This window comes from Hypanus sabinus, chromosome 13 (genome assembly GCF_030144855.1).
Source record: "Hypanus sabinus isolate sHypSab1 chromosome 13, sHypSab1.hap1, whole genome shotgun sequence".
Lineage (NCBI taxonomy): Eukaryota > Metazoa > Chordata > Chondrichthyes > Myliobatiformes > Dasyatidae > Hypanus > Hypanus sabinus.
Genome location: NC_082718.1, coordinates 8,261,068 through 9,414,500, shown reverse-complemented (window position 1 = coordinate 9,414,500; position 1,153,433 = coordinate 8,261,068). Strand labels below are relative to the sequence as shown.

General features: G+C 43.3%; 2 protein-coding genes across 9 annotated transcripts; one reads left to right on the top strand and one right to left on the bottom strand.

Annotated features, from left to right (window-relative positions):
- Positions 1 to 293,613: 293,613 nt before the first annotated feature.
- plxna4 (plexin A4) lies at positions 293,614 to 1,015,438 on the bottom strand. Of its 8 annotated transcripts, XM_059987077.1 has the most exons (33): positions 1,014,787 to 1,015,044; positions 1,014,589 to 1,014,677; positions 1,005,816 to 1,007,104; positions 987,042 to 987,224; positions 690,025 to 690,156; positions 591,847 to 591,947; positions 530,356 to 530,479; positions 515,543 to 515,696; positions 483,570 to 483,669; positions 479,816 to 479,930; positions 447,498 to 447,698; positions 433,909 to 434,005; positions 432,023 to 432,213; positions 424,757 to 424,908; positions 423,345 to 423,462; positions 422,562 to 422,698; positions 420,123 to 420,290; positions 416,235 to 416,328; positions 406,711 to 406,950; positions 403,440 to 403,586; positions 398,735 to 398,969; positions 394,434 to 394,576; positions 388,180 to 388,448; positions 366,249 to 366,315; positions 364,380 to 364,526; positions 341,491 to 341,650; positions 334,874 to 334,977; positions 324,638 to 324,737; positions 322,970 to 323,160; positions 312,314 to 312,483; positions 306,288 to 306,500; positions 296,709 to 296,859; positions 293,614 to 294,252 (listed from the first exon to the last, which is right to left on the bottom strand). In XM_059987077.1, exons 3-33 carry the CDS (start codon positions 1,006,980 to 1,006,982, stop codon positions 294,157 to 294,159), a joined length of 5,667 nt encoding a protein of 1,888 aa, XP_059843060.1. In that variant the 5' UTR covers positions 1,006,983 to 1,007,104; positions 1,014,589 to 1,014,677; positions 1,014,787 to 1,015,044; the 3' UTR covers positions 293,614 to 294,156. The 8 variants fall into 8 exon arrangements, with proteins under 8 accessions (XP_059843060.1, XP_059843065.1, XP_059843062.1 ...); XM_059987082.1 differs by lacking the exons at positions 1,014,589 to 1,014,677; positions 1,014,787 to 1,015,044 and adding an exon at positions 1,015,320 to 1,015,438; XM_059987079.1 differs by lacking the exon at positions 1,014,589 to 1,014,677 and having other exon boundaries at positions 1,015,026 to 1,015,168.
- Positions 680,873 to 685,146, top strand: LOC132403623 (uncharacterized). Its single transcript, XM_059987086.1, has 2 exons — positions 680,873 to 683,231; positions 684,553 to 685,146. Exons 1-2 carry the CDS (start codon positions 680,995 to 680,997, stop codon positions 684,584 to 684,586), a joined length of 2,271 nt encoding a protein of 756 aa, XP_059843069.1. The 5' UTR covers positions 680,873 to 680,994; the 3' UTR covers positions 684,587 to 685,146.
- Positions 1,015,439 to 1,153,433: the final 137,995 nt, after the last annotated feature.

Here is a 1,153,433-nt window from a genome sequence, read left to right as displayed (position 1 = left end):
GATGAGCAAATTTGCAGATAACATCAAGATTCAGGGTATAGTGGACAGCAATGAAGACTATCAGAGCATACAGTGGGTTGTAGATCAGATGGAAAAATGGCAGGTGGAATTTAATGCAGATAAGATCAAGGTGTAACACAGCGAGCAAGAGAGCATTGAGGAGTGCAGTAGAACAAAGGGTTTGGGGAATACAGGTCCACAGTTCATTGAAAGAATTGCCACAGATAGATAGGGTCAAAAAGAAAGCTTTTGGCACATTGGCCTTCATTAATCAATGTGTTGAGTACAGGAGATGGAATGTTATGTTGAAGTCATATATGACATTGGTGAGACCTAATTTGGAGTATTGTGTGCAATTTTGGCCACCTACCTACAGGAAATATGTAAGTAAGGTTGAAAAAGTACAGAGAAAATTTACAAGAATGGGTTCCTTGAAATACAGAAGATTGTGAGGAGATTTGCTGTAGGTATACAAGATTATGAGGAGTATAGATAGGATAAATGCAAGCAGACTTTTTCCACAGAGGTTGGGTAGGACTACAATCAGAGGTCATGGGCTAAGGTCAAAAAGTGTAAAGTTTAAGGGGAATATGAGAAGAAACTTCTTCACTCAGAGGGTGATGTGAGTGTTGAACAAGCCACCGACACAAGTGGCGAATGTGAAGCTTGGATAGGTACATGGATAGTAGGGATATGGATGGCTATGGTCTCGGTGCACATCAATGGGAGTAGGCAATTTAAATGGATCGGCACAGCCTAGATGGGCTGCAGGGCCTATTTCTGTGCTGTCTCTTTCTAGGTCTCTACCACTGTGTGAAATATACATTGAAATATGTTGTTTGTATTAACAGGCAATGCCCCATATTTCCAGTGCTAACAGAGCAGGTCCACAATGCTCAACAGAACACAACAAGCATCGAACAACAACAGCAAAATAAGCTCCTTTCCTCACAACCCACCCACCCACACACACAGACAGTCCTCCAACCCCAGGACAGCCCTCCAGTCTCCAGCATCCAGACTTTGGCCTTCAGACTTCAACGTCTGGACTTCTGATCAACCTACAGGCTCCATTCCTCCGCGTCAAGCCTCGGCCTAGCAATGACAAAAGCAGCACAGGGACATTAGACTGGAGCGACCCATGTCCTTGTTCATTCAGGGAACTTCTACATTCATCTGTTTCACATCTCAGTTTATGGGTGGCTCCTCTGACTTCCTGAAATCCCAGTCTGGATTGTGCTAGGACAGGAATTAAGTCCACCACCACTAGACATAGCTACCATTGTTGGAGGAGAAACATCTCATATTCCATCCAGGTAGCCTCCAACCTGATGGCATGAGCATCAATTTCTCCAACTCCCAATTGTTTTTTCCCTCCCTCTTCCCTCTTCTTTTCCTACTCTTGTCTCTTACCTTGGCTTTACCCATCACCTTCCAGCTAGCCTCCTTCCCTCCACCTACCTTCTTATTCTGGCATCTTCCCCCTTCCTCTTCAGTCCTGATGAGGGGACTCAGCCCAAGATATTAACTGTTTCTTAATTGTTACAGCTTGCTGTTCTGGTTAACAACAGATGGTGCAATCCTGGTCATATTATGATCAAGGAACATGTTTGTAGCTCAGATATTAAACTTTTTGCTGTTGGACTCCGGCCATATTATTTGCCAAGGGAAATCTCACATGCAATCGTGGTTGTTGTGTACATCCCTCCCTCTGCCAACCCAATGTCGGTTTCATTCACACCATCTTAGCCGGACTACAAACCCAGCACCCGAATGCCCTCATTACCATCTCGGGTGACTTCAACCATGTTACCGTGGCTAGAACACTGCCCAACTTCACGCAGTATGTGAGCTGTACAACCAGAGGGGAGAGGATCCTGGTCTTGATGTATGCTAACGTTAAGGATGCATACAGCTCCTCTCCCCTCCCCCCACCGGGAAGGTCAGATCACAACCTGGTACATCTCAAACCCTGCTACGTGCCTCTGGTGAAGAGTAAACCTGCAGCCTCGAGGACAGTGAGGAAATGGTCGGGGGAGGCTTATGAGGCACTCCAGGGTTGTTTTGAGGCGACAGACTGGCAGGCCCTCTGTGAGCCACATGGAGAGGACATCGATGGGCTCACAGAGTGCATCACTGGTTACATCAACTTCTGTGTAGACTGCAGTGTTCCAGCAAGAACTGTCCTTTGTTATTCAAATAACAAGTCATGGGTAACAAAGGACATTAAGGCCATCCTGAACACTAAAAAGAGGGCGTTTAGAGATGGAATTAGGGAGGAGCTGAGGACAATACAGAGGGACCTGAAAGCCAAGATCAGGGAGGCCAAAGACAGGTGTAGGAGGAAACTTGAGTGGAAACTCCAGCAGAACAACATGAGAGAGGTCTGGAGTGGGATGAGGACCATCACTGGGTTCCAGCAAACTAGCTACAGAGGAGCTGAAGGCAGTGTGGACAGGGCCAACGAACTTAGCCTGTTCTTCAATAGATTTGACATTGTGGACCCTGCCCATCCCCTACATGATTCATCTGTTGTCGGCCCCCAACCAACACATACTCCACTCTCCCCTCCTACCTCTCCTCACAGCCCCCACCCTGCTCTCATGACTGCACCCCTCCTTCACCTGAAACCACCACGGTGGGCTTCACAGCTGAACAGGTGAGAAGACAGCTGAAACGTCTCCACCCAAGCAAGGCTGCAGGCCCGCATGGTGTCAGCCCCAGGGTGCTCAAAGCCTGTGCCCCCCCCCCCCCGCTATGTGGAGTACTTCACCATGTCTTCAACCTGAGCCTGAGTCTCCAGAGGGTTCCTGTGCTGTGGAAGACGTCCTGCCTCGTCCCTGTACCGAAGACGCCGCGCCCCAGTGGCTCCAATGACTACAGACCAGTGGCATTGACCTCCCACATCACGAAGACTCCGGAGACACTTGTTCTAGAGCAGCTCCGGCCTATGGTTAGACCCCCTCCAGTTCGCCTATCAGTCCCAAATAGGAGTTCAGGATGCTATCGTCTACCTGCTGAACCATGTCTACGCCTACCTGGACAAGCCGGCAATTACTGTGAGAGTCATGTTTTTTTGGCTTCTCCAGTGCGTTCAATACCATCCGCCCTGCTCTGCGGGGTGAGAAGCTGACAGTGATGTAGCTGGATGCTTCCCTGGTGTCATGGATTATTGATTACCTGACTGGCAGACCACAGTACGTGCGCTTGCAACACTGTGTGTCAGACAGAGTGGTCAGCAGCACTGGGGCTCCACAGGGGACTGTCCTGTCTCCCTTTCTCTTCACCATCTACACCTCGGACTTCAACTACAACACAGAGTCTTGCCATCTTCAGAAGTTTTCTGATGACTCTGCCATAGTTGGATGCAGCAAGGGAGATCAGGCTGAGTGCTATGGTGCTACACAGGGCTACGGTGGGAAACTTTGTCACATGGTGTGAGCAGAATCATCTGCAGCTTAATGTGAAAAAGACTAAGGAGCTGGTGGTGGACCTGCGGAGGGCTAAGGCACCGGTGACTCCTGTTTCCATCCAAGGGGTCAGTGTGGACATGGTGGAGGATTACAAATACCTGGGGATACGAATGGACAATAAACTGGTCTGGTCAAAGAACACTGAGGCTGTCTACAAGAAGGGGCAGAGCCATCTCTATTTCCTGAGGAGACTGAGGTCCTTTAACATCTGCTGGACGATGCTGAGGATGTTCTACGAGGCTGTGGTGGCCAGTGCTATCATGTTTGCTGTTGTGTGCTGGGCAGCAGGCTGAGGGTAGCAGAAACCAACAGAATCAACAAGCTCATTCGTAAGGTCAGTGATGTTGTGGGGGTGGAACTGGATTCTATGACGGTGGTGTCTGAAAAGAGGATGCTGTCCAAGTTGCATGCCATCTTGCACAATGTCTTCCATCCACTCCATAATGTACTGGTTAGGCACAGGAGTACATTCAGCCAGAGACTCATTCCACCGAGATGTAACACTGAGTGTCATAGGAAGTCACTCCTGCCTGTGGCCATCAAACTTTACAACTCCTCCCTCGGAGTGTCAGACACCCTGAGCCGATAGGCTGGTCCTGGACTTATTTCCATTTGGCATGATCAACATTATTATTTAATTATTTATGATTTTATATTGCTATATTTCTTCCCTATTCTTGGTGCAGCTATAATGAAACCCAATTTCCCTCGGGATCAATATAGTATGTCTGTCTGTCTGTCTGTCTGTCTGTCTGTTCTCCAGCATCTTTTATGTGTTGCTCCTGCTATTGCTCACCAGTCTCAGAAACATCAGAATGAGGTGAAAACCTCCGAGTGGATAATTGCTCCCGAGTACTGGCTGATGGGGAGAGTGCCCTTTAACCCAAGGGGGTGCAGATTTGTGGCTTTGCCTTTATAATCAATCAGACAATATACTTAATCAGTCTGGTGTAAGTGGGAAAGGGGATTATACATTTAAGGAGGACAAGCAATTTAGCCAGGGGGAGGAAATACGGTGTTCCCCTAAGATACTGCTTAATTGCTTTTTATTTTGAATAATCAATTCATAGTGAGGGCGTACAGGTAAATCTACTTCTGCCTAAGGCTCTGACAATACAGCTATTAAGTAGCAGGGAATGGCAAGAACCCAACAACTCCCATCCACATGTGTGTGATCTGAAGCCAGATACTTTATCTGAATTTTTTCAACCTGGGACTGGAGTCAAAAAGAAATCAGATAGAGTATAACCTTAGAAACGTTTTATGGATCTGTTGAAAGCCGTTTTCTTTTCAGAATCCGGATACATTTATTTATCACATCTACAGCAAAACATTCATTTAAATGCACCGTCTGTGTGCTTTTGGGGGGCAGCCCACAAATGTCACCTCATTTTGCAGTGCCAACACATCATGTCCACAACGTTTAGCAGTACAACACAAACAACAAGAACCACGGGAAAAAACAAACCATCAACAAAACAAGCCCTTTCCCGCCCTCACACCCACTCACACTGACAGACAGGCCGCCTCTCGGTGAGTCCACGTGTCCACTGGAAAGTGGAATCGCAGCGATGGCCTGACTGTGAGTGTGAGAGAGTGGGTGGATGGGAAGGAGGGAAGCGACTTGTTTCACTGTCACTATTTTGTTTTGTTCTGTGATTCTCGTTTTTGCTTGTGTTGTTCTGCTGAGCATTGTGGGACTGAGATGTTGGCACCAGAATGTGTGGTGACACTTGCGGGCTGCCCCTAGTACATCCTCAGGTTGTGTTGGTCATTAAAGCAAACGACACATTTCACTGTGTGTCTCGATGTACATGTGTTAAATAAATGAACCTGAATCTCAGTTTTTGAAAGGGTAGTGACAATTACAGATCCATAAGACTTTTCTCTGGTTATACTGTATGGCTTCCGGTGCTGTCTGAGCAGAGTCTGCATGTTCTCATGTTTAAAGTGTAAGAAACAATAAGACCATAAGAAATAGGTGCAGGAGTAGGCCATTTGGCCCATCAAGTCTGCTTTACCATTTCTCCCCATAACCCGCCATGCCCTGACTAATCAAGAATCTATTAACCTCTGCCTTAAATATAAACAATGACTTGGCCTCCATAACTATCTGTAGCAACATATTCCACAGATTCACCACTCTATGGCTAAAGAAATTCCTCCTCATCTCCATTCTAAATGGATGTCCCTATATTCTGAAGCAGAGTCTTCTGGTCTTAGATTCCTCCACCATAGGAAATATCCTCTCCACATCTGCCCTGTCAAGGCTTTCAACATTCAACAAATTTCAAAGAGATTCCCTCTTCATTATTCTGAATTTTAATGAGTAGAGGCCCAGAACCATTAAACACTCATCATATGATAATTTTTCAATCCCAGATTCATTTTTGTGAACTCTCCCAATGTCAGCACATCCTTTCTTAGATAAGGGGCCCAAAACTCAAGTCAAGTTAAGTCAAGTATATACAACATTTATAGAAACAAGACAATGTTTCTATGAACCAGAGTATAAAGTACAGTAGCACACATAGACACATTACACATGATAACTTTTGAAAGGAAGGATAAAATCTACAGATGAATCACATATAAATAATAAACTAAAATGCCTAAATTAAATATTGTAAGGTACGGAACAGATTAACCCGTGTGTGACACTTCAAAACCTGTGCGGCAGGGAGTTCAGAAGCCTAATGGCCTGAGGGAAGAAACTGTTTCCCATCCTGACTGCTCTTGTTTTTATGCATCGGAGTCTCCTGCCTGATGCTAGAAAGCCAAAGAGGATGCTGGATGTTTGGGTGGATCCTTAATAATTCTAAGGGCCCTGCGCACACAGCTCTCCTAATAAGTGTCCCCAATGGATGGTAGTGAAACCCCTATGATCCCCTCAGCTGTTCTCACTGTACTCCAAGAGAGGCCTCACCAGTGCTTTACAAAGCCTCAGCATTACATCCTTGCTTTTAAGCTGACCATCCTGGATTGTAAAAAGAATTGGCACTTAGGTGTGTATTTGGCAACGCTGCCTCACAGTTTGAGACCTGGGTTTGACGCTGATCTCAGGTGCTGCCATGTCTAACACCTATGTCCCTAATTTTCTGGAGGACACCCTTCCAATTAAGTATCCTCAGTACTTAGTCAAGCACCTCGGAGCTACACCCCTTGGATTTAAAAAGAAAGGTAGTGATGTTGAAATATGTAATGTCAGAGAGCATTTGATACTGAGGGGATAATGCTCCTGCTGGAGGAATTCAAGAAATAAACTGTCCATGGAGAGAGCGTAGTGATTATTCTCTGGACTTGTTGCAAGGTGCAAGGTTTGCTGTGTCAGGAGAGACAGAGGAGAATGGGCTTGTATCTTTATGAAACTGAGAGAGGATTTTAATTGAAGCTTGCAAACATCTTACAAGGTTTGACAGGCTGACTGCAAGGAGGATGTTTTCTGTCAGGGAGCTGTTTCAAACCTGGGCTAGCTGTCTCAGAATAAAGTTCAAAGTTCAAAGTAGATTTATTGTCAGAGTACATATATGGTACCACCCCGAGATCAACTTTCCTGTAGACATTAACAGCAAAACAAAGAAATACAATAGAATCAATGAAAAACTACACAGAAAACAAAGGCTGACAAACAACCCATGTGCAAAAGAAGATAAACTGTGCAAATACAAAAAAACTGAAAAAGTATCTGGTGCTTTCTCCCCTAATATGCCATATAATCTCTCCTTGGGCTTCCAGCTGGGTCCGGATGTCGACTTTAACCGACATTTCAATGACAAGGTCCGCCATCTTCATCGGGGATGATGCCTAGTCCACTTTACTCAACTCCTGTCATTCATTGGTTAGCCCTCAACCAATCAGGTATCTGCTGTCTCACCTTCTTTAAAATTGTTTTCCAATTCTTACTTAGAGCAAGAACTTCATCTTTGTTGAATTTCAATGGCTTCCTTCACCAGGCAGTCCCTAAAGCCATTGGTGCGGCACAGTTCTGTGTCGTCAAAATCAATCATGTGGTCATTTTGTATGCAATGTTCTGCTACCGCCGATTTCTCTGGGTAACCCAAACAAATACAGCTCCTCTGTTCCTTGATGCAGGTTTTCACCGTGCGTCCTGTCTGGTCAATATACCCTGCTCCACATTCACAGGGAATCCGCTAAACAGTAGCCATCCCGAGTCCCAGGTCATCTTTGACCCACATAAACTGGGATTTGAGCTTCCTTACGGGTTTATGGATGGTGTTAATCTGGAATTTCTTCAAGATGCTGGTGATCATTCCAGAAACTGTGGAAATATAAGGAAGGCAGGCGGTGGCAACAGGTTCCTCCTCATTGTACAGTTTCCTGGTTTTGCTGTCAGCCCTTAAAGTCCAATTGATTTCCTTCACATTGTATCCATTCTGTAGGAATGTTGTGTGTATTCATCTTATTTCCTTGTGGAGACTCTTAGTCTCACACGGAATAGCTGTCACACAGTTAAACTGCTCTACATTGGAAACTGGATGTTAACCGAATGGCGTGTATCGGAAGACCACTCACATGGACTTATACCTCAGCAGAAACAGCCACCATCACCCCTCCCAATGTAGAGCTTCACCTGGATGGATTGGGCTGTATAGCACCACTACTTGGCATCTTTTCTGTTCCTGGCCATCAGTGCTTCCATACCAAGCTGCGATGCAAACCAATCAAGATACTGTGCATCTATAGCAGTTTGTCAAAGTTTTAGATGACATGGCAGATCTGCACAAACTTCTATTTAAGTAGAGGCACTGCTGTGTCTTCTTTGAAATGGCACTTGCGTGTTGGTCCCAATACAAATCCTCTGATAGGATAACACCAAGAAATTTTAAGTTACTGATCCTCTCCACCTCTAACCCACTAATGAGGACAGGCTCATGAACACCTAGTTTCCATTGAGAACTGAGATGAAAAGAACTTTTTCATACAAAGAGTGACAAAACTTTGGAATTCTGTCCTGCAGAGATTCAGCCTATGAGTTCATTCACCAAAAGAATCAATATATTTCTGGTTATTAAGGGAATTATGGAACATGGAGATAATACAAGAAAAAGCATTGAGGTACAAGATTGGCCTTGATCTTAGTGCATAACAGAGCATATTAGATGGGATCAAATGGCCTCTTGTGCTCCTATTATTCCTAAATGGAAGGGAATTACTAATTATCAACTTAATTGGGAAAGTCATTAAAATAAATGATGAGAAAACAGACTGCAAATCGTAAAACATTAATATCAAAACCTTATTTCCACAACCTGAGAATTCTACCATTTTCTGGTAAAATTAAATCTGCTGAGTGACATTTGCAGTTACTGTTAGAGTAAAAATCATGTAAAAGTCATGATAAATATCAAAACAAAATTAATAGAGCAACATTTATTTGGCAAAATGAATTTCTTGATTTACTGTGGTAAGATGTCATTAAAATATATGAAGTAGAAGTAATAGTTTTATGGTTTTTAATCTTTTCTTTATTAATGTTGGTGAATCTCCCATGACAATGCTCCTACATGGTATATGGTGACTCAGCCTTTCTCAAGAAAACCATCACTCAAAGAGCTGAGTTTAATCAAGTATCCAGTGTAGAGCCTGGTGCCTGCCGCAGACTGGGAGACCGTTTCGCCGAACACTGGCGCTCAGTCCTCCAGCAGTGGCGGGATCTCCCTGTGGCCACACACTGCAATTCCACTGACCACTCCCACTCCGACATGTCTGTCCATGGCCTCCTCTACTGTCAAGATGAGGCCACACACAGGTCGATGGAGCAATACCTTATCTCCCGCCTAGGTAGCCTCCTTCCTGCCGGCATGAACATTCAACTCACAGACCTCCATTGATACCCCTGCCCCCCTTACCCCCATCCCTATCTATTATTTTTGTCTGGTTCTCTTTCTCTCTCTTTCCCCCCTCACTATAATCTCCCCTCAGCCCTACCTTTCTTTCTCTTTTATTTCCCATAATTCTCCACCTTCCCCCAGCCCATTTCCCTTCAGCCTATCACTTCCCAGCTCTCTACTTCATCCCTCCTCCCACTTCTTATCCCCCCTCGACCAACCCATGTTACTTCACTCCTGATGAAGGGTTTCGGCCCGAAACGTCGTTACTACCTCCTCCCATAGATGCTGTCTGGCCTGCTGAGTTCTGCCAGCATTTTGTGTTTTTATCCCTCCCTACAGGTATCTTTTTGATTTACTACAAATTGTCTTTGCTTTAAATCTTGAAAACTGGTTAAAACTGGTTTGTTGAAAGATCTTTGAAATGTGAACTCTCTCTCTCTCCCTCTCTCCCCCTCCCTTTCTCCTCTCTTCTTTTTTCTCTGTTCCTCTTTTTCTCCTCTCTTTCTCTCTCCTTCCCTATATTTCTTTCCTCTTTCACTCTCTCTCCTTCTCTCCTATCTCACTTTCTTACACACACACACACACACACAATTACTCTCCCCTCTCTATTTCTAGATCGTTGTTCTCTTTATTCTGACATATCTGCTGTACAGAGCCTGCTGTGCAGACTCACCACCAACAGTGCGTGTCCATCTCAATCGGATGCAGGGTTGGACAGGCCAACTGTGCTCTCCTGATATGTATCCATGGAGATGGACTGAGCTCTGAGCAATGAGTCGGCCTTAGACAACACGTCCTGACATCTACTTCTGAAATGTCCTGACAGCTTTTTATACCTTGCCACCGCCAAAGGCTTTTGAACTGTTTCTAAGTGTCTCTGATGGAAAAATTTCCAAAATATTCATGAATTTAAATATGAAAATAATTACTAAAACATTTAGAATTAATAACTACAATATTTACTAATATGCTTTTTGTGTTTTGCCATCCTTCTGAAATGAGGATGAATTGTGGTTTTGTGGATTCTGATTGGCTGATGAGAGCAGTATAGAAACCAAAGACTTTGCTAAAAGAGTTTTTTTAACAAATCAAGTAATTGGTTGGATTGGAAAAGGTGGGTTTCTTCTGCCAAATGCTTCTGTATACTTACAAATTAGACTAAAATAACCACTGACAATTAATTAACAGACATATAAGAGATCACAGAGAAATAACCAAAGCATTTTTAACCTGTGCTCACATTTATATATGCAGTTGTTTTTTTGTTTTGCTTACAGTATTTAGAAATACAGTGTGAAACAGCCTCAATGAGCCACACTGACCAGCGACCTACTTAGTTAACCCTAGCCTAATCACAGAGCAACTGACAATGACCGATAAGCCTACTAACTGGGTGTCTTTGGACTGTGAGAGGAAACCAAAGCACCTGGAGGAAGCCCACATGCTCACAGAAAGAACATACAAACTTTCTTCCCGGAGACACCAGAATTGAACTCTGAACTCCAGTACACCAAGCTGTAGTAGCATTGCACTAATTGCTATGCCCCTATTCCTTCACTATTCCCTCCCAGTTGTACTGTATGTGAGGCCTTTCTCCTCAGCACAGCAGCCTAGTTTGGTGTTGGACCTAGTGGCCAACAAGAGATCAGATATGACAGTACTTGCCCACCAGCTCATCTTGGACTTCTACATTTAACTCCTTCACTGTAATTGTCGTTAGTTTTATGTTGAACGAGGTTGGTTTTCTTTTTCCTGTGATCTGCTCTGGATCTTCAATAACGTTTGATGTCTGTGATGTCTTCCAATGGAAGAATACTAGCAGGCATTACAAATTTCCCTGGCAATGTTTCAGCTTAGTTGGTGGATGGTACCAACAGGGGCTATATTTTATTTGGACTTTGAGGAGATTTGGTATGTCACAAAGACACTTGCAAATTCCTACAGGTGGAGAGCATTCTAACTGGTTGCGTCATCATCTGGAATGGATGGGCCACTGCAGAGGTCCAAAAAAAGCTGCAGGAAATTGTTAACTCAGCCATCTCCATCAAGGGCACAAGCCTCCAGAGCATCCAGCACACCTTCAGAAGGGCTGCATTCACCATTAAGAACCCCCACCAGCCAGAACATGCCCTCTTCTCGTGCTTCCATCAAGGAGAAGGAATAGGAGCCTGAAGACAGAAGCTGAACATTTCTGGAAAGGCTTCTTCCCCTCTGCCATCAGATTTCTGAATGAACAATGAACCCATGAACACTACCTCAGAATTTTTCCTCTCACTTTGGACTAGTTATTTAATCTACTTTTCTTTATTTATACTGTATATACTGTTACGGATTCAGCAACAATAAATATATAAGTGAGGCAGGGTTTTTTATAACAAATAAAACATTTATTAAACACTGAAAAACAAACCCCCAAAAGTAAACAAACAACTAACGTAACCGAAAATCAGCTGCTGTGCGGCAGCTTAAACAGTTCTTAAAGGAATAAAGCGAAAACAGTTCTTGAAACGATGTTGCAAAAACAATTCTTCAAAGTAGTACTGCAAAAGTTCAAAATGTTTACAGTCCATTAAAGGAGAGACTTTTTAGATGATTTAAATTCTCTTTCACGTTGTGTTGCTGCGGGTCCCAGTCAAACTATACTTTTCCCGGAGAATTTACGAAGATGAAAATGAAACGGCTTAAAGGCACTGACCTTTCCTTTACAAAACTGTTCCCAATCCTTTCTGCTACTATTTGCAGGGGTTAACACGGGCACAACCAACGAATTCCTTCCAAATGAGGATCAAACAAGGTTGAACCAGTTTCACTGTCGAAATCGACTTTCCTCGATCTGTTAGCTCCTGAACTCCGATCTTCACTCTCCACAGATTTTTAACTGGCAGTATTATAAAGAAACTGCCGGCAATGACCTTTTAAACTTTAGGCATTAAATAAAACTCCACCTTTCAACCAAACTGCATCATAATATTGGACCACACAGTGGCATGGAGTCAAAATGGCAAATCCAGCCACGAACTGTCCCTCCTCACAGGGAGGGGTCCTCCTTTAATACCCTGTAAAAAAACCTGTCACATGACCTCTACTGGCAGGAAAATTACGTCACTCCACCATCACAAGACCACTACCTTAGGTCCAGCATCTCTTCAACACTACTGTCACATGACAAGCACAAGATACCCACGGGTACGTAACACCTCCCTCCAAAAAAAAATTTGGCCTGTCAAGAACAAAATTTTAACAATTATTTACAAGAACAAAAACCAAATGTATAAATTTTATAACATACACAGTATACATAGTATCATCATATAACATCTTACAACTTACAATACAGTAGGAATGTTACAATTGTTTAAAAAAATCACTCCATAAAAAAATTACATTGTACATTCAACATCGAGACAGACAATCAGCAACCACATTATCTTTACCTTTAATATGAGTTATCACGATATTGTACTTTTGTAACATCAAATTCCAATTTAATAACCTTCTGTTTTTGTTTTTCATCTTACTCAGAAACACTAACGGATTGTGATCAGTGTAAACGATAAGTGGTTTTTGAGTTTACTAACATATACAACAGGATGTTCTAAAGCTAAAACAAGAGATAACAATTCCTTCTCTATTGTTGAATAGTTTCTTTGATGCTTATTAAATTTCTTAGAAAAGCAAGCTACTGGATGATCAACCTCATCACCCTCATTCCTTTGCATTAATACTGCTCCTGCAGCCTCATCACTTGCATCTACAGCTAATGAAAAAGGTTTTTCAAAGTCAGGTGCCTTGAGCACAGGTTGTTGACATATCATAGTTTTCAATTTCTCAAATGCTTCTTGTCAAAGCACTGTCCACACAAACTTCTCATTCTTCTTCAAGGGGTTAGTTAATGGAAGGGCAACGTTAGCAAAATTCTTACAAAATTCTCAATAATATCCTACCATTCCCAATAATCTCCTGAGAGTTTTTTTCCCCGTTGGAGTGGGAATTTCTAAAATTGCCCGAACTTTTGCCTGAACAGGAGCTACCTTACCTTGACCCACAACATAACCAAGGTAAGTCACAGTGGCATGTCCGAATTCACTCTTAGCTAAATTAGTAGTTAAGTTAGCTTTTGAAAGCCTTTCAAACAATTTCTCCACTGCAATAATGTGTGCTTCCCAAGTATCATTTCCTGTCACTAAATCATCAATATAAGCAACTGTATCTTTCAATCCCTGAATCATAGAGTTAATCATCTTCTGGAAAGTACCTGGGGCATTCTTCATCCCAAATGGAAGAACATTATATTCATATAGCCCAGATGGAGTTACAAACGCAGAAATCTCTCTACCTCTGTCTGTTAGTGAAACACACCAATGCTCTTTCAATAAATCAATCTTTGTAAGGAACTTTGCTTTCCCAACTTTATCTACACAATCATCTACTCTAGGAATTGAATACACATCTGTTTTCATTACAGCATTCACCTTCTTATAGTCCATACAAAACCTAATACTACCATCTGGTTTTGGCAGCATAACACAGGGTGAACTCCAATTTGAGTTAGAAGGTCTAATAATATTGTTTTCTAACATATATTTAATTTCTTTCTCAGCAAGTTCACATTTTTCTATGTTTATCCTACATGGGTGTTGTTTAATGGGTTTGGCATCTCCAACATCTACATCATGTGAAGCTATTGTAGTCCTTCTCGGTATATCTGGAAACAAATCCTTATATTTAAAAATTAATTTCTTCATCTGCTGTTTCTGCTTTGGCTGTAAATGTGCTAATTTCTCATCAATATTTTCCAGAATGGTTGAGTTTGATAACCTGACAGAAACAATGTTGGATTTAGAATGAAATTCAGATGAATCATCTATTATGTTCCTAGTTAAATCAAATTTATTATCATTATCCACAACAGTCACAGTAGCAGACTGTTTCTCATAATATAGTTTTATCATATTTATATGGCAAAGTTGTGTTGGCCTTCTATGATCTGGAGTTTTTATCACGTGATCCACATCATTGATTTTAGACACAATTTCATAAGGACCATGAAATCTACCTCGTAAAGGATTCATTTGCAGTGGGAAAAGAACCAGTACCTTATCTCCAGGCTTAAATATCCTCATCCTAGCTTCTTTATCGTACCAAGTTTTCATTTTCTCCTGAGCCAATTTTAAATTTTCCTTGGCTAAGCTACAAGCTTTATGTAACCTGTCCTTAAATTTCAAAACATAGTCCAACAAATTAGTGTGTACTTCCTTACTAATCCACTGTTCTTTTAATAAAGCTAAAGGTCCTCTAACTCTATGCCCAAATACAAGTTCAAATGGACTAAAACCTAAAGATTCTTGTACCGATTCCTTTACTGCAAATAAAAGTAAGTTTATACCCTCATCCCAATCACTTTCATTTTCCACACAATATGTCCTAATCATATTCTTGAGGGTAGAATGAAACCTCTCCAAGGCACCTTGCGATTCTGGATGGTATGCAGACGAAGTGATTTGCATAGCTCCCAATTTATAAACTATCTGTTGAAACAATCCAGACATAAAATTACTGCCTTGATCAGATTGTATTTCCTTAGGTAATCCAAAGTAAATAAAGAATTTTATAAGAGCCTTTGTCACAGTTTTATCTGTTATATTCCCAAGTGGTACTGCCTCTGGAAACCTAGACAAAGTACACATAATAGTCAACAAGTACTGATAACCAGTTTTTGTTTTTGGTAATGGACCAACACAGTCTATAATAACTTTAGAAAACGGTTCACCAAATGCTGGAATAGGTTGTAATGGAGCCACTGGTGTAATTTGATTTGGTTTACCCACAATTTGACAAGTATGGCATGTTCTACAAAACATCGCCACATCTTTTCTTAGACCGGGCCAGTAAAAATGTTTTAAAATCTTGTCCACAGTTTTCCATTCCCCTTGATGTCCACCTAAGGGCAGACTATGAGCTAAAGTCAAAATCTCATTTCGATAAATTTTAGGGACAACTACCATTCATATTCCATTCATCACTTGCAGGAATTGTAGGTGATCTCCACTTCCTCATCAACACTCCTTTTTCAAAAAATATCCTACCGACACCTTCTCAATCTCAATATCTGGTAGAGCTTGTTCTCTTAATTTTATAATCTCAGGGTCTCTATTCTGCTCTGCTATCATCTCCTTCCGAGTCAGCGATAAATCTTCATAGTCACACTTACTCCAAGAATCTTGTTCAAAAAATGAAGGTAAGAAAGTCTCTGACACATTCTCAAAACTCAAATCCTGAGTTGAACAGTCATGGGTAACAACCTCATTCTGAACATCAATCTTTTTAGCCATAGCTCTAGTCACAACACAGGAAGAATCTGTGTTAGAATTCATCTCTGGTTCCTCTAACTCCATTGTCAAATGCACTTCAGGAAAAACTTGTCCACCTGCCAAGTCATTACCTAACAGTAAAGAAATATCCTTCACAGGTAAGCTAGGCTGTAATCCTACTTTAACAAGTCCTGTAACTAACCCTGACTTTAAATTTACTTTATGCAAATATACAGGCATAAAGGCACTCCCAACACCTCGTATATAATTTACTTCACCAGTATCAGACACTTCATTAAACTTCAATACACTGTCTAACATTGAGAAGCTCCAGTATCCCTAAGGATTTTTATTGGCACTGGATCCTTCTTTCAAGGATACAAACCTTTCAGTTATAAAATGATCATATCCCTTTTTAACTTGGTCAGACTCTAACAAAACCTGATTTGTGTTTATCGAACTCTGTAATTTTACAGGTGCGTCAGTATGTTGCACACAAGCATCTGGGACTGCTTCCTTCTCTTTCTTTTTCAGTCAAAAACAGTTAGCTATTACATGGCCAGGTTTCTTACAATAGTTACAAATAGGACCAAACTGTCTTTCCTTCACAAGTTTTCCTTCCTCCTTACCTTTCTCATTAACTTCTGATTTACCTTGAGTCGCTGTGTTATTTTTCCTCTTAAAAATTCTGCCCTGAGGAAGTTTATTCTTATTGATTATAGCGTACTCATCAGCTAATCTAGCAGAGTCCTGAAATGTATCAGTATCCCTCTCATTTAAGTAAGTCCTTACTTCAACAGGGATGCTTCTTTTAAATTCCTCCATTAAAATCAGCTCTTTCAATTTATTATAGTCCCTATTTACATTTTTAGAGGAAACCCATCTTTCAAAACACACAGCTTTATCATAGGCAAATTCCACATAAGTTTTTTCCACAGAATTCTTCAAACTTCTGAATCTTTCTCTATATGCTTCTGGGACCCATTCATTTGCTTTCAAAATCTGCTATTTCGCAATATCATAATCAACTGCTTGCGCAGCAGTTAAAGCTGTATAAACTTGTTATGCTTTGCCTTTAATTACACTCTGTAACAACACTGACCATTTATCTTTCAGCCACCCTGAAATCTGAGGAATCATTTCAAAATGTTGGAAATATCTTTCTACTTATGTTTCACTAAATGGAGGGACCGATTTAATTTCTTGACTAACAACAAACAGTTTTCTAGAACCAGAAGACTGATTCTCAGACCTTAATTCTGCCATCGCATATTCAAATTCCCTCTTTCTATCTTCAGCTTCTAACCTACAATGCTCCAATTCTGCTTTACTTTGTTCCAACTTCATTTGTTCGATTTGCAACTGCATCTCTAGATTACTTATGGGAAATGACTCTAAAATCGATTCATCAAAATCACCTGAATCCACATAGTGTGACGTGATTTTTCTCTGTATTAGAGCCTTTGATGTAGACCTTGAAATACCTTTAAGTTCCAATCTACTAGCTATCTCAGACACCTAATTTTTTTTTGCCTTCGCTAATAACTCCGCATCTGGCGAAGCCAGAAACTCATCAATATTCATTATTGCCGAATATCACTCACAAGCCAATCAAACAAAATAATCGAGTATTCCCCTTTTCCAAAACACCGATTTGAAATATAACAAACATGTAAACTCAAAAATGGTTCATCCTGGACGAGCCCCCATATTTATGTTACGGATTCAGCAACAATAAATATATAAATGAGGCAGAGTTTTTTTATAACAAATAAAACATTTATTAAACACTGAAAAACAAACCCCCAAAAGTAAACAAACAAGGAACGTAACCGGAAATCAGCTGCTGTGCGGCAGCTTAAACAATTCTTAAAGGAATAAAGCAAAAACAGTCCTTAAAATGATGTTGCAAAAACAGTTCTTCAAAGTAGTACTGCAAAAATTCAAAATGCTTACAGTCCATTAAAGGAGAGACTTTTTAGACGATTTAAATTCTCTTTCACGTCGTGTTGCTGTGGTTCCCAGTCGAATTATACTTTTCCCGGAGAATTTACGAAGATGAAAATGAAACGGCTTAAATGCACTGACCTTTCCTTTACAAAACTGTACCCAATCCTTTCTGCTATTAGTTGCAGGGGTTAACACGGGCACAGCCAGCGAATTCCTTCCGAATGAGGATCAAACAAGGTCGAACCTGTTTCACTGTCGAAATCGACTTTCCTCGATCTTTTAGCTTCGGAACTCTGATCTGCACTCTCCACTGATTTTTAACTGGCAGTATTATAAAGAAACTGCAGGCAATAACCTTTTAACCTTTAGGCATTAAATAAAACTCCACCTTTCAACCAAACTGCATCATAATATTGGACCACGCAGTGGCATGGAGTCGAAATGGCAAATCCAGCCACGAACTGCCCCTCCTCACAGGGAGGGGTCCTCCTTTTACACCCTGTCCAAAAAACCTGTCACATGACCTCTACTGATGGGAAAATGACATCACTCCACCATCACAAGACCACTACCTTAGGTCCAGCATCTCTTCAACACCACTATCACGTGACAAGTACAAGATACCCACAGATACGTAACAATACTTATTGTAATTTGTAGTGTTTATTGTTATATATTTCAATGTACTGCTGCACAAGACAATAAATTTCATGACGTATGCCAGCAATATTAAACCTGGAACTAATTCTGATTCTGGTTTGGTGTTAGCAATCATTGAAGCTCCTGGTGGACGTCAGTGGAATAAAGCCTGGGTGAAGTCTATACTGTAAAGTCATTCCACCCCATCACCTCCTGACTGCTAAAGTTGTAAACTTCCTCCTTTGTTTTACAAATGACTTGAATGAGGAAGTGAACGAGTGGGTTAGATAGTTTGCAGAAGACACAAAGATTGGTGGTTTTGAGTATGGTGTAGTAGGTTGTTGTAGGTTGCAGTGGGACATCGACAAGATGCAGAGCCTGGCTGAGAAGTGGTGGATTGAGTTCAATCCAGAATGAAGGATGCACTTTGGCATATTGGACTTGAAGTAGAATAGAGGGATAAGGACAAGATTTCTCGCAGTGTGGAAAAACAGAGGGATCTTGAAGTCCAAGTCCAAAGATCCTCCAAGGTTTCCACACAAGTTGATAGTGTGATTAAGAAGGCATATGGTATGTTAGCCTTTATTAGTCAGAGGATGGAGTATTGTGCTTGGTTCTGGTCCCATTATAGGAAGGATAGGTAAGCTTTAGAGAAAGTGCAGAGGAGATTTACCACAATGTACCTGGATTAGAGATTAAGGAAAGGCTGAATAAGCCTGGGCTTTTCTCTTTAGAGTGAAAGAGGACAAAAGGTCATTTGACAGAAATGTACAGGGTAGAGTGGGCTTGCAACACCTTTTTTCCAGGGTGGCAGTGGCTAATGTGCGAGGTCATACTTTTAAGGTGATTGAAGGAAAGTTCAGAGAGGAGTCAGAGGTAATTTTTTTACACAGAGAATGGTAAGTGAATATTTTTATTGACTGCAGATCATGGTCCCTCTTTTGGTGCTTTGCTATTGCTTGGTGGCTGGTGGACACTGACACTATATTGTTGAAATGGGTGGGGGTAGAGGAGGGGGCTTTGGGGTTATAACATTTTTCTGTCATTCATTTTTTGGGGTTCTTCTGTTTACTGCAGAAGACTATGCATTTGTATACTGTATACATTCTCTGATAATAAACAGAACTAGTTGAACCATTTGAACACATTGCCAAGGATGTTAGTAGAGGTAGATATGTTAGGGATATTTAACAGACTCTTAGATAGGCAAATGACCGGTTGAAAATGGTGGGCCATGTAGGAGGGAAGGATGAGATGGATCTTAGAGTAGCTTTATACTTGTCAGCACAACATTTGGGGTCTGAATGACCTGTACAATGCTGGACTGCTCTATGTTCTATTTAAAATCAGCCGATTGTATCATCACTGTGCAACCAGGCAAAGAGTGTCAATCCAGATAAAAGAGTACTTCCGTCAAATTTGCTCATAAGCATAATAACTCAAGAACTGAAAAAGGATCTAGTCCTTTCCCAGCATATATGACAAATTAACTCTTCTTGGGCTTCCAGCCAGGTACAGGCATCGATTATAACCGATGTTTCAATGACAAACTTGAAGAAGATGCCAGAGTTTGTCATCAAAACATCAGTTATAATCACTATGTGCACCCAGCTGGAAGCCTGAGAGAGTTTAACTCAAGAGTTGCTAATAACTGGAATATTTCTCAGTAATTGGATAACAGTTCAGAGAACCATGGCAGTGTAGCGGTTAGTGACACACTTCTACAGCTTGGGGCATCAAAGTTCAGAATGCATTTCCAACGCTGTTTCTATGTTCTTCCCATGAATATGTGGGTTTTCTTTGGGTATTCTGGTTTTCTGCCACATTCCAAAGGCTGGTTAGTAGGTTAATTGGCCATTGTAAATCACCCTGTTATTATAACTATACTCACTTGACCATTCATTGAGATGTTCCCACAACCAATGATATCACCTTAAGTACTCTTTTATCTTGTTATTTTATGTTCTTATTACTTATTGCTTTTTATTTATATTTGCATTTGCACATTTTGTTGTCTTCTGCACTTGAGTGATTCTGTTTATGGTTACTATTCTGTAGATTTGCTGTTCAAAGGAACCCTTCACCTTTAAAAAGGCATCATTTCTCTAAGGAACACTGTTACACAGTTCTATAAGAAAATCAACAGGTCGGTTGTTCCAAGCATCCTGGAGAACTTGCCAGAGTTCTTCTGCAGACTTTAGCTGTCTCGTTTGCTCCTCTAACTCCAGGAAGTCCCAGAAAGCCTCAACAATGTGGAAATCTGTGTCTGCCATACTGTCTGAAACTATATAAAATATCTAGGATGCCTAAGACAGGATGCATCACACAGTAGTGTATGTGTGTGAAAGAATGTGCAGGTAGGTGCAGTTGTGAGTGCAATTTGTCTTTGCCACATTAATTGTTTGTCAGTCCTTGTTTGTATGAATTAACTTTTGTTAATTCTGTTGTATTTTGTTGTTCTACTGTGAATGCCTGCAAGTAAATGAATCTCAGGGTTGTATATGCTGACATACACGTACTTTGATAATAAGTGCACTTTGAGCTTTGAATGAATGTGGTTATGCATGCGTATGTAAGAGAATTTGTGTATGGGTCTGTGCATGACTGGGTGTCTGCGTGAGTGTGTATCTGTGCATGAGTGTGTGCAGCTGAGAGTACGCATGTACGTGTGTGTGTGTGAGATGTACTGTGCTTCAGAGATCACCCTCTGTTCTAATGGTCATAATCAGGAGCTGCGCACAGCTTCTTAAAGAGCAACATACAATTCTGAAGCCATCAGCTGCAGATCCCCTGGACCAGAAGAGACTCACCAGTTATGTGACATTTGAGAAAGTTCACAATAACATCTGCTTTGTTTTTAATATGCTGTTCTTTATTAAAGCTGAAATTTTCCCTGAACAGGTAACCGAGCTGACCCCAAAAGTTAAAGTAAAACACTTTTGATTTCACAATTCATTCCAAATTCTGTATGCAATCAGGTGGGAGGAGCCCATTGCACAAAGCCTTTCAATTCATTTCCAATTGACACAAAGCCCAAAGACAGCAGAGCTTTCATCATTCAAAGTACTTTCTTGACAAGAATTTTAATCTACTTCTGATGTGTGTGACATTTACAGTGATTACCTGTACACAATAATTATGCTGATAGCTAACAGCACTTCTCATCCATTTGAGAGCTAACAGCAGTCCTTATACAACAGTATCTAACTGTAACCCTATGTTAGGTAATATAAATCCCTTAACGTAAGGAACACAGTAGCAGCCCCAAGAAATATGATAAATAACAGTGACATTTCATGATGCTAAAGATGTTACACGTTGCTATCAATGTGTATGCTTACACTCCAGGGTCTCCACCAATATAGCAATGAATGATTAGAATAACCCACTGCCCTACCCCACATGTCATCCTTAATCACTTCTTGCAAGACCAGGCATCTGTGTAAAATGGGAAATAATAGTATTTTGCACTCTGTGCTCACTTTATTAGCTGCACCAGTACAACTGCTCATTAATGCAAATATCTCATCTGCCAATTGTGTGGCAGCCACTGAATGCAGAAAAGCATGCAGACATGGTTAAGAGGTTCAGTTGTTGTTCAGACTGAACATCAGAATGGTGAAGAAATGTGATCTAAGTGACTTCTGTTGTGTATTTATTATTTCAACTCATATATATATTATTTGATTAAATATTCTTGTATGTTTAAGTAATTAATTATGAGTTATATGTAAAAAATATGTTAATTGCATATCTCATCACGCTACCATGTGATATGTGCATGTGTCGCTTAATGAAAAGAACAACATTAGCCCCGTTTTCCTGTACTTCTGTGGTGCCTTAAAATTAGTTTAATGATTTGAAGTTACAAATCATTGCAACTTTGACCATCAAAAATTGTCGGTGCCAGATGGGGTGGTTTGCGTATCTCAGAAACTGCAGACCTCCGAGGATTTTCTCGCACCACAGTCTCTAGAGTTCACAGAGAATGGGATGAAAACCAAAAATCATCTTGTGAGTGGCAGTTCTGTGGGCAAAAATGCCTTGTCAATGAGAGGGTTCAGAAGAGAGTGGCCAGACTAGTTCAAGCTGACATGAAGGTGACAAAAACTCAAATAACTATATGTTACAACAGTGGTGTGTGAAACAGCATCTCTGAACACACAACATGTCGAACGTTGAAGTGGGTGGGCTACAGCAGCAGAAAACTATGGCCACTTTGTTAGGTACAGGAGGGACTCCCAGTCCTGATAAAGGATTCTCACCCTGAAACATCGTCTGTCCATTCCCTCCACAGTGACAGGAGTGCAGTGTTGGTCCGAGTTCAGAGGGAGGGACACAGTCGTGGACTGAGTTTTGGCAGGAACTGTGCAGAATGAAGGAAAGTAATCTATGCTAGACCTACAGGCTGCTAATGAAAAACTCACAAACTAACAAACTAAAAAATCTAACACCATCACTACAACTCAAAAGCAGTTACCTAGAACTGCTGTTCCTTTAACAATGTTTATCCAAATCAGTAGTCCTATTTCCCAGAACGCGGACTGCGATTAAGCAGGGAGCATTGTTGTCCGCTGTACTTCAATTAAGACAAGACTGAAACAAAAGGAAGAGAGTTAAATGCAAATATAAAGAACCTCCAATTGTCTGAAATATGGTCATTTTCATGTGTCTAAGTGCCATTTTCTTTCAGCTGCCCACCTGTGAAGGTGCCCCAGGCACACATTGGTCTGCCCCAGAATTAGATATCACATTGGGCTATTAAGACAATAACTTCATGCTATCTTAAAATTTTCTTCCCAAGGTAGTTGATCTGATCAAGTATTCTGGGTAGCCACCCCATCCCCTCTATCTATTAGCTCAATCACTGCACTGTATTGTAAACACCTTAAACCACTTTTTCTAATTCTGTTTACATTGTAAATCCATTCTAGTACTTATGTACTTATGCACATTTCATTCTGTATTTTAACCTGTAACTTGATTTTTATGTAATTCTTTATTCTTTGTAATTGTTGAATGTTGTCTTTTGTTGCGTGCACCAACACAACAAAACAGCAGCGCAACGCTTTACAATGCAGATGACCTGGGTTCAATTCCCGCCAGGAGTAAGGAGTTTGTACGTTCTCCCCGTGACCACGTGCATTTCTTCCAGGTGCTCTGGTTTCCTTCCACAGTGCAAAAATGTACCAGTTGGTGGGTTAATTGGTCACTGTAAATTGTAATTGTAAACAGGATTAAATCAGGGGGGTTGCTGGGTGGCATGGCTCGAAAGGCATCTCAATAAGTAAATAGCAAATTCCTAACACTTGTAAATGTACATGGGATTGATCCTTGATCCTTGAGACATCTTCAAGGAGCGGTACCTCAAAAAGGCCGTGCCTATCATTAAGGACCCTCATCACCCAGGACATCTTCTCATTGCTACCATCAGGAGAAGGAGAGACGCCCACTCAGCAAGTCATGAACTACTTCTTCCCCTCTGCCATCTGATTTCTGAATGGACATTGAATCCATGAACACTACCTCACTACTTTTTTATCTCTAGTTTTAGCAATACTTATTTAATTTGACTGTTTTTATTTTATATATATAGTTACTGTAATTCACATTTTTTTTTCCATACTATAATGTATTGCATTGTAATGCTGCCGTAAAGTTAACAAATTTCATGACACATGCCGGTGATATTAAATCTGATTCTGATTCCTAATCTGCTGCTGTCCTAGAACTGTTGCTTGCCAGTCTCAGGTTCATGTGTGTCTCCCAGCACGGCTGTCTGACACTGACTCCTGAAGGGAGTCCAGATCCTGGCACTCCAGTGGGCCACCGTGGAAGAGAAGGACTCTCTCAGTGCAGAGACCCAGAGCTCTCTCAGGTACATTGGGAAAGCTCCAACTCACCACCTCCAACCTGAGGCATGTGGATCTCAAAGAGGAAGCAGAAATAAGATCATTTGAGTCGAGTATGATGTTCTCCTAAAAGGTTTCCAAGGCTGGTCAAGGATTACATCTGCAGCTTGTTACCACCCAAACTGGACCCCCTACAATTTGCCTACAGGCACAACCGATCAACAGATGACATGATAGCCACTGCTCTACGTACTGTCCTTTTATATCTGAAGAAGAAAGATGCTTATGCAAGACTGCTGTTCTTGGACTACAGTTCAACATTCAACACCATAATTCCATCCAGGCTCAACAAGAAGCTCAGAGACCTCAGCCTTGACCCTGCCTTGTGCAGTAGGATCCTGGACTACCTGACAAATCACCAGCTGGTTGTAAGAGTGGGCTCCCTCACCTCCAACCCTCTGACTCTCAATACAGGAGCCCCTTAGGGCTGCATACTGAGTCACATCCTTTACTCCCTATATACCCATGACTGTGTCGCCACCCACAGCTCCAATCTGCTAATTAAATTTGCTGACCACACTACATTGATTGGCCTAATGTCAAACAATAATGAGGTGGCCTACAGGGAAGAAGTCACCTCTCTGACGCAGTGGTGTCAAGAAAACAACCTCTCACTCAATGTCACTAAAACAAAGGAGCTGGTTGTGGATTACAGGAGGAATGGAGATGGGCTAACCCCTATTGACATCAATGGATCTGGGGTTGAGAGGGCAAACAGCTTCAGGTTTCTCAGCATCCACATCACCGAGGACCTCACGTGGTCTGTACACACCAGCTGTGTGGTGAAAAAGGCACAACAGCACCTCTTTCACCTCAGATGGCTGAGGAAGTTTGGTATGGGCCCCAAAATCTTAAGAACTTTCTACAGGGGCACAATTGAGAGCATCCTGTCTGGCTGCATCACTGCCTGGTATGGGAACTGTACTTTCCCCAATCACAGGACTCTGCAGAGTGTGGTGCGGACAGCCCAGTGCATCTGTAGTTGCCAACTTCCCATAATTCAGGGCATTTACAAGGACAGGTGTGTGAAAAGGGCTCGTAGGATCATTGGGGACCCAATTCACCCCAACTACAATCTATTCCAATGCTACCATCCAGGAAGCGGTACCGCAGCATAAAAGCCAGGACCAACAGGCTTCAGGACAGCTTCTTCCACCAGGCTATCAGACTGATTAACTCATGCTGACTTGAGTGTACTATTTATTATAAATTACTATGATTGCACATTGCACATTTAGATGGAGATGTAATGTGAAGATTTTTGCTCCTCATGTACGTGAAGGATGCAAGAAATAAAGTCAATTCAATTCAATTGTTTAGGGTGGATTACCTTAACGGAGAATGCCTTTGTGTGACATTGCTTAATGTCAGAAGGCTAATGCATTGGCACCCAACATAAGATTCTTGACAGATTATGGTCAGGGTCCAGTGGCATGGGATGCATGATGATGAGGGAGCCTTCCTCTGCCTTCACTTCTGTTGTGCTGTGTCATCGCTTTCCATGAGCTCCACCATTGATATCTGCATTGGATCACTCTTTGTCTGGAACCTCCCCTTTGGCTTCACTGTCGTGGGTGACCCTACCAGGAGCTCAGCACCAGATGGTGAAACTTCGGAAGCCATCGCTCTTGGGATCCCAGGACTCTCCAATACAACAAGGTGACAATCCTTGCAGAAGGATCAAAAGAAAGACTATGGTTGTCAGCAGCACAGGACCACGCAGAAGATGCCACTACTGAGTTAAGTTGACACCATTTCTTGAAAACAGAATCACCATCATTAAAACTGATGTAGGGGCGGAAGAAAGGCCCGACGTTGTTATTGCGCTGGAAGGACCAGGTCCTCAAGCTGTAGTGACACCTGTTACACCAGGGAGAAGGTACCATAGAACAGAGTCACGGCAATTTATGCTGGGTTGGGATCTGGACCCTGCAAGCTGGCTCTCCTATCTGTGCTGCTCTCTGGAAGAGAAGCTGGGTTGCTTATCAGGAGATGAGGAACTGCTGCATGTTTGCTGTTGCAGGAACATGGCTGCAGGACAAAATCCCATGCTCTATCAGTCTTCAGGCCATAATACTCAGGGACTTGTGCTAATATTATTTTGTGACTGTATGTGCTATCATAACTACATATATGTGCTACATGCGACTGCTTTTACTGTGTTTTGTACTTTGGCCCGGGGGAGTGATGTTTCATTTTGTTGTGTATATGTGTATGATTGAATGACAATTAAACTTGAACTTGAAGTTGAATGTGGGCATGAGATTAGAAGAGTTATCAAGTATTTTGCCTAGCCAGGTTACTTCAGATCATTCAATATATATCTTGATTCCATTTCCAAGTCTTGGTTCTGTAATTCTTAACAGCACCACCTACCAAAAATCTGTTAGCAAGTCGACTTTCCAGATAGCTGATTGACCTCCCAACCTCAGTAGCTTTTTGCCAGAGAGTGTTTCAGATTTCTACAATCAAATTCACATCTGATTGATTTGGAAGATTGGTCGACAATAAAACAGGCTGAAGAAGGGAATTGGATAAATATGTACTTGAAGGAAAAATGTTTGTAGGTTCAGAGGGAAAGGGTGAGCGAGTGGAATCAGATGTTTCAAGACATCGTGGGTGATTACACTTCTTTTCACCACATAACTGTCCCCGTTAACCAGTGTGACACAGCCTCATGCTTTTACACATATCTCTCCTTTGATCCTAGACATCTCTCCACCCAACATCTCTGCAACTTCGAAAAATAGAGAGCTATGGGTAACCCTAGGTAATTTCTAAAGTAAGTACATGTTTGGCACAGCATTGTGGGCTGAAGGGCCTGTATTTTGCTGTAGGTTTCCTATGTTTCTATGTTTCTAACTTAAACTGAAAGATAAGCTTTTTTTTCCGAGTCCTGATGAAGGGTCTTTGAACTTAAACATCTGGGGTCCAAGTCTATGGATCTCTCAAAGTTTCACACAAGTTGATAGGATGGTTAAGAAGGCATATGGTGTGTTGGCCTTCATTACTCATGGAATTGAGTTCAAGAGTCATGATATGATGTTGCAGCTCTATAAAACTCTGGTTAGACCACATTTAGAGTATTGTGTTCAATTCTGGTCAATTCTCTTTGGGAAGGATATGGAAGCTTTAGAGGGTGCAGAGGAGATTTACCAGGATACTGGCTTGCTAACAGGTCATGAGAACAGGTTGAGTGAGCTCGGGCTTTTCTCTTTGAAGTGAAGGAGGGTGAGAGGTGACTTCATAGAAGTGCACAGGATGATTAAAGGCATAGATTGAGTGGATAGTCAAAGACCTTTTCCCAGGGTGGAAATGGTTAATATGAGGGGGCATACAATAATTTTAAGGTGATAGGAGGAAAAGATAACAGAGCTAGGTTTTTTTACATAGAGATTGTTAGATACATGGAACTCACTACCAGAGGTGGTGGTAGAGGCAGATATATTAGGGGTATTTAAGAAACACTTAGGTAGGCACATGGATGAAAGAAAAATGGAGGACTATGTAGGAGGGAAGAGTTAGAATGATCTTGGAATGGGTTTACATTGGTTGGCATAACACTGTGTGTCATGGTCCGGATTGGTTCCCCTTTAAATTTAGTTAGGTTGCGTTATGATCTGGACCATTGACCCCTTGTTCCCTTCTAATTCCATTTCACGTGTCCCTTGAGCTTGGCCATTGAGGTAATCTACTCTCAACCTGAACCGGCAGCTTATAAGCCCCTGGCTTTAGCCGTTTGGGGTGAGAGTGTTAAAAAGCATCAGCAAGTCGCCGTTGCTACGAAAAGTCAGAGTTACCCAGCCCGCATCAGAGTGCCAGCAATTCGCCTTCCTGCGCCAGAGTGGGTCCGGGCAAGGGGTGAGTTGAAGTCAATCTGCCAGGGGTGAGTTGAAGGCGGAGTCCTGAGTCGATGTTTATGCCCAGTGTCCGTGTCTATCCCTCGAAGAAGAGTCCTGGCTCGGTGCCTGAGTTGAATGTTTGGCTCGACATTCCTGTCCTGTGTTTGGTGTCCACGTTCTGGCTGTGGCGATTCAAGGTCCCAGTCTCCAAGTCCAAGGTCCGCGGCGGTCCATGTTCCCAGTCTCCAGGTCCAAGGTCCGCGGTGATCCATGTTCCCAGTCTCCAGGTCCAAGGTCCGCGGTGATCCATGTTCCCAGTCTCCAGGTCCAAGGTCCGCGGTGATCCATGTTCCCAGTCTCCAGGTCCAAGGTCCGCGGTGATCCATGTTCCCAGTCTCCAAGTCCAAGGTCCACGGTGATCCATGTTCCCAGTCTCCAGGTCCAAGGTCCATGGTGGTCCATGTTCCCAGTCTCCAGGTCCAAGGTCCGCGGTGATCCATGTTCCCAGTCTCCAGGTCCAAGGTCCGCGGTGATCCATGTTCCCAGTCTCCAGGTCCAAGGTCCGCGGCGGTCCATGTTCCCAGTCTCCAAGTCCAAGGTCCGCGGTGATCCAAGTTCCAGTGTCCAAGTCCAAGGTCCATGGTGGTCCAAGTTCCCAGTCTCCAAGGTCCGCGGCGGTCCATGTTCCCAGTCTCCAAGTCCAAGATCCGCGGTGATCCAAGTTCCAGTGTCCAAGTCCAAGGTCCATGGTGGTCCAAGTTCCCAGTCTCCAGGTCCAAGGTCCGCGGTGATCCAAGTTCCCAGTCTCCAAGTCCAAGGTCCGCGGCGGTCCATGTTCCCAGTCTCCAAGTCCAAGGTCCGCGGTGATCCAAGTTCCCAGTCTCCAAGTCCAAGGTCCATGGTGGTCCATGTTCCCAGTCTCCAAGTCCAAGGTCCGCGGCGGTCCATGTTCCCAGTCTCCAAGTCCAAGGTCCACGGTGATCCATGTTCCCAGTCTCCAGGTCCAAGGTCCGCGGCGGTCCATGTTCCCAGTCTCCAGGTCCAAGGTCCGCGGCGGTCCATGTTCCCAGTCTCCAAGTCCAAGGTCCACGGTGATCCATGTTCCCAGTCTCCAGGTCCAAGGTCCGCGGCGGTCCATGTTCCCAGTCTCCAAGTCCAAGGTCCACGGTGATCCATGTTCCCAGTCTCCAGGTCCAAGGTCCACGGTGATCCATGTTCCCAGTCTCCAGGTCCAAGGTCCGCGGCGGTCCATGTTCCCAGTCTCCAAGTCCAAGGTCCGCGGTGATCCAAGTTCCAGTGTCCAAGTCCAAGGTCCATGGTGGTCCAAGTTCCCAGTCTCCAAGGTCCGCGGCGGTCCATGTTCCCAGTCTCCAAGTCCAAGATCCGCGGTGATCCAAGTTCCAGTGTCCAAGTCCAAGGTCCATGGTGGTCCAAGTTCCCAGTCTCCAGGTCCAAGGTCCGCGGTGATCCATGTTCCCAGTCTCCAAGTCCAAGGTCCGCGGCGGTCCATGTTCCCAGTCTCCAAGTCCAAGGTCCGCGGTGATCCAAGTTCCCAGTCTCCAAGTCCAAGGTCCATGGTGGTCCATGTTCCCAGTCTCCAAGTCCAAGGTCCGCGGTGATCCAAGTTCCAGTGTCCAAGTCCAAGGTCCATGGTGGTCCAAGTTCCCAGTCTCCAGGTCCAAGGTCCGCGGCGGTCCACGTTCCCAGTCTCCAAGGTCCGCGGTGATCCATGTTCCCAGTCTCCAAGTCCAAGGTCCATGGTGGTCCATGTTCCCAGTCTCCAAGTCCAAGGTCCGCGGTGATCCAAGTTCCAGTGTCCAAGTCCAAGGTCCATGGTGATCCAAGTTCCCAGTCTCCAGGTCCAAGGTCCGCGGCGGTCCACGTTCCCAGTCTCCAAGGTCCGCGGTGATCCATGTTCCCAGTCTCCAAGTCCAAGGTCCGCGGTGATCCAAGTTCCAGTGTCCAAGTCCAAGGTCCATGGTGGTCCAAGTTCCCAGTCTCCAGGTCCAAGGTCCGCGGCGGTCCACGTTCCCAGTCTCCAAGGTCCGCGGTGATCCATGTTCCCAGTCTCCAAGTCCAAGGTCCGCGGTGATCCAAGTTCCAGTGTCCAAGTCCAAGGTCCATGGTGGTCCAAGTTCCCAGTCTCCAGGTCCAAGGTCCGCGGCGGTCCAAGTTCCCAGTCTCCAGGTCCAAGGTCCGTGGCGGTCCCAGTCCCCAGGGTCCCAGTCATGGCCGCGATGATCCAAGTTCCCAATATCCAAGTCCAAGGTCCACGGCGATCCAAGCCCCTAGTCTCCTAGTCCGAGCTTCATGTTCCTCTTTGTCCTCCTTGATTTCCCGGTTCTCTGTGTAGCGAGTAATAAATGCTATTTTATTGAACCTAAGAAAGACGTGTTTGTGTCCTGCTTGTGGGTTCTCTCCCAGCATCCTTGCCCCCACCTTGTGACATTGTGGGCCAATGGGCCTGTACTTCCATACCATTCCAAGGTCTAACTCTGTTACTCTCTCTCCAGATGCCACCTGACTCATTTAGTTTCTCCAGCATTTTCTGTTTTGGCTTCAGATTTCTAGTGCCTGTAGTTTTGTTGATTATCATTAATAGTAGTCTGTTTGGACATTGTTTGTGCAGAATTTGTTCTGTGTGAAAATTGTCTTTTGTTCTGTCTGCTTCACCTCTAATGGCCTTGAGGGCTTTTGACTGATTATGGCAGTTTGTTAGAGTCATGACATACACTCAGTGGCCACTTTATTAGGTACCTGGTGTAACCCAGCTTGTTGTTCTGCTGCTATAGCCATCCACTTCAAGGTTTGAAATGTTGGAAATCCAGGGATGCCCTTCTGCATGCCACTGTTATAACGTGCTTATCTGAGCTACTGTTAGTTTGAACCAGTCTGGCCATTCTCCTCCAACCTCTCTCATCAACAATGCATTTTGGCCCACAGAAGTGCCGCTCCCTGGAGGCTGTCTTTTTTAGGTTTTTGCACCATGCTCTGTAAACTCCAGAGACAGTTACGCGTGAAAATCGCAGGAGACCTGCTGTTCCTGAGATGCTGAAACCACCAATCATTCTGCAGTCAAAGTCACTTCGATCACATTTCTCCCTAGTTCTGGTGTTTAATCTGAACAACAACTGAACCTCGACTGTGTCTGCAAGCTTTTCTACTTGAGTTGCTGCCACATGATTGGCTGATTAGGTATTTGTATAAACAACCAGGTGTACAGGTGTACCAAATAAAGCAGCCACTGAGCATATATTCTTCCCAGTAATTTGGTTTATAAGCACATATTCACAAGCCTTAGCCCTTCCCCTCTACCCCTGTGCTTCTAGTCACCTTGACTCTGTGCTCAACCTAGCCAGAGTAGCACCTCCCATTCTTTCTGCACGGTGACAAGCGATGCCTCCACCTCAGGGATATTTCAATCTGCACTGTTCACTGCGATGTTAATACACTGCAGGATGAATACAGGGTTTTCACCAGCCCTGTAGATTTATTAATTATTCATCAAATAATGAAGTTGGATTGGCTGGAATGTTTTAGGTACAGATATGAATCTCATTAATATTCAATGTTTGGCTTTGGAGTGTTGTCTCATTCTGATCATTTTATCATTTTGCAGCATATCTAAATCCATGGCAACGCAGAGTGAGAGGGCCGCAGACTGACTGTTGCTCAGTGAAGGCTGCCTCATCACACAGACTCATGGGAGTTTATTAGGCTCCTGATGGAAACTGCTGCAAATATGCTGATTGGTCACTAATGCGATAAAGTGCTGATTCCATTCCTATAGAGACCAGAAGACGATGGGATGTAGAGTAAAGGCATTCATTCAGAGCAGAAACCAGTCTAGGAATCAGTGGGTTGCACACTTGCTTCCGGGCTGGCTTCTAGCTGTGCCACAGATGTGTACGTACGTTGAGAAGATAAGACATGTCAGTGTGGTACTAAATGAATGCTGCATTATCCAAGGTGATTTCTTGCCTACTTTTCCCTGTCGAAAGAAAACACCAAACTTCAGGAGTCCATGGTTACATTCTGATGTTGCTGAGAAAATGCCTCATTACTATAAGACATTTACCATCTTAGAAAGTTCTACCTGCTTCCACAGGCATACTGTAAACTCCAATCAATGTCTGGTCTCAGGGCTATAACCTGTCCATAACTTCAAAAGGTATTATCTCTGAATCAGTGGTGCTATTCACACTGGTGTGGTGGGTTTTAAAGTTTCAAAGTACATACATGCCACCATATACAACCCTGAGATTAATTTTCTTGCAGACAGTCACAGTAGAACAAAGAAATACTCTAGGATCAATAAAAAATGCACACAGAAACTGACAAGCAACCAATGTGCAAAAAAAAAGACAAACTGTAAATGCAAAAAAGAAACACAAATAGTAATAATAAATAAATAATACTGAGGACATGAAGTTGCAGAGTCCTTGAAGGTGAGTCTATAGGCTGTGCTCAGTGATCAGTTCCTTGTTGTGGCGAGTGAAGTTATCCATGCTGGTTAGCTTAAGGGGCGGCACAGTGACATAGTGGTTAGCACAACGCTTTATAGTCCCAGCGACTGGGTTTCAATTCTCCCCACTGTCTGTAAGGAGTTTCTACATTCTCCAAGACCCCATGGGTTTCCTCTGGGTGCCCTGGTTTCCTCCCACATTCCAAAGACATACCAGCTGGTAGGTTAATTGGTCATTGCAAATTGTCCTGTGAATAGGCTAGAGGTTGCTTGTTGGCATGTCTGAAGGGCCACAAGGGCCTATTCCGTGCTGTATGTCAACTGAAATTAAAATGAATCAAAATAAAATTAAATTAACAATACTCAGGAGCCTGACCATTGAAGTGCAATAACTGCTCCTGAACTTGGTGGTGTGGGAGCTGAGGCTCCTGTACCTCCTTCCGGAGGGCAATAGTGAGAAGAGAGTGTGGATGACAGGGATCCTTGATGATGGACACTGCACTCTTTGCAGATGTGCTCAGTGGTGGGGAGGACTTTTGTATGGTTCAATTGAAGTTCATTGTAATACTGAGGGTAACATTAAACCAAGGCCCACTATACCCTACTGACTGGACAAATTATTCTGTGGTTTCTATTTGCAGCGGAGCTCTAGATTTCTGGCCAACCTCTCTCTTTCAGTTATTATCATTAGAACAGATTTTGTACTTACCACATTTCTGTCCATGCATAATTTCAGTGCAATAGTACAGCATTTACAGCAATGACTAAACTTCAAAAATAACTTCATTGGTTGTAAAATGGCCTGGGGATTTGAAAGTCTGGATGAATTTGGTATTCATCCAGAACAAAAAGCAAACTATTGGAGTGGAACATAATGGTTACCAACAACAAATAGTACTGATACTAACAGTGAACACTCAAAGTTGGAAAACTTGGTCTTAAGCCCATCACCCATATTGGAGGGTCATTTCTGGAGGGTCCAATGCTAAGGGGTGTTTATAAAGTTATGAGTAGCAAAGATAGGGTAGACGGCTAGAATCCTTTTCCCAGGGTAGAACTGAAAAGTACAGGAGGGCATAAATTTAAGGTGAGAGGGGAAAGTTTAGAAAGGCAAATTTGATGACACAGAGACTAGCAGATGCTTGGAGTAGAGTGCAGAGGTGGAAACAGATACTGTTGTCATGGTCCGGTCTGTGACTTCAGCATTCCAGTTCACGGTCTGGTCCATGGTCCTTATTCCAGGTTTTCTGGTTTTCCCCAGTTTCTGTTGAGGCAGCTGGCTTCATAAATAGATTGAAGATTCAGCCTCTGGGCTGGATTGTTCCTGTCCAAGCCCCCTGTCTGTATCCCTTCCCTTCACCCTCCTCCTGGAGCCTTGCCTCGCCTCGCCTTCACCGCTGTCAAGTTCAACCACCGGAGCAAGATAGGAACTGTCTTTTGTTGTTTTGAACTGTTTCTGTATCCATGCCTTCGCTAGGTAGGTCCAGCCGTCTGCCACTACCTTGTGTTGTGAACTGTCTTGTCATATTCTGCATTCTGTGTAATGAGTCTCAGCCCTATGTCCTGTACCCAAGGAGGGGTCCCGGCTCTGTGTTCCATGTTCCTGTCTCTCCCTTGACCAAGGCTCTGCGTTCCATCTCTCCCTCGACCAAGTCAAGGCTTCAGGGTCTCGTTCAGTCCTAGCCACATCCTAGGACCTTGTCCTGTCCAAGCCATGGCTTTGTGTTCGCGTCTTGTCCATGTGCCTCGCCCAGCCCAGGAGTACCTTGCCCAGCCCAGTGCTGGGATTCCCTTGTCTTGTGCTGGGGTTCCCTTGTCCTGTCCAGGAGTCTCACATCCAGTCCTGTTGCCTCTCCTCATCCTTTAGCCACGTCTTGTCTTCGCCTAGTTCTGGAGTCCGAGCCTTAGCCAAGACCCAGGTTCTGGGTCCTAGTCCAGTCTTTGGCTCGGAGTCCAAGCCCAGGGTCCTAGTTCCCAGTTCCATGTCCTGGTTCCACTATCCTAGTAAAGTCCTAGCCCAGGCCTGGAATCCTGTGTCATGTCCAGCGTCCTTTCTTTCCCACTTTCCTTGCTTCCTTCTCACGCCTAGTCCTGTTCCTGGTAGTTCAGTGTCTGTGTCTTGCATTTGGGTCCTCTCCCAACGCCCCCCTTATGACAACTGTAGAGATATTCAAAAGATAAGCCCATGAGTATGCAGGGAATAAAGGGATATGGAGCACGTGCAGGCAGGAGCGATTTGTTTAATTTTTCATAATGCTCAGCACAGACATCATGAGCTGAACATCTTGTGCGGTAATGTTCAATGTTTCATGGTTTACTATTTCTCTTTGACTAGTGTCAGCCACCCTTTTAGACTCTAGCAAACTTCTATGGAGGATGTACGGAGGAGATCAGGCTGACTGGTTCAGAGGCTCCAGTGCAAAGGGTCAAGAAAAGCTCCAGATGGTTGTAAAGTTAAGCAGCTCCATCATGGGCACAAACCTCCCCACCATCGAGAACATCTTCAAAAGGCATGACTCAAGGAGGTGACATCTATCATTAAGGACCCTCACCATTGCTACCATCAATCTTTTAGGAAATGCTTCTTCCCCTCTGCCGTCAGATTTCTGAACAGTCCATGAACCCATGAAATTGACTTGCTTTTTTGCCCGCATTATTCATTTATTTATTTTTATATTTTGGATTGTAACCTACAGTAGTGTTGTATGTATTGCACTATACTGTTGCTTCAAAACAAGGAATTTCACAACATATGTCAGTGATAACAAACCTGATTCTGATTTCCTCAGCACTAACCAGATGGGAAAGAGATCGTGTGTACTTATACAGCACCCTTCATGTCTAAACCACTTTGCACTGATGAAGTATGTTGGTGTGTGGAGCCACTGTTGTGATGTCTGAAAAACAAGGGACGTCAGGCTGTGTATAGCAATCTGTCATTAAAATATGTGCTAACTAAACAGATATTCAGTTTTAGAGATGGTGTTTGATGGATAAGCTTTCACAGAGAATTCTCCTGCTATCCTTCATGCAATAATAGAGGGTCGTCTTCTATCTGGGTATGCTAAATAGAGGAGAGTGTGAATTGAAAGTTGGGCTTGCATTAGTATTACTGAATGATCTCAACACAATTAGTAGGCATTCAATAATTGCCATAATGACTAGAAATTTAATCTGCAGGAATGGCCAACAAACACTATGGGACCAATTATATCAGTTAGCAACTTGGATTCTGCTCAGCCAAATTATTTGTTTTGCTTATGAGATTCAACAATTTCAAGTACTGCAGTAATTCTATGCATTTTCCAACTGCCCTTCAGGAACTAATTTACGAGATAGAAGCTTGAGGTCTTCTTCTAGGTTTTGAGATGCGTTCTATTGAGACTGTCTCCCACTGGCACTAAGGGTCAGGATGGAAACATCTGTAGCTTCTAACTTTCCAAAACACTTACATCATTTGAAGGTAGTTTATTGCATTAACTCTCCATGCTCTTCTTAAAACTTAGTTTAGATTCTGTTTATTATACATCGGAACACAGAGTGAAATGTATCATTTGCAGTAACAACCAAAACTTCATGCTGGGGACAATCCGCCAGGGTAGTCACGCTTCTGGTGCCAGAATAGCATGCCCATACTGTTCAGAAGACTGTTCACAACACTCAGCCAACATACAATAAAACAGACAGCACAACAACAGCTCCTTACAAACCCCACCCACTCCCATTACAGATCACTGGCCCTCATCTTCAAACCCACTGGCTGCAGTCCTTGACTGTGGGTAATGCTGGTCTTCATCCCCAGTGCCTTGGGGACCACTGGAGTCCGGCATCCAGACCTGCCAACAGATATCAGGGTTTTGGATCTGCCTGCAAGGACCTCCAACCCTCAGACTTGTCAACTTTGGTGGTCACCAACCCTTATCCTTGGACCTGATAGGTCCACATCCTCTGCACCTGCCAACCAGACCTCTGCCCTCAGGGATCTTTGGCCTTCAACCAATTTCTTGCACTTTCACGCAAACCAATGATTGATAGTACCTGCAATATGACACCCTGAAGTAAAGTCTCAATCCTTGCATGTAGACATTCTCAAAGCCAAGAATGAGAGAGTGCTCCACTTAATTAACATCACTAATCATTGAACCCAGCATTCAAGCCTCCCCTCCACGTGCACTGTGCCTTCATTATAATCAATCGATGGAGCCCATTGTTATAAGCAATCAAGGTTCCTTTGACAACATTTTTTCAGTCCCTTTGACTCCTACCTCCACAAACAATAGGGGCAATTAAACTATCTGAATTCTATCACTTCCAAGTTTTTTTCCCCAAAGAAATTAACGAATCAGATTAGAACATCATGGTGTTGAGTCAATCTTCTTCTTCTTCTTTGCTTGTCCATTGGAATCCAATGACGACGTCCACTCCTTTAATGGTGAGATCTTTGATGACTACACAGTCCTATCCTGGACCCACAAGCTCTGTTGCAGGCGGGACATATATATGTGGTAGTGGTGGTAGTGATGGCAACCATGGCTGCATTTCTCCTGGCTCTCTTCTGCTGTCTTCTGGTTGTTCTTTCCATCTCCAAAGTATGAACCCCATCCCTACACAGCTGTCGCCAAGTGTTACAGTCAGCAGCAACATCCTCCAGGTCCAATATTGTTGTGGTAACACTACCATGAGAAGTAATGTAAAGTGGGCATCTGCTGTGATCTTATCTGGGTTATCATCTGTGATCTTATGAGGGTTAGACTTTTGCTGTTCAGGTCCAGTGATCCAGAACCCTACAAGAAGCCCAGGTACAACCTAGTTCTGAACGCTATCGCTTGCTTTTATTGTTCACATGATTTGTGCTTTTTTTCTCTCTCACTCTCTCTTTATCTCTGTGAATTGTGTGTTTGTTAGTCTTTTATTAATGAATTCTTTCTGGTTTCTGGTTTTCTAGCTGCCTGTAAGGAGATAAGATGGATAATTTATACTTACTTTGATAATAAGTGTACTTTTTACTTTGAACTTTGAAAGGCCATTGTAAGAGCAAATAGGCAATTTGGTTATCCCTATCTATATTTTCTTTGTTACCTGCTACTGCATTCTTCAGGCAATGAACTTTGTTGAGTCTGGACAACCACATATCAAATAAATAAAGGTATGCAATCCGAGAAGTTAACTAGTGCATTCACTTTACATAGAAAGCAGCAAATCAATGCACATGTGTAAGTTATCAATAATTAGTGCTAAGAAGAATCATTGTATTAGAAGAAATAGATCCATACATTAAACTTCCTCCCCTTTTAGATTAATGTATATGTAAGAAAACATTCAATTTCCCTTTAACAACTGATATTCAAATAAACGTGCTCTCACAATAATAGTCCATAACTACCTTCACTATACAAAAGATTCAGTCTTTGTGTGGTGCTCTGTTTCTTTCAGAATAGAACCTTTGGACCTGTGGAGTGGCCAGTGTCTTGTCAAAGACAATTTTCTCAGTTTCCTGAGTCACTTTGCTGTCAGCGATATGATCATCACTGGGAGGCAAGTCCGGTGGCTGTAATGTGCCCACCTTGTTGGATGCAGTTAACTTAGGTGTGTTCTTTGCCTAAGAATCCAGTACCTTGTCCACATAATCTCTCTATGTATGATCTCCAGCATCTGCTAGGACTTCCTTCCAACTTCAAAGCTCCTTGCTGATTTAGTTGGCAAATGGCTGAACTGTTTATTCTGCACTTCGTTCTGTAATCTGGTCTACACAAGATCTCAGATTCCTGCTTATGAACAGCATTGTAGGTGTTTGATTTGCCATTGCACAAAGTTCTGATACACAAAAAGGAAATCGTCCACTTTGTCCAATCAGAAACATGGAGTTCATGAGTGGACCAGCAAAGTCAATATGCACCGTTTGCCATGGTGAAGATGGCCACTCCCACGGGTATACAGGTGAATTTTGTGACATCCCAAACAGCTCTCGATTCAGTCTTCAATCTGTCTCTTTATTTCCAGCCATCACACATTGCTCTGGACGAGACTCTTCATCTTGACTGTACCCAGGTGTCCTTCGTGCAAATTCTCTAACACCCTGGTGCGTAGTTTAGAGGGAACCACAACACAAGATCCACACATCAAGGTTCTTTGACATACAGAACAGTTGGTCTTGTCTCACTGAGGACTCTGGAAACAGGATTACCATGAGCTGGCCATCCCTGAAAGGTGATGCCATAGACTTTTAACGATGTCGGCTCATTCCTTGTTTCTCTTTGTATTTCAGAATTTGTTACCGGCAGCTGGACTAACAATGCTGTGTAGAATACCTCTGATCAGCCACAGGATGAAGACTTTCCTACTCAGTTGCCAACAGTGGAAGATGTGACCAGCTATCAGTGTTGCTGTGTTGATTGGTATGTTTGAACTCTACGTCATAAGAGTGGGCTCCTAGGAACAGAGCACAACATTGCAACCGGGCAGCAGTCATCACTGGGATTTCCTCAGTGGGACTGAAAATGGATACAAGGGTTTGAGGTCTGTCACTAGAATAAACTTTTGTCCAACAAGGTAGTGGTGGAACCACTTTACTCCCTATACTAGACTAAGGGCCTCTCAGTTGATCTGTGATCTGCATTCATCAGTGACCTTGAAACAAATGCAATAGGGCGTTCAGATCCATCTTTCATAGTCTGTGACAAAAGAGCACCAATGCCATAAGGGAACTGATGGGCAGAGATGGGTCGTAATGGGTGAGCAGCTCATCTGATGTTATTATTCTCTTTGTTTCCTTGAATGCTTTTTCACATCTTTCGGACTATTCCCATGTTCCTCCTGTCTGTAACAGTGTGTTCAATGGGTGTAGTAGCATTGTAGCAAGATTTGGGAGAAACCGATAGTAATAGTTTACAAGACCCAAGCTGTATGACCTCGGTTGGGACACATTTTCCGGTTTGGGTGCCTGCAGCACAGCTTCAATCTTCTCTTGTGAGTTACGTAAGCCATGCTTGTCAATGACTTGTCCACAATATGAGATTTCATTCTTGAAAAACTCACATTTCTCTCTCTATGCGCACAGACCATACTCACTCAGCCTATTAAGCTCTTTACCAAGGTTCTGGAGGTGCTCTTCATCATTCTTGCCAGTCACAATGATGTCATCAAGATAACCTTGTGTTCCTGCGATATCTTGGAGCACTTGGTCCATTGTTCTTTGCCAAACTGCTGGAGCTGATGCGATGCCAAAGATGAGATGATTATACTGGATCAGTTCCTTGTGAGTGTTGATTGTGAGGAACTTTTTGCTTGACTCCTCAAACTCCATTTGCAGATAGGCTTGAGATGAGTCAATCTTTGAGAACCTCTCTCCACCTGCCAAAGATGAAAAAATGTCTTCTCTTTGTGGCAGGGGATACTGCAGAGTACACAGCACAGGACTGATGCTCATTTTGAAGTCCTCACATAGGCAAACAGCTCCAGCCTTCCTTTTCTTAATCAGCAGGAGAATAGGAACGGGCCAATTGCTCCACTAAACCTTGGAGAGAATTCCAGATGCCTCCAAACTCTGAAGTTCCGCATTCACTTTAGTACATAGTGCGTAAGGCACTGGACATGCTTTATGGAATCTTGGTGTTGCTATTTCATTCAGTTCAATTCTGGTCTTCATGCCTTTGAGTCTACTGACACCCTTCTCAAACACCTTCTCATTAGCATTGAGCAGCTGTGCCAGCCTCTGGTTAGTGCTACCATTTGGGCTGCAGTTGCCTGTTGATGCCACTCTGAGAGCTTTGATTGAGTACCAGTCTAGCTGGATATTTCTCAACTATTCACATCTGAAAAGTGCTGGCCCTCCACTTTTCGACATATAAAGCTTTGATGCTGTGTTTGGCCTCCATATGTCAAAATCGCTTTCATTTTGCCTTTGGGAGAAGCTTTCTCATCTCTATAGGCCTATAGCATTACGAGGTCTTTTCTAATGGTAGCTTAGTCTGGTGTAGTCAGCCTGTGGAATTACAGGCAAAGCTAATCATGTATCCAATTCCATTTTCAGTTTTCCAAATCCATATGACTTTGCGATCATTTTCAGTAATGCTATACAGATCTAGGAATGACAGCTCACCTTTATCAGACCGTAATCTGATTCAATTTCAAATTTAGTCACTTTATGCATTTGTTTAGTTTTGGGTTTGAAACTTTTCACTGTGTGCATTTTCTCTTTGCTTGTGCTTTTTGTCCGACTTGCACACTCTCTCTATGTGGCCTTGTCAGTGACAATTTTTGCAAACTTTTTCTTTGAACCAACAGTTATTTGTACCATGGGAGGATTTGCCACATCAATAACACTGTTTGCTTTTTGACCCATTCAGGGACCTTTTGTGTGTTCACATTCTAATTAAATTTTTCTGTAGTTCTGCTGTATCATTGGCAATCTCTAATGATAGTGGAATGGCCAATGCCTGTTCTAATGTTAGGTCTCTTTCTGACAGTAGCCTCTCTTAAGTGCTTTGACTATATATACCAAAGACAAGCCATCAGAAAGTCCATCTCTAAAGTCACAGTATTGGGAAAGTTTGTGCAGTTCTGCAATGAATTCAGAAATCCTTTCATCCTTTGATTGGTTCCTTTTGTGAAATCTGAATCTCTCAGTTATTACTAACAGTTTTGGACTAGGTGATTTTGCAAAACAGCAACAATTTTATCAAATGGCTTGATTGCGGACTTTTTGGGAGTTACTAACTTGCATAAGAGCCTGTATGTTCTATTTGTGAAGACTTCCTTTACCTCATCCATGTCATTAGCATTACAATACCGCTCAGCTCTCTCGATACACGATTCCCGTTCCTCATTAGCACTGTCAAATTCATCAACTTTCCTGACTAAGGGCATCATCACATTATTTTCACCCTAGCTTTGCTTGTGTGTCTCTCACTGTGTACCGTGCACTATTACTCACGCGTCCTTTTCCAGCATCCGTGACCATCTTCTCCGTCACTGTACCGGTTCAGTTCGCTCTATCCTCTCGCTGTCTCTCTCCTTTCCTCTGAATTCTATTGCCTCATAACTGTTGGTGCATCTGGTGATATCTGCTGATGTTCAGGTTCGTAGTCATCACCAATTTGTTGTATCTGTACAACTACATATCAAATAAATAAAGGCACACACAGAGGTGTAGTTAACATGTATACTCACTTTGCAGAGAGAGCAACAAATCAATGCGCATGCATAAGTTATCAGTCAATAATTAGTGCTAAGGGGAGTCAATGCACTAAAAGAAATAGACCCATACATTACAAGCTTCATCTCTTGATAACAACTATTCAGAAAACATTATCTTCTGCAGATGTGCCGTTGCACAACCATGCACTGGCTCGTAAGTAAATCACGTGCAGGCCTGGTTTGGCCACGTTTGTCATGGCACTAGTACTGGTCTTTGAATGCTTGTGGTTGACCTGAGGAAGAGTCCAGGACACAATGAAATAAATACAGTGGAAGAGAAACGAGGCATGATAGAAGTGAGACAGAGCAGATTCAGTACCCAGTTGCTTGCAGCAGATGGCATCTGTGAGATATGGACAGGAAAGGGAATGACAATGCTTGGATGAGGTGTTGGAGGAGCACTGTGGGATAGTCTGGCAGGAGGTAAGAATATTACTGGTACAGAGTCTGCATTTCCTCCAGCATTACAAAGGCAAGTGTGTCAGTCAGATAATTTTTCACACCAGATTGTCCCTAGTGTGACTGGTAGATTGCCATAGATGGTTGTGGAGGTCAAGTCATTGGGTATATTTAATGTGGAGGCTAATAAGTTCTTGATTAGTAAAGACATCAAAAGTTATCGGGAGAAGGCAGGAGAATGGTGTTGGGAGGGGTCATAAACCAGCCATGATAGAATGACAGAGCAGACATGGTCCAATTCTGCTCCTATGTCTTATGATCTTATTCTTAAGGGGTTAATAGGAAAATAAACTAGTAGTAACGTTTATTTGTTTATTGGGATACAACGTAGAATAGGCCCTTCAGGCCCTTCAAGCCACTTTGCCCGGAAACTTCTGTTTTAATTCTAGCCTAATCATGAGACAATCTGCAATGACCAATTAACCTACCAACCGATACGTCTTTGGACTGTGGAAGGAAGTCAGAGCACCCAAAGAAAACTCACATGGTCATGGGGAGAATGTCCAAACTCCTTTCAGGTAGCAGCAGGAATTGAGCTGCTGGTACTGTAAAGCATTGTGCTCACCATTACGTCACCATGCCACCATAATGTGTCCATGATGGTCAGCATAACACTGCTTCATTGGGCAGAGAATTTCACAGATTCACCACTCTTTGAGAAAAGCACTTCCTCCTCATCACCATCCTAAATTTACTCCCCCGAATCTTGAGGCTATGTCCCTTAGTTCTAGTCTCACCTACCAGTGCCTCTATCTTATCTATCCCTGTCATAATTGTATATGTTTCTACAAGATCTCTGAAAGGCCTGATTTTGTCAGTGTTAATCTATGCGTTATACTGAACCTGTTCTACAGCAGAAATAGTTATATATTCAGAAAAGGACAAAAGCCAGTGCATTTGTTTGGTTTATACATCAACTATAATGAAAAAAGCAATCAAGACTGGAACAAGTTTATTTCATTCTTTCTAATGTAGGATTATCAACCTGGCTTCCTCCAGACAGCACACTTAATAAACTACTCACTGAAGTACTTTCTTAATTTCCAAATACAAGATTCCAGAGTCCTGTCTTTTTTTGTACATTGACCCCCAGGAGAACACAGTTCCCTTATTGTTTCTCAGTAATGAAAGCAGATGTATTTGAAAGCACTCTCTATAACAAGCCCCTAATACTTTCAAGTATTACATGGTCAATGCATCATTGCCATCCCATAGGGACAGAATGTATAACTAAATGCTCTCCAGGGCTGCTTTCTAATCGTGATTCCTGCAACTTGAGCTTACCTTCTGGTTTAGTTATTCGTGATGAACAGGGATGAATTCTGTTCTGGTGTACTCCACGATCATTGGATTCAATGTTTGCGATCTCACTTTGTGAATCAGAATCAAAATCAGGTTCATTATCACTGACGTGCTCAGTGGACACTTTATTATGAACCTCCTGTACCTTATGAAGTGGCCACTGACTGTATGTTCTTGATCTTCTGCTGCTGTCCACCTCAAGGTTTGACGTGATGTGCATTCAGAGATGCTCTTCTGCACACCACCATTGTAACCAATGGTTAATTATGTCACTGTGGTCTTTCTATCAGCTTGAACCTATCCGGCCATTCACTCTGGCCTCTCTCAATAACAAGGTGATTTTTTCCAACAGAACTGCCGCTCACCAGGTTTTTTTCCACCATTCTCTGTGATCTCTAGAGACTGGTGTGTGTGAAAATCCCAGTCTGACCGTCAGTTTCTGAGATACTCAAACCACCCCATCTGGCACCACCAATCATTCCACGGCCAAAGTCACTTAGGTTACGTTTCTTCCCCATTCTACTGTTTGGTCTGAACAACAGAACCCAGTACACATAAAGTTCTGGAGGAACTCAGCAGGCCAGGCAGCATCTACAGAAAAGAGTAAACAGTCGAAGTTTCAGGCCGATGTCTTATATCAGGATGAAGAGTCCTGATGAAGTCACTTGGGCCGAAACATTGTCTGTATACTCTTTTCCACAGATACCGCCTGAGCTACTGAGCTCCTCCAGCATTTTGTGTGTGTTGCTTTGGATTTCCAGCATCTGCAGATTTTCTTGTATTTGTGGAACTGAACCTCTTCTGCATGCTTTTATGCATTGAATTGCTGCCACATGAATGGCTGATTAAGTATTTGCATTAATGAGCAGGTGGCCTAATATAGTGGCCATTGAGTGTACATTGTGAAATTTGTAGATTGGTGGCAGCAGTGCAGTGCATTAAAATTACCATAAGTCACAATAAAAACAAATAAATTGTGCAAAAGAATAGGAAGGTAATGTTCATGAGTTCACGGACCATTCAGAGACTTGATGGCGAAGGGGAAGAAGCTGTTCCTAAAATCTTGCATGTGTGTCTTAAGGCTCCTGTACCTCCTCCTTTATGGCAGTTCTGGTCGGTGAGGGTCCTTAATATGGATGTCACTTTTTTGAGGCACTGTCGGCCTTGATAGTGTGGAAACTTGTCCCTGTGATCGAGCTGGCTGAATCTACAGCTCTCTGCAGACTCTTTTCATCCATTGCATTAGGGTTGGGGCTGCTGTTGTTGTTGTTTGTGTTGTCCTGCGGAACATTGTGGGGAGCAACGTTGGCACTGCAATGTGTGGTGACACTTGCGAGCTGTCCCCAACACATGCTTGGATGGTATTGGTTTTTCACGCAATGCAATCAGTCAGAAAGCTCTCCATCATACATCTATAGAAACTTGTTATCATCTTTGGTGACATACCAAGTTGAAGATCTCTATCTTCAGAGAAGAAAACTTAGTTGCTCATTTTTCAGGACGACGTGCCTCTAAACCGCTTTATGTAGCTTTGCCACACATTCAATTCTTTGAAATATTTTAATTCCCAAGAACAAGAAGAGAAAACACTTCTGTTTATATAAGCACAAGAGATCTGCAGATGCTGGAAATCCTAAGCAATACACACAAAATGCGAAGACTATGACCAGATTCCAATTCAGATTCATTTACTTATCGATATACTGTACATCGAAACATCACATGCAAACAGCTACTAAGAGCCACAGGTGACCACACACTGATGCAGCTCTTTGACAGGGGGGCTAAACCAGGAGAGGGTAGCTGGCAGGCCTCATACCCCAGTGAGATAGGGACATGCCTGTCCCAGTGTGTGCAGTCCACTCCAGCGGACTGGGAGGATGAGATCAATAGTGCAATCCAATAGCCAGGAAGACAGTTCTACAACACTTCTTGGAGAGTGAAGTTCATGACAAGGTCAAAGTCTTCCACTGCAAGCAAGAAAGTCCCCAGATGTGACAACAACTCATACATTGGATCTGGACTTCTGAGGTCAGAAAAGTGTAATTCCCCCTCACAAGAGAGTGTAACTCCCCCTCACAAGATTCTTTGTGCATTACAGATTATCTAATAATTGCTGCACAACTCTAACTGTCATCATTGGGTACGATGGACGACTAATCAATCAGTCACATTGAAACATACAATGAAGTGCATTGTTTGCATGAAAATCCAACACTATCCAGGCATGTGTTGGGGACAGCCCACAAGTGTCAACACACCAAACCAACCCATGGTTTGTTCATCCTGCAGCATGTGGGAAATCAGGGATACTTCCAGTGTCCCTGACGACTATGTGTGCAGGAAGTGTGTCCAGCTGCAGCTTCCGGCAGACCGCATTGAGCGTCTGGAGCTGCGATTGGATTCATACTAGAGCATCCGCGATGCTGAGAAAGTCGTGAATAGCACGTTCAGTGAGTTGGCCACACTGCAGGTAAAGGCTACACAGGCAGAAAGGGAAGGGGTGGCCACTAGACAGCGTAGCAGTAGGCAGGTAGTGCAGGAGTCCCCTGAGGTCATCTCCCTCCTAAACAGATATACTGTTTTGGATACTGTTGGGGGAGATGTCTCATGAGGGGAAGGCAGCAGCAGCCGAGTTCATGGCACCATGGCTGGCTCTGTGGCACAGGAGAGAAGGAAAAGGAGTGGGAGAGCTATAGTGATAGGGGATTCGATTGTAAAGGGAATAGATAGGCGTTTCTGCGGCCGCAAACGAGACTCCAGGATGGTATGTTGCCTCCCTGGTGCAAGGGTCAAGGATGTCTCTGAGCGGCTGTGGAGAACTACATATACCTGTCTGGACACGCCCCCCCTGCTGACTGCTCCTGTGGCTCTTCCCACAGACCCCGGTATAAAGGCGATTGAGGCCTGAGCCCTGCCCTCAGTCTCCAGGAAGTAGCATGGTGGTCAATTGCTGCTTGTTCTTTCTTCCAGTCAGCCTCTCCACCCTCAAGATCCCTCCCCCACCGCTGTTCGCCAACCTGACCCCCGTCTGTAAACCAGTGGCAACTAAAAGCAGGAGGTACAGCGCGGGGAACAGGGCCTTCATTCAGTCAGAGGTGCAGCGGCTGCTCGGGGAGGAGATCATTGAGCCAAGCACAAGTCCTTGGAGGGCCCAGGTGGTTGTTGTTCAGACCAGGCAGAAAAATAGGATGGTCATGGACTATAGTCAAACCATCAATAGGTTCACGAAGCTTGAGGTGTACCCCCTACCCCGCATCGCGGATATGGTCAACCAGGTAGCTCAGTACAAGGTGTACTCGACAATAGATCTGAAATCCGCTTATCACCAGCTCCCCATCTGCCCAGACGACTGCCCCTACACTGCCTTCGAGGCGGGCGGCAGGCTCTATCACTTCCTGCGCGTCCCCTTCGGTGTCACAAATGGTGTCTCGGTCTTCCAGAGGGAAATGGACCGGATGGTGGACCAGTACCAACTGAAGGCCACATTTCCCTATCTGGATAATATCACCATCTGTGGTCACGACTGGTCGGATCACAACGCCAACCTCCAACGATTTTTCCAAGTGGCCAAAGCCCTGAACCTTACTTATAACAGGGACAAGTGTGTGTTCGGAACCACCCGGCTCGCTATCCTTGGGTATGTCGTGGAGAACGGGGTCATTGGCCCTGATCCCGACCGTATGTGCCCCCTGTTAGAATTCCCTCTTCCTACCACCCTCAAAGCCCTCAGACTGTGCCTGGGCTTCTTTTCCTATTAAGCCTAATGGGTCCCCCATTATGCAGACAAGGCCCGCCCCCTGGTCAAGTCTACCACATTTCCCCTCTCTGCCAAGGCCCACGCGGCCTTCAGCCGCATTAAAGGGGACATTGCCAAAGCAACAATGCATGCGGTGGACGAGACCATTCCCTTCCAAGTAGAGGGTGACACCTCCGATTTCACTCTGGCTGCTACCCTCAATCAGGAAGGCAGGTCAGAAACATTCTTTTCTCATACCCTTCAAGGCCCTGAAATTCGGCACTCCACGGTGGAGAAAGAAGCCCAGGCTATAGTGGAAGCTATTAGGCACTGGAGGCACTATCTCGCTGGCAAAAGGTTCACCTTGCTGACCGACCAGCGCTCGGTTGTGTTCATGTTCAGCAAACAACAGCGGGGCAAAATCAAAAATGACAAAATTTTGAGGTGAAGAATAGAACTCTCCACCTACAACTATGACATCCTGTACCGGCCTGGAAGACTCAATGAGCCCCCTGATGCCCTATCCCAGGGAGCGTGTGCCAGCGCACAGCTCGACCAGCTATACGCCCTCCATGCACATCTTTGCCACCCGGGGTCACCCGATTTTACCATTTCGTGAAAGCCCGGAACCTGCTGTACGCCCTTGAGGACATTAGGACGATGACCAGGGACTGCCAAGTCTGCGCTGAGTGCAAACCGCACTTCTACCGTCCTGAAAAGGCGCAACTTATCAAGGCCACCCGCCCCTTTGAAAGACTGAGTGTTGACTTTAAGGGGCCCCTTCCCTCCACCGACCGCAATGTCTACTTTCTCAACATTATCGACGAGTACTCGCGGTTCCCCTTTGCCATTCCCTGCCCCAACACCACTGCCACGTCCATCATAAAAGCCCTGCACCAGCTCTTCACTCTGTTCGGATATCCCTGCTATATCCACAGTGATAGAGGATCCTCCTTTATGAGTGATGAGCTGCGCCAGTACCTGCTGGCTAGGGGCATTGCTACCAGCAGGACCACGAGCTATAATTCCCGGGGAAATGGACAGGTGGAGAGGGAGAATGCCACAGTGTGGAAGGCCACACTTTTAGCCCTTCAGTCAAAAGGGTTGCTGGTCTCTCGATGGCAGGAGGTCCTTCCCGAGGCACTCCACTCTATCCGCTCCCTGCCTGTTATGTACGTCCACCAATGCCTCCCCTCATGAACGCCTATTCTCTTTTCCCAGGAAGTCTGCCACTGGGACCACCCTACCAGCTTGGCTGACATCCCCAGGGCCAGTGCTGCTCTGGAAACATGTGAGGAGCAATAAATACTCCCCGCTGGTCGAGAGGGTTCACCTTCTACATGCGAACCCCCAGTATGCCTACCTGGTCTTACCTGACGGGCGGGAGGACACGGTCTCCGTCCGCGACCTGGCGCCTGCAGGAGCAGCAGACCACTACCCTGAACACTCCACGGTAACTATGAACCCTGTACCCGAGGTGACACCGTGCTCACCAGGCCCTACACAGACTCCTCACCACACTCATATACCGGGCGTTTCGTACACGTATATACCAGGAGCCTCGTACACGCATGAGGGATCACTGACGCCAAGTAGGCTGACAGCTCCAGTTAGGCCGGAACCAGCACAACCACCGTCTCCGGTGCAATCACCACTGGCACCTGTGCAATCACATCCGGTGCTACGTAGATCGCAGCAACAGATTTGACCACCTGATAGACTTAACCTGTAAATATACTTTTAAGAAACTTTGCCCCTTGGGGACTCTCTTTTAAAACAAAGGGGGGGGGGTGAATGTGATGAACTACATATACCTGTCTGGACACGCCCCCACCCCCGACTGCTCCTGTGGCTCCTCCCACTGCCCCCAGTATAAAGGCGATTGGGGCCTGAGCCCGGCCCTCAGTCTCCAGGATGTAGTATGGTGGTCAATTGCTGCTTGTTCTTTCTTCCAGTCAATAAAAGCCGATATCTCACCTCACGTCTCAGAGAGTTATTGATGGTGCATCAGCGGCTGCAGGACATTCTGGAATGGGAGGGTGAACAGCCAGTGGTCGTGGTGCACATAGGTACCAACGATATAGGTACAAAAATGGGATGAAGTCCTACAAGGTGAATTTAGGGAGTTAAGAGATAAACTAAAAATTAGGGCCACAGAGGTAATAATCTCTGGATTACTACCAGTGCCACATGCTGGTCAGAGTAGAAATAGGAGGATATTTCAGATGAATACATGGCTTGAAAAATGGTGCAAGGGGGAGGGATTCAAATTTCTGGGGCATTGGAATCAGTTGTGGGGGAGGTGGGTCTGGTATAAACAGGACAGTCTGCACCTGGGCTGGGCTGGAACCAATGACCTAGGGAGAGTGTTTGCTACTGCTGTTCAGGAGGATTTAAACTAATGTGGCAGGTGGATGGGAACAAGTGCAGAGAGACAGAGGGGTGTAAAATGAGGGTAGAAGCAAAAAGTAGTAAAGTGAAAAGTAAAAGTGGCAGGCAGGCAAATCCAGGGCAAAAAGCAAAAAGGGCCACTTTTCAACATAATTGTATAAGGGCTAAGAGTGTTGTAAAAACAAGACTAAAGGCTTTGTGTGTCAATGCGAGGAGCATTCGTAACAAGGTGGATGAATTGAATATGCAGATAGTTATTAATGAATATGATACAGTTGGGATCACAGAGACATGGCTCCAGGGTGACCAAGGATGGGACCTCAACATCCAGAGATATTCAATATTCAGGAGGGATAGACTGGAAAGAAAAGGAGGTGGGGTAGCATTGCTGGTTAGAGAGGAGATTAACGCAATAGAAAGGAAGGAAATTAACCTGGAGGATGTGGAATCGATATGGGTAGAGCTGCATAACACTAAGGGGCAGAAAACACTGGTGGGAGGTGTGTACAGGCCACCTAACAGTAGTAGTGAGGTTGGGGATGGCATTAAACAGGAAATTAGAAATGCGTGCAATAAAGGAACAGTAGTTATAATGGGTGACTTCAATCTACATATAGATTGGGTGAAGCAAATTGGTAAGGGTGCTGAGGAAGAGGATTTCTTGGAATGTATGCGGGATGGTTTTCTGAACCAACATGTCGAGCAACCAACTAGAGAGCAGGCCATTTTAGATTGGGTATTGAGCAATGAGGAAGGGTTAGTTAGCAATCTTGTTGTGCGAGGCCCCTTGGGTAAGAGTGACCATAATATGGTGGAATTCTTCATTAAGATGGAGAGTGACACACTTAATTCAGAAACAAAGGTTCTGAACTTAAAGAAGGGTAACTTTGAAGGTATGAGATGTGAATTAGCAAAGATAGACTGGCAAATGATACTTCAAGGGTTGACGGTGGATATGCAATGGCAAGCATTTAAAGATCGCATGGATGAACTACAACAATTGTTCATCCCAGTTTGGCAAAAGAATAAACCAGGGAAGGTAGTGCACCCATGGCTGACAAGGGAAATTAGGGATAGTATCAAGTCCAAAGAAGAAAAATATAAATTAGCAAAAAAAAGCGGCACACCTGAGGACTGGGAGAAATTCAGAGACCAGCAGAGGAGGACAAAGGGCTTAATTAGGAAAGGGAAAAAAGATTATGAGAGAAAGCTGGCAGGAAACATAAAAACTGATTGTTAAAGCTTTTATAGATACATGAAAAGAAAAAGATTGGTCAAGACAAATGTAGGCCCCTTACAGTCAGAAACAGGTGAATTGATCATAGGGAACAAGGACATGGCAGACCAATTAAATAACTATTTTGGTTCTATCTTCACTAAAGAGGACATAAATAATCTTCCCGAGATAGTAGGGGACCGAGGGTCTAGTGAGATGGAGGAACTGAGGGAAATACATGTTAGTAGGGAAGTGTTGTTAGGTAAGTTGAAGGGATTAAAGGCAGATAAATCCCCAGGGCCATTTGGTCTGCATCCCAGAGTGCTTAAGGAAGTAGCCCAAGAAATAGTGGATGCATTAATGATAATTTTTTAAAACTCCTTAGGTTCTGGATTAGTTCCTGAGGATTGGATGGTGGCTAATGTAACCCCACTTTTTAAAAAAGGAGGGAGAGACAAACCGGGGAATTATAGACTGGTTAGTCTGACATCGGTGGTGGGGAAAATGCTAGAGTTGGTTATCAAAGATGTGATAGCAGCACATTTGGAAAGAGGTGAAATCATCGGACAAAGTTAGCATGGATTTGTGAAAGGAAAATCATGTCTGACGAATCTTATAGAATTTTTTGAAGATGTAACTAGTAGCGTGGATAGGGGAGAGCCAGTGGATGTGGTATATTTAGATTTTCAAAAGGCTTTTGACAAGATCCTACACAAGAGATTAGTGTACAAACTTAAAGCAGACAGTATTGGGGGTATGGTATTGATGTGGATAGAGAATTGGTTGGCAGACAGGAAGCAAAGAGTGGGAGTAAACAGGACCTTTTCAGAATGGCAGGCAGTGCCTAGTGGGGTACTGCAAGGCTCAGTGCTGAGACCCCAGTTGTTTACTATATATATTAATGCTTTAGACGAGGGAATTACATGCAGCATCTCCAAGTTTGCGGATGACACGAAGCTGGGCGACAGTGTTAGCTGTGAGGAGGATGCTAAGAGGATGCAGGGTGACTTGGATAGGTTAGGTGAGTGGGCAAATTCATGGCAGATGCAATTTAATGTGGATAAATGTGAGGTTAAACTTTGGTTGCAAGAATGGGAAAACAGATTATTATCTGAACGGTGGCCGATTAGGAAAAGGGGAGGAGCAAAGAGACCTGGTTGTCATCGTACACCAGTCATTGAAGGTGGGCATGCAGGTACAGCAGGTGGTGAAAAAGGCAAATGGTATGTTGGCATTCATAGCAAAAGGAATACAGAAGCAGGGAGGTTATACTGCAGTTGTACAAGGCCTTGGTGAGACCGCACCTAGAGTATTGTGTGCAGTTTTGGTCCCCTAATCTGAGGAAAGACATTCTTGCCATAGAGGGAGTACAAAGAAGGTTCACCAGATTGATTCCTGGGATGGCAGGACTTACATATGAAGAAAGACTGGATCAACTAGGCTTATACTTACTGGAATTTAGAAGATTGAGGGGGGATCTTATTGAAATGTATAAAATTCTAAAGGGATTGGACAGGCTAGATGCAGGAAGATTGTTTCCCATGTTGGGGAAGTCCAGAATGAGGGGTCACAGTTTAAGGATTAAGGGGAAGCTCTTTAGGATCAAGATGAGGAAAAACTTCTTCACACAGAGAGTGGTGAATCTGTGGAATTCTCTGCCACAGGAAACAGTTGAGGCCAGTTCATTGGCTATGTTTAAGAGGAAGTTAGATATGGCCCTTGTGGTAAAGGGATCGGGGGGTATGGAGAGAAGGCAGGTACAGGGTTCTGAGTTGGATGATCAGTCATGATCATACTGAATGGCGGTGCAGGCTCAAAGGCCCGAATGGCCTACTCCTGCACCTATTCTCTATGCTTCTACATTCCGGTGCCAACATTGCTGCCCACAATGTTCCGCAGGACAACATAAACAACAACAACAGCAACTGCAACAAAAAAAAACAACAGTAAGATAAGTCCCTTTCCATTCTCTCTCTCTGTCTCTTTCTTTCACACACACACACACACACACACACACACACACACACTCACTCCTCCACTCCAACTTCAGGACAGGCCTCGAGTCTCCAGTGGACTTGTGGAGTCACAGACATCAGGCCTTCAATTTCCATAGTGCACTCACAGACTTAAAGACCCAGACTTGGTCATGGAAGTCACCAACTTCAAGCTTTCATCTCTTCAGGATCAACCCCAAAAGACTCACTAATACCCAGGACCCTGGACTTCAGGCTTTAAACTCAAACTGTGAGCTGTGCTCATATGTAAAATGGCCATATTCCCTGCACTGGCTATGAAGTGCATCTGAGATATCTAAAGATCAAAAAGGCTATTTTAAACAGATACCAGTCATTGCAGTAAATGTTATGAATTTAAATTAAATAGAAGCAAAGAAAACTTCAATTATCTGGGGTAAATCTCTTTGAATAAGGAACGTGACACTACCCTGCTATTCTACGGTCAAAGTGATCTCTTTATGCACCTTGCAGTAATTAAAAAGATAAATTAAATGAAATGGTTTCTCAATTATTTGCCTAACTATTACATTTATAAATAAGCAACATTCTATTCCACATACAATAAATTATAATTTATGAAGTTGTTTTTGTGAAGATAATGCTTTGACAATGGGACATTGTGCACATGTCTGAGGAGGAACTTAGCAATTTAATTACAATGAAACTGCTGAGGATCTGAAAATGTTCCTTGTAATTCGTTATACACTTTAATTTTAAAAAAATCCCAGTGCAGAGATTGGTGGGAATGCACAATAAGCCAGGTTCAGTTTTAGCCCTGTGCTGATATTCGGATACACTTATTTATCAGACTTTATAAATTTAAAAAATGGAATTTATCACTAGAATCGGGTTTACTATCACTCACTAGACACTTTATCTGGCGAATATATGTTTGTGGTCTTCTACTACTGTAGTCCATCCACTTCAAGGTTGGATGTGCTGTGTATAAAAATCCCAGCTGGTCATTTGTTTCTGAAATACTCAAACCACTCTGTCAGGCACCAACTCTACAGGCAAAGTCACTTGGATCACATTTCTTCCTCATTCTACTGTTTGATCTGAACAACAACTGAACCTCTTGACCATGTCAGCATGCTTTTATGCATTGAGTTGCTGATTGGATGTTTGCATTAATGAGCAAGTGTACAGGTGTACCGAATAAAGTGGCCATTCTGTGTATATCATGGAATTTGTTGTTTTGCAGTAGTGATACAGAGCAATGTATAAAAACTACTATAAGATACAATAACAAATATAACAATGAGTGCAAAATAGTGAGGGAATGTTTATGGGTTCACAGCCTACTCAGAAATTTGATGGTGGAGAAGAAGAACATATTGAGAGTGTGTCTTCAGGCTCCTGCACTCTCATGATAGTAGCAATGAAATCACTTGGATGGTGAAGCTCCTTCGTGATGGATGCTGCCTTCATGAGGCATCACCTTTTGAAGATGTCCTTGGTGACCATGATGGAGCTGGCTGAGTTTACAAGCTTCTGCAGTTTTCTTCAAATCCTGTTTATTGAGACTTCCATACTAGGCAGTGATGAAACCAGTTAGAAGGCTCTCCACCATTCATGACATACCAAATCTCTTCAAACTCCTAACAAAATATAGCCACTATCTTGCCTTCTTCATGATTACATCAATATGTTGGGACCAGGATAGCTCTTCAGAGATAGAGACCTAGGTGCTCACCCTTTCGTCTGCTGATTCCTAGATGAGAACTATTGTGTGATCCAGCAAGTTCCCTTCCTGAAATCCACAATCAATTCCTTGGTCCTACTGACATTGAGACATCAGACCGCTGTTGTGACACCAGTCAACCAAATGATTTATCTCACTCCTACACGCCTCCTCACCACCACCTGAGATTCTGCAAACAGCTGTGTAATAGGCAAATTTAAGGACAGCATTTAAGCTGTGCCTAGGCATCAATCCTCAAAATCTTGTTGAGGCATTTGATGCAGAAAGTTAAGATTTAACCACATTGGTGACTTGTTAATAAATTAATTAGTTAGCTTGTTTGTTTATCTCGAGATACAGCATGGAATAGGCTCCCCCAGCCCATCGAGACATGCCATCCAGCAATCCTCAATTTAACTCTAGCCTAATCACGGGACAATGTACAATGATCAATGAGCCTACTAATCTGTACAGTTTTGGACTGTGGGAGGAAACCAGAGCATCTGGAGGAAACCCAAGCATTCCGACATGGGTTAAGGGTGAAGAGGGAAAAGTTTAATGGGAACATTGGGGGGGGGGGTCTTCTTCACACAGAGAGTGATGGAGTGTGGAATGAGCTGCCAGATGAAGTGATAAATGTAGGCTCACTTTTAACATTTAAGAAAAATTTGGACAAGTACGTGGATGAGAGGTGCATGGAGGGATACGGGCCAGGTGCAGGTCAGTGGGACTAGGCAGAAAAATGGTTTGGCACAGCCAAGAAGGGCAAAAAAACCTGTTTCTGTGCTGTAATGTCCTATGGTTCTATCTTCTGTCCTGACCTCTTCCCTGATGCACACATTTCCCAATAAATTCTGCACTTGCTGGTCTGTGTATAAATCATCTTTTTTGTTTATTATTTGCACATTTTGTCCTTTTTAGCACATTGGATGTTTGTCAGACTCTGTTGAGTGTGGTTTAACATGGATTCTATTGTGTTTTTTGTTTTGTGGATGTTGGCAAGAAGATGAATCTCAAGGTTGTATATGGTCCACATACTTTGATAATAAATTACCTTGAACTTTCAGTGGGAACCCTTGCTGCAGAGAACTTTAGCACTCACCTCCCACACAGGCCACACACCTGCCCACGGCTACAGTCAAACTTAGGTAATCTAAGTCGGTACCAGGTGCAAGATGACTGATGTCAAATGCTATGACTCAACACTACAATAACATGATTCATTTACCTGCCAGTCTATGTTTATGCACAAACATTCGCCCCGAGCTTGGGTTATCATCATTTTGATCTTTGTTACTATGTTATTAGGCATGTAGATACATACAGGGCAAAGGAAAAACAAATGTAATGCTGATCCAGAGATTTTCAGATTGCTCAATTTTGAAATCAAAAGATCTGGATATGAACAAACACGAGGAAATCTGCAGATGCTGGAAATTCAAACAACACATACAAAATACTGGTAGAACGCAGCAGGCTAGGCAACATCTATAGGGAGAAGAGATATCGACATTTCTCCCTATAGATGCTGCCTAGCCTGCTGTGTTCTATCAGCATTTTGTGTGTGTTGTTGTCTGGATATGAAGATATCCACCTAACCCTACCTTTAGTACAACTTTCCCTGCACGTGATCATTGAGGGCTTTGCAATCAAAAATGTCAGCAGAATGCTTCTGTTGATTATTGCAGGAAAACCATTAACTACTAAAGAAAGTGCTTTGAAGGACAGACTTTCACCTTGGCATCACAGCATAATAGCAAAGCATTACTCTTTACTCTTTGGAGAGAAGGAGGATGAGAGGAGACATGATAGAGGTATACAAGATATTAAGAGGAATAGACAGAGTGGACAGCCAGCGCCTCTTCCCCAGAGCACCACTGCTCAGTACAAGAGGACATGGCTTTAAGGTAAGGGGAGGGAAATTCAAGGGGGATATTAGAGGAAGGTTTTTCACACAGAGAGTAGTTGGTGCGTGGAATGCACTGCCGGAGTCAGTGGTGGAGGCAGACACACTAGTGAAGTTTAAGAGACTACTAGACAAGTATATGGAGGAATTTAAGGTGGGGGGGGTTATATGGGAGGCAGGGTTTGAGGGTCAGCACAACATTGTGGGCCAAAGGGTCTGTAATGTGCTGTACTATTCTAAGTTCTATTTCATTATTTGGTAAATATCAATCTTCTGGAATATATTTTAATTGTTAATTTGTTGTAATATTATTTTAGGTGTTGTGTCTGTGTTACATGTAATGTATTGTGCACCTTGTCCAGAGGAGTGTTGTTTTGTTTGGTTGTATACATGTATATAGTTGAATGACAATGAACTTGAACTTGTTCTACGTGCACCTCCACCCATCTTTTAGCTTCTAACTTTGTCAACGTGCCCTTCCATTCCTTGCTATCTCCTTTGCTGTTAACTTGGAAAGTGAGCTTTAAACTCTAACTACTAAGACAGGAGGAGGGTTGGTTCCCTAGCAGCTCCATCCCATGAAGCCCTAGAACTACAGAAATGCCAACAGGAGCTCCGAAGGCCTCATCCCTGAGAGAGAAAGGATCTGACACCAAAAAGATGGGCTACACCTGGGGACAACATGAAAGACTGGCCCAGGACAGAAGACAAGCTGCTGATACCCCAGCAGGGGTGATGGGGTTTAGTTTAGAAGTCAGTACTGATGGCTGTTAGTTCAAGTCTCATCCAACAAATGGTAAAGTCTACTACATCTACTCTACTAAACTCTCAGATAATTCTAAGGCTGTCTGCTAAATTATATTGATCTAATCATTTCTAGAGGAAAAATAAACAGCTTATTTATCTTTTTTTGACAAGTAGAGCCTCTGCGTTCCTGTATCATTACATCAAGTGCTGCTTTTTAAAAAACTCTCCAGTGGCTTCACATCCTTTTTATAAAATTGAACCCAGAGTTGCTCGAGCATTCCAAATATGGTCAAACGTGTCTGTGTTCAATGGAGGGATTTTGACTAGAGTAGAGTATCTTGTTAGAGATGTGATTGGATGAGTTCCCTAGGAATCCCCAGTGTTATTTTCTTATTAATAATCCTATTATTAGGACCTGCTGGAGGAAATCACCCTCCTCCCCCTCCTTCACACTGGCAATCTTCCACCTTCACTTGGAGTTCAAACCACCCACCCTTTACCTTCTAACTTGTCAACGTGCCCTTCTATTCCTTTTTCTCACCTTTGCCATCGACTTCACATAGGATATACATGGTAAAGGGTATACACAAGCAGGTCTACAGATACTAGATATCTTGAGGAACATACCCAAAGTGCTGGAAGGACTCAGCAGGTCAGGCAGCGTCTATGAAGAGGAAGAAGCAGTCAACATTTCAGACTATGACTCTTCATCAGGACTGAAAAAGAATGTGTTGACTATTTGTTCCTCTCCATAGGCGCTGCCTGACCTACTGAGTTCCTCCAGCACTTAGTGTGTGTTCTTTTAGGTAATGAAGTTTCTTCTAAATTCTTTGTTGTATTCATTATTAATCTTTCTGCTCTGATGGTTGTTAGTTCAATCTCACCCAACAAATGGAAGTCTTCACTATATCTACTCTTTTAAACCCTCAGATAATTCCTTCCCTCACAAATGCTACTCAACCTGCAGAATTCCTTCAGCATTTAGTTTGTCACTCCAGTCTGAAGCACTGCTTCGTAAAGATGTCATTGATGGTGTCCAGGCTGAGGATTCTGCCCATAATGGAGCTGGCTGAGTTTACAATCTTCTGCAGCCTCTTTCAATCCTATCCATTGGAGCCTCCATACCAGGCAGTGATGCAGCCAATCACAGTGGGTAACATAATGGTTAGCACAATGCTTTGCCGTTCCAGCGAACCACGTTCAATTCTCACAGCTGTCTGTAAGGAGTTTGCATGTCCTCTCCATGGCCGAAGGGGTTTCCTCTGGGTACTCTAGTTTCCTCCCACAGTCCAAAGGCACACCAGTTATTAGGTTAACTGGTCATTGTAAATTGTCCCATAATTAGGCTGGGATTAAATACGAGGTTACTGGGCAGCATGGCTCGAAGGGCCAGATGGGTCTATTTTGTGCTGTATCTCAATAAATCAATAAAAAATGTTCTCTATGGTACATTGCTATAAATTGGCTACTTTCTTTGGTGATGCACCAGACATTCAAGAGGAATGAGCTGTAATTTGCTAGAGACTTACAGATTTTCATTGCCTGGTACCAGCTCGGTAGAGTTTCCCATTTATCTTTCTGCAGCATGATCATTCCCCTTATCCCTACTGCGCTACAGAGTCAAGAACTCAGTAGAGTTCACTGATCCCCAGTACAATCACTCTGCAGACTTGTGTATTTCACAAAGCATAAATGCTACGACTGTCAGTAGATGAGTCATTTACAGGCACATTCTGCCTCTGAACTACTCATGTAGTCAAAACATTTCTTTGATGACCCAGTTGGGTTCCCGGTCAATGGTGACCCCATGTTGTCGATAGCCGGAATTCAGAGTTCTGAATGGTATTCAGCATTACGACTCCTTGCTGGAGATGGCCAAAACCTGGCACAGGTTATATCAACATCACGTCAAGTTTATCAACATCTGCACCAGCACGTGGATGCACATGAGCAATGAAAAACTTGCAGCAGCAACACTGGTACAGAGCAACTTATAAGCAGCATTCACAAGAAAAATGTAAATTGTACACGATATTATTTTTACAGAAAAACACAATTAGAACAAAAAAAAATCCAAGTCCATTTTAATGTAAAGTGATTATAAATGTGCTAAACTAAGTTTTTAGGATTTTGCCAGTTGGTTCAAGAACCAAGTGGTTGAAGGGAAATAGCTGTTCTTGAACATACCATAGGTACCTCTTGCCCAGTGGTGTCTGTGAAAAGATGGCATAGACTAGATGATTGGGTTCTTTGATGATAGATTTATTTATTTAGAGATGCAGCACGGGGCAGCACTTACCAGCTCAATGAGTCACACCGCCCAGCAAACAACTTACTACTAGCCTAAGCACAGGACAAGCTACAAAGACCAATAACCTACTCATAGGTATGTCAATGGAATAATAATAGAATGTGGGAGGAAACCGGAGCACATGGAGGAAACACACATGCTCACAAGAAAAACAGACACATTTCTTACAGGTGGCGTCAGAATTGGATGTTGCCTTCCTAAGGTAGCACCTCTTCAACATACAACCAGTTGTGAGGAGGAATGTGCCCAGGATGAAATCCACTGCTCTCCGCAGTTTATTATGTTTCTGTGTATTTGAATTGCTGTAGCAGACCACAATGCAACAGGATGTTTTCAATGGTACACCTGTTAAAGTTTGTTAGAGAGTCTGATGACAAGCTGAACCTCCTTAACTTCCTAATCCTATCATTTATCATACACTGTATATCATCTGAATTTAATATGACAGATTTATCTGACTGACATTTAATTGGTTTTGACGAGAATATCATTGCAGACTCTGTGTGTGTGTGTGTGTGTGTGTGTGTGTGTGTGTGTGTGTGTGTGTGTGTGTGTATGCATGTACATACATAGTGCAACAGTGTAAAGCTTCATTTTGATAATATTTTATGGCAAAAAGGCCAGATTTTGTCACATAAAATAAATCACTGCTGAAGTAAGGGAATATTATTTTATATTGCTCAGGTCACTGAGGTCTGAACCTGAGTCAGTAACTTCTTAGAGCCAAGTTGAAAATACATTTTATGTAAAGCTCTGACTCACAGAACAGACAGTGGGTAGGTCAAATCACACTTATGGTTAATACTTGCCCTGAAACTTGGGAGAAATTAATTTCCTGCCTCTTTTCAATAGCATTTCCTTATGAGTGCTGCTATCTCGTTCACCCTGATTGTTCCCATCTCAATAACTCCTTCCCTTCTCTTGCTCTTTTTCCCTCTCTCTCACACACATACACGCACACATGCACACATACAAACACACACACTCTTACTCTTTCTCCCTCCTGCCCTCCCCTGTCTTTTACTCTCTCTTGCACTCGCTTCCTCCCTTCCTCTCTCCCCCCTCTCTCCCTCCTTCTCTCTCTCTCTCTCTCTCTCTCTCTCTCTCTCTCTCCCTCCCTGCCCCCCATCTCTGACTTAGCCTCTGTTATTCTGCTTTGCTCTGCCTTCCTCCGTCATTCCCCATTCCCCTCTTCCTTTACCCATTTTGTCTTTCATTCTCCTACATGGTCATCTCTGAGTGCTGAATTCTATCTGCTGATGAACAGAGAAATGGGTTGATGTTGGTGGCCACAGTGAAGTCAGACCCCAAAATTTCTTACAGCAGGGAATATATAATACAATATTCAGTGGTGATATTACAGGTATAGTAACTAGAAGCCTGGTCTGTTGATCCATTAATTAAGTAGAATAGAAATCCCTCCACAGTACAAAGGAAATGCTTTGGTTTTCTTGGAATCAGAACTAAGATGTGAATCTTTATCTTACCATACTTGCAGGGGAGAACTTGTAAGTTGGACTTAGTAGCTTTCCTTGGGGCCATCTGTTTGAATTCTACTTCCCATTCCTATTCCAACATGACCTCCTCCACCACCATGATGAGACCAATCTTGGGTTGGAGGAACAACATCTCATATTCCACTTGGGTATCCTCCAACCTAACAGCATGAACATCAACTTTTCTAACTTTGGGTAAATGCTCCCCCTCTCTCTTTTTCCATTCCCTTTTCTGGCTCCCTTCTTATCCCTTCTCTTCTCCTCACCTGTCCATGTTCTCCCTTTGGTGACCTTCCTCTTTTCCTTTCTCTCATGGCCCACTCTTCTCTCCAATCTGATTCTTCCTTCTTCAGACTTTTATCTCTTCCACTTTCTGCGCTGCTCCAAAAAGCACTATATGAGGTCATGCTTACCCTCAGCCATTAGACTCTATAACTGCAGTAGTGATGACCCCTTCTGTTAGACTGTTTGTGATAACTTATTTTTTTATTCATTCTATTTCTCTTCTAATATTTACAGTATATCTGTGCAATTGTAATGCTATTGTGACACTGTAATTTCCTTTGGGATCGATAAAGTATCTATCTATCTATCACTTACTAGCTTCTCACTTCATCCCTCCTCCTGATTCATCTTCCTTCCCCCTCACCTAGTTCCACCTATCACCTGCCATCGTGTACTCCTTCCCCTCCACTCACACCTTCTAATTCTGTCTCCCCTTCTCCACCCCCTGATGAAGGGTCTCAGCCCAAGACATTGACTGTTTATTCCTCCCCATAGGTGCTTCCTCACCTGCTGAGTTCCTCCAGCACTTTGTGTGTGTTATTCCGTAGTTAACACTTTGGAAAAAAAATAGCACCATTGCCACTCTTGGCCCATTGGTCCTTTCATTGTTTAAGGAGCTTCCCCACCCAATTCAGCCCAGAGGCAGAAGGGGACAAGCCTGTGGTCCTCCCTCACAGAGCCTTTGTATTGGCTGCACAAAGCCTCAGTGCATCCCTTTGCATGCTCTCCTGCAGCCTGGAAAGAGCCCTTCAGCAGTATTTCCTTATAGACATCTCACTGTGCTGGAAAACCAACATCACTCTATTTGCTGTATGTTCTTCAAAAGTGTCTAAGCCCGACTCACCACCTTCCACACCTTCTCCGGGTCTTGATCACCTGCTGAAAGTGTGGTGGCCCAAACAGTTTTCATAATCTGCTGCAATCTCTCCCCCAGATCTGGCTCAGTCCATGTTGGTTGCTAACAAACCTCAGTTTATATTGGTTTCCTAACTGGCAAATGCTCTAACAAAGCAGGTTGAGACATCTGCACACCTCCCGCAGCTTGCAGGTTTCACTTACGCAGAGGCCGAGATTGAAAATATCATCCTCTGGAGGTGGTGACACAAGGCATCAGTTGGAACCACCAATTCATTCCTGATGGACAGATTTTGACAAAACGTTAACAGCCTCTAAGTTTACTGTGGTGGAGAGGGTTTAGGGAGCTGGATGGCCTATTTCTGCTCTGCCTTCTTAGTTTTATACAAACAAAATCTCAGCGAGTTCTTGGATCATTTTGCCTCATGGTTCTTGGAAGAAGGAGAAAGGAGGAAAGAGAGAGTGAAAAAGCGAGAAGGGGAGGGATAGAGGTAGAGAGAGAGAAAGAAAAAGAGAAAGGCAGGGAACTAAGAATGAGACAGATTCACAAGCACAAATGGACTCATTAACAGCAAATGAAAATTAAATACTGCATATATAAAATAAAATCAAAACATACTGGAAAAACAGCTTGTCGGATATATATTTTATTTCTCTATTGAGATACAGCACGGAACAAGCCCTTCTGGCCCTTCGAGCTGTGCTGCCCAGCAACCCCCTATACTAACACTAGCCTAATAATGGGACAATTTGCAGTGACCGGCTAACCGGTATGTCCTTGGTCTGTGAGAGGAAGCTGGAGCACAAGGAGGAAACCCACACAGTCACAGGGAGAATGTATTTCTGGAGACATCTTCTGAGTGGCTACTGCAAATGCACTAGTGAATTGGACTGTGAATCCCTTTGAACAGATCACCACGAAGAAGTGAATTTTGTGATATTTTGGGAATCACATCCTGCTACACCTCGCCTTTCTGCAGCTGCTAGGGAGGGAGGAGAGTGGTAAATAGGTGTATCATGCCACACAGAATGCACAGAGGATAAGCTTCACAACGTGACTAGACACACCAAGGAACCTCACAGCAGTATGACTGGTGCTGACACGTACCTAAAGACAGAAGAACCTAATGACCTCACTCTGCAGTCAAAAACAACGCCAACATCAAACTCTTTGCTTCAGGGTTGTACCAGAGACTTTTTCAGGATCCCGCAGTCAGCTACACACAACCACATCGGCCTGATGTTTCAATTCCAAGGCAGTTCAACCCCATTTTATTCTCCCCACATTCTTACAATCTCCCCCAGGGTCTCTGTCACACAGACGTGTTCACAGAGATCCACCAAGTCCTGAACACAGGAGATTCTGCAGATACTGGAAACATGCATTAAAGGAGAAAGACCTTCACAGAAAGAAAATGAAAGAGAAGCCACCCCCTGCCTGTGTTGGTATACAGACTGTTTATCGCACAAGCAATCAGTCTACCCACAGACACAAGCATCCAGAGTCTACACACAGACACAGCAATCACAGTCTACCCACAGACACAGCAATCACAGTCTACCCACAGACACAAGCAATCACAGTCTACCCACAGACACGTAATCACAGTCTACACACAGACACAGCAATCACAGTCTACCCACAGACACAGCAATCACAGTCTACCCACAGACACAAGTAATTACAGTCTACACACAGACACAGCAATCACAGTCTACCCACAGACACAGCAACCACAGTCTCCCCGCAGACACAGCAATCACAGTCTACCCACAGACACAAGCAATCACAGTCTACCCACAGACACAAGTAATCACAGTCTACCCACAGACACAGCAACCACAGTCTCCCCGCAGACACAGCAATCACAGTCTACCCACAGACACAGCAACCACAGTCTACACATAGGCACAGCAATCACAGTCTACCCACAGACACAGCAACCACAGTCTCCCCGCAGACACAGCAATCACAGTCTACCCACAGACACAAGTAATCACAGTCTACACACAGACACAAGTAATCACAGTCTACACATAGACACAAGTAATCACAGTCTCCCCGCAGACACAGCAATCACAGTCTCCCCACAGACACAAGCAATCACAGTCTACCCACAGATACAAGTAATCACAGTCTATCCACAGACACAAGCAATCACAGTCTCCCCACAGACACAGCAATCACAGTCTCCCCACAGACACAGCAATCACAGTCTACACACAGACACAAGTAATCACAGTCTACACATAGACACAAGCAATCACAGTCTCCCCACAGACACAGCAATCACAGTCTACACACAGGCACAAGCAATCACAGTCTACACATAGACACAAGCAATCACAGTCTACACATAGACACAAGCAATCACAGTCTACACATAGACACAAGCAAATCACAGTCTCCCCGCAGACACAAGCAACCACAGTCTACACACAGACACAAGCAACCACAGTCTACACATAGACACAAGCAAATCACAGTCTACACACAGACACAAGCAACCACAGTCTACACACAGGCACAAGCAATCACAGTCTACACATAGACACAAGCAATCACAGTCTACACAGACACAAGCAAATCACAGTCTCCCCGCAGACACAAGCAATCACAGTCTACACATAGACATAAGTAATCACAGTCTACGCACAGACACAAGTAATCACAGTCTACGCACAGACACAAGCAACCACAGTCTACCCATAGGCACAAGCAACTACAGTCTACCCATAGGCACAAGCGATCACAGTCTACACACAGACACAGCAATCACAGTCTACACATAGACACAAGTAATCACAGTCTACACACAGACACAAGTAATCACAGTCTACACATAGACACAAGCAATCACAGTCTACACACAGACACAAGCAACCACAGTCTCCCCACAGACACAGCAATCACAGTCTACACATAGACACAAGTAATCACAGTCTACACATAGGCACAAGCAACTACAGTCTACACACAGACACAAGTAATCACAGTCTCCCCACAGACACAAGCAACCACAGTCTACCCATAGGCACAGCAATCACAGTCTACACATAGACATAAATAATCACAGTCTACCCATAGACACAAACACCCTCAGTCCACCCATAGACACAAACACCCTCAGTCCACCCATAGACACAAATAATCACAATCTACTTACAGAAACAAGCAAACACAGAAATCATAGATTTTGCCGATGATGCAATACATACAAACCTGATGAAGCGTCTCAGCGTTAAACGTCGATTGTTTATTCCCCTCCATAAGTGCTGCCTGACCTGCATTTTGTGTGAGATAACACAATCTATCCTTTGTCACAAAGAAGGTGTCACCTCCAATGCTTTTGGATGTATTGTCAGACTAAAGAAGCTGATTGCTGAGTAGTGTGAGATGTGAGAGAATGAACACAGGCATTGAAGACTCTGGACCAAGTACTGGAAGATGTCATTAATATGTACAAGTGCCCGCCAGTCTGTGTGGTCATAAAGGGCTGATTGGCTTGCATCTATCCTCTGTGACTCTATATTCAGTTACAACATCTTGTCATTTGTATTATGAATAGTTGTACACTCTCTGGTCACTTTATTAGGTACACTTGCTTGTTAATGGAAATATCTAACTAGCTAATCATGTGGCATCAACTCAATGCATAAAGACATGTAGACATGGTCAGTTGGTTCAGTAGTTCGAAGTGGGGACGAAATGTGATATAAGTGACTTTGACCATGAAATGATTGTTGGTGCCAGACAGGGTGATTTGAGAACCTCCTGGGATTTTCATGCACAAGAGTCTCTAAAATTTACAGATAATGGTGCAAAAAAGCAAAAAAATCATCCAGTGAGTGGTAGCTCAGTGGGTGAAAATGCCTTGTTCATGAGAGGTCAGAGGAGAATGGGCAGACTGGTTCAAACTGACGGGAAGGCAATAGTAACTCAAATAACCACACGTTACAACAGTGGTGTGCAGAGGGGCATCTCTGAACATACAACACGTCGAACCTTGATGTGGATTGGCTACAGCAGCAGACCACAAACATATGCTCAATGTCCACTTTATGGGGTACAGGAGGTATGTAATACAGTGGCCGCTAAGTGCAAACAAATAATTTTAATGGGTGCTATAATTCATCTTGAGGTCTAGGTTCAGGTTGGGCTGAAACAGCAGTGCAAAGGAATTCCATACAAACACATTAAGCTCATTTTCATGAAGAATAATTGCAAAGCGTCTCAGTGCCAGCGTGACAACTGAGTGGAGAACTGCATCAGTAAGTGGCCACGCTGATACTAATTCCATCCTGATCTAATTATCGTCCCACACTGTGGCATTGACTGTCATCTCAATTCGAAAATATTGGATTTACTTCCATGGAATTAACTCAATTTACAGAAGTAAAGTGAGATTTGGTTAAAAATGGACATACATACATTAACTGATTATCAGCAATTTCAGACCAGCAATTCCTTTGCCTTCTTTGTTTAAACCTCTGAAGTTATTGGAAATACAATGCAACACCTCCACCCACTAACTCCACTACTACTTTATTATTTCACATCAGTCGCCTTATGTACACCCCAACTTTATGGACATACAATCAAACTATGTATATAAGTTATCTTACGTATTTATATTTATTGTGTGTGTTTTTTATTATTATTGTGTTCTTTACCTTTTGTGTTTTTTTTGTGTTGCACCAGATCTGGAGTAACAATTACTTCACTCCCTTTACACTTGTGTAAAGGAAACTACAGGAGACAGTCTTGATTCTTGAATCATTGAAATGGTTGTTGGTACATCTAAATATTTTGCCCACAAAACTATGATCTATTGTACTGTAATAAATTGAAAATGTGGCTGTTGTGCATGTTTCTGATCATTGGGAACTGGGTTCTGATTTTCTTTTGTAAAGCAATTGACTTTCTATTTGCCGGTAATCTATCAGCATTTTAATGTTGCCTTCAGCCAATGGGAATTATGTGCTCTGGGCAATGATTGGAGGTCAGCTGCAGCTAATGCACATTCAGGCACATACCTGATAGCAGTGCTATTGTCATCTTTAATGCTGTTTATTGCCCATTACATTTGCAAACATGCTCCATTGAGAGTGCAGTGGACAAAGAGCTTCTTGTTAGTCACTACACACAATACAGTGAATGGACTTTTTAATATTTTATTTGAAGATACAGCTTGGAACAGTCCTTCTGGTCCAATGAACCATGCCGCCCAGCAAACCCCAATTTTACCACTAGTCTAATCACATGACCGAGGGGTGGTGTGGTGGAGGAGGTGTAAGGCGCTCCCTCCCTCCACTAGCCTGCAGGTGGCTCTTGGGCAAGGTGTAGCAGCTGCCTAGCCACCCAGCACCCCGATCGGCACAGGTGAAGCCATGTGAGGAGGTGGTGTATATCACAAATCCTGCTATGCGACAAGATCTGAAGAGGATTGATAATGGCTGTGGTCACCTGTCTTGTAAGGACACCGTGCAGCAAACCACTTCTGTAGTAAAGTTTACACAGAACAATCATCCTCATGGAAAGACCATGATCACCCACGTCATATGACACAGCTCATTCCGAACGAACGAATCGCAGGACAATTTAAAATGACCGATTAACCTACTAACCGGGATGTCTTTAGAACATGGGAGGAACCTGGAACACCCGTAGGAAATCCACATGGTGAAGGTACAAAAACAGTTGGGAAACGTGCAGCAAACACCAGGGGTATTATAGGATGATGCATATATGGTCCTCCTGTACAGTGGAGCAAGCTTGAAAGGCCGTATTACCAACACCCTCCTCATGTGTACATCAGAAAGTGCAGTGAAATGTGTCATTTCTGATCGAATGCAGTGGGGACAGCCTTCATGTGATGCCATGCTTTGAATGCCACCTTTCATGCCCACATCTTATTAACCCTTTCTAACCCATATGTTTTTGGCATATGGGAGGAAACCGGAGCACCCGGGGGAAACCCATGGGGTTACCGAGGAGAATGTACAAGCTCCTTACAGGCAGCAATGGGAATTGAACTCCAGCTGCTGATCACTGGCACTGTAAAGTGTTGCTCTCACTGCTATGCTGGCATGCCACTCACTGGTTTTATTAGTGAAGGGAAAGCTGTTAAAAGAAGGAAGAAAGGATCCTCTCGTTGATTCCCCTCAGGGATCAAATTGGTGAAATTGCACAAAGGGAACAAAGTCAGACTTCTTCACACTGATCTGCCAACAATTCTGCAGGCTTGAGGTTCACTCATTAAATTCTCTACCCATGCACTCTCAAAGTCCAACCCTATGCCCCATCATGGGAGGTGAACATGGGTAAGGCTGGCCCACAGGGCTTTGGTGAAACTGTATAGGTCAGTAGATACAGTGAATTGCAGAAACATTGATGAACTCCAACCATACCATCAACTTTGTGAGAAGAGGCTTATCATCAAGTGAGCACATGATAGCACGCAGGGAAAGTCACCAGGATCCTGAACAGCCATCAACACTTTTGTCACCAAAGTCCATATCTACTTTGGGCACTTGGAATGTGAGAACCATGTACCAAGCAGGAAAATGCACCATCACAGCAAATCAACAAAGAAGTCACTACAAAAACTGCAGGCCTTCATCAACCAGAGCCTGAGAAGGATCCTAAACATCAGATGGACTGACAAAGTAACCAACCAGACACTGTGGAAAAACACCAACCAGGAACCCATAGATGTACAAATGGAAATGGAGGTGGACTGGCCACACTTTGAGGAAGCCAACCAACAACATCACCAGGCAAGGATTAAAATGGAATCCTCAAGGAATAAAAGAAAAAGGGACAAACACATGGAGGAGATGTCAAGGCCAAAATTAGCAGATGGGAACACTCCTGGTCCACCCTCAGAAAACCAGCTCAGAACAAAGGACGATGGAGACAGGAGGTCATCAATGACCTATGCTTCACTGGGAGCTAAAGGCCCAAGAAGTAGCACTATGATGCATTAAGGGAGTGGACCATGTTTGCAGTTATTATTGTCACTTTCAGCAGTGGCTATAAAGATCAAGAGGGGCACAAATTCAACTGGGCATCAGTGAAATTCATGGCACAAGCAAACATGCAACAGGCAAGAGAATTCTGAGAAGCATTGTCTTCTGTGAACAATTCTGTAAACGGGCATATAGACCTTGATCCTATTTATAAGCCAATGCGTGCAAAATTCCAGACCATTGTGCAAGAAGTTTGCCACGCAATCAATCATTGACGAGATTTCTTCCCTACATCACAATTGAATTTCTATAATGACAACCAATCAGCTGATTGGTAGGTTTGTAAAGGCCAAGCATTCGGAGACCACACCACAAATAACAGTGCACTGGTGATGTCTTCTCACAGGGTGATGAAATGTTTGCAAGTACTGTAAGTTGCCAAGATCCGAAAACAGCACATCCCAAATACTACCTCACTACTTTTGCTCTCTTTTTATTTACTTTTCAACATATTCATATATTCCCTATTTTATTTATATTTTATGTATTGCACTGTATACCTGTTGCAAAGCAACAACTTCCATGGCATATGAAGGATGCCATGATTGTGTATCAGTAAGTGTGATGTTATTACACCTTGAGGTGTCAGAGTTCAGAGTTCAATTCAGGCACCTTTTGTCAGGAGTTTGTGCATTCTCCCAATGAAACTTCTCTTAATGTCTAATGGAGAGTATACTGACTGGCTGCATCACAGCCTGGTATGGATACACCAATGCCCTTGAATGGAAAATCTTACAGAAAGTAGTGGATATGGTTTGGCCCATCACAGGCAAAGACCTCTCAGGGTTGTATATGGTGACGTATATGTACTTCGATAATAAATTTACTTTGAACTTTGATCACGTGTGTTTCCTCCAGGTGCTCCAGTTTCCTCCCAAAGTCCAAAGATGTACTGGATAGTAGGTTAATTGGTCATTGTAAATTGTCCTGTGATTGGGGTAGGGTTAAATTAGTGGTTTGCTGGGCAGTGCAGCTCATTGGGCCAGAAGGGCCTATTCCGCGCTGTATCCCTAAATAGCCATATAACCATCTAACAATTACAGCATAGAAACAGGCCATCTTGGCTTTTCTATTCCATGCCGAACACTTACTCCCACCTAATCCCACCTACCTGCACTCAGCCCATAACCCTCCATTCCCTTCCTGTCTATATACTTATCCAATTTTTTTTTAAGTGACAATATCGAACCTGCCTCTACCACTTCTACTGGAAGTTCATTCCACACAGCTACCACTCTCCGAGTAAAGAAGTTCCCTCTCGTGTTACCTCTAAACTTTTGCCCCTTAACTCTCAATTCATGCCCTCTGGTTTGAATCTCCCCTACTCTCAATGGAAAAAGCCTATCCACGTCAACTCTATCTATCCCCCTTAAATTTTAAATACCTGTATCAAGTCCCCACTCAACCTTCCATGCTCCAAAGAATAAAGACCTAACTTGTTCAACCTTGCTCTGTAATTTAGGTGATGAAACCCAGGTAACACTCTAGTAAATCTCCTCTGCACTCTCTCTAATTTGTTGACATCTTTCCTATAATTCGGTGATCAGGACTGTACACAATACTCCAAATTTACCCTCACCCATCCCTTGTACAATTTTAACATTACATCCCAACTCCTATACTCAATGCTCTGATTTATAAAGGCCAGCGTACCAAAAGCTTTCTTCACCATCCTATCCACATGAGATTCCACCTTCAGGGAACTATGCACCATTATTCTTAGATCACTCTGTTCTACTGCATTCTTCAATGCCCTACCATTTATCATGTATGGTCTATTTGGATTATTCCTACCAAAATGTAGCATCTCACACTTATCAGCATTAAACTTCATCTGCCATCTTTCAGCCCACTCATCTAACTGGCCTAAATCTCTCTGCAAGCTTTGAAAACCTACTTCATTATCCACAATACCACCTATCTTAGTATCATCTGCATAAGAATCTGCATAAAAATAAGAAAATAAAAATAAAAATGCCAGTGATGATAAACCTGGTTCTGATTCTGATTCTGCCTTTAATTCTATTATACATCCTCATTATTTACACATCTATCTAAAAGGACCCTACAATGAAACGAGTTTTTCCTGAACGGATGTTGCTTTCCACTATTTCCCACAGAGTTACTCAGAGAGCAGGAACATCCTTCCCGTGAACTCCTGTGCACCCTCAAATCATCGGCTCCAGTTTCAATATCCCCTTTCCTTCATTTAGTTCAAGTTCACAATTGTTCCAGCTTCGACCAGGGGTTTCCAACCTGGGGTCCACAGACCCATTCGTTAATGGTAAGGCTCCCTAACATAAAAGTTAAGAACCGTTGTTCTAGGTTAACAAGTCTCCAACACTGTGACCTTTGTGGGAGCGTGATCTTCACTAATACAGTGTTACAATTTTGACAATGATAGGACAGAAAAAAATGCCTCTTCAGACTCTCTGCCTGTATCATTTTCCTATTTAATGTTTCATTCCCAGCTTCCCTCTCTTTTTTTAATATCTGCAAATATCTGCTTGGGATAGGGCCACACAAAGGCAGCTGTGTGGAGTCCCAGAGACGGGTCGAGAGTTTAGCAAGGTGATGTGTGCATTGTCACTCAGGCAGCATGTTGAAACTTGTATACAGTGAATGACAGCCAAGAAGCTGATTTCATAGAGGAATTGTTGTTCCCCTTCCCTCAGGCAACATCCGTTCTCTTGTTACTGACTGTCTCCCTTTCTCTGTGGTGAAGTTTCTTGAGTTCCTCTCCTTCAGTGGCACACAGCCAAGCAACCCTCCCGCGACCGTGGATGGGTGCGTCATGAAGCGACTGCTGGAGGACCTGTTGACTGGACTGGACTTGTTTCATCGGCCCACACAAGCAGTCACTGCATATCTGGAAAAGGGCCGATGCCCCAGACACTATAAATCAAGAGGCGTTGGCGTTGTAGAGGGCATTAGAATGCGAGTGGTGTTGCAGTTATTGTTGAGGAAGTCTCATTCCGTGGGGAGTTCACAGGAAATCTACAGCCACATTAGGGCTCAGGCTCTTCCAGGCATTAAAGGTTTGGCTCTCCTGTCACAAGCATTTTGCTTCCTAGTCTTAGTCTTGTTTTATGTCAAAAGATCATAAGACATTGGAGAAGAATTAGGCCATCATCTTGTCCACCTTTCCATCAGCCCTCTCAACACCACTCTTCCGACTTCTCCTCATAATCTTAGATGCCCTTACTAATCAAGAAACTATCAACCTGCACTTTAAATATATCCAATGAACTGGTTTCCACAGCTGGCTGTAGAAATGAATTCCACAGATTAAATACTCTCTGGCTAAAGAAATTCCTCCTCATCTCTGTTCTAAAGGGACATCCTCTCCACCTCCACTCTATCAAGCTTTCAATGAGATCCTTCCTCAAAAGTGGTGGCTTGGTAGTTTAATGCTTTACAGTGCAGATCTGGGTTGAATTCCTGCCATTGTAAGTTTGTTTTCACTTTCCCTGTGACTGCGTGGGTTTCCTCTGATGCTTCCGTTTCCTCCCACACTCCAAAGATTTACATAGAACATAGAATAGTACAGCACATTACAGGCCCTTTGGCCCACAACGTTGTGCCGACCCTCAAACCCTGCCTCCCATATAACCACTCCCCCACCTTAAATTCCTCCATATACCCGTCTAGTAGTCTCTTAAACTTCACTAGTGTATCTGCCTCCACTATTGACTCAGGCAGTGCATTCCACACACCAGCCACTCTCTGAGTGGAAAATCTTCCTCTCATATCCCCCTTGAACTTCCCTCCCCTTGCCTTAAAGCCATGTCCTCTTGTACTGAGCAGTGGTGCCCTGGGGAAGAGGTGTTGGTGTCCACTCTGTCTATTCCTCTTAATATCTTGTACACCTCTATCCTGTCTCCTCTCATCCTCCTTCTCTCCAAAGAGTAAAGCCCTAGCTCCCTTAATCTCTGATCATAATCCATACTCTCTAAACCAGGCAGCATCCTGGTAAATCTCCTCTGTACCCTTTCCAATGCTTCCACATCCTTCCTATAGTGAGGCGACCAGAACTGGACACAGTACTCCAAGTGTGGCCTAACTAGAGTTTTATAGAGCTGCATCATTACATCGCGTCCCTTAAACTCTATCCCTTGACTTATGAAAGCTAACACCCCATAAGCTTTCTTAATTACCCTATCTACCTGTGAGGCAACTTTCATGGATCTGTGGACATGTACCCCCAGATCCCTCTGCTCCTCCATACTACCAAGTATCCTGCCATTTACTTTGTACTCTGCCTTGGAGTTTGTCCTTCCAAAGTGTACCACCTCACACTTCTCTGGGTTGAACTCCATCTGCCACTTCTCAGCCCACTTCTGCATCCTATCAATGCCTCTCTGCAATCTTTGACAATCCTCCACACTATCTACAACACCACCAACAGTTAGGGTTACAAAGTTATGAGCATACAATGTTGGCACTGGGCACACGGTGACATTTCCTTGCTGCGTCCCAGCACATCCTTGTTGCAAATGACGTATTTCACTGTATGTATCAATGTTTTGATGTACATGTGACAAATAAAGATAATCTGTAAAGTTGCAAAGAACCTCAGTGTTAGAGATTCAATCAGCACCTGAAACACAAAACAAGTCGAAAGTCAGAATCAGGGTTAAATGTCATCGGTATATTTTGTGAAATTTGTTAACTTTCTGGTAGCAGTACAAAATAATAGAGAAAATGATGGAATACAGTATGAATATACATACATTTGTGTGTGTGTGTGTGTGTATATATATAAAACAGTTAAATTAAATAAGTAGTGCAAAAATAAATTTTTAAAAAAGTGAGGTAGTGTTCATGAGTTCAATGTCCATTCAGAAACCTAATGGCAGAGGGGAAGAAGCAGTTCCTGAATCTTTGAGATCATTGAGCATGTGTCTTCAGGCTCCTGTGCCTCCTTCCTGATGGTAACAATGAGAAGAGGGTGTGTCCTGGGTAATGAAGGTCCTTACTGATGGATGCTGCCTTTCTGAGGCATCGCTCCTTGAAATGTGCTGGATATTCTGGAGGCTAGTGCCCATGATGGAGCTGACTAATTTTACAACTCTCTGCAGCTTATTTCCCCCCTGTGCAGTAGTGCCCCCCCCCCATATCAGATGATGATGCAGACAGTCAGAATGCTTTCCATGGTACATTGTGTTTTGATGACGTATATGCTACATATACTACCTTGGGATTCATTTTCTTGCAGGAACACAGAAAATAAAGAAATACAATAGAATTTATTTTAAAAAACTATACAAAACAAATCGAAAAGAAAATCTAACTAAATCTAAATCTAACTAAAGAGTACTTTGAAAGAGATAACTCCCTGTTCTCACTGTGCACTGTAGTTTGCCGTACATCAGGAAGCAGAGTAACCGTTAGTCATTTATTATTGAACATCATCTCTAACTTTGCCCGTGTTGCACCATGGCTGGGTTTGATGAATAGATTGGCAATGCATTATTAATTTTCAATACGAGGCCCAGAGTGTTGTCAATTAGGGAGAGTGTCCATGTTCTGATGGAGACTAAATTAGGAGCACTCACCATTGCATAGATACTTTAGCAATCATTCATCAAAGAGCAGGAAGAAGTGACAGGCAGGAAAAGCCACAGCCCCTACCTTCCATTCCATTTGCCTTCATTTGGCCAGTTGACTATTACACTGGACTGAAGAGCATTAGTGAGTAAGGCCTTGATTAGCTCCTGTAGAACTCCAGGGACTATTGGGTGTATCTGTTATGACTTCCTCTTGGAAAGTGAACAGTAAACTCAATTTCATATCCCTTGAGAAATCTTAACAGTTTTGCAGATTCTCATAAAAATACAGAATATTATAATTCCTGGCCACATTGACATTTTGTGCAGAGCAAATAAAAATTTAAGAAAGGTGTCCCAGTTTTATTTGAACTGATCTAAGGTGTTTCTAAATGAATTAGACAGCCAGCGTCACCTCTTCACATTATCTTTCTAGTTCCATGTAGCAGTCAGTGCATTCCATGGTTAATGTCTGATACACCAATTTCTTCATTCAGGTTAAAATAAAGGCAGCTAATGTCACCAGCAGGTTTCCTTTTAAAAGTCAGAACACTTACAAGAGAATCATCCTGTAATTGTCTTTCTTTGACTCTTCTCAGGCTCTTTATTTCTTTCTAATTTAATTTGAGCCTTTGCAGTGTTTCTCGCAAGGGAGACCTGGTTTCAGTTTGAGTTCAGTTGTTGTGATGAGTAGTGAGAGGTAGGTGTCAATGGCATCAAGGTGGTGTGTCACTCACACCCTACGAAAACACTTTGCACTCCCTCTGCCAGATGTTCATCGGGTTTCCAGAGTTAACATGATGGGTTGAATGGCCATCTTCTGCACTGTAAGAGCTCCACGAATGGAGCCCTCTCCAGTCACAATGAGGCCAAACTCAGGATGAAGGAGCAGCATCTCATATTCCACCTGAGTAGCCTCCAACTTGATGGCATGGACATTGATTTCTCCAACCTCTGATAATTTCTCACTCACCCCCTCTTTTTTTTCCATTCCCCATTTTAATTGCCCTCTCACCGCTTCTCTTCTCACCTGCCCAACACCTCTCTGGTGCCCCTCTTCCTTCTCTTACTGCCGTTGTCCACTCTCCTCTCCAATCAAGTTCCTTCTTCTTCAGCTCTTTAGCTCTTCCACACACTACCTCCCAGCGTCTCACTTTGTCCCCTCTCTCCAATCACATACCTTTCCCCTCACCTAGCTTCACCTCTCACTTGCCAGCTCGTACTCCTTCACCTCCGCACCTTCTTATTCTGGCTCCCTTTCCAGTCTCAGCCCAAAACACCGACAGTTTAGTCACCTCCATTGACCCTTCCTGACTTGTTTGTGTTGCTCAAATAAAACTATCTTTTTGCAGCCTTAATCTGAGACCTATGGCAATCTCACTAAAATCAAACAATGCAACAGAAAGAAACTATCAATTTCACCCAGCTATTTTTGTTTTGCAATGCTGAGGGGATGCAGTCCTGTTGGCTCAGGTCTCAGCAGGAGATCGCAAGACAGCGGAGTTCTGGCAACATCCATTCCTCTAGCATTTGTTAAATAACTGGAGTTGTTGGCCGGAGATTACACTGTGTGTAAACTAGTTATCGATTGTGGACTTAGCAGCATCTATTGGATTCCACAAGCACTCCCTTGAATGCAACTGGCTTTGAAGTATGATTTGATAAAGCGACCTCTGTCATAGTACAGGCAAGTCTGCTGAAAGAGTGAGAGATGAAACTCGTACGGGTCCATCACAAGCAGATGTAGATAGGGTAAAGGCAGAATGGTGCTTATGCGGACCTGCATCCCTAAGGCATTGAGTTCATTATTGACTGGCAACTCCTGCAACACTGCTGGTGCCAGACTGTATCAGTCTCTGCCATTCCTTTCGGTTCATCAGCTGCATAGAGGGGGATCATGCTACATGGGTAAAACCTTGTTATTTATATACATAAAAATTGAGTAAGTTCAAAAGAGGGCAAAAAATAGTGAGGTAGTGTACATGGATTCATTGTCCATTCAGAAACATAATATAGCATAAGGGAAGAAGTTGTTCCTAAAGCATCGAATGTGTATCTTCCGGCTCCTGTACCTCCGCCTTGATTAGAAGAGGGTATATCCTGGGTGATGGGGATCCTTATGATATTTGCTGCCTTTCTCCCCCACTTCTGATGAAGAGTTGTCAACCAGAACTTTCAACTTCCTTTCTGTATCCACAGAGGCTGCTTGACCTCCCGAGCGTTCTTAATTTTTTCTATTTTTATTAATGATAGCATTTGTTTAGTTTGCAGTAACTGAGTACTAACCTTCTGCGTTGTGTGCTAGAATATCCAGAAACCTTTACTTTGCTGACTTCTTCAATCATTCGTTTTTAATTCTTCCTGCCAAAATGAAACTTTCTCGTTTCCCCATATTATATCCTGATTGCAGATCTTTACCCCTCAACTAAAGATAAAAAGGTAAGGATTATCTTCATATTTCACACATATGGTGCATTGAAAGTTTGAAACGTACAGCGAAATATGTGGTTTTGTGTCAAAGACTAACACTGTCCAAGGATTGTACCTGGTGCAGCCACACTTCCAGTACCAACATGACATGCACATAACTCACTAACTCTAACCCTAACCCTACTGGAATGTGGGAGGAAACCAGAGGAGACACATGGTCACAGGGAGAATGTACAAACTCATTCCGGACAGCGGCGGGAATTGAACACCGATTGGTGATCGCTAGTGCTGTAAAGTGGTGCACTAACTGCTGTGCTAGTATGCTATTGTTAACCTGTCTTTGCATTCTCCTATCTCTTCATAACTTATTTTGTGTCATCAGCAAATTTAGCAACCATATCATTGGTGTATTCGTCCAAGCAGGTATATACTTACTGCCTGTTGTGGGCAGCAATGGAAGTCCCCATCTCCGTCTGTCCGTACTGTCACACGGACATAGGAGGACTCTTCATTGCTGTTTCTGTAACTATTTTTTTTTGACCAGTTAGGGTTGTTAGTCCTGAGCTGAACCCACAAACTTGGAGGACCAGTTGACCACTCTTAGTCTAGTCTCTAACCTTTGACCTGTTTGGCATGGGTGACCCTACCAAGAGCCAAAGCACGAGGCCCTGACTCCAGCCAACGTAGCTCTCTGGGTCATTGGGGCACGTAAGCCTCCGAACCTGAAGACAACGGGTATGGTCCTCTTGGAGGAAACAAGTAATACAAACTGTGAAAAGTTGAGAGTCCGGTGCACCAGTCTGCAGGCTCTCTGCCTTATTACTGCTGACATCAGTTGTTCTGTGTCAAATCACCTCTTTTACTCTTTCTAAACTGTTTTCACTCCTGCCTGACTCTTTTAAAATCCTCCTCCCCTGGTCATTTCTCTTTGGGCCTGACAGTCTTACTTTTCACCTTTACCCTGGATTTTTAACCTCTCATTTTAGCCCTTCACGAAAGTAAAATTATCGCAGTCTGCTCTGCTAAATGGATTCTACATCTGCTTTTTAACCATGGATCCCAGGGCATAGGGGAACCTTTAGCAAGAAGGGATGGGACTTAATAGAAACACTGCTGTGACACGCAACACATTCCCCTCAGTTGATCAATCATTGCCAGGAAACAAATAGCACTCAAAGTATGTTCACTGATCCGCATGGGCAATAAAGACTCTATTAGTGTCAAGTACTAAACCTATTAACTTATGCATTAGATGTGCGTTCATCCCACTTTCACTGAGGTAATTGCTCCCACCCTCATCGGAGATAAAATCACCCCAGAACAGGAAGGGAATTCAAAGGCCCATGGGATTGACAGCACTAAAGGTGTATGGGGTTTCGCCGTGTCTTTGATACACCTAGATCATTAGCAGAGGCTGCTAACTCCAAGTCTATGCTTGCCCTATGCCATCAGATTTCTGAACAGTCTATGATCCCATGAACTCGACCTCACCATTCCACTTTTGCATGATTTATGTTTTTGTAACTCAGAATAATTTTTAAGCCTACCACTGCCGCAAAATGACAATTTTCACATCCTGTAAGGAGATTGTATATTCTCGCTGTGAGAGCTTGGGTTTCTTGAGTCTCTGGTTTGCTTCCACAGTCCAAAGACATACTGGTTAGTAGGTAAATGGGTCATTGTAAATTGTCGCAAGATTAGGCTCGTGTTAATCAGGGGTTATTGGGTGGTGTGGCTCAAAGGACTGGAAGGGCCTATTTCACACTGTGTCTCAATAAATAAATAAATTAATAAATAATAAACCTGATACTGATTCTGATGATTTTCCCAACTCCTTCAACCTCTTCTAACTTGCTCAGCCCTCAGCCTTTCCCTTGAGGCACCAGTTCATGGACATAAACCTTCACTATTTAGAAAGGTAGGACCACGAATGTTAGGGTTTCCCAGAACACCCCATAGCCAATGAAACACTTTTGCATTTGAGGCTGAGCCAATGCTTTCATATGGTTAAAGGCACAGAAGTTATTTTGGGTGACACACACAAAATACTGGCGGAACTCAGCAGGCCAGGCAGTATCTATGAGAAGGAATAAAGAGCAGACGTTTTGGGTCGAGACCCTTCATCTGGACTCAGCTATTTTATACGCTGCTCAGTTCCACAGCAATGAGCTCAAAGCCACATGGTCTAGTTTAGGCATTTTTTGGGGTAATTAATATTGATCAGGAGACTCAGAACCTCCCTCCACCCAATCTGCTTTGATTAGATCTTAGGAATAAACAGATGGAAGAGTCTTAATTGGTCATTGCAATAAGAAGTTGAAGCACAAGAGAGTTGCAGGTGTAGTAATTCTGACACTTAAAGCAGACCAGGCTCAGGAAGCCAGGCAGGATTGGAAAGGAGAAACAGAGTTTAAGTTTCGAATCTTTTCAAGCACAACACTCTTTACTGATTTCAGGCACATCATCAGAGCTCACAAGGGTCGTAGGCCCAAAGTGATAACTCTGTTACTCTCTCCAGTTCAGACTGACCCACAATAATGAATTTATTGACCTCTGAGTGCTGTAAAGCTCTATCCGGTCATTTACAATCAGTCTACGCATGTGTGAGATCGAGCTTGATGACGGGCTGGTTCAGGGAAATGTTTCCTCCTGCTGGAGGTGTTTATAAGCCAAGACTCCCCGCTGTACTCTCAGGTGGAACTAAAAGAGTCTATGGAGTGGCACTGTCAATATGGGACTTGGTAAGCATAGCTAACTGGCAGAGAAAATCCTCATCAGTAGTTTTCCCTCTGTTAAACAGATCAACACACACACAAAGCTGGAGGAATTCAGCAGATCAACTGAATAAACTGTTGCCATTTTAGAGCTGATAAAGCATCTTGACCCGAAACATTGACTCTTTATTCCTCTTCATTGATGCTGCCTGACCTGCTGAGTTCCTCCAGCATTTTGTGTGTGTTGGTCAAGATATCCAGCACCTACCAAATCTCGTGTCTGAGACTAAAACAGATAATTCACCTGACAACTATTAAAGTGAAGCACCAACTGCCATACTCATGATCCTAATTATCTAATTTATTATGTTCTGCAATACATTGCTATTTGTGAAAGCTTATTGTTCATAATCTATTGGATTGATTGCATTGGAATAGTGATAATACTTCAGGGTTAAATCCAAGTTAGTTCAAACTTTGAGACAACAAAATTATGATCATTCAGTTACAATTACTGCCAGGTTTCAAAACTTGCATTGGACATTCCCATTACTATTTTGTTTCTACAATTGCACCCTGAGTTTACAATCTCATCTGAGGGATGTTACTTCCAACAACTTAGCACTCACTCAGTGCTGCACTGAACTATCTGGATCACATTTATCATCCCTGGAAGTATCATGAATACATTGTTCTGTGGAAGCAGTGCTGAATAGATGTACCAAATTACTAGATGTTACATTAAAGATCTAAATATACAAATAGGGAAGAAGGGAAATAGTGAGCTGGTATTCATAGACTGTCAGGAATCTAATGCCAGAAGGGAAGAAACTCTTCTTAAAACGTTTGAGTGCATGCCTCTTGGCACCTGCTTCTCCTTCCTGATGGTAGTAATGAGAAGAGGGCATGTCCTGGATGGTGAGGGCCCTTTTTGGAGCACTGTCTTTTGAGATGCCCTTATCGGTGGGGAGATGCTTTGTCCATTATGGAGATGGCCAAGGCTACAGTCCTCTGCAGCCATTTGCAATCCTGTATATTGATGTCTCCATACCAGACAATAATGTGGACAGTCAACATGCACTCTATGGTGTCTCTACACAAATTTTCAAGAGTCTTCAAGAGTTTGTTAGTCTTGTAGTAGTGGCATCCCCTTTCAAAGATCAAAGTAAAAATTAAACTTATTAACAAATATGGATATGTCAGTATATCCTATCCCAAGATAGATTTTCTTGCAGGCATGTCTACAAAAATGCCTGCTGGAAAGTATTTGAATATGGATATCAGGTCAGGTCAAAGTGCTTGCTTTGCCCAATGGGTTGGGTACTGCTTTGATATCACAAAGGGAGATTCAGCACTATGCACTAGAATGGGTCAGCAGCCTCAAGAAATCACAGAACTAATGCTAAAGAGAGAGGATCCATGTCTTCTTCATAGCCCATCACCCCTACAGGGACTTGGGCCATTGGCAGTAGCTCAACTGAGTCCTCTGTCCTGGGCTAGTCTTTCAAGTTGTCTCCTGGTGTAGCTCACCTACTTGGTGTATCCTTCCTATCACAGGATGAGGTCTTTAGAGCTTCTGTAGTTTTAGAGAACATGGCTGTCACAAGGGGACATGGAGACTGGGCCCAAATGCAGGGCACAAGCACTGAAGTACTAGGGGCAGGACAGGAACAACTAAAGGATAGAACAAGATGGGGAGACCATGGCATGCAACAGTGATCCTGGGGTTCAGAGAGTTCATGGCAAAGGCAGGACCCTGGCTAGGCTAAAGGATGGGTCTATGGGACAAGGAATGCTGGGAGGATAGCCCCCTGGGCAGGCCACATAACTCCTGGGCAGGAACACAGGACCTGGGCAAGACACAGAGCACCTGGGCAGGTTGCAGGACACAACCCATCAGAAGAGAGGGGTAGGAAAGGGTCAGAGTCCCCCCCCTGGCAACAGCAGTCCAGTCTGCTTACCCAACAGAGACCAGGGAGTTCAGTCCAGGGTGACTACAAGAACAGACTTACAGAACTAGATAATTAACAGTGGGTACTCCTAAACAGGACAACCCCCAACTGGACTTAGTCCCAGAGCCCCTATGTATACACCTGCCAGCCGATAGGTCCCAGGTGCACCTCCTTAAGCCAAGATGATCCTATTTGGGCTTAAGGGTGAAAAGAGGGACGGCTACAAGACCCGGAGTCCGGAGTCTGCGGACCAGATCAAGACCCGGAATGTGGTTTCCGGACTGGACCATAACAGTGGCTGCTAGCCCCATACCCAATCCTTCTTTTGCAGCCAGCCTTGGGCCTTCTATGGTGGAATTGAGGATTGATGAGGTACTACTCAATAAGACCATAAGACTGTAGGATCACAAGAATTAGGACATTTGTCCATTATGTCTGCTCCTCCATTCCATCAAGCCTGATTTGTTATCCCTCTCACCCCATTCTCCTGTCTTCTCCCCCATAATCTTTGAACCCTGACTACTCAAGAACCTATCAACCTCCACTTTAAATACACTCAATGACTTGGCCTCCGCAGCTGTCCGTGGCAATGGATTCCACAGATTCACCACCATTTAGCTAAAGAAATTCCTCCTCATCTCTGTTCTAAGGGACATCCGTCTATTCTAAGGCTGTGCCCTCTGGGCCTAGGCTCCCCACCTTTCAGTAACGAGCTCTGTTAGTGGCTCAGAGCTTAACCTATATATCGGATGGCAAAGAGGTTGAGAAACTTTGCCACTCTGCTCCTGCTCCGTTGGAAGCAGTGGGAGATTGTTCAAAATAGCAGCTCAGTAGCAAGGGAAGGAAAAAAATCTGATAGATGACAGCTTCCAGTCTACACGGATCTCTTCAACTGAAGTTCTGTTCCATTAATGCTTACCAGTCAGGTATTCAGCATTTTCATTAGCCAAGTGGTCATTAGGTAGGGTTAGTTGACAGTCACACAATGGACAGGCCGATAACTACCTGGAGATTCACTCTGCCCTTTTCCATGGAGTAGTGACAGCCTTGTAATGAGTTCCTGTTGATGTGGGAGCTTCACGCAGACAGATCTGCTTCTTCCAACCCCATCGGCACAATGATCACTTCCGTTCAGCCTCTAGTGCATTTAGCTGAAGGCAGACAGTCCTTTTCCCAAATAAAAGGGGCCAAAATCTAGAGGGCACAGGTTTAAGGTGAGAGAGGGAAAGATTTAATAGGGATCTGAGTTGCAACTTCATCATACAGAGAGTGGTGTATTTCTGGAATGAGCAGGCAGTAAGTACAACAACATTTAAAAGATATTTGGACAGTGATCAAACAAATGTGAGAAAATGGGACTTGATTAGGTGTGTAGCTTGGCAGGAATGGACATGTAGGAATGGACACGTAGGGCTTTGTTCCGCACCGCATTACCCTATAACTTCATAACATCCTGTGTTATGCTGTTGGTGAGTACAGACTCTTCTTGCTCTCTGAGTACAGGAAACTTATATGAATATAGTACAGATACCAGGGAGACAGTTGACAGAAGTGTTGCCTAATTATTGAGCATTTCCAACATTTATTTGTTCATATCTCTGGATGACAGTATTTCATCAATTGCGTACCAAATAACCAGAGCAGAATTTCTGAAGATTAATCGTCAAGTCAAGTTTGTTGTCATTTGATTATATACATGTTTCTAACATATATAACCATATAATGTATATAGAAACAAGACAACATTTTGCCGAATGTGGGTGTAAAGCACAGTTGTACACATAACACATGATAACTCATGGAGGTAAGGATAAAATCTACAAAAGAGTCACACATAAATAACAAACTGAAGTTCATTAATATTAAATATTGTAGGACATGGAATAGATTAACCAGTAACACTTTCAATAGGTACATTTAATGTCTTCTCCTTGTTTTTCTCACACCAATCCACCAGCCACTCCATTTCCTCTCTACACTCCATCTTGTCATCACTCTTGATAAGGCCATCCGCCATTGAGTCATCTGCAAACTGACTTTTGACTTTACATTCAATATTCCATCCTAATCTAACCACTTAACTCCTTGGGGGAGCCATGGTAGGTGTGATGCGATTACTGCTCGTGTGTTCCAGAGTTCAGATTTCAGTTCCAGCACCATCTGTAATGAGCGTACGTTCTCCCCATAAACCCCGTAGGTTTCTTTCGGGTGCTCCGGTTTCCTCCCAAACACTGGTTAATAGGTTAATTGTCCATTGTAAATTGGCCTGTGATTAGGCTTGGGTGAAGTAGGGGGGTTGCCAGGTGGCGCAAGAAAGGCTTGTTCTGTGCTTATCTACCGGATCTAGAGACAATCTATAACTCTTGACACCTAAGGCGTACTCGTAATATTATGAACGACCCATCCCATCCTGGACACTGTCTGTTCAATCTCTTTCCACCTGGTAAGAGATACAAAAACATCTTAAACTAAAACAAAGCTTCTTCGCAAGGGATGTTGTGCAGCTAAATGATGCTCTACCCCACTTGTTACCTTGTGTTATGGACTATCGAAGTCACTTGTTGCATGTAAAGATGGGATTATTCTAATGAAGCCGTACTGCATGCGTTGTAAATATCTGTTCTGCACAGACTGAAGTAACATCACAATCTTGTTGTCTTGAGCAATGACAATAAAGTTCTATTCTATTCTATTGCTAAATAAATAAATAGACACCATTCCTTATCTATGCCATTCGTGGTTTTTATGATTTAGATTTTCCTCACTTTGTTTGAGAAATGATCAATATATTTTCTTGTGGACTCCTGTCCAACACCATTCTTGTAAAGGAAAATCAAAAAGATGCCGGAAATCTGAAACAAAATAGAAAACCGGTGGTTCTAGGGGAGGGTTTTTGACCTGAAATGTTACTTTAGTTTTCCTTTCCACAGATGCAGCCTGATCTGCAGAGCTTTTGTGTCATTTTCTGCTTTTTTATCATTGTAAACAAGTGCAAAAAGTACAGCAATTACTAGATTCCCTAGTGCAATGAGGGACTCCTGACCTCACAGTCTACCTCAGTACAATGTTCAACACTGAACTGTTTCCATGAACTATAGAATCACTTTCAAGGAATCTTTATTTCATGATTTTGATATTTATTTATTCATTATCTCTTTTCTTTGTATTTGCAGAGTCTGTTGTCTTTTGAACATTAGTTGTTTGTCTGCCTTATTGTGTGCATTTTTTTTCAATGATCCTGTTGTGTTTCTTTGAACTTACTGCGAAAGCCCATAAAAAAAAATTGAATCTCAGGGCAGTATATAGTGGTGTATAGAGTACTGTGTAAAAGCGCGGGGGCATACACACACACACACACACACACACACACACACACCTACCTAAGCCATTTGCATAGTTCTGTAGTAATTGCACCATACTGCAGCCGCAAAAAAAAAAATCATGACACATGTGAGTGATGATAAACCTGATTCTGATATGGGTCTCTCTTGTGGACTGAGAGTGGGAAGGGGGTAGGAAGTGGGGAATCATGGTTGAGAAAGGGGAAAGCAAGAAGGGAGCAGGACCCACCAGAGAAATATTCTGTAACGATCAATAAACCAATTGTTGCAATCAAGTGACCTTTCTTGGTGTCTCAGGGCTGAGGGTGGTCAGCACCCACACTACCCCCTGCCCCTGGCACTCCTCCTCTGCCACATGTTCCTCACCCTTCCCAAAGTGCTCCATCCTCACCATTCCCAACACCTTTTGGTCCTGCCAGATTTGCAAACTCTTTCTCTCTGCTCCACATTGACAAATACAGTACTTTGAAAAAGTCTGAGGCACCCCAGCTGTGACTAAGACTTTTGCAGAGAGCACTGTATGTACTTTGATAGTAAACTTACTTTGAGTTTCGAACTTTGAACTTTGCATCTTATTATCTACCTGCATGTTACACTTTATTCTACACTCTATTGTTGTTTTACCCTGTGCACTGTGCAATGAATCGATCTGTATGATCAGTATCCAAGTCAAGCTTTTCAGTGTATCTCAGTGCCTGTAACAATAATAAACCCATTCCAATTCCAACAATTTTTTTGCACTTTCAGTGCTACCTGTGCATTGTTTTAAAACAAGAGCAGTACCCGGTTTCAGGTGTGAAGTAAATGCCTTTCTTTCCTTGCTAATTATTGCAAGCAGCTTGGAGAAGCCTTCAGCATTTCAGAGCCCAAAGCTTTTAAATGAGAAATGTCCAATGTCTGAACCACTTCCTTCTAGTCTTAATAGTTTTGTGTGGTTTTAATCATCTCTGAAGCCCATGATGCGACTGACTAAACACCAACGAACAACAAGCCAGTGAATTCAAAATGAGCTGTCCTCCACACATTCAATGTAATATATAATATAGAATGACGATGCCAACAATTTGCATTTATATAGGATTTTTAAATGCAGCAAAACATCCCAAGGTGCTTAACAAGAGTGCTCTATTGAAAACCAGCACCAAGCCACATAAAACACATGACAGATGACAGATGACCAAAAGCTGGGTCAAAGACTGAGGGTTCCAAAAACCAGACATTTAGAGAGGGTTCAGGGTTTAGGCATTGAGCAGTTAATATCACAGATGAGGCAACAGAACTTGGGACCAACACCCCAGATGATGAAGGAACTCTATGGGTCAGGCAGCATCTATGGAAGGGAGTGGGCAGTCGATGTTCCAGGTCAAGACCCTTCACCCAGATTCAATCCCATTGGATGATCTCAACCCAAAACGTCAACTGGCCATTTCCTCCTTCTGATGCTGTCTGACCCATTGATTTCCTCCAGGATCTTGTGTCTCACTCTAGATTCCAGCATCTTCAATCCCTTGTGTCTCCATTGAACTTCAGGAACTTGTGAGAGCCCAGTATTGTAGGAGCATGGGCTGTTGTGGCCAAGAGGACATAGCTTCATCACCACAGCTGCAGGGGTAAGGACAGATGAGGTCACAGAGTGAGAAGAGGCCAAGGATGAGAATTTTAACATTAAGATAACATTTTAACATAATTGGAGTCAATGGGTATCACAGGAACTGGGAAAAAGAACATAGCGGCAGTTCAGGTATGGATGGCAGCCCTTTGGATGCTTTTATTTTAATTAATTTTATTTTTTACTTTTTAAATTTCTTAACTTATTGCTACAGAATGACAACAGGCCCTTCCAGCCTAACAAGCCTGCGCCATCCAATTACACCCATGTAACCAACTAACCTACTATTCTTCAGATCCTTGGAATGTTGAGGAAACTGAATCATCCAGAGGGAATCCACACTCTCATGGGGAGAATGGAAACATCGAAGACTGCCATTGCAAAACCGCCCATTCTGTCTTGCCACCGTCATCAGGCACATTATAAGACCATAAGACATAAGAGCAAAATTAAGCCATTCGGCCCATCATGCCTGCACCGTCATTCCATCATGGCTGATTAATTACCCTTCTCAACCCTTCTTCTGCCTTCTCATTGTAACCTTTGATGCCCTAACTAATCGGGAACCTATCAACCTCTGCTTTAAATATACCCAATGGCTTGGCCTCCACAGCCATCTATGGCAATGATTTCCCAGATTCACCACTCTCTGGCTAAAGAAATTCCTCCTCATCTCTGTTCTGAATGATTATCCCTCTATTCTGAGGTTGTGCCCTCTGGTCTTAGAATCCCTCACTATGGAAGCATCCACTCCACCTAGGCCTTTCAGTATCCGGTAAGTTTGGTTTGAATAGATTATGGTGATAAGTGGATATGTGTCCTCTAGTTCAACTCAAACAGAAAATGCAATGAGCTGCAGAGAGAGAAGAACACAGACCAAGTCAGCAGTGCGATCGAACGCTCTCCTTCTTGCCTGAGGGAATGCACTTCCAAACGCAAGCAAGATGCACAACAGTTTGATGCAGCCAGTCCTTCACACATGGAGCTCTCTTCTACAAAGCCCACTTAGGCAGCTAAAATCTCTGCAAGTTTACTTCCAACCTTTTTCCTTAGTTCCAGCCTTCTTCTGCTCTCTGGTGTCTCTTCACACCGGAGAGCTTGCAGCAACATTGAGTCTGCATTGTGGTGGCATCCAGGGCCCAGTCGACTGGAACTGTGGCTTTCACATTGCTCCAGCGCATGGAATCTTATGAGTGAGATCTCCAATTAAAGTTTGCACCTCAGTGCTGATCCATTTCCAAGTAGATGCGAGCATTCCTCACATTGCCTTGTGAACATAGAATGTTGAATGTTACAGCAAGTACAGACCTTCCAGATCACAATGCTGTGCTGACTTTTTAACCTACTCCAAGATGAATCTATCACTTCCTTTGCCACAAAGCTCTCTACTTTTCTACTATCCATGTGCCTAAGACTATCTTAATTGTCCCTCATGTATCTGCTTCCAGCAGTGTGTACAACACATCTACCACACTCTTAAAATGATGCCCCCTTACCGTAGCCATCTCCACCCTGGGAAATAGGTGCCAGTATCCATTATATTTATGCCTCTTATTGTCTCTCATCATCCTTTGCTCCAAAGGGACAACCCTCGCTCCCTCATCCTTTCCTCATAAGGCATGCTCTCTAATCTAGGCAGTATCCCGGTAAATCTCCTCTTCACTCTCTCTAATGCTTCTACATTCTTCCTATACTGAGGCAACCAGAAATATATATAATACTCCAAGTGTTGTGTAATCTGAGTTTTATAGAGCTGCAACATTACGTCATGGCTCCTGAACTCAATCCCCTGACTAGTGAAGGCCAATAAGTCACATGCCTTCTTAGCACCCTATTAACTTGCACGGAAACTTTGAAGGATCTACTGACATGGATCCCAAGATCCATCCGCTCCTCCATGCTGCTAAGAATCCTGCCATTAATCCTGTACTCTGTATTCATTTTCTACCTTCCAACGTGTATCACTTCACACACTTTCAGAGTGAACTGCAGCTGCCAATCCTCAGCCCAGCTCTGCATCCAATCAATGTACTATTGTAACCTGGAACACCACAACAATTCCACTTCCCATTCCCATTCCAACATAGCCAAGAAAAGCAGGATCTCCCAGTGGCCACCAAGTTAAATTCCTATTCCGACAGGTCAATTCATGGCCTCCTCGACAGTCATGATGAGGCCACACAGGTTGGAGGAGAAACTCTTTACATTCCATTGGGTAGCCTCTAACCTGGTGGCATGAACAGCGATTTCTCAAACTTCCGTTAATGCCCCCCCTTCACCATTCCCCACTCACTTCTCCTTCTCACTTTATCTCCTTACCTGCTACATTTCTTTACAAAATGCTGTGGGGATTGTTAACTGCACCCCCAATGCTTGAAAAAGCATCAACATGTTTATGGTCCTATCACAAAGCAGGAGAAAATCTTCAGATGCAAATCTGCAATCTGCACCTCCTTCTGGTGCTCCTCCCCCTTTCTTGATCCATGGCCTTCTGTGCTCTTCTATTTGACTTCCCCCTTCTTCAGACCTGTATCTCTTTCACCAATCAACTTCCCAGCTCTTTATTTCACTCCTCCCCTCCTCCTGGTTTCACCTATCACCTTGTATTTTCCTCCCCTCCCCCCACGTTACAACTCTGACTCCTCATCTCTTCTTTTTCTTCAGTCCTGATGAAGGGTCGCAGCACAAAACATGAACTATGCTCCTTTTCATATACGCTGCCTGACCTGCTGAGTTCCTCCAGCGTGTTGTGTGTGTTGCTCGGATTTCCAGCATCTGCGCCCCCAGTGTGTTGGCATTCATCAACCATGGGATTAAGTTCAAGAGCTGTGAGGTAATGTTAAAGTTATATAAGACCTTGGTCAGACCCCACTTGGAGTACTCTGTTCAGTTCTGGTCACCTCACTACAGGAAGAATATGGATACTGTCGAGAGAGTGCAGAGGAGATTTACAAGGATGTTGCCTGGATTGGAGAGTGTGCCTTGTGAGAATAGGTTGAGTGAACTCGGCCTTTTCTCCTTGGAACAATGGAGGATGAGAGGTGACTGAATAGAGGTGTATAAGATAATGAGAGGCATTGATCGTGTGGATAGTCAGAGGCTTTTTCTCAGGGCTGAAATGGCTAACATGAAGGCACATTGTTTTAAGGTGCCTGGAGGTAGGTACAGAAAGGCTATCAGGGGTAAGTTTTTCACACTGAGAGTGACTTGTGTGGAACGCACTGCCAGCGACGGTGGTAGAAGTGGATTACAAAAGGGTCGTTTAAGAGACTCTGAGGTTGGTACAAGGAGAAAAATAGAGGGCTATGCGGTAGGGTAATTCTAGGCAATGTCTAGGTAGATTTTATGGTCAGCACAAGGTTGTGGGCTGAAGGGTCTATAATGTGCTGTAGACTTCTATGTTCGATGTTCAGTGCTGTCATTGCATCTGGATGTGTCTATTCCAATGCTCCCCTGAGCATCTTCCCTTCTTCTGTCGTCTAAACTCAAAGCTCGTCCTAATCTTTGCTGCTTTCATTGGAAATTTAACCAAGTCATGTTTATTCATCAGTTCAAAGCTTGATGACAGATAGATTTATGTATATTCATATGCACAATATGTTACATGCATCTCTGAAAAAACTTCCACATTTACGCATTGTTTACTTGGGTTCATGAATATGCATCCACTGATGTGTCCACAAGCATACTTACAGATATAATATCAATTCCTATATGTATCTTGCATATTAAGCATGCTATTAAATATTTTAGGGCATGTCTATGCAAGTGTGTGAGAATATCCTTTCAGTATCCACTTTATTAGCTAAACCTACACATCTGCTCATTAATCTAATCAGCCAATCATGTGGCAGCAACTCAATGCATAAAAGCATGCAGACACAGTCAAGAGGTTCAGTTGTTGTTCAGACCAAGTAGCAGAATTGGGAAGAAATGTGACCTAAGTGACTTTGACCATGGAATGATTGTTGGTAATGATTGTTGGTGTCAGAGAAGGAGGTTTGAGTATCGCAGAAACTGTAGATCTCCTGAGATTTTCACACAACTGTCTCTGGAGTTTATAGAGAATGATACGAAAAAAAAACAAAAGTCCAATGAGCTGCAGTTCTCGGAGCAAAACTGCCTTGTGAATGAGAGAGGTCAGAGGAGAATGGTCAGACTGGTTCAAGCTGACAGGAAGATGACAGTAACTCAGATAACCACGTGTTACAACAGTGGTGTGCAGAAGAGCATCTATGAACACACAACATGTCAAATTCTGAAGCTGATGCTCTACATCAGCAGAAGACCACAAACATACACTCAGTGGCCACATTGTTTGGTACAGGGGGTAGCGAATAAAATGACTGCTGTGTGAATACATGTGAGTGTGTGTGTGAGTGTGTCTGTATGCTAATGTGCTTCTACTTGTATGTAAGTGTGAATGATTTTTTAAGTGTGCATGAGGGTGCTGCATATCCTAATGTGAGTGTGTGTGTTTGTATCTGTGTATACCTGTGTCTCTGTGTCTGCAACTGTGTGTGTATGTGAATCTGTGTGTGTGTGTGTGTGTGTGTGTGTGTGTGTGTGTGTGTGTGTGTGTGTATCTGTGTGTGTGTGTGTGTGCGTGTGTGTGTGTGTATCTGTGTGTGTGTATCTGTGTGTGTGTGTGTGCGTGTGTGTGTGTGTGTATCTGTGTGTGTGTATCTGTGTGTGTGTGTGTGCGTGTGCGTGTGTGTGTGTGTGTGTATGTGAATCTGTGTGTGTGTGTGTGTGATACACCTGCTTCTGCTTGACACTGCAAATTCCCTACACTTTCACATTAGTAACGAGATACTGCACAGCACAGAGTTGTAGCTCTGAATGGCAGGATTGGCGGTCAAGTACCATTCATCCACGAAGGACCACAAGGCCATTCCAATCCGTGTTGTTTACTGTATTTAATCTGCCTCCAAGTCTGCACTTCCCCAGTGCCTTCTGTCCTCACAAATGCTTCTGTCTAAGCTACGGTTTTCCTGCCAGTCAGATCCCATGGAGCTGTTTTGCATTGATAATGGCATAACTCATTGCATGTAGTATTTTCTTTTATAATGCATAAATATATTTAAATAATGTAGTTATGCTGTTGGATGTCTAAGGTCCCAATGGACCTTGGAACCAGCAGTCTAAACTAATTTTGTGCTGGATTAGTAAGATATCAAGTTATCAAGCTGGCTTCTCCCAGCTTTCGATCATTTTTCACTTTAATTCCCACTCAGGGGCATTTCCAATATGCTTGAAATGTGAGAAGCAAAATCTGTTTTCTTTTCTGAAAAGCTGAGAATAATATTACAAAAATAATTACTGTGACATTGTTTAACTCCCTCTTTTGGCAAACTGTGTGCATCTCGATCAGAGTTATCTGCTCGTCAGTGACTGCTCTGCTCAGCTTGTCAGGTCTATACTGCAGTGAATGGCACTCTCATATAGAGCAGAAACAGGCCCTTCAGCCCATCCTTTCTACCCTGACCAAGATGGTCATCTTTACTTGGACTATTTTCCCACATTTGTCCTACACCCCTCTGAACCTTTCTGATCTATGTACTTGTCCAAGTGTCTTTTACATGTTGTTATTGTATTTGCCTCAACCATTTCTCAACAAAGAAACTGCAGTGCAGGCAAACAACAAGGTGCAAGATCATAGCGATCTCCTGTTGTGAAGTCAAGAGTCCAAGACTCAACAGGTTATGTATATTCGGACTGTGAGTCCCATGGATACACAGGTTCACAAGATGACTAGTGGTGTACTACCTCCAGGAGTTTTGCACAATTGTTGTATCAGCATTTCTGTATAACTGGAGATGTGGCCAGTGGTTTGAGTACCTTAATCAATTAGATTTCTTCCATCCAGGCCATCTTCACATGGTGTCACTTCAATAGTATTGCCAAGGATATCTGCCATTTGACTTTTCCCTTTCCTCCCTGTCACCTTCTGGGAGATGATACAGGAGCTTGAATGCCCATGTTACCAGACTGAAGAAGACCAAACGGGCACCACAGTACCATAGCAGTTCCTCTGCTACTTGGGTCCTTAGCTCAACGACCTCCTGCCCCCATCGACAACAGAGTTGATGGTATAGTTGTGGTTCATCAATGTTTCTGTAATCTATTGTATCCACTGTACAGAGGATTGGTCTATACGGCTTCAGCTGAGACCGGTACGCTGGCCTTACCTGTTTCCACCTTTCACAGTGGGACGTAGCATTGCAGTTTGAGAGGCTGCGTAACAGTGAGATGACACTATGGAAGCTTGGAGTTCAGATTTCAGTTCCTGCGTCTTCTGTAAGACGTTTGCACATCCTTCCTGTGAGTGTATGGGTTTCCTCTGGGTTCTCTGGTTTGCTCGCACAGTCCAAGGACATACCGGTCAGTAGGTTAATTGGTCATTGTAAATTCTCCTGTGATTAGGCTGGGGTTAAGTCGGTGGGAGACTGGGGTTAAGTCGGTGGGTTGCTGGGCAGAGCAGCTCATTGAGCTGAAAGAGTCTGTTCCGTGCAGTATCTCTACATAAATAAAGAACAGTTACCAGACTGTCATCAGACTTCTGAACTAACCTTTCCAAGTGGCATTCAACTGTACTTTACACCACTCAGTTCTCTTTATGCCTGGTTTTATTTATTTATTTATTGAGATTCAATATTCAAGGAAATAACAGGCTGTATAGACAAAGGAGAGCCAGTGGATGTTGTTTATTTGGATTTTCAGAAGGCCTTTGACAAGGTGTCACACATGAGGCTGCTTAACAAGATAAGAGCCCCTGGTATTTCAGAAAAGATGCTAGCATGGATAGATGATGGCCGACTGGCAGGAGACAAAGAGTTGAAATAAAAGGGGCCTATTCTAATTGGCTGCCGGTGACAAGTCAAGTTCCGCAAGGGTCAATATTGCGACTTCTTTTCACGTTATAGAGTATGTCAATGATTTGGATGACAGAACTATTGTCTTTCTAGCTAAGTTGACAGCCAACACAAAGACAGGTGAAGGGACAAGTAATGTTGAGGAAGCAGAGAGTCTGCCAAAGGACTTATGCAGATTGGGAGAGTGGGCAAAGAATGGTCAGATGGAATACAATGTGGGGAAGTGTATGGTCATGCACCTTGATGCAAGAAATAAAGGCATAGAGTACTTGTAAACAGGAGAAAATCCAAAAATCCAAGGTGCAAAGGAACTTAGGAGTCGTAGTGCAGGATGCGCTAAAGGTTAACTTGCAGGTTGAGTCAGTGGTAAGGAAGGTAAATGCAATGTTAGCATTCATTGTGAGAGAACACGAGAGAAAGGTTGTGATGCGGATGTTTTGTATGGCGTTGATCAGACCATACTTGAAGTATTCTGAGATGATTTGGGCTCCTTTTCTAAGAAAAGATGTGCTGGCATTGGAGAGTCCAGAGGAGGTTTGCAAGAATGATTCTGGGAATGAAATGGCTAACATACGAGGTGGCTCTGGGCTGTACTCACTGGACTTTAGGAGATTGGGGGAGGGGGGTGATGTCTCATTGAAGTGGATCATATATTGAAAGGCCTGGAGAGAGTGTTTCCTATAATGGGTAAGTCGAGGACCAGAGGGAACATCCTCAGAGTAGAGGGATATCTTTTGAGTCATTCTACCCAGCAACCCCTATTTTAAGCATAGCCTAATCACAGGACAATTTACAATGACCAATTAACTGATAACAGATACGTCTTTGGACTGTGGGTGAAAACCGAAGGTCGTGGAGAAAACCCACGCGCAGATGGGAAGAGTGTACAAGCTTGTTTAGAGAGGACATTGGAACTGAACTCTGAAGTCTGACGCCCCGAGCTGCAATGGTGCCACACTAACTGCTGCACTGCCGTTATTTATTGTTGTGTTTATTATTACCATGTACACTGTTTATTCTGTGAGCTTCAAGCAAACAAGGAATTTTATTGCACTCTGATGTATCTGACAATAAACTAAACTAATCCAATCTGGAATGAGGACATAGAGGGATTCTGTTTTCAGCAAGCTATGTAGGTAAAATGAATAACACTACGAGGGGTGATTGATAAGTTTGTGGCCTAAGGTAGAATGCAATGAATTATTAACTTCAAACTTTCTGCATAAACACTCAAAGAGTTGACCTGCATGTGCCTGTAATGAGAGCTGTATAACTCATCTCCTTCTATCTTAGTCCACAAACTTATCAATCACTCATCTATGGACACTTTCTGGAGGTCCAAGATCCGTAAGCTCCATGACTGCTGGACTAAGTGTGTAAATGTAGGAGGGGACTATGTTGAAAAATAAATGTGCTAGGTTTTGTAAAATTGACTCCTTCTACCTTAGGCCACGAACATATCAATCACCCCTCGTAAGAAGCACTGTCAAATCAGTTCTCATAGTAACCTCCCACAGCAGAAAGCAGGGGTTCCCAACCTGGGGGTTCATGGACCCCTTGCTTAATGTTATTGGTCCATGGCATAAAAAAGGTTGGGAACCTGTCAGAAGGACATGAGCTCCACGTTAATTGCAGACCTTACTAAAATGATATATTTGCAGGTTCTGCTTCCAAATTTATTTATACATGTATTCATTTAGACATACAGCACACAACAAGCCTCCCTAGTTCAATAAGCCGCACCAGCCAGCAACCCACTTACTTAATGCTAGCCTAAACGCAGACAATTTAACGTGATCAATTAACCTACTAACCAGTATGTCTTTGGACATTGGAGGAAAGCAGAGCTCCAGAGGAAACCCACACCTTCACAAGAGGAACGTACAAACTCCTTCCAGATGATGTCGGAATTGAACCCCAAACTCTTGACGCCCCGAGCTGCAGCAGCATCACGCTAACCTGGTGCCGCACGGTAACGTTAATTACAGACATGACCAAAATCATAACTTTTCAACTGATTGTGCAGGTTCTGTTTCTGAATCATGGATACCTAGGTCTCAAGGTGGTTGGTGACACTAAGGATTCAAGGTTGAAAGGTGTGTTTTCATCCACTGCTTTCTGAAATTGGGAGTCCAAAGCCATGAGCCCCTGAGGCAAGTGAAGCCGGTGCAGGAGCCAATGGCCATGGCCACAGCCACCGAGTCAGTGCAGTCGCGATGGCCACAGGCCTCAACCACCAATCCACTTCTGGGCTGAAGCATTCTTGTCAAGTCGCGCAAATAGTAAAGCGTGTTTAGCGCTGAGAAGATAAACTGCAGCCAAAAGTGAATCTACATGCAACAAGTAGTTGGAAGGAAAGTATAGTGGGGCAAACACGAGGAAATCTGCAGATGCTGGAAATTCTAGCAACACTCACAAAATGTTGGTGGAACGCAGCATCTATAGGGAGACGTACAGTCGACGTTTCGGGCCGAGACCCTTCGTCAAGACTAACTGAAAGAAAAGATAGTAAGAGATTTGAAAGTAGGAGGGGGAGGGGGAGATCCAAAATGATAGGAGAAGACCGGAGGGGGTGGGGTGAAGCTAAGAGCTGGAAAGCTGATTAGCAAAAGGGATACACAGCTGGAGAGGGAGAGTATCATGGGACAGGAGGCCTAGGGAGAAAGAAGGAGGGAGGGGAGCACCAGAGGGAGGTGGAGAGCTGGCAAGGAGTGATTGTGAGAGGGACAGAGAGAGAAAAAAGAGGAAAAAAGGAATGAACAAATAAACAAACAAACAAATAAATAAATAGGTAGATAGATAGATAAATAAATAAGTGGATGAATGAATAGATAGATAAATAAATAAATAAATACATACATACATACATACATACATAAGGGATGGGGTAAGAAGGGGAGGAGGGGGATTAACGGAAATTAGAGAAGTCAATGTTCATGCCGTCAGGTTGGAGGCTACCCAGACGGAATATAAGGTGTTGTTCCTCCAACCTGAGTGTGGCTACATCTTGACAGTAGAGGATGTATATAGAAGTATAGTGGGGGATGTAAAAGAAAGGTTTATTTTCACAAGAGTAGTGAGTGCATTCAACGTGTTGCCAGGGGTGGTATAGAGGCAGATACATTAGGGACATTTAAGAGGCTCTTAGATAGGTACCAGATGAAAGGAAAATGGAGGGCTATGTGTGACGGAAGGGTTAGGTTACTCTTGGAGTAGGTTAAAGGATCAGCACGATATTATGGGCCAAAGGGCCTGTATAGTGCTGTAATATTCTCTGTTCTTTGCTTTATGGACCAAGATACAGTGAAAAACTTGTCTTGCATACTGTTCATACAGATCAGATGTGCATTGAGCTAGACCAAGGTGAAGTAACAACAATGCAGAATAAAGTGTAACAGCTACAGAGCAACAAGAGAAAATCTGCAGACGCTGGAAATCCAAGCCACACACACAAAATACTGGAGGAACTCAACAGGCCAGGTAGCATCCATGGAAAGAAAGCCCAGTCGATGTTTCGGGTCAAAACCCTTTACAGGTCTGGAGAAAAAAAGCTGAGGAGTAGATTTGAAAGCTGGGGGGAAGGAAGAGAGAAACACCAGGCAATAGATTAAACTTGGAGGGGGAGGGATGAAGTAAAGAACTAGGAAGTTGCAAACAGGTGGAAATCTGCAGGTGCTGGAAATTCAAGCCACATACTCAAAATGCTGGTGGAACACAGCAGGCCATGCAGCATCTATAGGAAGAAGGAATGTCAATGTTTCGGCCCAAGACCCTTCATCAGGACTAACTGAAAGAAGAGATAGTAAGAGATTTGAAAGTGGGAGGGAGAGGGAGAGTTCTGAAATGATAGGAGAAGTCAGAAGGGGGAGGGATGAAACTAAGAGCTGGAAAGTTGATTGGCAAAAGGGATACACAGCTGGAGAAGGGAGACGATCATGGGATGGGAGGCCTAGGGAGAAAGAAAAGTGAAGGGGAGCCCCAGAGGGAGATGGAGAGCAGGTTAGAGAGAGAAAAAAGAGAGAGTGAAAAAGGGGGGTGGAATAGATAGATAGACAGATAAGGGATGGGGTAAGAAGGAGAGGAGGGGCATTAATGGAAATTAGAGAAATCAATGTTCATGCCATCAGATTGGAGGTTACCCAGACGGAATACAAGGTGTTGTTCCTCCAACCTGAGTGTGGCTTCATCTTGACAGTAGAGGAGGCCATGGATAGACATATCAGAATGGGAATGGGACGTGGAATTAAAATGTGTGGCCACTGGGAGATCCTGCTTTCTCTGGCAGACAGAGCGTAGGTGTTCACCGAGACGGTCTCCCAGTCTGCGTCGGGTCTCACCAATACATAGAAGGCCACACCGGGAGCACCGGATGCAGTATACCACACCAGCCGACTCACAGGTGAAGTGTCGCCTCACCTGGAAGGACTGTCTGGGACCCTGAATGGTGGTGAGGGAGGAAGTGTGAGGGCAGGTGTTGCACTTGTTCCGCTTACAAGGATAAGTGCCAGGAGGGAGATCAGTAGGAAGGGGGGGGGCATGAATGGACAAGGGAGTCGCATAGGGAGCGATCCCTGTGGAAAGCAGAAAGGGGGAGGGAGGGAAAGATGTGCTTGATGGTGGGATCTCATTGGAGGTGGCGGAAGTTACAGAGAATTATATGTTGGACCCAGAGGCTGATGGGGTGGTAGGTGAGGACAAGGGGAACCCTTTCCCTAGTGAGGTGGCGGGAAGATGGGGTGAGAGCAGATGTACGTGAAATGGGAGAGATGCGTTTGAGAGCATAGTTGATGGTGGAGGAAGGGAAGCCCCTTTCTTTAAAAAAGGAAAACATCTCCTTCATCTTGGAATGAAAAGCCTCATCCTGAGAGCAGATGCAGAGGAGATGAAGGAATTGCGACAATTGCATTTTTGCAAGAGACAGGGTGGGAAGAGGAATAGTCCAGGTAGCTGTGAGAGTCTGTAGGCTTATAGCAGATATCAGTAAATAAGCTGTCTCCAGAGATAGACACAGAAAGATCAAGAAAGAGAAGGGAGGTGTTGGAAATGGACCAGGTAAATTTGAGGGCAGGGTGAAAGTTGGAGGCAAAGTTAATGAAGTCAACGAGCTCAGCATGCATGCAGGAGGCAGCACCAATGCAGTCATTGATGCAGTGAAGGAAAAGAGGGGGACAGATATCTGTATAGACTTGGAACGTGGACTGTTCCACAAAGCCAACAAAAAGGCAGGCATAACAGGGACCCATACAGGTGCCCATGGCTACACCTTTGGTTTGGAGGAAGTGGGAGGAGCCAAAGGAGAAATTATTAAGAGTAAAGACTAATTCCGCTAGACGAAGGAGAGTGGTGGTAGAGGGGAATTGGTTACGTCTTGAATCCAAAAAGAAGCGAAGAGCTTTGAGACCTTCCTGATGGGGATGGAGGTATATAGGGACTGGACATCCATGGTGAAAATAAGGTGGTAGGGGCCAGAGAACTTAAAATCATTGAAAAAACAAAGTGTGAGAAGTGTCATGAACATAGGTGGGAAAGGATTGAACAAGGAGGGATAAAACAATGTCTAGGTATGCAGAAATGAGTTCGGTGGGGCAGGAGCAAGCTGAGACAATGGGTCTACCTGGACAGACAGGTTTGTGGATCTTCGGTAGGAGGTAGAAATGGAAGTTGATTGGTGGAAGAGACAAGTGGCCATGGAAGAAAGAAAAAGAGAACCAGAGAGAGGCGATGGGCAGCAAGGAGATAACATGAGAGAGGGAAAAGAAGATGGGAAATTGCGAAGGGGTAGGGGAAGCATTACTGGTAGTTTCAGAAATTGATCAGGCTCCATGGCCGCCTCCAGTGTCATGATAAGGCTCCATCCATTGCCTCCTCCACTGTTGGTTGGAGGAACAACACCTTGTATTCCGTTTGGGTAGCCTCCAACCTGATCGCATGAACATCGATTTCTCAAACTTCCAGTACTGCCTCCACCTCCCCCCCCCCCACCGCCCTTTCTCGATGCAAGATGTCCACTCAAGATTCTAGTAACAGCTGTCCTTGAGCTTGGTGATATGTGCTTTCAGATTCCTACATCTTCTGCCCGTTGGGAGAGGCAGGAAGAGAAAATATCCCAAGTGATTGGGGTCCTGGATTATGCTGAGGAACTGAGAAGAATAGGTAGAGTCCATGGAGGGGAAGTGGGTTTCCGTGGTGCCCTGAGCTGTGTCCACAACTCCTTGTAGTTTCTTGTGGTCATGAGCACAGTAGTTGCCATACCAAGATACTATGCATCTAGACAGAATGCTTTCTATGGTGCATCGATGAAAACTGGTAAGTGTTGATGAGGCATGCCAGACGCCTTTACCCTCCTGAGGAAGTAGAAGCATTGGTAGGTTTCTTGTGAGGAATGCACGACAAATGCCATATCATAAGACCATAAGACATAGGATCAAAATTAAGGCATTCAACACTCCAAATCTGCTCAGCCATTCCATCATGGCTGATTTATTATCCCTCTCAACCCCAATCTCGTGCATTCTCCCTGGCTAATCAGGAACCAATCGATCTCCACTTTAAATTTACCCAATGATTTAGGCTCTACAACTGTCTGTGGCAATGAATTCCACAGAATCGCTATTCTCTGACTAAAGAAGCTCCTTGTCATCTCTGTTCTAAATGGACGTCCCTTTATTCAGAGGCTATGCCCTCTGGTCTAGACTCATCCACTGTAGGAAACATCCCCTCCATCTCCACTCTACCTAGGCCTTTCAGAATTCAACAGGTTTTAATGAGTATATTCTTCCTCATTCTAATAAACTCCAACTGGCTCAAGCCCAGAGCCTCGAATGCTTCTCATGTGTTAAACCTTTAATTCCCAAGATCATTCTCGTGAACCTCCTCCGGAGCCTCTCCAATGCCAGCACATCCTTTCTTCGATAAGGGGCCAGTACTTCTTACAATATTCCAAGTGTGATGTCAGAGGGCATTTCTGGGCACAATCAAATAGCTTCATCACTGGGAATTCAGAAAAAACAGAGCAGGAAAACAGATGTGGGGATATGCTGCATTCATCTTAAGGCACAAACATGCACTTGACAAAAATGGCAATAATGCACTGAACGAGTCAGATAGAACCAGTGGACTGGTAATCACTAAAACAGTCAGACTGGACAGGCGGACTGATAATCACTGAAACAGTCTGACAGGACAGGCGGACTGATAACCACTGAAATGGTCAGACAGAAGCAGAGAAGTGGTAATCACTGAAACAGTCAGACAGAAGCAGTGAAGTGGTAATCACTGAAACAGCCAGATAGAACCAACGGACTGGTAATCACTGAAACAGTCAGACAGAACAGGTGGACTGACAATTACTGAAACAGTCAGACAGGACAGACAGACTGGTAATCACCAAAACAGACAGACAGGACAGATGGACTGGTAATCACTGAAAAAAGCAGAACAGGCAGACAGGACAGATGGACTGGCAATCACTGCAATAGTCGGATAGAACCATCAGACTGGCAATCACTGAAACAGTCAGACAGGACAGACAGACTGGTAATCACTGAAACAGACAGACAGGGCAGATGGTCTGGTCATCACTGAAACAGCCAGACAGGATAGGCAGACTGACAATCACTGCAACAGCCAGATAAAACCAGCGGACTGGTAATCACTGAAATTGTCAGACTGGTAATCACGGAAACAGTCAGACAGTACAGGTGGACTGATAATCACTGAAATGGTCACACAGAAGCAGAGAAGTGGTAATCACTGAAACAGTCAGACAGAAGCAGTGAAGTGGTAATCACTGAAACAGCCAGATAGATCCAGCAGACTGGTAATCACTGAAACAGACAGACAGGACAGATGGACTGGTAATCACTGTAACAGACAGGACAGGCAGACTGGTAATCACTGAAACAATCAGGCAGGACAGGCGGACTGGCAATCACTGCAACAGTCAGATAGAACCATCAGACTGGTAATCACTGAAACAGTCAGAGGACAGGTGGATTGACAATCACTGCAACAGCCAGATAGAACCAGTGGACTGGTAATCACTGAAACAGTCAGACATAACAGGCAAACTGGTAATCACTGAAACAGACAGACAGGACAAATGGACTGGTAATCACTGAAACAGTCAGACAGGACAGGCAGACTGACACTCACTGCAACAGCCAGATAGAACCAGAAGACTGGTAATCACTGATACAGTCAGACAGTACAAGCGGACTGATAATCACTGAAATGGTCACACAGAAGCAGAGAAGTGGTAATCACTGAAACAGTCAGACAGAAGCAGTGAAGTGGTAATCACTGAAACAGTCAGACAGAAGCAGTGAAGTGGTAATCACTGAAACAGCCAGATAGAACCAGCGGACTGGTAATCACTGAAACAGACAGACAGGACAGATGGACTGGTAATCACTGTAACAGACAAGAACAGGCAGACTGGTAATCACTGAAACAGTGAAATGACAGGTGGACTGACAATCACTGAAACAGTCAGACAGGACAGGCAGACTGGTAATCACTGAAACAATCAGGCAGGACAGGTGGACTGGCAATCACTGCAATATTCAGATAGAACCATCAGACTGGTAATCACTGAAACAGTCAGAGGACAGGTGGACTGACAATCACTGCAACAGCTAGATAGAACCAGTAGACTGGTAATCACTGAAACAGTCAGACAGAACAGGCGAACTGGTAATCACTGAAACAGACAGGACAGATGGACTGGTAATCACTGAAACAGACAGAACAGTCAGACTGGTAATCACTGAAGCAATCAGACAGGACAGATGAACTGGCAATTATTGCAACAGTCAGATAGAACCATCAGACTGGTAATCACTGAAACAGTCAGAGAACAGGTGGACTGACAATCACTGAAACAGTCAGACAGGACAGATGGACTGGTAATCACTGAAACAGTCAGACAGGACACATGGACTGGTAATCACTGAAACAGTCAGACTGGACAGGCAGACTGGTAGTCACTGAAACAGACAGACAGGACAGGCGGACTGATAATCACAACAGACCTGCAGAAAATTTAATCGCGCTGAAATAACTGATTGGAGTTACTGCCTCTGTATTTAATCCATGGATTTAACAATAAAAAAATAAATTGGTTTATCAAATTCACTGACTGCTTTGTATATGCTAGACAATACTGAGGATCATAGTTCAGGCTCCGTATATAATTTGCAAAGCTGAAATGTCTCCCCCTCTATATCCTTTAATTAATTACATAAAATTTACGAGCATTTATTTAATTAATATTAATAGAGCAAGGGTGCTGGTTAAATGTGAAGTCTGACTCACTAAATGAATATATTACACTGTAATTGTCCTGTTATCCTTTCTCCCCAGTGTCCTTTCTGACTTTCCTGAAGGGATATGGACACCGCAAAGTTGGGTCACCGGGACAAGGTTACTGAGACGAGATCACTGAGACAGGGACCCCTGAATAGTCAGTGGCAAGGATTACTGAGACAAGATTCAGCAGAATGGCTTATTTGTCATGAAATCACTGCACTATATAAACAGGCCCTTTGGCCCATCTAACCTTGCTGTTATTCCACCTAGTCCTATGAACCATAGCTTTCCATAGACTTCCTATCCATGTACTTGTCCAAATTTCTCTTAAATGGTGAAGCATTTAAATGTTAAAGATCTAAATAAGTTAACTGTTGAACATTTAGTTCCCACAAGCTGTCAGGCCAATCAACATCTCTACCCATTAATCAACCCCACCGTGCCCTATACACATCATCTGGCACATATAATTAGTTTACTCCATGGCCACTTTACCGATACACTTGCTTGGTAACACAAGTATCTAATCAGCTACTCATGTGGTAGCAACTCAACACATTAGAGAATGCAGACATGGTCAAGAGGTTCAGTTGTTGTTCAGACCAAATATCCGAATGGGGAAGAAATGTAATCAAAGTGACATTGATTGTGCAATGATCTTGCAGGATCGATTAGAGTATTTCAGAAACTGCTGATCTCCTGAGATTCTCATGCATGACAGTCTCTAGAGTTTACAGAGAATGCTGTGAAGATCTAAAAAAAATCATACAGTGAGTGGCAGATCTGTGGGTGAAAACACCTTGTTAATGACAGAGGTCAGAGGAGAATGGCCAAACCGGTTCAAATTGACAGGAAGGCAACAGTAACTCAAATAACCACGTTACAGTAATGGAGTAAAAAAGACCAACTCTGGATGGACAACGCATCAAACCTTGAAGTGAATGGGCTACAGCAAAAATACACATATACACTCAGTCACCACTTTATTAGCTACTTCCTGCACCTAATAAAGTGGCCCGAGTGTGCATATAATAGTTTATTGTACATTAGGTTTTATAGAACTGCTTTTGTTTTAATATTTATTGCATTTTTTCATTTTTTAATTGTGTTCTTTGTGCTTATTCTGCTTTTTTATGCTGCATTGGATCTGGAGTAGCAATCATTTTGTTCTCCTTTACACTTGCGTACTGAAGAATGACAATAAATAATCTTGAATCTTGAAATCGAACTTACATCCACCACTTGCACTGGTAGCTCATTCCACACTCTCACCACCCTCAGTGTGAAGTTCCCCTCAGATTCCCCCTAAACATTTCAGCTCTCACACTAAACCTATGACCTTTCATTCTAGTCTTAGCTGACCTCAGTGGAAAAAGCTTGCTTGCCTTTACCAATCTATAACCTTCATGATTGTAGATACCTCTATCAACTCTCCCATCATCTTCTACATTCTATGGTATAGAGTTCTAACCGTAAGATCATAAGATATAGGAGCAGAAGTAGGCCATTCGGTCCATCGAGTGTGCTTCACCATTCGATCATGGGCTGATCTAAATCCTTCCAGTCATCCCCACTCTCCTGCCTTCTCCCTATACCCTTTGATACCTTGGCTAATCAAGAACCTATCTATCTCTGCCTTATATGCACCCAATGACTTGGCCTCCACAGCTGCTTTTGGCAACAAATTCCACAGATTTACCACCCTCTGACTAAAATGATTTCTCTGCTTCTCTATGCTAAATGAACATCTTTCAATCCTGAAGTTGTGCCACCTTGTCCTAGACTCCCCTACCATGGGAAATACCTATTCAATCATTCCTTATAACTCAGTTCCTCCAGTCCTGGCAACATCCTATGCAGGTGAAGAGTCACTGGCAGAGGATAGCCTTGGTACAGGGGATGGGACAATAACACAGCTGGTAGAGCTCAGCTGCTGTTTACACATTGTCACTGTGACCGCATGGTTTTTCTCCTGTAAATCCCATGTCCCAAAGGTATGCAAGTTGGTGGGACGACTGGCTGCTTTAAATATGAATTTCTAGTATAAACTGATTTTTTAGCAGTAGAGTTAGGATAAAGGCTCTCCTCCCATTAACATTCTTAATCATCAAGCTCTTGAATCAGAGAGAACTTCACTCAACTTCACTCACCCGAACACAACGTATGGACTCACCTTCAAGAACTCTTCAGCTCATGTTCGATTTTTGTTCCTTCTTTATTTATTTTCTCTTATTGCAGTTGCACAGTTTTTTGTCTTTTGCGTACTGGTCGTTCGTCCATTGTTGGTTTTTCATTGATCCTATTGTGTTTCTTTGAACTTGGGACTGTGAGTGGCTGCAAGAAACTGAATCTTGGGGTTGTAACTGGTGACATATATGTACTTTGACAATAAATTTACTTTGACCATTGAACTTTGAGACGTTCAAGAAGGATCTCGCCAATATTTTCTCTAAATTGAGACACTGAATTCCCACTCCCAGTAATGAATGCAAGGGAGTTCCAGAGCTCTGCATCGTTCATATGAAAACGAGCACAATAATTTCCATTAAGGAAATTGTTACACTGACTCCACCCAATTGAATTCTTATCAGACCTTATTTAACATATATATTTACAGATACAGCATGATAACAGACACTTCTGGTCCAAAGAGTCCGCACAGGGCAATTGTACCAGTGTGACCAATTAACCCACTGAATGGTACATCGTTAGGAAACAGGATCGCTCAGAGGAAACACTTGCGGTCACAGGGAGGACGTTAAAACTTATAGACTGCGGTGGGAAATAAGCCCAGGTCGCATGGCGTTGTGAAGTGATTTGCTAACTGCTATGCTACCATGCTGTCCTTTAATTAACTGAGTTAATTTTCATCAGTCCCCCAACAGTGTCCACTTCTCTGGCAGAGGCAAGCCAAGGGAATATGAACAGAGACCTGTCTGTAAAGGCGCAGGTTCTCATTGCCTGAAGTAAGTCTGCAGAAAGTCAGGAAAAAGGCCTTTGTTTAAAACTAGTGAATGACATCCTTTATCACGAGGAATTAGTTAGTCAAGTCACACAATCCATAATCCTTGAATTATGTTCCAAAGCAATTTCATTGAATCAGCTCAGAAAGAGATTTCCCCATCTGGAGTATTTAATCTTTTGACTCTGTGCAGGTTTTATTTTAAACTGGACCAGTGATAGGATTGCTAATTAGATCAGCGGAAGTGAAACACTGTCAGGTTTCAGAGCTAAACGCCTGAGAGCGAGGAGGGGAAAATTGGCCATCAGCTATCTTCTAACCACGTTGGAAGAGAGTTTGCAGAGACCCTGATGTAAGTATATAATGAACTCACTCAAAATGCTGGAGGAAGTCAGCAGGCCAGGCAGCATCTAGGGAAAAGGGAAAACAGTCGTCGTTTTAGGCCACAGCCTAGAACAGCCTAGACCTTTCTAGGTCAGGCCTAGAATGCAAGGAGGAAGAAGTCAGACTAAGGAGGTGTGGGGAGGACAGGAAGGTGGCAGGTGACAGATGAAACCAGGAGAGGGAAGCTGTGAAATAAAGAGCTGGGAAGTGGATTGGTGAAGAGATAAAGGGTTAGAGAAAGGGGGAATCTGACAGGAGAGGACAGAAGACCATGGAAGAAAGGGGTGGGGGAGGAGCACCAGAGGGAGGTGTTGGGCAGGTAAGGAGATAAGGTGAGAGAGGAAAGGTGAAGGAGAGGGTGGGGGTGGGGAAACTACCAGAAATTCGAGAATTCAATGTTCATGCCATTAGGCAGGAGGCTACCCGGATGGAATATAAGGTGTTGCTCCTCCAACCTGAGTGTGGCCACATCATGATAGTAGAAGAGGACAATGGCCGACAGGATAAAATGGGAATGGCAAGTAGAATTGAAATGGGTCTAATTTATGCCGAGTGGTTTATCCAAAAAAGAGTGAAGATAGGTAAAGGTTAAGAATTTCAGGATACATTTCTGTGACATTAAATGTACCTATTGAAGCCTATTGAATTAGGAGCTTGAGCAGACGTGTGTGTCACCAAAGCCTCTGAGGAGAGCATTCGAACTGGTTGCATTATCATCTGGGATGGAGCATCAATACATAGCTGTCAGAAAAAGCTGCAGACAGTTGTAGGCTCAGCCAGCTTCATCATGGGCACCATCAATAACATCTTCAAAAGATGATACCTCAAGGCATCCATCATTTAGTACCCCCACCACCCAGGACATGCCCTCTTCGCATTACTACCATCAGGAAAGAAGAACCAAAGCCACCCTTGATGTTTTAGGGACAGATTCTTCCCATCCACCATCAGATTTCTGAACAGACAATGAACCCATGAACACTACCTCATTATTTTGCTCTCCTTTTTCACTACATATTCATTTTTTGTATTTCTTTTTGTGATTTGTAGTATTTTTGTGTATTGCACCATACTGCTGATACAAATGCAACTGGTGTCTGTGTGAGCCGGAGTGAGAGAGAGAGAGAGAGAGAGAGAGAGAGAGAGAGAGAGAGTGTCTATATATGAAGGGTGGGGTTGGGTTGGTAGGTGTGTGTGGGCGGGGTAATGGTCTGTGTGTTTGTGAGGAGATGTCTGAATGTGCTTTTATGCATATGTGTGTGTGTGTGGGTGTGTGGGTGTGTGAGAGAGAGAGGAGAGGAGTGGAGGAACAGATGTTCTGTGATCGGACCCCTAAACTGCTGCAAAGTCACTTGCACATGGAGTCAAAAAATAACATAGAAAATAAAGTATACTTCAATTATTCAAGACATGGATTGATACCTGGAAATATGTAGCTATTAGTGAAACATGGTTGCAGGAGGGGTGTGATTGGCAACTAAATATTCCTGGATTTCGTTGCTTCAGGTGATATAGAATCAGAGGGGCAAGAGAGGGAGGTGTTGCATTGCTTGTCAGAGAAAATATTACAGCGGTGGTCTGGCAGGATAGATTAGAGGGCTTGTCTAAGGAGGCTATTTGGATGGAATTGAGGAATGGGAAAGATGTAGTAACACTTATAGGGGTGTATTATAGACCACCTAATGGGGAGCGAGAATTGGAGGAGCAAATTTGTAAGGAGATAGCAGATATTTGTAGTAAGCACAGGGTTGTGATTGTGGGAGATTTTAATTTTCCACACATAGATTGGGAAGCCCATACTGTAAAAGGGCTGGATAGTTTGGAGTTTGTAAAATGTTTGCAGGATAGTTTTTTGCAGCAATACATAGAGGTACCGACTAGAGCAGGGGCAGTGTTGGATCTCCTGTTAGGGAATGAGATAGGTCAGGTGACAGAGGTATGTGTTGGGGAGCACTTCGGGTCCAGTGATCACAATGCCATTAGTTTCAATATAATTATGAAGAAGGATAGGACTGGACCCAGGGTTGAGATTTTTGACTGGAGAAAGGTTACCTTTGAGGAGATGCAAAAGGATTTAGAAGGAGTGGATTGGGACAATTTGTTTTATGGGAAGGATGTAATAGAGAAATGGAGGTCATTTAAAGATGAAATTTTGAGGGTACAGAATCTTTATGTTCCTGTTAGGTTGAAAGGAAAGGTTAAAAGTTTGAGAGAGCCATGGTCTTCAAGGGATATTGGAAATTTGGTTCGGAAAAAGAGAGAGATCTACAATAAATATAGGCAGCATGGAGTAAATAAGGTGCTCGAGGAATATAAAGAATGTAAAAAGAATCTTAAGAAAGAAATTAGAAAAGCTAAAAGAAGATATGAAGTTGCCTTGGCAAGTAAGGTGAAAATATCCAAAGGGTTTCTACAGTTATATTAATAGCAAAAGGATAGTGAGAGATAAAATTGGTCCCTTAGATCTATGTATGGAGCAAAAAAGAGGTGGAGGAGATTTTGAATAATTTTTTTTCTTCAGTATTCACTAAGGAGAAGGATATTGAATTGTGTAAGGTAAGGGAAACAAGTAGGGAAGTTATGGAAACTATGACGATTAAAGAGGAGGAAGTACTGATCCTTTTAAGGAATATAAAAGTAGAAAAATCTCTGGGTCCTGACAGGATATTCCCTAGGACCTTGAGGGAAGTTGGTGTAGAAATAGCAGGGGCTCTGACAGAAATATTTCAAATGTCATTAGAAACGGGGATGGTGCCGGAGGAATGGCATATTGCTCATGTGGTTTCATTGTTTTAAAAAGATTCTAAGAGTAAACCTAGCAATTATAAGCCTGTAAGTTTGACGTCAGTGGTGGGTAAATTAATGGAAAGCATTCTTGGAGATGGTATATATAATTATCTGGATAGACAGGGTCTGATTAGGAACAGTCAACATGGATTTGTGCGTGGAAGGTCATGTCTGACAACTCTTATTGAATTTTTTGAAGAGGTTACTAGGAAAGTTGATGGGGGTAAAGCAGTGAATGTTGTCTATATGGATTTCAGTAAGGCCTTTGACAAAGTTCTGCACAGAAGGTTAGTTAGGAAGGTTCAATCTTTAGGTGTTAATATTGAAGTAGTAAAATGGATTCAACAGTGGCTGGAAGGGAGGTGCCAGAGAGTCGTGGTGGATAACTGATAACTGATTTCAAATGGACACCCTAACCCACACTACTTGAGACATCAGAAGATATGCAGATGCTGGAAGTCCAAGCAACACACACAAAATGCTGGAGCAACTCAGCAGGCCAGGCAGTATCTATGGAAAAAGTTACAGTCTACATTTCAGGTCATCACCCTTCATCAGGACATATATCCTGAAGAAGGGTCTTGGACCAAAACGTTGTCCGTTTATTCTTTTCCATAGATGCTGCCTGCCCTGCTGAGTTCCTCCAGAATTTTGTGTGTGTTACCCCACCATATTTGCTTGTTCTTCACTCTCAGCCCCTCAACTGACATGGAGTCTATAGCCAAGGCTCTTACTGGCTGCCCCCCTCGCTTGCTATGCCATGTTGAATAGTGCATATCCTATATCCATCAACTCATTCATTGCATTTGATTCTGCTGGTGTAGCCTTACCTGGATAGGCTGAAGGGCCTGTTTCTGTGTGTGGTGTTCCATGACTCTATGACTCTACATCGGTGAGATCCAACACAGATTGGAGGTTTCCTTCATCAATAATCACCAACCTAACAGCAAGCATCTCCCTGTGGACAGCCATTTTGATTCCAATTTCCATTCTCAAACTGACATCTCTGGCCATAACCTCCCCTACTGCCTAGCTGAGACTAGATGCAGATGAGAGCAACCCCTCATATTTCATCATGGTAGTTTCCAGCCTGACAGAATGAATTTGAATTCTTTAACTTCCAGTAACTATCTTTCTGTTCACCACCCCTCCCCATTATTGTTTTCCCTTATCTTTGTGGCCCTTCTACCCTTTCCCTCTCCACTCCCCCACCTTCAAGATCATCCCATTATTCACACCTTTCTCCCTCGTTTCCCACTTCCTTTCCTTTTTCCATGATCCACTGCTCTCTCCTATCAATTCCAATTTCTTCACCCTCTATCTCTTTCTCCTATCATCTCCCTGCTGTTTACGTCATTCCCACCTTCACCCGTCCAACCTACTATCCTGCCTGACCGTGACACACTGGTCACCCATCAGCTCATGTTCCTAACCCTTCCCTGCTTTTATTCTGGCTTCAGTTTTCTTCCTTCTGAGTCCTGATGAAGGGTCTCAGCCTGAAGAATTGACTGTCCACTTCCTTCCATAGATGCTGCCTGGTCCACCTAGTGCCTCCAGCAATCTTTTACATGCTGATCCAGATTTCCAGCGTCTGCAGTCTTTCTTATGTTCACTACATAGTTTATTTGGTTGGATAACCGCAATAGACTGAGTCCAAATAGTTTCTGTCAGAAACATTGAAAATTCCTCTCTGTAGATGCTGTCCTCCAGCATTCTGTGTGGCTCTGAAATTCCAGCATCTGCAGAATCTCATGTTTATGTTGCAGAATGTTGAACCCATCCTGCTGTCTTACTGACTGAATGTTGACAAAGGATTTGAGTACAGGAGCAGGGCGGTGAGACCGCACCTGGAATATTGTGTGCAGTTTTGGTCCCCTAATCTGAGGAAAGACATTCTTGCCTTGGAGGGAGTACAGAGAAGGTTCACCAGATTGATTCCTGGGATGGCAGGACTTTCATATGAAGAAAGACTGGATCGACTAGGCTTATACTCACTGGAATTTAGAAGATTGAGGGGGGATCTTATTGAAATGTATAAAATTCTAAAGGGATTGGACAGGCTAGATGCAGGAAGGTTGTTTCCGATTTTGGGGAAGTCCAGAATGAGGGGTCACAGTTTAAGGATAAAGGGGAAGCCTTTTAGGACCGAGATAAGGAAAAACTTCTTCACACGGAGAGTGGAGAATCTGTGGAATTCTCTGCCACAGGAAACAGATGAGGCCGGTTCATTGGCTATGTTTTAGAGGAAGTTAGATATGGCCCTTGTGGCTAAAGGGATCAGGGGGTATGGAGAGAAAGCAGGTACAGGGTTCTGAGTTGGATAATCAGCCATGATCATACTGAATGGTGGTGCAGGCTCAAAGGGCCGAATGGCCTACTCCTGCACCTATTTTCTATGTTTCCCTCTTGCACTGTGATAGTGTTTTCAGACTGTATTTTAAGCAGCACAGTGTTGTAGTGCATAGACCTGACCTCAGACACTGTCTGTGCGGAGACTGCATGTTCTCCTCACAAGCATGTTATTTAAAACAATACTCTGCGGTGCAGGGGGCAGAGCCACTGTATCGCAGCCCCTGGGACAGCTGGGGAGGAGAAGTCATTTGGGTATATTTAAAGTGGAGTTTGATAGGCTCTTGATTAGTAAAGGCATCCAAGGATAGGGGGAGAAGGCAGGGGAATGGGAATGAGAGGGATAATAAATCAGCCATGATGGAATGGCAGAACAGACTTGATGGGCCAAGTGGCCTAATTCTGCTCCTGAACCTTATAGACTAATGGCATGCTATCCGACGTATGGACTTCACAAACAATATTAGGGTGACCCATGTGCTTGTTAACTTCCATTTAAATATAGCTTCGTGCGCAATGAGGAGGGGGTCCCAGCCAAGAGTTCATCAAGAAAAGATGGTCCCAGGTGAGGAGTTCAACTGAAGAAGATGCTTCCACTCAAGAAGTTCATCTGGAGAAAAGGCTTCCAAGCCAAGGCTTTATCTGCTCTTCCCTGCAGAATTTGGTAATTTTTTAATTTAGTGAATCAGATCACTCATTTTATACAATGTTGTTTTGAGTGCAAAGGACTCCTGCTCCGATATTTTCTATTGCCATTTCCATTCCTGCTGTAGGAGTCACTGCAAGAGCTCACTTCTGGGCAGCATCGTGGGGAATAAAAACAGCATCCTTTCAAAATGGAAACAATGTCAGGAAAAATAGCAAGTGTCATTTCTAGCTGTAAAGCTGTAAGAATTGACCTTGGTTGGACTCTGTTTATTTCTGTAACTTTGTTCTGGACTGTAGCTGTGCCATTATGTACACAGACTTCAAATTTCAAAGTACATTTATTATCAATGTATGTATGTATACATTATACATCCTTGATATTAATCTCCTAGCAGGCAGCTACAAAACAAAGAAACCCAGAAGAACACATATAAAAGAAAGACGACCAAACACCCAACGTGCAGAGAAAATAAAACACTTCATGCCTATAAAAGAGCTCATAAAAATAAAGAAGAGTGTCAAACACCCAATGCACAGAGAAAAAGAACGCATCATGCAAACAATAACTGCAAGCAAATAGCATTCTGAAGTCCACAAAGGGAGTCCCATAGTTCAGCGCAGAGCCAAGTTGTGAAGCAGCAATCTGAATTGGCCGATCTCTCGCCTCAGGCCTCGACACCTTAACCTTTTCACTCTGGCCCAGTGCCTATATCAATGTCCAAACATCTTGTTCAATTGCCTCGACACCCCTTGGGTCCAGGACCCGCTGCCTCAACTCGGCCTGCAGCCGTCCTTTCAGGTTCAGCACAGTTCATCACATACTGTAAATAAGGCAAACCTCAATCACCCAACCAGCAATCAGTCCTGGGGAAAAACCCAGAGCAAAAGAAATTTTATACAAAAATTATTGGATTTTGAAAATCTACTGCTGCCTCTAGGTAAATCATTATCAGGAGATTTATTGTACTTTGTAAGCAGAGCATTAAGATGTTTAATTAGGGAACATTTTATGCTTGGTTTTTGGAATTTATTACAACTATTTTTAAATTATCAGGAAAAGAATGCACTAGGGGTACACAGATCATGTTTGTAACAGAATTCTTTAGTTTAATCAGAATTGTGTTTTCATAGGTTATGAAAGTAATCACTATACATGGCATCTTAGTTAATCACATCATATGACTAGACTGTAATCATACACTATTAGGTTTGTCAAAATTCAGAAAGGCCAATTGAAAATGAGTTAGAATGCACTTTCTTTTCTCCATTACATGAGAGAGGATGGTTCTCTCTGGAGACTACTACAACCACTCCAGAAGATATCCGAGACTAGATGATTAAATAAACTGGCTTCATAAACTTGCTTTGTATTCACTTGAGAGTAGAAGATTGATCTGATCGATGTGATCCCAATGTTAAAAGGATACAATTGGACAGAGACTGGGAAACTGTTTCCTCTAGTGGAGTAGTCAAGAAAGAAATGGAGGGGGGGAGCATGATCATAAAATTATCTATAGACAATAGTGTGGAAATCAGCAAGCTATAATGTTTCATGTAAAAGGTAATGGGAATCTGGAGGTTCATCTTCTTAAGCTTATGGATGCTGATGGACATTTGGAGCTGAAAACTGTTGGTGGCTGTTTTTGTAAGATCAGGGTATGTAAGAATACAGAATTAATATGCAGATTGAACCAGAGAGAGCAATCTTCCCCCATAAATCTGGAACAGGATTCAAGAAGACCCCAATGTACTAGGCACTTTTTTAAGAGATAGAAACATTTCAAGGTTATTTTTCCCATTGAGTCTCTCTGCCATAGACCATGGCTGATCTATTTTCCCTCTCAACCCCATTCTCCTTCCTTTGACACCCTTACCTATCAAAAGTGGCTTTAAATATATCCAGTGACCTGGACTCCACAGCCATCTGTGGCAATAAATTCCACACTCTGATGAAAGAGATTCCTCTTTATCTCTGCATTAAAGGGATGTTCTTCTATTCTGAGACTGTGCCCTCTAATCCTAAGCTCCCACACTCTAGGAATTATCCTCTCCAGATCCACTCTATCTGAGCCTTTCAACATTTGTCAGGTTTTAATGAGATTTCCCCTCATTTTATCAAAAACTCCAACAAGCGCAGGCGCAGAGCCAACAAATACTCCTCATACGTTACACCTTTCATTCCCAAGATCATTCTTGCGAACCTCCTTTGGACCTTTCCAAAGCAAAGCCTTTCCTTCTTAGATACAGAGCTCAAAGCTACTCACAATACTCCAAAAATAATCTAACCAATGCTTTTAAAGTTTCAGCCTTACATCATTTTGCACACCTTTCTCTTCAGTGTATCTTGTGACCCCAGCTCTGCCCCTTCTCTTCCCGCAGGTGATCCCACTAGAGTTCACGTCTGCCCTCAAACGTTGGAGAAGCTCAGAGATGACAAGACCAGCCTTCACTGCCCATTGCTGATTGCACTTGCAATGGATGGTGCTGAGCTGCTTTCACACACTGCCGTAGCCACCTGGCCATGGGGTTTCCATGAGGTAGGGTTAACACGGCAGGCGTAGTGTCATTGAACCAAACTCCAGAGATAGAAGTTTATCTCCCAGGACCATTCTTCAGTGCTAGGCTGAGGGAGAGCTGTATCATTGGAGATGTCTGCAAACGTAGAACAGTACGGCACAGGAACAGTCCCACATTGCATAACAAAATCTGCAAGTGCTGGAAATACAAGGACCAAACACACAAAATACGGGAGGAAGTCAGCAGGTCAGGCAGCGTCCATGGAAAAGAGAAAACAGTCAACATTCCTGGCTGAGACCTCTCATCAGGACTGGAAAGGAAAGGAGAAGAATTCAGAACAAGAAGGTGAGGGGAGGGTTGAAAGAAGTACAAGGTGGCAGCTGATGGGTGAAACCAGGAGAGGGGGAGGGGTGAAGTAAAGAACTGGGAATTTGATTGATGAAAGAGATAACGGGATGGAGATGGGAGAACCTGCTGGGATAGGACAGAGGACTATGGAAGAAAGGGAAGGGGGAGGAGCACCAGAGGGAGGTCGTGAACAGGTAAGAACAGGAGGTGTGAGAGGGAAACCAGAATGGGGGATAGTGAAGTAGAGGAGGTGGGGCCATTACTGGAAGTTTGAGAAATCAATGTTCATGCCATCAGGTTGGAGGCTACCCAGACAGAATATAAGGTGTTGCTCCTCCAACCTGAGTGTGGCCTCATCGCAGCAGTAGAGGAGGCCATGGACTGACATGTCTGAAAGGGAATGGGAAGTAGAATTTAAATGGATGGTCACTAGGAAATCCCACTTTTTGTGACGGGCAGGGCAAAGGTGCTCAGTGAAGTCGTCTCCCAATCCACGTCAGGTCTCACCAATATACAGGAGGCCACAGCAGAAGCACCATAATGTCTGTGCCAAACATAATGCCAAATTAAACTAATTCCCTTTTGCCTTTACTAAGAGCCTCTTAAACACCTTCATCATATCTGCTTCCATCACTGCTTCTGGCAGCCCCATTCCAGACTGCTGCGGTATTACTCTGTGTAAAGGAAATTAGCTCATTACTTCTCCTTTAAACTTTCCCTCCCCATTTTAAATGCATTATGGTGCAGAGGAAATTTATCACGATGCTGTCTGATTTCGAGAGCTTGTTTTATGAGGATAGGTTAAGCAAGCTTAGGGGTTTTCTTAGGGATGACTTGATAGAGATGTACAAGATGTTAGGAGGCATTGAATGGATAGCTAGAATCTTTTTTTTCTATGACGGATATGGCTAATATGAAAGGGCATAATGGAGGAAAGTACAGTGCAGGAGGATGTCAGAAGGGAGTGTTTCACACAGAGAGGGGTGACTGCATGGAATGCACTGCCAGAGGTGGTGCTAGAGGCAGATACAATTGGGACATTTAAGAGACACTTAGATAGAAAAATGAAGGGCGATATAGGAGGGAAGTCTTAGATCGATCTTAGGATAGGTTGAAATGTCAGCACAACATCATGGGCCAAAGGGCCTGCACTGTGCTGTGTTGTTTCATGGTCTACATCCTCTAGTACTTGACATTTCTACCTATGGAGTAAGATTCTGACTGACTACTTCATTTGTTTCCCATAATTTTATAAACTGCTCAGACTCTGACACACCAGATAAAACAAGTCAAGTTTGACCTACCCTTCCTTCTGCATCTTTTGTCATGACATCTTTTTTATGACTTGATAAACTGAGGCTCCCATGTGGTAGACATGAAATATCCCACAGTGTTGGTAATGTATGGATCTATTGCTTTCAGAGTAATAACCAGCAACCCCCTTAGCACTACATATTGATCTGTTATTTGTGCATGTGCTGTTGTCTATGCATACACATTGTCTCTCTCTCACTACAATGTGAATATACCAGTTAAAGACATCTCCTGTGTGCATGTTTTTATTTAATTGATTTGTAGTTTTGCACAGGTACAACAAATTGGTACAAACGGCACAACTGCTTAATGCTAACGAGAAGGTGTTTGAGAAAGGTACTCTAAACTCAAAGGCATGAAACCAAAAATGAACTAGATGAAACATCAACACCAAGAATCCCTAAAGCGAGTCCAGTCCCTTACGCACGACGTCCTAAAGTGGATGCTGAACTGCGAGCTGGGAGGCATCTGGAATTCTCTCCAAGGTTGAGCAGAGCGATTAGGCCAAGACCATTGTCCTGGTGATCAAGAAAGGGAAGGCCAGAACTGTTTGCATATGTGGGGACTTCAAAGTGAGCATCAACCCAGTGCTGCATACCGTGAAGTATCCCTTGCCATAAATAAGAGACATTTTTGCATCTTTGGCAGATGGAGAGAATGACTTATCTCAAGCCTATCTGCAAATGGAGACTGAGGAGTCAAGCAGGAAGTTCCTCACAATCAACACTCACAAGGGACTGTTCCAGTATAATCATCTCATCCTTGGCATTGCATCAGCTCCAGTAATTTGGCAAAGAGCAATGGACCAAGTGATCCTAGATATCCCAGGAACACAAGGTTAGCTTGATGACATCATCATGACTCACAAGAATGAAGAAGAACACCTCCAGAACCTTGGTAAAGAGCTTATCAGGCTGAGTGAGTATGGTCTGTGCACAAAGAGAGAGAAATGTGAGTTTTTTTAGAAATTAAATCTGACATTGTGGACATGTCATTGACGAGCATGGCATATATAAGTCACAAGAGAAGAATGAAGCCGTGCTACGGAACCCAAACCAGAAAATGTGTTACAACTCCGGTCATACTTGGGCCTTGTAAAATACCATGACAGGTTTCTCCCAAATCTTGCTACTGTGCAGCACTCATTGAACACACTGTTACAGATAGGAGTAGAGTGGGAATGAGCAGAAAGATGTGAAAGAACATTCAAGGAAACAAAGAGACTAATAACATCCGATAAACTGCTCACCCATTATGACCCATCTTTGCCCATCAGACTGGCGTGTGATGCATCCCCTTATGTCATTGAAGCCATTTTGTTGCACATTGTGCAAGATGGATCTGAATGCTCCATTGCCTTTGCTTCAGGATCACTAATGAGCAGAGACTGCAACTATGCACAGGACTGAGAGGCCCTTAGCCTAGTATAGAGAATAAAGAAGTTCCAGCACTAACATTGCAGACAAAAGTTTATGCTCATGACAGATCACCAGCCCCTTGCATCTATTGTCAATCCCAGGAAGGGATTTCCAGTAAAGACTGTTACAACATCGGGCACTATTCATAGTAACCCACTCTTATGACATAGAGTTCAAGGGTACCAAACAACACAGCAATGCTGATGGCTTGTCACGTCTTTCACTATTGGCAACTGAAGAAGAAAAGTCTTCATACGATGACCCAGCAGAAGTGTTCCACACAGCATTGGTGGACCAGTTGCCAGTAACAAATTCTGAACTACAAGGGGAAATAAGGAATGACCCGACATTTTCAAAGGTCTATGAAATCACCATGCAAGGATGGGCAGCTCATGGTAAACCTACACTTCCAGAGTTCTCAGTGAGATGAGACCAACTGTCAGGATGTCAAAGAATGCTGATGTGTGGATCTCGTGCTGTGGTTCCCTCTAAGCTGCACCAGAGTGTTAGAGAATCTGCATGAAAAACACCTGGGTACAGTCAAAATGAAGAGTCTTGCCCAGTGTACGTGTGGTGATTGGGAATAGATATACAGATTGAAGACTTGGCCAAAAGGTGTTCAGGATTCCAAAAAGTTCAAAATGTACCCCCAAATGCACCATTACACCATGAGAGTGGCTGTCTTCACCATGGGAAAGAGTATATATTGACTTTGCTGGCCATTCATGGACTCCATGTTTCTGACCACTGTGGATGCTCATTTGAAGTGGCCAGAGGTTATATCAATGAAGTCAACCACCTCAGCAAAGACTGTCTTCACTCTGAAGACTATCTTCACCAGGAATGGCTTAGCAGAGCAGATTGTGAATGACAGCAGACTACAATACATGTCAGAAGAATTCAAACTGTTCATGAAGAAAAATGGCATTAGACATTTCAAGTCAGCTCCTCACCACCCAACAACAAATGGGCTAGCTGAAAGGTTTATCCAAACCTTCAAGAAGTCCATTAAACTAATGAACAAGGAGAACATTCCTCTTCAATACAAGGCGGACAACTTTCTTTTTGTGTATCAGATCTCTGCTTATACCACGACAAATCAAACACCTGCATTGCTGTTCACCAGCAGGAATCTGAGATCTCACATAGACCTCCCGAAACCAGATCTACGGAAGGAAGTGCAGAATAAGCAGTTCAACCAGTTGCCAAGTGAAGCAGCAAGGAGCTTCAATGTTGGGCAGGAAGTACCAACAAGGGATTTCCGAGAAGTGGACAACCGGTAGGACAGCTACAAGAGCTGGACCACTGATGTACACAGTGGATGGTGGAGATCAGACATGGCGACATCATGTGGACCAGATACTGGATGATCAGCCAAAGAACACACCTGATTCGATTGCATCTAACAAGACAGACATATTACAGTTACTGGACTTACCTCTCAGTGATGACATCGCTGACAGCAGCACGATGCCTGAAACTGAGCGCGCTGTCTCAGACAAGACAGCTACCAGACCTGGTGCCACTCCACAGGTCCAGAAGCACTATCCTGGAAGGAGCAGAGCACCACCCAAAAGACTGAATCTTTAGAACTGTGAAGTTAGTTATGGACTGCTATTGTGAAAGCTTGTGTATTTGGAATATGATTTTATGAAAGGGAAATTGAATGTTTTTACATATACAGATTTATGTTGTATTAATCTAAAGGGGGTGAAAGTGCAATGTATGGATCTATTTTTTTTAGAGCAATCACCCACCCCAGCACTATCTATTGATCTGTTGTGTGTGCATTCACATTATCCTCTCTCTCTCTCTCTCTCTCTCTCTCTCTCACTGCAATGTGAATACACCAGTGAAAGCCATCTCCCACATCAGATCTTGTATTTGATTGATACATAGTTCTGCACAGACAATAGTGTTAGTGAAAGGAGAGCAGGAGCTTCACCATAGAATGAAGTGCAGTTTTTTATTCTGGACATTATCTCTTTAGACTCACCATTGTAGGCACCATTGGCTGCTATATCTCATAGTACAACACTGTGACTAAAACACATTCAGGTCACAAAGAAGTGACTTTGGGCAAGTCTTTCCTTTATCCTCCTTTGATGAAGACGCTTCTGCATATTTCATTTTTTAACTTTTTATTTTGAGATACAGTGCAGATTAGGCCCTTCCAGCCCTTCAGCAGCCCCAACACCCTGGGTTATCCCTAACCTAATCTCTGGACAATTTGCTATGACCAACGAACGTACCCAGCTCGTCTTTGGACTGTGGGAGGAATGCACAGGATTCCTGGGGAGGACGTACAGACTCCTTACAGAAGGTGCAGGGATTAAACTCTGAACCCTGACGCCCCAAGCTGTAATAGTATCACACTAGCTGTGATGCTACTGTGCCTCAAAACAACCAGAATGTTAAAAATATAGGAGAGCGAGTGTTTTAGAGAATTCCACATGTAACTCTGAAACAGCTCAGGCCCATTTCAGATACTTACTCGCCTGCCATCAGGTTATGCTCTCTCCTTGCTGCTGTCATCAGGGAGGAGGCACAAAAGTCTGAAGTCCCTCACCACCAGGTTCAGGAACAGCCACTTTCCTACAGCTACGAGATTATGGAAACGATCAATACAACCCTAACCCTATCTCAGCAATGGAAAACTACAGTGCACTTCTTGCTCTATAATATTGATCACGTTGACTGCTTATTGTTTTCCATATATCTGCTGAGCTACACACACATTTTTTCACTATATGGTATAAGTTTACGTACGTATAGATAATGTATAATTTATACTCTGTGTGTTGTCTGCACCTATGTGCGTGTGATGCTATGCTGCTATGAGTACCTGTACGTCATCACACTTGTGCATGTGAAAATGAACTTGATTGACAAAACACTGTAGAGACATAAATAGCTGCAGGGGTAAGCAATTCAGCCCTTCAAACCTGCAGATTGTGCCTGAGCTACCTCTGCATTTCCTTGCCCTATTCAAAGTTCAAAGTACATTTATTATCAAAGAATGTATAAAGTATACAACCTTGAGATTTCTCTGCTTATAGGCAGTCACAAAGCACAAAACCCAAAGTAACACAATTAAAAAAAAGATCAACACCCAACGTGCAGAACAAGAGGAAAAACACAAATCATGCAAACAAAAGAAGCAAGCAACAGCATTCTGAACTAAATCCTTAGATCTGAATCCCTGGAGCAGCCAGAGTAGGCCCAAAGCCTCAGTTTCAGTTTGTCATATTAGTGGGGAAAATTGCCTATCATTCCCCTATCATTAATGGGTATTGTGTCGCAAAATCTATTGACATGAGTTTTTAACACAATCAATGACAGAGGAATCAAGGGGATTTCATTACAAACCTTTATCATCCTCTGAATGCAGAAATTTCTCCTCAAGCCTACTTGACTGTGCCCTACTGTTCTAGGCTCTATGCTCTACTCATCACCACCACACCTACATGGAGCGTTGTCAAAGGAAAGCAGAATCCATCATCAAGGACCCCACCATCCAGGCCATGCTCTCTTCTCCCTGCTGACATCAGGAAGAAGGTACAGAAGCCTCAGGACTCACACCACCAGTTTCAGGAACAGTTGTTACCCCTCAGCTATCAGGCTGCTGAACCAGAGGGGATAACTTCACTCAGCCTCACTCAAGCCATCACTGAACTGTGCCCACAACCTATGGATGCACTTTCAAGGACTCTTCATCTCATATTCTCAATATTTATTGTTTACTTATTTATGGTTATTATTGAACAGTTTACTCTCCATACCACAGTGCCTGGCAGACTGGCTCGTTTATCATGTAGTTAGCTACCAGGCATTATTTATGGTCGATCCCAATCAATGAAGGGCCACATATTATCAATTTTTTTTGTATTTCCATAGTTTGTTGTCTTTTGCACATTGGTTATTTGTCCATCCTGTTGGGCACGGTCTTTTAATGATCTTATTGTGTTTCTTGTATATACTGTGACTGTCCAGAACAAAGTGAATATGATGACACAAATGTGCTTTGAACTTTGAAGTTTAGTCTGGGCCTGCGAAACATCACCCCTCATCAACCCTGTCTGGCTCACTAAGTATTTTGTATATTTCAATGATGTCCCCTCTCATTCTTCTAGAGGATGATGAGTTGGTTTGCAGCAGAAAGTGAACTGAAGTCAAGTTTATTGTCATTTGCACAAGTACACAGGTGCAATGAAAATCTTACTTCCAGCAGCATCACAGACACATAGCATATATAACCAGCATTTACGAGAAAAACATAAATTACTCACATTTTTACAAGAAAGTATATGATTAAAACAAATAAAGAAGTGAATTTTAATTTCTACAGATGTACCATGGAAAATATTCTGACTGGTTGCATCAGTGTCTAGTGTGGAGGCTCCACCACACAAGATCGTAAAAAGCTGCAGAGAGCTGTAAACTCAGCCAGTTCCATCATGGGCACTAACTCCCCACCATCGAGGACACCTTCAATAGGCAATGCAGGTGGCATCCATGATTAAGGACCTTCACCACCAGGACACGCCTTCTTCTCATTATTACTATCAATGAGGCAGGTAAAGGAGCTTGAAGATGCATGCTCAACATTTTAAGAACAGCTTCTTCCCCTCCGCTATCAGAATTTTGAACAGTCCATGAACCCATGAACACTAGTCCACTCTCTTTGTGCACCACTTATTCTCATAGACTGTCTATATTTCTAATTTTAACTGATACCAATAATACCAATATTGCAGGATCTCTGTCAGTGATAACAAACCTGATTCCAATTCTGATTCAGTGTGCACAGCGGTCAATAGGATGGCCTGTTGCAATGGACATGCTTTTAGAGCAGGGGATGAAGGAACTTGGAGGAACACAAGAGACACCAGATGCTAGAATCCAAACCAACAAACCTCTCCAGTTGCTGCTTGAGCTACTAAGTTCCTTGAAACTCATTGTGTGTCGGTATAAAAGACCATAAGACCATAAGATATAGGACCAGAATTAGGCCATTTGGCCCATCGAGTCTGCTCTGCCATTTCATCATGGCTAATCCATTTCCCTCTCAGCCTCAATTTTCTTCATTCTCCCCATATCGCTTCACGTCCTGACTAATCAAGAATCTATCAACCTCTGCCTTAAATATTCCAAATGACTGAGCTTCCACAGCAGCCTATGGCAACAAATTCCACAGAGTCACCACCCTCTAGTGAAAGAAATTCCGCCTCACCTCCATTCTAAATGGACATCCCTCTAATCTCAAGCTGAGTCCTCAGTCTTAGACTCCACATCCACCACAGGAAACATCCTCTCCACATTCACAATAGGAAACATCCTCTCCACATCCACCCTCGGAAAAATCCTCTCCACATCCACCCTCGGAAACATCCTCCCCACATCCACCCTCGGAAAAATCCTCCCCACATCCACCCTCGGAAAAATCCTCTCCACATTCACCCTCGGAAAAATCCTCCCCACATCCACCCTCGGAAAAATCCTCTCCACATCCACCCTCGGTAACTTCCTCTCCACATCCACCCTCGGTAACTTCCTCTCCACATTCACAGTAGGAAACATCCTCTCCACATCCACCATAGGAAACATCCTCTCCACATCCACCGTAGGAAACATCCTCTCCACATCCACCGCAGGAAACATCGTCTCCACATCCACCCTCGGAAACATCCTCTCCACATCCACCCTCAGAAACATCCTCTCCACATTCACCGTAGGAAACATCCTCTCCACATCCACCCTCAGAAACATCCTCTCCACATGCACCCTCAGAAACATCCTCTCCACATGCACCCTCAGAAACATCCTCTCCACATCCACCCTCGGAAACATCCTCTCCACATCCACTCTCAGAAACATCCTCTCCACATTCACCGTAGGAAACATCCTCTCCACATCCACCCTCAGAAACATCCTCTCCACATCCACCCTCAGAAACATCCTCTCCACATCCACCCTCGGAAACATCCTCTCCACATCCACCATAGGAAACATCCTCTCCACATCGACCCTCGGAAACATCCTCTCCACATCCACCGTAGGAAACATCCTCTCCACATCCACCCTCAGAAACATCCTCTCCACATCCACCGTAGGAAACATCCTCTCCACATCCACCGTAGGAAACATCCCCTCCACATCCACCCTCAGAAACATCCTCTCCACATCCACCCTCGGAAACATCCTCTCCACATCCACCCTCAGAAACATCCTCTCCACATTCACCGTAGGAAACATCCTCTCCACATCCACCCTCAGAAACATCCTCTCCACATCCACCCTCAGAAACATCCTCTCCACATTCACCGTAGGAAACAGCCTCTCCACATCCACCCTCAGAAACATCCTCCCCACATCCACCATAGGAAACATCCTGTCCACATCCACCGTAGGAAACATCCTCTCCACCTCCACCATAGGAAACATCCTCTCCACATCCACCGTAGGAAACATCCTCTCCACATCCACCGTAGGAAACATCCTCTCCACATCCACTGTAGGAAACATCCTATCCACATCCACCGTAGGAAACATCCTCTCCACATCCACCCTCGGAAAAATCCTCTCCACATCCACCCTCGGTAACTTCCTCTCCACATTCACAGTAGGAAACATCCTCTCCACATCCACCCTCAGAAACATCCTCTCCACATCCACTGTAGGAAACATCCTCCCCACATCCACCCTCAGAAACATCCTCTCCACATTCACCCTAGGTAACTTCCTCTCCACATTCACAGTAGGAAACATCCTCTCCACATCCACCCTCAGAAACATCCTCTCCACATCCACCCTCGGAAACATCCTCTCCACATCCACCCTCAGAAACATCCTCCACATCCACCCTCAGAAACATCCTCTCCACATCCACCCTCAGAAACATCCTCTCCACATCCACCCTCAGAAACATCCTCTCCACATCCACTGTAGGAAACATCCTCTCCACATCCACCCTCGGAAACATCCTCTCCACATCCACCCTCGGAAACATCCTCTCCACATCGACCCTCGGTAACTTCCTCTCCACATTCACAGTAGGAAACATCCTCTCCACATCCACCCTCAGAAACATCCTCTCCACATCCACCGTAGGAAACATCCTCTCCACATCCACCCTCGGAAACATCCTCTCCACATCCACTGTAGGAAACATCCTCTCCACATCCACCCTCGGAAACATCCTCTCCACATCCACCCTCGGAAACATCCTCTCCACATCCACCGTAGGAAACATCCTCTCCACATCCACCGTAGGAAATATCCTCTCCACATCCACCGTAGGAAACATCCTCTCCGCATCCACCCTCGGAAACATCCTCCAAACATCCACCCTCGGAAACATCCTCTCCACATCCACCATAGGAAACATCCTCTCCACATCCACCCTCGGAAACATCCTCTCCACATCCACCGTAGGAAACATCCTCTCCACATCCACCCTCGGAAACATCCTCTCCACATCCACCCTCGGAAACATCCTCTCCACATCCACCCTCGGAAACATCCTCTCCACATCCACCGTAGGAAACATCCTCTCCACATCCACCCTCGGAAACATCCTCTCCACATCCACCGTAGGAAACATCCTCTCCACATCCACCATAGGAAACATCCTATCCACATCCACCGTAGGAAACATCCTCTCCACATCCACCCTCAGAAACATCCTCTCCACATCCACCCTCGGAAACATCCTCTCCACATCCACCATAGGAAACATCCTCTCCACATTCACCCTCGGAAACATCCTCTCCACATCCACCGTAGGAAACATCCTCTCCACATCCACCCTCAGAAACATCCTCTCCACATCCACCCTCGGAAACATCCTCTCCACATCCACCCTCAGAAACATCCTCTCCACATTCACCGTAGGAAACATCCTCTCCACATCCACCCTCAGAAACATCCTCTCCACATGCACCCTCAGAAACATCCTCTCCACATGCACCCTCAGAAACATCCTCTCCACATCCACCCTCGGAAACATCCTCTCCACATCCACTCTCAGAAACATCCTCTCCACATTCACCGTAGGAAACATCCTCTCCACATCCACCCTCAGAAACATCCTCTCCACATCCACCCTCAGAAACATCCTCTCCACATCCACCCTCGGAAACATCCTCTCCACATCCACCATAGGAAACATCCTCTCCACATCCACCCTCGGAAACATCCTCTCCACATCCACCCTCAGAAACATCCTCTCCACATCCACCGTAGGAAACATCCTCTCCACATCCACTGTAGGAAACATCCCCTCCACATCCAACCTCAGAAACATCCTCTCCACATCCACCCTCGGAAACATCCTCTCCACATCCACCCTCAGAAACATCCTCTCCACATTCACCGTAGGAAACATCCTCTCCACATCCACCCTCAGAAACATCCTCTCCACATCCACCCTCAGAAACATCATCTCCACATTCACCGTAGGAAACAGCCTCTCCACATCCACCCTCAGAAACATCCTCCCCACATCCACCATAGGAAACATCCTCTCCACATCCACCCTCAGAAACATTCTCCCCACATCCACCGTAGGAAACATCCTCTCCACATCCACCGTAGGAAACATCCTCTCCACCTCCACCATAGGAAACATCCTCTCCACATCCACCGTAGGAAACATCCTCTCCACATCCACCGTAGGAAACATCCTCTCCACATCCACTGTAGGAAACATCCTCTCCACATCCACCGTAGGAAACATCCTCTCCACATCCACCCTCGGAAAAATCCTCTCCACATCCACCCTCGGTAACTTCCTCTCCACATTCACAGTAGGAAACATCCTCTCCACATCCACCCTCAGAAACATCCTCTCCACATCCACTGTAGGAAACATCCTCCCCACATCCACCCTCAGAAACATCCTCTCCACATTCACCCTAGGTAACTTCCTCTCCACATTCACACTAGGAAACATTCTCTCCACATTCACAGTAGGAAACATCCTCTCCACATCCACCCTCAGAAACATCCTCTCCACATCCACCCTCGGAAACATCCTCTCCACATCCACCCTCAGAAACTTCCTCCACATCCACCCTCAGAAACATCCTCTCCACATCCACCCTCAGAAACATCCTCTCCACATCCACCCTCAGAAACATCCTCTCCACATCCACCCTCGGAAACATCCTCTCCACATCCACCATAGGAAACATCCTCTCCACATCCACCCTCGGAAACATCCTCTCCACATCCACCGTAGGAAACATCCTCTCCACATCCACCCTCAGAAAATTCCTCTCCACATCCACCGTAGGAAACATCCTCTCCACATCCACTGTAGGAAACATCCCCTCCACATCCACTGTAGGAAACATCCCCTCCACATCCACCCTCAGAAACATCCTCTCCACATCCACCGTAGGAAACATCCTCTCCACATCCACACTCAGAAAAATCCTCTCCACATTCACCGTAGGAAACATCCTCTCCACATCCACCCTCAGAAACATCCTCTCCACATCCACCCTCAGAAACATCCTCTCCACATTCACCGTAGGAAACAGCCTCTCCACATCCACCCTCAGAAACATCCTCCCCACATCCACCATAGGAAACATCCTCTCCACATCCACCCTCAGAAACATTCTCCCCACATCCACCGTAGGAAACATCCTCTCCACATCCACCGTAGGAAACATCCTCTCCACCTCCACCATAGGAAACATCCTCTCCACATCCACCGTAGGAAACATCCTCTCCACATCCACCGTAGGAAACATCCTCTCCACATCCACTGTAGGAAACATCCTCTCCACATCCACCGTAGGAAACATCCTCTCCACATCCACCCTCGGAAAAATCCTCTCCACATCCACCCTCGGTAACTTCCTCTCCACATTCACAGTAGGAAACATCCTCTCCACATACACCCTCAGAAACATCCTCTCCACATCCACTGTAGGAAACATCCTCCCCACATCAACCCTCAGAAACATCCTCTCCACATTCACCCTAGGTAACTTCCTCTCCACATTCACAGTAGGAAACATTCTCTCCACATTCACAGGAGGAAACATCCTCTCCACATCCACCCTCAGAAACATCCTCTCCACATCCACCCTCGGAAACATCCTCTCCACATCCACCCTCAGAAACATCCTCCACATCCACCCTCAGAAACATCCTCTCCACATCCACCCTCAGAAACATCCTCTCCACATCCACCCTCAGAAACATCCTCTCCACATCCACCCTCGGAAACATCCTCTCCACATCCACCATAGGAAACATCCTCTCCACATCCACCCTCGGAAACATCCTCTCCACATCCACCGTAGGAAACATCCTCTCCACATCCACCCTCAGAAAATTCCTCTCCACATCCACCGTAGGAAACATCCTCTCCACATCCACTGTAGGAAACATCCCCTCCACATCCACCCTCAGAAACATCCTCTCCACATCCACCCTCGGAAACATCCTCTCCACATCCACCCTCAGAAAAATCCTCTCCACATTCACCGTAGGAAACATCCTCTCCACATCCACCCTCAGAAACATCCTCTCCACATCCACCCTCAGAAACATCCTCTCCACATTCACCGTAGCAAACATACTCTCCACATCCACCCTCAGAAACATCCTCCCCACATCCACCATAGGAAACATCCTCTCCACATCCACCCTCAGAAACATCCTCCCCACATCCACCGTAGGAAACATCCTCTCCACATCCACCGTAGGAAACATCCTCTCCACCTCCACCATAGGAAACATCCTCTCCACATCCACCGTAGGAAAAATCCTCTCCACATCCACCTTAGGAAACATCCTCTCCACATCCACCCTCGGAATCATCCTCTCCACATCCACCCTCGGTAACTTCCTCTCCACATTCACAGTAGGAAACATCCTCTCCACATCCACCCTCAGAAACATCCTCTCCACATCCACTGTAGGAAACATCCTCCCCACATCCACCCTCAGAAACATCCTCTCCACATTCACCCTAGGTAACTTCCTCTCCACATTCACAGTAGGAAACATCCTCTCCACATTCACAGTAGGAAACATCCTCTCCACATTCACAGTAGGAAACATCCTCTCCACATCCACCCTCAGAAACATCCTCTCCACATCCACCCTCGGAAACATCCTCTCCACATCCACCCTCAGAAACATCCTCCACATCCACCCTCAGAAACATCCTCTCCACATCCACCCTCGGAAACATCCTCTCCACATAAACCCTCGGTAACTTCCTCTCCACATTCACAGTAGGAAACATCCTCTCCACATCCACCCTCAGAAACATCCTCTCCACATCCACCCTCGGAAACATCCTCTCCACATCCACCCTCGGAAACATCCTCTCCACATCCACTGTAGGAAACATCCTCTCCACATCCACTGTAGGAAACATCCTCTCCACATCCACCGTAGGAAACATCCTCTAAACATCCACCCTCAGAAACATCCTCTCCACATCCACCCTCGGAAACATCCTCTCCACATCCACCCTCAGAAACATCCTCTCCACATCCACCGTAGGAAACATCCTCTCCACATTCACCATAGGAAACATCCTCTCCACATCCACCCTCGGAAACATCCTCTCCACATCCACCCTCAGAAACATCCTCTCCACATCCACCCTCAGAAACATCCTCTCCACATCCACACTCGGAAACATCCTCTCCACATCCACCCTCGGAAACATCCTCTCCACATCCACCCTCGGAAACATCCTCTCCACATCCACCCTCGGAAACATCCTCTCCACATCCACCCTCAGAAACATCCTCTCCACATCCACCGTAGGAAACATCCTCTCCACATCCACCATAGGAAACATCCTCTCCACATCCACCCTCGGAAACATCCTCTCCACATCCACCCTCAGAAACATCCTCTCCACATCCACCCTCGGAAACATCCTCTCCACATCCACCGTAGGAAACATCCTCTCCACATCCACCGTAGGAAACATCCTCTCCACATCCACCCTCGGAAACATCCTCTCCACATCCACACTCGGAAACATCCTCTCCACATTCACCCTAGGTAACTTCCTCTCCACATTCACAGTAGGAAACATCCTCTCCACATTCACAGTAGGAAACATCCTCTCCACATCCACCCTCAGAAACATCCTCTCCACATCCACCCTCGGAAACATCCTCTCCACATCCACCCTCAGAAACATCCTCCACATCCACCCTCAGAAACATCCTCTCCACATCCACCCTCAGAAACATCCTCTCCACATCCACCCTCAGAAACATCCTCTCCACATCCACCCTCGGAAACATCCTCTCCACATCCACCATAGGAAACATCCTCTCCACATCCACCCTCGGAAACATCCTCTCCACATCCACCGTAGGAAACATCCTCTCCACATCCACCCTCAGAAAATTCCTCTCCACATCCACCGTAGGAAACATCCTCTCCACATCCACCGTAGGAAACATCCCCTCCACATCCACCCTCAGAAACATCCTCTCCACATCCACCCTCGGAAACATCCTCTCCACATCCACCCTCAGAAACATCCTCTCCACATTCACCGTAGGAAACATCCTCTCCACATCCACCCTCAGAAACATCCTCTCCACATCCACCCTCAGAAACATCCTCTCCACATTCACCGTAGGAAACATCCACTCCACATCCACCCTCAGAAACATCCTCCCCACATCCACCATAGGAAACATCCTCTCCACATCCACCCTCAGAAACATCCTCCCCACATCCACCGTAGGAAACATCCTCTCCACATCCACCGTAGGAAACATCCACTCTACCTCCACCATAGGAAACATCCTCTCCACATCCACCGTAGGAAACATCCTCTCCACATCCACCGTAGGAAACATCCTCTCCACATCCACCCTCGGAAACATCCTCTCCACATCCACCCTCGGTAACTTCCTCTCCACATTCACAGTAGGAAACATCCTCTCCACATCCACTGTAGGAAACATCCTCTCCACATCCACCGTAGGAAACATCCTCTCCACATCCACCCTCAGAAACATCCTCTCCACATCCACCCTCGGAAACATCCTCTCCACATCCACCCTCGGAAACATCCTCTCCACATCCACCCTCAGAAACATCCTCTCCACATCCACCGTAGGAAACATCCTCTCCACATTCACCATAGGAAACATCCTCTCCACATCCACCCTCGGAAACATCCTCTCCACATCCACCCTCAGAAACATCCTCTCCACATCCACCCTCAGAAACATCCTCTCCACATCCACCCTCAGAAACATCCTCTCCACATCCACCCTCGGAAACATCCTCTCCACATCCACCCTCAGAAACATCCTCTCCACATCCACCCTCAGAAACATCCTCTCCACATCCACCGTAGGAAACATCCTCTCCACATCCACCATAGGAAACATCCTCTCCACATCCACCCTCGGAAACATCCTCTCCACATCCACCCTCGGAAACATCCTCTCCACATCCACCCTCAGAAACATCCTCTCCACATCCACCCTCGGAAACATCCTCTCCACATCCACCGTAGGAAACATCCTCTCCACATCCACGGTAGGAAACATCCTCTCCACATCCACTCTCAGAAACATCCTCTCCACATTCACCGTAGGAAACATCCTCTCCACATCCACCCTCAGAAACATCCTCTCCACATCCACCCTCAGAAACGTCCTATCCACATCCACCCTCGGAAACATCCTCTCAACATCCACCATAGGAAACATCCTCTCCACATCCACCCTCGGAAACATCCTCTCCACATCCACTGTAGGAAACATCCTCTCCACATCCACCCTCAGAAACATCCTCTCCACATCCACCGTAGGAAACATCCTCTCCACATCCACCGTAGGAAACATCCCCTCCACATCCACCCTCAGAAACATCCTCTCCACATCCACCCTCGGAAACATCCTCTCCACATCCACCCTCAGAAACATCCTCTCCACATTCACCGTAGGAAACATCCTCTCCACATCCACCCTCAGAAACATCCTCTCCACATCCACCCTCAGAAAATTCCTCTCCACATCCACCGTAGGAAACATCCTCTCCACATCCACCGTAGGAAACATCCCCTCCACATCCACCCTCAGAAACATCCTCTTCACATCCACCCTCGGAAACATCCACTCCACATCCACCCTCAGAAACATCCTCTCCACATTCACCGTAGGAAACATCCTCTCCACATCCACCCTCAGAAACATCCTCTCCACATCCACCCTCAGAAACATCCTCTCCACCTTCACCGTAGGAAACATCCTCTCCACATCCACCCTCAGAAACATCCTCCCCACATCCACCATAGGAAACATCCTCTCCACATCCACCCTCAGAAACATCCTCCCCACATCCACCGTAGGAAACATCCTCTCCACATCCACCGTAGGAAACATCCTCTCCACCTCCACCATAGGAAACATCCTCTCCACATCCACCGTAGGAAACATCCTCTCCACATCCACTGTAGGAAACATCCTCTCCACATCCACCGTAGGAAACATCCTCTCCACATCCGCCCTCGGAAACATCCTCTCCACATCCACACTCGGTAACTTCCTCTCCACATTCACAGTAGGAAACATCCTCTCCACATCCACCCTCAGAAACATCCTCTCCACATTCACCCTAGGTAACTTCCTCTCCACATTCACAGTAGGAAACATCCTCTCCACATTCACAGTAGGAAACATCCTCTCCACATCCACCCTCAGAAACATCCTCTCCACATCCACCCTCGGAAACATCCTCTCCACATCCACCCTCAGAAACATCCTCCACATCCACCCTCAGAAACATCCTCTCCACATCCACCCTCGGAAACATCCTCTCCACATCCACCCTCGGTAACTTCCTCTCCACATTCACAGTAGGAAACATCCTCTCCACATCCACCCTCAGAAACATCCTCTCCACATCCACCCTCGGAAACATCCTCTCCACATCCACCCTCGGAAACATCCTCTCCACATCCACTGTAGGAAACATCCTCTCCACATCTACCGTAGGAAACATCCTCTCCACATCCACCCTCAGAAACATCCTCTCCACATCCACCCTCGGAAACATCCTCTCCACATCCACCCTCGGAAACATCCTCTCCACATCCACCCTCAGAAACATCCTCTCCACATCCACCGTAGGAAACATCCTCTCCACATTCACCATAGGAAACATCCTCTCCACATCCACCCTCGGAAACATCCTCTCCACATCCACCCTCAGAAACATCCTCTCCACATCCACCCTCAGAAACATCCTCTCCACATCCACCCTCAGAAACATCCTCTCCACATCCACCCTCGGAAACATCCTCTCCACATCCACCCTCAGAAACATCCTCTCCACATCCACCCTCAGAAACATCCTCTCCACATCCACCGTAGGAAACATCCTCTCCACATCCACCATAGGAAACATCCTCTCCACATCCACCCTCGGAAACATCCTCTCCACATCCACCCTCGGAAACATCCTCTCCACATCCACCCTCAGAAACATCCTCTCCACATCCACCCACGGAAACATCCTCTCCACATCCACCGTAGGAAACATCCTCTCCACATCCACCGTAGGAAACATCCTCTCCACATCCACTCTCAGAAACATCCTCTCCACATTCACCGTAGGAAACATCCTCTCCACATCCACCCTCAGAAACATCCTCTCCACATCCACCCATAGAAACGTCCTCTCCACATCCACCCTCGGAAACATCCTCTCCACATCCACCATAGGAAACATCCTCTCCACATCCACCCTCGGAAACATCCTCTCCACATCCACCGTAGGAAACATCCTCTCCACATCCACCCTCAGAAACATCCTCTCCACATCCACCGTAGGAAACATCCTCTCCACATCCACCGTAGGAAACATCCCCTCCACATCCACCCTCAGAAACATCCTCTCCACATCCACCCTCGGAAACATCCTCTCCACATCCACCCTCAGAAACATCCTCTCCACATTCACCGTAGGAAACATCCTCTCCACATCCACCCTCAGAAACATCCTCTCCACATCCACCCTCAGAAACATCCTCTCCACATTCACCGTAGGAAACATCCTCTCCACATCCACCCTCAGAAACATCCTCCCCACATCCACCATAGGAAACATCCTCCCCACATCCACCCTCAGAAACATCCTTCCCACATCCACCGTAGGAAACATCCTCTCCACATCCACCGTAGGAAACAACCTCTCCACCTCCACCATAGGAAACATCCTCTCCACATCCACCCTCAGAAACATCCGCTCCACATCCACCGTAGGAAACATCCTCTCCACATCCACCTTAGGAAACATCCCCTCCACATCCACCCTCAGAAACATCCTCTCCACATCCACCCTCGGAAACATCCTCTCCACATCCACCCTCAGAAACATCCTCTCCACATTCACCGTAGGAAACATCCTCTCCACATCCACCCTCAGAAACATCCTCTCCACATCCACCCTCAGAAACATCCTCTCCACATTCACCGTAGGAAACATCCTCTCCACATCCACCCTCAGAAACATCCTCCCCACATCCAGCATAGGAAACATCCTCTCCACATCTACCCTCAGAAACATCCTCCCCACATCCACCGTAGGAAACATCCTCTCCACATCCACCGTAGGAAACATCCTCTCCACCTCCGCCATAGGAAACATCCTCTCCACATCCACCGTAGGAAACATCCTCTCCACATCCACCGTAGGAAGCATCCTCTCCACATCCACCGTAGGAAACATCCTCTCCACATCCACCCTCAGAAACATCCTCTCCACATCCACCCTCGGAAAAATATACTCCACATCCACCCTCGGTAACTTCCTCTCCACATTCACAGTAGGAAACATCCTCTCCACATCCACCCTCAGAAACATCCTCTCCACATCCACTGTAGGAAACATCCTCCCCACATCCACCCTCAGAAACATCCTCTCCACATTCACCCTAGGTAACTTCCTCTCCACATTCACAGTAGGAAACATCCTCTCCACATTCACAGTAGGAAACATCCTCTCCACATCCACCCTCAGAAACATCCTCTCCACATCCACCCTCGGAAACATCCTCTCCACATCCACCCTCAGAAACATCCTCTCCACATCCACCCTCGGAAACATCCTCTCCACATCCACCCTCGGAAACATCCTCTCCACATCCACCCTCGGAAACATCCTCTCCACATCCACTCTCAGAAACATCCTCTCCACATTCACCGTAGGAAACATCCTCTCCACATCCACCCTCAGAAACATCCTCTCCACATCCACCCTCGGAAACATCCTCTCCACATCCACCCTCGGAAACATCCTCTCCACATCCACCCTCAGAAACATCCTCTCCACATCCACCGTAGGAAACATCCTCTCCACATCCACCCTCGGAAACATCCTCTCCACATCCACCATAGGAAACATCTTCTCCACATCCACTGTAGGAAACATCCTCTCCACATCCACTGTAGGAAACATCCTCTCCACATCCACCCTCGGAAACATCCTCTCCACATCCACCATAGGAAACATCCTCTCCACATCCACTGTAGGAAACATCCTCTCCACATCCACTATAGGAAACATCCTCTCCACATCCACCGCAGGAAACATCCTCTCCACATCCACTGTAGGAAACATCCTCTCCACATCCACCGTAGGAAACATCCTCTCCACATCCACCGTAGGAAACATCCTCTCCACATTCACCATAGGAAACATCCTCTCCACATCCATCCTCGGAAACATCCTCTCCACATCCACCCTCAGAAACATCCTCTCCACATTCACCCTCGGAAACATCCTCTCCACATCCACCCTCGGAAACATCCTCTCTACATCCACCGTAGGAAACATCCTCTCCACATCCACCATAGGAAACATCCTCTCCACATCCACCGTAGGAAACATCCTCTCCACATCCACCCTCAGAAACATCCTCTCCACATCCACCCTCGGAAACATCCTCTCCACATCCACCCTCGGAAACGTCCTCTCCACATCCACCCTCAGAAACGTCCTCTCCACATCCACCCTCGGAAACATCCTCTCCACAGCCACCCTCAGAAACATCCTCTCCACATCCACCGTAGGAAACATCCTCTCCACATCCACCCTCGGAAACTTCCTCTCCACATCCACCGTAGTAAACATCCTCTCCACATCCACCGTAGGAAACATCCTCTCCACATCCACCCTCGGAAACATCCTCTCCACATCCACCCTCGGAAACATCCTCGCCACATCCACCCTCGGAAACATCCTCTCCACATCCACCCTCAGAAACATCCTCTCCACATTCACCGTAGGAAACATCCTCTCCACATCAACCCTCAGAAACATCCTCTCCACATGCACCCTCAGAAACATCCTCTCCACATGCACCCTCAGAAACATCCTCTCCACATCCACCCTCGGAAACATCCTCTCCACATCCACTCTCAGAAACATCCTCTCCACATTCACCGTAGGAAACATCCTCTCCACATTCACCGTAGGAAACATCCTCTCCACATCCACCCTCAGAAACATCCTCTCCACATCCACCCTCAGAAACATCCTCTCCACATCCACCCTCGGAAACATCCTCTCCACATCCACCATAGGAAACATCCTCTCCACATCCACCCTCGGAAACATCCTCTCCACATCCACCGTAGGAAACATCCTCTCCACATCCACCCTCAGAAACATCCGCTCCACATCCACCGTAGGAAACATCCTCTCCACATCCACCTTAGGAAACATCCCCTCCACATCCACCCTCAGAAACATCCTCTCCACATCCACCCTCGGAAACATCCTCTCCACATCCACCCTCAGAAACATCCTCTCCACATTCACCGTAGGAAACATCCTCTCCACATCCACCCTCAGAAATATCCTCTCCACATCCACCCTCAGAAACATCCTCTCCACATTCACCGTAGGAAACATCCTCTCCACATCCACCCTCAGAAACATCCTCCCCACATCCAGCATAGGAAACATCCTCTCCACATCCACCCTCAGAAACATCCTCCCCACATCCACCGTAGGAAACATCCTCTCCACATCCACCGTAGGAAACATCCTCTCCACCTCCACCATAGGAAACATCCTCTCCACATCCACCGTAGGAAACATCCTCTCCACATCCACCGTAGGAAACATCCTCTCCACATCCACAGTAGGAAACATCCTCTCCACATCCACCGTAGGAAACATCCTCTCCACATCCACCCTCAGAAACATCCTCTCCACATCCACCCTCGGAAACATCCTCTCCACATCCACCCTCTGAAACATCCTTCACATCCACCCTCAGAAACATCCTCTCCACATCCACCCTCGGAAACATCCTCTCCACATCCACACTCGGTAACTTCCTCTCCACATTCACAGTAGGAAACATCCTCTCCACATCCACCCTCAGAAACATCCTCTCCACATCCACCCTCGGAAACATCCTCTCCACATCCACCCTCGGAAACATCCTCTCCACATCCACTGTAGGAAACATCCTCTCCACATCCACCGTAGGAAACATCCCCTCCACATCCACCCTCAGAAACATCCTCTCCACATCCACCCTCGGAAACATCCTATCCACATCCACCCTCAGAAACATCCTCTCCACATTCACCGTAGGAAACATCCTCTCCACATCCACCCTCAGAAACATCCTCTCCACATCCACCCTCAGAAACATCCTCTCCACATTCACCGTAGGAAACATCCTCTCCACATCCACCCTCAGAAACATCCTCCCCACATCCACCATAGGAAACATCCTCTCCACATCCACACTCAGAAACATCCTCCCCACATCCACTGTAGGAAACATGCTCTCCACATCCACCGTAGGAAACATCCTCTCCACCTCCACCATAGGAAACATCCTCTCCACATCCACCGTAGGAAACATCCTCTCCACATCCACCGTAGGAAACATCCTCTCCACATCCACCCTCAGAAACATCCTCTCCACATCCACCCTCGGAAAAATCCTCTCCACATCCACCCTCGGTAACTTCCTCTCCACATTCACAGTAGGAAACATCCTCTCCACATCCACCCTCAGAAACATCCTCTCCACATCCACTGTAGGAAACATCCTCCCCACATCCACCCTCAGAAACATCCTCTCCACATTCACCCTAGGTAACTTCCTCTCCACATTCACAGTAGGAAACATCCTCTGCACATTCACAGTAGGAAACATCCTCTCCACATCCACCCTCAGAAACATCCTCTCCACATCCAACCTCGGAAACATCCTCTCCACATCCACCCTCGGAAACATCCTCTCCACATCCACCCTCAGAAACATCCTCCACATCCACCCTCAGAAACATCCTCTCCACATCCACCCTCGGAATCATCCTCTCCACATCCACCCTCGGTAACTTCCTCTCCACATTCACAGTAGGAAACATCCTCTCCACATTCACCATAGGAAACATCCTCTCCACATCCACCCTCGGAAACATCCTCTCCACATCCACCCTCGGAAACATCCTCTCCACATCCACTGTAGGAAACATCCTCTCCACATTCACTGTAGGAAACATCCTCTCCACATCCACCCTCGGAAACATCCTCTCCACATCCACCCTCAGAAACATCCTCCCCAGATCCACCGTAGGAAACATCCTCTCCACATTCACCATAGGAAACATCCTCTCCACATCCACCCTCGGAAACATCCTCTCCACATCCACCCTCAGAAACATCCTCTCCACATCCACCCTCAGAAACATCCTCTCCACATTCACCGTAGGAAACATCCTCTCCACATCCACCCTCGGAAACATCCTCTCCACATCCACCCTCGGAAACATCCTCTCCACATCCACCCTCAGAAACATCCTCTCCACATCCACCCTCCGAAACATCCTCTCCACATCCACCATAGGAAACATCCTCTCCACATTCACCATAGGAAACATCCTCTCCACATCCACCCTCGGAAACATCCTCTCCACATCCACCCTCAGAATCATCCTCTCCACATCCACCCTCGGTAACTTCCTCTCCACATTCACAGTAGGAAACATCCTCTCCACATTCACCATAGGAAACATCCTCTCCACATCCACCCTCGGAAACATCCTCTCCACATCCACCCTCGGAAACATCCTCTCCACATCCACTGTAGGAAACATCCTCTCCACATTCACTGTAGGAAACATCCTCTCCACATCCACCCTCGGAAACATCCTCTCCACATCCACCCTCAGAAACATCCTCCCCAGATCCACCGTAGGAAACATCCTCTCCACATTCACCATAGGAAACATCCTCTCCACATCCACCCTCGGAAACATCCTCTCCACATCCACCCTCAGAAACATCCTCTCCACATCCACCCTCAGAAACATCCTCTCCACATTCACCGTAGGAAACATCCTCTCCACATCCACCCTCGGAAACATCCTCTCCACATCCACCCTCAGAAACATCCTCTCCACATCCACCCTCAGAAACATCCTCTCCACATCCACCCTCCGAAACATCCTCTCCACATCCACCATAGGAAACATCCTCTCCACATTCACCATAGGAAACATCCTCTCCACATCCACCCTTGGAAACATCCTCTCCACATCCACCCTCAGAAACATCCTCTCCACATCCACACTCAGAAACATCCTCTCCACATTCACCGTAGGAAACAACCTCTCCACATCCACCCTCGGAAACATCCTCTCCACATCCACCCTCGGAAACATCCTCTCCACATCCACCCTCGGAAACATCCTCTCCAGATCCACCCTCGGAAACATCCTCTCCACATCCACCCTCAGAAACATCCTCTCCACATCCACCCTCAGAAACATCCTCTCCACATCCACCGTAGGAAACATCCTCTCCACATCCACCATAGGAAACATCCTCTCCACATCCACCCTCGGAAACATCCTCTCCACATCCACCCTCGGAAACATCCTCTCCACATCCACCCTCAGAAACATCCTCTCCACATCCACCCTCGGAAACATCCTCTCCACATCCACCCTCGGAAACATCCTCTCCACATCCACCGTAGGAAACATCCTCTCCACATCCACCGTAGGAAACATGCTCTCCACATCCACCATAGGAAACATCCTCTCCACATCCACCCTCGGAAACATCCTCTCCACATCCACCGTCGGAAACATCCTCTCCACATCCACCCTCGGAAACATCCTCTCCACATCCACCCTCAGAAACATCCTCTCCACATCCACCCTCGGAAACATCCTCTCCACATCCACCCTCGTAAACATCCTCTCCACATCCACCGTAGGAAACATCCTCTCCACATCCACCGTAGGAAACATGCTCTCCACATCCACCATAAGAAACATCCTCTCCACATCCACCCTCGGAAACATCCTCTCCACATCCACCCTCGGAAACATCCTCCCCACATCCACCCTCAGAAACATCCTCTCCACATTCACCCTCGGTAACTTCCTCTCCACATTCACAGTAGGAAACATCCTCTCCACATCCACCCTCAGAAACATCCTCTCCACATCCACCATCGGAAACATCCTGTCCACATCCACCCTCAGAAACATCCTCCACATCCACCCTCAGAAACATCCTCTCCACATCCACCCTCGGAAACATCCTCTCCACATCCACCCTCGGAGACATCCTCTCCACGTCCACCCTCGGAGACATCCTCTCCACATCCACCCTCGGAAACATCCTCTCCACATCCACTGTAGGAAACATCCTCTCCACATCCACCGTAGGAAACATCCTCTCCACATCCACCGTAGGAAACATCCTCTCCACATCCACCGTAGGAAACATCCTCTCCACATCCACCCTCGGAAACATCCTCTCCACATCCACCCTCGGAAACATCCTCTCCACATCCACCCTCAGAAACATCCTCTCCACATCCACCCTCGGAAACATCCTCTCCACATCCACCCTCAGAAACATCCTCTCCACATTCACCGTAGGAAACATCCTCTCCACATCCACCCTCGGAAACATCCTCTCCACATCCACCCTCAGATACATCCTCTCCACATCCACCCTCAGAAACATCCTCTCCACATCCACCCTCGGAAACATCCTCTCCACATCCACTGTAGGAAACATCCTCTCCACATCCACCGTAGGAAACATCCTCTTAACATCCACCGTAGGAAACATCCTCTCCACATCCACCCTCGGAAACATCCTCTCCACATCCACCGTAGGAAACATCCTCTCCACATCCACCGTAGGAAACATCCTCTCCACATCCACCCTCGGAAACATCCTCTCCACATCCACCCTCAGAAACATCCTCTCCACATCCACCCTCGGAAACATCCTCTCCACATCCACCCTCAGATACATCCTCTCCACATTTACCGTAGGAAACATCCTCTCCACATCCACCCTCAGATACATCCTCTCCATATCCACCCTCAGAAACATCCTCTCCACATCCACCCTCAGAAACATCTTCTCCACATCCACCTTCGGAAACATCCTCTCCACATCCACCATAGGAAACATCCCCTCCACATTCACCCTCAGAAACATGCTCTCCACATCCACCGTAGGAAACATCCTCTCCACATCCACCGCAGGAAACATCCTCTCCACATCCACCCTCGGAAACACCCTCTCCACATACACCGTAGGAAACATCCTCTCCATATCCACCGTAGGAAACATCCTCTCCACATCCACCCTCGGAAACATCCTCTCCACATCCACCCTCGGAAAAATCCTCTCCACATCCACCCTCAGAAACATCCTCTCCACATCCACGCTCGGAAACATTCTCTCCACATCCACCGTAGGAAACATCCTCTCCACATCCACCCTCGGAAACATCCTCTCCACATCCACCCTCTCCACATCCTCTCCACATCCACCCTCAGAAACATCCTCTCCACATTCACCCTCGGTAACTTCCTCTCCACATTCACAGTAGGAAACATCCTCTCCACATCCACCCTCAGAAACATCCTCCCCACATCCAATCTCGGTAACTTCCTCTCCACATTCACAGTAGGAAACATCCTCTCCACATCCACCCTCAGAAACATCCTCTCCACATCCACCCTCAGAAACATCCTCTCCACATTCACCGTAGGAAACATCCTCTCCACATCCACCCTCGGAAACATCCTCTCCACATCCACCCTCGGAAACATCCTCTCCACATCCACCGTAGGAAACATCCTCTCCACATCCACCCTCGGAAACATCCTCTCCACATCCACCGTAGGAAACATCCTCTCCACATCCACCGTAGGAAACATCCTCTCCACATCCACCCTCGGAAACATCCTCTCCACATCCACCCTCGGAAACATCCTCTCCACATCCACCCTCGGAAACATCCTCTCCACATCCACCCTCAGATACATCCTCTCCACATTTACCGTAGGAAACATCCTCTCCACATCCACCCTCAGATACATCCTCTCCACATCCACCCTCAGAAACATCCTCTCCACATCCACCCTCAGAAACATCCTCTCCACATCCACCCTCGGAAACATCCTCTCCACATCCACCATAGGAAACATCCTCTCAACATTCAACCTCAGAAACATCCTCTCCACATCCACCGTAGGAAACATCCTCTCCACATCCACCGCAGGAAACATCCTCTCCACATCCACCGCAGGAAACATCCTCTCCACATCCACTGTAGGAAACATCCTCTCCACATCCACCGTAGGAAACATCCTCTCCACATCCACCCTCGGAAACATCCTCTCCACATCCACCCTCGGAAAAATCCTCTCCACATCCACCCTCAGAAACATCCTCTCCACATCCACGCTCGGAAACATCCTCTCCACATCCACCGTAGGAAACATCCTCTCCACATCCACCCTCGGAAACATCCTCTCCACATCCACCCTCTCCACATCCTCTCCACATCCACCCTCAGAAACATCCTCTCCACATTCACCCTCGGTAACTTCCTCTCCACATTCACAGTAGGAAACATCCTCTCCACATCCACCCTCAGAAACATCCTCTCCAAATCCACCCTCGGAAACATCCTCTCCACATCCACACTCGGAAACATCCTCTCCACATCCACTGTAGGAAACATCCTCTCCACATCCACCGTAGGAAACATCCTCTCCACATCCACCCTCGGAAACATCCTCTCCACATCCACCCTCGGAAACATCCTCTCCACATCCACCCTCGGAAACATCCTCTCCACATCCACCGTAGGAAACATCCTCTCCACATCCACCGTAGGAAACATCCTCTCCACATCCACCCTCGGAAACATCCTCTCCACATCCACCCTCAGAAACATCCTCTCCACATCCACCCTCAGAAACATCCTCTCCACATCCACCCTCAGAAACATCCTCTCCACATTCACCCTCGGTAACTTCCTCTCCACATTCACAGTAGGAAACATCCTCTCCACATCCACCCTCAGAAACATCCTCTCCACATCCACCCTCGGAAACATCCTGTCCACATCCACCCTCAGAAACATCCTCTCCACATCCACCCTCGGAAACATCCTCTCCAGATCCACCCTCGGAAACATCCTCTCCACATCCACCCTCAGAAACATCCTCTCCACATCCACCCTCAGAAACATCCTCTCCACATCCACCGTAGGAAACATCCTCTCCACATCCACCATAGGAAACATCCTCTCCACATCCACCCTCGGAAACATCCTCTCCACATCCACCCTCGGAAACATCCTCTCCACATCCACCCTCGGAAACATCCTCTCCACATCCACCCTCAGAAATATCCTCTCCACATCCACCCTCGGAAACATCCTCTCCACATCCACCTTCGTAAACATCCTCTCCACATCCACCGTAGGAAACATCCTCTCCACATCCACCGTAGGAAACATGCTCTCCACATCCACCATAGGAAACATCCTCTCCACATCCACCCTCGGAAACATCCTCTCCACATCCACCCTCGGAAACATCCTCTCCACATCCACCCTCGGAAACATCCTCTCCACATCCACCCTCAGAAACATCCTCTCCACATCCACCCTCGGAAACATCCTCTCCACATCCACCCTCGTAAACATCCTCTCCACATCCACCGTAGGAAACATCCTCTCCACATCCACCGTAGGAAACATGCTCTCCACATCCACCATAAGAAACATCCTCTCCACATCCACCCTCGGAAACATCCTCCCCACATCCACCCTCAGAAACATCCTCTCCACATTCACCCTCGGTAACTTCCTCTCCACATTCACAGTAGGAAACATCCTCTCCACATCCACCCTCAGAAACATCCTCTCCACATCCACCATCGGAAACATCCTGTCCACATCCACCCTCAGAAACATCCTCCACATCCACCCTCAGAAACATCCTCTCCACATCCACCCTCGGAAACATCCTCTCCACATCCACCCTCGGAGACATCCTCTCCACGTCCACCCTCGGAGACATCCTCTCCACATCCACCCTCGGAAACATCCTCTCCACATCCACTGTAGGAAACATCCTCTCCACATCCACCGTAGGAAACATCCTCTCCACATCCACCGTAGGAAACATCCTCTCCACATCCACCGTAGGAAACATCCTCTCCACATCCACCCTCGGAAACATCCTCTCCACATCCACCCTCAGAAACATCCTCTCCACATCCACCCTCGGAAACATCCTCTCCACATCCACCCTCAGAAACATCCTCTCCACATTCACCGTAGGAAACATCCTCTCCACATCCACCCTCGGAAACATCCTCTCCACATCCACCCTCAGATACATCCTCTCCACATCCACCCTCAGAAACATCCTCTCCACATCCACCCTCGGAAACATCCTCTCCACATCCACTGTAGGAAACATCCTCTCCACATCCACCGTAGGAAACATCCTCTTAACATCCACCGTAGGAAACATCCTCTCCACATCCACCCTCGGAAACATCCTCTCCACATCCACCGTAGGAAACATCCTCTCCACATCCACCGTAGGAAACATCCTCTCCACATCCACCCTCGGAAACATCCTCTCCACATCCACCCTCAGAAACATCCTCTCCACATCCACCCTCGGAAACATCCTCTCCACATCCACCCTCAGATACATCCTCTCCACATTTACCGTAGGAAACATCCTCTCCACATCCACCCTCAGATACATCCTCTCCATATCCACCCTCAGAAACATCCTCTCCACATCCACCCTCAGAAACATCCTCTCCACATCCACCTTCGGAAACATCCTCTCCACATCCACCATAGGAAACATCCTCTCCACATTCACCCTCAGAAACATGCTCTCCACATCCACCGTAGGAAACATCCTCTCCACATCCACCGCAGGAAACATCCTCTCCACATCCACCCTCGGAAACACCCTCTCCACATACACCGTAGGAAACATCCTCTCCATATCCACCGTAGGAAACATCCTCTCCACATCCACCCTCGGAAACATCCTCTCCACATCCACCCTCGGAAAAATCCTCTCCACATCCACCCTCAGAAACATCCTCTCCACATCCACGCTCGGAAACATTCTCTCCACATCCACCGTAGGAAACATCCTCTCCACATCCACCCTCGGAAACATCCTCTCCACATCCACCCTCTCCACATCCTCTCCACATCCACCCTCAGAAACATCCTCTCCACATTCACCCTCGGTAACTTCCTCTCCACATTCACAGTAGGAAACATCCTCTCCACATCCACCCTCAGAAACATCCTCCCCACATCCAATCTCGGTAACTTCCTCTCCACATTCACAGTAGGAAACATCCTCTCCACATCCACCCTCAGAAACATCCTCTCCACATCCACCCTCAGAAACATCCTCTCCACATTCACCGTAGGAAACATCCTCTCCACATCCACCCTCGGAAACATCCTCTCCACATCCACCCTCGGAAACATCCTCTCCACATCCACCCTCAGAAACATCCTCTCCACATCCACCCTCAGAAACATCCTCTCCACATCCACCCTCGGAAACATCCTCTCCACATCCACTGTAGGAAACATCCTCTCCATATCCACCGTAGGAAACATCCTCTCCACATCCACCCTCGGAAACATCCTCTCCACATACACCGTAGGAAACATCCTCTCCACATCCACCGTAGGAAACATCCTCTCCACATCCACCCTCGGAAACATCCTCTCCACATCCACCCTCGGAAACATCCTCTCCACATCCACCCTCGGAAACATCCTCTCCACATCCACCCTCAGATACATCCTCTCCACATTTACCGTAGGAAACATCCTCTCCACATCCACCCTCAGATACATCCTCTCCACATCCACCCTCAGAAACATCCTCTCCACATCCACCCTCAGAAACATCCTCTCCACATCCACCCTCGGAAACATCCTCTCCACATCCACCATAGGAAACATCCTCTCAACATTCAACCTCAGAAACATCCTCTCCACATCCACCGTAGGAAACATCCTCTCCACATCCACCGCAGGAAACATCCTCTCCACATCCACCGCAGGAAACATCCTCTCCACATCCACTGTAGGAAACATCCTCTCCACATCCACCGTAGGAAACATCCTCTCCACATCCACCCTCGGAAACATCCTCTCCACATCCACCCTCGGAAAAATCCTCTCCACATCCACCCTCAGAAACATCCTCTCCACATCCACGCTCGGAAACATCCTCTCCACATCCACCGTAGGAAACATCCTCTCCACATCCACCCTCGGAAACATCCTCTCCACATCCACCCTCTCCACATCCTCTCCACATCCACCCTCAGAAACATTCTCTCCACATTCACCCTCGGTAACTTCCTCTCCACATTCACAGTAGGAAACATCCTCTCCACATCCACCCTCAGAAACATCCTCTCCAAATCCACCCTCGGAAACATCCTCTCCACATCCACCCTCGGAAACATCCTCTCCACATCCACTGTAGGAAACATCCTCTCCACATCCACCGTAGGAAACATCCTCTCCACATCCACCCTCGGAAACATCCTCTCCACATCCACCCTCGGAAACATCCTCTCCACATCCACCCTCGGAAACATCCTCTCCACATCCACCGTAGGAAACATCCTCTCCACATCCACCGTAGGAAACATCCTCTCCACATCCACCGTAGGAAACATCCTCTCCACATCCACCCTCGGAAACATCCTCTCCACATCCACCCTCAGAAACATCCTCTCCACATCCACCCTCAGAAACATCCTCTCCACATTCACCCTCGGTAACTTCCTCTCCACATTCACAGCAGGAAACATCCTCTCCACATCCACCCTCAGAAACATCCTCTCCACATCCACCCTCGGAAACATCCTGTCCACATCCACCCTCAGAAACATCCTCCACATCCACCCTCAGAAACATCCTCTCCACATCCACCCTCGGAAACATCCTCTCCACATCCACCCTCGGAAACATCCTCTCCACATCCACCCTCGGAAACATCCTCTCCACATCCACTGTAGGAAACATCCTCTCCACATCCACCGTAGGAAACATCCTCTCCACATCCACCGTAGGAAACATCCTCTCCACATCCACCGTAGGAAACATCCTCCCCACATCTACCATAGGAAACATCCTCTCCACATCCACCCTCGGAAACATCCTCTCCACATCCACCCTCAGAAACATCCTCTCCACATCCACCCTCGGAAACATCCTCTCCACATCCACCCTCAGAAACATCCTCTCCACATTCACCGTAGGAAACATCCTCTCCACATCCACCCTCGGAAACATCCTCTCCACATCCACCCTCAGATACATCCTCTCCACATCCACCCTCAGATACATCCTCTCCACATCCACCCTCAGAAACATCCTCTCCACATCCACCCTCGGAAACATCCTCTCCACATCCTCCGTAGGAAACATCCTCTCCACATCCACCATAGGAAACATCCTCTCCACATCCACCCTCGGAAACATCCTCTCCACATCCACCCTCGGAAACATCCTCTCCACATCCACTGTAGGAAACATCCTCTCCACATCCACCGTAGGAAACATCCTCTCCACATCCACCGTAGGAAACATCCTCTCCACATCCACCGTAGGAAACATCCGCTCCACATCCACCCTCGGAAACATCCTCTCCACATCCACCCTCAGAAACATCCTCTCCACATCCACCCTCGGAAACATCCTCTCCACATCCACCCTCAGATACATCCTCTCCACATTCACCGTAGGAAACATCCTCTCCACATCCACCCTCAGATACATCCTCTCCACATTCACCCTCAGAAACATCCTCTCCACATCCACCCTCAGAAACATCCTCTTCACATCCACCCTCGGAAACATCCTCTCCACATCCACCATAGGAAACATCCTCTCCACATTCACCCTCAGAAACATCCTCTCCACATCCACCGTAGGAAACATCCTCTCCACATCCACCGCAGGAAACATCCTCTCCACATCCACTGTAGGAAACATCCTCTCCACATCCACCGTAGGAAACATCCTCTCCACATCCACCCTCAGAAACATCCTCTCCACATCCACCCTCGGAAAAATCCTCTCCACATCCACCCTCGGAAACATCCTCTCCACATCCACCCTCAGAAACATCCTCTCCACATTCACCGTAGGAAACATCCTCTCCACATCCACCCTCGGAAACATCCTCTCCACCTCCACCCTCAGATACATCCTCTCCACATCCACCCTCAGATACATCCTCTCCACATCCACCCTCAGAAACATCCTCTCCACATCCACCCTCGGAAACATCCTCTCCACATCCACTGTAGGAAACATCCTCTCCACATCCACCGTAGGAAACATCCTCTCCACATCCACCGTAGGAAACATCCTCTCCACATCCACCCTCGGAAACATCCTCTCCACATCCACCCTCGGAAACATCCTCTCCACATCCACTGTAGGAAACATCCTCTCCACATCCACCGTAGGAAACATCCTCTCCACATCCACCGTAGGAAACATCCTCTCCACATCCACCCTCGGAAACATCCTCTCCACATCCACCCTCAGAAACATCCTCTCCACATCCACCCTCGGGAATCATCCTCTCCACATCCACCCTCAGATACATCCTCTCCACATTCACCGTAGGAAACATCCTCTCCACATCCACCCTCAGATACATCCTCTCCACATTCACCCTCAGAAACATCCTCTCCACATCCACCCTCAGAAACATCCTCTTCACATCCACCCTCGGAAACATCCTCTCCACATCCACCATAGGAAACATCCTCTCCACATTCACCCTCAGAAACATCCTCTCCACATCCACCGTAGGAAACATCCTCTCCACATCCACCGCAGGAAACATCCTCTCCACATCCACTGTAGGAAACATCCTCTCCACATCCACCGTAGGAAACATCCTCTCCACATCCACCCTCGGAAACATCCTCTCCACATCCACCCTCGGAAAAATCCTCTCCACATCCACCCTCGGAAAAATCCTCTCCACATCCACACTAGGAAACATCCTCTCCACATCCACCGTAGGAAACCTCTCCACATCCACCCTCGGAAACATCCTCTCCACATCCACCCTCTCCACATCCTCTCCACATCCACCCTCAGAAACATCCTCTCCACATTCACCCTCGGTAACTTCCTCTCCACATTCACAGTAGGAAACATCCTCTCCACATCCACCCTCAGAAACATCCTCCCCACATCCAATCTCGGTAACTTCCTCTCCACATTCACAGTAGGAAACATCCTCTCCACATCCACCCTCAGAAACATCCTCTCCACATCCACCCTCGGAAACATCCTCTCCACATCCACCCTCGGAAACATCCTCTCCACATCCACCCTCAGATACATCCTCTCCACATCCACCCTCAGAAACATCCTCTCCACATCCACCCTCGGAAACATCCTCTCCACATCCACTGTAGGAAACATCCTCTCCACATCCACCGTAGGAAACATCCTCTCCACATCCACCGTAGGAAACATCCTCTCCACATCCACCGTAGGAAACATCCTCTCCACATCCACCCTCGGAAACATCCTCTCCACATCCACCCTCGGAAACACCCTCTCCACATCCACTGTAGGAAACATCCTCTCCACATCCACCGTAGGAAACATCCTCTCCACATCCACCGTAGGAAACATCCTCTCCACATCCACCGTAGGAAACATCCTCTCCACATCCACCGTAGGAAACATCCTCTCCACATCCACCGTAGGAAACATCCTCTCCACATCCACCCTCGGAAACATCCTCTCCACATCCACCCTCGGAAACATCCTCTCCACATCCACCCTCGGAAACATCCTCTCCACATCCACCCTCGGAAACATCCTCTCCACATTCACCCTCGGAAACATCCTCTCCACATCCACCCTCGGAAACATCCTCTCCACATCCACCCTCGGAAAAATCCTCTCCACATCCACCCTCGGAAACATCCTCTCCACATCCACTGTAGGAAACATCCTCTCCACATCCACCGTAGGAAACATCCTCTCCACATCCACCGTAGGAAACATCCTCTCCACATCCACCGTAGGAAACATCCTCTCCACATCCACCCTCGGAAACATCCTCTCCACATCCACCCTCGGAAACACCCTCTCCACATCCACTGTAGGAAACATCCTCTCCACATCCACCGTAGGAAACATCCTCTCCACATCCACCGTAGGAAACATCCTCTCCACATCCACCGTAGGAAACATCCTCTCCACATCCACCGTAGGAAACATCCTCTCCACATCCACCGTAGGAAACATCCTCTCCACATCCACCCTCGGAAACATCCTCTCCACATCCACCCTCGGAAACATCCTCTCCACATCCACCCTCGGAAACATCCTCTCCACATCCACCCTCGGAAACATCCTCTCCACATTCACCCTCGGAAACATCCTCTCCACATCCACCCTCGGAAACATCCTCTCCACATCCACCCTCGGAAAAATCCTCTCCACATCCACCCTCGGAAAAATCCTCTCCACATCCACCCTCAGATACATCCTGTCCACATTCACCCTCGGAAACATCCTCTCCACATCCACCCTCGGAATCATCCTCTCCACATCCACCCTCAGATACATCCTCTCCACATCCACCCTCAGAAACATCCTCTCCACATCCACCCTCGGAAACATCCTCTCCACATCCACCCTCGGAAACATCCTCTCCACATACACCCTCGGAAACATCCTCTCCACATCCACCCTCGGAAACATCCTCTCCACATCCACCCTCAGATACATCCTCTCCACAACCACCCTCAGAAACATCCTCTCCACATCCACCCTCAGAAACATCCTCTCCACATCCACCCTCAGAAACATCCTCTCCACATCCACCCTCGGAAACATCCTCTCCACATCCACCATAGGAAACATCCTCTCCAAATCCACCGTAGGAAACATCCTCTCCACATCCACCGTAGGAAACATCCTCTCCACATCCACCGCAGGAAACATCCTCTCCACATCCACTGTAGGAAACATCCTCTCCACATCCACTGTAGGAAACATCCTCTCCACATCCACCGCAGGAAACATCCTCTCCACATCCACCGTAGGAAACATCCTCTCCACATCCACCGTAGGAAACATCCTCTCCACATCCACCGCAGGAAACATCCTCTCCACATCCACTGTAGGAAACATCCTCTCCACATCCACCGTAGGAAACATCCTCTCCACATCCACCCGCGGAAACATCCTCTCCACATCCACCCTCGGAAAAATCCTCTCCACATCCACCCTCAGAAACATCCTCTCCACATCCACGCTCGGAAACATCCTCACCACATCCACCGTAGGAAACATCCTCTCCACATCCAACCTCTCCACATCCTCTCCACATCCACCCTCAGAAACATCCTCTCCACATTCACCCTAGGTAACTTCCTCTCCACATTCACAGTAGGAAACATCCTCTCCACATCCACCCTCAGAAACATCCTCCCCACATCCAATCTCGGTAACTTCCTCTCCACATTCACAGTAGGAAACATCCTCTCCACATCCACCCTCAGAAACATCCTCTCCACATCCACCCTCAGAAACATCCTCTCCACATCCACCCTCGGAAACATCCTCTCCACATCCACCCTCGGAAACATCCTCTCCACATCCACCCTCAGATACATCCTCTCCACATCCACCCTCAGAAACATCCTCTCCACATCCACCCTCGGAAACATCCTCTCCACATCCACTGTAGGAAACATCCTCTCCACATCCACCGTAGGAAACATCCTCTCCACATCCACCGTAGGAAACATCCTCTCCACATCCACCGTAGGAAACATCCTCTCCACATCCACCGTAGGAAACATCCTCTCCACATCCACCCTCGGAAACATCCTCTCCACATCCACCCTCGGAAACACCCTCTCCACATCCACTGTAGGAAACATCCTCTCCACATCCACCGTAGGAAACATCCTCTCCACATCCACCGTAGGAAACATCCTCTCCACATCCACCCTCGGAAACATCCTCTCCACATCCACCCTCGGAAACATCCTCTCCACATCCACCCTCGGAAACATCCTCTCCACATCCACCCTCGGAAACATCCTCTCCACACTCACCGTAGGAAACATCCTCTCCACATCCACCCTCGGAAACATCCTCTCCACATCCACCCTCAGAAACATCCTCTCCACATCCACCCTCGGAAACATCCTCTCCACATCCACCCTCAGATACATCCTGTCCACATTCACCCTCGGTAACATCCTCTCCACATCCACCCTCGGAAACATCCTCTCCACATCCACCCTCAGATATATCCTCTCCACATCCACCCTCAGAAACATCCTCTCCACATCCACCCACAGAAACATCCTCTCCACATCCACCCTCGGAAACATCCTCTCCACATCCACCCTCGGAAACATCCTCTCCACATCCACCCTCAGATACATCCTCTCCACATCCACCCTCAGAAACATCCTCTCCACATCCACCCTCAGAAACATCCTCTCCACATCCACCCTCAGAAACATCCTCTCCACATTCACCCTCGGTAACTTCCTCTCCACATTCACCATAGGAAACATCCTCTCCAAATCCACCGTAGGAAACATCCTCTCCACATCCACCGTAGGAAACATCCTCTCCACATCCACCGCAGGAAACATCCTCTCCACATCCACTGTAGGAAACATCCTCTCCACATCCACTGTAGGAAACATCCTCTCCACATCCACCGCAGGAAACATCCTCTCCACATCCACTGTAGGAAACATCCTCTCCACATCCACCGTAGGAAACATCCTCTCCACATCCACCGCAGGAAACATCCTCTCCACATCCACTGTAGGAAACATCCTCTCCACATCCACCGTAGGAAACTTCCTCTCCACATCCACCCTCAGAAATATCCTCTCCACATCCACCCTCAGAAACATCCTCTCCACATCCACCCTCGGAAAAATCCTCTCCACATCCACCCTCAGAAACATCCTCTCCACATCCACGCTCGGAAACATCCTCTCCACATCCACCGTAGGAAACATCCTCTCCACATCCACCCTCGGAAACATCCTCTCCACATCCACCCTCTCCACATCCTCTCCACATCCACCCTCAGAAACATCCTCTCCACATTCACCCTCGGTAACTTCCTCTCCACATTCACAGTAGGAAACATCCTCTCCACATCCACCCTCAGAAACATCCTCCCCACATCCAATCTCGGTAACTTCCTCTCCATATTCACAGTAGGAAACATCCTCTCCACATCCACCCTCAGAAACATCCTCTCCACATCCACCCTCGGAAACATCCTCTCCACATCCACCCTCGGAAACATCCTCTCCACATCCACTGTAGGAAACATCCTCTCCACATCCACCCTCGGAAACATCCTCTCCACATCCACCCTCAAAAACATCCTCTCCACATCCACCCTCGGAAACATCCTCTCCACATCCACTGTAGGAAACATCCTCTCCACATCCACCCTCGGAAACATCCTCTCCACATCCACCCTCAAAAACATCCTCTCCACATCCACCCTCGCAAACATCCTCTCCACATCCACCCTCGGAAACATCCTCTCCACATTCACCGTAGGAAACATCCTCTCCACATCCACCCTCAGAAACATCCTCTCCACATCCACCCTCAGAAACATCCTCTCCACATCCACCGTAGGAAACATCCTCTCCACATCCACTGTAGGAAACATCCTCTCCACATCCACCCTCAGAAACATCCTCTCCACATCCACCGTAGGAAACATCCTCCCCACATCCACCCTCAGAAACATCCTCTCCACATTCACCCTAGGTAACTTCCTCTCCACATTCACAGTAGGAAACATCCTCTCCACATCCACCCTCAGAAACATCCTCTCCACATCCACCCTCAGAAACATCCTCTCCACATCCACCCTCAGAAACATCCTCCACATCCTCCCTCAGAAACATCCTCTCCACATCCCCCTCGGAAACATCCTCTCCACATCCACCCTCAGAAACATCCTCTCCACATCCACCCTCGGAAACATCCTCTCCACATCCACCCTCGGAAACATCCTCTCCACATCCACCCTCGGAAACATCCTCTCCACATCCACCCTCGGAAACATCCTCTCCACATCCACCCTCAGATACATCCTCTCCACATCCACCCTCAGAAACATCCTCTCCACATCCACCCTCAGAAACAGCCTCTCCACATCCACCCTCAGAAACATCCTCTCCACATCCACCCTCGGAAACATCCTCTCCACATCCACCATAGGAAACATCCTCTCCAAATCCACCGTAGGAAACATCCTCTCCACATCCACCGTAGGAAACATCCTCTCCACATCCACCGCAGGAAACATCCTCTCCACATCCACCGTAGGAAACATCCTCTCCACATCCACTGTAGGAAACATCCTCTCCACATCCACCGCAGGAAACATCCTCTCCACATCCACTGTAGGAAACATCCTCTCCACATCCACCGTAGGAAACATCCTCTCCACATCCACCGCAGGAAACATCCTCTCCACATCCACTGTAGGAAACATCCTCTCCACATCCACCGTAGGAAACATCCTCTCCACATCCACCCGCGGAAACATCCTCTCCACATCCACCCTCGGAAAAATCCTCTCCACATCCACCCTCAGAAACATCCTCTCCACATCCACGCTCGGAAACATCCTCACCACATCCACCGTAGGAAACATCCTCTCCACATCCACCCTCTCCACATCCTCTCCACATCCACCCTCAGAAACATCCTCTCCACATTCACCCTAGGTAACTTCCTCTCCACATTCACAGTAGGAAACATCCTCTCCACATCCACCCTCAGAAACATCCTCCCCACATCCAATCTCGGTAACTTCCTCTCCACATTCACAGTAGGAAACATCCTCTCCACATCCACCCTCAGAAACATCCTCTCCACATCCACCCTCGGAAACATCCTCCACATCCTCCCTCAGAAACATCCTCTCCACATCCCCCTCGGAAACATCCTCTCCACATCCACCCTCAGAAACATCCTCTCCACATCCACCCTCGGAAACATCCTCTCCACATCCACCCTCGGAAACATCCTCTCCACATCCACCCTCGGAAACATCCTCTCCACATCCACCCTCGGAAACATCCTCTCCACATCCACCCTCAGATACATCCTCTCCACATCCACCCTCAGAAACATCCTCTCCACATCCACCCTCAGAAACATCCTCTCCACATCCACCCTCAGAAACATCCTCTCCACATCCACCCTCGGAAACATCCTCTCCACATTCACCATAGGAAACATCCTCTCCAAATCCACCGTAGGAAACATCCTCTCCACATCCACCTTAGGAAACATCCTCTCCACATCCACCGCAGGAAACATCCTCTCCACATCCACTGTAGGAAACATCCTCTCCACATCCACTGTAGGAAACATCCTCTCCACATCCACCGCAGGAAACATCCTCTCCACATCCACTGTAGGAAACATCCTCTCCACATCCACCGTAGGAAACATCCTCTCCACATCCACCGCAGGAAACATCCTCTCCACATCCACTGTAGGAAACATCCTCTCCACATCCACCGTAGGAAACATCCTCTCCACATCCACCCGCGGAAACATCCTCTCCACATCCACCCTCGGAAAAATCCTCTCCACATCCACCCTCAGAAACATCCTCTCCACATCCACGCTCGGAAACATCCTCACCACATCCACCGTAGGAAACATCCTCTCCACATCCACCCTCTCCACATCCTCTCCACATCCACCCTCAGAAACATCCTCTCCACATTCACCCTAGGTAACTTCCTCTCCACATTCACAGTAGGAAACATCCTCTCCACATCCACCCTCAGAAACATCCTCCCCACATCCAATCTCGGTAACTTCCTCTCCACATTCACAGTAGGAAACATCCTCTCCACATCCACCCTCAGAAACATCCTCTCCACATCCACCCTCGGAAACATCCTCTCCACATCCACCCTCGGAAACATCCTCTCCACATCCACCCTCGGAAACATCCTCTCCACATCCACCCTCAGATACATCCTCTCCACATCCACCCTCAGAAACATCCTCTCCACATCCACCCTCGGAAACATCCTCTCCACATCCACTGTAGGAAACATCCTCTCCACATCCACCGTAGGAAACATCCTCTCCACATCCACCGTAGGAAACATCCTCTCCACATCCACCCTCGGAAACATCCTCTCCACATCCACCCTCTCCACATCCTCTCCACATCCACCCTCAGAAACATCCTCTCCACATTCACCCTCGGTAACTTCCTCTCCACATTCACAGTAGGAAACATCCTCTCCACATCCACCCTCAGAAACATCCTCCCCACATCCAATCTCGGTAACTTCCTCTCCATATTCACAGTAGGAAACATCCTCTCCACATCCACCCTCAGAAACATCCTCTCCACATCCACCCTCGGAAACATCCTCTCCACATCCACCCTCGGAAACATCCTCTCCACATCCACTGTAGGAAACATCCTCTCCACATCCACCCTCGGAAACATCCTCTCCACATCCACCCTCAAAAACATCCTCTCCACATCCACCCTCGGAAACATCCTCTCCACATCCACTGTAGGAAACATCCTCTCCACATCCACCCTCGGAAACATCCTCTCCACATCCACCCTCAAAAACATCCTCTCCACATCCACCCTCGCAAACATCCTCTCCACATCCACCCTCGGAAACATCCTCTCCACATTCACCGTAGGAAACATCCTCTCCACATCCACCCTCAGAAACATCCTCTCCACATCCACCCTCAGAAACATCCTCTCCACATCCACCGTAGGAAACATCCTCTCCACATCCACTGTAGGAAACATCCTCTCCACATCCACCCTCAGAAACATCCTCTCCACATCCACCGTAGGAAACATCCTCCCCACATCCACCCTCAGAAACATCCTCTCCACATTCACCCTAGGTAACTTCCTCTCCACATTCACAGTAGGAAACATCCTCTCCACATCCACCCTCAGAAACATCCTCTCCACATCCACCCTCAGAAACATCCTCTCCACATCCACCCTCAGAAACATCCTCCACATCCTCCCTCAGAAACATCCTCTCCACATCCCCCTCGGAAACATCCTCTCCACATCCACCCTCAGAAACATCCTCTCCACATCCACCCTCGGAAACATCCTCTCCACATCCACCCTCGGAAACATCCTCTCCACATCCACCCTCGGAAACATCCTCTCCACATCCACCCTCGGAAACATCCTCTCCACATCCACCCTCAGATACATCCTCTCCACATCCACCCTCAGAAACATCCTCTCCACATCCACCCTCAGAAACAGCCTCTCCACATCCACCCTCAGAAACATCCTCTCCACATCCACCCTCGGAAACATCCTCTCCACATCCACCATAGGAAACATCCTCTCCAAATCCACCGTAGGAAACATCCTCTCCACATCCACCGTAGGAAACATCCTCTCCACATCCACCGCAGGAAACATCCTCTCCACATCCACCGTAGGAAACATCCTCTCCACATCCACTGTAGGAAACATCCTCTCCACATCCACCGCAGGAAACATCCTCTCCACATCCACTGTAGGAAACATCCTCTCCACATCCACCGTAGGAAACATCCTCTCCACATCCACCGCAGGAAACATCCTCTCCACATCCACTGTAGGAAACATCCTCTCCACATCCACCGTAGGAAACATCCTCTCCACATCCACCCGCGGAAACATCCTCTCCACATCCACCCTCGGAAAAATCCTCTCCACATCCACCCTCAGAAACATCCTCTCCACATCCACGCTCGGAAACATCCTCACCACATCCACCGTAGGAAACATCCTCTCCACATCCACCCTCTCCACATCCTCTCCACATCCACCCTCAGAAACATCCTCTCCACATTCACCCTAGGTAACTTCCTCTCCACATTCACAGTAGGAAACATCCTCTCCACATCCACCCTCAGAAACATCCTCCCCACATCCAATCTCGGTAACTTCCTCTCCACATTCACAGTAGGAAACATCCTCTCCACATCCACCCTCAGAAACATCCTCTCCACATCCACCCTCGGAAACATCCTCCACATCCTCCCTCAGAAACATCCTCTCCACATCCCCCTCGGAAACATCCTCTCCACATCCACCCTCAGAAACATCCTCTCCACATCCACCCTCGGAAACATCCTCTCCACATCCACCCTCGGAAACATCCTCTCCACATCCACCCTCGGAAACATCCTCTCCACATCCACCCTCGGAAACATCCTCTCCACATCCACCCTCAGATACATCCTCTCCACATCCACCCTCAGAAACATCCTCTCCACATCCACCCTCAGAAACATCCTCTCCACATCCACCCTCAGAAACATCCTCTCCACATCCACCCTCGGAAACATCCTCTCCACATTCACCATAGGAAACATCCTCTCCAAATCCACCGTAGGAAACATCCTCTCCACATCCACCTTAGGAAACATCCTCTCCACATCCACCGCAGGAAACATCCTCTCCACATCCACTGTAGGAAACATCCTCTCCACATCCACTGTAGGAAACATCCTCTCCACATCCACCGCAGGAAACATCCTCTCCACATCCACTGTAGGAAACATCCTCTCCACATCCACCGTAGGAAACATCCTCTCCACATCCACCGCAGGAAACATCCTCTCCACATCCACTGTAGGAAACATCCTCTCCACATCCACCGTAGGAAACATCCTCTCCACATCCACCCGCGGAAACATCCTCTCCACATCCACCCTCGGAAAAATCCTCTCCACATCCACCCTCAGAAACATCCTCTCCACATCCACGCTCGGAAACATCCTCACCACATCCACCGTAGGAAACATCCTCTCCACATCCACCCTCTCCACATCCTCTCCACATCCACCCTCAGAAACATCCTCTCCACATTCACCCTAGGTAACTTCCTCTCCACATTCACAGTAGGAAACATCCTCTCCACATCCACCCTCAGAAACATCCTCCCCACATCCAATCTCGGTAACTTCCTCTCCACATTCACAGTAGGAAACATCCTCTCCACATCCACCCTCAGAAACATCCTCTCCACATCCACCCTCGGAAACATCCTCTCCACATCCACCCTCGGAAACATCCTCTCCACATCCACCCTCGGAAACATCCTCTCCACATCCACCCTCAGATACATCCTCTCCACATCCACCCTCAGAAACATCCTCTCCACATCCACCCTCGGAAACATCCTCTCCACATCCACTGTAGGAAACATCCTCTCCACATCCACCGTAGGAAACATCCTCTCCACATCCACCGTAGGAAACATCCTCTCCACATCCACCCTCGGAAACATCCTCTCCACATCCACCCTCGGAAACATCCTCTCCACATCCACCCTCGGAAACATCCTCTCCACACTCACCGTAGGAAACATCCTCTCCACATCCACCCTCGGAAACATCCTCTCCACATCCACCCTCGGAAACATCCTCTCCACATCCACCCTCAGAAACATCCTCTCCACATCCACCCTCGGAAACATCCTCTCCACATCCACCCTCAGATACATCCTGTCCACATTCACCCTCGGTAACATCCTCTCCACATCCACCCTCGGAAACATCCTCTCCACATCCACCCTCAGATACATCCTCTCCACATCCACCCTCAGAAACATCCTCTCCACATCCACCCACAGAAACATCCTCTCCACATCCACCCTCGGAAACATCCTCTCCACATCCACCCTCGGAAACATCCTCCACATCCTCCCTCAGAAACATCCTCTCCACATCCCCCTCGGAAACATCCTCTCCACATCCACCCTCAGAAACATCCTCTCCACATCCACCCTCGGAAACATCCTCTCCACATCCACCCTCGGAAACATCCTCTCCACATCCACCCTCGGAAACATCCTCTCCACATCCACCCTCGGAAACATCCTCTCCACATCCACCCTCAGATACATCCTCTCCACATCCACCCTCAGAAACATCCTCTCCACATCCACCCTCAGAAACATCCTCTCCACATCCACTCTCAGAAACATCCTCTCCACATCCACCCTCGGAAACATCCTCTCCACATCCACCATAGGAAACATCCTCTCCAAATCCACCGTAGGAAACATCCTCTCCACATCCACCGTAGGAAACATCCTCTCCACATCCACCGCAGGAAACATCCTCTCCACATCCACTGTAGGAAACATCCTCTCCACATCCACTGTAGGAAACATCCTCTCCACATCCACCGCGGGAAACATCCTCTCCACATCCACTGTAGGAAACATCCTCTCCACATCCACCGTAGGAAACATCCTCTCCACATCCACCGCAGGAAACATCCTTTCCACATCCACTGTAGGAAACATCCTCTCCACATCCACCGTAGGAAACATCCTCTCCACATCCACCCGCGGAAACATCCTCTCCACATCCACCCTCGGAAAAATCCTCTCCACATCCACCCTCAGAAACATCCTCTCCACATCCACGCTCGGAAACATCCTCACCACATCCACCGTAGGAAACATCCTCTCCACATCCACCCTCTCCACATCCTCTCCACATCCACCCTCAGAAACATCCTCTCCACATTCACCCTAGGTAACTTCCTCTCCACATTCACAGTAGGAAACATCCTCTCCACATCCACCCTCAGAAACATCCTCCCCACATCCAATCTCGGTAACTTCCTCTCCACATTCACAGTAGGAAACATCCTCTCCACATCCACCCTCAGAAACATCCTCTCCACATCCACCCTCAGAAACATCCTCTCCACATCCACCCTCGGAAACATCCTCTCCACATCCACCCTCGGAAACATCCTCTCCACATCCACCCTCAGATACATCCTCTCCACATCCACCCTCAGAAACATCCTCTCCACATCCACCCTCGGAAACATCCTCTCCACATCCACTGTAGGAAACATCCTCTCCACATCCACCGTAGGAAACATCCTCTCCACATCCACCGTAGGAAACATCCTCTCCACATCCACCCTCGGAAACATCCTCTCCACATCCACCCTCGGAAACATCCTCTCCACATCCACCCTCGGAAACATCCTCTCCACACTCACCGTAGGAAACATCCTCTCCACATCCACCCTCGGAAACATCCTCTCCACATCCACCCTCAGAAACATCCTCTCCACATCCACCCTCGGAAACATCCTCTCCACATCCACCCTCAGATACATCCTGTCCACATTCACCCTCGGTAACATCCTCTCCACATCCACCCTCGGAAACATCCTCTCCACATCCACCCTCAGATACATCCTCTCCACATCCACCCTCAGAAACATCCTCTCCACATCCACCCACAGAAACATCCTCTCCACATCCACCCTCGGAAACATCCTCTCCACATCCACCCTCGGAAACATCCTCTCCACATCCACCCTCGGAAACATCCTCTCCACATCCACCCTCAGATACATCCTCTCCACATCCACCCTCAGAAACATCCTCTCCACATCCACCCTCAGAAACATCCTCTCCACATCCACCCTCGGAAACATCCTCTCCACATCCACCCTCGGAAACATCCTCTCCACATCCACCATAGGAAACATCCTCTCCAAATCCACCGTAGGAAACATCCTCTCCACATCCACCGTAGGAAACATCCTCTCCACATCCACCGCAGGAAACATCCTCTCCACATCCACTGTAGGAAACATCCTCTCCACATCCACTGTAGGAAACATCCTCTCCACATCCACCGCAGGAAACATCCTCTCCACATCCACCATAGGAAACATCCTCCCCACATCCACCCTCGGAAACATCCTCTCCACATCCACCCTCGGAAACATCCTCTCCACATCCACCCTCGGAAACATCCTCTCCACATCCACCCTCGGAAACATCCTCTCCACATCCACCCTCGGAAACATCCTCTCCACATCCACCCTCAGATACATCCTCTCCACATCCACCCTCAGAAACATCCTCTCCACATCCACCCTCAGAAACAGCCTCTCCACATCCACCCTCAGAAACATCCTCTCCACATCCACCCTCGGAAACATCCTCTCCACATCCACCATAGGAAACATCCTCTCCAAATCCACCGTAGGAAACATCCTCTCCACATCCACCGTAGGAAACATCCTCTCCACATCCACCGCAGGAAACATCCTCTCCACATCCACCGTAGGAAACATCCTCTCCACATCCACTGTAGGAAACATCCTCTCCACATCCACCGCAGGAAACATCCTCTCCACATCCACTGTAGGAAACATCCTCTCCACATCCACCGTAGGAAACATCCTCTCCACATCCACCGCAGGAAACATCCTCTCCACATCCACTGTAGGAAACATCCTCTCCACATCCACCGTAGGAAACATCCTCTCCACATCCACCCGCGGAAACATCCTCTCCACATCCACCCTCGGAAAAATCCTCTCCACATCCACCCTCAGAAACATCCTCTCCACATCCACGCTCGGAAACATCCTCACCACATCCACCGTAGGAAACATCCTCTCCACATCCACCCTCTCCACATCCTCTCCACATCCACCCTCAGAAACATCCTCTCCACATTCACCCTAGGTAACTTCCTCTCCACATTCACAGTAGGAAACATCCTCTCCACATCCACCCTCAGAAACATCCTCCCCACATCCAATCTCGGTAACTTCCTCTCCACATTCACAGTAGGAAACATCCTCTCCACATCCACCCTCAGAAACATCCTCTCCACATCCACCCTCGGAAACATCCTCCACATCCTCCCTCAGAAACATCCTCTCCACATCCCCCTCGGAAACATCCTCTCCACATCCACCCTCAGAAACATCCTCTCCACATCCACCCTCGGAAACATCCTCTCCACATCCACCCTCGGAAACATCCTCTCCACATCCACCCTCGGAAACATCCTCTCCACATCCACCCTCGGAAACATCCTCTCCACATCCACCCTCAGATACATCCTCTCCACATCCACCCTCAGAAACATCCTCTCCACATCCACCCTCAGAAACATCCTCTCCACATCCACCCTCAGAAACATCCTCTCCACATCCACCCTCGGAAACATCCTCTCCACATTCACCATAGGAAACATCCTCTCCAAATCCACCGTAGGAAACATCCTCTCCACATCCACCTTAGGAAACATCCTCTCCACATCCACCGCAGGAAACATCCTCTCCACATCCACTGTAGGAAACATCCTCTCCACATCCACTGTAGGAAACATCCTCTCCACATCCACCGCAGGAAACATCCTCTCCACATCCACTGTAGGAAACATCCTCTCCACATCCACCGTAGGAAACATCCTCTCCACATCCACCGCAGGAAACATCCTCTCCACATCCACTGTAGGAAACATCCTCTCCACATCCACCGTAGGAAACATCCTCTCCACATCCACCCGCGGAAACATCCTCTCCACATCCACCCTCGGAAAAATCCTCTCCACATCCACCCTCAGAAACATCCTCTCCACATCCACGCTCGGAAACATCCTCACCACATCCACCGTAGGAAACATCCTCTCCACATCCACCCTCTCCACATCCTCTCCACATCCACCCTCAGAAACATCCTCTCCACATTCACCCTAGGTAACTTCCTCTCCACATTCACAGTAGGAAACATCCTCTCCACATCCACCCTCAGAAACATCCTCCCCACATCCAATCTCGGTAACTTCCTCTCCACATTCACAGTAGGAAACATCCTCTCCACATCCACCCTCAGAAACATCCTCTCCACATCCACCCTCGGAAACATCCTCTCCACATCCACCCTCGGAAACATCCTCTCCACATCCACCCTCGGAAACATCCTCTCCACATCCACCCTCAGATACATCCTCTCCACATCCACCCTCAGAAACATCCTCTCCACATCCACCCTCGGAAACATCCTCTCCACATCCACTGTAGGAAACATCCTCTCCACATCCACCGTAGGAAACATCCTCTCCACATCCACCGTAGGAAACATCCTCTCCACATCCACCCTCGGAAACATCCTCTCCACATCCACCCTCGGAAACATCCTCTCCACATCCACCCTCGGAAACATCCTCTCCACACTCACCGTAGGAAACATCCTCTCCACATCCACCCTCGGAAACATCCTCTCCACATCCACCCTCGGAAACATCCTCTCCACATCCACCCTCAGAAACATCCTCTCCACATCCACCCTCGGAAACATCCTCTCCACATCCACCCTCAGATACATCCTGTCCACATTCACCCTCGGTAACATCCTCTCCACATCCACCCTCGGAAACATCCTCTCCACATCCACCCTCAGATACATCCTCTCCACATCCACCCTCAGAAACATCCTCTCCACATCCACCCACAGAAACATCCTCTCCACATCCACCCTCGGAAACATCCTCTCCACATCCACCCTCGGAAACATCCTCCACATCCTCCCTCAGAAACATCCTCTCCACATCCCCCTCGGAAACATCCTCTCCACATCCACCCTCAGAAACATCCTCTCCACATCCACCCTCGGAAACATCCTCTCCACATCCACCCTCGGAAACATCCTCTCCACATCCACCCTCGGAAACATCCTCTCCACATCCACCCTCGGAAACATCCTCTCCACATCCACCCTCAGATACATCCTCTCCACATCCACCCTCAGAAACATCCTCTCCACATCCACCCTCAGAAACATCCTCTCCACATCCACCCTCAGAAACATCCTCTCCACATCCACCCTCGGAAACATCCTCTCCACATCCACCATAGGAAACATCCTCTCCAAATCCACCGTAGGAAACATCCTCTCCACATCCACCGTAGGAAACATCCTCTCCACATCCACCGCAGGAAACATCCTCTCCACATCCACTGTAGGAAACATCCTCTCCACATCCACTGTAGGAAACATCCTCTCCACATCCACCGCGGGAAACATCCTCTCCACATCCACTGTAGGAAACATCCTCTCCACATCCACCGTAGGAAACATCCTCTCCACATCCACCGCAGGAAACATCCTCTCCACATCCACTGTAGGAAACATCCTCTCCACATCCACCGTAGGAAACATCCTCTCCACATCCACCCGCGGAAACATCCTCTCCACATCCACCCTCGGAAAAATCCTCTCCACATCCACCCTCAGAAACATCCTCTCCACATCCACGCTCGGAAACATCCTCACCACATCCACCGTAGGAAACATCCTCTCCACATCCACCCTCTCCACATCCTCTCCACATCCACCCTCAGAAACATCCTCTCCACATTCACCCTAGGTAACTTCCTCTCCACATTCACAGTAGGAAACATCCTCTCCACATCCACCCTCAGAAACATCCTCCCCACATCCAATCTCGGTAACTTCCTCTCCACATTCACAGTAGGAAACATCCTCTCCACATCCACCCTCAGAAACATCCTCTCCACATCCACCCTCAGAAACATCCTCTCCACATCCACCCTCGGAAACATCCTCTCCACATCCACCCTCGGAAACATCCTCTCCACATCCACCCTCAGATACATCCTCTCCACATCCACCCTCAGAAACATCCTCTCCACATCCACCCTCGGAAACATCCTCTCCACATCCACTGTAGGAAACATCCTCTCCACATCCACCGTAGGAAACATCCTCTCCACATCCACCGTAGGAAACATCCTCTCCACATCCACCCTCGGAAACATCCTCTCCACATCCACCCTCGGAAACATCCTCTCCACATCCACCCTCGGAAACATCCTCTCCACACTCACCGTAGGAAACATCCTCTCCACATCCACCCTCGGAAACATCCTCTCCACATCCACCCTCAGAAACATCCTCTCCACATCCACCCTCGGAAACATCCTCTCCACATCCACCCTCAGATACATCCTGTCCACATTCACCCTCGGTAACATCCTCTCCACATCCACCCTCGGAAACATCCTCTCCACATCCACCCTCAGATACATCCTCTCCACATCCACCCTCAGAAACATCCTCTCCACATCCACCCACAGAAACATCCTCTCCACATCCACCCTCGGAAACATCCTCTCCACATCCACCCTCGGAAACATCCTCTCCACATCCACCCTCGGAAACATCCTCTCCACATCCACCCTCAGATACATCCTCTCCACATCCACCCTCAGAAACATCCTCTCCACATCCACCCTCAGAAACATCCTCTCCACATCCACCCTCGGAAACATCCTCTCCACATCCACCCTCGGAAACATCCTCTCCACATCCACCATAGGAAACATCCTCTCCAAATCCACCGTAGGAAACATCCTCTCCACATCCACCGTAGGAAACATCCTCTCCACATCCACCGCAGGAAACATCCTCTCCACATCCACTGTAGGAAACATCCTCTCCACATCCACTGTAGGAAACATCCTCTCCACATCCACCGCAGGAAACATCCTCTCCACATCCACCATAGGAAACATCCTCTCCACATCCACCCTCGGAAACATCCTCTCCACATCCACCCTCGGAAACATCCTCTCCACATCCACCCTCGGAAACATCCTCTCCACATCCACCCTCGGAAACATCCTCTCCACACTCACCGTAGGAAACATCCTCTCCACATCCACCCTCGGAAACATCCTCTCCACATCCACCCTCAGAAACATCCTCTCCACATCCACCCTCGGAAACATCCTCTCCACATCCACCCTCAGATACATCCTGTCAACATTCACCCTCGGTAACATCCTCTCCACATCCACCCTCGGAAACATCCTCTCCACATCCACCCTCAGATATATCCTCTCCACATCCACCCTCAGAAACATCCTCTCCACATCCACCCACAGAAACATCCTCTCCACATCCACCCTCGGAAACATCCTCTCCACATCCACCCTCGGAAACATCCTCTCCACATCCACCCTCAGATACATCCTCTCCACATCCACCCTCAGAAACATCCTCTCCACATCCACCCTCAGAAACATCCTCTCCACATCCACCCTCAGAAACATCCTCTCCACATTCACCCTCGGTAACTTCCTCTCCACATTCACCATAGGAAACATCCTCTCCAAATCCACCGTAGGAAACATCCTCCCCACATCCACCGTAGGAAACATCCTCTCCACATCCACCGCAGGAAACATCCTCTCCACATCCACTGTAGGAAACATCCTCTCCACATCCACTGTAGGAAACATCCTCTCCACATCCACCGCAGGAAACATCCTCTCCACATCCACTGTAGGAAACATCCTCTCCACATCCACCGTAGGAAACATCCTCTCCACATCCACCGCAGGAAACATCCTCTCCACATCCACTGTAGGAAACATCCTCTCCACATCCACCGTAGGAAACTTCCTCTCCACATCCACCCTCAGAAATATCCTCTCCACATCCACCCTCAGAAACATCCTCTCCACATCCACCCTCGGAAAAATCCTCTCCACATCCACCCTCAGAAACATCCTCTCCACATCCACGCTCGGAAACATCCTCTCCACATCCACCGTAGGAAACATCCTCTCCACATCCACCCTCGGAAACATCCTCTCCACATCCACCCTCTCCACATCCTCTCCACATCCACCCTCAGAAACATCCTCTCCACATTCACCCTCGGTAACTTCCTCTCCACATTCACAGTAGGAAACATCCTCTCCACATCCACCCTCAGAAACATCCTCCCCACATCCAATCTCGGTAACTTCCTCTCCATATTCACAGTAGGAAACATCCTCTCCACATCCACCCTCAGAAACATCCTCTCCACATCCACCCTCGGAAACATCCTCTCCACATCCACCCTCGGAAACATCCTCTCCACATCCACTGTAGGAAACATCCTCTCCACATCCACCCTCGGAAACATCCTCTCCACATCCACCCTCAAAAACATCCTCTCCACATCCACCCTCGGAAACATCCTCTCCACATCCACTGTAGGAAACATCCTCTCCACATCCACCCTCGGAAACATCCTCTCCACATCCACCCTCAAAAACATCCTCTCCACATCCACCCTCGCAAACATCCTCTCCACATCCACCCTCGGAAACATCCTCTCCACATTCACCGTAGGAAACATCCTCTCCACATCCACCCTCAGAAACATCCTCTCCACATCCACCCTCAGAAACATCCTCTCCACATCCACCGTAGGAAACATCCTCTCCACATCCACTGTAGGAAACATCCTCTCCACATCCACCCTCAGAAACATCCTCTCCACATCCACCGTAGGAAACATCCTCCCCACATCCACCCTCAGAAACATCCTCTCCACATTCACCCTAGGTAACTTCCTCTCCACATTCACAGTAGGAAACATCCTCTCCACATCCACCCTCAGAAACATCCTCTCCACATCCACCCTCAGAAACATCCTCTCCACATCCACCCTCAGAAACATCCTCCACATCCTCCCTCAGAAACATCCTCTCCACATCCCCCTCGGAAACATCCTCTCCACATCCACCCTCAGAAACATCCTCTCCACATCCACCCTCGGAAACATCCTCTCCACATCCACCCTCGGAAACATCCTCTCCACATCCACCCTCGGAAACATCCTCTCCACATCCACCCTCGGAAACATCCTCTCCACATCCACCCTCAGATACATCCTCTCCACATCCACCCTCAGAAACATCCTCTCCACATCCACCCTCAGAAACATCCTCTCCACATCCACCCTCAGAAACATCCTCTCCACATCCACCCTCGGAAACATCCTCTCCACATCCACCATAGGAAACATCCTCTCCAAATCCACCGTAGGAAACATCCTCTCCACATCCACTGTAGGAAACATCCTCTCCACATCCACCGCAGGAAACATCCTCTCCACATCCACTGTAGGAAACATCCTCTCCACATCCACCGTAGGAAACATCCTCTCCACATCCACCGCAGGAAACATCCTCTCCACATCCACTGTAGGAAACATCCTCTCCACATCCACCGTAGGAAACATCCTCTCCACATCCACCCGCGGAAACATCCTCTCCACATCCACCCTCGGAAAAATCCTCTCCACATCCACCCTCAGAAACATCCTCTCCACATCCATGCTCGGAAACATCCTCACCACATCCACCGTAGGAAACATCCTCTCCACATCCACCCTCTCCACATCCTCTCCACATCCACCCTCAGAAACATCCTCTCCACATTCACCCTAGGTAACTTCCTCTCCACATTCACAGTAGGAAACATCCTCTCCACATCCACCCTCAGAAACATCCTCCCCACATCCAATCTCGGTAACTTCCTCTCCACATTCACAGTAGGAAACATCCTCTCCACATCCACCCTCAGAAACATCCTCTCCACATCCACCCTCGGAAACATCCTCCACATCCTCCCTCAGAAACATCCTCTCCACATCCCCCTCGGAAACATCCTCTCCACATCCACCCTCAGAAACATCCTCTCCACATCCACCCTCGGAAACATCCTCTCCACATCCACCCTCGGAAACATCCTCTCCACATCCACCCTCGGAAACATCCTCTCCACATCCACCCTCGGAAACATCCTCTCCACATCCACCCTCAGATACATCCTCTCCACATCCACCCTCAGAAACATCCTCTCCACATCCACCCTCAGAAACATCCTCTCCACATCCACCCTCAGAAACATCCTCTCCACATCCACCCTCGGAAACATCCTCTCCACATCCACCATAGGAAACATCCTCTCCAAATCCACCGTAGGAAACATCCTCTCCACATCCACCGTAGGAAACATCCTCTCCACATCCACCGCAGGAAACATCCTCTCCACATCCACTGTAGGAAACATCCTCTCCACATCCACTGTAGGAAACATCCTCTCCACATCCACCGCAGGAAACATCCTCTCCACATCCACTGTAGGAAACATCCTCTCCACATCCACCGTAGGAAACATCCTCTCCACATCCACCGCAGGAAACATCCTCTCCACATCCACTGTAGGAAACATCCTCTCCACATCCACCGTAGGAAACATCCTCTCCACATCCACCCGCGGAAACATCCTCTCCACATCCACCCTCGGAAAAATCCTCTCCACATCCACCCTCAGAAACATCCTCTCCACATCCACGCACGGAAACATCCTCACCACATCCACCGTAGGAAACATCCTCTCCACATCCACCCTCTCCACATCCTCTCCACATCCACCCTCAGAAACATCCTCTCCACATTCACCCTAGGTAACTTCCTCTCCACATTCACAGTAGGAAACATCCTCTCCACATCCACCCTCAGAAACATCCTCCCCACATCCAATCTCGGTAACTTCCTCTCCACATTCACAGTAGGAAACATCCTCTCCACATCCACCCTCAGAAACATCCTCTCCACATCCACCCTCAGAAACATCCTCTCCACATCCACCCTCGGAAACATCCTCTCCACATCCACCCTCGGAAACATCCTCTCCACATCCACCCTCAGATACATCCTCTCCACATCCACCCTCAGAAACATCCTCTCCACATCCACCCTCGGAAACATCCTCTCCACATCCACTGTAGGAAACATCCTCTCCACATCCACCGTAGGAAACATCCTCTCCACATCCACCGTAGGAAACATCCTCTCCACATCCACCCTCGGAAACATCCTCTCCACATACACCCTCGGAAACATCCTCTCCACATCCACCCTCGGAAACATCCTCTCCACACTCACCGTAGGAAACATCCTCTCCACATCCACCCTCGGAAACATCCTCTCCACATCCACCCTCGGAAACATCCTCTCCACATCCACCCTCAGAAACATCCTCTCCACATCCACCCTCGGAAACATCCTCTCCACATCCACCCTCAGATACATCCTGTCCACATTCACCCTCGGTAACATCCTCTCCACATCCACCCTCGGAAACATCCTCTCCACATCCACCCTCAGATACATCCTCTCCACATCCACCCTCAGAAACATCCTCTCCACATCCACCCACAGAAACATCCTCTCCACATCCACCCTCGGAAACATCCTCTCCACATCCACCCTCGGAAACATCCTCCACATCCTCCCTCAGAAACATCCTCTCCACATCCCCCTCGGAAACATCCTCTCCACATCCACCCTCAGAAACATCCTCTCCACATCCACCCTCGGAAACATCCTCTCCACATCCACCCTCGGAAACATCCTCTCCACATCCACCCTCGGAAACATCCTCTCCACATCCACCCTCGGAAACATCCTCTCCACATCCACCCTCAGATACATCCTCTCCACATCCACCCTCAGAAACATCCTCTCCACATCCACCCTCAGAAACATCCTCTCCACATCCACCCTCGGAAACATCCTCTCCACATCCACCATAGGAAACATCCTCTCCAAATCCACCGTAGGAAACATCCTCTCCACATCCACCGTAGGAAACATCCTCTCCACATCCACCGCAGGAAACATCCTCTCCACATCCACTGTAGGAAACATCCTCTCCACATCCACTGTAGGAAACATCCTCTCCACATCCACCGCGGGAAACATCCTCTCCACATCCACTGTAGGAAACATCCTCTCCACATCCACCGTAGGAAACATCCTCTCCACATCCACCGCAGGAAACATCCTCTCCACATCCACTGTAGGAAACATCCTCTCCACATCCACCGTAGGAAACATCCTCTCCACATCCACCCGCGGAAACATCCTCTCCACATCCACCCTCGGAAAAATCCTCTCCACATCCACCCTCGGAAAAATCCTCTCCACATCCACCCTCAGAAACATCCTCTCCACATCCACGCTCGGAAACATCCTCACCACATCCACCGTAGGAAACATCCTCTCCACATCCACCCTCTCCACATCCTCTCCACATCCACCCTCAGAAACATCCTCTCCACATTCACCCTAGGTAACTTCCTCTCCACATTCACAGTAGGAAACATCCTCTCCACATCCACCCTCAGAAACATCCTCCCCACATCCAATCTCGGTAACTTCCTCTCCACATTCACAGTAGGAAACATCCTCTCCACATCCACCCTCAGAAACATCCTCTCCACATCCACCCTCAGAAACATCCTCTCCACATCCACCCTCGGAAACATCCTCTCCACATCCACCCTCGGAAACATCCTCTCCACATCCACCCTCGGAAACATCCTCTCCACATCCACCCTCAGATACATCCTCTCCACATCCACCCTCAGAAACATCCTCTCCACATCCACCCTCGGAAACATCCTCTCCACATCCACTGTAGGAAACATCCTCTCCACATCCACCGTAGGAAACATCCTCTCCACATCCACCGTAGGAAACATCCTCTCCACATCCACCCTCGGAAACATCCTCTCCACATCCACCCTCGGAAACATCCTCTCCACATCCACCCTCGGAAACATCCTCTCCACACTCACCGTAGGAAACATCCTCTCCACATCCACCCTCGGAAACATCCTCTCCACATCCACCCTCAGAAACATCCTCTCCACATCCACCCTCGGAAACATCCTCTCCACATCCACCCTCAGATACATCCTGTCCACATTCACCCTCGGTAACATCCTCTCCACATCCACCCTCGGAAACATCCTCTCCACATCCACCCTCAGATACATCCTCTCCACATCCACCCTCAGAAACATCCTCTCCACATCCACCCACAGAAACATCCTCTCCACATCCACCCTCGGAAACATCCTCTCCACATCCACCCTCGGAAACATCCTCTCCACATCCACCCTCAGATACATCCTCTCCACATCCACCCTCAGAAACATCCTCTCCACATCCACCCTCAGAAACATCCTCTCCACATCCACCCTCAGAAACATCCTCTCCACATCCACCCTCGGAAACATCCTCTCCACATCCACCATAGGAAACATCCTCTCCAAATCCACCGTAGGAAACATCCTCTCCACATCCACCGTAGGAAACATCCTCTCCACATCCACCGCAGGAAACATCCTCTCCACATCCACTGTAGGAAACATCCTCTCCACATCCACTGTAGGAAACATCCTCTCCACATCCACCGCAGGAAACATCCTCTCCACATCCACTGTAGGAAACATCCTCTCCACATCCACCGTAGGAAACATCCTCTCCACATCCACCGCAGGAAACATCCTCTCCACATCCACTGTAGGAAACATCCTCTCCACATCCACCGTAGGAAACTTCCTCTCCACATCCACCCTCAGAAACATCCTCTCCACATCCACCCTCGGAAAAATCCTCTCCACATCCACCCTCAGAAACATCCTCCCCACATCCAATCTCCGTAACTTCCTCTCCATATTCACAGTAGGAAACATCCTCTCCACATCCACCCTCAGAAACATCCTCTCCACATCCACCCTCGGAAACATCCTCTCCACATCCACCCTCGGAAACATCCTCTCCACATCCACTGTAGGAAACATCCTCTCCACATCCACCCTCGGAAACATCCTCTCCACATCCACCCTCAAAAACATCCTCTCCACATCCACCCTCGGAAACATCCTCTCCACATCCACCCTCAAAAACATCCTCTCCACATCCACCCTCGGTAACTTCCTCTCCACATTCACAGTAGGAAACATCCTCTCCACATCCACCCTCAGAAACATCCTCCCCACATCCAATCTCGGTAACTTCCTCTCCATATTCACAGTAGGAAACATCCTCTCCACATCCACCCTCAGAAACATCCTCTCCACATCCACCCTCGGAAACATCCTCTCCACATCCACCCTCGGAAACATCCTCTCCACATCCACTGTAGGAAACATCCTCTCCACATCCACCCTCGGAAACATCCTCTCCACATCCACCCTCAAAAACATCCTCTCCACATCCACCCTCGGAAACATCCTCTCCACATCCACTGTAGGAAACATCCTCTCCACATCCACCCTCGGAAACATCCTCTCCACATCCACCCTCAAAAACATCCTCTCCACATCCACCCTCGCAAACATCCTCTCCACATCCACCCTCGGAAACATCCTCTCCACATCCACCGTAGGAAACATCCTCTCCACATCCACCGTAGGAAACATCCTCTCCACATCCACCCTCAGAAACATCCTCTCCACATTCACCGTAGGAAACATCCTCTCCACATCCACCCTCAGAAACATCCTCTCCACATCCACCCTCAGAAACATCCTCTCCACATCCACCGTAGGAAACATCCTCTCCACATCCACTGTAGGAAACATCCTCTCCACATCCACCCTCAGAAACATCCTCTCCACATCCACCGTAGGAAACATCCTCTCCACATCCACCGTAGGAAACATCCTCTCCACATCCACCCTCGGAAACATCCTCTCCACATCCACCCTCGGAAAAATCCTCTCCACATCCACCCTCGGTAAATTCCTCTCCACATTCACAGTAGGAAACATCCTCCACATTCACTGTAGGAAACATCCTCTCCCCATCCACTGTAGGAAACATCCTCCCCACATCCACCCTCAGAAACATCCTCTCCACATTCACCCTAGGTAACTTCCTCTCCACATTCACAGTAGGAAACATCCTCTCCACATCCACCCTCAGAAACATCCTCTCCACATCCACCCTCAGAAACATCCTCTCCACATCCACCCTCAGAAACATCCTCCACATCCTCCCTCAGAAACATCCTCTCCACATCCCCCTCGGAAACATCCTCTCCACATCCACCCTCGGTAACTTCCTCTCCACATTCACAGTAGGAAACATCCTCTCCACATCCACCCTCAGAAACATCCTCTCCACATCCACCCTCGGAAACATCCTTTCCACATCCACCCTCGGAAACATCCTCTCCACATCCACCGTAGGAAACATCCTCTACACATCCACCCTCGGAAACATTCTCTCCACATCCACCGTAGGAAACATCCTCTCCACATCCACCGTAGGAAACATCCTCTCCACATCCACCGTATGAAACATCCTCTCCACATCCACCCTCGGAAACATCCTCTCCACATCCACCCTCGGAAACATCCTCTCCACATCCACCGTAGGAAACATCCTCTCCACATCCACCCTCGGAAACATCCTCTCCACATCCACCATAGGAAACATCCTCTCCATATCCACCGTAGGAAACATCCTCTCCACATCCACCCTCAGAAACATCCTCTCCACATCCACCCTCGGAAACATCCTCTCCACATCCACCGTAGGAAACATCCTCTCCACATCCACCGTAGGAAACATCCTCTCCACATCCACCATAGGAAACATCCTCTCCACATCCACCGTAGGAAACATCCTCTCCAAATCCACCGTAGGAAACATCCTCTCCACATCCACCGTAGGAAACATCCTCTCCACATCCACCGCAGGAAACATCCTCTCCACATCCACTGTAGGAAACATCCTCTCCACATCCACTGTAGGAAACATCCTCTCCACATCCACCGCAGGAAACATCCTCTCCACATCCACTGTAGGAAACATCCTCTCCACATCCACTGTAGGAAACATCCTCTCCACATCCACCGCAGGAAACATCCTCTCCACATCCACTGTAGGAAACATCCTCTCCACATCCACCGTAGGAAACATCCTCTCCACATCCACCGCAGGAAACATCCTCTCCACATCCACTGTAGGAAACATCCTCTCCACATCCACCGTAGGAAACTTCCTCTCCACATCCACCCTCAGAAACATCCTCTCCACATCCACCCTCGGAAAAATCCTCTCCACATCCACCCTCAGAAACATCCTCCCCACATCCAATCTCCGTAACTTCCTCTCCATATTCACAGTAGGAAACATCCTCTCCACATCCACCCTCAGAAACATCCTCTCCACATCCACCCTCGGAAACATCCTCTCCACATCCACCCTCGGAAACATCCTCTCCACATCCACTGTAGGAAACATCCTCTCCACATCCACCCTCGGAAACATCCTCTCCACATCCACCCTCAAAAACATCCTCTCCACATCCACCCTCGGAAACATCCTCTCCACATCCACCCTCAAAAACATCCTCTCCACATCCACCCTCGGTAACTTCCTCTCCACATTCACAGTAGGAAACATCCTCTCCACATCCACCCTCAGAAACATCCTCCCCACATCCAATCTCGGTAACTTCCTCTCCATATTCACAGTAGGAAACATCCTCTCCACATCCACCCTCAGAAACATCCTCTCCACATCCACCCTCGGAAACATCCTCTCCACATCCACCCTCGGAAACATCCTCTCCACATCCACTGTAGGAAACATCCTCTCCACATCCACCCTCGGAAACATCCTCTCCACATCCACCCTCAAAAACATCCTCTCCACATCCACCCTCGGAAACATCCTCTCCACATCCACTGTAGGAAACATCCTCTCCACATCCACCCTCGGAAACATCCTCTCCACATCCACCCTCAAAAACATCCTCTCCACATCCACCCTCGCAAACATCCTCTCCACATCCACCCTCGGAAACATCCTCTCCACATCCACCGTAGGAAACATCCTCTCCACATCCACCGTAGGAAACATCCTCTCCACATCCACCCTCAGAAACATCCTCTCCACATTCACCGTAGGAAACATCCTCTCCACATCCACCCTCAGAAACATCCTCTCCACATCCACCCTCAGAAACATCCTCTCCACATCCACCGTAGGAAACATCCTCTCCACATCCACTGTAGGAAACATCCTCTCCACATCCACCCTCAGAAACATCCTCTCCACATCCACCGTAGGAAACATCCTCTCCACATCCACCCTCGGAAACATCCTCTCCACATCCACCCTCGGAAAAATCCTCTCCACATCCACCCTCGGTAAATTCCTCTCCACATTCACAGTAGGAAACATCCTCCACATTCACTGTAGGAAACATCCTCTCCCCATCCACTGTAGGAAACATCCTCCCCACATCCACCCTCAGAAACATCCTCTCCACATTCACCCTAGGTAACTTCCTCTCCACATTCACAGTAGGAAACATCCTCTCCACATCCACCCTCAGAAACATCCTCTCCACATCCACCCTCAGAAACATCCTCTCCACATCCACCCTCAGAAACATCCTCCACATCCTCCCTCAGAAACATCCTCTCCACATCCCCCTCGGAAACATCCTCTCCACATCCACCCTCGGTAACTTCCTCTCCACATTCACAGTAGGAAACATCCTCTCCACATCCACCCTCAGAAACATCCTCTCCACATCCACCCTCGGAAACATCCTTTCCACATCCACCCTCGGAAACATCCTCTCCACATCCACCGTAGGAAACATCCTCTCCACATCCACCCTCGGAAACATTCTCTCCACATCCACCGTAGGAAACATCCTCTCCACATCCACCGTAGGAAACATCCTCTCCACATCCACCGTATGAAACATCCTCTCCACATCCACCCTCGGAAACATCCTCTCCACATCCACCCTCGGAAACATCCTCTCCACATCCACCGTAGGAAACATCCTCTCCACATCCACCCTCGGAAACATCCTCTCCACATCCACCATAGGAAACATCCTCTCCATATCCACCGTAGGAAACATCCTCTCCACATCCACCCTCAGAAACATCCTCTCCACATCCACCCTCGGAAACATCCTCTCCACATCCACCGTAGGAAACATCCTCTCCACATCCACCGTAGGAAACATCCTCTCCACATCCACCATAGGAAACATCCTCTCCACATCCACCGTAGGAAACATCCTCTCCAAATCCACCGTAGGAAACATCCTCTCCACATCCACCGTAGGAAACATCCTCTCCACATCCACCGCAGGAAACATCCTCTCCACATCCACTGTAGGAAACATCCTCTCCACATCCACTGTAGGAAACATCCTCTCCACATCCACCGCAGGAAACATCCTCTCCACATCCACTGTAGGAAACATCCTCTCCACATCCACCGTAGGAAACATCCTCTCCACATCCACCGCAGGAAACATCCTCTCCACATCCACTGTAGGAAACATCCTCTCCACATCCACCGTAGGAAACATCCTCTCCACATCCACCCTCAGATACATCCTCTCCACATCCACCCTCGGAAAAATCCTCTCCACATCCACCCTCAGAAACATCCTCTCCACATCCACGCTCGGAAACATCCTCTCCACATCCACCGTAGGAAACATCCTCTCCACATCCACCCTCGGAAACATCCTCTCCACATCCACCCTCTCCACATCCTCTCCACATCCACCCTCAGAAACATCCTCTCCACATTCACCCTCGGTAACTTCCTCTCCACATTCACAGTAGGAAACATCCTCTCCACATCCACCCTCAGAAACATCCTCCCCACATCCAATCTCGGTAACTTCCTCTCCATATTCACAGTAGGAAACATCCTCTCCACATCCACCCTCAGAAACATCCTCTCCACATCCACCCTCGGAAACATCCTCTCCACATCCACCCTCGGAAACATCCTCTCCACATCCACTGTAGGAAACATCCTCTCCACATCCACCCTCGGAAACATCCTCTCCACATCCACCCTCAAAAACATCCTCTCCACATCCACCCTCGGAAACATCCTCTCCACATCCACTGTAGGAAACATCCTCTCCACATCCACCCTCGGAAACATCCTCTCCACATCCACCCTCAAAAACATCCTCTCCACATCCACCCTCGCAAACTTCCTCTCCACATCCACCCTCGGAAACATCCTCTCCACATCCACCGTAGGAAACATCCTCTCCACATCCACCCTCAGAAACATCCTCTCCACATTCACCGTAGGAAACATCCTCTCCACATCCACCCTCAGAAACATCCTCTCCACATCCACCCTCAGAAACATCCTCTCCACATCCACCGTAGGAAACATCCTCTCCACATCCACTGTAGGAAACATCCTCTCCACATCCACCCTCAGAAACATCCTCTCCACATCCACCGTAGGAAACATCCTCTCCACATCCACCCTCGGAAACATCCTCTCCACATCCACCCTCGGAAAAATCCTCTCCACATCCACCCTCGGTAAATTCCTCTCCACATTCACAGTAGGAAACATCCTCCACATTCACTGTAGGAAACATCCTCTCCCCATCCACTGTAGGAAACATCCTCCCCACATCCACCCTCAGAAACATCCTCTCCACATTCACCCTAGGTAACTTCCTCTCCACATTCACAGTAGGAAACATCCTCTCCACATCCACCCTCAGAAACATCCTCTCCACATCCACCCTCAGAAACATCCTCTCCACATCCACCCTCAGAAACATCCTCCACATCCTCCCTCAGAAACATCCTCTCCACATCCCCCTCGGAAACATCCTCTCCACATCCACCCTCGGTAACTTCCTCTCCACATTCACAGTAGGAAACATCCTCTCCACATCCACCCTCAGAAACATCCTCTCCACATCCACCCTCGGAAACATCCTTTCCACATCCACCCTCGGAAACATCCTCTCCACATCCACCGTAGGAAACATCCTCTCCACATCCACCCTCGGAAACATCCTCTCCACATCCACCATAGGAAACATCCTCTCCACATCCACCGTAGGAAACATCCTCTCCACATCCACCGTAGGAAACATCCTCTCCACATCCACCCTCAGAAACATCCTCTCCACATCCACCCTCGGAAACATCCTCTCCACATCCACCCTCGGAAACATCCTCTCCACATCCACCGTAGGAAACATCCTCTCCACATCCACCCTCGGAAACATCCTCTCCACATCCACCATAGGAAACATCCTCTCCATATCCACCGTAGGAAACATCCTCTCCACATCCACCCTCAGAAACATCCTCTCCACATCCACCCTCGGAAACATCCTCTCCACATCCACCGTAGGAAACATCCTCTCCACATCCACCGTAGGAAACATCCTCTCCACATCCACCATAGGAAACATCCTCTCCACATCCACCCTCGGAAACATCCTCTCCACATCCACCATAGGAAACATCCTCTCCACATCCACTGTAGGAAACATCCTCTCCACATCCACCCTCGGAAACATCCTCTCCACATCCACCCTCGGAAACATCCTCTCCACATCCACCCTCGGAAACATCCTCTCCACATCCACCCTCAGAAACATCCTCTCCACATCCACCCTCAAAAACATCCTCTCCACATCCACCGTAGGAAACATCCTCTCCACATCCACCCTCAGAAACATCCTCTCCACATCCACCCTCTCCACATCCTCCACATCCACCCTCAGAAACATCCTCTCCACATCCACCCTCGGAAACATCCTCTCCACATCCACCCTCGGAAACATCCTCTCCACATCCACCCTCGGAAACATCCTCTCCACATCCACCCTCGGAAACATCCTCTCCACATCCACCGTAGGAAACATCCTCTCCACATCCACCCTCAGAAACATCCTCTCCACATCCACCCTCGGAAACATCCTCTCCACATCCACCGTAGGAAACATCCTCTCCACATCCACCGTAGGAAACATCCTCTCCACATCTACCATAGGAAACATCCTCTCCACATCCACCGTAGGAAACATCCTCTCCACATCCACCATAGGAAACATCCTCTCCACATCCACTGTAGGAAACATCCTCTCCACATCCACCCTCAGAAACATCCTCTCCGCATCCACCCTCGGAAACATCCTCTCCACATCCACCCTCAGAAACATCCTCTCCACATCCACCGCAGGAAACATCCTCTCCACATCCACCCTCGGAAACATCCTCTCCACATCCACCCTCGGAAACATCCTCTCCACATCCACCGTAGGAAACATCCTCTCCACATCCACCCTCAGAAACATCCTCTCCACATCCACCCTCTCCACATCCTCTGCACATCCACCCTCAGAAACATCCTCTCCACATCCACCCTCGGAAACATCCTCTCCACATCCACCCTCGTAAACATCCTCTGCACATCCACCCTCGTAAACATCCTCTCCACATCCACCCTCGGAAACATCCTCTCCACATCCACCCTCGTAAACATCCTCTGCACATCCACCCTCGTAAACATCCTCTCCACATCCACCCTCGGAAACATCCTCTCCACATCCACCCTCGTAAACATCCTCTCCACATCCACTGTAGGAAACATCCTCTCCACGTCCACCATAGGAAGCATACTGTCCTTGTCCATCTTTCAATCCTGGGATCACTTTCTGAACCTTCTTTGAACTAACACTCCCATACCTGACCTGAAAGTGCGCGGTGCTGACCCAAGTGAGAGACAAGCGTGCAGAGATGGAGAACCATTTTTTTCAGCTGCCACTTTTAACACACTGGTTTACTCATCAGTGCTCCTCTTTAGTCCCTTCTATTCTAATGTGGTCTATAACACCTCATTAACATAAATAGGTTAATGAGGCCATTAGATTAGCCAAGGCGGCAAGTTAATACAGATGTGATAATCAAATGCTAAACCTAACACTTTGGGGGAAATTAAAGATAAAAAGAAATGAGTTTCTCTGCTATTGCGGCAGTCTTATTTGTGGTCTGTGTTATTTATTTCCCAATTAATTTAGCAACGAACTGTTTGGTATTCAAAGGCGAAAATACACATCTTTGTGTTATGCTTCAGAATGACATAGACCATTCCCTAGCCATTTCTAAACACTGTGTTTGATATTATTGGCTGTGCTTCCATCCCAGTCCCTGGACGTGACATCAGGACATCCACAGGGCAGTGTCCAAGGTTCTAACCATCTTCAACTGCTTACCTTCCCTCTATCATAAGGCCAGAATTGTTGATGTGCAGGCGATTCCATTATACTCAGTTTCATTCGCCTACTCAGTTAAAAAGCTGGTCGATACCCACATGCAACAACATTTGCTGAAGACTGGCGATCTGACACAGAACACACAGTCCAGGCCCATGTCCAGTCCAGGCCTGTTGGGCACAGTACAGGCCCTTCAGCCCACTCACCTTTTAACCTACTCCAAGATCAATTTAACCCTTCCCTCCCACATAGCCCTTCATTTTCGATCCTCCATTGTGCCTACTTAAGAATCTCCTAAATGTCCCTAATTTATCCCCACCCTTGGCAGTGCTTTCCATGCCCTTACCATCCTCGGTGTAAAAAACTTACCTCTGATATCCCCCGTATACTTTCCTCCAATCATATTAAAAATTAAGCTCTCTCGTACAAGCCATTGCTATCCTGGGGAAAGGTGCTGGCTGTCCTCCTATCAGAAGGTTTTTGTTCTCATCAAAGGTACTGTAGTTGGGATCTGGAATGTTTGTGAGCATAAGACCATAAGACATAGGGGCAGAGTTAGGTCATTTGGCCCATGGAGCCTGCTCTGCTATTCCATCATGGCTGATTTATTAACCTTCTCAATTCCATTATCCTGCCTTCTCCCCATAACCTTTGACACCCTGACTAATCAAAAACTTATCAAACTCCACATTAAATGTACCCAATGACTTGAACTCCACAGATTTTTGTGCAATGAACTCCACAGATTTTTGTGCAATGAACTCCACAGATTCACCACCATCTGGCTAAAGAAATTTGTCCTCGTAGAGCAGTAGATGCAGGTATTTCACAGTGTTTAAGTATCTAGAAAAGCGTTGGAATCACCAAAGGATAGAAGGCCATGGACCAAGTGTTGGTAAGTTGGTTTAGTGTATAAATATCCCACCAATGATCCATCTTCAGGTTCAGGATCAGGAACAGTTATCACCCCTGACATCAGGCTCCTGAACTGATGAGGATAACTTCATGCACCTCAAAACAGAACTGATTCCACAACCTACGGATTCACTTTCAAGGACTCTGCAATTGAAGTTCTCAACATGATTAATTTACTCTTTTTATTATTTACATTATTTGTCTTCTTTTACATATTGTAGTTTTCATAAATTATATTGTATTTCATTATTTTCCTGAAAATGCTTGCAAGAAAATGAATCTCAAGGTAGTATGCGGTAACATACAGTATACATCCTTTGATACTTCTTTCCCCCTTCCTTTCCAGTCATGATGAAGGGGTTTGCTCTGAAACATTGACCGTTTATTCATTTTCATAGATGCTGCCTGACCTGCTGAGTTCCTCCAGGATTTTGTCCATTACTCTGGATTTCCAGCATCTGCAGAAATTTTTGTGTTTTTGACAATAAATTTTCTTTGACTTTGACTTTGAGGTTGGATTTATTATCCACATTCAAACCAAAGTGGAAAGAAATTGTCTTCAATTCCGGGGAAACCTCCTGAAGAAGGAGCCAGAGATGGAACCACATTGGCTCCTGGACCAGTTGAAGTGTTCAACTGGCTCCGTGGCTGTGACCTAAAGCCATCAGACTCCCAGACCGTCTGCAGTGCTGAATTGGCTCTGTAGTTGAGGATTCACTGTCAGGCACTCTGCAGTTCATTTTTGTGTTACTTGTTTACTTTTTTAAGGTTTGCAGAGTGTTCTTTTTTCATACATTGAGTGTTCAATGGTCTTTGTTGTGGGTTCTTTTCTGAGTCTTTGTTTTGTGGCTGCCTGCAAGAAGACAAATCTCAAGCTGTATATGGTATACATTCTTCGATAATAAATGTACTTTAAACTTTGAACTTTGAAGGATGGTAACCACCCAGCCACTGCTGAGAGATCATCGATACCATGGTTGTTTCTGATTTGTGCCGAGTTCCTGTACCTCACATCAACTAATGGACCACACAGTTTTCTCTCCACAGAAGCAATGTGATATTAACAGCTTCATCTGCGTGCTGAAGTGGATAAAAATGGCAGAGCAGTCTCAGGCCATTACTCCCAGCTACATGCCCATTAAATGCAGCTCACAGCACTCCCATAAATGATTGATTGCTGCCTAATCCTGAGCACGTCTGAGCCCAATTTCCAGCTAATATTTACAATCAGGGATGAGATGTATAAATTATTCAAGTGCATCGCATGACGTTCCTTTGATTTATACACTTTGTGTCGCGGAAACTTAATTATTTGGCCTAATACACCTCATTAAACATGTTGTTTTTGAACTGTGTTATTTATCTGTGGAAAAACTGCAGAACTTGGATGTATCTCAAGGGGAGAATGTTATCAGGCAGAATTTAAATCCTTCAAATATTTCAATTTGACAATAAATTCCATGCAAATTGTTTCCTTTGCAATGTGTATGTGGTGCCACAGACCAGTTGGAGGGCATGCAGGGTGGGAGATTGGGAGTTTAAATAGGCAATAATCTTATTGACTGTTTCCATTGGATTTACAATAGCCGGAGGGAGCATTATTTGCACTTAAATATGAGTGCTGTTTCACCCCTGGGAACAGGTTTGCCATCCAGTTCAAGTAGATGGGATGAAGGTGTTACTAAAAGACTCCACCAGTTCTCAGTAAGTGGTTTATCTTGTTGCCTGAGGTGTACATTTCTTTAAAATTGCCTCTTAGAATGCAGACAAGCCCAATGTATACTCCCTAACCCTGGCTCCCCTGTGAAGATGCTGCTAGGAAGGAAACTACCAACGCAAAAACAGATGAAATTACTAATCTGAAATATAAAGGGGAAGATGAACTCACTTCACTTTCAAGAAAACCAAACACTTTCTGCTAGTCCCTGATATCTCTGTCTCATCAACATCCCGGTCAGTTGGAGGTTGCCGCGCTACCTGTCCTTCGTGGAGAAGTTCTTCTGGACCAACACCCCTTGACCACAAATCCATCAGGCAGTGGACAGCACAGAGCATCCAGCAGACACTGCAGGAGAAGAACTTGATGGACACAATGGGGTGGTTTGCTGAACGGACTGACCAGACCATCTGGCAAATTCGCCAAGCCCCACCAACAGACATCAAGACTTTACCTGACTAGCGGTGGGAGGGGCCCTTCCAGTTCTGTCCTTCCTTCATGCCCAGAGCATCACTCCCACCTCAGGTTGTCCAGAGAACGACTGTAGCAGCTCACCTCATTGCAGAATGTGGGTTTGAGAAGTAGGTGTGGAGAAAGATGCAAGGGCCTGTTCATCCTCAGCAGCTGCAGGTGGGACTCTCGGATCTACAAGTTACTCCCAGGGACACCCACAGATGGACCTCAAGTGCTGCTGGCAGACCATCAGCTCGGTGAAAGATGCCATTTGATGTGCTCAGAACTGGTTACTCTGCCAGCATGAAAAGATGTCCATGGAGCAATACTGCCAACTGACGCATTCTAGGCTCCAGGAGCACGTGCTGAGGTGCAGTTACTGAAATGGCTTGGTGGGGAAGGACCACAGCGAAGGGCTCTTCTGCTACTGGAGAGGGACAAGCTGCATTTGGGTGTGGAAGCCCCTCAATTATTGTAATAGTCTTCCACCCCAGAGGACACATGAGTGGCAACAGTCCTGCTGGTGTGTGGGAATATAACAGAACAGTATGAAAAGCATTAACTATGAATGTAAAGCATAAAAAGACATTGCACAGTTTATTTTTGTAGTGATTTTTTATTATGAATCAATTAAAAGCCCCGCTCATATTACTCCAAACACATCACATCATGCTGAGACTTCATCGGGATTAATTTGGTCTCCCAACCAAAGGAAGAATATTTGGTGAGACCCCAATCACTTCAGGTGGAGATTTAGGGTCTTCAACATTATTTGTGGGCTGGAGCCACTTTTGTCTTTTAATAAAGCCGAGAATTCAATAAACAATTAATTCCTTACCTGCCATTCTGCATTTGTTTACCTCCCAGCCCTCGCTGTGAACTGGACGATGAGGGAACTCTGCATAAGGAGAGGATCTGTTTCATTGTAGTAATGATTGGAGATTATCTGGGAACTAATCTGAGGAATCTGAACCTCTTTGCACAGGTAAGATCTTTGGGATAAGGATGTGGATGGGAGGGGTGAAAGTAGATAGGAGTAGGCAGAAGACCAGTTCATCATGGACTAGATGGGCCAAAGTGCCTCTTTCTGTGCTCAATGACTATGACTCTATACCCTCTTCTCACTACTATATCAGAATGGAGGTACAGGGGCCTGAAGACCTACACTCAATGTTTTAGGATCAGCTTCTTTCTCTCTGCCATCAGGTTTCTGAATGGTCCATGAACATTGCCTCTTTGTTCCTCTTTGCACCATTGATTTATTTTGTTATTGTTACTTACATTAATTTTTTAAGTCTTGCCGCAAACTATTGCCACATAAAAACAAATTGCACAGTACAGGTCAATGATGAGGTCGTGAAGATTGACTTCATGGCTGGCTGTGAATTTACTTTCATGAATCTTAGTTCTGAACATAATTGTTTATTTTTATTGTTTGCACTATACAATTTTTTTTGGCACATTGGGTATTTGACAATCGTTTTGTAATGAGTTCTGGGGGGTTTCTTTGTTTTGTGGCTGCCTGTAAGGAGGCGAATCTCAAGGTTACATATAGCATATATACTTTGATAATAAATATACTTCAAACTTTTGAACTTTGAGCTTTGAAGACTAAAATATAAAAGCATGAATTAACACAGAGGCTTTATAAGACATTAGTCAGACCTGGGAATGAAAGGGTTAACATACGAGGAGCAGTTGATGACTCTGGAGTTTAGAAGAATGAGGGGAAGATCTCATTGAAACCTTTTGAATATTGAAAGGCCTAGATGGAGTGGATGTGGAAAGGATGTTTCCTATAGTGTGGGAGTCTAAGACCAAAGGGCACAGCCTCAGAATAGAAGGATATCCATTTAAAACAGAGATGAAAAAGGTGGTGAATCTGAGGAATTCTTTGCCACAGACAGAAGTGGAGACTAGGTTATTGCGTATATTTAAAGTGAAGGTTGAACAGTTCTTGATTAATCAGGGTAAAAATGTTATGGGGGGAAGTCAAAGGAATGGGGTTAAGAGGGAAAATAAATCAACCATGATGAAATGATGGAACAGACTTGATGGGCCAAATGGCCTCATTCTTCTCCTATGTCTGATGGTCTTATGATTCTGTTTCTGCTTTATTTTCCTCAAATTTCTATAAATTAAGCAAGTCAGAAAATTCAGAGATTAGAAATGGCCATTTAGTCCTTTGATGCAGTGGTCTATTAATTGTATTACTTTGGCAGTCTTTACATTTCAGGGCAAGATCGCAGTGCAGGCTGTGAGGAGGGTACGGAGAGCCTTCAGGGGATGTAGGGTAAATGAAAGGGTAGCCCTGAACTTTTTCTAACAGAAAGGTGAGCACACTGTTAACAGAACTACAGGTGACAATGGGCATTGAGTGGTGGAGGGAGTAAGCAACTAGGGTGCTGGATGGGTGTCAATCAAAGATTGTCTTCAATGCTGTTGGATTTGTATTCATCCATGGCTAATGAAAAGGATTCCATCATTCTGGTTTATGACTCGTAGATTTTGGAAAGGCTTGCTTTGTTGCAATATACCAAATTTTGTGCTAGTTCCTGGAATTTGTGTATTACTGTAATTATCATTGGCTAAGTTTCCAGTCAATGGAAACCTTTTGAACCAACTGTACACAATACTCCAAGTATGGTCTAACCAGAGTTTTATAGAGCTGCAACATTACCAACATTAGGTTGCAATATGGATGTTACCTACTAATAATTCAAAGTAAATTTATAATCAAAGTATGTAAATGACACCATTTACTACCTTGAGATTTGCTTTCTTGCACACATACTCAGTAGAATGATGAAAACCGACACATAAATAACTAACATCCAAAAGAGGGCAAAATGCAAATACAAAAAAAGACAGATGGATAAATAAATAAATATAAAATTAAGAGCATGAGTTGTAGAGTCCTTGAAAGTGGGTCCTAGGTTATGGAATCAGCTCCTGACACTTTGCCTCTCTGGCCACCACCACGTTGACATCTGTGCCATTCTGCTCTAAGCAAAGTGGCATTCACATTTCCTGGTTTACAAGGGTGAGTGCATTTTAAAAATGGCTGCAAAGTGCTTGGGCTGCCCTGGGGTGGTTTAAGACATGTTAATAGAAGGTCCAGAATTTTTTTTTTGCATTAGTAGCAGCCTGAGTATTACTGGATTTAGTGATGAAGTACTGTACTCAACACAGCAGGATGCACCCCTACGGCAACCAACTCCTGTTTCCACTTGAAGGCAATTTTCTCAGCAGGGGCCATGCTGACATTAAGAAACACGACACACAGCTTTCCAAACCCTCTTCCCTCAGCACTCCTCCACACACCCTCGTTATCCTACCCCACTCCCAGGCCCAGGCCCAGCAACTTTTCATCTGGATTTTTTTTAACTTCTATGTTAATAGTTATGTGGCTGCTGTTTATATCATCAGAGAAGTCTGCATAACTAGTACGTACACACACCATTTTCAAGGATCAAGGATCTACTTTAATACACATATACATTTTCATGTATTTTCAGAATTTGCTGTGGTGTGTTGGCATAACACGCAACAAAAACCAATGTTCAACAATTGGAAGAGTAAAGAATTACTTAAAAATTCTAACCCTAATCCTAAAAAATTAACTTAAAGTTTAAACTATAGATATGGAATAAAATGTGCATAAATACAGAAATGTGTATTTTAAATGTAAAGAGCATGTTTACAGTCCTGTGCAGAGACTGAGGTCTCTGATTGAGGGGGGTAGGGAGGCCCACTAGAGTGATTGATCAGCTTAACTGCCTGGGGGAAGAAAATTTAAGAAGGTGTGAAGTTTTTGTTTTAGTAACCTGAGCAAGTGCACACAGCAGATATGAACTACTCTTTGGTCATCCATATGGTTACCTCCTGCTCTATTGCCCTTAGTCGTGTAAGGTTGTTTAAGGCAAGTAATTGGCTCGGCTCAGGTGAAGGGGATGAAGTTCCATGCATTGAGCTCTGTTTCATGCAGAGGCAGATCTACTGGCAATCAACTTAATACAGTTGTGTTTCTGTTTTCATGGTTAATTCAAGCCTGTCGATCGCTGTGTGTTCAAAGTCTTTGGAGGAGAACAATTGCCCACTGGATCATAAGGAGAAGAATCAGGAGTTGACAGGAAGCCCAATAGGAGAGGAGTACAGATTCATCCTTAATGTTCTGATTACACTGATCTTAAAGAACAGGAGGGAGTGGGGTTGACATGAACAGCACAAGAAGTGAAGATCTCTGAATCTCTGCATGCAGCACAGCAATATACTTCCAGCGAGCAGGTCAACTAGGAATCTCCTTTGTGCTGCATATTTTCTTGTCCACAATATAAGATTTCCCTCTCTGATGGTCAAAACTTCCAGTCTACAATTGTGCATCCAACTATAAAAGTTTAAAGTTCAAAATACATTTATTATCAAAGTACATCTATATGATCATATATGACCTTGAGACTTAATGATGGCTCTTTATTTCTCTCCGTAGATGCTGCTGACTTCCTCCAGAATTTTGTGTGATTTACTAGCTTGAAAAGCATTTTCTTGCAGGCATTCAGAGTAGAGCAAAGAAATACAATAGAATCAATGAGAAGCTACTCACTAACAAAGACCAACATACAACCAATGCACAATAAGACAACCTGTGCAAATTAAAACATAGGAATGAACTAATTAAGTACGTACGTAAATAGATAGATCAATAGATAAATTGATAAATAAATAGATAGATAGATGGTTAGATGGATAGATAGATAGATAGATAGATAGATAGATAGATAGATAGATAGATAGATAGATAGATAGATAGATAGATAGATAGATAGATAGATAGATAGATAGATAGATAGATAAATATATTCCTTCAAATTGAGTCTATCAATTGTGGAATCAGTTCAGACTTGAAGTTATTTTTGCTGGTTCTGGGGCCTGATGGTTGACAGTCAACAATAACATTCAATATAATGATCTGATAAAAGGCCATCACCTCAAGCTTTAGCTACATTTCTCCCTCTGCAGATGCTGCCTGACCTAATTGACTATTTTCAGCAAACACTTACATATTTTGGTTTTGCAATCAAAGTGCCCTCTCTGCCCCAAACACAGGAGACTACACCCTGAATAAATAATAAATACTTAGAAAGAGATGACAAAGGATTGGAAGATGTGGAATACTTGTGGGTTGAATTAAAAACTGCAAAGGTAAAAAGATGCTGATGGGAGTTGTATACAAGCTTCCAAACAGTGGGTAGAATGTAGACTACAAATTACAGCAGGAGTTAGAAAACTTGTGCCAAAATGGCAATGTCATGATAATCATGGGGGACTTCAATATGCAGGTAGATTGGGAAAATCAGGTTGTTGTTGAATCCCAGGAGGGAGAATTTACAGAATGTCTGCAAGATAACTTTTTAGAACAGCTTGTGGCTCAGCCCACAAGGGGAAAGGCAATTCTGGATCGGGTGTAGTGTAATGAACTGGATTTGATTAAGGACCTTAAGACAAAGAAACCCTTAAGATAGAGTGATCATAATATGATAGAATTCACCCTACAATTTCAGAGGCAGAAGTTAAAGTCAGATGTATCAGTGTTACAGTGAAGCAAATGGAATTATAGAGGCATGAGAGAGGTGTTGGCAGAAGCTGGTCACGAACAGGGATGACAGCCAAACAGCAATGGCTGGAGCTCCTCGGAGAAATTCAGAAGGTGCAGATTAAATACATTCCAAAAATGAAGTATTATTAAGACAAGAAGGCAGAGCTATGGCTGACAGGGTAAGCTAAATAGAACATGAAAGCAAAGGAGATAGCATATAATAGAGTAAAAAATAGTGGGAAGTTAAAGGATTGGCAAAAAACTAATAGAAGGCAACCAAAAAAGCCATAAGGAGCGAAAAGATGAAACATAACAGTAAGCTAGTCAATAAGAGGATGCCAAGAGTTTTTTCAAATAGATAAAGAGGAAAAGACAGGCGAAGGTCACGGTGTGCTCTAACAGATGACTGAACCAAGGTGCAGAGGAACAATAGACTCCCATGTTGAGACAGAAACAAGAATTTATTCATAGGAATTCTAACAGAAAATCGGTGGCTAGGCTGAGTGGCACTGTGAGCTGAATCATTTTCAAACACACATAGACCCCACAATAAGCAAAAATAGGGAGTCCACTTTAACCAATCACAGTAACCTTTGCCAGTCAAAATAAACTTGACAAAATTAAACAGAAAGTGCAAGGGTTCAATGACTCTAGGTAAGACAACAATTATAAATGCAGGTGCACAGGCCCACAACACTCATGACAGGCGAGTGTAGATATCTGACTACTGGAAAATGATGCTGAAGAGGTAATAATGGAGGACAAGGAACTGGAGGACAAACTAAATAAATATTTCACTGTGGAAGATAGTAACAGTATGTTGGGAGATTAAGAGTGTTGGGGGCAGAAGTGAGCATAATTGCTATTACTAGGGAGAAGAAGGTGCCTGGGAAACTGAAAGGTTTGAAGTTGGATAAGTCATCTGGGTCAGATAGACTTCACCACAGGATTCTGAAAGGGGTGGCAGGGAGATTGTGGAGGCATTGGTAACTTGAAAGATCAGATCACAACCTGGTTCACCTCATGTGCTTGTATAAGACCAAATTACAACAACAGCTAGCTACCAGCAAGATAGTAAAGAAATAGTCTCTAGAGGCCATCGAGTCCTTGAAGGACTGCCTTGAGGTTACAGACTGGAATGTGCATTGTGGACATTAATGGACTTACTGATTGCATCGCTGGCTACATCAACTTCTGTGTCGACACTGTAATACCATCAGGGACTATTCACTGCTTCTCTAACAACATATCATGGGTCACCATTGATCTAAAGGCTCTTCTCAACCACAAAAAGAGAGCCCTTAGATCAGGAGACAGGGAAGAGTTGAAACATATGCAGAGGAAGCTAAAGCACAGGATCAAGGTGGCCAGAAAGGAATACAGGAGAGAGCTGGAGAACAAGTTTGGGCAGAGTAGCATGCAGGAGGTGTGGAGAGGCATGAAGAACATCACTCACTTCAATCAGCCTAGCTGTAGAGTCTCAGAAAGCAGCCATGAATGGGCTAATGAGTTAAGCCAATTCTTCAATAGGTTTGACAATTGCCCTCCTGCTCAGACAACCCTCAGGACACCAGTCCTTGTGCACACAAGGCTCCCTCAGCACCAATGCCTCCCCTCCTCCCTGTTCTCCCTTCCAGTTCAACACGTGGATGAACAACACAGGCTTCCAATGTCTACATCCCCACCTTGCCCTGTACCTACCATCCACATCTCCACATACCAACTGCTTCATCCCCTCCCACAGCCCCCACCTTCCACCAAATCCCCAGTTATCATGCACTCACCTTCTCTACCGAGCAAGTGAGAAGAGCTATGGGGAAGCTCAGACACGGCAAAACATTGGGACCAGATGGTGTGAACCCAAGATCATGAAGGAGTGAGCTGAACAGCTGTGTGGAGCTCTCCAATGCATTTTCAATCTTGGTCTCAGGCTGGATAAGAACCTGACTGTGTGGAAAACATCATGTGTGGTCCCAGTACCCAAGAATGGGCAACCAAAAGTCTTGAATGAGTACAGTCCAGTGGCCTTGACCTCACATATCATGAAGGCCCTAGAGAGCCTGGTCCTGGATGACCTCTGACCCCTGATCAGATCAGACCTCATTCCCCTGCAGTTTGCCTACCAGGAGCACATGCTGCCATATACCTGTTGAATAGAGCATACTCCTGTTTAGATGAGTAGGGCAACACTGTGAGGATCACGTTTTTTGATTTCTCAAGTGCCTTCAATACCATACAGCCTCATTGCTGGGAGAGAAGATCTGTCCAATGCAAGTTGGCATTTCCTTTGTATCCTGGATAATGGACTACCTGACTGGCAGACCACAGTTTGTGTGGCTTCAGAGCTGTGTGTCAGACATGGCTAAAAGCAGCACTGAGCCCCCACAAGGGACTATATTGGCTCCCTTCCTCTTTACCCTGTATACTTCGGACTCTAGGTACAATACTGTGTCATGTCATCTGCAGAAATTCTCTGATAACTCAGCAATAGTTGGGCGTATAAAGGGAGGAATGGAAGATGAATACAGAACTCTGGTGGAGGACTTTGTCAAATGGTGCAATCTGAGTCATCAGCAGCTCAACAACAATAAGACAAAGGAGGTGGTGATGAACTTTAGGAAGACTAAGCCTGCATTGCTCCCTTTTGCTATTGGTGGTGAGGACATGGATGTGGTGAGAACCTACAAGAACTCGGAGGTGCACCTGTTTAACAGACTTCAGTGGAGCACCAACACAGAGGCTGTGTACAAGAAGGTCCAGTGTCACCTCTACTACCTGACCTAAGAGGGCTGAGGTCTTCTGGAACGTGCAAACTGTTGTTGCCAGTACAATCTTCAATGTGGTGGGGTTCTGGGGCAATGGCATGAACACAGGTGATGCCAACAGGCTCAATGAACTGTTAGAAAGAGTGGGTCTGTTACAGAAGTCAAACTGGATGTTCTGGAGGTTGTGGTCGAACAAAGGACCCTACGGAAAATCCTGGCAGTTCTGGATAATGTTTCTCACCCTCTGCATGTCACCTTGGCTGAACAGAGGAGAACTTTTAGTAACATACTAAGACAGCTGTGCTGCTCCAAAGAACTCGATATAAGGTATGAGGTCATTCTTACCCTTGGCCATCAGGCTCTATAACGAGTCAACCTATAGCTGAGGAAGTGATGTGATTACCCTTTCCTTTTAGACTGTTTGAGCTAGCTTATTTTTTATTCTTTCTTACTTCCCTTCTAATATTTATATAACTGTGCACTTAAACTACTGTGACACTGCAATTTCATTTGGGATCCATTAAGTATCTATCTATCTATTTACCTGCCTTTCAAGAATCAGTAGTTTCTGTCATCGTTCTGGAGGACTGAAAAATTACAATGTCACTCCACTTTTCAAGATGGGAGAGAAGCAGAAGAAAGATAATTAGAGGCCAGCGAGCCTGATTCCAGTGGTTGGGAAGATGCTCAATTGTTAAGGATGAGGTCTCAAGATACTTGGAGGCCAAAGTCAGCATGGTTTCCTTAAGGGGAAAATTATGCCTGACAAATCTGTTGGAATCCTTTGAGGAAATAACAAGCAGGACAGACTGTGGATGTTGTGTACTTGGATTTTCAGAAAGCCTTTGACAAGGTATGACACACGAGGCTGCTTAAGAAGATAAGGGCACATGGTCTTACAGGAAATATTCTAGCATGGATAGAAGATTGGCTGATTGGCAGGAGGCAAATAGTAGGAATAAAGGGAATCTTTTCTGGTTGGTTGCTGGTGACTATGGTATTCCACAAGGGTTGCTGTTAGGACCTCTTCTTTTTACATTATTTGTCAATGATTTAGACGATAGAGTTGATGGTTCTGTGGCAAAGTTTGCAGACAATATGAAGATAGGTGGAGGGGCAGGTAGTGTTGAGGAAACAGGGAGGCTGCAGAAGGACTTAGACAGATTGGGAGGATGACCAAAGTAGTGGCAGATGGAATACAGTGTTGGGAAGTGTATGGTCATGGTAGGCAGTACAAAAGTGTAGACTATTTTCTAAACAGGCAGAAAATTCAAAATTCCAAGGTATGAAGGGGCTTGGGAGTCCTTGAGTAGGATTCCCCAAAAGTTAACTTGCAGGTTGAATCGGTGGTGATGAAGGCAATGCACTGTTCGAGAGGATTAGGATATAAAAGCAAGAATATATTGCTGAGGCTCTATAGGAGCCTGAGGCCTCACTTGGAGTATTGTCTGCCATTTTGGGCCTCTTATCTAAAAAAGGACAGCTGGTGTTGGAGACGGTTCAGAGGAGGTTCGTGAGAATGATTCCGGGAAAGAAAATGTTAATGTATGAGGAGAATTTGATAGCTCTGTCTGTTCTAGCTGGAATTTAGAAGAATGAAGGGGAATCTCAAAACCTATTAAATATTGAAAGGCCTACACAGAGTGGATGTGAAAAGAATTTTTCTTGTAGTGGGGTAGTCTAGTATCAGCAGGCACAGCCTCAGAATTGAGAGACGTTCATTTAAAATGGAGATGAGGAAGAATTTCTTTGGCTAGAGAGTGGTGAATCTGTAGAACTTGTTGCCACAGGCAGCTGTGGAGGCCAGGTCACTGGGTGTATTTAAGGCAGAAGTTGATAGTTCATTGATTAGTCAGGGCATGAAAGGTTATGGGGAGAAGACAGGAGAATGCAGCTGAGAGGGAAAATGGACCAGCCATGATGAAATGGCAGAACAAACTTGATGGGCCAAATGACCTCGTTGTTCTTCTATCTCATATCTTACGGCTTTTATTCACAGCGTGATTATAGTTTATAATTTATCAGTAACCTATGTGTCAGAATAAACAAAAATAGACATAACAACATTAGACCAAGGTTAGGAAAGATAGTGTCAGGGCTTTTGAAGTCAGCTTCAGAGAGAAATGCAGTGCAGTGACCAAAACCATTCAAATATATTTCATGGGTAATAGGAAAGTATTCAGCCTATCAATAGCCAGTGATAGCGACTCAGCAAGAGCAAACCACATGAATGCTATCTCACCTTCAACAACCTTTGAATTTCCAACTTTACGGGCAATAGACTGGGGTATTTCACATAGTATTGACAGGCTGGAATGAAGACCACAGAGGCAGTCTACCACTTCACCCTGTCTGACCAGTAAATCCAGAATTAAGGCATTTGAAGAGAAGCCCTTTTCTAACCCTTGTTAAGAGTAACTTTTCTGAATTGATTTAATTAAAACAGAAAAGTTAATCATCGTCATAGCAGGCATACTGTAAAATTTAATATTTATAAGTTACAACAATTAAGGGTCATTTATGCTTAATTTGGTTGCACTGTGAAAGGGAAATGTTTCCAGGCATTAATATTTAGTAGATTATTAGTGTGATAATTAATTTACGCCTAAATATGGTTTTATTGATCTAAATCCAGCGGACGGCACTCTTCCAGATTTTGTCGACAGAGGGCATCAGCAACTACTTTATTCCTGATGCTAGCATTAAACTTCTTTAGAAGAGAAACTGCACACCGATGTTTTCAATGACTATTAGAAAGTTTCTTGGGGTTTCCAAGGCTAAAGGTGATCTATATTAAATGAGAAACAAGAAACTGGTACCAGTTGGGTATAAAGCTAATAAAATATGTCCAACTGAGATTCTGGATTCAGCACACAGTATTTGAACTGATCGCTGATAAACATCATTTCAATTTACCTAGAGGCAATCTATTCAATATACGTATACTGTAATCTATTTATTTATTTATTATTATCATTATTATTTTATTTTGTTTTTTTCTTCTATATTATGTACTGCATTGAACTGCTGCTGCTAAATTAACAAATTTGATGATGTGCCGGTGATAATAAACCTGATTCTGATATCACTATCCCTGGTCACATGACCCTTCCAACATTTTTTGGATTGTTGAGATGCGCAGGCTCCCAGGCGCGGCCTTCCAGACACATCTCCCAGCTCCCAGATGAAATTCTCAGGGCTGTGTTCTGTCACCTGCCAGCGGTGGATCTGTATGGCTTCAGACTGGTCTGTCAGCAATGGAGACGTGTTCTCAGTGACCCAATGGTAAACCTTGGTTTCTTCTGATATCACTTAGTATGCATTGTGTTTTCCTATACAGCTCCCCCACCTCCTGCAGGCATTGACTTCCGGAACAGGAAGACAGAATTAGTTTCTTCCTAAGGCAGGCACTAATTCATCAGCCGAGGGACTGAAACCATTTGTCACACAGCTTTTGTAACCTGGATTCCATCCTGATCTCCTGTGGTGTCTGTGTGGATACTTCAGATTATCCCCATCACGATGTAGGTTTCTACCATCTCCTCCAGGTCCCGCCCCTATCCAAACAACATGTGGTGTAGTTTGTTACTATGAGTTGTCCCTGGTGTGCAGGTGAGTGATGGAATCTGGGAAGTATTGATGGGAACGTGGTGAGTTTAGATCAAAGGGTAAATGGGTGGGGAATGATTAGTGAAATTGGACAATGGGCCAAAATAGTTTCCCTTTATGTCTTTAGCACAAGGGACTCTATGGATACTGGAAATCCAGAGCAACACATTTTGTTTTCTTTGTTTGTTCATCTTTTTTTGGAAAGGAAGGGGAAAGCAGCCAGGATAATGTGGGGGAGGTGAAAGAGTACAGGCTGGAAGAGGGGGGCAGTGAGTGGGTGAGGGAGTGGAAAGGTAGAAAAGTTAAAGGGCTGAGGAAGAAGGATTCTGAAATGCTCTGGGCAGCTCTGAAGACCCAGACTCAATCCTGATCTTCGGTGCCACCTGTGTGAAGTTTGCACCTTCTCCCTGTGACCTCTGGTAGTCTGGTTTCCCCCCACATCACAAATATGTGTGGGTTCCCAGGTTAATCGTACAACATAAACTGCATCCAATGTGTAGGTGAGCAGTTGAATCTGGGGGATGTTGATGGGAACACAGGAAGAATAAAAATAATTTCAAGTGTGAATCTCTTTGCTGTCGTCAGGCAGCTGGTACAGGACCCAGAAAACCCAAACCTCAAGGTCCAAAAACAGCTACTTCACCTCTAGCATCAGGTCCTTGAATCAATTTTTAAAACTCTAGCCACTTTTTCCTTAACGTGCTCTAGTATTATTATGTCTATTGTTGTTTATTTGGATGAGTAAGTTATGTATAACTTATGTTCATTTAAATTCAGGTAATTTATGCTGATTACTCGGCCATGGACCACCCCAGGCCTTGCTGTGAAAGAAGGAAGGTTGTACATGAGGCTAGCAACCCCATCCCATAAAAACCCAGAGCTACAGTAATGCCAGCAGAAGCTCCAAGGACCTCACCCCTGGGAGAGGAGGGATCTTCCTAGACGACGTATGTACTTTGTGTGGTGAAAGCAGAAGATTCGGCCCAGGACAGAGGATTCTAGTGAGCTGCTATTGATGGCCTTGCCCCATTTAGGTGATGGGCCTAATACACAGTTTCCCAAGTTGGGGTTCATGGACCTCTTGGATAATGGTGGGTTCCATGGCATAAAAAACCCAAGTTTGATGAAGAATTTATATTCATCATTTTGTTAATGTACTGTGCTGTTGCTGTTGAAAGCTCATTTATGTGGCATTTATACCCTGGGTATGTATGCCCACAACAATAAACTTGAACTTGATTAATGTAAATGGGTACTGAATGGTCAACATGGATTGGATGGGCCGAAGAGCATATGCCCATGACGTATGACGCTTTGGCTCTTGGAAGTGAATTGGATGAGAAACCTCAAACAGGTTCCAGAAGTAGTGCTGAAAATGTTGGTGAAATCTTAAATTATGTGGTCCTGGTGTGTTTTGAAAGTCACCTTCAAACTAGAGAGTATGTCTTTTGAGGATTGGTTGGGCAAACTTGGGCTTTCTCATTGGACCAAGGGAGGATGAGAGGTGACTTGACAGAGGTGTATAACTTGACAAGAGGCATGGATCAAGTAGATATCTAGAGGCTTTTTCCCAGATTGGAAATATGAGGAAGCGTAATTTTAAGGTGTATATAGGGGGATGTCTGAAGTAAGTTCTTCACACAGAGATTGGTGGGTGGAAATGGCAAATACAAGGAGGCATAACATAGGAAGGATAATAAATCAGCCACGTGTCAAATCAAATCAGTGGGGATTGCGCTGGGCATTTGCTAACGTCACCAGCTTCCAGCACCAACGTAGCATATTCGTAACTCACTAACCTTAGCCATATGTCTTCTTGGACTGCGGGAGGAAACTAGGGCACTTGGAGGAAAGCCACATAGTCACAATGAGAATGTATAAACTCTTTGTAGGAGGCAGTGGGAATTGAACCCTGATTGGTGATTGGTGATCGCTGTAAAGCGATCATGTTATGCTATCATGCCGCCCATGATACTGAAGAACATTTATGCCTTGATTACACAAGCTCCATACACAAGCTTGATACTACAAGCTCCAGCAAGATGCAAGGCATTTACAGGCCACTCAGTCCAAGAGATTCTTGCTGGTGATTATGTTCCACATGAGTCTTGTCCTGTTCTTTCTTTATTCAGCCCTGTAAAATACCTTTTCCAGTTCCTTTTTCCAGCTTCCCATGAAATACTATGTTCCACTCTCTACCTTTCCTTATAGTTCACAAGTTCACAACAAGCTGAACATATTTTATTGCGCAGATGCCAGTTGTATTGTGGTTTAGAGTAAGAATGCTCAATGTGGTGTCCTGTGGTCGTCCAAACTCTCCCCCCAATAGGCTGAGGATGACAACTATCCAAAAGATGATACTCAAACTCCTCCCTTTATACACTTGGTCTGACTCATTCTACATCATTTAGTCACCCTCATGTGGCAGCCTCTTAGTCCGACATGTTCTGGTGCTGTCATTATTTTCCCCAGATCACCTGATCACTGCACTAACTGCAAACCCAAACAGCCAACTTGTCCAACTTAACTAATTCTACATGTTAGCACATCAGACAATCTTGATTTATGTACTTCTAGGATGAAGGGCTCTCCAGTGGAGGGAGCATGAGTAGAATGAGTCGATTCTTGCTGGAATTTAGAAGAATGCGAGGTGGTCTCACAAGAACGTGTATGGTTAGAGCATTTGGCAGCTGAGTGAAACGATGTTATATCACCTGAGTAGACAGTCTAGATATTCATCAATGTTCATTATCCATTCATTACAGAGAAATTCTTTCACCAGCAGGGATGAGGTACTGGAACCTGAAGATCTACACCCAATATTTTAGGAACAGGATTTTCTGAATGATCCATGAACACTAAACACTACCTCACTATGCCTCCTTTACACTAACAATTAATTAATTTGTTTGTTCATTTATTTATTTTGTGATTTTTAGTGTTTTGCTGCCACAGAACAAAGTCTTATAACATACGTGAGTGATAATTAACCTGATTCTGATTCTGTATCATTGAACTTCTCTAAGAGGGATGAGAGTGCTCATTCACAGAATGAGCTTTCAAGAATGAGATCATCAGTAGGAGATCAGGCACTAACTAACCCTCAATGTATGGTTGGAGGACTGTGTGCATATGTCTGTGGAAGGAAATAAGCAGTCAAAGTTGGAATGAGGCAGTAAGGTGTACAGGTTAAAGATTAGCTAGGGACTTTCTGAATCAGGTTTAAGGGGCCAAATAACCTAGGGAATGGCACATTGGTGCAGCTGGTAGAGTTTCTTACCACAGTTGCAGAGACCCAGGTACAGTTCTGACCTGGTGTGCAGTCAACATGGAGTTTGCTTGAGGTGTGTGCTCCAGTTTCCTGTAACATCCCAAAAACGTACAGATTGGTGGATTAATATGCCACTGTGAATTTCCCTTTGGTCAGTGATGGTCAGTGATAGTCAGTGATGGTCAGTGGTAGTCAGTGATGGTCAGTGGTAGTCAGTGATAGTCAGTGATGGTCAGTGATGGTCAGTGGTAGTCAGTGATAGTCAGTGATGGTCAGTGGTAGTCAGTGATGGTCAGTGGTAGTCAGCGATAGTCAGTGATGGTCAGTGGTAGTCAGTGATGGTCAGTGATGGTCAGTGGTAGTCAGTGATGGTCAGTGGTAGTCAGTGATAGTCAGTGATGGTCAGTGATGGTCAGTGGTAGTCAGTGATGGTCAGTAATGGTCAGTGGTAGACTCTGGGGTTCCTTTCCAGTCCTGATGAACAATCTTGGCCTGAAGCATTAACTGTTTATTCCCCTCCGTGGACAGTGCCAGTTGGTTATATGTCCACATTTGCCTCCAACCATTCATTGATGGCTAGTTAGTGTTTGATCTGAACTGATATCATCCTTACATTTCACATTATTTTGATATTTCTAGCAAGACCAACCAGACACATTGAAACCTCCAGGTTTCTTTTTTGAGAAGGATCTTTAATCTGTTTTTCAGATCCTATATGTCATGCTGAAAAGTTATCTACTTTTATTTAAGATTTGGGCATCTGAGTATTTTGGTTTTGTCTTCCAGATGCTGGAGATTAGAGAAGGGGAATGTCAAGATTCTCTGCTATGTTACCAACCCAAGTGATTGTACTCATTGGGAAAATAATCATCCTCTTTCTTTAAAAAGTGGAGGTAGAGGAGTTACTGAAGAGAGATCTTTAAAATGCGAAAATAATAAATAGGGTGGATGTAGAGAAGGTTGTAATGCATACGGAGATAAGATACATCTAGGAACTCAGCTTGGTACATAGCAAGGCCTTGTAACAAGCCCTCACTAGAAGAGGCCAGAATGGACAGTATCTCCACCATGATAAAACAACACCAACTCCAATGGATACATCATGACATCCAGATGCTTAACTCAAGTCTCCCAAACAGATGTTTAGGTCAGTGGGTCTCCGGTTGGCAAAGGAACCACTTCAAAGCTAACAATAGAATCAGCCTGACGAAAATCAACATTACGTCTAAAATCAGGGAAGACATTGCATTCAACAGACACACCTGGAGAAAATCAGTTCAAGAGCAACCTCCACTATGAGACAGAGAAGTAAGCAGTGGCTATGAAAGGAGAGACTGAACAGCCAAAAGACCCAACCAGTAACCACAGCCACCACTTACTCTTGCTCACATGGCACCAGAACATGTGGATCCCAGATCAGCCTCTACAGCCACCTGAGGACCCATCAATAGACAAACCCTGAGGAGAATATTGTACTCAAGCCAGGTGATCAGACTACTGCAAGACATCGCTGTTAACTTTGTGAGAGGCTGTCTTTCATGTAAGACTGTTCAATGTGTCTTAATAGCACAGAGTGATTACACATCACTGAAGTAGTCCACTCATCCCATTGAGGCAATACTAGTTCTACATAACAGCAATCAAGCTCAACTCATTTTCCTGTCCTCACCACAGAGCCCATGCAAATTCTTTCCTTTTGGATTCATATCCATCTCCTTTCTGAATGCTAGTATTGAATCTGCCTCCACACGCGCTGCTGGCTGATCAGTCCCTAACCACTCACTGCGTGAAATACTTTCCAAGATTCAACATTGTTTATTGCCGTACTTCTGTACGCAGGTGTAAAGGAGAGCAAAATAAAACGACTGTTACTCCGGATCCAATGAAGCAACACAACAAGCTTAAGGTACACATGTTCCTTCTCATTTTCCTTTTGCCAATCAGCTTCATTCTTTGACCCTGAGTTCTTCGTTCCTCTGCTAATGGGATCAGTGCTTTCTTACCTGTAACTAGCTCACATTTATCAGCCTACCCACCCCAGGGAAAACAACCTTAACTCCTCCAACATAACCAAAGACCCTCAAATGGCCTATTTCTCGGCTGTAAATTTGTACAAGGCAGCCCTTTCATCTTTCCCTTCAAATGTGCAACATTTCTGTCCCTGTAAAACATCTATTATCTATATGCTTCTAATATTTACCAGTCTTCTCCAGCAGATATTCCACCTGATACACTCCAGTGGCTATTTTATCAGGTACCTGTTGTACTTAATAAAGAGAACACTGAGTGTATGTTCGTGTTCTTCTGCTGCTGTAGCTCATCCACTTCAAGGTTCAACATGTTGTCCTTTCAAAGGTGCACATTTGCACACCACTGCTGTAATGGATAGTTATTTGAGTTATCGTCACCTTCCTCTCAGTTTGATGAAGTCTGGCCCCCCTCCTCTGTCCTTTCTCATTAACAAGGCGTTTTCACCCACATGACTGCTGCTCACTGGATTTTGTTTTGTTGTTCGCACCATTCTCTGTAAACTCTAGAGATTGCTGTGAGTGAAAATCCCAGGAGGTAAAAGGTTTCTGAAATACTCAGACTACCCCATTTGGCATCAACAATTGTTCAAAAGTCAAAGTTACTTCGATCACATTTCTTCACAATTCAGATGTTTAGTCTGAACAACAAATGAACCTCATGACTGTGTTTGCATGCGTTAATGCCTTGAGTTGGTGCCACATGATTGGCTGAATAGATATTTGCATTAATGAGCAGGAGTACAGGTGTACCTAATAAAGCGGCCACTGAGTGTATAAAGACTATACATAACCAAGTCAATATTTAACTACAGATAAGAAAAAAATCTGGAGATGCTGGCAATCAAAGCAATACACACAAAATGCTGGAGGAACTCAACAGGCTAGGCAGCATCTATGGAAAAGAGTAAACAGTCAACTTTTAGGGCCAAGATCAGCTGAAACAGCGACTTTTCCAGCATTCTGTGTATATTGCCTCAAAATTTAACTCTACATTTGAACCTGGTTCCATTACTACCTCTGTAAGTACATTCCAGACCTTAATCAGGAACTACATCAGAATATTTTCACCTCCTGTCTGGTTCTTTTGCAGAACTTCTCCCCTATATCCAGTATTAACCCTCAAACCTATTTTACACACACTTGTCAAGGAATCAATTTTTACAGCAATGACGCACAAATTGCTGTGGGAACTCAACGGCTCAGACGACATCTGTGGAGACAGAGAGATAGTTGTTGTTTCAGGTCGAGACCCTGCATCAAATCTCCATAGACACCACCTAACCGGTTGAGCTCCTCCAGTAATCTGACTTTTCCCTCCAGATCTATGAATGCCTGCATGAAATTGAATCCCAAGGCAGTAGCTATATGGTGACATATACAAAACTGTGCAAAAGTCTTAGGCACATGTAAGAAAAAGTCTGTAAAGTGAAGTTGCTTTCAAAGATAATGAAATGATAAATTTCTAAATATTACTACAAAGAGAAGTAAACAATAAAAAAACTAAATCAAATCAATATTTGGTGTGACCATCCTTTGCCTTTAAAAGTACATCAATTCTCTTAGGTGCACGGTCATGCAGTTTTATTAGAAAGTCGGCCGGTTGGTTGTTTCAAGCATCATGGAGAACTTGCCACAGTTCTTCTGCAGACTTTGGTTGACTTGCTTACTTCTGTCTTTCCAAATAATCCCAGACAGCCTCGATGATGTTGGGATCAGGACTCTGTGGAGACAATACCTTCTAAAACCATAAAATAAATCTATGGTGCCTAATACTTTTTGCACTGTACCATATGTGCTTTGATAATAAATTTACTTTGAACTTTGAACTTGGCAATTCCAGCACATGCAATCTCTTGCAACTCAGTTAATCTGTAGCGGGAAAAAAGGTGAGAGTGTTCTGTATTCTAAATATTTGCCTCTAGCAGAAGACAAAGGTTTGGCCATGACCCAGACAGAGCAGTTTAATTTTACAAAGCCTTTTCCAAAAGCTCCATTCTGGAAAGCTCTATAGGGCTATTAAAGCAAGAAAACTTCACACATCCATAAAGTTTCTTCCCTCCAGGCAGTTAATGTGATAGACTATTTTATTTAACTCTACTCACCCCCTCTATCTATTACCCCCATCACTGCACTGTAAACATTTTAATCCACTTTTTATAATGCTGTTTACATTGTAAATACATGCAGCTCATTATGTATTTATGCACAATTTATTCCAAATCAAGATTTTAACCTTTATTTTTAAAATGCTTAACTCTTTATTCTTTATAATTGTAAAATGTTGGTGTATTCCCTGACCAACATACCACAGCAAATTCCTAATACATGTGAACATATATGTAGAATAAAGTTGATAAAAGTTCTAAGGTTCCCTATCATCCATTGGAAACATCTGTCAGGAGCGCTGCGTACGCAGGGCCCTCAGTATTAGCAGGTATCCTACCCATCCATCCAGCATCCTCTTTGACTTTCTATCATCAGGCAGGAGACTACAATCCATAAAAACAAGAACTGTCAGGATGGGAAATAATCTTTTCCCCCAGGCTTCTGAATTCCCTGCCGCATTGCCCTCTAAGTGTCATTGACTGATTTGTAATGTACCCAATAATATTTAATTTTTGCACTTTACATAGTTCATATGCAAATTTAATTCATACTTTCCCAGGTTATTCTGTGTTATATGTGTGTAATGTGTACTAGAGGTGTACAAGATGATGAGAGGCATTGATCGTGTGGACAGTCTGAGGCTTTTCCCAGGGCTGAGATGGCTAGCACGAGAGGGCACAGTTTTAAGGTGCTTGGCAGTAGGTACAGAGAATATGTCAGGAGTAAGTATTTTACACTGAGAGTGGTGAGTGTGTGGAATGGGCTGCCGGCGATGGTGGTGGAGGCAGATACGATAGGGTCTTTTAAGAGATTCCTAGATAGGTACATGGAGCTTAGAAAAATAGAGGGCTATTTAACCTTAGGTAATTTCCAAGGTAAGGACATGTTCGGCACAGCTTTGTGGGCTGAAGGGCCTGTATTGTGCTGTAGGTTTCTATGTTTCTAAGTTTCTACTGTGTTTTACACCTGGTCTGGAGAAATGCTGTCTCATTTGGAGGTAAATATGTATATAGTTAAAGCTTAGTAAAGTTAAAGTTAGAAGTCCAGACACCGACTTCTCTTTGTTCATATGAGTTCTCCTGCAATCTCCCTTTTGGAGCAATGCCCAAAAGTAACAATGAGCCGAAGAAACCTGAACTCAGAATAGAGAACGAACCAGTGCTCTGTATCACATGCAGGTTACAGTAAGTACACAGCATATCCCATCAATAGTCATGCATTAATAATGAATTATGGATCTTCCTAGGAGAGCATACTATCTCCACGTAACTGAGAAATGCATTCTACCATTTATCACATTAATTACAAGAACACAATGAAAATGTGCATATCAAAATACAAAGAATGATTTCATTATTTACTTAACAAGCACTGAGCAGATCTGTAAGGAATATAGGCCAAGAAAATTGAATACAATTCCAAACTAGATGCCTGGCAAAGAACTGGGAAATTGTGGAAAAACACAATTTAAGTTTTAAACACAATTTAACACGTTAAGTTTATCACCCTGAATCTCATGCAAAAAGCTTCCCCTCAGCAACCCGGGAGAGCAGCTACACACAGATTTCATGATTTCTGTACCGACTTCTGGAGTACAATGCAGGTAGAATCAAAGAAAGGTTGAAGTGGAAGTAGCAGAGAAGGAGCACAGGATTGGGAAAAGTTGTAGAGGGTCTTAAAGTCAGCCATGTCCATCATGGGCACCAGCCTCCATCATTAAGGATCCTCACCATCCAGCACATGCCCACTTCTCATTGCTACCATTAGGGAGGATGTACAGGAGCCTGAAGACACACACTCAACATTCTAGTAACAACTTAATCCCATCTATCATCAGACTTCTGAATGACCTAGAAATCCATGATGACCACAACCTTGTCCTGGGGTTTGGAGGCCTCAATGACCCAGAGAGCTATGTTCAGTAGAGTCAGGGCCTTGTGCTTTGCCTCTTGGAAGGGTCACCCATGCCAAACAGTTCAAAGGGTAGAGGTCAGACTAAGAGTGGCCCACCAGTCCTCCAGGTTCCGGGATTCAGCTCAGTGCTAACAACCCTGACTGGGCAAAAAACAAAATTGCTACAGAGACAGCAATGAGGAATCATTCTACCCAGACAGAGATGGAGGACCTTCATTGCTCCCCTAAACACCCATGGCATAATGGGCAGTAAGTCAGTAATGAATCCATGAACACTACCTTACACGATTTTCCTCTCTTTTTGCACTATTTGTTTCTATATTTCTTATTGCAATTTATAGTAATCATTTTATGTATTGCACAGTACTGCTGCCACAAAACAAAAGCATTCATTACATATGTCAGTGATAGTAAACCTGATTCTGATTCCTCCGTGGCTCTAGGAGCTCACGTTCCGCATGTGGACCCAAGCTCAGATTACCAATGACCCAATGATCACAGCACGTTGCAGTGAGGTTCATCATAAAAGGTACACTGATATTTGTCAGTAAAAGTGCAGCATATTAAAATAATGAGGCAAAAGCCAGCGACAGCTACTGTAATGCATAGGCCCTATACTGTGGTGTGGGCACTATCTCATGTGATTGGTTGAGCCAGCATAGACAGCCCACTGAGATTTGTAGATCTAGTTTTGAGAAGTCAGCCGTCCCCTACTGAGTGATATTTAGTTCCTGCACCATAGTGAGCCAACAATCTAATCTGATACTTAGGCTCTGTACTCTGGTGTGTGGGTAATCTACCATGATACTGAGATCTTCCTACAGAGCTTATGTCATTGTATTGTACATTAACACAAGAGATTCTGCAGATGCTTGAAATACTGAGCAACACACACAAAATGCTGGAGGAACTCAGCAGGCCAGGCAACATCTCAGAAGAGGAATAAACAGTTAATATTTTGGGCTGAGACCTTTCATCAGCATTGGATAAGAAGGAAAATCGGAAAATCGTAGTAATCCTTTAGTCTTCCAAGCTGAATAAGCTTGGTCTATAATAGAAGGATAAAAAAACCAATTGGATACAATAGGAATATTTAAAACAAACTGAGTCAACCCAAAAAATTTCCGAAATTGAAAGCATATATGTAAAGTATGTTTAACTATCGGGTTGTCAATTCATTTCGGCAATTTAGAAAGAGCAAAGGGAAGAGAAGTCCCTAAAATAGAACCCAATGCAAATCCTTGTACAGGTTTAATTTCCAGGTTCACCCAATGAGGGCTAAAAGATAAATCCCAATCCTTTAACCAACATATCAAATATTGGACATTAACTGCCCAATAATAAAATCTAAAATTAGGCAATGCCAATCCACCTTCCTTCCTTGCCTTCTGTAAATATTTTTTTTACCTAATCTAGGATTTTTATTCTGCCATATATATGAGGAAATTTTTGAATCAACATTAGCAAAAAAGGATTTCGGAATAAAAATTGGTACCACTTGAAATATATATAAAAACTTGGGTAAAATAACCATCTTAATAGCATTAATCCGACCTATCAGAGATAAAGATACTGGTGACCACTTAGTAAACAAACATTTAATCTGATCGATTAAGGGTAAAAAATTAACCTTAAATAAGTCCTTATAGTTTTTGTGATTTTAATCCCTAAGTAAATAAAAGAGTCATTAACTAATTTAAAAGGTAAATTCCCATAAATTGGAACTTGTCTATTTAAAGGAAACAATTCACTCTTATTAAGATTTAATTTATACCCAGAAAAATCACTAAATTGAGCCAACAATGATATAACGGCAGGAATGGATTTCTCAGGATCAGAAATAAATAATAATAAATCATCTGCATATAATGATAGCTTATGTGTATCTGTCCCATGATTAATGCCAAAAATGTTCTGAGTTTCACTGATAGCAATTGCCAAAGGTTCTAAAGCAATATCAAATAATAATGGACCAAGAGGACAGCCTTGTCTAGTACCCCAAAATAAATGAAAAAAGGGAGATCTTTGATTGTTAGTAAGCACCGAGGCAACTGGAGTATGATATATCAGTTTAATCCAGAAACTGAATGTCAGACTAAAATTAAACTTCTCAAGCAAATTAAATAAGTATGGCCATTCAACTCTATCAAATGCTTTCTCCGCATCTAATGAAATTACACATTATGTGTAGGAGTATAAACAATATTCAATAATCTCCTAACATTGAAAAAAGAATAGCGATTTTTAATAAAACCAGTTTGATCTTCCAAAATAGTTTGGGGTAATACCTTCTCCAGCCTGGATGCCAGTAACTCAGAAAAGATCTTGGAATCTACCTTCAATAAAGATATTGATCTATAGGATGCACAGTCAGTAGGGCCTTTATCTTTCTTCAATATTAAAGAAATGGAAGCTCTATAAAAAGATTGTGGCAGATTACCCAATCTAATTGCTTCTTCAAAAACCCTGCATAACCAAGGAGAAAGAGTAGTGGAAAAACATTTTAAAAATTCTACTGTATACCCATCTGGACCTGGTGCTTTCCCAGAATTCATAGAGGAAATAACCACTTTAATTTCTGCATCCATAATAGGAGTTTCTAATATTGAAAGATCATTTGATGATAATTTTGGAAAATTCAATTTCCCAAGAAAATCACACATGGTATTATGATCATGAGGGAATTCGGAATGATACAGGGAGGTATAAAAATCTTGAAATGATTTGTTTATCTCATCATGGTTAACTGTCAGATCCCCATTCTGCTGATGAATCTTAGTAATTTGACGTTTAACCAAAGGATTCTTCAATTGACTAGCTAACAGTTTACCCGATTTATCACTATGTATATAAAAATCAGATCTGGTTTTCATTAATTGATTTTCAATCAAAGATGTAAGTAATAAACTATGTTCCATTTGAAGTTCAACCCTTTGTAAAACTCCTTACTAGGAGTAATTGAATATTTCTTGTCAATCTCTTTAATCTTATCAACCAATAAAAGAGTTTCCTTCTTAATGCGTTTTCTCAGACCAACAGAGTAGGAGATAATCTGTCCACGTATATATGCTTTAAAAGTGTCCCAAAGTGTTCTGCAAGAAATATCATCCATGAAATTAGTTGAAAAGAAGAAACCAATCTGTTCCTTCATAAATTTAATAAAATCCAGATCTTGCAGTAAGGTAGAATCAAATCGCCATTGTCTAGCACTAGAAGCTGTATCCATAAATTTAGAGAAGCAATATTTCATATTCCGTCTGGATCACCTCCAACCTGATGGCAGAAACATCGATTTGTCTAGCTTCTGGTAATTTCTCCCTTCTCTCTCCTTCTATTCCTAATTCTGGATACCCACTCACCCCTTCTCTTCTCCTCACTTGTCCATCACCTCCCTTAGGTTACTCTTCTTCCCTCTCTTCCATAGTCCACTGTCCTCTCCTATCAGATCCCTTCTTCAGCCCTTCACCACTTCCACCTCTCACCTCCCAGCTTCCCACTTGATCCCCTCTCCCCTACCCACTGACCTTCCCCTTCACCTGGAGGTCTCGGCCTGAAACATTGGCTCTTTATTCTTCTCCACGATGAAGAAACTCAGCCCAAAATGTTTATTCCCCTTCATAGACATTGTCCGATTGCTGGATTCCTCCAACATTTTGAGGGTGTTGCTCAAGATTTCCAGCAGGTTGTACGTGTTGACCCTGTAGCACGGTATGTGGACAACTTGATGAGACATCAAGTTTCACTACAATGGTCAGTGGATAAAGTAGTGTGTTTAAGACTCTGGGTCTATGCCATCTATGTTAGGGTTTTCAGAACTACATTTCAACTATGCATAACCACAGGGCCCCTCCTCTCCTCACACCCTGTTTCCTCAGTCATAACTGTCCTAAATGCAAATGGGGTGGGGAGAACAGGAAGCTGTGATTGGATATGATTGCTCTTGCTGCTTTCCTGGTTGCTCAGCCTCCTACCCCACAACCCTGACAGTTTAAGCATGTGAGGAGAAGCTTTCAAGCAGCTGGGATCAGCAGAACTGAACTAGGATCTTATGAGAGGTGGGAAAAAATGCAAGAGATTAAGCTTTAAAATGACATGTGCAATCCAGATCAATGCTATTGATTGAGACAGTCAAAGAGGAGCTATCAGGTGGGAGCTAAGAAAAATACCTCCAATAGTGAGAGTGATTGGATCATTTACAAGTGATGAAATGGTGATTGAGTTATCACTGTGCAAATATAAGGGGACATTTAGCCTGTCAGACAAACAGCTGCAACTCAGGCAATTGATAATGCTTTGTAGGACAGTTTCAACAGAGAGAAAAATATTATTCCCGTGATTTACTTTAATAGATTATTATTGATAACAAGTTGTGTGGCACAATGCAAAATCTATTCTTTCTTTTCCACTGCTTTAATCAACATAGCCAGTGTTTTACTTTAAACATCCCCTTCAATCCTCATCCTGGCTAACTTTGCAAACCAAATAATACTTTTCTTAAAAGATAATTCTAAAATTCTTTTTTTAATAATCTAGATTACAGCGAGATCTGAACCAGCTGGAAAAATGACAGATGGAATTTAATGCAGAGACTGTGAGGCTTTGCAGTTTGGGAGGACCAACCATGGTTGTGACCGGTTTTGGTCATCTACCTGCAGGAAAGATATAAATAAGATTGAAATAGATCAAAGGAAATTTACAGGGATTTTGCTAGGACTTGAGGACCTGACTTATAGGGAAAGGTTGAAAAGGTTAGGACTGTATTCCCTAGAATGTAGAAGACTGAGGGGAGATTTGGTAGAGGTACACAAAATTATGAGGGATATAGATAGAGTAACTGCAAGCAGGCTTTTTCCATTGGGGTTGGGTGGGACTACAATCGGAGGTCATGGGTTAAGGATGAAAGGTGAATGTACCTTCTTCACTCAGAGGTAGTGAGAGTACGGAACGAGCTGCCATTGGAAGCTGTGGATGCAGGATTAGTCTCAACGCTTAAGTGAAATTTGGATTAATTACATGGTTCGGAGTTATGTAGGACTATAGACCAGGTGCAGGTGATGGAACTAGGCAGAGTAATGATTCAACACAACTAGATGGGCTGATGGGCTGTTTCTGTGCTGTGGTGTTCACAACACTATGACTCAATAAGGAGAACCTGGGGAATTCTGAATCACTGAAGACTGTGGAGGCCAATCTTCAAAGAGATAGAATTCTAGTTGCAAAAAGGCATCAAGGGACAGCAATGTGGCAAAGAGATGTATGGTACAACAAGAGTGCCAAAGCAGTGTATTGGTTAGCGCATCGCAGCGTTCCAGAGTTCATTTCCAATGCCATCAGTAAGGAGCTTGTAAGCTTACTTGTCCAGTAAGCAAGTCTATTTCCTTTGGGTGCCCTGGTTTTCTCCCACAGTCCAAACACATACAGTTGAGAAGGTTAATAGGATGTTGTAATTGTCCTGTGATTAGGTTAGTGTAAAAACGTGGATCGTTGGGTGGTGCAGTTCATTACGCTATGTCGTTAAATAAATAAATAAATCAGGAACCTGCCCGCTCTGCAGAAGTAGTACGGTGCAATCGGGGTGTCCAATGAGGGCTAGAACATCTGGTGAACGAGCTTGTCGTGTCCATTCTGGGGCAGCTCACTCACCTTTGGTCCCCACCAGACACAGCTCTCACCTGTGACTCCAGGTAGCTGTTTGCATGCGACAGAGGCCACCTCTAGTGGCCACATCCCTTCGACAGGTAAGCTAAACCAGGTGACGGTAGCCGGCAGCCTCATACCCTGGTGAGATAGGGACATGCCCGTCCTAGCATGTGAAGTCAGCTCCAGCAGACAGGGTGGATGAGATCAACAATGAGATTCAGAAGGCAATGGAAAGCGAAGGGCATGACCAAGCAGAGAAGACATCACGGTCATCCATTGCAAAGGAAGACCCCAGTTTCCGACAACCCCAGTTTCTGAGGTTGAGAGGGTAGAACTGCCCCAGTACAATGGCTCTTCCACTTTAAAAACTCTCCCACACAGGTTTCCTGGATATGATGGACAACAAACACAGTGCATTATATAATATTTAGTGTATGCTACATTAAAAATGTATAATAAATAAATAAATAGTGCAAAAAGAAAGCAAAAGAATGAGGCAGTGTTCATAGGTTCAAGGATTGTTCATAAATCTGAGAGCAGAGGGCAAAAAGTTGTTTTTAAAATGCTGGATGTGCATTTTTAGTCTCCTGTACCTCCTCTCTGATGGCAGTGATGAGAAGGGGGCACGTGTTTGGGTGATAGATGCTACATTCCTGAGATTCCTCAGAATCTTCTCAGAATCAGAATCTTCTCTTGAAGATTTCTCAGCAGTGGGGAAGCCAGTGCCCATGATGGACCTGGCAGAGTTTACAGCCCGCAGAATGCTCTCCACCGATGATCAAGCATCTACTCTAGGGGGAAAGCTGGAGGACAGCTTCCTCCATTAGCTGCCTTCAAATCAGTTTTGAAGATTTGCTTTACTTTTTAGAAGGTTCAAGGACATCAATCATTCTGCTTTCACTGAATCTGTTTGCCCGGTTACTTTCGACAGTGATTAACTACCCGAAGCAGCACTTGCTAGAGAAAAATTAGACAGGCAAGGATTTAAAAGCATCATTCCACAATCCTGCACAAGTCTGGAAACTACACATATAAACACAACACACAAGACCTTTTGGATTAGGCCCAAAAAGTCGACTTTATTCATTTTCATAGATGCTCCCTGACTTGCTGGGTTTCTCCAGTGTCTTGTGTGTGTTGCTCTGGATTTCCAGTGTTTACAGATTTTCTTGTGTCTGTAAGATTGGGAAATTTTGGACATGAGTCCAGGCTTCCTCCAGCTTCTGCAGACTTGAACGAGTAAACCCCTTTGGGATTATCACACCACAAAACCACTCCATATTGTGATAAAACAATGGATTTGTGCTTGGCAGTTCGACCAGCATATGGCAGTTTGTTATGAGCAATACCCTGTACAGGTACTTAATACACTGAATAAAGGTTTACTCTTCTAAATCGATGACATATAAGGCAAGGGTTATTTAACCTAGATAATTACATGACATATAAAGTAAATATTCCTACACTTTGGGCATGTATTTTACATTGCACAGTATTTGCACACAGTGGCCACTTTATTAAGTACACCTGCACACCCACTTGCTAATGCAAATATCTAATCAGCCAATCATGTGGCAGCAACTCAATGCATAAAAGCATGCAGACATGGTCAAGAGGTTCTGTTGTTGTTCAGACCGAACATCGGGATGGGGATGAAATGTGATCTACATGACTTTGGCCGTGGAATGATGGTTGGCGGCAAATAGGCTGGTTTGAGTATCTAAGAAACTGCTGATCTTCTGGGATTTTCAAACAAAATAGGCTCTAGAGTTTACAGAGAAAAACAGAAAAAAAGCATCTGGTGAGTGGCAATTCTCTGGGAGAAACACCTTGTTAATGAGAGAGGAGATTGGCCAGACTGGTTTAAACTGACAGGAAGGTGACAGTAACTCAATTAATTACACATTACAATGGTGGTGAGCAGAGGAATACCTTTGACAGCGCAACATGTCGAATCTTGAAGTGGATAGACTACAGCATTCAAAGTCCATGAACATCAACTCACTGGTTACTTTATAAGGTACAGGAGATACTGAATAAAGTGACCACTTAGTGCATGCTATTAGCTTTGACATAATATACTACTGGTTGTACACAATGGGTGTTAAGACCATCATAAGTTTGAAGGTGGTGTCATGTGCCCAACAACGTGCTGAGTGACAACAGTGTGTTGTGGAAAGTTCCAGAGAGAGTGTCTTTGAAAAGGACCCTTGATTAGCTCAGTGTTGAAGCTCTCTATGTCTTGTGTGTAAAGCTACACAGTCTGCAATGGACTCAGCAAAATGTTCAACCCAGATGAAGGGTCTCAAATCAAAACATTGCCTACATTTCCCTCCACAGATGCTGCCTGACCCATTGAGTTCCTCCAGCATCTTGTTTGTTGCACAGAGGTTATATAGAACATAGGACATACCGTACAGTATGGGCCCTTCAGCCCACAATGTTGTCCTGATCTATATAAAACTACTCCAAGATCAACCTAATCCTTCCACTGTGAGGAAGTGCTTTGAGAGGATGATAATGAAGAATATTATCAACTCTTGCATGAGAAGTGACTTGGATCCATGCCAATTTGCCCAACGTCACAACAGATCAACAGCAGATGCCGTTTCATTGGCTCTTCACTCAATCCTGGAACATCTGGACAATGAAGATGCGTGCAGCAGGATGCTCTTCATCGACTACAGCTCGACACTCAATACTATCATCCCTTTAAAATTCATCAATAAGCTTCAGGTCCTGGGCCTCAATACCTCCTTGTGCAACTGGTTCCTCAATTTCCTCACTTGCAGATCCCAGTCAGTTCAGAATGGCTGCAACATCTCCTCCACAATCTTTGTCAGCACAGGCGCACCACAAGCTGCCCTACTCACTTTATGCTTATGACTATGAGGCTAAGCACAACTCCAATGTCATATTTAAGTTTGCCGATGACACCATTGTCATTGACCAAAGGTGGTGTTGAATCAGCATACAAGAGGCAGATTGAAAATCTAGCTGAGTGATGCCACAACAACAACCTCTCACTAAAGGTCAGCAAGATGAAGAAGATGATTATTGAAGCAACACGCACAAAATACTGGAGGAACTCAGCAGGTCAGGCAGTACTCTTTTCCATAGATGTTGCAGAGCCTGCTGAGTTTCCCCAACATTGGTGTGTGTTGCTTGGATTTCCAGCATCTGCAGATTTTCTCTTATTTGTGAGATGATTATTGACTTCAGGAATATGAAACCAGAGGTGCATGAGCCAGTCCTAACTTGAGTAGGAGGAGGGGGGAATTGAAGGTGGAGAGGGTCAGCAACTTAAAAGTTCTCGGTGTTATCATTTCGGAGGGTTTGCACTGGGTCCAGCATGTAAATGCCATTAAAAAGAACGCATGTCAGTGCCTCAAACAGCCTCTCTCTTTTTCCACTCAGAAACGCTCGGATCAGGGAACAGTTGAAGTGCTTTCTCCTAATGACGTGTGACAGTGAAGTGGTACGATGGATTGTGTTTCCAGAGGGCCACCTTTGTTCTCTCTGGCAGAGTAACCCCAGCATTCCAGAGGTGCAATGCTCCCTTGCTTTGCTCTTCCCAACAGAACTTCCGCAGTTACAGAACAGAATCTCCAAGGAAAACTGCAAGAGTGCAGCTTGGCTCCCACCTATGTGTAAGTGCATTGTGTTAGTGGCAGCAGAACGTTGCACAGAGAGCATCATGGGGGACCGAAGAAATGATAAAGAAAAAAAAAAGTGTCTTTTCTTTAGCAAACCTAAAGCAACCAGCATTAGATTCTAAAAATTATTGAACTAAATCCTCTCTTGCCTTTCATAATTTTCTTCGAAGTTTGTGAAGACTTGGCATGTCATCTAAAACTTTGACAATTTTTTTAATAGATATGTGATGGAGAGTATATTGACTAGTTACATCTTGGCCTGGTATGGCAACATCATAGAAAAGCCAACAAAAAGCCATGGATATGACCCAATCTATAATGTGTAAAGCCCTCCCACCATTGAGCAGGTCTAGGAAACAGGAAAGTAACATCCATCATCAACGCCGCTCACCATCTAGGCCATTCTCTCTTCTTGCTGCTGCCATTGGGAAGAAGGTGCAGGAGCCTCAGGTCCTGCACCACCAGGTTCAGGGACAGTTACTACCCCTTAACTATCTCTTGAGCTACTCACTTTTGCTTTTTACTTTTGCTCTTGAACAAAAGGCTCTTCACAACGTCACTTGCCCCTTTACTGAATAGTTCCCACAACCTATGGACTCATTTTCAAGAACTCATCATCTCATATTCTTAATATGTTTGTTTGTTTGTTTGTTTGTTTATTTATTTATTATTATTATCATCATCATCATCATCTCCTTCTTATTGAATTTGCAGTTTGCTGTTTTGTGTCACATTTGTTGTTGTGTTCCCTATTGGGTGTGGTCTTTCAGTGTGTTTCTTGTATTTATTGAGTTTACCCAGAAAAAAATGAATCTCATGTTTGTATATGGTGACATGTGTACTTTGATAATAAATTTACTTTGAACTTTTTCCTCCTGCACAGACCTTAATCCTTCATTTTTCTTGCATCCATGTACTATTTAAGAGGCTCTTAGATATCCCTATTGCATCAGCCTCCACCACCTCCCCAGCAATGCATTCCAGGCACATTCTACTCTCTGTGTCATAGTCAAGATTCAAGATTCAAGGCTGAGGATGTGATTTCAAGTATACATCTGTGAACCCATCATCAGTGATGTAACCTTGGGTCATCGGGTGTTTCAGACCTCTCAACGTGAGACTCCCTCACCCAGGTGACCCAGCCGTGGTTGATCGAGCCACAGCTTGTGTTCAGGTAGCAGGTGCTGACGATCCCCGCGGACTTGCTCTCTTCATCCAGAGCCATCTTGAGGTTTTCTCTGCTGTCTCAATGATGTTGCTGATGCCTCTCTGCCTCCGTGTACCAGCGATACCCAATGCACTGAGGGCTCTGTGAAGCCCTGGCAGCACATTTCAATCGACATGCTGTTTGCCTTCCATCCCTGACTCCTACAGTCGCTGACCAGTTCCTCATATCTGGCAAGCTTCCTCCCATGGGCCTCCTCCAGACTCTCCTCTCACAACACTGTCAGCTCCAGCAGGAAGATGTATTTTGCTCCCTCTGAGACCTGAAGGATGTCTGGTTTCAGGGTGATGTTGACAATGTGCGGTGGGAACTTCAGTTGTTTCTCTAGGTCAGTCAAGAGCTGGTAGTCATGAGCGGGTGCCAGAATCCCTGTGGGTAGCTTTACTTTTGCTTCCAGTTGCTCTTCTGCTCTCGCAAAGCTGATGGTTCAATGGCAGGGTTGGGCTTGTTTGCCGTCACTGATTCTTAGCCGCCTCCAAAGAAAGCTGCCGACCTTTCTCTCCAGGTTCCCGACAGTAGAAATTGGAACTTTATATAGCGCAGGGGCCAAAGAATCCTCGGTGGGATGCTGGGCTAGTATATCCTCACCTTGAACTTGCCAGGTAGTCCTAACTGGTCAAGTGCTTTTAACCCAGCCCTCCAGCTCCTGACAGGTTGCCTGGATTGATGATGTACCTTTCAAGCTGCTATCAAGCACCCTGCCAAGGCTTTTCCCTGGCTTTCCAGAGATGGTTGGAATGAGTGTTCTTGCCATGTTAAAGCAGAATCTAGCAGTGACTCTGCCCTTCCTCAACACCAATGTTCTTGATTTTGTGGGCTTGAAACTCATCTTTGTCCAGATGATGAGCTTCTCCCATCTTTGCAGAATTCACCTAGTTCTAGCCATGGACTTTGTGGTGACTGTCTGGTCATCTATGAAAGCTCTCATTGGTGGTTGCCATACGCCAGAATTAGAGTGGGGGCCACAGGACTGCATTGGCGGACTTTGCAGTCAGATTCACTGCAAGGACAAAAAGGATCACTAAGATAAACAATCTGTGATGATCCCAGTCTCCAGCTTCTACCACTCCAGTGTCATCTGGCCTGAGGAGACTCTCATTCTAAAGCGGTTGTACTATTGCAGAATGAGGTCCACCACTTTGCCTGCAGCATGATGCTTGTCCATGGTCGTCTGCATCAGCTTGTGGGGAATTGATCCATAGGCTTTGGCCAGGTCGAGCCAGAGCACTACCAGGGCTCCTCTGTTCTCCCGTGCTTCTCAAATGAGCTGGGTCACCAGTCCAGTGTGCTCCAAACTTGGAATACCTCCCTTCTGCACAGATGTATCAATGTAGCCATTGTTGGGGAGGGAAGCTGCCGGCCACTTTGCGACGATGCTAAAAAAAATCTTTCCTTCTAGACTGAGCAAGGAGATGATCCTGAAGGAATCGATGTTCCTGGAGTTTTCTTCCTTTGGGATCAGGACTCCATCAGCGAATCTCCACTGCTCAGCCATCTTTCCTCTCCTCCAAATGACTCTCAATATCCTGCACAGCTGTTTAAGCAGTTGGGCGCAGTGCTTATAGACTTCTTACAGGACCCCACCTTGTCTATGTGCAGAGCTAGACCTTGCCTTCCTCGCCACATCTTGCACTTCATTCAGGAGTGGTTCCCTGCTGTTACATTCAGTGTTGGGTGGAGGTGGGTCTACTAAGATGCTACAGTGAGTCAAATCTCTTTCCCTGTTGGGGTCACTGTAAGTGCTCTGGATACACAGGCCTAATTCCTCCTCAAAGCTCACCAAGGTTCTTAGATTCTGCCCTGTAGTTGTTTGGTGACCTCAAATGGGTTGACTATAAAGGCTGCTCAACTCCTGGTTCTGTCCTTGTGGCATCTTCTATGCCCCTCAGCTCACTGCAGGGTCACAAGCCTCTTCCTAAGGACGCGACAGCTCTACCAGAGGTGGTCGCTGCTCCTCACTGGCCTTCTTGTACTGCAGCTTCAAGGGCAGATTTCATGAATCTTGTCTGCTCTCTGGCTCATAGTGTATTGCATTCTGCTGGCTTCTGTTCCACTGCACCAAACCTTTCCTCAGCAAAGTGGACTATAATTGTCGCTGCTGCCTAGAGCTGTCTTTCAGCATCTCCCTTTGTTGTCACGTCTAGTACCCTGTCGACATCGTCATCAAACTGCCCCCAGACTTTCATCTCGCAGGTCTGAGGCCGTTACATTCGAACCTGCTCAGATGTTCTGCCTGTATGGATTGGCTGCAGTACATGGAGGCTCCGGGCACAATGGGGTAACTCCGGGCCTGGCTCCTTTGTGTCTCACCAGGGGCTTTCTCTATGCAAGAACTATCTAATGCCATTTCTAGTACACAAGTGTAAAGGTGGATGAAATAAGTATTACTCAGGATCTGATGCAGCATAAGAAAACATAACAAAATAAGGGACATAATAATAAAAAAACACTGTAAGTATAAAGGTACTTTATATACATAGACTGATTGTATGTCCATAAAGTGATGCAAGGCACAGGAGTGTCTGTATATAAGGTGTCTCTGATGGAAAATGATAAGTTGTGGTGGCTGGGGTGTGAAGGGGTGAAGTCATAGATGGAGGTGTTGCTCAACTTTACTGCTTGGGGAATGCAGCCGTTTTTGAGTCTGGTGGTCCTGGCATGAATGCTTCCACCCTGATGGGAGTGGGACAAACAGTCTATGGGCAGGGTTGGTGAGATCCATCATGTTGTTACTGGCTTTTTTCCAGCACCGTTCTATATTTATGTCATTAATGGTGGATAGAGTGTGCCGGTGATGCATTGGCCAGTCTTTACTAACTTATATGGTAAGTTGCAATATTCTTCAAGTTGGAAAAGATGCAACATCCTTCCAGAGAACATTACATCAAAGGGATTCAGATCTGAAACATCAACACTATTCCTCTCTCTACAGTGGCAACCTGACCTAGTGAGTGTTACCAGCATTTATTGTTTCTAATTTCAATTTCCAGTATCCGCTGTTTTTTTAAAACTTTTATATACTATTGATTCCCATCCACTTCTCTTGTAGGGATGGTGACCGTGAAGATCTCTCCCGAACTTCGCTGCTTTTCCATTCATCTCTTTTGCCTTGTTTATCCTCAGTGATTTTCATTTCAGGTCTCCATTAAGGTTTTAATTTAAAAATTTCCTTTTCATTGACACACCTATTTCCTTAGCACGTGTCTCAGAAACAGGAGAGGTTGGATGAGCTTGAGTTGTGTTTTCTGGAGTTCCACTGGCCATGGAGAGACCTGGTGGAAGTATGTAACAGTTATATGATGCATGGATAGACCCCAGCTATCATTTTCTCAGGGCTGAAATGCTTAACAGTAGAGAGCATACATTTAAAGTGAGAGAGGGGAACTCAAAGGAGATTTGTGGGGCAAGTTTTTTTCCACAGAGTAAAGTGGGTGTCTGGAATGCATTGACAGGGCTGTTAGTGGAGTCAAATACAACAGAAGCCTTTAAGGTATTCTTAAGTAGATGCATGAATATGCAAAGAGTGGAGTTAAGGGACTCATTTAGTAAGCTTTTAAAGACTAGTTTAATTAGTTTACCACAATATTGTGGGCTGAAGGGCCTGTTCCTGTGCTGCAATGCACAACGTTCTGTGTTCTACATCTCCAATTCCACCTCGTGCCACAGGAATTTCAACTCAATGCCTATTTCACAATTCTAATCCACACAAAATGCTGGAGGAACTCAGCAGGTCTGGCAGATAGGAATAAGACCCTTCATCGGGTCTGGAAAGGAGGGGGGGAGAAGGTGGGTGGAGGGGGGAGTACAAATGGGCTGGTAATAGCTGAGGCCAGGAGAGAGGGAAGGTGGGGTGTGGGAGAGGCTGAATGAAGTAAGAAAAAGGAGTACGAAGTTGGAAGGTGATGGGTAGAAAACTACAAAGAACAATGTACAAAGTAAAATTTATTATCACTATGTAGGTCACCATATTCAATCCTGAGATTCATTTTCTTGTGGGCATGCTCAACAAATCCACAGAATAGTAGTTATAACTGAATCAATGAATGACTGCCAAACTAGGGCTCTCAACTAGAGTGCAGAAGACAACAAACTGCAAAGGCAAAAAGAAGAAACAATAATATGAATAAAAAAGCAATAAATATTGGGAACATAAGATGAAGAGTCCTTGAAAGTGAGTCCATTGGTTATGGGAACATTTCAATGATGGGCTGAGTGTAGTTATCCCCTTTGGTTCAAAAGCTTGATGGTTGAGGGGATGTAATTGTTCCTGAACCTGGTGGTGTGAGTCCTGAGGCTCCTGTACCTTCTTCCTGATGACAGCAGCATAAAGAACTGGGGAAGAAGGAATCTGTTAGGAGAGGAGAGTGAATGATGGGGGAAAGGGCAGAATCAAGGGCACCAGTGGGAGGTGTTCAGGAGGTGAGGCGAGAGAAGGGGTAAGAGATGAGACAGAAAGGATAATGGAAAAAGAGAGAAGTGGGGGTGGGGTGGGGGAATTACCGGAATTTAGGGAAATCAATGTTCAGGTTGGAGGCTACCCAGATGGAATGAGAGGTGTTCTTCCTCCAACCTGAGAATAGCCTCGAAATAGCGGTAGAGGAGGTTAGACACCGATATGTTGGATTGAGTACAGGAAGCAGAATTTAAATGGGAGGCCATTTGGAAATCCAGCCTGTTGCAAACAGAGTGAATGAAGATGTACCATGTACCGCAAAATGCTGGATGTCCCAGTTACATGTCAAGGGTATTCTATTTAGAGGGCAAAATATTGATAAGATTTTGTGTGGTTTAATGGGGTTAATTTTGCTGGTCTTTCAGTAGTTGTATGTTCATTGTTACTGCCTGTTTTCTGTGACAAACAATTCTTGCTAATGCATAGCCCTGTTAGTACGCTTCTTGTGATAATTAGTTACACAGCCAAACAAGGACGAGTCATTACAGGCAGCTTTTAACAAACTGCAGAGAAGCACCGTTCCTCAGGAGAGTTCAGTGGTCAATGGACTGACAATGTCGAATGGCTGTGAGTCATTGGCTCCAATATTTCTGTATTTCTTGAGACATTTTTGCCAAAGGCCCTGTCCCTTGCTGGGCCTGTGTGATGATTTACATTGCGAGTGACATTCAACCCAAAAGTCAATTGTGCAGCAATCTTGCCTCAGGCACTCATGATTCATTAAGCCCAACATCAGTCAATTTATTTATTTATAAAACAGACTGTCAGTTGGGAAGCAGTAATATTTTTGTCGAGGTACAAGCCTGCTTACCAGCCTCTCTCTTTTTCCACTCAAAAACACTTGGATCAGGGAACAGTTGAAGTGCTTTCTCCTAATGACGTGTGACAGTGAAGTGGAACGATGGATTGTGTTTCCAGAGGGCCACCTTTGTTCTCTCAGGCAGAGTAACCCCAGCATTCCAGAGGTGCAATGCTCCCTTGCTTTGCTCTTCCCAACAGAACTTCCGCAGTTACAGAACAGAATCTCCAAGGAAAACTGCAAGAGTGCAGCTTGGCTCCCACTTACGTGTAAGTGCATTGTGTTAGTGGCAGCAGAATGTTGTACAGAGAGCATCACGGGGGACTGAAGAAATTATAAAGAACAAAATAACTGTCCTTTGTTTAGAAAACCAAAAGCAACCAGCCTTACATTCCAAAAATTATTGAACTAAATCCTCTCTTACTTTTCATAACTCTTCTTAAAAACATGAGTTTTACCAGGTTAGTGGTCAGACTGTTTTCACCAATGGCTCAAAGTTATTGTATAAAAATGTACTGTGGCAGAGGGGAAGGCTCTACAATGAGCAGTCAAACTGCCAAAGCAACACCAGCACCAGCCTACCCAACATCAAGGACATACAGTAAATGCAGAAAGGTGCTATAAAGAGCCAATTACATCTTTGAAACCTATTGAATTTTGAAGAGCCTAGATAGAGTTAATCCAGAGAGGATGCTTCCTATAGTGGGCGAGTCTGGAACCAGAGGGCACAGCCTCAGAATAGAGGAACATCCATTTAGAACAGAGGTGAGGAGAAATTTCTTTAACCGGAGGGTGGTGAATCCATGGAATTCACTGCCGGACAATAGTGGAGGCCATGTCATTGGGTGTATTGAAAGTGAAGAAGCTGTGGATAGAAAAGTCTTTATTCATGACAACAAACAGAGTTGCTCATCACAAACTCATCACATTTTATACCTTTAAGATCAAAGGTAGCAGTAAGTGATTCAATATAATTTCTTCTGAAGGTTCAAATGCCTTTGCTGGGAAAAAAATAATCAGCATAGATATTCTAAAAATGTCTGATGACCTCAAGCCAGGCACCCAACTATTGATAGACCTGCTATTTGAAGTGGGAGGTATTAATATCAGTCCGGTCTGAAAGCTTCCTTGGACTTGTTTACAATAGTGCAAATTACTTAGCTGCTGAATTGATGCAGGCCAATTAACACAACCCCTTTGTCTGAAGGCTTGGCTGATGCATATGCAAATGTATAATCTTCACCATTTTGCAAACCATAACTCTTATTCTGTGCTTCACTAGTCTTAGTCTTGTTTATTTGTGAAGGTGTATGCTTTTAACTTCAATTTATTTCTTATAATTTACAACCTACATAAGAACTGAAGACCGGTTCTTGCCTGAATTAATATCTGCTATATTCACGTGTGTGTGTGTGTGTGTGTGTGTGTGTGTGTGTGTGTGCATAAAAAATATATAGAACTATATATATATAGTTCATAAGAAAGCTAATGACATGCTGGCCTTCATAACAAGGGGAGTTGAGTATAGGAGCAAAGAGGTTCTTCTGCAGTTGTACAGGGCCCTGGTGAGACCCCACCTGGAGTATTGTGTTCAGTTTTGGTCTCCAAATTTGAGGAAGGACATTCTTGCTATTGATGGAGTGCAGCGTGGGTTCACGAGGTTGATTCCCGGGATAGCAGGGCTGTCATAGGTTGAAAGATTGAAGAAAATGGGCTTATATATTCTGGAATTTAGAAGGATGAGAGGGGATCTGATTGAAACGTATAAGATTATTAAGGGATTGGACACGCTAGAGGCAGGAAACAAGTTCCCGATGTTGGGGGAGTCCAGAACCAGAGGCCACAACTTAAGAATAAGGGTTAGGCCATTTAAAAGGGAGTTGAGGAAAAACTTTTTCACCCAGAGAGTTGTGGATCTATGGAATGCTCTGCCTCAGAAGCCAGTGGAGGCAAATTCTCTGGATGCTTTCAGAAAGAGTTAGATAGAGCTCTTAAAGATAGCGGAGTCAAGGGATATGGGGAGAAGGCAGAAACGGGGTACTGATTGTGGATGATCAGTCATGATCACATTGAATGGTCGTGGTGGCTCAAGGGGCCGAATGGCCTACTCCTGCATCTATTGTCTATTGGGTGAAGAGGTGGAGATATGACTCTACCAAAAGAAGTATACAGCACTCCTTCCCTCTGCTAGCCTGCAGGTCACCCTTTAGCAAGGTGTAGCACCTGCTTAGTACCCCACCCCTGGTTAGGGCTGCATGATGCCATAGGAGCAGGTAGAGGATGGTCACATGCAATTTTCCCTCTAATTTGCAATGAACAGTGAGCATAAAAATCTGTGCAGTTTTTTGCTCAGTGACAACACGTGTGCACTGAATTATTTAGATAGTAGTATTCATTTTAACAGCCAGCAAAACACTGTCAATTAGAACTTTGATCTCCTCTCTCTAGGTTTAGTTGTTTTCACTCTCATTGGTCTGCACTCTCACAAAACATACATAGCAGGTAATGAAGGATTTTCTCACCTGAGGCTTTGCACATCATCCATGTGTGATTTGCCTGCTAAATGACACTTTAAAAAGTCAAGTTTCCAAATATTACTCCACTTCTTCCCTCTTGCAAATTCTCCAGCAACTTTTGCATTGCGACATTACACGCAGTTAACACCAGTTTCTGTATCGTACATAAATATTTCTTTTAGCTGCAGGTTCCTGACCTCATGATCTTTTGATGTAGCAGTTTCTGTTGTTTCATTAAGCCATTCTGTTTAAATGAACTAGCAGTTCTTTTGCATTTCTCACCCTTTGATTCTTTGGAATTCAACATACCGAATCAATAATTTCTTCAATGAAAAGAGCTTAACTAAGCAAGTTCTAAAATCTGCAGACTCCATGTCATCAACACCATCCGCATCAGAGGGAAGATTGGTCGAATGAGCAATCACAAGTCCTGGTTATGCAACCACTACACTACACTACACAAAGGAAACAGCATTATGAAGGACCCCAATACACCCCTCATACAATCTCTTCTCCCTCCTGCCATCTGGGAAAAGGCTCTGAAGCATTTGGGCTCTCACAACCAGACTATGTAACGGTTTCTTCCCTCAAGCTATCAGACTCCTCAATACCCGAAGCCTGGACTGACACCTTGCCCTACTGTCCTGTTTATTATTTATTGTAATGCCTGCACTGTTTTGTGCACTTTACGCAGTCCTGTGTAGGTCTGTAGTCTAGTGTAGCTTTCTCTGTGTTGTGTTTTTTTTATTACGTAGTTCAGTCTAGTTTTTTGTCATGTAACACCATGGTCCTGAAAAACATTGTCTCATTTTTACTATACACTGTACCTGCAGTTATGGTAAAAATGACAATAAAAATTGACTTGACTGACGTCAGGCAGACAGTCTAAGGAGTATTGATAAAGCCAAGGGTGACCCATTTTGTAAAGGCATTGCCCAAAAGAAGGCAATGGCAAATATCTTCTGTAGAAAATTTGCAACATGGCAGAGCACATAATGATGATAATGATATTTACATAACTCAAGAATACTCCCTGACATAAGGTAAAATAGTAAAAGGATGCAGAGTAAAATGTTACGTCAACAGAGAAAGTGAACTGCAAGGTGCAAGATGACAACGAACATTACCCAGTGAACAAAGTCAAAGGTCCACCTCCACGACAACATCAGAATCTTGCTTACTTGATGTGATAATGAATGAATCACACACATCTTTACTGACAGGAAATGATACAATAACTTCGCCAAGTCAGGGAGAGCGAGGAGGTGATAGAGAGGAGTTACAGGCAGGTGGTCACAGTCAGGAGGAGGAAGGACAGAGTCAGGTACTAGAGAGTACCCCTGTGGCTCTGCCCCTTGACAATAAGTACTCTTGTTTGAGTACTGTTGGGGGTGGACGGCCTAACTGGGGAAAGCAACAGTGACCGTGCCTCTGGCACAGATTCTGGCCCTGTGGCTCAGAAGGGTAGGGAAGGGAAGAGGAAGGAAGTAGTGATGGGGGACTCTATAGTTAGGGAGTCAGACAGGTGATTCTGTGGACGCAGGAAAGAAACTCAGATGGTAGTTTGCCTCCCAGGTGCCAGGGTCTGGGATGTTTCAAATCGTGTCCAAGATATCCTGCGGTGGGAGGGAGAACAGCCAGAGGTCATAGTACGTATTGGTATCAATGACATCAAAAGGGAAGAGGTCCTGAAAACAGACTACAGGGAGTTAGGAAGGAAGTTGAGAAACAGGACCACAAAGGTAGTAATCTTGGGATTACTGCCTGTGCCGCGCGACAGTGAGAATAGGAATAGAATGAGATGGAGGATAAATGCAGGTACAGCAGAGGTTCCTGAGGATTGGAGGGTTGCGGATGTTATTCCTTTATTCAAGAAAGGGAGAAGAGATAGCCCAGGAAATTATAGACCAGTGAGTCTTACCTCAGTGGTTAGTAAGTTGATGGAGAAGATCCTGAGAGGCAGGATTTATGAACATTTGGAGAGGTATAATATGATTAGGAGTAGTCAGCATGGATTTGTAAAGGGCAGGTTGTGCCTTTCATGCATGATTGAATTTTTTGAAAATGTGACTAAACACATTGAAGAAGGAAGAGCAGTAGATGTAGTGTATAAGGATTTCAGCAAGGCATTTGATAAGGTACCCCATGCAAGGCTTATTGAGAAAGTAAGCAGGCATGGGATCCAAGGGGACATTCGTGATTTTTATAAATGACCTGGATGAGGAAGTGGAGGGATGGGTTAGTAAGTTTGCTGATAACACAAAGGTTGGAGGTGTTGTGGATAGTGTGGAGGGCTGTCAGAGGTTACAGTGGGACATCGATAGGATGCAAAACTGGGCTGAGAAGAAGCAGATAGAGTTCAACCCAGATAAATGTGAAGTAGTTCATTTTGGTAGGTTAACTATGATGGCAGAATATAGTATTAATGGTAAGGCTCTTGGTGATGTGGAAGATCAGAGGGATCTTTGGGTCCAAGTCCATAGGACGCTCAAAGCAGCTGCACAGGTTGATTCTGTGGTTAAGAAGACATACGGTGTATTGGCCTTCATCAATCGTGGAATTGAATTTAGGAGCTGAGAGGTAATGTTGCAGCTGTATATGACGCTGGTCAGACCCCACTTGGAGTACTGGACTCTGTTCTGGTTGCCTCACTACAGGAAGGATGTGGAAGCCATAGAAAGGGTGCAGAGGAGATTTACAAGGATGTTGCCTGGATTGGGGAGCATGTCTTATGAGAATAAGTTGAGTGAACTCGGCCTTTTCTCCTTGTAGCGACAGAGGATGAGAGGTGACCTGACAGAGGTGTACAAGATGTTGAGAGGTTTTAATCATGTGGATAGTCAGAGGCTTTTTCCCAGGGCTGAAATGGTTGCCACAAGAGGACACAGGTTTAAGGTGCTGGGGAGTAGGTACAGAGGAGATGTCAGGGTAAGTTTTTTACTCAGAGAGTGGTAAGTGCATGGAATGGGCTGCCAGCAACAGTGGTGGAGGCGGATACGATAGGGTCTTTTAAGAGACTTTTAGATAGGTACGTGGAGCTTAGTAATATAGAGGGCTATAGGTAAGCTTAGTAATTTCTAAGGTAGGGACGTGTTCGGCACATCTTTTTGGGCTGAAGGGCCTGTATTGTGCTATAGGTTTCCTATGTTTCTATGAGGTATACAAAATTATGAGGGGCATAGATACTGTAAAGGTAAGCAGGATTTTTACACTGAGATTGGGTGAGTCTAGAACTAGTGGTCATGCTGTTAGGGTGAAAGGTGAAATGCTTAAAAGGAACGTGGGGGGGTGGAATTCTTTACTTAGGGGTAGTGAGTGAGTGGAGCAAGCTGCCAGAGGAAGTGCTGATGCAGGTTTGAGAGATTGGATAGGAGGGGTTTGGAGGCCTATGGTCTGGGTGGAAGTTGATGGGACTTGGCAGCTTAATGGTTCGACATGGAATAGATGGACTGAAAGGCCTGTTTCTGTGCTGTACTGTTCTCTGACTCCATTAAACTTTATGACTCTATTACACTTGGAGGAAAGACATGACTAAACCATACTAAACATGTATGAACCTGATTTCTCCCTATTCCATGTCCCTCCAATTTGTCATTACAGTGATGAGAGAATCACAGTGAGTTCATCCCATGTCTGACACTCTCCAGTGATGTCTTTGTGTCTGTATAGTATATGCTAGTGCAAGGTTGAGCTTAGATCTACAGAGGCCCCAGCAGTTTAATACTGACAGGTGCTAGGTGCCTAGAAACCATCTCCAAGGGACCGTAACCCAGTCTGAGCAAAAACATTCAGGAAAAGGAGAGAGAAAATAAATTCCAACTTTCCATTAGCTGGAATGAAAGTGTTTTAAATAGATGGGGTTAGAGAGCAGATTTCCTTTGTGCAAAACCCATTAAATCACCTCTAATTGGGTCACCATCTGTCTCATTCAGCTTCTTAATGTCTTTTTTTTATAATCACTTATTCCCCAAGTAACTCTGGATTTCAAAAACTCACATCAAGTATCAGATGGCAAGCGAGAATGCATCACTTTTTTTGGTAAAACGAAACTTTTTTGCCATTACAATAGCTCACTTCAAAATAAATTTCCCAGTATGCAAATAACTGACACATCCACGAATTATTAACAGTTTTTAAAAGAACAAGACCTTAGACCAAGATTTACAACCAGATTCATCAAACCGTTGAGCACTAGGCAAAGACCAGACTACAAATGGAAGTTATACTTAGGATGGTGGTGAATACCTCAGGCTGAGGTATTCAATGTCCTGGTTTTCATCGAGCTTGGCAATTCGCTTGCAGACCCTACATCTCCATTCCAGTTGATATCCTTGGTGCACAGTTGTTGGAGTTTCTCTCTGGGAGTGCTCGTGTTTATATAGGCCCCATTTGTTTGCCTCTGTTCTGATTGGCTACCCCTTCAGATGACCTCTGAATTCTATTAGCTTGCATATCTTTGGCTCTTAGGGGTTCATAAATGGTGTCTATCTGATATGTTTGCTTATAGAGTCATCAGTAAAGAACCACGCTTCTAAAAATTCTCGTGCCTGCTTTGTACTTGCCTGCACCAGAACCTCCGTGGGCTCCCAGTTAAAATGATGTCCTTCTCAGTCCTCATGTTTGCTACGGAGTAACAGATATTTGTGCATCCAAGTCTGTTTTCAGCCTATACCATTTTATTAATATGGTATGAGTTGGGATTCAAAGCATGGATACGTATTAACCACTCATAATTGGTGCCCAAGATCCAGGCATGGACAGATAAGTGACAAGTAACATGCACATTGCACAAGGTCAAGGCAAAGATTGTGTCCACCAAAAGTGGCTCTCATCAACTATCTTGAACATTCAGAGGCATCCTAGCTGCAGGTGTACCTCATCAGCAATGTCACGGAAACCTTGCTGTTGGACCGATCTTGATAAGTAACCGGGGTGCACTTTGTAAATGGTGCCTTCCTCAGTGGTTTTCTACTCACTTGTACAACCGGTTGGAGGTGTACAAAATGATGGGCTTGGAGTTCAAAGTTCTAAGATGCACTTCTGTAATTGGTTAAATCTCTTCACAAAATGTGGCAAACTTCTCCAACAACGTCCCTGCATGTAAAGTGCTACAGATATACAGAAAATGCACTGCAGCCAAACAATAAGGTGTAAGGTTATGATGAGGTAGATTGTGAGGTAATTAGTCCATCTTTTACTTTAAATAAAAGTAATTTTAAAATGCTGTGTGGATTCATGCCCTTGACTTGAACTCCAAGCTCTCAAATCATTGCAGTGTCGTGGGGGTCCAACATTGCTGAAGCGGATGTCAATTGGTTGAGGTGTTAAACCAAGCCTCTGCCTGTCTCTAAGGTGATGGGGGTGGGGAGGATGATCCGATATCACTGTTACCATGGAAGATTTGTCATATACTAGTCCCAGTCCCCTCATTATAGGAAGTATCTGGAAGCTTTCAAAAGGGTACAGAGGAGATTTACCAGGGTGCTGCCTAGATTAGACAGCACATCATATGACGAAAGGTTGAGCAAGCTGTAGTTTTTCTCTTTGGAGTGAAGGAGGATGAGAGGTGAATTGATAGAGGAGGGTATGATGGTAAGAGGCACAGACAGAATGGGCCGCCAGAGACTTTTTCCCAGGGTGGAACTGGCAAGTAGGAGAGGGCATTATTTTAAGGTATTCGGAGGGAAGTATAGTAAAATAATATTATATATATTATAATATATAATATATACTGTATATTATATATATTATAGTAAAGTATGTTCATTAATCACTATAAATACACCCAATATGTAGGCAAATGGGAGAATCTAGGTGTATGGATGGGAATGCAGAGAGAATAGCTTATGGTGAACATTAGTGGGGAAATGGAATTGTTCAATGTGCAAGTATGAACTCAATAAGCAGAACAGGTATCTTCTATTTCGTGCAGAAGTAGTAATATGATTATCCTGGTGATCATTTTTCTTGAACTGTCTTGGACCTTGTACATGATGACCACACCCTTCAACATTATGTAATAGAGCAGGATCATAACCTAACCATTTTAGCTTCAGAATAGAGGACATCCATTTAGAACAGAGAGGAAGAGCAATTTCTTTAGCCAGAGGGTGGTGAATCTGTGCAATTGGTTGCCACAACAGTACATCTGCAACTGAATGGAGATGGCCAGAGACATGTTAAAGTTAGAGGGTCCCACCTACCATTGTACAGTTCGGCTCGCCTGGCACCCAACACCTAGGGCATATTTAAAGCCGAAGTTAATAACTTCTTGATTAGTAAGGGTGTCAAATGTTATGGGGAGAAGGCAGGAGAATGGAGTTGAGAAGGATAATAAATCAGCCAAGATGGAATGGCGGAGAAGACTTGATGGGCCAAATGGAATAATTCTGCTCCAATGTCTTATGGTCTTACGGTATAGGGGGATGTCAGAGATAGGTGTTTCATTCAGAGAGTTGTGGGTAAATGGATTGAGTTGCCAGGGATAGTGGAAGAGGTCAATAGATTAGGAATTCTCTTAGATAGGCACATAGATGTTAGAAAAATGGAGGGCTATGCAGGAGGAAGGGTTAGATTGATCTTGGAGTAGACTTAAATATCTTCCCCATGGTTCTGGACAGGTACAAAGTTCATCAACAAGCAATTTGTCTTCAGTTACATTTGTTCGTGGGACTGGGGTAACTCTGGTGATGCTCTTGTTTAATATACATCTCAACTTGTCCGTGAACTGAGAAGGTTAAAATTAAAAACATAGAAACATAGAAAATAGGTGCAGGAGTAGGCCATTCAGTCCTTCGAGCCTGCACTGCCATTCAGAATGATTGTGGCTGATCATACTGATCAAACAAGAAGAAAATCTGGATATACTCAGCAGTTGAGACAGCACCTTAAGAAGAGAAATGTGCACAAGATGCTTGAGGCTGAGCCACCATTTTAATATGGTTAAAAACACAGAAGTTATTTTGGGTGACACTCTCAAAATACCGGAGGAACTTAGCAGGTCAGGCAACATCTACGGAGAGGAGTAAAGATCCCCGATACACCGTTTGAGACTTAACCAGGACCTTGGAAAGAGAAGCAGTTAAATATTTCAGGTCCAAGGCCCTTTATCAGAACAGAGGAAGAGAGAAAGAAAGAGAGAAAGGGAAGGAGGGTTAGATAAATCAACAGAAAAGTCTCTGATACAGTGAGACCAAGTGGGTTCATGTGGCAGTTCAAATCAGGTTATGCTTCTCTGTATAATGTACAAACCTTTGTACTATTAACAGCAAGGCTGTAAGGTTGACCCAGCAAGACAGATTACATGAATAGAAAATATAAACTAAGCAAAATGATGATTGGCAGAAGTGACCATTTCTGCTATAGGCTGAAAGGAGGTCCCTCAAGTTGGAAAATTTGATATTCTGAAAAGCTGCTCCCAAAAGGTTCATCTTCACCTAGAACATACAATCCTATTACACCTTTCATTGCATCAGTGTCAGACAGATCAGATTCATGATTCTTAACAGCGACATGATCTGCCCATGCATCTCATGACTTGACTGCTGACTTTTGATCATTGATCTTGAGCTTGTTACCATGGGAACAATTTCCCAGAGAGGATTTTCCATTCCATTTGTATGGACAAAATAGAGAAGTTGAATTTTATTAGTTTTAATAAGACTTTTCTTATTCCATAGTAATGATTTTTCATTTATCCTTATCTCCCATCACCGCAAGGGCCTAGAATCCAATCTGCTTCTTGGAAGGTGACCTATTTGAATTCTAGCCATCCACATCACTCCCAAATGAAAACGTAGCTTCTGTCAATGAGGCCTATGCCACTTGCTGGAGAGTCATTTTATGGGAACAAGAGGAATGGGAATGGGGTCTACAGGGGAGTGGACATCCTTTTCTGGGACGTCTATATGACTGTAAGAGCTATGCTGAGAAAGGACAACAATCCGCTTACAAACAGAAGTGGTGAATACATCGTATGAAGATTGAGGAATGTAACAATGTCTGAGATCATCTTCAAGAGAGAGATGGATAGCTCATCAAATGAGAACATAGGATCATTATTCCCCTTTACCCAAGTCCATGAAAACATAACCAAATGTATTGCACTGTACTGCTGCAACTCAACAAATTTCACAACATAATCCTGATTCTGATTTCACCAATTTACACTGATTTTATACTTACTCTATATTTTAATGGTCACCATATTCCCATCAGCTCTCTCAGACTGAATCACTCATCAGCACATTGGGAATAGTCACTGGTTTAAGGTGAGAGAGAGGAGTTTTAAAGGGAGGTTGAGGGGAAAGATTTTTTTTTGAATGCAGAGAGTGATTGATACCTAGAATGCAATGCTAGAGGAAGTGGTGGAGTCGGAGTTTAGAGGGCATTTAGATTGTTGTTTGAAAAGGTGGGGCATGAAGGATGTAGTCCCAATATAACCAAGTGGGATTACTGTGGATGCGTAACAAGTTGGCATGGACATAGTAAGCTGAAGAGATCTTTTGATGCCATCCAATTCATGACTCCAAGAAGTAAGTAGATGTAGATAGACAGATAGATAGACCATAAGACATTGGAGCAGAATTAGACCACTTGGCTGATCAAGTCTGCTCTACCATTCCATCATGGCTGATCTATTATCTCTCTCAACCCCATTCTCCTGCTTTCTCACAGTAACATTTTACACCCTGACTAACCAAGAACCTATTGACCTCTGCTTAAATATACACAATGACTCGGACTCCACAGCCATCTGTGGCAATGACTTGACAGATTCACCACCCTCTGGCTAAAGGAATTCCTTTCCATCTCTGTTCTAAATGGACATCTACCAATTCTGAAGCTGTGCCCTCCTTTACTAAACTCACCCACTGTAGGGAACATCATCTCCACACCTACACTGTCTGGACCTTTTAATATTCAATAGGTTTTAATGAGATCCCCCCCCCCCCCCATCACCTCATGCTTCTAAACTCCAGCGAGTACAGACCCAGAGCCATTAAACGCTCCTCACCTGTTAACCTTTTCATTCCCAGAATCATTCTCATGGAACCTCCTCAGGAACCTCTTTAACACCAACACATTTTTTTTTAAATAAGGGGCTCCAAACTGCTCACAGTACTCCAAGTGCAGTCTGATCATTGCCATATAAAGCACCAGCATCACATCCTTGCTCCAGTCCTATATTTTGGTCTTCTTGAAATGAATGTTAACATTGCATTGGCCTTCCTTACTACTGACTCAACCTTCAAGTTAACCTTTAGGGAATCCTGCACAAGAACTCCCAAGCCCCTTTGCACCTCTAATTTTTGAATTTTCTCCACATTTAGAAAATGGCCAATGCCTTTACTTCTTCTACCAAAGCGCACGACACTATGCTACACATCGGCCACTTCTTTGTCTATTCTCCCAATCCGTCCATGTCCTTCTGCAGACTGCTTGCTTCCTCAACAGTACCTGAGCCTCTGCCTACCTTTGAATCATCTGCAAACTTGGCCACAAAGCCTTCAATTCTGGCATCCAAATTGTTGACATATAATGTGAAAAGAAGAGGTCCCAATACTGGATTCTGTGGAACACCACTTGAGTCCTACAGACAACAAGTTTTGGCCCTCTCTATTCCAATTCCTTACCTCCTGCCAATCAGCCATCTCTATCCATGCTAGTATCTTTCATGTAACACAGTGGGCTCTTATTTTGATAAACAGCCTCATGTGTGGCACCTTATCAAAGGCGTTCTGAAAATCCAAGTAAACAACATCCACTAACACTCCTTTGTCTATCCTGCTTATTATTTCTTCAATGAATTCAAACAGATTTGTCAGGCACAATTTCTCCTTAAGAAAACCATGCTGACTTTGACCTATTTTACCAAGTACCCCCAAAATCTCATCGTTTATAGTGGACTCCAACATCTTTCCAACCACTGAGGTTAGGATAACTGACCTATAATTTTCTTTCTTTTGCCTCCTTCCCTTCTTAAAGAGTGGAGTGACATTTGCAATTTTCCAGTCCTCTGGAACCATTCCAGAATCTAGTGATTCTCAAAAGATCATTACTAATGCCTCCACAGTCTTTCAGCTACCTTTTTCAGAACCCTTGGATGTAATCCACCTGGTCCAGGTGACTTATCTTTCTTCAGACCTTTCAGCTTCCCACATACCTTATCCTTAGTAATAGCTATAACTACAATCAACTCTGCTCTCTGACACTTATGAATTTCTGGCGTATTGCTAGTATCTTCCATAGTGAAGACTAACACATAATACTTATTAAGTTTGTCCAACATCTCTTTGTCCCACATTGTCACCTCTCCAGTATTATTTTGCGGGGTCCAATAACCATTCTCGCCTCTCTTTTATTCTTTATATATACATATGAAAAAAATTGAGGTATCCTCTTTGATATTTTTGATTTAGATTTTCTTCATATTTCATCTTTTCTCTCCTTATGGTTTTTTTAGTTGCCTTCTGTTGATTTTTAAAATCTTTCCAATTTTTCACTTTCCCACTGTATTTTGCTATATTATATGCCCTCTCTTTAACTTCCATGCAGTTCTTGATTCCCTTTGTCATCCATGGTTGCCTCAAGCTTCCTTTAGAATACTTCTACATTTTTGGGATGTATCTGTCCTGCACTTACTGAATTGCCCCCAGAAACTCTCGCCATTGCTTTTCTGCCATCATTCCTGCTAGTGACCCTTTCCAATCAACTTTGGCAAAATCCTCTCTATGTCCCTGTAATTCCTTTTAATCCACTGTAATACTGATGCATCTGACTTTATCTTTTCCCACTCAAACAGCAGGGTGAATTCTATCATATTATAATCACTGCCAACTAAGGGTTCCTTTACCTGAAGCTCCCTAATCAAATCTGATTTACTATGTAACACTCATGCCAGAAATGCCTTTCCCCTCATGGGCTCAACTACAAGCTTCTCTAAAAAGCCATCTCATAGACATTCTAAAAATTCATTCTCTTGGCATCCAGCACCAACCTGATCTTCCCAATTATTGAAACCCCCCAAGACTATCGTACCATTGACCTTATTACATCCTATTTATATTTCCCATTGAAACATCTCCTGCACAATCTCCATCAGCACAAGGACACCACAGGGATGTGTACTTAGCCCCCTGCTCTACTTGCTTTACACTTATGACTGCAAAGCTCAGTATAGCTCCAACGCCATATACAAGTTTGTTGATGACACTACTGTTGTGGGCTGTATCAAAGGTGGTGATGAATAAGCATACAGGAGGGAGATTGAAAAATCGGCTGAGATGTGTACTAACACCAGCCTCTCACTCAATGTCAATAAGACCAAGGAACCGATTGTAGACTTCAGGAGAGAGAAACCAAAGGTCCATGAGCCAGTAATCATTGGAGGATTGGGGTGGAGAGGGTCCATAACTGGTTGTCACTGTCACAGAGGACCTGTCCTGGACTCATCATATAAATATAATTGTGAAGCAAGCATGACAGTGCCTCTACTTCCTCAGGAGTCTGCAGAGATTCAGCATGCTATTTAAAACCTTGGCAAACCTCTATAGATGTGTGGTGGAAAGTGTGCTGACAAACAAATCTCAAGGTTACATAATTTATGCATTCTTTGATAATAAAAGCAAAAGAGAGGGCATACAAGGAAGCCAAAGGTAGTGGGAAGATAAAGGATTGGGAAGCTTTTAAAAACTTGCAGAAGGAAACTAAGAAAGTCATTGGGAAGGAAGAGATGAATTATGAAAGAAAGCTGGCGACTAATATCAAAGAAGATACTCAAAGATTTTTGTAAGTATATAAAGGGGAAAAGAGGGTTGAGGGTAGATATATGTCCAATAGAAAATGACACTGGAGATATTGTAATGAGAGACGCAGAAACAGCAGAGGAACTGAATGCATATCTGCAGTATACCGGACATTAGAGGGTGTCAGGGAAGTGAAGTATGTGCAGTGAAAATTACAACTGAGAAGGTACTCAGGAACCTTAATGGTCTGAGGGTGGATAAATCTCCTGGACTTCATGGAATGCACTGTCATGTTCTGAAGGAAGTAGTTGGAGAGATTGCAGAGGCATTAACAGTGATCTTTCAAGAATCAATAGATTCTAGCATTGTACTGGATGATTGGAAAATGTCAAATGTTACACCACTATTTAAGAAGGGTGGGAGACAGCAGAAAGGAAACTATAGACCTGTTAGCTTGACATCAGTGGTTGGCAAGTTGCTGGAATCGATTGTTAGGGATGAGATTGCAGAATACCTGGAGGCACATGACAAGATAGGCCAAAGGCAGCATGGTTTCCTGAAAGGAAAATCCTGCCAGACTAACTTAGGGCAATTCTTAGAAGAAATTACAAGTAGAGTAGACAAAGGAGATGTGGTAGATGTGGTCTACTTAGATTTTCAGAAGGCCTTTGACAAGGTGCCGCACATGAGGTTGCTAGCAAGATCAGAGCCAGTGGAATTACAAGGGAGTTATTATTATGGGTGGAGCATTGGCTGATCAGCAGAAAACAGAGTGGGAATAAAGGGATCCTATTCTGGTTGGCTGCTGGTTACCAGTGGAGTTCCACAGGGGTTAGTGTTGGGACCGTTGGTTTTTACGATATAGGTCAATGATTTGCACTATGGGATTAATGGATTTATGGCTAAATTTGCCAATGATACAAAGATATGTGGAGGAGCGTGTAGTGTTAGGAAACAGAGAGCCTGCAGAGACTACTTAGATAGTTTAGGGGAATGGGCAAAGAAGTGACAAATAAAATACAATGTTGTAAAGTGTATGGTCATGCACTTGGTGGAAGAAATAAACAAGCAGACTATTACTTAGATGGGGAGAGAATTCAAAATGCCGAGGTGCAAAGGGACTTGAGAGTCCTTCTGCAGGATACTCTAAAGGTTAACCTCCAGGCTGAGTTAGTGATGAAGAAGGTGAATGCAATGTTGGCATTCATTTCTAGAGGTACAGCATATAAGAGCAGGGGTGTAATGTTGAGGCTCTATAAGGCACTCACGAGGCTAGACTTGGAGTATGGGTGTGGTTTTGTCTCCTTGTTTTAGAAGGGATATATTGACATTGGAGAGGGTTCAGAGAAGATTCACGAGATTAATTCCAGGAATGAAAGGGTTTCCATATGAAGAACATCTGACAACTCTTGGGCTGTATTCCCTGGAGTTCAGGAGAATGAGGGGGGATCTCATACAAACATTCCAAATGCTAAAAGGCCTGAACAGATTAAATATGGCAAAGTTATTTCCTATGGTAGGTGAGTCTAGGACAGGAAAGCATGACCTCAGGATTGAAGGACGTCCATTTAGAACAGAGATGCAGAGAAATTACTTTAGTCAGAGGGTGGTAAATCTGTGGAACTTGTTGCCACGAGCAGCTGTGGAAGCCAAGTCTTTGGGTGTATTTAAAGCAGAGATAGATAGGTTCTTGATTAGCCAGGGCATCAAAGGGTATGGGGAGAAGGCAGGGGAGTGGGGATGACTGGAAGAATTAGATCAGCGGAGCAGACTCAATGGGCCAAGCGGCCTAATTCTGCTGCTATATCTTATGGTCTGAAATATACTTTGAACTTTGAAATTCGAACCAAGTGTATCCTTGGATATTAAGATCCACGCTCTGATCTTCTTTCAGCCACGTCTCAGTGATGCCCACAATGTCATACCTGCCAATCTCTAACTGAACTACAGATCACTTACCTGCATTCAAATTTAACACCTTCATCCCTGGATTCATCATCCGTTTTGATTTTGCCCCCATGTTACACTTCACCTTATCTCACTGACTGTAATTTTGCCCTATCGTTATTCTATCCATCCTCAGAGTCTCACTATACACTGCATCCACATATACCAACTGCCCATCCTCAGACCTATCACTCCAGTTCCCAACTCCCTCCTGATTTAGTTTAAACCCTCGCCAACAGCTTTAGCAAACCTTTCAGCAAGGATATTGGTCTCCCAAGTGCTCAGATGTAAACTGTCCTTTCTGTACAAGTTATACCATCCCCAGAAGAGATCACAATGATCCAGAAATCTGAAGCCCTGTCCCCTGCACCAATTTGTCAGCCACTCAATCATATGTACTATCATCCTATTCCAGACTTGACTAGGACGTGGCATTGGGAGAAGTCCAGAGATTGCTGTCTTGGAGTTCCTGTTCTGCAGCTTCTTCTCTAACTCCCTATACCCACTACAGAAAGACCTCATCCCCCTTTCTACCAATGTCATTGGTGCCCATTGGCACCATAATCTCAAGCTGCTCACCCTCCCTCTTGGAAATCTACTGCAGTCACTCCGAGACATCCTAGACCCTAACACTTGAAAGACAACGTATTATCCTAATATCTTTTTTCATAGCCACAGAATCAGCTGTCCATCCCCCTAACTATTGAATCTCCTATTACTACTGTTCTTCCTGACTTCACTCTTCCCTGCTGTGTGCTAGACCTGGGCATGGTGCCACTGGCCTGCCTTCCCCTGCTGTGGCCTGATAGCTCATCCTCCCCCCCCCCCTCCAAACTGAGCAGTATCCAAAGGAGTATACTGGCTGCTGCAGGGAATGGCCACAGTGGAACTCTACACAGACTCCTTACTGTCCTTTCTTCTCCTGGTGGTCACCCATCTACTACCTGAAGCCTGCACGCTGCATATGACTACTGAAGTTGGGTGCACTTCCTGCTGGTGTAGTCATCAGGGAGACAGTTAGGTACCATAAAGTCCCACATCTCACAGTATTTCACTGCATGAACCAACATCCTGCCTACACGTTGTACCTCAGATTTCTAGCCTTTGCCTGTTCTTGCCCATGCCTGTTGAGGCACAGCCTGCCACTCTAACACTGCTCCGCTTAAACCACACTTCTTTTTATTTGCCCTTGCCAATTAACCCTAGTTACTATTAACCTAGTCAATATCTGATCTGACAGACCCACTCATTTTTTGAAACAGGCACGTAAAGTCCACAAGGAACTGTCTCCAACTCACGCAGTGAATACCCAGCTTTCTGCAAGGGGACCTGCTCACTTTTTTAAAACTGGCATAGGATAGGCAACAGAAAGAGTCTTAAAGGTTGGCAATTAACTAGGTAGATGAACCACAACAAATGGCTATCAAGACAGATTGACAATCGGATGGGCAGACAATAAGTACAATAACAAGACAGCAAGATAGATAGTGAGATTAATAAGATGCCAAGACAAATCGGCAATGAGAAGATCAGTGAGATGGACAGCCAAGCAGATAGAAACATCATGGGTTATGATTCAACAGACATCACACTCCCAGGGGAAATATGATAATTTCTCCAGAAATAAACAGCAACAACATCTCTTCTGCTTTAATGGTACCACATTAACTTTGGTGCCAGTACTGACGTCTGTGCTGGGATGAATTCTCCAGCAGCAGCAATGAGATGCAGACATCAGAGAAAATACTATGAAGATGGAGTACACGCCTAACATGAGATCAAGTGTCAGACACCTGAATGTGAATATTTTATATCGTTGCACATACAGAGCCAGAAATAATTCAAGAAACTGTCTAACAGGTGAAATGAAAGAGAATATTAAAAAAAAAATTGCTCTCTCACCTCTTGAACTGCATGGAGGATATAGAAGGGGAAATACACCTAGTTTATGCCAGGAGCAGTGAATTGTGACAGGCAAGTGGGAAAATCACTGATGACTATGAAAAGACTCCCTAAGGAATGAAGTGAATGGCAGATCCCACTGTAATAAATCCAGAGGTGATGAAGTTGCAGTGGCTTTGTAAAGGGCACAAATGAGGTAGTGTACCTCATGTGCTTCCTTTCTCGAACCGAGGACTGGCATTAATATAGCTCCTTTTATAACCTTAGCACATCCCACTTTACAGCCAGTAAGCACATATGAAGTATAAAGTTCAAAGTTCAAAATAAATTTATTATCAAAGTACAGCACATATATGTCAACATATAATACCTAGTCTGCACATTTATTTTTACTACATGCATGACCATGCATTTTCCAACATTGTATTTCACTTGCCACTTTCTTACCCATTCTCCTAATCTATCCAAGTTCTTCTGCAGCCTACCTGTTTCCTCAACACTACCTGCCCTGCCACCAATCTTTGTATCTTCTGCAAACTTGGTGACAAAGTCACCTATTCCATCATCTAAATCATTTATATACAGCATAAAATATCGACCCATGCAGAACTCCACTAGTCACTGGCAAACAACCAGACAAGGATCCTTTTATTCCCACTCCCTGCCTCCTACAAATCAGTGAATGCTCTAGCCAAGTTAGGAACTTTCCTGTAATACCATGGGCTTTTAACTTGGTAAGCAAGTTAAGCAGCTTGGGTTTGGGGCCTCATCCATAGTAGTTGTGGGAGTTGGCTCTGAGTCTGCAGGAAGTGGTTCTGACAGCTCTGGACACACTTCTTCACCTTTTCTGTCTCTGGATCTACTTCAATTCCTTTCTTTTTCTTTCTCACGTTGCTTCTCTCCATCTGTTCTTTCCTTTTTCTTTTTCTGGTTTGTGTATCTTGATCTTGGGAAGGTGTATTTAGCTCACTGGAGGATTCTATTATTAATCCTTCTGTTGCTCCCTTTATGATCTGATCTCTCTCTTGGTTTCCTAATCCACAACATCATCTGACAAATCCCATGTTTTCGTATCCACATTGACTCCTTTCTGTTTGGTCGTCCATTCATCCAGCTGGGTTTTGTCTTTGCATTTTTTTTTACAAGCGACTTTTTGACTCCCACTTAAAGTTCATGCAATAACCTCAATGCACACAGAGTTGATTCTGGTTCTTTATACTGTTACATACCCATGGGTATCTTGTGACTATCACATGACCATGATGTAATTGAGGCTCTGCTGGGCATGATGTAATGGTCTTGTGATGGTGGAGTGACATAATTTTCCCGCCAGTGGAAGGTCATGTGATAGTTTTTTTCAACAGGGTATAAAAGGAGAACCCCTCTTTGTGACGCTGGGCAGTTCGTGGTTGAACTCGTTCAGTGACTCTGTTCTGCTGCGTATTCGATGTTATGACGCAGTTTTGTTTTAAAGTGGAGCTTTACTTTCTGCCTTAAGTCTCAAAGGTTATTGCTGGCAGTTTTGCTACAATGCTGCCAGTTCAGTCCAGTCAGAGAGTAAAGATTTATTGAAGTTCGGGAAGCTGGAAGATCAAGGAAAGTTGATGTCAGCAGTAATCAGGTTTAACCTTATTTAATCTTCATACAAGGAATTAGTAGCCTGCAATCCGAGATAGCTCCTGCTTTGCTAAAAGAGCAGAAAGAGTTGGATGCAGAGTTTCGCCAAGGAAAGCTCAGTGCCTTCAACCCATTTTATTTCCTCCAACCGTAAATCCCTCAGCAAAGCATACTTCGGCTGGGATCAGCAGTAACGTCACGAAAGAGGATTTAATTACTTCAAGGAAAGTCTCTCCTGACTGTGTAAATCATTTTGGACTTTCTGCAATATTACTTTAAAGAACTGAGTTCGCATTTCTCACCTTAAGATCTGTTTGAGCTGCCATATAGCAGTCAACTTCCAGTTAAGTTGCAAACACGAGGAAATCTGCAGATGCTGGAAATTCAAGCAACATACACAAAAGGCTGGTGGAATGCAGCGGGCCAGGCAGCATCTATAGGGAGAAGCGCTGTCGACGTTTCTGGCCGAGACCCTTCGGTTAAGTTAGTCCTTTGTTTACTTTTGGGGTCTTTTTCCAGCAGTGTTTAATAAATGTTTTATTTGTTATAAAAATCCTGTCTCAATTATATATTCATTGTTGCCACATTGTAACAATACTCACAGATACCAAAGCTCCCTGATGCTTGCTGAACTCTCTTCCAGCTTAAAACCAAGTCACTTTTCCCCTGATTAGCATATCAGAAGCTTTCTCAAATACATTGCCTACCTAAACCATTGAAATTGGACCACTGCTTTCATCACTTTTATGCTTCCTCTGAGCAACAGTCCTACCTTAGCCCAACCGGAAGCACAGAGGCTGTCACCGACATTTATTTGTCCTCTGTTGTACAACAATTCATAGGGCTCAGCACAGAGAGAGTTGTGGTATCAACCAGTAGCTTTCTTAATTCACTTTCAGCTGGCTTTATTGCAGGGAATGGGGCATGCAAATAGGGGATGAATCTCCAATCAAGTTGTAGTCTCAGCCAATCACATCCCCACAATCCTAGCTGTTCTGTTTTTACCACATACAATGTGTCTCGTTGGTTGTTGTATTTCACTGTTACTACAGGAGTTATCTTTTCTTCAGTATAAATTCTTAGTTGGATATCTTCAGGCACCCAACAGCAATCTAATTACAATAATATGAAACACAGAACTAAGAATATAGTAGAACACAGAACTGAACAGTACAGGCCCTTGATATTATGCCAACCAAGATCAATCTAACCCTTCCCTCACACTGAATAGAAACTTGGAGTGTTTAGGTTTAATTGGTTTAGTCTCTGTTCCTTTAGTTGGTCAAAAGCCCAATTTTCCACCCCCCCCCCCCCCCACATGTGGACACACACACACACACACACACACACACACACACACACAGTGAGATTTTTATTTCTTAAGGTGGTCATCCATATGTAATCCCTTAGTCAATTATGGAGTTAATGTCAGATTTCTGTCCATCTTGTTTCTTTGTGAACTCTATGAGGTATGAGTCATAGAAAAGTACAGCACAGGAACAGGCCCTTCAGCCCATCTAGTCTGTGCTGAACCATAATTCAACTTTTGCACTATTTATTTATTTTGGTGATATATGGTAATTTTATGCCTTGCATTGTAACTATACAACAAAACAACAATCTGCACACCATGTCAATAATAGTAAAGCTGATCTGAATTCTGAATCCAGTGGGAATTAGGTTGAGGATGTTCATTTAGGAAGCTTATGGCCTTCCTGCCCAACCAACACATCATTATTCCTTTCCATTTAGATTGTATAGAAGTGCAAATCCTAATGAATAGTGACCTTCGTCCTTAAATCTACATAAAATGTTAACACTTAACTTCTAATAATTGTAGAACATATGGCTCAGATGCACCATGGGTAATTCTTCCATCACAAAAAAAATTCAGTACCTCAGCACTGAGAATGACATAGGTTTCAATAAATTATTTCGTAAATGAGTTAAAGTTTGTGGAGTCTCAACAATCTAATCCCAATTGCGATATCTAAGCAGTTCTGAAATGTTCTTCAAGCTCATTTTGTGGAATGGCTGAAACAGCTGAACCAGTGTCTAATTCCATTTTAATTAATTTGCCGTTCACTTTTGGCATAAGCCATGTTGCTTGTCTATTGTTACTTTTCACATTGTAAATCTCAAGGCTACACAATTCAGTGTCACTGTTATTAATAGCAGATTTTTCATCAACAGCATGTAGATTAGTGCTCTTTTTGAAACTGCAACTTATGTTTTTCTCTTCCCTGTGCAGTTCATTTGCTTTTGTCTGCCTGATATGTCCTTTGTACAAGTCCTATTTTGTTGCTTTTCCTGCAAGTTTCACCTTTAAATCTGTGTTTGTTTGCCATATATGAACCCTGTACAACGTTAACACAATTAGTACGGCTAGGCTGGTTTCTGTTTAGACACCACAATTTTGTTCACGCTCACTTTCATTCCCAACTGCAACTCAATTGCATCTCTGTCTGCAGTTTCCATTGAAACAGTGATTTCTACTGCTCTTTTGCTTGTAAGCTGTACTTCAGTTAGGAGCCATTTTTGAATGCTTTCTTGTAAGATTCTACAAACTAAACAATTCCTTAGAATATCATTAAGCCCATTACCAAACTGACAACTGACAATCTCTTCAATTCAGCCACATACACTGAAATGGACTTCCCTTCCTTTTGATTCCACTTAAGCAACCTAAAGTGCTCTACAATCAACAAGGGCTTTGGTTCTAAATGTTTTTGCATCTCTTTGACAATATCAAGAAAACTCACTTCTGATGGTTTGGTTGGAGCAGTCAAACTTCAAAGCAAACTGGATGCCTTTAAACCCAATGTACTTAGGAAAACTGGCACTCATTTCTCATTGGTTATTATATTTGCTTTAAAATACTGTTCCAATAACTCAGTATACATGATCCAATTATTGGTTGTGTAATCAAATTTGTCAATATTTCCAATATTGCTATTTTTAAATGATTATTATCACCCAGTACTCTCTGAACACCAAATTCTTCTGTTTTCTGAGTTTTCTTTAAAAGATGCTGGACTGTGACTTCCCTTCTGAAGAACACTGCTTTTTAAAAAAAACTCAACCCATCTGTTGGCTGGCTGGCTCTTCTCACTATTCGTTGCACTCATTGCGTTTTTTCTTAGTTCAAACCTCTTGCTGTGCTTCACTGGGTCAAAAGCTGTTTCAGAATGTTCTAAAAAATACCTCATTGCCAGTGTTATGTTTTGTAACTGCAAAACATTAAACTGATTCAAAGAAAGACACGTGAGTCTGAAAATACAGGTGTAATGCTGTCTTTACTTTAAACGAGGCGCATATGTATCACATGGCAATGTGATATTGTAAGCAATTAACATATTTTGCATATAACCCATAATTATTTAAATGAACAAGAATACTTAATCAAACTACACACACACACACACACACACACACACACACACACACACACACACACACACACGATCGCTCAAATATTATTGAAATATTAAACCTTGGAAAATTACTCAAAGTTAATTGAAATTTTCACAGTGACTTTCCAGAGTTCAGGTGTGATAATGTATTTTAATTACCCTTGTAGCCTTCTTTGCAACTCATTTTTTAAAATAAAGGTACTGAATAAATATGTGTTAATACTTCTAATGTGGGTCCATCAATCATATTTCCTTCTCATAGGCAAACATTAGTTTGAATTTGAGGATAAATGGTATGGAGAACTGGAAACCCCTAGCTAGTTGCTGCCTCCATAACCTCTCTCATCTTCATTTTCCCTTTGGAGAATTGCACTGTGGAAGATGATGCTCAGCTAACTCCTCTCAGTTGAGGATCAAGTCTCACCCTATTCTATACCTGTTACTCATCAGTTACTCTTCATGAGTGCCTGTAATAATATTGATATCCAAAATCTAAGGGTTATTTTTGGCTACGCCTTTCAGGGCTTGGTTCTGTATTTTGCTTTGAAGAGAATTATACTCATTTTTACAAAGTGACTGTGCTCCAACTGGTCTGTACTGATGAACCAAGTACCTAGCACTCGGCACCTGGCACCCAGCACCCATCTTATTCAATCATCAAATCCTTTTGTTCTGTTCTGGCATACTTCCTCTGAAATGCTTTCTATCAGCTCCTGGGCCAGGTGACCAAGAACTAAGCACTGAGCACAAGAGTATCCTTGCTATGATGAAAATCCATCATTTTCAGAAAAAGAACATCTTTACTTTGTCTCAAGATCTCTGGGTCCAGGTCTTACAGCAAGAGAATTATGCACATTTTTGCAATATGGAAGTGTTCCAGCTGATCTGTGCTGATGACTGGGCTCTTCATGGTAACCAGCATTGAGCAACCCTGCACCCTGTGGTGTGCACCCAGCACCCAGCATCCAGCACCCACTATCCGGCACCCAGCACCTGGCATCCAGCATCCAGAATCCAGAATCCAGCATCCAGAATCCAGAATTCAGAATCCAGAATCCAGATTCCAGCATCCAGCACCCACCACCCAGCATCCAGCACCCACTATCCGGCACCCAGCATCCCACATCCAGCATCCAGAATCCAGAATCCAGAATCCAGAATCCAGAATCCATCATCCAGAATCCAGAATCCAGAATCCAGCATCCAGAATCCAGAATCCAGAATCCAGAATCCAGCATCCAGAATCCAGAATCCAGAATCCAGAATCCATCATCCAGAATTCAGAATCCATCATTTAGAATCCAGAATCCAGATTCCATGATCCCACATCCAGCATCCAGAATCCAGAATCCAGCATCCAGAATCCAGAATCCAGAATCCATCATCCAGAATTCAGAATCCATCATTTAGAATCCAGAATCCAGATTCCATGATCCCACATCCAGCATCCAGAATCCAGAATCCAGCATCCAGAATCCAGAATCCATCATCCAGAATTCAGAATCCATCATTTAGAATCCAGAATCCAGATTCCATGATCCCACATCCAGCATCCAGAATCCAGTATCCAGCATCCAGAATCCAGAATCCAGAATCCAGAATCCATCATCCAGAATTCAGAATCCATCATTTAGAATCCAGAATCCAGATTCCATGATCCCGCATCCAGCATCCAGAATCCAGAATCCATCATCCAGAATCCAGAATCCAGAATCCAGAATCTGGCATCCCGTATCCAGCATCCAGAATCCAGAATCCAGAATCTAGCTTCCAGCATCCAGAATCCAAAATCCAGAATCCAGAATCCAGCATCCATCATCCAGAATCCAGACTCCAGAATCCAGCATTCTGAATCCAGTATCTGGCATCCAGCATTCTGAATCTGGAATTCAGCATCCAGCATTCAGCATTCAGAATCCAGAATCCAGCATCCATCATCCAGAATCCAGAATCCAGCATCCAGCATTCTGAATCCAGTATCCAGCATCCAGCACCCAACATCCAGCATCCAGAATCCAGAATCCATCCAGAATCCAGAATCCTGCATTCTGAATCCAGTATCCAGCTTCCAGCATCCAGAATCCAAAATCCAGAATCCAGAATCCAGCATCCAGCATTCAGCATTCAGAATCCACAATCCAGCATCCAGCATCCAGAATCCAGAATCCAGAATCCAGCATCCATCATCCAGAATCCAGAATCCAGCATCCAGCATTCTGAATCCAGTATCCAGCATCCAGCACCCAACATCCAGAATCCAGAATCCAGAATCCATCATCCAGAATCCAGAATCCTGCATTCTGAATCCAGTATCCGGCATCCAGCACCCAGCATCCAGCATTCTGAGTCCAGAATCCAGCATCCAGCAACCAGAATCCAGAATCCAGAATCCAGAATCCAGCATTCTGAATCCAGTATCCGGCATCCAGCATTCTGAATCCAGTATCCAGCATCCAGCACCCAACATCCAGAATCCAGAATCCAGCATCCAGCATTCTGAATCCAGCATCCGGCATCCAGCATTCTGAGTCTGGAATCCAGCATCCAGCATCCAGCATCCAGAATCCAAAATCCAGAATCCATCATCCAGAATTCAGAATCCATCATTTAGAATCCAGAATCCAGATTCCATGATCCCGCATCCAGCATCCAGAATCCAGAATCCATCATCCAGAATCCAGAATCCAGAATCCAGAATCTGGCATCCCGTATCCAGCATCCAGAATCCAGAATCCAGAATCCATCATCCAGAATTCAGAATCCATCATTTAGAATCCAGAATCCAGATTCCATGATCCCGCATCCAGCATCCAGAATCCAGAATCCATCATCCAGAATCCAGAATCCAGAATCTGGCATCCCGTATCCAGCATCCAGAATCCAGAATCCAGAATCTAGCTTCCAGCATCCAGAATCCAAAATCCAGAATCCAGAATCCAGCATCCATCATCCAGAATCCAGACTCCAGAATCCAGCATTCTGAATCCAGTATCTGGCATCCAGCATTCTGAATCTGGAATTCAGCATCCAGCATTCAGCATTCAGAATCCAGAATCCAGCATCCATCATCCAGAATCCAGAATCCAGCATCCAGCATTCTGAATCCAGTATCCAGCATCCAGCACCCAACATCCAGCATCCAGAATCCAGAATCCATCATCCAGAATCCAGAATCCTGCATTCTGAATCCAGTATCCAGCTTCCAGCATCCAGAATCCAAAATCCAGAATCCAGAATCCAGCATCCAGCATTCAGCATTCAGAATCCAGAATCCAGCATCCAGCATCCAGAATCCAGAATCCAGAATCCAGCATCCATCATCCAGAATCCAGAATCCAGCATCCAGCATTCTGAATCCAGTATCCAGCATCCAGCACCCAACATCCAGCATCCAGAATCCAGAATCCATCATCCAGAATCCAGAATCCTGCATTCTGAATCCAGTATCCAGCTTCCAGCATCCAGAATCCAAAATCCAGAATCCAGAATCCAGCATCCAGCATTCAGCATTCAGAATCCAGAATCCAGCATCCAGCATCCAGAATCCAGAATCCAGAATCCAGCATCCATCATCCAGAATCCAGAATCCAGCATCCAGCATTCTGAATCCAGTATCCAGCATCCAGCACCCAACATCCAGAATCCAGAATCCAGAATCCATCATCCAGAATCCAGAATCCTGCATTCTGAATCCAGTATCCGGCATCCAGCACCCAGCATCCAGCATTCTGAGTCCAGAATCCAGCATCCAGCAACCAGAATCCAGAATCCAGAATCCAGAATCCTGCATTCTGAATCCAGCATTCTGAGTCTGGAATCCAGCATCCTGAATCCAGTATCCAGCATTCAGCATTCAGAATCCAGAATCCAGCATCCAGCATTCTGAAACCAGTATCCAGCATCCAGCACCAAACATCCAGCATCCAGAATGCAGAATCCATCATCCAGAATCCGGAATCCAGCATTCTGAATCCAGTATCCGGCATCCAGCATTCTGAGTCTGGAATCCAGCATCCAGCACTCAGCATTCAGAATCCAGAATCCAGCATCCAGAATCAATCATCCAGAATCCAGAATCCAGAATCCATCATTTAGAATCCAGAATCCATCATTTAGAATCCAGAATCCATCATTTAGAATCCAGAATCCAGATTCCATGATCCCGCATCCAGCATCCAGAATCCAGAATCCATCATCCAGAATCCAGAATCTGGCATCCCGTATCCAGCATCCAGAATCCAAAATCCAGAATCCAGAATCCAACTTCCAGCATCCAGAATCCAAAATCCAGAATCCAGAATCTAGCATCCATCATCCAGAATCCAGAATCCAGAATCCAGCATTCTGAATCCAGTATCCGGCATCCAGCATTCTGAGTCTGGAATCCAGCATCCAGCATTCAGCATTCAGAATCCAGAATCCAGCATCCAGCATCCAGAATCCAGAATCCAGATTCCATGATCCCACATCCAGCATCCAGAATCCAGAATCCAGCATCCAGAATCCAGAATCCAGAATCCATCATCCAGAATTCAGAATCCATCATTTAGAATCCGGAATCCAGATTCCATGATCCCACATCCAGCATCCAGAATCTAGAATCCAGCATCCAGAATCCAGCATCTGGCATCCAGAATCCATCATCCAGAATCCAGCATCCATCATCCAGAATCCAGAATCCAGCATTCTGAGTCCAGAATCCAGAATCCAGCATCCAGAATCCAGAATCCAGCATCCAGAATCCAGAATCCAGCATCCGGCATCCAGCATTCTGAGTCTGGAATCCAGCATCCAGAATCTAGAATCCAGCATCCAGAATCCAGCATCTGGCATCCAGAATCCATCATCCAGAATCCAGCATCCATCATCCAGAATCCAGAATCCAGCATCCATCATCCAGAATCCAGAATCCAGCATCCAGAATCCAGAATCCAGCATCCAGAATCCAGAATCCAGCATCCGGCATCCAGCATTCTGAGTCTGGAATCCAGCATCCAGCATTCTGAATCCAGTATCCGGCATCCAGCATTCTGAGTCTGGAATCCAGCATCCAGCATTCAGCATTCAGAATCCAGAATCCAGCATCCATCATCCAGAATCCAGAATCCAGCATCCATCATCCAGAATCCAGTATCCAGCATTCAGCATTCAGAATCCAGAATCCAGCATCCAGCATTCTGAATCCAGTATCCGGCATCCAGCATTCTGAGTCCAGTATCCAGCATCCAGCACCCAACATCCAGAATCCAGAATCCAGCATCCAGCATTCTGAATCCAGCATCCGGCATCCAGCATTCTGAGTCTGGAATCCAGCATCCAGCATTCTGAATCCAGTATCCAGCATTCAGCATTCAGAATCCAGAATCCAGCATCCAGCATTCTGAAACCAGTATCCAGCATCCAGCACCAAACATCCAGCATTCAGAATCCAGAATCCGGAATCCAGCATTCTGAATCCAGTATCCGGCATCCAGCATTCTGAGTCTGGAATCCAGCATCCAGCATTCAGCATTCAGAATCCAGAATCCAGAATCCATCATCCAGAATCCAGAATCCTGCATTCTGAATCCAGTATCCGGCATCCAGCATTCTGAGTCCAGTATCCAGCATCCAGCACCCAACATCCAGAATCCAGAATCCAGCATCCAGCATTCTGAATCCAGCATCCGGCATCCAGCATTCTGAGTCTGGAATCCAGCATCCAGCATTCTGAATCCAGTATCCAGCATTCAGCATTCAGAATCCAGAATCCAGCATCCAGCATTCTGAAACCAGTATCCAGCATCCAGCACCAAACATCCAGCATCCAGAATCCAGAATCCAGCATCCAGTATCCGGCATCCAGCATTCTGAGTCTGGAATCCAGCATCCAGCATTCAGCATTCAGAATCCAGAATCCAGCATCCAGAATCCAGAATTCAGAATCCAGAATCCAGATTCCAGCATCCAGCACCCACTATCCGGCACCCAACATCCCACATCCAGCATCCAGAATCCAGAATCCATCATCCAGAATCCAGAATCCATCATCCAGAATTCAGAATCCATCATTTAGAATCCAGAATCCAGATTCCATGATCCCGCATCCAGCATCCAGAATCCAGAATCCATCATCCAGAATCCAGAATCCAGCATCCATCATCCAGAATCCAGAATCCAGCATCCAGAATCCAGAATCCAGCATCCAGAATCCAGAATCCAGCATCCGGCATCCAGCATTCTGAGTCTGGAATCCAGCATCCAGCATTCTGAATCCAGTATCCGGCATCCAGCATTCTGAGTCTGGAATCCAGCATCCAGCATTCAGCATTCAGAATCCAGAATCCAGCATCCATCATCCAGAATCCAGAATCCAGCATCCATCATCCAGAATCCAGTATCCAGCATTCAGCATTCAGAATCCAGAATCCAGCATCCAGCATTCTGAATCCAGTATCCGGCATCCAGCATTCTGAGTCCAGTATCCAGCATCCAGCACCCAACATCCAGAATCCAGAATCCAGCATCCAGCATTCTGAATCCAGCATCCGGCATCCAGCATTCTGAGTCTGGAATCCAGCATCCAGCATTCTGAATCCAGTATCCAGCATTCAGCATTCAGAATCCAGAATCCAGCATCCAGCATTCTGAAACCAGTATCCAGCATCCAGCACCAAACATCCAGCATTCAGAATCCAGAATCCGGAATCCAGCATTCTGAATCCAGTATCCGGCATCCAGCATTCTGAGTCTGGAATCCAGCATCCAGCATTCAGCATTCAGAATCCAGAATCCAGAATCCATCATCCAGAATCCAGAATCCTGCATTCTGAATCCAGTATCCGGCATCCAGCATTCTGAGTCCAGTATCCAGCATCCAGCACCCAACATCCAGAATCCAGAATCCAGCATCCAGCATTCTGAATCCAGCATCCGGCATCCAGCATTCTGAGTCTGGAATCCAGCATCCAGCATTCTGAATCCAGTATCCAGCATTCAGCATTCAGAATCCAGAATCCAGCATCCAGCATTCTGAAACCAGTATCCAGCATCCAGCACCAAACATCCAGCATCCAGAATCCAGAATCCAGCATCCAGTATCCGGCATCCAGCATTCTGAGTCTGGAATCCAGCATCCAGCATTCAGCATTCAGAATCCAGAATCCAGCATCCAGAATCCAGAATTCAGAATCCAGAATCCAGATTCCAGCATCCAGCACCCACTATCCGGCACCCAACATCCCACATCCAGCATCCAGAATCCAGAATCCATCATCCAGAATCCAGAATCCATCATCCAGAATTCAGAATCCATCATTTAGAATCCAGAATCCAGATTCCATGATCCCGCATCCAGCATCCAGAATCCAGAATCCATCATCCAGAATCCAGAATCTGGCATCCCATATCAGGCATCCAGAATCCAAAATCCAGAATCCAGAATCCAGCATCCAGCATCCAGCATCCAGAATCCAGAATCCAGCTTCCAGCATCCAGAATCCAAAATCCAGAATCCAGAATCCAGAATCCAGCATTCAGAATCCAGAATCCAGCATCCAGCATTCAGAATCCAGAATCCAGCATCCAGCATCCATCATCCAGAATCCAGAATCCAGCATTCAGCATTCAGAATCCAGAATCCAGCATCCAGCATCCAGAATCCAGAATCCAGCATTCAGAATCCAGAATCCAGCATCCAGCATCCATCATCCAGAATCCAGAATCCAGCATTCAGCATTCAGAATCCAGAATCCAGCATCCAGCATCCAGAATCCAGAATCCAGAATCCAGAATCCAGCATCCGGCATCCAGAATCCAGCATTCTGAATACAGAATCCATCATCCAGAATCCAGAATCCTGCATTCTGAATCCAGTATCCAGCATTCAGCATTCAGAATCTAGAATCCAGCAGCCAGCATTCTGAATCCAGTATCCAGCATCCAGCACCAAACATCCAGCATCCAGAATGCAGAATCCATCATCCAGAATCCAGAATCCTGCATTCTGAATCCAGTATCCGGCATCCAGCACCCAGCATCCAGCATTCTGAGTCCAGAATCCAGCATCCAGCATCCAGAATCCAGAATCCAGAATCCAGAATCTAGCATTCTGAATCCAGTATCCAGCATTCAGCATTCTGAGTCTGGAATCCAGCATCCAGCATTCTGAATCCAGTATCCAGCATCCAGCACCAAACATCCAGCATCCAGAATGCAGAATCCATCATCCAGAATCCGGAATCCAGCATTCTGAATCCAGTATCCGGCATCCAGCATTCTGAGTCTGGAATCCAGCATCCAGCATTCAGCATTCAGAATCCAGAATCCAGAATCCATCATCCAGAATCCAGAATCCTGCATTATGAATCCAGTATCCGGCATTCAGCATCCAGCAACCAGCATTCTGAGTCCAGAATCCAGAATCCAGAATCCAGCATTCTGAATCCAGTATCCGGCATCCAGCATTCTGAGTCTGGAATCCAGCATCCAGCATCCAGAATCCAGAATCCAGCATCCATCATCCAGAATCCAGAATCCAGCATCCAGCATTCTGAGTCTGGAATCCAGCATCCAGCATCCAGAATCCAGAATCCAGAATCCAGAATCCAGCATCCAGCATCCAGAATCCAGAATCCAGAATCCAGAATCTAGCATTCTGAATCCAGTATCCAGCATTCAGCATTCTGAGTCTGGAATCCAGCATCCAGCATTCTGAATCCAGTATCCAGCATCCAGCACCAAACATCCAGCATCCAGAATGCAGAATCCATCATCCAGAATCCGGAATCCAGCATTCTGAATCCAGTATCCGGCATCCAGCATTCTGAGTCTGGAATCCAGCATCCAGCATTCAGCATTCAGAATCCAGAATCCAGAATCCATCATCCAGAATCCAGAATCCTGCATTCTGAATCCAGTATCCGGCATCCAGCACCCAGCATCCAGCATTCTGAGTCCAGAATCCAGAATCCAGAATCCAGCATTCTGAATCCAGTATCCGGCATCCAGCATTCTGAGTCTGGAATCCAGCATCCAGCATCCAGAATCCAGAATCCAGCATCCATCATCCAGAATCCAGAATCCAGCATCCAGCATTCTGAGTCTGGAATCCAGCATCCAGCATCCAGAATCCAGAATCCAGAATCCAGAATCCAGCATCCAGTATCCGGCATCCAGCATTCTGAGTCTGGAATCCAGCATCCAGCATCCAGAATCCAGAATCCAGAATCCAGCATCCATCATCCAGAATCCAGAATCCAGCATCCAGCATTCTGAATCCAGTATCCAGCATCCAGCACCCAACATCCAGCATCCAGAATCCAGAATCCATCATCCAGAATCCAGAATCCTGCATTCTGAATCCAGTATCCGGCATCCAGCATTCTGAGTCTGGAATCCAGCATCCAGCATTCAGCATTCAGAATCCAGAATCCAGAATCCAGAATCCTGCATTCTGAATCCAGTATCCGGCATCCAGCACCCAGCATCCAGCATTCTGAGTCCAGAATCCAGCATCCAGCATCCAGAATCCAGAATCCAGAATCCAGCATTCTGAATCCAGTATCCGGCATCCAGCATTCTGAGTCTGGAATCCAGAATCCAGCATCTGGCATCCAGAATCCAGAATCCAGCATCCAGAATCCAGCATCCGGCATCCAGAATCCAGAATCCAGAATCCAGCATTCTGAATCCAGTATCTGGCATCCAGCACCCAGCATCCAGCATTCTGAGTCCATAATCCAGCATCCAGCATCCAGAATCCAGCATCCATCAGCCAGCATTCTGAATCCAGCATTCTGAATCTGGAATCCAGCATCCAGCATTCTGAATCCAGTATCCAGCATTCAGCATTCAGAATCCAGTATCCAGCATCCAGCACCAAACATCCAGCATCCAGAATGCAGAATCCATCATCCAGAATCCGGAATCCAGCATTCTGAATCCAGTATCCGGCATCCAGCATTCTGTCTGGAATCCAGCAACCAGCATTCAGCATTCAGAATCCAGAATCCAGCATCTAGAATCCAGCATCCAGAATCCAGCATCCGGCATCCAGAATCCATCATCCAGAATCCGGCATCCAGAATCCAGAATCCAGCATACAGCAACCGACATCAAGTATTCAGCATGGTATTTGATGATATAATATCATGCTATTCTCTACATTTTCTGTAATATTTGCACTTATCAACTTCCTGAACAGATTAAGTTTGATTCATGATGTATTGGAAGGTTAGAGCCACTGACATTGCAGTGGTCCTGAGCACCGACACAAGCTTTCAACCAGATTTACTCCATCATCATAGACTACAGAACTCTTGTGCCAGAAGAAGGGATATCAGTAAATGAGGTAAGTATACATTGTGATGTGCATGTGCCAAGATTGTCTGAATATCCTGAAAGCTAAACAACACACACAAAATGCTGGAGGAACTCAGTAGATCAGGCAACATCTATGTAAAAAAGTACAGTTGACATTTCAGGCCAAACCCCTTCGGCATGACTAAAAGTCCTGAAAGTTGGTGGAGTTGTGGATAATGTAGAGGGTTGTTGTAGATTACAATGGGACATTGGCAGGGTGTGGAGCTGGCCTGGTAATTGTTAGATGAAGTCCGACCCGGTAAACCGTGAAATGATCACTTTGGAAAGTTGAATTTGAAAACATAATACAGGGTTAATTGCAGGATTCTTTGCAGTGTGGAGAACAAAGGGATCTTGTGACCACGTCAATAGATCCCTCAAAGTTTCTGCACGGGTTGGTAGGGTTGTTAAAAAGGCGTATGGTGAATTGGCCTTCAATAGTCAAGGAACTGAGTTCAAGAGCCACAAGGTATTGTTGCAACTCTATTAAAACCCTGGTTAGACCACACTTGGAATATTGTGAACAGTTCTGGATGCTTTATCATAGGAAGGATGTGGACAGAGTGCATGGATCTTCCAGGATGCTGCCTGATTTGGATGGCATGTCTTATGAAAATAGGTTAAGCCAGCAATGACTTTTTTTCTTTGGAGTGAATGGGGATGAGAGGTAACCTGATAGAGGAGTATAAGATGATAAGAGACAAAGAAAGAGCCAGAGACTTTTCCCCAGGGCAGAAATGGCCAATACAAGGGACTATAATTTTAAGATGATTGGAGGAAAGTACAGGGGCATGTTCTTTACACAGAGAGTGGTGGGTGCATGGAACACCCTGCCAGAGATGCTGTAATGTTTGATGTTCTTTCCTCGTTATTAATGAACCTAATTTTAAGTGCTCTATCATAGCTGGCGGTACAGGGATGATTAGTGGTGGGGTCACAGAGCATTCGCATAAACTGAAGTAGAATATTTCACAATAAATCATTAGATCATTCCAAAATTGTATTATTATATTCATTATTTACAAAATCCAATGGAGTCTGAGCTGTCAAAGCCAGTATTTGCTCACCTACTGCTTGACATTGAGAGAGACTACACCATCACATGCACTTTAGATTTGGAATTCCTTCAGGTACTCGATTTGCAGTGACTAAAGGGTCATGGACTGAAGGCTAGGAAGGGATATTAGAATTAATATTTCTTTTCAACTCAATGGGCCAAATATCCATGTCCTGTTCTGTAAATTTCTCTGAAGCACCACCGGGTCAAGTGCAGCTTTTGCTGTAAAGCCTCAGACACTCGAATTAAGCACAATTGATTTTGTCAGTCTAGTGAACAGTTTCGAAGCACCTCTTTATGTGTTGTGCCACTTCAAAAAATAACAAACATTCCAGTCTAGCCATAATGACTGTGCAAAGGGCTGTTGATCTCCCCGCGTCTTCTTCAATAGTGCCTCCCTCTGGCCAAACTTGCTTATTTACAGCTTTCCAACACAACAATTTAGTTCAACTTCTTCTAATCTAGTCAATGGCATCTAGAGCAGATAGGCATCAATCTGTTGACTATCAAGCAGAAGATACAAAAGCCTGAAGCATGGACCATCAGGCTCAATGATAGCTTCTATCCCACTGTATTCAGACTCTTTAATGAGGACCACAGTCTCAGAAGAGAAGGATATCCCTTTAGAACAGAGATGAGGAGAAATCTCTTTAGCCAGAGGGTAGTGGAATGCATTGCCACAGTGGCTGTACAGGCCAAGTCATTGAGTATATTTGAAGCAGAGATTGATAGATTCTTGATTAGAAAGGGCATAAAAAAGGTTACTGGGAGAAGGCAGAAGAATGAGATGAGAGGAATAATATATCAACCTTGATGGAACGGCAGAGCTGACTTGATGAGGCGAATGGCCCATTTCAGCTCCTATGTCTTATGATATGATGGACCCTTGACCTCACGATCTATCTCATTATGATCTTGTACTTTATCGTTTACCTGCAATCTACTCTTTCAGTAGATTTAAGACTTTATTCTGCATTGTTATTGTTTTGCTTCAGTCTAGCTCGGGGGTCGGCAACCCGCGGCTCCGGAGCCACATGTGGCTCTTTTACGTCTATGCTGCGGCTCCCTGTTGCTTTGGGAAATAATTGGTTGTGGCGACCCTTTTCCTGGCACATCCGAACCGGCTCACAATTAGATAGCCTACGGGGGTTTGCGAGCACAGAGCTTTGGAGCCTCTGCGCCACGGGGGGCAGGTTGAGGGAGGCTTAAAAGTGAGGCTGAAGATTTCGAATAAAGTTTTTTCCTTCGACGGCAGTTACCGACTCCGTGTCGTAATTTTAGCGCTGCGTGTAGCACACCACTACATGGTCAGTATTTAATTAAAATGTATTTTATGTTAGTTTGTTAGTTTTTGAAATGTAAATCTAAATTTGAAGATTATGGTGATCTTGTACAATCTAAATAAGACGTTGTGGCGACCCATTTCCTGACACATCCGAACCGGCTCACAATTAGCCAGCTTTCAGGCTAAGGGAGATAGCCTACGGGGGTTTGTGAGTACGTGTCTTTTGCAGCATCCGCGCCCATGGGGGGCGGGTTGAGGGAGGCTTAAAAGCAAGGCTGTTTAGTTCGAATAAAGCTATCTTTGACTGCAGTTTACTGACTGCGTGTAGCAACCGCTACGTGTTTTTATCGCTGGCTGTCCAGAGGGGAGGTGCTGAAACGCTTTGTCGCGTGTCTGGAAGAAGTGAAAACTTTCCTGGGCAGCAAAGGGCTCAACTTTCCTGAGCTGGAACAGCCAGAGTGGGTGGAAAAGCTACACTTCATGGTAGACATGACAGCGCACCTGAACACGCTGAACACAGCTCTTCAACGGGGTAAGGACGTACAGCCCTGCACATGTTGGAGGATGTTTTGGCATTCGAGCGCAAGTTGACGTTGCTTGCCAGAGATTTACAGAAAGGCACATTGTCTCACTTCCCCAATTTGAGAGAGTTCAAACAAGGTCACGACATGATAAATTCGGAGTATTTACATTCTGCAATCATCGCAATGCAAACATCGTTTGGGAAACGCTTCTGTGAGTTCAGAGAGGAAAAAAAGCACATTATCCTTCCCGGTCACTCCCCTAAGCATCGATCCATCCCTACTGAATACGACTGCATTGTCAGGTGTGAGTCAACCTGAACAAGTATGATAAATATTTTAATTGCCTATTATTTTACGTATATTCATATGTTTTCATTGTTCAGTGAAATAGTCCTTTTATTTTTCAGGTTGACAGCTGGCTGACGTTATTTTTGGCTGGCGGCAAATTTAAGTTTGGCGTTTTTCATAAATACAAGAAGAACTCAAATAGACATTGAGTATTTTACTTAAAAGTAACCTTCAACCCAACCTCTTTTTTTCGGAGTTCAAAATGTTTTTGTTGCATGCAGAAATGTAATTTCGTTTTCTCTGCAGGAGTTCATCAATTTCATAAATGCAACACATTGTAGTTTGTTTATACATAGCATAAAGGCAAAACAAAACGTTGTATGCAGTGTTATTTCATTTTAAATGTCAAACGGGTTTTGCGGCTCCCAGTGTTTTCTTTTCTGTGGGAAACGGGTCCAAGTGGCTCTTTCAGTGGTAAAGGTTGCTGACCCCTGGTCTAGCTCAATGCACTGTGTAATGATGTGATCTGTATAAATAATATACAAGGCAAGCTTTTCACTGTATCATGGTACATGGGGCAAAAACTAACCAATGCCACCTGTTAGAAGTGCAACTACCTACATCTTCTCCCTGTTAAAGAGTTGGAGTTGGAACTTGATGAAGTCTGGGTCATTAGGGAGGCTGGGCGACTGATAGATAGGACGTAACGTATAGAGAGGTAGTTGCATCCAAGGTCCAGGACACAGGTAATTGAGTGACCGTCAGGTGCGGGAAAAGGGGATAGGCAGCCAGTGCAGAGTACCCTGTGATTGTTCCATTCGATAACAGATATACTGCTTTGGATACTGTTGGGGGCAATGACCTAGCAGAGGAAAGGCATAGCAGTCAGGCACTGAATTTGGCTCTGAGGTCAGAAAGGGGAGAGAAGAGACAATCTGTATTGATAGGAGATCCATTAACTAGGGGAACAGAAAGTAGGCACTGTGGACGAGAACGAGATTCCTGGATGGTACAATATATTGACTCTGGGTTCCAGAGTCAGGGATATCGCGGGTCAAGTCCACAGCAATTTTTAGTGGGAGTGTGAGCAGCCAGAGGTCATGGTCCACGTTGGTACAAATTACATGTACTACGAGGGGAGATGAGCTCCAGAAAAGTGAATTCAGGGAAAGTTAAAGGATAGGACCTCCAGGGTTGTGATCTCAGGATTGCTTCCAGTGCCACATGCTAGTGAAGCCAGAGATAGCAAGATCACACAGTTAACACCTGGTTAAGGAGGGTGCAGGAGGGAGGGCTTCAGAGTTTTGAATCATTGAGCTCTCTTCCAGGGAATGTGGGACCAGCATAGAAGGGACAGTTTGCACCAACACTGGAGGGGGACCAATATCCTAGTGGTAAGATTTGTTGGTACTGCACAGGGTGAAGTTGCAGGGGGATGGGAACCAGAGAGCCAGAACAGGTAGTGGTGTGGTTGTGGAGAAAGATGTTTTTAAGCCTACGTACAAAGTCAAGAATCATAAGGTCGAGCATGGTGGGACTAATGTTCTGAGCTGCGTATTTTTCAATGCAAGGAGTATTGTAGGAAAGGTGGGTGAGCTTAGGGCTGGTTCAGCACGTGGAATTGTGACATTGTAGCCGTTAGTGAGACTCGGTTGCAGGAAGGGGAAGGACTGGCAGCTCAATGTTCTAGGGTTCTGTTGGGAGGGATTAAAGTTGGAGGCTGTATTACTAGTCAAGAAAAATGTCACAGCAGATGAGAGAGCTTTACAGGAGAAATGAGGAATAAGAGAGGTATGACCACATTAATGGGATTATATTATAGATCAACCAATAGTCCACAGGATTTAGAGGAACAAATTTGTAGAGAGATCACAGACTGTTGCAAAAATTACAAAGGGTTGTGATAGTAGGCGATTTCAAATTTTGACATATTGACTGGGACTCTCAAACTGTAAAAGGGCTGGATGGGAAAGAGTGTGTTAAAGGAGTACCAACCAGAGAGTGTGCAATAAAAGATCTCTTATCAGGAAATGAGAAAGGGCAGGTGACAAAAGTTTGTGCAGGGGAACGCATTGCACCTAGTGTTCAGAATGCCATAAGTTTCAAGATAATTATGGAAAAGATTAGGCCTGATCATTGTGCTGAGATTCTAAACTGGAGGAAGGCCAATTTAGGTGAGATCAGAAAGGATCTGGCAAGTGTGGATTGGGACAGACTGTTTTCTGGCTAAGGTGTACTTGGTAAGTGGAAACTCTTCAAAAGTGATATTTTGAGAGTACAGAGTTTGGATGTTCCTGTCAGAATAAAAAGCAAGGATAACAAGTTCAAGGAACTTTGTTTTTTGAGAGATATTTAGGCCCTGGCTAAGAACCAAGAGGAGCTGGCAGGAACAAATGAGGTACCTGAGGAGTATAAGAAATGCAAAGAGATCAGGAGAGCTAAAAGAAAGCATGAGGTTGCTCTAGCAGACAAGTCGGAAGAGAATCTTGAGAGCTTCTATCGACATATTAAGAGCAAAGTGATAGCAAGGGACAAAATTGGTCCTCTGGAAGATCAGAGTGGTGATCTATCCACAGTGCCGAAAGAGATGGGGATGATCATAAATGGATTTGTTGTGTCTGCTTTTACTCAGGAGATGGACACATTCTATAGAAAAGAGCCAATGCAGCAATGAGGTCATGGACCCTGTACAGATTACAGAGGGGGAGGTGTTTGCTGTCTTGAGGGCCTGACCCTGTGAGAGGCTAGTGCAGAAATTGTAAAGGCCCTGGCAGAGATATTTAAAACCAAGGGTGAGGTGTCAGATGATGGCTATTGTTGTTCCACTCTTTAAGAAAGGCTCTACAAATAAGCCAGGAAGTTATAAACCAGCGAGCCTGCCATCAGTAGTGGGAAAGTTATTCAAAGGTATTCTAAGAGAGTACCGATATATGTATTTGGATAGACAGAGACTGATTAGGGGTAGTCAACATGGCTTTGTGCATGATAAGTCATGTCTGACTATTTTTAAGGAAGTTAACAGGAAAGCTGGTGAAAGCAAGGTAGTGGATATTGTCTACATGGACTTGAGGAAGATCTCTGACTAGGTCCCACATGGGAGATTGGTCCAGACAGTTCAGTCTCTTGGCATTCAAGATGAAGCAGTAAGCATCTCTTAAATGTTGAAATTGAACCTGCATCCACCAAATCCACTGGCAGCTTATTCCACACTCACACCATCCTCTGATTGAAGAAGATCCCCCTCATGGCCCCCTCAAACATTTCACCTTTCACTCTTAAACCATGACCTCCAGTTCTAGTCTCAGCCAACCTTAGTGAAAAAAAATCTTTCTTCAGGCTGAAAATGAAGGTGGAAGAAACCTGAATAAGAAGGTGGGGAAGGGGGGAAGACACAAGCTCGAAGGTGATAGGTGAAATCAGGTGAGTGGGAGAGGGGGTGAAGTATAAAGCTTGGAGGTGATAGGTGGAAAAGGCAAAGAGCTGAAGAAGAAGGAATCTGACTGGAGTGGATGGTGGGAAAAGACTCTTGCATTTACCTTATCTGGACCCCTCATAATTGTGTATACCTAGGAAACTCTTGGGAGCCAATAATAAATGAGAATAGTAAAGACATAATCCAAATAAGAGCAGGTGTGGGGGGGGGGGAGAAACGATGCCACAGCTGGTAAAGACCCTGCCTAACATCTCTTGTGCCCTGTGTTCAATGTGGAGTTCGCACAATGACCCTGTGACTGTGTGGGGTTTCCTACATCCCAAAAATGGCCATGTTTCATCCATTAGCTGTGTACTCTAAATTATTGTGTGTGTGTGAGAGAGAGAGAGAGAATTCAGTAACTTCAGTTACACACAAAATGCTGCAGGAACTCAGCAGGTCAGGCAGCATCTATGGAAAAGAGATGAGGATTCAGTAATTTATTGATACTAGATGCTGCTTATTTTTGTTACTAGGCCTTAAATGCTTCCGTGCCATTTTATCTTCACTAAAGTAACGAGAGGAGTATTCACAATCAAAGATAAAGGCAATGTAAAAGGATTTACAACAAGTTAATTGCTGGTGCTGGTCGCTGCTGTAATGTAGACAGCTTGGTAATCGATGTGTGTATACAATGCTCCCACAAACCACAATACCACCATGGAGCACATCTACATGGAACGCTGTTGCAGAAAAGCAGCATCCATCATCAAGAATCCACACCACCTCTCGCTACTGCCATTAGGAAGAAGGTACAGGAGCACCAGGTTCCACACACGACAGGTTTAGGAACAGTTGCTATCCTTCAACCCAGTAACTTCACTCACCCCATCACCGAAATGATTCCACGACTTATGGACCAAAACATACAAAATCCCAGAGGAACTCAGCAGGTCAGTCAGCATCTATGGAAAAGAGTAAACAGTCGACGTTTCGGACCAAGACCTTTCATCAAATCTGGAAAGGAAGGGAGAAGTCTCCAGAATAAAAGGAGGGGGGCAGGGAGGTGGGGTCCACTACCTCCATAGGTCTCAGTTTCAAGTGCTTTACAACTCAGAAATATCCATTTATTTATCTAATTACTTACATACATAGTTTATCTTCTTTTGTACATTGGTTCTTTGTCAGTTTTTGTATTTTTGCATGAATCTATTGTGTTTCTTTATCCTACTGTGAATGCCTACAGGAAAATGAATCTCAGGGTAATATATGATGACATATACATACATTGATAACAAACTTACTTTGAATTTTGATGCAGATGATCTGTTGCAGTGACACTGATAGAGAGATATACTGTATGTTATTGATGTTCAGGGGAATTTTCCTGACAAATAACACTGTGAGGTCTTTTGCCATCCATTCAAGAAGGCAGAGAAGGATGGGTTTAATGCAAAATGGAATCATGGATTGTTGCAATGTATTTGGAGGATTTTGCACTGCCAGGTGACCACTATAAACCCACATGTCTGTAGCGTTTAGGAGAAACCCTTTATACTAAGTTTGAGGTCTTGCCTTCCATCTCTTCTTCAGACAGTTGCTGGAGATGTGTTGAGTTCTGTCATCAATGTCTATGTCTGCCTTTGCTGAAACATGTCTCCTGAGATAGGATCATGGTCACGTTGTAGATTTTCACTGTTGAAGGACAGGTAAAGCAGGCTAGTACAGGACCTTTGTCCTACAGATGTTTAATGTAAGCTGTACCTCTTGCTTGCTTCATTGAGAAGACAAGGCATAGGAGCAGAATTGGGCCATTTGGTCCATCGAGTCTGCTCTGCCCTTCCATCGTGGTGGATTTATTACCCCTCTCAACTCCATTCTCCCACCTTCTCACTGTAACCTTTCATATTCCAGCTAAACAGAAACCTATCATCCTCGCTTTAAATATACCAATGTCCTCCACAGTCATCTGTAGCAATGTAGCAGACTCAACATGCTCCAGCTAAAGAAATTCCTCCTCATCTCTGTTATTCAAAATTAAAGGATAACTTGCGGCTTGGTCACATAAATGTCTGCAATCTGCAACCAGATGACTAAGGTTGGCATGGCCTTGGTTTTGGGAGAGTAAACGGCAGAAGTTGAACAGTTTACCTTTTGTCCCTTTGAGTGGTTAGAGGTGAGGAGTAGTATTGAGGGAAGGAGGATATAGTGATGACCAGAACTTGCCTGACCCTAGTGATTCTGTGCTTTTGTTCATGGGGAAGCAGACAGCATTGTCAATGTCAACATTCATTCCCAACCCCTGGTTCCCTCTGAGTTGAAAATACAATTAACAGCCAGCTTGTAAAGGAATCAGAGTGGGTAGTCTGCATCAGCTGTAAGATTGGGATCATGTGCTGCTGCTGTCAGTAAGGAGTTTGTACATTGTCCTGGTTTCCCCTGGGTGCTCCGGCTTCCTCTCACGGTCTGAGAATGTTCCGGTTAGGGTTAGTAAGTTGTGAACATGCTACTTTGGCACCGTAAGTGTGATGACACTCCCAGCACATCTCAGACTGAGTTGCATGTTGACACAAACGATGCATTTCAGTGTATGTTTCGACGTACATGTGACAAATAAAGCTAATATTTAATATTTAATCTTCTACCAATGCCAAAATCTGTGATTTTGAGACCGTAACTCCCTATGTGTAAGTTCTAAACTATTTTTGCTTGCACCTTTTAGCAAAAATTGAAAATTTGCTCCATGAACCATTTGTCAATATAAGCCATTAGCCAAACACTTCAACAATGTAGCTTCATCCTTATCATCCTGGATTTTGTTTCTAAGCTCTCTGGTGTGTGTCTCAAACCCATAATCTTCTGACTCACAGACAAGTGTGTAATCCGCTGAGTCACAGAAACGTATAAATGAATTTACTGACTAAGAGAGTAGCCAAGCGATTATAACAGCATAAGATTCACCAAGAAAGCTTGAAGCCTTATTACCACACGAGTACAGAATGGACGACATTAAACAATAAAGGGTTGGTTAAAGAATGTAGAGGGAAATAACATTTATAACAATATCAGGAGGTGAAATAGAGGAACATCTATTAAAAAGCAAAGAATGATTGAATGGCAGAGCAGACTCGATGGGCCAAATGGCCTAATTCTGCTTCTCTGCCCTATTGTCTTCTCATTGAAGCAAGCAAGTGGAATTTGCTTTGGAGCTTCAAGTGCTCAAAGTTAGCGTGATTGATTTTGCCAGCGTTCGGACTGTGCACTGACTGTTTGTTCTCTCTGCCTTTGGTTACGAGATCCTAAAGTGCTCCAGTCATGCAATGACTTGGCCAAATGGCAGCTCTTCTCTTTCTGTATGCTGCCAATAAGGGCTTAACTGTTAACTGCTCTCAGTGGCCACTTTATAACGCACACCTGTACACCTGCTTGCTAATGTAGATGTTTAATCAGCCAATCATGTGGCAGCAACCCAACCCATAAAAGCATGTAGACATAGTCAAGAGGTTCAGTTGTTGCTCAGACTAAACATCAGAATGGAGAAGAAATGTAATCTAAGTAACTTTGACCGTGGAATGACTGTTGGTGCCAGATGGGGTGGTTTAAATATCTCAGAAACTACTGATCACCTGGGATTTTCACACACAACAGTCTCTGGAGTTTACAGAGAATGGTGCAAAAAACAAAAATACCCAAAGAACAGCAGATCTGTGCCTTGTTAATAAGGAAGGTCAGAGAAGAATGGACAACCGGTGGGGTTGTGTGGTACGGAGTGAGAAGATCACAACACACTTGGCTCCTGTATCAGGTGTGGCCCCAACCTTCCAGTTTCCTGTGTGTTTGCTGTGGGCGGAGTATCAATCCTTAATTTTAATGACTGACTTACAAGTTAAATTAAAGGTCAGCAAGATGGACAGTTTGCAACACCACTACTTTCCCTCAATACAAGCGTTTATCATGTGAGGTTGACTGTGATCTACTTTGATAATGAATTCATTGCTTCAAGCACAGTACCTTTAACCAGCTGGTGCTCAGGAAGAAGGCTGCAGTTTGAGGAAGATTAGCTTGGGTTCCCGTAGCCTGCTAATTGCTGACATGAACATTAGTGCTCTAGCAGGAAGAATGTTGTGTCGATTTTCCTGCATCACAGATCATGACAAATGAGTTCAATTGGCTGAATAACAACCTTTGAAGTCTTTAAAGTTTAAAGCAGACCTGGAAAGTGCCCTAGAGTTGTCCTTATTAAAATCATTTTGTTTCACTCTTTCTACCGAGGTGGTGAGAGAAAGAGAGCATTACATGGCAATAGGAAGAATTAACAGAAAGGCTTGCACTTACCTAGTTCCTCGATTAACTACTGTATGTTCAGAATGCTGTTCCAGTAACAGAAGTGGAGTTTCAGTCTGGGAAATATGTTGGGTCAAACCTCCTACCAATAGCATTGAAGACCAGGATTGATGAAAAGTCCTCGACCTGAGATTGTAACTCTTAGATCCTTTCTCTGCAGATGCAACCTGACCTATTGAGTATTTCCTGCATTTTCTCTTTGTTTGGATTTCAAGCATAGTTAACTTTAGATAATCTATCTTACTTTCTCTGGTGTTGATTTAAGGAATATATGATGATCACGACAAGAGAGAAAATTTCATGAGACCGGATGACAAAGGAGTAGAATTAGACCATTTGGACCATCAGGTCTGCCCCGTCATTCAATTATGACTAAATTTATTATCCCCCTCAACCCCATTCCCATCTTCTCCTCGTAACCTTTTACACCCTTACAAATCAAGAACCTATCAATCTCTGCTTTAAATATAACCACTGAAATGTCTACCACTGCTGTCAGTGACAATGAATTCCACAGATTCACCACTCTCTGGCTAAAGAAATTCCTTCTCATCTCTCTTCTAAACAGATGTCCTTCTCTTCTGAGGCTATGCCCTCTGGTCCTAGATTCCCTCTCTATAGGAAACATCCTTTCCACGGCCACTCTATCTAGGCCTTTCAAAATTCAATAGATTTCAACGAGATCACCCCTCATTCTTCTCATTTCCAGTGAGTAAAGTCCCAGAGTCATCACTTGCTCTTCATATGATAAGCCTTTCATTCCGGAATCATTTCTGTGACTGTCTTCTGAACCCTCTCCAATGTCAGTACATTCTTTCTTAAATAGAGGGCCCACAGCTACTCATAATATTCCAAGTGACGCCTCATCAGTGCCTCATAAAGACCCAGCATTACATCCTTGTTTTTATATTCTAGCCCTCTCGAAATGAATGCTGACAGTGTATTAGCCTTCCTCACCACCAACTCAACCTGCAATTTAACCTCTAGGAAATCTTGCATGAGTTCCTTTGCATCTCAGATCTTTGTAATTTTCTCCCTGTTTAGAAGATAGACCATGTTTTTATTCCATCGAAGTGCATGACCATACATTTCCTTGCACTGTATTCCATCTGCCACTTCTTTGCTCATTCTCCTAATTTGTCCAAGATCTTCTGCAGCCTCCCTGATTCCTCAATATTACCTGTCCCTCCACTTATCTTCATATTGTCCACAAGCCTAGCCATCAACTCCATCATCCAAATCATTGACATAGTTCTGTCAAAGGGATTTGAAACAGAATCATTAAATTTGCACAAATGCTGCCTGAACTGATGAGTGTTTTTTCAAAATTTCCTCTTTTTATTCAAGGTTTCCAATCATTTTACAATTATTTTATTTCAGTTAATTCGCAAGGTTCTGGTTCTGTGCTTGAACTTACAAACTTTTATTTCTGTGAAACAGGATTGGCAACTGAGTCACAAGTGGCACCTAGATTCTAGTGACTGTAAACACAAGAGTTTCTGCAGGTGCTGGAAATCTTGAGCAACAGACACAAAATGCTGGAGGAACTCAGCAGGTCAGGCAGTGACTATGGAAGGGAATAAGCAGTCAACATTTCATAGAAACATAGAAACATAGAAGATAGGTGCAGGAGTAGGCCATTCGGCCCTTCAAGCCTGCACCACCATTCAGTATGATCATGGCTGATCATCCAACTCAGAACCCTATACCTGATTTCTCTCCATACCCCCTGATCTCTTTAGCCACAAGGGCCATATCTAACTTCCTCTTAAATATAGCCAATGAACCGGCCTCAACTGTTTCCTGTGGCAGAGAATTCCACAGATTCACCACTCTCTGTGTGAAGAAGTTTTTCCTCATCTCAGTCCTAAAAGGCTTCCCCTTTATCCTTAAACTGTGACCCCTCGTTCTGGACTTCCCCAACATCGGAAACAATCTTCCTGCATCTAGCCTGTCCAATCCCTTTAGAATTTTATACATTTCAATAAGATCCCCCCTCAATCTTCTAAATTCCAGTGAGTATAAGCCTAGTCGATCCAGTCTTTCTTCATATGAAAGTCCTGCCATCTCAGGAATCAATCTGGTGAACCTTCTCTGTACTCCTTCTATGGCAAGAATGTCTTTCCTCAGATTAGGGGACCAAAACTGCACACAGTATTCTAGGTGCGGTCTCACCAAGGCCTTGTACAACTGCAGTAGAACCTCCCTGCTTCTGTACTCAAATCCTTTTGCTATGAATGCCAACATACCATTTGCCTTTTTCACCGCCTGCTGTACCTACATGCCCACCTTCAATGACTGGTGTACAATGACAACCAGGTCTCGTTGCATCTCCCCTTTTCCTAATCGGCCACCGTTCAGATAATAATCTGTTTTCCTGTTCTTACAACCAAGGTGGATAACCTCACATTTATCCACATTAAATTGCATCTGCCATGAATTTGCCCACTCACCTAACCTATCCAAGTCATCCTGCATCCTCTTAGCATCCTCCTCACAGCTAACACCGCCGCCCAGCTTCATGTCATCCGCAAACTTGGAGATGCTGCATTTAATTCCCTCGTCTAAATCATTAATATATATTGTAAACAACTGGGGTCCCAGCACTGAGCCTTGCGGTACCCCACTAGTCACTGCCTGCCATTCTGAAAAGGTCCCATTTACTCCCACTCTTTGCTTCCTGTCTGCCAACCAATTCTCTATCCACATCAATACTATACCCCCAATACCATGTGCTTTAAGTTTGCACACTAATCTCCTGTGTGGGACCTTGTCAAAAGCCTTTTGAAAATCTAAATATACCACATCCACTGGCTCTCCCCTATCCACTCTACTAGTTACATCTTCAAAAAATTCTATAAGATTCGTCAGACATGATTTTCCTTTCACAAATCCATGCTGGCTTAGTCCGATGATTTCACCTCTTTCTAAATGTGCTGTTATCACATCTTTGATAATGGACTCTAGCATTTTCCCCACCACCGATATCAGACTTCACTAACCGGTCTATAATTGCCCGGTTTCTCTCTCCCTCCTTTTTTAAAAACTGGGATCCTTCAAACTGGGATCCTTCGTCAGGACTGAGTAGAGAATCCTAATTTAGTAATCATTTGTTCATTGTGAGCTGGCAGGAGTTGTCTTAACTTTAATGCATATTCTTTTAAAACTTAGAGTAACTTGACTTGTGGTAAGGAATATAAATCATCTCTATTATATTGTCTACGTGGACACTATAGATCTCTAAGCACTGCTGGCATATTTTGAAAGTAGCAGAGAAAATAATATTATCAGTAATTATGCAATGTACTAAGTCATTAATTCAGCAAAACTGCAGTCTTCCAGAGTTAATTGGTGTTCACTTCGAGGAAAGTAGGGTATCAAAATGAGACTGATTGTGATACTAACTCAATTCTCAAGATTCTGCTTCTGGGCTTGAACATACAAACTTTAGTTTCTGTGACAACCGGAGTTGGCAGCTGAGTCACAAAGGACACCTTGGTTCTAGTGGGTGCCTGGAGGGACTGCCTAGGGTGGTGGGAGAGGAAGAAGTATTAGAGACTTCTAAGAGACATTTAGATAGACACATGAATTTGAGGAAAATGGAAGATGTGGCTGAAGAGATCTGTTTAGTTGACTATTTGATTACTAATTTAATTGGTTGAGCAGAACATTGTGGGATGAAAGGACTGTTTCTGTTCTGTATGGCTAAATGTTGTGTATACTAAAACTTGGCAAATGTGACAGAGGCAAGGACCAATGATGTTGGAAGGATGCATTGCCTAATTGGACATCAGAAGAAATGCGGAGTCTGAGAGAGAAGATACCTAATGTTAATTTGTACGGAGCACATTTAGCCCAAGGTAAAGCCCACTTGGAGGAAGGGTGCCTCAAATGATGAGGGGTGTGTAGGGGATCACTCTTACACAAAACCATCCTGATCTGACCACAGCCTAAGATTTGAGAACTTGCCTGATACATTAGGGACGTTCCGGAGATTCTGAGATTGGCACAAAGATGAAAGAAAAATGGAGGGCTATGAGGAATGAGAGGTTAGATTGAACTTCAAGTAAATTAAAAGGTCAGCACAACATTGTGGACCACTTTATTAAGTCCATCTGTACACCTGCTCATTAATGAAAATATTTAATCAGCCAGTTATGAGGCAGCAACTCAATATATAAAAGTACACAGACATGGTCGGGAAGCCCACTTGTTGTTCAGACAAACATCAGAGTGGGGAAGAAATGTGATCTATGTAAACGTGACTCTGGAACAACAGTTGGTGCCAATTGGAGTGGTTGAGCATCTCAGAAACTGCTGACCTTCAGGGATTTTCATGCTCCACAGTCTGGAGAGTTTCCAGAGAATGGTATGATAAGCAATAAACATCCAGTGAGCAACAGTTCTGTAGGTAACAACATTTTGTTAATGAAAGAGTTCGGAGAAGAAAGTCCAGACTGGTTCAAGCTGACAAGAAGGCAATAGTAACTCAAGTAACCATGCATTAGAACAGTGGCGTGCAGGAGAGCATCTCTGAATGCACAACATGTCGAGCATTGAAGCGGATGGGCCACAGCAGCAGAAGACTGCAAACATACTCTCAGTGGCCAATTCACCAGGCATAGGAGGTACCTGCTTTCATACAATACTGTTTGCTCCCTTTAATTTAAGTTGCTTCTATAGTTTATGTTTGTTCTGCATTAAGAATTTGTGATGTTTGACTTGTCCAAAATAGTAAATGCATGTACATTTTAGACAGGTATTCTGTCTCCAACCATTGAGAGTAGATCTTCCGATATTTTGGTGTTTTGTCCTTTGTGTGGGTTGTGTAGGAGTGATGTAGGGTTTTGTCCTTTGTGTGGGTTGTGTGGGAGAGATGTAGGGTTTTGTCCTTTGTGTGGGTTGTGTGGGAGTGATGTAGGGTTTTGTCCTTTGTGTGGGTTGTGTAGGAGTGATGTAGGGTTTTGTCCTTTGTGTGGGTTGTGTGGGAGTGATGTAGGGTTTTGTCCTTTGTGTGGGTTGTGTAGGAGTGATGTAGGGTTTTGTCCTTTGTGTGGGTTGTGTGGGAGTGATGTAGGGTTTTGTCCTTTGTGTGGGTTGTGTAGGAGTGATGTAGGGTTTTGTCCTTTGTGTGGGTTGTGTGGGAGTGATGTAGGGTTTTGTCCTTTGTGTGGGTTGTGTGGGAGTGATGTAGGGTTTTGTCCTTTGTGTGGGTTGTGTGGGAGTGATGTAGGGTTTTGTCCTTTGTGTGGGTTGTGTAGGAGTGATGTAGGGTTTTGTCCTTTGTGTGGGTTGTGTAGGAGTGATGTAGGGTTTTGTCCTTTGTGTGGGTTGTGTGGGAGTGATGTAGGGTTTTGTCCTTTGTGTGGGTTGTGTGGGAGTGATGTAGGGTTTTGTCCTTTGTGTGGGTTGTGTGGGAGTGATGTAGGGTTTTGTCCTTTGTGTGGGTTGTGTGGGAGTGATGTAGGGTTTTGTCCTTTGTGTGGGTTGTGTAGGAGTGATGTAGGGTTTTGTCCTTTGTGTGGGTTGTGTAGGAGTGATGTAGGGTTTTGTCCTTTGTGTGGGTTGTGTAGGAGTGATGTAGGGAGATAACCCTGCACTGTGCTACATGGCGGTTGCTAGGGTAATGACTGCTGACAACTCAGATAGCGGTCTCTGTCTCTGAGGTACATCAAATGAGATCAATACAATAACAATATTAAATGCTTGTGTGCATTTTATTCTCACAGAACTCCAAACAACTCAGGCCCTAAACGTCAACTCTTTATTCCTCTCCATGGATGCTGCCTGACCTGCTGAGTTCCTTCAGCATTTTGTGTGTGGTACCCTGGATGCCTGACGGTTAACTTCTGTAATGTGACTCTGGCTATAATGCGGATACTCGGGGCTTAGCTGAGACACAGCAAGCTCCCACGTAGTGCAATGTGAGTATGAATAAAACCCTGTTTCAGTTACTGTAGTTAAGGGATATATGGTAATAATCACAACTGTCACTATACTTTTTTTTATCAATTAATGGCAGGAAACATTATTTTGGAATATTAGATAAGTTCTCAACTTCGCCTGCAATTCACTGGCCAGCCAGTGCAGTAGTGGCATCTGCACGGGGCTTCAAGGTGAGTGGTCCTGGGTTCGAATCCATCTTCGTACTTGCTCACTTTCTAATCTACTTGAGCATCCAGCTAGCAACTCAGCCTCATAAAAAAACAAACAAATGCTAAAGAAACGGCAAAGTTGCCACAAGACACGGAGAAGAACAACAACATTGTGTCGGAAGCTACTCGAGATATTTTAAAAGGGAGACCCTTATCTACGAAAGGATATGTTGACATTAGAGAAGGTCCAGATGACATTCGCAAGAATGATCCCAGGAATTAAAAGGTTAATGTATCAGGAGCATTTCACGGCTCTTGGTCTGTACTCACTGGAGTTTAGAAAATGGAAGGGGAGGGATGGATCTCATTGAAACCTATTGAATATTGAAAGGCCTAGACAGTATTGACATGGAGAGAATGTTTCCTATAGCGGGGCAGTCTTGGACCAGAGGACAGTGCCTCCGAATACAAGGATGTTCCTTCAGAACAAAACTGAGGAGGAACTAACTTAGCCGAGGTGTGGTGGATCTCTGGAATTCATTGCCACAGACAGGTGTAGAGGCCAAGTCATAGATTTAAAATGGAGCTTCATAAGTTGTTGACTCGTAAGGGTGATAAAAGTTACAGCGAGAAGGCAGCAGAATGGGGTTGAGAGGGAAAGTGAATCAGCTGTGATCAAACAATGGTGCAAAGGACAATTATCACCATGCTATTACAGCTTGGGGCATTCCAAAGTTTGGAGTTCAGTTCTGGCACCACTCTATAAAGAGTCTCTGCACATCCTCCCTGTGAAGTGCATGGGTTTTCTCTGGAGCCTGCAGTTTCTCACAGTCCAAAGTCATACCGGGTAGATGAATTGGTAATTGTAAATCGTCTTGTGATTGGGCTCAGGTCAATCAGATTTGTCAGGGATTGCGAGGATGGCACAGTTCAAAGGGCCGGAAGGGCCTACTCCATACTGTATCTTCAAATAAAATTAATAGAATGCACCAAATTCCTTGATCAGTGTAATCTGACCCGGAAATGATCACCAGTTTGTAACTGGGGAGGGTTTTAGGAAATCACATTTTTGTATGTCATCAACACAACACAAAACAGAACATGGTTAACCGATCTATTTGCTAAACTACAAGACACAAGTCAGGAATGGAAAAAATAGCCAGTTCTCTACTCCCTTAGGATGCTGAAAGCCAATGACACCAGTGAGTCAGAGAAGGTAAGGGATCACGATGATCTTGTGCCTCAGGGATCAAGAGGAAAGAAGACCTGAAAGAGCAGAAAATTAAAGCCATATTTTTCCTCAACTATATACTCTCCATTTGGGTGTCCTATGCCTGCTGATCCCAGACAAACTAACATACGCAGAGGCCCCGGTATAGAAGGCATTCCTGTGTTCAGGTCAAGTTGACTTTATTGTAATGTGCACATTACAGTGAGTTACAGGTAGAATGGGTAACTTACAAAAGCAGCGACACAGGCACATGGGTATAGACCACATACTGAATATAAATTAGCCAAGACAATGAGGAGGGAAGAGAGCAAAACGACATTTTGTGCAAAAAAAAAGCACAGATGAGTCCATGGTAGTCAAATAGGTTCAAAGTTCCAAGCACCTTTCAAAGTTAGACCATAAGACATAGGAACAGAATTAGGTCATTCGGTCTATTGAGTCAGCTCCTCCATTTTATCATAGCTTATCCATTTCCCACTCAAACCCATTCTTCTGCCTTCTCCCCATATCCTTTCATGCCCTGATTAATCAAGAACCTGTCAACCTCCACCTGAAGTGCACCCAGTGACCTGGCCTCCACAGCTGCCTGTGGCAGTGAGTTCCACAGATTCACAGCCCACTGACTAAAGAAATTCCTCCTCATCTCTGTTCTAAATGGATGTCCTTCCATTTTGAGGCTATGCCTTCTGATTCTAGACTCACCCACCAAAGGAAACATTCACTCTATCAAGGTCTTTCAATATTCAATAGATTTTAATGAAATTCTCCTCTCATTCTTCTAAATTCTACTGAGAACAGGCCCAGAGCCTTCATTCATTGCTCCTATGACAACCCTTTAATTCCCAGAGTTGAAAAGTAAATTTATTATCAAAGTGCATTTATGTCACCATATATAGCCCTGAGATTCATTTTCTTGCAGGCATTCAAAGCAAATACAAGAAACACAATAGGATCAATAAAAGACTGTGCCCAACAGGATTGTCAAACAACCAATGTGCAGAAGACAATAAACTGTGCAAGTACAAAAGAAAAGGAATAATAGTAATAATAAATTACCTCTGGTAGGTTTCAAGAGCATGAGATGAAGACTCTTTGAAAGTGAGTCCATAAGGTATGAGAACAGATGGGCTGAGTGGCCTTTTATGTCAATGATACTGCATTACTGTCGAGTCATGTTGATTCTTGATTGGTCATGGCATGAAGGGATACAGGAGGTAGGCAGGAGATTGGGGCTGAGAGGAAAATTGAATCAGTCATGATGAAATGGCAGAGCAGACTTGATGGGCCAAATGGCCTAATTCTGCTTCTATATTTTATAGTCTCAGGTCAGTAATATCCACAGAATGCTAGAGATTATTGAGAAAAATGTTTACTGCCAGCCATGATGTGCTTGCATAGGTTCGATGGGATGAATGACCTCCGTTTTATTGTTGTACTCTTTCAAGATTCAAAAATTATATTTATTTATCACATATACATGGGAGCAAATAGTGAAATGTGTCATTTGCATTAACAACCTACACACTCAATGACGTGGTGAGGGCGGCCCACAAGTGTCACCACATACTCCGGCACCACATTCGCATGCCCACAATGCTTGGCTTCAATACAGAAGACTATACAACAACAACTCAATCCTCATTCTTCCCCAGCAACCAGCCACTCAAGCACGTATACACACTTCAGTTCCATGAGTCCACGAGCATGGAAGTGGAAACGAAATTGATGAATATAACACAGTCGTTAATATACTTAAGGGAACTTCTTGACCTACACACTCGTTACAAAATAGAACTTGCTTCCTCAAGGAAGAATGGAGATCACGAGGAAGGAGGAAAACCAGTCAAGGAACAGGAGGATACTTCCAGTGATGTGGGGAATGGGAGGTTCCTGTGAAGCATAAACATCAGGATGGGCCAGTTAGCCCAAAAGCTTCCGTTTCCTGCATACAGTCAGTGGCCATGTTATTAGGGAGCTCCTGTACCTAATAAAGTGGCCACTGGGTTTATGTTTGTGGTCTTCTGTTGCCAAAGCTCATCTATTTCAAAGCTCGATGTGTTGGTCGTCAGAGACGCCACTGTTGTAACGCATGGTTCCTTGAGTCACTGTCCCCTTCTTGTTGGCTTGAACCAGTCTGGCCATCCTCACAACGAGGTGGTTTCACCCACAGAATCGCAGCTCACTGGATTTTATTCTCACCATTCTCTGCAGACTCTAGGCCGGTGTGCTTGAAAAATCTCTGGAGGTCAGCAGTTTCTCAGATACTCAAACCACCCTGTCTGGCACCAGCAATCATTCCCCGGTCAATGATCACATGCATGCTTTTATGCATTCAGTTGACGCCACATGATTAGGTATTTGCGTTAATGAGCAAATGTACAGTATACCTAATAAAGTGGCCACTGAGTGTAATTTCATGGTAGTTAGAGCACAGTGAATGCAACTAATTCCTGTGGCCAGATGCTCTCTGATTAACATCATGCAAAAAGAGTGGAGCCTTCCCCTCCACCCCCCACCCCCCGTCTCCTCAGTCACTTGGGAGGGTTTATTACACTGGCATCAGTATTTACCCAAGGCCTGACCATCAGCTGAATTCATGAAACCAGTCCCCAGGAGCAGAAAAGCACTGGTAAACGTCATGCGGCAGTCATAATTAGCTCTCTGTGTAAATTGGTAACGAATTGTGATGTAGCTGAGTGTGAAATCCCTTCAGTAAATACCTGTTAAGAGAAGACTCCAGCTGCTGGGCAGGATGGAGTTGATGTCCGCAAAAACGAGAGCAAAAAATACAAGGTAGTGAATTCATTCAGAGGCGAGGAAGATAATTATCACTTTTATTTATTTAAGAGATACCAGGCTCTTCTGGTTCAACATGCTTGTGCCGCTCGATTGCGCCCATGTGACAGACGGATCTTTCAACCGATATACGCTTGGAATGTGATCGGGGGAGAACGTCCAAACTCCTTACAGACAGTGGCAGAATTGAACCCGGGTTCGAGGCTTCTGGAGAAGCATTACGCCCACAGAGCAAGAAGAACTCCAAGCCATTCAAGTATTGCTTGCAGTGGAATTGAGGATATTGAATTGGCAGTGGATTTCCAAGATGGCTGCACGACACAGCTTGCAGCGGCCACTCCGCAGCTGATTATCTGTTATTTCTGAAGCGGGGTGCCGTGCACAATCTTAATTGATTGAAAACGGACGTGGAAGCATGGAGGAACATCGGGAAATCTCCAGGAAGACCTTCTTTGTTGCTGCTGCAGCTGTGGGTTCCGGGACTCTGCTGGGAAGAACAGGCCCCCAGTCCTCGGGGTCGCGTTGCCGATAGCCGTTGGCAGGGCCGTCTTAATACGCTCGGCAGAGGATGGTGCTCGGAGAAGCTGTGCCGGAGGGGATGGTTGTCGGCTCGGAGTTTCGACTGACTCAGGTCGCTTTCGGTGTGTGCTGCGTCTGCGAGGCTGAGTCGGGCAGCATCGTGGAAGTTCATAGTGGGGGTATTCCCTTCAGCCGTCAGCGTGGGATGGCGAGGCTGTTGGGACCCTGGGGACTTGTGGAAACTGTGTGGTGATTTCTTTTGAACTTATAGTCCTTTAGCATCTTTGGACTATTTTTATTGTGCCCATAGTTTGTTTTTTATCAATTATGCTATTGTTTGCACTGTTGTAGCTATGTGGTTTTGTGCAGGTCTTGTAGCTTTAGTTTTTGGTCTTGTTTGTCTGGTGGATTTGGAGCTCCTTTCCGGGGAATGCGCCAAGACGGTAGCGTGATATTAATATGCAGCAGCCTCTCCGGACTCTGGATTGGGGATTGCCAAACATTATGTGGATTTTCTAGTGTAGTCTGTTTTGTCATATGCTTTTGTGATATCATTCTGGAGGAACGTTGTCTCATTTTTTAACTGCAATGCATTTGTGGTTTCTAAATGACAATAAACTGAATCTGAATCTGAATACTTCAAACGATGCAAAATGAATGGAGCTTCATAGTAATGCCCGAGGAATGGAGGCCTGGAGCCGGCCAGGACTGGGGCTGGAGTCCTGTATGCGAATGGGTGAGAGGGCAGGAAAGGAGCTTGTTTTAATGCTGTCTCGTGTTGTTGCTTATGTTGTTCTGCTGAGCATTGTGGGCATGCTATGGGTAGTGATACTTGCAGTCTGCCCCCAGCACACCCTTGGGAGTACTTCCCTTCCTCCACCATTGATGCTGCCCTCAGCTACATCTCCTCCATCTTCCTGCCACATTAATAGTGATAGAGTTCCTCTTGCCCTTTCCTATCACCCCATGATCCTCCGCATCCAGCACATCATTCTCCGCCATCTCCTAAGGGATCCCGCCACCAAACATATCTGGTGGATTCTTGTATCAAACATACCAGCCTTCAGCAGAGATCGCACACTCCATGATTTATCCCTCGCCACTGATCTCCCTCCCGGCACTTTTCCCTGCAAGCAGCTAAAGTGCTACAGCTGCCCATTCACCTCCTCTCTCACCTCCATTCAGGGCCCCAAACAGTCCTTCCAGGTGAGGCATCACTTCACCTGTGAACCTGCTGGGGTCGTCTATTGTATTTGCTGCTCCCAGTGCAGCCTCCTCTTCGCTGGTGAGACCCTTCATAAATTGCGGCTCCGCTTCGTCGAGCACCTCCACTCCATCCGCCAAAGCAAGACTTCTTGGTCGACAAACATTTTCAATCTGATTCCCATTCCCATTCCGACATGTCAGTGCATGGCCTCCTCTTGTGCCATGACGAGACCACCCTCAGGGTGAAGGAGCAACACCTTATATTCTGAAGGGGGTAGCCTCCAACATTATGGCACGAATATCGATTTCTCCCTAAGACCATAAGACATAGGTCATTTGGCCCATTGAGCCTGCTCCACCATTCAATCATAGCTAGTTCTCTTTTTCCCTCCTCAGCCCCACTCCCCAGCCTTCTCACGGTAACCTTTGATGCCGTGTCCAATCAATAAACTATCAAGCTCTGCCTTAAATACACCTGACGACCTGGCCTCCACAGCTGCCTGTGGTAACATATTCCACACATTCACCACCCTCTGGTTAGAGAAATTTATTGCATCTCTGTTTTAAATGGATGCTGTACCCTCCTGTCCTAGACTTCCTTACCATTGGAAATATCCCTTGCACATCTACTCTGTCTAGGTCTTTCAACATTTGAAAGGTTTTGAGACCCCCCTCATCCTTCTAATTCCCGCAAGTACAGACCAGAGCTATCAAACATTCCTTGTATGATAACTCTTTCATTCTTGCAATTGTCCTTGTGAACCTCCTCTGAACCCTCTCCAATGCCAACACATCATTTCCTAGATGAGGAGCCCAAAACTATTTATTATACTCAAGGTGAGGCCTCACCAGTGCATTATAAAGCCTCAGCATCACATCCCAGCTCTTGTTTTCTGGACCTCTTGAAATGAGTGCTAATCTTGCATTTGCCTTCCTCAGCACCAACTCAGCCTGCAAACTAACCTTTAGGCTGTTCTGCACAAGAACTTCCAAGTCCCTTTGCACTCAGATTTTTGCATTTTCTCCCTATTCAGAAAATAGTCTGCACATTTATTTCTTCAACCAAAGAGTGTGACCCTGCATTTTCCAACATTGTATTTCATTTGCCATATTCTTGCCCATTCTCCTAATCTAAGTCCTTCTGCAGCCTACCTGTTTCCTCAACACTCTATACCTCTCCATGAATTGTTGTATCATCTGCAAATTTGGCAACAAAGCCATCTATTCCATCATCTATATCACTGATATACAGCATAAAAAGAAGTTGTCCCAACACCGACTCTTGCAGAATGCACTAGTTACTGGCAACCAACCAGAAAAGGATCCTTTTATTTCCACTCACTCAGTCCTATCAATCAGCCAATGCTCTAACATGCCAGTAACTTTCCTATAATATCATGGGCTCTTAACTTGGTAAGCAGCCTCATGTGTGGCACCTTGTCAAAGGCCTTCTGAAAGTCCAAATATACAACATCCACTGCATCCCCTTTATCTATCCTACTTGTAATCTCCTCATGAATTCCAACAGGTTCATAAGGCAAGATTTTCCCTGAAGGAAACCATGCTGACTTTGTCCTATCACGTCCTATGTCACCCAGTACTCCATAGCCTCATCCTTAACAATTGACTCCAACATCTTCCCAACCACCGAGGTCAGGTTAATTGGTCTATAATTTCCTTTCTGCTGACTTCCTCCTTTCTTAAAGAGGGGAGTCACGTTTGCAATTTTTCAATCCTCTGGAACCATGCCAGAGTCCAATAATTCTTTAAAGATCATTATTAATGCTGCCACAATCTCTGCAGCTATCTCTTTCAGAACTCTAGGGTGCAGTTCCGCTGGTCTGGGTGACTTATGTACCTTTAGGACTTCCAGCCTTTGGAGCACCTTCTCCCTTGTAATAGTAACTGCACGCACATCTCTTCCCTCACACCCTTCAACACCTGGCACACTGATGCAAAATACTCATTTAGTTCATCTGTCATTTCCTTGTCCCCCATTATTATTCCTCTGGTCTCATTCTTTATCCACTCTCATCTCTTTTTTTTTACATACTTGAAAAAGCTTTTACTATCTGCTTTGATATTGTTTGCTTCCTTACTTTCATATTTCATCATCCCCCCCCCCCCATGATTCTTTCAGTTGCTCTTTGTCGATTTTGAAAAGCTTCCTAATCCTCTGTCTTCCCAATAAGTTTTGCTTTGTTGTAGGCCCTCTCTTTTGCTTTTACATTAGCTTTGACTTCCCTTGTCCACCATGGTTGTACTATTCTGCCTTTTGAGTATCTCTTTGTTTTTGGAATACATCTATCCTGCACCTTCCTCATTTTTCCCAGAAATGCACGACATTGCTGCTGTGCTGTCATCTCTGCCAGCATCTCCTTCCAATTCACTTCAGCCAGTTGCTCTCTCATTAATATCCATTAAAATACTGCTACATCAGACTTTACTTTCTCCCTATCAAATTTCAAGTTGAACTCAATCCTATTACAATCTCTGACTGCTAAGGGTTCTTTTACCTTAAGTTCCCTAATCACCTCTGATTCATTAAATAAAACCCAATCCAGTATAGCTGGTCCCTGGTAGGCTCAATGACAAACTGCTCTAAAAAGCCACCTCTTAGGCATTCAACAAACTCACTCTCTTGAGATCCATTACCAACCTGATTTTTCTAATTGACCTGCATGTTGAAATCTCCCATGACTATCATAACATTGCCCTTTTGGCACGCCTTCTTTATTTCCCATTGTAATCTGTGGTCTAGATCCTGTCTACTGCTGGGAGGCCTGTATATAACTGCCATCAGGGTCCTTTTACCACTGCAGTTTCTTAACTCAACTTGCAAGGATTCAAAATCTTCTGATCCTATGTCACACCTTTCAAATGATTTGAGGCCATTCTTTACCAGCAGAGCTATGCCATCCCCTTTGTCTACCAGTTGCAACGAACAAGGCAAACCCAAACGCAGGACACAGGCACAGAGATTGAGTTAGGATGCAGGCGTGGGCGTGAGCGTTGAACGGCAAACACAAGGGAGTGCAGGAAAGCAGGAGGCAGGCAGAACACGGAGCGCGGAAAGGGAATCAGCAGACAAAACTTTTCCTAGCATGGAGAGATGGAGTTATGCAGGTAAACCTCGGTACTGGAGTAAACTTGGAATCCTTACCTTGACACAGAGAGACAGAGTTTCACAGGTAAACCTCAGAACTGGAGTTGAACTTAGAAAACTTATCTTGACACGCAGAGATAGTTTCACAGGTAAATCTCGGTACTGAAGCAAAACTTAGAACACACAATCCTAAGTGGCCGGGAAACATTAATTACCACACTGGCAAAACCAACGATCTGGCAACTAGTGGGTGCAAAGCCAGGGTTCTTATGCTGCAGGTCTTGGTGAAAACCAGGTGTGCCTCCATCAAAGGAAATTAGGAGAAAATGGGGAATTAACAGTCAGAACTGTGGCACAATCAAAGGGAATTAGGAGAAAATGGGGAATTAATGGTTGGGACCATAACACTACCTTCCTATCACTCTGATATAACGTGTAACCTTGGACATTCTGCTCCCAACTACAACCATCCTTCAGCCATGATTCAGTGATGGCCACAACATTATAGCTGACTGTAATAGCGCTACAAAATCATCCACCTTATTTCTTACACTTCGTGCATTGAGATATAACACCTTGAGTACTCTATTTGCTACTGTTTTTGATTCTGTATCCCCAGTGCACTGAAACTCACCCTGCTGGCTTCAGTCATCTGTCTGCCCTTCTTGACAGTCTGACTGCACACTAGCTTTGCTTTTTTTACCATCTGTCCTACCATCCCCAACGACTGCCGGTGAGAATATTGAAACCCGTCACTTTTGTACAGGTCATACCTCCCCAGGAGATATCCTAGTGATGCAATAACCTGAAGCCAAGCCTCTTGCACCAGCTTCTCAGCCATGCTGTGAAGGAATTTCTCCTTCCAGTTAAAAAAATACCCTCCTCTTCCCCTCTTCTTCTGTTCTCCATTCTGACCACTTACCTCATCTCACCTGCCTATCACTTCCCCCTGGGTCCCTTTCTCATTCCCTTTCTCCTATAGTCTACTCTCCTCCCCTATCAGATTCCTTCTTCTCCAGCACCTTTCCTTTCCCACCCACCTGGCTTCACCTATCTCCTTCTCGCTATCCTCCTGCCCCTCACTCTACCTTTTCGTTCTGTCATCTTCCCACTTCCTTTTCAGTTCTGAAGAAGGGTCTCTGCCCGAAACATCGCTGTTTGCTCTTTTCCATAGATGCTGCCTGACCAGCTGAGTTCCTCCAGCATTTGGGTGTGTTGATTGTTAAGGGAAACAGCACGTTTCACTGTACGTTTTGTGTTAAATATGGATTTTTGAAAGGCAAGTGACATTTGATAGATCTGTAAGACTTTGAATCTGATAAACATCTAGTTGAATCCAAGATATCGCCAAGCCTCAGAGGTGTGAAGAACAAAACATGAGTCAAAATTTGCTTGAAATTGGTTTTAAAATTATTGAGTGGGCAGTTAACTTATTATTGATCAGTAGCTAGATATAAGTGATTGCAAGTCTGGATAGTTTCAAAAGTAATCCACATTAAAGAGAGGAAAGTATGTGCCAACATTAATGAAATTAGTGAAGCAGACAGGTTGAGGTTTTGGAACAGGAGGACAAGTATAGATTGTGGATTTTAAATCAGACTCTTTCTTTATTCGCTCACAGTCTAGATCAATAATTTTACAACTAGATTTGGCTGGATGTCTTCATCTTCTAGGAAGGAAGTTTGCATCAAAGAAGTTCCATTGGTCTGTGAATAATTGTTAAATCTCTTTCTTCTGTGTAGTTCAGTTCTGCCTAGCAAACCTTTCGGCCTATGTCCACGTTTCAGGAAAGTGCCCTAATGAAGGGCCTCAGCCCTTCACTCTTTATTACTTTCCATTGATGCTGCCTGCTCTGAGTTCCTCCAGCATTTTGTGTGTGCTACTTAGGCTTTCCAGCATCTGCAGAATCGCTTCGTTGAGCACTGCCTCTCCATCTGCAAAAGTGGAACTTCCCAGTGGCCCAAAATATTAATTCCAATTCATGCTCTGACATGTCAGAGCATATCCTCCTCTTAATCCATAATGAGGACAACCTCAGGATGGGGGAGCAAAACCTTATATTCTGTCCACGTTGCCTCAAACCTCATGGCATGAATATTGATTTCTCCTTCTGATATAAAAAAAATCCCTTTAACTGCTGCCTTCTGTTCTCCACTCTGGCCTCTTACTGCTTCTCACCTGACAATCACATCGCCCTGGTGCCCCTCTTCCTTCCCTTTCTCCTATGGTCCACTCTCCTCTCCTATCGGGTTCCTTCCTCTCCAGCACTTTAACTTTCCTACCCACCTGGCTTCACCTACATATCGCTTTAAAAGACCATAAGATATAGGAGCAGAATTAGGCCTATAGGCCCATCGAGTTTGCTCCGCCATTTCATCATGGCTGATCCAATTTTTGTGTCAGTCCCAATTTCCTGCCTTCTCCCTATATCCCTTCATGCCCTGACCAATCAAGAATCTATTAATTTCTGCCTTAAATATATATAAAGACTTAGCCTCCACAGCTGTGGCTTCAGAGCTGTGTGTCAGACATGGCTATAAGAAGCACTGGGATCCCACAGGGAGCTGTAATGGCTCCCTTCCTGTTTACCTGTATACCTCAGACTTTAGATACAACACTGTGTCATGTCATCTGCGGAAAGTCTGATGACTCAGCAATAGTTGGCTGTATAAAGGGAGGACAGAAAGATGAATACAGGACCCTGGTGGAGGACTTTGTCAAATGGTGCAAGCTGAAAGGAGATGGTGATGGAAGACTAAGCCTGCACTGTTCCCTGTTACTATTGCTGGTACGGACATGGATGTAGTGAGGACCCACAAGTACCGGAGAGTGCACCTGGATGACAGACCTGAGTGGAGCACCAACACAGAGACTGTGTACAAGAAAGACTAGATTGGCCTCTACTTCCAGAGGTCCTTTGGAGTATGCAGGCCTCTCCTTCACATGTTCTACCAGTCTGTTGTCACCAGTACAATCTCCTATGTGGTGGTGAGCTGGGGCAATGGCATCAACACAGATGATGCCAACAGGCTCAATAAACTGATTAGAAAGGCTGACTCTGTTATAGGAGTCAAACTGGACACACTGGAGGCTGTGGTAGAACAAAAGACTCTATGGAAAATCCTGACAATTCTGGACAATGTTTCTCACTCTTTGCATTCTGGTTTGGCTGAACAGAGGAACACTTTTAGTAATAGACTAAGACAACCGTGCTGCTCCAAAGAGCACTATACAAGGTCATTCTAACCCTCGGCTATTAGACTTTATAATGAGTCAACATACAGCTGGAGAAGTGATGGCCCCTTCCTGTTAGACTGAGGTAAATTATTTTTTATGCGTTCTTACTTCTCTTCTAATATTTGTATATCTGTGCACTTGTAATGCTACTGTAACACTGTAATTTCCTTTGGGATCAATGAAAGTATCTATCTATCTATCACCAGTGCTTTATAAGGTCTCAACATTTCATCTTCGCTGTTATGTTTTAGTCCTCTTGAAATTAATGCTAACTTCGCATCTGCTTTCCTCACCACAGATTCAACCTACAAATTAACACTTACGGAATCCACACTAGGACTCCCAAGTCCGTTTGCATCTCAGTTTTTGAATTTTCTCTCCACTTAAAAAAATAGTCTACCCTTTAATTTCTTCAACTGAAGTACATGAACATACACTTCCCAACACTGTACTCCATCTGCCTCTTCTTTCCCCATGATCCTAATCTGTCTAAGTCCTTCTGATGCCTTTCTACTTCCTCAAAACTACCTGCCCCTCCACCTATCTTTATATCATTTGCAATCTTTGGAACAAAGCCATCAATTCCATCATCTAAATCATTTATATATAGTGCAAAAAAGAATCGGTCCCAACACAGACCCCTGTGACACACAACTAGCCACTGGTGGCCATGCAGAAAAGGCTCTCTTTATTCCCACTCTTTGCCTCTTTGCCTTTTGCCAATCAGCGGCTGCTTTATCCCTGCTAGAATGCTTCCTGTAATACCTTGGGCTCATAGCTTGTTAAGCAGCCTCATATGGTGCCTTGTTAAAGGCCTTCTGAAAAATCAAGGTACACAACATCAGCCAATTCTTCTTTGTCTATCCTATTTTTTATTTCTTCAAAGAATTTCAACAGATTTGTCAGGCAAGATTTTCCCTTGAAACTATGCTGACTACAGCCTATTTAATCATGTGCCTCCAAGTACCATGAGACATCACCCTTAATAATCAACTCTGACATTTTCCTAACCATTGAGTTTAGACTTAACTAGCCTAGAGTTTCCTTTCTTCTGCCTCTCTCCCTCTTGAAGAGTGGAGTGACATTTTCAATTTTCTAGACTTCTGGAACCATTCTAGAATCTAGTGATTCTTGAAAGATCATTTCTAATGCCTCCACAATCTCTTCGGCCACCTCCCTCAGAACCCCAGGGTGTACACCATGTGGTCCAGGTGACTTATTTACCTTCAGGTCTTTCAGTTTCCCAAGAACATTCTCTTTAGAACACATGTCAATCCGTAACTGTACTACAAGTTCATGTACCTTATTCTATCTACTGCATGGATTCAGATGCAACACCTTCAGTCCTGTATTCACCCTTTTAGATCTTGTCCACCTTTATGTTGCAACTCATCCTGTTGACTGCAATTTTGCCTCCTCAATTTCCTACACATTGTTTGTAAACCAGCTACCTCACCTTCAGCACTATCATCCACCTTTCCTACGACACTTCTTGCACTGGAGTATATGCAGTTCAGGAAACTGGTCGCACCATGCTCAACCTGCTAGCTATCCTCCTTCCCCTCCCCCACCTTTTTATTCTGTTGTCTTCCCCATTCATTTCCAGTCCTGATGAAGGGTCTCAGCCCAAAAGGTCAACAGTTTCTCTTATAGAAATGTCCAGAATTATGAGAGACATTGATAAGGTGGATTGATAATGTCTTTCTCCTGTGCTCGGGGAGTCCAAACTATTGGGCATAGGTTTAGGGTGAGGGACACTCTGATTTAAAAGGGACCTGAGGGGGCAATATTTTCACACATGGGGAGGTGAGTGTATGGAACAAGCTGCCAGAGATGGAGGCAGGTAAAACAGTATTATTGAAGGAGCACTTGCATAGGTACACGGAGGGTAGGGGCTTGGAGGACTGTGGGCTGAATACCGGAAGTTCATGCAAACTGGGTAGACACTGTGGTCCATGTGGACTGGTTGGTCCAAAATTCCAGTATCCATGCTGTATGTTCATTGAATCAGTGTGGTAAAGAATATTCAACCCGCGCAAAATGCTTTGAAGTGTTTCAAAAATGTAACTTCAGGCAAGAAATTATTGTAGGTATTACGTAGTGTTCATGTCAGTACTACCAGATTCAAGAAGAGTTACTTTCCCCAAGCAGTGAGACCCATCAGCAACTCCACCCACTAACTCCACCACTATTTTATTATTTCTCATCAATCACCTTACGTACAGCCTAGTGTCACTCTATGGACATATCATCAATCTATGTAAATAAACTATCATATGTATTTATATTTCCTCCATCAGGACCACAACCTTGTCATTGGGTTTGGAGGCTTGTGTTCCTCAGTGACCTGGAGGGCTATGCTGGCTAGAGTCTGGGCTTTATGATTTGGCTTTTGGTAGGGTCATCCATGCCAAACAGGTCAAAGACTAAGCATGGCCCACCATTCCTTCAGGTTCGAGCGTTCAGCTCAGGACTGGCAAGGTTGACTGGTAAAACAAAACTGTTACAGAAGCAACAAGAAGAATCCTTCTACATCTGAGTGCAACTGTATTCCTGAATCTCTACCCGGGACTTGTATGACTGACAGTAGTGAAAACCAGGAGGAAGCTACTGACACGATGAAGGAAGCCCTGAACACAGCCAGAGATGGAGGACCTTCATTGCTGCCCTAAACGCCTGCCTATTACGACAGAGAAGGTAGGTATTGAGTTATTTATATTTATTATATGTTTTTATTATTATTATTTATTTGTTTGTTCTTTATCTTTTGTGTATTTTGTGCTGCATTGGTCCAGAGTAACAATTATTTTGTTCTCCTTACGCTTGGGTACAGGAATTGACATTAAACAATCTTGAATCTTAATTGGTTACTTGACATTTTGCTATTTGTTATTTTGATGGAGGAGTTTCCTGTTTGTGTTAAATTATACCAGCACATGGTACATTTGAGCATCTCCTCCACTAGTACTCCATGTCCCTTATCCAAGAAAAGATGTGCTGACAGGGGAGAAGGTCCAGAGGAGGTTTACAAAAGTGATCCCATGAATGAAAGGAGAGCTTGATGGCTCTGGGCCTGTACTCAATGGAGTTAAGGAGAATGAGGGGGGATCTCACTGAAACCTATTGAATATTGAAAGACCTACATAGAGTGGATGTGGAGGGGATGTTTCCTAGGGCCTGAGGGCACACCTTCAGAATAGAGATGAGGAGGAGTTTCTTTAGCCAGAGTGTGGTGAATCTGTGGAATTCATTGCCCCAGATGTCTGTGGAGTCAAGTCATTGGGTATATTTGAAGCGGTGGTTGATAAGTTCTTAATTAGTCAGGGCATCAAAATGATGGGAAGAAGGCAAAAAGGGGTTGAGAAGGATAATAAATTGCCATGATGAAATGCAGGAGCAGACTTGATGGGCCGAATTGCCTAATTCTGTTCCTGTAACTCATAGTGTGCAGTATCTATCACATGCACTGCAATTAATCACAGTTTCTTCAGTAGCACCACTACTAGCAGGAACTTTGGAACATGGGCACTAGTTAAATCACTCTCTCTGCCAATACTCACAAACATATCAGAGCTTCCTTCAACATTGGAGACATGAGGAATGACAGGTGGATGGGGGTAGAGGGATCATTGACATTTTGGGTCGAAGCCCAACATCAAGTCCTCTCCCCCACAGGGCAGCCCAACTGGCTTAGTTCCTCCAGCAGATCGTTGCTTCTTTCATGGTGTTGGCTAAACTCCCAATCTCCTTGCTTGTGAGAGCCTTTGCCACAAGAACTGCAGAAGTTAAGGTAGGAGACTCACTAGCAACTTGAATAATTAGAATGGTCAATAATTGCTGGGCTTATTAGCATCATCCATATCCCAGTACAACATTGGTAATGTTACAACTCTGTAAAACTCTGCTTAGATCACACTTGAAGAATTGTATTTAATTCTGCTCACCTCATTATGGAAAGGATATGGAAGCTTTAGAGAGCATGCAGAGGAGATTTACCAGGGTTAGAGAGCATGTCATATAAAGAAAGACTGAGTGATCTAGGGCTTTTCCCTTTGAAACAAAGGTGGTGTAAAGATAGAGGTGGAAAAGACAGTAAGAGGCATTGATGGAGTGGATAGCTCGCACCTTGCACTCAGGACGCCAGTTGCTAATATGAGAGGGCATACTTTTAAGGTGATTGGAGAAAAATATAGGGGCAGGATGTCAGGGGTAGGTTTTTTAAACAGAGTGGTGTGTGTGTGGAATAAACTGCCCAAGGTGGTGGCAGAGGCATTAGGGGCACCTAGAGACTCTCAGATGAGTGAAAAATGAAGGGCTTTGTGGGTGGGAAAAACTAAATTGATTTTGATGGAGGTGACAATGTTATGTGCTGATGGGACTGTACTGTGCTATACTGTTCTATGCTCAGAAATGATACCACCTCCCTGCTGCTGTGGACATGTTTGGTTAATTCCATGTTGACCTCTCATAGGAAACATATTTACATAGACTAAATTTGGGCTGAATTTTAGTAGTTCAATAAATTTACCCTTGATTGGGTCGAGTTGGTCTCCAATCTTGGCAATTTATTTGCAAAAGTTTCATCACCACATGAGAAAACATCATCAGTGCACTGTCAATTAACAGCACACTGATGATGTCTCTTCAAATGGTGTTGAAATGGTTGCAAGTAAGTTGCTAAGATTGGAGAATAACTCAACCCAACCATCGACCAACCGAGCTACATATTTTTTGAATTATTTCCAATTTAGCCTTGCTTGTTTTCGAGACAGATTTCTCCCTCATTCTCAAAAGGTGGATATGGAGGCTAAAGATTGTGATGGACCATTTTGGGTACATTAGATCGTAGGAAATGAGAACTTAATCCATCTGGGAATGTCAACTGAAACTGGACTGTTCTACTTGCTCATCCTTTCTCATCTCAGACAAAGGCAGGCAAAGTACAGAGGTCAGCAAGGGAAATAATCGGGTTTGGTGTGACACTTCCTGCAGTCTGGTACACAAATTGAGAATTGCTGCTTGGAAAAAAGCCGAGGAGAGGAGAAAGCCTGAGATTTTTACCTCAGCATGAAATAGCATGCTTGGGAAAGATGGGGTGAAAATGTGTAGGGAGAGACAAAATATTCAATCATCTGTCAGTTAGCAACAATTTGGAGCTTACCTGTCACTGTGCTGGAAAGTCAGGCCAATTTTAGGTAGATGACAGTGCTTCCTAACCTGTAATAAAATGATGCAGATAATAGGAGAAGTGCCCCTGGGATGCAAGCCCCATTGACATGGATGAAAGTGTTTCCAAACTGCTACAGTTGCAGCTCTAAGGTATAAAATCAAAGAGTGGCTCTAGGATGCAGCTGTGGCCTGCAGCTTTCCGCACGCACCTCAGATCAGAAACTGGCTCCATGTCTGTGGCCCACAGCCGTCAGACCCTTGGACCGGCTGCAGTGTAGTTATGGGCTTACTTTCAGGGACTCTATGGCTCATGTTGTGTGTGTTTTATTGTTTGCACCAACTGTTCTTCCATTTTCACACATTGAATGTATGACTATCATTGTGGGGTGGAGCTGTTGGTGAATTCCATCGCGTTTCTTTGTTTTGTGGCTGCCTGCAAAAAGGCGAATCTCAAGGTTGTATTGGTATACACACTTCGATAATAAATGTACTTTGAACTTTTGAACTTTGAATTCTGAGGAATACTTCTCATTGAAATGTAAATAATATACCACACAACAGAGCTTCAACAACTAAACCAGAAGGCGAGGTTAACATTTTGATCCTTGGTGTCGCTCCAGAATTAACCTGTTTCAATTTTAGTTTCAGATTCTGACCAGCTGGTTGCATCGAGGGATTAGAAATTCATTGTTCACAGCACAATGTGCTGAACTCCACATCTGAAATTCAGGTTCACTGACTTCAACGGAATTAAATTTCAGAAGCATAATTCAAAGTTTTAAGTTCAAAAAATAAATTTATTATCAAAGCACATATATGTCAAAATGCACAACCCTGAGATTCATTTTCTTGTGAACAATCACAGTGAATCCAAAAAACACAGGAGAAGCAATGAAAGACTGCACCCGATAGAATGGACAAACAAGCAATGTGCAAATACAGAATAGAATAAATAATTAAATAAGCAATAAATATTGAGAATGTGACATGAAGTGTCCTTGAAAATGAATCTGTAGATTGTGTGAGCAGTTCAGTGATGGGATGAGTGAAGTTATCCCCTCTGGTTCAAGAACCTGATGGCTGAGGGGTAATAACCTGTGTCCCTGAACCTGGTGGTGGTGGGACCTGAGGCTCCTGTACCTCCTTCCTGATGGCAATAGTGAAAAGAGAGCCTGATCTAGGTGGTGGGAGATCCTGGATGGTGGATACTGCTTTCCTGCAACAGTGCATCTTGTAGACGTGCTCAATGGTGGTGAGTGCTTTACCTGCGATAGACTGGGCCAAATACACTACTTTTTGTAGGGTTTTTTTTGTTCAAGGGCATTGGTGTTTCCATATCAGGCTATGATGCAACCAGTCAATAAACTCTTGACCACACATCTACATAAGTTTGTAAATAAGCTCTTCCCAACATATCTATCCAGAAATTTTATTAAATCAGACTTTTAGTTGGTAGAAGAGAAATTTACCATATTTTAACAAGATAGATTTGAAGCAAAATTTAGAGATATTGGATAGGAAATGATGACTGGTCCAGCATATCATGGAACATAAAAGTACCGCACAGGAATAGGTCCTTTGGCACATGGTTTCCATGCCAACCAATATGCCAATCAAAACTGAGCTTATCTGCCAGCACATGGTGTAAATCACTTCATTCCCAGCCTATTCATGGGACTGTGTAAATGCCTTTTAAATATTGTTTTTTGCGTCTATGTCCACCTCTCTCCTATCATACACTGGTGGATGCCTGTGTGATACAGGCGTTTACCAATGTGTGTTTAGGTACCCGGAATTGCTCCTTTCAACACTTCCCTCCACACACCTTACAGTAGGGGCTCCCAACTTGGGGTGAATGGACCTCTCAGAAAATGGCATCAAAAAGGTTGGGACCCCTGCCTTAAAGCTACACCCTCTAGCATGTGACAGTTGCAACCTGGGAAAATAACTGCTGAGAGGCTTGTAAACTCAGTTAACCCCATCATGGGCACTAATCTCCTCGCCATTAAGGACATCTTTAAGAGGTGGTGTGTCAAGAAGGGAGCATCTATCATGAAGGACCCTCACTGTGTCCTCTTCTCAATGCTAACATCAATGAGGAAGTACAGGAGCCTGAAGATGCACACTCGATGTTTTAGGATGTCTTCGTCTTCATTCTCTCTAATATCAGGTTTTTGAATGGTCTGTGAACACTACCTCACTATTTTGCTGGCAACTGAAGTTTCAGGCTGAAATGATGACTGTACTTTTTTCTGTAGATGATGCCAGGCCTACTGAGTTCCTCCAGCATTTTGTGTCTATTGCTTGGATTTCCAGCATCTGCAGATTTTTCTCCTGTTTGTGATTGGATCACTATTTTGCTCTCTTTTTCTGACATTTATTTATTTTATACAGTATGTTCTTTGTGTAATTAGTAGTAATTGTCACGTGTTGGATTTGTACTGCTGCTACAAAACAACCAATTTCACTACATATGTAGTGACAATAAACCTGGTTCCAAAAGGCACTTAACATTGAGGCAGAAAGTTTCTCCTTGTTGGCAATACTTGCAGCCTTGATGATTAAAGAGATACTTCCAGAACACTGTGGCCACTTTGCAAATCATTAGAGAGCCTCAAACTCAGTTTTTGTAATAAACTTTATTCTATATTACAAATAGTAAACTTTTTAGTTGTGAACTGCAAAATAGGAATGCATCATATTTACATACACAGGTATACAATTGATATAACAAAGTACTGAAGCTAGCCTTTGTTGGGTCCATTCATCTCTTTGTTTAAGTAGTATATTTAATTACATCGTTATTAGGATAAAAACCTATGTTGTTTTGTCTTGATGAATTCTAACATTGGCTTCTAAGGGTATGTTGTTACAAATTGTCTTTAAATAGAGATGTTCACATAACAATCCATTCAGGCCAGACACACTATTCTCAAGCAAAAAGGAACTGAAAGAAATCAAGAAGGACACATTCACAATCGTGGCATTGCAGTTTGGTATCAGTCTTTGCTTCCCAGGTTCATTATTACATGCACTTTTTATATTAAAAAAAAGGAACAAATAATATTAAAAAGAAAACAAGTACCCAGGTCACTGCCAGGAATTGACCTATCACATCCACAATACAAGTCTGGCACAGTTCAAGGCAAAAAAAGCTTGTGTTTTAAAAAGTCTCTTTTTATATATTTTTTTGAGCTGAACAAGTTGGTGGGTGAAAAGGAGGGAGCAGTTTTGAGATTCCACAATAATACAACATGTAAAAATGTCCTGGGGGGAGAGGGGAAGAAATAATATTCCAATCAGCCTCTCATTGCAGAGCTGTGATATGTCCTGAGGCTTGGGTCTCCTAGCAACCCCTTCCCCACCCCCCCATCCCAAGATCCTGGCTCCTACATATAACACGTGCAAATCATGTCTTCGCTTTAGCAGTTTTTATTTCTTTCTTTCTTTAGCCATCTTCTATAAATAAAATTCACAGTTTGTCATTCTGTGTGTTCTCCTGTGCAAATAAAAAGGAATGCTTGTCTGGAGCCAGCTAGTCGCTCATGTTTTTGTTTTGTGTGTCACGAGGAACCTTGCATGTTAGGTAGACGTCTGTAAATAAAATGATAATCCACAGTGGCACTTTTTTTCCATCAGCACTGGAATCCTTTGGTCTTCGCTGGCCGGGAGAATCCATGGTTTCCAAACCAAAATGTCATTTCATTTGCCAGTATCTCCAGAGTCACTGCCCCTTAAATAACTCTGTGAAAATCTAACCTGTCCGTCTGCTTGAAATGTGTTGACATCATCACATACACTTCAACATTTTCCTTAATAAATCTAGGCTTAGGATTTAGGGTACCTTTGTTTTTGCATGAGTCTCTGTGAGCATATCTAAGTGTTTACTTTTCTGTGTGTGTGTGTATGTATGTACCTTTATGTTAAATGTGTGCACATAACTCTGACCTTTCCTCTCCTGACATGATAGTCCATAAACATAGCTTTTGAATAAAAAAAAGCCCCAAGCCCGATTGGTCCATCTTCCGCCATTTTGTCATTTTCTCTTCTCTTCTCACAGACCAGATAGACTGTAATTCTCATGCACAATTTCTTTTTCTTTCTAATAGATCCACAATCTCTGGCCATAAAGTCAACTGAACATTAAACAACACTATTGTCTCACTGATCAGAGATAGTTTCATTAAAAAAGGCCTCAGGTTGAAGCCAAATTCGATACCAACCTATCCCGAAGGAAATCGCTTTCAGCTTCCCACAAAATATCAGGATCTTCCGTCTTTCCTGGTTCCCATCACTTACTTAACGAGAGGAAAGGTTACCAAGTTCCTCTGGAGATGATGGCTGAGAAAATTATCATGGTCTTTAGTCACTTGCCAATGTTTTCTTTGTGAATGTTCGCTGCTCTATTTTACAAACCATGATGTGAGTTGTTACTTTGAACCTTTCACATTTTGAAATATCCAGTGATGTTGTGGGTGAGAGAGAGTGAGACTGTGAAGGAGAATAAAAGATGAAAATGCAGGGATAATGGAGAGATAGATGATCAAGGTGACGTTGCTTGAACCAATCGTAACTTGCACTTGAAAGGCGACCATCTTTAGTCAGGCACAGCTTGGCTTCTTTTACCCAGCGTTCCTTGAGATTGCCACTCAACTCTCTATCGACATGAGAGCAATTACCTGTTCGAGTTTGTAAGCTAATCTCTGCCTCCTGGACTGCTCTTCACATTCTAGAGTACTTACTATCTGTGGATGAGAACACAAGTGAAAGATGGTTTTAATATAGCACTTCTGGCACTAATCAAAAAAAAATTCTTACATTGCCGGAAAATACTAGTTGAGGCTTCGGATACATTCCAAAGTCTGAGGAGAAATGTATATCTACTGCCCAATATTCAATAAATTTCAAATGATATTTGCTTTTCATCTACAGGCTTTTCAAGATTGTTTATTGTCATTCTTCAGTACACAAGTGCAAAGGAGAACAAAATGATTGCTACTCCAGATCCAATGCAGCATAAAAAAAACACAATAAATATAATGAACTAAAGGTGCAATCTGCCATCAATTAATTCTCTGATTAAGGACTTTACTGGCAAGCCTAATGTGTTTAGTCTATCCTGAACTGCTACCGTGGGGGCAGCAAGGTAGTGTAGTGGATAGCACAACGCTTTACGATACCAATGACCCAGTTTCAATTCCCACTGCTGTCTGTAAGGAGTTTCTACATTTTCCCCAGATGCTCCGCTCTCCTCCCACAGTCCAAAGACATACCAGTTGGTAGATTAATTGGTCATTGTAAATTGTCCTGTGATTAGGTTATGGTTAAATCAGGGGATTGCGCTATATATCAAAAAATAAATGAAAATAAAAATAAATTAGAACGTTTCAGAACTGATCACATTCCAGAACTTCACACGTTCTATCAGACTGTTGTCACCAGTACAATCTTCTATGTGGTGGTGTTCTGGGGCAATGACATCAACACGGGTGATGCCAACAGGCTCAATAAACTGATCAGAAAGACTGTCTGTTATAGGAATCAAACTGGACACATTGGAGGCAGTGTTAGAACAAAGGGTCCTACACAAAATCCCAGCAATTCTGGACAAGGTTTCTCTCACCATTGGCATGTCACATTGGCTGAACAGAGGATTACTTTCAGTAATAAACTGAGACATCTGCGCTGCTCCAGAAAGCACTATATTAGGTCATTCTTACCCTTGGCCATTAGGCTCTATAATGGGTCAATCTATAGCTGGGGAAATGATGACCCCCCCCCCCTCCTGTTAGGCTGTTTGAGGTAACATTTTTTATTCTTTCTTACTTCTCTTCTAATATTTGTATATCTGTAAATCTATGCACTTGTAATGCTACTGTGACACTGTAATTTCCTTTGGAATCAGTAAAGTGTCTATCTACCTATTGTGGTGGGGCTTGAGTCACACACAAACCAAACTGGACAAGAGCAGCAGAATTCCCACTCTAAAGTACATCCACGAACGAGAAGAATTCTTGCCACAATTCATGGTTATTGTCAATGAGCATAGTTTTTTTCAAAACAGATTTATTGAGTTAGGTGAACATCAGTTTCCTAACTGCATAGATGGGATTAACAGTTGCATCTCCTGCTCCAGGGTCCACTGAATTCTGATCCAGTATCTTAACCCATCACACCCCATTCAGCTGGGGTATTGGACATCAGCTGAATGTCAATACCTCGGGTATTAATAATAACTTTTATTGACATCATGTGACATAACTGGCAATACGGACCAAGGCATACCATAAGACTAATAGCAAAGAAAATTTGACACCAGGCCAAATGTGATGTTTGATCAGATGGCCTTTATTCATTCCTTGAGGATTATCTTAAAGAAGCAGAGAGGAGGAGAGGTTAATTTCTGAACTGGGGACCCAGGCAGCTAGTGCAACTACCACTAGTTTTAGGGAAATTAGATCTGAAGATGTTTGAGAGGCTGGAATTGGAGAAGCATGGGTGCTCTGTTAAGAACATTGTACAGTACAGGAAACAGCCCTTCACCCTACAGCCCATCACCTGTGCTGACCCTGTTGCAAATTTAAACTGCAGAACTGTCTGCATAACTTTCTCCCCCATTCATGGCTTGTTCATGTGTCCATTGAATGTCTTTAAACATTGCTAACATATCTGCCATCACTCTCTGTATAAAAAAACCTTGCCATCTAAATCTCCTTTAAATTTTCGCCATCGTGCCTTAAGCTGTGCCCTGTGCCCTCTAATATTTGACAATTCCATCATGGGAAAAGGTTCTGTCTATCTTATCTATGCCTTTTCATAATTTTCTATACTTCAATCATGTCATCCCTCAGCCTCTGACACTCCAGAGGAAACGATCTGCGTCGGCCCAACCTCTCCTTACATCCAATACTCTCTAATTCAGACAACATCTTAGTAAATCTCTTTGCAAAGCTGAGAGAAACTTCCCATACTGCACTGACCAGAACTGCACACAAAACTCCAAAATGTAGACCGTCCAAAGTTTTGTACAGCTGCAACACGACTTGACAACCTTTATACTCAGCAGCCTGACCAACAGAACCAAGTATGCTGCATCCCTTCTTTACCAGCCTATCTGCTGTGTTGCCGCTTTTAGGGAACTGTGAACCTGCACTCCCAAGATCTCACTGTATGTCTGATGTAGGTGATTATAAAGAATTACCTCCTCACTGTATTTGCTAACATAGGAATAGATTTCACTGAGGGCACTTATTGCATTGAACTCAGCCATGTGCATTCGGGACTGTTCCGCTAGGTAGGCATTCATGTCCTGGTCACTGATGGCTGGCATTTTTCCGATGTCTGCATAGTACCTGCAACAAAAAAAATGGACAATTTAGCTACGTGGTCCATCTCTGCCACTTCATGAAGCATTACTGACAATTAAAGATAGAAAGGAGATGCATCTCCTCAGAGCAGAAAGAAAAAACTGGGACCTCTCTGCATCACCAGGCTTGAGGACAACATTACCCCACTGTTATCGAACCTTTGGACGATACAATGGGCTATTGACCTCACAATCTACAGTACTCCGCACCCTAGCTATATATATGTGCCTAAGACATTACATACGCGAGCGATGAGAAACCTGATTTTGATACAAGTCTCTATTGTGGACTGAGAGTGGGAAGGGGGGCAGGGAGAGGGGGTATCATGGTTGGGAAAAGGGGAAGGGAGAGGGGAGGGAGCAAGAAGCACCGGAGAGACATTCTGTAATGATCAATAAACCAATCGTTTGCAATCAAATTACCTTGCCCAGTGTCTCAGGGCAGGGTGTGTCTGCACCTGTGCAGCCCCTGCCCCTGGCACTCCTTCTCTGCCACACCATTTCTGTGGCACTCCAACCTCATCATTCCCAACATTCTTTGCTCCTGCCAGATTTTACAAGCTTAGTCTTAAGTACCCTAACGACATATATATATATGTGTGTGTGTGTGTGTGTGTGTGTGCCTCAGACACAAGCACAGTACTGTACCCTGTTATGATTTTGCACCTTATTGTCTACCTGCACTACACTTTCTCTGCGGTTGTTGCACTGCATTTTGCATTATTAATGCTTTACTTTGTTCTACCTCAATGCACTGTGCAATGATCTGATCTGTATGAACAGCAGGCACTTCCATTGTATCTCAGCACGTGACAATAATCAACCAACAGCATCCAAAATTCCTCATTGTTTCTACAGTACATTTTGGATGGGATTGATATCCAGTTGTTGGGTGGCATTGGGCTGTTGGTTATTACCCAAACATGGGGTGACACACTGACGTTGTTGTGGGGTCTCAGCCCAATCCCAGGTGTCACATCCCCGTAGGGGTTATCTTCCTTGAGCTGGGTGACACATCACTGCAAGGTCTCATCCCAGTGTGGGGTCACACGTCAATGTAAAACAGTGACAGAGGTGAAGCCACATTATAGTGAAACACCAGACTGTAAAACTGACACTCCAGTGTGGGATGGCACCACACTACAGGTAGTTGCGGCTTTTCCGCATCGTTGAAGTTGGTGTGATCTTTCATTGATTCTGTTATGGTTATTATTCTATTATGGATTTATTGAGTATGCCCACAAGAAAGGGGTGTACATAGAGACACATATGTACTTTGATTGTACATTTACTTTGAACCACCTAGTGCAGGTGACTATTCCACTATAACCAGCCAGCCCAGAGTACCAGTGTTATGGTCCATCTTCAACATCTTCCATCTCTAAACAAAGATAAGTAATGTACATTTTACGTCACAAGTCTCTGGAAGATTTTACATTAACTTAGCGAACGACCCATTCTATCACTCCAACTAGATATTCAATAGCAACCAGGAAACTGGGTTTCCTGAGTATTTAGAGGTGCCGGGAATTTGTTAGCCATTGCCAATAATAAGAGTGCTGCTAATAAAAGATACCGCTGGGACAGAGTCTGTCTATTCCCCTTGAATAAATTTGTCAGGTTCAATAAAGTTTAAGGTTAATTTTAAGGAATCACTTTTTCTTCTCCAACTTGTTGGATTCATATTGTAGAAAGTTCTCAATCCATTCTTCATATTAATTGTTTTCACTTCAAGCAATTGATTTAAATCAAAGAACTTGAAGTGCAAAAGAAGCATCATTCATTGCCAGATAAATCCTTTCTGCTGGTCTAGAGAATAAGAAGGTACACTAGCCTTAGTTCTTGGGACAAACATGTGTCCATTTAGGTAACACTTGAAGGGTTTTATACAGTTAGCACTGGGGTGTACCCTCCTTATGTCTCAGACAGCATGCTGTATTTCTCACATAACATCGGGACATAACATCTGCCGGACGATGCTGAGGATGTTCTACGAGGCTGTGGTGGGCAGTGCTATCATGTTTGCTGTTGTGTGCTGGGGCAGCAGGCTGAGGGTAGCAGACACCAACAGAATCAACAAACTCATTCGTAAGGTCAGTAATGTTGTGGGGGTGGAACTGGACTCTGACGGTGGTGTCTGAAAAGAGGATGCTGTCCAAGTTGCATGCCATCTTGGACAATGAGTCCCATCCACTCCATAATATACTGGTTAGGCACAGGAGTATATTCAGCCAGAGACTCATTCCACCGAGATGTAACACTGAGCGTCATAAGAAGTCATTCCTGCCTGTGGCCATCAAACTTTACAACTCCTCCCTCGGAGTGTCAGATACCCTGAGCCAATAGGCTTGTCCTGGGCTTATTTCCACTTGGCATGATTAACATTATTATTTAATTATTTATGGTTTTATATTGCTATATTTCTACACTATTCTTGGTTGGTGCGGCTGTAACGAAACCCAATTTCCCTTGGGATCAATAAAGTATGTCTGTCTGTCTCAGAAGGCAGAGACAACATCTGTCACGTGTAATTACAATATTTGTTTTCCTTTCTCCATTCTCTTTTTCCAATCCCCATTCCGGCTCCCCTCTTACCGCTTCTCTTCTTTTTTCACACAGGGAGTGGTGGGTGAGTGGAATGCACTGCTGGAGCCAGTGGTGGAGGCGGATACAATAGGGTCTTTTAAGAGACTTTGATAGGCACATGGAGCTTTGGAAAATAGAGGGTTATGCAACAGGGAAATTCCAGGCACTTTCTAGAGTAGGTTACATGGTTGGCACAACATTGTGGGCCAAAGGGCCTGAAAGGTGCTGCAGATTTCTATGTTTCTGCTCACCTGTCACTCCCTACTTTCTCCCATGGTCCACTCTCCTCTCCTATCACAGTCCATCTTCTTCACACCTTTCCCTTTTCAATCTATCTCCTCCCTGCTTCTCACTTACCCCCCTCCTCCATCCACCTATCTTCTACCTCACCTAACATCTTCCAGCTTGTACAGCTCTCCCCTCCCCCACCTGTTTTCTTCTCCCTTCCTTCCCAATCGTGATGAAGAGTCTTGACCTGAAACATCGACTCTTTATTCCCCTCCATAAACGCTGCCTGACCTGCTGAGTTCCTCCAGCATTTTATATGTATGTATTACAAGGAGCAGCTTGCCTGTTGTCCCAGTCCTTTACATTCATGATGATTGTTCTCCCTGTACATACAGGTTACCTGAGGGTGTGAGACAGTAGGATTCAGGTTTAAATCAGGTCAGGTACCACAACAAAATTCCAAGTGTTCTGATGGAGGTCTACGGCCTGAAATGTTAACCGGTTTCTACTTCCACAGTGGCTGCTTGACTGGTAGCGTTCTTCTCGCATTTCCATTTTTGTCTCAGGCTCAAGATAGGATTGGACTAGTTGTTGTCATCTTGGTTTTTAACAAATATCTAGTGGATGAACTTGGTTGGACTGGGTGGGAAGGAGGAACAGGGTTTGTATTGCTTTGTCACCTGCTAAGCTCTGTTTGTATTCCATGTTGTTTGGCTGGGCATGATGGACATACTATGTTGACACCGGAATGTTCGGTGACACTTGAGGGCTGTCCCCAGCACATCCTTCGGCATGTTGGTTGCTAACGCTACGTGTGATGAATCCATTTGAATCTGAATCTGAGACTTGTATCAGAGCACATCATTCAAGCATTGAAGTCAAGAGTAGCTACCTCCTCCATAAATCATCTGTGGGTCATTCAGTCAAAAGGCCAGGAAATAAACTCAGGTATGAGGGGAAATCCTGGACCAACATTCCCATGCTGAAACCCATCACAGACAGCCCCTAGGGTCTTTTGATGTGCAGGTCCCTGCTACAATGTAAAGGAAAGAGCCAGTCCAGCTTTGATAATAAGTAATTGATAACGATCAAGGAATCTGACTTTAGTGGGATTGGATGAGGGGCAACAGGGAAAGCACCATCATCATTGATGGACAAAATCCTTGAGCTCCTTTCATGGCAGTACCTTCAGCAGTGGTTCAAGTATTCAGCTTGCCATCAGTGCTCGAGTTGCCAGTGATGCCTGCTTTCTGGAAATCTGGAAGAAAAGCTGCCTGTTCTTTTCCAAAAAAAACATGTTGTTGAATTTTTACTCCCACTCAAGAAGTTTAATCAGTTGGTGTGTCAGATTGTTAGAGATAACGTCAGCAACAGCAGATGGGGATGGAAATGTGGACTGGGTTGTGGGAATAAATTGCTTTCCATGAGGAACAGGGAGATCTTTGATTATCTGATAGTAACAACGTGCCAATTAGTGCAGGATTATTGGGTTAAAGCATCTCCTCCAACAGTGCAAACCCAATGACTCAATGGGACTCGGAATTGCAATTTACACCTGTCCACGACAGCAACTGTGGCTTTCTAATTAAAGAAGAACAAGATATGTCCCAACATGGGGTTTTGCACCTCTTGTGAGGCTTGAGTTCACTTCTGAAATCTTACACATTTTGTGAAAGATACTGAATGCTTCCATTAAAAGCACCACCCCTTCTAAAAGCCTTTTATTTCACAGGGTTATAAGAAGCCAAAATGTCTTGAAATTTTCTCTGCATGACTTGAACTTCAACACTGCAGATAGCTGCACACAGAAAAGTTGCTTGCACTTGTCAAGGAGATGAAAACATCTGGAAATAATTATAAAAGACCTTGGAGATAAAAGACACTGGGAGAGTGGTGAGAACATTGTACCATGCACACAGGGTGCAACAAAAGGGAAGCTGACTGGGTGAAAAGACCTAGATCAGGTGGACATGCTAACATGCCAGATAAGAGTTCAAGTCCCACCAGGGTAGAATTTCAAAGAAGAAAGTGTGAATAAAGGAATGTTACAAAATCCTATTCTTTTCTCTTATCCCCTTAGAAGCCTAGGTAGGGATAGCAAATTCTATAATGTATACATATATATTATTAATATTTTATCACAACTATCCAAATCTTTCGATGACAGGCAATGTGGTGGTGTGATAGGTGGGTGTGCACCATTCTGTTTCCTGCAAGCAGCTGTGATGTTAGGATAGCACTGCTACCATTAACCAGATGTAGAGAATATATATGTGGAGAATACAGTAATATATACAGAGCCTATAAAAAGTATTCATCCCCCCTTGGAAGTTTTCATGTTTTATTGTTTTACAACATTGAATCACAGTAGATTTAATTTGGCTTTTTTGACACATTCAACAGAAAAAGACTTTTGTGTCAATGTGAAAACAGATCTCTACCAAGTGATCTAAATTAGTTACAAATATAAAACACAAAATAATTGATTGGATAGGTATTCACCCCTTTAAGTCAGTATTTAGTAGATGCACCTTTGGCAGCTACTGCAGCCTTATGTCTGTGTGGATAGGTCTCTAACAGCTTTGCACATTTGGACTGTAATTTTTCCCCATTCTTCTTTAATAAAGTGCTCAAAGCTCTGTCAGATAGCTTGGAGATCATGAGAGAACAGCCCTTTTCAAGTCCAGCCACAAATTCTCAATCGAATTGAGGTCTAGACTTGGCCACTGCAGGACATTAACTGTTGTCTTTAAACCATTCCTGTGTAGCTTTGGCTTTAAGCTTGGGGTCATAGTCTCTTTGGAAAACAAATCTCCCAAGTTGCAGTGCATCAGGTTTTCCTCCAGGATTTTCCTGTATTCATTTTTCCCTCTACCTTCACAAGCCTTCCATGTCCTGCTGCAGTGACGCATCCCCACAGTGTGAAGCAGCCACCACCATGCTTCAAGGCAGCATTGGTGTGTTTTTGATGATGTGTGGCGCTTGGCTTTTGCCAACGTAGTGTTTAGTCTGATGGCCAAAAAGCTCAATTTTGGTTTCATCAGACCATAGAATTTTCTTCCAGCTGACTTCAGAATTTCCCACATGCCTTCTGGCAAACTCCAGCTGAGATTTCATGTGAGATTTTCTCAACAGTGGCTTTCTCTTTGCCACTCTCCCATAAAGCTGCGACTGGTGAAGCACCCGGGCAACAGTTGTTGTATGTGCAGTCTCTCCCATCTTAGACACTGAAGCTTGTAACTCCTCCAGAATTGTCATAGGTCTCTCAGTGGCCTCCCTCACTAGTCCCCTTCTTCCACGGTTGCTCAGTTTTTGAGGATGGCCTGCTCTAGACAGATTTACAGCTGTGCTGTACTCTTTCCATTTCATGATGATTGACTTAACTGCACTCCAAGGGATATTCAATGACTTGAGAATTTTCTTGAATCCATCTCCTGACTTGTGCTTCTCAATAACCTTTTTGTGGAGTTGCTTGGAGTGTTCTTTTGTCTTCATGGTGTAGTTTTTGCCAGGATACGGACTCACCAGTAGTTGGACCTTCTGGATAGCATCTTTACTACAGTCAATTGAAACACCTTGACAGCACACAGGTCTCCGAAAACAGATCTCCATTTAACTAATTATGTGACTTCCAAAACCAATTGATTGCACCAGTGATGATTTGGTGTGTCATAATCTGGTGGGGGTGGGGGTGGGGGGTGAATACTCATGCAATCAATTATTTTCTGTTCTATGTTTGTAATTAATTTAGATCACTTAGTAGGAATCTGTTTTCACTTTGACACGAAAGAGTCTTTTTCTGTTGATCAATGCCAAAAAAGCCACACACACACACACACACACACACACACACACACACAGAATTCTCTAATGGTCCAAAGACTCATTCTCCTTCTCCAGATAGCCACGAAACAAAGCAAACCATGTAAGTCAGATTCAAAGAGAAACCTACCCACCCCACAAAAAACAGAATAAGAACATAATTATCAACCCCCCAAACCCCTCTCCCCCTCACAAAATGCAACAAGAACTTTGGACCCCAAAACCCCCTTCCCCTGCATAAAATGCAACAAGAACATCAACCCCCAAATCCCCCTCCCTCACCCTGTGGCTAACTAGGGATGAAAAACAAGTGCCAGCAATGCCCACATAAATGAATTGATAAATAGCATATAGATTTAGAGGGAAAGAGACTTGAGCAGGGTATTAATATAACATGGACCCTAGAAGCCAAATGGTCCTTCATACAATTTATTTATTTATTTTATGAAATATGGTGCAGAGTAGATCCTTCCAGCCCTTTGAGCCACACTGCCCAGCCATCTTCTGATTTATTCCCAGCCCAATGACCAATTAACCTACCAACTAGTATGTCTCTGGACTGTGGGAGGAAACCAGAGCACCTGGAGGGAACCCAAGCAGTCATGGAGAGAACATCCTTACAGACAGCGGCAGGAGTTGGACCCAGGTCACCTGCACTGTGGAGTGTCGTGCTGTTGGGATGCCACAGCAGCAGAGTGGTAAGCACGATGCTGCTTCAGCTTGGGGTGTCAGAGTTCGGAATTCAATTCTGGCATCATCTGTAAGAAAGTTTGTACATCCTTCCCGCGAGCACACGGGTTTCCTCCAAGTGCTCCGGATTTCCACCCGCAGTCCAAAGGGTTAGTGGGTCATTGTAAGTTGTCTTGTGATCCGGCTGGGGATAAGTTGGTCGGTTGCTGGCAGAGCAACTCAGCGGCCAGAAGGACATGCTCCTCCCCATATCTCTGAATAAGATACACAACTCAATAAAATACGAAGAAACTTTGATGTCATATTGAACATTCCATATTGTGCATATTGAATATTTCCTATTATACAGTGAATAATTTCAGTTTATTTTTGTTTCTAGACAGAAAAATAGAAATATGCATAATAATATACTGCTTGTTGGGTGTCTGAAATACATTAAATATGAAATAATAAAGAAAATATTCCCAAGAGGCAGTTACTCCCCTGACAATCTCATTATTTCTTTATAACAACATTCCAGTACCAATATTGTCAGCAGGAGAGGCAGAAATGTCAGATCAGAGAAAAGCCATCTGCTCACCTCCATCTTCCTTCCGACACTCTGGGTGTCCTGACAAACTGGCAGGCTCTTGTTGAAGACCCAGACATCAGACACCTGGTACTGGCATGCCAGCACATATTATTTTGATTGAATGTTGCCTCCCGCCTGGTGCCATTTTCTGCCCTCCCCATTGTCCATCTATCGCTCTCTCCCTACATTTCACTCGCAGTCCAGTGAGGCTGCCAATCCACCAGGGTTAACTGGAGCCTTCTGACGTTAAAAACTACACACTGCTTCCTCGTAGTAGTTAGGACGCACTATTACAGCTTGGATCTTGGAGTTCCATTCCAACATTCCCTGTAAGAAGATTGTACGCTCCTCCCGATGCTCCAGTTTTCTCCCACATTCAAAGTTCAACATTTCAAAGTAAATTTTATCATTAGGATACATATATGTCACCACGTACAACCCTGAGATTCTTTTTCTGCGGGCTTATGCAGCAAATCTATAGAATAGTAACTGTAACATAATCGATGAAAGATCGCGTAGAGCATAGAAGACACAAAAATGTGCAAATGTAAATATAAGTAAACAGCAATAAATAACGTGAGCATGAAATAATAAGATAAGGAGTCCTTAAAGTGAGATTCTTAAACTTATTGCGGGAACATCTCAATAGATGAGAGTATACAGCCTGGTGGCTGAGGGGTATTAACTGTTCTTGAACCTGGTGGTACGAGTCTGAGGGTCTTGTACCACCACCTGATGGCAGCAGTGAGAAGAGAGCCAGAGACGTATGGGTTAGTGGGTTAATTGTTTATTGTAAATTGTCCTGTGATTAGGCAGGGGTTAAAGAAGTGGGATGCTCATTGAGCCAGAAGGGTCTGCTCCACACTGTATCTCTAAATGAATAAATAAGAAAATAATCCCAGGAAATATTGATATTGAGGCAGGATAAAGATAACTCTTTGCACTTTTCCTTGAAGAAATTAGAAAAAAAATTATTGGCTAAGGGCATACAGTGCCAGTTTGACTGAGTATTTCACCAGGGTGTAATTTTCATTATGAATGGGCATGGGTTACAGAAAGCTAAGAGAATGATATATAGCAGCATTGTTTGCGCAACATGCTTATAATCTGGTAGTCATCAGGAATGCACTGAGCCGCTGCAGAAGCTCATTGGACCATAAGACCTAGGAGCAGTATTAGGCCATTCAGCCCAATGAATCTGCTCCGCCATTCCATGGCGGTTGATGTATGATCCATCTCAACCCCATTCTCCTGCCTTCTCCCCATAACTTTTGACACCCTGACTAATTAAGAACCTGTCAACCTCCGCTTTAAACTAGGCCTCCACAGCTGTCTGTGTGAATGAACACAGATTCACTACACTTTAGCTAAAGAAATACCTCTTCATCTCTGTTCTATAGACAGACATCCCTCTATTCTGAGCTGTGCCCTCTGTTTCTAGATTCCCTACTATAGGAAAGGTCCTCTCCACATCCACTCAATCTAGACCTTTCAAAATATGGAAGTTCATTACTGACCTTTCCACCCAACTCTTGTAGTTGGGGATGTCCTTGGCGTAAAGCAGCTTGTTGGATGGGGAGTCCTTGCCCAGTCTGTGCTCCGAAGTCGAACACGAGTCCATAAATGTCTGAGCGACGACCGAGAGGCAGGCGTCCGTAATGCTGCTCTTGTGGATGTCAAAGACAAACTGGGGGTTCTTGATCACGTTCACCCAAAACCTCAAGGGTAGGCTAGTAAGGAATAAAGAAGAGACATGGTGAGGGACAGCAGATCCCAAAATCAACTTGGTATTCACTCCAGAGAAAGATTCATGCCCCTGACACCTCACAAACAGAATTCAGGATCAGAGTCAGGTGTAATATCACTGGTATATGTCACAGAATTTGTTGTTATATGGCAGCAGTACATTGCAATACATAATAATAAAACCTGTAATTATGGTAAATATATACACAGTGTGTGTATGTAAATATATATATATATGTATGTGTGTATGTGTATATATACACACATATTTAAAGTTAAATTAAATAAGTAGTGCAAAAAGAAAAAAAATATTGTGAGGTAGTGTTCATGGGTTCAATGTCCATTCAGATACCTAATAGCAGAGTAGAAGAATCCGTTCTTGAATTGTCGAATGTGTGCCTTCAGGCTCCTGAAACTTTGTCTAGTGCATTTGTTGTTTTTTTTTCGTTTGTTTGTTATGCCAGAAAAACTAGAGCAGATAAAGAATAAACTTTATCTGGTCGAGTCATGAACTTTACAAATGGCATTGGAAGGTGACCAGTGTGTGGGATGACTAATGGCAAGAGGAGATTGGCAACGGAGGATAACAAGTCATGCAAAGAGATCTCCAGGAAGATATCAAGCCAGGGATGCTAACTCTACAAGGTGCTGCCAAATCCTCTCAGCCTGCTCCAGAATCTCTTGGAGTTTAATAAAAATTTCTAGGATGCTGCAACAGGCAAAGTTGGGGAAGAAATGCGAATTAACAAGAAGTTAGTTTAAAAGAATCTTAAAACACTTTGATTCAATCATTATAGAGTGCAATATGATGCAGACAAGACAAATCCAACTGGAAGCCTTTCTGCTTGCTGCCTGATGTGGTCAGGCAGTTCTGTTAATTAACTAAAGGAGAGAATGTGGAGACAGAGTGGTGGAAGAAGGAAGTGGTTATGGAACTTCCTGGAATGTGCTCCATCAGAAATGGCAGCCCTTATTCTGATTTGCAGAAGTCACAATGTAGACCAGGATGAACAGATTCCTCAGCAGGTCAGGCAGAACCTATGGAAAGGAACAGACATTTTAGGCCAAGACCTTCATCAGGACAGATGAAGGATCTCGGCCCAAAACAGCAACTCTTTTGATTGAGGGATGACTGAGCAAACATGTGGACATCACCGAGTTAGACCAGCACGAAGAGTTTGAAAGGAGGCAGCTTTCGGGGTAAATTTTTTACGCAGAGTGGTGAGTGCATGGAATGGGCTGCCGCCAATGGTGGTGGAGGCAGGTACGATAGTGTCTTTTAAGAGACCCCTGGATAGGTACATGGAGCTTAGTAATTAGAGGGCTATGGGTAACCCTAGGTAATTTCTAAAGTAAGTACATGTTCGGCACTGTGGGCCGAAGGGCCTGTACTGTGCGTTTGGTTTTCTATGTTTCTTTATTCCTTTACATAGCTGCTGCCTGGCCTGCTGAGTTCCTCCAGCATTTTGTGTGTGTTCTTCTGGATTTCCAGCATCTGCAGGATCCCTTGTGCTTATCAAGTGGTTCCTTGACCATTTGGCCTCATCCTTCAGAATAGCAAGCCACTGCTTTCCCATCAGATTGTGAACCTCTTCTTCGTAACCAGCTCAAACTGACGAGGCTGACATCAGCTGTGTTCAATATTTTCACCTGGCTCTTTGTTTTCAGAAGTTAACATTTCCAGATTTGAAGCCAATTAGCATGATTTTTATACAGACTCTACAGCTAATCTGGACCTGATTGCACCATAGCTGTGTAATAACAGCAGGTACACTGGAACAAATGAAATGATTGCCGCATGGTCAGATCAAATTAGTTCAGAGATGAATCTCGGCTCCGATCCTGGCCCCCTCTCTTTTTCCTCTGCCCTTTACTTTCTCACGTCAATCCTTGCCAAGTGTCTACTGTTCTCCAGCCTGCTCTTTCCCCCTACCCTTTCCTGGATCCATTCTGTGTTACAGACATCATGGTAACAGTTTCAGCCCACTGGGTCTGCTCAGTATTAACCCTATTTACCACAACTTGGTATGAAGCTGTTAATGCCTTGATGACTCAACAAGCTGTAAGACCAGCAAGCTGATTGTGGACTTCAGAAAGATGAGGGAACACAAACCAATCCTCATAGAGGGATCAGAAGTGGAGAGAGTGAGCAATTTCAAGTTCCTGGGTGTCAAGATCTCTGAGGATTTAACCTGATCCCAGCATATCAATGCCGTTATAAAGAAGGCAAGACAGTGCCTATATTTCATCAGCGGTTTTTGGTTTGTCACCTAAAACACTCAAAAACCTCTACAGATGTACCATGGAGCATTCTGACTAGCTGCAAAACCACCTGGTATGTGGGGTATGGTGTTGTGGGGGGGGGGGGGCTACGACACAGGATTAAATAAGCTGCATAGAGTTGTAAAATTAGTAGCTCCATCATAGGTACCAGCTTCCATTGAATTCAAGACATCTTCAAGAAGTGATTCCATCATCAAGGATCCCACCACCCAGGACATGCCTTCTCCTGACGAAGGGTCTCGGCCCGAAACGTCGACAGTGCTTCTCCCTATAGATGCTGCCTGGCCTGCTGTGTTCCACCAGCATTTTGTGTGTGTTGTTGTTTGAATTTCCAGCATCTGCAGATTTCCTCGTGTTTGTTCACATGCCTTCTTCTTACTGTTACCATCAGGAAGGAGGTACAGAAGCCTGAAGGCACACACTCAGTGATTCAGGAACAGCTTCTTCCCCTCTGCCATCCGATTTCTGGATGGGCATTGAACTCTACCTTTTTCTAAAACTTCTGTTTTTGCACTTATTGTATTAATTTAACAAATTAAAATACACATATATACAATTATAATTCAGTTTCTATATATATATACACATATATACTACTGTAATTCAGTTTATATCTACTATGTATTGCATTTGTATAGCCGCTGCAAAGTTCACAAATTTCACGTCATGTGCCAGTCCTATTAAACCTGACTCTGATTCTGATTTATGTGCTTGTCTGGATACATCTTAAACATTGTGGGAGTACCGGCTCTCTGTTCCATATTCTCATCGCACTCTCGGTAAAAATGTTCCTTCTCATATCTCTTCTAAACCTCTTACTCCACATTTAAACCCAGGCCCTCTCATTTCAGATTCTCCTACTATGGGGACAAGTTTGTTCCTATCTTACTCCAAGCCCCTCTTGGATTAGAGTGCAGAATAAAAATGATAAGCAAGCATAGGAGAGTTAAATTATGTAGTTTAACTTTCCCATCATTGCTTATAACTTTTATATTATCACTTGCATGTGTGTAAGTGACTCTTCAGTAACTATAGTATATCTGATTCTATACTCCTCTAGAAGTTTCTCTGCAGCCTGTGTTAAACCATTAAACCTGTTACATAGGTTACTTCTTATCAATGGAATGCGCCTTTTCTCTCTGCTCTGACTTGTGTATGTGTATGGGTAGGTGGGTGGGAGGGAGGAATGGGGCTTTTTTGCTGTTTTGTTCCTTGGTGTGTGCTGTTTTGTTGTGTTCTGTGTCCTTTTGCCTGAGCATTCTGGACACGCTATGTTGGCGCTGGAATTATGGCGACTCTTGCAGGCTGCGCCCAGCCCATTCTTAGGTTGGGGTGGTTGTTAATGCATACGGCTCATTTCATTGTATGTTTACATGCACGTGTGATAACTATAATGAATCTGAATCTGTTGTTGTAACATCTAATAAAGAAGGTGTGTCCACCAAGTTGTATGCCTCATTCTTGACTTCTGAAGAACTTCTGGATCACAATCTACAGATCCAACACCTTTTTTAAAACTGTGTACCTCATTCAGGTTTGCTCCTTGACTTCAAGCAAAATAAACCCAGACAAGCCATAACTCTTCGATAATATCAGAATTAGGGCTAACAAGTCTGCGGCAGTCACTTGCAATGACTAAAGGGAATTTAGGACAATATTTATGATCTTCGTAGTGGTAGGAACATCACATAGTGGCAGCTGAGGTCAACAGCACTGATGTGCTGAAGAGAAAAGGGGAATCCACAAGGCAGAAAGAATAATTGGATTTGTTGTTGGTCAGATGAGGAAGAATGGGAAGGGGAATGAATAAATACCAGCATTCAAGAGCTGTTCTCTTTTACTTAACTTCCTCTTAAATGCTTTATATCGACATTGATGACCAAGCACTAAGCACCTTGCTGAGATGGAAATCGATCATTTTCGGAAGGAGGACATTCTTTACTTAGTATCAATATTAGTCTTGTATCTTGTATCACAATTCCGGCAGCATTCCAAGTACTAGAACACAGACCATACAACTTAGAACAGAGGACAGCACAGGCCCTTTGGCACACAACCAATATAAACCTACTCCATGGTTAATCTAACTCTTTCCTTCTACATGGTCTACAGCCCTCCCTTTTTCCAACATCTACATGCCGAACAGTCTCTTGAATGTCCTAAAGTATCAGTCTCTACTATCATCCCTGGTGGTAGGGGCTGATGCATTAAGACACGGGAGATTTAATAAAGATTATCAAACTCGCCCCATCCACCCGTTGCCATGGTAGCTGTGGATTGCTTTTTGTGACTGCTCAAGCCCTCTCAGTTCGGTGATGAATGAAGCAACATCCACACAATTAAGAACATTATGCCTTGTGGAAAGTAAGCATCTGCTTTATTTTTATTACTTTTAAATGAGTACTTAATCTTCCTGCAGCTTAGTCAATGAGGGGTGTGAAGCATTAAGGAAAACGCGACACCGAGGCATATTTTGGAATGAGCTCTGTCGTTGCCATTAAACAATGTGAGAGCGGTTTGAAAATTAAAAATGAACTGCATTCCCTGCATTAGAAGTGAGGGGAGATGTACAAATCTTGCAATCCTCACTCACATCATATAAACACAAGAAAGAGTTTCTGCAGATCTGGAAATCCAGAGAAACACACACAAAATGCTGGAAGAACTCAGCAGGTTGGGCAGCAACTATGGAAAGCAATAAAGAGTCGATGTTTCAGGCCAAGACCCTTCATTAGAACTGGAAAGGAAGTGGGAAGAAGTCAGAATAAGAAGGTGGAGGGAAGGGAAAGAGGACGAGCTAGAAGGTGAAACCAAGTGAGGGGGAAGGTAGGTTACTGGGACAGTGGGGGGGGGGGGGGATGAAGTGGGAAGCTGGGAAGTGATAGGTAGAAAAGGTAAAGGACTTTACATCCTCAATTGGCTTGTTCTGGGTAAACTACACAGAGTATGCAGCACAGGAATAAGCTTTACTGGGACTGTTAGTCAATGCTTCTCAATTCCAGACTCTCTAACAGAACGACCATATTTGTATCAGTGCATGCATCAGCCTTTGCTTCTGATATTCCATTGGGAAGCATTCTGGGGCACTTAGATGCAGTTTGACCTTCATTTGAACATTAAAATTATGAATATTATTATGCAACCAAGTCACAAGTGGCACCTAAGTCTTAGTGACTGCTGCAGTGGAGAATCCTAAACACAGGGGGTTCTGTAGATGCTGGATATCCTGAGCAAGACACACAAAATGCTGGAGGAACTCAGCAGGTCAGGAATAAACAGTCAATGTTTCTGGACAAGACCCTTCATCAGGGTCTCAGCCAGAAACTTTCAATGATGATTCCACTCCATAGCCTTTACTTCAGCAGGCTTTGCTCCTCTTAGAGTGAGAAGTTTAGAACAATAGCTAGTTTAGACAGAGGTGTTTCTGTGCTGTATCTCTCCTTGAGACTTTGGCCTGGCAACGCCTGCCATTGGTCACCCGGCACCTGGCTCCTGACTGCCCCCGATCACTCACCAGTTGCTTTTCCAGGTGTGGCGGACGTGTGGGTCATGGATCTGGTGCTTGTCCGCCTGCTCGTCCAGGAAGTCGAACATGTATTTGATGGCAAGTGGCAGTGCACTCCCTCGATGTGCCGTGCTGAAGATGGTCTCGAAGAGGTCATCCACAAACTTCTGCAGCGTACCCTAGGGAGGAGAGACAGAAACTCACTGAAATAATGCAGAACCAATGAGACCCTAAACTACTAGGCAGGACACAAACAAACACTGGATTAGTTTGCCTGTCACTAAGACTGGGCACTGAGGCACTGTGTCCAATTCTTTCGATACTTCTTTTAATTTCATTCTTTTTCTTTTAATTTCATTCAATTCTTATCTTCTTTCAGCTTTTCCTGCTGTTTCTCTGCTGAGAACATGTATTAAGTAAGCCCAGAATCAGAGTCATAAAGTAACAGAGCATGGAACAAGCCCTTCAGTCCAAATTCCATGCTAACCACAGCATCCTCCCAGCTAATCCCAAGTCTTCAATTCAACCTGCACCATAAAAATTCATGAAGAATGTTTCAACTCTGAAGATCAAGGCTTCTGCCGTAACCCATTCACTTTAAGGTTCGTTGTGCTGTACGTTCGGAGATCTCTTCTGCACACTACTGTTGTAACACATGGTAACTGAATTATTGTCAGCTTGAGCCAATCTGGCCACTCTCCTCGGACTTCTCTCATAAACAAGGCATTTACACCCACAGAACTGAAGCTCACTGGATGGCGCTTTTTCTTTTTTGCACCATTCTCTGTAAACGTTAGAGACTGTTGTGCGTGAAAAACCCCAGTGATCAGCAATTTTTGATATACTCAAACCACCTTGACTAGCAACAAAAATCATTCCTCGATCAAAGTCACTTAGAATCAGAATCAGAATCATCATGTTTAATATCACGGGCATATGCTGTGAAATTTGTTGTCTTTCCGGTAGCAGCACTATGCAATACTTGAGAAATAAAAGTGAATTACTGTAAGTATATATATATGTACATATTAAGAGGTTAAATCAAGTAAGTTCTGCAAAAACAGAAATAAAAAGAGTAGGCAGGTAGCGTTCATGGGTTCAGTGTCCATTCAGAAATCGGATGGCAGAGGGGAGAAGCTGTTCCTGAATTGTTGAGTATGTGTCTTCAGGCTTCTGTATCTCCTCCCTGATGGCAGCAATGAGATGGGCTCATGTCCTGGGCGTTGGGGGTCCTTAATGATGATGCCACCTTTCTGAGGCATCACTCCTTGAAGATGTCCTGGATGCTACGGAGGCTGGTACCCATGATGGAGCTGACTGAGTTCACAACTTTTTGCAGCTTACTATGATCCTGTGCAATGTCCACCCCACATGCCAGACAGTTAGAATGCTTCCTAAGTCTATCTGTAGAAAATCTGGTGACAATCCAAAACTCCTCAAACTCTTAAGATTACATTTCTTCTCCACTCTGATGTTTGATCTGAACAACTGACCCTCTTGACCGTGTCTGCATATTTTCATGCACTGAGTTACTGCCACATGATTGGCTAATTAGATATTTGCATTAATGAGTAGGTGTACAGGTGTACCTAATAAAGTGGCCGCTAAGTGTGTATTTTCCATTTTGCACATGCTAAAAATAAGAAGAGGAATTCTTGACACTGACACTGGAAGCATGAAAAGCCATGGTCTACCAAGTCTGTTAAGTGGAGGGCACAAGACTTTTGTACACAAAACTGACTTACTGAATTGATTCTATATGAGAAAGAATAACTGCCTATCTATGTAGGCCTCATGAAGCAATCTCAGTGGTTAACGATGTGTGAGTTCACTACAGGGTTAATGCTACATCTCAGAGCACTGATGAAGATGAATAGGCTGGTCGTTCAACAGCAGCACGTTTTCATTCTGCTCAGACACCGTGGAAGATTCATGTTAGCTGACAATCATAATATTGTCATATATGGTAGCATGTCTACCAGGCCAGTGACAGCTTATCCCAGTGTACAACGGGAGAGAAATTGGGGAGGGGTGTGGGAGGTGGTGCAGAGGAAGGACAGAAGTGGAAAAGACACTTTATGCACCTGGCAGCTGCTAAAGATGGCAACAACATTAATGCAATTCTGACAGGCTTCATTTGTCTGATAGGCCCCAAGCATTGCTCTGACTCAGAGGCATTTTGGAAGAAAAATGTTATGCCAGTTACGAAAATGAGGTGACGCTTGCTTACAAATTTCAGGACATTAAACATGTCAGGAGGAATCAATTTTGTGTAAAAAATTGCTACTTGTAACCGACACTGATGGCCCCGTTGGATAAGTTACCTACATAAACAACAAGTCATTCTTATTTATTGAAGCCAAATGCCAAACAAGGTAAATTATACACTTGTCAGGCAAAGATCTAGCATAAAGATTTCTGTACTTAAGTTGGAAATGTTAGGAAGGGTTCATTTTATTGCTGAATTCTCTCTCAGTTTTCCTTCAATAAACTACATCTGAGGAGAAGGTCTGAGTTTTCCCCTGAGATCCACCATACTGAGAGGCTTCGTCTCTAGCTTGCTCACTGATGCTATAAAGTGGCTCAGCTGATTTCCACAAGGACTGGCCTGGGAACCTTTCTCAGGATGACTGAATCTGGATTTAAAGAACAATTAGCACCATGCAGAGTAAGCTTTCCCAGCAGGTAGAAGGGTAACAAAGTTTGCAACAACTTAATCAGTAGCAAGAGGTGAAAGTCTAGTGGGCAGAAGGACGTATTTGGTGCTGCATTCTAACATGAGATTTGTAAGATAAGTTTTATTTGCACATGTACATCAAAATATACAGTGAAAAGATTTCTTGCGTCAAATCCAATCAGCGAGGATTGTGCAGGGGCAGCTTGCAAGTATCACCAAGTTTCAGGTGTCAACTAGGCATGCCCACAACTTACCAACCCTAATGCTACCCATATGTCTTCGTAATAGGCAATAGACAATAGGTGTAGAAGTAGACCATTCGGCCCCTTGAGTCTGCACCGCCATTCTGAGATCATGGCTGATCATTCACTGTCAATACCCAGTCCCTGCCTTGTCCCCATATCCCTTGATTCCCCTATCCATCAGATATCTATCTAGCTCCTCCTTGAAAGCATCCAGAGAATTGGCCTCCACCGTCTTCCGAGGCAGTGCATTCCACACCTCCACAACTCTCTGGGAGAAGAAGCTCTTCCTCAACTCTGTTTTAAATAACTGACCTCTTATTCTCAATCCATGCCCTCTGGTACTGGACTCTCCCAACATCTGGAACATATTTCCTGCCTCAATCCTATCAAATCCTTTAATTATCTTAAACGTTTCAATCAGATCCCCTCTCAATCTCCTCAATTCCAGCGTGTACAAGCCCAATCTCTCCAATCTCTCTGCGTAAGACAGCCCTGCCATCCCAGGAATCAACCTAGTGAATCTACGCTGCACTTCCTCAATTGCCAGAATGTCCTTCCTTAAACCTGGAGACCAAAACTGTACACAATATTCCAGCTGTGGTCTCACCAGGGCCCTGTACAAATGCAAAAGGACATCCTTGCTCTTGTACTCAATTACCCTTGTAACAAAGGCCAACATTCCATTTGCCCTCTGTTGCACTTGCTCATTCACCTTCATTGACTGGTAAACTAGGACTCCTAGGTCTCTTTGCATTTCTCCCTTACCTAACTCTACACCGTTCAGACAATACTCTGCCCTCTTGTTCCTGCTTCCAAAGTGGATAACTTCACATTTATTCACATTGAATGACATCTGCCAAGTATCTGCCCACTCACCCAGCCTATCCAAGTCTCCCTGTATTCTCCTAACGTCCTCTTCGCATGTCACACTGCCACCCAGTTTAGTATCGTCAGCAAACTTGCTGATATAGTTTTCAATGCCCTCATCTAAATCGTTGACATAAATCGTAATGTAGGAGGAAACTGAAGCACCTTGAGGAAATCCACGCATTCATAGGGAGAAAATACAAAGTCCTTAGCAGAGATGATCACTGACGCTATAAAGTGTTCCCACTAACTGCTATGCTGGCTGACTCATTTTTAATTAGCTGTCACACATTCCCTTGATGCACTGATCTCCCCCTTTGAGGTGCAATAATTTCCTCTTTTCAGTGTTACTGATATCTTTGTAATCCCCAGTCCCCAGCCCATTTATTGAACTTCAATGTGGGGACAGTAAAATTACTTAACAACTTATTCTGGTGCTTATAACATTGTGGACACTTTTGATTCCCCTGGGGGTGATATTATTTGTCCAGTAGGTGTGGAAAATACCAACTAGGTTGCACTGATCACTCATCTGTACCAACTGAAACAACTACAGTGGATTCTGCTTAATTTGGGCACATTGGGACCAGTACATTTTGGCCCAGTTAAGCAGCTGCCCCAATTAGCCAAAGTTGCATGGAAATAGTTAAAAAGGTATTAAAAAAAGAAAAACTGAGTAACAAATTATGTATCTAAATAAAATACAGAACGAATTATAGCACTAACGACAGTATCACAGTACTATAAAACAGTGTATTAGTTCCTAATAGTTATCGATGGAGGAATTCAGCCAGTGTACGCTGCCATGTTCATTTGATTGACTGTAATTGAACAAGATCAGCACAGACACCGAGTGCAGATAGTGGACTGCCTTCATACAATGCCATTGATGATTGCATCCTCCAAGTCTTCATTTTCATTGTAATATTTAAGATTATTGGTGATACCTTCAAATTCTTTGTAGTTCTTAACTTGTTGAAGTAGTGAAATTGTTTCATTTTCATCCTGGCCTGTTCTGGCATCTCCAAACCTAAATGCTTGAAACTACAGTGAGCAAAAGTGTTTGGACTTGTCTTACTGCATACTTCTCACCAACTACCAGTGACAAAAATCACTGCTTTTTGAACACAAACACACACAACTGCCACAATTTAAAAATTGTTTGCTCTAAGCACAGAGTAGCATCTAGTGGCCACATAAGTGTGGGTAACTGATACTAGTTAAGAGCCTGCTTGGCAATAACCTCCTGCCCGAATCCCTGTAATTTTCTGGACTAGTTTTTTTTCTTTAAGTGTAGTCCCAAATAAGCGGCTGCTCTGATCAACTGATGGTCCAATTAACTGGAATCCATTGTATTGGCAAAATGCAATAGTGTAGTTTGCACTCCACCTCTCCAATGAGAATTAGATACTAGAGACCTGGACCTCACTGGCTAGACCATGTAGATCTGGTTTCTTAACTGACTGACATGTTTTTGGATAGGATGTTTGGCTTTGGTGCCATCAGGTGCAAATTGGACTCATTTTGACAAATGTTCGATCACCGCTTCCCTCTCTGAACCCCTATGTCAACAAGTAAGCATCTACTCAAAATGATTTGCCCCATAATCTTGCACAGCTTAAAAATAACTCTGACAAATAAAGTGTGCTGTCTCACCAAATATTCTTTGTAATATTAAAAGGGAAACTTCCTGTCATTTGATTAGTCCAAGAAAGATGGGTTTAACTGTGGAAAAAAACATTTTTTAATAACAATGTGAATCCCCTCATAGTGAGAGTAATCTGATTTTAAGCAGTACCAGATTGTGGACTAAATTAAAAAAGACTGAAAATGGCTTGATTAAAAGGGAAGACCTTCCAGGTACGCTGGGCCTTTCTGGTCAGTTTTCAAGAAATAGAAATGTGATTCTAAAACTATTTTTGTTTTAGCACCCAATAGAAGTGACTATTTCTGGGACAAGCTGCAGCCCGGAAGCTTGTGGAGGTGAGGGGCAAGTTTATTTACACAGAGAATGGTGGGTACCCAGAATGTGCTGTCTGGGGTAGTGGTAGAAGCAGAAACATTAGAGATATTTAGATGGGCACATGGATATATGGAAAATGGAAAGATACGGACATTGTGGGGCCAGAAAAGATTAGTTTAGTTAGCCATTCAATTACTAATTTAATTGGTTCAACACACATTATGGGCCAAAACGCCTGTCCCTGTGTTGAACTGTCCTAGGATCCATGTTCCCACCCTCTCTACGGGCGTACCAATTATTGTAGGTGGGGTCTGAGTCTGGTGGGCTTTACTGCTGAAATCATTATGTAGAATGAGGAAATTATGCCAAACGTAATTAGTGGGAACTTTAATTTTGGACAAATTGCCAGAAGAAAACCAATGGAATTTGACCTAAAATTCTATGCCACTCTGTGTAAATATACTGAGCCCAAACCCCAAGCACGTATCTTTCAGAGGTGCAAGTGCTGTCAACTGAACAGACTAATATAAAGGTCAAGGAGAAGCAATCACCCAGGGACAGTGCCTAATCCCCGCTCTGTGTAATACAATCCTGAATGATAATAATGCCTTTCCAAGTTTCTGCCTCTGTGCTTGCAGAACTGCTTTGTACTGAGAGACAGATGAGACACAGTGGGCACAAGTACAGATCGAAAGGATTTACATGGCAGGTCAGACTGAATGGGTTTACATGGGCAATTAAACTAATGCCCCAATCAGATTCATAATTGCTGTAATCAGGGAGGGTACATCAACTCTATTAATAGGATCATTCGATTGGATGCCTGTTCATTGACCCTGGAGTGAAGCATGAAAACACCGAGGTGGGCCTCTGCTCAGGATTAGTAAGTTTTAAATAGGTGCAGTATAACAGTAGCTGCAGCTTTTGGTTTAAGTCCAGTAGCCTGGGCCATCTATTTGAAAGCTGGGAGTTGTAAACCACGTCCAGAATTGGAGTATTTAAGCATTTTTGAAATTAATCAGCAATAAAAAACTAATTAATGAAACCTATCGAATACTGAAAGGCCTAAATAGAGTGGACATGCAGAGAATGTTTTCTACAGTGGAGGAGTCTAGGGCCAGAGGGCACAGCCTCAGAGTACAAGAATGACCCTTTAGAACAGAGACAAGCAGGAATTTTTTTTTACCCAGAGGGTGGTGAATGTGTGAAATTCACTGCCACGGATGTCTGTGGATGGAAACATTGGGTATATTGAAAGCGACGGATGTTGAAACTGGCGAGGGAGGAGTTCTGCAGGAGGGGTGTGGGACAGATGGCAGTGAATGAGTGCCAGAGGCAGTGGGGTGGGTGGGGTGGGGGGGGGGGGGGGTTTGCTTTGACACATCCAGCCCTGGGACACCAGGCAAGCCATTTGATTCCAAACAATTGTTTTATTGATCATTACAGAATGTCTCCCTGGTGCTTCCCACTTCCTTCCTGCTTTCCCAACCAGAATTCCTCTCTCTGCTCCCTTCCCACTCTCAGTCCACAGTAAGGACCAACATCAGAATCAGGTTTGTCATCACTCACATATGCCATGAAACCTGTTTATTTTTCTGCAACAGCAGTGCAGAGTAATACATAAAATTACTGTGCAAAGTCTTAGGATCCCTAGCTACATGCTGCCTATGTGCCTAAGACTTCAGTGCAGTGCTGTATGTATTGAAATCCTGTGAGGTTTTCTTTGTCTGCCTCTGTATCCATCGCTATCTCACTCACTATATTCCTCCATCTATCTATCCTACTCCTACTCACTCTTTACCTTCCAATTTTATAACCAACTCTCACTGGGTTTCTGTGGGGTGGGGGAGGCACTTTGTGAATGTGAGTGTAAGTATTTTGCAGATTTGTGTGTGTGAAAATGAGCGCACACCTGAGTGTGAGAGTGGGTGAATGAGAGAGCAAGAGTGAGTGAGACATTTCGTGTGCAGCTTCGAGAGTGCAGGGGAACCGTGACACTCCCGTAAGGAACAGTCTGCTGCCATTCACTGGCCGGGCCCATGTCTGGTGAGTGACTGTGCAGAGAGCTGCGTTGGTTGGCCCATCTTGTGAGACAGTTCTGGGCAGCGCTGATGCCGTGTGAGGGACTGATTTCAGCAGAAAGTAGTACTCAGTGATATTTTCCGCCTCATCTTCGGAGACACTTCCCAAGCCAGCCCTGTCTCTGCCTCAGATACTCACCTCCCTGGGGTCCTCCCACAAGATCCCAATTATGACCAGACCTTAGTGTCCAGCCAAATGTGGGGGCATTACCATCTCCCAGGGTCAATTGGCACCTAGCCCACTGGGTTTGCTGGAAAAGTAAGGCTGCCTCTGCTTGCTCACTGTTTTTTGGCTGTGTGAATCAAACAGAGCTGGCAACACCAAGGACTTGGGTTCACTCACTCTGCTGACCAGCCATGCAGCCAGGCCTAAAAGACAGAGGGTGCTTCAAGAGGCCAGATGGCATCCTCCTGCTCTCGCCACTTGCAGACTTGGGTGACGCATTTCGGATAATTTCTCACAAATGATGAACAGAAGGAAGCTTCACTTCTTCATCAGTTTTTAAGTAAAATGGATTGAACACCACAATAATCATCTGGGCAGATCTCCAGGAAACAAATAGGAGACGATTCCTCCCGACTTCTAATTGTGATGCTTCATTTAACATGGGTCGTTTACTGCACCAGGCCTTCTCCCTGTGTGATTGAATATCTACCCCAGCTCTGCAGAATTAAATTCAGCATCTTTAATATTCAGATTAAAACTGCTTGTCAGAGATCCTCCACCCTGTTTATAATGGATCTGTCAAAAAGGAATATTTGAAGGTGGACCAACTTTCCGAATAAGTTCCTAGATTCCCACACAAATGTTGGTAGAATGCAGACAACAAATTATTATTTTTAGGATTATTTGTGCAAATGTTCATAAACAAGATTGAAATTTGTTTAATGTCACTTGCTGTGCACAGGGGTAAAGGAGAACAAAACAATTGTTACTCCAGAGCCGATGCAGCAAAAAAACCCACAAAAGATAAAGAACACAATAATTCTAAAAACCCACAAAAAATATAAATAGCTTTAAACTGAATTCCCTGACTAGAAACTTTGAAACACTGTCAAGAATGTAAAGCTAGCACCCATTACTGGGCAGTGGAGTAGCTGCTGCATCTAAAGAACATTTGATTTTGCTGTAGTTATGAGGCATTGGAATATATCCAGTCGATCCAGCCTTGTTCTGTCTCTTTGCTGCTCTGTCTCTGTTCACTTTCCACACTCCCCCTGCTTCAGATATTAGTGCAATTTTTTATTCACTATAACCCGTGGCAGATTTTATGGACGACTCCTTGTTACTGATTCCCCAACCGTAGGAAATAATCGTTCATGATGTAAAATACCAATACTGTTACCAATTCAAAAAATAACTTGATTTAGGTCCCTGTAGCTGTTTGATTCCCCATGTAATTTCCTCCGTCTTTCTGTCTGTTTTTCATTAATTCTGTCTTTCCCTTTCAGAGTGTAGTGCTTATGCAGCCAGAGTTCTAAACCACTGAGCCAGGAACACATTTAAATTATGGGGGAGAAATAAATATAACACCTCCTTATTCACAGACAGATAGGTTTCCAGGTACAAATAAAGCCAGAAATTTATTTTATTTAGAGGTACAGCACGGTAACAGATGTTTTTGGTCCAGTGAGCCTGTGCCCCCCCCACCCCATTGCACCCATGTGACCAATTAAACTACCCACCCACAACAACACACACAAACTGCTGGTGGAACACAGCAGGCCAGGCAGCATCTACAGGGAGAAGCGTTGTCGACGTTTCGGGCCGAGACCCTTCGTCAGGACTCAACCCACCCACACGTCCTTTCTCGATTGTACAAGGAAACCGGAGTAGCCAGAGGAAACCCACGCGATAATGGGGAGAACGTACAAACTCCTTACAGACGCGAGGTGCTGGTGCTGTAATAGTGTTATGATAACCACAACACCACCTTGCTGTCCCAGTGTGGTAAGGAGGGGGGCTAGTGCACACCTGCTCATTAATGCAAGTACCTGATCAGCCAATCATGTGGCAGCAACTCAAAGCATAAAAGCATGCAGACGTGAATAAGAGGTTCAGTTATTGTTCAGACCAAACATCAGAATGGGGAAACGACGTGATCTAAGTGACAAATTTCAACTCATTCAGAATGCCGCTGACAGACTTTTAACTAAAACCAGGATGAGGGAACATATCACTCCCAGCCTAGCTGTTCTGCATTGGCATTCTGCATCTTTTATTTCTCTTACTTGTTTTTAAAGCTCTCAATGGTCTGGCACCGGAGTACATCACAGATTTTTTTCATTTTATAATCCAAGGTTTCGGGTCTTCTTCTGCCAGTCTCTTAAATTTAATCAATCTCCCTCAAAAGATAATTGGCAGATCATTGGTTTTGAACTACGCTCCTGAACTGTGGAATTCAATACCTGAAACTATAAAGCATGCAGACTCAGCTGACATTTCTGAACACCGGCTCAAAACCTCTTTATTTAACCTTGCTTATAACTCACATCTTTTTTGTCTTTTATTTTCATGTTTGTATTTTATTGTATTCTAAAGCACTTTGAACTCCTTTATCTGTATGAAAACTGCTCTATAAATAAAATTACTATTATTATTATTACTACCAGTCTAACCCTTCACTCCCACAAATCCCTTCATTTTTTTCATCCATTTGCCTACCTAAGAGTTTCTTAAATGTCCCTCATGTATCGGCGACTACCACCGCCTCTCGTAGCACATTCCATGCAACCACCACTCTGTGTCAAAAACTTACTTCTATGCATTCCTCCAATCACATTAAAATTATACCCCCCCCCCCGCCCCCCGTGTTAGGCTTTCTATGTTACCTTTGTCGCCAGAAGTCGTGTCAGGTAGATCTCGGACACCATCTTACTGCCCCGATCGCCCTCCTTCTGGTCTCCATGCTCGTGGTTCTTGACCAGATGCCAGACCTTGACTCCGGTCTCCAGATCAGGAGTGATCATTGGGGTGCGGGAGCGCAGGCTGTCAGGGCTGCCTGTGTTTCGGATCATGGTTTCTGTAAGAGAGAAGGGAATGTGATCTGTATTGAACTAGTCCCTCTCACATGCTCAGGATTTCTGAGGTTGGTAAATCTAGCGATTCTAGCACGGTAAGGCACCACGCTTTGCAAGTGTTGTAGTTCAAAGTGCTTTAAAATGGGATAAAAGTGCAAACATGAAAATAAAAGGCAAAAAGATGTTGGTTAAAACCAAGGTTAAATAAATAGGTTTTGAGCTGGTATTTATAAGTGTCTACTCTGTCTGCATCCCATATAGTTTTAGGTATTCAGTTCCATGGTTTAGGAGAGTGGTTCAAAAAACTCCAAAATCAATCTGGACCTGTCTTCCACTTGGCCTTCCATTTTTCTTTCATCCATGTGCCTGTCCAAGGTTCCCTTCAATGTCCGTAACGTATCTGCCTCCACCACCACCCTCAGCAGTGTGTTCCAGGCCCCCACCATCTTCTGTGTAAAAAAACACCTAACTGACACCTATCCAAAACTTTCCTCCAATCACTGTAAAAAGAAGTCTTCTGATATTATCCTGGGTAAAGAGTGCTGGTGTTTACTCTGTCTAAGCCTGTCTTTGTTGAAGTACACAGTTACTATACATGGCCAAATTCATGCTCAGAAGGCTCAAAGTATTTATCTTCAGACCCCAATGCAACAGCTGAGGAATTCATGGAGTCATAGAAACAGGCCTTTTGACCCACCTAGTCCATGCCAAAACCATTTAAACTGCTGACTCCCATCGACCTGCACCGGGACCATAGCCCTCCATACCCCTACCTTCCATGTACCTATCCAAACTTCGCTTAAGAGTTGAAATTGGGCTTGCATGCCCCACTTGTGCTGGTAGCTCATTCCACACTCTCACGACCCTCCGAGTGAAGAAATTTCCCCTCGTGTTCCTCTTAAACGTTTCAAATTTCACCCTTAACCCGCGACCTCTGGTTGTAGTCCCGCCCAACCTCAGTGGGAAAAGCCTGCTTACATTTACCCTATCTACACCTTCATAATTTTGTATAAATTAAATATAGCTAATTAGACAAAGATCTAGAATTATGGAAAACAAGTACCATTGACTATAAAATGTAAATGAGAAAACATATCATCTTTGTCTGCCTGCCATGCTCACTGGATCTAAACTATACCTGATTCCAGATCCACAGGAATATGTTTAACTCTCTGAAATGGCGTTGCCAGCCGTTGAGCTGAAGGTCACTTAGAATGAGGCAACAAATCTTGGCCTTGTATTCAAAACAAAACAAAAATTGTAGAGCATAAATAGCAGCAGGAGCTAATTAGACTGGATGATGTATTTTTGTGTAAATCTTCCGTCATTTCTCTCATTAATCAGCTCTCTGTTTCTTGATCCAAAACAACAACAAGCCCACACTGGCCGGGGGAAGGACAACAACGGAAGATAAGCTTCATCTAGGATGTGCTGTGAAATGGGAGAAGGGTTGGTCAATATGGGGCAGATAGAACTCACCATATTTGCTGGCTGAGGTTCGAGAGACAGTGGAATTATTGACAGCATTGTACGCCGTTGTTTGCTTGGGAACCAGTGCAACTACAGAGCCATCTGTCACCTATGGAGGATTGGGGGTTTTGGAAAGGGAAAAAAAAGATGAAAAACTCATCAAGCAACTCAAAGATTTTGCTTTTTGTTCTAATTGCACTGAAAATAATGAATATCTGGAAGAGACTGCCAATCAGCAGCATAGTCAAGGGATTCATTTGTACATACAGCAACAGATAATCTATGGAAGGATTATTGTCAACAATTTAGTGTGGCACAATCTTTCTTAATTTTTCTGTGTAAAAGCAGGTGCCAGCCAATGCTAGCTTACTGGGAAGACTGTAAACTGCTCTGGAACAGAGAACAGATCTCTAACTCCTTTCTTCAATACCCATATATTTACTTCATTTAAGGGAGCGTTAACTCCAGATGTGGATTCCTGTCTGCATGACAGCAAATCCCAATTATTGATGAGACCAAGTTCCAGAGCTCAGAAGGATTCGGTTCCATGCACAAGCACCACCATCACCAGCAAGGAGTTGATGACCATGCATATTGATAATCTCAAGACAAAGTTAAATTAGAGGGAGTGCACCACGGCAAGTTGTGGGCACAGCCCAATCCATCACAGGCAAAGTCCTACCCACCATGGAGTGCATCCACAAGAAAGCAGTATCTATCATCAAGGATAGCCACCATCTAGACCATACGCTCTTCTCACTTCTACCACTGGACAGGAGGCAGAGAACCCTTTGGCCCCACACCACAGGTTCAGGAATAGTTATTACCCTTCTACCATCAGGCTCCTGAATGAGCATGGGGAACTTCACTCACCTCAATCCTGAACTGATTCCAAGACCTACAGACTAACATTTCAGTATTATTTTTATTTGCACTGTTTGTCTTCTCCCGTCAATTGGTTATATGTCAATCTTGCTCTGTTTATGTATAGCTTTTTTGTAAAATTCTGTTATAATTCTTTATTTACCGTAAATGCCCACAATAAAATTAAACTCAATGTAGTATGCGGTAATGTATACAGTATGTACTTTGATAACAAATTTATGCTAACTTCTCCCAGGTTCCACAATGGGCAATGAAGCCCTATAGACTTCCCAGAAGCCACATTTGTCAACAAGATGGCAGTTATTCTGTGAGAATGAAGAATCAATACAGTTGCCAGAAACCATACATCTAATAAAGTATTTCAGTCTACAACATATGGGTTGGTAACACTGAACTGTATTCAGAGACCAAGAAGGAGAGAGTACATGGAGAAAAAGTCCCTCCAGACTCAGCACCATCTTCTGGTCCAACTTACAATGAGAGTCTTTTGACCCCTTTCTATGTCCTGGATAACACCTAACCTACTCTTTAACGATCTTCACCACAACATTTTGCCGATATCCTGCATTGTGAACCCTTTACCACAACATTTTGAAAAAAGAAATCAATGTGAGAACTCTCCACAAATGTCCAGATCATGGTGATTTAGGACTGAAGAGCAGGCCATTTAGTCCATCTTGTCAATACTTTCCAATAAGACTGTTCAGATTAATTTCACTTCCCAATTTGTGGTTTATTATTGCCTACTCTACAATGAGACTTTGGACTCCACCATCCTTTCAGACCAGTTGTTTTTGATCTTTTTATTATGTTAGAGATACAACTCAATAACAGGCACTATCGGCCCAATGTGCCTGCACTGCCCACTTGCACCCACTAACCTGTACATATTTGGAATCTGGTAATTTGCCAGCAGTACTCACTACCCATGATGCCACTGGCATTTAAGGCAGCAATATAGGTCCTCCATCTCTGGCAGTGTTCAGGGCTTCCTTTATTGAGCTAGTAGCCTCCTTTTGGTTTTCACTACTATCAGTCACGTAAGTCTTAGGCGGAGTCTCAGGAACATCATTGCACTCAGATGCAGAAGGATTCTTCAGTGCTGTTTCTGTAACTTTTTTTTGACCAGTCAGGGTTGTTAGCCCTGAGCTGAACCCTCAAACCTGGGGGACCGGTGTCTGGCCTCTACCCTTGGATCTGTTTGGCCTGGGTGACCCTACCAACAGCCAAAGCATAAAGCTTTGGGATGGTCTGAGTACCTCAGAAACTGCTGAGCTCCTGGGATTTTCACCCACCACAATCTCTAGCGCTTATAGAGAATGGTGCGAAACACAAAAAAAAAATCCAGTGAGCAGTAGTTCTTTGGGCAAAAACATCTTGTTAATGAGAGCGGTCAGTGGAGAACGGCCAGAGTGGGTCAAGCTGAAAGGAAGGTGTTAGTAACTCAAGTAACCATGCATTACAACAGTGGTCTGTAGAAGAGCTTCTCTAAATGCACAACATGCTAAACCTTGAAGTGGATGGGCTACAGCAGCAGAAGACCATGAACATACACTCAGTGGCCACATTATTAAGTATAGGAGGTACCCAATAAAGTGGCCAGTGAGTGCACAGTAGCTGTGCAATGTCCCTCACTAGACCCCTTCACTCCCGGGAAATCAAACCAGCCCATCCAGACTCCCCTTCTGACTCAAGCCCTCCAAACCAAGCAACGTCCTTGTGAATCCGTTCTGTACCCTCTCCAGCTTAAACACTGCTTTCCAGCAGTATGGTGACACCATACTCCAAAGTGTTCCCCAACCAGTGTTTTGAACATAGAGTCACAGAAAACTACAACACAGAAGCTGGCCCTTTGGCCCATCTGTTACTGTCATCGACCTGCACCTGCCCTCCATACAATTCCCGTTCATCTACTTACTCAACCCTTGTACTCAGTGACTCAGTCATTGAAGACAACAATGCCTTATGCTTTCCTCACCAGCATGCCAATCTTTGTTGCCAGTTTCAGGAGCTATATACCTGTGTCCCAAGATCCTTCATATCAAAAACACCATTCACTGTAAATGAGAAAATTATTTAAGAATGTTTAACAGGAGTCCATTAATGTTGCAGGAGAGTTGTGCATAAAGAAAAAGACACACTCATGAATCTATTGAATTCTCTGCGGAGGGTAGCTCAATGACTGTAATTTGCTGAGAGCTTTACAGGCACAGATCCAATATTGGGATTCAATTGATGTATACACTGTTCAAACATTACTTGTACAGTTAATAGTTTTGGCTGCATTAGCACATTGTCTACTTGCACCACCCTGCGTAGAATCTCATCTATCTCTCTCTCTCTCAGCAAAGATCTAATTCTTCATGTCACACTTATTGACCTAATTTGGTTACAGCTTTTATTAGAGCCACAGCAACTAAATGCAAGTGGGAACGTGTGGAGGGAATGACGACAGTTATTACATTTCCTGGGAATTGCTGATCTTCCAGCCACTGGCAGAGCTACAGCTCAAGTTATTTCAAGTATCACCTTCCTATTTCAGAATCTTTCTTAAGGTAGAGGAGACCGTTCAGCCCACTGGATCTATGCAAGTAATCTATTTCTCCCTTTTTCCACTCTTACTTGCCTGTAATCTTTTCTCTCTCACCTACCCATTACTCCACACTTCCACCCACCTACACTAGGCATGCAGCCTAAGGTTTAATTAGTTATTGATTTATTACGAAGAAAGCATGACAGTGTCTCTATTTCCTTAGGAGTTTCTGGAGATTCGGCTGGACACCTAAAACTTTAACAAACTTCTATAGATGTCTAGTGGAGAGTATATTGACTGGCTGTATCACAGCCTGGTATGGAATTACCAATGCCCTTGAACAGAAAATCCTCCACCAAGTAGTGGACATGGCCCTGTCCATCACGGGTAAAGCCCTCCCAGCCACTGCATGGAGCGTTGATGAAGGAAAGCAGCATCCATCATCAGGGACCCCCACCACTTAGGACATGTTCTCTTCCCACTGCTGCAATCAGGAAGAAGGTACAAGAACCTTAGGACTCAGCATCTTCTGACAAATCCGATTAACCCTAATTTAATCATGGGATAATTTATGATGGCGAATTAATGTACCTGGTACGTCTTTGGACTGTGGAAGGAAAATGGAGCACCCGGGCAAACCCAAGCATTCCACAGAGTCCTTCCAGAACAGTGTGGGAATTGAACAGCTAACAGCAACGATACCTGGACTGGCCCTGGGTTACTGAAGCTAATAAGCAGCAATGTGACTGCTGTAACACTATGCTGCCTTCCATTGAAAGTGCTGCTCTCAGGCTGGAGGAACAATACCTCAAATTCCATCTGGGTAGCCTCAATCTGATGCTAATTCCTCTCCTTCCCCTTTCTCTTTTCATTCTGCATTCTGGCTCCCCGCTCACCCTCCTCCTCTCTCCACCTGCCCGTCACCTTCCTCCTTCCCTTTCTCCTATCAGGTTCCTTCTTCTTCAGCCTTTCACCTCTTACACCAATCATCTCCCAGATTCTTACTTCATCCCCTCCCCCACCTACCCACCTTCCTCCTCCACTGGTTTCACCTATCACACGTCAGTTTCTTCTCGATCCCCTCCTCCCACCCTCGTATTCTGGCTTCCTTTCCAGAGCTGATGAAGGGTCTCAGCTTGAAGCATTGGCTGTTTATTCCTCTCCCTAGATGCTGTCTGACCTGCTGAGCTTCTCCAGCATGTTGCAAGTATTGCCTCTTTTATACTTAATTTCACAATGCTTTTCAAAGCACATTTTACCAAAAATGTAGAGTTCATAGATCAAAAGCAGAGATTGTGGTCCAACTGTTCATTCTCCAATTACCTTCCTGTCACATATTTTATCACATTATATCTACATATCACATCTTTTCTCTCATCTCTAATTAAATCCTGGTGTTCCCCATTGTGGTGTTCCCTCTCAAACATCCACATCGTGTGGTCTAACCACTCTGTGGATAAAGAGGTTGCTCCTAAACTTATGACCACAGAACATAGGAGCAGAATTAGGCTACTTAGCCCCTCGATTCTGCTCCATCACTAAATTATGGCCAAATTTTTTCAACCTTATTTTCCCATTGTCTCTCTGTAACCTTAACACCCTTATAGATCAAGAATGTATCTATCTCTGCCTTAAATACACCTAATGACTTGGCCTTCTCAGCCCTCTGTGGCAATGATATCCACAGATTCAACACCCTCTGGCTGAAGAAATTCCTCCTCATCCCAGTTTTAAAGAGTTGCCCTTTATTCTGAGGCTGTGCCCTGAGATTATAGACTTGCCCACAAATGAAAACATCTCTCTGTCCACTTACCTGGGCCTTTCATTATCTGGCAGGCTTCAGTGAGATTCCCCTATCATCCTTCTGAAGTTAATTGAATACATGCCCAAAGATATCAGATGTTCCTCATACGCCTTTCAATCTTGTGATTATTCTTGTGAATCTCCTCTGAATCCTCTCCAGAGTCAGCACATCTTTCCTTAGACATGGGGCCCAAAAGTACTCCATAATTTGCAGATGGATTCGTTAATAACAATCTTAAAAATCTCTACCACCATAAGGCAGAATATCTGCCAAGTCAACATCCTTGGAGTTCCAGGTCTGTTTACACGTCCTCGTACCCAACCAACAAGCGCTGCTTATCACTTGATGAGCTGGTAAGAACTGGCACCGTATTCTGTGGACCTCATCATATTACAACTACAGGGTGTGTAAGCTGAACCAACAATGTTCATTTTGTCCCTTCTCTCACAAACAAATCCATTGCCTCAGAATAAACAGCTTCCAGTAGCACTGAATGAGTGGATTCACAAAAGCAGAGGACTTCATCAGTCTGTAGAACACAGAAGAATTATTTTTTTTTAATTCACCAGCTTCCTTCCTTTAGCATTTTGAAGGCTGCTTGCAATCGAGTCTGGTTGTTGCTCAGTATTATATGACTACAGCCTTTTTTATGTCATCGACCCCTACCATTAACTGAGGGGTCCCTGGACCCCGGGTTGGGAACCCTTGCTGGTCCTGTGGGGACATGCCTTATTTTGGTTGTCGAAAGTCGCTTCCATTGTAATTGGGTAGTCTAGAAGCTGCAGTTGCTTTTCCCGTTGGTGTCCAGTTTCAAATGTCCTGGGTATTAAAAATAACTCATGGAAGGGGCTTGCTCTCTTCTTCCTTTGTTTATGACAAGACCTTTGGGAAGGTATGCTCAGTGCACACTTTTAACAATGTATGCTGGCTGAATGTACACAGGTCTGCAGAGTATTCACCTTTGTAGTGTCTGTAACTTGGGGAACATTAATGTTTGGTCAAATTTTTACTCTTTGTAAATAAATGATTAATAAACCTGTTCACAGAGAATGCTTTCTGCATCACTTGCCAGACCAACGAACCTGATTGAGCATTACACTGCTCTAGAACAACTTCAGGGTCATGACAGGATGCCAGTGACCAGGGCTCAACTGTGTTGGTTATTCGCTGCAAAGAACTCCAGAGGAATCAAGGGAGATTCAAGACCGTGGTGCACTGTAGGAACCACCACCCAAGTCCAACCTAGGATCAAAGACTCCTTTTCCTCCCACGTTCCAAAAACACACAAGTTTGCGTTAGTAAATTATGGGCAAGCTATGTGTGGTGAACTACGTGTGCCTGTCTGGACACGCCCCCTGCTGACTGCTCCTGTGGCTCCTCCCACAGACCCCTGTATAAAGGCGATCTGAAGCCTATGCTCTCTCTCAGTCTCCATGACGTAGTATGATGGTCACTCACTCCTGGTTCCTTCTTCCAGTCAATAAAAGCCGATACCTCGCCTTACGTCTCAGAGTGAGTTATTGATGGTGCATCACTATGTTGGTGCTGGAATGTGTGGTGACACTTGCTGGCTGTCCCCAGCACATTCTGGACTGCGTCGGTCATTGACACAAATGACACATTTCACTATATGCTCCGATGTTGCAATGCACGTGTGACAAATAAAGCAATCTTTTATCTTTTCCTGTCCACAATCTGCCTCACACACTGGTCACAGTTTTAAACTCTCCTGCTCTGTGACAAAGACTATGAACGTTCACCTCAAGGTTCTATATAGCAATATATAGATAAATGGGACTAGCTTACTGGCAAATTAAACTAGCTTGGATGGGGATTTTTGGTCAGCATGAACTAGTTGGGCTGAAGGGCCTGTTTCTGTTCTGTATGATTCTATATAACTCAACTTCCTACATCCCAGGAAAACAAGTCCTATGCAGCATCGACTTGGATCCACTATTTTCCTCTGTAATCTTACCACAGGCTACTTATCATCATCATTGTCATCATCATGGTCTTTCTGTGACCATGATTGAGCTTGGCAAATTTTTCTCCAGAAATGGTTTGCCATTTTGCTCTTCTGGGCAGTGTCTTTACAAGGCTGTTGACCCCAGCCATTATCAATACTCTTCAGAGATTGTCTGCCTGACATTAGTAGTCGCATAACCAGCACTTGTGATGTGCACCAGCTGCTCATACGACCATCCGCCACCTGCTCCCATGGTTTCACTTGGCCCTGATTGGGTGCGCTAAGCAGGTGCACCTAGCTCAAGGGTGACTTGCAGGCTAGCTGAGGGAGAGAGCACCTTTAGTAGGGACGTATCTCCACCCCATCTATTTATAGTTTAACATTTGTAAGAAGACGATGCCTTGCAAGGGAGGGTGACTGATGGCAGGATGAAAGCCACCAGGGAGAATGTCTTCCCTCAAATTACATCTGTCTGCCTGGATCATTGCAGGAAGTCATGGACTAGCTGATAGGGAATGAGATTTTACATTTTCAGGATCGGAATGCTTCTGATCAGGCTTGGAGGATATTATTGAGGGGTTTTTTTTGAGCTATTACGTTCCTGCACTCACGTTGCTGGGTAGAGAATCCCCATGACTTTGACCCACTGATGAAGAAGGATGACATGTGACCTGGACAGGAGCCTGAAGGGGATGACACTGCCCTGATCTGTGTCCTTCTGCACAATGCTTCATACATCTTTATGCTTAATACTCTGGGAAATAAAGCTATCCTACATTACATGTCTCATTGCCCTTAGAAGAAGCAAAGGCCAGATCTAAAGTGGTACTTCCTCTGAAACAGGCAGCTTTAACCTCACATCTGAAGTTCAGCTTGTGATAGCGGAGTTGCAGGAAGTTGTAATGTTGCAGTGAAATGGCATCAGATGTGCTACATATGTTGGGGCAGAAGGCCTGACTCCCTTTGGATTTGTCTTCCAAGTCAAAATAAATGTATTAATCTAAGTACATTTAGGTAACCATTTACTACCTTGAGATTCATTTTCTTGCAGGTATTTACAGGAAAATAAAGAAATGCAATAGAATTTATTAACACCTATACATTACCAAAGATTGACAAACAACCAATGTGCAAAGAAAAATAAATAATACTGAGAAAGTGTGTTGAAAGTGAGTGTGTAGGTTGTGGAATCAGTTCAGACTTGAAGTGAGTGAAGTGATCCACCCCAGTTCAGGAACCTGATGGTTGAGGGTTATGCTTATTTTATCTTGTTTTAATCATTTTCATAAAACAAGATAATTGTAGTAATTGTCTTGGCTTAAAATCAGAGATGAAAAATGTGTTTACCATAAGATATAGGAAGAGAATTAGGCCATTCATTCCATTGAGACTCCTCTGCTATTCAGTCATGGAAGATTTAGTTTCCTTAATCCCAATCTCCTGCGTGCAGAGCCAACAACCTGTCTCTTAATGCGAACAAAAGAGATATTTGTTGACTTCAGGAGGGCGCAGAGCGACCACTCCCCGCTGAACATCAACGGCTCCTCAGTAGAGATCATTAAGAGCACCAAATTTCTTGGTGTTCACCTGACGGAGAATCTCACCTCATCCCTCAACACCAGCTCCATAGCAAAGAAAGCCCAGCAGCAAGATCATCGGGGTCTCGTTGCCCGCCATCACGGACATTTACACTATACGCTGCATCCGCAAAGGAAAGGGCATTATGAAGGACCCTCTGCACCCCTCATACAAACTCTTCTCCCTCCTGCTGTCTGGGAAAAGGCTCCAAAGCATTCGGGCTCTCACAACCAGACTGTGTAACAGTTTCTTCCCCCAAGCTATCAGACTCCTCAATACCCAGAGCCTGGACTGACACCTTGCCCTATTGTCCTGTTTATTATTTACTGTAATGCCTGCACTGTTTTTGTGCACTTTATGTAGTCCTGTCTAGGTCTGTAGTCTAGTGTAGTTTTCTCTGTGTTTTTTTTACGTAGTTCAGTCTAGTTTTTGTACTGTGTCATGTAACACCAAGGTGCTGAAAAATGTCTCATTTTTACAATGTACTGTACCAGTAGTTATGGTCAAAATGACAATAAAAGTGATTTGACTTGACTTGAGAACCCTGAACCCCTTACCAATCAAGAACCTATCAATCTCATCCTAAAATACATCCAACGACCTGGCCTTCATTGACGTCTATGGTAATGAATTCCACAGATTCAACAGCCTCTGGCTGAGGAAATTCCTCCTCATGTCTGTTCCAAAGGGATGTCCCTCGATTCTGAGGCTGTGCCTCTATGTTTGCCCCCTGCGTAAAGCAGTGCGAGGTACGAAATAAAGCAAACAAATTTCAACCGATTGTAATGATAGCGTCTGCCAGCTCCTGCTGTCCAATTATTCATTCGACACACTCACTCTGAGCAGAAATAGGTGAGCAATATTCATATCAATCCCTTGCACCTGGAGTCAAGTGGCGTATATTTATTTAAATTGATCACATCCTGTCAGAAAACCTCGTGGACATGGCCATCAACTTTGGCTTTATTATTTATTAGCAGAATTTAGGTGCTCACAATACAGAGAATTACATATGCAGGCAGGCATTAACATCACTGATGAAAAAGCTCAAAACTATCACTTTCAATATTGGACCCTCCTGCACTGCCAGCACACTAACAACCTGAGATTCTGACAAGATTTGTCAAGGATAACTTGCCCTCTCCAATGAAAGAATTAACTCCTGTCTTCATTATCACATCTCCGATCCAATCAATTTCTAATCTGTTTTCCCTTCCCACCTCCACGCTGGCAGTCAACACTGTGACATTTAATTTAACACCAATGTGGTCCAAAGTCAAATCCCTAATTTAGCGGTTGATGGCTTATCTTCCAAATTATTTGCACATTAATGAAGAAAGGACGTTTCCATCAGAGGGAGGAATCTGTAATTTGCACAAGGCGTACGGCCAGCCCTTCCGATCCAATTCAACCTTTTTCTTGCTCTCTCTGAGGTGCTGACTGACAGCTGCCCCAGAAGAGCTTCCATGCTTGCCTCACCTGATAATGTGCCAGTGTGTTCAGCCGCTTCCAGTCATTCTCGATCTTCGTGGTGACATCCTCGTCCTGCAGGATCACTCGGGTCATCCTTCCCTGTCGCCATTCTGTCAGAAGGGGAGGGTCCCATCAGTGGGTAGGGGTATGGGAGTGTGGAGGGCATAGAGATGAGTGGAAAGTTAATAATGAGATAAAATTATTATTGCGGTGTGGCCGGGTATGGAAGCACCAATGCTCTTGAACAGAGAAGTCTCCAAAAAGTAGTGGATACAGCCCAGTCCATCACAGGTAAAAGCCCTCCCCACCATTGAGCACATCTACAAGGAGCACTGTTGCAGGAAACCAGCATCCATTATCAGGAGCCCCCACCATCGAGGCCATGCTCTCCTCACTGCTGCCAACAGGACAGAGATACAGATGCCTTAGGTCCACACCACCAGATTCAGGAATAGTTATTACCCCTCAACTATCAAGATCCTGAACTAGAGGAGATAACTTCATTCACCTCAGTGCTGAACTGGTTCCACAAACTATGGACTTACTTTCAAGCACTCTTCAGCTTGTGTTCTGAATAATTTATTCTTCTTTATTATTATAATTTTGTCTTTGCGCTTTTGTATTTGCACAATTCATTGTTTTTTGCACATCTGTTGTTTGTCCATCTCTGTGTGCAGTTTTCCATTGATTCTATTGTGTTTCTTTGCATTTACTGTGAATGTCTTCAAGTAAATGAACCTCAGGGTTGCCTATGGTGACAAGTATGAACATTCAACAGGAGGGAGAGGCTCAGTAAAAGAGCAAATCCCATTCTACCCTGAAGTGCAGATCAATGGGACTTGATTATCAAAAGTAAACAAGCACTTTGTGCACTTCAGGAGGAAGAAACATCTACACAAATGGAAGGAAGAAATCTCTTACAGCTTGGACAATGTCTCTCACTGGTTTCATTGACTCGCAATTGACAGTTGACCTACTTGGTCTGTAGAGGTCATTTGTTATGCCCAGCTCATTTCCTCAAGTATGCAGGTTAGACAGAGCCAAGCGGCTACTACCGTCTTTTAAGATGAGCACTTGATTTTCTTTCTACCCTGTTCAATTTTCTGCAGAGTGAACAACAACTCAAGTTATGTCACTTCTCATGCTGCCCTAGTTCTTCTCTCAAATGCTCAGTCTTGCTGAGTTAACCCGGACGATGATTACACGCATACAACACTGCTGTGTGTTCAAATTCTTTCATAGCCCTTGGCTCCACAGCCCCATCCAGCCCCACATCGCTCGGAAGTTTTCTAAGTTCCTTTCACTTTGGCCTCTTGATCAAATAAGATTTTAATTGCTCCACCACTGATAATGTAACCTTGGCTATTTTGCCCAGAGCTCTAAATTTCTCACACTTAAGTTTCTTTGCCTTATGATTCTCTATTCTTCTAAGTTCCTCCTTAAAATGTAACCTAATGGTCTGAACATTGATTTATTTAACTTCAGGTAATTTTTCTCCCTCTCCTTATTCACTTCTTCCATTTCCCACTCTGGCCTCTTACCTTTTCTCTTTTATCACCTCCCCCGGTACCACTCCTCCTTTCCTTTCTCCCATGGTCCACTCTCCTTTCCTATCAGATTCCTTCTCTTCCAGCTCTTTACTTTCCCCAGATATCACCTCCCAGCTTCTTACTTCATCTCCCCTTCACCCCCCCCCCAAAGAATTCAGTAAATGTGATGGGATGTTACGTTGAAGTTGTATAAGACATTGGTGAGGCCTAATTTGGAGTACTGTGTCCAGTTTTGGTCACCTACCTAAAACAAAGTTGTAAATAAGGTTGCAAGAGTACAGAGAAAATATAAAAGGACGTTCCCAGGTTTGGAGGAGCTGAGTTATAAGGAAAGATTGAGGGGAGATTTGATAGAGGTATACAAAATTATGAGGGGGTAAACGCAAGCAGACTTTTTCCACTGAGGTTGGGTGAGACTACAACTAGATGTTATGGGTTAAGGATGAAAGTTGAAAGGCTTAAGGGGAATATGAGGGGAAACTTCTTCACTCAAAGGGTCAGGTCCATGTGTAAAGAGCTGCCAGTGCAACTGGTGCATGTAAGCGCAATTTCAGCATTTAAGGTAAGTGTGGATATGTACATGGAAGGAAGGGGTACGGAGGGCTATGGTTCTGGTGCAAATTGCCGGGCAAAGGCAGTTTTAAATGGATCGGTGTGAACTAGATGGGCTGAAGGGCCTGTTTCTGTGTTGTACTTTTCTCTGGCTCTATCACCCATCTACCTTCCCCCTCACTTGGCTTCACCTATCACCTGCCAACTTGTCCTCCTTCTCCTCCCTCCACCTAATTCTTCTGGCTTCTTCCCACTTCCTTTCTAGTCCTGATGAAGAGTCTTGGCACAAAATGTCAACTGTTTATCCCTTTCCAAAGATGTCAACTGTTTAAATATCAGCTGTTTATTCCTCTCCACAGACGCTGCCTAAGCCACTGAGTTCCTCCAGTCTTCTGTGCATGTTACTCCATCCTATGCCAAGTTTTTGTCTTCTTTCCTAACGTCTCTTTAAATAGCCAGCATCAGCTATTGTTTGGTTGTATTCCTTTGAGGCACTGGTATTTTTTTACCATGTTAAAGGCACTATTTAAATGCACACAGTATAGGACATGCATATGAACATGGACACACTAAGTTTCTGGGATTATTGAACTACTAGAGGTCAGGACCGCAGGCAGATATGAGGGTGGGACAAGGGCACTGTGACCAACTGGGATTGATAATTTTCTACAGACCAGAAACTGAAGGTGGGATCCTGCTGGGCTTCCCTGCTCAACTCCACACTGGGGAATACACTTATCAGCTGAGGTCATTGGTCAACTGCTGAGAATAGATTCTCTTAATCAGAACTCTAATTGGACATGTTCTCTTCTTCCCTTTGCCATCAGCCTGAAGGCAAAAAAGATCAACCATGCTCATGGACAGCTTCTACCCCACTGTTACCAGACCCTTGAATGGACATCTTGTACACTGAGATGGTCTCCTAACCATACAATCTACCTTGTTATGATTTTGCATTTTATTGCACCTTCTTTATTTTAGCTGTTATTTTCAATTCCCGATAAGGTGTGATAACAGGCCCACCTGGCCCCAGAGCTCACGCTGCCCAATTACAACCATATGATCAACTAACCTACTGATTTGTAGTATCTGGAGTGTGGGAGGAAACCGAAACACCCGAGGCAAACCCACACGGTCACAGGGAGAATGAACAAACACGTTAAATGGACTCCTTAACTGTACTTCTTACAGGATCGCAGGCACAATAAAGTGTTATGGTAACCACAACACTACCATGACCCATATTCTAGCTCAAAACACAACAGTATGTAACAATACGAACAGTATGTAAGACAAGCTTTTCACTGTATCTTGGTACCTGTGACAATAGTAAACCAATAATAATAAAAAAAAACAGGTGTCACAAGTCAAACAAAGTTTGTGAACACAAGAACATGGAATATTTTTCTGTTTTTCGTTCCCACAAGAAGGTGCAGTGATTTTAATTGGCTGGGTTGCTACTGCTGCCTGCTTTATCCTTTCCTGCTACACCGATTCCCAAATTCCCGATCACATTTGCATGATGTGTGAGGTGTAGTGGGGAGCGACCTCACCCAAATTGTGAGTCCCACTCCAGAGACACCTTCACAGAAACTCCGGAGCAGCTCTGAGGGTGATCCAGACCTTTCTATTTGAGGTAATTGGATCTTGCAGGAAGCACCTATGTTTTTGTTATTAATGCCAACCTGTTTATTTTAAAATGTGGTGTAATCTGTGGCTTGGAAAGGCCAAATACCTATGAAATCTTCTCTGGCAGGAGTTCAAGCCGATAATCCCAACATGGAAATCCAGAGATACAGCGTGAGCCAGGTCAGAAAACTGTGCCAAATTTAATGGCTGAGTCTACACTACCTTGGCACACTGCTCTGGTCAAACTCTTTGGGGAGATTAACAAATGACTGAGGGGTTGTGATTGTGATTGGATTTTCCATGTGACTGTGAATGGCAATACCAACATTTATTGCCTATCCCTAATTCCCCTTAAGTAAGGCTGCAGTTAAGATTTAACCACACTGGTGGGTCCGGAATCACCTCCAGAGCAAGCTGGGTGAGTTTGGTGAAGGACATTAATGAACCAGATGGGTTTCAATAGTGGCACAGCTGTTTCCCGGTTATGATTACTGAACATTTTCTTCGTAATTCCTGATTTATTTAATTACTTGAATGTAAATTCCCCAGCTGTCATGGTGGGATTCATGGGGGAGGAGCAGCAGAAAGTCTGATATCTATGCCAGTATTTTGTCAGCTCCTTGTAAATACATTTGAAGAGCGCCCTTCATAATTCCAGCCGTCCCAAAATCTCGTACAGTTGACAAAGTGCGTTTATACTGGTGGAGACAGTTCCTGAGCAACAAAATGTCGCAGAAAGAGCGGGAAATATCTCAGACTACGAGAAATCTTTCCCTGTGTCTAGAAGACAGAAACTTTTCCTTTGCTAAGAAGATGACATACACCATTAAGGACCCTCACCATCCAGGACAGATCCTCTACTCATTACTACCATAAGGGAGGAGGTACAGGAGCCTGAGGACGCACACACAACATCAGAATCAGGATTAATATCACTGACGTACATCGTGAAATTTGTAATTTTGTGGCAGCAGTACAGTGCAAGACATATAAAAACAAAAAAATTACAATAAGAAATAAATATTAAAAATACTAAATTAAGTAAGTAGTGCCCAAAAAGAGCAAAAGTACTGAGGTCATGTTCATGGGATAGTTCCTTGTCCGTTCAGAAATCAATGGGGGGGAAGAAGCTGTTCCTTAAACGTTCAGTGTGTCTCTTCAAACCCCTCTGTACCAGACTGTGATGCATCGGGTTAAAATGCTCCACACAAAGTTTTAGGAACAGCATCAGATTTCTGAACTGTTCATGAACCCAAGAAAACACTACCTCAGTATTTTGCTCTCTTTTCTTTCACTACTTATTTTTATATATTTCTGATCGCAACCTGTAGTAATTTTGTATGCACTGTGCTGCACTGCTGCCACAAAACATTTCAGGACACGTCAGTGATAATAAATCGGGTTCTGATTCTGAAAAGCACTCACAGCCTGGGTTTCATATTTCATCTGAAACACAGTATTTCTGACACAGCAGCACTCCCTCAGTACACGCCCTGCCCAGCTGGTGAATGTCTGACTTATGCACACCCCATACATGCAAACAAGCGTCTGGTAGATTGGCAGGATGGTTCTGCCAGCTGCAGACATCTTCCGCCATGTGGAAAATCAGTTTTTGGCCACAGTTCTGAATTGCCAAGTCACAAGCAGAACACAGGAAACTGAGAAGGACCTGCACTGCACTGGAAACACCCGCCTGGATTTCCAGAGTTCAAAGTTCAATGTAATTTCATTATCAAACTACATATATGTCACCATATACAACCCTGAGATACATTTCCTTGCAGGCATACACAGTGAATCCAAGAAATACAACAGAATCAATGAAAGACCGCAGCCAACAGGACAAACAATCAATCGGGGGGACCTGATAGAGGTATTTAAAATTATGAGGGGGATAGGTAGAGTTGACGTGGATAGGCTTTTTCCATTGAGAGTGGGGAGATTCAAACAAGAGGACATGAGTTGGGTGTTAAGGGGCAAAAGTTTAAGGGTAACACGAGGGGGAATTTCTTTACTCAGAGAGTGGTAGCTGTGTGGAATGAGCTTCCAGTAGAAGTGGTAGATGCAGGTTCGGTGTTGTCATTTAAAGTAAAATTGGATAGGTATATGGACAGGAAAGGAATGGAGGGTTATGGGCTGAGTGCAGGTCAGTGGGACTGGGTGAGAGTAAGCGTTCAGCAAGGACTAGAAGGGCCGAGATGGCCTGTTTCCGTGCTGTCGTTGTTATATAGTTAATGGGCATAAGACAACAAACTGTGCAAATACAAAAGAAAAAATAACAATAAATAAATAAGCAGTAAATATCAAGAATATGAGATAAAGAGTCATTGAAAGTGAGATCATAGGTATCAGGCTCTTGAGCTGAGCTGAAATTCCTCGTTCTATATTTCTCTCAACTTACACTGATATGATGTTTATATTTGTTGATTTAGTCATGCAAATTATGTATAATTGAAGTTGATATTAATTATATTTGTCATGTTTGTAATGTACTGCGCTACAGTAGCAAAAAGCTGATTTTCATGGCATTTATGCCCTGGGTAAGTCTACCCATGAGGAGAATAGTATTTGAACTCGAGCAAGAGTTGGTAACCCAGCTACGCAGTCCTCACCAATCATTCAATATGATTGTGGCTGATTTACCCCAGGCTCAACTCTTTTTCTGCACCAGATCCCCATGGTGCTCAATTCCCTGATCTTTCAAAAAATTATCAAGCTTCTCTCTAAATGCCCCCAGTTGTCTAAATCTCCATATGCCCTCCCCCCACTCTCTCCCTCATGATTCCAGGGATTCACCAGACTCAAAGCTGCCACAAACAACGTTGCCTGCAGCCAACTAGTAGCACAGTGGCTGGTGTTAAAAGTTCACTTTTTCTCAGTGACAATCCTCACCTAAGTCCATATCAGCGGCTTTTGGTCGATGAGAGCAGGGTAAATTCTTGAAGATGGCATCTAAGATCTTTTCCTTGACCTGGGTGATGGTGTCACAGTTGAGAGTCTTGGTGCAAATCTCAGGACTATTCTCATTGACTGGATTCACACAATTCAAAACCTAAAGAGACATAAAACAAATGATATTAGAAGAGGAATTGCAAATGGTAAGACACGGACTGGACAGTTTATTATTTCATCTCTGGGTATTGGTTCATTATAAGGCCAAAAGATTCACCCTATTGAATCTGTTCCACCATTTGATTATAGGTGGTTTATTAACCCTCTCAAATCCATTCTCTTGCCTTCTGCCCATAAACTTTGAAACTTCTACTAATCCAGTACCTATCAACTTCACTTTAAATATACCTAAAGACTTGGCCTTCACAACTGTCTATAGCAATAAATTCCACAGATACTTCACGTACTGGCTAAAGAAAAGCCTTTTCATCTCTGTTCTAAAGGACATCCTTCTATTCTAAGGCTGTGCCCTCTGGTCCTAGACTCTCTCACTACTGGAAACATCCACTCCACATCCACCCTGTTGAGGCCTTTTCAATATTCGATAGGTTTCAATGAGATCCCTCCATTATTCTTCTAAACTCCAGCCAGTACAAGGCCAGGGCCATCAAAGGCTTCCCATATGTTAACCCTTTTGTTCCCAGGATCATTATCACATGTACTGAAATACAGTGAAAAGCTTTATTGACTACATGGAATGCAGAGAGATTATTTCACACCTGAAGGCAGTGATTCGGAAAAGAGAATGCAGAATAAGATGTTACAGAGAAAGTGCAGTGAAGATAGACATTATTAACAGGACCAGAGTTATGATGCATTAAAGATAATAGGTCTTTAAAAATTATCTGTGTCTGTCACATATAAACTGAAACACTGAAACACAGCAAAATGCATCATTTACATCAACAACCAACACAGCCTGAGATATGCTGGGGGCAGCCTGCAAATGTTTCCGGCACCAACATAGCTTGCCCAGAACTCACGACCCCTAACCCATACGCCTTTGGAATATGGAAGGAAACTGGAGCACCTGGAAGAATTCCACATGGTAATGGGGAGAAGGAACAAATTCCTTACAGATAGTGGTGTGAATTGAACCCAGAAACAATCACTGGGTCTACAAAGTGTTACGCTAACCGCTTGGCCACCAGGTCGCTCTATTCCACTGGCTTTTAAGGTGACAATGTGCCAACTTTGAGAGCCACTGCACTCTTTCTGGAGAGTGTTGTTCCTTTAAGTGCCTTGTGACATATCGGTCATCAATCTTGCCGCTTCTTTAGCATTTCTGTCTGTGTTTTATGAGGTTGAGTTGTTAGCTCCATGCTCAACTCAGCACAGATAGAAAGCATGCAAGGAGCCGGCCTGATACGAACCCGGGACCGCTTGCCTTGAAGTCCAGTGCGGATGCCGCTGCACCAACAGTCGGCTCCACATCAAACTTAAGTGACTATATTTAGAACTTTGTCAAACACCAGGAAATCTGCAGATGCTGGAAATTCAAACTGTTAGAACTCTGTCATCTATTTTCAGGTCAGTATGGCCTTTGACCTGGAAGGTTATGGTTCAAGTCCCTGCTAGCCTTGTCCTTCTGGGTGATGGAGAAAGAGGACCTTAACATGTTGCTGAGAAAGCTTTGGTGAGTTTCTGCAGTCCACCTGGTGGATGATACACCCTGAGGTCACGGATCTTCAGAAGACATTAGGTGGGCGCTGAACTTCCTAAACTTGTGTTAAAAATTTACTTCATGCAGCAGACAATTCATCCACTTTATTTACAGGTGCTGGCTGCGGAAACAAGCTCACAGCTGGAGATGGATGAGAGGCAACAGGCAGATGGTCACAGAGACATCTTGCAAGGCAAACAGGAGGGTTGAGACAGACTGAGGCAGATGGGAGGAGAGTGGGGTGGACAATGGGACGAAAGAGCTGCAAGTTTACGCCAGAATTAAATGGGATAGATCAATAAAGGTCCCAGCTGCTTATAGGTAAGATAGCAATAGGATCAAAAGAGTACAGAGAAAATTTACAAGGATGTTGCCAGGACTTCAGGACCTGAGTGATAGGGGAATTTTGAATATGTTTTAACTTTATTCCTGAGCACATAGGAGAATGAAGGGAGATCTGATAGAGGTATATAAAATTACAAAGGGTATAGATAAGTTTAAAGCCAGCAAGTTTTTTCCACTGAGTTTTGGTGGGACTACAACTAGAGTTCATGGGTTAAGGGTGAAAGGTGAAATGTTTGAGGCCAACATGAGGGGGCACTTCTTCACTCAAGAGTGTGGTGAGAGTGTGGCAAAGTAATAGCTTGTCATGGACTAAATGGGTCGATGGGCCTTTTCCTGTGTTGTAGTATTCTATGACTCTGAAGTGTGTAAAGAGAAAATCCAAGGAAATGCGTAGTGAGAAAAAAAATTATGGGAAAGTGGAACTGTGAGTTACTAGGAGAGAAAATGTCAAAGGACACACACACACACACACACTAGTTAAATCTGTCATATACAAGATCCACACTCATTACTGTTGTGCTTTTGCAAAACATATTAACCCTCTGTTGTGATGGTCCAAAGCAAATTGATTGTGCTACCAGGAAGGCTATTAAATAAAAGCCATTTCATTATCAACGGCATATTTCCTCCTTTCTTTCCTTACTTATTTATCAAAGTACATCAAGATATAGGCCCTTTGGCCCTTCCAGCCATGCCACCCAGCAACCCCCGATCGCGGGACAATTTACAATGACTAATTAACTGTACGTCTTTGGACTGTGGGAGAAAACCGGAGCACTCGGAGGAAATCCACACTTTCCACAGGGAAATGTCTATACTCCTTACGGATGACATCAGGATTGAACTCAGAACTCTAATACCCCGGGCTGTAATAGTGTCGCGCTAACCACGAGGCTACAGCGGTTCCTCGGCAGATTTCTACTCTGCGCCTCCCCTCTCTCCTCCTCTCCCCAGCAGCACAACTAATGAGCTGGCAAGAGCTGCCAGACATGGTCGGGGTAACAACCAAGCTGCCAGATCTTATTTCACTTACCAGATCAGGCTTCCAGTTTTCAGTCAAGTGCCTCTCAGTGTCTGGACATGTGTTCGTGCCCATGCCAGCGTGAAGTGGCGATGCCTGCCAGAGCAACCAGTCACATCTGATGTGCTTCATGAACAGCAGGTCAGCCTTGCCCACTGCAAGAGCACTTGTTCCTTGCCAGGCTGCAATAAGCTAAGTCGTAAGCCAGGTCTCACCAACAGTGATGCTGCACCTTAACCAAAGAAGCAGACTAGAGCACAGCCTTCACAGTGTAAAGGATGTTGTGTGAGCAGGGAACGCAGCAGAAAGAAAAACGCGACCAGGGAGGGAACGGTGCACAGGTAATCCAAACAAACTCTGAACAAGAGCTTCAGTCAATCCAGAGTAACACACACACAGTGCTGGAGGAACTCAGCAGATCAGGCAGCATCAATGGCGAGGAATAAAAGGTCGGCATTTTGAGACGAGACCTTTCATCAGGACTCATGGAAACAATGACTCTTGATTCCTTTCCATAGATACTGCTTGACCTGCTGAATTCCTCCAGCATTTAAAATGTGACCCTACAGTCTTTTGTCTTTATCTGTCATGGCATAGATGGGGCCAGTCAGGTTGTCTTGCATGTGTTAGTTCTTTGAAAGTGTATCTATCTAGTCTTGTCCAACTGCTCCTTAGACCATAAGACCATACGACCATAAGCAGAGTTAGGCCATTCAGCCCATCAAGTCTGTTTCACCATGGCTAATTTATTATTCCTCTTTATTTTGTTTTGTTTGTTTAAAAATAAATCAGCCAGGGTGGAAAGGTGGGGCAGACTTCACGGGCTGAATAGCCTAATTCTGCTCCTATGTCTTGTGGTCTTATCCATGTGTATAGTCATTAAAACAAAAAGAGCACAAAATAAGTGAGGATTTCCCTTTGATTAACTGCTCTGCTCAAGACTATAGAGAGGTGTGGCCACAATATCAAGAAAACCAGTCTCCTCTCCATGGACTTTGTCTACAATCTATGGAGACGTCCTCTCGCAGATCAAATATTCTCCCTTCTCCCTCTCAGCAGGTGGAAGGTACAAAAGCTTAAAAAACTTGAAAAAATGCATCAGCGGGCTCAAGGGCAGGTTCAATCTCGTGGTTATAAACTCTTGAATAGATCTCTTTTACGTTAAAGTTCGAATACTGACCTCACAACTACATTTTCATGGTCCTTTAAACTTAATGTCTACCTGCACCGACCTCCTCTGTAACTGTAGCACTGGATTCTGCATTGTTACTGATTTTCCCTGTGTACACTTGTATATATGTTTTTTAACTATTTGCTTGCAAAACTAAACCTCACACTGTATCTCAGTACATGGGACAATAAAAAATGAACACCATTGCTAAATGTCTGTGCTGGTGGTGTAGTGGCATCCGCACCAGACTTTGGAGCGAGAGGTCCTGGTTCAAACCCAGTCGGATCCTTGCACGAGTTCCACCCGTGCTGGGTTGAGCATCAAGCAACTCGGCCTTGTAAAACAGACAAACAAGGATGCCACCCAATACGCCAAACTGGCACGGGGAGGAGTGATACCAAAGATGCGATTATAAGTTGTTCACAAGTGAATTAAAACGAGAGTTGAAGGAAAACATTTTCCTGCAGGTCAAGGGATATCAGTGACTAATGAGGTCACTTATGGTGTTGATAGAGAACTGAAAAGAAGAGGCCCTACAGGAGTTCATGAACAGTAGGCATTTCTTGAAAAAAGTAATTAGGAGAGTGAAAGAACATTGGCAGTTAAGATAGATAAGGTGGTTAAAAAGGCATATTGGATAATAGCATTCATTAGGCAAGGTACTGAATACAAGAACAGCGAAGTTACTGTACAGTTATATAAAGCATTAATTAGTTAACAGTGGGAATCCTGATGAATCTATTCTGCCCTCTCATCGCTGTGACACTGTGGGAACGATATTATTGCAAAGAAGATGCTTCCAGAGATGGTGCAGGAGAAGACAGGTTTTTTTTACCAGGCAACAGAAGAGGTTGAGGGAGAGCTAACTAAAGTATGGGAAATTATGATAGGGTGGACAGTGAGAAACGTTCCCCTGCACAGAGGAGTCTGTGATCGCAGGCCACAGGATTAAAGCAAAGGGTAGAACATTTTGAGGAGGAAATTGGCTGTGTCTTTGAATCTGGAACACACTGTCTGAGAGGGCAGTGGGGTCAGCTGCTCCCACAAGAGTTAAGGGGCTTTTAAATGACAGACCCTCACCATCCAAGAGCTCTCTTTGCACTACTTCTTGCTCTCTTTTTGCACTATGCATTTACTCTGATATTTTAATATATATATTGAATATTGTAATTTATATGCTTTTTATATACTGCACTGTACTGTTGCTGCAAAACATCAAGTTTCACGACATGTGTCAGTGATATAAAACCTGATTCTGATTCTGATTCTGAGATGCATGCGCTTCTCATTACTACCATCAAGGAGAAAGTAAAAGGGCCTGGACTCTACCTTGTTAGGAGGTTGAAGAGATTTGGTATGTCCACAAAGACTCTTGACTAGTTTCTATGGATGCCTGGTGGAGCACATTCTGAATGGATGAATCACCGGCTGGAATGGAGGCTGCAATGAGTACAATCACAAAGGTCTGCAGAGAATTGTATTCACAGCCAGGTCCATTATGGGTAAAACCTACTGCAGCATCAAGGACATTCTCAAGAAGTGGTGCCTGAAGAAGAGGGCATCCATTATGAAAGAGCCTCACCATCTGGGACATTCCCTCTTCTCATTACCACCAGGAGAAGAAGCCTTTCCTGAATCATTGTCTGAAGATCCACATTCATCGTTTCAGAAACAGCACGTTCCCCTCCACCATCAGATTTCTGAATGGGCTGGGAACACCACATCATTATTCCTGTTTTGCACTTTTTTTTTGTAACTTATAGTAACTTTTCTCAGTCTTGCACTGTACAACTGCTACAAAAAGAAACAAATTTCACAATAATAATGCACAAAATGCTGGAGGAAATCAGCAGGTCAGGCAGCATGTAAGGAGAGGAAAAAACAGTCAAAGTTTCAGGCTGAGAACATTCACCAAGATTGGACCAAAACGTCGACTACTTATTCCTTTCCATAGATGCTGTCAGACCTGCTGAGTTCCTCCAGCATTTTGTGTGTGTTACTCTGGATTTTCAGCATCTGCAGAATCTCTTTTGTGCTTAAAATGTCATGGCACATGTCAGTGATAATAATAATTCCTCCTTCTGGTGAAGAAATTTCCCCCCATCCCTATTCCTCACTCTGAACTTACACTTTTTCTCACCTGCATATCACCTCAACCTGAGTCCCCCCCTCCTTCCCTTTCACACATTGTCCACCCTCCTCTCCTATCAGATTCTTTCTTCTCCAGCCCTTGACCTTTCCCGTGACACCTGGCTTCACCTATCACCTTCCAGCTAGCCTGTTTCCCCTCCCGCCCAACTTTTTATTCTGGCGACATCCCCCTTCCTCCTCAGTCCTGATGAAGGGTCTTGGCCCAAAACATTGACTGTTTATTCATTTCTATAGGTGCTGCCCACCCTGCTGGGTTCCTCCAGTCATTTGTGTGTGTTGCTCTGGATTCCCGGCGTCTGTAGTCTTTGTTGATAATGAAACTCATTCTGATTCTGGTTCATTTGAAACACTATAGCATGAAAGACTACAGATGAAGGAAAGCAGATTAGTATCTGTTGGTAGTTAAGGATTAGCAGGTATATGATGGGCTGAAGGGCCTATTTCAGTGCAGTATAACTCTATTTGCAGTAATAACAGCAATCTGCAAATCACCAACCCTCAACCATAAACGGAGTCATTACATTTCAAAAGGATAAAATCTGAAGCAACATTTGTCAACAGGATGCATTATTCAGTCAGGTGTTAATTAAATTGTCAACTGCAAAGCATGGCACTTCATTATCTGAGATATTACAGATCCCCAAATCCCTTCCCTTCCCAACACCATCCCCCATCCTCACACCTCCAAACCCAACACTCCCTCCCATTCAATTTGCATGACAAAGCACGAAGGCAGCAGAAGATGTAGCTCAGATAGGCACCTCATCTGAGAGAGTGCAAACGTTCTAGTTCCTTTGTAAATTGAGGAACAGATGAACTTTGCAAGCCTGCTGCTTTGTGCACGTGTGCAAGCTGCCTTCCTCTGACAAATTTATGGAGTTGCCTTTGAAAAACACGAAGGGAACAAGCCCGTGGAGCATGTGAATTAAACAGCAACTCTGGAACTAATGAAGTTACACAAAGGGTCTGGGTAGTTGATTTAGTGCATGGATTCCAAGTTTTAATCCCTTCTAATTAGTCTTCTGTCCTTGACTCTGACTCTTAAATTGTTTGCAAACCATTATTACTCAAGCCTTTTTGTTCTACTAGTCTAAGCGAGCGCCACCTTAAACTGGAGTTGGAGTCCGCCGCGGGGCCAGACTGAAAAGGTCAGGATGTGGGGGCCACAGGCGAGTGTTCAGCTTGCTGCTCGCTGAGGTTTACTTGTGTCTGCAACTAATGGGCTCCTGGCTTTGTGGCTGTGGACTCACTTACATGAACTTAGTTCTGAATGTTGTTTGTTTACTGTTATTGTTTGCATGATTTTTTTTCCACACATTGAGTGTTTGATGGTCTTTTTATAATGGGCTCCATTGGGTTTCTTCGTTTTATGGCCTCCTGTAGGTAGATGAATCCCAAGGTTGTAGATGGTATACATATTTTGATAATAAATGTACTTTGAACTTTGGTAGAACAAAAGGTAGGCCCTAACTCACTGTCAGCATCATCTCACTAAACTTTTGCTCAAGAAGTTGTGGGGTTAATGTGCCAGACCTGAGAAGCAAGAATCTGGGCAGTGTCTCCTGGCCTGGACTACTGTCACTTTGACGATGCGTTAAAACCTGAGCCCTCGTCAGCCATTTCATGATAGGTCCTGGGGCACAAGGAGGAGCATTGGATTTCCCTGGTGCTTGGGCAATGCTGAGGATGCTGGCTATGTTGGTGCCGGAATACGTGGTGACATCTGTGGGATACTCCCAGTACATCCTTGGTTGTTAACACAAACAACACTTCTCACTGTATGCTTTGATGTACACAAAGACAAATAAGCTTGAACTTTGAATCTTTAAAGGTCACTAAATTAAGAAAGATATTTGAGAGAACATTTTTGTGGACCAAGTTCTCAGGTCATTGTAACTCATTCACAGTTCTGACACTTGATTATTTGCTCATCAGCCATCGCCCCAATGCACTCCTTAAAAAATTGTCACACTTGTGTACAAAGCTCTCCATGCTTTTGTTCCTAATTATCTCAGTACTCTCTTCTACATCTGAAAATATCCAAGTTACTTTAATCAGCCCCTTAATTAATCCTAAATTTAACTGCTCTAAACACAAGAGATGCTGGGAATCTAGAGCAACACACTCAAGATGCTGGAGGAACTCAGCAGGCCAGGCAGCACCTAGGGAGAGGAATAAATAGTCATGCATTGTGGGCCTGAATGAAGATGAAGGAGGAGGTGAATGGGCAAGTGTAGCTCTTCTGCCACCTGCGGGGGTAAGTGCCAGGAAGGAGATTAGTGAGAAGGGATGAGTAGAAAAGGGATCATGGAGGGAAGGATCGCCTTGGAAAGTGGAGGGAAGGGGGCAAGGTAAAGATATGTTTGGTGCTAGGGTCCCATCAAAGATGGCAGAAATTGAGGAGAATGATATGTTGGATGCAGAGGCTCCTGGGGTGATTGGGGAGGACGAGAGGAACTCTAATACGTTAAGGTAGTGGGAAGATGAGCTGAGCGTGGTGTCTGGGGAATGGAGGAGATGTGGGAGAGGGCAGCATCAATGGTGAAGGAATAATATATATATTATATACAATATAAGTTATCTTGTTTCTCTGCAGGTGAATACAAACTCAACATATGATTGAGTGAAAGACATCAGGGATATTACAGAGAAGTACCAAGGGCACAATAGAAGGGGGAAATCAAAGAAAAACTGCAGATGCAGGAAATCCAAAATAAAAACTGAAAATGCTGGTAACTGTCACAGGTTGGGTCGTATCTGTGGAGATCTTCCTTTCTGAAGGAGATAGTCTTGTGTAATGGAAAGTAAGAAATTCCCCATTCTGGCTCCCCTCTCACCTCTTTGTTTCTTCTCACATGCCTAACATCTCATTTGGTAGCCATCCTTCCCTTTTTTCCAAGATCTACCGTCCTCTCCTATCAGATTCCTTCTTCTTCAGCCCCTTAGCTTTTCCATTGATCACCTCCCAGCTATCCCCTTCCCACCCACTCTCCTTGCCCCTCATGTGGTCTATACCTACTAGATTGTTCTCCCTTCTCTTCCTCACCTTCATATTCTGGCTTCTGCCTGCTTCTTTCCAGTCCTGATGAAGGGTCTCGGACCAGAACAGTGACTGCTTACTCCTCCCCATAGATCAGGCATGGGCAAACCACGGCCCGCGGGCCATATGCGGCTCGTTAAGCTTTTTAATCCGGCCCGCAGAACTTGATGAAATTATATTAATAAACCTTGTTAACGTTTTTTCCCCGCAATTCTGGCGTTTTCCCAATAGATGACGCACTCTATATACATTGACCTTTGTTGAGGTGCAGCGTATTACTCCACATTTGCGCTTTACTTTGTGACCTTGTGGCGACCCATTTCCTGGCACATCCGAACCGGCTCACAATTAGTCAGCATTCCGGCTAAGGGAGATAGCCAGCGGGGATTTGCGAGCACAGAGCTCCGCATATTGGCGTGCTCTCACTGTTCTGTCATTGTGCGGGTCGTTGTTGAGTTTTGGCACAGGGGACAATTGAATAAGAAGGAGCAGGACAAGTAGATCTGCATCTCCTACCGTTTTTGAAATAAAGACAGTCAGGAGGAGAGTGATGATGATAATATCTTGAAGGATAACAGAATTTTCAGTGCTTTAAAATAATAACTGTTACTATTTAAAAAAGCTGTATTTCATTTAATTTTCAGTGTTTTAAAAGTCATTTCAATAAATAGCTAAATACCATGGGACTTCAAAGACAGATATTTTGTTGTAATGCATTTGTTCATTTTCAATTGCAATTAAAGCACATGTTTTCTACATATCCCATGATATTTTATTTTCTCTTATGATGTGTATTACCAAAACACTCCGTCCATCTGCTCCTGGTCCGGCACCCCTGTCAAATTTTAGAACCCTTTGTGGCCCTCAAGTCAAAAAGTTTGCCCACCCCTGCCATAGATGCTACCTGACCTGCTGAGTTCCTCCAGTGTTTGCTGCCTGTTGCACAGATATTGCTCCTTCGGCACCTGATTGTTGTTGTTGTTCCTTTCCGCGCCATGTGGTGCATCGAGCCGTTTTTTAAATCGGTTTTTCACAAAGCCTAGTTGAAAGCTCGATGCTCGACCCAGCATGGATGGAAAACGTGCAAGCAGCCCGCCGGGTCTGAACCGGGACCACTTGCTCAAAGTCTGGTGCTGGTGACACCACACCACTGATCGTACCTGACATGTGCCTAAAAAGCTCCAGGGAAAATGTTCCAAGTTCTTTTTTTAATTATGAAACACTTGATGTTTTATCTAAAGCTAGGCTTGGAAAAAGTACAGCACAACAGATTATTTCACAAAGGCTAGAACATCCATCATATTGGCAATAGCTGGACTAGACCATCAATGAGATGAGTATTTGTCATCCTCTTTTGTATGGTGTCAGCTATCAACTTTCAAATCTCAGCGCTATTGTCAATTATTATTGCTCAACGTGTGGATTCCATCGAGCCTGTCTCTTGAATTGTAAAGACTGCAGCTTTCAATTAAATGGCGGGCACCGTATTCACACAGGCTGTCTGAGATACTCATTTTGTAAAGTGCTACTGTGAAGAACAGTGTCCAGATCTCAGATTATTCAGTCTGACCACTGTTTCTCTGTCAAGGTCATATCCACTGTGAGCTGTGCTCAGTGCTGTAATTAAACACTGCAGGAATAAGACCAAGGCTTTCTCCAGATATTGACCCACACATTTGTTACCCTCTGGTTTGTTCAGAGTTACCAGACTCTTCCTTTTGCAGACCAACTAAAGGCTTAATACTTTCATATTTCTTTTGCCTCCTCTTGCTTAGAATTTTGGAGACCAGTTTTATTTGGTGCACTGTCGGGATTCATCATGGTTTGGCATGGGAGCTGCTCTGTGGACGCAGCAACCTGCCTCTCCCTCAGCGAAGCAGCCAGCAGAATCAATGCCCCCACTCACCTCAGCCATTTTCTCTTCTCTCTTCCAACAAGTAGACAATACAAAAGCCTGAAAGCATGTACAACCACCCGGCCCAAGGACAGTTCCTATCCCACTGTTATCAGACTCTTAAACAGACAGACTTGTTATGATCTTACACATTATCGCTTATCTACACTGCAGTTTTTACACCTTATTCTGCTTTGCTATTGTTTTATTTGTTTGACCTGATTTGCTCAGTATAAACAACATGCAGATTGAGCCTTTCATTGCAACTTGGTACATAGAACCTCGTTACAACTTTGCACCTAATTGTTTACCAGAACTATAATTTCTCTGTACCTATTACACTTCATTCTGCATCCTGTTATTGTTTTACCTTGTTCTACCTCAATGCACTGTGCAATGATTTGATCTGTATGAATGATATGCAAGGCACGCTTTGCACTGTATCTTGGCACATGTGACAATAATAAATCAATTCCAATTGCGATAAAGTAAGTGACTGCATCATCTCTCACCTTCGCTTCCAGCAACGGTGTTAGAATCTGACATCTGATGTCACTTGAGCTGATGCCCAAGCATAAAGAATGTGTTTAAGCTGTGTAACCCATTATGAATCTCAGTGCACTGTTATGTACAATCTTCTTTTGACTTCTGCAGCGAACTCTGCACCAGACAGGAGCACATTCTGGCAAGTGTGGTTCTTCTGTAAACTTGAACTCAAAGTCAAAGTTCAAAGATCAAAGTACTTTTATTATTAATGTATGTATACTATATACAACCTTGAGAATCATCTCCTTACACACATAAAAATAAAGACACCCAATAAACCGATTTAAAAAAAAACCAGAATCAGGTTTAATATCACCAGCATATGTTGTAAAATTTGTTAAATGTCAAACAAAAAAAGAACAAATTGTGCTAACAATAAATACATTCGGAATTAAAGATCTAACCTGGGCCCAACATTTTGATGCAGCTACAAAGAAGGCACAAGAGCTGCTCTATCTCATTAGGAGTTTGAGAACATTTGGTATGTCTCCAAAACACCAAAATTTCTACAGATATACAGTAGAGAGCATTCTAACTGGCTGCATTGCCATCTGGTATGGGGGGGGGGGGGGAGGAGGGGCTACTACACAGGATCAAAGCTGCAGAGAGTTGTAAACTCAATCAGTTCCATCATGGAGCTGCCTCCGTAGTATCCAGGACATCTTTAAAGAGCAATGCCTCAAAAAGGCAGCATCCATCATAAGGACCCCCACCACCCAGGTCATGCCCTCTCTCATTGTTACCATCAGGAAGGAGGTACAGAAGCCTGAAGGCACACACTCAGTGATTCAGGAACAGCTTCCCCTCTGCCATCCGATTTCTGAATGGAATTGAACCCTTGACACTATCTTACAACTTTGTATTTTTGCACGACTACTTTAATTTAACCACTTAATATCTATATATACTTAATGTAATTTAGCTTTTTCCTATATTATTATGTATTGCATTGTAGTGCTGCTGCAAAGACAATAGATTTCACAACACGTGCTGGTGATATTACACCTGTTTCTGATTCCAGAAGTGGCGTTCACAGCCACAAAGCCAGTCATGATTGTAGCTATTACCACTATTACTTACTCAATCCCCCTTTCCATGCCTGTATGATGAGCAAATACTCCAAAAAGTTTGAAGTTCAAAGTACATTTACTATAAAGTACAGATGATACTGAGATTCTGGTAGCATGGTGCGAAGACAATAACCTATCCCTCGATGTCAGCAAGATGAAGGAATTGGTTGTTGACTTCAGAAGGAGTAGTGGACCGCACAACCCCATCTACATCGGTGGTGCGCAGGTGGAACAGGTCAAAAGCTTTAAGTTCCTCGGGGTGAATATCACAAATGACCTGACTTGGTCTAACCAAGCAGAGTCCACTGCCAAGAAAGCCCACCAGCGCCTTTACTTCCTGAGAAAGCTGAAGAAATTTGGCCTGTCCCCTAAAACTCTCACTAATTTTTATAGATGCACTGTAGAAAGCATTCTTCTAGGGTGCATCACAACCTGGTATGGAAGTTGTCCTGTCCAAGATGGGAAGAAGCTGCAGAAGATCGTGAACACAGCCCAGCACATCACACAAACCAATCTTCCATCCTTGGACTCACTTTACACCGCAAGCTGTCGGAGCAGTGCTGCCAGAATAATCAAGGACACGATCCACCCAGCCAACACATTTTTTGTCCCTCTTCCCTCCAGGAGAAGGTTCAGGAGCATGAAGATTCATACGGCCAGATTTGGGAACAGCTTCTTTCCAACTGTGATAAGACTGCTGAACAGATCCTGACCCAGATCTGGGCCACACTTTCCAAATATCCGGACCTGACTTACGCTACCTTACTTTCCCTTTTCTATTATATATTAATGATTTAAACGAGGGAATTAAATGCAGCATCTCCAAGTTTGCGGATGACACGAAGCTGGGCGGTGGTGTTAGCTGTGAGGAGGATGCTAAGAGGATGCAGGGTGACTTGGATAGGTTAGGTGAGTGGGCAAACTCATGGTAGATGCAATTTAATGTGGATAAATGTGAGGATATCCACTTGTGTTGCAAGAACAGGAAAACAGATTATTATCTGAAAGGTGGCCAATTAGGAAAAGGGGAGGTGCAACGAGACCTGGGTGTCATTGTACACCAGTCATTGAAAGTGTGCATGCAGGTACAGCAGGCAGTGAAAAAGGCAAATGGTATGTTGGGATTCATAGCAAAAGGATTTGAGTACAGGAGCAGGGAGGTTATACTGCAGTTGTACAAGGCCTTGGTGAGACTGCACCTAGAGTATTGTGTGCAGTTTTGGTCCCCTAATCTGAGGAAAGACATTCTTGCCATAGAGGGAGTACAAAGAAGGTTCACCAGATTGATTCCTGGGATGGCAGGACTTTCATATGAAGAAAGACTGGATCGACTAGGCATACACTCACTGGAATTTAGAAGACTGAGGGGGGAATCTTATTGAAACGTATAAAATTCTAAAGGGATTGGACAAGTTAGATGCAGGAAGATTGTTTCCAATGTTGGGGAAGTCCAGAACGAGGGGTCACAGTTTAAGGAGATGAGGAGACCGAGATGAGGAAAAACTTCTTCACACAGAGAGTGGTGAATCTGTGAAATTCTCTGCCACAGGAAACAGTTGAGGCCGGTTCATTGGCTATATTTAAGAGGAAGTTAGATATGGCCCTTGTGGCTAATGGGATCAGGGGGTATGGAGAGAAGGTGGGTACAGGGTTCTGAGTTGGATGATCAGCCATGATCATACTAAATGGCGGTGCAAGCTCGAAGGGCTGAATGGCCTACTCCTGAACCTATTCTCTATGTTTCTAATTACGAATTATCATTTAATTTTTATTATATTTACTTCGATTTGTACTTTAGGGAGCGCGAACCACAGAATCAAATATTGCTGTGATGATCGCTGCGAGTATCAATTGTTTGGTGACAATAAAGTAAGTAAAGATTCATTCTCTTGCAGACATTCACAATAGAACAAAGAAACACGATAGAATCAATGAAAATCTACACACAAAGACTGACAAACAACCAATGTGCAAAAGAAGACAAACTGAGCAAACACAAAAATAAATAAATAAATCACACTGCGAACACGAGTAGGTTGTGGAATCAGTTCGGTGTTGAGGTGAGTGAAGTTATCCGTGCTGGTTCGGAAGCCTGATGGTTAAAGGGTAACAACTCTTTCTGAAACCGGTGGTGTCAGACTCAAGGCTCTTGTAAAATAATTGACCCCTTAGTCAATGGTAGGGGTCCAAGGCATAAAAAAGGTTGGAAGCCCCTGTTTTAGATGGTTCATAAATACACTTCTAAGGGAAATTACAGCTTGCCGATTGCGGCCACTGCCTTCTGCAGTATGTTGTGACATACTTAAAATTGAATCAATAACGTTCAACTAACTTGCAGCAAAATGATCAAAGGTGCTTCTCAGGAGTGTCACCTGTTAAAATCTGATGCAAACCACTTACAGAATTTTGAGGAAGGGGTAACAAGAATTGTTAAAAAGGAGGAGCCACAAGAGTTTCCTCGGATGCTGCAAATCTTGAGCAACACACACACACTGGAGGAACTCAGCGGGTCAGGCAGCATCTACGGAGGGAAATGAACAGTCAATGTTTCAGGCTGCGACTCTTTGTGAGGATTGGAACGGAAAGGCGTAGAAGCCAGTATAAGGAGGTGGGTAGGCAGGTGAGTCCAGCTGAGAGGGGGATGATGGGTGGGTGGGGAAGGGTCGATGAACAGGAATGATATAAGAAATTGCCAAAGTAGCAGGTCAGGTTGGTAGCTTGACATCACCTGAGCATGCTATGTATGAGACAGCACACCATTCCACTTGTAGTATTATATGGGCAGTCTGATTGTTGGGGCTTTGGGGTGCCACAGTAGCATAGTGGTTAGTTCAATGTTACTACAGCCCTGGGCATCAGAGTTCAAAGTTCAATCCCAACATCATCTGTAAGGTGTCTGTACGTTCTCCCCATGGAATGTGTGGGTTTTCTCCGGGTGTCCTGGTTTCTTCCCACAGTCCAAAAACATAGTGGGTAAGTTAACTGATTATAGTGAATTGTTCCATGATTGGGTTAGGGTTAATCGGGGTAGTCAGGGGTTGCTGGCCACTGGGGCTTGATGGGCCAGAAGGGCCTAGTCCACATTGTATCTCTAAATAAGTACAACTTCCACAAGACCCACACCCAGAATTTTTGTCTGCCCTTCCTCAATCAGATGCAGCTTTTCACTTCCAATATGTTCTCCTTTTCAAAAAAATCTTCAGACTCAAACAGGTTTGAGTTGGTTATTCCTGTGCAGTCTCTGTCATTATCTCTCCGCTGCTTCAACAGCGCTCACAAGCAAGACTATTTGAGATGTACAAATTGTAGGAGGTTATTTTTTCCATTAGGAGCCTTGCAGAGACATGTAAAACTACATGGTCTACTCATCTCTAGCGCCTCAGGGTAACCAAGCAGTAAATTCTGCAATCAGGTTATCACAATCTTCCAACTGTAATTCCAGATAATTCCTACAGTTGTCTTTCATAGTAATGCATGAAGAAGTCATTCAACATCTTAAAGGCACAGTGACCCAATTTGTTGCATAACCCACTGACAGAACAGAACTGTGGCTGGATCTTGCTGTAGGTCAAACACAAGGAAATCTGCAGATGCTGGAAATTCAAACACCACCATACACAAAATGCTGGAAGAACACAACAGTCTAGGCAGAATCGACAGCGCTTCTTGCTGTAGGTGTTCATTAGCCCTGACCTCTTACTCTAACCCACCCTTTACAGCATGAACAACCCTTCAGGATGGCCCTGGATTCTATCGGAGCCAGGATGAATCTATCGGAGCCAGGATGAGTCTATCAGAGCCAGGATGAACCTATCAGAACTGGGAAGAGTCTATCGGAACCTAGATGAGCCTATCAGAACTAGGAAGAGTCTATCGGAACCTGGATGAGTCTATCAGAACCAGGAAGAGTCTATCGGAACCTGGATGAGCCTATCAGAACGGGATGAGTCTATCGGAACCTGGATGAGCCTATCAGAACCAGGAAGAGTCTATCGGAACCAGGATGAGTCTATCGGAACCTGGATGAGCCTATCAGAACCGAGAAGAGTCTATCGGAACCTAGATGAGCCTATCAGAACTAGGAAGAGTCTATCGGAACCTGGATGAGTCTATCAGAACCGGGAAGAGTCTATCGGAACCTGGATGAGCCTATCAGAACGGGATGAGCCTATCGGAACCTGGATGAGCCTATCAGAACCAGGAAGACTCTATCGGAACCAGGATGAGTCTATCGGAACCTGGATGAGCCTATCAGAACCAGGATGAGCCTATCGGAACCTGGATGAGCCTATCGGAACCAGGATGAGCCTATCGGAACTGGGATGAGTCTATCAGAGCCAGGATGAGTCTATCGGAACAGCGATGACCCTATTGGAACCAGGATGAGCCTATCAGAACCAGGAAGAGTCTATCGGAACCTGGATGAGCCTATCAGAACCAGATGAGCCTATCGGAACCTGGATGAGCCTATCAGAACCAGGAAGAGTCTATCGGAACCTGGATGAGCCTATCAGAACCAGGATGAGCCTATCAGAACCAGATGAGCCTATCGGAACCTGGATGACCCTATCGGAACTGGGATGAGTCTATCAGAGCCAGGATGAGTCTATCGGAACAGCGATGACCCTATTGGAACCAGGATGAGCCTATCAGAACCAGGAAGAGTCTATCGGAACCTGGATGAGCCTATCAGAACCAGATGAGCCTATCGGAACAGCGATGAACCTATTGGAACCAGATGAACCTATCGGAACTGGGATGAGCCCAATGGAACCGGCATGAGTCTATCAGAACCAGAGATTAATCATCGAGTCAGTACTTACGGCTCACTGAGTTCCTGCCAATCCGTCTAACACCAACTCTACATCCAAAGATGTATGGATTAGTGTTAGTAAGTTGTGAGCACCAGAAACATGGCAACGCTTGCAGGCTGTCCCCGGCGTACCCTCAGACTGTGTTGGTTGTTGACATGGGGTGATACGTTTCACTGTGTGTTTTGATGTTCATGTGACAAATAAAATTAATAAAGGTTCTATTTTATTCTTCCAACATTCCCATCAACTTTTGCCCAGATTTGACCATTCACCTACACACTAGTGGCAATTGTTACTGTGTCCAATTTACTGTCAATCTCAGCATCTTTAGAAGGTCAGAGGTAACTTGGAACAGCCAGGGGAAGCTTTTGTTAGGGATCATCCTGGACCTTTGACATTGTGGATGAACTAAAATGAGAAGCAGCCTTCTGGAAATAAAACCCGTACACAACTAAAACTTCCAGCTCGCACTTTGTGACACAGAGGATGCAAGGTGACTTGATAAAGGTGTATAAGATGATAAGGGGCACAGATATAGTGGATAGCTACAAACTTTTCACCAGGATGGAATTATTTAATATGAGGGGCATAATTTTAAGGTGATTGGAGGAAAGCATAGGGGGATGTCAGGGTTAAGTTTTTTTACACAGAGTAGTGGGTGCATGGAACACACTGCCAGGGCAGTGGTGGAGGCAGGTACATTAGAGACGTTTAAGAGATAAACACATGGATGATACAAAACTGGAGGACTGTAGGAGGGAAGGGTTAGATTGAAAACAGGAGAAAATCTGCAGATGCTGGAAATAGAAAAGCAACACTAACAAAATGCTGGAGGAACTCAGCAGGCCAGGCAGCATCTATGGAAGAGTAAACTTCAACAGTTTTGCATAGACGCTTGCTGGCCTGCTGAGGTTCTCCAGTATTTTGTGAGGGTTTGATCTCAGATTAGGTTAAAAGGTTGCCACAATATTGTGGAGCGAAGGGCCTCTACTGCACTATAATACTCCATGTTCCAGGGAAACCAGCCGGACGTTCTGATTCCGTCCCGGGGAAGGCAATAGATGAATGCTCCTGATATCAACACATTGTTAAAGGTGTGGTAATATCCAGTCCCTGCCACTTAATGTTCAGTTCAGGACAGGACAGATCTTTTTGTCACTTTGAGCAGTACACTCATGAAGTCATCCCTCAACAGTCTGACCGAAGGGGTATATTTCTATTTATTTATTTATTTATTTTATTGAGATACAGCCTGAAAAGGGTCGTTCCAGACCTTCAAACTAGGCCGTCCAGCAGTCTCCCGATTTAATCCTAGCCTGATCATGAGGCAATTTACAATAAACAATTAACCCACTAATCGCTTCGTACTATGGGAGGAAACTGCAGCGCCCAGAGGAAACGCACATGGTCATGAGGAGAACGTACAAACTCCTTACAGGCAGCAGAAGGAATTGAACTCAGGTCGCTGGTACTGTAAAGCGTGCTAACCACTACACTAGCACACTGCTGCTTTTGGAGCAGACACCAGCATTTAATATTCATGTAGGTGCTGCTAGTCAGGATGCGTTACCAATGTAAATATGTAATTGTGTACATTTACCCGACTATATTCAAAATGTTGAAGTAGGAGATTATAGCAACTGAAACTGTAGTTAATCAGTTCATCCCTTTCTCTCAAGGCACACTGTCTTTTCCTATCAGATTCCTTCTTCTGCAGCCCTTTAATCTTTCACCTTTACTCCCCCTCACCTGGTCTCACCTCTCACCTGCCAACTTCTTCTCCTTCCCCTTCGTAGAAACAACAAATTTCATGACATATGCCAGCCGTATTTAGCCTAATACTTATTCCTCCCACCTTTTTATTCTGGCTTCTTCGCCCCTCATTTCCAAGTTAATGTACAGTGACATACAATATATGAGCTTTGGTAATAAATTTACTCATTGTGTCAAGAAATTGAGATTTACTTGCATTAGGATTCTCCTGAAGGTTTGCTGTATTAGGGACTAACATGCGAAGCAAGCTCTGGTGGACTGGGTGGATGGGATCTACAGTGAGATCCAACGACCAATACTCCGTGGAGAGTGAAGGGAATGATCAGGCACAGAAGAAGTAGTCATGGTCTTCCACTGCAATCAAGGAAGACCTCAGTTGTGATGACTACTCATACCACTGGACCCGGACCTCCGAGGTTGAGAGAGTGGAAATGCACCAATGCAACGCCTTCTGCACTTAAAAATCTCTCCTGCACAGTGGGTATGATTCATTTCCCAGTTACATCTTCCATGTGGCTCAGCTTTAGTCAGTCACAAGAACACTCACGGTGACGGGGAGAACATACAAACCCCCCCCCCCCCCCCCCAAGCACAGCACGCAAGCTCAGGATTGATCCTGGGCCACTGGAACTGTGAGGGAGCAGCTCTAGCAGCTGCGCCAATGTGCTGTCGTCCGGACTTCATGGACTCTGGATGAAAATTGGCTCGAGAATGAAACAGGGTGTTTGTTCTGATTATATTTTAACATGATATGTATGGTAGGTCTGATGGTCAGCCAAGAATTAATGAAGAACCTAACTGTTTTCTCACTGGCCCACATGATAAACATGTTAACTAACACCCCAGTACACCTTAGACATAACCTGTGGACAGAGGTGAGGTGAGGCTTGAGGGTGCTGGAGGACGGGTGAGTGGAGATCGTTGATCAAAACTCAGGAAGATTTCCAATTATTGTTTAGCCACCCCTGTCTCCTGGGATGATGATCAGTGGTGCTGGAGAGGGTAGATATTATGCCAAACTATGCACTGACGCTCCAATTAGCTGTTAGATTTGAAGTGTAATCAGCCAGAGAGCATGATCAGTCAGGGATTGCTGCATTTCTTAAACTGACTTGGCTCTTCAGCCTTCATTATTAAATCAAGCTACAAATAAATTAACAGATTGTTTACAGAGCCCTAAGTTTGCAACGGACCCTGCTGAAGCAATACATAATTTACCATACTGGGTGTTTTAGTCCATGCAACATAGGGTGTGATCTTGGCACTAAATCAGCTGTTGCCCTCTTCTCTCACACAACATCCTGGGTTATTACCCTCTCCTTCCCACACCATCCCTTCTCCCTCACTCGTTTGCCTTCTGGAGAGAGAAAATTTATTTGTTTTATTTATTGAGATACAACACAGACCTGGCCCTTCGATCCACTCTGCCCAGCAACCCCCGATTTAACCCTAATCATGGGACAATTTATAATAACCTATTAACATACTAAACGGTACATTATTGGACTGTGGGAGGAAACCAGAGCACTCAGAGAAAACCCACGCCTTCCACGAGAGGATGTAGAAATTTGTCAGATGATGTCAGAATTAAACTCCAAACTCCAACTCCCTGAGCTGTAATTTTGTCGCGATAACTGCTATGCTACTGCGGTGGCCAAGTTGAACAAAAGAGTAGCTTCCTGTTCAACACAGGAACTGTGTTTCACACAGTTAAAGCATCTAACATACTTGCTGGGAACCTTAAAGATACGGTGACACCCCACTTCACACAGTGAGCCAAGCATTAGGCCTGAGCTAGTTCATTGAAGAATAATTAATGATTCCCAGTGCCCTGTTTGTTTCAAATTAATTACACAAATGTTATAGGTCTATATTCTTATCAAATTCCATTCAGGAAGTTATCATTTACTCTGTCTGCAGGGAATGCATTCCACAAGACCCCAAGATATAGGAGATGAAATAGGCCAATTGATCCATTGCATTGGCTCTTGAAGTGGATGGGCTACAGCAGCAGAAGACCACGAACATACACTCAGTGTCCACTTCACTGGGTACAGGAGGTAGCTCATAAAGTGTCACTGAGTGTACTGCACTATGACCAACAACTTTAGACCATAAGACATAGGAGCAGAATTAGGCCATTCTGCCCAACAAGCCAGTTCCGCCATTCCATCATGGCTGATTTATTATTCCCCTCAACCCCATTCTTCTGCATTTTCCCCGTAACTTTTGATGCCCTGATTATGAACCTCAGCTTTAAATACACCCAATGACTTGGCCTCCACAGCTGCCTGTGGCAACAAATTCCACAGATGTGGCACCTGGCTGAAGAAATTCCTCCTCATCTCCATTCTAAATGGGCCTCTTCTACTCTGGGACTATGCTCTTGAATTCTAGACTCCTTTAATGTCGTCTTCATGTCGACTCTCTCAATATAAAGTAGGTTTCACTGAGTTCTGCTCCATCCTGCCCAGGCCCATCAACTACAGGACCAGAGCCATTCTAGAAACAATCTTTCTTGCATTTCCCTTTTCTATCCACTTGAAATCTGCATTTTCTGCCTTGTCTTCCACTGGAAAGTTTCTGTCTATTAACTCTGTCAAAACTCTGTCATTAACTCTTTCATTAAAACTGCCTGTGATCTTTCTTAGGAACTCTAGTCAGCTCTAATCTAGGTTGTTTGGCTCCTCCCAGTGGAAAATACAAGCCCATGGGCACTGGCCTCTTAAGTCCAAAGACTTGGCTACATTGCCTCCAACTCTTTTCATGCAAGAGATTCTACAGATGCTGAAAATCTTGAGCAATACACACAAAATGCTGGAAGAAATCAGTAGGTCAGGCAGCATCTATGAAGGGAAACAGACAGACACCATTTAATAAACAGGATCCGAAGAACAGTCTCGGCCCAAAACGCTAACTGTTTATTCCCCTCCTTCGATGCTGCCTGACCTGCTGTGTTCCTCCACCTCCTGAGCAGGCTTTGCCCATCAGCGACTTACTAGGGAAGAATGCAGAGACTATGTGAAGAAGTGTCTACCCCCAGGGCAACTCTCCAGAGGGAGAAAAACAAGACACCCTCATTTTTTCTGGTGTGGTTAGTGAAGGGAGGAAGTTTCTTGGGCAAATCACATGTGCCATTTGGCACAACGACAGCTCTTCATTGGAAACATTTTACATCAGCCTAGGAATAATTAGCACAGGTCTGTTTAACCACCCATCTGAGCTCGACAGGAATATCCTGCCCTCTGTGATCTGCACAAATTAGCACAGCCATCCTCGTTACCCATGCCCCATCCTCTCCCTCCCCGAGGTCCCCATCCTGGGCTGGGTTCTTTGCTTACCACTGTCTTGTAATCTATCTGCTGTCTGATGAGCTTGTCCTCGCTCAGAGAGTAGCGTGCCTCGCCTGTAATCGAGTCGATTGGCCCCTTCTCCATCTGCTGCTTGATGGCACAGAAAAGCATGTACAACGGCTCCCCCGCACATTCCTGATCAACACGAGAGAGGTCGGCATTAGCACAGATGCATGCATGGCTGCAACTACAACTGTTGATCCTAGTGTTAGCTACAAATTCTTGTCTATTCCTGGCTCCTTGGTCTCATTCCAGCCTAGAATGAATACGAAAACACTTCTGCACCTGCTAACCTTTAGGGCTATGCAAATGCTTCGCCTGCTCCAAGTACAGAGCTGTTCACTGTGCCCACACCGACAGGATCGTGCTGTACTGAAGGCACAGCACCCAGCCCATCAGCAGATGCCAGAAACCTAGAGCGACACATACAAAATTGACGACTTTCTGGTCAGGTTTGCGGACGACGCAGAGATAGGTGGAGGGGTCTGTGGCATTGAGGAAGCAGGGAGGCTGCAGAAGGACTTCGACAGATTAGGAGAAGGGGCAAAGAAGTGGCAGATGGAATGCAGTGTCGAGAAGTGTAAGGTCATGCACTTTGGTAGAAGGAATAAAACCACAGACTATTTTCTAAGTGGGGTGAAAATTTGGAAATGAGAGTTATGAAGGGGCTTGGGAATCCTTCTGCAGGATTCCCGAAAGGTTAACTTACAGATTGAGTCATGCTGAGCAAGGTAAAAGAAATGCAAGTAATTTTGAGAGGGCTTTAATATAAAAGCAAAGATGTAATAATGAGGATTTATAAAGCACTGGTTAGCCTGTACTTGTAGTATTGAGAGCAGTTTTATCTCAGAAAAAATGTGCTGGCATTGGAGAGGGTCCACAGGAGATTCACAAGAATGATCCTGAGAATGAAAGGGTTAACACCCGAGGAGTGTTTGATGGCTCTGAACCTATACTTGCTGGAGTTTAGAAGAGCGGTGGAGTGGGGTGGGGAGTGGGGGAGATCCCATTGAAACCTATTGAGTATTGAAAGACCCGGAAGGAGATGATGTGCAGAGTCTAGGACCGAAGGGCACAGCCTCTGAATAGAAGGAAGTCCCTTTCGAACAGAGATGAGGAGGAATTTCTTTAGCCAAAAGGTGGTGAATCTATGGAATTCCTTTTCACAGACGGCTGTGGAGGCCAAGTTATTGGGATATTTAAAGATGAGGTTGATTGGTTCTTGATTAGTAAGGGCATCAAAGGTTACAGGGCAGGAGAATAGGGTTGAGAGGGATATTAAGTCAACCATGATGGAATGACAGGGAAGACTTGATGGGGCAAGAGGCCTATTTCTGCTCATTTAGATCTTCAGATCTAAAATGCTGAAGGCACTCAGCAGGTCAGGCAGGATTTATGGAGGGGAATGAACAGTCTACATTACAGGCTGAGACCTCTCGTCAGGTGTCCTAATGAAGTCTCACGAATCACTGCAGTCCATGTGATAATGTTGGTCCAATGGAGTCCACCTAGACCCAGGACCAAGAAATGACAGAAGATTGCAGATGTATTTCCAAACATTTCCTGGAGGGAGAAGAAGTCATGAAAATCTGTTGCAGTGAATTTTGTGGAGAGTACACACTGCAGGCACAATGAACTAATGGAAGTTTACAGTATAAAATAGAAAAGTCAATATAGTACCCACAAGAAGGTATAGAAATAGAGCCACTTATAACAGAAACAGAGTCTTATTAATCAATTCATTAATGTACCACAAGCCCAATTATAAATAAGATTCTGTCCACCCACTGAGCAAACTCTTCGGACTTCCATTTCACAGTGCGGATGAAAGGAACGAAGAACATTTGTCTGTCTTACCTTAAGGAATTTGTACAAGAGGAATGTAAACCAGTTGGTCAACATCTTTTCTGCTACAGATTCAGTTCTAAAACAACAAAGAGAAAGAAAAATAGAGTGATGAATTAAATAGCCATACAGCACAGTAAGAGGCCCTTTGGCCCATCTGGTCCATGCCAACAAAGATGCCCACATAAGTTAAGCCCATTTGCCTGCATTGGACTCACATCCTTCTAAACCTTTCCTATCCAAGTACCTTTCCAAGTAGCCTTTAAATATCCAGACAGTACCTGCCTCTAACACTTCCCCTGGTAGCTCATCCCACATACGGATTGCCCCCCGAGTGAGAAAGTCGCCCCTCAGGTTCTTATTAATGCCCTTTTTAAACCTATGTTCTCTACCTATGATTGCCCCAATGCTGGAAAAAAGACTGGGTCCATTCACCCTATCTATGCTCCTCATGAAACAAACACCTTTTTAATATTGCCCCTCAGTCTACTTATTCAGTCACTGAGATACAGCACAGAATAGGCCCCTCGAGCCGTGTTGCCCAACAATCCCCTGATTTAGTCTTAGCCTAATCATGGGATAATTTACAATGACCAATTAACTTACCAACCGGTACGTGTTGGGATAGTGGGAGGAAACCAAAGCACCAGGAGGAAACCCATGTTGCCATGGGGAGAATGAACAAACTCCTTACAAGCAGTGGTGGGAATTGAACATCAGTCTCCTGCACTGTAAATTGTTATGCTAACCGCTACAAATCATGCCGTCCCTCTTAGTCTCTTATGATCTCATGAATGAAGTATGGGCCTGCTCAACTCTTTTCTGTAATAAAGGCAACATCCTCGTAATTTTCTTCAGCATTCTTTCCAGCTTATTGTCATCATTTTATAGTAGGATGAGCAAAACTGAACACGATATTCCAAATGCAGCTTCACCAACATCTTGTACAACTGCAACATAACATCCCAACTTTTCTATTCAATGAAGTCAAGATGGCAAAAGTCTTCTTCACCATCCTCCCCTGTGATATCACTTTCAGGGAACCATGCACAGGAAACGATGAACTCACCACCAGGTTCAGGAACAGTTATTACCCCTGTCATCAGGCTCTTGAACAAAGGGGATAACTTCACTTGCTCCGTCACTGAACTGTTCCCCCAACCTATAGAGTCACTTCCAAAGGACTCCTCATCTTACGTTCACGATATTTATTGCTTATCTATTATTATTATTTCTTTCTTTTTGTATTTTCACAGTTTGTTGTCTTTTACACACTGGTTGAACACCCAAGTTGGTGCAGTCTTTCTTTGATTCTACTATGGATATTATTCTATTATGGATTTACTGAGTCTGCTTGCAAGAAAATGAATCTCAGGGTTGTATATGGTGACATATATGTACTGTGATGTTAAATTCACTTTGAATTTTGTACCGTTAGCTTGTTTTTATCTGCAATAATCCCCAGGGCCCTACTGTTCAGTGTGATAATTATACTTAACAGTACCACACATTGAGGTGTTATTGCTGAAACTTCAGCAGCTAGAACAATTCCATGGGGATTAGGGAGCAATAGATACACAAAAGCTTGTACTCAGATTGTGCCTTTAGAGTTATGAAATCTCCCAGACACAGAGCAGCACAAGAAGCAAGAAAGTATGGTAAAAATGCAAGGAGACGTTTGGACAATAATCAACATGTAGTCACGGGTAGTTTTGAAGGAATTGCAATTCTGCAAAATGTCAGGATGTCCCAAAGTACTCTAGAACAAGTGGCATATTGCCTGAACTTTTGGTCACTGCTTTAATGTGGGAAACCCTGTGGCCAATGTCAAGTTTTCAGTAACAGCAATGAAACAATGACCAAATAATCCAATTTCACGATGTGAATCAGTTTCTCAGTCCTGCTGAGAGAAAAGCATTGGCCAGCACAATAGCATTGCTGGGATGTCTGTATCACACTCATTTCTTCCTGTCTGCCATCACAGTCTATGCTTGGAGCCTGCCTGAGCAAGGCTTCAGGTTGGGTTGGTTTGGGTACATGCCAAGATAAAAATAAAGGTTAGCTTTATTTGTCACATGTACATTGAAATTGTGAAGTGCTTTATTTGCATCAACGATCAACACAGTCTGAGTTGTGCTGGGGGCAGCCTGCCAGTGATGCCAAGCTTCTGGAACCAACATAGCATGCTCACAATTTACTAACCCTTAGCCTTACATTTTTGGACTATGGGAGTAAACTGGAGAAAACCAACACGGTCACAGGGAGAACGGCCAAACTCCTTACAGACAGCAGCAGAAATTGAACCCTGGTCACAATCACGGAAGCCGTAAAGCAATATGCTACCTTCTATGTTACCACCCATGTTCTGGGTCAGGTTGGGCTACCTTGTTCCAGTGCAGTTCAATACTGTATTCTAGTAAGGATGATCTATTCTGTTTCACCAGGAGTGAAGAGCATGTTTGAGGTGAGGGTCAAGTTAGAAGGGGAATGCTTTATGTTAATTTAAATCTATATTATTTATTTTAATCCTGTTTGTCACATGTACATCAAAACACACAGTGCAGAGAGTCATCTGCATCACAATGTGCTGTGAGCAGCCCACAAATGGACCAAGTGTCTGGCAGCAGCAAATTATGCCCACAACATACTAACCCCAATTCACAAGTCTTCTTGAAATTTCCTCTCCGGAGGAAACCCACGAGTTCATGAGGAGAACATGCAAAATCCTTACAGGCAGCAGCAGGAATTCATCCCTGATTGCTCATCATTGTGCTAACTCCCTTGCAAGGCTCTCCTACTGCTGCGGGTGATGATTTTGGTTGATAAGAATGAAGTGCCAAAGAAAGTGAGGGGATGCTCTTGTGTCTTCACCACCCCAACTCATCTCGTCCCTGAGCAGTGCGTGTGGAAAGTAGGCAATCACAGGTGCTCAACATTGCTGGTCTCCTCAAAACCTCCCTTCTGAAAAGCACTAAAGAGCTATTGAAACAAAAACATCACACCATCTTAACAGCTTCTTTCCATGGGCAGCTAATGCGATCAACCATTTGAGTTAGCCCCACCCCCCTATCTGTTAACCCCACTAATGCACTATGAACACTTTAAACCACTTTCTATTTGTAAATACATGCAGCTATTTATGTATTTATGCACATTTTATTCCATATCTGCACTTTGACTAAGTTTATTTTTTATATAATCCTTCATTCTTATAATTGTGCAATGCTATTTTTCTTGCATATTATGTTATCACACCACAGCAAATTTCTAACACATATAAATGTATACAAATAAAGTTGTTCCTTGATCCTTTATAATACTGTCTAACATTGAAGGTACCCTTTTTTTTACAAGCCTGCCTGCCTTCAATCCTGGTGCAATGTTTGGAGGCAAAAGCCTTCTAACTCATTAAGCCTATTCTTTCATTCAAGGACTACTAGAAAATCTAACATACAAATTGCTCTTTTTTTCAAGTATTAATCTTTGGGAAAGCACCCTTCTAGGGTTTAAAATATATTTAGTGTTTTTCCTAAAGTAAGGGATTCTACTAAAATAAGGCATTCTATAAGTATGTGAAGAGCAAGAGGATAAGACGTGAGAGAATAGGACCAATCAAGTGTGACAGTGGAAAAGTGTGTATGGAACTGAAGGATATGGCAGAGGCACTCAATGAATATTTTGCTTCAGTATTCACTACGAAAAAGGATCTTGGTGATTGTAGGGATGACATACAGAGGACCGAAAAGCTTGAGCATATAGACATTAAGAAAGAGGATGTGCTGGAGGTTTTGGAAAGCATCAAGTTGGGTATGTCTTCGGGACAGGATGAGATGTACCCCAGGCTACTGTGGGAGGCAAGGGAGGAGATTGCTGAGCCTTTGGCGATGGTCTTAGCATCACCAATGGGGATGGGAGAGATTCCGGAGGATTGGAGGGTTGCAGATGTTCCCTTATTCAAGAAAGGGAGTAGAGATAGCACAGGAAATTATAGACTAGTGAGTCTTACTTCAGTGGCTGGTAAGCTGATGGAGAAGATCCTGAGAGGCACAATTTATGAACATTTGGAGAGGCATAATATGATTAGGAATAATCAGCATGGCTTTGTCAAAGGCAGGTCGTGCCTTACGAGCCTGAGTGAATTTTTTGAGGATGTGGCTAAGCACATTGATGAAGGTAGAGCCGTAGATGTAGTGAATATGGATTTCTGCAAAGCATTTGACAAGGTACCCCAATTCAAGGCTTATTGATAAAGTGAGGAGGTATGGGACCCAAGGGGACATTGCTTTGTGGATCCAGAACTGGCTTACCCGCAGAAGGCAAAGGGTGGCTGTACACGGGTCATTTTCTGCAATGGAGGTTGGTCACCAATGGTGTGCCTCAGGTATCTGTTCTGGGACCCCTTCTCTTCGTGATATTTGTAAATGTCCCGAATGAGGAAGTGGAGGGATGGGTTAGTAAATTTGCTGATGACACAAAAGTTGGGAGTGTTGTGGATAGTGTGGAAGGCTGTCAGAGGTTACAGTGGGACATCAATAGGATGCAAAACTGGGCTGAGAAGTGGTAGATGGAATTCAACCCAGATAAGTGTGAGGTGGTTCATTTTGGTAGGTAAAATATGATGGCAGAATATAGTATTAATGGTAAGACTCTTGGCAGTGTGAAGGATCAGAGAGACCTTGGGGTCCAAGTCTATAGGACACTCAAAGCTGCTGCGCAGGTTGACTCTGTGGTTAAGAAGACATACGGTGCATTGGCCTTCATCAATCGTGGAATTGAGTTAAAGAACCAAGAGGTAACGTTACAACTACGTAGGATCCTGGTCAGACCCCACTTGGAGTACTGTGCTCAGTTCTGGTCACCACACTACAGGAATGATGTGGAAACTATAGAAAGGGTGCAGAGAAGATTTACAAGGATGTTGCTTGGATTGGGGAGCATGCCTACGAGAATAGGTTGAGTGAACTTGGCCTTTTCTGCTTGGAGCGAAGGAGGATGAGAGGTGACCTGATAGAGGTGTATAAGATGATGAGAGGCATTGATCATGTGGACAGTCAGAGGCTTTTCCCCAGGGGTGAAATGGCTGACATGAGAGGGCACAGTTTTAAGGTGCTTGGAAGTAGGTACAGAGGAGATGTCGAGGTAAATTTTTTACACAGAGAGTGGTGAGTGCATGGAATAGGCTGCCGACTATGGTGGTGGAGGCGGATACAATAGGGTCTTTTAAGAGATCCCTGGGCAGGTACACGGAGCTTAGAAAAATAGAGGGCTATGGGTGACCCTAGGTAATTTCTAAAGTAAGTACATGTTCAGCACAGCACTTTGGGCCGAAGGGCCTGTATTGTTCCCTAGGTTTTCTATCTTCCTATGTTTCTGAAGTGAGAAATTGATAATAGAAAATCAATTTGAAATTTCTATTTATTTCATTATATTTTATAATTTTGTTGTTTCAAGTTCAGTAAAATATGAACGAAGATTAAAATACTGGCATCAATATTTTAAAACGTTTTAAATTCTAGTAAACAAATTTTATCAGATTTATGCAGTGAACAAATCATCCCTGTCATTTAGATGTTTCCAAAAGTTCCTAGAAAATCAAACTTTACGCTCATTTTTACTTCCTGTTTCTGATATTTGGCTGATATAAATGCATCAGTCTCAAGCCAAAGTTAACAAGAGAGGCAGTGACAACTGCCATTTATGGAAAGAAATCTCTCTAACTGAGAAGAAATCTGCTGAAGCATTGCTCACAGCAGTCAGGCAACGGGTCGGTCCATTCTGACAGGTATTTTAAACATTGCTTCTCACTATGCATAACTCTGGTGCTACAGCAAAGCTCTGTTCACCTGCCATGTCTCTTTAAGGTGATGAATTCTCTTTGCAATAAACACCCTTGTGTTAATTACAGGTTAACTACTGTGGGCAAGCCAAGTTTGCAAGTAGTCAGACACTTGTCAATTTTCTACTTCATCTCTGTGAACTTCCTTCAGCAAAGATCTTTAAATTCAAGCTTAAATGGAATGAAGTTAATGTCTAGATTTTATATATTTTTAACAATTTAATGTCAGCTTTATAGAGAGAGGAAGCCGCAATAAGGAAGAAGCTCACTTGGAGGTGCACGGGTGGTTGTATGGGAAGAGACTCAGAGATGGATGGAGCAGGAGCAAGTGAGGTGGAGGTGGGGAAGAGATAGAGTGTGCAAGAAAGGGAGAGGGAGAGAGAGAGGGGGGGAGAGAAGGAAAGATAAAACGTGAGAGAGTGCAGCGAGAGAGATAAAGAAAGATGGTGACAGAATATTGGTAAGATTGAGTCCTAGAGTAAGAGAGGCAGAAAGAGAAAATTAAAATAAAACAAAAATGCAGTTGCAGGAAATCCAAAATAAAACCAGAAAATGCAGGAAATACTCAACAATCCAAGGCATTAAGTTCTGATGAAGGATTTCTCGGATGTAATACATTAATCTGGTTTTGTTTCTCTACAGATGCTGCCTGGCCTGCTAAGTGTTTCCGTTTCAGTTTAAACCTTTTAAACCCAGTGAGGGAGATTGGAACTGCAGATGGAGGGAGCTGGAGGACATGGAAGGTGTGTGTGTGTGTGTGTGTGTGTGTGTGTGTGTGTGTGTGTGTGTGTGTGTGCACGCGCACACAAGAGAAGGGGCAGCGAGAGAGAGAGGGAGGGGGAAGAGGGGAGAGATAGAGAGGGAGAGAAAGGGGAAAGACAGATAGATAGAGAGAGAAAGAGACAGATGGGCAGGTTGACAGAGAGCATGAAGTATAGAGAAAGAGTGAGGTGCTGAGGTAATGATATACAGCCACAGATGCTGAGAATAAGCAGGCAGCTTGGATATATCTGCTGCTGTTCTATGCGACTCATGACCAAGCACTTACACCATCTGAAACTGGACTGGACCCTCCTGAGTAGAAGACCGAAGACCCTCAAGGTGAGCAATACATTAGGCCCCACTGTTGAGAGCAAAACTCTGTCCCTAAACTGTAGGTTTGCTCACAGTATCACATGAATCACTCTGCGCTCTTCCACTGAAGGCAGCTCAACAGTGAAATCATCCCCATGACACACGACTGGCGCCACATCATTCGAACGTTCCTAATTACTTGAAGTACTAACAATATAATTTTAATCTTCTTGAAGCCTGACCTGTGCAATTATATCCTGTCACAATCCCCAGCAGTTGGTGCAAGTCATCCCATTGCAAGTGTGACTTCCAATTAAAATATGGAGAGAATTGCATTTTAATGCAGTCACACAGAAGAGCTTGCCTTACAGTATTAATTAAATCTTGCTTATTTGATTGCTGTTAACTGTTCAGTAACTCTTAGTTCTTGCTAGATTGAGGGAGGGGGAGGAGAAAGGGAGGAATAGAACATGATAATAGAAATGAATGTCATTTAAATCAATGCATAAACTTATAAATCTTAATTCAATATAAAGAATCTAATACAAAAGCTCTGTTTCCTTGAAGTATTTAATAGTTTTCCCTCCTCTTCCAGCTCTTTCTGAGTTTCTCAGGAAAAGTTAACCTCTTCGCAAGCCGATTCATCGGCCTGAAAGCTCAGAAAGTGAGTGAAGTCGGGCAACTTGACCAGAGAAGTTTGAACTCACTCACCTAACATGCACTGGAAGACTAATAGCCTTCTCTGCAGTCACTGCTGTCAATATAGGAAATGCAGAAAACTCCCTGAAACTTCAATATGATAATAAACAGACCATTAAACTTCAGCACACAGCCTATTCACTCGCAGGGTGGCGCGAGTGTGAGACAAGCTGCCAGTGCAAGTGGTAGATGCAAGTTCAATTGTAACATTTAAGAGGGTTTGGGTAGGTACATGGGTGAGAGGCTTGTTTGCAGGATGTTAAATTCAATCTGTAGTTTGAGATGAAGCTAAAGCTGGATGTATCGATATTGCAGTTGAATAAAGCTAACTACAGAGGCATGAGAGGGGAGATGGCCAAAGCTAATCAGAAGGGGACACCAGCAGGGATGATGGTAGACCAACAATAGTTGGAGTTTCTGGCAGTAATTCGGAAGTTCCTTCTAAAGAAGAAGCAGCATTCAAAAAGGAGGACGAGACAACTGTGGCTCACAAGTGAAGACAACATGGTCTTTCCCTTTAGATTGCAGGTACATAAATCACTGAAACGTCAAGGGATTGAGGATTATGAAGAACTAGCACAAAATAGTTGAAGTCGAATGCAAAATTGAATGGTAGAGCAGGTTGAGGAGCCAGTTGGCCTATTCCTGTGGCTGCTTTCATATCTGCTAGATACAGTAACTCCAATACTTTCAGTATTTCCTGAAGCATACAATTATTCACTTCTGTTATCATTAGTAAATCCTTTTTCTACTATTTCTTATACCTTGATATCATTTGCAGTTTGCAACACTCCAAACAAGGTCTGATCAGAAGCTTAATCTGACCTTAATTGCTTCTTAATAGCCACATTATAGTCTGACCCTATCAGAGCTATTTCTTTTCAACCACCCATCCCCACTCTTATCTTTACTATTACCCAAAACTTACACACTTTATTCACTATTTCCGAGCTCTGCTGACGGCTCTCAGACCTGAAATATTAACAGTTTAATTTCCACAGATGCTGCCTGACTCACTGTATATACAAACATTATTGTTTTAATTTCAGATTTTCAGCATCTGCAGTTTTTGTTTTTATTTTCTGTATAAATTATTACCCCAGAGAGGCAAATATTAAATGACATCTCCAGTGTGAGTAAGGAGCTTTCTGATGACGGGTCTGTAACCTAAAACGTTAAATCTGTTTCTCTATCTACTGATGCTACCTGACCTGCTGAGTGTTTTTGCTTCATTGCAGATTTTCAACAGCTGCAGTATTTTTTTATTTCAATAGAGAGTTTGCCTTTAACTTGCAATGGCATCAGATCAGGGCTGCTCATGAGGGAAATTAAGTTAATCAACAGTCAGGAATGAACAAATCTGCATCTTTATGGTCAGATCTATGAAACTTCTGCTTCTGATGCAACCAACAGCCTGTGGTAAACACCAGTGAAGCACACTGTGTACCATGTATAAGGACAAATCAGAAACAAGCTAAACAGCCTAACTGCTCCACGCCTGTGTCTGTAGAGTCTTTAATATTATCATTACGTGTCGTGAAGGGCCTGTCTTTGTGTTGTACTTTTCTGTGACTCTTTGACTTGTGTGCTGCTTCCAGAACATCCCTGGGTTTTGTTGATTGTTAATGCAAATGACGCATCCCACTGTATGTTTCCATGTATATGTATGAAACAAATTTGGATCTGAATTTGAATCTGGTGTGGCATCAGCTTTGCCCTAGACTGCAAGAAATTGCAAAGTGATGTGAATGTAGCCCAGGCCATCACACAAAACGACTCCCTTCCACTGACTCTGTCTACATTTCTCACTGCATCAGGAAAGTATCCTCAGAATCAATCACCCCTCCCACCCCAGTCGCCCGCTTCTAGCTTGTGTTGTTCTGGTGAACACTGTTGGCATGCTTTGTTGGCACCAGAATATGCGGCAAATCTTGTGGGCTGCCCCCAGCTCCTCCTTAGGCATGTAGGTTGTAATGAAAATGACACATATCACCGTATGTTTCAATGTACATGTGATAAGTACATTCAGTGGCCACTTCATTCAGTGCAGGAGTGGAACCCGGTGTGAGCTTCTCCGGCTGCATCCTATCCACTTGAATGCTCAATGTGTGTGCACTCGGAGATGCTCTTCTACTGCTGTAACACGTGTTCATTTGCATTACTGTTGCCTTCCTGTCAGCTTGAGCCATGAAGCAATCCCTCAAGTGCTTTTAAATCTTTCGTCTCTCATCCTAAATCAACGCCCTTTACTCTTAGCCACCCCTACCTTGAGAAAATACTCTGAACATCCAATTTATCCATGAATCCCAAGTTCTGTGGGTGAAAACACCTTGTTAATGAGGGAGGTCAGAGGAGAATGGCCAGACTGGTTCAAGCTGACAGGAAAGCAACAATAACTCAAATAATCAGACGTCACAACAGTGGTGTACAGAGGGGCATTTCTGAACACACGCATCAAACCTTGAAGTGGATGGGCTACAACGGTAGAAGAGTATGAACATATGAAAGCCCACTTAATGGCCAACTTGCTAGGTATTTTCTGTAATTAGTAAGGTGGCCACTGAGGGTCTGTTGGCGGAAGCCATTGCCTGCAAGCACTTAAGTGAAAAGCACTCAAAACAGGTTAGGACACTGCTGCAGATTTTTGAAAGCCTTGGCTCATTTAAGGTGGATTGATGGAGATTGGCAGGAACAGTTAACTCAGGAAGTAAAGGCATGGATGAAGGCTTCGGCAGGAAAGGAACCAATACAGAATGAACCTCACAACGGCAGAGTGGTGCATTTGCACGACTCCTTTCCAGGCGACAATGTGAACAGACCGGTTTATTTTCAGCAATGCAAGGGAGACGAGTGGATCCCATGATTATGAAAGAGGTTTCATGGCTTCAGCGCGTCAAGTACTTCGTCTGCTCATCCAGTACAAGTGATGGATAACAGGCTAGACAAGTTGATGACAGCTGCCACGAAATGCTAAAAAGTGGCTCTCAGCCAGTTATCAGGACAGCAGCAGGGGCGGGTGGTAAATGTCTGAACATCTTTGTGTTACACAGCAAAGATATAGGCCTCTCAAACACCATTTGTGTTGGCCATTGAGCGCCTGAACTTCACCCACCATGCAATCAATCCATGTACATAAAATATCTTACATTTTTATCCTTATTGTGTGACTTTTATTATGATTATTATTGTGTCCTTTATCTTTTGTGGGTTTTCTTGTGCTGCACTGGGTCTGGAGTAACAATTATTTCATTTTCCTTACACTCGCGTCGAGGAAATGACATTAAACAATCTTGAGCCTTGGATCTTGAATTGTGAACGAAAAGCAGGCAAAGCAGTCACACCAGGAGGCAATAATCAGCACTAAATCCATCAGGGAAACGTTCTATCAACGACATATGTAGCATTAGGAGAAAGATTAGAACTAGCCAGCCTTAATCATCAGGAAATTCAGCTCAAGTTGGATGAAAAATGACAGAAATCACAGAGGCATCACTCAGCCGTTGCCTGATATTAGAACTGAAGATGTGCAGGCCACTGAAATAAGTAACAGTTGTTTATTTTTAATTCATACTGATCCTTCCACCATAAGACTTTGGAACAGAATTAGCCATTCAGCCCATTGAATCTGCTCTGTTATTCCAGTATGACTGATTTGTTATTCGTCTTGACCCCATTCTCCTACTTTCTCTTCATAACATTTGACAACATTACTAATCAAATTCTTATTTGAGAGGGATAAGAAATTAGCCATGATGAAATGGCAGAGCAGATTCAATTAACCGAATGGCCTAATGCTGCTCCTATGTCTTATTATCTTATGGTTAGTCAAGAACCTATCAAACTCAGCTTTAAATAAACCCAATGACTTGGCTTCCACAGCCGACTTGGCTTCCACAGCCGCCTTAGCAATGAATTCCACAGATTCATCACCCTCTGGCTAAAGAAATTCGTCCTCATCTTAGTTCTAAAGGAATGCCCTTGTATTTTGACAGTGTTCCTTCTAGTCCTGGATTTCATCACTACAGAAAATATCTCCTCCACCCTCTCAATCTAGGCCTTTCAATATTCGATATGTTTATGTTGAGATCTGCCCTCTTTTTTTTAATTCCAGAGAGTACAGGCTCAGAATCATCAAGTGTTCCTTATAATTTAACCTTTTCAATCCTGGGATTATTCTCATGAACCTCTTCTGGACCCTTTCCAATGCCAGCATAACCTTTCTCAGATAAGAGGCCCAAAACCGTTCAGAATACTCCAAGTGTAGTCTGAACAATGCTTTATAAAGTCTTGCTTTACATCCTTGCTTTTATGTTCTGGTCCTCTTGAATATAGCCTTTCGGAGGGGTGCAGAGAAGGCTCATCAGGTTGATTCCAGAGATGAGGGGGTTAGACTTTAAGGAGAGAGTGAGTTGCCTGGGACTGTACTTACTGGAATTTAGAAGGATGACAGAAGAACTTATAGAAACATATAAAATTGTGAAAGGGATAGATAAGGTAGAGGAGGAAAGTAGTTTTCACTGGTAGGTGAGACTTGAAATAGGAGACATAGCCTCAAGATTTGGGGAAGTAAATTTAGGAAGGAGATGAGAAGGAACTGCTTTTCCCAAAGAGTTAAGAATCTGTGGAATTCTCTACCCGATGAAGCAGTGAAGGCTACCTCAGTAAATATATTGAAAACAAGGTTGGATAGATTTTTGCATAGTAGGGGAATTAAAGGTTATGGGGGAAAAGACAGGTGGGTGGAAGTGAGACCATAGTCAGATCAGCCATGGTTTATTGAATGGCGGGGCAGGCTCGATGGGCCAGATGGCCGACTCCTGCTCCTATTTCTTGTGTTCTTCTGCATCCTACTCATATGTATCAGGCCTACCTGCCTGATTCAGAAGATCCTCTCTTGTTGGGGTTTGTTGCATTCTCACCAACAATACCCACGGCACATTAATGATTAAAGAAGTGTGAGTGCAACAGCTTATAAACGAGAGATCTTGCAGATGGTAGAAATCCAGAGCAACATGCGCGCGCGCGCACACACACACACATGCACGCACGCACACACACAAACATACATACACGCAAACGCACACACGCGCAAACGCACACAAGCACGCAATGCAAACGCACACACACACAAACACACACACACGCACGCACACACACGCAAACGCACACACATGTGCAAACGCACACACACACGCACGCGTACACACACAAACACACACGCATGCACACGCACACAAACACACACGCACGCAAATGTGCACACACATGCACACCTGCACACACGCGTGCATGCGCACACACACACACACACACACACACATAATGCTGGCAGAACTCAGTAGGTCAGGCAGAATCTGTGGAAAAGACTGAGACCTTTTGTCAGCACTGGAAAGGAAGGGTGAAGATGCCGGAATAAGAAGGTTGGGAGAGGGGAAGAATTACAAGCTGGAAGATGATGGGTGGAAAAGGCAAAGGCCTGGAGAAGAGGTAATCTGGTAGAAGAGGAGAATGGATCATGGGAGAACAGAAAGGAGGAGGGGCATCAGGGGGAGGTGATAGGGAGGTGAGTCAAAGACGTAAAGAGGGGCCAGAGTGGTATGTGGTGCACAGAGGTTAAATCTAAGCTGTGCAGTATTGATGAGATTTGGATTTTACTTGTTTCATTGTACAAGCAGATAAATTGAGGCTAGGCACAAGCCAGTAGCAGGAACACAATCTGAGTGTGCACAACCCTAATCCTACTTCAGTAATGGAATACCATGGAGCAGCTCTTGTCTTTCATGGTGTTTTTTTCCGCAATAACGCTTTGTTTTGTACAGCTGTTTTCTTCACTGTATTGTATAAACTAAGATGTTCTCTAAGATGACGGAATCAAAGTGCCTGTCATGTTGCTGCAAGCAAGTTTTCCTTTGTCAAAGAGCCTCTCGAGTCCGTTCTGAACACCCACAGCGCCACAGTCTCGAGGAGACATAGGATTGCTTGGAGCAAGTGAGAGCTTAAACGAAACAAGCAGGGGCAGTCAGCACATTTTGCGTACCATAGTCACAAGGAGACACTGGATGGCAAAGAGCAAGAGAGAGATTAAATGACGTGAGCGGGTCAGTTGGCAATTTTTACACTGTGCAGACCCAAGGAGACATTGGATTGCACATAATTAAGAATTTGGTAAGGACCAATAAAAAAAAGTTAGGTTTAAGTGGAGTGGTCATTGTGAGAGTGGACTAGTGTTGGAGTGCAGAGTTGAGGCTTTGGTTTATCGAGGTTTTGGTAAGGAGAGGCTAGGCTGTAGGTAGATTATTTTTATTTCATCACGTATTGTTCTTTTATTTCTTCATACAAATTTCAAGCAGTGAGGATGCTTGATAGGATGCCAGAATGCTCCTCTTGTGGGATGTGGGTTGGTAGGTAGATCTCCAATGTCCCTGAAGACGACAACTGCAAGAAGCGCACCCAACTGCAGCTTCTAACAATCTGCATTAAGGAGTTGGAACTGAAACTGGATGAACTCCGGATCATTCGGGAGGCTGAGGAGCTGATAGACAGAACATACAGGGAGTTAGTTACACCCAAGGTACAGGGTGGAGGGGGAAAAGGGATAGGCAGCCAGTACAGAGCATCCCTGTGGCCATTCCTCTCAACAAAAGGTGTACTGCTTTGGCTGCTGTTGCGGGGAATGCCTCGCAGAGGAAAGGACCAGTGGTTGGTTCACTGGCTCCATGGCTCAGAAGCAAAAGGGGGAGAAGAGCCAAGCTGAAGGGGTTTTGATGTTTAGGGGAATAGAAAGAAGGTTCTGTGGACAAGAACAAGATTCCCAGATGGCTTGTTACCTCCTGGGTGTCAAGGTCAGGGACATCTTGGGACAAGTCCACAGCATTCTTAAATGGGAGGGTGGGCAGCCAGAGGTTGTTCTCCACTTCAGTACCAATGAAATGGGTAGTAGGGGTGACGAGGTCCTGCAAAGTGAGTTCAGGGGGTTAGGTGATAAGTTAAAGGACAGGACCTCCAGGGTTGTGATTTTAGGATTGATACCCATGCCACATGTTAGTGTGGCCAGAAATAGGAGCATTATAGAAACATAGAAAACCTACAGCACAATAAAGGCCCTTCGGCCCACAAAGCTGTGCCAATCATGTCCCTACCTTAGAACTACCTAGGCTTTACACATAGTCCCCTATTTTTCTAAGCTCCATGTAATCATCCAGGAGCCTCATAAAAGACCCTTTCGTTTCCGTCTCCACCACCACCGCAGGTGGCTAAGGAGTTGGTGCAGAAGAGAGGGCTTTAGATTTTTGAATCATTGGTCTCCCTTCAGGGAAGGTGGGCCTGTGCAGAAGATGCAGCTCAGAACATTTATTCCACCATGCCCAAACTTTCAATTCCTGACTTTGTACGTAGGGTGAGCATGGTGAGACTAATGCTCTGAGCTGTGTATATTTCAATGCAAGGAATATTGTAAGGGAGGCAGAAGAGTTTAGGCAATGGAATTATGACATTGGCAGATGACTGGTTGAGCATGGACGAAATGACCCATTGATTTGCAGTTGGACCATAGCCCTCCATATACCTCGGATCCATATCCTTACCCAAATTTCTTTTAGATGTTGCAATCTAACCCACGACCACACCTTCCACTGGCAGCCCATTCCACACCATCTGAGTGAAGAAGATCCCCCCCCCCCCCATGGTCCCCTTAAACATTTCACCTTTCACCCTTAATTCATGAACTCTAGCTCCAGTTTCATCCAACCTCAGTGGAAAAAGCCTTGTTGCATTTACCCTCTCTACATCACTTATAATTTTGTACACCTCTATCAAATCTCCCCTCATTCTCCTCCGCTCCACTGCCAATAAACTTGGACTTGATCCAGAGAAAATGCACCAAGCATCTGTTGCCAATTGGCACACAAAGGATACTGGTCCTTACCTTAGATGACAAGCCTTCCCTAAATCAACAGGGAGAGACGTGATTCTGTTTTGGAAATGGGGCCCCTGAATTGGGCCAGATGGCTCGATATGTAATAGCGATGTAAAGTCTATTCAGCCTTTTCACTGATGTGAAAAGTTTACTGTGAGACACTGCCACACTCCACAGACGGTGGTGAAACAATAGGAAGACAAAGAAGTGAGAGTTCATGGCTGAAAGGGAGCATAAATCCCTGCTATCAATGGTTTTACAAAAGTCAACACGAGTACAAATGTAAATACACACAGTGGCCACTTTATTAGGTACAGATGTAGATTGTGGTCTTCTGCTGCTGTACCACATCCATTCAAACTGCTGTGGGTTCAGAGATACTGGTGCACATACCACTGTTGTAATATGTGGTTACTTTAGCTATTGTCACCTTCGACCACTTTGGCCATTCTCCTCTCACCTCTCTCATTAACAGGGTGTTTTCACCCACAGAACTGCCACTTATTTTTTTGTTTTCTGCATCATTCTCTGTAAACCCTGCGGACTGTTGTGTGTGAAAATCCCCGGAGATCAGCAGTTTCTGAGATACTCAAATGACCGCATCTGACACCAACAACCATTCTGCAGTCAAAGTTACATTTCTTCTCCATTCTGATGTTTGGTCTGAACCACAACAGAACCTCATGACCATGTCTGAATGCGTTTATGTATTTGCATTGCTGCCACATAATTGGCCAATTAGACATTTGCATTAATAGTCAGGTGTTCAGGTGTACCTAATAAAGTGACCACTGAGTGTAGGTGTCACTATTTTTCCTATAAAAACATCAGTAGGAATCCTTTACTCTTTTCTTGCCTTTTCCTAACTTCCCACTTTTCGGAGAAAGATTTTCACCTCACTGGGTAATTATTTGTGCACTGGTGAATCTGGTTCTCAAGGGAGCCCAGGTCGAGCTCCATCAGTTCCACAGACCAAGCAGTCCAACCTCATTGGCATTCTGAGTGGGTGCAGTCAGAAGCTTATGTCTATAATTGTTGCTGTGATGTGCAGAGGATACTGCTTCACTGCAGCCTGACTGGGGGACCCTTCATTTCAATGGAACATGTAAATCTGACCTCTAGCACACCCTCACCTCCTGACATACAGTCATCAATTAAAGCATAGCTCATGTCTCCCAAAAAAATCATGAAGCATGAAATCTACCCAGCCCTCTGCCAGACTGTGATTGACGCACCGTGACTTCTAGTGAATTGCCATGGTGCAATATTTTCATCAGATGAGGAGCCTTTTGTCGACTAAGTGGGCCACAGATCCCAGGTACTGGCTGAACAGTAGCCCTGCGGATTATTTCCACTCCAGCATCAAGGTCAGGCCAGCTTCAGAGGGTGAGCAGCTGGCTGATAACAATGCCTGTGAATGCAGACAGAGTTTAGAAAAACGGGCGGGGGGGGGGGGAGCTCAATGAAACTCATCGAATATTGAAAGGCCTAGATAGAGTGGGCGTGGAGAGGATGCTTCCTACAGGCTTCCTACAGAAGGTGAGTCTAGGACCAGAGGACACAGACTCAGAATAGAAGGACATCCCTTTAGAACAGAAATGAGGAAGAATGTTTTTTGCCGGGGGGGGGGGGGGGAAACTGTGGATTTCTTTGCCACAGATGGCTGTGGAGGCCAAGTCATTGGGTAATATTTAAAATGGAGGGATAAGTTGGCGATTAGTAAAGGTATCAAAGGCTGCAGGGAGAAGGCAGGACAATGGGGTTTAGAGGGATAATAAATCAGCCATGATGGAATGGTGGGCCAAATGGTCTTTTGTCTTATAGTGTGATGATATGGTCAGAGGCTGAGCTCCATATCGGGGTTGATTTGTCTACTGAAATGGATGAGATGATGGGCCAAGCTCTCAACATCTGCAAAACTAAGGTTGTCTACCAGATTGCTGTATTATACAACATCACCTCTGACACTAGAGGTGCAGAATTAAAACTGGAAAACACAAGCTACTTCCTCTTTCTCAAAGCCACTGAACACATTTACATGGAGCACTGCACAAGAAAGCAGCATCCATCATCACCAACCCACACCATCCAGGCCATACTCTTTTATCACTATTACCATCAGGCAGGAAGTACGGAAGCCTCAGGTCCCACACTACCAGGTTCAGGAACAGTTATTACCCTATAACCATTGGAAAGAAGGTACAGGATCCTTAGGTCCCACACTACCAGGTTCAGGAACAGTTATTACCCTATAACCATTGGAAAGAAGGTACAGGATCCTCAGGTCCCACACTACCAGGTTCAGGAACAGTTATTACCCTATAACCATCAGAAAGGTGATACAGGAGCCTCAGGTCCCACACCACCAAGTTCAGAAACAATTATTACCCTATAACCATCAGAAAGGTGGTACAGGAGCCTCAGGTCCCACACCACCAAGTTCAGGAAGAGTTATTTCCCTATAACCAAAAGAAAGATGGTACAGGAGCCTCAGGTCCCACACCACCAGGTTCAGGAACAGTTATTACCCTATAACCATCAGAAAGGTGGTACAGGAGCCTCAGGTCCCACACCACCAAGTTCAGGAAGAGTTATTTCCCTATAACCATCAGAAAGATGGTACAGGAGCCTCAGGTCCCACACTACCAGGTTCAGGAACAGTTATTACCCTATAACCATTGGAAAGAAGGTACAGGATCCTCAGGTCCCACACTACCAGGTTCAGGAACAGTTATTACCCTATAACCATCAGAAAGGTGGTACAGGAGCCTCAGGTCCCACACCACCAAGTTCAGAAACAATTATTACCCTATAACCATCAGAAAGGTGGAACAGGAGCCTCAGGTCCCACACCACCAAGTTCAGGAAGAGTTATTTCCCTATAACCATCAGAAAGGTGGTACAGGAGCCTCAGGTCCCACACCACCAGGTTCAGGAACAGTTATTATCCCTCAACCATCAGGATCCTGAACTAGCATGGATAACTTCACTCACCACAAATCTGATCTGATTCTGTGACCTACAGACTCACTTTCAGGACTTTTTACAACTCATGTTCTCAGTATTATTTTTACTTGTCTTCCTTTGCACATTAGCACAGTTTGGAAAGGAGTCGTGTGGGCACAGATGTTAGTCCACTACATCCTTCATTGTGAATATGGGAAAGGCTTAGCCTTTTGAGTGACATTGGTAATAAGGCAGAAACCTCACTTTCATCTCTTTCCACCCACCTTTTCCATTTGTACCTCCAAAGCTCTGGAATTTTCTCCATTGTAAAGGGATGTGAAGTCAGCCAACTCCATGATGGACACTGGCTTGCCCACATTGAGGGCAATGCCTCACGAGGCGATGACTCAAAAAGGCTGCATAAATCATTAAGAACCCTCAACACCTAGGGCATGCCCTCTTCTCATTACTACCATCAGGGAAATAAGACACAGACTCAATATTTCAGGAGGAGCTTCTTCCTCTCTGCCTTCAGAATTCTAAATAGACCATGAACCCATGAACACTACCTCACTTTTTGCTCTCGTTTACTCTACTTATTAATTTTTTATACGACTGCCAGAAACTATAAATTTCATGGCATATATCAGTGATAATAAACCTGATTCTGATACAATGCCACAGCTCTCTCTCTTCTCCATAAAGACTGAATAAGCTCAAACCCCTAGAGCCAGCATTTAGTCTTCGTTTTATTAACTCCACCTTTGGCTCGGGGTTTGCTTTTGATCAGTACTGGCACTGCACTAAGTCTGCTGAAGATGGTGGTGGCTGGTGTCCAGTGACAGTGGTAGTGAGCAGTACATCAGGCAAATCACTACTTGGCATCATGGTCCACAGCAGATGGTTGTGAGTGTGCATTGATTTACTCCAAGAATTCAAAACCTCAGAGTTCCAACTGTGTTAAGTAATGTTCAATGTCTAATTCCAAGTCCCATTTGAAGTTTTCTCACTGGATTATTGACCTTCAGGTTGAGGCTCTCTGTTCTAGAGTTTCCTAAATGTCCTCCCTCCTTCAAAACAATGTGCTGGCTTCCTCTCTGCTATAGCTGATGGAACCTGCATGTGCATTTCCTTCATTTCCCACAAATCTGCTCGCACCAACTCCTCCTCCTCCCTGGTCAGAAAAGAGATACAGCAACATGCACAAATTGCTGGAGGAACTCAGCAAGACCTGGTCATTGCAAAGGAAGTATGACAGCACCTCTATTTCCTCAGGAGTCTGTAGAGTTTCATCAAGTCATCGAAAACTTTGGTGAACATCTACAGATGTGTGGTGGAAAGTGTGTAGAACGACGGCATTACAGCCTGGTGTGGGAACACCAAAGCCTTTGAGTAGAAAACCCTACAAAAGGTAGTGGATTCAGCCTAGGACATAACTTCCCCAACCATTGAGCACATCTACAAGAAACTTTGCCATAGAAAAGCAGAGTCCATCATCAAAGATCCTCACCACCCAGGCCATGCTCTTTTCTTGCTGTGACATTAGGTAGAAGGTACAATTGCTTCAGGACTTGTACCACTAGGTTCAAGAACAGTTACTACCCCTCAACCATCAGGCTCTCGATCAAAAGGGGATAGCTGCACTCACTTAAGAACTCTGTTATATTGTTATTTCATGCTCATTATTTATTGCTATTTATTTATATCTGCATTTGTGCAGTTTGTTTACAATCTATAGAACAGTTACCATTCTATAGATTTGCTAAGTATGCCTATAGAGAAAGAATTTCAGGGTTGTATGTGGTGACTTGTATGTACTCTGATAATAAATTTTACTTTGAACTTTGAACATCAGCTGTTTATTCCCTTTTCATTGATGCTGCAGGACTTGCTGAGTACCTCCAGCATACTGTGTGTGTTGCTCAAGTTTTACAGAATCTACAGGATCTCTTGTGTGTGGAACAGAGACAGAGATGACTTGGTCCTCACCTTTCACACCACTAACCACTATATACAGCATATAATCCTTTGCCATTTCAGTCAGATTTAAAGGATCCCACCACTGGGCACATCTTCCCCTCCACTGGCCAGCACCTCCCACTCTGCTTTCTTTCAATGGTCTCTCTTCCAGATTTGTACATCCCTCCTCACCCACTCTTGCCCGTTCCCTGGCACTTAGCCCTGCACCCTTTGGGGATACAACAGTTGTTGTTTCATCTCCTCCACCACCTCAATCAAAGGATTGAAGCCACCCTTTAAGGTAAGGCAGAGACTTACAGACATCTCCAACTGGTCTGTTACGTTCAGTGCTTCCTTTCTTACATTCACAATGAGGGATATAGAACATTACAGCACAGTACATGTCCTTCAGCCCATAATGTGCCAATTCGTTAACCTGCTCCAGGTCAATCTAACACTCTCCTTCCATGCACCTTTGTTTTCTTTTATCCATGTTCCAGCTTAAGAGTCTCTTAAATGTCCCTAAGGTATCTGCCTCTATCACCTCCCCTTGCAGTGCATTCCACACACTTACCTGTCTTTGTGTAAATAACTTACCTCTGACGTCCCCCCTGTACTTTCCTCCCAACACCTTAAATTACACCCCCTTTTATTAACCATTTCCACCCTGCGAAAAAGTCTGGCTGTCCATTTTGTCTACGCCTCTTATCATCTTGCACATCTCCATAAGGTTACTCTTCATTCTCCTCTTCTCCGAAGAGAAAAGCCCCAGCTTGCTCAATCTGTCCTCAGAGACCTGTAACTGTCGGCAGTGACTCCTTTCCAAACTCTGTCTCACTGGTGCATGGAGATGCAACGTGATCTCAGAAGCTGTCCAGTTTCGAGGAGGTCTACAGCTCTTCTTATTAGATCAGAGCTAACTGCTTGCCTGCTCTCTCACCAGGACTCGAATTGTCTACAGAAACCAGTTGTTCAAGTGATTTGGTGAAAGTACTCTGCCAAAAGCTCCTTTCTCTCCAAATATTCAAAGTTGAAAGTTGAGTTCAATGTCATATGTACAAGTATATGCATGCACAGGTGTAATTCAAAACTTACTTATAGTATTTGACGCATTATTCCGCAGTGCCGGAACATCAGTCATTGATGGGTTAATTTGAACAGCTCAATTGCCGCTTTTTCTCTTGTGGAAGTTTGTGGCAGAGAAGAAGATTGCTTGACCCTTTGACCAGTGGAGACAAGAAGGTACTTAGCTAATCTTGTTCCCCAGCTCTTGGTGTGTAACCCTGAGCTTCAAGTGCTTACGCAGCTTTTGGGTTGAGAAATGTGGATTCTTGCCTCCATCTCCCTTTCAAACAGTGGTTTCCAGACTCGCACCAAAAAGTGGTGGGGATAAGACATTCCTCAACTTTCCTCAGATCCTTCCACTAATTCCCTTTACTTACCTCTATATTGTGATTGGGTGCTTTTGTGAGATCCTTCCCAAAGTACAGCAAGCATATTCAGGAATGTCTTACCTCCTCAGCAGAAGTTTGGGATGGTTCTTACTCTCCAGGTTCTTATCAATGAGGTCGGAAAGCAACTGCTTTAAGACATCAGTGGCATATTCGAGCTTGGTCTGAAGGACGGTCATGATCAGTGAAGCAACGTTCCCTCGGTCCCTCATGGAGAAACTTCGCTGGGACTCCAGCGTCCGGATGAAGGTCAGCAGGAAGACTTTACTGTTGATCAGCTGCCCAAACAGCATCAAGCCTTTCTCCACTCTCTCTTGCCTGTATCCTGGAACCTTTAAACAAGCAGCAACACAAAAATCAACATCCTGCGTGCCAAATGCTTCTTGACTTGTTTCTCCTCAAGTGCCTCACCACCCCTACCCCATCAATATCAACCTATCATTCCAACTTTTCCCAAGCAGTAAGGCCGATCAACACCTCCACCCAGTAACTCCACCACTACTTTAATATTTCCTGTCAGTCACCAAATGTATGTCCTAGTGGCACTTTATTGACACGCAATCACTCTATGTATATAAGGTATCTTATGTATTTATATTTATTGTGTGTTTTTATTATTGTACTCTTTATCTTGCTGTGATTCTTTTTGGTGCTGCACTGAATCTGGAGTTACAATTATTTCATTTGCTGTTCATTGACTTTAGTTCGGCATTCAATACTGTGATCCCCTCTAAGCTGATTGCCAAACTTCGCCAGCTTAGTATCAACTCATCCCTCTGCAATTGGATCTTGGACTTTCTGACTAACAGACCCCAATCTGTTAAGTTAGACAACTTCTCCTCCTCCACTCTCACCCTGAACACTGGTGTGCCTCAAGGCTGTGTGCTGAGCCCTCTTCTGTACTCCCTTTGCATCTATGACTGTATTCCTGTACATGGTTCTAACTCCATAATCAAGTTCGCAGACAACACCATGGTGTTTGGCCTGATCAGAGGGGATGATGAGACGGCCTACAGGGATGAGGTCCAGCACCTGGCTGCGTGGTGTGCCGACAACAACCTGGCCCTTAACACCCAGGAGACCAAGGAGATCATTGTGGACTTCAGGCATGTTAGGAGCCGCACTCACTGCCCAGCAGATTATCGGCACCCAATTCCCCACCATTGAGAACATCTACCATAAACGTTGCCCGGGCAGGGCGAAAACCATGAACTTTTTGCTCTCCTCCCATCCGGTAGGCATTACAGGAGCTTCCACTCCCGCACCAGCAGGCACAGGAAGAGCTTCTTCCCTGAGGCTGTGACCCTGCTGAACCTCACATCACAGTGCTAAGCAGTATTGCACCCATATTGTATTGTCTCAGTACTTTTATATTTGTGTGTTGTAGCACTTAATTTTTATTCGCAGTTATTTTGTAAATAACACTATTCCTTGCATTTCTGGTTAGATGCTAACTGCATTTCATGGGCTTTGTATCGGTACTCAGCACAACAACAATAAAGTTGAAACTAATCTAATCTAATTTTTCTTTATACTTGTGTACTGGAAATGGCATTAAGCAATCTTAAATTTTGAATCTTAAAGATTAGCAAACCTTTTGAAACTCATCCCATACAATAATCGGGATTGATCTTGTGGCTCCACTCTGATTCATGCCTTGAGAAAAGGCCCTCAGAGTCAATTAAAAGTTCACAAGCCGTAAGCTTATTAACGCAGTTGCTAGTGGGTGGAGTTGATTGTCATCAAAACAGAAATGAAGAGGTTTAGGTTCTGCAGTGCTAATTAGCACAGAACATTCAGAGCAAGAAGATATTAATCATGCAATTTCCTAATACCTTCCTTTGCCAGATAAGAATGCAGGTTCAAAAAAGGAAAGATTAGTTCCTAACTCCTTGCATTTAAAAAAAACTCGTTTGGAATTACTGAAAGAGTGTTCTCAGATTCTTAAACAGAAGAAATTCTATGGGGGTATGTTCTTTCAATTTCATTCAATCCAACATTGAACTGTTCTCACAAGCTTTGTACTCAATTTTCAAGCACTCTTCCACTCATATTTATTGCTTATTATTTATCATTATTATTTTGTTTTGTATTTTTTTTCTTTTTGTATTTGTTTATTCTCTTCTGTTGTTTCTTCCCACACTTTGCGTCACACTGGACGACAACCCTGCCGTTTCTTTAGCGTTTGTTTTTTACGAGGCCGAGTTGCGAGCTGAATGGTCGATCCAGCACAGATGGAAAGCACGTAAGGAGCCAGCCGGATTCGAACCTGGGACTACACGCCTCAAAGTCTGGTGAAGATGCCACTACACCACTGGCCAGCAATGTAGTTGTCTTTGCACATTGGTATTTGTCCATTTTATATGCACTTTTTCAATGATTGTATTGTATTTCTTTGAATTCTCTGTGAATGCCTGCAAGAAAATTAATCTCAGGTAACATATATGTACTTTAATAATAAATTTACTTGAACATTGAACTTGGGAAATCCAGAGTAACACACACAAAATGCTGGAGGAACTCAGCAGGTCAGGCAGCGTCTTATGGAAAGGAATGAAGAGTTGACATTTCAAACTGAAACCCTTCTAAAGGATCTGTGGAATTCCTCCAGAATTTTGTGTGCATCACTCATAGACTACTAGGCTGGTTGCATCACCATCTGGTATGGGGGTTGGGGGTTACTGCACAGGATCGAAGTAAGTTGCAGGAAGTTGTAAAATTAGTCAGCTCCATCATGGGTATTAGCCTGCGTAGTATCCAAGACATTTTCAAGGAGCTGTGTCCCAGGAAGGTGGCATCTCTTGTTAAGGACCCCCACCATCCAGGACATGCCCTCTTCTCATTGCTGCTGTCAGGAGGAAGGTACCAAAACCTAAAGGCACAAACTCAGGGATCCAGGAACAGCTTCTTCCCCTCTGCCATCCAATTCCTAAATGGATATTGAACCCTTGAACACTACTTCACCCCTATTTTTTATTTCTATTTTTTGCAGTACTTAATTCAACTTAACTATTTAATATACTTATATACTCTTACTGTATTTTAGTTCTTTTCCTATATTTATCATGTATTGCATTTTACTCCTGCTGCAAAGTTGAGGAATTTCATGACATTCATGTTAATAAACCTGACTGTGATTTGTATGAGAGCCATTTTTATGAACTCGCTCAGGTGGGGAATAGTTAGAGAGGGCAACGTTCAGAATGACTAACATGAGTTCCTTGGTACCTTCCTGAAGAGCTTCTGATGAATACCCGAGAGGACAGTTCCAAGTTAAAGCTGCTCAGTCTAAATCGAACTCCAATCCCTTTTAAATCTCTTGGCAAACATCACATGCGTTCCCACCACCTTGAAGCCTCATTTACAAGCCGACGGCTCATGATTTTTAAGATCAGGTTCCATGGTAAATGCGACTAAGTATTATGTTTATAAAAGTGAAGTACTTTATAAATAATTACCAACTATTCCTTCCACTTCAGTGGAACAACGGTGCGTAAAAAGCCCAAGGCAAAATATATCACAGGAACTTTTATTGCCAATCATGGCTGACTGCGGTTAATTATTAAAGCAATTCCGAAACAGCCGGTTTTCTTTTTATTCTCCTGTGAGGTGTGGGTGTTGCTGACAAGGCCAGCACTTATTGTCTGTCCGCAATTCCTCCTGAGAAGGTGGTGACAAGCCACCGTTGTAGGCTGCTGCACTGCACGTGTTGAAAGTGAATTCCTCTGCGCAGTTGGGCAAGGAGATCCAGGATGTGATCCAGCAATAACAAACACCAGCCAAATGTATTTCCAAGTACGTCTGGCAGCAGTCGAGGAGGTGTCTTGCAATTTGACTCAAAGAATGGAAACCACTGATTCAGTGCAGAACTAAAATGACAGTTCACAACGTGCCAAATTGTCACTGATCCTGACCCAGATTCCCTGTTTGGAAAGCCGAGGGCCTCAGCCCAGAAAGTAAACTTTTTATTCCTCCCCATAGTTGTGCCTGACCTGCTGAGTTACTCCAGTATTTTGCGTGTGTTGTTCTGGCTTTTCAGAATCTCTAGTGCTTACTGATAGCTGATGCCGGGATTGTGCTGAGCAGGTAAAGGCAGCATTCTGCTTCAAATTTGAACATTTTCAGTGAAATCCCATTGCTTGCTATCAGCGAGTGTCTCTGACTTACCTCAGTTACTGCACCACATCCCATTTTGATGATCTTACTCAATCAGAAATAAGATTTGGTTTTTGCTTAGAGCCCTTCATGTCGCCTTTCAAATTCAGACTCTGTACTGAGAACAAGAGTTGTAACGAGTCTTTGAAGTCACAGAATCAGTTCAGAGTAGTGGTGATTGAAGTTATACTCACTGGTTGAGGAGCCTGATGGCGGGAGGGCAATAACTGTTCCTGAAGCTGGTGGAGTGGGACCTAAGGCTGCTGTACCACCCAGTGGTAGCAGTGAGAAGTGGACATGGCCTGGATGGTGTGGGTCCTTGATATTTCCCTCCACAGATGCTGCCTGACAGGTAGCAAGTTGTTTTTTTGTTGTTGCAAGTTCTAGCATCTACAGTCTTTTTTATCTCCAGCATACCACCTGTACCTAACAAAGTAGCCACTGAGTGTATACAGGTATGTTCATGGTCTTCTGCTGCTGTAACTTGTCCACTTCAAGGCTCGACATGTTGTGCATTCAGTGATGCTCTTCTGCACACCACTGTTGAAACATGTGTTTATTGGAATGACTGTCACCTTCCTGTCAGCTTGAACCAGTCTGGCCATTCTCCTCCGGCCTCTCTCATTAACAAGGCATTTTCATCCATGGAACTGAAGCTCACTGGATGTTTTTTGGATCTTGTACCATTCTCTATAAACTCTAGAGAATGCTGTGTGTGAAAATCCCAGGAGATCAGCAGTTTCTGAGATACTCAAACCACCCCATCTGGCACCAACAATCATTCCATGGTCAAAGCCATGGAATGATTTCTTCTCCTGGGCACTAATCACCATAGTATCCAGGCCATCTTCAAGGAGCAATGCCTCAAAAAGGCAGCATCCATTATTAAGGACCCCAATCACCTAAGACATATTGATTACACACTCAATAATTCAGGAACAGCTTCTTCCCCTCTACCATCCAATTTCTGAATGAACATTGAACCCATGAACACTAGCTCACTACTTTTTTACTTCTATTTTTGCACTAATTTAACTATTATATATATATTCACTGTAATTCATGTTTTTCGTATATTATTATGTATTGAGTTGTACCGCTGTTGCAAAGATAAATTTCATGGTATACATTGGTGTTTTGGATTCTGATGTGTGGTCTAAACAACAACCGAACCTCTCGACCACGTCTGCATACTTTTATATACTGAGTTTCTACAATATGATTTGCTGATTAGATATTTGCATTAACGAGCAGGTATACAGGTTTACCCAGTAAAATGGCCACTGTGTAGCTTGATATTGAAACACGCTAGGAATATTGTAAAGACTATCATAGGTATACCTCAACAAAATTTCTCTGGAAGGTTTCAGACAGATAGTTGATAGCTATATGTTAACATGTACATGTGATAAATGAATCTGCATCTTTGAGTCACACCACGGTATCTTATAGTGACTTTGAACTGCTGTCAATTTGTACATGTCACGCTCCTACAAACTGCAGTCTGGGAATAAACAGGTCAGCTGATTCTGTGACGTTCTCTGAAGCATAAATATCGGTCAGGACACTGGGGAAAACACCACCACTCTGCTTCAAGATAACACCATCAATCCGAGAGGGCTTGACAGCTCATTCAAGGCTTGGCATCTCAGACGTTGCAGCACCCCCTCAAGCTGCACTGGGTGTGACACCCTGCTACTCTATAAAGTGCTTTGAATGCGATTTAGACCCACCACTCAGAGGAGCCTGTGTACCAACTAATGTTGACTCTTTATTTCTCTCCATAGATGCTGCTTGACCTGCTGAGTTCCTGCAGCCTTGTTACGTGTGTTACAAATGTCCAAGAGTAGCATTTTTTGACCTCTGGATTCTACTGTTTCACAGTAGAGCAATGCAGTCAGCATCATTTTCCTGCTCAATTGCCACTGCCTTGCATATACTTTTACCTCAACAAGTCTCCATCCAACTCCCGTTCAGAGGCTGAATAGATTCCCTTTCCACCAGCGCCATTACAAGATGCAGAAAATCAACACTCAATCTGCAAGAACATTTGTTTTCACCACCTCTCATCTCTTTTCAACATCACTTTGAATCTGTCTCCCTGGTCATGCAACTCTCTTGCCAAAACGATTCACTCATTCCCACTTCCAGCAACCACTTACCTCCAGCTCGCGGAGAACAGGGTGGTCTTCTATCCCCGGGAAGAGAACCCGCATGGTGTAAGCCCGATAGTCCAGGAAGGGAATTCCTGTGCCGTCCAAGTCGCTGGTCAGCTCATTGATATCTGTCTGAAGTTCGGCAAAGGCTGTGCAAGAAGATTGACAAGAATTTAAGAAGGTTTGGCATTTTAGAAACAGCTTCTTGCCCTTTGCCATCAGATTTCTGGTGGTTCATGAACTCAAGAATGCTACCTCGATATTCCTCATTTGCATGGTTTGTTTCCTATTGTAACTTACAGTCTCTTTTAACCTTCAGGTTGCTGTTGAAACACAGCGATGACTTACTGGTAGCAAACAGAACAACCAAAACTATAAAAATGATCATAATGATATAAATATAAAAACAATAAAAATTGATCACTGCAATCAATAGCTAGCAACTTCCCGTTCAGAGTTGAGCTTTCAAATCACCTGCACGACCTGACATTTTTGCAGTGTGAACTGAAATCTCAAAGGTACAGGACCGTTGCAGTTTGGCGGGTATGGGTTGAATCAAGACAGCAGTGGCTGGGCCCTGTCAGGCTAGGTAAGGTGAGGGAGTAAGGCATTTCACTGTGTTTTAATGTACACATCACAAGTAATCTTGAATTTTGAAGAGGTAAAGGGCTGAAGAAGGAGAATCTGATTAAAGAAGACAGTGGGACAAAGGAAGAAGAACAGGCATCAGAAGGGATGATGGGCAGAAGAGAAATGGTAAGAGGGGAGCCCAAATGGGGAATGAAAAAAAAGAGAGAAGGGGAGGGGGAGAAATTATTGAAAATCGGAGAAATTAATGTTCATACATCAGGTTTTGTACTACTCAGGCTGTTATGCTGGGAATGCCTTGAAGATTTACTAATTTGGTTCCAGGTCTACTGCATAAGGAGAAATCAAGAAGACTGGAACTACATTCATGAGCATTTAGAAGGATGAGAGATGACACCGAAACACATCGTGTTCTTAAGAAGTTTGGTGCAGGGAAGAGGCTTCCCTTTAATACCCAGTGTCAAGAGGCAGAGCCTGAGAGTAAGGTGTAGGACTGAAATGAGGAGAAATTTCTGTCCTCAGAGGAAGGCGAGTCTTTGGAATTGTCTATCCCAGATGGCTGTGCAACCTCACTTACTGTGTTTGTTCAAAATGAGACATTAAATGGAATCAAAGAATGTAGGGATAGGCTGAAAATGGCTCTGGGATATCAGTCCTGATGTTGATGAATGGTAGAAGTGAAGAGCTAACTTCTGCACCTATTTCAGATGTTCAAGGAAATTGATGCAGTCATCTCCTATTTTCCCACATCCAATCAAAACATTGCCTTCTTCTTTATGTTATTTATAGTTTCCTCTTGAGGGTGATTACTAGTACTGCTTCAACTATACCATCAAGTAGTGTCTTCTAAATCCCTTCAACTGCCTCAGAAAATATGATTTCATCCTGCCGTCTCCAGTCTAACTGTCAATCATTTTAAATCTGCTTCCTTCCTCCAGGAGAAACAGTCCTCTGTCAAAATTGTTTGTGATATTGAACACTCAAATCAGCTTAGTAACCTGGCGTGCTCTGAAAAGAATGACCCCAACTCTCTAGCCTTTCCAAGCTCCTCATATTTCTGAAGTTCACCATCTCTGGAATCACTCCAGCAAACAGCTTTAGTGTCCTCTCTGTGCCAGGCTTCCCTCTTAACATGGATTACACAGAAATGAACAGCGAACTCTAGGCAAGGCCTAACCAGGTTTTTGCAGAGATTGAGCAGAACCTCTTTACCTTTCCACCCTCTGCCCTTATTGCAAAACCAAAAATAATACTGGAGACACAAGAAACTGCAGATGCTGTAATACAGCAACAAATATCTGCTGGAGAAACTCAGAAGGACCCTTAGCACTGTCAGTGATCCCTCCCATCCGTCCAACTGTCTCTTTGACACGCTACCATCAGGCAGAGGTACTGTGGCATTAAGGCAAGAACTGTTGAGATGGGAATCAGCTGCTTCCCCCAGGCCATAAGACTACTGAACTCCCTGCCACCACCCAGGCCTCATCACATATGAAGGGCCAGTAGCGTTATACTGTTCACTTTTTAACTTGTGTCGCAAATGCACCTTATTATTTGTTCATGTACTTGTGGTAATATTATTTCATGTGTAATGTGTGTGAGTTATATGTCCTGTGTTGTGCACCTTGGTCCAGAGGAATGTTGTTTTGTTTGGTTGAATGGCAATAAACTGAAATCGAGCAGCATCTGTGAGAGGAAAGGAACTATGTAGGGTCCAGATGCAGGGTTCCTTAAGGTGGGGGGCATGGGGGTTGTGGGGATAAGCTCCCACTACCTACTAACTGCTTCTGATGGGGAGAAGGGGCAAAGGCAGGTTACTGGCACCTTAAAACCAGTCGCTTGGGCAGATGGAGCTCGTCAGTCGTGATTGGCAGCCCATCTAAGAGAAGGAAAACTCTGATCTCAAACCTCGGCCACATTGTGGGTATACCCACTCATGGGGAACGTTTCGGGAGTAAACTCCGAGGGAAAAATCAGAGCTGGAGTCCCTAAGGCAGTCCTACATTGAGTCAATGCTGACTGGCAACTCCTGCGATGCTGATGGTACCAAACCCTATTGGTCTCTGCCTTTACTTAAGATCCATTCTTTGCATGGAGAGGGGGCGCCTACTACATTGACAACAGCTTGCTCTCCATATTGTACTGTCCTGGCTTGTGTATCATGTAAGCAGCTGGGGGGATCATGTAAGTATCCATGGTCAACCCTGACCAACAGAGAGCCTCTGGTACAGGGTTTCAACCAGAAACATTGACAAGTCCTTTCGTCACACTGATTCTTCTCAACCCATACAGTTCCTCCAACAGTTGCTTGTTACTACAAAAATAACGTTGGCTCTGTTTGTTCTCAATTTGTTCTGCCTCAATTTGTTGAGGCAGAACAAAACACTCCTCAATTTGTTCTGCCGTCTTTAATGATACGTGTACATTCAAAAACATGAGAGGTTCTACAAATCATTAAAAACAAGAGATTCTGCAGATTCTGGAAATCCAGAGCAACACACACAAAATACTGGAGGAACTCAGCAGATCAACCAGCATCTATGGAAATGGATAAAAAGGCCAATGTTTCATGCTGATTCCTGATGAAGCAAAACCACTTAAGAATCCCTTTTTTGGGACTGGAAAAATATACTGTGTAACACACAAAAGTTCTGGAGGAAGTCAACAGGTCAGGCAGCATCTTCAGAGTGGAATATGCAGTCGAAATTTCGGGCAAGAACCTTCATCAGAACTGATGAATGTTGACTTTTTATTCCTTTCTATGGATGCTACCTGACCTGCTGAGTTCCTCCAGAATTTTATGTGTGTTATCGTGTGCACTCAGATCTCTTCCAGTGATCACTTTAAAATGACATGTAATGCCTCTGAATCATTCTAGTAAAACAGATCACTTCATGGTGTTAAATTCCACAAGCTGTTCACTTCCCCATTAAATCCACTTAATCTGTTGTTATCTTTCTCTTTCTTTAATACACTTCCAAGTAGCATTTCAAACATTTAAAATTATGTTGAGTCCAGGTTGTTCATAGACATTAAAATGAGCAGTGGTCCCCAGTGGTCACTTCACCCATCCCTGGAGAGGACCACTCCATTCTTCCTTGGACTTAATGGGTTTTTCCTTACCCTGTGCTTAATCATTTATAAAGAAGCTGTGTTTATCATTAGTTTACAAGCAAATGAGTTATATCAGTGTGGACCTTCTAAGAAGAGTGGCAAAAAACAGATTGATCATTTTCTTAAGAGATAAAAGGATGCATGAGTTGGCTTTGACTGAAGGTAAGACAGACTTGAACTGTGCTGAAGTGACTCTGCAGCTGTGACCTGAAGTCATCAGCACTCACCTCAGTCCTGAACTGGCTCTGTGGCTGTGGCCTGCAGCCATCGGGCTCCTGGACTGGCTTCTCTCACCTTAGCAATGAACTGGCTCTGTGGCTGTGGCCTGCAGCCATCGGGCTCCTGGACCCAGTTCATTCGCCTCAGTCCTGAACTGGCTCCATGGCTGTGTGTTCACTATCGCGAACTTTGCAGTTCATGTTCTGTGTGTTATTTATTTTTTTATTGATTGCATGATTTTTCTTTTTGGATTGGATGTGGCAGGAAGTCTTTGTTGTTGTTTAATGAGACCTATTGTGTCTGCGTGCTGGAAGCCGATTTTGAAGGTTGTATGTTACTTTGACAATCAATCCCTTTTGAACTTTGAACGCTGACACACAATTTACCTTCCTTACACTCCAGAGCCACTCGTGACTCCAAGTTATCCATCTGCATCTGCAGCCTCTTCAGCGTCAAGTCGCTCTCCCGGGACTTCCTCTTGTAGGCGATGAGCACCACAATGATGAAGATGATGAGGAGCCCCCCAGCAGCTCCGATGCTGATGATGGCCGGGAAGCTCAGTGGGCTGTCCGGGAAAATGTGCACAGTGCCGGGGGAATGCTCCAGGCCTCCGACCCGCACCTGAAGAGGAAGAAGTCAGCACATTGTCACTAATGAATGGAGGCTAAGGACGCAGGAGTAACTGCACCGTGGGTCTGCCAGAATATACAAAGAGGCAAACTTAATTATAATTAGTTCTCTTAGCTGATCATTTACATTAAAAAAAACAGAATGTAAACATCACAGAAAAAAGGGAATTGGGAAGGTAGATGGGAATTATACTTCCTATATTCCTACTTACCCTATGTATATCTCTTCTCTTTAGAGTGAAGGAGGATGAGAGGTGACTTGATAGAAGTGTATAAGATGATAAGAGGCACAAATAGAGTGAACTGCCAGCACCTTTTTCCCAGGCTGGTTAATACACGAGGATATAATTTTAAACTGATTGGAGCAAAGTATCATGGGGGGGGGGGGGGGAAATGATAGTGATTTTTTTTTTACACATAGAACACACTGTCAGGGTGGTGGCAGAAGCAGGTACATATGGGACTATTTAAGAGGTTCTTAGAGAGACACATGGATGAAAGAAAAATGGAGACCTATGTGGGAGGGACGGTTAGACTGACCGTGGAATAGGTTAAAGGGTCAGCACAATGCCGTGGGCTGAAGGGCCTGTACTCTGCTATACTGTTCAAAGTTCTATCATTGGATAGGACATCCCAGGAACTTGATCTGTTGAGTATTTAATATTTCAATAATATCTGAATGATCTTATTGATTGATTCAGCAATCTTGTTCATTTCAATAATTAATTACGGAGTATATGTAAAAATATGCTAATTGCATACGTCATTACGCTGCCACATGATATGTGCGTGTCTCACATAAAATAAACTTGAACTACACCAGTACTTTTCGACCCCCGTGTTTTCTTTGAATTAATTTAATGTTTTAAGTTCCAAACAGAACATGATGCACAATGATGAAGGAGCAGCAAACCATTCTGAAGATGGTGTGTGAGCAGCAGTAGGATTTATGTGATCAAGAGATACAACACTGAACCATGGCCTTTGACCCAATAAGTCTATGCTGATCATCAACCACTGACTCACACCTATCCTCCATCACTCCTTTAATTTTACCCCACCTCTCCATTTCCATCACTTCCCCCCAGACTCCAACATTCACAGAGAAACAAAGGGCATTCTACAGCGGCTATTAACCTATCAGCCTGCACGTCTTTGGGATGTGGGAGAAAACTGAAGCATCTGGGTAAACCCAGCTGTCACAGAGGGAACGTGCAAACTCTGCACAGATGGCAGTCAAATTCAGGACAGAAGCCACATCTCGGGCAGCATGAGGCAATGGCTCTACCACTGTGCTGTCTACGTAGCAGGGGGTGGGGATTGAGGGGACCCTGGGTCTATCCCCTTTATCCTTCTGGCAGCAGGAGTTGGGGTGTTTGGGAATACAGTATTTGCAGTTAATGTCATAAGCCTGGTGCTATACTATACAACATCGAGCAAACCTTACTCCCTGACTGCGTGAAAACCTAATAAAACGCGGCTGCAGTTAATAGCATTTCCTGAATTGCTCCATTATATAAATAATTAGCTAAATGTATTTATCATATATTATCACAGTAACAACATTGCCTTTAATGTCCTGTAATTGACACCATTTAACCTCGGGGTCTGTTTGTGAAGTAGATTGAACCACTTTGTCTCTGGCTGCTTATCTGGTCATCAGATGGTGGATTTGTTCACCTCGAAGCAGTCTGGGTCATTCCATATGTCTGGATATTTGGCTGTTTTCCTATCAGTGTACTCTGCCCATTCATTCTGCTCTCACTACTCATATGTCATCTCATGGTAGCACTGAGGTCATTCGGACTAAAGCAGCTCACAAAGCATTCACATAGTCCCATTTTTCCATTTATTTCTCCATAATATATTGTCTCTCACATGACTCTCACGGGACACACGCCCTTTGGCTCACTGAGTCCCTGTTGACTATCAACCATCAATTACACTAATCCCATATTCTTTTCAAACTTTCGCAATATTCTTGTCAACTCTCCCAGATTCTAGCACTCAGCTACACACTGGGAGCACGTCACAGTGACCAATTAACTTAGCAACCCATGTGCCTGGACATCAGCATCTCGGAGGAGTTATCCTGGGCCCAACATATTAATGCAATCATGAAGAATGCTTGGCAGCAGCATTACTCCCTTTGGAGTTTGAGTAAATTTGGTATGTCACCAGAGACAGTTAAAATTTCCATCGACGTATGGCAGAGAGCATTTGACCTGGTGGCATCACAGCCTGGTATGGAAGATCCAACACACAGAGACTATAGAGGGCTGTTGACCCACAGCTCCATCACAGCCACAACCTTCCTCACCATCAAGGACACCTTTAAAAGACAGTACCTTAAGAAGGTGGCACCCTCACTACAGACCCTCTCCACCTAGGACATCTCCCCTTCTCATTACTACCACTGGGGAGGAGAAACAGGAACCTGAAGACCCGCACTCAACAGTTTAAGAATAGCTTCTTCTATCAGATTTATGAATGTCTGTGAACCCATGAACACTGCCTTGCAATGCCTTCTGCTTTGCTCCATTTGGTTTTCTAGTTTATAGCAATTTATGTCTTTGCACTGTACTGCGGCTAACAGATTTCACAAAGTACAAGTTGGTGATAATAAATCTCATTCTCATTTGTTTTGGACGTGGGAGGAAACTGGCACACTTAGAGGAAACCCTCCAAGGGGAACATGCAAGGAATTCTTCACAGAGAGAACGTGCAAACTCCACAGAGACAGCTAAAGACTTCATTTGCTACATCACCCAAAGATCCACTCTTCATCGTGAGTGAGCAGGCTATCCCGCTTTGGGGGAACAAGGTAACTCAGTAAAATCCTGTGTTTGTGCAAATCCATTTGTCCATTTTCCAAAAGAAACCACTAGGAGTCCCCAATAAAGTTCCACCAGGAGTCCCCAGTAATGCTCCCCTCTGCTGCCCTGAGACACTAGATGATTAGAATATGATTGAATGTTCCAACACTGCCCTGCTTGTGATCTTGCTTTAGTCCTATTGCTTTGTCTGAAGGTTTCACATCTTTGTATCAATGGTGCTGAGATGGAGATAGTTAGCACCTCAGATTGCTAGGTGTAAATATCACCAACAGCCTGTCCTGGTCCAACCACGTGGATGCTAAGGGCACGAGTTCACCAGTGCCTTTACTTACTCAGAAAGCTAAGTAAATTCGACATGTCCCCAGTGACCCTTACCAATTTTTATAAATGCACCGCAGAAAGGCAAACAGTATGGTGGCATAGTAATTAGCGTCACGCTTTACAACGCCAACAATCAGTGACTGGGGTTCAATTGCTGCCACTGACTATACATTCTCCCTGTCATTTTGCAGGTTTCCTACGAGTACTCTAGTTTCCTCCCACATTCCAAAGACATACGGTTAGGAAGGTGAATTGGTCACATGGGCTCATTGGGCCAAAAGGGCCTGTTACCGTGATGAACCTCAAAATAAATAAATGCATCCTATCCAGCAGCACCACAGCTCTGGTTGGCAGCTGTTTTCAGACCAAGGCTGCAAGGAATTGAAGAGAATTATGGATGCAGCCCGGTCTATCACAAAAACCAGCCTCCCTTACATTGACACGGTCTACATTTCATGTTGCCTCAGAAAAGCAGTCAACATGATCAATGGCCCCCCCCCCTCCCCTCCACCCACATCAATCATTCTCTCTCCTTTCATTGGGCACAAGATACAACTGTCTGAAAACACATACATACTGGCTGGCTCAAACAGAGCAGCCATCCTATTGTTATAAGACTCTTATACGATAGAGATGAACTCTTGATCTTTCAGTGTGGCCCCTGCTGTCTGCCTGCACTGTAACTGTACCATTATATTCCACATTCTGTTATTGCTTTTGCCTTGTATTGCCTTGATATACTTACACTTTGGAATGACCTGTCTCAAAGTCATGCAAAACAAAAGTTTTCACTGTATTTTGGTCCACACGACAACAATAAACCAGTTAATATTAAACACCCTGGGCGCCACGATCGCTTAACTGTTATTACAGTTCAGGATAATAGAGTTTAGAGTTCGATTCTGACATCAACTGTAACAAGTCTGTATGTCCTCCCCATGAAATACATGGGTTTCCTCCGGGTGCTCCAGTTTCCTCCCACAGTCACAGTACAAGTTAATTGGTCATTGCAAATTGTCCTGTGATTAGGCTAGGGTTAAATCGGGGGATTGGACTCTGAGAGCCCAACAGCAAACAAATAGTTAAATAAATAACTTCTCAGAAGTTAGAACCTAGCACAGGAATATATGAAATAGAAGTGGAAGATGGTTATTTCACCCCTAGCTCAAACATTCATGAGTTGTTTGTAGATCTTTAGTCTTTTATCCTGCACTGTCCCTTTATTCTTTCAGACACTTCATCCAAGAATTTGGCCTGCCCGATGCACAGTGGACCACCACCCAAGACAGTGAGACCATACTCACCAGTACTCTGTGCCGCCCAGTGAGATTTGGAGACTCGCAAAGGATCTGAGTGTCCGACACTGTCACAGTGCATGGTTTCTCTCCTATGAGGACAGTGTAGTTCAGCTTCATGTTACCAGCAGCCACCGAAGGGATGAGGTTTCGGCCCTGGGGTTTAAGGAAACAAGCAGAGTGAGTTGGACCTGAGCATCAAGAGGGGTCAGGGATGTGTCCCATTCTTTCTACCGCCCTTGTTGAAATGAACAGCCTGGGGGAAGGGGGGGCAGTTCATCCTTTGCCCTCAGGTTGTTAGCCACACTCGGGTCACGGTGTCCTTTCCAGTGTAAGTCTTGCTCCCAACACTTTGAAGCAATTACAGAGCCTGTCTCAATGGAGGAGACAGATCAGAATTAGAATCCAAATTGGGGCAGCACGGTGGTGTAATGGGTAGCACAACCACAGCGCTTTACAGTACCAGCTATCCGGGTTCACTTCCTGGCGCTAACTATAAGGAGTTTGAACAGACTCCCCGCGACCGTGTGGGTTTCGTCTGATTGCTACACTTTCCTCCCACAGTCCAAAGACTACCGGTTGGTACTTAATTGGTCATTGTAAACTGTCCTGACATAAGGCTAAGATTCAAATCAGGAGATTGCTGGATGGCCTGGCTAAAAGGGGCAGAAGGGCCTATTCCACACTGCATGTCAGTAAAAAAATAGATGAGAAAAATAGCAGAATTGATTGTGGTTTGGAGCCAAGCATAATTCCATAACAGGCAACACAATAGCAACCAACAGATTATAAGACAATAGTGCAAACAGCCATGAACAATCAGCAATTAGCAGAACGATCACTTATGCAAACATCAATAATCAAACTTAAATAAATGAGAACATGTGAACAGACTCAATAATTATCAACAAATCAAGGAGTGCAGGAAAGATCTTTTCATGCAGGGACGGTTAGGGACATTCTTCATACAAAACGTCCAACACCAGAGGGCATGCATTTAAGATGAAAGGGGGTCATTTCAAAGATGTGAGGGGCAAGTTTTTTTCCACAGAGAATGGTGGGTGCCTGGGGTCATGATGGAGGTAGATACATTAGGGACTTGTAAAAGACATTTAGATAGACACATGAATGTGAGAAAAATGGAAGGTTATGGGCATTATGTAGACAGAAGAGATTAGTTTAGTTGGCCAATGGATGACTAACTTAATTGGTTTGTTCCAACATTGTGGTCTGACGGGCCTGCTCCTGTACTGAACTGTTCTATGTGGACATAACTACATCATCAATACGTACAATGGTTGACTGTGAATGAGGCATGGTGGCGGGCTGAAGAGGGCTAGCCATAGATTGCAGGAAGATATGGCTGGAGAAATAAGTGATTTCAGATACTAAAATCGAGAGTGAAAAATTAAACTGCTGGAGGATCTCAATGGGTCAGGTAGTCTCTGTGGAGGAAAATGGACAGTATTTGGATGCGACCCTTTACCTGGCCTGAAAGTTAGAGATAGTCAGCATAAAAAGGAGGGGGGCAGAAGCTGACAGGAGATAGGTGGATCCAGGTGAGACAGGCAGGTGGCAGAGAGAACATCAGAGATGCTGGGAGGTGACAGGTGGAGGCAACAAAAGACATCAGGAGATGGAATCTGAGAGGACGTGTGAAACCAAATAAGGGAGGTGGGGTGGGTAGATGGAAACAGTGGGAGGAGTGTGTGGGTGATGGACAGATGAAATGGGTAGGGGAGGGGAACAAAACAGGGTGATGCGGATTTAGGACATGTTTTGGGAAAACTGGAGAGATTGAAGAGAGAGTGCAGAGGAACAGAGGTGGAGCGGGTTACCTGAAATTGAAGAACTCAATGTTCACAACTTTGGGTTGTGAACTATACACAACGATGAAAACCATTTAAATTAACTGAATTAGCTCAAATAAAATAAAACAGGTTTTCCATGCTGCTGGCTCTTCGGACACAATACGAGACTGTTGTGCTTGTTCCAGACTCTCACCGCAGACTTGCTACCGCTCTGGAGGGTCACCTGCCAGTGTAGAATTACAGGTCCTGGGCCAGCAGAGTCTGGGCTACATCCATTCCATGTGTCAACTTCAACTTTTTCTTTCCTGGTTACCTCCCTCAGTCATTCCCAGCTCCCTTCCTCAGTTCTTCCCTCCTCCTACAATGCGCCAGATAGGAAGAAGCTGCAGCACCTTGTAAACTCAGCCACCTCCATCGTGGGCAGTGACCTTCTCACCATCAAGCTGCCACTCATCATTAAAGACCCTCACCATCCAGGACATATCCTCTTCTCATAGCTACCATCAGATAGAAGGTACAGGAGCCTCAAGACACACACTCAACATTCCAGGAACATTTTGGAATGGACAATGAAGCCATGAACACTAATTCACTTTTTGCTCTTTTTTTGTACTGCTTCTAATTCTTGTTGTAACTTAGGGTAGATTGTTATGTATTGCACTGTACTGCTGCTGCAAACAACAAATTTCATGATGTACCATCCATCAGAGATAACAAACTTGATTCTGATTCTTATTCTGAAGCCTTTAAAACACAGTCTCACTATCATCTGGACAAGAGAGCCCTGTAGGAGGTAGAAAGCAAAGAATCCGGGCTGCATCACTGTGAGGAAGTAGACCTTGTATTGACCGACTGCGTCATGGCCTGCTATGGAAACACCAATGCCTTTGAACATAAAATCCTACAAAAGGCAGTGGATTCAGCCCAATGCATCACAGGAAAAGCCCTCCTGACCCCTGAGCACATCTACATGAAACACTGTCATAGGAAAGCAGCATCCATTATCAAAGATCCTCACCAACCAAGCCATGCTCTTTTCACTCTGTTGCCATCAGGTAGAAGGTACAAGAGCCTCAGGACTCGCACCACCAGGTCCAAGATTAGTTACCATCCCTTAAACATCAGGCTGTTGAACAAAAGAGGATAACTACAACTGTCTATTGAGATGTTCCAACAACCAATGATATCACTTTAAGAACTCTTTATCTTTTTATTTCTTGCGCTCATAATTTATTGCTATTTATTTATATTTGCAATTGCACAGGCTACCATCTTCTATCCTCTACTCGATCTTTCATTGATCCTGTTTACAGTTACTATTCTATAGATTTGCTGAGTATGCCTGCAGGAAAAGGAATCTCAGGGTTGCGTGTGGTGACGTGTATGTACTCTGATAATAAAATTGACTTTGAACTTTGAATTTTCCATCCATCTGGTGAAATCTCAGGCCAGTAACTTGGATTCCTTACCTTCAGTATGATGGGAGACCCAGGCTTTAATTCCAAAACACCTGTGGTGCTCAGGGGTTCAAACACAGGGTTCGGGTAGTAGATAAGGTTTGTGTTGTTGTAGATCAGTAATGTCTGCACATTGTCCAGGATAAATCCAAACTCATCAGGACGCTCGACGTTGTCTGTCTGCTGGCTCTGACTGATAGGCAGTGGTGGGGCCTGACACACCATAGTTGATGCATTATACACCTCACAGTCCTGGCAAAAAGAATTAAAAAAACATCTTATTTCTTTTCTCTTTGCCTTTCTTGAGTCACATTAAGATCACAGTGTCCAGGGTTTCAAAGGATCTCCTTTGATCCTATTCTGAAAACTTCTTCAAATGGCTGAACGTCTGTTGGGAGCGAGTCTGGTATTCTTATCTCTCATCCTTTGGTCTACGGATTAAAGATTAAATATTAGCTTTACTTATCACATGTACATCAAAACATTCAGTGAAATGCGTTGTTTGTATCAAGTCATGTCAGTGAGGATTGTGTTGGGTAGCCTGCAAGTATCACCCCACTTCAGCACCAACATGGTGTACAATGTCCTGTGTATGTTACTCAAAATGGCCTCTTTGGTTTGTTACAAGTAGGAATGCTTCTTTGTCGAATAAGTGTTTCTCTCGCCTTTGTTTCGCTTTAGAATGGCTGATATGGTAATTGTATTCATTTGTTAATCAATGGGGAATGTTATTGTGTCTTGTGATGCTGGGAACTTGGGGGAGGGGTTTCCCAGGTTTTTGGGTGGGAGGAGGAGGCCGAGGAAGGTGGACGTGTGCTGGACTGCTCGTAAGACCACCGGGGTGGTCCCAGGTGCGACGGCCAGATGGGTCGATTGGTTCGTTGATTGAGCTCCAACGAGTGCACTAAACAGACTGAACTTTGATAAGTTGGCGCCTTTTGTTTTTTTTCCTTATATATATATCTTGTATTGCCTACTACTCTTTTAATTTTAGTAAACTCTTTAAAGTGTATTTCATAACGGTATTTGTTGTGGATTTGATACTGTTGGCGGGCGCGAGGCATAAACTCGATTCTCACAGCACCTGCGTGTACAGGAGGTGGGTTTGTGAGTGGCTGGATCTCCTTTTCCCCCTAGACACATACCAGCCTGTTGGGTAAGTGTTACAATGGTATGCCCACAACTCACTAACCCTAACCTGTACATCTCTGAACTGTAGGAGGAAACTGCAGCACCGGGAGGAAACCCACGCGATCAGAGAGAATGTACAAATTCCTCACAGACAGTGGTGGGAATTGAACACCAATCTTACAGCTGGCACTCTGAAGCAGCATTCCAACTGCTATGCTCTGCCCCTTGATGCTGATCAATTCCAGCATCCATTCATTGAAGCTTCAGGTGACTTGCAAGATAAACACACAGAAGTTATCACCTGCTGTACATTCAGGTCAGGGAGTACCAGTGCCTGGTTACGTGGACCAATATTCATCTCCACCATTGAATTAAAATAATTATCACAACTTTATTATATATTTTAATAATCCTAAAAAAAGAGTTGCATGTATATCGTGTCTTTCTTGTCCCTTTAAGCTGCAGATATTTACAGGTATGATTAGTGCTGTGGTGTCGGAAACACAAGAGTCCACAGGATGGCAATGTAAACACAATAGACAATCTGCTTTTGTGATGTCAGTTGAGGGATTCATATTGGGCAGGATTCTGACAAGATGACTCCTGTGCACGTTCAGGGTCTCGGCCCAAAACATCGACTGTCTACTCCTTTTCCATAGATGCGGACTGGCCTGCTGAGTTCCTCCAGCATTTTGTGTGCATTGCTTTGGATTTCCAGCATCTGCAGATTTTCTCATGTTTGTGATAATACTATTACTACGAAGTCTCTTTGAGAGATGCCTACCCTGAAGAAGTTCCCATCGACGGGAGTTCAGTGAAACGCTCTCTCACTGCTCCCCCTCTGTAATCTCTGCTGCCTTCCGACTCTTTGACCATGTGCATAGCCAGACCCATTACCAGAGCCACGTATACCTTTCACTAATCAGCTTCCCAGCTCTTTACTTCACCGCCCCCTCCCATTTCACCTTTCACCGGCCACCTTGTACTTCTTCCTCCCCTCCCAAACCTTCTTACTCTGACTTCCCCCCTTTCTTTCCAGCCCTGATGACGGATCTTGGCCCAAACTGTCGACTGTTTACTCTTTTCCATAATGCTGCCTGGCCTGATGTGCCATTCTATCTTAGCTGATTTATGATCCCAATCTCTTGCCTTCTCCCAGGAACCTTATGTGCCCTGACTATTCAAGAACCTCTCAACCTCCACCTTAAATATACTGAGTGACTTGGCTTCTACAGCAGTCTGTGGCAATGTGGTGAGAGTGGGAATGTCAGGCTTTGGCTCAAAGGAAGCTTCGACTTGGAAGAGGCGTTGGCTCTCTAAATTGTCCAGTCAGAACTCTGTTAAGTTTCCCTTTTCTCTTATTGTGTCACATGGAGTTTGCATGTTCTTCTCTGCATGTTGTGGTGTCGTCCCAGGTCCCAAAACTATGCAGGTTAAGAACCTTTCCCCAGTGGTCAGGCAGCATCTATGGAAATAAATAAAGAGTTGACATTTTGGGCCGAGAACTTTTCATCGAGACTAGTGACTGTTGCACGTTGATGTGGACTATTGATTCATTTCCACAGATGATGCCTGACCTGCCAGTATTTTGTGTGTTTTTGCCTTGGATTTCCAGCATCTGCAGACTTCCTCCTGTTTGTGATAAATTGCCCCTGGTATGTTGGCGACAGGTCGCTTTTGGAAGTAACGAATGAGATCTGTGGGTGGGGGGAATAAAATGGGTTAAGGTATTTGTGGTGTAAAAATGGGAGCTTGATGTTCAGTGCAGCCTTGACAAGCTGAAGAGCCTATTTCCCTTTCGTAACTGTCTGCGACTGGTTTCCATTGAGCAGCCAGATGCTTTACTCCGACCTAAATGGACCGAGCAAAGGGGAATTAATACACCAATCTCCACCGTAAAGAGGTGGTAATTTCACAGTAACAGAAGATCACATCTACAATGAGTCAATTAGGAAACTGGCAGCTTTCCTGGCTGCAAATGGAAGCCTCGATTATAAATAGATTCCAGGAAATATTGATAATGATGGAATAGAAGTGAGTTACAACACTGGACAAATGAGCAAGAAATTGGTTTCATTGCAAATACAGGCAGGAGGTGCCGGTGCTATTTGCCTCAAGTTATGTTGCAGCTAGAGGACCAACAATGCAATTATACTTGAAATAAACACTGGGTGTCCAGCAGAGCTTAAAGGAAGGCAGGTGAAATGGGTTAACACGGCAGCAGATGTAACGCACGGAATATACAGCGACACGATCACGCCTAGGGCAGAGTAACTGTAAATGAACTCAGACCAATCCATAAATGTCTGGGAGAGATTCTGCAAAGATACTGAATGCCAGGCCTGATATCAAACCACATCCATCAGCTCAAACACAGAACTAATGAAATCTACTTAATAGAAGCAGCTAGCCGGGCCTTGGCAGCATGCTTATTCGAAAATTGATAGCAGTGATTCGAACCGAACAAAATCACTACCCCCTTACCCCCTCCCCCCACTAAAGGGTGAAAGCAAAATACTGCAGATGCTGGAAATCTAAAGTAAAAACAGAAAGAGTTGGAAAGACATAGCAGGTTGTTGGGCACAGTATTGTGACACTACTACAGCACCAGCGACATGGGTTAGTTCCCACCACTGTCCGTAAGGAGTTCATATGTTGGTAAACATCCATGATCAAGGACCCCCACCACCCAGGTCCTGCTCCCTTCTCTCTGCTGCCATCAGGGGAAAGGTACAGAAGCCTCAGGGCTCACAGCACCAGGTTGAGGAACAGTTGTTAACCCTCATCCATCAGGCTCTTGAAGCAGAGGGGATAGCTTCACTCAACTTCACTTGCCCCATCACTAAAATGTTTCCACAACCTGTAGACTCACTTTCAAGGGCTTTTCATCTCATGTTCTCAATATTTATTTATTTATCAATTATTATTATTATTATTATTATTATTATTATTATTTCTATTTGCATTTGCAGTTTGTTGTGTTTTGAACACTGATTGAATGCCCAAGTTGGTACAGTCTTTTATTGATCCTGTTATGGTTGTTATTCTATGGATTTATTGAGCATGTCCACAAGAAAATTAATCACGTGGTTGTATATGGTATCATATTCATACTTTGATAATAAATTTTCTTTAAACTTTGAAGGATTTCAATATGTGTTACCATATCCTATCTAGAGATCTTTTTTTGTGGGCATTTACAGGGAGAAAAATATATACAATAGAATTTTATGAAAAACTACACAAGAACAAAGACTGACAAATACCAGTATGCAAAAGAAGACGATCTGCAATTAAAAATAATACTGAGATGGCTGAATTGAAAAGAACCCTTGAAAGTGAATCTGTAGGTTGTGGAATCAGTTCAGAGTTGGGGTGAGTGAAGTTATCCATGGTAGTTCAGTAGTTGTAGGGTAATAACTGTTCCAGAACGTGGTGCTGTGCGACCCGAGGCTTCTGCGCTTTCTGCCCAATGGTAGTAGCAAGGTGAGGGCATGGCCTGGATGATTGCCGTGGGGGGTAGTGGGGAGGAGTGGTCTTTGCTGGTGGATACTGCTTTTTTTTGCCAATGCTCCCTGTAAGCATACTCAAAGGTGAGGAGAGCTTTTGGACGACTCTATACACTAATTTCTTTTTTCATTCCTGGGCACTGGTGTTCCCATACCAGGCTGTGACGCAAGCAGTTAGGATACCCTCCACTCTGCATTTGATGCTTTGTTCTCCATTCATGTGACCTCTCGCAGAGAACATCTCAGGTGTGGTAGCAGAGTCACTGGCTAAGCAAACCAGGCTCCTTTCCTTCAAAGTCAGGAGTGAGCCACGCGAGGTTAGGATAATGAACTGACACTTTCATTCTCCCATTTACTTTATAGATTGCAGATTTACTTTAGTTAACTGAATTTTAAAAACTTACATGCATTGATGGGATTTGAAGCCTATAGTCCTTTTATTTAATCACACTGTGACCTCCTCTCAACCGTCCTTTACAATAGATTTGCAATAAGAATGGACTTTATGGACTGGCCTTGATGCCTACACTGGTTAAAAGCCATAGCCACATGTTGCTGACAATCTGAAACTACCTCCCAATGGACCGAAAGTCATGCACGAATTTGGCATCACTGAGAATCCTTAACAGGAATTTTCCAGCATAAAGAATGGTTACACTTCAACAGTTGTAAAGCACTTTGTAAAAGACATCATGAGCAGAAGGACTGATATAAATGCAACTCTCTTTATTTAGTCCCTGCAATCCAAGGCCTTAAGCCAGCTGACATGAGCAGCCTGTGGCAATGGAGACACCCCCGAGTTTGTGGGATGATATTAAGGTGCTGTGGAGTGAAGGGGAGGTCAGCATGCTGGAGTGGGTCTCTCTCACTTTCCCTTTAAGAAATGTACTTTTGAACCAACTAAATGAACTAGAGATTGAAGGGTTCAGCAAGCTTGACTCGTGAGAATGGAGGTACAGCCATGGTGGCCATCGCTGGGGCCGGAGACTGCGCTGAGGCCCAAGAGCAGGACGTGAATCTCTACTCAGCTCCATTAATCCATGCCGATTATAGCATTGAACCAGATTAAAATGTTGGGGTCCAGCAGAAAACCAACTGGTGTTCAGCTGCCTGTGTTTGACCCACCTCCCTCTCTCTCACTATTACCATCAGGCAGGAGGTGCAGGAGTCTTGGGTCTCAGGCCACGATGAAATTCAGCAGCAGATGATGCCCTGCAGCCATCGGGCTCTTAGACCAGCTTCACTTGCCTTAACACTGAGCTGACCTGGCAGCCCGTGGACTCGCTTTCAGGAACTCTGCAGCTCATGCTCTGTGTATTACTCGTCTACTTTCTTTTCACTCCCTTCAGAATTCTTCCTCCTGCTTGTTGGTCTTTGATGTTGTATGTGTTTTTTTGTGGATTTTGTTGTGCTTCTTTGTTTCATGGCTGCCCGCAAGAAGACAAACCTGAAGGTTGTATATGGTGTACACACTTTGATAATAAACGTACTTTGAACTTTAATGTAGTAAATGATCACCTCTGACCTCAGGCTCATGAAAGAGCAGGAGCATCACTAGTGGTAACACTGCTCAACTACTTAGCCATCTACTCAGGGAAGGATGAGATGAACCAGCCTCGAGCAAGCGTTAGGGGCCTTATGGCCAACTAGCTTGTTCACTTATGTGGATCGGTGCAAAATGTTGCATTAGAACTCTCCAGAAATACAATATAATATAAAGATCATGCTAACCAATTTGGATTGTATCTCTTTTTAAGCTAGAATGCTTTACAAAAACAGTTTCTGTAAATAAAGATAGCAATCAATTACATTTTTTTTCTTTTTCTTTATAATATGTCTAATATGTTCTCAGATAAAATGTTCCATGCTTAACAATAATTGATCCATACATGGCTCGGATCCCAGGGCAATAACAGTGCTCACCCTCCGTCTCCCTGCAGCTGTGGAGTGCTTTGCTGAAGAGAGTCATCAGAGACAGGCGCTGTGCCTTTCAATTCTACCAAATTTAAAATTGCTCTGTAATCTTACAGGCTATTTACAACCAATTTGGGAAATTGCATGGATGGCCATCTTCAGCCACTCAATACCTTTAATGCATCAGCTGCAAACAATAATGTCCCTTGGCAGAGCATGCTCTTAAAAGTCTCCCAGGAATTCTGGGCCCAGCTGTTTTTATAGAATATCGCAGAATCAATAGCAGATCTTCGGCCCATTGCCCCAGTGCTAGCTATTTGAAAGAGCCATCCAGTTACCCCATAGACCCATCCTTTCTTCACCCTGCCAGCAAGCATGGAGTTGTCAGAGTACTTAAGCAGATTATTGACTACAGGAGGAAAAAGCCAGACGTCCATTAGCCACACCTCATAATGGGAGGGGGTTAGTAACTTTAAATTCCTTTCCATTACCAAATCAAAGGATCTCCTGGGGAAGTGCAAGTGTCATCACAAAGAAGGCTCGACTTGCTTAGAAGTCTGTGTCACCAAAAACTTTGACAGATTACTATGGATGCATAATGGAGAGTATCCTAACTGGCTGTGTCATGGCCTGGTATGGAAACACTAATGCCCTGTCCATCACAGGCAAAGCCCTCTCCATCACTGAATACATTTACATATACGCAGCACTGCCAGAAAAAGCAGCAGCCATTATCAAAGACCCTTACACCCAGACCGTGCCCTTTTCTCACAACTACCATTGAGCAAGAGGTACAGAAGCCGAGGTCCCACACTACCATCGGGTTCCTGAGCTAGCATGGATAACTTCACTCACTGCAACTCTAAATTGATTCTCCGACCCAGAGACTCATTGTTTACCACTCATATTCTTCCAGTATTATTTTTACGTGCATAGTTCGCCTTCGTTTGCACATTGTTTTTGTCGGTCTTTGACTGTTTATATACAGTTTTTCATTAAATTCTATTGTATTTCTTTTTCTCCTGTAAATGCCTGCAAAAAATGAATCTCAGGGTTCTATATGGTGACAGGTATATAGGTACTTTAATAATAAATTTACTTTGAACTTTGAAATTTATTTTGAACACTACCCAACAGGTAGGATCCCTACAGGAGGCTTGTTAACAAGGTAGTGGCTTTTGCTAATTGTTACCATCAGTAAGGAGGTACAGAAACAGGAAGATACACATTCAACAATTCAGGAAAAGCTTCTTCCCCTCTGCCATCACCAATCCATTCTCTCCCCTAATCAGTGCAGTGAGTGGCAAAATCCGCTGCTCCATTTTAACAGCCTTCCTCCCACCACCGACTGACCTCAGCTTAGGCTAGCGGGGAGATATTGGTTGGAGGGATGGTAAATTTCCTGTTTTACTTTGCCTGTTTGATGATGGCTAATCTTTTATTATAATCCCACTTCCCTGGTTTCCCTTAATTTCCAAAAATCGGTTTATTCCTTATCAGAGGTCATTTCTTATCTCCTTAATAGGTAATTATTGATCAGAATATTGGAGGGCAGTTGTGGGATGAGTATTTCCACATACTTTTTGTAATTCCATTATGGGACATTTTGTAGATCCATTTGAGGAGGTAAGTAAAGCCTCGGATTAATATCTCATACAGTCCAGTAGTTGTTCCTTTCCAAGCCTTGTGGCACATCAGGTGGCAACCTTGCCTAGCATTTTTGTCTGCTTTTTGTTATGTGGCCGAGTTGCTGGTCTGGAGCCGGCCAGGTTTGAAACAGGAACCACTCGCCTTGAAGTGAGGTGCGGATGCCGGCCGGCATGCAGTACAGAGTCTCAGTGAATCTTGTGCTTGTGTATCTGGACACTGCTTGCACACTCAGCAGTCTAACTGGGCCTCTGCAACGGCAATCTGTAAGTTAAAACTGAACAGCTATGGAGTGATTCAGTAAACTGTGATCTACTTTGTGTACTGGATAATTGCTACTAAAGAGGTTGGGTGGGACTACAATTAGAGGGCATGGGTTAAGGGTGAAAGGTTTAAGGGAAACTGAGAGGGTCATGAGTGTGTAGAATGAGCTTCCAGCACAAGTGGTGCATGCAAGCTCGATTTCAACATTTAAGAGAAGTTTGGATAGGTACAGGGATGGTGGGTGTATGGAGGGCTCTGGTCCCATTGCAGATCGATGGGAGTAGGTAGTTTAAATAGTGAGGCATCGACTAGATGGGCCAAAGGGCCTGTTTCTGAGCTGTACTTTTCTAAGACTCCATAAGGTATATATGAGCTTGATTTGTCACATATACATTAAAACATCGAAGCACAAACTGAAGTACATTGCTTGCATCAAATCTAATCAGTAAGGGTTTTGCTGGGAACAACTCGCAAATGTCAACACGCTTTTTGATGCTAACATAGCATGCCCACAATTTGCTAATCCTAACCCTGACTGTATGTCTTTGGAATGTGGGAGGAATTCGATTACCCAGAGGAGACCTATGCAGCTACAGGGAGAACGTACTCTTTACAAACTGTGGCGGGAATCGCACACTGATCAGCGGTTGCCGGCATTGTAAGGCACCACACTACCAGGTCACTCTTCAATTCGACTGGGCCTCAGTAACAACAACCTGTAAGTGATAACGATTTCGTACATGGTGTCCCACTCTGGCTACTCTGTAAGTGCTACCGTTACCTTACACTTCTACGTTGCCAGACTTCCCAGGAACTACATCCTTATAAAACATAGGGATAAGATATGCAGCCCTTTGGGTCAGTTTTGCCTGTAACAAAAACACAACTGGTCTTTTTGCCTCAATTCCACTTTTCAGCCTGATCCATAGACCCCAACCTTGTACGTCCATGGCCAAGAACTCTGACACCCCAGCTGCTGGGTGAGTTCATATCGGTGTTGCAGAGAGAGCCTGCTGAGAAGATGTACTAAAACTCACTCCACCCCAGCCCAATTTTTCCAACAATACCTACGTTGACCATCTCCACTCCATTCAGCTTGGCCCGGATTTTAGGATTCTGAATGATGTCCAGGTTAGTCCCCCATACTGTCATCGGCGTGCTCCCACTGAGAAAAGGGATAGAAAAAGAAGCAGCTCAAAATCTATCATTAACACAGAGGCAGCTACATTTTCACACTCTTTCAGGCGTCACTACAGACAGCTTAGAACAGCTTCTCCCCTCCGCCATCAGATTTCTGAACAGACAATGAACACTACCTCACTACTTTTCTCTCATTTTGCACTACTTATTTAATTATATATATATTTATTTTAATTTATAGTATATTTTATGTATTGCGTTGTACTGCTGCCACAAAACAACAAATTTCACAGCATATGTCAGTGATAATAAACCTGATTCCGATTCACCAGACACTGCACATCACTTGCTGGTTCTGATATGTTACTGAACCACCTTCTCAAACCTCTCCACTTTTATGTGGTCCAAGAGCTCCAGGACTTTAATCCCATTATGAAGGAGCCAATCCAAGCCCAGATATTGCATGAATTTAAATTTGGGATTCTGCTGTGGATCTATGTCTCATAGATTACTGGACATCTGTCAACCAATAGCAAACAGACTCACAACATGGTGTAAATTCACTCAGTCCATTATCTACTTCAAGTACGTGGCAAATAACAGCAACTTCCTTGCTTTGAAAAGTGCACAGTGAAGGATGGGTACATATAAATTGTGGACACAAAAGCAATCTTTAATCATTCACAGCAGAGTTTACACTGAGTTTGTTAATAGAAATCTTTAGTCATTCAGATTCAAATACATTTATTTATCACGTGTACATTGCAACATACAGTGAAATGGGTCGTTTGAGTTAACAACCAACACAACATCAGGATGTAATGAGAACAGCTGGCAAGAGTGCCATCACAGTATTACAGACAAAACGCTGGAGGAACACAGCAAGCCAGACATTTTAAGGATGTGGCCACAAGGTCAGTGGAGCAGGAGTAGGCAGAAGCAATGGACCTACCCAGACATTGTAGCATGCCCACAATGCTTGGCAGAACGTCACGAGTAACAAAACAACAACAAAGCAAGCCCCTTTCCTCTCTCTCACCCACCCACAAGGACAGCCCTCCAACTCCAGGACAGGCCTCTAGGCCTCACAGTCCCCCAACTCCAAGACAAGCCTCTGAGCCTCCAGTCTCCAGGCTTTAGCCATCAGGTCATTTCCAGCCTTGCTTCACTGTTATCAAGTGGTTTTCATTGTGTATCGGGGAAATAATATCACTTTCAACAGGAAGACCTGCATCTCTAAATCATCCATCGGCCTGAACAGTGGACGGTAGGTTCATGAAGGTGATGCTCTTGAAACAACAACAAAACAGTGATTTGTGTGTCATTGCATTTGTTATTAGTGACTTCCATCATTTAGCTCAATAGGAATGGGATGATGCGAGGGAAAGGGAAACAGACTTGACTCTTGGAAAGTGCCCCTACCCACCAAGTCCTCAACATTGCTGAGTCCTGATGAAGGGTCTCAGCCTGAAACATTGACTGCTTTTCCTCACCATCGGCACTGCTTGACGTGCTGAGTTCCCCCAGCATTTTGTGTGTGGTACTCAAAACTGGTGGGTTTTCTTGTTCAACCTTGATTATGGTTTGTTGTTCCTCTCTGCGTCTTGTGGCGCATCGCGTGGCAACCTGGCCGTTTCCTTAGCATTTATCTGTTATTTTAGGAAGCTGAGCTGCTAACTTGACGCTCAGTCTGGCACGGATGGAAAGTGTGCAAGGAGCCGGCCGGATTTGAACCTGGCGCCTCGAAGTCCGGTGCTGACGCCACTGCACCTCCAGCTGGCTTTTAACAAGTGGCATCCTCAAACTTCAGCTCTTCCACAATCCTCACCTTGTCTACTTCTACTGCTACGCTCACTGTCAACTGACAAAACCAAGGATGGTGCAGGATCATGGGACTCTGTTAACGAAGGACGCCACCAATATGATAATCCAGGTGATCCCCTAACAATGCAACAAATCTTAGGGTATCGGGGCACCACAGAAGCGTAGCAGTTAGTGTAATGCTATTACAGCTCAGGGCATTGGAGTTCAGAGTTCAATTCTGACGTCATCTGTAAGGAGTCTGTACAACCTCCTTGTGGAATGAGTGGGCTTTCTCTGGATGGTCCAGTTTCCCCTTACCATCCAAAAACATACCAGTTAGTAGGTTAATTGTTCATTGTAAATTGTCCTGTGATTAGGCTAGGGTTAAATCGGGGGTTGCTGGGCAGCACAGTTTGAAGGGCCGGAAGGGCCTGTTCCTTGCTGTATCTCAATAGATAAGTAAATGTAAGTGGAACACACAAACCCAGTGGTCTTTCTGTAAGAGTTCTACAAACACTAGAAAATTGGCAGACGCTGTAACTCCAAAGCAACACACACAAGATGCTGGAGGAACTCAGCAGGTCAGGCCGCATAAAAGAAAAGTGTAACCAGACGGTGTTTTGGGCCGAGACCCTTCATAGGACCCTTCTTAAGTCCTGCAGAAGGGTTTTGGCCCAAAACGTTTACTCTTTTCCATAGATGCTGCCTGGCCTGCTGAGTTCCTCCAGCATTTTGTGTGTGTTTCTGCAGGCGTTATAGGGCAAACTGAAGCGTGGTTCTCATGCATTTCTGGCGACATTGATGAGGCTGGAAGGCAGGCAAAAACTTACACCTTGTATGACAGGCCATCACCCTGGAGGAAGTAACTAACACAGAAGAGCTGTTGAAAGGCTGATGCTAGGAGTCCTGACAGGGACTTGGTGAGATTATACTGGCATTTCAACATAATTACCACAGGGCCTCGGCTTGAGAAGGCAATGGACAGATTGTCTGCAACTAATTTAAGGAATACAAGCAAACCTGTCAGAAAGCAAAAAAAATGGCAAGCTCCTCGTCAGAGCCAAATGGCAGCAGAGGAAGAGGGATAACAGGGAAAACGAGGGAATGGGAAAGAGAAATAGGGCATAGCAGAGGGAAACAGACAAAAAGATGAAAAGGAGTTTGGGAGAGACAGAAAGAGAAAAACAGAGACAGAGACAGAGAGATAGAACAGGAGAGAAAGACACAGAGAGAGTGAGAGAAAGAGAAAGAGGGAATGAGAACACAGGCGGACAGAAAGAGAGGGAGAAAGTGAGAGTGGGAGAGAGACAGAGAAAGAGAGGGAGGTCTAAAGAGAGGAAATAAACAATAGAAGAATATGGAAAAATGCAGGGAGAGGATAATTTACCAGGTTTTCCAGTCGGATATCAGCCAATCGAGAAGAATCAGGAGGTGTGAAAGAGCATGAAAGAGGGTGAGGGAGCAAGGAAATGAGAGAAGAGAAAAAGAGGCCATGGGAAGGGAAGGAGAGAATGGGAAGAAGTGGGATAGTGGGAACTGTAATGAGAGAGTGGAGAGGGGCACTGGCAGTGTGGGCAGAAACTGGGGAGAGAGGAGAGCAAGGAGATAGGATGATGGAGAGAATGAGAACAAGAGGCAGAAGGCAAGAGAGATGGAGGGAAGTGGGAGAGACAGAGAGAGAGAATGAGAGGGAGAGGGAGCAAATTAGAGGGAGAAAGACAGAGAGAGATTAGAGAGGGGAAAACAGAAAACAGAAATGCAGTAGGAGTGAGAAAGAGAGAGAGAAAGAGAGACAAAGGAATGGAGGGACAGGGAGAAAACAGACTCAGACTGAGTATTTATTAAAATGGTTAATTTTCAGATCACCATTCTGACAGAACAACATGCCCAAGGGGTTATCTTATCCTCTGTCTGTACAGCTGTGCAATTCTAGCATGTTCAATTTGATTTTCACATTTCTAACCTTCAAAGTGATCACCCAATGTGTGGTCACACTGACAAATACACACTCCTTACCTGACGATACTCCAGTCTGGTTCAATCTTAGTGATGGTGGGATCCTCCATGTATTCAAACTGCAGTTCCTTCTCAATCCTCGCCTTGTCAACTCCGACCATTACACTGATGTTGCCTGGGCCTTGGGGTGCAGAGGTGGAGTTACACACAATTGCCCAAGCAAACCGCCTGACAGGTAGGAAAAGAGAGGGAAAAATCAACAATAAATTACGATGATGCAACTTTACAATTTGCATTCTTTAAGATGGGGAAAAAAACATGAATGGGAGATAGGAGAAGATGGAACTATGAGCTTGGTCAGGGAGGTGGAGGTGTGAGAGGCACAGGGGCCTAGGCAAAGAATTACAGAGATTCCACCTCAGCAGTTGAAGGTATTGCCATCAATGTGAAAAATTAGAGGTTACAATGTACGACGGAGGGAGGTTACAGGTGTCAGGGTCACAAGTGAACTCAAGGGCAGTAATCGCAGAGAGAAACACAGAAAACCTCATTCAGAGTTTCACCAGACCACGTAAAGATGGGTTGGCATGCTTCCTCCCTCTCCCGAAATACTCCCTGGAGCACATCGTTAATCAGGACCAATCACACAGCCCTGATAGCCAGACAAAGCAATAACCCCCAAAGACAACAAATACGACACAAGACATTAAATATACTGTGCTAATTAAGTTATCCCAAATTGAATAAAAGTGATAAGTGCAAGGAGAGCTTAACAATGTTCATGATCCCAAATGAAATAGCTGCAAAACAAAGTGAAAAACCAGAGCGAGTGCAAAGACAAACAATTGGACACAAAAGGTAAACGATCCAAGGAACAATGCATACCCATGAGGTGACACTGAGAAAATACAGCCCACTGACAAACTGACAAAAAGTCCTTTCTGTTTTTTTAAAATAACGACCCCTGGTTATAACAATAGGGCTAGAGGACGGAATGGAAGAAGCTGCAGAATGACAGTGACCTTGGATGAGAATTCTACAACTGGGGTGTTGAAATTATACCTGAGCTAGAGAGAACTTACACCGGCACCAGGTGATGGGCTTTCTTTCCTGTTAGTCAGCTCTGAGACAGACCCAGATAGCATACAAAGAGCCATGTTCCTTTGCAGTGTAGTCAATCATACAACTCCTAATGCAAGCCTTCCACTTGGAACAGACATTCAGGATCACAGGCTTGCCCAAATTGGTGCGCGTGCACACACACACACACACATACACTTCCCGATGCATGCGGTCCCACCTATTAACACAGAATGATCATACAGCCAGCTCACACTGCAAACACAGTGGAACATAAAAGACTTCAGTAACAGCTGCTTGTATCAATATAACTAAAACCCATTTTATATTTTGTTCATCATAAGGAGCATCACTCTAACCTAATACTCACACAGAGCTGGTACCATCGATAGACTTGTTTGTTTTCTCAGACTCCCATGTAAATTAGTGACACATTCAAGTTCAAGTTGGATACATGAATACAGCCAAATGAAACAGTGTTCCTCTGGGGGCCAAGCACCGACGGGAGGGGCCAGCCCCCAATCCAGAGGCACACAGCCAGCTCTGGCGACTCCTTCCTTAGTGGACATCACAGGGGATGCCAAGGCATCAATAAGCTGGCCTGCTCTCGAACTGAGGGCATGCTGCTCCCCCCAGCGTCAGTCTCGCCAATGAACCGGTTAATTGGACTCACAGTATTCTACATGACCAATCTTCACAGGGTCTTGTAATCCCAACAATAATGTCCAAGACAATCACCCTCGTCCACTGGTTCATGCTCCACGGACTGCTGCTGTTTCATTCTTCCCTGGGTGACTGAAGCAGGTTGCAACACCATACACAACAAGACCAGCTCTATCACTGTCCAGCAACTCGGTCATGGGGTAACCCTCCAGTAATCCATGCCTTTTAAAACTAGCAGTGACTTGCGATCGTGTAAAAGATGTAAAGGACAAACAATCACACCTCTACTTAAACCCAGTGAGGCCACTATGAGCGAGTGTGCCACCATCTTACTGGACAGGGCAAGGGTTAACTTAATGTGTTTAAAGAAGGTGTGTAGTCAACCAACAGGTAAAGTCCCTGAGAGGACAGCTTCCCTTTGCCCAGCATGCAAGAAATAAACTTACTATTAGACCATTATTTTACTAACTCTGAGATATTATTGGCTATGAGCTTGTTGTTCCTATTGGTTGTTACTACCTGTACTACTCTTGTGTAATTTGTCAGTCATGTTGCAAATATGGAATTTGTCCAATCATAAGGTTACCAATTGGTCAATATCTGTGTCCAACTTGTCAATTTCTGTGTGCAAACTTCAGAATAATTTGGTGACAAGGGCCATGTTGTTCACTTTGTGCAGAAGTAAATAAAGTGTGATTGAGAAATGACTGCAAATTTTTATAGTCCAGTTAAACAGAGACAACACGCAGGCATTACCTATGAAACACACAAGGCCTTTGGCCAAACAGAACTGAGACATTGCTGCCGGCATCCAGGTTCCTGCCCCTGATGGTGACCGTTGTACCCCCTGACACTGGACCTTGGTTGGGTGTCAAGTCTGTTAGAGTTGGGAGCTGAAAGAAATAGAGTTTGAAATTACAGCGTCACAATCAACAAGCATGTACAGAATATTATTTGTGAGTTGAGATGTAGGGGCAGGTAACTGAGCAGATGGAATGGAGAAGAATTTGGGGATCTCCTTGCTCAGCCATGGTTGCACAGTATATTATATTTTGCAGTCTAAATCCCAATGTTTTATTCCCTCTTGGGCTCATTTGGCAATATATTTAGTGATTAAATCTGCACACGAATTAGGTGAAGAAAGTTGCTGGTTGATTTTAGCAACAGTACTAGATATACAAGACATGACATCTTTCATCCTGTTTATGGTCACCATAACTTATATACTGCTCTGTAATTACAGTCAACCTCTGCATTACAGAGGGCATTGCATTATTAGAAAACTGTCTGTATTGTGAAAGCCTCATCATTGGTGCATGTATCAAGTTAAAAAAATCATGGTGATTATCCTCGGACTGTGTTGACACAACATTACGCATTTCACTGTATACTTCCACCTACATGTGACGAATAAAGCTAGTCCTTATCTTTTTTCCACAAGAGGACACACGCGTTGAGTGAAAGTAACTACAACCTGTTAGACCAAGCTTTACACGATGGATCAAAACTGGGGCCATTTCAACCTCCCGCCTCACTCACCACAAAGCTGTACAGCTGTGTTGACTTTGCCGTGAACTGCTCCTTGCATTCATCCACACAGACCTCCACGAAGCCAGCATATTGACCATGACGGGCAACGTCCATCTCGCACACAATCCTTCAAAGAGATAGAACATGGTTTAAGATTGCACTGTCCTGGAAATGTGATCCACCATTTAATAAAACCATGACTGATCTGACTATTCCACATTCCCACTTAACCTCGGCCACACAGTTCAATAACAATTTACCTACTTCTGTCACTCTTGAAGACTCTGTCTTCACCACCTCTCACAAATTTCTATAGATGTACCATGAAGAACATTCAAATTGGTTGTGCCACTGTCTGGCATGGAGGGACCACTGCACAGGATTGGAAAGAGCTGCAGAAAGCTGTAAACTCAGCCAGCCCCATCCTAGGCACTAGCCTCCCTGGCATCTCTCACACCTTCAAGGAACCTTCAAAAGATGGCATTCATCATTAAGGACCCCCATCACCCAGGACATGCCCCCTTCTCATTGCTACTCATTACAGGTACAGGAACCTGAAAACACACAATAAATGTTTCAGCAACAGTTTCTTCCCCTCTGCCATCAGATTTCTGAACGGACAATGAACCCGTGAACACTAACCCGCTATTTTTTTCTCCTTTTGCACTCCTTTTATATGTGTAAAAGTTCTACAAACTCCAAAACCTGACAGGAAGAAATTCACCTATCTCCACCTTATATGGGCAAACTAACTTTCAATCACTTCTGGACTCTACCACATCTGTAAACCTCCTTGCCACATTTCAACAGAAACACCTTCCGCCAGAGAGATACAAAGCACGGTACTGCCCAGATTTTCGCCATAGATGCTAACTTTCGGAGTGGTTGAAGTGAACAGAATGGGAAGCGAACAGAGGGTAAGTTGACAGGTGAACATATCAGATTGATTACGAGAGTGTGGCAAGTACGGATATGGCCAATTGATCACGCAGTAAATCGATTGGGCCTCTATGTGTGGAGGGCTCTCTCTCTTTTTTTGCACAGGGTTTTGAGTGCATGTTTTCATCTCTGTGGGCTTGGTTTGACTCTCCCACACTGTTGGTTGCCTAGAGTATACCGTTACTAACATGACTCAATAATAACGTTTAATCATACTACTCTGTCATCATTCCTGTGCTGAGGATATGTAACAATATCCTTTATCTACTTCTCAGTCCCACAATAATAGAATTTTAATTCTGTAATACTCCATTACTGTTCTCGCCCTGTGGATACGTAATAATAGGGCGTCAGGAGAATATATTGCGCACAGTGGGAGGAGGAGAAGGCTGTGTCTGGTTACCACACAATGCTGTCTGATCATACAGACACAGTTTCCACTTGCCAGCCCTCTTGGAAAGGAATGTTTAAGTAAGTCTTACTGTTCAGCAGGGATGTATCCGTCCTCTAGTGGGATACAATCAACTTCAGCCACATGCACGGAGCGTTCAATCTCTTCGAATTTTAGGCCCAGATTTTCCCCATATATTGTCACTTTTGTTCCACCTTCCCTGGGCCCACGTATCGGCACAATCTGCAAAGATATAAAAATATCTTCTTATATTAATTAAACAATCAAAGACAAAGTTGCTACCTCAGTCTGACATTTCATAATCTTCACTGGCACATGCCTCGGATAAACCAACTTCACAGAGTACAGTGTGAACCTAATAAAAGAAAATCAAAATACCAGTCTGATTTGTCCACGTGTGCACCTGCAAAAGCCAAAACAAAATAGAAAATGTTTCAAATTGTTGGAAGGTCAGGCAGCATCTATGGAGTGAGACACATCATTAATGTGGCAAATAATCCATCAGCAAAAAGTGATAATGCTCCAGACATTCTGACTCCAGAGCCTTATAATCCCAATCTCTGGGAAAGTTCCCTTATATTTCTCCTGTGGTGCTGACTGTCCTGCCATTGATTTGCATCATTTTATACTCTATTTGAGTTTCCAGAATGTTTTGTTTTTTAAATCCTCCTCTTATGTGACTATCAAATATTGATGAATTGTTCACTACCTGCTGTGGTTTATGAACACACATCATTGTGGTCTTGTATATATGGGTAGGTTGTGTATGTAGGAGAACAGAAGAGAGAAGTAAGGGAGAGAGAGCAGGAGGAAAGGAAAGAGGGAGGGAGGGAGAAAGGAAAAGAGAGAGGGAGAGAGAAAGAGGGAGGGAAGGAGGGAGGGAGGAAGAGAGGGAAAGGGGAGAGAGAGGAGAAAAAGTGGGAGGTAGGTAGGGTGTGAGAAAGGGATGCAGAGAGATAGGAAACGGGGGTAAAGGAAAGAGATAAACAGGAAGAATGGCAATTGAGAAAGAGAGAGGGAAAAGGAAAGGGGGGTATGAGATGAAGGACTCCATGATATTTATTGTTATTATTATTTTTTCTTTGTATGTGCACAGTTTGTTGTCTTTTGCACATTGGTTGTTTGTCTTGTGTGTGGCCTTTCATTGAATCTATTTTGCTTCTTTATACTTACCGTGAATGCCTGCAAAAATGCATCTCAGGTCGTATTTGATGACCTATAGGTACTTTGATAATAAATTTACTTTGAACTTGGGAAAATGTAAAAGCTAAAGACTGAAAGAAGAGGAAAAGGAAGGAGGAGGTTTGTGGAGACTGAAGAGGACATTGAATTGACAAGAAGCAAGATTGAGGTGATATTGCTTTAACTGAAAAGTAAGGTACTAAATAACTATGTAAGTCCTGAACTAGGCAATTAAATTTAAAAAAGGAAAATGCACAAGAAAAAGTACCACGAATACTGAAGTTTAAAACATTTGCCTCTCCGCTTCCATCCCTTTCCACTTATTCAGCATTGTATTCCAACCAGCACAATGGTGCTTTGGTCACAGGTGTGTCTCTCCTTATGAAAGCTCCTCATTATTCACTAATCTCTGTGTATGCATGTTTTTTCTTAACTCACACAGAAGGAACTAGCTGGGTCCATGACTGTAATTTAAAACAGGGATTAAACTCGTCAAGTACAAAGAGCATCTCAACTATTGAGTTTAAAAGACCACTTCTGAACTGCGGACTATGTGTCAGCCAATCTCTCAGGGATTACAGTTACTGCACAGGTGCTGCAACGAAACATCTCTTTTGCTGACACCAACTCCGTCTCTTCAGAGGCCAAATGTGACATGCAAAATATTCTTCCTGCCTCTCACTGGAGGAAGGCTGCAGATGATTACTGAATAAGCTTCTATTGAGGGCAGGTGGAAGGACTGCTGAAAGAGGCCTCGAGACTGAGTTTGCCCTCTTTTTAGATCACCTCACTACTTCATGCAGGTGGAAGTTCAGTGGCACTGAGGTAGAGGCTTTCAAAGTGATGAGAAATAAGGAAGGGGTAGAATGAGTTCTGCAAAGAGGAAGGGTTCTCCATCTGGGACAAGATGAATTTCAAAATATTTCCAGGAAAATGACTTGAAATAGTAAATTGTCAACACTCTGCACTATTTATCTGGGTACAAGTAGATGAAAAGATTGTGGGAATGGTGTTAGGAATAGCAGAGGTTGGAAAACTTTTTAATCCCATCACACCCATCCCCATACAGAGCTGGATACCGTGTGCACAGATCAAAATCCCTCATCACACCACGTCCCAGCACAGGGAACTTTTCCCACAGATTTCTCAAGGAAATATTTTGGTGTCTCACAATCACAGCAAGGAGGAAGCAGGGTCAGTATTCAGCTCTTTCCTTCCATCTAGCCACACAGTGAGATTGTGGCTGCTCTATGACCTAGCTCTATTTGGTAAACTCATACATTTATCATCTCCCTTCCTTGCACCACTCACACCCCTCTTTACATTACTGACACAGCAGTGGAAACTTTCAGCAGTTTCAAACTCCTGGGAGTGCATCCTGCACAAACTCTCGTGGTCCTAGAACACATCTGACACAGTTAACAGAGCTCAACAACATCTCTACTTCCCGAGGAAGCTGGACGATGCAGATTGATACCCATGACCTTCTACACATGCACCGCTGAGAGTATCCTAACATGCTGCTTCGCCGTGTGGTCCAGGGACAGCACTGCAGTGGACAGGAAGGATTCACAGTAGGTAGTTAAAACTGCCCAGTGTATCACTGGCACCAAGGACATGTACACAGAAAGATGCCGGAAAAGGGCCAGTAACATCATGAAGGACCCCACCCACCCTGCTCATGGACTGTATGTCCAACTCCCATCAGGGAGGAGGCTCACGTAATATCAGCACCAGGACCACCGGACTCAGAAACAGTTACACCCCCAGGGTGATCCTCCACCAACTAATACACCAGCACTACACTATCATTTCCAGACAGTCACATTATGTGCAGTAACTCACATAATGTGCCTAGTATCACTTTATGGACAGACAGTCAGTGTATGTATATGAGCTAAGCTTATGTATTTATATCTGTTGTATTCTTTATGCTTATTATTTTTTTTGGGCTGCAATGGATTTGAAGTAATGGTAATTTCACTCTCCTTTACACTTGTGTATGAATGATTGACAATAAACAATCTGGAATCTGGACCTTGCTGATTTTTACAGGGCAGTTTGACACTTAGATGTGCTGAACCATAATTCAGGAATAATTGTGTGTAATTAGAATAAAGGTTACCTCATCCCACCATTTAATTCAATTTGAGTCATGGCTTCACTGGGCTGAATGAATTTGACAGAACCTTGGACATCCTAGCACTGGGCACATGCCATGCTTAGACATGACCAGAATCTTTTTCTGAAGAGTATATTTAAAGCAGAGTTTGACAGGTTCCTGATGAGTAAGGACATCAAGGGTTATAGGGAGAAGGTAGGAGAATGAGAGGGAAATCAAATCACCCAAGACTGAATAACAGATTTGATGGGTCGATAGTTATTACCCCACAACCATCAGGCTCTTGAACAAAGGGGATAACTACACTCACTTGCCCATCCATTGAAATATTCCCACAACCAGCGATCTCACTTTAAGGACTCTATCTTGTTATCTCATTTTCTCGTTATTTATTGCTAATTATTTATATTTACATTTACACAGCTTGTTGTCTTCTGCACTCAGGTTGATCTTTCATTGATCCTGTTATAGATAATATTCTATAGATTTGCTGAGAATGCCCGCAGGAAAATGAGTCTCTGGGTTGTATATGGTGACATACACAGTACGTACTTTGATGACAAAATTTACCTTGAACTTCTGAACCTTGAACGGCTTAATTCTGTTCCTATATCTTATGTTCTTAAGAGCACAACAAACCATCTTTCTCCCCTCATTTTAGGAGTCTCCTCCAGCACAATGACCAATTAACCCAATAACTGGTATTTCTTTGGACTGTGGGAGAAAAACAGAGCACCTGGAAAAATCTCATGGTGTTGACATAAAAACTCCTTACAGAGGACGCCGGGACTACGCTCTGAACTCCGATGCCGTGAGCTGTAATAGCGTCATGCTAACCGTGTCACAAATGTGGTACTCCCAAAATATCCAGCATCTGCAGAGTTTCTTTGTATTTACTGTGGTGTCAAACAAAGAAACACGAGAGGTTCTGCCAACCACTGACTCGAAGAGAATATATCCTTCTGAGCTGCTACTATACACCTCCACCAGCTATGATTAAGGTGGCATCACTCTCGTCTGAATCAGGTTTTAGTTCAATTCCAGAGAGCAGAACACATAGCCAAAACCCACTGTCACACTGAGGGAGCACTGCATTGTTGAAAACCTACTTTTTTTATGCTGATATTGCATTGGAGCTAGACTGAGGTAAGACAACAGCAATGCAGAATAAAGTTTAAAAGCCACCAAGAAAGTACAGCAGAGGTAAATGATAAAGTGTAAGATCATAATGAGGTAACTTTAAACGAGGTAATGGAAAAAATATTAATGGTAAGACTCTTGGCAGTGTGGAGGATCAGAGGGATCTTGGGGTCTGAGTCCACAGGACGCTCAAAACAGCTGCGCAGGTTGACTCTGTGGTTAAGAAGCAGTATGGTGTATTGGCCTTCATCAATCGTGGGATTGAGTTTAAGAGCCGAGAGGTAATGTTGCAGCTATATAGGACCCTGGTCAGACCCCACTTGGAGTCATGTGCTCAGTTCTGGTCGCCTCACTACAGGAAGGATGTGGAAGCCATAGAAAGGGTGAAGAGGAGAGTTACAAGGATGTTGCCTGGATTGGGGAGCATGCCTAATGAGAATAGGTTGAGTGAACTTGGCTTTTTCTCCTTGGAGTGAAGGAGGATGAGAGGTGACCTGAGAGAGGTGTATAACATGATGAGAGGCATTGATTGTGTGGATAGTCAGAGGCTTTTTCCCAAGAGTGAAATGGTTGCCATAAGAGGACACAGGTTTAAGGTGCTGGGGAGCAGGTACAAAGGAGATGTCAGGGGTAAGTTTTTTACTCAGAGAGTGGTGAGTGCGTGGAATGGGCTGCCAGCAATGGTGGTGGAGGTGGATACGATAGGGTCTTTTAAGAGACTTTTGGATAGGTACATGGAGCTTAGAAAAATAGAGGGCTATGTGGGTAAGCCTAGTAATTTCTAAGGTAGGGACATGTTCGGCAAAACTTTGTGGGCTGAAGGGCCTCTATTGTGTTGTAGGTTTTGTATGTTTCTAAACAGTGATTCTATCCGATTTTACAGACAATTCCACAGACATCATTTCAATGTTGATCTGGGCAGCTCAATTCCATGCTATGACCAATACTTATGCAGCAACCAACAATCAGGCTGAGTATCGAGTCTCTTTAATGCTACTCTCTAAGCACAGATTTTCAGTCCACATTATAATGAGAAGTATACTGTAAAGTGGGATGTATGGGATGTCCAGTAAAGGATAGACCATCTCAAACTTCCAAAGTTGAGAGAATAGAATTGCTCCAGTGCATCGGCTTTTCCATTTTAAAAACTCTCCTGCATGGGTCTCCTGCCATTGTTGGACACTACAGACACACCACGTACTCCAATACTACAGGCATTTTCAGGATCTTGGGAGGCTTTGTACTGCCTTGGCAGCTATTTAAATGCATGTCCTTTTTTGTTGGTAGGTGATTCTCCAGTATCTATTTTCAATCATAAGCAAACCTGCTTTTCCTACCACTGCAAGCTTCCTGAGACAGACAACAGTCAACAGTATCAGGTCATACCAAGTGGATTGGTTGTCAAATTTGGAAAATTGCCAACGTGGGATTTTGCTGGTGCATTATAGATAAACCATAGAGTGATTCCTCAATGTTAATGGTTGGTGAACGGGCTTTCAGAAACCAGCCATGAATAATACATGGGAATATCTCATTCTCCAAAACAGCACAGATTTGTTAGCTTCTGAAATTTTTATTTGGTTTAAAGATATATATTTTCTACATAAAGAGCCATTCTGTTATCCTAGGGCAGAAGTTTATCATACTTTTTGTGTGCTCTAAGATCTATAAAGTGATGTTGCTGTATTGAGCTCCTCTCCTGCAATTTAGTTCTACTTAAAATCAATGGGTCCAAATTTTGGAAATATTTGACACACATTTTTCACTATGCCACATGTATAGTAAATTTTCAGCTCACGGACTCCTGTGATACAACAAAGCCAGCTAGAGGACAAATGATTCAATTTTTTCCAGTTTAGCTAGGCAAGACGATTGGAATTAAGGAGTACATTCAGTGGCCACTTTATTAGGAACCTCCTGCATGAGTGTATTTTCCTGGTCTTCTGCTGGTGTAGTCTATTCACTTCAAATTTCAACATGTGTATTTAGAGATGCTCTTCTGCACATCACTGTTGTAACAAGTGGGAATTGAGTGATTGTCACCTTCCCGTCATCTTGAACCTCTTGCATCAACAATATTTTGGCTCACAGAACTGCCGCTCGCTGGACATCTCTTGTTTTGTGCACCATTCCCTGTGAACTCTGAAGACTGAAGTGATTGATCAGCTGTTTCTGAGACACTCAAACCACTCCATCTGGCAGCAACAATTATTCCACGGTCAAAGTCACTTAGATCACATTTCTTCCCCATTTTGATGTTTGGTCTGAGCAACAACTGAATCTCTTGACCATGTCTGCATGCTTCGATGCATTGAGTTGCTGCCACATGATTGGCTAATTAGATGCTTACATCAATGAGCAGGTGTACAGGTGTACCTCATAAAGTAGCCACTGAGTGTATGTAGAATGTCAAAAGAGCAACAGAAAGGTTTAGTGAAAGATTTCCAAAGATTATGTAGGCAACTCCAGAGCTTAAGGTCTTAACACAATTGTGATCGTGTAGAACGTCAGGTGTGGAGGAGTTTGGTAACCTGATATAGATAGAGAACATGAAGAAATTTGAAATCACAGAAAAAAATTGCCGAAAGTAAGGAATTATTAAATTCTTAGAGAACAGGCAAGATCTCTAATGCAAGACAGGACATATAGAACAGGTTTTGACTAGATGTATTGGATCTTTCACCATGATTGAAACATGACTTAATGCTTTATTTGAGAGAGGTAGGTAGTTAGTCTCATCACTTAATCATGCGTTGTCTAGTCTGAACTTCAGAGTTTAAAATCCAGCACTGATATCTCCATGAAGCAAAGAGTACTAAACAGTTGTTGAGAGAAGGCCCTAGACCTTCACACCTCACATGCCACATCTCCCACAATGCAACACAAGGTTACCTTGGTGATCCGAGGGTTGGTGCATTTCCTGTTCATGCCTGATGGCTGCAGCCATTTGTTCTCGGAGTCAGGACAGTCCTGTTGGAGGGTACATTGCCCACTGTCCTTGCACCAGCCACATTCGAAATTGGGATCAGCCTTCAGGCACAGTCCACAGCTCTCCCGCAGAACTCCACACTTGTACAGGTGAACTGGGAGAGTGGAAGGAATTTAGTTTTTATTTTTTTATTTGAAGATACAGAACAGTAACAGGCTCTTCCAGCCCAAAGAGCTTACTCTGCGAATTAGACCAATTAACCTACTAACCATTACATGTTTGGAATGTGTAAGGAAACCTGGAGGCACCTGGAGGGAGACCCATGCATTCACAGCCTGCAACGAATGGGGGGGGTGGGGGAATTAAATCTCACAGGCTGAAACGAACATGGGGGATTACATCGCACAGGCTGAAATGAACAGGGTGGATTACATCTCACAGGCTGAAACGAATGGTGGGGATGACATCTCACAGGCTGAAATGAACGGGGCGGGATTACAAACAAACTCTTTACAGACAGCAGTGTATCTGAGCCCCGGTCACTGGTGCTGTATACCATTATGCTAATTGCTACATTACCATACTGCTCCTAATAAGAGATGGGGAAAAGCAACTGACAGAAAAAATAATATCTTATTTAGTACAGGATTTGGCATGCTATATTAAAATTGTATAAGACATTGGTGAGGCCTAATTTGGAGTATTGTGTGCAGCATTGGTCACCTTCCTACAGGAAAATGTACGTAAGATTGAAAGAAAAGAAAATTTGCAAGGACATTGCTGGGACTTGAGGACCTTAGTTATAGGGAAAGGCTATAGCAGTTAGGACTTTATTCCCTGGAACGTAGAAGATTGATGGGAGATTTGACAGAGTGTACAAAACTATGAAGGATAAATACAGGGTTAATACAAGCAGGTTTTTTTTCCACTGAGGTGAGCTGGGACTAAAACTAGTGGTTAAAGTAAAAGGTGAAATATTTCAGGGAACCTAAGGGAGCCAGTGGAATTGGTAGATGCAAGCTCGATTGCAATGTTTAAGAGAAGTTTGGATAAATACTTGGATGGAAGGGGTATGGAGGACTCTAGTCCAGGTAGGGTTCAATGGCACTAGGCAGAATAACAGTTCAAAGGAGGTTCACAAAAATGATTCCAGAACTGAATGGTTTGTCACATGAAGAGCATTTGATGTCTCTGAGCTTGTATTCATTAGAATTCAGAAGAATGAGGGGTGACATCATTGAAACCTATTGAATGGTAAAAGGTCTTGATAGAGTTAATATGGAAAGGATAGGGTGGGAGAGTTTAAGACCAGAGGACACAGCCTCAGAATAGAGGGGTGTCCTTTTAGAATGGAGATGAAGAGGAATTTCTTTAGCTAGAGAGTCATGAATCGGTGGATTTCTTTGCCACAGGCAGCTGTGGAGGCCAAGTCTTTATTTAAGGCAGAGGTTAATAGATTCTTGATTGGTCAGGGCATGAAGAGATATGGGGAGAAAGCAAAAGACTGGATCAGCCATTATGAAATGGTGGAGTAGATTCACTGGGCCAAACAACCTAATTCTGTTCCTGTATCTTATTGTCTGCTAGTTGTATATGGGCCAAAGGACTGTTTCGGTGCTATATTGCCCTATGACCCTATGACTTTATGACCTTGAGAAACAGGGCATAAAATAAATTGCACCCATAGGGTGGTATAACAGTCTGGTATAGCTTGTATAATTGTACGCCACACCTTCCAGAGGAGATAGGCCCAGAATCTGTCAATGGTACCTGTACAGTTTTGTAGATCTCAGCAATGGACAGCAGGGACTGAATTAAAAAGAAAACAGTCACTTTGGCCCAGACTCACCTTGGTTCTGTGCTGGGTTGTCAATTCTGAAATCTCCATTCCAGGCAACAGAGAGGTCCACAGGAAGGTTGTTAATCGCTGTCCCCTCATATGAGTACTGAAACGAGACACCAAAGACTCCAGCAAATTTCTGCTAATGTACCATGGAGACCATTCTGACTGGTTGCACCACTTCCTTGTATGGAGGTACCAATCCATGGAAGGGGAGAAAACTGCAGAGGGTTGTAAACCCAGCCAACTCCATCATGGGCACTAGCCTCCCCACCATCGAGGACATCTTCAAAAAGTGGTGCCTCGAAAAGGTGGGACTCCTCATTAGGGAACCCCACCACTGAGGATATATCCTTTCACATTTCTACCATCAGAGAGGAGGTACAGGAGCCTGAAGATGCAGGCTCAGTATTTTAGGAACAGCTTCTTCCTCTCTGCCTTCAGATTTATGAACAGTTCATGAACCCATAAGCAATACCTCACTATTTTGTTCTCTTGTTGCACTACTTATTTAATTTATACCCCAAATTGATAGTATATTTTATGTATTGTGCTATATTGCTGTCACAAACTAGCAAATTTCATGGCATATGTCAGTGATAATAAACCTGATTCTGGTTCTGATTGTCATTAACGAGAGTATCATATAAACTCACATAAAATTTGTTACTGGAATAGGAATTGGTTTATTATTGTCACATGTACTGAGATACAGTGAAAAGCTTGTCTTGCAAACTGTATATACAAACCAGGTCGTTACACAGTGCGTTAAAGTAATACAAGGTTAAACCATAACAGAGTGCAGAATAAAGTGTAACAGCTACAGAGAAAGATAAGCAATAAGGTGCAAGGTCATAACGAGGTTGATTGGGAGGTCAAGGATCCATTTTATTTCTTTATGTGTTGCACTCTACTGCTGCCACAAAACAACAAATTTGACAACATGTGTCAGTGATTATAAACCTGATTCTGATACAAGCAGCATGGTCAGGTGTCAAATACACAACACAACAGTGGGAAGGTGTGGGACTTCTTTTCTTTTTCTCACTGGGGAAGAACAGCAATAAAAAATATTCTTCAGGGCCTTTTGATCTGAATGTCATTTTACCCTCCTGCTCCAGATTTGAAGATCAAACGTGAGGAGGAAATATTTTTGCTTCCTAAATCCCAATAGGCTGTTCAGTCACAGTGCCTGCTGTAGCTCTTCATATTTGCAATTGTTTAGGAGTTCACTGCTCATGCACTTTTTGAGAGACAGAATGACTTTCCGTCACAGGGGATCCAGGGTAAGAAAACAAATTAGATACAAAATTCTGAGGGGTATAGATAAGACAAATATAAGCAGGCTTTTTCCTCTGCGGTGAGGTGAGACTAGTGCTGGAGGTCAGGAGTTATGGGTACCGAGGAGTGCGGTCGAACAGAGGAACCTGGGAATACAGATCCATTATTCCTTGAAAGTAGCATCACAGGTAGCTGGGGTCATAAAGAAAGCTTTTGGCACATTGGCCTTCATAAATCAAAGTATTGAGTGCAGGAGTTGGGATGTTATGTTGAAATCATATAAGACATTATGTTGAAGATCGCCTTCATAAACCTATGTATTGAGTATAGGAATTGGGATGTTACGTTGAAATTGTATAAGGCATATGCTGCAGTTACTATCGACTGTGTGGATGAGCGTGTGCCTACAAAGATTTACTGCACATTCCCAAACCAAAAACTGTGGATGAACCAGGAGCTACATTGCCTGCTGAAGACTAGATCTGTGGCATTCAAGTCTGGCAACCCAGGTCCGTACCAGAAAACCAGGTAGGACTTGCAGAGGGCTATTTCGCGGGTGAAGAGACTATTTTGAACGAGATTGGAGGCAACATCAGATGCACGTCAGCTCTGGCAGGGTTTGCAAGACATTACTTCCTAGAAAGTGAAACCTAAAAGCATGAACGGCAGTGATGCTTCACTACCAGATGAACTCAACACCTTCTATGCCCACTTTGAAAAAGAGAATATAACTATAGCTGTGAAGATCCCTGCTGCACCTGATGACCCTGTGATCTCTGTCTCAGAGGCCGATGTTAAGCTGTCTTTAAAGAGAGTGAACCCTCGCAAGGAGGAAGGCCCTAATGGAGTGCTGGTAAGGCTTTAAAAACTTGTGCCAACCTACTGAAGGGAGTATTCAAGGGTATTTTCAACCTCTCACTTCTATGGGCGAAAGTTCCCACTTGCTTCAAAAAGGCAACAATTATACCAGTGCCTCAGAAGAATAACGTGAGCTGCCTTAGTGTTAATTGCCCAGTAGCACTCATATCGACAGTGATGAAATGCTTTGAGAGGTTGGTCATGACTAGACTGAACTCCTGCCTCAGCAAGGACTTGGACCCACTGCAATTTGCCTATTGCCACAGTGGGTCAACAGCAGATGCAATCTCAATGGCTCTTCTCATGACCTTAGACCACCGGGACAATACAAACACCTATGTCAGGATGCTGGTCATCGACTATAATTCAGCATTTAACACTATCATTCCCACAATCCTGATTTATAAGTTAAAGAACCTGGGCCTCTGCAATTAGATCCTTGACTTCCTAACAAGAATACCATGATCTGTGAGGATTGGCAATGATAGCTCCTCCTCACTGATGATCAACACTGGCACACCTCAGGGACGTGTGCTTAGCCCACTGCTCTACTCTCTCTATACCTATGATTGTGTGGCTAGGTATAGCTCAAATACCATCTATAAATTTGCTGATGATACAACCATTATTGGTAGAATCTCAGGTGGTGAAGAGAGGGTGTACAGCAGTGAGATATACCAACTAGTGGAGTGGTTTCACAGCAACAATCTGGCACTCAACGTCAGTAAGACAAAAGAGCTGATTGTGGACTTCAGGAAGGGTAAGACGAAGGAACACATACCAATCCTCAAAGAGAGATCAGAAGTAGAGAGAGTGAGTAGTTTCAAGTTCCTGGGTGTCAAGATCTCTGAGGACCTAACCTGGTCTCAATATATTGATACAGCTACAAAGAAGACAAGACAGCAACTATACTTCATTAGGAGTTTGAAGAGATTTGGTATGTCAAGAAAAACACTCAAAAACTTCTATAGGTGTACGGTGGAGATCATTCTGACAGGCTACATCACTGTCTGGTATTGGGGGGGGGGAGGGGGTTGGCTACTGCACAGGACTGAAAGAAGCTGCAGAGGGTTGTAAATCTAGTCAGCTCCATCTTGGGTACTAGCCTACAAAGTGCCCAGGACATCTTCAAGGAGCGGTGTCTCAGAAAGGTAGCATCCATTATTAAGGACTCCCAGACACAGGGCATTCTCTTTTCTCACTGTTACTATCAGGCAGGAGGTACAGAAGCCTGAAGGCACACACTCAGTGATTCAGGAACAGCTTCTTCCCCTGATTCCTAAATGCCATCTGATTCCTAAATGGACCTTAAACCCATGAACACTACCTCACTTTTTTAATACATATATAACCATATAACAATTACAGCACAGAAACAGGCTATCTTGGCCCTTCTAGTCCGTGCCGATGGTTACACTCACCTATGCCCACTGGCCTGCACTCAGCCCATAACCCTCCATTCCTTTCCTGTCCATATACCTATCCAATTTTACTTTAAATGACAATACCGAACCTGCCTCTACCACTTCTACTGGTGTTATGAGTGATGAACAGACCTGATGGAAATGGGGTGCAGAGTTAACCATTCCCCCCCCCCCCCGAGAACTATGAACTATTGCTGTTGCTATGCTGCCACTGAGAGAGAGAAATGACGCCCAGGCAAGAACATCTGCTGCAGATAAGAGGGAGAGAGAGACTGTTGATTTATTGTATTTTGACTCTTCCTGGATTATTTACCCTTCACTACAAGGACGTTACTTTGCTTGTTAACATTCCTCAGGAGACAGCAGGAGTGGCCTGATTTGATGGACACAGTCATTCAGAGTTGATGGAGAGCTGAGACCCCGTGAGTGGGGATAAAAGACAGGTCTGGAGAGACACCCTTCAGACACACCAGTGGACACTGACTGAGTGTTGTGAACCCACAAGAAAGGTGGGGGTTTCGGAGACCGAACTAGGAGATCGGTCAATAAAGCTCACAGTCTGACAGCAGGGCCGGTGGGGACTTGTGTGTGTCCACTCATGCCAAAGTGATGAGTGCACCACAGAAGAATGGTCTGGCTGAAGGACGGAAGGGTCCTAACTGAATGGCCACAACGACACAACGGGTTAAGAAGCCATAGAAGGTTTGCCTGCTGCAGCTGTCTAATCTCTCGCTCTCTCTCTCTCTCTCTCCAACGATTACAACACAACAACCATAACTACCTCAGCACGCATGAACTGTTATACTTTTCTATGACAATTCATTTACCCCTAGACATTGATAGAGCTTGTTTATTATTGCTTATTATTATTCTTACATTTTTAAGTTTATTACTGCTAACTGGTTTTATATGTATATTTGCATTTTTGATACTGCATTATGTAGTTTACTAATAAACATCTTTAGTTTTGGTATCACCAGACTCCAACAGATTCTTCTTTCTCTGCTGGTCAGACACCCAGTTACGGGGTATGTAACACTGGAAGCTCATTCCACACAGCTACTGCTCTCTGAGTAAAGAAATTCCCCCTCATGTTACCACTAAACTTCTGCCCCCTAACTCTCAAATCATGTCCTTCTGTTTGAATCTCCCCTACTCTCACTGGAAAAAGCCTATCCACATCAACTCGATCTATCTCCCTTATTATTTTAAATACTTCTATCAAGTCCCCCCTCAACCTTCTGCGCTCTAAAGAATAAAGACCTAACTTGCTCAACCTTTCCCTGTAACTTAGGTGTTGAAACACAGGTAACATTCTAGTAAATCTCCTCTGTACTCTCTCTATTTTGTTGATATCTTTCCTGCCAGTTAACTGTCGGCTAACTATTACTTGGATTGCACTACCTGTATGTATAATCTATATTTTCATTTATATTTATCATTATTATTGTTATCAGCAGAGAGACAACATCTGCCTGAAGTAAATTCCTTGTATGTACACAGGTACTTGGCAATTAAAGTCTGATTCTGATTCTGATAATTCAGTTCAGTGACCAGAACTGTACACAATACTCCAAATTCGGCCTTACCAATACCTTATACAATTTTAACATTACATCCCAACTCCTATACTCAATGCTTTGATTTATAAAGGCCAGCATACCAAAAGCTTTCTTCACCACCCTATCCACATGAGATTCCACCTTCAGGGAATTATGCACCATTATTCCTAGATCACTCTGTTCTACTGCTTTCTTCAATGCCCTACCATTTACCATGTATGTCCTATTTGGATTATTCCTACCAAAATGTAGCACCTCACACTTATCAGCATTAAACTCCATCTGCCATTGTTCAGCCCACTCTTCTAACTGGCCTAAATCTCTCTGCAAGCTTTGAAAACCTACTTCATTATCCACTATGCCATCTATCTTAGTATCATCTGCATACCTACTAATACAATTTACCACCCCATCATTCAGATCAATAATGTATATGACAAACAACATTGGACCCAATACAGATCCCTGAGGCACACCACTAGTCACCGGCCTTCAACCTGACAAACAGTTATCCACCACCACACTCTGGCATCTCCCATCCAGCCACTGTTGAATCCATTTTACTACTTCAATATTAGTACCTAATGATTGAACCTTCGTAACTAACCTTCCGTGTGGAATCTTGTCAAAGACCTTACTGAAGTTCATATAGACAACATCCACTGCTTTACCCTCGTCAACTTTCCTCGTAACCTCTTCAAAAAATTCAACAAGATTTGTCAAACATATAATTTCTGTTTTTGCACAATTTTTAATCTACTCAATATATATATATACTGTAATTGATTTACTTTATTTATTTTCACTTTTTTCTTCTATATTATGTATTGCATTGAACTGTTGCTGCTAAGTTATCAAATTTCATGACACATGCCAGTGATAATAAACTTGATTCTGATTCTGACATTGTGGAGGACTAATTTGGAATATTGTGTGCAGTTTTGGTCATCTACCTACAGGAAAGAGGTAAATAAGTTTGAAAGAGTGTAGAGAAAATTTACAAGGATGTTGCTGGGACTGGAGAACCGAAGATATAGGGCAAGGTTAAATAGGTTAGGACTTTATTCACTGGAATGTAGAAGATCTAGGAGAGATTTAATAGAGGTATACAAAATTATGAGGGGTACAGATAGGGTAAATACAAGCAGACTTTTTCCACTGAGGTTTAGTGGAACTACAACCAGAGGTCATGGGTTAAGGGTGAACCTTGAGATGTTTAAGGGGAACATGGGGGGGGGGGGCTTCTTCACTCAGAGTATAGTGAGAGTGTGCAATGAGCTGCCAACAGAAGTCTTCAACATTTAAGAGAAATTTGGATAGGTACATGGGAAGGGTGTTGAGGTCTATGGTCCAGATGCAGGTTGATGGGACTAGGCAGAATAATAGTTCAGCATGAACTAGATGGGCCAAAAGGCCTGTTTCTGTGCCGTAGTGTTCTATGACTCCATGATTCCAAGAAATTGATTTGTTTGTAGGAGGGAGAAGGTGTCAGTGTTGGTCTGTTTCTCAGATTGGAAGACTGACCAATGATGCAAGTTCCGTTATTTTTCATAAATGACAATGATTGAATGAGAATGTACACAGCATAATTAGGAATTTTGCATATGACATTTGATGATGCAGTGGGCAGTGAAGTGGCTTGGGTGGTAAAGATACCTTTAGCATGCTTGTCTTTATCGGTCAGGCCAATGGATAGAAAACTTGGGAAGTCATGCTGCAGCTGTATAAAAGCTAAGTAAAACTGGAATACTCTTCCCAGTTCTGGTTGCTGTATAACAGGACAGACATTAAGGCTTTGTGGAGGTTACAGAAGAATTTCACCAGCATATTGCTGGGATTAGTGAGTGTCAGCTACAAGGAGAGATTGGACAATCTTGAATTGTTTTTACTGGAGCACTGAAGGTTGAGGCAACACCTGATAAAGTATATAAAATTATAAGAGGCATTGATAGTCCAAAGAGTCAGCATCTTTTTACTGGGTGGAGATGTCAAAAACTGAGTGGGGCGGGGTACTTAACGCAAGAACCATACAATTTAAAGGAAATATATGGGTAAGTTTATTTTACAAAGAGTGGTGAGTGGCTGGAATTGGCATTCAGGGGAACAGTAAGAAGAAAAGAAAGCAATTTTAAGAAGCATTTATATAGGCACGTGACCAGGTAGGGAATAGAGGATACGTGCAGGCAGAGAAAAAGTCAAATTGCAAAAATTGCCAATATTAATATCGTTACAATTACTTTGCACCATTAGTAAACAGGATGTACACTCAGTGGCCACTTTATTTGTATCTCCTGCACCTAATTAACTGGCCACTAGGTGTATGTTCATGGTCTTCTGCTGAGGTAACTCATCCACTTCAAGGTTTGATGTGTTGTGTGTTCAGAGATGCTCTTCAGCACTCCACTCTTGTAACACATGGTTATTTGACTAACTGTCACCTTCCTGTCAGCCTGAACCAGTGTGGCCATTCTCCTCTGATCTCTCATTAACAATAGACAGAAGGTGCAGGAGTAGGCCATTCAGAGCTTCTAGCCAGCACTGCCATTCACTGTGATCATGGCTGATCATACACAATCAGTACCCCGTTCCTGCCCTCTCTCCATATCCCTTGACCCCGCTATCTATGAGCTCTATCTAACTCTCTCTAATGAGGCAATTTTGCTCACAGAACTCCCACCCACTGGATTTTTTTTTGGAGATTTTGCACCATTCTCTGTAAGCTCTAGAAACTGTGTGTGAGAAAATCCCAGGAGACCAGCAGTTTCTGAGATACTCAAACCACCTTGTCTGGCACCAACAATCACTGCAGAGTCAAAGTCACTTAAATCACATTTCTTTCCCATTCTGATAATTGGTCTGAACAACAACTAAAATGCTTGAACATGATTGTTCGCTTTTATGCATTGAGTCGCTGATTAGATATTTGCGTCAATGAGCAGGTGTACAGGTGTACCTAATAAAGTGGCCACAGAGTTTCCATCTTTACATGCTACACTCAAGTTGTGGTGAAGAATTCTGCGCAAAATGTCTAGATACTTGCAGATACCTCTAGCAACATCCTGATAAATCTGCCTGGCCACCACCCTTATATCCTTGTTGTCCAACCTATCTACTGTGTAATCACGATCCTTACACCCGTTGTCCAACCTATCTACTGTGTAATCACAATCCTTACACCCAGTTGTCCAACCGATCTACTGTGTAATCACAATCCTTACACCCGTTGTCCAACCTATCTACTGTGTAATCACAATCCTTACACCCTGTTGTCCAACCTATCTACTGTGTAATCACAATCCTTACACCCAGTTGTCCAACCGATCTACTGTGTAATCACAATCCTTACACCCGTTGTCCAACCTATCTACTGTGTAATCACAATCCTTACACCCTGTTGTCCAACCGATCTACTGTGTAATCACAATCCTTACACCCAGTTGTCCAACTGATCTACTGCACAATCACAATCCTTACACCCAGTTGTCCAACCGATCACTCCCGTTGTCCAACCGATCTATTGAGTAATCACAATCCTTACACCCCTGTTGTCCAACCGATCTACTGTGTAATCACAATCCTTACACCCCTGTTGTCCAACCGATCTACTGTGTAATCACAATCCTTACACCCCTGTTGTCCAACCGATCTACTGTGTAATCACGATCCTTACACCTGTTGTCCAACCGATCTACTGTGTAATCACAATCCTTAAACCCCCGTTGTCCAACCTATCTACTGTGTAATCACAATCCTTACACCCAGTTGTCCAACCGATCTACTGTGTAATCACAATCCTTACACCCCTGTTGTCCAACCGATCTACTGTGTAATCACGATCCTTACACCCGTTGTCCAACCGATCTACTGTGTAATCACAATCCTTACATCCTGTTGTCCAACCTATCAACTGTGTAATCACAATCCTTACACCCCGTTGTCCAACCAATCTGCTGTGTAATCACAATCCTTACACCCTGTTGTCCAAAATATCAACTGTGTAATCACAATCCTTATACCTTGTTGTCCAACCAATCTGCTGTGTAATCACAATCCTTACACCACGTCGTCCAACCGATCTACTGCACAATCACAATCCTTACACCCGTTGTCCAACCGATCTACTGTGTAATCATAATCCTTACACCACTGTTGTCCACCCGATCTACTGTGTAATCACAATCCTTACACCCTGTTGTCCAACCTATCAACTGTGTAATCACAATCCTTACACCCGTTGTCCAACCGATCTACTGTGTAATCACTATCCTTATACTCCCGTTGTCCAACCGATCTACTGCACAATCACAATCCCTACACACGTTGTCCAACCGATCTACTGTGTGATCACAATCCTTACACCCCTGTTGTCCAACCTATCTACTGTGTAATCACAATCCTTACACCCCTGTTGTCCAACCTATCTACTGTGTAATCACAATCCTTACACCCGTTGTCCAACCGATCTACTGTGTAATCACTATCCTTATACTCCCGTTGTCCAACCGATCTACTGTGTAATCAAATCCTTACACCCCTGTTGTCCAACCAATCTGCTGTGTAATCACAATCCTTACACCCCGTTGTCCAACCTATCAACTGTGTAATCACAATCCTTACACCCAGTTGTCCAACCGATCTACTGTGTAATCACAATCCTTACACCCTGTTGTCCAACCTATCAACTGTGTAATCATAATCCTTACACCCTGTTGTCCAACCGATCTACTGTGTAATCACGATCCTTACACCCCTGTTGTCCAACCGATCTACTGTGTAATCACAATCCTTACACACTGTTGTCCAACCAATCTGCTGTGTAATCACAATCCTTACACCCTGTTGTCCAACCTACCAACTGTGTAATCACAATCCTTACACCCCGTTGTCCAACCGATCTACTGTGTAATCACAATCCTAACACCCTGTTGTCCAACCTATCAACTGTGTAATCACAATCCTAATACCCTGTTGTCCAACCAATCTGCTGTGTAATCACAATCCTTACACCCCTGTTGTCCAACCGATCTACTGCACAATCACAATCCCTACACCCGTTGTCCAACCGATCTACTGTGTAATCACAATCCTTATACACTGTTTTCCAACCTATCAACTGTGTAATCACAATCCTTACACCCTGTTGTCCAACCTATCAACTGTGTAATCACAATCCTTATACACTGTTGTCCAACCAATCTGCTGTGTAATCACAATCCTTACACCCTGTTGTCCAAAATATCAACTGTGTAATCACAAGCCTTATACCTTGTTGTCCAACCAATCTGCTGTGTAATCACAATCCTTACACCCTGTTGTCCAACCTATCAACTGTGTAATCACAATCCTTACACCCCGTCGTCCAACCGATCTACTGTGTAATCACAATCCTTACACCCCTGTTGTCCAACCGATCTACTGCACAATCACAATCCTTACACACTGTGGTCCAACCAATCTGCTGTGTAATCACAATCCTTACACCCTGTTGTCCAACCTATCAACTGTGTAATCACAATCCTTACACCCCGTTGTCCAACCGATCTACTGTGTAATCACATTCCTTACACCCTGTTGTCCAACCGATCTACTGTGTAATCAAAATCCTTGCACACTGTTGTCCAACCAATCTGCTGTGTAATCACAATCCTTACACCCTGTTGTCCAACCTACCAACTGTGTAATCAATCCTTACACCCCGTTGTCCAACCGATCTACTGTGTAATCACAATCCTTACACCCTGTTGTCCAACCTATCAACTGTGTAATCACAATCCTAATACCCTGTTGTCCAACCAATCTGCTGTGTAATCACAATCCATACACCCCGTCGTCCAACCGATCAACTGTGTAATCACAATCCTTACACCCCTGTTGTCCAACCAATCTACTGCACAATCACAATCCCTACACCCGTTGTCCAACCGATCTACTGTGTAATCACAATCCTTACACCCAGTTGTCCAACCGCTCACTCCCGTTGTCCAACCGATCTACTGTGTAATCACAATCCTTACACCCTGTTGTCCAACCTATCTACTGTGTAATCACGATCCTTCCACCCCGTTGTCCAACCGATCTATTGAGTAATCACAATCCTTACACCCCTGTTGTCCAACCTATCTACTGTGTAATCATAATCCTTACACCCTGTTGTCCAACCGATCTACTGTGTAATCACAATCCCTACACCCTGATGTCCAACCGATCTACTGTGTAATCAAAATCCCTACACCCGTTGTCCAACCGATCTACTGTGTAATCACAATCCTTATACACTGTTTTCCAACCGATCTGCTGTGTAATCACAATCCTTACACCCAGTTGTCCAACCGCTCACTCCCATTGTCCAACCTATCAACTGTGTAATCACAATCCTTACACCCGTTGTCCAACTGATCTACTGTGTAATCACAATCCTTACACCCTGTTGTCCAACCTATCAACTGTGTAATCACAATCCTTACACCCCTGTTGTCCAACCGATCTACTGTGTAATCACAATCCTTACACCCCTGTTGTCCAACCGATCTACTGTGTAATCACAATCCTTACACCCTGATGTCCAACCGATCTACTGTGAAATCACAATCCCTACACCCGTTGTCCAACCGATCTACTGTGTAATCACAATCCTTATACACTGTTTTCCAACCGATCTGCTGTGTAATCACAATCCTTATACACTGTTGTCCAACCAATCTACTGTTTAATCACAATCCTTACACCCAGTTGTCCAACTGATCTACTGTGTAATCACAATCCTTACACCCTGTTGTCCAACCTATCAACTGCCAGACCACCACCCTTATATCATCAAAATGCTGGAGGAACTCAGCAGGTTAGGCAGCACAAATGGAAATGAATAACCAGTCAGCATTTTGGGCCAAAACCCTTCAGCAGTTCCTCCAGCAGTTTATTTTTTGCCTTACAACACCTACATCATCCTTTGTCTCTGTCCTAACTCTCCTGCTGTCGACACTATCTGTTGCCTGAGCTCCACCTATGCATTCTTCTGTTCAACCATTCCTGCTGCCAACCTATCCCCCCACCAGGTAAATCTGTTCCAAAATGACACAACCAGCGAGTGCATATTTCTCTTTCTTTCTCACAAAGCTCGGTCTTTGTCTCTCGTAGCCGGCACAGCTTTAAGAGTCACCTGCAAGAGAATCAGTAAAGTGAGACACTGCTACAGAACAATGGTGCATGTGTGTAGAATGTGAATAGCTCCGTTGTGCAGATAAATCAGCCCTGTGTTGTATAAGGTGTACTTTGTGTCACAAGCAGCTGGAACTGCAGTAATTAGCAAGCCATTCAGGTTCCTTAAAAATTAAAATCTGCTTTGTAACATTTGATATTTGAGCTTTCTCAAAACACTGTAGAAAACAAAGAAGAGGCTCGGAGACAATACCAACTGTTCTTTTGTTTACTGGATATTTCTGGTCTTGTTAAATGGTTAAAAAAATGTCAAAATGTTTCTAATCCCAAAGATTTACTTTTTCATTTGGCTTCAGAGAACTGAAAACTCCTAAAATGTATTAGCTTGAAGAGCCACAGCTCCCCCTCCCCCACCCCACCGTTGCTTCTGGTCTGACTGTATATTACATTGGTCAATAAGTAACAGAACCTCCTACACAATATTGTAGTAATGTAGCTGATTGTCGACTTCAGCAAAGGTAAGACGAGAGAACACATACCAATCCTCACAGGGGGATCAGAAGTGGAGAGAGCGAGCAATTTCAAGCTCCTGGGTGTCATTATCTCTGAGGAACTAATCTGGTCACAATCTATCAATGCAGCTATAGAAGGCAAGACAGTGACTAGATTTCATTAGGAGCTTGAGGAGATTTGGTTTGTCACTTAAAACACTCGAAAACTCCTACAGATGTTCCGTGGAGAGCTCTCTGACTGGCTGCGTCACCGTCTGGTATTGGGGGTGGGGGCTACTGCACAAGATCGAAGTAAGTTGCAGAATTGGTCAGCTCCATCATGGGCAGTAGCCTCCGTAGTATCTAAAGGCATCTTAAAGGAGCAGTGCCTCATGAGGGCAGTGTCCATCATTAAGGACCCCCACCACCCCCTTCTCATTGTTATTGTGAGGGAAAGGTACAGGAGCCTGAAGGCACACGCTCAGAGATTTAGGAACAGCTTCTTCCCCCGTCACCTGATTTCTAAATGGGCATTGAACCCATGACACTACCTCAATACTTTTTTAAAATTTCTGTTTTTGCACTACTTTTTTAACTGAATATACACATATATTACTGTAATGCAGCTTTTTTCTATTTTTATCACAGATTTCATTTTGCAGACCACCAGGGAGCCCAGACAGCATCTCAGAATCTGGCAACAGAATGACCGCAACCTCTCAATAATCCACTGGGGTTATTTGGCCAAGAGTTAGGGCTTCCATTTCTGGGACTGATCACTGACCCCAGGGGACAGTGCTGAGACCGCGTCTATTTGCACCACTTACTGAAGTGTTCTGACACTGGACACTGGAGCTGTTGAACCGTAAGGCTGGGACCCGCTGCTCCACTCCCTGGATATTCAGGATGCACTCGTAGCCTCGCTGGCCCGACTGAGGCTGAGGAAGGTTCTTGGATTTCAAGGTGATGGGTTTCACCACTCTAACGGGTACCAGGATCTTCTCGGCAGCAAGCAGCTGTGGGCAGTCCTGAGGAGAGATGACAGGTGGAATTTCATCACCAAGCTATGGAGAAGAAGGGCAGGAGCTGGCAGATACAGGGAATGAATGGGTAACAGGTTCAGTACAATCATTTCCAGCGGCTCTCAGTGACGTCCTCTCTGAGCAAAGGCGCAAGGCAATGGAGGGAAGGAGAAAAGATGGAGGATGCAGTTGGAAACGGGCACCACATTTAAAAAGAGAATGAATACAATGAGGACACAGTGTTGAAAGGAGAAAGATTGGAAAGGAGGGTAAAGGTAAAGGAAAAGGGAAGGGGAGGAGAGGGAGAGGTGGGAAAGGGGGGAAGGAAGAAGGGATAGGGAGGGGATGGGGAAGGAAAGGAAGGAAAGAGGAGGGGTGGGGAGAGAAGGGGCGAGGTGGGGAGAGGAGGGGAGGGGACGAGATGGAAGGGGAGGGGATGAGAGGGAAGGGGAGGGAAGAGGAGGATAACAGAACGAGGGAAAGGAAGGAATAGGTGGGGAGGGGAGAGAAGGGGCGAGGTGGGGAGAGGAGGGGAGGGGACGAGATGGAAGGGGAGGGGATGAGAGGGAAGGGGAGGGAAGAGGAGGGTAACTGATGGAGGGAAAGGAAGAGAAGTGATGGGGAAGGGAGAGGGAGGAATGAAGGAAGTATTGAAGAAAACCATGAGTCTAAGAATAAGGGAGGTCACTGAGGGTTCAGGATGAGACAAAGGCAACACTTTCTGTAAGAGTATAGACATAGAGGAGGAGAGGGAAAATTCAAAACTGGATAGGAGATGTGAGCAGCAGCCTTCTGTCTCCCCCCAAAGAGAGAGGAACTGGAGACACGCATGAGCAAGAAAGGCAAGCAGAAAAACATCAACATGTCAAAGATGATTGAAAGGTTATAACCTCTGACAGCATATAAGTTTCACTGCAACGGAGATATAAATTTCCTGCTTATTTCCTCACACATACTGACGCAAGGCCCATCAATTGTGAAGGAGCAATAAATGTCTGCTCTGCTTTTCTGTTTTAGTTATTACTTCCAGGAGAGCTCTGGGATCCAGTGATACTCTGGAACAAACACCTTCATAGCCAAACAATTGAAGAAAATGACCAGCAAAATTGACACATACTTGGTAGGACGGTACGAGTCTGCAAAGCATATTGTAGCTACAGACAGCAACATCTAATGAGAATGATCTGCAGTATAAAAGACCACTTATCAAAATGTGACCATCTGTAGGCATTTTGTCTGGTGGCTACTTTTGACTTGGCATGGGAAAATGTCACAGTAAGACATGACTTGAAGTTCATTAACTTGACTAAATCCTTCACTTTCCTGAAGCTGGTGCTACTTTGCATATGAAATGGATTAAAACGGAGAGAAAGGAACATAGGTCTGAAGAGCCTCATCGTAAAACTGACAACTTTACACAATGTTGGGCTTTATCAGCTTAACATGGCTGTCATTTTAAGTAATTGAAATTTAATGAGACTTTATTCCTTCTGATGGATTCTCGCACAGATCCCATAAGAAGGGGAAAGAAAAACTGCAGGTCTATTTTTTTATCTCTCTCTTCATATATTTTGTATACAGATCAATGTTCTCTGAAAGGTCAAGCTATTTAACACATTGCAACTGCTGAGCGTATCTGCAAATCCATCGGAACTGATCTCATTCTGTTCATCTGTTCTTTGCCTCTCTTTCATTAGAATGTGTTTCAGCATTTTCTCTCCTGATTGTAAGAAGACAAAGGCAGCAAGAGAAGTGCCGAAGCATTGAAACACTTTACAAGGGAGCACGGAGAAGCATATTATTCCATTATCATTCAGCGGGCACAACCACTGCATTCACAGGCCGCTGAAGGAGACGGTTCACACTGCTGAGCTGTAGGGAGAAGGCACTGGGTGATGAAGTCAATGGCCTGGATTAGGATTATTGTTGAGAGAAAGTTATCTCTGAGAAATCAATTAAGGTAGCGTGAAGTTCCATATCTAAGGAAATTTCTGCTACTCCTCTACATTTTCCCTTCTAATTCCATATTACATTCTCCTTTTCCTCCTCTCTGATGGCAGTAATAAGAACAGAGCACTCTAAGGCGATGGGAGCCCTTAATGATGGATGCCACCTGTTTGAGGCATCGCCTTTTAAAGCTGACCTCGATGCTGGCTACAGGATGTCATTTTTCTAAGGCGTTGCCTTTGTAAGACGTCCTCAATGCTGGGCACTGCTTCCCCAGCTTCAAGGACATCTTCAAAAGGTGATGCCTTAAAGGGGTACACCCAGTGCCCAGCATTGAGGGCATCTTTCAGAGACGATGTCTCAAAAAGGCAGTATCCATCATTAAGGACTCCAATCAGCCAGGAATGCTCTGTTCTTATTAGAATCACCAGGAAGAAGGTATAGCAGCTTGAAGACACAAACTGAACAGCTTCTTCACCTCTGCCATTCTGTACAATGAACCAACCCATGAACACTATCTCACAATAATTGCTTCTTTTTTGCATTACTTATTTAATTTTATATATACACATACAATAAGTAATATATTTTTCTTATTGTAATTTATAATATTTCTGATGTATTGCACTGTACTGCTGCCACAAGACAACAAATTTCATGACAAACATGAGGAAATCTGCAGATGCTGGAAATTCAAGCAACACACACAAAATGCTGGTGGAACGCAGCAGGCCAGGCAGCATCTATAGGAACTGTCGATGTTTCGGGCCGAGACCTTTTGTCAGGACCAACTGAAAGGAAAGATGGTAAGAGATTTGAAAGTAGGAGGGGGAGGGGGAAATGCGAAATGATTGGAGAAGACCGGAGGGGGTGGGGGGAAGCTGAGAGTCAGGAAGGTGATTGGCAAAAGGGATACAGAGCTGGAGAAGGAAAAGGATCATGGGACAGGAGGCCTAGGGAGAAAGAAAGGGGGAGGGGAGGACCAGAGGGAGATGGAGAACAGGCAGAGAAAGAAAAAAAAAGGAGGGGGGGGGGAAATTAAATATATCAGGGATGGGGTAAGAAAGGGAGGAGGGGCATTAATGGAAGTTAGAGAAATCAACGTTCATATCATCAGGTTGGATGCTACCCAGCCGGTATATAAGGTGTTTTTCCTCCAACCTGAGTTTGGATTCATTTTGACAATAGAGGAGGCCATGGATAGACATATCAGAATGGGAATGGGACGTGGAATTAAAATGTGTGGCCACTGGGAGATCCTGCTTTCTCTGGCGGACCGAGCGTAGGTGTTCAGCGAAATGGTCTCCCAGTCTGTGTCGGGTCTCACCAATACATAGAAGGCCACACCGGGAGCACTGGACGCAGTATATCACACCAGCCGACTCACAGGTGAAGTGTCGCCTCACCTGGAAGGACTGTCTGGGGCCCTGAATGGTGGTGAGGGAGGAAGTGTAAGGGCAGGTGTAGCACTTGTCCTGCTTACAAGGATAAGTGCCAGGAGGGAGATCAGTGGGAAGGGATGGGGGGGACGAATGGACAAGGGAGTCGCAAAGGGAGCAGAAAGTGGGGGGGGGGGGAGGGAAAGATGTGCTTGGTAGTGGAATCCTGTTGGAGGTGGTGGAAGTTACAGAGAATTATACATTGGACCCAGAGGCTGGTGGGGTGGTAGGTGACGACAAGGGGAATCCTATCCCGAGTGGGGTGGTGGGCGGATGGATTGAGGGCAGATGTGTGGGAAATGGGAGAGATGCGTTTGAGAGCAGAGTTGATGGTGGAAGAAGGGAAGCCCCTTTGTTTAAAAAGGGAAGACATCTCCTTCGTCCTGGAATGAAAAGCCTCATTCTGAGAGCAGATGAGGCGGAGACGGAGGAATTGTGAGAAGGGGATAGCATTTTTGCAAGAGACAGGGTGGGAAGAGGAATAGTCCAGGTAGCTGTGAGAGTCTGTAGGCTTATAGCAGATATCAGTAGATAAGTCGTCTCCAGAGATGGAGGCAGAAAGATCAAGAAAGGGGAGGGAGGTGTCGGAAATGGACCAGGTAAATTTGAGGGCAGGGTGAAAGTTGGAGGCAAAGTTAATGAAGTCAACGAGCTCGGCATGTGTGCAGGAGGCAGCGCCAATGCAGTCGTCGATGTAGCGAAGGAAAAGAGGGGGACGGGTACCCGTATAGGCTTGGAACATGAACTGCTCCACAAAGCTAACAAAAGGGCATACATAACTGGGACCCATGGGGATGCCCATGACACATGTCACTGATGTTAAAACTGAAGGTTTCTAAAGGTGTCAAGTCCATGGTGACACCACACTTTAATTCAGAGAGGTTTTTACAGACACCCACCCCCCCGTCCTTCTTCTCCACCATGCTGACTCCTCTTCAAGAACATGAACAATCAGAGCAGGAGATGGCCATTTGTCCCCTCAGATCTGTTCCACCATTCACTAAGATCATGGTTGACCTGCCCCGGGTCTCACCTCTCTGTTCTATACCAGCTCTCTGTGGTTTTCAATGCTCTGATTTTTCAATAACTGATGCACTTTCTCTTACCTATTGGATGATGAAATGAACTCTTAGCCCCACAATCTGTATTGTAACTGCAGTTCATTGTTCAGTGCACCGCACTTCCTCTATAGTTCTTACGCTTATCCTGCATTGTTATAGTTTTACCTTGTTTTACTTCAAAGCACTGTGTAATGATTTGATCAGTGTGAACAGAATACAAGACAAACCTTTCACTGAACATCGAACATAGAATATTACAGCACATTACAGGTCCTTCAGCCCAGGACATTGAGCCAACCTTTAACCCCAGTCTAAGATCAGTCTAACCTTTTTTTCCTCTCTTTTTGAACTACTTAATTAATTTTACATATTGCACTATACAGCTGTGCAGAAAAACACATTTCATGATATAGGTGAGTGATGATAAACTTGATTCTGATATGGGACTCTGGTTTGGACTGAGTGGGGGAAGGGGCAGGGAGAGGGAAAGTGGGAAGCACCAGAGAGACATTCTGAAAAAATAAATAAACCAATTGTTTGGGATCAAATGATCTTGCCTGGTGTCTCAGGGTAGGGTGTGTCTGCACCCACACCACCTCCACCCTTGGCACTCCTCCTTTGCAAACCTGCCCCACCCCTCTCCCACTGCACTCCACCCTCGCCATTCCCAACAACCTTAGCTCCCACAGATTTACATGTGACAATACGAATACTAATACTATTGATGTGTCCTCCACAACATTCTGGAACAGAGGAGGCCATACGCTGACCATTTGAGATGCTGATCAGGCCCAACACTCTGACCATTCACTTGCCAGCTCCAGGCAAACTTGAGTTTAAGCTTCTAACAGGGTGATATCAGCAACATCAAAGCATGGGCCAGTGCCATGGGGGAGGTGGGGGTAGGGTGAGGAGCAGTGGTGAAAGCAGCTTTCTCCACATACCTAACTCCTACTTCTACCAAACGTCCACTGTAGGCAGGTAATTCCACGGCACGATGTGTAAAAATGCAGGAAGGAGTGAGGATACCGAGGAGAATTCCACTGCTCCACTTAAGTTACCTCACAAGGCTGTTCTTTTCTCTCAAGTGCATGTTCCTGCCCAATCCCCCTGTCCTCTACTTCCACAGTACAAAAGCACATTGACTCCAGTGTTGTAAATGGTCATGTGGGGCATCCTGGAGTGGAGCAGCAGAATTTTCCAAAGAATTCACACTATTTCTCATGCCAAGCAACCTTTAATAACCGGACATTTGTGTTGGATTTGACCAACAGCTGTTCAGGGGCAGCACGATAGCACTGTGGTTAACACAATGGTTGACATTACTGACGACCCAAGTTCAATTCCCGCTGCTCTCTGTAAGAAGTGTGTACGTTCTCCGCGTGCCTGCGTGGGTTTTCTCCCACAGTCCAACAACCTACTGGTTAGTAGGTCAATTAGTCATTATAAATTGTCCTGTGATTAAATCAGTTCAGTGGGTTGCTGGGGCGGGCGGGCCTGTATCTCTAAATAAGTAAATAAAACACATTGTAAGATTGATATCACTTGGCATTCGCCCCAGTAACCAGCCCCTCAACATCTAACCTAAGACAAAGAACTACTGCATTCAATCCTATTTAGTCATTCGTTAAGGAGCTTGCTGAGATCTGTAATGAAGCCTACAGCCTCACCAATGTTCTGTGCTCTACTGCCCATTCGCAACATTATCATAACAGTTCTTCCACTCAGCTGAAGAAAAAGTAACTTCCAATGGGCCGGCTGAGTCAATTTTATGTAGCATCCAGATCACATCCTCAATCAACACACAATAGAGATCTTTTTTCAATCCATCTTAGCTTTCCTCTGAGCTCTAGCGTTGAAGTTCAGCCCATTGTCAGTATTTATAGAATACATAGACTTGTTCTGGAAATGATGTTGACACGGAATTTCTATTACCTTAAGAATGTAGTAGCAATGGGGCATCTCCTTGAATCTCAGGAGTATCTGTGATAAATATAATGCCGCAATGGGTCTGGATAGAGAATTCCAAAACGCTAATGGCAGCACCAATGAAGGTCACAGGATAGTAAAACACAGAAACAGGCTGTTCAGCCCATCCATTCTGTGCCAAACCATTTTGCCAAACCTAGTCCCATCAACCTGCACTGGGTCCATAGCTCTCAATACCCCGTCATCCATGTACCCATCCAAATTTTTCTTACATATTGAAATCGACCCTGTAGTCACCACTCATGCTGGCAACTCATTCCACACTCTACGTGAAGAAGCCTCCCCCTCATCCATGTTGCCCTTAAGCATTTCACATTTCACTCTTAACCCTTGACCTCTAGTGTAGTCTCATCTAACCTCAGCAGAAAAAGTCTGGATGCTTTACCCTATCTACATCCCTCATAATTTTGTATGCCTCTATCGTACCTCTCTCTACATTCTGCGGAATAAAGTCTTAACCTATTCAACCTTTCCCTATAACCCCATCCTCAAGTCCTGGCAACATCCTTGTTAACTTTCTCTGCAGATTTTTAACCCTATTTCAATCCTGTTGATAGATCACCAAAAACGGCACACAATACTCCAAATTAGGCCTCACCAACATCTCATATAAGTTAAACATATTATCCCAACACCTGTACTCAGTACTTTGATTTATGAAAACCAATGTGGCAAATGCTTTTTTATGACCCTATCTACCTATGATGCCAGTTTAAAGGAATTATGGATCGGTATCTCCAGATCCCTCTGTTCTACCACAATCCTCAGTGCCCTGCTGTTCACTGTGTAAGGCCGACCCTGGTTGGTCCTCCCAAAGTACAACACCTCACACTTGCCTGCATTAAATTCTATCTGCCATTTTTCCAGCTGATCCTGCTGCAAGCTTTGATAATCTTCCTTGCTGTCCACTACACCCCTAATCTTGGTGTCATCTGCACACTTGCTGATCCAGTTTACCACATTGTTATCCAGATCATTGATATTCATGACAAACAGTAATGGACTCAGCACTGATCCCTGCAGGACACAACTAGTCACAGGCCTCCAGTCACAGAGGTAACTATTTACATGCCCTCTCTGGCTTTTTCTGCAAAGCCAATGTCCAATCTAATTTACTCCCTGATCTTGAATGCCAAGCAACTGAACCTCCTTGACCAGCCTCCTAAGTGGGACTTTGTAAAAGGCCTTGCTAAAATCCATATAGACAACATCCTTCGCCTTGCCTTCATCAGCTTTCCTGGTAATTTCCTTGAAAGACTGTAAGATTGCTTAGACATGACTTACCAGACACAAAGCCATATTGACTATCCTTAATCAGTCCCTGTCTATCCAAATACTCATATGGTATATCTGGTTCCTTTGACTCCTTCCAATAATTTTCTCACTACTGTTGCCAGGCTCACCAGCCTATAATTTCCTGCCTTATTCTTAAACAATGGAACAACATTAGCCATCTTCTAATCCTCCAGCACCTCACCCGTGGCTAAGGATGTCTTAAATCCCTCTGTTAGAGCCCCTGCAACTTCTGCACTTGCCTCCCACAGGGTCCGAGGGAATGCCTTGTCAGGCCCTGGGGATTTATGCACCCTAATTTGCCTCAAGGCAGCAAACACTTCCTCCTCGGTAATAGATTAGAGTCCATGACCTTGTTGGTACATTGCCTCACTTCCACAGACTCTGTGTCACATCCTGAGCAAATAAAGATGCAAAAATTCCATTTAAGATATCCCCCATCTCTTTCGGCTTCAGGCATAGATTACCACTCTGATCTAGAAGGTCAAGGGGAGAGTGTAAGTTAAAAGCTGGTTCTAATACTAGCATAGAGGTTAGCATAATGCCATTATAACACCAGTGATCACCAGCCAGGGTTCAATTCCCACCGATCTCTGTAAGGAGGTTGTACATTCTTTCCATGACCATGTGGGTTTCCTCCGAATGTTCCAAATTCCTCCCATATTTCAAAGGCTTGGGAATCCTTGTGCAGTTAACACTAAAGGTTAACTCGTGGGTCGAGTCGGTGGTGAGGAAGGAATATGCCGTGTTAGCATTCATTTCAAGAGGTCTACAATACAAGAGGAAGGATGTGATGCTGAGGCTTTATAAGGCACTGGTGAGGCCTCACCTTGAGTATTGTGAACAGTTTTGGGCCCCTCATCTTAGAAAAGATGTGCTGGCATCGGACAAGGTCCAGAGGAGGTTCACAAGAATGATTCCAGGAATGAAAGGGTTATCATACAAGGAACGTTTGAAGGCCTGTACTTGCTGGAAATTAGAATGATGAGGGGGGAATCTCATTGAAACCTTTTGAATGTTGAAAGGCCTAGACAGAGTAGATGTGGAAAGGATGTTTCCCATGGTGGGGGAGTCTAGGACAAAAGGCCGCAGCCTCAGGATAGAGGAGCGCTGTTTCAAAACAGAGATGCGGAGAAATTTCTTTAGCTAGAAGGTGGTGAATTTGTGGAATTTGTTGACACATGCAGCTGTGGAGGTCAGGTCGTTGGGTGTATTTAAGGCAGAGGTTGATAGGTTCTTGATTGGACACAGCATCAAAGGTTACGGGGAGAAAGCCGGCAGTTGAGGAAGAGCAAAAACGAAGGAGCAACCATGATTGAATGGCGGAGCAGACTCAATGTGTCAGATGGCCTAATTCTGCTCCTATGTCTTATGGTTAGAGTTAGGGTTAGTGAGTTGTTATGCTCTGCTATGTTGGTGTGGAAGTGAGGCGGCACTTGCAGGCTGCCCAACACAACCCTTGCTGATTTGACTTGAATTGACACGAACAACACATCTCACTCTAAGTTTTGATGCTTCAATGCACATGTAACAAATAAAGCTAATCTTTATCTTTATCTGATCTTTAGATTTACACTCAGAGTCTCTTTCTTCCTGCAGTCCGATGCTGTGTAATGAAACCCTGTATTTATTTAGCTTTGCTGGAAATAATTTTGCATTCTCAGTGAATGATCAATAATCTCACACCCATCTCCTGGCTTCTCTTCCTCTGCTAATGAATGCCCTTTCATCATGCACACACACCTGCTGTTCACTGCTCCTGTATGACTCAGCACACATTATTCTATATTAAAATATCTGTTGATTCCACAGAGTGGAGACTCTGCTCAAGGGGATTAAACGGATGCAGAATGCCAAATGAAAAAAAAAATCAAAACCTGCAGATGCTGGAACACAGAAATGAAACAGAAAATGTTGATAATATTCATCAGCTCAGGCAGCATCAGTGAAGAGAGAGATACAAGCTGAAGCTGAAGACCCTTATCATACTTTGAAGTCCTATAACACTACAGTACAGAGTCAGGCCTCTCGGCCCATCTGGTCTGTACTGAACCATTACCCTGATTAGTCCCATCAACTAGTCCTCCACACCTCTCTTATCAAAACTTCTCTTCAATGTTAAAATCGAACCCACATTTGCCTCCTTCGCTGCAGCTCATTCCCCCTCTCACCACCATCTGAGTGAAGATTTTCTCCCATATGTTCTCCTTACACACCTTTAACCTCTGACCTCTAGTTCTAGTCTCACACAACCTCAGCAGAAAAAGCTGGATTGCATTTACCCTGTCTATGCCCCTCCCAATTTTTTTGCTTCCTCACCGTCCACTATGCCCCCAATCTTGTGTTATCCGCAAATTTTGCCCAAGCAATATTTATCAAATGTATTGAAATGGACCACAAAAAATACATCCAGAGGTTCCACATCCCCACAATCTCCTTTGGTGGTGCATCACCAATATCGCTTCCAAGCTCTTCTCCATTACTGATTTCAATTGCTCTACTGTCATTGGCTGTGCCAAGGCTGCCTGCAGCCGCAGACCCCAGACCTTTCAAGTTCAAGTAAAAGTTCATTTTAATGCCATTCAACTGTTCACGTGTATGCCACCAAATTAAACAACATTCCTCCAGGCCAAGGTGCACAGCACAGTGCATACAACTCATACACACAACACACATAAAGGAATACGTACAACACACTGGAGGAACTCAGCAGGTTGGGCAGCATCCGTTAAAATGAGCAGTCAATGTTTTGGGCAAAGACCCTTCATCAGGACTGAAGGGGCAGGCAGGGGCTCTATAAAGAAGGTGGGGGTGGGTGGGAGGGAGAAGGCTGGTGGGCGTCAGGTTAAAAACCAATCAGAGGAAAGATCAAGGTGTGGGGGAAGGGAAGTAGGGAGGGGATAGGCAGGAAAGGTGAAGAAGGAATGTAAGGGGAAAGCACTGTGTAGTTGAAGAAGGCAGAATCATGAGAGAGGTGATATGCAGCTAGAAGAGGAGGCAGAGTGAAAATGGACGGGGGAAAGGAGAGGGAGGGAATTACCGGAAGTTGGAGAATTCAATGTTTATGACAAGGGGCTGGAGACTACCCAGATGATATATGAGGTGTTGCTCCTCCAACACCTTTAGGGTCTCGGCCTGAAACGTTGACTGCTCGTTTCCACGGATGCTGCCCGACCTGCTGAGTTCCTCCAGCTTGTTGTACATGTTGTTTTGACCACAGCATCTGCAGTGTACTTCGTGTTTACACATAAAGGAATACTACCACAAATAAATTAACAAATAATAAGGTACATATATAAGTGGAATGCTACGTAATGATTCTGTTTGATGAGATTCATATAGCACATGGTGGCAGGGAGCTCAGTTGTCTCACGGCCTGGGGGAACAAGCTGTTTCCCATCCTAACAGTTATTGTCCTAATGCTATGCTACCTCCTGCCTGAAGATTGATGGATGGGAAGGATCATTGACAGTGTTAAGGGCCCCGTATACGCAGCACTCCTGATAAATATCTTTCATGGATGGAAGCGAGACCCTGTTGATCCTCTCAGCAGTGCTGATTTAAGACGCTTTTCAAAACGCCTTAGGCCAACTCAAGGAAGTATAAGGAGAAGCTCACACTATCACTGGTAAATTTGATGGAACAATTTTATTGATCGTACTTTCATCAGACAGTACAGCCCCAGAAAAGGTCTTAGGGTCCATGATGCCAGTGCTGAGCATGACACCAAATTAAACCAATCCATAAGAACACAGGGCCATCAAACAACGGAGTAGAATGAGGCCGCCCGGCCCATCAAATCCATCATGCCTGTACTTTTTTTCTCTCTCAACCCCATTCTCCTGCTTTCTCTCTGTAACTTTTGATGCCCTGGCTAACCAAGAACTGATCAACCTCCACTTTAACTATACTCAGTGTTATGTTTTGTTACATCAAGGCATTAAATTAATTCAAAGGAAGACATGAGAGCCTGGGAATATGGATCTAGTTTGTCTTTCCTTTAACCGAGGTACTTCTGTATCTCTTGGTAGCATGATGACGCATGTAATTCATATATTTATACATATAACACAAAACTAATAAATTAAATGAAAGGAAAGCTTAATCAAATAATTAACATATACAAGGTTACTCAAGTATTACCAAAATATTAAATACATAACGGTCAAGAGCTTGTTCTCCACAGCTGTCTTGGCAATGAATTCCACAGATTCACCATCCTCTCGTTAAAGAAATTCTATCAATTTAATGTGGATAAATGTGAAGTTATCCACTTTGGTTGCCAGAACAGGAAAACAGATTATTATCTGAATGGTGGCCGATTAGGAAAAGGGGAGATGCAACGAGACCTGGTTGTCATTGTACACCAGTCATTGAAGGTAGGCATGCAGGTACAGCAGGCGGTGAAAAAGGCAAATGGTATGTTGGCATTCATAGCAAAAGGATTTGAGTACCGGAGCAGGGAGGTTCTACTGCAGTTGTACAAGGCCTTGGTGAGACCACCCCTAGAGTATTGTGTGCAGTTTTGGTTCCCTAATCTGAGGAAAGACATTCTTGCCATAGAGGGAGTACAGAGAAGGTTCACCAGATTGATTCCTGGGATGGCAGGACTTTCATATGAAGAAAGACTGGATCAACTAGGCTTATACTCACTGGATTTTAGAAGATTGAGGGGGAATCTTATGGAAAGATATAAAATTCTAACGGGATTGGACAGGCTAGATGCAGGAAGATTGTTTCGGATGTTGGGAAAGTCCAGAATGAGGGGGTCACAGTTTAAGGATAAAGGGGAAGCCTTTTAAGACCAAGATGAGGAAAAACTTCTTCACACAGAGAGTGGTGAATCTGTGGATTTCTCTGCCACAGTAAACAGTTGAGGCCGGTTCATTGGCTATATTTAAGAGTAAGTTAGATATGGCCCTTGTGGCTAAAGGGATCGGGGGTATAGAGAGAAGGTGGGTACAGGGTTCTGAGATGGATGTTCAGCCATAATCATACTGAATGACGGTGCAGGCTTGAAGGCCCAAATGGCCTACTCCTGCACCTATTTTCTATGTTTCTATGTTTCTATCTTATCACTGTTCTAAATAGACATCCCTCTATTCTGAGGCCGTGCCCTTTGATCCTGGACTCATTCACTATAGGAAACATGCTCTTCACATCCGCTCTGTCAATATTCAATGGGGCTCAACCAGATATCCCCTCATTCTTCTAATCTCCAGTGAGTACAGGCTGAGAGCCATTAAACGCCCCTTTTACCGTTCATTCCTAGAATCATTCTTGTCAACCTCCTCCTCTGGACCCTCTCCAATGCCAGCACATCATTTCTCCCCATTTAGAAAATACCCAAGCCTGTATTCCTTCTACCAAAATGCATAACCATACACGATATTCCATCTGCCACTTCTTTGCCCACTCTCCCAATCTGTGTAAGTCCTTCTGTAAACTCCCCGTTTCGTCAACACTACCTTCCTTCTCCACCTATCTTTTGTATCATCCTCAAACTTGGCAACAAAGCCACCAATTCTGTCATCCAAATCATTGACATATAACGTGAAAAGGAGTGGTTCCAATACTGACCCATGTGGAACACAGCAAGTCACTGGCAGCCAACAAAAGTCGACCCCCTTTATTCTGAAGGATAAACCCTTCTGCCTGTACATGATCTGTATCCTTCCACTGCCTGCATATTCAGCTAAAAGCCCATTGAACGCCACAATCGGATTGGCATTTACCATTGTTCCTGACAGCATGCTCCAGGCATCTGCCACTTTCAGGTCTGGTTTTTTAGTGATGCTCTTTTAGATACCATGGGTTTTTTAAAGTTCAAAGGTTTGTTCACATATTAGCCAATCAAAAGCATGGAACGAAGTGTCAAATATATTGCTAAGAGTGAACTTAATGAACTATGAAGATTTGGAATGGCAAGGTTTGAGATCTGAGAGGACTGAAGGTTGTTGCTCTGGCAACGTCTCTGTTCCTGCAGCTGTTTCCAAGATAGCCACAGCAGGTGCATAAACACTGATAAATACCCAGTTTTCAAATATTATTTTCTACCTTTCCAGCGGAGGTTCCACTATCATGGGCTCAACTGATGTTATTTTGAAATAGATGTGTGTAAGCAGAATCGTATTTGAAGCGGGAGTGACAAATATGTGTAAAAAAAGGAAGGGCATTCAGTTAGAGAGGAAGATGAAGAAGAAACCTAGAGTGAGATTATTGGTCAGGTTATTTGAGATCAGGCCTGACCAGAGAAAATCAGAATTCAGAGATGTAAATACTCTATCAAATCAAACAGTTTTCTATTTATATGTTTTGATTTGCAGGTCTCTATTCTAAAAAAAAAATTGCATGTTCAGGATCAAAAGAGGCTGCAGGCAGTTGTAGACTCAGCCAGTCCCATCACAGACACATCAAGAGCTTCTTCCAAAGGTTATGCCTCAAGAATGCAGCATCCAACATTAAGGACCGTCCCCATCTGGAAAATGCCCTCTTCTCATTAACACTAAAGCAAAGAAGGTACAGGAGCTTGAAAACCCACACTTAATGTTTTAGAAACAACTTCTTCCCCTTTATCATCAGATTTCTAAACAGTCTATGAACCCATGAAAACTACCTCACCATTTCTGCTTTTTCACAATTTAGTTACTTTTACTAACTTAAAGGGATTTTTATGTCTTGCACTGCACTGCACTGCTGCCACAAACCAACAAATTTCAAGAAATGTCAGTGATTCTGATTCTGAAATTTCTCCTTATTTCCACTTCAAATGGATAACTTCTTATTCCAACGTGTGCCCGCTACTTCTAGACTTCACCCACAAGGTGAAACATCATCATAGCAACCATCCTACCAGGGATTCTTGGAATCCTAAGATGTGACAAAAGATTATCCCTCATTTTTGAACTCAGGAGAGTTCTTCAGTGAGTTTGCAGCTGCTTTCTGAGTGCAGGTGACTTCCTGAACAATCCAGCCCTGAACTGCATATGCCCCATTTACTGCACTTCCCCAATAGAGGGAAACGTTGCCCTCATGAATCTGATTTCCAAGCTTGTAGTTGTAGCAAAAGTGGTGGTGTTGAAATATCTGGTGTATGTTTCTTTTTGCATTTTAAGATAAATTGCTTTGATCAATCTCTAATCTCATTACTTTTTGGAGGGAAAGCGGCAACAGCTGGGGTTAGGTTGCCTTTCTGATCTGTTTCCAAATTGGTATCATTTACAATTATTAAACAATGACAACTTTCTCATTGAAGCAATAAGCACTAAATGCAACTGGAGCACTCCATTCGTTTTTTGACCTCTGTTTATTAGGTAAAACTGTAAATGCTCAGATTCAGATTCAGGCTTATATATCACATGTACATCAAAACATACGCTGAAGAAATATTTCAAAGGTACATCCATTTCTGTCACATATTGATGCAGAAAACTAATTCACACCTTTATGTAGAACAGACTACATTACTGCAATGGGCTCCTCACTGGCCTTCCAAAGCAATCTATTGACAATCTTCAACTCATTCAGAACGCTGCTGCCAGACTTTTAGCCAAAACCAGGATGATGGAGCAAAGCACTCTGATCCTAACTACTCTGCACTGGCTTCCTGCATCTTTTAGAATTGATCTTAAAGTTCTCTCACTTGTTTTTAAAGCTCTAACTAGTCAGGAACTGGGGCACATCACAGAATCGTTCTTTTTTTGTTTTATAATCCTGCTCGAGCTCTCAGGTCTTCTTGCACAGGTCTCTTAAATTTAAACAATCTTCCTCAAAAGACTATTGGCAGGTCAGATTTATCTGAGCTACGCTACTAAACTGTGGAACTCTATATCTAAAACTCTAAGCTTCTAGACTCAGTTGACACTTCTAAACACCAGCTCAAAACCCATTTATTTAACCTTGCTTTTAACTAACATCTTTCTCTTTTATTTTCATGCTTGCTGTTTATCAAACTGTAAAGCACTTTAAACTACATTGCCTGTATAAAAATGCTGTATAAATAAGTTATTATTACTATTATTATTACAGTGAAATGCGTTGCTTTTGTTAACAACCAACGTAGCCAAGAAGGTGCTGGGGGCAGCCCACAAGTGCCGCCACATATTTCAGCGCCAAATACCATGCCCACAATATTCAGCAACATCATAACACAACACCGAACAACAAAAGCACAAACAATAGCAACAGAAAAAACAAGACAACAAGGCATCATCTGTAGTGTTGGAAACATGTGAAACCTTAACAGCAGCGTGAAAATTTGACTCAAAGAGAGAATCCATCATGCTTTGCCTTTATTTCTAATGAGATAAAACCCTTTCTCTGTAAGGTGCTTGGGTAGTTTCAGCCCACTTCAGCTGAGCACACTTTATTCAGCAGTAAAGTGGCAAATGAAGGCCTAGTGATCACAAAATCACAAGGAAGTCCAAGAGATGGGAACCATCAAATAATCCCGTTCAGGACTACTACACCTGAACTCCATAGTCACGGCCATGGGTACATCAGTAAGCAGCATCGTTTTAAGATTTTTTAAAAATCTATCGATACGGAAAGCTGATGAAGCTCGGACGGCAGACTCAAGTCACGAGGGCAGTTCTCCTTTAAGAAAGTGGAAGCAGGGACACTGTGCTGGTTTACAAGTTCAATTGAAATACACAGGCTTTAGACTTCCACTCCCAGCTATCCTGCTGATGAAGGAACAGTCTCTGCAAAATAAAACTAAAGACCTCAGACCTAGATTGGTGTACCAGAGGGACATCAGGGTCTGCTATGTATATTGATTTATGGAAACATGGCTAAACCCTGCCATTTAGGATGCAGCACTGCAGCTCGATGGCTTCACCTTTCTCAGCAAGGACAGGACAGCTCAGTCTCTTAAAGGCAGAGGAGGTGGCTTATGCTTTATGATTAACTTATCTTGGTGCACAAACATGGCAGGTCTGTCTGAGTCCTGCTCACCTGACTTGGAACACTGAATGGTCAAATGTCATCCAAGTTTCTGCTAAGGGAATTCTCCACCATCATCGTATAATCCACCTTCTGCCAATTTCAGGCAGGGAGTGGCAGAGCTGAGGATCATAATCAGCATCATGAAACAGTGCACCCTATCGATGCAGGGGACTTCAACCAGGCCTTGTGGAACCAGAAGAGCCAACTCACATGACCACAGTTATACCACTATCAAGAACATTCACTCTGCCATCACACATCCACACTTTGGAAAGTCCGATCACCTGGTTGTACTTTTACTCCCAGAGCCGAAAGATTGCAGCACCAGTGCTGAGAACCAAGAAGGTCTGGTAAAGGGAGGCAGGGGAACACTTACAGGACTGCTTTGAGTTGGTTTACAGGACAGCATTCATCTTTCAATGTGAATGAATACGCTGCAGCTGTCAGCGACTTCATCAAAACCTGCGTGGACGAATGTGTGTGCTTTCAAGAACATACAGGACACACACAAACCAAAAGCCATGGATGAACCAGGAGATTCATACTCTGTTGAGGGCTAGATCTGTGGCATTCAAGACCAGTGATCCAGAACTACACAAGTTATCCAGGTACGACCTATGAAAGGCTACCTTATGTGAAGAAGCAATTCCAGAGACAAAATCAGATGCACGTCTGCTCTGGCGGCGTTGGCAGGCCATTACTTCCTGCAAATTGAAACCTAACATCATGAATGGTAGTAGCACAATGACAAGAAAATCTGCAGAAGCTGGAAATCCAAGCAGCACGCTCAGAACGCTGGAGGGACTCAGCGGGCCAGGTAGAGTGAACAGCTGACATTTCAGGCAGAGACCCATCATCAGAACCCACCATGAACAGTAATCTTGCTCCACTCCCAGATGAGCTCAATGCTTTTTATGCACACTTTTAAAGGGAGAATAAAATTACATCTACGCAAATCCCTGCATTCGGTGACCCTGTAATCTCTGTCTTGGAGGCCTCGTTACTTACGTTATTTTTTATATATCCTAATTGTATTTTATATTTTTTATTACAATGTATTGGAATGCACTGTGGCTGCAAAACAACACTTCTTCACAAACGCCAGTGATATTACACCTATGTGTGGCTCATTCTGACCAAAATGTATCCTTTATTTTTTGGGAATCAGAAAGGAGAGGTGGGCACAATAATCGTTGAAGATCCAAGTAATCATTTATTGGCAACATACAACTGCAGTGCTGGATTGTGACAGAAATGCACACTGAGTTTACCCATGCTCTCACTTCAGTTATCTGATTTGGATCATCAGTTTGAAAGGCAAATCTATGTTATGCCTTACCACTGATTTGGTGTCCCTTTACTGTCCAAATGTACTTCAATAGTTGTTCTGTTTTATGGGCGGTGGGTCAGTTAAATGTTGATGGAGCCTGGTGGGACTTGGATTTATAGATCCTGAGGGGAGAATCAGCTTCAGAATAATTGTGCACTGACTTGTTTCATTGCACTGTCCGTTCAAGCTGCTTTCAATGGAGTTGTTTTGTAACAGTCAGTGATTATTTGGTCTTGATTCAAGGTATGTGCATGTTTTTCACAATCCTTATATCACACAGGAAATTATCCTGCTTCCAGACTGACACCTCCCATATTCTGATTTCACAGAGAGCACATACCCCATGTGCTTAGGTACCACAGCAATGGGCTGGAGGAACTCAAATGGGTCGAGCAGCATCTGTAGGAGGAAAGGAGCTGTCAGTGCTTCGGGTCTGTTCTGTCACATCTGTTCTGAATCAGGTTTTCGGCGCACAAAATGCCAGCAATTCTTTCTCCTCACAGGTGCTGCTCGATTCATTGTGTTCGGCCAGCTGATTGTTCATTGTTAGCAAACACAAGGAAATCTGCAGATGCTGGAAATTCAAACAACAACACACACAAAATGCTGGTGGAACACAGCAGGCCAGGCAGCATCTGTAGGGAGAAGCACTGTCGACGTTTCGGGCCGAGACTCTCAAGGGTTGTTGATTGTTCGTTGATTCCAGCATCTTCAGTCTCTGGCAGAAAGGGAACTGCTGTAGATAAGGGGCCTGAGGTTGCCATTGAGAGCGTGGCGGTCACTGTAAACATGGCAGGGAGTTGAGGGGGGTGGGGGGAAAGCAGGAACTAAAGGTAAGGAATAAGGTTGCTCAGTAGGCCTGCAAAGACCTTCAACAAGGCTCCTCACCTTTCAGTTTGAGCCAGCTTTCCTGAGATCTGGTAATTTCTGACAGCATAGCAGTACTATGCTCAAGCGGGGTTTGAACTCATGGAGAATTTTATTGGTCATTTGAGTCAAGTTTTCATTGTTATGTCCTAACTGTTGCTAAAGTGTGGAGGCAGTTAGGAGTCAACCACACAAGTAGATGTGGAGTTACTGGGAAAATGATGGCAGATTTCCTTCCCTGAAGAACGACAGGGAACCAGACAGGTTCTGTACTGTAATGTTCCATGTTCTAAAATTTTCCACTTTCAAGGCTTTTTACATCCATGCAGTTCACTCCTTAAACACAAGGTTTCCTGAGGATTAACTTCTTTAGATAAGATAGTAACCAGCACACAGAGAGCATTGGTAATTACTGATACTAGCTCTTCTGAAATTGCCAGCTTTATATAATTCCTTGAATTTAAATTTCTCGGCTGCCCCGATGGGATTTGAGCTCCCTGCTAAAGAGGAGGTACAATCAATAAAGCAGGTGCTTGGCAAATTTCCAATATCTGGAAATGCCCAGTGCTTCTCTGGTCTTCGTACAAAATGCATAGAGTCAAGCTGGGCAGGAAAGGCATCTGTATTAGTTTTTTTTTCCTTGGGAAAGAGGCAATGGTGAGAAGTCAGACTGAACTAGGTGAAGTGGCACTGAATCTGTTAAAACTGACTGCTTTAGAGAGGGTGAAGAATCAGCCACATCACGTGGAACTGGAATCACCAATCTGTTAGGAAAGCTTTTCTGAACCATGCAGGTTTTTCTATCAACCTGAGGCTGGTCGAGAAACAGAACCGAACTGGCACGTACACACTGAGGCTCAAAGTTGGTTTGTGGATCTTCCAAAGCCTTTCCACAATTTTCAAGATTCAAGAATGATGGGATACTCTGTACCTATTGGATAGGTCTACATCCAAAAAGCACTAAAGGAATTCAATACATTCAGTGCAAAGCAGCCATTTGATTGGTACTTCATCCTTAAATATTCATTCGCCACACTAAACAGCACAGTGGTGCTGGAAATTTGCAAGCTTGCTATCTCCATATCTACTTTCATTATATTGTTATAATAATATATTACTTCTATTATAATTGTTCTTTTTTAATCTAAATTATAAGACTCTCAGAATTATTAATAATGATCTTTACTATGGTTATTCTGTTAATACTTTTGGCTTATATGACCTCGAGGCACTGATCTGATGAAATGATTTGTATGGATGACAAGCGAAGCCAAGTTTTCCACTGTACCTCGGTACACATGATAATACTAAACCAATTTCCCACTCATTTCTGCCAACATCATTGCACCATGGCTACAGTGTGGACCATTTACATAACGCACTGTAGTCACTTGCCAACACTATTTTGACAGCTTATCTCAAACAGTTAACTTCTGCTAGCAAGGAGGACAGGGGTAGCAGGCACAGTAAAACTCTGTCCCTGCAGGCTGAGCCTAGTGAGGAAGGCAAATACAATGTTAACATTTATTTCAAGAGGACTAGAATATAAAAGCAAGGATGTGATGTTGAGACTTTATAAAACACTGGAGAGGCCTCATTTGTAGCATTGTGAGCAGGTTATCTGAGAAAAGGTGTGCTGAAACTGGAGAGGGTTCAAAAGAAGTGCACAAAAATGATTCCAGGATTGAATGGCTTGTCATGTGAAGAGTGTTTGATGACTCTGGGCCTGTATTCACTAGAATTCAGAAGAATGACGGGTGACCTAATTAAAACTTATCAAATGTTGAAAGACCTTGAATATGGAGAGGATGTTTCCTATGGAGAGTCTAAAATCAGAAGACATAGCCTCAGAATAGAGGGGTGCCCTCTGAGAATGAAGATAAGGAGGAATTTCTTTAACCAGAGAGTTGAATCTGTGGAATTGTTTGCCACAGGCAGCTGTGGAAGTCAAGTTTTCATGTATATTTAAGGCAGTGGTTGATAGATTCTTGATTCTTCCAGACATTAACGGGTACATTGAGAAGGCAGGAGACTGGGGCTGAGAGGAAAACTTGGATCAGTAATGATGAAATGATGGAGCAGACTTGATAGGCCAAATGGCTTAACTCTGCTCCTGTATGTAATGGTCTTATCAACAAAGTCACAAACCATCCCGACTTGGAACTGGGCCTAGAATCATTACTGGGTCTCAGTGGTAGGGTAGCAACAATGCTGTGGGAAGAACATCACCAATTCAAGAGCAAGGGTCAAAAGCACTACAGAAAGGATGGATCATTACACATCCTCTTCACATCTACTCTATTAAGACTTTTCAACATGTTATAGATTTCAATGAGTTCTCCACCACCACCCCACCATCCTTCTAATTTCCAGCAAGTAAAAGCTCAGAGCCATCAAATACTCCTCAGATGACATACTTTTCAGATCCGGCAACATTCTTGTGAATCCTCTCCAATGTCAGCACATAAGGGGCCCAAAACTGCTCACCATACTACAAGTGAGGCCTTACTATTGCCCCATAAAGCCTCAGCATTACATCTTTGCTTTTATATTCTAGTCCTCTCGAAATGAATGCTAACATTCATTTGCATTTGCCTTCCTCACCACAGACTCACATGTGGTGCTGTGGTTAAATTACTGGATTACTAATCCAGACGCCAAGATTGCAAATCCAAAGATATGCTTTCAGTGAATAAACTAGAATTTAAAAGAAAATTCATGAATAATCATGATGACCAATCTACTGAATTGTTACACATACCCTTGTGGTTCACAAATGTACTGGCCTACAATGGTCTACAGTGCATCTCTAGACCCAACTATGTAATTTTTTTGTGATGCAGCACGGTAACAGGCTTCCGACCCAATGAGCCTGTGCCACACAATTACATCTATGTGATCAATTAGCCAATTAGTCTACTAACCTGCACTCTTTGGAATGCGAGAGAAAGCCGGGACACGTGGAGAAAACCCATGCGTCATGGGAAGAATGTACAAACTCCTTACAGACAGCAGTGGGAATTGAACCCAGTTTGCTGCTGCTGTAAGGTGTTCGCTAACAGCTACACTGCTATTCCACCAATGTGGTTGACTCTAAAAAGGCTTAGCATGCGACTCTCTGCAAGGGATGGTCTAAATATTCGTGGTATGCATTTTACAAAGAAAAATTAAAAGTGCAGCACAGTTTTCAGCCTGTGTGAAAAAATCTCCTGCAGCTGTAATACAAATGGGATGGGCAAGGCTTTGCCAGTGAGGCTATGGTTAAAAAAATGCTTTCTCCACTCTACACATACACTGAACTCTGTGATCCAATGACACTCTCTGGTCTACAGGGAAATGCAGTTTGTACTCAAATACCAAATATTTTTTTTAACAATTCTTGATCTGGTTATGACAGTAGATTGATTTTAATCAGGTATTTAGATGACTCATAGAGTTCACATGAATTGTGGATCCTTGTAATCCAACTCCCCATTGTAAACCCGAGTGTCTGCAGTGAATTTTACTTGGTTCAGTTTTCATCCCTCCTCCTTCTATGGGCAGGCTCCCAACCCAGCAGGCTAGGGATCTAAAACTCATGAACATCTCTGCATTAACAATAACCTCATTACAGTCTCGATTCAGACACAGGGCCCTTGTGTGTTAATTAGATTTGTCAATCACTGCAGCTCTCTGATGAAAGCCCTTGAAAAACAATCGTTCTCTAAGCAGTCAATTTCCTCAGTGACTGCAAAATGCTGCCCTGATCTTAGATGGCAACTGTCTGATGCTCAATATGTTCTGACTTGCCATCCTAAAGATCCCAGATAAACACCACCTGTTGCTGATACTACACCCAAGTGATATTTTTCCAGTTAAAAAATTCAGCAGAGCTCAGTCCAGTGTAACACGGTTGGTTAATGGGCAGTTGCGTCCCTGGCTGATTCTCTTCCAGTGGCCAGGTCCGGGGACAGTTATTACGGCTAAGAATGAAAACACCAATGCCTAGAAATAGATATGAAATAGATACAGAAGGTGGTGGACACAGTAGCTTTTCTACTGTGAATGCCTCAAGGAAATGAATCTCAAGGTAGTATGATAATAAATTTACTTTGAATTTTGAACCACTTTTTGAATGCCACCATTGTTCTTATTGTGCAGGTTCACCACCTCAAAGGACAACAGGTACAGTGGAAACACCATCCCAAAGATCTTCTCTATGTCCCACATTGTCCTACCTTAACATAAACCAGGTCATAGAAACATAGAAAACTTACAGCACTATACAGTCCCTTCGGCCCACAATGCTGTGCCGAACATGTACTTACTTTAGAATTACCTAGGGTTACACGTAGCCCTCTATTTTTCTAAGCTCCATGTACCTTTTCAGGTACCTCAACCTATTCTCATAAGGCACGCTCCCCAATCCAGGCAACATCCTTGTAGATCTCATCTGCACTCTTTCTATAGTTTCTACATCATTCCTGTAGTGAGGTGACCAGAACTGACCACAGTACTCCAAGTGGGGTCTGACCAGGGTCCGGTGTAGTTTTAACATTACCTCTCAGTTCTTAAACTCAATTGATGAAGGCCAATGCATTGTAAGTCTTCGTAACCACAGAGTCAAAATGTGCAGCTGCTTTGAGTGTCCGATAGACTCGGACCCCAAGATCTCTCTGATCCTCCACACTGCCAAGAGTCTTACCATTAATACCATATTAAGCCATCATATTTGGCCTACCAAAATGAACCACCTCACACTTATCTGGATTGAACCCCATCTGCCACTTCTCAGCCCAGTTTTGTCCCGCTGTAAACTATCCACAACACCCCCAACCTTTGTGTCATCAGCAAATTTGCTAACCCATTCAGGTCATTTATAAAAATCACAAAGAGAAAGGGTCCCAGAGCAGATCCCTGAGGCACTCCACTGGTGACCGACCTCCATGCAGAATATGACCCGTCTACAACCACTCTTTGCCTTCTATGGGCAGCCATTTCTGGATCCACAAAGCAAGGTCCCCTTGGATCCCATGTTTCCTTACTTTCTCAACAGGCCTTGCATGGGGTACCTTATCAAATGCCTGGCTGAAATCCATATACACTACATCTACTGCTCTTCCTTCATCAATGTGTTTAATCACATCCTCAAAAAATTCAATCAGGCTCATAAGGCACGACCTGCCTTTAACAAAGCCATGCTGACTATTCCTAATCATATTATGCCTCTCCAAATATTCATAAATCCTGCCTCTCAGGATCTTTTCCTTCATCTTACCAACCACTGAGGTAAGTCTCACTGGTCTATAATTTCCTTGGCCATCTCTATTCCCTTTGTTGAATAAGGGAACAACATCTGCAATGCTCCAATCCTCCAGAACTTCTCCTGTCCCCATTGATGATGCAAAGATCATTGACAGAGGCTCAGCAATCTCCTCTCTCACCTTCCACAGTAGTCTGGGGTACATCTCATCCAGTCCCCGAGATTTATCCAACTTGATGCTTTCTAAAAGCTCCAGCATATCCTCTTTCTTAATGTCTATATGCTCCAACTTTTCAATCTGCTGTAAGTCATCCCTACAATCACCAAGATCCTTTTCCTTAGTGAATACTGAAACAAAGTATTCATTAAGTACCTCAGCTATCTCCTCTGGTTCCACACCCACTTTTCTACTGTCACACTTGATAGGCCCTATTCTCTCATGTCTTATCCTCTTGCTCCTCACATACTTGTAGAAGCCTTGGGCTTTTCCATAATGCTGCTTGCCAAGGCCTACTCATAACCCTCATAATATAACATACTTATAGCTCTCCTAATTTCATTCTTCCTGCTAGCCTTATAATCTTCTAAATCTCTATCATCACCTCATTTTTGAACCTTTCATAAGCTTTTCTTTTATTCTTAACTAGATTTTCAACAGTTTTTGTATTCCACAGTTCTTGTAACCTACCATCCTTTCAGTTCCCACATCCAACAATTCTAGTCTAAACTCTCCCCAGTAGCCTTAGCAACCTCCTGCCAGGATATTGGTCCCCCTCGGATTCAAGTGTAACCTATCTTTTTGTACAGGTCACACCTGCCCCAAAAGAGGCTCCAATGATCCAGAAATCTGAATCCCTGCCCCCTGCTCCAATCCCTCAGCCACTCATTTATCCTCCACCTCATCCTATTCCTATTCCTATTCTCATTGTTGCCTGACACAGGCAGTAATCCCGAGATCACTACCTCTGAGGTCCTGTTTCTCAACTTCCTTCCTAACTCCCAGTAGTCTGTTTCCAGGACCTCCACCCTTTTCCTACATATAATGTTGGTACCAATATGTACCAAGACCTCTGGCTGTTCACCTTCCCACTTCATGGTATTGTGGACATAATCAGAAACATCCCGGACCCTGGCACCTGGGAGGTAAACTACCATCCGTGTTTCTTTCCTGCATCCACAGAATCGCCTGCCTGACCCCTTAGAGTCTTCTATTAATGCTGCCTTCTTCCTTTCCCTACCCTTTTAATACAGGTCTAGACTCTGTGCCAGAGGCACGGCCACTGTTGCTTTTCCCAGTTAGGCCGTCCACCCCCAACAGTACTTAAGTAAGAGTAGTTATTAGAGAGTAACAGGGGTAATCTCTAATATCTGACTTTTGCCCTTCCCTCTCCTGACTGTTACCCACTTACCTGTCTCTTGAGGCCCCAGTGTGACTACCTGACCAGATAAAAGGTCATCGAGCTTCAGCTCCAGTTCACTAACCCAGTTCCTAAGGAGCTGCAGCTCAACGCACCTGCCACAGATGTAGCCTTCCAAGAGGCTGGGAGTCTCCCGGACTTCCCACATCTGACAACCATCAAACCCTCTCAACATTTTAAACATTTTGACCAAGTCAAGCCAAAAGAGGCTGCAGATGCTAGAATCTGAAGCAACAGACAAACTACTGGATGAACACACTGGGTCATGCAGCACGCCATGTTTAACCCTACAATTCATTTCCTCACACAGTGCTACCTGATGAGTTCCACCAGTAGCTTACCTACTGATCTTGTCCAACTTCCCCCTCAGTGTTCCAGTGCAGATGACTATAAGTTCAATCTTTGGAATTTCTAATATTTTAATGCTATCGGTAAATTTTGTGTCTCCATCAAGGTCAAAGTTATGTTTATTGTTATACACATAAGTACACCAATGCACAAGTGGAATATGAAATCCCATCAAATATGCATCAAAGATTATGATGAGAAAGTAGAAGAATGGGTTAAATCTGCCATTATCAGACGATGGAGTAGGCTCAATGGACTGAATGGCCTAATTTTGCTCCTAATCTCCTGATGAAGGGCCTCGGCCTTATAGTCTAAATAAGACTATATACAAGCATATAGCTTCAGATACACAATGTTTACAATAAAATAAATATAAATTATAAAAATCGTACAAGTAAAATCACAACAAGAACAAAATAAACAGAAGAAATTCTGCAGGTTCTGGAAATTTTGGGCAATACACATAAAATACAAGAGGAACTCAGAAAGTCAGGCAACATCTATGGTGGGGAATAAACGGTCAGCATTCTGGGCCAAGACCCTTCATCAGGATCAAGTAAGATAAAAGTCCACTGTGGTTCAAGGTGTTCATGGGGCTGCTATGCCAAGGTAGTGATTAGGATTATGCAAGTTGGTTTAAAGGGAAGATGAGTTTACCACCTCTTAGACTAATACATCCTGTTTGAGATTCAGTGCTCAGAGCTGGAAGCAGTACTGCAGATGAGGTCTGACTTATGATTCTTTTAGTTGCAAGTGTGCAGTAAATTCTTCTTTTTTTCCCACTGTCCTTGAGATGAAGGCTTGGCCAAATGATCTCTGAACCTGTACCTGTAGTTTTAAATGAACATAATATTCCTACCATTCTATCAATTATCATTAGACATGTTTGTAGAAAACATAAATAGGATGCTCAAACATTCTAGCAAAAAATGATAAAAGTAGTTTCCTGTCTGAGGATATCCCAAGGGAGAAGCTTTGAATGTTACTTGACCTTGCATGCCTTTAACTAGCAGTTCCTCCCTCACTAATCCATCACTTGTACAAACAAGACAGGCTTTCTGTTTCACCACTAAAGCTTTCCATCCCAGGAAACACCCATGTAAGTCTTTTCTGTACCTTGCCCGGTGCTGTCATTTCATACCTGCAATGTAGCCAGCCAATCTAAAAACAGTAAACATGCTGTGGGCTGACAAATCTGGCACAACCTAATGTCCTCCACCTTGCCATTAAAAGTATCACAACTGCCTTCATAATCACCTTACCTACCTGGTAACATTGAAGTTCAAGACCATTTATTGCCTTCTCTGGCGGTGCTCCCTCACAATTCCATTTGTTACTTTTCTGCCTGCTTTACCACTTCCACCATCTGCATTTTTTTGCCTCCAAAACCTCACCTCACCACCTTTTAAAGCCCCATCCATATGATCATTCATGACCTATGTCTGCTCACTCAACAGTTTGGATCACATGCAGACACAAGAGATCACAGAGAGACACACAAAGTGCCGGAGGAACTCAACAGGCCAGGCAGCATCTATGGAAAAGAGTACAGTTGACGTTTCGGGGCGAGACCATTCGGCAAGGCTGTTGACTGTTTATTCCTTCCCATAGATGCTGCCTGACTGGCTGAGTTCCTTCAGCATTTTGAGTGCATTACTCTAAATTTTCAACATCTGAGAATCATTTGCGTTTACAAGAGATTGCATTTACTGTAATCTAGAGTAAAACAGAATTTTGGAGAAACACAGCGATTCAAGAAGCAACTATGGAGGCAAAGAGATGGTTGATGATACAGGACCACACCCTGAGCAAAACTGCAACAGGATAATATTCTCTTTTGCATCATCCCTGTTCACTGACACCACTGGCATTTAAGGAAGCAAAGAAGGTTTCTTCATTGTTGTTTCCAAAACAATTTTTTTTGACCAGTAGGGTTGTTAGCCCTGAACCTGGAGAACCAGTGGACAATTCTTAGTCTGGACCCTTTGACCTATTTGGCATGGGTGACCCTGCCAGGAGTCAAAGCACAAGGCCTGACTTCAGCCAACGTAGTTCTCTGGGTCATTGAGGCACAGAAGCCTCCAAACCCTATGTCAAGGTTGTGGCCCCCTTGAAGGTCAGTGATAGTTGAGCACAGGTCTACAATCCCTTATCCAAAATCCTTGGGGCCAGTTGCATTTCTAAATTCAGAACTTTTTGGGTTTCAGAATCCCTCCTTATTGGCTTCCGGACCCCCCAGCGGATACCAAAAAACATGTATGCTCAAGTCCCTTATTTAACCTGTCTGAGAAATTTTATTTCCAACAAAAACATTCAATAAAACATAAAGATATACAGCTTCAAACGAACCGAATCAAACACATGGTAAATGGCTTATTGGAATAAATGCAGAACATCACTGTCACTATAAAACTTCAGTAACTTGTATATGATTTAAAGAAACAGAAAGACAGTGGTAGTTCCGACACCATATTCTTCAGCAAGACGCCGCACAGACGCACCACAATCACGCTTCTGCAATATCTCCACTTTCTGCGTTATTGATAATGATAGATGCTTCCTTCTCTTTTTCTCATTGCTACCCATAGGGGTATCTGTAGCTCTTTATGACATTTTCACAGTGAAATTAAACACAAAGTCAACAGTGAACACAAAATATCAGTGAACAGCAAATGCACGTGTAACCAATACGAGCGCTGAGCCACAACTGTCGTCTGGCAACCTCTGCTAGTGCTGCCACGTCACACCTGAGTGACGTTAGCTGTTGGTGAAAAAAACTTTGGTTCTCGGAGCTTTTTGGATTTCAGAATTTCAGATAAGGGATTGTGGACCTGTATAAGCGAAAAAGTGAAAAGGGGCTCTCAGAAAGTTTCTCTCAGTTTCATTGGTTTTCAGTTAGAAAAACAGAAACTGTTACACCGGAAAAGATGCTGGAGGAACTCGGTGGGTCAGGCAGCACCTTTTGATCCCTGAAGGTAGGTAAGTTTCCTCCATAATCTTATTTGTTGTTCCAAATTCAAGACAGAGATAAAAAAATTGTCACGTGTATATCAAAACAGTGACCAACGCAGTGCAGGGGCTGTGTTGTAGGCTGCCATAAATGTCGCCATGCCTCTGGTGCCACCAGAGCATTCCCAAACTCACTAACTCTAACCAAATGCATTTAGAATAAGGGAGGAAACTGGAGCACTCAGAGGAAACCCACGTGGTCACGGAGAGAATGTACAAACTCCTTCCAACCAGCGGTGGGAACCGAACCCCAGTCAGCGATATCTGGCACTCTAAAGTGATTCTGCAAACCACTACTCGACCAGCTCGATCTGCTCCAGGATTTGCAGTGTCTTGTAGCTCTGAACAGCAATGACTGACTTGATGGTGCAGTTGAGTGAATGGGAAACAGTTAAATGAGGAGCTGCTTAGCAAAGCTTACTTTCCCCTTGCCCACTTCACACAATCTCCCCGTTTATTGAAGGTCATGTTGGCAATGTGAAACTCCTTCTGACACTAAACCTCAGAAGCTGCAGGACCTCGACAGAAAAGCTCAGTTGATTTTGTTAGTAAAGATTTAAAGATTAAGATAAGCTTGGACACATGCACATACGTACTGCAAAATGCATCAGTCATTTTATTGAGGATGTGCTGGGCGCAGCTGGCAAGTGTTGCACCAACATAACACACCCACAACTTACTAACCCTAACCCTGACTGTACATCTTTGTAATTCGGGAGGAACGCAGGGCACCCGGAGGAAATACACGCGGTTGGGGTGTGGGGGGAGGAGTACGTACAAGCTCTTTACAGACAATAGAGGGAAGCGAACCCTATCGGTGATCGCTGGTGCTGTAAAAAGATTGCTCTAACCACTGTATTATTGTGCCACCCCTACCACACTAAAACTGATAGCTGCAAGGCCAGTAAATTGGATTTAAGAAACCGACCAGACATGATCTAACCGAGTGGTAGTACAGGATTAAAGGGCTGAATGGCCTCCTCCACTGCTCCAGGAGTCAGTATAGTAAGTGGTTATTTTGGCACTCACAAGAACACAAAAGAACAGAAGGAGCTCTGCAGCCTGAATTAACTTGCACTTACATCAAGTCCTTATCCTGCGAGAGAGTCACTGGGTTGCCATTTTGGCAGTCTTCATCAGTAACTGAGGCTCAGACGGCAAATCTCTTTGAATGTTAAGGCTCAGTCGCTGCGATACTGTTTATTTATTGTTACATTTGCCAATTGAGACTGCTGGCAGCTCACAGCCTTGGTTGAACGTAGTGCTGTTGGCCAGTCTCCCTATGCGACACGACCAGCAGCTTTCTCTGCAGCTATCAATGTGCCGTGACAAAAGAAAACAAAGTGACTAAGAACCAAACTATACATAGAACACAGTGCAATGAGGACAGCGCTTTAAGCCCAAATCTCGGATTTTAGTCTAGCCCAATTTTATGGCATGAGCCTAAATACTGTTCAGCTTGGTTATAGTACAGGATAAGATCGTTCAACCCATTGAGTTCATGGTGGCTTTTATTGAAGGAAGGATTGTTTGTGGACTAAGTTTCTAAATGTTTAACTTCAATGCATCAGAACTCCATCCGGTATAGTAAATTTGGCAGAGGTGAACTTGGCTCACTCCTCGTCTCATACCCCAGAGTCAGGAGTGAATACGGCTGAGATGGGCATGAGACAGATGGCAAGCTCAAACATGCTCTAATGGGTGGGTTAATTATGCTCTCCTTAAGATTATTTTAAGAACAAGAGAATGAATTTCAACTCCCACTCCAGAATCTCGGTTCGAGTTGAGACTGGCCTTCCAGTGAAATACGAAGAGAGCTGCTTTGAGGTAATAACTTAACAAATTCCTGTAACAGCTTATACAAGACACCCCAACACCCCGGACATGCCCTGTCCAATGTTCAAAGTAAATTTATTATCAAAGTACATCTATGTCACTATATACAACCTTGAGATTCAGCTTTTGCAGGCATACCCAATAAATCCATAATAGGATAAAAACCCAAATAGAATAAATGAAAGACTGCACCTTATTATTTCTTTTTTTTGTATTTCACAGTTTGTTGTGTTTTACACACTGGTTGAACACCCAAGTTGATGCAGTCTTAATGGTAGCAGGAGCCTGAAAACACACACTCAACATTTTAGGAACAGATTCTATCTTTCCGTCATCAGATTTCCGAGCAAACGATGAAGTCACAAACATTACCTCTCTGCCTATCTGTGTTTTCTAACTAATTTTTTAAAATTGGGATGGAGCGAGGAGTGCTCCCTTCTGGCCCTTTGAGCCCTGCCACCCAGCAATCCCTCAACTTAATCCTAGCTCAATCACAGGACAATTTACAATGACCAATTAACCTACCAAGCGGTAGGTCTATGGACTATAGGAGGAAACCAGCTCGGTCATGGGGAGAACGAACAAACTGCTTACAGGCAGCAACGGGAATTGAACCCTGGTTGCCTGTACTGTAAAGCGTTTTGCTAACCATTACACTACTGTGCCATTGGGGGAGGGTGTGTGTGTGTGTGTGTGTGTGTGTGTGTGTGTGTGTGTGTGTGTGTGTGTGTGTGTGTGTGTGTGTGTGTGTGTGTGTGTGTGACTGCATGCGCACGCTCTGTTGGTGGGAGATGGGTTTCTTTCACCGTTGTTGCTTGTACGTTGGCTGCACGTCATTATGTATTGAACATTGTGGACATGCAATGTCAGTATTGGAATGTATAGTGTCCCTAGCACATCTTCAGATTGTGTTGGTTGTTAATGCAAATTATGTATTTAATTATAAGATTTGATGTACATGTGATTAATAAAAAAAATTTAATAAATCTAAAATCTAATCTTGTCCCTTGCCCTTTAGTCCTTAATTTTTTCTAAACTCTATTTTCAAACCTTGGTGTCATATCCCTGACCTAATAAAAACATGTATCATAAACACGTTGTTTGTCAGTCTTTGACTGTGTGTAGCTTTTAACTCTATTGTATTTATTTGTTCTACTAGGAATGCTTGCAAGAAAATGAATCTCAAGGTAGTGTATGGTGACATATATGCATTTTGAAGCTTGAACTTTGAGAATATCCCTTTATCTAGTGGCTCCTCAGGAGGAGAGCAGGTGCAGGGAAATGGAAAGGAAGAATAAAATGTTGTCTCAATCTTATTTCCTGTTCCCTTTTACGGTTTCTGGCAGCTGTGTAGGGTTCGGGGGTGGAGGAGGGAAGAAAGTTTGAAAATATCCTTACCTCCGACACATTGACACGGCCTTCCTGGAAAGAGCACGTCCTCGGGTCATGCGTGCACACGTGTCGATATTTACACCAGTGACACTTATAGGGACTATTCACACACGACAGGCACCTGCTTACACAGAACACAGAATCAGACTGTGCATCAGAAGCCATTGCAAAACCTTGGTGTATTTTAATTCAGACTGTCAAAATCTGTCTACTCCAACAAAATCCTTTGAATTGCCACAGTTCAAAAACGTTACAGCTATTCACAAGTAACTGGAATCCAATCACGCAATCAATGGATACAAGCTCGGATCAATTCTTCCTCCTTCGAGTGATCAGAAAGTAAGATAGATGCAGAATAACTATTGCTTCCACTGAGTGCCAGGTGTCAATAATGTCAAGTCCTTGACAAAAGGTCATGAGGGAAGGTCAGCAGATGAGGCTCCAATAGAAAACCAGCCACCATGATGGAAGAAAAACAGTAAAAGATAACAGCTTAGTGAATTGTGTGCACAAGCGTACAGCTTGCATTTATCGAGAATATTTTGTTATCATACATAGAAACACGAGGGATAATAAAATCAGACCCTGAGCCATAGAACAAAATATTAAGACGGATAAACAACAAAGGATTGGCCAAAGAGTCAAGATTTAAGCTGTATTTAAAGGAGAAGAAAACTGCAAGGAAGCCCAGAGAAGCAATTCCAGATCTCTGGAGTTTAACAATTAAAGGCACGGCCACCACATGAAAAAAAATGGAAACACAAGAAGTCAAATTTGGAAGAGCAGAGATCTGTTCAGGCTGGCGGCATGGAAGCAGGAGATGAATGCTAAACTTTTCACATTTATACCCTAACTCACCCTACATTTTGGAAGGATAAGCTAAAATTAGATGTATCAGTATAACAGGTGATTAAAGATAACTAGAGAGGCCTGGAGAAGAGTTGGCCAAAGTTGATTGGAAGGGTAATTAGCAGGGTTGTCTCAGTCAGTAACATTGACTCTTTATTCATTTTCATCTATGGTGCCTGACCTGAAGCAACACGCACAAATGCTGAGTTCCTCCAACATTTTGTGTGTGTTGCTTCACCTTTCTATCCCATCATTTCAAACATGGACTAGAGTGGGCACAAGAGGAATCTTCCATCAACATCACAAACACAAGAAAATCTGCAGATGCTGGAAATCCAGAACAACACACACAGAATGCTGGAGGGACTCAGCAGGCCAGGCAGCATCCATGGAAAAAGAGTAAACAGTTGACGTTTCGCATTGAGACCCTTCATCAGGACTGGGAAGGAAGTGAAGTAAGGGGGAGGGGAGGAAGAAGGTGAAGGTGGTAGGTGATAGGTGAAGCTGGGAGTGGAAGGGGTGAAGTAAAGAGCTGGGAAGTTGATTGGTGAAAGTGATAAAGTGCTGGAGGAGGGGGAATCTGACAAGAGTGGGTAAAAGACTGTGGAAGAAAGAGGAGGAGGAGGAGAACCAGCATGCTGATTCCATCGGCATGTTTCATCCATTTGTGAACAACCCAATTTAATTAAGGCTGGAAATTCCACAGGGACTCCTGTAACTTGCTGCTAACATCATCATTATGGAGGAGAGGGGTGATGGGACGAGTGAAATCAATTAGCAAATAATCTGAGGAACTTCAGCAAATGATCTGAGGAACCTTGGCATGCTTAGCAGAATTGATGGCACTAATTGCAGTTTATTTAGGCAATCTATTACTCAGAATCTTACAGACAAACACAACCATGTTGCACTAATAATTAATAATTTACTGCACCATTATTAATGATCAACATTAAAAATTATTTCTATGCTGTATTTTCTATAACATATTGTCTAGTCATTTGGAGTTACAGTGCAGAATAGCCCTTCCTGCCCTTTGAACCACTCTGCATAACAAACCCCAACAACCCCCGATTTACACAGGACAACTTACAATGACCATTAACCCAGTATGTCTTTGGACTGTGGACTGAGTGAGTTATACAGTATGTACTGTGTTGTGTATCTTGGTCGAGAGGAGCATTGTTCCATTTGGCGGTATACATGAACGACAATAAACTTTAACTTGAGAAAGCCTTGCAGACTGACCAACAGCAATGTCCATCCATGGACACTGGTATCTTTACAGCAATTGAAAGTTTGGTTAGGACTTGTGGAGAAGACAAAGTGTGAACAAGCAGTTTAAAATCAATAAGGTTATGAGAGGGTGAAAAAGGAGAAAACAGTTACTGAAGAGTCAACAACTATGGGAAAGGGAGCACACCATAAACAAAGATCTTTATTTACCCAAGTTATGATTTTTAAAGCCTGGACTGAAAAGCTGGAAACAGATTAGATCACGGCTTTCAGTAGGAAATTGGATAAATATTTGAAGAAGGAAAAAAATTGCAAAGATGAGGAGAAAGATTCTGGAAGGAGAATTAACTGAACAGCTCATTAAAAAGCTGCTAAAGATCCAAATGCCCACCAGACAGAGGGATTCAGGGTTGCTGCAGCCCACAATTATCTGGTGCAAGTGCCCCATCTGGAACTTAGAGCCACAGCGAAAGACTCAAGTGGGTGAGAGCGAATTTGAATATGACCACCAGACAGTTTGGCATGAAAGTCACCTCAAAGCCAATGACTCATTCCTGTTCTAGAATGTGAAAGAAAGGATAGACATTCAGCTGTAAGCCAGCCTTCATTTCAATTTTTGTTAAGGTATTAAACTGGGAAGTATTAGAGCAGTTATTTTATCCCAGGTTATATATTATCCCTAAGATAAGAAAGTTGGAGGCTAACTAGAAGGAATATGAGATGTAGTTGCTCCACACTGAGAGTGGCCTCATCCTGTCAAATGAAGAGGTCATGAACTGGCATGTCAGAACAGGAATGGGAATAGGAATTAAAATAGCTTGCCACTGGGAAATGCCACTTTTGGCAGATAGAGTGGAAGTGCTCGACAAAGTGGTCTCCCGTTTTACAACGGATCTTACCAATATAGAGGAGGCCACAAAGGGAGCACCAGATACAACAGACAACCCCAATAGATTTGCAGGTGAAGTGTTGCCTCACCTGGAAAGACTGCTTGGGGCACTGTAAGGTACGAAGTAAATGGGCAGCAGTAACATTTCTGTCACTTGCAGGGATACATGCCAGGAGGGAGATTAGTAGGGAGGGACAAGTGGACAAAGGAACCATGGAAGGAGAGGTCCCTACAGAAAGTGGATGGGGGGGTGGGGGATGTCTAAAGATGTGCTTCATGGTAGGACCTAGTTGAAGATGAAAGAAGTTGCAGAGATTGATTTGTTGGATGCAGAGGGTCTTGGGGTGCTAGGTGAGGACAACAGGAACTCCATCCCTGTTCAGGCGGCAGGAAGGGAAACCCCATTTTTTGAAGAAGGAGGACATCCTGATGACCTGGAAAGGAAAGCCTCATCCTGGGAACAGACGCAGTGGAGATAAAAAAACTGAGAAAAGGAGTCAGGGTGGAAGAGGTATAATCAATATAACCTTGTACCTAAATGCCATGGTTCAAGACCGTCCCACTAGTGAAAACATCTCAATATCTACCCCGTAAAGCCTCCTTAGAGTCTTACACATTTGAATAAGGTTGGACTTATTCTTCTAAACTCCATGGAATACAGACCCAAGCTACTGGGAGGACAACGGTCTCATCCCACTATCCTGGTAGGAATAACCTCTTACCCGAATCTCTTGGTAGAACAACCCATTCATTCCAGCAATCAGAGGTACAATCAGACTAACTTACGAGTGATGAACACTGCAATTGTAGAAGACAAAGCTGGTGCTGGCAAAAGTCATGCCTGTCTCCTTGGACTTCAGCCGGAGTTGGACCACTTGATGATCTCCTGCCACAAAGAAACACAAGATTTAGCAATCAGTCCAGCCAACGTTGAGCAAAGGCAGCCCTTTCCGTATATTGCTCCCTTCCTTGTAGAGAGAGATCTTTTTTTTTGAAAGGCCTTGCTTGGAATTTTATAACCTTTATTGGTTGCTCAGTTTGAGAATACTTGTGATATATTGGGCATTATTGATTAGTTAGAACAACAGATAATTTCAGTCTCAATAAATTGTAATTACATCAAAGGCAGCAACAGTACACATGCATATTCACATTAGCATTAAAAATTCCATCTATTGTCCAATTTCCCAAATGAGTGATCAAACATGAAAATATTCTGCAGATGTTGTGATTCAAAAACACTGCTCTACAGGCAGGCAGCACCGGTGGAGAAAGAAACTAAAGTCTGTTTTAGGTTGCACAGGAGAGACGGGGTGGGGCAGCGTCAGTGGTGAAAAGAACTAAGGCAATGCCAGGGACACGGTTACACCAAGATGGGGCAAAGTCAAAAGTGAGGAAGACTATCAAAGCTTGCAGCGGGATCTAGATCAGCTAAGAAAATGGGTTGAAAAATGACAGATGGAAATGAATTCAGACAAGTGTGAGGTGTTGCACTTTGGGAGGACCAAACAAGGTAGGTCTTACACAGTGAGCGGTAGGATACTGAGGCACGCTCTTGGCTGGCCAACCCCCTCATCTCACTTACTTAGCAGGATATTTATTTTCCAGAGGTTCTTTAATGGTGAAATGAAATATCAATGGTCATTATATAAATCTGAGGATTGGGAATCAGATTCTGTGCTTTTGGTAACAGTTTCTGGTATGATCTGGATGACTGGGGACATAACAAGTCCCAAATCTCTACAGCGAGGGCTCACTCTGTCACTCAGCAAGCCCTCAATCTCATGCGGACACTGCAAGAAAAAAACAGTTTCTGCAGAGAACTAGGGGCGGCAGCACGCCAGGCCGAGCAGACTGCTTTCAGCTCCTGGAAGGGCTCAGCGGCTGAATGTTGGTGGGAGACTTGGAGATAGTGCACCATCGACAGCAGCCTGGTGCTTCCTGGAGTCCAGCCACAGTTCCTCTGCTCTCCGATTGCCTCATCTATCAAAGTGTCTGTTTTGGGGAAATTACTGAAGAAGTGCCAACGTTGTGGTGCCAAGTGTTATCCAGGAGCCTCTGCTGATCTTCCTCTCATTTTTGCTTTAAATCAGCCACACTTTTTGCTGCCGTCTCTGAACAATTCCACTCCTCTCCAATTCATACCTTTGTGTCTGTCTTTGGATTTTATCTCCTAATTTTATACCATCCCTTTTATAAACACAATCCACCTTGTCCTTTTGTGTGACTCTAATCTCACAATTCTGAAATCACTGAACCTGATACAGCAAAACTAGGAAGCACAGTAATTGGCTCTGTCCTTATATTACACAGGCCACATAATTATCCTGATTGCTATAATGAGCCGCCTTGATTAGAGAGCATTAGTTATAAGGAGAGGGTGGACAAACTTGAGCTGTTTTCTCTGGAGCATCACATAATTCAAATATGAAAAATTATGAGAGCCACAGATAGAATAGAATTGGACTGGACTGTAAAATTGTTAGTTTTCTTATAATTCAACTTTCTTATGCTTGTTTGTATTTCCATACCATCACAAATAGATGTGTAATTGTTCAGTGAGTTTTTCAGTGGTTACAGTTGCCTCTGTATTTTTCTGGAAACTTCTTGGGTGGGTGTCACATGACTTGAATCAGGCTATCTGATTGGTTATCAATGGAATTTCTGTTTCTCTCTCATCTGGTTTGAGAAAACCACACTACTTTTTCGTCTTTTTCTTTCCTTTGTCTCTCTTGAAGATTCTTCTTTGCTCTTGTAACACTTAATAAAACAATCATAAGCAATACATTTTATGCCTCGTTTTTGTCTTCCAAAGAACCTTTGGATTACAAAAACACCAAGATCCGACAATACATTGTTAGAGGTTTTCTCCCACGACAGAACTGTCAAATACCAGAGGGCCTACATTTATGATGAGAGGTAGAAAGTTCAAAGGAGATGTGTGGATAAGATTTTTTTAACACAGAGTTCTATATGCTTGCAACACACCATCAGGGGTGGTGGTGGAGCAGACCTGATACTGATGTTTAAGAGGCATTTCGGTAGAACCACAAGCAGGCAGGCAATGGAAGAGTTGGGACCATGTACAGGCACACAGGTTTAGTTTAACTTGCTGTCGTAGTTGTCAAAGACAATAATGACAGAGGTCTGTGTTCCTGTGCAGTATTTTTCTATGTATTTGACAATGTATATTAGTCCCCATTATATTGTAAAGCTCCTCATTGTGGCATCATTCTTCAAAATTTGATGAGTGTTATACGTCAATAGTAGGACAGGTGGTCCAGAGACTGGTCAAAGGCTTGAGCGATCAGGAGCATCTGGAAGCATTGGAGAGACTCAAACATACAACAGTATAGTACAGTATGGGGCCTCTGGGCCACAATGTTGTGCCGAGCAACATAAATCTAATCTAAAACTTCCCTCTTACACAGTCCATAACCCCCCATATTCTTTACACCCATGTGCCTTCCCAAGAGCCTTCTAGATGTCCCGATTATATCAGCTAAGGACAGGGCTTGGATACATGGTAGAACAAAATCCACAAATGCAGTGATCATGATCAAATCAATATTTTCAGTATTTCCTTCTTTCTCCAGTTGGTATAAATTCTAAATGGGATGACAATCTATCATGCCAATTGACTAGGTTCGATTAGAGCAAGGTTCCTAGCCTGGAGTCTACGGACCCCTTGGATAATGGTAGGCATCCATAACATAAAAAAGGATGGCAAGCCCTGGATTAGAACAACAAACAAGAAACTGGAGGGACTCAGAAGGTCAGGCCGCATCAGTGGAGGGAAATGGACAGTCGACGTTTCAGGTCAAGATCCTTCATCAGGACTAATCCATTAGTTAAGTGAGAGCCTGGTTTTGATTCTCACCAGTCGTCATGGCTTAAGGACTCAGAGTTTACAACAAATAAGCAAGACCTTCAGCCCATCAGATCTGTGATGGTCATCAAGCACCCAGTTATACAAATGATATTTATTCTTCCCATATTCCTATCACCTCCCACCCCCAGATATTATTACAAGATATTAGTTATTTTCATTCCTGCCAGCAATTATTCATAACTCATGTATCCCATCATGTCCATCCATACACAACAGCTGGGATCAGAAACTTGTTAATCAATACTGATTCTTCCTCACTGCCGGGTTATTCAGCATGGCTTAAGCAAGGACCCCTGTGAAAAAATCGTTGGCCTGAGAAACAATGACAGTCAGACCATCAGCTGAGGCTTTAAAAGGCATTGGTCAGATGGTACTTGGAGTCTTATGAGCAGCTTTGGGCCCCTTATCGAAGAAAAGATGTCATGACATTGGAGAGCACTCACAGCAGGTTCACAAAAATGATCCAGGAACAAAAGGGTTAATGTCTGAGGAGTGTTTGATGGCTCTGGGCCTGTACTCGCTGGATTTTAGAAGAATGAGGGGGGCATCTCATTGAAACCCACTGAATATTGAAAGACCTAGATAGAGTGGACACGGACAGTATGTCTCCTATCGTGGAAAAATCTAGGACTAGGGGATACAGCATTAGAATAGGACATCTCTTTAGAACAAAGATGAGGAAAAGTTGTTTTAGCCAGAGGGTGGTGAATCTGTGGAATTAATTACCACAGTCAGGGTACACTTAAAGCCGAGCTTGATAGATTCTTCCTTAGTAAGGGCATCAAAGGTTGCAAGGGGAAGGCAGGAATGTAGAGTTGAGAGAGATAAAAAATCAGCCATGATGGAATGGCAGAATGTAAGTAAGACATATGATCTTACCAACAAGTATGGTCAAAAGAGGAAGGTATGGTGAAGGCTCACGGAGAGGAGCATCTCAGTATATGGGTTTAGGGACCACAGCTACTGGCAAGAGAGGTAATGGAGTCATACACTCAGAATTCCAGAAGCTGTTTAACACAGGAGTGGAAGAGCCAGCACAGTGAATCTGGGGATGGTGTTCAGATGTCACTGGGAAAAGGAAAATGCTACTTATCAATTTGAGGTTATCCAACTAGAACAAAATTTGTTCCATTTACCACAATTTCTGTAAAGGGAGAGTGAGGTTGGGGGTAGGGGGAGGGAGGGTGAGGAAAAATCTGTTGGAAGTGCACCACTGTGCAATGCCAACTATTGCCTCAAAGCTTCCAATTACACTCAGTGCCCGCTACATACCTCCTGTAAGGGGCCACTGAGTGTATGTCCATGGTCTCCTGCTGCTGTAGCCCATCCACGTCCAGTTTCAACATGCTTTGCATTCAGAGATGCTCTTCTGCACACCGCTGATGTAACACAAGGTTATTTTAGTTATTGTCACCTTCTAGTCAGCTTGAACCAATCTGGCCATTCTCCTCTGAACTCTCTTGTTAACAAGGCACTTTTGCCCACTTTCTCCCACAGAACAGTCACTTATTGCATGTTTTTTATTTCTCACACCATTCTCTGTAAACTCTAAAGACTATTGTGTGTGGAAATCCCAGAAGATTAGCAGTTTCTGAGACACTTAAACTACCCCATCTGGCACCAACAATTATTCCACAGTCAAGGTCACTTAAATCACATTTCCACCTCATTCTGATGTTCAGTTGGAACCTCTTGCAACTCACACAAAATGCCGGAGGAACTCAGCACACCAGGCAGCACCTGTGGAAAAGAGTACAGATGATGTTTTGGGCCAAGACACTTCATCAGGACAACTGACCTTTCATCAACTTAGCTAAACATCGATTGTACTCTTCTCCATAGATGCTGCCTGACTTGCTGAGTTCCTCCAGCACTTTGTATATGTTGCTTGGATTTACAGCATCTGCAGATTCTCTTGTGTTTGTAACTGAGCCTCTTTACCATGCCTACATGTTTTTATGCATTGAGTTGCTGCCACATGATTGGCAGATTAGATATTTGCACTAATGAGCAGGTGTAAAGATGTACCTATTAAAGTGGTCACTGGAGTGTATAATGTCAACAAGTTGATCTTGTGGTCTGTGGCTACAGCACTCAATCAGGTTGCTGGCTCCTCATTCACAATGTGGCACTTGGCACTTCCAAAAAAAACCCACTTCTTTTAAAACTAAAATACTTTGAGACATCCTGAGGTCACAAGGGATACTGGAGAAATACAAGTCACCCTTTATTCTTTAGCAGAGATGATAATTGACAGCAAACCGAGTATCAAAAAAAAAGCAGTCACTAAAAGAAATTATTCAACTGGTAATGGAAAAGCGATTGCAAGCAATTATCCAGCAATCTGAAAATGGGCCTCTTTTTTGAATGTCTCTCCCACCTACTTCGAAAGGAACGACAGTTATACAGCCCGACACTTGTACAATAGCTTATGATCATTACCAAACCTCAGTGTCTGATCTAAGTGTCTTTGCAAAAGACTGTGATTGACAGCCCCATTAACATGACACTTAATATTAAAGTGATGAAAGCCTTAAGTGCACTTAGCTACAAAGGACATGACAATTATTCTTATTTTATCGCAAATTTGATTCCAGATTATTAACTCAAGATTAAGTTTTTTTTCCTCTCTCTCCTGTAGAGCCAATTGGTGTACCTCACTAATTGAATGTTTCCTCTTCATCACACTCTGCTGTGGGTACCAAGTCATTGGGCATATTTAAAGCAGAGGTTGATGGGTTCTTGATTAGCAAGGGCATCAAATGGAGAAAGCTGGAAAATGGGGTTGAGAGAGATAATAAATCAGCCATGGTGGAACGGTGGAGCAGACCCAGTGGGTTCAAAGGCCTGTTCTGCTCCTGTGTCTTAAGGTCTTAAATACAAGAGATTCAGCAGATGCTGGAAATCCAGAGCAACACACACAAAATGCTGGAGGAACTCAGCAGGTGAGGCAGCATCTGTGGAAATTAATAAACAGTTGATGTTTATTCTTCAGGACTGTAATGGAAGGGGGAAGATGCCAGAATGGAAGGTGGTGGGAGGGGAAAGGGGACCAGCTAGAAGATGATAGGTGACCCAGGTGGGTTGGAAAGTTAAAGGGCTGGAGAAGAAGCAATCTGATAGAAGAGGAGGGAGGACCATAGGAGAAAGGGAATAAAGAGGGGCATCAGGGGGAGGTGATAGGCAGGAGAGGAGAAAAGATGTGGAATAGAAGAGGAGAGAAGCGGGAAGGGAAAAATATGGAAGGAGAAATCATGCCATCATGTCGGAGGCTGCTTAGATGCAATATGTTCCTCCACCCTGAGCATGACCTGATCATGGCATAAGAGGAGGCCATGGACCAACATGTCAGAATGGGAATGGAAATAGGAATTAAAATGTTTAGTCACTGGGAAATTCCACTTTTGGCAGATGGAGTGGAGATGCCCGACAAAGGAGTCCCCAATTTATGTAGGGTCTCACCAATGCAGAGTAGGCCACAATAGGAGACTGGACATAATGGATGAACCCAGTAATTTCACAGGTGAATTGCTGCCTCACTTGGAAGGACTGTTTGGGGCCTGGAATGGAAGTTGGGGAAGTGATAAATGGGCAAGTGTAACATAGCTGTTGCTTGCAAGGATGTGTCCCAGGAGAGAGATTAGTTGGACACGTAGGCTTATGACGTGATAGGTGAGGACGACAGAAACTCTATCCCTGTTGAGGTGGTGGGAAAATGGGGTGAGTGCAGATGTCTGGGAGATGGAGATCTGGGTTTTGGTGGCAGGATCCCGTTGAAGATAGCGGAAGTTGCGGAGGATGATGTTTTGGATGCAGAGGTTCATGGGGTGGAAGGTGAGAACAACAGGAACTCTATCTCTGTTGAGGTGGTGGGAAGATGGAGTGAGTGCAGATGTCTGGGAAATGTAGAAACTGCAGTTTGGTGGCAGGTTCCCTTTGAAGATGGTGGATATTATTATTCATACTGGGCTTCAGCATTCAGGATAGCAAAGAACATTAAAAAAAGATTGGTAAAGATCAGGCTAAATAGGTTTTGCTTGAACATCACCCCTTTGACACCCAGAACAAATTCAGCATCAATACCCTCTAATCACAAGCAAAACATTGCTTCAGTCTACAATCTTCGGTATTCAAATCTGGCCCACCTCCCTCCGTGGCCATCACTGTCCTGGATCCTGACTGTGTGAGGAAACTGTCATATACCGCGATGTGCTCATCTGTTTCTATTTGCACCATCTGAAAGCTCTGAGTACAAATCAGCTATTAGGCATTCAAACTGGTCTGTGCGTCACCAATGGCTCTATCAGTCAATGTCTTGTCACATTACATTGTACAACTTCAGTGCACGTCCATCAGAATCACCTCCTGCTCCCTTCGGTCCTGAACGCTATTTCCAATATCCATTCTGTAGCTGCAGAAGCCTCAATCTTCCTACTCAAAGTTCAGTCTACACTCTTTGGTCTCTACCCATAGAAGAATTCTTGCAAACCACCTTTCCCAGTGCAACTTTCAGAGGTCTCTCTGAAATCTCCCTCATTCACCCTCAATTTACTCCATAAGATTCCTCTCTGTAGATATTAATGAGTCTAATATAAATCAAGTATATGTGTTTGACTATAACCTACACTAATTGCTGTTAACCTTTAAAACTAAGCACTTGCATAACTCCTCCTTGAACGAAGGCAACACACACAAAATGCTGGAGCAACTCAGCAGGCCAGGCAGCATCTATGGAAAAGATTAAACAGTCAACATTTTGGTCTGAGACCCTTCATCAGGTCTGGAAAAAGGAGATGGAAAGTCAGAGTAAGGTGGTGAGGGAGGGGAGGAAGACGTACAATGTAGTAGGTGATAGGTAAAACCGGGGGGAGGGGGACGGGGGAGGGCTCAAGCAAAGAGCAGGGAAGTTGATTAGTGAAAGAGATAAAGGACTGGAGAAGGGAAATCTGACAGAAGAGGACAGAAGGCCGTGGAACAAAGGGAAGGGGGAGGAACACCAGAGGGAGATGAATGAATTTATTAACTCCAAGATAAATCTCAATGATTCCATATTGGCAGGTTCCATTCCCACTGCTGTCTGTAAGGAGTTTGCACATTCTCTCTGTGGGTTTCCTCCTGGTGCTCTGGTTTCCTCCCACAGTCTAAAGATATATGGGTTAGTAAGTTAGTTGGTCACACGGGTGTAATAGGGTGACAGAGGCTTGTTGGGCTAGAAGGGCCTGTTATCGAGCTGTATCACTAAATAAATAAATAAATAAGTCTTCTGGCAGTAATCTAATTCAACCACCAGAGAGACATTTGCACTCAACACTCAAGAGTAAAATTCATTCCAGTGTAAAAGAAATACAAACTTCCATTCAGCATTTTGATTCTACTAAATTTGTGGAAAACCCACATTATTTCTCATATATGTGTTTTTATTCTGGTTATATGCCTTAAATGCATGAAGCCCAATTATTAACTCACAGGTTGTGTAATGATTACAGTGTATACAAGAAGCCCGCAAGGAGTTTTATTAACCCAGTGTCCATTACACTAAGCTGCTTGCTCTTCTGAAACAGAAAAATAAATTGGGCAGGCTTCGAATACAATAGAAAAATCATTTCTTGTTCCAGAAGCTCTAAGGGTACCTGAGCAATCAGGCGGCAAACTAACCATTTCTTTTACATGAAGAATTTATCAATGTACTAAACAAATTGCTCCACTGGCAGGTTAATTTCACTCAGGGGAAAATCTCAGAATCATAATTGTTTGCAAATGATTGATTGTAAATAAATATATTTATAATTATATAATACCGGCAGATTAGACTTCACAATTGCAGCTGAATTCTTCAGTGGTACAGAAATCGAATGATAACGCTGGAGCTGATGAGGAACTAATGAATGTTTCTGCATTATTTAGGGTTGTCAAGCTCCAGGACTACAATGCCTCAAAATATTCAGCACCCAATTATTGCAGCGCCTGTTTGGAACGTGGATCACGAGACACGCATGGAATCTTCAGGTTGGGTTAACCACACCCGATAAAACATTCAGCGGACCAGGGACCGGAGGAGGGACAACCATAAACTATATTAGAAGGATTGGCTGTCAGAATCCTTCATCGGGTGAAGAGCACGATTGGGCGCCATGTCACTGTAGCGATTAGTGCGACTCTATTACTCCTCAGGGTGTCGGGGTTCGGAGGTCAATTCCAACATCATCAGTAAGGAGTCTGTACGTCCTCCCCATGGAATGCGTGGGTTTACTCTGGGTGCTCTGGTCTCCTTCCACCATCCAAAGATGTACCAGTTAGTAGGTTAATTAGACATTGTAAGTTGTCCTGTGATTGGGCGAAGGTTAATTGGAGGTTGCTGGATGGAGCAGTTTGAAGGGCTGGATAGGGCCTATTCTGCAATGTAGCTCAATAAATAGACAGATAAACAGAGAGACAGGCAAACAAACAGATAAATACATAAATAAAGAGTGAAGGATTTTGTGCTCTAGCCACTGTCATGTACAGTTGATTGAACTTAGAATTTTAGTATGGGACTGTAGTCAAGTTCAAAGTTCATATTTATTATCAAAGTATGTATACCATATACAACCTTGATTCATTTTCTTGCAGACAGGAAAACAAAGAAATACAATAGAATTCATCCATATATTCTTTTGTATATCTTTATTTCCCTGTTGGTTTGTTAAGGTTGTTATAGCCAGGGGTGGTAATGGAGACAAGCTCCCACTACCTATTAAATGCTCCCAATGTCATGCGCCTCAAATAGCCTCTGACAACCAAGTCCAGCTCCTGGCCTTCACGTGAGGCATAGGTACAAAGCTCGGATGAACCATTTCTACTGACAGGGAAAGGGGCAAAGATGGGCTACTGGCACCATAAAACCAGTCGCTTCCAGCAGATGGGGTTTGTCAGCCGTGGTTAGCAGCTCATCTGGGAGAAGGAAAACCTCCTCTGCCCTGTGGCTATACCCACTCCTGGGGGAAGGCTTCAGTGACTCAGAGGGAAAAGTCCAGAGCTGGAGTCCCTAAGGCAGTCCTAGGTTAAGTTCAATGCTGACTGGCAACTCCTGCGACGCTACTGGAGCCAAACTGTATCGGTCTCTGCCGTTCCTTTGGGTTCACAGACGCGTGGAGAGGGGGAGCTTGCCTCATGGGCAACAGCTTGCCCAGGCTTGCATTCCTAGGTAGCTAGGATGCAACATCCATGACCAACGGAGGTCTCATTCATTCTGCAGGAAAATGAATCCCAAGGTTGTATATGGTAATAGTAGTAATGGTGCAATCACTGGATTCGCCCCTGATGTTCTCCTAAGGGGTTGTCTATTGGTGGGTCCTCAAGTGGCTGTAGAGGCTGATCCAGGATCCACATGTCCTGGTGTAATCTGGACAAGAGTGAGTGGTGACATGGTTAATGGTTGGGTCTTTTGGTCTCTCCTTTCACAGCTGCCACTTGTTCTCTGCGGCACACTGAGGTCGCTCTTGTGTAGCGGAACTCCCTCTTGAACAGGTTTCCTCCAGATGTATCCATTGAGTATGATGTCTTCCCGGTTTTTAGGTGTAATGTTGAAATTCTTCAGGCTGATTTTGATGTTATCTTTGAAGCGTTACCTTTGCCAACCAGGGACTCAATGACCTTCCTTCAACTCTATATGTTATACATAGTTTGATAATAAGTTTACTTTGAACTTAGAAACTTCAGTATTGGACTATCATCACATCAACTCTTCCTCTCAATCGCAGGAGTTGACCTTTATACTACAGCCCAGTCCATCCATCCTGTCATTCTTAAAAAACTGACAGTGCCCCAGTATAGAGTGCTTGGTTTCACCTTCTTCACTCCAAAGGATATTCTTCGAGAGAATATTAGACGTTCACCTGTTGGCGTCCACCAACATCTGATCATGATCCCAGTGTATCACTAACTCTTTAACAGGGCAATAGTTGAATAAGACCAATTGTGCTTTACAACTGTGGTCATCTACAGAGGTCAGATGGATCAGTATTAGCGTGAAGGTGCACTGAATAAGCTGCCACTGGTGCTTTCATTTGGCTTGCACTATATTAATTTTGTGACACAAACTGAATTGATTTTGTTGCATTGACTGGGGTTGTAGTCCCTTGAAGATTAAACAGTGAAGCAGTTCAATTCAATACTATTCATCAATTTGATAAACTATTTCCTCTGACAGGGGAACCAGGAACAAAGGATCTAACTTTGAAATAACAGTACAATAGCAGAACACTCAAATCACTGGAAACAACGGTTCAAATTCTGAATTATGGTTTCAGTCAACAACATCAGTCCAAATCATGCCATGGCAGCTGGAGAAGTTAAATTCAGGTTTTCCAGGACAGTAAAGCTATCATCCTTATGTGGTAAGGTATGGTATGTATGGTATGGTATGGTCGGTAGGCATGCTGGTGTAGCGGTTAATGCAACGCTTTACAGCACCATATTGCACTGATCACAGTTCAATTCCTGCCACTGCCTCGGAGGAGTTTGTACAATCACCCCATGATCACTTGGATTTCCTCTGGATGCTCTGGTTTCCTCCCACATTCCAAAGCCGTACAGTTAGGGTTTGTGAGCTCTAGGCAAGCTATGCTAGTGCCAGAATTGTGGCAACACTTGCGGGCTGTCCCCAGCCCAATCCTCACCAATTTTATCCAAACAGAGCTTTTCATTAAATGTTTCGATGAACATGTGACAAATGGAGCACATCATATGTAATTCCAAACTCATAACATTAAGATTGTTAACTGCCTCTTGAGTTCATTCATAACTGGGCATGGACATTGTGATCAACATCCACACCCAATATATAAACAAAAGTAATGAGAGTTCCTGCCCAAACTTGATGTTAGAAGCACCAAATCACTTGCAACCCATAAATCTGCCCACTGGAAATTTTCAAAGCCAGGTTGGATTTTTGTTTAGTGAGTGTATTAAAGGATTTGATTCAGTTACCGTAAATGAAACTGAGGTCAATCATTCTCAACCACAGCAAGGGTTTGAGGAACTAAACATAGTACTTATGATCCTATGTTGCAAGGTTAGTATTCTAGCATTATCCATTAAAATATATTCAAATAAAAATGACACATCCTTAAAATAGGTTTGGTTTTAACCCTAGGCATTAAAATTCATAACATTAGTCTATATCCATCATTAAGCGATGACTGGATTTGAGGTAACATTGAACCACATTAAGATTATGAAGGGACTCTAATGAAAGGTACAACTTGATTGATTGATACTTACTGACACTCCCATGACTATAACTAGCACTACAAACAATTGACAATTTTCTCAAGGCATTTTGTAGAATAGGAAAGGACAAAAAGAGATGAAGAATGCTGTTTAACACAGTTGACGTCCTGGCTCAGCAGATCATTGTTCACTGATGAGGCAGTTAAAAAAATGTTACACACAAAATGGCTTCCTGCTGTACAGATGTAAATCTCATGATATACAGATATAATCAGATAATTTCAATTGAGCTGCTTCTGTGAAGTGGATAGATCTGGAATGTTGAAATTTAACAAGACTCCAGAATGAGAATAGTCCTTAACTCGGCAGTGGAGTTATCGGGGCACCATCTTTTGACGGTGTTTCTGTAGCAAGCTATTCTTGTTTTTATGAGGTCAAGTTGCCAGCTTGACGCTCAACCCGACTTGGACTCAAACTCGGGAACCTTCGCTCCAGAGTGCCACCAAGCAGGACAAGACTCCAGAGAGATTAGAAATTAGAACAAAGTAGTTTCTTCAAGAAGAAGCAAAGGAAAAGCAGTTAGAATGATAAGTGATTAAACCTTCCATGAAAAGAGATGACATTAATAACCACTAAACCCATTGCCAATCAAGTACCAAGATTCTCTGCAGATAGCACCATGAGTGAGGGATGTCTGTGAGTGGTTGTTAGGCCAATGATGGAGGTCTCAGCCTGGAATAAATTCTTCTCAAAAGTATGAGGGCATCACAGACATGTCATGGGGTCAGAGCTTACAGTGGGATAGAGTACCAGAGTGAACTAATGGCTGTTTATACATTTGAAGAGACTGTGGGAAAAAATGGTAACCAAGGTTTTATGTCGAGGAATACCCACAGGTTGCACTCCTTGATGTGTCTTGATGTGTCTAATCACAGTGGAAAGAGACCAAGAAGGGAATGCTGAATAATGTGGAAAATACACAACAATAATGTATAAGTCAATACAAGTTGGACTTAAACCAAGGGGCAAATCTTTGCAAGCTGATCACAGCAGATTCTCTCATTCCATCTGTTATAATCATTCTGCTCTTTTTAACTCCCAATTCCAAGCCCACCAGAATCACTAAGAATATTCTCAGAAATCTACTTCCTGGTCTGACAACAATCTGACCACTAATCTGCTACACTATATTCTGCTGGTTGGGTTGAGTTGTTCTCTAATCTTGGCAATTTATTTGCAACTGTTTCATTACCATATGAGGAGACGTTGTCAGTGCGCTGTTGATTGTGGCATGTTCTCTGTATGCTTGGCCTTTATATACTTAGAATCAGCTGATTGGTCATCATTTCTGAAACTGTACAGAGGAAATCTCGTCACTGATTGGCTGCATTGCAAACTCTGTGGGCTGTCGTCCAAAATTTTGCCTGCATTGGCTCAAAGGTGGGATTGAGGCCAACATGTTTGCCGAAAACCACACTTCAAGGAATTCTCTTGCATGCCACATGTTTGCTTGTGCCATGACTTTCGCTGATACCCAGTCGAATTTGTGCCCTTCTTGATCTTCTCGGGTAGAGACAAGGGAGAGTTGGCCACCTTACAGCCAGTTGAAATGATGACCAAGATCAGAGAACAATTCAATCCAACCATCAACCACCCGAGCTACACACTTTCCAAATTATTTCCAACTATATTCTCCAATCTTTTTACTACCTCAATGTACTTACGTATGGCATGACGTGCCTGGGTAACAGGCAAAGCAAAGATTCTCCACTATATCCTGCTACATGTGACAACAATACAGCAGTTCTAATTCCACTTCTGTATTGCATGCCATTCTAATCTCTTTTGTTTATTTACTAAGACAGCGCAGAATAGGTGCTTCCAACCCTTCGAGGGGCACTGCCCAGCAATCCTCGATTTAATCCTAGCCGAATCACAGGACAATTTACAATGACCAATTAACCCACCAATCTATACATCTATAGATTGTGGGAGGAAACTGGAGCACCCGGAGGAAACCCAATGGTCACAGATTCCTTACGGACAGCGGCAGAAATCAAACCCGGGTCGTCAGGATGGTAAAGTGTTGAGGTAATCAGTAGACTACCGTGCCATTCTGTGATAAAAGGGAGGTTCTTGACCTATAGAGATGGTTCACAACCGTAGAAATTCAAAAGGAAGTCAAATGAAAGAATTGATATTTGAACTGATCATAAAGATAAATTATATGTAAAGATTAAGGCCATGTGAAGGAGAAGGCAGAACATAGAACAGTTTAGCACAGATGATGTTGTGCCAGCCTTTTAAACTACTTTAAGATCAATCTAACCCTTCCCCTAACATGGCCTTCTGTTTTTTGCTTTGATCCAGGCACCTAAGTACCTTAAATGCCCCTCACGTACCTGCCTCTACCACAATCCTTGCACTACTCAATCCTTGCACACCTCCCCCTGACATTTCTCTTATACAGTACATTTCTCCGATAACCATAAAAGTACGTCCTCCCAATTTAGCCATTGGCATCCTGGGAAAAAGACGTTGGCTGTGCATCCTATCTATGCCTCGTCTCATCTTATACAACTCTAGCGTCTTCTCTCATCCTCCTTTGTTGTGAAGAGAAAAGCCTTAGCTAGCTCAGTCTTTCTTGATAAGACCTGCTGTCTAATCCAGGCAGCATCCTGCTAAATCTCCTCTGCTCTCTCTGTAAAGCTTCCACATCCTTCCCATAATGAGGCAACCAGAACTGAACACGATACAGATGCAATCAAAGAATTGACAAGCCAGGAGGTGCTAAAAGGGAAATCAAAAGATGGAATGAATATCAAAATAGAGATAAAAACCAAGGAAGCACCACCTGAAAGGCAGATTTTTTAAAATCTATCTCCCTCCAGCTCAGGAGATTGTGAGTTCAAACCCGACGTCAGACACCTGAGCGTAAAAATTGGAATACGCTATTGATGAGGACGCGCTTGGAGTTACTGTGTACGGTTTTGGTCACCTTGTTATATGAAAGGTGTGGTTAAACTGGAAAGAGTGCAAAAAGAGTTATGAGGATGTTGCCAACTAGAGGGTTTAAGTTATAGGGAGAGGCTGACCAGTCCAGGTCTTTGGAACGTACCGTAGGTGAATAAGAGGTGATCTTATAGCAATTTTTAAAATTTGGAGAGGCACTAATAAATGGATGGTAACAGGGTAGAGGGATACTAAAACTAGGGGGAGTAGATTTAGAGATGGAGGTAAAATATTTAAAGGGGACCTGACGGGAATTTTTTCCAACAGTAGATGGTAATTATACAGAACGAACTTTTTTTTAATTATTTTTTTGTTTCTATTTTTGTATTTGCACAGTTTGTCATCTTTTGCACTTTGATTGTTTGTCCATCTTTGTGTAGGTTTTCTTTGATTCTATTATGTTTCGTTCTATCTACTGTAAATGCTCACAAGAAAATGAATCATGGGATAGTATGTGGTGATATATATGTACTTTGATAATAAATTTGTTTTGAAATGCATAGTCTCTCCCTTCGTGGATTTTCCAATAAGTTGCTCTGAGGCAGAGAAACAGGAATATTTATTTAATTATTGTTTATTTATTGAGATAGAACATGGAGTAGGCCCTTCTGAGCCTTTGAGCTGCACTGCACAACAAACCACCAATTTAGCCGTAATCACAGGACAATTTGTAATGATCAATTAACCTTACGGAACGTTATATACGTTGGGAGGAAACTGCTGCCAGGAAGCTTTGAGAATTGAACCCGGATATCCTGCATTGTAAAGCATTGTGCTCATCACTATGCTACCGTGCCGCCCCATGTACATGTGAATGAACTGTGAAGGATTCTTTGGAAGCCTTTAATGGATTATCCCTTTATCACTGATGTTTAAAACTCCCACGACTGTATCACCTATTTAGATCCATAAAATAAACTACTTTTAATGAAAATTTCACAATCTAATTTTTTTTTCATAATCAACTTCTCATAATGAGGTGTATTTATTGCTGTCTTGGACGGATGCTTGCAAGAAGCATTTAAATAATGTAACGCTTGTAGAGGATAAAGCGATAGTCATTCATTCTTCAGATAGCAACCATAAATAATTAATTGCACAGTATTCCACTGAAATTTCTGTAATCGAATCGCTGTTCGGAACTATCAAAATTTGCTATTGGATATTAATTAATGAAATGATCTGTAAATATGAAATGGCAATTGAATAATCATTAATTGCTATCTCCTTTGTGACTCCATACATAGTCAATCTGTAGGCTGGCTTTTGTGACCTGTCATCTGATTTTTTTAAAAAGCGGCCACTTAAAACTAGATTGGAAACAGAAATGACTGTGCAGGTTCTGAAGGGATTGTATAGAAGGTCTGTTGTCTTGAATTTGAATCTTTAAGGAAATAATTGTGATTAAGAAATACTGGAAATGTTCAGCAAGTCAGGCAGCATCTACAGAGCGAGAAACAAGACACTACTTGGCATCCTTGCTAATCTCTAGCTCAGACAAAACTCTGCTGGAGCATAAACCATCATCCAGCACCACGAACATCACAAAGTCTTGGGCTGCAATTCCCACCAACTCTGTGGCCAATTTCAGAATAAGAACCTAAAGCAGGTTTAATATCACCAGCAATATGTCGTGAAATTTGTTGTTCTGCAGCAGTAGTACAGTGCAATACATAATAAGAAACTACAAATTATAGAAGGAATATATATAATAAATTCAGTGTGCAAAAAGAAAACAGCAGAAAATTGAAGTAGCATACATGGGTTCATTGCCCATTCAGAAATCTGACAGCGAAGGAAACTGTTGCTAAGACATTGAGTGCGTGTCTTCAGGCTCTTGGAGCTCCTCAATGGTAGCAATGAGAAGAGAGCATGTTCTGGGTGGTGGCGTCCTGAACAACGGATGTTGTCTTTTTGAGGCATCACCTTTTGAACGTGTTCTTGAAGCTAGGATGGCTGGTGACCATGATGGAGCTGGCTGAGTTTACAATTGTCTGCAGCTTTTACTAATTCTGTACAGTGGACGCTCCATACCAGATGGTGATGCAACGAGTTAAAATTCTCTTCACAGTTTGCAGCTGAATTTCACTGCATAGGCTTGCTACTTAATGCAGGGTTAAGTTTCCAATCATGTCTCTTCCTTCACCATAACTGTCTCATGTCATCTCTGCAACAACCCCAGTCTTCATTCTGGCTTATTTCTTTGGCTGTTTCAATAACTCTATTGATCCATAACCATTGCTAGACTTAACATGCTCTCCTGGTTGTTCAGCTAACTACACCATCCTAAAAGTCACCGCTGGTCTCACACCTCACAGCACATACACCCCTGTTACTCACCATCCTTGCACTCATTGACTGGTAAAGATCTATCCCAGCAAAGTCTTGATCTCACAGCACAGAGAAACATCACACACATCTTGACATTTGAGGATACATTCAGATCAAGTAGATAGGTGCTGTGCAACTTTCGTAGAGACAGGCTGAGAAGGATTTAAAGAAGAATACTTCAGACTTTGCCTAGGAATTCCAGGAATCAATAATGGAAAGAGAGAAGTTTGGGCAAGCCAGAAGGCCAGAATTGAAGGAGTACTAATACCAAAATCATAGAGGGTTGTGAGGTTGGAGGAAATCACAGAGATAGAGAGTGGCTCAGAATTTACCAGTTCACCAATCCAAGGGTCTCTAGACAGACAGGCATACTTTATTGATCCCGAGGGATATTGGGTTTTGTTACAGTCACATAACACAAAGCTTGTAGAAACCTGATGACAATCCTTCTTTCCTCCCCACAAAGACACCATGGATTGGAATTAGCCAAGTATTAGAACATTAGAGCATCAAAGAACTGCAAATACAGGAAAACTGAAATAAAACAGAAAATTCTGGGAACACACAGAAATCCAACAGCATCTGAGGAAAAGGAAATACTGTCAAAGTTTCAGAAATTGGGAGCTTTTAGTTGTGGAGAGGGTGGCCAGAGATAGAACAATGGGAATATCCAAATAATTCCAATGTTTATGGAGTCATAGAAAAGTACAGCACAGAAACAGACCATTCAGCCCATCTAGTATGTTCTGAACCATCTAAACTGCCTACTCCCATCAACCTGCATCAGGACCATAGCCCTCTAAAACCCTACCACCCATGTACCTATCTTAAACGTTGAAATTGAGCTTTCGGTCACCACTTTGTGCTGGCAGCTTGCTCCACATTCTCAAGACCCACTGAGTGAAGAAGTTTCACTTTATGTTCCCCTTAAACTTTTCACCTTTCACCCTTAACCCATGACCTCTGGTTGCAGTCCCATACTATCTCAGTGGAAAAAGCCTGCAGTCCAGTTAATGAAGAGAGACAAAGAGATAAGAGGGCACATCAAGGTGTAAATGTACAGTAGATCAGAGCTAAAAGTGAAGTATTGGAAATACTCAGCAGATCAGGTAGTAGATGGAGAAACTAAAAGCAGAGCTGGCTGGCTCTGATACAAAAAACAAGTTATTCAAAACTGCTGAATTTGGTAATGAGTCTCAAACACTATCATCTCCCCTATTAAGACTATAGTATGATGAATATATAGAATATCAAACAATGATTAGAGATGTTTAATGATAAGCAAATCACTTCAGAGGTACAGGGTCACTATAAGACCTCAGAGCAATAACCTGATCTATCGGGCATCCCATCCATTAGCCACCGAGGCACAGATTGACAGAAGAACTGAAGACCAAGTTTTTGCCATGGGCCTGGCTTCATATGCCAAAAGGCAGAGTGAGGGTTGAGCAGTAAAATAAAACTTGGGCAGCCCTCCAAGGACTGTACAGAAGGATTCACTGGTTTCCCCTGAATCGGGCAGCTATGGAATTAAGCCCCTCCATGTACTCAAGAAAGGTAATGGAGATTAACGCCTCAGGCCAGAAGGGAATACAGCACACTCAGAACTGCTGACCTTGGGAAATAATATTAAACTGAGCTCCCTCCTGGTACCTCAAGTGGCTGTAACAAATCTCAGAATATGATTCCAAAAAAAGAGCACAGTAGGTCTTCCAGGCATATTGGCCAATAAATTCTGTTTTTCACCCACATCAACTCCCAGTTCCGTAACCTTTAAAATACTCGATCTCATTTCCAAATTCTTCCATGGTTCTAAAGCACAAGAGATTCTGCAGATGCTGAAAACCTGGAGCAACACAAAATGCTGGAGGAACTTAGCAGTACAGGCAACATCTATGGAGATGGTTAAACAGTTGACGTTTATTCTGTTATGTTTCAGAGCTGGAGTACTTGGGCACTGGAACCCATGGAACAGATGACATGCAGCTCTGGGACCATTAGCTGCCAGTGTCTGAGTCCAGGCTTGAGCCTTCCACAGAATGGCTGGCTTCTGGTTTATCATTGTGAGCGAGGGCAGTGTAGAATCTCTCCTTGTGCTAACTGCTCACAGCCAGAATGGACGATCCAGAAAGACCAGCTGTCAAAGCTGACACTTTTACTGAATGCTTGTGAGTATTTTTCACAGTTAATAAAGATTAACTTCATTAAAGATTAGTTTTAGTGTCACCTGCACTTCGAAAAATCAAAACTTACAGTGAAACGCATCATTTGCATCAAATTAAATCAGCAAGGGTTCTGCTTGGCAGCCCACAAGGGTCACCAAGATTCCAACACTAACAGTATGCCCACAACTAGCCCCAACCCGAACGCTTTGGAATGTGGGAGGAAGCTCGAGCACCAGGAGGAAACCCACGTCGTTACAGGGGCAATGTACAAAATACTTTACATCCAGCTGCAGGAACTGAACCCTGATTGTAGATCACAGGCGATTGTGCTAACCCCCATGCTGCCCCCATGAATAATTAAAAATACAAATAAATTAAAAAAATTAAAATGTGAAAACGTTTAGAAGTTGAAAGGCTAGAAGTTCAGAGGTACACACTAAAAGACAATTATAAACATTTCAATAAATATATAATCAATTCAAAAACTTTACTTGACTTTCTCCCAGCAGTCAATTTCTACCACCGTATTTAGAGAACCATTTACAGCATGGGACAGGCCTCTCAGCCCATTGAATCCACACAAACTGTCAACCACTGGCTATCCTCTCCATATTCCCATCACTTCCCCCCCCCCCCCCCACCAGGTTCTCCTACTCACCTACACACCAGGGGCAACTTTGAACAGCCAGTTAATTTTCTAAGCCACATGTCCCATGTCCTTTGGAGGAAAGTAGAGTGCCCAGAAGCCTATGCAGTCATGGGGAACCTGCAAATGCTACCCAGGACTGAACCTTGAGCACTGGAGCTTTCAGTGGTGTGCGTTTCCCAACATAAGGAATCCGTGGATGCCACCATACAGTCCACCAGGAACCTACTAGCAGTTTGCTGATGCCTCAAGGTTGGAATTTTGCTGAGCAGAAACTATTCTACCAGCTCCACTCAGGAATTGGGCAATTACTGCCACATCCACCAGGAAATCAGTTGTGCCCCCAGAGGCGTGCTGCACCATGCCCTCATTTCACCCTTTGGGATGTTGAAGGTTCTGTATAATTTCTGTGGGCCATTAGAAATGCACCCAGTGACTACCTGCTTGCATCCACTGCAGTTGTCCTGATGTTCTATAAGATCCATTTAAACCTTGATTCATGCTATACCACTGTCCACTATACGAAAAGAAAATGCTTACACATAATCTATTGATAATGATTCCTGATTGATGACTTAAGTCACTAACTGACTTTGTCCTAGCCTGGTATTGTGTTTTCCCTCCTGACTCATTGATTATGTAATTACTTTCCCTTACCTCATTGACTATGTAATTATCGTCCCTTACTACTTCGATTGTGTCATTTGCCGGCTTTATGCAGGAGAGATGAACCATGCAATTGGATTTCCACAGTGAATTGTATTGAAAGTATTGGATGAAAAAAGAGTTAAATTCATTACTGCAGTTGAGGATGCAAGTGTTGTTTAAAGTGTCTATTTATCCTGTAGGGTGGCATGGCCAGCTGTCTCAGAGGGAATAGACAACCATCACCATCAGAAATAGAACCACAATGTGCTTATGGCATGTTATCAACAATGCCAGCACAGACAGCAACCAGCGTCAGTACCACCATCTTGACCATGCCCACCACTCCTGTTGCTATGTAGGTAACAGGTGCTCCCTCGTGGTTCAAAGTGGAAAAGCTTCTGAAACATGAGAAAATTTACAGCTGCTGGAAATCCAATGCAACACACACAAAATGCTGGAGGAACTCAGCAGGTCAGGCAGAGTCTGTGGTGAACAGTAAGCAGTCGACGTTTCAGGCTGAGACCTTTCATCAGGACGGGCCTCAGCTCAGAATGTCGTCTGTTGTGCGATACTCAAGGATTCTTATAGCAATGGTGACATTGGTGATCTCCAACCGTAACATCGATCAGTGACTGAATAATCTTTTTCTCAGGGCTTGGGAATCAAATACCAGAGGACACACGTTTAAGGTGAAAGCAGAAAGATTGATGAGAAACTTGAGAGGGTCACTTTTTGACCCAGAGGCCGGTGGTTTAAAAGACACTTGGACAGATCCATGGGCAAGAAAGGCTTAGAAGTATGTAATGTCCTGGTTAATATTTCTACTGTTATGCTGTGAGGTATTTTATTTTAGCAGTTTTTTGTAAAAGCAGTACATCCTGCTGGTAGAGTGTTTTACAAATAGTGTTTTACACATCACAAAATTCATTTGAATACTGCGTTATTAATAAGTTCCAAAGTCACGACGAAGTGACTATTTTTGGTGGGGGGGGGGGGAGTTGAGGAGAATGTAGTGCCCTGGTTAAGAGTTCTGCTGCTATTTTGTGAGGTATTTTATTTTAGCAGTTTTCTGTAAAAGCAGTGTGTCCCACTGGTAGAGTGCTTTGTTTTCAGCTGAAGATAAGGAGACATGTTGATCAACTTAGGGATATTGCGTCAGCCAGTCAGGATGGTGGGATGGAGAGAAGGTTCTAGAGAGAGCTGGGGGGAGAGATATTTCTGACAGTAGTTGGGTTGGTGTCTTTCGGCGGGAGATGCAGAGAGGAGTGGATCAGGGAAGACACCTGGATGATCCTGTCCAAAGGGAAGATGCTAAACGCAAGGAGTGCTTTGTGAGATGACGGAGTCCGAGAAGGGAAGTTCTACCTGTGACTGGTGATAAGAATTCAGCAACGTGTGTAAAGCAGTACAGCGACCACTCAGACACGACATGAGCTCTAATGTTTGTGTCCACATTTAGACTGATTTAATTGTAATGGGCCCTTTTCTCACTTTATTAATCGTTAAATTTGAAAATTTAGTAAATATATTTATAATTTTATGCCGGTATACGATCTATCATTTCTGGGCGACTGATATCTGTATATAGGCAGTATTTGCACACATTTTCTACAACCTTTGTTCCTTAATTAGTACATCCTAACTTTCCTATTTGGTTGAACCCCAAACCATATCGACTCTAGACGTTCATTGTTTATGAAAGCTGGCCTTTTCACCACTGAGTCACGTGGCTGTTAACAGAGTTAGATCTTGAACCAAGTTTGCCCATGAGCCCCAGTGAGACGGTTACAGGGATATGGGACAAACATGGGCAAATTGGACTAGCTTGGATGGCATGAACAGTTTGGGCCAAACGGCCTGTCTCAGTGATATCTGGGCCCCACTTGCTCCACCGCCTCAGCTTTCTGTTTTGACTGTAAATAATAGTGATGCTTCAGAGAGATTACATATAGTTTGGTTGTCCCTCCCCCCACCCCCCCATAAACTTGTGCCCAAAGTTTTCCTGTGATCTCTCACCCAATGTCTCCTTAGCGATCTCTAACTCAGTGTCCCTCAGTAATCTCCCAGCCTAAACTTCCAGCGCCCTCTGTGCCAGTGTCTCTTGGCCCAGTGGTCTCTCTCCTGTTTCTCCCACCCTGATGGCCTCTGGCCCATTTGAGGCAGGGACATTAACAACATTGAACATACACTTGGCCAGGAAAGGCTGAGAGATATGGGTCAAACACAGATTATGTTTTTCCATGTTGGTCCCACTTGTCCATGCTGGGCAGGATGAGCACCCACCTTGGCTGACATGGCCAAGGTGGGCCACAGGGCCTGTTTCTAATGCTGTATCTCTCTATGACTCATTGGGCGATAGATGTAGCATTAGAGAGATGACAGGAGCACGTGGACAAAGATCTACTCATGCAACACACCTGATATCCAGCCCAAAATGAAGTCCATCCAAACTTCACCTAATACACAGATCTTGTAGCACACCAACCTGCCTCCACAGCTTATCTAAAACATTAGCCACTACATAGCCCAGGTAATAAAAGGCTGAGCTAATACAGTGGCCAATATACAACCCACCTGATAGAAGGACTGCCTGATGCACACCACATTCACTGTGCAGTCCAATAAGGCCCAACCAATGCACAGCTCACTCTGGCTCATTGCTCAATTCAGAGCCAATTCCATTGCGTATCCTTTACAAGTTTCAAAAACTATCAAATGGTGTGTGGAACGAGTGTTCCCTGTCCCAGTGCACCTCACCAACCCCTTCACTTCCCTTCTCAACCCCCTATTTCTTCCTTGGACTCCACTCGTCTTGCCAATGAACTAAACTCCTCACTATCCCGGCTCCTACGTGGTGCATCTTGTTATACTAGGTGCACCTCGTTTTCCGGGGCAGCACGGCTGCATAGTGGTTAGCACAGTACAGGTGGCCTGGGTTCAATTCCCGACACTGCCTGTAAAGAGTTTGTACATTCTCCCTGTGACCGCACGAGTTTCCTCAGGTACTCTGGTTTCCTCTCACAGTCCAAAGAAGTAGAGGGTGGTAGGTTAATCGGTCATTGTAAATTGCTTCATGATCAGGCTGGTGTTAACTTGGCAGGTTGCCGGGTGGCGTGGGTCGAAGGGCCAACTCCACACTGTATCTCAAAAAATAAAGAAATAAATCTCTCACCTTTCCGACTGAGCTGAGAGAGAGACAGAGAAATCAATCCACACAAATCACAATTGACAATTAATCTATCTAAATTTTGCATAATAAATTCCTGTTAGTGTCGCTCATTGTTAACCATCTGCTCCTGATTCTTTTGACAGCTCTGCTAAACGTCTCATTTTAATGGTCTGTTGACCAACACCTCGAGCGAAGCTCCCTAATGGCAGTGCGGTGAGATTATTCTTCCAGGCATAAAGTCCCGTGGGCATTGATTGTTCTGCTCAGCTCACTTAGAATTCATAATTGGGAGGGGAGGTGTGGGATGGACGGACAGTCTTGCTTTAAGGATGGACTGGCAAACCTCAGGGCTGAACTTAGGTGAGTCATCACTTTGCTCAGTCACCTTCCCTTAACATGCCAAATTCAAAGTTCAAAGTTCAAATTAAAGAATTTCCTCCTCACTTTCACCTTGGCATCACAGTTATGAGTCCTAGCAGGCACCTAAGTACATTATTCAGGGTAACTTCCCCTATGTTCTCCGGAGAATATTGGTCAGACCAGTGGGGTGGGCTGGATGGAAGTGTTGTAAGTGATACATTCCTATTCAGAGTGCAGTACTGTGGGTTCCCCTGGCTAAATGGTGGTCAGCCTAAAACTTTGACTGTCCATTTCCCTGCCTGACCCACTGAGTTGCTCCAGCAGCCTCCCGGCTAACATTTACTCTTCAACCAGTGTCACCAAATAAAGATGAACCATGGACCTTCATAAAACTTAAAACAGTACATCCCAGGAACAGGCCTTCCGGCCCACCGTGTCTGTGCTGACCATGATGGCAACCTAACTCATCCCATTGGCCAGCACATGGTTCATATCCCTTTATCCTTGCCTGTGCACATATTGAGCTAAATGCTTCTTAAAGATTTTTATTTTATCTGTTTATACCACCTCTCTGACAGTACCTTCCAGCTCTCTGTTTAAAACACTCCCCTCATAAACCTCCTTTAAAATTTCCCTGTCACCCTAACCCTAAGTTCCCTAGTATTTGAGATTTCCTTTCCTTGAAAATTATTCCGACCATCTAATCCAACCGTTTTTTATGCCATAAACCCTATCATTAACTGAGGGCTCCAGGTTGGGAACCCCAGGTGCCCCTACAAATCTCATATAATTATATCACCCCTCAGCCTCTGACAATCCAGAGGAAACAATCTGAATTTGCCCAACTTCTCTTATAGCTACACTGAGGAAGACGCTGCATACCACATTGCTTTACAATTCAAAATATTACTTTCAATTAATTAGATTTAGATTCTTTAACAGCCAGTGGAAGTTTAAACTCTTCTCTCTGGATCACTAAGGCAATTGCTACACTGCTGTATCCTTGATTTATTATTTGGTAATTCACCATACTCTCTGCACCTTCCCATTTACATCTCTCACTGACAGCAGTGATGAATTAACTCATTCAGGAGGACGTGAGCTCCCACATCCCCTCATACAGACAGGTGCCCTGCTCTTTTGATTCCAGTGCACAGTACAACCTGACATCACCATGGGACTCTGTGACATAAAATCGGTACTAAACTGGTGCTAGACTAGATAAAGCTGCTCCTGATTACTTGACAGGAAAATGGAGAGTGCTCCCAGTGTCCGGTTAACATTCACTTGTTGCCCATAGCCAAGGCATTTCTGCTGGCCATCCTTCAGGCTGGGCCAGAAAGTTGCATTTGCAAGACACAATCCAAAGCCTAGAAACTGACAGAGACTTCAGTGCTGCCCTAAGGAAATGCTGCACTTTGTGGGAAGGTCACCATTAGACAAGAGATAAACGATGAGCTAGTCTGAGTCTAACTGTGGAGTTGTCCTCTGTGTGCCAGCCAATATCTACCTCTCAGTCAGCACCACAAGGAGAAAATATCCAGTTGTCAGCACAATGCGGGCTCTTGCTGTACGTAAATTTGATTGCCATGCTTTGGACATCACAATTGCTGGGCAGAGGGGCTCGAAGGGCATATTCCGCACCGCATCTCAATAAATGCACACATACACATGGATTACAAATCAATTATAAATATCCTGAGAATGTGAAAGTAAATCTCTCTTTTCATGCCATGGGATCTCGCAGTGTGAAAATAACTCCCATGTTAACCACACAGGTCACTTTTATATTCATAGTGATATGTTTTGGTGCTGATAAGGACCCATAAAGATGCTAGAATTTTGTTTGCCTTCTCTTAAAAAGTAAGAGCTTTGATCATCAAGAAACTCTGAATCCACGACTGTAGAGCTTTACATGAGAACATCGACAATTCCTTCTCTCCATAGATGCTGCTCAATTCACTGACTTCCTCCAGAAGCTTCTTTCTTGCTGTAAGATCACAACACTTGCATGAAAAAATGGAGGCCAAGTTGTCCTTTGCCACTCCAGTAACGAGTTGACCAGATATCTTATTTTGGTGACATATTACAGATTAAACATTGACCAAAACACTACATGTTGAACAAGGGTCTCGGCCCGAAACGTCGACAGCGCTTCTCCCTATAGATGCTGCCTAGCTTGCTGTGTTCCACCAGCATTTTGTGTGTGTTGTTTGAATTTCCAGCATCTGCAGATTTCCTCGTGGATGTTGAACAATTAAGAGTTTTAAGTGGCAATGTTGTGTCAGCCAGTGAACTGGAGGCCTGGAGTGCACATGACCTCCTACCATTGCAAACACTGTTAATTTACCCAGAGATTCAGCATGACATCTAAAACTTGGATAAACTTTTGTAGATGTGTAGTGGACAGGATATTGACTGGCTACATTACGGCCTCATATGGAAACACCAATGTCCTTGAACAGAAAATCCTACAAAAAGTAGTAGATACAGTTCGAGGTTCAGGAACAGTTTCTACTCCTCAACCATCAGGCTCTTGAACCAAATGAGATAACTTCACTTGCTCCATCATTGAAATATTCCCACAACCAATGGACTCAATTTCAAGGACTCTTCATCTTATGTTCTTGATATTTATTGCTTATTTATTTATTATCTTTTTTTCTTTCTTTTTGTATTTGCACAGTTTATTGTCTACTGCACGCTGGTTGAATGCTATAAGTTGGGGAGATTTTAATTGACACTATTATGATTACTATTTTACAGATTTATTGAGTATGCCAATAAGAAGATCAATCTGAGGGTTGTAGATTGTGATAATTATGTATTTTGATCATAAATTTACTTTCAACTTTAAAGAGCAGAGGAATCAGATACTGTCTCCCAGCAAAAGCAGGATAATTTCTCCTAAAAATGCAGCAGGAAGGATAAATACATACAAATTATGGGCATTATCTCAGTCTCAACCGTTTATGTTACTGACATCAAATTAGCTAAGCTTAAGGCTATCTAATGACCTTCACTCCACCTGACTATAATGTTTTCATTGTCTGTAATTTTGAACAATGCTTTGGTATCTTTTACAATATGAATTAGAATCAGGTTTAATATCACTGGCATGTGGCATGAAATTTGTTTATGAGGCGGTACCAGCATACCTCCTGTATCTCCTCCTTGACAGCAATGAAAAGAAGTTACGTTCTAGGTGATGGGGGTCCTTACTGATGGATGACGCCTTTTTAGGGCATTGCCTTGTGACAATATCCTCAATGCTGGGGAGGCTAGTACCCATGATGGAGCTGGCTGAGTTTGCAGCCTTTTCTGATCCTGTGCAGTGGCCCCTCCATACCAGACGGTGATGTAAACGGTTTGAATACTCTCCACGGTATATCTGAGAGGGACTCAGTTTTATATTTCATCTGAAAACTAACAACTTTAACCTCAAAATTCCACCTGAAGCTGCTGGAGTGGGGCTCAATCGTATAACATTTGACTCAGAGCAAAGAGCGTTGACTCTGAGCCACAGTGTGAATGAAAAACCCTAGAGCCTGTAAATTCCTGGTTTGAATTGAGCATATTCATCCAGCAATCATTCAACATTGATTTTCCAATGAAAAGCCAGACAGCTTTTTTAAATCTAATTTAATCATAAATTTGTTGAAAATGCAATTTTATTGACACTAAGACATTTCTCCATTTAGTATGTCTATCCACGGCTACACACATTTTCTATTTAATTACTTTAATATTTATTTGCATGCCTCTGTATTTTTAATGTAATCCTGGCTGGCATTCAGAACACATCACCAAGTCTGAAAATCTAACCAGTCAGATAATTTAAAATGTAATTAAATATTGACAGAGAGAAATGCCTGAAAATTAATATTATTTTTCCCATTAAAGGTGCTGACTCGGTAAATGGCTTTGAGAAACTGCAGCAGTTTGAACTAATCTGGTTCCGGCAGATGCAAAGCAAAGGGAAGAGGAGTTCCTTCTCTGATCCACTCACCCACCTAACCACAGGAGACCCCAATAGCACTCATGGAATTCACATGCAAATCAAATTGCTGACCTCGTATGCTAATCAAAAATCTGCAGATGCTACAAATCTGAATTAAAGACCGAAAGTGCAGGAAATACTCAGAAGGTCGTGCTACAGCTATGGAGCAAAGAAGAACGTTTCCAAAGATGCTGCCTGACATGCTGTGAGTATCCAACATTTTCTGTTTTTGCTTATTATTTACACTAGTTTTAAAGTGGTCACTCCTAACCTCCCAGAGCCCGCAGGATGAACTACTGATGGTCTAGTACGACAGTTCAAATATGCAGGGATGAAAGAAGTAAAAGATTTTGAATTTAATTTCTTAAAAGTTGAATGTGGAACAGGCAAAATTCAACTACAAAATAGCTAAGTATACTGTAGTAGATATTTTCAAGGGAGAGGTTGGTGAAATGGGGCTGAACAGCCTCAAGTTCGGGAGGTAGATCCCTCCTGCCACCACCAAAGTTCAAGCACCATTCGTCAGAGCTGCTAGACAGAGTCCAACAGAGATACACACAGCAAAATAATCCCATTGTAAAACGCACAACTTATTGATCAGTGCAGAAGTCAGCTGAACTGACAAACCTAAATTCCAGGAGCAATTGATTTTCCTGTTAGGTTAAACAGAAGCTATTCCTCTGAACGTCTAGCCATTCTAACAAGCAATGCACCTCCAGGTAGCAATTTCCTTTCCACTTACTTTAATGGGTGCAATTCATTTGAGTACTATTTGCTCGAAAGACATTTCAGTTTACAGCTATAGTTTCAACAAACCTTTCAAATCATGATGGCCTGCCGGTGAAAGTTATGAGCTGAAAGGGCATGATACCTGACAACAATGACTGAACTAGAGTCCAGGGCTTGCCTTTATCATGCATCTGAGGAATGAACAGACATCAGGGCTTGTATCAAATGAGCTGCTCGAGCAAGTGGTTGAGGCAGGTATAACAACATTTAAAAGACGATTGGATGAGCACGTGAATAGGATGGGTCTACAGACCAACTATGGGCAAATGGGACCAGCGTGGTGGGGATCAGTATGGATGAGTTGGGCCAAAGGGCCTGTTTCTGCACTGTATTATCTAGAATAAACAATGCAAGTGACAAGAGGTCAGCAGCATTTTTTTTGGAAAGGGTCACTAGAAAATTGAAGTGGGGTAAACCCCAGCTCTCTGGTTACAGGGATATTTGGACCAGGGTATGTAGACACATAGAGTTACACAGCATAGGAAAAACACCCTCTCAACCTAACTCATCCGTTACAACCAAGCTTCCTGAGCGAGTCCCCTTTGCCTACATTTGGCCCGTAGCCTTCAAAACCTTTTCCATTCATGGACTTGTCGAAATGTCTTATAAATGCTGTAATTGTACCTGCCTCAACCATTTCCTTTGGCACAACTTTCTGTATATCCACCCCTTTCTGTCTCACAGGCACCTGATTAAATCTTCACCTCTCACTTAAAACACTGTTACTGCCTGCCTTATCTTGGTCCCTCATGATTTTGTAAGTTCACCCCTCAAGCCTCCTTCACTCCAAGGAAAACAATTTTGCCTATTTTTAAATTCAGTGAAGAATTGTCCTTCCAATGCATTTCCATTATATATTCCTCTAGCTGAATTTAGAATGGTAATTTCCGATATAAACCTGTCATGTTGTGATTACAGTACATTTTCTCATTCCTATTCGTACTGCTCTGCTTCCAATAAAGTGGGCTATAGTTACAGCTTCAAGCATCAACATGGGCACAGGAATATAGCAGAGTAAGGTGCAGTATATAAGAGCATAAGATATAGGAACAGAATTCGGCCATTCATCTCATCCAGACTGTCCTGCCATTCAATTACAGGAGATTTTTTTTTCAAATCCATTCCCCTGCTTTCTCCTGGTAACCTTTAACCCTCATGGAACAACCTGATGGGCCAAATGGTCTAATTTTGCCCTTATGGTCTATGGCCTAACCTAACCGATCAGAAACCTATCAATTGCCTTAAATATACCCAGTGACTTGCCTTCCACAGATTTGGCACCCACTGGCTGAAGAAATTTCAAAAATGATGCCCCTTCTTCAGAGATAGTGCAAAATAGAAAATAAGCACATAGAACAATACAGCTCAACACAGGTCCTTCGATCTCAATGCGTCGAGCTTTTAACCTACTCTAAGTTCCTTATCTCCCACAAATCTCTGCATTTTTCTATCAGCCATGTACCTAAGAGTTTCTTAAATGTGCAAAAATCTTAGATATATATATATTGTTAGGATGCCAAAGACATTTGCACAGTACTGTAATTGTCAACATGGAGTGGAGAGCAGAGAGCAAGTTTGTAAATTTGGCAGGAGCAAAGGATGTTGGGAATGGCAAGGGTGGAGTGCCGTAGGAGGGGTGTGGAATAGGTGGCAGAGAAGGAGTGCTGGGGCAGAGGGTGACACAGATGCAGACACGCCCAACCCTGAGACACCAGGCAAGGTCTTTTGATTCTAAACAATTGGTTTATTGACATTCACAGAATGTCTCTCTAATCCTCTTTCCTCTCCTTTTCCCTTTTCCCAACCATGATTCCCCTCTCTCTGCCACCTTCCCACCATCAGTCCACAATGGAGATCCATATCAGAATCAGATCATCATTCACAAATGTCGTGAAATTAGTTTTTTTCAGCAGCAGCAGTACAGCGCAATACTTAAAATTAAATATGTGCCTAAAACTTTTGCACAGCCCAGTATCAGCCTCTACTATCACCCTAGCAGTGTTGTATTCACCCACCACTCTCAGTGTGAAAAAACCTTACCTCTGACACCCCCCTTATACTTTTGCCCAATGAACTTTAAGTCATGCCCCCTCAGATGAACCATTTCCGCCCTGGGGGGAAAATCTCTGGCTGTCCACTCAATCTAAAGGCATCATCTTGCACACATCAATCAAATCACCATAAGGTTAAGGAAAAAGGGGAAAATATCAGGACTCTGATGAATTGAGCATTTTTCCAAAAGGGGACACAGGCACAAGAGGTTGAAAGGCATATTTCTGTACTGTACTGTAGAGGCTCAAAGGTATGCTGTGTCTGACCCTTAACATTGAAAATCACATCTGAGGCTTGGAAAATATCATTCTGGCAGCAGTCCCATCACCCTGATTGCCTCCATTAACACTAATCAAGTGGGATGAGCCTCCGCAATTTTCAGTAATACAGGTATCAGAGTGAATTTCATTCCAGCAGAAAACTCAAGAACTGTCCCCATCATTGTCCAAGTGAGGATACTGTTTCCTCACCATTCTACCTCTTACCTTCGTCTGTCAGGATTTGGGGTACCTCCCTCTCTGCTGGAGAAATGCACTTGACAATATTCCCCATCACCAGGCCATCCATCTCTGCAAAGTCCTCGAATGTGCAGTTGACTCCTGCGGAGAGCTCAGGTACATTATGAGCCTCCAGCACCAGCTGATGAAGAGAATAGAACACCAGAGGTTGGGTATGGTCACAGCAGATGCCAACATGCAATGGCAATGGACATGAATAAATTCAACAGCATTACATTTCACTGAGCACCTCCTTTCCAACAATCCCTCCCTTACGCACATCATTAGACCATAAGACATGGGAATGGAATTAGGTTAATTGCTCCATCAAGTCTGCTCCGACAATCCATCACACCTGATTTCTTTCCCCCTCTCAACCCTGTTATTCAGCCTTCTCCCCATAACCTTTGATGCCCTCACTAATCAAGAACCTATCAATCTCCAATTTAAATATACCTAATGACCTGGCCTCCACAATCGTCTGTGGCAAGAAGTTCCATAGATTTACCACCCTCCGGCTAAAGAAATTCCTCCTCATCTCCATTCGAATGAAACATCTTTCTATTCTGAGGCTGTTTCGTCTGGTTCATGACTCTCCCACTATTGGAAACATCCTCTCCACATCCACTCTTTCCACACCTTCCAATATTCTATGTTTCAATGAGATCCACCCTCATTTTTCTAAATTACAGTTAGTACATGCCCAGTGCCATCAAATGCTCCTCACACGTTAACCTTTTCATTCCTAGGATCACACTTGTAGATATCTCCTGATCCCTCTCTGATGCCAGCATATTCTTTCTTCAATATGGGCACCAAAACTTTCCACAATAATCTAATGCAGTCTGAACAATGACTTATAAAATGCTACCACATGGAAAGTCAGATGTATTAGTATTACCAAATGAAGGGAATTACAAAAGGTTGAGAGAGGAGTTGGCCAGAACTGATTGGAATAGAACACTGGCAGGGATGACAGCAGAGCAGCAATGATGGAATGCTGGAAGCAATTCAGAAGGCACAGGATACGTACACTCCAAAGAGGAAGAAGTATTCAAAAGGCAAGAAGATACAACCGTGCCTAACAAGAGAAGTCAAAGCCAACATAAAAGCCAATGAGAGGGTATATACTAGACCAAAGATGTATGGGAAGTCAGATATTGTGAAGCTTTCAAATACCAACAGAAGGCAAAAAAAAAGTCTTTAAGATGGAATATGAAAGTAAACTAGCCAATAATATTAAAGATGATACCAAAAGTATCTTCAGATACATAAAGTTTAAAAGAGAGGTGGGAGTGGATATTGGACCATTGGAAAATGATGCTGGAGAGGTAGAAATGGGGGACAAGGAAATGGCAGATGAAATGGATAACTATTTTGCATTAGTCTTCCCTGTGGAAAACACTAGCAGTACGGTAGAAATTTCAAATGTCAGGTGTCATGAAGTGTGCGAAGTTAGCATTACTAGGGAGAAACTTTTTAGGAAACTGAAAGGTTAGAAGGTAGATAAATCACTTGGAAAATTACAAATTTCACTCCACACTTCAAGGAGGGAGAGAAGCAGAAAAAACAAAATTATAGGCCATTTAGTCTGACCTCAGTGGTTGGAAAGATGTTGGAGTCGATTGTTAAAGATGTGGTTTCAGGGTACTTGGAGGCACATGATAAAACAGGCTGTAGTCAGCATGGATTCCACAAGGGAAAATCTTGCCTAACAAATCTGTTGGAATTCTTTGAAGAACTGATGAGCAAAATGGACAAAGGAGAATCGGTTGATGTTGTGTATTTAGATTTTCAGTAGGCCTTTGACAAGCTGCCACACATGAAGCTGCTTAACAAGCTACAATCCCATGGTATTACAAGGAAGATTCTAGCATGGATAAAGCAGTGGCAGGAGGCTAAGTGTAGGAATAAAGGGAGCCTTTCCTGACCAGCTGCTGGTGACTAGGGGTGTTCCACAGGGGTCTGTGTTGAGACCGATTCATCATAGGTCAATGATTTGGATGGTGGAATTGATGGCTTTGTTGCAAGGTTTGCAGATGATATAAAGATAGGTGCAGGAACAGGTAGTTTTGAGGAAGTAGAAAGGCTACAAAATGTCATACAGCTTAGAAGAATGGGCATAGAAGTGGCAGATGGAATACAGTGTCAGGAAATGTATGGTCATGCAATTGATAGAAGAATTAAAAGGGAAGAATATTTTATAAATGGAGAGAAAATACAAAAAACTGAGGTGCAAATAGACGGGAGCGCTTGTGCAGGATTCCCTAAAGGTTATTTTGCAGGTTGAGTCTATGGTGAGGGAGGCAAATGCAATGTTATAATTCATTTCAAGAGGACTAGAATATAAAAGGGCGTAATATTGACATTTTATAAAGCACTGGTGAGGCCTCACTTTGAGTATTGTAAGCAATTTTGGCCCCTTATCTTAAAAGATTGTGCTGAAACTGGTGAGAATTCAAAGGAGGTTCACAAAAATGATTGAAAAAGGCTTGAAGATATTTTATTGCTCTGAGCCTGTATTCACTACAACTCAGATGAATGAGGGGTGGCCTCATTGAAACCTATTGAATGGTGAAAGGCCTTGATAGACTGGATGAGGAGAGGATGTTTCCTGTGGAGGGAGAGTCTAAGACCAGAGGACGCAACCTCAGAATTGTCCTTTCAGAATGGAGATGAGGAGGAATTTCTTTAGCTAGGAAGTGGTGAATTTGTGGAATTTGTTGCCACAGGCAGCTGTGGAGACTAAGCCTTTATGTATATTTAAGGCCGAGGTTGATAGATTCTTGATTATTCAGGGCATGAAGGGAAACAGAGAGAAGGCAGGAGATTGGGGCTGAGAGAAAAATTGGATCAGCCATGATGAAATGATGGAGCAGACTCGATGGGCCAAATGGCCTAATTCTGTTCCTATATTTTATGGTCCTATGGACTCTTATATGATTCTGAAAGACAGTGCCTTCAAATATGGATGATTTGGAAGCTTTTAAAATCCAACAAAAGGCAACTAAAAAAGCTATAAGGGACAAAGATAAAATGTCAGAGCACACTAGCCAATAATATAAAGCAGGGTACTAAAAACTTTCTCCGTTGTATAAAGAGTAAAAGGGAGGTGAGAGGTGATTTTGGACCACTGGAAAAAAATGCTGATGTGGTAGTAATGGGGGACAAAGAACTGGCAGATGAACTTCACTGTGGAAGACACTAGCAGTGTGCCAGAGGTCCATGAATGTCAGAATGCAGGAGTGAGTGCCATTGCTACAAAGGAAAAAGGGCTAGGCAAACTCAAAGGTCTGAAGTTGGATAAGTCACTTGAACCAGATGGACTGCATCCCAGAGTCCTGAGAGAGGTTGCTGAAGAGATAATGGATGCATTGGTAATGATCGTTCAAGAATCACTTGATTCTGGTGTGGCCCTGGAGGACTGGAAGATTGCAAATGTCACTCCACTCTTTCAGAAGGGAGGAAGTCAAAAGAAAGGAAATCATAAGCCAGTTAACCTAACCTCAGTGGTTGGGAAAGTGTTGGAGTCTATTATGAAGGATGAGATTTTGGGTACTTCGGGACTAATGATAAAATAAGTTAAAGTCAGCATGGTTTCTGTAAAGGGAAATCTTGCCTGACAAATCTGTTGGGAGTTCTTCGAGGAAATAACAAGCAGGATGGACAAAGGAGAGTCAGTGAATGTCATTAACGCAGATTTTTATAAAGTGTGATAAGGTGCCACACAAGAGGCTGCCAACAACATAAAATCCTACAGCATTACAGGAAAGATACTGGTATGGATAGAATGGCTGACCGGCAGGAGGCAGCAAGTGGGAGTAAAAGGGAAGCCTTTTCTGGTTGGCTGCCACTGACTAGTGGTGTTCCTCAGGGGTCAGTATTGGGACTGCTGCTTTTCACATTGTTTGTTCATTATTTGGATAATTGAATTGATAGCTTTGTGGAAAAGTTTGTGGATGATACAAAGATAGGTGGAGCGGTAGGTGGTGTTGAGGAAGCAATGCGATTACAGCAGGACATAGACAAATTGGAAGAATGGGCAAGAAAATGGCAGATGGAATACAGTTTACATAATGCATTTTGATAAAAGGAATGATAGTGCATACTGTTATCTAAATGGGGAGAAGATTTAAACATCAGAGGTACACAGGAACTTAGGAGTCATCGTGCGAGACTCTCAGAAGGTTAATTTACAGTTTGAGGCTGTGGTAAAGAAGGCAATTGCAAGGTTGGCATTTACTTCAAGTGGAATAGAATGTAAAAGCAAGGAGATAATGCTGAGGCTTTATAGGACACTAGTCAGACCACACAGAGTATTGTCAACAGTTTTGGGCCCCATATCTGAGAAAGGACGTTGTCATTGGAGAAAGTCAAGAAAAGGTTCACGAGGATGATTCCAGGAATGCAGGGGTTAATATATGAGGAGGGTTTGGCAGCTTTGGGCCTGCACTCACTAGAATGTAGATGAATGTTTGGAGATCTCATTGGAACCTACTGAATGTTGAAAGGACTCGATAGGGTGGATGTGGAGAGGATGTTTCATGATGATGGTATCCAGAACTAGAGGGCACAGACTCAAAATTGAGGGGCGACCTTTTAGATCAGAGGTAAGGAGGAGTTTTTTATCCAGAGAGCGGTGAAACTGTGGAATACTCTGCCACAGACTGTGATGGAGGTCAAATCTGTGCATATAGTTAAGGCGGAAGTTGACCATTTTCTGATCAGTCACAGCATCAAAGGATATTGTGAAAAGACAGGTGTATGGGACTGATTTGGATCAGGGATCAGCCATCCTGATGTTCTTGAGGCTTAATTTCTCAAAGTGAATGCTGGAACAGGTATTGAAATTGATATTGGTTTATTATTGTCACATGTACAAAGTTACAGTGAGAAGCTGCTCTTGTATACTGTTCATACAGATCAAATCATTACACAGTGTATCGAGGTAGAATAAGGCAAAATAACGCTGAATAAAGTGTAAAAGCTATCTCGAAAGTGCAGTGCAGGTAAATTATAAAATGCAAGATCAGAATTCCAACAGAGCTTCGCCAGTAGTGTCTAACAGCATTCTCTCATATGGGACATGTATGCACAACTCTCTGAGTTACTGCATCTCTCACAAAGCCAGGCTACCTGTAACTGGACTGTGAGTGAAAAGACGATGAATTCAACCTCAGTGCAAATGCACTGTGAACAGCAAGAATCTCAGCATCTCCTGTTGATTCAGAGACAAAAGCAAAAGGCTCCTTCTGTTCTGTGCGGCAGCAGGCTCCTGAGTAACCATGGCAACGCCTTAGCTTCTAGCCTCAGGTTTAAAGTGACAGCCTCACATCTTGGAGACAGTTCTGACACGATAGAAAAACTTGGCACAGATGCAATAATTCTGATTAATGTGGACAGAACAACTCTTTCTTTAGCATAGAAGGTGGCAATCTCACTTTTAACCATTTACCCTTCTCGGGTTAGAACAAAGAGCAGTGTATTACAGTACAAACCCCACGGTCCACCATGTTGTGCCAACATTTTAATCTATTCCAAGATCAAGAAAACACTTCCTTCCCACATATTCCTCTATATTTCTTTTATCCATGTGTCTATCTGAGATTCTCTTAAATCTCCCTAATGTATCTGTCTTTACCACTGCCCACTCTCTGTATGAAAAAAAGATCTACGTCTGACATCCCCCTGATACTTCCCTCCACTCATCTAAAAGCAATGCCTTTTCATATCAACCATTTCCACCCTGGGAAAAAGGTATTGTCTCTCCACTCAATCTGTTGTACACCTCCATCAATTCACTTCTCATCCTCCTTCGCTCCAAGGACAAAAGCCCTAGTTCACTCAACCTGTCCTCATGAAACATGCTCTCCAATCCAGGCAGCATCCTGGTAAATCTCTCAGCACGCTCTCTAAAGTTAGTTTCTGGCCCTGCCTAATTGGGCCAGCAATGGCGATGTGAACAGAATTCTGCCTGGAGCAGCCACAGCAAAGCCAAAAGCTCCCACTGCTGCTCCCACCATTACCACTCTTGCAGCACCAACCATGTGGCATTCCTGCCCACCCTTCATTTTAGGGGAAGATTAAGTTAGTTTTGAGCTGACTGAATAATAATTTTCTTCAGTGCATTAGAAATTTCTATTTCTTTAGCCGGGGGTTGTAAATCAGTGGAATTCATTGCCGCAGATAGTTGTGGAGACCGTCACTGGGAACTTCAACCAGGCTTGTTTGAAGAAAACCATGCCCGATTACCATCAGCACATTAGCCGAGACCCCAGCACACTAGGCCACTGTTACACTAAGATAAGAAATGCCTACTGTTCCATGTCCAAGCTGCGTTTCAGTAAATCAGATCACTTGGCTGTCCTTCTCCTACCTGCATACAGGCAGTAGCTAAAGAGCAAAGCTCTGGTGATTAGCACAACAAAGATGTGGTCTTGGGAGGCAGAGGAGCAACTACAGGAGTGCTTCTAGTCAGTGGACTGGGCATGCTCAAGAACTCATCTGTGGATGTGAATGGGTACAGCATGCTTTCATAGACTTTATTAAAACAGATGATGAAGTGTGTTTATTAGGAGCGTAAATAAAGTGTGTGTCCTCACAAGATCCAGACGCCCTGGATGAACCATGAGATCCACAGACTGCTGAGAGCCAGTTCAGAAGCATTCAAGTCTTGTGACCAAGAAAGTTACAAGAGGTCCAGGTTGATCCCTGGAAAGCCATCTCACGTGTGAAGTGGCAATTCCAGTCCAAACTTGAATCAACGAAAATGCTCAACAAAGGCGACAGCAGCACTTCACTTCCTGAGGAGCTCAATGCCTCCCATACTCGCTTTGACCATCAAAACATGGAGCAACTATCACAAACTCCCACAGCCCCTGATGATGCTGTGATTCCATTCTCTGAGGCCAATGTGCAAGCAGTCTTCAGGAGGGTGAACCCAGGAAGAGCATCTGGCCCAGACCTGTGACTGGCTGGAGTGTTTACTGAGATCCTTAACCTCTCCATTCAGCAAACTAACAGGCTTCAATTATACTGGTAGCCAAGAAGTAAAGTGGAGACCAGCTTCAATTATTATTGTCCAGTAGCACTTACACCCACGGTGATGAAGTGTTTTGAGAGTCTGGTGATGAAACATATCCACTCCTACCCAAGAGCGACATGTATCTGCTTCAATTTGCCTAACAGAGCAACATATCCATAGCAGATGCCATTTCACTGATTCTTCACTCAACCCTGGAACATCTGGACAGCAAAGATGCATAAATTGATATGCTCTTTATCAACTACAGCTCAGCATTCAATACCATCATTCCCTCAAAACTAATCAGTAAGTTTTCATACCTCGGCCTCAATACCTCCTTGTGCAATTGGAACCTCAATTTTCTCATTTTCAGACCCCAGTCAGTTAAGATTGGCAACAGCATCTTCTCCATGATCTCCATCAGCACAGGTGCACCACAAGGCTGTGTGCTTAATGCCCTGCTCTACCATCCAGGACACGCTTTCTTCTTGGTGCTGCCATTAGGAAGAAGGTACAGAAGACTCAAGACCCACACAGCCAGGGTGAGAAACAGATATTACCCCTCAGTCATCAGGCTCTTGAACCATTTCAATGTACTTTCAATATTGTGGTGAGTGAAGTCATCCACAATGGTTCAGGAGCCTGACAATTGAAAGTTCCTGAACCTGAAGTTGTAAAAGGCCTAATATGGTATTGTGTGCAATTCTGGTCACCTAACTACAGGAAAAAAAATCAATAAGATCAAAAGAATGTGAAGAAAATATGCAAGCATGTTACCAGGACCTGGGGACCTAAGCTACAGTGAAAAGATGAATAGATTATAATTTTTTCCCTGAAAATGTGGGAAATTTGCTCAATGCATACAAAATATTGAGGGTAAAGACAGGGTGAATGCAAGCTGGCTTTTTTCCACTGAGGTTGGGTAAGACTAGACCTAGAGGTCATGTGTTAAGGGTGAAAGGTGAAATATTTAAGGGGAACCTGAAGAGAACTCTTCTCTCATAGGGTGACGCAAGAGAGCCACTGGCAGAGGAGGTGGATAGGGGTTAATTGTAACATTTAAGTGAAGTTTGGATAAGTACATGGATGGAAGGTATATGGAGGGCTACGTCCAGACACAGGTCAATGGGACTAGGCAGAATAAATGTTTGGCACAGATTAGATGGGCTGAAGGACCTGTTTCTGTGCTGTAGTGCTCTTTGACTCCACGAATCCACTTCACTTCACATGAAGAGCTTAACACCATGGATATGGAGGCATTTTCACACCAATCTGAACTAATTTGAACCCTCTTCCCAGTCAAAATAACAGTGCTCCTTTTTCCCATTTCTTTCACTGGAGTCACAGAAGTCATAGAACATCATGTAACTCCTACCCTGGTTGGCCTTCCCAAAGTGCAACACCTTACACTTGCCTGCATTAAATTCCATCTGCCATTATCCGGCCCTTTTTCCCAGCTGATGTAGATCCCACTGTAAGCTTTGATAGCCAGTATGGGTACAGTATCAGAATCATAATCATAATTAATATCACTGGCATATGTTGTGAAATCTGTTGCTTTGCAACAGCGGAACATGGCAATACCATAATAATAAGATATACTAAAAATTACACTAAGAAATACAGATCAAAATTAAATTAAATAAGTACTGCAAAAAGAATGCCAGAAAAATTGTGAAGTAAAAAAAATAGTGAAGTAAAAAATTATTATGTAAAAATACAGGACATGGGTCTCATTTGCTGAGTCAAAGTAATTTTCAGATGATGTTGTCTATTTTACTCTATGATAAATATTGCCATTCTTTCACCAGATGTCAATGGCAGGGGAAGCCTTGGCCAGGGAAAACACAATGATCACTCTCCACAGAGATTGTGTATTGCATCTTGGCAGCAAAATCCATTTCACTAGTTCTTCTCAGAGCTTTCAACAGTTCTGAACCATCTCATTGTCACAGGGATACAGTTCTTTCAGATTTTCTTCAGATGGAGACTCACAAATGAGAATCCCTGCCTATTTCCAAAAGAATCTGGACCCAAAGGCTACCTAGTGAATTTTCTCAGGAAGTGTACTCGGGTTTAAGGCCTTCCTGAGTAGCACACACAAAACCCTGGAGGAACTCAGCAGGTCGGGCAATATCTATGGAAATGAATAAACCATCAACAGTTCAGGCCAAGACCATTCTTCAGGACTGAGAAGGAAGGGGGAGGGCACCAGATAAAAAAAAGTGGGGGAAGGGGAAGGAGGAATAGTTTGCAGGTGATAGGTGAAACCAAGGAAATGGAAGATGTATAGGACTGGAGAAGAAGGAGTCTGATAGGAGAGGAAAGTGGAACATGGGAGAAAGGAAATAAGGAGGGGCACCAGGGGAAGATGATAGGTGGGTGAGGAGAACAGATCAGTGGCCAGAGTGGGGATCAGAAGAAGAGGGAAAGGGGAGATAAAAATACCAGAAGGAGAAATCAATGTTCACGCCATCAGGTAGGAGGCTACCCAGATGCAACATAAGGTGTTGCTTTTTTGTCTGCCTTCTTGACCACTCCCCTTCACCTCTTTCTCTCTAGCACACACACACACACACACACACACACACACACACACACACACACACACACACACACACACACACACACACACACACACACACACACACACACCTTTTATCCATCCAGATTTTTTAAAAAAAGTAGGAAATGTGACTTGAATTTCAAGGCCTGAAAATTATAGCCTGTCACTTATAATTTCCACCACAGATTGGACAGCCTTCTTCTCTTAGGCCCCAAATTGCATTTCAGAGCAAGTGATGTTGGCAGGCTGTGCTGAGAAATAATTTGCTGTTGGAATACAAAACCTGTCACTTTTTATCAGTAAATGGAAGCTGGCAAGGTGTAATTTCATAACCTATGTTTTAAAATAATACACTGTCCCTTTTTCCATTTCCTGCTGAAATTACCTGTGGCTGGATATCAGCTTTGCGGAGTGACAGAGGCACAGAATGGAAACTCTCAATTTCCATTTCTCTCATCACCTACCCCAATCCCTCCAAACCTACATCACTGCAGTGAGAAAGTGCAGAGCCACCTGACCAACTAAAATAAATCTGTTCTAATTGAGTCAGAAGGGCACCATTGGAAAAGAAGACAAAGGAAAGGCTATCTTTCAAATGGCTGATCTAGGGCATCCAAACACTGAGTATTAAATTTTACCATATCCATAAGGTATACACTCAGTGGCCACTTTATTAGGTACCTACTGTTCCTAATAAACTGACCACTGAGTGTATGTTTCTGGTCTTCTGCTGCTGCAGCCCATCCATTTCAAGGTTTCAATGTGTTGTGCATTCAGAGCCGCTCTTCTGCACACCACTGTTTTATCGTGTGGTTACTGTCGCCTCCTTGTCAGCTTGAACCAGTCTGGTCACTCAGCTCTGATCTCTCTCACTAATAAGGTCCTTTCACCCACAGAACTGCCACTCGCAGGATATATTTTGTTTTCTTTATCACACCATTCTCTGTAAACTCCAGAGACTGTGAGTGAGTATCGCAGGAGATCAGCAGTTTTTGTGATACTCAAACCACCCTGTCTGTGTCCCCAACAATCATTTCATGGTCGACATCACATAGATCACACGTCTGGTCACGAGTACTCAGATGGAACTTCTTGACCGTGTCTGCATGCTTTTGTGCATTAGGTTGCTGTCATATGATTGGCTGATCAGATATTTGCCTTAACAAGCAGATATACCTAATAAGTTGGCCACTGTGTACAGAAAGCTGAATTAATTCTGCCTAACAAGTCTGCCCCACTATTCAATTATGGCTGATTTTCTATTTCTTTTATTTGCTCCATTCTCCCTGTAACTTTTAACCCCCTTGCCAACCAGGAACTTAACTTTGCCTTAAATACACCTAATGAGTTGACCTCCTCAGACCTTTGGGCCAAATATTCCACAGATTTACCACCTTCTGACTGAAAAAAATCTTCATCTCAGTTGGGCCGTACCGCCAGATCCCAAAGTCTTGTATAAAAGAAAACATCCTCTTCACGTCCACTCTATCCAGGCCTTCCAGTATTGGACACATTTCAGTGAGATCTCCCCCTCACCCTGCAGATCTTGATCAAGTACAGCTGTCAAACCCTTCTCATATATTAAACTATTGTTGCTACATCACTATTAAGACACTGAGCAGCTATTGAAAGAAATGCCAGAGGAACATTGGAAGAATTAGTTTGATTTCAGGGAGATTTGTTTGAATTATTGCTGTGAACAATCTGGCCCCTACTTACCAGACAACACTGACTTTCTTCCCATTAAACCACCTGTGTTGAGGGCAGCAATGAAGGTCCTCTATCTTTGTCTGTCCATACCATTGCACACAGATAAAGAATGATTCTTCATTGCTGTTTCTGTAACATTTTTTTGACCAGCCAGGTGTTACGACATGCACCCAATCGCACCAGCCTCTGCGGTTTAGATACTTCAGCTCTCTGGAATATGGATCATAGTTGTGGCCCCTTTAAAGAGCTGCCCCACTACTTGGTGGCCACGCTTTGGCACCATGATATTAATATTTAAAGGGTACCTGAACTGAGGCTCAATCGTCAGCTCAACTTTGGATTCTCGTCTGGCATCTAGTTTAGAACCCTGTCTTCACTTCAGGATTGTATTGTGTCTCACTGCTAGGCTCAGATACTCCAGCACTTGCGTCCTAACCATCCTCGCCTGTGTCTCTCGTCACAGTCAGGGTTGTCAGCCCTGAGCTGAAACCCTGAACCTGGATGACCGGTGGACCACTCTTAGTCTGGCCTCTACCCTTTGACCTGTTTGGCATGGGTGATCCTACCAAGAGTCAAAGCACAAGGCCCTGATTCTGGCCAACATAGCTCCCTGGGTCATCGAGGCAAGCTAGCCTCCAAACCCTACAACAACCTTGTGGTCCTCTTGAAGGTTGCGGACGTGAATGAAAGAATTATTTCCGACTGAGGGCAGAGTACCAGCACAACAGTCAACAGTGCCAGGATTGGGAAATCAGGATTCAATACTGGCTGCTGTCTCTAACGAGTCTGTTGTTATTGCTGTGACCATGAGAGTTTCCTCCGGGAGCTCCGGTTTCCTCCCACTTTCCAAAGACATACAGAACGCAGTTAGTAAGTTGAAGACATGCTATATTGGTGCCAGAAGCACGGCAACAGTTACAGGTTGCCCACAGCGCACCCCCAGATTGTGTTGTTTGCTGATACATACGACACATTTCACTGAACGTTTCGATGTACATGTGGCAAATAAAGGAAATCTTCATCTTTAATCTGGCAACATGGGTCAGCAGGTAGACATGCCAGATCTGAAGGCCCATTACCCTGAGAGAAGGAGATAGGAGCTGGTGGAGATGTGATGACAGAGGAGAGAATGTTAGAAGGGGAAAAGAAGAGGTCAAACGGAGTGGTGATAGAGGAAGAGTAGGAGAGTTGGTTTAAGAGGAGGAAGGGAAGGTGGATGTGATGAAGAGGAGGAAGATGTGACGCACTAAGAGGGAACATGATAGAGGAGGAGGGGAGATAACGAAGAGGAGAGGAAGGTGACAAAGTGGAGGGAGAAATGACTGATGAGGAAGGGTAACTTCTTCAAAACAAGGTAGGTATGTGGAATGAGCTGCCAAATGAAGTAGTTGAGACAGGAAAAATACCAAATGGTACATGAATGGGAAAGGACTTGGGCCAAATGCAGTCAAGTAGAACTGGCTTAGTCGGGCATCACGGTCAGCATAATTGAGTTGGGCAGAAGGGCCTATTTCTGTGTTGTATTGCTCTACAGTTCTCTAAGTGATTTAGAGGAGGAGTGGACAGAGGGATGGGAGGTGGTTGAAAGGTGGAGGCAATAGAGAGGATGGGGTATAGCAAAAAAGGGGAGGGAGAGGTGATGTAGGGGAAGGGGATGTGATGAGGTGGAAGTGACACAGGAATAGGGTGAATAGATAAAGGAGGATTTGGGAGATATGGTTGAGCAGGAGGAGGAAGGTGTTGAAGTCAACATGGTGGAAGAAGAGGAGGGAAAGTTGAAGAGGATGAGATAACAAGAGGAAGGGGGAGAGTGGAGAGTGATGGAGGAAGAGGGGGAAGGTACAAATTAGGAGAAGTGTAGAGATGATGGCAGAGGTGGGTGAAGGGAGGTGAAAAGAATTGGTGGTAACTGGTGGGAAGAAGATAGCAGTGATGGAAAGGGGAGAGAGCTCACAGAAGACAATGAAAGGTGATTGAAGGAAAGGTTGATGGAGAAGGAGGCAGAGAGAGAAGGGGGTACAAATGAAGGAGGAGAGTTCAGCCGACAACTTTGGAGGGGGTACTGATGAGGGAGATTATGCAGGAGGAAGAGGAAGTTACGGAGCAGGGGAAAGAAGGGGATGGTGGAGGAGCCGTGATTGGCAATACAAGACTGACAATGGCTGCGGAGTAAGAAGGCAATGAAGAGAGAGAAGCAGAGTAGGGAAGATGGAAAAGAGAATGAAGAAAATGAAGAGGAGTAAGATCCCCACTGTGCTCCCACAAGTCATTCTAAAAGGTCTCCTCCTTGGATTGGTCTCAGGAGAGATGACTCACGTATTCTGGTGAATTGTAATCCCTTAGCCAAACCCTACCTCTGATTACACTGGACATCAAATTTTTTCGAAAGTGTTATTTTCTCAGAATTCTTTTATGATAGACTACTAGACACTGAACACAAATATAATTTCAGTCTACTTGCATCATGTAGAAATTTGGAGATACAAGAAATTAACTTTTATTGAATATAATGCATTTAATTACAACAGTGCTGACATTTTACGGAAGTTCAGCTAAGCTAAAAATGTTTTGTTGATGATTATCGTTTATACTTAGTGTCTGAGGCTTCTCACTTCAGTGTCCAACAGTAATCAGCCAGCACTGAATGATTCCATTTGCCCTGATACTGTTTCTCCATGACTGCAAGCTCCTGGTGAAACCTTTCACCATGCCTGTCATTGAAAACACCAAGATTTGCAGGGAAGAAGTCTAAATGCGAATGTAGAAAATGGATCTTTCATGATACGTTGCACTTCATGGTTTTGTATGCTTGAAGCATGTTGTTAACCAATTGCATGCAGTTTGGTGCTCTGTAGTTGCCAAGAAAACGATCAATAACCTCCTTAAATGCCTTTGATGCAATTTTCACCAATTCTACTAGTTCTTCAAATTGCCTGCCATTGATGATCTATTTGATTTGTGAACCAACAAAAATGCCTTCCTTCATCTTGGCATCTGTTATTCTGACTTGAATTGTGAATTGAACTAACAAATATAGGTTAGTTAAAAATGGTGCTTGATAGGGAAATTTCATGGTGATTTTCAGGATCAGCAGCCCAAAATCCATAAGGTACACCCACTACTGAGGAAGCAGAATCTTTGTTATCCAGTGTTATCGGGTATATTGCTGGTTATGCCAGCTTCTGAGCTCTGTTTCCCACACATTGTGACAGTGAATGCACTTCAGCAGTACTTCATTGTGTGCTGAAGTTTTATAAAGTGTATCAACATAGGTTTTCCATTTGCTTTTTCATAAACCAGGCAGTACCCTGGTGAGCCTGCTCTGCAATCAAGCTAAAACATCCCTCCTATTGTGTGAAGCCCCACTTCTTTACTTAATGCACCAACAAAGTCCATCCCCCTTCTACAGTTTTGTTTTGTCAGGAAACAAAGGATATTAAAGTGTCGGCATGCTCTTCCTTGCTGAATGGCGGAGTTGAGCGTGGGACTGGAGGCACTCACCACAACGTTGTACTGAGAGACGGAGATGTTACTGGGGGTCACACTGAGGTGGACGCACTGACTGATGTCGGAGGTGAATCTACGCAGTTCAGTGGAGCGCTTGCACTTATCTTTCCTCGTACACCTGAGGGGAAAAAAATAGAGGCTCACTTGAGATGAAGGGAAGGGTAGGCATGGATACCATCAGAGCCCATAGCAACCCCAGGTCTGAGGAACCATCACCACTTTCAGAGGCTGGTTTACAGGCAGAGGGGCAATTAGGCCGGATCGACAGTTTTAGAGTATTTGCATTTCACCCACCCACATACGCATTTAAGGACACAGCCCGGTAACAAGCCCTTCCAATTTGATGAGGGCCACCCAAATACACCCAGGTGACCAATTACCTTTATGAGGGTTAACCCATTGAAAGCATCTGGCCCAGAAGGGCAACCTGGCCAAGTGCTAAAGACAGAGCTGATCAACTGAGTACAGTGCTCACTGTTATCTTTAACCTCTCACTTCATCAGTCTGAGGTACCCAACAGCTTCAACCAGGCTTCAATTATACTGGTGCATAAGAAGAATATGGTAACCTGCCTAAATGACTATCACCCATTGGGGTGAAATGCTTTGAGAGGTTGGTGCTGAAACGTATCAATTCCTGCCTGAGAAGCGACTTGGATCTGCTTCAATAGCTCCACAGTAGATGCCATTTCATTGACCCTTCACTGAACTCTGGAACATCTCTACGGCAAAGATGCATATATCAGGATGCTTTTCATTGACTATGGCTCAGCATTCAATACCATCATCCTCTCAAAACTAATCAATAAGCTCCAAATCCTCAGCCTTAATACTTCCTTCTTCAACTGATCCTTGATTTCCACACTTGCAGACACCACAAGGCTGTGTGCTTAGCCCCTTGCTCTACTCGCTTTATACTTATGACTGTGAGGCTAAGCAAGCTTCAATGCCATCTTTACATTTGCTAATGACACCACTGTCATTGGCCAAATCAAAGATGGTGACAAATCAGCATATAAGAGGGAGATTGAAAATCTGGCTGAGTGATGCCACAACAACCTCTCACTCAATGTCAGCAAGACCAAGGAGCTGATTATTGACTTCAGAAGGAGACCAGAGGTCCATGAGCCAGTTCTCATCAGGGGATCAGAGATGGAGAGGATCAGTAACTTTGAATTCCTCAGTGTAAACATTTCAGAGGATCTGTTTTGGGACTAGCACCTAAGTGTAATTTCAAAGAAGGCATGACAATAGCTCTAATTCTTTAGAAGTTTGTACAAATTCAGGTTTTAATCTAACACCTTGACCAACTTCTATAGATGCATTGTGCACAGTATTCTGATCGGTTGCATCTCAACCTGGTATGGAAACACCAATGCCCAAAAAACAGAAGAGGCTACAAAAAGTGATGGATACAGCCCAGTTCAACAGAGGAAAAGTCCTCCCCACTCTGAGCAAATGTACAAAGAGCACTGCCACAAGAAAGCAGCATCCACCATCAAGGACCCCAGCATGCAGGCCATGCTCTCTTCTTGGTACTGCCATGGGGAAGGACGTAAAGCAGCCTTAGGTCCCATACCACCAGGTTCAGGAACAGTTACTACCCTTCAGCCCTCAGGCTCATGAACCAGTGTGGATAACTTCACTCACCTCAACTCTGATCTGTTTCCACAATCTATGGACTCACTTTTGAGGACTCTACAACTCATGTTCTCAGTATTATTTATTTACTTAATTATTTATTATTAGTAGTAGTATTATTTGTTTTTGTATCAGCAGTTTGTCTTTTTTTGCACATTGGTTGTTTGTCAGTCTTTGTGTGTCATTTTTTCATTGATTCTATTGCATTTCTTTGTTCTACTGTGAATGGCCCCAAAAATGAATCTCAGCATAGCATATGGTGACATACACTATACGTACTTTGATAATAAATTTACTTTGAACTTTGAATCTTTTCTGCATTCTTCCTTATGCTACCACATCTTTCTTGTAGGGTGGCAACCAGAGTGTATACAATATTCCAAGTGCAGCCTAACTAATGCTTTGTACACAATTTCCCAACTTTTATATGCAGACGCTTCTACCCTTACAAGCATCTGAAATACAAATGTTTATATCCTGTTTATTCCCCTTCATAGGTGCTGGTTGACTTGCTGAGTTTCTCCAGCATTTTGTCTCTGTTGCTTTTACTCAAATACTGAATATAAGCAACACACATAAATCGCTGGAGGAACTCTACAAGTCAAGAAACACATATAGGGACAAATACTTGGTCTGTGAAGCCAAGCACACCAAAATGCCGTCTTTACTATCTTATTCACTTGTGTTGCCATTTTCAGGGAACCCTCTGAACGTTCATAGCACCTCTGTACTCCAAAGATCCTTTCACTGCATATATCCTGCCAGTATTTGACATATTTAATGTATTTATATACATTAATGATCTGGATGATGGGATGGTAAATTGGATTAGTAAGTATTCAGATGATACTAAGGTAGGTGGCGTTGTGGATAATGAAGTAGGTTTTCAAAGCTTGCAGAGAGATTTAGGTCAGTTGAGTGGGCTGAACGATGGCAGATGGAGTTTAATGCTGATAAGTGTGAGGTGCTACATGTTGGTAGGAATAATCCAAATAGGACATACATGGTAAATGGTAGGGCATTGAAGAATGCAGTAGAACAGAGTGATCTAGGAATAATGGTGCATAGTTCCCTGAAGGTGGAATCTCATGTGGAAAGGGTGGTGAAGAAAGCTTTTGGTATGTTAGCCTTTATAAATCAAAGCATTGAGTATAGGAATTGGGAAGTAATGTTAAAATTGTACAAGGCATTGGTAAGGCCAAATTTGGAATATTGTTACAGTTCTGGTCACCGAATTATAGGGAAGGTGTCAACAAAATAGAGAGAGTACAGAGAAGATTTACTAGAATGTTAGCTGGGTTTCAGCACCTAAGTTACAGGGAAAGGTTGAACAAGTTAGGTCTTTATTCTTTGGAGCGTAGAAGGTTGAGGGAGGACTTGATAGAGGTATTTAAAATTATGAGGGGGATAGATAGAGTTGACGTGGATAGGCTTTTTCCATTGAGAGTAGGGGAGATTCAAACAAGAGGAAATGAGTTGAAAGTTAGGGGGCAAAAGTTTAAGGGTAACATGAGGGGTAATTTCTTTACTCAGAGAGTGGTAGCTGTGTGGAATGAAGTAGAAGTGGTAGAAGCAGGTTCGGTATTGTCATTTAAAGTAAAATTGGATAGGTATACAGACAGGAAAGGAATGGAGGGTTATTGGCTGAGTGCGGGTCAGTGGGACTAGGTGAGAGTAAGTGTTTGGCACAGACTAGAAGGGCCGAGATGGCCTGTTTCAGTGCTCTAGTTGTTAGATGGTTATATGGTCCTAAAATGCAGTTCTTCACATTTCTCAATTAAATTCCAGATTTGTTAGGAAGGAGGATTTGTTTCTGTATGGTGTCTGTCAATTAGTTTGTTCATTCTCCTTGTGACCATATAGGTTTCCTCCAGGGACCTATGTTTCTTTCCACAGTCCAAAGATGTACCAGTTAGTATGTTAATCGGTCATTGTAAATTATCCTGCGATTAGGCGAGTATTAAGTAGGTGGTTCATTGAACAGTACAACACAATAGGTTGTGAAGGGCTGTTTCGCGCTGTATCTCTAAATAAATGAACAGATGACTCTGAGATTCCATGACAACAGCTTCCTTCCCCACTCTTTTCCTTTGAAGCTCATTGTAAGAGCCTATGTGGAGACGGACCCAGAAGAGGAGGCGGTGGAGGGTCAGTGGAACTAGCCAATTGACAGTGTGAATCAATGAACAAGCTCCCAGTGCCTGAGTTACAAAGCTGCCAATACCAATAATGGATCATTAAGGCTTCACTAAACTGCAGTACAACTTCGTAATAGGATAAGTGTGTGAAATAATACGTTTCAGCTCAGTTGGAAGCCTTCCACAGCTCTTGACTTCCACAGTGCCTGTTGGAGAGGAGGGTGAGCTATCAAAGGAGCACACTGCAGTTTCTCACTCCCTCTCCCAGCTGAATCATTCCCAACAGACAAAAGAACTATTAGACTGTTCCCTGATAAACTGGATCAGGCAGTTCCACTGTACAGGTTAGGAAGGAAATGAAGAGAGTGTAAACTTAGCCGGCTCCTCACCACAGAGGACATCTTCAAAAGGCTATGCCTCAAGAAGGCAGCATCCATTATTAAAGACTCCCACCAACCAGGATATGTCCTCTTCTCATTACTACCCTCTGGGAAGAGGTACAGGAGCATGAAGACACACACGCAACTTTATAGGAACCCTTTTATCCCTCTGCCACCAGATTTCTGAATGGTCCATGAACCCATAAACACCACCTCACAATTTTACTCTCTTTTTGCACAAATTTATTTTAAATATTTCTTAATGTAACTTATAATAATTTTTTTCATGTAGTACACTGTACTGCTGCCACAAAATACTAATCTATGTTAGTGATAATAAAGCTGGTTCTGGTTAGATGCATATCAGGCCAACTAAAATACATTTTCTTATTTCAAGATGATTGCTGCATCGTTTTGAAATGGGGGGATGAAGCGAGTCTGGGTGGGCGCCAACCAAGAAAATAGAGGCAGAAGGTCAAGGGGGTGTCACTGCAAGGTGGGAGGGATAAGGTGATACTGATATCACTGGAAAAGGCAATGAAACCAGGCCACTCTGGGGCAAGGGGTGACATAGGTCAGGAAGGGGAGCGGGTATGGGACTACTGGGCCAGAGGTCACCAGGGTGGCGGAATGGGGAAAGAATCCACTGGGGCAGGGAACACTGGTGCAGTGGATACTGGAAGCCCCAGCTGGGAGTTTACTGAGGGACACTGAGCTGGAGATTACCAAGAGGGCACTGGGTGAGAGATCACAGGGAGACATTGAACAAAATGTCGGGGAGGACAAGCAAAGTGCAATGTCATCTCTCTGAAGCAATATCTTATGATCCACAAGGTCAAAACAGAAAGGCAATTCAATGCAGCAAGTGGGGCCAGAATGTCATAAGAGTCATACAGCATGGGGGCAGGCCATTTGGCCCAAATGGTCTATGCCAACCAAGGTGCAACTCTAAACTAGTCCTATTTAAGTACATTTGTCCTATATCCCTCTAAGCCTTTCCTATATACGTATTTGGCCAAGTAAGTGTCTTTTACCATTTCCTCTGCCAACTCATTTCATATACACAACACCCTCTGCGTGAAATAGTTCCCTCCACCCCATGTTCTTATTAAACCTCTCCCCCTCTCACCATTAGCTTATGCCCTCTAGTTCTTGATTCTCTAACCCTGGGAAAAGGACTGAGTGCATTCTCCCTGTCTATGCTCCACATGTCCCTTTCACATCACAACAGCTATTCTCAACACTCTGCTTTACATCTGAAATCAGATTAATATGAGGTTGAAAGCAACATCTCCTTCTCAGCAGTGAGCAGTGAAGACAGGGCACCGAAGACATTTTATGGGGTGAGATCAGAAGAGGTAGGAAAGGAGACAACTGGCCTTTGATAAGGATCCAGAAAGGGAAAAGATTGGTGAAGATCAGGGAAGGTTGCAAGCATGAAGGATGTGTTTTACACATATGTTCACCATAGACCATTTGGTTCAACTAGCTCAAGCTTGTGTTAATGTTCCACTAGATCACCTTCACCCCCCTCAACCATGGACAGCACTTGAACTTGTTGCACCATCAGAAGCTGCAGAAGGTTGCAAATTCTACCAGTTCCGTCATTTGTCACCAGCATCGATGACACCTTCAAAAGGGAATTCCTGAAAAAGGTGGCACCCATCACCCAGGGCAACCTCTCTTCTGATTACTATCATTAGAGAGGAGGTACAGGAGTCTAAGGACATACACTCTATGTTTTAGGAACAGCTTTGTCCCCTCCACCATCAGATGTCTGAACAGACAGTGAACCAACTCATGAACACTACCTCATTACTTTTGCTTTCTTTTTCCACTAATTTAATTAAAACATTCATTATATATATTTCTTGAAGTAATTTTAAAGGTTTTTGTTTGTATTGCATTGTACTGCTGCCACAAAGCAACACATTTCACAATATATGTCAGTGAAAATGAACCTAATTCTGATTCTGATTCTGTCAAATTGCCAGTCCGTTCCTTCCTCTTTGCTTTACTCAGCTACCTACCTAGTCACCTCAACTGCTCCTTGTGTTTGTGAATTCCATACCCACTCCACTACTTCAGTAAAGAACGTGCCCTTGAAATCCTTGCAGAATTTATTAATCGCTGTTAGATAATTAGTTTCCCAAAAGTGGAAAAATCCAACATCAAAACCTGTCAGGAATTGAAGCCCTTCCCTTTCCTTGAGAAAAGAGCCTGTTGTACCATCTGATTATTCGCTGTCATGCAAGGTGCATCATTTCTGCATGCAAGTTAAATTTGCCATGGTTATCGGGAAGAGATTAGCATACGAATTGATTCACAGCTTTATTACGAGCATTATTCTTAATGTACTCAGTAATGGATTTTGCATCCGACTGTGCTGTAAACCATTAGAGGACCTTCTTTAATGGTGACTGTTCACAATGAGTGGAGTGACGTGCACTGGAATGTTATTGACTTAGAGAAAAACCGAGGGTTTCTCTTTCGTGGGCCAACACTGACAAACCAGCAGAAATCCAACAAAGGAACACAGACACCTTTGTCTGTTTCAGCTAGACTGCCTTTCAGTTGCCTCTTTCTATTGGCTTGTGTATGGGAACTCCAGCCAAACCATCCACTGACAGTTCCAAGGACGCAGAAGCTGTGAGGTTCAGTGACAAGGGGTGAACACAACCTCTAAAGTGACTTCTGTGGGAAGGCTGCAGAGTCCACACTGGTTCTCTGGATGAGGCCTTCCATTCTAGAACATCCTGGACCACTCGTCCCTCCCCCATCATTTCTCTCCTGGCACTTATTCCTGCAACAAATGGACTGTATCCAAGACAAGCTTTTCACTGTATCTTGGTACATGTGACAATAACAAACCAATACCAATACTCAACAGGTCAAGAAGCATCTGTGGAGGGAGGGGCAGAGATAATTTTCCAGGTCAATCATGTTTCATCAGAATGATGCTGCAAGCAAACGTTGCAACCTTTCTAAAATATTAACTATGTTTTTCCCTCTCCACAGTGGCAGCCTCAGGTGGGGAGTGCCTCAGCATTTTCTGTTTTCATCTTAACCAGCAGCATTGGAGTTCCTATTGTTGTGGGAGGGCCTGATCTTGTTGGTAGAATCTCAGGTGGTAACGAGCCGGCATACAGGAATGAGATATGCCAACTAGTGGAGTGGTGTTGCAGTAACAACCTGGAACGTCAGTAAGATGAAAGAGCTGACTGTGGACTTCCAGAAGGGTAAGATGAAGGGGCACATATCAATCCTCATGGGGGGGGGGGAGAGGAGAGAGAGAGAGAGAGAGAGAGAGAGATATTTCAGGTTCCTGGGTGTCAAGATCTCTGATGATCTAACCTGGTCCCAACATAATGATGCAGTTATAAAGCAGGCAAGACAGTGGCTATACTTCATTAGGAATTTGAAGAGATTTGACAAGTCAACAAATACACTCTAAAACTTCTATAGATGCACTGTGGAGAGCATTCTGACAGGCTGCATCACTGTCTGGTATGGAGGGGCTACTGCACAAGACTGAAAGAAGCTGCAGAAGGTTGTAAATTTAGTCAGCTCCATCTTGGGCACTAGCCTACAAAGTACCCATGACATCTTCAAGGGACGGTATCTCAGAAAGGCAGCGTCCATTATTAAGGACCTCCAGCACCCAGGACATGCCTTTTTCTCACTATTACCACCAGGTAGGAGGTACAGAAGCCTGAAGTCACACACTCAACCAATTGGGAACAGCCTCTTTCCCCTCTGCCATCCAATTCCTAAATGGACATTGAACCCTTGAACACTACTTCACTTTTAATAATATATAGTATTTCTGTTTTTGCACAGTTTTTACTCTATTCAATATTCATATACTGTAATTGATTTATTTATTAATTTATTATTATTTTATTTTGGTTATTTTTTTATATTATGTATTGCATTGAAATGCTGCTGCTAAGTTAACTAATTTTGATTCTAATCTCTTCTGCACTGTTCAACTCAGATGAAGGTGTAAGTCTCAGACAGAGTCCTTCTTTATACATACAGGGAATTTTTATTGGGAAGAAAGTCTACTTTTGAAATAGAAATCAGTCCTGGCCTTTGGGAAGACCAACAATCCAGATCCCTTCCAAAGTTCACTGAGAAGGTGCAGAGGAAGCTGGAGAGAACTCTTGCTACAGCTCTCCCTTCTACACTCTCGCACTGCGCTCCTCCCACGACGGAGGGGAGATCAGGAAGGTGAATCTGTACCAGAGATATTCACAAACTTCCCTGGTAAGTAGGGCCAGGCTTAACCCACTGCTGAAGAGCCACTGTGTGCAGATGGGTCTAGAACAGAGCTACATGCAGGGACTGAGTAATTGGAAATGGAACTGGAGCTAACTTATTATTGTCACATGTACTGAGATACGGTAAACAGTTTGTCTTAAATTCTGTTTATATGGATCAGATCATTACACAGTGCATTGAGGAAGGACAGGATGCAGAATAAAGTGAAACAGTGACTGAGAAAGTGCAACACGGGTAAACAACAAGGTACAAGATTGTAATGAGATGATGTAGGAGAAGGTATTGGTAAATAACAAAAAGATTTCTGCAGCTCTCTCACCTTCACCAGTAGGGGAGAGCAGCAAAATGAAACACTGTCCTTCATTGGGGGGCATGTGGCCTTTGCATTTTTGCTACGCACCTGAATTGTCAATATATAAAAACTCCACAACCCTAGTTAGTTAAACTCAGGAGGCAGCTGTCCTGAATGTGGGATTGGAGAGGAGGGGATCTGAAACATGAATCCCTTCTGGTTAGCCCAATGGCCCACAACTATTTAACCCCAGCATAATCACAGGACAACTTACAATAATCAATCAACCTACTGAAGACATGGTTAATCGGAGTGCGGGAGGAAACCGGAGTACCCGGAAGAAACCCACACAGTCATGAGGAGAATGTACAAGCTCCTTACAGACCATGCCGGAAATGAACTCTGAACTCTGGTAGCCCAGCTGTAACAGCATTGCTCTAACTGTGGTGCCCAGGAAGCTGGGAATTCTCCCGAGAACTGTAAAAAATGTACATTTGTGCTGCCATTAGCCCATCTCCACAATACAATCAGCGAGACAAAATAACCTTTTAAGTGAAACTACTTTCCCATTATCACTGCATGAGGGAATCTAATCTTGATTGAGCGCGGAGCCCATGTAATGTGTATGAGCCTTTTACTCTCTAGACTGCCTATCAGATCCACCTCATTGGTTCCTCTCGCTTCCGACTGCAATCTAAGGAGTTGGATCTTGGCTGAAGAAACTCTGCCTTCATGTCAGGGAAGGGTGCTTTGCCAACTTAACCCAAAACTGGGAACCTTTGCATTCCTATACGACCTTACGTCACCCCAGGTTGTCCCAATGCTGGCCAGGTTCTATAGATAAAATTCTGAGTCTGCACTTGGCCAAGTTACCTTGCCATCACTAATATGACTGCCTTTTTCTACGCAGGCTGCAGTGCCATGTTAATAAGTGAATATTAATAATACTCATTACAATAAATTTTCATAATTTTACGCTGGCACAGCAGAATTACATTTGAATGAATGCTGTAGAGAAAATTGCCTCCGTCAGCCTTAGATTTAAGTGACTATTTTTGAGTGACCTTCCTCTATTTTTGAGTGACCTTCCTTTGAAAATACCATCTGCTGATGACAGTTCAAAGGGCAACGATGGTCCTCTAGTATCTCAGTCAAGTGACCTTTTCATATGTGATGGACAGACCTTGCATTTGAAACATGAGCAAATCTGCAGATGCTGGAGATCCAAAGCACAAAATGCTGGAGGAACTCAGCAGGCCAGGCAGCATCTATGGAAAAGAGCAAACAGTTAATGTTTCAGGCTGAGACCCTTCCTCAGGACTGGAAAGGAAGGGCAGATGTCAGAGTAAGAAGGTGAGGGGAGGGAAGTACAAGGTGGAAGGTTAAGTGAAACCGAGATTCCTCGAACTTCTGATAATTGCCAACCCCTCCTTCCCATTCCTGTTTCCTTCTCTAACCTTATCTCCTTACCTGTTCTCTGGTGCTCTTCCACTTTCCCTTTCTCTACCCTCTCCTAACATATTACCCCTTCTCCAGCCCTTTATCTCTTTCAATCAACTTCCCAGCTCTTTGCTTCACTCCCTTCCCCCTCTCAGGTTCAACTCATCTGCCACCCTGAACTTCTTCCTCCCCTGTCCCCACCTTCTTACTCTGACCTCCCCTTCCTCTCCAGTTCTGAAGAAAGGTCTCAGCCCGTTACGTCGATTGTTTACTCTTCTTGTTTTATTTAAATTTGGCTTTTCACATCTTCAACTTGTTAAATCAGCACAATACTTCTGAGTGAATTACCATGGTTAGCCAATGAAACGCCCAGAAATTGAGAGATGTAGGGCGTTTTGCTCGATGGATCACTAAGGAATATGAAGCAAACTACGATAAGAGGAATTAGGGATCGGATCAACTATTACCTTGCATGACAGTACTAAATACTCTTGTTCCTATGTGTGAGTTTGCAAGACAATATTTAATGAAATTAGTGTACCTTTAAATACAAATGGTCTTCAACTTCCATGTACTCTTATGCCTACACAAATGCAAAACCTCTGATGGGTGGGGAGAATATCCATAACATTCAATAAACTACATTTATATAATTTTATACTGGCATGGCAAAAGTAGAATTGAGTTTTGTGGCGGAAATTGTCTTAGTCAGCACCAGAATACTAAAGTTGTGATTTTTCTCCTCCTGACTGTTGCTTGAGGGGAAAAAAGAGAAGGAAAAGGAGAGGTAATGCAGTGAAAGCAAATTGGATTGAAATTACAGGGAGACAGAAGCAACGGTAAATGTTAGAAATGTGAAGCAGAATATTACTACAAAAAATACCAAAACATTTTCCCATGACTGACTCTACAGGTGGAAAATTGCTGTTAGAATCAGTGTCTCTGTGTGAATGAAAAGATCTGCAAAGTGGGGAGGCAACATTCATTGGTGCAATTTGTACAATAAAGTGTTCGTCAAATAAGAAGACAGCGGGTGGAATCTGACATAATTTTTCAAAGTTCAAAGCAAATTTATTATCAAAGTACATATATGTTACCACATACAACCCTGAGATTTATTTTCTTGTGGGCATACTTAACAAATAGCAACTACAACAGGATCAATGAAAGACTGCCCAATTAGGGCGTTCAACCAGGGTGCAGAAGACAGCAAAGGTGTGCAAATGCAAATATAAATGCCTTTTCATGTTATTATACATAAGGTGATGAAACTATAATTGAGGACTCATTCAAATACATTAGTAGGACATCCAAGTCTTAAACCTGTTTCACCATTTAATGATATGATAGGGGCATGACTGTTAATGGAACTCCACCCACAGTAAGCTTTCACCCCCTTGAAGAATAAGAATCTAACTCCCCATGCTGTAAAATATATTTGTAGACACTGCCTTCACCACCTTTGGAATGGAGATCCAAGGACTCTCAATTATCCATGAGAAAAGGTTTCACCTCAACAGGTAACCCACTTATCTTAAACCAAGGCCCTTGGTTCTAGGTTCTTCTACATGAAGTAGAATCCACTCTACATTCTAAAGTAGTCAAGGACTTCAATAGTCTCTGGTTTAATTTGGCACTACTGTACTTACTAGTTTAAGTGACAACAAAGAAAGCAACTAAATACTTTGTTATTCATACTGTTTCTGGCCTGAGGTTTTCCTGTCGGAGTTGAGATGAGTTGCCTACATGGTCTGGCATTTTTGTGGTGTGACTGGAGTCTCACTGGGCAAGGCAGTTGCAGCAAGCCCGGGCTGGAGTTGCTGGAGTGGACTAGGAGGAAGTTTGACACAGCAGAGCCAAGACAGGTTGAGGAGAGATCTAAGGTTTGGACAATTTAAGCTCTGGGCCAGATTAAAATGGTTGGGGTGTTGGGGTCGGAGGCAAGAGACGGGGCACTTTGGCTCGCTACACCACCGGGGGAGGGAGGTTACTCGAATCTGTGCTGGATTGAGGCTGTAGCCTGCAACTAGTGGACATCAAGATTGACTGCAGCGATACCCGGCGTTGTGAACTTCAGTTCTGAATACTTTGTGCTTGCTTTTACTGTTTGTACAGTTTGTTTTTTTTCTCTTGGCATGCTGGGCGTTTGATGGTCTTCTCTCCATCAGCCCTTGCAGACTGAGCTCATCCATCAGAGGCAGCCTATCAGGCAAGCTTTCATTCATTGGGTTCGTTGGGTTCGTTGAGCATTCTGCACGTAGAGCCTCGGCCACTGGGGTAACTGTCCCAGCGCACCAACCCTGTGTTTGGGCTTATGATGATAACCCGTCTTGATGTATTACAGCCAGTTAACATTTTACAGAGTTTGGACCCTATTGTCATTGATGAAATTCAGCAACTTCTACCAACAGCAACGTTGTAAAGGTTAGATCATCTGCTTTGGTGACATTAAGTAAAAATATTCAGTCCCTTGCAGAGACTCTTCACTTATTGACTGGACCAACTATATTACCTCACCATGGTGACTCCAATGGCAGCTCAGTGGCAGTCCCACAATAACAGTGGATCTGAGCTGGAGACAGAACAGAACGGGTAGATTACAAAGCTTACTACAGGCAACCACTCTCTCCTGAGTGCTCTTTCATCTGCTTTCTCTCCCCAATCTTAGAACATGGAACCTACCCTTCGTCCCCAATGTCGTGCCAACTCTAACCTACCTCAAGCTCAATCTAACCCCTCCCTCCTACACAGTGCTCCTTTTCAATCATCCATGGGCCCAAGAGTTTCTTAAATGTCTTTGATGCATTTACATCTACCTCCAGCTCAGGCAGGGTGTTCCATGCACCACCGGTTCTCTGTGTAAAAATACTTGTTTCTGACATCCAACCGCATACTTTCCTTCAATCGCCTTAAAATTACGCCCTTGGTATTACCCAATTCCACCTTAGGAAAAAGTCTCTGGCTGTCCACTCAATCTACACTTCTTATCATCTTGGATTGAATTGAATTGACTTTATTACTTACATCCTTCATATATGAGGAATAAAAATCCTTACATTACGTCTCCATTCAAATGTGCAATGTGCAATTATAGTAATTTATAATAAATATTATGTCCAACAGGACAGTCAATATAACACATAAATACAGTTGTGTCAGTATGAATTAAGCAGTCTGTTGGCCTGGTGGAAGAGGCTGTCCCGGAGCCCGTTGCTCCTGGCTTTTATACTGTGGTACAGTTTCCCGGATGGTAGCAGCTGAACCAGTTTGTGGTTGGGGTGACTTGGGTCCCCAATGATCATTTGGGCCCTTTTAACACACCTGTCTTTGCAAATGTCCTGAAGAGTGGAAAGTTCACATCTACAGATGCATTGGGCTGTCCACACCACTCTCTGCAGAGTCCTATGATCGAGGGAAGTACAGTTCCATACCAGGCAGTGATGCAGCCTATATTGTTGCCTCTCATCCTCCTTCACTCTGAAGGGATGATCACACTGCACCTTTTACACATCCACCCGAGAGATGAGACAAGACCTCAGTTTATTGCCCCATCCTAAGGGCAGCCCCTGATAGAATACAGCACTCCCTCAGCACTGCCTGGGCGTGTCAACTTTATTTGGTGACTGAATATTGGAAGGTGAAGTGAACACACTGGGCATCCAATGTGATCAGCGTTCAGTCCAAGGAGCAGTGAAGCAAAGACACAACAAGTCCCTACTAGCTCTCAGCAGGATGCGCACATTAATCATGGTAGACTCAACATGCACTGAATGAGAGCAGCTATTTGTTGCAAAAGTAGATCATGGTGGAATCAATATTGACATAAACCATCTCTTGTAATAGCACCATCAAACCTGGCTTTCCAGACCAGAAACACAGAGATCTTACCTGAGATTTGAAGACCCCCGAACTGACATACATCTTCTATCCCCTCATGTACTCTATTTCAACTGTGAACAGGCTTAATAAACCACAGAGATTGGTGATGCAGTTCCTAAACTAACTCAACAGGGCCCACTATACTGACTCACTAAGGTGAACTCCATGGCAATCCCACAATGACAGTGGATATGAACTGGAGACAGAACAGGACAGGTAGATGACAATACACAGTACAGACACCCTCTCTCTCAGGCAGACTCAGTCACACCCCAGTGCTCCTTCACTCACTCCTTAGTACTCTTTCATCACTCCCTGGTGCTCCCTCATTCACTCTCCTCACACCTTACTACCCCCTCATCATTTCCCAGTGCTCCCTCATTCACTCCCCTGTGGCCCCTCACTCCTTCCATCCCCTCAGCATTTCCCAGTGCTCCCTCATTCATTCCCCTGTGGCCCCTCACTCCTTCCTACCCCCTCATCATTTCCCAGTGCTCCCTCATTCACTCCCTTGTGGCCCCTCACTCCTTCCATCCCCTCATCATTTCCCAGTGCTGCCTCATTCACTCCCCTGTGGCCCCTCACTCCTTCCTACCCCCTCATCATTTCCCAGTGCTCCCTCATTCACTCCCCTGTGGCCCCTCACTCCTTCCTACCCCCTCATCATTTCCCAGTGCTCCCTCATTCACTCCCCATTCACTCCTCGGAATTCCCTCACTCACTCTCCAGAACCTTCTCACTCCCTCCTTGACAGAACGAGGCTTCTTGAACCACTCGGTCTATGCCGCTCCCATCTTTCACATTCTCCTTCTCCTCATTTCCCTGTACCCCTGCAATGTCTTCTCTCCCAAACTCCCCCTCGACTGGTTTGTCACCCAAGTAGAGTAAGGGGCAATTTACAGGGATTAATGGAACTATGAGCACAGTTTTGGGATGTGGGCCAGAATTGGAGCAACCATGCTCACTGAACGATGTGAAAGAGCAAGGGAGAGCAGCAACAGCTGCTGCATCCTTGTGCCTCCACCCTCTCCCCACTGCTCCCACACTCACTCTTTCCCATCACAACCTCCCTCTTTCTCACTAATGGTCCTTCCCCTTTCCCTCCAATGTGGCCATCTCCCCCCCCACTCCAATGCCTTCCCCTCTCTCTGTCCCCCTCTCTCTCTCTCCCCCCCCCCCAAAGGTACCTCCACCTCTCACTGTCTTCCCCCAATGATCCCTCCCACTTCTTGGACATGGTCTATACCTTTCTCTCCAATGCTCCATCTTTTCTCCTGGTGGTCCCTCCCTTTTGCTGCTCAGTGTCTCTCTCCTGCCCAGTGACCACACCCGCCCAGCGCTCTCGCTGTCTCTACCCTCTTCCCTCCTTTTTTCTCTACACTTTTCTGGCTCCTTAAGGTCTCTTCTTCGTAACTAAGTACTTATTTCCATCTCTCTCATGTCCCAACCATGCTCTCCCACAATGTGCTTACCTTGGCTTACAGTTCCTCTGTTTCAATGTTGTTCATGGTCTCTGGGTCTCTGAGCCCAGACACCAACTGTGCCCTCACAAAATCCATACACACAAGAATATGGATGTGTTGTGTATATTTAAGACAGAGGTTGATAAATTCTTGATTAGTCAGGGCATGAAGGGATACGGGGAGCAGGCAGGAGGAGAGGGAAAATGGATCAGCCATGAAGAAATGGTGGAGCAGACTCATTGGACCAGATGGCCTAATTCTGCTCCTATATTTTATGGTCTTATGGTACACATAAGTAGACAAGTCCAAAATGATCTGAGTCTATATCTAATGATGCTTTTTGCCCATTGCTTCCAGGAGCTTGGGCAATGATCTATGAATTACAGTATAATCATGGCCCACTGTCAACATTAGGGTGGGGGAGGAGAAGCAAATAATCAACTATCACCAATAGACACACAGAACACGATCCCAAGCCTGAGGGGAAAAAATGCAACTGAGCCTTTACCTGACTGGCATTTACCACACACTATCCACGGTATCATGGCAGGGGAGTTACCAGATAGAAGAATGTTAGCCATAAAAATATTTACTCAAATATATTTCTTAAGAGATGAAGAGTCCCAAATCCCTTGATGAAGACTAGTCTTTCCTAAATCAGATTTTATTAGATTCAATTGAGCAAATCCTCCCTTTATTTACTGACCTATTTATAAATCCAGGGTATTAAAGCTCAAAATCTCACTGTTCAATCATCCCTTGCATAATCACAATTCACCAGATCAAATCTCTCCCACTGAGCACCTGTTTCCTTTGAAGTTGTGCCACAGTAAGTCTGCTAAACCTGCCTTGTCTTCAGAAACAATGGGCCTCGGCCACAAGCTTGCAGCTTCAAAGTTCAAAGTAAATTTATTATTGAATATGTCACCATATACTACCCTGAGATTTGTTTTCTTGCTGGCATTCACAGTAAATACAAAGGAACATAACAGAGTCAATGACAAGCTGCACATAAAGACGTACAAGTAACCACTGTGCTTAAGAAGGCAAACTGTACAATTACAAAAATTGCACATAATAGCATTAATAAGTAATAACTAAGTAGTAAATAATATTAAGAACATGAGTCCTTGAAGATGAGTTCATAGATGTGGAATCACTTCCGTGAAGTTATCCACACTGATTCAGAAGCCTTACGGTTGAGGGGAAATTCCTGTTACTGAACCTGCTGCTGTGGGACTGAAGGCTCCTGTTCCACCTTCTCAATGGCAGCAGCAAGAAGAGAGCATGGATGGCCAGTTTAGCGAGCTTCCACAGTAGATTCTCAGAAAGACAACATCCATCATTAAAGACCCTCACCATCTGGGGCCATACACTCTTCACATTGCTGCCATGAGGTACAGGGACCTGAAGACACTTGCACACCTGTTCCACAACAGCCTCTGCCCCACTGCCATCAGGTTCATGAACCAATTTGAAAACACTCTAATACTTTTTTTCCTTATTCTGAACTTGAACTATTATTTATTTATTCTGTAATTTATGTACAATTTATGTTAATCATATTTATGTTTATCATATTTATAATATACCATGCTGCCGCTAAAAGCTAATTTTCACAGCATTTATACCCTGGGTATTTATGCCTAAACCTCAGAATAAACTTGAAATCCCAGCTGACATCCAAAGAACCAGAAGAGAGAAAATGATAAAAAATCAACCGTAATCCAGACTAGTAACTGGAGGAATGGTCTGCTGTGCATTACTTCAACACAGATACTAAACAATTTGCTTCGAGCAGGTCAGTACCTGGAATGTCCCAAATATTTTATATATTAATAAAATTATATGCATTAAACATCAAAAAATATAACAAAAAAAAACAAAGATTAGTTTTATTTGTACATTGAAATATTGAAACGTACAGTGAAATGCATTGGTTTGCATCAATGACCAACACAGTCTGGGTATGCGCTGGGGGCAGCCGGCAAATATCGCCATGCTTCCAGTGCCAACATAGCATGCCACAACTCACTAACTCTAACTTGTACATCTTTGGAACGTGGGAGAAAACCGGAGCACCTGTGGGAAACCCACGTGGTCATGGAGACAACGTACAAACTCATTACAGGCAGTGCAGGAAGTTGTTCAAAGTTCAAAGTACATTATTAAAGTATGTATACATTATACATCCTTGAGATTTGTCTCCTTACAGGCAGCGACAAAAGAAGAAACCGAAAGAATGCACCACAGAAAGACCAACAAACACCTAATACACAAAGAGAGAGAAAAAAAACACAAAGCAGGCGAACAATAAAACAAGCAACAGCATTCGGAATGGAAGTACTCCATGACTCTAACTGCTACGCTACTGTGCTGTCTTCAGAAATAGAAAGAGAACGGAAGGGGGGGGGGGGGGGGAGAGAGAAGAGAGGAGAAGAGAGAAGAGAGAGAGCAAGGGAGAGAGAGAGAGGTAACACTACAAAACTGAGAGACACTATCAGTAGCACAAGGATGATAAAGAGAAACCTGCTGACTAAAAGCAGAGTATTGGTAAAGAGAACTTGGACAAGTAAAATGAACATTAGGAAGATACAGAAAAACAGGAGCGATAAAGGAAGCAGTAAGAGCGATGAAATCAGAGACAAATGAGGGAACAGCAGAAAGAAAAGATAGGGAAATTGAGAAAGAAAAAGCGTCCATGCCAAACAAATACTCTCTGCTGCTGCATCTGATTAAACATTCAAGGACACAATCAACTAGGCTTCAAAATTAAAAACCATTTTTCATAAATATCAGAATAAACATGACTTATTAATTTGGAATCCTAACAAAGACGAGATATAAATCAAGTATTACTGAATATAATCGACAGAGTTTGAGGAGAGTGAATATTGCAAACAGATCAGCCAAGCTCAATATTAATAAAATTTACAGTATTAATATTAATGTTAAATTGTTTCTTGTTCTCATATTATATGAGCACACATATATATTTTATAATTTTAAACAGATGGTGTTTTGTCTCTTCATACATATGCCTGGGAGAACTAGGAAGAACATACAAATGATTCTATTTCTATTGGAAAAATGAGGGGGGGGATTGCATTGAAACCTATTGAACATTGAAATGCCAAGATGGAGTGGATGTGGACAGAAAGATTCCGACAGTGGGGAATCTAGGAGCCGAGGACACACCCTCAAAACAGAGGAGCGTCCTTTCAGAACGGAGCTGAGGAGGGATTTCTTTCGTCAGAGAGTGGTGAATCTGTGGAATTCATTGCCACAGGCAGCTGTGGAAGCCAAGTCGTTGGGTATATTTAAGGCAGAGGTTAATGGATTCTTGATTAGTCAGGGCCTGAAGAAATAATGGGAGAAGGCAGAAGACTGGGGCTGAGAGGGAAATGGATCAGCCATGATGAAATGGCAGAGCAGACTCGATGGGTCAAATGGCCTAATTCTGCTCCAATATCTTACGGTCTTATGGCCTAAACCCCACACCCGAATGTAACTATTCAAATACTTGTCAAATAATACCATTGTACTTGCCGCAACCACATCCTCTAGTAGCTCATACTATATATTCCCCACCCTCTGTGTGATAAAGTTATTATTCAAGCCTCTTCTACTTCTCACCTTAAATCTATCCCCCTAGAATTGGACTCCTCCACCCTGAAAAAGCCTGCGACCATGCACCTCATGACCTCTGTAAAGTCAAACCTAATTCTCCAAGACACAAGGACCGAGCCTAACCAACCTCACCCTGTAACTCAGGCACTCTCCTCCTGGCAACATCCTTTCTGCATATTTTCCCAGTTTAACCACATATGTATGAGCCACGGATCCTGAGCTGTGCAGTTATTAGGTGAATTATGGTAAATAGTCACATTAGAGGGGGTATGCCAAAAGTGAAAGTGATAAATTACATATTCATGCTTATTTTTGTGACAGTTTATAACTCGGGACTGTGGAGGTCATAGGCTGAGATAACGCTCAACAATGCTGTATTGTAGGTTTGCTACTTGCAAATAAAGGATCAAAATGGGGAATTTGACTCTTTGGAGCAATCATTGGAGCTATGGGTGAGTCACACAAGTATAACAACTCCGCCTGGGGTCGCAGGCTGGTGCCAATAGTTTTGTTTTGATTTTGGATAAATTTAGTTCAGTTTTGCCATTATTTCGTATACAGGTTGACCAGATCTGTACACAGATCTCCAAGGGTGGCCTCACAACCTATACAACTGTACTCTAATGTTACAAGTCGGATATCCAACATGCCACATACCTTTATGACCATGCTGTCTACCTGTGACACTACTTTCCATTACAGTCTCTTGTGCCCCACTGCTCATCATATAACCACAACTCTGGTTTGACTTTCCAAACTTTCTACATTTACCTGTATTGCAACCCATTTAGAAACATAGAAACGTAGAAAACCTACAGCACAATACAGGTCCTTTGGCCCACAATGCTGTGCCAAACTTACTTTAGAAATTACCTAGGGTTACCCATAGCCCTCTATTTTTCTAAGCTCCATGTACCTATCCAGGAGCCTCTTAAAAGACCCTATTGTATCTACCTCCACCACAGTTGCCAGCAACCCATTCCACACACTCACCACTCGCTGCATAAAAAACTTACCCCTGACATCCCCTCTGTAGCTACTTCTAAAAACCTTAGAGCAGTGCCCTCTCATGTTAGCCATTTCAGCCCTTGGGAAAATTTGCCACTCCTTTGCCCACTTCCCTAGCTGATCAATATAATTTACGCTAATCTTCTTCACTATCAGCAACACCTCCCATTTCTGTGCAATCCAGCACATGCACTCAGTGGCCACTTTATTAGGTACACTTGCACGGCTGCTCGTTAATGCAAAAATATCTAACCAGCCAATCATGTGGCAGCAACTCAATGCATAAAAGCATGCAGACATGGTCAAGAGGTTCAGACCAAACATCAGAATGGGGAAGAAATGTGATCTATGTGGAATGATTGTTGGTGCCAAATGGAGTGGTATGAGGATCCCAGAAACTGCTGATTTCCCGGGATTTTTACACACAACAGTCTCCAGAGTTTACAGAGAATAAGCAAAAAAAAAAAAAAAAAATCCAATGAATGGGAGTTCTGTTGGTGAAAATACTTGGTTAATGAGAGAGGTCAGAGGAAAGTGGGCAGAGTGGTTCAAGCAGTGAGGAAGGGAACTCACTCATTCCAATAGCAGAGTGTAGAAGAGCTTCTCTGAATGCGCAACATGCTGAACCTTGAAGTGGATGGGCTACAGCAGCAGACCAGAAATGTACACGCAGTGGCCACTTTATCAGACACCGGAGGAACCTACTAAAGGGGCTACTGAGTGTAGTGATTGGAAATATCTGGGATGGTGATCCGAACCATGCAACTTTTGGTGAATTCTTTTGAAGCTTGGTTCCAATCTAGTTAGGAGCATCAGCAATTGTTGCTGCCTTTTGTTTCTCGGGAACAGCTCAAGCACATTATGTACTTAATTTAAATGGATTTTGCTAAATTACCTAGAGATGCAGCAAGTATGGTAACACAAGCAATCAGCAATGAGTTGAGTGCTGATTAAGTGAGGGAGGAAGGTTACTGAAGACATCAGAAACATTCTGTTTATCATGTGGTGCCCTAAGTCACTCTGTCCACCAACGCAGACAGATGTGCCTTCAGTTAAGCCGGCATCAGGGAGAGGGCATGAATGATAATTGGAGACTTAGGTAACGCAGAAGATGAGATGGAGGTTTTGAAGTTAAAAGGATCTGATATAACAAGTGTCATTTGTGAATAATGATTAAATGTCGCAAGGTTTAAAGCTCTAAGATTGGAAATGGTAATAATTTGTAAATAGGGGAGCAAAATAATTTGCAAATTCATGTATGACTAAATCTGATTTAGAAAAGATCTTGTGCTGGGATTTATTTAGTCTGTGCCACAGTATCTGTTGCTTTGCATTTAGTAATCCCTTCAGTGCTGGTAACCGTGTCTAAAGGATTGATTTAAGGAAAAGTGGCAAGGCAATATGGAACATACTCTCCTTCCTTTCTCTCCTGCGGTCTCACCTCATGTTGAAACCATGGTAACGCAGATACAGAATAAGCTTTGCTTCCACCCAGGGGCACGGATTGGAGTGTCAGCTGGTAGCTTGACCATGGGTTAGGGGAGAGGATCAAGTCACTGGATTGCAATGAGGTACTGGAACCATGGCAAGTCTCGTTATTGATCCCCTTTACCTGAGCCAAATCGCAACATTCTCCTGCATCAAATGTGAATGAGTGACAGCCACCTCCCCAGCCCATGCCTGGTGGTCTTGGATTCAAGACTATCATTATATCATTGAGACCAACACTTCAGTGCACCACTGGGGAATAATACATCACTTCCACATAAGACTTTAAACTGAAGCCATAGCTGCACATTTGGACATAATAAGTGTCAAAGGGAAGTATCAGAGTTCTCGAAGAGCTACCCATTACTCCTCCCTGGAAGACACTGGAAGCAGTTAGCATAATCACTTCACAGCATCAGCAATCACAGATTCCCACTGCTGTCTGCTCCTTCTCCCAGTGACCACGGCGGCTTCTTGCAGGCGCTCCTCTCTCCTCCCACGTTCCAAAGAGTTAGTGAGTTGTTGGTGCAGGAAGCGTAGTGACACTTGTGGTCCGCCCCCTTCGGACCGCGTGGCTCACTGGAGCAGAGCGATGCATTTCACCGTATGTTCTGATGTTTCAATGTACATGTGACAAATAAAGCTCATCCTTATCATCTTTTAATTCATTAATAGCTCCCACTGTTCCCCCCACTGTAGCAAAGACCACACTACAAAGATGTCTGATTGTCTGGAAAATGGTTTCAAATACATTGCTGTTGTAAAGGTGCTTTACTAATAAGTATAAAACTATTCATTCTTTCAACACACATGGCAGTAGGTGTAATCTTAAGCAACTCAGGCAGAAAATTAGCTGGGGAAATCTTGCCAATTTCAGCAAGGCTATCTAAAATGTAAGATAGGCTCATTTAACATGAAGACTGTTATTTTGCATCTTACTCATGTTAACCCAGGTGCAAGAGGTTTCTGCTGAGAGAAGAGGGCACTCTCCAGTCTGAGGAACCCTGTGATGCAGCAACAAGTATAATCACCTCAGCTTTAACCAAGAAACAATCCTTGCCAATTTAGTTGAGACCTTTCGCTCAGTCCTGTCACCAATAATAACACAACACATCAATCTCTGTGGATGTCAACAATGGTTGCCGCTAGACTGACTATCCCTGGCTTTTATAGAAGAGTGTGGGGTACCTCATAGAAACCTACCCAGTGTAGAAAGGACTAGATAAGGTGGATGTGGAAAGGATGTTTCCTATGGTGGGGGTATCCAGAACCAGAGAACACAGCCTCAAAACTGAGGGGCAACCTTTTAGAACGGAAGTAAGGAGAAAAAATTTTTAGCCAGGGAGTAGTAAATGCTCTGCCCCAGCCTGCAGTGGAGGCCAAGTCCATGGGTATATTTAAAGTGGAAGTTGATTGTTTGCTGATCGGTCAGGGCATCAAAGGATATGGCGAGAAGGCAGGTGTATGGGTTGAGAGGGATCTGCTAAGATGGAATCTAATAACTCCATCCATCATGAGTAACACATACAAAATGCTGGAGGAAATCAGCAGGTCAGGCAACATATAACTATATAGCCATATAACAACTACAGCATGGAAACAGGCCATCTCGGCCCTTCTAGTCCATGCCGAATGCTTACTCTCACCTAGTTCCACCGACCTGCACTCAGCCCATAAACCTCCATTCCTTTCCTGTCCATATACCTATCCAATTTTACTTTAAATGACAATACCGAACCTGCCTCTACCACTTCTACTGGAAGTTAGTTCCACACAGCTACCACTCTCTGAGTAAAGAAATTCCCCCTCGTGTTACCCTTAAACTTTTGCCCCTTAACTCTCAAATCATGTCCTCTTGTTTGAACCTCTCCTACTCTCAATGGAAAAACCCTATCCATATCAACACTATCTAACCCCCTCATAATTTTAAATACCTCTATCAAGTCCCTCCTCAACCTTTTACGCTCCGAAGAATAAAGACCTAACTTGTTCAACCTTTCCCTGCAACTTAAGTGCTGAAACCCAGGTAACATTCTAGCAAATAGTAAACATGTATAGAAATGAATAAATAGTTGATCTTTCTTCAGGACTGGAAAGGAAGGGGGAAGAAGCCAGAATAAGAAGGTGGGGGGATGGGGGGAAGGAGGACAAACCATAAGGGGAAGCACATGGTCAAAGAGTCGGAAAGCAGCGCAAGTCACGGGGGAAGCGGTGAGAGTTGGCCCGTCAAAGAGAAGGTTTTAAACTTCCTCAGGGTAGGCATACCTTGAAGAGACTTTGCAGCGAAGCAGCAAATCTTAAACACAAGAGACTCTACAGATGCTGGAAGTCCAGAGTAACACACCCAAAATGCTGAAGGAACTCAGCTATCATGAAGCACGTATCAGGTCTTTGTTCCATCCCGAGTGCACTGTAGTCTAAAAAAGAAACAGACAAACTTTGCCCTGTCTGAGATGTCCTTCTGCCCACCTGTTTTATTGTTTAACAAACCTCTTTTTTTCCCCTTTCCCATTCTGAGGAGACTCTTCAGCATGGAATGTTAACTCTGTTTCTCTTTCACAGCCCATACTGGCTTTCTGTGGAGCAATCTATTGAATCCTATTTCCAGCTCAGTTCAATACTCCAATGAAGTCAAGCGCAATATGAATTTTGATAAAGCTGTGCCAGCCGAGATACAGTGAGGAATCCCTTCAGTCAAAGAAGTTAGGCTCAAGTGACAGCCAACCTTAAAGGTGTAGATCATAAAGATTTAATTTGGATCTCCCTTGAAATAATTATAACCACATGATACAAAAGTTCTTTTGCCAGGATGGATGAGAAAAATCAAACAAATGATTCATGGATGATAGACACGCCACAGTAGCATCACACTGTTACAGCTCAATGGGTTCCAACGTTCGAAGCTCAATTTGGCGCTATCAGTTATGCTCTACCTGTGAACTGTATGGGTTTTTCCAGGCACTCCCACAGTCCAAAGACGTACCGGTTAGTAGGCTAATTGGACATTGTAAATTGTCCTCCGATTAGGCTAGGTTTAAATAAGTGGGTAGCTGGGTGGTATAGCTTGTTGGGCCATGACAGATCTCTAAATAAATAAATATCTGTTTTTCCTGCCTTGGAAGTTGAAGACAGCTGGAGCTGTTGTGGTGGCTGATAATTGGACTTAGCTGACGCTCAGAAAATGCCGTCCAATCCACTGGGAGATGTTCCAGACTCCCAGCTTTCAAGAACCGGTACTGACAGTCAGGTCTGATGTTGTTGTTGTAATTATTGAGAAGCTTCGGCGTAACGCCAGAGATCCATTGTGCAGGGCACCAGCATGAGATGAGCTAAAATGGCCTGAAGCCCAAAACGTTTCAAAAGATTGCCCAGGCCCTTGCATTGCATCTCTCGCTAGTGGCTGCTTCTGTGCCAATAAAAGAGCTGGCAGTCATTTATATCTGCATGTTTCTTGTATAGTCAATAAAATGAGGACGCAATATAATTTTAAATCACAATAGGCTCATAACAGAATCTGACACCTGTAGCCCTGTGTATAAAATACTCATGTCCGGTCACTTCACCCAAATGAAAAGTTACTCAATCTATAAAAAGTTAATCAACTGCATTCTGACACATACAAAATCCCGGAGGAACTCAGCAGGTCAAGCAGGATCTATGGGTGGGGGGCGGGGAAGAAGCAATCAACGTTTTGGGCCGAGAACATTCATCAGGACTGAAAACCTTCTAGACGTTTCATCAAGGGTCCTGGCCCGAAACGTGGACTATTTTCTCCCCTCCATAGAAGCTGCCACAATTGTTGAGTCCCTCCAGCACCCCTATTCTTTTTCAAGCCAATAACATAGGATCTTTCTATGTACAGACTAGTGGAAAGATGAGACCTTGGTTCCATATCTCACTTTGTTCCTCTGCAAGGTGGGTGTCAGCTGGCAATGGGTTTGGAACCCATACATTTCAGAGCAGCACCAAAACGGTACTTTAAAAAAACCCATTCTAAGCTCATCATCCTCCCAACTTTGCTCTTTCTTCTTTTCACTGAGTGCATGTTTGTTCTTAATAAAGACAAACCTAGCATGGGTTTACTGCTAGAACATGTTATTAACAGAACGCTGTTCAACCCTGAGCAAGTGCAACCAGTTCACCTGTATCGTTTCCGGTTCTGGGTGAACCGCCCACATTGCCCACTAGTAACCGAAGTTCTTTATTATGTACACACATAACAACACAGTGAGTTACTTGGACAATAGACAATAAATAGGTGCAGAAGTAGACCATTCAGCCCTTCAAGCCTGCACCGCCATTCTGAGATCATGGCTGATCATCTACTATCAATACCCGGTTCCTGCCTTGTCCCCATATCCCTTGATTCCCCTATCCATAAGATACCTATCTAGCTCCTTCTTGGAAGCATCCAGAGAATTGGTCTCCACTGCCTTCCGAGGCAGTGCATTCCACACCTCCACAACTCTCTGGGAGAAGTTTTTCCTTAACTCTGTCCTAAGTGACCTACCCCTTATTCTCAAACCATGCCCTCTGGTACTGGACTCTCCCAGCAACTGGAACACATTTCCTGCCTCTATCTTGTCCAATCCCTTAATAATCTTATATGTTGCAATCAGATCCCCTTTCACTCTCCTTAATTCCAGCATGTACAAGCCCAGTCTCTCTAACCTCTCTGCGTAAGACAGTCCGGACATCCCAGGGATTAACCTCGTGAATCTATGCTGCACTTCCTCTATAGCCAGGATGTCCTTCCTTAACCCTGGAGACCAAAACTGTACACAATACTCCAGGTGTGGTCTCACCAGGGCCCTGTACAAATGCAAAAGGATTTCCTTGCTCTTGAACTCAGTTCTCTTTGTAATAAAGGCCAACATTCCATTAGCCTTCTTCACTGCCTGCTGCACTTGCTCATTTACCTTCAGTGACTGATGAACAAGGACTCTTAGATCTCTTTGTATTTCTCCCTTGCCTAACTCTACACTGTTCAGATAATAATCTGCCTTCCAGTTCTTACTCCCAAAGTGGATAACCTCACACTTATTCACATTAAATGTCATCTGCCAGGTATCTGCCCACTCACTCAGCCTACCCAAGTCACCCTGAATTCTCCTAACATCCTCATCACGTCACACTGTCACCTAGCTTAGTATCATCAGCAAACTTGCTGATGTTATTCTCAATGCCTTCATCTAAATTGTTGATGTAAATCGTAAACAGCTGTGGTCCCAATACCAAGCCCTGTGGCACCCCACCTGCCATTCCGAGAAACACCCATTCACCGTTACCCTTTGCTTTCTATCTGCCAACCAGTTTTCTATCCATGTCAATATCTTCCCCCCAATGCCTCGAGCTCTGATTTTACCTACCAATCTCCTACGTGGGACCTTATCAAATGCCTTCTGAATATCGAGGTACACTACATCCACTGGATCTCCCCTGTCTAACTTCCTGGTTACATCCTTGAAAAACTCCAATAGATTAGACAAGCATGATTTGCCCTTGGTAAATCCATGCTGGCTCGGCCCAATCCTATCACTGCTATCTAGATATGCCACTATTTCATCTTTAATAATGGACTCTAGCATCTTCCCCACTACTGATGTTAGGCTGACAGGACAATAGTTCTCTGTTTTCTCCCTCCATCCTTTCTTAAAAAGTGGGATAACATTAGCCATTCTCCAATCCTCAGGAACTGATCCTGAATCTAAGGAACATTGGAAAATGATTACCAATGCATCCACAATTTCCAGAGCCACTTCCTTTAGTACCCTAGGATGCAGACCATCTGGACCTGGGGATTCGTCAGCCTTCAGTCCCATCAGTCTACTCATCACCGTTTCCTTCCTAATGTCAATCTGTTTCATTTCCTCTGTTACCCTACATCCTTGGCCCATCCATACATCTGGTAGATTGCTTGTGTCTTCCCTGGTGAAGACAGATCTAAAGTACTTATTAAATTCTTCTGCCATTTCTATGTTTCCCATAACAATTTCACCCAATTCATTCTTCAAAAGCCCAACATTGTTCTTAACTATCTTCTTTCTCTTCACATACCTAAAAAAGCTTTTGCTATCCTCCTTTATATTCCTGGCTAGCTTGCATTCGTACCTCATTTTTTCTCCCCGTATTGCTTTTTTAGTTAAGTAAAGTAAACTTTTTTAGTTTAGTTTGGAGGTAGTGGGGTGTGGGGTGAGGGTATTGCAGGCTTCAGCACCCTGACAATACCTCACCATTGAATCACTCTGCTTCTCTCTGCCGCATGCACACTATACTGTGTACAACTGCAATCAGACCTATGATTCCTGATGCCGGTCCCCAGGAATTGTACCCCATCAGCTTTCTTTTATTTGTTCATTGGAATCATTGCCCAGGGAAAAAGACATAAAGATTAGTTTTATTTAATGTACGTCAAAACATACAGTAAATACGTCATTTGTGTCAACAACCAACACAGCCCTAGGATGTGTTTATGATTTCCTACTTTCTATTAATGTTGTTATTAAATCCAGAATTTAAATTCCTAAGCTACCACACTCTCAACCAACGGCTCAAATCACGCTACGCTACTCTAACCTACTAAGAGTAAACAATGAAGAGCCTTGTGTACTTTATTTTGTTAAAGGAATTATTAAAGTGCAAGTTGTCTGTGGCATGCCTCTCACTCCCATGCAAAGGGTATTCATTGTCAGAAACTGAAACTTCGACCAAATGGATCAATATTAAAACACAATGTCTTTCTGAAACCTCCCTTCCACCTTGTCGGCACGTGATTCTTCATAATCCTGGGGAACTAATGTTGGTCAGTGCAGCATGAAATTTGGTTCAGTACCTTGGAAAATCCAAAGTGAGCTGATGACTTTAAAGCGTTCAGAGACATTGCACTGCAGTTTTTCGGTGTGGAGGTTTGACTATCCTGTCCTGTCGGGGAATGCTCCATCAACTTCGGGCACCATGGAAGGCCAGTGGTTAGCATTATACACTGGGGAGTTCTGGAGTTCAGAATTCAATTCTGACGCTATCCATAAGGAATTTCCACCTTCTTTCCATGAACTGCGTGCATTTCCTCCAGGAGCTCCGGTTTCCTCCCAGAGTCCAATTATTAGGTTAATTAGTCATTGCAAATTGTCCTGTAATTAGGCTAGGGTCAAACAGGTGGGTTTTCTGGGTGGTACAGTGGTAGGGCCTGTTCTGCTCTGCATCTTTAAATAAATAAAAACTTCAATCTGAATTGGGGTGGCATGGAGATAACTAGCATCATAACTAGCCTATAAAACCTTGAAGAGGGTGAATACTTACACAATAAATTATTTTGTGTTCTATATTTGTAATTAATTTAGATCATTTTGTCGAGATCTATTTTCACTTTGACATGAAAATGTCTTTTTTTTTCTTTAATTTTAATTCTGATTTTAATTCTGATTCTGAGTTGAAGTGGGGAAGTTATGGGTTAGGCCAGAAATGGAGTACTTTATTCCCAGGGTAGTAAAATCTAAAACTAAATCCGTGCTTTAAAAGGGAAAATGAATTGGAGAGAGTATCATTGGTAGGAACACAGGAACTCTATGAGGATCCAGCACTAGTCAATGGGCCAAATGGTCCTCTTGCTTCAGTGCAGATCATGGCTGATAGTTTACCTGACAGTGACATTCTTACCCTATTCCAAATTCTCCGAAATATCCAGCATTCTCAGCAATCTGCTCAATCACGCAGTGTCCAGGGTAGAAAATTGCAAAAATGTACACCTCCCTGAATAAGCACATTTCTCCTCCCTTAACAGTCCACTTACCTTGGGACAGCAAGCTGGCTCTTGTTCTATCCTGGCCAGCAACACATTTAACGGAAGCTCAGGGTAAGTGGGCTCGTCAGTCCTGCGAGCTTAATGTACAACCTTTGTTCCTTGTACACTGGGAATCACTACTGCGTAACAGAGGACATTACACTTCCCTGAGCTAAATGTATATCCTTATCTACTGTACGCTGTGAATACATACTGTGGAACAGTGGGCAATTCAGTTCTGCCAAGTACTACAGAATTTTAATGTTTCACTGGGCACTGTCTAATCCACGTGAACTCCACAGTTAGAAGACAAGTTCGTATCGTGGAGCAGTGAAAGACATTACTGAGTTGCCTAGCAACTCAGATGGACATAAATATGGAGGCATTGTGTCTTTCCCATATAATTAATGTTTGTACAAATGGCTCCACACATCCTGTATAAACAGTGTGACTTCCCTCCTCAAAACATTCCCATTCTGTACAGATAGTGCACATGTCCTGTGTAAACAGCGAAGCTCTCTTCCACAGTCATTGGCAATATCAACAGCCTTTTGTGTTAGTAGAGGTGCCTGGAAATTTCATCGAGAACAGTAGCACTAAATGTACTCGATACAAGTACAGCATGCAGTACTGTGAATGTGAAATTCATCAGCTGGTTTTCAATGAATTTTGGAGGGAGAGCACACTGTACTGATGAGATTCTATAATATCAATCATACAATCAGTCTATGTATAGAAACCAACCTAAGTATTTATATTTATTGCATCCTTTATCTTGTGTATTTATAGTTATAGCGTTCTTTATGGTTATTGTGTTTTTTTATGCTGTATGGCTTTCGGAGTAACAATCATTTAGTTCTCTCTTCCACTTCTGTACTGGTGAATGACAATTACCATCACGAATATGGTTGGGTTGGGTTCTTCCCGACGTTGACAATCCATTTGCAAACATTTCATCACCATACGAGCTGTTCCTTGTAGTGTGAAGCATTGACTGTTTATTCATTGACTGCGTTCAAATTTCCAGACCACAACACATGCAGTTTGCCACACAAGCAATCATCAACAAGATCCCAACATCACAATTAAATTTCCATTCTGATGGCCAATCAGTTGATTGATAAGTATATAATGGCTATGTATTCAGAGGACGTCACAACTAACAGCGCACTGACGATGTCTCCTCATATGGTGACAAAACACTTGCAAGTAAATTGCCAAGATCGGAGAACAACTCAAACCAATCATCAAACACCTGAGCTATACACTTCCTGAATTATTTCCAATTGTTTACTCCCCTCCATAGGTGCTGCCTGACCTGCTGACATCCCCCAGCATTTTGTGTGCGCCGTTCATGATCTCCGGCATCTGCAAAATCTCATGCTAATGATTTGCAGTTACCACTGCCAGTATTGTGTTCCTTTAATTCACACAGGCCCTTGCAATGCAGAGTTGCTTCTTTTCAATGTATCACTGTTGTATGCCTCCTTACAGTGACACTGCATAAAATAAAAAAACTGTCACCCAGATTTCAAATTGTTGGGCTGTGGGATGCTGTTGTCCACATTAAGAATAACTAGCAATGAAGAAAAGAGAACATTCAGGAAAGGGTAGGACAACTACTGGAGACCACAGATTAGGGTCAGTTACATGAGACCTGTTACATTTGACCACCTCACAGATACAGAACAAGAATAGGTCCTTCAGCCCACTAGGTCTGCACCAACCCTTCATTTAACTAATTTGACAATCGTCTCCTTTTTAATTCTCCCAAGCTACCCTCTTTGACAAAGTTCAGTGGAGAGTATCCTAACTGGTATGGATGTACCAATGCCCAGCAATGGAACAATCAACAGAAGGCAGTGGACGCAGCCCACAGGCAAATCCTCCCCATGCAGCACTGCTACAAGAAAGCAGCATCCATAATCAAAGACCTCCACCATTCAGGCCACGTTCTCTTCTCACTACTACCATCGGGCTTTAGGTCCCACACCACCAGGTTCAGGAACAGTTATTACCTTCAACCATCAAGCTCCAACCAGCATGGATAACTTCACTCACCAAAACTCTGAAATGATTCTACGACCTAAAGACTCACTTTCAAGGACTCTTTACAACTCACGTTATCAGTATTTTTACTTATTTTGCATAGTTTGTTTTCTTATGCATGTTGATTGATAGTTTTTGTTTATGTACAGTTTATCATAAATTCTATTGTATTCTTTATTTTTTCTTGTAAATGCCTGCAAGAAAATGCATCTCAATATAGTATTTGGTAACATATATATACAAAGATAATTAGTTCACTTTGAGCTTTCAATGCACTGTTCACCTACATATGAGAGGCAATATAGAGTGGCCAGTTAAATTACCATCTTTGGGATGTGGCAGGAAACCAGAGCACCGGAGGAAACCCATACGATCGGAGGAAGAATGTGCAAACTCCTTAAACACAGCACCCAAGGTGAGGATTGAACCTGGTTTCAACCAGCTGTGAAAATTATGAAAATTCTCTGACAGTAGGGTGTTGTGACTTTGGAAGGAAAGGCAAAGAGAAGGGAAAAAATTAGCTGGAAAACTGGGGGAAAAGAACAAATGCTAGGAAGGTATCGACATTCACATTAGGCAGAGCCAAACTACAACACAGAGCTTTCAATTATTGGAATGCTATTAAGTTATCGAACAGGATTGTTTTGAGATATCTTCTGTTACTTGGTTATTTTCCAACAAGTCTGCACTCTGCAGATTAGATTTTTCTTTTACTCTCTTGTTAAGTACAACCCGTTTTGAGTTACAGTGGAAGTGAGCAGTAAGATCCAGTTTCTGCTAATGGGAAGCATTAAGCTTGGCATGAACTTCACTGAGCTGCTGTCGGAAGATTGTTCAGCCGTAGTCCTGGGCCAAGCTTGGAAGTTGGGAAGCCATCCAACACCAAAATATCCTCCTTGTTATTGAATGAGAAATCATATCTCCTGAGTGGGAGGAGGGGAGTGTGTAAAATGTTAACTCTGCACCAGGGATGCCACAGGAGTAAAGCAGAGAAATTGTGTGTACTGGTGATGGGTAATAATCAAATGCATTCTATCAGGGTATCCTCCAACTTGATGACATGAACATCGATATCTCTAACTTCTGGAATATCTCTCTGGTGCCCTTCGCTCTTCCCTTTCTTCCACAGTCCACTCTCTTCTCCTATCAGATTCCTTCTTCTTCAGTCCTTTATCTCTTCCATCTATCACCTTCCAGCTTCTTACTTCATCCTTCCCCCCACCCATCCACTTTGCCCCTCACCTGGTCTCACCTATCACCTGCTAGCTTGTAGTCCTTTCCCTCCTCCACTTTATTTTGGCTTTTGCCCCCTTTCCTTTCCAGTCCTGAATAAGAGTCTCAAACTGAAATATCAGCTTCTTATTCTCTTGCTGCCTGACTTGCTGAGTTCCCCCAGCATGGTGTGTGCATTGCTCAAGATTCTTAGCATCTGCAGAATCTCTCGTGGTTACAGAGTATCTGTGTTCATGGTGGAGGGAGAGACAGAGAGATTGGAGAGAAGAGACAGAGAAGAAAGGGGAATTGAAGAGATAAGGTAGCACATTGGATGGAGAGAAAAGTAGGCAAGAGAGGAGGCAGGGAGGATTGTAAGGAGGGGCAGGGTGCTACAGGAAATGAGCAAGTGAACGTGAGGCTGGAAAGGGTCAGAGGCAGAGTGCTGGGATACAGCGCAAGACACGGGTAAATAGAACATAGATAGGAAGCAGGAAAGTTGCCAGTAACATTCCAAGTGACCCCTTATTAAATTTGCTTTAATTCTCAGGTGGTTCTTCGAGTGTGAAGTTGACTTGCTTCCATTCTGGTTCTGTGGGCTCTGGAGCGATTGTTGAGATGAGTGAGAGAACCGTGCTCCACACATGGGGCGAAAGCAAGTGGATACTTTACAAGGTGCTGCAGTGTTTCGGACCCCACCACACCCAACACACAGGCCTGAGGTTCTCAGTGCCAACTTGAAGCCTCCTCTGTCCTGAGCAGTCAGGCTTTGGGAGGACGCTGCAAGTCATGTGTCAGTACCAGCCACCTGAATGGAGCTGTCTCTCAGAGGCTCCATGTTCACCTGTCAATGTGAGCTGTCTGACTGCACTCCCAGCTTTTGTAATCAATCCCTCTCCAAGAAAGCAGCTGGACAACTGATGCCCTCTCATCCTCTGGGACCCACTGCAGAACCAGAACTCATTAAAACAATTCAGAGAGGCTTGAAATGTAGGCCTGCTGGTGCTGACTGGCAGAACGAAACGGAATAAAACCGACATCTTCCTCGGTATACAAACTCTTTAAAAGCACTCTGTGTCCGGCCAGGGCCAATCCCTGAGTGGCACAAGAAGACAGAAAATAAAAGATTTGCCTTATTTGGCCAATGTGTGAAAAAACATTGAAACATACAATAAATAAATTGTTTGCGTCAACTATCAGCACAGTCCAAGGACGTGCTGGTGCAGCCCACAAGTGCTGTCACACTTCCCGCACCAGTATAGCATGCCCACAACTCACTAATCCTAACCCGAATGCAGAACACCCAGAGGAAATCCACAGTCAAGTGGAGAATGTACAAACTCCTTACAAACAGAGGTGGGAATCAGTCCATCACAGGTAAAGCCCTCCTCATCTGCAAGGAGCACTGTTGTCGGAAAGCAGTACCCATCATGGAGCATCCCCACCATCCAGACCATGCTCCTTTCTCCTGTTGCCACCAGGAATAGTTAATACCCCTCAACAATCAGAGGGGATAAATTCACTGAACTGATTCCACTTTCAGGGCCTCTAAAGCTCATGTTCTCAATTTCTATGACTTATTTATTTATTATTATTTTGTTTTATTTTTCTTTTTTGTACTTGCACAATTTGATGTCTTTTGCACATTGGTTGTTTGTCTATCTTTGTTGAGTACAGTCCTTCATTGAATCTGCTGTGTTTCTTTTTATTTACTGTGAATGCCCACAAGAAAATGAATCTCAGGGCAGTATATAGTGACATATCTGCACTTTGATAATAAGTTTACTTTGAGCTTTGGACTTTGAACCCCGATGACCGAGTACTGGCACCGTAATAGCATTACTCTAACTGCGGTGCTACTGTGACGCTCTCCAACCAAACTAGTCTCATGGAGAGCAGAATAACCAGTAGAGCAGGTTTGAGATCACCACTGTAAAACATTGCATGAACTGTTATGCTACCGTGCCACCAGTGATCATTTCTCTGGACTGGGAGGAGATCATAACAGCAAAACCAACAGATACTAACACTGTTAGTTAGTTAGTTGCTGCTTATTATGCCACTGGTATTTAGGGCAGCAAGGAGGGTCCTCTCTCTCTCTCTCTCTCTCTCTCTCTCTCTCTCTCTCTGTCCTTGGCCATTTTCGCCATTGCGCCCCAGGCGTGGTTGGGTCCTCATTTCTGCCTCTACAGTACAGAACCAAGCTGTCTTTAGTCTCCTGCTTTTCCTCCACCTGTCAGGGGTTCAAAGAATCGCTGACTTGATGATGGAGTTAATGTCTCTTCTCATCACATGCCTACTTCCAACATTTCCTCAGGATGAGAGTGCCCATGTCCTCCTGGTGACACTGAAGGAGTAGGTTGTGGTTGGAGATCTTTGGCCAGAAAATATGGAGGATCTCCCAGAGGCTCATGGTGTGGAATAATGACAGCTTGGCAAAGTGGTTCCCTGTCATAACCCATACAGGAGTGTGGAGAGACGCAGCTCTGGTACAGGTGTGGATGCTGTACTTGCTTGATCCCCATATGATAAACCATGGGTTAAACCATGTCATCAAGAATGGAAAGACGTAAGCAAAATGTGCAAATTCCTGCTCTAATTGGTTTTCTTCTCTAGACTTATTGGTGGGTACGATTGAGGTTATTTATTTATTTAGAGATACCGCGTGGAATCGGCCCTTCCTGCCCTTCAAACTGTGCCGCCAACAATCTACAATTTAACTCTAGCCCTAACCCTTACACTGATCAATTAACCTACTAAACGGTACATCATTGGACTGGGGGTGGAATCCAGAGAACCCGGAGGAAAGCCACCCATTCCACGTAGCAGACGCACAAACTCCTTACAGGGAACGTTGAAATTGAACTCCAAACTTCGAGTCCTCAAGCTGTAATTGCTTCATTCTAACTGCGATGCTACCATTGCTTAATTTGCTCAGTGAGCAAGTGAAAGTCTGATGGTTGCCTCGTCTTCCTCTGAAGTTATATCCTTTCCCAGAGCAATGAAGGCAGGTAAGACAAATTGCCTCCAGTTCCTGTCATCGGCAGAACAAACTACAATGGAATGACCCCTCCCAACAAGAAGTTTCTTTCTTACTCAGTGTTTTGCTTAGCTGGTTTTAAAACTGCAATCACAAAGCAAAAAGTTTTCCTTGAGAAAGCCCATTAAATTCTGACAGTTCAGGGACAGCACAAGTCTCAGGGATGTGAAGCTCGTTCTGCAGCTTCAGTTGTGCACGTCTCCGCACGAGGAACAAGAATCACAGCCTCCTGGGAAATCTCTCAGCTCCCTGTTCCCTGAAATGTGTTGTATTCTTTTTTTTAAATATTAAAATGGGAAAATTTGATTGAGGTATACAAAATTCTGAGGGGTATAGATAGGATAAATGCTTTTTCCCATGAGGTTGTATGAGACTGGAACTAAAGCCCATGCTTAGCAGAAACTTGAAGGAAAATGTTTAAGGAGAATGTTAGGACATACTCTGGAATCAGGACTTCAGCAAGCAATCTTAAGACCTGAACATGGATTGTAAATTAAATTTAAAATGCAGCCCTGTTTCCTGGAGCTGTGGACAACAGTTAATTGAAAAACCAGACAAAGCTGATTAGCATTAATTTTGGGTGTCTGGAGTGTGGGTGCAAATAAGGAGGTTTGAAAACTAGATGCAATTCGAAGGAACTATTGTAAATATAGAATTGCCCTTTGATCTTCAGCATATAAAATGTATATGCCCCTTCCTCCAAAAGGGTCACAATATATTGTGTGCTGCTTGTTTTGTTGAATAATAAACTTCTTTATCACTAGTTCAGTCTCTCTCCAGTGACTTTATTCTCATTGCAACAAGGAATATGAGAGGAAACTTTTTCACAGAGAGAGGTGAGAGTGTGGAACGAGCAAGTGGTGGATGTGATTTTGATTTAAATGTTCAAAAGGAGTTTGGATGGGTACATGGATGGGAGGGGTATGTTGGGCTATGGTCTGGGTGCAGGTCGATAGGACGAGGAGTTTAAATGGTTCAGCACAGACTGGATAGACCGAAGGGCCTGCGTGTGACTCTATCACTCTGTTTCTTTGGTCTAACTTGCTCTAGCTTCCAAGCATCCAATTTTCATCTTGTCACCTTTGGAAGCTCAAATGGGAACCCCTGAGATCAGGGTCGATGTCAAGAAAGAGGTGCCGGAGGTTAGGGTCCTTACAGCGTTCAGAGGCAAGCCTCTGCTAACGGAGGGCTTCACCATGTGCAGCAGCTCACCCCCATCTCCTCCAGAGCCATCAAAGCTGGTCTGCCAGGGATGCCTGCCTTTCCCTAGTGAATGAAAATAAAGCACACTGCTCAGTACAGAAGAACTCAACTCAGCTCCAAACAATCGAGCTTTCAAATGAGTATCATCAATGGAGTAAATGAGGCACTCTCCAGCAGCCTTGCTATTCGTTACTGTCAGAATCAGGTCGATTTTCACTGACATACGTTGTGAAATTCACTGTTTTGTGGTAGCACTACAGTGCAAGACATAATAAATTACCAGAAGCTACAGTAGGAAATGTATAATAAATAAATTGTGCAAAAAGAGATCAAAATAGCGAGGCGGTGTTCAAGGACTGTTCAGAAATCAGATGGCAGAAAGGAAGAAGCTGTTCCTAAAATGTTGATTGAGAGTCCTCAGGCTCCTGTACCTCCTCCCTGATGGTAGTAATGAGTAGAGGGCATGTACTGGATGGTGAGGGTTCTTTAGTCAGATGGTGGGGACTCTGTGGAATTTATTGCTATGGATGGCTATGGATGCCGAATCCTTGGGATTATTTAAAGCTGAGGTAGACAGGTTCTTGATTAGCAAGGGGGAGAAGGCACGAGAATGGGTTTGAGAAGGATAAATTTAAATGAGCCATGCTCGAATACTGGAGCAGACTTAATATGCCAAGATTCCTAATTCTGCTCCTATGTCTCATGATGGATGCTGCCTTCTTGAGGTACAGCCTTCTCAAGATGTATCTTATGTCATGGTGATTAAGTCGATCCCATCACTGCCTCTCTTTACTGTCACAGAGCTAGATGTACGACATAGAAAACAGGCATGGTTTGTCCATGTCAGGCAGGTTGCTTAACTCAACTGAATCCCATTTGCCTGCAATAGTCCCACATTACTCTATATGTTTCCCATCCATATCCCCATATAGTCCACTTTTAAATTCTGTAATTGCACCAGCCTCTACCACTTCCCTTGGCAGTTTATTTGATTCATATGTGCATCATCCTCTCTGTGAAAATTTTGCCCTCGGGATCCTCTATCCTGGTGGAAAATCTGTGGTTAGTCAATCCTCTATGTCCCTCATGATTTTATAATCCTCTATAACCTCAGCTTTCTAGTTTCCAAGGAAGAAAGTACTAGCATGGTTAGAGCATTGGCTGATCAGTAGGAGGCAGCTAGAGGAAATAAAAGGATCCTTTTCTGATTGGCTGCCAATGAATAATGTTGTTCCACAGGGGTTGGTGTTGGGCCACTTCTTTTAATGCTGTATATAAATGATTTAGATGACGGAATAGATGGCTTTATTGCCAAGTTTGCGGATGACACAAAGATTGGTTGAGGAGCAGGAAGTGTTGAGGAAACAGGTAGGATACAGAAGGACTTGGACATATTAAGAGAATGGGCAAGAAAGTGGCAAATGAAATACAATGTTGAAAAATGCATGGTCATGAACTTTGGTAGTAGAAATAAATGTGAGGACTATTTTCTAAACGGGGAGAAAATGCAAGAAGCTGAGATGCAGAGGGTCTTGGGAATCCTTGTGCGGAACACCCTGAAGGTTAACTTCAAATCAAGTTGCTTTTTATTGTCATTTTGACCATTACTGCTGGTACAGTACATAGTAAAAACAAGACAACGTTTTGCAGGTCAAAACGTGAGGAACACAAGTGCCATGTTCGCATTCATTTCAAGAGATCTTGAATCCAAGAGCAAAGCTGTGATGCTGAGACTTTGCAAGGCACTGGTGAGGCCTCACCTTGAGTATTGTGAACAGTTTTGGGCCCCTCATCTTAGAAAAGATGTGCTGGCATTGGAGTGGGTCCAGAAGAGGTTCACAAGGACGATTCCAGGAATGAAAGGGTTATCATACAAGGAACATTTGATGGCTCTGGGTCTGTACTTGCTGGAATTGAGAAGGATGAGGGAGGATCTCATTGAAACCTTTTGAATGTTAAATGGTCTAGACAGAGTGGATGTGGAAAGGATGTTTTCCATGGTGGGTGAGTCTAAGACGAGAGGGCAGAGCCTCAGGATAGAGAGGCACCCTTTTAAAATAGAGATGTGGAGAAATTCCTTTAGCTAGAGGGTGGTGAATTTGTGGTATTTGTTGCCACACGCAGCTGTGGAAGCCAGGTCATTGGGTGTACTTAAGACAGAGGTTGATAGGTTCTTGACTGGATATGGCATCAAAGGTTATGGGGAGATGGCCGGGGAGTGGGGCTGAGAAGGAGTTAAAAAAAAGGATCAGCCATAATTGAATGGTGAAGCAGACTCAGCGGCCAGATGGCCTAATTCTGCTCCTATGTCTTATGGTCTAGCCCAGGCATGGGCAAACTACGGCCCGGGTTTTCAAAAAGTTTGCCCACCCCTGGTCTAGCCTAACCAGTACCCATCAACCCACAGGCCCTTGAGAAAATCTAGGAATGTTCAGTTCAGCACCTTGTCATTCGTTGACTGCAAGCCGCAGAGCCAGTCCGCACTGATCAAGATTGTGTAAAATAGCAATAAAAAAAATGGTAACCAGAAACTAGAAACACATATAACATTAACTACAGTCCTCTGAAAACAAGTCCAAACCATAACATGTGCCAATCAAACCTTGTCCAAGACCTTAGACTCATGTAACTTCCTCCAGCAGCATTGAGTGAGAGGAAGAGGGGGACCAGTCAAACATAGGCAGATGGAAATTCAAAGATTCAGATGGCACTGAACACCTGCTCGCCTTCTGCTCTCGTCCTTGTTGATTTCAATCTTGCTCAACACTTTATTTGGCGAGTTGGTCGAGCACTCCGCCATTAGGAACACCACGCCAAATTCCCTCAGAGACAGCAAAAGTACCAGTTTGTTCAGTTGGCCCAAAAACACATTATCAAAATGTAAATTACAGTCTGCCATCGTGCACAAAGTAGTAGTAGAAATATATTTTAAAAAAGAAGTAGTTTTGTAAACTATCTGCAGGACATCGCCTTAGGTTGCGTTGGTCACCAGTGTCTTCTTCACAAGAAAATAATGAGGTATCATTCCTGAAAAATGTTCAGCCACCATGAGGCAATCTTGGCATGGAGAACAAGCACACAGTTGTGCTCTCTCCCCCTGGTCAGTCTCCCCCCACCTGCATTTCACCATTCCTACGAACTCAGCGGGGCAATGAGACGTGACAAAAAGAAAGATGGGCAACTCTGAAATAGTTTCCACTACTCTCATTGCTATCAGATCTCAAACTATGAGCTGCCAATACACGGAAATTCAAAGTACTAGCAATTTATGGATTACACACAACATATTTGAATAAAAAAATCCATTAAGAAGTCGTGAGCATTGAAGGCAAAGCTGTCATTTGTAGATCATTCTTGAGAGCAAGGCACCATGTGATTCAATAAGCACTTTAGTACGATACAGATGGGTGTCATTAGTGTTGTATGGGCTTGAAGCACACATTTTCACATATAATTCCTTGCAATAATCACTCACTGAAATGTAACCATGAAGTAACTGATTAAATCTACCAGCAGTGAAAAAACATATTTTACTTTGAAATTTGCCTTTCAAAACCCAGCTTCTTCATAGGGTTACACACACAAAATGCTGGAGGAACTCAGCAGATCAGGCAGCATCTAAGGAAAAAAATAAAGAATCGATCTTTCCGGTTGATCCCTAGGTCGAGAATTCCTTTCCATAGACGCAGCCTGACCTGCAGAGCGTTTTGGGTGTGTCACTCTAGATTTCCAGCACCTGCAGAATTTCCTGCTTTTATCCTCAGTAGAGTTGTACATGTTCCCCTATTCGTAAGACACGTAACCTCTCAATATTTGGGTTGAAATTGGCTGCAGACCCAAACTGATTGGAGAATCCAGTTAAAAACCTATATGTCTAATTATGCAAGGACAGTCAACAAGAAATCCTATCAGATTCTTGCTTTTGCAGCCTTTTATCTTTTCCACCTATCGTCTCCCAGTTTCTTATTTTATTCCACTTCCCCCACCCACCCACCTTTCCCCTCACCTGGTCAGCTGTCACCCACCAGCGAGCACTCCTTCCCCACCCCTCACTACCTTCTTATCCTGGCTTCTTCACCGTTCCTTTCTCATTCTAATGAAGGGTCTCGAACCCAAGTGTCAACTATTTACTCCTCTCCATAGATGCTACCTGACCTGCCGAGTTCCTCATGCTTTATGTGTGTGTTGCTCAAGATTTCCAGCATCTGCAGAAAGTTTTGTGTTCACCAAAGAAATTCTCTTGGAAATTAAGAAGAATTTTTTTTTATTAAATGAGTGAATGGAGGATATGGCACATTGATACTCTGTCATTTTGTTGGTTGAAGTGAATAATGTCATGGAGTGCCACAGTGCAGAAACAAACCTTTCGACCCATCTAGTCCATGCCAAATTGTTTTTCTGCTTAGCCCCATCAATCCAACCCCCTCCCCATACCCCTCCCATTTATGTACCGTACTGTGCAAAGGTCCCAGACATAGCTCGGGAGCCTAAGACTTTTGCACAGTACTGTAGTAATTTTATATATTGCACTGTACTGCTGCTGCAAAAAAAAGAACAAATGTCATAGCACGTGAGTATTGATAAACCTGATTCTGATATTGGTATCTAATGTGGACTGAGAGTGGGAAGTGAACAGGGAGAAGGGAATCATGGTGAGGAAAATGGGAAGAGAGAGAGAGAGGGAGCAGCAAGCACCAAAGAGACATTCTGTAAAGATTAATAAACCGATTGTTTGAAATGAGGGCTGAATGTGCCTGCAACGGTATCCCCCCAACCAATGGCACTCCTGCTCTGCCACCCGTCCAGCACCCCTTCCACAGCTCACCACCATCGTCATTCCCAACATGCTTTGCTCCTATCAGATTTACCAACTTGCTCTCCGCTCCACATTGACAAATACAGTACTGTGCAAAAGTCTTAGACACCCTAGCTATAGCTATGTGCCTAAGACTTTTGTACAGTACTATTCTTATCCAAATTTCTCCTAAGTTCTTCAAACGAATCCCATCCACCACTTCGGCTGAGTTGCCAAAGTGTAGGTATGCAACACTGACATGTCCCTCTGAGTAATTCAGATTCAGGGTTATTGATCACATGTGCATTTTAACCTACCATGAAATGCATTGTTTGTGGTAACAACCTAAACAGGAAAAGCTCCCCCTCAGGTTTCCCTTAAATGTTTTACCTTCCACCGTCAACCTATGACCTCTAGTTCTAGTCTCAGTGGAAACAAGATTGCTTACATTTTACTCTATATATATACTCTCATAATTTTGTATACAATAAAATAATTAAGTAGAGGCTGGACGGTGAAAGGACAGGCATGCAAAGAAGAAGGGAAGAGAGATTCACACTGACAGGAAGTAGAATATAAATGTCAGCGAAGACATTTGTAGATCCCATGTAATCCTGCACAGGAAACGCACACCAATTCTCATAGAGGGATCAGAAGTGGCGTGAGTGTCAATATTTCTGAGGATCTAACCTGGTCCCAACATATCGATGCAGCTATAAAGAAGGCAAGACAGCAGCGATATTTCATCAGGAGTTTCAAGCGATTTGGTATGTCACCAAAAACACTCGCAAATTTCTACAGATATACCATGGGGAGCATTCTGACTGCAGTAACATCTAATAGTGGAAGGGAGGCAGCTACTGCACAGGATCAAAGTAAGCTGCAGAGAGTTATAAAATTGGTCAGCTCCATCATGGGTATTGGCCTCTGTACTATCCAAGACATATTCAAGGAGGGGTGTCTCAAAAAGGCGGTATCCATCGTTAGGGACCTTCATCATTCAGGACTTGCCCTGTTCTCATTATTACCATCAGGGAGGAAGTACAGAAGCTTGAAGGCACACACTCAACGATTCAGGAACAGCTTCTTCCCCTCTGCCATCTGATTTCTGAATAGACATTGAACCCAAGAACACTACCTCACTACTTTTTATTTTTTTTTTGCACTACTTATTTAATTTAACTAATTTATATATATACACACACACTTATTGTAATTCAGGGTTTTTTCTCTATTATCATGTATGGCATTGTACTGCTGCCGCTAAGTTTACAAATTTCATGTCATTTGCCGGTGTTGTCAGACCTGATTCTGATTCAGAAATCCAGTCTCAATGTAATTAGTAATCTTCCATTCACTCATCCAAATACAGTTCAGCATCAAATTTAGTCTGAAGCACCTGGGGAGATATTGCTCCATTAAGGATGCCAAATAAACACAAGCTGTTGTTGTTATATATGAGATGGTTAATTCATAATGGCTTTCTCTGGTGGAAAGGAAGAGAAGCTAGTTGCATCAGAAAATAATCAGAGTTCAGAGGAAGGGGGCACTGTCACTTGCTGTTTGTAACTGCGGACAGGAATACATGCAATCACATCCACACCCCGAGAAAGAGTGACGGAAACAGCACAACAACCTAATCAGAGGCTCTCACGAGGCTGTAGATGAAAGCAAATGAAATCATTCCAGCAATCGGGAATTAGACTTGTTCCCTGTCATTAAAAAGAAAACTTGGAAGTATTCCAGTAAAGAAACTGGAACAACTGCTGCGATTCAATAGGGCGTTCTGCAGCCACAGCCCATTTGGGCACCATACACAGAAAATGCTACAGGAACTCACCAGATCAGGCAGCATCTATGGAGAGGAAATAAACAATGGATGCTTCAGGCTGACTATCATGCAAAGAGGGTCACCAAGAAATCATACCAGATTCTTTCTTCTTCAGGCCTTCTCCTCTTCCACCTATCACCTCACAGCTTTTTACTACATTCCCCACCCTACTTATCCGTCTTCCCACCACTCCCCCCCCACCTGGTATCCATAAGACCATAAGACATAGAAGAAGAATTAGGCCATGTGGCCCATCTAGTCTGCTTCACAATTCAATCATGGCTGATCCTTTTTTCCTCTCCTCAGCCCCAGTTTTGGACTCTTTAGATAGATTGGTCAGAGCATGAAGGGATACAGGGAGAAGGCAGGAGATTGGGGCCGAGAGGAAAATTGGATCAGCCATGATGAAATGGAGGAGCAGACTCAATGGGCCAAATGGCCTAACTCTGCTCCTATGTTTTATGGTTGTATGGAAATGGCTCCCTTTTGAGTGAGTTGTCAAACCAATTGACAAAGTGAACTACTGGCTCGGGAGAGCATATCATTGGCAATAATCCTGAATTTTGGGATTAAGTTGTCAGCTCATTGTCTGTACAAGTGTTGTACCCATGTCCTGTACAGATGTTGCCTAACCTGCCAAGATCCTCCAGCATTTTGTGCATGTTGCCCTAAATCCTCTAAACTGGGGCATTGTAGAAGCTCCAGGAACAACATCTTCACGATCCCTGCCTCAAAGCACCAGATCTCCCCATCCAGTTCATCATTGCTTACAGAAACCTCCAATTCATAAAATACACTCAGTGACCTCTTCATTAAATACCCTCTGTACCTAACAAAAGTGGCCACTGTGTATATGTCTGTGGTCTTCTGTTGCTGTAGCCCATGCACTTCAAGGTTTGGTGTGTTGTGCATTCAGACAGGCTTAAGTGCACACCTCTGTGGTTGCTGTTGTTCCTCTGCATGCTTTATGGCACATCCTTGACATTTCTTTAGCACTTTGTCCGTTACTACGAGGTGGAGATGCGAGCTCGGCGTTCAACCCAGCACAAATAGAAAACCTGCAAGGGGCCGGCCAGATTTGAACCTAGGATCGCTTTGAAGTCCAGTGCAGATGCCACTACACCACCAGCTGACAACACCTCTATTGTAGCGTGTAGTTATTTGGTTTACTGTTATCTTCCTGTCAGCTTGAAACAATCCAGTCATTCTCCTCTGACTTCTCTCATTAGCACCCACAGAACTGCCACTTACTGGATATTTTTTGGTTTTTCATACCATTACACACACATTTCTTCCCCCATTCTAACATTTGTTCTGAACAACAACCGAACCTCTTGGCCATGTCTGCATGCTTTTATGCATTGAGTTGCTGTCACATGATTGGCTGATTAGACATTTGCATTAACGAAGTGCATGGGTGTACCTAATAAAGTGGCCACTGAGTGTTTTCCCCATTACTGGGAGAGGTAGGGATCAAAATCTTTTAGGACTTTGTAAAAGTGTCATGCAACTTTGCCTTTCTGTGTGAATGGGGAGATGAGAAAGGGAAGATGGTTTGAGAAGAAAGAACCTGAAGTTCTGGGAAGATTGCAAGGAGAGAGTTAATGGTATCACATGGCAGGTTGGGCCGACATGAGTCACTCCTGTCTGGGCAGGGAAACTAGCTGGCCTTATTGAAGTATTAATAAAAATAATGCTGCTTACGGTAGTCTCAATAATATGCCAAAAATCAATATGGTATTAATGTAACACTCAAATATTGAATAGCTGTATATGCATTCTGTGAGTCACTACATCATCCAAATTCTTTTATTATGACTGATCAGAGAAGCTTTGCAAGCTTTTATATTATATTCTAATCAATAATGAGCAAGAACTTAAAATGATTCACAATGGGGGAGGGTGTTACTGGGGCAGTGGGATCTACCCTGAGCCAGTCTATTCTATCAGTGCCTGGAGCAGCACTTGCTGTCAGTGAGGGAGAGAAGCGCAGGGGACTGGGCTGAAGCAGAAGGGGAGGAAGAGGAATGGGGGGAAGAGGAAGAGGGAAGAAGTAATGAAGGGGTAAATATCAGAGGACACCGGTTTAAGAAGAGTGAAGGAAATGTTAGGGGAAATTTCTGAAGATGTTAACAACAGGTTGAGTGAATTATGACTTTTTTTTTCTTTGGTGCAAAGCAGGATGAGAGATGACTTGATAGAGGTGTACTCCGTGATAAGAGACATTGATAGAACGGACAGCCAGAGACATTTTCCCAGGGTGGAAATGGCGAGTACCTGATGGCATCATTTTAAAGTGATTGGAGGAAAGTATAGCGGGGATGTCAGAGGGAAGTTTTTTTACACAGACAATGACAGGCATGTATAAAGCCCTGCCAGGGGTAGTGCTAGAGGCAGATATATCAGAGCACTGAAGAAACTCTCCAGCACACGGATGACAGAAAAATGGAGGGCTCTGTAGGAGGGAAGGGTTAGAATGATCTTAATGTAGGTTAAAAGGTCAACATACGGGTCCTGTACTGTGCTGTAATGTGCTATGTTCTATGTCACAGAGAGTGAGAAGTGCCTGGAATGCACTGGTGAGGGTGATGGCAGAGACTGGTGCTATAGGGACATTTAAGGAAAACTGAGGTGCATGGGTGGAGGAGAAACGGAGGGTTTTGGGCTGTGTAAGAAGCATGGAAGCATCGTGCAGTAGGTATGCATCAATCAGCACGATATTGTAGGCCAAAAGGCCCGCACTTTGCTGTGGTGTTCTGTGTTTGATGAAACGGATAAAGGAAAGTAAGACATAGAGGAAGAAGGAGAGGAGGGGTAAGAGAAAGGAGGAACGAGGAGGAAGGGAGGGAAAGGAGAGGAGGAGAGGTAGTGATGCAAGAGAAGGCAGCTGATGGTTGAGTTGAACACACAAGGTTCTGCAGATGCTGGAAATCCAGAGTACCTCACACAAAATGCTGAAGGAACTCAGCAGGTCAGGCAGCATCTGTGGAAAGGAATATGGAGTTGGTGTTGGGCCGAGACTGGAAATGAAGAGGGAAGAATGCAGAATAAGAAGGTGGTGGGGGGGGGAGGGGAAGGAGTACAAGCTTGAAGGTGATAGGCGAGGGGGAAGGGGGATGACATGAGAAGTTGCGAGGTTAGCATGCTTCTGCTCCTCAGTAAGACATCCCAATCCAAGGGAACTGCCAAACAAGAAGTCACTTCAAATCAGGTACCGAACTGGTTCTGGATTGGCAAGCCCTAAGGCCCAGTATGAACGAAAGTCACTCCTTTGAACAGCGTTACTATTGAACATGTGCAGTTTGGAGGGAGAAAGGGGACAAAGAATGGCTTAACACATCTGTCTTCAGGGGAGGCCCCTTCTCTCAAAGTCCCCAACACCCAGGCCATCCGGCCACCTGGATTTCGGTAGTTCTGAAAGAATTGAGGAGGAGGGAGGCAGTGGACGGGTTGCTGCTCCCTTGCATTCCCGGAACACGCCGGCGCTACGGGACCTCCGCAGCTTCTCCATCTTTTTTGGTTTAGAGATACAACAAGCTCTTCCGGCCCAACGAGCCCGCTCTGCCAATTGCGCCCACGTGACCAATTAATCCACGAAGCAGTATGGCTTTGGGCTCTGGGAGCACCCGGATGCAGCTCACGCAGTCAGGGGGGAGAAGGTACAAACTCCTAACAGACCGCGGTGGGAACTGAACCCAGGCCACTGGTGCTGTAAGTCATTATACTAACCGCACACAGCTAATTGGGAGTCCAACGAAAAGCTAATGGGTGGAGCCTTTACAAAATGCAGAGTGGAGGGAAAAATAATTAATTCAGGACAGCTTAAAGACAATTACACCAGGATGACCTGGTTAATTAGAGAATAATATACTCTTAAACTGTTCACACTGGATGAACAATGAATAGAATCGGGGCAATTAGCTGTACAAGAATGTGTATTGACTCTAGGACTGACACTTAAGTAAGAATGACCCTTGTTACACATTTAGCAGAATAGGTTTCACTGGGGTGGAAATGAGGGAAATAGCACACTTTACAAAAGCTGCCATCCAAACAGCTGTTTATTTGTTTGGCCTATACCTCATGTTCTCAGTACTGTTTATTTTTGTATTTGCACATTGGTTGTTTGTCAGTACTTATGTATAGTTTTTCATAAATTCTATTGTTTTTCTTTATTTTCCTGTTAAAGCCCACAAGAAATTGAATCTCAGGGCTGAATATGGTACCATTGTTACTGCACAGGATTGAAATAAGCTGCAGAGAATTGTAAACTCAGTCAGCTCCACCACGGACGTGAGCCTCCCCGGCATACTGGACATCGTCAAGAAGCGATGCCTCAAATAGGTGGCATCCATCATTAAAAACCCCCATCACCCAGGACATGCCCTCTTTGCTCATTGCTACCGTCAGGGAGGAGGTACAAGAGCTTGAAGGCACACACTCAACAACAGAACAGCTTCTTCCTCTCTGCCATCTGATTTCAAAATGGATATTGAACCCATAAACACTACCTCACTACATTTTTGCACCCTTATTTAATTTAACACATACTGTATGCTTATATGTATATTTCTTACTGTAATTCAGTTTTTTTAATTTATGTATTGATGCTGCAAAACAATAAATTTCATGATATATTTCAGTCATATTAAACCTGATTCTGATTCTTTGAGAATTAATTTAATTTGACTTTGATTTTTGTTCTATTTAGAGCAGGGGTTCCCAGCCTGGTGTCCCTTAATGGTTGGGAAACCCTGATTTAGGGATACAGAGCAGAACAGGCCCATCTGGCCCAACAAGCTGCACCACCCAGCAACCCAGCTATTTAACCCCAGCTTTATCCCAGGATAACTTACAAGGACCAATTAACCTACTACCACTCTGTCTTTGGACTGTGGGAGGAAACCAGAGCACCCAGAGGAATTCTGAGAGAACATACAAACTCCTTACAGATGGCACCAGAACTGAACTCCGAACTCCGAGCTGTAACAGCATCACACTAACCGTTATGCTACGGAGATACAAATTGCTGTTGAAACAGTTAATTGTGACAGTTTGCAGCGGGAACGAGCAAGCCATATCAGTGCTGAACCCAGGTCTTCTCACTACGCCAACCAAAAAAGGGAAACCTTTAGACAAATCAATTAGACCGAGACTTGCCTGTATCATGTTCTGTCCTGAAACTTGACAGCTATTCCCAGCCTTGGGCAGGCAGCCATGCAGCAGTCAGCGAAGGCATCTGCCTCTCACAAACACATTGTTCCACAAAATAAGATCTTTCTGTATCATTCTCTTTCTCTCTTCAACAATTAAAAGTTAAAGGCACATAACATTACAACTAAAGCACAAGGGAAACTCTGTAAAACACTTCACAGGACCATTATCAAGTGAAAAATTGACTGAGCAACACAAAAATTGCTGGAGGAACTCAGCAGGTTCAGACCATATCTATGTGAGGAAATGGACAATTAATGTTTTGGGTCCTTCCTCTTGACTGGAAAGGGATGGGGAATTAGCTGGTATAAAAAGATGGAATGGAAGAGGTGGAGGAAGAGCTAGCAGGTGAATTGGAGTGAGGTGTGAAGGTGATAGACAGATAAGGGTAGGAATGATAAGACAGATGTGACTGGAACTGGTCAAGATCAGAAATCACAGGGGGAGACGGCACTAGGGTTCAAAATGAGTAAAAATATGTTTATGCTGAAATAGTTATGTTTAGAAATATCAATAAAGACTTCAGCATAAGTGGATTGGATGGAGTTACAGAAGTGGGAATGGATGGCCACACTAATGGCATAGATGAATGTCATCTTGAAAGATTATCTTTATTTGTCACGTACACCGAAACATATAGTGATAAGCGTTCTTTAGTGTCAGTGACCAACACAGATCAAGGATGGTGCAGGGAGATGCCCACAAGTGTTGGTATGCTTCTGCCACCAATGTAACATGCCTACAACCCAATAATCCTAACTGTACGTCTTTGGAACGTGGGAGGAAACTGGAACAACCAGAGGAAACCCAGGCAGTCAAGACGTATACACTCCTTACAGGCAAATACCACAAAGGTCAGTCAATACACATATTTGTACAGCTAATTGCCCTGATTCTGTTTATTGTTCATCCAGTGTGAACAGTTTAAGAAGTGGTATTCAGTGACTGCACCGTAAAGCAACTGCACTAATTGCCATGCTTTGGGAGAACTATGACACAGTTTGTTCACCACCTCATTCAGTTTCAGAGAGGTCCTGGCAAAGGGACAGAGCCACAGAGTTCGTGATGGAATGGAGAGCCTCAGTTTAGAACTTCCCAGTGGAAATTTCTGGTCAGAGATGGATATCAGACAAACCGTTAAGCAGTTTTAAGGGTTCAGATTTATGTGCTGCAGGTGTGGAAGAGCACTGTCATCTTTCACTGACATAAAACACATGTATTTTTTGAAAAATAAAAAGGAACAGATGGCAATGTGGATGCTTGCAGGGTTTTTATAAGGTCATCAGAACAGGACTGATTTGCATACAATGATTCACGAGTCAGTGAAGGTTGTTGATCTCCTGAATGGATTGCTAGCAATTTGAGTGCCTTTTGTGACTCACATCTTCACATGAGTTCATCTCACAAAATCAAAGACTCTTTGCAGAGTCAGCCTGGCTAGAACTGAAAGGTTGTTGATGAGTTGGCTTCAAGTGGGGCCTGGTGATAGATCTATGCAAAGTCAGCCTTACTGTTGCACCAATAAGCAGTCACTGCAGATCTACAGTGGAGCTCTGACTACACCAGGATTGGTTTCAAATTCCAGTCAAATCTGGGCCTTTCTCCCCACACAATGTGCGTTTTATTGTCTTAGTTAATTATTTAATTGTTTTCTTTAGCTCATTAAGCAACTCACACCATCTGGGACATGGACTTCTTCTCATTACTACCATCAGGGAGGAGGTCCAGGAGCCTGAAGGGCCTCACTTTACGTCTTAGGAACAGCTTCTCCCCTTCATCTCAGACTTCTGAAAGGTCCACAGTACCTCACTATTCCTCTATTAATCAATTTATTTATTGTAAACTAACTGTAATAAGACTATAGGCATAGGAGTGGAATCGAGCCATTCGACTCATCAACCTTCTCCACCATTCCATCATGGCTGATTTATTATCCTTCTTAAGCCCATTCTCCTGCCTTCTCCCCATAACCTCCGACACCCTCATTAATCAAAACTGTACCAATATCCGCTTTAAATATACCCAATCATTTGGCCTCCCCAGCCATCTGTGGCAGTGAATTCCACAGATTCACCACCCTCCGGTTAAAGAAATTCCTCCTCAGCTCTGTTTTGAATGGACACCCGTCTATTCTGAGGTTGTGCCCTCTGGTCCTAGACTCCCCCCACTATAAGAATCATCCTCTCCATGTCCACTCTATCTAGGCCTTTCATGTCTGGAGTGACAATTGTTTTTTCAGGTAGGGATGATAAATTTCCTCTCTTCACAGATATAACAAATCAGCTGGATTTAAATGGTAAACCAGTAGATTATCGTCACTGCCACAAGTGGAGCACAGTACCATAGAGGTTAGCGTTATGCTATTGCACCGGCAACCCAGGTACAATCTCGCTGTTGTCTGCAAGGAGTTTGTCCTTTCTCCCCATGGCTGTGAAGGTATTCTCTGGGTGCTCCCACATTCCAGTGACATACAGGTGAGTAGGCTAATTGCTCACAAGGGTGTAATTGGGCAGTGTGGGCCCATTGGTCTGGAGGGGCCTGTTACTGTACAGTACCTCTGGAAAAATTTAAAAAAGAGACTATTGCTGAGACAATCGATTGGAAATGTTTTCATGGTGGGATATAATCGAATGATCTCTAGGTCACTAGTTCAAGCAGCTAGACTGTTAGCCAGTCACTGACATTCCAAGCCAATCCCCAAGTGCGTAAGTTCACTGGGTCCAGGAACGGAATTGGTGCCATTATAATTGCCTCATACAGCAATGCACAGGAAGGTACCTGCATTAGGATCTACCTTGGCTGAGTGTCGTGAACATCCAAAAGATGTTCCAAACAGGAGGGACCCAATATTTGCTGATTATTAATAACCAGAAACATTGACCTTCAGTATAAAGCACTGTGAAAGATCACCCCACCTTCACTCAAGCAGAGTTATGCTCACATTGCAAATTTGCCAGCTTACCTCTGTGCACCTGGCGGGTACTGAGGGAGCATGGCACTGCAGGAGGAGCACCTTCTTCCAGGCACGGAGAGAGGCTATGAAAAGGCTGGAACTGGAACTGGGGGTGGCGATGAGCTGACTATGGTGGTGCTGGCTAGAAAGGCCGAATGGCCTACTCCAGCACCTACTGTCTATTGAGTCTCACTGCCTGTAAGAGTGACAGAAACAACCCACCAGTCTTCCTTCCCCTCGCACCTGGCAAAACCTATCCTTCTGGTGCTATTCCTCCTCCCCTTTCCACCAGGGTCCACCTCCTCTCCTATTAGATTCCTTCTTCTATGGCCTTTTACCTCTTCCACCTAAAACCTCCCAGCTTCTTAATTCATCCCACACCCACCTACCCACCTTCCCACTCATCGGGTCTCACATATCACCTTCTAGGTTGCACCCTTTCCCCACACCCCATAGCTCTTATTATGGCTTTTTCCCTCGTCTTTTCCAGCCCTGATAAAGGGCCTCAGCCCAAAAGATTGACTGTATTCCCTCTCCTTTATCTGCTGTGTTCCTCCAGCATTTTGCGTATGTTGCTCTGATTTTCCAGCATCTGTAAATCTCTTGTGTTAAAAATAATTAAAAATCCTGCAAGGGTAGGGGTGAGGAAATGGGACTCAGTAAATAGTTCCACAGGGAAAAGACTGACCAAATAACTTCCTCCTATGATGTTACAATTCAACAATTCTGATTATTTTCAAATTCAAGATTTCATGATACAAAAAAAAAGATATTGCAAACTGATGCATGAAATTCTGATTACATAAAATTATTTTATTGAGCTTGGAGGACTGGGAGGTGGAAAATTATTGCACTGTCAACCTTACAGGGTTCCCAGCAACTATAAAACTAGGCAAAAAGCCAACTGGTTAACAGAGAAAATCGGTTAATGTAGCCTCCAAGAAACCCAAACTTTGACTTTCTTTCTTAAAGTTTCTTTTCCTTCAGAGCCTGGAAGTTGGTGACCTCCAGACTGACCTCCGTGCAAGCAGCCAGCCTACATCAAGCCACTGTACATCACTAATAGTCAGTCCTCTGCTTCCTTTCCAGGATTGTCCGACCCCTGGAGGCCAACTAGCAGAGATCTACATTTTCAATTTACACCAGCTAAATGATTTATCAGGTTAGAAGAGCCTTCTTCGCTGTGCAGACAGCAGCCAGAGCTGAGGGATGAGATGGCAACAGGAGCTCCTCCGCTGGCCCGAGCTCCCCGACAAGTAACCCAATCGATGCTCTCTGCAGCTCGACCGCTGGAGTCGAGTTTCCAGCAGCAAGGAGCTAGGACAGGGACCTCATGAAATCCAACCACAAACCTTGGCACGGTGCCCAGCACCAGGAACCTAATACCACAACCTGCCCAAGGCCTTGAATGCAGTCTGGTTCTTTACTGACACATTGCCAGCCAAGTCCCGTTCTTGCAAGGGGAAGATGTCTAACAACATTTTTGTTTAAATATCAAAGCAATATTTGCAAATTATTACAAATCTCGCTCCTTTGCTTGCCATGACATGTCCTGCACTGCACATTGTAGCCTCTCTTACAGGTCCTGCTCCATCTAATCCTACTAGAGATAAAAGTTCCGAACACTAATAGTGTCCAATTGAATAAATTTACTGGGTCCAGGAGAATTACTGCAATTCAACTGGATTAAAATCCCCTCAGAGAGCAACTACGTTTCTATTAGGTCTGACTTGGATGCGTGTTATGAATATTCAAAAGAAACACAAGCAAGAGAAACCCAATATTTACTGATTATTAATGACTAGTAATTTTGATATTCAGTATGAAGTTGTGTGAAAGATCAACCTGCCTTCATTCAAGGGGAGTTTAAAGTTCAGTGTAAATGTATTATTAAAGTTCATCTATGTCACCATATACTCCCCTGGGATTCATTTCCTTGTGGGCATTTACGATACAACCAAATCATTGAAAAACTATACAAAAACATGGACGAACAATCAATGTGCACATGAAGGCAAACTGTGTGACTGAAAAATTTTTAAAAGAAATAATAAATAATAAAATAACAAGTAAACAAATAATAGTGAGAACATGAGCTGTGAAGTCCTTGGAAGTGGGTCTGTAGATTGTGGAATCAGTTCAGTGTTGGGGTGGGTGAAGTTATTGTCGCTGGTTCGGGAGCCTGATTGTTGAAGAGCAAGCTTCATGTTAAAGAGTTCTCCAGCTTGGCAACAGTTTGCTCTCCATATCGTACTGCCCAGGCTTGAGTATCTATACAGCTAGAACGCAACATGCACGGTCAACTCTGACCAACAGAGGCCCTCACCTCACCCGGGCAATACTGCAAGAGTATTGAACTATGGCAGGAGCATCTCCCAGACACATACAGAGAGAAGTTACGAAAACTTTTCCTGACCTCAGTACTTCCACCATCACGTGCTCCCACGTGTGTTCAGCCTGGCTCTCGACACTGACCTGAAATTCAACTAAACTGGCCACTGCCGTGTAACCTCTACTACATTCATGAAGTCAACAAAACCGAGGAGAAAGCAGCCTGCTTGGTCAGCACTTCCTCCACCACCCTAACCGCGGCAGTGTAGTGGTTAGCATGACGCTACATGTTATAGCTCGAGTCGTCAGAGTTCAATTCCAACGTCACTTATAAGAGGTCGACACATCTTCCTCATAGAATGTGTGGACTTTCTCTGGGTCCTTTAGTGTCCTCCCACAGTCCAAAGATGTACCAGTTAGTAGGTTAACTGGTCATTATAAATTGTCCCGTGACTAGGCTGGGGTTAAATCAGGGGTCGCTGGGCGGTGGGGCTTGAAGGGCCAAGTGTTGTATCTCTCGATAAGTAAATCAATAAACTGACCACTCACTCCCTCCGTTACCGTCACACAGTCTACAAAATGCACAGTGTCTACTCACTTAAGCTCCTCCTTATGCAGGACCTCTGTCACCAGGAACAATTAAAGCAGCAGATGTATGGGGACATCATCACCTGCAGGTTCACCCACCTCCCCACTCAAGGCTGCACACCATCCTGATGAAATATTTCTCCATTGCTACTTGGGTCCAGATTGGGCTATGTGGGTGAGGGAAGAATTAGACTGATCTAGGAGTACAGCACAGCATCATGGGCCAAAGGGTCTGTACTGTTCCATGTTCTATGCTCTCTACCCAACAGAATTGTGAAAATATCTTCAGCAAAAGGATTATTGTGGTTCAAAACCCAGCTCTTCGCCATCTTCTAAATGAATGAGTACCAGATGCATGTCCTGGCAATAGTCAATGGTGGAATGATTAATTCTGGGTACATGATGGAGACCAAAAATGGACAACCAAGGCTATTTAGAAGGGAAACCAGCCTAAAGGAAATAATAGAAATGGTGAAGAGAGAGCTAATATATTTCTGGATGTTATAAAGCCTACAGTGTTTATAATTAGATGAGCAAAGAAAGTGAACACATCCTGTCCGATTCTGACAGATCACATATTTGACTACTTTGAGAAGAGGGATGGATTGCAAAAGCAATAGAGAACATTGGTTATTCCTGCAGTTCCACAAGTTTGGGTTTGACTTTTGATTTACAGACCCAAACAAAGGAGAATTAGAGCAAACTACTCCCCCCTGCAGACTTGTTGGTCATTGACCTCAGCATTCCCTATGAGCACAGATATCTAAAAGTGGATGCAGATGCAGGAAATCTGAAATAAAACAGAGAATGTTGGGAATGCTCTGTAAGTGAGATAGCTCCTGTGGAGAAAGAAAATGTGTTAATGCTTCAGATCAAAGCCTTTTGCTCAGAACAACTCTACTGCAAGTTCATCGACCTAAAACATTAACTTGCTTTCACGCAAGTCAAGTTCAGGTTCAAGTTTATTGTCATCTGGCTGTACATTTACACAACCAAACAAAACAACATTCCTTTGGAATAACAAGATAAAATAGCATGAAGTAACAAGAGCTCTTGAATTAGTGTATTTATCCCCTTTTGTTCAAGAGCCTGATGGTTGAGGGTAGTAACTGTTCTTGAACCTGGCGGTGAGAGTCCTGAGGCACCTGTCCCTTTCACCCGATGGCGACAGTCAGAAAAGAACATGGCTTGAATAGAACATGGCTCGTGTATAGGAAATTACATTAAGCAATTTTAAATCTTGAATCTTGAATCATTTGAATCAATTTTAAATCTTTCAGCCCAAAACATCCACCGTATTTTTTTCCATAGATGCTGCCTGGCCTGCTGAGTTTCTGCACCATTTTGTGTGTGAATGTCACACAACTCCCTAACTAAAAGCAGTACCTCACAAGAGGCACCATGGCAACCTAGTGGAGTTATTACCTCATTGCTTCAGTGACCTGGGTCCAGTCCTGACCGGATCCAGTCTGTACAATATTCTTGTGATCTCTCTGATTGCAGCAATACCCACTCATGGGAAAGGCTTCAGGAGTAAACCCTGAGGACAAATCCGGAGCTGGAGTCCCTAAGGCAGTCCGATGTTGCCTTCAACCTCGCTCTGGCAACTCCTGCAATATCACTGGTGCCAAGCTGTATCGGCCCTTGCCCTTCCCTTGGACAACATCGATATCGTGGAGAGGGGAGACTTGCTGCATGGGCAACTGCTGGTCTTCCATACAACCTTGCCCAGGCCTGCACTCTGGAGAGAACACCAGAGACTTTCCAGGCACAGATCCATAGTCTCGTGAGACTAACGGATGCCATCATCTTCTCTGATTCCCTCCAATGCTCTGGTTTCCTCCCACATTCCAAAGAAATGGGGATAAGTTTGTCAAGTGACCACTGTGAATTGCCACTCGTGTGCAGGTATCTGGTAGAATGTGGGGGCGGGGGGTGCTGAGGGGAATATAGGGAGATTCAAAAGAAGTTACTGCAGGCAGTGTAAGTGAGTGGCTGATGGCCAACCCTGACTAGATGGGCGAGATAAAGATAAAGATTGCTTTACTTGTTACATGTACATCAAAGCATACAGTGAGATGCGTTGTTCTGTGAAGATGAGTAACGTAGGCCAAGATGTACTGGGGCAGCCTGCAAGTGCCTCCATGCTTCCAGTGCCAACATCACAGACCCACAACTTGTTAACTTGCATGTCTTTAGACTGTGGGAGGAAACCAGAGCACCCGGAGGAAACCAGAGCACCCGGAGGAAACCCATGCAGTCATTGGGAGAACATAAAAGTCCTTATGGACAGCAGAGGGAATTGAACAGCTGTCTTACAGTTGATACTGTAAAATGTCACACGAACCACTATGCTACCATGCTTCCACCGCACATATAAAAAATTGGCCTATTTCCTGCATGACTCTAGTCGATATCATTTATTGCATAATGTTAATTCTTTCAGCCCACTTTTACCACCACCCCCAGCGTGATTGACAGGGCGGCCAAAGAGTGCGCCTAGTTCCCCATCCCTCGGAGGACACTTGCTTTCCCGTTCCTCCACGTTGGAGATAAGGGAGAGCGCTCATCCAGTCTGCCTATTCCTGCCTGTACCTTGGGCAAAAACCAGGAAGTGCATGCGGCAAATCGCTGCCAAACTTTGGACATGAGCTTCCTCTGGGTTCAGTCTGTGTGCCTGCAGTTCATCTGGGCGAGAGGGGAACGACTTACTGGAGACCCGAGGGGCAACCTTTCCACACAGAGGTTATTTTTGTGTTTTTGGTGAATTATTCTCCCCTGGACAACGATACACTGAAAAGCCTGCCTTGCATACTCTTTATGCAGATCAAATCATTACACAGTGCATTGAGGTAAAACAATAGCAATGCAGAATAAAGTGCAAAAGCTACTAAAAAGGTGCAGTGTAGGTAAGTATCATAACGAGGTAGATTGTGAGGCTAGGGGGCAGTCTGCAGTGGGATATCTGGTGCTTTCAGGCTTTTGTATCTTCTGCTTGATGCGAGAGGGGAGAAGACAGAATGACTGGGGTGAGTGGGGTCTTTGATTTTTGTACGGAGGATCTATGGGAATAGCTGCTAGTGGAGGTGCTGGGGTCAGGTACACTTACAGTGTGTAAAAGATAGTTGGAGAGGTGTGTGGATAGGAAAGGTTTAGAAGGAAATGGGACAAATGCAGGCAAAGGGACTAGTTCAGAAAGATACCTTGGTCAGCTTGAACAGTTGGGTCAAAGGCTTGTTTCTGCATTGTATAACTTCAACAAACATCCATAGATGTAAGGGGGAGAGTATATTGACTGGCTGCATCATGACTGGTATGGAAATCTTTGAATGGAAAAGCCCACAAAAAGTAGTGGATACGGTGGCTCAGTTCATCACAGGTAAAGCCCTCCTTACCACTGAGTACACCTACACAGGCGCCGTCACAGGGAAGCAGCATCCATCATCAAGGACCCCCACCATCCAGGTCATGCTTTCTTTTCACTACCGCCATTAGGTACAGGAGCCTCAGGACCCACACCATCACATTACCCCTCAGACATCAGGCTCCTGAATCACAGGGGATAACTTCACTCACCCCATCACTGACCTGTCCCCACCACCAATGAACTCACTTTCAAGGATTCCTCATCACATGTTCTCGATATTTATTGCTTTCTTGCTTGTTTGTTCACTTATTTGTTTGTTTATTTATTTACTTTTTGTACTTGCACAGTTTGTTGTTTTTTCCGCATTGGTTGTGCGTCTGTCCTTCGGGGTTCAGTCTTTCATTGATTCCATTGTGTTTCTTGTATTGACTATGAATGCCCACAAGAAAATGAACCTCAAGGCCATAATGGTGACATATATGTACTTTGAAAATAGATTTACCTTGAACATTGAATACTTTATGTAGGCTGGCTGAGGCCATATTAAAGGCTGCCAGTTTTAATGCCACTGAGACTGTCAGTTCACTGTGTGCTCTGTGCTCTCCTCGGTGTTGTTGATCACAGAAACGGCTCAGCTTTGCATAACCGAGATTGATTGAGGATTCACATTCTGACAAGGGCATTCAGACTGATCAGATTTCACTTTCAGACAGAAAGCTGACAACGATAAGGGAGCCTTCGAGGAGGCTTCCACAACACCAGGTTGGTACCACAAGACTGCTGTTGTTTTCAGGAGAGGAAAGCATTGCCCTCTTGCTGGACATGACCAGTAAATTTGACGTGAGGAAGGACAGCAGGATTGCTGCAAACACACACAACTAACACTATTTAAAAACTGTTCACTCTAAGCACAGTGTAGTGTCTAACAGCCACACAAGTGCACACAACTAACACTAGTAGAAACTGTTCGGCAGCAGTCTCTTATCCCAATTAAGCAGCACAGCATCCCAAATAACTTAAGGGAACACCAGCTATTGATTAGTTTTTGTTCTTTAAGATTTTTCCCAAATAAACAGCTGTCCTGATGAATGGCCTAATTAACCAGAATCCACTGTCTCACCATTTTTCGAAATCATTAAAACATGTCACAAATAAGAAAATACACAACTTGAGACAATTGAGACAAACAGGCCTGTAATGTTCTGTAATGTTCTATGTTCTATGCAAATAGAAATTAAATATTAAATCTAGAAAAGAATAATCATCCATTTCTTCCAGCAGGCTTCATGAACAAGTAGAATCACAGAGTTGTACAGCATTGTACAGCATGGCCTTTTGGCTCTGCACTCATATGCCAACCTTTTTCCCTTACCACACTAATCTCATTCACTCACATTAGGTCTCTATCGTCTAGCCCTTGCCTCTTTAAGCATCTGTCTAAATATCTCATAAACATAATAACTGCAATTGATATCACCACCGTATCTGGTAGAAGATTCTAGCTAGCAACTACTCCTAGCAGGCTTAACTACTGTAATGGTGTGTTCACAGGTCTCTGCAAAAATCCCTCAGACAGCTGCAATTCATTCAGAATGCTGCTGCTAGAGTCCTCAGTAAGACCCAGAAAGCAGAACACATCACTCCAGTTGTCAGATCACTACACTGCCTTCTTGTCCATCAGAGGACTGACTTTAGTACTGGTTTCTAAAGCACGGAATGGACTAGGGCCAAAACACATCTCCCATCTCTTGCTGCATTATGAACCTTCTCGAGCTCTCAGGTTGTCTGGGGTGGGTCTGCTTCCTGTCCCCAGGGTCAAAACTAAACATGGTGAGGCAGCTTTTAGTTACCATGCTCCACATTCTGGAATAACCTTCCAGAGGATCTGAAGTCTGCCCCAACTTTAAGCTCTTTTAAATCGAGGCTTAAAACTTTTCTTTTTGCTGTAGCTTTTGATTAGAATCTCCTGCACTGAACTTCTACTTATCACATTAATTTTTTGCATGACTTCATTCTCTTTATATTTTCTGAAATTTGATGTTTGATTTTTATATTTTGTTTGATGTAAAGCAGTTTGAACTGCCTTGTGTTTGAAAAGTGCTCCGTGCATAGGTAGATTGGGCGGGAACAAATGTGAACTTCTTTATGCATTGGGAAGCCTGTGGTCTTCATGAGGAGTCTGACGACAGAAAACATTTGCCCCAGAATTGACAACAGGTGAATGACAGTTTGAAATCTCTGGACTGGTTTTCCAGTTGTGTAGCTAACTACTTCTAATCCAGGCTTATAGTTCACACTTACTGGGGAATGGGTCAGTCCATGACCACTGCAATCTTTATATGAAGGAAGGAGAGCACAGCTCGGGATACCTGCAGGGTCAGTTCAGCCACCCAGCCAGTCTGCGGGTGAAGACCGGATCTCCCTAGTGCCACAAGCTGTATCCACCCAACTAGAAACATCCCAGACCATCTGCTCATTATTGAAATAGTGAGACCTTGTTGTGCACTAACTAGCATCAATGTTTTCAACACCATAGCCCAGACCACACTTCGCTGATCGCCTCAAAGGCATGTATCATTCTTGGAGAAAGGAGGAAACTTAGGATGAGAACGGTTGGGTTTATTTTTGACCACTGCCTCATCATTATCCTGAGCACATTCCTCAGCCTTTGCAGAACGTTATGAACGTAGGAAGAAGCAGGAGTGACCACTCACCTCCTTGTCCTTGCAACACCATCCAGTAGGTCAGGGCTGATTTTTACCTCAGCCTATCCTAATCTCAGATCCGTCAAGCCACTTAATATCGTAATTACTTTTCAAAGGTTCGTTTTATTATCTACATAGGTATGCAGAATATAACTCTGAGATTTGTCTTCTCCAAATAGCCATAAAATACAGAAAAACCATAGAAGTAGTTGAAAGAGAGAGATGTTTCATCTACTGAAGACAACTAGATGGAAATCAGATGGGTATTGCAGCCATCAGATGGCTCAGTCTTGCCTCTTTATTGCCCAGGCAGCCAAATTCCAAAGTCACCTTTAAAACTGAACCATGCAAACTGTAGGGCCTCCGCCCACAAACAGAAGGAGTTGTTTTGGCCTCACTGGCTGCTCCACCCGGTTTGTAGGAACATCAAACATTGAAAATGGAAGAGTACGGCACAGGAGCTGAACTTATTGCCCACAGTGCAGTGCTGAACCAATTAAATTTGCAACCAAATGGCTAACTAAACTACACATATACCCATATCCTCCCATTTTCCTACCTGAACGTCTCTTAAAAATCCCGACCGAATCTGCCCCCACCACCGCCCTAGCACATCAGGAAGGTGCTGGGTGAACTGCCTGGGGTGGTGCTAGATGGATCATGGAAGGAAGTCACTCACCAAACCCCAGCGACAAATTACCCCCCTCATTCCCTAATGAACAATGGGCAGTCCTGTACCAATGGACGCCGTGAAAGGAACTTCGTCTGTACTCACGTGTTGTGGAGCACACACCAGCCACAGTGAGGATCTCCTGAGCCCAGGCAATCAGAGCACGTCTTGTACTGTCCACACGCCTCCACGGGCACTCTGGTCAGCTAGAAACAAAAAAAAAACAGGCAGAGTTTTACTCAAATATCACCGTGGCAACAGGTTCATCAACTATGAGAAATTAGAAGCACGATATGTCGTCAAAGATTCAAACAAACTTTGACAAATGTACAGTAGAAAGCATTCTGACTGATTGCATCACTACCTTTGAACTTTGAACCTTGAACCTGGGATGGGGAACTCCAATTTACGGGAATGCAAGAGATCACAGAGAGTTATGGACTCAACCAGTTCCATCAGGCCACCAAGCACATCTACGAGAGCAATGTCTCAGAAAGCAACACCCATCAAGGACCATGGCCTCTTCGCGCTGCTGCCAATGGAAGCCCAAAGTGCCACAGCACAAGGTTCAAAAGCATCTCCTTCCCCACTGCCGTCAGTTTTTGAGCAACATGAAAAATCCCAATTTTTCCTCAAGACGATATTTTTCACAACTTGCACTGAAGCTCAAAGTACGTTTGAAATTTGAACTTTACATTTGGACAAATACAGTACAGTGCAAAAGTCTCAGGCACATATACATAGCTAGGGTGCCTAAGCTTTTTGCACAGTGATGCACCATCAATAACTCTCTCTGAGACGTGAAGGCGAGATATCGGCTTTTATTGACTGGAAGAAGGAACAAGCAGTGAATGACCACCATACTACATCCTGGAGACTGAGAGGCCGGGCTCAGGCCTCAATCGCCTTTATACCGGGGGCAGTGGGAGGGGCCACAGGAGCAGTCAGCAGGGGGTGTGTCCAGACAGGTATATGTAGTTCACCACACACAGTATTGTATTTGTCAACGTGGAGCAGAGAGCAAGCTTGTAAATCTGGCAGGAGCAAAGGATGTTGGGAAAGTGAGGGTGGAGCACTGTGGGAGGAGTGTGGGACAAGTGGCAAAGGAGGAGTGCGGGGGCAGGGGGTGGCCCGGGTGCAGTCACACCAGCCCTGAGACACCAGGCAAGGTCATTTGATTCCAAACAATTGGTTTATTGATCATTACAGAATGTCTCTCTGGTGCTTTTTACTCCCTCCACTCTGCCTTCCCCTTTTCCCCAACCATCCCTGCCTCTTTCCCACTGTCAGACCACAATATGGACCCATATAAGGATCAGCTTTATCTACACTCACATATGTCATGATTTCTTTTTGCAGCAGCAGTACAGTGCAATACATAAAATTACTACAGTACTGTGCAAAAGTCTTAGATACCCTAGCTCAAATATGCAAAATAAGACAAACTGTAAGTACAAAAAAACATATAAATAAGTAAATAAATAATATCTAGGACATGAATTGTAGAGCCCTTGAAAGTGAGTCCATAAAGTGATGTTGCTGTATTATCTTTTTATATTGTATCATGTAAATCATAATAATTTATGCAAATTTATGTTGACGTTTCCCATTATAATGTGCTGTGCAAAATGCGCAAAATGCTCATTTTTATGGAATTTACACCCAGTGTACAAATCTCTGCATCGTACAGAACGCTACACGCAATTGTAATGTTGATGTCAGTACCAGAGTATGCAAGGCACACACATGGCAGAGGAACTCAGCAAATCATGCAGCATCTACAGCGAGCAATAACCAGTTGATGTTTCAGACCAAGACACTTTATTAGGACTCTGAAGGGTCTCAGTCTTGATACGTTGACTCTATTCCTCTATTCCTGCAGCGTTTTGTATGTGTCACTTTAGATTTCAGCCTGTGCAGAGTCTCTTGTGCTTAAAGAATGCAAAACTCTGTACCAGAGGCAGTAATACCGATCTGGGCCAACGACAGAAGGTCGGGGCCTGAGCCACAGATCCTGACACACCAGGCTCGATTCAGTGGGCCAGAAGCAGTTCCTCTGAGTCTGAGAAACAAGAACCACAGTCGGTTATACATAATATTAGGTTAATCATGTGCGAGATATAATTTGTAAAACATGATTACTGAGATATAATGTGATATTTCATTTATAAGATTAGTGATATGACATTTGGTTTGCAATATTTTGATACATCTTGTGATGTGATCTATGAATTGTGGGAAGATAGGTGGTAATTGATTTATGATACGTGATACACCGTTGTGAAATGTTGAGTAAACATCATTTAACACAAATCTGCTTCATATAAAAACCATACGCTCCAAATCAGCAGCTGCAGAAAAGACAGGATAATGTTTTGCATGTTACCCAGCCTCAGAAAAATACAGTGCTGCAGTGAGGGTTCTCTGCCCCAAAACGCAACTTCTCTCTTCCCATTATAATTCCATAACCTTTCCAGCATAAATTATTTATCTCTAATCCTGCTGGACCATGAGCCCCTGATCCTCATGCCATCCCTCGCTCGGTCTTACAATGCCTGCACTATGTGTGGAGCTGTTATGTATCCTGTGTTTAAACCTTTTGAGACAAATTTACACTTTTCTTAACAAGGAAAAAAGTGAATGAGGCTACTCCAGTGTCAGCCATTCCCAAGGGAAGTTTCATAGTTAGGAAACCGCTCCAGTCATCCAGAAATGTGCAAAAGCAAAGGCAATTTCAGTAACAGTTTTCCCAAATAAATGCATCAATAACTTTGTTAATAACTAACAGAACAGTTATTACCCTTTAATTATCAGGTTGCTGAACCAGAATCAGAATCAGGTTTGGTATCACCGACATAGGTTGTGAAATTTGTTAATGTAGTGGCAGCAGTACAATGCAATACATAATAGAGAAAAAACTGTAAATTACAGCAGGTATATAGTAAGCATAGGAGGAGGACTCAGACAAATTGAAAGAATGGGCAAAAAAGTGGCAGACGGAATACAGTGCTGCGAAATGTACGATAATACATTTTGGTAGAAGGAACAATAGTGCGGACTATTATCTAAATGGGCAGAAGGTTCAAACATCAGAGGTGTGAAGGGACTTAGAAGTCCTCGTGCAAGACTCCCAGGAGGCTAATTTACAGGCTAAATCTGTGGTACCTACCGAATGTTGAAAGGACTGGATAAGGTGGATGTGGAGAGGATGGGGGTAGCCTCAAAATTGATGTGTGATTCTTTAGAAGAGATTTAAGGAGAAATTTTTTAGCCACAGACTGCAGGGGAGGCCATGCATGTCTGTGGGTATACTTAAAGCTGAAGTTGATAGTTTCCTGGTTGGTCAGGGCACCAAAGGGTATGGCAAGAAGGCAGGAGTATGGGCTTCAGTGGGATCTGGGACCAGCTGTGATGGAATGGTGGAGAAGACTCGATTGGCTGAATAGCCTAATTCTGCTCCTATGTCATATGGTTTTATATATATTAAATAAGTAGTGCAAAATAGAAATAAAGTAGTGAGGTAATGTTCATGGGTTCAATGTCCCATTCAGAAATTAGATGGCAGAGGGGAAGAAGCTGTTCCTGAATCGTTGAGTGTATGCCGTCAGGTTTCTGTACCTCCTTCCTGATGGTAGCAATGAGAACAAGGCATGACCTGGGTGACCGGGGAGCTGAATGAAGGATGCTGCCTTTTTCAGGCACTGCTCCCTGAGGATGTCCTGGATACAACATAGGCTAGTGCTCATGGTGAAGTGGATAACCAGAGTGGATAACTTCATTCACCTCCACACTGAACTGATTCCACAACCTACGGACTCACTCTCAAGGACTCCACAACTCATGTTCTCAAAATTTATTACTTATTTATGTATTAATATTTTGGTTTTTCTTTTATTATTTGCACAGTTTGTTGTCTTTTGCAAATTGATTGTTTGTCTTTGTTGTGTGTGGTTGGTACTTGCACTTAAGAAAGCAAACGATTCTGACTATTGATTCATGATTCAACCGTCAGGCTCCTGAGCCGGCAGGGATCACTTCACTCACCTCAACAGATCAACAAACTAGATCTCCAAGGACCCTACACAACTCATCTTCTCAATATTATTTATGTATGCATGTATTTATTATTATTATTATTTTATTTTATTTGTTTTTGTTTGTATTTGGCCAGTTTGAATTCTTTTCCACATTTGTTGTTTGTCAGTCCTTTTCCGTGTGTAGTTTTTCATTCATGTTCTCCGGTTGCTCCTGAATCATTTTTCCTTCTTCCTGAATTATGGGTTATGTATCTTTTTAACCTTCTATGATATATACAATTAATATTGGCATGATGGATAAGTCTATTAATTTTATCTCTTGGAATACTAATGGTTTAAATCATCCGATTAAACATAAAAAATATTTAAAGTATTCCATAGACTAAATGCTATTATTATTTTTGTACAGGAGACCCATATTAGGAGGGAGGATAATCAACGCTTTTTTAGGTTCTGGCAGGGTCAACAATTTCACTCGAATTGTACCGCCAAAATTAGGGGTGTGTCTATTTTTATAGACCCCTCAATTTCGTTTACACATCATGAAATTATTTCTGATCCACAGGGCAGATTTTTGTTGATAACTGGCTCACTTTTTAATCGAAAAGTGGCTCTAGTTAATATTTATGCTCCAAACTTTGACTGCCCTGAATTTTTTAAATGTTTATTTACTTCCCTCCCTAATCTAAATAAATATATGTTGATAATGGGTGGAGATTTCTACTGTTGTCTGAATCCTTCGATGGATAGATCTAAACCTATTTGAATTCTTCCGAATAGATCAGCCTTACTTATTAATTCCTTTATGGTTGATTCGGGAATTACTGAAATATGGCGGTTTTTGAACCCTAAAGATAAAGAATTTTCATTTTTTTCACATGTTTATCACAGTTATTCTAGAATTGATTATTTCCTTATTGATCATCGTTTATTAACAGATGTTACTGATTGTAAATATGACTCTATTGCCATTTCGGATCATGCACCTTTGAAGTTATCTATCAAGATTTCGGACTCTTTCAATAATACTAGATCTTGGAGACTTAACGCTACTTTGCTTCAAGATCCAGAATTTATCACCTTCATAAAACAGCAAATTGACTTGCTTTTTTTTAACAAACTATACTGAAGAGATTGACAGAGGAATACTTTGGGACTCTTTTAAGGCTTTTATCCGTGGACAAATTATCTCATATTCCGTCGGTAAAAGAAAACAAAGATATTTAGATATTGCTTTATTAGTGGATAAAATTAAAGAAATTGATAAGATTTATTCCGTGACTCCTACCAAAGAACTCTATAAGAAGAGAGTTGAACTTCAAATGGAGCATAGTTTATTATTATCTTCTTCAATTGAGAATCAATTAATTAAGACTAGGGCTCAATTTTATATTCATAGTGATCGAACTGGTAAATTGTTAGCTAACCAATTAAAAGCTATTTCGACTAAGTGACAAATTATTAAAATTCGTAAACAAGACGGTAATCTGACTACTGATCATAAAGAAATTAATACTACTTTCCAAGATTTTTATAAATCTTTATATCAATCAGAATTTGATGGCGATCTGTCCATGATGGATAATTTTTTTTAACAATTTGAATATTCCTAAACTGACAGATGAAGATCGTAGCTTGTTCGATGCTCCTATCTCTATGGCCGAAATAGGAGAGGCTATCTCATCAATGAATTCAGGGAAAGCTCCTGGTCCTGATGGTTATATTATAGAATTTTTAAAAACTTTTTCTTCTTTGCTTTCCCCTTGGTTATGTGAAACATTTAATGATGCGTTTACTAAGAGACTACCCCAGTCTTTTTATGAAGCTACTATCTCTCTAATTCTTAAAAAAGATAAGGATCCTACTCTATGTGCATCTTATCGCCCTATATCGCTATTAAATGTAGACTCTAAGATTCTTACAAAAATTTTAGCTATTAGATTAGAAAAGTTACTATCACAAATTATTTCAGAAGACCAAACTGGTTTTATTAGGAACCAGTATTCCTTTTTTAATGTTAGAAAATTGTTTAATATAATTTACACTTCTTCACCCACAACCTCAGAATGTGTTATTTCATTAGATGCTGAAAAAGCTTTTGATAGAGTTGAATGGACATACTTATTTAATGCCTTGAGAAATTTTAATTTTAGTCCTAATTTTATATCATGGATTAAATTAATATATTATAAACCTGTTGCTTCTGTTCTTACAAATAATTACAGATCCTCTTTTTTTCAATTATCTCGTGGTACGAGACAAGGTTGTCCCTTAAGTCCTTTATTATTTAATATTGCATTAGAACCTTTAGCCATTGCTATTCGTGAATCCCCTAATATTTTTGGTATTACCCATAATGAGAAGTTATACAAGTTATCACTTTATGCTGATGACTTTTTGTTATATATTTCTGATCCTGACAGGTCTATTCCCGCTATTTTATCCTTGTTGGTTCAATTTGGTAGTTTTTCTGGTTATAAACTAAACTTGGATAAGAGTGAATTATTCCCTTTAAATGAGCAAACTTTATTGAATGACAGGATACCATTTAAAGTTGTTACTGATAACTTTATTTACTTAGGTATAAAAATTACCAAGAAATATAAAGATTTATTTAGATTGAATTTTTTACCTATGCTTCATCAAATTCAACAACTTACTACAAGATGGTCTACTTTATCCTTATCATTAGTTGGCCGGATTAATGCTATTAAAATGATGATTTTACCAAAATTTTTATATTTATTTCAAGCCTTACCAATTTTTATTCCTAAATCTTTTTTTGATAACATTGATTCAAAAATTTCCTCATTTGTGTGGCAAAATAAAAACCCCAGGTTAAGTAAAAGGCAGTTACAAAAATCTAAAAAAGATGGTGGTTTAGCTTTACCTAACTTTAGATTTTACTATTGGGTGAATAATATTCGTAACTTAATATATTGGAAATTAGATTTGGATTCATCATTGTGCCCACAGTGGATAAATTTAGAATGCAATGATGTACAAGGATATTCTTTATTCTCTGTTCTTGGTTCTTCTCTTCCTGCTGATTTAGTTAAATTCCATAAACAGTTATCCAACCCTATTGTCAAACACACATTACAAATTCGGTTTCAATTTCATAAGTTTTTTACTCTGAAAAACTTTGTTCTTGATAGCCCTATCTTACTTAACTTCTTTTTTAAACCTTCTTTGACAGATCAGGCTTTTAGCATATGGAAAAGGAAAGGTATAATATGTTTTCGAGATCTTTTTTTTGAAGGTAGTTTGATGTCTTTCGATCAACTTTCCAACAAATTTAAGTTACCTAAATCTAATTTTTTTAGATATTTACAAATCAGAAATTTTTTACATAAAGTTCTACCATCCTTCCCCAATTCAACTTTGATAGATTTTTCAGATATGATTTTTACCTTGAATCCTTGTCAGAAGGGATTAGTGGCTCTTATTTATAACATGATTATGAAGATACAACCAGAAATATCAGGTAGAATTAAACAAGAATGGGAAAAAGAACTTCAATATAATATATCAACAGAAAAATGGGAAAAAATTCTACAAATGGTTAATTCTTCTTCTATATGTGCTAAACATGCTTTAATACAATTTAAGGTTGTACATAGAGCCCATATGTCTAAAGATAAGCTTGCTCGATTCTATTCTCATTTTAACCCTCAATGTGACAGATGTCATTTAGATGTGGCCTCATTGACCCATATGTTTTGGTCATGTCCCACTTTACATAACTATTGGAAGGATATATTTGCTATCATTTCCTCAATTTGGAATATCGATTTACAACGTCATTTTATTACTGCAATTTTTGGTATACCAAATGAGGATGGTAATCAGTTTTCTCCTTCAATTAGACGAATGATTGCCTTTGTAACATTAATGGCCAGAAGGTCTATATTACAAAATTGGAAAGAAGTAAATCCTCCTACCACATTTCAGTGGTTCTCTCGAACTATTTCTTATTTGAGCTTGGAAAAAATTAGAAGCACTATTTTTGACTCATCAATTAAATTTGAAGAAACTTGGGGACCGTTCATTCGACATTTTCATATGAATTAATTTGGTCTCTTCCAGACCTTTTCTCTTTTTATTCTTGTTATGGTATGGAGTTCCAGAGTTTTTGACACTATCATACTCATATAAACTGGTATTATTGCCCATGTTAGTTTAGTTTAGGTTTAATTTTTTTTCAATATATATTCTTTTTTCTTGTATTTTTTTAATTTTTTTTCTTTTGATGATTATTCTTATTCTTTTTCATGTATAATTAATATAGGTTAGATTGATTAATGTACTATTTTTTTGCTGATATTTTAATAAGATATTGTTATCTTATTACTAATACAACTTTAAGTCTAGTGCACTCATAACCTATTCAATATTACGATATGTTTTTTATATATGAAATTAATTAAAAAGATTGAAAAAAGAAAAAGTTTTTCATTGCTTCTATTGTATTTCTTTGCAGCACCTGCGTTGCGTTGCGGTTAGCACAATGGTATTACAGCTTGCGCCGTTTCAGAGTTCAGTTCCAGCAGCGTCTGTAAGGAGTCTCTGTACTTCCTCTCCACAGAATGCGTGGGTTTTACCCGGGAACTCTGATTTCCTCCCACAGCCCAAAGACAAAGCAGGTTGGTTAATTGTTCATTGTAAGTTGTCCTATGATTATGGTTAGGGTTAATCAGGGTTGTGGGGTTGCTGAGGCAGTGTGTCTCAAAGCGCTGGAAGGCCTAACTCACGTTGTATCTCAAAATAAACAAAAAAATAATGTATCTCAGGGTTGTAGATGGTGACATCTATGTAGTTTGATCATAAATTTACTTGGAACTTTGAATTCAGTTAACTAACCTGGAGTAAAACACTAGCATTAAGAGTGATGGCTCTTTGATGCAGAAACACATCATGTTCACTGAAGTCCTTCAAGGCAGAAAAACAATTGCCTTTATTCCGTCTGGCTTATATGTGTCTTCTGACCTATTTCTGCATCTGAAATCTGAACTACCCTCTAAAAACACACCTGCAAACTCTTCCACTCTGGAGAAGACAGCTTTGCCAAGACCCTCACATACAACGAAATCTAAAAGCCAAAGCTGGGTTAGAATCAAGCCGCCTGGTCCCCAATGATCCATTAGCAAACTTCTGTGGATGCAGAACAGCCGAGACAGAAACACCCTCTGCAAGTACTGGCTGAGCTGTTGAAGACTTCACGTGCTTTGATTTTTGATTTCAGCTTGCCACAGTTAGATGGGGACATGGGGATCTTGCATCATTCACCACACTGCACTGAGTCAAAACTGTTTCGGAACTACTGGGAATTCATATGCATTTCTCACAGCAACAGTGGCAGCACACACACACTGCATCATTATCTGCTGAAATCAAACCACAACATTCAGCTGGTGAGGGGCAGAATCATCAGCAAATCACAAACCATGCATCACATCACAAAGCAGATCTCACAAATCACAAACTCAATCTAGCTGTGATTCTTACAACTTGCATGTTTTTAAAGAGTGAATTTTATTGTCACTAGGCAAGAAATTATAAAAATGTATCCATGTCACACATGCATAAACATTCACACAAACACATACATACATACACACATTTACACAAACACACTCACACAACACATACACTCACACAAACACATACATACATACACACACACATTTACACAAACACACTCACACAACACATACACTCACACAAACACATACACACACACACACACACATACACTCACACAAACACAAACACATACACACACAAACACATACACACTCACACAAACACATACACACTCAAACACAAACACATACACTCACACAAACACACACATACTCAAACACAAACACATACACACACACAAACACATACACACTCAAACACATACATACTCACAAACACATACATACTCACACACACATACACACACAAACACATACACTCACACAAACATACACACTCACACAAACACATACATACACACTTATACAAACACATACATACTCACACATCTGTACTGACAGTCAATTACTGTCATTTCCCACTGCTTACGGCAAGCAACTCTATTGCTCCTTTGTTAGAGATGTTAACTTTTACTCCTGTTACTTCATATCTGATTTTCATTTATATAGCCCCTTCCACACACACAGTAACCACTTTCTGCACAGCAAACTCCAAGGAACAGTGATAGGCTAATCAGCAGGCAGGGTCTGTTTGAGTGATGTTATTGAGGGTGGAACACTGACCAAGGATTTGGAACAGCAACTGCCTGCTCTTCTTCATAATTGTGTGCTGGGACCATGCCTGCACTTAACACCAACAACATAAGGCAGGACTTCCTATAGTGTGGTATCAACCTGTCAGCATCCATTCTGTGTTCAACACCTTGCAGTGGGGATTTGAACTTCAAAGTATGTTTTCATGTGAATAAAGTGCAGGCAGGTACATCTTTGTACAACCAAACTGAACACATAAAATTCGATGTATATTCTTTTGAGGAGCGTATAATGGCTGTAGCCCTGAACTCGGTTGAGTTTAGAAAAATTGGGGGGTGGGGGGAGTGTTATTGAAACCTATGGAATATTGAAGGTTTAGAGAGAGATGTTTCCTATAGTAGGTGAGTCTAGGACCAGAGCGTACAGCAAAAGATTACAAGGACATCCACTTAGAGTCATAGTAATAGAAAAGTACAGCACAAAACAGGCCCTTCAGCCCATCTAGTCTGTGCAAATCCAAGAGGTAATGTTGCAGCTATATAGGACCCTTGTCAGACCTCACTTGGAGTACTGTGCTCAGTTCTGGTCACCTCACTACAGGAAGGATATGGAAACCACAGAAAGGGTGCAGAGAAGATTTACAAGGATGTTGCCTGGATTGGGGAGCATGCCTTATGAAAACAGGTTGAGTGAACTTGGCCTTTTCTCCTTGGAGTGACGGAGGATGAGAGGTGACTTGATAGAGGTGTATAGGATGATGAGAGGCATTTATCGTGTGGATAGTCAGGGGCTTTCTCCCAGGACTGAAATGGTTGCCACAAAAGGACACAGGTTTAAGGTGCTGGGGAATAGATACAGAGGAGATGTCAGGGGTAAGTTTTTTTACGAAGAGGGTGGTGAGTGTAATGGGCTGCTGGCAACGGTGGTGGAGGCGGATATGACAGGGTCTTTTAAGAGACTTTTGGATAGGTACATGGAGCTTAGAAAAATAGAGGGCTATAGGTAAGCCTAGTAATTTCTAAGGAAGGAACATGTTCGTCACAGCTTTGTGGGCCAAAGGGCCTGTATTGTGCTGTAGGTTTTCTATGTTTCTATGAGTCATCTAAACTGCCTGCTCCCATTGATCTGCACCGGGACCATAGCCCTCCATACCCCAATCATCCATGCTCTTATCCAAACTTCTCTTAAAACACTGAAATCGAGCTTGCATGCACCACACTTTCAAAACCCTCTGAGTGAAGAAATTTCCCCTTGTTCCACTTAAACTTCTCACCTTTCACCCCTAACCCATGACCTCCAGATGCAGTCCACTCAACCTCCGCGGAAAAAGCTTGCTTGCATTTACTCTTTCTATTCCTCTCATAATTTTGTATACTCTATCAAATCTCCTCTCAATCGTGTACGTTCCAAGGAATAAAGTCCTAACCTAGTCAATCTTTCCTTATAACTCAGGTCCTCCAAATCTGGCAACATCCTTGTAAATTTTTGCTGTATTCTTTCAACCTTATTTACCTGTTTCCTGCAGGTTGGTGACCAAAACTGCACAAAATACTCCAGATCAGACCTCACCAATGTCTTGCCATCTCCTGTACTCAATGCTTTGATTTATGAAGAACAGAGATGGGGAGGAACTTCTTTCGCCAGAGGGTGGTAAATCTGTGGAATTCACTGCCGCAGATCCCTGTGGAGGCCGAGTCATTGGGTGTATTTAAAGCAGAGGTTGATAGGTTCTTCACTAGTAAGGGTGCCCAAGGCTTTGGGGAGAAGGCAGGAGAATGGTGATGAAAGGGATAATGAATCAGCCATGATAGAATATCAGAGCAGACTCAATGAGCCAAATGGCCACATTCTGCTCCTCTATCTTATGGTGTTTTGGGGATAGTGCAGGCAAGTGAACACTTCTGCAAATACACTGAACGGATACAGTGCAGAGTCACGCACTGTAAGGGTGGGCGACTAAAGTTCCATGGCAAGAGTCAAAGGACAGCCACAGTCCCTCAACAAAGAGGCCATGTTCTCAAACAGATTAACTGGTGGAAAGATTAGAAGAAAGTTTGATAAATATTTCAGCCAGGGAGCTTGGAAGTCACGGCCTGAAGGAGTACTGAAGGCAGAAACATTTAAGATGTAAAACTCAGCAGGTTGAGCAGCAACTGTGAGAGGAAAGGAGCCGTCGACATTTCAAGTCATAGAACATAAACCTGTACAGCACAGGAGCAGCCCAATGGCTCACAATGTCAATCCAATTAAACTGGTAATCAAATGGGCAACCTAACTAATCCCCTCTGCCTACACAATAGCCATGTCCTTCCATTTTCTCACATTCATGTGCCTGTCTGAACATCTCGTAACAGCCTCTAATGTTTCTGCCTCAACTACCACCCCAGACTGTGCATTCCAGTTATCCAGCACCTCTCTGTGTAAAAATACTTACCCCTCACACCTCCTTTAAAATTACCCCCTCTCCCTTTAGATGCATGCCCTCTGGTATTTGATATTTCAACACTGGGGAAAAGATATTATCTGTCTATGCTATCTATGCCTCTCATAATCTCTATCCGATCTCCTCTCAGCCTCTGCAGCTCCAGTTTGTCCAACCTCTCATTATGAATTGTGCTCTCAAATCCAGGCAGCATCCTGGTAAATCGTAACCCTTGCAGGATTTTGAATCAAAACGTTGACATTTCCTGTTCCACACCCACAGATGCTACTCAACCGGCTGAGTCATTCCAGCAGGTAATTTTCTGCATCTCCAGTCTCTTATGTTAACATTTAAGAAGTAGCTGAGGAACATCTACATCTACACTATTGTGATCCGGAGGGCTTGGACCTGAAAAGTACAATTAGTCAAACGTCCATATCTTGATAAGCGAGACACAATGGTCTAAACTCCTCTCACTACATAATGAATTGCTGGGTTATCCAGTGTCTTGCCCAACACCCTTAATGTTAAGACCATAAGACATAGGAGCAGAATTAGGCCAGTTGGCCCATTGAGTCTGCTCCAACATTTCATCATTGCTGATTTGTTATCCCTCTCAGCCCCACATCCTTCAAGAGGACCACAACCTTGTCATAGGGTTTGCATGACTCAATGATCTGGACAGCTATGTTGGCTGGAGTCAGGGCTTTCGAACCTTGGCTCTTGGTAGGGTCATCCATGCCAAACAGGTCAAAGGGTAGAGGCCAGACTAAGAGTGGTCCACTGGTCCTGCAGGTTCAGGGGTTCAGCTCAGGTCTAACAACCCTGACTGGTCAAACAAGTTATTACAGAAGCAGCAATGAAGAATCCTCCTGCATCTGAGTGCAACTGAGGACCCTGAACCACACCTGGGACACAGTAGAGAAGATGGCCAAGGACAAACAGCGATAGAGGACCTTCATTGCTGCTCTAAACACCAGCGGTGAAATGGGCAAAATGAACTAACGACCCCACATAACATATAACACTACCACACAGAAACTGGCCCTTCAGCCAACTTAGTCTGTGCTGAACCACTAGACTGCCCAGTCCTATCAACCTGCACCCCTCCATACCCCTCCCATACCCCTCCCATCTATGTACTCTTAAATATCAAAATCCACCCCTCACCCACAACTTGCACTGGTAGCTCGTTCCACACTCTCAACCCTCAAGTTCCCCTTAAACATTTCATTTTTCACCCTTAACCCATAACCTCTAGTTGTAGTCTCATCCAACTTCAGTGGAAAAAAACTGCTTGCATGAACCTTATCTATACCGCTCATAATGCTGTATACTGATATCAAATCTGCCCTCAACCTTCTATGTTCTAGGGAATAAAGTCCTAACCTATTCAACCCTTCCCTATAACTCAGGTTCTGAAGGCCCAGCAACACCCTTGTAAGTGTTCTTTCAATCTTATTTCAGTCTCCTGCCTTCTTTCTGCAACCTTTGACACCCTTTACTGATCAGGAACCTATCAGCCTCTGCTTTAAGTACACCCAGTGACTTGGCCTCCTCAGCTGTCTGTGGCAATGAACAGCGAGTTCAGTGAACTTGCTACAGTTGGGATCTTGCTGTGCGGCTAGTCGCTGTTGTATCGACCCGAGCCAAGGGATTTGAAGCATACCCCTCCGACTGTGGCTTTGAGAAGTGGTGTAAAGGTGGGCAGTGGGGCCGGGGAGCAAAGCCTACAGTGCAGGCTGTTTCATGCATGCTCTGTGCACGAGCAGGCACGGACAACCAACATAAATCAGCACAAAAAACGCAGCCCTTTATAAATAAAATACTGATCAATAGCAGACGCTGTGAAAGCTAATTGTTTTATTCCGCCTCTCTGTGCTTATAACAGCAGATATAATCCATTATTGAAGATGTCAGCCGAACCACGGCAGTCAGCAGCAGCGTGGCCAGTGCACTGGAAAGGCAGGATGGGGCAGCTCGCCCCTCGTCATTCACAACGTTCAATAGCTTTTCATTTCACTAAAGTGCAAAAGGCAAGAAAGAAAACAAAAAAATCAATTTAGAGCAGGGCCACGTGAAAAATCACAGTTCCTGGATTTCCCACAGGGAGACAAGTTTGCTACTTCACAGCCATGATTACCACAGGGTGAAAAGAAACGAAAGCAAATAATGCTTTTGACTGAAAGCAGTCATTCATCCGATGGGATCATAGCTCCTATCCAATGAGGACTGAGCCTGCCTTTAATTCCCACTCCCCCTGACAATTAGAAGTGGATTCCAAGGAGACCTGAGAGCCAGCAGATACAGGGATCCACAGTGAGGGGCTAACTGCTGGAAGAACTCAGAGGGTCAGGCAGCATCTGTGGAGGGAAACGTTCAGGTGACATTTCAGGCCGTGGCCTTTCACCTGGTCTGAAAGATGGAGGTGGGTGGAAGGTGGGGGCCAAGAACTGGTGAGCAACAGGTGGATCCAGGTGAGCTGGGACACGCCGACAGAGGAGGGAAGAGTGGAAACAGTGAAGGAGACTGGAAGGTGACAGGTGGAGGCAACAAAGCGAAGCAGATGGGGGAATCTGAGTGGAAGGAAAGGCGGAGTGTGGAACCAATGAAGGGAGGAGGGGTGAGTGGATGGGAGCAGTGGGGAGAGGATACAATGGATTGGGTAGAGGAGGGGAAAGAAGCAGGGGGATGGGGGACTGGGGCCGGTGTAGGAGGATCAGGAGAGAGAAAAGGAATGAGGAGATGTAAAATGATAAACGTTAGCTTTATTTGTCACATTGTTTGTGTCAACGACTGACACACTATGAGGTTGTACTGGGGGCAGCCCGTAAATATTGCCATGCTTCTTGCGCCAACAAAGCACGTTTACAATTTATGGACGTCTTTGGAATGTGGGAGGAAACCAGAGCACCCGGAGGAAAGCTCCGCAATCACCGGGAGAAATTACAAAACTTACAGTGTCAGGAATCGAACCCTTATCTGCTGTGACATTGTTACACTAGCGACTATGCTAGAGTGCTGTAGGTAAACTGAAATTGAAGAATCCAATGTTCATGAGTTCACAGATTGAGCTTAGATGCATTGGGGGAGGCACCACTGCTCAACGTCCTGTCAACACCCACATTTTCACACATTACATTGCCAATTGGAAAGCAAGCAGACTTCCTGTCACCTACTTGGCTACTATCTACTATCACCTACAGTGATCAAACTGCTGTACTTCCTACCTCAGAGCTGATGTACTTAAATTGTGCTTTGAAAACTACAACGCATATTTTGGTTGCCTGTGGTCCAGTACTGAAAGATGGGTTCTAAATCAATCTGGGATTGACTCCCTTCCCTTCCTTCCCAGTCCTGATGAAGGGTCTTGGCCCGAGACCTCGACCACTAATTCCTTTCCATAAATGCTGCCTGACCTGCTGAGTTCCTTCTGCATCTTGTGTGTTTTAGTCTGACTGCCCAATCTCAATCTCGCTGCCTGTACTAGCTGAGGCTTTTCACAGAGATCTGAGGGGACTCCACAGCAGTGTAGTGGTTAGCCAAATGTAATTACAGCTCGGGAGCATCGGGGCTCACGGTTCCATTCCAACACCATCTACAAGGAGTCTGTATGGACTACATGGATTTCCTCTGGGTGCTCTGGTTTCCTCCTGCAGTCCAAACACATACCAGGTAAGTTGTCCTGTGATTAGGCTCGGGGTTAAGTCAGAGGTTGCTGGGGCAGCATTGCTCGAAGGGCCGGAAGGGCCTGTTCTGCGGTGTATTTCTAAATAAATGAACAAATGTCTTAAAGGACAGCGGGGGGTTAGAAATGACAGGATCACCTCATTAGAAGCTGGCAGAGGTTCGGTGGGCTGAATAGTCTCCTGTGCACTGTCATAACTCTATGAATCTCTAAATCCTGGATCGACTCCAAAGCAATCCTAAATGTTTAGTTATCCTAATTAAGCCAGGCAACAGATTTAATGAACTCTGACAAAAATAGTTTTGAAAACTAGAGCTGTTGGAGGACACCAATGCTAATTTCATGGAGTCACACCAACCCAGGCTCTGATAGCAGCCTCATTTGAATCACCCTAACGACTCTGTGCATTAGGAAGAGGAATGATACAATAACCCTGCCACAAAGTGGTGATTAGGCAAGGACAGGTCAGCTCAGCTGAATCTGCCTACATTTTTCCCAACTCAAAATACCAGCCGATTTGAAATTAAATTCAGATCTTATCCTGGATGGGTGATGACTGTAAATCACTGGATTGCTATAGAAACCTACTGGTGTTATAGAAACAAAGTGGTTGACTGGCCTCACAAACCAGTCAGTTCAAGGGCAAGGCTTGTTAATGCTGGCCTTGCTACTGATACCATGACCCTGAAGAATGTGTGTAGTGAGAAAAGCTTTTTGAAAGCCTGCAAAAAGCTTTGGGTTCCTTTGTGTTTGCAATCAATGCACAGCAGCACACACAAAATGCTGGAGGTGGTCAGGTGGCATTAATAGAAATGGATAAACAGTCGGTGTTTCGGGCCGAGACCCCTCATCAGGACTGGACAGGAAGGGGGAAGGGGGCGGAGGCCAAAATAAGAAGGTAGGGGAGCGAAGGAAGTACAAGCTGGGCAGGTGAAAGGCGACATTTGGCTGTGGTAGTGAGTCTGGGGGAGAGTTAGAGGGCAGCAGAGATTACAGAGGGAGAGACTTCCTCAACCCAAAACATCAACAGTTCATTCCCCTCCAAAGATGCTACCTGACCTGCTGAGTTCCTCTACCAGGTTGTGTGCGTTGCTCAAGGTTTCCGGCATCTGCAGAATCCCTGTGTTAATGAATGCACAGAAATGGGAAATCTGCCTTTCTTCGCTCTAACTACTTAGTGCTTCTGACTTTCGAGACATGATCAGTCTTGGCTATGGATATTACCTGAAGCCTCAGTCCACACACATATACACACATTCATGCACACTCACAAAACCCTGCACACAAACACATAGGTGCATATGTGACATTCAAAAGTTTGACAGGAAAAGTTGACAGCTTTAAGCTAGAAACACAAGAGATTATGCAGATGCTGGAAATCTTGAGCAACACATACAAAATGCTGGAGGAACTCAGCAATACAGGCAGTAATTATGGCAAAGAGAATACAGTCGATGCTTCTGGATGAGACCCTTCATCAGGACTGGAAGGGGAAGGGGGGATGTTTGTGAAGGAGTACAAGCTGGCCAGTGAAAGATGTAACCAGCTAAGAGGGAAAGGAAGAACAATGTCTTGGAAGTCTAAGGAGACGTTTTCCCTCCAAATCAACCATACTCCTCTTTGATGCTCACAACACCGCCCTTCTCCTCCTCTGCTCAGCACTGTAGTCCTCAGTCAAATTAGCAGCCCAATAAAAATCCCAGGTTAAGGAGGGCTTTCAGGAGGCACATAACGACAAGTCCCTACAAAGGAACGCAGAGAGGATCATCGGGGTCTCCCTTCCACCCACTAGAGTCATATATATCAGGAGCACTGTGCATGCAGCACTCTTAGTATTGTCAGTGCTTACAGCCTGGTATGGAAACATCAATGCTGTTGAACAGAAAATCCTTTGGAAAGTAGTATATATGGCCTTGTCCATCAGCGGTAAAGCTCCCTCCACCACTGAGCATGTCTGCATGAAGTATTGCTGTAGGAAAGCAGCGTCCATCATCAAAGACCACCACCACCCAGGCCATGCTCTCTTCTCGCCACTGCCATCAGGAAACAGGTACAGGAGCTTCTGGACCCACAGCACCTGGTTCAGGAACAGTTATTACTAATCATTCATCAGGCTCTTGAACCAAAGGGGATAACTTCACTCAACTTCTCTTGCCCCATCATTGAACTGTTCCCACAACCTACAGACTCACTTTAAAGGACTATTCATCACATATTCTTGATATTTATTGTTTGTTTGTTTGTTTATTTATTTATTTATTATTTTTCTTTTTGTACTTGCACCATTTGTTGACTTTTGCACACTGGTTGAACACCTAAGTTGATATGGTCTTTCATTGATTCTGTTATGGTCATCGTTCTATTATGGATTTATTGAGTATGCCCACAAGAAAATAGATCTCAGGGTTGTACATGCAGTCATATATGTACTTTGATAATAAGTTTCCTTTGAACTTTGAACTTTAATCCCTCCCATCTATCCAACAATCTCATTGACCCCCTAGCATCAGGCAGGAATTACCATTAGGACAGAGACTGACTGATAGGACGGGAAACAACTTCCTCCCCCAAGGCTATGAGACGACTGAACTCCCTGCCACCACCCAGGTCTTATCACATATGAAGCACCAGTAGTGTTATATTGTTTATTTTTTAACTTGTATCATATTTGTACCTTACTATGTGTGTGTGAGTGAGTTATATGTACTGTGTTGTGCACCTTGGTCTAGAGGAGCATTGTCTCAAAGCTTAAAGTGCATTTATTATCAAAGTATGTATACAGAATACAACTCTGAGATTCTCTCTGCTGCAGGTAGGCACGAAACAAAAAAACACCATGTAACCCGTTCCTAGAAAAACATCAAATAACCAGGGCACAAAAAAAGAACAAATTGTGGCAAAACGGCAAAAAGCGAGCAAACTGCACAAACATGAAGGTCAAGCATCTTGTTTGGTGGTATACATGCGTACAGTTGAAGGACAATAAACTTGAAGTACAACACCAGCACGAGGCAGGCTGAGTACGGAGCACACCCCTGCCTATTCTTGTTTACGTGCCTCTCCTTTCTAGTTCTGATTATACTCATTATTTTACTTCGTTCTATTCACTTTGGCAATAAACCTGGGCCAGCTACGACATCTGCACAGCCCAATGAATATCATTAGCAAAGTTTGAACCCATCAAAATATAATCATGGCTTTAATTTTATTTATTTAGAGATATACCGCAGAATATTTCAGACGTGTTAGAGGCTGAGGGATGAAGGGTGGTGGGGGCATTGCTAGTCAGTGAAAATGTTACAGCAGTGCTCAGGCAGGACAAATTTGAGGGCTTGTCTACCGAGGCCATATAGGTGCAGCTGAAAAACAGGGAAGGTATGACCACATTAATGGGGTTGTATTATAGACCACCCAATAGTCAGCGAGAACTGGAGGAGCAAATCTGCAGAGAGATAGCAGACAACTACAGGAAACATAAAGTTGTGATAGTAGGGGATTTTAATTTTCCACATATTGATTGGGACTCCCATACTGTTAAAGGTCTAGATGGGTTAGAGTTTGTAAAATGTGTTCAGGAAAATTTTCTACATCAATATAGAGGTACCAATAAGAGAGGATGCAATGTTAGATCTCCTATTAGGAAACGAGCTAGGATAGGTGACGGAAATGTGTGTAGGGGAACAGTTTGGTTCCAGTGATCATAACACCGTTAGTTTCAACTTGATCATGGATAAAGATAGATCTAGTCCTCGAGTTGAGGTTCTAAACTGGAAAAAAGACCAAATTTGAAGAAATGAGAAAGGATCTAAAAAGTGTGGATTGGGAATGGTTGTTCTCTGGCAAGGATGTGACTGGTAAGTGGGAGGCTTTCAAAGGAGAAATTTTCAGAGTGCAAATTTGTATGTTCCTGTCAGGATTAAAGGCAAAGTGAATAAGAATAAGGAACCTTGGTTCTCGAGAGATATTGGAACTCTGTTAAAGAAGAAAAGAGAGATGTGTGACATGTATAGGAAACAGGGAGCAAATAAGGTGCTTGAGGAGTATAAAAAGTGCAAAAAAATACTTAAGAAAGAAATCAGGAGGGCTAAAAGAAGACATGAGGTTGCTTTACAGTCAAGGTGAAGGATAATCCAAAGAGCTTCCACAGGTATATTAAGAGCAAAAGGATAGTAAGGGATAAAATTTGTCTTCTTGAAGATCACAGTGGTTGGCTATGTATGGAACCAAAAGAAATGGGGGAGATCTTAAATGGTTTTTTTGCAGCTGTATTTACTAAGGAAACTGGTATGGAGTAAATGGAAATAAGGCAAACAAGTAGTGAGGTCATGGAACCTGTACAGATTGAAGAGGAGGAGGTGCTTGCTATCTTGAGGCAAATCACAGTAGATAAATCCCCAGGACCTGACAGAGTATTCCCTCTGACCTTGAAGGAGACTAGTGTTGAAATTGCAGGAGCCCTGGCAGGTATATTTAAAATGTTGGTATTTATGGGTGAGGTGCCGGAGGATTGGAGGGTAGCTCATGTTGTTCCGTTGTTTAAAAAAGGCTCTAAAAGTAATCCGGGAAATTATAGGCTGGTAAGTTTGACATCGGTAGTAGGTAAATTATTGGAAGGAGTACTAAGAGATAGGATCTACAAGAATTTGGATAGACAGGGTCTTATTAGGGAGAGTCAACATGGCTTTGTGTGTGGTAGGTCATGTTTAACAAATCTATTAGAGTTTTTTGAGGAGGTTACAAGGAAAGTGGATGAAGGGAAGGCAGTGGATGTTGTCTACATGGACTTCAGTAAGGCCTTTGACAAGGTCCCACATGGGAGGTTAGTTAGGAAGATTCAGTCGCTAGGTATACGTGGTGAGATAGTAAATTGGATTAGACATTGACTCAATGGAAGAAGCCAGAGAGTGGTAGTGGAGGATTGCTACTCTGAGTGGAGGCCTGTGACTAGTGATGTGCCACAGGGATCAGTGCTGGATCCATTATTATTTGTCATCTGTATCAATGATCTGGATGATAATGTGGTAAATTGGATCAGCAAATATGCTGATGATACAAAGATTGGAGGTGTAGTGGACAGTGAGGGTTTTCAAAGTTTGCAGAGGGATTCGGACCAGCTAGAAAAATGGGCTGAAAAATGGCAGATAGAGTTTAATACAGACAAGTGTGAGGTATTGCACTTTGTTAGGACAAACCAAGGTAGAACATACAAGGTAAATGGTAGGGCACTGAGGAGTGCAATAGAACAGAAGGTCAGGGAATACAGATACAAAATTCCCTAGAAGTGGCATCACTGGTAGATAGGGTTGTAAAGAGAGCTTTTAGTACATTGGCTTTTATAAATCAAAGTATTGAGTATAAGAGTTGAAATGTTATGGTGAGGTTGGATAAGGAATTGGTGAGGTCAAATTTGGAGTATTATGTACAGTTTTGGTCACCTAATTACAGGAAGGATATTAATAAGGTTGAAAGAGGGCAGAGAAGGTTTACGGGGATGTTGTCGGGAATTGAGAAACTGAGTTACGGAGAAAGATTGAATATGTAGAAGAATGAGGGGAGATTTGATAGAGGTATATAAAATTATGATGGGTATAGATAGAGTGCTAACCTGCAAGCAGGCTTTTTCCACTGAGGCCAGGCGAGAAAAAAAAACAGAGGACATGGGTTAAGGGTGAAGGGGGAAAAGTTTAAAGAGAACATTGGGGGGGGGGGCTTCTTCACACAGAGAGTGGTGGGAGTGTGGAATAAGTTGCCAGATGAAGTAGTAAATGCAGGCTCACTTTTAACATTTAAGAAAAACTTGGACAGGTACATGGATGAGAGGGGTATGGAGGGATACGGGCCAGGTTCAGGTCAGTGGGACAAGGCAGAAAAATGGTTCAGCACAGCCAAGAAGGGCCAGAAGGCTTGTTTCTGTGCTGTAATGTTCTATGGTTCTCTGGTTCTAATAGGCCCTTCCTATCCACTGGTCAGCTCCACAGAATAGGCCCTTTCCATCCACTAAGCCACACCGCCCAGCAACACACCAGTTCAACCATAGACTAATCACAGAACAATTTACAATGGCCAATTAACCTACTAACCAGTTCGTCTTTTGGAATGTGTGAGGAATCTGGAGAACCTAGAAAGAAACCACACATTCCACGCGGAGGTGGTACAAACTCTTTACAGAGGATGCTGGGATTGAACTCTGCGGTCCGACACCCCGGCCAATAATAGCACTGCGCTAACCACGGATGTAGGTGAATGCATCAGCCAAATTCATACATAGCCTGTGATCCGTGACAGGTCACTTACGGATAAGGGTTGAGCATTGGCCAAACAATGAGGTAACTACCCTGACCTCACTCAGATGGTCCTCCGTGAAAGGTTAGCATCTACAGCAGAGGAATACTCCCATAGTACCACACCGATATTCTGCCTAGATCCACAGCCATCTAACTCAACAACCCACAGCCATGGCTGTCTACCACATGAAGGAGAATAAAAGTTACAAACAATAAAAAACAAAATAGAAAATATTTTAATTATACACAAGTATAATAAAACCAATGTTGATTCTCATTAATAATTTAACATTTGCACAGAGCTGCCACTGGTGATATGAACCATCTTAATCTGGTATAGTTTGATCAGAACCAATGATATCACCTCTGTGGAAGAGAAAGAAGTACAAATTTCCCTCGATAAATGTGACAGGAGATCTGGCAATCTAACACGGAACAGTTATTACCCTAAAGTGTTGTCAAGCTGCTTTGCCACATCTGTGTGACATATTTCAATAATTACAGCTATCAAAAATCCATTACAAACCAACAGAATGGTTTCTCAGCTTCAGACACCAGCCTTGAGAGCACTTCTCCTGAGGAGGCCCGGGATTGGATGTGCATTTGCTTTAGAAACTTGGCGTTGGTAAAGAGGGCAATAATATTACTCACGAGCCTTCAGCTGACACCTTCCATCATTAATATCAATGCCTGACACCGAGACTCTGTCACTTTCTCTTACTCAGACCATAACAGTCTTCAGGCCATCATCTACCCTGACATTTTTCCGTCTCAGCTTTTTCTCCCTTTCTCCTACTGCAGAAGAAGTAAGTAAACCTACTAATAGGAAATAGGAATAGGAATTGATTCTGTCAATCAATGAAGTCATGTCCTATATAAAAAAAATCTGAAAACTCCAGACGCTGGAAACCTGAACTAAAAACAGGAAATGCTGGAAGTTAGGCAGCACCTGCAGAAACTGAGGTAGTGGCTATGGCTGAGGGTTTGACTTGAAACATTACTTCTGAGGTGACAACAACCCTATACCTTTCAACATTCCTGCACAGACTTCCTAACCCCACATTCCCTGGATATTCTCGTCTCTGGGTAAACTCAGAATAAAGGAAAATGGACAGTTATGTGGTGGGGAAGTGTCAGATCAGTTTAAGGGTAGGTTAAAAGATTGGCACAATGTAGTAGGCAGAATTGCCTGTACTGTACTTTGTGGCACTATTCCGTGTTCTGAAAGGACACATCTGAGATCAGAATACATGGTAATGCAGTGCAGCCACAGTTGGTAACAAAAAAAATACTTTAACAGAGTTTTCACAAGCAAAGACATTGGAGGAATTTAAGGAGTAATCTGGGCTCATCGTTTTATCCAACGTTTCATTTGACAGAAACACACAAAGTGCCAGAGGAACTGAACAGGTCAGACAGCTTCTATCGAGAGAAATCAGTAGTCCACGTTTCAGGTCGAAGTTCAGCTCAGATGCCCATAGCAATTCAGGTCCTCCACCGTTTAGTGAGTGGCTTCAGAATCCAGTATCTGCAGCCTCATTTGTCTCCATTTGTTTTGGCAGGTCTCAAATAGAGACCATCTTCTTCTTTTCTTCCAGGCCTCTGCAGGGCTCTTCTGTTCACCTCAGTTCCTCAGCTACAAAGAAACACCTGGAAGTTTTATTGTCCTTGCACATCCCATTCCGTGAAGTGTGAGGTACACTCCACAGGGAAGGAATAGAACATGCAGTGAAGCATCATGAGAAGCCGATAAAATGAGTTCAACACAAGATGAATAATATTTGCAACGAGCATTTACCCAAACATTTACCCCCTGTGCCTGCTCTGCCATTCAGTAGGACTTTGATCATTTGTTTTATCTTGGCACCACTTGCATTCTCTAATATTTCAGCAGTGCGGTAGCATAGCAGCTAACGTAACACTATTACAGTGCCAGTGACCCATGTTTAATTCAGCCAGTGTCTGGACATTCTCCCCTTGACTGTACAGGTTTCCTACGAGTGCTTCGGTTTTCTCCCACGTCCCAAAGACAGATGGGTTAGTAGGTTAACTGGGCACATGAGTGTCACTGGGCAGTGGGCGCACTTTGGGGCAGAAAGGTCAATTACTGTGCTATATCCCTAAAACAATATACCTTTACATTAATCTTTATGAAGATGCTCACTCAATCCTCACACTGTTAGGCCAGTCAGCCCATTCAGTCTGCTCAATTATCATTGGCTGATTTATTAACCCTCTCAACCCCATTCTCCTACTTTCTTCCCGTAACTTCTGACACCTTTACTAATCAAAGATCTATCAACCTCTGCTTTAAGTGTATCCAATGACTTGACCTCCACAGACATCTGTGGCAAATAATTCCACAGATTCACCACTGGTTAAAGAAATTCCTCCTTAGCTCTCTTCTAAGGGAGCGCCCCTTTATTCTGTGGCTGTACCCCACCATAGGGGACATCTTCTCCATATCCACCCTATTTAGGCCTTTCAATATTCTATAGATTTCAATGAAATCTCCCCCCACACACCCAAGTTCTTCTGAACTCCAGTATGTACAGGCCCAGAACCATCAAGTTCTCCTCATGCGTTAACCTTTTCATTCCCAGGATCATTCTTGTGAGCCTCCCCAGCGTCAGATCAGATTCTACCCCCATGCAAAAGCATCATCCTCACCACAGTAAGGACGAACCTTTGCCTTAATGAATGATACAATCTTTTGGTAAGCAGAGCACATCTCTGTACCTGAAAAAGAAATCTTGAATTACTTTCATTCCCACAGAATCTTTCAGAAGGGGGAGCACCAGATAAATAAACGAAATCTTTAACTCAGCTGTTTAGCTCAGAAAAGCTTTGTAGGAGCATTATAAACATTGTTATCAGCTAAGGAGAGTTTGGGGGGCTTTGAAATTTAGGAACAATCTGTACTGGCAGCAAAGAGAGGTGTGTCCAAGGGAGACTGGAAGCAAGCTGACACTGCATCAGGTGGGCTGACACCCACCTCAGCGTGGGTCACGTGCCATTAAAGATGTGCTCCACTCATCTTTGGTCTTTACCATGGTGAGTTTGCTATACAGGGGGCCCCCTGTGGGCTGGACATCAGTGAGCCTCAATGTGTGCTGGGGCACAGTAATTCACTCAGAGGGAGCCTGTGATCTGTTGCTGTGGACTCTGAAAGATTCCAATTGAATCTCGGTCTTTGAAAATTTCTTTTACAAGTGCAGAGATCTGTCCTGCCTCATTAAAGTTTGATGTAATTCTGCAATTCGAGAATTCATTTTCACCACATAATGATGTTGCAGCACTGAGGTGCAAAGGGTTCACGCAGAAACCAGCCTCATTTTATATCTCAACTCTGAAGCCCCTTCCCAAGATGATGTTTTCTCACGAGATGATGGAGCAATATCTATCTCAGCGGGCAGTAGCTGATCCCATGGCTCTGGTGAGCAGTGGGAAGAAACCTGTCCTAATATTCTTGGCCTCCTACACTGATACAACAAAGCTTAATGTAAATTCGAGTGGCAACGCATCATCATTCGATTAGGGACAATATAGACCCAAATGCAACATTAACTTCAACAATTTCTGATGATGGCTCTGCTCTTCTGATTTATTCTTTCCTCAAGTTTCATTAACACTTTCAATACCATCGGCATTTCTACCACTTAATCTCCTCCTTGTTCTCCAGCCTTGGCTGTGAAGGTCAAGCCATTGGGTATGGCAGACAAAGGATTGTAAATGTGGCTGTTCCCCATGGAGATTAGCTCTAGAGAGTTCCTGGCAAGGCTGGCATAGAGATTGCTGTCTGCGCTGGGCCTTGAAAAGAGCAAGAACCAAGCAGCTAACGGGATGGGGGAGGATGCAGAAGGAGTCCCTTGCTGGATATGGAGTTGAGCTGGAAGTCAGGAGCAGATGGTCAGTGACTTGGCCACCGCTGCTGACCTGCCAGCTAGACAGTGTAGTGGTTAAGGGTTGAAACACTCTATGAAGGTTGGGCACCACTTGATGACATCTGCCCCAGCCAAGGACTACGGTTTTCTCATCAGAAAACTGAAGAGAGCACCCCGGTGTGTGATAGAAGCAAAGCGGAGCTTGATGGGTTCACAATTAGTGAGGGTTCAAACATTACCAGGAGAAGGCAGGAAACTGGGCTGGAGAGATTTTCATCAATTCTACTACATTTCTTTATTTCCTGTGAATGCCTGCAAGAAAATGAATCTCAGGGATATTATGTATTCTTGGGTAATAAATTTACTTTGAACTTTGGAAACTGACTTTAGCACCCTTTGAGCTGAGGGAGCAGTAGAAGTAGCCCACAGTACAGTGCCGAACCAATGAAATCAGTAATCAAATGGCCAACTAAACTAATCTCTTCTTCCTACACTATGTCCACCTCCTTCCTTTTCCCTCACATTCATGTACCTATCTAAACACCTCTTAAAAGTCCCTAATGTATCTGCCTGTACCATCACCCCAGGAGGCACATTCCAGGCACCGAGTAAAAAAAACTGAACACTCGCAATCCCTTTAAAATTACCCCTTCTCTCCTTAAACGCATGCTCTCTGGTAGTAGTTATTTCATCCCTGGGGAAAAGATACAGTCTGCCTACTCTGTCTATGCCCATCATAATCTTATAAATCTCTATCAGATCTCCTGTCAGCCTCCACAAACCCAAGTTTGCCCAACCTGCACTGTGATTCAATTCACTTTTGATAGTTAACCACCTTACTTCATTGACATGCTAGCCCGGGTTTGTTTTTTTTTAACCCCCTTCTCACCTTTGATGCATTCCCTCTGTTATTACTGCTTTCAGCCCTGGGGGTGAAATAGTGTCTGTCTAGCTTTCCGACATTGCTTTGCCTTTCACTCACTGACTGTTGTGAATTATTTGTCATATCTGCCCAAAGGACATGGAAACGTGGTCAGGTAGCATTTGTGGAGAGAATTTCAGAGAGTTGACCTACACCACAGCACCCTTGGCATTTTTTGTTCAAACTTCCAGCGTCTTAAGGACTTGAGTTATTGGGAAAGGTTGAATAGGTTAGGACTTTATTCCCTGGAGTGTAGGAGAATGAAACGAGATCTGATAGAGGTATACAAAATTATGATGGGTACAGACAGAGTAAATGCAAAAGGGTTTTTCTTCTGAGGTTGGGTGAGATTAAAACGAGAGGTCATAGGTTAATGGTGAAATAGTTAAGGTAACTTCTTCTCTCAGAGGACGGAGCAAGCCACCAGTGGACGTGGTTCAAATGCAAAATTTAAGAGAATTTTGGATAGGAACATGGATGGGAGAGGTGAGGCGGATTATGGCCCAGGTGCAGGTCGATGGAACTAGGCAGAATAATAGTTTGGCACAGACCAGATGGGCCAAAGGGCCTGTTTCTGTGCAGTAGTACTCTATGACTCTGTGATCTGTAGCTCTTTTACTTCTCACCAATGCTTATTTAAAAAATCTAATGATAGGAACAGATCATTCAGTCTAACAGCGAGTGATTGTCTCAGTCACTTTCCTTGTCATCACAAGACCCTGTTGGACATTACTAATATGGAATGCTACAAGTCCGATTCACCGGTTTATTGGTGGACGGTGGGAGTGAATGGCAGAGTAGCTGCGTGGCTTCAGTCATAGCGAGAAATAGGCCTCAAGCCATGGTTTCACCTATTTGCAGAAGCCCAGGGAGAAGCATTGCAGTGTGCCAGAGGTGATGCAGCTCTGCGTCCACGCTGCCCCCAGCGTTCGCTCGAACTGCATCGTATTTGACTGCAGACTGCTGCAACCTTCATGCACTCAGGGAATTAGACTGTATTTTTCTGTGTGACTGCATTTTACTGCTTTCTTATCTGAGCTTGCTCTTTGATATGCGCCATATGTGCTTTGTGGTGTGTGCGACTGGTGGTTTTGTGTTTCACACCTTGGCGCTGGAGTAACGATGTTTCGTTTCGCTACATTCGTGGTATATTCATGTATGGTTGAAGGAGAATTAAAGTTGAATGTGAGCTCAAACTTCACGCTAAACTTCCCTGCCAGATTTCTTAAACCATACACTAACTCCTGACCGTCCTTTTCATCTTCGCTAATCTGGATATCCTTCCATCCTTTCCTCCCTTGTTTATATCCAAATTCTCTTGAGTGTATCTGACCCAGCGCCTGCAAACTCTCCTGCTTACTTACTCAAGCTTTAAACTTAGGAACTTATTAACTTGACTCAATAGTTTTTTTTAATATATTATTCTAGTTTATGATTAGGAAGTTTCCATCACCGAGATAAACTGGCCTCTTACACACACTCAGGTGCCTTTGCACTTCCACCTCAGTGAGCTGCGGATCTGAGTTCCACTCAGAGCCCTGAGCACAACCACCCTCAGCCGGCTCAGCGAGGGGGGAAGGAAGAGAGTGAGAGTGAAAAAGAGGAAAAAGGAGAGAGAGGGGGGGATAGTGGAGAGAGGAGGAGAGGGTGGGGAAAGAGGGGAATGGGGAGAGAGAAAGGACGAGGGAGCAGGGGATAGAGTAAGGGTTGGAGAGAGAGAGTGAGGGTGAGAGCGGGTGGAGAGAGAGAGAAGAGGAAAGGAGAGAGAGACAGGAAGAAAGAGAGAGAGAGGGGAAGAGGGAGTGGGTGGAGATTGAGAGAGAGAGTGGAAGTGGAGAGGAGTGGAGAGGGGTATACAGAGAGAAAGAGAGAGAAGGGGGAGAGGGGGATAAATAGGGAGAGAGGGGTGGAAGATAAAATTAGCTCTTCCTCCATGCTTCAATATCTGAGGTGTGAGCAGTGCCAAAGCCTCAGTTGCTGTGACCCTTCATTTCTAGTGGGTTACTGACAGCAGGCGCCACCTGAATGGTGCTGATGCCTGACCTTTACATGGAGCTGTCAAGGAGGAAAAATCAGAGTCTGTAAATGACAGTAAAAGTGTGTGAGGATGTGCCTGACAGAATGGAATTGTCACTTTTCCTGCAGCTGGTGTCAATATTAAAGTCTAATTTTTTGACATAATAATCATCTCTTTTCCCCCACATTCTTTATATTCTATGCTAATTTCTTCCATTTCTACAGCTTGCATTCAAAAACATTTAACTGTTTAAGGACAAAGAAATGTCTTGGGTATTTCTGTTATCTCCCATCCACCCTCCTGACTGTTCGACCACTATCTGGTACCTCACCCGTGGCAGCTTAGAACCAGTCAGGCACGGGAACCACGCACAGCCCAATCTTCCCCTCTCTATCAATCAAAGCTGCTACTTTTTCTCCTAAAAAAGTTATTAGATTTTCTGTATTAATACGTTAAAGCAGGGGTGTATCACACTGGAACAGCATTACATGTCCATCCCTAAGTGCCCTCAGAGAGATGTTAAAGATTAACTTTAGTTGTCACATGTACATCAAAACAAAATATGAAATGTGTTAATTGGCCTCAGTTAAAGCAAGTGTGGGGTTTCAAACACGGGGTCATGAGTCCATGAGAATCACCAATTGATGAAATAAAATTCATAGACCATAAGCCATAGGAGCACACCAAGGCCATTCAGCCCATCAAAACTTGCTCTGTCATTCCACTGTAGCTGGTTTATTAACCCTCTCAACCTCATTCTCCTGCTTTTTCCTTGTAACCTTTGATGCCCATCAGAAACAAGTCAACAGAAACAACTTTGCCCATGGACTCTAAATTTCTCACTGCCTGAGAAAATCAGCGACCCCCTCACAGCCTGGACATTCCCTCCTCCCCTCTCCCCACCCCCCTCACCCAAATCAGGCAGAACAGAAGATAATCGAAGGCATCTTGAAAATGAACTGCTGTCCTCACTATCGACCTCAGGCCGTTATTATCTACCTGCTGTTTACTCTCTGTGTAATGCCAGCACTTTCTGGTGATTGCTATTCCACCCAGTACAACTCCGTACTAACCTTGATGACTAATGTTTTTAAATCATCTGCATAGACGACTTGCAAAATTACACTCTTCCACTTGCATCTTAGCACACATGACAAGAATACCAATACCAAGACTGGACAGACTGGAAGAGAAAACCGTGTCCACGCTGATATGGATGGTGGATGCCAAATCTCACTCTGATGACAATCAGCGTCTCCCACTTTAGATCCGATCACCGTCTAACACATGCTTTGTAGATTTATTTTGGACTAGTACATGATGCTTTCCACCTTAGTTACTGAAGTTGAGTTCGCACCATTGAACTGCAAAATTATTGCAGTAAATCCTTCCTCAAAGGCATTCTGGCTGCCAGACCCACGCTTGACAAACAACTTGCTGCAAATTTCTCACTACTAGGATGGGCACCCTTAAGAAAAGATGACGTGAAGCCCAAAAAAATGGGTCCTCGATTCAGAGTTAAGGAACAGCTCAGCTCTAATCCTACTGATTAAATACACAAGTACAGGTGTTCCTGTTTCTCTGACCTTTTACAGTGTTTCTTGCCTCTTTTATAGTACTACTCTATAAAGAAAAATATGATATACTCTATACTCATACAGTATCTCTCTATGGGATTTTGTACCGAGGGAGTAATTTGTTACCAGTGAAATGCCCATCATTACGGACCTTCACCACCCAGGATACGTGCTCTGCTCAACACTACCAACTGGGAGGAGCTACAGGAGCCTGAAGATACACACTCAATGTTTTAGGAACAGCTTCTTCCCTTCTGCCATCAGATTTCTACACAGACCATGAACTTGTGAACACAACTTCACTACTTTGCTCTCTTTTTGCAGTTTGTTTTTTTTTCATTTTCATTTTCATTTACTTATTTCTATTTAGACACACAGAAGAGTCCCTTCTGGACCAATGAACCTAATCATAGGACAACTTACAGTGCCTAATTAACCTACGAGTGCGTCTTTTGGAATGTGCAAGGAAACCAGAACAGCCGAAGGAACCCATGTGCTCATGGGAAGAACGTACAAACTACTTGCAGAGGACGCCGGAAATGAACTCTGAACTCGGCGCCCCCAACTGTGATAGCATTACGCTAACTGCTATGTTACCCTACTTGCTTTTATATTTCTTATTGTAACCAATAGTATTTTTTAACGTATCGCACTGTACTGCTGTCGCAACTTTCATGACATATGTCAGTGCTGCTAAAGCTGAATCTGATTGCCCGTCACTTACCTAGCAGTGGGCCAGTCTGTGGGAACAGATGAAGCTTACTGCATGTGGCATAACTATGAGCCCTGTCACACTGTCACCCACATTCCCCATTCATTGAAGATAAATCCTCTACATTCAGTGCACAGCTCTATAACAAAATTATGTTATTTTTGAAACTATTTCAGCTTTGTTGCAATGTTTGTACATGACACAGCAAGGGAGATTAGCGATCAGTCTACAGGGGGGAAATAGTTCTTTGAAAGAACATGGACGGAAATTGAGAAAGCATTAGACGGGTAATTACTTCATGTGGAAAGTGTCAAAAGTGATTGTGTGCTGCAAAAGAGTCTACTGTTTTAATCTGTGCTTCTTTACACATGGAGGCACAAAGGCGCACGCACGCACACAAACACACTCTCTCACACACACGCACGCGCGCACACACACACAAACACTCTCTCACACACACACGCACACATGCACACACAGCATTTAGGAACAAAGTTATATAGACATGGATACAATCATAAATGAACATGCAAAAACACACTCAACTCCATCGACACACAGGTTCTCTAATACATATTAACTCAAAGACATACAGATAAACATAAGCATATAGATGTATGTGTCTGTGAAGAATCTATACAGGGAAAGACCTTAAGACCATAGGGTTTAGGAGCAGAATTAGGCCATTCAGCCCATTGAGTCTGTCCAGCATTCCATCATGGCTGATTTATTATCCCTCTCAACCCCATTCTCCTGTCTTCTCCTCATAACCTTTGACATCCTTGCTAATCAAGAAATCAAACTCTGCTTTAAATACACTCAATGACTTGGCCTCCACAGCTGTCTACGGCCAGGAATTCCACAGATTCACCACCCTCTGGCTAAAGAAATCCCCCTCATCTCTGTTCTAAATGGACATCCCTTTATTCTGTGCCCTCTGGTCCTAAACTCCCCCACTATTGGAAACATTTGCTGCACATACACTCTATCTAGGCCTTTCAGTATTCAATGGGTTTCAATGAGATCCCCCGTCACTTTTGTAAACTCCAGTGAGTTCAGGCCCAGAGCCATCAAACACTCCCACAGCAACACACAGGAAATGCCAGAGGAGCCCTGAAAAAGCCCTGAAAAAGAGAACACAGTCGACGTTTTAGGCCGAGACCCTTCTTCAAGACGAGAAAAGAAGGGGGAAGAAGCCAGAATAAAAAGGGGGGAGGGGAAAGAGGCTGGCTGGAAGGTGATAAGTGAAGTCAGGTGCACGGGAAAGGTCAAGCACTGGAGGGGAAAGAATCTGACAGGAGAGTGGACAATGCTCCTATTATTGTAAGTCAGCAAAACACTTGGGCAAGGGTCCCAACTCCTTTTATGTCAAGTACCCATACCACTAACTAAAGGGTCCATAGATCCCACGTTGCAAATCCCTGGTCTAGGGTGAAAGGTGAAATATTCGAGAAGGAATCTGAAGGGGAACTTCTTCACTTAGATGATGGTGCAAGTATGGAATGAGGTGCCAGTGGAAATGGTAGATGCGAGTTCAATTTCAGCATTTAAGAGAAGTTTGGATAGGTACATGGATGGGACAAGCATGGAGGGCTACACCCATCGCCTTCTAGCTAGGATCCTTCCCCTCCTCTCACTTTTTTTATTCTAGCATCTTCCCACTTCCTTTCCAGTCCTGAAGAAGGTCTCAGCCTGAAATGTTGGCTGTTTATTCTATTCCATACATGCTGCCTGACCTGCTGAATTCCTCCGGTATTTTGTGTGTGTGTTGCTTTGGATTTCCAGCATTTGCAGGATCTCTTGTGTATATGGAGGTCCAAGGTCTGGGTGCAGATAGATGGGACCAGGCAGAATCCAGATCGGAGGGCTAGATGGGCCAAAGAACTCATCTCTGCACTGGCGTTCTCTATGTCTAAGTACGCTCACTTGCATAGGTGTCCAGGTGTGGGGATGTGCACCAACATGCATATATGTAGAAATACACCAAATATTTGTTGCTAACAACAGCTTACAGTAGAATGCGACACCTAGTCATCATGCTTGATTATATTTCAATCACTTGGGTTTGTCAGCCATGGTTGGGGGCTCACCTGGGAGAAGGAAAACTCTGATCTCAAATGTTTGCAGCCACTCATAAGGAAGGCTTCAGGAGTAAACCCCGAGGAAAAGTCCGGAGCTGGAATCCCTACGGCAGTCCTACGTTAAATTCAACACTGACTGGCAACTCTTGCCATGATGCTAGTGCCAAACTGTATTGGTCTCTGCCCTTCCTTTGGATTCATCAGCTGTGTGGAGAGGGGAGCCTGTATGGGCCAGATCGAACTGACTTGGCTTGCGTACTGACCTGTATGTTACGTAGACAGCATCCACGATCGACCCTGACCAATGGAGAGTCTTATCTCAGTAAACTTTACCTGAAGGAAAGAAGTTCTAACGCATAGCTTGGCGCGTAGACTTTGTGGAAATCTACAATCCATGCAGGTCACTGCTTGAATGACTTGTGATAAAAATCATTCTCTGAGAAAGCAGCAACTAGACTGTGGAGATCCTCAGCACCGGTGGGATGAAACGAACTCGTGATGGTTCGGGTCATAACTCGGCACAGTGAGTCAGGATTCAGGGTTCTGAACCGAAGAGCTGGCAGTCCTCAGAGACACTACTCAACCCACTGCGTTCCTCCGGCAGATGTTTGTTCTTCCTCATTCCAGCAGCTGCAGGTCCTCTGTCGTTCTGAGGAGGTCGTACGTGGAACAGGTGGTACAGCGCAGTCCGAGGCAGGGCGGTATGGTAGCATGCTTTACAGGCTCAATTCGTGCGGCTGTCTGCGACAAGTTTGTATGTTCTCCCTGCGACCACGTGAGTTTCCTGCAGGTGCTCTGGTTTTCTCTCACAGTCCAAAGACGCACCAGTTGGAAGGTTAATTGGTCATTGTAAATTATCCCATAGTTTGGCTTTGGTTAAATCGGGGGTTGCTGGGTGGCGTGGTTTGAGGGCCTGTTCTGCACTGTACCTCAATAAGTAGGTAGATAGGCATATAAAACAGCCAGGCTAATCCTTCACCACACTGAGACAGTAAGTTCAAGTTCTGGTTTGATTATCATTCAACCATACATGAATAGCCAAGCATACAGCCAAATAAATCAGCATTTTCTCCGGCATCAAGGTGCAAAACACAGTACCAGCACTCAGACACAGCACAAAGCATATATAGCACAAATAAAATAGCAGTAACCAGACAGTCACAGGCTAACAAAATGCAATATAAAAATGCTGGAGGAACCCAACAGGTCAGGCTACATCTATGGAAATAAGTAAAGAGTTGACATTTCGGGGTCTGCAGGACTGCAAAGATGCCAGTGAAGGTAAGGAGGACATTTAATTGAGGATAATATAGCCTAAGTCACTAAGTGACATGTCCCATAGATTAACAGAGCATGAACGTCATTGGCAAGACCGAGCCTTCGGCGGTCTGCAGACGAACGTACAGACGCTACCTAACTTGCCTTCCACTGAGCGAACGCTGGAGAGCAGCACCAACGGGAGCGGTCTGCCCTTAATCCAGCATGGACGGCACGCCACAGCGCCTCTGGTGGCTGCAAAAGGCAACACCATGGCATAAGTAACAACCTCAGTACGCAGGGGCACCTGGTGTCCCTGTACCCACACAGAGGAAGCTGTCCGGACAAGGACCATTTACTATGTTTGTCCTCTTCTGACACATCACATCCCTGCAGACGTGATCCATTCTGGATCTTGACATGCAATGGAAGACAATTCGGGTGACAGGACTGGGGTATAGGCATCTCCTGTGCTAGGTACAACAACACTAAGTGCATCTTACACCAGGTTCTTCACCGCAACTGACTGTCGACTATCCACAGGAATTCTGTGGCCTCACCTTTCAGTTCAAGCAACCCAAATCTCTTGATTATGTTACAGCTTTCCTCGGTCTTTTCTTAGTCTGGGAGATTAATCTTTCACTCTTGGAAATCCAGGAAAAAATCCCAGAGGACCGTCAGCCCTGCACCAGCAGAAAGCAGTGAACCTGCATTTACTGCAACATAACATTCAGAGCATCATAACAACTGCCCTCATCAGAATCAACTGTTTAATCCACGACATATGTGACCATGTTTCATACACAATGGGCTAAGGGAGCCAACAGCTCCTGCAATATTTTGCTTCGCTTAAATAGAAATGAATTGTATCATTATCCTGATGTATAAATTAGCATATTAATAACACTGACCTTGGTCCTAACTCTCTAATAGAATCTAAGATGATTTGTAACCTCTTGCTTTAATTTTCCGCGCTCTCTTTCACTTCCAATGCTTCACACGAGTGGCCATGACACATCCGCTACCCCAGCAAGCAGGGGAACATGACAGCAGTAAAGGCCCCAACAGACCACATCCAGCCTGCAGGTGCACTTCCACGAAGTGTCACTAGAGAGCACCCTTGAGCAGGAAGCAGCACAAGGGAAAAGAGAAAATGACAGAGGTAGGGTAAGATTCAGGAGTGATTCAAAACTGCACCTGCCAAGCCAGAAACAGACCGGATAGGGCAAAAGTTTTCCACCTGCCCTCACAACATACCACCTCCCTCTCCCTCCACCAGTACTGATCTTATTGGCCTCAACAGGGAACAAAATTTCTACTTGAGATATTGAGAATGGGGTTCAGAGGGCAAGGAAATCACACATGATCGATTGGCCTCATGGTCCTACACTGTTCGGTCCATACCCCTTCACACTCTGCTACACAGTAGCGTAGTGGTTAGCTTCACAGCTCCAGCAACCCGGGTTCAAATCCTGACGCTGTCTGTAAGGGGTTTACACCTTCTCCCCATGACCATGGTTTCCTCCAGGTGCTCCAGTTTCCTCCCACAGTCTAGAGACATACTGGCTAGTAATGAATTGGTCATTGCAAATTGTCCTGTTATTAGGCTAGGGTTAGATTGGGGGATTACTGGACAGCATGGCTCAAAGGGCTCGAAGGGCCTATTCTGTGCTGTATCTCAATAAATAAATAAGTAAATAAACAAAAGCCATGTCTCTACCATGTTTGCCTCCACTTTCACCTGCAGTACGTTAAAGTTGCCCTATCCTACACCCAACTCAGCCTTAACCTGTAGAGTGGAGTCCTATGTGGAAACAACACAATCAATCTGGTGGTTCTGTTTAACAAGAACAACTGGCTTTAGAAATAGCCAGGAGGGTATGAATGAATACTTATTCTTGGGAGGAGGGAGCCAACACAATCACTTCCTGTGCCAGCTAGGTGCAAGCAAAACCAGAACTGGATCCGTCCTGAGAGGAATGCTCAAAAACTGCAGTTGCACTGTCCACCATTTTGAAAGGGGTTCCACACTCCCCCTCTGCTCAGATATCAATACCTCAGTTCCTGGGTGTCAAAATTTCTGAAGATTAATTCTGGACCCAACATATCAATGAGGCTACAAAGATGGCATGGTAGCAGCTATATTTTATTAGTAGTTGGAGGAGATTTGGAATGTCACAAATTTCCACGGAGAGCATTCTAACTAGTTGCATCACCAGTTGGTATGGGGGGTGGGGGCTGGGCAATCACACAGGATCAAAGTAAGTTGCAGAGACTGCTAAAATTAGCCAGCTCCATCATGAGCACTAGCCTCCGTAGTATCCAGGACACCTGAAGGAGCGATGCCTCAGAAAGGCAGCATCCATCATTAAGGACACCCATCACCCAGGGCGTGCCCTCTTCTCATCGCAACTATCAGGCAGGAGGTACAGAAGCCTTAGGGCACACACTCAGAGATGCAGGGGCAGCTTCTTCCCTTCTGCCATCTGATTTGTGAATGAACATTGAAGTCATGAGCACCACCTCACTGCTCTTTTAGTTCTATTTTTGCACTTACTTATATAACTACTTTATATATAAAAAGCATTCTTCTAGGGGGCATCACAACCTGGTATGAAAGTTGTCCTGTCCAAGACCGGAAGAAGCTGCCGAAGATCGTGAACATAGCCCAGCGCATCACACAAAACCAATCTTCCATCCTCGGACTCACTTTACACCGCACGCTGTCGGAGCAGTGCTGCCAGGATAATCAAGGAGACAACCCACCCAGCCAACACACTTTCTGTCCCTCTTCCCTCTGGGAGAAGGTTCAGGAGCTTGAAGACTTGTACGGTCAGATTTGGGAACAGCTTCTTTCCAACTGTGATAAGACTGCTGAACAGATCCTGACCCGGATCTGGGCCGTACCTTCCAAATATCCGAACCTGACTTGCACTATCTCACTTTCCATTTTCTATTTTATATTTATGATTTATAATTTAAATTATTATTATACTTAATATTGATTTGTACTCCAGGGAGCGCAAAGCACAGAATCAAATATGGCTGTGATGATTGTACGCTCTAGTATCAATTGTTTGGTGACAATAAGGTAATCATAATAATCATCATATATTTACTGTAATTCACATTTTTTTCTATTTTCATGTATTACATTGTACTGCTGCTGCAAAGACAACAAATTTCACAACATATGCCGGTGATATTAAACCTGATTCTGATTCTGATCTCACATGCATGGGAAGAGTTGTGTGTAGAAGTGGGAGGAAGGAGGTGAATTGGACTGAACATTGTACAGTCAGGACGATGGTGCTGTGAACTGCTGATCGGTGGGGTGAGTTGAGAGGACAAGGAGGAACTGTGAACCTCCAAGGAAGTCACAATTTCCAAGTGATGACTCGACCATGGAAAAAGCCGTGCAGCTAGAGACTAGGGGGTAGGGAGGCAGGGGCTATTTGATGACCCCAGATGCTCCGATGTTCCCAAATCCTGCATTCCCCTCTTACACAATCACAAGATCAGTAACGAGCTGAATATGTGCTTATGAGTCACAAGAAAAGATGGCCCAAGACTTGTTGGGTAAGGAATGGTGAAGCCTTTTAACAACATTCAAATGGAAAATAGGCAGGAGCTCAACATTAGCATGTCATGTCACCTTTTGTACAGTCTAGTGTCACTTTATGGACATACAATCAATCAATCTATATATCCTATCTTATGTATTTATATTTATTCTGTTTTTTTATTGTTGCATTCTTTATCTTATTGGGATTTCTTTCTGCTGCAACAGATCCAGAGGAACAATTATTTTGTTTGCATTTGCACTTTGTACTGGAAATGATTTTAAACAATCTCGAAAGCTAAAATCAGTCAGTTCTATGCACACTGAAGTACCTCAAAGCAGATAATCAGGTAGCGGTTGATAAACAGCTGAAGTCTGTCACCAGATAAAAATCTAATTGTCTTAAAATTCATTATCAAATTGGGTAATGTGATCTCAACGTATATTAGAAAGGAATTAAGTTGTTTAGATTATCGTGAGCCCAATGAAAGTACTTAGTCATGAAGGAAATTTTTCAGATTTCATTTAATCTACTTAGGAAGCAAGTCTATATATTTTCTTATAACATTAATTTGGATTTTCTTTTCTACCTTGTTCACTTTTATGTGGCAGTGATAAAAGCTGAGAAAAACCAGAAGGCTATATTAACGATTTCTACAATCTTTTAAACTGAGGAATTTAATATGTTGTTCTTGGGACAGGTTTTGGAAGCAGTCATTGCCTTCACCTGCTGGGTGGATTGAATTGTCACCTGCAGTTCTCAAGTGGAGTAAAGCCAAACTGTGGTTATAAGAATTTGGATATGGTTGGATGCTAGGCATGGCTCAAAAACTAGCAGTTTCTCCTCAGAGTCTAGGGACATCAGTTTATGTCCCACTTCAATGACCGTAAGTGTACTTTCAGTGGCCATTTTATTAAATACACCTAATTGGCATGTTGATGCAAATATCTGATCGGCCAATCATGTGGCAGCAATTTGAAGCATACAAATATGCAGACATGGTCAAAAGGTTCTGTTATTGTTCAGGCCAAACGTTAGAATGGGGAAGGAATGTGACCTACGTAAATTTGACTGTGGACTGATTGTTGGTGCCAGACGGGGTGGCTTGAGTATCTCAGAAACCAATCGTCTTTAGAGTTTACAGAGAATGGTGTGAAAAATTGAAAAACATTCTTTAAGCGGCAGTTCTGTGGATGAAAACACATTGTTAATGAGAGTGTTCAGAAGGAAATGGCCAGATTGGTTCAATCTGGCAGGAAGGCGACAGTGACTCAAACAACTATGTGTTACAGCAGAAGGGCAGCTTTGAGGGCACAACACAACGAATCTTGAGGTGGATGGGCCTCAGCAGCAGATCAGCACCAACATGGACTCAGTAACCATTTCATTAGGTACAGGAGGTAGGCACTGAGTGTGGTGAACTATGTGCCTGTCGGGACACGCCCCTGCTGACTGCTCCTGTGGCTCCTCCCACAGGCCCCTGTATAAAGGAGATCTGAGGCCTGACGCTCGGCCTCAGTCTCCAGGACATTGTATGATAGACACTCACTCCTGGTTCCTTCTTCCAGTCAATAAAAGCCGATATCTCGCCTTACGTCTCAGTGTGAGTTATTGATGGTGCATCACTGAGTGTGTATCGCAGGAAGCGCCATGCCATCAGCATTGGGTTCAAACGTGGAGAGGCAGCAGCTTTGCTCAAGACACCAGGAAACTGAAGAGAGTTGTTGACACAGGTTGTTGACCTCCCCACCACGGACTCTGTCCATATTTCTCACTGCCTCACATTTTTGGAATGCGTGAAGAAAACGGCGCACCCGCACAGTCACGCAGAGAGCGTACAATCTCTCGACAAAAACAGGGCGAATTCAACTCCAGTCACAGGTAGTGCATTTATTGATTATCATTGCATGCTTGGATCTCCTGTTTTTGAGTCTGCAATATTGCTTTATAATACTGGCTGTAATTGTCCACCAAATCAGATTACCCTTCAGATAAATCAAAAATCTGTAATGTTTAGCCGGTCCAGGAGCCTGAAGACCCACATTCAGCATTTTAGGAACAGCCTCCTCCCTTCTACCATCAGAGTTCTGAATGGTCCATCACACTGCCTTACTATTCTTCCCTTTACAATTTATTTTTATTGTAATTTATAGTGATTTTTATGTCTTGCAATGTGCTGCAGCCACAAAACAATGAGTTTCATTGTATATGATAGTGATGATAGACTTGATTCTGTTTATACTGATTTAATACCAAGGAAACAATCGCCCTCTCTTCATTGCCAAACTCAAGATATTAGACAAGCTCAGAACCATACGCATCATCTTTTAATGGGAAATACACAAAGCGTTCTTAAAAGGGAGAGGCTCTACACTGCCACAACAATAAACTGGGCACATCTCATGTTTCCAGAATGGGGAGGGTGGACCCAGACCGAAACGGGAAAGGGTTTTCAGTTTGTGAAGAGCTAGAAGATTAAGGGATTAGCTTTGTTTGTACTGGAACACTGAAACTTACAGTGGAATGACCAACACAAACCATGATTTGCTGGGGGCAGTCTGCAAGTATCACCACAATTCTGGTGCCAACATAGCATACCCACGACTTCAAACACAGGACCAATGGCCTCAGAGTCCGGTGTAGATGCCACTGCACCATCAGCCAGCTACACGACCACGAACAGAACATACTATGGGATTGAATCTGTTGCTAACCGCTATGGAAGGATAGAGACCACAATACTTGATCTGCTCCGTCATTCCATGAGATTCAGTTCCTCATCCAGTGCCCACTGGGTCTCCATATCCCTTGAGTCCTTGCTGTCCACAAACCTTCAACAATGGTGGGACGGTCTTCACAGCAGATAGAGCATGGGCAGGAATGCAAAGTATTTTTTGGAATTGTTGATGACAGCCTGTCTGGAGTAGGGGTAATGAGGTGGAGGAAAATATTCAAAACGCCATAAGATACAGGAGCAGAAGGGGGCGATTCGGCCCATCGAGTCAGCCTTGCCATTCAATCACAGGCTGATCCAATTCTTCCAGTCATCCCCACTCCCCTACCTTCTCCCCATATCTCTTGATACCCTGGCTACTTAAGAACCTATCTCTGCCTTAAATACACTCAATGACTTGGCCTCCACAGCTGCTCGTGGCAACAAATTCTACAGATTTACCACCCTCTGACTAAAGTAATTTCTCCACATCTCTGTTCTAAATGGACGCCCTTCAATCCTGAAGTCGTGCCCTCTCGTCCTAGACTCCCCTACCATGGGAAATAACTTTGCCATATCTAATCTCTTCAGGCCTTTTAACATTCAGAATGTTTCTATAAAGGAATAATAGTGAGAGATTTTCATCTGTGAGGGTAGTGAATATCCAGAATGCACTGCCCAAGAGAGTGGGTGATTGCGGGTTGATGAAATCATTTATATATTCTCTACAGGAGCACTTCAATCACTTGAGCACAGGAGATTTGATTTGAAAGATTAGCTTTATTTGTTACATATACATCAAAACACACAGTGAAATGCATCGTCTGTGTCAAATCAGATCAGTAAGGTACACTCTACATGCTTCTGGCACCAAGTAGCATGAGTGCAACTCACTAACCGTAACTCATGTGTCCTTTGGGAGGAAACCAGAGCACCCAGAGGAAACCCGCATGTAATAAATTCCCTACAGACAGCGGCAGAGTTGAACCCGGGTTGCTGGTACTGTAATAACATTACACTGACCACTATGCCACAATGCTGCCCAACAAGAGGATAGAAGAAGAGGAACTCAGATACCTGACTGTCCCAGCACTGGAGGAAAGAAGAGGACATGAGATCGTGAAGACCGAACTCTAAGGAGACTATCTTACAATGGGGCAGGGGTTGTCAGATTGGCTTCAGGAGCCTGGGAACGCACAAAGTGCGCTGACTTGATCCAGATCATGGTGTCTTTGAGTTGAGAGAATTCAGCACACTGAGATATGCTTGTGTATTTTTATCCATCCCGCAAGGCTGCTGAAAGTACGTGTGAAGTCCCTGAAGTAAGCGACAATCTGGCATATCTGCCGTTTCAAGGCTTTGCTGCCTTTGTTCCGAATTTCTCATAAGGCTCTAAGTGAGAAGTGGTGTGAAATATCTCGAGGCCAAAACAAACAACATCTGTATTTATAATCACATGGGCAGCTCATCATTTGATACGGAAAGGCCCAGATAGATTTGATCTTCCTTTTGATAGATGATGTGTGATGGGTGTAGCAGTGCATTTTCTGTTAATGTTCTCTGAAGCAGAGAGAAACAGATTGTGCCTAAATTCTGGATTACTGATCAATGAAGTCGACACAAAAGGAAAGTGATAAAAAAAAAGAAAATACTCTCAGCTCCTGGGGCCAGCTCATCTCAGCAACAGCAGGTGGTATGGTTTGTCATAGAGACATCGAGCCTGAAAGCAGGCTGCTTGTCCCATCACATTCTTGCTAATCAATGGACACTTGCCTCCAGTAATCCCATTTCCAAGACTTCGATTATTCTCTCTTTATTCCTCCTACAACAGGCAGAAGATACAAAAGCCTGAGAGCACGTACCACCAGGCCCAAGGACACTTTCTATCCCATTGCTATCAAACTCTTGAATGGTCCTCTCCTACACTAAAGCTGAACTCAGGAACCCTTGACCCCCCCAATCCACCTCATCATGATCCTCACACCTTATTGTCCACCTGCTCTGCACTTTCTCCATAACTGCAACACAAGAGATCCTGCAGGTGTTGGAAATTTTGAGCAACGCAACCAAAATGCTGGAGGAATGCAGCAGGTCAGGCAGCATGTGTGGAGCAAAGTAAACACCTGATGTTCCAAAGTCTCTGAGGTTTGCCAACCCTGAAGAAGCTTTCCTCCTCCCTCCAATGGAAGTTCAGGTAAGATACTCTCTCACTGCTCCCTCTCTATCATCTCTGCTGCTCTCCAAAGAGTTCTGACGAAGGGTCTCAGCATGAAAGTTTGACTGTTCATTCCCCTCCATAGATGCTGCCTGACCTGCTGAGTTCCTCCAACATTTTGTGTGTGTTACTTCACTCTATATTCTGTTTTCACTTTTTTCACTACCTTGGTGTAATTAGTACAGCGCAAAAATCTTAAGTACATATATAGTTGGGGTGCCTCAGATTTGCAAGCGGTACTGCGTGCCTGGCTGGCATTCGAAAAACACAGATTTCACCGTATCTCAGTACATATAGCAATAATTGATTACATGGGTGGAATCGGACGGCATTTTTCTTCCCAGTGAGAAGCTGGGAAGGGAGAGCTGGAAGAGGTAAAGGCCTGAAAAAGGAGGGAGCTAAGAGGAGAGAACAGTAGACTGTGGAAGAACAGGAAGTGGGACGGAAGGACAGAAGGAGTTGAGTAGAAGGCATGAGAGGGTAACCAGAATGAGAAATGGAAAAAGAGAAAGGAGGGAGGGGAAAGAAATTATTGGAAGTTGGAGAAATCAATTAGCTTCTTACTTCATTCCCCCTCACCTGGTCTCACCCATCTCCTCCCAGCTGGTACACCTTCTCCCTTCATTGCAAGATGGTGCCAGCAACCAGCGGCAAAACCCTGCAGACAGCTCACGGAACTACTAGATACTCTTCTTCTTTTCAATATACTTCTCCTCCTGAACTACAATTGATTGCAGCCTGTAGTTTCCACTTTCAGGATGGGTTTTTGAGCTGTGACTGATCTGGTGCTTTTGCAATCTCCTGGGCGATTCAGTGAGGTTTAGAGCAGAGTGTGCAGGGGTGGCCATCGATTCCTAATGGCGGAACGCAATTCCGCGGTCGGCTCCAAAACTCCATGCTGATTAAAGATCGAGCAAGATTAAAGCTGACAAGGATGGGAGCAGCAAACAAACAGGTGTTGAGTGCCGTGTGTCTGTGTTTGACCGGTCACCCTCTCACAGCTGCTAGTGGAAGATGCAAGAGTCTCGGGTCCCATGCCACAAAGTTCGATCACCTCAATGGCTCGTGGCAATAGACTAATTTTTAGGGGACTATACAATTTGATATTTAATGTCCTCAGCACTAAACGTGGCTGTGAACTTGCTTTTGGGGGCCCTGCAGTTCATGTCCCATGTGTCTTTGTTTCCTCTTCTTTATTAATTGTGCAATTTGACCAAGGCAAGGCACCTCAGCATGGAACGGGCTCTGAGGCTGTGGCCTGCAGCCACTTTTGGGGACTGCAGGGTTTGACAATGTTTAATGTCCTGTGTGCTGTTGGCTCACTTTTTGTTCCTTGTGTAACTTATTCCTTTTTAGCGCATTTGAGTGTTTGATGGTCTTTGTTGTGTGGGAGGTTTTCTTCAGACAGGTTCCATGGTGTTTCCAGGAAGACAAATCTCAGGGTTGTACACTCTACATACACTTTGACAGTAAATAGACTTTGAAACCACCTTATTCTGGATTCTTCCCTCTTGCTTTCCAGTCCTAATGAAGGGTCTCGGCCTGAAACATTGACTGCTTATTCCCCTCCATTGATGCTGCCTGAGTTCCTCCACCATCTTGTGTGTTTTGCTTCAGATCTCCAGCATCTGCACAGTCTCTTGTGCTTGGGATTAGTGTTGGATCACTTTGTAGGTGCTTGATCATCAATGAGCTGGAGGGTCTATTTCAATAGTGTACGTCTCTGAATCAACATTGCCGACAGCAAACTGAAATCACTTTGTCTGTAGACATCCTAGAAGCTAAGATCCAAACAGAATAGATGAAAATCTAGCAGAGTTTCCAAGATGAACATGCACCCATTTGTTTGTGAACATGGCTCTGCCACTTCTGTCTATGAGTGATAAGGGGTGAAAACTGGATCATTATAGAACTGCACCAGTTACAGGATACCAAGGAGGCTGGAGACTTGAGAAGGAGCACTGTGTTTATGAGAATTAAAGCAAAGAAACCACACTTTGGGAAAATACTGTCCTCCCATTTTTAATTCAAACTTCAAAGTAAACTTAGTATCAAAGTACATAGATGTTACCACATACAACCCTGAGATTCGTTTTCTTGTGGCTTTCAAAAGTTCAAAACTTGGCATCTATGAAGAAATACCTGACTTTTTAAAAATTTACCACTCTCAGATTTGGGAACTTGGGGATTTTATTCACTAATTACAGTAGTTTTCATGGTCACTATTTCTAAAATCAGCTTCTTTTCTGCCAGGTTTACTGAATGAAAATGAACTTTCCCATCTGCTGTGGCAAGATAGAAACCTTGTCTGTAAGATTGTTGGTCCAGAAGCATAAAAACTACGCTACTGTACCTTTTCCCTTCTGGCTGTTCAGCTAATATCAATTAAAAAAAAACTTAAATAGAGAGAGCTGCGAAAGATATGGTAGGAATGATTTTCAGGCTGATTGCATTTCCTTGCACATAAAGAAATGCAATGCAGTGACAGACTGCATGCAATTAAATGGCGCAATTTTCTCCACTCCGAAGATCAAACTCCTTTACGGTGATTTGCAATGAGTTTCGACTCAAACTCCATGAAAACCCATTTTATTTATTGTGCTGTAGCTCGTTCTACTTTGCCTTGGAGAAACGAGAAAGCAGTTTCAAGGAGTTACCTTCGAAATGCTGAGCCTTAAACTTCAGACCCTTTCACCAGCCTGAGATCGCCCTGCTTTGTCAGATATTCGTCACAGGAATGAATGAACTGCAGGTCACTAAACATCACAAGATACTTAATTTTACCATAACAGACCACGAGAAATCATTCAATCCAGGGGAAAACCTGCAAGGTTCAGATAAGTCTGCTGTTTACCTGCGCGTGAACCGGGATCGTTCTGCTCTTGTTGAACCAGGGAGGTTGACAAGTGTTACAATCCCTCTAGTAGCTGCTGAAAGAGAACTGCTTCTTATCAAGTTTTTGTAGCTCTGTTTGCTGTCTAGTCTTCCTATTGCAAAGTCAACATCTAATCAGAAAACAAGGAGTTTAGATTAGAACCTTCGCCATGGCCTTTTAACAAAAAAAGTGTCATCCTTTCTTCTGAGAGATATGGACACTCTATGTTGAAATAAAACATACCAATCACTCTCATACCTCTTTGATAGTCTCATCATTGTGTGTCAGTAATGGAAAAAACCTCGGTGAGCGTTGTGTTTGAGCTGAAATTTCTTCACTCTCTCCTTGACAGAATGAAAAAAACTGCATTGTTTGAAGCTTTGATTTGCCTAGCAAGGAACACGTATGCCCACTGGCCACTTTATTAGGAACCTCCTGTCCACCTGCACATTATTGCAAGTATCTAATCAGCCAATCACGTGGCAGCATCTCAAAACCATGCAGATGTGGTCAAGAGGTTCAGTTGTTGTTCAGACCAAACATCAGAATGGGGAAGAAATGTGATCTAAGATACTTTGGCCGCAGAGTGTTTGTTGGTGTCAGACGGGATGGCTTGAGTATCTCAGAAACTGCTGATCTCCTGGGATTTTCATGCACAGTAGTATCTAGAGTTTATATAAGTAGTGTGAGAAACAGAAAAAAACACATCCAATAAGCAACAGTTCTGTGGGCAAAAATGCCTTGTCATTGAGGGAGGTCAGAGGAGAATGGCCAGACTGGTTCAAGCTGACAGGAAAACAACAGTGACTCAAATAACTAAGTTTGACAACAGTGGTGTGCAGAAGAGCATCTCTGAACGCACAACTTGTCAAGCCTTGAAGTGGATGGGCTATAGCAGCAGAAGACTACAAATATACATCTGGTGGCCAATGTATTAGACAACAGAGGTACCAAATAAAGTGGCCGCTCTGAGAATACAAACTAAAACATCCTAGAATTCAGCAAGGTGCCAAATTTCAGAGGAGTTCCAAGTTGGGATCTAAGGCTACGTCCACATTAGACCGGATAATTTTGAAAATACCGGTCTTGCGTAAAAACAATAGGTGTCCACACTAGGCATTTTTAAAAATATCTCTGTCCACATTAAAACGGATATTTGGGCGAATCTCCTCCTCCTGGACACGCGCAGGACACATCTACAGAAAACAAGTGAAGAGGAAGCGGTTTACTATTTCCGTTTCCGCTGCGGTGTTGTTCTATTGCATTCATGAAAACAATGAAATTCCGCGCTGCTGCCACCATCTGTTCCAGCACGTCATGACAGTGCTTTTAGATTTCTCCAGTTACCCTGTCCACACTGCTCTGCCCAAGCAGCGTTTTCAAAATTACACACTCTGGAGAGCGTTTCTGACAATCTCCGTTTTCAGGGAACGAAACCTCTGCTTTAGTGTGGACGGAGGGTAAAAACAAAGAGAAAAAGCTTCAGTTATGGAGTTATCCGGTGTAGTGTGGACATAGCCAAAAGTGAATGGTCAGGTTGGGAACTGGGCTCAGATACTGAATCCTCAAAGAGGAGTTCTGTTAGAAAGACAATTGATTTACTGACAGAGTAAGTTGGAGAGACTTCTTTCAAAGCAGTCCATACCCTGCTCTGCATGTGACTGCAGGAAACTGCACAGTTGTGGACACAGCTCAACACATCATTGAAACCAGCTCCCCTCTATAGACTCTATTAAAACTTCTCGCTGTCTTAGTAAAGCAGACAATATAAACAAACACCCTACCTATGCTGGGCATTTGATCTTTTTCCCTCTCCCATCAGGCAGAAGATACAAAAGCCTGAAAGTACGTACCACCGGGCTCAAGCACAGCTTCTATCCCACTGTTATCACACACTTGAATGGATCTCTTATGTGATAAGATGGCGTTTTGGCCTCACAATCTAACTTGTCATGATCTTGTACTTTATTTTTTATGTGCACTGCACTTATTCAGTAACTTTTACACTTTCTTGCATTGTTACAGCTTTCCCTCATTCTGTCTCAATGCATCATCTAATGATTTGATCTGTATAAATAGTATGTAAGGTGGGCTTTTCACTGTATCTTGCTACTTGTGACAATAATAAACCAATTCCAATACCATTGTGATTTTTCACATTATATATAAATGTTTCAAGAAGGCCCAAAGACCACTTTATTCTGCAGGGAGCAAGGCCTGAAATCAATGGACAAATTCCAGTGAATTTAAATTTGGATGAGATTCGACTTCCTGAAGTCAATGGCAATTGATGGATTCTCACTAGAAGCAAACTGCTTCCTGTGACGATGCTAGCTGGGCAGTGAGCAGAATTGGAATATCTACACAGAATATTGCTGAAATTAATGTCCTCTGAGCTATTCCCTGCTTGGCCAGGGTTTGATACTTGGATGAGTCAGAATCGGCTTTTTCTCGCCAACACCAGTAAATGCAGCACTCGTTTCTTGGATGGAACAAACTTTGGCCATGGAATCCAGAAATAAGCAGTGACAAGGAGTCAAAAGTGGTCTGATATGGGGGAAAAAAGAGTCAAATCATGAAGGGGGCATCTGACATTAGACAGGTGAGGGTATTAGACATTTGAACTTGGCAGTAACAAATCATGTTATGGCCATGATTATTTAGTCATGCATGATCTCCCAGCCTCAAGTGTGACTATTTATCTAGCTTTGCCACAGACAGCAAACAGATGGCAGACACGGTGGAGGCCAAATCATTCTGTATATTTAAAGTAGACATTGATGGGTACTTGATTACTAAAGATGTCAAAGTTGCGGAGGGAAGGTAGGGTAACAGGGTTGAGAAGGATAATAAATCAGCCATAATGGAATGGTAGAGGAGACCTGATGGGCTGAACGGCCTAATTCTGCTCCTCTGTCTTATGGTCTAAAATCAGTTTAATTGGGCTCAAATTAGATCACCAATTGCTGTAACCTACCTCTATGGTATGATGTCCAAATAATAATAATCATCATCATCACCATAATAAGCTTATATTGCAATACAGATAGCTTAACTGATGTGCTTCCAATCTTAATTACTGAGATAAATGTGAGGAATAAATTTCACTTGGAAGAATTTTCAGAAGCTAGATAATTAGCATCTCTTCAGTAAATGCAGTCCCTAGAACTTTAAATATCACCTGGATATTGATCCTATCCAAACTGGTTCATTAATTTCAGACTCCATTAGGTCATACCACTTGAACTGGATCAATCGATCGCGAGAATATGGCAAGTTCGCATGCATCCGATTGATCACAGTGTAAATCGGTTGGGCCTCCTACATGTGGGAGGTACTCTCTTTTGGCACAGGCTTTCCAATGCACGTGTTTTCGTCTCAGTAGGCCACCTTCCTGGCTTTTGCACTGTAAGTAGCTCAATGTGTACTAACACGAGTCAGGACAAACCCTTAATCATACTGCTCCCTTGTCATTATTGCTCGTTACTAGAGTAAAAATCCCTACTGGGTTCAATCTTTCTTCATACCTTCTAAAAGAGACAGCTCAAATGTGGTAGAGATTGACGAAAATAGTAAAAGCTAATTTGGATCCTGTAAGCTTCAACAAAGATGGCTCTCCTTCTTTCCCCTGACAGCCAAGCAAATCTCACATATCAGGCCATGATTCAATCCTTCCACTTTTAAGTAATAGCTAGAAAGAAATGGCCTAATTCTACATCAATGTCTTATGGTCTAAAACAGGACAACATTAAAACAGTCATTTCTGTTATAAATGGTTTAGTGGCATTGTGTATTCTAAAGTAGTTAATTCAAGAATATACATTTTTCCCAAATTATTGCCAGGACAATGGTGACATGAAGTTGAGTTTTACACATGCTGTCAATTCACAGTAAGGTCTGTAAAACTGTGAGTATACTTCGTTAACCGATGACAAATAGTGTGTAAAATTCAGCTGGGTCCCTGGCCCGCTCAGAGCACAGCAGAGACCATTAGTGGCCCAGCACACATAAAGTTGAGATTAATTGGCATTTACAGTATGTTCAAAAGTCTAGAGGGCAGGCTGAGCAATCCATAGAGGCAGGCTGTCTGTTTGCCTGGTATCAATCTCAGACTCTAGCTAGAAAACAGAAGTGATGACTTTGGGAGAGGTTAGCAGGGAATTAGTGCCAGAATTCCTCTCAAGCCCCGCCATGAGTATTAGAAATGAACAAACTAACAGTGGCAGAGCATGACAGTCTTTGCTGTTGTGTACTCAACAATGGCCACATTACTTATACTTTACCACAGGAGGCCATTGGGTCCATTACTTATTATACTGTATCACACAAGGCGTTTGGGTCCATTAGTCCATACTGGCTCTCAGAACAACAACTGTATTCTTCTTCTTTTTATTTTCTTCTTTCCCTCTCTATCTCTGTAACCTCCCTCACACACTCTTAATAATTCTCCTTTAATTCTTCTGTCACTTGCATTGGGGAGGATAATTTACATTGGCCAATTAATTTTATTTATAATTTATGTATAATTTATACTCTGTGTGTTACCTGCACCTATGTGTGTGTGATGTTGCTGTGCACATGACAATAAACTCCACTTGACTTGGCCTACCTTTGGGACGTGGGAGGAAACCAGAGCACTCAGTAGCAATCCGAACAGTTACAGAAAGAACATGCAAACTCCACACAGACAGCAGCTAAGGTGAGGAACCAACCCAAATCTATGGAGTTGTAAGGCCACAGTGCCAATTGCGAACCATCATGGCGCTTAAGGGAGAAAACCTTCTAAAGTTTTTGAAGGGGTAACCAAAATGTGTAGCTAAGGATAAAACAGTGGCTGTTGGGTATTTGGACTTTAGCAAAGCCTTTGACAAGTTCTACATTGAAGGCTGGTCTGAAGGTAAGGTCCCATGGAATCCTGGTAAAACTAATTCGAAGAATTCAGAAGTTGAGAGAAGATCACTGAAGGTTGTTTCTCAGCACGGAGGCCAAAGACTAGCAGTGAGCCACACAGATCAGTGTTGGGTCTCTTGTTATTCATCGTTAATATTAATGATTTGGGTGCAAATGCACAATTTATGATCAGCGTTTGTTGATGATATGAAATTAAGAAAAGTTATTGACAGTGAAGGTGGTTATCGTACATTACAAGGGGATCTTGATGAGTTAGGGAAGTTGACTGAGGAGTGGCAAGTGGACTTCAATACAGATAAATGTAAGGTGATGCATCTTGGAAAGTCAAACCAGCATAGGTCTTATGCTATGAATGGTAGGACGCTAGGGAGTCTCACGCAACAGAGGGACTTCGCAGTACAAGTGCATAGTTCATTGAAAGCAGGGTCACAGGTATCCAGAGTGGTGGAAAAGTTGTTTAACACACTGCCCTTCATCAGTCAGGGCATTGAGTACAGGAGTGGGGACAATATGTTGCAGTTGCTGGTAAGGCTCACCTGGAGTGCTGTGAACAGTGTTTGTCACCCTGCCATAAGAAAGACGTGGTTAAACTGCAAAGAGTTGCTGAAAAGATTTACAAGGAAGTTGCCAGGACTAGAGGGCCTGAGTCACAGTGAATGGTTGGCTAGGCTGTCTTCATTCCTCGGAATTAGGAGAACGAGGGATGAGCTTATAGAAATGTTTAAACTGATGAGAGGCAGAGATAATGTGAACGGTTCTCTCGCAAAGGGGGGCATTGATTCAGGGTGAAAGTGTTAATACATGAAAGGAAGCTGAGGGTGGTGAGAATATGGAACAAGCTGCCAGAGGAAGTGATTGAGGCAGGTAAAATAGAATAATTTCTGTATTGGGACTAGCAACAGGAGGAGCACTATGGTTGGCATGGACCAGATGGGCCGAAGGGCCTGTATCTGTGCTGGATGACTCCGTGACTCTATGTGAAGGACTCATTTCAAGAAAGAGACAAATCTGGGCCAACATGTCAATAAATTAAGGTGGTTAACAATCAAAAGTGAAGTGAAGGTTTAAGGGGAACCTGAGAGGAAAGAAACTTCTTCATTCAGAGGGTCATGAGAGTGTGGAACGAGCTGCCGGCACAAGTGGTGGATGCGAGCTCGATTTCAAATTTTAAGAGAGGTTTGGATAGGTACATGGATGATAGGGATGTGGTCCCAATGCAGGTTGATGGGAGTAGGCAGTTTAAATGGTTCAGCATGGACTAGATGGGCCAAAGAGTCTTTCTGTTCTGGACTTCTCTATCACTCTAAATTCGGACAAAGTTGGGTTGTTTTCTCTGGGGCGGTGAAGGCTGAGGTGAAATCTGATAGAGATTTATAAGATTATGGGAGGCATAGATAGGGTAGACAATATCCGGACAATATCTTTTCTCCAGGGTTGAAATATCTAAAACCAGAGGGCATGCATTTAAGGAGATAGAGGGGGTAATTTCAAAGGAGATGTGGGGGCGTTTTTTTTTACACAGGGAGTGGTGGGTGCCTGGAATGTGCTGCCTGGGGTGGCGGTAAAGGCAGATACATTAGGGACTTTTAAGAGACGTTTAGATAGACACATGGGTGCAAAGAACATGAAAGGGCATGGGCATTGTGGACACACAAGGGATGGTCATTTGATTATTATTTTATGTGGTTCAGCACAACATTGTGGGCGGTCTAAAGGGCTTGTTCCTATGCTGCACAGGTCTACGATTTAATTCTATGTAAATCACTGCTAGTTAGCCAGCTTCTCACACTGAATCCGGACAGCATGGACTTGATCCATTCTCTTTCACTGACACCTCATCTCAGAGCCTATCAGCACTGATAAAAACCAGGACACAATGGCAAAAGTTACATTACATTGCCTTGTCCCTGGTGCTCCACATGCTTCACAACTTTCCAAACACTGCAAGTGCCTCAGTCTAAAACTCCTGCTAACGCAAGTGCTGTGAACAGTAGTTTTAAGGTGCTTGGAAGTAGGTACAGAGGAGATGTCAGGGTTAAGTTTTTTAGGCAGAGAGTGGTGAGTGCGTGGAATGGGCTGCCAGCAACGGTGGTGGAGGCAGATATGACAGGGTCTATTAAGAGACTCCTGGATAGGTACATGGAGCTTAGAAAAATAGAGGGCAATGGGTAACCCTAGGTAATTTCTAAAGTAAGTACATGTTCAGCACAGGATTGTGGGCCGAAGGGTCTGAATTGTGCTGTCGGTTTTCTATGTTTCTATGTTTGTAATGGGGCATCAAAGTTTATGAGGAGGAGGCAGTAGAATGGGTTGAGAGAGAAAATAATCAAATGACAGAGCAGACTTGATGGGCCAAATGGCCTAATTCTGCTCCAATTTCTTATGCTTTTATAGTCTTAAAACCTGACTGGTCTTGAAGAGCTTCAGCTAACTTAGTACAGAATTCTTTCTTTATCTATGTACATCACTTAAAGGCTAGAGCTCACATGGAATGAAAGGCTCCTTCCCACTTTGTACGAAGGCTCTCACTCACCATTGGTACAAGCTGTAGTTGGAGTCCTTCAAGCCACCTTGGTGTGAATCTTCAGAGAAACTCAGTCTGCTGCCTTGCTTGACCTTTTCAGCTCACATACAGACCTCTCTTGGGAGCTGTCTCACTAAGAAGGCCAATTAGTGCCCACCACTTCTTTGAAAGTTACAGAATCTAGAGTTTATTATTCTTCTATTTCAGCAAAATGTTCCTCCAAAAGGATAAGAAGAACATGGTTTGATTTATGTTTAAAGATTCAAGACTAGCAAATAATGAGGGAATCAAACTAAAAAAGCAAAGTTGGCAAACTTGTGACAAGAAGCAGGAGATGTTATTTTTAACATTTTATTTCTTCATCGGACTTGGCCACCATTTCAGAAAAAAAGTTAAGAGTTAGTCACACTTACAGACCTGAAATATTGAGAAAATTATGGGCTATAACAGTTAACCACAGCAGATACTGGGGCCCCATCTATTTGAGGCCCCACCTCAAAAAGGCAACAACCACTATCAAAGATCCTGCCATCTTCTCATAGCTATCATCAGGAGGTAGAGAAGCACGATCTTCCACGCTACCAGATCAAGAACAGCTACTTCCCTTCAACCATTTGGACCAAGCAGCACAACCCTGGCCATGACCTCAGTACAGCACTACAATGGACATTCTTTTTGTTCTAGTTGTATGCTTTCTTGTTTAATTTTATATAATTTATACCCAATTTATGTTTTTCTTAAGAATGTTGTCTATGTTCCTGAGATGCTGCTGCAAGTAAATTTTACTTTGTAACTGTGTACACAGGTACTTGTACATTGACAATAAACTTGATTCAACTTGACCTTCCCTGGAGGAAATGAGACAACAGATGATTTTTTTCATTCATCTCCTGTTACCACTATCGATACCAGCTTGTTCATTCCACCTATCTAATAATTTGTGTATAAGTAACCAGCTGGGTTCAAACTTATTTCTTGAGGTCAATTCCCTGTCTGATGTTGCTTTCAGTTAACCACATTTCCATCATATCTTCATGGATCTCCCATGTAAGGCAGGCAGGTGGGAATTATACTTCTGGCACCTCATCACTCTCCAGCAAGGAAGCATAGGCAGGAAACACACAAACTTTGGATGGATTGGAGGCAACTAAAATCCTGATTTTGAGAAATAACAGTGCGAAAGAACTAAAGCAGAAAGGTTATGTAAAACTCAGCAAAGGTGTGTCTCTGGTTCATCAAGTCTGCGCCTGATCTTTCTATATAAGTGATGCACCATCAATAACTCACTCTGAGACGTAAAGACGAGATATCGGCTTTTATTGACTGGAAGAAGGAACCAGCAGTGAGTGACCACCATACTACATCCTGGAGACTGAGAGGCCGGGCTCAGGCCTCAATAGCCTTTATACAGGGGTCTGTGGGAGGAGCCACAGGAGCAGTCAGCAGGGGGTGTGTCCAGACAGGCACATGTAGTTCACCACATTAAGCAAGAACATAAGATATAGGAGCAGAGTTAGGCCATTTGGCCCATCAAGCCAGCTCTGCCATTTCATCATGGCTGATCCACTTTCATGCTCAGCCCCAATTTCCTGCCTTCTCCCAAGAGCATGAGTGGTGGAATAGACTTGGAAGTGCGTCCATAGGTTGTGGAATCAGTCTGGAGTTGAGGTGGGTGAAGTTATCCATGCTGTATGTGTACATGGAGTTGAGCTGGGTGTGGGGTGGGGGGAAAGAGCACAAAAATAAGATTGGTGTGGGATTAGTGTGAATGGCCATCGGCACTCACCTCTCAGCACTAAACCGGCTCCATGCTGTGGACTCACTCTGTGGTTCATGTTCTGTGTATTATTTGTAAACTTTTTTTTATTGTTTGCATGACTTGTAGTGCTTTTTACACATTGGGTGTTTGGCAGTGTTTGAACTTTGACGGGGTGCCTGATGGTCGATGTGATTGGTGGGTCCTAGCTCTGTGTTCTGCAAACTTCTGACCTGCTTGTTTATTTATTTTGGGATACAGTGCGGAGAGGGCCCTTCTGGCCACCCACCAACACAATTTAACCCTAACCTAATCATGGGACAATGTACAATGACTAATTAATCTGCTAACCGGTCTTTGGACTGTTGTTGGAAATCGGAGCACCCAGATAAATCACATGCATTCCCTGGGGAGGACACACAAAGATTCCTTAGAGAAGATGCTGGAACTCTGATGCAATGAGCTGCAATAGCATCGCGGTAACAACTACTCTACCATGGTGGCTCAGTCCTGCAATCCTCAAATTACCTTCCAAAAATCCACCAACAGTTATCTATCATATTAGCAAATAGCAGGAAAGGTGAGCGATAAGTGGGTAAAAGAGTTGGAGATTTAAGGAACAAATTGAAGGAAAGAGTAGGTATAAAACAAGAAAAGCTTAGGTAGCTGAAGGTATGGATTGTGGAATCTCAAGAGAGTTGAAGAATCCAACCAAGTTCCAATCAAAAGGAAAGAGTGCGGCCTTGAAGAGGGGTATGTCTAAAAAGATTCAATAAGCATTCAGTCACTTTACACTCAATACTTACACTACGTCAGAAAGGATATGGACACGAGCCTCATTCAGTCGTTTTACACTCAATACTTACACTACGTCAGAAAGGATATGGACACGAGCCTCATTCAGTCGTTTTACACTCAATGCTTACACTACGTCAGAGAGGATATGGGCACGAGCCTCATTCAGTCGTTTTACACTCAATGCTTACACTACGTCAGAGAGGATATGGGCACGAGCCTCATTCAGTCGTTTTACACTCAATGCTTACACTACGTCAGAGAGGATATGGGCACGAGCCTCATTCAGTCGTTTTACACTCAATGCTTAAACTACGTCAGAGAGGATATGGGCACGAGCCTCATTCAGTCGTTTTACACTCAATGCTTACACTACGTCAGAGAGGATATGGGCACGAGCCTCATTCAGTCGTTTTACACTCAATGCTTACACTACGTCAGAGAGGATATGGACACGAGCCTCATTCAGTCGTTTTACACTCAATGCTTACACTACGTCAGAGAGGATATGGGCACGAGCCTCATTCAGTCGTTTTACACTCAATGCTTACACTACGTCAGAGAGGATATGGACACGACCCTCATTCAGTCGTTTTACACTCAATGCTTACACTAAGTCAGAGAGGATATGGACACCAGCCTCATTCAGTCGTTTTACACTCAATGCTTACACTACGTCAGAGAGGATATGGGCACGAGCCTCATTCAGTCGTTTTACACTCAATGCTTACACTAAGTCAGAGAGGATATGGACATGAGCCCCATTCAGTCGGTTTACACTCAATGCTTACACTAAGTCAGAGAGGATATGGACACCAACCCCATTCAGTCGGTTTACACTCAATGCTTACACTAAGTCAGAGAGGATATAGACACGAGCCTCATTCAGTCGGTTTACACTCAATGCTTACACTAAGTCAGAGAGGATATGGACACGAGCCCCATTCAGTCGGTTTACACTCAATGCTTACACTAAGTCAGAGAGGATATAGACACGAGCCTCATTCAGTCGGTTTACACTCAATGCTTACACTACGTCAGAGAGGATATGGACACCAGCCTCATTCAGTCGGTTTACACTCAATGCTTACACTAAGTCAGTGAGGATATGGACACGACCCTCATTCAGTCGTTTTACACTCAATGCTTACACTAAGTCAGAGAGGATATGGACACCAGCCTCATTCAGTCGTTTTACACTCAATGCTTACACTAAGTCAGAGAGGATATGGACACCAGCCTCATTCAGTCGTTTTACACTCAATGCTTACACTAAGTCAGAGAGGATATGGACACGAGCCCCATTCAGTCGGTTTACACTCAATGCTTACACTAAGTCAGAGAGGATATGGACACGAGCCTCATTCAGTCGGTTTACACTCAATGCTTACACTAAGACAGAGAGGATATGGACACGAGCCCCATTCAGTCGGTTTACACTCAATGCTTACACTAAGTCAGAGAGGATGTGGACACCAGCCCCATTCAGTCACTTTACACTCAATGCTTACACTAAGACAGAGAGGATATGGACACCAGTCCCATTCAGTCGTTTTACAATCAATGCTTACACTAAGTCAGAGAGGATATGGACACGAGCCTCATTCAGTTCTTTTACACTCAATGCTTACACTAAGTTAGAGAGGATATGGACACCAGCCTCATTCAGTCATTTTACACTCAATGCTTACACTAAGTCAGAGAGGATATGGACACGAGCCCCATTCAGTTCTTTTACACTCAATGCTTACACTACGTCAGAGAGGATATGGACACCAGCCCCATTCAGTCGGTTTACACTCAATGCTTATACTAAGTCAGAGAGGATATGGACACCAGCCCCATTCAGTCGGTTTACACTCAATGCTTACACTAAGTCAGAGAGGATATGGACATGAGCCCCATTCAGTCGGTTTACACTCAATGCTTACACTAAGTCAGAGAGGATATGGACACCAACCCCATTCAGTCGGTTTACACTCAATGCTTACACTAAGTCAGAGAGGATATAGACACGAGCCTCATTCAGTCGGTTTACACTCAATGCTTACACTAAGTCAGAGAGGATATGGACACGAGCCGCATTCAGTCGTTTTACACTCAATGCTTACACTAAGTCAGAGAGGATATAGACACGAGCCTCATTCAGTCGGTTTACACTCAATGCTTACACTACGTCAGAGAGGATATGGACACCAGCCTCATTCAGTCTGTTTACACTCAATGCTTACACTAAGTCAGTGAGGATATGGACACGACCCTCATTCAGTCGTTTTACACTCAATGCTTACACTAAGTCAGAGAGGATATGGACACCAGCCTCATTCAGTCGTTTTACACTCAATGCTTACACTAAGTCAGAGAGGATATGGACACCAGCCTCATTCAGTCGTTTTACACTCAATGCTTACACTAAGTCAGAGAGGATATGGACACGAGCCTCATTCAGTCGGTTTACACTCAATGCTTACACTAAGACAGAGAGGATATGGACACGAGCCCCATTCAGTCGGTTTACACTCAATGCTTACACTAAGTCAGAGAGGATGTGGACACCAGCCCCATTCAGTCACTTTACACTCAATGCTTACACTAAGACAGAGAGGATATGGACACCAGTCCCATTCAGTCGTTTTACAATCAATGCTTACACTAAGTCAGAGAGGATATGGACACGAGCCTCATTCAGTTCTTTTACACTCAATGCTTACACTAAGTTAGAGAGGATATGGACACCAGCCTCATTCAGTCATTTTACACTCAATGCTTACACTAAGTCAGAGAGGATATGGACACGAGCCCCATTCAGTTCTTTTACACTCAATGCTTACACTACGTCAGAGAGGATATGGACACGAGCCCCATTCAGTCGTTTTGCACTCAATGCTTATACTAAAGCAGAGAGGATATGGACACGAGCCTCATTCAGTCATTTTACAATCAATGCTTACACTAAGTCAGAGAGGATATGGACACGAGCCCCATTCAGTCGTTTTACACTCAATGCTTACACTACGTCAGAGAGGATATGGACACCAGCCCCATTCAGTCGGTTTACACTCAATGCTTACACTAAGTCAGTGAGGATATGGACACGAGCCTCATTCAGTCGCTTTACACTCAATGCTTACACTAAGTCAGAAAGGATATGGACACCAGCCTCATTCAGTCGTTTTACACTCAATGCTTACACTAAGTCAGAGAGGATATGGACACTAGCCTCATTCAGTCATTTTACACTCAATGCTTACACTACGTCAGAGAGGATATGGACACCAGCCTCATTCAGTCGTTTTACACTCAATGCTTACACTAAGTTAGAGAGGATATGGACACAAGCCTCATTCAGTCGTTTTACACTCAATGCTTACACTACGTCAGAGAAGATATGGACACAAGCCTCATTCAGTCGGTTTACACTCAATGCTTACACTAAGTCAGAGAGGATATGGACACCAGCCCCATTCAGTCGGTTTACACTCAATGCTTATACTAAGTCAGAGAGGATATGGACACCAGCCCCATTCAGTCGGTTTACACTCAATGCTTATACTAAGTCAGAGAGGATATGGACACGAGCCCCATTCAGTCGTTTTACACTCAATGCTTACACTAAGTCAGAGAGGATATGGACACCAGCCTCATTCAGTCGTTTTACACTCAATGCTTACACTAAGTCAGAGAGGATATGGACACCAGCCCCATTCAGTCGGTTTACACTCAATGCTTATACTAAGTCAGAGAGGATATGGACACCAGCCCCATTCAGTCGGTTTACACTCAATGCTTATACTAAGTCAGAGAGGATATGGACACCAGCCTCATTCAATCGTTTTACAATCAATGCTTACACTAAGTCAGAGAGGATATGGACACGAGCCTCATTCAGTCGGTTTACACTCAATGCTTATACTAAGTCAGAGAGGATATGGACACCAGCGTCATTCAGTCGTTTTACACTCAATGCTTACACTACGTCAGAGAGGATATGGACACCAGCCTCATTCAGTCGGTTTACACTCAATGCTTACACTAAGTCAGTGAGGATATGGACACGACCCTCATTCAGTCGTTTTACACTCAATGCTTACACTAAGTCAGAGAGGATATGGACACCAGCCTCATTCAGTCGTTTTACACTCAATGCTTACACTAAGTCAGAGAGGATATGGACACGAGCCTCATTCAGTCGGTTTACACTCAATGCTTACACTAAGAGAGAGGATATGGACACGAGCCCCATTCAGTCGGTTTACACTCAATGCTTACACTAAGTCAGAGAGGATGTGGACACCAGCCCCATTCAGTCACTTTACACTCAATGCTTACACTAAGACAGAGAGGATATGGACACCAGTCCCATTCAGTCGTTTTACAATCAATGCTTACACTAAGTCAGAGAGGATATGGACACGAGCCGCATTCAGTCATTTTACACTCAATGCTTACACTAAGTCAGAGAGGATATAGACACGAGCCTCATTCAGTCGGTTTACACTCAATGCTTACACTACGTCAGAGAGGATATGGACACCAGCCTCATTCAGTCGTTTTACACTCAATGCTTACACTAAGTCAGAGAGGATATGGACACCAGCCTCATTCAGTCGTTTTACACTCAATGCTTACACTAAGTCAGAGAGGATATGGACACCAGCCTCATTCAGTCGTTTTACACTCAATGCTTACACTAAGTCAGAGAGGATATGGACACGAGCCTCATTCAGTCGGTTTACACTCAATGCTTACACTAAGACAGAGAGGATATGGACACGAGCCCCATTCAGTCGGTTTACACTCAATGCTTACACTAAGTCAGAGAGGATGTGGACACCAGCCCCATTCAGTCGTTTTACACTCAATGCTTACACTAAGTCAGAGAGGATATGGACACCAGCGTCATTCAGTCGGTTTACACTCAATGCTTACACTAAGTCAGAGAGGATATGGACACCAGCCTCATTCAGGCTAAAGTGATCATTGTCTAATGGACAAAAGAAAACAGCTCTCACATGAAATATGACTAACATTGTTCCCTTTGACCACAAAACCAATAACAGATTCCACAAGGGAAGCTCTGTACAATTTATGTCCCTGTTTCAGGCCTGGACAGATGCTTTAACTGAATTTTACACCAATTCCACAAGATGCACGGCAGAGAGTGCAGTCCACTTACTGCCTGAGGCTATCAAGCAAATGCAATTACATCCATTGCCTGAACTCATCCCCTCTCCTAACTGGATTTGGACTCTCTACTGCTGTTATGTTGGAAGACACACAAACAGATCAAAACTAATTCAAAAGCATGTTTTATCAAGCCTCCCGGCCTTTCTAGGATACAAGTGTTTTTTTTACATGAGCAGTAAGCCCAATTTTCTGCTACAGCATTATTGATGCAATGTAGATTGAAATTGTAATGCTTGAAAAATGGCAACACACCATTAACCCCTGAAGGAAATAAGGAGAAATTGAGAAGTGGTGACATTCTCACACTGCTAAGCTGACAAAATTCAGAAAGGTGGTTCTTGTGGTAAATAGGGGATGTTGTGAATTGGTAGAGAGTTTGGGAAGTGGTGGGAGTCAAGAGTAGGCGGGAGAACATTGAAAAGTTAGATATGTGGGCAAGCTTGAGAGAGTGGATATGGCAAGAAACATCTCCGAGACTGGGGGCAAAAAAAAAGTGAAATTATCTGGGAAGTGGAAGAGTTTTTGGAAAAGGCAGATGAGATGGCAAATAGGAAGATGAGAAGTGAGCGAGGTGGTTTGAAAGCAGACAGAGTGTGGTCAGGAGAGGCTGAGTGAATGTGAATGAGGATGAACATTGCTACGGACACAGGAAGTAAATTACTAAGTGGCAATACTTGGTGAAGTTCTATTCAATTCCTATTGTCAGAACCTATCAAATTAATAAAATATTAATATGGTCACAGAAGCTGGAATAGTGACAATGACAATAAGCACACGCAACAAGTAATAAACAAAGCACAGGCCTCTGTAGAGAGAGAATGGTTAACATACGAAGGAATGCAGGAATGAAAGGGTTAGCATACGAGAAGCATTTGAAGGCTCTGGCCTGTACTCGCTGGAGTTTAGAAGAATTAGCTCAGTGGGAAGGATCTCATTGAAACCTATGAAATGCCTAAATATAGTGAATGTGCGGAGAATGTTTCCAATGGTGGGTGAGTCTAGGACCAGAGGGCACGGTCTCAGAACAGAGGGACTGCTTTCAAAGAGAGTTGAGGATGACTTTCTTCAGCCTGAGGGTGGTGAATCTGTGGAAGTCATTGCCATGGATGACTGTGGAAGCCAAGTCATTGGGTATACATAAAGCAGAGGTTCTTGATTGTTCAGGGTGCCAGAGGTTTATAGGAAGAAGCCAGGAGAATGGGATTGAGAGGGATAATAAATCAGCTATGATGGAATGGCAGCACGGACTCAATGGGCCAAATGGCTTAATTCTGCTTCTGTATCCTATTACAAAGTTTATAACTGAATTTTCTTGTCTTGAAAAGGATATTTATTACACAGAAATAGTAAACACTTTGAACTAGGTACCTTGGTATTCACAGAACTGTGTTACATAGAATATTTGCACAAGCAATGCCAGATCAATAACGTCTAATCTATTACACTGAATTCAGTTTTGTTTTAATTTTAGAAACTTGATAAAGAGTTCATATCACTGCACTCCCCAGGGTTAAAAAGAGCTGACAATGAAGTGACAAAGGCAAGAAAAAATGAACTTTAATAAACTGTAGATTGTAGGAATCAGCTGGCCAGTGGTGTAGTGGTATCCAGGCTGAACTTTGAGGCCAGTGGGTCCCAGGTACAAATGTGGCCAGATCCTTGCTTGCTTTCCATCTCTGCTGGATCAAGCATCAAGCAGAGAAGAACGTTAAGGAAACATCAAGGTTGTCACCTGATATGCCACAAAGCGTGGAAAGGAACAAGATTGTACAAATAAGGAAAAACTTAAAGATCAGATGCTCTACAATCTGTAAACCTGGGAAAAAGGCACTTGAACAAGAAGCTTTGGAAGGAGCTTTGCTTTCGAGTGAAGTGAGGGAGAGGTGGGAAGATGGAAGTAGATGGAGAGACAGAAACTGATCAAAGAGCCACCAAAATAGAAAACAAAAGGGTGAAAGTACGAAACAGGAAATATAATCATTCTGGTTCTTTCAGCTTCTTGATTGTTTTGTGTTCCCCTCCGTGTCTTGTGGCACATCGGGTGGCAACCTTGCCATTTCTTTAGCTTTTGTCTGTTTTCTATGAGGCCGAGTTGCCAGCTCAATGCTCAACCCAGCACGGATGGAAAGCATGCAAGAAGCCAGTCGGATTTGAGTCCAGGACCACTCGCCTCGAGTGCCACTACACCACCAGCTGGCTTAACAAGTTCTTGATACTCAGAGATAAACGTTATTACAGAAGAGAAGATTTTCATTTCTTTAGAAACATTTGAGACTTAGAGTTGAGACTTTAAACTGTCTCAGAAGTGGTATCACTCAATAAGAGGAATTAAATACATGCTGTCATTGGCTAAAATGCCCAGAAAGCCTGAAAGAATGAATTTCAAAAGATCAACCCAATTCCTCATACTGAGGCTGCTGTTCCATTCAGCTCAACCTCAATCCAACTGAACCATGACATTTTCTGACTTCAAAGGATGAAGGAAATGCAACCACAATTTTCTATCATCCACAATTCAGATAATAATTTCCTTGATCTGCCCCAGCACTGCTGAATCATAAGCAGCCATGATTTGGCCACATATTTTATTGACCACTTCTCCATTTTTTGATGACACATTCCCAGATCCCAATGATCATTTCACAGTTAAACTACGCCCAGCTGTGCATCCAGAACAGCACAGTGAAATAGCAAAATGAGTTGGCAGAAATCTTAAACACAGAAATTCTGCAGATGCCGGAAATCCAAAGCAACACATATACACTCACACGCAGAGGTACTCAGCAGGTCAGGTAGCGCCTATGGAAACGTTGACTGTTTATTCATTTCCACGGATGCTGCCCGACCTGCTGAGCTCCTCCACCAATGTGTGTGTACATTGCTTTGATAGAAAACCTGTTGGCTCACAAAAGACTTGAAAATAGGATCTTCATCTGACATTGTTGTGATGCAAGGGACTGTGTATTCTAACCAAATCAACTAGTCATGCTCTTTGGAGGTACTAAAATATACTTCCCCAATGGCAAAAACTCTGTATGCACCAAACATCTCGAAGGCTTGCTCACTTCACAGAGGACACTGACTGGGGTCTTACATAAAGTTATAAAGATAAGAATTAGCTTTATTTGTCACAAGCACATCGAATGATCGAAACATGCCAAGAAATACGTTTCTTTTGCATCAACGACCAACATAGTCTGAGGATTGTTCTGAGGTCGCCACATTTCTGTAGCATGCCCACAACTAACCATATGCCTTTGGGAAATCCAAGTAATCACAGGGAGAATGTACAAACTCCTTACAGAAAGCAGCGGGAACTGAACCCCGATCGGTGATCACCGGTGCTCTAGAGTGATTGTGCTAGCCACTAAACTATGGTGCCGCTCGTCTTAGATTCAATTCCAATGCCCCGGGCTGCTGAACGTAGAAGTTCAAATGGAGCAGCACAGGAACAGGCATTTTGGCTCACAATACCTGTGCAGAGCATGATGCAAAATGAAACCAGATCCAGATCCCTCTATCTGCTTGTTTGTGTGCCCATCTAGATGCCTCCTGAACATCAAAATCATGTCTGCTTCACCACCCGGGAAGTCCATTCCTGGCACCCAGCATGGTCCATGTAAAAATCTTACCCTGCACATCAGTCAAATTTCCCAGTCCAACAAAGAAAGCAATTCCACCCTCATCACTGAAACTACCCAAGGGAAAATGAGCATGTGCAGATACATGCATGAGCATGGATGAGGCTGTGTGTGGTTTTGAAGTGATCTTGCTTAAAAAAAATGGGAGGTGGTCCTCTGTCTAATAACACCCCTAATTCAACCTCACTTCCCGCTCGAATCACATATTCCTCTGGTCCTGTATATAGTACTCTGATCACTTGAGTCAGGTGTGACGTTCTCCCAAGGGGACGTCCATTGGTGGAATCTGGGTTGTTAAGGTTCATTCCCTTAATGGAGAGCAACTGTACTTGGCTTTGTTTAACGTGGGGAGGCTGAAGCATGGGCAGCCACCATGTGATCCTTGAGAAAACATGGTCAGGGTCCAGTGACATGGAATGCAAAATGAATGGTAACCCCTCACTCTGCAGCCTTCTCATTGCCATTGTGAAGTGCCATCATCATCCACCAGCTCCACCGTTGAGATCTTAAGTCCTGATAGATCCCTAGTTGAGCCATGTCACATGTGAAGAGCCTTCCTTAGCTGTGTTAGCAGAAGGATGCCAATCACAGACTGTAACCAAGGCAAATTACATTCGCCTAGGCTCCAGTGGTGCTCCCAGAAGATCTCAGTGCAGCTTTGAAGTGTAGCTACTGCAGCTGCATGGATCAAGACAGCAGCCAACGCATAAACAGCAACCACATTGGATAACCGCTGGGCGAGTGAAAATGGTCCCCTCAATTTCAGCACCCCTGTTCATGGAATTCTCCAGTGTCCACCTATGAGGCTAAATGGACCAGAAGAAACAGGAGAAGGCCAGGCATTCAGACCCAAAATCACAATCAGGTTTAACATCACCGGCACATGTCATGACATTTACTAACTTAGCAGCAGGATGATGCAATACATAATTCACAGGAAAAAACCTGTGAATTACAGTGGGTATATATAAATAATTAAACTAAATAAGTGGTGCAAAATTAGAAATAAAAAAGTAGTGAGGTTGTGTTCATGGGTTCAATGTTCATTCAGAAATTGGGCGGCAGAGGGGAAGAAGCTATTTCTGAATCACTGAGTGTGTGCCTTCAGGCTTCTGTACACCCTTCCTGATGGTAACAATGAGAAAAAGGCACGACCTGGGTGATGGGGGTCCTTAACAATGGACACCGCCTTTTTGAGCCTCCTTTCCTTAAAGGTGTCCGGGATACTGCGGAGGCTAGTGCCCATGATGGAACTGACTGATTTTACAACTCTCTGAAGCTTACTTTGATCCTGTGCAGTAGCACACACCCCCCCCCCCTCCCAATACCAAACAGTGATGCAGCCAGTTAGAATGCTCTCCACGGTACATCGGTAGAAATTTGCGAGTGTTTTTGGTGACATACCAAATCTCCTCAGACTGCTAATGAAATCCAGCCACTGTCATGTACTTTGTAGCTGCATCCCCTGACCGCTTTACTACACTCCTCCAAAACCCTCTGACTCTCTTGGAGTTTAAATGTCCCTTTAACACCTGTCCCCAGATGGGTAGGAAGTTCAAAATATTCACTATGTTCATCACCATCAAGGGACAATCTATTAATCTATAACATTTCCCCAGTTCACGATTTGCCCAACAAGAGGAAACATCCTTTCAGCATCAGGTGGCATGGTGACAGAGAAGTTAGCACAATGCTTTTACAGTGCCGGTGATCCCGGTTCAATTCCCACTGCCGTCTCTGAGCAGTTCTTACATTCTCGCTGTGACTATGTGGGTTTCCTCCAGGTATTTGAGTTTCCTACCACGTTCCAAAGACCTATGGGTTAGGGTTAGGGTTGGTAAGTTGCGGGCACTGTAAATGTGTTAAAAGTTATAAGGAATTACTTTATTAGAGTTATATAAAAATAAAATATAGAAAGAAAATAAGTTAATAAAGCAGTAAAAGAAAGAAAATAATATCAATCAATCACTAACCCACTCCACATAATCTACTGGAGACCCCAAGCATTTGCTGGTTTTCTCCTTTTCTCTTTTTCTTTCTTTCTTTTGCTCTCCCTCTCTCACACCCTATTGCTCTCTCATTCTCTCTCACACACACTCTTTCTCTCAATCTCTCTCTCTTTCACACATTCTCTCTCAAATTCTCTCTCTCACCCATTTTCTTACATACACACATTCTCCCTCTCATCCCTCTCAGTCTTTCCTTCCCCCCTCTCTCTCATTCCTTGCATCTCTCTGTCTCTTTCCTTGCCTCTCTTTCTCATTTCTTGACTCCCCGCTTGCCTCTCTCTTTCCGTAACTCTATCCCCAAATCTTAGCACTAGCAGCAAAACAGCCTAAGAGAGAATTCTCCCTTGCACATAGAAGTTCCCCATTCAAACCCTTTACTGGAATATATTCCCATACAAATATGTTTTGTTCTATTATCTACTGTCAAGGCTGTAGAATGATATTCACACTAAGTTCCCAAAACATTGCTGTGAACTGGTTTATTTGTACTATCTCAAAATATTCATATATCCCAGACTAACACCATGTTTTCTTATATTTCCATTTGTGTTACACATTTTAGATTTTCTAGAGGAACCAAATTTAACTCTTTCCTTACAGGTGACATTGTGCATCCTCAGTAAAGCAGCAGCTGGATTATACTCAGAGTACAGAGGAAAAACTTAAATCCTCAACTCTGATCTGGGAGAGCAGGGGTTCCCAAAACCATTCAGCCAATGGTCCATGAACCCCAGGCTGGGAACCCCTGTGGGAGAGGGTGCTTGATGAAAAGGAGTTAGGAGATTGATGATGGTGGTGATTATGGAAAGAATGGGAACAGAAAGGTCATGTGTACGTGGTGCAGATGGGGAGGGAGGTAGTGTGACGGTGGTGGCAATTACAGAAATTAATGAGAATAAAAAGTATGAGTGTGTCTGTGGGGAGAGAGGTAGTGTCGCTATTCTTTAAGTTCACATGAGCTGAAGAGGGAGCCCATTCACACACTATTCATGATTCAGTGAAGAACATGAGGTCTCCACAATTCCTTAATGGCTGAAACCCGAGTCTGTGAATCTCTGTGAGTCTGCTGGGAAGGTCAAGCCCCAGGATCTGCGAATTCAAGAGTGACGAAGAGGTTGGAGGATTGTAAAAGTGGATGGCGAGGACTGTAGGAAGGAGGGACAGGGTTTGTTTCACTGCCGTGTGTACCTTGTCTTGGCGCTGGAAAGTGTGGTGGTACTTGCAGGACAGCCAGAACACCCTTATGTGTGTTGAGTGTTAAACACAAAATGACACACTTCAGAGTGTTTCAAAGTACATGGGATAAATAAATCCAAATCTGAAATCTATGTTGAGATTAAATAGATTTATCTAATTTCATCATCCTGTCTCTACAAACAGGACTTGTCAAATGCTGGCACAGAACTTGAGTGCCAGCATATGGAGACACACAAACATGCACACGGTCTCTTATTCACACACACAGCCACTCACTCTTAATAATATTACAAACAAATGTATGCACCTTGTCTATTGAACCTTCTCGTAATTATATTTTACACTCCAGTTATTCAATGAACTGACTAATCAACTGTAAAAATCAATGCACTAAATGGCACAATCCTACATTGTAATCTTTTAAGCTGTGACCATTTCCACACAGTCTCTACAGACGCATTATCATTTAAAACAGCTCAGAAGGCACAGAACCACAACCAGGCCTGGTCTCATAAAACTGTGACCTCCTCACTTCCTGCAGGTACATACAGAGCCCTTGGTAGCTGAATACAGAGGAACTGTGGAGAGACTCTGACTGGCATCACTGTCCGGTATGGTGATGGGAGGTGGGGGGGAGCTACTGCACAGGATTGAAATAAGTTGCAGAAAGTTGTAAAATTACTAACTTCCTTAGTATCCAAGATATCTTCAAGGAGCGGTGCCTCAGGAAAGCGGCATCCATCACAAAGGGCCCCCACCACCCAGGATGTGATCTCTTCATACAGTTACTGTCAGAAAGCAAGTAGAGAAGCCTGAAGGCACACACTCAGCAATTCAAGGTCAGCTCCTTCCCCTCTGCAGTACGGTTCCTAAATGGTCACTGAACCCATGAACACCACCTCACTACTTTTTAAAAATTATTTCCGTTATTGCACTACTCATCTTAAACTTAACTATTTAATATAGAATTATATATACAGTGATGCTAGAAAGTTCATGAACTCTGTCAAACTTCCTCGATTTCTGCATAAATATGACCTAAAATGTGATTAGATCTTCATGTAAGCCCTAGATAAAGAGAATCCAATTAAATCACACAAAAACATTTGTTCCTTTATTTATTGAGAAAAAATTATCCAATAGTACACACATTTGTTGAAAAAAGTATGTGAACCTCTGGGGTAATGCCTTCTACAAAGGCTATTTGGAGTCAGGTGTTCCAATCAATGAGATGACGTTGGAGACATGGGTTATAGAGGTGCCCTGCCCGATATATATAAAATAAAGAGACAGAAAGTCTGGTTACTGACAGAGCCTGCTCTTCTCAAGGAAGATCTGTTTACGTGCCCCATGCCTCAATCAAAACAACTTTCAGAAACCTTAGAAGAAGAACTGTAGCAATGCATGAAGCTGAAAAAGGCTACAAAAATATTTCTAAAGTCCTGAGTGTTCATCAGTCAGTGGACAGATGTGACAAAAGTTGGACCTTTTGTCATAAATGTACATGTCTATGTTTGGAGGGGAAAGGGCTCTGCATACCAATATCAAAACCTCATCCCAATAGTGGAAAGAACATCATGGTTTAGGGCTCCTTTGCTGCATCAGTGCCTGGACAGCTTGCAATCATTGAGGGAACAATGAACTCAAAATTATATCAAGACATTTTTCAGGAGAATGTCAGGGTAGCAGTCCGTCACCTGAAGGTTAATGGAAGTTGGATAATGCAACAAAGGGAATGATCTGACAAGAGTAAATCAACAACAGAATGGTTTAAAAAGAAGAAAATGTGTGTTTTGGAGTAGTCAAGTCAAAGTCCTGACCTTAATCCAGCAGAAATGTTGTGGGAGGACCTGAAGCAAGCAGTTTATGCAAGAAAGCCCAGCAATGTCTCAGAAATGAAGCAGTTTTGTAGTGAGGAATGGCCTAAAATTCTTCCAAGCCGATGTTCAGGACTGATCAACAGTTGCGGAAATGTTTGGTTGAAGTTATTGCTGTAGAAAGGGGTCACACCAGTTACTGAAAGCAAAGGTTCACATATTTTCACATATTACAACAACTACTTGTAATGTTGGATTATTTTTCTCAATAAATAAATGAACAAATATAATGTTAATTGGGTTCTCTTTATCTAGTTTTAGGACTTACTTGAAGACCTGATCACATTTTAGGTCATATTTATGCAAAAATAGAGAACATTTTACAAGGTTCACAAACTTACTTGCACAACTGTATTTACTGTAATTAATTAATTTGTTATTTTTTCTTCTGTATTATCATGTATTGCATTGTACCGCTGCCGCAAAGATAACAAATTACACAACATTTGCCAGTGATATTAATTTGATTCTGATTCTAATTCTGTTCAGACCACTGGACAGTCTAATGCCACCAGAATTCCTGACAAACCCAGATGACTAACGGGATTTATTTATAAACACATGCAAGGGTCATGCCAGTAGTTTGAGGTCAGCCTCCCACCACAGCCATCACCCCAATCTTCTCCCTGTCTGACTTACAGTAAAGCAGCTCATCCAGTCTGACCTTTCCTGAAAGTGCTTTGCTCCTGATGCCATGTTTGAACAACCCAGATACAAGATTCTGTTGGCATATTGAATTGAAAGGTTAGACCGCATGGTTGGACTTTGTAAGAAATCTGCCAGTCATACAGATCTCACTTTCCATTTCACAAAAAAAAACAGGTTTAAGACTAAAACTAAAGCACATAATCCCAGAAGATAAGGGCAGCAATACTACATAGGAAGCAGAGAAGAGAAATCTTATTAATTTAGCTGCAATGCAGTTCCTCACTGACCTGCTGTCTAACCTTGATGTTCTTAACATTTGCTTGAGCAAGATCCAATATTATAGTGCATGTAATGTTATGTGCTCTGTGCTGAGTTTGTTTGGCGATGTTATACATCTATAACTCCTGCCCATCACAGATGATTTAACCATCAGGTGATTGGAGAGATTTCAAGTAAAAGAATGACAAATCCATGAAGCTCTGCTTGAGACCCTTCAGCCCATTCTATCAATGATCGCTAAGAGACCATAAGACATAGGAGCAGAATTAGGCCTTTCGGCCCATCAAGTCTACTCGAATCATCAAGGCTGATTTATTTTCTCTCTGAACCTCATTCTCCTGCCTTCTCCCCAAAAAGATTGATGCCCCTCCTGATCAAAAACCTGTCAACCTCACATCAAATATACTCAGTGACTTGGCCTCCACAGCTGTCTGTGGTAATGAATTCCACAGAGCCACCACCCTCTGGCTAAAGAACACCACTCTTTGACAGAGTTATCCAATAACTCCATTGCTCTTTCTCCCTGGCCCAGCTGGTTGAATCTGCCCTTGGATCAACAAGTTACTAAGAAGGCAAACAGAATGTTGGCCTTCATTGCTAGAGGGATTGAATTCAAGAGCAGGGAGGTCATGCTGCAACTGTACAGGGTACTGGTGAGGCCGCACCTAGAGTACTGTGTGCAGTTCTGGTCTCTGTACTTGAGGAAGGATATACTGGCTTTGGAGACAGTGCAGAGAAAATTCACCAGGTTGATTCCAAAGATGAAGGGGTTAACCTATGAGGAGAGATTGAGTCGCCTGGGACTATACTCTCTGGAATTCATAAGAATGGGAGGGGATCTTATAGAAACATACAAAATTATGAAAGGGAAAGATAAGATAGAAGTAGAAAAGTTGTTTCCATTGGTGGGTGAAACTAGAACCAGGGGACATTGCCTCAAGATTCAGGGGAGAATATTTAGGACGGAGATGAGGAGAAACTGTTTTCCCCAGAGAGTGGTGAATCTATGGAATTCTCTGCGCAGGGAAGCAGTTGAGGCTTCTTCACTAAATATATTTAGGATACAGTTAGATAAATTTTTACATAGTAAGGGAATTAAAGGTTATGGGGAAAAGGCAGGTAGATAGAGCTGAATTTAAGGACAGATCAGAGATGATTTTATTGAATGGTGGGGCAGGCTCAATGGGCCGAATGGCCTACTCCTGCTCCTATTTCTTAAGTTCTTTTGTTCTTATGGAAGGATGAACCCACCTCTCTTTTGGAAGTTACTGCTTCCCGATACTCTTTCTTGGCTCCTAGATTCCTACACATCACTCTGTTTGTTACGTGGGAAACCTCACCTCACAATCAAATGAGGCATCGAGTTTCCTCTTAGTTACAGGAAATCACAAGCAACCCAATCAAAGCTATACTAACTGCCTAATTAGCAAGTGAGGGGACAAAAGTTCAAATGGTCCAAGTGTTTCTGTCTATTATCAGAGAATGTATACAGAAAACAACTTGAAATAATTGTGTTTGCAGAAATCCATGAAATACAAATAAGAATGTAAGAAATACCAGGGAATAGAAAACACCAAACTGTTAGTTGTCTATTTCCCGCAGATTTGCTTTTTCTTGCTGCGGATTCCAACATCTAAAGTCTCTGAATAAGGAGAAGGAGGGGTCTCTGCCCCTTCAAGACTGCAATATTACTGATCCAAAACTTCTTGTCTATCTTCTCTTTCAATCCCCACATGGTCCATCAAGAAAGCAGCCCCCACCGTCCACGCCATGCTCTCTTCTTGCTGCAGTCATTGGTAAGGAGGTACAGGAGCTTCAGGTTCCACACCACCACATTCAGAAACAGTTTCTACCCTTCAACCACCAGGCTCTTGAATTGGCGTGAATATCTTCATATCAACATAAACTGATTCCACAACCTATGGACTCACTTTCAAAGACTCTACAACTCATATTCTCAGAGTTAACTCATTAATTGTTTTTTTTTTGTGTATTTGCATGGTTTGTTTTCTTTTGCACATTGGTTGTTGGTCATACTTTGTGAGTCATTTTTCATTCATTCTATTGTCTTTATTTGTTCTACTGTGAATGCCTGCAAGAGAATGAATCTCAGGGTTACACATGGTGACACATAGTGTATGTACTTTGATAACTGGGCTGGTTGGCAGAGTAGTGGCATCAGCACCGGACTTCAAGGTAGATGGCCCTGAGTTCAAACCCACCCGGGTCCCAAGCTGGGCAGTGGGGGTATCTGAGAAAGGCCTGGCAATCTACTTCTGTATCATTGCCATGAAAACCCTATGGACCTATGGTCCATGAGGTCATGAAGAGTCGGGCTCGACTTAACAACTGAACAACAATTTTGATAATAAATTTGCTTTGAACTTCAAACAGTCTGTCAATCTTGAATACAGTTGATGGCTGATTTTCCACAGTGCTCTGGACAAACAGCTCCACAGATGACAATCCTGAGTGAAGAAATCATCCCTCTGCAAGAATCTTAATTCTGGTACAATACCCCCACCCCCACTTCTAAATCTTCCAAACAGAGCAAACACCATCTACCCCATCAATCCCCCCAACAAAATCTTACAATGAGATTCCTCTTACAACGCCTTCAGAACACATTGAGACTGAGTAAATACAGATTATACACGTTGAATCTCAAAGCTCTTCAAAATCAAGTTTATTGTTATCTGCACAGCACATGTGTGCACAGGCCAATCAACAACTTACCTGCAACAGCATTACAAGCACCTTGGAATAGATAAGTTGGTGTAAATTGAACACATGTGAAATTATTTGAGATGCAAGCACACATGACTCGCCTGTCCACTAGAATCACAATAGAAGTACATATGGAGATATAGAGAAAACAGTACACATCATGCTTAAAGATACATTACAGTAATTGTAAACTCCACTGAGTGCAGGTCAGTCCTACACAGAGCAGCCTATCGTCGCTGAAATCAATCATCAGAGCTTTGTCACTGCTGCTTTCATTACTTCATTTTAGCTGGGTTGCTTGTGAAAACCTAATAGTTCACCAACACTTCCAGACCATGACTATTGATTCAACAGGGTGACTCCAAATAATGTCATGTGAAGTGGGCAAACAGGCAATTTCATCCAAAATCCAAATCCAAAAAGACAATCCAGTATCGTGACCCGAGAGCACTTTGGGCATCTCACCAACACCTTTACAAAGGTCTTGCTGACATTAGTACTTATGTAAAACTGTTGGATTCCTCATCAGCGTCTGGTTGATGCATTTCTTAGATGGAAATTTAAAGGCTTTGTCTCACCTTCACGGACGCTGGAGATTAGTGTGGCCACTATTGAAACAGCCCAACTTCTATACTGATTCCATGATTATCAATTCTGAGCCATGCCAGACTGGAAGGCACTTTAGCAAAGAGATGGCACTGGTTATACACTCCTTCTTTATGAAGCACAGATGATAGTAACTCATGGTCCATGATCCTACATATACCGTGGTGTCTCTTTGTCCAGTTACGGAAGAGATAAGTACATTTGTGTGAATGCAGTCCATGGTACTCTGGTGTGCTAGAGATATATCAGAGGCAGGTAGTATAAAGTAGGATCTTGACTGGGACATTATCAGGTATCTAATGATCCAAATCCAACTCCACTGGAGCCTTAAGGCCAAAGAATACTGACTGCCTTAGGGTTAAAGGACTGGGTATGTGTGTGTGGGAGTGGGAGAGAGGAACGGGGCTTATTGTTGTGTTCTGTGTTGTTCTGCTGAGCACTGTGGGCATGCTGCATTGGTGCTGGAAAATGTGGCCGATGTGACCCTTGATGGGCTGGCCCCAGTGGTTGATGGTGCGAGCAATGCATTTCTTGGTATGTTTCCATGCACACGTGATAAATAATGTTGAATTTTAAATTTTTGAATCAGCACTATTCCACCCTGTTTACCACAAAGTTCATTTCCACAGAATATGGCCTGCAAGGTGAATCACCCAGCAGTTCTGCCCAGCTGTCAGACCAGCGGATACTGTTGTGCGTGACAATCCCTGACAACACTGAGGGAGGCGGATCAGATCTCACCACTGCAACGTGCCAGACCTGAGAGGAAGCTCCAGACCGGAACTCCAGTAACACTGGCATAAATACTCTGGCATGGGTGGCACTGCCTACACCAACTTGTCTCTCACCAGCTTTACTTCAGCTTGACAAGGCAACAATTCAGTGGCGGAGAAGTTCATTGAAAGCTCACAAATGGCTTCCACACTGCCTGCATAAAAATGTATTCATTCATCAAGGTGGGTGGTGCAAAGCATGAAGGAAGATGAGGGAGAGGGGAGAGAGGTGAAGAGAGGGGCAGAGTGAAAGGGGAAGGGGAGAGTGACGGGTGAGGGGAGACAGACGGACGGAGGGTTGAGAGAGGCAGAGGGGAGAGAGGGTGGAGGGAAGAGGGAGAGAGGGGAGTAGAGGAGGGGAGGGATGGGGAGAGGGGAGAAGGGGGAGAGTTAGAGAGAGAACAGAGAGGGAGAGAGTGACAGCTTGAAAGACGATGGAGAGACAGGGCAGAGAAGGGAGAGTGAGATGGGAGTGACAGAATTGGGAGAGAGGGAAGAGAGAGGAGAGCATGGAGACAGATGTTTAGGATCAAATCAGGAGTGTCGTAATACATAGATCTTGATATTCAGCTGCTGCTGATAGCAGAGGAGGGTTTCTTTCTTCTGTTCCGCAGTGCTGTACAAGCTCCAATACAATAGTAACCCCAAGCACACCAGAAGCTAACATGTCTCACAACATGCCCACACCTCTTTAACTGAATTCCCGAGATCAAGGTGGCTTTCACTTACCTTGCTGCCAACTGCGACTTGCAAACACAAGAACTGTCTGAAGATTACTTCAAGCAAGCAAGAAAAATCCCACCTATAAGACTACACCACACAGGGCAATGCAGCTTAACAAGGATATAAAATTGGATGGTTCCGCATTGGCTCAGGAGAGAGACCAGATGGTGTAACACTGAGCCACGCACACAGCAGGAAGGAGGCAACGCTTGGCCTGTGCCAAGGGAGCTGGTCTAGGGGAAGGGCAACCACAGGACACTGGGTCAGGAAGTATGAGAAATTATAGGTGATCATGCCTGCTCCCACCCGGCTGTTCCTTTCCAATGTGATGTAGCTCCTACCAAGGTTCTTCCCACTCCAACCCTGGTAACCACCCACTTTGCCATTCCTGCATCCGATTTCCCTGGCTTTTAATCTAAAACAGAAGTTCCTAGACTAACTTGTGAACACCCTGAGCAATAACAAGGACATCCAGGCTGAATCACTTCTTTAAAGCTCCCATGTCTTAGTCCAAAAGACCATAAGACATAGGAGCAGAATTAAGCCATTCGGCAGATCACGTCTGTTCCAGCATTCTACCATAGCTAGTTTAGTTATTTATTTATTTACTGGGATACAGTGTGGAATGAGCAGCACCATACAGCAAACCCTGACTTAAACCTAGCCTAATCACCAGATAATTTATAATGACCAATTAACCAATTGAACTGTGGGAGGAAACCAGAGCACCCAGAGGAAATCCATACGGTCACGGGAGAACGTACAAACAGCTGCAGGAATTGAACCTGGGTCTCTGGTACTATAAAACATTGTGCTAACCACTATGCTACTGCTACTATGCCATCTGTGGCAATGAATTCCACATATTCTCTGCCCTCTGGCTAAATAAATTCCTCCTCATCTCTATTCTCAACCTGATTCTCCAGCCTTCCTCTATAACCTTAGAATCCTTACTCATCCAGAACCTATCAACCTCCGTTTTAAATATACCCAAATACATGGCCCCACAGCCATCTGTGGCAATGAATTCCACACATTCACTGCCCTCTGGCTAAATAAATTTCTCCTCATCTCTATTCTAAAAGGATTTCCTTCTATTCGGAACCTGTGCCCTCTGGTCCTAGACTCTCCCAGTATAGGAAACGTAACCTATCAAGTTGCTGCTGCATCTTGTAGCCAACACGACAAAAGAGAGATCATTAATGTTATGGTTAGTGTCAGTTCCGTGGTGTAGTTCATCAGAAGGTTCAAGTTACACCTCAGAGTTTTAATCTCGAAAATGCAGGGTTACATTCCCAAGCTAACAGACTGTTGTACTGACAGAAGTCCTGTTCTTCAGGTGAGGCCCCACCTGCTCTTTCATAGAGACATAATACACTCAGTGACCAATTTATTTGTTATCTCCTGAATGTGTGTACACGGTCTTCTGCTGCTGTAGCTCAACCACGGCAAAGTTCAACATGCTGTGTATACAGAGATGCTCTTCTGCACACCACTGTTGTAACGCATGTTGCAATGGTTACTTGAATTACTGTCACCTTCCTGTCAGCATGAACCAGTCTGGCCATTGTCCTTTGACCACTCTCATTAACACAGTGCTTTTGTCCACTGAATTGCCTCTCACTGGAGGTTTTTTTGTTCTTTGCACCATTCTCTGTAAACTCTAGAGATTGTAGTGTGTGAAAATCCCAGCAGATCAGCAGTTTCTGAGATACTCAAACAACCCTGTCTGGCACCAACAATCATTTCTGGTCAATGTCACTTAGGTCACATATCTTAGTTCACCAAGCATCCCATTCTATTGTTTGGTCTAAACAGCAATTGATTAGATATTTGCATTAATGAGCAAGTGTATAGGTGCACCTAATAAAGTGACCCCTGAGTGTTCATCCCATACCACCATCTCAGATATGCAGGGAAGTTATCCTTAGTCTTCTTAGTCAACATCTCTCAAACAGAGATCAAACATCTCTCCCCATTATCTATCACTGTTGGTTGAACATGCTTTTCATATAAGCTGCTACAATTCCTACTTTAGCACAGTGTCCATACCTTGATAATCACAGTAAAGAGCTTTGGAACATACTAAAAAGAGCACAAAAGGCCCTGCCTAAATCCAACCCCTTCTATTCTCTAACTATAGTTGACAAAAACCGTTTCTGCCCCAGCCAAAGAGGTTACGCAGGATGTGCTAGCATTGGAGAGGGCCCAGTGGAGGTTTATGAGAATGATTCTGGGAATGAAAGGGTTAACATACAGTATGTGGGGTACCTGATGGCTCTGGGCCTGTACTTGCTGGAGTTTATAAAAATGAGAGGGAGGGATCTTATTGAAATCTACCAAATATTGGTAGGCCAAGATAAAGTGGACATGCAGAGGATGTTTACAATTGGGCAATAGTCGAAGAGCAGAGGCACAGCCTCAGAAGAGGACATCCCTATGGAACAGAGATGAAAAGGGATTTCTTTGGTCAAAGAGTGGTGAATTTTGGAATTCATTACCACAGTCAATTGTGGAAGTCAAGTCATTGAGTATAGTTAAAGCAGAGGTTGACAGGTTCTTGGTTATTAAGGTATCAAAGGTTATGGACAGAAGGCAGGAGAATGGGGTAGAGAAGGAAATTAAAACAGCCATGATTGAATGGCAAAGCAGACTCGATGGATCAAGTGGCCTAATTCTTCTCCTATGCCTAGTGGTCTTATGGTTTTATTTCAAGACATTTTATTGTTTCCAACCTACTGGTACTGCTTTGGTACAGAAAGACCAATTTGTGACCACTTCATGTACTCTACAAACTCATCACTGGATTTCCAAAGAATATTTGGCAGCTCAAGAAATGACAACTTATAGACCCTCAATATTTTTGACTGATCAAAATAAAATTAACATCATCCTAATTTATGTGCACATACTATTTAACACAAACTATCTTCTCTTTGCTTACCAGGTAATCTACCAGATTTCAAGAACATTTTAACTTTCCCCTAATTCCATTACTCAACATGTTTCTGTACCTTTCATACCGCTGGTAACCTGCTTTCAACAAATTCTCTCTTCAGTAATTAATTTCTGTCACTATGGCTACGGGGAACCTTAAAATAAAAGGTTGTGAATGTGAGAGCACTTACAATGGCCACCAATATTTCAGCACCTACTTCATTTCTGTAGTGACTACAGCCACAAAGATGTCACATTTCCCACAACCTTTTACGGCATTTGGAGATCCCTTTTGTTCTTCTCCAAGAAGCAGAATAATTTGTCAGCTTAAATATTCCTATACACACACACAGACATGCTCGCACATTCAATGGCCACTTTATTAGGTACACCTATACAACTGCTCATTAATGCAAATATCTAATCAGCAATCATGTGGCAGCAACTCAATGCATAAAAGCATGCAGACATGGTCAAGAGGTTCACTTGTTCTTCAGACCAAATAACAGAATGGGGACGAAGTATCACCTAACTTTAACCATGGAATGATTGTTGGTGCTAGACGGGGTGGCTTGAGTATCGCAGAAACTACTGATCTCCTGGGATTTTCATGCACAACAGTTTCTAGAATTTACAAACAATGGTGTGTGAAACACAAAAAAAAATCATCTAAATGAGTGGGAGTTCTCTGGGCGAAAACACCTTCTTTATGAGAAATGTCAGAAAAGAATGGCTACACTAGTTCAAGCTGGCAGGAAGGTAACAGGAACTCAAATAACCAGGCATTACAATAGTGGTGTGCAGAAGAGCCTCTCTCAATGCACAGCACATCAAACCTTAAAGTGGATGGGCTACAGCAGCAGAACACCATGAACACACACACACACACACACCTCCTTGTTACTATTGATGATGAGGACAAGCACCTGGGTGTGTACCTGGATGATATACATGTGTAGAACACCAACACAGAGGCTGTGTACAAGAAGGATCAGAGTCACCTCTACTTCCTGAGGAAACAGGTCTTTTGGCATATGCAGGCCTATCCTTCACTTGTTCTACCAGTCTTGTCACCAGTACAATCTTCTATGCACTGGGGCAATGGCATCAACACAGGTGATGCCAACAGGCTCAATACCTGATTAAAAAGGCTGGTTCTGTTATAAGCGTCAAACTGGTCACACTGGAAGCTGCGATAGAACAAAGGCCCTTTTCTGGACAATGTTTCTCACCCTCTGCATGCCACCTGAACAGAGGAGCACTTTTAGTAATAGACTAAGACAACAGCGCTGTTCCAAAGAGTGCTGTATGAGGTCATTCTTGCCTTTGGCCTTTAGGCTCTATTATGAGTCAACGTATACCCAGGGAAGTGATGACCCTCTCCTGTTAGATTGTTTGAGGTACCTTATTTTTTTATTCTTTCTTACTTCTCCTCTAATATTTGTATATCTGTGCACCTGTAATGTTACTGTGACACATTACTGTGGCACTAACGTGCTCTCTTCCTTTACTTCAGGTTGTTAGTCTATATCTAATGAGGAGTCACAAACTTCAGTGCTGGGGCCTCAACTCTTCTCAGTGGTTTGGGGTGGCTTGGTAGCATAGTGTTTAGCGTAACACTATTACAGTACCAACAATTCCTCACGCTGCCTGTGAGCAATTTGTACGTTCTCTCCATGACCGCTTGGGCTTCCTTCGAGTGCTCCGGTTTCCTCCCATTGTCCAAAGACATACTGATTGGTAGATTAATAGGTCATTATAAATTGTCTCACGATTAGGCTAATGTTAAATTGGTGGGTTGCTGAGTGGCATGACTTGAAGGTCACAAATTTTGCACCATCTCAGAACTCAAGACCCTGCAGCAGATAGTGAGGTCAGCTGAGAAGATCATCGGGGTCTCTCTTCCTGCCATCACGGACATTTACACTACACGCTGCATCCGCAAAGAAAACAACATTATGAAGGACCCCAATACACCCCTCATACAATCTCTTCTCCCTCCTGCCATCTGGGAAAAGGCTCCGAAGCATTCAGGCTCTCACGACCAGACTATATAACAGTTTCTTCCCCCAAGCTATCAGACTCCTCAATACCCGAAGCCTGGACTGACACCTTGCCCTATTGTCCTGTTTATTATTTATTGTAATGTCTGCACTGTTTTTGTGCACTTTATGCAGTCCAGTGTAGGTCTGTAGTCTAGTGTAGCTTTCTCTGTGTTTTTTTTTTATTACATAATTCAGTCTAGTTTTTTGTATTGTGTCATTTAACCATGGTCCTGAAAAACGTTGTCTCATTTTTACTATGCACTGTACCAGCAGTTACGGTCGAAATGACAATAAAAGTTGACTTCACTTGACATGACAAAGACTTACTCCACGCTGTATCTCAATAATGAAAATAATCATTGCTGGGGCCTCGGCTGTTTTCAGTCTATGTTAGCAACTTAGAACCATAGAACCATAGGACATTACAGCACAGTACAGGCCCTTCAGCCCTCCATGTTGTGCTGACCCATATAATCCTTTAAAAAAAGTACTAAACCCACACTAAACCATAACCCTCTATTTTTCTTTCATCCATGTGCCTGTCCAAGAGGCTCTTAAATACCCCTAATGTTTTAGCCTCTACCACCATCCCTGGCAAGTCTTTCCAGGCACTCACAACCCTCTGTGTAAAAAAAACTTGCCCCTGATATCTCCCCTAAACTTCCCTCTTAGATGAAGAGGCTGAGTTGAATGTACCTGAGCTTGCAGACAACTCATAGGTAGGTGGGTAAATATGTAGCAGGGAGGACACAAGAAGGGCTGGGAATGGGCTATGGACAAGTTAAGTTAGTTGGTATGCAAATAGCCATATGAGCCTGCAGGTAAAAGCGGGGTTCTTTATTTTGGAAAGACAAAATGGAAAGCAGAGTACGATCAAAACGTAACAACTGTGAAACAGTGGAGAGTTGGTGGTCCCTGTATGCGGATCACAGTAAATTAATGTGTAGGTGTTGGAAATGTCTTGTTCTTTTTTCTCTTAGAAGAATACAAAACTGAGGAAGTGTGGAGGTGTAAAGAGTTCAGATGAACGAGAGATTATTCTCATTCAAAGACAAGATTGTGAAGGAGTTTGACAAGCTGAGAGGATGTTTGCACTGGGCGGTGAGCCTAGAAGTAAAAGGGAAAGTCTATAGATGGTCAATTAGAGCTGAAGTCAGGGAGAATGTCTTCCTGTGATAGCTCAGGCACTGGGTCATGTGCAGTTCAGCAAGGGTTATAAGATGGCAATAAGCTGGAGACCTGACTGTTTCTAACTATCCTCAGAGCATTTTGGGGATCTTAAGACTTTTGCAGGTTTTCTGTTGAGTGGATTTGATACTGCATCAGTCAATCAGAAGCTAAAACTGAATGTTCCACAGAGTGATTCACTTTCTGGTTTCCCAAAGTTTTTCTACCGTCTCAAGGTACATGTCAGGGTGTTGTGAAATAATCTTCATTCTAGCAACCCCCAAGCAATTTAACACCAACAACACATTTAATTGGCATCCACTCTCTATTTCTGCAATATACCATCAAAATCCACTTCACAACTCTCTCTCTTAAACCTGCATTTGCTACCAACTAAGAAGGATTATTAGCGGCATAGTAACAAGATGGTTAGCACAACTCCTGACAGTACCAGTGACCCGGGTTCTCCCCGTGACTGCGTGGGTTTCCTCCAGGTGCTCCAGTTTCCTCCCACAGTCCAAAGTCATACCAGTAGGTTAATTAGTCTGTAAATTGTCCTGTGATAGGCTAGGGTTAAATCTGGTACTGTTGGGCAGCACAGCTCAAAGGGCTGTAGAGACCTACCCCACGCTGTGTCTAAATAAATAACTAAATAGATACAGCAGGTATATGGGTTCACACCCCCCACCACCACCACACATCACACTGATTTACCATTCCTTCATCACTGCCGTCAGAATCAGGGAACCTTCTACCTTCTAATACAATAAGTGAACTTTCACAAGAAGACTGTAAGATGCAGGAGCAGAATTAGGACATTTGGCCCAACGATTTTTCTTTGCCTTTCAATCAAATCTGTTTTCTTCCACCTCATTCTCCTCAAATACACCCAATGACTTGGTCTCCAGCCACCTCTATAGCAACAAATTCCACAGATTAACCACGCTCTGGCTGGAGAAATTCTTCCTCATCTCTGTTCTAATGGGACGTTCCTTTATTCTGAGATTGTGCCCCTGAATCCAAAGGTAAGATTTAAAGAAGATAGATAACCACCTTCTGAAGATTTGGGCAATAAGTGGCCTTGCCTAGAGCACCCTGATTCCATGCACGAAGAATTTAAACAAACAATGCCATCAATATCATAAGTCAGCAGTCCCCGACCCTTAGGGTTGTGACTCACTTTGTGACCAGGTAGAAACCTCTACCTTCTATTAGAGTACATGCACTTCCACAGGGGCTACAGTGGTTCAGGAGGACCATAAGGCACAGCAGCAGAACTGGAGTTGGCTCTGCTATTCAATTGTGTGTGAGGAACAAGAGGATTGTTTGATGGTTAGTGAAATGGTTGTTTAGGAAATGCTGCCAATATCGTGACTGCATCATTTTCAGAATGCAGGGTAAGGGTCCAATACTACAGTGGGTCATGTTGGGGAAAAGGTTAGAGAATACTGTTGTTTCTTTGCATTGTCCTCACACTTTCAGACAGAAGCGGCACTTTTCATGTCTACAGGTTAATCACTATACCACTATCCACTACTATATCGAGTGCCATTAACAAAAGCATCAGCGATCTATCAAGTGACTCTTCACTGTTATCGGCCTCGAGTGGGCAAGGATCTAGTTTGTCAGAATGAATGTTGACAGACTTCCAGTACTGTCCAAGAATTTACAGGAATTAAGTATTGTGCATGGATAGTTGGGAAGGTTACAGGGAGAAGGCAGGAGAATGGGGTTCAGAAGGAAAATAACTCAGCCATGGTGGAGCAGAGCTGATGCACTGAGTGGCCTAATTCTGCTACTGTGTCTTATGGATCTAGGAGATAAAGAACATAGGGGAAAAAGCCCCTGTTTTGTAAGTGCATTTGATTGGGCAGGGCAGTTGGAGATGAGTTTATAATGACGTCCCTCCAAGAAAACCATAAGTTTGTCATAGGGTTTGGAGGCTTGCGTGCCTCAATGACCTGGACAGCTATGTTGGCTGGAGTCAGGGCTTTATGCTTTGGCTCTTGGGAGGATCACCAATGACAAACAGGTCAAAGGGTAGATGCCAGACTGAGAGTGATCCACTGGCCCTCCAGGTTCGGGGGTTCAGCTCAAGGCTAATAACCCTGATTGGTCAAACAAAACTGTTAGTGGAACAGCAATGGAGAATCCTTCTACATCTGAGTGCGACGGGATTACTGAGTCTCCATCCAGAACTTGCATGACTGAGTAGTGAAAACTGAGCTACTGACACAATGAAGGAAGCCCTGAGCATCACCTTCATTGCTGCCCTAAACACCAGTGGTGTGATGGGCAATAACTAAGTTATATGATGTCACCGGCAGGAATATGCCCTGAGCTCAAAACGTTATTTGAAAGTGCGCAGGAACCTAAAATCTCCAACCCACCCTTGCCCTGCCCTTGGCATTACCTCTAGATTTACAGTTTTAAAGGTGAGCAATGGCATTGCCTTTCACACTGATCCATATCATAATGTATATTGCAATTTTAATACTTATTATAAGTCATATGGCAGAAAAGGAGGCCATACACCATCAGGTCCACACCAAGTGAGTAGCAGATGATTCTCAACAGAAGAGACAGATCAGATACATGTAATGGGCATTTTTCAGCAAAACAGGAATGAGAAGAATTAGGGAAAATGCCTAGCAGACAGGAGGACAAAATTCTTGACTTTCAGTCATGAAGCCAGTGCACATCTAATTCAAGATTCAAGATTGTTTATTGTTATTCTTCTTTACATAAATTTAAAGATCAAAATGATTGTTATTCCAGATCCCGTGCAGCATTAAAAACACAATAAATATAAATATAAACGCAATCCTATAAAACATAATGTACAAGTAAACTGGCAGCGCATAGGGGTGGGGGGCTGAAGGATGCAGAGGAACTGTGGAGAGAAGTGGCTGATATGAATGTAGTGCTGGTCGGGGGGTGGTGGAGTGGGTTAACAGTGGATATGTTGATCAGCCTGTCGGTTTGGAAAAAGTAATTTTTTTGAGTCTGGTGGTCTTGCGGATTCTGTGAAGCCTCTTCCCTGACGGGAGTGGGACAACCAGTCTATCAGGAGGGTAGGTGGGATCCTTCGTGATATTGTAAGCCTTTTTTCGAGCATCTTTTTATATATGTAATATATGTCTTTGATGGTGGGTAGAAGTGATAAGAAAGGATTGGAACATACTATATCAGTAAAACCAAGATGGCACTGGTGATACGTGACGACATTTTGCGGGCAATTCACAAGGAACTCCACCATCCTGGCCATGTTCTCTTCTTGCTGCTGCCATCAGAAAGGAGGTAGAGGAGCAACGCTCCCTCTAGTTTTTTTCGTATAGCTGTGTGGACCAACCATTACTCTAAGCAGGAAATTTTTACATGGCCTGAAAGCTGCGCAGTCTTTAAATGTTCTTTTTTTGTAATATCATACTGTGAATATTTAGAATGAAGACTGAAAAATCACATAGTTTTGAATTTATTTATTAATTGAAGGGCATAATGAAATACAGTACAACAGAAAAATCTTTAACTTTGTGTAAACTTTTTCTTGTCTGTCTTTATTACAAATACATTGTCAATAAGCACTGACCAGATCAGTTTTTCATCCAGACGGAAGATACATCTTAATAATCATTAGATCATCCAAATTTTCCACTTATAGTCTGTTTCTGAATTTACAGTGAAAGAGTCAGGTTTACCTCATTGATACAGAGCAACACACACAAAATGATACTCTAACTTATGAGATCTTATGCCAAACTTCCTTTCAGGTTAAAGTCTAAGGTACTGTCTTGTGGCAATTAGACTGAATGGGGTAAAAATATATTGTCCACTCAGATATCTTTTTTTTCTTTTTTTAAACCCACTACCGAGAAAAGTTGTTTGGTAAAGAAAGAAAATGAAAAAAAAATCCTTATCATATAGTAAAACATATTATTAGCCAACATCTGTACTTGGTAACAAATAAAAGATTTTGAAAGTAATTCACAAAAGGTCCCCACAATGTTAGAAAGTCTAGTCTTGATTCAGAAATTGAACAATGAATATTTTGCCTAAATTTTTATACCTTTTTCAGGCCTTACCTGTTATTATTCCTAAATCCTTTTTTGATTCTCTTGATTCTATCATATCTTCATATACATGGAAAAATAAACACTCTCGACGAAATAAAGTTCATCTTCAAAAAGCTAAAAAGAATGGATTTTTAGCTTTACCAAATTTTTGGTTTTATTACCAGGCAGTCAATATACAGAATCTTACTTTTTGGTTATACTGTATTATATTAACCGAGAGGACTGTCCAGTTTGAGTTTCTTTAGAGGCTAACTCTGTTAATAAATTTTCTATCATCTCTCCTCTCGGATCCTAAATTCCTTTATTTTTAAATAAACTAACTGATAGTTTTGTAGTTAAACATACTTTGAGGATTTGGGTACAATTTAGGAAATATTTTGGTTTATTGAGATTTTCTCTTCCAAGTCCCATTTTTTCTAACTAATTTTTTAAACCTTTTATGACTGATGTAATTTTTAAAGATTGGGATAGACTGGGTATTAAAAACTTCCAGGATTTATTTGTTGGAGGAAGCCTCTTTTCAGTTGAGCAGTTGTCAACTAAGTATAGCTTACCAAAAACCCACATTTTTCGATACTTACAAATTAGAGACTTTTTGTGGTCTCAAGTACATACATTTCCTAACAGTCCTGATAAGAATTTATTAGATGTAATTTTTAATTTGAAACCCTTTCATAATGAATCAATATCTAATATTTACGGTATGTTGTTGGGAATGAGAAATGTTCCTTTAGACAAAATTTAAAATCTTTGGGAACAAGATTTACAGACTTCAATTTCTGAGGAAACTTGGAATGAAATTTTTAAATTGGTTAATACCTCATCGTTGTGTGCCCGTCACTCCCTCTTACAATTTAAAGTGGTCCACAGGGCCCACATGACTAAAGATAAGCTGTCTCGTCATTATTCGGATATATCTCCCCATTGTGACAAATGTAACAATGGAGAGGCTTCATTAATTCATATGTTCTGGACATGCCCCAGCTTGAAAAATACTGGAAGGTAGTATTTCAAACTTTTTCTGTGCTTTTTAAAGTACATTTTAAGCCAAACCCTTTGACTCCTTATTCGGTATTGTTGGAGGAAAGGATATTATCTTGGTGACACCTGATTTGCACATTTTGGCTTTTATTTCTCTTATACCTAGGAGGGCATTTTTGCTTAAGTGGAAGGATGTTGTTCCACCTACTCATACTCAATAAGCAATGTTCTGTCATGCTTAAATTTAGAGAAGATTCGTTGTTCAATTTCTGAACCAAAACGTTTTTAATAATAATATGGAAATGTAAAATATAAACCTTTCGAAGTGCAGAGGATAGCGAACTGTCCGTGCTAAAGAGAGTTACAATCAGCATCAAGGTTCAGGATTGCTTAATGTCATTTCCAGCACACAGTGTAAAGGAGAATGAAATAATTGTTACTTCAGATTTGATGCAGCTCAAAAAAAAACAAGATAAAGAATGCAATATTTTTTAAATAACACAATAAGTACAGATACATTTGTATATATTGCATGCCCATAAGGTGATGCTCAGCGCAGGAGTGTCTGTACATAAGGTGACAGATGTCTCGTGACTCTGACAGAAAATGATAAAGTGGTGGTGGAATGGGATAGTGGGTGGAGGTGTTGATCAGCCTTACTCTTATTGAGCTTTGTGGGCCTGGCATGGATGCTGTGCGGCCTCCTCCCTGATGGGAGTGGGATAAACAGTCCTTGAGCCAACGTCAAGCCTTACAGGCTGGAAGTGGAACATTTGGATGAAATAATGAAGATTAAAATCTATCTTTCATCAGGGTGCAAAATTAACCTGGGCAGTGCTTATTGACATTTATAATAAAGATAGACAAGAAAAAGTTTAGCAAACGTGAAAGATTTCCTTTGTTGTACTGTACTTTATTTCACTGTACCCTTCAATTATCCGAATCAGAATCAGATTTAGTATCACCGACCGGCACACGTCATAAAATTTGTTGTCTTTGCAGCAGCAGTATAATGCAATACATAACAACGGGAAAAACTGTGAGATACAGTAAAGATATACACATTAAATAGTTAAATTTAAAAATCAGTGCAAAAATAAAAACAAAAAAGTAGTGAGGTACCATTCACAGATTCAATGTCCATTCAGAAATTGCATGGCAGAGGAAAAGAAGCTGTTCCTGAATCTAAAGAGCAAACACGAGGAAATCTGCAGATGCTGGAAATTCAAACAACAACACACACAAATTGCTGGTGGAACACAGCAGGCCAGGCAGTATCTATAGAAGAAGCACTGTCGACGTTTCGTCAGGACTGACAAAGGGTCTCGGCCCGAAACGTCGACAGTGCTTCTCCTATAGATGCTGCCTGGCCTGCTGTGTTCCACCAGCATTTTGTGTGTGTTGTTCCTGAATCACTGAGTGTGTGCCTTCTGGCTTCTGTACCTCAAAATTATGAGATTTTTCAATTTCCATTTTAAATATTCATAGTATGCATAATTACAAAAAATATTTAAAGTGTCGTGTAGTTTTCAGGCCGTGTAAAAATTCCCTGTTCTGAGCAATGGCTAGTCCACAAAATTAAATCCCAGTGCAGTTTCCGTACCACACAGTGACGCACGTTAGGATGCTCTTAACAGTGAATCTGTAGGAGGTGGTGAGTAATGAATGCCTTCTGTGGTGAACTATGTGCCTGTCGGGACACGCCCCTGCTGACTGCTCCTGTGGCTCCTCCCACAGGCCCCTGTATAAAGGAGACCTGCGGCCTGACGCTCGGCCTCAGTCTCCAGGACCTTGTATGATAGACACTCACTCCTGGTTCCTTCTTCCAGTCAATAAAAGCCGATATCTCGCCTACGTCTCAGTGTGAGTTATTGATGGTGCATCAATTTTATTGACTGGAAGTTTTAAAACATGGAACCCGTTTTGCGTCCGGACCGGTTGGATTTGGACCCTCAAGACCCTGACGCAGCTCTCGCTTTTGAACACTGGCTTGCATGCTTCCAATCGTACTTGGCGGAGCTTCGTGCGACTGAACCCGCCGTTATGCACAGAATCCTACTCTCGAGGGTCACCCCCAAAGTTTACTCCTTTATCCGGGACCTGCCGACCTACGAAGGGGCACTGGACGCCCTCAAACGACAGTACCTGCGGCCGGTGAACACCGTCTACGCAAGACATCGCTTAGCTACCCGGCAACAGCGGCCTGGCGAATCGTGCGCTGAGTTTCTCCGAGCACTACAGACGCTCGTCCGAGCTTGTGACTGCAAGACGCTCACGGCAGAACAGCATGCGGAGCTGCTGGTGCGAGACGCCTTTGTGACGGGACTGAGGTCAGTGTACATGCGCCAGCGGCTGCTGGAGAACTCGGATCTTACCTTAAGCTCGGCGATAGAGAAGGCCAACGCTCTAGAAGCTGCGCGGCATAACGCCGACGCTGTCCAGTCGCGCGATTCCCCGCCGGTTCCGTGGACGCCTCAGACCCCGCCACCGCCGGCTCCCGGGAGCGAATTCGCCAACGCCGCCGCCAGTCGCCATTCCACGAGCTCCCCGACCCAGACCACGGCTGTGGCCCGTAAGAAACTCGGGCCTTGTTATTTCTGTGGCCAAAAGAAACATCCTCGACAACGCTGTCCAGCGCGAGAAGCGACCTGCTCCAGCTGCGGAAAGCGGGGCCACTTCGCCAAGGTCTGTAAGTCTCAACCTCGAGCGGAGTGCAGCGCTGCGGGTGAAACGTGGGGGCCGCCATCTTGCATGCCGGGATGTGGGCGGCCATCTTTGTCGACGTCAGCACGCCCCGCCCCCGATCCTCGGATGCTGACCGGGTACCCCAGATGTGAGCGGCCATCTTTGTCGACGTCAGCACGCCCCGCCCCCGATCCTCGGATGCTGACCGGGTACCCCAGATGTGAGCGGCCATCTTTGTCGGCGTCAGCATGCCCCGCCCCCGACCCTCCGATGCTGACCGGGTACCCCGACGGCGATCCAACTCTGGCCACTGTGACTCTCGACCAAAGCGCCCCACACCAGCTTGCAAGATCCATGATGGACATCCAGGTGGAGGGGCATTGGACTGGATGTCTGTTTGACACGGGCAGCACTGGGAGTTTTATTCACCCGGACACAGTGCAACGCTGCGGACTTGCAACGCGGCCGGTCAGTCGGAGGTTCCATTTGGCCTCTGGGTCGCAGTCCGCAGACATCCGGGCGGGTTGTGTAGCGACTTTGGTGGTGCAAGGCACAGTATATCGGGACTTTGAACTGCTGGTCATGCCTAATCTGTGTGCACCTGTGCTATTGGGGCTGGACTTCCAGAGCCATCTCGAAAGTGTGACTATGGTATACGACGGGCCCCTCCCACCACTCACTGTCAAGAATCCTCAGTTTTGTGGGACTTCTTCACATACCCCGCTACTGACCACACACACACACGGACACACACATCCCATCCAGAACCAGGCCAACAGCTGCGCTACCGACACTTGCAGCCTCTCCACTCTCAAGATCCCTCCCCCACCGCTGTTCGCCAACCTGACCCCCGACTGTAAACCTGTGGCAACCAAAAGCAGGAGGTACAGCGCGGGGGACCGGGCCTTCATTCGGTCGGAGGTGCAGCGGCTGCTCAGGGAGGGGATCATTGAGCCGAGCACAAGCCCTTGGAGGGCCCAGGTGGTTGTTGTTCGGACTGGGCAGAAAAATAGGATGGTGGTGGACTATAGTCAAACCATCAATAGGTTTACGCAGCTTGACGCATACCCCCTACCCCGCATCGCGGATATGGTCAACCAGATTGCTCAGTATAAGGTGTACTCGACAATAGATCTGAAATCCGCTTATCACCAGCTCCCCATCTGCCCAGAGGACCGCCCCTACACCGCCTTCGAGGCGGGCGGCCGGCTCTATCACTTCCTGCGCGTCCCTTTCGGTGTCACGAATGGTGTCTCTGTCTTCCAGAGGGAAATGGACCGGATGGTGGACCAGTACCAACTGCAGGCCACATTTCCCTATCTGGATAACATCACCATCTGTGGTCATGACAGGCCAGATCACGACGCCAACCTCCGACAGTTTCTCCAAGTGGCCGCAGCTCTGAACCTTACTTATAACAGGGACAAGTGTGTTTTTGGTACCACCCGCCTTGCTATACTTGGGTATGTCGTGGAAAACGGGGTTATTGGGCCTGATCCCGAACGTATGCGCCCCCTGTTAGAGCTCCCTCTTCCCACCACTCTCAAGGCCCTCAGACGGTGCCTGGGGTTTTTTTCCTATTACGCCCAATGGGTCCCCCATTACGCAGACAAGGCTCGCCCCCTGGTCAAGTCTACCTCGTTTCCCCTCTCTGCTGAGGCCTGCGCGGCCTTCAACTGCATTAAAGCGGACATTGCCAAAGCTACGATGCATGCAGTGGACGAGACCGCTCCCTTCCAAGTGGAGTGTGATGCCTCCGATTTCGCTCTGGCTGCTACCCTTAATCAGGAAGGCAGACCAGTAGCATTCTTTTCTCGCACCCTCCAAGGCTCTGAAATTCGGCACTCCGCGGTGGAGAAAGAAGCCCAGGCCATAGTGGAGGCTGTTAGGCACTGGAGGCACTATCTTGCTGGCAAAAGATTCACTGTGCTGACCGACCAGCGCTCGGTTGCGTTCCTGTTCAGCAACCAACAGCGGGGCAAGATCAAAAATGATAAGATTTTGCGGTGGAGGATAGAACTTTCCACCTACACCTATGATATCCTGTACCGGCCTGGCAGACTCAATGAGCCCCCTGATGCCCTATCCCGGGGAACATGTGCTAGCACACAGCTCGACCAGCTGTACGCCCTTCATGCACAACTTTGCCATCCGGGGGTCACCCGATTTTACCATTTTGTGAAAGCTCGGAACCTGCCGTACTCCCTGGAGGACATCAGGACGATGACCAGGGACTGCCAAATTTGTGCCGAGTGCAAACCGCACTTCTACTGTCCTGACACGGCACAACTTGTCAAGGCCACCCGCCCTTTTGAACGCCTGAGTGTTGACTTTAAGGGCCCCCTTCCCTCCACTGACCGCAATGTCTATTTTCTCAGTGTTATTGACGAGTTCTCACGGTTCCCCTTTGCCATCCCCTGCCCCGACACCACTGCCACGTCCGTCATAAAAGCCCTGCGCCAGCTCTTCACTCTGTTCGGGTATCCCTGCTATATCCACAGTGATAGAGGGTCCTCCTTTATGAGTGAGGAGCTGCGCCAGTACTTGCTAGCTAGGGGCATTGCTACCAGTCGGACCACGAGTTATAATCCCCGGGGTAATGGCCAGGTAGAGCGGGAGAATGCCACAGTGTGGAAGGCCACACTTTTAGCCCTTAAGTCCAAAGGGTTGCCGGTCTCTCGATGGCAGGAGGTCCTCCCTGAGGCACTGCACTCTATCCGCTCTCTGTTATGTACGTCCACCAATGCCACCCCTCACGAACGCCTATTCTCTTTTCCCAGGAAGTCTGTCACTGGGACCACCCTACCAGTTTGGCTGACGTCCCCGGGGCCAGTGCTGCTCCGGAAACATGTGAGGAGCAATAAATACTCCCCGCTGGTGGAGAGGGTTCACCTTCTCCATGCGAACCCCCAGTATGCTTACGTGGTCTTACCTGATGGGCGGGAGGATACGGTCTCCATCCGCGACCTGGCACCCGCAGGTGCAGCAGACCACTACCCTGAAGGCTCTCCGGTAACTGTGAACCCTGCACCAGAGGTGACACCGTACGCACCAGGCCCTACACAGACTCCTCACGACACTTGTATACCGGGCGTTTCGTACGCGTTTATACCAGGCGCCTCGCACATGCATGAGGGATCACCGGCGCCTAGTGGGCAAGAACACGCGCAACCCCCGTCCCCTGTGCAATCGCCAATGTTGCCGGCACCTATGGGGTCACAGCCGGTGCTACGTAGATCGCAGCGACAGATTCGACCGCCTGATCGGCTTGACTTGTAAGAACCTTCGCTACATGAGGACTTTTTCAAACGAAGGGGGGGTGAATGTGGTGAACTATGTGCCTGTCGGGACACGCCCCTGCTGACTGCTCCTGTGGCTCCTCCCACAGGCCCCTGTATAAAGGAGACCTGCGGCCTGACGCTCGGCCTCAGTCTCCAGGACCTTGTATGATAGACACTCACTCCTGGTTCCTTCTTCCAGTCAATAAAAGCCGATATCTCGCCTACGTCTCAGTGTGAGTTATTGATGGTGCATCACCTTCTCAAGCCCTCTCCAGCCTGCCTAGAAAGTAGAGGTGTTGGTGAGCTCTCCACTGTGGAGATTGAGTCAATTATGCGGCCAGTTTAACTCAAACGCTCAGGGTGTGGTTAGTTTGACAGGTGGAATCGGCATACCAGCAGGCAGCTTGGAGATCCTGCTGAGTTAACACTTGATTTAAAATGGCAACAAAACAATTGTTCTTCCTTTAATAATCAATGGTAGAGTGGCTACTGGGAAACATGACAACATTGTACGATGAAAGCAACACATTTACACTGCCTGGCATGTTCTTTAACGTAACAAGCTCCCAGATGGATGACATTCAGTGCAGTTTGTGAAGACACAATAAAACCAAAATCAGGAAATGTCACGGCATTTTATTCCAGGAAAAGTCAAACCTCACGACGCGAGCATATCTCCGAGTTGTCAAAATAGAACCTTGTTTTCATCGTCCCTGGTGCAAAACAAAACTCAGCATTTTCATATACTCCATTACTGGAAAATGTCCTGTGCTGGCATGGCTTCAGACTAAAGGTCATCACCTTAGAACGCTAAGCGTTTCACTCTCCATAGATGCAGAACTCGCCCAGCATCCTCTGGGTTTATTGATACGTTCAGTCAAAGGCACCCAAAATAAGAGGCAAAGCTAGTCTCTTTTAATTCCTCATTCATCTGCAGAAATCTAGCCCAATCTATCATGGACAATTTTTAAATCAAATTAACTTGTTAAAAAGCTGAAGTTTGACCTGTCTTTAAAATCACTAAACTAGTGGCATTTGGATTTATTGAGATTTCCCAGATCAAACTCCAACTCCAATACAGAGTGCTATCTCTCCCACTGGATGGCAATATTTTTGTGATGTTATTTTTCTCCAGTACAGTCAGTCTGGTCAAAAACTAGGGCTCTTTCTACACAGCGTCAAAGCACTTTCTTTTCAGCTACACCAGGCATAACGTTGGGTGCCACGGTAGCTTAGCGATTGGCATGACGCTCTAACAGCTCGGGGTGTCAGAGTTCGGAGTTCAAACCCGGCATCCTCTGGAAGGAGTTTGTGCGTCCTCCCTGTGTAATGTGTGATTCTACTCTGGGTGCTCGGGTTTCCTCCCACAGTCCAAAGGTGTACCAGTTAGTAGGATAATTAGTCATTGTAATTGTCCTGGGATTAGGTGAGAGTTAAATCATGGGTTGCTTGCAGCGTGGCACAAATGGCTGGAAGGGCCTATTCCACGCTGTACCACTAAAGAAAAATTTTAAAAAACTAAATAAATGTCTTCTCCTTCTTCCTAGGCAGTTTCTTGGGTTGGAGATGACTTGCTTCCTTTCCAGTTCTGTGGATTCAGAGGTGCTGGTGAGGCCAGTGTGGAATCAGAGACTGGGCCACGGGTGGGCCTGGGTGTGCTCCACACAGCAGGGGCTGGGCACTTTGGGAGTCAGTGCACTGCTTCTGTTATTTGCACTGAGCTTCTGTGTGTTCCTGATGTACCATCAATAACTCCCGGAGATGGGAGGTGAACGATAGGCTTTTATTAGCAGCAAAATGGAGCACGGCATCTCGGAGACTGAGCGAGGAGCACTGCCTCCAATTGCCTTTATACAGGGGTCTGTGGGAGGAGCCACAGGAGCAGTCAGCAGGGTGGCATGTCCAGATAGGCATACATAGTTTACCACAGTTCTGAATTCTCCTTCTCCACTTGGGCAAGGGTTCCGAGAGTCCATGGCAATGGTACTCTTTTCCTCTCCCCAAAGGAGGCCAGAAAAACCATCTTTGAATCATTTCCTCTGACCACCTGGTAACGACCACGTAAACTGCAGAGGGGGCATATTGAATTTCACAGTTCAAAGCAAATGCATTATCAAGGTACATATATGCCACCATATAGTACCCTAAGACTCAATTTCTTGTGGGCATTCACAGTTGGTACAAAGAAATACAATGGAATCGATGAAAAACTGCACACAAAGATGGGCAAGCAGCCAATGTGCAAAAGAAAACTGTGCAAATACAAAAAGAAAAATAAATAGAGATATATAGAAAAGTACATTTTGAGAATATGAGTTGTAGAGTTCTTCAAAGTAAGTCATAGGTTGTGGAATCAGTTCAGTGTTGTGAGTGAAATTATCCATGCCGGTTCATGAACTACTCATGTCAATAATCACTCAAGTCCAGTAAGAAGCGAGTGAGGAGCTCCTCTCCCCCAAAACCACAATCCTAACCCAGCTATCAAGCACCTTCTGCAAAATCTACATCAGCCATCTCAGAAGTGGGAGCATGTCATCCCTGACTCTGAGAGACTGCCTCGGAGAATGGCACAGCGGAGATTCGCCAGGCTTCATTCACTACCCGTCCTCTTCCACACACACTGACCCTGACTCTGAGAGACTGCCTCGGAGAACGGCACAGCGGAGATTCGCCAGGCTTCATTCACTACCCGTCCTCTTCCACACACACTGACCCTGACTCTGAGAGACTGCCTCGGAGAACGGCACAGCGGAGAATCGCCAGGCTTCATTCACTACCCATCCTTTACCACACACACTGACCCTGACTCTGAGAGACTGCCTCGGAGAATGGCACAGCGGAGAATCGCCAGGCTTCATTCACTACCCGTCCTCTTCCACACACACTGAGCGTTATTGACTTGTTCTGTTTTATGTTTCCAAGATACATAACTGCCACAGGCACTGCCACTTCAGCTTTTCAGTGTGTCATCAAAGCTAAGAGCCGTAGCAAAGGTGACTTGGTTGAAGTGGCGTTAAAAGTGACCTGAAATTCTGGGCCTATTTGGAAGGGATTAATCACTGCCCTTGTCACCAGCTCTAAAGAGAGCCAGCTGGTAATTCCTACAGGCACGACAAGAGTGTTGGATGTCAGTGTTGACGCGTCAGAGAAAAGGCCATGCTGCACTTGACAATGCAACAGCATTCAGTGTGACAGCTCTGACTGCATCTAGCAGCTAGCAGATAGATACCTGGCTGCTTTCTTACTCTGTCCTGAGTTATATTATTTCTACTGATCAATGTGTTCAGCTCACACTGGACACAGGTGCACTCAGTACGGGGAAATCAGGGCATCCCATTTGTGAAGCCAAATAATGGATGTAAAGTGAGAATGCGAGTTGATCTAGTCTTTAACTTTGTGATGAGTTATTTCAACTCTTTAAGCGATAAGAAAATAATGGCTGCTTTATTAATTGTCATACTCAAATTCCAGTTTGAGATGGCACAACTGAAATTGGTCAATCGCTTACTGCAAATTCAAAAGGCAAGAAATACAACTAAAAATATGATTAGTAACACCTTTTCTGAGGTAAATTGTGCAGACTATCACCATAAACAATGAAGAGGCAAGCGAAGGTGAAGCTGACTCGAAGGATGAGCCGTGCTGGTACATTGCCAAGTCGGAATGGAACATATTCAAGACCGTTTCTCAGCCGGGGATTCAGTTGGAGTGAGCGAATCAGAGAGGAGTTTCAACTACGGTCCACCTAACCCAGGTGCAAGGCTGGACTGATTTAAGCGCAGAGTCAATTTGGAGAGGTCAAGAATGACTTCAGGCTAGGTGGCGAGGTTTAGGCCCGGAGCATGTCACTGCACCAGGGCTCAGGTCCTAATGCGAGGCACAATCCGATGTGTTTGTATGACTTAAACATGGGCCCAGCTAGACTGGAAAGGCAGCCTGTCGGGACTGGGCGGTGGGGGGGGGGTGGGGGGCAGATCTGGCCGATTTTGCCTCCCATGATGTTCACTTCGCTCTCCATGGCGCTGAGTCTACAGGACTGCTCCGGCTCCTACGCACTTCGTGTCTGTGAGCTTCATGGCGATTTGCTCGCTACATGATGAACTGAGACTGAGGCTTGGGCCTACTTGGGGATATGGGTTTATGCACTTAATTTGGTACAGAATGCTGTTGCTGACTTCTGTTGTGCTTATGATTAGTGTTTTTTCACACTTTCTCTGAGCATCGGGTTTTGGTCTTTCTATTTTTTTAATTGGGTTCTTTTGGGTTTCTTGGCTGCCTTTAAGTAGATGAATCTCAAGGTTGTACAATATATACATACTTTGATAATAAATGTACCGTGAACATTTCCCTGGGCTCACCCAAAACCATACTGAATGCTCTCAGAGTAACCATTATTCTGGATTTCCAACTTCTGCAGAATTTTTTGTGTTTACAGCACCTTTATGAACAGAAAATACAGTTGCAGTGTGTGTGGCACAACAGTAACACAGCGTAACTAGGAAACAAATGGTCACAGATCTGACCTCACATACAGCGGTAGGGAGAGGGTGGCTGCAAAAAGCTCAGCCAATGAGTTTTCCACATTTCAAACATCTGACATTTTTTGTCCTCTGCACCTCCAGTCTTTAACCTCTTACACAACATCCTTCTCCACTCTTTCGTTCTCTTCTCACCTCAAGGTTCAAGATTCAAATCTATTAAGCACATGTGGATTGAAACATACAGATGAAATACATCGTTTGTGTTAACAACCAACGCACCCAATGGTGTGCTGTGAGCAGTCCACAAGAGTCACCACACACTCGCCAATGTAGCCGCCCACAATTCTCGGCAGAGCAACACAGAATATAAATGATTATCTCCAACAACATCAGATGCCACTCTCCATTTTCCAATTCTTGCCAATTGAAATTTCCATCTTTATAACAGTACAACCGTGTAATGTAATCAGCCAGAAGACGTCGCCTGGTCTTACCTGTTTCTCTGACATAATGTAGAGGTATTGTTGATCCACAGACAGAGCCATGTCACGCAGAATAGCACCACTCTGCACAACTTGAATGGTCTCGTACTGCAAGGCACCATGGGAAGGCCCATCCACTCGAATCTGTGCAGACCAGAAAGAGATAGCAAGATTACTTTCTGAAATGTTGATCAATTGTTAGCTAAGTCTATCAGACTTCCTCAAGTTTGCATTCACTAATAATTCATGTAGTCGCTGGAGGAGTCTCTGCTGTGTGTTTTTTTTAATAATTCACAATCTGCGCCTTTCCTCTTAAAAAATAAAAGATTGAAATTAGTGTCAGTGTGTTGGATCCCTCCACTCTCTTTACTCGCATAAGTTTTTTGCTTAATGTCAGAATGGTTTGAACAAAGTAAACGGGAATATTGCAGCCTCATGTATTTATCTTTTAGATTAGTAAATAAAGGAGCAATTTTACAATTTCAATCCCCATAAAATAACTAATAAGATTGTGGATTCAAATGCCACTGTGGGTACTTCAACACAAAACTCAAGATTTACAGTCCAGTGAGGAATCAAGCTGGTGTACATAATCATTAGTATCAGATTTCACAACACATTAAATAAAGGGCCAAAATATTTTCTTAGGCAGACTTAAATGTCACTGGCACCACTTCACAGTAAACTGGAAGAGCTCTCTGTAACATCTTAACTTGTATGTACGCATCCATTACATTACTTAATGATAGACTCTCCAATTGTTATCAATTGCCATTTATGGGACATTGTTGTGCACAGATTGGCTGTTACATTTCTTACATAATGAACAGAGGATACTCTTCAAAAGATAGTGGAACATTGTTGTGCACAGATAGCGGAAGTGGAAGAAGCGGGTGTAATGACAACATTTTAAAACATTTGGACAGGTATATATGGATAGGAAAGATTTAGAGGGATATGAACCAAATGCAGGAATATGGGAATATCTCAGGTAAGCACTTTTGGACTAGTTGGGCCAAAGGATCTGTTTCTGTACCGTATAACTCTTATCACCTAAAAATATGGAAAAAATGACTCCCCTCCGTTGGGGAAACAGAATACACAATAGTCAGCCACATGGAGTTCTGCAGGGCCACGAGTTCTTGTTGTCTGCTCCCTTAATTCTCTATCCCAATCTGTCATTATCCAAGATTGAAATTTATTTATTATGTGTACATTGAATCATACAGTGAGATGCGCCATTGTGTTAACAAGCAACACACCCAAATGTGTGCTGGAGCAGCCCATGTGTGTTCCCGCACCAACATGGCATGCCGCCTCGGTCTTTAGCTTCCTGCAATGTTCTAATGGAGTTTGAGAAATGGCACCTCACCTTCTGCTTAGACGCCTTACAGCCTTCCAGACTCAACACTGAATTCAGGATTTCAGGTAATTCCTGTCTGGCATCACAGATTTTCTGCATTCAGTAACTCCTTTCCTCTCTAGAAATAATCTTTTGTTATTCCCTGATCTTTACCACAGTCTTTTAGCTGCAACCATCATGTCTTCATTCAATCTGTTCCTCGTCAACAATCTGCTATAAATCTTCCCTTTCATTTCCTCTATCACTCTCAACTTCCTCTACAACTGAAAATATTTCACACCTTTCTCTGCTCTAATGAAATTTCATCTACCTGAGACTTATTTGTTATTTCTCTCTTCACAACTGCTGCATGGCCTGCTAGGAACTTCTAGCACTTACTATTTTTTGTTTCAGATTTCTAGCATCTAAAATATTTTCATTTTGGAACGTGAGAACTACTCAGGTGATTTCTCCCACCCTAGGTAATGTTCTCATCACTCAATACAAGATACAAACCATTTATTTGAGTTATGTAAACTATGATGATTATACTTGCAGGGATATTGTTCCCATTAATGACAGCAGTTAGGTACCAACAGGGGCATATTTGTGCATTTAAAAAGAAAATGAAATGTCTCAAAATCTAACATGTTTAACTGAACACCAGGTAATTAACGACAAAGGAAATTACAGTGTTCCATGCCACTCTTCCCCAGGTCTGTGACTGTTCCCCTACTGAGAGGTGAGAATTAAAATGAATCAGTTACCAATAGCACTTGGCACGTATTTCATTTACTGGCGTACATCCTACTGTGATCACAATCTTCTAAATGTCACATGCTGCAGACTGCGAGGACAGGAGTTACAGTTGATTGACTGAGAACATAGTGGTTTGTAAACACACGCATGTGTGAAATACCCGTTTCTCTCCAAGAGGTGGTTTTCACTTTCTTCATTTTCTTCCTGGCTTGGCTGATGTTTGCCCTTAACCGAGACCGTAACCAGATTGGCACTGAGTTGTGGGATCTTGCTGTGCACATTGGCTAGCAGATTTGACTGATGGTTTGTATGCTTGCAAAGCATCGATGATACTCTGGGCATCTCAAGAGGTTAAAGACAAATAAGATCTTTAAACTCCTTGGAAAAATGTGTTTAATTATTCTCATGATGTTGTTCACAGTGAACACTAAATCAATCCAGATTATTATGAAATGAAAAACCCAGAAACAAAGGTCAGAAAATCTAATGCCAATCCATATCTTTAAAATCCCAGTTGACCAACTCTTTCTCATTTCATTTCCGTAACAGAATATAATCTTTTCAAACACACTTCCGACTTAAACCCAGTATAAAATTCTCAATGCTTCCCCACTTATTCCCAATGGATGGAATCCCAATGGACTACCTCCTTTTCCATTGACATTCCTTATGCAAAATCCCAGTAGAACAGAACCTTCCAATTCCAATACAACACATGAAATCTCAATAGGCCAAAATGTTGCCAAGGTCCTAATGAACTACTTCCATTTTGGTGACTTCAGATAAGTTCACCTCCAAGAGGACCACCACCTTGACGTAGTTTGGAGGCTTGTGTGCCTCAATGTCCCAGAGGGCTATGTTGGATGGAGCGAGGGCTTTAAGCTTTGGCTCTTGGTAAGGTCACCCATGCCAAACAGGTCATAGCATAAGAGGCTAGACTAAGAGCAGTCTACCAGTCCTCCAGGTTCAGGGGTTCAGCTCAGGGCTAACAACCCTGACTGGTCAGAAACCAATTGTTGCGGAACTATCAATGAAGAATCCTATACAGACAGAGGTGAAGGACCCTCATTGCTGCCCTAAATGGGCAGTGATTAAGATAAGTTCTAGCTTTACAACCAAACTTAGTGAATCATGATTGACGGGTCAGAGGAACAGGGGTTCACATTCCATGCCGGTGGCTTGGACCCACATTCTAAGTTGGAACTTCTGTACAGTGCTGAGGAGATAGTGCAAGTGCTATTTTAAATACAATCTTAGGCCAAGGCCTTAAATCTGTCTCACATGTGGGTACAGATGATTCCACTGAATTCTTCAGAGAAAACCAGGAAGGTTCCACAAGGTTTAACTTATTATTTACCCACCAAAAAATATTATTAAAATCTTACTTTTTATTGTCATATATTTTATCATAGGAGATTGCCATGTTAATTGACTGTGTGTGTTTGACTATAGAACACAGAACATTACAGCACAGTACAGGCTCTTCAGACCCTGAGCTTTTAATCTGCTCAAAGATCAATCTAACACTGACTACCTACATAACTCTCCATTTTTCTATGATCCGTGTGGTTATCTAAGTTTCTCGTTCACTTCTGATGTATCTCCCTCTACCATCACACCTGACAGCAGGGTGTTCTATGCACCCGCCACCACCTATGTAGCAAAACCTCTGTCTGACATGCCCCCATAATGTCCACCAATATCTTTTCTGCTGCTTGAGAGTCAGTGATAACTCACAGTAATCTGACCAAACTTTTTCAGTCCTTCACTCAAATAAGTATACCTAATGTCATCCTACATCGCCCCCAATGTCAACCCTACTCTTGCTTTACCCCAATTCTAAAGCAGGCCAGTTACACAGGTGTGAATTGGATTGCAAGTCAAGCACAGACAACAAGGCCATGTCATGAAGCACTCGGGTTTTCCTCGGGCCTCTTTGGTGATCATCTCACACTCTTTATATTTTCCTGTTTGATTCAGACCCTTTTGATGCACTGTTTGCCCTTTGCTTTTGCCCCTTCTATACTTGGATACTCTCTACCGACTCTTAGTTTCTTGCCAATACAGTGGGTTCCAGTTAAATGGGCTATCAGTTAATTGGAGCAGCCACTTATTTGGGACAACTCTTAAAGAACAAAACATAATCGAGAAAATAACCTGGAATACTCTGCCACGTAATAGGGGACTGTTGCTGAAGTTTCTAACTAGTGTTAGTTGCATGGAGTTGTGTGGGCATTAGACACTACGGAGCTAACAGTTTTTTTAAAAGCATCTTTTGCATGAGCTTGTTTTATGTTATCCATTTGGGCCAACAGATGCCAATTCAAAAAGCAGTGAATTTTGATAATTTCGTGGAGATGGATTCTGTAGTTTATGTTACGATGTGCTCCTGGTTTCTGGTATTTTTTTTTTGTTGCTATTTTGTGCATTTCTGATCAGGGCAACTGCAGATAACAAACAATGCAATGCTAGATTGAACTGAGCTGAGCTGATCTGAATAAGCCTAGACTTTTTCGATGACTTCGATGGCGTTTTATATTTTTTGTTTCTCGCTTTTTTTTTGCAATTTGCATAATTTGCTTTTTTGCATGCATTGTGCTGGTGGTGGTAGGGAGTGTGGTTTGATGTTTTTCTTTGAACAGCTTCCATGGTTTTCTTTGTCTCATGGCTGCCTGTGAGAAGATAAATCTCAGGGTTGTATACTGCATACATACTTTATAATAAATGTATCTTGACTTTATGCAGGAAGGCAACAAAGGCAGTCCGTTAGCTACACTAGCTGGCTGTACTGATTTGGTTTATTTACAGTCAATCAAAAGCACAGCATCGTATATTTGATTAATTCCTTCGTCGATAACTATTAGGTACTAACACATGGTTTTATAGTACTGTGGTAGTATTGGTAGTATTCTATTTTGATCTGTACTTCATTTAAGTGCACAATTTAAATGAAATACAGAACAAACTACCAATAAAACTCAGTTAATGATAGTTTGCCTTTTAACTATTTCCATGGAACTTTGGCGAACTGGAACAACCACTTATTTTACTGCTAAAATATACAGTACTGGTCCCAATGTATCTTGATTAACTGGAATCCACTGTACTCAGTGATACATTTTTTTTTAGCTGAAATCTCTTCTGCTCCTGCATGCTGCAGGAGGCCAGTAAACCTAATGAGCAAAGTACTGTCTGTGAAAGACACCTTCACATCATTATTCTGGAACAGCGATGATGCAGACTTGTCTTTAGGTGAGGGAAGGCTAGAAGCTGAACATTCTAGGCTACAAAATATCATGAAGAAAACAGAACAGTAAACAGTGATTGTGAGATTCTCCATTATTTTATTAATTACTGAAATCTGGGAACAACACAACACTGTTATTTGGTTCGAGTTACAGAATGAGAAGAAAATGGATACTCTGGCAACTTAATATCGACTATTAGATCTTGTAATAAATACAGCTGAAGAAAAGTGGAGGTGTTTAGAAATAATCTTCTTTTGGAGGACAAATGATTAAGTGCACAATATAATATACACAATGCATGAAAAGACCAGAGAATTTTTAGCTGCTTTCTCCATAGGTTGAGAGGACATTTGATATACAAGAGGTATACAAAATTATCAGGGGTATAGTTAGGGTAAATACAAGAAGGCTTTTTCCTCTGAGGTTGGGTAGGACTACAACCAGCAGTTAAGGGTGAAAGGTGAACAGTTTAAGGGAAACATGAGGGGAAAATTCTTCACTGAGAGGTTTGTGAGAGTGTGGGATGAGCTGACAGTGCATGTGTTGGGTGTAAGTTTAATTTCAATATTTAAGCAAAGTTTGGATATATACATGGATGGTAGTGGTCTGGAGGGCTAAGGTCCCAGTGCAGGTCCATGGAAGTAAGAGGATTAAAATGGTTTTGGTGTGGATTAGATGGGTTGAAGGGCCTGTTTCTGTGCTGTACTTTTCCATGACTCTATAAACATATCAGAATGCTCAAAATGCAGTGTCTTAGTGTCTTATTGTGGAAAAGCAATATTGCTTCATAACGTTCAATGTTTACATCCAGGTAGTTGACCTCAATGTATGTACATATTTTTAAAAAAGCACGGAAGCTCTTACAATGTAAGAGCAACACACACGAGATGCTGGAGGAACTCAGGCAGCGTCTTTGGGAATGAATAAAGAGACAGCGTCTTGCACCGAGAATCTCAGACCGAAACATCAATACTTTGTTCCTTTCCGTAGACGCTGCCAAGCCTGCTGAGTTGCTCCTTCATCCTGTGCAATTTACTCTGGAGTTCCTGCACCTGCGGAATCTCTTGTGCTTATGACACCAAGACACATATGAATCCATGCCGTGACACTGAACTCAACAGGCAGCAGCTGAATCAGTCGGGGAAGTTACTGATGGGCTCACACAAGCAACCCTATCTTGAAGAATCCAGCACCAATGGTACAATGTCCAGCTGTTCTCTTTACAAATATTCTCAAGTCGCTATGACAAGCAGTGGCCTCTGGCAAGTCTTATGGGAGGCAGGTCAACTGCTTGACTAGAGATTAATATAACCTGCCTTAAAGGTTTAATCATAATCTCAGAAAACCAGGCAGCTGAAAGGAGCCATTACATCTTCAGGGAAAAGCTAAGTACCTTTGCAGTGCTGGGCAGGTTGATTCCCCACTCTGCACTACAAATGACAAGGGTTAGGAAATGTTCTCGGCTACACAACCCCAGGCACCCAGTAGCAACTGCAAGCTCCCAGGCAAGAACACCAAAGTACTTTCTGCTCATCAATGCAGCCATCCAACCTTGGGGTAAACAAAAATCCCTGCAGTGGTGTTGCAGTTCACACCACTGGCATAACATCAGAGACTGATATGCGGAAGATGGAACTTGCTGCATTGTTACAGTGTCTGTTTGGAAGAACTAATCCCACAGCCACATGCTTTATTCATAGACCTGTTTCAGTCTTCCCTTATATTCAAACAGTCGAGACCCCCGCACTAAAACCCACTACATTAAGTGAGCTTGGCACATCCGATGTCCCCTTCTTTCCCTCACTGTCAGTTCATGCATGATGGTACTCCCATAAAACAATCAGAAGTGTTATACAAATGGAGGCCAGTATCCAAATAAATCTCCTTGAACTATTATGTTGGACTGTGTACATTTCTGCTTTAATTGGTTTCATTTTCACCCTTCTGCCTCTAACTACAGGTCTTTAAAGTAATTTTTACCATGACGTTGGTCTGTACCTGATGCACCATCAATAATTCTCTCTGAGACGTGAAGGCAGGATATCAGCTTTCATTGACTGGAAGAAAGAACAAGCAGTAGTTGACCACCACACTACATCCTGGAGACTGAGGGCCGGCCTCAGGCCTCAATCGCCTTTATACCGGGGTCTATGGGAGGAGCCACAGGAGCAGTCAGCAGGGGGCGAGTCCAGACAGGTATATGTAGTTCACCACAGTACCCTATCACCGGCATTTCCTCTATTATAGAAACATAGAAAACCCACAGCACAATACAGGCCTTTCGGCCCACAATGCTGTGCTGAACATGTACTTACTTTAGAAATTACCTAGGCTTACCCAGAGCCTTCTATTTTTCTAAGCTCCATGTACTTAGTCAGTAGTCTCTTAAAAGACCCTATCATATCCACCTCCACCACCATCGCCAACAGCCCATTCCAAGCACTCACCACTATCTGGATAAAAAACTTACCCCTGACAACTCCTCTGTACTTACTTCTAAGCACATTAAAACTGCGCCCTCTCGTGCTAGCCATTTCAGCCCTGGGAAAAAACCTCTGACTGTCCACACGATCAATGCCTCTCATCATCTTATACACCTCTATCAAGTCACTTCCCATCCTCCGCCACTACAAAGAGAAAAGGCCGAGTTCACTCAACCTATTCTCATAAGACATGTTCCTCAATCCAGGCAACATCCTTGTAAATCTCCTCTGCACCCCTTCTATGGCTTCCACATCCTTCCTGTAGTGAGGTGACCAGAACTGAGCACAGTACTCCAAGTGGGGTCTGACCAGGGTCCTATAGAGCTGCAACATTACCTCTTGGCTCTTAAACTCAATCTCACAATTGATGAAGGCCAATACACCGTATGCCTTCTTAACGGTCAACCGTTGCAGCTGCTTTGAGCGCCCTATGGACTCGGACCCCAAGATCCCTCTGATCCTCCACGCTGTCAAGAGTCTTACCATTAAGACTAAATTCTGCCATCATATTTGACCTACCAAAATAGCCCAGTTTTGCATCATATCGATGTCCTGCTGTAGCCTGTGACAGCCCTCAACGCTATCCACATAACCCCCATGTTTGTGCCATCAGCAAATTTACTAATTCATCCCTCCACTTCCTTATCCAGGTCATTTATAAAAATCACAAAGAGAAGGGATCCCAGAACAGATCCCTGAAGCACACCACTGGTCACCGGCCTCCATGCAGAATATGACCCATGTACAACCACTCTTTGCCTTCTATGGGCAAGCCAGTTCTGGATCCACAAAGTAAGGTCTCCTTGGACCCCATGCTTCCTTACTTTCTCAATAAGATTTGCATGGGGTACCTTATCAAATGCCTTGTTTAAATCCATATACACTATACCTACTGCTCTACCTTCATCAATGTGTTTAGTCACATTCTCAAAAAAATCAATCAGGCTCGTAAGGGATGAACTGCCTTTGACAAAATCATGCTGACTATTCCTAATCATATTATGCCTCCCCAAATGTTCATAAATCCTGCCTCTCAGGATCTTTTCTATCAACTTACCAACCACTGAAGTAAGACTCACTGGTCTATAATTTCCTGGGCTATCTCTACTCTCTTTCTTGAATAAGGGAACAACATCTGTAACTCTCCAATCCTCCAAAACCTCTCCCAATTCCATTGATGATGTAAAGCTCATTTTCAGAGGCTCAGCAATCTCCTCCCTCACCTCCCACGGTAGCCTGGGGTACATCTCGTATGGTCCTGGAGACTGATCCAACTTGTTGCTTTCCAAAATCTCCAGCACATCCTCTTTCTTAATGTCTATATGCTCAAGCTTTTCAGTCTGCTGTAAGTCATCCCTGCAATCACCAAGATCCTTCTCTGGAGTGACTACTGAAGCAACGTATTCATGAAGTACCTCTGCTATCTCCTCCTGTTGCATACATTCTTTTCCACTGTCACACTTGATTGATCCTTTTCTCTCACAACTTATCCTCTTGCTCTTCACATACGTAGAATACCTTGGGGTTTTCCTTAATCCTGCTCACCAAGGCATTTTCATGGCCCTTTCTGGCTCTCCTGAAGCTCCTTCCTGCTAGCCTTATAATTGTCTAGATCTTTATCATTACATAGTTTTTTGAACCTTTCGTAAGCTTTTCTTTTCTTCTTGACTAGATTTTCAACGGCCTTTGAACACCACGGTTCCTGTGCCCTACCATCCTTTCCCCTTCTCATTGGAACATAACAATGCAGAACACCACACAAATATCCCCTGAACATTTGTCACAGTTCTGCTGTACATTTCTGAGAACACCTATTCCCAATTTATGCTTCCAAGTTCCTACCTGATAGCCTCATAGTTCCCCTTATTCCAATTAAATGTTTCCCTAACTTGTCTGTTCCTATCCCTCTCCAATGCTATGGTAAAGGAGATAGAATTGTGACCACTATCTCCAAAATGCTCTCCCACTGAGAGACCTGACACCTGACCAGGTTCATTTCCCAATACCAGATCAAGTACAGGCTCTCCTCTTGTAGGCTTATCTACATATTGTGTCAGGAAACCTTCCTGAACACATCTAACAAACTCTACCCCATCTAAACCCCTTGCTCTACAGAGATGCCAATCAATATTTGAGAAATTAAAACTTCCCACCACGACAATTCTGTTATTACTAGACCTTTCCAAAATCTGTCTTCCTATCTGCTCCTCGATGTCCCTGTTACTATTAGTAGGTCTGTAAAGATCTCCAATAGAGTTATTGATCCTTTCCTGTTTCTAACTTCCACCCATAGAGACTCAGTAGACAATCCCTCCATGATTCCTCTTTTTCTGCAGCCGTGACACTATCTCTGATCAACAGTGCCATGTCCCCACCTCTTTTGCCTCCCTCCCTATCCTTTCTGAAGCATCTAAAGCCTGGCACTTGAAGTAACCATTCTTGCCCCTGAGCCATCCAAGTCTCTGTAATGGCCACCACATCATAGCTCCAAGTACTCATTAACTTTGTTGATGATGCTTCATGCGTTAAAACAGACATATCTCAAACCATCGGTCTGAGCGCATCTCTTCTCTAAATATATTCCTTCCATTCTCTAAAACTTAAAACACACTTGCTTTCTCAAGTTCAACATTCACAGTAAACACAGTAAATTTATTATCAAAGTACATACATGTCACCATATATATGTCAACCCTGACACTAATTTTCTTGTGGGCTTTCACAGTAATGTGGAGAAACACAATAAAATCAATGAAAGACTGCATCCTACTGGACGGTCAAACCACTAATGCGCAAAAGACAAAAAATGCATACACAGTAGGAAGAAAATAATAAATAAATAAGCAATAAATATTAAGAACATGAGATGAGGAATCCTTGAAAGTGAGTCTATAGGTTGTCGGAACAGTTCAGCGATGGGTGAGTGAATTTGAGTGAAGTTCCTCCCTTTGGTTCAAGAGCCTGATGGTTGCAGAGTAGTAACTGTTCCTGAACATGGTGGTGTGTGTCCTGAGGCTCCAGTACTTCCTTCCTGATGGCAGCAGTGAGAAGTGAGTATGACCTGGGTGGCAGAGATCCCAGATGATAAATGCTGCTTTCCTTTTTCAGTCATGATGAAAGGTCCTGGAGTTGAAATGTAACCATTCTCTCCTCCCTTGATGCTGCCTGACTTGCTGTGTATTTTCTATTCTGGATTGCTGATATCTGCATCTTTTTTTTTTCACCTACCAGAAAGAAGTATTACGGGCAAAGTGAAAGTGAATCGAGGTTGTTCCACAGTTCATTAACTCACGTTGGTCCCATGACCTGCCAGTCTGAGTTCGAAAACAATTCCCCATCTCACTGGCTTTACAATGGAGACCGTTTCAGATCTTCATTGCTTTCACTTTAACTGCTGTTGCTCTACCAGAATAAATAGTTCCTTTCCACTTATTAAACACATCAATTATTTTCAGTGTTAGTGTCCCACACTTGAGGGAACACAAGCCAAGTTCTGCTGGCATGCTCTGTAAAGTGCACACCTTGACCCTAGCCAATGCAAGTTATCCCTCTTCATCAGCCTGCGCTTTCCATGACTGTACATCACACATATTCAGCTGTCACTGTGCAGTCACATTCAATTAAATGGAAGAGATGGGACTTCAACTCTTTTGCCCATGCTCCCCAAAAACACCACCTTATCCTGCTGAAACTACAGATCAAAATGATGAAATGCTGCCCTTTAGAAACAGTTTATTAAGGAGAAAAGATCTTCATTTCAATTCATAACCGATAAAACATATGTCCATCTATACTGAGACTTTCATAACCCAAGGACAATATTATTTTATAGCCCATGAAGTCCTTTAGGACCAGCACAGCAGTTAGTGTAATGCTTTATAGCACCAGAGAGCCACATTCAATTCCCACTGCCGTCTGTAAGAAGTATGTATGTTCTCCCTGTGACCGTGCGGGTTTCCTCTGGGTGCTCCAGTTTCCTCCCATATTCCAAAGACATACATGTAGGCAGAAAGTTGGCACTGGGAGCATGGCCACATCTGAGGCCTGGTCCCAGGACTTCCTCAACCTGTGTAGGTTGTTATCACAAACAACATACTTCGCTGTATATTTCTATGTTGCAATGTTTGTGTGACAAATAAAGTTATTTTTAAAAAGCAGTCAGTGTTTAACATAGCAGCCAACATTCATAAATATGGTAACTACCAAGATCTACTTGGAAAAAGTGCATATCCCTCTGGTTCTTAGGAATAACTGGCCCATGGCTCTGTGAGATGATACACTGTTTTGTTGTTTGAGGCACTTCCCCACCCAACTCTGCCCTTGCATGTGCAGTGATGGAAGGAGATTAGAAAGTGGTCCCTCTCCACAGAACCTTAACATTGGTTGGATTAAGTTTCAATGTGTCCCACAGCCTGCTTCATTCCCCTACTGCTTGAAAGACCAAAGTTGGGATATTGAACATATTTTTTACATAGAAAGTAGTAAATGCATAGAACGCACTGTCTAGGGGTGGTACTAGAGGCAGATATATCGGGGCATTTAGAGACTCTTAGATAGGCACAGGGATGAAAAAATGGAGGGCTATGTTGGGGAAGAGATGAAGGGATGTTATATTTAGATGAAGGGATTAAAAGTAACATTAGCAAATTTGCTGATGACACAAAGCTGGGTGGCAGTGTGAAATGTCAGGAGGATGTTAAGAGAATGCAGGGTGACTTGGACAGGTTGGGTGAGTGGGCAAATGTATGGCAGATGCAGTTTAATGTGGATAAATGTGAGGTTATCCGCTTTGGTGGCAAGAACAGGAAGGCAGATTATTTTCTAAATGGAGTCAAGTTAGGAAAAGGGGAAGTACAATGAGATCTAGGTGTTCTTGTACATCAGTCAATGAGAGCAAGCATGCAGGTACAGTAGGCAGTGAAGAAAGCTAATGGCATTCTGGCCTTTATAACAAGAGGAATTGAGTATAGGAGTAAAGAGGTCCTTCTGCAGCTGTACAGGGCCCTGGTGAGACCCCACATCGAGTATTGTGTGCAGTTTTGGTCTCCAAATCTGAGGAAGGACATTCTTGCTATTGAGGGAGTGCAGCGTAGGTTCACAAGGTTAATTCCCGGAATGGTGGGACTGTCATATGTTGAAAGATTGGAGCGACTGGGCTTGTATACACTGGAATTTAGAAGGATGAGAGGGGATCTGATTGAAACATATAAGATTATTAAGGGATTGGACACGCTGGAGACAGGAAGCATGTTCCCGCTGATGGGTGAGTCCAGAACTAGAGGCTACAGTTTAAGAATAAGGGGTAGGCCATTTAGAACAGAGATGCGGAAAAACTTTTTCACTCAGAGAGTGGTGGATATGTGGAATGCTCTGCCCCAGAAGGCAGTGGAAGCCAAGTCTCTGGATGCATTCAAGAGAGAGTTAGATAGAGCTCTGATAGATAGCGGGGTCAAGGGATATGGGGAGAGGGCAGGAACAGGGTACTGATTGTGTATGATCAGCCATGATCGCAGTGAATGGTGGTGCTGGCTAGAAGGGCTGAATGACCTACTCCTGCACCTACTGACTATTGTCTATTGTCATAAGAGTTGGAGTAGGTTTGAAGGGCTTGTGCTGTATTGTACTGTTCCATATCACTGATCGTTAATTTGGGATCAGAAACGAATGGTGGCTTTGTAGTCCATAGAATGAAAAAGAAGAGAACCATGCTCAACTCCCTAAAAGGGTGGTGCAACAAGTTCTGAAAGGGGGTTGGATAAAGGGAGGTGCTGGTTTGGCTCTGACGTCAGAACAGGGCAGACGATGCATTGCACAGAAACAGAACAAGGGATATTGAGCTGAAAAGTCCTCTGACTGCGCTGCACCATTCTGGAACCCCACATCACTCAAGGTCTCAGATTCAGCAAGATTCAACTGTGACAAAACAATGTTTTTTCCAACCCAAAGTGTGCCAGCATAAGATTTCTGTTGCACCCAAAGTGCCTTGAATCTCTGAATTTCTTCCCTCACAGCTGGTTTAATGAGTTGTTTCCTTGCTTGAGCCAGAATCTGTTGGTTCAGATTCCAACACAGGGGCTTGAACATAAAAAACATATTGATGGTTGAGTGAGACCCTCTGTTGACCAGGGCTAACCATGAATGTTGTGTTCCAGCTGTCTACAAGATGATAAGCAAGCCAGCACGCAAGCCACGGTAGTATGATACAGAAAGCAAGCTGCTGCCCATGTTGCAGACTTCCCCCTTCCCCCTCTATGTAGCTGACGAGCCCAAAGGGACGGCAGAGACTGATACAGTTTTGCACCAGCGGCATCACAGGAGTTGACAGTCAGCATTGAGCCCAACGTAGAAGTGCCTTAGGGTCTCCAGCTCCAGTTTCTCTCAGGGTTTACTCCCAAAGCCTTGCCCATGAATGGTTTGAGATCAGAGATCTCCTTCTCCTAGATAAGCTCCCACCCATGCTGATGAGTCTCATCTGCCTGAACGGATGCACCAAAGCAATCCAAAAGGAATAACAAACTGCCAGAGGGATCGTTATCGAGATGAGCTGCTAAATCAAGACCCATTCAGACAAAACTCAATAGCATTACTCTGAGGATAAGTAGGGAAGTCGTCCCCAGTGACCTGGGACAATATTTATTCCTCAATCAACATCAGTCAAACATATTATCAACTCATTGTTGCTTTGCTGATTGTCAAGTACACACAGTGAACACATGCCATCAATTAACATAGTGCTTCCAAAAATACACCGCTGACTGGAAAATGCTTTGGGTCATCCAGTGGCCATGAAGGGTGCTAATGAAATGCAAGTTTATTAGCTGTTTCAACACTATAATAGGATTAGACTACCATAACACCATAAGACATAGGAGCAGAATTAGGCTATTCAGCCCTTCAAGTCTGCTCTGCTATTACATCATGGCTGATCCCAGATTCCACTCAACCCCATACACCTGTTTCTCGCCATATCCTTTGATGCTCTGACCAATCAGCAAACAATCAACTTCCGCCTTAAATATACCCACAGACTTGGCCTCCACCAAAGACTGTGGCAGAGCATTCCACAGATTCACTACTCTCTGGCTAATAAAAATTCCTCTTTACCTCTGTTCTAAAGGGTGGTCCCTTAATTTTGAGGTTGTGCCCTCTAGTCCTGAATACCCCCACCACAGGAAACATCCTCACCACAACCACCCAATCTAATCCTTTCAATGTTCGGTAGGGTTCAATGAGAACCCCATGCATTCTTCTAAATTCCAGTGAGTACAGGCACAAAGTTGCCAAATGTTCTTCATATGCTAACCCCCTCATTCCTGGAGTCACCTTTGTGAATCTCCTCTAGACCCTCTCCAATGAGAACATATCCTTTCTGAGATATGGGGCCCAAAACTGTTGACAATACTTCAAGTGTGGCCTGACTAGTGTCTTATAAAGCCTCAGAATTATCTCCTTGCTTTTATATTCTATTCCCCTTAAAATAAATGCCAACATTGCATTTGCTTTCCTTACCACAGAGTCGACCTGTAAATGAACCTTCTGGGAGTCTTGCACGAGGACTCCTAAGTCCCTCTGCATCTCTGATGATTGAACCTTTTCCCCATTTAGATAATAGTCAGCACTGTTGTTCATTTTACCAAAATGTGTTATCATACAATTCCCAACACTGTATTCCATCTGCCACTTTCTTGCCATTCTCCCAATTAGTCTAAGTCCTGCTGCAATCACATTGCTTCCTCAGCACAACCAACCCCTCCACCTATCTTTGTATCAAGGGCAAACTTTGCCACAAAGCCATCATGGAATATCCAAATCATGGACAAATAATGTGAAAAGCTGCAATCCCAATACTGACCCCTGAGCAACACCACTAGTCACTGGGAGCCAACCAGAAAAGACCCCTTGTATTCCCACTTGCTACCTCTTGCCTGTCAGCCATTCCTCTATCTATGTTAGTATCTTTCTTGGAATGGATTTCATCTTGTTAAGCAGCCTACAAGAGCAAGGATGTGATGCTGAGGCTTTAAAAGGCAATGGCCAGACTGCACTTGGAATCTTGTGAGCAGTTCTGGGCCCCTTATCTAAGATGTGCTGGCATTGGAGAGGGTGCAGAGGAAGTTCACGAGAATGATTCCAGGGATGAAAGGGTTAATGTATGATGAGTTTTTGATGGCTCTGGTTCTGCACTCGCTGGAGAAGAAAGAGAGGTGAACTCATTGAATCCTATCGAATATTGAAAGACCTAGACAGAGTGGATGTGGAGAGGATGTTTTCTGTAGTGGAGGAGTCTAGAATCAGAGAGCACAGCCTCAGAATAGAGGGACATCCATTTAGAATGGAGATGAGGGGAAATTTCTTTAGCCAGATGGTGGTGAATCTGTGGAATCCATTGCCACGGACAGCTGTGGAGGCCAAAACATTGAGTATATTTAAAGTGGAAGTTGATAGGTTCTTGTTTAGTCAGGGTGTTAAGGCTATGGGGAAAAGGCTGGAGAATGGAGTTGAGAGGGTTAGTAAATTAGCCATGGTGGGATGGATGGGCTGAATGGCCTAATTCTGCTGCTCCTATGTCTTGTGGCCTTATGGTCTAATTTTCCTGAATTATTGTATTGACTGCTCCCATGTCTTTCTGTGGTAATATCCAGAGCAATTGCCTCAGATATTGCTCAGACACATCTTTCTACATTCCGTTTCTCTACCAAGTCTGCAGATTTTGAAAACTTGACGTACGTCAACAACTGATCCAAGCTCTGGGCTGGACATAAGACTTTGTGACTCCGAGTTAGCTGGTGTGCCTTGGCAGAGGATCTTCCCGTGACTCTCTGTTCGAATCTTTCCAGAAATGCCACAGGCTCAGTTAAAAAGTCAGTGCTAAATGTTTGTGCCTTGCTTTGCCAGTATCATTGGGCAAGTGAACAGTATGAAACATGTTCAGAATCAAAAGAAGGCTTAAGCAGACAGAGGACACATGCACAAGGACAGAGACTGGGCAAAGATTCAGAAAACCATGGGCCAAAATAGTTCCTACCTACAAGAAATCCCCACGGAACTATTATATACAACAGGAGGAAAAACAGTGTTTATGAATCAGTATTCAAAGCAACCCGAGAGATAATTAGCAAACCAAGCACATCTGAGAATGTGTAAATGAGACCCTCTTTACTCTTTCATAATGCATACCCCCAGCTCCAAACCTTAACTGTGCTCTTTATTCACAGAACAAAGCTAAAATACGTGTAGGACAGATCTGTTTTGATTTACTGAGATCAAGTTATAAAATGAGAAGCCTCACAGTCGATTTCCATTTTAACTCCTGCTTTCTTATCTTCTCTTTTGACGTCTGTAAGATTTCACCGAAAGGATTTTGTCAAACCCTGTCAAGTAAATTAAACCGGAAGGATTTGGCCAATTTCCCTAACTCCCTGCCACACCACAAACCTCAAAGCATTGACTCCCTAGCATCTAGATTGGCATTTTGTTACTGGCAACCAACTAAATCCCTGTGGGGCTCCATGTGGTCAAATGATTACATTCTTGACTCTATTCTTCCTACTTCTTGCATTTATATAGCACCTATACAATGCTCCAAAAGGTAACTAATGAAGTTGTGAGTCATAGAGTATACAGCAGAGAAGCAGTCTCTTCTGCCCATCTAGTCTGTGCCAACTTGACCTCCTGCATAGTCCCAACTACTTTCAGCTGGATCACATCCCTCTCAAGATTAGTGTAACTTGTCACATGCACATCAAACATTGATACTTAACGGTGAAATGCTCCATTTCTGCCTCAATGACCAAAAAGGGAGGGGGAGGGGCAGCCCCACAAGTGTCCATGGTTCCAGCACTAATGTCGTATTCCCACAACTTACTACCCAATATGTCTTTGGAAATCGGGAGGAAACCAGCATATCCAGAAGAAACTGTTGTGGTCTTGGGGAGAACAAACAAATTCCTTACGGTTAACCATGAGAATTGAACCCAAGTTTCTGGCGCTGTAAAGCATGATACTAACTACTGTCCTATTGTGCCACTCCTAAAGGTCTTTGCTGCTATAGAACAACACAGTCCGAGGATGTGCTGGGGGCAGCCCACACGTGTTATCATGCTTCCTGCATGCCCGAAACAAACTAACCCTGACCTGTACATCTTTGGAATGTGGAAGGAAACCCACACGGTTATAGAGAATGTACAAAATCCTTACAGACAACAGTGGGAACTGAACCCTACTCACTGATGCTGTAAGGCATTGCACTAAACACTATGCTACCACTAAATACTTTCTAAACTTCCCTTAAAAATGGCATTGTACCTTCAGTTACCACTTCATTGTACCCTCATCTACCATTAAACACCATCCAAACTTTCCTTAAACGTGATATTGTACCTTCATCTGCTACTTCTGTTGGCAGTTCATTTCATACTTGCACTTTTCACACTCTGAGTGAAAAATGAAGGTTATTTTAAAACACAGAACATAGAAAACCTACGGCACAATACAGGCCCTTCGGCCCACAATGCTGTGCTGAACATGTCCTCACCTGAGAAATTACCTAGGGTTACCCATAGCCTTCTATTTTTCTGAGCTCCACATACCTATCCAGGAGTCTCTTAAATGACCCTATCATATCCACTTCCCCCACCGCCGCCGGCAGCCCATTCCACGCACTCACCACTCTCTGCGTAAAAAACTTACCCGACATCTCCAAACCTTTATTACTGTCACTGAAAAGAGTTGTAAACCAAGCACAGCAAAACCTTGCAAAGGCAAATGGTCAGATAATCTGTTTTAATGCTGTGGAAAAAAGAACACTTGGCAGAAAATTAATCCCTGGGTCACGGCAAATCCATCACAGAGCTCCATCATGGGCACTAGCTTCCCTTCCACCGAGGACTTCTTCAAAAGGCATTGCCTCAAGAAGGAGGCATCCATCTTGAAGGACTCTCACCATCTAGGTCATTGCTACCATCAGGGAGGAAGCACAGGATCCTGAAGACACACACACACACAACTTAGGAACATCGCCTTTCCCTTCACCATCACATTTCTCAATGGACAATAAACACTACCTCACTATTTTGCTCTTGTTTTGCACTATGTATATTTTAATATATACTTATTGCAATTTGTAGGAATTTTTATGTATCACACTGCACTGGTGCCACAAAACAACAAATCTCTCAACATGTCTTACACAGTGAGCAGCAGGGCATTGAGGAGTGCGGTAGAACAGAGGGATCTGGGAATACAGGTCCATAATTCATTGAAAGTGGCATCACAGGTAGATAGTGTTGTAAAGAAGGCTTTTGGCACATTGGCCATAAATAAACGCATTGAGTACAGAAGATGGGATGTTATGGTGAAGTTGTATAAGACAGTGGTGAGGTCTAATCTGGAGTACAGTATTGTATGCAGTTTGGGACACATACCTACATGAAGGATGTAAATAAGGTTGAAAGAGTACAGAGAAAATTTACAAGGATGTTACAGGAAGAACCTGAATTATAAGGAAAGGTTGAATAGGTTAGGACTGTATTACTAACAATGTAGAAGACTGAGAGATTTGATAGAGCTATACAAAATTATGAGGAGTATAGATAGGGTAAGTGCAAACCCACTTTTTCCACTGAGGTTGGGTGGGACTACAACCAGAGGTCATGGGTTAAGGGTGAAAGGTGAAAAGGTTCAGGGGAACATGAGGGGAAACTTCTTCACTCAGAGGCTGGTGAGTGTGGAATGAGCTGCCAGCACAAGTGGTGCATGCGAGCTTGATTTTAATGCTTAAGTAAGTTTGGATAGGTACATGGAAGGTTGGGGTTTGGAGAGCTGTGATGTAACCAGTTAGTTTAAGTGGTTTCGAGGTGGACTGGATGGGCTGAAGGACCTGCCTCTGTGTTGTCCTTCTCAATGACTCTACGTGTCATTGATAACAAGCCTGATTCTGATTCTGGTTTCTCTCTTCAAGCAATGGCATGGAATGGCTGTATGTCCACCCACGATAGTGGATAGAGCCTCGACCCTCAGTAATGTTACTCCCTGGGATTCCCCCACTCTGCAGCAAGATTTGAATCAGACTTGGAGGTAGGAATGAGCCACAGATGAGTAGTCCAGATATCACATCTGGAAAGGCCAGATTTTCCAGTAATTCCAAATAACCAGTAATTCACACATCAGAGGGCGCCTCCTTTCCAGGTCTTCAAAGGTATCTTATCAGCCACACAGGGAGCATCAGGGGCAAACAGGTTCAAACTCAAGTTCAACTTCAAGTTTATTATCATTCAACTGTACACATGTACACCGCCAAACAAAACAACACTCCTCCGGACCAAGGAGCACAACACAGTACACATCACTCATGCACAACACAGTCTCATAGTGATATTACCAAGTGCTTCAAAATATTTGACAACATGAGAAAGTCTGCAAGTCGGCAATAAAGCGAAGGGCAAAATAGGTGAAGAGTGTACTGACACATTGGCGTGACTGATTGAGTGGATGAGTGGCACTCTCTCTGTCTGTTTTTCCTCACTTCCCTCTCTCTCAGATGGTGAGCAGCATCTGCTGTAGCAAGCTGAACTGGGAGTGGATCCAAGATCCTTACACTCCTCTCATTGTGTTTCCTTTTCGGAAAATAAATTAAGAACGGTTTTGTTTTCTTTAAACAAGTTGCAGAAGCCCATTTGTCCAGCAAATAAGGGTGAGGTTCCCAATGCAGGGGACCATTCTGGACTGCCCTGCCATCCCCTGACTGAGCAGAGTTTCATTAAAGCAGTTGAGCAGAATACCCACCCAAGGATTATAACCAGTAATTCCCACCAGTGAAAGCAATATTCTTTTTTGATTAACAGGAGTTCTGCATTGAAACTTCACTGCAGTGGCCCACAAAAGGTTGGTTACCGGGGGAGATCTTGCCCAGCTGTTGATGCATCAGTATTCAGCCTCTTTATCTCCATTCATTTCTGTCTAACACAACTTCAACCCTCCCGGCAATAAACAGATGCTTTTGCTAAGTGCCTTGGCCAGCACCAGCCCTGCAATCTCCATCTAAACAACTCATTAGTATTTCCGTCTGCTACTCTTCCAGCACGATAACCCCAAAATGTTTGCATGAGGCCATTCAACCCCTTTGACTGCGTCAGAGTTCAGTGAAAACAGGGCTCGTTTCTACCCTCAATCCAATGATCGGTCTTAGTTCCACATTCAGGAAAAACAAAGAGCAGATTTGTAGAACAGTGAAACTCGGTTAATCTGCACACAGGGGATTTTGGTGGTTGCTGGCTAGCAGATTTTGCAAACTGTTGGATTTTATTCCGATTAATGCTTCAACACACTGTTAATTCACTTTACTTTACGGTATTACAGAGTATAGAAGTGAAAATAAATTTTCCATGGAAACCAGTAAGGTTGAAGGGAGCCTGGGTAACAGGACGTGAGTTTGAAGGGAGTGTGGGGAACAGGGTCCCGGAGAGCTGGTGGGAGAAGGTATCGTGTATTTCATATTCAGTACTATTTGAGTAATATTATAAATATATTGTTTGATTAAGCATTCTTATTTGCTTAAATAATTCATTACAGGTTATATGTTTTCTTTCTAAATCTTTTTATTAATATTAGTATTATGGACAGAATACAAATGATATATTGATAAAGAAATTACCAACATACACATTCCATTACATATGAAAAAAAAACATACATAATAGTTACAATATAAATGAGTTTACCAAGACATAAGCATATGTATGGACATAGTAAATCTAAATATTTCATAATGTATAATATAAAAAAAACAGAAAAAAGAAAGAAAACAAAAACAAAAAAAATTTATATAATGCAAAACTAACTAATCTAATCTAATAACTATAACTAATAAGTAATATAAAAGAAAGAAAAACAAACAAAAGAGAAGGAGAAAAAAAAGTGGGCTGTTTATAATATCTCACAAAAATAAGTATTCATCAATGCCGTCACTTCCGGTCCTCTCAAAATACATAAGCTAAAAGCTAGGAAATCAAATGTACTTGGCACAGGGTCATATTACATCATATGAAAATGTTGAATAAATGGTCTCCATAACTTTTCAAATTTAATAGAAGTCTCAAAAGTACCACTTCTAATTTTTTCTAAATTTAAACATAACATAGTTTGAGAGAACCAATTAAATACAGTGGGAGGATCAATTTCTTTCCAATTCAACAATATAGATCTTCTAACCATCAGAGTTAGAAATGCAATCATTCGACGGGCTGAAGAAGATAAATGCTGTGAATCTCACATTGGTAAACCAAAAATTGCGGTAATAGGATGAGGTTGTAAATCAATATTCAAAACCGCAGAAATAATATCAAAAATATCTTTCCAGTATTTCTCCAAAAATGAACACGACCAAAACATGTGAGTTAAAGACGCAATTTCAGAATGACATCTATCACAAATAGGACTTATATGAGAGTAAAAATTAGCTAATTTATCCTTGGACATATGGGCCCTATGTACAACCTTAAATTGTATTAGTGAATGTTTGGCACGTAACGATGATGTATTAACTAATTGAAGAATTCTATCCCAATTCTCACTAGAAATACTAAAACTAAGCTCTCTTTCCCAATCCTGTTTAGTCTTATAAAGGGGCTCTGAACGTATCTTCATAATTATATTATAAAGTTTTGAAATAAGCCCTTTTTGAAAAGGGTCTAATTCAAATAAACTCTCCAAAGTATCTGAAGGCACAAAATTTGGAAACGTAGAGAGTACAGAACTTAAAAAATGTCTAATCTGTAAATATCTAAAAAAATGAAATCTCGGCAAGTTATATCTGTTGGATAATAGGTTATATGTAAAAATGCATGAATTGCAAATGACATGACACAACCATATTATATGTGCGCAACTTGCTTAAAAGTGAAATCACACGTACAAGAGTTATATTCCAGCTCCTTTTTTGTTTCAATTAGTTTTTTTTATGTTCCGCGGTTACAAAATATGACAGAATACGGACTGGGTCCCAGAGTGCTGGTGTGGGAACGAAGCCAGTGTCCTGAGTGCAGAAAGGAGGCCAGGGTCCTCTACAGCAGAAGTGGGGAGGGTAGGGCACAGAAAAAATCTATTTGGTCCATGCTGAACTATTGTTCTACCTAGTAAAGGTTGAAGAACTCCTCAGAATGTCTGATAAAGCACCTTTGACCTGAAATGTTAATTCAGCTCCTCTTCCCACAGATGTGGTCTGACTTGCTGAAGTCTTCCAGCATTTATTCATTTTAGATTTTTTTTATCTTTAATTAAAATGGTGAACCTGCCTGACACCAGGAGAGCAGTATAATGATTCCAGGAATTTGCAGGGCTGAAGAAGCAACATCGACATCGAAAGTGTGCTCAATGCTCCCCATTACTCATTTCCCCAGGATAACATCAGACCAAAGCATTACATATCTCTCTCTCTCCGTCTCAAAACTTCCTCCACTTCCCTAATGCTACTAGACTTGAGAATCCTAAAGCTCATCTGTCCACCTCCCCATCCCAGGCCTTTTGTTTTAAATGTGAACTCAAAGATCGAACCTCATTTGTACTAAATCCTACTGCTATTATCCATACGTTGACCTGTACTCACACTAAACTTAATTTTATAAATCATAGAACCACACAACTTGGAAACAGGCTCTTTAGCCTATCTCCCACCAAGCACCCATTCACACCAATCCCATTTTTATTCTCCTAACATTCCCATTAGCTCCCCACAGACTCAATCACTCCTCTGCAAGACAGTCAGCCTACTAACTTGCACATCTTCAAACCTCAACGTTCTAACTAAACTTACTATCAAAGGTCACAATTTGCTACCCTGAGATTCATTTTCTTGCAGGCATTCACAGTAGAACAAAGAAGTACAATAGAATCAATGAAAAACTACACACAAAGTCCAACAGAGAACTTACATGTAAAAGAAGACAAACTGCAAATAAAGAACAAAGGCAAAATAATACTAATAATTAATAGGTCTTTGTGACACAAGAGGAAATCCACAAGCCTGGGTCAAACCCACGCAGTCACAGGGACAACATGCAAACTCCACACAGAGAGTCAGTTCTGAGTCCAGTCTGCAGGAGCTGTGAGGAACATAGAAGAGTACAGCACGGGAACAGTCCATTCAGCCCTCACTGTTGTGCTGAACCAGCCCTCATTACATCATGTCCATATCCCTCCATCTTCCTCACATCCATGTGTCTATCCAAATGTCTCTTAAAAGCTTCTAATGTATTTGCCTTTACCACCATACCAGGCATACACCACTGCATAATAAACTTAACCCTCACGTCCCCCTTGAATGTACAAACAATGCCTCTGTCTCATCTATATTTCAACTGTCTCCATTCCCCACTAACCTGTAGTTCCTTTCAGTTATTCACAATGTTCAGGATGGCCATCATCCGGTTCTGGCCTCAGTCACCCTCACGTTGGCAATTCCAGCTGCATTCAGTTGCCATACTTTCTCTGATGAAATTCTCTCCCTTGGCTTCTTCCACTTCTCCTGCTGTCAAAGCTATTTCTTTCTTCTCCTAATATCGCTGTTACTTTTTAATTTTTATTCATTTTGAGATACAGTGCATGACAGGCCCTCCGAGCTGCACCACCCAGAAACCCATCGATTAGCCCAATCATAGGACCGTTTACAATGACCAAGCGACCTTGGAACGTGGGAGGAAACTGAGGAAGCGCACGTGCACACAGGAAGAACGGTCTCGTGGAGGACACCAGGACTGAGCTGTTACAGCTTCATGCTAACCACGACATTACCATTGCACCTCCATTAGTGACTCAGTGTCAAATGCAGTCTGCTCAGGCTCCTGCGGGGCACCTTACTACATTAAAGCTGCTATATAAATACATGTTAAACGCAGAGAGTTGTGTGTCTAAGCTAGCTGCCTCATTGCCAGCAGTTCACAGTACCTAACATTTTTATCCTCAGAAGGCAACAAAAGGACTTAATGCGCATGTCACATTTTACACTTGCTTCTTTTTCAGCTCAGTATTTTTATGCGGCTTAGCAGAACACAGTGGATAGCCATGTGTGTTCAAAAGTGTAAGGAGATAGCAAATCCTGTCTGTAGGAACCATGACTTATTGGTGGAAGAAGGGGTCCATTTATACAATCTGGGGGAAGTTCAAGTCCATTTTGAGCATATGTATCCTGTTACTCAATGTCAGCAAGACCAAGGAGCTGATTATTGACTTCAGAAGGAAACCAGAGGTCTATGACTATGTCCTCATCGGAGGATCTGAGCTGTAGAGAGTCAACAGCTTTAGATTCCCATGTTATTATTTCAGAGGACCTGTCCTGAGCCGAACATGTAAACACAACTACAAAGAAAGCATGGCAGCGCCTCTACTTCCTTAGGAGTTTACAAAGATTCAGCATGACATCTAAAACCTTGACAAACTTCTATAGATGTGTAATGGAGAGAGCACTGACTGCTTGCATCACAGCCTGCCATGGAAACAGCAGCCCCTGAATGGAAACTCTAATGGATACAGTCCAGTCCATCACAAGTAAAGCCCTCCCCTTCATTAAGCACATCTACACAAAGTGCTATCGTAGGAAATTAGTATCCATCATCAGGGTCCCTCACCACCCAAGTCAGGCTCTCTTCTTGCTACTGCCATCAGGAAGAAGGAGCAGGAGCCTCAGGACTCACACCACCAGGTTCAGGAAGAGTTATTATCCCTCAACCATCAGGTTTTTAAACCAAAGGGGAATACTACACTTGCCCCATCGTTGAGATGTTTCCACAACTATAGATTCACTTTCAAGGACTCTATCTCATCTTCTCGATAGTTACTACTTAATTATTATTATTATTTTTGTATTTTCACAGCTTGTCTTTTGCACACTGGTTGAATGCCCACAATGGTGCTATCTTTCATTGATTCTGTCATGGTTGTAATTCTATAGATGCATTTAGCATGCCTGCAAGAAAATGATTCTTAAGGTTGTATATGGTGACACACATGTACTTTCATAATAAATATATTTTGAACTTCGAACTGTTGCTGTGAAGCTTTGCACAATCACAAAGTTGAAGTTATTTTTCTCATTCTGAATGTGGATGTCAATGGTGAGGCCATGTTTAGTGACCATTCCAAAGAGACAGCATCGTCCAGATCAGGTAAAGCTAGCCAAATTGTATCAAACAATCCGTCTGGTAAGTTCAGATTTACTTTGTTACTTGAACAGAAACTCCTGAATGGCCTTGGCCCGAAACATCCAACTCTTTATTCCTCTTCATAGAAGCTGCCTGACCTGCTGATTCCTCCAGCATTTTGTGTGGGTACGTTACTCTGGAGTTCCAGCATCCGCAGACTCTCTTATGACCAGAGTCGCTGTGGTGGGGTTTGAATGGTTTCAATGGCTCAGTAACGCTGGCCTTTGTATGATAGTCTGGCAATTTAACTACTAACCATTGTTATTGTTTACAACTAGAGTTCCTAAGTCCTAATTTATTTTATAATTTGCAGTAAGAATTGGTGTCCCCACCTTCAGCTGAGTAACGTAAGCCTCTGGAAATCCCACCCCACCTTACCCACACCGACTTGCTTCTCTGTACAGCTCACTCTTTAAGATGCTCTTCTCATATCTCCTTAAGTGGATTAATGTTGTTTCCATTAATTCTCCTGCAATGTTCTTTGGGCTGTTTTCAAGGTCTTATGCAAATAGCAACCTTGTGCTGAAAGCAGTTACTGCTGTTGCGGAGACTTACATGACTGCTCGCCCATGCTTATCAAGAACACATCCAATAATGCAATAAATGGCCTGTTAATCTGATTCTACTGGTAAACGTGCCTTTCAGCAAAGGGAGGTATTGATGATCAAATTTGACATCACCTCCAGTGCCTTAGCACAGCTTTGGTCAACTGAGGAACCAGGTATTTAAAGAGCAAGATCTCAAATTTGGTACACACAGTCTACCAGGCAATCAATAAATCTAGCCTCCTTATACCCCTGGGAGACTTCAGAAGACTTCTCAATGATTTGGACAGATGCCACCAGCAATGTCACTCAGAATACTCCAACGCCATCAGAAAAAACACACTATGGATCTATCTCTTCCGTGCTTCTCATGATTTTAGACTTATGAAGAGATGAGGACAACATGAGGTAGATGGTCAAGTATTTTTGTCCCAGGGCAGAGTCTAAAACTATAGGGCACAGATATAAATTGAGAGAGGACCAGAGGAAACCACAAATGAGGGAAAATCTGCAAATGCTGGAAATCCAGGCAACACACACAAATGTTGGAGGAACTCAGCAGGCCAGGCAGCATCTAGGGAAAAGAACACAGTCAATGTTTTAGGCCAAGACACTTCATCAGGACTCATGATGTTCCAGATGAAGGGTCTTGGCCCGAAATGCCGACTGCACTCTTTTCCATAGATGCTGTCTGGCCTGCTGAGTTCCTCCAGCATTTTGTATGTGTTGAGAGGACCAGAGGGATGGTATTTCACACAGACGATGAGCCTCTATCAGAGGAAAAGGCAGAGGCATGTACAGTTACAGCATTTAAGAGGTATTTGAACAGATGCATGGATAGGAAAGGCTTAGAGGGATTTAGGTCCAAAGCTCAGAGGGTATTTTGGTCACTATGGGCAAGTTGTAACATGAACGGAGTCACTGGACAGACTCTGAAGCTAATGGATACAGAAGTGTTTTATTCAGCAAAATGAGACTCTTGGGGGAAGAGGCCTGTTTGGCCCAATATTACATGACATTTTATGTGCTAAAGATCAAAGGCAGCAGCAGGGCAAATCTATGGTTACAATGAATGGACAATAATTCATTTGAATTGCATGTAATTTTCACACCTTCTTCTTTGCACCCAAACTCTGACACCCAAAATGAAAGTTAATCAGCATTGTCTGGTTTTCAATTAACTGGCGTCCATGGCTCCAAGAAAACTATTGTCCATGGCTGCATTTTAAATTTAATCTACAATCCACGTTCAGGTCTAAAATTGGTTACTGAAGATAATATTTTGTTATATAATCTGACTCGTAACAGGGCCAAAGGGCCTGTTTCTGTGCTGTATAACTGCATCAGTACAACCATTGAAAGGATGTACCAAAGCATTTTACAACCAACAAGTTATTTTATTTGTTTTATTTAGAGACACAGCATGGCAACAAGCTCTTCTGGCCCAGTGATCCCGCACAGCCAATTACACACATTAAATGTAGTCATTGCCATCGGAACTAGAGCAACCGATCCATAAGATAGATAGTGACCAGATCAGTTTTCATGAAATTGGAATTGTTCTAAGTTCAAAGTAAACTTATTATCAAAGGATATATGCGTCAACATAGTCTTTTATTCATCGTATTATTTTCTTGTGGGCATTCACAGTAAGTACAAAGAAACACAACGGAATCAATGAAAGACGACACCCAACAGGACAAACAACTGATGTGCAAAAGACAACAAACTCTGCAAATATAAAATTAAAAAATAATAACAATAATATTAAAATAAGCAACAAGTATCAGGAAAGTGAGATGAAGAGTCCTTGAAAGTAAGTCCACAGGTTGTGGGAACAGCTCAGTGATGGGGCAAATGAAGTTTTCCCCTTTGGATCAAGAGCCTGATGATTGAGGAATGCTAACTATTTCTGAACAGTACAGCACAGTACAGGCCCTTTGGCCCACAATGCTATGCAGAACATTTAACCAACTCTAGGATCAATCTAAACTATCCCTCCCCCATAGTGCTCCATTTTTTCTTTCACGTATGTACCTTTCTAAGAGTCTCTTAAATGTCACTTATGTACAACCACCAACCTTGGCAGTGTGTTCCGTGCATTTACCACTTTCTGTGGGAAATAAAAACAAGCCTCCCCCCCCACAAACTTTCCTCCAATCACCTTGAAATTATGCCATTGCCATACTGGCATTGGCTGTTCACTCCACCTATGCCTCTTATCATCTTGTACACCTCTACCAACAGACCTCTCATCCTCCTTCTCACCAAAGAGAAAAGGCCTAGCTTTCTCAACCTTTCCTCATAAGACATGCTCTTACCCAGGCAGCATTCTGGTGAATCTCCTCTGTGACCTCTCTAAAGCTTCCACATCCTTCCTATAATGAGGCGACCAGAACTGAACACAATACTCCAAGTGTGGTCTAACCCGTTTTATAGCGCTGTAACATTATCTCACGGCTCCTGAATGGAGTCCCCCAACTAATACACCATGCACCTTCTTAACCAACCCAAGAACTTGGGCGGTAACGTTGAGGGATCTATGGATGTGGAGTCCAAGATCCCTCTGCTCTTCCATACTGCTAAGAATCCTGCCATTATCCTTGCCCTCTGCCTTTCAGTTTGACCTTCCAAAGTATCTCACTTCACACTTTTCTGCATTGAACTCATCTGCCCGTTATTCCTGAGAAGGTGGTGGTGAGGGTCTCCAGCTGTCCACTTTATCTGATAATCTTGTATCAGGTCATAAACATCCTCCTTCTAAAACAAAGCAGCTTGCATAACCTACATACATTGTCCACAATATTCATCCTCTCTATTACTGGCTGCAGTACTTACTGTATATACCATCTACAAAAAGACCTGCAGCACAAATATCAGCTGCTGAACCGGTGACCTCCAGCGCCAACGAAGATGTGTGCAGATGTAGGTTCTCTCCAAGTCACGTGACATCCTCAAATGGAAACAACATTTCCCTCATTGCTGCTGGGTCTAAGCTCTGGAATGAACGTACATTTACCAGAAGGGCGACAGCAGTTCGAGGAGGAGGCTGACTCCGGAATCAATGTGGCTGGGAATGTGCACTGTGTGCTGGTCTTGCTACCCCTGCCCATATCCCATTAAATAAATAAAAAACAGATTCAACCACAAACAAGAGGAAATCTGCAGATGCTGGAGAGACTCAGCAGGCCAGGCAGCCAGTGACTTTCAAAATGGAGTTGGTAGAACATAGGACAGTACAGTGCAGGAACGGTCCCCCGGTCCACAAAGCTGTGTCTACCTAATTAAGCTAGTAAATAAACATCCAACTAAGCTATTCCCTGCTCATCACCTCCCTCCTCCTCCCTCTCTCCCTGGTCCACCCTCCTCCCCTATCAGATTCCTTCTTCTTCAGCCCTTTACCTCTTCTGCCCAATACCTCCCTGCTTCTCACTTCATCCACCCTCCTCTCCAACCGGTCCTGCCCCTCACCTGGTTTCACCTATCATCTGCCAGCTTGTACCCCTTCTCCTCACCCCACCCATCTTACTCTGGTCTGATCCCCCTCACTTTCCAGTTCTGATGCAGGGTCGCAACCTGAAGCATTGATTATTTATCCCCTCCATAGATGCTGCCTGACCTACTGAGTTCCTTCAGCATTTTCAACCAATCCCTTCCGCCTACACAAGGTCCACATCTTTTATCCTGTGAACAACAAACCTTGTGTGGCAATCAGAGTGCCATAAATGCCTCTGTCGTGCTTGCGCATTCTAGCAGATTCCAGGTAGCCACCTATCTGTGTATATAAAAAAAGCTTGCCCCAAAATATAACCTTTGCAGTAGATATACTTGAAGTGGAAAAATCTATAGGACAGTGAAAAAAAGAATAACAGAGTGGGATAAACTAGGAAGTTCCTGGATGGGAAGTCAGAATTGTACCTTGTAAAAGTGAGTGTGGGGTGGAAATTGGCAGAAGTGCTGTGATTTCCCAGTTGTTTATGAGTGCAGAAAGCAGCACCAGGATGATCAATCGTGTCCTTGACAAAACATTGTGGGGGGGGGGGGGGTGCCGGTGAAGATCGAAAGAAAACCTGTTCCATGTATCCCACAAAAAAGGCACATGTAGGTTTCCTGTGATCTGGGAAAAAAGTGAATCGGGTAGAGGAGTTGTTCCAGTTTGAAGAGGCACTCAGCTAGGTGAATGAACATATCGACAGCGGGGAGTTGAGTGATACAAATCGGTTATGCTACGGCTATCGCTTCAAACGGAGAAGGACCTCATTGGCTTTGCGGTGCTTTGATGTCATGAGAGTTGTAGTATAAAGGCTTCAAACATATTTGCATATCAAGACAAAGGGTATTATACTGCAGCATGAAATATGAGAAACTTTGCATTTGAGCCTCTGTACAGAGTTAAATGAACATAGAACACAGGACAGTACAGGCCCTTTGGCCCACAGTGTTGCGCTGGCCTTTTAACCTTCTCTGAGATCAAGTTATCCCTTCCTTCCCACATAACCCTCCATTTCTTTTCATCCATGTGCCTATCTAAGGGCTTTGTTAAATAGCACCGGCAAACATCATGGAATGTGTTAATCTAGCAGCAGCAGTGCAATGCAATACATAATAATAGAGAAAAAATTAATAAATGAGTTTCAGTATGTGTATGTATATTAAATTGTTAAATTAAGAATAGTAGTGCTAAAACATAAATAAAAAAGTAGTGAGGTAGTGTTCACAAGTTCAATGTCCTTTTAGAAATTGGATGACAGAGGGGAAAAAGCTGCTCCCAAACTGCTGTATGCGTGGCTTCACTCACTAATCTCCCGAATGTCCCTAATGTATCTGGCTCTACCACCTCTGGCAGGATGTTCAACACACCCATCACTCTCTGTGAAAATAACTGACCTCTGACATCCCCTCTACACTTCCCTTCCCTGCCAATCGCACCCTGAGAAATGTCTCTGGCTGCCCACTCGAACTATGCCTCTTATCGTCTTGTACACCTCGATCTAGTCACCTCTCGTCCTTCTTCGCTCCAAAGAAAAAAGCCAAACTATCCTCACAAGACATGCTTTCTAATGCAGGCAGCATCCTGGTAAATCTTTTCTGCACTCTCTCTAAAGCTTCTACATCCTCCCTATAATGAGGTGAACAGAACTAAACACAAGATTCCAAGTGTGGTCTAACAGTTTGGCTTAACTGATTTCAAAAGACTGCAGCTGCTGAAATCTGACGTAAATTAGAGAGTGAAGAAACCACTCAGCAGGCCAACATTCTGCATCAGAGCTGAGAGTTTCCAGCATTCACTATGTTGATTTCAGACCTTCAGAATAAGTCATTTCCATCATGTAGGGGGCTTGACCACACACATCTCAAAACGTAATGGATACAGCCCAGTTATTACAGCAAAAACCAACCAGCAGATTTGCATGGAGCGTTACCACAAGAAAGCAGATATCATCAAGCACCCCCACCATCGAGGCCAGGCTCTCTTCTCACTGCTGCCATTAGGAAGCAGGAACAGGAGCCTCAGGTCCCACACCACCAGATTCAGGAACAGTTATTACCCTTCAACCATCCGGCTCTTGCATCCCGAACTGATTCCACAAACTATGAACTCACTTTCATTGGCTCATGTTATTTATTATTATTATTATTATTTTTGTTTCTCCTTTTGTATTTGCACAATTTGTCATCGTTTGCACTTTGATTGGTTATCAGTTTTTGTGTGCAGTTCTTCATTGATTCTATTGTACTTCACTGTGTTACTATAAATGCCTGCAAGAAAATGAACTTTGTATATTTATAAGTACTTTGATAAGTTTACTTTGGACTTTGAACAAGAAAATGCATTGCAACACACGCAAAATGTTGGAGGAATGCACCAGGTCAGGCAGCATCTACGGAAATGAATAAACAGTCGACGAATCAGGTCAACACTCTTCTTCAGGACTGGGGCGGAAAGGGAAAGATGTCAGAACAAAAAGCTGGGGGAGCGGAAGGAGGATAGCTAGAAGGTGATAGACGAAGCCAGGTGGGTGGGAAAGATAAAATCCTGGAGAGGAAGAAATCTGAGAAGAGAGGAACATAGGAGTAAGTCTAATGCAGAAAGTTTAATGTATCATGACAACTATTAGCCAGGCTGAACATCAACACGTATTAAGGAAAGTAGAAGGAGATCTCCCCTGAAACTGCATGGCATAAACATTTTTCAAGATTGCAAGCTCATCCCTTGGTTTATGATGTTATCTGGACCTCTGAAACAGATTACAGGCTTTTTATCATCTCCTGATATCTCTAATGCTCAGTACAGCTGTGTGAGTGAAATGTCGGGATGGCACAAATTAAAGACACTGCATTTAAAATTATCTACCTGCATCAGCAAGTTTCAGATTTGCAGACATTTACAAGTTAGGCAGACAGCTTGCAAACTCAGTTCACCACAGCAGTCGGTGACCTTATTAAATGTCTGAAAGAAAATTCAGCAGAGAATCCAAGCAAAAGGTAGACAGTTATAACAAGCAAATATACTCAGTGGCCACTTTATTAGGTACACCTGTACATCTGCTTGTTCATGGAAGTATCTAATCAGCTAATCATGTGGCAGCAACTCAATGCATTAAAGCATCCATCTAGAGTTTTTCTCTTCTGCCCCCCACAAACCTTTTTATTTTGGCATCTTCCCCCTTTCTTCTTAATCCTGAAGAAGGGCTTCAGCTCAGTACACTGTTTATTCATTTCCTTGGATACTGCCCGATCTGCTGAGATCTCCCAGCATTTTGTGGGAGTTGCAAAGCATCAAAACATTCAGCTGTGGTTCTGACAGGAGCAGGAAATGTGAACAAAGTGACTCTGACCATGGAATGATTGTTGGTGCCAGGCGGGGTAGTTTGAGTATCTCAGAAATTGCTGATCTCCTGGGATTTTCGCGCACCACAGTCTCTCGAGTGGGTTCCCAACCAGGGGTCCATGGACCCCGCGGTCAATGGTGAGGCACCATGACATAAAAAAGGTTCTGAATACCTGCTGTAGAGTTTACACAGAATGGTGTGAAAAATTCAAAAAAAAATCCAGTGAGTGACAATTCTCCGGGCAAAGACAGCTTGTTAATGAGAGAGGTTGGTGGAGAACGACTAGACTGGTTCAAGTGGATGGAACTCAAATCATTACACCTTACAACTTGGTGTGCAGAGTGGCATCTCTGAATGTACAACATGTCGAATCTGGAGGTGGATGGGCTGCAGACAAACATACAATCGGTGCAAAAGTAGCTTGATATTTTTGGAAATGAATTTCTCTCACCATGTTGTAATTCCTTCACATTATCAAATGTTTCGAGAGGAGGATTGGGGAGGGGTTGATGATGTATGAATAAACCATGCCTTCTGCTTTCAAGTCACAATTAAGCTTGTTTTTGTAATTAAAACTTTTCATTGGCAGAGTTACACTTAAGAACATGCTGTGAGCACCATCATTAGGGAAGAATCTGGTTTTGACATAATCTCAACAGCAGGTGATTTTTGTCAGCTGTTTCTGATGTTCTGTGCTTCAGTCCATCTGCTACTCTGTGGCAATAAAGGAAACCATCTCCAACAGAGTTGGGAGAGTTAATTTTCAATCTTCATTGGTTTTTATCCTGATGAAACATGGCGTGAGGATGGGTGGAAGCATATTACTATTCAACAATTTCAACCCAGCACCTTTAAAATGCAAAAAATGCCCAAGGTGCTTCACAGGAGTACCATTTCACAGAGTTTTGATATATTTATCTATTGATTCATTCTATTATTCAAGCAGGAAAATAGGGATAATCTGGGAAACTACAGCCAGCAAGTCTCATGTCAGTGGTAATGAAGTTACTGAAGAGAATTCTTAGGAAAAGCACTTGGAAAGCCATGGCCTAATTAGGGGCAGTCGGCATGATTTTGTTCAAATCTCATTTTCCTATCTTGATCTGTGTTTGACCAGGAAGTGATGAAGGGAATTGATGAGGGCAGAGCTGCTGTGGAAGTCATCTACATGGATTTTAGTAAGATATTTGACAAGGTCCCTCACGGGAGGCTATTTCAGAAGATTAAGATACAGAGGATAATGGCTGTTTGGATTCAGAATTTAGCACGCCACTTTATAGTGCCAATAATTACCAACTGGGGGTTGATTCCCACCACTATCTGTAAGCAGTTTGTATGTCCTCCCTCTGACTCCTTGGGCTTCCTCTGGTGCTCTAGTTTCCTTCCACAAAGATGCACAGTTAGGGTTAGTAAGCTGTGGGCATGTTACATTGGTGCTAGAAGTGTGGCAGCACTTGCAGGCTGCCCAGAATAATCCTCACTGATCTGATTTGATGGAAAATGACGTATTTCACTGTATGGTTCAATGTGATGTGAGGGTCTCCGTCGGTCAGAGTTGACCACCAATATTGTGTCCTAGCTGTCTAGATACACAAGCCAGGGCAGTACGATATGGAGAGCAAACTGTTGCCCATGTAGCAAGCTCCCCCCTCCATGCAACCGATGAACCCAGAGGAATGGCAGAGACCGATACAGTTTGGCACCATTAGTGTCACAGGAGTTGCCAGGCAGCATTGAAGTCAACGTAGGACTTCAATGTTCATGTGACAAATAAAGCTAATCTTTGTCTTTAAGAATTGGCTTGCCCAAAGAAGACAGATTGTGAACTTGTAAAAGTATTACTTGAAATGTGACTTCCCATGAATATAGCATTTCCATAGAGTTTGGGTTAGAAATTCCACTTGAGAGTGGATAATACAAATGTACTTCTGGAAGTCAATGGTGCTGAATTTCAGGTGCAGAGTTCAAACTTCCTGAGATTTCACATATTTAACACACAACATTCAGCCACAGCAGATTCCATGTACCATCATTTTCAAGGACTCTACAACTTACAAGCTCAGTAATATTTATTTTTTACTTGCATGATTTGTCATTCCTTGCACATTGATTGTTTGTCAGTCTTTGTTTATGTATAGTTTTTCATAAAATTTATTATATTCCTTTATTTCCCTATAAATGTCTGCAAGAAGATGAACCTCAAGGTAATATATGGTAACGTATATGAACTTAAGTAATAAATTTACTTTGAACTTTGATATACGGTATCCTTAGCATAATCAGAATCAGGTTTGATATCACCGGCACATGTCGTTTAATTTGTTGTTTACCAGAAGCAGTACAATGCAATACATAATAATCAAAGACTATACATTACAATAAGATATATATATATATAAATTAAATAAGTAGTGCAGAACAGAGGAAAAATAGAGAGAAAAATGTAGGTAGTACAGTATACAGTACACAGGTTGATTATCCATTCGGAAAAACTGATGTCAGAAGGGAAGAAGGTGGTCCTGAAACATTGAGTGTGTGTTTTCAAGCTCCTGATTGTAGCAATGTGAAGAGGGCATGTCCTGGGAGATGAGGGTCCTTAATGATGGATGCCATGTTTTGAGGTACGGCCTTGTGAAGGTGCCTTGGATGTTGGGGGAGGCTTGTGCCCATGATGGGAGCTGGCAGAGTTTACAAATTTCTGCAGAATATTTCTAATCCTGTGCAGTGGTCCCTCCATACCAGATGGTGATGCAACCAATTATAATGCTCTCTGTGACCCATCAGTAAAAAATGGTGAGAGTCTTTGGTGACATATGTACCAAGTCTCAGACTCCAGATGAAATATAGCCACTGTCATACTTTCTTCGTAATTGCATCAATATGTTGAGTCCAGGATAGATCCTCAGAGATGTTCACACCCAGAAACTTGAAACTGCTCACCCTTGCCACTAGTGATCCCTTGATAAAGACCAGTGTGTATTCCCTCAACTTCCCCTTCCTGAAGTTCACAATCAATTCCTTGGTCTTACTGACACTGAGTGCAAGGTTGTTGTTGTGACACCACTCAACCAGCTGATCTATCTCACTCCTGTACGTTTCCTGGTCACCATCTGAAATTCTGCCAAAAAATAGCTGTGTACTTGGTGAATTTATCGACAAAGTTGGTGTTTGAGCTGTGCCTAGCCACACAGTCACAGGTGCAGACAGAGTGGAGCAGTGGGCTAAGTTCACATCCCTGAGGTGTTGATTGTCACTGGGGTGGAGATCTTATTTCCAATCCGCACAGATTGTGGTCTCCCGGTGAGGAAGCCAAGAATCTTGTTGCAGAGGGAGGTGCTGAGGCCCAACTTCTGCAGATTGTTGATTGGTACTGAGGGTATGACTGTGTTGAATACTGAGCTGTAAGCAATAAACAGCAGCCTGACGTAGGTATTGCTGTTGTCCCGGTGATCCAACACTGAGAGGAGAGCCAGTGAAATTGCATCCGATGTAGACCTATTGTGCTGATAGACAAATTGCAGCCGGTCCAGGTCGAGAAGAAGTTGCTTCACAGGAATATAGTCATACAAAATTTCCCACTATGCCTTGGGATATTTCAACAGATGGTTGGAGGCTTGATCAGAGCTATGTCCAAGGCATTGCCAAGGAAGTGAAGGAGGGCAGTAAGATGGTGCACCTTTACTAAGCCCTCGCCAAAAGAAATGATAAACTTTCCTGAATATTTTACACTGAGGTATTACCCCTTCTCTCAATCAGCACAAAAACCTCAGAAAATGTAAGTCCAAGCAGTATAATGCACTTTCTCATGGGTACCATTTTAAGAGCAATCTATCCATTTCTCTCAGGAGCCAAGCTCTGCATCTAGCATATTATAACAGTTCGAGAATTAACCAACCTTGCTAGCTATAGGGGGTTCCCCTAAATGAAGCAAGACTAAATTGTTCATTGTTCCCAAAGGGGACAAGTCCAGAAAACGAAGCCTGTGTGCACAGTTTGTTATAAGCTGGCACTAAAAACTGACAGTCTTACTTAAAAGGTGGATGGCATGGGAATTGCAAACAGTAGATGGTGTTTAATGAGGCTGGGGCTAAGCTGCATAATTCGAGGTAGATTTAAGGGAGCTTTAACTTGTCTCTAACCTCTGCTGTGCATGAATTGGATGTGATCGACTCTGAAATAGAAAGTAACTAAGATGGAGAACCAGCACCCCAAGGCATTGTCTTACCTAGGCCCCAAAAGCATCCTTTGATGGGACACCAATGATATATAAGCATCTACAATATTCCTATGCTCTTGAGATATTACAAATGTAGACCTGTCAACGTGAAGGGTTAATTCCAAAGGTCTTTTCCCAAAAGGACAAAGGCATCAGTGATGCCTCATTAGGCAGCAATCCATTCAGTTTCTCCTCTGGGAATTGTTGTGCAGGAGATTATTAATTGTCACAGAATAACATCATGCACAGAATCCAAGCCACAAGGAAAACGAACAAATTAGTCCACTATAATGCCAAAATCAGCCTTTACGACAAGATATTAAACTGAAACCCCATCTGCCCTTTTACTGTCAGACAAATAAGGAAGCCCACTGGTGCCCTGGCTAATATTTGCCCCTTGACCAACTCTGCTCAATGATCTTGTGGCTATTTCTGAGAATTTGCTGTGTGCAAACTGGCTGATAGAGAATACATTTCAAGACAATACGATTACTGGAGCTGCAGCTGGATGACCTTCGGCTCACATGGGAAACTGAAGCGGGAGTGGATAGGAGCTACAGGGAGGCAGTCACCCCTGAGTTGCAGGAGGCAGGTACCTGGGTGACTGTCAGGAAATGGAAAGGGAGATGGGCAGCCTGTGTCCGTTCCCCCCAATAACAAGTATATAGTTTTGGACACTATTAATGGTGTAAGGGCAGGGGGGAGATCTAATAGGCAGAGCTTCAGCAACCGGGCCTCTGGCATGAGGTCTGGCACTGTGGCTCAGAAGGGAAGGAGGGGAGAAGAGTGCTGCATTAGTGAGGGGATTCCATAGTTAGAAGAGTAGACATGAGATACAGTGGAAGCAATAGAGATACATAGATGGTATGTTTCCTCCCAGATGCCAGGGTCAGGGACATATCGGATCGGGTCCACGGTATTCTAAAGGGGAAGGACAAGCAGCCAGAAGTCTTGGGACATTTTGGCAACAATGACAGGAAGAATAAGGAGGGAAAGCATGAAAGGTAAGCTAGCCAATAAAATTAGAGGATACCAAAAGTTTTTTCAGACATCTTAAAGAATAAAAAAGAGGCGACAGTAGACGATGGACCCCTGGAAAATGACGCTGGAAAGGCAGTAATGGGGTCAAGGAAATGGCGGATGAACTGAATAAGTACTTTGCATTAGTCTTCAGTGTGGAAGACACTAGCAGTGTGCTGGAATTTCAAGACTGTCAGAGGCAGAAGTGAGTGCAGTTGCTATTACTAGGGAGAAGGTGCTTTGGAAGCTGAAAGCTCTGAAGCTAGTTTCATCACCTGGGCCAGATTAACTACACGCCAGGATTCTGAAAGAAGTAGCAGAAGAGATTGTGGAGGCGTTAGCAATAATCTTTCAACAATCAATAGAATCTGGCATGATTCCAGAGGACCAGAGTACTGTAAAAATCACTCCATTATTCAAGAAGGGAGAGAGGCAGAAGAAAGGAAACTATAGGCCAGTTAGTCTGACCTCAGTGGTTGGGAAGATGTTGGAGTCGATTGTTAAGGATGAGGTTTCGGGGTACTTGGCAGCACATGATAAAATAGACCAAAGTCAGCATGGTTTCCTTAAGAGAAAATCTTACCTGGCAAATCTGTTGGAATTCTTTGAGGAGATAACAAGCAAGGTAGACAAAGCAGAATCACTGGATGTTGTATACATGGATGGTCATGCACTTCAGTAGAATGAATAAAAGCACACTCCATTTTCTAAACAAGGAGAAAATTCAAAAATCATGGTGCAAAGGGAGTTGGGAATCCTAATGCAGGAATGCAATATTAGCATTCACCTTCAGAAGACTAAAATATAAGATCAAGTATGTAATCCTGAAGCCTTACTTGGAATATTAAGAGCAGTTTTGAGCCCCTTATCTAAGAAAGGATGTGCAGATAATGCAGAGGGTTCAAAGAAGGTTCATAAAAACTACTCTGGGAATGAAAGATTTATTATATAAGGAGCATTTGATGGCTCAGGGCCTATACTCACTGGAGTTTAAACGTGACGGGGGGGGGGGGGGATCTCATTGAAACCTATTGAATGTTAAAGGCCTAGATAAAGTGCATGTGGAAAGGATGTTTTCTATAGTGGAGAGTCTAGGACCAGAGGGCACAACATCAGAATAGAGGGACGTCCATTTAGAATTGAGAAGAGAAAGAATTTCTTTAGCCAGGGGTTGGTGAATCTGTGGAATTTGTTGCCTCAGGCAGCTGTGGAGGCCAGATCGTTGAGTGTATTTAAGGCAGAGGTTGATAGGTTCTGGATTAGTCAGGGTGTAAAAGATTACAAGGAGAAGGCAGAATGGAGTTGAGAAGAAAATGGATTCAGCCATGATGGAACGGTGGAGTGGACTCAGTGGGCCAAATGGCCTAATTCTGCTCCTGTGTCTTATGGTTTTATAGGCTGGAAAGTTATCAGATGTGTTATATGTTATGCCTTTCTTCTCCTCTTCAGCCACAGTCCACAGACGTGACAGATATAACATTGCCCAGTTATGAAAACCCTTACAAACGTGGTGAATGATCAACAGGGACACAGTGTCATTGCCCCAAATGACTTGTTTAATCATCAACACAGTCATCAGAATTTGTTGTACTGTGTGTTTTTAAACCCAAAATATGTGAAAGAGGTAACGGAGGGAGCAATAAAACAAAGCTGAGTTGATGGTTCGCAAGTGAATTTCTCTCTGTTCAAGTAATTCTTCATGTCAATGAAAGACAGCTAAAAGTACTTAAAAGATTAATTACTTGATAAAATGATAAAGTAATAAAATAGCTGGTTCTCCGGGGATTGGGATATCTTTTATTCTCAGACAATTCAGAGAACCTGCATGTCAGATTCCAGCGTGTGCACTCCCTGAAGGGATGGAATTTGAAGCATTCTGCAAAGTCCTTGCGAAGATGAGCCAGGGACTCCTGTTTGTTAACACTTTCAGAGACTCCCTGTTAACACTGAAACACCACAGTTTCAAAACGCCTCTCTTGCTAGACACTGACATGCAGACATTATCCCGTCCCCTGACACACACATTGCTGCCGCCACCATGTCCACCACCAGCCTTCCATCCCCACTGCTCCACCTCTGTGAACAAATCTTTCATTTGGTTTTTATTTTGCCTTATGTTTTCTTTTTCTTTTTTTCCTCTGCACGTTGGGTGTTTGGCAATCTTCTATTTTTAATGGGTTCTATTGGGTTTCCTTGCTTGTTGCTGCCTGTAAGGAGACGAAGCTCAAGGTTGTATAAAGTAGACATACTTTGAACTTTGAGTACAAACACATTTCCAGAGACATGCTAAGAAAAGACACACTCCAAGGAAGTATTGTAAACACAGGCTCTCTCGCAAAGATCAATGCCCACTGACAACCGCCTGGAAGCCAGCACCTTCCTTCCAGAGATCTCCATCCACACAGTCTTTAAGGACCCTTGCACCTCAAAAGATTCCCTCGAGGCACAGACACAGTTCCCTGTCACGTTCCGAGAAAGCCCCATCATTTCCGCATTTAAATGTTATCATCCTTACTCAGGATGTGCACTAGCCCCCATGGTGCCCACCAGTTCTGGAAAGTCTCCGGAGGGCCAGTGGACAACACATGCTCCCAGGAGGGCAGGCAGACCCTGCAACTGGCTTTCCTGGATCTGTGACCAGGCACCTTGGCCAGATCCAGGAGCAAAGCAACAAGGAGGTCCTGCAACTAACCCAACCCCTTTTGCACCAGCTGCCCAAAGATCAGGAGAATGGGTCTGAAGCAGCCCCCTCAAATACTCAGATGGGGACTATACCCTCTCACAATCTATGTTAGTGTGGAACATGGACCCCTCCAGGCAGGTGACTTGGGAGCTTGTGAAACAACTAAGCTGAAAGCTTACGTGCACACGGCCAGAGATTCCTTAACAACATTTTTTTAAAGCAACATAGTGTTAGATTACTGAAAAATGTCACATTGCCTTATGTAAACATTCCCACGATGAGCTTTTCACTAAAAAATATAAATATCCATCAAACATTTGAGCAGGGTCAGATGGAAGTCGTAACTTTCAGTGCATCAGAGTGTGACCACCCTTTGTGGTGGAACGTGCGACTGGAGAAGGATTTATTTTTCAGCTGCATGCTTCCCAGTTCAATGATTACAGTGCCAGCGACCTGGGTTCAATTCCCGATGCTGTCTGTAAGGAGCTTATCCGTTCTCCCTGTGATCGTGTGGGGTTTTTCCACATTGGAAAGATGTATGGGTTAGTCGGTTAACTCGTCACATGGCGGTAATTTGGCGGCATGGGCTCAATGGGTTAGCTGGGCCTGTAATGGGCAGTATTGCTAAGTAAAAAATAAATTAGAAGTTATAAATGAAATAGAGAAATAGAGAAGTATAGCGTAGAAGCAGGCCCTTTGGCCCATCTAGTTCATGCCAAAACCATGTAAGCTGCTTATTTCCATCGTCTAGCACCGGAACCATAGCCCTCCCATCCAGGTACCTATCCAAACTTCACTTAAGTGTTGAAATTGAGCTCATATGCACTATTTGTGCTGGAAACTCATTCCACACTCTCACGACCCTCTGAGTGAAGAAGTTTCCCCTCATGTTCCCTTTAAACTTTTCGTCTTTCACCCTTAACCCCTGATCTCTGGTTGTGGTCCCACCCAACGTCAATGGGAAAAGCCTCCTTCTATATTATCTATACCCATCATAATTCTGTATGTCTCTATCAAATCTCCTCTCAATCTTCCACGTTCTAAGGAATAAAGTCCTAATCTATTCAATCTTTCCTTATAACTCAGGTCCTCCAGAACCAGCAAACATCCTTGTAAATTTCCTCTACTCTTTCAACCTTATATCTTTCCTATAGGTAGGTGACCAACATCTTTCCTGTGGGTAGGTAAAAAAGTTAAGAAAGGGGCAACTATGGTGAAGCCAGATGAATAAAGGAGGGAGAAGGGAATGGAAAAAATTTGCTGATAGCTGTGATCCAGAGTGTAGGAGGAGACTTGGGTGAAAGATAAACACTGAGAATGCCTGGAAAAGCCTGCTTCCCAGTGACAAATTCTATGTAATCAAACAACGAGCTCTATCCGTGTACTTTGGGCCATTGCCAAGGACAAATCTAACACTTACAGACTGCTTGACAAGAGTCCAAATGAACATTCTTGTTTCAAGATGATCTTTGAAAAATGCCATCCTTCCTCATGTAAATATTCTTTCTTCATAAGCAGCTACCAAGTTACATTAACCTTGGTGTCTAATAAAAGGAAGTACTTACAAATTCTAACTATTCCAAAAGCCGATTGTCATAGCACAATACAGGAGGTCTGCCTCTGGTCTTGTCGTCAAGGAGAAAGGATTTCCATTTGTTGTTTTTTTATTTTTACTGGGAGCTGAAGGTGCTTTCTGGTCACCAAAGAACACTCAGTGGCCACTTTATTAGGTACACCTGCTCAGTAATGCAAATACCTAGTCAGCCATTCATGTGGCAGCAACTCAGTGCATAAAAGCATGCAGACATGGTCAAGAGGTTCGGTTGTTTTTCAGGCAAAAAAAACATCAGAATGGGGAAGAAATGTGATCTAAGTGACTTTGACCATGGAGTGATTGTTGGTGCCAGACAGGGTGGTTTGAGTATCTCAGAAACTGCTGATCTAAGACTTTGACACACAACAGTCTCTACAGTTTACAGAGAATGGTGTGAAAAATAAAGTATCCAGTGAGCAGCAGTTCTGAGGGCAAAAAGTCCAAAGTGCATTTATTATGAAAAGTATGTGGACATTATACAACTTTGAGATTCAAATCCTTACAGGCAGCCACAAAACAAGAAACCCAATAATAACCCATAAAAAAACCAACAAACACCCAATGTGCAGAGAGAAAAAAAACAAATCATGCAAACAGTAAAAGTAAGCAGACAGCATTTAGAATGAAAGTGAGTGCTCAGACACAAAGCCCGGAGCAGCTGGAGCAGGCCCAGAGCCCCAGCCTCAGCTCAACGAGGAGCAGAGTGAATGTCGGCATGAAGCACACCTCGTTAATGAGAGAGGGCAGAGGAGAATGGCCAGACTGGTTCAAATTGACTGGAAGGTGTCAGTAACTCAAATAACCACGTGTTACCACAGTGGTGTGCAGAAGAGCATCTCTGAATGCACGGCACATTGAAGTGGATGGCTACAGCAGCAAAAAACCATGAGCATACACTCAGTGGCCACTTTACCAGGTATAGGAGATAGCTAATAAAGTGGCTACCGAATATATATTAATTAAGGGCAAGTACAAAAATCTGTCAACAAGCTCTCAATTCCAAGCATACTAACTGCAACACACACAAGCTGCTGGAGGATCTCAGCACGTTAGACAGCATCCAGAAAAATGAATAAACAAACAGTCGACGTTTCAGGCCGAGACCCTTCATTAGGAAAAAATACTCAAGCAATAGAGAGGGTTGAAGAACCCAAGGCCACTAGTATCAGGGCAAGTCCTTTACCCATCACTCATGAACTAACCACCTAAACTGTATTTAACTCAGCTGAATACCAAGGGAAGAGCTCCATTGACCTGATGTCACCTTTACTGTAGAGAAAACCAATAATGACCTGATAGCGAAAAGAGAAAAAGAAAGTACTGATCATCTTGGGAACTGCAAACACTTCAACTCAATACATCAAAACATTAGATGCTGTGACACCCTATATGCTTCTAAGTAAAGAGGTATTTCTTTTGGCAACTCTACCAGGAAAGCATCAATATTTCAGAGGGATAATTCAGTGTCATATTACTGTGCTTACTGTACTATCAAAGCAGATTCAGCTTTAGGATGAAAAACACATATTGCAGCAAGGCATGCTGCCAGTCAGGGTTACAGTGATGAGTACACCGATGTCTGCTCTTCTGGCAATAATGCTCTCAGTGAATTTATTATCAATTACGTTTATTATCAATGTGCACACTCAGTGGCCACTTTATTAAGTACACCTGTACATCTGCTCGTTAATGCGAATATCAAATCTGCCAATCACATAGCTGCAGACATGGTCAAGAGGTTCAGTTTTTGTTCAGACCAACAAAAGAATGGGGAAGAAATGTGATCTAAGAGACTTTGACCATGGAAGGATTGTTGGTGCCAGACAGTTCAACTCAATACATCAAAACATTAGATGCTGTGACACTCAACAGTTTGAGTATCTCAGAGACTGGTGATCTGCTGGGAATTCCACACACAACTGTCTCTGGAGTTTTACAGAGAATGGTGCAAAAAACCAAAAAAAAACATCCAGAGAGCGGCATTTCTGTAAATTCCTTGCTAATGGGAGAAGTCAGGGGAGAACGGCCAGACTGGTTTAAGCTGACAGCAAGGCAACAGTAACTCAGCTAACCACGCATTACAACAGTGGTGTGCTAAAGAGTATCTCTGAACGCACAACACATCGAACCTTGAAGCATTTGAAGGCCTTCGGTGTACATTCAGTGGCCAATTTATTAGGTATAGGTGGTACCTAATAACCTAATAAAGTGGCCACTGAGTGTAAGTTACAGGAAGGCACGCTGCCAGCCTGGGCTACACAGACGAGCACAATAAAGTCTGTTCTTCTGGCAATCAGTAGTCAGTCAGCTCCATCCAACCATGAAATGAGGTTTGGAGGAGTGAAGCACAGAGTGGGTCAGTAGCACAAGACAATATAATTAGTACAGACAATATAATTAGTGTTTAGATGTGACAGTAATAAGTTGTATATCAGCAAGGGAAAATAATATAAGTATGCATCAGTGAGGTTTTCAAACAACGTCTCATCTAATAGCTCATAAACTTCTCAATCTCATCCCTTAAAGTCTCACTAGATCAGCAATTCAATATGGGTTTGCTGAACCCTCACAATCACTTTTACAATACCTCAGTAAAACTGCAGAACACAGAATAAAAGTTTGTACTGCAACCCAGCTGCAGGAGGGTGTGCACCTGCATGCACGCGCATCTCCGCTTGCACTTCTGTGCACCTGTGAACAAGAAGATCGATACAGAGTGTGTGCGGTGCTGTTGGTATGGGTTTATTATTGGCACAGGGGAAAATAACTTGTCTTACTGTTGACACAGATCAGATCATTACACAGCACATTGAGCTAGAATGAGATAAAACAATGCAGAATAAAGTGTAAAATCCACCAAAAAAGTGTAGTGCAGTTAAACAATGAAATGCAAGATCATTCCAAGGTAGATTGTGAGGTCAAGGTCCACATTATCACTCAAGAGACTGATAATAGCTGTCCTTGAGCGTTGAGGTATGCACTTTAAGGCTTTTGTACCTTCTGCCTGATGGGAAAGGAGAGCAGAGTGGAAGTGTGGGCTGGTTGCTGCTTTACCAGGACAGACAGAGTCCAGAAACGGGAGGCTGGTTCTTGTGAGATACTGAGCTCTGTCCACAGCTCTCCGCAGTCTCTCGTGCTCATGTGCAGAGCAGTTGCCATACCCAAGCCGTATAATGCATCCAGGCAGAATGCTTCCTATGCTACATTGATAAAGGTTGCTGAGGCACATGTGTGTTGGGTGCATGTCTGTCTGTGTGAGTTAGTAAGAGTTGCAATCCCTCAGGTACATGTCCATCCACATGTGATGGCCTGTTCTCACAAACCTGCTCCTAGGAATCTGTGCTGACCTGCCTGTCTCAGACTCATTCGAACTGCGTGTGCACACCTGACGGCAGGAAGAAAACAGTGGTAAGATGAATCATTCCTCAGTTAAAATGCCCTCAAGGCATATGTCAATCAAATCCTTTTCATTCATTCCCATGCCTGAACATGAATCACATCTCCTCCTTTACATCATCTGACAATACATACTCTACATACAGTCAGTTTTTCCTTTTGGCCTTTCTTTTTGATCAACGAAATATTCCCTGTGATGAGCAGATGTGTAATTTCTGTAGTCAATCAGACGCATAGACCAGCTCAAGCGTAGCATTCTCTTTCAAAGTATCAGGTACGACTGGGTATCCTGAGGTACGTCCTGCAAGGGCCTGTGGTTTTACGGGGTCTACCTCAGCTCAGGTTTGATACCTGTCTCTCACAATCAACTGTTTATTCATTTCCGTAGATGCAGCCTGACCAGCTGAGGTCCTCCAGCATTTCCTGCGTGTTGTTATTTTTTTCTTTTTGTATTTGCCTTTTGCACTTTGGTTGTTTGTCCGTCTGGGTGGGTGCAGTTTTTCATCAGTTCTATTGTGTTTCTTTGTACTTACCGAGAATGCCCGCAAGAAAATGAATCTCGGGGTAGAATATGGTGACATACATGTTGTTTAATAATAAATTTACTTTGAACTTCAATCATCTAAAAATCTCAGGCAGGCTGACAGGCCCGTTGGTCACTCTGTTACCACAATGTTACCCTGAATCTCAGGGTAGTTTATGGTGACATTTGTGGACTTTGATAGTAAATTTACTTTGAACCTTGAACTTTGAACTGCGCAGTCCCTTTATGCTCTTCTCGTTTCCTAATAATATAACCAATATAATATCCTCTGTATTTCTCAGTCCTTCTATTTCAATTTGTCACAGAGAAATTATCATCCAAGTTTTTAAATCATACATAAATTCTCCTCTTTCCTTGGGAAACTGAAAGAATATTATTTGTTTCATCCCTCACCCTCTGCCCTCTGACCTGCAATGCCTTCAAACCAAAATGAAAGTCTTCTATTTAAATACGCGAGCCTCTCCATTTCCACAGCTCCTCCAGCTCAACAGGCAGGACAGTTTGTATACCTCCAGATTAACCGCTTCCACACCCTGCACTTTACAAAAGTTCTGAAATTCCAGTCTTAAACCTCTGTCACCCTCAGTTTCTTTTGGATGTCTCTTAAAACCTACCTCTGAATAAGAACGACTTGTGAGATCTGGGTTAAACGTGATCAGATAACACCTTTTCATTTTTAAAGGGGCTATGTAAATGCAACCTGTTGTTTACTTTAACACAGTTGGCTTAGTCAGAGTGGAGAGGATGTTTCCGACAGTGGGAGAGTCTAGGACCAGAGGCCAAAGCCTCAGAATAGAAGAATGTTCATTTGGAACAGAAATGAGGAGGAATGTGTTAAGCCAGAGGGTGATGAATCCATGGAAGTCATTGGAAGTACATCTGTGGAAATATATTTAAAGCGGTGGTTGATAGGTTCTTGATTAGGAAGGGTGTCAAAGGTTATGGGGAGAAGGCAGAGAATAGGGTTGAGAGGGAAATTAAGTCAGCCATGGTGGAATGGTGGAATAGAGTTGATGAAGCAAATGGGCTAATTCCTCCCCTATGTCTTCTGGTCTTATGGCTTATAAAGCAAGATAATGATCCAGATGATCAAAGAAGGACAGAGGGAACAGCTCGGGTGAAGGAAGGGCGGGACAGACAAGCTACAAGGAGGAAGCATTGGTTCAAAATGTGAATTCAGTAAATGCCTGACACTTCTCTCTCCTCAGTGAGATGGCAAAGATCTAGATTAGCTTATTGTCATATACACCACAGTGCAACCAAATTTCTTGCTCATGTGAAGCTCCTAGTGAAGAGCATATGTGATAATAATGGAGTCAACAACAAATAAATTAGTGCAAGGCAGCAGAATGGTGCAAAGATTGCGATGCACGCTGAAGAAGTGCAAAAGGAAATGACGAAGTCACATTAACAGAAGAGAGAATTAAGAGTACCAGAACATCCTGGACCATCAGGAATGGGGTTTGAAAGAGGTGACTTAATGAAATTAAGTTTTTTTCTCTATATTTATTGACCATGCATTTCATTGTACTGCTGTTGTAAAGTTAACAAATTTCACAACGTATGATGGTGATATTAATCCTGATTTTGATTCTGGTCCCAGATCTCCATTTTCTATGCAGTCTAATTTTCATTGTACACTAATTACAAATTTGCCATTTGCCTTGTCCTTTGCATTGCAAACTCTGTATTACAGCTGATTGGGCAAAGCCCCCACATCTGGCAAAGGTCTCTAATATTTCTACTCTTTTCCCATTCCATAACCCTGGTTGATACACATTACTGGACATTATTCATTATCACTAATGAGTCGACAGTAATCTCCAGAGACAAGCAAGAGAGGTACTTTGGTTGTTTACAAGTATGCCGTCTTCAAAGCTCTGAGATTAATTTGTGGGGTAAAGCCACAGTTTTCCAGTCGTTAATCTCCTCCATATGATGACAGTTTTAAAGATTTAGTGCCCTCTGTATCCATTTGAGTTTCTAAACACCATCAGGTAAAACTCTGGGGTAAATTGAAAAGCTACTCTCATTTGCAACATAACATGTACTCATGTTGGAAAGCTATGAGCCACATTTTCAGACTCCATCGTGAGCAGGTTAGTGGCAGCAGCAACTGTTCTCTTCTTCCAAAACTGAGTCAAGGGAGCAACATTTCAAAAGCAGCACACGGCACACTATCTCTACATATTGTGCAGTAAATGTGTGCACCCATGGCAATTCTCTGCTTCTCTGCTCAAATGTGTTCTCATTCTTAGCCCATACGGTGGTTAAGGAGTTTAAGAAAACATCCTTTCTCCTGCTTTGACAAATCCAAACAGGTTACAATGCAATTTCACGTAATTATTCAGGCATGTTTAGAAACCCTGTTACATACATTGTCTTTGTTTGCCTCTCAGGAACCATGGACTAGAGAAATGTATGACGATTTCTCCCATGATGCTCTCAAACTTCCAATCTGACAGCTGAACAGTTCCTCTGCCTCGTGGGTCTAAGAGACCAAATTGATTCAGATTCAGATTTATTTATAACATGTATTTCATAACCTACAGTGAAATGTCTCATTTGTGTTAACAACCGGTCTGGTGTTGGGACCAGGGGCAAGGGTCGAGCCGGTTGTGTTACTCTGCTCTCCCTGGCACTAACGCTGAGGCTGTGTCACTATTCCAGGCTTAGCGTTTGCAAGCTTCATGGTGATTTGCCTCTGTGTGATGGACTGAGACTATGGGGCCTCAGTTCTCCAACTGCTCCCAGCTTCAGGTTTATGGGCCCAACCTCATTCTGAATGCTGATGCTTGCTTTATTGTTAGCATGATTTTCTCTCTCTCTCTCTGCACATTGGGTGTTGGTCTTTTTTCCAGGATCTTTTGCTTTGTGGCTGCCAGTAAGCAGACAAATCTCAAGGCTGTATGATTTATACATGCTTTGATAAATGCGCTTTGAACATTGAACTTCAAACAACCAACATATTCAAGGACGTGCTGGGGTCAGCCCGCAAGTGTTGCACGCCACACATCCCAGCGCCAGCCTAGCGTGCCCGCAATGCTCAACAGAACAACACAGAACACAAAAAAAGAGGAACTTACCAGCCACAAAGCAACAACAGCAAAACAAGCCCTGTTACTCCCTCCCACCCCACCCAAGCACATATACTATCCTCTAACCCCAGGAATAATTTTAAACAATTTATAATAGAATTGTCGCTTTCACATTCCTCTGTGGTCTCACCCCTTCCCAAACCTGCAACACCTCCCACAACTAAAGTCCCGATGAGAAAATGAATCTCAAGGCTGTACATGGTGACATGTACTCTATGCACTTCGATCAATCAATTTATTTCAACTATATTCCCTGCACTCTTCTATTTATGACCTCTTGCAGATCGTCAGTTTACAAGACCATCCTCTTTATGGCAGTGAACTGTACCTTGAACGCACAACCTCCCTTCGTGCACACATCACTCTTCACCACCTCCGTTGAGTTGCTCCCAGATTCTTCAAGCCCTGTGAGCAATTTGACAAGGCTTCTGCGAGGCATTTCCAGACTGTTTCTTAATACAAGCTGTTTGTGCCATCTCTTCGACACAGTAGTACCTGGTGAAACTCACCAAAAATCTCTGCTAATTCAACTGAATATTGCCAATTTCTTTAAAGAGACAAAGTGACTTGCTCTAATACAGCACCTCGAAACAAAATAGCATTAATCACGATTTTAATGCTGAGTTATAGGGAAAGTCAAAGTACTCTTGAAATAGTCAGAAAGTAGCAAAATATCATTTACTTCCTCACCTTGAATATCTTACTGCCCATCATGCTGCAGGCGTTTAGGGCAGCAATGAATGTCCTCCATCTCTGGCGATGTTCAGGGCTTCCTTCATCATGTCAATAGATTCCTTTTGATTGTCAGATTTGTCAGTTATGCAAATCCCAGGTGGAGACTCAGGAATACCATCACACTCAGATGCAGAAGGATTCTTCATTGCTGTTTCCATAACAGTTTTGTTTAACCAGTCAGGTTTGTTATCCCTGAACTGAGCCCACAAAGCTGGAGGATCGGTGGATAATCTTAGTCTGACATCTACCCTTTGACCTGTTTGGCATTGGTGACCCCACCAAGAACAAAAGTCCTGATTCCATCCAACAAAGTTCTCTAAGTCATCGACGCACGCAAGCCTCCAAACAACGACAAGGTTATGGTCCTCTTAAGAGGGCTCTGAACATCACACTTGCACAAAAAAGTAGCTCTAAGTGGAATAAATACAAATGGTATCATTCCGTCACACATTTCCCCTGGTGAAACTGGTAAGCATGTCTGGTGTGTGTCTGTCTCAGTTAACAGCATAAATGAACTGAAGTGACAGTCAGCCCAGGGCCATCTGCTGATGCCTGGGTTTCGTAAAGGATTCTTTTCACCATGAAATTCAGATCAATAAAACAGCAAAAAAATATATAATTTCCTCCCCTTGTTGTGAGAAGGGGAGGAGGCGAGATGGCAGCAATTAGATGGGGAATAACAACAAATTGATTTGCATTGTTTACAAGATTAAGTCAAAAGGTCCCCAAAGATTAGGAGTGATAGGGTCTGTGATGAATGAGCTTCCACCACTTGTTTCCTCCACCCCCACCACCTCTGACATCTCTCCTTATTCAACACAGATCCAATTGCTCATCAGAAGATGACTGTGAATTACGAAGTTAGAACCTGTAGAACCATTTAGTCCAGAAGCCTGAAGGCACACACTCAACACTTCAGAAACCGCTTCTTCCCCTCCACTATCAGATTTCTGAATCCATGTACACAACCTCACTATTTTTTGTTCTTTTTGCACTGCATAATTAATTTTAATTATATATTTTTTATTATCATTTATAGTTTTTACATTATGGTGTGTTGCTTTGTATTGCTGCCGCAAAACAATGCAGTTCATGACATTATGCTGATGATATTCAACCTGGTTCTGATTCTGATCAAAGGGTGCAGACTGCACACTTCATGATACTCTCTGGTGCCTTGACTACCAAGTCACAAGCTGTAGAGACACCAATCAAATCAGAATCCAAAGTCTTCATTGCAAGAGATCAAAGGAAAGTGAGACAGTGAAAGAGGGTCTTTAAGACCATAAGAACTTAAGATATAGGAGCAGAACTTAGCCATTTGGCCCATCGAGTTTGCTCCACCATTTCATCATGGCTGACCCATTTCCCTCTCAGCCCCATTCTCCTGCCTTCTCCATGCATCCTTTCATGCCCTGACTAATCATGAACCTACCAACCTCTGCCTTAAATTTACCCAATGAATCAGCCTCCACAGCCACCTGTGGCAACAATTTCCACAGATTCATCACCCTCTTGCTAAAGAAATTCCTCCTCATCTCCGTTCTAAGTGGATGTCCCTCTATTTAAAATCTGGATAATTAGACAAAGTGTGGGAGATGAACAATTTCACAATTCGACAATTTAACAATTGTTAAATGAACAATTACCTAACAATTAGGCAAAACTATACAGCATAAAGAAAAGCCAAGGGAGGCAAGAAGTTGGAGTGATGAGTTCATCTCTCCAGAAAGAGAAAAATGAAATACATTATCAACAGCATCCTGAACTTACATGGGTCTGATAACACCAGACAATTCAATGTATCTGACTGAGACAAGAAGTAGATGGCACAGCAGAGGAGGATGTTTTTAGAAGAAGAAGGTTAAAGGAGAGAGGTGTAGGGCAGAGATGCCAAAGACCCAACTGTTACCAACAACTGAAAGACCACATGAAATCGAGATGAGGAGGAAGGGTGATTTTTGGAATTCTCTACCTAGAGGGCTGTGGATGCCTAGTCATTAAGTCTATTTCTAGCTGCAGTCTTACCTGGCTCCATAATGGGCACAACCCTCCCCATCGTTAAGGGCATCTTCAAGAGCAGTGCCTCAAGAAGGTGGTATTCATTATTAAGGACAGGCTTTCTTCACCTGACTACCATCAGGGAGGAGGGTACAGGAGCCCAAAGACTGAAAAGTAGCTTCTTCCCCTCAGCCCAGGTTTCTGAAGTCCGTGAACCCCGAACACTGCCTTGTTATTCCGTTTGATGTTTCACTACTTATTCTTGTAACTTGTAGCAGTTTTACGTCTTTGCACCATACTGCTGTTCCAAAGCAACACATTTCACATCGTGTAACTCAGCGACAATAGATCTGATTCTGATTCTGGGACCAGTGTACTTTAGTGGAGTTGAGAGCAGGGAAGTCTGGGCAGGAAAGTTGAGTTCAGGCCAGTATTGAGACCAGACATAATCCGACTGAACAACAGGGATGCTCAAGGCGCTTTGTGACCTACACCTGCGCCAAAGTTCACATATTTTGTACAAACTACAAGCCACAATGTCTTCCCAATCTATAGATGAAGCAAGAAAGTCCAGAGTTCAAATCATGACACAGTATGTGCAAGGTTATTCAGGCCAGTGGAAGGAAGGCAAAAGCACTTGCTTAGTAATGGGAAGGAATCTCAAGGACGGCATTCTTAACAGTTACTGTGCTTGGTCTAAATTTCCAGCTTGACTATGATGTTGTCAGCACAGGTGAATAATTTGTCTCAAGAACACACAAGAAGCCTGGTAGAAGAAGGGACTCAGAGCAAATATGAGTCTGCATCTTTTCCAGGAACCATTACCTATAACAACAGACACAATGAAAGAGCATTGGAACAGTGTGAGAGAGAGGGGAAGAATGTCTACGAATCTGCTGGGGCTATCCATTGTGCCCAGTGTTCCTGACATGACCTTCTCTACATTGGTGAGACCCGTCGTAACCTCAAGGGCCGCTTTGTAGAGCACCTCTGTTCCATCTGCCACAAGCAGATCTTCCAGTGATCAAACATCTTAATTCCCATTCCCATAGCCGTTCTGACATGTTGGTCTATGGCCGCCTCTTGTGCCAAGATGAGGCCTCCCTCAGGGTGGAACAGCAACATTATATATTCCATCTGGGTAGTCTCCAACCTGATAGTATGAATATCGATTTCAACTTCCAGTAAAAAAAAGTTCCCACCCACCCCCTCCCCTCTTCCTCTATTCTCCACTTTAACCTTTCACCTCTTCCTACCTATCACTCCTCCCTGGATCCCCTCCTTGTTGCTTTTCTCCTATGATCCAGTCTCCTGTCCTATCAGTTTCCTTCTTCTCCAGCCCTTAACCTTTCCCTCCAACCTGGCTTCACCTATCACCTTCCAGCTAGCCTCCTTCACCTCCCCCACCTTTTTACTCTGGCATTTGTCCCCTTCCTTCTCAGTGCTGAAGGAGGGTCTCGGCCCGAAACATCGACTGTATTCCTTTCCATAAATGCTGCCTGACCTGCTGAGCTCCTCTAGCATTTTGTGTGTGTCGGGAAGAGTTTATTATCTGAATTTGTGTGCTTCTGTCTTAACAAGAGCAAATTTAATAAAATTTGATTTACTTTAAAACAAGCAAGTAGTTCATTAAAAGCGAATTTATCCATCAAAAGAGCAAAATTGCCCAGGTACCGACTGAAATTAGAAAAATAACACAACATATAACAAGGCTCTGATAGAAAGCTAATAATTAATTGAATTTCACCAACTTTAAACAAGAAATATCTTTCTAATAACCTCAAAAGCACATTGATATTTCAAAGTAAATGTGTTAAATCCCAATTTTAATTATGTATAATCAGTCTAACCCAGTCCATAAGATTCAAGATTCAAGATTGTTTAATGTCATTTCCAGTACACAAGAGTAAAGGGGAACAAAATAATTGTTACTCTGGATCCTATGCAGCACAAAAAAATAAGGTAAAGAACACAATAATAAAAAACACAATAAATATAATTACATAAGATAGCTTCTGTACACAGGTTGATTGTATGTCAATAAAGTGACACTAGGCACTGATAGCTCACACAGAGCTGAGTGCACAGGATTTTGAGAAAAGTATCACAAGCAATGGGTTAAATTGCAATTTTCTTCCTCCCTCTCCATACAGAAACTGACAGCATATAATGCGATGCAACAGATATCAACACCAGGAAAAGGTTTAATCAGCCTGGCTTCTTAGGATGCTCCCAGGATAATTTGAGTATGAAGGGCAGACATGTATCACATGGCCCAGAGGATATGGAACATTGTGGAGGGTTGCTGCTTTCAAAGGTTAGTGTGATTCAAACACCACAAATCCTGCCACTGAGCCCCTCTCAAAGCTGCTCTGCAGAGGTGACCTCTCGGGATGTGTGTATCAGATAAACTTTAGAGTGTGTCTTTTCATGGCAACTGTCATCCCACTTTATTCTTCAGAAAGATGACTCAAGTAAAGCAGAGTGGGAAGGAGAGGCACCACATCTAAAATTGCCTTTGCCCACCTCACCAGGGAAAATATATTATAATTAAATGATAAGTATCTAGTGAAAGACATGGGTAGTTTTGGGGAACTTATCAAATTAGTCAAGGGAACGCAAAGGGTATCGAAAGGCATCATATTTCTGTCCTGAGCGTATGCTGCATTTGGGAGAAATCGTAGAGCTTCTTAACTCAACCCATGTTCACAATGCATGCAGGAGATATCATTAATGGTGTCGTCTCAGCCCAGCATACAGAGAATAAGTTCCCTCATCTAGGTGTACACGCCTGGACGTAGCGGCATGCCGGCTCCAACCAACGGCGACATTTCTTGCCCTGTTTGTCTTTTGTAAGACTGAGAAACACTGCTGAACATTAGGAGCACAAAACTCTGCAAGTCTGTCTCACTAATGAAGGTGCCGGGAGAAGGATGTTGCTCTGCTCCACGCTCTACAACAGCTACTCACTTTAATACCTCTCTACGACAGTCCACTTTCTCTGCAGCTTCATGGCAGCCACCAAGATTCTGGTGCCCAGGACAGCAACATTAATAGTCTAAATTATTACCGACTTCAACAATCATGAAGTGCTTTGAATGACTTTACGGATCATATAGAATCCCACCTTCTAGATACATTGATCCCTTTCCATTTTGCCTAGAGTCAGTCCGGTCTAGTGATGATGCAATAGCCTCAGCCCTGTCCCACTGAGAAAACAATGCCTCATACACCAGGATATTGATCATCAATTACAGTTTGTTGTTTAACACGATCTCCCCTCAGAGGCTGGTGGGCAAGTGGTCTTCGTTGGGACTCATCAGCCCTCTCTGTAACTGGACCTTGAACTGCTTAATGGAGAGACGCCAGTCAGTCCGCATTGGCAGCTAAATCTCAAGCTCCATCACGCTGTGCACTGGTGTCTGTCTAGCCTGCTGCTCACACTGCTGACTCACAACTACACTGCCAGATTCCGCTCAAACCACATCCAGTTCGTAGATGATACTACAGCGGTGGGCCTCATTAGCAACAATGGTGAGTCGGCAAACACAGAAGAAATAGAGAGGCTTGTCAAATGGTGCAAGGACAACAACCCGACTCTCAACGTGGACAAGACACAAGAGATGACTGGTGGACTTCTGGTCGACCACTCTCCAGTGCACATCAATGGCCTTACTGTGGAGATAGTGAAGTGCACAAAATTCCCTGGTGTGCACATACAGATGATCTAACCTGGACCCACAACACCTCCCCACTAGTCAAGAAGGCACAGCAGCATCTACACTTTCTGAGGAGATTGAGGCGTGCAAGGCTCCCTGTCCCCTTTCTAACAATCTTCTACAGCAGTATCACTGAGAGTGTCATGTCTAGCTGCAACATTGTGTGGTACAGAAGATACACGGCATCAGACTGCAAGGAGGATTATTAGGGTCCCATTCCTCCCAATTTGTGACATTTACCAGGAGTGTTGTAGACAAGGAGCTGTAAGCATTGTTGAGTGTCCCTGCTACCCATCCCACAATCTCTTAGACCCACCACTATCAGGACAGAGGTACAGGGGCATCAGGACTAGACTGCCAGACTGGGGAACAGCTTCTTCCCTCAGGCGGCGAGACTAATGAATACCCGCCGCCACCGAGGTCTCGTCACTAGGCCAGTGAGCTGTTTATTTTTTACCTGTGCTGCACTTCATTACATGCATTTTGAATTATATTTTATTAATTTATTTATAGTGTAAGATTTTGATTTATGTTATGTTACGTTTTGTGAGGAATGTTGTTTCATTTGGTTGTATATATGTTCAGTCAGATGACAATAAATTTGAACCTGAAGTTGAATTTCAACACTTCAATTTAATATCAGGAAATGTACAGATTATACAAGTTGAAATTGTTACGCTTTGCAGACATTCACCAAACAGAGAGAAAAAATCCCCAGACAATGAAGGACAGAAAAAGTTAGAATCCCAAAGCCCCCCTCCTCCCCCTCCCACACACAAGCAGCATCAACCCTCTCCCTTCCCCACACTTATTTGAACTTAAACATGAGGATTAACAAAGAGCATGTTATCTCAGTCCAGTGTCCTGGACATGGGAGTTATCAGAGAGGATGCCCGTCAATATGTGTAATGGACATGGAGATATCAGACAATTGTGTCAGTCCAGGGTATCCTCTAAACATTGAAGTTATTACAGAATGTCTTAATCCATCGTGTCAGAATCAAATTCATTATTGTGGACATATGTCATGAAATCTGTGGCAGTGGTGCAGTAAACAAAAATTACTGTTACAAAAACAGACACATAGTGAAAAAACAGAATAGTGAGCTCATTGTCCACGGGCCATTCACAGTGCCACAGGGAAGTGTAGGTTTTCAGGCTCCGATACCACCTCGCTGGTGGTAGAAACGAAGGTAGGCACGTCCTTGGTGGAGATGATCTTTCATGATGATACCACCTTCTTGAGGATGCCCTCAATGGCAGGGGGGTTGTGTCTGTGATGGTTGTGCCCCTGCCTGTGATGCTCTGCAGCATCTTTCAAACCCGTGAATTGGAGCCTCCATACAGGCTGTCAGAATCTATAGGAATTTGTTAGTGTCTTTGGTGGCACAACAAATCTCCTCAAACTCCCAATGAAGTATAGCCACTGGCTGCTTGTATGTACAAAATATGGGGATTATCAGAATGTGCATTGGCCCTGCGTATACACTGAGCCTGGGAGTTATTGGAGAGTATGTCAGTCCTGTGTATGTACTAAACACGGGGATTATCAGAGTGTGTATCGGTCCTGTGTACACACTGAGCCAGGGTTATCAGAGAGTGTGTCAGTCCTGTCTATGCACAAAACACTGGAGTTATCAGAAAATGTGTTCATCCAGTGTACACGTTAAATTCAGGGATTATCAGAGTGTGTATCGGTCCTGTGTGTTCTCAACACAAGGGGTTATCAGAAAGTCCATCGCTGCTGTGTGCTCACAGAATGTCAGAGGTATCAGGGTCTAACACAAATTTTATATTTATTTCAAATAGAAAAGAGATAGGATAAGATCATCACCCAGGTGGGTTTCCTCCCCCACTAACTCTGGTACAAATAAATGTAAAGTCTAAGTGAAATTTGCTTCTGTGAATTGTGCAACCAGCATTTAAAACTGGTGCACAATCTTGATAAGAAATTGTATTCACATTTCCAATGTGTTCTGATGTTCACAGCAACTCAGTACTTGCCTGAATTATATTTTTTTAATTAAGGCTTTTGCAAATTTCTGCAGATGTATCGTGGAGAGCATTCTAACTGGTCGCATCTGGTGTGGAGGGACCACTGCACAGGATCGTAAAAAGCTGCAGAGGGTTGTAAACTCTATCAGCTCCATCGTAGGCACCAGCCTACCCACCGTCAAGGAGATTTTCAAAAGGCAATGCCTTAAAAAGTCTGCATCCATCATCAAGGAACCCCAGTACAAGGGTTATGCACTCTTCTCACTGCTACTGTCAAGGAACAGGTACAGGAGCCAAAAGATAAACACTCAATGTTTTAGGAACAGCTTCTTTCCCACTGCTATCAGATTTCTGAATGGACAACAAACCCATAAACACTACCTCACTAGCTTTTTGCTCTCTTTTTGCACTACCTGCTTAATTAAATTATAGCAACAGACACAAAATGCTGGTGGAACACAGCAGGCCCGGCAGCATCTATAGGGAGAAGCACTGTCGACGTTTTGGGCCGAGACCCTTCGCCAGGACCCTTTCAATCCCGTGAATTGGAGGCTGTCAGAATGTTGTACACCATAATCTATAAGAATTTGTTAGAGTCTTTGGTGGCACAACAAATCTCCTCAATCTCCTAATGAAGTATAGCCACTGGCTATTTGTATGTACAAAATATGGGGATTATCAGGGTGTGTATTTGTGTCCTGACGAAGGGTCTCGACCCGAAATGTCGACAGTGCTTCTCCCTATAGATGCTGCGTTCCACCAACATTTTGTGTGTGTTGCTTGAATTTCCAGCATCTGCAGATTTCCTCATGTATGCTAATTAAATTACATATACATTTTTCTTATTGTAATTTATAGCTTTTTTATTTTGCATTGTAATGTACTGTGGACGCAAAATAACAGATTTCACAACATATATCAGTGACATTAAAAGCTGATTCTTATTTTGATTTTTAATCGAGTGTTTCCATGGGTATGTTTAGTCATTTCACTTTTCCACGGTGGTGTTTCCCTGAATCTATTTTAAAAGCACAATATTGTCATTAATGCCGAAGGTATATCGACAAAATGACACAGTTATTCATTTTCCCCTTTCCCTTCCCCTGGGACCTTGAAGAACGCCAACCAGCATGGTTGGGGAGGGACTGGGGGGGTAACTTAAAGAAGCATAGTTATCCAGTTAAAAAATCATTAGCTGAATGAGCAGTGATTGAAAGGAGAATCAAGGGTTTCTTATCATCATGTCACTTGGTCAATGTGAATGTGATGAGGTAATCTTGCCTCCAGGTGCACAGTTAGATAATGGATAAAGCCCTTCAGTTGTAACCGAGTTGATAAAAATCCATAAATTTCATCATATAACACTTATTCCATCATAAAACAAGCAGAAATAATAGACTAGCTTATGTGCAAAGAACTTTGCAAAAGATAAGTCCCTCAATCTAAGTGTCAACATTTACACTTACATAAGAAATAGGAACAGGATTATGCGACACTGGCCGTTCGTCCAGCTCTGTCATTCAGTAAGGTAACACAGGCCTAATCTTTGATACTGTATCAACTGTTTTTTCCCTCTTCTTCTTAAACCCATTGCCCCCTACTGGGGCACAGCTGGTCAACAGTAGCTCGCCAGAGTCTTCTGTCTTAGGCCAGTCTTTGACACTTTCCCAGATGTAGCCTATCTGCAAAGGTCCTTTCTCTCCAAGGGATGAGGTCTTTGGTGTTTCTGTAGCTCAGGGTGTTGATGGGATGGGATTGCTAGCTCCGTGCTCAACCCTCCTCCTATTGGGATCCGTCCATGGTTGAGTTTCTTTTTTCCTGCCTGTCCAACAATGTTACAGTCCAACAATCTGTCTCCACCTCAAATACTCTATCGTATCTGCCTTAATGTAAAAGAGTCCTGCTGCAGAGTCTCAACCCAAAACGTCAACTGTTTATTCCTTTCCACTGATGCTGCCTGACCTGCTGACTCCCCTCTGGGTGGGGGGTGTGTGTGTGTGTGTGTGTGTGTGTTCCAGCCCTTCGTGCCGTGCACCCACCAATCCCCCAATTTAAACTTAGCCTAATATCAGGACAGTTTTCAATGACTGATTAACCTACCAACCAGTACGTCTTTGGCCTGTGGGAGGAAACCTGAGTACACGGAGGAAACACAGCGAGAACATACATGCCGGAGCAGAAATTGAACCTGGGTCACTGGTACTGTAAAGCGTTGTGCTAACCACTACAATACCTGATGACCAATTTTCTTATACAGTGGGTGCTACATGCATGGAATGAGCTGCTCCACAGAAGTGGTTATGGAAAGATTCTGAACCAAATTCAATCAAATGGGACTAGCTTAAATGGACTTCATAGTTGGGCCAAAAGGCCTGTTTCTGTGCTGTAAAACTCTATGACTCTAATCCATTCAAAGTCTCTGCTTCCAAAGCTTTCTGAAACAGAGAGTTCTAGAGATTCACAAGATAGGTAATCTGTGGAATTGATTGCCACAGATGGCTGTGGAGGCCAAGTCATTGGCTGTATTTAAATCAGAGGTTGATAGGTTCTTGGTCAGTCAGGGCATCAAAGGTAACGGGGAGAAGGCAGGAGAATGGGGATGAGGGGGATAATAAATCAGCCATGATCAATTGGTGGAGCAGACTTGATGGGCTGACTGGTCTAATTCTTATGGATATTAAAGGTTCGATCAATGAAAACATATGACAAGTATAAGCGATGGGGATCAAGGGGGTCTCTAGAGCAAGAGTTCCCAACCTTTCTTTAAGCCACAAAGGCACCCATGGACCCCACGCTGGGAACCCCTGCCCTAGAGGAATATATAGTGCATAGAAGAAAACAAAAGGAAGAAATCAGGAGGGAAGATAAAATAACTTTGGCAAGTCAGCTTAACGTGAATCCCAAGACATCCTCAAAATTTATCAGGAGCCATTGGGCAGCCAGGGAAAGAGAAAGGTTCCCTTAGGCAACCTGTTTGAAGCCAGGCATTATGTGAGGTCCTAATGGTGTCACAGTCTGGTCCGTGGATTCTTCATTCCAATTTTTTCCTTTTCCCCGGGTTCCGTTAGGCACCTTGATTAAGGCATCTGATCGTCATTTCGTACTGGCAACATAAAGGCTCCAAGTTACAGTGGTGATTTCTGGGCTGTCACCAGAAGCACGTCATCGGAAACCAGTCACTGGAAGCCAGTCACCTCACCATAACCACTGCGGTTATGCTCATCCCGAGACCGCCGAGATTCGTGGACTCTAGTTGCCTCAGTGCCTGTGGCCTCAGTCGTTTTCATGTCCAGCTGAGTTGCCGGCCGTTTTTGCTGCTGCTCCGAGTAAGGTATGAATTCTGTCGTTTTTGTGGCTGGCTGAAGACTTGCTGGCCATTTGCTGCCACTCCGAGCAAAGATACATATGGACTGTCATTGTGTGGTTTTGTCTCCCTGTTGTCCAAGTCCTTCCAGCTGAGTAGGTCTAGCCGTTTGCCGCTACTCCGAGTTAGGTATTTTGTCTTTTCCTGGTCCAAGTCCAATCCAAGTCCAAGCTCGTGGTCCGAGTTCTGAGTCCAAGCCGAGGTCCAAGTTCTGAGTCCAAACAGAGGTCTAGGGTCCAAGTTGAGTCCGAGTCCAGGTTCCTAGTACAAGTTGAGTCCTGCTCCAGGTTCCTAGTACAAGTTGAGTCCGAGTCCAGGTTCCAAATCCAAGTCCTAGTCCAGGTTTTAAGGTTTGTTATCCAACATTTATGTCCATGTTGACATTTTGTCCTCCCTCCCTGGCCTCCCTAGTAACTATCAATAAACACTGTTCCATTTATAACTACCTCTGTGTTTGTGTCCTGCATATTGGTCCATTCTCAACACCCCCTTGTAACAAACAGATATTTCTCATTTGTATTCAGCAAGGAGAACGTAGAGGATAGAGAGTGCAGAGAGCAGTCAGTGGATAAACCTGAGCAGGTTCATGTGATAAAAGAGTATTGGATGCTGTGGTATGAATAAAGATTTATCTTATCTCCGGGACTGGATCCGATCTATCCCAGACTGATAGAGATTGCTGCATCTGAGGTAAGGTGCCAGAAAACTGGAGTAGAGTTAAAGATTAGCCTAATTTATCATATTTACATCTGAGCATTGAAACACACAGTGAAGAGCGCGGTGATCATTGTGCTGGGCAGCCTGTAGGTGTTGCTGCACATCGGGTGTTGGTCTTTCTTTTTATAATTGGGTTCTTTTCAGGTTTCTTGCTTTGTGGCTGCCTGTAAGGAGACAAGTCTTAAGGTTGCATAATTTATACATATTTTGATAATAAATGTATTTTGAATCTTTGAATATAGGCCACACCAGGTAAGGACCGCAGGACAACAGACTCATTCCTTGAAGGGCAGCAGTGAATCAGTTGGGCATTTAGAGCAATCAGAGAACTTCATGGTTACTAAATTTCTTTAATTACTTGAATTTAAATTCCCCAGCTGCCATGATAGGATTTGAACTCGTCTCTCTGGATCAATGCTCCAGAACTCTGGCTGCAAGTCCAGCAATTTAATCACCACACTATTACATCATTCTTCCAAATGTCAATGAACATTGGGCTCACCAGCTCAATCATTCATCAGAATACAAACCCCCTCATCCTAAGAATCAATCTGCTGAATGTTCCCTGAACTGCCTCCAAGGCCAAATATATCCCTCTTTAAACAAGGGCTCTGTACTCCGCAAAGTACTCCAAACATGACCTTACCGACACCCTGTTCAGTTTTACCAGGACCTCCCTATTTGTGGCTGCTCTCCTTGCCCTGTGAAGAAGACATTGAACAAAAAGAAAACTGCATGAAGAGAAGTTTTCTTTTTGCAACAATTGTGTAACCACTTAACCATGGCATAAAAAAACTCTGTAAATTATTCAGAGTTTTGATTGGAGGTGAAATTCTGTCAATCTTCTTTGTCTCGAGGGTTAAGCAATAAATCAGGGAGAAGTTGATAATTTTTTTGTGCTTTGTGGCAGTTCCGGTTACCACAGCCTGGGCCAAATCCCAGGACTCCAGCACAGAGCTCCAATCAATTGAATTGGTTTACATTCCTTCCCATTGCTCTTCACCAAGAAACATCATACTGACGGGAGACGGTGTCAAAGCCCGCGGCTTATAGAGCAGGCAGAATATTGGGAATGGCACAAAATATGGATGTAATAGTGGGAAATATAATCTCGCCTGATATAAATGGGCCGATGAGTGAAGAGGTTGGAATAAATTAAATGGAGAGAAATACTTCTGGTGTGGAGCATGCAACAGAAAATCAAAAGGCTCAGCTTGACAAGGTAAAGAGTGCAGGCGGCTCCAGACTGGTCTTGCCAATTAGGGGACATTGGAAGCCCTGCATTTTTCTGGCCTTCTCCTCTAACAGGCGTAATGTCATCCGCTTCATCTTATTGATTTCTGTAACAACAACAGAGACTCTTCAGTGTAAGTCACCCTGCCTTCTCCACTCAGCAACCAGGTCAGGGAAACATTACACCCAAGCACTCTGCAGAAGGCATGACGGGGAGATGTGGGGTTAAAAGTTCAGCTCTGTAATGTAGGTAGATCTCAGCTATCACAACGCTAATGAAAAGGCAGTTGCATAATATTTGTTTTGATAGGCACATGAATATGCAGAGAATGGAGGGATATGTACCATCTGCAGGCAGAAGAGATTAGTTTAATGTGTCGTTAGCTTAATTAGTGTGGAACAACGTAGAGACCGAAGGGCCTCTCCTCCAGTTGTGTTCATAATCCTGCACAATTGTAAATAAAAGTTTATATCAAAATTACTCAAATCTATTTGTTATATATCCAGACACCTAATAAATTTATCTAGTGAAGTGGCCACTGAGCATATGTTCGTGGCCTTCTACTGCTGAAGCCCATCTACCTCAAGGTTTGACACATTGTGCATTCAGAGATGCTCTTCTGCACACTACTGTTGCAATACTTAGTTATTTAAGTTACTGTTGCCTTCCTGTCTGGTTGACTGAGTCTGGCCATTCTCCTCTGACCACTAACATCAATAAGGCATGTTCACCCAGAGAACTGCTGCTCACCAGATGTTTTTATTGTTTTTCATGCCATTCTCTGGAAACTCCAGACTAAAGTGTGTTGTGTGTGAAAATGCCGGGAGGTCAGCAGTTTCTGAGATACTCAAACCACCCCGTCTGGCACCGACAATCATTTCACAGTCAAAGTCACTTAGATCAGATTTCTTCCCCCATTCTGACGCGTGGTCTGAGCAACAAATGAGCCTCTTGACCATGTCTGCATGCTTTTAAGTATTGAGTTCCTGCCACATGATTGGCTGGTGAGATATTTGGATTAACAAGCCGGTGTACCTAATAAAATGGCCACCGAGTGAATACATGGTAGTGTTGAGGGAGTACTGCACTAAAAGAGGTGCACCATTCAGATGTCAAAGTGATCCAGGCTCTGCCCTCTCTGGACATGACAGATCCAACAAGGTGTTTCCAACCCAGGAGAAGGTTCTTCCCAGTGCCCTTAACACCATTTTACCTCAAAGTTCAAAGTAAATTTATTTTCAAAATAAATGTATTATCGAAATACATATATATCACCACATACAATCCTGAAATTCATTTTCTTACAGGCATTCCAGTAAATATAAAAACACAAAAGAATCGAAGTTTACTCTGCTCTTTGTTGAACTGAGGCCGGGGCAGAGGCTGTGGGCCTGCTCTGGGCTTCATCTCTGTGGGCTCCGCAACACTTACTCCTCTGCACGCTGATCTGAGGCAGAGGCTCTGGGCCTGCTCTGGGCTTCATCTCTGTGGGCTCCGCAACACTTACTCCTCTGCACGCTGATCTGAGGCAGAGGCTCTGGGCCTGCTCTGGCGGCTCAGGGCTTTGTGGCTGAGGACTCACTTTCTTTCTGAATGCTATTGGCTTACTTTTACTGTTGGCCCAATGTGCTTTTGATTTTCTCTCTCTCTCTCTCCGTACATTTCATGTTTGTCAGTCTTCTTTTTTAATGGGTTCTTTTGGGTTTCTTCGTTTTGTGGCTGCCTGGAAGGAGATGAATCTCGAGGCTGTATAATATATACATACTTTGATAATAAATGTACTTTGAACTCTGAAAATCTGCACACAACAAAGACCGATGAACAACTGATGTGCAAAGGAGATGTAGAGTACTTAAAAGGGAGTCAATAGGTTGTGGAATCATTTCAGTGTTGGGGGTAAGTGATGAGTGAAGTTATTCCCTCTGGTTCAAGAACCTGATGGTAAGGGGGTAATAACTGTTTCTGAACATGGTGGGGTGGGTATTGAAACTCCTGGACCTTCTTCCCAATGGAAAAACAACTTTTTGGGATTTATTGGCTGAAAGAAATGTACAGCATCCATTAATAATTTCAGTGAGGCATTGTATGGGTAACAAGGCCAGAATGGAGCCACGCTAAATTGGAAGCCCAGTCATACATCCCATACAGATGCATTTGAAGCCAACATTTCTAATTCACTTTTAATGTGTAATAACAGCACGATGCACTGAACAGGCTCCGTGGCTGTGACCTGCAGGCATCGTACTCCTGGACCAGACGCAGTTCTCCCTGTCTATGGAGGGACTCTGCAGTTCCTATTCTGTGTGTTATTTGTTTATTTTTTTAAATTGCATAATTTGTTCTTTTTGGATTGGATGCTTGATGATCTTAATTGTGCGTGGGTCTTCTGTGGATTGTATTGTGGTTCTTGTTTTGTGGCGGCCTGCATGCAGGAAGATGAATCTCAAGGGTGTTTATGGTATACTATATATTGACTCCATATTTCTCTTTTTTCTCCAAACAGTATAAAAGTTGTGTTTACATAACTTAGCTTTCCAAGCTAATGAGGGCATTATTGTAACTTGGGAAACACAGTAGCTACTTGTGCCCATCAAGAATCCAAAACAGAGGAGCCAGGAGTGATTAGATTATCTGATTCTTTTGCACAGACTATGCTCTCTTCTCACTGCTGCCATCAGCAAGGTATTTATCATCAATATTTATTGTTTATTTATTTTCTTTCTTTTTGTATTTGCACAGTATGTTGTCTTTTGCACTCTGGTTGTTTGTCCATCCTGTTGGATGTGGTCTATTGTGTTTCTTGAATTTATTGTGAATGCCCGTGTAACATCCTGCTTAAGATTTTTACTGATATGCTGGAGGTATTTCATTGTAGCAGTCTGTTCTGCTTTCCGTCTGTTTGGGTTATTGCTGAAGATCAGGGATGCTCAGGAATGTGTGTCATCCAACTAGGAAGGCTGACCTTGGGGGGTTTTTTTGGCAGGAGAGAAGATGCTGGAGAGAACTGGTCGCAGGATTTGACCTGGTGGGGAGATCGTGATTCGAAGGAGCCAGACAGTGAGATCAACTGACGATTGGTGAATTAAGCTCCAACTGTGCACATTTAACCATTTAATTATAATGGGCCCTCTTTGTTTTTTCTTTCTTTGCTAACCCTTTAGTCAAGTTATGATTCATAAACGTAATTCCCTTAATCAATGCAGTGTGGTGTCTGCTGTTTCTTGGCACTGAGTTGTAACAGGGTTGCAAATCACACAGCATCCACACAAACCGGGGTTTGGGATGGGAGAGCCACCTCAATCCCACGGGTTTGTCGGGACCGGAGTGTGTCTTCCACAGACATACGCAGCCAAGGAAACCAGCAGGGTTTCACCCGCAAGAAAATGAATCTCCGGGTTGTATATAGTGACATAAATGTATTTTGATAATAAATTTACTTTGAACTTCAATTGTTCAGATAGTCACATTCGCCGTCATTACCTGATGGAACTGACAACAACCTCCATTATCTGCAGGTCCATAGTTAAGTGCAGAAATTGCAATATATCTGTCAATGGTAGCCTGCTCCTCCAAAGAATGCAGCTCTACAAGGCTCAGAACACTTAATTCTTACCCCCAGAGTCACTGAGAATTATGCTTCTTGTGACGGTGATTCAAGGAGGTGGCATTCATCATTAAAGACCCTCACCATCCCTCCTCTCAATACTACCAGCCGGGAGGAGATACAAGAACCTAAGGATGCAAACTCTACATTTCAGAAACAGGTTCTTCCCCTCCATCATCAGATTACTGAATGGTCCACAAACCATGAACACTACCTCACTATTTTGATCTCTTTTTGCACTTTTTTTTTACATATTTCTTATTGTAACTTAACGTACTGCACTGTACTGCGGCTGCAAACAACAAACTGTACCACATATGTCAGTGATAATATACCTGGTCCTGATTCTGTTGCAGTTAAACGAAACTCCTAGCACACAATTCTTACACCCAGAAACCACTGAGAATCGCGACAACACTCACATCCTTCCAGACCTGTGCAGTAGAGAGCATCCTAATATCAAACAAGAGAAAGTCTGCAGAGGCTGGAAATCCAAGCAGCACACACAAAATGCTGGAGGAGCTCAGCAGGCCAAGCAGCATCCCAGGAAAAGAGTAAACGGTCGACCTTTCTAACTGAGACCCTTCATCCTACTGTGCCACATCACTGCTTGGTACCAAAACTGCCCTGTGATTGACAGAAAGGCTCTACAATGGGTAGTCGAAACTGCTTAATGCATCACCGGCACCAGCCTACCTGCCATCAAAAATATATATACAGAAAAGGGCCAGTAACATCATGAAGAATCCCACTCAGCCTGCTCATGGTCTGTTTGTCCCACTGTCATCAGGGAGGAGGCTATGTAGTATCCACACCAGGACTACCAGACTCAAAACTGTTACTGTTCCCAAGCAGATCAACACCTCCTCCCGCTAATCCACCTCTCCACACCCCCAATCACACCTACCTTATTATTTCCTGTCAGAGTCTGGACACTCCTGTGCTGAGCATCACTTCATGGACATACAATCAATGTACATAAGTTATCTTATGTATTTATATTTATTTTATGTTTTTATTATTGTGTTCTTTGTCTTACTGTGTTTTTTTTTACACTGTATCAGATCCTGAGTAACAATTATTTTGTTCTCCTTTACACTTGTTGAGTTGAATTCCTCCCCGTGCATTGTGGTACATCAGGTGGCAACTTCGTCGTTTCTTTAGCATTTTTATCTGTTTATTTACAAGGCCAAGTTGCCGGCTCGATGCTCGCCCCAGCACGTATAGAAAGTGTGCAAGGAGCCGGCCAGATTCGAACCTGGGACCACTCGCCTCCAAGTCTGATGTGGATGCCATTACCCCACCAGCCGGCTAAGCTCTCTCCTTCATACTTGTGTACTGGAAATGACATTAATCAATTTTCAATCTTGAATCTTGAAAGTCGTGCCCCTATGAATGCCAAAGGTACACTGAGTGACAACTACTGAATACCTTCAAGCCCTGAGAAACTAATGTTGCACAGGGTCTATAACTCCTTCAATGTTCAATGTACTTGAAAATAATTTTAATACATATCATGCATTGAAAAATGAGCATTTCCTGATCTTTATTGTCTCCTGCAGAATATTAGAAAACTTATGACAATTTATTTCCCTGCTGTTTTGTTGTATAGGAATTATATAATATGATCAGCTATTTTGCTAGCTTGATGACATCACTGTTGATGGACACCAAGGATTGGCTACCAGTGTTGCCAGGTAGTTACCAACCATGAGAAAGAGGAAGTGCTCACTATGGAGCCTTGGAGTGCAAGTTCCTTCAAGACCATGGCTAACACTGGCCTTTTACCACAGCCAAGGATGCCACATTAGTACTGGTGGTTGGATGTAGTTAGTTTAACAAAGTTTCCAACATTCCTATGTACAAGTTAACCAACTGTAAAATACTATAAAGGATAGAACATTGGTAAGTTGATAGAAAAGATCCTGAGAGGCAGGATTTATCAACATTTGGAGAGGAATAATATGATTAGGAATAGTCAGCAAGGCTTTGTCAAAGGCAGGTCGTGCCTTACGAGCCTGACTGAATTTTTTGAGGATGTGACTAAACACATTGATGATGGTAGAGCTGTAGATGTAGTGTATATGGATTTCAGCAATGCATTTGTTAAGGTACCCCATGCAAGGTTTATTGAGAAAGTAAGGAGGCATGAGATCCAAGGGGACGTTGCTTTGTGGATCCAGAACTGGCTTGCCCACAGAAGGCAAAGAGTGGTTCAGATGAGTCATATTCTGCATGCAGGTCGGTGACCAGTGGTGTGCCTCAGGGATCCATTCTGGGACCCCTATTCTTCCTGATTTTTATAAATGACCTGGATGAGGAAGTGGAGGGATGGGTTAGTAAATTTGCTGATGACACAAAGGTTGGGGGTGGTGTGGGTAGTGTGGAGGGCTGTCAGAGGTTACAGCTGGACATTGGTAGGATGTAAAACTGGGCTGAGAAGTGGCAGATGGAGTTCAACCCAGATAAATGTGAGGTGGTTCATTTTAGTAGGTCAAATATGATGGCAGTGTGGAGGATCAGAGGGATCTCGGGGTCCGAGTCCTTAAGACACTCAAAGCTGCTGCGCAGGTTGACTCAGTGGCTAAGAAGGCATATGGTGCATTGGCCTTCACCAATCATGGGATTGAGTTTAAGAACCAAGAGGAAATATTGCAGCTATGTAGGACCCTGGTCAGGCCTCATTTGGAGTGCTGTGCTCAGTTCTGGTTGCCTCACTGAAGGAAGGATGTGGAAACCATAGAAAAGGTGCAGAGGAGATTTACAAGGATGTTGCCTGGATTGGGGAGCATGCCTTATGAGAATAGGTTGAGTGAACTTGGCCTTTTTTCCTTGGAGTGATGGAGGATGAGAAGTGACCTGATAGAGATGTACAAGATGATGAGAGGAACTGATCATGCAGATAGGCAGATAGTCTAGCATGAGAGGGCACAGTTTTAAGGTGCTTGGAAGCAGGTACAGAGGAGATGTCTGGGGTAAGTTTTTTTATGCAGAGGGTGGCGAGTACATGGAATGGGCTGCCGTCAACTGTGTTGGAGGCAGATACAATAGGGTCTTTTAAGAGACTCCTGGATAGTACATGGAGCTTAGAAAAATAGAGGGCTATAGGTAATCCTAGGTAACTACTAAGGTAAGGACATGTCCAGCACAGCACTGTGGGCCAAAGGGCCTGTATTGTGCTGTAGGGTTTCTATGTTCCTATGTTTCTATGTTTCTAACAGTACAGCACAGAACAGCTCTTCAGCCCATGATGTTATGCTGACCTTTTAACCTACTCCAAGATCAATCTAACATTTCCCATCCACATAGCCCTCCATTTTTCTTTCATCCATGTGTACATTTAAGTGTTCCATAACTGTCCCTGCCCCTGGCAGTGTGTTCCACGCACCCACCACTCTTTGAGTAAAATAAGAAACTGCCTCTCAAATACCCAATATACTTTCTCCCAGTCACCTTTAAATGATGTCCTCTCCTATAAGTCATTTCCGCTCTGGGAAAAAGGCAATCGCTTTCTACACTATCCATGCCATTTAAGCCAACCATGAGAAAGAGAAACACTATGTTCCCAAACTGGTGTACAAGGACCCTTCTGCTAATGGTACAGGTCCATGGCATTAAAAAGGTTGGGAACCCCTGCTACAGAGCCTTGGAGGGCAACTTCTTTCAAGGTCATGGCTAACACGGACCTCTGTCAAGTCACCTCTCATCTTTCTCATGGACTTGAAAGTGGAGGAGGAGAAGCTGAAAGGCTAATGCAATCAAAGGGCTACAAGTGTGAAGCAACGAGATGCTAGGATTTACTGGCACTGTTCTAGGACAGGAGAAAGCAGTTGTCACTTTCTGATCTGCAACAGGCTCCTGGGTCAGATGACAGCTACATTGATCTGCGACAACCACAGTGATATCAGTGCCTGTGATGTCAAGGTGTATATTTAGAAGAATAAAGTTGGTGCAGCTTGGAAGCGTTTCAGATTTCCCAGCCTGAATGTGCTGCCAAATGCTCTCAGTTGTTGCTCTTTGATGTCCTGTACACCACCTCAAGTATCACTTTCACTGGCTTCTCCTCTGCTAGTCCCCACCCTAGAACAATCTTCTGCAAGCACAGTTTCACAGCACCCGAGTAAAGCAAACACAGGTGAATAAATGAAAGGCTGACTCACCCCCTAATCGAAGCACTGAGGTTGCGTTTTTGGAGGGACAGCCGCGCACACTGTTAAGCTCTGATCTAGGAGAAAGATACCCGTGTCTGGTCACTTATCCCATTTTATCAGCCAGTGACTGAAGCTCACCATGTCTTTCAGATGGAAATTCCTTCCAGTGCTCTAACCCCAGCCCCCAACTACTAACTTGCAGCCTCCTCTACATCAGAAGACCCGACTGGGGGATTCGCTTTGTCGAGCACCTTCGCTCCATCTTCTAAAGGAGTATTTCCCAGTGACCAACCATTTTAATTCCAATCCCTATTCCTTCACATTGGTCCATGGCCTCCTCTCCTGCCACAATGAGGACGGTCTCACCTTCCTCTGGTGTCCCTCCTCCTTCCCTTACACCATAGTCCACTTTCCTACCAGATTCTTCCTTCTTCACCCCTTTACTTTCCCCACCATCACCTCTCAGCTCCTCACTTCATTTCCCCCCTCACCTGGCTTCACCTATCATCTCCTAGCTTGTACTCCTTCTCCCACCCCTACCCAACACCTTCCAGTTCTGGCTTCTTCCCCCTACCTTTCCAGTCCTGATGAAGGGTCTCGGCCCAAAGGGTATCCTTTCCATAGACACTGCCCGACCTGCCGAGTTCCTCCAGCGTTTTAATGTGTGTTTCCTCGGTGGTACTTCACCTGCCCCCAATGGGTCTCATGCCTAATGGTCCAGTGGACAAGGCAAGCATCTCCAAACTATCCCCTGCTCCCCTCAAGTAAGGCCTTGGACCTTTGTTTTTACCTATAACCAAGATATAGTAACAGACAGTACAGTAAACAAGTAAACAACCTTTACACCACTCAGTATGGCAGAGGAAGAGTCACTTCATCTCTCCCTCTTGAAGCTGACAAGTCTCAAGAAGTTTAATTATCATCTATACATTGAAACATACAGGGAAATGTGTCGTTTACATAAATGACCTACACACCCAAGGGTGTGCTGGGGTAGCCAACAAGCGCTGCCACTCACTTGGACACCAACATAGCAATCCCACAATGCTCGGCAGGGTACATGACAGGGACTGGCTCCTACTTCAGTACCGAGACTATGATGTACAGGAAATTGAGGGCGTTTTGGAACAAAGAGATAGCTTAAGGCTACCAATTTCTTTTCATGTACATGTGATAGAATCTTACAGCACAGGAGGCCACAGCAGCCAGAGAATTAAAATCTTTAATTAATTTGAATTAATTTGCAAATTTTAATTCAGAAAATTAAATTAAAAATCTGGAATTTAAAAAGCGAGTGCAATAATGGTGAAGCTACTGGATTGTTGCAAAAGTACATCTGGGTCTGCAGTGTTCAGTTCATCGTTACCCAGTCTAATTCATGTGTAAAGTCAGACCACCAATGTAATTAACTCTTAACTCTACTTTGAAATGACCAAACAAAGTACCTACTATAGTGACAATTTAAATGGTAATAAATGCTCTCCTTACCTCACATCCCTTGAATGAATAAAAAAATCACAAAGAAACCCTGATAACTGACACCTTGGGCATTCTCTCTTCTCTCCTCTCCATTGGACAGAAGACACAAAAGCCTGAAGGCATGTACCACCGGGCCGAAGGACAGCTTCTACCCCACATAGAGGGATCAGAGATGGAAAGGGTGAGCAATTTCAAGTTCCAGTAAGTCAACATCTCTGAGGATCTATCTGTGGGGATCATTCTAACAGGCTGCTGAGTTGTGAACTCAGTCAGCTCCATCATGGGCACCAGCCTCCGTGGTATCCAGGACATCTTCAAAATGTGATGCATCAAAAAAGGCGACATCCTTCATTAAGGACTCTCTTCATGCAGGGCATACCCCCTTCTCATTGCCTGATTCTGATTCTGTTATAAGACTATTATTACGTGATAAGTTGCATTCTTGGCTTCACAATCTCCCTCATTCTGATCTTGTACCTTATTGTTTACCTACACTGCACTTTCTCTAAATAACTGATATGCTTTATTCTGCATTTTTACCTTGTTCTACCTCCAACTAGAGGTCTTGGGTTAAGGGTGAAAGTTGAGATGTTTAAGGTAAACTTATTCATGTAGAGGGCAGTGAAGCTGCGGAACGAGCTGCCTGTAGAAGCAGTAGATTTGCGTGCAATTTCAATATATAAGAGAAATTTGGATAAGTACATAGATGGGAGGAGTGTGAAGGGCTATGGTTCAGGGGCAGGTCGATGGGACTAGGCTAATTAATAGCTTAGAACAAAGTAGATGGACTAAAGGGCTTGTTTCTTTCTGTAGTGGTCTGTGACGACCTCGATGCACTGTGCAATGATCTGATCTGTACGAACAGAATCTCAGTACTTGCGACAATAATGAACCAATTCCAATCATTCTTCATCTCAATTACAGACATTACACCTGGCTGTTTCTTTCTCAAAGGAATCAACTGTTACTTTCTGGTATTACCTGCATCTGCCTGTCTGAAGGGATGTTCAGCCCCTTTCTGCAATGATGGATCCTGTCCAAATTTCTCCTCTAAGGAGACGTCATTCAAAGTGGGGCAGTGGGTCAGGATGCAATGAGGAGCCCTCTGCTCAGCATGGTCTTGCAGCTGGTGCAGTCATGGCTTTAGAGCTCCAGTGTGTGCATTTGATCCTGATTTCAATTGCTCACTTTGTGGAGCTTGCATGTTCCCCCTAAATTCATGTACATACCCTCATTTCCTCCAACATGGCACAGGGTCTAAATAAGCTGCATAAAGTTGTAAACAGCCAGCTCCATCATGGGCACAGGCCTCCCCAGCAACCAGCCCACCTTCAAAAGACAATGCCCTCAAAAAGGCAGTATCCATCATTAAGGACCCTCATCATCCAGCACATGCCCTGTTCTCAATGCTACCTTCAGGGAGGAGGTACAGGAGCCTAAAGACACATACGAAATGTTTCAGGAAGAGCTACTCCCCTCCACCATCAGATTTCTGAATGGACAATGAATCCACGAACACTACCTCACTGCATATTTTACATAATTTTTATATACACTTCTTGTGATTTATAGTTTTGTAAAAATTATTATGTATTGCAATGTACTGCTGCCGCAAAACAACAACTTTCATGACGTATGCCAGTGATATTAAACCTGATTCTGAAACGTGTGGGTCAATAAGTTAATGGGTTGATAAGTTAATTGGCCACAGGTGTGTAGCTGGCTGACAGAATCTGAGGGGCAGTTGATTGAAATTGGGAAGAATAAAATGCAACTAGTGTAAGATGGATTCCTTATTGTCCACATAGGCTCAGTGGGTCAAAAGACGCTGTTTCACTGCAGTCTAACTCTGTGACACTACGTTTACCCTGTATACGAGTTCTGTTATACAAATGTATTCTACAAGCTAGAGTCTACTACAACATGAAGCAGGTGGAAAGCACACAGAGTTTATGTATGTCTTATGAGTAACTGTTTTAATTCTTATCTTCAGTCACTTTAGAGAAACAACAGATCAGACACAGGCCACCCAGCCTAAATGATCTCTGCTGACATTTATACTCTCACCATCATCACTTTCTAACTCATCAATTCACCTAGCTTCATGGCTACTTGCCTTAAGTGTTAAAGACCTTCCCTCCCACGTGTCAGAAGTGATAGCTATCCCTAGGAACTGACTAAGCTGATTTACAGTATCTGTATGACTCCTGGGTGGCATGGCAGTGCAGTGGTTTACAATGCTTTACAGTGCAGGCAACCTGGATTCAATTCCTGCCTCTGCCTATAAGGGGTTTGTACATTCTCCTCATGACTGCATGGCTTTCCTCCAAGTGCACCAGTTTCCTCCCACAGTCCAAAGACATAACTGTTGTAAACTGTCCTGTGACTAGGCTAAGACTAAATCAGAGGTTACTGAGTATCGTAGCTCAAAGGGCCGGAGGGGCCTATTGCGCAATGTATCTCAATCAATCAATCCATCAATAAATAAATACATACATACATACATACAAGAGACCTGACTGCATCTGCTGTCTTGGCTTCCATTCCACTGCCAATGTTGTAAACAGCCATTTCCAGAAACGAGCCCTGTTACTCGTCATCAGTAAGGGTCTAATCACAAAATCATGTTGGATGTCTGCTCATTATTTTCCCAACCTATTCGCATCAAGCCATACCATACATGACCTCATACATTCTCCGAAGGCCTCCACAAGAACGGGAAACATATTTCACTCTATGGTAATCCTCAAGATATATTGGAGAGATTTAAGTTCACATTAGATCATCTTCAATTATTCATTCTGTAGAGATTCATTTGGCAAATGTTTCCATGAATCTCTGCAATGTATCTCACTTTCTTTAGCTGTCTCTCTCCAGAGGATGATGATTGTTGCTGAGTTAAAGTTCATGGATAACCTCAATATTCTCGTGCTGAGGCCAACACAGCATGGCATGGTCAAATCTCGATCTTATTAGGCATCACGGAAGCTTTAATGTTCAGGTTAACTGTGCTACACACCAGGTTGAAAGAGAAAATGCGAGCTGACCTTTTCCTTCAATCTGGGCTGGGCATGCAAGCCCACAAGGAAAGAAGAGAAGTTGGTGTGGAAAGAACAAGAGGTACTTGCCCAAACCCCTGGAGAAGATGCTACTTTCTTGAGTGCTACCACAAGGAAGTAGCAAGCATGATCAAGGACCCTTGCCATCTAGGCCTCGCTCTCTTCACACGACTACCAACGGGCAGGAAGAACCACCAGAAGTTCCACACCACAAGTTTCAGGAACAGTTATTACCCTACAGCCATCAGGCTCTTGAACCAGAGTAGGTAACTTCACTCACATCAAGAATGAACTGATTCTACAACCAATGGACACATGTTCAAGGACTCTACAACTCATGCTATCAGTTTTATTTATTTATTTAATCTTTTTTTTTGTATTTGCACAATTTGTCTTCTTTTGCATATTGGTTGTCAGTGTTTGTGTGTAGTCTTCCATTGATTCTATTATACTTCTTTGTTCTACAGTGAATTCTTGCAAGACAATGAATCTCGGTGCTATATATAATTTAATACATTGATATTGAACTTTAAACTTGAGAGTGAGAGGAAGATTGCCCAGGGTGCTGAGGAGGGCAAAGAGGGATCTCTACAGCTCAGGGAAGATGAGAGGGCTTATTCAGGGTCCAGAAAAAGAGGTCCACTCTCTAAAGGTTTGATAAGCAAGTTATAATCATAAGGACAGTGTTTGGTCAATTTTCAAGGATTGTTTATTTAAAATAAATAAGTTTTACTCTTACCACTTAATTGATCAAATGGTGACAAAAATTCCAGAAGGTGAAATTATGATCTTTAAATGGAGGAGACTAAATTTCTGAAAACCTCAGTAATGAGACAGAGTAGACAACAGACCATCAACAAGCAAAGCAGAATGCTGGTCTCAACCCAAGTGGTCAACTCTGTTCCTGTCACCGGAGCCCCTGTCCTTGGAAGTTTATGGAGATTTGCCATGACATCTAAAACTTTGACGAACTTCTGTAGATGTGTGGTGGAGAGTACATTGACTGGCTGCATCATAGCCTGGTATTGAAACAGCAATGCCCTTGAATGGAAATTCCTACAAAAAGTAGTGATATGGCCCAGACAATCATCAGTAAAACCCTCCCCACTACTGTGCACATCTACACTGTAGCAGGAAAGCAGCATCCATCATCAGGGACTCCTACCACCCAGGCCATGCTCCCTTCTTGTTGCCTCCAATAGGAAGAAGGCAAGGAGCCTCGGGACTCTCAGCACCAGGTTCAGGAACAGTTATTACCCCTCAACCATTAGGCTCTTGAACCAGAAGGGATAATTTCACTCATCTCATCACTGAACTGTTCCCACAACCTATGGACTCACTTTCTTCATCTCATTTTCTCAATATTTATTGCTTACTTATTTACTATTATTATTCTTTTATATTTGCAGTTTGTTGTCTTTTGCACACTGGATACTTGTCCATCCTGTTGTGTGTGGTCTTTTATTGATTCTATTCTGGTTGTGGGATTGACAGGAAGAACAGAAATGAATGTTGAGCCCCTGCATGGTGAGAAGAGATGAAAGGCCAGGGTTTGCAAAGAAAGGTTAGTATGGAAGATGAGCAATGATCTTAGTAAACAACAAGACACACTGAGTTGCTGGGTGGCTTTATTGAAGATTCAAGATTGTTTATTGTTATTCTTCAGTACACAAGTGTAAAGTACAACAAAGTTACTGTTACTCCGGATCCAATGCAACAGAAAAAAAGACAATAAGCATAAAGAACACAATCAAAATCAAAACAAAAAAGCATAAAAAACATAAACACAATCGTATAAAGATGATCATAAAAGCAGAATGTAGAAGTAACTGTTATATATATGGACGGATTTATGTATATGAAGTGATGTTTATGTTGTGGTGGGGTGGTTTAGGGGGTGGGAGTGCGGATCAGCCTGACGGCTTAGGGAAAGTAACTGTTCACAGTGGTCCTGGCATGGATGGTGTGTAGGGAGTGGAATAACCAGCCCATGAGCAGAGTGTGTGGGATCTGTCACTATACTGTTGCCCTTTTCCCCGCACCTTTCTGCAAATGTGCCCTTGATGCTGGGTAGGCCAGTGCCAGTGATATATTGGGCAGTTTTAACCACTCATTGTACAGCCCTCCCAAATTCACAGTTTGGGCACTTCTAAAAGCTGCTGTCCACTCTATCAATAATTGTCCCCATGAGACAGCAAGGAACCCAAAAGATTTGTTGATTGAAGGAAAAATGAGTTACCAGGAAAGAAGAAAAAGTCTCCAGATGGATTTTACAGTCTGGCATACACTCTAATAATAGAAAACAGAAGGCAGTCGAACTATGAGCTCAGATCTGACAGCTGGGTTTATATAGACAGTGGATCTGGTTCCACACTGTGTCCCTCTGACTTCGAGTCTATTCACAATTCCTGGCATGATATAGAACCACTGAATAAAACAAAGCACATCACTGTGTTGCATCATGCAGCAGTGCAGGGCAGGGACAGAGAGCAGAGGCCAGCAAGGACATCTGAGACTGGCATTTCTGGCATATTATCCAGCAGATAATGACTTTGAGTAGCTCAGACACCGGAATTAAACTGATTGCAAGCTTTAGATTTCCTTCATTTAGTAACAGTCAATAACATAAGGTTGCCAACCAGCAGTGCATCAGTACATTTCCCTTTGCAAACTTCTCCCCAAAGAGTGATGCCTCCAGCCAGCCTAGTGTCACACAGTGGTGACATGAAGAGCTGCCTTTCTCAGTCCGTGTTCACTGCCCTGCCAGTCAAACGCTAAGCAGCTTTCAGCAGTTTTAAGTTCACCTTTCAGTGTGACGCACAGCAAATACACTTCTGAGTAGGAAAGAGTCAAATTTATCAGTCCCACTGTCTGTACATTCTCCCCATGACCCGGTTTCCTCCCGCATCCCAAAGACATACATGTTGGTAGGTTAACTGGTCCATGGGTGTAACTAGGCAACACAAGCTCACTGGGCTAGAAAGGCCGTACTAGATCTCCAAATAAAATTAACAAATAAATGAGCCAGTTGGGTGCCTGATGGTTCCATGAAGCCAATTTCCAGCATGTTCAGTTAGTACAGAATAAAAATCAGGTGAGTTACTTGAGAGAGGGCAACCATCATCACTGAATATTTGAAGATGGTCCCTATGTATCCAATGGAACTGGAACCTGATATCTACTCTCATTCAACAGGACAAATCAGATCAGGTTAGCTGGTAACCAACTCTCCCTCCCCCCCCCCCCTTCCACATATGTCAACCTACAACAAGAATTGGTGCCCTTGAAGCTGGAGGAACACTTACTGGTCATTATAACATGGTTGGACTAACAAGACAGCACCATCTGCCCATTGTCTCATTTCCCTCTGGAGAAAGTGTAACAATCACCAAGATTCTGCTGTTGACTTTCTCCTGACCCATCCTGACTTACTTCATGCTGGATAATGGTTCTAGGTCCTGCTGAGTTCCCCTGACCAACAAGCTAAAGCACAAGCCTTGCTAAAAAGTGGGTGACACACAGCTCTAATGAAGAAGCCCACATTATTGGGCCAAGTCCCACCAAGCCAAAGGCAATGCAGAAATCCAGACAGTCCAAAATAGGGATCCAGGATCACTCTCAAGATCAAAGATCTGGCTGACTTTCCCCAATGAACGAGGGTGTTGTTGTAAGCTTATTAATTTACTGACAATGCCACCATCCTTAACTGAGGAAGCGGCTATGAATGGCTTTATGACCAAATATTTCCCTTCCTGAAGGACATTACTGAATCAACTGAAGTTAAATGATAATCCAACAGTTTCAAGGTCAGTGCTGTTGAGGTTAGCTTCTTAAATTTTTAATTCTGAAGTATTATTTAATTACTCGAAAAATATTCCGCAGCTCTTTCACCATCATTAGTTCAACAACAGTGGTATCATAACCCCGATGGCTGTGGTTTCTCAGTTGCTAGCCCAGCCTGTCAGAAACAGATCAGATTTGAGCCAGGAACCCAGCTTTCTCAGACCCAGCACTCTGACCTACCAAGCCCTGTCATTCTATTTCCAGTGAATAGAATTAAATCGTGCATTGTCAACATCCTGTGGTAGTTACATTAGCATTCCTAGTCCCATGCTGTGGGGAGCAGGACACTATCTCACACCATGAAGACACTTAAATATGTACTTCACGTAGGACCATGAGGCTTTGTTTTATATCTTAGTCAATGTATCAACATGGGGTTAACTAGACAATATCAAAACCCCAAGAACCAGATCAAGGAAAGTTCTGAAATCTCTTATGAACTCAAAGAGCCACCTCTCACATTACCCCTGTTTAAATAAAAAGGAATGCATTGGGTGCAATGCACACAAAATGCTGGTGGAACTCAGTAGGTCAGGTAGCATCTATGGAAAAATGTAAATAGTCGACGTTTCGGTCCAAGACCCTTCATCAGGACTGAAGAAGTTTGCCCACCTTGAAGAAGTTTAAATTTCACGAAGTCCCTTTCAGGAATGCCTACCATGAAGAAGTTTAAATCTCACATCAACTGTTTACTCTTTTCTACAGATGCTGCCTGGTCTGCTGAGTTCCTCCAGTATTTTGTGTGTGTTGCTTTGGTTTTCCAACATCTGCAGGTTTCTTTTGCATTGTGGATCTATTTGGTGACTGGGTTATTTTGGAATAGAGAGATGGTCAATGTTTTGGGTCAAGGGTCTGCATGATGAGGGTGTTGACAGAAAAGTCACCCATCCCTCGGCTTCCATAGATGCTGTCCAACCTGCTGAGTTTCTCCAGCAGTTTTTTTTTTGTTCTGGATTTGCAATATCTTGCTAAATGCAAGAGATTCTGCAGATGATGGAAATCCAGAGCAACGCACACAATACGCTGGAGGAGCTCAGCAGGTCAGGCACAGAGTGAGGAGATGAAGGAGCAGGTGTAGTACTTGTCTTGCTCAGGAGGAGATCATGATCAGATATGGGAGTTGCATAGAGAGCGATCTCTGCCAAAAGTGGAGAGTGGGGGTGGGGGGGGAGAGGATCTGCTTGGTAGTGACCCTCTTCCTTCTCTTTCTCCCATGGTCCATCCTCCTCTCCGATCAGATTCCTTCTTGTTCTGCTCTTTACCTCTTCCATCTATCACTTTCCAGCTTCTTAATTCACCCCCTCCTGCCACACACATTTTCTCCCTCAGCTGGTTTCACCCATCACCTGCCAACTCGTACTCATTCCTGCCCCCGACCTTCTCAGTCCAGCTTCTTTCCCCTGCCTTTCCCGTCCTAGTGAAGGGTCTCGGCCTGAAACGTCGACTGTTTATTCCTCCCCATAGATGCCGCCTCATGTGCTGAGTTTCTTCAGCATTTTATTTGTGCTACTCTTGTGATACCATCTTGATATTTGTGGATCGGGGAACTCTTTGAAAGGTTACCAGTCCTTCCTGTAAATCAGTTTAATCAGTGTCTGACAGGCTCTGAGTGACGACAGGACCTGGCTCCGAACACACAACAAATGAAAGGAGTGTGAGGAAGAGACTGGAGACCCAGACATTACAAATGCAATTGTGCTTGGAGAAAATCAGAACTCTCTGATAAACATCATTTGTCTGAATAATAGATAAACCACTCTTTACAGATTGCATATGTCTGCACTGGCAGGGTAAATGTCAAATGGAAAGTAAAGGACACAGGAATCGTTTAGCTCTTTGAAAAATTTAATATTCTATGTATATTTTATCAATTTGAGCAACACTGTTTGCTTTCACTCTCCCCACCCTCGCAATCCAATCAATAGGTCAGGTTTCCATACAGGCAAATAAGCATCTCCTTTCCCATCGCATATTCCCTTCAATCTTTCCTATTTTCACTCCCCTTCAGGTAATCTTCCTTACTCCTTGTTCGACACAATTATTTTTATATAAAAATATACAAAACATACTTGGAAATGCCAGATATCGATCTGCTCATTTCCCTGCTTGTCCCTCTGGCACCCTTTAACCTCCATGGTGAGACTGACTCTTCACCCAGATTTGCCAAGTTGTCACACACTTTATCAAGAACAAGAGGACCACAAACTTGTCACGGTTTGGAGGCTTGCTTGCCTTAATGACCTAGAGAGCTATGTTGACTGGAGTCAGGGCTTGACGATTTGGCTCTTGGTAGATCAAAGGGTAGAGGTCAGACTAAGAGTGTTCCACCGGTCCTGCAGGTTTGGGGCTCCAGCTCAGGGCTAACAACCCTGACTGGTAAAACAAAATTGTTACAGAAAACTTTCTGCATTTGAGTGTGATGGTAATCTTGAGTCTCCACTTGGGACTTAAATGACAGACAGTACTGAAAACTGAAAGGAAGATACTGACATGATGAAGGAAAGCATGAACACCGCCAGAGATGGAGGACCTTCGTTGCTGATTTAAATACCAGTGGTGTAATGGTTCGTAACTAAATAAGTAACAGAAATAACAGTAGTAAAATTCTCTCCCCCGCACTGAAGGAAGAGAAAAGAAGAAGCCTTGAGTTTACCACAATCACTGCAAGATCTTCAGGCCAATCAAATTCCCCTTTGGAGGTAGTGTTGACAAGGTGATGGGGACTTTAATTTGATCACAAGCAATTTTCCCTCAATTTCCCACACACTCTATCTCCTCCCAATAACAGAAAAAACCTTGCAGGCAAAGTATTTGAGCGCAATAAATGAAATCAGTAATATTCAGTTCATCATTTGCAAGCATAAAATAATTTGACTAATCTATCACACATAAAGCACCACCCCCTCACCCCACCATCATTTGCTCCCACATCGCTTTCTATTCACCTCAAATTTTCAAAAGCTCATAGCTGGAAAAATAAAAGTTTTGGATCCAACAATGAAAATTAATTCAACAGGATTCTGAATACCATTGCATAGATGAAAGGGTTTATAGTTGGTTCAGATTGTCTACTTTCAGCTATCTACTTGTTTATTGTACACTGCCTTTGGAAATTCAGAATTAGACACTCACAAGTCTCCTAGATATTTGCTGTTTGCAGTTGCCTCTGAACTTTTGATAGAACTGATTATAATTTAAGGATCAGACAATCTGTAGAGAGAAACTATTTCCTCTGATAAGGGTTAACCAGAAGTAAATGTGAGATGTTTATAGGCGACAATTGAGAACACTTCATGAAAATGTTGATGGAAATCTGGAACTCGTTTTTACAAAAATATTGCAGTGACAAGAGTACCATGGCATTTTTAAGAGCAAGGTGATAGCTTTCTAGATGGCAACAGCATTAAGGATTAGAGAACCAAGCTGTGACATAGAGCAGTCATAGTCCAACTGAATACTGGGATAGGCTCAAGCAAGTTAGTACTTTTTCTCTAAACAGAGAAACATAGAAAATAGGTGCAGGAGTAGGCCATTCGGCCCTTCGAGCCTGCACCGCCATTCAGTATGATCATGGCTGATCATCCAACTCAGAACCCTATACCTGCTTTCTCCCCATACCCCCGATCCCTTTAGCCACAAGGGCCATATCTAACTTCCTCTTAAAAATAGCCAATGAACCGGCCTCAACTGTTTCCTGTGGTGGAGAAGCATAATAAAGTGCAGACTTTGTCCTTTATTCCCAAGCCCCAAGAAACATGAGGAAACTTAATCCACAAGCTGAAAGAAAAATAAAAATAATCATGATAAATCGAAGATAAAGTGAAGCATCTCTAAATTCATTGGAATAACAGCTGAATCTTAATTGTTATCGCACCTCGCTCCATTACTCAAAGTATTCCAATCAATCAAGAATGCCTGAAAGTGTAGTAGATGAACAATCAACACTTCCTGACCTTACACCACTAACCTTAAAATGATATTTGACAATTCTTTGACCTACTTTCACTTCAGAAACAAGTAGATCAGTGAATATCTTCCATGTCCTCATCTGTTTAAGTTGGGGTGTAGATACTGCTGTCCTCCCCACCTCTGCTTCCAAGCTGGATGGTGGAAGAGGATCAGAGGCCGGGAGTTGACACCCAGGAGGCAGGCGAGATTAAGGAGCTGCTAACCAGCAGTTTGGCCTCGACCAGCCTGACTCATTCAGTGGTTTCCCCGCAGGATGGGGACGACCCAGCAGGGGTGAGTGTCCTCTAGTTGAGAGCACAGAATCCTAACAGGAACTCCCAACGAAACTGAGCAAGACCCCACACAAGAACTTGGACTGAGACCTGAGTGAACCTGGCGACATTTTCTTATCAACTGGAAGACCCCTGCAATCACCCACAGCAAAAATGGGCCCTGCCTGAGCATTTTATCCCTGAGATATAGGGCAGAGTTGGCCTGTTACCCCCAGAGTCTGGGATGTTAGAAAGAAGGGACTAGCTGTTGTACGTAGAGTTGTACAGCACAGTACAGGTCCTGCAGCCCATCACGTCCATGCTGGTCATTGTCCTTACCTATACATTTTGGGTAGGTGAGAGGGGATAGACTGGGGGAGGGAGCAATCTGGACAGCAACTTCTTAAAGCAGAGTGAAGTGGTTGAGCCAGGTACATTAACAACATTTAAAAGACATTTGTAAAAGTATTTGGATAGGAAAGGATTAGCAGGATACAGGCCAAACATGGGCAAATGGACTACCTTAGGCGGACACCTTGGTCCGTGCTAATTCTAGAAAGAAGCATAATTATTATAAACAGTTAGTAACTTGGGATTATGGCAAAGGCCCAAATCAGCCTCCTTAAAGCTGCACTCTACCTTTCTCTTGCCTGAGTAAACTGTGCTAAGTTTCCTCTCTATAGTTCTATGTGAAAAACCTCCTGAGCCATTTTACAAGAGTATCACCTGATGAAACCTGACACCAAGTCACACCATGACATCTGGGCAAGTCAAAAGCGCAACGTAAAGGCTGAGAGAGAGCTCCAGACGATTGTGAGCTGAGGGCCACGCTGCTGCCAACCTTTGCTATTCTTTGGAAGGCCACTAGGAGGTGGACAACAGCAGCACAATGACCACTACCCTTAGTGTGAGAGTTAAGTATGGAAATTAGTCACATTTGCTAATTTCATCACACCCTTTTGGCTCTGCGCGGACTGGATAAGATCTGCTCCTGTAAGGAAATCTAAAGAATAAAAAGCACTCGCCTGTACTTCCAGCAAAAGCCACAGAAGATAAAGTTTACAATTTCTTCCAAACACCTTTAGATGAAGGAATAAGAATCAGTTTATAATCACTGTCTTAGGTACCGTGAAATTTGCTTTGCAGCAGCAGTACAAGCAAAGACACAAGATTGTTATCAATTACAAAATAAATAAATACTGTGAAGAAAAAAAGAAATAAATAAGCAGTATTCATGGACCATTCAGAAATCAGATGATGGAGGGGAAGAAGCTGTTCTAGAATCGTGGAGTTGTGTCTTCAGGTTCCTCTACCTTGTCCCTGATGGTAGTAAATAAGAGGGAGCATGTCCTGGATGGTGAGGCTCCTTAGTGATAGATGCTACCTTCTTGAGGCACCACCTCTTGCAGATGTTCTCAAAGGTAGGAGGCTCATGTCTGTGGTGGGGCTGGCTGAGTCTACAACCTTCTGCAGCCTTTTGTGATCCTGTGCAGTGGCAGCTCTACAACAGCCTGTGATGCAACTAGTCAGGACCCTCTCCATTGTAGACCTATAGAAATTTGTCAGAGTCATTTGTGATATACCAAATCTCCTCAAACTCCTTACAAGGCAGCGCTGCTGGTCTGCTTTCTTCATGATTGCAACAATGTGCTGGGCACGGGACAGATCCTCAGAGATGTTGACACCCAGGAATTTAAAGCTGCTCACCCTTTCCCCCACTCATCCCTCCATGAGGACCTGCTGAGTATTCTCCCAACATCCCCTTCCTGAAGTCCACAATCAATGTGCTCCAGGTAAATATAGCCAGCAGACTCACATCTGCAAACACTATGCTCTCCTGACTGACTTCCAATCCAATCCCGCTGATTTCCGATTAGCTCACCATGTTTTGGGGTAACATTGACGCCATGTTTTGGGGTAACATTTGTCATCAAGATGACTTGATTGAGCTGTAAAAGATATCAGAGACATTGATCCTGTGACTTTTTTTTACAAGGCAGAAATGACTAAGACAAGGGGATGCAATTTTGAGGAAATTGGTGGAAATTATAGGGGGATATCAGAGGTAGGTTTTTTACACACAGAGAGGTGGTAGAGGCAGATACATTAGGGACATTTAAGAAACTCTTAGATAGAAATATGGATAATAGAAAAATATAGGGTTATGTAGAAGGGAAAGTTTAGATTGATATTAGAGTAGGTTAAAATACTGAGGGCCAAAGAGCCTGTACTGTTTGATAATATTCTATGTTCTTTCTGTAATTCTGATGGGACAACCGGGAGACGAGCTGAACACTAACTGTGTTCTACCTGCTGTATTGTTATATTGACAATTCTCCGAGCTTCCTGGACAACAGTTGTTTGACCTCTTGCCCACTGACAGCTTCACTCCACCACTGATCTTTCAGTTCTGTTAACCCCCCTCCAATCCTCTCCTTTAAACCGTCTTCATTGGCCAAGCTTTGGGTCACCTGTACCAATTTCTCTTTGTGGAGACTTACGTCAAACTTTTAACTTGGTATGGCTCTGAGAGACATCATGGGACATTTACATCATTAAGTGGAAATCAGTACTATAAATATTCCTACAAAGAACAATAAGACATTTCTCCAAGTGCCATTGTGAGGACTTTGGCAGATAACTGACTTGAGTTACACGAGCTGACAACACGGAAGCATGCTTTTGTGGATTTGCAGACAAATTACTATCTCCATATTGAAACCCTGGAGGAAATGCAGGAATTCAGCAGCTTGCCTGACCCGAACTGGAAGACGAAAGAAGTTCTAAACTCCCAAATACAATGTCATGATGATGCTTTGCTGCTGCTGCTGCTGTCTTTGTGATGTAACCAGATGCAATCTTGCCCTCAGACACTCAACTGAGGCAAAGATGTCCCCTAATATTTAAATTCAAATACTAACCTTCATCAAAACAAGTGTGAATGTGACTGATGAGAAGACAAGGATCAGAAGCTCAACAATTTAATAAGACATTTTCGACTCACAGAATACAATATTTTTAAAGAAAGAAAGGGAGATTAGTGCACACTGTCCATCAGGACCATGTTTATAAAAGAGATTTTCACCTTAGAAGGAAATGAAGGAGAGAAATATATGCACTCACACATTGTTCACTAATGCTATTTATGGAACCAGAATTGCTCCCTCGTAATTGCTAATAAAATTTAAAGGACCATTGATCCTGACTTACTCCTTGCTCACATTTGTGCTTGTCTACTTGAAGCTCTCTCCATAAGCCTGCAGAGAGATAAGTGTCATTCCCATTCTGAATGCCAAGGACGAAAAGTCTTTGACCTCTCTACTCTATATCACCTCTACGGGTACAAAGTTCAAAATAAATTTATCAGCGAAGTATATACAGTACTTTGTAAAAGTCTTAGGCACATATATTGTATAGCTAGGGTGCGTATTTGTCATTGTGGAGTGAAGAGCAAGTTTGTAAATCTGGCAGGAGCAAAGGATGTTGGGAATGGCGAGGGTGGATCGCGACATGAGAGGTGTGGGATTGGTGGCAGAGAAAGAGTGCCAGGGTAGAGGAGCGCCATGGTTGCAGGCAACAGGAAGGTCAGTTGATTTCGAGCAAGTGGTTTATTGATCACTACAGAATGTCTCTCTGCTGCTTCCCACTCCCTCCCCTCTCCCTACCATCATCCTACTTTCAGAATCAATAGAGACCCATATCAGAATCAGGCTCATCATCACTCACATATGTCATGAAAGATGACAAACTGTGCAAATAAAAAAAGAGAAAACAAATAATAATCATAATAAATAAATAATATTGAGAGCATGAGTTCAGAGTCCTTGAATGTGAGTCCATAGGATTTAGAACCAGTTCAGAGTTGAGGCGACTGAAGTTATCCCCACTGGTTCAGGAGCCTGATGGTTAAGGGGTAATAACTGTTCCTGACCCTGGTGGTGTGGGTCCCAAGACTCCACTACCTCCTTCCTGATGGCAGCAGTGACACAAGAGCCTAGCCTGGAAGGTGGGGCTCCTTGATCATCAGGAGGACTGACAGAGCAGAAAGTATCAGCGCTACGTGGTTACACACTAAGCTATCCTTCTGGCAACTTTGTGTTCTGCTGCTGAAAAATCAAGACAATTGCTTAATCTCCCAAACGACACACACAAAATGCTGGAAGAACTCAGCAGGTCTGGCAGCATCCATAGAAAAAAAGTAAACAGTCAACATTTCAGGCCCAGATCTTTGTCAGGTCTGAAAAAGGATCTTGACCTGAAACATTGACTGTTTACTCATTTCCACAGTTGCCACCTGGCCTGCTGGGTTCCTCCACGGTTTTGTGTGTGTTGCTTCATCTGCAGACTTCCTCATTTTCGATACTGAATCTCCCACTCGCTTCAACAGATTGCCCATTCCAAAACACACCTTCTAAAAACCAATGGATTAGGAGGAGCAGTTAGACAACCAAGTCCTGTTCAGCCTCCAATTCCGTTCAGTAAGACCCATGATTGACTCACTGCCTCAGGTTCACTTTCACACCTTACCTCCATTTCACTTCATTCAATTTTCATTAACATGGGTTTGATCTACAGCCGCCTAAAGACCTACCAATATACAACTCAACTGTCAACTCAGCTGATTGCATTCCCACTACTGGTACAACCTAGCAAATCACTCGGTGCAAAGCTTGGTGGACAATAATTAAACAATTTCCCTAAACGTTTGCCCAAATGAATACATATCAGGCAATAAAAGCATCAGAAAATTCCAAACCTGATCAGGATTCAAACTGCTTAATTTGGAATGTTTGCCTGATGGTGCGGAATGGTAAGGGAAGTCAGCAAAATGAAGATGGACATGTCAAGTGACCAATGGGGAGTGAGTGTGGGCAGGTCAGAAGCACGAGACTAAGTCAGAGGTCGGCAACCCGCGGCTCCGGAGCCGCATGCGGCTCTTTCATCTCTGTGCTGCGGCTCCCCGTGGTTTGTTAGTTTTTGAAATGTAATTCAAAATTTGAAGATTATGGTGATCTTGTACAATCTAAAAACTTTGTGGAGACCCCATTTCCTGGCACATCCGAACCGGCTCACAATTAGCCACCGTTCCGGCTAAGGAAGATAGCCTATGGGGGTTTGTGAGTACGTGTCTTTTGGAGCATCCGCGCCCACGGGGACGGGTTGAGGGAGGCTTTAAAGCAAGGCTGTTTAGTTCGAATAAAGCTACCTTTGACTGCAGTGTCTTTATTTTAGCGCTGCGTGTAGCACACTGCTACAACGTGTTTTTTATCGCTATTAATATACATCACCACTGCCAATGCCTGACACCCGCCAGTGCGCGCTTTCTTTTAATTCTTCGATCCAAGGTAGGCTAACTATGGAGTAACCTTCAACCCAACATCTGTTTTTTCGGAGTTCAAAATGTTTTTGTTGCATGCAGAAATGTAATTTCGTTTTCTCTGCCGGAGTTCATCGATTTCATAAATGCAACACATTATAGTTTGTTTATACATAGCATAAAGGCAAAAAAAAAACGTTGTATGCAGTGTTATTTCATTTTAAATGTCAAACGGGTTTTGTGGCTCCCAGTGTTTTCTTTTCTGTGGGAAATGGGTCCATATTGGCTCTTTCAGTGGTAAACGTTGCCGACCCCTGGACTAAGTGATGACACCTCAAAAGAAACAGTCAACCAGAGTTGCCAACTGGACTTCAAGAGGCAGAAGTAGTTTTTATTTTATTTATTTATTGAGATACAGCATGGAATAGGCCCTTCCGCTGCTTCAAGCTATGCTGCCCAGTAATCCCACAATTTTAGTCTGAGACAAATCATGGGACAATTTACAATGACCGATTAACCTACCAGCCTTAAGAGACCTAAAGGTAAAAGAACTCTTAGGGACAAGTGATCATAATATGATCAAATTCACCCTGAACTTTCGACAAGGAGAAGCTAAAGTCAGAAGTATCAGTATTACGCTGGAGAAAATGGGATTACAGAGGTATTAGAGAGGAGTTGGCCAGAATAGATTGGAAAACAATACTGGCTGGGATGGCGGCAGAGCAGCAATGGCTGGAATGTCTGGAAGCAATTTGGAAGGCACAGGATATATATACATCCTGAAGAGAAATAAGTATTTTAAAGGCAAGATGACACAACTGTGGATAACAAGAGAAGTCAAAGTCAAGATAAAAGCCAAAGAGAGTGAATTTAACAATACAAAAATTAAAGGGAAATGAGAGAATGGGAAGTTTTTAAAAACCAACTAAAACAGTCATTAAGAATGTAAAGATATAATACAAAAGTAAGCTAGTCAGTAATATTAAAGAGGATACCAAAGGTTTCTGCAGAAACGTAATGAGTAAAAGAGAGGTGAGAGTGGATATTGGACCTCTGGAAAATGATGCTGGAGATGTAGTAGTGTGGGACAAGGAAACCGTGGATGAACTGAATAAGTATATTGCATCAGTCTTCACTGTGGAAGGCACAAGCAATATGGTGGAAGTTCCAGGTTTCAGGGGGCATGAAGTGTATTAACTTACCATTACTAGAGAGAAGGTTCTTGGGAAAGTGAAAGGTCTGAAGGTAGATGAGTCACCTGAACCAGATGGTGTCCACCCCAGAGTTCTAGAACAGGTAGCTGAAGAGATTGTAGAGCTGTTAGTAATGATCTTTCAAGAATCACTATATTCTGGAATGGTTCTGGAAGACTGGAAAATTGCAAATGCCGCTTCACTCTTCAAGAAAGGAGAGAGGAAGAAGAAAGAAGAAGTAGGCCAGTTAGTCTGACCTCAGTGGTTGGGAAGATATTGGAGTTGATTATTAAGGATGAGGTCTCAGAGAATTTGGAGGCACATGATAGAATAGGTTGTAGTTTGCCTCGAGGGAAAATCTTGCCTGACATATCTGTTGGAGTACTTTGAAGAAGTAACAAGCAGGATAGACAAAGGAGAATTGGTTGATGTTGTGTACATGGATTTTCAGAAGGCCTTTAACAAGGTGCCAGACATGTGGCTGCTAAACAAGCGATGAGCCCATACTATTACAGGAAAGATTCTAGCATGGATAAAGTAGTGGCTGATAGGCAGGGGGCAAAGAGTGGGAATAAAGGGAGCCTTTTCTGGCTGGCTGCCTGTGATCAATGGGGTTGGGGCCGATTCTTTTTACATGATATGTCAATGATTTGGATAATGGAATTGATGGCTTTGTTGCAAAGTTTGCAGATGATATAAAGATAGGTGGAGGGGCAGGTAGCTATGAGAAAGTAGAGGGGCTTAGACAGATTAGGAGAATGGGCAAAGACGTGGCAGATGGAAGACAGTGTCAGGAAGTGTATGGTCACGCACTTCGGTTGAAGAAATGAAAGGGTAGACTAATTTCTAAATGGAGACAAAATACAAAAAAAAACTGATGTGCAAGGTGACTTGTGAGTCCTTGTGCAGGATTCCCTGAAGGTTAATTTGCAGGTTGAGTCGATGATGAGGAAGGTAAATGTGAAGTTAGCATTCATTTCAAGAGGACAAGAACATAAAAGCAAGGATATAATACCGAGCCTTCATAAAGCACAAGTGAGGGCTCAGAGAGTGGCAAATCTGTGGAATTCTTTACCACGGGTAGCTGTGGAGGCCAAGTCTTTATGTATATTTAAGGCAGAGGTTGATAGATTCTTGATTGGTCAGGGCATGAAAGGATGTGGGGAGAAGGCAGGAGACTGGGGCTGAGAGGAAAATTGGATCAGCCATGATGAAATGGCGGAGCAGACTCAATGGGCCAAATTCTGCTCCTATATCTTATGGTCAACTGGTAGGCCTTTAGACTGTGGGAGGAAACCGGAGTTCCTGGAGGAAGCTCACGTGGTCTTGGGAAGAATGCACAAACACCTTACAGGCAGCAGTAGGAATTGAACCCGTATCACCTGCACAGTAAAGCATTGTGCTAACCACTACGCCAGCATGCTGCTACCATAACTGAAAAGAAAAATATGATCCTCACTGAGGCATCACCTCAGACACTCAACTCTCAAGATGTGCAGAGGGATGCAACGATGCAGCCAAAACAATGTTTCTGTGGGGAAGAAGCACAGACTGGGCTCCTCCCACTGTTGCACATGGAGGGGTTCAGGTGAGCGGAGAAAGCCCTCAAAGATTGAAATGGTGTATCAACTCAGCAGACCAGGAGTGGTTTAAATAAAGAGTGTTAACACTGCTGAATGTATTAACTGTACATCACCAACAACGTAAAATAAAAATTTAATTGCTCATATATTTTTTCAATATATTTTGTTTTTAAATTTAAAACTCATTAATTTATAGCCTGAAATACCGAAATACAAATTCTTACTTGAGAAATTCTCCAAAATATGCTTTTTGTTATTTGCTGGGGGCAATTTTATTGAAGTAAATCTCAGGAGTCAATAAGCCTCAGGGACTAGGACAACTTTACTGAAATTGGTCTCCTCATTGTATGGGACAGAAAGTTGAACCCAACTTGGGCTTTCCCGAACAAGCCAGCTGCTATCAATTCCATATTGTGCACTGTCACAATGAGAGCAAACATTTCAAATAAAAAAGCACACCTCATTAATCGTTGTCTAGCTTATTTATACAACAGATAAACAAACGAAGAGATTCAGTGGGTGGAAATATGGCTGAAAGCATTATGAGATATGAAATGGCATTTGGCAAACACTGACAGCGTCATTAGAAACCAGGCCAAAACACATCAGGAGATGTCATTAAGCAAAGTGCCCACGTTTATTCCATTTTGATTTCAGTTCCTCTTTTACTTGCTAATGCAACATCGTTTTGTGAGTCTGAGTGATTGCAAGCAACAAGCAGCCTTCAGACAGTGAAAGTGATAGACAACGGCTGCCTCTGAAAGGTCGGCTCCCACACCTTCTCACTTTATTTCCTTTCACCAGGGCTGTTCAGCTTTCACGCTCATGTCTATAGTGCACTGTACCTGGTGCAGGGAAATTTGCATACATTACAAAAGTGGAAAGTGGAAGGACAAATACTCCAGTTGCTCGAAATCTTAAATAAAAACAAAAAAAAATGCCTAAAGCGTCCTGTCGAAGGGTCTCGGCCCGAAACGTTGACAGTGCTTCTTCCTATAGATGCTGCCTGGCCTGCTGCGTTCCACCAGCATTTTGTGTCTGTTGCTTGAATTTCCAGCATCTGCAGATTTCCTCACGTTTGCCTAAAATAACACTGGACAACAAAGATTTTTCTTCCTGAGTACTTTTGAGTGTATCATAGATTTTGGGCTGCTGATCAGGAAAATCACCATGTAATTTCCCTATCATGCACCATTTTTTCAAAATCACATGTATGTTATTGCAATTAATAATTCAATTCAGGATAGCTGATGCCAAGGAAGGCACTTCTGTTGGTCCACAAATCAAAAAGATAATCAATGACAGACAATTTGAAGAATTTCTAGTGGGGCAGGAGAAAATCGCAAGGAAGGCATTCAATGATGTTGTTGAATATTCTCTTGGCAACTACAGAGCACCAGACTAAGAGCAACTGGTTGACGACATACCTCAAGCAAGCAAAAGCATGAGGTGCAACATGTCACTAAAGATTCATTTTCTGAATTCCCATTTAGAGTTTTGCCCTGCAAATCTTGCACTGTCAGTGATGAGCGTGGTGAAAGGTTTCACCAGCACACTGTGGTTATCAGAAACGGTATCAGGGCAACTGGAATCCATCAATGCTGGCTGATTATTGTTGGAAACTAGACAAGAAGCCTCAGACACTGACCATAAAAGAAAATCATCAACAAAACATTTTTAGCCTAGTTGAATTATTGCAAAGCATCAGTATCATTAAGCACAATTAAACGCATATATTCAATGAAAGTTCATTTCTTCTTTCTCCAAATTCCTGCGTGATACAATTAGTCTGAAATTATATTTGTGATCAGCTTCAAGCAGACTATCATAAACAAAGAACATTACTGAGGAAGCAACACTTTTGGAAAAACAGCATTGCCTACTGCAATCAACCCCTCAGGCTACATCAAACCTTTGGAGGGAAAATGCCAAAGATTCAGTTCAAAGCCTTGTTATTTGAAATAGAAACCTTCGACCTGTTATATAACCAGGTTTCTCTCTTCAAGGCTGTGGCCTGGCTTGCAGAGTGCCTTGTGTATTTATTCTAGAAGATGGGAGTATCAGCTTCCTTCATAAATCATGGAAATGTAGGACATGGGAAGCCACTGGCATCCTTCAGTGGCCAGAAGATTACTACTGAAGCCGCAGTTGCTTCTTTCCATAAAAGAGAATACAAGGATTTAACAGAAGTGTACAGAATATTAAAAATATGCTGAGCCCAGGCAGGGCGAACAGGTAGGATCTATAGAGAGGTCAGAAACACAGAGTCATCAAGTTAAGCTAACTGGCGACACAGCAGTAAAGCTGGCAAGATGGCTGCTTCACAACACCTATAATTCAGCTTCAATCCGGAACAGGGTTGCTGTCTGTGTGGCATTCACACACTCTGTCTGTGTGCAGTTCACACTCTCTCCTCTGATCACAAGCATTTCCTCTGGCTGTTCTGGTATCCTCTCAAAGACGTATAGCTTGGTAGGTTTTGGGGTTAAGTATCACTGTCTAAGTCAAGTGCTGAGGTTTTGCTCTCAATAAATGAAGTTTCTCTTTACGCAGTGATGAAGCAGCTGGTCCAGTGAAACACAGTACTTTGGTCTACATGTTGAAGCCTTCCTGTACTCACCAGCCATGTAAGACCATCAGACATGAGAGCAGAATTAGGCCACTCAGCCCATCAAAACTGCTCCACCATTCCATTATGGCTGATTAGTTACCCCTCCCAACTCCATTCTCCTTCTCCCTATAACCACTGACGCTGTGACTAAACAAGAGCCTAACAATTTCCTCTTTAAATATACCCAATGACGTGGCCTCCATGGCCGTCTGTGACTTCCACGGATTCACCACCCTCTGGCTGAAGGAATTCCTCATCTCTGTTCTAAAGGTACGCCCATCTATTCTGGGGCTGTGCCCTCTGGTCTGTATCCCCCTTATCACCACTATCTTTTCCATTCTCTTAACAATACATATTCGCATCCAAGAAGGTAGGAAATCGGTTGTTTTAATATCAGAGTTAAATAAATTGGTGAATTGACAAATGAAGGGAGACAACTAAATGCACAAGAACCATCCATTACAGCAGACACTCTTTGAAAAATAAAAACCAGGGTGGCCTGTTTAAAAAAATGATTAATGCTGTCACATGTAAAAACTCCAAGGAGATGTTTAGGAATGCATGACAATCAATTTGAGAAGGAGCAGCTTTCCTCTGAAGAGACAAGGAATCAAATGACACACTTGTAAATCTGATATCTAATGATACACACTTGACTAACTGGCCAGATCTTAACGGAACACCACTCCGTAGAGTCATAAGGTGCACAGGACAGGTCTGAAGTACAAGAACCCAGAGTAAAAAAAAAGCTTGCACAAAGTTTTAACAGCAATCAATTGGAGCCAAGTTCACCATTATGTTGTGTAACCCAAGGCAGAAACTGGAAATTAAAATCAAAACTGCAGAATGTAGAATTCGGAGAAGGAAATCCACAATGCTTAGAAAATCAGGCAGGATCTGTAGATGAAGAAACAGCTCAAAAACTCTATGTTAGAACTGAGAAAGAGAGAAAAATGAACACACCATAAGACCATAAGACGTAGGAGTAGAAATTATTCAATCGGCAGATCGAATCTGCTCTGCCATTCCATCACAGTCGATTTACTATTACTCTGAACCCCACTCTCCTGCCTTCTCCCCATAACCATTGACACCCTAAATAATCAAGAACCTATCAATCTCTACTTTAAATATACCTGAATGACTTGGCCTCACAGCCATCTGTGGCAATCAATTCCACAGATTCACCATCCTCCAGCCAAAGAAATTCCTCCTTATCTCTGTTCTAAAGGGACGTCCCTCTATTCTGAGGTTGTGTCCTCTGGTCCTAGATTCTCCCACTGCAGGAAGAATCCTCTCCACATCCAACCTATCTAGGCCTTTCATATTCAATAGGTTTCAATGAGATTCCCCTTATTTCATCTAAACTCCAGAGGGTACAGGCCCAGATGTTAACCCTTTCATTCCAGGATTATTCTTATGAATATCCTCTGGACCCTCTCCAATGCCTCACTTGCCTTCATTGTACTGAGACACGGAATAGAAAGGAAGTATGGAATGATTTTGTTGGGCCATAGTTGGCATTGTATGCATTGTTGGTTGCCATGCATTTGGGAGGATATTAGCTGTGGAGAGGGTATAGAACAAATTTATCAGGACATCGCCTGAGAAGGAATACTTCGGTCATGAGGAGAGACTGACTAGACTAGCTTTATTAAAAGCAGAGTGAAGGAGGCTGAGGTATGGGTTTGGGAGGGAACTTTATCATCATCATTATATGTTACTTTATCATCATCATTATATGTTGTGTTGTATGACATCATCATTGGGTTGTGTCGTATGACATCGGTGATCATGGTCAATGACCCTGATTGTTCTTGGCAAATTTTTCTACAGAAGTGGTTTGCCATTGCCTTCTTCTGGTCAGGTGACCCCAGCCATTACCAATATTCTTCAGAGATTGCCTGTCTGGCATTAGGTCTTGTGATATGCACAAGCTGCTCATCCGACCATCCAACACCTGCTCCCATGGCTTCACATGACCATGAGGTGATGTCCAAAGGTGACCTGCAGGATAGAGGAGGGAAGGAGCACCTTACACCTCCTTTGGAAGAGATGCATCTCCACCCCTCCACCGAATGTCACCTTATGAGAGGCAGACATTGGATAGACATGAAGAAGCAGAGCTGTCTGAGACCAGGTGGCAGGGGTTTACTACCCCTGAACCTGTCACGTTGTAACTCTGCCTGCCTCTACCACTTACGCAAATCCTCAGCCCCTCTAGACCCATGCTCGAAACAACTCAGCAATGTCATTCCCAGTCATACTTCTCAAGCCTCTGGCCACTCAATGGAGGTCAAGGTGCTAAAGGGGAACCCACAGTTGGTGAAGCTGAACAGGCAGCTTAACAACCCACGTCCTGCTGCTTTCATAACACCAACCGACACAGAAGCAGAATTAGGCTGCTCACTCCAAGTCTGCTCTGCCAGGCAGACTTATTATGCCTGTCAACCCCATTTTCCTGCCTTCTCCCCATAATCTTTGATGCCTTGTCTAATCACAAACCTATCATCCTCCACTTTAAATACACCCAATGACGTGGCCACCATAGCCATCTGTAGCAATGAATTCCACAGATTCACCACCCCCTGGCTGGAGATATTTCTCTTCATCACAGTTATAAAGGGGTGCCCCTGTATTCTGAGGCTGTGCTCTCTGGTCCAGCTATCCATGCCCTTGTCTGCTCTGCAAAGACTGAAACCACAGGATTTTGGAACTTATTGCATCTAAATTAAAAGGCAATTCAGAAACAGATTCTTCCCCTCTGCCATCTAATTTCTAAATGGATACTGAACCCATGAAAACACTACCTCACTACTTTTTTACTGCTACTACAACTGCTTGTCCACAACTTATTTAATTAACGATTTAATATACATATATATACTTACTGCAATTAAGTTATGTTCTTTATATTTATCATAGAAACATACAAAACCTACAGCACAATACAAGCCCTTCGACCCTCAAAGTTCTGCCAATCATGTCCCTAATTTAAAAATTACTAGGCTTACCGATAGCCCTCTATTTTACTAAGCTCCATGTACCTATCCAAAAAGTCTCAAAAAGACCCTATTGTATCTGCCTCCACCACCGTTGCCAGCAGCCCATTCCATGAGCTCACCACTCTCTGAGTTAAAAACTTACCCCTGACATCTCCTCTGTACCTACTCCCCAGCACCTTAAACCTGTGTCCCTTTGTGGCAATCATTTCAGCCCTGGGAAAAAGCCTCTGACTGTCCACACAATCAATTCCTCTCATCATCTTATACTCTTCTATCAGGTCACCTCTCATCCTCCATCATTCCAAGGAGAAAAGGCCGAGTTCACGCAACCCGCCTTCATAAGGCTTGCTCCCCAATCCAAGGAACAGCCTTCTAAATCTCTACTGCACGCATTCTACGGTTTCAATATCCTTCCTGTAGTGAGGCGACCAGAAATGAGCACAGTACTCCAAGTGGGGTCTGAGCAGGGTCCTATATAGCTGTAACATTACCTTTCGGCTCCTAAATTCAACTCCATGATTGATGAAGGTCAATACACCATACGCCTATATAACCACAGAGTCAACCTGTGCAGCTGCTTTGAGTGTCCTATGGACTCAAATCCCAAGATCCCTCTGATCCTCCAAAATGCCAAGAGTCTTACCATTAATACTATATTCTGCCATTATATTTGACCTACCAAAATGAACCACCTCACACTTATCTGGGTTGAACTCCATTTGCCACTTCTCAGCCCAGTTTTACATCCTATCAATGTCCAGCTGTAACCTCTGACAGCCCTCCACACTACCCAACCTTTGTGTCATCAGCAAATTTACTAACCCATCCCTCCACTTCCTCATCCAGGCCATTTATAAAAATCATGAACAGAAGGGGTCCCAGAACAGATCCCTGAGGCACACCACTGGTCACCAACCTCCATGCAGAATATGACCCTACAACCACTCTTTGCCTTCTGTGGGCAAGCCAATTCTGGATCCACAAAACAAGGTCCCCTTGGATCCCATGCCTCCTTACTTTCCTCAATAAGCCTTGCGTGGGGTACCTTAACAAATGCCTTGCTGAAATCCACATACACCACATCTACTCCAGAACCTCTCCTGTCCCCGTTGATGATTCAAAGATCATCGCCAGAGGCTCAGCAATCTCCTTCCTCACCTCCCACAGTAGCCTGGGGTACATCTCATCTGGTCCTGGTGAATTATGCAACTTGATGCTTTCCAAAATCTCCAGCACATCTTCCTTCTTAATATCTACATGCTCAAGCTTTTCAGTCTACTACAAGCCATCACTACAATCACCAAGATCCTTTTCCATAGTGAATACTGAAGTAAAGTATTTATTAAGTACCTCTGCGATTTCCTCCAGTGCCATAAACACTTTCCCACTGCCACACTTGATAGGTCCTATTCTTTCATGTCTTATCCTCTTGCTCTTCACGTACTTGTAGAATGCCTTGCGGTTTTCCTTAGTCCTGCCCACCAAGACCTTCTCTTGGCCCCTTCTGGCCCTCCTAATTTCCTTTTTAAGCTCCTTCCTGTTAGCCTTATAATCTTCTAGATCTCTAACATTACCTAGCTCTCTGAACCTTTTGTAAGCTTTTCTTTTCTTCTTGACTAGATTTATTATAACCTTTGTACACCAAAGTTCCTGTACCCTACCATAACTTCCCTGTCTCATTGGAATGCAGAACTCCACACAAATATCCCCTGAATATTTGCCACATTTCTTCTGTACTTTTCCCTGAGAACATCTGCTCCCAGTTTAAGCTTCCAATCTCCTGCTCGATAGCCTCATAATTCCTCTTATTCCAATTAAACACTTTTCTAACTTGTCTGTTCCTATCTCTCTCCAATGCTATTGTAAAGGAGATAGAATTATGATCACTATCTCCAAAATGCTCTCCCATTGAGAGATCTGACAGGTTCATTTCCCAATAGCAGATCAAGTACAGCCTCTCCTCTTGTAGGCTTATCTACGTACTGTGTCAAGAAACCTTCCTGAACACACCTAACAAACTCCACCCCATCTAAGCCTCTCGCTCTAGGGAGATGTCAATTGATATTTGGGAAATTAAAATCTCCCATCACAACTCTGTTATTTTAACACCTTTCCAGGATCTGTTTCCCTACCTGCTCCTCGATATCCCTGTTACTATTGGGCGGTCTATAAAAAACACCCAGTAAAGTTACTGACCCCTTCCTGTTTCTACCCTCCACCCACAGAGACTCTGTAGACAATCCCTCCATGACATCCACCTTTTCTGCAGCTGTGACACTATCTCTGATCAGCAGTGCCACACCTCCACGCTCTTTGCCTCCCTCCCTGTCCTTTCTGAAACATCTAAAACCCGGTACCTGAAGTAACCATTCCTGTCCCTGAGCCATCCAAGTCTCTATAATGGCCACCACATCATAGCTCCAAGTACTGATCCACGCTCTAAGCTCATCCGCTTTGTTCACAATACTCCTCGCGTTAAAACAGACACATCTCAAACCGTCGGTCTGAGCGCGTCCCTTCTCTATCACCTACCTATCCTCCCTCACACACTATTTCCAAGCTTTCTCTATTTGTGAATCAACCGCCTCTTTCCCAGTTTCTTCAGTTCAGTTCCAACCCCCAACAATTCAAGTTTAAACACTCCCCAGTAGCCTTAGCAAACCTCCCTGCCAGGATATTAGTCCCCCTGGGATTCAAGTGCAACCCGTCCTTTTTGTACAGATCACACCTGCCCCAAAAGAGGTCCCAATGATCCAGAAATCTGAATCACTGCCCCTTGCTCCAATCCCTCAGTCACACATTTATCCTCCACCTCATCCTATTCCTGTACTCATTGTCACGTGGCACAGGCAGTAATCCCAAGATGACTACCTTTGCGGTCCTGCTTCTCAACTTCCTTCCTAACTCCTTGTAGTCCTTTCTCAGGACCTCTTCCCTTTTCCTACCTATGTAATTGGTACCAATATGTACCATGACCTCTGGCTGTTCTCCCTCCCGCTACAGGATACCTTGAAAGTGATCTGAAACATCCCGGACCCTGTGTTGTATTGCTGCTGCAAAACTAGCAAACTTCACAACATATTCCAGCGATATTAAATCTGATTCTGATTAAAACTCTGACAGCCAGGATATTCACTTGGCTCATTGATGGTGTCAGACTTGCAAATATTACAGATTTCTACTATAACAAACTTTAAATTCATTTTTGTTTTAAGATATTGTACAGTAGAATAAAACATTTGTCAATGAACCCAGAAAATTTCAAGGAAGTGGGGGAAACAGAGGCAGGTGAGTTTAATAAGAGCATGGGACTTTATCCTCGGACTACCTAAGGGGAGTAAAGGAACTGCATTCCTGCTCAATATAAAGCAAGCGTAGGAGCCCAGGCACCTGGTGAGCTAGCTGCTCATCCTTTAGGATTTACGAATAGTCAGTTAGCAGGTAACCAGAGTTTCATTGTACCTGCTGTCTATAAATCTTTCATTCTCTGCAACGGGATTCAAACTCATAACTTACTTTATTCGTAACACCTGTACACCTGTTCAATAAGGTTATCAGTCAATCAAGTGGCAGCAACTCAAAGCATAAAAGCATGCAGACATAGTCAAGTTGTTCAGAACAAACATAAGAATGGGGAAGAAATGTAATTAAGTGATTCTGACTGTGGAATGATTGTTGGTGCCTGATGGAGTGGTTTGAGTATCTCAGAAACTGCTGATCTCCTGGTATTTTCACACAAAACAGTCTCTAGAATTTACAGAGAATGGTGCGAAAAACAAAACAAAATCAAGTGAGTGGCAGTCTGTGGGCAAAGGTGCTTTGCTAATGAGAAAGGTCAGAGGAGAATGGACAGACTGGTTCAAGCAGACAGGAAGGAAGGCGACAATAACTGAACTAACCATGCAGTAAAACAGTGGTATACATAAGAGCATCTCTGAATGCACAACATATCAAACCTCGAAGTGGATGGGCATGGCAGCAGAAGACTACTCCGAGTTTTCTCTCCTACACCTGATAAAATAGCCACTGAGTCCATGTGTCAGAGCCAAGTGCCCACTTAATGACTGGTCACAAATGGAAAGGAATAACATCTCACCAGAGTAGTATGATGCACCTTGATTGAAATTACAACAGGCAATTTGCAAACCTTTAACTTGGATGAAAGGAAATGGTCTTATTGTCCAAGTTAAAATATTCACCTCGCTGCTAATTCTCCCAGCCTTGGATGGTTTGTCTGAACCTGCCTAAATAAAGAGAGGGTAGGAAGGTCCCTGCTTAGATCTGGTGTTTGTCTTAAGCACCACACTGGGGATATTAACCTAGCAACAAACCTCCATTGCAAGATGTATATAATAAATTTGAAATAGCGAGGAAATATTAGTGCAGATGTAGTGATTTTTTTTTAATTTAACTGCACAGTGCTAGCCATTGTGACATGCATTCACGAGAACCTTGGGAGCATAACCCTATCATTCTGCAACCGCTGTGTATAATTAAACATGTTATCTAAAAATAATAACAATTCCACAAATGGGTTCGGGCAACATTATGGAATGACTACTGAAGTCACATGGTGCTTCAGGTTAATTATGATGTGGAACAATTTTAATTCCCTCAATAACGAAAAGGGTAACATTCCATTAACTCTTTGCTTCCTGTAACTCTTTGCAATATAGCAACCCCTGGAAAAGTAAGGAATACAGAGGACATCTGCAACTTACCAAGAGCAAACTAAAAGTGTATGTGTTCCGCAGGATGGAAATAAATAAAAACATGACACCAAACTCTGATAGTATCACATCTCCAGTAATGCAGCAGTCCTCTCAATTCTGACTATGGTTGAGTGTCCACAATCAGAATCAGGCTTATTATCGCTGCCATAAGATGTATAATTTGGAGTTCTGGGCTGCACTGATACTATAAATTAGAATAAGAAATATATTAAAAAATTAAATAGGTAGTGCAACAAGAAAGCAAAAGCAGTAAGGCAGTGTTCATGGGTTGGTTGTCTGTTCAGAAATCTGATGGTGGAAAGGAAGAAGCTGTTCCTAAGACATTGATGATGTGCCTTTAGGCTCCTGTACCTCCTCCCTGACGGCAGTAATAAGAGAGCATATCCTAAGTCAGAAGTTCCCAACCTGGGGTCCACAGATCCCTTGCTTAATGGTATTGGTCCATGGCATAAGAAAGTTTGAGAACCCCTGGCATGGGCGATGGGTGATGGAAGCTACCTTCCTGAAGCATCGACTTTTGAAAATGACCTGATGGTGGGGAGGCGATTACCCATGATGGAGCGGGTTGAGCTTACAACCCTGTGTGGCTGTTTCTGATCATGTGCAGCAGCCCCTCCATACCAGACGGTGACGCAATACAGAGAGGACTTTTAAACCCAGAGTGGGTGGAGCATCACCCCTTTCAATGCTTCAGACTGTGTAAAACACATCAAAATTTAATCTCCATTGCCTGACCATTGGCAAAAAGCTACAGTAATTCTAGTCTTCACTCATTCTCTGAACACTAACACAACAGACTTGTCATAATTACACTGTATGATCATCTCTGAGAAAGTAGGTGAACGTCCTGCCAAGTTCAATATGCTCCCCGCTCCCAACTTCTCTAAAATGGCGAGCAATCTTTTTTTCAGGGTTGTGGAATCCAAAGCGTGAGGGAGAGTGCCTCAGGAGAGAGGGGAGAATTTGAAAGGAGATCTGAGGGACAAGTCTTTCCACACACAGGGTGGTGGTTATCTGAGATGAGCTGCCAGAGAAAGTGATAGTGACAGATACAACTGCAACACTTAAGTTTTGATAGGAACTTCAATAGGAAAGATGTAAGAGGGAAACGGGCCTAATGTGGACAAATGGGATTGGCCTAGAAAGGCACCATGGTCAACAAGGATGTGTTGAGCCGAAGAGCCTGTTTCTATATTGTACGTCTCTTTGACTCTCCCTCTGCTTTCTGCCACTTCACATCACCACCAATCCTGTTGTGGTGACATAGCTGTTTCAGAAATCTGGATTCTGAAATGTTTGAGCATTTCTACAGTTGTCTTATCAAGTGAAGTGAGTTGACCTGCTTTCCTGAATGACAAATGAAAAATTTCTCATGTACCACCATGGTTATTGTGATGTTTAGTGACTCGTTCTGAACAACTGCTCTGCTCGGGCCAAATTCTTCAAGACATATCAAATAGACTCTTCACCAGCCCAGTTACAATCGAGCAACTTCTTCCTGCTGTTGAGGCAAAGGGAACAGCTAATTCAGATGGGTGTTTAAATCAAAGTTCTGCTCTTGCTGAACGCTGACAATACCTCCCATGCTGACACCTACCATGCAAGGTTTTAGGAAAGGCTTCTTCCCCTCTGCTAATCGTCCATGAACACTAGCTCATTATTCCTCTTTTGCACTAATTACTTTTAAAATTTGTAACTTCTAGTAACTTTTTATGTTCTGCACTGCTGCCAAAAACAGAACAAATTGCATGAAATATTTCAAAAGTAAATATATAAAAAATTACTTATATCAAAGTACATATACAGTATGTCACCATCTTCAACCCCAAGATTCATTTTTTTGTGACTGTACTCAATAAACCTGTAGAACAATAACATTACAGTATAAATGAAATATCGTCCAACTATGGGGTTCAACCAGCATGCAGAAGTCATCAAACTGTGCAAATACAAAAATAATAATAATAATAATCAATAAATATCAAGAACTGGAGATGAAGAGTTCTTGAAAGTGAGACCATTGGTTGTGGGAACATTTCAATGACGGGGCAAGTGCAGTTGAGTGAAGTTATCCACCCTTTGGTTTAAGAGCCTGATGGTTGAGGGGCAATAACTCCTCCTAATTCTGGTGGTGTGAGTTCTGAAGCTCTTGTACCTTCTTCCTGAGTGCCGCAGCGAGAAGACAGCTTGGCCTGCATGGTGAGAGTCAGCACTAATAAACTTGATTCTTATTTTGACGTCCCACTAGAGACTTAAACACAAGCTCTAGCTTGACAACACTTGTGAAGAATTGAGAGGAGCACTGCATTTTTGGAGATGAAACTTGCTGAGAGTGTGGCATCACGAAGTTTGGTTTTAGAGGACTAGGAATGTCACAGAGACTGGGAAACATAAATTCACTTTAATACAGAAATCTAGAATTAAAAGCTAATACGCCACGATAGGAAAGCAGCCAGCACATCACTATTCCACCTTGGGGTGTCTTGGTTCAGAGTTCATTTCCGGCATCCTTTCTAAGGAGTCTGCATGTCTTCCCCATGAAATGTTTGGGTTTCCTCCCTCAGTCCAAAGACATAGGTTATTCAGTCATTGTACATTGTCCTGTGATTAGGCTAGGGTTAAATTGGGGGTTGCTGGATGGCACGGACCGAGGGACGAAGAGCCTGTTCCACCCTGTATCTAAATAAATAAATATTAGTAATGCTGCCATAAAACTGCTGTATTGTCATAAAAACAACTTCCAGTACGTTAACACACACAAAATGCTGGAGGAACTCCGCAGGTCAGGCTGCATGTAGAAGCTGATCGCTGAAGCCAGGTGGGTGGATGGGGGAGGGGGATGAATGGCTTCACTATTAATTTTGTTTGATAGTCTCTCCTGTGAAGCATCCAGGGTTACTTTGCTCCACGTTAAGGTTCTTTATTGGTGAAATCAAACTCAAATATTGACCCCAGATACAGAAAGACGTGCAGCAAAAACCAAAGTGCCACAGACGCACAGCACAGTGCCAATAGTCTTTGTAACAAGCTGTGTCACTCCTGAGAGAGGACATTTTAAATTGTTTTCCCTTTTTCGTCATGGAACACCCCCAGCCCTTCAACTGATTCCTCCTCCAGTATGTTCCACGTAGTGTTCTCTCTGTGCAAAGAACTCCCTGATGTAATTTGCTTTTGGTCAATTAAGCTTGTTTCTCTTGAATAGAACTTCCAGCATTCCCTGCAGGCTGAGTAACACAGTTTATTTCCTGATGTATTCTCCAAATATTGCATAATCTTCACATACCAGTGGCAGTCAATGATTTAATTCAAGTCACATAGCCTACACGATGCGCAGGGTAATGAATACTGTAAGTGCTCGACAAACAAGGTGAAACTGATTCTTCTGTATCGTATGCACACTTCTGCCCAATTTGGCTCCGACCTTACTGTACACAATTAGACCTGCAGCATATCCTGCAAAGCAGAACTTGATCGTAAATGCACATTTTGGAGGGATTCTGTTTGGGTATTGATTGCCGAATAAAGTACATGTAGCACTAAAGAGGCTCCAGGTCAAAATTAAACATCTTAATTAGTCACCTGCCCTGCAAGTGTTGTAACCTCAGTCAGCTCCATCACGGGTACCAGCCTCCATAGTATCCAGGATATCTTCAAGGAGTGATGCCTCAAAAAGGTGCAATCCATCATTAAGGACCCCATCACCCAGGTCAAAATACATGCTCCCATTGCTACCATCAGGAAGGCGGTACAGGAGCCTGAAGGTACATACTCAGCGATTCAGTAACTCTTCTTCTCTTCTGCCATCATATTTCTGAATTGACATTGAACCCAAGAACACTACCTCACTACTTTTTTATTTCTCTTTTTGCACTACTTACTTAATTTAACTATTTATAAACATATATATATACTGTAATTCACATTTTTTCTATTATTACATATTGCATTGCTTGCAAACTCAACAAATTTCACGACAAATGCCAGTGATTTTAAACCTGATTCTGATTCTGAAGTACACCCAGTGGCTATATTACTAGCTACCTCCCAGGCTAATAAAGTGGCCATTAGGTGCATGCTCGAGTCCTCTGCTGCTGTAGCCCATCCACTTCAAGGTTCAATGTTTTGTGCATTCAGAGATGCTCTTCTGCACACCACTGCTGTAATGTATGGTTGTTTGGGTTACAGTCACCTTCCTGTCAGCTTGAACCAGTCTGGCCATTCTCCTCTGGCCGCTCTCATTAAAAAGGCATTTTCGCCTACAGAAATGCCACTCACTTGTTTTGTTTATCACACTATTCTCTGTAAATTCAAGAGACAGAAATCCTAAGTTAGCAGTTTCTGAGATATTCAAACCACCACATCTGGCACCAACAATCATTCCACAGTCAAAGTCACTTAGGTCACATTTCTTCCCCATTCTGCTATTTGGTTTGAACAACAACTGAATGTCTTGGCCATGGCTGCATGCTTTTGTGCATTGATTTGCTGCCACATGATTGGCTGATTCGATATTTGCATTGACGAGCAGGTGTACAGGTGATGCTAATAAATTGGTCACTGAGTGTAGTTTTTAAGATGGCCAGCAATGAGGGAGGCCACTTAAATTGTGCTCCCTTTCTCATCAAGCAATCCTAGCTGTCCTTCAATGTATTCCTCCTGTACTACACTTTATGTACTATTCACTGTGCGTAAAGAACTCCCTGTTGCAATTTACCTTCGGCCAATGAAGCTCAATTTCTAGCATTCATTTGGGCCAACAGCTCTGACCTTAGGGCCTATCCAAGTCCTCTCCCACCACTCGTCATCAAATCTCATCACGAGAACTCTCCTGCTTGGTTACCAATTTCCCCTTGAAACTCACGTCCTCTATCTGCCTCATCCACTAGCTGTGGATTTACATTCCACTCACTTTCTCTGTAAAAACCTTCCCTTTCAATTCATTAGAGTACCTTATGCACGTTCCTTTAATTTTGAACTCATTGACCAATGGAAACATCTCCACCTTCATTTCCACTTTCTTAAAATCCTTTTATATATGAAGACCTCGGCCCCTCAGTCTTGTATCTTTCAGTGAGACAATCTTTCCTAACTGCCTTCTCCAAGGGGTAAAACCTTGAATACCCCTTTAATGTGAGCTCAGTATTAATGTCAGACAAGAACTGATTCCATTACAGTCACCCTGCCCAAAATACAACTCTCATCTTAAAATGGGGGTGAGGCATTGAGCAAGGCGACGCAGCTTTCAATTTCCAGTCAGACATTGTGAGATGCAAGAGCATAACACACTCTTCTGCGAGCTGCAATCGATGTGAGGTCAACAGTTAATTTTAGATCTGAGGCTGACAGATTTCTGTTAACCTGACATTCTGAGATTTATGGAGATTAGGAGTGTGAATGTGGTTAGATCACAGATCAGCCATCTTATTGAAAGGCAAAAGAAGCCTGAGGAACTCAATGTCCTCTCCTGTCCACAGATTTATATCTCAGTGGAATTGGAGGCATGAAAGACATTCTGAAGGTTGCTGAAGAAGATCATCCCCGTTATTCCATCATGTTCAAAACAGGCTCTAATCTCTCCTCTTTTTACCCAAGATTGTTGAGGGACGATTCTCCAGAGCCCCATGAATCACTCCCATGGAATATGGCACCAACAAACAACATGACCAAAAGTGACGTCCTTCTGACAGTTCATTTATTTTACTCTTCTTTCAAATGCAATTCTTTTACTGAGCTGTGTGTGATTGGAACTTGTGAATTACATTGTGATGGTGTGTTTTCAGGCCGATTGAGTGGTCTGGCGTTTTGCTGTCTCTGAGGGAGATCGGTGAGGCTTGCAGCAAAGTGTGCAGCCTGGAGGCCATGATCAACCCCATTTCTCGCAAAATTCACCAATTAGACTCGGTAGTTCATGTTATGATGTGTTTCTGGATTCTGGATTCTTTTTTTAATTGATATTTTGTGCAATTTTAATCAGGGTAGACAGGCTCTGCACCCTGCATTGAACAAATGACAGAGCACTAAATTAAACTGAACAGAACTAACTAAACATTCCTAGACTGTTTCAAGGACTTCGTGGTTATGTTTTATGTTCTGAGGGCAGGGTTTCAACCCAAAAATATCAACAATTCCTTTCCTCCCACAGATTTTGCTTGACCTGCTGAGTTCCTCCAGCAGATAGTTTGTTGATCCAGATTCCAGCATCTGCAATCCATTGTGCACCCAATAACATGCCAACTCTTTCCTCTACTTCTTCAGCTTTTCTCATCTAAGCATCTCTCTAGATTTCCTCTAAAACCAGAACTTCAGTCTGCTTTCACCACCAGGCAATTAGTTCCAGATCAGAACTGACAACTTACTGCAGGAAGAAGTTCATTTTATGTTAACTCTGACTCTTCTGCTAGTTATCAAGTTTATTACCCACCCCCCCCCCAACTACTTCCCACATCTCCAAATGCATATTTTGAAAAAGTGCCCTGTACATTCATGAACAAGTCATTATGACATATTATACAGAGGTATCTTCCTGGTTTCACTCTTGGCAAACTCTACTGAACATCTTCCTCCAAACTGGTATAACCAATAGTTCTCTAAAGCATTTCAATCCCAAAGACAATTTTCTATCCACAGAGCAAAACAGGCCCTTCCAGCACAATGAGCCACACTGCCCAGCAACCAACCCATTTAGCCCGAGCCTAATTACAGGACAATTTACAGTGGCCAAATAACCTACTAATCAGTATGTCTTTGGACTGGGAGAGAAAGCCAGAGCACCCAGAGAAAACCTATGCACTGAGGGGAAGAACAAACAAACTTCTTATAGAGGACGCCAGATTTGAACTCTGAACTCCAACGCCTCAAGCTGTAAGAGTGTCACACTAACTGCTATGTTCCTGTGGTGCCCTAAATTATGTTGATGTTTACTATCTAACAACTTAGTTAATGCCTTTTCATGTCCACGTTGACATCAAACAAATTCTGCTCATGTGCTTTCAGAAGCTGAGTCGTTAGTTGAGTATGAAATTTTTTAACAAATGCATGCTGCCTTTTCTGTATTAATCCATACTTGACCAAAAGATCCGAAATACTGATTCTGATTATTATCCCTTGCTGCTTCCCAAACACAAAGATCAAAGTGATCAACCAAATAAAGGGATGTACACTTACATCAGCTTTCAAACAAGTGCAGAACATTTTCAACCCATCAACCCTCAAAATCCAGTGTAAGCTATGGATGTGCTCTGATTGCACCTGAAGCATGGGCGACACTTGCAAGCTGCCCCCAGTGTATCCTTGATTTGTGCTGGTCATTGACGCAAACAACATGATTCAATGGATGTTTCCAAGTTTCGAAGTACATGTGACAAATAAAAGCAATCTTATCTAATAAAACTAATCAAATGTAGTGTGAGGAAGACTGGAAAATATTGGGCAATGGTCCACATTCTCCACCTTTGCTTCCCTCAACAGTCTGGTGTGGCAGCTCTTGCTTCATCCTTCCCCCTTCTCTTTATCTCCTCTCTTTCAGTCCATATGAAGGGTCTTGACCCAGAATATTGACTGTCCATTTCCCTCCACAGATGCTGCCTGACCGGCCGAGTTTCTCCAGTTTCCTGTTCACTGCTCCAGATTTCAGCTTCTGTGGTATTGTATGTCTCCTCTCCAGGATTGTAACGTACTTGCCTTGGGCGCTGACAGCCTCATCACTTTTATTACTGCCCCTTATCTGGTTATACCAAATCAGCAAGTCACCTACAGCTCCTGTTACTACGCCTTTGTCCCCAACTCCTTCCTTCGTGAAGACAGGTAAAAAGTACTGCTTGAGAACTTTCACAAAACCTTCTCTCTCCCCTTTGATCACCAGACAGCCACACCCCTCCTTAACACTGCCTCATTTACATGCCTCAAGAACACTTTTAAAATTCCTTCTTATGTTAGCTGACAACCTACTCTCATAGTCCTCTCCATTTGATCATTTTGTATTTGATCTGATTCTTGTTATGTTACCAATCTGACATGTGTTACAAATTCCCTTTTCACTGCTTCAATTTCCTCTCCACCAGCATTAAATTAGCTCTGGCAACGCTTGGTTTACCTTTACCCTTCGTAGCAATGAACCAGAAGCACATCTGAACCATCTCCCCATCTCCTCTTTAGAAGTGTAATTGTCGAACTGCAGTTCTATCTACCAACCTGCAATTTCATTAAACCTCAACCAGCTCCCACTGACATTAGCGCTCTTTCAAATTAATAGCAGGGATAAAAGTACAAAAGATGCAGTTGCAGGGAAAGACTTGCAAGCAAGAATAATCCAACTGGTTAGGAAAGAATCTGTTCCTTATCCAATTGTCTGTGGTAAGGCAGCATGCCTGGATTAATAGCAAGATTTCAAGGCAGGGGAGCCAAATATAATTATCAATAATACACTCAACTAAGATTCCATAAGACCATAAGGCATACTGGCAGGATTAAGGCCATTTGGCACTTCGAGTCTACTCTCCATGTGATCATCGCTGATTTATTTTCCCTCTCAATCCCATTCTCCTGTCTTCTCCTTGACTCCCTTGTACTTGCAGTTACAAACTATAGTGAAAAAGCACAAAATAATAGTTTTGACAATTTATAGCCATTGAACAGTACACGACACAGAAACACACTCTTCAGCAAACCTAATACATGTCGAACTATTATTCTGCCTTGTCAAATCGATCTGCACCTTGACCACAGGTAGCCATGTACCTATCCAAATTTCTCTTAAATGTTGAAATCAAACCCACATTCACCACCTCTGTTGGCACCTCAATCTACACTTTCACCACCCTCTGAGTGAAGACCCCCCTCATGATCCTTTAAGCTTTTCACCTTTTACCAATAACCCATGACCTCTAGTTACAGCCTCACCCAACCTCAGTGGGAAAAGCCCGCTTGCATTTACCCTATCTGTACCCCTCATAATTTTGTATACCTCTACCAAATCTCCCCTCATTCTTCTATGCTCCAGGAAAGTCTTAATTTATATTTGCAGAAATTTTGCACCTTTATATAAAAAAGTTCAAATGCTTCAAGCAGTATGGAAAATTAGAACATTGAAAACCAGTTCTCCAAAACCAACTATCATTTTACAATATAAATAAAATCAATATTAGCCCAATCGTTGGAAACAGATTTTTCCAACCTGTAATATATTCCCAGTGATTTCAATCCACAGGTCTTCCACCGAATCCCATTACTCTTCAGATGACTGGTGACAAAAGCCCTGTATTCATCAATGCTGCCTCATTTCTCATTATATTTTCTATTCCATCTTCGAGCCAAGACAATATTTACTGTTCAGGTAAGGACGTGACATTCCTGCACTCTCAGCAGCCTCGGTTCTGCCAGGACTCAGGTGAGAGGAAAGAGAGAGAGGAAGGGAGAGGGAGATGGAAAGCAAGAGAGGGAAATGGAGAGGAAGAGGGAGAGAGAGAGTGAGGTGGGGGAGAGGGAGAAGGAGAGGAAGAGAAAGAAACAGATATATGTAAGATGCCATGGGGATTTCCATAATTCATTTTAATTATTTTAACCATTTAACGCAGGAGTTCTCAATCTGGCGTCCACAGACTCCTTGCTTAATGGTATTGGTCCATGGAATAAAATAAGTTGGAACCCTGGTTTAAAAGATCCTTTCTGCCACAGGGCAAAAAGAGATGGACAATGCAACACCATGGTTGTGTGGCGGTTAGCGCAACAGCTCAGGATATCAGAGTTTGCAGCTCAATTCCAGCACTGTCTGTAAAGAGTCTGTACATTCTGCCCGTAACCGCGTGGGTTTCCCTCCCACAGTCCAAAGATGTTTGGCTTAGTCGTTTAACTGGTTACTGTAAATTGTCCTGTCATTTGGCTGGGGTTAAATAGGTTGCTAGGCAGCATGACTCGTTGGGCTGGAAATGCCCGTCTGCACCATATCTCTAAATAAATAAATAATGAACAGTACCCAAAAAACATGCAAAGTACTGCCTATTTTTACTTAGAAAGAAAATGTGGTTGCCAAGTAACTTAATAAACTTATTTTATCTCTAAACAAAAAAAAATGCAGAACTTTGCTCCAAACCATTGTCAAGGTTACAGAGGATGTTTTCTCTATACAAAGGTAGATGTAAAATAATTTATTCTGCAATGTCTGGAATTCAACGCCAAGTAAACTTGCTTTTGATAAATTATTTGCATGACCTCAAACACTGGGTTGTTATCCAGTGAAGTACTCTTGCTCGGTGAGGTTAGAGTGCTGTGGAAATTTCCCTTCCCCTTTCCATTGCATATTCTTTTCTCGCCATATCTGCCATTTATTCCCCAACAACTTATTCACTAATACATGCACATTAATTCCAGTCCAATTTCAGCTGCTCGAAAATGGAGGAAACCCTGCCAAAGTATTCTGGCATTAAATAAATACCAAAATGTTTATTGGGTCAATTAAAGTAAGCTGACTCATATTTTATTAATGATACGAGATCTTATCTGAAAATAGCCAAGGGAAATGGTTGGGCAAATAGCAAATATGCAAAACTATTCTGTCTTCACCAAGGCACTATTTCAATAAGCAAGTCTCCACATTTTTTTTTAGGAAGGCTTTGTTCACATTATTGGAGCTGTGAATCTTCTAGAGCTTTACTGCCAAACAATTCCACAACCCTGGGTTCATTTCTATCCCCCAACGCTGCGAGTGTAGAGTTTGCAGCTTCTTCTTGACATTGAGTGGGTTTCCTCCGGGTGATCTGGTTGCCTTCCGTGCTCGAACGGTGTGCAGGTTGGTCAGACGTGCACATTGTCCCTGACGTGTAGATAAGGGGGTAGTGTTTGTGGTGGGGTTAAGTGAGAATATGTGGAGAGTGGAATGGGATTGGTGTTTGAAGGTTGGTATGAACTCTGTGCCTCTATGTCTCTGTTATCAAAGTTTGTCTGGGTGGATAAATAGTGGCTCAAAGTTCCACTCAGTGCAAAGCCCCATCCAAACACTATACCGGTGCAGAGTTGGTCATCCTAAGCCAATCAACGAGCAGCCACAGTGCACCTGCAGAAGGGGTGAGGGGCAAAGGGGCGAGCAGAAAGGTAGCCTGCACTGGAGTTGGGAGGAGGAGGGGTGTAGGAGGAAAGGGGCTTGTTATGCTGTTGTTCGTTTGTCACTTGTTGGGTTCTGTTTTGTTGTGTTCTGTGTGGTTCTGCCGAGCACTGTGGACATGATATGTTGGCGCTAAGATGTGTGGTAACATATGCGGGCTGCCCACCAGCACATCCTTTGTAGTGTTGATTGTTAATGCAAACGGCACTGTTCACAGTATGTTTCCATGTACATGTGATAAAAAATCTGAATGGAATACGATTTGAAATATGAATCAGAAATTTGAATCTGAACTGCCCAGAATAAGCCTTACCTGAAAAAAAATAAAGGATCTGGGGGACTACCCCACACCAACCAATCAGTAGGTCACAAGACCATGACAACCAATGACTTTCCAATAGTTTCTTTTTAGAAGGTGTTCCTGCTACCATCTTCACCCTTCAAAATCCTGACATGCCAAGCATCCTCGACTCCTCAGACTTCAATTAAATGTGGGCATCTGCGCATTTTGAAAATCACTTTCATTTCAGAGGAGCCTAACATGATACATCACTCACCTGTCATCAAGAATAGGCACTTCGCCCCTTCCCACACCCATTGAAAAGGCACAAAGGTGGAGGATTTGCGACAAAATGACAGACAGCTGTCAGTGTGATGATTGACAAAGTCTATGAGTACCTTATGAAGTGCACACATGCGGAGTTAAAGATGGAAATCTAGAAGCTATCATTGGTGATTTCCTGTTCCTCCGCAGGGAGCACTGTTTTGTGGTCCCCTCCACTGTAATTTGCATAACTAGAGTTTACGATAATTACGAATTATTCTCACTAAAAATACTGTTTTATTAAATATGACTTGAGTGTATCTGAAATATATTCCAAGCTATAATGACTGTTTAGTGTCTCTCCAGACCCACAAATTTTTATATACAAATTTCATGATTTAAAAAATCTCACATTATTTTTTAACTGAAAGCTTTTTGTAAGCTTCTGTCTTACATTTGTGAACCAATATCATTTTCAGTTCTCTGTAAAGTATTTAAAACATTAAAATTTGTACTTCGTGCTTCCTGGCTTGCCATCTGTGAGAATCACAGTCAGAATCATACAGCACAGAACAGGTCCTTCTGCCTATGATATCCCCGTTCACCATGAGGTGCCTATTGTGTCTACACTAATCCCTGATCTACGGAAGGATTTGCTGGTATTGGTGAGAGTCAAGAGGACGTTGACAAGAATGATTCCGGGTTCACACATGAGGAGCGCTTCATAGTTTAGACCTATCCTAGCTGGAGTTTAGAAGAATGGGGGGGGGGGGGATTTCATTGAAACCTATGGAATACTGAAACGCCTAGATCGAGGGGACATGGAGAGTATGATTCCTATAGTGGAGGAGTGTAGGACCAAAGGGCACAGTCCCTTTAGAACAGAGATGAGGAAGAATTTATTCAGAAAAGAGGGTGGCAAATCTGTGGAATTCATTGCCACAGACAGCGATGGAGGCCAAATCATTGGGTATATTTAAAGCAGAGATTGATAGGTTGTTCATTAGTAAGGACGTCAGAGGTTACAGGGAGAAGGTAGGAGAATAGGGTTGAGAGGGATAATAAATCAGGCATGATGGAATGGTAAGAGCAGACTTGGTGAGCTGAATGGCCTAATTCTGGTCCTACATATGGCTTACGGTCTTGTCCTACATTCTAACAATTGATACATAGCTTTCCATGCCTTGGGAATTGAAATACTATCTGGATACTTTAAAATACCGAGTCCACAGGCCTATACAGCCACTCAGCCAGCCCACTCTGGTTAGAATTCAGAACTCTACAATGTGATGGCTCATTCAATTTTGTCACTGGTGCTGGATGCCTGGAATCCACTAGACAGAAATCATGCAACAATGAGTGTTAGGAGAAGAGGATCCCATGAGATTACTGGATCATTGTGGATCATTCCACATGAGGAACGGGTAATGTAGTCACTAACTAACCCTGTGTGCCATCTGATTGGCAAAATCATAATCAAGGACTAATTAATATCAGTATCTCTAATAAAGTGTCCACAGAAAAGGCCATTTGCTTGGAAACACAGCTCTAATCAATTGCAGCAAAGAGAAGATCAAGCACAAGTAGAAGTATATAAAGAGGGGAGAAAAGATTTCTTATGGTGGCTTCTGCCAATGAAAGCTGCATAAAAACCAATCTGATTCACTGATGTCCATCAAGAAGGAAGATACTGTGTCCTTAGCCAGCTTGGCTTAAAGGAAATTCCATTCTCATTCAACTGGTTGACTCTAAACAGCTCTCTGAAATGTCCAGCAATCGATTCAGCTACGACTATGCTTGGGGATATAAATTCCACATCCAATGAAAATGAAGGAGTTCATCCAAAGCTGGCTATCCATGAACTTGGAAGAAATCCAAAGAAACCCAGCCCCAGATTCCTTTGGAAGAGTTACAGTGCAACGATTCACAAATCCATTCTTCCAGTTCACCCGTTTCTGAGAACCTCCTCTGTCATCCATCACACCTCCAGTCAACCACCCGAGACCATCCAACTATTAACTAATGCAATATCCTTTAAAGGTGACAAGGAGAAGGCCCAAAGGCAAGAAGATTCCACAATGTCATGTCTTTTAATTAAATGTCAGAACAGAGCAAATGATTGGAAACAAATTCATACTGTAAAATTCTTTTATCTGAGCATACTGCTTTTAATCCTGACATCACAGCCATTTCATTTGAAAAATGTATATCTTTTATTAACTTCGCTACTCAGAACTGTGAAGTTTTCAACACAGAACATGGAATTCTGCAGCACAGTGCAGGCTCTTCGGTCCATGGTGTTCTACTAACCTTTTAAACTACTCTAAAATCCAGTTTTCTATCATCCATGTGCCTCTATAACAGTTTCTTAAATGCTCTTGATGTAGCTGCTTCTGTCATCACACCTGGCAGAGCATTCCACGTACCTACTTCTTGTGTTAAAAAAAAATGTACCTCAGACATCCCCACTATATTTGCCTCCAATCACCTTAAAATTCTACCCCCTCAGATTTGCCATTTCCACCCTGGGAAAAAGTCTCTGGCTCTCCACTAGATCTGTGCCTCTTATCACCTTGTACACTTCTATCAATTTGCCTTTCATCCTCCTTCACTCCAAAGGCACTGGAGGTTTATCATTCCCCTTAGTTACTAACATTATGTCACAAAAGGATGCCACACAGTTCCTGGGACAGAAATCCCTTCAGTCTAATTCCGTTACTCGTTTTCCTGTGCTCCTCTCACTATCCACCAATCCTCCTTTGATTCATTTGCCACTTACCCACAATAGGAGTAACTTACAGCAGCCAGTTAACCTCCCAACTCTACCATTGAGGGCATCTTCAAGTAGCATTGCCACAAGAAGGTAGCATCCATCAATAAGAACCCTCACCATCGGGTACATGCTCTCTTCAAGGCACTACCTCAAGCAGGGGGTACAGGAACCTGAAGACCAAAACTTAGAATCAGCATCTTCCTCTCAGATCTCTGAATGGTCCACGAACCTCATTATTCTTTTTTTTTTACACCTTTTATTTATTTTGTATTTTATAGTAATTTTAAGTTTGCATGCACCGCTGCTTCAAAACAAGTTTCACATTCTGTAGAACACTGATAATAAACCTGATTCTGATTCTGGAACATGAGAAAGAGAGTGTATTGAACATGGCCAGTAATGGCAGAAAAGCACTGGGTATATACAAAGGTAGACAAGATAACTGATTGAAAGCAAACCGCACAATCTGCGGGAGGAACTCGGCAAGTCAAAGAAATGGATAGTCATTGTTTCTGGTCAAGATCCTTTACCTGGCCTGAAAGATTTAGCGGCTGGCAGGTGACCAGCACAAATGGTGGAGGCAAGGGGATGGGGGGGGGCGGCTGGAGCAAGATGAAGCAGGTGAGGGGTGGTGGGGTCAGTGAATCAATTCTTATGGTCATTTTAAACTGGATAGCATCTCTTATAGATTGCTATTCACACTTCCTTTCTTCCTGACCATAGCTTGGTTCCGTCGCATGGGAAGCTAATACAGAAGCAACACTTACACCCCCCTCATTCACAAAGCACAACAATGAATATTAGTGCTTGCCCATTCAAGTGGAATTCAATCTTTAATGGTTTAACATGTCTTAAATACTGCTTTAAAAAAAATCTCACTTTGGAAATGTAGTCTTTTTTTGGAATATAATTGCTTTTGGACATTTCTTTAAAAATTGAAATGAATAAATTAAAGCACTTTCTTACTTCTCTTAATCCCTTTTCACTTTAAGAATTACTGCATGATTGATGAGAATCCTGATTACTTGAAGAGCCATATCGTTTCTTAAACTTAATACCACAGATTCCTTGTGGGGAATGCTTGCATTTTGATGAAGGTTCTCTAAACACCATGAAATGTCTGTCAAAAGCCCCTGAATAGTCTGTAGGAGCATTGAAAACAGAGCACCTCTCTGAGTGCTGGGATATTTTTGATTAGCACTCAACCTAATAGAAAAGCAGGGCCAAAAATAGAGAAAGGAATGCCACGGACAAACAGTGGCTCATGGAATCAGAGTCTATTAAAGACCCCAAATTATTTTAAAGCATTGTGGGCATGAATCGTGACTGTCAGTATTTGATTGCTACATTTCGCAAACTGCACATCTAACGGAGAGAGCCAAGCAGCAGACAATCAACACGCCTCAGGAAAGGTCAAATCTGGGCAACAGTGAGAATTATTTGGCATGGGTCCGAAATCCCTGGGAGACCTTTCAGAGTCCTACGGTTTGTCTGCAAGGTCTACTCACCAATCAGAAGAGCAGAAACAACACACACGAGCAGAATTAGGCTATTCGGTTTATCATGTTTCCTCCGCATTCTAGCATGGCTGATTTATTTCCTCTCTTAACCCATTCTCCTACCTTTTCCCCATAAACTTTGACACCATTACTAATCAAGACACCTATCAATCTCCACATTAAATGTACCCAAAGACTTGGTCACAGCCACTTGTGGTAATAACTTCCAGAGATTCACCATGCTCTGGCAAAAGAAATTCCTCCTTATCTCTGTTCTAAAGCAATATACTTGTATCCTGAGGATGTGCCCTCTGGTCCTAGACTCCCCACTGTAGAAAACATCTCCATGTCCACTCTACCTAGGCCTTTCAATAATTAATAGATTTCAGTGAGATTCTGAGATAGACAGACAGATCTAACACACACACACACACACACACAAACAAACAAACAATTCATACCACCAAGGATGGTATCCAAATATTTTCATCTCAGGATACAAAACTAATCTCCAAGAGGACCACAACCTGGTTGAGGGTTTGGAGGCTTGTGTGCCTCAATGACCCGGAGGGCTACATTAGCAGGAGTCAGGGCTTTACGGTCAGAATCTTGGTAGGGTCACCTATGCCAAACAGGTCAGTGGCCGGACTATGAGTGGTCCACCAAATTATCCAGGTTCAGTGGGTTCAGCTCAGGACTAACAACCCTGACCAGTAAAACTATATTGTTATGGAAACAGCAATGATCAATCCTTCTACATCAGACAGCGACAGTATTCCTGAGTCTTCACGCGGGACTTGCATGACTGACAGTAGTGAAAATCAAGAGGAATATACTGGTATGATGAAGGAAGGCCTGAACACCGCCAGATATAGAGGACCTTCATTGCTGCCGTAAACACCAGCAGCATAATGGGGAGTAAGTAAGTAAGTATACTAAACTAAATCATAGACAGCATGTTGTTCAGGTGCATCTTTTTTAATTGTTTAAGGGGACCAGCTACGATGCTGTGCATATTAACCTTGTGAATGGCAGGGGAAAGGTTTCTAGCCATGGAATAGATTAGACATGAGGCTCACAAAGAGTTAGGAAGAGAAGTGAGGCACGCCATAACTTGGAACTTATGGGAAAGAATAAGTTAGCATAGGGGAGAGTGAAAAGAGAATAATGAGAATGCAAGACAGGCAAAGACTATGGAGGAGGACCATCAAAACATGGAAGTCATGAAGGGTGTAGCTCATATGTACATCATGCCAAGAAGACTATGAGGAAGGAACTTTGGGGATGAGAACTGGATCTCCTATTGGACAATAAACTTTTACCTTGTGATCTTATCATGAGGTAGTCCCCAGTGATACTGCATCAATTCCTTTGTTACAGTCTCCAGTGTTACTGAACCAATGGTCGACATGGAAGACAGATGAACAGGGAACGTGCAATAAAGTTTCATTTAAGAATTTTCTTTACCAGTTCACATCAAACAATGTGGTCATAGTCACACTAATGCTATGGGATACTGGCATGTACAACCTGTTAACACAAAAGGTGCTGGAGAAACTCAGTGTCTATACAGGGTATAAACAGTTAATGTTAGGGGCCGAGACTCCTAATGAATGGTCTAGGCCTGAAACATCGACTGTTTATTCCCCCTCTATAGACGCTGCCTGATTTGCTGAGTTGCTCACAAACAGAGAAAATCTGCCAATGCTGGAAATCAAAGTAACACACACAAAATGCTGGAGAAACTCAGCAGGTCAGGCAGCTGGTTTGCGGAATTCCTCCATTATTTTCTATATGTTGCATGCAAATCGTTTGCCATATTTTGGACAATTCAGGGATGCCCACACTAGCAGTGATTCTTTTTAAAGCCCAGTCCCATGTTGATGTTTTCATGCTTTTACTCCCAAATTGCTTCCATTATGATTACACTCTCCCTGATAGCAGCCACATATCACTACAGTTATCAATCTATGGTCCAAAGAGATGGATGAGAAGGTTTTATTACTGACCATTTTCCAGGCCTCGCTAAAGATGATGTGAAATAACAATAACAGATTAAAAAGACTGATAATGTTTTCTTAATCCTTAACCCTCTTTCTACTTTGTAACCTACAGAGAATGGGACAGGGAGTTGGAGATTAAAAGGGGGCAAAGAAGTCAGTGAGTGATAAAAGGCAGAAAGAGATAGTGAACAAGCATATCGAACCATCACTATCACTTTCGCTCAGAAGTATCTAGAGATGTACCATGGAGAGCATTCCCACTGGCTGCATCACTGTCTGGTATGAAGGAGGGGGATACTGCACTTCCTCAATTGCAAAGCAGAGATTTATAAACTTAGTCTTTTCCATCATGGGCACTAGTCTCCATACTATCCTGGTCATCTTCAAGTACCAATACCTCCAAAAGGTGCATTCCATCATTAAGGACTCCCATCACACAGGACGCACCCTCTTCTCACTATTACCATTAAGTAGGAGGTACAGAAGCCTGAAGGCACACACTCAATGATTCAGGAACAGCTTCTTCCCCTCTACCATCCGATTTCTGAATGGACACTGAACCCATGAACACTTACTTTCTCATTTCTATTTTTGCACTACTTATTTAACTTAATTGTTTTATGCATATACACATACATACACACACTCACAAATATACTTACTGTAATTCACTTTTTTTTCTCTAATATTATGTCCTGCATTATACTGATGCTGTAGACAACAAATTTCACAACATATGCCAGTGATGTTAAACCTAATTCTAATCCCCTTCCCTTCAAGATGGCGGTGCGACACAGTTTGCAGTGGTCTCTTCGGAGTTGATATCTGTTATTTGTTAAGCGGGGTGCCGTGCACAATCCTAATCTGATGAAAAACGGACGTGGGAGCACAGAGGGACATCTGGAAATCTCCAGGAAGGCCTTCTGTTCAGGCCTTCAGGAAGGCTGCTGCTGTTGTGAGGTCCAGGTCTCTGCTGAGAAGAACAGGCCCTCAGTCCTCGGGGTCGCAGTGCCGGTGGCCATTGGCAGGGGCATCGTAGTGCACTCGGCAGAGGATGGTGCTCAGAGAGGCTATGCCGGAGGGGATTGTTGGAGGCTAGGAGGTTCGACTGACTTGGAGTCTGCTGCGGTCGTGGCACTTTCACTGTGTGCTGCGTCTGTGAGGCTGAGTCCAGCAGCAGCTTAGAAGTCCATAGTGGGGGTATTCCCTTCTGCTGCTGGTGTGGGATGATGAGTCTATCGAGACCCTGAGGACTTGTGGAAATTGTGTGGTGGTTTCTTTGAACTTATAGTCTTTGGACTATTTTTACTGTGCCCATGGTCTGTTTTTCATCAATTATGGTATTGTCTGCACTGTTGTAACTATATGTTAACTATAACTATATGTAACTATGTGGTTTTGTGTAGGTCTTGTAGCTTTAGTTTTTGGTTTGTTGGGTGGTAGAGTTGGTCTCCTGACTTGGTGTGTCTGGGTAGTCTTGTTTTGTCTGGTGGATTTGGAGCTCCTTTCCGGGGAATACGCTAAGATGGTAGCGCGATATTAATACGCAGCAGCCTCTCCGGACTCTGGATTGGGGATTGCCAAACTTCATGTGGATTTTCTGGTGTAGTCTGTTTTGTCATGTGCTTTTGTGATATCATTCTGGAGGAACGTTGTCTCATTTTTTAACTGCATTGCATTTGTGGTTTCTAAATGACAATAAACTGAAACTAAACTCAACTGAATACAGAACATTCCAGTACCGTACAGAGCCTTCAGCCTGAACCTTTTAACCTACTTGAAGATCAATCTAACCCTACTCTCTGTGTAAAGAAAGCTTACCTCTGCTATTTCCCCTTCAGCCTGTCCTCATAAGACATGCTCTCTAGTGCAACCAGCTTCCTCTGCAACTTCTCTAAGGCTTCCCCATCCTTCCGACAATGAAGTGACCAGAACTGAACACAATATTCCAAGTGTGGTCCAGCCTGGACTTTATAGAGTTGCAACATTACAGTGTATGGAGAAGCACTTTCTGATTAGGGATAGTGAGCTTTGTGAGGGACACGACCTGCCTCATGAGCCTGACTGAAGAGAGCAGAGGAGGGACAACACTTCCTCAATTGCAAAACGCTTGAAGATGGCTTCATGTCGTTACATATCTATCAGATGCAATTCTGTCCTCCAAAGCATTTGCCAACTACCAAAATTAATATTGAGACCTATCAGCACTCTCAAAGTTTCAGATCTTAATCGACCAATAAGAGCTCCTGAGTTTACCAGTATTCAATAGGCTACAATGAGATTTCCCCTTCATTCCCCTGAACTTCAGTGAGTACAAATGGAAAACCAGAATGCCACAGGTGGATTTGCTTAATTAATCAAAACACAGATCCCAAATCCGAACATCAATGTTTCCTGAAACACTCAACCTCCAATTCTTGTCTTTAAATAAACAACTTTAATACTCCTGCCCCCAGTCCAGGATTAATTCATATCAATGAATATTTCCCATTACTGAGGGTAAATAATTTGTTATCACGGAAAGTCAGCAACTAATTACCTCATTTGGACGATAATATTATTGCTCGTGGTAAAAACTTCTAGTTGGTTCAGTCCGTTGCCTCCTCTATCCACAATGAGGATACACTCAGGTTGGAGGAGCAACACCTTACAATCTGACCGCATGAATGTTGGTTTCTTTAACTTCCAGTAATTTCCCCCTCCCCCCCTCAACATTCCCCATTCCTGGCTGAGATTCTCCACTTGGTCAAATATCCTGTTACCCTCTTTACCCGAAAGAACTTCCACAGATTAATGGCTATTAAAGGGCAGTTGCTTTACCAAGGACCCATTCACCACCAAGAGGCACTCTGGGGACTGGGACTGAAAGGCTATTCAGTTCTACGAGTTAATCTTCATAAAACAAATTATTTGATCTATTGTCTAAGAAGCAATTATGGCTTGTGGCTGCTGTGCAGTAAAATCGAGGGTAAAAAATCTTTAACAAAATGATCGAGGGAGGGGAAATCTTTAACAAAATTGCAAGATTGCAATCATCGATTTTAACAAGCCACACAAACAGTGTTAATTAAAGAAAATAATCAAAAGGAAACTAAATCAATTCAATAAGATAAGGTCAATCATCGTTATGTTCTTGTGAGTGGGTTGCCTGTTTATCACAAGGTTATCAGACAGGGATTTCAAGGGGAAAATAAAAGACGGGACAAATTTATTGTTCTCCCAGACTAGTTTGAAGTGCAAGGCACTAATTATCCAGCAAGCATTCCATTCCTGCAGGAGGATTGGATCATGTGTTTTTCTTTTGTGTCCTTTTCAGCCCTGGCTGGTAACTGAAGTTAATTTTGGCGTGTGTTATTTCAAAAAAGCCTCTCTGTGCCATATCCCGTATCCACATGAGTTTCCTCTGGATACTCCGGTTTCCTCACACATTCCGAAGATGTACGGTTAAGGGTAGTGGATTGTAGGAATGCTATGTGGCGCCAAAAGCACAGTGACAGTGGCAGGCTGCTCAGCACAATTAAACGATGCCTTTGGCGGCATGTCTTGATATTCATGTGACAAATGAAGCTAGTCTTACCTTAAAGCTACAGTTGAAAAATATTGGTAATAAAGTCTTGAGATTGGGTTATGTCACCAGACACTCCAGCAAATTTCTAGAAATGTATCGTGGAGAATATTTTGACTGGTTGCTAGTATGGAAGCAATGGAAAACATGAAAGAGAGCTGTAAAACGTTGATGGCTCAGCCAGCTCTATCATAGGCACCAGAAAAACAGTCCCCATCAAGAATTACTTCCAAATGTGACGATGCAAGAAGGCAACATCCTCACCATCCAGTACATGCCCTCTTCCCATCAGAGAGGAGGCATACACTCAATGATGTAGAAACAGCTTCTTCCCCTCAGCCGTCAGAGTTCTCAACAGGCATGAACACTATCTCACTACCTTTCTCTCTTTTTAACACAATTTTTTTTTTACATATTCTTACTGTAATTTGAAGTCATCTTTATCGTCACCACAGAGCAACAAATTTCATGACAAGTCATTGATCCGGTGTCTGGACAATCTGAATGCCGGCCCAGACAGACTGGAAGGGCAGGGTGTTGGGACTGGAGGAGAAGATCAGGCCAATTTTGCATACTCTCCCATGATGTTCACCCCACTCTCTCCGCAGTGCTGAAACGTGAGACTGTCCTGCCTGCTGCACTTCGTGTCCGTGAGCTTCACAGCAATCTACCCCGCTAATATGACGATCTGAGACCGAGGCTTTGGGTCTACTCTGGGCTGTTCCGGGGATTCGGATCCAAGGACTCAATTTGGTTTCAAATACTGTTGCTCATTTCTATTGTTTGATTGATTTGTGCTTTTTCTCTTTCTCTGTGCATTGTGTGTTGGTCTTTTCTCTTTTTTAATTGGTTCTTTGGGGTTTTGTGCTTTGTGGTTGGCTGTAAGCAGACAAATCTCAAGGTTGCATAATAAATGTACTTTTCACATTGAATTAATAAATGTATCTCTGATTCTGATTGAGATTATGAAAGGTACTGGAAAATACAAATTCCTTCTTCAAGTCAAGCCGTCGAGTTTGTTGTCAAATACACAAGTATAGTGAGGCAGTAAATTGCAGCAGCAGCACAGGCACATAACCTCAGATAGCACACAAAGAATAGAACATACATGATACATTCAATTATCCTCAGCACTTGGTTGGCTCCTCAGAAGCATCATGGGCTTAGGAGAGTTCATCTGCATCTGCTTTCTCCATCACGCTCCTACACAGAGTCATTTTTGCTGAGATCCCGTAGGGATTTGGATTTCCAGCTTTACAACTATTTCACAAATGCAATTCTCAGTAAGGTCTGCTCACAAATCAGGATGTTTGAGACAAGGATGGAGTTTTTTAAAATTAATAGTAATTTCCAGGATGTTTAGAATCAAGTTTAATATCACTGGTATACGTCGCGAAACTTGTTATTCTGTGGCAATAGTACATTGCAGACATAAGAAAAACTATAGACACAGATAGATATATGTGTGTGTGTGTGTGTGTGTGTGTGTGTGTGTGTGTGTGTGTGTGTGTGTGTGTGTGTGTGTGTGTGTGTGTGTGTGTGTGTGTGTGTGTGTGTACATATCCTTCAGTAACACACAAACACAAGAAGATCTGCAGATGCTGGAAATCCTAAGCAACACACAAGATAGTTAAAGCCAGAGGTGGTAGTGGCAATAAGCTCCCCCTGTCTATTAAACACTCCCAATGGCTGTGCCTCAAACAACCAAGTCCAGCTCCTGACCTTCACGCATGGCTTAGCTACCAAGCCCAGCAGAACCATTTCTACTGATAGAAGAGGCAAAGGCAGGTTTCTAGTGCTTTAAAACCAGTCGCTTCAGGCAGATGGGGCTCTTCAGCTGTGGTTGGCAACTCACCCAAGAGAAGGGAAATTCTGGTCACAAATCTCTGCTGCCTTGCGGCTATACCCACTCATGGGGAAAGGTTTCAGGAGTAAACCCCGAGGGAAAAATCCGGAGATGAAGTCCCTAAGGCCGTCCTATATTAAGATCAATGCTGACGTCTATGACGCTGCTGGCGCCAAACTTTATCAGCCTCTGCCATTCCTTTGGGTTCATCAGATGCATGGAGAAGGAGAACTTGCTACATGGACAACAGCTTGCTCTCCATATCGTACTGCCCTGGCTTGTGTATCTAGACAGCTGGGAAACAACATCCATGGTTGACCCTGACCAACGGAGCCCTCAGGATATATTTACACACAATGTATATCATATATAATACATAGCATATTGTATATAATATGATAATATATGGTGGTATATTGTATATGGTATATAATATGACAATATACAGTCTGTAAATATTTAAATTAAATATTAAATTAAGAGAGGAAAGAAATAGTGAGGTAATGTTCATGGGTTCATTGTGCATTCAGAAATCTGATAGCAGAGGGGAAAAAGTTGCTCCTAAAGCATTGAGTGTGTGTCTTCAGGCTCGTGTACCTGCTCCTTGATGGTAGCAATGAGAAGAGACATGCCCTGGGTGACGGTGGGGTGGGGGGGGGGGGGTCCATAATGACGGATCCGCCTTTTTGAGGCGTCACCTGTTGAAGGTACTGTGGATGCAAGGGATGTTGAAAAAGCTTTGACCCGACTCGCAGAGAGTAGCTATTACAGAGTTACAAATAACAAACAGAAGAGCAGATGGGAGTGATTTATCAATGACAACATCGCACCACCATCTTAATATAATTAGTAGAGGCCCATCAATCTTAGAGGTCAATCTCTTCAATGGAAAAACTACAGGTATTTATTAAATTGAATATTGGAAAGCTTCCCTAATAAAACAAGGGTATAATAAGGAAGGCTAATTGTGGCTGAAGTTCCCTCTGGCCTTCCACAACCTGTAGTCCAGCTATATTTCTTACTTAATAGACAGTACAAGGAAGGTCTCTAGTCACACAAAATGCTGGAGGCAATCAGCAGTCAGGTGATGAATAAACAGCCGACGTTTCGGGCCGAGACCCTTCATCAGGACTGGAAAGAAAGGGAGAAATGCCAAAATAAACAGGTGGGAGGAGGGGAACAAGGACAAGTTAAAAGGTAATAGGTGAAACCAGGTGGGTGGAGGAAACTCAACAAAAACTGCTGGAGTGGAAGGAGGCATAAGAGTGGGAGGTTAAAAGCTTTGTGAAAAGAATTTGAACACAGAGGAGCAAATAAGAAGGGAGAGTGAAAGGGGTTGAGGCTGTCAATAGCAGCTTAAACACAAACTGTGAGAAAAAGATGCTTCCACAATCAACTTCAAATATATTCTTGAGCAATATGAGAAAACATACAGCAATTGGTCCTGATAAAAGGTTCCCTGATGAAAGACATGTGTCCTGATGAAAGGCTTCGGCCCAAAATGTCGACTGTTTACTCCTTTACATAACACTACCAGACCTGCTGTGCTCCTCCAACATTTTGTATGTGTTACTCTTGGTTTCCAGCATCTGCAGAATCACATGTGATTATACAGCAATTGATGAAATCACTTCAGTAAATTTAATCTGACAACTACAAAGATGTGCCTTTAGAATAACTCGATACCACTCCAACATAATAACATTAATACATCACTTTAATACCCAAAATAGATAGTCATCTCTTTTCTTTTGGACAAATCCTTCAGTTTACTCTTCAAGACTACACGTATCAAAAATGTTGATGAAAAACAGAAATTGCAACAGGTCAGTTAGTGTCTATGGAGACAGAGAGGGTTAATGTCTCAGGTTCAAGACTCTTCATCAGGAGAAGATCAATAAAGGATTCTATTGATGCTGCCTGACCCACAGATAGTTTCTGCCCATTGATACATCGGTTTACCAGATAGTGTTACTCTCCCTACTAGCATTAATGCCGAACAGGGCAAAAGGAAAATTATCTGGCCAGTTCATAGGCACCTGATGTCGCCGAGATGACATACAACTCACCCAAAAGTCAAATTCAACCAAACTGTTCACCCATCCATCCATCCAGCATCCTCTCCGACTTCCTGCCGTTAGGCAAGAGACTCCGATGCATAAAGCCAGGAGCAGTCAGGATGGGAAACAGTTTCTTCCCTCAGGCCTCGAGGCTTCTGAACTCCCCGCCACATTGCATTCTAAGTCTCACTGGTTAATCTGTTCTGTACCTTGCAATATTTAATCTACTATGCACTTTACTTTATTTATGCATAATTCATCTGTGGATTCTTTCCTAAGTTATTGTCTGCTATATGTGTGTTTTGTGAATTACTGTGCTTTATACCCTAGTTCAGAGAAATGTTTAGTGTGATGGTATACAAGTGTATAGTTAAATGACTATATAATTGGCTTTACTTGCAACTGTTTTTAAATTTTATGTTTTCTGGTTGATTATGATTTGGCAAATATTTGTCAACCAACTGATCACCACTTGCGTACAGTTGTGGAAGTATTTATTGATTTAGGAGCACTGCAGAATATGTCCTTCTGGCCCGCTCAGCTATCCCCTGATTTAATCTGAGCCTAATAATGAGACAATTTACCATGGCCAATTAACCTACCAAACGGTACGACTCCAGACTGTGGGAGGAGACCCTCGCGGACATTTGAGTATTACACACCATGGTGACACAGTGCATATTCTTGAGGCACTGTAAGCCTGAATACCCCCAAACTCGAATGAGTAAAGCCTGCATCTATCAATCTACATTTTCTCACAGATAAAGGGGGAAAGGGTTAGATGGGACAGGGCAAAATTCTCACTTTATTCATTCCCTTATCTTCAAAATTCATGAAGAATGAAAGGCTAAGTCAATCATAACAGGCCGATTATTCATCTTCAAAACGATATAATCTTTCTGATTGGTAATTCACTGAAATGAATAGCTTGCACATTATTATTTTTCTTCTCACACCATGTTTTAATAAGTAGTATTTGTTAAAATGACACACTCCCTATCTGCAGGTTCCTGTCTCTCTGATAAAGACTTTCATTCATGCTCTCCCCTGGAAGGCTGGGCTTCTACTGCAAGGCTTAACCCTTAGAAGATAGAAGGAACCAAAAGATTTTAACTAAATGATAAGATCATAAGAGGCACAGATTGAGTGAACAGCCAGACTGTGTTTTCCCAGGGGGGAAAGGAGACATAATCTTAAGGTGACTGGAGTAAAGCATGGGAGGAGGTCAGGGGCAAGTTCTTTACACAGAGAGCGGTCGGTGTATGGAGTGCCCTGACAGTGGTGATGGTTGAGGCAGATATATTAGGAGCATTTAGAGAGGCACATGGATGAGGGCTGTGTAGAAGGGAAGGGTTAAGTAAATCTTAGAGTAGGTTAAAATGTGGGCACAACATCGTGGGCTGAAGGGACTGTACGGTGCTGTAATGTCCTATGTTCTAAATTCAGGTTTTTCCCACTACACATACTCTCTGACCAGCTCATTATTTCCACCTGCTGTCTTTTGCCACTGTTCTGGAATGCAATCCACCATTGTCCACCTAGTCTATGGCTATGGCTATCCACCATTGTCCACCTAGTCCCCGCAGATCAACAGAGCAGAGAGAGGTCGATCAGTCAGCTGTGACACAGTGAGGAGTACAGTAAGTCAAACACTCTTGTGTTTCAGTCTCGATCCAAAAATGCCAGCACAACTCTGAGACTGCATCGAAACAAGTCCCGGCTTTCACATGAAATTGTTACACTGATAAGTATACCAATGGATACCATGGCACTGCGTCAAAGTCGTGAATTTCACCCATTATCCTAGTCAACATTTATTCCTGAAAACTGATTAACTGGTTAATTGAAAAGAGTACAGACAACGTTTTAGCCCAAAACATTCATCATACTTTTTTCCTCTAGATGCTGCCTGGCCTGCTGAGTTCCTCCAGCATTTTGTGTATGTTGCTTGGATTTCCAGCAAATGCATATTTTCTCTTGTTTCTAACTGGTCAATTATTTGTTCGAGAGTCAGTACTGTGTGCCAAATAATCTTAGTCACAGATAATCTGCTCTCAGAACGGATACAAGCATGACAGTTTCTCAGCAATAGAACGGTTTCACTGTTGCTAAGGATTCTGGGTTGTAAATCGCTCTTTGGTTCATTTTGGCAACACCAGAAATTTCTGGCATATTATTCTGCTAGATATTGCTATAAGTAAATATGTGTATTATGGAGTGCTCATAAAAGGCTACTAAGGTCTCCCAGAAAAAGCTGGAGGAACTCAGCAGGTCAGGTAGCATCTATGGTAAGGAGTTGATATTTCAGGTCAAGACCCTTCATCAAGACTCAACCCAAAATATCAAGTCTTTATTCCTCTCCAGAATTCTGCCTGACCTTCTGAGTTTGTGCGCATTACTCTAGATTTCCAGCATCCACAGAATCTCTTGGGTTTATCACCATCTCCTCAACACATTAGGGACAGGATTCCAGAAGGGGGGTACTTACTGTTCTCAACAGATCTTCCTGCCCCAACCCTACTGCTCACCTCATTATTCTGACCCTTGCCAGCAACCAACACAGCAGATCCCAAGGCCTCAGCATCATTCCCTCAGTGATAGGAGAAGACTTGAGAAGCCAATCCAAAGCGAAAAAAGCATGGAAATTAAATTATGCTGGTGAAGTTCTGGGATCTGCAATGATTCCTGGCCAGGGACATTGGTAGGCATTTTCAGCATTAAACAATCTATTGGACAAACTTGGTAAGTAGAGCAGCATCTGTGGGAGGAAAGGAATTATCAACAGTTTGGGTCAAAACCCTGGTGCAGACTTCAATCCAAAATGTCAACAACTCCCTTGCCCCAACAGTTGCTGTTCGACCTGCTGAGTTTCTCCAGCATACTGTATGTTGCTCCAGATGCCAGTATTGGCAGTCTCTTGTATCTCAATGGGTCTACTTTTGGAGTGGCACTTTAAAAAGATTGTTCATTCACATGCCATCCTGCAGAGTCTGAACATGGTCAATGATTATTGGTTGCCTGTGTGTCAGCTGGCTCCTCCCCCACCACAGTACTTTGGGTGGAGGAGGTAGGAGGTAGGAAGAAGGCCCACTGTGGAAGCTGAAGTCAATGGCGAGATGTTCATTCTATCTAAGAATAAAGGCCCTGTTACACCTGCTACAGTCTGCTTATACTGGATTATTGCACTACAGGGACAAGTGTTGCTCTGGAATGTGCTACTAATGGAGAACGTATTGATTTACTAAGATACAGCAAGGAACAGGCCCTCTGACCCTTCGAGCCGCACCACCCAGTAACCCGTGACTTAACCCTAACCTAATCACAGGACAGTTTACAATGGTACGTCTTTGGGAGCACCAGGAGATAAGCCACATGGTTACGGAAAGAGCGTACAAACTCCTTACAGACAGTGGTGGGAATTGAACCTGGGTCGCTGCTACTGTAAAGCGTTGTGCTAGCCACTACACTACCATGCCAACCTAATGTTTGACATCAGGGGTGACTCAGTTTGTAATACCCTCAATTCTAGAGCTGTTAACTTATTGATTAAAGCCCACTCTCATGATCATAATAATAGCACATCACCGAGGACATCTTCAAAGTTTAAAATAAATATAAACTTTAAAGATCTTCAAAATGCAATGGCTCAAGAAGGCAGCTTCCATCATTCAGGACCCTCAAAATTATAGGAACGGCTTCTCCCACTCTCCGCCATCAGGTTTCTGAACAGTCAACCAACTCATGAACACTACCTCACTATTTCGCCCTCTTTTAGTTTCTTGTTAAGAAATTATTAGAGAACATTTTGACTGGCTGCATCACCATCTGGTATGGGTGGGAGTGGGGGAAGGGGGCTACTGCACAGGATCGAAGTAAGCTGCTGAGAGATATAAAATTAGTCAGCTCCATCATGGGCACCGGCCTCCATAGTATCCAGGTCATCTTCAAAGAGCAATGCCTCATAAAAGGCAATGTCCATCATTCAGGTTGCCCACCACTAGAACATGCCTTTTTCACACAGTTACCATCAGGAAGGAGGTACAGAAACATTCAATGTTTCAGGAACAGCTTCTTCCCCTCTGCCATCTGATTTCCAAATGGACATTGAACCCATGAACACAACCTCACAGATTTCATGACATACTCTATGTCAGTGATAATAAACCTAATTCTATTTCAAATGAGACAAACAGAATCTATGATGCATTGGGGGCATTTACAAAAAAAATAGACACAGAGGAAAGGCAGCCTCCTCACTGAAATCCTTTGATCTGAGCAGCTTTATGATTTACTATAGTCACGTTAGGTAGGCAAAGATGATCTATTAATGGCTTATAATTTATATATTTTTACCCATTTAAAATGCAGTCCAGTAATAGAGGTGTTACACACCAAAATTTCACACTATTTTCTGACTAATAGCAAGACTCCACACCTCCTCGACCGAGTGCTGATAATTAGAGACAAATTGTACACACACTTGCACACTGCAGAGATGACTGCTCCTTAAATTAACAGTGTTTCTAACGAAGACTCTCTCTCTCTCTCAACATTTGCACTCAGACTGCCAACATTTTCTATTCTTCCTGCCCCCAACTTGAGTAAATGTCCAGCTAATTGTTGTTTACATCACCGACTAGAGGACTGATATTGCCCAGGGACATGGGGGAGCCTTCACTGCTCTGCTGACTCCATCATGCTGCCTGCCTGTACAGTAAAGCACCTTGGAAACTTAATCTGCAATGTAGCACTGGTGATAACAGCATCAGGTGGACTCCCAGAATGTGCACTGAACCCTGGGGTAGAACAGAGGCAGTGTGGTAGCACAGCAGTTAGCGTAACGCCATCACAGTGTCAGCAACCCAGGTTCAAGTCCACCACAGTCTGTGGTATGTCCTCCCCATAACCACACGTGTTTCCTACAGGTGCTGCGGTTTACTCCCACATCCCAACGAATTACGGATTAGTAGGTTAAACGGATCCATGGGAGTAATTGGGTGGTGGGCACTCATTGGCCTGTTACTGTGCTGCATCTCTAAATAACATAAATAAATAATGGCAATGTTATAGAGTATTCAGTCATCAGCACACTGCTATTTGTCGGAACCTGAGTTTAAAAACTGCCTTCCCGTTTTCCTGCAATTGAGTACTTTGTTGACCATAAGGTACTTTGCAATGTCCTGAGATTAGAAAAGGTCTTACTGTTGATCAAAAACAAAATACTTTATTAGAAAGAATTGAACAATTTAAATGTAAACACATTTAAATGTAGAAAGAAGGAACCAATGCATATTTAATATCAGTAACCTTTCCACGCTTAAGTAATTATTCCACAAAATAAATACAGTAAATGTATAGATATACGAAGGCCAATGGCTTGCCAGTGATTATCATCTTTAATCTTGCCTCGGAACAGAAATTTACAGTAAAGAAGGTCAGACAAAGAGCTATTGAGCTCAATCATAGTCCACAGCACTCAGGTCATAGCCTTGCTGATTATATCAGACTCCACGCTCATCCAATATATGTTTTACAAACACAGTGAGGGTTCCCCTTCCAGACAACAAGGGCTACACATCCACTTTTCTCTGGGTGAAAGCAACATCTAATTATCAAAGCCCAAAGTAAGTTTGTTATCAAAGTATATATAGGTCACCATATACTACGCCGAGATTCATTTTCTTGTGGGTATTCACAGTAGATTCAAACACAATAAAATCATTAAGCAAAGATGAGCAAAAAAAAACAATGTGCAAAAGATGACAAATTGTGCAAATACAAAAAGAAAAAACAAGATATTAATAATAAATAACACTGAGAATATGAGCTGTAGAGTTCTTGAAAGTGCATCCATAGATGATGGAATCAGTTCACTGTTGTGGTGAGTGAAGTTATCCACTCTGGTTCAGGAGCCTGATGGCTCGAAGGGCAGTAACTGTTCTTGAACCTGGTTGTGTGAACCCTCAATCCACTCCAGTTATTTGAATAAAGTCAACCTTTACATTCTTCTCGTGATGCTAAACAATTATGCTTGGGCACCAGTCCAGATGACAATGGGTATTGCCAGCAACTGATCAAAAGCACCGACACTCAAGATGCTTTTTGTGAGGCTTTGATATCTAGCTTAGTGTTTACAAATGAGGTTGTTGTAGTCTCACTTGCAGTGCTCTGAATCAGCACAGTGAAAAGGGCCTTTGCTGATGAATGTTTCATTTATACTCTCAGATCAATGCCAGCACTGACAAAACAAGCTCTGTGCAAGCCTTCTTGTCTGCTCGTTAAATTGAGATCGGCATCAACAGGAGCAAAGCAGTGATACAGAGGAGAAGGCAAACACGAGAGTGTGTGTGGAAAGGTTCAGGCTCATCATTCTTTTCACTGAGATTGGATGAGACTACAACTGGAGGTCATGGGTTAAGGGTGAAAGGTGAAAGGTTTAAGGGGAACATGGAGGGAATTTCTTCACATTGAGGATATAACAAGCTGCCAGCAGAAGAGGTGAACGTGGGTTCAATTTCAACATTTTAAAAAAAAATTTGGATGGGTCCATGGACAGGAAGGATATGGAGGGCTATGGTCCAGTTTCAGGTTGATGGACCAGGCAGAATTAAAGCTTGGCATGGACTGAATGAGACAAAGGGCCTGTTTCTGTGCTGCAGTGCTCAATGGCTGGCTACTCTCAACAGGGCAGCTGGGAAGAAAGGGGAAGTCAAGAGGCAAAGAAAACCCAATGACCTGAGATAATTAACTACTGGCATGCATCATCTGCCTGTGACCAGCAGAAATCAAGCACGATACATTCTTGGAGAAGATGGGGATGGGAGTAAAAGAATGCCCAGATCCCCTCTGAAAGGTCATTGAAAAGGAGACGCAATAGCAGAGATAATATGGGCATAAGAAATTGGGGTGGGGCTGCTGTCACCTTTAAGCTGCAGTACAGAAGTAATATCGGTGCATTTGATTGTATATTTTCATCAACTTCAGTTCTGAATGTTATTTGCTAACTTTTATTGTTGGCACAATTTTTTTTCTATACATTGGGTATTTGACAGTTTTAAAAAATATGTTTCTTTGCTTTGTGGCTGCTGTAAGGAGACAAATCTCAAGGTTGTATACGGTATACATACTTTGATAATGTGTACTTTGAACTTCATAACAAGAATCTTAATATATCAATTACTCCAGATTCACAGTGTGCGTGGCACAAAAGCAGAATATGGTGTAAATACTCAGCAAATCGGGTAGCATCTGCAGAGAGAGAAATCAAATTAACATTTCAGGCCACTGTCTTTGCATCAGAGGACAATGATGGCATGCACACTCTGTGCCTTCACTCCAGAGGCTTGAGGACATAGGCCATTACTAAAGGACAGATGCACTGGAGATGATTGTTTTCACTTGGTGACAATAAAAGGTCAATTTAAGATGCATTGCTCTATTAACCCCAGACAATTCAGAGTCCATCTCACTTAGTTTCCAGCCAGTATCCGTCCCACTTTCTCCTATTACAGTTGCTTTGTTTCCAAGATGAAGCAGCCAGACCAAAGTGCTACTGGAATGAATCTGACTTGTCTTCCCCTGGGTCCAGTAGCACAACCATACTCACCTCCTCCTTCCTGCCTTAGCTAGCTCCCTCCCTGCCACTCTTCCTTACCCAAGACTGCTTTAAAAGGGTACACGATCAAAACAAAGCTCAAAGTTCAATGTAAATTTATTATCAAAGTACGTCTTTATCACCATATACCACCTTGAGATTCATTTTCTTGCAGGCATTTTTCAGACAATGAAGAAATACCGAAGAATTAATGAAAAGTTATATGTGTACATGGGGGGGGGGGGGGGGGTACTGTTGGCATGGTAGCATAATGCTTTACGGTACCAGTGACCCGGCTTCAATTCCTGCCACCATCTGTAAAAATTTATACTGTACAGTCTCCCTGGGGCCATGTGGTTTTCCTCCAAGTACTCTGGCAGCCCAAAGACATAAAGGTTAGTAGGTCAATTGGCTATGTGGGTGCATTTGGTTGGCACAGGCTCATTGGGCTGGAAGGGCCTGTTACTGTGCAGGATTTCAGAATAAAATAAAGTCAAGGACCAATGTGCAGAAGATTGTGCAAAGGTGTTAAAATGCCTGTGCATATCTTAAATCCTGGGAAGCTCAACAGCAGAGTGGTTGATCTCTCTGTGTTTCATGGAGAGGAGGGAAGAGCTGGTTTAAGCTTATTAAGCAGTTTGTACTGTGGGATAGGGGGCACGAGGGGGGATTTTGTCAATGGAAGCATTCTTCTGCTGTGCTGTATCCAGCTAGTAAATCAGCAGTTGAATTCTCTTCCTCAACTCCCTGCTTCATTAATATACAAGGTCCTGTCTGCAAGGTTCCTCGATGAACAGGCTGGTCTCCTGGGTCTTGGCAACAGCGAGCTGGTAGCATTGCAAATGCAAGAGCTGATGGCAGCAAGCCAAGAAAGGGCCAGGTTCATTGGAAAATAAATGCGCTCCAAATGGTCCACTTCAGCCTCTCGGACATGTCTGAAGATGCTTCTCAATCCAACAGGCCGGCTTCTAACCTACATAGTAACCAGAGTCAAACTACAAAGCCTCAAGATCCCCTCCCCCCCCAACTCTTCCCACCCTCCACAGAGCTGGGAACTGCCGATATTCTAGCCATTTACCTCAAAGGAATTCCTTGAATATGAAGCTGTTTGAAAATGGAGAGATACTTGATGAATCCAAATCTTTTCCATTATTCCAAACTCTCCAACCAAAAATTGAAAAATAGATGGAGTGGTTGATCATCTCACAGCTAACTATATGATGTACAATTGCAGTTTTCATGACATTAGGCTTAACACAACATTAACTCGTTATGGGCTCAGCATACAGACCATCCTGTCTGCTAGTGTCTTATTATAAAGTCCACCCAGGAAAGTCCAGGAACACCATTCCATACTAAACCAAGTAAACCTCTATGATTTCTCGTGGTGATGGGAAGAGTGAGAAGATGCAACCGTGGCCAATTCTGTTCCAATTAATGTTTTATGTCTAGTTACCACTCAGAATGGCTCCACCATCACCCGATAATCTTGTAGCCATGACTTTCCAGACTCAAGGAACTTAGCCCCTAACAACATTATCAAAAGACCATAAGATATAGGAACAGAATTAGGCCATTTGGCCCATTGATTCTGCTCCACTGTTTCATCATGGCTGATCCATTTATCCTCTTAACCCCAATCTCCTGCTTTCCCTCTGTATCCCTTCATGCCCTCACCAATCAAGAATCTATCACCCTTTGCCTTAAATATACATAAATACTTGGCCTCCACAGCTGCCTGTGGCAATGAATTCCACAGATCCATCACTCTCTAGCTAAAGAAATTACTCCTCATCTCTATTCTAAAAGGATGCCCCTCTAATCTGAGGCTGTGTCCTCTGGTCTTAGACTCTCCCACCATGGGAAACATCCTCTTTATATCCACTCGATCAAGGCCTTTCACCATTCGATAGGTTTCAATGAGGTCACCCCGATGCTTCTGAATTCTAGTGAATACAGGCCCAGAGCATTCAACACTCTTCAGAGACCATAAGACAAAGGAGCAGAAGTCAGCCATTTGGCCCATCGAGTCTGCTCCACCATTTCATCATGAGCTAATCCAATCTCCCCTTTCGTCCCATTCCCACATCTTCTTATCATAACCTTTGATGCCCTGACTACTCAGATACCTATCAATCTCTGCCTTAAATACACCCAATGACTTGGCCTCCACTGCCGCCCGTGGCAACAAATTCCATAGATTCACCACCCTCAGGCTAAAAAAATTTTTGTGCATCTCTGTTCTGAATGGGCGCCCTGCAATTCTCAAGTCATGTCCTCTCGTACTAGACTCCCCCACCATGGGAAACAACTTTGTCACATCCACTCTGTCCATGCCTTTCAACATTCAAAATGTTTCTGTGAGGTCCCCCCTCATTCTTCTAAACACCAAGGAGTTCAGTCCAAGAGCGGTCAAACGTTCCTCATATGTTAACCCTCTCATTCCCGGAATCATTCTAGTGAATCTGCTCTGAACCCTCTCCAATGTCAGCACATCCTTTCTTAAATAAGGAGCCCAAAACTGCACACAGTATTCCAAGTGAGGTCTTACCAGTGCCTTATAGAGCCTCAACATGACATCCCTGCTCCTATACTCTATTCCTCTAGAAATAAATGCCAACATTGCATTTGCCTTCTTCACCACCAACTCAACCTTAAGGGTATCCTGCATGAGGACTCCCAAGTCCTGTTGCATCTCAGAACTTTGAATTCTCTCCCCATTTAAATAATAGTCTGCCCATTTATTTCTTCTACCCAAGTGCATGACCATACACATTTCAACATTGTAATTCATTTGCCACTTCTTTGCCCATTCCCCCAATCTATCCAAGTCTCTCTACAGACTCTCTGTTTCCTCAGCACTACCTATCTTTGTATCATCAGCAAACTTAGCCACAAAGCCATCTGTTCCATAATCCAAATCGTTGAAATGCAACGTAAAAAAATGTGGCCCCAACACGGACCCTTGTGGAACACCAACCAGAATGGCATCCCTTTCGCCCCACTCTCTGTTTCCTGCCAATCAGCCAATGCTCAATCCATGTGTGTAACTTTCCCGTAATTCCATGGGCTCTTTACTTTACTTTTATTGTCACCAAACAATTGATACTAGAGCGTACAATCATCACAGTGATATTCTGCGCTTCACGCTCCCTGAAGTACAAATCGAAGTAAATATAATAAAAATTTAAATTATAAATCATAATTAGAAAAGGGGAAGTAAGGTAGTGCAAGTCAGGTCCAGATATTTGGAAGGTACAGCCCAGATCCGGGTAGGGATCCATTCAGCAGTCTTATCACTGTTGGAAAGAAGCTGTTCCCATATCTGCCCATATGAATCTTCAAGCTCCTGAACCTTCTCCCGGAGGGAAGAGGGACAAAAAATGTGTTGGCTGGGTGGGTCGTGTCCTTGACTATCCTGGAAGCACTGCTGTGACAGCGTGCGGTGTAAAGTGAGTCCGAGGATGGAAGGTTTCTGTGATGCGCTGGGCTATGTTCACGATCTTCTGCAGCTTCTTCCGGTCTTGGACAGGACAACTTCCAGACCAGGTTGTGATGCACCCTAGAAGAATGCTTTCTACGGTGCATCTATAAAAATTAGTGAGGGTTTTAGGGGACAGGACAAATTTCTTCAGCTTTCTCAGGAAGTAAAGGCACTGGTGGGCCTTCTTGGCAGAGGACTCTGCTTGGTTAGACCAAGTCAGGTCATTTGTGATATTCACCCTGAGGAACTTAAAGCTTTTGACCTGTTCCACCTACGCACCACCGATGTAGATAGGGTCGTGCGGCCCACTACTCCTTCTGAAGTCAACAACCAATTCCTTCACCTTGCTGATTTTGAGGGATAGGCTATTGTCTTTGCACCATGCCACCAGGTTCTTAATTTCCTCTCTGTACTCAGACTCATCATTACCCACGATACGGCCTACAATTGTGGTGTCATCAGCAAACTTATATATTGAGCTCGATGGAAACTTTGCTACACAATCATGGATGTACAGTGAGTACAGCAGGGGGCTGATTACACAGCCTTGTGGGGCACCGGTGCTCAGAGTGATTGTAGAGGAGAGTTTGTCCCCTATTTTTACAGCCTGGGTCCTGTCTGTGAGGAAGTTGAAAATCCAGCTGCAGATCTGTGTGCTAAGACCCAGGTTCTGGAGCTTAGGAATCAGTTTATTTGGAATGATGGTATTAAAGGCAGAGCTGTAGTCAATGAAAAGGAGCCTTACATATGCGTCTTTATTCTCCAGGGTTTCTAAGGAGGAATGTAGTGCCAGAGAGAAGGCATCTGCCATTGACCTGTTGCTCCGGTAGGCGAATTGCAAAGCGTCAAGGTTGACCAGTAGGTTATGGTTGATGAGTGCTATAACCAATTGCTCAAAGCACTTCATAGCAATTGATGTTAGAGCCACAGGTCGGTAGTCATTCAGGTATGCCACCTTGCTTTTCTTCGGCACCGGGATTATCGTTGCCTTCTTAAAACACGAGGAGATCTTAGACTGAAGCAGGGAGCATTTGAAGATGTCAGCAAACACTCCAGCTAGCTCGCTTGCACAGACCCAGAGAACCCGTCCCGGGACGCCATCTGATGGTCCAATTTTCTTTTATCTTGTTTAGTAGCCTCATGTGCGGCACCTTCTCAAAGGCCTTCTGAAAATCCAAATACACAACATCCACTGCATCTCCCTTGTCTAGCCTACTTGTAATTTCCTCAAAAAATTGCAATAGGTTTGTCAGGCAGGATTTTCCTTTAAGGAAACCATGCTGAGTTCTGCCCATCTTGTCATATACCTCCAGGTACTCCGTAACCTCATCCTTGACAATCGACTCCAACAACTTCCCAACCACCGATGTCAAGCTAACAGGTCTATAATTTCCTTTTTGTTTCCTTGCCCCCTTCTTAAATAGCGGAGTGACATTTGCAATCTTCCAGTCCTCCAGAACCAGGCCAGAATCTATCGACTTTTGAAAGATCATTGCTAATGCCTCCACAATCTCCACTGCTACTTCCTTCAGAACACGAGGGTGCATTCCATCTGGTCCGGGAGATTTACCCACCCTTAGACTATTCAGCTTTCTGAGTACTTTCTCTGTCGTAATTGTGACTGCGCATATTTCTCTTCCCTAATACCGATGAATGTCTGGTATATTGCTGATGTCTTCCTCAGTGAAGACTGATGCAAAATACTCATTCAGTTCCTCCGCCATCTCCTTATCTCCCATTACAATTTTTCCAGCATCATTTTCTATCAGTACTATATCTACTCTCAGCTGTCTTTTACTCTTTATATACTTGAAAAAGCTTTTAGTATCCTCTTTGATATTATTTGCTAGCTTCCTTTCATAGTTCATCTTTTCCCTCTTAATGACCTTCTTAGTTTCCTTTGGTAAGCTTTTAAAAACTTTCCAATCCTCTGTCTTCCCACTAATTTTTGCTTCCTTGTATGCCCTCTGCTTTGCTTTTACTTTGGCTTTGACTTCTCTTGTCAGCCACAATTGCATCCTTTTTCCATTCGAAAATTTATTCTTCTTTGGACTACATCTGTCTTGCACCTTCCTCACTTCTCGCATAAACTCCAGCCACTGCTGCTCTGCCATCCTTCCTGCTAGTGTCCCCTTCCAGTCAACCTTGGCCAGTTCCTCTCTCATGCCACTGTAATTTCCTTGACTCCACTGAAATACCGACACATCGGATTTTGGCTTCTCTTTCTCAAATTTCACAGTGAACTCAATCATGTTGTGATCACTGCCTCCTAAGGGTTCCTTCACCTCCATCTCTCTAATCACCTCTGGTTCATTACACAATACCCAATCCAGTACAGCCGATCCCCCAGTGGGCTCAACAACAAGCTGTTCTAAAAAGCCATCTCATAGACATTCTACAAATTCTCTCTCTTGAGATCCAGTGCCGACCTGATTTTCCCAATCCACTCGTATGTTAAAATCACCTACAATTATCATAACACTGCCCTTCTGGCAAGCCTTTTCTATTTTCTTTTGTAGCCCACATCACTGCAGCTGTTTGGAGGCCTGTAGATAACTGCCACCAGGGTCCTTTTACCCCTGTGATTTCTTAGCTCAACCCATAAAGATTCTGTACCTTCCAATCCTATGTCAACTCTTTCTAATGATTTAATATCATTTCTTACTATTAAAGCCACACCACCCTCTCTGCCTACCTGCCTATCCTTCTGATACACCATGTATCCTTGAACGTTCAGCTCCCAGAGACATGCATCCTTTAGCCACATCTCAGTGATGGCCACAATATCATACCTGCCAATCTGTAACTGTACAACAAGATCATACACCTTATTCCTTATGCTGCATGCATATAAGTATAACACCTTAAGTCCAGTATTTGGTACTTTTTGCATTGATTGCACTGCAACTCATCCCAATGGCTGCAAATTAGCTCCATCATCTGCCTGTCCTTCCTGACATCCTTACTGCCCACTACCTTAGATCTATTTCTGTTTTCCCTCTTCTCCGCTCCATCATTCCGGTTCCCATCCCCCTGCCAAATTAGTTTAAACCCTTCCTAACAGCTCTATTAAACCTTCCCACCAGGATATTGGTCCCCCTAGGATTCAAGTGTAACCGATCCTTTTTGAACAGGTCACACCTGCCCCAAAAGAGGTCCCAATGATCCAGAAACTTGAATTCCTGCCCCCTGCTCCAATCCCTCAGTCATGCATTTATCCTCCACCTCATTCTATTCCTACTCTCACTGTCGCATGGCACAGACTGTAATCCCGAGATTACTACCTTTGCGGTCCTTCTTCTCAACTCCTTTCCTAACTCCCTATATTCTCCTTTCAGGACCTATTCCCTTTTCCTACCTATGTCATTGGTACCAAAATGTACCACGACCTCTGGCTCCTCACCTTCCCACTTCAGGATATCTTAAACACGATCAGAAACATCCTGGTCCCTGGCACCAGGGAGGCAAATTACCATCCAGGTCTCCTGATTGCGTCCATAGAATCGCCTATCTGACCCCCTAACTATCAAGTCCCCTATTACTACTGCCTTCCTCTTCCTTTCCCTACCCTTCTGAGCTACAGGCCTGGACTCTGTGCCGGAGGCACGGCTACTGTTGCTTCCCCCAGGTAGGCTGTCCCCCCAAAGGTACTCAAACAGGAGTACTTATTGTCAAGGGGTACAGCCACTGGGGTACTCTCTAGTACCTGACTCTTCCCCTTCCCCCTCCTAACCATGACCCACCTGTCTGCCTCCCGTGGTCCTGGTGTGACCAGCTGCCTGTAACTCCTCTCTATCAACTCCTCACTCTCCCTGACCAGACAACGGTCATCGAGCTGCAGCTCCAGTTCCCTAACGCGGTCCCTTAGGAACTGCAGCTCGGCGCACCTGGTGCAGATGTGAACGTCCGGGAGGCTAGGAGACTCCAGGAACTCCCACGTCCAACACCGAGATCAACAAGCCGCCCTCACAGTCATACTTCCCCTTTCCTCAAATAACAGGAAATACTGAAACCTAAACCTACCTTGCCTCGCCCACTTCTGCCTAAGCCTGTTGAGCCAAAGCCCTTAAGCCTACACTCCGCTCCCGGCTCACTCCGCTGCCCGCTGTTTAAGGCTGTGCCCTTTTAAAATCTACCCCGCTTCACTGCCCACCGTCACATGCCTGCGCAGTCCCGCCTCTCTCAATTCCGATGAGAATAAGAAAAAATTAAAATGGCTCCCGCCGCACTCCCGTTCTGATCCTCCGACTTCCCTCTCCAAAATGACAAGCCATTCAATCCTGGAATCATTTTTGTGAACATCCTTTGAACCCTCTCTAGTTTCAGCACATCCTTTCTAAGGGGCCTGAAACTGCTCACAATACTCCAGGGGAGGCTTCACCAGTGCTTTACAAAGTCTCAACATGCAGTGTCAGTCTCAGTGAAGGAGTTTAACGCTCTTCCCAACATGTCCTGTACCTTATTTATCACCGGGAATATTCTTCATGTGGTGCTTGCTGATAGAAGGCATTCATCAGCGAGTTATTTACTGTTCACCAGTCAATCTGTTTAATAGGACTTCCAACATCAATCAAACTGTTAACTGGATTTATATACAAGTCAGATGTTTGGATTTCAGACTGCTTCCTTGAAGACACTTGGAATTTGTCACCAAAAAGAAACAGAACTCTGGAAGAACAGAGTGGGTTAAGCAGCATTGGTGTAGGTAATGGTAGCATAGTGGTTAGCACAATGCTTCACAGACAGACAGACATACTTTATTGATCCGGAGGGAAATTGGGTTTCGTTACAGTCACACCAATCAAGAATAGTGTAGAAATATAGCAATATAAAACAATGAATAATTAAATAATAATGTTGATCATGCCAAGTGGAAATAAGTCCAGGACTAGCCTATTGGCTTAGGGTGGCTGACACTCCAAGGGAGGAGTTGTAAAGTTTGATGACCACAGGCAGGAATGACTTCCTATGACACTCAGTGCTGCATCTCAGTGGAATGAGTCTCTGACTGAATGAACTCCTGTGCCTAACCAGTACATTATTGAGTGGATGGGAGACATTGTCCAAGATGGCATGCAACTTGGACAGCATCCTCTTTTCAGACACCACCATCAGAGAGTCCAGTTCCACCCCCACAACATCACTGGCCTTACGAATGAGTTTGTTGATTCTGTTGGTGTCTGCTACCTTCAGCCTGCTGGCCCAGCACACAACAGCAAACATGATAGCACTGGCCACCACAGACTCCAGTTCCACAGTTCCAGTGAGCTGGGTTCAGTTCCCACAGCTGCCTGTAAGGAGTTTGTATGTTCTCCCATGACCTCATGAGTTTCCTCTGGGTGCTCTGGTTTCCTCCCACAGTCCAAAGATGTACCAATTGGTAGTTCAATGTCACGGTAAATTGTCCCATGATCAGGCGAGGATTAAATTGGGGATTTCTGGGCAGTGTGGCTCGAAGGGCCGGGAGGGCTCATTCCGCACTGTGTATGTATCAATAAATAAATGAAAGTTTCAAGTTACCATTTCAGGTCAGCAGCCTGCATCAGGGCTAAGAGGGAACAAGAAAGAATGGAGAGCTATGTGGGAGGGTAAGTTGCCATAACATCATAAGCCGAGAGGCCTATACTGTCCTATGTTCTCTATGGTAGTACGTGATGAACAGAGACTGCTAGGTGATTGGTGGAACCGTTTGGGGAGGGAAGATGAATCAGGTATCGGGGGAGTGATGGAAGAGGTGAGAAACAGAGAAGTAAACAGGATGGACACCTTGGGGACATCTGTTAACTTTTTTCATAATATTTCACAAAATTAACTGATTATTTAATGGTGTCATTCTACATATTACAGCAATTCTTTTTCTGTTTTGTTTCACACAGTTACCAACCTTCTGAGAGATGTCCTGCATTAGATAAGCATTTCCAATGTCTACAGACATGCAGGGGGAATGAGCTGCTTTCAGTAACCTGTGATCTGCAACAAGACGGGCTCAGAACTCCTCATCCAGTCTCCAGAATAGACATGCTCATTAGCATAGATTACTAGAGGCTGACAAAAGATCAGAACACAGTCAAAACCCCACTGCATCAAATAAAGCACAGAGAGATCCAGAATCAGAAACAGCAGCAGGAACTAAGTGGGCCAAATGGACTTCACACTACTCAATCCCGTCAGCACATGGGTGTTCTGGTTTCCTCCGACAGTCGAGAAACATACCAATTAGCAGGTTAATTAGTGCCCGTGATGAGGCTTGGATTAAGTTGGAGGTTGGTTGGTGGTGTGGCTCCAATGGCCAGAGGGGTCAATTCCATGCTGTATCACTGGGTAAAAATAAAACCATCCCTGATCCTCCAGTTGAAGTATGGGCCAGAACAGGAGCGGCTGGGTTATGTATGTGTACTGAAGCTCCTGGTCAGGAAAATACAGGGCAGGTTAACAAAGCAATACATCTAATTTATTTTTGTGCAGAGTAATGATGGGAGTACATCAGACCTTGGCAAAATACATTAGTGAAGATGATGCCTGTCCTAACCACATTGTTTGATTCTTGCTTATGCAGCAATAAATAGTGAGAGTACAAATGTGTCTTGACTTGTTTTGTCAGCCAGTTATCATTTGCAATTTGAAAAACACATAAGTTTGGAATGCCAGTGACTGCAGCTCCTCATTTCATTATTCACTCAGTGATTTTACCAGGTACGTTCAATGCTCAGACACAACATTAACCACCTCACAACACCAACCCATCACTGCTGTTTAACTATAGCTCCCCTCTGAAAAACCCAATTTCCCTGGAAGGCTTGTTACCAGTGGTAGCAATGGTGGCTGACATACTGGGTTTTCCAACGTCTGCAGCATTAAGCTGGTTGGCAGTGTACGTGAGACCATAACACATAAGAGCAGAATGAGGCCATTTGGCCCATCAAGTCTGCTCTGCCATTTCATCATGGCTGATCCAATTTCCCTCTCAGCCCCAATCTCCTGCCTTCTCCCCATATACCTTCATGCCCTGACCAGTCAAGAATATACAGTATCAACTTCTGCCTTAAATGTACATAAAGACCCAGTCTCCATAGCTGCCTGTGGCAAAGATTTTCACAGATTCACCAGACTCTGGCTAAAAAAATTCCTCCTCATCTCATAGCCCCTCTATTCCGAGGCTTTCTCTGGTCTTAGACTCTCCCACCATAGGAAACATCCTCTCCACATCCACTCTTCCAAGGCCTTTCACCATTCAATAGATCTCAATGAGCGACCCTTCAGTCTTCGGAATTCCAGCAAATACAGGCCCAGAGCATCTTTCCCTTGACATCACTCGCTGCAAGGCCCAAGCCTTCCCAGCGAGGCAGACTGGCAAACTGGAACGGAGCAAGCTGAAGCCCACCTCCAGGACCAAGTGGAGTGCCCAAACCAGGAAGGAGGTGGAGCAACATTGAGCTGATAACACTTAAATCATGTTCCTGTGTCCTCACTTGCTCTTGGCAAGTGACTGGACTCGCAACTTGAGGAGAAAATGTCACTACTCTTGGCTTTTAAATGCTTTCTCTAATGTTTCCTTATCTGACTAGCCCTCACTGAATACACATTTTTTAAAAGATTAGTTTTATTTGTCACATGTACATCGAAGCATCGAAAAATCGAGTGCAATGTGACATTTTTGAGCAAATAACCAACAACATCCAAGGATTCTGCTGGGAGCAGCCACAAGTGTAACTGTGCTTCCAACGCCAACGTAGCCTGCTCACAACTCACTGACCCTAACCGTCTGTCTTGTTAGAATGTCAAAGGAATCAAAGTGCCCAGAGGAAACCCACATGGTCACAGAGAAGACATTCCAACTCCTTACAGACAGCAGCTGGAATTGAATCATTATCACTAGTGCTGTAAAAGATTATGGCGACCAGTACACTACCATATCACCCTGATGTTTGTATACACTATGTGGATCATCTGCCGATATATAACACACTCAGCAGTTTCAGTACAGACCCCATGCTCTAAGTTTGCACTGACCTTTTGACAAGAGGATGCCAAAAATCTGTCTCAACGCACCTTGGCAAGAAGACAGTCTCCTCTCTCACCTGCTGCATAGCGGCCAGTGGTGAGTGTTCCAGCAGGGCTTGGTAGAGGGTCAGGAATCTTCAGGCAGAAGGAGGATTAGCTACCTCAGTCTGGGATCAACCCAGCACCTGGATGTGTATAAGCTATGTGCTCCAGAGTCAGAATCCAAATCAGAATGAGGTTTATTGTCACGGACGTGCCTTGTGAAATTTGCTGTTTGTTTGGTGTCAGCAGTATAGTGCAAGACCTAAAAATAATTACTGTAAGTTACAATAAAAACCCAAAATAAATACATAGTACAAAAGAGGAATAGTGAGGTAGTGATCATGGGATCACTGTCGATTCAGAAATCTGATGGCAGAGGGCAAGAATTTGTTCCTAAGACATTGAGTCTTCAGGCTCCTGTACATCAACCCCTAATGATAGTAATGGGAAGAGGAGTGTCCCAAATGGTTGGGATCTTAATGATGGATATTGCCTTCTTAAAGACAAAGCCTTTTGAAGATGTCCTTGATGGTGGGGAGGTTTGTGCCCATGTTGGAGCTGGCCAAGTCGACAACCCTCCATAGTCTCTTGAGACGCCTCTGGCCTCCAGACCAGATGGTGATGCAACCAGACAGCATCTTCTCCACAGTATTTCTGTATAAACCATGCCAAAGCAGAGCTGTAAGATTTGCTCAATCTATTAAAAAGACCACTGACAGATTGGTGTGTTGCCTGCAAGACCATAAGACTATGAATTATATGAACAGAATTAGGTAATTTAGCCCACCAAGCCTACTCCAAAAGGGGCCTCAAAGACTCCGAGTTGGCAATTCAGGTGTAGAGGAGGTGGTCTCTGACGGTGAGCCTGACCTAGGAGCGTACACCTGACCTAAGACAGAACCTTGCATCTAGTCTTAAGTAGACATTACCCAAGGCTGCTTGGCCATATCAGACTGGGGACTGTGATCTGGAACAGCATCAGCACCATGAGCTTGACGCTTGAAGACAAGGAGTAAAAATGGTTGGAATACCACATCTTTCTCTCACTGTAATAATATTTTTCCCTAAGATTGGTTGCACTTCATCTTGCAACCAATTCAGATGAAGTGCCGAGATTCTTGCAGAAACTGTTGCAAGAAACAAAAACCAGCAGGTCAATGAACATATTTAATTCTGCAGGAAAGAAAACAGATTTAAAAAAACAACCCCCACTGAAAAACAAATGACAGACCAGTCACCGAGTTCTAACTCAGCATAACAGAGCAGGTAACTAAGGGAACATCACTGCATTCCATTCTCACTGAAGCAATTGTCTCCCTGTGACAGTCTGTGCAGTGACAGTAACAGGTGCTTCCTGTTGGTAGTGTTGTGCCTTTCCTCAATACCCATCAGTAAAAAACAGTCCAAGGCCAGCCATATAGTGCACATTCATCACAGCGCTTTTGTAGAACCCTAACAGATGGGGATTGAGAAAGAGATAGGAAGGGAGGAGGGAATGAGAAAAAGAGAAGAGGAAGGGAGAGGGAAAGAAAAAGGAAGGATACATTGGTCAGGATTATAATTAAGACCATGAGACATAGGAGCAATTAGGCCTATTGAGTCTACTTCACCATTCCATCATGGCTGATTTATTATCCCTCTCAACCCCATTCTGTTGTCTTCACTCTGTAACCTTTGACACCTTTACTATCGACCTCCTTTTTAAATGTACCAAATGACTTTGCCTCCACAGCCATCTGTGGCAATGAATTCCACAGATTCATCACCCTCTGGCTAGAGAAATTCCTCATCTCTGTTCTAAGTGGACGCCCCTCTATTCTGAGGCTGAGTCCTCTTGTCCTAGACTCTCCCACTACAGGAAACATCCTCCCCACTTCCATTCTGTCTAGGCCTTTCAATATTCGACAGATTTCAATAAGATCCTCCTGCTTCCTCTAAACTTCAGTGAGTACAGGCCCAGAGTTATAAAATGCTCCACATATGTTAATCCTTTCATTCCACACAAACCTGATATTATTTATATATGCGCACATAACCATGTAATTAAGCAGCAAGAAACTGCCGATGCTGAAAATCTAAATCAAAAGCAAAATAAAATATTGAAATAGTCAACAGGTCAGGCAGTATCTGTGGAGAAAGAAACAGAGCTAACGTTTAAGATCGATGACCTTTCATCAGATCCAATAACCTGATAGAAGATCAAACTGTCAAAAAGAACTAGAAGTTTCAACTTTATTCTTTCTCCATAGGTGCTGCCTAATGTATTAAATATTTCTAGCATGTTCTGTTTTAATTGAAGTACAAAACAATTTGTGTGTCTTGATCCAGGAATCTTAAATAAATTAAGAAAATTATGCAGGTACAGTATTTCTAATCAGTGTCTTTGCATCTCCTGTCTTTTCAATGCATAGCATCTGACCACCTTGTCCATCCTACAGAAAACACTAAACACCGATCAGACAGCTCCCTTTTAAAAGTTATTATTTGCTAATTTCCTTAGGTAGGGAGGCATTGCCAACAAGTAGCACACAGACTTCTGCATCCACATGCTCCCATGGTGCTGACAGAAGACATCTCCAAGATGGAGACCCAGCAAAGCTGGAACCACATCAAATCCATTTCCCAGTCAGCATGATGTGTGACTTGGAGGAGAAGTTGAGAGATGAGATGTTACGGTGCACATGCTGCCCTTGCCTTTCTCATCCATGGGTAGAGGAGCTGCCAATCAAGATGGACCTTGCTCAAAGCTTATCAATGTCCCAATAATCCTTTTGATTAAGGCTCAAAGTGAAATGGGCACCTTGGGGGGAAAAAAGGAAGAGAGGACTGCAGATCCCACTCCAGCAGAAATCCAAAAGGAATCAGAAGGGAAAGAAACATTTAATTATCTTCTTCAGCTGAGCCCATTTTATGGTTAAGTCCCAAAATGTTCCAAAGTGGTTGAACCAGACCTACTGATGCCAGCTGTACGTATTGATGTCACTTCCACCCTTCCCACCACCACCCTCTACTGCTATGTGGGCAGGGATCACCAACAGATCTCACTAATGTACTTCAGATTATTAAATCAAGAAGCAACAGAGAAGTAAGGACAAACAGAAGAGAGAAGGGTACCACCCAGTCCATTCTGCCTACTCAATATGGTCATGCTTGATCCTCTAGCTTAATACCATGCTCCTGCTCTCTCTCCATATCCCCTTCACAGGCCTTCACAGCCTTCTTCAATGAAGAATTCTATGGGTTCAAGACTCATTGAGTGAAGAAATTTATCCATTTTCAGCCTTTACACCAATATCCAATGTCTGCCACACATGGTTTTAGACTCTCAAGCGGGGGAGACAAGTTCCTCTCATCCAGTCTGTTAAGTTCTGTCAGAATTAAGTACTTTTCAAAGTTTTTGTACCAAATGCTATTCAGTTGAGGTCTAGCTGACCGAAATCTTCACATCCCACCATCCCAGGAACCAGTCTGATGTACCTGCTAGTCATATATAACAAGTGATGAAAACACTGTGGAAATGTTGCCAAACCCCAGCTGGGGAAGGGAGCTACCTTTGATTACTTGGTTTGGGGTATGTGTGAATCCAGTCCCATACAGGTCCTCTAACAAAATCAGTTTGTTCCACCAACAATTGAGTAGGATGATAAATGTCAGTATTGCCAGTGAGACTGAAAGGAATTGTCAACTTGGCAGCTGATACTTTCAAACCTTCAACAGTGAGGACAGGGCAAAATCTGCTGGCCACGTTTCAGGAATTTCACAAAATCCAAAAGGTGGAATTTTGACAGCTAGAAGGAAAACAGAGCAAATAAATGAGTCAGACAGGAGTCAACTTAACCCAAACACTCCTGGGTCATAACTGAAGCTAGGATCCAAGGAAAAGCAACACAATAAAAGCTTTCAAGGAGGACAAAGATCACATCTCAGTACATGTTGTGGACTCGCAGAATTGGCTTTTGCCAACTGTACTGGAAGCCGGCGGTGGTGTACTGGTATCTAGACTCAGAGGTGAGTGCTCCTGTCTTTAAATCCAGACAGCTCCTTGCATACTTTCCATCCATGTTGGGTTGAGCATCAAGCTAGCAACTCAGCCTTATAAAAAACAGACAAATGCTAGGGAGATGGCAGGGCTACTGCCTGATGAGCCACAAGGCACAAAGAGCAACTGAAGGAACAAAGGTCAATCCCTCAGGCTGGCAGAAGAGCAGAGGGCATGGCTGGGAGAATACAAAGGTATCGTTGGATTAAAAATGAAGATTGGTCACATGTATGTCAAAACATTTAGATTTACGTGGAGTACTGGCACACAACAGCAGCATCCATCAACAACGAGCCCCCACCTTCCGAGCCATGCTCTCTTCTCACTGCTACCATGGGCGTCAGTCACTGCATTACTGTAGGTGGTAGACAAAAGATAATAGGAAATGGGACAAAGGTCAGTTCAGCTTCCAGCTCCAAGATCTTCTTGTTGGAAGTACTTTCTCTATAAGCGGAAGCACCGGCAAGAGTGAAGAGTGTATCAAAATGCACAAAGGTTTGTTAATTCTTGTCAGCATCTCGACTGCATTACCTGAGCCTTCAGGTTAAACTGCAGAATACTGCTGCAAGTAAATCCCGGGAGAAAGACAGTCTGCGCATTAATTAGGCAGCAACTGGAGGCAAGGTGAGCCAGGATTAAGCAACCTTCAGGCAGGAGGAAAATCATAAAGTTCCTTCAAAAACAAATTATTCAGGGATTATTCTAATCCATTCCAATCAGAATCCTGTCCCTAGACTGTCACTCGCTGAATTACTTGCAATGCATAGAGGGTATAATTCCCTTCACAATGGGCGAAAGCCAGAGAATGTTTTAGGAGTTGAAATTCTGCCCGGGGTTAAATTACACTGTCTGCAAGGGAAATACAAGTGAGTTGGACAATGAATCAGGCTCCTAGAGTGTAAAAATAACGAACGTGGATTTATTTAAGGCATTGCACAATTTCAGAATGTTCTAAAAGCTTTGAGAGCCAAAATGCTTTTGATGTGCAGTCAACTTCACTCGCACCATCACTGAACTGTTCCCACAACCTATGGGATTAGGACAGATAGATTCTCAATGGCTATCACGCACATGGTGGTTAGAAGGCCTTGTTTCTCTGCTGTACAGCTCTCTGACAATGACTAAAGAAAGGCATGAAACAACAGGAAATTATAAACACGAAATACACTGCAGATGCTGGGGTCAAAGAAACACGCACAACACACTGGAGGAACTCAACAGGTCAGGCAGCATCTGTGGAAATGAGCAGTCAACTTAGCGGGCTGAGTCCCTTCGTCAGGCCTGAAGAGGGAGGGGGCAGGGGCCCTATAAAGAAGGTGGGAGAAGGGTGGAAGGTGCCAGGTGAAAAACCAATCTGAGGAAAGATCAAGGGGTGGAGGAAGGGGAAGCAGGGAGGGGATAGGCAGGAAAGGTGAAGAAGGAATGTAAGGGGAAAGTACCGTGGGTAGTAGAAGGAGGCGGAACCATGAGGGAGGTGATAGACAGCTGGAGGAGGGGGCAGAGTGAAACTGGGATGGGGGAAGGGAGGGGGAGGGAATTACCGGAAGTTGGAGAATTCAATGTTCATGCCAAGGGGATGGAGACTACCCAGATGGTATATGAGGTGTTGCTCCTCCAACCTGAGTTTGGCCTCATCATGGCAGTAGAGGAGGCCATGTACGGACATATCCAAATGGGAATGTGAAGCAGAGTTGAAGTGGGAATTATAGGCCATTAGACTAAAACCTGCTCTTGTAAAGGTGCTGGAACACGTTGTTCATCAAAGATCAATCAGAAAATCTCAGAACAGTTACACAGACAGACCGTGGTGTTATGAATAGTAAACTGTGTTTGACAAATTTGCAAATGCTCTTTGGACGTGCAGTAAAGAGTGTGGAAACCAATAAAAGTAGCAACAAAAATGTGTAATAATTGTAATTAAAGGTGTGTTTCCTCTGTGAGCTCTGGTTTCCTCCCACAGGACAAAGGAGTACTGGTTAGAAGGATCATAGAACTGTTTACGCCCCTCCCCCCCCCCCCCCCCCACCTGACCATGATAGTTTCAGTATACCAAGGCTTAGTGGACAAGGTGACAGGATTTCTATCATTATCAAAAAGCATTTTAGGTGCAATTTGCTACCTGTTAACAATTGTTCATGTTGAGGTACATATGTTTAATATTTGTGGTACAGATCCTGCCTTCTGTGTTATCATTCATCACCCCCTTACATCCAATACCTGCTCTTCAATTATATTGGACTGTGACAGAACTCTCATCTCTGGTGATCTCAATATTCATGTTAATGATCTCTCCAATGAAAACTCTATGGCAGCTGAATTCATGAGTTTACTAGACAGACTAGATCCTACCCAGCATGCCACTGAGCCCACCCACCAACTCGGAAATACACTTGCTTTAGCAATGGCAAAAGGGTCGACTCTTCCTAATGTCTCTCTGTCTGATACCACTATCTCTCACCATTTTTGTGTACACTCTCATATCCTCCTGCTTGTAAACAAGACCATGAAAGAAACTACAGTTATAAAACAAATTCTTGATTCTGCAACATAACATAAATTCTCAGAGCTCGCTAATTTATCTGACCCATGTGACCAAAACTAGTCATAGATGAAAAGGTTGATTCTTTCAACAATAACTTGACAAATATATTAAAGACAGTGGCCCCACATGGGGTTCAAAAGAAATCACTTACTGAAACATCACCATGGTTAAACAATTTTGTCTGGAAACTCAAGAGATCATGCAGAGTAACTTAGAGGAAATGAAGAAAATGCAAAGTAGGCTTGATGGGGCGAATGGCCTGGTTCTGTTCCTTTGTCTTTTGCTCCAAAACTGGACTAGAAGTCCATTGTAATATTCTTAAGGAAAAACTAGGCTTCTTTAACACTGTTATACACTCTCAGAGAAGAGATAATTTTTCTAAGATTATTATAGAGAATTGTGTTGATTCAAGAAAATTGTTCTGAACCATCAACCGACCATTGAACTCTGCCCCAACCTGTAATGTACTCAGTCAATCATCTGCCACAAAATTTGAGCAATTTACAATATTTTTATCAGAATTTTTTTTTCCCTTAGGGAGAGTGTAGCTACAGATACTGGTAACCTCTACAGCCGACCTCATAAAAAGATAGTAACTATCTCAAAATTTAGAAGTATTTCTAATTCAGAACTCTATAAGATTGTAACAATGGGTAAAATTTCTACTCGTTACCTCAATACTGTCCCCACTAGTCATTTTAAGGACTCTTGTAATAGTTTTCCATTCTGGTAGGAAAATTATTAACACATCCCTTGAAAATGAAAATTTTCCAGATGCCTTCAAAACTGCGGCTGTCAAATCCCCATTTAAAACAACAGACCTTGATGGTGAAGCACTAGTTAAGTATAGGCCAATATCAAATCTCACCTGCCTGGGCAAAATTCTTGAGAAAGTCATTTTCAACCAGCTCAGGAATGTTCTGAATGAGAACAATATTCAAGAAAAGTTTCAGTCAGGTCTCAATATTTCAGTCAGGTTCAGTGTGTAAGATGATGAGAGGCATTGATTGTGTCGATAGTCAGAGGCTTTTTCCCAGGGCTGAAATGGCTAACACGAGAGGGCACAATTTTAAGGTACTTGGAAGCAGGTACAGAGGTATCAGGAGTAAGCTTTTTACGCAGTGAGTGGTGAGTGTGCGGAATGGGCTGCTGGTGACGGCAGATACGATAGGATCTTTTAAGAGACTCTTAGATAGGTCCATGAAGCTTAGAGAAATAGATGGCTATAGGTAACCCCAGGTAATTTCTAAAGTAAGCACATGTTCAGCACAGCATTGTGGGCCAAAGGCCTGTATTGTGCTGTGGGTTTTCTATGTTTCAACGCAAACCACGACACAGAGATGGCCCATACCAAGATGGTCAGCTACATTAACGTCAGCACAATTGACCACAACATTCTCCTAGATCGCCATGAGATCTGGGATTGCCTCAGATAGTGTCCTTCATTGGTTTTCTTCATATATCAGAGAACAACATACTAGATTACTGCAATGCAATTTTTACTGGCCTTCCAAAGCAATCTATTGACAAACTTCAACTCATTCAGAATATCACTGTTAAATTTTTAACCAAAACCAGGATGAGGGAGCATATCACTGCCATACTAGCTACTCTGCATTGGCTTCCTGTTTCTTTTAGAATTGATTTTAAAGTTCTCTTGTTTTTAAAACTTTTATTGGTCTAGGACCAGAGTACATCACAGAATCACTTCATTTTATAATCCTGCTCAAAATCCCAAGTCTTCTTCCCCTAGTCCCATAAATTTAAACAATCTCCCTCAAAAGATAATTGGCAGGTCAGCCTTTTTGAACTACACTCCTAAACTGTGGAATTATGCACCAAAAACTATAAAGGATGCAGATCCAATTGACACTTCTAAATACCAGCTCAAAACCTATTTATTTAATCTTGTTTTAACTAACATCTTTTTGTCTTTTATTTTCATGATTATTTTTATTTTTATTTTCTATTTGATTGTCATGTTTGTGCTTTATCCCGCTGTAAAGCACTTTGAACCACATCATCTGTAAGAAAAGTGCTCTCTAAATGAAATTATTATCATTAATTGATCACTGTAAATTGATGAGGCTAGGGTTAAATGGGTTACCAGGCGGGGCAGCTCATTGGGTCAGAATGGCCTGTTCCACAACTGTATCTCAAGTCAAGTCACTTTTATTGTCACTTCGACCATAACTGCTGTGTACAGTACATAGTAAAAATGAGACAATGTTTTTCAGAACCATGATGTTACATGACACAGTACAAAAACTAGACTGAACTACATAAACAACACAGAAAAAAAAATACACTACACGACAGACCTACCCAGGACCGCATAAAGTGCACAAAACAGTTCAGGCATTACAATAAATAATAAACAGGGCAATAGGGCAGTAAAGTGTCAGTCCAGGCTCTGGGTATTGAGGAGTCTGATAGCTTGGGGGAAGAAACTGTTACATAGTCTGGTCGTGAGAGCCCGAATGCTTTGGTGCTATCTCTAAATTTTTTTCAATTCCAGGAGCCATTTAATAAATAATCACATAAAAGGTGACTGCACAAGCAGGCAGGATATGGATTAATAAATAATTGGCACAAGTAATGGAATGGCTAACCAAAAACAGAGTTGGGATAAATGGATGAGACTGATAATCATTAACTGTGTTACCAGTGATCAGCACTGGGGTTTAGACTACCTAAAATCTACATTATTGACTTGTGTGGAAGATTCAGATATGGGTGAGGTTAGCCAGTTCTGAAGAGGAGAAGAAGAATCCGCAAGACAAGATGAATAGCTTAAGGAAGTTTCAAGAATATTGTGGGAAGATGTGAGGTTTTGCACTCTGAAAGGAAGCCTAACGATCAAAATACCATTTAAACAGAGTAATAATCCAAAATGTTGTGACAGAGGTGGAGAACATGAAGGTACATTTAAAATTTAAGGTGACTGACATAATGTTAGCCTTTGGGGCAAGGTGCATGTAGGATTAAAGTTTTGATGCCCCTTTCAGGGCACTGGCAAAGCGGCCCCTGCAGTATTTGGTGTCCACCATTCAGGATGGATGCACTTGCAATACAGAAAAAGTTCAATAGGTAGATCCTGTGAAGAATTGATTGAGTTATGAAGAAATGTGGAGCAATTTGGACACAGAGATAACATAGTGAGATACATTATGTACTGTTCTTAAGGGGGCTAACAAAATAGGTGCAGAGGGGAGGTGTGCCTGGAACTTGCTTAACCTTTTCTTATAGCTGGCTTGGATTCATGATGTTGAGATACATCATAAGATGGGCTGGGACCTGGGGTCAGACACTAGCGCCCCAGCCAGGGTTGATCTGGCCCTGGCTTGTGACCCAGCAACATTGGTCCATGGGTCACACCTCTTGATCCACAGCCATCCAGAGGCTGCCTTAGCGAACTTCTTACTGGCAGAGGTGGGAATTGAACCCGGGTTGCCTGTACTGTAAAGCACGGTGCTAACCACTACTCTACCGTGCTTCCCTATGTCTTTTCAACAACCAGCTATTTCATAGTTTTTTTAAAACTGAGCCTATCTTTTAATAACATAAACTGCTTTTTAATAATAATAATAATAAACCACTTTTTACCCTTAAACCTCAGTAATCAGTCTGGTTCTCTTTCATGTCAACAACCTGCCATTCATTATACATTCTCCTTCTTGTTTTACATTATTTTATGTATATTTACAGTATTTTAATAATAAATTGACTTTGAACTTTGAAACCTTTTCTGCAAGTTGGTGACTCAGCAATATGCATCAGGACCAGACTTTAAGGCGAGTGGTCGCGTTTTCAAATCCAGCCAGCAACTTCTTTGCACACTTTCCATCCATGCTGGGTTGAGCGTTGAGCAACTTGACATTCTTAAGAGTCAAAAACGCTAAAGGAACAGAAAGGTTGGCACCCAGTGTGCCACATGGCACAGAGAGGAATAAAATTTCCACAGCGATGCACCAAACTCATTCATTGCACTGGACCCTCGAACATGATCATGCAGGCTCCTTGCACAATTCACTCCTTCTCTGAGGCCCTTCTGCAGTAGTCATTTTGTTCATGTCAGGAATCGATTCATTATCACAGTTCATTCTTCAGTACAGGAGTATCGCTGGCTGACCCAAGTCCAAGACAGGCTGCCTCATGGTCATGCGCTTCAGAAATGTGTGCACAAGATGATGTCATCACATTCTTTGTCCACATTACTTTAAGACATTATACATAAAAACTCTGCATAGATGATGTACGCAGACTGATCATATGAGTGGATTGGGGTGGCATGGGCTCGTTGGGCCGGAAAGGCCTGGTAGCATGTTGTATCTCTAAATAAAAAAATAACTAAATACTTGCATGTTGACATCAAAAATTCTCAGAAGGTAGCCTTCCCAGCAGCACAACTTGAACAGATCAAGTACAGCTCATTTGAAAGCCTGGGCTGGACCTTAGACCTCCTTCTTTCTCAGTTTTTTGGAGCTCTGATGCCTCTGAAAGAATATCACTTTCTTTCGAAAGAGAGTTGAGTTTCAACTGCCCCATCGGCCACAAGCTAGGTCTCTGACTTGGGGATTAAACTACATCATTAAACTAAAATCTTCCTGAGAAGGGAGAGCAGGAATCGGCAGTGGTAAATACACAAGACAGACACACTGTGTGACTCAGCAATTAGGGCTGCCACACTTTGGACTAGCGTTCCAGGGGGCAGAACAATTAAGACTCAAATGTCGGGCCACAATTAAGGCCGCTGTATCTAATTACTCCACACTTCCCGCACTACTTTCATTCAGCTCCTCCTTCCCCCTTTGAAAGCGCCCGCTGCGCCAAGGAAACTGGATTACAAACAGCTGCGAAGCTCCACAGACAGAGGGAGATTAATTAATGAACAAGTGGCAGAGCACAGGAAGAGAAGCAGGTCAAAACACAAAATGCTGCAGGATCTCAGCAGGCCAGGCAGCATCTATGGAGGGGAATAAACAGTCGATGATTCGAGTTGAGACCCTTCATCAACTCTGAAACATCGACCGCTTATTCAAAGTTCAAAGTGAACTGATTATCAAAACATGTACTGTAAATGTCATTCCCAGATCATAGCTCACTGCTCAGATTATTTCTATTCTAATCCCGTGGAGTCTTTTGCAAATTCCTTAGAATATTCCATTATATCCAACCCATCACATCCTCTTTTTAAAGTTCAAAGTAAATTTATTATCAAAGTACGTGTATGCCACCATATACTACTCTGAGAGTCAGTATCTTGTGGGCATTCACAATAGAACAAAGTACAATAGGATCAATTAAACTGCACATAAAGACTGAAACACAAACAATATGGCTTCCAGATGCCCGTCTCCACAACTTGCAATAACCCAGTAATGTATACAGGAAGCATCGCAATAGTAACTGAGCACATTAGGACACACATACATGAGGAATGTGCAGGTATTAACAAGGCAGGTTGGATTTAAAATCATGGACATGCCTCAACAAAGGATCTTCAGATGTGAGCCTCTGGGCAGAGCCAAGGTAGGCACCAAGGGGAGGGTGAGTCCTACTTCCGGGCCGTCGTGCATCATCCTGCCTCAGTACGTCGGTTAAGATCGCTAACAGTTGTGAGAGACACAGTACAAAACCTGGCCCTTTGGCTATCAGAGTCCAGAGCAACATCAACCGTTCATTGACACCAACGGCGCTCCCCCCATCAACTCCCTCCAGAGTTTAAGCCTCACCCATGCACTTGGGCAATATACAGTGGCCAATTAACCTGCACACTTGTCAGGTGTGGGAGGGAACCAGAGGACAGAGGGGCATCCCGCGACATCAACGGTAGACCGTGCAAACTCCACACCAACAGCAACCAAGGTCAGGATTGAACGTGGCTCTCTGAAGCTGTGAGTTGAGCCACACCTTGGGATGAAACCATTACCACTTAGAGAGACAGCACGCTGACAGGCCCTTCTAGCCCAACGTGTGCATTTACACCTGTGTGACCAATTAACCTCCCAAACCGTACTTCTTTGGACAGAGCACCCAGAGGAAGCCCTCGTGGTCACAGGGTGAAGGTACAAACTCCTTTCAGACAGTGGTGGAAATGAACTGGGATTGCCAATGCTGTAATAGAGTTGCTTTAACCACTACGCTATTGTGCCACCTTCAGTTATCTGATGCCAGTCTAGTGTCAGAAATTCATATAGCATCAGACAGCACGCTAAGTCCCCATCAACACTCAGCACCCATCTACCCTAATCCTACATGAATCCCATTTTCTTTCTGCTATGACCCATTGAGCTGTGCTTTAAGGTTGCTGTTTGCAGCAATGCACAACCCCCCTCCACCCCCAGCAGCTCTACCAATCACACTGACTGGCACAGTGCCAGTCTCCTCTCATCCTGCTCCTCATCCACAGCAGGCGAAGCAAGGACCGACCAACACAGCCCTCGCAGCACTCACAACAGAACCACCTTCCTCTTCAATTATTAACGTACATAAAATCGAGAGATATTCCCCCCAACCCTCACCCCCTGGAGTAATCACAGGACAACAGCATAATACTTCAATGCAAACTCCTGGGCAGACAAGTGAAGGGGATTACACAGTAAATTAATCACGTGCCTAATTACCCCAACACACCTCTCCTGGGACTTTCCCAGGGAGCAAAAAGCTTCTGCTGGTCTGGGGGTCAGTGCTTCAGCCATTCCTTGTCAGTCCAAAAGTTGTTGCCTCAAGAGCCCCACTAGAGTAGCACGTCATTTCAGAGTCAAGTGCTTTTCAGGTCCAAGGACTGCTACTTCCCTTCAATCATTCGGTTCTTCAAACACATTAAACAATCCTACTCTCTACCTCAGAACATCAACACTTCTGAACTACAATAGACTTTGTTTTTATTGTCCCACTTGTGTTCTTCCTTGGAAAAGTTGTGTATAATTTATGTTTAGTGAATGTTTTTCGTATGAATATTGTGTACCTGATACTATGCGACTTCGATATTGCTGCAAGTAAGCTTTTCATTGCACCTACACTCACTTTCAAGGATTCTATGTCTCATCAGAATCAGATTCTGATCAGTTCTCAGTATTATTTATTTATGGACTTATTTTTTTTATTATTTATGTTTGTATTTGCGGTTTGTCTTCTTTTGCACATTGGTTGTTTGTCAGTCTGTGTGTAGTTTTTCATTGATTCTATTGTATTTTTGTTCTACAGTAAATGCTTGCAAGAAAATTAATCACAGGGTAACAGATGGTGACAGATACTATACATACTTTGATCAAAATTTACTTCTGAACTTTGAACTTTTGAACATGTAGTTGATCTTTCCAGGGCAACGCTGTTGGGAACAAACATTTAAAACAGACTCTAAAACTTGTGTTCTCAGTATGCCATCTATAACACTTGCTGATGACACAACCATTGTTGGCAGAATTTCAGATGGTCATGAAAGGGCAGACAGGAGTGAGATATACCAGTTAGTTGAGTGGTGTCACAGTAACAACCTTGTACTCAATGTCAGCAAAACCCAAGAACTGATCATGGATTTCAGAAGGGGAAAGACGAGGGAACACACTCCAGTCTTTACAGAGGTACAGTTGTGTCAGAAGAGGAGAGAGTGAACAATTTCAAGTTCCTGCGAGTCAATATCTCTGAGGACCTAACTAGATACAATGCATTGATGCAGCTACAAAGAAGCCAAGACAGCGGCTATATTTCATTAGTTTAAGGAGATTTGGTTTGTCAACTACAATACTTGAAACTTCTACAAATGTACCAAAGAGAGCACTCTGACTGGTTGCATCAGTGCTTATGGGGGATGAAGGGTTACTGCACAAGATGGAAGTAAGCTGCAGAAACTTGTAAAATTAGTCAGCTCTATCATGAGTACTGGCCTCCGTAGTATTCAAGAAACCTTCAAGGAGCAGTGTCTTGGAAAGGTGGCATCTATCCTTAATGATCCCCACAACCCAGGATGTGCCCTCTTCTCATTGTTACCATCAGGAAGGAGGTACGGGAGCTGAAAGAGACACACTCAGCGAACAGCTTCTACCCTCTGCCATCCAATTTCTAAATGGACACTGAACCCATGAACAGTTCCTCACTACTTTTTAACTCTTTTTTTTGCACTGCTTATTTTGCACTACTATTTAATTGACATATATACTTATTGTAATTTAGTTTTTGTCTATTTATTTATCCATTCCATTGTACTGCTGCCATAAAGTTAACGAATTTCATGACATACGCCGGTGATATTAAACCTGATATTGATTCTAATTATTTATATATTTATTATTTGTTTTGTATTTGCACAGTTTGTCTTCTTTTTCACATTGGTTGTCAGTTCTTGTGCATAGTTTTTTTAAAATTGATTTTCTTGTGTATTTTAGTTCTACTGTGAATGCTCACATGAAAATGAATCAGGTTAGTATATGGTGCAGATACTATCCTGAGATTTGATAGTAAACATGTACTTGCGCATTTCACCTTTTCAGGGAAATATTGAAAGGAAGAATTGTTTATAACAGACTACAAACCACCATCATCCTTACTCTGATGATGTGTCATTCTTCCACATTTTGCTCAGGATCGATGGGCACTGTTGCAGGTGTGAACGCATTTCATACATAAAGAAACTCACCCCATACAATAAGATGCAATAAGAAAGAAACTGCCGAGGGGCAGGAAAGCAGCCCTGCGTTTGTCCCACATATAATAAACCAGCTATGATCAAATTGTGGAGCAGACATGATGGGCCGAATGGCCTAATTTTGCTCCAGTGTCTTATGGTTTAAAAGAGAAAATGTCTGCCTGGTTGCAAAAATGAAAGGACAGAGCCAAACTCTACAAGGGTAGAGAAAATAAAACCAGTGGCTAAAGGCAGAATTAAGAGAAAGATCTGCAAGTCTTTGGGGCAAAGAGAAGTGGGGGAATGCAAACTACAATACTGGCCTGTAAGGAGCCTGCATCAACTCAATAAGCATTGTGGCTCCTTTCTGTGACTTCACAATTCTGCGATTCTACAATGCACCAATTCACAGGAGGGAGATTGCACTCATTTAATGTATGGATTGCCTCTCTTTTCCAGAATATTCTCCACGTATAACGTATTGATCATGATAGCAAACATTACTTTTAAATTAAGTATTTCATGCCTCACTATCCTCTGCCTGTGGCGCAGTGGCAGCACTCTCACCTTTAATTCAGAAGTTCTGAGTCCAAGTCCCATCACAGACTGCAGAGGAGAAAATCTCAAAACTCTGGAAGTAGATTCCACCTTTCAGGTGCAAAGTCAAAACAGTGGATGGGCTAAGTATCTTTCCGAAGAGCACCGGAGTGGTCCCGGTATCGTGATCAATAACTTTCCCACACTCACATAGCTTGAATGATGGATCTAAGCCAGTACATTCAGGAGTTTTAGTGGGGAACCTCATTGAAACCCATTGAATATTGAAAGCCCTAGATAGATGGATGTGGCGAAGTTGCTTCCAATAGTGGAGGATGCTGTGTATTTAATATTTCAATAATATTTGAGTAATCTTGCGTGTGTACGTATGTGCGGAGAGAGGAGAGGGAGAGGGAGAGGGGGAGGGGTAGGGGGAGGGGTAGGGGAGGGGGAGAGAGAGAGAGATCATTTAAGTAATTAATTACGGGTTAAATGCAAAAAAACGTTAATTGCATATGCCATCACACTACCATGTAATACATACAGGCCCCACTTAAAGTAAAATCTAGAAGTTAGACCCACATTTTAGACTCCCGTGTCTTTGGTTGAATTAGTTTAATGTCTTACTTTTAATGTTAAGGGGCAAAAGTTTAGGGGTAACACGAGGGGGAACTTCTTTACTCAGAGAGTGGTAGCTGTGTGGAACGAGCTTCCAGTAGAAGTGGTAGAGGCAGGTTCGATTTTGTCATTTAAAAAAAAATTGGAAAGGTATGGAGGGTTATGGGCTGAGTGCAGGTAGGTGGGACTAGGGGAGAGTATGCGTTCGGCATGGACTAGAAGGGCTGTAATTGTTATATGGTTATTTATATGGTCTTGAAGTTACAGAACAAAACAGGGGAGTCTAGGACCAGAGGGCACATGCTTAGAATACAAGGACGTCCCTTTAGAACAGAGAGATGGAGGAGTTTTTTCAGCCAGACACAGGATGGTGATCCTGTGGAATTCACTGTCACAGACAGCTGCAGAGGCCAAATCACTAGGTATATTTAAAGCAAAGGTTAATAAGTTCTTGATTAATGAAGGTGTCAAAGGCAGAAGAACGGGGTTGAGAAAAATAATAAATGATGGAATGGTGAAGCAGACTCAATGGGCTGAATGGCCTAATTCTATTCCTATGTCATATTGTTATAATAACATTACCCTTTCTGGGAGCTTGCCGTGCACATATTCCCCGATTGCTTGCTGAATTTCCTGTTTTACAATTGTGAGCACATTTCAAAAATTGGCTTTGAAGCACTTTTGGACCGTTCTTAAAAGAACAAAGCCACCCTAAAAAATTGTTAGTCCTTTAAAAAAAGATCCATTTTCTTCTTCACAATCAATAAAGCTTCATAACTCAATAGCACAAGTCACAAAAATATTCTCTAATGCTTAAACCAAAATAAAAGATCAAAAGTAGTCTTTGCCCAAGATTTCTTTGGGATTGCATGAAAGCAGGTGGCTCCAATTGTACCATCATGTCCAGTCCCAAATGCAAGAGTCTTCAAATGAGCAACTTTGCTTCACAACATGTTCAAAGGAATAGTATTATGCTTTCATCATAGCACAAGTTCACGGTCAAAACCCTCAGATTATAACTAAAAGCAACCTGTTTGATGCTGGCTGTGCTATAGCTGTCACATCTCGAGGGAGTTCTTTCGAGAGAAGGATAATGAAACAAATTGTGAAGCAAGTGTGAGCTTCATGTTCATGTTCCAACTGCATTGTATTACCATGATTTAAACTCCAATGCAAGAGGCACAATAAGGAAATTTGTAAATGGTAGAACAATTCCAAAGAGCAAGACAAGGAAACACACACCAGTCCTCATCGAGGGATCAGAAGTGGAAAGGGTGAACAGTTTCAAGTCCCTGGCTGTCAATATCTCTGAAGTTCTAACCTGGACCCAATGTATCGATGCAGCCACAAAGAAGGCACAACAGTGGCTTGATGTCATTAGGAATTTGAGAAGATTTGGTATCTCTCCAAAAGCACCCAGAAATTTCTACACATGTACCATGGAGAGCATTCTAACTTAACTACATCACCATCTGGTATGGGGGTGGGGCTACTGCACAAGTTTGAAGTAAGCTGCATAGAGATGTAAAATTAGTCAGCTCCATCGTGGACACTAGTCTCCATAATATCCAGGACATCTTCAAGGAGTGATGCCTCAAAATGGTGGTGTCCATCATTAAGGATCCCCATCACCCATTAGGAAAGAGGTACAGAAGCCTGAAGGCAGACTCTGAATGATTTGGGAACAGCTCCTTCCCCTCTGCTGTCCGATTTCTGAATGGACATTGAACACATGAACACTACTTCGCTGATTTTTCATTTCTATTTTTGAAATACTTATTTAACCATTTATATATAAAAATAAATAAATATATAAATATATATATAAATATATATATGTGTGTGTGTATATATATATATGTATATTTACCATAATTCACACTTTTTTCCCTCTATTATTATGTATTGCATTGTATTGCAGCAAAGTTAACAAATTTCACAACATGTGCCAGTGATATTAAACCTGATTCTGATTCTGAAAACTGGCCATGCAGTTGATGGGGCGGGGCAGGTGGAGAAATGCTTTTAATGCAGGAGAATGTAGATGGTCTGATCAGTTGGGCAGATGCAATTTAATCCTGAGAAGTGAGTGGAATCACACTTGGGCATAGCAGTTAGGAGGACATTACTATAGCTCGGGACGTTTGGGGTACAATCCCAACGTTCTCGGTAAAGAGTCTCTATATGTTCTCCCTGTGAGATGGGAGGTTTTTTGCAGTCCTCCGGTTTCCTCCCATGGTCCAAAGACATATCAGGTGGGTTAACTGGTCATTGTAAATTGTCCAGTTAGTTTAAGGTTAAACTGGGTTGTGGAGTTGCTGGTGTGGTGTGGCTCGGAAGGCCAGATGGGCTTACTCTGCAGTAGGAGAATATTGAATGGCATGGAAGATCTAAAGGACCTTGCAGTGTTTGTCTACAAATCCTCAAACATTACCAGGACTGTGGCCAATGACGGTTAAAAAGTCGCTAGAGCTACTTCACTTTGTTAGGAAGGAAGAGAAGTGAAGTGTGTGCAACAGTGGTTGAAGACCAAATGCACAGTCTGGTCAGGAAAGGTGTGATTGCACTGGGAGGGTTCTGTGCAGTTTTGAAGAATTCTTCCAATACTGGGAAAATGTACTATGAGAAAAGGCTGAATAGGAACAGAAGTGGATGAGGGGAGGCATAACTAAAGTATACAAATTTAAATGTAACCCAAACATTAAAAAAAGGACTTGCTTGTTATTTATTATATTTAGAGAGACAGCATAGTAACAGAACCCTGCAGCCCAACAAGCCCATGCTAAACAATTACACCAATGTGATCAATTAACCCATGGGGCTTTAGGGGCTTTGGAGAGGGTGTAGAAGAGTTCTACCATATTGCTGCCTGGTTTAGAAGGCATGTGCTATCATGAGAGGTTGGATAAACTTGGGTTGTTTTCTCTGGAATGGTAGAGGCTGAGGGGAGATCTGATGGAGGTTTACAAGATTAAGAGAGGTATAGAGTAGACAGCAAGTATCTGTTTCCCAGAGTTGAAATGTCGAACACCAGAAGGCATGCATAGAAGGTGAGAGACGGTATGTTCAAGGGGGATGTGAGGGGTAAGTTTTTTACTCAGAATAGTGGATGCCTAGAATACACTGCCTGATCTGGATGTAGAGGCAAATACATTAGAGGCTTTTAAGAAACATTTAGATAGAAGATAGAAGGATATTGACATTGTATAGGTAGTGTTTGGGTGTTTTTGATTTGCTTTTCAGCTGGTTCTGTAAGGCCATTCTGCCCACGATATTATGCCAACCCCTTAACCTACTTTAAGATCCCTCTTCTCAATGCTACCATCAGAAAGGAGGTACAGAAGCCTGAAGCCACACAATGGCATGTACTGTTCCATGTTCTAATATGGGAGGAAACGAGAGCATCCAAAGGAAACCCACGCAGTCACAGAGAGAACGTACAAATTCCTTACAGACAGCGATGGAATTGAACGCGGGTCACTGGTACTGTAACAGCGTCGTGATAACCAATACGTGACCGTGACACCCCACACCCATGCTCATTTCTGAGAAGTCAAAACAAAACACCAGGGAGCATAAATTTAAAATTACTTTCAGAAAGTTTAGAGAACAGACAAAAAAAAATATACCCAGATGGTGCTGATAGTCGGGAATGCACTACTGAAACGATGGTAGCAGTAGACACCTTCATCACATTTAAATAGTTTTTAAGGAGATATAACCTACAGAACTACACACCACTCACAGGAAGGTGGGGTTATCCTATCTGTATATATAGACTTACTGACATTCAGTTTTCTGTTTCTCTCTGTTATTATGTATAGCATTGTACTACTGCCACTAAGTTAGTAAATGTCATGATATAGAACATAGAACAGTATAGGCCCTTCGGCCCACAATATTGTGCCGACATTTAAAACCTGCCTCCCATATATATGCCAGTGATACTAAACCTGATCCTGATCAACCTAGTCCTCCCCTCCCACAGATCCCTCCATTTTCTTCCAAATGTCTCTTCAATGACTCTGAAGTATCTACCTCCACCACCACCCCTGGCAGCTCATTCCATACACCTACCACTCTCCTCGTGATGAACCTACCTCGAACATCACTCCCTATCCTTTCCTCCAAGTACCTTAGAGTACAGTACCCTTTTGTATCAGCCACTTCCACCTTGGGGAAAAGATCTCCGCCTGTCCTCTCTATCTGCACCACTGTTAAGTCCCCTCTCAAGAACCCACGGCACTTGGCCAGTCTCCCATCCAAGAACTAACCAGGCCTGACCTGGTGAGCTTCCAAGATCAGATGCGACGGGGTTTCAGGCCAGCTATGGCTATTTCTATTTATTATCTCTTGCTATATTTATTCCATTCACATGGTTAATGTATTTATCTTAAACAGCAATGCCCGCATTTACTTGGATTAAATTCCAGGCAATGAAACAATTCGGTACATTGAAGCTCCATGACAGAATGGAAGGCTTAAGTCATATTACTTGTAGCAAAAAAAATTTTAGCTGTTATTCCTCTCCATGTCATGCAGTACATTGGGCAGCAACTTTGCCATTTCTTCAGCATTTTCTGTCTATTTTTATCAGATTGAGTTGCTAACTCGATGCTCAACCCAGCACGGATGAAAAGTATACAAGGAGCCAGCTGGATTTGAACCTGGGGCCATTTGCCTTGAAGTCCGGTACATCACTGGCCGCTAGAGAATTATTCTAAATAAATTTAAATGCCCCTCAATGTTCAAACTGGTTTTGTTACCAGAAAGGGGAAATAACCATCAATGAATCCAATGGACAGAAATCCAGTGCACCAATCCCCATCATTTGGAATTGCTGGAAGTTCATTTTTCAGTCAACGTAGTTGAATGGAATTCCAATGGACCAACAGGGCTGCAAATCAATTCCAGACCATAAGAAATCAGAACGGACTGACACAGAATCCATTTGTTCCAGAGGAACACCCAGCACAGCATCCTTATCCAGCAGTTCCACTGTGTTGCATCGGTAGGTCGAGCTCAATCTTCGATTCAGCTCCCGTGCAGTCTATCCCTAATCCAATTACAACATTTTGTGTACGATCAGCACTCTGGCTGCCATCCATCCCACACCATTCACAGAGCAACACCTCTTCAAAGTCTAAGCAGCATTTTGCAAAATATGCTTTTGTGTTTTATGGTGTTTGTCCTCCGAATGAAGCATTGAACAGTTGATTAAATGGGCTGCGCTGTAAGGATTTGCCGATTGATCATTTTTATCTGTAGTATATAAAGATCTTGAAAATGTCCTGTCCAACTCAATTACAAGGTTATCAGCATTCAACAGAAGCACAGAAAGCAAAAGGAAACCAATTACTACACTAGCCTTGGTGAAAACAGTCAAATCGTCCCATGTCACATCATTCCTAAAGCTTTTGACCACTAGTGAAGCAACAAGGGATTCCCAGTCATTAGTGATTAGAAGTAAATGACATACCAGATGTCATGGGTTCATCAGTGACAGTTGAAGGGAATGTTGGCTCAGAAGGCAACAGAAATGAGGCCTGCTTTCTATCCCACTTCTTTCTGCAGCTGTTCTTACTGTGTATCACAGGAAATCCAATGGAAATTTATCTCAGGTGACACTATAGCATAGCAGTCAGTGTAACACTTGGCAACACCAGGGATAGGAGTTCAATTCCCCTCAGGACTCTGTATGTTCTCCACATGACCATGTGGGTTTCCTCTGCGCTCCAATTTCTTCTCGCTTTCTAAAGACGCAACAGCTGGGATAGTAACTTGTGAGCATGTATGCTGGAATGGGAGCACAAGTACACTTGTGAGCTGCCCCCAGCACATCCTCTAACTGTGTTGGTCATTGACGCAAATGTCATTTCACTTGCGTGTTTCAGTGCACGATTGACAACTAAAGCTAATAACTTTAAACTTTATCAACAAACAGCAAGTAAGTTCTTCCCAGCCTCTCAAACATCCCTCAGATCCCTACTCTCAAACAGGTTATTTAAGCAAACACACAGGAAGCTTGCTGCACAGGAAGTAACAGAGTACATTATAAAATTGCTTCAAAGACCATAAAATGCACCAAGGAGCCCTGAGGTGACAAGAGGTGCAATATCAATTCAGCATTCTCTTTTTGTGCTACAGGTAACTAACGACAGATGAGAGAAGTACTGCTTCTCCTTGTAATGATGACCAAAAACTTTCAAAATCCATTCAACAAGGCACTTCATTTTAAAGTCCAACAATTGGTCTTAAGATACAATGGAGCTCAAGCCCGAGACAACCTGAGTAACACTCTCAGCCACATTTCAACAATACCACTCTCCAATGTGACAGACCTTATTCACGGAGCACATTACAACCAATTAAGTCTTTTTTCTGGTCACTTGATAATGTTGGCAAATGGAGCAGCCATCTTGCGCACAGCACCGTCCTAATACATTAATGACCAGCCTGTGTCCCAAAACATTAACTGTTTATTCCTCTCCATAGGTGCTCCCTGATCTGCTGAGTTCCTCGAGCATTTTGTGTGTGTTGCTCTGGATTTCCAGCATCTACAGAATCTCTTGTGACTATGTGTTGTAGGCATTGATTGTGGGGACCCACTGCCCAAGACAATCAAGTTTAAGTCTAGTTCAAGTTCAAGTTTAATTATTATTCAACCATACATGAATGGAGCCAAGCAAAACAGTGTTGCTCTGGGGCTATGATCAAAACACAGTACCAACAGTCTCACACACACACCACATATAGCAGTAAAATACAGTCACACAAGTCCGAGTCCATGAGAGCTGCAGCAGTCTGCCATTGAACACAATGCAGCTTGCTTTCCACCAAGCGTCACCGATTCCAGCGTGGGTATAACACCAGAGTGCCTCTGGCATTCTGGTGGCGCACCCAACTCAGACGCCACCCTCTCAGTAGCTGCAAGCAGGTGACGCCTCAGCTTCAGGCCCGGTCCTCACTGTGACCGAGGCCACACAGCTTCCCGGCTGTTTGACAATAAACCAATGAATGGGACTTACAGCATTCCACACCCTCAGTGTCCAAACAGGTCTTGCGATCAGAAGAAATGGAACTACAATGGTCACTCACTGTTAGAAAGCTCACCTCCATCGTGCACCAATGCTTCTCTACCGCATGCAGTACCACAGTCCCACCTAGTCCAGCTCCTTCAGTTTCTCCGCTAATGAGCGATGTGCTGATCAGGTAGACCTGTAGTACTTCCAAGTTCTTAATGTCCAGAAGGGTCTCGCAATTATAAAAAAAGAATACATTTAAAAAAAGGCAACACCTCTGGTTGACCTCGTAAAAGCTGTTGCATCCATGCATTCTGCCATCTTACTGGAAGTCCCAGCAACGATTAGAAACTCTCTATGATACTGAATGGTCCCACGATACAATTTGCATCAACTTCCATGAGGAAAGGAATGGGGAGAGAATGGCTAGAAAGGAGACAGTTTAGCATCTCATCAGATAAAGTTCAAAGTAAATTTGTGTCAGCATATACAACCCTGAGATTCATTTTCTTGTGGGCATACTTAATAAATCCAATAACCGTCATAGAACTAATGAAAGACCACACCCAAAAGGGCGGACCACGAGTGTGCAAAAGCCAACCAGCTGTGCAAATACAAAAGAAGAAAAAATAAAGAAATAGTAATAATAAGTACATAAGCAATAAATATAAAGAACATGAGATGAAGTCTTTTAAAGTGAGTCCATCGGTTGTGGGAACAGTTCAGTGATGGGCCAAATGAAGCTGACTTGAGTTATACACACGCACATCTCCAACAGTGCAGTGCTCCCTCGAGTATTGCACAGAGGCGTCAGTCTAGAGTCTAAAGACTCTACATTTAAACCTCTGGAATGGGACCCGAATCTTTCCACAATAAGCTCAGTAAGTTCAGCATTGTACTGATGACTGGCAGAATATGGATTCAATTTTATAAGGGAATCTCGAAGAACAAGGGTTTTGCTTGACGGGCGATCAGGAAATTAGACAAAGAGTAGTTCACAATATTGCTGGTGCTCAAAATAATTGTAGCATAAAATTCATTTTGATGTACAAGATCAGATTTGAAACCCAAGACTGGTTTTCCAATCATTCTTGGCATTGCTGTCAAAAGGGAAGAAAAACAGAAAGTGTTGAATTGGGATTTTTGCCTTGTACTGAAATTAATTCCAACCAGATCATGTTATTGATTGCAACACGACAGATGAAGAATTGGAGCCCATCACTTGTCCCGGGATGTGTAATTGGCTTGGGGATGGAATGAAAAATGAAGGGGGACAGCAAAATATCTCCTGCTTTACTCCGGAGGTCTGGAATTTCTTTAATCAATCCCAGTGTAGCAGGCACGACCGTCAGCTCAATTCCAAAGTATTCCAACAGGGCTGAGATATGCTGTTTTGCTTTCACTGACTGGTTAACAGAAAGTTTCATGCCATAAGACTAAAAAAACTTCAAAGTTCAAGATAAAGTTATTACCAAAGTATGGATATAATATACAACCTTGACATTCTTTTTTTTTCCACAGGTGCCCACAGCAAAACAAAGGAATACAGTAGAATCTATGAAAAAGCAAAAACTGACAAACATCCAAAGTGCAAAAGACAAATCCTTCGAGACTGAGAATATGAGCTGCAGAATCTCCGAAAGTGACTCCATGGGGTGTGGAGTCAACTCCGCACTGAGGTGAGCAAAGCTGGTCCAGTAGCCCATAGCTGCAGGGCAACAACTGTTCCCAAACCTGGTAGTGTGGGACCCACAACTCCTACACTTCCTGACCAATGGTAGGAGTGAGAAGAAAACTTGCATTTATAAAGAACCTTCCAAAGCACAAAGGTTAACGGCGGACCTTAGTAATTCAGACCCTGTGGAACTGTAGGAGATACAGCTGCCAATTTACATACTGGATGTTTCCATACAGACCTGTAAGATAATGATAAAATTATGTTTTTTGTCATTAGTTAATGGACAAAGATTGCCCACCCCTCAAGACGCCAGGCACATCTCACATGGTTCAACCCAGTAGGCAGACAGGGCTTCAGTCCAGTGTCTTATCCCAAACAGGGCTACATTCTCTCAGAACATCTAGATTCTTTCGTGCTCAACTGTCTGGAGAGGGACTGAACCCATAGACACCTGGCTTAGGAATGAGTCACATCAAATGTAGCACAGTTGACTCTCCCGCTTCAATGTTGTCTACTATCCTATCAACAGCAACTACAAAATGAAAATATATTAATAAATGCTCTTATTAATGCCTCATTGAGTGTTTTTTTTTTTACACATTTGTTCACAACAGAAGACAAGAGTTTAATCTTCAATTCCGCCAGCATACTCAGACAATCCTTGATGATGTTACAGCTTCACTGAGTTGGCAGTAGTAAAGGAGAACCTTTATATTGCAGCCCGGTGAAGGGAAAGTGATTCACACAAAATGGTGGAGGAACTCAGCAGGCCAGGCAGCATATATAGAAAAGAGTAAACAGTCGACGTTTCAGACAGAGACTTTTCATCTGATTTGGACTGAAATGTCAACTGTTTAATCTTTTCTGTAGATGCTGCCTGGCCTGCTGAGTTCTTCCAGCATTGTGTGTGTTTTGCTTGGATTTCCAGCACCTGCAGGTTTTCTCTTGTAAGAGACAGTGGTTTTGCTTCTTAGCAACCCCCTTTCAAATTGTTTGGGAAGGGGAACGAAGTGTGGCTTGCGGCTGTTGGAATTGTTTTTGGGAGAGAAAGAGAGGGTGAATTTGAGGGAAGAATAGGAGAAGTGATGGGAATGTGTACAATTGCACCTGGCTCAACAACCTTGCTTCCTCTCTGGTCAAAGGAGATGGACCAGGTAAACAGAATCTGAAAATTGTACAACAATGAAGGAACCAGAATCAGGATTAATATCACCAGCACAGGTTGTGAAATGTGTTGTCTTTGTGGCAGCAGTACAATGCAATGAATAATAATAGAGAAAAAACTGTGAAATACAGTAAGTGTATATATATATATATATATATATATATATATATATAAAATAGTAAAATTAAATAAGTGGTGTAAACAAAATAAAAAGCTCATCAGCTCTTTAGAAAAACTATCCAAATAGCCTAATTTCTGCTACTCGTCTCCACAATCCTGTTGGCTTTCCACTTATAATCATTATTCATCCAACTCCCTTTCCATGGTTCCTCTTGAATCAGTCTCCACCATCTGAACATTACAGATGCAACGTGTTGCTTAAAAATTCTACCTCTGTTCCTCTGGAGTTTTTGTGAAATTCCTGAAACTTATTCTCTGGTAGCCAACTCACGTAGTGGAAACATCACATCCACTTTTTTTAAAAATTTCGAACTAAATTTATTATCAAAGTACAAAAATGTCACCTGAGATTAATTTTCTTGCAAGCATTCACAGTAGATACAAAAAATACTACAGAATCAATGAAAAACTACACACAAAGAACTTCAAATACCAAAAAAACACAAATAATGACTAAAATGACAAACAAATAATACTGAGAACATGAGTTCGCAAACACGAGGAAATCTGCAGATGCTGGAAATTCAAGCCACACACACAAAATGCTGGTGGAACGCAGCAGGCCAGGCAGCATCTATAGGGACAGTCGATGTTTCCACCAGCATTTTGTGTGTGTTGTGAGAACATGAGTTGTAGAGTCCCTGAGGTTGAGTCCATAGGTTGTGAAATCAGCTCATGGTGGAAATGAGTGAAGTTATCCATGCTGGTTCAGCAACCTGATGGTTGATGGATAATGACTGTTACTGAACCTGGTTGTGTGGGACCTCAGGCTCCCGCACCTCCTTCCTGACGGCAGCGGTGAGAAGAGAGCATGGCCTGGATGGTGGCTGTCCTTCATAATGAATGCTGCTTTCTTGTGGCAGGTCTCAATGGTGGGGGGGTGGTGCAGGGGCTTTTCTTGTGATGGACTGGGCTGTATCCACTGTTCCCTCTATGCTGGGTGGGTGTCTGACCACCTTGTAACTGAAATGCTCCCACGCACATAGGCTTTGCTGCTGCACAGCTGGAATTTTCTTTTATACATTAAAGCACCGCACAGTTTTCAGGCCGTATAAAAATTTGCTGCTCAGGGCAATGATTGGTCTATAGAGCCATAAAAAAAAGAGGGGATGTTGGCTGTATCCACCACTTTTTGTCGGCTTTTCCGTTCTTGGGCATTGGTGTTTTATCACACTCCTTTGCAGTTTGAACACCTCTGTCAAATCTCCTCTTAACCTTCCCTACACAAAAGTGGAACCTAAGATTTTTCAGTCTCCCCAACTCACAGGGAAACTATTAGCAAAAAATAATGTTACATTGCCTCTGCGATAGGCCAGTCAAAGTGCAGAATTTAAAACTGGGAGGGAATAGTTCAGATGGACACTGACAGCATCAGGTGAAAAATGACGTGATAGGCCAGGGTGAAGCATAAACCAACACAGACCACTGGGGTGTGCTTTACACCTGGATTTGCCTTCGTTTCAGGGGTCCTAAAGGCATTGCACACATTTGTTTTTTGGTTCATATGCAGAGTAACACACGTGCACCTGGTGTCAATTACTTAGACATTCCACCAAATCTTCACCTTGAATCTTTAGTGTCAACGAGAGAGTCGGGCTCTTTGTTCCCATTAAACTTTAATTGGCACTTGGTGCTGGTGACAGCAGCTCTGTGCTTTGGTACCACAGACGGGCAAAGATCCAGCTCCCCCGCAGAGTCTGAATAGGGTTGAAATGTCTAATACTAAAGCGCATATAGGTGGCAGGGGAAATCTGAACCAGTTTACTATTACCGGCACATGTTGTGAAATCTGTCGCAGCAATACATAAAAATAGAAAAAAATATAATTTACAACAAGATATACATGTAAAACTAAACTAAGTAAGTAATGCAAAAAGAGAGAAAAATAGTGAGATAGTGTTCGTGGGTTCATTGTCCATTGAGAAACCTGATGTTGGAGAAGAATAATCTGTTCCAAAAACAGTGTGTGTGCGCGTGTGTGCGCCTGTCTGTCTGTCTTTAGGCTCCTGTACATTCTCCTTGATGGTAACAATGAGAAGAGGCCATGAACTGGGTGGTGATGGTCTTTTAATGATGTATGCTGCCTTTTCAAGGCCTCGCTTTTTGAAGATGTCCTCGATGCTGGGGAGACTGATGCCCCTGATGTAGTTGGCTGAGTGTGTAACCTCTTGTCCTGTGCAGTGACCCATTCATACCAGACAGCGATGAAACCAGTTAGAATGTTCAACCATGGCACACCTGCAGATATTTGTGAGTGCCTTTGGTGACATACCAGATCTCCCCAGAAATAGCCATTGTCATTGTAGTTGCATCAATATGTTGGACCCAGAGTAGATCTTCAGAGATGCTGACACCCAGGAACTTGAAACTGATCAGCCTTTCCACTGCTGATCCCTTAATGGCACCCGTAAAAAAGGTGTTTATGAAGTTCTTAGTCACTAGAGAGCAGGACACAATCCTTAAAGGAGTAAGGCCTTAAAACAACAACTTTGTGCATAGCTAGCATCTACAAAAACAAAATCTTGTTCAACACCAGACAATCTATGAATTGTATTTAAACTCAGTGATGAAAAGCTACCAGTTTTCTCCAAGTGCAATGTAAGAGCCATTGGCCTCTCTCTCAATCTGTCTATTCTATTACAATAATCACACACCACGTCGATTTAAAGCTTCTGTCATGTTGAATATACTCCTGTCTATAAGCAATCACTTGCTGGTTTGATGCGCGCCCAATTACGATGAAGACCATTTCCTTTTTCACTCTGATGGTTTTGAGCTTTTGATATTTTTCCTTAAAGGGGAGTGGAAGAAGAGACTTTGAATAGTTTTAAGATTAGGGAGAAAGATTGTTGAAGATTAAAGAGACTGCAGATACTGGAATCTGGATTAAAACAACAGAATGCTAGAAAATTTCAGAGGATCAAGCAACATCTGTGTAGGCAAGTAGTGAAAGTCACAGATTTGGGGGAAGATACATATCAGTACTAAGAGGGAATGAATGGCAGCTTATCCTACAAGGCGAAGGGGTTCATAATGGGAACCTTTCCTAGCGCAGGGTCTCAACCGGAAATGCTAATTTACATCTTTTGTTTCCACGGATGCTACCAGACCTGCTGAGCCTTTAGCATTCTGTTGCCTGTTCTGGATAGATTGGTGATAAACAAGGGCTGAAACAGGGTTGGTGGGAATGCAGCACAAAGATTCACCATGACCTTGATGTACCCAAGACAGCATTCTTAGCACAAGTGAGAAAGAATAATTTGCAGGGGTACAGGGAATATAGGAGAGTGGTGGAGGGGGGGGGGGTGATGAGGGTGAACTGGTTGGTTTATTTCTATAAGGGCCAGCATTGGAGTGATGGACTGAAGGGTCTCCTTCTATGTTGCTGTAGGAGTAAACATTAATTCCTCAGGTCAGCATCCAAAGACACACTGACGTGCTACTACTGGGGTCTCGCTGTGCACAACTTGACATCAATGCTTCAACAAGACAGCAGTGGAATATACTTCAGAAGTACATTGCTGGCTGTAAGACAATTTGGCTGTTGCACTGTCTCATCTCTTATATCATAAGTGATGAGACAGAAATAAATCTTGCCCTGTTTAAAACCAGGAAGCCCCTACAAATGGTGGTACAGCTAGCATGTAATCTGAGTGCTATGTGCTACCAGTTCAGTGGTCATTTATAATCTCTCCTGCATTTTCAAATAATCTGTTTTCAGTGTCTGGTTTTTCCATCACGGACCTCATTAACAGGATCTCTCATTCCCAAAGTCTATATAAATATAATGCAGTACTGCTGGATCAGACTACCCAGAGGCAGGGAGTAGTAATGATGTATGTGTTTGCAACAACAGAATTAACTACTGTACCACAATGGCTTTAGCAAACCAGTCTGTCCGTCTAACACCCCTTTCTATTATTAGACAAAAGTTGAACGTTCATCCATTGCACTTCTCTGTTTTTCTGCTGGATTCACAATGGTTTCAGACAATTTATTAAAGTTCAAAGTAAATTTATCATCGAAGTACATATACATCACCATATACAACCCTGAAATTCATTTTCTTGCAGGCATACTCAATAAATCCAACAACCATAATAGAATCAATGAAAGATCTCGCAAACTTAGGTGTGCAACCAGTGCATAAAGGGTAACAAACTGAGCACATAGAGAATAAATAAATAAATAAATAGATAGATAGATAGATAGATAGATAGATAGATAGATAGATAGATAGATAAGATCAAAAAATAAATACGCAATAAATACCAAGAACATGAGATGAAGAGTTCTTGAAGGTGAATCCATAGCTTATGTGTATGTTTCAATGATGGGGCAAGTGAAGTTGAATGAAGTTATCCTTTGGTTCAAAAGCCTGATGATTGAGGGGTAATAATTGTTCCTGAACCTGGTGGTATGAGTCCTGAGGTGCCTGTACCTTCTTCCTCATGTGTGGTGGGGGATTTTAAGTAATATTTTAATAATCTATGCATTCTCAAGGTTATCACACTTTCCTGGTTGCTTCCAGATCAGTAGTGTTTAAGATTCAAGTCTGGTTAGTGCCATTTCCATACACAAGTGTAAAGGAGAAACGAAAGAAACACAGTAAGATAACGAACACAATAATTTTTTTAAAAACAATGAATATAAAACACAAGATAGTTTACATACATAGATTAATTGTATGTCTTGAAGCGATGCTGGGCACTGAAGTGTCTGTATATAAGGTGACTCTGATAGGAAATAATAAAGTGGTGGTGGGTTAGTGGTTGGAGATGTTGAGTAGCCTTACTGATTGGGTAAATAACTCTTCTTGAGTCATTCCCACTGCCCTGTTCCTCCATATACTCTCCTTCCCACAGCATTCCACCCTTTGGTCTTTTCTTATTCAGTCCCTATCAGGAGCACCAATACATCATTAAGGATACCCCACCACCTAGGACATATATTGATACAATCATGATGAAAGCATGCCAGCACTTTACATCATTAGGTGTTTGAGGAGATTAGGTATGTTGCCAAAGACTCTAGCAAATGTCTACAGATGTACATTTGAGATCTGGTTGCATCCCTATCCTCTATGGATTTGTCAAGCCACAGAATCATAAGATGTTTCAGTAGGCTGAAACTCAGCTAGATCCACCACTGGCACAGAACTCCTTGCCATTGAGGACATCTTCGAAAGGTAGTGCCTCAAGAGCATGGAATCCATCATTAAGGGCCCTCACCATTCGGGACATGCCCTCTTCTCATTGCTGACATCAGAGAGGAGGTACAGGAGCCCGAAGACCCACTCTCAATGTTTAGAAGCACTTTCTTCCCCTTTGCCATCAGAATTTTGAATGGACAATCAACCTATGAACACTATCTCACTATTTTTGCACTCTTTTAGCTCTACATAGTTAATTTGATTGTTAAATATCTATTTCGTAAGGTGCTCCTCCTCCACCTATCCACTCGCACTCCTTATGATGCTTCATTTGAGACATCAACTCACTACCTCTTTCCATGGGTACTATCCAATCAATAACATACTGTCCTTCCAGCATTTTTTGAATTTGTTTGTAAGCATTTCAAATTCCTCAACATCAAAATACCTATACAGACCTGCACGCCTCAAACTGGCAGTTACTTGCCCCACGCCTATCACACCAGTATTGGGCAGTACATAAACACAAGTGGGTCTGCAGATGCTGTGCAGCTCACACAAAATGCCAGAGGAACTCAGCAAGTCAGGCAGCATCTATGAAGGTGAATAAACAGGTGACATTTCAAGCCAAGGCCTTTCACTAGGACTGGAAAGGAAAGGGGAAGAAGCCAGAATAAGGCAGTGAGGGGAGGGGGAGGAGGACAAGTTGGCAGGTGATAGGTAAAGCCAGGTGAGGAGGATAGGTGGGTGTTGGAGTAAAAAGCTGGGAAGTGATAGGTGGAAGAATTAAGTAGCTTAAGAAGAAGGAATTTGATAGGAGAGAACAGCAGACCACGTTTTATTTCATGCAACCATGCTTTGAAGGAGCCAAGTGGATGTGAACTTTACTGACAGCTGCACTTTAAAAGTTCTTGTTCACAGACAAAGGTTGAAGTTAGCCTTGGTGGAAGCCACAGCTGGATTCCTTGTCAAATGCAAGAACATCTTAAGATCCAGAGCAGCCTGCTGGGTGTCACATTGAGGAAATGATGTGGACTCATGGGAGAGCGCAAACAGTTTTGGCCATGGGCCTAGCCAAGTGGTAATTGGGCTTGTGGGTATAAAACAGCAAGCTGGGCGAACCAGTCAGGAAGGAAACTTTGCTCAGTGGCAAATCAAAGAGCTCGGCTCTGGTGACAACCGAGCCGACCAAACTTTTAGTGTTGTCAACAGACAAGTATTGTTGCTTACCATCACTTAAGTTGTTCACGTGAAGCAATTTGTAACAGGATTAAAAATTCAAAACCATAGTAAAAAGATGGATTGTGCATGCTGCTGGGGGATTCAAGGACTGTGAAATCACATAATCAGATTTCCACTTGTAATCTCTTAATTTAGTAAGGAAAAGCTCCTGTAGTCTATGATTTAACATATAATTTTAATTCTGTACTGTATTTCTGCAGTGAATTTTAAGCACTCTATTTGATCATTTTCAGTTTTCTTGTCTCCAGTAGTCTGTTGTAGGGGTCTGAATCCTGAAACCTGTTGTATTAGTTGGTAACTGTGTGTTGTAAGACTGGCCCAAGGCACTGAAATCAGCTCTGGGGGACTAATAACCACATCTGGGACTGGGAGGGGAGCCAACCCAAACCATGGACTGCTGGGCCCATTGGCTGCTAGACAGGCTGCATTAGTCACCCAGCTCTTTGGAACTTGCTCCAGTCTGTTATCTTTTGTGTGCACTACAGAATAGAGGAAAAGACAATTAAAGGGTTGTGGAAGCCAATCTACTATAGAAAGAATACACACAAAATACTGGAGGAATTCAGCAAGCCAGGCAGGAGCTATAGAAATGAACAAACAGTCAACATTTCAGGCCCTTTTGAAGGGTCTCAGCCTGAAACAGCGATTGTGTACTTTTTTTCCATAGATGCTGCCTGGCCTGCTGAGTTCCTCCAGCATTTTGAATGTATTATAAACACAAAATACTCTGCAGATGCTGGGGTCAAAGCAACACGCACAACACGCTGGAGGAACTCAGCAGGTCGGGCAGCAACAGTGGAAATGAACAGTCAACGTTTCGGGCCGAGACGCTTTTTGAATGAATTACTTTGATTTCTAGCATCTGCAGATTTTCTCTTGTTTGTGATTCGTCTACCATAGAAAGCTGTATTTTGCTCACTGAGACCTCATTCGGGAAAATCTCATCATAACCAAATGAGCCTTTTGTATATGACTAATGAAAAGCTGTTCAAAATCCCAATGGAATGGTACAAATGAGGTCACGCGTCTATTTGACGTTGAATTTTGTGGAATCCTTACTTTCGAAAAAAATCATTAACACAATATTAATGGATTGTGAAATTGTTCTAGACTAGCTAATAAAAAAACACTACCACATTAATCATAATGAGAGCCAAATTTTTCAGGCACTCTGGCTCAACTTTACTTGGTGGTTTCAGCAATTTCTGCACACTATTATTTAGGGAAAAGTTCAAGTGAAGTCTGTCGTTCCTTAAAGGCGCTCTATCAGCTCTGCCAAATAAAATTTCCCCGTCTTAGTACTGAAAGCTCTGACTGCTGCCCAGAACAGGATCAGTGGGAAGGAGATTCCTTTTGGACTAACTAGTCTATGTTCACAAGAGCCTCCTCCAGGCCCCTTTTCCATCACTCAATGAGACTCTACCCTCACTCCCTCATATGTTGTCCACCTTCTTTAAAAAATTTCCATGCTATTCATCTCAACTGCTGCCCCATTCACATCACTCTTGACAAATAAGTCTCCTTTGAATTCAATACCAGATTAATTAGTGACTATCCAAAGACTTATGGTTTATGGATTTCTTAAGAAATCAAGTAACTAACCATTTGCTGTACTTTGCTCTTCCTACAATCATTCTCCCAGGACTCAGTATGGGTGACAGTGTCTGCAATATTCCTCTGGTAAATTCAATACTAAACAGATTGGCTCTAGTAATAACTGAAGTGCTGCTAGAACATGCCATCAAAGACAGCATCAAAAACCCCTCCCACAGCTGGATTTTTGACACACTGGATGCTTGACAGTGTTTGTAGTGTGAGGTTTTATCATGAATTATATTGCGTCTCTTTGTTTTACAGCTGCCTGCAAGAAGATGAATCTCAAGGTTGTATATGACATACATTGTCTGATTGGCTGTAGCACTTACTTTTTATTTGCAGTTATTTTGGAAATAATACTATTCTTTTGCCCTTCTGGTTAGATGCCAATTGCATTTCATTGGCTTTGTATCTATACTCGGCACAGTGAAAATAAAGTTGAATCTAATCTAATCGAGTAATAAACTTTGAACTTTGAAGCTGCATGACCCACTGACTTCTTGCAGCAGATTGTTTTTTGCTCCAGATTCCAGAATCGGCAGTTTTGCGTCTCTATAAAATACAGCCTCGCCCTGCACCTTGGCTATTCCCATGTGTTGCAAGGAAATTATTTTTAAAGCCCTCTCTCAGGATCAGAGATGATTTATTTCCACTCTGGTTTTGTGGCTGGTGAGGCCCATGCAAGAGCTGTAGGCTCTACCATGAATGGGGCCAGAGATGCTTTGCCAAGGCAGCTGGATGCTCAGTTTGGGAGATGGTGTGTCCTTTCTGTTTACTCCCACCACAGGGATATGTTCTCATCAGTATCTCCAATATTCCGTCTCCATTTTCAAAAATTATGGACCAGGAATCACTGAGAATGTTACATTTTTCCAAGGAAGCATTAAGTCAGAGTAAATTTATTATGAAAGAATGCATATTTTAACCATACGCTACCTTGAGATTCATTTTCTTGCAGGCTTTTTCAAGAAGATGAAGAAATACACAGAATTTTGAAAACTGTAATTTAACAAACAGCCAATGTGCAAAAGACAGATTGTGCAAATAAAGAAATAAGTAATACTGAGAATATGAGTTGTTGAGACTGTACGATGTGAAATCAGTTCAGTATTGAGGTGAGTACCAGATCAGGATCCTGATCCTGTAGGATAGGAACTGTTTCTGAAACTGGTGGTGTGGGGCCTAAGGCTTCTGTACTTTCTGGTGTAGCAGTGAGAAGAGGGTGTAGTCTTGGATGGTGGGGGGTCTTTGATGATGGATGATGCTTTCTTGTGGCAGCACTCCTTGTAAATATACTCAATGGTAGTGAGGGCTTTGCTGCTGTTGGACTGGATGTATGTCTAAAGCCTTTTCCATTCCTGGGCATTAGTGATTCCGTACCATGCCGTGACTCAACTAGTTAGGACACTCTCCACTGTGCACCTATCTATGTTTATCAAAGTTTTTAGCGATATGACACAAATTTCTCAGAAAGAAGAGGTGCCACCATCCCTTCTTTGTGATGACACCAAAATGCTAATCCCAAGACAGATCACCTGATATGCTGACACTAATAAATTTGAAGCTATTGACCTTCTCACCCATTCTCCTAACAAGCACTGGCTCATGGGCATCCAACTTCATCATTCTAGAGTCAATAATAAACCCTTTGGGTTTTCTGACATTGGGTGGGAGGCTGTTGTGACACAACTCTACCCGATTTTCAATCTTCCTGCATGCCGATTTACCTGTGTATGGCTCATATCCCTCCAACCTCATCTTATCCATGTCCTAGGCAAATATTTGTAGATCTTATTATTGCACAATGCTCCAACACTTCCTTTGGCACCTCACTCCAGATATGTACCATGGTTTGCATGAAGTTGCCCCTTATGCCCCTTTTAAATCTTTCACCTCTCAAAGTTCAAAAAAATTATTAAAGTACTGTACATATAAGTCACTATATACAACAGATTCATTTTCTTGTGGGCCACAATAAATACAAAGAAACAACAACAACAAAAAAAAACAACCAAGCAAAATATTAAAAATAAAAAAGCACTAAATATCAAGAACATGAGAAGAATTGTGGAAACAGTATATCTCCAGTCTCTAGTTCCCCTTCACTCGGAAGAATTCTAAGAGTATTTACTCTATCCATGCCCCTCATGATCTTATAACAAAGCCATGAGGGGCATAAAGTTAGAATACAAAAGCAAGGGTGTAATGCTGAGGCTTTATAAGGCATTGGCCAAATCGCATTTGGAGTATTTATGAGCAATCTTGGGCCCCTTATCTGAGAAAGGATGTGATGGCTTTGGAGAGGATCCAGAGAAGGTAAACATGAATTATCCCTGGAATGAAAGGGTTAACATATGAGGAGTATTTGATGGCTCTGGGCCTGTACTATCTCGAGTTTAGAAGAATGAGTTGGGGGGGGGGGAGATCTCATTGAAAATTATCAAATATTAAAAAGCCTAGATAGAGTGGATGTGGAGATGTTGGGAGGAATTTCTTTAGCCAGAGGGTGGTGAACCCTTGGAAGTCATTGGAAGCATAACTGTGGAAGTATATTTAAAGTCGAAGTTGATAGGTTCTTGATTAGTAAGGATGTCAAAAGTTTATGGGGAGAAGCCAGGAGAATGGGTTTGAGCATGATAATAAATCAGCCCTGATGAATGGTGGAGCAGACTTGATGGGCCAAATGGCCTAATTCTTCTCCTATGTCTTATGGTCTATACTTGTTGGCCAGAGGGAGATACAGTCAGTGGTCACTTCATTAGTGATCCCATGTGGCCAATCAGGTGGACACTAAGTGCATATTTGTGGTCCACTGCTGCTGTAAGTCTATTCACTTCGAGGTTCAACATCTTGTGCATTCAGGGATGTGCTCTTCTGCACATCACTGCTGTAATGCTTGATTATTTGGGTTATTGTTGCCTTCCTGTCAGCTTGAAGCAGTCTGGCCATTCTCCTCTGATTAACAAGGCATTTTTGCCCACAGAACTGCTGTTCACGATGCATTTTGTTTCACACACCATTCTCTGTAAACTCCAGAGATGATTGTGCATGAAAATCATGGGAGATCAGTTGCTAACCACCCTGTCAGGCACCAACAATCATTCCATAGTCAAAGTCACTTAGATCACTTTTTACCCCCTTTCTGATGTTTGGTCTGAACAACAACTGAACCTCGTGACCATGTCTGTATACATTTTATGCATTGAATTGCTGCTACAGGATTGGCTGATTAAATATTTGTATTAATGAGAAGGTATACCTAATAAAGTGTCCACTCAGTGTAGCGTCCTCCAGTCAGTACTGATGAAGCAGGTTTCGAGTAGGCCCCTCCCTCAGCGGAGTTTACATTGCCTCACTAACTGCAGGGTGGTTGCTGTGCAATCCTGCAGCACAACCATGACAACGCTTCAAGAACATACAATTCAAGTGTGTTTATGCTTCAAGAATTATGCAAGGACACTGGGCTGTAGTTGTGAAGGAAAAAAATAATGCAAGCAGAGAAAGTGACCCTCAAAACAGTGTCTGAAAGCCAGAATCAAAGGAAAATGAAAAAAACCCACGGTTTCTAGTAATCTGTGATGATGCAGCTCAGATACAGTGCCCTCAGGCAGAGAAGAACAAGGGATAGTCTGATATCAACCTTCACAGCTACAAAGAGTACAATATGGTAAACAGTAGCCCCAGGTCTATAGAGGGAACAAATGAGAGATATATCACTGAAAGAAAAGGGAGGTTTAAGAAATACCTTAACGCAGAAATTGGGTAGTGTTAAGTCTGCTGCTACAGACAGACAGAAGCAGAGCCCATAAATTATTCTAAAAGGGAATTAGACAGTTGCTTTGGAACAGAACTATTAAAGGGATGGATGCATGTAGGAGAAGATGAGAATGGGAGCTTCAGCAGAGAATGCACCAGCAAATTCTTAATGAATCAAATAAGGTAATAGTTGATTATTCTTTGAGGAACAGTAAGTTAAGCCCCCCTGACTACATGATAAATATGAAAATTGACATGGTGAGGAAGCAGACACATGTACGGCTAATGAAAGCTTTACCGGAGTAACTCACACAAAATGCCGGAGGAACTCAGTAGGTCAGGCTCTGGAGCTGCACAGCAGTTAGCATGATGCTATTTCAGCTCAGGATGTTGGATTTCAGAGTTCAATCCCATCGTCCTCTGTGAGGGGGTTGTATCTCCTCCCCTGGAATGTGCAGTTTTCGTAGGGTTTCCTCCCTCAGTCCAAAGATGTACAAGTTGGTAGGTTAGTTGGTCTTTGTAAATTGTCCCATGGTTAAGTGAGGGTTAAGTCGGGGTTGATGAGCGGCGTGGCTCAAAGTGCACTGTTTCTCAAAATAAAGAGATAAATCTATGGAGATGAATGAAGAGTGGACATTTCAGACCAAGCCTCTTCATCAGGACTCATATTTACGGTGTTTATCACCAGTCAAGGGTCAAAAGCCAAGAATAGAAAACCTGGCCAATTTTCTCTACCATCCAATCCTGGTCCACTCCAAAAGCACCGCCGTCTTTAGGCAACTCTACTACAGATCAAATCCTCCTGAGATATCTTATCTGAAGGAAACAAAGTACTTATTAATCAACTGATTTACATAGTAGACTGCAACACCAAAGTTGCCTGTCCAGTTTCCTAGACTGCAGCCCAAGTGATTCTCAGAGCTCCTTCAGAGCGTTCAAAGTTCAAACTAAATTTATTATCAATGTACATATCACCCTATACTACTCTGAGATTAATTTTCTTGCAGATATTCACAGTAGAATAAAGAAGTCCAATACAATGAAAAATTACACACAAAGACTGACAAATTGTGCAAATACAAATCAAAGCACGTAACAATTATAAATAGATAGATAGATAATACTGAGAACATGAGTTGTCGTCCTTGAAAGTGGGTCCATAAGTTGCGGAATCAGTTCAACGCTGTGGTGAGTGAAGATACTCACGTTGCTTCAAGACCCTGATTGTTTAAGGGTAATAACCATTCCTGAACCTGGTGGTTGGGGTCTTGAGCTTCTGTACCTCTTTCCTGATGGCAGTAGCGAGAAGGGAGCATGGCCGGATGGTGGGGGTCACTGATGATGAATGTGGCTTTGCTGAGACAGCCTTCATGTAGATGTGCTCAGTGACGGGAGAGCTTTACCTGTGTTGGACTGAGCTCTAGCCACAACAGTGGAGTCCATCAAATGGAAAGCCTGGTGTTACCACCAAAATTGAAACGCTTGGATCTTGATTAAATGTTGTTCCTCCATACTTAATCAAAGTCCAGCTCTCAATACTACTTCTAACTCACAAGTTCGTTCAGCTCCAACTCTTTCCCCCACTCTCCAGACTCCACAACCTCTAAAAAGACGTTGTTGCAGTGACAAAGGTATTTTGGAAGTTCTCCATGTGCCCATTCCCAGAGCAAAGCCTCATTTATCGATCAAAACTTATTAGGCAAGAGTTTACAAGGCAAGTGGCTAACAGTTGGGTAAAGGATACTGAGACTTAGAACATCTAACAAACCAAATGAAAGACAGGTTTTGATTGATTGATTTAGAGATACTACATGGAATAGGCCTTTCTGGCCCTTTGAGCCACGGTGCCCACCAATCCCTTATTTAACACTAGCCTAATCACAGGACAATTTACAATCACCAATTAACCTACTAACCTGTACTTCTTTGGACTGTGGGAGGAAACCCACGCATTCCATAGGGATGACCCAGAGAACTCAGAACTCCAATGCCCCAAGCTGTAACTACGTCACTCTAAACACTACAGTACATTATCCAAAGGGCTAACTCTGTTTCCAAAGTCCTACAAGTTCCTGGAACAGTGTGAATGAGCTAAGAGTTTGAACCATGGTGGCATTACTTAGAGTAAGGGAAATAGCCCCAATTCCCAGTACCATTATCGTTTTGCATCATTTGAAACTCTAATTAATTTCACCAACTCAACATGCATTTGGAAGGCAAAAAAAAGCCAATAATTTGTCTATTAAACAAAAACTATTCTCAGGTTGGCCCAAAATTATTCAAGCATGATTGAACATTAGTTTAAATTTAAATACACACAAGGTTTGTATTGGCAGGAATGTTTCAGCAGAAGTAACTTAGAACATTTTTGAGCAACAGCTTTTTCTCAATCAAGTGACTCTGGCACATGGCAGCAAATCCCAAGGTGCCCAGTACTTCGGGAACATTTTGCCTTTCAAAACTTGTTGTGGCCCTCTGAAGTATGGATTCCGCCCTACTCAGGAGCCGGCCGTCTCTGGAACACTATACTCGCTTAAAACCAAGGCAGAGTTATCCTGCAGCAACACACACAAACTGCTGGAGGAACTTGCCATGTCAGGCAGCAGCCAACGAGGAGAGAAAAACACTCAATGCTTCAGGATGGGAAAGGAAGGGGGCAAATCCATTCACAACTGGACTTTGGAATTCTGCTTTCATTCCTGTTTTCCATTCGATCCGATCATGACCCAGTCACGTACAGTATATCTGCTCTAGGAAAGTATCTTTATCTTAGTCCCTTGTTCTGTGAACACATTTTCCATTTTTTTTCCTCTGTGACACGGTTTCAATTTTTTTGTGTTTAAGACACCCTAGTTTTACAGAACAGCCATTTTACTGTAGTGAAACAAAAGTGAATGCGTGCCATTTTCTGAAGTATTGACTTCACGTATTGATTTTACGTACAGAACAAATTCTGACTGATATGAATTATTTACTTATTGTTTATTGAGACAGAGCACAGAGTAGACCATTCCAGGTCTTAGGGCCACACTGCCAAGCAAACTCCCAATTTCATACTACCCTAATCACGGGACAATTTACAATAACCAATGAACCTACTAAGCAGTACATCTTTGGACTGTGGGAGGAAACCAGAGCACCCAGAGGAAACCCACACAGTCTCAGGGAGAATGTACAAACTTCTTTTAGGCAGCAGCGGGAACTGAACCCGGTCGCTGGTACTGCAAAGCGTTGTGCTAGCCGCTACGCTACCATACTGCCCCAACATCCCATGGATGTCAGACAGACAAAGAGAGATACAACAGCAAATTAGGCCCAACGAGTCCACACCAATCACAAACCACCTATTTACACTAACCTTCCATTAGTCTGTTTTATTTAATTTCCCCCTCCATTCTCATTGACTGCTACCACTCACCTACACATACTCTGGGCTAGGTAACCTACCAAACCAAGCATGGTTGCATAGCGGCTAGCATAATCTCTTTACAGTGCCAGCGATTACTGATCAGGGTCTGATTCCTGCTGCTATTCCCCTTGTGACTTTGTCAGTTTCCTCCCACAGTCCAAAAACGTACAGGGTGGGGTTAATTTTTAATTACTCACTGCAATTTGCCTACTGCCAAAACATGTCTACAGTGGACACCATCTCCCTGGCCCTACTTTCATATGGACAGGGAAGACACCTACGTCAGTCTGTTGTATATTGACCACAATTCTTCCTTCAGTACTATGGTTCCAAGCTAACCAATCACCAAACTCTGAGGCCTGGGAGTCAACGCCTCCTTCTGCAACTGGATCCTTGACATTCTGGCCAACATATCGCAAACAGTAAGGACAGGCAGAAACTTCTCTGCCATGATTATTCTGAACACTGGTGATCCACAAGGCTACATCCTCTGCTCTTTACTAGAATCCCTGTACACTCATGACTTTGAGGCCAGATTCTGTTCTAACTCCATCTACAGGTTTGCAGATACCACTGTAGTGGGCCTCATCTCAAGTAACGATGAGTCAAAGAACAGGAAGGAGATAGAGATCTTGGTGACACACTGTCATGACAACAGCCAATGTCAACCAGAGAGCTGGTTATTGATACTCATGTTCAAAGTTCATTTATTATTATGTATGCGGTATACAACTCTGAGATTTGTCTTCTCCAGACAGCCATGAAACAAAGAAACCCATGGAAGCTGTTCAAAGTAAAGCATCCACCCCTATGTACAAAAAAACAAGAACATCAAACACCCCCCATGCACAAAAATTAAATCCTGCATATGGCAAGAACATCAAATCCCATACCCCCTCCTCGCGCAAATCCATCACCAAACTTGATGCTTCTGTCTTTTCTGTCTGGTTTTATTCAGTTCCCACTGCTGCCTGTAAGGATTTTCCAGGTGCTCCAGTTTCCTCCTATAGTCCAAAGACAGAGTTAGAGTTAGTGAGTTGTGGGTAGGTTATGTTGGCTCCGGATGAATGGTAACACTTATGGACTGGCTCCTTCCCCAGCACATTCCCTCGCTGATTTGATTTGATGAAGACAATACATTTCACTGTAAGTTTCGATGTATATGAGATAAATAAAGCTAATCTTAATCCTTCATCATGTTACAGTACCATTAGGTCTTCGATGTGCCTCTGTTTGCATGAGTCAGGAGGCCAGCCTGTGAAGTCTTTCCTGATGAGTATAACCTCTGTGTTACGGTATAACTCCTGCAGTGACAAGCTGAACTATCAACAGATCACACAGTGACCCAGACACCGTAGGGGTCACTGCCTAACCAGCAGAGCGCTCAACAGCCTACAGAAACTTGACCTCTTGCCTTGGGGCCGATTGTGTTATTTACTGTTTAATTATACCCACGACCCCTGGGTTGAAACAGTACTTTTCAATTAAACAAAGTGTCACATATTTTACCGCAACCAAGTGTGTCCAGCCAGGCAGGAGCCTGATAAAGAGGAAGGGAGGTGCACAAGGGAGGGAGAGAGGGAGGTGCACAAGGGAGGGAGAGAGGAGGGCAGGGAGAGGGGGCGATAGGGCCAGCAGAAAGACAGATAGACAGACACAGAGAGAAAGAGGAGAAAGGTGAGAGAGCAAGGAGAAGAGGGGGAGAGTGAAGAGCAGGAGAGGGGAGGGGGTAGGGGGAGATGGGGAAGGGGAGGCGAGAGATGGAGTGGGAGAGGGAGAAGGGAAAAGAGGGAGTGAAGGAGAGAGGGGAGAGGGGAAAGATCTGGAGAGAGTCGTAGAGAGTGGGGGAGAGTGCCAGGAGAAAGGGGAGAGAGAGCCAGCAGAGAGACAGGCAGATGGACAGATACAGAGAGAGAGGAAAAAGGTGAGAATCAGAGCAAGGAGAAGAAAAGGTGAGAAAAGGGGAGAGAAAACAGAAATTGAGGCTGATGATTTAACATATTAGAATGATTAATAGCGGATTACAAGTCAGTAATAAATATGCATCCTGCACCATGTTTTAATTGGATCATTGCTAAAAATATGCAGATATTAGCAGCCAAACAAAGTGGTGGAATGCGTCATTTTCCTTATAACTGCAGTGTATTTGGATGTCCCAAGCCATTCTCCCTCCTAAGGTAAACACTGAAGAAGCAGTGCATCTTTTAAAAACAACTATGGATCATATGCTGCATATATGAAACAATGCAATCAACTCCAGTTGTTAATAAACCTTTAGTTTGAAAACTGGCTCAGTCAGCAACACTGATTTTAATGGAGGGCAAACATCCCACTCCAGAAATTTCAGCACATAGTCTGGGCTGATGCACCCATGTGTTTTCAGACTGCGAGTACACCAAAAACGTTATAGCGTAATTATACAGGGTCTCAGTGACACAGCGACTGTAATATTGTGTGCAAATCTGAACAATATAAATACAACAGAGGCAATACAACAAAATTTGGCCAGATTGATTACTGGAATGGTGGTGAGAAGTGGAATTGTTCTATATGGAGTGATCAAGCTGACTGGTAACTCTCCTGAGTTTAAGAGTCAGAGGTGAGTTCAGTGAGATAGACAAACATCTTATGAGACTTGACAGCGTTGAGGCAGGGATAATGTTTAATTTTCCTGGCTGGGGTGTCTAAAACCTGCGGGGGAGGGGGGGGGCCACAGTCTTAAAATGAGGGATCAGCCATTCGGGAATGAGATCAGACATTTTATTCCACTCGAAGAGAAATGAACCTTTGAAATTCTCTGACCTAGAGGGCTGAGCATCAGGTATTGAGTATAGTCAAGGCAGAGATTGATAAGAGTTTTGGATGTTAAGGCAATTCAGTCTATGAAAGTGGCACTGAGGTATAGAAGAAGTTATTAGGTGGGCAACAATGGATCTCAGGTGCCAAATGGCCCATTCCTGCTTCTTGTTCTTTAAGATTAGCCTTATTTGTCACATGTACAGCAAAACATACAGTGAAGTCCATCGTAGGTGTCAATCAGAGAGGATGGTGCTCGGTGGCTCTCGGCTGCCGCCACACTTCCAGCATCAACATAGCATGCCCACAACTTACTAACCTCACCTGCATGACTTCAGAACGTGGGAGGAAACCCACATGGTCATGGGGAGGTTGTACAAATTCCTTACAGTCAGCAGCAGGAATCAAACCAAATCTTACGGCTAGAACTGTGAAGTGTTGCTCTAACTGTGCAACATGCCGCCCTAAAGCCAAAACTTCCAAGATTAAGCTCATGTTAACTTATGTTTGATTTGTTCTTGCAATGGACTTGCTGCGGCCGCAGAAAGAGCATTTTGATGGCACGCAACACACAGGACATTAGAGGCCTGATGAAGGGTCTTGGCCTGAAATATCGACTCTTTATTCCTCTCCATAGAGCAGGCCAAGTTTCAGAATCAGACTGATATAAGTTGTGAAATTTGTTGGTTTGTGGCAATGGTGTAATCCATAAACACTGAAACTTCCAATAAGAAATGGTGCATGGAGCTTAGAAAGATCGAGGGCTATGGTAATCCTAGGTAATTTCTAAAGGACATGTTTAGCACAGCATTGTGGGCTGAAGAGCCTGTAATGTGCTGTAGGTTTTCTATGTCTATGTTTTCTAAATATATAAAAAAGTGCAAAATGAGACTAAAATAGTGAGGGAGTGTTCAAGGACTATTCAGAAATCTGATGGTGGAGGAGAAGAAGCTGTTCTTAAAATGTTAAGTGTGTTTCCTCGGGCTTCTGTACCTCCTCCCTGACAGTAGTAATGAGAACAGGACATCTCCTGGATAGTGAGGGTCCTTAATGATGGATGGCAACTTCTTGAAGCACTGCCTTCTGAAAATGTTCTTGCTGGTGTAGAGGCAACTGCCACGTTAGAGCTAGTTGACCACACAATCCTCCACAGTCTTTTTTTTCCAATCCCGTGCATGTGAGCCTACATACCAGGTGATGATGCAGCCAGTCAGAATGCTCTCCACAGTTCATCTGCAGAAGTTTGCTGAAGTCTTCGGTGACATACCAAACCTCCTCAAACTCCCAATGAATTATTGCTCTTGGTATGCCCTCTTTGTAATTGCATCAATATGTTGGACACAGGATGGATCCAGGAACCCTTTTCACAGCCAACCCTTTGATGAGGGCCAGTGTGTTTTCTCCCGACTTCCCCTCCCTGAAGTCCAGAATCAATTCCTTGGTTTTACTGACATTGAGTGCAAGGTTGTTGCTGCAACACCAGTCAATTAGCTGATCTATCTCACTCCTATACACCTCCTATTCACCATCTGAAATTCTGCCAACAACAGCGATGTCATCGGCAAATTTATAGATGACATCCGAGCTCTGCCTACCCACACAGTCATGCGCATGGAGAGTATAGCAGTAGGCTAAGCACGCATCCTTGAAGTGTGCTTGTATTGATTGTCAGCGAGGTAGAAACTAGGAGAGGGAAAACAGATGCAAAAGCCCAGTGAATTTTATTTCTTTTCAGAGGAAGCTTCACTGCATATTATTTGCAAGCATTCTTAATTATAATTCAATATGTGCTTTGCTATTTCAACAGATCAATGGGATGCAGTGTGTTGTGCCTGAATATGCGCTGATTAAACTATCTGGGTGAGCATAATTAGCTTCACTCGTTGAATATCAAAAGACCCAGAGACCACCTGCATGACTGAACACCACAAAATCAATAGAGAGGCACCTGAATGGGCCGAGGCTTTGGTAATTAAAAATTATTTAAAGAATTGGATCTCATAATGATGCACCTTGTTTGCAAAATAAAACCATTTTGTCTGCCTCTAAGATTGCTGAACCATAAACAATATCTCCACTCCTTTTACTTGCTGTTAAAGAAGTTGAGTGTTGACAAATTATAGCTTTGTTTTACTGTTCAAGACATGGACCAGCATTTGTTTTGAGCTATCTCCTGACTGGAGGTGGTGAATAATCTTCTTGATCTCCTGTGTGTGGTGAAAGTATCCTCCACCCAAAATTCTGCCAGGTAAGGAACCCAAAATACAAGAAAAACACACACACACACCTACCTACCTAGTGGAACACAGCAGGCCAGGCAGCATCGAAAGGAAGAAGTACAGTCAACGTTTCGGGCAGAGACCCTTAGTCAGGACTAGATGAAGGGTCTTCTTCCTATAAATGCTGCCTGGTCTGCTGCATTCCACCAGCATTTTGCGTGTGTGTGTGCTGCAGGGAATCCAGAAGCTCGATTTGACAGCGATGAACCATGTTCAGGGACATTTATTACCCTTCAACCATCAGGCTCCTGAACCAATGTGGATAACTTCACTCACCCCAACACTGAACTGATCTCTGAACACCACCCATGCATACACTCGCTTTCAAGGACCCTACAACTCATGTTCTCAGTATTAATTATTTACTTTTTTTATTATTTGCATAATTTGCCTTTTGCATATTGGTTGTGTGTCATCTTTGTGTGGAGTGTTTCATTGATTCTGTGTATTTCTTTGTTCTATTGTGAATGCCTGCAAGAAAATGAATCTCAGGATAGTATATGGTGACATATATGTACTTTAACAATACTTTGAAATTTGAAGTTATGCACAAATCAGGAAAGGACAGTGACATTGAGATAAATGTGGAAGTGATGAGCCCCCAATAACCTTACATCTCTCATACTTCTAGGTAAGGCAAGAGACCAAGAGCTCTTTGGAGTGGAGGAGGATGAGAGGTGACTAGATAGAGTCGCATAAGATAATTAGAGGCAAAGACAGAGGGGTAGCCAGCGTTGTTTTCCCAGGGCAGCAATGATTATTACGAAAGGGCATACCTCTAAAGTGATTGGTGGAAAGTATAGGGGAAAGTCAGAGGCAGTTACACAGAGAATGGTAAGCGGATGGAACGCCCTGCCAGGGCTGGTGGTAGAGGCAGATACATGAGGGACATTTAAGAAACTCTTAGATAGGCACATGGATGATAAATTGAGGACTATATGGGAGGGAAGGGTTAGATTGATCTTGGAGTACAACATGGGGGTGGGGGGGAGAGAAAAGGGTCTGTGCTGTGTTATGTTCACATTCTATATTCAAACCCACACTAGCTCTCTGGTAGAAGCCCGAGGGGCTGTTGCACCTGAGACGGACAATCTTCACAAAAGTATTAAATAAAGCAACAAATGCAATCAATATCCAAATAACAAAGATGTCAGTCATTCAATTTTACTCACTCTAATTTATAGACGTTATTGATTACATTGCTGTGTTGTTAAATCATGCTAAGCCTCATCTTTTGACAACTTCAACTCTGTCTGCTGCGCTATAAAAGCTGGGCTCAGCTCCTGTCCCAGAGGAAGCTGACATGTTTGGGAGGTGACTCTGAGGGAGCTGTCACGCATCTTTGCCGTGTTACTTGTAGACGCAGGGTGCTGCTGTTGGAAGGGGTTGGACAGTTATTTGAGAAATTGGATTTTCTATTGATCAGACTGCTTGTCCTGGCTGGTGTCAAACTCTTCAAGTGCTGTTAGACCTAAACTCAGCTGGAGTACTAGAAAACACTTCCATCAAATTGCACGGGTAAATAAAGAGGCTGAGGACTGTGTGAGGCTGACATACTAACAACAGGTTACACAGTCACTGCTGCTGTCAGCACAGGATATATGTGACTCAGGGTATTTAATGGAATCTGCTTTAACCCAGAGAGAAAGCAGGCTCAAATGGAAAAGACTGGTTCAGCACTCTGCTCAAAAGTCTCTCTAGCATAGGAAAGCTGGGAGAGGGTCAAATAATGTACAACTTTATTTCATTTATTTTGAGATACAGCACATTAAGGCACAGCAGTTACCACTCAGGGCATTCCAGGGTTTGGAGTTCAATTCCTGCTGCTGACTGCAAGGAGTTTGTACATTCTCCCAGTGAGTACATGAGTTTCCTGTGACAGTCCAAAGACATACTGGTCGGCAGGTTAATGAGCCGTTGTAAACTCCCCTGTGATTAGGTTAGTGTTAAGGAGGTGGGATGCTGGATAGTGTTGCTCTTTGGTCCAGAAGGACCTGATCTGCATTGAATCTCTAAACAAAATAAAATTAAAAATAAATAAAAAATTAACATGGCCTGCTCCAACAAGCCCATGCCATGCATTTAAACCCGTGACCAATTAACCCATGAACCCATACGTCTTTGGAATGCTGGAGGAAACCAGAAAACCCAAGGGAAACCCACATGGCCATGAGGAAGACATGCAACCTATTTACAGGGGAGGAAAATGAACCCAGATTGCTATCGCTATAGTATTGTTACATTAACTACCACACTACCCTACCAACCAAACTCTAATAACCACATGTTTACTGTCCAAAGTTCAAATAAATCTATTATCAAGTACGTATATGTCACCATCTACTACCCTGAGATTTGTTTTCTTGTGGGCATACTCAACAAATCCATAATAGAATCAATGAAAGACCACACCAACTTGGGCAGTCAAGCAGTGTTCAGAAGACAACAAACTGTGCAAATACAAAAAGAAAGACATAATAAATAGATAGGTAGATAAGCAATAAATATCAAGAACATGAAATGAAGAATCCTTAAAAGTGGATCCATGGGTTGCAAGTACATTTCAGTGATGAGGCAATTGAAGTGAAATTGGTTCAAGGGCTTGATGATTGAGGGGTGATAACTGTTCCTGAACCCGGTGGTGTGAGTCCTGAGGCTCCTGTACCTTCTTCCTAAAGATAGTAGCAAAAAGAGGGCATGGTCTGCATGCTGGGGTCCTTGATGATGGATGCTGCTTTATTGAGGCCATGTAAATGTACTTAGTGGTGGGAAGGGCTTCGATCAACAGGAATGAAGGGAAATCCCCAGTGGCAAAAACAAGAAGTCATGTCCAGCTATTCTGAACCGAGACCCCGGAATCAGATTGAAAATGTAGAGTCTTTCGATGTTAATAGAAACCCCAGGTTCAACAGAACACAAATCCTCATCCCAAATTTCCTCATTTCCATCTCCCTCAATATGGATGAAATCAATGAATCTTGATCTGGGTCACACAAGGAGAAGACATGAAATCAACATCACTCAATAATGACAATGAAGTGATTGTGGTTCTGATGATTTACAAACACCAGTCATTAATGTGGTCTTGAATTGCTTGTGGTATTCAGCAGCTCCAAAGCTGACAGTGCACAGATGGATAATTACACCACAGTTTTAAAAAGAACACACAGAGGGCTACAGTCTAATTCTTCAGCCACTCCTCTTCATTCAACTGATCCATCTCTGGGACCCATCTCATCCATCACATATAACTGCTTCTTCAAATTCCTTCATTGTAAATTCAATGTGATACATTGTTTAAATTTACTAATAGACTTGTAACTTTCATGACATTAGGGTGTCCCATACTCTACTCAGCCAAAGATATGGTGAAAGATATGCTGTTACCATAGACCAGGGGCTATTGTTGTTGTTGTTCCTTCTCGTGCTTTGCGGCACATCGGGTGGTAACCTTGCCATTTCTTTAGCATTTTGTCTGTTTTGTTAGCGAGGTCGAGTTGCTGGCTCAATGTTCAACCCAGCACAGATGGAAAGCCTGCAAGGAGCCAGCCGGATTCAAACCCAAAACCGCTCGCCTCAAAGTCCGGTGCGGATGCCATTACACCATCGGCCAGCATAGAGTAGGCACGCCCAGATCTTCTTTTATGCCATGGTCCCCACGTGAGGTACCCCTGCCCTAGGGGAAATTTCTACACAGCAAGATACACAGAAACAATCACAAGATGACATACAGATTCCTGTCTCAATGAAGCATACAGAGAGGTAGTTATTGGCCTGTATAGTTGAAGAAATCTACCTTACTCCCTGTTGGATCCTGGTGACTTTGTGATCCAGAGGTTTTTCAGAAGTTAAGAATGAGGCACAAAACGTCGGCTACAGCTGTTTATTAGCGAAGAGCAAATAGGGATAAAGAGAACCAAGAAGTTGTGGCCACCTCATCCTAAAAATAGACCTGCGGCTGATTTTTCTACACAATTTCATGAGAAAAGCAGCATCTCTGGCAGAGTAGCATAACTTGCATAAGACCATATGACATAGGAGCAGAATTAGGCCATTTGGCCCATCATGTCTGCTCTGCCATTCCATCATGGCTGATTTTTCATCCTTCTCAACCCCATTCTCCTGCCATCTCCCTATAATCTTTGACAACCTGACTAATCAAGAACCTGTCAACCTCCACTTTAAATATATTCAATGACTTAGCTCCACAGCCATCTTTGGCTTTGAATTCCATATACATGATGTATATGAAGACATATGTACCTTAATAATAAATTTACTTTGAACATTGATTGGATGGTCTAATGGAGTTTGCTGTGGATTGTCAGTGACTTTAAACTGCAGCTCCATAATACACTGAAATTGATGGAGTATGATGGTTTGAGTCTATTTATAATTTCAATTAAGGATTTTGCTCATGAATTAACACTGGGATAATTCAATATTCCATCAGTCATTTGCATAAAGATGTACTATATTTTTTCCTCACTGAAAGACCATTAAATACAAAAGAACTTTTGAGGGAAAGAACTATCCCAATGAGGAACTGGAAACAAATGGGGAAAAATAAATGAAGAATCTCACATGAAATAGTTATTTGACTCTAATCAGCTGCATCCCATGGAGAAACAATCCAACAGGGCTGAGACAGTCATTTCCTTAGATTGTATAATCAGGGTGGTAAAAATCCTACAAGAGTGATGAATATGGCCCAGTCCATCATGGGTAAAGTCCTCCCAACCATTAAGCATGGGGCACTGGTGCAGGAAATCAGAGTTCATCATCAGTGACCCCCAGCATGGCTCCCGTCTTGCTGTTGTCTTCAGGAAGAAGGTACAGGAGCCTCAGGACAGGCACCACTAAGTTCAGGAACAGTTACTACCCCTCAACCATCAGGCTCTTGAACCAAAGGGGATAATTTCACAGTGTCACTTGCTCCATAAGCTATGGATTCACTTTCAAGGACTCTTCAACTCACGTTCCCAATATTTATTGCTTATTTATTTATTATTATTGTTTCTTTTTGTACCTGCAGAGTTTATTGTCTTTTACAATCTGGTTGAACACCTCAGTTGAGTGGTCTTTCATTGATTCTGTTATGGTTACTATTCTATAGATTTGTTGAGAATGCCCACAAGAAAATGATTCTCAGGGCTGTATATGGTGACATACTGTACATGTACTTCAATAATAAAATTTACTTTGAACTTTGAAAGTGGCAAAACTAGGAGAGTTGCTCCTTCAAGCTGTCGGTGACACAGGTTCAATCCTGACTCTGGCTGCACATTCTCCAATTGCCTCTGGTGCTCCAGTTTCCTCCCACATCCCAAAGACACGCAGGCTGGCAGGTTAAATGGCCATTGTAAATAGTTTTTAGGAGAAATGGTAGAATCTGAAGGGAAATTGAGGAGGAGATAATAAAATGAAGTTAATGTAGACCTCATTCCATGTTCTCTAAGTGACTGCATGACAAGATAGTCTCAGGCCCTGAAGGTCAGTACTGAGGTCAACCTGACCATGGCAAACCTGAGCTCAGCTTCTTAATCCGAGTGGACAAACAGGGTAATGTTGATGGAATTGTTGATGAGAAATTGGTTTAATGAAAACCCAAGCATCACATGAAGATCACCTATCCTTGCCACTGCCTCTGGTGATGGAGAGTTCAAAGGACACTTCCTCCCAAGCAAATTTATTTATTTATTTATTGAGCTACAGCACAGAATAGGCCCTTCAAGCTGCAACAATCCGAGCAACTGTGTCTCCACTGTCTGCAGATTTTCTCTCGTCTGCCCAGCAACCCGATTTTAACCCTAGCCCGGGGGTCGGCAACCCGCGACTCCGGAGCCACATGTGGCTCTTTTACGTCTGTGCTGCGGCTCCCTGTTGCTTTGAGAAATAATTGGTTGTGGCGACCCTTTTCCTGGCACATCCGAACCGACTCACAATTAGATAGCCTACGGGGGTTTGCGAGCACAGAGCTTTGGAGCCTCTGCGCCATGGGGGCAGGTTGAGTGAGGCTTAAAAGTGAGGCTGAAGATTTCGAATAAAGTTTGTCCTTCGACTGCAGTTACCGACTCCGTGTCGTAATTTTAGCGCTGCGTGTAGCACACCGCTACATGGTCAGTATTTAATTAAAATGTATTTTATGTTAGTTTGTTAGTTTTTGAAATGTAAATCTAAATTTGAAGATTATGGTGATCTTGTACAATCTAAATAAGACGTTGTGGCGACCCATTTCCTGACACATCCGAACCGGCTCACAATTAGCCAGCGTTCAGGCTAAGGGAGATAGCCTACGGGGGTTTGTGAGTACGTGTCTTTTGCAGCATCCGCGCCCATGGGGGGCGGGTCGAGGGAGGCTTAAAAGCAAGGCTGTTTAGTTCGAATAAAGCTATCTTTGACTGCAGTTTACTGACTGCGTGTAGCACACCGCTACAACGTGTTTTTATCGCTGGCTGTCCAGAGGGGAGGTGCTGAAATGCTTTGTCGCGTGTCTGGAAGAAGTGAAAACTTTCCTGGGCAGCAAAGGGCTCACCTTTCCTGAGCTGGAACAGCCAGAGTGGCTGGAAAAGCTACACTTCATGGTAGACATGACAGCGCACCTGAACACGCTGAACACAGCTCTTCAACGGGGTAAGGACGTACAGCTCTGCACATGTTGGAGGATGTTTTGGCATTCGAGCGCAAGTTGACGTTGCTTGCCAGAGATTTACAGAAAGGCACATTGTCTCACTTCCCCAATTTGAGCGAGTTCAAACAAGGTCACGACTTGATAATTTCGGAGTATTTACATTCTGCAATCAGCGCAATGCAAACATCGTTTGGGAAACGCTTCTGTGAGTTCAGAGAGGAAAAAAACACATTATCCTTCCCGGTCACTCCCCTAAGCATCGATCCATCCCTACTGAATACGACTGCATTGGCAGGTGTGAGTCAATCTGAACAAGGATGATAAATATTTTAATTGCCTATTATTTTGCGTATATTCATATGTTTTCATTGTTCAGTGAAATAGTCCTTTTATTTTTCAGGTTGACAGCTGGCTGACGTTATTTTTGGTTTGCTGCTGGCGGCAAATTTAAGTTTGGCGTTTTTCATAAATACAAGAAGGACTCAAATAGACGTTGAGTATTTTACTTAAAAGTAACCTTCAACCCAACGTCTTTTTTTCGGAGGTCAAAATGTTTTTGTTGCATGCAGAAATGTAATTTCGTTTTCTCTGCAGGAGTTCATCAATTTCATAAATGCAACACATTATAGTTTGTTTATACATAGCATAAAGGCAAAACAAAACGTTGTATGCAGTGTTATTTCATTTTAAATGTCAAACGGGTTTTGCGGCTCCCAGTGTTTTCTTTTCTGTGGGAAACGGGTACAAGTGGCTCTTTCAGTGGTAAAGGTTGCTGACCCCTGCCCTAGCCTAATCACAGGACATCTACCAACCGGTACATCTTGGAATTGTGGGAGGAAACAGGAGCACCCAGAAGAAACTCGCGCGGTCACGGGGAGAACATACAAACTCCTCACATGCAGCGGCAGGAACTGAACCCAGGCTGTTGGTACTGTAAGGTGCTGTGCTAACTACTATGTTACCATGCCTAAAACTACTCTCAAACCAAACTATAATCCTTATACGAGAAAGGGTATTTAACCAACTGCTCTGTTCTTGAATTAGGGAGGTGCTGCTGAGCATGAGGGTCATGTGGAATACCATTGGTGGGGAGTAAAAAATGAGCCAAAACATTCAAGATGGATGACAATACACTTATTTTACTTTGAAACATTCAGTACACATGTAGTTGCATACTTTTTTAATACTGTAATCGAATAACACTCTCACATGCCCACACACACACACACACGACATGAAACTTTAATATCTGGGTTCTCTGACTGACCAAAGTGTGAAGTGTGGAATGAACATACCAAAGCCCAACAGATTCAGTGAACAATACGTTGTTTATTAAAATGACTACTCTGATGGACTCTGGAAGTTTTCACAATTTTGTGAGCCACTAAACAACCACTTGACACTTTCATCAACCTTCTACAACCAATACAAAACACCCTGGAGATAGAGACACACTTCAACACAGGGGTCATTTTAGGAGCAGGGAAACTGCCAATACCTGAAGAAAATCCAATACTCCCCAGAGAAAAAAGATTTCTTAGCAAAGACATAGATTAACATCACAGCGTTTAAGCAATTATGCCATATTTCTTTACCACAGGTGAATAAAGAGATGAATCTGCCTACCAAATTTACAGCCTTAATTTACCTGAGCCTACCCAAAGTGACACATTTTCAAGGATGACACAAAAGTACGATTAGCAAGTCCAAGCAATTACTATAAATCAGTACGTATAAATTAAGCCTGAAATTCCTGCATTATTCCCACCATATTAAGGCTTTTAGCAGGCACAACTGTTAGTAATAATCACAGTGTCATTACTGCTGTCTGCCTCTGAAGTATCACACAGTTGTCAGTGAATAATGTTTGTGAGGGTGCAGGAATTGCACATTGAATCATTTGGACAGACTGCATTTTCAGAGAAATAGACAGTTGAGGTCCAAACGGCAGCAAATGATATTAAGAGAGGTGACTCCTTTTTGGAACTAATGTGGTTTAATGGGTATGCACACCCATTACTGCAAGGCAGAAATTAGGACAATTGACCAAGTTTATCAACTTAATTAAGTCAGCACCCACTCACATGATTAACCTTCTGATTCTTCTGCTACACATGCCAGATGCAGCTTTAACTTGTGCAGTAAAATATTTTTACAGATTTATCACAAATCTATTAACTTTAAAGACCCCATCTCCTGTTTTTCTGAAATGTATGGTGATTTCGCTTTCCTTTCCAACAGGTATGTTGTCAAATCACCTTCTCCCCCAGTCCCAGTTCCCTTCCCCACCTCCAACCCCTCCAGTGTTGGCAAGGTAGCGTAATGCTATTGCTGTGTGAGGGGCCAGTGTCTGAATCAGAATCAGGTTTAGTATCACTGGCATGCATTGTGACATTTGTTAACCTTGAGGCAGCAGTACAATGCAATAAATAATAATAGAAAAGTAAGTAAATTAATTTCATTAAATATACATATTAAGTTAAATTAAATAGTGCAAAAAAACAAATTTTAAAAAGTAGTGAGAGTGTTCATGGGTTCAGTGTCCATTCAGAAATTGGACGGCAGAGGGGAAAAAGCTGTTCCTGAATCGCTGATTGTGTGCCTTCAGGCTTCTATACCTCCTTCCTGATTGTAATAATGAGAAGAGGACATGTTCTGAGGGGTCCTTGATGATAGAAGCCACTTTTCTGAGTCACTGCTTCTTGAAGATATCTTGGATTTTACAGAGGCTACAACCCACGAAGGAGCTGACTAAGGAGCTTGGACGTTCTCTCTGTGACCACATGGGTTTCCCCAGCTGCTCTAGTTTCCTCCCACAGTCCACAGACATACAAGTTAACGTGGCTGTAACTCTATGGTGTGGGTTTGTTAGACCAGATGCTGCATCCTTAAACAAAATGGCATCATGGTTTTTCCAGATTTTTCCCATCAGGTGCCAGCATTGAGGGCTACGTTTGGGTTGAATGGACCTTCTTAGTGAATATTAGCGAAAGATGAGAGCTTTCAGGCAGTTCTTATGGGAGTCTCTGACAATGCCTCATGTGTCTTGCTGAGTAGCACTCTTGTGCCTGAAGTCATGAGGCTGCAAGTTCAACTCCCATTCAGCACTTCAATCCAGGTGTTCTGGATGACTAAGCTGGAAATCCCATCCACTGGGATTCAAACGTTCACCTCAGGCTCCAAGGTGGATATGACATTGCAAAGGAGGCCAGAGCTTCACAGGCAATTTCTAGGTTTTCGTTCCCTTATGTCCTGAAAGTCAACCAACGCAGATCACAGGGCTTTTTGAAAGGTCTGGTCATGGTGATTTGAGCATCGTGACAGTGTGAGGCAGGTTTGCTGGAGAAGCTAATCTAATCCTACCTGTCATTTCTGTAGTCTTCTACTGTGCAACTCCAGCACGGAGAATATTACAACATAGTCTATATCAAATCTTTACATGATGGATGCCCACTCTAACATGCACAACTGGATGGGTTTATCTTGCTCTCCTTCTCCAAGGATGGTCAGATTATTGTAGTGGAGAGGCTTGTGAGCTCCTGAGAGCAATGCTGTCCGGAGTTTAGCCATCTGGCGCATTGCTCCTGGTAGGGTCACCCATGGTGGTAAGGTCAAGGGGGAGGTTCAGACAACGAGTGATCCAACCAAGACCTCAGTGGTGAAGCTAGTGGAAGATGACAACAGTGAAGATGGAGGAAGGCTGCAGCAGTGAAGGGTCCTCATTCATTTTGCATTCCATGCCACTGGACCCTTATCCGTCAAGGACTGAGTGTGGCTGCCAGTGCATCAGCCTCTCCACGTTAAACAAAGCCATGCATAGGCTTTCTCCATTAAGGAAATCTACTCTAACATTCCGGATCCAATAGACAATCCCTTAGGACAACATCTTACTCGGCTCATGTGATAGCATTACTGCTGCTATCTTCCACCCAGCTCAGAAGTACTAAAGCCAAAGCTCTTCCAGCTGGCTTCAGCCTCCTGATGTAGAAATGCAGAGAATAAGTAACCGTGCTGCCCGCCCACTCAGCTTTAACTTACAGTGGTATCAGGAAATCAAATCATCTTGCATTTTATCTCATCAGAATTCAGTTCTTAATTGTGCAATTTGGTTATGCATACCCCAGCAGTACCATGGTGATTTTCAAGATTCAAGATTATTTAATGGCATTTCCAGTACGTAAGTGTAAAGGAGAATGAAATAATTGTTACTCCCGATCTGATGCACCAGAAAAATATACAATGTGATAAAGAACACAATAATTATAAATACATAAGATAGCTTATGTTGATAGGTTGATTGTATGTCCATGAAGTGGCTCTGACAGGAAAAGATAAAATACTGGAGGTGGGGTGGGTTATTGGGTGGAGGTTACTACCTGGGGAAAGTAACTATTTGGAAGTATGTACCTGGCTGTGATGTTGGCCAGAATGTCCATGGATTTTGAAAGGGCATGAACATTCTAGCTAACATAGGCATTTATATTTACCGTACGTCCTCCAAGAGGACCGCAGCCTTGTTGTTGGGTTTGGAGACTTGCGTGCCTCAATGACCAAGAGAGCTACGTTGGCTGGAGTCAAGGCTTTATACTTTGGCTCTTGTAGGGTCACCCATGCCAAACAGGTCAAAGGGTAGAGGCCAGACTGACAGGGGTCCACTGTTCATCCAGGTTCGAGGGTTCAGCTCAGGGCCAACAACCCTAACTGGTAAAACAAAACTGTTCTGGAAACAGCAATGAAGAACCCTTCTACATCTGAGTGTGACAGTATTCCCAAGTCTCCACGTGGGACTCGCATAACTGGCAGTAGTAAAAACAGAGAGGAGGCTATTGACACAGTGAAGGAAGCCCTGAACACCACCAGAGATGGCGGACTGTTCATTGCTGCCGTAAATGCCAGAGGCCTAACGGGCAGATCATGCACCGTATACTTATTGTGGGGGATTTTTCGTGATGTATTGGATTTGAAGTAACGATCATTTCACCTTCCTTTACACTGGTGTTGATGAATAGTATCTTGAATCTTAAAGACGTCGACACAGGGCATAACAATTTGAATACAAAGTTGATCTTTGATTCCCAAGACAGGGTTGCATAGGCAAGCACCAGACTCTTGCAAACTTTTACTGATTTATTCTGAGGTACAATGCAAAACAGGCCTTTCCGGCTGAATGAGCCACACCACCCAGCAGCCTGCCTACTTAACGCTAACCTAATAATCGGAGGGCAATTTACAATGACCAAATAACCCACTAACCAGTATGTCTTTAGACTATGGGAGGAAATTGGAGCACCCAGAGGAAACTCACAGATTCACGGGGAGAATGGACAACCTCCTTACAGACCGTGCTGGAATTGAACTCCGCAACACCCCAAGCTGAAATGGCGTCATGTTAACCACCATGCTACCACTGCACCATACTTCTCCCCCGGCTATTACTCAGACCACTTTTATCTACCTTAAATTGGACAAATCCTCCCTGGAAATGAGAAGGGCAGGAGGCAAAGATTAGTCTTTTTCAGATGCTTATGGATTAAATAATGCAGATTACAAGAATCTGTTTGGCCTCTGCAGAACAGCGGATATAATAAATGTCTACCTAAAGAGAAAGCAGTGGGAACAACATTCGTCAGAGCAACTTCCTCAGCACAAGGTAAAACCAATTAGTATTAATTTGTCCACATGTAAATGAGATAGATTTATTTTAAGTAGTAACATTTAGGACAAGTCCTTTAAACATACAACAACAACTGTGGCCGTGGTTTGGAGGAGAAAGTAACTTTGGATATATAGTTCTTAAAGCTTTTTGCTGGAGGGTTTGGATCACCAAGTATCAGAATTTAACTGAGATTGGTTGCAATGATTAGACAACAGCTCTATCTCCATGTCTACACCACAATACAATGGATAAAGGCTAATTAGTAGGACCTCGAACTTCCTCTGCCTAGCAATTCCTGTCTTCCTAAATCAATTATGGCTCCCAGAAAAGAGAACAATTGTTAGCTGTGGGGATTAGAGAGCAGACTTTGATACATAGCCCAGGCCAGCTCTCAGGGCAAGGGCAGTGTGTTCTGAACACAGAAGATACCACTCACTTGAAGATGTGAAGCGAGGCCTCTGGGGCGTTTACAGGAGAATGCTTGGGCTCGATTGCACAAGTGTCCTAACTACCAGAACAAAACTGTACCTATAACCTCGTCTTCCTGAAATCCAGCCAAATCCAACTGCTTAATCAGAATCAGGGTTATATTCTCCACGTGAAATTTGTTGTTTTGTGGCGACAGTACTGTGCAGGCATAACAAGATACTGTAAGTTACAATAAAAATAAATAAATTAGTGTGAAAGAGGAATAGTGAAGTAGTGTCCATGGACCATTCAGAAATTTGATGGCAAAAAGGAAGAAGCAGTTCCTAAAACATTGATTATGCACCTTCAATGATGACAGCAATGAGAAAAGGGCATATCCCAGGTGGTGAAGGCCCTTAAAGATGGATGGGACCTTCTTGAGGCACTGCCTTTTGAAGATGGCCTCAATGGTAAGTTTTGTGCCCATGGTGGAGCTGGCCGAGTCGATATCTCAGTGAATCCTCTTCTGATCCTGTGCACTGATGCCTCTGTTACAGTGTATTCTGGAGTTATGGAATTTCAGCTGCAATCAGTCTTTAGATCTGAATGTGCAGATCGAATTTAAAATGCAGCTCAGAACAATTGCCTTCCTGGAGCTGTAGAATGGGGTCAATTGCAAATCAAGTAACACTTATTGACCCAAGATGTCTGCATATGCATGAGTGCAGCCCAGAGACAGTAGTGATTAACATTCAACTTGGACATCTGAAGTGTTAGTGGGAAGATCAAGGTGTCTTAAAATTATATGTAATTCAAAGGAAGCACTGTAGATACATTGTAACTTTAGAATTATCCTGCTGTTATCTTTCATCTTTAGCATATAAAAATGTCAAGTAATATTGGATCAGGGAGCCTCTAAGTTAATAGTATGCTTGCTCGTGTGCTGAATAAACACTTCTATATCACCAGTTTCAGTGTTTCCAGTGTCTTAGTTCACTGTCAAAGCACCTCCATACCAAATACTGATGCAACCAGTCAGAAAGGTGTCTACCACACATATAAAGAAATTGAATAGTGTCTTTAGTGACATACCAAATCTCCTCAAACTTCTAATGAAGTATAGCTTCTGGCATGTTTTCTTCAGGATTTCATTAACATATTGTCCCAGGAGAGATCCTCTGAGATGTTGATGCCCAGGAACATGAAACCACTCACCCTTTCCACCACTGACCCCTCAATGAAAGTTGGTGTCTGTTATTTTCTTCCCCCCCCCCCCACCAAAAGAAAACCTTCTGGTTCAACAAGCCCACACTGCCCTATTACATCCATGTGACCAACTAAGCTACTAAACTGGATGTATTTGGAAAGTGGAAGGAAACCACAGCACTTGGAGGAAATCCACACGGTCATGGAGACAATGTACAAACTCCTTACAGACAGCAGTGGAATTGAACCCAGGATACTGGCTCTGTAACAGAAATACACTATCTACTGTGCTGCCTTGATGTGTTAATACCCAGAAACAAAGCAACTCACCCTCTCCACTGCTGATGTCTCTATCAGTCCCGATGTGTGTTCTCCCAACCTCCCCTTCCTGAAGTCCACAATCAGATGTTTGATCTAGCTGACATTGAGTACAAAGTTGTTACTGTGACATCAGTTGACTAGTCTATCTATTTCCTTCCTGTATGCTCCTCATCATCATTTGAGATTCTGCCAACAACATTAGTGTCATTAGCATGTAAGCTGTGCCTCGATACACAATCATGAGTGTAGGGAGAGTACCAAATTGGGCTAAGCATGCATCTTTGAGGTGCACCAGCGTGAGGAAGGGATATTGTCAACAATCTATATTAATGGGCTTGAGTATTTGATCCTTCACAATATTCCGTGTGGGAATTTAAACTGGAGGAGACTTTTTTTTTTTAAAAACGAGGTTGAGTTGCGAGCTCGACATTAACCTGGCACAGATGGAGAGCGCGCTCGGGAGCGGTCTGTCACTGGATCGAACTCGGGAACCTCCGTTCTCGAGCCCAGCGCTGATCTCACTGCGCCACCAGCCAACCAATAAGGAAGTCAGGAATCCAACTGCACAGGGAGGTACAAAGACGCAGGGTTTGAAGCTTGTTGATTAGTACTGTGAGGATGATGATATTGAACACTGAGCTGTAATCTAGAAACAGTAGCCTGACATGAGTATTGCTGTTATCCAGTGGAGACGCAGTCAGATTGCATCTGCTATAGACCTTTTGTTATACTAGGCAAACTGCAGCGTATCCAGGTCCTTGCTCAGGCAGGAGTTAATTCTAGCCATGATCAACCTCTCAAAGCACAAAATATGCAAGATACACTCATCTCGAGTATTTCCTGAGAAGTTAAGGTCTATTTCCAAGTCATTACCCAGATGAGCCAAGTTACTTAAACCTGTTTAAATTCTAATCTTTGTCAGTTCCGATTGAATCAGGGACCCAAAATATTATTTACTAATTGGAAGACAGTTTCTCAGGTGCCCACAATAGACAATAATCAACCTGCACTTACAGTAAAATAATAAAAAGGCAAAATAACTTTGCATTTTATCTTTTATTAAGGAAACTCCAACCATTCTAAAAGAGTCCTGGCTTTCAACACGTTGAGTGTGGCTGGACTTGGGATTAAGAAGGACTAGAAAGGTAACACTACAATAAGAGGATTAACAAACAGAGAATATTTCAGTCAGGAACACAAATATTCTCAAGTGAGAGATACCAATTCACCCCACTGAACCTTTTTTTAGCGGTTGTATCAGGGACTAAACCCTTATTTAGAGATACACCACAAAACAGGTCCTACCGGCCTAACAAGCCATACCTCCCAGCAACCCGCCTATTTAACACCAACCTAATCACAGGACCACGTACCAATTAAACCTACGAACAGATACATCCGTGGACTGTGGGAGGAAACTGAAGCACCTGAAGGAAACCCATGTGGTTCACGGGGAGAACATACAAACTCCCCTTACAGACATTGCCAGAATTGAACTCCAAATACCCAGAGCTTCACTCCTGTGGTGTTATTACAGCCTGGGTCATCTTGTTCAGCCAACCGTAGGAGTTTATCAGTCTTTAAGATAAACCTCAAGTCCAAACTTTAAAAATGGGGATTTGTGCCAAATTGACAGCTGGACGGAACAGGAATAATGACTGCCAAAGGCAATCAGACCCTATTTTATAATCAGCCTGCATTTCTGGTTACTACAGTGGTAGGATTATATCAGTAATTTTTACACTTCTCAAGAGATAGCCAATTATAGACACACAACAGCCTGTTTCCTGCAACCCAGCTATAGTCACTTCCTCCCAACCAGGCCACTTCCCATTATCTGCTCAAAGATCAAAGTACATTTATTAGCAAAGTATAAAAGCCGATTAGCATTCATTTCAGGAGGTCTACAATACAAGAGCAAGGATGTGATGCTGAGGCTTTATAAAGCACTGGTAAGGCCTCACCTTGAGTGTGGCGAACAGTTCTGGACTCCTCATCTAAGAAAAGGTGTGCTGGTGTTCAGAAGTGGCTCACAAGGATGATTCCAGAAATGAAGGGGTTATCATACGAGGAACATTTGATAGCTATGGGTCTGTACTCACTAGAATTTAGAAGGATAAGGGGGTATCTCATTGAAACCCTTCGAATATTGAAAGGCCCAGATAGAGTATATGTGGAAGGGATGTTTCCAATGATGGGGGAGTCTAGGACAAGAGGGCACAGCCTCAGGATAGAGGGGTGACCTTTCAAAACAGAGATGCGGAGGAATTTTTTTAGCCAAAGGGTGGTGACTTTGTGGAATTTGTTACTACATGCAGCTGTGGAGGCTGTGTTTAAGGCAAAGATTGATAGGTTCTTGATTGAACGTGGCATCAAAGGTTATGAAGAGACGGCTGGGAACTGGGGTTGAGGAGGAGATTAAAAAAAAAGGATCAGCCATGAATGAATAGCACAGCAGACTCTACGGGCCAGATGGCCTAATTCTGCTCCTATATCTTATGCAACCTTGAGATTCATCTACTTGCTTGCAGCCACAAAACAAAGAAACATAATAGAATCCATGACAGACCCCATACCAGAAAGAATCAAGACAATAAAGTAAACAAATAATACACACAACATGAACTGCCGAGTTCCCAAAGTGAGTCCACAATCTACCTTAAAAGGCAAATATTTAGCTCCCAACCTCTGAAATTGTTCCTATAAGCAGGCCTGTCCCTCTGTGATAGCCATGATCACACCCTTTAAGCAAAAGGCCTTTGGCCATCTCCTCTGATCTCTCATCCTGAGTCACTGCCTGATGTGCTTTGGAGATTTTACCCACTTTTAAAGTCACAAATGAAGATTTAAGTTGCTGTTTCAGTTTACAAAGTATTACTGGAGGACACACACACACACACACACACAAATCTTATGTATTTATATTTACCGTGTTCTTTATGCTGATTGTGTTTTTTATGCTGCACTGGATCCGGAGTAACAATCATTTTGTTCTCCTTTACTCTTGTGTACTGAAGAATGGCAATAAACAATCTTGAATCTTGAATAGCATGGCTCTAATTTTATTATACTCAGTTGTAAGCTCATCCTAAGCAAAGTTTCTGGGCCAGAAGCAGTCCAGAGCATATCAATGCAGCAGGGCCTGAGCTCGCGTCCGAATTCAACGGACAAGTTAGTGCTTGGACAGTTTAAACACCAGGCCACATGGACCGAAAAGTTGAGGTGCCGGGACCAGCAGCAAGGGTTGGGACCAGTTCTGCTCCACAACACTTTACTTCGCTCTCCTCAGCACTGAGGCTGAGTTGAGCCCCAGCCGCTGCGGGCTTAGTGACTACAAGCTTCATGGCACTTCCCTTCGTGGTGACTGACTGAGACCATGGGCCCATTCCAGCTGCTCTGGCCTGTGGATTTATCAACTCAATTTTGTTCTGAATGCTGATGCTTGCATGATTGCATTTGATTTGTTTTCTATTCTCTGGGTGTTGGTCTTTTTTTTAAATTGGACTCTTCCGGGTTTCTTATTTTTGTGGTGTCCTGGTAAGCAGAAGAATCTCAAGGTCGTAGACTTTATCCATATTTTGTTAATAAAATTTACTTTGAACCATTTATTATCAATGGCTTAAAGCAATCTGAGCATTACATATATTTTCATACTGTTGTCCTTTTTGCCAGACATTACGAGTGTATAGAATGGGGAAACAATCAGGCCTGTTTTAGCACAAGCTTGAGTCATGAAGGGGAAGGCAGTGCCAATGTAATTAGCAGCAACCATTTCTAATTAACACTTTACATAAACCCACTCTGTTTGGTTTCTGCTTCACTGATCTAAATCTAATTTGCTACTGTATGGAGAATGGATTTTTTTTTAATAATTCAAATCAGCTGCAAAAGTTTGTTTATTGCCAATCTTTAATTCCTCTGGGTGCATTCCTTTCCCTTTTTGTTCGGCAGAATCACAAAACCATTGGGAAATTTAACCTCTGGAGGCTATGAAAACTGTGAGAGTTCCCCAAAACAAAAGTATACATTTCAAACCTTCCCAAGGAGGAGTGTGAAAAGGCTATTACTCCAGGTCTCCTGCCCCCTTTCTTCCTGGTGTGAGGTTTGCCCCCTTGCAGGAGTTCTGGAATCCAAGTCAAATTGTTCTTTGTTCAAGGACAGCTCCAGGCTTTAAATACATAATCTTTAAATACAAAATCCACTGCAAGGAACCAGACATAATGGGGATTACTGAGACATGGCTGCAGAGATATCAGGACTGGGAATTAAACACTGCTGAGTTGAATGTGTTCAGGACAGCAAGAGAGAAAAGCTGGAGTAGCTGTGCTTGATAGAAATATCCACAGATATTACGAAGAGCAGGTGATAGCATTACCGCTAAGCCAGAAATAGAATTCATGTGAGGAGAATCAGAAGATGAAAAAGAGGAGAGTATGGTGTTCTGCCGATCACCCTATAGAGAAGAGAGATGGTGAATAAAATCCACTAACAAACTGGAGAAATTATTTTAAAATTGGCTATTTCAGCATTGATTTTATCTTTAGAGATACCGCACAGTAACAGGCCTTCCAGCCCAGTGAGCCCAATTACACCCATGTGATCAATTAACCTACTAAACAGAACTTCTTTGGCCTGTGGGAGGAAACCAGAGTACCCGATGGAAACCCACACAGTCACGGGGAGACGTACAAGCTCCTTACAGGCCACGGCGGGCATTGAGCCACGATCACTGACACTCTAATAGTTTATGCTACTGTGCCACTTTCAGAATCTGGAAATGAGTGCCAGAAAAATCAGATAAACAGGGAGAGGGTTTGGAGTTTGTACAGATTCCATTCTGAGCCAGTACCCGCTAGGCTGAATTCACTGTGGTTCCCAGTAACAGGGAAATGCAAGTACATGAATTGGGGTTATAGTTAGGCCACACAGCCCTTTGAGAATGCTCTGCCATTCAACAAGACTCTGGCTAATTTGATTTTAACCTCAACTCCTCATTGTTGTCCATCCAATGTACCCTCAATCTGATGCTTACCGAATTCATCAAACTTCACCTTAAATACAATCAAAGACTATTTCCACCATCCTTTATAAGGAAGGTTCACAATCATCAGAGATAACATTTTGCCTCATCTGTTTAAAGTGGGCAACTTCATTTATTCCTACATATATCTCCATATTTTTCTGTGTCCATATTCTGGATTCATCCACAAGGGGAAACTGAGGTCCCAGGGTAGATGTTAAATAAATTAAGTGAAAAATGTATGTTAGAGCATGTGTCTGTACCTGTGTCTGCGTATCTGTGAAAATCTTTCTGTTATCCAAGCAATAATGACCTTACCTTCAAACACTGGGATAATAACTACAAAGATCACAACTACAGCAAACTTCCCTCCAAAGGACCAGACCTTGTCGTAGGATTTGGAGGCTTGCGTGCCTCAATGACCCAGAGAGATGCTGACTGGAGTCACAGCCTCGTGCTTTGGCTCTTGGTCAAGTTACCCATGGCAAACAGGTCAAAAGGTAGAGGCCAGACTCAGAGTGGTCCATGTGTCCTCCAAGTTCGGGGATTCAGCTCAGGGCCAACAACCCTGACTGGTAAAACAAAATCATTCCAGAAACAACAAAGAACATTCCTTCTATATCTGAGTGCAACAGTATTCCTGACACTCCACCCGGGACTTGCATGCCTGACAGTAGTGAAAACCGAGAGGAAGCTACTGACATGAAGGAAACCCTGAAGAGCAGAGATGGAGGACCCTCATTGCTGCTGTAAGCACCAGCAGCATAACAGGTAGTTAAGTAAATAGCAAACTTTGGATTCAAAATGAACAATTTCCAGGAGCTATGAATGGAATTTGGAAAACTAAAGTGGTCTTCAAAATTGGTGCACAATGTAGAATACAGGAATTGAGTCCATATTCTAGATATTCTGCACAGTGAGCGAATTCCAATGAAACGCCATGAAGGCAAGAGAATATTAAGGATGTATCCTTACACTAAGTGCACAGTCAGTAGTGGAAATCTTGACAAGGGAGGTCAAGAGAAGTCAAAAGACAATTAGAAAGGCAAAGACTAATTATCAATTAGGATTATCAAAGATAACTAGTGGAATATGCCACAAGCTGATGAAAGGCAGAGTATGAGGTAGGGAGTGCTACCAAGGGAGGAACAGGATAAAGCTCACAATGAATTTGCAGAAAAAATACACAAAGACTCTGCTTAACAAGAAACAGAGCCAGTGGTTGTGATACGTCACAAGACTAAGTGAAGCATGCCAACAGGCCTTTAAGAAAAGCACAGATTGGCACATATTGAGGAAGAGAATATTATGATGAAAATTGCATGTAATTCTGGTCAGTAAATTTATTTAGAGATACAATGTGGAGCAGACCCTTCCGGCCCAACAGCCCTGCAACCCAGCCATCCAACCTTGGCCTAATCACAGGACAATTTCCAATGACCAGTTAACCTGCGAACTGGTACATCTTTGGACTGTGGGAGGAAACTGAAACACTCGGAGGGAAGCCACACGGTTAACAGGGAGAACATACAAACCCCTTACAGACAGCAGCAGAACTGAACTCTGAACCCTGGAACATCCCAAGCTGTAATAGTATCACACTACCATAGACAGATGCAGAGATATTGGAACGATCTTTTTTTGAATCAGAAACTTACACCATATTCATCCTGAAATAAATCAAAGTAGGCCAAATTTTTCTACTGTAAGGAAGACAAAGGGGTGATCTCACGCAGAATAGGCTATATCAGGAAGCCCTGCGTCTCCACTGGGCTTTATCAATCTGTGCTAACCATGATATCAACTATAACTAGGCCTTAATAGAAGCCTTCAGATTATGAAAGGCTTTTATGAACAATTGCAGGCAAAATGACTCTTGTGGGAAAGCACTATGAAAGGCCATCAAAGGATGAAGTCAACACCAAGTTCAGTAGAAAAACTTATTTTTTTTAAAAAACACAGACAGTTGTAGTAACATAGAAGCCTTTAAGAGAGGAATAGTTGAGATAAGAGATAAGTAAAATTATGCTGACCCCAATCTGGCAAAATGAAGTGTAAACAGATTGAGAACAGGTTGAACCGAATGGATGAATTCTAAATTTATTATTCATTAAAAGGTAACAATTCTTTAACTCTATTAACAATGCACCTATCCTCTGTCTTCAACTCAACTCGCCCTTCTTTCTCTAAAACTCCCTCTTCACCATCACGTCAATTGTCTGGGTTGTGCAGCACAATAGCGCAGTGGTTAGCGTAATGCTTTACAGCACAGGCAATCACCAGTCAGGGTTCATTCCCTTCCCATGGATGGGAATGGATAGCTGGTGCAGTCCCTTTAAAGATTCAGGCCCACTCTGCTGATTGGCAGCAAGATCTGAATACTAAAGCAATACCTGGACTGCGATTGCTTTTAGGATTTCTGTCTTATTCGGATTCTTGTCTAGTCTCATCTGGTTCTTGTCTACCACTTAGTCAAGAACCCTGTTCGTGTCTCAATACTCTAGCACTTGAGTCCTTCCTATCCTCACCCAGGCCCCTCATCACAAACTGTAGACTCTAATTTAGTAGATAGGCAGGATCACAGCAACATGGAATATTAAAACAACAAATTATCTACTAATAAAGTGTCTGAGTGTGAGTCAGGACAAGGTTGGGTTTCATCAACCAACCAGTGTCTTTTTAAAAAAAAACACTACAAACCCAATGGATTTTCTCCTTCTGAGGAGGGGCTGAGGAACACCGATTCAATGCACCAACTTAATGTTACATGAACAACATCATAAGGCTGACAGACAGGCCATTTATATTTAGTTGCCACACACAAGAAATCAGTTCCCAAAAGTCCACTAATTACTCTATACATCTTTTACTCACCTGGACTTGATCCACCAGCCTAATTGATGATTACCAAGTCAGACACTGAATGCAATTCACAGCACACACTGGTCTGAGTCACTGACTATAGATCATATGCAGCTTCTGGCCACTTTATTAGGTACAGCTGCTTTTTAATGGAAATTTCTAATTAGCACTCAATGCACAAAAGCATGCAGACATGGTCAAGAGGTTCAGTTGCTGTTCAGACCGAAGATCAGTATGGGGAAGAAATCTGACCTAAGTGACCTTGACCATGGAATGACTGTTGGCATTAATCGGAGTAGTTTGAGTATCTCAGAAATTGTTGATCCCCTGGGATTTTAACACACAACAGTCTCTGGAGTTTACAGAGAATAGTGTGAAAAACAAAAAAAAAAAAATCCAGTCAGTGGCAGATCTGAAATATACCTTTTTAATGAGAAAAATCAGAGGAGAACAGCCAGACATGTTCAAGCTGACAGGAAAGGGACAGTAACTCAAATGACCACGCGTTACAACAGTGGTGTGTAGAAGAGCATCTCTGAATGTTGAGCCTTGAAGCACATGGGCCTCAGCAGCAGAAGACCACACCAGCTTCCACTCCGGTACCTAATAAAGTGGCTGCTCAGTGTATATTCTACGTGACTTCATGCCTTAATGCCAACAATCACCAGAGAGTATTCATCCATATCCTCTTTCCCTTCATTATCTCAAACCACCACAACCCACATTTACACAGCTGCCCTTTAACACAGGAAACCATTCTACAGTAATGCCCACGTGGTAAACCCATAACAACAGGTCACAAAAGGAGTTCAAAGTTCAAAAGAAATTTATTACTGATGTATATGTCACCAATTAATACAGTCATATTTATTTTCTTGCAGGCATTCTGAGTAGAATAGGGAAATACAATAGAATCAGTGAAAAATTACGCACAAAGACCGACAAGGAACCAATGTGCAAAGGAAGAAAAAACTGTGCAAATTAAAAAAGAAAGGAATGTTAAATAAATAATACTGTGAACATGCTAGATAAAGAGCTGAGATATATTCTGAGATATTAAGAGCAGACCAACAGCGAGGTCAATAATTTTAAGGACCATAAGGGAGTGAGGGAAGATAGAGGAGGAGAGAGAATCCAGAAAGAAGTCACAGCATCAACAACGTGGTGAAGGAATTCACGGAATGTGCAAGATGTTTACATTTGATAAGGTTGACTTTAATTTTCCACATGATTAATGTCCTCTACATTGGAATTGGTTTATTATTGTCACGTGTGCCAAGATACAGTGAAAAGATTGTCTTGCATACTGTTCATACATGAAATCATTACACAGTGCACTGAGGTAGAACAAGTTTAGAAAATAACAACAATGCTGAATACAGTGTAACAGCTACAGAGGAAGTGCAGTACAAGCAAAGAACAAGATGCAAGATCATAATGAGGTGATTGTGAGGGCAAGGGCAAGAGACCATCTATCCTCCAGGCTATCTTCTCTGTTCTTCAGGTTTCAGAAGTTTCTAGACCTTATCCCTGCAGCATTTCAACTCTTTGGAAGGAAAGAGTTTTCTATTAGATTTGCTGCTAACAGAGCAAAGGCACTCTCCTGAAGCACATTGAGAATTCTCACTTCCGCCCTCTCTCCCTTGGCGTGACTGGAGTGATCAGTATTGTCCCACCGCCCTACTGACTCCACACTCAATTTGCATGCCACATTAGCGCAGTGGAAAAGCAATTAATAACTAACTCACAAATGGAAGGAATTAGGGAGCTGCCAAAACAGGGACAAAAAAATATATTTATACTGGCCTCTCATAGCCAAAACAGTTCCATGGATCACACTCACAACCATGCAAGCTGTGACCTCTGCACTTCCTGCTATTACAAAGTCCAGGGAAAGGTTCAGAAAGGCACCTAAACATCTGCAGTTTTAAACAAACAAATGATCCTCATAAATTCAGTAAAATGTAACCAAAACCAAATGCACAAGAGATTCTGCAGGTGACAGAGATGCAAAGTAGCACATACAAAGCGCTGATGAACTCAGCAGGTCAGGTAGCACCGACGCAGGGGAATAAAGAGTCGACGTTTCAGCTCTTCAGGCCAAGACCCTTCATCAGGACTGAAAGTAAAGGAGAAAGAAGAGCTGATGAGGGGGTCTCAGATCGAAGCATCAGCTCTTTATTCCTTTCCATAGGTGCTGCCCGACTTGCTGAGTTCCTCCAACATTTTGCATGTGTGACCAAACTCAAAGGGTTTTGACAATTTTAACTGACAGAGGTGAATGTTTTACTGGAAGATTGAATGGGTTTGGAGCTCATTTCTGTTGAGACAGGATCATGGGAGCAGGTTGAGGTTCTAGGGTTAGAAAGGCATATGAAAGAGGTAAGTATTGAAAAATATAGTGGGTTATATAACCAATGGGTCAGACAAGTGAAATGGGCAGTTAGAATTCTGTGTCAAAACTGCATCTGTATCCAGACCCAAAATCAAATGTCAATCTTCCATTTCTCTGCACAGATGCTGCTTGACCTGCTGACCTTCTTGAATCAGAGGAGATAACTTCACATGCCCCATCACTGAACTGTTGCCACCACCTCTATGGACTCACAATGAAGGACTCTTCATTTCAATGTTCTCAGTATATTAATTGTTTATTTATTTATTATAATTTTTCTTTTGTGTAGTTGCACAGTTTGTTATATTTCACACATTGGCTGTTAGTCTATCCAGTTGGTTGTGGTCTTTCTTTGATTCTGTTGCACTTCTTGGATCTACTGTGATTGCCTGCAAGAAAACAAATCTTGGGGTTGTATCTGATGACATATATGTACTTTGATAATAAATTTACTTTGAAATATCTAGTCCAGATCCGAACATCTGCAGAACAGTGAGATGTTTCCACTTGGGGAGAGCCAGAAATATGACCCTGATCAACAAATATAATAGGAATTCTGGAGAAACTTCCTTATCCAAAGAGTGGCGAGGATGTGGCTTCCACCACCTAGAGGGTTGCTGACTGAACGGTATAGCTGCATGGACATCCTGCATCAACTCATAAAGGAAGGAAGGAAGGATAAGTTGTTTCTGCTGACTGTGTTCAATGCAAGTGTGGAAAGTAACTTGTGGCAAGTATGAATGTCACTGGGACCAAATGGCCTTCTGCCCTATGCTGAACATTAAATCTTAAATGCAAGCAATTTCATGCCTTCAGGTTGAGAAATCTCAAACTATTGAACTGTACTGAAATATTGCACTGTCAAGAAGAGGTCACAAAGTTGAAAAGAATGGGCTTTTCTTTTTGATTAGTGTCAATTCTGTGTGTCCATCTCATCAGAATCCTTAAGGCAACTAGCTCTTCATTCAACCAACTGCGTATTTCTTGACCTTCAAATATTTTCAAGCCCTTCTTCCATTAAGGCTTTTTAAGTGTTTATTGCTGAGAAGTGGGAATCTCAGTCACTGTCCATCTTAGCCCTAAATTATGGAGAGCTTTTAGCTCACTGGCAGTAAGAATTGGATTGAAGCTATATTTTGTACAAACCCTGGCTAGATTTAATCACTGAACGTATGGTTGAGCAATACTGATGAAATGCTAGAGGAATTCAGCAAGTCAGGCAGCAAATATGCAGGGGAATAAACAGTCAATTCGACTGAGACCTCCAGGACAACCACAACCCAGTCATGGGGTTTGGAGGCTTGTGTGCCTCAATGACCCAGAGAGCTATACTGGCTGGAGTCAGGTCTTTATGCTTTGGTCTTGGTAGGGTCACCCACGCCAAACAGGTCGAAGAGTGGTCCAACAGTCTTCCAGGTTTGGGGGTTCAGCTCAGGGCTAACAACCCTGACTGGTTAAACTAAACTGTTATGGAAACCACAATGAAGAATATTTCTACATTTGAGTGCAACAGTATTCCTGGCTTCACCCTGGATTTGCATGACTGACAGTAGTGAAAATCAAGAGGAAGCTTCTGACATGATGAAAGAAGCCCTGTACACTGACAGAGATGGAGGACCTTCATTGCTGCCCTAAACACCAGTGTAACAGGCAGCAACACACACATACTGAATCTGAAATCCTTAATAAGGATTATTCCCCCCATTGATGTGACCTGAATCCACCATTGTGTGTGTTAGTTCATGAGAGTGAGTGAATGAGTGAGTGTGTTTGTGTGGGTGTGAGTGTGGGTGTGGAGGGGGGGGGGGCAATACAGCAAGAGTGTGGGATTCTCGTGGTCAAGTAATCCTGCTCCTGACTTAAGCACTGTTACCAAATGAGCCCTTGTGGGCCCACGCACCTGTCCAGCCTTCAACACCTGGGAGAAGAATAGAGCACTGGGCTGTGGAAACTTGGCAGCCAGTGGCCTAGACTGTTCAGGCGTCAGGAGTTCAAATCCCAACATGTCAAGTTCCAAAACTGAGCCGAGTAAATCTGGAGCCAGGAAAACTATTTAAAAATGAAAGTGCCGGATTGTGGTAAAACAGAGGTTCACTTATTTCCTTGAGAAAGGAAACTGTCACTAATACACAGACTGGCTGAGATATGACACCAGTCCCAGATTATGCTGCTGACGTGAACTTTAATGAATTCCCATCCACCATCTGTCACCAACAATTATGTAATTTAACAAAAATCTGATGTTTAGATTTCTGTTCATAATTTCAAAACCAGAAAACCTGCAATCCAATACAGTGAAGAACACCATTGTGTTCATCTTCCTCTGTATTGGCATATTTTCAATAATTTCCATAGATACCAATTTATAATTGGCTAATGAAAACATGAGGTATACCCATAATTTCAAGATTAAAGCAATTATAATTAAGATAATCGCATACGCTATTATCCCATTTCCCATTTTATCTCAGAAATATTTGGTACCTCAGCTACTAACCTCCTAGAGGACCACAAAAAAAAACATAACATTCAAATACAAAAAGAGAAAAAAGAAATGATAATAATGATAAAAATAAATAAGCAATAAATATTGAGAACATGAGATGAGGAGACTTTGAAAGTGAGTCCAGTTCAGTGATGGGTGAGTGAAGGTCAATGAGGCTGTTACCTCCACAGGTTCAGGAGCCTGATAGTTAAAGGGTCATAACTACTCCTGAACCTAGTGGCGTGGGTCCTGTGCTGCCTTCTCATGGTGGCAGAGAGGAAAGAGCATGGCCTGGATGAAAGGGGTCCCTGATGATAGATGCTGCTGTTTTGCGACAACGCTCCGTGCAGATGATCTCAATGGGAGGGAGGGCTTTACCCATGATGAACCGGGTCATATCTACTACTTTTTGGAGCCTTTTCCATACAAGGGCATTGACGTTTTCATACCAGGCAGTAATGCAACCAGTCAATGTACTCTCCACTATGCACCTATATTCTCTGAGAGACCCCAGTCTTAAGGGGTAAGTGAAGTGTGTGAAGGCTGAATGGTGATGCCACATAAGCAGAGAATATCTCTGATACCTCTCTCAATACCCAAGGCAGGGCAAGATCCAAATAATATCCAAATCTCCTTGCACTGTACTCATACTACGTGACACCCACTGTGACACCATGCTATGTAACCATCACTAGCTAGATAGTTTCGAGTTTGGCCTGATCAAAGAGAAGAGAAGCTAGTATCAGGACCTATTCCTGCCTTGGCTGAGATCAGCAGTTCAGCACAGACCAAATCTGAGCTATTACATAGAACACAGAACATTTCTGCATAGTACAGGCCCTTCAGCCTGCAATGTTGTGCCAACCTCTTAAACTATCCTAAAATTAATTTAACCCTTCCCTCTGACATAACCCTCCATTTTCTATCATTCGTGTGCCCATTTAAGAGTTTTTAAATGCCCCTAACACAACCCCAGCCAGGGTATTCCATGCACCCACCATTCTCTACTTAAAGAACTCACCTCTGACACCCCCACACACTATACATTTGTCCAATCACCTTACAATTATGCCCTCGTGCATTAAATCGAATGGTTCAAGTTCCTCAGTTGTTTTGCTTGATTGGTCTCTGCACACTTGCTGCCTGGCTTGGAAAATTCTCCTCAGAGATTCATTTGGATCCTTTGACAAAGACCTTCTCTCCAGGTTCTCTTCATTAACAAGCCTTCTGCAGGTTTAAGCAGTCTCTCCTGAAACAACCACAGCAATGTAATCTTCTATTCACTCTCTCCAGTCATAGGAGAAGAACAACCTTGAATGTCTCCAGTTCAGTGTAGCAGCTCACAACTTGGACAAATTGAATGGGATAATGGCACAATTAGTCAATCAACTGTTTCGCAGTGCCCAGGTTGAATCCTCTTTTGCAGACAGGGTGTCTGTTAGTTTCTGTCTGTTTATGGAGTGAGAGTTAGAGATTCATAGAAAACTAAAGCATTGAAACAGGCCCATCAGTCCACCTAGTCCATGCTGAACCATTTACAATGCCCACTCCCATCGACCTGCATTGGAACCATAGCCCTCCATACCCCTACCATCCATGTACCTATCCGAGCTTCTCAAACGTTGAAACTGAACTCACATTCACCATTTGTGCTAGCAGTTCATTCCACGTTCTCATGACTCTCTTGTTCAACTTAAACTTTTCATCTTTCACCCTTAACCCATGGGCTCTAGTTGTAGTCACACCCAACCTCAGTGGAAAAAGCCTGCTTACTATGTCTCATCTATACCCCTCATAAACCTCTACTACCCTACATTCCAAGAAATAAAGTCTTAACTTATTCCATCTTTCCTTGTAATTCAGGTCCTCCAGATGTAACAGCATTCCTGTAAATTTTATCTGTACTCCTTCAACCTTATTTACATATTTCCTGCAGATAGATCAAAACCACACACAACACTACAAATTAGGCAAATATCTTATACAACTTTAACATAATATTCCATCTTCTGTACTCAATACTTTGACTGATGAAAGCCAATGTACCAATAGCTTTCTTTACAATTCTATCTACCAGTGATGCCACCTTCAATGAATTATGGATCTATATTCCCAGATCCCCTTGTTCTTCCACTCTCCTCAGCGCCCTACTGCTCACTGTGTAAGACCTACCCTGGTTGATCCTCCCAAAGTGCAACAACCTCACACTTGCCTGCATTAAATTCCACCTGCCATTTTTCCAGCTGGCCTAAATCCCACTACAAGCTCTGATAGGTTTCCTTACTGTTCACCTCACCCCAATCTTGGTCTCATCTGCAAATTTACTGATCCATTGAACCACATTATCATCCAGATCATTGAAATAGATGACAAACAATGGATCCGACACAGATCCCACTGGTCACAGGCCTCCAGTCAGAGAGGCAACCATCTACTACCACTCTCTGGCCTTTCACACAAACTGTGATCCAATTTATTATCTCATCTTGAATGCCAAGCAACTAAACCTTCTTGACCAACCTCCCATGTGGAATCTTGTCAACTGCCTTGTTAAAGTCAATAGACAATAGGTGCAGAAGTAGACCATTCAGCCCCTCGAGTCTGTACCGCCATTCTGAGATCATGGCTGATCATTCACTATCAATACCCAGTCCCTGCCTTGTCCCCATATCCCTTGATTCCCCTATCCATCAGATATCTATCCAGCTCCTTCTTGAAAGCTTCTTGAAAGTCCTTATAGATAACATCCACTATCCTTCCTTCGACAACTTCCCCGGTAACTTCCTTGAAAAACTCTATAGGCATCAAAACCAACCTTTTGGTCCAACTGGTCCAGCCCAACCTAGATGCCCCATTCAAGTTAGTTCCATTTGCCAGTGCCCCATAACCTCCTAAACCTTTCCAATCCATGTATCTGTCCAGCTGTCTTTTAAAAAATTTAATTGTACCTGCCTCAAGGGCCAACCAGCGGTGTAATGGCCGCAGCAATGGACTTCAAGGCAGATGGTCCTGAGTTCAAACCCAGCCAGGTCCCAACCTGGGCAGCAGCAGTATCTGTGTGGAAGAAAGGCCTGGCAATCTACTTCCGTATCACTGCCATGAAAACCCTATGGATCTATGTATGGTCCATGAGGTTACGAAGAGTTGGACTCGACTAAATGACTGAAAAACAACAACAAACCTGCCTCAATCACTTCCTTTAGCAAGCATTCCACAAAGATACCAGCCTTCAAGCTTTTCTAAAATCTTTCCACTCCCATGGATAGTTTTTCATGAGATTCTATTGTACTTCTTTTCCCCTCTAAATACCTGCACGTAAATGAATCTTAGGGTAGTATATAGAAAGATAAATGTACTTTAATAATAAATTTACTTTGAAATTTGAAGGGTTTGGCCCAAAACCTTGACAGCTCCTTCCCCTCCCGCTGAGCTCCTCCAACTGTTTGCTTTTGCCAATGAGATCTGGTCTGTGTTTAGTTCGATGTAACAGGCAGGGGATAGAGGCTTAAAGGGATCAATAACAGCAGAAAGTCAGTGCCAGGAAAACTAACCTTCAGACTGAGAAAAGGAGAACAATCCAAAGGAAAATACCTTTATTCTGCCCTGTTGAGGACTCTGATAGGATTAGGGAATTAGTTATTGAATAGACCCAGGCTTTTGTTGGTATAATGGCAAACAAATCATGGTTTCAAGACCACTACAAGTGATGGTGCTTTAAATTTCCCATTCAGCACAGGCATATCTTTAATAATGATTTTAACAGCACAATCAAACGGATGAATGAAGAGCTGGTGAACTGATGAAATTGAACCAAAAGCGACAAGCAAGCAGCAAGGAAAGGGATACTTCTGCTTTCATGTGTGATTGATCATAGCTGTGGGACAGAAAATTGCTGCAATAGTCAGTTTTACGTGAACCGGATATCACAGGCCACACACAATGGAATTGATTATTGCAGAAGTGACGGTAATCATTTACATATAAAGGTGAAGCTTCCAATATCGTTACAACACTTAGACTTTCCACATTCATCAATCCTTTCAACAGTGCCCAGGAAGGTTAAATGATAAATACAGACGCAGAATGGGCCAGTAACATCGTCAAGGATCCCACCCACCCTGATCGCGGACTGTTTGCCACACCCTAATCAGAGAGGAGGCTACGTACTATAGATCCATGCCAGGACCACCAGAATCAAAAGCAGTTACTTTTCCCAAGCAGCAAGTCTGGTCAACCCCTCCACCCACTAACCCACCCCAGCACCATTGCTGTATCACTTCCTGTGTACAGACACTCCTGTGCCCAGTGTCACTTTATGGACATACACATTATCTCTGTATTTATGTATTTATACTTATTACTTTTTAAAATTATTGTGCTCTTTATCTTATTGTGTATTTTTGAGCTGCATCAGATCCTGACAAACAATCATTTTGTTCTCCTTTACATTTGTCTACTGGAAATGACACGAAGCAGTCTTGAAACAGCTTGCGCCTCAACAACTAGACTTCCCACGATCAGCCAACAGACCAGCGTTCACCCTGCTGGAAATACCTCTCAACCAGGCATGCTTCAATCTCAGTTCCATGACTAAGATGCCACAAGCTCTCACCCCTGAAAATCGACCATCATCATGGACACTCCTCAGCCCCTCCAGTACTGCACTCCCTTTGTACGACATTGGAGTATCGGTCAATATTTTGGGTTTAACTCAGGTCCTCACCCTGCCCTCTCTGTAGCTCCTGAACCTGTCCATAGAAAGGTTGTGTCTGTTTTCCCTACTAAAGCTACAAGTTAACCTTTCGGGAACCCTGCAGAAGGACTCCCAAGTCCCTTTCCAGCTCTGATTTCTGAATTCACTCCCCGCTTGAAAAATAATCTACGCCTTTTTCCAACGTGCATCACTATACATTTCCCTGTTCTGTATTCCACCTTCCAATTCCTTGGCCATTCTTCCAACCGGTCCAAGTCCTTCAACTGCTCCCTGCTTTCTTGTCATTACTTGCCCCTCCAATTATCTTTGTATCATTTTTTTTTTATTCACTTAGAAATACAGTGCAGAATAGGCCTTTCCAGTCCTTCGATCTATACACCTCATCAATTCCTGATAACCTGATGTAGCCCTAACCTATTCGTCAGACAATCTACAATAACCAGTTAACCTACTATGTACATGTTTCGACAGTGGAAGGAAACCAGAGGACCTGGTGAAAACCCACACATTCCTCAGGGAGAATGTACAGAGACTCCTTGCAGAGGATACCAGTTTTGAACTCTGAACTCCAACGCCCAGAGCTGTTATAGTGTCATGGTAACTGCTACTGTACTGCAGTGCCACACTTGGCCACAAATCCATCAACTTCATCATCCAGATCATTAACGTATAACATGAAAGGTAGCAAACCCAACTTGGACCCCTAAGAAACACAATTAGTCACTGGGAGCCAAGCAAAACAGGCCTATTTTTCCCCCCACTCTTTGCCACTGGGAGCAATTTGAACCAACCAGCTAATTGCTGGCATGTGAGAGAAACCTGGAGTGCCTGGGAAACCCACATAGCTGCAGGTCAGCACCCAAGTTCAGGTTCGAACCCAAATCACTGGAGGTGTGAGGCAGCAACACCAACCGCGGCACCTCCCCTTCCTGTACCCCCTCTCAGAGGTAACCAACTTCAACAGATGACTGGGAAATGGCACTCTGCATGACCGCGCATGCACATGAACACAAGGGGATTGTACGTGTCAGCAACATGCTAATAAACAAGATGCATCAGTGCCTGAGAAGCCACCTTTGGAATGTCCAATTCAAACCCGAGTTTCTGAGACAGGTCCTGGCCCCAAGACAGAAACTGCACCTGTAGCACTGAGGAACAAAGTCGAGGTTAAAGGCAGCGTATTCCCAGGTTGAGAGACATGATATTATTGGTTTATCCAAACAGGCAACAGAAAGAAGGGGGAAGAGAACAGCAAATTAAGTCAATAATATGTGTTCAAAGGAAGACAAATATTTACTGTTTCACAATACAGCATATAATTCACAACAGTTTCAAAAGCAAAGCAAGACAATTAATATTTCAAAAAAAGATTTTCTTGATTCCTATTTCACTAGCATGAAAGGCAAGAATACATTGCATTCTCAGAATTTCCAGTAACCCTATGTATTCCTCAATGCAGTCTGTGATGAAAACTCCTCCTGCCCACTGGTAGATTGTTAAAATGGATTTGGAAACTGAAGGAAGTCCCCAGGTATTTGGCTAATGCTCAGAAGATCTGCCTAACCTGATAAACAAGCAGGAAGGGGAACAAGAGAGCACTGGCCTAGCTGCACTGGCACACTTCTCCATAAACACACAATCACTAGGCACATGAGCTAAGTGTCACAGCTAATGTTAGCACAGGATACACAGAGGGCCCAATGCACATCAACAATGACTAAATATACTTCATATCCCTTCCCCAAGCCACTCGCTACCTCTTGTCTAATATACATCTGCTTTTTTTTTATTATTTATTTAGAAATACAGCACGGTAACAGGCCCTTCTGACCCAACGAGCCCAACTAATTGCCTACTAACCAGTTCACCTACTAACCTCTGGAATGTGAGAAGAAACAAGAAGACCTGGAGCAAATCCCATGTGGTTACGAGGAGAACGTACAAATTTCCTTACAGACAGCAGCGGAATTGAACCCAGATTGCTGGCAAGATAATAGCTTTATTGTAACCACCTCACTATCGGAAGTTTTTACTGTGCCATCGCCAAAAAAGGATTAAGTTAGACAAAGGTGAGAAGAATCTAGACCAGCGTTCCCAACCGTTTTTATGCCATCCACCAATACTATTAAACAAGGGGTCTGTGGACGCCAGGTTGAGAACCCGATCTTGAGCCGTAGAGGGCATCGCATGTGAAAGAAACATAAATAATGACTATGTGAGTGAGAGGGTCGACCCAAACAACACAAAACAGGTGCAACTGTGAGACGGGGTAGGGGGGTGCACATACATGTGAAACGCACAAGGGTGCACACCTGACAGACATACAGACTGTGAAAGAGAGTGTGCACTGAACCCTAGATCTCACTGTTGACCGCATCTGGAGTTGCTGGAATTTGATGAAACGCCATCCTGGATGAACTCAGCAGGTCAAGCAGCATCAGTAGAGAAAAGTGCACTCACCATATGAAGGGTCTCGATCCAAAATGACCACTGTCCAGTTCCCTTCACCAACTCTACTCGACCCGCTGGGTCCCTCCAGCATCTTGTTTCTCACTCCAAATAACTCAGGGGATGGACTCGGCTATGAATCCAAGAGTTATCACAGAGCACTCGGAACCCATGGGTCCAGTTTAAAAGGAAAAGATTACTGGCATGGAAACCATGTTAGAAATGTAAACATCAGTCTTGTAAAGCCTCCAGAAATGTTCCGTGTTTCTTCACAAGAGGGTTGAGCAAAAAATAATTCATTACTTGAAGGTTGAAGAGTACAAGGCTGTTACTGAGCTGATCTGAGCCATGTTTAATAAAGTGATGAGCTGTAGATATAAGCAGCTTTGTGCATTCACACTACAATGGTTCAAAACAAACAAATCCCAGAAGCTCAAACACATCCTCTTGGTATACTTCACCTCTAATAAAGGCTCCTGGGTCAGAAACAGTCGTCAATGGGAAACACAAACACAGGCAATAGTTGGGGCTCTAGCTAAATCACAAATTAATGACAGACCAGGGGACCTTTGATGCAAACACTCAAACCTGCTCGTTTTAATTCAGTCACAGTAGCGAGAACTTCAGTGGGTCAAAGATCACAGGATTTCATGTTGTGAGGCTTGCATTTGATTTTCAATCAGTTAATCACAGGCACACAAGCTCTTGCTTATCAAAGCTCTTAGAACTAAGAAATGCTGGGGATGTGGGCACATTGGGAGGATTGGAGGTGACTTGAGCACTTCACTCTGACCAAGGATTAGAGAAATTCAGAATGAATTATAAATCCACGATGTAACCTAAAATCTAATACTGTACTTTGTGTAATTACATTCAACCAGTTCCATCAGCAGCAGAGGCGTATTGGACTTGAATCAAAAGAAATTCTAGTCTGACAGAGGCACTGGCATCCTCTGAGATTAAACTATAAAACAGGCAATGGACTTTGAGGTCAGAGGAGAAATGCGTTATGAGGAGTAGGGCAGCACAGAGGCACAGTTGGGAGAACTGTTAGCTCACAGCACCAGAGCCCTGGCTTCAGTGCTGACCTCCAGTGCACTTTCTTCCTGCGAAGAAGGAACGCACACCACACAGACAGCAGTGGAAGAGAGGACTGAACTGGGTGAAGAGACAAATAGATTATTCAGAATTAATTGGCTGCACACAGCAAACAAGCATGCCTCAGGTCAGCTTGACAACATTCTCTTCCCACTCTCCTCAGCACACCATACAACCTTTCATATATGAATTTTTCCACCCAACCACATGAGAAATTTCTTTAAATTTATTTAGAAGAACATAAAACAGGCCTTTCCTGCCCAATGAGCCACACTGCCCAGCAACATTTCCTTTAACCCCAGCCGAATCACACGCATCAGAATCAGATTTATCACCAGCATATGTTGAGGTATTTGTTAACTTTGTGGGAGTAGTACAACACAAAACGAGATAAATACAGGAAAAATCTTGAACTACAGTAAGTATATATATGTATATTAAATAGTTATAGCAAGGCAAGTAGTGCAAAAACACACACAAAATGTTGCAGGAACTCAGGTCAGGCAGCATCTGTGGAAAAGAATAATTAGTCAATGTTTTGGCCTGAGACCCTTCATCGAGACTGGAAAGAAAGAGGAAAAGTCAAAGGAAAAAGTGGGGGGGGGGGGGGGAGAAGCAAGTAATACAAGGTAATGGGTGGCAGGTGAAACCAGGAGGGGCAGGGGTGAAGGAAAGAGCTGGGAAGTTGATTGGTGAAAGAGATAAAGGGCTGAAGAAGGGGGAATCTGATAGGAGAGGGGAGAAGACCATGGAAGAAAGGGAAGGGGGAGGAGCAGCAGAGAAGGTGATGGGCAGGTAAGGAGATGAGGTGAGAGAGGGAAATAGGAATGAGGAATGGTGTGGGGTGGACAGACAATTACTGGAAGTTCAAGAAATCAAAGTTCATACCATCAGGTTGGAGGCTACCCAGGTGGAATATAAGGTGCTGCTTCTCTGAGTGTGGCCTCATTGTGGCAGTAGAAAGGCCATGAACTAGTTCAGTTAGGAAAGGAGTGCAGCCACAGTAATAACAACCATAAATCTTACATCCCTGTCACACCACTCACACCTACTGCCCCAGTGTTCTGTTTATACATCATTTTGAGCAGTGCTTTGGGAAGAAGAGGCTGGAGATGGGAAGAACTTACAAATCATCACTATCCTGCTCAAGTCTCCTCCTCCATTTTTCATTTCTGTGCAAGTAAATAGATGACATTTTACTTTTACCGTGGTTTCTAAGATTGCAGGCTTCCCATCATCAACCTGGGGATAAGTTCAAATGATTCACATTTCCAACCTACTGCCAGACACAGAGCCAATGTGGTTGATTAAAGTGTCTGAAGATGGAAACTCCGTCTACCCTATTTTGAGGCATCCATGGTAACCATTTGAGACCACTGAAAAATTCATAGAAAGTCACATTTCTGGCTGGATGCCATTATTTTTACCCACATCAACAAATTACTGGAAAAACAAAAACTATCCAAAGACTTTAAAAGACATTTGTTTCTACTTTACAATCATGGATCACCCCAAGCCTGAGTGTGGGGGGTGGGGGGGGGAGCAATATTCCAGGAATCCTGCACAAAATTCCCACCTAGTGCCAGAGGTGGAATGTCACATCACCTGAGGTGTTGTGCTTCTGAGGAGAGGCAAAACAAAAATCCTCATTCACCAAGGAAACTCCTCGTGCCCATAGCAATTTGCTTTGCAAAGAAATCAAGACTGATCAGTTATTTGTGCTTATGGAATCTTGCTCTGCACAGCATAGTTGTCACATTTCATTACATAACACACAGTGACAAATTGGTGTATGGGTTGGAGAGTGTCATTTGCTGAATTTAATAAAGGGGCAAATATCACTTTAGATGACTTAATTTTCATCCAGGACCACCTGCTCCCAAGCCAACAAGCCCACGTTTTTAAACCTGTATTGTAAATGAACATACCTAATCAGAAAGGGCTCTTGTTAACCAGTCATTTATCAGAGGATGTAGCAAGACTTCACATCACAATGACAGAGACCACCTCAAGGGTCAGACACAGACACAGATGCAGACACAATTGTTAAGCTGTGCACTAGATGGCTCTGTCCTAAAATGCGCTCTCTCTCTCTCTCTCTCTCTCTCTCTCTCTCTCTCGATCATTTATGATTCTTTCCATTCTACAGTTCATCTTGCAATATTAGACCACAAGACACAAGAGGAAAATTAAGCTGTTCGGCCCTTTGAGTTTTCTCCTACATTTGATCACATCTAATTTATTGTCCCTCTGAACCCCATTTTCCTGCCTTCTCCCCATAATCTTTGGCTCTCTTACTAATTAAGAGCCTGTCAACTTCCGCTTTAAATCTACTCACTGACTTGGCCACCACAGCCGTTTGTGACAATGAGTTCCACAAATTCATCATCCAATATCAAGTCAAGTCAAAATTATGGTCATTTAACTATATACCTGTATATAACTTATATAACCATATAATTTGTATAGAAACAATACATTTCTCTGAACCAGGGTGTAAAGCACAGTAGTACTCATAAAACACAATTTATAACAGTAAGGATAAAATCTACAGATGAATCACACATAAATAACAAACTATAGTGTATTAATATTAAATATTGAAAGGTACGGAACAGATCAACCAGCGACACCTCATATACGATGCAGCAGGGAGTTCAGAAGCCTAATGGTCTGAGGGAAGAAGCTATTTCCCATCCTGACCGTTCTTGTTTTTAATGCATCGGAGTCTCCTGCCTGATGTTAAAAGGTGAAAGGGAATGCCGGATGGACGGGTGGATTCTTAGTAACACTAAGCAACAATGTTTCTGGGAATATAAAGGAGGGGTAGAAGATACAATTTCAGATGCCACTTTCCATCAAAGAGAAATATGTGACTGGGAATCACTAATTCAGCCAATAACAATTGTGGCTGATTTTGAATTGTGCTGAGATTTAGCCGAATGATTATGACATCTCCTCAGCCCACAGAGCCACCTCCCTAACTGGTTGCCCTTATTCCCCAGAGTAGCTGGATGGCTTAAATCAGATTTGGTTCCAGCCATCATGATGATTAAACACTCATTTGCAATGTGTTTGTCTGTACCAGCTTTCAGCTTGTTGTCCCAACACCACCTCAGAATCACTTTCAGACAACCAAATAGCTCGAGGCTCCACGTTTCTGCATCCCCCTCCCACCCTGTCTCACAGCTTGTTGTGACTCTGGAGAGAGGGGGCCTCCTCTGGCAACAGTTGTCATTGTACCCGGGTCACATCAAGTGTTGTTCCACTCTTTATTACCCCAATTGACCACAGCATTAAATGAGCTTGGACTGAGGTGGCCCTAGAACACGACGCATCCTCTCAGTCCCGAGGAGGAGTGACAGAGGAGCAGTGTGGAGCCTCGATCACACCAGGCACTCATTAGGGAGATGACTCAATTAACATGGACGCTGCCAGCTCATCACCTGAGCCACACTTGGCAGAGCGGGCTGGTTTCTGCCATTACCACCTGCAACACCGGGCGATCAGTGATCTCACCGGCTGCTCCAGCTGGGAGTCATCACCCAGGCTGCGGCCAAGTGGGCGAACCGCACTCCACAGTGTGTGCATCTAAATCTGATCGGTCTGCCATGTAATCCAGAAAGTGAACAGAGCTAAAATAATCTTCAGCGAACATCACAGCTTCAAGACTTAGAATTGTTTATTGCCCTTCTTCACAAGTTTAACTGACAAAATAATTGTACTCCACATCCCACGCAACAAAACAACACAATAAAGCACATAATAAATATAAACACATAAGATTAGCTTATATACACGGACTGATGTATGTACGCTAGGTACGGGAGTACCTGTGACTTCAAACAGCTGCCTCATTATGCTTCATGGACTGCATTTGTTTTCCAGTCTGAAGATTAAAGGTCCATAGCCAGGATAGAAACCCAGCTAGCGCAACCAGCCATCATGTAGTGCAGTGCTGAACCAGAGGTGCTGCCTTTGTCAGCATTATCCCATGGATATGCAGCAAAATTCCCACTGGGAGAGAAGCAGGAGCAGGATCTATTTGGCTTGGTGCTGACCAATACTTATTCCTCATTTTAAAAAATGCAAGAGTTCCAATGGGTGGGATTGATCAATTACCTCATTTCAAAGACATTTGGACAAGAACCTCTTGAAAGGTTTAGAGCAGACCCCTCAGTCGGGGGTCCATGGTTGGGAACCCCTGGATTAGAGGGATGTGGGCCTAACACTGACATGTTGAACCAGTTCCACGCGGCAAATTGGTCACCCTGGCGATCTGGGATGAATGACCCGTTCCTGTGCTGTAGTATTCTGTGACTATTATCTGGCCTCTCGCCTATTTGGTAAAATCACTGCTCATCTGAGCTCCATCAGTTTGTTCCCTGTGTAGGTCAGAGCAGCCTCGACCCCGAATTACCCGGTGGTTCAGCAACCGCCACTCTCTGGACATTGGTTACCATCTCACTTTTGAGACCGTGCTGTTCGCCACGTGTACGGGTCATACTTTCCACAGGCAGAACCATCAGGGTTCACATCCTACTCAGAACCGACATTTAAGCAGGCATTCTCAGGCAGTACTGTTCAACCACAGCTACCTTTTTTTTGGCATGAGATGCAAAAGTTTACTACACCTTCTCTCTCAGATGAATAGTAAAGATCCTAAGGCTGTATTTCAACTCTATTCCTCAGTGTCTTGATTACTATTTAGCATCAATTAGTTTCACTTCATCATTAACAATCAGCTGTTTGCCGGAACTTGCTGTGTGCAAATTGGTTGTTGCTTTTACTAAAGTAATGATAACACCTGAAATAATTAGCTGACGTGATGGATGATAAACAGCTTGACAGGTGCTGCCCCTTTAAGTCCCAACCAGCATCGAATAATTACAACACTGCTCAGCATGGTCAGAGCTCCTTCATAAATTATGTCAAATTAAAACAATGCGCTGCTCACATCCCTTAGTAACAAATGCATAACAAGTCATTTTTATTTGTGAGGTTATTAAAGTGAGCTGGTGCTATTTCCTATTGCTGAGCTGGATAAGGGCTTGATGATGGAAGCCCTTTCGTTCCCTCCGAGGAAGCTGGCTAATCAATTACAGTTCACTGGGCTGTCACAGATCACCATTAACAACCTGAAAATTATACATTTCATATTACACCCATATTAACTAACTACTCAGCAAGTCTTTGCTGTCAACTCAAAACAACTTGCAATGTATGCACGCAGAATGTTAACACTCTGAATTGCTCGATCTCCCGCGAGTGTAGTACAGAGCTGCAAAACGCTTTCTCATCTCTGCAACTAGGGGAGGCATTGCCCACTCTGTCCTTAGACACGAGCCCAGACACTCAGAAACAAGTACACAGCAACAAATGCACAGGGTGTGAACATCTGGAGCAAACATGTGTGAGATGGAACCAGATCTGTTTTCACTCTTGGAGTAAAGGGCGTGCCTGGAGTGAACATCTCACACAATTCCTCATGGTTCCAGAACACATCCTTCACAGTCAGGAAAGCTCACCCACACCACATCCGTACTCCCAACATTCCACAGGTGCACAGTAGAGAGTATCTGAACACGCTGCATCACGGCGCAGAACCGAAACTGCACTGCAGCACACAGGAAGGCTCTACAACAGATAGCCAAAACTACCCAACATATCACTGGCCCCAGCCTACCTGCCATCAAGGACATATATACAGAAGGGGCTCGTAACATCATGAAGGATCCCACGGACTGTTTAACCCATCCCCATCAGGGAGGGGGCTACATAGCGCCAACGTCAAGGTGACCAGACTCAAAAACAGTTACTTTCTCCAAGAAGTAAGACTGATTATCACCTCCACCCACTAACTGACCCCTCTACACCCCCAACCACCATGACTTTATCATTTCCTACCAGTCTCCTTATGTTCAGACACTCCTGTGCTTAAAGTCACTTTATGGGCATACAACCAATCTATACAAATATATAAGCTATCCTATGTACTTATATTAATTGTGTCTTATTATCATTATGTTCTTTATCTTTTGTTTTTTGTGCTGCATTGAATCTGGAGTAGCTTTTATTTTGTTCTCCTTTATATTTGTGTACTGGCAATGACAAACTATCATGCATCTTGAGTTTTCAATGCACACACGCATGCCCTTTACTCCAAGAGTGAAAACAGATCTGGTTCCATCACCAGCTCCACTTCCCACTTACAGCTTTTAGACTGATGGCATCTGCTGTTAAGTTGGGATCTGTAAGCTACAACAGAGCAGGAATGGATGCCTGATTTTTTTCTGGGTTTGACATGACTGATCCAGGAGAGTGGACAGGACTGGGTGAAGGAGCCATTCTGCTCTACATTGAGCCCTTGAGCTACTAAATTGTGTATGAGGAGAAGGAAGGGTCTAAAAGTTAGGACTCTTTGAGATACGTACATTCTTACAGTCATGTTTGTTTCACTTTTCCATTTCTCTCGGAGGAACGATTTACAGAGCTATAGGAATGAGAGTGCACATAAAGATCTTATTGAGTAGGTCTTGCCATAGAATTTGCTCGGGCACAAAAAGACCTTTGGGTTGAGGGCCCACGAGTCATGTACAACATCAACTAATGAGCTGGGGGCCACCGGAAATTGGAGATCCCAATGATCCAGATATTGTTTTAATCATTTGTCTGGGGTGGGAAGAGGGACACATAGGCTGTATTAATTGCCAAAACGTGTGCCTATTCACAGATAACCATATAACAATTACAGCACAGAAACAGGCCATCTTGGCCCTTCTAGTCTGTGCCGAACGCTTATTCTCACCTAGTCCCACCTCCCTGCACTCAGCCCATAATCCTCCATTCCTTTCCTGTCCATATACCTATCCAATTTTTTTTTTTTAAATGACAAAATCAAACCTGCCTCTACCACTTCTACTGGAAGCTCGTTCCACACAGCTACCACTCTCTGAGTAAAGAAGTTCCACCTTGTGTTACCCCTAAACTTTTGCCCCTTAACTCTCAACTCATGTCCTCTTGTTTGAATCTCCCCACTCTCAATGGAAAAAGCCTATCCACATCAACTCTATCTATCCCCCTCATAATTTTAAATACCTCCATCAAGTCCCCCATCAACCTTCTACACTCCAAAGAATAAAGACCTAACTTGTTCAACCTTTCTTTGTAACTTAGGTGCTGAAGCCCAGGTAACATTCTAATAAATCTCCTCTGTACTCTAATTTGTTGACATCTTTCCTATAATCCAGTAACCAGTACTATACACAATACTCCAAATTTGGCCTCACCAATGCATTGTACAATTTTAACATTACATCCTAACTGCTATACTCAATGTTCTGATTTGTAAAGGCCAGCATACCAAAAGCTTTCTTCACCACCCTATCCACATGAGATTCCACCTTCAGGGAACTATGCACCATTATTCCTAGATCACTCTGTTCTATTGCATTCCTCAATGCCCTACCATTTACCATGTATGTCCTATTTGGATTATTCCTACCAAAATGTAGCACCTCACACTTATCAGCATTAAACTCCATCTGCCATCTTTCAGACCACTCTTCTGACTGGCCTAAATCTCTCTGCAAGCTTTGAAAACCTACTTCATTATCCACAACGCCACCTATCTTAGTATCATCTGCATACTTACTAATCCACTTTACCACCCATCATCCAGATCATTAATGAATATGACAAACAACATTGGACCCAGTACAGATCCCTGAGGCACACCACTAGTCACTGGCCTCCAACCTGACAAACAGTTATCCACCACTACTCTCTGGCATCTCCCATCCAGCCACTATTGAATCCATTTTACTACTTCAATATTAATACCTAATTTACTAACCTTCCATGTGGAACCTTGTCAAAGGCCTTACTGAAGTCCATATAGACAACATCCACTGACTTACCCTCGTCACCTCTTCAATAAATTCAATAAGATTTGTTAAACATGATCTTCCATGCACAAATCCATATTGACTGCTCCTAATCAAACCCTGTCTATCAAGATAATTATATATACCATCTCTAAGAATAGTTTCCATTAACGTCACTGTCGTCAGACTTGTTAGGTTTACTCTTAGAACCCTTTTTAAACAATGGAACCACATGAGTAATATGCCAATCCTCCGGCACCATCTCAGTTTTTAATGAGATTTGAAATATTTCTGTCAGTTTCATGAACTAGTCCACCAACAATGATACAGATAACTGGAAATGCTGGGGTCTGAACCAGCATCATTAGTTTTGCCCATCCAGCACCATGACACCAACTGTTGCTCCCATTCTGTTATGTAACATCAAGTAGCAGGCAGAAGAATGGGGTTAAGTGGGAAAATAAATTGAATGCTGTTGCAGACTTGATGGGTCAAATGGCCTAATTCTTGTATTTTTAAGGTCTTGCGGGAGTGGGCAGCGGTGCAGTTGGTTGGGGGGGGGGCGTGAAATGAGTGTAGAAAAGAGCGTGGAAAGAGAGCAAGAGAAGTCCAGGCAACTCTGGTTAGATTGTCCAATGAACACATTAATTGCTGCCATTCCTCCTTCAAACAACAGTCATTTTGGCTCATTACCTTGAGCAGACGGCTGAAATGATGAGCACATTTCAAATGAGTGAATAAAATTTTCTCTGATCTTTACATCTTCTGACAGCACAACTACTAATTGACAAGAGGGCTGGGAGAAACCAAACATCCTTTCGCTCTGCTGGTATGTCTAAAGTCGACGGTCGCACCATGCTGTTTGCGCGTAGGATGCACTCTGCAGGAATCTTCAGTTTGGTAAGAGTCATGGACTCAGTAGAAAGTTAGCAGGAATGGTGCTCTCCAAGTCCTAAGCTCTCCAAAGGGAAAGGAATCCTGATCGGAGACTGACAGGAATCCAAACCAACTGGGTGCCAGAGATAAAATCACACAAAGGTCTAATTAAAAGTATTCAACAAATTCTCTTCCAAGTCTGCAGAATAGTTTTTAATTGGTATACAGAAGAAATAACTCACAATAGGTATTGAAGAGAACGCAGTATTTTCAACATAGTGCTTCTGCAAATATTAGACTATAAGTCATAGGAGGAGAATTAGGCCATTCTGCCCAGAAATCTGCTCCACCATTCCAGCATGACTGATTAATTATCCCTCTCAACTCCATTCTCCCCTTCTCCCTGTAACCGTTGATGTTACAACAACGGTTGTTGTCAACTGTTGTTGAACCTGTCAACTTCCACTTTAAATATACCCAATGACTTGGCCTCCACGGTCATCTGAATTCTCTCCACAGATTCACCACCACCTGGCTAAAGGAATTCCTCATCTCTGTCCTATTACTTCCAGACCCAGAGGCCAGGATGTAAGAGAATTTCACAAAATATTTGGGTCACTTCCTGGATTTCACAGGTTACCCAGAAATCAAAGGTAAAATCAACAGTTTGCAAGATAATGGACCCATACTTCATGGTGAATATGTCCAAATTCCATCACCCTTCCCTTCCACTGTTTCCTATGACAGGCTGTTCCTCCACCTCAGGGTAGACCCAAACCTGTGGCCACGCTTGCTTTCTGAAGAATCCAATCATCAGATCTCTCTTCCACCCATTAGATATATTTTTCAGGAGCATTGCATACACAGGGCCCTTAGCATTGTCAATGATCCCTCCCACCCAGCAATCTGACACCCCCCCCCCCTTCACCATCATGCAGGAAGTACCGTATCATTTAGACAAGGATTGTTAGGATGGGAAACAGCACCTTCCCCCAGGCCATAAGATACTGAACTCCCTGCCACCACCCAGGTCTCGTCACCTATGAAACATCAGTAACATTTTACTCGCAAACATGAGGAAATCTGCAGATGCTGGAATTTCAAGCAACACACACAAAATGCTGGTGGAACGCAGCAGACCAGGCAGCATCTATAGGAAGAAGCACTGTCGACGAACAACAACACACACAGAATGCTGGTGGAACGCAGCGGGCCAGGCAGCATCTAGAGGAAGAAGCACTGTCAACGAACAACAACACACACAGAATGCTGGTGGAACGCAGCGGGCCAGGCAGCATCTATAGGAAGAAGCACTGTCAACGAACAACAACACACACAGAATGCTGGTGGAACGCAGCGGGCCAGGCAGCATCTATAGGAAGTACAGTCGACGTTTTGGGCCGAGACTCTTCTTCCTATAGATGCTGCTGGCCTACTGCTTTCCACCAGCATTTTGTGTGAGTAACATTATACTGTTTACTTTTAAAACTTCTTTCATTATATACACTTCATTATCTGTTAATTTTTTAATGGTAATATCACTTTATGCGGTGTGCGTGTGTGTGAGATACGTACTGTGCTGTACAATTTGGTCTGAAGGGACATTGTTTCATTTGGTGATATACGTGTATGGCTGAACAACAAGAAACTTGAACTTGGAAGTAATGTGGGCTACTGCACTGCTGAGATGCTACAAAAATAACAGAAGTGGCTCATTTTACAATCCTTGTGCTTTACAGCTTTTACTCCTGGGATTGCTACATCTTATGTAAGACTATATTCTACATTGTTTTTACTCTTTTATACAACCTCAGTGTACTTAATGGAATTATCTGTCAGGATGCCAAGCAAACAACAGCTTTTCACTATACCTTTGTACAGCGACAATGATAAAGTAATTATCAATCTCAGAGAGACAGGAAAAATAGTCCATGCCAAAAGTAAAGAGAATCTGAAAATGTAAAAAAGAACTGAAAGTGCCAGATCAGGCAGTATCTATGGCAACGAGACGGTAGAAGGGTCTCGAAGAAGGGTCTCAGCCTGAAACGTTGACCATTTATTCTTTTCCACAGATGCTGCCTGATCTGAGTTCCTCCAGCATTTTGTCTGCATTGCTCCAAATTTTCAGCAACCGCAGATTTTCTCGTGTTTGAAACCATGGAAATGGAAAGGATGGAAACAAAGATGATTGAAAAGGGGTAGTTTTAAAAACTATGACCATGTGGTGGGTTACAGAGCCTCCAGGGTTGTTTGGAGTTACCTAAAATTTATATATTTATTTTATTTTATTTAGAGATACAGGCCCTGCCAGCCCAACAAGCCTCTTTGCCCAGCAATGAACCCACTTAACCCCAGCCTCATCAAGGCACCACTTCACTGGACTCCTGAAGGGTGGAGGAAACGTGGGAGATGACAGTCAATTAGATGCCATACCACAGAGGTGGCATACCACACATACCCCGAACTTCACCTGGGATACAATAGGGAAGATGGCCAAACAGAGATGGAGGATTTTCATTGCTGTCTAAATACCAGTGGCATACCAGGCATTTGATGATGATAATCACAGGACTAACCAGTACATCTTTAGTCTGTAGGAGGAAACTGGAGCACCTGGAGGAAACCCACGATATAATAACTTCCTTACAAACAGTGCCGCAATTGATCTCTGAGTTCTGCGGTCCTAGCTGTAATAGAGTTACGCTAACTGCTATGCTACGGTGGCATGTTTTTAGAATATTTCCATGTGCTGGTTATAAAAAGTATCGTAGGTAGTGAATATAGACTGGAACAAAAACACAAGCTGTTCGAGGAACTCAATGGGCGAGGAAGCGTGTGTTATTTTTGCAGGCTACCCACAGCACACCTTCACAAACACATTTCACTGTATGGTTCCACATACATATGACTAATAAATCAAATCCATTCAGGTAACATCCGTGGAGGGAAATGGGCGATTGATATTTTGGGTCATGACTGTGCAGATGAAAAAGGTGAAAGGCAAAACATAAGGGGAACCTAAGGAGGAACTTCTTCACTCAGACAGTGGAGCAAAATTCGAATGAGCTGCCAGCAGAAGTAGCTGATGCGGTTTCAATTGCAACATTTAACATTCAGAGTTCAAACTACATTTATTATCAAGGTGCATATACCAGATACAACCTTGAGACCAGCCTTCTTGCAGGCAGCCATTAAACAAAGAAACCCAACAGAACCCACTGAAAACAACAACAAAGATCATCAAACACCCAGTGTCTGGAAAAAACTAATTGTGCAGATAATAGAAAGTAAACAAATAGGACACAGAACACGAACTATAGAATCACTGAATGCGAGTCCACAGTTAAGAAATGTTTAGATAATACATGGATAAAAGAGGTATGGAGGGCTTTGGCACTGGGGAGGCCAATGGGAGTAAGCAGAAAAACAGGCTGACACAGACTAGATGGGGGAAAGAGCCTGCTTCTTTGCTGGGGTGCTCCATGACTCTATAAGATGGTCACCTGGGACAGGATATGACCAGCTCAAGGGAAATGGGAGATCGTGGATGTTTAAGGTTATGGGAGATGATGTCAGCAAGGAAAGGGTGGCGATGCGCCTAAGGATGCATCTTCCCACTCTCGCCTGCTCTCTCAGGTCTTGTGCTGTTGGAGTGTGATAGCCCACTCCAAGCAGAAGTCAAGCTGTGCCTTCAAACAATGCTGATTGCCACATTAGGCAGGAGCTCATTTGGTTAGCGTGTAAGTCGATTTGAAGTGACAGGCTATTAAAATCCCAGCTGTGTGCATTAGCTCTGCAGGTTACATTACATGATTATCGAGAGTGACACCCACAGGGTCAGGGAGATGATACCAATAGGTGTCAGAGCCCCGCACAACCTGGAGTTGTGCCCCGCTGAATGCTCAATAAGTTCACCTTTTAAACAGAAAATTAAGCTGAATAACAAATATATTTTGGGAAAAAAAAAGGTGCCAAAGTTGTTCAGAATCAGGTTCAATATCACTGGGATATGTTGTGAAATTTGTTAACTCTGCAGCAGTACAATGCTATACAGGATAAATATAGAAAAAACTGTATTACAGCAAGTATATGTGTATATTAAATAGTTAAATTAAGATAAGTAGCACAAAAACAGAAAGTGAAAATAGTAGTGAGGTAGTATAAGTGGGTTCAATGTCCATTCAGAAATCGAAGGGTAGAGGGGAAGAAGCTGTTCCTGAATTGCTCAGTGTGTACCTCCTTCCTGAAGATAACAGGGCATGTATGCTGCCTGGATTAGAGGGCACGTGTTATGACGAGAGTTTGGACAAACTGGGTTTGTTTTCTCTGGAGTGGCAGAGGCTGATGGGAAAATCTGACAGAGGTTAGTAGGATTATGAGAGGCATAGACAGAGCAGACAAACAGTACCTTTTCCCCAGGGCTGAAATATCTACTACCAGAGGGCATGCATTTAATATGGGAGGAGGCAATTCTAAAGGGATGTTTTTTTTTCCAAAAGGCAGAGAGAGCGGTAGGTGCCTGAAATGTGTTGCCTGGGATGCTGATAGAGGCAGGTACATCAGGGGATTTTAAGAGATGTTTAGTTAGGCAGATGAATCTGAGGGAAATGTAGGTAGAAGAGATTAGTTTCATTAGCCATTTGATTACTAATTTATTCAGTTTGGCACAACATGGTGGGCTGAAGGGCCTGTTCCTGTGTTGTACTGTTCTATGTTCTAAAAGGAACAGATAACATGAGCCGACCATTCTTCCCAATCAGTGCATTCGAGAGTTGTGGCTCACCCCAGCCCCACCCTCCCTCATTTGTCAACATTATGAACTATTTTTCTCCCTCATCTACTTATCCAGATCCCATTTAGTGTATTGATGCTTTTCACTTCAACTTCTCTTGTTGAGAGTGCGCTCTGCATTCTCAGTCAGAAAGTTGTTCGGAAATTCCGACAGGATTTCAAAGGGTCAAAGCTCCATTATCTGGCATCCTTGGACTCATCTTCAGCAACACTGGATATTATTCCTAATGATACAGTACTCCAACAACCTTTCAGTTCACTTTACACAGTCACTTTATAAGTCTTCCAGAAATAAGTGTCCAGGGACGACAGGAACACAGCTATGTGCGTTTCGAAGGAGCACGGGATCCAGAACCCCAGTGTGCCCACGAGAACATCGGAAGTGAAGTCCCAGTGTGTCAGAGGGAGTGCATGGAGCGAGATGCCAGTGAGAGTGTGAGTGGGAGTGGAGGGAGTGTGCCCTCAATGTGTCAGATTGAGTACAGGCAGTGAGACCCCAGTATGTTGGTGGGAGCGCATGCAGTGCATTGGAGGGAGTGAAGTTTCAGCGTGTCAAAGGGAGACAGGGAGTGAAGTCCAGTGGTCGGAGGCAGTGCGGCCCCCATGTGTTGATGGGAAAACAGAATTAGCATCCAGTACAGAATCATTAGGATTTCAGTGCATTCAATAACAGATTATCAGAGTTTCATATTATTTTCAGTCTTTAATTTTAATTTCTTCCAAAACTAGAAATACGTGGTACCTGTACACCTTATTTAAAGCCTTTATCGTGAAAAAGGATCTAGCACAGGAACTGGAATTCAATTGTAACCAAGATGGGACAGTGGAAACCTGATTGGATGAGGACTAACCCATCAGGAGAGATGGATGACAGGCACATAAGTACCTCCAGACTAGACCTGATGAAGATGGCAGAGTCCATCATCGAAACACCGGTTAAAATCGATACCTGTACCCAGCTGGAAGCCCCGAGAAGAGTTCATTCATCTTCAACTTGTGGTTAAGGCAGTTAGGTCACAGCTGATCCATAAATTCACACCGCAGACAAGCTCCCACACCCAGTGATAGATATGGGCAAAACTGAATATTGGTCTTCTCCATTACCTGGTCTGATCCAGCTGACCTCTGAGGGGCTGCCCTTTGCTGTTGGCTCAGTTCATCACCCGTCCATTCCCTCATGACAAGCTAATGTCTCTTTCGTGAAGCGTTGTACTTAAACTTGAGGGTCAGGAACCACCCTCACCAAAAAACCCAGAGATTTTAGCTATACTGTTGGCTGTCCACCACAAACTACACCTGACCAGCTGTACACACGTTGCCTCAGCATGCAAAGATTTCCAAAGCAAAGGATATCTCGTGTTCATATAAGTCAAGGTATAACTTAATTAACTGAACACAATGTTACAGCACAGGAACAGGCCCTTCATGTTCTGCCAAATTAATTAAACTAGTCATTAAATGGTTAACTGAACTAAATCCTTCGGCCTGCACACGGTCCGTCCCTCCATTCATGTGCCTCGGAAACAGCTTCAACAAACTGGCTTCGGCCAGTGCACGCCAGGCACCTGGCACTCTCTGTGCAAAGTCAACCTTGCCCGGAGGAGTTTTTCCACAAGGGAATGTGGAACCTCAGTGTCTCTTTCTCAAAGAGTTACACTCGAATGCCAGGAGTGGTGGGGGGGGGGGGGGGTGTAGGGAAAGGAAAGCACATTACTACACACATGCAAACGCCAGCGCAGCTCCTGACTCATCACGTGATTTGATTGTTTCTTCCGTCGTCATCCCGCCTCATCAACCTCGTTCCCCTTTTCGCCATTAGCTTGATAGCCTGTGCTGTAAAATATGAGGTGATTAACCCCCATGAAGGCTGCAGTGACATTTCAGCCTAAATAAATTAAAATCTCACAGTAAAGCATGACACCAAGGATAATGAAATGAATTAAACATCCTATAAGATGGGTCAGCAGCAGGCCAGATGGGTACTCTGCAGAGCAAGTGAGCTCCTTCAGGCCTGTCCCACCAAGGCACAAGGCACCTCCGCATGCTTCAGCACCTTTTCCACCGCCGTCTCTGACCAAAATTCCAACCCCAACATTATCCTGGGCAGAACAATCCAACAGAAGGAACAAACTCTCTTCGATTGTGGTCCGAGTTTCCTGCCCCTGGACACGCACCTGCACTGTCACATGTGGAACGTGCTGTTCAGGGCAGCAAGCCATGCCACAGTCTCAGGGCAATTGGGGTAATTACAGCAAACTCTGTGCTGCACACGCCTAGTGAATCGCTTATGTAAATTAGAAACTACATACAATGAAAAATGTTGGGAATATCACACATAGCAACAGGCTTACTTGTTACAACACAGAAAGTGGCCATTCAGCCCAACCAATCATCCTAGCTCTCAGTAGACATCCCATAAGATACGTTACCTCACAACATATTCTCTTTCATCTACACATTAAACCCCACCCCCTTTTGCCAAACACTGTTTGGTATGGCGGGGGGCTAATTCACAGCATTGAAAGAAGCTACAGGAAGTTGTAAAATTAGTCAGCTCCATCATGGGTACTATCCTCTGCAGTATCCAAGACATCTTCAGGAAGCGATGTGTCAGAAGGGCAGCGTCCATTATTAAGGACCCCCATCACCCAGGACATGCCCTCTTTTCACTGTTACCCTCAGGTAGGAGGTACAGAAGCCTGAAGGCACACACTCAGCGATTCAGGAACAGCTTCTTCCCCTCTGCCATCTGATTCCTAAATGGAAACTGAAATCTATCTCACTTTTCCTATTATTTGTTTTTGTCCTATTTTTAATTTAACTATATACTTACTGAATTTCATTTATTTATTTAGTTTTCTATATAAGTATTGCATTGCAGTGCTGCCACTGTTAATGAAGTTCAAGACATATGCCTGTGATATTAAAGCTGATTCTGACTGACTGACACTAATCAAAGACCCCACCCAACTCAGACATTCTCTCCTCTCCCCCTCCCATCGGGCAGAAGATACAAAATCCTGTAAGGACCTACCTACCACCAGGCTCAGGGACAATGTCTACCCTGTTGTAATAACACTAGTGTACGACTGCCTAGTACGATAAGGTGGACTCCTAACCTCACAAACTACCTCATTATCCTTAGTGTCTGCCTGTTCTGCACTTTCTCTGCAGCTGTTACACTTTATTCTGCATTCTGCTATTATTTATTTAAAGGTACAATGCGGTAACAGCTCAATGAGCACGCCCTGCCCAATTACACTCATGTAACTAATTAACCTATTAGCATGTACATCTTTGGAATGTGGGAGGAAACCGGAACACTCGCATGGTCACAAGAAGAATGCACAAACTCCTTATAGATAGCAGCAGAACGAAACTTGGGTCACCGATGCTGGAACGGTGTTACGACAACCCTATGCTAATGTGCTGCCCTTATCGTTTTACTTTGTACTACCTCAGTGCACTGTGTCATGATTGAATTGAATTCAATAGGGGCACGAGTGAGAGCATCCTGACTGGCTGCATCACCGCCTGGTATGGGAACTGTACTTCCCCCAATCGCAGGACTCTGCAGAGAGTGATGCGGACAGCCCAGCACATCTGTAGTTGTGAACTTCTCACTATTCAGGAGATTTACAAAGACAGGTGCGTAAAAAGGGCCCAAAGTTTCAATGGGGACCTGAGCCACCCCAACCATCCAGGAAACAGTACCACAGCATAAAAGCCAGGACCAATAGGCTCCGGGACAGTTTCTTCCACCAGGCCATCAGACTGATTAATTCATGCTGACAAAACTGCATTTCTATCTTATATTGACTGTACTGTTGTACATATTATTTATTATAAATTACTACAAATTGCACATTGCATATTTAGATGGAGATGTAATGCAAAGATTTTCACTCCTCGTGTATATGAAGGATGTAAGTAATAAATTCAATTTGATCTGCATGAACAGTATGCAAGATAAACTCTTTACTGAACCTTGTCACACATGACAACAATAAACCAATTCCAAGAAAGGACAATCAGCCATAGGCGCTAATGTACCAGCACATCTTTGGGATTATGGTAGAAACTAGTGAGCTCGGAGACAAGCGTTAATACTTCAGTTTGATGATCAGAACTCTGTCAAAACCATTCCCATCTTCTTCAAGGGACACATTTCTTAAGCATGGAAAACATCTCTCCACTTGACACAATCACAAACTATTTGAAATTTGCCAAGCTCAAGTGGTGGAGCAACACGTTATATTCTGCCTGGTTAGCCTCCGACCTGACGGCATAAATATTGATTTCTTCTTCCGGTAAAAACATGTTTCTTCCCCCTCCCCTCTTCTTCTATTCCCCAATCTGGCCTCTTACCTCTCCTTACATGCCTATCACCTCCCCCGGTGCCCCTCCTCCTTCCTCTTCTCCTATTGTCCACTCTCCTCCTATAAGATCCCTTCCTCACCAGCCCTCGACTTTTCCCAGAAAACTGGCTTCACCTATTGCCTTCTGGCTATCCTCCTTCTCCTACCCACACCTTTTTATTCTGGCATCTTCCCCCTTTCTTTCCAGTCCTGAAGAAGGGTCTCAGCCTAAAATGTTAACTGTCTATTCATTTCCGTAGATGCTGAGTTGCTCCGGCATTTTTTGTGTGTTTCTTTGGATTTCCAACATCAACAGAATTTCTCCTGTATTTGAAATACATCTTTCTACCATTTGCAGAGGGTATCATAATTTGGGGTGACACAAATCTCCTACATCACTCCCTAAAGTAGACTTCTTCAAAACTGTCCAGTGCCAATGCAAAGTTTCGACCCAAAACACTGACAAGTCCTTCCCTTCCTCCAGAGATGCTGTTTGACCCACTGAATTCCTCCAGCAGATCGTCTGTAGTTCCACATTCCAGCATGGACACTCTTTTGTGTCTCCAGTCTGAATGGAACTCCATTAACTTGTGTCACCTCCAAGATCCAAGTCATTCCAACCACAAACATTGATCTGCAGTATGCAGATGTTGCTTAGAAATGTGAATTGCGAGAGGCAAAGCTCCCAATTATTGTTGGAAAGTTCAGTAAAGCCTACGACAGAACAAATTCTTCTTTTCCAACTCATCCCTGTTGCACAATAGCACCCCATGAGAATAAATCTCCACAGTAAGTCAATGGAAACTGTGCATCAATTTCCGGTTCCCAAGAGCTGTCCCTCAGAGAAAGGAGATACCACTCTCCTGGGTATTACCACATTGCCAGGGCCTGGGTTCAGTTCTCAATCAAGGAAGTCAACATTTTAAAAGTGGAGGCGGGGTCACAATCACAGGGCAAGAGATGTGGAGAAATTCCTTCAGTGAATGGGTGGTAAAACTATAGAATACATAGCATAGAGAAGCAGAGAGGATAAGAATGTTTTTTTTAGGAAAAAGTAGATGCATTTCTAAAAACAAATGGTATGGACAGAGCAATAATGTGTTATTGAGGTAGAGGATCAACCACGATCGAACTGAGTGCAGAACAGGCTTAAGGGCCTAATGGCTTAGTCCTGTTTCTACTTCCTACTTTCTTATGATATTGATGAAGAAATTTATCACAACACTCCCATTTCATCAGCAAAGCCTTTAGCCTCATGGTTTAGCAGGCAGAATAATACCTGCCCTCTAGAACACTCCTGAGACACGGACCATCTGCAAAGGAAAATGTCCAGGAACTGGACAAGTACATCAATGTTACCTCAACAGAACCCTCAAAATCCAGTTACAGGGTAACCAAACCAATACTGACATCCACTCTCAGGCCAAGTTGCCAGATAACAACAGTAAGTTATCCCCAGGGTTCAGGCCAAAACATTGAAGCATTATTATGGATTTTGTGGGAGTCTGCAGTGTACAACTTGGCTGTCACATTCAAACATTCTAACATTGGTTACTTTTCAAATGAAATTCATGGGCGATAAACCTTCTTGGCACAACAGGAAAGTAATCTTTCGCCCTTACTTCCCTCATTTATATTCCCAATAATTGTGCACCAAGTTTTTAGCTCCTATAATTGTGGATTCAGCAATGGTAGCTTTGTTTTCCTTTGGTGCAGAACTCTTAGAGGAGTGCGGTGGAGAGCATCACTGTGGCCGTACAGAAACTGCCCTGCAGCAGACAGGAGGCTCTATAATAGAGTTAAAGTGTCCAACACATCACCAAGCCCAGCCTACCTGCCAACAAGGACATATATACAGAAAGGTATCAGAAAAAGACCAGCAACATCATGACCGATCCCAGCCACCCTGCTCGTGGATTGTTTGTCGCACTCCCATCAAGCTATGAAGCAATAAGCGATCTTGAATCTTTAATCTTGATGGGAGAAATGCTGGCAGAGAGAGGTGGGGGAGGCCTGGGCAAGGGAGGCAGACTGATGTGTTGGGGAGAGATAGACAGAGAGGGAGAGAGACAGAGGGGTAGGGAAAGACAGACGGTAGGGAAGAAATAAAGGGAAGGGGGGAGAGAGACAGGAGAGACATGGGGAGAGAAAGACAGACGGTAGGGAAGAGACAAATGGGAAGAAGGAGAGAGACAGACAGGAGGGAAAGGTTTGCAGCAAGAAAGCTTGGCATCGAAAGCGTTCGTTCAAATAACTAGACTGTGCTGAGAAACCACAAAAAGTAAGAGATGGTTGCTATAGATACAGAACAGCAGCGAGAAGTCCTTCGAGTACTGAATGCCCTTCACACTTCTCAGAAGATAAGTGCTTTCATCGCATCAGATAAAGGTGTAAATCTAAGTTGTGCAACACCTTACAAAACAAGATGGAGATTAGAGGTGAATGAGATGCACGTGCTGCAGGAATTAACACTTTTTAAAATTACCTTTATTTTTAGATCCCCAAAACTGAGCCAGATCACAAGTCAATAAAATGCAGTCTCCATTTGGAGTCCAACAACTTCAGTAAACAAGAGAAACAACAGTGAGACTAGAATCACATTGCTTGCAATTTTACGTCAAACTGACACCCAGTACAGGATGCACCAGGTAATTTGAGTAATTACCAGCTGGTTCTTTTGGCACTAGTCTGGTTATCACAGAGAACAATTCCTTTATATTTCTCCTCCAATCTGATGTTTTAAATCATCCCCGACAACATTGAAGATCAACACTGAAACGAGCTGTCTTTTCTATAATAATGCAGATGTTTAAATTCTGTAGAATTTACTAAAGATCCTTCAAGACCAAACAGCCATCTCTCCAAATTAGCACAATCAAGAGTTCTCACTCACAGATGGATTACAAAACCTGACACATCACCAACACTACCAGTAGTTCATTTAATTTTATATCGAGATAGTATTGTGAGCACATAAGTCCAGTATGACATTCTTCCAATGGGTTGCCTATTCAAAACTAATAAAACTCTCAAAGCAAATTTATTATCAAAGTACATATGTCACCATTTACAACCCTCAGATTGATTTTCTTTTGGGCATACTCAATAAATTCATAATAGAATAATAACAATAATACAATCGAGGAAAGGCCACACCAACATGGGCTTTCAACCAGAATGCAAGAGACAACAGGCTGTGCAAACACAAAAAGAAAGAAATAATAATAAATAAGCAAAAATATCAACAACATGAGATGAAGTCCTTGAAAGTGAGTCCATTGATTGTGGGAACATTGCAGTGGTGGGACAAGTGAAGTTGTTGGATGTTATCCCTTTGGTTCAAGATCTTTACGATTAGAGGATAATAACTGTTCCTGAAAACATCCTGAGGCTCCTGTACCTTCTTCCTGATGGCAGCAGTGAGAAAAGTGCACATCGTGGTGGTGGCAGTCCCTGATGATGTACGCTGCTTTCCTGTGACAATGCTTTGTGTAGATGTACTCAATGGTGGGGATAAACACGGGGGGGGGGGGGGGGGTGGGGGGAGAGGGAGAGAGAGAGAGAGAGAGAGTATGAGAGAATGAAAAAATATAAGAGGATATGAGAGGGGAGAATGAGAGAGAGCTTGAGAAAGAGAATATGAGACAGAGAGCCAGAGACAGACTGAAAGAAAGAGAGACAGAGACTAAGACAGATAGAGACAAAGACACACAACGAGAATGAGAGGGGGAGAAAGAGAGGCAGACAGACAGAGAATATGGGTGACAGTGAGACAATATGAGAGAGACAGAGAATATGAGAGGGAGAGAGACAGAAAATATGATTGATACAGACAGAGACAGAAGGCAAGAGAGAGAGTGACAGAGAGTGACAGAATGAGAGACTGAGAGTGCGAGAGAGAGTGACAGACTGAGACAGAGAGACAGGAAAGAGGTGATGAAGCATACTGAATCATAAACTGAAAAATGACAATAAGAATCTTGAGGGGGAAATGCTGGCAGAGAGAGGTGTGGCGGATCCTTCATGAGATTGCTTTTCTGTAGATATGTCAGGTAGGCTGTTGTTGGTGTGCATTGGGCAGTTTTAACTATCTATTGTAGAGCCCTCCTGTCCACAGTAATGGTGATGCAACATTGTTATGATGCTCTATGCATCCACTCTATCTAGGCCTTTCAACATTTGGTAGGTTTCAATGAGATCCCCCTCATTGTTCTAGACCTCAGCAAGTATCAGGCCTAGAGCATTCGAAAACTTCTCATATTAAGCCTTTCATACCTGGGAGCATTCTTGTGAATCTCCTCTGGACCCTCTGCAATGTCAGCACATTAGACTGCTCACCAAACACGGTCTGACCGATGAAGCATTACAGAAGAGGTACGTTATTTGGGTAATGCATTAAGTCAACATCTCATCAACTTTTCTCAGGTAAACATAAACATCATGGACCTATCTGAACAACAAGCCAAGAGTACAGGAGATGGGATGCATTGTTTAAGTTGCACAAGATGTTGGTGGGGCCTAATTTGGAGAATTGTGGGCAGTTTTGGTCACCTACCTGCAGGAAGGATGTAAATGTTGAGAGAGTACTGAGAATATTTACAAGGATGTTTGCTGGGCTTGGAGGAACTGAGTTATGAGGAAAGGTTGAATAGGTTAGGACTTTATTCTTCAGAATGTAGAAGATTGAGAGGAGATTTGATACAAAATGAGGGGTACAGCTAAGGTAAATTCAAGCAAACTTGTTCTACTGAGGTTGGGTGGCACTGCAACCAGGGGTTATGGGTTAAGGCTGAAAGGTGAGAAGCTCAAGGAGAACATGAGGAGCAATTTCTTCACTCAGAGGGTGGTGAGAGTGTGGAACAAGCTGTCAGCACAAGTGGTGCATGCACGCTCCATTTCAATGTTTAAGAGAAGTTTGGACAGGTACATGGATGGTGGGGTATGGAGGTGCAGGTCAATGGAAGTAGGCAGCTTCAATGGTATTTAGCACGGACTAGATGGGCTAAAGGGCCTGTTTCTGTGCTGTACTTCTCTATGACTGCTCCTTTCCTTCATCGCTGCAAACCCGCTGTGGATACATTGGTTGTTTCAGAGTACCGCTGTGGCCACACTTTGAAATTACTTCATTGATGTGAAGCACTTCGAGGAGTCTCAAGGATGGAAAAAGTGTTATGAAGACAAGTCTTTCTTTCCCCATTGAGATCTTAATTCACAGTCAATTCACTGAGCAAACGCATCGTCAAGTTCGCCAATGACACAACAGTAGTGGGGCTCATCACCAACAATGATGAGATGGCCTACGGAGAGTAAGAAAGCTAACCAATGCCTCTACTTTCTGAGGAGGCTGAAGAGAGCTGGACTGCATACATCTGTACTCATGTCATTCTACAGATGCACGCAGAGAGCATCCGAGCAAGCTGTACCACTGCTTGGTACAGAAACTGCACTGTGACGGACAGCAAGGCTCTGCACAACAGGAAGTCAAAACTGCCAAACACATCACTGGCACCAGCCTACCTGCCTTCAAGGACATGGGTACAGAAAGGTGCCGAAACATCACGAAGGATCCCACCCACCCTGCTCATGGACTGGTTGTCCCACTCCCGTCAGGGAGGCTACGTAGCATCCATGTCAGGACCACCAAACTCGAAAGCAGTTACTTTCCCCAAGCAATGAGGCTGATCAACACTTCCACTCACTGACTCCATCACTACTTTATTATTCCCTGTTATTCATCTGACAGCCTAGCACCACTTTCTGAACATAAAGCCAATCTCTGTATACAACTTATCTTACATATTTATATTTATTGTGTTTTTTAATTATTATTTGTTCTTCATCTTTTGTTTGGGGGGTTGTGCTGCATTGGACACAGAGCAACAATGATTTCATTCTACTCTGTACAGGAAGTGACATTAAACCACCTTAAATCTAGAATATAGTTCACTACAGATGTGTATTTAATATTTCAGTTATACATGAGTAATCTTGTGCGTATATATTGACAAAGTTAATTGCATATGTCATCACATTACCGTGCGATACGTTCGTGCCTCGCTTAAATTAAACTTGAAGTTATACCCATACTTTCAGACTCCCCCATGTCTTCTTTGCATTAGTTTAATGTTTTAACTTCACAACTACCATAAGAATTTGCTATAACCTGGACTGCACACAGCGCAGCTCTTAGTTTGTGTTTCCAGTCTGAATGAATTGAAGCATAAATATAAGTCGTATGTTTTATACAGAATGAAAGATTGAATCCACAATCTGCCTGTTAAGTTGGCAAGATAGCTTCCGGGAAAGATGAAGTTGGCAAAAACAATACTGTAGAGAACATAGCAATATTATGACAGGCTGAATGGTTTGTTCCCATGCTGTATAACTTGATTTGCTTGAATCACTATCATTGTGTTCACCATTTTCTTTTGGGAGAATGGACACAGAACAATCCTGGAGGTATTAAACTAGTGACGTGTCAACAGAATACCCTGAACTAACCATGTATCTGTAACACTACAATACCAACAAGCAAACTATACAGACGTTAGACAGGCAGGTTTACCTACGCCACAGCAACCACTTCTCAGTTCCCGGTGCAACGCCCAGTAATTCTTCTGAGAAACGCAGTAAAGTAGAACATAAATTAGAGCATCTCTTTCAAAAGGAGGAAGAGTGTGTGTGTTAAATCCACAACAACCAAAGTCCATTGATTCAAGTCCCACATCTGAGGCATGAACCAACAAATTTAAGGCCCCTCTCGGCCTAGGCACTCTAGGTTGACAGCTCCAAAGTTGCTCTCTATCCATAGTCACAACAAAAATGGCAAACAGATGAGACCTCAAAAATGATAATTCAAGCAAATACAGTCAGACAGCATGGCAACAGGCCTCTTAGCCTATTGTGTCCATGCTATGTTCTTTCCTATATTGCCTTGCCTGTTTCATCTTTCCAGGGAACTATCTTGCCAACTCCACAACTAAAGACAGACTCCAAATTATCACAGCCCTAACAGGGGAACAACCAAAACAACAACAAAATTAAAGTTGGGACCTTCCTTAACCTTTTCATGCAGATAATGTTGCTTTGCTTCCTCAAAGTACATTGACAAAACCAGTGGGATGGTTCCAACACCTACAGCATCAAGCAGGAACACCAGGCCCATCATTTCTGCAACAGTGAGCTGGTCTAAACAAAGACAGCTGGCAATGCAAGGCGGCTTTGAAAAGATAATCAACTCATGCCCGCCTCTCGGTATCTGAAATCCTTACTCATAAATAAATTAAGAGGCAAATTTACAGTGTCTCTGTTAAAAAAAAGCATCACAAGGCAAACTCACGATTAAGTGCAGCTTTCTGACAGCAGAAGGCAACAAAAGAAAAATTCAATTCCTGCCCTAGTCTAATAGAAAGTGTTTAATTAAGCGAGTGAACTGCTTTGTGAATAGTTTCAGTGGGCTTGCAGCCATCACCTCTTCGGTTCAGATCAGGGCACAGAGGGGCTTTCACTGCTGGAGATGCTTCTTTCTAAAGACACAATGAACCAAAGCACTGACGTGCTTCTTGGCTAGCTGCAGAAGATTCATTGGAACTGGATCGTAGAAGAGCAGGACTTTTCCCTGTGTCCCGGATAACGATCATTAAAAAGGGCCACATTACTGGTGTTTGGGGTGTATGGTGTGTTTTGGGAGGGGCAGCACCACAGGTAAAGGGGCTTGTCATGTCCACTCTGGGGCCGCTCACTCACCTCTGGTCCCTACTGGACCCTCAGCTGTCACCCGCGGCTCCAAGTAGCTGACTGCATGCAACAGCGGCCACTCCCGTCACAGGCAGACTAAACCAGGTGAGGGTACCTGGCGGCCTCATGCCCCGGTGAGATAGCGACAGGCCTGCCCTAACATGGGAAGTTACCTCCGGCAGACGAGATCCACCGGCTGGGAAGGTGGTTCTACAAAGCTCCGCAGAGCTCAAAGGGCATGGCAAGGTGCAGTAGATGCCGCGGATGTCCATGCAACCAAGGAAGACCCCAATCTGTGACGCTCATTTATATGTGTGACATCAAGAGAGTAGAACGCCCTTTCTGCTTTAAAAGCTCCCCCGCACACTGCCTTGACTTGGTATGCAACTACTCTGCCCACGTCTACAAAAAACTGCAGAGACTCGCAGACATATCTCCGCACACCCCCTCAGTGGGCTCAGTAAACCAGAAGTGCAAAGTCCACCCACCCCAACCATTCTCTCCCTAGAGGGTGGAAGAGACCATGAATGGATTCTGGTGACTCCCACCAGCAATAACGTCAATGATCTACCCAAGCAAGCATACCAGAACCTGCTACTGTGCTACACATGACCGAACAGTTTGTTGGCAGATGTTCCCACATGAAGGCAGGCTAACTGCTCCTGACTGAAGAGCACATCATTGAATGATAGCTCAAGGCCACTTAGAAAATAAATTTTTTTGCTTTTAGCAGTGTTTGAAGAGGCAGAGGACTTGATAAAGGTTCTATAGCTAGATTAAATCCTATTGTGAAGTATTTAATTTCTTCTGCCTTAATTACATTATTAACCATTAATTTTGACATTCAAGATTTCAGTCAGCGGGGGGAAGATGTATTAATTCGAGTTGCATGTAGTTCCTGCTGCACTGTTGGTACAGACACTTCATGGTTCACGGCTGATCCGCCACTCTTTAATAATGTCGATCCAAAACACAATTAAAGTTGTGAAAGACTACATATGTCTACATTCATAATTTAACAATAAGTATTTTTAAATGATTTATACAAGGTGTGCATTGTTCTGTATGGCATGTAGCATATAACACAAAAGGATTTATTAAGATGAATTGGTATGTGGTCCCTTTAAGGTTCAATGGCTTAATTTCTTTGTATTCATGAAAATGTGTTAGTCACAGTAGACAGAAGAAATCTGCCTCAGAGTATCTCAAGAATGCTTGCTCCAATTATTAAGCAAACAAAATTTCAATGGTGAAAGTTGAATGGTTGTTTGGTCTGGGAATTCTGCGTATCATCTACTTCAAGTCTCGCAGGTCAGAAATACAAGTCACTGGAAACAAACCCTTCAGTCTTCTCTGCACTTTTTGACTTCGCTCACTACCAAATCAGAGGGATGAGGAAGAAACGGTTAAAAAAAGGAGCAAAGTGTTGTGCAATAAGGGGGAGCAGGTTTGATACTAAATCTCAGAGGAGTGGACCAAGCTTTAGGCGAGACAAGTCTGCAGAGCAACAGGGTAAGATTAGTGAATGGGACTAATTGGAGAGATTTTGGAAGGCAGCAAAGTCACGACAGGCCAAATGGCCTTCAGCTGCTCTTCATCATCATTTAGATACACAATATGGATGAGACTCTGATGTCCACTTGATTTGATTAATTTAAAAATGTACAATTTTCATTTTCAATTTACCTCTTGCTGTGGCACATCAGGCAGCAACCTTGACATTTTTTTTCTGCATTTTATTTTTGTCTGTTTTCTTTTACGAGGACAAGTTACTAGCTCAACGCTCAACCCTGCACGGTTGCAAGCGAGCAAGGAGCGAGCCAGGTTTGAACCCAGGACAAGTTGCCTCAAAGTCCGATGTGAATGCCATTACACTACCAGCCGGCAACTGGCCACAGGTGCTATAGGTTAATTATCACTAATCTGTGAAATTTAAACATAAATCATATAGACAACATAGAAGGTGAGGTGACTTTATCAAAGAAAATCAATAGAATTTGGGCAAAGTTCACAACGACTGCAAGGCTGGAGAATGGCTTTAACAGAGCCTTAAGAAGTGTTAAAATGCTAGTAGTCCAACCTTTTCTCTAAAATGTCATCTCAAGGAATTCCAGCAGTCACACTCCTCATATTTACAGATCGGTTGGAAAGAACATAATTGAGGTATCTGGAGGGAAGATGTGCTTCTCGTTATTTCAAACTTTTTTGTACCACATTGTGCTTTTGTTTGCATATAATTTCTTCACAGACTTTATTCCTCATGCAACATGCTCTTCATTGTCTGTATTTTCAGGAAACGAGGTAGACCTTCCTTGCCACTTCCCGGTCAGGCCATGTTGAGTGGCCAATAAAGGTTTTTTTGTTGACCAACAGTTAGTGACAGCTGGTTCTTAAGGCTGGAAAGAGGCAGATTCAGCATAAGCACAGAGGCTCCCTCGCTGGTCCTGTTGGGTAAGTGTAGTGCCGCAGTTACACAAACCAAAGTCCATAATTTGCTCCTTCATTTAGATTTGTACACATGTATACATATACGCAGACATAAATAAGTAGAGGTGCCTGTGCACAGACATAAACGTATAAGCAGGTACACACACACACATATATATATTATATATAAATAAACAGATATGCATACTCACCCTGAGACGACAAAAACACACACATTACCCCCAATATTTCCACAAGACAACGGAGCAGAATTAGGCTACTTGGCCCATCAAGTCTGCTCTGCCAATCCATCATGGCTGATTTATTGTCCTTCTCAAGCCCATTCTCCTGCCTTCTCCCCCTAACCTTTGATGCCCTAACTAACCAAGAACCTATCGAACTCTGCTTTAAATATATTCAAGGACTTGGTCTCCACAGCTATCTGTGGCAATGAATTCCACAGATTTATCATCCTTTGGCTAAAGAAATTCCTTCTCATCTCTGTTCTGAATGGACAGTCCTTTATTGAGGCTGTGCCCTCTGATTCTACACTCACTCACAATAGGAAACACCATCTCCACATCCACTCTGAAGCCTTTCAATATTCAATAGGTTTCAATGAGATTCTCCCTCATTCTTCTAAACTCCAGCAAGTACAGGCCAGAGCTATCAAACACTCCTCATATGTCAACACTTTCATTCTCTGAATCAATCTTGTGAACCTCCCCTGGACCCTCTGCAATGCCAACACATCTTTTCTTAGATAAGGGGCCCAAAACTGCTGACAATAAGGGCATTATATTTCCTTATAAAGCTTCAGCTTGACATTCTTGCTCTTATATTCTAGTCCTCTCAGAATGAATGCTAACATTGCATTTACCTTCCTTACCTGACTCAACCTACAAATTACCATTTTGGGAAGCCTGGACAAGGACTCCCAATTCTCTTTCTCCTCTGATTTTTGAAGTATCTCCCCATTTAGAAAATAGTGTATGCCTTTTTTCTTTCTACCATAGTGCATGACCATACACTTCCCTACACTATTTCCATCTGCCACTTCTTGATTGGTCAGGGCATCAAAGGATATGGCAAGCGGGTAGGTGTATGGGGTTGAGTAGGACCTGAGATCAGCCATGATAGAATGGCAGACCAGACTTGATGGGCTGAATGGCCTAATTCTGCTTCTCTGCCTTATGGTCTTCTTTGCCCATTCTCCCAATCTGTCCAAGTCATTCTACACACTACCCGCCCCTTCCACCTATCTTTGTATCATCTGCAAACATGGCTGCAAAGCCATAAATTCCATCATCCAAATCAATGACATAACATGAAAAGAAGTGGTCCCAATACCAATATAACTTATCACTGACAGCCAACCAGAATAGGCTCCATTTATTCTGACTCTGCCTCCTGCTAATCAACCAATCTTCTATCCATTCTGGAGACTTTCCTGTCAGGCCCTCTTACCTTGTTAAGCAGCCTCATGTGTGACACCTTGTCAAAGGCCTTCTGAAAATCCAAGTGAACATCCACTGACTGTCCTTTGTATATCCTGCTTGTAATTTCCTCAAAGAATATAATCTCCCATGCCTCCAAACACAGAGACACACACAATATACACTCCCCAACACCAACCCACAGCCTCACACAAACACACTCCTCCAGCACAACCCTCCCATACACAAACACATCTATACACACTCCCCACCACAAACACCTCACCCACACAAAAACATTTTCCCCAACACAACCCTCCCGCACACAAACACCTGCACACACACTCCCCACCACAAACACCTCACCCAACAACACACACACACACTTTTCCTGTCCATCCCCTCACACACAAGGCACTTGCCCAGTGTGAACCCCCACACCCCCTAGCATGCTCACACAGAGAAAGGTACAATAATGAAAGCACGAGCAATGAAATACAGAAAATGAGAAAGATTGGAAAAATACGTCTAACTGTTCTTCCTGTCTAGTTTTTCTTGCAAACCAACACAGCAGCGATTGGTTAGGTCAGACTTAAGAGGCTCTCCATCTTCTGTGCATATTGGGAGTAAACTCCTGACGGAGCTGGAGGTGGAAGAGGAGAAGGGAGAGAGACAAGCAGAGCTAATTAACAATGCATTCAGTCTTTCAGAGAAAGCAGAGATCTACAGGTGGCCCCGGCCGGCTGGGTCATCCAAATGATACTGGTTTGAAAACAAGTGCTTTTCACCTTGGGATATTTCATCCCACACAGACTGCTAATATGTTCCATTAAACATTCTCCAAACTTCATTTCACAAAAACAACATGGCGAGGTTGCTGAGATACACCATTAAAATTTAAATAAATGATTTCTCTGGTTCTCCAAGTGTTGACTGATTACCACACTACAACCAGCATCTTTGTTAGTTGTTAATTAACGTCTCTAACAGCCTGTTAATTTAACATTGGCAGTGACTGGGCATTGTCCAATTACACAGAGCAATGGAAGCCCTCTGCAATAGGAGTGACTGTGCATTCGTCAAGCTCGGTATGAAACAAAAATACCTCACAGCTGCAAGCTGGAACCCACCACAACATTTGTTAACTGGCACTAGCACCAAACCATCAGCAGGCTGGTATTCAGATAGTGCAAGGAACTTGGCACCATGGACTTCCTTAGGCTGAGGTGCTGGGTCAGATTCCACCTTGCATATAGAGTCACTTAAGGAAAAACAGTTCTATTCAGCTCACAATTATAAACAGCGTAGAAGGCTAATTAGGGGATGTTATACACTCAATGGTCACTTTATTACGTACCTGTTATACCTAATAAGGTGGCCACCGAGTGCACGCTTGTGGTCTTCTGCTGTTGTAGCTTACTCACTTCAAGGTCTGATGTGCTGTGCATTCAGAGATGCTCTTCTGCACACCATTATTGTGACACGTGGTGATCCGAGTTCCTGTTGCCTTCCGGTCGGCTTGAATCAGTCTGGCCACTCTTCTCTGTCCTCTCTCAATAACAAGGCATTTTCGCCCACAGAACAGCCGCTCATCAAATGTGTTTTTGCTTTCGCAAGCTCCAGAGACTGGTGTGCATGGAAAATCCCAGGAGATCAGGTACTCAAACCACCCCATCTGTCATCAACAATCACTGCAGTCATTTGCTTTCCCATTCTGATTTTGGGTCTGAACAACAAATGAACTTTTGACTATGTCTGCATGTGTTTATGCATTCAGTTGCTGCCACATGATTGGCTAATTAAATGTTTCTATTAACAAGGTGTACAGATGTACCTAATAATATGGCCACTAAGTGTATAAAGCTAACATGGCAGGGTAATCAGTGGATAGCATAGACTTGTTTCAGACTTGCAAGCAAATCTCCCACCATCACAACACACCGGGACAGAGGTAGGCAGCATCCCTGTGGAACGTAGACAAATAGGTCAGGCAGTCTGAGTGGGTGGGTAGTTGAACAGATTACCCATTCTGAAGCCTGACCTCACTCCTCAGCATCCCAAATTCAAAGTGCAGGCAGTTGACGATTCTGGCAGCCGTTCACAAGGACACCATCTCAGCACAAGCAAAGGCACCAATCACATTGCTAGTCTGCAGGCAAGATGAGGTCAGATTGGGTGAGACCGACCGCCACCCCACACTGCTCCCCAACCACAGTGACTGCAGTTACCCAATATGGATTACTCCTAGTTGCAAACTCTCCTTTACTGGGGACCACCACTTTATAAACTTGCATGATATCAATCTTAACATTTTCTCTCCTCGGGGGCATTAGGTTTTGCTTTAAAGAAAGAGTATTTTTCCATCCTTCTCCCCATACTATATTCTTGGTGACGTGCTTCCAGAGGATGGGTTCACTACACGTCCTGGCCACAAGAATGAGAGTATGTTGTATAATATCTGATTACCATTCAGGCTGCACAATCAACACCGAAAGCTAAATGCTTGATCACCCAATCTACCTCTTCAAGGCCCATGCTCCTCATTTGTCCAACTACACTGTATTTTGTAGCTTCAAATCATATTCTGCATTGTTTAATGTTTATTTATTCATGGTTTTATCTGTGCACAAACGGGTAGCCTCTAAACGGATAGCATGAATGTCAATTTCTCGAACTTTGAGTAATTTCCTCCTCCCCCTTTCACCATTCCCCATTCCTGTTTCCCTTTCTCACCTTATCTCCTTAACTGCCCATCACTTCCCTCTGATACTTTCTTCCATGGTCTTCTGTCCTCTCCTATTAGATTCCCCCTTCTTCAGCCCTGTATCTCTTTCTGCAATCAATTTCCAGCTCTTTACTTCACCCCACCCCTCCAGATTTCTCACCTATCAACTTGTGGTTCTTCCTCCCCTCCCCACACCCTCTTACTCTGTCTCCTCATCTTTTTTCTCTCCAGTCCAGCTGAAGGGTCTCAGTCCAAAACGTCAACTATACCCTTTCCCACAGATGCTGCCTGGCCTGCTGAGTTCCTCCAGCACTTTGTATGTGTTGCTTTACCATTGTATGTGTGAAAATAATAAATGCCAATATCAGGAAAATCTGAGTATTTGTAAAAGTTTGGGGAGCTTGCTGTGAAAAATAAACAAGAAAACAAAACCCACCATTGTCTTTCCCAACCTGTGAACTTCTAGTCATCGCACTGCCTCTTCAGCAACATGGGATGCCCTGTAGTTTGACTTTCACAGTGCAGAGTGAACAGTCAAACCCAATGTCCAGATTCAGATTCATTCATCACATGTACATTGAAGTACGACATTTACGTTAACAACCAGCACACCCAAGGATGTGCTGGGGACAGTCCACAAGTGTTGCCACACATCCTGGCACCAACATAGCATGCCCACACTGCTCAGCAAAACACAATAAAACAGAATGCAACCAGCAACTAAACCATAAGCAAACAAGCCCCTTTCCTCCCACTCATACAGACAGTCCTCCAGGACAACTTCACAGATTTGCCCAGTGGCTGTTGGCAGGAAAACCAGACCCGCCAGACCCAAGGCTACGATCGTAGCAGAAAACACCAGGCAACTGCCACCCCCAACTTCCTGAGTCTCGAGTATTTTGTTGCGACTCAGTGGATTGCATTCTTGTATATAAATTAGATTATGGGTTCAAGACAGTTAAGAACCAAAATCCAGATGATAAAGATGATGCTGCATTGTTGAAGGTTCTGACTTATGGCCTTATTAGTCAGGGTGTCAAGGTTATGGAGAGAAGCTAGGAGAATGGGGATAATAAATCAGCCATAATTGAATGGTGGAGCAGATTTAATGATTTAAATAGCCTAATTCTGCCCCTATGTCTTATGGAGTTTTATATCGCTGCTGATCAAACAGTGAAGCCTTCGCAAGCTGATCTCAAACACCTACAGATGCTTGTTGAAAATAACTGCCCGTTTCATCAAGGCCAGGTCTTGGTATAGACAAGGAGGGGGGGGGAGAAAAAGGCAACAATTATGCCCTGCTTCCTCCAAAAAGTAGGTTAGCTTGTCGATTTGCAAACAGCAACCGAAAGAGGAAACCTTGGCTAACACTGCCACGGGCTCCTCCTAATAAACGTAATGCAATACCGGAGCACAATTTCAAGCCTCTGACTTGATTTCTTTTTATGCCCAAAACAGCAAGTGGAACAAATCGATTTATATTTACTTTGATTACATTTTAAATTGATTATTTCTGTTCCAGTTCAGACTGGTAGAGAGCATTCATTTAGATTAATGACCGTCAGCCCTCTTGGTCACTTTGTGCAATAGTTTCTTTATTAGCATTTTGGACATGCAATAAAAGAAAATCAAGGTCATTAAGTTAGCTAATATTTCTAATGTGAGCCTTAGACCATAAGACCACAAAATACAGGACCATTCAACCCACTGAGTCTGCTCTGCCATTCCATCATGGCTGATTTATTAGCCCTCTCAACTCACTCTCTTGCTTTCTCCCCATAAGCTTTGATGCCCTTACTAATCAAGAAACTATCAACCTCCACCTTATATATACACAATGACTTTGGCCTTCACAGCCATCCATGGCAATGAATTCAACAGATTCACTACCTGGCTAAAGAAATTCCTCCTCATCTCTGCTCTAAGGAGACATCCTCATACTCTGAGGCTGTGTTCTCTGGTCCCTGACTCCACAACTATTTTTTTTAATTTACTATAAAGTAGCCATCTTGGCACTGGCATCAGAAAGACTCTCGTTTCTCACTACAGAAAGAAGAGGTCGATCAATTCAACCCATTGCCAAGGAATTTGTGGCAGACAAGGGTTAACCATGGTCCAGTGGACAACACAGTTGCCTTGGTGTCAGAAGACAGCAAGACCTTCACTCTCAGCATTGACAATAGGCAACCCAGTGAGACAGCACAGCACAGAAGGAGTCCTGCACTGTCCAAGGTGCCAGTTTTCAGGTAAACTGAACTCTGCCACAAACAAAAATTGGGAGTACACAAGAAATTCTGGAGGTGCTGGAAATCTTGAGCAACGACACACCCAAAATGCTGAAGGAACTCAGCAGGTAAGGCAGCATCTATGGAATAAGTAGTCGATGTTTCAGGCAGAGACCTCATGAAGGTCGTTGGCCGGAAACATCCATTATTCCTTCCCCTCTGAAAGGGGAGAGTGGGAATAGGGACAGAGGCTGGGAGGCGACAGGCAGAAGTGACAAAGTTCTGATGCTGATGGAATTTGATGGGAGAAGGTGGAGCATGGAACCAGGGGAGAGAGACGAGGGGAGTAGTGTGGGAGGAGTAGGTGGGAGACAGGCAAGTTGAGAGGGTGGAAGAGTGATGGGTGGATCAGTAGATGGAAAAGGAATGGGGTGAAAGTTATTATAAGTTTGTTTATTTATTGAGATATAGCACGGAAAAGGCCCTCTTCCGGCCCTTTGAGCCGTGTACACATCAACACCCCCCCCCCCCTCAATTTAGCACTAGCCTAATCACGTGACAATTTACAACGATCAATTAACCTACCAAACGGTAGAGAGGAAACCGGAGCACCTGCAGGAAATGCATGCAGTCACGTGGAGAACTTGCAAACTCCATAAAAGGCAGCAGTGGGAATTGAACCCAGGTTGCTGGTACTGTAAAGAGCTGTGCTAACCACGACACTACCACTCTGGAGAATTCAATACTAATACTCCGGAGGGGAAGGAACAGTCAATATTTTGAGCTGAGAGCCTTCAACCGGTACTGAGGAAGGGTCTCGACCTGAAGCTTTGACTTCGTATTTTGCTCCATAGATGCAGGCTGATGTGCTGAGTTTCTCCAAAGTTTTGTGGGTGTTGCTCTGGATTTCCAGTATCTGCAGAATCTCGTGTTTGTCAATATTCAATCTGTCAGGTTGCAGGCAGCTGACCATCTAGATATAATACACCCTCAAATAATTTTATTTTGTAGAGCAAGAACATTAACTCTAGTATTTATTCCTCAACCAAGAATCATTTTGTCTGGTTATTTTTACATTATGGTGAGAACTTACAAGGAGCACTGCCAGAAGAAAGCAGCATCTGACATCAAGGGCCTCCGCTATACAGACCAGGCTCTCCTCTCGCTGCTGCCATCAGGAAGGAGATGAAGGAGCCTCAGACCCTACACCACCAGGTTCAGGAACAGTTATGATCCTTCAACCAACTGGTTCCTGAAACAGCATGAATAACTTCACTCACCGCAATACTGAACTCATTTGACAACCTACGGACTCACTTTCAAGGACTCTACAACCCATGTTCTCAGTATCATTTATTTATTATTACTATTCTGATTTGCACAGGCTGCAGAGTTACCTTCTTTTGCACTCTGGTTGCTTGTCAGTATTTGTGTGTAGTTTTTCACCGATTCTGTTGTATTTGTTTGTTCTACTGTGAATGCCTGCAAGAAAATGAATCTCAAGGTTGTATACCTTGATAATAAATCAGCTTCCAACTCGAACTTTCTGCACATAACAGTAGCTGTGCTATAAACGGTATTCGACCGGTTGTATAGGCCCTGGGGGCAGCCAAAGGGCATGCCAGGCTCCAGGTAAATAAATTTCTTTCCATTTAGAGATTTGGAAAGAAAACAGTCTTCGATTGGGATTGAAGGATTTAGCACAACAGGGGAGCTCCTGCAGTCCCACAATTAAACACAAAAGGCAGCAAAATTCTGGCTTTCATCGCTCAGCACCAAATCCACTGCTCACTGCACAGCCTGCCCAGATTTGGATTGGGAAGAGGGACAAGGGGATTGCTGAGCATCAATTCTGCCGTCATCAGCACTGAAAATAATTCTGCCGGACTCTAGCCTTTGAAACAAGTGCATTTGACACAAATCTGCCCATTTCAGAAGCCCTGGTTTCAGTGGAAACAGCGTCTTAATTTCACAGTGGACTGCCGGCTCTACTCTCCGACAGCTGCAGCTTAGATGTTAATCAGACAAAGTCCAGGGGTGGTTCAGTCCAGTCCAGTTCCCCATACCATTAAACCATGACAGCAAAGTGAAAGACACGGTTACTGATAAATGACTGGCAAGTCAGAATGAAATGTGTTGTTTTGTGGCAGCAGTACAGTGCAACAGGATAGGCAAAACCAATGTGCAAAAGACAGCAATTATGATAGATTAGCTGGCCAGTGGTGTGTTGGCATTAGCACCGGACTTAGAGGTAAATGGCCACGGGTTCAAATCCGACCAGCTCCTTACACACTTTCCATCAGTGTTCAGTTGAAAGTTGAGCTGCTGGCAACTCAGCCTCGTTTAAAAAAAAAACAGACAAATGCTAAAGAAATGGCAAGGTCGCTGCCCGATTTGCCGGAAGGCTCCAAAAGAAACAACAAGATAGACAGACAGACAGATAGATGAGACAGTCAGATAGACTGATAGACCAAAAGCTGAATAGTGAAGTAGTGTTCATGGTTTCATGGACCATTCAGAAATCTGGTGGCAAAATGGAAAAAGTTGTTCCTTGAACTTTTGAGTGTGGGACTTCAAGCTCCTGTACCTCCTCCCTGATGGTAGACTTGAGATGAGGACATGTGTCAGATGGTGAGGGCCCTTAATGATGAATGCCACCTTTTTGAGGCACTGCCTTCTGAAGATCTCCCTGATGGATCTAGCTGAGTCTACCATTCTGAAGCCTCTGACAACCCTGTGCATTGGTGCCTCTATATCTGGTGGTGATACAACTGGTCATAATGCTCTCCACGGTATATCTGTGCAAATTTGCTACAGTCAATGTTCACGTACCAAATCTCTTCAAACTCCTAATGAAGTATAGCCTACTGGAATGCCTTCAAGATGATTCCAATTCATTGGGAAGTAATTTCAAAACAGAATGCTATTGCTGACAGACCATTAACTACAATTTATTATGGTCTCTCCTTAAACCCATCTGCCACAGGTCTGTCAAATTATTTTCCCCACAGAAGTCTTAATATCTACCTCTTCAAGCAGTGTACTCCCTGTAAACCTTATCCAATTCCAGCTTGTGCCAGTGCAAAATTCCACCCCCACAAATTTCACAAACACTCCATGTTCCACCCTTTTCCCAATTCCATGGAGTACATCAACACAGAACACTATCAAAGGAAAGCAGTGTCCATCATCAAGGACCCCCACCATCCAGGACATGCTCTCTTCTCACTGCTGCCATCAGGAAGAAGGTACAGGAGCCTCAGGACTCACACCACCAGGTTCAGGAACAGTTATTACTCCTCAACAATCAGGTTCTTGAACCAGAGGGGATAACTTCAATGCCCCATCACTAAACAGTTCCCACAATCTATGGACTCACTTTCAAGAACTCATCTTATGTTCTTGATATTTATTATTATTTCTTTTTTGTATTTACACAGTTTGTTGTCTTTTGCATACTGGTTTTGTTTATGCAGTTGGGAATGGTCTTTCATTGATTCTGTTGTGTTTTTTGTGTTTAATGTGAATGTCCACATGAGAATGAACCTCAAGGTTCTATATGGTGACAAGTATGCACTTTGAAGTTTGCAGAGCCCACACCTCTTCGCAGTTCTACAGGACATCGTTGAAGCTGCTCCCTCGTCTTTATTAAAGCATGTTGCCCTTCAGAACTCAGACCCACATTAAACAGCAAATAGCATCTCACAGACTGGGTTATCAGCATTCAACATTCTGGCAACAATCGGCTCCATCTATATGAAACATTAATTCACACGAGCTTCTTGCCCAAAAGACTGTTGGTGGCACATTGTTAAACTGTGCATAATTCCTTAGACACACTAGTTAATGGTTTTAATGTTCTTTCCCTAAATGGCAGCAGTTCCTTCGGGGGACTATGATCATCAGATGTAATGTACTCTGCATTGCGTGATCAGCTCACTGTGCCGAGTACAAATTCCTAAGGCTATATAATAGCGTATGAACTCGCTGTGGGTTTCTCTCCCTCGCAATGTCTGTGTGGATGGTTCAAGTGTTCAGCAATAAATCCAAACATTGCGGACTTAGGGGACATTATAGCAGCAGGAGCAAGCCGATTCCATTGTGATTCCCAACCTGGGGTCCACTGACCCTTTGCTTAATGATATTGGTCCAAGGCATAAAAAGGTTGGGAGCCCCTGACTTACGATCATAATGTGGCCTAATCCAACTACAACTGGGTATTTGTCTAATTCTGAATGTCTTGGCATTAAAAGGAAACAAGAGGGACCTGCATGTACTTGTGGAAACACAAGAGCTTCTGAAGATCAGACACGGAATGCTGGAAGAACTAAGCAGACCAGGCAGCATCCATGGAAAAGAGTAAACAGTCAACATTTCAGGCCGAGACCCTTCATCAGGATGAATATATATAATTAGTGTAATTCAATCTTTCCCATATTTATCATGTATTGCATTGTACTGCTGCCACAAAGTTAACAAACTGACAAATTTTGCGACATATGCTGGTGATATTAAACCTGATTCTTCCAATTGTCCCTCTGCTTCAATTACATTTAGACCCATCAGTTGACTGATACTTCTGCAGCAAAAACAGTTCCACTGGAATTCAAACTCTTCAAGTTGCGATTAGCTCTGCATCTGACATGAGAAAAAAAAGTAATGACAACTGTTTGAAAAACTAATCTTTGTCTCACGTAATAGAGTTATGCGGAAAGCTAAGCAGATTTATCCATTTATGTTGATCCTGTACATTACATGCAATTATCTTCTCAGTTTTCTTCCACAATGGAAGAGGTTACAATCTGGGTAAAAAGTTCATGGTTTGGAGCACAATCGGTACAATACAGACCCATTCCAAACAAGAATGGAGCTGCACCTTCCTATCGGGTGAGAGGCATCTGATTTCTTAAAAATAAGCATGGATTTCACATCTATCACTTTAATGGTAACATGTGTTGGTTTGAGAACCTGTATCCCTCACCAATGCAAAACCAAACCACCAAACAGGAAGGTACTGTACCACACAGGAAAAAAAACACTGCTGATTACTAATGTACAGCCAAATCTTACGTACTTAACAGGAAAATTTACTATCACCTCCACCATGCTTTCCAGGACCAAGGGTCTTGGCCCGAAACGTCTACAGTGTTTCTCCTTATTGATGCTGCCTGACCTGCTGTGTTCCACCAGCACTTTGTGAGTGTTGTTTGAATTTCCAGCATCTGCACATTTCCTCGTGTTTGCTCAATGTACAAGTAACTGTTTGGCTGTACATACACAAGATTAATTTATATACATAGACTGATTGCATCCACATAAAGTTAGGTGCAGCAGTATCTGTACATAAGGTGACTCAGACAGGAAATGCTGGTGACAAAATGACTCTTGGCAAGAGAAACTCCTCTAGGTAGCAGCAGGACACATGGAAACACAGGAAGGAGAACAGTGACTGTGTCATTATAGGAATGAGGTGTGGAGTGTATGCGTGAAGCGGCTGTTCATGAAGGGATGAAGGGTGCTGAGGATTTATATTATTTCACTACCAGGGCTCTAATCAAAGGGAGTAGTCATTCGTTTAAGGGTTTCATCACCCCTCCCTTTTACCAGCACACAGCTTCACATGTAGGTGAAATAATAGTTTCACAGGAAGACGGAACAGGGTATGGCTGTAAAAGCTGTTCTCGCATTGGCAACGTTTCCCTGTGACAGATCGAAGTTTACCAAATGAAAGCCTAACAGTCTGCTTTGAAAATAATGAGCATTCGCCACCTAACACATTTCATACAAGCAGCAGTCTTTAAAAAGGAATTTAGTGGCTTCGAGACAATTCAGCTCAGCAACTTGGAGCTTGGTGTCTTCTCATCTATTGTCTATCTGTAAATAAACACGATGCCTAACACTAATGCTAACCCTGAATCACAATCAGATTTATTATCACTGATTTAAGTTGTGAAATTCTTCACTTTGCATCAGCGGTCCAGTGCAAGACATGAAATACAAGGTTAGCAGAACAGATATACCTGGAAGTGACATCACGTGACCTCCTGTCACCAGTACTCTTGCCCATCCCATGCATCCTCTCAGGATCCACCACCTCATGCCAATCAGATCATTCTTCATAACCCAACTGGGCAATTCTTACCGGTCAACTCAATGCCTCTTATTTTTTTCCCTCTCAGCAAGGAGCAATATTCTTGTAAAGTTACAAGAACCTTCAGAGTTTTAAATGTCCAGGTAATTTTCCTTCTGACCCAGCAGTGGAGGCTCTGGAGATAATCTTTCATTTTTGGAGATTCGAAGTTCAAAGTGAATTTATTATCAAAGTAGTGTACATACATGTCACCATATACTACCCTAAGATTCATTTACTTGCAGACAATCACAGAAGAGCAGAGAAATAAAAGAGAATCAATGAAAAACTACACAGAAACAAAGACTGACAAACAACCAACATGAAAAAATGTGCAGATACAAAAAAATAATAATATACAGAATTATCCATTTTTCTACCTAAATCCTGAAGGACTAGGAACTGCTTTGAAGGAAGGAGGCAACAAGAGGTGAGTGTGACTACATATTGCTATGACGACATAGAAAGACCTCGCACCCATGGAGGTGGCTGGTGGGTTAGGTTTCCTGCCCTGCTGCTGGAACACTCGTCACGATAGACCAAGCAGTGTTTGCCTTCTTTTCCCAAAAGGGAGGTCAAAACGGCAAAAAGCGACACGGCAATTGGCCAGCAATCTCCATCTGCAAGGGAGAACAAGGGAGCCATCAAATGAGTTCGAAAGCACAAACTCCATAAGACGTGAACATAATAAATGGCAAAGAAAAGAGCTCCTCTACTTAGCAGCTTCGGGCCTGTCTGAACCACAACATTGCACTAAAACCGGTAGGAAGACCGTCAATGATCATCAACCTCATGTTCTTCCCTACACTCCTGTCACTATGTCACAGGTTTAAATATCAACATGTCCAGATCTGATGATGTTCCTCTTCCTCCCTTCTTAGCCCAAATTTAGTGTTTAGTGATAACGGAAGGAAAAGAATCACTTGTGTAATTCCATACATTGTCCGCAGAATCAAATGGATGGGTCTATGAGGAGGGAGTGCAGCAGGGGTTTGGGGGGGGGGGGGGGCCTGTGGTTTATATACACTCAGAGGCCAGTTTATTAGGTACACCTGCTCATTAACACAGATCAGCCAATCACGTTGCAGCAACTCAAAATTCAAGGTACAAAGAACATTTATTATCTAAGAACATATACCATATACAACCCTGAGATTTGTCTCCTTACAGGCAGCCACAAAACAAAGAAACCCAAAAGAACCCATTATAAAAGACCCAATGTGTAAAAATAAAGAACAAATGGTGCAAACAGTAAGTAGTACGCAAATCAGATCCGGAACTAAATTTCACAAAAGTGAGGTCACAGCCTCAAAGCCAGTCACAGGTGGTCGAGGAGCCCATTAGTTGCTGGCCACAGCCCCGGTTCAGTGCGGAGAAGAGTAAACATAAACATCAATCTGAAATTCAATGCATAAAAGTATGCAGAAATGGTCAAGAGGTTCAGTCATTGTTCTGACCAAATATCAGATTGGGGAAGAAATGTGTTCTAAGTAACTTTGACTGTGGAATGATGTTGGTGTCAGATGGGGTGGTTTGAGTATCTCAGAAACTGCTGAACTTCTGGAATTTTCACACACAACAGAATCTAGAATTTACAGAAAAAAACAAAAAAGCATCCACTGAGTAGCAGTTCTGTGGGTGAAAAAGCCTTGTTAATGAGAACGATCAGAGGAGAATGGCCAGACTGGTTTAAGCAGACAGGAAAGGTAACAGAAACTCAAATAACTACACACTGAAACCTCACTTTCAAGGACTCATCATCTCATGTTTTTGAAATTTATTGCTTATTTATTATTATTTCTTTCTCTTTGTATTTGCACACTTTGTTGCCTTTTACCCATTGGGTGAGTGCCCAGTTGGTGCAATCTTTCATTGATTCTATTATGGATTTATTGGGTATGCCTGCAAGAAAAATAATCTAGAGTTGTTAGTGACATACATGTACTTTCAAAATAAATTTATTTTGAACTTAGAACTTCAAGATGTAAGGATGTTTTGTCTTCTGTGAGAAACCACTACATGCACACACACACATGACAAATTCACATACTGTATCAAGTTATCAAACTACGGCATGTGAAAGACAAAAGGACAATTCAGCAAACCCGGCTACTTATACAGAACGGATCATTTTAGATAGATGGAGGCCATGAGGTTAAAATCCAGACATTATGATCTTTTATTACCTCATTCTGTTTAGCTCTTACAGTTTGAGTTCACGCAGATGTACGGCAACATAAGTCTAGACCGAAATTCAATAGCCAGCCTCCAGATTTAATTTACATTTTAGTATCTCAAACCCAGTGTACTGTTGGTTGAAATCTATAAATAGTGCAAGATCACTTGATTATCCTTCAGAGCTCTTTAGTATTTTTACTTTTTTTCCATCAAACAAAAAGCATGTGACTGACTTGGTGTTTTGGGCACAGACTTCACACTAAAGTTTGTGATGGGGTTGGAACCAAAGATATTTTTCCGTACTGCCAATTTAGTCCCCTGCTGAGGCAAGAAGAGAGACTTCCTGCTCTCTGTGATACATCTCACACAGCCAAGTCCTATCAGAAACTGTCATAGCCAGCACTTCCCTTACTCCCCTTCCCTTCCCTCTGCTCTACATGTTCTTTGAGTGATATTTTATTAATTTATTTATGGCAATATTTCAGTGTACGTGCCTTGTGCTATACTGCATGGTCTGGAGGAATGTTACTTTGTTTGATTATATCTATGTATAGGCTGAAAGACAATGAACTTGAACTTTATCGGAGTAGCTTGCTCGTCCATCGTTGTGGACCTCAAGGCCTGTGCAGACCAGAATGAGGAAACACACAAGATTTCCTTCCCTTAAGACATTAATGAACTCCATTAATGATTCTAGCTCTTTATCCCAGATTTACCTCTAACCAGACAAAATGAACATTGATTGCTCTAACATCCAGTCATTTCTTCACCCTCCCTTTTCTCTCACTTACCATTCCAACTCCCTCTTACCCCTTTGTCAGATCTCCTGCATTTTCACAAACAACACTCCCTGTAGTTTACAGAGAGCTGTGCAAAAAACAAATACATCCAGTGAGAGGCAGTTCTGTAGGTGAAAATGCCTTGTTAATGACAGAGGTCAAAGGAGAATGGTTCAAGCTGATAGGAAGGTGACAGTAACTCAAATAACCATGTGTTACGACAATGGTGTGCAGGCAAGCTTCTGTGAGAGCAAGAAACATGTCCAACCTTGAAGTGGATGGACTACAGCATCAGAAGACCACGAACATACACACAGTATGAGGAGGTGCCGAATGAAATTTTCACTGAGAGTATATCTACAAGTGAAGAAACTGACTGCAGTATTACCTCCCTGTTGATTTTATGTCCCCCTCAAAACAATTAACAGAGCAAATGTTGGGAAAGGAAATCTGTAGTTCCACCTGATCTGGAATTCTTAACATTCTAGAGTGGCCAAACCCATCCCCTTACAGACTGTGTTCTTAGAGGAAGGTAGCAAATGCAATGCCTCTTTGTAATTCAGAGGCACCCAATGATCTGTGATACCATGACAGTTTATTGGTTGGACCCAGTCCAATAAATTAACCAGCACTAGCACTCCCTACCAACCATCATGAGGACAGCTCAGATATTCCTCTACTGTCCATCCCATTATCTTCATTCAATATGATGACAGCTTCCCCATCCAACCTTCACGCAGTATAAAGTCAACTCAAACACCCCTTTCCCATCCACCCTAGGACCAAATGGATCCACTTACGCAAATCTTCTCAGCTAATGTTTAATTACAGCAACAAGCTGCAAGTCATACAGCCACTATGAGAAGTACTTTGGCCCTTGGATGTTCTCAGATGCCCAGAGGGCTGAGAAAAATCAAGCGCAATAATCACTGGTGAGATGGCAACCCTCATTTGAGTCAACCACATCGATGAAGGGAGTCAAGAGCAAATATCAAAATGAATTAAAGTTCACTGCCAAGAGATTCAAAGCTCCCAAGTGATGACAAAATGCCATCAAACATGAAAGGAGCATTTTTTTCTTGCAAAAAAATTTATACAGAGTGAAACAGTTTTACTTGTGCAGTCCATGGGCATCTATGCCAAAAGACACCATGTGCTTCTTGCATGATTTGGAATAAACAGCACAGAAAGAGCCCAGTGTTTCCCTGCCTTCCTGTTTAAAGCAGCCAATTGCAGAGAGGATTGTAGACATCATAAATAAAACAGAAAACAATGAGAATCCTCTGCTGGTCAGGCAACATCTGTGAAGAGAGGAAAATAAAGAGTTCACCTTTCAGGTCAATGAACTTTCAGAGCTTGGAAATGTAGGAAACTGATCAGGTTTTAAATTGCAGAGAAGCAGGTGGGTGGGTGGGAGACATAGGAAATGTCTGTGATACAGTGGATGCCACGAGAGATCAAAGGATGTAAATGGCACTGACGCTAGTTAAGAGGGGGAGTGAAGGTTTGTTAATTGCAGCTAATCTATCTGCAGGAGATGGACATAGAAACAGGGAGGTGGGTGGTGGAGAGGGAAGCAGAGAGGGAGGGGAAGTGTGAGGTAACTGAGATAAAAGAGTAAGATTATTAGAAACCCAAATTTAAAAAATACTAGGAACAGAAGTTTGGGCAACCGCTGTGGGAAGAGGACAGAGTTAACATACCAATCCTTGATGAAATCTGGTCGAACTACAAAGGCTGGTTATCTGAACTCATTGAATACAGTGATAAGTTCCAAGGATTGTAACATGTCTGGTTGGAAGATGAGTTCCTGTTAGTGAAGCTTACGTCGGGCTTCATTGGAACAGGACAAGGGGTCGAAGATAAAGATCACGGGATACATTTGATGCAATAGTAAACTGACAGTTAACTAGAAGCTGAGAGTCACCCTTGCAAGCCAAATGGAAGTGCCATGTGAAGTGGTCCCCCAACCTGCATTTGATTTCTCTAGTATAGGTGTGGTCACTTCAAGAACATCAAACGCAATACAGTTAGTTATTGGGAGCAAGGTGAATGCCCACTTATTTGGAAGGAGTCCCTGGATGGTCAAAGGGAATGGGGTAAAAGAGATGTTCCATCCCCTACAACTGTATGGAAGGTTGAGCCGATGTCGTTTTACAAAGACACACATACAAAGCCTGAGGGATAAACAATATTCATCTTCATAACAGTTACATATTGAACTGGGTTCTCTCAAGTGCTTTCCAAGTGCCGAATGCCTTATCACAAATCAGCTCAGGAAATGTTTTCTCCCCCTACAGTGATAACTGTATTTATATAACACATTTACTATGTTTCATGCTTCACAAGGGTGATATCAGCCACAATTTGACATAAGCACACAAGGGGCTATTAGTAGAGGTAGTCAAAGGTTTCCTGAGACTGTCAAGGCTAAAGCAGGTTCTCGGAGAAAGGAGGAGAGGAACCTGGCAAAAAAAGGCATAGAAGAAAAACGATGAAACACTGAAGGAACTCAGCAAGTCAGGCAGCATCTTTGGAGGGAAATGAACAGTAGTCGTTTCCGACTGGAAGGGCCTTGATCTGAAACGTAGACTGTCCATTTCCTGTGTAGTTGCTCTCTGACCCACTCAGTGCCTCCGGCTCTTTCTGCATTGCTCCAGATTCCAGAATCAGCAGTCTCTTGTGTCTCCAGTGGAGACATGTAAATCATGTACTTAAGATGGAGGCCAGACTACGAGATGGAGAGATCTGACAGGCTAGGCACAAATCAAATGCCACCTATAAATTCACCGATGATACCACTGTTGCTAGCAGAAACTTGCTTGGCGAGCAGGGTACATAGAGGAGCGAAATAGATTGGCTGCTCAATTGGTGAGAGCAACAACAACCCTGCGCTCAACATTAGCAAGACTAAGACGTTGATTGTAAACACATCTCACACAATAATGGCCACTTCCAACAATACAGTTTCGTCTTTCTATTCCATTCAACGAGTCAACATTATGTGTTTGCCTCTGGAGCTGAGCTTGAAAACACAACCTTCTGACCTTCAGGCCCAAGTTCTACCACAGGACTGTTAGGTGATAGCCGATTACATCTTACCCAGTGTGACCCACATATAAAGGTGAGAGGAGAAAATTTCTTCATTTAGGGGGCAGTGCATAAATGAAATGAGCTGCCGTATATCGCAATCACAACAGCTACAAAAATATTTGGACAGCTACATGGAGAAAAAGGGGTCAAAAGGATATAAGCCAAATGGGACGAGTGACGATGGGCAGCTTGGGTAGTATGAAAGAGTTGGGCTGAAGGGTCCATGTCTGTGCTGTGTCACTCTACGATTCTATATACATCAAGCCAGCATAATAGAAGACAAATCTTCTACCAAAGAAGTGGTTATATAATACTACAGCAGTCCTGCCACGGTCTCTAAGGAATATGTACATTCTCCCCTCTGGGTGCCCTGGTTTCCCCCCACAGTCCAAAGACCTACCAGTTGATAGGTTAATTGGTTATGGTAAATTGTCCCGTGATTAGGCTAGGGTTGAATCGGAGCTTCCTGAGTGGTGTGGCTCAAAGGGACGGAAAGGCTTGTTCTGCACTGTATCTCAATCAATAAATACAGAATAAAGGCAAATCTTGACTCTAATATACCCATAACATAAGAAAATAGATTTCTACTTGATGTACCTGTGGAATCCAACTCTTAGAATTCTGATGATAAAAACAGCCAAGTCCACTGCACACCCAACGTCATACCAGCCTCTGGCTCAAACACTAAGTCCTCTGGGCTGTACGGACTCAATGGATCTATGTCAGGATAACGGTGTGTTCTGAAAGTGGGTCTATAACTCTCTGGGATTGGAAAATTTACAAACTGACAGAGAGAGTCAGCCTAGTTTCCATTTCCCAATTACTCTGGGTACACACAAAGTTCAGGCCCAGGCCAGGATAAAATCTCCTCCTACAGTCAAATGCCAAACACATTCACGGTCAAAAACTGCCCACAACAGAAGAACAAACCCTTGTTAAGGCACTAAGGAACTGAGAGCCCCACTTCAACCAAATACACAGAGAACAGAATGCTTCAGAAAGCAGTAGAAGGCTTTAATTCACTCGAGTTAGTCAGTTGTCCACAATGTGCCTTTACAAACAAACACACTGATTTTAGATTGCTTTAAAATTGCTTTGAATCATGTAACCGCAGAGGCCACACTGACATCAAGTGGCTCCACAGCTTTCTAATCAGCCTCTTTAGTGCCTTCTTTTCTAAGTCCTGATTTCCAGAGCTGCAGTGAGCTCCCCCTCACCACTGTCTCAAACACTTGCGGCACTTTGACCACCGTTGCATAGCAAGCAAACATTAGACCTCATTAGAATGCACTCGGTCACTTGGACATTTGGGGAAGGACTGCAAACAAATTAATGTGAGAATAAAAACTCATATTTGGACTTCATTTTTGGAACAATACTCGTTGAGCTCACTTTGAATTAACTCTTCACTTGAAGTGGAAAAAAAAATTCCTTCTGTTTCAAGGTTCTCAGCATGGATAACTTCACTCACCACAATTCTGAACTAATTCCACAACCAATGGACTCACTTTCAAGGACGCTACAACGCAAGTTCTCAGTACTATTTGTTTACTTTTTTTTTGTTATTATGACTTGCACAGTTTGCAAAGTTAATTTTCTTTTTGCACACTGGCTGGTTGTCAGTCTTTCTGTGTAGTTTTTCATTGATTCTGTTGCTGTTCCTTGCTCTATGATGAATGCCTGCAAGAAAATGAATCTCAGGAAACTAAATCTCATTTTTACACACACACACACACACACGCGCACACGGACAATAAACTTACTTTGAACAATTCTCCCGTTCAAGTTTTGAAAGTAAATTTTGCTAGGAGTAAATATATCAGCTCAAATGCACCAGGGGCATCACGAAGAACCCATTAAACCAGCAGGTTTTATAATTTCTCTGCGCTTCACCCTATCCCCTATCATTTCTTTTTATCTTATTATTATTTAGAGATACAGGTCTTTCCGGCCGAATAAGCTGCCCCACCCAGAAACCCTCTTATTTAACCCTAGTCTAAGCACAGGACAATTTACAATAACCGATTAACCTACTTACCCATACATCTTTGGAACGTGGAAGGAAACCCACACATTGGAACCGACAGGATCTGCTGTGATGTGTTATGCTGCAGGAGTACACGAGTGAGACAGACAGCTGGTTGAGTGGTGTTGCAATAATAACCTTGCCCTCAACCTCAGTAAGACCAAGGAATTGATTGTGGACTTCAGGAAGGGAGAAGTTGAGGAAACACACACCAGTCCTCATTGAGGGATCAGAAGTAACAAAGGGTGAGCAATTTCAAATTTCAAGATCTCTGAAGATCCATCATGGGCCCAACATATCGATGCAATTACAAAGAAAGGAAGATAGTGGCTTCATTAGGATTTGAGGAGATTTGGTTTGTCACCAAAATTCTCACAAATTTCTACATTTCAAATTTCTGCAATGCACTGCTACTGCAAAACAACAAATTGCACAACATGTACAGTGACATTAAACCTGATTCTGATTTTAGATCTAGATGCATTTGCAATCCAAAGATTCTTCAGAAGTCTAAAATGAGGATACAACTTGGTGCTTATGAGCATTTTATCAAATGTTGCAAGAGCAAAGATGAACAAGAAGTGTCAAGAGATCAAAGATTCAAAGTACTGTTATTATTGAAGTATGTATGCACTATTGAATCCGGGGATTCATCTTCTCCACAGACAACTAAGAAAACCATGGAACACATTCAAAGAAAAACATCAAACACAACCCTCACCCCCCCCCCCCCACAGACACACACATGGCAACAAGAAGGAACGAGTAAAAACTCAAGAATATAAAAACATAAAATCGAAAGAGTCCAATCGAAGTACAGTCCAGTCCACAAACCACAGACCCAGAACTTCGGTACCATCCTCTGATAAGAGAGACAGAATGTATATGCAACCAATTACGTGTATATAGGTAATTGTACAAAAATAGTGACAACCATTGAAAATTAAAGCTACAAGAAGAGTAATAATTCTACAGTCCAATTCAACAGTTGGGTTGGAGTGATTACCTCGTACAGATTCAGCAAAAGCAGTAACTGGAACAGGGGTAGAAGAAATTTAAAATAACATTGCATTTCCTTTGAGATACCTTTGTTAAAGTTACTTACAGTTTCCCCTCACACTTCACAGATTGAAGAGAACTAATTAGAACCCAAGTGCTTCAGCTATAGGGAGATTATTCCCTGCACCATTACTCTCCCTGCTGCCCTAAATGAGAGTGTTTCTGAGGAGTTGAGAATCAGCAGGTTTGTTATGTAGGCAGACACTTTGCTCCTCACCCTGCATGAAACCCAAGAAATGAGGCCCCAGAGAGACTTGGTGAGAGAGATGGCCAGCAAGAGATCAAGCACTTCAAATGTACTGTAGAATTATAATTAACTCCTTGGTGACCCTCTTGAGCAGTGCTGCTCACTTCTACATTTCTGACCACAGCATGAACCCCATCTGTTCTCCACGGTTTCAAATGACCCAACAACCAAAAGGACATGAAACCAACCCCATCTCAGAAAATGTCTGGGGCCTTTAGTCCACATCCGGCATAATCTCTCTTCTTCCTCCTAGCTTTTTCCTTCATGATATCACTGACAAAGCATTTAGACCTTCAGGGAGACTCAGTCCACAAGATTACAAGGAAAGGATTTGTTCCAGGCGCATTTTTATAAATTACCTCATCACCAAAGTCATGTGCTTCAACAAAGTCAGCCATTCAGTGCCAAAGCTCCATCACACCCAGAGGGGACCTCAGAGTTTAGTCAGCCACAGTACTGTGTGAATCACAAGAGGTCTGCTAAACAATACTTCAAAAATATGGCACAGGCAATGACACAGTGATCTATAAAGGATCAAAGCTAAGACACAGCTATCAACGTTACATAAGCACAACAAAATTGTAATACTTACTAAGAAAGGGCATGCCTCTGAAGTCATTAAGTCACAGAAACATGGGTTAATAAACCTCAAGATAAAACTGATACTGAGGTACACAGGTAGAAGATTAGAACTGAAGAGCTACATCACTATATTAAAATTGTAATGATTTAACCACAGTGCAAGCTCACCGTTGCCATATAAAAGAAAAAGGCCATATAAAGATAGCGGGGAAGGTGAAAAGGAGAATAGACTGAGGGAACATGCTGACTGCTATAGGCTGAAGATAAGATGGGTCAGGGGGTGACTTGAGGGCATAGGTTAAGGGTGAAAGATGAAATATTTCAGGGGAACATGAGGGGGAATTTCTTCACTCAGAGAGCAGTGGCAGCTTGGAATGAGCTGCCGGCGGAAGTGGTGAATATGAGTTCAATTTCAACACTTAAGATAAGTTTGGGCAAGTGCAGGATGGAAGGGGTATGGAGGGCTGTGGTCCAGGTGCAGGTCATTGGGACTAGGCTGAATAACAGTTCTTCACAGTTATTTATCAACTTCCCTCACTATTTTCCTTGGACTCTATTAATCTGATGGAAGGTTTCAGTTTCCATGCAACTTGCTCAACTTCTGAATGTTTCCAAACAATTTGTATTACAGCCAAAAAACACAGCCGTCAATTCACACCCAGTGAAGTCCTCCAACAGCAGTGAGTTCATCTACAGGGAGTATTCTTGAACTGATATTGGCGTTAAACGTTGGCCAAGACACTGGAATTAACAGAGAGCAGATGGGAGCTCAGCTTAAAGTTAGATCTGGCAGAAAGGGTCTGCAATAGTGCAGAGCTTCCTCAGAACTGTACGCACACGAGTCCCTGATATGGTATCTGATCTCATAACCGTCCGGTTCAGCACAGATCAATTTCCCACCTCATCACAAATTATAAGATAGGAACAGTATTAAACCATTCAGCCCATCAAGTCCACTCTACTATTCCATCATGACTGATTTATTATCCCTCTTAACCTCATTCTCCTATCTTCTCCCCGTAACTGTTGATACCTTGACTAATCAAGAACCTATAAACCTCCACTGCGGATTTCCCTATGAATTGATCTCCCTTGCCGTCTGTGGCAATGAATTACATAGGTTCACCACCTCTAACTGAAGGTATTCCTCTTCATCTCCACTTGCAAGCAGCAAACAACATGACCAATCCACTTAATGCACACTTTAGAGTCAATTTAAAGTTTAGTAATATGGGAAAGGTCAAACTGTGGCATGACACTGCCTTCATGAAGCAGTCTCCTGTCTCCTGCTCAATCTGGCCTGGCAATTTCACACTAATTTACATTACTCACTTGGCCAAACTGAGGCTGCGATAACTCAAACAGGTCAATGGCTGATCACGAGGCACAGTATGAATGATTTTACTGTTTGACCAAGAGACACCAACCCTGTCAAATCCCTATTCCATCGAACATCACACATGGCAGGAAGTCAGAATAGCCTCCAGGAAGGGTCAATATCTGACCCCTCTTTTTCAGAGGCCCTTATCATTATTCATCCACTTGGGGGCCTTTCTGGCGATTTTCGATCGTGTGAGCAGAATGGCATCGATCCAGTGAAAACAATAAACTTCCTGAGCCATACACTTGCACTGATCTCACAAACTTTCTGTTTAAAACAAAACTCAAAGACTCATGACCCTTGTTTATCAGGAGGGCTTTCTGCAGCAGTCTGGTTTTCAGTACTAATAAATAAATAAACACTGCATCTCAGAAAGAAATTGACAACGTGCAATCCACATTAAAAGCCAGCTCTTCCCATCTCCATTAAAAAAGTGGCAGAACTTGTAAGTGGGTTTCAAGGGTTTGCAGTAATTATCCTGATTAAGACTTTAAGTCTTCACTTTGATTTTGTTTTGGGAAGTGAGCAGATGCATTCTATCTGTGGTCATTAAGGAATGCCATGGGAGAGAACAGAATTTCATTCCCAAGTTTTTGCATTGTCATGACTGAGCACTGAGTTCAGGTGTTATATTTCCAGATGTAGCAAACCTTTTTATCTATTGAATAACAAGTTTTAAACACAATGGATAGGTACATGGACAGGCAAAGTTTAAAGTTCAAAGACCAAAGTAACTTATTATCAATGTACAGATAATGTCACCACATACAACGCCAAGATTCACTTTCCTGCGGGCATACTCAACAAATCATAAGAATAGTAACTAAAAACAGAATCAATGAAAGATCAGGTACAGTACTGAAAAACAACAAACTGTGCAAATGCAAATATAAATAAACAGCAATAAATAACAAGAACGTGAAATAACCAGATAAAGAGTCCTCAAAATGAGATCGTTGATTGTGGGAACATCTCAATGAATGGGCAATTGAGTGCAGTTATCCTCTTTTGCTCAAGAGCCTGATAGTTGAGGGGATGTAACTGTTCCTGAACCTGGTGCTGTGAGTCCTGAGGCTCTTGTACCTTCTTCCTGATGGCAGGAACGAGAAGAGAGCATGGCCTGGGTGGTGAGGGACCCAGATGATGGATGCTGCTTTCCTATGGCAGTGTTTCATATAGATATGCTCAATGGTTGGAAGGGTTTTACCTGTAATGTGCTGGGCCAAATCCATTACATCTTGTAGGATTTTCTATTCAAAGGCATTGGTGTTTCCATCCCAGGCCATGACGCAGCCAGTCAATACACTCACCACTACACATCTGGAGAAATTAGCCGAAGTTTTTAATGTCATGCCAAATCTCTGCAGAGAAGTAGAGGTGCTGCCGTGCTTTCTTCACAATTGCATTTATGTGCTGGGTCCAGGACAATATGGGCCAAATGCCAGCAAACGGGACCAGCTTGAACAGGTATCTTCGTCAGCACTGCCCAGTGAGGCCGAATGGCCTGTTTCCATGCTGTGATACCAAGACTCTGTGACCCTCCTTGCTCAAGCCCCATCAAATAAACTTTATTGAAGCACATCACTCTTCCACCATTATTAATATTTCCATTTCACCAGTTTTAACTCTATATACTTCCTTGATTATTTACAGAGGTGGATGACATTTGGGGCTTGCAAGGATATTTGGTACTAGGCTGAACCCCATGCAATCAGAATAGGTTCAACTCCATTGCATTCAATTCAGGTGCCAAAAGTCCAGCTCACTAATCCATAACTGTCTTTGGTCAACCACTTTGTATTCTATCCTAAAATACTTCTTTCCACATTTAAATTATTCTCTAATCCATTTCTGGAATATTGCAGTGCAGGAAGATCCCATCCATACATATGCAGAATCCTAGAAGAAATCACCTGATTAGTTATAGCACTCTGTTTTTCTATCTGAAGGCTAAAATATTCCTCTTTATTCAATCCCCGCCCTGGATCAGTTTCCACCATTTTCAGGTTATGTAGATACGATTGCAGTAACAGGACTAAAGATCTGTAACAAGAATTCAAATCCTGCTGCATTGGCTGGAAGTTTAATTCCAAGTAACTAATTAAAAGCTGGATAAAGAACTACAATCTGTAATGTCAACCATAGCTGGATGGTTGTAAAACCCTGAGCAACACACACAAAATGTTGGTCAGACAGCATCCATGGAAAGGGATAAACAGTCGACCTTTCAGACCAAGACCCTTCATCGGGAGTGGGAAGGAAGGGGGAAGAAGCCACTTTCCTTTCCACTCCTCATAAAGGATCTCGGCCTGAAACATCAACTGCTTATTCTTCTCTATAGAGGCTGCCTGACCCGAGTTCCTCCAGCATTCTGTGTGCGTTGCTCTGGATTTCCAGCATCTGCAGAATCTCGTGCTTATGTTATAAAATTCTCACATATTTTCTAGTGTCCTTCAGTGAAGGAAACAGATCATCCTCGTTTGATCTGAGCTGCATATGACTCAATGAGCTTTATTCTTAATTGCCTCTGAAAAAGCAGTTTTTCCCGAGGGCAATTAGAGATGGACAATAAATGCCAGTGATGTTCATGTCCCATGAATGAATAAATAGAAAACTCTCTGTTTAGAGAACGCTCTCATCTCTTACCAGCTCCTTTTGTCAATTATCTGAAGTGTATGCCTTTTGGCTACCAGTAAGATCCAAAGTCAAATATATAAATCCACGAGGCACTCATCACATTCTGGTACCTCAATCTAATGTCCTCTCCACTGGAATCTGAAGATCAAGAGGAATTATAATAAATAGATAAAGGCTCTTTCTGTAAGCTGGCAGAATCACTAACAAAGAAGCACAGACGAGACTGCTCTGTCATCAAAGGTGATGGAGGGGGCGGGCTTGTACCTTGGTGCACAGAGGAGGAGGCGGAAAGTCTCTCACAGCAGTTATTACAAAATGAACAGGATCTTTGAGGCAGCGACAACATTTTGCTTAAAAGGCAAATGGGTGGCGTCAAAAGGGGAAAGTTGGAAAGCAGATGGATAGTGTGGAAAAGCTCATCGCAGAAACAGGATTGCAGCTGAATTATGAGAGTTAAAGAGCTCTTCGACCATAATAGTTACAACAAGCAAAATGGACGTCTTGTCCCCTATAATTCCTATCCAGGCTAAATAAACCACTTACCCAATGATGGAGCAGTCTTCATCTTCTGTCCACAGACATGTTCCAGCAATGCTACCGAATAGCCAGCCAGCAAAAGGAAAGCTGCACATCTGGCAAGTGCTCCGAGAGTTTCTAAGACGTAATCAAGGTGGGGCGGTGAAGTTAAAATGGGAGAGGTAAATGTTGTTTTGGTTTTCAGTCAGGTGTATGAACATGTATGTAATAGAGGGATATGAATTTCATTGAAGCAGATAGAATTAGTTTTATTTGACATCTTGATTGGTACAGACACTGAGTCTGCTGGCTGGATATTCAGTAGCCTTCCTGTGCTGCACTGTTCTACATTCTTTCCCTTGACCAAAACCCTGTTACCCACTCCATTCTCACGCCAACCCAGAAGGAGTGACCATCCTCGCCTTCAAGCCACTGACCTTGCAACAGCCTCTTGTTTTTTCCACCCGCTTGTTCCACAGCGGAGGATTAGTTTGTAAAGTGTACTTGGGTCTCCCAGTCTTTGCAAATTCTGCTTACATTCTTTACAAATTCTGCTTACAGAGCTGAAGAGCCAATAACCCAACCTTAAACTCAGTTTTGCTCTGAAATCAGGAGCTTGATGCACAGAGACAACTATTGGCTGACTAATCTGAGCACCTGCATTTCATTCTCAGTTTACCATCCTCAGTAAACTCCCAATCTTGCCTGACAATAAATGTGGCCTTTGGGGAATGTTTCATTTCTCTGCAACTGAAATTAGGGCAGCAAGGCTAGTTTCACCACACAATAAAGCTTTACCATGCTGCAAAGTCTTAAAAAAGATTTGGTGTTCTCTTGTATACATAAACTGATGCATATAAATCATATGCAAGTCCCTGTCAGAATGCTGTTCTCCCATTTCCTACTCTTGCTATAATTGATGGTCTGGCTATTTGAACTGGAAACAGGTTGATGGGCCATGCTGAAAATTGTTCTGTACTGTTAACAAATTCTGGATTGAAGAGAATTACTAAATTCAGAAAATACAGTCACATTTTAACAGGTTACACACTGGTGACTCTCATTTCCATTCAAACGCTTTTCAGGCATAAACAATGAAAATGGTCCGTATAATCCCAATTGTTATGCCAGGCAATATGATACTAGTAATGAAAAGTACAGCTGGAATAAACTATTTAGTATCAATTCCATTCTGATATCAAACTTGATCATCATGATGCTGTATTTCAAATCCCAACACTCTTTAGCTGTATAAAACTCAGTGGCCACTTTATTAGGTACCACTGTTGTAACGCGTGGTTATTCCGAATCAGGTTTAACATCACCAGCATATGTTGTGAAATTTGTTGACTTTCTGGCAGCAGTACATTGCAATGTATAATAATAGAGAAGAAAAACAATTACAGTAAGTATAATAGTTAAAATAAATAAGCAGTGCAAGAATAGAAATAAAAATGTCATGGGATAGTGTTCATGGGTTCAATGTCCATTCAGAAATTGGATGGCAGAGGGGAAGAAGCTGTTCTTGAATCATTGAGTGTGTGCCTTCAGGCTTCTGTACCTCCTTCCTGAAGGTAGCAAAGAGAAGAGGGCATATTCTGGGTGATGAGGGTCCTTAATAACGGATGCTGCCTTTTTGAGGCATCGCTCCTTGAAGATGTCCTGGATACTACAGAGGCTAGTGGTTAGTTCTCATGATGGAGCTGACTAAGTTTACATCAATCTGCAGCTTACTTCGAACATGTATGGTAGCCCTTGCTGCACAGTTACTGTCAACTTCCTGTCAGCTTGGACTGTCTGGTCATTCTCCTCTGACCTCTCTCATTAACAAGGCAGTTTCCCTCACAGAACTACTGCTCAACAGATTTTTTTTTGTTGTTCACAGAATTCTCTATAAACTCTAGACACTGTTGTGGGTGAAAATCCCAGGAGCTTAGCAGTTTCTGAGATACTGAAACCACCCCATATGGCACCAAGCCACTTAGATCACATTTCATCCCTATTTCAATGTCTGGTCTGACTTGACCATGTCTGCATGGTTTTACATATTGAGTTGCTGCCACACAATTGGCTAATTAGGTGTACAGGTATACTGACAAAGTGGCCGCTAGGTGTATCTGAATGGTTGCAGTAATGTTTATATGTCCCTCGATGCATGTACCTTCTAAAAATCATTAGCTTTTCCCTTCAAGCTTTCAATTGACCCTAAATAACCACTGTTCTTTCGGTAAGAACATTCTTCCTAATTGGCTACTCAGTCTTTACAGATTAGACCTGATAAACCAGTACCTGGGAGAGCATTCGCATTTCCATCCAAATACCTGAATTTCAGGAGTCCAAGAGAATTGACCATAGATTTCTTTTCCACTTTCCTTCCCATCACATCCACGGTCCTCTCAACTGCAATGCCAGGTTTTGACTTCCACCACCATCCCAATGCCAACCCATTTCTAAGCAAATTGAACAAATAGGTGGATGTGATGGACATCAACACAAGAGGTTCTATAGATGCTGGAAATCCAGAGCAACACACACACAGATGCTGGAGGATCTCAGCAGGTCAGGCAGCATCTATAGGGAGGAATAAACAGCCTCATTTCAGGTTGATAAAGCTTCTCAACTCTTTACTCCTCTCAACAGAGCTGAGTTTTGCCGGCATTTTGGATACAGCAAACACTCACTTACCAGAGGCGTTGTTCTGGGAAAATGCAGAACACAGATAACTGTCCACCCAGCTCCACAAGAATACAATTGCAGTTTCCCAACTACAACCTCAATAAGATCCGCCAACTCACAATAGCCATCAACCTGAACCTGGAACCTTCTCAAACAAGAACTGGCAGAGTGTCCTGATGAAGGGCCTCAGCCCAAAACGCCAGCTCTTTATTCCTTTCCAAGATCGTTGCCAGACCTGATGAGATCCTCCAGCATTGTGTGTGTGTTAAAACCAGCAATGCCCTTGTCCAACAAGAGAGCATTCTAGGGCCTTTATCCCTCTACTTGTCTTGGTCAGCTGCCATGAGTGACGAGGAGCTTTATTTTATGAGTAAGCAGAGCTGTGACTGTGTGGGTTCCCTCCAGCTGTTCCAGTTTCACTCCATATTCCAGGTTGGGGTTAGTAAGCTGTGGGCATGCTATGTTGGCACCAGAAGCATGGCAACACTTGAGGGAAGCCCCCAGCACAAGTCTTGTTGATTTTGGCTTCGTACAAATGTCATATCTCAATGTTTCAACGTACACATGACAAATAAGGCCAATCTTCTCTAAAGGTAGCCTGGAAACAAGACCAGGCCCAAGATTTACCAACTAATTTGGAAATACATCACAAGTCCATCATTGTCACTGGGCCAAAACTCTGGATCCTTTACACTGTGTGAATAGCTTCACCACAAAAAAAGCATTAAGAAGAATTATTTTTACAATTTATAAATGAATAAAAATGTATGATGTGTATTCTTTGTGTTTCCATACCTATACGCCCAACGATGCTGTTGCAAGCAAGATTTTCATTGTACTGTACCTCATGTGACATTAAACTCATCTGGTTTGAAGATAGCCCATTTATCTTCTGAAAGGCAATTGGAGATGGAGAACAAATGCTACTCTTGCTAGTGACGGCCAGATTCACAGGGTAATTAATGTTAATGGCTCTGATGACTTAATGAAACATTTAGACTGGCGCAGTCAATACAGAAGGGGTTCTTTTCAGGTGATCTGCCTTGGATGAATGAGATGATCTTCAGTTAAGAAATAGACAGGTTGGGAAGGTAGGCATCTGTCAGAGACATGGAAAATACATCCTGTTCCAGGCTGCTTTTTCCTTTCCTCTGCTCGTTTACTTTCATGTAAAATCAAATAGAATCCTTTCACAAATGCAATCTTGCTCATCACATTGCAAGCATGTCATATGCTTCCCCCATAACCGGCTGTTACGAAGTAAAGTGCTATCATTTTGATATTTGCAGTTTGTTAGCACTATGTCTATTGTTGAAATACAGTTAATTACAGAATGTAGTAATCTGTTTCCTTTGTTACTGATATTGCAGTCACTCATACTAGGTGCAATGCCAAAGCTGGAAGTCAGGTAGCATGCTTGGTACGGGAAGCACAACAGCGCAGTGGTTACAACATTGCTTTACAGTACAGGCAACCCAAGTTCAAATCCCACCATTACTTGTATTACACCACACTCAGCCCTTACAAATGGATCAGTTGCTCTACAGAACTTGTTTCCCGATATTGCAAAGCGTTCAGAGCCTTTCCTCCATTGCAAGCTTCTGTTGACCAGCACAAACGTGTTACAACACATAAAAAGAACCAAACTGTTGTCCCTCAAGAGGCACATTGAATGTGTGCTTTATTAGCTTCAGGTTTGTAAGTAGTTCTCAGGTCAGATTTGAAAGCTGTCCAAAATGACAGCAACTACATGCCCATAGTGTTGCCTGCAATAATCAATGGGCCTCCAGATAAATACTTCAACATTTTCACTTCAAAACCTTTCCTGACTGAAGCATTTTAAACAGGATAGCAAATAATTTTTGTACCTGGCTCCAAGTGTAGACTATCCTGTAGATATTCAATTCAAAGTATTCCTCATTATGCATTCTTAGTCTCTTTCTTTGACAATCTAAGACCATAAGACATACGAGCAGTATTAGGCCATTCAGCCCATTGAGATTGTTCCACCATTTGTTCATGACTGATTTATTATCTTTCTCGATCCCATTTGCCTGCCTGCTCCCCATCAATTTTGATGCACTTGCTAATCAAGAACCTATCAACCTCCTCTTGAAATATAGTATACCAAAACTTGACCAAGGTTGGGGATGACTTGCTTGCTCCATTTCAATGGCTTTAAGTTGCTTTTGCCAGAAGTAGAGCAAGGTACCCAATAGATGGGTGGGTATGTACAGTATATATACATTAAGGCTCTGCTACAGGTCCTCCACATTCTAACTAGATTGGGATGTGTGAGGAATCACCAGTTAGAAATATTCCATATGCAGCGATAGAACTATAAAGTCATACAGAATGGAACAAGGCTCTTCAGCCTATGTTGATCAAAAAGTAGTCAGTTACACTAATCCTATTTTATTCTCCCTATAACTATATCAAACACCACCCCTCCCCCCCCCAGTCCTACCTCTCTACTGCCTGTTACACCACTGGCAATGAAGGTCCTCGATCTCTTGCGGTGTTCAGGGTTCCCTTCATCATGTCAGTGCCTTCTTGGTTTTCACTACTGTCAGTCATGCAAGTCCTGGTGGAGACTCAGGAATACCGTCACACTCAAATGTAGAAGGATTCTTTATTGCTGTTTCCGTAACAGCTTTGTTTTCCCAGTCAGGTTGTTAGCACTGAGTTTAACCCCTGAACCTGGAGGACCAGTGGAACGCTCTTAGTCTTTGGCCCTTTGGCCAGTTTGTCATGGGTGACCCTCCCAAGAGGGGAAGCATAAAGCCCGACTCCAGCCAACATAACTCTCCGGGTCATTGAGGCATGCAAGCCTCCAAACAATGACAAGGTTGTAATTCTCTTGGAGACCAGATCCTACCATTCTCTTACAAACTAAGGCCAATTTACATTGCTCATTTATCCTCCAACACAAACATTTATTTATTTATTAGAGATACAATGCAGAACAGGCTCTTCTTTCCAATGAGCTGTACCACCCAGCAGTCCATCTACCTAACACTAGCCTAATCACAAGACAATTTACAATAACCAATTAACCTACAAACCGGTGTGCCTTTGGACTGTGAGAAGAAACCGATGCACCTGGATGAAACCCACATGGTTCACAGGGAGAACATACAATCTCCGTACAGATGACGCCAGAATTGAACTCTGAACTCTGGAATGCCACAAGCTGTAATAGCGTTTCACCAACTGCCATGCCACTGTGGTGTCGTCTTTGGGAAGTAGGAAGAAATCAGAGCGGACAGAGGAAGCCTGCATGGTTATAGGCCCCCTCTAAATTGTAATGACCAGTGTGCGCAAAAATCTTATGCTGTGCAATTTTTTGCCATTGACAACATGTGCGCACTGAATTTTATATAAGAGTATTCATTTTAACAGCTAGAAAAACACCGTCAATTAGAACTTTGATCTCATTTGAGCTTGATCATTCGCGCTCTCATTCATCTGTACTTTCCCAAAACATACATAGTGGGCCTGTAGCAAGTAATGAAGGATTTTCTCACTGAAGCTTTTGTACACTGTCGTTAGAGTCGATGTAGTGAACCAATAGTTTCTTCAACAAAAACAGTATGGATAAGCCAGTTCTAAAACCTGCAAATAAATCATCGCAAACTCCATGTTGTCAACACCATCTGCATCAGAAACAGGAAAAGGAAATGCGAATGTGTACGATCATGAAATATACTTAACATGCCAACAAGGTAGGTGACAACATTCTGTGCACAGCTCAAATTCTGTAGTAGCAAAAGATGTGTGTGCCCACACACCTTACAGGGAACATTGTTACAGGTTTAAACCCCACAGACAGCACCAAATGTCAGGATCGAACACTGTTTACCGTAAATATGAGGACGCAGCATCTCCACTGGCTGTGCCAGCCTGAGAGAGGCCATGCAACATGCACTTTGGCACTAGAAGCACAAGATGGAGAGTCACCACGGTGGCAGGGAGAGGATGCACTTGACCCATTCCACACATGGAATGTTCCATCAAACTTGCCAGTCTTCTCTCGCAGTGTTGGAGAGGGAAGCATGTCCATCAATCAATAAAGACATTCTGATATGAGCATGTAATTAATTAATCCAGCTTATCCCAATCTTTCTCTGGAAACCTGCAGTGTGTACCTACTATTTCAAGTGTGTATACAAATTCACCTGTGTGGTCAAAAAACAGCAGTTGTGAAGAGCACCACTGCAATGAGTGCACTACAAGAGTAAAGATTACTTTCCCCCCCACTTATACTTCAGTGTTAAACCTCACTATTGATGGCCCCGTCATAACTCTATTCACTTAACTTGATTCAACTTTTCACCAGGACCACCAATTGAGAAAGAAAAACTTCCAACAGCAGCTAGAATGATTCTTCCGAGATGTGGATCTCTCTCTCTCTCTCTCTCTCATTCTCTCCATCGATCACTTATTCACCTTCTCTTTCATTCTCCCTCTCTCACTCATTCTCTCTATCATTCTGTCTGTCTCTCTCATCGACTTTCTTTCATTATCCCTCTCACACTCATTCTCTCTTCCTCCCTCCCCCTCTCATTCTTTCTCTTTCTTTTATATGTTTACAGTTAATACACAAACCAAATAATGGAAACCAGAAAACATTAAACTCCATACAAAAAAACAGTGGCTGTCACAATGAAATCATAAAACATAATTAAATTCTGGCATTTAAGAATAATTAAATTTAATTAATTTTATAATTAATTGTTATGACTTTAAAAGCATGATCAACCCATTATCAAAGAATGAATAGAGCCGAAAGGTTAACACAATATTGTACATAATTAATATGCTTGTAAACATTTAAGGACAATATTTTCCCCTTTGCAAATGAGTCAACTGTTTCATTTCCCTTATAGATTAATCTGGTGCTCCATATTAGAACTGCTATTAATCATGTTCAATGCAAGTCTATGCAATAACCCGTTTCTGTGACGACGACCTCTTCACCAATACCAACTTCAAGGATGTACATTTTCTCAAGTCGAGAAGCGTGGGGGTACAACAGTCCTTGAGCAAGGCACTCAACAACACATTGCTCTGCGACGTCACCGGTGCCAAGCTGCATGGGTCCTAGTGCCCTTCCCTTGGACAACATCAGTGGCGTGGAGAGGGGAAGGCCTGCAGCTTGGGCAACTGCCGGTCTCCCATTCAACCCCGCCCAGGTCTGCACCCTGGAAACTCCAGGCACAGATCCATGGTCTCTCGAGACCGACGGATGCCACCACCACAACAGGCCAGCACACTAAAAATCCTCCAAGGTATTGAGAATGCCCAGCAATGCCTCAATCATCAGTCTTGTGCACAGCTCTGATGGTACAGGCTCATGACAATTTATATTGTTTGGCTAACAACTGTCTTCAGCAGTTTCAATTAATCAATTTTAATTACAATTGTTCAAATGTAAAAACCATCATTCTGATAACTGATGCTGTGCCTCAAAATCTGTTTGCCATCCGTGTCACATAGGTTCCCAAAACTTTGTCTGTTTCTACTCAATAGAGCAGCACATGGCATGGGCAGGCATCATCTTGTGTCACAGAATCTAGCTCACCACCCAATTTCTCTAGGGTTCAATGGATTACCATGCTCCCTCGTCAAAAGCTGGCAGCAAATGGAGAGACTAACTGAAAATTTACACCACCAATTGGCTCCATTTCTGGTGTGATCAAACCCCACCCCTCCTGGCAAAACTGAGCCTGTATCCCTATAGGACATGGCTCTTCAACTATGCATCGCAGTGCGTTCTAAATACAATAAAGATTTCTGCCTCTACCAGTGTCTCTGACTGTGATCCTTACAAACCTCGGAATGAAAGTAAATTTCTGACAAATTAGAATTATTAGAATAAAGCATTTAACCTTCGACACTTGCTCTGTGCTGGTTAGAAGTTATATCAGTAGCTATAAATTGGTCGCATTTTAAAAATGTGTTTGATTGGCTGAATTTGGTACTCATTTGAATATAGAGCAAACACTTTACCAGCATCCTAACCCAAGGTCTTAGTTCAACAATATACACTTTATTGAATCAGCCAACAGAATAAAACCATAAACGCCAACAGCACAGAAAATGATCCATCGACCTGTCCAAACTTCCCTTAAATGTAGAAAACAAACCCACATTAACCACTTCCACTAGCAGCTCATTCCACACTCTCACTGCCATCTACTATTGAGTAAAGAAGTTTATCCTCGTGTTGCCCTTAAACACTTCACCTTTCATCCTTAACCCATGACCTCCAGTTGTAGTCCCATCTAACTTCAGTGGAAGAGGCCTGCTTCCATTTATCCTATCTATATCCTCATAATTTTGTATACCTCTGTCAAATCTCCCCTCAATCTTCTGTGTTCTAGAGAATAAAGTTCTAACCTCTTCAACCTTTCCCTAGAACTCAGGTCCTCGAGCTCCAGCAACACCCTCGTATATTTTCTCTGCACTCTTTCGACCTCATTTACATCATTCCTGTAGGTAGGTCACCAAAACTGCATACAATTCTCCTAATTAGGCCTCACCAATGTCTTATACAATTTCAATGTAACAATTTCAATAAGGTTGTAAAAAAAAACAACTTTTGGCCTGTTGGCCTTGGTAGATCAAAGTATTGAGTACAATTTCAATAGAAATTGTACTCAATACTTTGATCTATCAAGGCCAACAGGCCAAAAGTTGTTTTTTTTTTACAACCGTATCTATCTGTGACATCATTTTCAAGGATTAATGGATCTGTATTCCCAGATCCCTCTGTTCTACTGCCCTCCTCAGTGCCCTGCTGTTCAGTGTTAGTCCTATCCCTGTTGGTCCTTTGAAGGTGCAACACCTCACACTTCTCTGCAATAAATTCCATCTGTCATTTCCTCAGCTAATTCGAATCCCACTACAAGCTTAAGAGTCTTCCTCAGGATTCTCTACACCCCTAATCTTGGTGACCTCCACACATTTGCTGATCCAATGTACCACATTATCAACCAGATTGTTGATGTAGATGACAAACAACTAAAAACCCAGCACTAAACAAGAGAAAATCTGCAGATGCTGGAAATCCAAGCAACACACAAAATGCTGGAGGAACTTAGCAGACCAGGCAGTATCTATGGAAAAGAGTACAGTCGACGTTTCAGGCAGAGACCCTTCAGCAGAACTGGAGAAAAAAAAAGATGAGGAGTAGGGATAAAGACCCACTGCAGTATTCCACTAGTCAGAGAGGCAATATTCCACAAATCAATGTTTAATCCAATTTACTACCTCTTGAGTACCATGAGACTGAACTTTCTTGACCCACCTCCCATGCAGGACCTTGTCAAAGGCCTTGCTAGTAACTTCCTCAAAAAGCTCTAAGATTGGTTAGACATGATTTACCATGCACAAAGCCATGTTGACTATCCCAAATATGTATATATCTGGTCCCTCAGAATACCTTCCAATAATTTTCCCACTGCTGATGTCAGGCTCACCAGCCTATAATTTCCTGACTTAAACAGAAACAGCCAACGTCAATCCTCCAGTACCTCACTTGTCGCTAAGGATGACTCGAATATCTCTGCCATGGCTACTGCAATTTCTGCATTTGCCTCCTACAAGGTCTGAGGGAACACCTCGTCAGATCCTGGGGACTTATTCACTCTAATTTGCCTCAAGACAACAAATACCTCCTCCTCTGTACAGGGTCTATGGCATGGCTGCTGCTTTGCTTCAACTCTGTCTATCTTCTGAGTAAATACAAGTGCAAAAAATCTATCTAAAATCTCTCCCATCTCTTTTAGTTCCACCTATAGATTACCATTCTGATCTTCCAGAGGACCAACTTTGTCCCCTGCTATTCTTCTGCTCTTAATATGTCTGTTCACCTTGCCTGCCAGAGCAACCTCATGTCTTCTTTTGGTCCTCCTGATTTCCTTTGTAAGAGTTCTCTTGCATTTCTTATACTCCATATGTACCTCAGTTGTTCCTGCCTGCCTGTAATTACTGCTCGGCTCCTCTTCCTTTTTTCATATCAAGGCCTCAACATCCTTTGAATACCAAGGTTCCCTAAACCTGTTACTCTTACAGTTTATTGTGACAGGAAGATACAAATACTATTCTCTCAAAATTTCACTTTTAAGGGCTTCCCACTTTCCAAGTACAACTTTGCCGGAAACCAGCCTATCCCATACTTGCCTTGTCTTGTCCTTTAACTTAGCACCTAACCTCCTGAAGTCACTTTAGAACATAGAATGGTACAGTATAGGCCATTCGGCCTACAATGCTGTGCTGACCCTTAAGCCCTGACTCCCATATATCCCCCGACCTTAAATTCCTCCATATATACCTGTCTAGTAGTCTCTTAAATTTCACTAGTGTATCTGCCTCCACCACAGACGCAGACAGTGCATTCCATACACCAACCATTCTCTGAGTAGAAAACCTTCCTCTAATATCCCTTTTGAACTTCCCACCCCTTACCTTAAAGCCATGACCTCTTATATTGAGCAGTGGTGCCCTGGGGAAGAGGTGCCGACAGTCCATTCTACCTATTCCTCTTAATATCTTGCAGGACCTTGTCACCCCTCCTACTCGTGTCAATGGTACTAATGTGGACCATAACCTCTGCTGCTCACTGGATCTGAGATATCCCTGACCCTGGCACCCGGGAGGCAACAAACCATCTGGGAATCTCATTCTCATCCACAGGACCTCTTTTCTGTTCTCCTAACCAACAAATCCCCTATCACTACAGCTCATCTCTTCTTCCCACTTCCCTTCTGAGCCACCGAGCCAGACTCGGTGCCAGAGACCCAAATGCGATGGTTTTCCTCTGCTAGGTCATTCCTCACCCCCTCCCCCAAACAGTATCCAAAGCAATACACCTATTGTTGAGGGAATGCACACAGGGCCATTCTGCTGTGGTTGCCTATCCCCTTTGCCCCTCCCAATGGATATGCAATTACCCATGTCCTGCACCTTGGGTGCAACTACCACCCTGTTATGTCCTGTCTATCAACCCTTCAGCCTCCCGAATGATCCACAGTTCATTCAGTTCCAGCTGTAACTCATGCAAGTCTGTTAGAAACTGCAGCCCAATGCCTTCTTGCAGTTGTGGTCATCAGGGACACTGGTGGTCTCCCTGCCTTCCCACATCCCACAACAGGACCACTCTAGTATGCTGTCTGGCATCCCTACTGTTCTAAATGTGCAGTAAGAAAGAAATAGAGAATAAATAATGAGAAGTACCTGTGGCCTACTCTTCTCACCAAAACCCTGATGAGCCAAATCCTCAACCCCCCCACTCTAACACTGGCCCACTCACACAATGGCTGCTCCCAAAATGGTCACTCTGCATAAACCTAACTTCTTTGCATTGGTCCTTGCCAAGTGCCTACTTATGTGCAATCCAATGTCTCCTCAGGAACTGTGACACACGAAGTACAGACTGGTCCCGCTCACTTCTATTAAACTCTCTCTTCCTCTGCACAGTTCAGTGTCTCATTGGGACAGCAGTGTGCAACAATCTACATCCCAAAGCCCAAAATTAACAACTGATGATACTTTATAAAAAACAAACTATTAGGACCAAGGGACAGTTATTTGTATACGAAGGCATCTTTGAAGACTAGGTTACCTGCTCATTAAGGACAGATGTGAATCGGAGAACAAATAGGTCTTACATAAGATATAACGTTGGATTAAAACCCACAAGTTATCATTGCACACAAATTTCGCAGTATCATGACAAATGATAAATGGAACTAGCATGTCTATAGAACGAGGGCAGACTACAAAGATAACACTCAAAGTGCCAGCACTTTGAGGATTATACACTCAAAAGTCATTGGCTCTCTGTATCAAGTTACGATACATTTTACGCATATGCTCACTGACTCAAACAACAGCAGTTAAGACGCAAAAATGCCTATAAATTTTGTTGTTTCATTCATAAAAGTTCTCAAGTTGATACAACTCAGCAAATCCCCTCGAGGAATTAATGTTACAGCTCTACTGACAGGCTTGATTGCCCCTTTGTTGGAAGAGAAGTGGATGCACCAATCTCCTATCCCTAACTCCTTAATTACCAGCACCCAAAGAGCAGTACACAGCCACCAAATTGCATGAAGATGCTTCAGTATTAGTTAACTCCATTTCAATATCAAGTAAGCAATGTCCATTCTGCAGTCAGGCACCAACATGAATTCCATAGACTGATCCCAGAAGAAAAACACCATGCCAGGAAGAGAGGTGTAGAGCAACAAAACATAGCAACGCTTACAACTTTAGGGTTTCAACACCAAATACCAGCTCAGGCATCAACAACCAAGGGCCTGGGGGAGAGTGAAACAGAAAAGCAGGTTTTCCTACCTTTTTCAGCTTGCCGCTTTTCGTGCCCACAAACACCAGTGAGTGGTTGTTGTAAACATACGAGATCACCGAGCTCATCCTGTCCCGGTCCTCGGAGAAGAGGGGAATACCCTGCATGAGGGTGGAACCGCCTAATGGAGCATTAATGTCCAAGCCACAAAAATTGTCATCTATTGGGACAGGCTGTGAGGAAGATAAAGAGTGCCAATGGTTAAAACTTACATCGAACGTAACCTAGGCCTTCAGCCTACACTGTTGTGCCAAAACTTTAATATAACCCTTCTATGCAGCCCTTCATTTTTCTATCATCCACATGTCTACGAACTTACTCTGAAATAATCAGGATTATCTTTCGTCAGGTTGACCTACAAGAGGCAGTATGCCAGGAAAGCAGCCATCATTAGGAACACCCACCATTCAAGCTATGCCCTCTTCTTGTTGCTATCAGGCAGAAGAGGGCAGAGAAGCCCTGAAGACTTATACTTCAGGGTTCAGTGACAGCTTCTTCCTCACTGCCATCAGGGTCTTGAGCAGACTTGAATATTTTAGTTCTACCTTGAATTCGACTTCCCTTAGGGTGCACTAATATTCAAAGTTCAAAGTGCGCAGCAAATGTTATTATCAAAGTGTATATGTGTCACCACATACAACCCTGAAATTCATTTTCCTGTGGGCATACTCAGCAAATCTATAGAATAGTAACTATAACAGGATCAATGAAAGGTGAATCAGAGTTCAGAAGACAACAAACTATGCAAATGCAGATAAATAGCAATAAATAATGAGAACATGAGATAATTAAAGTGAGATCATTGGTTTTAACATTTCAATGATGGAGCAATTGAGTGTAGTTACCACCTTTTAGTCAAGAGCCTGATGGTTGAGGGGTAGTAACTATTCTTGAACTCTATTTTGCTTATATTGTCATTAAATTATGTCTAAATTATGCTAATTTAAGATGATATAATTTATCTTTGTAATGTACAGTGTTGCTGCAGCAAAAGCAAGTTTGTACCCTGGGTATGTATGCCCACAACATCGGGTTTCAACACAAACTTGGGGCTCATAAGCTGTAAAGACTGGTCGTAGAATACACCATGTTTCTTGGATGATTTCAGTTCTTTTAGTTTATAATTAACAATTATGGCATGTTGAAGAAATGCTAGTTAACAAAAGATAACGATTAAGGGGTAAAAAGCACTTTTCAGGCATAGTAAGTTGTTATCAAACAAATCCTTTTAAGTTTATAGACGGATATAGAAGAACATTTCAAAACATTACGACAAAAAGTGGTCATGAAATGACTTTGGCAAGTAGGAGAAAGGAGAATAGTTAAACCTTTTATGTGTATTAGAAGGAGGAGGGTAGCTAAGGAAGGAATAGTTCCACTCAGTAATGAGGGGGATGCTCTATAGAGCCAGGTGGTGTGACCAATATCTTAAATACTTCTCATCATTATTCATCAGGGACAAGGACATGAAGATTGGAGAGTTAAGTATTTCTGAGGAAAGTTACAATCAGGATAGAGGAAGTATTAGAAACACACTCCATGACCATTTTATTTAGTACACCTGTATGTTAATATCTAATCAGCCAATCATGTGGCAGCAACAAAATGCACAAAAGCATGAAGATACAGTTAAGAGATTCATTTGTTATTCAGAACAATCAAGAGAATGAGAAAAAAATGTGTTCTAAGTGACTTTGGCTGTGGAATGATTGTTAGTGCCAGACAGGGTGGTTTGAATATCTCAGAAACTGTTGATCCCCTGGGATTTTCACATACAGCAGTCTCTAGAGTTTACAGAGAGTGGTACAAAAATAAGAAAACATCCAGTCAGCAGCAGTTAGTTCTCCGCACAAAAATTTCTTGTTAATGAGAAAGCTCAGGAGAATGGCCAGACTGTTTGAAACTGACTGGAAGGCAACAGTAACCCAACTAACCTTACAACGGTGGTGTGCAGAAGACCATCTCTGAATGCACAACTCGTTGAACCTTGAAGTGGATGGGCTACAGCAGCAGAAGACTATGAACATGCACTCAGTGGCTACTTTATTAGGTACAGGAGGTACAGGTGGCCACTGAGTGTACTGGCACATATTAGGGTGGATAAATCTTTAGGGTCATACAGCATCTTTCCCTGAATGCCAAGGGAAGCAAGCACTAAGATTACAGTAAATCTGGCAGAAATGCTGCTGGCTGGCTGAGTTCCTCCAGCGTTTTGTGTGTGTTACAGGGAAATGCTTTTCTTTATTTGAGGTAGCACATTTGGAAGGGCAAATTCTCTTAGTCTCTTAATTCTCAAATTCTCTTAAAGAGTAAATGCCAGAACCTCACCTACAGACTATACTAATCCATAATTTCCTGGCAGTCAAAGGTGGATAGTGTCGTCAAACAGCTATTTGTTATGCTTACTTTCCTAGGACGGGGCATTCAGCATAAGAGTTGGAACATCATGTTGCGTACAACTGCAACATTCATCAGATTGCACTTGGAGTATAGTGTACCTTCCTGGTTGGCATACTATAGGAAGGATGAGGCACCAGTGGAGAGAAAGTAGATGAGACTCTCCAGGAAGTTGCATTGAATGGAGGGGTGAAGTTATCAAGCAGATAGTGAGTGGATTTGGTGTAAAGGGCTAAAAAGTGACCTTATAGAGGTTTACAAAATTAAGAGGAGCAGAATTCAAATTTCAAAGTAAATGTATTATCAAAGTACATATGTTACTATATACAACCATCAAATTCATTTTCTTACAGGCATACTCAAGAAACATAATAGAATCGATGGAAGACTGCACCAAACAGGACGGACAAACAACCAATGTGCAAAAGGCAACAAGCTGTGCAAATACTAAAGGAAAAACAATAATAGATAAATAAGCAATAAATATCAAGAACATGAGATGAAGAGTCCTTGAAAGTATGACTGGAACAGTTCAGTGGGGGGCAAGTGAAGTTGAATGAAGTTATCCCTATTAGTTCAAGAGTCTGATGGTTGAGGGGTAATAACTCAAACTGCTGAAGTGAGAGGTTAAAGATATCAGTGAACACACCAGCCAGTTGATCGACACAGGATTTTAATACTCGGCCAGGTAACCGCATCTGGGCCAGAAGCTTTCCATATGTTCACCCTCCTGAAGGATGCTCTCACATTGGGAGCTGTGGAAGTCCGTGAAAGTTCCCTTCATGTTTTGATGGTCAAACTGAGCATAGAAGGCATTGAGCATATCTGAGAGTGGTGCCTTGTTGTCACCTATGTCGCATGGTTTCACTTTGCATTCAAGCCCTGCCACAGCTGTCAAGCATCCTCCAGTGTTTCAGATTTGGTCCAGAATTGCCACTTCACCCATGAGATGTCTTTCCGGGACCACACCTGAACCTCTTGCATCTTACTCAGTTGGCAGACCAGAAAGCCACTCATCTGGCTCTCAGCAGATTGAGGATCTTGTGGTTCATCCAAGGCTTCTGATTGGGGAAGACTGAGTGTTTTTCTGGGGACACACTTGTCTATAAGTGCTAGAACTATGATGTCTTTATTCAGATCTATGGATGAGTCCTTGAACATGGCCCAGTCTACCAACTCGAAGCAATCCATAGCCACTCCTCTGCCTCACATGACCTCTTTGTCATCCGAATATCTGGTGCTTTGCTCTTTAGCCTCTGCCTGTATGCAGGTAGGACAAGGACAGCCAAGTGATCAGATTTCCCGAAATGCACTCTGAGCCTGGAATGGTGGGCATTCCTCATCATACTATATCAGTGGTCAAGTGTGTTGGGATCCCTGGTGCTGCAGGTTATATGCTGATGGTAACTCAGCAGAAATTTATTCAAATGAGCCTGATTAAAGTCTCCGACTATGATTTGAAATGCGTAAGGTTGGACTGTTTCTTGCTTGGTGATGGCAGCATTCAATATCTCTAGTGTCTCATTAGTGTTAGCTACTGGTAGTATGTAAATTGCAGTCAGGATCACAGAAAACTCGCTTGTTAAGTGCAATAGTCACCACCATGTTCGAGCACACAGGGTTTATCATGAAACATGCTGTGCATCCCCATCTTTAGCCTCATCCAAATCAGCAGTTCAGTCCATCCTGTGTATCAAGAAGACTTCTCACCTTATCAATGCATCCAGTATGTCTGGAGTGAGCCATTTTCCTTCAATGCAGCAACTTTGCTCTTAGATCCTCAGTCTTATTCTCTAGCGACTATACATTTGCTCACAAGACTCTGAGTAAAGGGAGTTTCATTCCTCTGTGTTTCAGCCATTTTTGAGTCCGCCCCTCCTCCCTCTCTTCAGGTCAAGGTGATGTACATCATCCACCTAAAGGTGCTATACCTGCATGCTTGAGAGTCAAGTCCACCGAATCCATCAGAAAATCGGGAAGTTGTTAGTTCATTAAGATGATAGAAAACTGCGTTGCTTCATGGGGAAACTACAGGCTGTAGGTTGCAGCGGGGGTAATTCGGAAGAGCTATATTTAGAAGATTTGTAAGCAGCTCACAACACATCACTGTGGCTCACCAGCACTATTTGCCAACCAAAGATAGGATAGTGAGTTGGAATACTTGTCCCGGGGAAAGGGACTTGAGAACAAAGTGGCATATGTTCAGGGTGAGGGGGAAGAGATTTAATCAAAATCCCAGGAGTACATTTTTCACAATGAGGATGATTAATATTTGGAACAAGCTGTTAGAGATGGAAAATGCTATTATAAAGCTTAAAAGGAATTTGCATAGGAACTTGGATAGGAAAGGAATAGATGGAGATGGGCTTAATATGATATACAGCTGTGCAAAATGTGGATAGACATCATGGTTGGCATGGATACCGTGGGCAATAAGATCCTATTTCATCAGATCCACATAATATTAAGCAGGAGTGACATGATTTGTTCCCCCCCCCCCCCCACGATACCAAGCTACCTCTCTTTGTTGTTAATACTGAATGCAATACCATTCGAAATCCAGAAGGCACAATTGTTTCAACTACACACAGAACTGTACCAGTACTTTATATTGGTTGTGATCTTCCCTGCCCGAGTATCATAGCCTGTATGTTCCCAACCTCAGAATAGAATGTACAATCGCACAATGCATTTCAGGAGGACAACAGAACTGATGGAGCCCTATCCCACTTTACATTTGTCCAGAAAGTCATACTTTGTAAAAAGTTATATTGGTTGAGATGGATATTTGCAAGGACACTGGAGAAAAAAAAAACTGGGCAAAATAGAGCCAGAAGATTTATGACTTGAAGAGTTGAGATGGGGATTTATAGGTGTCATCTTTGATTAGGTGCTAAGCTGGCAGCTCTCCCTGACTGCTGCACACGGAAAGCTGTCTTGGGTCGCTTGAGTGGCAAAAGTCCCAAAACTAAAGCAAAGTAGGTTATAAATAGATTATTGACTCATACTGTAATTTAAAACCTTGTGTGTTTAGTACAACAGCCTTCTGTTTTAACTTACACGACTAATCAATACACTATTACTCTCAGTTTCAGAGAGTGTGAGACATCACAATGGAAAAGATAAGTCTCCTCTAGGAATTTATCCTATTCTTTTGTTCACCAGCTAATGAGAGCAAGAGTGTTTTTCAGTATTTTAAACTTTGTACTGTTTGTTAGAAATTAATTATCCTTGAATTGTTCTCTCTTTGACTGAGCAGGGAGAGTCAATTCCCATTCCAAGGATTTAAGTGTGAAATAATCAAGTACTATCCTGCCCTGTCAGATGTTTGATCATTTGAGCAATTGATAGCTCAGAGCACGCTAGAGTTGAGAAGAATGAGGGGAGATCTCATGGAAAGCTACTGAATATTGAAAGACCCAGATAAAGTGGATGTGTAGATGATGTTTCTTATCGTGGGAGTGTCTAGGACCAGAGGGGACAGACCAGAGGGGACAGCCTCAGAATAGAGAGATGTCCATTTAGAACAGAGATGAGGAGGAATTTCTTTAGCCAGAGGGTGGTGAATCAATGGAATTCATTGCCACAGCTATTTAAAACAGAGATCAATGGTTCTTGATCAGTCAGGGCATCAAAGACTATGGGGAAAAGGCAGCAGAACGGGGTTGAGGGGGATAATAAATCAGCCTTGACAGAGGGTGGAGTAGACTCAATGGGCCAAATGGCTTAATTCTGTCCTTGTGTCTTATGATCTTATGTGTCATATTTTGAGAGAAGAACTAAATCGGGATCTTGCCAAATCAGAATGTAATAAATTTCTAACAGCACTATTTCAAAGAAGTCGCCAGATCCCCCAATCCAAATCACCAACCAAATTATCTGCCCATTATTCTTGCTTTCCCTGGGATCTTCTGTGCACAAGTTGACTGCCACATTTCCTACATTATGCAGAGCCCACACTCAAAAAAGCACTTAAAACATAGAGCCCTACAGCACAGTGCAGTCCTTTGGCCAATGATGTTGTTCCGATCTTTTAACTCATTCTGAGATCAACCTCTCTTCCCTCTTACATAGCCATAGAACCATAGAACATTACAGCATAGAAACAAGCCTTTTGGCCCTTCTTGGCTGTGCCGAACCATTTTTCTGCCTTGTCCCACTGACTTGCACCTGGCCCATATCCCTCCATACACCTCTCATCCATGTACCTGTCCAAGTTTTTCTTAAATGTTAAAAGTGAGCCCGCATTTACCACTTCATCTGGCAGCTCATTCCACACTCCCACCACTCTGTGTGAAGCCCCCACTAATGTTCTCTTTAAACTTTTCCCCCTTCACCCTTAACCCATGTCCTCTGGTTTTTTTCTCCCCTAACCTCAGTGGAAAAAGCCTGCTTGCATTCACTCTATGTCCATCTTAATTTTAGATACCTCTATCAAATCTCCCCTCATTCTTCTATGCTCCAGGGAATAAAGTCTTAACCTATTCAACCTTTCTCTGTAACTCAGTTTCTCAAGTCCCGGCAACATCCTCATAAACCTTCTCGTAAACCTTCGCTTTCAACCTTATTAATATCCTTCCTGTAACTTGATGACCAAAACTGCACAATTTGGCCTCACCAATGCCTTATGCAACCTCACCATAACATTCCAACTCTTATACTCAATATTTTGATTTATAAAGACCAATCTGCCAAAAGCTCTCTTTATGACCCTATCTACCAGTGATGCCACTTTTAGGGAATTGTGTATCTGTATTCACTGACCCTCAGTTCTACTGCACTCCTCCGTGCCCTACCATTTACCTTGTATGTTCTACCTTGGTTTGCCCTTCCAAAGTGCAATACCTCACACTTGCCTGTATTAAACTCCATCTGCCATTTTTCAGCCCATTTTTCCAGCTGGTCCAAATCCCTCTGCAAGCTTTGAAAACCTTCCTCACTGTCCACTACACCTCCAGTCTTTGTATCATCAGCAAATTTGCTGATCCAATTTACCACATTATCATCCAGATCATTGATATAGATGACAAATAACAATGGACCCAGCACTGATCCCTGTGGCACACCACTAGTTACAGGCCTCCACTCAGAGAAACAATCCTCCACTACTATTCTCTGGCTTCTCCCAACGATCCAATGTCTCATCCAATTTACTACCTCACCATGTATACCTAGGTAATGAGTCTTCCTAACTAACCTCCCATGCAGGACTTTGTGAAAGGCCTTACTGAAGTCCATGTAGACAACATCCATTGCCTTCCCTTCATCCACTTTCCTGGTAACCTCCCCAAAAAACTAACAGATTTGTTAAACATGACCTACCACGCACAAAACCATGTTGACTCTCCCTAATAAGACCCTGTCCATCCAAATACTTGTAGATCCTATCTCTTAGTACTCCTTCCAATAATTTACCTACTACCAACGTCAAATTTACCAGCCTATAATTTCCCGGATTACTTTTAGAGCCTTTTTTAAACAACAGAACAACATGAGCTATCCTCCAATCCTCTTGCGCCTCACCCATAGATACTGACATTTTAAATATATCTGCCGGGGTCCCCTGCAATTTCAACGCTAGTCTCCTTCAAGGTCCAAGGGAATACCCTGTCAGGTCCTGGAGATTTATCTACTCTGATTTGCCTCAAGATAGTAGGCACCTCTTCCTCTTCAATTTGTATAGGTTCCATGACCTCACTACCTGTTTGCCTTATTTCCATCTACTCCATGCCAGTTTCCTTAGTAAATACAGCTGCAAAAAACCCATTTAAGATCTCCCCCCGTTTCGTTTGGTTCCATACATAGCTGACTACTCTGATCTTCAAGAGGACCAATTTTATCCCTTACTATCCTACTTCTCTATCATCCATGAATCTATCTAAGAGTTCCTCAAATTCTAGTAACATATTTGCTTCTACCACCACTGCTGGTAGCACATTCCAAGCACCTAACACTCTAGGTGTAAAAAAAAACCTACTTCTGAAATCCCTCCTATACTTTCCTCCAATCACTTTAAAATTACACTCCCGGTATGAGCCATTTCTACTTGGGGAATAAAATGTCTGACAGTCCATTCTCTCTATGCCTCTGATCATTTTGTACACCTCTATCAAGTCAACTCTCATCCCCCTTTACTCCAAGAAGAAAACCCTAGCTCACTCAGCCTACCTTGATATTTCATGAGTTCTAAAGTGCTCATCATTTTCTGAAGTGGTATCAAGCTTGTTGTGAACGGAACTTCAATGGCTTCCAGTTAGCAACTGCCCAAATGGAAAGACAAAGGAGTCTCAAACCTTTAAACTAAGAATACATGTACCAAGATACAGTGAAGAGCTTTGCTTGCACACCATGCAAACAGATCATTCCATATATACGGACATTAAGGTTCTATAAAGGGAAAAACAATAACAGAGTGCAGCATAAAGTGTTACAGTGACACAGAAAGCGCAGTGCAGATAGTCAATAAGGTACAAGGGCCATGGTGAGGTAGACAGAGATCAAGAGTTCATCTCTATCATACAAGAGCCTGATGGCAGTGGGAATGCCTGGTGGTACGCATTCTCAAGCTTTTGTGTTGCTTGCCCAAAGGAAGGGTGTGAGAGAAGATAGAATGAGGGGGCAGAGGGGTTTTCGATTAGGCCATCTTTGATCTTTGCTGGTGGTCAAGTTCCTGCCGCCACCCTTTGTTCCATCCCCTCAGAAGCACCACTTTGCATAAGTTACTTTATGATTCTATACTTTTTTAAAGCAATCCACTCGCTACCTCTACTATTACCTTCCTGTTAAGGTTTATTCTCCACTTTCCTTTATAAAATGTTTCATTTAATTACAAATATCCTCTCTGCAGCTCAGTACTGGTGTACTGGTCTTCTCGGGAGTAGATAAACTCAGTGGCCACTTTATTAGGAACCTCTTGTACCAAGCCAAGTTGCCACTGAGTGTATGTTCGTGGTCTTCTGCTGCTGTAGACCGTCCACTTCAAGGCTCGACATGTTGTGTGTGTCACCTTCCTGTGGCTTGGAGCAGTCTGGCCATCTTCCTTGTGCTCTCTCAATAACAAGGTGTACTGGCCCACAGAACTACCAGATTTATTTTGCTGTTTTCACACCATCCTCTGTAAACTCTGGAGACTGTCGTGCATGAAAATCCCAGGAAATCAGCAGTTTCCAAGATACCCAACCCACCCTGTCTAGAAGTAACAAACATTCCACAGTCAAAGTCACTTAGATTGCATCTTTTCCCCATTCTGATGAATCTCTTGACCATGTCTGCATGATTTTATGTATTAAGTTGCTGCCACATGATTGGCTGATCAGATATTTGCATTAATGAGCAGTTGTACATCATACATTGTACCTAATAAATCCTGTATTGATGCAGGATTGAGCACTGATTGATGACACTAACATCTGCAACTACAACAAACTGATCCATTCAGCAACCCCACTGAAAATCCTCATGACCTCGCAACCGTAACACGAGGCCCCGAGGTAGAACAGAACTAAGCTTTGCTCCTCATTATAGAGAAGTGGGGCACCATGGTATCATAGCGGTTAGCACGACGCTATTACAGTTTGGGGTGTTCTGAAGTTTGGAGTTCAAATTTGGCACCATCTGAAAGGAGTTTGTACACACTCCCAGTGAATCATGTGGGTTTCCTCTGCGTGCTCGGGTTTCCTCCCACAGTCCAAAGACATACTGATTAATAGGTTAATTAGTTATAGTAAATTGTCCTGTGATTAGGCTAGCGTTAAATCGGTTGGTTGGTGGGCCAGATTGGCCTTGTAGTACATTGTCTAAATAAATTGTTTTTTCTGTCAATAGGGTAAGTGGGTTCATTGTAAACCTTAACAGACCCCATCACACTTATCAAATTATGTGTACCTCATCATCCAGTTGAATTGCACTATCTTCCACGGAGAGTTTTATTTATGATTGCATTGCTACTCTTCAGACTGCTGTGAATGTGCATGGGGTCAGCACTGAAACTAGTGAAGGGCACAACAGGGCTAGCAACTATTGCTTGTCAAACAAATTGGAAAAAATTAGATTTATAAATCGCCTTTAAATGTGGGGAATGTCCCAAAAAGGAAAGAAAAAGATGCGGGCAGATAAAAAGGTGTGGTGGGTAAATCGCTTATGAAATCACGGAGGGGCCAAACAGGTGTCTTTTCAATCCTGCTTCCCTTACGAATCAAGACAGAAATGAAAGGGTGGACAACGCAAGCTCAGTCTTCCCAAGCACACCAAAAATAACTGGCTGAGGCAAGATCGGTTGCTACACTGATCCCATGATGCAAGAGAAACAGCAGATGCTGAAAATTCTGGATCAACACACACAAAATTCTGGAGGACCCCAGCAGGTCAGGCAGCATCTATAGAGGAAAATTAGCAATCACCATTTCAGGCTGAGACCATTCATTACGACAAGAGATGAAGAACATCCACAGTCCAGGCCTCTACTCATCACTGGATGATGGGTGATGAAGTCCAGTTGGGGTGCCACAGGATTGGATGTCTGTGCAAGCAGGAGACACAAGTGTTGGTCAGTCAGTGCACCCGAAGTTCAAGCCTAAAGTTTGGGCCCCCTCATCAGCTCAATATCAAAGATCGGAGCCCATTGGACAATCAGATGTCTGGAAGTTGGAGCCCAATGGCCGAAGACTGAAGACTGGAGGCCTGTTGTGGAGTTTGAGGGCTGTCCATGTGTGTGGATAGGTGGGTGCGAGGGAGGAAAGGGGCTTGTTCTGCTGTTGTTTTGTTGCTTGTTGTGTTCTGTGTTCTTCCGCCAAGCCGAGCATGCTTGTTGACGCCAGAATGTGTGGTTTCACTTGCAGACTGACCCCAGCACGTCCCTAGGTTTTGTTGGTTGTAACTTAAACAAGGCATTTCCCTGTATGTTTCATGTATGCGTAAATCAATAAATCTGAATCAGGACAGATCTCGGCTCAAAACGTCGTCTGTTCATTTTTCTCCATAGATGCTGCCTGACATGTTGAGTTACTTCAGCATTTTGTGTGTATGTGTTTACACTGATTCCCTGTGAACCCAGACCTAATAGTTACAGATCTAACATCCTGTATCCACACACCAGTCCTCACTGAGGGATCAACAGTGAAATTGCTCACCCTTTCCAAGTTCCTGGGTGTCAACGTCTCTGATGATCTATCCTGGGCCCAAAATATTGATCCAGTTACAAAGGGGGCACGAAAGCAGCTATATTTCATTAGGAGTTAGAGAAGATTTGGTATGTCACCGAAGATGCTCACAAATTTCTACAGATGTACCATGAAAAGCATTCTAACTGACTTCATCACCATCTGGTATGTGGGGGTGGGGTTGCACAAGATCAAAATAATCAGCAGAATGTTGGCAAACTCAATCAACACCATCATGAGCACATGCCTCACCAGCATCCAGGACACCTTCAAGGAGCGATGTCTCAAAAAAGGCAGCATCCATCATTAAGGACCCCCATCACCCAAGGCAAGCCCTCTTCTCCCTCATCAGGGAGGTGGTGCAGGAGCCTGAAGGCACACACTCAATGATTCAGGACTAGCATCTTCCCCTCTGCCATCAGATTTCTGAATGGACATTGAACCCATGAACACTACTTCACTACTTCTTTTCCTCTTTTTGCACTACTTATTTAATTTAACTTATATATACACATTTATAAAATATATTTCCTACTGTAATTTACAGTTATTATGTATTGTAATGCACTGCTGCTACAAAACAACAAATTTCATGACATATGCCAGTGATATTAAACCTGATTCTGATTCCTACATCTATGTTATATCTACTCCAAGCAAGAACAATATACCAGTCCTGCTCTACAGAAAGGATATTTAAGAAGAAATGATAAATTTTGTAAAGGAATGAGGAGAGGAAACTTACAAAGGGAGCAGTAAAAGAGGTAGCAAGTGCTTTAAAGTTTAAGTGAAATCATCAGGGAATGAGGCAGAGTCAACAAGGTTTTATGAAACAAAAGAATTATATTTGACATTTTTATTATTTTATTTAGTGTGGAACAGGCCCTTCTGGTCCAATGAGCTGAACCACCCAACGACCTACTTACTTAACCCTGGCCTAATCACAGGACAATTTACAATGACCAATTAAACTACCAACTGGTATGTCTTTGGACTGTGGGAGGAAACCGGAGCACCCAGAGGAAACCGACGCGATCACAGGGAGAGCATACAAATTCCTTACAGACAGCGCCAGAACTGAACTTTGAACTGACACCCCAAGCTGTGATAGCATCATGCTAACCACTACACTACCATGGTTCTCCAAATTCACTGGGATTCTTTGAGCATGTAAATGAACAGGATGAATAAGGAGTAACCAAAAGATGGAGGGTATGTAGAATTTCAGAATATTCAATAAGGTACCATATAAAAGGATTACTGCACAAGATTAGAACATACGTGGTTGGGAGCAATATACTGTGCAGTAATGGGCAGAGGAATATTAGGTCAATATCAGCCTAGCAATCAGTAACTAGCAGGCTTCCACATGTAGGAATTCCAACCATTCATAATCTATATTATTGACTTGGGTGAAGCATATTATAGCCAAATTTGCTAATAATACAAAGTTATGAGCAAAGAGCTTGAAAGGAGATATCAATGGGTTCACTGGATGGGTAAGAACTTGGCAGATGGAGTATAGTGTAAAGGAGCAGAAGGAGATGAAGAGGGCTGTAAGCTCAGCCTGCTCCATCATGGGCATTAGCCTCCCCAGCACTGAGGACATCTTCAAAAGACATTGCTTCTTAAAAGCAGCATGTAACATTTAAGGCCCCCATCACCCAGGACATGGTCCTCACTACTACCATCAGGGAGGAGGTACAGGAGTCTGAGGACATACACTCAACACTACCTTGCTATTTTTGCAACACAAAGTCACAGCACATTGGGGATCCGAGTACATGATACAAAATATAAATGCTGGGAAGTTTTGGTGCAGATTTAGAAGTAACGAGTGAGGCCACACCTGCAATATTATGTACGATAATAGAAGACAGCGGACTTTGTCAAGCAGCTGTGGCGAATGATGGGCCTAAAAAGATAAAGGGGGTGACCGGGCTCTGGACTCCTCTTTGTCACTGTTAACTAACTTTTGCATCACAATGGCCAAGTTATTGCTACAGAAGATCCCTCTTGAACTTGTCAAGTTGGACCAGGTGTGTGAGTGGTGAGTGTGAGAGTGTGAGAGTGTGAGAGTGTGAGAGTGTGAGAGTGTGAGAGTGTGAGAGTGTGAGAGTGTGAGAGTGTGAGAGTGTGAGAGTGTGAGAGTGTGAGAGTGTGAGAGTGTGAGAGTGTGAGAGTGTGAGAGTGTGAGAGTGTGAGAGTGTGAGAGTGTGAGAGTGTGAGAGTGTGAGAGTGTGAGAGTGAGAGTGAGAGTGTGAGAGTGAGAGTGAGAGTGTGAGAGTGTGTGTGTGTGTGTGTGAGTGTGTGTGCGCGACACACACACACACAGGAACTTTGACAAAGGTATCAACATCACTGAAATAAAGTAACAGGATTGAGAGAACATACAGTACCCTGGAAAAAAAAAGGTAACTGACAAGGCAATTAAGTGCAGAGTTGGGGAGGTCGAGGGAAAGAGCATCTGGAAGATGAGGGAGGTAACAAAGTTGCCATAAGCTGCCTGCACAGCTGAAAGTTTGGAGTACAGATAGTCTATGTCATAGTCCAAGAAAGCTAACAATCTGCAATCGCAGTAGGATAGGAGTTGCCCGGAGAAACAAGGCCAAACAATGGACAACATCGCCCAAACAACTGAGCACTGAAAATGGAGACAGGTAATCAATGCCCGTGACTGTATGGATCTCCTCCCACAGTCCAAAGACATATCAGTTGGTAGGTTAATTGGTCATTGTAAATTGTCCCGTGATTAAGCCAGGATTAAATCAGGGGATTTTGGGTGGCATGGCTCAAAGGACCGGGAGAGTCTCGCCCACGCAATAAAACAATCAATAAATAAACAGATCAGACAGGCAGGCAAGAAGGACTCAAGTGCTCACGGATGGTCTGGCCATCAATGCACATATTTTGCAAAGACATTGAGATATTGTGGTTACAAGCTTAAACAGTAAAATTGCAGTGGAATGAAAATTATTATCAAACCAAATGAGGTAGCTGAGCTAGCTGGCTCAGCACAAGACCCAATTGAAAACAATACATTTCCTGATCCGGTGACATGATTCTGTGGCACATGGTTCATTTACACTCTTGAACCATCAGAACACTCCATTTTAATATGCACGTAGTGCTGTGAATAATTCATAAGCCCTAAAGTCACAAATAAATCACCAGCCTTACAAGTAAGGTTTAAAAAAATATGAAAACACTTATATACCCCACTCAAATTAATTTTATCATATTTGAAATAAGGATTCTAATTTCTTTGCTGATACAACAAAAATGAATCAAGGAATGCCAAGTGGCTATTAAAAGATAATGCAGAATTTTGTCACTGCAGAAATTAATTCATGTAGCAATGCAAATGAACTACCCATCAAATGAGGACTATCACCACACATTCTTCAAAACCGGCTAAGCACAAAGTCTGAAGCTGTACATTTAATCTCTGTTGCAAAGTGTGTGCTCAATTTGATATGTACTAGAGGAAACAAAGTCAAAAGATATGTCCTAGGAGAGTGAAATGAGGCTCACGCAGACCATAAACCATTTGGGCCAAATGGATTTGGATATAAAAATTAGAACAAGTCACGGTAAAGACAAGAGGTATCACAATTTAAATGAAGTATTTGATTTATGCCCCATCTCTGAACTGAGACTGTTAGACCTCTTAACACCCTGCTGTCACCCAGCACAAGTGTCTCAATGCCCTGCTTTCCCCGACTCCCCAACTCTCATCCTTCACTGGTCACTTTTAACCTCTTATTGCTGCTGTTTCACATATTGATAATACTGTTTGTGCCAGTGACAGCATACTGTCTTACCTAGTCATGCACCTTGCACTTTATGTCAACCTGTCAGTCTTCAGGCCTTGTCACTCAGGAACTTGTGCTGACATTAGTATTGGGGCAGAACGGTAGCGTAGTGGTTAGCACAATCCCTTACAGTACAGGCAACCCGGGTTCAATTCCCACTGCTGCTTGTAAGGAGTTAATACGTTCTCCCTGTGTCCATGTGGGTTTCCTCCCACAGTCCAAAGACCTACTGGTTGGTAGGTTAATCAGTCATTGTAACTTGTCCTGTGAGTGGGCTAGGATTGAATCGGCACATTGCTGGGCAGCGTGGCTCAAAGGGCCTACTTGGTGCTGTATCACAATAAATAAATCAATATTTTGTGGCTCTACCTGCTGGATCGTAACTATATGTACTGTGTTTTTCACCCTGGCCCGAGAGGAACAATATTTTGTTTGACTGTATACATGTGTACGGTTGAATGACAATAAACTTGAACTTGGAAGGACATCTGAAAGTGCAGAGCTTTTCCCAGCTAACACTGCTTCCTCAAACAACAGATGCAGGTTAACTGGTCATTCATACACAGTGGATGCCAGTTAATTGGGCCATCAGTTAATCGGGACAGCCGCTTATTTAGGACAACACTTGCAAAACAAAATCTAATCGAGAAAATGGCTGCAATTCTATTTATTTGGGATGCAATGCCACTTAATTGGGACAGGAAACTGTTTCCAAACAGTTTTCAATTACTGTTAGTCGCGTACACTTGTGTGGCCATTAATCACTATACCGTGCTTAGAGCAAACAGTTTTTAAAATAGCATCAGTTGTGTGTGCTTGTATTCAAAAAGCAGTGATTTTAATACCTCAACAAGTTAGGACCTATGAAGAATTAAGGTATTGGCAATCATCTTGAATGGGACAATGAACATGAAGATTTGGAGGATTCATGTATGAAGCCGTCCATCATCTGACTCAGTATGTATGTTAATTTGTTCATTAACACTCAAAAGAACACAGGAGTATATACTGGATGAATTCCTCAGTCGATAACTATTAGGAACCAATACATCGTTTTATAGTATTGCAGTAGTAATGAAAATACTCTAATTTGTTCTGCATTTCATTTAAATACATAATTTGTTACTCAGTAAAATGGTAGTTTATCTTTTTTATACCTCTTTACTATTTTCATGAAACTTTGGCTAATTGGGCAGTGGTTTAATTGGGTCAAAATGATCAGGTCCCAATGTGTCCCAATTAACTGGAATCCACTGCATTATGTTTGCTGGACCTTGCTCTGTGTAACACAGTGGAGTTTTAAAGGGCACAGCAACGTCAAGTGCTCTTCAATAATCAATCCATTATACAAGAAGATGTCTTAAGTAATTAAACTTAATAAATGAAAGCTTTCTTTCTAGGTTGCTAATTACATTTTGTTTCAAGAAATTAGATTTGTTTCAAAGGCAGAAGCTGAGGGTATACACTCAGTGGACATATTAATAGGTACACCTGCCCGCTGATGCAAATATCTAATCAGCCAATGATTTAGCAGCTATGCAATGCATAAAAGCATGCAGACATGGTCAAGAGATTCAGTTGTTGTTCAGACCAAACATCAGAATGGGGAAGAAATATGATCCAAGTGCCTTGACTGTGAAATGATTGTTGGTGCCAAATGAGGTGGTTTGAGTATCTCAGAAACTGCTGATCTCCTGGGATTTTCATGCACAACAGTCTCCTAGAGTTTACAGAGAATGGTGTGAGAAAAATTCAGTGAGTGGCAGTTCTATGGGTGAAAATAACTTGTTGATGAGAGACGTCAGAGGAGAATGGTTCAAGCTGACAGGGTGGTGATAGCAATTCAAATAGCCATGCATTATAAACTGTGGTGTGTAAACCAGTACCCCTGAATGCACAACATGATACTTGAACTGGATGGGCTACAGCAGCCAAGGACTACATTTGGGTTCCACTCCTGTACCTAATAAAGTGGCCAGTGACTGTATATCAAGTCCATATACTATTTTTGTGGCTCAGAACATACTTGAAACTCTGCTCTTATAGAGCACCTGTCATCACCCAAGGATACCACAGAGTATTTTTTTTTACAGCACAGAAGGGTTGAACTGCAGGCACCTCCACAATTTAGGAAACACAGTGGTCAGTTTGTGCACAACAAAGTCCTACCATCAGCAATGTGATAAATAACTAATCTGTTCTGATTATAAACACAAAGGATTCTGCAGAGGCTGGAAATCCAGAATGACACACACAAAATGCTGAGGGAACTCAGTAGGTCAGGCAGCATCCCCCTTCCTTTCTTTCCAGACCAATGAAGGGTCTCATCCTGAAACATCAACTCTTTATTCCTTCAGATAGATACTGCCTGACCTGCTGAGTCCTGCCTGTATTTTGTGTCTGTTAATCTGTTCTGATGACATTGATTAAGGTGGAAATGCTGGTCATGATACTGGGGATAGATCCTCTCTTGTTCTTTAAACAAAGCTGAGGAAAGAGCTTCCCAATGTACCCATTCCACTTATTCCTAAGTTAGCAGCTCCAGAAGGTTTCAATGAACGTCGGCCAAAACTGCACTTAGTCCAATGCTTCCATTCAAGACTGAAGTGTGTCATAGGCGTGGGTGCTTAGCCATTGAGTCAAGTAGCATGAAAACAGGTCATTTCGCCCGCCATGTCTGTGCTGAACACCTGTCCATATCATTCCCATTTCCAGCACTTGGTCCATAACCTTCTATGGCTACGTGATTCAAGTGTTCATCAAACTGGGATCCCTGGACCCCTTGCTTAACGGTATTGGTCCATGGCATAAAAAAGGTGGAGAAACCCCAGTTCTGACACTTCGCAGGTGTTATCAACAACTCTGTTTCCACCACTCTCTCAAGTCCTCCTCAGATCCCTTGTAAATCTCATTCCCCTTACTCTAAAAATGTCCCCTTTTTGTGCTAGTTATGACCTTCACAGATGTTATAACGCTTCAATCACTTGGGTGAAATGAGAACTAATGCGGGCTTGTTCTTGGAGAAACGTGGCTCCGGGGGGACTGCCGCGCACATCAGTCTACAGGACATGACGCTCAGGGTCTTGGGCTCCATCATTGTTCAGATTTCTGTAACTGTATGTTTTTCTGCTGTCAAACTTTCACTTGCTAAATGCGCTGTGTGTGACTGTTGGTTCTGTGTTTTGCACTTTGGCTCCAGTGGGACGCTGTTCGTTTTGCTGCATTTATGTGCATGATTGGATGACAATTAAACTTGAATTTGAACTTGAATTAATGACCCTCTTAACTTCTCTGCGGGGAAAACGGACCTAGTCTGGTCTCAACCTCTACGACTGTACACGGTCGCCAACAAAACCGAACGGGGAAAGGTAGACAACACAGAGAGTGAGCTTACCGCGGATACACACGGGATGTCCTTAACTTTGAGCCAGGCGAGGTCCAACAAGCCCTCTCCCCGATAGCAGGACTGCAGCCGCTTCTTGATGTGTTCGTTGATGGTGTTGAGCACGAACATACAAAGCACGGACTCGTCGGGGGGTTGGCTGCGCTGCTTCTGGCCCTTGGAGAAGACGGCGAAAAGCACGTCGTCCTGCCCGGCAGTAATGCGCAGTGCCCGAGCCAGCACAGGGCCGGCCTTGGCCAGGTGGGCGGCTTGTAGCAGTCGGTACTCCACACCGTCCTTCACGCATCCAATGGGCATTTCCACGTACGAGTTGAAGGTAGTGTCGGCTTGGCAGAGGCGCACCAACTTGGAGGTGTACACCCTCTGGCGGGTGGAACCCGGCCCGGCGTGGACCAACTCGGGCTGCAGCGTCAGGAAGTACACGAAAGCCGAGCTGCTGAAACCATAGATGTAGTAGATGTCAAAGTCGGGGATGACGGTGAAGGTGTCAGACGGGATCTTGATGAGAGAGGCTACGAATTCGTCATGGAAGACATAGGAGAACATCTCGTCGGCCTCCGGGTTGCTGGCGAGCAGGCGGCTGGAGATGGTTGGGAAATACTCGGGTTTGCCATCCACGGCCGTGGCCACAAACAGCTTAGAGCCCTGCCCCTGGCCCGCCACGATGACCCCAAACACCGAGCCGCTGTCGTTGACCCCGGAGAGGTAGTGCTCCTTCTTGTGGAAGGGCTCGCCCAGCTTGAAGAGGTCGTTGAGTCTCAGCACCTTGCAGATGCCCTGGTACAAGCTCCCGCAGGCTATCAGCCGCCGCTCCACCTGGTCGATGAGCAGCATCTTGTTAACGTTGTCGGTGAGGCGCAGGGGCTCGCTGCACGGTTGCACGATACGGGGCGGGTAACAGTCCGGGTTATCCTCGTCCGGTCCCGTCTGGTGGACCACCAGGAGCTGCAAGTCGCTGGAGAGTTTGTAGATCCGGTTCACCGCTCCCAGGTACACGCTGCCCGTACGTTCGTCCACTGCCAGGTGGTTGAACGCCCAGTTGGCGTTCTCCCCTCGGAAGGTCTTGTACTCTGGGTTAACTAACTCCCGCCGACCGGAGACGACCATCAGCAGCAGCTGGAAGATGAAGTAACTGAGGCTGCCGCTGCTCGCTGCCATATCTTCCACCCTCTTTGATTCAAAATTCTGGCCGCTTGTTCCTGCTTTACGCTTTACTCCCAGCTCAAGAACGCAGTTACAATCCGCCCACCACGGGGTGTCCGGCCCTCAGCATCGTGAACCTGAACAGGGAGAGAGAGAAAGATTAAGTACCAGAGTTGTCATCAGTGCCGTGGCCTGGTGAAAGGGAAGGAGTGCGTGAGTGTGGGATGCATAAACTTTGCTTAGTCCCTCTCCATGGTACTCGCTTCATCCCCTTCTTGTATTCGTCCCTTTCTGATCCCTACAATGTCGGGGTCTCTCTCCACCCTCCGCATCAGCCAAGTGCCCCCCGCACTTCTCCATCTTCAAGGTGATATAGTGACGATGAGCTGCCACCCGGGATTAAACAGCGCCCCAACCAAAGGATGAAGAATCCAATTTTACGATCTTCATGGTATACAGCGCACAACACAGAATGGGAATCTACCACTGATCCGTACCCAACTTCAATAAAGACTACTGTTGCCCCGAACCCCGAATCAACGGCATTACCAAATAATCAGGATGTTGCGTTCAATGCAAGTACCTCAAATAAATAAGGCAACTTCCAAAATCTGCAATGTATCTTAATCAACTCCCAGACAGCCTTCAGGACTTCACTCTCCAATACCTACAGGTAACGAGTTGTCTCATCCTTATTCCCGCAGCAATGCTTCGGCCGAGATGAGTACTCTTTAAGACCAGGGCTTTAGCCTCCGCCCACACCGCTCTCCCATTGGCTCTTTCGCGTCGTTCGGGACGCCCCCAAAAGCTAGCCTTGCGCTCATTGGCTACCTGCAAAGCTCGTCAGGATATCTGCCCGCCTCCAACAGAACCTTTGAAAGGATTCACGGAGAGATTTGCTATTCTTCAATTATCAGTCTAGGATTTACCCATTAGTACAAAGACCCAATCGACAAAACAACTGCAGCGAGAAAGGTGATGCAATACTACATTGCAATAATTAGAACTTCAACTGAATTAACAGCCAACTTTTAATGAATTAAGTAGATCAATGTGCTCTTTATGAACTTAGAACATTTAGCGCTAACGTCTGATAAAAGAAAAGGGTGACAGAGGAATTAGTCTGGCTGTTCTTTTCGGACAGCTGAATTTCATGAATAAGAGAGGCAGCCTTCAATCTACTTCGCCTCTAGCAACAGTCTACACGCCGCCAGCCCCATTCCGTCTCCGTTCCTCGCACAGCAAGGATGATAAAAATAGACCCTACCAAGTAACAGCGCTCGTTCCCTGCGGGAGGAGGGATCCAGTCCAGCCGAGGGAAGAAACGAGAACTGCTTCGTGGGGTAGTTGAAGCAAGGACGGGTTTCGCGAATCCGTCCTGACTTGGTGCGGATTGTTCGAGGCCACGGGATCCGCGCGTCACCACATCGGGCCAACCCTCAAGGGCGGCTGCAAGGAACTCGCTGAATCCCGGCCAATGTTTTAGGGGTCGATTACCCAATGCTTCCTCTCTCGTCGGCTACAGCACGTAACCCTGGGTCAAAGTGCATGCCACCGCGGGGCTCAATTGTTTAAGAATAAAGTTTGTTTGAATGAACTAGAAATTAATTCAAAAGTTAACGATGATTGAAAAAGGCAATGACTCTAACTTTGGAAATCTTGGCGATGGCACAGCACCACATGCTAATTCTTTTTAAAAACATGCTTAGGTAGATGTGTTTAGTCCCTATGATTCTGAATAAGTGATTAGGATTTCACTGTTGTACTCTTGTTTGGAAGCCCTAATTAATAATTAGATGTGTACAAAGATCTCTCCAGATTCGACTCCAGGGCGCTTGACCTTCCCAACCTTGGCCTCTGCTGACAAATTGTTCGGATGCAGGTCGGCTCTTTGTAAAATACAACTCGGGGCTGCATTATTTTTAGGACCGCGCGTCAATTTCACAAGGAAACTCGCAGTCTTGCCAAGTCTGGGACTCGCGCAGACAGACAGGCTTTTGGGAAGGAACTCCGTTCCCTCCCGGCCCTGGAATAATTCTAAACGATCCTCTCCAATATCAAGTGCCAAATCTGAAAAGGGGAGAATCAGACTTCCGCTATCTCCCGAGTGCTCAATTAACAATCAGTACTGATTGCATGTAACACCACACAGACCCAACTGTTGAAAATGTTTCTGTCCAGCAAAGATTTCGCTGGAAATATGGTGAGTGGGGTTGACGTGCGTCTCACTCGAGTCGCCAGTACTTGCACAGATCGACATCTACATTATATCTAGTTCGTATTGCCGCACGTATTGCGATACGCAGCCAGAGGCAAGTTCAAAAATAATCAAGTTACTCGGCTGCTAAATCAGAACTTTGTTTCAACTGCATCAATGCGAGGACTTAACAGCGGGTGAAAGAAAGAACGGGAATTGGGCCGCGAAAGCGTTCGATCTTCAGGAGGAAATCTTTAATTACGCACAGAATGGAAAGGGAGCAGCCTGAATCCCCGAGGTTACACTGAAAGACAAGGCGGCCAAGCAGACTATTTCTCTGGTCAGTTCCGAAACTACGCCAACGAGATACGGTGAAATACGTTCCTATACGGGATCCTCGTTAGAATCTGCTTTATTAAATGTTATAAAGCTCACCACTAAATACAAGCATCTTTAAACTAAAGATGAAAGTGGAACACGTAACAATTGCACCTTGTGCCCCGACAATCTGTTGCTGACAGTAGCAGGGCAGCAGATCAGGTACAGTACTGCTTTCACAAGGAGCTCGGCGTTCGCGAGGGGCATGAAGTTGAGCCTGGCCGTTTCAAAAGATAACGCGCTCCAACCCAGCACCACCTTTCTTTCCACTTCGCGCGCCTTTTCCGCTCAGATCCCCTACCATCAATCGCAGAAAAAAACACATAGAATACTTGAGATGTACTCAGTGACCTAACGGATGCTGCTGTCGCCATGAAATCGACCTTCCAATGACCACGTCGACTCTTTCCCGAACCCTGCTGGCATCTCCTTCCGAGCCACCCTCGACGATATGAACCATAGCCAACTCACAGTAGTCAGGCACTCAACAAATGATAAGCAACGCCGCTGTTCCAATTACAGCTTGCAAGTCCCAGAATCTACCTGGAGAACACGCACTCTTTGTTACAGAGTACTGGGAAAAAGCCCGTTAATTTCACACAAGGAAAATTCTGCATTGAACCCCCCCCCCCCCCGCCAAAAGATACGCTGTTGATTGGTTGAGCTCCTTTTACTGGTGCACTGGTGGCTTGGGGATCTCAGGGATGACAGTTTAAGAGTGATCCCCTAACTAATTGGGACGAAGTCAAGTCAAGTTTATTGTCATTTAACTATATACGTGTATACGGTCAAACGAGACAATGTTTCTCTGAACCGGATGTAAAGCACAGCAGTACGCATAACTCACATATAACACACAATAACTTAGGAAGGTAAGAAAGCTGCCGATGGCCAATTTTATTGTTTTTTAAAAAAAAGTGTATCAGTTGATCCAACCTTCTCAGCTAATATCATTCTGTGTTCTTCTGGACCCTTACACGAAAAAATTAATCGAGTAAGATCTCGAATAATCATTAATCGGAAAGGGATAAAGGGTTCAGAAGGAACTAGTTTCTTTCTGGTTTCTGGGCGCGTCGGTTGGGTGACTGAGTAATACAAATCATTGGGAAAAACCTCAAGTTAAAGAGTTAACGTCATTGACGTTTAATTGAATATCACTATAAACATTTTCAATATTATTTTCTCTATTGTAGATTTAGACAGCAAGGGAGCAGATCCATCCAGTCCAACGAGCCCACGCCCGCCCCATTATACCCAATTAACCCGCTTACTAATGTGGGAGGAAACAGGAGCAGCCGGAGGAAACTCTCGCGGTCACGAAGAGAACGTAGAAACTTTTGCAGGAATTGAACCTGGGTCACTGGTATTACATTAACCGCTACGCTACCTTGTCACCCATGTCATTTGTTTAAATACGCGGTGTAGGTATTGCGTATATAAACAAATACACCGAAAACATGTCAAGGCACCGCACGAGTAACTGATTATAACCTTTAATTATATTGTGATAAACTATATTGCTTGTATCAAGTATAAAATAGTTATAACCCAGCGTTAAAAAGCCTTACTTCAGAGCAATCGCTCCTAATACGCAATAAAATAACCTTAAATCAAGAATATAAAAACGATCATGGTAATTAACCTACAAATTTGGGGAATAAATTTGTTAAATACAAACTTTCAATAATGGTTGGAGCTGAATTTATTGCGTAGTAACAATTTAAATAATTTCTCAACACTTGAAATTTAAGTGGTATAAGAAGGATATCTTTTTTATTTTAAAACATGCTATCTTGCTTCAATCTCATTAAGATCAATTACAACCATCTCATTCTCTTCCACCCGATGTGATGACTAGGGCGCTAGGACCCAGCAGATGAAGTGTGTTTGAAACTCTCTGTATCTGTTTCAACTCGAGTTTGTAACCGATTCCAGTTTAGTTCATTCGCGATGAGGTGGCCCAGTGATTGTCAGCTCAGCCATTCATCGCTACTGAGACTGAGGCGGGGCGCTCCTGTAGCCGAGTGCCTGTAACAGTCTTAGTGTTCAGAAAGGAAGGGAAAGTGACTGGCGTTACCGCAAGATGGGAGCGCGGTGGGAAACACCGCTGGGTCCTAGTGCCGATGTATGAAAGCTCACTTCACATTATTTTATCTAATAATAAATTGTTTTCACCTAATATAACGAAATTACACTCACCTTTCTAGTATGTAAATATGAAAGCGTGCTATAATTTTCAGAACCAATTTTGTATTGTTATGAACAGTGCAATATCGTTTTCTCAGCAAAATATCAGCCAAATTATTTGTAAGTATAAGTCGAGTTGCAGATTTAATTAAGGCAAATTGAACATTTCGGTTTAGTTTAAGCAGATAGGTGATTACTATTTTCCTGGTTTGGTGACCCAGTGGGTGGAATGTTCCGTTTCTATAAACAGCTGATCTGGAATCTGGGTCAAAGTCAATACCAAAAGGTGACCCCTGCGACTTCATACTTCCTACCATGGTATTCCAACTCACAACTTCTCCCGCCCTCCTCCGTCAACTCGCAGCTGTATGGGGATCCCTTTTCACAAACGGACTCCCCAGATGCGGGCACTCAGAAATCTCTCCCTCTCTCATACGTTCTTTCTCTCGCCCATTTTCTCTTTCATTCTCTCTCACCCGCCTCTCACAGAGAGAGTATGAGAGACAGAGAACGATCGCCACATAATCCTGCGAAGAGTGTGATTTATTTACACAGTTAAGACGACCACATCGGTGTCTTCCTCTTAACTCAATCCGCTAAGGAGATTCCGGGTTGCCCTAATACCATCAACCCAAATAAATCTCACAAAATGCCTCTCCCCTTGTTAAAAGAGCGAAACACTGCCAATACCGAAGAGAAATTTAACACAACCTTTCTCCCTACACAGACTCCACACAATCACTGCAGTGACCATCGATGATAATTGTTACAATGCGACGGCAGAATTAGACCCTACTTAGCTGATGGGCCAATTGAAACATCAAGGACGGACAATCAACCTGAGCGTTTACAGTGGTATTTGAAGTGCCCCTATGTTAACTTAAAAAAAAGTTCATTAAAATCCAGTTTAAAGATAGTGAACTAATGATCTATCAAACCAAGATAGCACTAGACTCTAGTGACTAGAGTGTAGTTTTCTTCATTACCATTAATCGGGTTAATCAGGAAAATTGGCCTTTAATTTCATTAATCGGACTCATTACGAGGAATATGTTTCCCTCGCTCTGTCGCAATCGGAAGAGCGGTTTGTTTTACTGCTGTCAAGAAGGCTCTGAGAGAAGATTCTGTCCATACTCGGTTGCCCTGAGACAAGCCGGAGTTCGAGCCACGATCTCTGCATTTCAATTACAATCCGCGGCGAGTGGAGAATTCCGAGAGATTCGCCAGCAGAGTGGGGAAAGCGAGGTGACTCCGGAGACGGCACTGAAGGAGTAGAGGACTTGCTCATGCCCGCGCCGCCAGCCTGGATTTCAGGTAGAAGTCTCCGGAGACATTGACAGGACCGTGCGTCCCTCTCTCTCTCTCACACACACAGAGTCTGATCCCAGAGGCCTCGCGAAATTAAATATACTCCGTTGTCATACTGCACAAATAAATAAACGTCCTCCTTTAAATCCCTAAACCCACTATTTTTCATTTTATTCATGCCAAGGGTTGATTTTCCGATATGAAAGATTCTCCCATTCTCTTTCACCTTGTTCGGATAAACAATCCAATAGTACACTTACCTTGCTCGTATGCTTAATTTAAAGATAACAGTAAGCCACTGCAGGGCAAAACGCAACACGGGACACAGAAGCGCCTCTCCACAGAATTAAAGTGTACTGGAAGTCACTGCCTCGGCTGTGACCGGCAGCAAGTGTGGACGCGGACAGCCAGCCGATAGAACGCGTGTTATCTGCTCACGGCAGACCAGTGCCAGTCCAATGAGTATGCAGATCGATCTGAGCGCATTGGACCTGTAGACAGGTTGAATCGACGGGAAAGGCATTGGAAGAGTGAGGAACCATGCTCGAGATGGCATCTCGGTTTTATACTTCATAGTCTGGTTTGCCGACTTGCCGATGGCGCTTTAATGTTTCCACCGCCACACCGGAACGGGATCCTTTGAAATAATTCGGCGGGCTTTAGGACACTACGGAATAATTTCTCTGTTTTCTCTGTTCTCTCTCTCTCTCTCTCTCTCTCCCTCTCCCTCCCTCCCCACCCCCTACTCTCTCCGCCTCTCCTCTTTTTCTTCCCCCTCTCTCCCCCCTTTTTCTCATCCCCTCTCTTTTTCTCAACCCCTCTCCCTCCCACCCACTCTCTCTCCCCACCTCTCCCTCTCGGGGGAGGAGAGCTTGTACCTGTAAGCAACACGGGCAATCCCCAGTCTATCAGCCAGCAAGGGAATACGGTCAAACTGAATACTGGTACACTAATGCATATACTGTAACTCATAATACATACACAACCACTCTGCTCGTTTAAGAAGCACTGATAGACATACATAGAGGCAGAAGCACATACACTGACTCTGGGAAGAGACACTGGCATATACCACTGACAGTGTTAAACACACGGGCACATATCATACTGATTTACGCGCGGGCGAGTGCGCGCGCGCGCGCACACACACACACACACACACACACACACACACACACACACACACACACACACACACACACACACACACACACACACACACACACACACACACACACACACACACACACACACCCCGTTCCATTCACCTTTCAAAATAAAATAAACAGCGGTGAGAGGCAACATTCTTAGAAATAATGCCAGTCAGTAAACGAGGTGAAATCCTTCCTGAATGGGAAGCTGAGGGTGCGTTTGTAAAATCGTGAGGGGAAGAAACCGAATCCACACTGCCACCTGCACTAGGCACTTACAACAGAAGGCTGTGGCGGTCCAGAATGCATGGGCTCGTACATTGGTCGACCATCGCTGTAATTGCAAGGGGTTATTATTTTTCGGCTACTAGTTATTTTGGTTGCAAAAACGGAGCCTTACCAGTTAGTTGGTACAGCAGTCGATCAGCCTCGATTACTAAGACCTTGATGATCCGGCGGCGTTAAATTCTTTTGCCGGTTATATACGTACTGTATATAGGATTGGGTAGTTAGTATTTCATTACTTGCAAATGAGATTGAAACTGACTCTATTGGTGCAGCTAAACTTCCCATTACCGGTCTTCAACGGTTCACTTACCTCCGTTGCTGCCTGGTTTGCGTTAGCACAGCGCCGCATTGACACACTGCAAAGACGGTGAGATCAAATCCTGGCACACCTCAGAGATATGCCCCTCAAAAAAATAGATAAGCCTCTCTTGATCTTCATCTACTTAAAACAGACCCTGTGAAGAACGTAAGTGAATGCTGAATATCACCGACTTCTCACGGCGCCCTCTGCCCCCTTCCCCAAAGCAAAGCCATGAAACACTTGTACACCTCAGTCCATTCTGAGTGGAATCGAGGTTTCACGGGTAGATCTCCCGCTCGCTAGTGGCTCACTCCTTCCTCGCTCCGTCCTGACTGCAAGCGCCGAATTCAGCCGGCGAAAAGCAGCAGAAACCGCCGCGGCAGCGACCGAGGCGGAGGGATAGCGCGGAAATCTTCTCTGGACTGCTGTCGCAAGATCAGATTCGCGCATCGAAGATTGGAGGGGGGAAATGCAGGCACCAACTTTGCCTCGAATACGTAAAGTCAAGTGTGTAATTGTGTGTATGTAACTGTGCTGCCTACTTGCATTTCGACAGGGCGAGTGGCGGCCAAGCTTCGCACCCGTTTGCTGCCGATATTCCACCTCAGTGACGTGCAGTTACTCTTAGTTATTGTGATAATTATGCTATTTACAGCTCGGGTTACATCGGACGAAATACAAACGTGCTTATCGGAAGTAGTATCTGCAATTATTAACGGTGCTTGCTTTCGTTGTGAATGAAGTGCGTATTGGAGAGTGCCGCAATATTCCACGGATTCAGAGAACATGACTGCGGGCTCCAAGGATGCTGCATTCAAATATTTAACTCACTTGGCACAAACTTTCTCTAAAACTTATCTTACATTTAAAAAATCCATTGTAACCACTTATTTTAAGACATAAAATTAAACCTGCCGAAGATCGTTAATGATCAATGATTGCGGATGGAGGATTATGACAGGCCATTCGTTTCTTTGGAAGACCACTTCTTTGAAATTCACGCTACCTTTTTAAATTTCCCAAGCGTCCTGCCGCATGGGAGTTTCGAACAAAAAACGCCGACAATTCCTCTCACCTCCACAGACGCTGTTCGGCCTGTTGAGCTCATCCAGCAGATTGTTACATGTCCGCCTCCATCTGATTTGCATAAACCAAAGTTTACATTAAATTTTGCGACATTAACATAAAGTGAGCACTTTAATCGCGTTTCTTGGTGACTGGTTAGGCTTCCAAATACAAATTAAAACACTGTTGGGGTTCCCTTAAGAGATTAATTGAGACTCCGGGTCACCCTGTGGGCTTTGTTCCCTCGATCACCCACCGCCTTCCCAATCCAGTTGAGAACATAAGATCCAAAGAAAATTCTTGAAAGCAGCCAAGTTACTAACTAATCCAAACTGTGCTCAGAATAGGGATACTGGACCTTTTGACAACTTGTACTTTCCCTTTAAGACGCTGTTGGTTGCACCATGCACGGTGATTTCCCCGTGCATACGGAATTTTCAGAACAGAAAACGCACTGAGAAAGGGGGCACGGTTAAATAAATGCAACTGTTATTATGTTGGAGGTTGCAGACGGCGGGTGTGTAGGAGGAAAAGACGCTGGCGAATCCCTGCACTGCAGCGACCCCTACAGGAGAGAGGCATTTTGCAGACTCAGCACTAACGCCGCGGCCAGTGCCAGTTCTCTTCGACACGTCCGTAACGAGTACGGACGACTGTTTTGTTTTGGAGAGGGCCGTGCGTGGCGTGGGGATAAAGCTATCGGGCGGATTTCGTCCGCCTGGGTTTAACTGTCAGCACCTGAGGCGTCTTTATGATCCACGCAGCCAAACTATTTGACAGTACCGTAGTCCAATAATAATTCAGATTTCCGGCGGCCGCGGCACATTTCCGCCAAACTAAGGGCCGTGATTTTTATTCATAGAATCGATACCCTATCTTCACCCCATCCCCGTTAAAAGGTGTTCAATTTAAACCGGCAACTCATACCTCTGGCCACAATCAAATTATACAATTATCCTTTCAGGTCTTATAACACCCACTCCCCATAAACAGATCGTGACAGTACTCTATCAGAGAATAAAACTTAGCCTCCCCTCTCCCCAGCAGAGGTCCATCAGGGTTCGTATGAGTGAGATCCCAGAGAGAAACATCTCACTGCTCCAGACCGGGTGACACACACTTTCACACCCGGCTACGTTGGGTCGCGCTTTTTATCCGTCTGCACATGCGTGACTTGCAGTCTGTTTCCCAGGTAATTTCTGCTTTCCTCCGATTTGGAACACGTATCCTGTATACTTGACTCGCAAAATTAAAAAAAAACAGGATGTACGTCAAAATTTGGAGAACATTTCTTTTTCCCGCTGAGGTCGGGTGAGACTAGAACCAGAGATAATGGGTTAAGGGTGAAAGGTGAAATGTTTAAGGCGAACATGGTGAGGGGGGAGCTTCTTCACTAGGTCTCAGGGGGCGGTGAGAGTGGGGAACGAGCTACCAGTGGAAGTGGTGGATGCAGGTTCAATTTCAACATTTAAAAGAAGTTTAGATAGGTAAATAAATGGGAGGAGTATAGAGAGCTATGGTCCAGGAGCAAGTCAATGGTACTTGGCAGAATAATAGTTGGGCATGGATAGACGGTCTGCTTCTGTGCTGCAGTGCTCAGTGACTCTTATGTATTCTGACACAGAAGGTGGCTGCTCAGCCCATCGAATTCATGCTGGCTCCCATCTGTCCCAACCCTTCCCTCTTCTTGCTTCTGCACAACTCTGCAACTAACTTTCTCTAATATGTCCATTAACTAATTTTGATTTTTAGTAATTTACAATGGCCAGTTAATCTACCAACCTACGCTCATTTAGGATATGGGGGGGAACCGGAGTGGAGAACACGTAGGTGCTCCTGGGCAGCATTATTGGAAGCCAGGAGACTGAAACTGAGGCAACAGCACCAACTACCACACCATTGTGCTCAGCCAAAAGCTCTTGCATGAAACATCTGAGTAGGTTGTAAAAGAGTTCAGGATACAATTGTGTTCCTAACCCGAGGGCGCAGTGGACACGGATTATGATTTGATGTTTTTTTCTCTCTGTCATGTTAATGACAGAAAGAGGGTGACAGTTATGGTGAGAGGCTGGGAGAGATTTTCTGAGGTGTTAATCTGTCTTGTGCTGCTTTAGGCATCTGCACATTTCCAATATTTTCTGTATATTCTTCGGAATTGCAGTTTTCACTTGCTGTACCATGGAATTAAACCTATTTATTATACCCATAGACCTATATTAGACTTCTTGTTAAATTCAGCATGTTCAATAATAATTCTTCTGTAGTGTATTGTACAGTATTGCAATATGGTCCTGCCAATATTATTCTCAATCTATTGCATTGCTCACCAATACAAGAGATTCTACTGATGCTGGAAATCCAGAGTAACACATACACAAAGTACTGGAGGAACCCAGCAATTCAGGCACCATCCATGGAGAGGAATAAAGAGTCAACATTTTGGGCCGAGGCCATTGATCAGGACTGGAAAGGAAGGGGAAAGACGCTGTCCCCATTCACATTCCGATCTGTCAGTCCATGACCTCCCCTACTGTCACGGTGAGGCCACGTTCAGGTTGGAAGGGCAACACCTCCTATTCTGTTTGTGTAGCCTCCAACCGAACAGTATGAATAACTATTCTCCAACTTCCAGTGATTTCTCCCCCATCCCCCTTCTTTTACATTCTGGTTCCCTCTTACCCCTTCCCTTCTCCTCCCCTACCTATCACCTCCCTCTGGTGTCCCTCCTCCTTCCCCTTTTCCCATAGTCCACTCTGCTCTCCTATCACATTCCCTTTTCTTCAGTGCTTTATCTTCCCCCCTTATCGCCTGCCAGCTTCTCACTTCATACCCCCCTCCATCACTCACCTACCTTTTCCTTCACCAGGCTTCACCTATCACCTGCCAGCTTCTCTTCCTCATCTTCTTCTCTGGCTTCTTCCCCCGTTCTCAGATAAGGGGCTCAAAACTATTCGCAATACTCCAAGTGAGGCCTCACCAGTGCCTTATCTAGACTCATGCTTGCTTTTATATTCTAGTTCTCTCAAAATGAACGCTAACATTGCATTTGCCTGCTTCATTACTGACTCAACCTGTAAATTAACCTTTAGGGAATCCTGCTCGAGGAACTCCAAGTCCCTTTGCACCTCAGATTTTTGAATTCTCTCTCCATTTAGAAAATAATCTACATTTTTACTTATTTTACCAAATTGCATGACCATACACTTCCCAACCATATACTCCATCTGCCACTTCTTTGCCCATTCTCCTAACCTGTCTTAAGTCCTTCTGCGGCCTCCCTGCTTCCTCAGCACTACCTGCCCTTCCACCTATCTTCGTGTTGTCTGGTAACTTGGCCATGAAGCCATCAATTCCATCACCCAGATCCTTGACATATACTGTAAAAAAGAAGCGGACCCAACACAGGCCCCTGCGGAACACCGCTAGTCACTAGCAGCCAACCAGAAAAGGCTCCCTTTATTCCCACTCTTTGCCACCTGCCAATTAGCCTACGCTCTGTCCATAATAGTATCTTTCCTGCAATATCTTGGGCTCTCAACTTGAATTGAATTGACTCTATTTCTTACAACCTTTGCATAGATGAGTAGTCAAAATATTTGTGTTCTGTAGCCAACTAAATGTGCAATCTATAGTAATTTGTTACAAGTAGTATGAACAACAGGATAATCAATATAGCATAGAAATACAATTGTATCAGCATGAATTAATCAGTCTGATGGCCTGGTGGAAGAAGCTGTCCCAGAACCTGTTGGTCCTGGCTTTAATGCTGCGGTACCGTTTCTTGGATGGTAGCAGCTGGAATAGATTGTGGTTGTTTGGCTCAGGTCCCCAATGACCCTTTGGGTCCTTTTTACACACCTGTCTTTGTAAATGTCCTGAATAGTGGGAAGTTCACATCTACAGATTCACTGGGGCTTCTGCACCACTTTACAGAGTCCTGCGATTGAGGGAAGTACAGTTCCCACACCAGGCAGTGACGCAGTCAGTCAAGAGGCTCTCAATTGTGCCCCTGTAGAATGTCTTTAGAATTTAGGCACTCATGCCAGTCTCCTTCAACCATCTGAGGTGAAAAAGGTGCTGTTGTGATTGTTTAGCAGATTCACTTGTGGCACCTTGTCAAAGGCCTTCTGAAAATCCAAGTACACAATATCCACCAATTCTCCTCTGTCTATTCTGCTTGTTATTTCTTTAAAGAATTCCAACAGATTTGTCATGTAAGATTTTCTCTTAAGAAACCATGCTGACTTTGGCCTATTTTATCATGTGGCAAGTACCCCGAAACCGCATTCTTAACAATCCACTCCTATATCTTCCCAACCACAGAAGTTAGACTAACTCACCTAAAATTTCTTTCCTCTGCCGCTGTCTATTCTTAAAGAGTGGAGTTACATTTGCCATTTTTCAGTCCTCCAGAACCATGTCAGAATCCACTGATTCTTGAAAGATCATTACCATTGTTTTCACAATGTCTTCAGCCACCTCTTTCAGAACGCTGGGGTGGAGACCATTGGTCCAGGTGATTTATCTACCTTCAGACCTTTCAGTTTCTCAAGCACCTTGGCTCTAGTATTAGCAATTTCACTCACTTTTGCACAATGACACTCTCGAACTGCGGGCATACTGCTAGTGTCTTCCATAGTGAAGACTGATGCAAAATACTAATCCAGTTTGCCTACCATTTCCTTGTTCCCCATTACTACCACTCCAGCATCATTTTCCAGTGGTTTCTCTTTTACTCTTTACATATCTGAAGAAACTTTTGGTATCCTCTTTAATATTATTCACTAGCTTACCTTCATGTTCCATCTTTTCCCTCTTTATGATTTTTTTAGTTGCATTCTGTTGGTTCTTAAAAGTTTCCCAATCCTCTAACTTCCCACTATTTTTTCTTCTATTATATCCCCTCTCTTTGGCTTTGATGTTGGCTTTGACTTCTCTTGCTAGCTATGGTTATGTCATCTTGCGTTTAGAATACTTCTTATTTGGGGTGTATCAATCCTTCACCTTATGAAATACTCCTAGAAACTCCAGCCATAACTGTTCTGCCGTAATCCTTACTAGTATCCCATTCCAGTCAACTCTGGTCAGCTCCTCTCTCATGTCTCCGTAATTCCCTTTACTCCATTGTAACACTGATACATCTGACTTTAGCTTCTCCCTTTCAAATTGCAGGGTAAACTCTATCATATTATGATCACTTGTCTCTAAGTGTTCCTTCACCTTAAGCTCTCCCAATAATTTCCAGTTTATTACACAATGCCCAATCCAGAACACTAGATTGCTCAACCATGAGCAGCTCTAAAAAGCCATCTTGTAGGCATTCGACAAATTCCTCCTCTTGGGATCCTGCACCAACTTAATTTTTTCAGTCTATGTGCATATTGAAATCCCCCATGACAAGTGCAGCTTTGTCCTTTTGACATGTATTTTCTATCTTCTGTAGATACTTCAGTAGCCCTCATCTTCGCTGCTGTTTGGAGGCCTGCATATAACTCCCATCAGGGTCCTTTTACCCTCGCAGTTTCTTAACTCTACCACAAGGATTTTACATCTTCTGATCCTAAGCTACCTCTTTCTATGGATTTGATTTCATTTTTTACCAACAGAGCCACTCCACCCCTCTGCCTACCTCATTAGATGTTAAGCTCTCAACTATGTTTTGTTTCAGGATTCAATCAATTGAATTTAAGGAATATCGTTCCTTGAGTACTGGAGTCTGAAGCAACATGTGGGTCTGCAGAAAGTCTTGTACAATCATATCAAGTCATTTTTATTGTTATACTCTTAACCCTTTATAATGGAGGTTGACATTTGCTTTTCTAATTGGTTAGCATGACAACATAATAAATTGGTATGATTCATGAGCAGTTTATGAGGTTTCCTTTGTACCCCAATATTTATTAGTGTGTTGCTTTTTACAATAATATTATGACTTTATTTTATAACACCATTTTATAAGACATAGGAGCAGAATTAGGCCATTCGGCCTATCGAGTCTGCTCTGCCATTTCATCATGGCTGATTTTTTTATCCCTCTCACTCCCATTCTCCTGCTTTCTTCCATGATCTTTGACACCTTTGTTAATATTCTTTGTCCTAAAGTGAGTAACTTCCACATTTTCCAACATTATGCCCAGATGCCTTTTCTCCCCCTCACTTAACACCTAAATACCTCTGTGTTCTTCTTACCAATCCTCAGTTTTCTGAAAAGGTGTCAGATATGGCAGAATATAGTCCATGGTCTCTCAGGAATACTCTTATAGTTAGCATCCAGGAAAATATCAGAATACTTTAAAGAAAAAGTAACAAAACAGAGATCACAAGTTGAGTGGAATTTGTTCAGGTGGTTGGCAGTGGTTTTACAAAAGGTTCCTTCCTGCCTCTCCAATCTACAGAATAAAATCATGGATACAGAAGTAGAGAGCTGTGTTAAATTAACAGTTGCTATTTAAATAAAGAAACAGGATGTAGTTACAAGTAGGTGAAATAGAAACATAAAAAACTAAGAGATAAAATAGGCCTTGCAGCCCTGCAGTCTACGGCACATTCTGCTATTCAAAGAGATGACGCCTGATCTTCTGCCTCAATACCATGTTCCTCTCCCCATAGCTCTCAATACCATTTGCAACTTAAAATGTCTCTGTTTAGTATAAATCTTATAACTCCAAAGCCTTCTGCAGCAGAGAATTCTACACACTCACCATCCTTCTCACCTTAATCCTGAACATCTTACCCTGTATGCTGAGCTGTAACCCGGGTTCTACACCTCCCAGCCAGGTAAACCATCCTCTCTGAATCCAGCTTGTTAATAACACATCAAGGTGACTGAACACAATGCTTGGATGATTGGCCAGATTGAAAAGGTCAGTGTGTGAGAGCCCGAGGCAAGGGACAGGCCGGCTCAGCTTGCTGCACTACTCCGTGCTGAACGTCTGTGGACGGACATATTTTAATAATAAATGTACTTTGAACTTTGAACATCTCCTCTCACTCTCCTAAACTCAGAATCAGAATCAGGTTAATTTTCATTGACATACATCATGAAATTTGTTGTTTTGCAGCAGTAGTGCAGAGCAGTCGATTAAAACAAATGAATGTAGGTTATAAATAGATAGATAAGAAAAGAGAGTAATATAGTGAGGTAGTGTTCATGGGTTTATGAACCATTCGGAAAACTGAAGGAGGGAACAAGCTGCTCCGAAAACATTGAATATGTGACTTCAGGCTCCTGTCTGATGGGGGTGGGGGGAGGGCTGTGCCCATTTTGGATCTGGCTGAGTCCAGATCTGCAGCTGTCTTCAATCCTGTGCACTGGAGTCTTCATCCCAGATGGTGATGCTACTCAAGAGAACCAATCTGTTCTCATGTGGCAGTCCCACCATCCCAGAAATTAGTCTAGTGAATCCTCACTGAATTCCCTCTTTGACAACTATACCCTTCTTTAGGCAAGGAGACTAAAACACTGCACAATATTTATTCCAGATGTGGCTTCATCAATGTTCCATATCACTCAACTATGATATGCCTGCTACTCCAATCCAAACCTCTAGGAATGAGGACCAATATATCATTAACTGCTCAATGTACCCGTATTTGCTTTCAATCGCTTCTGTACAAGAGCCCCCAGGACCCCGTGTACTTCAACATTTCCAAGTTTAACACTAATAACTTTCTGCATCCCAGTTTTTACTAACAAAGTGGATAACTTCACATTCATTCACATTTTACTGCATCTGACATGATTTGCTCACAAAACCAAGTTGTCTAAATCCCCTTGAAGTCTTTTTCCATCCTCTTCAAAACTCACAATCCCATCCAGCATCACTGTGTTAGCAAATTTTAATTACATTTGGCTACCTCTTCCAAATCACAGATAGACAGTCAGTGGCCACTTTATTATGTGCACCTGTACACCTGCTCATTAATGCAAATATCTAATTAGCCAATCATGTGGCAGCAACTCAATACATAAAAGCATGCAGACATGGTCAATAGGTTCAGTTGCTATCCAGACCAAATATCAGAAAGGGAAAGAAATGTGATCTAAGTGACTTTGACCGTGGAATGATTGTTGGTGCCAGACGGGGTGGTTTGAGTATCTCAGAAGCTGTGGATCTTCTGGGTTTTTCACACACATCAGTCTCTAGAGTTTACAGAGAATGGTGCAAAAAAAACAAAGAAGTATCTAGTGAATGGCAGTTCTGTGGGCAAAATGCCTTGTTAATGTGAGAGGTCAGAGGAGAATGGTTAGACTGGTTCAAGCTGACAGGAAGGCTACAGTAAATAACTATTTGTTTCAGCAGTGTTGCGCAGAAGAGTATCTCTGAATGCACAACACTTTGAACCTTGAAGTGGATGGCCTTTGGCAGCAGAAGACGATGAACATACAGAATGCACTTAGTACCTGTACCCACATTATTAGGTACAGGAGGTACCTAATGTACACTGAGTGAATTCTGCATCACCCTACCAGTCACTGCCTGCCACTGCAGCAAAGATCTTTTCATTCCTGGTTCTTGCTTCGCCACTAGCAAAAATAATTCCAATCTTTGCAAGTCCATTAACCCCTCTAATGTGCTTTAACTTTGCACATTAATCTCTCGCAATGGATTTTATGAAAGACCTTCGGAAGATCTATCGAGACCACATCCACTGGCAAACAGTTATTGGAATTCATTGTTAGTGTTGTACTTTGGCAATGGTATGAAAAGCATATTATAAATAAGAAGAGGTTTTGAAATATGGAATGGCGGTGGGATTTGTTAATTGGGAAAACCCGTTTGATCTTATTATCAGTGTTAGTGAATAAGGCAGGAATAAAATGGTAAAGAAATGAACATTTTTTGACAAAATTTAGAATATGAAAGTCAACATGTAGGAAAGAAAAAAAAACAAATATAAATTTTATTTGCCACATGTACACCGACACATCAAAATGGAGAGGGAAATGTGTCATTTGTATCAAATCAAATCATGCTGGTTTTGCGGGGCAGCCTACAAGTGTGGCCACACTTCCAGCACCAACACTGCATACCCACAATTTATTAACCCTAACCAGTGCGTGTAGTTATCCGGAAAATCCGTCTTACCTGTTCTCTTGTCTTCATCTGCCTATCACCAACCACTAGTGCCCTGCCTCTTTCTCCTATGGTCCATAGAAACATAGAAGACCTACAGCACAGTACGGGCCCTTCGGCCCACAATACTGGGCCAAACACGTATATACTTCAGAAATTACCTAGGATTACCCATAGCCCTCTATTTTTCTAAGCTCCATGTACCTGTCCAGGAATCTCTTAAAAGATCCTATTGTATCCCCCCTCCACCACCATCGCTGGCAGCCCATTCCACACACTTGGTCCACTCTCTTCTCGTATCGGATTCCTTCTCCAGCCCTTTACCTTTCCCACATGCACCTCCAAACTTCTTACTCCATCCACCCTCTCCCACCCACCTGATTTCACCTATTACCTAACTTTTATTCCTTCTCCTCTCCTCCACCTTCTTATTCTGGCATATTCCACCTGATGAAGGGTCTCAGCCCAGAGCATCGACTGTTTATTCTTTTTATATAGGTGTTCCTGACCTGTGGAGCTCCTCCAGCATTTTGTGTGTGTTACTCTGGATTGCCAGCACCTGCAGAATCTCTTGTATTCTTGAAGTTACCAGGCTGAATTCTGCACCTTCTGGCCTGCTAATGGTGTTCAATCCATTTGCTCACACTTTGCAACACCACGGCCCTGAATCAGCAGCCTGTGTGATGCCGCAGCCCTGTGAGGCAAAATGGCCCAGGAACAAAGATGAAGCCTCACATGGAGGGTTCGGAGCCTCTGCCCCCAGACAACCTGCTGTCAAAGGCCGGTGAATGACTTTTAAAGCTTTGGAGCCACTCACAAATTGTTCATGGAATTAAAACAAAAAATAATAAAATTAAACATCATTCAGCACTGAGAATTAAAAACATTATCTTATAAAAGATTCAGATTTTAAAAAACTGTAGCAAAGGTCTCCCCTCCCCTCTCTGCCCCTTTATCAGGGAGAGAAGGAGAGAGAGTGTGAGAGACAGAGAGAGAAGTAGGGAGAGGAAGGGAGAGAGAGAGAGACTGGTATGTTGAATTTTTGGGTGAACGATTAGTTTCTGTTGTACTGCAGATCATGGTCTTTCTTGGGGGCTTTGCTATTGCTTGCTTGGTAGGTATTGATGTTCTTTTGCTGAAATAAGCAGAGGGAGGGTCAGGTCATTGCTTTGCTGCTGCCTGAGCCTGGGGGGGGAGTGGGGGGGGGGCTTTGGGGTTCTAGTGTTTTTACTGTCACAGTCTTTGGGGTAGCTTTCTGTTTTCCTGGATGTCTGTGAACAACAAGAATTTCGGATTGTATATTCCATAAATTCTCTGATTCTATATGGAACTATTGAACATAAACGTGAGCTTAGGAGGATGGTACCTAACGGCGACTCCTTTGCTTGCACCTTTGGAAACAGCTCTATTTCTGTTTCTATCTTTGATATCTCTCTTTATCCCTTTCAAGCTTCTTTTGAAGACCCTGACCTGGAAGTTACACGCTGACTTCGGTTCTTTGTGGAAGTGAGATCCGCTCTTGGGGCCTCATGACCGGCCACTTTTCGATAGGCCAAGGACTTGGCCTGGAAGACGAATGTGCCTTCAGAGGGCCGGATTTTCGTGGCTCTGGAGATGGGCTGATCCAAGGCTAGTGTCACAAACTGATGTGTTGTGGGAGTACACGGAAAATCGAAAGCAGCAAGCTGGCTGCCTTCTGTGTGCCCAGGGACCTGAGTTCTTTGGGCACAGAGCTTGGAAAAAGCGACGCAGCAGACTTTTAACACCATAAATCAGCGAGTTGTTTTGGTACGTCTCCCCTCTCGCAGTGAAACAGGGACACCTCTTTTTCCCTTATTAGGGAGAGAGAGAGCCCGTGGTATGTTGCATACTGGATGAATGAGTAGTCTTTGGGGTACTGCAAGTCTGGGTTTTTATTGATGCTTTGCTGCAAGCTTGAGTGCTCGGTGGAGGGTGCAGATGCTTTTTTGCTGGTGGGGGAGGAGGGATCTTTGCTTTGTGTGGGAGGGGGAGTAGGGGGGTTTGGGGTTCTCACATTTAACTGTCATTCATTCTTTGGGGCACTTCTCTGTTTTTGTGGATTTTTGCAAAGAAAAAGAATTTCAGGATGTATATTGTATATAGTTCTCTGACATTAAATGTCCCTATTGAACCTAATCACTTACCAACATTTGGCTTATTGGTCAAGGTCAGTAAAGTCATTGGTAAAGGCGGTACCATCAATCCAGGGCCATGGGCTTCCGGTCACTGGAGATGTTTCTCTTGCACTTCCCCTTCCAAGCCAGCAATACGTTTAAGGATAAAGGTTACAAAGGAAAGGGGAGAAATAAGGATATGGAGAAAGGATAGACAGATGGAATTACTATTGCAGTTTGTGTATGTGGTCATCACTATTCAGTGTATACTGTGTTGGTCTGTGTCACCAATGCACACTGTGGCCTATTTATCCTTTAATTTTAATGCAATTCTCACAATTGTGGGTTTTTGTATGATTTATACAATGGGTAAAAAGAGTATTGGAGCAGTACCCAGGTGAGTAAAACTTCATTCATTTTGCCCTTTAGTTTCTTTGCAGTGGATCTGTCCGTTGTTATTCTGTTGTGAGTAGGAACAATATTAACACTGAATTCTGGAGGAACGTCACAGGTCAAGCAGCATCCATGGAGAAGAATAAAGAGCTGGCATTTTGGGCCAAAGCCCTTTATCAGGTCCTGATTAGCTGCTCCACTGCAAAGCCTCTTCGAGGTATGCCCTACCTAATAGAATTTAAATTTAAAACTTCTCTTTGACAGAAGTTCAGTGAAACCCTCTCTCACTGCTCCCCCTCTGTGACTTCTGCTGGCCTCCAACTCTTTGACCAGGTGCTCAAAGGGTTGTGATGAAAGGTGTTGGCCTGAATCGTTAACTGTTTATTTCCCTGCATTGATGCTGTCTGGCCTGCTAAGTACGTGTGTGTGTGTGTGTGTGTGTGTGTGTGTGTGTGTGTGTGTGTGTGTGTGTGTGTGTGTGTGTGTGTGTGTGTGTGTGTGTGTGTGTGTGTTAGTTACTCTGGTTTCCAACATCTGCAGAAACTCTTGTGTTTAAGAGCAATAACAATATACTAAAGGATTATAAGAGCAATAATGTTAATGATTATCGATTAATTACTAAAGATTAGTTATACGAGTGCATAGTACTATGCAAATGTGACTAGTTATATGCATGGCTGTTATTATAGCCCTCTGCATTCAGTGATTAATACTGAAATTAATGTTTTACTCTGTACTAAGAAATTTCACTTCAAAGGAGGAATTTCTATCAAACCGTTTGCATATAGAAATATGTTTTGAAAACCTCAAGTAGTAAAGAAGGCACAATTTAGAGGTATTATACCTACCCTAGAGAATTATACAACACCATACCAATGAGATATTTGTTAATTAACACATTACCCTAATGACCCGTGATGACTTAGGAAAAACTATTACACTATTTAATAAATTCCATTCTAAATAATACTGTGGTACTTTGTTAACAGAATATGATCACCATAAAAGAGTTATTTCAGATATTATTAATCTGTGTTGGTGTATGGGGTCTGATCAAGGTTAGTACCACAAGTGAAACTCAGCTGAGAATGTGATATGATAGTGAACAATCGAATTTGGTATCATAATTTTGTGCTGCACTAACATTGGAAGAATAGGAGTGATTATTCAGAATACAAGGCTAAATGTGGAATAAGAAAAAGGCCCAGATTCTGTTCTGTTTGTTCTCAGTAAAGCCAAGAGGCGAGGATAAAAACGCTAGCACATACTTATTTACAGAAAATGGCTCCACATGAGCATGAGCATCCAGCTCAAGGCTTCAGCTTGATCTGAGCACATACGGCCAGTTCACCAACACCAGTTCCAGGTGAGCCGCCACATTGCACACTGGGAACTGAAGTTCCTTATTATTTACACATATAATAACACATCTTCCTGCTGGTTAGAGATGTTACTTTTGGACAGAGACCCAAACATTAATCATTTGGCCTGTGTGTGAGAGATACTGAGTGCATTTCTACTCTACCCTCCCAGTAACCTAAGAAAAGCTAAGGTCTTTGTGGGAGATTGTGGATGGGGAAATAAATGCTCTCTCTCGTTCATAAACTCACTTTGAGAGTCCTCTCTGCATGGGACAGTTCCCCGTCAGCCAAAGGACAGCAGTGTGTTTGTTTCTAATGGACTGCTGAGGGTCAAGCATGAGAAGAGTCTGGCAGAGCGGAACCTTTAAATATCTAAGAGCTGTGGATCAATAAATTACCAGGGGAAGAGTCTGTATTTACATAGAGGTTTACCACATAACAAGTCACATTAGAGTAATAGTGGGCAGCAGGCATGCCTTGCGATTCCGGGAATGAAGATATTTCCTCTTGCATTGTACATAAAGTGTAGAACACTTAAGACATCCTGTGGTTATAACAGACATTATATCATAAAATCATAGCATACTGAAAGAGGCCATTTGGCTCACTGTGCATGCTGTTTAATTAGTCTCCATCTTCCAGGCTTTTCTCTGTGACCCTGAAATGTTCCCTTTTTAAATATACATCCAATTCCTTTTTTGAAAGAGAATCAGTTTCTTCCTCTCTTTAGTGTAATGCATTCTAGGTCTTTGCAATTCACTGATTTTCTTTTAAATTTCGTTTCCCCCAGAACTTCTGTTAATGATCTTAAATCTGTGGACAACAACACACACAAAATGCTGGTGGAACACAGCAGGCCAGGCAGCATCTATAGGGAGAAGCACTGTCGACGTTTCGGGCCGAGACCCTTCGTCAGAACTAACTGAAAGGAAAGATAGTAAGAGATTTGAAAGTAGTGGGGGGAGGGGGAAATGCGAAAAATCTGTGGACTCCGGTTATCAAGATCTATTGTCTCTGGAAACAGAGTCATCCTGAGGAAGGGTCACAACCAGAAATGTCGACTATTTATTTCTTTCCACAGGTGCTGCCTGACCTGCTGAGTTCCTCCAGCAGTTTGTATATGCTACTCCAGACTTCCAGCATCTGTAGAATCTCTTCTGTTAAAGTTTCTCCGTCTATTTTTTCAAAATGTTTCATCATTCTGAATCTCTCATTAAACTTTTTACATGAAGCAGACATATTAGAAAGGTATGTATATATTAATATGTCACTATATACCTCCCCGGTTTAATACTCATTTGCATATTGGCTGGCTAGTCAATACCCCAGTAACAAATAACCAGTGACCCAAACATGGAGTCTCCCTTAGTTTATTCATGGTTTTTATTTGTGCCAATCAGTACACTGAGGCTCTAAATTTATATTCATAGAACAATTTTGAAAAGCTCACTCAAATAGTGACATATTCTTCCTGGTGGCACTCTGAATCAATCCAGGAATCAATGATTCTTCTTTCTCAAAGGAAGAGAATTGAAGTTTAGTTTTCACTGTAGCTGTACACCACACAACAGTTTGCAAGGCCCAAGGACTGATTTAAAGGTAGTAAAAATGTATCTTGGTGAGTTTGGTAGCATAATGGTTAACACAACACTTTACAGTACAGGTGACTTGAGTTCAATTTCTGCCGCTGCCTGTAATGACTTTGTATGTTCTCCCCGTGACCGTGTGGGATTCCTCCGGGTGCTCCAGTTTCCTCCCACAGTCCAGAGATGTACCAGTTGGTAAGTTAATTGGTCATTGTAAATTAGGATTAAGTCAGGGGATTGCAGGGCGGCATGTCTTGAAGGGCCAGAAGGGCTTGTTCCACACTGTATCTCTATAAATAAACAAATGTGATCTGCAGGAATAGCTGTGACTGTATGCACACCTTCTTAAGGACAATGAGCAATAGAGCACTATCATTTTATACCAGGACCACCAACACTCATACAGAATGGGCTTACAAAATCTGTTCCCATTTAGAGCAGCTACTGAATGAAAACAGATCTGGCAGAGTTGATGGTCCGACCTTTGCTGACGAAGAGTTTAGAAGCAGAATGAATTTGGAAAATGACCACTAGAGAGCTGCAAACATTAAATTAAAGCTACCTGGCTCCAGGGTAGTCTATAATATTGGAAATCTATCTTTCCACGGGCCTTGCGAATGGTTGTGTGGTCTATAGTTACACTAAAAGCTGAAGTTCAATCCTCCTTCGTTGAAAAAGAAGAATCAATGATTCCTGGATTGATTTGGAGTACTGCCAGGTCACTGTTTGAGTGAGCTTTCCAAAACTGTTTGACAAATATAAATGTGAGAAGACTTATAAAATAGAACGCCAGTCTGAAAATTAAAACTTTACTTCCACAGAGATTAAGTGCACTGAATAAGGTTCATTTGGCTATCCAAAAGTGTTCTAAGAGTATCAGTGTATCAGGACCTACAACAAAGTTAGCCAGTCTGGAAATTAAAATCTTATTTCCACACGGGTTAAAGGGCAATGTTGCACACGGGCTGTGGGAAGCATGAATTCAATGGTCTGAATGGCCTTCATCTATTCAGTGCTTACTTTTTATCAGCTTGGATTGTAGCTACAACCACAAGGCAAACGTAGCATTGTCATATGGTATGGCAAGTCAAGTCTATTATCCGTTTACTACAATGTACACCACCAAACAAGACAACGTTTCTCCAAGCCAGGGTGTAAAGCACATCAGTACACATAATTAACATGTAACACACAATAACTTAGGAAAGTAAAACTTAAATCTACAAATAAATTACACAAAGATAAACAAAGAGCATAAGTTAAATATTGTAAGGTACAGTACAAATTATAAGACCATAGGACAAAGGAGCAGAAGTCGGTCATTCAGTCCATCGAGTCTGCTCCGCCATTTCATCAGAATCGAAAAGGGTGAATTTTGTCTGCCCTTTATGTTGCAATGTACCCTGTTTTGCCCGATCATCAGCCTCTCCTTGCTAGGAGTCTCATTACAGATTGCCTTTGATGGTAAACCAGCTACCTCATCCTCCACACTATCACTTGGATTCCCATCCCCCTACCGAATTAATTTAAACCCAGCTGAACAACTCTAGCAAACCTGTCTGCAAGGATATAGGACTCTTTTGGGTTTAGGTGTAACCTGTCCCTTTTGTGTAAGTTGTATCTTCCCTTGAAGAGATCCCAATGGTTTATAAACCTGAACCCCTGTCCCCTGCACCAGTTCCTCTGCCATGCATTCACCTGACAAATCATCCTATTTTTACCCTCTCTGGCACGTGGCACAGGCAGCAATCCAGAGATTACTACCCTGGAGGTCCTGTTTCTCAGCTTTCTACCTAGCTCCCTAAAATCACTCTTCAGGACCTCCTCACCTTGTCTACCTATGTCATCAGTGCCAATATGTACCAACACTTCTGGCTGCTCACCCTCACCCTTCAGAATGCCATAGACCCGATAGGAGACATCCCTGACTCTGGCACCAGAGAGGCAACATACCGTCTGGGTGCTTCCATCGCACCCACAGAATCTCACCTCTGACTATAGAATCTGCTATCAACACTTCTGTCCTCTTCAGCTCGCTGCTCTTCTCAGCCACAGCCCTTGACAGGGTTCGAGACCCGGTGTCTGTGGCTCCCCCGGTAGGTCGCCCCCCCTCAATAGTTTCTAAAGTTATATGGAAGTAAACGACCAAAAGTGTACTCTGCACTGCCCTGTTCCTCCTGACAGTCACTCAGTTACCTGTCTCCTGAAAGCTATCTCCCTGTAACTCCTATCTATCACCTCCTCATTCCCCTGTATGGGTAGGAGATCAAGCTGCAGCACCAGTTCCTTAATACATTCTCCTAGGAGCCACAACTTGGTGCACGTGGTGCAGATGTGTTTCTCCATGAGACTGGAGATCTCCCAGACTTCCCACATCTCCCAGAGTACAAATCACTGCCCCTGGAGCCATTACTCTGCCCTAACAGAGGAGAAATAGAGAAATAAAAAGAGAACTTTGCCGGATACTTTACCTCGTCCAAGCCTGAACTCACCTAAGCCTAATGAGCCACAGCCACTCTAAGGACTGGTACACACAAAGGAATGGCCACTCCGCTTCCACCTGCATCACTTTCATTCGCCCTGTTTAATGAATCCGTCTGTATCAATTGGTCACTGCACAACTCAGAGAAACCGCCCCGAAGCTCTGTCTTTTAGACCCTAATCCCAGGCCTAATTGAAAAGGTAGCTCTTCTTAACACCCTCCTCTGTTGATTGGTCGCCGCCAAACTATTTTGTTCAGAATGATGATGGGATTCTCCCAATGCTTAGCAGGAAGGGCAGTGGGATCTTTTCAGAGATCTGAAATGCATGCACGCAGACTTGAGGTTCATAGAGCAAGCTGCGGAAGTAAATTTCATAAATCATAAGTACATCTTGATGTTGGAAATCTTGAGCAACACACAAAATTGCTGGAGAAATTCAGGCAGCATCTATGGAGGGGAATAAACAGTTGACAGTTCAGGCCGAGAACCTTCATGAGGACTGGAAAAGGAGGGGTCAAAACCAGAAAAGTGCTCCTCACCTCCCTCACCTTCTTATTCTAGCTTCTACCAGCTTCCTTTCTAGTCCTGATGAAGGGTCTAGGCTTGAAACATCGATTGTTTATTCCCCTCTATAGATACTGCATGGCCTGCTGAGCTCCTCCAGCATTTTAGACCATAAGACATAGGAGCAAAATTAGGCCATTCAGCACATTGATTCCACTCCACCGTTCCATCATGGCTGAGCCCAGATTCCATTCAACCCCATACACCTGCCTTCTCGCCATATCACTTGATGCCCCAACCAATCAGGAATCTATCAACTTCTGCTTTAAATACATCCACGGACTTGGCCCCCAGTGCAGACTGTGGCAGAGCCCCTCACCACTCTTTAGCTAAAAAGATTCCTCCTTACTTCTGTTTTAAAAGGTCACCCCTCAATTTTGAGGCTGTGCCCTCTAGTTCTGGATACCCCCACTAAAGGAATCATCCTCTCCACATGAGCAGAAGTAGGCCATTCGGCCTATCGAGTCTGCTCTGCCATTCAACCATGGGCTGATCCAATTCTTCCAGTCATCCCCACTCCCCTGCCTTCACCCCATACCCTTTGATGCCCTGGCTAATCACGAGCCTATTTATCTCTACCTTATAGGCAGCCAATGACTTAGTCTCCACAACTGCTCGTGGCAACAAACTCCACAGATGTACCACCCTCTGACTAAGGTAATTTCTCCACATCTCTGTTCTAAATAGACGACCTTCAATCCTGAAGTTGTGGCCTCTTGCCCTAGATTCCCCTACCATGGGAAATAACTTTGCCATATCTAATCTCTTCAGGCTTTTTAACATTCAAAATGTTTCTATGAGATCCCCCCTCATGCTCCTGAACTCCAGGGGTTTCAGCCCAAGAGCTGTCAGACGTTCCTCATACGGTAACTCTTTCATTCCTGGAATCATTTTTGTCAATCTTCTCTGAACCCTCTCCAATGTCAGTATATCCTTTTTTAAAATAAGGGGCCCAAAACTGCACACAATGCTCCAAGTGTGGTCTCACAAGTGCCTTATAGAGCCTCAACATCACACCCCCCCAATCTTATACTCTATACCTCTAGAAATGAATGCCGACATTGCATTTGCCTTCTTCACCCCCAACTCAACCTGGAGGTTAACCTTCAGGGTATCCTGCATAAGGACACCCAAGTCCCTTTGCATCTCTGCATTTTGAATTCTCTCCCCATCTAAGTAATAGATTGCCCATTTATTTCTTTGACCAAGGGCAACATTGTTTTTCATTTGCCACTTCTTTACCCATTTCCCTAAACTATCTAAGTCTCTCTGCAAGGTCTCCATTTCCTCAACACTACCCAGTCCTCCACCTATCTTTGTATCATCAGCAAATTTAGCCAGAAATCCATTAATCCCATAGTCCAGATCATTGACATACATCGTAAAAAGCAACAGTCCCTACACTGACCCCTGTAGAACTCCCTATCTGGTCTTTTCAACATTCAGTATGTTTCAATGAGATCGCCACGCATTCTTCTAAATTCCAGTGAATACAGGCCCAAAGCTGCGAAATGCTCCTTATATGTTAACCCCTTCCTTCCTGGAATCATCCTTGTGAACCTCCTCTGGACTCTCTGCAATGGCAATATATCCGTTCTGAGACAAAGGGCCTGAAACTGTTGACAATCCTGCAAGTGCAGCCTGACTAGTGTCTGATAAACCTTCGACATTATCTCCCTGTTTTGATATTCTCTATTTTGTGTGTGTTTTTTAAATCAGCACTCAAGCTTCAACCATTCTACTGCGCCCAACTCAGGAATGATAATACATCTTTGACTTGGCTGAAGAAATTTACAAGGATGGTATCAGATTTTAGTTATGCAGGGTAAGTGGAGACACCACTGTTACTCTCCTCCGAGCAGAGAAAGTTCAAAGAAGATTTAGTCATGGTTACTAAAATTACGAATGGCCTTGAGAGAGTAAATGAGAAATTGTTTTGAGCAGCAGGAGGGTCATTCACCAGAGGAGATAAATTTAATGTAATTGGCACAACCAATAGGGAGGTGAGGAGATTTATTTTTATGTAGTGAAATGCAAATCTGCAATGTACTCTCTGTAAAGGTGGTGTAATCCAAAGTAATAAATCTGTGAGAAAGCAAGTTTTAAAATGGAATTAGAAAAGGGAAAAATACAGAGTGATTGGAACCGTATGGAACGGGGCTAATTGATCAGTCCCTTGAAATAGCTCCTTCTGTGCTCTGCATCCTGTGCTTTGGATAAATAGCTTCCATTTGCATTCAAGAGAAAGAGCCCTAAAAGCATATTTGTGTTCATACTCAGATTGCTTACATGGGTGCTACGGTGGGTTAACAGTTAGCACTTTGCTATTACAACTTGATTCAGAATTCAGAGTTCAATCCCGACATCATCTGTAGGGAGTTTGTACATCTACCCCGTGGAATGCGTGGGTTTCTTCCAGGTGCTCCAGTTTCCTCCCACAGTCCAAAAGCCTACTGGTCAGTAGGTTATAGGGCAGCAAGGTAGTGTGGCGTTTAGCACGATGCTTTACAGTGTAGGCAACCCAGGTTCAATTCCCATCACTGCCCATGAGGAGTTTGTATGCTCTCCCCGTGACTGTGTGGGTTTCCTCCAAGTGCTCCAGTTTCCTCCCAAAGTCGAAAGATGTACCAGTCAGTAGGTTAATTGGTCATTGGAAAAGGCTGGGGTTAATTTGGGAGTTGCTGGTGGGGTGGCTCAAAAGGCCAGTGGGGCCCCTTCTGTGTCTTTAAATAAATACAATGAATGTACAACAAAACATACAGTAACATGCATCATTTGCATTAACTACCAACACTCAGATGCGCCACACATTCTGACCACATTCATGTAAGGAGTAATGCCAGATCATTAACCTGCATCACTTACTCTAATTCTTTCTCCATAGATGCTGCCTTACCTGCTGATTATTTCCTGTGTTGTCTAGTTTATTTCAGATTTCCAGCATTTTGCATTTTGCATCCAGACAGGAAATCAAAAGGTAATTCAGGTTATTAATTAGACTCATCAACTTGTACTCTGTCAACTTGGTTTCAGACTGATTTTATAACCCTCCTTTATTCTTTACATTGATCTCCTGTCCATCTGCCTGTTTTTATTACAGCAGCAATTTTCAATTTCATTTTATCCCACATCCACAAGTGAAATAGAGTATAATAAACAAGCTTGAAAAAATAGTTTTGAAGTGCTATTCCAATCATCAAACAAAGAATATCAGAAAAACTCAGAGAGCTAAGTGGCAAAATTGCAATCAAGTTTTTAGCCTCTTGTATTAGATGTATTAGAAATTATAACTCCAAGGTTTTATTCAAACTCACACATTCTTTGCTCAATTGCTCAGACCAATCTTACTGTTCATAAGTATCAATAACCTTGGAGAGGAAATTCCTTTTATCAAAAAGAATGTAAACATAGCTTTTGCTTCTGTTCATGATGAGCAGCTTGTTATGTATTTACTATATCAATAATATTTGATTAATGTTGTAAATGTATTCAATGGAACAATGGTTCCATTTAATATCAGAGTATGTATACAATATACAACCAGAAATACTTAATCTTCACAGACAAAACAGAAGAAAACCCCCAAAGACTGAATGACAGAAAAGGATTAGAACCCCAAAGCCTCCTCTCCTCCCTCCTACACACACGGAGCAGCAAAGCATCAACCTTCCCAACACCCCTTCCCCCCACCACCCGCCATGCAAGCTCCCCAAAGAGACCATGATCTAGAGTCCCACAGAAAAACTCTGTTCATCCCAACACTTCGACACCTCACTGGCACTCTCCCACACCATGTCTGATTTAAGCTTTCTTTGTTGTTTAAATAATTCATTATAGTTACACACAATGTATGTAGTACGTGGATGACATGTCATGACACCATCGCATCATATGTATGCGAAAACGAAGTAGACGAGTTATCCCTGGTGCAAGAAATTGTAACAATGCCTTTTAATTTTGTTCATAATGGGCAGCCCACTAGCAAGATCATTTAAAAGCAGAAATCCACATTTATATCATGCTTTTAGTACAACAAAGAGATGTCATCAGACAATATTTGATACACTCATATAAAGAGAATGTAGGGCAGATTACCAGAAGTTGACTCAAAGGCAGAGGTATTAAGGAGATTTAGGGAATCTAAGAGTAGGTATAAATTTCAAATTGTGAAACTATCTTCACAAATAACAAAACAACTTCCAGACAAATAAAGGTGTAATTTCTCAGACTGCTTTCAAAAATACATCCAGTGGCCACTTCGTTCCAAACACTTGTACACCTGCTCTTTAATGCAAATTTCTAATCAGCTGGTCATGTGATAGCAACTCAATGCATAAATGCATACAGACGTGGTCAAGAGGTTCCGTTATTGTTCAGACCAAATATCAGAAAGGGGAAGAAATGTGATTGAAGTGACTTTGACCATGAAATGATTGTTGGTGCCAGAAGGGGTGTATGGATATTTCAGGAGCTGCCGATCTCCTGGGATTTTCATGCTCAGCAGTCTGTAGAGTTTACAGAAAATGGTGCAGAAGCAAAAAACATCCAGTGAACAGCAGTTCTTCAGGCAAAATAATGTCTTGTTAATGAAAGAGGTCAGAGGAGAATAGCCAGACTGGTTCAAGTGGACAGGAAGGCGACAGTAACTCAAATAGCCACACACTACAACAGTGGTATCCAGAAGAGCATCTTTGAGTGTTGAAGTAGATGTGCAGAAGACCACAGCAGGTCCCACTCCTGTATTAGGACTGGTCCTGTACGTAGCAAGGTGGCCTCTGAGTGTATGAGGCCAGCATCTAAGTTTATATGACAACGAAGATAAAACCTCAGAATCTGCAAGTTCAAAATACAAACAAAAACATTGGAATAACATTCAACAGTTCAGGCAGAATCTGTGGTACAAGAAAGAGAATCAACATTTCCGGTTAAAGTCCCTTCATTAGTCTCTTTTGGGCCCCTTTTCTTCGAAAGGACGTGCTGACACTGGAGAGGGTTCAATGAGAAGTTCATGAAAATGATTCCGGGACTGAATGGCATGTCATATGAAGAGTGTTTGATGGCTCTGGGCCTGTATTCACCAGAATTCAGAAGAATGAGGGGTGACCTATTTAAAATCAATTGAATGGTGAAAGGCCTTGATAGAGTGGGTGGGTGGATGTTTCCTATGGTGGGGGAGTCTACCACCTGAGGACACAGCATCAGAATAGAGGATCATCCTTTTAGAACAGAGATGAGGATTAATTTCTTTAGCCAGAGAGTGGTGAATCTGTGGAACTTGTTGCCCCGGGCAGCTGTGAAGGACACTTCATTGGGTACATTTAAGGCAGAGGTTGATAAGTTCTTCATTAGTCAGGGCATGAAAGGATACAGGGAGAAGGCGGGAGATTGACACTGAAAGGAAAAATGGATCAGCCATGATGAAATATTGGAGAAGACCCAATGGGTCAAGTGGTCAAATTCTGCTCCTATATCCTATGATCTTATGGTCTTATCATCTTATAGGAACTGGGAAAAAGAGAAATAATGAGCTAGTTTAATAGCAGAGAAAAAAATGGAGAAATCACAGATGATCAGTTGCAACACAAACAACACAGAATGAGAAAGTAAGCCAGAGAATTTGAGAAGACTGCAGTGTGCCATGACAGAGGACGAAGTCATTCCAGAAATTTGCTTTGATCATTAGAGGCCACAGACAGACAGGTTAAGGTGGTTCGGGATCGACAATTAAAAGCGCAGGCACCAGGAACCTCAGAGTTATACTTGTGAAACAAATACAGATGTTCCTCAAAGCAGTCGTCCAATCTGAGGTTGGTTTCTCCAGTGTAGAGAAGAACACACTGTGAATACCTAATGCCACTTTGCTCAACTTCACTCACCCCATCACTGAACTGTTCCCACAACCTATAGACTCACTTTCAAGGACCTTTCATCTCATGTTCTCGATAATTATTGCTGATTTATTTATTATTATTATTATTCCTATCTTTCTCTTTTGTATTTGCACAGTTTGTTGTCTTTTACATATTGGTTGTTCATCTGTCCTGTTGGATGTGGCCTTCCGTTGGTTCTATTGTGTTTCTTGGATTTACTGAATATGCCGCAAGATCTCAAGGTTGTATACGGTGACCTATACTGTATGTAATTTGATGCTAAATTTACTTTGAACTTTGAATGTCATATACTTGGGTTTATTATACCAAAAATACTTGCTCTCAGAGTTCTTCAAAGCACATCTCAAAATGTGAGCTTACTGCAGAGTTTATAGTCAGTCCTGTTATTGACCTTATTCCATGTGCTCCCAGGCCATAAGCACTCACTTCTTTATTCTATGTCATTAATTTATTGTTCACCGCAGTGCAGCTCTTTTTTATATCACTAAATCTCTAAAAAGAGGGAAACACAGATAAACTGTTCCAGCTACTCCACAGAATATATTGCCAAGATTTTCAGTTTATGACAATCATCCAGACTCAAGTGGCACTATAGCTTACCAAGCAGCCATCATTCTATCAGACTGGATTTGCAGTGTGATATTTGAAGATCACTTTCTTCTATTGTGGATTTTATGAATGTTTCAATGAGACAAACACCATTTGTTGACTTCTGAAAGGGTAAGATAAGGGAACATACACAGGTCCACATAGAGGGAAAGAGTGGGCGACTTGAGTGTCTATACCTCTGAGAATCTATCCTGGACCCAACATATCAATACAGCTACAAAGGCACAACAGCGGCTATATTTCACTCGGAGTCGGAGGAGATTTGGTATGTCACCAAAGACACTTGCAAAATTTCTACAGGTGTACATAGAGAGAATTCTAACTGGCTGCAACACCATCTGATATGGAGGGTGGGGGCTACCACACAGGACCAAAGTAAGCTGCAGAGTGTTGTAAACTTAGTCAGCTCCTCCATGGTATCCAGGACATCTTCAAGGAGTGATGCCTCAAAAAGGCAGCATTCTTCATTAAAGACCTTCATCAGCCAGGTCATCCCTTGTTCTCATTGCTACCCTCAGGATGGAGGTACAGGAACCTAAAGGCACATACTTGACAATTCTGGAACAGATTCTTCCCCTCTGCCATCCATTTTCTGAATGAACAATGAACTCACAATCACTATCTCACTACTTTTTTATTTCCATTTTTGCACTATTTATTTAATTTAACTATTTAATATATATGCTTATTATAATTCTCATTTTTTCTATTATTCTGTAATGCATTGTACTACTACAGCAAAGACAACAAATTTCACAACACATGCCAGTGATATCAAATCTGATTCTGATTCTGATTATCTTTGAAAGTGTGCTGGGTGATATTTGTAAACTTCTAGTTGAAGTTGGCCTTATTGGCAATATTTTTTTCTGTTACTTTTACTGATCCAGTTTTTTCTTTCTTTCATTTCGTTTGGATCTTCTTCGACTGATTCTGTTCCATCCCATTTTGTTCCAGAACTATGCAACTGCTTGCTGCTGAAGTTTCACTAGGTGTGGACAATAGTTTGAGTTGCAAGTTATAAAATTACAGAGTGCAACATCACAGAAAGAGCCATTTCCACCACAAGACAGTCTTCTTTATCTAAGAGGCTTCCAATTTTCCTATTCTTCTAAGTATTTATGCTGTTCTCTTCTGAAAACCATTACTGAATTTGCTTTGATTGTCCTTTAATACTATTCCATTGCTAACCACTTGCCACATTAAGTTCAAGCTCAAGTTGAATTTTCACTCAACCATACATGAATATCCATGAACACAACCAAACAAAACAGCGTCCTCCAAAGCCAAGGTGCAAAACACGGTACTAACTGTCACACACAGCACAAGACACATATAGCATAGATAAGATAGTAGTAAACATACAGTCACTCAAAAAAATTAAGAAGTATAATGTAGCCCAAGTCCCTGAGTGTCATGTTTTGTAGATTGATGATACATGGATATTGTCACCAAAGACAAGCCCACTGCAGTCCACAGACGAATGCAATCCAGCTTGTCTTCCAGCAAGAGAACACTGGAGCGCCGCACTATCAGGATAGTGCGGCCCCCAACCCAGCATGGACTCCAGGGCACTTGCTGCATCTCTGCCCTCTCCTCACTGCCTCCAGCGTCTCCTCTCCATGGCAGCTGCAACACTGTGGCACAGTGGTCTAGTCCTTACTACAACCAAGGCTATGAGACCTTTGGTCTCATCAATAAACCAGTGAACTGGACTTTCAGTATTCTACGTTACCAATGTCCAACAGGGTCTTGCGATCACAAGAAAAATTTCCAAGTCAATCACTCGCTCTGGTAGTAAGTAATCACTACCATCCCTCCAAATTAAATTTATTCTGTTTTGTTACTGACTGCCTTGAAAGCTCTTCATCACTTACACAAAATGCTTTCTAGTTTATTAAATCTCCCTCTGACCTCCTTCAGATCTGATGAGGATAATCACAATGAAGGGTCTCAGACAAAAATGTCAACTCTTTATTCCTTTCCATAAGATGCTGCCTGACCTACTGAGTTTCTCCAGCATTTTGTGTGTGTTACTCTGGATTTCCAGCACCTGCAAAATCTCTTGTGTTTGTAACTGAAGTTCTTCTTTCCAGATGCTGGTGGACAAATTGCACTTCCTATAGAATTAATAGCAGATGTTTAAAGTACCATTCCTGTTGTGTTTACAAAAGCCGTTACTAACTACATTGTTTTCTAAGTGCTGATCTTTAGGCAGTCCCTGTCAACTACTTGGCTCGAGCTAGTTGGGTTCACTGCTCACTTCCCCAAACAACTGGTTGACTTGATTTCACTAACAGATGGTGATGAGGAGGCGTACAGGAGCAAGATAGATCAGCTAGCTGAGCAGCATTGCAGCAACAACCTGGCATGCAAACTCCAAGGCAGAGTACAAAGTAAATGGCAGGATACTTGGTAGTGTGGAGGAGCAGAGGGATCTGGGGGTACATGTCCACAGATCCCTGAAAGTTGCCTCACAGGTATATAGGGAAGTTAAGAAAGCTTATGGGGTGTTAGCTTTCATAAGTCGAGGGATAGAGTTTAAGAGATGCGATGTAATGATGCAGCTCTATAAAACTCTAGTTAGGCCACACTTGGAGTACTGTGTCCAGTTCTGGTCGCCTCACTATAGGAAGGATGTGGAAGCATTGGAAAGGGTACAGAGGAGATTTACCAGGATGCTGTCTGGTTCAGAGAGTATGAATTATGATCAGAGATTAAGGGAGCTAGGACTTTACTCTTTGGAGAGAAGGAGGATGAGAGGAGACATGATAGAGGTGTACAAGATATTAAGAGGAATAGACAGAGTGGACAGCCAGCACCTCTTCCCCAGGGCACCACTGCTCAGTACAAGAGGGCATGGCTTTAAGGTAAGGGGAGGGAAGTTCAAGGGAGATATTAGAGGAAGGTTTTTCACTCAGAGAGTGGTTGGTGCATGGAATGCACTGCCTGAGTCAGTGGTGGAGGCAGATACACTAGTGAAGTTTAAGAGACTACTAGACAGGTATATGGAGGAATTTAAGGTGGGGGGTTATATGGGAGGCAGGGTTTGAGGGTCGGCACAACATTGTGGGCCAAAGGGCATGTACTTTTGTAACACAAAATAATTTATTGTGGACTTTAGAAAGATTAAGACAAGGAAACGAACACCAGTCCTTATTGAGGGATTAGAAGTGGAAAGGGTGAGCAGTTTCAAGTTCTGGGTGTTAACTGCTCCGATGATCTATGCTGGGCTCAACATATTGATGCAATCACAAAGGAGGCAGAACAGCAGTAATATTTCATTAAGAGTTTGAGGAGAATTGATATGTTACCAAAGACACACGCAAATGTCTACAGATGTACCCAGGACAACATTCTAACTGGCTGCATCGCTGTCTGCTATGGGGTGAGGGGCACTGCACAGGATTAAAATGAGCTTCAGAAATTTGTTAACTCAGTCAGCTCCATCATGGGCACTATCCTCCCCAGAATCCAAGAAATCTGCAAGGAGCGAAGCCTCAAAAAAAGCAGCATTCATCATTAAAGATCCCCATCATCCAGGCCATGCCCTTTTCTCATTGGTACCATCAGGGAGGAGGTACAGGAGCCTGAAGACACACACTTAATGATTCAGGAACAGTTTCTTACTCTCTGCCATCAGATTTCTGAATGGACAATATCTCACTACTTTTTTTTTGCACTACGTACTTCATTTAACTTTAAAGAAAAGTATATATATTTATTTACGATGATTTCCAGTTTTTATCACTATGAATTGCCATGTGCTGCTGATGCCCAACAAACGTCATGACGCACACCACTGGTATTAAACCTGATCGAAATTGATTCTGAAATGTTGTGGTAATCGCAAATGCAGATTGTAACTCGGGGGCAACACTTGATTCTCTTCTACTTTTCTTTGGGATTGAGGATGACCTCCTTCCAGCTCCATTCATTAGGCTCTAAGGTGGTTGATGAAGAGTGTGGGATCCTCAAATCCTTAATAAGACTACTTGCCTATAGTAAAACAGTATATCACTGTTGTCATTGTCTTCCAGTTTGCCCACTCTCTTCCCTGAATCCCGTTTCTAGGAGATGCCCAGTCTTACGGAAATCTCTCCAATATCTGACCTGAGCAGCTTCTACTCACATTCTAATCCATACAATCAGTTCTGTAAAGAGAAAAAAGCAGAAAACTTGTACTAAACACAAGAGATTCTGTAGATGCTAGAAACCTAGAGTAACACAAACAAAATGCTGGAGGAACTCAGCAGCATCTGTGGAAAAGAATAAAGAGTCCATGTTGTTGGTGGAGACCTTTCATCTAGACTAGAAAGGAAGGGGGAAGAAGCCAGAATGAGAAGGTGGGGATAGGTGAAGGAGTACAAGCTAGAAGGCCTAGTGAGTGACGCCTAGTGAGGGGGAAGGTAGGTGTTGAGGGAGGGGTTGAAATAAAAACCTGGGGAAGGGGTGATAGATGGAAAAGATAAAGAATTTGTGCTAACAATTTGCCTTTCACAAAATCAGGATTATTCAAGTTATTTTGCAAATGATTAATACCTCTGATTTAAAAATTTCATTACTGTGGTCAAGGGTTCTCTATTTCCCACCACTGTAACTTCCTTCAGCTACACAGCCTTGGAGAACTCTGTGTGCCCCCTGATCTTCGCAGCACACCACTGAGAGCAGCACCTATAGCTGTCAAGACAGAACTCTGAAATTCCTCCATTATCCCTCCACCAAAATATACACCTCCCAAACTTTTAATCATTCCTCCTTTGCTTAAAATACTTCACTAAGGACAAGTGTAGTTGGAGATTTTGCTGTTCACAGTGATGTAGGACAAGACAGCTCACAGCTTTATTGATCTGGGAATCTGCTTATTGGGCAGGACATCAAAGGTGTCATTCTGAGCCTGAGTCTGTCCACACTCACAATTCCACTCAATACTTAAAAGATTAAAGATTGGCTTTATTTGTCATACAAAACACTTGCACATCAAAACGTACAGTGAGGTTGCCTTTTGCAGCCCCAAGCCCCACCGCCACAGGATATGCTGGGAGCATCCCACATGTATTGCCATTCTTCTGGCATCAACAGAGCCTGCCCACAGCTTTCTAACCTGAACTCACGCATCTTTGGAATACGGGGGGAAACTGGAGCACCCAGAGGAAACCCATGTGGTTGTGAGGAGAATGTACAAGCTCCTTACAGACAGCAGTGGGAATTGAACCCCAACTGGCACTGCAGAATGATGTGCTAAGCACTGCACCACTATGTCACCCAAACTCCTATATGTCTTACTCATATCCTTTTGTTACAGGGCAGTGTGGTTATCTCTAGCTAAAGTCACTCAACTGCACAGAAAACTGTAAATGTACTTAGATTAGTTTTTCTCTATTTGTTGACATGATGAGTTCAAGTTCAAGTTTATTATTGTACACAGGGTATAAACATCTTGAACATTAGCTTCTTGCAGCAGCAGCACAGTACACTACAAATATGACAAACATAACTTAACATAAATTTAGATTATCATTAACATAAAGTATACCTAATTTATAACAACCTCTCTGGCAATGTTGACATCTATTGTCCAATCCTATTGGATCTTGAGCTGAGGGAAGCACTTGAAAAGTCTATTGTATTAGTGGATTTGGAATCACAGGCAGACCAGACTAGGTAAGGTTGGTGCATTTCCTCCCCATAAGACATTAATAAATTAGATAAACTTTTGATGACAATCCGATTATTTCAGAGCTACCGACACTAAGACCATGTTTATTTATCTATCTATTTGTGTATTATTTATTTATTTAGCGACACCGTACAGAACAGGCCCGTCCAACCTATCAAGCCGCACTGTCCAGCAACCAAACGATTTAACCCTAGCCTAATCACTGGACAATTTACAATGACTAATTGTTATTTATTATTTAGAGATACAACACAGTAACAAGCCCTTGCAGCCTAATGGGACCGTGCTGCCCTATTTCACACACGTGACTAATTAACCCATTAATCCATACTGCTTTGGACTCTGGGAGAAAACCGGAGCACCGGGAGGAAACCCACTTGCACAAGGGAAGGACATACAAAATTTTCTTACCGGGATTGAACCCTGAACTCTGACGCCCCAAGCTGTAATTGCATCTCGCTAACGGCTACGCTACTGCGACACCCCCATGTTGTTACAGCTACTGTGCTGAAGGAACTGTTTCCGTGGTGAGCAACTCTATGACACAGTGTTGTGATTCAATTTATCTCTGATTCAATTCCCCAGAACTCAGTAACTGAAAATCACTACGTTCATCCCAAAGCATACACTCAGTGGCCACTTTATTAGGTACACCTGTTAACCTGCACAGTGATGCATATGTCTAATCTGCCAATCATGTGGCCACAACTCAATACATAAAAGTGTGCAGGTTCAGTTGCTGTTCAGAGCAAGCATAGTAATGGGGAAGAAATGTGACTTAAGTGACTTTGATTGCGGAATGATTGTTGGTGCCAGACGGGGTGGTTTGAGTATCTCAGAAACTGCTGATCTCCTGGGATTTCACACACACAACAGCCTTTAGAGATTACAGAGAATGGTGTGAAAAACGAGCAAAAAAACATCCAGGGGTAGGAGTTCCGTGGGCAAACATGAGAGAGGTCAGAGGAGAATGGCCAGACTGGTTCAAGCTGACAGGAAGGTGACAGTAACTCAGATAACCATGCGTTACAACAGTGGTGTGCAGAAGAGCATCTCTGGTACTTAATATAGTGGCCAGTGAATGTAATTCTGGGCTATTGGGAGTCAAGCAGTGATGAAAACATGAGGGAATTGAATCTAATTATCATGGGAGAATTTACACATGACAATTGAGTCAAAATTGGATCCAGAAATCAAAGATGTGACATTCAGAATTTCATTAGATACAAAAACAGAGAGATTAATTGATTGAAATCTTTTTGAGATGAGAGACAAAAAATCTTGGTGGATTGATAAAAAGATCTTTATGAAGCACCTCTGAGGCCAAATAGATATAATATGCATAGCCAAAACATGATAAGAAAGACAAATAGTTAAAGATCAATTGATAGAAAATTACTTGAACTAATTGAATCTCAGAAGTGCCCAATTTGAAAAACTGAAAGCTGACAACAGTGATGAGGGCTGTTTATATTAATTGGCAGTCTGAAACAGAGCAACTATATCTGTGATAACATTTCACCTCGGCTTTTACTGACACCAAAGTTCAAAATACATTTATTATCAAGGTATGTCTACATAAATATATGTATAGCCAGCTGGTGGCATAGTGGCATCAGCTGGACTTCAGGGTGAGACATCCTGAGTTCAAATCCGGCCAGCTCCCTTGCACGCTCTCCATCCGTGCCTGGGTTGAATGTCGAGCTAGCAACTTGACCTCGTAAAACAAAACCTGGAGAGGGATGGGCTCCGCCAGATTTCAGATACCCAAGACATGCCGTACGATGAACAATCACCAAAAGGATCGGTGCAAAAAGCTTGTCATGACGGCGCCCCGATGACTCCACCAGGAGTTAAGGGCACACGCGCACAAACATATACATTACATAGCCTTGAGATTCATCTCCTAACAAGGAGCCACAAAACAAATAAAGAAGACTGTCAAACACCCAATTAGCAGGAGAGGGAAAAAACACACCGTGCAAACGGTAACCACAAGTAAATAGCATCCTGAACTGAAGTCTGCAAAAAGAGTCCCATTGGTCAGCATAGACGAAAGGGCAGCAGTGTACTGAGATCCACATTACTTATTGATTTATTTGTTTGTTGTTTATGTATTTTTAAAGTATTTATTAATGATTAATCATTGTAAGGTTTATGATTAATCATTTTTTTAAATATGTGCAATAGCTTGGCCTCCGTAGCCACCTGTGGCATTGAATTTCACAAATTCACCACACACTGACAAAAAGAAATTCCTCCTTATCTCAGTTATAAAGGGAGGTCCCTCTATTCCGAGGTTGTGCCCTCTGGTCCTGGACTGTCCCACTATTGGAAACATCCTCTACATGTCCACTCTATCTAGGTTTTCACTATTTGGTATTCACAAATTCCCCAATCATAGACATGCTTCCATATCAGACTATGCTGGAGAATACGAGAGATTGCAGGTGCTGAAATCTGCAGCCAAAGCCAACCTGCTTCAGAGCAAGTGGCCTCTGTAGAGGGAAACAACAAGGACACCACCATCCAGTCCATGCTCTATTTTCACTGCTACCATCGGGCAGGATATAGAGGAACCTTAGCTCCCATTCGACCAAATTCAGGAACAGTTACACTGGAAAACAGGGAATTTGCTTCACAAATACTTTTGGGTGTATCATGGATTTTGAGCTGCTGATCATGAAAATCATCATGAAATTTCCCTAAAAGGCACCATTTTTAAAATTTGCCTATATTTGTTATTTAATTTATTAAACAAATCAGAATAACTGATACCAAGATTAAGGAAGGCATTTTTATTGGTTCATAAATCAAACAGGTCATCAATGACAGGCAATTTGGAGAATTTCTAGTGGGACCAGAGAAAATCACATGGAAGGTATTCAAGGATGTTGTTGAAAATTTTCTTGACAACTGCAGGGCATCAAATTACGTGCAGCTGGTTGACAACATGCTTCAAGCATACAAAACCATGAACTGCAACGTGTCACTGAAGATTCACTTTCTGCGTTCCCTACAAAACTTGGTGCTGTCGGTGAAAGGTTTCTGACGAAGCAATACTTTTGAAAAAAATTGCTGTCCAGTGTTGTTACCCTTCATCCGTCAGGCTTCTGAACCTGCATGAATAACTTCACCAGTACCCTGAGCTGAGCCTATGACCTACAGACTCACTTTCAAGGTGTCCTGAGTCGCTCTCAACAATGTCAGTTAATTGCACAGTTTGTCTTCTTTTGTACATTGGTTGGTTGTCAGTTTTTGTTTAAATATAGTTTTAGTAAATACTATTATATTTCTTTTTTCTTACCCTGTAAATGCCTGCAAGGACATGAATCTCAAGACCTCCTGTGATCATTCTTTCAATCTGCAGTTCTACTTCAACCTCTTCACATGAGAAAAGGGAACCATCCTATATTAATTTCTTGGTAGATATAGCTTCTCTGTTCTGGTCTTAACCTTGTAAATTCCTTTTGTTTCTTCTCCAGTGCCTGTGCACATGCCTCTTTTAATAAGGTGGTATCAGAACCTATAGAATTAGTCGCCACCGTTCACCAATTTGTGTTAGGATGTCAGTAAAGTTTGTTCCAATATAAATGAAGTTAGTTTCTCAAAACCAAGGGCAGTTCTGGTGTATTCATGGGCTCCCATACATTCCATCAGTCAACCACACAATAGTCAAAATTAATCCAACTCTGATCTCTTTACTGTTCTTTCTTATGATTAACTGTGAACTTTGGGCAAGTTCCTCAAATTGCTGGAGTGAAATTGGGCACACACTCTGTAGGCAGCAAAGAGTACAGTCGACATTTCGGGCCTACACCCTTCAGCAGGACTAGAGAGAAAAAGATGAGGAGTCCGAGTAAAAGAGTGGAAGAGGGGAGGAAAAACAACAAGGTGATAGGTGAAACTGGGAGTGGGGAGGGCTGAAGTAAAGAGTTGACAAGTTGATTGATGAGAGAGATACAGGACTGGAGAAGGGGAAACCTAATAGAAGAGGACAGAAATCAATGGAAGAAAGTGATGGAGGAACACCAGAGGGAAGGAGTGGACACCCAAGGTGAGAGAGGGAAAAGGGAGTGGAGAATAGAGAAGGAGAGGGGGCATTACTGGAAGTTCAAGAAATCGATGTTCATACCATAAGGTTGGAGGATACTCAGATCGAGGTGGTTCTCCTCCAACCTGAGTGTGGCCTCATCACGACAGGCGCTCAGCGAAGCAGGTCTCCCAATCTACATCAGTTTTCACCCACACACAGGAGGCCACACCAGTAGCACCGGACACAGTAAATTACCCCAATGGACTCACAGGAGAAATGTTACCTCACCTGGAAGGACTGTTTGGGGCCCTGTATGGTAGTGAGGGAGGATGTGTAGGGGCAAGGGAAGCACTTGGCCCACATGCAAGGATAATTGCCAGGAGGGAGATCAGTGGGGAGGGAAGAGTGAACAAGAGAGTCGTGTAAAGAGTGATCCCTGCGGAAAGCAGAAAGTGGGGGTGGGGAGGAAAGATGTGCTTGGTGATAGGATCCTGCAGGAGGTGGTGGAAGTTACAAAGAATTATGTACTGGACGCGGAGACTGGTGGGATGGTAGGTGAGGACAAGTGGAACCCTATCCCTGGGGTGAAGGTAGACATGCATGAAATGGAACAGATGCGGTTGAGGGTAGCATTGATGGTGAAGAAAGAGAAGCCCCTTTTCATTCCTCCTTCTTCAAAGAAAAGGGGCTTCCCTTCCTCTATCATCTTGTGTGCCCTCTTGTATATCAGTGAGACCCGATGTAGATTGGGAGTCCGTGTCACTGAGCACTTAGGCTCTGTCCTCCAGTAAAAGAGGAATTTTAATTCCACTTTCCATTTTCATTCCGATGTGTCTATCCATGGCCTCCTCTGCTGTCATGATGAGACTTCACTCAGTATGGAGGAGCAACACCCTCTATTCCATCTGGGTAGCCGCCAACCTGATGGCATGAACATCAAATTCTCAAACTTGGGTTTCCAGCACTTGCAGATTTTCTCGTGTTTCTAAGCTGTGATTGGATTGTGATACTTTGTTCCCTCAAAGGTCGATTGTATTGGAATTGATAACTGCCTGCTCAGAGTTAGGACAAATCAAATCTAGAATGAAGGTGCTTTATTCTTGTGCCTTGAATAGACTTTAGTCCAATCTGGAAGTACCCAGAATAGCAGAATAAGATTTCATTGGCAAGCAAGGTAACCAGATGGTAATAGTACTTGGTTGTGCCTCCACACACACAACCTGGTTAAGTATAATATGAACTAGAAACACAGGCAGAGACTGCATCCAGAAGATCAAAATTGGCAGAATGAGGAGACTTTTGTTTAATCAGTCTGCTGTTAGATTTCCACAAAGGCCCCTGGGTGAAATGACACCATGATGACATTGTATGAAATGATGAAAGGTTAAATATTTTGAAAAAGGCTGAAACTATTCTCCTCAATAACCACAGGACATTAATTTAACACAGTAGATAAAGAGACTGGAGGAGAGATGAGGGAAAACAAATCACCCTGTGTGTGTGTTGTAGGTCTGATGTGCCATAATCTACAACAGGGATGGGAGATGTTGACAATGCTCTCAGCAAGACCTACTAATCAGTAACCTACCCACCCAGCTTGGGTTTGCCAGGTCCTCTTGGCTCCAGTCCTCATCTCAGGCTTGGTCCAAAAGTGAACCCAAGAACAGAATTCTGGAGTTGAGGTGAGAGTGAAGGCACCAATTGACAAGAGGTCCTAATGAGGTACACCTCCTGCAAAGGAAGCTAATTGTGGTTGTTAGATGCAGAGAGCACTCTGACTGGTTGTATCACTGCCAGGCACAGAGGCTCCACTGCACAGCTTCACAAGAGGTTGTGAAGAGTTGCAGAGTCAGCCAGCTCTATCATAGGCTCAACCCTCCCCACTATCAGGCACATCTTCGAAAGGCCATGCCTCAATAAGGTACCATCCATCATTACAGACCCTCACCACACAGGACATAACTTCTCATTAGTGCCATCAGAAAGGAGTTACAGGAGCCTAAAGACACTCAGTCAACATTTAAAAAAAACTGCAACCTCTCTGCCATCATATTTCTGAAAGGTCCATGAACCCATGAACACTACCTCACTATTTTGCTCTCTTTTCGCACCATTTTCATTTTTTATATATTTCTTATTGTAACCTGTAGTAATTTTTAGGATATTGCACTGCAGTGTTGCCACAAAACTACAAATTTTGTGACGCGTCAGTGATAATAAACCTGATTCTGATTCTGAATTATCAGCCACCATATCCCCAAGCAATCACCACAGGAGTTCTTCAGGTGAATGTCATAGGCCCAAACATCTTCAAGGTACAAAATATAAAGTGTATTTATTATCAAAGTATGGATACATTATACAACCTCAAGATTCATCTCCTTACAGGCAGCCACAAAACAAAGAAACCCAAAAGAACCCATTAAAAATGAGGACCAAATGTGCAGAGAGAAAAATAATCATACAAATAAAGAAAAGTAAGCAAATAGCATTCAGAATGTAAGAGAGTCCTCAGACACGAAGCCCACAGCCCCAGCTTCAGGTCAGTGCAGAGCCAAGTAGACGTCCCGACATCCTGCCTTTTCAATCCATCTGGCCTGGCATTTCAACTCCATCATCAATAATCTTCTTCACATCATTAAATCTGTTGTGGGAATGCTCACTGACAGTTGCTGTAAGTTGAGTCCCATTTACATCTTCTCCCCAAATGAAACCAGACCCGCCAGCAAACAGCAAGACCTGGACGATGTTCAGGCATGGGCTGATAAGAGGAAATCAAGGTTCTCCCACAAGTGCCAGACAGGGACGGTGCCCAGCAAGATACCATTTACAGGAATACACACAAAATGCCAGAGGAACTCAGCAGGTCAGGCAGAATCCGTGGAGCGAAAGGAACAGTTGGTGTTTCAGGTTGAGACAATACATCAGGTCTGGAGAGGAGGGAGAAAGAAGCCAGAGAAGAAGGTGGAGGGAAGGGAAGGAGTACAAGTCAGCCAACATTAGGTGAATGTTAGGTGTTAGAGCAGACAGTGAGATGGAGGAGGATAAAGGTCATGCGAGAGCTGCAAGTATAGTGCATGGGGTAAAGCCAGATCTAACGTATAGAGAAGCTTTGAGGAAAGAGAAGCAGAATAAAGGGTGTAAAGGTAGTAAGGTAGAAGGGCTAAAGTGTGCGTACTTCATTGTAAGAAGCATCAGGAACAAAGGTGATGAACTGAGAGCTTGGATACATAAATGGAATTATGATGTAGTGGCCATTACAGAGACTTGGCTGGCACCAGGGCAGGAATGGATTCTCAATATTTCTGGATTTCAGTCTTTTAAAAGGGATAACGAGGGGGGAAAAGGGGAGGAGGGATGGCATTACTGGTCAGGGATACTATTACAGCTATAGAAAGGATGGGTAATGTAGCAGGATCCTCTTTTGGGTCAGTATGGATGTGAGTCAGGAACAGGAAGGGAGCAGTTACTCTATTGGGAGTATTCTATAGGCCCCCTGCTAGCAGCAGAGATACCAAGGAGCAGATTGGGAGGCAAATATTAGAAAGATGCAAAAATAGCAGGTTTGTTATCATTGGTGACTTTAATTTCCCTAATATTGATTGGCACCTGATTAGTTCCAATGGATTAGACAGGGCAGAGTTTGTTAAGTGTGTCCAGGATGGATTCCTGTCACAGTATGTTGACAGGCCGACTAGGGGGAATGCCATACTAGATCTAGTATTAGGTAACAAACCAGGTCAGGTCACAGATCTGTCAGTGGGTGAGCATCTGGGGGACAGTGACCACCGCTCCCTGGCCTTTAGCATTATCATGGAAAAGGATAGAATCAGAGAGGACAGGAAATTTTTTAGTTGGGGGGGGCAAATTATGAGGCTATAAGGCGGGTGTGAATTGGGATAATGTTTTTCTGCAGGGAAAAATACTATGGACATGTGGTTGATATTTAGGGATCTCTTGCAGGATGTTAGGGATAAATTTGTCCCGGTGAGGAAGATAAAGAATGGTAGAGTGAAGGAACCATGGGTGACAAGTGATGTGGAAAATCTAGTCAGGTGGAAGAAGGCAGCATACATGAGGTTTAGGAAGCAAGGATCAGATGGGTCTATTGAGGAATATAGGGTAGCAAGAAAGGAGCTTAAGAAGGGGCTGAGGAGAGCAAGAAAGGGGCATGAGAAGGCCTTGGCGAGTAGGGTAAAGGAAAACCCCAAACCATTCTTCAATTATGTGAAGGACAAAAGAATGACAGGAGTGAAGGTAGGACCGATTAGAGATAAAGGTGGGAAGAAGTGCCTGGAGGCTGTGGAAGTGAGCAAGGTCCTCAATGAATATTTCTCTTCGGTTTTCACCAATGAGAAGGAACTTGATGACGGTGAGGACAATGTGAGTGAGGTTGAAGTTCTGGAGCATGTTGATGTTAAGGGAGAGGACGTGTTGGAGTTGTTAAAGTACATTAGGATGGATAAGTCCTCGGGTCCTGACGGAATATTCCCCAGGTTGCTCCACGAGGCAAGGGAAGAGATTGCTGAGCCTCTGGCTAGGAACTTTATGTCCTCGTTGTCCACTGGAATGGTACCGGAGGATTGGAAGGAGGCGAATGTTGTCCCCTTGTTCAAAAAAGGTCGTAGGGATAGTCTGGGTAATTATAGACCAGTGAGCCTTACATCTGTGGTGGGAAAGCTGTTGGAAAAGATTCTTAGAGATAGAATCTATGAGCATTTAGAGAATCATGGTCTGATCAGAGACAGTCAATATGGCTTTGTGAAGGGCAGGTCATGTCTAACAAGCCTGATAGAGTTCTTTGAGGAGGTGACCAGGCATATAGATGAGGGTAGTGCAGTGGATGTGAACTACATGGATTTTAGTAAGCCATTTGACAAGGTTCCACATGATAGGCTTATTCAGAAAGTCAGAAGGCATGGGATCCAGGGAAGCTTGGCCAGGTGGATTCAGAATTGGCAGGTTGGCAGAAAGCAAAGGGTCATGGTGGAGGGAGTACATTTGGATTGGAGGATTGTGACTAGTGGTGTCCCACAAGGATCAGTTCTGGGACTCCTACTTTTTGTGATTTTTACTAACAACCTGGATGTGGGGGTAGAAGGGTGGGTTGGCAAGTTTGCAGATGACACAAAGGTTGGTGGTGTTGTGGATAGTTTAGAGGATTGTTGAAGATGCAGAGAGCTAGGGCTTTACTCTTTGGAGAGAAGGAGGATGAGAGGAGACTTGATAGAGGTATACAAGGTATTAAGAGGAATAGATAGAGTAGACAGCCAGTGCCTCTTCCCCAGGGCACCATTGCTCTTTACAAGAGGACATGGCTTTAAGGTAAGGGGTTGAAGTTGAAGGGGAATATTAGAGGAAGGTTTTTTACTCAGAGGGTGGTTGGTGCATGGAATGCACTGCCTGAGTCAGTGGTGGAGGCAGATACACTAGTGAAATTTAAGAGACTACTAGACAGGTATATGGAGGAATTTAAGGGGGGGGAATATATGGGAGGCAGGATTTAAGGGTCGACACAACATTGTGGGCCGAAGAGCCTGTACTCTGCTGTACTATTCTATGTTCTATAGTCTATGAAACTAGGTGAGGAAGGTGGGTGCAAGCAGGAAAGGGGGCGTGAAGTGAGAAGCTGGAACTTGATAGCTGGAAGAGGGAAAGGACTAAAGAAGAAGGACTCCAGAAGGAGACGACAGTGGACCATGGGAGAAAGGGAAGGAGGAGGGACACCAGAGGGAGGTGATGGGCAGGTGAAGAGAAGAGAAGGGCTGAGAGGGGAGTGAGAATGGGGAATGGAAATAGAGAGGTGGGGAGAAATTACTGGAGGATAGAGAAGTCAAGGTTCATGCTGTCAGTCTACACATCTACCCGCAATAGTCAATGGAATTATTATTTCCAAGTTTCCCCACCAGCAGCATTCTAAGAGTCACCACTGATCAGAAACTCGACTTGACCAGCCTCTTAAATATTATTATGATAAGAGCAAGTCACAGGCTGGGTATCCTGCCACAAGTGCCTTTAAAAAGTAATGTATCCTTTGCTCATTTCTTTGAATTAGTGCCTCCTGATCCTCGAGTCCTCTGATGCCACAAAAATAACTATTTGAAGTGGAGGACAGAATGAAATTCCATCTGTCGTGTCTCCTTGACTCTTGAATTAGATCATGCCTGATCTGCACTGTGGCCCCATTTACCTACCTTCCTTCCAAAGGCCTTGACGAAAGCCAATCAGATTCAGGTTGACCAAGCAACAACAGATTTTTTTTTTTGGCAGAGAAAGCTTCAGAATTTCTCCAGCATTTATGCAAAATTTCAAAGTAAATTTATTTATATGTCACTATAAAAATATTTATATGTCACTATATACTACATTGAGATTCATTTTCTTGCAGGCATTTGCCACCAGAGAAAATACTTTCTCCTCCCCACCGTCTCAAATTCATTTATCTCCTTAAATACCATGATTAATCACTCCTTTAATCTTCCATATTCAAATACAAGGGTCAATGCATAGCATCAACCCAGCCTAGAATGGAACACCAACCTTCACCAAATCTTGTGCACTGAGTGAACTTTTTTAAATCTTCCTTCCTAATGCTAAGCATGTGATTAACAATGATCACCGACCCAGTTATTAATAGCATTGAGAAAAACTTATGATTTCCGAGTATGAGTTTTTCAAAACAAAAGTGAAAATATTTGTCATACTTTGACGTATTTTTTTCTGTTATTTTCTACTCTTTTAATGAGATACACCCCAGTGCAATCTGTGCCCCAGGCTGCGATTGAATCTAAATTTATGGCCCTGGTCTGAAATTGACAAAAAGAATATTGAGAGAAAAGAATTGCCTCTTTGAATAAAGAAAACCAAAGCACAACAAAATAAGTCCCTCTCCTTAAATTGAAATTTATCCTTCTCCAAATTCACCTCATTCTAATTGTCGCAACAGTGCACAATCCCATTATAATCACATTGTAAGAATAATTCCAAAATGAGTCTTTTGCATGGTTATATCCGAGGTCCTTGGTAAATTGACTGAGAGAGCATTAAGAGAAAGATAATGTACTCCACGGATGGCCGGACTCACACTTCAGGCATTGATTAGATGATACCTCTGTATCTTTGCCCAAAGCAAACATATCTAATTCACACATTACAACGTTCCAGTATTGCTTTTCCTGGCTCCATCACGGCTTCTGGAATGTATTAAAATCCCCAAAAGACTCATTGTCCCAGATTGTGTTCTCATAATCGTCTTGTTCTTGTCTATGAGCATGAAAACTCCTTTAGAAGTTAGTCATGTCCCATGGATTTCAGTGGTTCAAACCCCAGGTGCCGAGTACAATCTGCACTCCTTTCAGTGCTGTTGTGACACATTCAGTTTTAATAGATTTGGACAAGTTTCAATTGCTGATTCTTTCTTGCTCATATCCACATGGTGGGTTGAAGAGTGCAGCTTTCGACTATGAATGTGAATGCAGTTCACTTTAGATGGATTCAATGACATGAGACATTACAAAGCAAAGTAAATAAAGGTAAATTATGTGGTCAGGAACCAGGGCATAAGGAAAAGTTCAAAAGTTTAAAGTTCAAAGTATTCAACCCTATCGAATTTTGAAAGGGCTAGATAAAGTGGATGTGATGTTTTCTATAGTGGGTGAATTTAAGGCAAGAGGGGAGGAATATCCCTTTCGAACAGAGATGAGGAGGAAATTCTTTAGCCAGAGGGTGGCGACTCTGTGGAATTCTTTGCCACAGATGGCTATGGAGGCAAAGTCACAGAGTATATTTAAAGTTGAGTTTGACAGGTCCTTGGTTATTCAGGGTGTTTCAGCAGTTATGGGGACAAGGCAGGAGAATGGGGTTGAGAGGAATAATAAATCAGCCATAATGGAATGTCAGGGCAGACTCAATGGGTAAATTGCCTGATTGGGTTCCTATGTCTTATAATCTCATGATCTAAACTTTTCATCAAGTACGTATACTGTACACAACTTCAAGACTCATTTTCTTGTAGACACCCACAAGAAAACAAAGAAATACAATAAAATCCATGAAGAAAACATACATAACAAAGAACATCCAATGTTCAAAAGGGTCAAACTGTGCAAATAGTTAAAAAAGTAAACAAATAATAATGAGACTATGAGCTGCAGATACACTGAGGCAAGTGAAGCCAGTCCAGGAGCCCAAAGGTTGTAGGGTATCAACTTGAACCAGGTGGTGTGGCCTGAAAAATATTACATTTCCCACCTGATGGTAGTCATGGGAAGAGCAGGAGATGGAGGAACATACAAAGCGTGAGCCTGTTATTATTATTATTATTGAAACATGCTCCTTTAAAACCTCATCAGCTTTAATAAATCTGTTAGATGTTGCTAGGGTGTACTCAGAAACTAATGTGAAGAGCAAATATTAATTACAGCAATCAGTCTTTAGACCTGAATATGGATTGTAGATTGAGTTTAAAATGTAGCTCAGAACAATTGTGTTCTTGAAGCTTCAGACTAGGGTCAATTGCAAACCAGGAAACATCTATTCACCTGAGATGTCTGCATATGCATGAATGCAGCTGCGGAGACAGAGGTGATTAACGCTCATTTTGGGTGTTTTAGTGTGATCATCCAGATGTTTGAAACTCAGAGGAAGAACAGTCTTAAGGAAGTGGCTTACATATTACAATGGGAGATGGAAAATGCATGCCAAAAGGACAATGTTACAATAGTCACTGGGGGCTTCAATATGCACGTAGATTGGAGAAATAAGACCAAAAGACCAAGGAGCAGAAGTCGGCCATTTGGCCCATTGAGTCTGCTCCATCATTTTATCATGAGCTGATCCATTCTCCCATTTAGTCCCACTCCCCTGCCTTCTCAGCATAACCCCTGATGGCTACTCAGATACCTATTAATCTCTGCCTTAAATACACCCAATGACTTGGCCTCCACTGCCGCCCGTGGCAACAAATTCCACAGATTCACCACCCTCTGGCTAAAAAATTTCTTCGGATCTCCGTTCTGAATGGGCGCCCTGCAATTCTCAAGTCATGTCCTCTCGTACTAAACTCCCCCACCATGGGAAACAACTTTGCCACATCCACTCTGTCCATGCCTTTCAACATTCAAAATGTTTCTATGAGGTCCCCCCTCATTCTTCTAAACTCCAAGGAGTACAGTCCAAGAGCGGTCAAACGGTCCTCATATGTTAACCCTTTCATTCCTGGAATCATTCTAGTGAATATTCTCTGAACCCTCCCCAATGTCAGCACACCCTTTCTTAAATAAGGAGCCCAAATCTGCACACAGTATTCCAAGTGAGGTCTTACCAGTGCCTTATAGAGCCTCAACATCACATCCCTGCTCCTATACTCTATTCCTCTAGAAATGAATACCAACATTGCATTCACCTTCTTCACCACCGACTTAACCTGGATGTTAACCTTAAGGGTATCCAGCACAAGGACTCCCAAGTCTCGTTGCATCTCAGAACTTTGAAGTCTCTCCCCATTTAAATAATAGTCTGCCTTTTTATTTCTTCTACCAAAGTGCATGACCATACACTTTCCAACATTGTATTTCATTTGCCACTTCTTTGCCCATTCTCTCTGTTTCCTCAGCACTATCGGCGCCTCCATCTATCTTTGTATCATGAGCAAACTTAGCCACAAAGCCATCTATTCCATAATCCAAATCGTTGATATACAACACAAAAAGAAGCGGCCCCAGCACGGACCCCTGTGGAATACCACTGGTAACCAGCAGCCAACCAGAATGGGATACCTTTATTGCTACTTTCTGTTTCCTGCCAATCAGCCAACACCCTATTTACGTATGTAACTTTCCCATAATTCCATGGGCTCCTATCTTGTTTAGCAGCCTCATGTATGGAACCTTGTCAAAGGCCTTCTGAAAATCCAAATACACAACATCCACTGCATCTCCCTTGTCTAGCCTACTTGTAATTTCCTCAAAAAATTGCAATAGGTTTGTCAAGCAGGATTTTCCTTTAAGGAAACCATGCTGAGTTCGGCCTATCTTGTCATATGCCTCCAGGTACTCCGTAACCTCATCCTTGACAATCGACTCCAACAACTTCCCAACCACCGATGTCAAGCTAACAGGTCTATAATTTCTTTTTGCTTCCTTGCCCCCTTCTTAAATAACGGAGTGACATTTGCAATCTTCCAGTCCTCCAGAACCATGCCAGAATCTATATTGACTTTTGAAAGATCATTGCTAATGCCTTCGCAATCTCCACAGCTACTTCCTTCAGAACATGAGGGTGCATTCCATCTGGTCCGGGAGATTTATCTACCCTTAGACTATTCAGCTTCCTGAGTAATTTATCTGTTGTAATTGTGACTGTGCACACTTCAATTCCCTTGAGTGTCTGGTAAACTGCTGATGTCTTCCTCAGTGAAGACTGATGCAGAATACTTGTTCAGTTCCTCTGCCATCTCCTTATCTCCCATTACAATTTCTCCAGCATCATTTTCTATCAGTCCTATATCTACTCTCACTTGTCTTTTACTCTTTATATACTTGAAAAAGCTTTTAGTATCCTCTTTGATATTATTTGTTAGCTTCCTTTCATAGTTCATCTTTTCCCTCTAGACCTTCTTAGTTTCCTTTTGTAAGCTTTTAATAACTTCCCAATCCTCTGTCTTCCCACTAACTTTTGCTTCTTTGTAATGTCTCTCCTTTGCTTTTGCTTTGGCTTTGACTTCTCTTGTCAGCCGTGGTTGTATCCTTTTCCATTCGAAAATTTCTTCTTCTTTGGAATGTATCTGTTTTGCACCTTCCTCACTTCTCGCATAAACTCCAACCACTGCTGCTTCACCATCCTTCCCACTAGTGTCCCTTTTACTCCACTGAAATGCTGACAGATCGGATTTTGGTTTCTCTTTCTCAAATTTCACAGTGAACTCAATCATGTTATGATCACTGCCTCCTCAGGGTTCCTTTACCTCAATCTCTCTAATCACCTCTGGTTCATTACACAACACCCAATCCAGTACAGCCGATCCCCTAGTGGGCTCAACAACAAGCTGTTCTAAAAAGCCATCTCGTAGACATTCTACAAATTCTCTCTCTTGAGATTCAGTGCCGACCTGATTTTCCCCAATCCACTCTCATGTCAAAATCCCCGCACTATTATCATAACACTGCCCTTCTGGTAAGCCTTTTCTATTTCTTGTAATTTGTAGTCCACATCACTGCAGCTGTTAGGAGGCCTGTAGATAACTGCCACCAGGGTCCTTTTACCCCTGCGATTTCTTAGCTCAACCCATAAGGATTCTGCACCTTCCGATCCTATGTCACCTCTTTCTAATGATTTAATATAATTTCTTACCAATAAAGCCACGCCACCCTCTCTATCCTTCCAATACACCGTGTATCCTTGGACGTTCAGCTCCCAGAGACATGCATCCTTTAGCCACGTGTCAGTGATGGCCACAATATCATACCTGCCAATCTGTAACTGTACAACAAGATCATCCACCTTATTCCTTATGCTGCATGCATTTGAGTATAACACCTTAAGTCCAGTATTTGGTACTGTTTGCTTTGATTGCACTGCAACTTTATTGCACTTCAACTCATCTCAATGGCTGCAAACTTGCCCCATCACCAGCCTGTCCTTCCTGACATCTTTACTGCTCACTATCTTAGATTTATTTCTGTTTTACACCTGAGGCTGCTTAACGATAAGTTTCTATAGTATTACAGGAAAGTTACTGGCATGGATAGAGGAATAGCTGACAGGCAAGAGGCAGCGAATGGGAATACAAGGGGCCTTTTCTAGTTGGCTGCCAGTGACTGTTACTTTTCATATTGTTTGTCAGTGATTTAGATAATGGAATTAATGGCTTTGTGGCAAAGTGTGTAGATGATATGAAGATAGGTGGCAGGTAGGTAGTTCTGAGGAAGCAATGTGAGTGCAGCAGGACTTAGACAAGTTAGAAGAATGGGCAAAAAATTAGCAGATGGAATACAGTGTTGAGAAATGTATGATAATGCATTTTGGTAAAAGGAACAAAAATGTAGACTATTGTCTAAATGGGGAGAAGGTTCAAACATCAGAAATGCAGAGGGACAGGAGTCCTCGTGCAAGACTCCCAGAAGGTTAATTTACAGGTTGAGTTTGTGATAAGGAAGGCAAATACAATGTTGCCATTTATTTCAAGGGGAATAGAATATAAAAACAAGGAGATAGTATTGTACTACTAAATTCTGGAATGCTTCTGGAAGACTGGAAAATTGCAAAAGTTATTCCTCTCTTCAAGAAGGGAGATAGACAGAAGAAAGGAAACTATAGGCCAGCTAGTCTGAACTCATTGGTTGGGAAGATGTTGGAGTCAATTATTAAAGATGAGATCCTAGGAACTTGGAGGCACATGATAAAATTGTCCATTGCCAGCATGGTATCCTCAAGGGAAATCTTGCCTACAAATCAGTTGGAATCCTTTGAAGAAATAACAAGTAGGATAGAAAAAGGAGAATTGGTTGATGTTGTGTACTTGCATTTTCATAAGGCCTTTGCCAAAGTGCCATGCATGAGGCTGCTTAACAAACTATGAGCCCATGGTATTACAGAAAAGATTCTAGCATGGATAAAACATTTGCTGATTGGCAGGAGGCAAAGAGTGGGAATAAAGGGAGCTTTTTCTGGCTAGCTGCCGGTGACTAGTAGTGTTCCACAGGGGTCTATGTTGGGACTGATTCTTCTTACATTATATGTCAATGATTTGGATGATGGAAATTGATGGCTTTGTTGCAAAGATTGCAGACAATATGAAGATAGGTGGAGTGGCAGGTAGTTTTGAGGAAGTAAAGAGGAATTGGCAGAGGTTACACATGGAATAAAATGTCAAGAAGTGTATGGTCATGCATTTTGGTAGACAAAATGAAAGGGTAGACAATTTTATAAGGTTTTATTATGAATACATTGCAATTATAGAAATTGTCCTGTTGTTAGCTTTGTTCCTTAACATATAAAATGCAGTGTAATATTAGGTCAGAAGGCCTCTTCTTCCAAGAGCTTGTTTTGCTGAATAAATACTTCTGTATTACCAGCTTCAGTATCTCCTGGTGACTCCATTCACAATCACAACAGATGCAATATTATGAAGCTCTGGTTGGGGTTCCAGATTGGCAAGGGAGACATTCAGTTCTATCCCCATCCATTAAAGAACTCTCAATGGGAACTAAGAAGGGTTCAGTTATGTCAATCAGCACCAAGTCACTCTCCTGAGCACCCACAAAGGGTAACTTCTTCGCCAACCTGTGGGAAAACACTCCCACTTTGTGTGATGTCCGACATACTGAGTATGTGTCCTTTCCCCACAATGCATCAGAGTTGATTGAGGATACCCATAGCCTTGATGTTGGGGTTGCTGGTCTAGGAGTGAACACTGCCATTGGCCCAGAAATATAAAAATATGCAAATGCTGGAAATCAGGCCACATCTGTCAGCATGTAGAGAACACAGGGGATTCTGCAGCTGCTGGAAATCCAGAGTAACATGTACAAAATGCCAGAGGAACTCAGCAGGTCAGACAGTCTCTACAGAGAGGAATAAACAGTCAATGATTTGGGCTGAGATCCTTCATCCTAAAACTTACTTACTTACTGCCCTTTATGCCGTTGGCGTTTAGGGCAGCAAAGAAGCTTCTTCTTCTCTGACGGTGTTCACGGCTTCCTTCATCGTGTCAGGAGCCTCCTCTCGGTTTTCACTGCTGTCAGTCATGCAGGTCCCGGGTGGAGACTCAGGAATACCGTCACACTCAGATGTAGAAGGATTCTTCATTGCTGTTGTAACAGTTTTGTTTGACCTGTCAGGATTGTTAGCCCTGAGCCGAACCACCAGACCTGGAAGACCAGTGGAACACTTTAGTCTGACCTCTATCCTTTGTCCCGTTTGGCAAAGAGCCAAAGCATAAAGCCCTTACTCTAGCCAGCACTACTCTCTGGGTCAATCAGGCATGCAATCCTCCAAGCCCTACGACAAGTTTGGGGTCCGCTTGGAGGTTGGTCAAAAACATTCACTATTTTTCCGTCTCCATTGACACTGCCTAACCTGCTGAACTCCTACAGCATCTTCAGTAGAAAGAAGAGTTAACATTTCAGGACAAAATCCTTCATCAGTACAGATATTGGCTCACTGTGGATTTAGGGAATTTTGTAAGTTTGGCACAGTTGCATGTTTGGCAAGTACTTCCCTAATGGTTTGAGGGGCCAACTATAATTTTCAATTTCTGAAGGAGGGTGAGGATCACTGGTGCAGTTTGATAGTCCAGTAATCCATGAGCCTGGTAATAGGCTTGAGGTCTTCTAACACTCTTTCCTCCGTTCAGCCAGAGACTATGCTGGTCAATTGGATGTGGTGGTGAATTTTATTGTTAATAATTATCTTCATGGAGAGGTGGCTCCCAAGATATTGGACAGATCCGGTTTGGCCAGGGTCTCATTGATTGGCTCGACACGATGTTTTGAGCTTAACGGCCTGTTCCTATGCTGTACTGTTCCATGTTCTATTATATATTTTCATTGTCAATGGATGGTGTTGTGCGGTAGGGACAAGTCGGTGAAGGTTATCAATCTTCCAAATATGTAGTGTACAATGCATCTCTTTGTAGTTGTTAGTGAGGCAATCACCAATCTGAGTGTACGTGTATGCAAGTATTATCCATATACTGGAATCTGATGACCAAGGTCTTGGTTTTGGCATGGAGCTGACGGAGATTGGACAATTTCTCACTCATCCTGTAAAGAAGTACCACACCATTAGCAAGTTTGTTCAAGGTGAGGTTAAATGTTGTAGCGAGGAAGATTGGGAAGGTAGCTGATATGATCATGCTACCTTATTTGACCCCATTATGAACTGGGAATAGTCTGTGAAAGATCAAGAGTTTCCACATTTGACATGAAGCGGGGAATCCTAAGGAGAGCATCAGTAACCTCATGTAGGAGGTAGCCCAAGGGTAGCAGGTAAAACATAACTCATCTCAATTTGCCACCCAACTGCAATGTTGCCTTACCTTATTCTCATGACAACAGTCAGCATCCAAAATTAAGATGTCACTAAATTAATGATAGATCACCTTCTTCACCAGTGAAGAAATGAGGTTACAAGTGCAGTTGCCAGGTTATTGCAGAAAGTGGATCGTGTAGGATGCAGAATTATTTTGTACAATCTGTTTTATTTGCATCTGAGTGAAGGATCTGAAAGCATAAACAATTGAAAGTGGATTATTTAATTAGAGAGGTTAACCGAGGAAAGGTGGGTAAACAATGCTTTAGAACTGAAAGGAAGTAGTTGTGGTTATTATCACCATCTCTGGTAGAAAAATGTAAAACATAATTGCTGAAAATTGGAGGATTTTTGATGGAATTTCTTTGAAAGAAGGGCAACCATTGTGATTATCTCAGGAACAGCTTCACCTCATTGGTGAGAAGTCTTCAAGAAGGTTTGATTGGCAACCCCTAGGTTATGCAGTGGGTGGCAGGTGGCCGACTGGTATAATCAGCAGATGATAGGTGACAGAGCCAGTCTGCTGAAGAAACCCATGCCAAGCCAACTTGGACTGTGGGATAGAGGGAAATAATATAGTCTATTGATGGGAACGTGCAGAGGATCAGAAGTGCTCGCGGAGCTTTGAACCATTTCCTGTTTCCTGCTGCTTCAATCTATGGTGCTGATATTAAGATGTCTTGTATCACCTGGGGATGAGAAGAACAATCTCAACCTTTTGTGAGAAGGTCCTCTGGAGGATTCTGCAAATGAAATTATATCCTTCAGGCATTATCATTTATTCAGCTGTGTTAAGATTCACAGATGATGGATGACACATTATTCTCTGCTTGGGTCTGACTCCTCCTATTCATCTGCTCCCTGCACCCTGCTGTTGTTGCTGAGAGGTGACAAAGTGGAAGCTTTCTTTTCATGTCTCAGCATGTTTCTGGAGCCTGGAGAAGTTCCATGGAAAGCCCAACTTGGGGATTATGTGACTTGGATCTGAGAGTAATACTTTGTGAAGGGTCTTTACAAAATCATTTGCTTTGACCTTAAAGATCAAAGGTATGTTATAGAAATTAGTACCTGTAACAGTGAAGTCTTCTCTCAGGATTACACAGGAGTTTGAGCACATTAGGTTTTGTATTGGAAGCTCTGCAGCGGGGCACAGAGACGTGAGACACGAGATTCGTCAGATGATGGAAACATTGAGCAGCTCACACAAAATGCTGGAGGATCTCAACAGGTCAGGAGCATCTATGGAAGGGGTTAAACAGTCGCTGTTTCAGGCTGAGATCCTTCATCAGGACTGTTGTCAACATTTTGGGCCAAGACACTTCATCAAGACTGGGTGACTTTATGGAAGGTCTCGGTCTGAAATGCCCACTGTTTTACTTCCCTCCATAGGTGTCGGCTGACTTGATCAGTTTCTCCAGCATTTTGTGCGTGTTGCACAAAAACATAAGAGTTGTGTCTCCTGGTTCAAGTTTTAAAGATGGCAAAATAAGGGCTATTTCATGGTCAATATATAAATGCCATCACAAAAGACAGCATAAACTCTGATACCCTGTCCTCTACTATAGGAATTGAACAGGTCGAAGTCTGTCTACACCATCCCACCTTCAATGTTCAAGAGCAGTGAGTGCACAGGCATTTTTTGATCAACAACAATGCCATCTATTTCCACCAATAAGCCTTCTTTTACACTTGATCCTGACACAATAAGAAAAAAAACAACCCTACTGTTCATTTGCATATCCAGTAAGGTGTGACAAGGCGGTTCTGATCAGCGTCCCAGTGTACTGAGTAACAGGAAGAATTCATTACTTTCTTTTCAGAGGGTAGTCATTATGAGGTTCATCTGTGCCATAACCTTGCCAGGTGCTGAAATCTCTCCCAATACCCTAAACTCCAGAAACCTTGCCAATTCATTCCTGACCCCCTTGTTAATAGAACATAGAACATAGAATAGTCCAGCATTTTACAGGCCCTTCGGCCCACAATGTTGTGCCAACCCTCAAACCCTGACTCCCATATATCCCCCCACCTTTAATTCCTCCATATACCTGTCTAGTAGTCTCTTAAACTTCACTAGTGCATCTGCCTCCACCACTGACTCAGGCAGTGCATTCCACGCACCAACCACTCTCTAAGTGGAAAACCTTCCTCTAATATCCCCCTTGAACTTCCCTCCCCTTACCTTAAAGCCATGTCCTCTTGTACTGAGCAGTGGTGCCTTTGGTAAAAGTTGCTGGCTGTCCACTCTGTCTATTCCTCTTAATATCTTGTACACCTCTATCATGTCTCGTCTCATCCTCCTTCTCTCCAAAGAGTAAAGCCCAAGCTCCCTTAACTTCTGATCATAATCCATACTCTCTAAACCAGGCAGCATCCTGGTAAATCTCCTCTGTACCCTTTCCAATGCTTCCACATTCTTCTTATTGTGAGGTGACCAGAACTGGACACAGTGCTCCAAGTGTGGCCTAACTAGAGTTTTATACAGCTGCATCATTACATCGCAACTCTTAAAATCTATCCCTCGACTATGAAAGCTAACACCCCATAAGCTTTCTTAACTACCCTATCTACCTGTGAGGTGACTTTCAGCGATCTATGGACATGTACCCCCAGATCCCTCTGCTCCTCCACACTACCAAGTATCCTGCCATGTACTTTGTACTCAGCATTGGAGTTTGGCCTTCCAAAGTGCACCACCTCACATTTCTCCAGGTTGAACCCCATCTAAAAATAGTTTGCATAGAAAGAGCTGCGTCCTCGTGTGGATTCCCAGCAATGACATTCATTGGACTTTGTATTGAGAACACCTGACTCTAGACACAACAAACATCAGCCCTTCACTTACCCAGAGAAATCTTAGAAGAATTTTATATGTTCCAACAGAGTTTTCTCTCATTCTTATTAACCCAAGAGAGGTAAGGCTCAGTCTTCATAATCTATTTGCAAAGGATAATTTCCCTTTCCAGGAATGAACCTGGTGAATCTTTGTTGTAACTGCACTCCCCCCCCCCCATGTAAAGTACCTCCTTCTTCAGATAGGGACTAGAGTCCCAGATATTCTAAATGGCGTCTCATCAGGGATCTGCAGAATTATAGCAAGAGGTCTTTTTTCTTGCATACTGATGCACCTGCAATAAAGGGCAATGTAACATTTGCCTTCCTAATTGCTTGCTAAACCTTTAGGTGAACTTTTAGTGATGCATGTACAAGAACAACCAGATTTCTCATTACGCCAACAGTTTTCCATCATTTGAATTTAAAAATACTTCCCTTTCCTACATTCGCTATCAAGTCGATGATATATACTATTGCAATCATACTTTCTTGCCGTCTTTACTTAGCATGTCCATAAACCTTCTGAGGCTCCACTTACCCTTTTCATAACTCTTTACCCTTCTTTTTACCTTCTTTCCAGTATGTTAAAACATACCTACGAAAGAGACTTAAAAACAAGTCTGTGCCCATGCGGGTAACCGAGGGGTTACCAGAGATGAACTTCTCTGAGGATCATCACCTTGCTGTGATGGAGAGGCTTGAGAATTCTTGAGATCTCGAGAGCAATGCTGTCTGGGGTTTCTGACACTTTACTTATTGGTAGGGTAACCCATGGCAGCATGGTCAAGGCACGGTTCTAGACAAAATATAATCTAACCTGGACCTCAACAGTGGAGCTGGTAGAAGATGATGACACATCACAATGGCAGTGAGGGTGGAGAGGATGCAGTGGTGAAGGGTCCCTAGTTGTCTTGCACTCCATGTCACTGGACCCTCACCCCAATCTGTCAAGGACCACGGGGTTTCCACCCGTGCATCAGTTTCCCCATGTTAAACAAAGTCATGCATAGAAATTCTCCATTAAGGGAATCCACCCCAATATCTCAGATTGAGTCCCATGGCTTTCTGCAAGAGGCAAAGGGTGCCCACAATGTATCAGAAGATGTAATCCCGGATCAGTCTATACAGCCACCTGAAGACCCACCAATAGTCAACCCTATAGGAGAACATCATCCTCAACTGATCGTACCTTTACTACATCAGTATTGCCAGAGATGCAAGCATATGCATGAATATAAGATACATCATTAGCTTCAGTTGAATACATTTCAGGTGTACCGCAAACAAGTAACCAGAGACAGATTTCTAGGCAAACCTACACTGTTGAAATTTCTTTTTCATCCCCGTTCTCAGGATAGAGTCTGAAAGGTTGTTTCTTCAAGTAAGTGGCTCTGGAACCAGGGGTCATTATTTAAGGATCAGGTGTTGAATGTCTCTGTCTAGTATGTGCAAAAATCTTTTCACAGAGAGATAAGGGTGTCCAGTGCATAAGTATACTCAAGATTCACACTGGTAGATTTGATCTTACAAATTCCCTTTGAATATTTAGTGATCCAGACAGAACGTGAACTTGAGGCATAAGGTCAATCATCATAAAGAGTTTCTGCATCACACACAAAATGATGGAGGAACTTAGCTGGCAGCATTTACAGTCAGCATTTCAGGCCAAGATCCTTCATCAGGATTCCTCCCCTCTTCTGTCCATCACCTCCCTCTGATGCCCTTTCTCCATCCCTTTCTTTCACTAGTCCACTGGTCTCTCCTATCAGATTCCTTCTTCTTCAGCCCCTCGACCTTTTCCACCTATCACCTCCCAGATTCTCACTTCAACACCCCCTCCCCCACCTACCCTCCTGCCCCCTCACCTTTTCTCACCTATCAGTTTGTGCTCCTCCCTCTCCCTCCACCTTCTTATTCTGACTTCCTCCCCCTCCCCTTCTCGGCCTGAAACTTCAAAACTCCATGGATGCTGCCTGATTTGCTGAGTTCCTCCAGCATTTTGTGTGAGCTGTGTAGAACAGCAAAGATCTGATTGAATGGCAGAGAAGGCCTGAGAGGCTGTTTGACCTGTAGCTTCCTATGGTTATATTTTAATGCCCCGTCATATAATTTTTTAGGCAGGTTTTGCCCTCGTCCTTATCCTAAATGTCCAACTGTTGGCATATTCTATTTATAAAACAATTTAGACAGAGAGGACGATTAATTAATTACATTATAGTCACTGCATGTGATTCACTTATCAAAAGTCAGATATCATAAATCAGTCTAAAAATTAATGAGGCTATTTAGCTGCTGAGGTATTTAATTAAGTACAGAGGCATTTTAGCTCTGCTCATTTTACACAAAGTCGAGAGCCTTGGCATTTGAATTTGTTACTTCGGTTTGACATATCGCTTTTCAGGCACTTGAATTCCAAGTTATTACATTTCAGGGTTTAAACACAGAGTGATCTGAAACAGCTCTGTCTGTTATGTAAGCCTCTTTGGGAATGACGATCAGGTTTTTATATACAAAAAAATATCACAACCACCACAGTTCTTGGATTTGACATATTGAGTGTATTGGACTTGTTTTCTTCCCTGTTTTCATTTTCATGCCCTTTGAATGATCATTAAAACAAGGTTCTGACTGTTCCCTCAGCTGTGTATGAATCATCTATGTTACTATTTCAAAGACGCTCACAGTGGTTGTCCCCAATGTACCAGAATAGAGATTCCTCAATAAAACAGCTAAACAATAAAAAAATTAGCTGGTCATGATCACATTACTGTCTTTGGGAACTTACTATGCACAAATTGGGCTGTTGAGTTTCTTGCACTACAACTGTAATTACACTTAGAATCGGAAACAGGTTTACTATCATTATCGCATGTCACAAAATTTGTTGTTTTGCAGCAGCAGTACATTTCAATACATAATAAAAAACTATAAATTGCAATAAGTATATATATTAAATATATATATATATATTATATATATAAGTAGTGCAAAAAGTGAGAAAAGTATAGTACATGGGCTCACTGTCCATTCAGAAATCTGATGGCAGCGGGGAAGAAGCTGTACGGAAACGTTGAGACACTGCAGATGTTGGAAATCTAGAGTGATACACACGATGTGCTGGAGGAGCTCAGCAGGTCAGGCAGGATCTATGGATGGGAATAAACAGTCAACATTTCTGGCTGAGATCCTTCACCAGGACCCTTCATCAAATGTTGAGTGTGTGCCTTCAAGCTCCCGTACCTTCTCCTTTATGGTGGCAATGAGAAGAGGGCGTATCTTGGATGACGGTGGTCCTTAATGATGGATGCTGCTTTCTGACGGTGTCTTCGATGTTGGAGAGGCTAGTGCCCATGACAGAACTTTTCTAATGGATGTTAAGAGCTTCAGGAAATTCTGGAAGGGACATCCTCTCAGGAAATGTAGAGGAGTCTTGACCCAAACACAAAGCAGCAGTGAGTGATTACCTTAATAATGAACTGTACAATAACAGGCCACAAAACAAGAGAGAATGGATACTTAACATGACAAAGCAACTAGGTAACTGAAGATTAGGAGCAAGCAGGCGAGGCTGACTGGTTCAATGGGTGAACAAGGTTTGTGGATGAGAGCTGGGTTTAAATACCTGGGTTGCAGGTGATGAGTTGGAAACAAGTATCAGGTGACCCCTATTCGTAGGGTGGAGACAGTGAGGTGCCTGCTCATGCAAGCCTGACACATGCATGGTGTTATTGAAATGCAAGCATTTCTTACTTTACCTCCCTTCACTTCTCATGATGGAGAAACCTTGGCACCAATGTAGGCCTATAGGGTGAGAGGGGAGAGATTTAATGGGCCCCTAAGGGGCAAATGAGACGGTATCACTCTGGGGCCAAGGTGCAAAACACAATACCAACAGTCACACACAGCACAAAGCACACATAACACATGTAAGATAGCAAGCATATGTAAGATATCAGTAAGATACAGCCACCCAAAAACAAACTGTTTGGAAGTAGTAGAACCGATAAGGATGTACCAGTTGGTATGATATATTTGGACATCCAGAGGGCCTTTGACAAAATGACCAAGACATAGTTAATCAATGTAGACAGGGTGGTGTTAATGGACAGTAAACGGAGAGAAGGAATAAATGGTCATTTCCCAGTTACAAAGCTGTAACCCTTCAGATGTAGGGATCCATTGTGAAGATCTGCAGCACAGCATTCTACAGAATAGTCATGATATAGATGAAGGGATTAGGTGTAATATGTAAGTGTCAAAAAGTGATGCAGTGTGGGTATTGAGAAAAATGTGAAGAGGCTTCAGGGAGATAAAGACAAAGTAGGTGAATGGGGAAAGATAAGGCAGATTAAATATAGAACATAGAATAATGCAGCACAGTACAGGGCCTACACCCCACAATGTTGTGCCAACATTTTAACATACACCACAACAGTCTAATCCTTCTCTCCCTCATTGCCCATAACCCTCCAATTTTCTTTCATCTATGTGCCCATCTAAGTGTCTCAAATCTCCTTAATGTATCTGCCTCCATCATCACACCCTGCAGTGTGTTCTACCCCTCACTGTGTTAAAACTCCTACCTCTGACATGTGCCCTAAACTTCCCCCTAGTTGCCTCTGGTATTTACCATTGCCACTTTAGGATAAAGGTATTGGGTCTACTCTATGCCTCTTATCCAGCATCAACCCTAAAGTTTCATACCTCTATCAAAGGTATTGGGTCTACTCTATGCCTCTTATCCAGAATTAACCCTAAAGCTTGATACCTCTATCAAGTCACATCTCATCTTTCTTCACTCCAGAGAGAAAAGTCCTAGCTTACTCAACCTTTCCTGATAAAAAATGTTCTCTAATTCAGGTAACATCGTGGTGAGTCTTCTCTGCACCCTTTCTAAAGCTTCTACATCCTTCTTATAATGAGGTGACCAAAACTGAACACAATACTCAAATTGTGGTCTAACCAGAGCTTTTATAGAGCTGCAACATTATCTCATGGTTTCTGAACTTAATCCCCCAACTAATTAAGGCCAACATGTTCTCTAATACATGAGGTACCCTGGTTAATCTGCTTTGCACCCTCTCCAAAGCTTCCTCATCCTTCTTATCATGTCAAATATCACAACTTATGTACTTGGGTAGAAAAAGTTGGACGAAGGATTATGATGTTCAGAAGGATGTGGTTAGCTTTGTACATAAATCTCCGAAAGTAATCCTGTAAATTCAGCAAATAATCAGGAAACAAAATGTGGTTAGACCTTATTACTTGGGTAATTGAATACAAGAGATGATATACTGTATCTTACACCAATTAAGTAGAGTTCCAGTGAGACCACATCTGGAATATTGTACGCAGCAACAATATACTTGTAATGGATGAAGTGCAGCAAGGGTTCACCAGATTAGTCACTGAGATGGTGGGTTTATCTTATGAGGAGAGATTAAGCAGACTGGGCCTGTAGTCTCTGGAGATAAGAAGAGTGAAAGGCAATATTATTGAAACATACAACATTATTAAGGGGAATGATTTCCTCTGGCTGGGATGTCTACAATCAAATATCATAGTCTCATTGTGAGATGATAGTGGGTGATAAACTTGTGAACTTCTCCACTCCGGAAGGCTGCAGAGATTCTGTTGCTGGGTGTATTCAATCCAACAATCAATATATTTTTTGACAATTAAGAGAAAAATAGGATTAGTAGAATCCTGGAGGAATAGAGTATGGAAACATGCCCTTCAGCCCATCTAAGAATGTTCTATTCATTTGTATTTGGCCTGTACCCCTCCACTCCATGTAGATGTTCAGTGTTTTTTTCTCCAGTGTTGTTATTGTACCTGCTTCAATCACGTCCACTGGCAGTATTTTCCATGTATGCACTGTCCTCTGGGTGAAGTAGTTGTCCCGACTGTTCCTTTCAAATCTCTCCCCTCTCACCATAGAGTTATGCCCTTTTGTTTTTTGATTCCTTTCCCAGGGATAAAAGACTGCACATTCTCCCTGTTTATACTCTCCATAAGGTCACTCTCAGCCTCCTGCGCTCCAGTAAATAAAGTCCAAGTCCGTCCAACCTCATCCTATAACTCAGGCTCTTGAATGCTGGTGGCATAACGTGGGAAGGTGGTACTGAGTAAAAGATCAGCCATGACTTTACTGTATGATAGAGGGGGCATGGAGAGAAATGGCCTCCTCGTGTACTCAAATTTGTGACTCAAGGGAATGGGACTAGTTTAGATAGGCTGAAGGACATGTTTGCATACAGCTTTTTATTCCTATGACTCTACTAGTGGTTTATACAAGTGTAAATTCAAGAAGAGGACTGGTGACCCTCCTAACACCACTTTTCACTGAGTAAAATCTCTAAACCTCGATTCATTTCTGCACCATGGTTGAAATGAATAAGATAATGCCCTGTCAATTAGTGTACACAGTTCAATTCACATTTAGGTAAGCCACTGGTGGAGATACAGAGGAAACCAGCATGGAAACATGTCCTTCAGCCCATCTAAGAGAGTCCCATTTGCTTGTGCTTGCCAATATCTCTCTAAACCCCTCCAATCCATGTACATGTCGAGTGGTTTTTAAATATTATTATTGTCCCTGCCTCATTTACTTCCACTGGCAGTGTTTTCCATGTATGTATCACCGTCTGTGTGACATAGCTGCCCCTGTGCTTCCCTTTAAATCCTTATTTATTTTATTTAGCGATGCAACCTGGAGAGACCTTTGAACCACACTGCCCCAGCAACGCCTAACAGATCCGATTAACCCTAACCCAATCACAGGACAATTTGTAATGACCAATTAACCTACCTGGTGCATCGTTGGACCGTGAGACAAACTGAAGGACTAGAGGGCCCACATAATGCATGGGGAGGATGAACAGAGACTCCTTACAGAATGGCACCAGAATTGAACTCCAAACTCTGGCACGCCCTGAGCTGTAATAGCAGTGCACTAACAGCTACACAACTGTGGCACATGTAATCTTCTTTTACTCCACGGCCAATTGATCTTGAGAACAGATTCCAATGTAATAGTTAGGTAGATTAAATGTAAAAATTAGACTTCAATCTTGAATATAAATCTTGTCTCATGATGCTATTGGAATGTTGTAAAAGGTGCACCTGGTTCCGAGCAGCCTGAATGCCACTCTTCCTTGGCCTGGTCTACGTATGTGTAGCACCAGTTCCCTATGAGCTACTCTGAACGTGAGGTCATTAAAAATGGACAAGAAATACTTCCCGAGCGGGTGACATCTACATCATCCAAATACTTTTAAAAAGCCATGTTTGATGAAGTGATGGAGACTGACTTTGGTGAAGGGATCTGTGAAGTTCGAGAAATTCTGGTAATGATGGAAGTACTCAGCATGATGAGGCCACACTCAGGTTAGAGGAGCAACACCTTATATTCCATCTGGATAGCCTCCAACCTGAGTGCGTATCATCATGCTGAGTACTCCCATCATTACCAGAATTTCTCGAACTTCTGGTAATGCCCCCTCCCCTTCATCATCCCCATTTCCCTCTCTTGTCTTATCTCCTTACCTGCCCATCACCTCGCTCTGGTGCTCCTCCCCCTTCCCTTTCTTCCATGGTCTTCTCCCCTCTCCTATCAGATCCCTCCTTCTGCAGCCTTTTATCTCTTTCACCAATCAACTTCCCAGCTCTTTATTTCATCCCCTCCCCCTTCCTGGTTTCACCTCTCACCTACCACTTTGTACTTCTTCCTCCCATCCCCCTTCCACCTTCTAATTCTGAGTTCTCATCTCTTTTCTCCCCAGTCCTAATGAAGGATCTTGGCCTGAAATGTCAAATACTCTTTTCCACCGATGCTGCTTACCTTGCAGAGTTCCTCCAGCATTTTGCGTGTGTTGCCTGAAGTACTCTGAAAATCAGGCAGCAATTGTGGAAAGAGAATCTGTTACTGATTTGGGACCGGGATTCTTCATCAGAAGTTTAATCAGAATCAGGTTCAATATCACTGGCATATGTGCTGAAATTTGTTGCTTTGCAGTAGCAGTACATAATATGTAATTAATTTATTTTTAAAAATTATATTTCTTATTGTAAATTATATTTTTTTATTATTACATTACTCATAAGTGGTGCAAAAAGAGAACAAAAAATAAGAAATATTGAGATAGGGTACATGGTTTCAATGTCCATTCAGAATTCTGAAGGCAGAGGGGAAGAAATGTTCCTAAAATGTTGAGTGTGTGCCTTCAGGTGCCTGTACCTCCTCCTTGATAGTAGCAATGAGAAGAGGATATGTCCCGGATGATTTGATTCCTTAATAATAGATGCCACTTTTTTGAGGCATGGTCTTTTGAAGATGTTCTCAGTGCTAGACAGGCTAGTACTCACCTCTTGACCTAAAATGTTAACTGTTCCTCTTTCCATAGATGCTGCCTGTCATGCTGCATTGACATACGAATCACAAGTGTCTAATGGGGTCAGGAAGATCATTAATTAACGCTGACTTCATAACTGAAGATACAAACATGACAGAAAAACGTCTCTGAGGTTGGACATATCTGAGAGGATAGGTGACTTGGTAAAGGAGTACAGATTATAAGAGGCATAGATCAGGTGGACAGCCAGAGAATTTTTCCCAGGGTGGAAATGGCTATTACAAGGAGGCATAATTTTAAGGTGATTGGAGGAAAGAATAGGGAAAATAAAGTATAGGGCTGGATTGTTACACAGAGTGGTGGGTGCATGGAATGCGATGCCAGGGGTGGTGATAGAGGTAGATACATTCGGGACATTTAAGAGTCTCTTAGATAGGCACATGGTTGAAACTTGGGGCTATGTGGGAGGGAAGGGTTAGATTGATCATAAGACCATAAGATATAGGAGCAGATTAGGCCATTTGGCCCTTTGAGTTTGCACTGCCATTTGATCATGGCTGACCCATGTCCCTCTCAACCCTACTCTCCTGTTTTCTCCCCATAAACTGTTATACCCTGTTGTGGCATTCATTAGTCTTGCAAGACCCATGGACCTGCGCCTGGAAAGTCTTCTCCAGGGCGCAGGCTGGGTAGGGTTGGATGGAAGACTGGCAGTTGCCCATGCAGCGAGTCTCCCCTCTCTACGCCACCAATGTTGTCCAAGGGAAGGGCAAGGGCCGATACAACTTGGCACCAGTTTCGTCGCAGGAGTTGCCAGAACAAGGATGAAGGCAACGTCAGACTGCCTTAGGGACTCCAGTCCAGTTTTGTCCTCAGGGTTTACTCCCAAAGCCTTTCCCTGACTTATCCAGAATCTATCAACCTCTGCCTTAAATACACCCCAATGACCTGGACCCACAGCTGCTTGTAGCAAAGAATTCCATAGATTCACCACCATCTGGCTACAGAAATTCATCCTCATCTCCGTTCTAAATGGATATCCCTCTATTCTGAGGATGTACCCTCTACTCTTAGACTCCTCCACTATAGGAAACATCCTCTCCACATCCACTCTGTCTAGGCTAATTAACATTTGATAGGTTTCAATGAGATCCCCTACCCATTCTTCTAAATTCCAGTGAGTAGAGGCCCAGAGCCATCAAACACTCCTCAAACACTTTCATTCCTGAAATCATTTTCATGAACCTTCTTTGAACCCTTTCCCTTGTCAGCTCATCCTTTCTAAGATAAGGGACCCAAAACTGCTCACAGTATGCCAAGTGAGGCTTCACCAGTGCCTTATAGAGCCTCAACATTACATCCCTCTTTTTATACTCTAGTCCTCTTGAAATGAATGCTAACATTACATTTGTCTTCCTCATCACCAACCCAATCTGCAAGTTCACCTTTAGGGAATCCTGCACGAGGATTCACAAGTCCCTTTTTCACCTTCGATTTTAGAATTTTTTCCCCATTTAGAAAATAGTCAACCCTTTCATTTTTTCTACCAAAGTGCATGACTATACACTTCTCGACACTGTATTCCATCTACCAATTCTTTGCCCATTCTCTTTATCTACGCAGATCCATCTGCAGCCTTCCTGCTTCCTCAGCACTAACTGCCCCTCCACTTATCTTCATATTGTCCACAAACTTGGCTGCAAAGCCATCAATTCTGTCATCCAGGTCATTGGCATACAGAAGCGGTCAAACGTCAAAAGAACGTCAAAAGAAGTGGTCCCAACATTGAACCCTGGAAAACACCGTTAGTCACAGGCAGCCAATCAGAAAAGGCTCCCTTTATTCCCACTCTGGCAATCAGCCAATGCACTTGTTTACTCTTCTGACTACAGAATCCCTTATCAGACTGCACTCCTCTTCTCTCCCTTTCCCTTCTGAGCCACAGTGCCGGAGTGCTGGTTGCTACAGCTTCACCCTGGTAGTTTGTCCCACCCAACAGCAGCCAAAGATGTATAATTTATTATTCCTGGAGTACATTAAAGGGTTGCACAACACTTTGGTCCAAAGGGCCTGTATTGTCCCATGATATTCTATGAAAGGGTGAACAGACATTTTTTTAAATTTAAAAACCATCAGCAGAAGGAACAATAATAAAGTGAAAATAGGATAAGTACCCAGCTGTGTGACCTTTTGTACAAACTCGGATAAAAGTTTAATGGTCTGAAGCATTAACTTTGTTTCCCTCTCCACTGATGCTGCCCGGCCTGCTGAGTGTTACCTGCATTATCTGTTCTATTTCACATTTCCATCATTTTCTGTTTTTATTTCAAATTTCCATCACTGTAGTGTTTTGATTTTCATAACATGTTTGAAACTTCCTTCTGATCACTGCATTTTTTTTGAGAAGGGAGGTTACCCTGCTTCTACCGGGAGCGATAAGTATAGTTTCAGTTCCCTTTGCTCAGTAACTTTTTTTTCTGGAAGAAAACTGGCTTATTATTTTTGCCCTGCTAGAAGCTCATTGGCTAAAACAGTGTGGCATTGGATATACTGATTTGTCAAAGATTTCTTCAGTAGTGTGGGCTGTTTCAATAGAAACTGCCTTAAGGACCTTTCTGTTAATTCTGGACACTGGTCACTTATCTATACTATATCCCTGCAAAAATATCTAAAAATTAACACATTCCACCCCAATCCATCGCCAACTTCAAAACCAAATTTATTAGATTAGCGTGCATCCAAAACAAGAACACTGTGTTTCTGAATTCGTAGGCCAGGATTTTAATTACATCATTGGTGTCGATACTTCTCTGCAGATCCCAATTGCATTGTCACACTGAGTTAGTGATATGCTATTTTGTAAGGATATAGTGCCTTAGTGAATATAGTGTAACACAGCAAGTGTTACAAGTAACTGGCATATCACAGGAAGTGCGTACTAATTGCAAGATGCAAAGTTTATAATTGGAGATATCTTGTAGGATTGTGACTGTACATAAAAGACAGATTCAGGATCTCTGGGAATTGAAGGGACATAAACTCTGATGTATAAAACTTTGGTTTGATGACACCAGGTACCGTGTTCAGCTCTGGTCACTTCATTGTCGGAAGGATATGGAAAGTTTAAAGAGGGTGCAGAGGAGATTTACCAGGATGTGCCTGGATTAGAGAGCATGTCTTCTGAGGAGAAATTGAGCAAGCTAGCAAAGGAGGACGTGAGATTACATGCTAGTGGTGTATGAGAGACTCAGATAGAGTGAACAGCCTGTGCCTTTTTCCCAGGGTCAGGTGGCTAATAGGAGAGGACATAATTTTAAGGTGATTGGAGGGAAGTATAAAGGGGAGGGCAGAGGAATGTTTTTTTAGAGAGTGGTAAGTGTATTGAACGTGCTACCAGGGTGGTGGTAGAGGCAGATACATTAGGGACCATTTGAGTGACTCTTAGATAGGCAGATGGATGAAAGAAAAATGGAGGGTAATGTGGAGGGGAGCGTTAGATTAATCTTGGTGTGGGTTAAAAGGGTCAGCAACATTGTGGGTTGAAGAGCCTGTACTGTTCTCAGTCAATATTCTATGTTCTATAACTAGAAAAATCAATCACAACCAAGACAAAACAAATGAAATGAACTTTCGGGGGAGATGTTACAGCAGGAGAAAGGGGAGTCACATGCCAATTCTATAATTTCCTCAAAATATCCTCATACGATAAAGCTACCTTTTGAGGATTGGAACTGATTAATTAGCCTATGAATAGAGGTGGTGGACTGAGGGGCTGCCATCTATGGGTAAAGGCCTGAATCACAATGGTGCCAGGGAGACCAAGGGAATTTCCACAATTAACAATGGGAACAGGAATTAAAAAGTGGTGACAAAGAGAAAGGATATTTCTGAAATTTCAAAGCAGACACACAGAATTCTTTATAAAAATCATCTGCAGAAGTTACTAGGTTGAAAGAGAATATCAGAAATACCCAGTAGCATGACCTTTTGTATAAACTCTGATGAAAACATATTGCCCTGAAACATTACTTTTTGTTTATCTTTCCATAGCTGCCGCCTGACCCTTTGAATGATTCTAGCATTTTCTGTATATGGGGAGGATGTTTCCTATAGTGGGAGAATCTAGGACGAGAAGGCACAATCTCGGAATATAAGGACATCCCTTTAGAACAGTGATGAAGAGGAATTTCTTTAGCCAAAGAGTGGTGAAACTATGGAATTCATTGCCGCAGGTGGCTGTGGGGGCCAAGTTATTGGGTATATTTAAAGCATTTTGTTTAGTAAGGGTGTCAAAGTTTGCAGGGAGAAGGTAGGAGAGGGATAATAAATCAGCCATGATCGAATAGCAGAGCAGACTCAATGGGCCAAGTGGCCTAATTCTGCTCCTATGTCTTGTAGATTTATAGTTTTCATTCCAGATGTTCAGTATTTACTGGGGTAATTGGGCTTAATATTGTAAGAAACATAACAGCATATTGTTAACAAAGAATCATCATTCTGATTTTCTGGATGGGACGTGATATGGTCATTGTGAGTGTGTGATACATTAAATGTATTCCAGGCATCTCCCTTGCTACTTCATGTGCTGTTTAAAATTCTTCTCAAGTTGACTTAATTGTGAGATTCTGGTAGGGTGATAACGGCCTTGATGAGACTGAAGTTAAATGGTTGGCAGTTAGGATTTCTCCAGTGATTTATTGGTTGACTGGACAAGATGCCACTGAGTCTCACTGAGATGAAATGCAAAAATCCAGGATGCTCAAGGGTGACTCAAATGTGCCCTGCAACTTTCTACTTGACAGGGAGTGTAGGTGTTCAAGTTTAATGATATGACAGCCATTGTAATGGAGCACTATAAATCAATCTAACACCTCTCTCCTACACAGCCCATAACCCTTCCTTTTTCTTACATGCACACGCCTAACTCTTTTAAATATCAGCCTCGACCACCACCCCAGCAGTACATTCTATGCATCTGCCACTCACTGCGTTAAAAAAACTACCTCTGACATCTCCCTTAAACATTCCTCCACTAAACTTAAACAGATGTCCACTGGTGCTAACCATTTCCATCCTGAGGAAAAGCCACTGGCAGTCCACTCTCTCTATGCCTCCCATAACTACAACCAACTTGCCTCTCATCTTTCTTTGTTCTTTCCTCATAAAATGTCAGCACCTAATCCAGTCAGCATCCTAACACATCTCGCCTGAACCCTCTCTGAAGCTTTCACATCCTTCCTCTAATGCGCCAACCAAAAATGAACCCAACATTCCAAGTAACAGACACAAAATGGTGGAGAAATTCAGCAAGTCAGGCAGCATCTATGAAAGGGTAAACATCAGGTTTCGTCCTGAAAGTTTGACTGTTTATTCTCCTCCATAGATGCTGCCCGACCTGCTGAATTCCTCCGGCATTTTGTACAGGTTGCTCAGTATTTCCAACATCCACAGAATCTCGTGTTCAGAGTACTCCAAGTGTAATCTAGTACGAGTGCTATAGATCTCCAACATTACCTCATGGCTCTTTAACTCAGTACCCAAACTAATGAAAGCCAAAGTTCAAAGTAAATTTATTATCGAAGTACATATCTGTCACCATATACTACCTGCAGATGCATTTTCAGATGACACGCCACACAGTTTTTAAACCACCCTATTCATATATGTGGCAACTTAGAGCCCAAGACTCCTCTATCCTTCCACACTGTGAAGAATTCTGCCATTAAACTTGTACTCCACCTTCAAGTTCAATATTCCAAATTGTACCACTTCACTACAAAACTTTAACAGTCTTTCAAGGTCTTCTCAACTTTTATCTCTCTGGCCAGTTTTTTCATCACTTTCCTTAACACACACTCTCAGAAGTTCAGCACCCACATTATACCACAAAATATTTCAGGGTATTTTTCCATTTTCAAGGAACATAACCAAAGCAAAAGTTCATTCTATTAAGAAAAAACTATTTGCATTTCTCTAACATGACTGCCCAGAACTCTGAGAATCTTCATTCACCCTGCTTATACTAAATGCTCAGAGCTTCCATCTACACTGGGAACAAATTTTTTCAAAAATTTGTTGCTTCCTCAGAATTTTTTTTTTTTGTTTATGATAGAGCACTTGAAACTGATCACAAGTATAATTTCAGACTACTGAATTTGGAGAAACAATAAATTAACTCATTGAATATAATGCATTTAATTACATAACAAATGCTGACGCTTTGCAATAGTTCAACTAACCTAAAGATTTTTTGTTGATGATTTTCATTTGTACTCAGTGCCTGAGGTTTCTCACTTAAGTTTCCAACAATCACCAGCCAATATATGGATTCCAGTTGCCCTGATACTATTTCGCCATGATTGCACCTATGAAAGGGAATAAATGGTAAATATGTGGAATGCTCTGCCCCAGAAGGCAGTGGAGGCCAAGTCTTTGGATGCATTCAAGAGAGAGTTAGATAGAGCTCTTATAGATAGTCGGGTCAAGGGATATGGGGAGAGGGCAGGAATGGAGTACTGATTGTGTATGATCAGCCATAATCACAGTGAATGGTGGTGCTGGCTAGAAGGGCAGAATGGCCTACTGCACCTACTGTCTATTGTCAGGTCTCATCTTTCACCATGCTCATTACTGACAGCACCAAGATTTGCAGGGAAGAAACCTAAATTTGCAGAAAATGAATCTTTAGTGAAATGTTGCTCTTCATGGTTTTGTGTGCTTGAAGTATGTTGGCAACCAGCTGCACATAGTTTGGTGCACTGTAGTTGCCAAGAAAATTTTCAACAACATCCTCGAATATCTTCCATGCAATTTTCTCCAGTCCCACTAGAGGTTCTTTGAATTGTCTGTCATTCATGACCTGTTTGATTTGTGGACCAACAAAAATGCCTTTCTTAGTTTTGGCATCAATAATTCTGGGGAAAAAATCTGTCTCAAATATTGAAATCTTTCATGGAAATGTTGTGCCTGGTTCGCAGCAAATTCCATCCATGCAGTCTTGAACCCAATAATTCTGCCTTTGCCTTTGACAAACTGCCTCTGACCAGGTAATTTAACTCAGACTGAGTTATCAAATAATTCGACATAATGGGTTCAAAATCAGGATCAGTATCAGTGTCATTTTTCAATCCTGGCTTGTGCATCGTGACATCTTGGTCTGCCTCCTCGAGACTCTATGTTCTGTTTTTCTAAAACCTGTCTTGCCATGCCTTACCATGCCCAGGTGTGCCTGGACAAGGTAGAAAACTTTTCAGCTTACATTGTGGGCAACATTTTAATGGACTTGAACTATGAATTGACATAACAAATATAGACAATTTCAAAACAATGGTGCGTGATAAGGAAATATATTGTTTTCATGATCAGCAGCCCAAAATCCATAAGCTACACCCAAAAGTATTCAGGAAGCAAAAATCTTTCTTGTCCTGTGTAATTTATAGGTGGCTCTTACAGAAATCAGAAAACATTTGCCATTAACTTCTCATTGTATGGTTGAAAAAATATTCAGCTCTGTTAACCACTTTTCCATTTTCTCCTTGAGTTTAATGTGAAACAGGATAAGGTGCAAATTTGAGTTAATTGACCAAACTATTGAGCTATTAGGATGATCTTCATCTCCTTTTTTGTTCTTTTGGTGTCAAGTTTTGATGTGATGAAAGGTGAGGGCTCCCTAGATCTGTCTAGACTATTTCTTATGAAGCTTTGAACTACACAAAACCTACATAGTCTTATAACCAGTTAACCTGCACAACTCTAACTTTCCCAATGCAGGCAATGCACACAGTAGACCAACTAAGAATATTTTTGACTCATATTATTTGCAATGAACCTATCTGTCAAGGATATTTGAAGAACTCACTGTTCTCCCATTATCACCTTAATTAGACAATGGTAAGAGATAGCAGGAGGAGGGTGGTACAAGGACAGAAATAACACAGAAAATGCTGGATACACTCAGCAACATGACTTGATCAGTCTCAGCAATTAATTCCTAGCCACTGCTGTAAACATACTATAGAACAGGCCCATTCTCCAAATTAGATGGGTAGGAAATCCAAAGTGAATTTATTGTCAAAGTACATACTGTATATGTTGCTATAAACTACCTTGATATTCATTTTCTTGCAGACATTTCCAGAAAAAAACAAAGAAATATTATAGAACTTATATATTAACAAAGACTGACAATCAACTAATGTGCAAAAGAAGACAAATTGTGCAAGTTAAAAATAAATAATGTTCTGGACTCATGAGCTGTGGACTCTTTGAAGGCAAGTCTGTAGGTTGTGGGATCAGTTCAGAGTTGTGGTAAGTGCAGTTATCCATTTCAGTTCCAGAGCCTGATGGTTGAAGGGTAATAACTGTTCCTGAACCCAGTGGTGTGGGACCCAAGGCTCCTGCACCTCCTGCCTAATGGCAGTAATGAGAAGAGAGTATGGCCTGGATAGTGGGTGTCCTTGATGATGGGTTCGGCTTTCTTGTGACAGAGCTCCATGTCCGCTCCCTGGTGTGGAGAGTTTTCCTGTGTTGGTCTGGGCTACATTCACCACTTTTGTAGGCTTTTCCATTCCTGGACACTGGTGTTTCCATACCAGGTCATGATGCTACCAGTTAGGATACTCTCCACTGTGCAACTATAGAAGTTCATCGAAGTTTTAGGTGACATGCCAAATCTTCACAAATTTCTAAGTAGAGGCACTCTCTACTAGAAAGCAGTAAGTTCTTCTAGAGGTACTAGAAAATATGGAGGCTTAAATTGTGAAATTTACCCCCCAAAATGAAATGGAGAGTTTGACATTAAGTAAATGTGAGATTCAATAATGAAGGAAAGATTTGGATTACAGAATCAGAATCAAAATTGGATTTATTAACACCAAAATATTTCATGAGTTTTTTGTTTGTTGCAGCAATACAGTGCAAAGCATTAAAATACTAAAAGTTACATAAGTAAAATAAATAAATATATTTTTCTTAATTTTAATGATACTGCATAGAGTAAGCCCTCCATCCCTTTGAGCCATGCTGCCCAGCAACCCCTGACAAACCGGATTGACCCTAACCTAATGACGAGACAATTTACCTACCCAGTAAGCTTTTATACTACAAGACCATAAGGTATAGGAGCAGAAGTAGGCCATTCAGCCCATCACATCTGCCCCACCATTCAGTCATGGGCTGATCCAATTCTTCCAGTCATCCCAACTCCCCTGCCTTCACTCCATACTCTTTGATACCCTGGATAATCCAGAACCTATCTGTCTCTGCCTTAAATACACCCAATGGTTTGGCCTCCACAGCCACTCGTGGCAAGAAATTCCACACATTTACCACCCTCTGACAAAAGTTGTTTTCCCGCTTCCCTATTGTAAATGGGCATCCTTCAATCCTGAAGTCGTGCCCTCTTGTCCTAGACTCTCCTACCATGGGAAATAACTCTGCCATATCTAATCTGTTCAGGCCTTCAGACATTCAGAATGTTTCTATGAAATCACCCTTCATTCTCCTAAACTCCAGGGAATACAGCCCAAGAGCTGCTAGATGTTCCTCATACGGTAACCCTGCCAGACATTCCTCATTCTGTGGGAGGAAACTGGAGCAACGAGGGAAAACCCATGCATTCCTCAGCAAGGACGTACAGAGACTCCTTATGGAATGGCAGCAGAATTGAACTTCAAACTCTGAAATGCCCTAAGCTATCAAAGTGTCACGCTAATCACTACACTATTGTGGTGCCTAATAAATAGTGTAAAGATGAATAATGAGGTAGTGTTCAAGAGTAGGTGGACCGATCAGAAATAAGATGGAGGAGAGAAAGAAGCTGTTCCTATAACGTTGAGTGTACATTTTCAGGCTCCTATACTTCTTCCCTAATGGAAGTAATGAGAAGAGAGCATGTCCTGGATGGTGAAGGTCCTTACTGATGAAGGTGGCCTCCTGGAGGCACTGCTTTTTAAAAATGCCCTGAATGTTGTGGATGTGTGATGGAGATGGCTGACTCTACAATCCTGTAAGAGCCAACGTGATTGCATTGACTGTAGACCGGTTGGCAATAGGGAAGTTGTAGTGGGTCCACACACTTGCCCTAGGCAGAGTTAATTCTAGCCATGGTCAATTTCTCAGAGTACTTCATCACAGTAGACATGAGTGCTACCAGGCGTTGGTTGCTCACCCTGCTTTTCTTGGGCACAGATATGATAGATGCCCTTTTGAAGCAGGTGGAACCTCTGACTGCAACAGTGAGAGGATGCAGATATACTTGAACACTCCTGCCAGTTGGTTGGCACAGATTTTCAGTGCCCTGCCAGGTACACCAGCGATTTATACTTTGATCTTCACCTTCTTCATTGATGGCAAAGACATCATTGCTGATTGATTATGCTATGATTAATTGTATATAAATGCAAATCTTTTTCTTCCTTTTTATTATCGTGTGATCAGGTGGTGAACCTTTTCATACAAGTGGTCCATTTTATCCTGGAACTGATGGATCATGAATTCCAATCAAGGCCTCACATTGATCTGCTTTATCAATGCTGCCTTTCCATTCTCTAAAGGTTAATAAGGAACTGTTTGTAGCCAATCCATTTTGTCTATTCAGCATCATTCTGAAGAACAATTACAGTCAACATCAAAGAGATGAAGGAAAGAACTGAGTGTCTCTTTATTTCCATTCACACTGCTGCTGAAAGTCACCTTCAGCACCCAGTTGGAAAGAAGCTTGCAGGTTATCAATTATTCTATCAATGAGTCCATATTGATGTTTATGCCTGAGGTTGGCTTTAAGATCAAAGCTCCGTTGTTCTGTGTAAAACATGCGGTCTATGGAGTGGAGACTAGATCAGCTTGCACAATAATCTATTTAATTCATTTGTAACTTGTGGGCACTTTTTGCTTTCTCTGACATTATGATCTTTGAACTCCAAAAATTGGCAGATACTTTGGTTAAATGCAGAGTAGCACACACAAAATGCTGGAGGAATTCAGCAGAACACAGGCAGCATCTCTGGAAAGGAGTAAAGAGTCAACATTTTGAGGGTCTCAGCCTGGTGCATGTTAGTCCGGATTTCCAGCATCTGCAGATTCCCTTGCATTTTATGCTATGGTTAAATGCAATTGATCCAATGTAAGGAAAAACCTAATGATGTTAATCAGTAACGGATTGTTTTTTGATCATACATTTCCGCAGAGCTTATCTCCTTCACAAGTACCAGGTGATTCACATGTTTAAGTGTATTTGGGACAGTGCTGAGGTTCAGGAATTTTCATGGAGCTGCTCTTCCTCTAAGCTGTAACCTGGTAACACAGCAGGGGGTGCTCTGAGGGTGTCACTATCTATTAAGCAAGTAAATGCCAACGTGCTGAGAAGAGAGCAAGCTCTCACTGGTGACAGCAAAGGGGTGGATACCCTCAAGTGTCCATTTCAGCTCTGTTCAAGAGAACAATGTTGGAGGAATTCACTTAGTTTTCAAATAATAACATAACATTTGTTACCTGTTGAGGTGAAGCTTCCAAATCTGAACAGAATGGAGGGAGAGATGAACAATTTACTCCATTGGCTCCTTGGAGGGGGATCTAAAAGTTTGAAAGAGGTGATCATGAGAAAATGAATACTCTAGTTAACAGCTTCCAAATTTCTAGAGATTCTGAAATTGTTCCTGTGGATTGGAGGGTAGCAAAAGTGGTGATAGAAGAAATTGTTAACATAACGTCCATGACGAGAAAGTTGCTGGACGGAAAATTAAGGATGGATTATAGAACATTTCAAAATGAAAAATTAATTTGGAGAGGGTCAGCATCGAATTGTGAAAGGAAAACTTTGTTCTGCTGGAGTTCATTAATAGAATAAAAAATGGGAAACAAGTGGATATGGATTATTTGGATTTTCAGAAGGCTGTTAACAAAATCCCAGAAGAATGGTCAACAAGGTTGGTGTATATGGAATTGGAGCTAATATGTTGACATAGATTGACAGATTGACAGACAATGTTGACATAGGTTAACAGATAGAAAGCAACGGAAGGGCAGACAGTTAACAATGAGATATGCAAGATTCAGTGCTTGGGCCCTAGCTATTCACAATTGACATTAACAATTTAGTTGATGGGACCAAATATCATGCAACCAAGTTCACTAACTTTGAACAATAGCAACTTTCCTTCAGTTATTACAAGATTACATTTTCAAGATGTGATACAACTACAAAATAATTCAGGTAGGTGGACATGGGTCAAGACTATGCTTACCTTGATGTGAACATGAACTCAAAGCAACGAGTTTTCCTGGAGTGAACAAATTGAGGGCATTGAACTTCCTGAGTGAATTTGTAAATTGGTAAGTAATTCAGGGAGCTGCAGGTTTATATCAGAGAACATTACAGAGTTCTTGCATTAGGTGCTCTCAGAGCAGAGTGAACACTCATAGTTGCAAAGAACAGTACCACTCTTGGACTGGTAACAAAGGTGTTTCATATCCCAGGACCGAAAACTTCATCTCAGCAAAGATCAGAATCAGGTTCAGTATCATTGGCACAAGTCATGAAAGTTGTTTGTTTTGCAGTAGCAGTATCGTGCAATAAATAGTTATAAAATACTGTAAATTACAATAAGAAATATATATGGTATAAAGTTAAATTAAATATGTAGTGCAACAGAGAGAAAAAATAGTGAGGTGGTGTTCATGGGTTCATTGTCCATTCGGAAATCTGCTGGTGAAGGAGAAAAGGCTGTTCCTAAAGCATGAGTGTGTGTATTCAGGCTCCTGTACTTCCTCCCTGATGGTAGCAATGAGAAGAGAGCATGTCCTGTATGATGGGGGTCCTTAATGCTTGATGCCACCTTTTTAAAGCATCACCTTTGGATGATGTCCAAGGGGAGGCTGGGGTCCATCCACGATGGAGCTGACTGTGCTCACATGGAAATGAAAAAGAACACAAAGTAACTCCACCCAGTCTATTTACAATGTCAGAAAATATTAAAGTACCAGAGAATAGGTGAATACAACAATAGATATGTACATAATTCTCTTACTATAGAGAAGAGAAATCATTCTTACACAATGTGCTGGGAACATCAGATCTCTCTGTTACTCTAGATGCATCAGACATTTCTGATGCTCTAGAGGCATCATTTATTTTGAGGATGATAGAGACTGCTTCCACACAATACAAAGAGCCATTGCCCTCGTACAATATTAGAGGCATCATATCAACACAACACGGGAAAATGATAGAGCCATCACTTGTGTACATTATGCTAATACATTCACTGGAGTACAATAGAAGCACACCATCAGCCTTGCATAATATAGAAGTGTCATTGATCCTGCAAATTCAATGCAAGGAGCAATTGATATATGGAACACCACTGCGTTTTCCACTAACCCACCACCTCCAGCATCTTTCAAAAGTTTCCCTGCTGAACGCACCCTCATCAGCAAAATATTCTTTCCTACAGAAACTCCACAAACTCAAGGTTAGAAATAACAATGGAAATCAAAATATTGGTAAAAATCACATAAGGAGCTGCAACCAAGGGTAGAGCTTGTACCAAATGCCATGGGAATCAGGAATAATACAATATGCAGAATCAACTTGAGACTACAAAATAGGATGCTTTGTTACCAGAATACCAGGGGATCCCTTCAGAACGGAGATGTGGCAGAATTTCTTTAGCCAGGGGGTGGTTAGTTCATGGAATTCACTGGAACAGGTGTCTGTGGAGGTCAAGTTAGTGGGTACATTTAAAGTGGATAGGTTTTTGATTAGTAAGGGTGTCAAAGGTTACAGGGAGAAGGCAGGAGAATTGGGTTGAGAGGGGAAAATAAATCAACAAACAGAGACTCAATGGGCTGAATGGCTTAATTCTGCTCTTATGTCTTATGGTCTCATAGTCAAAGGATTTAAACCATGCAATTCCAGAAAAGTGATTAGTCCTTTATTTGTAACTATATACTGTATACATCGTAGTCAAGCAACTTGTTATAGTGTGTTTGGTGCTCAGGAAGGGGCTACACCTCTGGGTGGGGGTGAGAGCTTGTTGTGCCCTCATCAGAGCTGCTCACCCACCACTGGCCCACACCAGGCATTCATCCGTTTATCTGTGACAGGGAACGCACAGTGGCCATCTAAACCAGTTGAGTGTAGTCAATAAAGCACAAACCCTTGATGAGGTAGGGCCTTGCTCCCAAACACTCTGGAAGACTGAGCAGAGGAAACCAACAAGGTGACTCAATGACCCGGAAGGCAGTCCAGCAGTGCAAAGGGTCAGTCTGCGAGTGGTACACTGGGCATGTTGTGACAAGGGAAGCGTTAAGACAGTATCCAGGAGAGAGCAACACACACAAAATGCTGGAGGATCACAGCAAGTCAGGCAGCATCTACTGAGCAGAATAAACAATCAATGTTTCAGGCCGAGGTTCTTCATCAGGACTGGAAAGGAAAAGGGCAAAAGCCAGAATAAGGTGGGGGGAGGGGAACGAGTACAAGCTGGCAGGTGATAGACAAGACCATGTGAGGGGGAAGATAAATTGGTGGAGGAGGTGGGATGAAGCGAGAACTGGGAGGTGATAGGTGGAAGGCTGAAGAAGAAATTTAATGGGAGAGGACAATGGAACATGGAAGAAAGGGAAGGAGGAAGGGTGTGGTGAACTACGTGTGCCTGTCTGGACACACCCCCTGCTGACTGCCCCTCAGGTCTAATCCTCTGCCTCATTCTCCAGGATGTAATATGATGGTCACTCACTGCTGGTTCCTTCTTCAGTCAATAAAAGCCGATATCTCGCCTTACGTCTCAGAGTGAGTTATTGATGGTGCATCAAAGGGCACCAGAGGGAAGTAATGGGCAGGTAAGGAGAAGAGAAGGGGAGAGAGGGGAACCAGAATAAGGGTCTGGAAAAAGGGAATAGGAGGAGAAATCAATCACCTGTAGTTATAGAAATCAATGTTCATGCATTCAGGATGGAGATTACCCAAGCAGAACATAGCAGAAGAGGAGGCCATGGACAGGCATTTCAGTGTGCGGTCAATGGAGGCAAGGAAGGTCTTTAAGAGCATAACTCCCCTTTAACTATGGGGGCCGGGGCAATTTGGCATACTGAAACTAGATAAGGATGCAAATATAGGATACAAGACAAGACACACACCAACTATTGGACAATAACTTTATTAACTCTATGACTCTTAACTTGTAGTTTCTATTGCTTAATAATACTACTACTTTACTTTATTATCACCAAACAATTGATACAAGAGCATACAATCATCACAGCGATATTTGATTCTGCGCTTCACACTCCCCGAGGTATAAATCAAAGTAAATATAATAAAAGTTTAAATTATAAAATCATAATTAGAAAATAGAAAAGGGGAAGTCCGGTAGTGCAAGTCAGGTCCAAATATTTAGAAGGTACGGCCCAGATCCAGGTCAGGATCTGTTCAGCAGTCTTATCACAGTTGGAAAGAAGCTGTTCCCAAATCTGGCCATATGAATCTTTAAGCTCCTGAACCTTCTCCCAGAGGGAAGAGGGACAAAAAGTGTGTTGGCGGGTGGGTCGTCTCCTTGATTATCCTGGCAGCACTGCTCTGACAGCTTGCGGTGTAAAGTGAGTCCAAGGATGGAAGATTGGTTTGTGTGATGTGCTGGGCTATGTTCACGATCTTCTGCAGCTTCTTCCCATCTTGAACAGGACAATTTCCATACCAGGTTGTGATGCACCCTGGAAGAATGCTTTCTACGGTGCACCTATAAAAATTAGTGGGGGTTTTAGGGGACAGGCCAAATTTCTTCAGCTTTCTCAGGAAGTAAAGGCACTGGTGGGCCTTCTTGGCAGTGGACTCTGCTTGGTTAGACCAAGTCAGGTCATTTGTGATATTCACCCCGAGGAACTTAAAGCTTAATACCTGCATTAACCTTCCTGCTGAAGAGTTTCAGCCCAAAACGTCAACTGTACTTTTTTTCCATAGATGCTGCCTGGCCTGCTGAGTTCCCCCACTTTGTGTGTGTTGCTCAGATTTCCAGCAACTGCAGATTTTCTCTTGTTTGCGACCAGCAGTAGTGTTATTGGTGATTGATCATGCCAAGCTTTCCATTTGGTTAATATTTGTATCCAACTAGTGAACTTCAGCATAAAAATGGCACTTTTTTGTTCAAACTTCAGAACAGTTTGGTGACAGGGGCCAGACTGCACAAGTAAATAAAAGGTGATTAAGGAGTGCATGTTTTTTTAAGAGTCCAGTTAATCATCGGCAGCACTGCAGACAAAACAGCTACCAATCGTAACACCTTATCAGGTCTTTGGACTTAGACATCTGTGGCCGAGAGGGTGGTGTTGCTCCCATGAAACAGCATCTCCACCTTAATCACCTTTGAGCATGTGTTTTCTGCAGTTCTTCTCTTCGGCTCCGCATTTACTTCTCTTTTCTTTCGCTCTTGAACATAGTCAATTGACAATGTAGTGATGTTCTAACCCCAGTAACTAACAGTGGAAGATCACAGATTAGGAAAGTCTATAGTAAGAACAGAAAGGGCTGGAGAAGATGGTTCAACTGCTTGTGTTGATGCTTTGCACCTCCAGGGAGCTGGGCTCAATCCTGACCCATGGTGCTGTCTACGCAGAGTTTGTATGTTCTTGCTGTGGGCTGGTGGGTTTCCATCCACATCATAAAGATGAGCTGGTTGTTTAGTTGGTGACAGTAAATTGTCCCTCATCACAGTAAGAATGAATGGACTCAAAGGGGAGTTGACTCTTTTGCCTTTAAGTTAGAAGAATGCAGATCCAATTCCCACTCTGGAGACTTCGGCAGAAAAATCTCTGCCAGCACTCCGAACCTATACTGAGGGAACACCTCTACTTGTTCAAGTGAGACATTAAACTAAGGCTTTCTGCCATCTTGGACAGGCTTAAATGATCCCAGAGAAATATTAGAAAAAAGAAAGGGAGACTTTCCCACTGACCTGGAAAATATTCATTCCTCAATTATCAACTCTGAAGCAGATGGAACCATTATCACGTTGCTATGTGTGGAAGCTTGCAGTTCTAAAACTGGCTGCCAAGTTTCTTACATTATAGTTCTAAACACAAAGTACATCTTTGCCCATTTTTCATTTGTGATATCATCAAGGGTTCATGAAGGTCCTTGCCTTTTGCTTATAAACCAAGGTTATTTCTCCTGGGTCTCCCTGAGTCATGAAAGCTGTCTGAAAGAAACAAATAGACAGGAACCTACTCCTCAGTCCAGTCACTTCCTTTCTGATTGTCCTTCTCTGTCCTGTCCCACAAATTGTGTGACATATTCTGCCTTCACAAGATTACAATCTCTACCCATTTCAACTTAAGGAGAGCTTTACCTGTCATTATCAGAAGCAAAGATGGAAACCACCTGATTCCCATTCCTTTGCAGGTACTGTATTCCCAGTTCGTTGCCTCATGTTCCATAGATTAGTTGATGACTACTTCTGCAGATCCTGATGTCATGGTGTGCTCTTGAAGGACTGTTCCCAAGTGCAGAGGAACAGCAGGCTTTTCCTGTGATGGGGGTGGGTGTCACTGGCACCGACTCAACTCACAAGCTGCAGCCTCCACCTGGGAGTGGAGGGTGGCAGATACCCCGTGAAGATAAGGAAACAAGACATTAGAGGTAGGAATACCAACTGAGCAACACCTCAGGACAATTCATTCTCTCCAACTCCAGGACCCTGCCAAAACAGTCAACAACAGTCCTCTTTAAATAATCACAGGCTGCAGGAAACTTGTGCAACTTATAATTAACATGACAAGATTAAACAAAGAGCACAAGACCTTAATGGCTCTAGTTAAGATAATGATTAGTAAATACAGGGTCTCAACAACCCTAGAAGCTCAATGCTCTACGGCAAGCCACAGAGACTATATGGCTCACGACGAACATGGATGTACCTGCAAAGAAAGAGACACTCACAACATTGCTTCCAGATTCAGATTCATTTTCTGATTTATTTGTCACATGTACATCGAAACAATCAGTGAAATGTGTCATTTTTGCTAACAACCAACACAGCGCTGGCGTGACATCGGAGTTTGGAGTTCAAAGCCAGAGTCCGCTGTAAGGAGAATCTGGACGTCCTCCCTGTGGAATGTGGGGTTTTCTCCAGGTCCTCTGTTTGCCCCCCACAGTCCAAAGACATACCAGTTAGGTTCATTGGTAATTGTAAATCATTCCATTGGTCAGGGCATCAAAGGATAAGGCAAGAAGGCAAGTGTATGGCATTGAGTGGGATCCAGGATCGGCAAAGATGGAATGGCGGAGGAGACTCGATGGGCCGAATGGCCTAATTCTGCTCCTATGTCTTATGGTTAAACTTATTGTGAAAGCGGAGCTTTTGGAAGTTCCGTTGTGTAGCTTGAAGTGGTGGAAGAGCCTATTCCGCACTGTATCTCTGAATAAATAAAAATAAATAAACCTAACGATGAACTGAAATATGCCTTTTGACCCTGTCTTTTATATCCCGTGTTTACATGATTTTTGTTGCTGTTTACACAATTAGTTTTTTTTATGCACGTGGAGGGGGCTGGGGGTTCAGGTGTTTTTTTTTAATGGGTTCCATGATTTTTCTTTGTTTCATGACTGTCTATGGGAAGATGAATCAGAGCTGTATACTGCATACATACGGTACTTTGATAATAATGCATTTGATGTGCTGATCTTCGGTATCAAACTCCAGACTGGACGACAACAGGACCCTGAACTCCAGACTCAAACAGCGACTTCCTGGCCCCTGTGCCTCATGCTTGCATGGATGTCCAATTCCGAGACCCATTGACCTGGGACAGTCCAACATCCACGCTGTCCAACACCCGTCCACATCACTGGGCTTTGAGTGCGGAGCGGAGTCTTAAACTCCGGCCTGACCTCTAACTCCTTCACAACCCTGTCCTTAAACCATAATTTGCCCCACAAATCCCCATTCTGTTCTGAAAACCATTAAAACAAACTTAATCAATTACATCTCAGCCACAATCTTGGCAGAGACTGCAGCTTAGAGTCATCCAGTACCTTAAGATATTGAATGAACGAGCAACAACAATGTAACAGTTACTACTGTGAGAGTTTCTTCCTCTCTGGTTGAGTGAGTTAACTCGCCTGAGATGAGATGTCATCTTTGAAGCTCACATGTACATTCAGCAGCAACTTCGTTAGGTACAGGTGTGTACCCAATAAAATGACCACAAGAGCACAAGGGTGCAGCCAGGTATGGTCTTCTGCCGCTGTAGCTCATCCACTTCAAGGTTCGAAGTGCTGTGCATTCAGAGATGCTCTTCTGCACCCAGCTGATATAATGTGTGCTTAACTGAGTTACTGTCACCTTCCTGTTAGCCTGAACCTGCCTGGCCATTCTCCTCTGACCTCTCTCATTAACAAAGCAATTTCGTGCACAGAACTGCCACTCACCAGATGCTTTTTGTTTCTCACACCACCCTCTGTGAATCTAGAGGCTGCTGTGCATGAAAATCCCAGGAGATCAGTTTGAAGAAACACTCAAACCACCCTGTCAGACACCAACAATCATTCCAAGTCACTTAGATCACATTCCTTCCCCATTCTGATGTTTGGTCTGAACAACAACAGAACCTCTTGACCACGTCTGCATGCTTTAATGCATTGAGTTGCTGCCGCATGATTGGTTGAATAGATATTTGCATTAATAAGCAGATATACAGATGTATCTAATAAAGTGATCACTGAGTATGTAGTGGTAATTTACTGCTGTAAAATAAAACAGTTCATTTAAACTGTATGCACATAGCAAAGCACATCCAGATTATTGTCACATTAATACAGGGAAAGACTTTGCTGCACAGTGGCATAGTGGTTAATACAATGCATTACAGTACCAGTGACCAGGGTTCAATTCCCGCTGCTGTACGTAAGGAGATTGCACATTCTCCCTGACATCTCCATAAGACTATAAGACATAGGAGCAGAATTAGGCCATTCAGCCCATCAGGTCTGCACTGCTATTCCATCATGGCTGATCCCATATCCCACTCAACCTGCCTTCTCGCCATATCCTTTGATGCTCTGATCGATCAGGATACTATCAACTTCGGCTTTAAATATACCCCAGACTTGGCTTCCACCACAGCCTGTGGCAGAGCATTCCATAGATTCACTACTCTCTGGCAAAAAAAAAAATTCCTCCTTACCTCTGTTCTAAAAGATCACTCCTCAATTTTGAAGCTGTGCTCTCTAGTTCTGGATAGCCCCCACCACAGGGAACATCCTCTCCACATCCACTCTATCTGGTCCTTTCAGCATTCAGTAGGTTTCAGTGAGATACCCTCCCTGGCGTTCTTCTAAATTCCAGTGAGTACCTGCCTAATGGATTTTCTCTGGGTTCTTCAGTTTGCTCCCACAGACCAAAGATGTTGGTGGGTTAATTGATCATTTTAAATTGTCCCATGATTAGCTGGGTTTAAATCGGGGGTAGCAGGCCATTTCCGTGCTGTATCTCAATAAATAGATAGATAAACAGTCTGTAAATTAGAATGACCAAAACAAATTGAATGATGCAATGTATCAGCAAATACATTTATATGCCACTTCTATCACCCTAAGCAACAGCACTAGCAGCCAAAATGTTGGCTTGCCATGGTAGCAGAGCAGGCAGCACAATGCTATCATGCCTCGAGGCATTCCGGTCTGGAGTGCTGAGTTCTATTCCAGCACTGCCTGTAAGGAGTTTGTACGTTCTTCCCGTGAACTGTGTGGGTTTCCTCCAGGTGCCCTGGTTTCCTCCCAGTTAGTGGGTTAATTGGGCATTGTAAATTGTCCTGTGATCAGGCTGGGGTTAGATAAGTGGGTTACTGGGTGGTGCAGCTGACTGGGCTGGTAGGGCATGTTTCACACTGGATCTCACCGAAGTATGACATAGAGATGTGAGGAATGGCAACCTAAAGCTTGTTCAAATATATAAGTTATAACATTAAAACTGAAGGAGATAAAGAATTTCTGTCCCAGCCGACGATGACAGATGCTGGTTCCATTCACTTGCCTCCCTACAAAAATGAAGGGTATCGTTTTCTTAAATTTGGCTCACAAATCCTCTGGCAGAACCTAAATATTGCACATTTTTTTCAAGGGAGTTATTTTGTACTTTTTCTGGCACTGATATAAGATTTTCTTTGACAATGCAACTGTCCAAACACCTTCCACGTGGCTTTTGTCTTACCATCTGGCAAGTGATGCTGGATCTAGCACTTATCCACAACCACTTTGAAGCCAGGGATGCTTGTGGCCATCTGCTATTCGTATTCTCACCCCTCCCCAATTTAAATGCATTTTGTTCCCATGAATTTCTATGCCGTTCCCTTTAGTATAATGTACCATCTCCCACTATTGAACCAATTGCTCAATAGAGTGATCAGGATAGAACTTGCTGCCAAGTTTTAATTCCTTGGGGGTGTACAAAGCAAATATATTTGGCAACAGTAAAAAAAATCAGTAGGGTCTCAAACAACAGCCAGAAAGCCAAAATAAAAGGGTTTAAAAGATGCAACACTGGTTGTCGTAAAAGGGTCAGTAAGACGTAGACAATATTTAGATTGTTTGGTAACAGTAATTAAAAAGATCAAAGAAGTTGCCCTGGGAGCTACAAGGGTGATGAAGTGTTGAAGACCAGATGGACCCCTTAAAGGACAACTGGGGGGAAAATAGTAAAGAGAATCAGGAAATGATTGATGCATTAAATACCTTCATCATAACTGTCTGCACAGATGAAGGTTGTCATTAATTTCCACATTAGCAGCTTTTACAGTTGGTGAGACTGATCTATGAAACAGGAAGGAAATGTTGGAATTAGTAAACTTTTTCAGTTTCTAGGATGCTATTAAATTCCAAATCCCATGTGGTGCCACAGTAGCGGTTGGCACAACACTATTACAGCTGGGGGCATTGGAGTTCAGAGTTCAATACTGGCATCCGAAATAAGCAAATTTGTACATTCCTTGCCGTGTGTGTGTGGGTTTCCTCTGGGTGCTCCGGTTCCCCTTCATAGTCAAAAAATGTACTGGTTAGTAGATTAATTGGTTGTTGCAAATTGTCCTGTGACTAGGCTACAGCTAAATCAGTGGTTGACTGGGCAGCCAGAGAGCCAGTTCGAAGGGCCAGGAGAGCCTGTTCCACACTGTGTCTCTAAGTAAATTAGGTAAATTCCATAATCAAATTCATACATCTAATGTCCAGACAGCACCTATTGTAGAATATGTAGAACACAGGACATCGGAGCAGAATGTTAAGAAGAAATCTGGCCAACATAAGACTAATTACATTAGTAATTTTAACTGGGAGTTGGATAGTGCCTGTAGACAAAGCAATTGTTGGCAATATCAGAGGACAGAAACTTAAAATATTTGTAAGACATTCCATTGGCTGATACATAACAAACAGCTTCAGTATACAACTTTTAAGGCAGAAAGGTTTTTAATCCTTTATATACTGCTATCACCATAAGGGATAGCCTTGATAAAGAAGTGAGAATAACAAAGGCTAGTTGAGTAGCGTTATAACAACAACTTTGCACTCAAAGCCAGCAAGACCAAGGAATTTATTGTCGACTTCTTGGACTTCAGTAAGAAGTAATCTGCAGTCCTCATTGAGGTCAGTGGTAGAAAGGGTGAGTAGGTTCATATTCTTGTGTCTCAAAGGATGTATCCTGAGCCAAACATTATGAAGAAAGTACATCAGTGTCTATAGTTCATTAGTAATTTGAGGAGATTTGGTATATCACCAAAGACTTCAGCAAATTTCCGAAAATGTACTGTGGAGAGCATTCTAACTGGTTCTATCACCATCTGGTGTGGAGGCTCCAGTGCACAGAATTGACAAAAACTGCAGAGAGTTGTTGATTCAGCCAGCTCCATCACAGGCACAACTCTCCCAACACTGAGGCCACTTTCAAGAGGTGGTGCCTCAAGAAGGCATCACCCATAATTACAGACCCTCACCATACAGGGCAGACCATTGTCTCGTTACTACCACCAGGGAGGACTACAGGAGCATGAAGATCCATATTCAATGTTTTAGGAACAATTTCCTTTCCTTTGCCATCAGATTTCTGAATGGTCCATGATCCCACAAATTCTACCTCTCACTTCCTCCTTTGCCCTACCTATCAAATATATGGATATCTGCACATCTATCTATTCATTTTTACAACTTATGGTAATTTTTATGTCTTGCTACTGTTGCCACAAAACAACAAATGTCATCACAGATGAGACTTATGGTTTGAAACAATCTCAGGTTCTGAGGTCTCCTCCATGGTGATTGTAGAGGTTTACTCTGGGACTGCAGGAAATGGTTCTGATGATTCTGGACCTTTTTCTTCTCTAACAAGTGACTCTGCTCTGCTCAACTGATCAATGCATCATCTCTAGGTGACATCAGACACAGCTTCCACTGTATAGGAGAGTGGTCCAGTTCTGTTTTTAATCTTTCCAAGTACCCACTTTTGATTATCTCTGTAGACCCTCACCAGGACTGCTTGTCCAAGAGTGAAACATTGAGGATCCTTCAATTGTCTCAGCCTTGCAAACTCCTTCTGAGATTGGGTTTGAGGAGATCCAAGTATGAGTGCAAGGGACAGCCCACGAACAGTGTAGTTTGTGAGTTGTTGGTTGTAGAGTGTGCTGCATTGTGATATGGAAGGAAACCATTGGTGACCTTCTGGTTGAGTGCGTTCTGCTGACAGGTCCATTGACACTAACTAAGGGTTCTGGAACACCTGCTCCAGAGAACAGGTTTCTCAACACATCATGAGTGTGCAAGGCTGTAGCAGAGGCTATTGGGAACACTTCTAACTAGGTTGCAGCTGCACCCACTACCTCCAAGAAATTTGTGCCTATGAGCGGTCTGGCAAAATCTACATGAATCCTCTGCCAGGGCAATGTGGACCATTACCAGGGATGGAGAAGCTCTGCTCTTGGCATCTTCTGGACATGCTGGCGTTTCAAAAAGTACAAGGCAAGCTGCTCGATATACTGATCTATTCCAGGCCAACAAACAAAGCATTCGGCCAGCACGTTCATTTTACCCACACCTAGATGGTTGGCATGTAGATCCTCTAACACTTTAGCACTCAGCTTGGATGGTACAGCGACTCTCAATCTCCACATAAGGCAACCTTCATCAAGGGCAAGTTCATCCCGGTTCTGGTAAAAATGGGGGAACTGGAGTTTCAGCTGCACACTCCATTCATTTTGGATTGCTATGTAGATGTGTCATCTCTGCTGTTTCAGGGACTTCTGATTTTCGTTAGGGAGAATATGTCAGGATGAAGGGTCTTGGCCCGAAACATTGACTGTTCGTTTCCATGGATGCTGCCCAATCTGCTGATTTCCTCCAGTGTGTTGTGCATATTGCTTTGACCCCAGCATCTGCAGAGTATATTGTGTTTAGTATTTCCACAATTATTTGCCCTCTTGAATTCAGTCTTGTAATTGTGTCCTCCAACAAACAGAGCCCATCTCTGAATCGGTGCTGCTGTTAGTGGAACACTCGTCTGTGGATTGAAAATGGATACCAGTGGTTGACGACCAGTAATGAGGGTAAACTTTCTCCCATACTGGTTGAAACCTTTTACATCCCAAATCAGACCCAAGGCCTCTCAGTCAATTTGCGTAATTTTTCTCTGCAGCGGTAAGGGAAAATGATGCAAAGGCTGTGGGGGCATTCACTTCCATCACTTGTAACAGCACCTATCCTATAATGCAAGGCATCACAAGCAAGCTTCAATGGATGATGTGGATTATAATGTGTGAGAACAGTGTCTGACATCACCACTTCCTTTACGTTTTAGAATGCCAGCTCACGTTGCTTTGTCCATTGTCATTTCTTCCCAATTTGTAGTAATGAGTTCAAGAAATGATGCACAGTAGCCTGGTTTGGCAGGAACCAGTTACAGTAATTGACAAATCCTAAAAAGGATTGCAAATGTGACATGTCTTTTGGCCTTGGGGGCATCCACCAATGCTTCAGTTTTCTCAGCACTCTTGTGTAGTCCTTGTGCATCAATGGTGTGACCACACCAAGTGATGCTTCATTTAAAGAATCCTCACTCATTGCATTGTGCTCTGAGCCCATTATCTCCTAATCTTTTTTTAACACTGTCTTGAGATTTTGGAGATGTTCCTTGTCATCCTCATTGGTAACAATGATGTCATCCAGGTAACACTGAGTGCCTGGGCAGCCTTGCAGCACCTGGTCCATAGCTTCCTGCCAGAGTGCAGGTGCAGTTGTCTACTCCAAAAACAAGCATATTATAGTGATAAATCCCTTTGTGAGTGTTTGTGGTAAGAAACACTTTGGGCTTCTTCCACCTCCATCTGTAAGCAGGTCTCAGCTAAGTCCACTTTGCTGAAGTGTTTCCCTCCAGAAAGGTTTGTAAAGATCTCCCCTATCCTGGGCAGAGGGTATTGACCTACTTTCAGTACTGGGTTGATGGTGACCATAAAATTACCACAGATCCTGACAGACCCATCCTTCTTGGCTACTGGGACCTCTAGTGTTGTCCATAGGCTTCATTCAACCTGGAAGGAATAGTTTCAGCCTGCATGTGATCTAGCTCACAGGCCATTTTATCACAGATGGTATAAGGAACCAGATGGGCTTTGTAAAATTTGGGTGTGGAAATTTCACTTAACACTATTTTACCCTTGATGTGTTTGAGTTTTTCAATGCCATTCTTGAACACTGCTGTGGCATCATCCAGTCTGTTAATGAGAGGGGTCAGAGGAAAATGGCCAGACCGGTTCAAGCTGACAGGATGGCCAATGCCACACCGCACCAGAGATCCAGATTCAGTCTGGACCTCAAGCACTGGCTGTGTGGAGTTTGCATGCTTGCCCTGTGACCATGTGGGTTTTCCTTCGACTCTCCAAAGACATATTGGGAAGGTTAATTGGACATTGTAAATTGTCCCGTGATTGGGTTAGGGTTAAATCAGGGTTGTAAGGGGTTGCTAGACGGAGCCGTTCAAAGGGCCAGAAGTACTGTATCTCTAATTTTTTTTAAATAATTGTAGTTTTAGTGTAAGTGGGGAGGAGTGGGGGAGTTGAGGGTTTGATGATCAGTGTGGATTTGGGCCAGAGGCCCTGTTTCTGTGCTTTATCTCTCCCTGACTCTCTGACTATGTAAAGAAGCCATTTGGCCAAATACAACAATGCTGATTTTTAGAAAGGGAAGTTGTCCCTCAACTCTATTGTTGTCCATCAGCCTCAAGATCTTCTGCAGTTACCATCCAACTGCCATTTAAAATCATTAATGGGATCTGTCTCATACAGACAGACAGACATACTTTATTGATCCTGAGGGAAATTGGGTTTCGTTACAGCTGCACCAACCAAGAATAGTGAAGAAATAGAGCAATATAAAACCATAAATAATTAAATAAAAATAAGTTAATTATGCCGAGTGGAGATAAGTCTAGGACCAGCCAGTTGGCTCAGGGTGTCTGACACTCCAACAACATGGAGCCAGACAACACTTTCCTTCCATATCTATTTCCAATGTTGTTAAACATTTGACTTTTGAGTACTGACTCAATCTCCAGAAGGAGATAATCAGTAAATTATATTCCAGAGAATCACAGAAGGACATAGAGCACCCTGTAATGTAATGATTATTGATCATGTGCTATGACACAGTGCAAACCCAAGAGGTCCAGCCCTCTTTCCAGTACATCTCTTCTAGAACATGCTGCACTAGTTCGTTTGGTCTCATTGACACTGATACTCAAAGCTTGAGTTCAGAAAACACAACAATGCACCTGAACATTCCTGAACACTTTCTGCCATGTGAGGTGAAAGCATTACTTTCTGTAAAGCCTCTAACCATGGCTTGTGGTCAATTAAAGCATAACATTATTTGCATATTTAATGATGATGGTTCAATGAATCTGTCATAAAGTTTTATGTGGCTTTGACTGGCGCTGCTGTAAATGCAACATCTGAATATGTCATGAACATTAATGGTTCGGATATGGAGTAATTCAACTCTAGGGAACGATTTTTTATTCTGATGTTATCCTTCTGTTAACACTGACCCTTGCTGCAGAGAAGGTTCTTTGAATATCAGGCCCCTGGGCAGTGACCATGAGGGGAACCCTAATTGATTTTTGTTTTGACCTCCCTCCTTAGGGTCATCGAGGCCACAGACCATGGGATGATAAATGGGGTTTCTCGTTCACTTGGCTCAATATCATGAATGTACTGTGTTGTGTTCAAGTAACAGATATTTTTGCTGTAAGTGGTCGGAGGTTAGAAAATATTGTGAGTGATATAACTTCAGTATATGAACGCTTGACTTTCATATTAAATTCATCAGTCTGGCTTTATAGGGCATATTAATTTTGTTAAAGTGAGCAGAAAGGAATTTAATGAATTACTTTAAGCATAGATAACATCATTCACTGTGACTTTTAATTCTATTCCGTGTGTGTGTGTGTGTGTGTGTGTGTGTGTGTGTGTGTGTGTGAGTGTGTGTGTGTGTGTGTGTGTGGGCTCAAAAGCATCTGAATGTGTCAGCACTCACGTGTGTGTCTGTGTCCTGTAGGAGCATCAGGCAGGTTTAATGGATGTACTTGAGAACAAATGCCTGTCTGTGGTGTGAGTGATTTGGGAAAGGGGCTTGTTTTGCTGTTACCGTCTCGTTTTGATTTATGTTGTCTTGCGTTCCACTAAGCGTTCTGGCCATGCTATGCTGGCACAGGATGGAATGTGTGGAGACACTCGTGGGCTGCCTTCAGCACATCCTTGAGTGTTTTGGTTGTTAACACAATTGACACCTTTCCTTTTATGTTTCGATGTACATCTGATAAATCAATTTGAATTAATAACTGGCTGTAAACAGCTCCTTTGTGAATTAATTACTAGTTCAACAGGGTGTGAGGTTTGTGCATCTACCCTGTTGTTCAACTGCATCCTCAGTTTGTGACCCCTCTGTGGGTTCTTACAATCTCATCTACATTCACACACATTTCAAACAGGAGTGGAAAGTGTTGAGGAGATAATGCTGTGAGGTGGACTCATATACCTCACACTTCACCACATAAAGTTAACACAGTTCACGACACATGTCGGTGATAATAAACTTGATTCTGATCCTGATTTGCTATGCCTTTTTATTTTCTATTGTTTCCACATGCAAGCTTTCTCAGCATATATACGCAATAGACATTACCATTCTTGTACAGCTTACATTCACAGTTCTGTTTGGACATACACTCAGTGGCCACTCTACGCGGTAAAGGAGGTAACTAATAAAGTGGCCAGTAAGTGTATTTCTGTATGCTTGTGGTCTTCTGATGCTGTAGCCCATCCACTTCGAGGTTCAACGTGTTGTTCATTCAGAGATGCTCTTCTGCACACCACTGTTGTAACACACGATTATTTGAGTTACTGTCACCTTCAAGTCAGCTGAACCATTCTGACTATTCTCCCTGCATCCCTCTCATTAATGAAGCATTTTTGCCCACAGAACTGCTACTCACTGCTGCCTTTTGTTCTTTTGCACCACTCTCTGTAAACTCTAGAGACTGCTGTGTGTGAAAATCCCAGGAGATCAGCAGTTTCTGAGATACTCAAACCACCCTGTCTGGCACCAACAATCATTCCACAATCAAAGTCACTTAGATCACATGTCTTCCCCATTCCGATTTGGTCTGAACAGCCTCTTGACCATGTCTGCATGCTTTTATACACTGAGTTGCTGCCACATGTTGGCTGACTAGATACAGTACTTGCATCAGTGAACAGCTGTACCTAATAAATGGCCACTAAGTGTATTCTTCATGGTGTCAAAGTATAGTCTCCCCACTTCCGACTTCCCCTTCCCCCCTTCTTTCAGTATTGGTCAACAGATTTGTCCATCTTGGCCATGCTCCAGCTTTAAACCAATTAGAAAATGAATATTCATTTCATTTCAGATTCTTGACTGTCAGCCAAATAGTCCCATTTCCTCATTAGTGATCTGGAGAAATGTATGAAAGGAAAATGTAAAACCCTGTTTCTTTTTTATTGCCACTATGCATTTGTCCCATGTGTTACTGTGTTAGAATTCGAACAGCTCAAGTAAAATTATTGAGGGTTGGCAGCACTAACAAGTATCTCCTCCACAGATGCCAGGGGTTCAATAAATCCTGAAGGTTTCTGTATTTGTTGTGTTACTTCTGTTGCTTAAATATTTTTAACAACAAAATACTTTGCATAATTAACCTTGCCTTTTGAGGTCTTTAATAGGAAAATCCCAACCCATCCATTATTCAGGGAATATTTCAAAATCTGCACATCCTTATTTAGGATTGCTAATGTTCCAACAGCATCCTGGAGTTTTCAGAAATGTGCCCTGTTTATTAGGAATTTTGAAATTAAACTTATTGTCATTTGTACAAGTAGGTATTTGCACAGGAGTAATGAAAAATGTACATGCAGCAGCATTATAGGCACAGAGCATCATATAAGTAGCTATCACAAGAAAAGCTATATATATGTACAGATTATACACAATTTTTACAAGAAACAATGAAATTGGACAAATAAATAACAGATGTTCATGACAAAATGATCATAGTGTTTCGAAAGCAACACCCACAAAATGCTGGAGGAACTCAGCGGGCCAGGTAGCATCTATGGAAAAGAGTACAGTCGATGTTTCAAGCAGAGATCCATCATCAGGACTGGAGAGAAAGAGGAGAAGTCAGAGTAAGAAGGTGGTGGGGGAGGGAGAGGAAGAAGTACAAGGTGGTCGGTGATAAGTGAAACCAGGAGCTCATCCCAGCTCATCCCAGCTCATCCAATAGGTTAACGCCCAGGAATTTAAAGCTGCTGACTCTCTCCACCACTGATCCCCCAACGTAGACTGGCACATGTCACCCTCCTTCCCCTTCCCCAAAGTCAACAATCAACTCTTTAGTTTTGCTGATGTTGAGTGAGACTTTGTTGTTGTGACACCGCTCAACCAGGTGTCCTATCTTGCCTTGGTAACCTGACTCAGCACCACCTGTGATTCAACCAAAGACTGCAATATCATCGGCAAATTTGAAGATGGCATTGTAGTCGTGCTTAGCCACAAGATTGTGTGTATGTATAGAGAGTAAAGCAGAGGGCTAAGGACGCAGCCTTGAGGTGCATCGGCGTTGATGATAAGCAGGTGTTATTACCAACACTCACTGATTAATTCAAAGCGCATTCATTATCAAAGAATTTATAAATGATACAACCTTGAGACTTGTTTGCTTACAGGCAGTCACAAAGCAAGGGACCTGAATGAAGCCCCAATTAAAAATAAATAAGACCAACCTCTAGTGCCACAGAGAAAGAGTGAAAAAAAACAAATCATGCAAACAATAGAAGGAGCAACAACTACAGCTCTCCAAACCAAATCCAGTCCTAAGACCCCTGGAGCAGCTTGGAGTAAGGACAAAGCATTGGTATTCAGTTCATCACATTAGAGGGGCAAGTCGCTGCAAAATTCATAGACGTGAAGTACAACAGCCGATTCAGGAATGCCAGTGAGGGAAAGTCCAGGGGCAGGGATTGGTACAGAGGTTCAGATCTTGAAACTTGATGATGAGTTTGGATGGGATGATCCTGGTCGATGAGTACGGGCTATGACAAATGAGTTCCTGCTGTCCAGATGGTCCAGAGCCAGAGAATCACATCTGCTATTGTGATGGGAAAATAGTTGGATTGGATCCAGGTTAACACTGAAGCAGGAGTTAATTCGTGCCATTGCCAACCTCTCAAAGTACTTCATTACAGTTAATGTAACTGCTATCAAATGGTAGTCATTGACACTTGGACAGAAACACAGGAAAACCCCCAATTAAAGTGGCTTTGTTTTCTGTACTGTTGACTGCTAAAAGGCCACTCATAATCCATTTGGCTAACACAGTGTTGGTACAGCACTGGAAACTGTGAGCAGTTTCAACCTCTTGGGAGTGCACATCTCACACAACCCTTCATGGTCCCAGAACACATCCACCGCAGTCAAGAAAGCTCACCAATGCCTCTACTTTCTGAGGAGGCTTTGCACGTCCTTCTACAAAGGTAGAGAGCACCTTAACAAACTACATCACTGCTTGGTATGGAAACTGTGCTGCGGCAGGCAGGAAATGCTCTACAATGGGTGGTCAAAACTGCCCAACATGTTACTAGCACCTGCTTATGAGCCTTCAGAGACATATATACAGAAAGGTTCTGGAAAAGGAACAGTAACATCATAAAAGATCTCACCCACCCTGCTCATGGACTGTTTGACCCACTCACATCAGCAAAGAAGCTGCCAGGACAACCAGACTCAAAAACAGTGACTGATCAACACCTCCATCCACTAACTCCACCATTACTTCATTCTTTCCTGTCCAGTCACCTTATGTAGAGCTGAGCATCATTTTATGGACATAATAATCAATCTATGTATTAAACAGGGCTTCCCAAACCTTTTTATGCCATGGACCAATACCATTGGTGGAACCCAGGTTGGTAACCCTGGTATACAAGCTGACTTATGCATTGTATTTATTGTGTTTTTTAAATTATTATTGCATTCTTTATTTTTCCTGTTTTTGTGATGCATCAAGTCAGGAGTAACAATTATTTAATTCTTATTACACTTGTGAACAGGAAGTGACATTAAACAATCTTGAATCTTGAATCAATGATAAAATATATTTAAATATGTCCTCTCTGAACACTCTTTTAAACATATTTCAACTGAGAATGAAAAATCAGCCAACTGGCTGGCTAATTTATAACTATCCAAATCAGGCAACTAACAGTTTGATGTAATTCCCAAGATGTCTTATCAATATTAGCAATTCTGTAAAGATAAGGTTAGCTTTATTTGTCACATGTACATCAAAACATTGAAATGTACAGTGAAGTGTGTCGCTTGATCAAATCAATTTTGCTGGGCATCCCACAAGTGTCACCACACTTCTGGTGCCAGAGTAACATGCCTACAACACAATAACCCTAACCATATGTCTTTGGACTGTGGGAGGAAACCAGAGCACCCAGAGGAAACCCATGTGATCACAGAGAGAACATGCAAACTCCTTACCCCAGACCACAGTGGGTATCGAACACCCATCTTATAGAGGGTGCTGTTAACCGCTACGCTATCATGCCACTCACATTAGCCACTGCAGCAAAAACTGGCAACGTGATTGCACTTAACCTGTGCTCTTGCTCCAATATTCCTGATAGACTGAGCTCAGGCCACTCATTGACACTGAGCTTCCAACCCTCTTCAGTTACTGAGTCTATTTCTTATAAAAGTTGACATTAATACAACTAACTGGCAGACTCAATCACGAGGCAAGATAATCTGAGTTGAAAATTTACAGCTGTCAGATCAGAACCCACAGATTAAATAGGCAGAGCGGAGTAAAGATGGCGTTAAAAGGCAGCTCTATTTCCAACTTTAATATTTTTATTTTTCCCTTTTGGGGTTCTTTTTGAAGATCCTGACCTGGAGTTACACGCTGACTTCGGTTCTTTGCAGGAATGGGACCCACTCTCGGGGTTTCAATGGCTCGGGCTAAGAGTCCGGCTCGGATTTGGAAGCCTAAGGTCTCAGGGCTCCGGAGACAGGCGGATTGAGGGTCGGTGTCACAGCACTAGACCTCTGTTTCATCGGGGGAATCAAAACATCTACGGCTGTGTGCCTGGAGACCCGAGATCTTTTAAGATTTTCAGGCACAGAGCTCAAAAAAAGCTACATAACAGACTTTTAACGTCGTAAACCAACAAATTGTTTGTTATGTCTCCCCACTCGCTGGAAAAGCGGAGACACCTTCTTCTCCCTTATTAGGGAAAGAGAGAGCCTGTGGTATGTCATATACTGGGTGAAATGCAAAGTATTTTGGGGTAACTGCAAGTCTGTGTTGTTGTTGCTTTGCTCACGCTCCAGTGCTCGGTGGCGGGTGCCGATGTTTTTTTTTGCTGGTTGGGCGAGGGGGGGTTGTTGCTTTGATGCTGCTTACACACAGGGGGCAGGGAACTTTGGGATTCTAACATTTAACTGTTGTTCATTCTTTGGGGACACTCCTCTGTTTTTGTGGATGTTTTGCGAAGAAAAACAATTTCAGGATGTAATTTGTACACACTTCTCTGACATTAAATTGGACATTGAAACATTGAATATGCAGACACCACCTGCCCATTCTGACTGCCAGAGAAATTCTAGACCTTCAAGATTCAAGATTGTTTAATGTCATTTCCAGCACACAAGTGTAAAGGAGAACGAAATATTAGGTACACCAGATCTGATGCAACACTAAAAGAATCACAAAAGATAAAGAACACAATAATAATAAAAACACAATAAACATAAATACATAAGATAGCTTATATACATAGATTGATTGTATGTCCATGAAATGACTCTAGGCACAGGGGTGTCTGTACGTAAGGTGATTAGTAGGAAATGATAAAGTAGTGGTGGTTGGGGGTGTGCAGCGGTGGGTTAGTGGGTGGAGGCTTTGATCAGCCTTACTCCTTGGGGAAAGTGACTGTTTTGAGTTTGGTGATCCTAGTGTGGACGTAACATAGCCTCCTCCCTGATGGGAGTGGGACAAACAGTCAGGAAGTAGAGGTGCTGGTGATCTTCCCTGACTCTGTTGGATGTGCTCTGAGATCATGAGAAGTTGTGTGTGATGTACACTCCCAGGGGTTTGGATCTGCTTGCAGTTTCCTCTGCCGTGCCGCTGATGCTATCTGTGTTGGAATAAGTACATCCTGTTCTGAAATAACCATGCCTCTCCTAGCAGAAAACAGGATACAATGTACTATCCAGAGCTGAATGCTCAAAAAATGTCTTCAAGTCCAGCAGCAGGATAGGGGACTGAAATACACCTCACCCAGCCTGAGCTGCACGTTCTCCTCCTATGGCACACCTGTGTTTGCAGCTGAACGTCTCAGAAGTCTGTATATCCCACATTACCTTCAATTTTCTCGTCAACCCACTCAGTAACTTCATCATGTGCCTGGAACGCTGCTGCTAGTAAGTTTTTCATTGCATCTGTGCCTATGTGTACTAAATCAGAATCAAGTTGGCATATGTCATGGAATATGTTGTTTTGCAGCAGCAGAACATTACAATACATAATTAAAAACTATAAATTACAACAAGGAATTTATATATATATAAATTAATAGTGCAAAAATAGAGCAAAATAAAGAAGTAAAATAATATTGAGGTAGTGTACATGGATCCATTGTCCATTCAGAAATCTGATGGGAGTGGGAAAGAAGCTGTTCCCGAAACATTGAGTGTGTGTCTTCAGGCTCCTGTACCTCCTCCACAATGGTAGCAATGAGGACAGGGCACGTCCTTGAGGCGGGTGCCCATGACAGAGTTGGCTGAGTTTACAACCATCTTCAGCTGTTTCCAATCCTGTGCAGTGGCCCCTCTCCCCATACCAGACGGTGATGCAACCAGTTAGAACACTCTCCACAGTACATCTGCAAGAATCTTTGATAACATACCAAGTCCCCTCAAACTCCTGATGAAATACAGCTGCTGTTGTGCCCCCTTTGTAACTGCGTCAATATGTTGGGCCCAGGATAGATCCTCAGAGATGTTGACACCCAGGAAGTTGAAACATCTCCCCCTTTTCCAGTGCTGACCCCTCGATGAGGACAGGTGTGTGTTCCTTCATCTTCCTTGTCTTGAATTCCACAATCAATTCCTTGGTCTTACTGATGTTTCAACAACACTCAACCAGCTGTATCTCTTCCTCATCACCATTTGAGATTCTGCTGACCATAGATGTGTCATTGTCCAATGTGACGATAAACTTGACTTCCAATTTAATCGGAAAATCCAGTTGCAATTGCGTGTATCTGGATTGAGTCTGGTTTTAATTTTATACCAGACCTTTATTCCCTTCCATTCCTGTGAACCCCAGTCCTTGAGATAAAGGCCAGAATACTATTAGCCTTGTTCAATGGTTCCATGTTTCCATTTAATATCAGAGAATGTATACAATATACAACCTGAAATTCTTACTCTTCACAGACATCCGTGAAACAGAAAAAAAGATCCAAGAATGAATGACAGAAAAAATGTAAGAACCCCAGAGCCCCCTGACCCTCCCACGCACAAGAATCAACAGGCCGCATCAACCATACCCCATCCCCCTCCTCCCACATATTCTAGCAGAAAGCATCAAGACTCACACCACTCACCATTCAAGCAACAGCAAAGCTCCAAAGAGAGACCATGGTGCATCAAAAACTACTGATCATCCCTCAGGCTCTCTATCTCACTAACAAGGGAGAGAGCGGTATCACAGCGAGAGGGAAGACAAACAGTCCCCAGTTCAATGTCTGTAGTGCTGCTTTTATTTTGAGATTCCCCCTGCTCCAGAATGAGCAGCAAACTCTCACTCACCATCAAGAGAGAGAGAGCTGGAGGGACTGATCACCCAAGTGCAGAGGCCTCCGACAGTCACACTCATTGTCTCGATGTTCCAGATCCCCATGACACTTCAGTGCTTCAGTTCATGACACCAGAGAGAAGTGTCAACAGGGCCGCACAAGGCCGCACCCTGAAGGCACCTGCCTCAAGCCACTCCTGATTCAGTCAGCCCTCCTTATCTGTGAGTTCTGATTGCGTGAATTCAACCAACCGCGAATCGAGAAAACCCAGAAGTGCTCTTCCAGCACTTGTTGTTCGAGCATTATTCGCCTCGCGTCTCATTCGTTCCTGACTTTAGTATTATTGAGCCTCCTCCAAAGTGTCCTTGTGTTCCCTAAACAAGATAGTGTAACAACTACTGTACAGGTGTTACAAGTTTTACTCGTTGTTTAATCATTGCTCGCCTCGTGCCTCGTTCGTTCGCTGCTTGTGTTGTGAATGAGAGGAACATGTACTGTGAGAGATCCATGATCTGGATGATGGGGTGGTAAATTGGATTAGTAAGTATGCCGATGATACTAAGGTAGGAGGTGTTGTGGATAATGAGGTGGGTTTTCAAAGCTTGCAGGGAGATTTATGCCGGTTAGAAGAATGGGCTGAACGTTGGCAGATGGAGTTTAATTCTGAGAAGTGTGAGGTTCTACATTTTGGCAGGAATGATCCAAATAAAACATACAGGGTAAATGGTAGGGCATTGAGGAATGCAGTGGAACAGAGAGATCTAGGAATAACAGTGCATAGTTCCCTGAAGGTGGAGTCTCATGTAGATAGGGTGGTGAAGAGGGCTTTTGGAACGCTGGCCTTTATAAATCAGAGCATTGAGTACAGAAGTTGGGATGTAATGTTAAAATTGTACAAGGCATTGGTAAGGCCAAATTTGGAATATTGTGTACAGTTCTGGTCACCGAATTATAGGAAAGATATCAATAAATTAGAGAGAGTGCAGAGACGATTTACTAGGATGTTACCTGGGTTTCAGCACTTAAGTTACAGAGAAAGGTTGAACAAGTTAGGTCTCTATTCATTGGAGCGTAGAAGGTTGAGAGGGGATTTGATTGAGGTATTTAAAATTTTGAGAGGGATAGATAGAGTTGATGTGAATAGGCTGTTTCCATTGAGAGTGGGAGAGATTCAAACGAGAGGACATGATTTGAGCGTTAGGGGGCAAAAGTTTAAAGGAAACACGAGGGGGTATTTCTTTACTCAGAGAGTGATAGCTGTGTGGAATGAGCTTCCTGTAGAAGTAGTAGAGGCCAGTTCAGTTGTGTAATTTAAGGTAAAATTGGATAGGTATATGGACAGGAAAGGAGTGGAGGGTTATGGACTGAGTGCGGGTAGGTGGGACTAGGTGAGATTAAGAGTTCGGCACGGACTAGGAGGGCCGAGATGGCCTGTTTCCGTGCTGTGATTGTTATATGTACAGTTCTTTTTCTTGTCAATATTCCCCAAACAAGACAGTGTAACAACTATTTAAATAGCATTTCCATTGTATTAGGTGTTATAAATTCTGTAATCTACAGATGATTATAAGTTTTACTCATTATTTGATCATTGTTCAGCTCGCATCTCGTTCGTTTGCTGCTTGTGTTGTGAGCGAGAGGAACATGTACAGTTATTTTTCTTGTCAATATTCCCTAAACAATACACTATAACAACTATTTACATAGCATTTACATTGTATTAGGTATAATAAGTCATCTAGAGATGATTTAAAATATACGGGAGGATGTGTGTAGGTTATATGCAAATACTATGCCATTTTATATAAGGGACTAGAGCATTCATGTTTTTTGGTATCCGCAGGGGGTCCTGGAACCAATCCCTCATGGATGAGGAGGGCCGACTGTATATCGAAATTGAGGCCGGTTAGGGGCAATGTGCCACTGGAGAACCGGGGTTTGAGTGCAGTTGTATATCATAGACTCCGATAGGACCTCAGCTTGTAACGGGAGAAAAAGAGGCATTAAAAAGCAGAAGAACTCAAGAACTTAAACTGTTTTGATTATTTTCTGCATCTTCAATAATATTGTAATGATTAATATACATAAAGTCTAAACACAGTGGGGAGAGACGGAGAGAAAAATTAATAAACAATATTGATACAGTGTGAATGAATGAGTGAGCCAATGAAATATCAAGGGCATCTATGACACTTGATAAATATCTCCACAGTGAGTCTAACCTGATAAGTACCACTAACAAAGTCACAAATGACACCCGGCCAGCCCTCCATACAGAAAAATATGTCATTTACTCCATCTACATGAGGATAGAATCTATTGCATTTCTTCTTATTATTCAATTGCTTCTTGTTTGCATGATTTATTCAGGGCCAGAAGCTGGGAGCTAATCTTTTCCCCAGTTCTCATAAAATCCTTTGCTAATGCTCTGGGAACGCTATATTTTAATCATTTGTCTCCGTGGCAGCCCTGCTTTCTCTTGCTGTCGTACTCTGGTGGAGTAGGGCGTACAGTAAAATTACAGTGCCAGCAGCTACTGATAATTCAGTGCACCTTGGCCCATCACTTCAGCTCACACAGAAATATTAATACACTGTAATAAACTCCTGCAATGGCAGGAAAAGAGTTATTAGATATACATATTGTGCACCCTGCAAGCACCATCAACTAGATTTTCCCATCTAAGAGCTGTCAGACTGCAGGGCCTGAGATTTTATTTCTATGTACTCTTCATTGCAGAAGTTAAACCATGGTTCTGTTCTTGGTTCAGTCACCTCTGAGAAACTGGAGCCCAGAGGTTGTCTATCAAAGTCAAATCAAGTTTATTGTCATTTGACTATATACATGTATACCACCAAATGAGACAATGCTTTTCCAAACCAAAGTGTAAAGCACTGTAGTATATATAACACACAAAATACATAATGACTTGTGAAAGTAAGGATGAAATCTACGGATGAATTACACATAAATAGACAAACTAAAGTGCATAAGTTAAGTACTGTAAGGTACTGAACAGATTAACCAGTGACAATCTGAATGCAATACAGCAGGGAGTTCAGGAGACTAATGGCCTGAGGGAAGAAACTGTTTCTCATCCTGACCGTCCTTGTCTTTATGCATCGGAGTCTTCTGCCTGATGGCAGAAAGTCAAAGAGGATGGTTGGGATCCTTGATAATACTAAAGGGCCCTATAAGGAAACAGACAGACTGCACAGAGACTTAGATAGTTTAAGGAAATGGGCAAAGACCTCACAAATGAAATATAATGTTGGAAAGCACATGGTTGTGCACTTTGGTTAAGAAATAAATGGGTAGACTATTATCTAGATGGGAAGAGAATTCAAAATGCGGAGATGCAAAGGGACTTGGGAGTTCTTGTGCAAGATACCCTAAGGTTATCCTCCAGGTTGAGTTGTTTGTGAAGAAGGTGAATGCAATGCTGGCATTTATTTGTAGAGGTATAAAATATAAAAGCAGGGATGCAATGTTGAGGCTCTGTAAGGCACTCGTGAGACCACACGGAGTATTGTGTGCAGTTTTGGGTGCCTTATTTTAGAAAGGATATACTGACACTGGAGGGGGTTCAGAGAAGATTGTCAGGAATGATTCCAGGAATGAAAGGGTTACTGTATGAGGAATGTCTGGCAGCTCCTGGGCTGTATTCCCTGGAGTTCAGGAGAATGAGGGTGAATCTCATAGAAACATTCCAAACGCTAAAAGGCCTGAACAAGTTAAATATTGGCTGTGGAGGCCAAGTAATTGTATGTATTTAAGGAAGAGATAGATAGTTTCTTGATTATCCAGGGCATCAAAGGGAATGGGGTGAAGGCAGGGGAGTTGAGATGACTGGAAGAATTGGATCAGCCATGATTGAATGGTGAAGCAGACTCAATGGGCTGAATGGCCTACTTCTGATCCTATTTCTTATGGTCTTATGGTATGCAGCACTCCTGATAAATGTCCCTTATTGATGGTAGGGAGACCCCTATGTTCCTCTCAGCCCACGTTTAGATATAAACACAAAAGTTCAGATTGGCACATTGGTGGAATGCTACCTTCTCAATTATGCAAGTACAGCAAATGGGCTGTATAATACCTGATACTTTAGGCACAAGGCAATCCAATGTCTGTCATACCCTGAGTAGTCTGCACTGGAGAACCCATCTTCTGTAATCCTAACAACTGTGAAATTCGACAATGCAGTCCATATTAGTGCTGGTATCTTTTCTAGATATTGGATGCATAACTATCAATGTAATTTTCTGCATTTACATCTACTCCTTACTGCATCAACACAAATTGTTCAAATCTAGATCCTACAATCATCTTGGAGCAGTCAATGTGGTGGCATTGGGTTCTCTGTCTGCAAAGCCATAAGCTCAAAGGAGGATTTTAAGCCCTATTCGATATAGAGGTCATACTATATCCACCTACGCTTTAAGGACCAGCTTACTTCCCTGTCTGGCTGCCGCAGTGAGGTTTAGCTCCCAGTACCCACAGCTTGAGTGGTGGATGCCCACCTCCCTACCAAGGAGGAGATACTTCCAGCTAATGAAGTAGTTTAAACACAGTTTATTTTAACTTTGATGATACATGGTTAAATTTAGACGGATAGTTCTTAACACACATTTGACAGTCAGAGAGGAGTTCTGATTTATAAAAGGTTTCTGAATTACAAACTACAAAGGATTTCCAAACACATGGACAATGAGTTGCAGATGAACAAGTCATCCATCGCAAAACCAAAGGTTAAGGAATAAATTCTCATTCTTCTTTCTGCAATTCGCCTTGTCATTCTTGAAAATTCCCAATGTTTTCTGATATTTCTACTGTTTCTTCAACTCGACGATGTCATCTGCATGTGATGTTTTCCAGCTACCTTTGCTGGGACAACACAATTCTCTCAGATGATCTAGAAGCTTCACAGATGATCTTCTGGTGCAAGTAACTTAGCTGTAGTTACCTGGTTTAATGTCAGCCAACTAACATAGACCCATTGTCTCATGCTTGGCCAATGCAGACAAGAAGTCCCATAGTCATGTCACTTTCCAAACCACATCTATTAGTAACCATGAGACCATAATACATAAGAGCAGGATTTGGCCATTTGGATCATGGAGTCTGCTCAGCCATTCAATCATGGCTGATCTTTATTTTTCCTTCTCCATTCCACTCAGTGGCCTTCTCCCAGTAACCTGTGATGCCATGTCCAATCAAGAACCTCTCAAGATGTGCTTGAAAAATACACCAAATTCTCCAGATGACCTGCCTATGGTAATAAATTCCAAAAGTTCATCACCTTCTGGCTAAAGAAATGTCTCTGCATCCTCTTGTCTTAGACTCCCCCACCATGGGAAACCTCCTTTACACATCTATCAAGTCTAAGCCTTTTAATATTTGAAAGCTTTCAATGAGAACTCCCCTCATTCTTCTAAATTCCAATGAGAACAGATCCATCAAATGTTCTTCGTATGATAACCATTTCATTCCTGGAATCATCCTTGTTAACATCCTCCGAACCCTCTCCAAAGCCAGCACATCTTTTCTTAGATGAGGAGCCCAAAACTGTTCACAATACTCAAGGTGAGGCCTCGCCAGTACCTTATGAAGCTTCAGCATCACATCCCTGCTCTTGTGCTCTAGACCTCTTGAAATAAATGCTAACATGGCAATTGCCTTCCTCACCACCAGCTCTACCTGCAAGTTAAGCTTTAAGTTGTTCTGCGCAAGGACTCCCAAGTCTTTTTTGCATCTCAAATTGTTGAATTTTCTCACCATTTAGAAAATAGTCTGCATATGTATTTCTTCTACCAAAGTGCATGACCATGCATTTCCCAACATTGTATTTCATTTGTCACTTTCTTGCCCATTCTCCTAATCTGTCCTTCTGCAGCCTACCTGTTTCCTCAACACCACCTGCCCCTCCACCAATCTTCAGATCATCTCAAACTTGGAAACAAAGCCATCTATTTCATCATCTAAATTACTGATATACAGCACAAAAAGAAGCAGTACCAATACTGACCCTTGCAGACACCACAAGTCACTGGCAGCCAACCAACAAAGGAACTTTTTATTCCCCCTCACTGCCTCCAAACCAATCAGCCAATGCTCAAACCATGCCAGAAACTTTCCTGTAATGCCATGGGCTCTTAACTTGGTAAGCAGCCTCATGTGTTGCACCTTGTCAAAGGCCTTCTGAAAGTCCAAATATACGGCATCCACTACATCCCCTTTATCTATCCTACTTTCAATCTCCTCAATCAATTCCAACAGGTTTGCCAGGCAAGATTTTCCCTTAAGGAAACTAAGCTCGACCTTGGTCCGTGTCACCAAGTACTCCACAACCTCATCCTTAGCAATTGATTCCATCAAATTCCCAACCACTGAAGTCAGGATAACTGATCTGTAATTTCTCCCTTGTAATAGTAACTGCTCTCACTTCTCTTCCCACACACCCTTCAACATCTGGCACACTGCTAGTGTCTTCCACAGTGAAGACTGATGCAAAATACTCATTTAGTTCATCTGCCATTTCCTTGCTATTCTTTCTCCGGCCCCATTTTCTAGCAGACCTATATCCATTCTCAGCTCTTATTTATTTTTTTACATACTAGAAAAAGCTTTTACTATCCACTTTGATATAGCCATATCAAGTGTTTTCTTTTAACTTCAACAGATTATTGCTTGCAATTGGGCACCATGGTCCTGTAGCAGTTAGCTATGGTAACTATTACAGCTTGGACCATCAGAGCTCAGAGTTCAATCCCGGCATCCTCCATAAGGAGTCTCTCTACATCCTCCCCGTGGAATGTGTAGGTTTCCCCCAGTTCCTGCACTGTCCTCCCACATTCCAAAAACATACAGGGTACCTAATTTGGTCTAGGATCTCCACTTAATTTCTGACCCATAAAGTTCTCCCAGGAGTCAAAAATGGCGAGAAGCCTTAATTCCAAGATTTCAGTTCATTTTGGAGTATATATAAACATTCAAGTATTAAGCAAACTAAATAGAGAGCTGGGAAACAATGCTAAGGGGTGTAAGGCAAAGGAACAAAACATGGTGGTTCGGAAAAATCTATCACTTCTATAGGTAAGAAGAAAATTCCTTAGATAGCAATGAATTAATTAGTAGACTCCATAATTAAAATAATTCCATCACGTGGGAATGTGCTAATACATGGTCAATGAAAAATGAGAAAGTCGATAAACCGTTAGTTTAGCTGCTATACTGCTTCCTGCCAATAAGTGTGAAAAGTACAGGAGTTTGTTAAAAAGTACTAATCTTATAAAAGGTATTATTTAAAAAACAGTTGTTTCCAAAATCGGTCATTGTGAATGGTCCCATGATTAGGTTATGATTAAATGGGGTTGCTGGGTGGTGGGGCTTGACTGGCCAGAAGGACCCATTCTGCCCCATATCTCTAAATAAAAATAAAAAAGTAAGTACAACTTACATTAAGAACTGAAGACTGTTTTTGTTTTCAAAGAATTCAAAGAGCAAAGAATATATGTTAGAAGTTAACTTTGTCACAAACAGCTCTGACCCTTTGGAAGGCTCATGCTGTTGTGGAAAGCTGATGTTAGCAATAAGCCTCTTGGGCCCTGGAAAGTTTCACGAGGAGCACATCACAGCTTAAAGGCACAACCTGCTGACACTGGGAGACGAGACAGGGCACTTTCAGAAGAGGCTGGCAGGCTGCCCAGGCAAAGTTCAGAGTGCATAGTATGTGTTTTCTTTAGTTTTTAGCAGGTGAGAAACTTGAGAACTGGGTGCCACAGTGTGTTGCGAAGCTACTAAAATTCTTCAACACCACTGCAGACATTCTATAAATAACCCTGTCCACTCGGAATTGGTAGGGTGCATGGGGACAAGTGACAAGAGATGCACATCAATGAAGATGTTACTTGAGAGTTTTCAGAGATCTGAGATCTTATCTGGAGCAGTTTAATGATCAATGTATTTGTAGGTTTTCTTCTCCCTTTCATGTCAGTGCAGAGCTAGGTGACATTCTACAGGAAACCCTGAGGCATGTTCTTGTGCCTGGACCACTGCCTCTGTGGAGGTCAAAGCCACTCTCAATTCCTTCAACACAGAATCTTTCCAGGAGTCTAAAGCAGCTTTCTGCCACATCAACTCATTTGTTGTCAGAGAGGTTGACTTGGTTGTAGTCTTGGAGAAGCCCGATGTAGATTAGAAGATAATCTTGCAGAATGCCTCTATTCAGTCCTCAGGAGTGACTCTAAGTTTCCCACATTGCGTAGTTTTGAGAAGCCAGTTACATGCCAAATTTCTGAAATTGTTGAATTCAGTGCTAAATCTTGAGGGTTGCAATGTGCCGAGGTTGGAAGATGAGTATGTTCTTAGCTTTCCAGTGTGTACTGTTGGATTGTAGAAATAACGCTAGACTGGGATGGGAATAAAATATCTCCCCATCCCATCCAACTGTTACCTCATTGTTTTCTCTCAAACATTATTCCAACAACACACAATGTAATGCTTGGAACCAGAATCTAGCTCTGAATTCAGTAATTTCAGAAACTTACCATGTAATTGGCTTCCTATGAGTAAACGTAGAGGCCAAGGTTTGTTATGAAAAGATTTTTTCACCTTCTGAACGTGCAGATAGATGTGGATTTCATCATGGTGAAGACCTATCCTGTGAAGCACAGACTGCATTGGAGAAAAGGAGGTCTCTAACAAAGAGGTGATTTTTAAAGGAATTTGCAAAATAAAAATTCTCAAGGCAAAGCCTATGCAATCCGTAACACCAATACTCCATGCCATTAAAGAGTCAGGAGAGGCCAAATGGTGCAAAACTCATCCCCCACACCCTGATTCAGATCCACTTGCACCAAATGTAAAACAGCACTGAACAAATCCGTGACCCATTACATTTAGAACTTAGCGCAATGTTACCATACTTACTGAAAGAACTCAGACCCAAGCATCACGTAAACAGATTCTCTCCACAGCCAGAAAGACTTGCCTGCAGGTCACATTAACAACATTGTGAGATCACTGAATTTCTTTCAACTGTGCTCCGCTGTGCTGGGATTCTCATTCTTGGATGTGATTGGTGTAGCCACCTACTGAGAGTCTCTTTCTATACTGCGTCTCCAGTTGATCCGTTGGTTTACCAGCGTAGAGTTGGAACAGACCTTCCCTGATTCTGTGATTTTCCTGATTTCCTGACTATCAAGCTCTTCATGTTCCCAGTATTCCTGTAAAAAAAGACTAGCAATCTGCTTTTGTCTCCTGCTAGTCAGTCTGCACAACAGTTACAGAATTTCAGTGTTGCCTCTGTAACCTTGGGCTGAGGTTGGGAAAGGAGCTATATAAGTGCAAGAGGTGACAAGCTGTTAGATCAGAGAACAGCACAGCATAAGGTCAGGACTTTCAGCCCACAATGTTGTGTTGAACCTGCTAAAAAGCAAATCGAAAACACCTAAACACGAACCCATCCTACCTACACCATGTCCGTATCCCTCCTCATATCCCTCATATCTTCCTCATATTCATGTGCCTATCCAAACGTCTTTCAAAAGCCTCTAATGTATTTGCCTTTACCACCATACCAGGCAGCACATTCCAGGCTTCCACCACTCTCTGAGTAAAAAACTTACCCTCACATCCCCTTCAATGCATGCCCTCTGACATTTCTACCCCGGGAAAAAGATACTCGCTGTCTATATCTATGCCTCCCGTAATCTTAATTACCTCTATCAGATCACCCTTCAGCCTCTGCCACTCCAGAGAAAACAACCCAAGTTTGTCCAGCCTCCCATGACAGCACATGCCCTCTAAACCAGGCAGCATCCCGGTAAACCTCTTCTGCACCCTCTCCAAAGCCTCAACATCTTTTCTGTAGTGGGGCAGCCAGAACTGTATGCAATACTCCAGATGTGGCCGAACCAGAGTTTGATAAAGTTGCGATGCTATCGTACCTCAGGGTGCTCTAGTGTTCAGAGTATACACCTGGTGCTGTCTGTATATTCTCCCCATGACTAGGTGGGTATTCCGCTGGATTTCAGTTAGTGGGTTAATTGGTCATTGTAAATTGTTCTGTGATTAGGCTGGGGTTCAAATAGCAGGTTTGCTAGGTGACACCACTAGATGGGCCAGAAAGGTTTGTTTCCTGCTGTTTTCCAAATAAATAAATACACACACACACACACACACACACACACACACACACACACACACACACACACACACACACCTTTCTTGATTTCAAATTATTCATTCTCTAAAATGGACAGGGGGGAGGGGGAAGCAAGGAGATAGAAGAAAAATTCTTCATAACCACCTTAAATGTTGGCTCAAATTCTGGCCAAGATGGTGCTACTGAAAATGTGCGACAGCTTCCTAGTAGTCAAAAAGCTAAGAAACCTGACTAAAACATCACTACAAGTACCTTTTCTGAGGTAAATTATGTTAAATCATTGCCACAAACAGTGAAGGGGTGGGCGATGGTGAGGCAAGTTTGGGAGATGAATCAATGCAGATGAAGTTCCGATGCCCATACACCTGGCCCATGCATGAGACGGGATCATTCTAGGTGCCAAGCTTATTAGGAGAGCTTCAGAGCGGCTTCAGGCTGGGTGGCAAAATCTGGGCCTGGAGCAAGTCACTGGACTGTGTGCTCTAGGCCCAGAGCCTTTCATAGCAGCAGTTCCAGGGCCCTAGTATGCTGTACAGTGCGCCGTTTAGATAATTTATGCACCAGCCCAAATCGGAGGCAAGCGCCAATTTCACTTGGTCTCCCCAGGACGTGGAGACTTTCGCTGTTCCATCCCTGGGTCAATTTAAACGCTTGCCGAGATAGACTGAAAAGGTAGGGTGTCGGTTAGGCTGAAAGCCGATCTCACTCATTCCGCACGATGGTCATCTACATAGTGCTGAGGCTATGAAGACAGCCCGGGCTGCTGTGCTGCATGCCCACTAATAAGCGAGGATTTGGGCCTACTCTGGGCTGCTCTGGGGCTCGTATCTGAGGATTCATTTTTGATTTGGAATGCTGTTCTTCAATTGTTTGCTTGATTAGTATTTTTTTTCTTTCTCTTGCATATCAAGTGTTGGTCTTTTATTTTTATGGGTTTTTTTTGTTTAATTGGGTTCTTTCAGGTTTCTTGCAGTGTGGCTGCCTGTGAGCAAGCAAATCTTAAGGTTCTATCATTTCTACATTCTTCAATAATTAACATACTTGAATCTTGAAACAACCTGGAGTACTAGAGACACGAGGCGCATGTAGCAGGGAATTCAGAAGATTACAGACTGCAAGTCTACCCTGTGTTTCAGTGACCAGGATGCTTCACTCCCTGAGAGGCTGAATGTCTTCTACACCCGGTTTGAAGCACAGAACAAAGTTCTGGCGAAGAAGGCACCGCTCCCTCTGGGGGAGAAGACATTCTGTTTGGCTGAAGCTGAGGTGAGGAAGACCCTGCCTAGAGTCAACCCACACAAAGCTGTGGGGCCCGATAACATACCAGGTCAGGTTCTGAAAGACTGCACAGTCCCCAGCTGATGGAGCTACTGACGAATATATTTAACATCTCTCTGGAACGATCCATTGTCCCCTCGGTTTTCAAGGTGGCAACCATCATTCCAGTGCCAAAGAAGGCAACAGTATCCTGCCTAAATGACTATCGTCCAGTGGCATTAACATCGATCATTATGAAATGCTTTGAGCGGCTGGTCATGGAGCACATTAAAGCTCTTCTCCCAGCTACATTGGATCTTTTCCAGTTCACTTCTTGTTCAAATCAATCCCCTGATGGTGCAATAGCCTCTGTCCTCCACTCTGTCCTGTCCCACCTGAAAAATCAGGTCTCATATGCCAGACTGCTGTTTATAGACTTCATTTCAGCATTCAGCACCATCATATCCTTGGCTGGGTCTTAACACCTCCCTCTGCAATTAGATATTGGACTTCAGAACATGAAGGCACAGTCAGTTCGTGTGGGCGGCAACATCTCTGATTACGCTGAGCACTGGTGGCCGCAGGGCTGGGCGTTCAACCCACTGCTGTTCACACTGCTGACTGTGTCATAGGATCCAGCGCAAACCGTGACGTCAGTGTACGGCCTTATCAAGAACGATGACAAGACAGAGCATAGTGAGGAAGTGGAGTGACTGGTGGATTGGTGTGAGAAGAACAACCTAATCCTGAATGTGGAGAAGACAAAGGAAATCACCGTGGACTTCAGGAAGATTCAGACAAGCCATCTCCCTCTGTAAGTAAATGGGTCCTCGGTAGAGAGAGTGAAGTGCACCACGTTCCCTGGAGCTCACAGCATGGATGACCTCACCTGGTCCCTGTGTCACCTCCCTGCAAGCAGGCACAGCAGCAGCTCCACTTCCTAAGAAGATTGAGGCACGCAAGGCTCCCGCCCCTGCCCACCCCATCTTAACTGCTTTCTACAGGAGCATCCTAACAAGTTGCATCTCCATCTGGTCTGAGAGCAGTCGAGCATCGGACCAGAAATCTCTACAAAGGGCTGTGAGAACAGCTGAGAGGATCATAGGAGCCTCCCTAGCATCCAGTGAGGACATTTACCAGAAACACTGCGTACGCAGGGCCCTTGGTATTTGTAAGGATCCCACCCATCTACCCAGTATCCTCTGACTTTCTACCATCCGATAGGAGACTCCGATGCATAAAAACAAGAGCATTCAGGATGAGAAACAGTTTCTTCCCTCAGGCCATTAGGCTTCTGAACCCCCCGCAGCATCGTATTTCGAACAGTCACTGGATAATCTGTTCCATACCTTACAATATTTAATAACAATGCACTTTAGTTTGTTATTTATGTGTGATTCATTTGCAGATTTTATCCTTACCTTCATAAGTTATTGTGTTTTACACCCTAGTTCGGAGAAACGTTGTCCAATTTCTATAAACATTATATGGTTATATACCTTATATACATGTATGTAGATAAATGAGAATAAACTTGACTTGGTATTACAGTTGTTCCTGCCTTGGACATTGCACTGGCTCCTCATGTTATGATTTATTATTCATTATTTAGAGACACAGCTCCATAACAGGCTATTCTGCCACAATGGGCTGGCACTGCCCAGTTACCTATATGAACAGTTAACCTACTAACATGTATGTCTTTGGAATGTGGGAGGGAACCAGAGCACCCAGTGGAAACCCATGGGGTTATGGGGAAAACGTACAAACTCCTTACAGACAGTGGTGGGAAATGGACCTGGGTCCCTGGCACTGTCATAGCATTACACTAACCACAAAGTCACTGACACAGGCTATTCGACCCATTGAACCTGCTCCACCATTCCATCATAACCGATTTATTATCCCTCTCAATACCATTCTCCTGCTTTCTCCACATAACCCTCACGAATCAAGAACCCATCAACCTCCCCTCACTTTAAATATATCCAATGATTTGGCCCCCCCAGCCACCAGATTCATCACTCTTCGGCTAAAGAAATTCCTCCTCATCTCTGTTCTAGGTGGACATACCCCTATTCTGAGGCTGTGCTCTCTAATCCTGGACTCATCCTCTTTAGGAAATATCCTCTCCACAACCAGTCTGTCTAGAGCTTTCAATACTTGATAGGTTTCCATGCGATCCCCGCCGCCCCCCCCCCCCCCCCATTCTTCTAAACTCTAGCAAGTACAGGCTCATCAAAAGCTCCTCATATGTTAACCCTTTCATTCCTGGGATCATTGTACTCAAAGTACTCGCATGGTCTTATGAGCGACATCCAACCACAGGTCTCAATGACAGCACCCAGCTGCCACAAGGATTTGAGACTTCGGAGAATAAATTTCATAAAGTGTTAAAAAGAAGCTTTTGACAAGCAACTAATTGCAGCCTATCCACTTGAAATGCCCAGTTCCCACTTTGTATCACATGTTACCTGTGGTTGAGAACATCACAGGCAGTATATGATTAGAGTGAAAATTACAACAGGTTCAACAGCTTCTAAAAAAAGGTCATTGTGAAATAAACAAAATTATGCTGAAACTAAACTCATTGGCCACTTTATTAGGTACCTCTGTATACCAGCATATTAATGCAAATATCTAATTAGCCAATCATGTGGCAGCAACTCAATGCATAAAAGCATGCAGACGTGGTCAAGAGGTTCAGTTGTTCAAACATCAGAATGGGGATGAAATGTGATCTAAGTGATTTTGACCGTGGATTGATTGTTGGTGCCAGTCGGAGTGGTTTGAGTATCACAGAAAATGCTGATCTCCTGGGATTTTCAAACACAGCAGCTCTAGAGATTACAGAGCAAAAAAATAAAACATTCAGGAAGCAGCAGGTCTATGAGGGAAAATGCTTTGTTAATGAGAGAGCAGAGGAGAATGGCCAGACTGGTTCAAGCTGACAGAATCAGAATCAGGTTTATTATCACCGGCATGTGACATGAAATTTGTCAACTTGGCAGCAGCAGTTCAATCCAATACATAATACAGAAGAGAAAAAAAAATAAGTAAAATAAAAATAATAAATAAATAAATTGCAGTGTACATATATTGAATAGATTTTAAAAAGTGCAGAAAATTAGGCTCCATTAATAAGGACCTTCAGCACCCAGGGCATGCCCTTTTCTCACTGTTACCATCAGGTAGGAGGTACAGAAGCCTGAAGGCACACATTCAGTGATTCAGGAACAGCTTCTTCCCCTCTGCCATCCGATTCCTAAATGGACATTGAATCTTCGGACACTACCTCACTTTTTTTAAGCATACAGTATTTCTGTTTTTGCACATTTTTTAATCTATTCAAAATACATAATTGATTTACTTGTTTACTTATTATTATTTTTATTTTATTTATTATTTTTTTTCTCTCGGCTAGATTATGCATTGCATTGAACTGCTGCTGCGAAGTTAACAAATTTCACGTCACATGCCGGTGATAATAAAGCTGATTTTGATTCTGATTTTGAAACAGGAATACTGCATATTAAAAAAAGTCAGGCAGTGTCCAAGGGTTCAATGTCCATTTAGGAATCAGATGGCAGAGGGGAAGAAGCTGTTTCCACTGTCTCCACGGTACGTCTATAGAAGTTTTTGAGTCTATTTGTTGACATACCTTATCTTTTCAAACTCCAAATGAAGTATAGCTGCTGTCTTGCCTTCTTTATAACTACATTGATATGTTAGGACCAGGATAGATCCACAGAGATCTTCACACCCAGGAACTTGAAACTGCTCACTCTCTCCACTTCTGATCCCTTAGTGAGGATTGATGTGTGTTCCTTCGTCTTACCCTTCCTGAAGTCTACAATCAGCTCTTTCATCTTACTGATGTTGATTGCCAGGTTGTTGCTGTGGCACCACTCCACTAGTTGGCATATCTCACTCCTGTACGCCTTCTCATCACCACCTGAGATTCTACCAACAATGGTTGTGTCATCAGCAAACTTATAGATGGCATTTGAGCTGTGCCTAGCCACACAGTACAGAGAGAGTAGAGCAGTGGGCTAAGCACACACCCCTGAGGTGCAACAGTGTTGATCATCAGCGAGGAGGAGATGTTATACTGATTGTGGTCTTTGTTGACATAGGAAGTCAAGGATCTAATTGCAGAAGAAGGTACAGAGGTGCAGCTTCTGCATCTTCTCATTCAGGATTGTGGGAATGATGGTATTAAATGCTGAGCTATAGTTGATGAACAGCATCCTGACGTAGGTGGTTGTGTTGTCCAGGTGGTCTAAACCCATGTTGAGAGATATTGATATTGCATCTACCATTGACCTATTGTGGCGATAGGCAAACTGCAATGGATCCAGGTCCTTGCTGAGGCAAGAGTTCAGTCTAGTCATGACCAACATCTCAAAGCATTTCATCACTGTTGACATGAGCGCTAATGGGCGACAGTCATTAATGCCGCTCAATTTATTCTTCTTAGGCACTGGTATAATTGTTGCCTTTTTGAAGCATGTAGTGAGAGGTTAAAAATGTCCTTGAATATTCCTGCTAGCTGGTTGGCACAGGTTTTCAGTGCCTTACCAGGTACTCCAACAGGACCTTCTGCCTTGCGAGGGTTCACTCTCTTTAAAGACAGTCTAACATCGGCTTCTGAGACAGAGATCACAAGGTCATCCAGCAGGGATCTTCACAGCTGTAGGTGTGTTCTCCCTTTCAAAGCGGGCATAGAAGGCAATGAGCATCTGGTAGTGAAGCAGCGCTACTATTCATGCTATTAGGTTTCGCTTTGTAGGAAGTAATGTATTGCAAACCCTACCAGAGATGCCTTGCATCCATTTACACCTCCAACCTCATTCAAAATTCTCTCTTCACCCTTGAAATGGCCCTCAGCAAATCATATCCGGTTTTCTGGTACAGGCCTGCATCACCAGACTTAAATTCCACAGATCTAGCCTTCAGCAGACGACGAACCTCCTGGTTCATCCGTGGCTTTTGGATTGGGAACGTACAGTAAGTATTTGTAGGAAACTACTCATCCACATAGGTTTTTAATGAAGTTGGTAACAACTGCAGCATACTCAACCAAGTTCAAAAATGAATCCCTGAATACAATCCAGTCCACTGGTTCAAAGCAGTCCTGTAGGCACTCCTGTGCTTCCTTTGTCCATACCTTCTTGGTCCTCACTACTGGTGCTGCAGTCCTCATTCTCTGCCTATACTCAATGAGTAGAAGTACAGCCAGGTGATTAGACTCCTCAAAATGAGGGCGTGGAATAGCACGGTAGGCATTCTTGATGGTGGTGTAGAAATGGTCCAGTGTGTTGTTTCCTCTAGTATTGCGAGAGATCTGTTGATGGTAACTACTTAGAAATCTTTTGAGATTAGCCTGGTTAAAGTCCCCCAAAATGATGGTGAAGGCATTATAGTGCATTGTTTTGTGCATGTTGATTCCATTGCATAGATCATCTGAAGCCTACTTGACATTGGCCTGAGGTGGAACGTATACTGCTACCAAAATGACCCTAGAGAACTCCAATGGTAGGTAAAAAGGATGGCACTTAAATGCTAGATATTCCAGGTCTGGTAAGCAGAATTAGGACAGCACTGATATATTGGTACATCAAGTGGAGTTGATCATGAGGCATACTCCTCCACCTCTGCTTTTGAGGGACTCTATAGATCAATCCTGACGGTGTATAGTAAACCTGACAGTAACTCAAATAACCATGCATTACAACAGTGGTGTACTGAAGAGCATCTCCAAATGCACAGCACTTTGAACCTTGAAGTGGATGGGCTTCAGCAGCAGAAGATCACGAAGATACACTCAGTGGCCACTGTGAGCCAGTGTAAATTAAGGTGACAATGAATAAAAAGTTAAAGCACAGCTGGATCTATTATCGTGTTCCCAACTTTAAAATGACGCAGATGGTGTGAGGGTAGATTATTTTGTTTGTTTCCTGAGAATGAAGCCAGCTACTCAATTAAAAATAAAAAAAATATATACTGTGTGATTTGTTTAATTATGTGCATGACTAGCATCCCCTAGTTGAGTTTAGCTGACAGTTATTTAAGTCCTTAAGTTCCTGGTGAATGTTCAACAATTAGTGTACAACTTTCAAAGGAATTGTTCAGAAAGAAAATTTGCATTTATGTAGCATCTTTCAAAACCTTGTGAAGTCACGAAGCAAAATATAAAGACACAAGTAGCAGGCAAATATAATCCCCTGTGCTTTCTCTGTCATGCCCCATGACCAAAGCCAATTGTTTACTTCAGAGCATCACTTTCCTGCACTAACAGCAGATTGCTGCAATATCTATAATTTTATCCATATCACTATTGGTAATTGATCCTCCACAGCCCTCGTGGGCAGAGAATTCCAAAGATACAGTATTCACTAGGCAAAGAAATATCTTCTCATTTCAGTTCTGAAAGACTGTCCTCTCATTCCGAGAATGTTACCTGTTTCTTATCAGCCTAGCCAGGCATAAACATTAACCTTGCTTCTGCCCAGTCAGGTTATAGAGAGTTTTGAATATTTAAATATCAACTCTCATTCTTCTAAATGCAGAGGAGTGTAGGCCCTAAGCTACTAAGCCCTCCACCCCAGAGATCAATGGGGGTCAGCTTTCATTCCATTCCCTTGTCACATTTAAATGTAGGCAGGGGGACCAGAAATGTGTACAACCTTCCAGAGTCATATAAATAGAGCTAAATATCTCTGCTCCTGAACTCAAATCCCAGTAGAAGAAAGTTCAATATATCTTGCCTTCCTAATGGTTTAAAAGTTGCTATAAATCTGAAATATGAAAAAAACAGAAATGGCACAAATGCTCAGTATGTCAGGCAGTATCTGTGGAGAGAACAACAGTGTTCAGAGGAACTGAAATTCACGTGTGGGTACTTGAATGTATGCCCATAACTTCGCTTGACAAATAGAGCTCCTGCTCCCACTTCCAGGGTACTACTGTGAGATACAGCCCACTGTTTGGACAATTTAAATGCCAGCCTAGATAGACTGGAAAGGTCGGGCCGATTTAGCTCACTCTCCCATGATGTTCTCTGCAATACTCTGGCGGTGAGTCTGCTTCGTGTCTGCCAACTCTGCGGTGATTTGCCCTGCTAATGTGGTGAACTGATACCTAGGCTTTGGGCCTGCTCTGAGGGTTTGAATCTAAGGACTCAATTTGGTCAGGACACTGTTGTTGCTCGCTTATTTGTGCTTTTTCTCTTTCTCTGTGCATTGGTGGTTGGTCTTTTTTTAAATTGAGTTCTTTCAGGTTCCTTGCTTTGCGACTGCCTGTAAGCAGTCAAATCTCAAGGTTGTATAATTTATGCATTCTTAGATAATAAGTGTATGTTGAGTTTTGTACTTTTTGCAAGTGGGCCTGATGGAGCAGAGAGACTGAGAGTTACCATTTCACACCAGCGGTCTTCTGGTGAGAGAGAACACTGGAATCAGTACGAGGTTAAAAGCCTAATGCATGCAGGCTGGCTCTTCCATCAATACTGCTCTCCAGTGTTCACTCCCTGGAAAACAAACTGGATTACCAACGTCTGCAACTGATCCAGCATGATATGAGGAACTGCCACATGCTCATTCTTACTGAAACGTGGCTCCAGTACAACATCCCATACACCATCACTCTTCAGGCCGTGTCACCCATGGACTTGTGCTGATATTATTTTCTCATTGCTTTGTGCTTTATTGCAACTACATGAGCTGTACCATAACAATATATGCTGTGTGTGACTATATGCACTGTGTCAAATCCTGTCAGCATGATAGTCACACAGTGCTGTCCAAAAGAGCTTCCCTAAATGTACAACATGTTGAAACCTGGAGCTGATTTGCTACAGCAGCAAAAGACATGAACAAATACTCAGTGGCCACTTTATTAGGTGCACTCCTGTAACTAATAAATTGTCCTCTAAGTGCATAACTATAGATACAGTCAAACCCTTCAACGTTTTCATCAAATGAATTGTCAATGCAAAAAAAACTGAAGTTAGCTTGTTGTAACATGAACAAGGTTACTGGAGAGACACTGAGGCTAATGGATACATAAGAGTTTTATTCAGCAAAATGAGACAGTCTTGGAGGAAGAGGCCTTTTTGACCCAATATTACACGACCTTATATATGCTAAAAATCCAAGGTAGCAGCAGGACATTTTTATAGTTACAATGTATTTACAATGCCTCTTTTGCATTACACATAATTTTCACACCCACACTCCACAAACTCAAAATGAAAGTTAATCAGCATTGTCTGGTTTTCAATTAACTGGTGTCCACGGCTCCAAGAAAACTATTGTCCACGGCTGCTTTTTAAAATTAAACTGCAATTCACGTTCAGGTCTAAACACTGGTTGCTGAAGTTAATATCTGCTACTGTATATACCCTAACTCCTGAATCTGCCCTAACAAGCTAATTAATATATTGCATGTATTTAACTGTCATTGTAATGGACTTTATGCTTGAGAATGCAATCTGAAGGGAGCCCTTTTTGTGTTGATTTTGAATGCTTTCTTTAATATTTGAATTTTTGCATCGTGTACCTTGTTAAGAGATGAGAGCCAGTCTTTCCACATTCAGTGCTCACCTGTCAAGCCCCTCTTTTTCGAAATACAGTGTGAAGATCTTTGCACTCATAATACAATGTGATGGCACACAAAGCTCGGAGTGGAAAGCCTGTGGTACATCATGGACCTAAGCTAGGCCGATACTTCAGCACAGCTGTGAGAGAGTGCTGTCACCTTGCGCATGAGACTTCCATCTGAGGCATCTGTTGCCCTCGGCTCTCCTCAAAGAAGAGCTGGGGAGTTGTCCTGGTGTGCAGACCAACAGCTATTGCTGAACCAGCTCTCCCAAAAATAGATGAACTTGTCATTTACCTCAATGTTAATTATGAAAGTTTGATTTCTGCAAATTGGCTGTCACATTCACCGACAAAAAACAGAGACTGCATTTCAAAAGTAATTAATTGCCTGTGAAGTGCTTTGGGATGTCCTGACATAGGGCCCTTAAATGCATTTTTCTTTTGTTTCTTACTTTAATTTTTTGACAGATAGCCTCTGATTTTTTTTCTTTGTTGCAAAAGAGCTGTTGAGTAACTAAATCTTACACAAAATCCGTAGGTAAATCAGTATTAGACAGACATGAATGTTAAATACAAGAAATAAGATTGGTTTGAGTTGTTCTCCAATCTTGGCAATCCATCTGCAAATGTTTCATCACTATCTGAGGAGACGTCATCAGTGTGCTGTTCGCTTATCATGTGTCCTCCAAACGCTTGGCCTTTATACCATCATTGATCAGTCGATTGGCTGCCGTTACGGAGACTCAATTGTGACATAGGGAGAGGGTCTCGTCGCCAGTTGGTTGTGTGGAGAACTTCGTGCATTGTCTGGAATTTTGCCTGCATTGGCTTATAAATTGGATCAAGATCTATTTGTCTATTTATAAAACTATTTGTGGAAAACCATGCTTTTAGGAACAATTGAGTTTCCGTAATGCTGATCAATCAACAGATTGATAAGTGTATAAAGGCCAAGCATTCAGAAGACACACCACAAGTGAACAGTGCACTGATGATGCCTCCTTGTATGGTGGTGAAACGCTTACAAATGGATTGTCCAGAATGGAGAACAACTCAATTCAATTTTCAACCACCCAAGTGATAGATTTTCCAAATTATTTCCAACAAAAAGCTGCTCCAAGCACTCAACAGGTCAGGCAGCAAAATTCATATTTCTGGTCACCAGTGTTGGGGTTAAATTGGGCAGTGCAATTGTAGCATTATGCACAGCTCTCATGTGCCTGTTTCCAAATACTTGTACTACTCAGGCTGGCACTGTCGCAGAACAGCTAGTGTAACTCTTTACAATGTCAGCTGTAAGACTGGAGGATGAATTTCCACTGCTGTCCATAAGGAGTTTACACCTTCTCCTCATGATACATGGGTTTCCTCTGGGTACCTCCAATTTCCTTCCACATTTCACAGATATACAAGTTAGCTTTTGTAAATTATGGACACGCTCTGTTGGTGCCAGAGGCATGGCGACGTGTGGGCTGTCCTCAGTACACCCTCAGGATGTGTTGATCGCTGATATATGCAACGCATTTCACATGTTTCAATGCACATGTGACAAATGAAGCTAATTTCTCTTAAATAAATCTAATTTTAGGGGTAACGTGGTAGTGTAGTGGCTAGCATAACACTTTACAGTACAAGCTGCCTGGGTTCAATTCCTGCCTCAGCCTGTAAGGAGTTTGTAAGTTCTCCCCGTGACCGCATGGGTTTCCTCCCACAGTCCAAAGATGTGCCGGTTAGTAGGTTAATTGGTCATTGTAAATTGTCTCTTGATTAGGTAGGATTAAATCAGGTGTTTGCTGGGTGGCTCTCCCCCAGAGGGAGGACCAGAAACTGTATGTCAATAAATCAATAAATATATTTCACTTTGTATAAAAGTAATTATCTTACTTTTCTAAAAACTCTTTACACTCAAGAATTGAACTGACTTTATGAAGTACCCTGGAAGTTTGGCTCTCAAATGGATTGACGGTGCAGAAGGATCCACGTGTGTTCTGGTTATCTGTATTCTTTCCACCCTCCATCTTCTACGTCAATCAGTTGCCTGTAATTCTGCATCTCTCTTCTTGACTCAGTTCCCAATCCAAGAACGCCTTGCCTTTGCGATTAGCTCCTGGGCCTACTGAACATTGCCATCTAGTAAAGGAGCCAAGAATAACTTCAGAGGTTTTGATTATGAAAGGCGCAGGGTAATCACAACTGAGTTTCTGAAATGACAGAAACCTCGTCACTTCCATCATTCTGCAGCTCCTGTTAGCTGGAAATGATCAGGTTGCCAATGGGGTGCTGTGAGTGAAGAGTACTGGTCGCAGGGTCCATGAGACCTTTATTGTTGATTCTCCTGTGACTGCAATCCAAATGTCTGTCCTGATACCTCCTTCAGTGGGTTGCTGTTAAATTTGTTTGATAATTTTCCTACGAAACCCCTTTGGGTTGTGAAGCAGGTTTGCTCTGAATATATGGACCATCTGTTAAAAGAATTGTTTTTAGAGGGAGTGAAGGAGGAGCACATGGCGTTTGGTTCATTGTTGGGGGTGTTTTGTCTTTTTTCTTTTTGTAGCATGCCCAATAAATTCTGTTTCCTCATTCCTCATAGGACTGAACATTAATTGTTTGTTTTGCTCAAATTAATGCCAAGCCCATTGGGAGATTATCAAAGCCCACTCACTTTATCATACAAATTGCTACATGCAACATTCCAAGCAGCTTGGCAATAAGGTAAGAAATTAATTGAGTTGCCCACATTGGCCTAAACAGCCATTTTTTAGTAATTTCTTTTTAAGCTTTGACCTGTTTTATCTGGAATACTAATTTTCTTTCTGCTTTCTAAGTATCTATATTGTAAGTATCTATTTGCAGCTGAACTCTTCAGTCAAAACAGAGACGATGTCCTTTTGAACAGAGCCTACTGCTGAATACGGCAATGGAGATCTGACCCATGACCCATGATCTACAGCAATGGAGATCTGACCTATGACCCATGACCTTCAGCAATGGAGACCTGACCCATAAACCATGATCTTCTGCAGTAGGTAGTCAGACCTACTCCCCCTCTATTTATCACCTCAGTCCACTGTAAACACTTCAAACCACTTTTTATAATGCTCTTTACATTGTAAGTACATTCTGTTAGCCAGCTGGCTAACAGTCTTGCAAAAAGAAGAGCTGAATGCATAGCCTCTCCAACAGCAAGCCTCACGTAGTGTCGCCTCACTGGTGACACACACAGACACTGAACACCTTTTGGACTCAGGGTGAACTACAGAGTATGGGGAGGAGGTCTGGCCCCTGCACCCATAGCACGCAGGCCCACCGGTGTGTGGACATGCCCTGGTGCTGGGAAACCAGATCCCCAGCTCTGAGTAAACAGCCCCACTGCCTTGTGGGCAGCCTTGGGAGAAATGACGGCTACAGGAATAAACCCAGACAGCAGATCTGGAGTGGAGCCCCTAAGGCAGCTGGACGTCATTGAACATCCTTCTGGCAGCTCCTGCAGCCAAGCTGGTGCCAAACGTATCGCTTCATAAACTTTCCTTTGGACTACACTGGTGAGACCGAGAGGGGGATCTTGACGACTTGGCATCTCAGGATCTTTATACCTTCTGCCCAGGGTTGTGATGGTAATGATCATCACCCATTTTCCTTTGAGACAGATGGATGCCAATCACCACCACGTTCTGTTATTTATGTATTTATGCATATTTTATTCCATATTCATACTTCTAACATTATTTTATATAATTCTTTATAGCTGTGAGGTTATTTTTATTGCATGCCGTACCAACACAGCAAATCCCTAATACATTTAAATGTACATGGAAAATAAAATTGATCTTTGATCCTTGAATCCCTTAGGCAGAAACTGTCTGAACGGCTTAAATACGTTTACATTGCATTAAAACATAACTGACATCACAGTTACAGTCATATAGGCCGAGGTGTAACCTCATTTAGATTAGTATGTACAGGTCTTTCCCCTCTGCTTCAGAGAAGATGGATCTATGACAGAGGAAGAGCAACGAAGGTTCACCAGACAATTTCCCGGAAGTTCAATGTTCAAGGTAAATTTATTATCGAAGTATACGTCAGATTCATTTTCTCGCAGGCATTCACAGTAGAACAAAGAAATACAACAGAATCAATGAAAACTATACACAAAGACTGACAAACAACTAATGTGCAAAGAAATGTGTTCTTCACTATTCTTGGTTGGTGCATCTGTAACGAAACCCAATTTCCCTCGGGATCAATAAAATATGTCTGTCTGTCAAACAGTGCAAATACAAAAACAAAAGAAATGAAAACTGCTGAGAACACTGATTATTAGAATACTAATGAGAACATAAATCGTAAATTCCTTGAAAGTGAGTCCACGGATTGTGGAAGCAGTTCAGTACTAAGGTGAGTGAAGTTTTCCACACCGGAGCCTGATGGTTGAAGGGTAATAACTGTTGCTGAACCTCGGCTCCTGCTCCTTCATCCTGTTGGCAGCAGTGAGAGGATCGCCTGGTCTGGGTGGTGGGCGCTGCCAGCCTGTGACTGCTCTCCTTGTAGGTGTGCTCACTGTGGGGAGGGCTTTTCCTGTGATAGACTGAGCGCTATCCACTTTTTGTAGTCTTCTCCATTCCTGGGTATTGGTGTTTCCATACTGGACTACGATGAAAGTGTTAGATGGCATGCCTGATGCACCATCAATAACTCTCGGAGACGGGAGGCAAAAGGTAGGCTTTTATTAGCTGCAAACATGACCACAACATCTCGGAGACTGAGGGGGAACAGTGCCTCCAACCGCCTTTATACAGGGGTCTGTGGGAGAAGCCACAGGAACAGTCAGCAGAGGGGCGTGTCCAGACAGGTATACACATAGTTTACCACAATGCCATATTGAGTACGGGAGGAGGGGTGGCTGTCCTTTGAGAAACAGTTAAACAGACTGGACTTCTATCATGTATTTAGTAGAATGAAAAGTAATCACCTTGAAACATACAAAACTCAATGGGACGTGATAGGGTAGATACAGGGATGTTTCTCCTGGTTGTAATGTTAAGTACTGGAATACACCTTCTCAAAATAATGTGCGGCTATACAGCCAGAGATGAGAGAAATCTGTACACCAAGAGGATAATGGAACTGAAGACTCCTGTGCAGCCTCTGCTGTAAGATAAATTCGGTGATAGATATTTAACTAGTAAGGATATCGAGGGATAAGGGGTCGGTGTAAGGAAGAGGCTGTGATGTAAAACGTCATCCCACCATCTTAGTGAATGGCAGAGCATTGAGTCATGGAGTTATGGAGCAGTGTGGAGAAACAGGCCATTATGGGCACACACGAGATGCTTCATCAAGGTTGCATCCATCATTAAGGACCCCCCATCACCCAGGACACGCCCTCTTCTCATTGCTGCCATCAGGGAGAAGGCACAGGAGCCTGATAACACATACCCAACAGCTTTCAACTCTCTGCCATCATATTTCTGAACAGACAGTAGACTAACCTCTTTACTGCCCCCTTTTGGGATTAATTATTTCACTTATACAACAAGTTTCATGACATATGCTAGTGATATTAAACCTGATTCTGATCCTGATTTGGTCTGTGGGAATGAATGGCCAAACATGCACAAGATATATTGTCTTCAGCCTATTCTTCACCCCTGTGACACTGGCAGGGCTCTACTCTGCTCGAGACCTGAGGTTATTTGATCTCCACTTCACCTGATCAAACTAATTTCCACCAAACTTGGTAATTTATGCTGCAGAGCCAGAATTCATCAGGCAAACTGGTTGAGGTAGGAATGATTCTGAAATAGCCATTGTTCTCCCAGGGTGTAAACATCTCTAGTTTCCTACATCCACTTCCCCTTTGAGTACCCCAAGGGTGACATTACCCTTCAGAATCATCAACCATCACCAACATTTTCCTCATCTTCTTCCAGACTGCCCATTCATTAGCAAGAAGTATCTGGTTTAGTACGAATGACATTTATGTTTCCTCCTGGAACATGGGATTTATTAACTCAGTCAGTATTTATTGTTTATCTGAATTAACTGCTCTGAAATGTGCGACTTGTACAGCTATTTCATCGGCCAGATAAGATTGCTATGGTCTGCAGACACAGGCAAGCAGCTTTAATTCCCTGAAGAACATTAATACTGTACACCAGATGGATCTAATGACAATCCTTCATTTGTGTTTTTTTCTCGATATATTCCATATTTATTTAATCACACAAATTTAAATTCCCCAGCTACCGTGATGGGATTTGAACTCTTGTCTCCGAAATAACATTTCAGGTTTCTGGTTACAAGAATAATAACTTGATCATGATGCTATTATGTCCCCATTGTCATGATGTCCTTGATAGAAATCTGACTCGGGAACGGTGATTCCTGTCCCTTTACTAAACTGACCACTGAGCTAAACTTACCAAATCTTTGCCTCTAGATCCATTATACAACAGTGTCATTTATGGGGTCACTTCTCCCTTCATTTTGCAATTCTTTATATTCTATCGCTCATCTGGTTCGTTAAGGCTGTCATAGCCTGGGATGGTAGTGGGGATGAGCTCCCACTACCTTTAAATATTCTCAATGCCGTGCATCTCAGATAGCCTCTGACAGCCAAGTCCAGCTCCTGGCCTTCAAGTGTGGCTTACCTGACAGAAACATTTCTGCTGACAAGAGAAGGGGCAAGACCAGGTTACTGACACCATAAAACTAGTCACTCCAGGCAGATGGGACTCACCAGCCATGGTTGGCAGTTCATCTAGGAGAAGGAAAACTCTGATCTTGAGCCTCCACCGCCTTGCAGCTACACACACTCATAGGGAAGGCTTTGGGAGTACTTCTCGTGGGAAGAATCAAGAACTGGAGTCTCTAAGGCTGTTCTATGTTCAGTTCAATGCTAACCAGCAACTGCTGTGATGCCATTGGTGACAAACTCCATCAGTTTGTGCCATTCCTTTGGGTTCATTGAAATTTTGAAAGGGATAGATAAGATAGAAGTAGGAAAGTTGTTTCCATTGGTAGGTGAGACTAGAACTAGGGGACATTGCCTCAAGATTCAGGGGAGAAGATATAGGACAGAGGTGAAGAGAAAGTGTTGAATCTGTGGAATTCTCTGCCCAGAGAAGCAGTTGAGGGTTCCTCACTAAATATATTTAAGATACAGTTAGATAGGTTTTTACATAGTAAGGGAATTGAGGGTTATGGGGAAAAGGCAGGTAGATGGAGCTGAGTTTACGGACAGATCAGCCATGATCTTATTGAATGGCGGGGCAGGCTCAATGGGCCGGATGGCCGACTCCTGCTCCTATTTCTTATGCTCTTATGTTTGTTCTTATGTTCATCAGATGTGTGGAGAGGGGGAACCTGCTGCATAGGCATCAGCTTGTTGTATTGCCCTGACTTGCATACTGGCTTGTATATCAAGCAGGCAGCTGGGTTGCAGCATCTGTGTTTGATCCTGGTATCCTCGTTCAACCTGCCCTTCCAGCTTGAGGATGCACTTTCACTTCTCACTCCATAGAACGTCAGCCAGCTATGTTGAGGGTTCTTCCTCCACGTGAAGGTGTAGAGACCTGAATGTTTATCATATGCACTGATTCCACGTCCACTGTCATATCTGGATGGGTAGATAAATATCTGGGTGCTCATGAGATTTAACTGAGAGTCACTGATGAGTTATGAAAATTTCCGGATATTTGCCGGTTTTGGTGTAGACTAGGCATCACCAGATCGTAGGCCTGTGTTTGTATATCCTCCAGTTTTAGGAATGTTAACGGGTACCCAACATTGGGCCTTGCTTGTGTATCCAGCTTTGGGCCTGAGCATCTATGTGCAACTATAAGCCTATGTTTGTAGCCTCTTAACCCCTGGGCCAGGGCACATATATCCGACCCTAGGTTCCTGCTTGTTCACTTGACTTGGAGCCTAGGTTTATGGGCAACCAGCCTTAGGTGTGTCCATAAGCAGCCACATGCACATAAGTGCCCAGCTTCTGGTTTTCATGTGAATGCTTTTCAAATGAGATCAATATTGAGAGACTGAACAAACATTGGAGCCTGCATGCTAATACATCTCAGGGTCAGTTCACTGGGGGATCCCTGAATACAAAAGCCATGAAAGAACATTGATCTCCAATAAATTTACCGACCATTCCCTCTCCCCTCCCATCCTACACTCCTTGACAAGGACAGAGTTCAGAATGGATTCTGACTAAGTCTGAGAGTTCAGTTGTTTTTGACACATCCATCCTTTAACACCAACCCAAAATCCTGCAGTGCTCACCATCATCTCTGAGATTCCTCATGTTTACTTTCCACATCTCCACCTCGTTCATGAAATTAGCTCCTAGTCACCTAAACAGAAACAGAAAATGCTGGAAGCGGTCAGCGGTCAGGTAATATCTGTCGAATGAAAGACAGAATTAAGATCTGTGGTTGAAGGCCTTTCATCTGATCCCTCATGCAATTCAAAGTTCATGGTTCAAAGTAAATTTATCATCAAAGTATGAATACAGTATACAACCTTGAGATTCATCTCTTAATAGGCAGCTATAAAACAAGAAACCCAAAAGAACCCATTTTTAAAAAAGACAAGCACCCAATGTGCAGAGAGAGAAAAAAACAATAAAAGTAAGTAAGTAACATGAAAATGAGTCCCCAGACTCAGCCTCACTACAGCAAAGAGCAGAGTAAATGTCACAAAGCCCATAGGCATGAAACCCGGGGCAGCCGGAGTAGGCCCAAAGCCTCAGCCTCAGTACAGCAAAGAGCAGGGTAACATCACAGAGAAGCGAGCAGAACCAGCCTGACCCTTGCCCCTGGTCCTGACACCTGACCTTTTCAATCCAACTGGTGTTTAAATTGTTCAAACATTGGATCATTCCTTGTTCTAAGACCCAGGTCCTATTGCATTGATAAGCTTTGGACTTGGACCCCGTCGCCATGTTTTAGCCCATACGTAACCTTTCCAAATTGGCCCAGTGCTTAGATCAATCAAACCTGGTTCTCGGTTTAGATGGATGGGTCCCGATTCTGCATTTCTTCTGCTCCCTTCACCTCCACTTCATCTCCAATATGCCTCAACCTCACCCTGACTTCTCCCTGACGTTGTCTTGCACCAGCACACTTCAACCCTCAACCCAGCCTCGCCTTTGCCCGTCTCTTCATTGTTTGCGGTGGTTATTTACCATTTTTTTTTCAGAAAATGTGTTATTAATAAAGTATTTAGTTGTATTTCTTGTTTTGTTAATTGCCAGTAAGTAGTCACTCGTCCTCAGAGGCACCATCTTAAAGACGAAGCTGTGACCTCTCTCTCTATAGTATTTCCAACATTGTCTGTTTTTATTCTAGGTTTCCTACATCTGTACAAGACATTTGTGGTTACTATTTTCCTCTTCCCATTTCTAAGAAACAGCTGACTTCCTTTAAAGTTTACCCTGATGTTATTCTGGTTGAGAAAGTTTACAATCAGCCATGGGAAGGAGGCTCAGAATGCATTCAAACATTTCAAATAGTCTTCTTTACTTTCGTAACAGAATACAAAAGCAATCCTGACCTCCTTCAGGAGATGTGAGAGTTAATTCTTTAGGAGATGCCAATGTTAAATAGTGTATACATACTTCTGAAACAGAGTACCTGGCTGCTTGTTTTATCTCTGAGTCCTTTGCCGAGCAGGGATAATCATTATTTATGTTGTTTTTTTATTTAGTGCAGTTCAACAAAAAAGATATCTGTTATTCTCTGCACAGTTCTCTCTCAACCTTGAAAGGCACAATCGGTTCTGAGCAAGCTTTGTCCCTGAGGGATAAAGCATGTCAGAAGAAATCCAGCCATTTTGGATCTTAGTCGAGTTCATTCAATGCTTCAGTACAATGAATCCATTTTATATTTGGCTCTTGTCCCTAACAGAGTTTCACCCCAATTGGGTTTGGGCTCCATGTTGTGCCTTCTTTTTCTGATACTCAGTTGACTCACTTCAGGTGCAATTTGTTTGACTATGTCAGGTCATCATTCCTGGGTGACCATAAATCTGGCTCTTCCCATCTTTAAGAACCTACAGAGTCTGTCAGAATCAGAATCAAGTATATTATCACTGGTGTACAGTATGTCATGAAATTAGTTGCTTCTTGAGAAAAGACATCAAAGACTGTAGCAAGAAGTCCAAAGTTCTTCCGTCTCACCTCCGTTCCTGGTCACAATGCCAGCAGGGGAAATCCTGAGGAGTTCACTTCATCAAGAACCGTCCCTCTTCCTCTGATGTCTCTCTTCATCACCCACTTCACTGAGGAAGACACCCTTGATAATCCATTGCCCCAGTGCCCAAGCTTCCCCCTCCAATTTTCCTCAACAGCTCCTAAGAGTGATTCAGACCTGTCGCCATCTGTCCAGTCAGGTTTCTGCCTCTGCCCACAGTAACTGCCCGAAAGCATAAATGTGCTCTGACTGTGATTTATTATTCCAGTGTCCCAGTAGCATCTTGCTGGTCTGCAACACCCCCACCCACTATCTCACCCCTCCGCACACCAACCACCACTACTTTATCATTTCCACTCAGTCACTTTACATACAGACGTTCCTCTGGACATCCTAGCAACACTTTGTGGACATCCTGTGTATCTTATGTATTTATATTAAGGTGCTTTTAAAAGTTATTGTGTTCTTCATCCTATTGTGTTTTTTTCATGCTGCATCAGGACCAGGAGTAATAATGATTTTGTTCTCCTTTACCCTTCTGTACTGGAAATGACATTAAAAAATCTTGGATCTTGACCACACAAGCATCTCTTCTGTTGTCTCATTTAGTGGAACTGCCCTAGATCAGTTTTACTGTTACCAAGCAGAGGTAAACTGTCAAGATGGCAAAGAACATCCGGGAATGTCTTTTATCGCCACAGCAAGACTGTGACTTGTAGAGTTCTGAAAGACTACATCCGTGGCCCTTTCTACAGCTGAATGCTGTGCTGCTCTTTGCTGATATTTTTGCAGTTATGACATTAGCCAGAGCATGTAGGCTGCTGACTCCTGGCTCCTGCTCTCAACACGGCCACTGACTATATGTTGCTGCTCTGCCTGTTACAAGGTGAGCGGTAATTTCCTTTGATTGAACACTAGGGAAATCAAGATCATCACTTTCAGTCCCTGATACAGTTTGAGTTCAGAGACCAGATGAAGGGTCTCACCTGAAATGTTTCCCTCCACAGATGTTGCCTGACCTATGGCAGGTTGCTTTTTGCTACAGATCCCAGTATCTGCAGTCTCTTGTGTCTCCAGCATAGTTTGACAATAGAACATGTCTACCACATTTCACTGCATGTTTCGACATACACATGATAAATAAATAAATGAATCTGCACCTGAATCTGTTCACTCCCGTCTAAAGGTATTTGAACCGAGTTTCAACCCGATATTCTTAGCACACTCCCTTTATGTCTTATCTCTGCTGTACTTTGATCCAAACCCTAGTTGCCTCCTGACCTCACTATTCCAAAGCTCTGCTGGGAAGTCTCTCACTTTCCATTGACTACCCAAGCACGTCCACACTGCACTGCCAACATCCTATCCCTGCTGACCAACCAGCCCCATCTCTGACTCTATTCTCATTGGTACACATTAGACTCTCTTCCTGTGTTAAAAGTTCTACCCTTCTACTTAAATCCTAATGGCCTCAACATTTTCTCCAGTCTGCCAAGAAATCTATGGTTCTTCAGTCCTGTGCAGTCCCACTCGTTACCTTACAAATCCTTGGATATCCTCAATCAATTTTGCACTCTTCATTTAAGACCTTCCTTGAATTGTATTCCTGTAACCAAGATCTTGATTTACTGACCTTCTCAGCTAGGTATTGATATTTGGTTCATTATATTTATATGAACCATCTTGGGAATTTTTCTGGCAGCAAAGATGTTACGCAACTCTGAGCTGCTGTTTTAATACAAACGTCACAACAGACAAACCATGAAAACCATGAAAACGTGCATGCAGTAATTAATGCAGAGCACAGTAGTTAATATATTTAGATGTTGTGGAACTTGCACAATGGCTCTTTTCCAGGGGAATGTTAGGGCTGTTAATTACAATTCTTAATTTAGGTGATTAAAACACTGCAGATTAAAGCCATGTGGATCATGTACAGTAATTATGTAAGCATTTAGACTTCTAAAGTATTAGCTCTCAAAATGCTTGGCTTATCAGCAGAGGTATGATAAATTTGCACGTGGCCTTTTAACCACTGAAACTTGGATTTGTTCCTATTTGAGGGTTGAAATTTGAAGGACATTTCATTCATTTGAATGTGTGGGTCTCACAGGAGGTGAAAACTAGGGAAATAAACACTTTTCAGTGGGCTTACATTCATGTCTTTTAAAGGGCCTCATAAAGGTGGTATGGGGAGTCTCTCTGTTGTAGACGAGTGTGTGTGTGTGTGTGTGTGTGTGTGTGTGTGTGTGTGTGAGAGACAAACACAAGAGATCAAGAGATTCTGCAGATGCTGGACGGTTGGTAGGTTGTAGGTGAAACCGGGAAGGGATAGGGGATGGGGTGAAGTAAAGAGCTGGGAAGTGTGTGTGTGTGTGTGTGTGTGTGTGAGAGAGAGAGAGAGAGAGAGAGAGAGAGAGAGAGAGAGGGAGAGAGAGAGAGGAAAAAGTTTATTAACAAAATAAAACACTCCCTTGACTAGTTTACATTCATGAGCCAAGTGTCATTTATGGCTCTGTTGTTAACAGTATAGACCTGCATGCAGAAATTAATGCCAGAATTAGTCCAGAACCTTGAGTGTGAAATTCTAGTTCGATACTGTGGATGTTTATAGGGACATTTAAGAGACTCTTAGATTGACAGAAGGATGAAAGAAAGATGGAGGTTATGGGCTATGTAGAAAGGAGGGGTTAGACTGATCTGTAGAAGGGAGGGGTAGCATTCGACAGTTTTTTATGAGATTGAGTTGTTAGCTGAGTGGTCAACCTGGCATGGACTGAAAGCATGCAAGAAGCCGGCTGGATTTGAACCCCGGACCACTTGACTCAAAGTCCGCAGCTGATACCACTACGTCACCAGCTGGCTTCTCCCAGGGTGGAAACAACCAATATGAGGGGTATAATTTTAAAGGGATTGGAGGAAAATATAGGAGGGGGGATGTTAGGAGTAGGTTTTTAACACTGGTGTGTGGAATGTGCTGTCTGGGATGGTGGTACAGGCAGATACATTGGGAAATTTTTAAGATACTCCAAGATAGAAACAAGAAAAATAGAAGGCTATATAGGATGGAAGGGTTAATTTAATCCTAGAGTAAGTAAAAAGGCCTAAGGACCTGTTCTGCACTGTTCTATGGCATCCATTTTGTCAGGGAAATTAACAACCAAAGCTAGAAATGTGAAATAAAGACAGAAAAATCTGGAACAACTTAGGCAGCTTCTGCTGAATGAAAAAAAGCCAATATTTCAGGTCCAGAAGTATTCTTCAGAATGCGGGGAATGTCAGGGAAAGGTGGTGAAGACACTCCTTTGTTGGATGGGGCCATCACTTGGCACCTTAGTGGCATGAATATCACTTGCCATTTAGCAGCCTACACCTGAACCTTGTCTAGCTCTTGCTGCACGAAGGCACAGACTGCTTCATAGATTGCATCCAGCCATGGACTTGAAGTCAGTAAGCATCCCTACTCCTGACTTTGTGAGAGAAGGAAGGTAAATGGTCCAAGGGCACACTGCCTCAAAGAACCTTGTAGTGACATCCTAGGAGTAAGTCAAAAGCAGGTTTATTATCAATGACAGATGTCATGAAATTTGTCATTTTGCAGCAGCAGTACAGTGCAATACATTAAAAAAACTACACATTACAATAAGAAATATACTTAAAAATTATATTAACTAAGTAGTGCAAACAAGAGCCAAAGAAGTGAGATAGTGTTTGTTGTCCATTCAGACATCTGATGACGGACGGAAAGAAGGTGTTCCAAAGAGAACACCTGGAGTTCTCCTCCCCGGTGGTGGCAATGAGAAAAGGGTATATCCTGGGAGGTGGGGCCCTTAATGATGGATGCTGAGGTTTAAAAGCATCGCCTTTTGAAGGTATCCTCTAACAAGCTATTTTCCTTTGAATAAGTTAAGACTCTAACCATTGAGGTGCTCGCCCCACGAAGCCCGTTTACCACCTTTCCCAGCACCCCTGAACACTACGGTCAAGCAAATGATGTCTTTATGTCCAGAACAGTCACTCTCATCCTCTCTCTGAAATGTAGATGTTTGGACCAAAATTCTGATGCGATCCGAAGCAGAGTGATCTAGGCAAAACCAATAATTTCTTATGAGTGAGTGTCTCTCAATAGTATTGTTGACGACGGTTTAACATCTCTTTGCTGATGACTGAGACTAAGCTGATTTGGCATCATTAACTGGACTGAATTTAGACAATAGACAATAGGTGCAGAAGTAGACCATTGGGCCCCTCGAGTCTGCACCGCCATTCTGAGATCATGGCTGATCATTCACTGTCAATACCCAGTCCCTGCCTTGTCCCCATATCCCTTGATTCCCCTATCCATCAGATATCTATCCAGCTCCTTCTTGAAAGCATCCAGAGAATTGGCCTCCACCGTCTTCCGAGGCAGTGCATTCCACACCTCCACAACTCTCTGGGAGAAGAAGTTCTTCCTCAACTCTGTTTTAAATAATTGACCTCTTATTCTCAATCCATGCCCTCTGGTACTGGACTCTCCCAACATCTGGAACATATTTCCTGCCTCAATCCTATCAAATCCTTTAATTATCTTAAACGTTTCAATCAGATCCCCTCTCAATCTCCTCAATTCCAGTGTGTACAAGCCCAATCTCTCCAATCTCTCTGCGTAAGACAGCCCTGCCATCCCAGGAATCAACCTAGTGAATCTACGCTGCACTTCCTCAATTGCCAGAATGTCCTTCCTTAAACCTGGAGACCAAAACTGTACACAATATTCCAGGTGTGGTCTCACCAGGGCCCTGTACAAATGCAAAAGAACATCCTTGCTCTTGTATTCAATTCCCCTTGTAACAAAGGCCAACATTCCATTTGCCCTCTTCACTGCCTGTTGCACTTGCTCATTCACCTTCATTGACTGGTGAACTAGGACTCCTAGGTCTCTTTGCATTTCTCCCTTACCTAACTCGACACCATTCAGACAATACTCTGCCCTCTTGTTCCTGCTTCCAAAGTGGATAACTTCACATTTATTCACATTGAATGACATCTGCCAAGTATCTGCCCACTCACTCAGCCTATCCAAGTCTCCCTGTATTCTCCTAACGTCCTCTTCGCATGTCACACTGCCACCCAGTTTAGTATCGTCAGCAAACTTGCTGATATAGTTTTCAATGCCCTCATCTAAATCATTGACATAAATCGTAAAGAGCTGTGGTCCCAATACAGGGCCCTGTGGTACCCCACTAGTCACCTCCAGCCAGTCTGAGAAACACCCATTCACTGCTACCCTTTGCTTTCTATCTGCCAACCAGTTTTCTATCCATGTTGAAACCCTGCCCCCAATGCCATGAGCTCTGATTTTACTCACCAATCTCCTATGTGGCACCTTATCGAATGCCTTCTGAAAATCTAGGTACACAACATCTACTGGCTTACCCTCGTCTAACATCCTTGTTACACCCTCAAAAAACTCCAACAGATTAGTCAAGCATGATTTGCCCTTGGTAAATCCATGCTGGCTCGGCCTAATCCTATTTCTGCCATCTAGATGTGCCACTATTTCGTCCTTAATAATGGACTCAAGCATCTTCCCCACGACTGACGTTAGGCTAACAGGGCAATAGTTCTCCGTTTTCTCCTTCCCTCCCTTCTTGAAAAGTGGGACAACATTAGCCACTCTCCAATCTTCAGGAACTGATCCTGAATCTAAGGAACATTGGAAAATGATTACCAATGCATCCGCAATTTCCTGAGCCACCTCTTTTAGAACCCTCGGATGCAGACCATCTGGACCCGGGGATTTATTAGCCTTCAGTCCTACCAGTCTACTCATCACAGTTTCTTTCCTAATGTCAATCTGTCTCAATTCCTCTGATATCTTATGACCCTGGCCCATCCATACATCTGGGAGATTGCTTGTGTCCTCCCTGGTGAAGACAGATCTAAAGTATGCATTAAATTCTGTTGCCATTTCCCTGTTTCCCATAACAATTTCTCCCAATTCATTCTTCAAGGGGCCAACATTGTTCTTAACTATCTTCTTTCTCTTCACATAGCTAAAAAAGCTTTTGCTATCCCCTTTTATATTCCTGGCTAGACTGAGCTCATACCTGATTTTTTCTCTCCGTATTGCTTTTTTAGTTAAGATCTGCTGTTCCTTAAAACTTTCCCAATCATCTGTATTCCCACTTATCTTAGCCCTGTCATACTTCTTTTTCTTTAATGCTATACAATCTCTGACTTCCTTTGTCAACCACTGTGGCCCCTTCCCCCTCTTTGAATCCTTCCTTCTCATTGGAATGAACTGCATTTGCATCTTTTGTATTATGCCCAAGAATATCTGCCACTGCTGATCCACTGTCTTTCCTGCCAGGGCATCTGCCCATTTAACTTTGGCCAGCTCTTCCCTCATGGCTCCATAGTCTCCTTTATTTAATTGCAACACTGACACCTCTGATCTGCCCCTATCCCTCTCAAATTGTAGATAAAAACTTATCATGTTATGATCACTACTTCCTAATGGCTCCTTTACTTCAAGATCACTTATCAATTCCTGTTCATTACACATCACCAAGTCCAAAATAGCCTCGTTCCTGGTTGGCTCAAGCACAAGCTGTTACAAAAATACATCCCTTAGACACTCCACAAACTCCCTATCCTGGGGTCCAGCACCTACCTGATTCTCCCAGTCCACCTGTATGTTGAAATCTCCCATAACGACTGCATTACCTTTAGCACATGCCAAAGTTAACTCCCTAATCAACTTGTACCCAATATCCACGCTACTGTTTGGGGGCCTGTACACAACACCCATTAGGGTCTTTTTACCCTTACTGTTCCTCAGCTCAATCCACACAGACTCTACTTCCCCTGTTCCCAAGTCACCTCTTGCTAAGGACTGAATCTCATTCCTCACCAACAGGGCCACCCCACCCCCTCTTCCCATATTTCTGTCTCTACGATAGCACGTATACCCTGGTACACTCAATTCCCAGGCCTGATCCCCTTGCAGCCATGTCTCCGTTATCCCAATAATATCGTAGTTCCCCATTTTCATCTGAGCTTCAAGCTCATCTGTCTTATTTCTGACACTACGCGCATTCAAGTATAGAATTCTTAGCCCATTCCTCCTCTCTTTGCTTAAAACACTGTCTACTGTACCTAACCCAGCTCCTTGAACTTCCATCGGGCAAATTGCACCCTGAATTTTGATGACCTTCTCAAGATCACCCAAACCTTCTACACATTTAACCCCATGCACCTTCTGACCAACCCTCTGGATCTGGATCCCTGCCCCCTGCACATCTAGTTTAAACCCCCCTGAGCAGCACTGGCAAATACTCCTGCAAGAATGTTAGTACCCCTCCGGTTCAGATGTAGACCATCCCTTCGAAACAGATCCCAATGTCCCTGGAACAAAGACCAATTATCCAAAAACCTGAACCCTTCCTTCCTGCACCATGCTCTCAGCCTCGTATTAATGTGCATAATCATTCTATTCTTCGCCTCACTCGCACGTGGCACAGGTAGCAATCCCAAGATTGTCACCCTGGAGGTCCTGCCTTTCAGCTTCACTCCTAACTCCCTGAACTCTCTAAGCAGGACCCCCTCACTCACCTTACCTACATCATTGGTCCCTACATGGACCACTACATCTGGGTTCATGCCCTCACTCTCAAGAATAGCCTGCACCCGATCTGAGATGTCCCGGACCCTGGCACCAGGGAGGCAACATACCATCCGAGACTCCCGATCTGCCCCATAAAATCTCCTATCTGCCCCCCTAACTATAGAGTCCCCTAAAACTATCGCTCTCTTCTCTTCCCTCCTCCCCTTTCTAGTTGAGGGTTCAACCTCTGTGCCAGAGGCAGGACCACTACAACTCATTCCTGGTAGGTCATCCCCATCAACAGTATCCAGTACGGTATACTTATTGTTAATGGGAATGGCCGCAGGGGTGCTCTGCTCTCTCTGCCTGCTCCCCCTGCCTCTCTGGACTGTCACTCATCTGCCTACTTCTTGGTTTTTTGGTGTGACTACCTCCTGATAACTCCTATCTATCTCTGCCTCCACCTCCCGAATGATCCGTAGTTCATCCAGCTCCAACTCCAACTCCCGAGCTCGGTCTGATAGGAACTGCAGCTGGACGCACCTCTTGCAGGTGTGGTCATCAGGGACAACTGTGTTGACCCTGACCTCCCCCATACTGCATACGGAGCACACCACTGCTCTGACTGTCTCCCCCATACCTGAACTGGATTAATAGAATAAGTCTAAAAAGCACCTAGCGACCTTACCTTCTTCCCCTCAGCGAGCAATCACACAAGTCCCCTTACGCCGAAGCCCATTTAGCCAAAGCCCAGGACTCTGCTCCCACGGATTCCGCTGCCCGCTCTGAAAAGAAGTCCTGCCTTTTAAAGTGCGCGCTCGACGCTGACGTCACTCGCGCCTGCGCAGTTCCCCCTCCTCCACAGGTATTGACCAGGTAGGCTTAAATCCTACCTACACGGTCGAATTCTCTGAGCTCCCAGCTGAATCACAAGCTGTAACTTGCTCCCGATTCAATTTGTCCTACTGTATGTAACCAAGATATGTACAGGCAGCTTTCCACAATGTTGGGTAGGTTTTAGCATTCTGACTGGACTGGAATAGTTTGGCTAAAGGCTTGGTTAATTCTAGTGCACATATCTTCAGCTCTCCAGCTACGACATTGTTTCTCTATCCAGTGCTATCATGTGGTACAAATGGAAATGGCTGGAGTTTGTCTACTATGATGTTGAGAATCTCCAGAGGAAGTCAACACCAATCTTTCACTCAGCACCTGAGACATAGGAGCAGAACGTGGTTATCTGACCCATTGAGTTTGCTCCGCCATTTCCTCTTGGCTGATCTATTACACCTCATTCTCCCTGTAACCTTCAACACATTGACGAATCAAGAAACTATCAACATCCGCTTTAAATATATCCAACGATTTGGCCTCCACAGCTGTCTGTTCCAATGAATTTCACAGATTCACCACCCTTTGGCTGAAAAAATTTGTGTTCATCTCTGTTCTGAAGGGACATCGTTCTATTCTGAGGCCGTGCCTTCTGGTCCTAGACTGCCCCCATTATAGGAAACATCGTCTCCACATCCACTCTTTCTAGGCCTTTTAATATGTGATAGGCTTCAATGAGAACCCCCCTATCCCCCCCTAAAATCCTTCTTAACTCCAGGGAGTACAGACCCAGAACCATCAAAAAGTCCTCATACGTTAACCCTTTCATTCCTGGAATCATTCTCTGGACCCTCTCCAATGCCAGCACACCCTTTCTTAGATATGGGGCACAAAATTACTCGCAATACTCCCAAGTCCTCAAGCTTCAGCATTACATCCTAACTTTTATACTCTAATCCTCTTGAAATGAATGCTAATGTGGTATCAGCCTTCCTTACCACTGACTCAATGTGGTTGGCAAGGTTTCTATTTTGTGTTTGGCACTCACATGCCACACCCCCACCATTACTGAGGATGGGTTTGTTCTTAGAATCACCACCTCCTGTCCTTCAGTATTAATGGGATTGCCATTTTAAAGCTTTGTCCAGTAACACGTTATTCCTGTTGTACAGCACAAATGCAGTTCTCTCTTGTTACTTCATGAGTTGCTGCCTCTTTTTTTTTGGAAAGACTATGCTGCTGCTTCTCCAAGAGGACAAGAACCTTGCTGTGGTTTGGAGGCTTGCGTACCTCACTGACCCAGAAAGCCATGTTGGCTGGAGTCAGGGCTTTATTCTTTGGCTCTTGCTAGGGTCACCCATGCCAAACAGGTCAAAGAGTAGAGGTCAGACTAAGAGTGCTGCACTGGTCCTCCAGGTTCAGGGTTTCAGCTCAGGGCTAACAACCCTGACTGGCAAAACAAAATTGTCATGCAAACAGCAATGACGAATTCTTCAAACGTTTGAATGGCCAAGGACAGATAGAGATGCAGAACCTTCATTGCTGCCCTAAGTGCCATCAGAGTAATGGGCAGTACATAATTATACTACTGCTACCACTACCTACTACAGTGCTCGGTGAGCTAAGCTAGGCCTGAATGGAAAGCTAATGTAGTCATGAGTTGTATTGGTAGACGTTTCTGCAGCCATGAGTGGAGCTTGTGTATGGAGACACAAAAGACTGCAGATGCTGCAGTCAGGAGCAAAAGACAAATTGCTGTAGAAACTTACTATGTCAGGCAGCATCTGTGGGGGAGATGCTCAAATATACCCAAGTTTTCAGCTGTCAGATCTGTTTGGAAACAATTCCATCAAGGGTGATATCTGTGCTCAGTGTGACGAGAGGATTTTGTCTCCACAACAACAATGCAAGGGTAATTTCTACCGATACTATAATGAATGGACATTTTTGCAACAGGTAGATTAAAGAGGATGATGTCAAAGAGGTTTATATTTCATGTGAGTTAATTCACTTTCTGTCACAGACCCAAGACCTTCAGAACCTGGGCACCTCAGTCAGCGATGGTCCCACAAAGCCATTCTTCGAAAGATATCCCCTGTCAAATCAAATTCAACTTAGTATCAGAGAATATAACCTGAAATTCTTACTCTTCGCAGTCACCCACAATACAGAAGAAAAAACAAAGAATGAATGACAGAAAACGCTAGAGGCCCAAAGCCCTTCCTACTTCCAATGTTTTCCCTAGTGCTAATGAAAATGGAGGAACTCTGATTCTTCAGCTAAGGGAGGATGGTAGGTGGTAGATGCAGTTCTGATCTGATGGCATTTAGAGTCTATTTTGATTACTCTCAAGGTTATTGTCTCCTGTCTGCAAACTCTGTGCATGCTCCCTCTGGCAGGACTGTCTAGGTCTAGGACATACCCAAGGGTTGCATCAGAGTCTGGCACATTGTCTGTAAGGTGTGCTCCTGTGAGGATTCTTTTTCCAGCGGGCACACTCAGCAAATATAAATAATTAGTAATAAATAATGAGAACATGAAATAACTAGATAAAGAGTCCGTAAAGTGAGATCATTGGTTGCGGGAGCACCTCAATAGATGAGTGTAGTTATCCCCTTTTGTTCAAGAGCCTGATAGTTGATGGGTAGTAACCTGGTGATGTGAGTCCTGAGGCTCCTGTATCTTTTACCTGATGGCAGCACCAATACAAGAGCATAGCCTGGGTGGTGAGGATCTTTGATGATGGATGCTGTTTCCCTATGACAGTGTTTCATGTAGATGTGCTCAGTGGCTGGGAGGACTTTACTCATGATGTACTGAGCTGAACCCATTGCCCTTTGTAGAATTTTCCACTCAAAGGCATTTATATGATGGGTGCAAGACAGGACCTCTGAGATAGTGACTTTCAGGAACTTAAAGTTACTGACCTTCTCCGTCTCTGATGGTCCGATGAGGACTGGCTCAAGAACTTTTGGTTCCTCTCTCCTGAAATCTACACTCGGTTCCTTTGTCTTGCTAACGTTGTGTGAGGTGGTTGTTGTTACACCACTCAGCCAAATTTTCAGTCTCCCTCCTGTATGCCAATTCATCACCATCATTGATTCAGTTCACAACAGTGGTGTCATTAGTGAACTTGAGTATGGCATTGGAGCTGTACTTAGCCACACAGTCAGGGGTGTGAGGCGAGTAGGGCAGGGGGCTAAGCACATAGCCCTCTGGCGTAACTGTGCTAATGGGGGTTGTGGAGGAGATGTTTTTGCTAATCTTTTTGCAGTAAAATGAAGTAATTAATATTCTATATCTCATTATTTCCGAAACAATTTTGAACTAGCTTTTAAATCTCTGTAACCCTATCCAGCTCCCAATCAAAAATTTTGTACAAAAGTAGTTTTAAACATTTTAGTTTGAAGCTTCTCTCACAATTTGGGATTGCTATACCCACCACCGTCTAACGCATTGCTCTGATTGTAGAATGGTTTGGTGACACTTTGCAGTCTGA

Coding starts and splice junctions, on each gene's coding strand:
- LOC132403623 (XM_059987086.1), top strand. CDS start 680,995: ATGGAACCCGTTTTGCGTCCGGACCGGTTGGATTTGGACCCTCAAGAC. Junction 683,232..684,552: donor ACCCGCCTTGCTATACTTGG/GTATGTCGTGGA, acceptor TTTCCCAGGAAG/TCTGTCACTGGGACCACCCT.
- plxna4 (XM_059987082.1), bottom strand. CDS start 1,006,982: ATGGCAGCGAGCAGCGGCAGCCTCAGTTACTTCATCTTCCAGCTGCTG. Junction 447,699..479,815: donor GCCGTGTCAATGTGTCGGAG/GTAAGGATATTT, acceptor ATCTCTCCTCAG/GACTGCCCACAGCTGCTTGC. Junction 366,316..388,179: donor CCCAAACTTCTGCTGAGGAG/GTAAGACATTCC, acceptor TTGTTGTTTTAG/AACTGAATCTGTAGCAGAAA.